A 1,153,433-nucleotide genomic window follows, 5' to 3' on the forward strand; every position below is an offset into this window, starting at 1 on the left:
CTCTCCTCGCCCAGTAACACAGGGTGCTGCTGCCTTCTGTGCATTTCACCCCCACGCTTGGATCTGATTGGAGTTGACAGGGCTGGGTGCTCTTGGAGTCCAGGTGGGGCGCACTGGCTGATTGTGGAAGGAGCAAGGATGCCAAAGCCCCACAGGGCTGGCACCTGTGATGTAAACACTCCTCCACCTTCAGCCTCTGTCCCGTTAGGCCCCAAAGAGAGGGACCCAGATGGCTTTCTCCTGAGGGGCTGAGTTAGTGTCACTGCCACGGAGCTTCAGCAGACCATTGTCTGCCCCTTCTGCTGTGGGCAGTGAGGCAGGCGGCAGGGCAGGGGTCAGGGCCCGGGCCCAGGCGGGCGCTTCTTGCCTGCTGCTGTGGGAAGGAAGCTTGCTTCCCAGGCCTTGGGTCTCAAAGGAGACACAGCGCAGCAGGCTGTGGCCGGGAGGCCTCTGGCCTCCCCAGGTGTGCGACGCTCTCCACTGTCCAATGCCAGCAGCCCGGGCCACTGCGGCCACAGCTCCTGAGGCTCGCTTAGGAACAATGCAAAGCATATGCCCAGCAAACAAACAAAGTCAAAGCAGAAGGAAAGGAAAATCCGGCCAGGCATAACAGAGGGAGGCGTCAGCTCACAGCCAGCCCCTCTCTCCCAGCTCCTGTCCCTGCTGGGGCGCTTCCCGCACTCCTCAGGCCCCAGCCCCAGGCCTGAGGATCCCAAGTGGCTCTAGAAGCATCTTCGGTTACCGCGGTTCTGGAGGGGAGCCTCCGTCCCACGCACCCCAGTGCCTCGTTTGCCCTTCCCAGAGCAATGTGACCTCCTCAGATCCCTGGCCAGACCTCTGCCTGCCAGCTGCAGACCGGGGGCCTCCAGCAGCCAGGTCCACCTGGCAGGGGCCATTCTCCCTGGCAGCAGTAAAGCCATGAGGCCCCGCCAGGCAGGCAGACCAGGAGGAGAGGCACACGACACTTAGGCAGCTCATCCTCGCCCTCCCCACGAGTGGCACCACCGGGGGCTTCCCACACTCTCCCACCCTGCCAGTCGCAAGGCCAGGAGCCCGGAGTCCCCTCACTCCACCTGCTCCTCCATGGAGCCCACAGCCCAGGCCTGGCAGCTCTGCTGGAACACACGCTCGAGTCTGTCTGGTCCCTTCCTCCCGTCCACTGTCCCCCCAGAGTCCCATGACTAGGGCCTCACCCTCCTGACTCCACCTCAGCCCCTGCCATCTGCTCCCCACCCCACAGCCAGAGCGAGCCCTCAGGTCAGATCCAACCAACCCCGCAACACTTAGAAGAAAACCAACACGTCCCACTGGCGACCAAGCCTGCTCCAGCACGGGCCCCCACGCCACTTCCCCTGCGGCTCTCTCCACCTCCTGCTGCATCTTCCTCGTTCCTCAAAGGGCCACGCTCAGTCCTTTCCCTCCATCCTCTTCTCCCGCACTGTGTCCCCCAGCCCGGGGCTGACCCCTTGTCAGGTCTTAATTCTCTCTTGGCCTGGAGGACTTCTTCTCCACACACCCGACCTCAAGCAGCTAACAAACCCCTGAGCTGTGGTGGGTACGATGGCTCAAACCTGTGATCCCAGCACTGTGGGAGGCCAAAGCGGGAGGGGTGCTTGAGGTCAGGAGTTCAAGATCAGCCTGGCCAACAAAGTGAGACCCTGTCTCTGCAAAAAAATTTTAAATAGTTAACCGGGCTGGGTTGCACATGCCTGTAGTCCCAGCTACTTGGGAGGCTGAGGTAGGAGGATCACTGGAGCCCAGGAGGTCCAAGGCTGCAGTGAGCCGTGATCATGCCCCTGCACTCCAGCCTGGGCAACACAGCAAGTTACTTACTCCAAAAAAAAAATAAACAAGTCATTAAGCCATGACACAGGCCCGGCAACAGCTCCCAGGAACCCTCCGGTGAGGGCGGCCCTTTCAAGTCGCCTTGACTTGAGCAGAGGCATTGGCCCTTGTACTCCCACACTGACCAGCGTTGACATTGGGTGTCCTCAGGCCACCCCCAGCCACGTCTGCAGCCGAGACCATCCCAGGAGCTGACAGCTGGAGGCTGCCTGCCAAGAGCACTCCTGGCAGCTCCCAGCATGAGTCCTGCAGGGAAGGCAGTCTGGGCAGCACGCACAGTCTCCATCAGCAGTGACCTCTGTGAGACAGTGTCCTCAATCACTGTTTATGTGTCTCACCCTCGGAAAACGGAAGCGCCACAGAAGCAGGACTTTCTCTGCCCTATCACTGTAACCTCGTTGATTACCCGTATCTAGCGCGCAGGAGTGCTGAAGGAATTTTAGCTGCCCAGGTCTGGAACCTGTTTTCCATTCTATTTTCACCATCACCCTGGAACTTTCAGAAATGTATTCTCATTATACAAATACTTTAAAGAGGCTTCAGTTACGAAACTTACCTAGTAAATGGCAGGAGCAGAACTCACATCCAGGCTTGCTTCACCCACAGCCAGTGTTTCTGGGCGGCACGCTTGCCGCCCCCCAGGCAGAAAAGCCAACACCATGGCGCCGGGGGCTGCGAGTCCCCGGTGCGGAGACAGGAAGCCACACTCCCACCCGGCTCCCTAATGCGAGGTGGGTCAGGCCCTCCTGGCCGTTCTAACTAGTCTCAGCTGATGGCAATGCGTGTCCCTAATGCGAGGTGGGTCAAGCCCTCCTGGCCGTTCTAACTACTTTCAGCTGATGGCAATGCAGCCGGTCTGCCTGACTTGTGGTGTTAACTATTACGACGTCAAACCTTTCCTGCTGTGTATGCAATTTTGGCTCTGTCACCTGTAACAACTTAAGCAAAGGTGAATCGGTGTGAACTGGTCCTGCAGTTACACCAGCATCCCTGCCACCGTTCCGGAAGGATGGCAAAGGAGCAGTCGGTGGTCAGCCCTGTGTTGAAGGATGAGGGTACACATTCCAGATGGGTAAGGATTTGAGCAAATCCCCACAATTCCTCACACTCTCAGTGTTGAATGCAATGCTCCCGGTATCCTAGAAGTCATAGTAAATGTGGGCTCATTGATTGGAGAACCGACTCCCGCATCCCCTTATGCCCTTGTGCTAGGCACACAAGCCAGGGGTCAAAACTGAGTATTTCAAATCTTCTTCCTGCTTTGCTTCCTTCACTTATTCTTTGCCAATCTTGTCTCAGCGAAGCCCTGCAAAAATCCCACCGTCAGTCTCAAAATGATTCTGCAGTATTGTTCTGGCCCACCCTACTGAAAGAAAAAGTCACCAGTCTGTGGGATTTAAGAATTCCCATCTTGCCAGACACGGTGGCTCATGCTTATAATCCCAGCACTTTGGGAAGCCGAGGCGGGCGGATCACCTGAGGTCAGGAGTTCTAGACCAGCCTGGCCAGTATAGTGAAATCCCGTCTCCACTAAAAAATACAAAAATTAGCCGGGCGTGGTGGCAGGCACCTTAATCCCCGCTACTTGGGAGGCAGAGGCAAGGGAATAGTTTGAACCTGGGAGGCGGAGGTTGCAGTGAGCCGAGATCAAGCCATTGCACTCAAGCCTGGAGGACAAGAGCAAGACTTATCTCAAAAAAAAAAAAAAAAAAAAAGAATTCCCATATTTTTGGCTGGGCACGGTGGCTCACACCTGTAATCCCGGCACTTTGGCACTTTGGGAGGCTGAGGCGGCCGGATCATGAGGTCAGGAGATTGAGACCATCCTGGCCAACATGGTGAAACCCCATCTCTACTAAAAATACAAAAATTAGCTGGGCACGGCGGCACATGCCTGTAATCCCAGCTACCCAGGAGGCTGAGGCAGAAGAATCACTTGAACCTGGGAGGCGGAGGTTGCAGTGAGCCGAGATCATGCCATTGCACTCCAGCCTGGTGACAGAACTAGACTCCATCTCAAAAAAAAAAAAAAAAAAAAAAATTCCCATATTTTACAGAGGGCACCTTGGATTTTGTTGGACCCCACCGCCATCCATGATTATCTCAGAAACTAACAGCTGCGGTGGTTTGACCCAGGCCAGTTCCTGTCCAGGCACGCTGCAGGGCTCAGAAGCTGCCATGATACTTTTTGGATGAAGGAATCACATAAACTGGGAATACCACATATTTCTCCTTGATATTCAAATAAGCCTTCCAACATTATTGGGAGGGAAGAGGCATACAGAAGAAAAACTGAGAGAATAAAAGGTTTGTGCCTGGATTTAAGTGGTCAGTGGTGTCTGGGGAGGTGGGGACATTGTTTCTCTACTTGGCAAGGCCATATTCCCTGAAGGGTGGCATTCCCACGGTTCCCACTACTGTTCAGGTACATTTCTATGTGCAATAAAGCATAGTCGTTGAAAGTCACATGTGTGATTTTAGCTGCCCAGGTCAGAACCTGATACTGACTGTGCACACTTGAGGGGTTTCTGAGGTCTGCAAGGACAGAGCCTGCTTGGTCCACTGTGCATTCAACACTGTATCTGGCATGCAGACACTATGATCATAATACTAATCGTTAACCTTCCTTGAGCACTTACGCTGCAGCAGCCACAGTCCCTGGCCGGGCGCGGTGGCTCTCGCCTGTAATCCCAGCACTTTGGGAGGCTGAGGAGGGCAGATCACGAGGTCAGGAAATCAAGACCATCCTGGCTAACACAGTGACACCCCATCTCTACTAAAAATACAAAAAAAAAAATGCCTAAAAAATTAGGCATGGTGGCAGGCGCCTGTAGTCCCAGCTACTCGGGCGGCTGAGGCAGGAGAATGGCGGGAACCCGGGATGCGGAGCCTGCAGTGAGCTGAGATCGTGCCACTGCACTCCAGCCTGGGCGACAGAGCGAGACTGCATCTCAAAAAAAAAAAAAAGCCACTGTCTCATGTCCTTTATCCCATTAACTCCTCATACAACCCTACTAAGTTATCCCCATCCTAGAGATAAGAAAACTGAGAGTCAGAGGTCAATAACTACCCAAGGTCATAATGGTAGGAAGTGCTGAAGCTGGGGCTCAATGTGCATCTAATGAGGGGCCACCACGGCCAGCCTGGAACCTTCGCTCTCCTCTGACTGTAGCAGGTATTTCTTGCCTCTGGGCTCCTGCTGCAACAACGTTCCACACCTGCCCGCTCCCTAGTGGCAAGTGTATATGAAGCTTGCCTGCTCATCTCCTAGATTACAAAGCCAACAGTTTGTGGCAGTGGGACAGCGTCCTCGCCCATCAGTCCAGGCAAGCTATTTCCTGCCAGCACTGACACCAGCAGGCTCTAAGTGCCGCCATCCAGAGTCAGTGTGGACTGGGGACGTGGTGACTAGCAAGACCTGCCTTTATTTTCCAAATTCCTAAGCTCCTCTGGTGGAACCAGACTAGACAAGTGAGAGCTCACCAGCAAGCCTGAGGTCAGGCAGCGTTTGCATCAAGTGCGGAAGCCTGTTCCAAACCAGGGCAGGGCGGATTCCCTCCAAATCTCCACAGTCTGGGGGGGTGGGAGGGAGCATTTGTTGAGCACTTCCCAGGGCACCCCCATTCCTAACCTTAGACTCCTGTACACAGGTCAAGCTTGTTTCTTTTGCAAGACAGCAGCCGACTAACCACCCTCCCTTTAAACTCATCCCTCCGCCAGGGCTGTGGGTAGGCAGAGAGACACCTTATACAAAGCTCAAGGGGAGGAGCCCCTAAATCATGCAGGGGGCCCAGAGGACAGCCGCGCATTTCCATGGAGAGGTGGTGCTTGAACTGAATCTTGAAAGGCAAGGGGCATGAGCATAGGAAACAGCACACCCAAAGGTGTAATTACAGCTCCGCCACTAAAGGAATCCTTCCTACGTGCCAAGCCTTGCTCTAAGCAGATACCGTGGCTTAAGTTCACTGAATTGTTCACATTTCTTGTGTGTTTCTCCTGCTGGAAGAATGTTCGTTCCTCCAGGGCAGTGACTGTCCCTCCACCTCTATCCCCAGGGTTTACAACAGTGCCTTAGCATATAGAATGAGATCAATAGGTATCTGTGAAATGAATCTCTGTCTTGCCTTGGTCTCCAAGTATACATATAAAAGTTTAAATCTGGCCAGGCACAGTGGCTTACGCCTGTAATCCCAGCACTTTGGGCGGCCAAGGGGGATGAAGCCCTTGAGGTCAGGAGTTCGAGACCAGCCTGGCCAACATGGAGAAATCACATCTCTACTAAAAATACACAAATTAGCCAGGCTTGGTGGTGCATGCCTATAATCCCAGCTACTTGGGAGACTGAGGTGGGAGAATCACTTGAGCCTCGGAGGCAGAAGTTGCCTGAGCTGAGGTCACGCCACTGCACTGCAGCCTGGGCAACAGAGTGAGACTGTCTCAAAAAGAACAAAAACAAAAAAAATCTATAAGACACATTGGGCTCCCAATAGCTGAAAGTTTACCTCTGAATATAGAAAAACTGGAAAACAATTTTTTTTTTTTTTTTGAGACAGAGTCTCTCTGTTGCCCAGGCTAGAGTGCAGTGGTGCAATCTCAGCTCACTGCAAGCTCTGCCGCCCGGGTTCACGCCATTCTCTTCCCTCAGCCTCCACCTGGGGGACTACAAGCGCCTGCCACCATGCCCGGCTAATTTTTTCAGGGTTTCACCATATTAGCCAGGATGGTCTCGATCTCCTGACCTTGTGATCCGCCTGCCTCGGCCTCCCAAAGTGCTGGGATTACAGGCGTGAGCCACCACGCCTGGCCAGATGAAAACAATTTTAGGAGGGCACCTAAGACATTGCATCTCTGCCTTTTCCAAAGAATATCTTGAGTTTTTCACTCTGAGTATCATGGAGATACTACACGATATGGTTGGAGGTAGGAAGTCTGTGGTCTCACCTCTCTACTGTAGGCCTCACCACTCTGGGACTACAGCTGACTCTTGAATAACACAGGTTTGAACTGCAGGGGTCCACTTACACAGGGATTTTCTTCTACCTCTGCCACCCATGAGACAGCAAGACCAACTCCTCCTCTTCACCTACTCAATATGAAGACGATGAGGATGAAGACTTTTATGACGATCCACTTCCACTGAATAGTAAACATATTTTCTCTTCCTTATGGTTTTCTTATTTATTTACTTATTTATTTATTTAGAGACAGGGTCTCACTCAGTTGCCCAGGCTGGAGTGCAGTGGCACAATCTCTGTTCATTGCAGCCACAAGCTCCATGGCTCAAGTGATCTTCCCACCTCAGCCTCCAAAATGCTGGGATCGTTAGCATAAGCCACCGTGCCTGGCCCATGATTTTCTTAATAACATTATCCCTAGCTTACTTTATTGTAAGATAAAATACATAATACATACAACATACAAAACATGTTAACTGACTACTTACTATATTGCTAAGGCTTCCAGTCAACACCAGGCTGTATTAGTAAAATCTGGGGAATCAAAAGATATATGCAGGCCGGGTGCGGTGGCTCATGCCTGTGAGCCCAGCACTTTTGAGAGGCCGAGGCAGGTGGATCACCTGAGGTCAGGAGTTTGAGACCGGCCTGGCCAACATGGTGAAACCCCATCTCTACTAAAAATACAAAAATTAGCCGGGCGAGGTGGCAGGCACTTATTATCCCAGCTACTTGGGAGGCTGAGGCTAGAGAATTGCTTGAACCTGGGAGGGAGAGGTTGCAGTGAGCCGAGATCATGCCATTGTGCCCCAGCCTGGTGACAGAACTAGACTCCATCTCCAAAAAAAAAAAAAAAAAAAATTCCCATATTTTACAGAGGGCACCTTGGATTTTGTTGGACCCGACCACCATCCATGATGTATCTCAGAAACTAACAGCTGCGGTGGTTTGACCCAGGCCAGTTCCTGTCCAGGCACGCTGCAGGGCTCAGAAGCTGCCATGATACTTTTTGGATGAAGGAATCGTATAAACTGGGAATACCACATATTTCTCCTTGATATTCAAATAAGCCTTTCAACATTATTGGGAGGGAAGAGGCATACAGAAGAAAAACTGAGAGAATAAAAGGTTTGTGCCTGGATTTAAGTGGTCAGTGGTGTCTGGGGAGGTGGGGACATTGTTTCTCTACTTGGCAAGGCCATAATCCCTGAAGGGTGGCATTCCCACAGTTCCCACTACTGTTCAGGTATGTTGCTATGCGCAATAAAGCATAGTCGTTGAAAGTCATGTGTGTGTCTGCCGGGTGCAGTGGTTCACGCCTGTAATCTTAGCACTTTGGGAGGCTGAGGCAGATGGATCACCTGAGGTTAGGAGTTCAAGACCAGCCTGACCAACAGGGAGAAACCCTGCCTCTACTAAAAATACAAAATTAGTTGGGCATGGTGGTGCATGCCTGTAATTCCCCAGCTACTCAGGAGGCTGAGGCAGGAGAATCACTTGAACCCAGGAGAGGTGGAGGTTGCAGTGAGCCGAGATCGCACTATTGTACTCCAGCCTGGACGACAGAGCAAGATTTCGTCTCAAAAAAAAAGAAAGAAAAGAAAAGCAAGGGGCATGAGCATAGGAAACAGCACATCCAAAGGTGTAATTACAGCTCCGCCACTAAAGGAATCCTTCCTATGTGCCAAGCCTTGCTCTAAGCAGATACCGTGGCTTAAGTTCACTGAATTGTTCACATTTCTTGTGTGTTTCTCCTGCTGGAAGAATGTTCGTTCCTCCAGGGCAGTGACTGTCCCTCCACCTCTATCCCCAGGGTTTACAACAGTGCCTTAGCATATAGAATGAGATCAATAGGTATCTGTGAAATGAATCTCTGTCTTGCCTTGGTCTCCAAGTATACATATAAAAGTTTAAATCTGGCCAGGCACAGTGGCTTACGCCTGTAATCCCAGCACTTTGGGAGGCCGAGGCGGGAGCTCAAGACCAGCCTGACCAACATAGAGAAACCCCGTCTCCCCACTAAAATTATAAAATTAGCCGGTGTGGTGGCACATGCCCGTAATCCCAACTACTCGGAAGGCTGAGGCAGAGGTTGCGGTGAGCCAAGATCGTACCATTGTACTCCAACCTGGGTGACAGAACGAGACTCTGTCTCAAAAAAAAAAAAAAAAAAAAAGGCTTAAATCCATAAATCCAACATAAAACGGACTATACCCCCTGAAAAAAAGTTTTCCACTATCCTACAGGAGGCCAACAGTAAACAACATTAGCATTTTCACACATACAAGCATACCTAACAGAACCTGATGTGCTTTTCCCAGTAACTATAAAATTAGAACAGCTTCTAATGAAACTAACATTTAAGTGATAATCCAATAATTTTCAAAGTTACTCTTCCAGAGAGAACGTCTACTGAGACAACGGAAGATGTCTGAATGCCCTTTGTACTTCCAAAGGTTTAAAAAAACTCATTGATTATATGTATTTTTTGGAGACAGAGTCTCGCTGTCACCCAGGCTGGAGTGCAGCAGCGCCATCTTGGCTCACTGCAGCCTCTGCCTCTCGGGTTCAAGTGATTCTCCTGCCTCAGCCTCCTGAGTAGCTGGGACTACAGGTGCATGCTGCCATGCCCAGCTAATTTTTTTTTTTTTTTTTTGTAGAGACGGGTTTTCACTGTGTTAGCCAGGATGGTCTTGATCTCCTGACCTTGTGATCCCCCTGCCTCTTACAGGCGTGAGCCACCATGTGTGGTCAAAACACTCATTTAAATTAAGAATGCATGCATGTGGGTTACCAAAAGGAAAAAAAAAAAAAAAAACCCAGAATGCCAAAAACATGCTTTTACTTATAACATACTAAGTCTTAAAAATTTAAATTGATTTCACCTCTTATTTTTATTCAAAACAAGTTTGCGGCCGGGCGCGGTGGCTCAAGCCTGTAATCCCAGCACTTTGGGAGGCCGAGACGGGTGGATCACTAGGTCAGGAGATCGAGACCATCCTGGCTAACACGGTGAAACCCCGTCTCTACTAAAAAAAATACAAAAAACTAGCCGGGCGAGGTGGCGGGCGCCTGTAGTCCCAGCTACTCAGGAGGCTGAGACAGGAGAATGGCCCGAACCCGGGAGGCGGAGCTTGCAGTGAGCTGAGATCCGGCCACTACACTCCAGCCTGGGCGACAGAGCGAGACTCCGTCTCAAAAAATAATAATAATAATAAAAAAAAACAAAAAAAAACAAAAACAAGTTTGCCAGCTGGGTGTGGTGGCTCACGCCTGTAATCCCAGCACTTTGGGACACCAAGGCGGGTGGATCACTTGAGGTCAGGAGCTCGAGACTAGCCTGGCCAACCTGGTGAAACCCCAGTTCTACCAAAAATACAAAAACTAGCCAGGTGTGGTGATGGGCACGTGTAATCCCAGGTACTCGGAAGGGCAAGACAGAAGAATTGCTTGAACCTGGGAGGCGGAGGCTGCAGTGACCAGAGATCAGTCACTGCACTCCAGCCTGGAGACACAGTGAGACCTGGTCTTAAAACAAACAAACAAACAAACAAACAAAAAGGAAATTGCCAATTGGATACCTTCCATTTGCAGCTAAGAAACACATTGAGTGCTAGGCACAGTGGCTCGTGCCTGTAATCCCAGCACTTTGGGAGGCCAAGGTGGGCGGAGCACATGAGTTTAGATCAGCCTGGCCAACATGGAGAAAGTCCATCTCTACTAAGAATACAAAAATTAGCCTGGCGTGGTGGTGCACACCTATAATCCTAGCTACCTGGGAGGCTGAGGCGGGAGAATCACTTGAGGTTGGGACCCGGAGGTTGCAGTGAGAAGAGATCATGCCACTGCACTGCAGCCTGGGCAACAGAGTGAGACTCTGTCTCAAAAAAAACAAAAACAAAAAAATCTACAAGACACATTGGGCTCCCAACAGCTGAAAGTTTACCTCTGAATATAGAAAAACTTGAAAACAATTTTAGAAGGTTTCACCATGTTAGTCAGGATGGTCTCGATCTCCTGACCTTGTGATCCGCCTGCCTCGGCCTCCCAAAGTGCTGGGATTACAGGCGTGAGCCACCACGCCCGGCCAGATGAAAACAATTTTAGGAGGGCACCTAAGACATTGCATCTCTGCCTTTTCCAAAGAATATCTTGAGTTTTTCACTCTGAGTATCATGGAGATACTACACGATATGGTTGGAGGTAGGAAGTCTGTGGTCTCACCTCTCTACTGTAGGCCTCACCACTCTGGGACTACAGCTGACTCTTGAATAACACAGGTTTGAACTGCAGGGGTCCACTTACACAGGGATTTTCTTCTACCTCTGCCACCCATGAGACAGCAAGACCAACTCCTCCTCTTCACCTACTCAATATGAAGACGATGAGGATGAAGACTTTTATGACGATCCACTTCCACTGAATAGTAAACATATTTTCTCTTCCTTATGGTTTTCTTATTTATTTACTTATTTATTTATTTAGAGACAGGGTCTCACTCAGTTGCCCAGGCTGGAGTACAGTGGCACAATCTCTGTTCATTGCAGCCACAAGCTCCATGGCTCAAGTGATCTTCCCACCTCAGCCTCCAAAATGCTGGGATGGTTAGCATAAGCCACCGTGCCTGGCCCATGATTTTCTTAATAACATTATCCCTAGCTTACTTTATTGTAAGAATAAAATACATAATACATACAACATACAAAACATGTTAACGGACTACTTATTATATTGCTAAGGCTTCCAGTCAACACCAGGCTGTATTAGTCAAGTCTGTGGAGAATCAAAAGATATATGCAGGCCGGGCACGGTGGCTCATGCCTGTGAGCCCAGCACTTTTGAGAGGCCGAGGCAGGTGGATCACCTGAGGTCAGGAGTTTGAGACCAGCCTGGCCAACATGGTGAAACCCCATCTCTACTAAAAATACAAAAATTAGCTGGGCAAGGTGGCAGGCACCTGTTATCCCAGCTATTTGGGAGGCTGAGGCTGGAGAATTGCTTGAACCCGGGAGGCAGAGGTTGCAGTGAGCCGAGATTGCACCACTGCACTCCAGCCTGGGCAACAAAGTGAGACTCCATCTCAAAAAAGCTCTTCGTGAATTTTTGACTGCATGGGGGGTCAGCACACCTGACCACCACAATGTTCAACGGTCAACTGTATTTCCTTCCTATAATGAAGTTATTAATATTTCTGCTCATTATAAAAACCCTGAAACCATCCATGACTGATTCTACTGTACTGAATGGCACTATCACACCTCTCAGCATGATTCCTTGACTATGAGGGCCTCTTCCAATCCAAATCTTCCATGTGCTCTAGGGTTAAGATTGGACTGAGCTTCTCGAGTTTTTGCTCTTTTGTGTTTTTCTTTCTTTTTTTTTTTTTTTGAGACGGAGTCTTGCTCTGTCGCCCAGGCTGGAGTGCAGTGGCCGGATCTCAGCTCACTGCAAGCTCTGCCTCCCGGGTTTACGCCATTCTCCTGCCTTGGCCTCCCGAGTAGCTGGGACTACAGGCGCCCGCCACCTCGCCCGGCTAGTTTTTTTGTATTTTTTAGTAGAGACGGGGTTTCACCGTGTTCGCCAGGATGGTCTCGATCTCCTGACCTCGTGATCCGCCCGCCTCGGCCTCCCAAAGTGCTGGGATTACAGGCTTGAGCCACCGCGCCCAGCCTCTTTTGTGTTTTTCTGCCTGGCTTCTGTTTGGGTTTAAGTTTTCTCATCATGATCCTTTGCTTGGCTCTCCTAGCCACTGTGCACTTTCTGCACCCTCCGTCGGGCTGCTTCGTTTTGCACAGCTCAGGTCTGCAGTAGCTGTATGTAAATGCAGAGTGTCTAACGGCCTGTGAGGCTCCCACAGGGAAGTAAGGGGACTGACCTTGAGACAGATCCTGAGGCTGCCAGGATGCCTTTCCAGCTTATCAGTCCCCCCAAAAGAATCAAAGGCTCAAAGGAAGAAGTCTGACAGTCAGATATGTTAACACCTGCTTACCTCTGAAGATCACAAGGGGGAAAAAGGAGGCCCGAAAGACTGACAGTTATGAGAAACATAAAAATTTGCAAAATTAAGGGGGCTTGTCCTTTTGAACTGAAGATGCAATGTTGTGAAGAATCTAATTTGGCCCACTTTCTGGTTCCCAAACATATTACACCTACTAGTGACTATATTCTTTCTAGATGAAAGGTGAATGAAGGTAAATCATCACCACGCACCTGATTTTCATATTGTCTGCCTTGTGTATGATATGAAGTTTAAAGGGTGAATTTAGAATTATCCTGGCTCCCTGTAATAAATAATCTAGAAATAATATAAAAATGATAAACTTGTAAACCCAACAAAAGGACAGTAACAGTACACAGGTCAGTGATGAAGATGGTGGTAAGGGTTGGATGATAAGCTTCCTGTATGTGAAATTTGGAAAGTTTTTTCTTTAATAAATCCTTGTTTTTTTCCAAATGATAACTCTCAGCTCAATTTTTGAAATTTTAGCAATGGTGATTACAGTAACTGTTTGGAGTGTGTAAATCAGTCTTAAAATTAATACCTGGCAAGAGATGACCAAGAGTGTTTCTTGCTGTTCCTTTGTGAGTTACCTGCTTTGCAGAGGCTCTGCCCACAGAAATCACAAACGCTGCCCCAGGCTGAACCATGCAGTACCATTTCCCATCTCCACCAGTATTCGGCCTCTTCTAAAAATGTGCATTCATTGGTCTGCGTAGGCTACTTTATTTTTCATTGGCCCCAAATACATTAACTCCAGCACCTAAGAAAAGTCATGCACAGATGGAATCCTTAAGGTGAACACAACACTAATCGTCTGAGAATGTATTTTTAAAGCACAAAGATGATGCTGGGAGATACCAATTTACCCGTTCAATAGGTTTCCAAAACCCAAACCAAATAAAACACCACCACACCAAATCTAAATTACAACACTTTATTGCAGCATCGGCAAAGGTCAGATTTCTGAAGCTGGTGAAGATTGGGCAGCATTTCCGTGTGAAATGTTACAACTTTACAAGTTTTGTTTCTTATTTAAATCTACATGCAGAAACTGAAACATGGTAAAAGAAAAAATGCAAAATAGCTAGAAAAAAAGATGTAATCAAGTTGTAGCATACAGATGTGCTCTTCAACTAAATGTACTATGCCTACTGGAAAGCAAACGAAAGACAACTATCCTAAGAAATTAACAGATTGTCAGAAACAGACTAAGAACCCTCATTTCTATTGAGTGGGGGAGAACAAAACGAAACAGAACAAAAACAAAAGCAAAATAAAAGCTCTACTTGTTTCCATACTTTGTTTAGAGACAGAGGCTGTAAACCCATGAAGGTCAACAAAATATTCTCATCCACTTCTTGTTGTCCTTCGTTCGTTTTCTGTGACATGCTGACTGGCATGTTTTGTTTTCAATGATACTTACAATGGGCTCAAGTAGATCCCTGTTCTTGGGCTGGTATCACTTTTCTAAGCCATCTGAATTAATGCTCTCTGTATACTAAAATAGTCTTCACATTTTTCTTTTACCCTAATAGGCAATTTTATATCACTGACTCTGATGAATAAAACGGATTTTTCTCCCTCATCCCTTGTTCCTCTTGAAACAAATCCCTAAACACAAGCCTTCCTGGTGGATTATCTGGTATTTGGATATCTTTCATCATTTTGTTGTCCTGCATGTAAGTTTTACTAGAAGATTTTCCTGCTTGCTCTATACTTTTCTACTGTAGTCCTGGAGCCCCCAAATGTATCTTCTTCCAACATGGGATGTTCAATTCAGAGACACTGAAACCCAAATCAAGTTTAAAGCTCAAGTTCATTTCCCCCACACCATTACCATCACAACCCGTTTCTTCTCTGGCTCAATCATCTCCTTCACGCTCTCCCTGGTGTAACTGCTCAGTAGTCAAGTGAACCATCTCATTTCTTGACTGCCATTCTCAAGAGAAGATTAACCCTCGCGAGATTTCCATTACAAAAGGCCTTTTCCGCCTTGTCTGGAAGCGTCGGCTTGTTCCGGTGTTGGCAGAGGCTGGTGTTTCTGCCTCCTGGCCCCAGCCTGTCCCAGGTTTAGATTCGCAACTCTCTAGACCGACCTGCTGAGATGTGTCCACTGCTCTCATTCAATTGCTGGAGGACTCCACTATCCACAACATCAGATACAGGACCTAATGAAATGACATGTGCTGCTGGATCAACGTCTCCTAAAGGAACAAACAGGGTCACATCAGAGAGCTTACTGCCGCAGGGCAAACTCCAGCAAGACTGTGTCTGCAACACTACCCACCACCACCAAGTAACTTCCCCAAGTTACAGCTGGCCCTGGCATCTGCGGGTTCCACATCCATGGATCAAAAATATAGGGGGAAAAACCCCCAAACAATAAAAAATAACAGTACAACAATAAAAAAACATAAATATTAAAAACAATAAAGTATATCAACTATCTCCATAGCATCTACACTTTATTAGGTATTACAAGTAATCTAGAGATGATTTAAAGTACACGGGAGGATGTGCATACCTTATACATAAATGCTACATCATTTTTTACCAGGGACTTGAGTGTCTGTGCATTTTGGTGTCTGAGGGAGTCCAAGAAGAAACTCCCTGTGGATACCGAGGACAACTGTAGTGCTTTTTTGAGAGCATTCATGCTCTCTACTGAACTACGACTTAACCAGAGCCATTGGAGCAATGACTGGAGGGGTGGCTCCTGTTCTCTTCTACAACTAATTCCTAAGATGCTAAGAATTCACGGTTTGTGTCATGGTTCAGTTGTGCATCCCCAAAATTCACATGTTGACACTGAACTGCAGGACCTCAGAATGTGACCATATCGGGAAACAAAGTTGCTGTAGACGTAATTACTTAAGATAAAGCCATACTGGAGCAGGGTGGAGCCCTAATCCCCTATGACTGCATCTCTATAAAAAGGGGAAATTTGCACACAGACACACACAGGCGGAAAAGGCCATGTGAAGACGAAGGCGGAGACCAGGGTGCCTTATGACAAGGTTTGGAAGCCAAAGACTGCCGGCACCCCCAGCAGCCAGAAGGCAGGCCTGGAGCAGCCTTCCTCCAGGTCTCAGAAGGAACCAGCCCGCTGACTCCCTGACCTCAGGTTTCCTGCTGGCAGCCTCCAGAGCTATGAGACAACAGACTTCTGTCGTTTAAGCCACTAGGGCTGTAATACTTTGTTACGGCAGCCCAAGCAGATGAACAGTATGTTTTTCACAGAGCAAGCTATCTTAGCAAGAAACTTTCAAAGCGTTAAGAGGCAAATGTGGAAAAGTATATCCTCAGCTGGATAAGATCCGTAACTTTTCCAGAAATGAACTGATGGAAAAAACACAAGTATTCCCTGAGAGAATGAAAGAGAAGATTCAAGCATCTCTCCTGAAGTCAAGAAAAGGCAGCTATCTAACCTAGAATACTTTAAATAAATGCAGTAAATGACAGGAAAAAAATGTGCAAAATCCTTGCTAAATAAGGTATAGTTATAGCATAAGGTGTCATTCGACTGTTTTACAGGCAAACAATCATCTGAGTGACTCAAAAATCTATCAGCTCAAAAAGTGTTTATTAATACAATATACACTTTGGATTAAATGCAATTCTACAAGGGACTCTATTTTATAACAAAACTATCACTAATTTAACCTTACATAAAGATATAAAAAAAAAATTCTGATGAAAAAATGCAGACTCTACTTAAGATAGGTTTACAAGAGTTCAAGACCAGCCTGGGCAACATAGTGAGACCTCGACTCCACTAAAAATAAAAAAAAAATTAGTCATTTGTGGTGGTGTGTGCCTGTAGTCCCAGATACTGAGAGGCTGAGGCAGCACTGCTTGAGCCCAGGAGGTCAAGGCTACAGTGAGCTGTGATCACACCACTGTACTCCAGCCTGGGTGACAGAGCAAGAAGACCCTGTCTCAAAAACCAAATAAAACAGACAAAAAAATTATTTTGAAAAAAATGGGTTTAAAAGATAGCATACTACCATGCCACTAAGTGTAGGCCACACACCAGCAGCTTTGACATCACTGGAGAGCTTGTTTAAAAGTAACCAGAGCGCCGGGCGCGGTGGCTCACGCCTGTAATCCCAGCACTTTGGGAGGCCGAGGCGGGCGGATCACAAGGTCAGGAGATCGAGACCACGGTGAAACCCCGTCTCTACTAAAAATACAAAAAATTAGCCGGGCGCGGTTGTGGGCGCCTGTAGTCCCAGCTACTCGGGAGGCTGAGGCAGGAGAATGGCGTGAACCCGGGAGGCGGAGCTTGCAGTGAGCCAAGATCGCGCCACTGCACTCCAGCCTGGGCGACAGAGTGAGACTCCGTCTCAAAAAAAAAAAAAAAAAAAAAAAAAAAAAGTAACCAGAGCTTGTGCTCACTTCAGCAGCACATATGTTAAAAATTGTAGCACTACAGAGAAGACCATCCTGGCTAACATGGTGAAACCCTGTCTACTGAAAATACAAAAAATTAGCCGGGCGTGGCAGCAGGCGCCTGTGGTCCCAGCTACTCGGGAGGCTGAGGCAGGAGAATGGCGTGAACTTGGGAGGCGGAGCTTGCAGTGAGCTCAGATCGCGCCACTGCACTCCAGCCTGGGTGACAGAGCGAGACTCCGTCTCAAAACAAACAAACAAACAAACAAACAAACAAACAAAGACAAATTTTAAAAACAGCAAAGGACATTTGGTCCTCTAAAGGGTAAAATCTCATGTTTCCATGTTTGCCTGTTCATCTACCGTGTTTACTGCCCCTGTACTTTAGGAGCACTGACTATAAAAATTCCATCCATCATACTTTACAGAGTGCCATTCTTAAGAGGGATGGACGAGTTTTCTTTCTTAAGGTGCTATCTGAAGAAGAGATTTTAAAACAGTTGAATGGCTAGCTCAAGAGCTGGGACTCTTAAAAAAAGAAAAACAGCGGGAAGAGCTAGGGAGTAGAACTGGAGTGAGAATGTTTATTAAATGACTAAACACAGACTGCGAAAAGTTCCTTTGTCCATTCACCAAATATTTATTGAGCATCTACTAGGTGCCAGGCACCAAGAGCTACAAAGGAGACAGAATGGAAACAACATGAGACGTACTCCCTGCCCTCATGGCCTGTAATCTCATGGGGAATAGAGACAAGCTAAGTGGCACTTAAGGAGGACGAGGTCTGCAGAAATACCATAAGTCGTGGCAGCAGATCCACAGTGACCTATGTCAGACTTGAGAACACCAAGGCAGGACCTGAAGAAACAGGAGTTCTCCAGGGGAACAGCTGGAGGCTGTTCCACACAGAGGAGGCAGAAAGAACACAGAACTAAAGGTCGGCAAGGCTGGAGCAGAGGAAAGAACAGCAGGAGATGAAGCCAGTAATGTATGTTCACCTGCATCATGGGGCCTTGGGGACCAAGTTGAGGAGTTTAGACTTTTATCCTACAAGCCACAAGGAGCCATTGGAGGATTTTAAGCAGAAGGGCACACACAGATATCAAATTTGTATTTTAGAAAGAACACTGGGTCTGTAGGGAGAGAATGAGTAGGAAAAGGTTGAAGGGTTGAGAAGAGACGGAGAGGCTGATAAGGAGGCTAAGGCAGCAACAGCAACCCAGGCAAGAGGCGATGGTGGCTTGACCCAGGGTCTTGGCTATGGGCAGAGAATAGAACAGGCAAGAGTGAGGGCAGAATTTGGGAGCAGAATGCAGAGGATTTGCTAATGAACTAGATCTGGGGATTGAGGGAGGAGGAGCTGTCAATAACACGACTTCCTCTTCTTTTGTGGACAAGGGGGCAGACGACACCTCCTCTCCCTGCACTGGAGACCCTGGGGGAGAGGGGCCTGGGGCAGGGGCATGGAGTCTTCCATCTCTGAGTCATAGGCGGGTGGAAAGTCAGAGATGAAAACGTGAGATCTGGGCTGGAGACCTGGACAGCAGCCAGGCCACTGGGAGGGATGACACTTCCTTAGAGAGTGCAGAAGAAGAAGAGGGTCCAGGCCCAGCCCAAGGAACACAGACATCTCTGGGCAGGGCAAGCGCAGAAAGGAGGCGGCGTCAGAAGCAGGAGCCGCAGTGGTCAGGGGAAGGGAAAACTCAGAAGCCAGCAGATTCACAGACGCCAAGGAAGGGTCTGTTGGGAGAACAAGGAAGGCCCACAACGCAAAGTGCTGCTGAGATGAGGCCAAGAGATGACAGGTGGGGATGCCAGTGAAGGCAGAAGCTGCCTAGACCTAGGGACTGGAAGGTGACAGGAGTCAATAACGAACCTTTCTTTTCTAGCATGGCCACCGGTGTGGGCAGTTCCTCCCACTGCCGGCTGTGAACTGGCAGCGGTAAGCCGCCCAAGTGGGAGCAAGGAAGAAGGGGCAAGTGTAGCCAATTCTTCCAAGAGGAACTGGAGGGAGGAAGGGAAAATAGAAAGTGAAGGAACTCTGCAAAGCGACTAATACTGGTAGCCAGGTAATAAAGGCTTACCTCTGTTCACAAGCATGTCGATGACAGCACACATATGCTTACGTATCTCCTGCCTGGTCCTTAACACACTCTCACCCAAGGTTTTTGAAACAGACAAATGAAGAGGGTGGAATTATCTTTCAAGTACTTGTACTTGGCTTCCCTACCAGACCATAACCTTGCAGGTAAAGACCCTGTCTTATACTCCATCTACCACAGTGCAGTCCTGTGTCTTATACTCCATCTACCACAGTGCAGTCCTGTGTCTCGTACTCCATCTACCACAGTGCAGTCCTGTGTCTCGTACTCCATCTACCACAGTGCAGTCCTGTGTCTCGTACTCCATCTACCACAGTGCAGTCCTGTGTCTCGTACTCCATCTACCACAGTGCAGTCCTGTGTCTTGTACTCCATCTACCACAGTGCAGTCCTGTGTCTTGTACTCCATCTACCACAGTGCAGTCCTGTGTCTTGTACTCCATCTACCACAGTGCAGTCCTGTGTCTTGTACTCCATCTACCACAGTGCAGTCCTGTGTCTTGTACTCCATCTACCACAGTGCAGTCCTGTGTCTTATACTCCATCTACCACAGTGCAGTCCTGTGTCTTGTACTCCATCTACCACAGTGCAGTCCTGTGTCTTGTACTCCATCTACCACAGTGCAGTCCTGTGTCTTGTACTCCATCTACCACAGTGCAGTCCTGTGTCTCGTACTCCATCTACCACAGTGCAGTCCTGTGTCTTGTACTCCATCTACCACAGTGCAGTCCTGTGTCTTGTACTCCATCTACCACAGTGCAGTCCTGTGTCTTGTACTCCATCTACCACAGTGCAGTCCTGTGTCTTGTACTCCATCTACCACAGTGCAGTCCTGTGTCTTGTACTCCATCTACCACAGTGCAGTCCTGTGTCTTGTACTCCATCTACCACAGTGCAGTCCTGTGTCTTGTACTCCATCTACCACAGTGCAGTCCTGTGTCTTGTACTCCATCTACCACAGTGCAGTCCTGTGTCTTGTACTCCATCTACCACAGTGCAGTCCTGTGTCTTGTACTCCATCTACCACAGTGCAGTCCTGTGTCTTGTACTCCATCTACCACAGTGCAGTCCTGTGTCTTGTACTCCATCTACCACAGTGCAGTCCTGTGTCTTGTACTCCATCTACCACAGTGCAGTCCTGTGTCTTGTACTCCATCTACCACAGTGCAGTCCTGTGTCTTGTACTCCATCTACCACAGTGCAGTCCTGTGTCTTGTACTCCATCTACCACAGTGCAGTCCTGTGTCTTGTACTCCATCTACCACAGTGCAGTCCTGTGTCTTGTACTCCATCTACCACAGTGCAGTCCTGTGTCTTGTACTCCATCTACCACAGTGCAGTCCTGTGTCTTGTACTCCATCTACCACAGTGCAGTCCTGTGTCTTATACTCCATCTACCACAGTGCAGTCCTGTGTCTTATACTCCATCTACCACAGTGCAGTCCTGTGTCTTATACTCCATCTACCACAGTGCAGTCCTGTGTCTTGTACTCCATCTACCACAGTGCAGTCCTGTGTCTTGTACTCCATCTACCACAGTGCAGTCCTGTGTCTCGTACTCCATCTACCACAGTGCAGTCCTGTGTCTCGTACTCCATCTACCACAGTGCAGTCCTGTGTCTCGTACTCCATCTACCACAGTGCAGTCCTGTGTCTCGTACTCCATCTACCACAGTGCAGTCCTGTGTCTTGTACTCCATCTACCACAGTGCAGTCCTGTGTCTTGTACTCCATCTACCACAGTGCAGTCCTGGATGACTGTACACTGAGGGAGGGAGGCAAATCCTACTGGATGCCCTTCATGTCATCCAACTCCATAGTGAGTCTACACAAATTACTAAGACACTACACTTGCAATACATGAATTGTGCTATTCAGAGATGTTAGGTTGCAATATGAACAGGTAAAAGATGATGGAAAACATCAAGATATTATGTTGGTGCAAAAATAATGGCAGTGTTTGCCATTACTTTTATTGGCAAAAACCGCATTACTTTTTACCAACAGAAATACAAATATTCTAATAGTTTTGGTCTCTGATGATGAGACAGGAGGGAATTTATGTTATCAAGAACACTGTGGCATATATTTAAAGCTACTCTAAGAAAATGCAAAAGCAGGAAATGAACATTTTTCATTGCCTGTTAACCTAGCTAATTTCTACATTTTAGCAGTAATAAAACAGGCTTAATTAAAGGACTTTAATAACATTTGGATAATTAAAAATAACCTAGTATCTTATTATGCCTAGTTAGACGGGTTTACACGTTATTTACAACTTGGATTTAAAAAAAAAAAGTATACTTAACAGATGCTAAAGAACAGATCTCCAAACTGTCTTGACAAGCCAATTTTCTACATTACACTTTGATTAGAGTTATCTGAGCAAATAGTTCAAAGAAAAACGCCACCAGAACACACGAATATGTTCAGTGATGTTCAGTGAGTAACAGACACAGGCTTTGATGACTACATTTTCCCCCATGCTACCCTCCTGAATCATGATCTAATTCTGCCATCCCCAGCACACTCTCCGTCTACACCTGCTCCCCTGCTCCCAACAACAAAGTGCCATCTTGGGCTGTTGTAGAGCCTTGGTGTTTACACTAATCCCCTAAGTGAGATCAGTAAGGGCAGCAGAAGCCACTGTCACTTTAACTTAACCACAAGACAATATTAACTGAGGTGGGTGGAGCACCTCAGGTCAGGAGTTCGAGACCAGCCTGGCCAACATGGTGAAACCTCATCCCTACTAAAAATTCAAAAATTATCTGGGCGTGGTGGCAGGCGCCTGTAATCCCAACTACTTGGTAGGCTGAGGCAGCAGAATCACTTGAACCCGGGAAGTGGAGGTTGCAGTGAGCCAGGATCTCACCACTGCACTCCAGCTTCAGTGACAGAGTGAGACTCAGTCTCAAAAAAAACAAACAAACAAAAAAAAAAAACAAAGAGAGAAAGAAAAGAACAAAGTTAGTTGATGATATGGGTCTTTAGATCATGTCCCATAGAAACTTTAAATTACCCTTAAAAAACATAAAAGAGGTCTTATTAGGGAACATCTTCACTTTCAAATTCTTTATAGAGTTTTAAATTATCTCACATTAAACAATTTAAGTGGAACTGGTAAGAATTCCATCAGGAGATTTTATAATTTAAAAAAACAGGCTGGGCGTGGTGGCTGACGCCTGTGACTCCAGCACTTTGGGAGGCCGAGGCAGGCGATCACCTGAGGTCAGGAGTTCGAGACTAGCCTGGCCAACATGGTGAAACCCTGTCTCTACTAAAAATACAAAAATTAGCCAGACGCAGTGGCGTGCCCTGTTGTCCCAGTTACTCAGGAGGTTGAGGCTGGAGAATCACTTGAACCCAGGAGGCGGAGGTTGCAGTGAGCCCAGATCCCACCACTGCACTCCAGCCTGGGCGACAGAGCAAGACTCTGTCTCAAAAAATAAATAAATAAATAAAATAAGAGCTTAGGAACAAACTACCTGCATGGTTAAAAGTCCAGAAAATAGATTTTTAGCTTTTGGAAACATCGATATTAATTAACCCTGGCCTGAGAAGTTCTAGCGCAAAGCCTATGATGTCTGTTTCTTGCTCATCTGTAACAACTCCTTCCTATTAAAGCCAAAGAAGAAGAAAGACGTCCACTCAGACAGGGCAAAAGCCAGGATCCAGCTGAAACCACTGTCTTCGTAAGAACAGCCACATGGGCAGATGGCTCGAGCTTAGGAGGTCAAGACCAGCCTGCACAACATGGCGAGAATCTGTCTGCATGGAAGACATAAAAATTAGCCAGTTGTGGTGGTGCATGCCTATAGTCCCAGCTACTTGGGAGGCTGAGGTGGGAGGATCACTTGAGCCCAGGAGGGTGAGGCTGTAGTGAGCTGTAATTGTGTCACTGTACTTCAGCCTGGGCAACAGAGCAAGACCTTGTCTCAAAAAATAATTAAAAACAAAAAAACAAAACAAAACAGAAAAACAGAACAGCCATAACTAGAGTATAGATCAGGTTTTTTCCCCTCAAATATCTACACTTCAAAGACTTTTCTCTTTTGCTAATAATCAGGCCTTAGCCAAAATATAATCCAGAATTCTCTAATTTATTCTTAGGGACATCATGAAAAACAAACAGCTAAGGAAGAGTAATGACTGCTTTACCTTCCACCAGTCTTAAAGATTAGATCTGCATTAGGTGCTCCCTTCGGATGTTGGTAGCGAGGCCGCCTCTCACGATTGGTGTTTGCTGGAGCTGGGCGTTGTGCAAGAGACTGCAACATTTCTGTAATTAGGAGCAAAAAAGAAAATGCTGTTAACTCTTAGAAATGTACTCCTCCTCGGCCGGGCGCGGTGGCTCACGCCTGTAATCCCAGCACTTTGGGAGGCGGAGGCGGGCGGATCACGAGGTCAGGAGATTGAGACCATCCTGGCTAACACGGTGAAACCCCATCTCCACTAAAAATACAAAAAATCAGCCGGGTGTGGTGGTGCGCGCCTGTGGTCCCAGCTACTCGGAGGCTGAGGCAGGAGAATGGCGTGAACCCGGGAGGCGGAGCTTGCAGTGAGCCGAGATTGCGCCCCTGCACTCCAGCCTGGGCGAGACTCCGTCTCAAAAAAAAAAAAAAAAAAAAAAAAAGAAATGTACTCCTCCTACAGAGTGAATGAAATGTTGGGGAGATTAAGTTTATTAGTCCTGTCAGGGAGCTGACTAAAGAAAAATAGCCATTATACAGACTAAAATGATTAAGAAGTTTTGAAAGAGCATTATCAAGAGATGAGACTCTTTTAATACCCAATGTTCCCTTTACTGTGAATTTGGCCACCACACAGCTATCTTATGAAGCAGTAAAAAAGCCTAAGAGGCAGTGCATTGCAATAGCTAAGAGCATTGTGTGTAGAGCGAGACTACTGGTTAATATCCCAGCTCTGTCACTTTCTAGCTGTGGGACTTTAGGTTCAATTTCCCTCAATGTAAAATGAAGATAACAACAACACTTATCTCAAAGAATTGTTATGAGGATTATACACTTTGAAAAAGTACATAAAACGGTGTCTGGCCAAAGAGTAAGCACTCAGTGTTAGCTACTATCATTAAGAATGTTGGAGCCGGGTGTGGCGGCTCACGTCTGTAACCCTACCACTTTGGGATGCAGAGGCGCGAGGACTGCTCGAGCCCAGGAGTTCAAAATGAGCTTGGGCAACATAGCGAGATCCCCTCTCTACAAAAAGTTAAAAATTAGCCAGGTATGGTGGCACATGTCTGTAATCTTAGCTACGTGGGGGGCTGAGGCAGAGGCAGGAGGATCACTCGAGCCCAGGAGTTTGAGGCTGCAGTGATTGCGCCACTGCACTCCATCCAGCCTGGGTGACAAAGGAAGGCTCTTAAAACAAACAAAAGCACTGTTGGGTATCAACTGGGAGAGAACATTCTACAAGTGAGATTAAAAGATTAGAAACCACAAATACTGATTTACACACACTCTCCTGTACAAACAGCGGTTTGTTCAGCACAGTGCTGTATAAACAACTGTTACGGCTGTAAAATCTGCATACCACAGGAACACCAAAATGCTATCTTATGAAGTCTCCATGGACTCGATATGTAAGGTTCCAATTAACCAAAAATTGTTGGGTGTGTATGCATAAAACGAGAATCCTAATTTGAGTATTTCCTCAAATCTGAAGGAATACAGGTTCCTCAAGACCAGGACGCCCAATAGACAAAAGGAGATAAATACAGTTGTGTGCTGTGTGACCATGTTCCAGTCAATGACAGACACCTATACAATGGTGGTCCCAACAATTCATAATGGCTACACGATACAGCCTCGGTGTGTAGTAGGCTACACCATCTAGGTTTGTCAAGTATACTCTATGATGTTAGCACAATGATGAAATTGCCTAATGCCCCTTTTTTTAGCATGTATCCCTGTCATTAAGCAACACATACTATTTGTTAAATGAATCTGCACACAACTGGCTGGCAATGTGAAGCAATTAAAAATTGATTATCACCTTGCTTGCAAACATAGCTAGCAGTTTATAATCTAATTTAATTAGAGCAAAATATGGTAAAAATTACACTATTGTTATTTTACAAATAAGTGAAAAAAATTAACACAGTGGGATACAAAATGAATTTCTCAGCATAAATATGGACAAAAATGACACGAAAAGGTGAGACAAAATAACAATTTTGATATTCAAAAGGCAACAAAAATTTCCACTTCTCTTATAGATGATTTTATACCTTGATAATCCTCTTGTTCTTGCCGTTCATTGATATCTAGTGTGAGCTTTTTCATTCTCATCCTTTCTTCTTGTTCTGCCTGTTGCTGGTTCCAATGATTTGCAGCAAGTTGAGAGGACATGGGTACATTAAGGATCTTAAACTGGGAGAAAATAACAAAGGAGTCACAAATAGTTTGAGAACATTGAGAGAAAGAAAAAACAGACTTCAAATAAAATGGCAAATAGAGGCTGGGCGTGGGGGCTCACGCCTGTAATCCCACCACATTGGGAGGCCTGGGCGGGTGGATCATGAGGTCAAGAGAATGAGACCATCCTGGCCAACATGGTGAAACCCTGTCTCTAACAAAAATACAAAAATTAGCCTGGCATGGTGGCATGTGCTTACAGTCCCAGTTACCCGGGAGGTTGAGGCGGGAGAATTGCTTGAAGCCGGGAGGCGGAGGTGAGCTACCACTGCACTCCAGCCTAGTGACAGAGTGAGACTCTGTCTCAAAAAAAAAAAGAAAAAAAAAAAAAGGAAAAAAAGAAAAAACAGATACCAGTATTACTCTAATACAGTCAAAACCTTTTAGGGCTGGATAAGGGAAAAGCCAAGTCCAACCTCCATAAAACAACAGATGGTCTGCTTTCTGCATCCTATGGAGAAGCACGCATCTAGCAACCGGGGACAACCTTTCAACCATTAACCTCGGAGTGTCTGGGTCACTGTCGGAAAGGTGTTTACACAGAACAGATCTAGTCCATCTTCAGCAATACTCGCCGTTCATACGTCTGAAGACACCTGTGATGAGGGGAGAGTGAAGCCACTAACCTAGTGAGATGAGTTCTCTGTTATGGAGGAAAGTGAGTCCTTATCTAGAAATGTGTTTGTTTTCAGCAGGATGTTCCTGGTTTAAGATTGCTCTTATTAAACAAACCAAGACAGGATCTATCAACTTATGGGCCATGGCTCCCAGGAAAATGTTAAGTAAGCTATGTCAGCATCTAAGCATAAGATGGAGATGTTTCATAACCTAAATTCCCCCTCTCCTGTCTGATAACCTGCATACCTCACTTAAGAGACCTCATCAGTGACTCCAAACCAAAGGCACACATGATGTGGAATGGAAGGATTTGGGGAGCTGTGCCCATGTCCCAGGCTTCTCTCAGCTTAACCTGTGTCTTCAGAATACTGGCATCCTTGAAATTATCATTAAAGCTGAACACTGTACAAGAGCTCTGATTCACTGGAGTCTGATTTGACAGTCTGATTCTATTATCTCCAACATCTTCTCTTGGTATTCTCTCTTAGGATGCACTCTAGTCAGTCAATGTTTTTCTTAAAATGTAACACCTAGAGACAAGCCTGGCCAGCATGGCAAAACCCCGTCTCTACTAAAAATACAAAAATTAGCCGGGCATGGTGGCAAGCGCTTATAATCCCAGCTACTCAGGAGGCTGAGGCAGGAGAATCGCTTGAACCCAGGAGGCGGAGGTTGCAGTGAGCCGGGATTGCGCCACTGCACTCCAGCCTGGGAGACAGAGCGAAAACTCCAACTCAAAAAAAAAAAAAAGGAACACCCAGAATGCCAAACACACTAGGACAGATACACTAAGGTGCAACTAAGTGCAGGTGAGAGACTATCTACAAGCCCAACTACACTTCATATTTAAGACAGCAGATAAATACCTCACATATAAAAATGAAAAAAATATTAAGGTAGTCCACTTAACTACCAGCCCGGTAAACCCTACCCATGCCCCCAGTGACCTCAGCTTGAGAATCTGCTCTTAGTGATCTAGTATTGACTCCTTACAATTATCATCTCCTTTTTAAAAAGCTCAAAACATTTTTTATTTTTTTTTAAGACAGGGTCTTGCTTTGTCATCTGGGCTGGAGTGCCGTGGTGCAATCATGGCTCACTGCAGCCACCACCTCCTGTGCTCAAGCAATCCTCCACCTTGGCCTCTCAAGTAGCTGGGACTACAGGTGTGCACCACCATGCCTAGCTAATTTTCATTTTTTGGAGGACCTGGGTCTCACTATGTTGCCCTGGCTTCAAAACTTTTTTTTTTTAAAAGCAACTTTATTGGGGTATACCTGACATACAATCAGTTGCACATATTTAAAACGTAATTTGATGAGTTCTGCTGTATGTGCTCACTTCAGAAAACCTCCCCACAATCAAGACAATGAGCACATCCGTCACCTTCAAATTTCGTAAGCAAGGAAACCATCCCCAGGCAACCACCAATCTGCTCTCTGTCACTACTGATTAGTCTGCATTTTATTTTAAGAAATGAGGTCTTGCAGACTAGAGTGCAGTGGTATGACCATAGCTCATTGCAGCATCAGAACTCCTGGGCTCAAGTGATCCTCCCACCTCAGCCTCCCAAGTAGCTATGATTACAGGCACACACCACCATGCCTGGCTAACTTTTTTTTTTTTTTTTTGAGACAAGAGTCTTGCTGTGTTGCCCAGGCTGGAGTGCAGTGGCACAATTTCGGCTCATTGCAACCTCTGCCTCCCAGGCTCAAGTGATTCTCCTGCATTAGCCTCTTGAGTAGCTGGGACTATAGGTGAGTGCCACCATGCCTGGCTAGTCTGTATTTTCTAAACGTTTATATCTATCAGATTATACAACATGCAGTCTTTTTTTTTTTTTTTTTTTTCCCCGAGATGGAGTTTCACTCTTGTCGCCCAGGTTGGAGTGCAATGGCGCAATCTTGGCCTACTGCAACCTCTGCCTCCCAGGATCAAGCGATTCTCCTGCCTCGGTCTCTTGAGTAGCTGGGATTATAGGCAGGCACCACCACCACACCTGGCTACTTTTGTATTTTTAGTAGAGATGGGGTTTCTCCATGTTGGTCAGGCTGGTCTCGAACTCCCGACCTCAGGTGATCTGGCTGCCTCGGCCTCCCAAAACGTTGGGATTACTGGCGTGAGCCACAGCGCCCAGCCACAACATGCACTCTTTCATTGTCCAGCTTATTTTGCTTGCCATAAAGATTTCGAGAGACATACATGTTGTATGCATCAATACGTTGCTCCTTTTTATTGCAGAATTGTATTTCCTTGTATGAATATGCCACATATTCATTCACCTGTTAGGAACATTTTGGCTGTTTCTACTTTTGGGTTATTACACATGCAATTCTGCATTCATGTACAAATCTCTGGGTGGATGTTTGTCTTCATCTCTTAACTGAAAAATGCTAGGAATGAAATAGCTAGAAACATCTGGTGTGTTTTACTTTTTAAGAAACTGCCAGGCCGGGCGCGGTGGCTCAAGCCTGTAATCCCAGCACTTTGGGAGGCCGAGACGGGCGGATCACGAGGTCAGGAGATCCAGACCATCCTGGCTAATACGGTGAAACCCCGTCTCTACTAAAAATACACAAAACTAGCCGGGCGAGGTGGTGGGCGCCTGTAGTCCCAGCTACTGGGGAGGCTGAGGCAGGAGAATGGCGTAAACCCGGGAGGCGGAGCTTGCAGTGAGCTGAGATCCGGCCACTGCACTCCAGCCTGGGCGACAGAGCAAGACTCCATCTCAAAAAAAAAAAAAAAAAAAAAAAGAAACTGCCAAAGTGGTTATACGTTATACCCTTTTTTTTTAAGACGGAGTTTTTTTTCATTCTTGTTGCTCAGGCTGGAGTGCAACGTGGCACAATCTTGGCTCAATGCAACCTCTGCCTCCTGGATTCAAGCGATTCTCCTGTCTCAGCCTCCCAAGTAGCCGGGATTACAGTTGCGTGCCACCAGGCCCAGCTAATTTTTGTATTTTTAGTAGAGATGGGGTTTCACCATGTTGGCCAGGTTAGTCTTGAACTCCTGACCTTAGGTGACCCACCTGCCTCAGCCTCCCAAAGTGTTGGGATTACGGGTGTGAGCCACCGTGCTCAGCCCCATTTCATATTATGATAGAAGTGTATGAGAGTTCCAGTTCTTTCATATCCCAGGCAAAAAATTGATATGGTCAGTTTTTAATTTTAGCCATTCTAATGAGCATATACTGCTATTTTGTTTGGTTTTAATTTTCATTTTCCTAACAACTAAAACCATCTGTTTTAAAACTCAATCTAGAATTATGCTAAAAGTTGACATCAAGCTTATCAGACTATCTAGTTTTCCGCATGTATATTTTGCTTGCTTTTGAAAAAGGAAATATTGGCCCACTGTGAATCTTTCATTCCATTTGGTAAGATTTTTCTAAGTTAATGACAACTGCTTTATAATTATGTGTGATTTCAGTCCTAAAGGATACAATTTGTTTATGCCTAACTGGGACTCACTTAAAGTAGATAATCTCTCTCTTTTATTTATTACAACTTTTTTCTTTTTTGGGGGGAGGGGGAGGGGCAGAGTCTCGCTGTGTTACCCAGGCTGGAGTGCAGTGGTGCCATCTGGGTTCACTGCAGCCTCGACCTCCTGGGTTCAAGCAATCTTCCTGAATAGCTGGGATTACAGGTGCACGCCACCACACCCAACTAATTTTTGTATTTTTAGTAGAGACTGGGTTTCACCATGTTGCCCAGGCTGATCTCAAACTCCTGAGCTCAAATGATCCAGCTGCCTTGGCTTCCCAAAGTGTTTTACAGGCACAAGTCAACTGTGCCTGGTCAGATAATCTTTTTTTTTTTTTTTTTTTGTGGGTTTGTGGGGTGTACATATTTATGGGGTACATGAGATATTCTGATACAGACAGACAATGTGTAGTAAGATAATCCCTTTTGATATTATTTAATTTTATCCTTTTGGATAATAATCTTTCCTTTTGACATTATAAAAGGGACTGAGAACAGGTCTGTTTTGTCTGTTTCCCATATCTCTTTGCAAGCACTGGGACTACCCTTCTTTGTTCTTATGCTCTAAAGACAGCCTTTTAAAACAGCACCTCCTGGGGCTCAGCACTTTGGGAGGCCAAGGTGGGTGGATGACCTGAGGTCAGGAGTTCGAGACCAGCCTGGCCAACATGGTGAAACCCCCGCCTCTACTAAAAATACAAAAAGTAGCCAGGTGTGGTGGTGCATGCCTGTAATCCCAGCTACTTGGGAGGCTGAGGCAGGAGAATCACTTGAGCCTGGGAGGCGGAGATTGCAGTGAGCCCAGATTGCACCACTGCACTCCAGCCTGGGCAACTGAGTGATACTCTTGTCTCAAAAAAAAAAAAAATATATAAAATATATATATATATATAAAAACATCAATTAGGCTTTGAGAGTGACAGCTAAATTTTAAACCATTTTCTGTTCCAAGTACAAAATAAGATGCCTTGGATGAAGAGACATGGCAGACTGAATTTCTGAATGTAAATTATAGACTCTAGCATTACAATCCTCTTAATCAGTTGGCTGGCTTTCCTTTCAGTGGCTATACTAACTGGTCCTAAACAGTTATGAATTATGCAAATAGAGGGATTGGTATATTACTGTTTTACAAAATAGTCAAGCAAGGCAGCCCAGTAAAAAATGTAGATAGGTGGGGCACAGTGGCTCATGCCTATAATCCTGACACTTTGGGAGGCCGAGGTGGCTGGATGACCTGAGGTCAGGAGTTCGAGACCAGCCTGGCCAACATGGTGAAACTCCATCTCTACTAAAACTATAGTCCCAGCCACCCGGGAGGTTGAGGCAGGAGAATTGCTTGAACCCGGGAGGCGGAGGTTGCAGTGAGCCAAGGTTGTGCCACCGCACTCCAGCCTGGGCAAAAGAGCAAGACTCCGACTCAATTAAAAAAAAAGTAGACAGATAATTTCTTAATCATCATGAAACTGGACGTTGCAACTCTAAGATATTTTTATCTAAACACTCAGAAATAAAACAGTTGGCCACTTCTCCCCCTTTTAGGTTCCTGACGATAAAATTTGAAATTTCCTTCATAATCCACTAATAATAAGCCTAATGATGATGGCACTAATCACAATAATAAAATAGTACAAAACATTGTAAAGAAAAGTTCATAATGTGATCAAAGAAGGTTAAAAGATCTTCTAGGCCGGGCGCGGTGGCTCAAGCCTGTAATCCCAGCACTTTGGGAGGCCGAGGTGGGCGGATCACAAGGTCAGGAGATCGAGACCACAGTGAAACCCCGTCTCTACTAAAAATACAAAAAATCAGCCGGGCGCGGTGGCAGGCGCCTGTAGTCCCAGCTACTCAGGAGGCTGAGGCAGGAGAATGGCGTGAACCCAGGAGGCGGAGCTTGCAGTGAGCCGAGATCGCGCCACTGCACTCCAGCCTGGGCAACAGCGTGAGACTCCGTCTCAAAAAAAAAAAAAAAAAAAAAAAAAAAAAAGATCTTCTAATGGGAAACAATTATAAATAAAAGATGAACAAAAACACATTTTATGAACTCAGACAAATTTTACAAAAGGCAAAGTTCTCAAGCATTATGTACTTAAAAAGAACATAAAAGAGACAGTAATAAATACAGGGAAACAAAGAGACAAATTTACTGATGGCCACCTTTGCCTACTGCCTTTACTGCAGAGCTGCTAAGATACTGTTAACAGAGACACACTACTTTATAGCAAGTTAGATGATAAAAATATTGAAGTCACTCAAACTAAATTTCCTGAACATAATAGCAATGAAGGTGATTTAGCTTATATTTTGCTGCTACTCCATGACTGTAGCTAAAATCAAAAAACATAATCCCAAGTTACTATGACATATAACTATCCATTATTCTAGTAAAAATATAATAACAAATCATAACTCCTTATGTAAACATTAATTGCAAAAAAGGCTTGTCTGCCAGTATTAAACTATACTATGTTACACATTTGTTTGAAATAATAAAAAAGTTTTTTTTTTTTTTTTTTTTTTTTGAGACGGAGTCTTGCTCTGTGGCCCAGGTTGGAGTGCAGTGGCGCGATCTCAGCTCACTGCAACCTCTGCCTCCTGGGTTCACGCCATTCTCCTGCCTCAGCCTCCCAAGTAGCTGGGACTATAGGCGCCCGCCACCTCGCCCAGCTAGTATTTTTGTGTGTGTTTTTAGTAGAGACGGGGTTTCCCTGTGTTAGCCAGGATGGTCTCAATCTCCTGACCTCGTGATCCACCTGCCTCGGCCTCCTGAAGTGCTGGGATTACAGGCTTGAGCCACCGCGCCTGGTCAAAAAAGCTTTTTAAAGCATTTTATAACATTTATATTACATTAAAACTTGTTTTAATTTAAATTCATTATTCTAATTCATAAATATTTAAATCTAGAAAGAAAGAAATGGCTAAAAGCATTATCTTTTTCTTTCTCTGCAACTACTCACTTCATTGGTGCAATTTTTTCTTTCCCCTAATGACCACAACAGAAAGTTATTTCTGAGTACAAATTTGATGCACAAAGAGGTCTTTCACTTTAAAACCAAAGATTCCTATAAGGCAACACATTTCACATTTGTAGAAACACCGTTGCACCAGAAGGGCCAACACCCAAAAGCCAAATAAAGGAATAAAAATCACAACAAAATATACTTTCTTTTTCAGACCACAACATACCAACGATGTTTCTTCAAATAATGTTCCAAAAACTGAACATTTTCCAAAATTCCAAATAAAGTTTAGAAGCATTGAAAATTTACTTAATAACCAGGTACTCTGAGTTCTCATTTCATGTCTGCTAATATTTTTAAAATTTAATAACAATATATCCTTAACAATTAAAAATTAAATGTTACATTTTAAGAAACAAGAACTTCAAATTCATTTACATAAAATTACATAAGCCACCCGGTTTATAATCTACCTACTTTCAACCAAAAATATTCCTTCTAAAAAATACATAATCTTATTTTGATTTATACAATTTAGAATTTCAGACTGCTGGGGTATACTTATTTTCCAAAGCCCACAAGCTTTTTTTAAGTAGGCTTTGATTATTTTCAATGCCTACATGTTCTATAAGGGCCAGATGGGGTGTAGCGTTGACAAAGGTGATAATGAATATTCATGTGCTTCATGAAAGGGAGGAAGAAAAAAACTGATTATTTACTGTTGTGCAATCTGACCTTCAAAAAGAGATATTCCTAAACTCTCTTTTAGTTAACAAAAATCATGGCCCTAGTGTGCCAATGGAATAGCATTATCTAGCAGCTGTGCAGGAATAGAGACCAAGGTATATCTAGCTGAAGCTGCCATGTACTCCCCTCCACAATTCAACAGACAAGATATGTGCATGTGTGCATGCCTTCCAACTTTACAGCCTAATTACCTTTAGAAACTGTGTGCCAAGAAAAGCTGGTGATGGGGGAATGGAGGAGGAAGCTAAGAGTTTTTAAAGAGAAAGAGAATGAAGGAGATCTAAAACATGGTAACTGAAATAGAAAAGTCTAGTTCACAGAACTAAATAGTCCCTAGAAAAGCAAAACTGCTGGGATTTGTGAATCCTGGTTTAACAGTGGTGAATTAGCATTTCCCGGTGCTCTGAGGACAGCAGTCTTAGCAAAGATCTCAGGGCAACACCACATTTAGGGCCTGATTTTTGAAAAAGCTCTCATTTTCCCCACAGATAGAGAATGGAGAGTAAAGGAATGGGGATGTGCCAGAGTCCAACCCTGGTCAAAGGAGGGGAGGGGTGTGGCTCTCCTGAAAGCACCAGGAGGCCTGGCTGGAGCCTGGGCTGGAGGCAAGGCCTGATGATGGCAGTGTCTGAGGAAGATTCAGCAATGCTGTGATCCTGTCAAAGTTAACTCTCAATACATGAGGCATGCCGTGAAGTCTTTGCCAGCCCCACACTCCACGATTCTTCTTCTTATTTTTTTCTTTGAGACGGAGTCTCGTTCTGTCGCCCAGGCTGGAGTGCAATGGTGCGATCTTGGCTCACTACAACTTCCACCTCCTGGATTCAAGTGATTCTCCTGCCTCAGCCTCCTGAGTAGCTGGGATTACAGGTGCCCACAACCACGTCTGGCTAATTTTTGTATTTTTAGTAGAGACAGGGTTTCACTATGTTGGTCAGGCTGGTCTTGAACTCCTGACCTTGTGATTCGCCCACCTTGGCATCCCAAAGTGCTGGGATTACAAGTGTGAGCCACCGCACCCGGCCACACTCCACAATTCTAATTGGTATATAGGTGGTATCGCTGCAGCAACAAGTAGTATACTGCTCAAGTATATCACTTGTATGCTGCACAAGTATACTGCACAATTTTGATCTCGGTGTACATGAGAAGTTGCCCAACAAATGCAGGGATATTTAGGCATCATATATTTGAGGTTGTGCTAGTGGGGAGGACATCTCAGATGCAACTTATTGCAGAGTCTTCCCTGATCATCCTACCTAAGAGACAGCCTCCCTCTCCTGGCACCTCATCACCCCTGTCTCTTTCTATCCTCTTACCCTGCTTTATCCACCTTGGTAGCTGTGGGGAAAAGAAAGATCAGACTGTTACTGTGTCTATATAGAAAGAAGTAGACATAAGAGACTCCATCTTGTTCTGTATTTGAGATGCTGTTAATCTGTGACCCCACTCCCAACCTTGTCCTTGCAAGAGACATGTGCTGTGGTGACTCAAGGTTTAACGGATTTTGGGCTGTGCAGGGTGTGCTTTGTTCAAGAAGTGCCTGATGGCAGTTTACTGTTTAAAAGTCATCACCATTCTCTTAATCTCAAGTACCCAGGGACACTGCCAGAGGTTGCAGGGACCTCTGCCTAGGAAAGCTAGGTATTGTCCAAGGTTTCTCCCTGTGTGATAGTCTGAAATATGGCCTTGTGGGAAGAGAAAGACCTGATCATCCCCCAGCCTGACACCCGTGAAGGGTCTGTGCTGAGGAGGACTAGTACAAGAGGAAAGAAGGCCTCTTGGCAGTTCAGATAGAGAAAAGCATCTGTCTCCTGCTCGTCCCTGGGCATGGAACATCTCGGGTGTAAAACCCGATTGCATGTTCTGTTTACTGAGAGAGGAGAAAACCACCTCAGGGCGAAAGGTGGGACTTGCTAGTGCAATGCTGCTCTTTATGCACTAAAAAGGTTTATGGAGATGTTTACATATGCATATCAAGGCACAGCACTTTTCCTTAAACTTATTCATGTCACAGAGATCTTTATTCATATGTCTTACTGCTGACCTTCTCCCTACGATGATCCTCTTATCCTGCTACGTCCCTTTTTCTAAGATGGTAAAGATAATTATCAATAAATACTAAGGGAACTGAGACCAGTACCGGCGTGGATCCTCTGCATGCTGAGCGCCAGTCCCCTGGGCCCACTTTTCTTTCTCTATACTTTGTCTCTGTGTCTCATTTCTTTTCTCAAGTCTCTCGTTCCACCTAACGAGAAACGCCCACAGGTGTGGAGGGGCAGGCCGCCCCTTCAGTAGCCATTCCCCCAACGTGACTTGGTGTATTTCTCATGCCTCCCAACACCAGAATGAAAGCTTGCAAGAGAGGAGGGACTCTGGCTAACTGCTGCTATGTTCTGCACACAGAAGTGCCTGGTGTGTAGCAGGTAAATAATAAATATTTGTTAAACGACTGTGTAGATGAATGTGGGAGTCAGGTATTGGACTTGTCTAAGATAACTGTGGCAGCTACCATATACAACAAAATGTAACATTCTATTAATTCTAAGAGGCACCATTATTTTATTTATCCCTAAAGCAGAAAGAAATGCTGTCAATTATCACAGGATTCCATGAACTCTAAGAAGCAACTTGATCTCAGAAATGTTAAAATGTAAAAAAAGTTTACAGAATTGATCTAAATACACCTAAAGGTATATCTGAGAGCTGGCCTATATTCTCTTCATACCATGTTTCACTATCTACAAATAGGTGCATTTGTCTCTCTCACTCTCTCAGTAGGAGGTAAGTTCCACGAGGGTAGGTACATTGGTCTGTGTATCACTGTAGCCTCAGGACCTGAATAGAATAGTACCTGGCACATAGTAGATGCTCAATAAGTATACGACAAATCAACTATGAGTCCCTAGAGTAACAGCTTGGTAGAGGGGGAAAAGGTTTTGAGGGACAATCTTGTATGAAGGGGGAAAGAGCAAACAACAAAAATGGAGAGGGATATAGAGAAGGGTTGGTGTGATTTTCAAGTGACGGCAGCCAAGCCTCTTCTGGAGCTGCATCAGTCGCCATCCTCCTTTCCTTCCCTGCCCAGGGCTTGCTTGTGGACGTTTGTGCTAGATATCAAGGTAGTTACATATTCTAACAAATATATATCATTTAAAACACATAAGGGGCCAGGCGCAGTGGCTCACGCCTGTAATCCAAGCACTTTGGGAGGCCGAGGTGGGCGGATCACCTGAGGTCAGGAGTTCGAGACCAGCCTGGCCAACATGGTGAAACCCCGTCTCTACTAAAAATACAAAAATTAGCCAGGCGTCATGGTGGATGCCTGTAATCCCACCTACTCCGGAGGCTGAGGCAGAAGAATCGTTTGAACCTGGGAGGTGGAGGCTGCAGTGAGCCAAGATTCTGCCACTGCACTCCAGCCTAGGTGACAAAGTGAGACTCTGTCTCAAACAAACAAGCAAATAAACAAAAGACAAACCATATAAGGGATGAAATTATTCTACCACTGAACACTGAACGCTTTAAAACTGTGCAACCCTTATCCCCTTGTAGGTCAAAGATAAGTTAAAACCAATAAAACAAAGTTGCTCCTTAAACGGGATAACTCACAATCAGCTATAATTACAGGCCGGGCAGTTTCTTACCTGCTGTTTATTGCCTTTTCTTGTTAACATGACAAACGGCATTGTGTCTGCAGACTCGGCCTCTCCTTCCCCACCTCCCAGTGGGGGCCCTTTCCTCAGCTGGCTTTTGAGATGCAAAGGAATGGCAACATCTAGTTGGTGCACTTTAACAGATTCACCACTTCGTTGCTAAAAGAAATTAAAAAGGACATAATAAACACTCCAAGATATATATGGATGTATGTCAATATAAATTGCAAACTCATTCAATGCTGTATTTCTTTTTTTTTTTTTTTTTTGAGACAGAGTCTCGCTCTGTCGCCCAAGCTGGAGTGCAGTGGCCGGATCTCAGCTCACTGCAAGCTCCGCCGCCCGAGTTTACGCCATTCTCCTGCCTCAGCCTCCCGAGTAGCTGGGACTACAGGCGCCTGCCACCTCGCCCGGCTAGTTTTTTGTATTTTTTAATAGAGACGGGGTTTCACGGTGTTAGCCAGGATGGTCTTGATCTCCTGACCTCGTGATCCGCCCGTCTCGGCCTCCCAAAGTGCTGGGATTACAGGCTTGAGCCACCGCGCCCGGCCCAATGCTGTATTTCTTAAAACACAACAATCATAAGAACTGTAACAGTCAACAATCACAGCTATCATAATACTCTTTATGAACCGTGGATAAATCTAGGGAGCATTTCTCCCTCCACCTAACACCTCTGCCTACGACATGGAAGGAACTATGGGACTTGGCTGCTGTTGACTGCTCCAGCCTCTCCCAAGCACGCAGTGCTGCAGGTTCTACCAAATCTTCCCCCCCCTCCTTAAATACACCACAGCCTTCTATTCATCTTCCTAGACCACATCTTCCTTCATAATCCCAGGCAGCATGGGCTCATCACTGCATCCCTTTCTCCAGGGCTCCCCAGCAGGGCGTTACCCACAGCAGGCACTCAGGGAGTACTGAAGAATGAACGGAATCTATGACCATTCGGATTAATTCCTTGGTTGGCAAAATCAATTATTTTTAACATTTACAATGAACTTTCCAACCAATTAATTAAATGAACCTTCACTGAAGACTTGCCATATGTTACAGGCTTGGAGATAGTAATGTTAAAAATACTTAGCCACTACCCTCCAAGAGCTCAATAAGCTTGTTAAGACAGATGCAGAAACAATTACGATGATACATCATAGGTGTATAACACCTGTGGAGGAGATTAAGTGACTACCTGTACCTGGCTGGCAGTGGTTGTGTGCCTTTCACGAAAGGCTGAATAGAAATGGCACATTTGAGAATGTTAAAGACTTCATCGACTTCTTCCAAGCAAACGGTAAAAGAGCAGTTTGGGGGATGTGGAGGGAATCCAGGCAGGGGAAGAACAGGTGCAAAGCAAGGACATGAACCAGCATGGTGCACTTAGGGAACTGCAAACACAGGACTGATGAATGAGCAGCAAAGAGGGAAGAGCTGAATATTCCACGAAGCTAGGCAGGTCATGCTGAAAGGCCCTCAATGTCTTGGAAACTGCTCTACCACCATTTAAACAGTCTTCTGATACAAGCCCCATATATTCAAGAGACTTGCAAATCAAGTAAAATCCTGTTTTATTGTTTTTTAAGCTCCAGTTTATTATAATCTGCTTGAAGTCTTCCCAGGTTTATAAGATTTATGAAGACTTTTTTCTTAAAATTCAAAAGGATCACAATAGACAAATCTTGATTTTTCTCCCTGATTATAACATTAACATATTCTCTTCATAAAATATTTAAATACGAAAATGTATTGGTAAGTATGTCCATACTAACTCCTCCAGCTACTTCCCTCTGCCCCAACCCCAAGATGCAACAACTATTAACAATGGAGTATGTTCTCTCAGATTTTTTCTTGCATATACGAACAATATATACATATAAACACAAGCAAGCACTATGCATACTGTTGTATACTCAACATACATATTTTTTCTTCTGTTTAATCCTATATCTTGGTTATCTTTTTCTTTGAATATATATAGAGCGAATTACGTCGATATGCCCTTATTATTTAATTGATTATTGACAGACAACCAAGACTTTTTTTTTTTAATGCTCCTTCCCACACATGGAAGGACTTTCTTTCCTATCACAATGTGATATCTTTGTATATTTAGCTTTATAAAGAGAACAAGTAGGGGTAAATTTTTAGATCAACTGGCAAGCCCATTCGACAGGTTTACTGAATTTCCCTCTAAAAAAGCTGGACTGACAGACATTTACAAATACATTTACTCAAACAAAACCACACTGGGTATTATCACTTAGTAAATCTCAGTATCTGATGGTCTGATAAGTGAAAAGGCTCATCTGAATTTGCACACTATTTTATTACTCATGAGCTTTGGCATGATTTTGCCATTACCTTTCATACAATTAAAAAAAACTAGATCATTTATCATTTCTCATTGGTTTGCTATAGAAGTATTAGGCCTTTGTGTAGACTATAAACGTTTTCTTCCTGTCATTTCTTCAAGTTTCTCATAGCATCCTGTGCTAGAAGGCAACACAGTAAAATAGTTGAGAACAGATTCTCACACCTCTTAGCCATGTAGCCATAAGCAAGTTTTTTTTTTTTTTGGAGACAGTCTCACCCTGTCCCCCAGGCAGAGAGATTGCGCAGTGGAACAATCTTGGCTTACTGCAACCTCCACCTCCCGGGTTCAAGTGATTCTCCTGCCTCAGCCTCCCAAGCAGCTGGGACTACAGGCATCCGCCACCACGCCCAGCTAATTTTTTGTACTTTTAGTGGAGACAGGGTTTCATCGTGTTAGTCATGATGGTCTCGATCTCCTGACCGCGTGATCCACCCATCTTAGCCTCCCAAAGTGCTGGGATTACAGGCGTGAGCCACCATGCCTGGCCAGCAAGCTTCTTGTCTTTCCAAGCCTCTGTTTCTTTAGCTAAAGCAAAAGAATACTAATAGTATCTGACAGCACTGTGCAAGGAATAGATGTAAAGCACCTGATGCAGGGCCCAACAGTCTTCAAAATTATGGGAGTGTTTGATAGATTTGCAATTAATTCTGGTGTGGAAATAAAACGGAAAGTCAACTTTATTTCTGTTTATTGTCTGTTTTCCCTTAACTGATTTGCAATGTTATCTTCATCATATTATTAAACGGTCATGTTTTGGGTCGATTTTGTATTCTCCTCTGTTTCATTAATCTGTTCCTGTATCAAACTATTATTGTCAGTTTAAAACGTTTTATCTTTTTTTTTTTTTTTGAGATGAAGTCTCGCTCTTGTCCCCAATGGTGCGATCCCGGCTCACTGCAACCTCTGCCTCCCAGGTTCAAGTGATTCTCCTCCTCAGCCTCCCGAGCAGCTGGGATTACAGGTGCCCACCACCGAGCCCAGCTAATTTTTTTTTGTATTTTTAGTAGAGACAGGGTTTTACCATGTTGGTCAGGCTGGTCTTGAACTCCTGACCTCATCTGATCCGCCCGCCTCGGCCTCTCAAAGTGCTGGGATTACAGGTGTGAGCCACCGCACCCAGCCATATTTTCATATCTTGTAGAGCATTTCACTCATTTCCCAAAAATCTGTTAGCATTCTCTATTTTGCTTATTCTTACAGATGTTTTAAGAAATAATTTTAAATTTATTCTGCATTGATCTCCCTGCCCTTCTCTTTCCCCTGCAAAACCAAAACATCTTCCTGGTGTGATATAATTAGGATTCCACTAAGTTTAAAGGCTTGATTTATGGAAAACTAGTATCTCTAGGATACTGCATCTTCCTGTGACAATTTTATCAAAACAAAGAGATACTGTACAGTTGTTCAGTATTTTGATATTGCTTAAAAACTAGGGCCTAGTATAGGATTAAGTTTTTCTCCAGCACAAAAAGCATATCTCCTGCAAAAATGTGAATCCAAACTTCCCTCCTTGATTATATCTTCCCATCCTTCCAGCTTGCTTCAAGAACTGTCAATAAGCAAAAATTATTGGACCATATCAAAAACTTCTATTCCTTTGACTTTATCAGCTTTTCTACCTTATTTCTAAATGTTAGGGTTCTTCAGGGCTCAATTCTGACCCTGCTTCTCTTCTATCTCCACACTTAACACCAGGGATGAATCATTTGTTCCAATGCTTTAAATATACTCTACCAATCACATTTCTGTTTTCACTCCACATATCCCTCTGATCTCCATACATTTCCATTTTGACACCTTAAGGCTTCTCAAGTGTAGCATGGGCAAAGGGAAACTTCTGCTCATTGGTCCCTTGTTTCCTGTCCCAGAGATTAGCCAGTGGCCCAATCTGGAAAACCAGATATCATCTTTGATGCCTCACCCCCTACACACCCATACCCAATCCAGCAACAAATAAGCCAGATCATTCTACCCCTGAATAGCTGAAATCCAGACTTCTCTCCGTGTGTCTTGCCATATGCTAGACAGCTGACCATCATCTCTCACCTGACTCACTACAACAGCCTTCTGTCCAGGCTCCCTGAATTTAGTCTTGCCCTGTTGGGTACCTCTACCCTCCCACATAGGATTGTGCCCTGCCCTCTATTAGTGTTGGCCTTCTTTTAGTTTTTTAAACACAGGTTCTTTTCTCCCTCAAGACTTTTGACACATTGTTCCCATCTTCCCTTAAATTTTCACCTGGATGGATGGCTCCACTTTACTTGCCCTGTTTGAAATTCATGACCTCAGAGGCGTCTTCCCCATTATCCTATCTAGGAATGCCCTTCCCTCAGTCTCTACCAAAGCATTCTGCTCTTAGCATTCATCACAATTTGAAATGATGTATTTGTTTAGTTGTTAAATATCTACCTTCTGTTAGAACAGGAACCACGTCAGTTGCATATACCACTTTATACTTAGCCTGATGCACACTGTTAGGCACACAGTAGGTACCCAATAAACATATCTGCTAAACAAATGAGTGGTTGAGTAAATGGCTACTGATTCATATAAGATGGGAAGTTTCTCAGAGAAGTAAACCATTCTCTCCTCCAAGGGATTATAATGATTATGTTTTATTTGATTGCTTGGGCTCCTAAATAAAATAAATGTAAGATTTATTTCATAAATTAGGAGCTTTCTGGATATATGAACACATGTTATTTTAATATTTAAAGAAAGAAGATCACCTAAGACACCTATAACACTAATTTGTACTTGATCATACCTTTGGCTGTAGCAGCATCAAGGAAAGTAAAATCCAATATTTCAACTCTAAAGGACTGCTCCATGAGCATATAAAGATTCCATAATATCTTCTACCTTTAAAAAAAAAAACCCTGTCTTTTAACTCTATGACCTTCTCTAGCTACCTCCCCGTTTCTCTTCCCTTTCTGGCAAAACTCCTCAAGACTTATCTATATCCAGTATCTTCACTCCCTCCCTTCCCATTCTCCACCAAACCCACCCCAACGGGGCCTGCATCCTGCCATCCAAACAAACAAACCCACTCGTCAAGTCACCAAAGGGTTAACATCAAGTACATATAGGGCTGAAGTAAGCAGTCTAAGATTTTACCTCTAACTCTAGAAAAATATAGTTACTTGAAATTACTGTGGCATTCAAAAAACTGCTAGATGGTGTTTTTTAGAAAATCCAGTTTATTAATGTTATGAATACATTAAACAACTAGTATTTCTTTAAACATTAAATAATAAACATTTTTCCATTAACATAGAAGCTATTCAACTAATAAATGTAAGAATTTACTAAATTAAATGACCCCAAATGTCTATCTTATGCACAGTTTGGCTTCCAAACAAACCGCAAGAAAGAAGTCTTAGAAATATGAGTTAATAGGCCGGGCACGGTGGTTCACGCGGTAATCCCGGCACTTTGGGAGGCCGAGGCAGGCGGATTACCTGAGAGGTCTGGAGGTCGAGACCAGCCTGGCCAACATGGTAAAACCCCGTCTCTACTAAAATACAAAACTTAGCCCAGGGTGGTGGCACATGCCTGTAATCCCACCTACTAGGGGAGGCTGAGGCACAAGAATTGTTTGAACCCAGGAGGTGGAGATTGCAGTGAGCTGAGATCGTGCCATTGCACTCCAGCCTGGGCACTCCAGCAACAGAGTGAGACTCTGTCTCAAGAAAAAAAAAGAAATACGATTTAAGAAATAAAGGCAAAGATTGGCATAATGAAATTATTCTGTTCCAAATCTTGTGTGTGTTGCATTTTCAACGACTCTACCTCATGCAAATCAGGATGTGGGATGCAAGAAGGACAAGCAGCTAGCTGCAAGCTGTCTACACATGATCTAGCAAAAGCTGCTGCAGAAGAGACACTTAGATAGGCGAGGCCTTCACATGAACCAGAATATAATGGGCTGCAACGTTTTGTATTGAGAGGAGTCTTTGGAACAAACGACATTTAATACCTGTAGATTTTCTAGCATCATTTTATCCAGAGCTTGAATGAAGTCCTCATCTTCTACACAAGGTACATGCTTAAGTCCACCGCCTTTAATCATTACCTCCTTATTAAAACAAAACAACAAAATCAGACCAGAAATTTTAACTGTAATGTTTTCTAGGGCAAAGCCTTTTAGTATTGATAACTTGCTCAACATAACTCAAGGAGTAAAGTGAGTAAAATATCTAACATTATTCAATGTTAAAAGAATTTAAAGAAAATGGTTAGGAAAACAAATTGAAAATGAATTTCTAAACAAACATTTTTCATAATCAAAAGAAACAAAAGTTTAGTGACTAAAATTTGAATACTATAAAAATGTTGCACAATTTCAAAAAGTAAACTTTTCAGCCATACATACAGTATTCTCTTCATCGGTTTCATTTTCCTTATTGGAATCTGTAAGGTAATCTGTATTCTCTTCCTCCTCTTCTTCTCCCTCATCATCATCATTATCAGAACCCTCCTGAAATTATTGAATATTAGAAGATTAAAGCACTTTGAGAAGTTAATCATATTTTACATGCCTTAAAAAGATTTCAAAACTTCTGTATAATTGTTTACTATTCTCAACTTTTAGCTCTTTATGTAGTTGGCTTCCAGTGGGAGGGCAAAGTCAGCTAGTAACATTTAAGACAAATTGGTAGTTGAAAACCCATCTTACTGCCTTCAACTGATCTAACAATACAGAGATCTACTGTAGAAGCTCTTTCTTGAATTCCACAATGAAGAAGTTTTCTGAGCCTTTTGTGTTCTCCTCCTCCTGAAACTAATCTGGAGACTAATCTGAATGTCTCACAGTAGTTCTTTAATACCCATCTAACTGCAACGGAAACCAACAAAAGTTCAAATATAACAGCATTATGAGCTGAAAGCAATGATACAGCAATACCTTTCATAAAGCACTTCGGTTTGGAAGGTATTCTCATACACTTCATTTTGTTTGCTCTACCCAAGTCTGAGGATGCAAGGACAAGCTTTACTGTTCCTATTTTACACATGAAAAAACTGAGACTCAGGAAAGTTAAGTGACTTGCCCAAGGGCACAATGCTATTAAGCAGAAGACCTGGCCGTTCAGCTCCCCTAACTGGTGGTTTTCAAAGACGATTTCACCCCATTATCACAGTCAGTCCCTGCCTCCATCCACTTCCCTCAGCTGAAATTTCTGGTCAAACAGAAGACGGGGCAGAGTTCCGACAGATTTTCAAAGGGCACAAAGCACAGAGTGGAGCTTCGTTTGCCCCTCCACCCCAGTATCACAAGTCACCCCCAACATGGTTCCTTAAGAGTTAAAAAAAAAAAAAACCCACTAAACCCAGCTGCTTCTCACTGTGCAAAGATGGCTGAGAAATAATTCCTGAAACAAATGACTTAAATGTGTTATCTTTAGTGTATGGAGCAATTAATTCCAAAACCATAACAGTGTATAGACAGCTGAAGATTTTGAGTTCCTAAAATGACAACGTTTCAAAAATGGATACCAATGGCCGGCGCCATGGTATAATCCCAACACTTTGGAAGACCGAGGTCAGGGGATCACTTGTCAGGAGTTCAAGACCAGCCTGGCCAACATAGCAAAACCTCGTCTCTACTAAAAATACAAAAATTGGCCAGACATGGTGGCAGGCACCTGTAATTCCAGCTACTCAGGAGTCTGAAGCAAGAGAATCACTGGAACCTGGGAGGCAGAGATTGCAGTGAGCCAACGTTGCACCACTACACTCCAGCCTGGTCGACAGAGCTACACTCCATCCCCCACTCAAAAAGAAAATGTACATCAATACATTACCTTTTCCCCCCCAAATGCATTCATGTTTTCTGAATTAATTTTATAATTCAAACTTAAATTTGCAATAGAGGTGCTCTTAAATTTGCTCTTGAAAAAATGAATCCTTTCTTAACACTTAAAAGACACTTCCCATTCAAAAACTAAGCTAAAATACATTAACTTTTTCCCTCTCTCCATCCTTTATGCTTCATATTATTCAGGGAATGGAGCATGCATTAATTTTTCAAATTAAGATTTTGAACAAGAATTTCATTTGTCCTAATCCCACTGTACACTGGTACAACAATGGGTGGAATTAAGAAGTGCTCGCCAATGAACCACAAAACCTAAGCAGGCTAGGGAAAGCAAGAGGAACAGCGCAGCAAAAGGCGAACTGCCTGAGTTCAAATACCGGCTCTGCCACCACCTGCTCTACGATCTTGGGAAAATTATTCAACCTATTTGTGCCTTCGTTTCCCACCTATTGCAAGGGTAGTATGAGAAATGGTAATACAAAGACAGCGCTTATGGCAGTAACCATGAATAACAATTGCTCAGTAAATTAACTATTATTGCTATTATAAGAATGAATCTTGTACTTTCTGTTGATAAATTACACAATGCTAGAGAATACTGGAGTTGTCACAGAAGAACATTTAATTGAAACAGTTATCTTTAACTTAGATAGCTGATGTTTAAGAGAAAATGTTCTGGTTGTCAGGTGCTAAGAGTCACCCCCACTCTTCAAAAGGTCAAATAGAACCTTGAACAGCTGAGGACCAAGATAAAAATAGAACACAGCATTTGTTTTGAAGAGCTGAATTATAACCCTTCTGTCTCAAAGTAAATAACTGTAGAATATCCATTGCTCTTTGTTTTTTTTTTGAGACGGAGTCATGCTCTGTCGCCCAGGCTGGAGTGCAGTGGCCGGATCTCAGCTCACTGCAAGCTTCGCCTCCCGGGTTCACGCCATTCTCCTGCCTCAGCCTCCCAAGTAGCTGGGACTACAGGCGCCCGCCACTTCGCCCGGCTAGTTTTTTGTATTTTTTAGTAGAGACGGGGTTTCACCGTGTTAGCCAGGATGGTCTCGATCTCCTGACCTCGTGATCCGCCCGTCTCGGCCTCCCAAAGTGCTGGGATTACAGGCTTGAGCCACCGCGCCCGGCCTATCCATTGCTCTTATCACTTTATAATCAATGCATCTTCTTTCTTTAATAAATTTCTCCTCCTTATGTTTGGAGGGCGGTCATGGGAAACTGGTCTTGGGGTAAAAGGAGAAGTGAACTATTCCAACCTCATTTCTCACAAAGTAAACCACAGTCCCAGTTCACTTCCACACACAAGCACATGGAACCTCCCTCTGCACGTTTTGTTTGTATTTTTACGCAGCAAACACCCATGTATCCTGTGCACTATGCATTCTCCAACTGGAAAAGTAAGTAATGGTTACAAATGATATAACTATCAAAAGTATAAAGTTCATGTTTAAAAAGGAGAAAATGCATTTAGAGGAGGAAACATATCAGAACTCTTCAAATGAGAAATTAGTAAGAAAATGAGCGCTCCTTAATGTCATATTTACCAAGGATGCTGGATTTATTAGATACTGCTCATGTAATTAGTACAGTAGCCAAATCCAAGACAACCATAAGATTAGTCTGAAAATATGAAATGGAAATATTTTCTCATTTCCCTTTGTTGTTATAAAATACTTAATAAGTCAACTTGAATTCTATTACTGAATGTTTCTATTACAACCTCATTTTGAAAACAAAGCAATGTAATGCCCATCTAGTACACTGAAGCCAATTAAAGAAACATATTCCAATTCTAAATTTTTACTAACTTATTTATATCTAAGGAAGTTCTAAGGTTGTAAAGAAAAAGTGGTAGCAAATAACATAAATACTTAATAGTGCATTTCCACTGCCTATAAATACTAGCCAATTAGGAAAACCGTACATTATTACCTATCTTTTCACAACCAATCCTTTTTAACTAACAGCAAAGCCATTTGTTATGCAGTTAAAGCATTCCAAATATCCAATAAGTTACAAAGCTTTAGGGCTGAAGGAAACACAGCCTTATGGATTTTTACATCTGACCGCAGAAACCTTTAATCACCTTAAATTATGAGTCCTTTCTCTTTAATTCTAAATAAAGCTTTTTAAAAATCCAGTTTGCAAATCTATCTTATGAATGTTATAAACAATTAACATTCCTTTAAATATTAAACCCACATTCTCAAAATATTTACATCCCATTTACTCAAATAAATAAAAACTTTAAAACTGAAATTAAACTTCCCCAAAACACTTAAGTATTGACTGCAAATTTAAACTTTTTTCAATATTTAATTAAAATAATACTTCCAGTGAAAAACTGCTAATTTCATGACTTACATTTTAATTTCATCAGTATTCTATTCGTATCTTACTAATTCTAACTTTTTAAACTCTCATTTTTCTTCTATACCCCTAACCCATTCCCCAACCTACGAGATTATAAAGCAAATCCCAGACATCCTTTTATTTTGTTCGACTTTTTTTTTTTAATTTAAAGAAACAGGGTCTCACTATGTTGCCCAGGCTGGACATGAATTCCTGGGCTCGAGCAATCCTCCTACCTCAGCCACCTGAGTAACTGGGACTACAGATGTGCACAGCTTCATGGAACTTTTAAACGTAAGTGAGTTTGGAAGAAAAAACTGAAGAATCATGGGTCGAACATGGTGGCTCACGCCTGTAATCCAAGCGTTTTGGAAGGCCAAGGTGGGGGGATCACTTGAGGCCAGGAGTTCGAGACCAACTTGGCCAACATGGTGAAACCCCGTCTCTACTAAAAATACAAAAATTAGCTGGGCTTGGTGTCACACACCTAAAATCCTAGCTACTTGGGAAGCTGATGCACAAGAATCACTCGAACCCAGGAGGTGGAGACTATGGTGAGCAGAGATCATGCCACTGCACTCCAGCCTGGGCGACAGTGAAGACTGTATCAAACATCGACAAAACTGAAAGAATTAAAACTGCTAGTTTTAATCATACAGAAATGACATTTTGCTAAGTCAGAAACAGTACAAGAGCAATTTCATATGGTTTAGCTTAATAGAGTCATAGATACAAAAAGGGTGTATCAATTACTATGGTATATGTTGAATTTCGGATTTCATATAACCATGAGATCTGGGAAAAATAAAGCAAAGCTCATTAATATCTAGCCAGTAATTTTGCTTTGAAGAGTATAAAATCCACTGACTTTTAAAAAGTCCATATTCAACAGCGAGATTACGATACACAAGAAGTGGGGTGCAGTGGCTCACACCTGTAATCCCAGTTCTTTGAAAGGCTGAGGGAGGAGGATTGCTTAAGCCCAGGAGTTCAAGACTAGCCTGGGCAATACAGCAAGATCCTCATCTCTACAAAAAAAAAAATAATAATAATAATAATAATAATTAGCTGGGCGTGGTAGCACGTCCATGCAATCTCAGCTACTCAGGAGGCTGAGGTGGGAGGATCGCTTGAGCCCAAGAGGTTGAGGCTGCAGTGAGCTATGATCACACCACTGCACTCCAGCCTTGGCAACAGAGAGAAACCCTGTCTCAAAAAAAAAACAAACAAAAAAAAGACATGTGGAGATCAAACAATTTTTTTCTTTAAATTGCTTATTAAATAAAAATGCTATGATCAGTATTTTATTACTTTCTTTAAAAACTTTTAACGTGGGTGCGGTGGCTCATGCCTGTAAACCCAGCACTTTGGGAGGCCGAGGCGGGCGGATCACAAGGTCAGGAGATCGAGACCACGGTGAAACCCCATCTCTACTAAAAATACAAAAAATTAGCCGGGCGCGGTGGCCGGTGCCTGTAGTCCCAGCTACTCAGGAGGCTGAGGCAGGAGAATGACGTGAACCCGGGAGGCAGAGCTTACAGTGAGTCGAGATCGCGCCACTGCACTTCCAGCCTGGGGGACAGAGCAAGACTCCATCTCAAAAAAAAAACTTTCAATTAAACAAGGGGTTTTATGATAGAAATATACTACTAGTTACATTTACTATCATAAAACTAAATAAGAGACCAGGTGCAGTGGCTCACGCCTGTAATCCTAGCACTTTGGGGGGCTATGAGGGGCGGATCACTTGAAGTCAGGGGTTCAAGACCAGCCTGGCCAACATGGTGAAACCCCATCTCTACTAAAAATACAAAAATTAGCTGGGCGTGGTGGCAGGTACCTGTTATCTCAGCTACTCGGGAGGCTGAGGCAGGAGAATGACTTGAACCCAAGAGGCAGAGGTCGCAGTGAGCCAAGATTGCACCACAGGACTCCAATTTGGGCGACAGAGCAAGACTCTGTCTCAAAAAAAAAAAAAAAACAAAAAACAAAAAACAACTAAGGAGGAGGTCTTATGTATTAAAAAAATTTTGGCTCGTATAATCAAAATACTCTTATACAAATGTACTCTATGTTGCTATATATAAAAGTCATCACCTCTTCTTCTGGCTCATTTACTTCACTTTCATTCCCAGATTGTTCTTCTGTTTCAGCTCCCCCTTCTTCTTCTTCTTCATCCTCTTCAAGATTTTCTCCTTCTGTCATAGAATCTTTTGAATCTTTGTCATTTACTAGGCCTTGAAATGAGAAGATGGAAATGGAAAATACATTAAAAATAGATACAGGCCAGTTTTCTATACTATACCAATTCATGTAAAAGTATGCATTAATAATTCAACAGCCATTTTCTCAGAACAAACGTAAAAGAGTTAAAAACTGCGGTGAGAGACATTTTAAAAACTAAATGTGTAGGCCTACATTTCAACAAAGAAACACCACTAACAAAAAGCGACAAAAAATAAGTGTATATGTGTGTATACTTTCCCCTCTTTTCTTACAGCTTTAAATACTTGGATAATCTTACATATCTCAGTCTTGGACAAAGGTAGAAAACAGTAACAGAGGAGGTACAGTCTCAGCCATATGTAAGATACAGCGTTGGCCACACTCTTTACCAAATGAGATTTAAAGAGTCTCCAAAAACTCAAAGACTTGAAACAAATTGTGCCACCTTAATGGATAAATCATATTTGGCTATCAATTTGAATGTATGCAAATTAAGATGTGGGGGAATGGGGCAAAAAGCTACATAGCAGCTTTGTCACCATACAGACTCACTTTTTTTCTTCAATAACAGCATTCTCCTCCTAAGCCTAATGGAACTCCCTGGCCTGAATTTGCTTTCACCTCCTGTGTCCATCCCACATTTCACAGCCTAGTCAATTCTTCCTGTTGGAATTCCAATCCACCCTCTCTACTTTTGAGATGCACACAATATGGTCTCATCTGATCCCACTGATCTGCTACCCACTCCTCTCTCCTAAGCCCTCCCCTGAAGTTGCCTCAGACATCTCCTGTCACAGAACACACTGCTTTAAGATTTTGCTTGTTCAATATCCTTCTCAATAGAGAACACCCTTTAATACATACTTTCAGATCCCATCCACTCTTCAAGTTCCGTTTCAGTTTTACTTGCTGCATAAACTGTCAATGAGTATTTCAATCTATTACTTTTTCTCCTATTTGCTCCTAAAGCATGTGGAGAACTTATAGCATCTTACATTTGATGATATACTACGTTGTTATTTTTTTCCTAATAATCACATAAATATTACATCAGATTATAAGACCCTTGAGGACAAAAAACTTATATGTTCAAAACTTGAGAGCACATATATTAATAAATACACAGTAGGTGTTAAATAAATACCTGTTGATTCATAGAATCTGAGAGGATTCAAGCAGGAAGAAACTTTAGTGATGATATGATTTAACCCTCTCATTTCATGAATACTGGTTTGAACACTTCCAAACCAGAATTCAAATAATATTGACTATTATCATTTTAGTTTTGTTCTTAAATTAAAATAAAAATCTGAGCCAGTAATCTTACCTATCCTGAGAAAATCAGAGGTACACTAAAAATGTTATTTACATAAAACTAGAATCAACCTAAGAGTGAAACAGTATCAACCTAAGAGTGAAACAGCTGTATGAAGTAAATTATGGCACATAGATACAAATGAACACAGCCAATTAAAAAACAAAAAATAAAGCTTTAAAAGAATATGTGTACTGTCAAGAAAAAATTTCATAATGTATTAAGTAGAACCAATTGGTTATAAAATCACAAACACATAAAAAATTTAAAAAGAGTAGAAAAATATGTATCAAAATAGTAACACATGATTATCCTTCTGTATGGAATATTGGTGTTGTTTTCTTGGTATTTAAAAAAATTACTGTCATGAACACTTATTACTTTTAATACTATTAAAAATTATTTTTAAAATATAAGAAAATGGTTTTAGTATTTTCCAATTAACTACAATGTTAACATTGGGATACTATAAAACTAACATGAGACAATGAATTTTCAGGTGTCTGAAAACAAAAAACTACCAAAAACACAATACTGTATTATCTTCTGGTTTATCAGTAGGAAACTGATTTAATATCAATTTTTCTGCGTATGTCTTCTTCCTGATATTTAGACTCTATAACCAGGAAGCAAATGGAGACTTGGGAGTGCACTGATTGCAGCTGCTACCATCTTTTGAGTTTTATTCATGAACAGCGATCTATTTTTTACCTTCATATTCTAAGCAAGGACAGAGTCCTCACAAGAAGCCTGCAGTCCTTTAATTTAGCCTTTTGATCTACAAAGGACAAAGCACAACTGTTCTCTTTTCTGTCACCAAACTAGGTATCACACTAATATTTACTCATGTCCACTATACAGAGAGTACCATTCATTAAGGTTTTTGAGAAACAAGGCTAAGACTTAACAATTTTCCAAGGATCCAAAGCAAGTGAAATAAGTTCACAAATACTCTGCTTGATATGAGATCATGTATTCAATTAGAAATTTCAAAAGGAAAATAAAGTAGGTAACTTGGAAAAAGGTTCAAAGAACAAAAAGAATCACATATGCTTTTACGGGTTAAGTTGCAGGAAAAGTTAATACTTGCACAATCAGTAGCAGCACTTATAAAACCTTTACCATGAAAAGTGGTTCTTCAGATATGCAATGTAGTAAATTTATATAATTTGCATAACTGGTTAAGGTAAAGATCCCTTCATGATAGACATGAATGTACCAAGTTCTAGTGGGAAATCAAATACTAGCTTAATAGTATGAAAACGTGTCACTTTATTTTTATTTTATTTATTTTTTTTGAGATGTAGTTTCACTCTTGTTGCCCAGGCTATAGTGCAATGGCGTGATCTTGGCTCACTCCAATCTCCGTCTCCCGGGTTCAAGCAATTCTCCTGCCTCAGCCTCCTGAGTAGTTGGGATTATGGGCGTGCGCCACCATGCCTGGATAATTTTTGCATTTTTAGTAGAGATGGGGTTTTGCCATGTTGGCCAGGCTGGTCTCCAACTCCTGACCTCAGGTGATCTGCCTGCCTCGGCCTCCCAAAGTGCTGGGATTACAAGCATGAGCCACCACAACTGTCCAAAACATGTCACTTTAAAATGACTACAATAAAACATGCTAAAAACTATCAGCATATAAACCAGGTTGGTATGGCTATACCTTGTACTGGTTATTTCTAAAGACATGTAGGTTCCTGCAGCTCTAATGGCAGCTATTCAAGAGTTAACTCTTCTCCCCAAAACAACCTTAGGATACTGAAGTATACAGAGAACCTTCTAATTATCTCTAGATTTTCTCTAGTCCTTAGAAACAGAAGCAACTCTGCCAGTGGTAAGCTCTGAAATCCTACCCTGCAGGATAGTTCCAAATTTCTGACAGTTACTCCCTTCTACAGTTTCTTTCCTTGCACTTTTTAAGAAATAATGCCTGTTGAAAATATATACTGCAAAAATAAGTAATGCTTTAATCAAAAATAGATTTTATATTAGCAACCAAAAATTCTACAATTAAGAGAGGTAGACAGGATTGTGGTTTTCGTTTTTTTTTTTCCCATCACTATTACTTGCTTCAAGTCCTGTGAGTACTGCATAACTGTTTTTCTCCAGTTTGAAATTACCTAGTGAAATCAAGCACATCACATGGCTATTACCTAACACTATTATGTTACACTCAACACTGAAAATAGAAAAGATACAATGTAAACTCTGACTGGTAACATTATAAAGCAAATTCCAGATACAATCTGCCAAATAGCACCTTCATTTTCTGTCTATAATCAATTGCTTACCCAGTTTTATTAAGAATTCTCGTTCCAAGTCTTGTACCTGCCTGATGGATTCTTCCAGAGAATTACAGAGTTTGATCTTTGGTCTTAGCAGTTCTAGGGTATCACTGATCATGTAATCTATATCAATAGGAAATGGATGGTCTTTTGTCCAAACCTCCAAACTTTTCTTCCACCAAACATAACGCTGATAACAAATGAAAAATAAATTTAGCTACAAGAAATTAATAACAAAATATTTAAAAATAATAAACTATATTGTGCTGTTACCTAGTTATAACTATTAAGCTAAAAGGTTGTAAAAGACACCTACCATTTCTATTAATGGTCAACAGCAATGATCTTATTCCAATCATTTCCCTCTGTCTATATAGGCTTTCAGCTATTTGGTGAATGTATTAAATATCTTTTTATTATAACTGTCACAGTTTTTTAAGGCAAGGATATATTATAAATAAAATACCAAATAAATTTTCAGCTACTCCAAAACAAGGTACTGATTTCCCATATTTAATTTTGCAAATATAACCAAATTCAAAGCCATTGTTGTGATAAATGTTCATTATTTTCTCTGTACTACTTGCTTTGATTTTTGAAGAGTTAAAGTATCTGAAGATACGGTTTTTGAAATATATAAAACCACTAATCATCAACAAGCATTTATTGAACATCTACTGTGTATATGGCACTGTGTAGATATTTTCCCTCTCTACTCCAAGCCTGGTTCCCACATTCTATTTTATATTTGTTCTAATTCCTAAATTTACATTAACTGAAAGCACAACCCCAACCCAAGAATTTACTAGTATATAAACAGGTATTCCTCTGGGAGTTTTACTCTTCCTCTCCAGTCTGTTCCAGGTCCTTGCTACTCCAAGTGTGGACCTCATCTGGGAGCTTGTTAGAAATGTAGAATCTCAGTCCTCCTCCTAGATCAACTGAATCAGAATCTGCATCTTTACAATGTCCCCAGGGGACATGGATGCTCAGCAAAGTTTAGAAGCACTGCTCCAGGTGATCCTTTCTTCCTGACCTTCTAATACTGCACTGTACACTCCATGTTCTGGCTGAACACACAGACCTCGCCACCCAGGCCTCACTCACTTTTGACTCCAATTCCTAAGTATGGCTCTGCTATGCACTTTTGTCTGTTAATCAATTTGGAAAACATTTTTGTCTCTTTTTGCTCCTGAATATTTCTGAGTGTTTCTTTTCTCTCAGCCTAAGACGTCAGAGAGAATCCAAAGAATGATTCCCTTCTGAGAGAGACTCTAGTTTGGATGCTGTTATAGTTGCCATTTTGCAGCAAAACTCTGGCTTTTAATACAGTATCCAACTTAAGATGGTCCTCACATACAACAGGGACTCCAACCCTCAAATCTGCAAGTCCTTTTCCCCACTTTCTGCTCATCAATTCAGAAAGTAAAGGAGTAATAAGTTTCCCTCTATTGCAAAAGAATAGTGGTAGGAGCAAGCTAACAGACCACAATTCCCCAATAATATTTACCCCCCACTTAACACATGCCACAATGTGGATGTATTTTTAATACTTCAAGTTGTAACATTAAACTTATTTTCTTCATAATGGGTAAATGAAAATACTAACAACTGTGATTATATAGAATTGAATGGTACTATCAGTACTTAGTAAAACTTAAAGCACTTGATAGTGAGTTGTTCACCCTAATCGGCACTTAGAAAATTGTATTTTATGGGAAATAGTAATTGGGCTCCAACTAATCAACCTATAAGTTAACTTCTGAAATATAAACTTTATAGAGGTTGTAGTACTGTCCCTGTATTTGTATATGAATTTAATTTATATTGTACTTGGTCTAAATCAGAAGTTTATATAATTAACCAAAATTAAGATATGGAGTGCACAACTCAAGAATTTATGAATAAATGAACAAACATTCTTTCTGTATTAAATAGAACACATTTTTCTCAAAAGCGATAGGTTTTCTTTAAAAAAAAAAAAAAAAAAAAATAGGCTGGGCATGCTGACTCATGCCTGTTAATCCCAGAACGCTGGGAGGCCGAGATGGGTGGATCATCTGAGGTCAGGAGTTCAAGACCAGCCTAACCAACATGGTGAAATCGCACCCCCCCACCCCCCGCCACCAAAAATACAAAAATTAGCCAGGTGTGGTGGAGTACGCCTGTAATCCCAGATACCCTGGAGGCTGAGGCAGGAGAACTGCTTGAACCTGAGAGGCAGAGGTTGCAGTGAGCTGAGATTGCACCACTAGACTCCAACCTGGGTGACAGAGCAAGACTCAGCCTCAAAAAAAAAAAAAAAAAATTATATCTTTTAGAAACAAGAATTTGGGCTGTGCACGGTGGTTCATGCCTGTAATCCTAACACTTTGGGAGGCTGAGGTGGGAGACTTACTTGAGGCTAGGAATTCAAAATCAACCTGGCCAACATAGCAAGACCCCATCTCTATTTAAAAAAAAAAAAGCAAGAATTTGAGATGTAAATCAGAATATAGATGAGAAGAGAACATTAACAAATGTATTACAAATCACAAGTAATTTTAATTAATAAATTACTGTATTAAATATAATGGTCCACAAATTAGTGAACCAAATTTATAAACTGTATGAAAATAATTCCCAAGATTAATGAGCAATCATTATCAATCATAAAGGTTACATGCAATGAGAATGTTCATATAATAGAATCCACCATATATCTTTAAATTTCCAAAAGCATTCTTCTATGAACAATATAATCTAATTATGAACATATATAGGGTATATGAATACCATGTTTCTTCTCTAATAGTATTTTTTAAAACACATGCAATGCATTAAATGATGCCAAACTGAATATTTCAGCTTATATACCTGAAAATATACAAGGAAACAATCAAGTTTTCGTTTACTGGAACCTCTGTCAAAGTACTGGCCACATGTGTCCAGAATAGTGCATACGAGTCTAATTCTGAAAAGATGCTCAGGTGGGTCCAGGGAACTTGGAGAGCCATCAGGATTAACACCAAATGAGGTAAAAGAATACAGAGTTCTGAAAATAACAGCTGATTCCACCATTCGGTAATTGTAAAGTTCTCCTAAGAACTTGGCACTGCTGATACGCCTTTGATTAAATTTAGGTTGATTAACCTAAAAGGAAACAAAAACACAGATTTTCATTAAAGAGGAGTAGTGTACATGAAAACAGGTTAAACTTGCCTCTGTAACTTGAAAATATCAATCACTGGAAGAACACTGTATAGAGAAACGACAGATCTTTCATAATAAAGTGGTCACTTCCAGGTGTCCTTTTCTCTCTCTAGGAAATGGCTATCTTTAAAGTGTTTTCACAAAAAGAACATATTAGATATTAAATTTAGCTATCATTACATTAATTGTTTCTAAAACAGTTAAAATGTAATTCTACCCTTAACCTATTTTCTCTGCAATCAGTGAATTAAGAAAATAATAAATCTGGGTTTTACAATAAGAGCAAAGTGTTAGGACGGGCGCAGTAGCTCACACCTGTAATCCCTGCACTTTGGGAGGTTGACAGGCAATCACCTGCGGTCAGGAGTTCGAGACCAGCTTGGCCAATATGGCAAAACCCCGTCTCTACTAAAAATACAAAAAAATTAGCTAGGCGTGGTGGCAAGCACCTGTAATCCCAGCTACTTGGGAAGCTGAGACAGGAGAACTGCTTGAACCCGGGAGGCCGAGCTTGCAGTGAGCGGAGATCATGCCAGTGCACTCCAGCCTGACAGAGCGAGACTCTGTCTCAAAAAAAAAAAAAAAAAAAAAAAAAAGGAAAGTGTTTACAGAAAATTCTTATAAAATGATTATCAGCTTTTTCTAACTAATAAATTTACAGATTCCTATAACTTGAGTCTCAACAGTAACCTAGAAATAATAAATTATCCACAAATTCCAATTGTGTGACATTAAAGAAAGTCTTGGTTACCTCCATTCCTAATCGAATATCTTCTAACACTCCATCCACAACATGGATCCCAACATCCTCTTGGTAGAGCACTAGTCCTGCTAAGAGGTTGGCTACACAATGAATACTGTTATATTTCACATTCCAGATGTTTATCATACAACAAATAACATAGTCTTTCACTTCTTGGTCCTGCCAGGGCAGCTTTCGCATCTGTCTCAAAACCTAAACAAAGAGAATTTTGTTTAAATTATTAAGTAAGTGCACAGTAGTCTGACCAAATAATACAGAAATTTTGCTATGACTCTACAGAGAACTTCTGAAATAGAAAGTACATTAGAAATCCTCTAACAGCCTCTTCAGAAATAGAAAAAAATGAGATTTTCTAATTACGATAAAATGTATTATCATCTTTCCCAAATCCTTCCATAGTGCTCTCAAATTTTCTAGAGTTTTCAGGTCTTCAATCTAGGTAACTGTACTAAGGTCATTAAAAGAAATATCCAACCAGGAGTTTGGAGTAAGTTTTGTTTTGTTTTCTTTTCCCCAGACACAGTCTCACTCAGGCTGGAGCGCAGTAGTGCAAACTCGGCTCACTGAAACCTCTGCCTCCATGGCTCAAGCAATCCTCCCACCTCAGTCTCCCAAATAGATGGGACTAAAGGCGTGCAAGCCTGGCTAATTTTTGTATTTTTTGTAGAGGTGGAATCTCCCTGTGTTGCCCAGGCTGGTTTCAAACCCCTGACCTCAAGTGATCCCTGTGCCTTGGCCTCCCAAAGTGCTGGGATTACGGGCATGAGCCACTATGCCCAGCATAGAGTAGGTCTTTAAAAACAAGAACAGGCCAGGCGCAGTGGCTCACACTTGTAATCCCAGCACTCTGGGAGGCCAAGGTGGGTGGATAATCTGAGGTTAGGAGTTCAAGACTAGCTTGGCCAACATGGCAAAACCCTGTCTCTACTAAAAATACAAAAATTAGCCAAGCACGGTGGTGGGCAACTGTAATTCCAGCTACTAGGGAGGCTGAGGCAGGAGAATCACTTGAACCCGGGAAGGAAAGATGGCCGTGAGCCGAGACCGTACCACTGCACTCCAGCCTGCGTGACAGAGCGAGACTCCATCTCAAACAAAAACAAAAACCCAAGGTTTAAGAAAAATAACATGTTCTCTTTGGTGCATCATTTGACATAAATAATCTCTCTTTCTCGCTCTCTTTCTTTCTTTCTTTTTCTCTTGAGACGGAGTCTCGCTCTGTCACCCAGGCTGGAGTGCAGTGGCATGGTCTCAGATCACTACAACCCTCCGCCTCCAGGGTTCAAGCAATTTTCGTGCCTCAGCCTCCTGAGTAGCTGGGATTACAGGCATGCGCCAACACACTCGGCTAATTTTTGTATTTCTGGTAGAAATGAGGGTTTCGCCATGTTGGCCAGGCTAGTCTCAAATTCCTGGCCTCAAGTGATCTGCCCATCTTGGCCTCCCAAAGTGTTGGCTCATAGGCACGAGCCACTGTGCCAGTTAATAATCTCACTTAAAAAATAAAATCATTAATTTCCAACAAATAAACCCAAAGTCAACTGGCTAAAAGATCCCTTAAGGTGGAGGACACTATATCAAGACTGACACTGTACAACAACCTCAGTTTCCTCATGTGTAAACGGGGGATAACAAAAAAATACTTACTTCCTAGTTTATGGTAAAGACTAGACAAGTTAAAAATATGTGAAGTACATAGGAAAGTGTCTGGCACATTATAAAAATGTTAGTGGCCAGATGCAGTGGCTCACACCTGTAATCCCAACACTATGGGAGGCTGAGGCAGGAGGATTGCTTGAGCCCAGGAGTTCGAGACCAGCCTGTGGAACATAGCAATACCCCATCTCTATTAAATTAAATTAAATTATTTTTAAAAGTTAGCAATTATTATTTCAAAGCCTCTACTATAACAAGATAATCAGCAGAGCTCTAACCATAATCAAAGTCTTTCCATTTTTCTCCTTATATAAAATGGATACTATTAGCCAATTGCAAAGTAATCCTTTCATCTCTACTCTCCATTATCATCAACAATTCATCTTTCAGACACTAAACATGACTCTGACATTTCCAATGAAGCTGGTATGAGAACTCATTTAGCCATTCTATACTTTTCAAACTTTTAGACAATTCCAAAACTATTTGAAACAACTACTGCCTCTGATTGAGGAAGCTGGTTTCAATTTTCAAACCTGCAACATAATTTCTTATCACCTTCCATCCTAAAAAGAAAAAAATTCTATGCTGTATTATATGTCAAGTTGTAGAGTTCACCAAGAAATGTTTTGTTCGACATATCTTACTGAAAAGCGAAGTTTCTAACATGGTAACTACAATTATTAACATAATAGGTCAGTGATTCTTTACCTTCACTGGAAATTAACCCCTGTTGAGAATCTAAAGAAAGCTGCAGACCCTGTTTCCACAAAAATACAAATAGCCACAGACATTCAAAATTATGAGATTTCAGAGGGATCATGGGCCTCTTATAAAGTCTACTAAAGGTTAGGATCCCATGTACTGATGCAAAATATTTAAGTACAAATTTATTATGGAATACCAGAGAGAAAGTAATAGTTTCAAATATATACATAAAATCAAAATTTCCTAGAGTTACTATTTCAATTAGAACAAAAAGTTGTCATAAAAGGAAAACAAAACCTATGTCTCAAATATCATGTATCATCATAAGAATTCCTTCTTAGGATGACTTACACAGAGTTGACTGTAAAGGAACTTGAGCTCCACCCCCAGTTCTCCTACTCTACATAAGCTTAGTACTACCACAAATCTCACGTTAACTATTACTGCATGATTTCATAAGATTTACCTTCTCAGTGGTAACTTTAGAGAGATCCTTGTACAAAAGTTTCCGGACATACTCCTGGAGAGGAGGACGTTTCTTTTTCACGGTTTTTTCAGCTGGAGGTGGGTTGCAGTAGTAATATGCATTCTCTACCATTGTGACATATCTCGCATCAAGATGCATTGCTTGCTTCTTTCTCATCATTTGCTCCTGAAATAAAAAGTCCAAATTAATCAAAACACTTTCCTTCTAAGATTCCTTTACTTCTAACTAAACTTCTCAGTGATTTACTATTTCAAAGTAATGGGTTACAAAGCCAAAGAAAGGGCTGGGCACTGTGGCTCATGCCTCGAATCCCAGCACTTTGGGAGACTGAGATGACAGGATCATTTGAACCCAGGAGTTCAAGACCAGCTTGGGCAACATGGTGAAACCCCATCTCTACAAAAGGTACAAAAATTAGCCAGGTGTGGTGGCACGCACCTGTAGTCCCAGCAACTTGGGAGGTGGAGGCTGCAGTAAGCCATGATTGGCACTGCACTCCAGACTGGGCAAGAGCAAGACCCTGTCTCTTTAAAAAAAAAAAACAACAAAAAAAAGAGCACAAGGAGGTGGGGGTGGTGAGACAAAAACAATCAATGGGCATATCAAAGAGCATGTAAGCACACTAACTGTTATACTACTTATTTTTAGAACATACTAATCCATGGGCTGGGCGCGGTGGCTCGAGCCTGTAATCCCAGCACTTTGGGAGGCCAAAGTGGGCGGATCACGAGGTCAGGAGATAGAGACCATCCTAGGTAACATGGTGAAACCCTGCCTCTATGAAAAATACAAAAAAAATTAGCCAGGCGTGGTGGCGGACACCTGTAGTCCCAGCTACTCAGGAGGCTGAGGCAGGAGAATGGCGTGAACCCGGGAGGCAGAGCTTGCAGTGAGCCGAGATCGCGCCACTGCACTCCAGCCTGGGCGACAGAGCAAGACTCCATCCCCAAAAAAAAAAAAAAAAAGAACATACTAGTCCATGACTACTTAGCCTTAGGCTTCATCCAATAAAAGACTCAGAACTTTGCTGCCAAGGTAACTTCTTTCATAACTTTGCCAAAAAACATGAACTTTAAGGAAAGTAAGGCTCAAATATACAAGTGAGTGACAATAAGGACTAAAAATATAAATAAAGGGCTGACTATAGCTGTTTCCAGTACAACTAAGATTTCATTCTCAAGGCTCCAATGTTGTATGAGATACCTGACATGTCTCTGCAAAAAACTAAAAGTCCCCAACGTCTTATAATGTGTCTAGGGTTGCTCAGTATCAGCTCAGGAGAGGTAAGTAACTAACAAATACAGATCTAGTCACTCACCATCTACTTCATGGTTTCTCAGCCTCAGCACTACTGACATTTCGAATTGGATAATTTGTTGTGGGGGATTATTCTGTGCATTGTGGAATGTTTCACAGCCACTCTGGCCTCTACTTACTAGATGCCAGTTGAGAACCACTGACAAGTTGAAGATCTTTAAACAGCACTCCTAATTCTTAAAACAGCATCATGCCAAAAAGCATTAAGATTACTGAATAATTAAGTCATTTTAAAAACATCTGCTGGGGGCAGTGGCTCAAGCCTATAATCCTAGCAACTTAGGAAGCTGAGGTGAGAGAGTCTCTTGAGATCAGGAGTCTGAGACTAGCCTGGGCAACAAAGTGAGACCCCCCTTCTCTACATTAAAATAAACTTAACTAAACTAAACTAAAATGAATAGCTGGGCACAGTAGTAAGTACCTGTAGTCCCAGCTACTTGGGAAGCTAAAGCAGGAGGATCACATGAGCCCAGAAGTTCGAGGCTACAGTAAGCTATGATCATGTCACTGCACTCCAGCCTGGGTGATGGAGTGAGACCCCATCTCTAAAATAAGAAATAACAGAATAAAAGAAAAATAAAGTAAAAAATTACCCAGGCATGGTGGTGTACACCGGTCATCCCAGCTACTTAGGAAGCTGAGGTGAGAGGACTGCCTGAACCCAGGAGTTCAAGGCTGCAGTGAGCTATGATCATGCCTCTGCACTCCAGCCTGGAAGACAAGCTTAAGACCCTATCTCTTAAAAAAAAAAAAAAAAAGAAAGAAAGAAAGAAAAGTAACCAGGTGCAGTGGCTCATGCCTGTAATCCCAACACTTTGGGAGGCCGAGACAAGAGGATCACTTGAGGCCAGGATTTCGACAGCAGTCTCAGCAACATAGTGAGACCCTGTGTCTATAAAATAAAAAAATTAGCCAGGCATGGTGGTGTGCATCCATAGTCCCAGCTACTCGGGAGGCTGACGTGGAAGGATCACTTGAGCCCAGGAGTTGGAGGCTGCGGTGAGCTATAATCACACCACTGCACTCCAGCCTGGGCAACAGCAGGAGACCCTGTCTCAAAAACAAACAAAAATTACTTGGTACTTAATTAGTGTTATGCAATATGGCAGGCACGGGAAACTCATCAGTGAACAGGACAGACATGATTCCTACTTTCAGGAAGCTTAATAGTCTGGTGTCAGAAGACAGAATAAAATCAACAAATAAATCAACTACTATTCTTTTCAATAATAGTTGCAACAGTAGTATGAACAATAAGTACTGCGATCTGAAACAACAGAGAACCTACTTTAGTTCAGGGTGGGTTAGGGAAGGTTTTTCTGAGAAAGTGACATTTAAACTAGGATCTGAAGGATAACAAAGGCTGAAGAACCTCAGGAAGAGCAAGCATGCAGAGGCCCAAGGAGAAAGAAAGGCAGATGTGGCACAGAACAGAAGGCCAGTGTGTTCCCAGCAGGGAGCAGTGGAAGAGGGAAGAGGAGGGAGGGGACGGGTAATAGAGAGCACTGCACACGAAGGTGAGAAGGCTGGGTTTAAATGTGCAGAGGGAGATCACTGATGAGCTTCAAGCAGTGTTGTGGACTGGGGTGCTGGGTGGTGGTGGATTTCAAGTTCTGTGTGTATGTGAGCTCAAGGAGGGCAAGGGCTGTATCTTTTTCACTGTCACATATGTAGCACCTAAAACAGTGCCTGACAGACATGCAATTCATATTTAACAATGCATGAATAAATGAATGAATTTTTAAAAACACGTTCACTCTTTCCTATGGACTGCTTTTCTATCCGTGCAAAATCATCATATACTAGGAGAAAGTTTTGCTATTTATAAGTTAAACTGTGGGCATACCAAGTTTCATAACTGTTTCTCTTGTCTCCAAGGATTTCTATAGTACACTGACTGTACCTAAGCCCCTATACTGACACATCTTTGTACTATAATTAGTGAATGCCTGTTAAATATTCAGTCTTCCAAACAGACAAGAAAACACTCCCATGTTAAATAGAGCTAGAGACTTAATGACAGCACCCTGTAAGTTCTTTGGACAAAATAGAATGCATCATTTAACTTATCACTTGTACACAGATAATCCAGCTTTTAATCTCAATTAGTCTCAACCTGTTATCTGGCCTGCTTTAGAACCTTTTCCCCCACACACGCACACTCACACATACCCCAAACTAATTTTAACATTAGCCAAGAATAATTTTGAAGGCAAACCAGTTAAAAGGTTATATGTCTTCTCAAATAAATGTGAATACTTTTTAGATGATCCCATAAGCACTGATGTGCTTCAAACCAAACTCATCTGTTCCCTCCCCTTTATTCCCCCATGTCTGTGACTGGCGCCATCATCTGCTCAGATGCCCATGGCAGAATTTTAGTCTTATCTTAGTGTATTTTCTGCTTCCTCATCCCTTATATCTCACCACCAAGTCTCCTCAGTTCTACCTCCTAAAAATTTTCATATAGCAAGTCAGAATTCTCCAGTTTCTCCCCAACCATCCATACCCCAATTCATTTCTTCATTGTTGTCTCCCTAGGTTTTTAAAACAGCCTTTTAACTGTTCTCTGTATCCCTGGTCTCAGCAGTTATTGCCTCCATACCAATCTTTCTAAAAACATGAATCTGATCATAACCACTCTACCTGCTTAGTTAAAATCCTTCAATAGTTATTCACTGCCACCAGGAAAAAAACCTCCAGCTCCTTAGCATGGCACTCTGGGCGCCTTATAAGCTAGTGTGTGCCTACCCTCCCCTCCAGTCTTACCTGCAGCTGTTTTATTCAACTGGTTTCTCGTCTCTGCCTTTAAGACTCAGCTTAGGTCTCTAAAATAAAAACTGCTTTTTCCAAGAACCCTTTCCTGATATAGTAAATTAGGTGTCTCTTCTAGCTACACCCAAAATACCCTAGGCTTATACATTTACCATAATGTATGTCTTTTTTTTTTTTTTTTGAGACGGAGTCTCGCTCTGTCGACCAGGCTGGAGTGCAGTGGCGTGATCTCGGCTCACTGCAAGCTCCGCCTCCCGGGTTCACGCCATTCTCCCGCCTCAGCCTCCCAAGTAGCTGAGACTACAGGCGCCCGCCACCACGCCCGGCTAGTTTTTTGTATTTTTAGTAGAGACGGGGTTTCACCGTGTTAGCCAGGATGGTCTCGATCTCCTGACCTCGTGATCCGCCCGTCTCGGCCTCCCAAAGTGCTGGGATTACAGGCTTGAGCCACCGCGCCCGGCCATGTCTTTTTTTTTTTAACTTCCCATAATGTATTTCAATTCTCTATTTATTTGTCTGACTGTCCTATTAGGCTATAAACTACGTAAGGGCAGAAACTCTTCCAACTTTATATTCCAAGGGTCTAGCACAGAGTTCACACTCCATAAATACTATCAAGCCATTAGGGGAGATCTTTCCTACCCTAAGTCTGGTTTAAGTACCTCCTCCATGAGCCCACAATATCCTCTGCAGTCCCCCATTACAGTACCTACAACATTGTACTAGAATTATGTAGTTAACTCTCACCCATTAGAGGTGAATCACTTTGAAGATGGTAATTATATTTCATTTCTTTTTATCATCCCCCCTATAGCTGTGTGGGTATTCATTCATTCATTCATTCGAGACAGGGTCTCATTCTGTCACCCAGGCTGGAGTGCAGTGGCAAGATCACGGCTCCTGCAGCCTTGATCTCCCAAGTTCACCTCAGCCTCCTGAGTAGCTGGGACTACAGGAAAGCACCACCATGCCTGGCTAGTTTTAAAATGTGTTTGTAGAGAGGAGGTCTCACTATGCTGCCCAGGCTGGTATCTTTTAAGTGCTGGGAATATAGGCATGAGCCACTGCGCCTGGCCTTAATTTTAAAATTTAAGCTTACATTTTATGTGCTTACATGACACACGAATAATGGTTTGAGATGCACCAAAACATTCATAACATAACAAAAACATTCATAAACATTGCTCTAAAAAACACTATTGGGTGCCTGCTCATCTGCATCATTTGTTAAAAGTGTTACAGGTTGAACTTAATTACCCCTTGCAATACTGTGAACTCACTGGTAGCCAAGTGAGAAAAATGTCTACAGCTCTCCAGGGATGGCAACTCATATGTATGGGATGTTCCAGTTTAGATAGAAATGTTTGTATTCTTATGAAAGAATAAGATAACCAGCACTGGTCAATATTTCCAACCTCTGAAGCACAGGTAAATCAAGAACCTCTAGCTCTTTCCAGGATCCTCAAGCCCTTACCAAAAGTACACTGGTCCTCAGGTGAGATTCTGGAGATCTGAAAAGAAACCGTCCACATGTCTCCAGCAGGGTGCATGCCATTTCAATATGGTGATGAGAGAAGTCTGACAGAAGCATCTGCAACAGGAAGAATGATGAAAACTACAAAGGCAACTCTTCAATCCTAGTAGAGGAAGAAATTATCATACATCTAATGTGTGTAAGAACTTGGAAAATGTAAAAAACAGAAGTGAGTCTACTCAGGTTCACTGCTGGGCATCTTTTGTGTTCTGCCATTAATTTGTATTGAAAAACTTCAATATATTTAATGTCTTTCACAGAAAGATATGTGGAAACGAATGTCAAAGCCCTTTCTATATTTATTATTAGATGTTTTGTATTTAAACACATGCCACGTACACAGCAGACTTTTTCTCAATGCCTTTTGTTTTGGTCTATATATTTATTTTCCAAAATTCTCACTACAAAAGTATTATTTGCTCATTATATGAATTATAGACACAACATATCACTAGGACATTTTAGTATTTACCCTCCTAATCATTTATGCATATTTTCTAAACTAAAACAGATTGAGACATTTGAGAACTTGGTTTCTTTGTATCATTTAATCACTTGGTTTTTCTGGCTTATAAGGAATATCTTTTTGTGTCCTTTTTTGTCCTTCTATGGCATGATTTGCAAAGAACATAGTACTACATAATATGAACTAGACTAAAACTTACTTGATTCTTATTCATCATCCAAATTGCCTCCCATTTCTTACTACAGGTTAAGTTTCCCTTATCTAAAATGCCTGGGACCAGAAATGTTTCAGATTTCAAATTTTTTTCAGATTTTGGAATACAGTATTTGAAATTTGAAATGGGAGGCAATTTGCATGATGAATAAGAATCAAGTAAGTTTTAATCTAGTTCATATCATGATACAATAGAAACCAATTTCTTGCCATTTTTTGCTTTACTTATTTTGAAGCTATGTTATTGGCTGCATACTGATTCAGAAAGGTAATCTTTTCCTGTTAAAATAACCTCTTCATCATTACAAACCAGCCTTCTTTCTTTCTTTCTTTCTTTCTTTCTTTCTTTCTTTTTTGAGATGGAGTTTCACTCTTGTTACCCAGGCTGGAGTGCAATAGTGTGATCTTGGCTCACCACAACCTCCGCCTCCTGGATTCAAGTGATTCTCCTGCCTCAGCCTCCCGAGTAGCTGGGATTACAGGTGCACGCCAGCCACCACGCCTGGCTAATTTTGTATTTTTAGTAGATACGGGGTTTCTCCATGTTGGTCAGGCTGGTCTTGAACCCCTGACCTCAGGTGATCCACCAGCCTCAGACTCCCAAAGTGCTAGGATTAAAGGCATGAGCTATGGCGCCTGGCCCTTTATTTCTAATAATATTTCATGCTTTTGTCAAAAGTGTTACAGGTTGAACTTAATAACCCCTTGTAATACTGTGAACTCACTGGTAGCCAAGTGAGAAAAAATTTCTACAGCTCTCCAGGGATGGCAACTCATAAGTATGGGACATTCTAGTTTAAGTAGAAATGTTTGTATTCATATGACAGAGTAAGATAACTACCGCCAGTCAATATTTTTAACCTCTACGATAACACAGAGAAACCAGCTTTCATTTTATTAGTATTTGTATAGCACTATTTTCCCCATCTTTTTATTTAATTTTTCTCATCTTCATATTTAAGGGTAACAGTTGTAGATAGCTCCTAATAGTTGTTTTAATCAAGTTTTATATTTTTAAGGCTTTTACTTGATGTATTTCACCCTTTTCAGGTTTCACGTTATTACTGGTAGAACTGCATAAGTATCTAAGATCTTAACTATTTGTTTTGTATTTTGCACACCTGTTTAATGTTACTTTTTCTTCCTTTCTTGGTGTTCTTTTGGATTAATCAAATATTAAATTATTTCACTTTATCTACCATTTATAACTAAAACTTTAAACTTTTCAATTAAAAGCAATCAACCAATTTAGCACTAACCTTTAAACAATGTAGTGTGTCATTTTTGGTGAACATCTTAAACTTAGTTAGTTCTCCAATAAAACGAACAGTTTTATTCTTTGTTTCAATATTGATCTGGTCCTTTTTTCGTACCTAAAAATTAAAAGAGAAAAGATAATGCTTAATCAACATTTTGAATCTCTGTGATAAAAACTATTTTTAATGCATTCAAATTGACTCCAGATTTTTTTTTTTTTTTGAGACAGAGTTTCACTCTTGTCGCCCAGGCTGGAGCGCAATGGTGCAATCTTGGCTCACTACCTCTGCCTCCTGGGTTCAAGCGATTCTCCTGCTTCACCCTACCAAGTAGCTGGGATTACAGGTGTCCACCACCACACCTGGCTAATTTTTTGTATTTTTGGTAGAGATGGGATTTCATCATGTTGGCCAGGCTGGTCCCAAACTCCTGACCTTGGGCGATCCACCCACCTTGGCCTCCCAAAGTGCTGAGATTACAGGCGTGAGCCACTATGCCCAGCCCATTCCAGATATTTTTAATAGGTAAGGGTAAAATTTCTTGCTATAGGCCAGGTGCAGTGGCTCAGGCCTGTAATCCCAGCACTTTGGGAGGCTGAGGCAGACGGATCACAAGGTCAGGAGTTTGAGACAGCCTGGCCAACGTGGCGGAACCCTGTCTCAACTAAAAATACAAAAATTAGCCAGGCGTGGTGGCAGGCGCCTGTAATTCCAGCTACTTGGGAGGTTGAGGCAGGAGAATTGCTTGAACCCTGGAGGTGGAGGTTGCAGTGAGCTGAGATCATGCCATTGCACTCCAGCCTGGGTGACAAGAGCAAGACTCTGTCTCAAAAAACAAAAACAAAAACAAAACTCTTGCTATACTTAAACTATTATAAGTTAAAGAAAAAATTGCTCTGTATAACACCAGTCCCAGGATGTGCTCTGCAAAACAGCTCCACGGTCAAGTAATTTGGAGAAAAAAAATGAATTTTACCAGGCCTAAAGAGGCTCTTAAATAAAGAAAACTTTAAGTCAATGTTTTTCAAATTTATTTGGCAACATGAACCTCCTTTTTGAAATGTTAGAAACTGCTATTAGTTAACATCCCTTTAAATTAATACTATAAGGAACACACTTTAGGAAATGCTGCTTTAAAAATATGAATGCCAAGTGCTCACCTAAGCAAAACTGGTATTAAGGCTTGACTAGTGTATTATAATTATGAACTATGCTGCATTTTTACTATAAATACATTACAACGAAAGAGCCAATATAATCACTGTTCGTTTTTATCACCAGTCATGGTTGTACTTGGTCAATGGTTAAGTCCTTTGCAAATGTAAGTCTTCTAGTTAGGCACAAATTTCAAGAATTATCAGATGCAACAAAATCCGGCTGCTACAGTGCAATGCAAACAGACATACCAAGATAAATGTAATTGGATTTAACCTCAGAATTCCATTTTCATCGGAAAACCAAACCTACAGTCTAGAAAACTTTCATTTGAACACCAGTGACCATAATGTAGTGCCCTGAATTAGTTTAGCACTTTCTTTCCTTGTTTTCTGAGACAGCTTCACTCTGTCACCCAGGCTGGAGTGCAGTGGCACAATCTCGGCTCACTGCGACCTCCACCTCCCAGGTTAAAGAGATTTTTGTGCCTCAGCCTCCTGAGTGGCTGCAATTACAGGTGCGTGCCATCACGTCTGGCTACATTTTTGTATTTTTAGTAGAGATGGGGTTTCACCATGTTGCCCAGGCTGGTCTCAAACTCCTGGCCTCAAGCGATCCATCTGCTTCAGCGTCCCAAAATGCTGGGATTACAGGTGTGAACCACCACAATCGGCCTAGAACTTTTTTTTTCTTTTTTTGAGACAGAGTCTCGCACTGTTGCTCAGGCTGTGCAATGGCACGATCTCGGCTCACTGTAACCTCCACCTCTCGGGTTCAAGTGATTCTCCTGCCTCAGCCTCCTGAGTACCTGGGATTACAGGCGCCTGCCACCACGCTTGGTTAATTTTTTGTAGTTTTAGTAGAGACGGGGTTTCACTATGGTGGTCAGGCTGGTCTTGAACTCTTGACCTCATGATCCGCCCGCCTCAGCCTCCCAAAGTGCCAGAACTTTTTTTTTAATGACATCATTTAAGCATACAAAATAGTTTTGCAATTAGAGACAAATATAAAATAGAACTAGAGTCTCATTTGTAATATTAAACAAAATACTGAATAAACCTGACTGCTTATTATTAGCCTTGTAATTTAGAAAGAAGCACAGCCTTCATAAAGAACTTTTCACAAATAAATGTTTCATATACATGCACATAAAAAACTTCTTATTAATTTACCTTATTTTCTGAGCTTCGAGGATTGATTGAGTGTGGACTGTGGACCAGTTTTGCTGGATTTCAATCCCAGCACTATTACTTACACTTACTGCCTGTTACTTAACCTGTGTCTCAAAGTCCTTATCTGTAAATTGGACCTAATAGGGTTATAAGTCTTAAATAAGTTAATACTTGTAAAGCACATAAAACAGTGCTTTGGACCAGCAAGAGTTCAATAAATACTATCACTCATTTTATCCTTCCTTGTATATTTGTACCTCTAATACATGGGCACTAAATAAATCTTTGCTGACAAGTAATTGAAAAGCTAAAGCTTAATATACATTCTGCAGTGACATGAAAGAGCAAAAGTTCTAGAGTTAGAATGTCTGTGCTCTTAAGATCACTTTATGGGATATAATATCTCAAAGCAAGTCATATAAACTCCCTGAGCCTGTCTGCCCACTTGGTAAAGTAAGGATAATGATGATGATGGTAGTGACTACACTTCACTTGGTACTAAGCAATTAAGGTACAGGACAAAAGAAGATTAGACAACTTTTAAAATGATGTTAGGCTGGGCGCAGTGGCTCACGCCTGTAATCCCAGCACTTTGGGAGGCCAAGGCGGGTGGATCACGAGGTCAGGAGATTGAGACCATCCTGGCTAACACGGTGAAACCCCGTCTTTACTAAAAATATTAAAAAATTAGCCAGGCGTGGTGGTGGGCGCCTGTAGTCCCAGCTACTCAGGAGGCTGAGGCAGGAGAATGGTGTGAACCTGGGAGGCAGAGCTTGCGGTGAGCTGAGATCGTGCCACTGCACTCCAGCCTGGGCAACAGAGCGAGACGAGACTCCGTCTCAAAATAAATAAATAAATAAAATGATGCTTAAGGAGTATTTTAATGACAGGGTAAAATGCTTCTGAGAAATAACAGAAAATTACACATAAAATATAATTCATCCATGAAAAACTATAGAGAAAAAAAGGTAAAACTAAAAACTAAAAAACAAAAAACCACCAAAACGTTGCTGTTAAGTAATGAAACTGGTATTTTTCTTTCCTTTTTTTTAACTTTAAATGTTTTCTAAATTACACTGACCTTGTGTCTTTGTTTGGGAAAACACATAAGAAAGCATATCAAAAACTACGCACTAAAACGGGCCAGGCATGGTGGCTCACACCTGTGATCCCAGCACTTTGAGAGGCCGAGGCAGGTGGATCACTTGAGGTCAGGAGTTTGAGACCAGCCTGGCCAACATGGTGAAACTCCGTCTCTACTAAAAATACAAAAATTAGCAGGGCATGGTGGCACGTGCCTATCATCCCAGCTACTCGGGAGGCTGAGGCACAAGAATCGCTTGAACCTGGGAGGGGGAGGTTGTGGCAAGATGAGATCATGCCACTGCACTCCAGCCTGGGTGACACAGTGAGACTCGATCTCAAAAAAAAAAAAGGGAAAAAAAAAAAAACACTATATACTAAAACTAAGTCTTAGGGTCAGTAGGGTTGGGAAATACATATATCTATTTTTAAATCTCCTTGAATGACGTTGGATGCATATCCTCTTCTTCAACTGCTATGGAATATCACACCATTTTCAGCATTACTAAGCATTCTAGTTTTCAAAACATGTTAACATGCTGTATCATCCACATCATATATTTACATTAATTCTAATTATTCTGAAATATAAAGGTTACAGAGGTTACATCTAATAAAAATGACAAAATTATACAATATTTAAATGAAGTGTTATAAATCAATGATCTCACTCCCTCATTTTCAGATGAGAAAACTGAAGGCTTTTCAAAAGCTTGTAACTTATAAAAATGGCTAACATTCTCACTCCTCATTCAACATTTCAACATTTTTCACTGTCACTTCTTTCCTTTTTTTTTTTTTTTTTTTTGAGACGTAGTTTCGCTCTTGTTGCCCAGGCTGGAGTGCAATGGTGTGATCTCAGCTCACCGCAACCTCCGCCTCCCAGGTTCAAGTGATTCTCCTGCCTCAGCCTCCCAAGTAGCTGGGATTAAAGGCATGTGCCACCACGCCTGGCTAATTTTGCATTTTTAGTAGAGATGAAGTTTCTCCATGTTGGTCAGGCTGACTGAACTCCTGACCTCCGGTGATCCGCCCGCCTCGGCCACCCAAAGTGCTGGGATTACAGGCGTGAGCCACTGCGTCCGGTCTTCACTCTGGTTTCTTAAAACCTTATGATCAAAAATATGTCAAAACACTTCTGGATGAATTAACAATGTAACATTTTCTATATATTTGTAGTTCAATAATGCCTCTTGTAAGACTTTATTCATATAATCAATCATCCATAGCAAAAATGTGGCTTGCAACTCTGCTAAAGACAAATAAAATTGAGATTAATTGAACAACAAAGTTTGTATATACTAATTAAAACTCTTCAGGCTGGGCACAGTGGTTCATGCCTATAATCCCAGCACTTCGGAAGGCCAAGGCAGGCAGATCACTTAAGGTCAGGAGTTTGAGATCAACCTGGCCAACATGGTAAAACCCCGTCTCTGCTAAAAGTACAAAAATTGGCCAGGTATGGTGGCCTGTGCCTGTAGTCCCAGCTACTTGGGAGGCTGAGGTAGGAGAATCACTTGAAGCCGGGAGGCTGAGGTTACAGTGAGCCAAGATCCCGCCACTGCACTCCGGCCTGGGCAACAGAGCAAGACTCCGTCTCAAAAACAACAACAACAACAACAACAACAACAACAACAACAACAACAAAAAACTTTTCAGATATATCAACACACATGAACTGTAAGGATTTCCTAAGGCCTATCATTTACCACTTTCCTGGAGAAAGAATCCTCTGTTCTAGTCAAGCTGGCCCCTCTAGAAGGGCCAAATAGATATTCACCCAAATAGATTTTCTATCCTCCATAATTTGCTCACTTTGTTTTACATGAAGTTTCTTCAATCATTCAGCAAACTTTTCTGAAAACCTACTGTAGGCTAAACATAAAATCAGTACTGAGTCTATAAATAAGTAAATTTGCCTTGACATAAAATTCTTTAAAAACTTTTGTGAACCAGTATCTCCAAAGTAGAGTGCATAAGACTATTTACCTACTTGGAGTAGGGAGGGGAAACTGGCAATTCTATTTATATGTTTTATCTCACACATTTCCATTTGTTTTTGTATGGTTTACAATGCACAAAAGCATTTGGTACAATTGCCAAGGTATGTAATTTTGAAATAAATATACCTATAATGGGGATATGTAGTCAACTTATTTTAACAAATAAAGAAACTTAATCAAAAAGTTGGGAGATGATTAATTTTTAAAATGTCAGTGACTTAATTTGCTTATGTTAAATAAAAGTTGTCTCCCCAGTCAGGTGTGTTGGCATGCGCCTGTAGTCCTAGTCACTGGGAGGCTGAAACAGGAGGATCGCGTGAGTCCATAAGTTTGAGGCTGCAGTGAGCTATGATCATGCCACTGCATTCCACCTTGGGTGACAGAGTAAGATACCATCTCTTAAAACAAAACAAAACAAAAAGTTGTCCCCTTCATCACTAAAGAAGTAGGCCGTACTGAAACTTTAGAGAAAACTAGAACGGAAAAGAATTCCTCATATTCCCACCATCCAAAGACTGCCACGTTAACATACTCACATGTAATTGTTTTTTCTTCTCTGCTTTCTAAGCATTTTAAGTGTATGTTTATTATACGTAAGATTTTACATCTTGCTTTTTAAAAAAGTACTTTCTGATATAAAAACTTGTTGTTGCTGTTGTTGTTTTTTGAGATGGAATTTCACTCTTGTTGCCCAGGCTAGAGTGCAGTGGCGCAATCTTAGCTCACGGTAACCTCCGCCTCCTGGGTTCAAGTGATTCTCCTGCCTCAGCCTCCTGAGTAGCTGGGATTACAGGCATGTGCCACCCGTCCGGCTAATTTTGTATTTTTTTCTTTTTTTAGGGAGACAGAGTTTCTCCGTGTTGGTCAGGCTGGTCTCGAACTCCCGACCTCAGGTGATCTGCCCGCCTCGGCCTCCCAAAATGCTGGGATTATAGGTGTGGGCCACCGCACCTGGCCCTAAAAAGGTTTTTGTACACATCAATTCTAATGGCTTTCCATCATTTCAGCATTGTGATTATATGGCCATTTTATTAATCCACTGTTGGGCTTTCAGATGATCAGTTTTCCCTATTAGAGTCATAGTGTGAATCACCCTTTTTTGGTACATAGATTTGTTTACTTAGGACATGTCCTCGGAGTTGTCCAAATTATGAATGCCTCTAGGGCTCTTGAAATCTAGTGCCAAACAGCTTCACCATATTCCCACCTGAAGTATCTGAGAATGTTGGTTTCTCATGTCTATTACCTTTTCTAATTGTCAGTTAAATTAGCAAACCCATTGTTTCAACTAGAATTTCCTTAACTGCCAATGAAATTTCACACGGCTTTGTTAACAAAAGCTTTATTTCTCAGTTGAGGTTCTTAGGGGGGAAAACATATCAGACTGCAGAAATAACACTAGATCTAGGTAGAAGACAGAGACAAGAAAAGCTGGTTAAAAAGCTACTATCATAACTCCAGGTATAGAAAATGAAAGACAGTGGCAGGAGGTACGAAGAGAAGATGCTAGATTTTAGTTGGTTTAGAAGTCAATATCCAATGAATTCCGTAAACAATGGCTCCTAAATGTCTAGGTGCAAAAGTAGAGGTATTTATCTCAGTAATTGGATAAAATACATTGTAAATTTACAGGGAAAATACAGAAGCAGATTCAAGAAAGTAAAAGACATTTTTAAGAAGAAAATAATGAATTCAGTTTGGGGAACAATTTAGCTCAAAGTACATGAAAACTTTCTAAGTATCATAAGAGAGGTTCTGGCAAGATACATATATTTGGGGTTGTTGAAAAATAGATAAGAATTAAAAGCCAGCTAAATGCATCCCATTAAAAAGGAGGCTGAAGGAAGAAAGCTGAGCCAATCCCAACAAAGAAACTCAGGTAGAAAAAAAGGTGGAGGAGATTAAGAAAGTAACACAAGTAAGAACCAGGAGAGAATGGTGGTATAGAAGGTATAATTATTATTAAATGATATTTATGTACAGATGCTATGTGAGGAGTTATACGTGCATTATTTCATTTAATCCTTAAGAACAATCCTATTTCTAAAAATGCAATTATTAACCCTACTTGGTAGACATGGAAACCAAGGTTTAGAACACTTGAGTCTAAGTTGGCCACAGTTACAATGCTAGCATGTGGTGGAGCCAGAGGCAGGCTTCCTAAAAAACAGGAGAGTCTGGCAGTTTCGAGTCTGCAGAGACACTAACTAACAGGCAACCGGAAAAACAACTGCTGGTCTCTGCCAGGGTGCTATGATGGTGAATCAAAGGGTAAATGTCAGGAGAAACAGAGACAAGTATACTGTCAAACATTTCAATAAGAAGATAATGAAACAGTTGGCGGCTGAGGGAGGGGACGGGGGATGCTGAGAAAAGGTGTTTGTTGTTGTCACTTTAAGGATGTGAGTGGTGAGCATGTTTCCGCCTAATAGAAAATCGCTGGCAAAGCCTATAGATTTGGGGTAGGAAGGCCAGATCCTGGAGGAAGTAGACGGTGATCAAGTATGTAGAGTGCTCTTTCTTCTCCCTCGGAGAGCACTGGTTCCCAGTGTGCTCCTGGAGTTCTGATATTCTTCCCTTGTAATGAAGCATTGCAGCAGTACAATAAAAATGCCAATACCCCAACTCTCACCCCAATTTTCAAATGAGAGAGTACATATAGAATTTTCTTAATTTTAAGTTTTTCACCAAAAGCACTAATTATGCTTGGTCCAGGAACTTGTGTTTTAATTTGGAGATTGGTTGAGGGGTATAGGCATATAACCAATATAATAACTCATACTGTCCACTAGTAAAACAGTTACTTCTTTGTACAATGAGATTAAACATATCAACAAGAATATCACGGCTTATGATGTATCTGTCTCTGAACTAGCAGCATTTGTCAAAGTGTGTTCTTTGATGGGTTCCATATGCATGCCCTCCAGGAGATTCACAGAGCACATTACCATATTAATGCTTTGAGAATTCTTAAAACAAAACAAAACAAAACAAAACCATTTAACTTTATTGAGTTCAGTGTTTCCAACCTCTCTAAACACAGAAACCTTCCCTTACATACTACCTGTGAAAATCTGAAAAACTAGCAAAAGTTGGCCCCAAAAAATCTTAACCACAAATCTCATACTAACAAGAAGTGCTTACAGACTATTCTCCTTTGCAAGAGACTCTCCTTCCTTTGCACTCAAAGCACCCACTCTCCAATAATTCACCTGGCAATTCAGCATGCAATTCCTTACAGCTATTACATTTAAGGATTAATTTTTATTTAAACCTTGTGTCCTCAACTACACCGTTTGAGTTCCTGACCTCGGGAATTTTGTCTGTTCTTCCGAGAGCTTGGCAATACGACTGACTGGTGCATAGTGAGTGAGAGATAGCAGTGCAGACATTTCCTGTTTTTATTTGCATTCTGACCAACTTATGATAAAGCAAAGTTTTGTAAACACCATTTTTCCATTGGCTAACAACAACTGAATTTCATGTTTTTTCACAGCTAATAACGTCCACTTTCAGTCACCTCTGGCAGTATCATTTCCCCACTATCAAGCCTGTATTTGAAGCAGAAGCACCTCCATGAAGTAACTGGATAACATGGGTTGGGAGAACCACTAACACATAGTTTGTTCATACTTCTAGGGCTAGAGAGAAAGGGAAGCCATCTGGTAACAGGCTCCTGTTATTTCCCAGGGTGATCTTTAAGAAACTCACCATGATCCAAGGTAAAATTTCTTAAGGCAAGAATCAAAGAAACACGGGCTATGGCAGCACTCGCTAGTATCAGATTATTGATGGAAACTTGTAGACGCCACACATTTGGACCCAAGCACCTAAAGAACCTTATCCTATGTGGCACCACACCCTGACTCATGGTGGCCAATTATGTTTCTTTTGGAAACACCAATGAAGGCTCCGGCTGTCTTGACCTTGGAGAAGCGTTTCTACCTTAGAAAAGCAAAAAAGTGCCATTCCTGCAATGGGGGAACAAGGTAGCAGCAACAGCTCACCTTCCAACAGAATATCACTCATCAATTTCAAGCTTCGTTAAATAAACCACTTTTCAAAAATTTAGAATACCATAAATTCTAAACTGTTATACCACTATCAAATTTCAAGAATATGCTTACCAACAATTACATTCTTAAAGAATCCTCACTCAACGTATAAGAATATATATATTACAAAATAAATGCTTAAATACATACATGAAATCTGAAATCCCCCCTCAGCATGGAACAAAGATCCTCTGCTACATCAGACATGCAGGGATGCAATGTAGCAACCAATCTTGCATAAAATGGTAGCAAATCCAACCTGCAAAAGTTATATGTGATATGTGTCAAAGGAAAGACATATCAAAAATAATTCATTTTAAAATTTAAACTTTTTCAGATGTATTCACACATTAAATGATTTTAAAACTCATAATCATACAGACATGCCTATTTATTGCCATCATAAAGAAGTGTTTGAAAATTCAATGAGCCTTCTGAAATTTTATTAATATTCTGGCATTCTCCATTCTGTGAATTTATTGCATAGCTATAATTTTATTAAGTATGTAATTTTGATAAAATATGAAACACCACGCACACACACAAAAAACAACAGTATGTTTTGACACGACTTAAATTTTTAATCACATAATTACTGAGTAACTGCATATTTACAAATCTCAAGGTAACTTCTTCAGTGTAAGACAAAATCCTTTAAAGCCGTTTCCTTCATTTATCTCAGGGTAAGTTATTTGGAAACCCCAAGGTCTAAAGCAAAAAGGTAATCAACAGGCTGGGTGCGGTAGCTCACGCCTGTAATGGGAGGCCAAGGCAGGCAGATCATGAGGTAAGGAGATCGAGACTATCCTGGCTAACACGGTGAAACCCTGTCTCTACTAAAAATAAAAAAATTAGCCGGGTATGGTGGCACACGCCTGTAGTTACAGCTACTCGGGAGGCTGAGGCAGGAGAATTGCTTGAACCTGGGAGGCGGACGTTGCAGTGAGCCCTGATCACGCCACTGCACTCCAGCCTGGGTGACAGAGCAAGACTCCATCACATGAATGAATGAATGAATGAATGGTACTCAGTAACTGAAAAAGCCTCAAGGAAGGCAAAACAATATTACAAAATCTATACACTAACTTACGTATTTCACTCATTACAGAACCCACTCAGATCCTCATTCAGGATCTTAATTTGGACAGTAAATGGCAAATATGTGGCATTCACACTGCCACCCTCTTCCACTGTCAGAGCACTTTTTCCCATTACACAGGAATGATGCTCCGGAATCCTGCTTAGCACAGCACTCCAGGTGACCACTACTAGTTGGAATCAACACACAAGCTAAAATTTATTTTCCATTCCTGCCATAGATGTTATTACTCAATGATTCAACACTCAGCAGATCAGACTCTGAAGATGAGAAGTAGTGAGGAACTGATAAAAGCAGCTGTACCGACAGCAGCAAGTAATGGAGCTAACAGTGAGAGAGGAAGCTAAAAACTATAAAATTACAAGAGCTTAAAAATTATGACAGCTTGAAGCCAATTAGAACAGAAACAAATAATCATACAAGTCTTAATTATCGCTGAGTAGAGGCCGGGCACGGTGGCTCATGCCTGTAATCCCAGCACTTTGGGAGGCTAAGGCAGGCAGATCACCTGAGGTCAGGAGTTTGAGATCAGCCTGACCAATATGGTAAAACTCGATCTCTACTAAAAATACAAAAATTAGCCGGGCGTGGTGGGAGGTGCCAGTAATCCCAGCTACTCGGGAGACTGAGGCAGGAGAATCCTTGAACCCAGGAGGTGGAGGTTGCAGTGAGCCGAGATCACGCCATTGCACTCCAGCTCGGGCAACTAGAGCGAAACTCCATCTCAAAAAAAGATTATTGCTGAGTACATCACTGTACCATACAATAATATATGAAAATGTTTGATCATCAGGAAAAAAACCACATAATTAGATCTGGAAAGCTCCTTGGATGGATACATTAACCCTTAGCTAAAGGGATACAGTGAAAAAAGAAGGATGGAAATAAATTTGAAAGGTATGGTTAGGCGGGGCATGGTGGCCAGTAATCCCAGCATTTTGGGAGGCTGAGGCAGGCGGATCACCTGAGGTCAGGAGTTCAAGATCAGTCTGGCCAACATGGTGAAACCCCCACCTCTACTAAAAATACAAAATTTAGCTGGGTGCTGTGGGGCCTGTTTGTAATCCCAGCTACTCAGGCCTGGGAGGTGGAGGTCGCAGTGAGCCAAGTCCATGCCACAGGACTCCAGTCTGGCCACAGAGTGAGACTATCTCATAAAGATTAAAAAAAAAAAATTGAAAAGAAGAAAGGTATGGTTGAAAGGAGGAAACTGGTTAAATTCATACCTAAAAGCCTCAAAAACATAGTACTCCTCAAAAACTTGGGCTATTATAATTTACAAGCAAATTAGTTCTTACTAATGTGCTGGGCCCTGTCTAGGCCTTATATATATAACTCAACTTGTTAAACCTAATAACCACTCTATACGGTGGATATTACACTCACCATTGCAGAAATAAGACAGATGCTGAGAGAAGTTGGCAATATGATAGCTTTGTAGCAATACTGCAATAGTTTTTTAAAATAAATCATATCTTTCTTTAAAGAAACAGTGAAAACTATAATCCATTATATAAAAACATTTAATGCTAAAATTTAAATGTTTATTTAAAATATTTTTAAGGTCTTATCAATTAAAGTCTAAGCTGCTATCACATGGAAAATGCACAAAAATAGGTCCCACCACTCTCTAAAGATATTATAAAAATAAGGTATTCCCGTAAGGTTTTTTTTTTTTTTTTTTTTGAGACGGAGTCTCATTCTGTTGCCCAGGCTGGAGTGGACTGCAATGGTGCAATCTTGGCTCGCTGCAACCTCAGCCTCCCGGGTTCAAGCGATTCTTCTGCCTCAGCCTCCCATGTAGCTGGGATTACAGGCAAGCACCACCATGCCCTGCTAATTTTTGTATTTTTAGTAGAGACAGGGTTTCACCATATTGGCCAGGCTGGTCTTGAACTCCTGACCTCGTGATCCATCTGCCTTGGCCTCCCAAAGTTCTGGGATTACAGGCGTGAGCCACTGCACCCGGCCCCTATAAGTTACTCTTATAAACATGTAATAATTTCCCTAATGTTCCTAGCGCTAAAAAAAAAAAAAAAAAAAGGCTTGGAGCAAATGAACATTTAATGTTCTTACATAATAGATGAATTTACACTAATATTAAATTTACGAATTTTAGTTAGAATATTAGGTTCTTCATTCATTTGCCACATCCATTTTAACAACAAAGAAAGTATTATTTTCCAGTTCATAATCAGTTGTCAAATTCAAATATAGGATTTAAATTTATGCGTAAGTTCTTTTGTTGCCATTGCTATAATTTCGGGTCAGAAAAGTACAGGTACCAGAGCAAAGGTAACAAGATGGCAAAGCAACGCACTGGGAGTGAGGAGGCCCAGGTATAAACTCTAGCAGCAAACAGCGTCTCCATGACCTCAGGGACTGATCCACCCTCTTCTCCCATACCTCCCAGCTCGCCTGCACCAGGCCCACTGACTCCTCACTGAGGATCTGACTCAGGGCCTCTGCAATGGTCCCTGCCTTGGGCTGGAATATGCTTTCCCTAAACATCCATACTGTTTACTCCCTCCCTAAGGGGAGTCCCAGTCTCCCTGTTTTGACCCATTCTGAATACTCCAAGGAAACTGCACCTAACCCATCCTACCTCTCCCAATCCCCCTACAAAGCTTTTTTTTTTTCTTTGAGACAGAGTTTCAGTCTTGTTGCCCAGGCTGGAGTGCAATGGCGCGATCTCGGCTCACTGCAACCTCTGCCTCCAGGTTCAAGCAATTCTCCTGCCTCGGTCTCCCAAGTACCTGGGATCACAGGCATGCACCACCACACCTGGTTAATTTTGTATTTTCAGTAGAGACTGGGTTTCTCCATGTTGGTCAGGCTGATCTCGAACTCCCGACCTCAGGCAATCCACCTGCCTCAGCCTCCCAAAATGCTGAGATTATAGGCATGAGTCACTGCGCCCAGGCCTACTGCACTACTTTTAAAAATGGAATTTACCACTTAAAGTAGTAAATAATTGATTTGTTATGGTTAACTCATTTGTTACCCCTCCCCGCCAGAAATGTTCAGTTCCATGGCAGACAGTTTATCAGCACTCAAACAGTGCCTGGAACATAGGCAGGTACTCAATATACACGTTTGTTAGATAAATGAATATCTCTGGTAACTCACTCCTAAGTATACTGTTAGCATTTAGTCTAAGACATTCTTCCTCGTATTAAGGAAGTAGCATCTTACTTTTGTAATAATATTACATTTTACCAAGCAAAAGCTAACTTACCAAATTATCTTTTAGCAATTAATGGGACATTCACATAGTTACTTACTTTCCTGCTGATGTTATATATATTAATAGATTGCCTATGTTAGAGCATCCTTCCATTCCTATGATCAATCTTCTTTGGTCATGCTGGATTCTTATTTTCCAATATACTATGTATTAAATATGATTTGCTAGTGTTTTACTTGAAATTTTTATATTGACATTCACAAGTGACATTGGTCAATGCTTGTGATTTTCTTGCTCCTTCTTCTTAGAATTTTTAATACATGAAATAACAAGCTTTCCATGCTCTGGAACAAGTGATATTATTTCTTCCTTAAAAGGCTAAAAATACTCAGTTAAGCTTTCTAGTCCTATTCTATTTAAGATGAAATTATTATTTTTTTTTTTTTGAGACAGAGTTTCGTTCTTGTTGCCCAGGCTGGAGTGCAATAGCGTGTTCTCGGCTCACCGCAACCTCCACCTCCCAGGTTCAAGTAATTCTCCTGCCTCAGCCTCCCGAGTAGCTGGGATTACAAGTATGTGCCACCACACCCAGCTAACCGTGTATTTTCAGTAGAGACGGGATTTCTCCATGTTGGTCAGGGTGGTCTCGAACTCTTAACTTCAGGTGACCCGTTGCCTCGGCCTCCCAGAGTGCTGGGATTACAGGCGTAAGCCAGTGTGCCCAACTGGTAAGTTTAACGCTTTCTTCCATGATTACTGTTCTATGTGGGTATTTTATCTTGAATGAATTTTGAAAATGTGCATTTTTTTCAAAACATTAAGTTTCACTGAGATTTTCAAGTGGTTTAAAAATATTTTAAGTATATCATCTGCTCATTTCTTCAACTTTTTAATGTTCTTTTTCTTCAAACTATATTTTCTACACACTTCTCTATTTTGATTTTTCCAAGAACCAGATCTTGAATTTCTAAAACTTTTATCTTAGTTATCTTTTTCAGTGTATTTTTCAACAAAGTTTGAGATAAAACAGCATCAGATATTCTTAAACTATGTCATTTCACTTTTCTTTTTTTCCTTCCTTGTGCTACCTAGTCTAAGATCATTTCACTTTTCTTCTATTTGTTGGCCTGTCCCTTGCACTTCACTTCATTTTCTTCTCCCAAGTAGCCCAATCTACTTTGAGACTTTTTCTGAGTCCCCCCAAAAAGGCAGATACAGCTTTTTTTTTTTTTTTTTTTTTAAGAGTTGGGGCCAGGCGCGGTGGCTCAAGCCTGTAATCCCAGCACTTTGGGAGGCCGAGACGGGTGGATCACGAGGTCAGGAGATCGAGACTATCCTGGCTAACACGGTGAAACCCCGTCTCTACTAAAAAATACAAAAAACTAGCCAGGCGAGGTGGCGGGCGCCTGTAGTCCCAGCTACTCGGGAGGCTGAGGCAGGAGAATGGCGTGAACCCGGGAGGCGGAGCTTGCAGTGAGCTGAGATCCGGCCACTGCACTCCAGCCTGGGCGACAGAGCAAGACTCCGTCTCAAAAAAAAAAAAAAAAAAAAAGAGTTGGAATCTCACTCTGTTGCCCAGGCTGGAGACTGGTGGCAGGTTCTCAGCTCATTGCAACCTCTGCTTCCCAGGTTCAAGTGATTCTCCTGCCTCAGCCTTCTGAGCAACTGGAACTACAGGCGCCCACCACCAGACCCGGCTCATTTTTGTATTTTTAGTAGAGACAGGGTTTCACCATGTTGGCCAGGCTGATCTTGAACTCCTGACCTCAAGTGATCCACCCGCCTCAGCCTCCCAAAGTGCTGGGATTAAAGGCGTGGGCCACTGCACCTGGCCAGCTATGCATTTTATTTTATTTTTGAGACAGAGTCTTGCACTGTCACCCAGGCTGAGTGCAGTGGCGCGATCTTAGCGCACTGCAAGCTCTGCCTCCTGGGTTCACACCATTCTTCTACCTCAGCCTCCTGGTTAGCCTGGACTACAGGCACTCGCCACCTTGCCCGGCCAATTTTTTGTATTTTTTAGTAGAGATGGGGTTTCGCCGTGTTAGCCAGGATGGGCTCGATCTTCTGACCTCGTGATCCGCCCACCTTGGCCTCCCAAAGTGCTGGGATTACAGGCGTGAATGCCCGGTCCAGCCATGCATTTTAAAGCAAGACAGTTTTGTGCTACCTGTTCAGGCACAGGTCAGTGAAGTAACAACACAGTAAAATGTTTTCAGCTTTAATAGGGATTTTTAAAATGAGTTAAGGAAGTTATGAGTTAAGGAATTATGGAAGTTAGATACTCCATTTTCTTGGAATCCTCTACCCCTATAAAAAGGATAGTTGATACAAAATATCACCCTGCCCTACTGAAATCTTGAAGTCCTATGTCTGTTCATCCATTACTCACAAAATAAAATCCTTTATGTTGTAAATAATCAATTATATAGTTGTTCAATGCTAGTCCTGCTTAAGAATGCTTTCTGCATGTTCTGCCTTCCAAAGGGCACACAAGCTCAAAAAGGGGATGGAGTGCAAAATGTCACATCAGTCACATGAAAGTTATTAATAACACAAAATATTTTCATCAACATAAACTGCAAATTTGTGTTAAAATTTTTATTTTTTATTTTTTATTTTTTTTGAGACGGAGTCTCACTCTGTCGCCCAGGCTGGAGTGCAGTGGTGCAATCTCAGCTCACTGCAAGCTCCACCTCCCGGGTTCACACCATTCTCCTCCCTCAGCCTCCCGAGAAGCTGGGACTACAGGCGTCCACCACCGTGCCTGGCTAATTTTTTTGTATTTTTAGTAGAGACGGGGTTTCACCATGTTAGCCAGGATGGTCTCGATCTCCTGACCTCATGATCCGCCCGCCTCGGCCTCCCAAAGTGCTGGGATTAAATGCGTGAGCTACCGCACCCAGCCTAAAATTTAAGCTAGATGGATATTTCATCTAATTTGAGTGTTCTGAAAAGCAACTGAAAAATACTTAGATCCTTCCTTTGAAAACGGAATTCTATAATCTTATAAAATGGTGATAATTACATTTACCAACAATGAACAATGAACCACTTTAAAAGAATGCTATTTGTCCTTAAATAATAAAATCTTCTTTATGTTTTTAAGGTCTCCTGAATCACACATTTAAGTATCCTACTAGCGGTTAATGATTATCAAGTTAGTAAAGAGTCACTAACTACAAGTAAACAGAAACAAGACTGCAGAAACACACAAACACTTTTGTTATCGAGAGGGAAAGAAGAAATTCTTATGGGGTTTTATCTCCTAATCAATTGACTTTCTAAAACAAATGTCTAGCTCTCTTTTTCTCTTCAAAATCTAAAGAAGTTGACTGTTGAAAGCTATTTAATTTTATCTCTGTGCTCAAAAATGCCTGGAAGAAAATGAATGTGAAAGAACACTGTTATGGTTCAATTAAAGAATACAAAGGATTTCATAGGAAACACTAAAGCAGAAGATGATTCCTAAAAAATGAAATATAATAAACAAAACTCTGGGGTCATTTACTCTGAAATCAACAACCAAATGCCCTGTCGACTTTTCCACAATGCTGCTGTTTCCAACACAACAGCGGCACCAAGTGGTGCAACATACTAACAGATTTCACTAAAACATTCTCTCACAGTTCCAAATTGAGTGAAGGAAGAGGTCCAATCAGAAAACTTCTCACAAAAAGTCCAGCAAACTCTCCTAAAAGCTAGATCGGGAAAAGCTGTTCAAGAATTAAGCGCAGCACTTCACCTCTGAAGAGTATTCTGTTTACATTAATCTAAAGAGCCAACACTTGGCTAAAACAATACCAAGTGCATTTATACTTTAAACACAAGGAAAGAAGAGATTCTTATGTACCTCCCATGGTATTGACTGACTTTAAATTTTGGCTTAGGTGAGGGGCCTTCTGGGGTGCTGGAAATGTCATATATCTTGATCTGAGTGATGGACACATGTGTACTTTAGATAGAAACAACTCAGGAAGAGTAACTAGTGGCTGCTGGGTTTAATGCCTAGGTGAAGGGATGATCTGTGCAGCAAACCACCACGGTACATGTTCACCTATGCAACAAACTTGCACATCCTGCACATGCACCCCTGAACTTAAACTTTAAAAGTTTAAGAAAAAAAAAGACATAAACACTTAATGTGAAATCTCAATTACTTGTGTGTATAGCTATGTTATAAATTACCTATAAAATAAAATGCAAATATCTAAGGGGATTTCTACATCTCAGTGGAGTCCAAATGAATAGGCTAAGAGAGGCTGGGCACAGAGGCTCCCTCCCTGTAATCCCAGCACTTTGGGAGGCCAAAGTGGGTGGATCATTTGAGGTCAGGAGTTTATGACCAGCCTGGCCAACATGGTGAAACCCTGTCTCTACTAAAAAAAAAAATACAAAAATGAGCCAGGAGTGGTGGTACATGTCTGTAGTCCCAGCTACCTGGGGGGCTGAGGTGGGAGAATCTCTTAAGCCCAGTTGGTGGAGGTTGCAGTGAGCCAAGACCACACCACTGCACTCCAGCCTGGGTGATAAAGCAAGACTCCATCTCAAAAAAAAAAAAAAAAGGCTAAAGGATATAATGATAGTCTTTTGAGATTTTTTTCATCGGGAAGAATGCAACTAAAAGTTAAAACACTGCTTCAGATCAAACCTTTAAGAACTGTAAAAATAAACTACATCAAACTTTAAAAACTGTGCTGCAAATTATACTACCAAGCAAGTGAAAAGACAACTCAGAAGATGGGAGAAAATACTTCCAAATTACACATCCGGTAAGAGATGTGTGCCCAGAATACATAAAGAACTCTTACAGCTCATTCAAAAGAGGACAAATACAGTTTTAAAGGGGCAAAGGCTGTGAATAGATACTCCTCCAAAGAAGATATGCAAACAGCCACTAAGCACATGAAAAGATGCTCAACGTCATATGTCATTAGGGAAATACAGTCGTCCCTAGGTATCCGTGAGGGACTGGTTCCAGGAACTACTACCCCCACCCAAAAGATACCAAATTACTTATAATGCCTAACACAATGTAAATGCTATATAACTAGTTGTTATGCTGTGTTTATTTTTTTAATTTCTTAGAGACAGAGTCTCACTCTGTCACCCAGGCTGGAGTGCAGTGGTGAGATCAGAGCGCACAAACTTCAAATTCCTGGGCTCAACTGATCCTCCCACTTTAGCCTCCCCCAAGTAGATGGGATTACAGGCACATGCCACTATGCCTGGCTTATTTTATTTTTTATAGAGGATGGGGTCTCACTATGTTGTCTAGGCTGGTCTCAAACTCCTGGCTTTAAGCCATCCTCCTGCCTTGGTCTCCAAAAGTGTTGGTCTTACAGGAGGGAGGAAGGAGCATGCCACAGAGGACGAGCATCTGACTAAAGAAGTCCCAAACAGGCTGGGTGGGTATGGGTGGACTAGGCCAGGATGCCAAAAGGTGATAGTATTTCCTTGCCCCCTCTCCCAAAGTGTTCCAGCCTGCCCCAAATGCCAAAGACTCGAAGTAACTTGCTACCTCCAATACCATTTCACTGTCTACCCAGGAGAATATCTGAGCCTGCTTACTCTACGCTCAACTCTCTTTACTCTCCTTACCTCCCCGCTTGAGGGCTATCAGTCATCACTATCACTCAAAGGATAGAGAAAGCTATGGGAATACATGGGTTCTGGAAGAATCAGAAATGGGATGGGCCGGGTGCGGTGGCTCAAGCCTGTAATCCCAGCACTTGTGACTGGAGGATCACAAGGTCAGGAGATCGAGACCATCCTGGCTAACATGGTGAAACCCCGTCTCTACTAAAAAATACAAAAAACTAGCTGGGCGAGGTGGCGGGCGCCTGTAGTCCCAGCTACCCGGGAGGCTGAGGCAGGAAAATGGCATGAACCCGGGAGGCGGAGCTTGCAGTGAGCCGAGATCCGGCCACTGCACTCCAGCCTGGGCGACAGAGCGAGACTCCATCTCAAAAAAAAAAAAAAAAAGAAAGAAATGGGATGACAGGGAATTGATTGGCACTTGATTACTATCTTTCTACTCCAGACTCCCTAGGGATCAAGCCACCCCCCCGCTCAGGGATAAGCTAAATCCTGCAGGTAGGGTAGAAATCTACCTGGGAGAGAAGGACAAAAGAAGACCTTCAAAATGAAAGACTTTTCTGATCAATAAAAACATACAGCCAACCAGGAAATGTCAACCTGGTCCAAGTCCCTCCCTATTACCCCATTTTACAGATCTGTAAACAGAGGCCTTGGCTTTCCAAATCCCACAGTAATGACCTTTAAAAAGATTGAGACGGTTTTATTTAAACACTGGAAAGACTATACAGAGTACTATTAACATGAGAAATGATTATAGATTTTGATACAATTCAATTGATTAAAATCTATATAAAATATAAAAATGTGCCAGGCATGGTGGCACATGCCTGTAATCCTAGCTACCCAGGAGGCAGAAGCAGGAGGATCACTTGAGGCCAGGAGTTCAAGAGCAGCCTGGGCAACATAGCAAGACCCTGTCTCTTAAAAAATAAATAAATAGGCCGGGCGCGGTGGCTCAAGCCTGTAATCCCAGCACTTTGGGAGGCCGAGACGGGCGGATCACGAGTTCAGGAGATCGAGACCATCCTGGCTAACACGGTGAAACCCCGTCTCTACTAAAATACAAAAAAAAAATTAGCCGGGCGAGGTGGTGGGCGCCTGTACTCCCAGCTACTCGGGAGGCTGAGGCAGGAGAATGGCGTGAACCCGGGAGGCGGGGCTTGCAGTGAGCTGAGATCCGGCCACTGCACTCCAGCCTGGGCAACAGAGCTAGACTCCGTCTCAAAAAAAAAAAAAAAAAAAATAAATAAATAAATAAATAGACATGTAAAGAGTAACAGTCAAAGCTAGGTAAAAATTACATCCTTCAAAAGACTGTCCTCTACCAGCCAAATCATGAGTATTTCTGTTTCCAACAAGATAACTTACAAGAGGAATATTATTAACACAAGTCTACTGACTGAAAACAAATCCCTGTGAGTACTTCTGTAGCAAGGGCCACAATGTTACCCCAATGCTTCACATGCTTCCCTACATTTTCTAAATGCTCTTGTTGTCCTAGACAATAGGCTAAGAATAAAAATGACATGGCACTTCTTGTCCAAAGTATCTACGACTAAGCTGAGTTCATACGCTTGCCTCCCATGCCACGGCCACCTAAAAGTCATGCTAGGATGTAGATGAAAGTAGTCTGGATCCTTGAGTCACCTCCTAAAAGGGTGCTCTAGGGAGCCCACCAAACCCAGAGGACTTCAAGAGCCTCAGATTTCAGGTTTGTTGTTCCTCCAACATCCCTAGCCTATCTGGCTTATCTGTCTTCTCAGGAAAAGTAATAGCCGACACCAATAAAGCTGAAAATAGTTTCTCAGTTATAGGAAGCTAGAATGATATTAATGTAAGAAAACATGAACTTCAAAAGAAAACTCTGACTGAAGCCACCCAGTCTGTCCAGATTTGCTTCAAGGTAAATTACAGCAGGATAAGCAAGTGAAAAGAAAAGGGAAAGCTAGCCGGGCGCGGTGGCTCAAGCCTGTAATCCCAGCACTTTGGGAGGCCGAGACGGGTGGATCACTAGGTCAGGAGATCGAGACCATCCTGGCTAACACGGTGAAACCCCGTCTCTACTAAAAAATACAAAAAAAACTAGCCGGGCGAGGTGGCGGGCGCCTGTAGTCCCAGCTACTCAGGAGGCTGAGACAGGAGAATGGCCCGAACCCGGGAGGCGGAGCTTGCAGTGAGCTGAGATCCGGCCACTACACTCCAGCCTGGGCGACAGAGCGAGACTCCGTCTCAAAAATAAAAAATAAAAAAAAAAAAAAAAAAAAGAAAAGGGAAAGCTGGCCCAAACAGGGCAGATCTTCAAATATGCAATCAACATGCTTCTTTCAATGATAAACACATATTGTTTCTCTATAGTTTGACCACTTATCCTCAAGTTCTATCTTTCAGTGATAAACCCATATTCCTGACATACAACAAAAGCTTAGCATCTGGAAAGGCAGGGTAAAGACCGAGCAAAAGCTCCAGGAGGAAATGCAACACCCATGCAGAACAGGGAAATGGCCCCCAAAGCAACCAACATCAGAAACCACAGCAAAAATCTGTCCTTAAAAAGGAAACCTGTTGGCCGGGCACGGTGGCTCACGCCTGTAGTCCCAGCACTTTGGGAGGCCGAGGTGGGCAGATCACTAGGTCAGGAGATCGAGACCATCCTGGCTAACATGGTGAAACCCCGTCTCTACTAAAAATACAAAAAAATTAACTGGGCGTGGTGGTGGGCACCTGTAGTGTCAGCTACTCGGGAGGCTGAGGCAGGAGAATGGCATGAACCCAGGACACAGAGCTTGCAGTGAGGCGAGATGGGGCCACTGCACTCCAGCCTGGGTGACAGAGCGAGACTCCGTCTCAACAAAAAAAAAAAAAAAAAAAAAAGAAAGAAACCTGTTAATAACAAAGCTGAGCAAATCTAACTCATGATATGTAATACAAAGAGGGTAGGTACAGCATCAATGCAAAGGTACTGTCCATTTTTTTAAATTAAAAAAATTAGAAAGAAAAGAACAAATTCCTCAAAACCTACCAAACAAAATTCTCCAGAAACATACTGCCATGAAATATATGAAAATTCTGGCCAGTTTTCCACGCATTTTTAAAAAAATTGAATGAACTGAAACAAGAAATGAGAAAAAGAGTAGTAGAGGGAAAAGACTTGGCAGAATGCTGAGTAAGAAAAAGACGACACTGAAAAAAGTGATTGGTAAGAATAAAATAGCCAGAAAACAAGCAAAGCACAGTTATGCATCATTGGGGTACCTAAAAAAGCAAGCCAAAACAAGAGAACAGAACTAGGATTTAAATATATTTGAGGAAAAAGAAAATAAAATTCCCTGAATTTTTCAATATGAACATGGAAGGGGCATGAAGAAGGACCCAGAAGGATCCACACCAAGAACGATCTATCCTAGGAAAGTTATTGCATTTACTTCATTAATTAGAGAAAAAATTACTTGGCCAGTCATTTAAATGACCAAGTCAATTTTAAGAGAGGAAAAAAAAAAAAAGGCCAGCTGGCCTAGATTTCAACACAGTAATGGCAAATGCCAAATGACTATTCAGTGACACCTACACGATATTTAGGGTTAAAAGGTATGAGCTGTGGATCCTCCACTATAACCAGTCAAGCAGCCATTCAAGTAACATAGCCCCAATTCTGAACATAGAGAAATTCAAGGCATATTTTTTCCCCAACAACACTTTTTGAGAAAACTATTAGAAATGAACTTCAGGCCAGGCGCTGTGGCTCACACCTGTAATCCCAGCACTTTGGGAGGCTGAGGTGGGCGGATCACCTGAGGTCAGGGGTATGAGACCAGCCTGGCCAACATAATGAAACCTTGTCTCTACTAAAAATACAAAAATTATCTGGGCGTGGTGGTAGGCGCCTATAATTAATTCCAGCTACTCAGGAGGCTGAGGCAGGAGAATCGCTTGAACTGGAGGTAAAGGTTGCCGTGAGCCAAGATCACGCCACTGCACTCCAGCATGGGCAATAGAGCAAAACTCAGTCTCAAAAAAAAAAAAAAGACGACGACGAAAATGAACTTTAGCAAATAAGGGCATTAGAGCAAGAAATTTTAATATAAATGTTTTATTCCCTATCAGGATATGTCATCAACATAAAAATAAGTGAGGCGGGCTGGGAAAGCAGACAGGAAGTCAGGTGTGCTGCTTGCCTACTTGTAATGCTGAAAGTTAAATATTACTCAAATACAAGAATAAATACATTTAAGAGTAAAAAGGAAAATACTAAGGAAGAAAACGTTAACTAATATCAGATGAGTGACTAAAGAGAGTAAGAAGACACCACAAACTAATTTTACCACTGCTCATGGTAGAAAATAAGAGACTATCTAAATAAACAATCGCTAAGGAAACTTACAATCATAAAGTACTAAAATAATAATGCAAACCTTCCTAAAAACAAGAAACACACACTCATGCACGCACACTAAATTAAAAAATATAAAAGACCACACAATGAAAGTCTTTTAGGAATTAAACCAAAAAGAAAAATATTACAGAACTCAAGCCAATCATAAATAGCCTAAATTACTTTCATTAAAAGAAACGTATTTTCAGACTATGTCTGAGAGTAAAATTCAATTCAATTGTACATAAAAGAGACTCAACTAAAATGATTCTGAAAGATGGAATATAAAATAAAGGGCACAGGTATACCAAACAAAACGCAACTAAAAAGAAAGCAGCGGTCAGGCGCGGTGGCTCACACTTGTAATCCCAGCACTTTGGGAGACCAAGGCAAGTGAATCACTTGCGGTCAGGAGTTCAAGACCAGCCTGGTTAACATGGTGAAACCCCATTTCTACTAAAAATACAAAAAATTACCCGGGCGTGGTGGTGCACGCATGAAACCCCAGTTACATGGAGGCTTAGGCGTGAGAATTGCTTGGACCCAGGAAGTGGAGGTTGTAGTGAGCAGAGATCACACCACTGCACTCCAGCTTGGGTGACAGAGTGAGACTCCACCTCAAAAAAAAAAAAAAAAAAAAAAAAGGCAGCAATCATAATCATTAGTATCAGATGAGTCGGAATTCAGGCCAAAAGGCATTAAATAAGACCAAGAAGAACAATTTATAATGACAAAAAATGTATGTAATTAACAATTAAGTTTTATCTATACAACAAATACCACAATAGTAATATACAGAAATCTGGAATCATAGTAGCTATTAGGAGAAAGGCAACAGATCAGGAGTCACAGTCTTGACTCCACCTCTCAAGCCATGACCTCTGGGCAAATGGCCAAAAACGTAAGAAAATAGATCTGAATCATTATTTAATCATGTAAACCTGATCAATATGTTTACTGACTATATAATTAGAGACAAAGTAAACTTCAAAACTTCCAAAAAAAAAATAAAAAGACAGTATTCTCTAATCAAAATGCAATAAAAATATAAATTATTGACAAAGCCACAAAACAAAAAAAAAAAGCCCCTCTACCTGGAAATTTTGAAACTCGTTGGGTCACAAAGGAAATAAAACTAAAATTACCACATGTTAGAACTAACAGATGGCCGGGCACAGTGGCTCAAGCCTGTAATCCCTGCACTTTGGGAAGCCAAAGCAGGAAGAGCTGCTTTCAAGCCCAGGAGTTCAAGACTAGCCTGGTCAATATAACAAGACCCCGACTCTACCAATAATAATAATAATTTAATGTAAAAATTAGCCAGATATGGTGGTTCATGCCTGTGGTTCCGGCTACTTGGGAGGCTAATGTGAGAGGATTGTTTGAGCCTGGGAGGTTGACGCTGCAGTGAGCCGTGATCTCACCACTGCACTCCAGTCTAGGCAACACAGCAAAACCCTGTCTCTAAAAAAAGAACCAAGAGACATGGCTTAAACTATGCTCAATGGACAACTCATATGCGAAGTGCCAGAAAATAAACAAAATAAAAGGAAGAAACCCAAAAGAAGAAATTAATAAAGAACAAAACCAAAAATAACAGTAAGAAAATCATTACAGAGAATAAATAATAAATCTAAAAGCTGAGTTTTTTTGGTAGGAAAAAACTAGGTAAACCACTAGCTAACATAATCATGAGGAGAAAAGAGGAAGTACAAATTCAAACATGGCACTGTTTGTAATGGCAAGACTGGAAAGTCTGAAACAGTTAAATATAGTACATTCATCAAAAGAAACACTGCAGCTTTAAAATAACGAACAAGGGAAATCTTTATGTCTTGAGATGAAAAGATATGTATCAGTTACCCACTGTGTTAAAAACAGGAAATAAGAATCTGTAATTGTATTTTCTTGCATACGCAGAAGAATCTTTGGGAGAATATATAAGCATCAAGATACTGATTTCCTACTGAAAGGAGTGGAAATTGGGCAGATGGGAAGGCAAGGATAAGAAGGATACTTTTCATCTATAACGTTTTCTACTTCTGGATTTTGAGCTATAGGGCTGTATCACTTATTATTTAAAACTGCATATGATCAAGATTAATTCCTCAAATATTTTAAGGTTGGACTATATGCCAAACACTATACTTGGTGTTGGAGATGCAGAAAATGAAAAGATGGAGTCCTCTGTCCTAAAGAGTGATAGTTTCAAGCCTGAAGGAGAGACAGGAAGCAAACCAACATGAAGTGCTGTAAAGAACATCTCTATCTACACAAGGGAAAAAAGGAAGGCTGTCCATAGAGGATAGCTCTTATTAAAGACTTAAAGATGAGTCAAAGATTTCCAGTGGAAAAATAAAGGACATCCCAGATAAAAGCAGAGAGCAGCGGCAAAGGCATGGGAGTAGAGAGAGCAAACGGTATTCGAGAAGCCATTACAGATCAAGATTCTGCAGGAGGAAGAATAGCTAGAATTAAGACTGAAGAAGCTGAAAGCCAGCTAGCCAAGAAAGGGCATTACGTATCATGTTGCCTAATTTGATCACCTTTTACATGACAGGTATTGCGCTATGCGCTGGCTATAAAGCAGTAAACATGGCCTCCTTCCTGCAGTTTACAGTCTAGAGGACAACGTCAAAACATTTAAGAAAGAGGTTTGGCTGGGCGCGGTGGCTCACACATGTAATCCCAGCACTTTCGGAGGCCAAGGCAGGCGGATCACAAAGTCAGGAGTTTAACATCAGCCTGGCCAACAGAGTGAAACCCCATCTCTACTAAAAATATAAAAATTAGCCGGGCACGGTGGCGGGGCCCATAGTCCCAGCTACTTGGGAGGCTGAGGGAGCAGAATCGCTTGAACCCTGGAGTCGGAGGTTGCAGTGAGCTGAGATTGCACCTCTGCACTCCAGCCTGGGCGACAAGCGAGACTCTGTATCAAAAAAAAACAACAAAAAAAGAGGTTTTACCAAGAATTTCCAGGAGTTTGATGCCATGACCTTTCCTGTCTCTGTCTCTCCGCACATACTGTGTTGCCTCTGTCAGCAACGCTCTCCCTACATTCCCAGTCCCCACCCATCCCTTATCTAGTCCATTCTTCTCAGGCCTCAGATGAAATGACCCTTGTTCCAGGCAGTCTTCTCTGACTCCTCAGACTCAGTCAGTTCCACTTGGCTCTATGCTTCAAAGCATGCTGCGCTTCTTCTTGACAATGGCACTTAGAATTACTCCTGTGTCTGCCTCTCCAAACTGTAAGCTGTATGAATACAAGAACTAAGATGATCTTGTTCACCCCTGTACTGTATCTCCAGCATGGATCACAGTACACAGCAGATGCTTAATGAATTATTTAATGAATGATTAAATTTTAGAATAATATAACAATCTTTCCTATCAGGCTGATTATAATATACTTAATTGTATTTATATACCACAAGGATATAAGACTATGAGATCTATTTCTCATGGCTCTAGAATACTTGCATCTTTTTTTAATACTTATGATAAACTGTCACTTCATTCCACCTTTTTTTTGAGATGGAATCTTGCTCTGTCACCGAGGCTGGAGTGCAATAGCATTATCTTGGCTCATTGCAACCTCTGCCTCCTGGGTTCAACCGGTTCTCCTGCCACGGCCTCATGAGAAGCTGAGTACGGGCATGCACCACCACACCCTGCTAATTTTGCATTTTAGTAGAGATGGGGTTTCACCATGTTGGTCAGGCAGGTCTCGAACTCCTGACCTCAGGTGATCCACCAGCCTCAGCCTCCCAAAGTGCTGGGATTACAGGCCTGAGCCACTGTGCCTGGCCTGAAGTATGTAATTTTACATTATAAAAATATTCATCCATATGACTTCTTCAATTACATAATTCTTAATTATCTACTCACTACATTAACACATTCCCTCTCTCTTGCCCCACTAAAATGAATTAATAATGCTAACGGGAGATTAAAAACTGATATGAAAGAAAAAAGGCAAGTAGTGATTTGGTTTCACTGAGAAATCTTACCATTATCAAGAGATCATGGGCCTCCATCAATGAATGAACCTCATTAAAATTCTGCTGAAGAAACCTTCAATGAAATCCCTCAGAATCCTTATCTTTTGGGGAGAGTATCTGTCTTAGCTACATCATATGTAATCATTTTAATAGTTAACAAAATTATTTAATTATTTATTGTTGAATAAACGGAAATAGATCTCCTCCAGGATTCTAAGGTCAACAGTCTATGAGTGGTCCTGAAATGTTCAGGTGAAGTAGAAATTTTAATTTAGTGTAATATAATGCATCAGAATTATCTAAAAGCATTATGCAACTGAATATGTGTCTTGAATTACTAGCAACATAATCATTAGTGTGATTTCCAATTCTATCCAATGAGTCTCTAGGCAGGCTATCATACCTCTAAACTATTATAATTACCTAAATAACTTGAAATTTTTCATTTAAACATAAATCTAAGAACTAGATATATTACATTAGCCTGATCTTTGCACAAACTAAAAACTCTCCAAAAAAAAAATATGTTCCATTTATTACTTTTTCTTCAGAGGCAAAAATGCAAAGCAAGTGCTTCTAGCAATTCTTATTCTGCTTAAGCTACTCTTAAACATTTTCTCTTAAAATAATTAGGTATCAGAAGAAATATTCCCATCAGAGCTAACAAGCAGTGAACAAAAATCAATGGGAAACAAGTTCTAAAAAATATGCTAATAATGCTAATGACCTACAGAGTGAGTAAAATCAAAAGCAATATTTTTAAAAAGATAAGAATTTTGATCCTACAACCAGCACTACAGAGTAAAAACACTAATAAATTTCTCTTTTATAATACTTACCTTTGTCTAGGAACTATGAAGAGTGCCCGTACCAACTTCTTCCTGTTTGCCTTTGTGTTCATGTTCATGCAAAAATCCATTGCTGCCTGTTGGGAAAAAGCAAACTTTTTCTTTAAAAACCTCTATTTAGTTACGGAAAGCAGAAATCCTGCCTACTATGATATTTTTATTTGTTCTTAAACATTTCAAAATGGTTTTAAGAAACTAGTATTGTTAGTACCAGGAAAGTTTTCTGATAGAGCTCAAAAGTAGCAAGAATAGTTACCAAGAGCCAAGAAAACTACTAACTCTCATAAGGATAACCAAAAAGCAGTACAGGTGAATGAGAAAAGAGAAAGAGACAGGCACAAATTATACCCAAGAAGATGTAAGAATAAGTGTGCCCTCACATTCACTAAAAAAGTTTACTGTTGACAGTCAGATTTGGTAATGTTAGGGTTTAGAAAACAATACCCCAAAATATGGCTCTTTGGATGCTGAGTACTTCATTTGAACTAAGAAAACTGGAAAGCCTGATAAGTGGCCTCAGTCAAGGTCTCTGACAATCCGTTGTTTCTCTTCCCAAGTGGAGGAAATGGCACTCTCTCTCTCCAAGATACCTTAGCTGACAGAGGAGAATTCTTCCAACAGAAACTCAACTGTCTTCAATCCCCTGTCTAAAATTTTATAAAACAGGGAATTTATCTAGATGACCATTACCACCTGGACAGACTCTTTTCTGAGACAAGGTCTCACTCTGTCACCCAGGCTGGGGTGCAGTGGCACAATCATGGCTCACTACAGCCTTGCTCTCCCAGGCTCAAGTGATCCTCCTGCCTCAGCTCCCGGCCAAGTAGCTGAGACTATAGGCATATGTAGTTAAGGTTGAAACATAATAAACAGCTCCTTGGCTGGGCACAGTGGCTCACGCCTGTAATTCTTGCACTCTGGAAGGCCGAGGTAGGCAGATCACCTGAGGTCAGGAGCTCGAGACCAGTCTGGCCAACATAGTGAAACCCCGTATCTACTAAAAATACAAAAAATTAGCCGGGCATGGTGGCGGGCACCTGTAGTCCCAGCTACTCGGGAGACTGAGGCAGGAGAATGGCGTGAACCCGGAAGGCAGAGCTTGCAGGGAGCTGAGATCACGCCACTACACTCTAGCCCAGGCGACAGAGCAAAACTCCGTCTCAAAAAAAAAAAAAAAAAAAAAAAACAAAAATTAGCTGGGCGTGGTGGTGTACGCCTATAGTCCCAGCTACTCAGGAGGCTGAGGCAGGAGAATTGCTTGAACCTGGGAGACAGAGGTTGCAGTGAGCCAAGATCGTGCCACTGCACTTCAGCCTGGGCAACAGAGCAAGACTCCATCTCAAAAAAACAAAAACAAAAACAAAAACAAAAACAACTCATTTTTATGGACTCAACAAGGAGACTCTTAAGTGCAAGTGGCACTGTTTTTTTAACAGCAAATGCATGGTGAAAGTATAATGGTACTAGTATAATTTGGTACCACTACCTTGAATCATGATAAAATGCTAGTAGCTCTACCCACCATCACTTTTGCAAATGTCAAAACAGTAAAAAAGAAAGAAAAAAAAATCGGCCTGGTGCGGTGGCTCATGCCTGTAATCTGAGCACTTTGGGAGGCAAAGGCAGGCAGATCACAAGGTCAGGAATTCGAGACCAGCCCAGCCAATATAATGAAACCCCGTCTCTACTAAAAATACAAAAATATTAGCCGGGCATGGTGGCGCATGTCTATAATCCCAGCTACTCAGGAAGCCGAGGCAGGAGAATTGCTTGAACCTGGGAGGCTGAGGTTGCAGTGAGCCAAGATCACACCACTGCACTCCAACCTAGGCGACAGAGTGAGACTCCATCTCAAAAAAAAAAAAAACAACTTAATATTATCATCAAAAGAATTTTTGACCTCACAGAACCCCAGGAAGTGCCTCAAAGCCACTAAAAATCCAGAAACCATACTTTTAGCACCTTTGATATAAAACAATATTTTCCAAACTCTGGGATCCATATATGAACAGGACAAGATGCTATAGCCAATTCTATACCCAAACAGAGCATCTACGAATTATATCCAATTTTGTCTGCTTATGCTGAATTCCCATCTAAGACTTCATTTGAAGAAATGGTGGACTTTATAGCTCAAATAGTCTAAAAACCATAGACATTCCTTATCAGAGGACTCCTACAAGCTCCATGTGCTTGAATAAAGTTACACAGAGATACCAATACCTTGTCTATCAGATCTCGGTTGACACAGTTGGGCAACTGCTGTAGGAAAGCATCTACTATGAGCTTGAGATGAGATCCAGTGCTGGCTTCCTCATCTTCTTGTTCTAATGTAAAATCAGTTTTTAAATAGGTTAAAAAAGTACAAACAGAACACAGAATAAAAACATCCAATGATTAATTATTCGGAAAATAGATAATCTAGACCAATTTTTGTGCCCAGGAAAACATGAGTCATTTTTTAGAATATTATCCTGGAAAGTTTAGGTAACTCTAGAATCATAATATCAAGTCACTAGAGTCTTTCAGGTATCAACTATAAAAAGTCAAACTTTTTGCATTAGGCACAAAAACTTGGTCAGAAAAAGCATGCAGTGTTATGGTAAATGTTATTTGTATCTGCCCGGCATCCCTTCCCCTATGTTCTTCAATTAACAGCACTCCCAATTCTTGCCTTTGAAGCACTAAGCCTCCCTATTCCATGTGATTCTAAGGAGGGTGGCTGGTTTACATAGAGAAAGAATCTGCAGTAAGATAGGGTAAAGCCAACAGAGAGAAAAGCAATATTGACAGAAGGTATCCTTCTAATAAAGAATCTTGGCCAGGTGTGATGGCTCATGCCTATAATGCCAGGGCTTTACGAGGTTGAGGCAGGAGGATCACTTGAGGCCAGGAGTCCAAGACCAGCCTGGGCAACACAGCAAGACCCTATCTCTAAAAAATATAAAATAAAATAAAAATAAAAATAAAATAAGCTGGGTGTGGTGGTGCACATCTACAGTCCCAGCTACTTGGGAGGCTGATGCAGGAGGATGACTTGAGCTTAAGAGTTTGAGGCTGCAGTCAATTATGATCATGCCATGGCACTCCAGCCTGGGCAAGAGTGAAACCCTGTCCCAAAAAAATAAAAGAATCCTAGCTAATCAACTCAAAGCTTGATAGGAATTATTTAGGGAATAAACGTAATATTTGTATTACTGAATACAAAACACAACTCAATTATAAAGACAGATAAAATGAATAGATGAACTGATAAGCTAGTCATATTCCTACCCAGTAATCATTTCAGAATAACTTTCAAATACATTAATGTTGTTTGTAAAGATTATGTCATATAATTAAATCAATCAGGAGAATGCTATCAAGTTATCAGAAAAGTATCATTATTCCATCACAGAAGCGGTAGCAAGAAAAATTTATTTTGAGATACTTAGGGCCGGGTGCAGTGGCTCATGCCTGCAATCCCAGCAGTTTGGGAGCCAGGTGGATCACCTGAGGTCAGGAGTTTGAGACAAGCCTGGCCAACATGGTGAAACCCCATCTCTACTAAAAAATACAAAAATTGGCTGCACAAGGTGGCAGGCAGCTGTAATCCCAGCTACTCGGGAGGCTGAGGCAGGAGAATTGCTTGAACCCAGGAGGCAGAAGTTGCAGTGAGCCAAGATTGTACCATCGCACTCCAGCCTGGAGGACAAGAGTGAGACTTCGTCTCAAAAAAAAAAGATATTTAGAACTAAGTTATTTAAAATTTAGATGATCATTAAAGCTTGTAGACATATAATACTGGGTATGTAATGTCCTGTTATAAATCGAATTCCAAAAACAGTGATGGACTGAAAACAACAGAAAAACAAGGGATTAAAAAATACAGAATTAAGGAGAAAAGATCTGTATTCTTAGGCAAGAGCTCTGTGTGTAAAAACCAATTAAAAATGAAAGTTGGTAAAATAGTTCTTTACCTTGTTCATCAAGAAGTTTCTTTGTAAGATCTTCAGCTTCATCTCCACCCTCTAATTCTAAGGTGTCATCATTAATTTCTAGATTCTCCAACTCAAGTTCCAAATCATCGGGACTTGATACCTCCTTATTATCCTTAGATTCTTTTGCCTCTGTTGAAAAACAAACAAGTATACCTAAATGCAAAGTCATATTAAAATCCTGCTACACAAAAGTAGATAAAGACTCACAAAATCTGCATCACTTCTTTTAAAACCTGCATGTATAACCGGCAACTGAAGTTAATATATTTAGATTTTATAAAATACATTATGCTCGGCTGGGCATGGTGGCTCACCCCTGTAATCCCAGCACTTTGGGAGGCCCAGGAGGGAGATCACCTGAGGTCAGGAGTTTGAGACCAGCCTGACCAATATGGTGAAACCCCACCTCTATTAAAAATACAAAAATTAACTCGGCATGGTGGTGCATGCCTGTAATCCCAGCTACTCAGGAAGCTGAGGCAGGAGAATCGCCTGAACCCAGGAGTTGGAGATTGCAGTGAGCCGAGATAACGCCATTGCACTCCAGCCAGAGCAAAAAGAGCGAAACTCCGTCTCAAAAATATATATACATTATGCTCATCGAGAACGAAGGCTATATCTTCTCTGATTATGTATACCATTTGTTAACTGAAGAGATGGACGGATGACTGGATGGAAAGATATATGTGTGGATGAGGACTTACATGGCATGAAAATCTATCTATGCTAAAGGTGGCGGGGGAGAAAGGCTGATTAAAGTGGACTCACATTAAGAAGGGTCTCAAACTCCCAGATGAGGAGTTGAGAGTTTCTCCTTTATGCAAGGGATAACATTTAAAAGGGAACTGATGTGAAAATTAACTTAGCAGCAATATATAAAATCAATTAGGAAGTCAGGAAAGGGTAGATATAGAAAGACCAATTAGGAAAATATCCTTATCATTTCAATGTGAAGGGTTAGAGAAAACCAAAAAATGAAACACAACAAAAGAAAATGACCAGTAATTGGTAAAAGGCAAAACAGGAAGAATAAAAAAGAAAGAGAAACCAAACCTTAGTTGAATAAGAGGGACAAAATGTTAATAACTGAAGTTGAGTGATAGGTAAATGCAAGTTCACTATAACAGCCTTCTTTTGTGTTTGAAAATTTTCGTAAATAAGAAACAAAAGCCAATAAAACCTGAGTTCAAGAATATATACCTAAACTGAAAGTATGGTATTTCTCAGCTTCATCTCTTAAAAGCCTCTAATCTCCTAATTTCTGCATTGAACACAGAAATGTCTTACTGATACTTGATGTCATATCTTATTTGGGAGGATGAAAACTCTAGTATGAATCAGTTTTGCTACCTCTAGATGAAAACAGACTACTACTTTCTCATTCATTCATCTTTTCATTCTACTTTTACTGAATATCTACTATGTGCTAGGTATTGTTCTACGCACCAGGAATATACCTGTGAGTACAGCAGAGAAAAACTCCTGCCCACATGCAGCATGCATTCACTCCCCAATGTCCCGATGTCTGGCTACTAAAACATCTACTAATCAGCTACATGTTCAAAATGACGCTAAGCTGTCAGACATTCTGAAAAAAGTTTAAAATGTGACCCTTGCTCTCAAAAAACATACAATTTATCTGAGGAAATTAAACTAATATGCATAAGGTAGTCAAATAGGGTATGGTGGGAGAGGGTTCCAAGCAGAAAACAGAACAATGCAGGAAGGCAAGAAGGCAAGAAGATGGGCCCATTTCAGAGACTGAGAAGGATGGCAAATTAAGGATAATAGAGTTGTAATGGCAAACCTGAAACTATGCGGGTCGTAAAGAGACAATGTTAACAATTTTAAATTATATTCCAAGTACATGTAAAGTTATTCAAGGACATCAGGTAGGCAGGAGAGTAAAATTAATGTTTAGGAATGCACAGGCTGAGTGTGGTGGCTCACGCCCGTAATCTTAGCACTTTGGGAAGCCGAGGCAGGTGGATCACTTGAAGTCAGGCGTTCAAGACCAGCCTGACCAACATGGTGAAATCCCGTCTCTACTAAAAATACAAAATTAGCCAGGCGTGGTAGCACACTTCTGTAATCCCAGTTACTTGGGAGGCTAAAGCAGGAGAATCACTTGAACCTGGGAGGTGTAGGCTGCAGTGAGCCGAGATCATACGACTGCACTCCAGCCTGGGCAACAAGAGCAAAAACTCTGCCTCAAAAAAAAAAAAGAATGCACAGAAGGAAACAAAGCAAATACAGGGCAACCAGGTAGGAGGTGTTACAGTAACCCAAGTGAGAGAGGATGGGAGTTAGATTAGAATAGCAGCAGCAAATATAAGACAAACCTGAGAAACACAACGTAACTGGCATTCAGAAACTCCCACTCTATTAATGACCTAAAAGCTCTGACTTCTCTAAAGTCACTCTTCTTCACAAAGAGTTGGTTCTATCTAGCCTAGAAAAGGCAGTACAGGTAACAAGCGTCTAGAGCTAACACCTGCCCTAACAATCTACCTGGGGGAAATGCGTGTCTTAGGACCAAGACCTCACATGAATTCACTACAAGACATTATAAACAAACACTTTCAAATTAACATTAACTTAAATGTATCAGCATTGTTAAAAGTATGTCAATTATCATCCTTTAATGCTCCATCATTCCATACAATTCTGTCACTCATTTACTCTAATGACTCAATGTTCATATTACAAAACTAGTAGCTTTTTTTTTTTTTTTTTTACAAATACTATTTTGAAGCTAATTCTTGTAGCACTTAATGTAAATATTTTTTCTCTAGAATTTACCTTTGGTATCATCTTTGTTGGACTCTTTATTCTGACAACTTTTTTCATTGTCTTTAAACAAGATGGCTGGGACAAAAGCCTTCAAATCAATGAGGTTCTCATAAAAATTCCGAGCATCTTCATCTTCCCATATACCACCTTCCAAGTCATATTCTCCAGGTTTACCAGGAGTGAATATATCAATTCCAGGCCCATGTTCTACCATAAAATAAATCACAAGTAATTAACATAACTTGAGGTTATAGCATGATAAACAGGACATTCGTTATTTTTTCAGTTTTATAGCTATTGAATCTTGAGTGTTTCAACTGACAGGAACTTCTTCAATCAACAAGCACATGTGACCATTTTCAACACCAAATCAAAAACTGTGTTTTAAATAAAGCCCTTTAATAAAACAGACTAGAGAACAGCATAAATACTTTTTGCTCTTACACTTGTTTTAAGCAATTAATATGAGATTAAATAGCCATTTGATAAATTAGGTCTACTTTCATGAAACTTAAAGTCAAAAAATAAAATATGTAAGTCTGGCCACTCCTACAACATTCGTTTAAAGTCTCACCTCCCCCATGAGTATTTTTTTTTTTTTGGCAACTCATAATCCTCTATACTATTTACATCATACTTATATACCATTTATATCTCCAAAGACAGACCATAAACCTTTAATTAAGAAGCATTCCTCCTTTTGGCATAATCCTTAGCACATGGTAGATTGCCACTGTCAACCTAAAATAATCAAAAAGGTCAGAATCTAGTTTTAAAGAGAGTTTATTCAATTGCAAAGTTTGAGGACAGCCTCCCAGGAAGCAGAGATTCCAAAGAACAGAAGTCAGCGTTCCAAAGTGTAGAAGTTTGAGATTGTTTATATAGAGAAAGTTTAGGTAATTTCAACATCTTTCCACATAAGGCTTAATGCACAGTTACAACTATCTGATTAGTAGAAGTCGTCTTTTTTAGGAAAGATATACACAGGTTATGTAATTCAGTCTCCAAGGCTTAACTTTCCCCTTGCTATAATAAATTTAGAGGGTCCTGAATTTTTTTTTTTTTTTAAACAGAGTCTTACTCTGTCGCCCAGGCTGAAGTGCAATGGTCTGATATTGGCTCACCACAACCTCCACCTCCCGGGTTCAAGTAATTCTCCTGCCTCAGCCTCCCAAGTAGCTGGGATTACAAGTGTCCACCACCACACTTGGCTAATTTTTCGTATTTTTAGTAGAGATGGGGTTTCGCCATGTTGGCCAGGCTGGTGTCAAACTCCTGATCTCGGCTGATCCACCCGCCTCGGCCTCCCAAAGTGCTGGGATTACACGCATGAGCCACCACACCCAGACTGTATTTATTTATTTATTTTGAATTGAGACAGGGTCTCACTCTGTTGCCCAGGCTGGAGTGCGGTAACACAATCATAGCTTACTGTAGCCTCAAAATCCTGGGCTCGCACAATCCTCCTGCCTCACCCTCCTGAGTAGCTGGGACTACAGGCATGCGTCATCAAGCCCAGCTAATTTTTCTATTTTCAGTAGAGATGGGGTTTCATTATGTTGCCCAGGCTGGTCTCAAACTCCTAAGTTCAAGGGATCCACCCGCCTCAGCCTCTCAAAGTGCTGGGATTACAGGCATGCGTGACCACGCTCAGCCTTTATTTTCTTTTATGCCATAAATGTCAGTCAATTGATAGCTAGAAAAGAAGGGAAGAAAGATGAAGTGTACAGATCTCTTATTAGAGAATGGAAAGTATGTACATATTCACACACATGCAGTACATACAACTACAGATTATAAACTCAGAACACTGAAAGTAACTTCCTACTTTATGATTATGAACTCATTCATGAACGTATCTATTCTCACATACTTCTCTCCAAATGAGAATTATAGAGTGACTATGTAAATTAAAATTAACCCTAAGTTAGATTATCCATTAAATGTGACTTATGAAAATAAGAACACCAAAAACAAAAAAACACTGGCTGCTTGAAACTCCTCACTTTCCTTACAGAACATATATTTAAACACAGACTTATTAGGACACTAAACCAATACACCAAAAAGAAAAACACTGACATATTTACAACTTCTGTTTAATGAAAAGTATAAACAAAAGTAAAAAACAAACTAGAAGACAATATTGACAATATTTAAAGAATACATCCGTAATATATAGCGCATGGTATAATAAATATATTTGGTGTTTGTCACTGGTTCCTGGCAGACCTCCTAAAAATGGAATTTCCTGAGTAAAAGTAATGTATTTTGTTATTCATAACTAGCTTATTGACCCTACCTCAGCTGATGCTAATGAGGTGACTTAGGGTGGAGCCTCTGGATAGTCTCAGGATGGAGCCAGTCACCAGAAAGACCAAGTGACTACAGGATTAGAACTTTCAGCCCCACTCTCCCACCCATCTAGGAAGCCGAGAGTCCTCGCCAGACACCAACTTGGCTGGCACCTTGATCTCAGACTTCCCAGACTCCAGAGAGGAGGAGTAAGTTTCTGTTGCTCGTAAGTTGCCCGGTCTAGGATATTTTGTTACAACAGCCTGAAAAGACTAAGACAACTATGTAATATTAATCAGGTGTTAAAAGGAATGAGATGTATCTACAAGAACTGACTCAGAAAGCTCTCAAACATAATTATTGAAACAATAAAGGAAATCATGCAAAACATCTTACCTAAGTTACTGAAGCTAGAGATATCTGATTATACATATTTTGTGGAAAAAAGTAAAGTCTGGACACATTACTATCAAGCTGTTAAGGGTGGTTACCTTGGAGAATGTAATGCATCTGACAGTAAATTTTCACTTTTTAATCTACAATATGCATAAATATTTTGTGTATCTAAAAAATAATGTAAATCAAAAAAATAAATTCAGCTTCTGAGAGGTAAAAATACTACCAAACAAAAGCAATAAAAAAATAGAAAAATCACAGGCACAGGACAAGAGAAAAAGAGAGGAGGGATAGTTGCAATGCATATAAAAAAGAGAAAAGAGAGGAGGGATAGTTGCAATGCATATAAAAAATATAATTTCTGTCGGCCGGGCATGGTGGCTCAGGCCTGTAATCTCAGCATTTTGGGAGGCCGAGACGGGCAGATCACAAGGTCAGGAGATCGAGACCATCCTGGCTACCACGGTGAAACCCTATCTCTACTAAAAATACAAAAAATTAGCCGGGCATGGTGGCAGGCACCTGTAGTCCCAGTTACTCGGGAGGCTGAGGCAGGAGAATGGCATGAACCCGGGGGGCGGAGCTTGCAGTGAGCTGTGAATGCGCCACTGTACTCCAGCCTGGGCGACAGAGCAAGACTCAGTCTCAAAATAATAATAATAATAATAATAATAATAATTTCCTTAATATACAAAGTGCCTTTTTTTTTTCCCCCTGAGATGGAGTGTCACTCTGTCACCCAAGCTGGAGTGCAATCTCAGCTCACTGCAACCTCCGCCTCCTGGGTTCAAGCAATTCTCTCACTTCAGCCTCCCGAGTAGCTGAGATTATATGCGCGCTCCACAACACCTGGCTAATTTTTGTATTTTTAGTAAAGATGGGTTTCACCATGTTGGCCAGGCTGGTCTAGAACTCCTGACCTCCAGTGATCCACCCACCTCGGCCTCCCAAAGCGCTTTTATAAATCAATTTTTTAAAAAGATACAAGGGGAAAAAGGGCAGGGGGTGGAGGTATCAAAGATTCAAATAGGAATTTCACAGGAAAAATAATACATTTATAAAACAATCAATAAACTTAAAGATGCTAAAACTTGACTTCAAATTTAAAAATTAAGAACTGCAATGTGGTAAGAGTGTAAAGAAACAGTCATTCTCGGGCCAGGCACAGTGGCTCATGCCTGTAATCCCAGCACTTTGGGAGCCTGAGGTGGATGGATCATGAGGTCAGGAGATTAAGACCATCCTGGCTAACACAGTGAAACCCTGTCTCTACTAAAAATACAAAAAATTAGCCGGGCATGGTAACACACGCCCGTAGTCCCAGCTGCCCAGGAGGCTGAGGCAGGAGAATCACTTGAAGCCGGGAGGCGGAGCTTGCAGTTGGCTGAGATCGCACCACTGTACTCCAGCCTGGGTGACAGAGCAAGACTCTGTCTCAAGAAAAAAAAAAAGAAAGAAAGAAACAGTCATTCTCATATACTTAGTGGCATGTAATTTTTTTTTTTTTTTTAATTTTAAGTTCCAGGATACATGTGCAGAATGTGCAGGTTTGTTACATAGGTATACATATTCCATGGTGGTTTGCTGTACTTATCAATCCATCATCTAGGTTTTAAGCTCCGCATGCATTAGGTATTTGTCCTAATGCTCTCCCTCCCCTTATCCCCCACCTCCCAACAGGCCCCAGTGTGTGTTGTTCCCCTTCCTGTGTCCACATGTTCTCACTGTTCAACTCCCACTTATGAGTGAGAACATGTGGTATTTGGTCTTTTTCCTATGTTAGTCTGCTGAGAACGAGGGCTTCCAGCTTCATCCATGTCCCTGCAAAGGACATGAACTCACTCTTTTTTATGGCTGCATAGTATTCCATGGTGTATATGTACCGCATTTTCTCTACCTAGTCTATTATTGATGGGCATTTGGGTTGCTGTAAATTTCTGTAATAGAAAATATGGCATTTTATACACATACATACATACATATATATATATATATACACATACATTTTTTTTTTTTTTGAGGCGGAGTCTCACTCTGTCTCCCAGGCTGGAGTGCAGTGGCACGATCTCCGCTCACTGCAAGCTCCGCTGCCTCCCAGGTTCACGCCATTCTCCTGCCTCAGCCTCCCTAGAAGCTGGGACTACAGGTGCCCGCCACCACGCCTGGCCAATTTTTTTGTATTTTTGGGGTTTCACCACGTTAGCCAGGATGGTCTCGATCTCCTGACCTCGTGATCCGCCCGCCTCGGCCTCCCAAAGTGCTGGGATTACAGGTGTGAGCCATCGCACCCGGCCAAATATGGCATTATATATTGAAACTTAAAATGCATATATCCTTTTAGCCCAAGAATTCTACTTCTAGGAATGTATCCTGTAAACACTAGCATATATACAGAAAGAAGCAGGTTCAGAGATTTTGTTACAGCACTGACAATAATAGCTAAAAGCCAGAAATACTAAGTGTTAATCAACAGAGGACAAGTAAACTACAGCACAACCATACAACAGGATACTACTATGTAGCAATTAAAAAGAATTAGATGGCACTAATGTATTAAAATGAAAAAAAATCTAAGACATATGATTAACTGGAAAAACTGGCTGTAGAATAAAGGATATTCTGATCACTGGACAATGTAAGCCTCTTCCGGACAAGATGAAGTACTGTATCAGTGACCCAAAATAACTAAAGATGCAAGCAAACAATATTAAAACAATGATTTTCAAACACTGGACATCAGGCAGTATAGGAAAATAATCCCTGATAAAGAGCAGACAAAAACTCAGCTCTACAACTGCCCCAGCTTACTTCATAAAGAGATTTTGTTCAGGCTATGGCCAAGTAAGAGAGAAGCCAGGCAGTCTCCCTCAGTTGAGGATGAGAGCTGAGAGTCTGGTAATACTCTACCCAAGGCAGGTCGAGTTCCCAGGACACAGTACCAGAGAGGAGAAACCAGCACAAAGATAGACTTCAAAAGATTTGCAGTCTCCTTGAACATTCAGCTGAGTACTGATCAGCTCCTATGTATAAGGAAACAAAGTGTTCACCTGAGTACTGATCAGCCTCTATATGTGAGGAAACTAAGTGAGACTGGGAAAATAACTACTGAAAAGAATTAAGACTCATAGAGAGGCTCATGGGACCAGGAATAGTCTGTATACCCACCAGGCTGACTGAAGAATCTTCTAAGACTCTACTTTATCAGACAGAGTCCAGAAAGGTACTGCCTCAGTATTAGGAAAAATAAGCCCTAGATTAAAGGCTGCTCTGACACCTCCTAACAAAGCATCCTTTCAAAGATGAAACTATTTCCAAGTAACTTAACTGCACCCCAGGATGAAGCTTAATGATATTTATAAGAACACAAAAATATCCAGGACACATCCAATAAAACATTAGCAGGCATGAAGAAAATATGACAAGATATAGAAGAAAAAGAAAATATGACAAGATATACAAGAAAAAGAAAATATGACAAGATATAGAAGAAAAAGAAAATATGACAAGATATAGAGATAACAAACGACTTCTCTAAATGGAATTAAATTATTGGACACCGTAGAAGAAAAGATGAGTGAACTTGAAGACAACAATAGAATAGAAACTATCCAATAACAATAGAAACTATCCAAAAGGAAAGGCAGGGAAAAATAATGAAGAACAAAAAGGACAGGACATTAATGAGCTGTGGGACAACTTTGAACAACCTAAAATACCTGTAATTGAGTCCCTATAGAAGAGGTGACAAAGGAGGAAAGAGAAAACACAATTGAAAATAAAGGTCAAGGTTTTCCTAATTTGATGATAACTATACACCCACAGATCCAGGAAGTTCGAGGAACCCCAAGTACAAGAAATGAAGAAAACCATACCAAGCCACACCATAACTAAGCTGCTTGAAATCAGCGATAATGAAAAAATTTTAAAGCAATGAGAGAAAAAATATATAAATTACATAAATAAGAACAAAGGTAAGAAAGGTAAGAGCACTCTTGATGGAACAATGCAAGCTAGAAGACAGAGGAGTAACATCTTTAAAGTACTGAGAGAAAAAAAGCTCTTGCCCTTAAGTTCTATGTCTGAAAAAAAAAATTTTTTTAAGATACAGAGTCTCATTCTGTCACCCAGGTTGAATATCTGGGCTCGTGCAATCCTCCCACCTCAGCCTCCCAAGTAGCTAGGACTACAGGCTGTGCCACATGACTAGCTAAATTTGTTTTATTTTTTAAAAATTTTTTGTAGAGACAGGGTCTCACTATGTTGCCCTGACTGGTCTCAAACTCACCTCAAACAATCCTCCTGCCTTGGCCTCCCAAAGCCCTGGTATTACAGGCATAAGCCACCATGCCTAGACAAAAAGATCTTTTAAAAACAATGACAGGGCTGGGCACAGTGGCTCAAGCCTGTAATCCCAGCACTTTGGGAGGCTGAGGCAGGCAGATCGCTTGAGCTCAAAAGTTCGAGACCAGCCTGACCAACATGGTGAAACCCCATCTCTACTAAAAAGGCAAAAATCAGCCGGGCTTGGTGGCGCATACCTGTAGTCCCAGTTATTTCTTGGGAGGCTGAGGCACAAGAATTGCTTGAACCTGGGACGCAGAGGTTGCAGTAAGCCAAGACTGCACCATCGCATTCCAGCCTGGGTGATGGAGTGACACGCTGTCTCCAAAAATAAAAATAAAAACAATGACAGAATTTTCTCAAGGTCTATTAATTCTGGAAGATGTCTAAAAATACATTTAAAGTCATGACAGAGGGCGATGGCTCACGCCTGTAATTCCAACGCTTTGGGAGGTCGAAACGGTTGGATCATCTGAGGTTGGGAGTTTGAAACCAGCCTGATCAACATGGAGAAACCCTGTCTCTACTAAAAATACAAAATTAGCTGGGTGTGGTAGCACACGCCTGTAATCCCAGCTACTCAGGAGGCTGAGGCAGGAGAATTGCTTGAATCTGGCAGGCAGAGGTTGCAGTGAGCCGAGATCGCGCCATTGCACTCCAGTCTGGGCAACAAGAGCGAAACTCTGTCTCAAAAATAATAATAATAATAATACATTTAAAGTCATTTAAAATGAAAAGAAAAATTAGCTTAAATTTCAGTATGACAATTAGAGGAAAATGGTAAAGAAACCAACTAAATTAATCCCCAAGTATGCTAATTATTATTATTTTTTTTTTTGAGACAGAGTCTCACCCAGGCTGGAGTGCAATGGTGCGATCTCAGCAATCTGCAACCTCCACCTCCTGGGTTCAAGCGATTCTCCTGCCTCAGCCTCCTGAGTAGCTGGGATTACAGGCACACACCACAATGCCCAGCTAACTTTTGTATCGTTAGTAGAGAGGGGGTTTCACCACGTTGGCCAGGCTAGTCTCGAACTCCTGACCTTGTGATCCGCCCGCCTTGGCCTCCCAAAGTGCTGGGATTAGAGGCGTGAGCCACTGTGCCCGGCCATATGCTAAATATTATACAGAGATTTTGGTTCTAAAATATCATAACAAATATACTGAGAAAGTTCTGAGAAACAAGCCAGGGTCAACCAAAACACAAATTCTATGATGAAACTTTTTTAAAACATTTAAAAAGTTTGGCCGGGTGCGGTGGCTCACGCCTGTAATCCCAGCACTTTGGGAGGCCGAGGCGGACGGATCACGAGGTCAGGAGATGGAGATCATCCTGGCGAACACGGTGAAACCCCGTTTCCACTAAAAACACAAAAAATTAGGCAGGCATGGTGGCGGGCACCTGTAGTCCCAGCTATTCGGGAGGCTGAGGCAGAAGAATGGTGTGAACCCAGGAGGCAGAGTTTGCAGTGAGCGGAGACAGCACCACTGCACTCCAGCCTGGGCAACAGAGCGAGACTCCAACTAAAAAAAAGAGAAAAAAATTTAAAAAGTTTGATTGAGACTGAGTTTTTGAGATACTGAATAGGAGGCTGGGTGCAGTGGCTCACACCTATAATCTCAGCACTTTGGGAGGCCAAGGCAGGAGGATTGCTTGAGCTAAGGAGTTTGAGACCAGCCTGAGAAACATGGTAAAACCTTGTCTCTAATTAGCCAGACATGGTGGTGCACACCTGTCGTCTCAGCTACTTGGGAGACTGAGGCAGGAGAATCATTTGAGCCCAAGAGGCAGAGGCTGCAGTGAGCTGAGACTGTGCCATTGCATTCCAGCCTGAGCAACAGAGCAAGGCTCTGTCTCAAAGAAAAAAAAGTGTAAGAATTATGTACATTATTATATATAAATATAATAAATGCATTCACAGTATACAACAGGTATTTCTTACTGAGAATATTAAATATAAATTTTTCTTTAATTACAAAAGGATATTTTACAAATACTTCACCCTTAAAATTTCTTTTTTTTTGAGACAGGGTCTCACTTTGTCATCCAGGCTGGAGTGCAGTGGCACAATCTCAGCTCACTGCAACTTCTGCCCCCCAGGTTCATGCGATTCTCCTGCCTTAGCTTCCTGAGTAGCTGGGACTACAGGCATGTGCCACCACACCCAGCTAATTTTTGTATTTTTAGTAGAGACGGAGTTTCAGTGTTGGTCAGGCTGGTCTTGAACTCCTGACCTCGTGATCCTCCTGCCTCGGCCTCCCAAAGTGCTGGGATTATAGGAATGAGCCACTGAGACTGGCCACCCTTAAGATTTCTAAGTAAACAGAATTGCCAGGAAATTCAAAGATACCTATCTATTACATAAGAATCTGAATGAACTCATCATATTGTCATATGAGTTAATTATTATTTTCTATGTCCAGAGACTCTTCCATTCAGGGATCATTTCAAATAGCTTTTCAAGGTTGTCAATAGGTTTTAACACCATTTCTTTATTTAAAAATTTCTTTAAAAAACAGAGATAGGGTCTCACTATGTTGCCCAGGCTGCTGTCAAAACTCCTGGTCTCAAGCGATCCTCTTACCTTGGATTCCCAGTGTTGAGGTTACAGGCATGAGCCACCATGCCTGGCCCATTTTTAAAATGTTGAAGCCATTTTAAAAATTTAAATTCGCAATACTGCACATCTGACAAGCCTAAAGGTAAGTGACAGTGCTTATAGAAAACACAATGTTTGTTTTTAAGGATATCTTACCTTCTGGTGTTGGTTTGTCTTGAGGAAGATCTGGCATATTTTCATCCAAAAGGTCTGCTAAGGATTGAGAATTTGCCAGCAACTTCTGGTAAGACATAGCAAATTCCTCATACTGTTTATGTCTATCTTCACTGAGCTCCCCTTTAGAATGTAGAATGCGCCTATAAACAAATGAAATCATCTGACAGTCTTATCAAAACAGATGTGATCACAAATTATTACATATGGGAAACATGCCATAATTTGATTTTCTCATACAAATTTAGTATAATTTTCATTTTTATTTAACATTTAAATCTAATATTTTCAAAATGTATCTGAAATGTATAATCAAATTTACCTGAACATTTAAATTTTAACACTAGTTCCTCAAAGAATATGAAGCATGCTTGCTGAAATACCACAATATTTAACAATACACATCTAAATAATTTTAAATTATTCAGTATTTTATTACAGTCACACTCTTCTCAGATAAAGTTAACCAAAACTAACACAACTACACAAGCCAATTTTCAAAAGCAACAGGTTATAGAAAGAATCAATTATTCTTAAACCTCCATGATTTGAATCAGAAATATCATATTTAACAACATATCACAAAATAATAAAAAATTATTTGGCTTTTTATTACTGTCATACTTCCCTCAGACATACAGAGCTAACCAAAAATATTTAACACAACTACACAACTCAGTTTTCAAAACCAACAGATTTTGAACAGGTTCAAAAACAACAGAATCAGTTATCCTTAAACTTCCATAATGATTTGAATCAAGGTTACCTTTTGAAAAAGCCCACAATCTTCCCCACAGCCAATTCTCAATCTACTGTGCAAGTACTGGTTATTTATCTGGGTAACGGAGAAGTCCACTTACTCAGGCCAGCCCGTATCAAGGAACTAAGGACATAACCACTCTTCCACTTTGCAAGAATACACCAATAAGCCCATAACTACAAATGCAAAACTACTGAAAACACCAAAATGTATAGAGTAAAAGTCTTATTATATTCGTGTAAATCATTGAGACTTATATAGCTGGATCCAATTTTTTACATACAAAATATCCATGTAGTACTATAATATTCAAAATTTATAAACCATAATGCAAATACAATGTTTCAAAAAGTCAATTATAAAGTTATTTTTACAAGTAATACTTAGAAGTTTTTTATTTCTTGTTATTTGAGTTTTCTTCTGAACAGTGAAGAAAACAAGGTTTTCTATAATGCCATCTTCCATCTTCTAAAAGTTACAGAGAAAAAGGCAGAAAAATTATGCCTATATTTATTCTTCCCAGATTATTTGAAATAATGTCAAAACTTCCCCATTTTGCCCTATTTCTACTCACATAAGCTTTTGTTTAAATACTATAACAATTCAGTCTGGCATGGTGACTCACACCTATAATCCCAGTACTCTGGGAGGACGAGGCAGGTGGCTCACCTGAGGTCAGGAGTTTGAGACCAGCCTGGTCAACGTGGTAAAACCTCGTCTCTACTAAAAATACAAAAATTAGCCAGGTGCAGTGACGTGCGCCTGTAATCCCAGTTACTCAGGAGGCTGAGGCAGGAGAATCGCTTGAACCCAGGAGGCGGAGGTTGCAATGAGCCGAGATTGTGCCATTGCAATCCAGCCTGGGTGACAGAGCAAGACTCCTGTCTCATAAACAAATAAATACTATAACAATTCAAGTAACAACATTTTCAATTTTCCAAATATTAGTTCCCATTACAAGTGCATCAGTGCATAGATTCATGAAATCCAGTTATTTCCTCTTTTCAAATCTGGCCTATTGGGGTCTAAAATGAGAAATTTCATTTTCTTATGATTTAAATATACATTAGATATCATTCTACCAACACATTAGTAAAATGTTAAAATAGTTTAACCATAATAATCCAGGCTAAAAAGTGCTTCTCTAAAAATATTGTCATTAGAGAGCATTTTTCCCTCTTCAAACATTTGTTTCAGACTACTGTTACAAACACAAAACTTTTTCAGTAATTTTGTGAATGAATTTTAAAAATTAAAACAAAAACCCATAGCATTTTAACATATTCATACCTATGAAAGACAGCATTAGCACTCTGAATGAGCTTGTTAAAACTTTTAATCAGAAGTTCTAATAGAACTCATTATGGAAGTTAAAAGTCATTAAAAAAAAATTTTTTTTTCCATTTACTTTTATTTTTTGTAGAGATAGGAATCTGACTATGTTGGCCAAGCTGGTCTGGAACACCTGGCCTCTAGCAATCCTCCCACCTCAAACTCCCAAAATGTTGGGATTACAGGTGTGAGCCACCACACTCGGCCAAAATTAAGTAAGTTAGTCAAATAAGTAATGCTCAGAAGTAGGTTACTTAAGCTGGGCACGGTGGCTCACGCTTGTAATCCCAGAACTTTGGAAGGCCAAGGTGGGTGGGATCACAGGGTCAGCAGTTTGAGACCATCCTGGCCAATATGGTGAAACACTGTCTCTACTAAAAATTAAAAAATTAGCCGGGCGCGGTGGCAGGCGCCTGTAATCCCAGCTACTTGGGAGACTGAGGCAGAAGAATCACTTCAACCCGGGAGGCAGAGGTTGCAGTGAGCCAAGATTGCACCATTGCACTCCAGCCTGGGCAACAGAGCGAGACTCTGTCTTTAAAAAAAAAAAAAGAAAAAAGAAAAGAAGCAAGTTACTTAAAAATATCTGCAATGTAGGACTGGGCATGGTGGCTCATGCCTATAATCCCAGCACTTTGGGAGGCTGAGGCAGGTGGATCACCTGAGGTGAGGAGTTCAAGATCAGCCTGGTCAACACGGTGAAATCTCGTCTCTACAAAAACATAAAAATTAGCCGGGCACGACAGTGGGTGCCTGTAATCCTAGCTCCTTGGGAGGCTGAGGCAGGAGAATCATTCGAACCCGGGAGGCAGAGGTTGCAGTGAGCTGAGATTGCACCATTGCACTCCAGCCTGGGCAACAGAGCAAGACTCCATCTCAAAAAAAAAAAAAAAATCTGCAATGTTATTAAGAAAAATGTTAACAGGTAAAAATTGAAGAGTTTATTCCATGGTACTTTAGTTGGAAAAAAAATTAAAAAACAAAAACTGAAGAGTTTATTCTGAAGCAAATTATATTAAAGGGATAATAATGGTTTTAACAGATTTCAAAACCCCTAATGACAATTACTATGTAACATTATTTCATACTTGAAATTGGAAAATATATCTCAGAATAACATAACCCAAAACTTTATTTCTCTTAACAAGTTCTGACATTCTGGTCATCCAAGGAACAAACATCCAGTCCACTGAGATACATAATTACACTAAGGATTTCTAATACATAAGCAGTAGCAAGGTGATGACTACCTTAGGAAAACAAAAATGAACAGTACTTTTCCTCACTTTCACGTGGGGATTTGCCTGTGACTGTGCGCTGGCTCCATTAAAAGTGATTTCATTCTATGATGGTTCCCTGAGTCTGCATTCCAGTTCCTCTCCAGTCCTGCTGGAAGCAAACTAAAACTATAAAGCTTCACTGATACTCCTTACCCTCCCCTTAATTCCATGATCAAATGCATTAATAGCACTAACTTACCTAACTAATGAGTAGGTACTTAAGTTACTATTCAGTGAAAATCATCCTCAAGGAAAGTTTAGATTTGGGGTTTTGTTTGTCTGTTTTATAGCTCCATAAGCCTTTTACTCCCATTTTTTTTTTTTATTATTATACTTTAAGTTCTGGGATACATGTGCCAAACGTGCAGGTTTGTTACATAGGTATACACGTGCCATGGTGGTTTGCTGCACCCATCAACCTGTCATCTACATTAGGTATTTCTCCTAATGTTATCCCTCCCCTATCCCCCCAGCCCCCAGTTTTTTTTCTTTTGTTTTGTTTTGTTTTTAATATCTTACACCGAGCACTTGGTTACCAGGACAGAATACCAATTAATACAGTTATGACTTCTGTTATATATAAAACTGACAGATGTAGCCATATATCCTTTCCTTGACATCTAAGTAATACACATTTACTGAACTGACTAAATCTACAGCATGCAGTCAGATGATACACAGATGAAGCAGAGAAATAACTCATTATAGTGCCTGAACATATAAAGCCCCAAGGATTGGCCAGGCACAGTGGTTAACGCCTGTAATCCTAGCACTTTGGGAGGCCAAGGAGGGCGGATTGCTTAAGTCCACAAGTCCGAGACCAACCTGGGCAGCACGGTGAAACTCCATCTCTACAAAAAACACAAAAATTGGCCAGGCACTGTGGCTCACACCTGTAATCCCAGCACTTTGGGAGGCTGAGGCGGGTGGACCACAAGGTCGGGAGTTCAAGATCAGCCTGACCAACATGGTGAAACTCCATCTCTGCTAAAAATACAAAAATTAGCCAGGCATGGTGGCATGCACCTGTAATCCTGGCTACTCAGGAGGCTGAGGCAGGAGAATCACTTGAACCAGGGAGGCGAAGGTTGCAGTGAGCCAAGATCACACCACTGCACTCTAGCCTAGGAGACAGAGCAAGACTCCATCTCAAAAACAAAAAAAACCAAAATCAGTTGGATGCGGTGGTAGGCACCTATAGTCCTAGCTACTCAGGAGGCTGAGGTGGGAGGATCACCCGAACCCAGGAGGTCGAGGCTGCAGTAAGCTGCAACTATGCCTGCGCTGCAGCCTGGGTGACAGAGTGAGACCCTGCCTCAAAAAATAAATAAATAAACCCAAGGATCATTTAGAAATTCTAATGAAATTAAACATGTTGGCCGGGCGCGGTGGCTCACGCCTGTAATCCCAGCACTTTGGGAGGCCGAGGCGGGCGGATCACAAGGTCAGGAGATCGAGACCACGGTGAAACCCCGTCTCTACTAAAAATACAAAAAATTAGCCGGGCGCGGTTGTGGGCGCCTGTAGTCCCAGCTACTCGGGAGGCTGAGGCAGGAGAATGGCGTGAACCCGGGAGGCGGAGCTTGCAGTGAGCCGAGATCGCGCCACTGCACTCCAGCCTGGGCGACAGAGCGAGACTCCGTCTTAAAAAAAAAAAAAAAAAAAAAAAGAAATTAAACATGTTTAAATGTAAGCTAAAAATGTCAGGGTATTTTTTGTAACTTTATGAAACTCATAGGAAAAGGTTTTCAGTTTGTTTTTGAAAACCCATGTGAGGGAACTAAATATTACACAACACATCTGACCAACAAGTATCTCTGCTTTCTATCAGTTATCAAAAAATATGACCAAAATTTCTCATGTGAATTCCATGAGAATGTATCACAGAAAATATAACCAAAATCAAGCTGAAAACATGATTTCATCATATATTTTAATTACTGCCTTTTTAGAAATACATCAATTACATAAAGCTGAATTTAAGCCATTCTTTTGAGAATGTCATAAAGTAGAGGTTAGCAAACTTTTTCTGTAAAGGGGCAAACAATGTGTATTTCAGTCTGCAGACCATTTGGTCTTTGCTGAAACTACTCAATTCTGCTAACGTAACACAAAAGCAGCCACAGATAATATGTAAACAAATGAGGGTGACTATAATAAAATTTTATTTATGAACACTGAAATTTGAACTTGAAATCATTTTCATGCTTCCCAAGACATTCTACTTTTGACTATTTTTCAACCATTTAAAAAAGTAAAAACCATTCTTAGGTGACAGGCTGTAGAAAAACTAGTCATAGGCTTAATCTGGCCCACAAGCCATAGTTTGCCATCCCTGTCACACTACTACATGTCTTATAAATTAGTGCATTCCCTCCTGCAATATCATTGCACACTAGAGAGGTACTTGTCCCCTTTTACAGATGTAAACAGTAAGTAATGAGAACAAAATCAATGCCAACTCTTACGCTTTGTTATAAAAATACAAAAAAAAATTGCCCTCCTTTCTGCAACATACATGAGACATCACTGTCCAGAAGAATCTCTAAGGTACATCAGTCCTTGATTTTACGGAGTATTTTTTTTTGTTTATTTCATTTTGTTTTGGTTTTGAGAGGGATTCTTGCTCTGTTGCTCAGGCTGAAGTGCAGTGGCGCAATCTCGGCTCACTGCAACCTCCACCTCCTAGGTTCAAGCAATTCTCCCTGCCTCAGCCTCTCACATAGCTGGAATTACAGGAGCCTACCACCACATCCAGCTAATTTCTAAATTTTCAGTAGAGTCGGGGTTTTGCCATGCTGGCCAGGCTGGCCTCAAACTCCCGACCTCAGGTGATCTGCCCACCTCAGCCTCCCAAAGTGCTGGGATTACAGGCATGAGCCACCGCACCCAGTTTAATGTTTTTTGTATTACTAATTTAATATTATAAAACCAACCAAAAAAACCAGTCAATTTTTGAGTCAAGCATTATACATCATAAATGAGAAAATTCATTAATGCCTAAAAAATTATAATATTAAGAGAACTTTTTTCTTTTCCATTTTTTTGACTTTTTAAATATTTCCTTCATTTTATTACTTAATTTTTGTTTTGTATTATCCTAAAAAATAAATTTTATTTTTACTTATTTTTATTTTTTTGAGACAGAGTTTCGCTCTGTCACCCAGGCTACAGTGCAATGGCACAATCTCGGCTCACTGCAACCTCCGCCTCCCGGGTTCAAGCCATTCTCCTGCCTCAGCCTCCTGAGTAGCTGGGATTACAGGCATGCGCCACTACGCCGGCTAATTTTGTATTTTTAGTAGAGACGGGGTTTCTCCATGTTGGTCAGGCTGGTCTCGAACTCCCGACCTCAGGTGAGCTACTAAAGTTTAAGAAGTTTAACATCAAAATTTATAAAATCATAAAAAGACAGAAAGAGAAATTCTCATTCAAATGTCTTCCAGAAAGGTCAGGCAGGCAATCTATTAATAAAAGCTAGCTAACATTTACTAAACACTTACAATGTGCCAGACACTGTTATTAAGTGCTTTTACACATATGAATTCACTACATGATTCACATTTACCTCAGAGTTACAGAACTATTGTTATGCCCATTTTACAGATGGGAAAACTGAAGCAGAGATGCTAGGTAACTTGCCCAAGATTGCAGAATGTGCAAATGACAGTGCTCTAGCTCGAGTCCACGCTCTGAAATACTGGACTATGTTGCCTTTCAAATTATAATTATCCACTTTGTACATTCTAGCGAAGTTCAAATGTTTCTCAAACACATTCATGAAGACAAGCCCTCACCACAGAACAGCTTATTCTATTTCCTTTTCTGGGTCCCTCTCTCCTTTGGATTTGACTTGGTAAATATTGAGTGGCTAACATGTATACTATACACTTCAAAAACAAGTGCTAAATGTAAATATGGATGGATAATATGTAATTGTGAAAAGTACAGTACAAAGAGGAAGAAAATAACCTGACTCTGTCACTCACTTTCCATGTTATATTGGGCAAGCCCTTTAATTCCTTTGTTTTACCATCTTCAAAATATAGGCATTTATACAATATAGGTACTGTTAGGATCAATTAAGATCATATAGGCCAGGTGTGGTGGCTCACGCCTGTAATCTCAGCACTTTGGGAGGCCAAGGCAGGAGGATCACTTGAGCCCAAGATATCAAGACCAGCCTGGCCAACATAATGAGACCAAGTCTCTACAAAAAAAATGTTTTTTAATTAGCCAGGGGTGGTGGTGCATACCTGTGGTCTCAGCTACTTGGGAGACTGAGGTGGGAGATATCAAGGCTGCAGTGAGCGATGACTGCGCCATGATGCTCCAGCCTGGATGACAAAGCAAGACCCTGTCTCAAAAAAAAAAGGATCATATATGTGATTCATTATGTTAATGTAAAATGGTATTTTCATGAGAAAAAAAGTGCCAAAGCCTAATAAAGGAAAGGCAAGAACTTCAATGCCAAATTCTATTAATCATTAGCCAAATTAAAAAGGAAAATAGTCTTGACAAGAATACAGAACATTCATTTTAACTTTGACCTTGTGCAATCATACAAAATTAAACATAACACATGGACAAAATCTCTAAAAGAATGATCATGAAGAAGACCCCAGAAAAACTTCTGGGTTTTATATCTCCTCCAGCATTCTGTCAAATTTTAATAAAAATTGGCTTAGAATTATCTTAGATTTTCTTGGCTGGACGCGGTGGCTCACGTCTGTAATCCCAGCACTTTGGGAGGCCAAGGCGGGTAGATCACTTGAGGTGAGGAGACCAGGCTGGCCAACATGGTGAAACTCTGTCTCTGCTAAAAATATAAAAATTAGTCGAGTGTGGTGGCAGCTGCATGTAATCCCAGCTACTCAGGAGGCTGAAGCAGGAGAATCGCTTGAAACCCAGGAGGTGCAGGTTGCAGTGAGCCAGGATCGTGCCACTGCACTCCAGCCTAGGTGACAGAGTGAGACTCCGGCACAGAGGCTCACGCCTGTAATCCTACCACTTTGGGAGGCCGAGGCGGGCAGACTGCGTGAGCTCGGGACTTCGAGACCAGCCTGGGCAACATGGTGAAACCCTGTTTCTACTAAAACACAAAAAATTAGCCAGGCGTGGCAGCATATGCCTGTAGTCCCAGCTACTTGGGAGGCTGAGGCAGGAGAATTGCTTCAACCTGTGAGGCAGAGGTTGCAGTGAGCTGAGATCGTGCCATTGCACTCCACCCTGCAGACAGAGGGAGACTCCGTCTCAAAAAAAAAATTATCTTAGATTTTCTTTTGGTTTCATTTTAGAATTAATTTATTTATGGATGTCTCATAATCTTGTAAAAAGACTCTAGAACATAGCAAAGCAAAACTGTACCCATTAAAATGGGTACTACTACTACAGCACAGTCATTTAAACACAATTAGAATATCTAGGAGACAATTTTAGAGCTCTTAGAACATTACAGCTATAACATTAAGTCTAAAGTACAGAGAAGTAACATCTTAATTGTGCTTAAATACTACCAATTAATTAAACAACCTACCTGTGAAGCAAGGTACAACTCACCTGGAAGGAAAGAGAAAGTAAAAGCAGTCCCATTTCATTATTTGCTGATGTCTTTTTAAGTTTCATTATCAGTCAATAATGCCTCGAGAATTATCATTCATAAAAGAAACTTCTGACTTTTTTTTTTAACAATGGGCAGAGGAAAAAGTCTGCATTCTACTTAAATGCTTTTTCCTGAACTTTGTCAACTCACTGCTGTCAGACTAAGCCTGCAATCATGAAGGTACTAAGTCATGGGTGCTGAAGAGAAACTTGTAACCACTTCCATCAATTAGAGAGAAAAAAAGGAATAAAGATACATCAAGATTACTCAAACAAGAATTCTGGCCTACTACCTGAATTCATGATTTCACTATACTGAAAGAAACAAACAAACAAAAAAAATTAGCTGGGCGCGGTGGCGGACGCCTGTAGTCCCAGCTACTCAGGAGGCTGAGGCAGGAGAATGGCATGATCCCGGGAGGCGGAGCTTGCAGTGAGCCAAGATTGCACCACTGCACTCCAGCCTGGGGAACACAGCGAGACTCCGTCTCAAAAAAAAAAAAAAGAAACAAATTCTGTAACATAACTGAGTTATAGCCAATAAAAATTAAATCACTTCTTCATCCAATTAAATGTCCAAAATATACTAACAGGACCTCTACAATATTTCAAAGTACAAAGCATTTCAAAGCATATAAAGAGCACTTAACATTTTAACAGGCAAAAGTCACCAAGAAAGTAAAGCTATTAACTCCAAATAGGCAACTACTACTGAATGATATTTTTAAATTTCTAATAATTGTAACTCACCAGGTCAATCACTTAACCAAAATGTATAATAAAAAATAATATTCAACTGGGTGTGCTGGATCACGCGTGTAATCCCAGCACTTTGGGAGGCCGAGGCGGGCAGATCACGAGGTCAAGAGATCGAGACCATCCTGGCCAACATGGTGAAAACCCGTCTCTACTAAAAACAAACAAACAAAAAATACAAAATTAAAATTAGCTGGGCGTGGTGGCGCATGCCTGTAATCCCAGTTACTCGGGAGGCTGAGGCAAGAGAATCAGTTGAACCCGGGAGGTGGAGGCTGTGGTGAGCTGACACCACACCATTGCACTCCAGCCTGGGCAACAGAGTGACACTCTATCTCAAAAAAAAAAAAAAAAAAAAAAAAGATATTGGCCAGGCAGAGGCTCATGCCTGTAATCCCAGCACTGTGGGAGGCCCAGGCAGGCGGGTGGCTTGAGCTCAGGAGTTTGGGACCATCCTGGGCAACATGGAGAAATCTCGTCTCCACCAAAAATACAAAAAATTAGCCAAGTGTGGTGGCGCGTGCCTATGGTCCAGCTACTCAGGAGGAGGACTGCTTGAGCCGTGAGGTGGAGGCTGCAGTGAGCACTTCAGCCTGCCACTGCACTCCAGCCTGGGTGACAGAGTGAGACCTTGTCTCAAAGAAAAACAAAATATAATAATAAAAGATATTGAATAAAAGATTTAAAGAAATTTAACTACATAGGAATCTTAAATATCAGCTAGCTTAGTTTTCTTGCTTTACCACACTTCAGGGAAACCTTACTGGAAGAACGATTGCCCATTATTTAGTCCTATGATAAAGAAAAACCTCAAAATACCTACTGGGTGAGAGGTGCAGTGGCTCACACTTGTAAACCCACAAGTTTGGGAGGCCATGGCAGGAGAACTGCTTGAACCCAGGAGTTCAAGGCCAGCCTGGACAACAGTGTGAGACCATATCTCTATGTTTACAAAAATTATTTTAAAGGTTGGGGTAGGGGGCAGGCACGGTGGCTTACGCCTATAATCCTAACACTTTGGGAGGCCAAGGCAGGTGGATCATCTGAGGTCAGGAGTTCGAGACCAGCCTGGGCAACATGGCAAAACCCCGTCTCTACTAAAAATACAAAAATTAGCTGGGCGTGGTGGCATGTGCCTATAGTCCCAGCTACTCGGGAGGCTGAGGTGGGAGAATTGCTTGAACCCAGGAGGCGGCGGTTGCAGCGAGCTGAGATCACACCACTGTACTCCAGCCTGGGCAATACAGTGAAACCCCGTCTCAAAAAATTAATTTATTTGTTAATTAAAGGTGGGGTAGCACTGAGCACAGTGGCTCACACTTATAATCCCGACACTTTGGAAGGCCAAGGCGGGAGGATCACTTGACCCCAGAAGTTTGAGATCAGCCTGAGCAACACAGGGAGCTCTCTCTCTATAAAAAAATTAAAAAATTAACCAGGCATGGTGGCACGGGCCTGTAGTCTCAGCTACTTGAGAGCGTGAGGTAGGAAGATCCCTTAAAACCCAGGAGGTCAAGGAAGGCTACGCTGAGCCATGATCACACGACTGCACTCTAGCCCAGGTAACAGAGTGAGACCCTGCCACAAAACAAAACAAAACAAAAAAACACACAGCTACTGGATAATGACTGGGAAGGAAAAAATAATCATTTTAGCAGAACACCATAATGTAGCCTCGTAGAAGGTAGGAAACTATCATTAGGCCAAGTAGGGATTGTGCATTAATCCTTTCCTCATGTTTTCTTCGCTTAGTCACGTCTCTGCATCTTCACTATAATGGCTGCTCAAGTTGAAGCGATCCTAAGTCATGAGTGATTTATTAAGCCATATGCCAATTATTTTCTACATGGTGATTAAGATTCACACATCCTCAAATCATTACATCTAAATGGGCAAAGTCTCCCTTGATAAAAAGGCTGTGATGGCCAGGCACGGTGGCTGACGCCTGTAATCCCAGCACCCTGGGAGGCAGAGGCAGGCGGATCACCTGAGGTCAGGAGTTTGAGACCAGCCTGGTCAACATGGTGAAACCCCATCTCTACTAAAAATACAAAAATTAGCTGGGTATAGCGGCACAGGCCTGTAATCCTAGCTACTTGGGAGGCTGAGGTAGGAGAACTGCTTCAACCCGGGAGGCAAAGGTTGCAGTGAGCAAGATCGTGACACTGCATTCCAGCCTGGAGACAGCACAAGACTCCATCTCTAAATAAATAAATAAATAGGCTGTGACAATGCTAAGGTCAGTTTACACTACATAAGTAAACTTCTCTAATAACTATGGATTAATAGTTCTGTATCAAATGGATAAAAGTTTCTAGGGAAACGCCACAAAGCTGTGTTCTTAACAACATCCTTTTCAAATTTTTATCAATGACTTGAATAATAAAATAGAAGAGCTGCTTATCAAAGCTGAATATGACCAGAAGATAAGTACTAATCAGTTTTTATTTTGAGCCAGGGTCTCTCTCTGTCGCTCAGGCTAGAGTGCAGTGGTACGATCACGGCTTACTGCAGTCTTGACATTTCAGGCTCAAGTGATCCTCCCACCTCAGCCCCCAAGTAGCTGAGACTACAGGCCCGTGCCATCACACCCAGCTAATTTTTATATTTTTTGTAGCAATGGGGTTTCACCATGTTGCCCAGGCTAGTCTCAAACTCCTGGCTCAAGCGATCCTTCTGCCTCAGCCTCCCAAAGTGCTGACATTAGAGGCGTGAGCCACTGCGCCCAGCCAGTACTGTGTATACATGTAATCAATATCCAAAGCATTCATAAAGCTAAAATAATATACCAAAAGCATCTAAATAAAGTTTAATAGAGATAAGCAAGTACACATTTAGGCTTTAAAAACTGTATTTCACTAGTTTAAGGTGAAGAAGTGGCTTGTCAGCAGTTCATATGAGAAATAAAGCTTTAGTGCAAATAAGTTTAACAAAAACCAAAAGAACGACAAGGTAGCTATAAAAACGAAGGCAATTTTAGGTCACAGATAGAAAAGAATGCATCCAAAACAAGTATCCTAAGCATAGTGAAGTGTCTGGAAATCATGGCGCAAACTGAAAGAACTGGAGGTATTTAACATAGAGAAGAGAAAAGGGAAACATCACAGCAGTCTGTGAATATCTGAGATACTGTCATGGGAATAAAAGTGGACAAGTATGTCCTCTACCAGTGTTCCCCAAACCATCTGTGGTAAAGGGCCACCTTTCCATCCCCAACCATTGGACACTTCCGTAAAAATATAGTAGGAATACTATGACCATTGAAAACTCCTATAAACCTTGTTTTTGGGGGCGGGGCGGGGACGAAGTCTCACTCTTATCCCCCAGGCAGGAGGGCAATGGCGCAATATCAGCTCACTGCAACCTCTGCCTCCCGGGTTCAAGCGATTCTCCTGCCTCAGGCCCCTACAAGTAGCTGGGATTACAGGGGCCTGCCACCATGCCCAGCTAATTTTTGCGTTTTTAGTAGAGATGGGGTTTCACCACGTTGGCCAGGCAGGTCTAGAACTCCTGACCTCAGGCGACACACCCGCCTTGACCTCCCAAAGTGCTGGGATTACAGGTGTGAGCCACCATGCCCAGCCTGAAAATTCCTATAATAATTTCTAAGTGCTCACTCTCACTTTCTGTATTTCATTCATTATGAACAGGTAAAAAGTTCATAGATCTCCTACTTCAAGTACCTGTATTCCATCCATACTAGAAAAAAGAACCAAATCAAAGTGAACCATTTTGTGGTAAGTTAAATTTCCACTTGATGTAACAAAAGAATTCCTAGCCCATAAGTGTTACCAACAGTGCAATGGCACAGACAGAACTGAGCTCCTTTGGGAAGTATTCAGAGGAAAAATAATCTTATCTGTTAGATAATCTATAAAATGTTTTCCTACTTCGGAAAGGTTAATGGATTGGATTAAAACATCATAGAATCTCTTCACTCTCCAAGATTCTGAGTCCAATCAAAAGCAAATACACACACATACACCCTCAAAGTAGCCAATAACTAATCAATCATTAGCATACTATTAGCATACTTACAAATCATCAGTTATGATATATTAAGTAGAATGTATGAGGAAAGGACTATGAAACTGACAAAGCATATGGAAATCATAATTAGGAAGCCCTCAGTAAGTGAGAAGTATGAATAAAGCACCACCATAATCCTTTTTAGTCCATTACTGATGGTACAAGTACATTCTCAGGTTGCCTCTTCAAAGTTTAAACCAGTCCTCGCAAATCAAAACACAAAATAAGGATAAGCCTTTTTCTTTTTCCTAAAAGAACTATTGATAACACCATTGCCATCTAAAATTCTCACCTCTGAGTGACCTTCAGCCACAAAGATTTAACCACAAGTCTCTACCTTCAGCCACAAGTCTCTACCTTGACCCTGCCCTAACTGTACTACTGGCATACACTATTCCTGTTCAGTCTTCTGGTTAAGTCAATCATCTTCTAGCGCTAACTACTTAAACCACTCCTCCCCTACCACAGACTTATGAAACTAGAAAAGGATATTCTCCTATACAAATTTCTGATCAACAGTAATTTCAGATTCTCAACCATGCAATATAGTTGTAGAAATATTAAAATAGTTTAATACTCAGCCACGTGCTATGGCTATTACCTTATTTCTACACCCCCTCAGCCCCCCTCCAAATCCATCCTCCACAGAAATTGACCTAATGCCCAGCAACTCCATCAACTTCTAGCTTCCTGTTGCTTCTCAGGTACAAATACTACACACTAGCCTACAATACCTTTTAACAATCAAAATTGGCCCCAAAGTCAGGTCTTTTCACCAATTACCACAGGCACAGTACGTTCCTCATTTAGAATTTTAAATGAATGCCCCAAGGAAGAAGACTCCTACGAATGAGTTTTGAAGTTGCATTTAAGAAATTTTTCATAGCTTATTTTGTGCATTATTTTCCAAAACTCTAATCTGAAATACCACTGGTAATTAATGACTCATTTTCTTAAGAAGAGCAACAGTGACATAAAGAACTTAAAATACAAAACAATGAAAGCAAACCTGTTATAAAGAGAACATTAAAGCACACAGAAAAATATTAGCAGGTAAGTTTAAGTGACAGAAAAGGAAAATTTATCCCTCAATTATTAAGTAGTGTTTAAAATCACAGGAAGAATACACATTCACAAGGTGAAAATCACCATCTACTTGGCAGATTTTTTTTTTAAATCAGAAACAAAATCTATTGTAGACTCACATTAAAACATGAGTACTCAGACTGTTCTACTTTGAAATTTTCCTGGAATGTTAAGAAATCACCTGTAAGGAGCCCTTTTCCATAAGTTCTTTCAGTGGCATGAAGACTTTAAACATTTTTAAGTATGAGCTCCAAAAATAAATTCTCAACTCTGAGAAACATTTGAAAATCACCTGTTTTGTCTCTCAGTATTCTGGAGCTCCCTGTGGTCCCTTTTCAGGTGTTTGGTCAAAGACGTAAAGTACTCTTTTAAAAGATTCTGGAAGGGCTGTTGTTTCTCTGGACTAATTATCTCACTAGGAGGAAAACTCAAATTAAACTTCTCTGCAGCACTCTTTACTTTCCTTGGTACAAGTCCAGCAATATCATCTCCACAATGTCGACAGAAACTAATCACTACAGAGACATGAGTGTGGGACTCCCGATCAGCATTAATAATATTTTTTAGCTGTTCATAGATTAAGGAAAGACCTTCCTTGTCAGTGAAAATCCCAACTATTGTCAATTCTGCAATGAAACGCAAATCGGTTCTTAACTTGGTAATGTTAGGTGTTTTCTCCTCTTTCCTTGCTTCAAAATGTTTTTTCCAGACCTGAAGAAGTGATGGGGCAAAGTCAGCATAACGCTGGTGAAAGAGAGAGCAGAGGTGCACAGCACAGTTCACATCAGAGATTTTCAGTTTTGCTTCCACAATAGAAGCTACAGCTTCTGCAATGTATTTGCTTAAATTTAGGCCATTAAAATCATGGGACAAGGAGTCTCTCTGTTGTTCCGTAATAGTTTTTAGTTTCTTGACAAAAGCAGTATTTTTCTTCAAACTTGAGTCAAGGCGGCTAAAGAAGTTCTCCTCTGGTCGGTTGTCCGGAGCATTTTGGTTTTTGCTACGAAGTTCTTTTCTTAAATGATGTCGTTCCCAAGCTTCCTGATGAAGCTGAACGGATTCTTCTTTTTCTCTATATAAAAACAAACAAATACATAAAATACTCTCTATATTTTGAAGCATTATACACAAATCCCCTACGAGTAAAAAACCAGTGAAAAAAATTATCTAAGTATAATAATCTACAAGATTCAAAAGGCCTTTCACTACTTTTAAAGACATTTTACTGGCCGGGCGTGGTGGCTCATGCCTGTAATCCCAGCACTTTGGGAGACCAAAGCAAACAGATCACCTGAGGTCAGGAGTTCAAGGCCAGCCTGGCCAATATGGTGAAATCCCATCTCTACTAAAAATACAAAAATTAGCTGGGTGTGATGGCGCTCACCTGTAGTCCCAGCTACTCAGGAGGCTGAGGCACAACACTTAAACCCAGGGGACAGAGGTTGCAGTAAGCCAAGAAGGTGCCATTGCACTCTAGCCTGGGCGACAGAGCAAGACTCCGTCTCAAAATAAATAAATAAATAAACACATTTTACTAATGACTTACGCTAACAAGTATTATCTTAATGAGAAGCCCAGTACTGTAGGTTGATAACAAATGTCATAGAGCGGAGGATACTGACTAGATTAAATTAAAAATCATTCTGCCAACTGGCAAGTTAACTAGGTAAGACATATAATGCTACTATGAAAAATATAGTATGTTTGGGAAGGATATAAAATGTGAAACAAATAAAAGCAATGGGCAAAGAGAAAAAAAAAATCCACAAAGAATTCTTTAAAGAATTAGCACTACAAGGCCAGGTATGGTGACTTTGGGAGGCAGCACTTTGGGAGGCAGGTGGATCACCTGAGGTCAGGAGTTTGAGAACAGCTTGGCCAACATGGTGAAACCCCGTCTCTACTAAAAACACAAAAATCAGCTGGGCATGGTGGTGGGCGCCTGTAATCCCAGCTACTTGGGAGGCTGAGGCAGGAGAATTGTTTAAACCTGGGAGTCGGAAGCTGATGCTGCAGTAAGCCAAGATCACGCAACTGCACTCCAACCTGGGCAACAGAGTGAGACTCTGTCTCAAAAAAAAAAAAAAGAATTAGTACTATAAAAGAACGCATTAAAAATGTTTTTGAGGCTGGGCGGTGGCTTCACACTTGTAATCCTAGCACTCTGGGAGGCCGAGTCAGGCAGATCACAAGGTCAGGAGATCGACACATCCTGGCTAACATGGTGAAACCTCATCTCTACTAAAAACAACAAAAAATTAGCAAGGCATGGTGGCACGCGCCTGTAGTCCCAGCTACTCGGGAGGCTGAGGCAGGAGAATCACTTGAACTCAGGAGGCAGAGGTTGCTATGAGCCAAGATCATGCCACTGCACTCCAGCCTGTGCAACAGAGTGAGACTCTATCTCAAAAAAAAAAAAAGTTTTGAAATGTTAGATATTGTTTTTCCATACTCAGCACATTAGCCAAACCTTTAACAAACTACCTTGCCAGGTTTGGACTCTTAAAAATTCAAGTGATTTAGAAAATTTGGAAAGGAACCAGAAGACAACTATCAAATAAGAAACTTTTAATAAAAAGCTAGTAGACTCAGTTTATACTGAAAAAAATAACTAAAAACAAATATACCTATTTTTCCTCTAAAAAGACAGAACAATTTAAATTGCAGAAGTAATAAAATAGGCAGGAGTGAGGGGTGACAAACAATATGATTTTGAAGTTTATTGAAGTTTTTGAGATAACAAAATATATAACTTAAATCTCCCCTTTGGGAAGCTGAGGTGGGAGGAGCCCAGGAGTTAAGATCAGACTGGGCAACAGAGTGAGACCCAATCTCTACAAAAAATTTAAAAAATTAGCTGGACGTGGTGGCACAGGCTTGTAGTCCCAGTTACTTGGGAGGCTGAGACGGGAGGATCGCTTGAGCCAGGGAGGTTGAAGCTGCAGTGAGTCATGATCACACCATAGCTCTCCACCCTAGGTGACAGAGTGAGGCCCTGTCTCAAAAAATTATACACATATCTATAAATCTCTAAAAAAGTAGATTTTCATCTTTCTGAGATAATCACCCCTGAGTTACAAGATAATTACTTGATTTTTCCACTAAAAACTACAATATATTAACAGAAAGGTGGCCTCTATCACTGATAACATGGACAGTTGAGTATCTCTTTGAAGTCTCCCAGCAACACACAAATACAAAATGAGCAGTGAAAGTACATTTTAAGAAAGTATGTACAAGGCCGGGTGTGGTGGCTCACGCCTGTAATCCCAGCACTTTGGGAAGCCAAGATGGGTGGATCACCTGAGGTCAGGAGTTCGAGATCAGCATGACCAACATGGAGAAACCCCATCTCTACTAAAAATACAAAAATTAGCTGGGTGTGGTGGCACATGCCTGTAGTCACAGCTACTCAGGAAGCTGAGGCAGGAGAATGGCTTCAACCGGGAGGCGGAGGTTGGGGTGAGCCGAGATCGTGCCATTGTATTCAGCCTGGGCAACAAGAGCAAAACTCTCTCAAAAAAGAAAGAAAGAAAAGAAAGTACGTACATACATTAAATAACTCAATTTTCAGCTGCACTGAAAACACTTTAAGATGTATAATGAAGTTTTTATGGGTAAATGCTATGATGCTTTAAAATACTCCAGGGGGAGAAAGTGTGTAATTATTGATGCTAGGTAGATGAGGGACTAGTTCACTATACTCCTCTATTTTTGCATATATCTGAAATTTCCCCAGGAGCTCAGGAGTTCAAGACCAGCCTGGGCAACACAGCAAAACCCCGTCTCTACAAAAAATACAAAAATTAACCAAGCGTAGTGGTATGCATCTGTAGTCCCAGCTACTCAGGAGGCTGAGGTGGGAGGATCGCTTGAGCCCAGGAGGCACAGACTGCAGTGAGCTGAGACCGGGCCACTGTACTCCAGCCTGGGCGATAGAGCAAACCCTGTCTCAAAAAAAAAAAAAATCTCTCAAGAATCATGGTTCTGAATATTCCAAAACTAGGCACTACTATAGTCTTGCAGACCTAAGGCTTCTGTTCCTTATTAAAAGTAGAGGTCCTGGCCAGGACTGGTGGCACAAGCCTGTAATGACAGATACTCAGGAGGCTGAGGCAGGAGGAATCACTTGAGCCCAGGAGTTGGAGGCTGCAGTACGTTATGATGGAACCTGAGAACAGCCACTGCACTCCAGCCTGGGTAACAACACAGCAATGCCCCCATCACCCCCACAAAAAAGGGAAGAAAGCAGAAGTTCTAAAGAACAACTCTGAGAAGAAAGGTGGCTGTTCTAGAGATCTATACAAAATCGTGCTTGCAAAAAGCTTTTTAAATTATATATCTGGCCACACACAGTGGTGTACATCTGTAGTTCCGGCTACTAGGGAGGCTGTAGTGGGAGGATCGCTTGAGCTCAGCAATTACAGACTTAGACAAAATAGCAAGACATCATTTCCAAAAAATGATTATTTTAGGCCAGACATGGTGGCTCATGCCTATAATCCCAAAATTTTGGGAGGCTGAGGCAGGAGGACTTCTTGAGTCCAAGAGTTCAAGACCAGCCTGGGCAACACGGTGAAACTCTATCTACAAAAAGTACAAAAATACCCAGGTGTGGTAGCATGCACCTGTAGTCCCCACTATCAAGGAGGATGTGGTGGGAGAATGGCTTGAGCCTGGGAGGTCAAGGCTGCAGTGAGCTGCCGTCACACCACTACACTCCAGCCTGGCTGGAGTTTGTTGAGCTCTTATTATGTTACCAGGCACTGTAAAAATACATTAGCAAATATCCCTAACACAGTACCAATGAAGTTAAATTCTACGAGCCTCATTTTAGAGATCCACAAAATGAAGCTTAAAAAAGGTAAGTTGCCCTCTTAAATTTAAAAAAAAATTTTTAATTAAAAAATAAATAAGTTATATATTATTCTTTCCCTTATTTTTCTTCACATAGACAGGGTCTCACTATATTGCCCAGGCTGGTCTTGAACTTCTGGGCTCAACCAATCCTCCTGCCTCAGCCTCCCAAAGTGCTGGGTTTACAGGCGTGAACCACCATGCCTGGCCTAATAAGTTTCATATTTAGAGAAGAGCTTAAGCTATTCAACAAAGTTACTGCTGATGCATCTCTGGTGTTTTTCCTCTAAGAACTACATTTTTCACTAGTTTATTATTTACTTGCACAGATTTACAAGGTTAAAAATAGATTTAAATAAAGATAAGAATGGAAAGCATTGTGGAATTGTGCTTAATGAATAGTCAAAAGTTTTAAAGTCAGGCCAACCTAGCTTTAAATCCCAACAGCTCTACTATTTGCTGTGACCTTAAGCAACTTACCCTCCTTAAACTTCATTTTATTAATCTGTGAAATGAGGATCATAAAACTTACTTCACTGAGATTGTCCTAAGGATAGATGCTAATATATTCTGTACAAGGCCTGATACATAAGAACTCAAGAAACAGAGGCCAACTGAAGGTTTTCAATTTTTTTAAAAAATGGAGTATTATCATACCATGAAAAAAAGTTTTTGTTTTATTTATTTTATTATTATTTTTTGAGATGCAGTCTTGCTCTGTCGCCCCAGCAGGAATGCAGCAGCACAAACTTGGCTCACTGCACCCTCCACCTCCTAGGTTCAGGCGATTCTCCTACCTCAGCCTCCTAAGTAACTGGACGACAAGCGCGCGCCACCATGCCTAATTTTGTATGAAAAAAAGTCTTAAAAAATAAACAGCTGGGCGTGGTGGCTCACACCTGTAATCCCAGCACTTTAGGAGGCTGAGACGGATGAACACCTGAGGTCAGGAGTTCAAGATTAGCCTGGCCAACACGGTGAAACCCCATCTCTACAAAAATACAAAAATTAGCCGGGCATGATGGCAGGTGCCTGTAATCCCAGCTACTCGGGAGGCTGAGGCAGAAGAATCACTTGAACCCAGGAGGCAAAGGTTGCAGTGAGCCGAGATCGTGCCATTGCACTCCAGTCTGGGCGACTAAGCAAAATTCCATCTCAAAATAAATAAATAAATAAATAAAATTTAAAACAAAACACAGATTACCCAAGACCTCGAATAGTACTCATTAAAGATTGTTACTATTATTTAATTTGAATAATTAACATACCTTTAGCATACCCCTAGTCAGTGAAATTAACCTAACAAGTAAATTAAGATACTCCCAATTCTTAAAGAGCTGCACCCAGGACGCTACATTTCAAATAATGTTTTTTTCCCAAAAATTTCCAATCTTCCCATTCCCTCACATCAATAAATACAATCAACTGCCTTACTTCATCTGAGCAGCTGCTTCTTCTTCTTGCTGACGTTTGGCCTGCTCTTCTTGCTTCTTTCTCTCTTCCTCTTGATGTTTCTTTTTTTCTTCCTCTTCTTTTTTCTTTGATTCTTCCTCTGCCTTCACCTTTTCTTCATCTTTTTTCTTGCGTTCCTTGTCTTCCTTTTTTCTCTTATCATCTTCCAGTCTCTTCTTCTTGTCTTCAGGGGCCTTGCTGACCTCCTTCTTGGCAGTGAGCTTGGTATCGTCTTTTGGCCTCTCCTTGCTGCTCACTGGCCGCCTTTCACTGCAGTCTTTTTCCTTGTTATTTGGTAAAGAGTCTTTTTCTTCCATAGTTGCTGGCTTTTTACGCTCAGCTGGCATTATGTGACCCAGGACAATCTGTAAGAGGGAAACGATGTCAGTACCATAGATGCAGTGACTTTTTTAAATGATATGACACTATTTTTTAAACAGAACATATTAATACAACTTGGCAATTGTAAAAGAGTAAATGTGGGCATGTAAAATGAATACTATTTCTGTAACAAAATAAGTTATTGCTCACATTTCTCATCCTATCATTATTAGTTATGCCCATGTCTAAGTACTTGTTTTTTACTTTTAATAAGGAAAAATCCAAGCCCAAACAAAAGTAGAGAGCATAATATAAGGAACCTCCACGTACCCATCACTCAGATTCAGCCACTATCAACTCCAAAACAATATGTCATTTAATTGTAAATACTTCAGAATATATCTGTGAACATTTTGAGTCAGCTTTAACCCTAGCATTTGACAACCATGAAAGATGGTGGTTCACTATTTCATATAATATTCAATCTCAGTATTTCAGCTGAGAAAGGAAACAAAAACAAGCCCTTGCCTCCTATATGTCAACAGACAAAACAGAACAGCGGACTCACAAATCTCACTTCATTGCTCTAACCTTATCACCAAACTTTCAGATACAAAAACTGTTAACTATCTCAAATTAAACTAGACTTCTAACTTCTTCACCTATATTAGTCAAAGTTAATTTATAAATAAACATGAACATAAAATCCGTATGTTCCGTGCTATATCTGCCAAAACAGAGTAGTTATTAGCCCAGGGTTTCTAAAGTTCAGCACCACTGACAGTTTGGGCAAAATACTTCTTTGGTTTTAGAGGGAAGGGGCCACCATGTGCTCAGTAGGAGGTTTAGCAGTGTCCCTGCCTGCTATGCAGTGCATACAAGTAGCTCCTCCCTCATTTTGACAACCAAATATAACTCCAGACATTGCTAAATATCCTTTGGAGACAAAATTATCACCCCAAAACTGCTGCACTAGTCATATGTGGTTACTTAAATGTAAATTAATCAAAATTAAATAAAATGTGAAATTCAGTTCTTCAGTTAGTATCTGTATTTCAAGTGCTCAATTCCACATGTAGCTAAATGGCTTCCATACATAGCAGGACAGATACGGAGCATTTCCACAGAAAGCTCTATTGGATAGCACTGGCCTATAGTACAGGCTTACAGTTAACTGAAAGTAACTGTGGAACAAAAAACTGTACTTTTCAGGAAAATTCTTAATTTTTCTTTTCTAAAAATGTATTTCTCTACTCAGAACTAGTTGTCTAATTTCTTTTAGGCACAGTGTTTCACATTTTAACTCCTAAATTATCTAAGAGTTGTATATAAGAAAATCAAAATTCGGTCGGGCACAGTGGCTCACGCCTATAATATCAGCATTTTGGGAGGCCGAGGTGGGCAGATCACCTGAGGTCTAGAGTTCAAGACCAGCCTGACCAATACGGAGAAACCACGTCTCTACTAAAAATACAAAACTAGACGGGTATGGTGGCGCATGCCTGTAATCCCAGCTACTCGGGAGGCTGAGGCAGGAGAATCGCTTGAACCTGGGAGGCGGAGGTTGTAGTGAGCCGAGATCCCGCCATTGCACTTCAGCCTGGGCAACAAGAGCAAAACTCTGTCTCAAGAAAAAAAAGAAAATCAAAATTCTATTTTAGAAGTAGAAAATTACCTAAATTTATTAGTTTTTTTGTTTTCTTTTTGAGACAGGGTCTCACTTTGTCACCCAAGCTAGAGCGTGGCAGCACGATCACAGCTCACTAAAGTCTCGACCTCCTGGGCTCAAGTGACCCACCTGCCTCAGCCCCCCAAGTAGCTGGGCCAGCAGGTGCTCAACACCACATCCAGATAATTGTAGTTTTAGTAGAGATGGGATTTCCCCATGTTGACCAGGCTGGTCTCGAACTCCTGAGTTTAAGTGATCCATCCATCTGCACCTCCCAAAATGCTGGGATTACAGGCATGAGCCATTGTATTTTTGAGCTTCAGTGTTTGTTTTTTCTTTTTTCTTTATTTGTTTTTTGTTTTTGTTTTTGTTTTTTTTTTTTTTTTGAGTCTCACTCTGTTGCCTAGGCTGGAGTGCAGTGGCACGATCTCACCTCACTGCAACCTCCACCTCCCGGGTTTAAGCGATGCTCCCACCTCAGCCTCCCAAGTAGCTGAGATTATAAGCGTGTACCACCACACTCAGCTAATTTTTGTATTTTTAGTAAAGACGGGTTTCACTATATTGGCCAGGCTGCTTGAATTCTTGACCTCAAGTGATCCATCTGCTTTGGCCTCCCAAAGTGCTGGGATTACAAGCATGAGCCTCAGCGCCCGGCCACCCCTTATTTTTTTTTTTTATTAAAAGCAATAGTATCCTTAAATATTTTCAAATATAGGTTTTAAATTACAGCACTTAAAACTAGGTTACCAAAAAAAGCATTTGCAATATTGACATTTTTTAAAGACAAAAATACTTTACTTCAGTGCTCTAATAAAATGTTAATACCACAGAAAGCAACCTAGGCCAATGGAAACGCTTTAATTTTTGCAGGTACATGCCACAGCCTATACCTTATCATAGCTACCTTTTCCTTCTATTTTTTCTTTTACTCCGTCATTGCTCTCCACTCCCTTGTTCCATGCATTTATTTTGATAGTGACACCTAAAAGCTTTAGCTAACCCCACTGGTAAAACTCAGAACAACAAAAAAGCTGTTGGTCCTATTTTTAAAATCGTCATTAGGGGCTGGGCGCAGTGGTTCATGCCTGTAATCCCAGCAATTTGGGACGCCAAGGTGGCCGGATCACCTGAAGTCAGGAGTTCGAGACCAGCCTGGCCAACATGGTGAAACCCCATCTCTACTGAAGATACAAAAATTAGCTGGGCGTGGTAGCAGGCACCTGTAATCCCAGCTACTGGGGAGACTGAGGGAGAACTGCTTGAACCCAGAAAGCAGAGGTTGCAGTGAGCTGAGATCGTGCCACTGCACTCCAGCATGGGCGACAGAGTGAGATTCCATCACACACACACACACACACACACACACACACACACACACACACACAAAATACCTTTAATATATGAAAAAGCAGGCTGGGCACCGTGGCTCATTCCTGTAATCCAAGCACTTTGGGAGGCCAAGGCAGGAGGATCACTTGAGGTCAGGAGTTCAAGACCAGCCTGGCCAACATGGTGAAGTCCGTCTCTACTAAATATACAAAAATTAACCAGGCATGGTGGAGGGCGCCTGTAATCCCAGCTACTCAGGAAGCTGAAGCAAGAGAATCACTTGAACCCGGGAGGCGGAGGCTGCAGTGAGCCAGATAGTGCCACTGCATTTCAGCCTGGGCGACAGACAGAGACTCCGTCTCAAAAAAAAAAAAAAGCAACAACAACAAAAAATGAAAAAGCATTCTTTCTACACCAAGACAACATTAGCATTTATATTATCTATTTTTTAATTTAAAAAAAAAACCGTTTTAATAAAATAGAGACAAGGTCTCAGTATGTTGCCCTGGCTGGTCTCACACTTCTGGGCGCAAGGGATTCTCCCACCTCTGCCTTCCAAACTGCTAGGATTACAGATATGAGGCACTACACCTGGCCAGCATTTATATTATCTACAAGTGTAGTTATTGATTCTTATACATTTTCAATTAAATATCCAACTTTAATGTGAAAATATCATGCTGCCGGGCGCGGTGGCTCAAGCCTGTAATCCCAGCGCTTTGGGAGGCCGAGACGGGCAGATCATGAGGTCAGGAGATCAAGACCATCCTGGCTAACACGGTGAAACCCCGTCTCTACTAAAAAATACAAAAAATTAGCCGGGCGAGGTGGCAGGCACCTGTAGTCCCAGCTACACAGGAGGCTGAGGCAGGAGAACGGCGTAAACCCGGGAGGCAGAGCTTGCAGTGAGCTGAGATTCGGCCACTGCACTCCAGCCCGGGCGACAGAGTGAGACTCTGTCTCAAAAAAAAAAAAAAAAAAAAAAAAAAAGAAAAGAAAATATCACGCCCTTAAACCAAGCAAACTTTCAAAGAGACTATAATACTAATACTTACTACTCATGGTACCATACTAAACATTTTACATACATTATCTCATTTAATACTAAAATCTTTATGAGGTAGGTATTATTTTCGCTATTTTATAAATGAGTAAACTGAGACTTGACCAAGTAACTTGACCAAGGCCTGCACAGCTGGTGACAGAATGGGAATCTGAACCCATTCTCTGAACCAAAGAATCCTAAGAGTACCAAATTGCGAGATGGAAGATTTGTTTGTAAATACTGACTATGGCAAACCATAGAATTATGAATCTCAAGAGTAGAAAGAATCCTTCATAGTGGTTAAGCAGTTCTTACACAATGTTTTTAACTTTTAGCAGACTCTGGCTGAAACATACGGGGACAACTTAATATCTAAGGTAATAACATGATCTTATTCAGGGATATTAATCATTAAGTGAAAAAAAGTTTATATAGATTTCACATTTTCTGATGTGATACATCAACAAGTAACATTTCAGGACCATAGGAAACTACAAAGAATGACATCAGAACTTACAATTCATGTCTCTCTTTTTTTTTTTTTTTTTTTGAGATGGAGTCTCACTCTGTTGCCAGGCTGGAGTGTAGTGGCGCGATCTCAGCTCACCGCAACATCTGCCACCCAGGTTCAAGCCATTCTCCTGCCTCAGCCTCCCGAGTAGCTGGGATTACAGGTGCGCATCACCATGCCCGGCTAATTTTGTATTTTTAGTAGAGAAGGGGTTTCTCCATGTTGGTCAGGCTGGTCTCATAAACTCCTGACCTCAGGTGATCCACCCACCTTGGCGTCCCAAAGTTCTGGGATTATAAGCATGAGTCACCATGGCTGGCCTCATGTCTCATTTCTAAAGATAAAATCTTAAATTCTTCAAAGAAAAGATTAAGAAATTCATCTAGTATTTGACAAATTCACAAAGGTCATCATTTATTAGTTCAACAAAGTCCCAAACTTTTATGACTCTTTAATAAGATTCATTTGTTAATTAAATTTTAAGTATTTACTATATAAAATAAAGCTACAAGGCCGGGCGTGGTGGCTCAAGCCTGTAATCCCAGCACTTTGGGAGGCCGAGACGGGAGGATCACAAGGTCAGGAGATCGAGACCATCCTGGCTAACATGGTGAAACCCCGTCTCTACTAAAAATACAAAAAAACTAGCCGGGCGAGATGGCAGGCGCCTGTAGTCCCAGCTACTCGGGAGGCTGAGGCAGGAGAATGGCGTAAACCCGGGAGGCGGAGCTTGCAGTGAGCTGAGATCCGGCCACTGCACTCCAGCCTGAGCGACAGAGCGAGACTCCGTCTCAAAAAAAAAAAAATAAATAAATAAATAAATAAATAAATAAATAAAGCTACAGTAGGCGTTCAAGAATTAGACTCGGGGCCAGGCATAGTGGCTCATGCCTGTAATCCCAGCACTTTGGGAGGCTGAGGCAGGCAGATCACGAGGTCAAGAGATGGAGACCATCTTGGCCAACAACATGGTGAGAGCCCGTCTCTACTAAAAATACCAAAATTAACTGGGTGTGGTGGCACACGCCTGTAGTCCCAGCGACTCAGGAGGCTGAGGCAGGAGAATCACTTGAACCCAGGAGGTGGAGGTTGCAGTGAGCCGAGATGGCACCACTGCACTCCAGCCTGGCGACAGAGCGAGACTCTGTCTCAAGAAAAAAAAAAATAGGAATAGACTCTACCCTAGAGCATAATAAAACAGATTCTCCATAACCCGTAAGTCCTGATACTGGTATCTTCTTTCAATCACTTCATCCTCACATTACAAGCATACACCCAAAGTATACTTGGAACTAAATTTCCGTAAACAAAAAAATAAGACAAAAATCTAAAAGTTCATGAAGAGGCAGCAATGCAACTTGTGAAAACAACATACATGGGCTTGGAAGTCGATAGATTTTAAATCTGCCTCCCAACTCTGCAGCCTGATAGCTACAGAAATCAGGCAACAACTTCTCTGAGTCCACGTATTTATCAATAAGAAGGATATACTGCTATCTATCTTGTAAAGTTCTTAAAATTCTAGCATAGTAACTAGCACGAGGGAGGCATTAATAAATGTTCGCTCACAAAGAACACTGAGAAGTTCAGCATACAATGAGAGATTTGTAAAGTCAAATAAAGACTATTAGATTTTATCTACTTCTATCCTCAATTTTTACATTCCAAGGACAGCAGCAGAGTCACCTACCCAAGATTACACAGATAGTTTCCATGGCTGGATCAACACTCACTACCCAGTACTCTTTTTCACTACCTACACTAAAACGAATAAAATATACAAACACCATGATTCACCTCAAAACACGTTTGTTTTATGTCCACTTAAGAAACTGAGCACTGGCCGGGCGCGGTGGCTCAAGCCTGTAATCCCAGCACTTTGGGAGGCCGAGACGGGCGGATCACAAGGTCAGGAGATCGAGACCATCCTGGTTAACACGGTGAAACCCCGTCTCTACTAAAAAATACAAAAAACTAGCCGGGTGAGGTGGCAGGCGCCTGTAGTCCCAGCTACTCGGGAGGCTGAGCCAGGAGAATGGCGTAAACCCGGGAGGCGGAGCTTGCAGTGAGCTGAGATCTGGCCACTGCACTCCAGCCTGGGCAACAGAGCTAGACTCCGTCTCAAAAAAAAAAAAAAAAGAAAAGAAACTGAGCACTAAGTGATATTTAATAAAATACTAAAATTCTTATTTCAATAACTTCAAGCTTTAACAGCCAAACTTGTCATCTAAAGTGTTTCCAAAAGTTTTTCTAGTCCAAACTACAATTTTAAAAAGGTCCTTTCTCAAGATAGTAACAAGAAAAAATCGTGATCTTTTCGCTGGAATCCGATTAGCTGTTACAAATTAGTTTGCTGAATACAATTTATATTCAGACTACCCTTAAAAGGAAACCATGCTTTAAAACCACCTTCCTAGCTCCCAAAATAGTGTCCTGTCACTTGAACTGTATATTTTATTTGGTATTCTAAATATATTCTGAACTCCCAAAAGAAAGTAAAACTAATTTACTAGTAAAAGTACCAGTGGAGTGTACTGGGGGGAAGAGGGCACAAAAGGGGGTGTTTCCTTTTTAAAGATATTCCCTTGCAAAGTACCATATGGGTTATGTATGAAATCCCAATCAGAGTGCTCCGAAAATACTCCAGAGTGAGAGAATGCTGTTTCACCTTTCAATTCTTAGTCAAAATGTTGTAAGGACAGAACAGCACAGGAACACTCTCTCTCAGTTTCTGACTTTATTTTTTAAAGAACATCCTTAGTATAAAGGACGTTTAGTTAAGAATTGTTAGAAATTGTCCCAGCTCACAAATGAGGAGACTGAGGATGTTAAGGAACACCTAAGAACTATGGAAATGAGATAAAGCGTCAGCGAGCGTTTCACTTTGATCTGATGCATCACTTCGTGTCGTGTAAGTCCTCCAAGAAGAGCAAGGGAACTGAAGGTCCGATCACCCCAGAGTGGACCCAGCTGGCTCTGCTCTGCCAACCTGGGGACCAAATATCCTGTGGTCACTTCCTTAGTCCAACAGTCCTAGCAAGAAGAGAGTGCCTGGAGTCTTGAAGGGGTGAAGGCAAAGTGAAGAATAACCAGCCTATGTGATTAAAAGGAAGTCAACCAAACAGCCCATGCCCACCATCCCCAGATACACCCCAAGCCACTTCGCCTACACACACCTCTCCTACAAACCCCTGCTCTGGTGGTGTGGCAACGTCTACACCCACCACACCACTTCCCCGCCACAACTCCCCTTCCCACAGGTATCCACGGTCACCTTCGCAGACCATCGCTGCCCCAACCCCAACTTCTCGCCCCACACTCCCTCGCCACAGAAGCCTCCCCTGCCGGTCTCCCCACTCCGCAGCCTCCCACACACGCGCCCTCCCCACTTCCTCGCCCTCGCTTCCCTCCCGGCTCTCGAGGAGCTTCCCCCGACCTCCCCTCGCTCTCCTCCACGCCCCCGAACACCTTCGCCCCTCCACCGCGGGCTCCCCGCCTCCAGCCCCGAGGCCCGGCCCAGGCATGTGGGGCAGGCACCTCCTCCACCGCCCCCCATGCCCGGCCCGGCCCGGGGGCTCCCGCGTTGATGGGAGCCTCGGAGAGAGGGGGTCTGAGAAGAACGACGCCGGACCCGCGGTCCCTCCACTGCTCGCCGACCCCGGAGAGGAAGAGTGCGGAGTCGCCTCTGGGGTCCCCCAGGGAGTAGGACTCTAGGCCGGTGCCCCCCAGCCCCGTTTATTCCCGATCGTTGGAGCGGAGGGGAAGGAGGATCCCCGGGACTCACCTCGAGCCTGTTGTCAACATTAGCCCCGGGTTTCCCAGCACCAACTCCAGCGCTCGGGCTCTCCCCTCCCCTCCCCCCACCTATCTCGCAGCCGAGGGCCCGCCTTCCCTTAGCTCCCCCTCCTCCCTCCGCCCGCCGGCCCTCCCGCCCGCCACTCACCAGCGCGGCCGGGCTGAGAGTGGGGGCGGGGCGGAAGGAGGCGAGAGGGAAAAGGCCGTCCGCGCGACTGCCCGATTAAAAACAGTCCTGATCGCCCTCCCCGCGGCATGCCGATGCCCTCAGCTTGACTCTGGGGTGGCGGGTCCGAGGCAAAGGCTCATATAAGTGCCACCCACTTAATGGCTCTTCCAAATTCCCCAGTCGATGAGAAGAGCGAATTTTTCAGACAGGTAATGCGTAAGGTAGCCACTACCAGCACCTCAAGCCAGGGCCCCAGCGGAGAGGTGGAGTGTTCCGAGGACCCGAGGCAGGAAGTGGATTGGTCGCCAGGAAAGGGAAAGCGCCTGAATTGGAGCTGCGCAGGCGCAAGCACTTCGCGGGGGATGGGGGTGGGAAGCGCGAATGGGGCGGGGCGGAGCTCACGGGAGGCGAGGAAGGGTGGTGGAATAGTGGGAGGGTTACGGAGCGCCATTAAGGACAAGCCTGGGCACGTGATTCTCCTGGGAGTTTCTTGGTGCGAACGTAAGGAAGAGGTCTAAGAAGAGAAAGTTTGATTGGACTAATTCGAGGGGAGACGTTGAAGATTTAGAAAACTGGAAACTGGAGAAACTAAAGCATATGGCTGGTTTGGGAGGTGGGAGTCGCTTAGGAATGGGTCTAGTTTTAAGAATGCCCTAGAAGACATCAAAAGTCCCGGGGGGGGATTTCTGTAGCAGTTGTAGGTGTTCGACGTAAAAACCACCCAGGGCGAAGACGAATCAAGGCTTTTTCCATACACTTCTTAGAAAACACCCAGTTCTAACAAGCAAATTTTTATTACAGTGGAAAGACCTCCCTGAGTTATCAAATCACCCATTTATAAAAAAATGGCTAGCGTCGACATTTCTTCTGAATGCGAACCCAGGCCGACTTTTAAAAATGGGATATTAGTTTATCCACACTGCTTATTTCCCACTGAATTTCTGAAATGGTGCATCTGGCCTCGAAACAGTGCTGGGTTCTGCGAACATGATCCGAGTAGGTGGCTCTGGCTGGTCCGGAGCTAGAGGAACAAGGGTGCGAAACTGGTCTTGACGTTTGCTTGGCCTGCGGGGGCCCCACCTGGTGTCTAGGCACACATAATGAGCTACTACCAACCACAAAACTTGAGGCAAGTCCAGGTTCCCTATGACTCAACCTTTGCCCGTTTGTCTCTATTTACTGTTTGCTTCCCCATTTACTCTTAGCACGCAAATTATCCTCTCATACTGAGTGTTGCTGCTTCCTGTATTTTAAAAAAATACACACTACGCATAGGTCAATCATTTAAAGGGTAGTAAAAGAGAAAGGTGAATACAGCTATTCTGCAGCCTTGATAAACAATGATGAGAACTGCCCCCAAATACCATGTTGGTGATAGCCACTCACACTTCTCTTCAAGGTCTCTTTTTCTCATTTTGTCGGATTACCTTAAGAAGCTTTACCTCTGGCCAGACATGGTGCCTCATGCCCGTATTCTCAGCACTTTGGGAGGCCGAGGCTGGTGGATCACCTGAGGTCAGGAGTTCCAGACCAGCCTGGCCCCAACATGGTGAAACCCCGTCTCTACTAAAAATAGAAAATTAGCCTGACGTGGTGGCGAGCGCCTGTAATCCCAGCTACTCGGGAAGCTGAGGCAGGAGAATCCATTAGAACCCGGGAAGCAGAAGTTGCAGTGAGCCCAGATAGCGCCACTGCACTCCGGCCTGGGCAACAGAGCAAGCGAGACTCTGTCTCAAAAAAAAAAAAAAAAAGAAAAAAGCTTTACCTCTTTGTTAATAAATATAATAAATCCTTCTCAATAAATATACTAAATCCTTCTCATCGTAAATCAAGTCAACCTTTGCCTTTAATCAGGTGTTAAAAGGAAATCACCTAAAATCACCTAAAAGAGGAGGGCCTTTTTGTTGAGCATTTGCTATTTTACATTTGTGATTTTAATTGCAGTCACCATTTTATAAAAGTTGAGTCAGATTAATTTACTGTCACAAAATTAGTAAGTTTCATACTTACTAATTTTAATTAAATACTATCTAGTATTCTACTCAAATCTAACTCCAAAAACCCAAGTTCTTTCTGCTGTGGCTCTACGCAAACTTTTACGTAAACTGAAAATGCTGCCAATCATTTTACATCCAAAGACAGATGTCAAGCCAGCCACCAAAAGCCTGATGTGAGAATATCATTGTAATGTCTTAACTAGAAAAAAACACCCCACTGTGAAGAGGCCATCATTTTTTATTCTGATAATTCAAACTTTATGATTTTCTGAAAATACATTCTCAAGATGAATTTTTGAGAAAAGTCTCAAAAATGTTCATTGTTCTTTTTGTCTGCTGCAATTGACAGAACTGTTCTATATGGGGAAAAAAGAGAATGAAGCTATTTAGTTTTTATTTAGACCTACACGATGCTACTCGCTACTTAAAACCTAGCTGGTGGCAGCTTCACAGACAAAAGCAAAGGCCAGACAAAGAGATTACAATTACAGAGAAGGACAAATCCTGACTTTAAGGAAAAGAAAAAGGCATCATATGAGGCCAACCAGCTCTAACTACATCCTCTGCCCCCTGACCTCAGAGAACTGGGAGTGTGCTGTTCCATGAGGAAATCCAGCTTTGATCTTTTAGAAGCCAATGTTTAACCTAGTTTAAGCTGCTTTTTTAAAAATACCTACCTCTTGGTTTATCTCTGCTAGAAATTTTTTCAGCGTTTCCTCTTTCTGCTTAACAGTTTCCAAAAGTAAATGTGTTGGGGTGTGTCCCTTCAATATGAAATATAAGCACTGGCCAGGCGCGGTGGCTCACGCCTGTAATCCCGACACTTTGGGAGGCCAAGGAGGGCGGATCACTTGAGGTTGGGAGTTCGAGACCAGTCTGGCCAACATGGTGAAATCCTGTCCCTACTAAAAATACAAAATTAGCCAGGCGTGGTGGCGTGCACCTGTAATCCCAGCCACCCGGGAGGCTGAGGCAGGAGAATCACTTGCACCCAGAAGGCAGAGGTTGCGGGGAGCCGAGATCATGCCATTGTACTCAGCCTGGGCAACAAGAGCGAAACTGGGTCTCAACAACAACAAAAAAAGAAATATAAGTATTGAGGGTGCATTTAAACAAATATAAACATATGAAACATAATGGTGCTTACTACCAAATCATGTTGGGATTTCTTGTGGAACTGTAAGATGAAAATCAGTTTACTAACACTGGCTTCTCTGAATTCCACCAAAATAGAACACAAGCAATGTGAGGTTAACCTGTTTTATTTGTCAAGCTTTGAATATGGCTAGTCAAAAAAGTAAATTAATATTGGCTTGGCCGTGTGCCGTGGCTGACACCTGTAATCCCAGCACTTTGGGAGGCCAAGGCGGACGGATCACCTGAGGTCAGGAGCTCGAGACTAGCCTGGCCAACGTGGTGAAACCCTGCCTCTACTAAAATACAAAAATTGGCTGGGCATGGTGGCGGGCGCCTGTTATCTCTGCTACTTGGGAGGCTGAGTTAGGAGAATTGCTTGAACCCAGGAGGCTAAGGTTGTAGTCAGCCAAGATCGTGCCACTGCACTCCAGCCTGGGCAACAAAGCAAGACTCCCTCTCAAAAAAAAAAAAAAAAAAAAGTAAATCAAATGATAAGACTTATAAAGTGCTTAGTACAGCACTTGGCAAGTAGTGAAAGTCAAATGAATGAGATTACAATCTAATGCAGGAGGTAGATCGTAAATAAACAGATAAAAATTGTGATGGTTAGAATAAATGCTCAAAGGGAAAAAGGGTAATGTAATGCAGAGTAACAGGAGAGAGGGAAGAGGGTGGCTGTTTTATACTCAGAAAAAGGCTCTTCAATGGTGTAAAATTTGAGCTAAAACCTAGAGAATTTGAAGTTCCTAGTAGTTATACAACTAGAAATATCAAATGGGCACTTGGAACACAAGGGAGAGCCCCAGCCTAGAGATGAAATTTTGAAAGTCATCCATACAGACAGTATTTACAGCCATAAGAATGGATGGGTTCAGGCCAGGCGCAGTGGCTCACGCCTGTAACCCCAGCACTTTGGGAGGCCGAGGAAGGCAGATCACTTGAGGTCAGGAGTTTGAGACCAGCTTGGCCAACGTGGCAAAACCCCATCTCTATTAAAAATACAAAAATTAGCCAGGCATAGTGGCACGCGCCTGTAGTCCCCGCTACTCCAGAGGCTGAGGCAGGAGAATGGCGTGAACCTGGGAGGCAGAGGTTGCAGTGAGCCGAGATGGTACCACTGCATTCCATCCTGAGCAACAAGAGTGAGACTCCATCTCAAAAAAAAAAAAAAAAAAAAGAATCGATGGGATCACCCAAGAAAATGGAGCAAAAGAAAAAGATCCAGGACTCAGCCCTGAGAAACTTTCACATACAGAGTGGAGACTGAATGAAGAAAGGGAAAACCAGGAGTGTGGCGTCATGAAAACCAAGAAAAGAGGTGCTTCAAGAAGGGAAAAGTGGGAAGCTGTCTTCTGTGTTACTAGGACAGCGAAGAATATGAGGACAGAAAAGTGCTTGTTGCGTTAACAATGTGGGAACCACTGCTTACCTTGCAGATGCAGGTCACTGATGTGGTGGGGACAGAGTGGAATGGTTGAACACTAAGTTGGAGATGGAAACAGTGGAGTCATATATGAGAAATTGTGTTGAGAAGAGCAGCAGAAAAATGTAGCCATAGGAGAATGTGAAATCAGGGAGGAATCTGTTTGGTTTTGCACCTTTTACTTTTGTATATTTTTTGTATTTTTACATGACAGATAAAGAGGTTTTTTGTTTGTTTGTTTTGTTTTGTTTTTTTGAGATGGAGTCTCGCGCTGTTGCCCAGGCTGAAGTGCAGTGGTGCAATCTTGGCTCACTACAAGCTCCGCCTCCCAGGTTCATGCCATTCTCCTGCCTCAGACTCCTGAGTAGCTGGGACTACAGGCGCCCGCCAACACGCTCGGCTAATTTTTTTGTTGTTGTATTTTTTTTTTTTTTTTTGAGACGGAGTCTCGCTGTGTCGCCCAGGCTGGAGTGCAGTGGCCGGATCTCAGCTCACTGCAAGCTCTGCCTCCCGGGTTTTTACGCCATTCTCCTGCCTCAGCCTCCCGAGTAGCCGGGACTACAGGTGCCCGCCACCTCGCCTGGCTAGTTTTTTGTATTTTTTTTTAGTAGAGACGGGGTTTCACCGTGTTAGCCAGGATGGTCTTGAACTCCTGACCTCGTGATCCGCCCGTCTCGGCCTCCCAAAGTGCTGGGATTACAGGCTTGAGCCACCGCGCCCGGCCTGTTGTTTTATTTTTAGTAGAGACGGGGTTTCACGGTGTTAGCCAGGATGGTCTCATTCTCCTGACCTCGTGATGCGCCCGTCTCAGCCTCCCAATGTGCTGGGATTACAGGAGTGAGCCACCACGCCCAGCCGATGTGTGGGTTTTTTTGTTTGATTGTTGATTTGTTTGAGACAGAATCTCGCTCTGTCACCCAGGCTGGAGTGCAGTGGCATGATCTTCCCTCAGTGCAACCTCCACCTCCCAGGTTCAAGCGATTCTCCTGCCTCAGCCTCCCGAGTAGCTGGGAGTACAGGGATGTGCCTCCGTGCCCAGTTAACCTTTTTTTTTTTTTTTTTTTTTAAGATAGAGTCTCACTCTTTCATCTGGGGTGGAGTCCAGTGGCACGATCTCAGCTCACTGCAACCTCTGCCTCCCGGGTTCAAGCAATTCTCCTGCCTCAGCCTCCCCACTAGCTGGGAGTACAGGTGCACGCCGCCACGCCTGGCTAATTTTTTGTATTTTAGTAGAGATGGGGTTTCACTGTGTTGCCCAGGCTGGCTCGAAATCCTGAGCTCAGGCAGTCCACCCATCTCAGCCTCCCAAAGTGCTAGGATTACAGGCGCCCACCACCATGCCCGGCTAATTTTGTATTTTTAGTAGACACTGGGTTTCTCCATGTTGGCCAGTCTGGTCTCGATCTCCTGACCTCAAGTGATCCTCCCACCTCGGCCTCCCAAAGTGCTGGGATTACACAAGTAAGCCACCACACCCAGCCCTGGATTTTCTTCTTAATCGTTACTCTTTTTCAGTGAAATTTGAGGCACAGTCATCAGTTAAAAGTGAGATGAGGGAGACAGTTGGGCAGGTTTGAAAAGAGAGAATGTGAGAGAGACTGAAGAGTGTTGAAAGCCAGTGAGCTGCCCCTTAGGGATTTCCAGGTTATGCTGAGCAGCTCCTTGAGCTCTGAGGTCATGAGTTGAAAGCAAAACCAGGGCCGGGCACAGTGGCTCAGGCCTATAATCCCAGCACTTTGGGAAGCCAAGGCAGGTGGGTGGATCACCTGAGGTCAGGAGTTCGAGAGCAGCCTGGCCAACATGGGGAAACCCCATCTCTACTGAAAATACAAACATTAGCCAGGCATGGTGGTGAGCACCTGTAATGTCAGCTAACCGAGAGGCTGAGACAGGAGAATCACTTGAACCCGGGAGGCGGAGGTTGCACTGAGTGAGATCATGCCACTGCATTCCAGCCTGGGCGACAAGATGGAAACTCCGTATTAAAAAAAAAAAAAAAAAAAAAGGGAAGTAAAATTATCCAGCCTACACATGCCAGTTTCTTTTTTTTTTTTTTTCTTTTTGAGACAGAGTCTCAATCTTATCACCCAGGGTGGCGTAGGATCTAGGCTCACTGCAATCTCTGCTTCCTGGGTTCAAGCAATTCTCCTGCCTCAGCCTCCTGAGTAACTGGGATTACTGGGGTCCAACACCACACCCGGCTAATTTTTTTGTATTTTTAGTGGAGACAGGGTTTCACCATGTTGGCCAGGCTGGTCTGGAACTCCTGATCTCAGGTGATCCACCCACCTCGGCCTCCCAAAGTGCTGAGATTACAGGCATGAGCCACTGCGTCCCGCTGGCACATGCCAGTTTCTCCAGAAGATATGGAAAGTTAAGTTTAATCACAGTTGGGCTTTTTTTTTTTTTTTTTTTTGATGACAGTAATGACAGACAAAGAGCAGAGTAAGGGAATCGAGGGTGTTTGCAAGAGAATGATTGGAATGGAGGATCATGGAATCTAAGCTGGGCGAGGAGGGAGGTGAAGAGAAAGGAGAAATGCATTAGTGTGGATGGGGAAGATGGACAGACTGGAGTAAATAAAAGCTGCAAAGAGGCCGGGTGCAGTGGCTCATACCTGTAATCTCAGCATGTTGGGAGCCCAAGGCAGGCGGATCACTTGAGATCAGGAGTTCGAGACCAGCCTGGCCAACATGGTGAAACCCTGTCTCTACTGAAAATACAAAAGTTAGTCAGGTGTGGTAGCTCAAGCCTGTAATTCCAGCACTTCAGGAGGCTGACACGGGCAGATCATTTGAGGCCAGGAGTTCAAGACCAACCCAGCCAACATGGTGAAACCCCATCTCTACTAAAAATACAAAAAAGTAGCCAGACGTGGTGGCACAGGCCTGTAGTTCCAGCTACTGGGGAGACTGAGGCAGGAGACTCGCTTGAACCTGGGAAGCAGAGGTTGCACTGAGCCAAGATCATGCCACTGCACTCCAACCTGGGCGACAGCAAGACTCTGTCTCAAAAAAAAAAAAAAAAAAAAGAAAGAAAAAAAGAAAAAATTCTGCAAAGAAGACAGATCTCAGCTACTCAGGAGGCTGAGGCAGGAGAATCGCTTGAACCTGGGAGATGGAGGTTGCGGTGAGCCAAGACTGTGCCACTGCACTCCAGCCTGGGCAACAGAGCGAGCCTCCATCTCAAAAAAAACAAAACAAAACAAAACAAAACAAAAAGAGACAGGAAGGAGCCAAAACCTTAAGTGAATGAAAGGGGACAGAATTGGACACCAGCAGATGATCCTGAAGAGCTGTGGGAGTGTAGGAAGAAAGAATGAGTCCAAAGGACCCGAGATTTTTGAAAAAGGACAGAAATGACCAGGTCAGGAAGCAAGGAACAGGTAGCTGTGCACTCAGACTGCACGAGTTCAAACTCTGATTCCAGCGTTTACTCACTATTTGAACTTGGGCTTGTTTTTCAACCAGTTTAAATAACAGCTTTTTATTCTTAAAAATCATGATAATAATAGTACTCTTTCATGGGGTATTGTGAAGAGTAAAGGAGGTAATTGAAATAAAAGCACTTAGCACCATGCTCTAGAACGTTCTCTCTAAGTGTTGGCTATTACTAAATCATATTGGAAACCACAAACGTGATCCAAATAACTTTGCAATTCGAATAAATAGTACTTCAACAGTCCTTTCTTTGCCTTAACATGTTAGAGAAACCAGTGCACCTGAAACCTTTTACTTCAGTCATTAGGAATCTGTGCCAAGACATTGAAGATTAAATGAAGATTAAAAAGAAGGGGTTACAGCTGGGTGCAGTGGCTCAATGCCTGAAATTCCAGCACTTTGGGAGGTTGAGGTAGGTGGATCACCTGAGGTCAGGAGTTCAAGACTAGCTTGACCAACATGGTGAAACCTTGTTTCTACTAAAAATACAAAATTAGCTGGGCATGTTGGCACACTTCTGTAATCCCAGCTCCTTAGGGGGCTGAGGCAGGAGAATCGCCTGAACCCGAGAGGTGGAGGTTGCACTAAGCCGAGATGGCGCCATTTTACTCCAGCCTGGGCAACAAGAGCCAAACTCCGTCTCAAAAACAAACAAACAAACAAACAATAAAAGAAGTGATTACAAATGAAGATGAAAAAGAAACGGGAGAAAAAAGGAAGAGTTTTCTTACCTAGTGCAACTGATAATGACAGAGGTTTGTAAATTCTTTCTGCCAAGCCACTTTGGAAGCCACTGGCTTACAGGGTACAATTCAGAATGCTTAGCAGGAGCTCTTAATCGTGGGCTCTTGTCTATGCATCTGGTCTCATTTCTTGCTACTTCCCCACATGTCTAAGTTCCGGCCATAACAACCTGCATACATAGGACTTCCTCTTCCCTTGGTGCATGTTATGTCTTTGCCTAGAATGTCCTTTCTCCCATAAATATTTCCAGACTAGTTAAGTCAAGTGTTATTTCCTCAGGAAAGTCGTTTTTTATCACCACTGCCTTACAAATACTGAGGTGCCAGCCCCCAACTGGATTCCTGCAGCAGCCTCTGATCACCCATCTTACAACATTCATTATCTTATATTGGAATACTTTTTTTTTTTTTTTGAGACGGAGTCTCGCTGTGTCTCCCAGGCTGGAGTGCAGTGGCGTGATCTCGGCTCACTGCAAGCTCCGCCTCCCGGGTTCACGCCATTCTCCCGCCTCAGCCTCCCGAGTAGCTGGGACTACAGGCGCCCGCCACCACGCCCGGCTAGTTTTCTGTATTTTTAGTAGAGACGGGGTTTCACCATGTTAGCCAGGATAGTTTTTTTTTTTTTTTGAGATGGAGTCTGGCTCTGTCGCCCAGGCTGGAGTGCAGTGGCCGGATCTCAGCTCACTGCAAGCTCTGCCTCCCGGGTTTACGCCATTCTCCTGCCTCAGCCTCCCAAGTAGCTGGGACTACAGGCGCCCGCCACCTCGCCCAGCTAGTTTTTTTGTATTTTTTAGTAGAGACGGGGTTTCACCGTGTTCGCCAGGATGGTCTCGATCTCCTGACCTCGTGATCCGCCCGTCTCGGCCTCCCAAAGTGCTGGGATTACAGGCTTGAGCCACCGCGCCCGGCCTGGAATACTTTTTAAAATATCTGTTTTCGGCCAGGCACAGTGGCTCATGCGTCTGATCCCAGAACTTTGGGAGGCCAAGGCCGGCGGATCACGAGGTCGGGAGTTCGAGACCAGCCTGACCAATATGGTGAAACCCAGCTGCTACTAAAAATACAAAGATTAGCCGAGTGTGGTGGTGGGCGCCTGTAATCCCGGCTACTCAGGAGACTGAGGCAGGAGAATCACTTGAACCCAGGAGATGGAGTTTGCATTGAGCCGAGATCATGTCACTGTACTCTAGCCTGGGTGACAGAGCAAGACTCCGTCTCAAAAAAAAAAAAAGAAAAAATCTGTTTTTCTTGTGAGACTGTAAGCTACTTGGGGCTATGATTTGTATCTCACTAATCCTGTGTCTTATGTGATAGAAAGCACTTTGTAACATTTTGATAGAAGGATTAATATAAATGAATGTTTTCTTTGGAGAGGATGAGAAACTTGTGTACTGAAACAGGAATGTGTAGGAATTTTTTTTTTTTTTTAAGAGAGGGTCTCACTTTTTCACCCAGGCTGGAGTGCAGTGCCACCATCCCGGCTCACTGCAGCCTCAACCTCCCAAAGTTCAAGCAATCCTCCTGCCTTAGACCCCCGCCCCCACAAGTAGCTGGGACTACAGGCTTATACCACCATGCCAGGCTAATTTTTTTTTGTATTTTTTGTAGAGATAGAGTTTTACCATGTTGCCCAGGCTGGTCTCGGACTCCTGAGCTCAAGCAGTCTGCCTGCCTTGGCCTCCCAAAGTACTGAGATTACAGGCATGAGCCACCGCGCCTGGCCAAGAAGGATATTTTAGAGGAAACCATTACATTATAGTCTGGAGTTTCATTCTTATTTACCAAGTGATATACTAACTCTTAACAGACTAAATACACCCCTTTTGGTGATTTGCATGAAAGCTATTCAAGTTTTTAACAGTGAGAGGTTGGATGGACACCTCTATCTTAGTATGTGTCAGGCATTAATCCATCTAATGCTTCTATTTGATAGGTGCTATTTTCCCTATTTTTATAGATGGGGGAAACTTGCGCTTAGCATAGTTAAATAATGTGCCCAGGATTACACAGCTACTAAATAGAATCTCAACTCAGGGCTGTCTGATGACAAAGTTCACACTCTTATATAAGATTTCCTTCCATTCTAAGATGTTTCCCCCACCTTACACAACTGACTACCACATGCAGTGGTAATACAGATATCCCCATTACCATAATCAGAATATGGAATAAGAAAAGACATGCTTTTGTAATCTAGTTCAAATAAGACAGACCAATATATATAATAAAGCAAGAATGTTTGCCTCGGTCACACCAGTGTGTTGCTAAATCTATAACCATGGTAATACAAAGGAAAGAAGACTGAACTGGAAGTGAAAGACGTTTGTCTAGGCTTAGAGCCCATCCAGGGCACATGCAACCCAGTGAAACTAGGGCAAGTCATTTGTAACTGCTCCGTGACTCAGAGCCCTCATTTTACAAATGAATGGATTAGACTTCACCGTCCCTAACCTTATTACTTTAATTTAATTTTGGGATGGAGTCTCACTCTGTCCCCCAGGCTGGAGTGCGGCAGTGCGATCTTGGCTCACTGCCGAGGCTGGAGTGCAGTGGAACGATCTCGGCTCATTACAACTTCCGCCTTCTGGGTTCAGGCAATTCCCCTGCCTCAGCCTCCCGAGTAGCTGGGATTACAGGTGCCTGCCACCACGCCCCATTAATTTTTGTATTTTTAGTAGAGACGGGGTTTCACCATGTTGGCCAGGCTGGTCTCCAACTCCTGACCTCAGGTTATCTGCCCCGTTGGTCTCCCGAAATGCTGGGATTACGGGCATGAGCCACCACGCCCAGCTGCTTGCAAACATTTCCAAGAGTCCAAGTGAAAAGTGGTTGCCTGGGTAGGGCGCGGCTCATGCCACTACTTCCCCACATGTCTAAGTTCCAGCCACAATAAATAACCTGCATACACAGGACTTCCTTTTTCCTTAGTGCACATTCACTTTGTTAGTGCACATTCACTTCGTTTGTCAGTTGCTAAGAGTAGTAATGTAAAGAAATAGGTGTCATTTCTAGCTTATTCTGGAAGCTTCTAGTTTCTTCTGGAAGGTATCATACTATAGCCATAATAATATATGCGTAATATATCCCTAAAGTTTCTCCATGGAAGCTTGAACCCGGGAGACAGAGGTTGCAGTGAGCCAAGATCGTGCCATTACACTCCTGAGTGACCTCTTGGTTCGTTGCAACTTCCACCTCCCAGGCTCAAGCGATTCTCCTGTCTCAGCCTCCCGAGTAGCTGGGATTACAGGCACATGCCACCATGCCCGGCTAATTTTTGTATTTTTAGTAGAGACGGGTTTCACCATGTTGACCAGGCTGGTCTCGAGCACTACCTTGTGATCTAACCGCCTCGGCCTCCCAAAGTGCTGGGATTACAGGCCTCCCAAAGTGCTGGGATTACAGGCATGAGCCACCACGCCCAACCGGCAGTTCTATATTTGTAAGTGACTTAATTATGTAATCCTCACAGTAAGTTATGTGGTAGATACTTTTTTTTTTTTTTGAGCCTGAATCTCACTCTGTCACCCAGGCTGGAGTGCAGTGGCTCAACTCAGCTCACTGCAACTTCTGCCTCCCATGTTCAAGTGATTCTCCTGCCTCAGCCTCCAGAGTAGCTCTGATTACAAGTGTGCACCACCACACCCAGCTAATTTTTGTATTTTCAGTAGAGACAGGGTTTCACCATGTTGGCCAGGCTGGGCTCGAACTCCTGACCTCAAGTGATCCATCTGCCTCGGCCTCCCAAAGCGTTGGGATTATAGGTGTAAACCAACTCGCCCTGCCGTAGATATGATTATTAAGCCCATTTTACTGATGTGAAAAATTGAGGGTTAAAGAAATCAGGTAACCTGCCTAAGCTCACACCTAGTAAGTGCCAGAGCTAGGATTAGGAATCAGGTTCTTTACATTAAAAGTGACTTAGCCAGGTGGGGCATGGTGGCTCACACCTGTAGTCCCAGCACTTTGGGAGGCTGAGGTGGGAGGATCACCTGAGGTCAGGAGTTCAAGGCCAGTCTGACCAACATGGAGAAACCCCATCTCTACTAAAAAAACAAAATTAGCCGGACCTGGTGGTACATGCCTGTAATCCCAGCTACTTGGGAGGCTGAGGTAGGAGAATCACCTGAACTCAGGAGGCGGAGGTTGCAGTGAGCCGAGATCACACCATTGCACTTCAGCCTGGGCGACAGAGAAAGACTCCGTCTCAAAAAAAAAAAAAAAAAAAGAGTGACTTAGCCACAACCTTATGATAGCTTTCTCTAAGATAGGCTTCTTTATCTCTGTTTTACAGCTGGAAACCAAGATGCGATCCAAGGTCACATAGCTAAGAACTGACAAAACACATTCAAACCTCATATTTGTCTCCCAAGCCCTGTATCCTAAAAATTATCTTGCTACTTCTCATTCTCCTTTGCTGGAACTCCTCATCCCAACCTTTAAATTTCTGAGTTCCTCAGCATTATAAGTCTAGGCTGTTTCTTTCATACTCAGGACCTCAAAAATATATTTATTTTATTTTTTTGAGATGAAGTCTCACTCTATCGCCCAGGCTGGAGTACAGTGGCGCAATCTCAGCTCACTGCAGCCTCCACCTCCTGGGTTCAAGAGATTCTCCTGCCTCAGCCTCCCAAGTAGCTGAGATTACAGGCACTCGCCATCATGCCCTGCTAATTTTCGTATTTTCATTAGAGACAGGGTTTCTCCATGTTGGCCAGACTGGTCTTGAACTCCTGATCTCAGGTGATCCACCCGCCTTGGCCTCCCAGATTCTTGGATTATAGGCGTGAGCCACCGTACCCAGCCAAATTTTTTTCTTTTTGAGATGGAGTCTCACTCTGTCACTCAGGCTGCAGTGCAGTGCAGTGCAGTGCAGTGCAGTGGCATGATCTTGGCTCACTGCAACCTCCACCTCCCGAGTTCAAGCAATTCTCCTGCCTCAGCCTCCTGAGTAGCTGGAGTTACAGGCACATGCCACCACACTGCTAATTTTTGTATTTTTAGAAGGGATGCGGTTTCACTATGTTAGTCAGGCTGGTCTCAAACTCCTGATCTCGTGATCTGCCCACCTTGGCCTCCCAAAGTGCTGGGATTAGGCATGAGCCACCATGCCCAGTCTCTCTATCTCTCTCCTTGCTCTCTCTCTCTCTCCCCTTACTCTCTCTCTCCTCTGTCCTTTCTCTTCTCTCTCTCCTGTCTCTCTCTCTGTCCTCTCTCTATATATATACACACACACATATATATACACACACACACATATATATATTTATATATATGTCTCTTTCTCCCTGTCCCCTTCCCCCACTTTCTCTCTTCTCTGAGGAAAGCAAGCTTCCATGTTGGGAGCTGTTCTTCAGAGAAGCCCACATAGCAAAGAACTGAGGGTGGCTTCTGGCCAATAACCAATAAGGAACTCAGGCCTGCCAACAACCATGTGACTGAACTTGGAGGCCAGTTCTCTCCCAGCTGAGCCTTCAGATGGAATCACAATCTCACTGGAAGTGCAACTGCCTCCTCCTGGCGTACTGTCTGGCATACTGACCTGAAATTGTGTGATAATATATGGCTGTTGTTTCTTTTTTTTTTTTTTTTTTTTTTGAGATGGAGTCTCGCTCTGTCGCCCAGGCTGAAGTGCAGTAACCGGATCTCAGCTCACTGCAAGCTCTGTCTCCCGGGTTTACGCCATTCTCCTGCCTCAGCTTCGTGAGTAGCTGGGACTACAGGCGCCCGCCACCTCGCCCGGCTAGTTTTTTTGTGTTTTTTAGTAGAGATGGGGTTTCACCATGTTAGCCAGGATGGTCTCGATCTCCTGACCTCGTGATCCGCCCATCTCGGCCTCCCAAAGTGCTGGGATTACAGGCTTGAGCCACCGCGCCCGGCCTTGGCTGTTGTTTCAAGGCACTAAGTTGTGGGGTGATTTATCATACACCAATAGATGACTAGTACAATGATAATCATTATTTTAATATTACCTGTCAGCCGGTCATAGTGGTTCATGCCTATAATTCCAACATTTTGAGAGGCTGAGGCAGGAGGATTGCTTCAGCCCAGGTGTTCAACACCAGCCTGGACAACATAGTAAGACCCCCTTTCTACAAAAAATGCAAAAATTAGCTAGGCGTGGTGGTGCACGCTTGTGGACCCAGCTTCTTGGGAGGCTGAAGTGAGAAGCTTGCTTGAGCCCCAGAGGTCAAGGCTGTCATGAGCCATGATCGCGTCACTGCACTCTGGCCTGGGCAACAGAGCAAGATCCCATCTCAAAAAAAAAGAAAATTACTGTCATATACATGTATGTCATATACACATTCATATATGTATGTCATATATGTATGAAAAATATGTCATATACATATTCATATATTTTTGTAAGTATGATACATTTCATAGTGAGGGTGTTTGAACGAGGAAAAAAGAGATGTTCATGGGTATTAGCCAGAAGAAAGAAAAGAAGTCATCATTTTAAAAGTGCTATATATGTATTTTAATTTTATTTTATGAAATAGACACAGGATCTTACTATGTTGCCCGGGCTGGTCTTGAACTCTTGGCCTCAAGCAGTCTTCCTGGCTTGACTTCCCAAAGTGTTGGAATTATGAACAGGAGCCATCACTCTTGGCTGAAAATAAGTAGTTTGTTGTTGTTGTTGTTGTTGTTGTTGTTTTGAGATGGAGTTTCACTCTTGTAGCCCAGGCTGGAGTTCAGTGGTGCCATCTCAGCTCACTGCAATCTTCACCTCTCTGGTCCAAGCGATTCTCCCTGCCTCAGCCTCCTGAGGAACTGGAACTACAGGCACATGCCACCACACCCGGCTAATTTTTGTATTTTTAGTAGAAACAGGGTTTCACCATGTTGGCCAGGCTGGTCTTGAACTCCTGACCTCAGGTGATACACCCGCCTTGGCCTCTCAAAGTGCTGGGATTATAGGCATGAACCACCATGCCTGGCCGTTAACTTAAAAAAGTGTAAATTCTAGCATGCTCAGTGCTTTAAAAAGTAAACCAAAGAGTCAAAGCAAACACCTTTCTTCAAAAATAAAATAGTCCTGTGTCTAGCCTAGTGAACTGACCATTTGAACACTCTATTAATAAGAAAAAAAAAAAGCCAATACCTAGAATATTCCAGCCCAGGCTGGAGTGCAGTGGCGTGATCATGGCTCACTGCAACCTGGGCTCAAGTGATCCTCCGACCTCAGCGTATGGAGTAGCTGGGACTGCAGGTGCACACAACCATGCCCAGCTAATTTTTTTCTTTCTTTCTTTTCTTTCTTTCCTTTTTTTTTTTTTTTTTTTTTTGAGCCAGCCACCACGCCTGGCTAATTTTTGTATTATTATTATTATTTATTTATTTATTTTTGAGACGGAGTCTCACTCTGTTGCCCAGGCTGGAGTGCAGAGGCGCTATCTCGGCTCACTGCAAGCTCTGCCTCCTGGGTTCACGCCATTCTCCTGCCTCAGCCTCCCGAGTAGCTGGGACTACAGGTGCCTGTCACCACACCCGGCTAATTTTTTTGTATTTTTAGTAGAGACGGGGTTTCACCATGTTAGCCAGGATGGTCTCGATCTCCTGACCTCGTGATCTGCCCGCCTCGGCCTCCCAAAGTGCTGCGATTACAGGCGTGAGCGACTGCACCCGGCCTTAATTTTCGTATTTTTTGTAGACACAAGGTTTCTCCATGTTGCCTAGGCTGGTCTGGAACTCCTGAGTTCAAGCGATCCACCTGCCTTGGCCTCCAAAAGTGTTGAGATTACAGGCGTGAACCATCATGCTTAGCCTTGTATTCCTATTCTTACACCCAGTCATTGCTAATTGTCTTGCACCCTGGCATACAGATTTTGCTTACCAGGCCTCATCCATGTTCAAGATCATTAAATCCCAGGAATCATGCCAAGGGCCACTATCGTGAATAAGACCTTGTTATAATAATAGTTAATATGCCTTAAGTACTTACAATATGCCAGCGACTGTTGTAAAGTGTTTTACATACAGTTACACCAAACCTATCAGGTAGGTACTATTACAACCCCATTTTACTTATTTATTTGTTTATTTTTATTTGCTTATTTTTGAGACAGAGTTTCGCTTTTGTTGCCTAGGCTGGAGTGCAGTGGCATGATCTTAGCTCATTGCAACCTCCACCTCCTGGGTTCAAGCGATTCTCCTGCCTCAGCCTCCCAAGCAGCTGGGATTACAGGTGCCCGCCACCACACCCGGCTGATTTTTTGTATTTTTAGTAGAGACAGGGTTTCACCATGTTGGCCAGGCTAGTCTGGAACTCCTAAGCTCAGGTGATCTGCCCACCTCGGCCTCTCAAAGTGCTGGGATTATAGACATGAGCCACCGTGCCCGGCCACAATCCCATTTTACAAATAGGGAAATTGAAGCTTAGAGGGTTTAAATAACTTCCCAAGGCCACACAACTGTAAGTCCTAGCATCAGTACTTGAATACAGGCAGTTGGGTGCTGACACCCATACATTCATTGGACAAATATTTACAATGCACCTATTTTGTGCCAATCACTATTTTGGGCACTTGGTTCTTCAGTGATCATCTGGGCACAGTGATAGTTCATCCAGGCACTAGGCTGATAAGCTCATCAGTGAGCAAGACCTATAGAGATCTTTACCCTCATGGAGTTTAAACGTTAGGGGAGATAGACAAACAATGATACGCAGATTATGTAGTATATTAGGAAATAAGTGTGATAATAAACATAAGAAGTACAGCACAGGCTGAGTACAGTGGCTCATGCCTATAATCCTAGGACTTTGGGAAGCTGAGGAGGTGGATTGACTGAGCTCAGGAGTTCAAGACCAGCCTGGGCAACATGGCAAAACCAAAAAACACCAAAAAAAAAAAAAAAAAGTTGGGCATGGTGGCACACATCTCCTGCAGTCCCAGCTAGTTGGGAGGCTGAGGTGGGAGGATTGCTTGAGCCTGGTAGACTGAGGTTGCAGTGAGCCAAGATCGCATCACTGCACTCCAGCCTGGGTGACAGAGTGAGATCCTGTCTCAAAAAATAAACACAAAATTTTAAAAATTAAAAAAAGTACAGCAGAATTAGGGGACCAGGAGTATAAGGGGTGAGGTAGCTAGTTGCAATTTTAAGAATACCAGCTAGACCTGGCTGAGAAGATAACATTTGTTTCTTTTTTCCAATTTTGGTTATAATTTTAAAAATTATTTTAAAATGCTGAAAAGCACAGAAAATAACAAAACAAATACCCATGTTCTCTCTACCCACAATGTGACAAATGCTAACATTCGGTTCGAAATATTCTAAAGAAACTAAAGCAGGAGTGTCCAATCTTTTGGCTTTCCTGGGTCACAATGGAAGAATTGTCTTGGACCACAGATAAAATACACTAACACTATTGATAGCTGATGAAGTAAAGAAAAAAAATCACAAAAAACTCCATATATATGTATATACATATATATATGTATATACACATATACATATATATATTCCCTATTACTTACCATAACCGAAGTCAAGGTCTTATATTAGTGCTATTACAAATAGTTTCTTTTAATCTTCTACTCCACAAAATTAAGTATTTCGGGATTGAATGTGATGAAGCATAGATGTCAAAACCATTTCTTCCTTCTAGGAAATGATTCTGGATCACCTGGGTATGAGGATCACACACATACATATATATGGAGTTTTTTTGTGATTTTTTTTTTCTGAGATACATTTGAGATGGAGTCTCCCTCTGTCGCCCAGGCTGGAGTGCAGTGGCTCCATCTGGGCTCACTGCAACCTCTGCCTCCTGGGTTCATGCGATTCTCCTGCCTCAGCCTCCTGAGGAGCTGGGACTACAGGTATGCACCACCATGCCCGGCTAATTTTTGTATTTTTAGTAGAGATGAGGTTTTGCCATGTTGGCCGGGGCGCTCCTGGACTCCTGGACTCAGGTGATCCTCCCACCTTGGCCTCCCGAAGTGTTGGGATTACAGGTGTGAGCCATTGCACTAACTCTTTTCTGCCTCTCTTTTTATTTTTATCCCTAGTCCTGCAGTCCTTCTCTTGTCTGACCACTTGACTTCCCAACAGTCACCAATGCATTCGTCGGACGGGGATGTATTGATGGCTTATTATGTGCTCAGACCGCAATACCAGAATCATTTCCTAGAAGGAAGAAATGGTTTTAACGTCTATGCTTCATCACGTTCAATTCCGAAATACTTAATTTTGTGGAGCAGAAGATTAAAAGAAACTATTTATAATAGCACTAATAGAAGACCTTGACTTCAGTTGTGGTAAGTAATAGGGAAAGACCATTTTGACGGATTTTGAAATCTTTACATTCTTTTCTGAAGCCCAGACCCAAAAACCCATCTCTGTTGAATGGAGCGAGCAAATTAAATGGAGCGTAAAATGAAACTGTGATGCCGTGTATGTCAGCGGAAACTGGTGGGTTTTATGAGATTAAGATTTGCAAGTCTAAACACTTGAAAAGTAGGGCCACCTTCATTGTTTTGTGATATAGCTCCTAATCCTCCTCAAGCAGTGTTTATGCAAAAGCAATGCCATCAGCAGTCGGGAGTTCTTAATTTTCATCCTGTTTTGCTTTATCCTAAAGTACCAGTGGAGTCCTGTAAGAAAGAGGTTTCTCAGCCAGGCGCAGTGGCTCACGCCTGTAATCCCAGCATTTCGGGAGGCCGAGGCAGGCAGATGGCTTGAGCCCAGGAGTTGAAGACCAGCCGTGAGCAACATGGTGAAACCCCGTCTCTACAAAAAGTACAAAAATGAGCCTGGTGTGGTGGCATGCACCTGTATTACCAGCTACTCGGTGTAAGGTTAGCTGAAAGAAAGGACGAGAGAGAGACCCAAGGTCAGGCGCATAATTTTATTAACCTGCCAGGCTTCTCCACCACAGTCAGCGGAGGCAGCCCTGAGCTTACAAAATGAGGGTTTATGTGGGGGAGAGAGACCCTGGGGTTGTTTGTTGGTTAACTTTACCAATATCATCTCGCGAATGGCTTACAATACGTTATCTTGTGAAAACAGGAATTTACAAGAGAGTGTAATTTAGGTTTATCCATGTTTCTCATGACCTCCCCCATGCTGCCTGTAGGACTATAATAGCAAGTCTGGTGACCTTGCTGTGGCGCCCAGATAAGGGTTCAGGAATGCAGCTGCAGAGTATTCAGGGTAAGGGCCAGCTGCACTGAGGCGGGGTGTTCCTCGGGCAGCTTGTCCCTAACACTCAGAAGGCTAAGGTGGGAGGATCACTTCAGCCCGGGAGGTCGAGGCCGCAGTGATCACGCCTCTGCACTCTAGCCTGAGCGAAAGAGCAAGACCCTATCTCAAAAAAAAAAAAAAAAAAAAAAAAGAATGAAGCAGCTAATTTTTTTTTTTTTTTTTTTTTTTTTTTTTTTTTTTTTGAGACGGAGTCTCGCGCTGTCACCCAGGCTGGAGTGCAGTGGCCGGATCTCAGCTCACTGCAAGCTCCGCCTCCCGGGTTCACGCCATTCTCCTGCCTCCACCTCCCGAGTAGCTGGGACTACAGGCGTCCGCCACCTCGGCCGGCTAGTTTTTTTTTTGTATTTTTTAGTAGAGACGGGGTTTCACCGTGTTAACCAGGATGGTCTCGATCTCCTGATCTCATGATCCGCCCATCTCGGCCTCCCAAAGTGCTGGGATTACAGGCTTGAGCCACCGCGCCCGGCCTTGAAGCAGCTAATTATTTATTGAATTGGAGCAATTCCTAAGATATATATGTCTGTGTGTTTGTGTGTATGGATATATATATACACACACACACACATATATATATATTTGTTTGTTTGTTTGTTTTGAGACAAGGTCTTGCTCTGTCTCCCAGGCTGGAGTTTAGTAGTGTGATCATGGCTTATTGCAGCCCGGACCTCCTGGGCTCAACCGATCCTCCCACCTCAGCCTCGAACAGCCGAGACTACAGGTGTGTGCTACCACACCCCACTAATTTGTTTTTATTTATTTATTTATTTTTTCCTGAAGCAGAGTCTCGCTCTGTCTCCCAGGCTGGAGTGCAGTGGCGCAATCTCGGCTCACTGCAAGCTCCGCCTCCTGGGTTCACGCCATTCTCCTGCCTCAGCCTCCCGAGTAGCTGGGACTACAGGTGCCCGCCACGACGCCCAGCTATTTTTTTGTATTTTTAGTGAGACGGGGTATTTGTTTTTATTTTCTATAGAGATGAGGTCTCCCTATGTTGCCCATGCTGATCTCGAACTCCTGGCCTCAAGTGATCCTCCCAGTTCAGCCTCCCAAAGTTTTGGGATTATAGGTGTGACCCATTGTATCTGGCATGCTTCGTTCTGTTTTACAACTCTATAGTATTCCATTGTAGAGGACTTTTATTTAATCCCCTAGTTTTGGATATTTAGGTGTTCACAATCTTCTTTTTTTTTCTTTTTTCTTTTTTTTTTGAGATGGAGTCTTGCACTGTCGCCCAGGCTGGAGTGCAGTGGCACGATCTCAGCTCACTGCAAGCTTCGCCTTCCAGGTTCACGCCATTCTCCTGCCTCAGCTGGGACTACAGGCACCCGCCACCATGCCCGGCTAATTTTTTTGTATTTTTTTAGTAGAGATGGGGTTTCACCGTGTTAGCCAGGATGGTCTCGATCTCCTGATCTCGTGATCTGCCCGCCTCGGTCTCCCAAAGTGCTGAGATTACAGGTGTAAGCCACTGCGCCCGGCCTCACAATCTTTTATTTCAATTATAGACAATGCTACAATGAATATGTACAAAATTGTGTGTGAATGTGTACATGAAAGTCTGTTCTTTGTATGAATTCCTAAAGGTGGAATTGCTGGGTCAAACAGAATGCATTTTATTAACTTTGTAAAATATTGACAGTCTGCCCTCTATGGAGTTCGTACCACTTTACATTTTTGCCAACAATGTATGGGAGTACCTATTGCCCTATACCTTTACCAACATAGTGTGCTATCAAACTTTTAGAAACATTTTGAACTTTGCCAATCTACATCAAGGATTCTCACCTGAGGTCCACAGGTCTCAAGAAGGGGTTTTTCTCCCTGTAGTACCAATGTCCACCTTCCATACAAAATCTCAGTTTCAAGCATCCCACAATCTGACCACCAGTTCACTCACACTAGTAGTGTCTGCACTTCAACTCTCTGCCTCTTGTTACCCTCAATCCACTGGCCCAATCAATTTTTCAGTGTCAACCTCCCTTTTGCTTGTCCCCTTACCCAGCCTCGATTATCTGGCTCAATGCTGTGAATACTCCCTTGTCTAATGTCTTCATCAAACCTGCTAAGCAAAACCCCATACTTGGGTAAATTCAACTCCATTTTGCACTGTACCTGCGGGAGCTGAATATATCTGGAGAAAAACTCTCAATGATTCTAACTGGTCTTGAAGCCTCAGTGGGCGGTTGACAACCCCCAAATCATGACTGTTCCTAATAAGTCCACTTTCCCAGCCCATTGTCTCAAAATTTTTTCATCCCTTTCAAACCTTTTCCCATATCTCCTCACTCCCTCTTTCAGCTGCTGATCTTGCTTTTTCACCAAAAGCAGAAAAGAACTCCCATATCCTTCCATGATCAAATCTATCAATGCACATGAGTATGTATCTGATTCTTTGCCTTTCCTTCTCTCTTTTTTTTTTTTTTTTTTTTTGAGACCGAGTTTCACTCTTGTTGCCCAGGCTGGAGTAAAATGGCACGATCTTGGCTCACTGTAACTTCCACTTCCTGGGTTCAAGTGATTCTCCTGCCTCAACCTCCCGAATAGCTGGGATTACAGGCACCTGCCACAATGCCCAACTAATTTTTTTGCATTTTTAGTAGAGGCGGGGTTTCACCATGTTGGCCAGGCTAGTCTCGAACTCATGACCTCAGGTGATCCACCTGCCTCAGCTTTCCAAAATGCTGGGATTACAGGCGTAAGCCACCGTGCCCGGCCTCCTCTTATATCATATAAAATGTCCATGCCCCTGACTAAGATTATCTTTTCATTTGTGGATCAACTTGAGGGGCATTGATCCTTTAATTACCCCCTCCTTTCTACTCAAAACTCTAGATCATCCAGTTATCTCATATCTACTCTTCACTGCCATCTCCTTGGTGTGCTCTTGTCTTTGTGCATTTGCCTAACTCCTCATGCCTCAAGATTCTGTTCTAATGTCCCTTCCACTTGGAAGTTCCCCTAACACACTCAGATCTCAGAAATTTTCTTTTCCCACAGCCCCACCTGTCCAAAGAGTTAGGTTCCCACAGGTTCACAACCAAGGAATAAAAAAGACAAGTCTGGCCAGGCACAGTGGCTCAAGCCTGTAATCCTAGCACTTTGGGAGGCTGAGGCAGGCAGATCACTTGAGGTCAGAAGCTGAAGGCCAGCCTGGCCACCATGGTGAAACCCTGTATCTACTAAAAATGCAAAAACTTAGCCGGGGCCGGGCATGGTGGCTCACGCCTGTAATCCCAGCACTTTGGGAGGCTGAGGTGGGTGGATCACCTGAGGTCAGGAGTTTGAGACCAGCCTGACCAACATGGAGAAACCCTGTCTTTACTAAAAATACAAAAATAAGCTGGGCATGGTGGTGCATGTCTGTAATCACAGCTACTTGGGAGGCTAAGGCAGGAGAATCGCTTGAACCCGGGAGGTGGAGGTTGCGGTGAGTGGAGATCTCGCCATTGTACTCCAGCGTGGGCAACAAGAGCGAAATTCCGTCTCAAACAAACAAACAAACAAACAAACAAAACAACAACAACAAAAGTAGCTGGGCATGGTGGCAGGTGCCTATAATCCTAGCTACTCGGGAGGCTGAGGCAGAGGAATCGCTTGAACCCAGGAGATGGAGGTTGCAGTAAGCCGAGATGGCGCCACTGCATTCCAGCCTGGGAGACAGAGCGAGACTCCTTCTCAAAAAAAAAAAAAAAAAAAAAAAAAGACAAGCCCTTCCAAAACCAGGTCCAAACTAGCAAGATGGGGAGGCCACCAAACTGTGGACCTAAGGGGTCCCCAACTACCGTAGCTGTGCTAGATGGTGCTTCTGTGCTTGCAGGGGGCACCTACATGTGCCTACATTAAATAATCTATCATCCTGTGTGTTGAATTCTATCTACAGCTAGACTGGGAACTAAGGGCAGAAACTGTGCCTTATTAATCTTTTTAACCCAGCAGAGTGCTTTATGAGTATACTGGTTGAATGATAAGGAAGGAGGATGTCTTGGGCTTGTAATAATATTCCTAGGAGTTTGGGATATAGCTGCACAGCTTACTGGAACGAAGGATGACTGACCAGGTAAGGATGCAGACTCTCTCCCCTACCATACTGGCAAAGTTAAAAGTAAGCCACAGGAAAAAAACATCGTTTGGGAAACTCACTCAGACGCAGACCAACTGAGGTTCTCAAATATCTCTGGGCTGCTGTAATCGTTCATGTCCAATTTCTTTTGACTCCTATCCCTTTCTTCCCTGCTCCCTCTACCCTGTTTCCTTCTTTCTCTTAATGTTTTTTGTTTGTTTGTTTGTTTGTTTTTGGGACGGAGTCTTCCTCTGTCGCCCAGGCTGGAGGGCAATGGGCACTATCTCGGCTCACTGCAACCTCCGCCTCCAGGGTTCAAGCGATTCTTCTGTCTCAGCCTCCCAAGTAGCTGGGACTACAGGCACCCGCCACCACGCCTGGCTAATTTTTGTATTTTTAGTAGAGACGGGGTTTCACTATACTAGCCAGGATGGTCTCGAACTCCTGACCTCGTGATCCGCCCACCTCGGCCTTCCAGAGTGCTGGGATTACAGGCGTGAGCCATTGCTGCCTGTTTTTGTTTGTTTGTTTGTTTGTTTGTTTTTGAGACAGAGTTTCCCTCTTGTCGCCCAGGCTGGAGTGCAGTGGCGCCATCTCAGCTCACCGCAACCTCCGCCTCCCGGGTTCCAGCGATTCTCCTGCCTCAGCTTCCCGAGTAGCTGGGACCACAGCCACCCACCACCACGCCCGGCTAATTTTGTATTTTTAGTAGAGACGGGGTTTCTCCATGTTGGTCAGGCTGGTCTCCAACTCCCGACCTCAGGTGATCTACCCGCCTCGGCCTCCCCAAGTGCTGGGATTACAGGCGTGAGCCACCGCGCCCGACCTAATTTTTGTATTTTTAGTAGAGACGGGGTTTCGCCATGTTGGCCAGGTTGGTCTCAAACTCCTGACCTCAGATTATCCTCCCCCCTTGGCCTCCCAAAGTGTCAGGATTACAGGCGTGAGTGACCACGCCCAGCCTCTCTTAAAGTTTCTTAAGAAAACAAAAAAAATAGGGGTATTGGTTTTCCAACTGCCCCAAATAACCTTTCCTTTTTGCGTCCCTTGGTCTCAGTTCTAGCCACTTCCTATCCACCCTGTGGCTAATTTGTCCTTTCCGTAACAGACCCCTTAGATTGTGTCTATGAGGTTGGGCACAGGCGTGATGGGTGAACACTCCTGGCGGGAGACTGCAGGCACTGCAGCTACATCCAGTTTCGTACCGAGAGCAGGTACCGCACCGCGGGACACTTACTTGCCCCGTCCTGCGCTGGAGCAGAGCGGTCTCAGCCGCCGGCACCGCCCTGGAGTCCCGCCCCAATCCTGGGCGAGGCTTCGCTGTGAGCGCCGCTGCCATGGATTGGCTTCGAGGGTCCGGCCCCTCGGCCAATCAGTCGCGGGGGAGTTGTCTGGGGGCGGGGCTCCGGCCTCCTCGTTGAGAGTCCCGGATTTACCAGGGCCGGTGGGACCACCTCGGGCTCCCGCCTCAGGGTCCTGGACTGGGGACCCGGTGAACATGGCCTCTGCTACTGTGGCAGCAGCACGACGGGGCCTCGGCCGGGCTCCCCCTCTCATCTGGCGCGGCTACCAGACCGAGCGGGGCGTTTACGGCTACCGGCCGAGGAAGCCCGAGAGCCGCGAGCCCCGGGGCGCCCTGGAGCGTCCCCCAGGTCGGGGATAGGGCCTGGGCGGTGGGAGCGGGGGCTGGGACGCAGAAGCATCATCCCCTGGTCGATTTGCTGTGGGGTGTCGGGGTCGGGGAACCGGCCGCCGGCCTGAACGCGCGGCCAGTGGAGAGGAGGGGGAGGTGAAGGGAGCAGAGGGTAGGTGTGGGTGCTTAGTGTCGGTCATCCCCCGTCCAGCCTCTGTAACTGAGGATCCTTGAGGTCCACGCTTGGGTGGTCTTCCCATCTTGCTGGTCCGGACCTGGTTTTGGAAGAGCTTTTCTTTCCTTTGTTGGAAACGTGTGAGAAAGTCTTTTTTTCTTTTTCTTTCCTTTTTTTATTTTTATTTTTAGACGAAGTCTCGCTCTGTGGCCCCGGCTGGAGTGCAGTGCTGCGATCACAGCTGCCTGCAGCCTCGAACTCCTGGGCTTAAGCTATCCTTCCACCTCAGCGTCCTGAGTAGCTGGGGACACAGAGGGACGACCAAGCCCGGCTTTTTTTTTTTTTTTTTTTTAGTAGAGATGGGGTCCCACCATGTTGCCCAGGCTGATCTTGAACTCTTGAGCTCAAGCTAATCCTGCAGCCTCGGCCTCCCAACGTGTTGGGATTACAGGCTGAGCCACTGCACCCAGCCTAGAAAACCAACGGAGCTGTCTGTGGGAGAAGTAAAGTTTTAATCTCCCAAGGGTACGTTTCCAGGACCATCTCTGAGGATTTTATGTGAGCAGGTGGGGGGTCCAAGACTGCACTGCTTGGGAGAAATGGGCAGTTAGTTCCAGTCTTGGAAGACAGCATGATATTTATTATGTATTTGTCTCCTTGTAGCTAGTCTGTTACTTTAATTTTAGAGTTTAAGTCTTAACTCTGCCGAATTTGGAACTATGTGCTGGTGGGGTTTCTTTCTTTTCCTTTTAGCCACACTGTTGACACCTCGGTATGTGCTGGTGGTTTTAATGAATTAACAGTCATGAATGTCAGTTTTTGGAACTTCTGTTGTATGCTCATTTGCGAGACTAATTTTGAGTATTTGATTTATGCCCTAAAATTATTGTGTCATTATTTGTCCTCACGGAGTAGAAGATACTTACAGATTGATTATTAGAGGAAAATCATTTGGCATCTTTGATCTGATTATTAGATTAATGTTGAAGATCCCCTCCAGCATCTGGGCACCTGACCTTTGAATCTTCCATCAGTCACTTCAATATTGTTCCATCAGAACTTCAATATTGTGCTCCTCACCTCGGAGGGCATTTAAAATAAATCTCATATCTCTGTCTCTCTCTCTCTTTTTAATCCTAAAACATAGTCTGGCTTTGTCGCCTAGGCTGGAGTGCAGTGGCACGATCTTGGCTCACTGCAACCTCCGTCTCCCGGGTTCAAGCGGTTGTCCTGCCTCAGCCTCCCGAGTAGCTGGGATTACAGGCACCTGCCACCTCACCCAGCTAATTTTTGTATTTTTAGTAGAGATGGGGTTTCATCATGTTGGCCAGGCTGGTCTCGAACTCCCACCCTCAAGTGATCCACTGGCCTTGGCCTCCTAAAGTGCTGGGATTACAGGTGTGAGCTGCCGTGCCTGGCCAGGAGGGTACCTCCTTTTTGCAGAGCCGAAATCCCCTTCATGTCTACTTGCTCATTAGGGAGCTCCAACTTGACCTCATCTTTCTCCTGGGCATTCCTGAAAGTGACGAGAAACAGTGAACATACACTCCTGAGCTACAGGTTTCAAGGGCATGCAGTCTGCCTCAGTTTCACCAAATGTTTTGTCCTATAACATAACACTGCCCACCAGCTTTCTAGGTGGAAATACCTGTGTTGTTGGCACCCATTGCCTGTCTGCTAAGTCAATGCCATATGTATTTTTAGGCTCTGTTAGGGCAGCCACCCCCCTCTTGTACCAAATTCTGTGTTAGATTGGATGAGTTCAGGTGCTGTGATATACAAAGAGAAGGAATATCTTCTTTCCTTCCCCTTAAGAGCGTGACCCAGAAGTTGCATACATTGCTGCTACATCTCATTGTCCAAAACTTAGTCACATGGCCACCAGGTTACTGGGAAGGCTGGCAAGTGGCTCTTTATTCTGGCTGGCCATATACTAGGCTCTCTATTACTATCAAAGAGAGGCGAGAATGGAAGTTGGGAATCATAGAAGTGTCTGCCATAGAGGTATTATAGTAATCTGGGATGAGCAATCCACCTATATCTTTTTCACCTCATATTTCACATCAAAAATTTTTTTTTAAAATTTTATTTATTAGGTCAGGCACAGTGGCTCATGCCTGTAATCCCTGCACTTTGGGAGGCCGAGGCGGGCAGATCATGAGGTCAGGAGTTCAAGAGCAGCCTGGCCAACATAGTGAAACCCCATCTCTACCAAAAATACAAAAATTAGCCAGTGTGGTGGCAGACGTGGGGCCGGGTGCAGTGACTTACGCCTGTAATCCCTGCACTTTGGGAGGCCGAGGCAGGCAGATCACTTGAGACAGGGTCTTGCCATGTTGCCCAGGCTGGTCTCGAACTCCTGTCCTCAGGTGATATGCCTGCCTCGGCCTCCTAAAGTTTTGGGATTATAGGCATGAGCCACTGTGTCCAGCCCCAAATAATTTATACTTCCTAAGGAATGAAAAGAGGGTTCTATATATGCAATTTATTTGTGACATATAATATATTCTCATTTTGTATGTGCAGGCATAACATTAGTTATCAAGTATCTTTATATGTTGGGCAACATATTAAACTATTACTGTTTTATTTTTAGTTTTTGAGATGAAGTCTTGCTATGTCACCTAGTCTGGAGTGCAGTGGTGCAATCACAGCTCGTTGCAGTGTGCCCGGTTCACGGGTCTTCTTTCTTCATATGTTTATCTTCTTCAGATGTTTATCACCGCGTCCGGTTCACTGGCCTTCTTTCTTCATATGTTTATCTTGGCTAAAATAAATGTCTACACAGGTGACCACATCATTCACTAAGACTTCCCTTGTATTAAGGCTTTAAAGAGATACTGAGGCTGGGCATGGTGGCTCATACCTGTAGTCCCAGCACTTTGGGAGGCTGAGGTGGGAAGATCACTTGAGGCCAGAAGTTCGAGACCAGCGTGGCCGACTTGGTGAAACCCCATCTCTACTAAAAATACAAAAATTAGCTGGGCCTGGTGGTGTGTGCCTATAATACTGGCTATTCAGGAGGCTGAGTCAGGAGAATCACTTGAACCTGGGAGGCTGAGGTTGCAATGAGCTGAGATCACGCCACTGCACTCCAGCCTGGGTGACAGAGCAAGACTCTGGCTCAATAAATAAATAAATAAATAAATAATTAATTAAATAGATATTGAATTTGCCCCTAGTAACCTTTTGGATGGCAGTGGTTTCTCTAGTTACAATTTGACCCATGGTGAGTGTTCTTTGTAACTAGATATTTGTAACAGCTTGTACTTTCACCTCTGTAAACCTCAATTTCCAAGGAAACTCGAATTTATTTATCAACAATGCCAATTTAAAATGGAGGTGGGTTTAGGAGTAGTGATTCATGGGTGTACTTTTTTTTTTGAGATGGAGTTTTGCTCTTGTTGCCCAGGCTGGAGTGCAGTGGCACGATCTTGGCTCACCACAGCCTCTGCCTCCTGGGTTCAAGTGATTCTCCTGCTGAGTCAGCCTCCCGAGTAGCTGGGACTACAGGCATGCACCACCATGTCTGGCTAATTGTGTATTTTTATTAGAGATGGGGTTTCTCTGTGTTGGCCAGGCTGGTCTCGAACTCCTGACCTCAGGTGATCCACCCACCTCGACCTCCCAAAGTGCTCGGATTACTGGCATGATCCACCGTGCCCGACCTGTTTTTTTTTTTTTTTGAGACGGAGTCTCGCTCTGTCGCCCAGGCTGGAGTGCAGTGGCTGGATCTCAGCTCACTGCAAGCTCCGCCTCCTGGGTTTACGCCATTCTCCTGCCTCAGCCTCCCGAGTAGCTGGGACTACAGACGCCCGCCACCTCGCCTGGCTAGTTTTTTGTATTTTTTTTAGTAGAGACGAGGTTTCACCGTGTTAGCCAGAATGGTTATTTGTTTTTTTGAGACACAGTCTTACTCTGTGGCCCAGGCTGGAATGCAGTGGGGTGATCTTGGCTCACTGCAACCTCTGCCTCCTGGGTTCAAGTGATTCTCCTGCCTCAGTCTCCTGAGTAGCTGAGATTACAGGCATGTGCCACCCTGGCTAATTTTTGTATTTTTAGTAAAGATGAGGTTTCACCACGTTGGCCAGGGTGGCCTCAAATTCCTGACCTCAAGTGACCCACCAACCTCTGCCTCCCAAAGTTCTGGGATTATAGGCATGAGCCACCGCACCCAGCCCATGAAAATATTAGCTCTTGTACTTTTTTTTTTTTGGACAGGTTCTCGCCCTGTCGCCCAAGCTGGAGTGCAGTGGCATGATCTTGGCTCACTGCAACCTCTACCTCCCAGGTTTAAGAGATTCTCCTGTCTCAGCCTCTTGAGTAGCTGGGACTACAGGTGCTCACCACCATGCCTGGCTAATTTTTGTATTTTTAGTGGAAACAGGGTTTCACATGTTGGCCAGGCTGATCTTGAACTCCTGAGCTCAAGCCATCTGCCCTCAACTAGGCTTTTCTGAAGGCAGCAGTCTCTGGCTAGCTGTTTTCTCATAAGCTGTCTCTGAATTCCAAATTTCAAAATCTGGAAAAGCTCAGTCTGGCCCAGCTTGACTCAGCCTGTCCAGCAGCAGGGCAGACTGGAGTAATGCATGCATGCCCACCGGGCCCCACGACTTGGCATGGGAGGGTGCAAAGTGAGGGAGAAGAAGCCGCTTCAGCTCTTCTACTCTGAATTTGAGGGCTCTGAAAAGCTTTTATCATGAAGTGTGACTCTTGATCTCAGGACTTCATTCAAATAATGACAAATATTTCTTGAGCATCTAGCATGCCTTTATAGAGGAGTGCAGGCGTGTATCTGCTGTTGTTTTCTCTATTCTCTCTGGCTTCATTAGGGACTTAAACATCAAATCTAATTCCTGTGACCTTTTGCAGATATTACGAATAGTAAATTGTTCGGGCAGTATTATGCCTAATGTAAAGGTATTCATTTTTCTCTTACAGAAATTCTTGCATTTCTGCAGTAATAGAAAGTTTTGTTTTTGTTTTGTTTTCTTTTCTTTGAGACACACTGTGTTGCCCAGGCTGAATGCAGTGGCACAATTACAGCTTACCATAGCCTCAAACTCCTGGGCTCAAGTGATCCTCCCACCTCAGTCTCCTGAGTAGCTGGAATCACAGGCACGTGCCACCACATCCAACTAATTTTTGTCTTTTTTTTCTTTTCTTTTTTTTTTTTTTTGAGAAGGAGCCTCAGTCTTGCTCTGAGCCCTTGGCTCACTGCAAGCTCCGCCTCCCGGGTTCACGCCATTCTCCTGCTTCAGCCTCCCAAGTAGCTGGGAGTACAGGTGCCTGCCACCATGTCCGCTAATTTTTTTGTATTTTTAGTAGAGACGAGGTTTCACCATGTTAGCCAGGATGGTCTTGATCTCCTGACCTTGTGATCCACCCACCTCGGTCTCCCAAAGTGCTGGAATTGCAGGTGTGAGCCACTGCCCCCGGCCAATTTTTGTATTTTTTTGTAAAGACAGGGTCTCGCTCTGTTGCCCAGGCAGATCTCAAACTCTTGACCTCAACGGGTCCTCCTGCCTCAGCCTCCCAAAGTGATTACAGGTGTGAGCCACTGTGGCCATCCAGTAGTAGGAAGTATTTTATGAATAATTCTATTTCTGTGCTCTCATTCTTTTAAATTTTATTTTTATTTATTTATTTTTCTATCCTTCCAGGGAAAAAGAATTAAATCTTTTAATTTCATTTTTTGTTATGAAGATAATACAGTAGAAGTACATTTTATCTAGAGCATTTGAAATTGGAACTTGATCAGTTAATTCCATTTATTTTTATTTTGCTTATTTTTTTTTACTTCTTTTGTTTTTTCTTTTAAAACAATTTTAACAGAGTGAGACTCCGTCTCAAAAAAATAAATAAATAAAGCAATATGAGTGCAAAAATCTCTAGATTTTTCTGATTTCTCCCCCTAATATTTTACTTTTTCCCACAGCAACAGACTTAGGGACAAATAGAACTGATTGTTATAAGCACGAAGTCAACTGATGAGAGCAGAGTGAGACTGTCTCAAAAAAAAAAAAAAAAGCTTTATTGCACACGTTCACTGTGGAAAACTGCGAGAATACAGTAAGCAAAAAATAACAAATCTGCCTGGGTGTGATGACATGCACCTGTAATCGCAGCTACTTGGGAGGCTAAGGCAGGAGGATCTCTTGAGCCTAGGAGTTTGAGTACAGCCTGGGTAATATAGCCAGACCCTGTTTCTTTCTTTCTTTCTTTCTTTTTTTTTTTTGAGACGGAGTCTCGCTCTGTTGCCCAGGCTGGAGTGTAATGGCGCAACCTTGGATCACTGCAACCTCCACCTCCTGGGTTCAAGCGATTCTCCTGCTTCAGCCTCCTGAGTAGCTGGGATTATAGGCATCTGTGACCAGGCCTGGCTAATTTTCTTGTTTTTAGTGGAGACAGGGTTTCAACATGTGGGCTAGGCTGGTCTCAAACTCCTGACCTCAGGTGATGAGATCACCTTGGCCCACCTTGGCCTCCCAAGGTGCTGAAATTACAGGCATGAGCCACTGTGCCTGGCCATTCATTAAGTCTTGAGGCTTTTTCATCAATCATTCTTCTATAATACTATTTTTTTAATGACCGTCAGCACTTTGAGATGAGTTAGTGCCATTGCTTGTCCCTCAGAGGACGGGTTTATAAAGAGAGAACTAATGATAGGGAGATGTCAGTGAAGAATGAGGAGGGCCTACCTTTGTCTTCACGATTGGAGGGTGTGGGTGAGGGCCACTGAGTAGCTTCACGTTGTACTCGTGCTCTCTGGGGACAGCCAAGTTCTGATTAAGCCCAGGAGTGTGAGGAACGTTCAGAGAGGTTTGTTTTTCATGAAACAGAGCACCAGAGATCTCGGTGGAAGGAGCTGGAGACAGAGAGGGAAGGGGTTGGAGACAGGGTTGGTGGAAGAAAACCCTGCCGGAAGAAATGGCAGTCTGAGGGAGCATGGGTTGCCAGGGTGGATGGAGGATGTGCCTGACACGAGAGAGGGCTTCCTCTTTCTGCTGGTGCCAAACTGCTCCATGCCTCATATTCTTTGGGGCAAGGAGGGTTATTTTTTATTTTATTTTATTTTATTTTTTTTGAGACGGAGTCTCGCGCTGTGTCACCCAGGCTGGAGTGCAGTGGCGCGATCTCGGCTCACTGCAAGCTCCGCCTCCCAGGTTCACGCCATTCTCCTGCCTCAGCCTCCGAGTAGCTGGGACTACAGGCGCCCGCCACCACGCCCGGCTACTTTTTGTATTTTTAGTAGAGACGGGGTTTCACCATGTTAGCCAGGATGGTCTCGATCTCCTGACTTCGTGATCCACCCGCCTCGGCCTCCCAAAGTGCTGGGATTACAGGCTTGAGCCACTGCGCCCGGCCTAGGAGGGTTATTTTGTGCCAACTTCTGTGTCAGTATTCTAGCGTATCATTAGCAGCCCGGCTAGCCAGTAGTTAGAAATAGAAGCAGTGGGCCGAGCGCAGTGGCTCATGCCTGTAATCTCAGCACTTTGGGAGGCAGAGGTGGGTGGATCACGAGGTCAGGAGTTCGAGACCAGCCTGACCAACATGGTGAAACCCCGTCTCTACTGAAAATATAAAAAATTAGCCAGGCGTGGTGGCATGTGCCTGTAATCCCAGCTACTCAGGAGAACTGAGATGGGAGAATCGCTTGAATCTGAGAAGCAGAGGTTGCAATGAGCCACAATCGTGCCACTGCACTCTAGCCTGGGCGACAAAGCAAGACTCCATCTCAGAAAAACGAAAACAAAACCAAAAAATGACCTACAAAAATTAGCCAGGCGTGGCGGCATGTGCCTGCAACCCCACCTACTTGGGAGAGTGAGGCAGGATAATCGCTTGTACCCGGAAGTTGGAGGCTGCATTGAGCTGAGATGGTGCCACTGCACTCCAGCCTTTTTCTCAAAAAAAAAAAAAAAAGAAAAAGGAATAGAAGCAGTGATCTCTAGGAGATGACATGGGTTCTTCTCTAAGGGGATGTTTTCTTTTTTTCTTTTTTTGAGACAAAGTCTCGCTCTGTCACACAGGCTGGAGTGCAGTGGCACCATCTCGGCTCACTGCAACCTCCACTTCCCAGGTTCAGCGATTCTCCTGCCTCAGCCTCCACAGGCACGTGCAGCCACATCCGGCTAATTTTTGTATTTTTAGTAGAGATGGGATTTCACCATGTTGGTCAGACTGGTCTTGAACTCCTGACCTCAAGTGACCCACTGGCCTCGGCCTCTAAGGGGATGTTTTCAGTATGGCTGCTGGTTTGCAGTGGGAATGGGGGTTACCCTGTAGGTTTGCTATTGTTCTTGTACCACTAATCATGAGTTGGGGGGAGATCGCTCAGAGAGAAAGTAGACTGAGAAGGTGGCCTTGGGCAGAGCTGGGGAGTACCAATATTTTATGTATTTTAGTTTTTAGAGATGGGATCTTGTTTTCTCACCCAGGCTAGAGTGCAGTGGTGAGATTCCAGCTCACTGCAGCCTCGAACTCCTGGTCAGCCTCTTGAGTAGTTGGGATTATAGGTGTGCACCACCATGCCTGGCTACCAATATTTAGAGATGGGCAAAGAGAAGTCCCCCAAAAGTGACTGAGGTTGAGTAGCTCTGGAGTTAGAAAGAAAACCACGTTCCTGCAATGCTGTAGAAGAATATGTACTTAAAAGGAGAGAGTGGGGGCTAGGCGCAGTGGCTCACACCTATAATCCCAGCACTTTGGGAGGCCGAGGCAGGTGGATCACAAGGTTAGGAGATCCAGACCATCCTGGCCAACATGGTGAAACCCCATCTCTACTAAAATACAAAAAATTAGCTGGGTGTGGTGGCACGCACCTGTAGTCCCGGCTACTCAGGAGGCTGAGGCAGGGAATCACTTGAACCCGGGAGGCGGAGCTTGCAGTGAGCCGAGATTGCGCCACTGCACTCCATCCTGGGGGACAGAGCGAGACTCCTTCTCAAAAAAATAAAAAAATAAAAGATGAGAGTGGCCTACAGGGACATGCTTTAGACATAGTCTGTCTGGATTTTAGCCACAAACATAAAGCTTTCCTACTTCATATGACAGTAATTGAGAACTTGAATAAGGTTCAAAATAGAACCCTTAGCAATTTGTAGGACTAACCCCCAGGCTGAAATCAGTTCATTTCCTGGGATGGTTTGATTCATTTATTTGACCTATTATGGCTCCACCTACCTGCTGTATTAGTGCAAACACATCCTGTGGGTGTTCAGTACCTCTCTGTTCTTTACTCACTAAACCTGCTCCAAGTAAAGAAATGTGCTTTGGCTGGGTGCAGTGGCTCACGCCTGTAATCCCAGCACTTTGGGAGGCCAGTAGTTAGAAATAGAAGCAGTGGGCCAAGCGCAATGGCTCATGCCTGTAATCTCAGGACTTTGGGAGGCCGAGGGGGGTGGATCATGAGGTCAGGAGATCGAGACCATCCTGGCTAACACGGTGAAACCCCTTCTCTACTAAAAATACAAAACATTAGCTGGGTGTGGTGGTGGGCGCCTATAGTCCCAGCTACTCGGGAGGCTGAGGCAGGAGAATGACTTGAACCTGGGAGGCGCAGGTTGCAGTGAGCCAAGATTGCACCACTGCACTCCAGCCTGGGTGACAGAGTGAGACAATGTCTCAAAAAAAAAAAAAAAAAAAGTTTGAAAATATGCTAACAATTGTCTCTGGGTTCTGAAAATAACACAAAGTGTAAAAATGTGTTTCTTGGCCTTCTTTGGGAGGCCAAGGTGAGTGAATCACTTGAGCTCAGGGGTTCAAGACCAGCCTGGGTAACATGGTTAAACTCCATCTCGACCAAAAAAAAAAAAAAACAAAAATTAGCCAAGTGTGGTGGTGCATGTCTGTAGTCCCAGCTACCTGGGAGACTGAGGCAGGAGGATCACTTGAGCCTAGGTTGCAGTGAGCTATGATGGTTCTACTGCACTCCAGCCTGGGCAATAGAGCAAGACGCTGTCTCTAAAATAAATAAATACATACATAAATAAATAAATTAAAAGGTGTCTAGAGCTGTAAGAGCTTCTTTGAAAAGCTGATTTTTGTGATTTGTAGTCATCTCCTAAACTGTTTGTATTTTTAAATTTTCCCCAATTTAGTTGACCATGGCCTTGCCAGGTTGGTGACAGTATATCGCGAGCATGGTCATAAAGCTGCCAAAATCAACCCCCTCTTCACCGGGCAAGCCCTGCTGGAGAATGTGCCTGAAATCCAAGCCCTGGTGCAGACACTGCAGGGACCCTTCCACACGGCAGGTATGGCTTCTGCACAGCAGGTGGGAGCTCGGAGCTGCATACCAGGCCTGGCTCCTGCCTCTGTTCTTGAAGAAGCAGCATCCCCGCTGGAGCTGAGGCTCCCACAGGTGTGAGGAGACCCAAGGGGGCACGTTGAGGTACGGTCAGGAAGGAGCATTCTTGGGATTCTAGAAGTTCTGAGGAGGCTTGTTTTCTTAAGGTTCAAAAACATTGAATTGGCTGGGCACAATGGCTGACACCCATAATCCCAGCACTTTGGGAGCCTGAGGTGGGAGGGTCATTTGAGCCCAGGAGTTTGAGACCAACCTGGGCAACACAGTGAGACTGTTGCTACAAAAAAAAAAAAAAAAAAAAATTAGCTGGGCATGGTGATGCACACCTGTAGTTCCAGGCACTCCAGAGGCTGAGATGGGAGGATCACTTGAGCCTGGGAGGTCAAGGCTGCAGTGAGCCTTGATCATGCCACTGTACTCCAGCCTGGGCAACAGAGTGAGACCCTGTCTGAAAAAACAAACAAAAAAAAAACCATGAGCTCTAAAGTGCTATATGCTTAGCATATGTCAATTTGTTCTCAAAACCACTCCCAAAAGTAGTCATTGTCCTCTTTATTTTGTAGATGGAAAAACAAAGAGAACTTATATAACTCATAGCTGCTCAGTGGCAGAGGTGGGGTGAAATCCAGGGCTGCCTCCATTCCAAAGCTTGCCCCCCTCATTCTATTTTCTTTCCCAGCCTGGGAACTTAGAAGAAGTTGGGCCTGCATCATCAGTCATGATTTCAGGGTCCTACCTCATGTTACTTTTTAAAGTTAATCTTGCAAATACCAGATTCTGATTGTGTGTATCAGTGAGTCATGTTTCAGTCATCTAATGCCGTGTAGTAAACTACCCAAAGATGTAACGGCATTTAAACCCTCAACTTTCATTTTAGCGTCTCTTAGGGTTCGGAGGGTTACCTGGGTTTTGCAAGGTGGTAGTTTTCTTTTCTTTTTTTCTGTTTTTTTTTTTTTTTTTTTTTTTTTTTGAGACGGAGTCTGTCTCTGTCATCCAGGCTGGAGTGCAGTGGCCAGATCTCAGCTCACTGCAAGCTCCGCCTCCCAGGTTCACGCCATTCTCCTGCCTCAGGCTCCCGAGTAGCTGGGACTACAGGCGCCTGCCACCTCGCCCGGCTAGTTTTTTGTATTTTTTAGTAGAGACGGGGTTTCACCGTGTTAGCCAGGATGGTCTCAATCTCCTGACCTCGTGATCCACCCGTCTCGGCCTCCCAAAGTGCTGGGATTACAGGCTTGAGCCACCGCGCCTGGCCCCTTTTTTTCTGTTTTTGAGATGGAGTTTCGCTCTTGTTACCCAGGCTGGAGTGCAATGGTGCTATCTCAGCTCACTGTAACCTCCGCCTCCCAGGTTCAAGCGGTTCTCCTGCCTCAGCCTCCCGAGTAGCTGGGATTACAGCCATGTGCCACCACACCTGGCTAATTCTGTATGTTTGGTAGAGACGGAGTTTCTCCATGTTGGTCAGGCTGGTCTCGAACTCCTGACCTCAGGTGATCTGCCCGCCTCGGCCTCCCAAAGTGCTGGGATCACAGGCATGAGCCACCGTTCCCGGCATAAGGTGGTAGTTTTCTCTCTTTTTTCTTTCTTTTTTGAGACGGGCCTCCAAAGGCCCTTTTCTTGAACCCCTGCAGAAAGAACTGATTCCTCAGTTGAACCTCTGCAGAAAGAACTGATTCCTCAGCGCCTCATAAAAGCAAACGAGTTAATGTGGTAAACATTAAACGACATGATTAATGACTCAGTTGGAATATAGTGGTGATGCATCTAACTTCCTCAAAAGACCAATACTTTAAATCTTTATATACCAAAAAAAAAAAAAAAAAAGCAATAAACTTTGTTGTAAGAAACCATAAGCCAGAGGTGTCCAATCTTTTGGCTTCCCTGGGCCACACTGGAATTAGAATTGTCTTGGGCCACACATCAAATATACTAACACTAATCATAGCTAATGAGCTAAAAAAAAAAAATCACAAAGAAAATCTCACAATGTTTTAAGAAAGTTTATTCATTGTGTTGGGTCACATTCAAAGCTGTCCTGGACCACATGCAGCCTGTGGGCTGCGGGTTGGACAAGCTTGCTAAGCAATATAAAGTAAAGGTTGGGGCCGGGTGTGGTGGCTTATGCCTGTAATCTCAGCACTTTGGGAGGTGGAGGCAAGAGGATCACCTGAGGATAGGAGTTTGACACCAGCCTGGCCAACATGGTGAAACCCCATCTATCCTGAGAATACAAAAATTAGTCAGACGTGGTGGTGTGCACGTGTAGTCCCAGCTACTCGGGAGGCTGAGGCAGGAGAATCACTTGAACCTGGGAGGCAGAGGTTGCAGTGAGCCAAGATCGTGCCACTGCACTCCAGCCTGGGCAATGAGGAAAAACTCCATCACACACAAAAAAGAAATTACTGTAGAATCAAAACTTGGCATAAAGCAGCAGCAGGCTCTGTCTTTGTGAAGGAAGTGGGGTTTTCCCCCCTCCTAGTTTTACTACTTCATGACCTCTGACCATATTTTTAGTTTTTTTCTTTAGAAAAAATCTAGATAAGCATTAATAATGACCCAAGTTATTTATTTATTTATTTATTTATTTATTTATTTTGGGACGGAGCCTCGCTCTGTCGCCCAGGCTGGAGTGCAGTGGTGTGATCTTGGCTCACTGCAACCTCTGTCTCCCGAGGTTCAAGCAATTCTCCTGCCTCGGCCTCTCAAGTAGCTGGGACTACAGGTGCACGCTACCACACCTGGCTAATTTTTGTAATTTTAGTAGAGACGGGGTTTTACCATATTGGTCAGGCTGAGCTCGAACTCCTGATCTCAGGTGATCCACCCGCCTTGCCTCCCAAAATGTTGGGATGACAGGTGTGAGCCACAGCACCTGGCCAATAATGACCCAAGTTATTAAGAATAAAGAACTCTGTGTTGAAGTAATTATTTTGGTATGTTCCAGAATTAACTTGCCACATGATTATATTTTAAAATGACCCCTTTGATTGTATTTCACAGGATTATTGAACATGGAAAAGGAAGAGGCCTCACTTGAGGAAGTGTTAGTCTATCTCAATCAAATCTACTGTGGGCAGATTTCTATTGAAACCTCCCAACTTCAGAGCCAGGAGGAGAAAGACTGGTTTGCCAAGCGGTTTGAGGAACTGCAAAAGGAAACGTTTACCACAGAAGAGCGAAAACATCTGTCAAAACTAATGCTGGAATCTCAGGTAAAAAGGAGCATCTAGGCTGGGTGCGGTGGCTCACACCTGTAATCCCAGCACTTTGGGAGGCTGAGGCGGGCGGATCACCTGAGGTCAGGAGTTCAAGACCAGCCTGACCAACATGGAGAAACCCCATCTCTACTAAAAATACAAAAATTAGCCAGGTGTGGTGGTGTATGCCTGTAATCCTAGCTACTCGTGAGGCTGAGGCAGGAGAATCACTTGAACCCAGGAGGCAGAGGTTGCAGTGAGCCAAGATCGCGCCATTGCGCTCTTGAACAACAAGAGCAAAACACAGTCTCAAAAAAAAAAAAAAAGGAGCATCTAATAGCAAGGGCGTAGGTCAGCCTCACTGTCTATAAAGATATGTAGCCTGGCTGACATAAAGAAACCCCGTCTCTACTAAAAATACAAAAATTAGCGAGGGGTGATGGTGCACACCTGTAATCCCAGCTAGTCAGGAGGCTGAGGCATGAGAATCCCTGGAGCCTGGGAGGTGGAGGCTGCAGTGAGCTGAGATTGCGCCACTGCACTCCAGCCTGGGTGACAGAGCAAGACTCTGTCTCAAAAAAAAAAAAAAAAAAAAAAGATATATAACTACTGAAGAAAGGGAATTGAGCCATTAACTCTGAATTTAAATCCCTCATTACTTCAACACAATGGATCATATAACACACATACCATTTTATTATTTTATTTTTCCTCAAAGATCCTTGTTCTGAGCACAACACTTTATTCTAAGTAGCAAAATGTTGGTTGCCAAAATATCGACCTATTGGCTCTCCTCAGAGTCAAAATACTTCTCGTGTATGTGTCTGCTTCTACTCACTCTATAAAAGATGACAAGATCCTTAAGACCTTACTTCTGACTGGGCACGGTGGCTCGCGCCTGTCATCCCAGCCCTTTGGTAGGCTGAGGTGGGCCTATTGCTTGAGGTCAGGAATTTGAGACCAGCCTGGCCAACATGGTGAAACCCCGTGTCTACTAAAAAAAAAAAAAATACAAAAATTAGCCTGGTGTGGTGGAGCATACCTGTAGTCCCAACTACTTGGGAAGCTGAGGCAGGAGAATCACTTGAACCCAGGAGGTGGAGGTTGCAGTGAGCTGAGATCGCACCACTGCACTCCAGTCTCGGCAACAGAGCAAGACTCTGTCCAAAAAAAAAAACAAAAAAAACCCAAAAAAACCCACATAGTTCTTACGGTTTTATTTCTTTTTTTTTTAATTTTTTTTTTTTTTTTGAGACAGAGTCTCGCTCTGTCGCCCGAGTAGCTGGGATTACAGGCACATGCCACCACACCAAGTTAATTTTTGTATTTTTAGTAGTGACAGGGTATCATCATGTTGGCCAAGATGGTCTTAATCTCCTGACCTCATGATCCGCCTGCCTTGGCCTCCCGAGGTACTGGGATTACAGGCATGAGCCACTGCACCTGGCCTTTAAAAAACATTTAAAAAAAAAATGTATTTCAAATTTCTTTTTTTTTTTTTGAGATGATTCTCCCTGTCGCCCAGGCTGGAGTGCAGTGGTGTGATCTCAGCTCACTGTAACCTCTGCCTCCCACGTTTAAGCCATTCTTCTGCTTCAGCCTCCCAAGTAGCTGGGACTACAGGTGCTGCCACGATGCCCGGCCAATTTTTTGTATTTTTAGTAGAATGGGGTTTCGCTGTGTTAGTCAGGATGGTCTCAATCTCCTGACCCCGTGATCCACCCCCCTCAGCCTTCCAAAGTGCTGGGATTACAGGCGTGAGCCACCATGCCCAGCCTAAAATGTGTTAGCCAGGATGGTCTCGATCTCCTGACCTCGTGATCTGCCCACCTCAGCCTCCCAGAGTGCTGGGATTGAGGGGTGAGCCACCGCGACTGGCCTAAAATTTCTTTTAATATGTAAGAAAAAAGTCTTAGCCAGGCGCTGTGGCTGACGCCTGTAATCCCAGCACTTTGGTTTGGGAGGCTGAGGTGGGCTTAGCATGAGGTCAGGAGATCAAGACCATCCTGGCTAACATGATGAAACCCTGTCTCTACTAAAAGTACAAAAAAATTAGCCAGGCGTGGTGGTGGGCGCCTGTAGTCCCAGCTACTCGGGAGGCTGAGGCAGGAGAATAGCATAAACCTGGGAGGTGGAGGTTGCAGTGAACCAAGATCGTGCCACTGCATTCCACACTGGGTGACAGAGTGAGACTCTGTCTCAAAAAAAAAAAAAAAAGTCCCGATACCAGGACATACTGTCACCATTCAGGGCTATGTATAGTTGCAGTTCTTGAGACAGTCTTGCTCTGTCACCCAGGCTGGAGTGCAGTGGCACAATCTCGGCTCACTGCAACCTCCGCCTCCTAGGCTTAAGCAATTCTCCTGCCAGCCTCCTGCGTAGCTGGGATTACAGGTGCATGCCACCACACTTGGCTAATTTTTATATTTTCAGTAGAGATGGGGTTTCACCATGTTGGCCAAGTCTTGAACTCCTGGCCTCAAGTGATCCAACCACCTTGGCCTCCCGAAGTGCTGGGATTACAGACATGAACCACCATGCCTGTCCTGGTCTTAATTCTTAAGAACTGAAGGTACTTAAGTTCAGAACTTAACTTGAGATGATCAAAAGATGACATGTGGAAGAGAGGCTCAATACAAATGAATGGAAGTGAACCTCCATCAGGGCTGTGACCAGGACTCTGGAATGTCAAGATGACAAGAAGCTCCTTCCTAATAGTTTGGGTAGTTGGATAGTTTGCAGCCTTGATTCATACCATAGAACCCCCTGTGAAAACGGGTACTGGGAAGAGGCAGCAGAAATCTAAGGCCTGGCTTCCAGTCCAGAAGAACATACATTCTAAGGGGGTTTCCTTGGGGTGAGTTATTCTGCCACGAAGGTTATTCTCCTCGGCCCCTCCTGTTGTCCAGGATCCTTGGAAAGCCGTCCCGCTGTGTCCCTGTTACGTCTCTCTCCAGGATATGCAGTAAAGTGCCATTGTTGTGGCCACTTGGGGAGTGTGGGGCTATCTCACAACACACACAGACTTATCTGCCTTCCACTGGAGAAGCTGGCTGTCTCCTGGCAGCTCATGTCTGACATGATGTTCTGCAGGAGTTTGACCACTTTCTGGCCACCAAGTTCTCGACAGTGAAGCGATATGGAGGCGAAGGGGCTGAAAGCATGATGGGCTTTTTCCACGAGCTGCTGAAAATGTCGGCCTACAGCGGAATCACTGATGTCATCATTGGGATGCCCCATAGAGGGAGGCTGAATTTATTGACAGGCCTTCTCCAGTTCCCTCCAGAGGTAAGGTTACTCGCTGTGTTTCTCAGTAGCACTGTAAGATTGATGGTAACAGAATAAAACTGCTGGTTTCATTCTGCTGATAAATGATGGTGATGGTGATGGCCGGGCACTGTGGCTCACACCTGTAATCCCAGCCTGTTGGGAGGCTGAGGCAGGAGGATGGCTTGAATCTAGGACTTGAGACCACCCTGTGGAACAAAGTAAGACTCTGTGTCTACCAAAAATAAAGTAAGTTAGCCAAGCATGGTGGCACACACCTGTGTTGCCAGCTACTCAGGAGACTGAGGCCAGAGGATTACTTGAGCCCAGGAGTTTGAGGCTGCAGTAAGTTAGATCTCACCACCGCACTCCAGGCTGGGCAACAAAGCAAGATGCTGCCTGAATATCAATACATTTTAAAAAGTAAAACTCATGGTGATCATTCCTTTTAAGAAGTCAACTAAGCCTGGGCAAGGTGGCTCACACCTGCAATCCCAGCACTTTGGGAGGCTAAGGCAAGAAGAGTGCTTGAGCCCAGGAGTTCAACACCAGCTTGGGTAACCTCGCAAAACTCTGTCCCTACAAAAATAAAAATTAGGTGGCATGGTCTCTACAAACATAAGAATTAGGTGGTGCACCTATGGTTCCAGCTACTTGGGAGGCTGTGGTGGGAGGATCTCTTGCATCCAGGAGATGGAGGCTTCAGTGAACTGAGATTGCGTCACTGCCCTCCAGCCTGGAAGACAGAGCCAGATCCTGTCTCAAGAAAAAAAAGAGCAAAGGCAACTAAGCATGTGAGCAGTTGGTCCAGGAGGTAGTTTAGACAGTTTAGTTAATTGACAGAGCTGGTATTTGGATTGGTTTTCCGTGTATTCTTATTTATTTATTTATTGAGACCTAATCTCACTCTGTCACCCAGGCTGGAGTACAGTGGTATGATCTTGACTCACTGCAACCTCTGCCTCCTAGGTTCAAGTGATTCTCATGCCTCAGCCTCTCGACTAGCTGGGATTACGGGTGCCTGCCACCACGCCCGACTAATTTTTTGTATTTTTAATAGAGACGGGGTTTCACCATGTTGGCCAGGCTGGTCCCGAACTCCTGACCTTGAGTGATCTTCCCGCCTCAGCCTCCCAAAGTCCTGGAATTACAGGCGTGAGCCACCACTCCTGGCTTTAAATTTTCTTTTTTCTTGTGTGATTTCAACTCAGCACTTCTTCCCTAGTCTCCATTGTGATGAACGCCATTGTTTTTGTTTTATATGTATCCACAATAGCTGATGTTCCGTAAAATGCAAGGCTTAAGTGAATTTCCGGAGAATTTTTCAGCCACTGGAGATGTCCTGTCTCACCTGACCTCCTCTGTGGACCTGGACTTCGGGGCACACCATCCCCTCCACGTGACAATGCTGCCCAATCCCTCGCACCTGGAGGCCGTCAACCCCGTGGCCGTGGGCAAAACTCGTGGCAGGCAGCAGTCTCGCCAAGACGGCGATTACTCGCCAGACAACTCAGCCCAGCCAGGGGACAGGGTCATTTGCTTACAGGTACTTGGAGCTTCTGGAAGTGAGGCCAGAGGTGGGGAAAACTGGGAAGAATGTGTGGGTTGGGAGGGCTGAAAATAGATGGCTGACATTCGTGATGAAACTGAGATGACCTTTTGGAAAAAGATTCTGGGATTGTTCTAAAAACTAACAGGAGATTCATGAGGTTTAGTCTTCAGGCAACTGGCTTTAGCCTGGGGCTTCCACTGCTGTTTTCCTTGCTTGGCTTATGAATTAACTTAGGGGCATGGGCTGGCAAACCTGCTCCTTCTGGGAGCACAGGTGTCATTATTTCTCTGAAAGGATGGCCCTCATGGAAACTTCGTGGTATCCATACTTGTCATGTAACAAGACAAGTGTGAATTTTTTTTTTTTTTTTTTTTTTTTTTTTGAGATGGAGTCTCGCTCTGTCACTCAGGCTGGAGTGCAATGGCGAAATCTCAGCTCACTGCAACCTCTGCCTCCTGGGGTCAAGTGATTCTCCTGCCTCAGCCTCCCAAGTAGCTGGGACTATGGGCGCCTGCCATCATGCCCAGCTAATTTTTGTATTTTTAGTAGTGACAGGGTTTCACCATGTTGGCCAGCCTGGTTTCGAACTCCTGACCTCAAATGATCCTCCTGCTTCAGCCTCCCAAAGTGCTGGGATTACAGGCATGAGCCACTACACCTGGCCTATTTTTTTTGCTTGTTTATTCTAAAATGAAGGCCTTTGGCATTAAGGCAAATAATACAAATTATCAGTGTGGTTCGTTCTTCTTCTACCCTCTCTCCAAGTTTTTGGTAACACAACAAGTATCTTTTAGAGGTTTGAGCTGTGGTCATGTTTCTCCTATGAGTATTCATTTAAATACAAACCTTTAACTACAGGAGATAATGAATGCTGGATTTCAGAATCAGTCTTCAAATTCCACAGAAATAGATAAATATATAAGATAAGCAAATATTCTGTCTGTGAATAGCCATGTTATCCTATGCATTTTAATTTTTCACAGGCCAGAAACTTGTAGTGAATAAATTGGGAGTAGGCAGAATTGGATTTAATTATGATATGGCCAGCCTGCCTGCCTTCCTTCCTTCCTTCCTTCCTTTTTTCCTTCTTTCCTTCCTTTTTTCCTTCCTTCTTTCCTTTTTTCCTTCCTTCCTTCCTTTTTTCCTTCCTTCCTTCCTTTTTTTCTTCCTTGCTTCCTTTCTTCCTTCCTTTCTCCCTCCCTTCCTCCCTCCCTCGCTTCCTTCCTTCCTTTTTTCCTTCCTTCCTTGCTTCCTTCCTTTTTTCCTTCCTTCCTTTCTTCCTTGTTTTCTCCCTTCTTTCCTTCCTTCCTCCCTCCCTTTTCCCTCACTCCCTCTCTTCCTCCCTCCCTCCTTCCCTTCCTTCCTTCCTCTTTCTCTCTCTTTCTTTCTCTCTTTCTCTCTTTTGAGATGGGGTCTCGATCTTTTGTCCAGACAGGAGTTCAGTGGCGCAATCATAGCTCACTGCAGCCTCAAATGCCTGGGCTCAAGCAGTCTTCCTGTCTCAGCCTCCCGAGTAGCTGGGCCTACAGGTGCTTGCCATCATACCTGGCTGATTTATTTTGTTTTGTGGAGACATGATCTTGCCAGGTTGGCAAAGCTGGTTTCAAATTCCTAGCTTCAAGCAACCCTCCTGCCTCGGCCTCCCAAAGTGTAGATATTACAGGTGTGAACCACTGCACCTGGCCTGATACGGTGCTTCTAAATAGAAATCTTGAAATCATTAGCCAGACATTCTGTTTACCTTTCACATAATTTATAATACTCTAAACTATTTTAATCTTTCATTTTTACCCAGTATATTGAGCTGATCTTAAGATCGACTTCTGAAATAAAAGGTGAAAATGCCATTTTCTTTAAAATAATGATAAACGAGGCTGGTCACTGTGGCTTATGCCTGTAATCCCAGCACTTTGGGAGGCCGAGGAGGGTAGATCACCTGAGGTCAGAAGTTCGAGACCAGCCTGACCAACGTGGTGAAACCCCGTCTCTACTAAAAATACAAAAAATTAGCCGGGTGTGGTGGTGCGTGCCTATAATCCCGACTACTCGGAAAGCTGAGGCAGGAGAATCGCTTGAACTCGGGAGATGGAGGTTGCAGTGAGTTTAGATTGTGCCATTGCACTCCAACCTGGGCGAAGGAGCAAGACTCTGTCTCAAAAAATAAAAAAAATAAAAATAAATAAATAAATAAATAATTCCAACCTGAAAACCTAAATTTCTTTGTTTTTTTTTTTTTTTTTTTGAGACCGAGTCTGGCTCTGTGGCCCAGGCTGGAGTGCAGTGGCGCGATCTCAGCTCACTGCAAGCTCCAGTTCCCGGGTTCACGCCATTCTCCTGCCTCAGCCTCCCGAGTAGCTGGGACTACAGGCGCCTGCCACCACGCCCGGCTAATTTTTTGTATTTTTAGTAGAGATGGGGTTTCACCTTGTTAGCCAGGATGGTCTCGATCTCCTGACCTCATGATCCGCCCATCTCGGCCTCCCAAAGTGCTGGGATTACAGGCTTGAGCCACCGCGCCCGGCCTTGAAAACCTAAATTTCTTAATCCCTTATGTTTCTTTTCTCTCCACCCCTCTCCTTGCCTCATGATTTAGGTCCATGGTGATGCTTCTTTCTGTGGTCAAGGGATTGTTCCTGAAACGTTCACGCTGTCCAATCTCCCGCATTTCAGAACTGGTGGGAGTGTCCATTTGATTGTTAATAACCAGCTGGGTTATACCACTCCAGCTGAAAGAGGAAGGTCTTCTTTATACTGCAGTGATATTGGTACGTAACACAGGGAGGAACTGATGTTGCTGAGGCCGATGTGAAATTCCCAGGGAAACCTCTAGTGCACACAGAACAATGAGCCTCACTGGTTATCCTTCATTTATTTCATTTAATTAATGAATTAAATTTTTGAGACACAGTCTTGCTCTGTCACCCAGGCTGTAGTGCAGCAGCACGATCTCAGCTCACTGCAACTTCTGCCTCCTGGGTTCAAGTGATTCTCCTGACTCAGCCTCCTGATGAGCTGGGACCACATGCTTGCACTGACCTGTTTGGCTAACTTTTTTTTTTTTTTTTTGAGACAGAGTCTCGCTGTGTTGCCCAGGCTGGAGTACAGTGACCTGATCTCAGCTCACTGCAACCTCCATCTTCCGGGTTCAAGTGATTCTCATGCCTCAGCCTCTCAAGTAGTTGGGACTACAGGCGTGTACCACCACACCTGTCTAATTTTTGTATTTTTAGTAGAGACAGGGTTTCACCATGTTGGCAGGCTGGTCTCGAACTCCTGACCTCTGATGATCTGCCTGCTTAAGCCTCACAAAGTGCTGCGATTATAGGTGTGAGCCACCACGTCCAGCATATCAGTGTGATTCTTCAATCCAAGGAAGTAAGGATGGAGCCACAGTGTGCCATCTCAAATTTCTTATAACTGGATGGGTGATCTGGTACAAGTCAGAGATCAACACAATGAGTACAACACCAGAGTTGTTATCTCTAGGATATTCAAACTTGGAGTGCCCAGGGGCTTAGTGAAAAGGGATGTGTTCAACCACTAAACTTGGTGAAATAGTATAGTTAGAAACAAGATGTGAAGGTCGGGCATGGTGGCTCACGCCTGAAATCCCAGCACTTTGAGAGGCCAAGGCAGGTGGATCACCTGAGCTTGGGAGTTCGAGACCAGCTTGACAAACATGGAGAAACCCCTTCTCTAATAAAAATACAAAATTAACTGGGCATGGTGGCGCATGCCTGTAATCCCAGCTACTCGGGAGGCTAAGACAGGAGAATCCCTTGAACCTGGAAAGTGGAGGTTGCAGCGAGCCGAGATCAGGCCATTGCACCACTCCAGCCTGGGCAATAAGAGTAAAACTGTGTCTCAAAGTAAAAAAAAAAAGAAAAGAAATAAGATGTGAAGAATCAAAGTCAGCTTCTTTTTTACCCATGGAAATTGGTAGGGTTTTTTAGTTTGTTTGTTTTGTTTGTTTTTTGTTTTTTTGAGAGTCTTGCTCTGTTACTCAGGCTGGAGTGCAGTGGTACAGTCATGGCTCACTGCAGCTTTGACATCCCAGGCTCAACAGAATCTCTCTCCTCAGCCTCCTTAGTAGCTGGGATTTACAGACACATGCCACCATGCACAGCTAATTTTTTTTTAGAGATGGAGTTTCACTCTTGTTGCCCATGCTGGAGTGCAGTGGCGCCATCTTGGCTCACCACAACCTCCACCTCCTGGGTTCAAGCAATTCTCCTGCCTCAGTGTCCAGAGTAGCTGGGATTACAGGCGTCCACTACCACGCCATTAATTTTTATATTTTTAGTTGAAACAGGATCTCATCATGTTGGTCAGGCTGGTCTCAAACTCCTGACCTCAGGTGATCCACCCGCCTTGGCCTCCCAAAGTGCTGGGATTATAGGCGTGAGCCACTGCACCCAGCCACAGCTAGTTTTTAAAATAATTTTTTGTAGAGATTGAGTCTCACTGTGTTGCCCAGGCTGGTCTTGAACCTCTGGTCTTATGTGATCCTCTTCAGCCTTCCAAACTGCTGAGATTACAGGCGTGAACCACTGCGCCAGGCTGAAATTGGTCGTCTTAAGAGAAAGACAGGGCTGTTATTACCCATTCCCAGTTTCACAGATTACAAGACTGTTTGATGATGGCAACTATTCTCCTTTTATACAAACAGCCTGGACTGGATGCCTCTTGGGCTTGTCTGTGTGAATCCTTTATGATTAGTCTGATGAAGATGCTGAAGATCCATTTTTGAACTTCTTTGGGGAAAATTTATCTTTTTCTAGGGTATATCCTTTAATGACCCTTTTATCTCAGGGAGAAAGAGAGTAATAATAATAACAGTAACAAAATAAATATTAACTACTATGTACCAGGCACTGTTAGGCATTACAATTGTGTGTGCATTCACTCATTGAACCTTTGCAGTATCACTAAGAGATAGGAGCCCCTATTCCCGGTTTATAGATAAGGAGGCTGAGATTTGTAGCTTTACCAAGGTCACACAATAAGTCCCAGAGTTGGAACTTGCCAGCTGGTCTCCAAAGCTGGGGTTCTTAACCAAACCAGTATCTACCTGTGAGGACTGGGCTGTCTTTTGATGCAGGAAGTAGGGCTTAGAGAGGGCCAGTGTTAACTGTCCTGTTTCAGCTTGGTCTTCTGTCCTTCAGGAAAGCTTGTGGGCTGTGCCATCGTCCATGTCAATGGAGACAGCCCAGAGGAAGTGGTCCGTGCCACACGACTGGCTTTTGAATACCAACGCCAGTTCCGCAAGGATGTGATTATTGATCTGTTGTGCTACAGGCAGTGGGGCCACAATGAGCTGGATGAGCCATTCTTCACCAACCCCATCATGTACAAAATCATCAGGTACAATTATAAACCCTTGTGTGATATGCTCCCTAACAATTAAAATACATATATATTTTTTTGAGATGGAGTCTTGCTTTGTTGCCCAGTCTGGAATGCAGTGGCATGATCTTGGCTCACTGCAATCTCCACCTCCCGGGTTCAAGTGATCCTTCTGCCTCAAGTGATCCTCTTACCTCAACCTCCCGAGTAGCTGGGATTATAGGCGTGTGCCACCATGCCTGGCTAATTTTCGTAATTTTTAGTAGAGATGGAGTTTTGCCATGTTGGCCAGGCTGATCTCAAACTCCTGACCTCAGGTGATCTGCCTGCCTCGCCCTCCCAAAGTGCTGGGATTACAGGCACGAGCCACCATGCTCAGGCAGGACACGAAACTTTCAGTGCTAAAGCTGACACAGTTCTGGGCTGGAGTGCAGGTGGCACAATCTCGGCTCACTGCAACCTCTGCCTCCCGGGTTCAAGCAATTGCAATTCATATGCCTCAGCTTCCTGAGTAGCTGGGATTACAGGTATGCATCACCATGCCTGGCTAATCTTTGTATTTTTAGTAGAGACAGGGGTTTTGCCATGTTGGCTAGGCTGGTCTCGAACTCCTGGTCTCAAGTGATCTGCTCACCTTGGCCTCCCACCCAAAGTGCTGGGATTACAGGCATGAGCCACTGTGCCTGGCCTCACATACTCTTCACACTTCACATGGTTCCTCATTAAATAGACAAAGGGCAATTTAGAAACTCAGCAGATGGGAAGATTGAAGCAGGGGGAATTAAGCAAACCTCACCCAAATCTACTTACTGCAGTGTTGGCAGGACCAGAAATAGAACCTCAGTGATCCATTTCTACAAACCATAGCTGCAGACATGCCTGGCACCTTGGTAAGAGGTAACTCAGAGGATTTTAGTGAATGTTCAGAACCATGCTGTCCAAGATGGAAACCACTAGCCATCAGTGGCTATTGAATACTTGAAAAGTGGCTAGTCCTGATTAATGTGCTATAAAGATAATACATACACCATATTTCAAATACTTAGCATGTAAAATATAAACCCAAAATAATAATTTTTAAATTTATTAGATATGGAAATGACAATATAATGAGTATATTGACTTAAATAAAATATGTTATTGAAATGGTTGGGCATGGTGGCTCATACCTGTAATCCCAGCACTTTGGGAGGCTGAGGTGGGTGGATCACTTGAGGTCAGGAGTTTGAGACCAGCCTAGCCAACATGGTGAAACCCCGTCTCTACTAAAAATACAAAAATTGGCCAGTGCTGTGGCGTGTGCCTGTAGTCCCAGCTACTCAGGAGGCTGAGGCAAGAGAATCGCTCTACCTGGAGTGGCAGACTTTGCAGTGAGCTGAGATTGTGCCACTGCATTCCAGCCTGGGTGACAGAGCAAGACTCAATCTCAAAGGAAAAACAAAAAGAAAAGAAATTAATTCCACCTGTTTCTTTTTACCTTTTCTAATGTGACTGCCAGAAAAATTTAAATTACTCATGGCTTGCATTTCATTTCTGTCCAGTGGTGCTGATTCAGAGGGTTAATGTGACAGAGGGGGAATTCGTTACTTTGGAACTTCGTTTTCTAGATACTAGGAAATAAAATAGATGCCCGTCCTCCAGCTTACTTCCTTATATATATAAATTAAAGCAGAGGAATAAACATTTTATGGGCTTTTCTGATCCTTGGTACCAGAAAGAGGACTGCTCTCAGAAGAACTAATTGTGTTCTTTTTAGCTCTGAATTTAGCAGCTGAATGACTCAATGAACCTCAGGGCCCTATTTTATTTTATTTATTTTTTTGAGACAGGGTCTTGCTCTGTCGCCCAGGCTGTAGTGCAGTGGTGTGATTACGGCTCACTGTAGCCTGGACTTCCTGGGCTCAAGCGATCCTCCCACCTCTGCCTCCTGAGTACCTGGGACTATAGGCGCTTGCCACTACTCCTGACTAGACAGGGTCTCACAGTGCTACCCAGGCTGGTCTTGCCATCTGCCTGTCTCGGCCTCCCAAAGTTCTGGGATTGCAGGCATGAGTCTCCTTACCTGGCCCCAGGGCCTTAACTTTAAAATCTGTCATGCTTTCTTCTCTCTTTTATCAGGATTAAATATGATAATATATGTGAATAGACTTTATAAGGTATTACATGAATGTAGAGTGACATTTATTGTGACACCCAGGTGCTGATGATTGTAGTTAAAGGATGATTGACGCAACCTGAAAGATTGCAACTTTCAGAGACTGGGGCAACTTTGGGTTCCATACCTTTTTAAATAAAGAGGGGTGCTGATTGGATAGACAGTGTGGGTCAGTCTTGGAAATAATTGTCAGAATTTATCAAATCATAGAAAAACTCTATTTATTATTTCTACTTGGATGCAGACAAAAACTTATAAAGATAAATTTGTTTTCTCTTACTTGCCTGGAAAAGAGGTTGTTACTGTGAGTGCCTTCATTTATTAAATTAATTAATTATATTTAACATTGCTTATTTATGTTTTATAAACTTATTGAGATGAACATGACATAATATAAAATTGGCATTTTAATGTGAACAACTCAGTGGCATTTATTTACCTTCACAAAGTGGTACAACCACCACTTCTGTGTAGTTCCAAAACATTTTTCCTGAATGCCTTTTTATTTTATTTTTATTTATTTATTTATTTATTTATTTTTTGAGACGGAGTCTCGCTCTGTTGCCCAGGCTGGAGTACCATGGCGCAATCTTGGCTCTCTGCAAGCTCCGCCTCCCAGGTTCACACCATTCTCCTGCCTCAGTCTCCCTACTAGCTGGGACTACAGGCGCCCGCCACCACGCCCGGCTAATTTTTTTTTTTTTTTTGTATTTTTAGTAGAGACGGGGTTTCACCGTGTTAGCCAGGATGGTCTCAATCTCCTGACTTTGTGATCCACCCACGTTGGCCTCCCAAAGTGCTGGGATTACAGGCGTGAGCCACCGCGCCCGGCCTTTATTTATTTATTTTTTGAAATGGAGTTTCACTTTTGTTGCCTAGGCAGGAGTGCAATGGTGCGATCTCGGCTCACTGCAACCTCCACCTCTTAGGTTCAAGCAATTCTACTGCCTCAGCCTCCTGAGTAGCTGGGATTACAGGCGCCTGTCACCACGCCAAGCTATTTTTTTGTATTTTTAGTAGAGACAGGGTTTCACTAGGTTGGCCAGGCTGGTCCCGAACTCCTGACCTCAGGTGATGTACCCACCTTGGTCTCCCAAAGTGCTGAGATTGCAGGCGTGAGCCACTGCACCTGTCGAATGCCTTTTTAGAGTGCTGACAGTCCACCGCACTTGACAGTGACTCTCTCTGTCTCAGTTAGATTGTTACAGGTCAGATTGATTTTTGTTTCTCCTCTTTCTTGGACAGAGCTCGAAAGAGTATCCCAGACACATATGCAGAGCACCTCATTGCCAGTGGACTCATGACGCAGGAGGAGGTGTCTGAAATAAAATCCTCCTACTATGCTAAGTTGAATGATCACTTAAATAACATGGCCCACTACAGCCCCCCTGCCCTGAACCTGCAGGCCCACTGGCAGGGCCTGGCTCAGCCAGAAGCACGAATCACCACCTGGAGCACAGGTGTGCCCCTCGACCTTCTGCAGTTTGTTGGCGTGAAGTCTGTAGAGGTGCCAAGAGAGCTGCAGATGCACAGTCACCTGCTGAAGACACATGTTCAGGTGGGCAGCTTCCAAATGGCTGGTTATTGCTTCTCCTTCCTGCTCAGCCAAGGGACTGACATTGGTCTGGTCTTTTTGGTTGGCTGATTCATTTGACAGAAATTTATTGTGTGTCATTAGGTTCTAGAAACTGATCCTAGGGTTGTTTTGGTACTGATAGTTACCTCAGATTTTCTCTACTTTTCTTTTTCCTTCATGTATTTATGCATGTTCATACATTACATATACCTGGAATACATGTACACTATAAAAAAATACAGAGATACAAGAATGTCTGTTTTTTTTTTTTTTTTGAGACGGAGTCTCGCTGTGTCACCCAGGCTGGAGTGCAGTGGCCCGATCTCAGCTCACTGCAAGCTCCGCCTCCCGGGTTTACGCCATTCTCCTGCCTCAGCCTCCGAGTAGCTGGGACTACAGGCGCCCACCACCACGCCCGGCTAGTTTTTTGTATTTTTAGTAGAGACGGGGTTTCACCATGTTAGCCAGGATGGTCTCGATCTCCTGACTTCGTGATCCACCCGCCTCGGCCTCCCAAAGTACTGGGATTACAGGCTTGAGCCACCGCGCCCGGCCTCTGTTTTTATTTTTTCAACCAGTGAGTAGAAAATACTTTAATTGTTTCAGCCGGCTTAAATAAAAGAAACAAAAATCAACACACATACCCCAAAGAAGCCCCATAAACATGCCAACATTTTACGTATTGTCTTAGTATCACTATAGGATGACAAACGGCCCTGGTGGGCCTGGGACTTAGGGGTTTTCTAGAGTGTGGGACTTTCATAGGGGTTTCTTGGAGTGTGGAACTTTCAGTGCTAAAACATGGAGAGCAAAGAGTTAAAGGTCTTTATCTTTTTTAAGCTTGAAGAGGAAGGAAATTTGCCCTCTAAATTATTTTATTTTATGTTATTTTTGAGATGGAATCTTGCTGTGTCTCCCTGGCTGGAGTGCAGTGGTGCGATCTCAGCTCACTGCAACCTCTGCCTCCCAGGTTCAAGCGATTCTCCTGCCTCAGCCTCCTGAGTAGCTGGGATTACAGGCACGTGCCACCGTGCCCAGCTAATTTTTGTATTTTTAGTAGAGATGAGTTTTCACCATTTGGCCAGGTTGGTCTTTTTTTTTTTTTTTTTTTTTTTTTTTTTTTTTTTTTTGAGACGGAGTCTCGCTCTGTCGCCCAGGCTGGAGTGCAGTGGCGCGATCTCGGCTCACTGCAAGCTCCGCCTCCCGGGTTCACGCCATTCTCCTGCCTCAGCCTCCCGAGTAGCTGGGACTACAGGCGCCCACAACCGCGCCCGGCTAATTTTTTGTATTTTTAGTAGAGACGGGGTTTCACCGTGGTCTCGATCTCCTGACCTTGTGATCCGCCCGCCTCGGCCTCCCAAAGTGCTGGGATTACAGGCGTGAGCCACCGCGCCCGGCCGGCCAGGTTGGTCTTGAACTCCTGACCTCAGTTGATCCATCCACTTAGGCCTCCCAAAGTGCTGGGATTACAGGTGTGAGCCGCTGTGCCCAACACGAATTATTTTCAAACACTAACTTGGCCAGGCATGGTGGCTCCTATCTGTAATACCAGTGCTTTGGAAGGCGAAGGTGGAAGGATTGCTTGAGCCCAGAAGTTCAAGACCAGCCTGGGCAACATAGTGAGACCTCATCGCTAGTAAAGATTAAAAAAATAGCCTGGCATGCTGGCGCATGCCTATAGTCTCAGCTCCTCAGGAGGCTGAGGTGGGAGGATTGCTTGAGGCCAGAAGGTTGAACCTGCAGTGAGCTGAGATTGTGCCACTGTACTCCAGCCTGGGTGACAGAATGAGACCCTGTTTCTCCAAAAAAAAAAAGAAATTAAAATTAAAACAATCCATTAACTCTAAGTTTTTGTTATAGGTACAGAGACTATTACAACAAACTATTAATATGTACTCATCATCACCCAGCTTAGGAAATAGGATATTATAAATACAGTTGCCCACATACTCCTCCTTGATCCGTCTCCTCCCACCTCTGCAGAGGTAACCACTAACCTGAGCACGTGTTTGTTTTACCTGTTTTAAAATTGTATGTAGGCCGGGTGTGGTGGCTCATGCCTGTAATCCCAGCACTGTGGGAGGCCGAGCCAGGCAGATCATTTGAGTTCAGGGGTTCAAGACCAGTCTGACCAACATCACGAAACCCCTTCTCCACTAAAAAGTACAAAAATTAGCTGGGTGTGGTGGTGTGCACCAGTAGTCCCAGCTACTCAGGAGGCTGAGGCAGGAGAATCACTTGAACCAGGGAGGCCAAGGTTGCAGTCAGCCAAGATCGTACCACTGCTCTCCAGCCTGTGTGAGAGAGACTGTCTCAGAAAAAACAAAACAAAACAAACCAACTGTATATAATTGCTCTCTTTCTCTAATGTATCCCTTTGCACTCTGTTTTTATTCAGCATTTTTTTTGATGCTTAATTTTGTTGCATTAATTTGTTTTTTTTTTTTTTTGAGACCGAGCCTTGCTCTGTCGCCCAGGCTATAGTGTAGTGGAGCCATCTCAGTTCACTGCACTGCACCCTCCACCTCTCAGGTTCAAGTGATTCCCTGCCTCAGCTTCCTGAGTAGCTGGGATCATAGGAACATGCCACCAGGCCTGGCTAAGTTTTGTATTTTTAGTAGAGATGGGGTTTCACCATGTTGTCCAGGCTGATCTCGAATTCCTCAAGTGATCCACCTGCCTCGGCCTCCCAAAGTGCTGGGATTACAGGCGTGAGCCACCATGCCTGGCCTGCATTAAATTTTTTGTACTCATTGTGAAAAAGGAGATGGATTCTTAGACATTCCTTTTTTTCTTCCTCTGAATTTTACAGTCCAGAATGGAGAAGATGATGGATGGAACCAAGCTAGACTGGGCCACTGCGGAAGCTCTCGCCTTGGGTTCCTTACTTGCTCAAGGTAAGAATTTTCTGTCTAGCTAGTAGAGAGTACTTTTAATCATGTTTGCTACCTGTTACCTTTCAGTTTATTTGAGTTATAACTACCTCCCATTGTGTTCATTGATCAGAGAGGTTCTAAAACATGTTAATTTTTCTTTCCTGACAATATTACTTTATTGTAGTATAAGTCATGCTGACAACCTTCATCAGAGTATAGACATAGGACAGTTATGCCTGGGAAACAAAGGGCTAGTGCTGGATGTACTGGAAAGATAGTTTTCTCTAAAAATTGCAGGGCACATGATACCTCTCCATTCTTACAGAATCTCATCTTAACTATAGACTTTTGAATATCAGACAGCATATATTAATAACTATCTGTTATCCTAAGGAAAATTCTCAGGATTAAGCCAGTATATAAGAATTTAGAGTCACCACACCTTATTATTAGGTTATTTATGGGAATCTGACTTTTTTTTTTCTTGCTTGCTTAAGGTTTTAATGTTCGTCTAAGTGGCCAAGATGTTGGCCGTGGAACTTTCAGTCAGAGACATGCAATGGTGGTTTGCCAGGAGACCGATGACACCTACATCCCCCTGAACCATATGGACCCCAATCAGAAGGGATTTCTAGAGGTGAGATGTTTCTATAGCTGTTGTAAAATCCAGGTGCCAACCATTACAGTTCCAGGATCTTAGAACAAATAGGAACGAGTGCTGGCAACTTTGGGTTCAGTACCTTTGGAAGTAAAGGGCTACTAGATGGGTGGATGAGGTGGGTCTGTCAATTTGGGATGGAAGTAACCCACTAGAGAGTAGGCTGGAGCTTTCTTCTTCTGGTGACTTATCTGTAATCATGTAAATGTCAAATCGATGTGTTTTGTCAACTCAAAGTTGACATTATCATCTGCATATTGCGGTAATTCATTAAAGTTATTCAAAGATGTGGATGAGTCAGTATTCCTTGCCTACTTAAGGAAAGCAAAATCGCGCATCCTCAAGGTTACCTGTTCCCTAAGGTATGATCGATTTGACGAATGTACACATAACCATGTATTTTTTTTTTTTTTTTTGAGACTTAATCTTCCTCTATTGCCCAGGCTGGAGTGCAGTGGTGCCATCTTGGCTCACTGCAGCCTCCACCTCCTAGGCTCAAGGGATCCTCATGCTTCAACCTCCTGAATGGCTGGGACCATGGGCATGAGGTGCCATTCCTGGCTAATTTATTTATTTTTTGTAGAGATGGAGTTTTGCCCTATTGTTCAGGCTGGTCTTGAACTCCTGGCCTCAAGCAGTCCACCTGCCTTGGCGTCCCAAAGTGCTGGAAGTATAGGTGTGAGCCGCTGCACCCAGCCAGATGTAGCCATGTATTTCTGTGTAGCAGCTTCTGTGCCCTTCTCTTTCGTGCCTTAAGGATAGTAGTGGAGTTTTCATTTATTTACCTCAAACAAGTATTCAAGTGTCTAGCACATGATGTTTATGAAAATAACTTACTCCTTAAGGTAAGTTGAGTGGCATGTCATCTTCTTTTCTACTCTAGCCATTAGTTTGAGAACATCATCTTGAGTTACTGACACTCTATAAAAAATTCATTTGGCGGCCGGGTGTGGTGGCTCACACCTGTAATCCCAGCACTTTGGTAGGCTGAGGTGGGCAGATCACGAGGTCACCATTTTGACCATCCTGGCCAAAATGGTGAAACCCCATTTCTACTAAAAATACAAAAATTAGCTGGGCGTGGTGGCACGTGTCTGTAGTCCCAGCTATTCAGGAGGTTGAGGCAGGAGAATCGCTTGAACCCGTGAGGTGGAGGTGGAGGTTGTAGTGAGCTGAGATCGCGCCACTGCACTCCAGCCTAGTGATAGAGCAAGACTCCATTTCAAAAAAAAAAAAAAATTCACTTGGCAAAAGCCACATTTTAGGAAGATAACTGAAGGGATATGGAGCTCATCTTTTCTTTAAGTTAGTCCAAAATCTACCCTTGGATCAAGTCAGATTGCTAAACTAGATAATGAAATGTTTAGTATTCCCCTACCTCACATGAAGCTTTCTTTTTTTTTTTTTTTTTTTTTTTTTTTTTTTTTGAGACGGAGTCTCGCTCTGCCGCCCAGGCTGGAACGCAGTGGCCGGATCTCAGCTCACTGTGCAAGCTCCGCCTCCCGGGTTCCCGCCATTCTCCTGCCTCAGCCTCCTGAGTAGCTGGGACTACAGGCGCCGCCACCTCGCCCGGCTAGTATTTTGTATTTTTTAAAGTAGAGACGGGGTTTCACCGTGTCAGCCAGGATGGCCTCGATCTCCTGACCTCGTGATCCGCCCGTCTCGGCCTCCCAAAGTGCTGGGATTACAGGCTTGAGCCACCGCGCCCGGCCTTGTGAAGCTTTCATTGAATTGTGCTTTGATGTTTATTATCAGTTTTGAATTTTGCTATTGAAAAAGTCCCAATTAAATACCTGCGTCTATTTTGTGGATACTGTTGAAGATTTAATTTATATTTATTTATTTATTTTTGAGTCGCAGCCTCACTCTGTCACCCAGGCTGGAGTGCCATGGCATGATCTTGGCTTACTCCAACCTCTGCCTCCTGGGTTGGAGCAGTTCTCCTGCCTCAGCCTCCCAAGTAGCTGGGATTATTTGGCTTCCCAGAGTGCTGGGATTACAGGTGTGAACCACCATACCTGGCTGAAGATTTAATTTATTATTTAGGCTGGGTGTGGTTGCTTACACCTGTAATCCCAGCACTTTGGGAGGCCAAGGTGGGCAGGAGTTCAACACTGGCCTGGCCAACATGGTGAAACCCTGTCTCTACTAAAAATACAAAAATTGGTCGGGCATGGTGGCACATGCCTGTAATCCCAGCTACTCGGGAGGTTGAGGCAGAATTGCTTGAACCCAGGAGGCGGAGGTAGTGAGCCGAGATCATACCACTACACTCCAGCTTGGGCAACAGAGCAAGACTCTGTCTCAAAAAATAATAATAGTAATTTATTATTTAATACCATGTCCTCTATGTGAAAACCCTGGGAGAAACTCCTGCTTGATCTTGGTAGTGAGAGTAGCTGTATTTTCGTAAGCAGTGATCTGCCTTCATTGTCTGTATTGAATTTTATAACTGACCAGCGTTCCCTTATCAATAATGGCTTCTAGGAAGGGACAGAGGCCAGGCAGCCTTCATGATAAGTGAATAGGTCCTTGGGGTGTGTTTTTCCCCCCAACTCTGTTGTACATCTCAATCTTTGTGTGTGTGTATATGTGTGTGTGTGTGTGTGTGTGTGTGTGACAGGTCCTCCTCTGTTGCCCAGGCTGGAGTCCCATGGTGCAATTATAGCTCACTGTAGCCTTCAGCTGTTAGGCACAAGCAATTCTCCCACCTCAGCCTCTCAAGTAGCTGGGACTACAGGCAAGCACCACCAGGCCTGGCTAACCGTAAATATTTTGTAGAGATAGGGGTCTCACTGTGATGGCCAGTGTCGTCTTGAATTCCTGGCCTCAAGCAATCCTCCTGCCTTGGCCTCCCAAAGTGCTGGGATTATAGGCGTGAGCCGCTGTGCCCAGCCTAGAGGGTTTTTATTTTTTTAAATAAAAGCTTTATTGAGCTATAACTCATAAAATTCAACCTCTCAGTGTGTACACTTGAGCAGTTTGTAGTCTATTCACAGAGTTGTGTAATCATCACCACTATCTAATTTTAGAACATTTTCATTGCCCTAGAAAGAAAGCCCACGCCCATTAGCAGTCACTGCCCACTTCTTCCTCCCTCCAGCCCCTGGACACTACTCATCGACTTGTTTCTATTGATCTGCCTATTTTGGATGTTTCATGTAAATAGGATGGTATAACATGTGGCCTTTTGTGACTGGCTTCTTTGACTTGGCATCATGTTTTCAAGGTCCATCCATGCATGTAGCATGTATCAGTTCATCCTGGTTTTTTTTTTTTTTTTTTTGAGACCAAGTCTTGCTCTGTCACCCAGGCTGGAGTGCCGTGGCGTAATCTCGGCTCACTGCAAGCTCAGCTTCTTAGGTTAAAGTGGTTCTCCCACCTCAGCCTCCTGAGTATCTGGGACTGCAGATGTGTGCCACCAGGCCTTGCTAATTTTTGTGTTTGTAGCAGAGACTGGGTCTTGTCACATTGGCCAGGCTGATCTCAAACTTCTGACCTCAAGTGATCTGCCCATCTCAGCCTCCCAAAGTGCTGAGATTATAGGCGTGAGCCACCACACTCTGCCCATCCTTCCCTTTTATTCCAAAATAATATTCTATAAAGATGTGACTTAAGCATATGTTTTTTTAAAATTTGAAAGAAACACAAAATTACCAAAATGTCGTATACAGTAAGGAACATTTTCTCATTTTTTTTTTTTTCTTTTGAGACAGGATCTCGCTCTGTCACGCAGGCTGGGGTGTAGTGATGCAATCACAGCTCGCTGCAGCCTCAACCTCCTATGTCCAAGTGATCCTCCTACCTCCTCTTTTCCATCTTGAACCATTTGAGAGCAGGTTGCCATCCTGGTGCCCCCTAGTGTGTATTTCCACAAACAGGGACATCCTTCTCCATCATAACACACCAAAATCAGGAAATTAACACAGACATGACTACCACCATGTATTTCTCAAACCAAGATCAGCCATTTTTTTTCTTTTCTTTCTTTTTTTTTTTTTTTTTGAGGTAGAGTCTCACTCTGTTGCCCAGGCTAGAGTGCAGTGGCGCAATTTCGGCTCAATGCAACCTCCACCTCACAGGTTCAAGCAATCCTCCCACCTCAGCCTCCTAAGTAGTTGGGACTACGGGTATGTGCCACCACGCCCAGCTAATTTTTGTCTGCTTTTTGTAGAGACGGGGTTTTGCCATGTTGCCCAGGTTGGTCTCAAACTCCTGTGCTCATGCGATCCTTCCATCTTGGCCTCCCAACTCCCAAATTGTTGGGAGGCCACCACGCCCGGCCACAGGTTTTTGAAAACCTTGTAAGACACAGTTGTATACTCAGCTCTAGAGGAGGGTCATCTGAGAAGTATATGTGCTTATCCTTGAAGAAACTCTGTAATACCCATATTCTGGCCTCTTTTATCTTTTCCTCTCTTTGTCCCAACTTTTCTCATCTGCATCCCTGACACCAAGCAGCAAATCTCTTCTCAAAAGAATGTGGTGATGAGGCCGGGCGTGGTGGCTCATGCCTGTAACCCCAGCACTTTGAGGGGCCAAGGTGGGTGGATCACCTGAGCTCAGCAGTTTGAGACCAGCCTGGTCAACATGCTGAAATCCTGTCTCTACTAAAAATACAAAAATTAACTGGGTGTGGTGGCGGGCACCTGTAATCCCAGCTACTCAGGAGGCTGAGACAGGAGAATCGCTTGAACCTGGGAGGCGGAGGTTGCAGTGAGCTGAGATGGAGCCATTGCACTCCAGCCTGGGTGACAAAAGCGAAACTCCATCTCAAAAAACAAAAACAAACAAACAAAAAGAATGTGGTGATGAATGAGAGCAAGGCTCCCTCTCCTCACCACCTCCCTTTGATAAGTTCCCAGGAACCCAATGCTCTGCCCTTGCCCTCACATGCCAGCGTTTCCTTCTCTTCCCTGGGATTAGGTCAGCAACAGCCCCCTGTCAGAAGAGGCCGTCTTGGGATTCGAATACGGGATGAGCATTGAGAGCCCAAAGTTACTGCCCCTGTGGGAGGCACAGTTTGGTGATTTCTTCAATGGTGCCCAGATCATCTTTGACACATTCATCTCTGGAGGTTGGTGTCAGTGTATAAGGTGGGTACAGGTGGGGGTCCCTGCATGGCCCCAGCCTCATGGGGACAAATGAATGAAAAGGGGCCGCTGCTGCCTGTGAGACTCCCGTGTGTAGCGGCACCTCCAGGGAGTTGGGGTCACTCTGTTATGACGGGAGTGTAGCCACTGTCAGGTTCATGTGTTACTAGGACAAACACCCTAGCTCTCTGTCAGCAGGAGCACTGGTGCCACCCAGCGCCTGTGCCCAGGAGTCAGTAGGGCCATGAAAACCCGCTCCAGTGTCTGAAAACTTCCAAAGCAGTACCTGCTCACTGTAAAAATTAGAAGGAATTGAAGTAAACATCTGAGTCTCTCCCCAGACCCTGAATCCCATTTTCCAGGGATGCCCATTCTTGGGTTTTGAATACCCGCCTTCAGTCTTTCCGATAGTCATGCTTCTCTGTAACATTTTCACTGGGAGGAACAGAAGTGCCTGAGGAGCCTGGACTTCTGACTTGTCCAGAGACTGTTCTGTCGTGTCCACCACCCCCTGTTTCAAGACAGTGGCCTGTGTTGTCAGCCGGGCTGTGAGAAAGCTGGGAGCTGCGCATTCTTGTAAGAGTGGTGCCTGCAGTGATATCGGAGTGGCATGTGCTGTCCAGGAAGCTGGGAACGTTCCCCTTTGAGTTTGTCTTCCACTCGTAAAAGCCCAGGGCCTGTGCCGTGATAGGTTATGATTTTCTTTTTTGAGACGGAGTCTCACTCTGTCCCCTAGGCTGGTGTGCAGTGGCACGAACTCAGCTCACTGCAACCTCTACCTCCCGGGGTCAAGTGATTCTCCCACCTCAGCCTCAAGAGTAGCTGGGACTACAGACGTGCACCACTACACCTGGCTAATTTTTGTATTTTTAGTAGAGACGGGGTTTCACCATGTTGGCCAGGCTGGTCTCAAACTCCTGACCTCAAGTGATGCATCCGCCTCAGCCCCCCAAAGTGCTGGGATTACAGGTGTGAGCCACCGTGCCCAGCCCATGATAAGTTTTCATTCAACGAAATGGACATTTCCCTAAGTATAGCATAATAGTTCTAGAAAGTGCATGTAATAAAAGCAGTTTTGGGGGGTCAGGCAGAAAACTAACATTGATTTCCCCAGCTGAGTCACGTGAGGCCGCTTTGTCCCCGCTTCGCAGAGCTCTTACTCACCACATGGTGCTTTTCCAGGAGAAGCCAAGTGGCTCCTCCAAAGCGGCCTCGTCATCCTCCTTCCACACGGCTACGACGGGGCTGGGCCAGACCACTCATCCTGTCGAATAGAGCGTTTCCTGCAGGTAAGGCAATGTCTTCTGGAGTCAAACAATCACTGTCCTGCTTCCTAGAGCTTTTTTCTACCTCCTGCGGGTAGCTGAACGCCCACCTAACTGTAAGATAGCTCAGTATTTGAGTGAAACAGATTTGATGCAATGTCAATTTTCTTCGGAAACATAATGTATCAGGTATAATAGTATCACGGTTTTATGGCAATTAAAGTTCTCTTGTGCTAGGATCAGCAGTTCTTATACCAGACTGATCATCAGAATCTCCTAGACACCTTTTTTTTTTTTTTTTTTTTTTTTGAGATGGGGTCTCGCTCTGTTGCCCAGGCTGGTATGAAGTGGTATGATCTCGGCTATTGCAACCTCTGCCCCTTGGGTTAAAGCGCTTCTCCTGCCTCAGCCTCCAAGTAGCTGGAACCACAGTCATATGCCACCATGCCCGGCTAATTTTGTGTTTTTAGTAGAGATTGGTGTTCTTGCATGTTGGCCAGGCTGGTCTGAAACTCCTGGCCTCAAGTGATACGCCCGCCTCAGCCTCCCAAGGTGTTGGGATTACAGGCACGAGCCACCGACCCTGGCTGGTTATTAAAACATTTGAAATATCCTCCCAGAAATAGCCATTGTCCTCATTTTGTGTGAATCATTACAAATGTCTCTTTTTGCATGTTACTTCCTTATGGTTTATTATGAAGACTTTCAGATATACAGAAAAGTTGAAAAGAATTTACTGTGAATAAGCCGGGCGCGGTGGCTCAAGCCTGTAATCCCAGCACTTTGGGAGGCCGAGATGGGCGGATCACGAGGTCAGGAGATCGAGACCATCCTGGCTAACACGGTGAAACCCCGTCTCTACTAAAAAATACAAAAAACTAGCCGGGCGCGGTGGCAGGCGCCTGTAGTCCCAACTACTCGGGAGGCTGAGGCAGGAGAATGGTGTGAACCCGGGAGGCGGAGCTTGCAGTGAGCTGAGATCCGGCCACTGCACTCCAGCCTGGGCGGCAGAGCGAGACTCCGTCTCAAAAAAAAAAAAAAAAAAAAAAAAAGAATTTACTGTGAATACTCATATACCCACTCCCTAGAATTCACCATTATTTTTTATTATACTTGTTTTGTCACATATCTATTTGTCTGTCATTCTGGTATCATTCAATCCATCTTATTTTTTGATTCATTTCAAAATAAATGGAGATATCAGCCGGGCACAGTGGCTCACACCTGTAATCCCAGCACTTTGGGAGACCAAGGCAGGTGGATCACTTGATGTCAGGAGTTTGAGACCAGCCTGGCTAACATGGTGAAACCCCATCTTTACTAAAAATACAAAAATTAGCCAGGTGTGGTGGCTCATGCCTGTAATCCAAGCTACTCAGGAGCCTGAGGCAGGAGAATCGCTTGAACCCAGGAGGCAGAGGTTGCAGTGAGCCAAGATCACGCCATGGCACTCCAACCTGGACAGCAAAGACTCTGTCTCAAAAAATTAAATAAATAAATAAATACATACATACATACATACATACATATGTACATAAATAATAAATAAATAGAGATATCAATACATGTCACCCCAAGTACTTCAGCATGCATATCGTTAATGATTTTGGCATGTGTGCCGCTAAAATGTATAAATAGATGATAGCTTAATAGATAGGTAGATAGAACAACAGATAGATGGATAGTTACATTAATGATGACATCAAGAATTTTATTTAAAAAGAAATTAGAGTAATGGTAGATAAACTAAAGAATGACATGTGAAATACAAAACTACTAGTTTTTGAAGAAATAGAGGAAATGGGTAGGTGCAGGATACAGTTTCGGAGTCATCGGCCACTAAATGACATTGACAGTCATGAATCTGGATGAAGTCATCAAAGCAGTAAGCACAGTGGAAGAGAAAAGGTGCCTGAGCTCTGGACCCTGGGATAGTCCAACGTCAGAGGATGCAGAGAAGAAGAGTAAGTGAGATGAAGAAGGAGCAACCAGTGAGGTGGGAGGAAGATCTTAGAAAGCAAGTGAAGGAAACATATCAAAGAAGAGGGAGTGTCAATGTCAATTAAGATGAGGAGTGAAGTAATCCCAGCACTTTGAGAGGCCGAGGTGGGAGGATCGCTTGAACCCAGGAGTTTGAGACCAGCCTGGGCAACACAGTGAGACCCTGTCTCTACTAAAAATATACAAATAATAAATAGATGAGGCATAAGAATGAACCACTGGATTTAGAAATCAGGAGTCCATTTGATGGTTGATGACATACTAAGGACCATCTAGAGCAACCCGTCCAACCTGTGTCCATGGACCACATGCAGCTCAGACCAGCTTTGAATGTGGCCCAGTACAAATTCATAAACTTTCTTAAAACATTATTTGTGATTTTCTTTTTTTTGTACCTTATTAGCCATTGTTAGTGTATTTTATGTGTGGCCCAAGATGATTCTTCTTCCAGTGTGGCTCAGGGAAGCCAAAAGATTGGACACCCCTGATTCCTGATTCTAGAGAAAAGGAAGTGTATTTATTTAAAAATTGTAATTGGCAAATGTAAAATTGTATATATTAATGGTATAAAATGTGATGTTTTGATGTAGGTATACATTGTGAAATGATTGAATCAAGCAATTAACAGACCCATCACCTCACATACTCACCATTTTTTTGGGAAGAGAACATTTAAAATCTATCCTCTTGGCAGTTTTCAGGTATATAGTACGTTAACTGCAGTCACCGTCCTGTGCAGTAGATCTCCAGAACATATTCCAGGGAGGAAAGTGGGCCGAGCGCGGTGGCGCATGCCTGTCATCCCAGCACTTTGGGAGGCCGGGGTGGGAGGAGCACTTGCTCAGGAGTTTGAGACTAGCCTGGGCAACATGGTGAGACCCCATCTCTGCTAAAAATAAAACTAAAAAAATTAGCTGGGCGGTGGTGCATGCCCACAATCCCAGCTACTTGGGAGGCTGAGGTGGGAGGATCACTTGACCCTGGGAGGCAGAGGTTGTAGTGAGCTGAGGTTTCGCCACTGTATTCCAGCCTGGGCAAGAGAGCCAGACCCTGTCTCAAAAAAAAAAAAAAAAAAGGGAGGAAAGTCAACTTAAATCTTTTGAGGAGTATTGCTGTAAATAGAATAAGAAAATGGGACAATAGCTGGTGGGGAAATTTGTGTCAAGAGTTCTTTTTGTGTTTTGTTTTCTTTTTGAGATGGTGTCTTGCTCTGTCACCCAGGCTGGAGTAAAATGGTGCAGTCTTGGCTCTCTGCAACCTCTGCTTCCCAGGTTCAAGCAATTCTCCTGCCTCAGCCTCCCGAGTACCTGGGATTATAGGTGTGTGCCATGATGCCCGGCTAAGTTTTGTATTTTTAGTAGAGACAGGGTTTCACCATGTTGGCCAGGCTGCTCTTGAACCCCTGCCCTCATGTGATACTGCCTCCTTGGCTTCCCAAAGTGCTAGGATTTCAGGTGTGGGCCACCGTGCCAGGCCTTTGTTTTGTGTTAAAGGTAGGAAATAAGGCCTGTTTGGTGACAGGCATGATCTAGTAGAGAAGAAGAGAATGGTGATGTAGGGGTGAGGGCAGAATAACTGAATGATTTCCTTGCATGCTTAAGATGGGGTAGGCTCTAGTACATGGTGGCTTAAATTAGCTTTAGACAGGAGCATGGTTGGTGGCAGTAAATGGAAGGCAGAGAAGATGGGTGCAGGTGAGAATGTGTGTGTAGATGGTCTGAAGACATGCTCTGAGGTCATTAGCTGAGAGTGGTGATGGACGAGGAGGTCCTGAGTTTAAAGGTGTGAATTAGTCACCTGGGAAAGAAGGAGAATGAGTGAATTAGGGAAATAGAGTTTAAGAGTCTAAGGTCATTAAGGCCACACCTGAGATTCTTGGTCAGGATTCTAAAGACCATTGGTGTGATTTTGTGTTGTCTCCAGCTACATTCTCTGCAGACATGGAACAGGCAGAAAGTGGGGATTAACTAGGTTTATGGGTTGGAGTGAAGGGTCAAGGGAATCAAGTGTGTATGCAAAAAGAAGATGATCATGATTAAGGCCAGGCACGGTGGCTCATGCCTGTAATCCCAGCAGTTTGGGTGGCTGAGGCGGGAGGATCACTTGAACCCAGAAGTTTGAGACCAGCCTGGGCATCATAACGAGACCCCATCTCTACAAAAATTTTAAAATTAGTCAGGTGTGGTAGCAGGCACCTGTAGTCCCAGCTACTTGGGAGGTTCTGGTGGGAGGATTGCTTGAGTCCAGAGTTTGAGGTTACAGTATGCTGTGATTGTGCCACTGAACTCCAGCCTGGGCGAGAGAGCGAGACTCTGTAACAACAACAACAAAAAGAATTGTCCAGATTTTGTCAACTCTCTTTCTTTCCTTTCACTGCCTTTGGGGTAGGTTAGGAGTTATGCCTCGGCTTTCTGTCCCACCAGGATCTTCTGAGATTTAACTTCCTTGCCCTGAATTTTTCAACCTTTCTATGAGCTGCTTTTAATTTTGTTTTTGTCTTAAAACACACACACACACATACACACAGACACACACACCGACAATCATTTTGTTTATTACATTAGGAAAGTGAGATTCTGATAGTGCTTCCTTCCCCTATCTTAACCCTGTAGTAATCAGAATATGTATTTTTTTTTTTTTTTTTAAAAAGTTCTTTCCAGATGATTGTTGCTGTCCAGCCGTGTTTGGAAACAATTGTGTTAGATGACACAGAATTGGGCCAGTGGAGAAAGCCATCAGAGCTCTCCTTTGGTTAATACCTCACTGTTCATTAATGCACCTGCTGGTATTTTTGTGTAATGTTGGGCAATAGCTTTTCTGCTGTAATTGAGAACACCTGTGTTTCCCTTTGGCTAGCCCATTGTCACTACGACTGAAATAGATGATCTGAATATTCTTCTCCTTTCTTGCCACTTCTCTCCCAGATGTGTGACAGTGTGGAAGAGGGGGTGGACGGAGACACTGTGAACATGTTTGTGGTTCATCCAACAACTCCTGCACAGTATTTCCACTTGCTTAGAAGACAAATGGTCCGGAACTTCAGAAAACCACTCATTGTTGCTTCGCCTAAGATGTTACTCAGGCTCCCAGTAAGTAGAAGAAGCTGGCGAATAAGCCTTCCTCCTTTTGTCATTTTTTGCACTCCATTTTTCTCTATTTTCCATATCTAATTATATTTACATTACAGAAACACCTTTTTAGTTTCAACTGACTTTGCTACCTTCATTTTTTTTGTTGTTTTTTGAGACACAGTCTCACTCTTGTTGCTCAGGCTGGAGTGCAATGGTGCAATCTCAGCCCATTGCAACCTCTGACTCCTGGGTTTAAGCAATTCTCCTGCCTCACCCTCCCAAGTGGCTGAGATTACAGGTGTGCACCACCACCCCCAGCTAATTTTTGTATTTTTAGTAGAGACGGGGTTTCGCCATGTTGGCCAGACAGGTCTCTAACTGTTGACCTCAGGTGATCTGCCCGCCTTGGCCTCCCAAAGTACTGGGATTACAGGCGTGAGCTACCACACCCGGCCTGCTTTCATTTTTTGAACAGCCTTTTAAGACTACCTGGAAAGATAGGTAGGTTTTCTGTCAATCATAATGAAGGACAGGGATAGCAGATGTTACACTAGTGTCCTCCTGAGCAGAAATAATATTTACACAAGCTTTTAGGCTATTAGGTGGGGCACCGTGGCTCAGGCCTATAATACCAGGACTTTGGGAGGCCTCAGCAAGAGGATCGCTTGAGCCCAGGAGTTTGAGAGCAGCCTGGGCAACATTGTAAGACCCCATCTCTAAAAAAAAAAAAAAAAATTAGCTGGTTTGGTGGCTCACACCTGTGCTCTCAGCTACGCAGGAGGCTGAGATGGGAGCATCTCTTGAGCCCTGGATTTCAAGGCTGCAGTGAGGTAGGACCAGGCCACTACAGTCCAGCCTGGGCAACACAGCAAGACCTTGTCTGAAAAAGAAAAGAAAAAGTTTTAAAGCCCAAATGGTCTAAGCACTATTTTTGTTGATAGCAGCAATTTGGGAATTCAAAGTATTTTGTTGGAAATGAATGGTATTATTTATCATTCTTTTTTTTTTTCTTTTTGAGATGGAGTCTTGCTTGCACTGTTGCCCAGGCTGGAGTGCAGTGGTGTGAAATTCATCATTTCATCATTTAACACATACTTAGGTTTACCTATTTATGTGTTAAGTGTACATTATGTTTTTCAAATCACAAAAATATGCTAGTTTTCAAATGGAAATGTTCAAAATAATAAATACTACTAAGCATATATTTATCCTATCGGCTATAATTTTTTCAGGTTCATATAAGAGTTTTAATTAGAATTAGTATTAAATTTGTTGTTGTTGTTTTATTTTATTTTATTTTATTTTATTATTATTTTTTTTGAGACGGAATCTCGCTCTGTTGCCCACCCAGGCTGGATTGCAGTGGCACTATTTCGGCTCACTGCAACCTCCAGCTCCCAGGTTCAAGCGATTCTCCTGCCTCAGCCTCCTGAGTAGCTGGGATTATAGGCACTCGCCACCACGCCCAGCTAATTTTTGTATTTTTAATAGAGATGGGGTTTCAATGTGTTGGACCAGGTGGTCTCGAACTGCTGGCCTCAGGTGATCCGCCTGCCTCGGCCTCCCAAAGTGCTGGGATTACAGGCATGAGCCACCGTGCCCGGCCGGGAGTATTAAAATTTTTACATTTATTTGGATATGACTGCTGAGGTGAAATAAGACATTTAGAATTCGGCTGTTCAAGAATATCTTGTGCTGTTCGCCAAGGTTCGAGAGTGTATATTTGGAATTGAGGGATACTAAAGAAAAACTGCAAGTCTTGCAATGTTGGTTGGTTCGTTGGTTGGTTTTTTGAGACAGAGTGTTGCTCTGTCACCCAGGCTGGAGTGCAGAGTGTGATCTCCGCTCACTGCAAACTCTGCCTCCCAGGCTCAAGCAATTCTCCTGCCTCAGCCTCCCGAGTAGCTGGGATTACAGGCTTGCACCACCATGCTCAGCTAATTTTTGTATTTTTAGTAGAGTTTCACCATGGTGGCCAAGCTGTTCTCGAACTCCTTGCCTCAAGTGATCAGGCTGACTCGGCTTCCCAAAATGCTGGGATTATAGGTGTGAGCCACTATGCCTGGCCTCGTTGTTTTAAGCAGTTTTTAGCATTCAGAGGGAAGTAGGGAGGTACTCTTTCTGAGGGTTGATATTTTCACAGCCCTAAAATCAGTGCCTCCTTAAACTTTTTGCACTAGGTACGTTACTTGACTCACCCCAGCCCGGCCCTGGGAGTCAGTATCTAGTCAATAGCCAGGAAATGGATTTCAGCCGTCTCACCAATAGCAGCTGTTCATTTCTAGTTCACTTATAGTGGTCTATTGGTTCTTTCTCACCCAGTGTTTCGTGAACAATCTTACATGTTTTGAGGTGACCTCATCAGGTTGGAAGCATCACCGAACATTTAGGAAGAGTTAATGCAATGCCTTTAGCACCGTTTTTCTGGGGTGGGCTCTTTTTTTTTCTTTTTCTTTTTGAGACAGAGTCTCACTTTGTCACCCAGGCTGGCATGTAGTGGCATAATCTTGGCTCGCTGCAACCTCTGCCTCCTGAGTTCAAGCAAGGCCTCAGCCTCTGGCATAGCTGGGACTACAGGTGTGCGCCACCACACCCAGCCTTTTTTTTTTTTTTTTTGAGATAGAGTTTTGCTCTGTCACCCAGGCTGAAGTGCAATGGCACGATCTCAGCTCACTGCAACCTCCGTTTCCTGGGTTCAAGCGATTCTCCTGCTTCAGCCTCCCAAGTAGCTGGGATTACAGGTGTGTGCCACCACACCTGGCTCATTTTTGTATTTTTAATAGAGACGAGGTTTCACCATGTGGGCCAGGCTGGTCTCAAACTCCTGGCTTCAAGTGATATGCCTGTCTTGGCCTCCCAAAGTGCTGGGATTACAGGTATGAGCCACCGCGTCCAGCCTGATTCTTTAAATTATATCGTGGCACCAGGTAAAAGGTAATCTTCTTTTAAATTTATTTTTCAATTTTTATTGTCATCCTTGTGCAGGGGCCATGCTAATCTCCGCAGTGTTCTAATTTTAGTATACATGCTGCCAAAATGAGCATAAAAGGCAATCTTTTTATTTTTATTTTTTCTTGAGACGGAGTTTCTCATTATCCACGCTGTAGTTCAATGGTGTGACCTTGGCTCACTGCAACCTCTGGCTCCCAGGTTCAAGCAATTCTCCTGTCTCACCTTCCCAAGTAGCTGGGATTACAGGAACATACCACCACACCTGGCTAACTTTTATACTTTTAGTAGAGACAGGGTTTCACCATGTTGGCCAGGCTGGTCTTGAATTCCTGATGTCAGGAAATCTGTCTGCCTCTCCTTCCCAAAGTGCTGGGATTATAGGCATGAGCCACTGCACCTAGTCTTTTTCTTTTTTTTTTTTTTTGAGACAAGGGCTGGCTCTGTCATCCAGGCTGGAGTGCAGTGGCGTGATCATGGCTTATTGCAACTTCTGCCTTCCAAGCTCAAGCCATCCTCCCACCTCAGCTTCCTGAGTAGCTGGGATTACAGACAGCCATCGTCATGCCTGGCTAATTTTTGTATTTTTGTAGAGATGGGATTTCACCATGTTGGCCAGGCTGGTCTCGAACTCCTGACCTCAGGTGATCTGCCCACCTTGGCTTCCCAAAGTGCTGGGATTACCATCATGAGCCACTGCATCTGGCCTGTTTTTGTTGTTGTTGTTGTTTTTTAAATAGAGGCAGGGCACCAGTGGGGATGGTGGAGTAGGGGGTGTGAAGGGAGTCTCACTGTGTTGCCCAGGCTGGTCTTGAACTCCTGGCCTCAAGTGTTCCTCCTGCCTTGGCCTCTCCAAGTGTTAGGATTCCAAAAGGCTATCTTATGTAACCTCAGAAAAAGTTTTACTCTGAAGTATAGAGAACTGATATTTTTTGGTAAGGTGTTGTATCTATTAGGACATGTGTTTCCTTGCAGTGCTAGGCTGGAACTTTGGCACTCATGTTTGGTAGCAACCCTTGTAAGTGGCAGCATCACCTCTTTCTGTTGCTTGCTGGATGTGTGGCCTCTTCTCCCTTGTAGGCAGCCGTGTCAACTCTTCAAGAAATGGCACCAGGTACAACATTTAACCCAGTCATTGGTGATTCATCTGTGGATCCAGAAAAGTAAGATCTGTGTCTCTGTTTTCATACTCTGCGGCAGAATTTCAATTAATATGAAAAGTAGTTCACATGAAGAGATGACAGGTGATGCAGATCTCCCCTCTCCTATTTTTATTTATTTATTTATGAGACTGAGTCTGGCTGTATCGCCCAGGCTGGAGTGTACTGGCATGATCTCGGCTCTCTGCAACCTCTGCCTCCCAGATTCAAGTGATTCTCCTGCCTCAGCTTCCCAAGTAGGTGGGATTACAGGCACCCACCACCACACCCTGCTAATTTTTGTATTTTTAGTAGAGATGGGATTTCACCATGTTGGCCAGGCCGGTCTCGAACTCCTGACCTCAGGTTATCCACCCACCTCAGCCTCCCAAAGTGCTGGGATTTACAGGTGTGAGCCACCATGCCTGGCCTCCCTATCCTAATATAACTCCTTTAAGTCAGTGGAGTAGGAGTTAAGTGTGGGTTGGAAAGTGGACTTTGGAGGCACGTGTTGCTGAAGAAGGATCTCTAGGAATAGCCTATGACTAAACCCAGCTGCAGAGACCCCCACCACCTTGTTCATGAGGCCTTTAAATCTGCAGTGTCTCCCCTTCTGACATCATTTTTTTTTTTTGAGATGGAGTCTTGCTCTGTTGCCCAGGCTGGAGCGCAGTGGCGCAATCTCAGCTCACTGCAAGCTCCACCTCCCGGGTTCACACCATTCTCCTCCCTCAGCCTCCCAGGTAGCTGGGACTACAGGTGTCCGCCACCACGCCTGGCTAATTTTTTTGTATTCTTAGTAGAGAAAGGGTTTCACTGTGTTAGCCAGGATGGTCTCAATCTCCTGACCTCGTGATCTGCCCACCTCAGCCTCCCAAAGTGCTGAGATTACAGGCGTGAGCCACTGCGCCTGGCCTCTTCTGACATAATTCTTACTTTAAAAAAATTTCCCCCCACCTGCTGTTCCTTTTCTGTCCAACAGGGTTAAGACCCTCGTGTTCTGCTCTGGCAAACATTACTACTCCCTGCTGAAGCAAAGGGAATCTCTCGGGCCCAAGAGGCATGACTTTGCCATCATCCGCGTAGAGGAACTCTGCCCCTTCCCATTGGATTCTTTACAGCAAGAGATGAGCAAATACAAACATGTTAAAGGTAAGGGGTTGTTTTCATTTGGGGTTTTGATGTTCAGATACCCGAAACCCATTTCAGCTCTTTCAAATGAAAAGAGGTGGTGGGGATTATTAGAAAATTGAATCTCAGCCGGGTGCAGTGGCTCACACCTGTAATCCCATCACTTTGGCAGGCCAAGGCAGGCAGATCACTTGAGGTCAGGAGTTTGGGACCAGTCTGCCCAACATGGCAAAACCCTATTTTTACTAAAAATATAAAAATTAGCTGGGCGTGGTGGTGCCTGTAGTCCCAGCTACTTGGGTGGCTGAGGCAGGAGGATCGCTCGAGCCCGGGAGACTGAGGCTTCAGCGACCCCGGATTGTGCCACTGCACTCCAGCCTGACCTACAGAGTAAGACCCTGTCTCCAAAAACAAACAAAACAAAGGCCTGGCACAGTGGCTCATGCCTGTAATCCCAGCACTTTGGGAGGCCAAGGTGGGCAGATCACTTGAGGTCAGGAGTTCAAGACCAGTCTGGCCAACATGGAAAAGCCCCATCTCTACTAAAAATACATAAAATAGCCAGGCATGGTGGCAGGCGCCTGTAATCCTAGCTACTCCAGAGGCTGAGGCAGGAAAGTCTCTTGAACTCAGGAGGCGGAACATGCAGTGAGCCAAGACTGTGCCACTGCACTCTAGTCTGGGTGACAGAGTGAGACTCCATTTCAAAAAAACAAAACAAACAAACCCAAAGAAAACAATCCAATTTTTCAAAATGTGCAAAAACTTTGAGTAGGCACTTCTCCAAAGAACTGGATGGCAAATAAGCACTTTGAAAGATGCTCAATATTATTCATGTTAAAATAAATGAAAATTAATCCAAAATGAGGTATGGCCACACACCTCTTAGAAAGGTTAAAACTAAAACAGAACAACAGACTCATGCTATGAAGTGTTGATGAGGAGCAGAGCCACTGGAACCCACACTCGCTGCTCGTGGATGCAAGCTGGTGCTGCCACCTTGGAAAAAAGTATGTTTCTTACAAAGTTAAACACTGAGTTACCATATGCCCCAGCAGTCTTACTCATAGGTATTCACACAAGAGAAGTAAAAACACATTCACAGCCTAGGCATGGTAGCTCGTGTTTGTAGTCCTAGCACTTTGGGAGGTCGAGGCAGAAGGATCACTTGAGGCCAGGAGTTGGAGACCAGCTGAGCAATATAGCAAGACCCTGTCTCTACAAAAAATAAAATAAATTAGCTAGGCGTTGTAGCACATGCCTGTAGTTTTAGCCTACTCGAGAGGTTGAGATGGGAAGATTGCTTGAGCCCAGCAGTTCAAGTCTGCAGTAAGCCGTGATCGTACCACTGCACTCCAGCCTGGGTGACAGAGTGAGACCCACTCTCTCAAAAAATTGTTTTTAATTACAAAAGAAGAAATAGTCCAGGCATAGTGGCTTATGCCTGGGCCATCACTTCGGGAGGCCGAGGCAGGTGCATCACTTGAGCTCAGGAGTTCAAGACCAGCCTAGGCAACATGGCAAATCCTCTTTTCTAAAAATCAAATAGAAAAATTAGCCAGGTGTGCTGGCATGTGCCTGTAGTCCCAGCTATCTCGGATGCTGAGGTGGGAGGATCACTTGAGCCTGGGAAGTTGAGGCTGCAGTGAGCTGTGATTACGCCACTATACTCCAGACTGGGTGATAAAATGAGGCCCTGTCTCAAAAAATAATAAAAAACAGGTTTACAGAAACATCTGTGGGCAAGTGTTTATAGCAGCTTTATTCCTAATTGCCCCAAACTGGAAACAACCAAAATGTCCTTCAACCAGTGAATCAATAAACAATTAGTGGCACATCCATATAACGTGCTACTCAGCAATGGAAAGGAGTGAAACTTCGCCGTGCATAACAACATGGATCAATCACAAATGCTTATGACCGTTCCAGGAGCCCCAAGGCTGCGTGATTTCATTGATACGACATTATGGAAAAGAAACAACTGTAGTGATAGAGAAAAGATTGGTGATTTTCAACGGTGGGGGTGGGAGCTAGAGTCGACTACAAAAGGTCAGGATGAGGAAATTCTGGGGGTTGATAGAACTGTTCTGTATCATGATTGAGATGGTGGATACATGACTGTATTTGCCAGGAAAAAAGAGACAAGCAACACTATGCCATATTGGTAAAGCATATATTTAATTGAATTTGAATATATAGAGAAAAATCTCTCTAAATATATCTCTAGATAATCCCCTTCCTGTTTTGGTTTATGGATGCTCTGCAACTTACGAGGGGGCTACATCCCAATAAATGCATCGTAAGTTGAAAATACTGTTAAATTGAAAATGCAGGCCAGGCACAGTAGCTCACTCCTGTAATCCCAGCACTTTGGGAGGCCGAGGTGGGTGGATCACCTGAGGTTGGGAGTTTGAGACCAGGGTCACCAACATGGTGAAACCCCATCTCTACTAAAAATACAAAAATTAGCCGAGTGTGGTGGCGCATACCTGTAGTCCCAGCTGCTTGGGAGGCTGAGGCAGGAGAATTGCTTGAACCTGGGAGACAGAGGTTTCAGTGAGCTGAGATTGCGCCACTGCACTCCAGCCTGGATGCCAGACTCCGTGTCAAAAAAAAAAAAAAAAGAACATGAAAATGTGGTACATATACACCAGGGAATACTATGCATCCTTAAAAAGGAATGAGATCATGTCTTTTGCAGGGACAGGGATGGAGTTGGAGGCCATTATCCTCAGCAAACTAACGCAGGATCAAAAAACCAAATACCGCGTGTTCTCCCTTATAAGCGGGAGCTGAATGATGAAAACACGTGGACACAAGGAAGGGAACAACACACAGTGGGGCCTGTCCGAGGGTCGCGGGGGAGGAAGGAGAGCATCAGGAAGAATAGCTAATGGATGCTGGGTTAATATCTAGGTGATGGGATGATCTGCGCAGCAAACCACCATGACACACATTTATCTGTATAACAAAACTGCACATCCTGCACATGTACCCCAGAACTTAAAATAAAAAAAAAAATGCATTGAATACACCTAACCTACAAAACACAGCTTAGCCTAGCCCGCCTTAAACACACTCAGAGCGCTCACATTAGCTTACAGTTAGGCACAATCACTTAACACAAAATCGATTACATTTTATCATGAAGTGTTGAGTATCTCAAATAATTTGTTGAATACTATACCAAAAGTGAAAAACACAATTGTTTTTTGTTTTTTTTTTTTTGTTTTTTTTTTTTTTTTGAGACGGAGTCTGGCTGTGTCGCCCGGGCTAGAGTGCAGTGGCCGGATCTCAGCTCACTGCAAGCTCCGCCCCCCGGGTTCACGCCATTCTCCGGCCTCAGCCTCCCGAGTAGCTAGGACTACAGGCGCCCGCCGCCTCGCCCGGCTAGTTTTTTGTATTTTTTAGTAGAGACGGGGTTTCACCGTGTTCGCCAGGATGGTCTCGATCTCCTGACCTCGTGATCCGCCCGTCTCGGCCTCCCAAAGTGCTGGGATTACAGGCTTGAGCCACCGCGCCCGGCCGAAAAACACAATTGTTGTACGGGTACTTGAAGTACAGTTTCTCGTGAATGTGAATCCCTTTCACACCATTGTAAAGTTGAAAACAGCATCGTAGGTGGAATCATAGTAAATTGGGGACTGTGTGCATGTGTCTATTTGAGGTGCTGAAATGAATTTCTTCTCTCATAGATCATATTTGGAGTCAGGAAGAACCTCAGAACATGGGTCCATGGTCGTTTGTTTCTCCAAGGTTTGAAAAGCAGCTGGCCTGCAAGGTAATCACATGTTTTCTCTGGTAGTGTCTTGTGTGCATGTTGTTTTTCTTTCTTTCTTTTTTTTTTTTTGAGACGGAGTCTCGCTCTGTCTCGCAGGCTGGAGTGCAGTGGCGTGATCTTTGCTCACTGCAAACTCTACCTCCCAGGTTCATGCCATTCTCCCGCCTCAGCCCCCTCAGTAGCTGGGATTACAGGCACCTGCCATCATGCCCGGCTGATTTTTTTTTTTTTTTTTCATTTTTAGTAGAGACGGGGTTTCACCCTGTTAGCCAGGATGGTCTCAATCTCCTGACCTGATCCGCCCACCTCGGCCTCTCAAAGTGCTGGAATTACAGGTGCAAGCCACCGCTCCTGGCCTACATGTTTCTTTTCTTCTCTTTTTTGTTTTGCTGCATAACATTTTGGTCATCAAAATATTAAAATCATGTTTAAAAAAGTGGTTATACTTGGCCTGGCGTGGTGGCCCATGCCTGTAATCCTAGCAGTTTGGGAAGCCGAGGCGGGCGGATCATGAGGTCAGGAGATTGAGACCATCCTGACCAACATGGTGAAACCCCATCTCTAGTGAAAATACAAACATTAGCTGGGTGTGGTGGCCTGTAGTCCCAGGTTCTCAGGAGGCTGAGGCAGGGGAATCACTGGAACTTGGGAGGTCGAGGTTGCAGAGAGCCGAGATTCCAGCCTGGTAACAGAGGGAGACTCCGTCTCAAAAAAAAAAAAAAAGGGTGGTTATACTCAAAACAGTAAAAGCCCTTACCTTTCGGCTCCCTGTCCCACTACCCTCCTTAGCATGTCTTATCCAAGCCTTGGACAAGCCAGAGGACTAGCAGGCTTGTTTTATAGTGTGGGACTGGATATGCTCAATAACACTCATTCTAGGCCCATTGTGTTACTTCGTTCTCCCATTGCTGTAAATAAATACCTGAGGCTGGGCATGGTGGCTCACGCCTGTAATCCCAGCACTTTGTGAGGCCGAGGTGGGCTGATCACCTGAGATCAGGAGTTCGAGACCAGCCTAGCCAACATGGTAAAATCCCATCTCTACTAAAAATACAAAAATTAGCTGGGCGTGGTGATGCATGCCTGTAGTCCCAGCCACTCAGGAGGCTGAGGCAGGAGAATCTCTTGAACCCAGGAGGCAGAGGTTGCAGTGAGCCGAGATCATGCCACTGCACTCCAGCCTGAGCAACGAAGAGCAAAACTTCGTCTCAAAACAAACAAACAAACAAACAAAAAAGAATAGCACAAATTCAAGAACTTGTCTTACCTTATCTTGCCTAGCATTCCATTAGTTGTTAGTGGTGACATATTTGCCACCAATCTATTTTTTTTTTTTTTTTGAGACAAAGTCTGGCTCTCTTGCTTAGGCTGGAGTGCAGTGGTGCAATCTCAGCTCACTGCAACCTCTGCTTCTGAGTTCAAGTGATTCTCGTGCCTCAACCTCCCGAGTAGCTGGGATTACAGGCGCAGGCCACCACGCCTGGCAAATTTTTGTATTTTTAGTAGAGACGAGGTTTTTTTCATGTTGGCCAGCTGGTCTCAAACTCCTGGCCTCAAGTGATACACCCACCTCGGCCTCCCAAAGCGCTGGGATTACAGGCATTGAGGCACGGAGCCCTGTCCCTCTAATCTCTTCTGTGTAACTCATTATTTGAAAGAGGTGATTTATGGTTAAACAAACTAAGAGAAATACATGCACCATCTTGTTGGAACTAAGCAGAGCTCTGAGCTCGTCAAAATGGCATTTTATTTATTCTCTGCTGCACTTACAGCTCCGTCTGGTGGGCCGGCCCCCTTTGCCAGTACCCGCTGTAGGAATTGGCACAGTTCACTTGCACCAGCATGAAGATATCCTCTCCAAGACCTTCGCTTAATGATGACTTTTGAAGAAACACTGTTTCTCTTTAAGAAAATGGCCATTAAGGCCAGGCATGGTGGCTCACGCCTGTAATCCCAGCACTTTGGGAGGCCAAGGCCGGTGGATCACCTGAGGTCAGGAGTTCAAGACCAGCCTGACCAACACGGTGAAACCCCGCCTGTACTAAAAATACAAAAAATAGCTGGGTGTGGTGGTGGGCACCTGTGATCCCAGCTTCTCGGGAGGCTGAGGCAGGAGAATCACTTGAACAAAAATTAGTTGGGGGTGGTGGCGCGTGCCTGTAGTCTCAGCTATTCCTATTCCGGAGGCTGAGGCAGGGGAACTGCTTGAACCTGGGAGGCAGAGGTTGCAATGAGCTGAGATGGTGCCACTGTACTCTAGCCTGGGCGACACAGCAAGACTCCATCTCAGAAAATCAAAGGAAAGTATGATAGTGTTATGGATTTTAGCTCTGAATGAGCTGGAAAACTAGGTAATTATCTAGATGATTTCAGACTTGACCCTAATTGACCACATGTGACCAGGAAACACTTCTGAGTTTACAGCTCCATGGAGATGACCTCAACACTGCCTCTTGATTTGTTTGATGCATGTCACTTCCATTAATTTTCCCCCTTTTTTTAAAGTCCTGTGGCAGTACTAATATTTTCATTTTATATAAATCTGTGGTGCTGCTTTCCAGCCACTGTATGAAGTGTCTCCCCAACACTAGCAAATCTAGGTCCTACTAAATACAAATCCCTGGGTGGATGATCTTCTAGTACTGTATTTTTAAATTAAGGAGTTTTAGTTATGATGAAATTGATTTGTAGTCTGTTTTGCCGTAAACTTGTTTTTCTTTGAATTGTTCTTACAGTGATATTTAACTATTTTTAACTGTCTTGGGTTTCTGATACAGGGATTTCAGCCCCTGGTTCATCAGTCTTGCCCCTACAAGTCCCTGGTACAGTATGTTTATTTGTGGTGCTTAAAGAACATTTCCTGGCCGGGCGCTGCAGCTCACGCCTGTAAACTCAGCACTTTGGGAGGCTGAGGTGGGTGGATCACCTGAAGTTGGGAGTTCGAGACCAGACAAAACATAGCGAAACCCTGTCTCTACTAAACATACAAAAATTAGCTGGGCATGGTGGTGCGTGCCTGTGATCCCAGCTACTCGGGAGGCTGAAGCAGGAGAATCGCTTGAACCCGGGAGGTGGAGGTTGCAGTGAGCTGAGATCCTGCCACTGCCCTTCAGCCTGGGCGACAGAGCAAGACTCCCTCTCAAAAAATAAATAAATAAGAGAGAGAGAGAGAGACAAAAAAGAAAAGAAAAGAACACCTCTTTATTTGAGGGAACTTCCCAACACCAGGTGCTTGGGGATTTCTTACAGATCACCAACCAACTCCCTCACTGTGAAATTAAACCAAGTACTGGAAGCATAACTAAATAGCAAACCATGTCGCTTCCCCTGACTCAGTGCTGGGGGCCTCTACCATCTACCGTTCTTGTGTCATGACGCTTTTTCTCTGAAGTGGTGTGGGAAGTACCAGGGGACTGGCAGAAACCCAGGCCTTCTCCACTTTTACCAGCAACTGATCATGTCTTTCAGAATCCAGTAGGTATAGGCTGTTCTCGCCACAGTGGTAGATTTATGATTCACATCCGAAAGTGTGCCTTAGTTATTGATTTAACATTTCTCTAGTATTCATATCCCTTTTCTTCCCATATACCTCAGTGCATCCTTCCTGTGTCAAGTCTTATAAATCATGTAATTTAGCACCACTCATGTAAATCAGTAAAGTCACAAAGGTCTATTTAATGAAAACGATTACCAATGTTGTATTTTTTTAACAAGAAAAAAAATAAAAGCACATTGTCATTTTTTTCCCTCAGGGCTCCTGGATTTCTTGAATGAAAAGATTTCAAGGGGGCCGGGCGCGGTGGCTCACGCCTGTAATCCCAGCACTTTGGGAGGCCGAGGCGGGCGGATCACAAGGTCAGGAGATCGAGACCACGGTGAAACCCCGTCTCTACTAAAAAAAAAATACAAAAAATTAGCCGGGCGCGGTTGTGGGCGCCTGTAGTCCCAGCTACTTGGGAGGCTGAGGCAGGAGAATGGCGTGAACCCGGGAGGCGGAGCTTGCAGTGAGCCGAGATCGCGCCACTGCACTCCAGCCTGGGCGACAGAGCTAGACTCTGTCTCAAAAAAAAAAAAGAAAAGATTTCAAAAGTCTAAGCACAAAAATGAGATGGAAGATTAGATCTCTGTAAAAGGTTAGTTTAGGCTGGGCGTGGTGGCTCACACCTGTAATCACAGCACTGTGGGAGGCCAAGACGGGTGCATCACCTGAGGTCAGGTGTTCGAGACCAGCCTGGTCAACATGGCTAAACCCCATCTCTTACTAAAAATATAAAAATGAGCAGGGCATGGTGGCGCATGCCTGTAATCCCAGCTACTCCGGAGGCTGAGGCAGGAAAATCGCTTGATCCCGGGAGGTGGAAGTTGCAGTGAGCCGAGATCGTACCACTGCACTCCAGCCTGGGTGACAGAGAGGGACTCTGTCTCAAAAAAAAAAAAAAAGAAAAAAAGAAAAAGAAATTTGGAGAGCTCTAAACTAACCTTTTTTTTTTTTGAGACGGAGTCTCGCTTTGTCGCCCAGGCTGGAGTGGTGCGATCTCGGCTCGCTGCAACCTCTGCCTCCTGGGTTCTAAAGATTTTCCTGCCTCAGCCTCCTGAGTAGTTGGGACTACAGGCACGTGCCACAGCTAGTTTTTTGTATTTTTAGTAGAGAAGGGGTTTCACCGTGTTAGCCAGGATGGCCTCCTTCTCCTGACATCATGATCCGCCCACCTCGGCCTCTCAAAGTGCTGGGATTACAAGCATGAGCCACGGTGACCGGTGGATCTCTCCAAATTTCTAATTTTACACCTCACAGCCTGTTCATGGTTTCTTTTTATGTCTTCTCTAACTCGAGCCATGAAATGTGTCTTCTGTTGTCTTGACCTCTCTACTCTCAATTGCTACTGCAACATGGATCAGCATTTTACAGTCCCTTGCAGGAAGGGACCATTTAAGGAATTCCAAATCAAATACTCATTACTTCCTTTCCTTTAAAAATTCAGTAGGCCAGGCACGGTGGCCCATGCTTGTAATTCCAGCACTTTGGGAGGCCAAGGTGGGCAGATCACGTAAGGTCAGGAGTTCAAGACCAGCCTGGCCAACCTGGTTTGAAAGCCTGTTTCTACTAAAAATGCAAAGATCAGCCGAGTGTTGTCGTGCATGCTTGTAGTCCCAGCTACCTGAGAGGCTGAGGCAGGAAAATCACTTGAACTACTCGAGCATGGGCAACAGAGCAAGACTCTATCTCAAAAAAAAAAAGTGTAAAAGGGATACTATTTTTATTCTCAACCAAGGAATTTTTAAAAAATAATAAAATTTCAAAGGTAATACAGTCAGACTAAAGATGTCTAAGCTTCAGAGTATTTTTCCCAAATAGCATGTGTGTGCAAGACATGGAAAAGCTAAGCAAAATAGTTCTTACTATTCTTACTAAAAAATATTTTTTTTTTACTAAGAATAATTTGCCATTTCAGACAAAACTAAAATTTTCCCATGGTTGCTACTGTTTCTACTTCTTGAATACCCAATTTACGGTTTGTTCCTCATTGAACATGAAAATGGCATAGATATAAATAACATATATAAATAAGACACAAGTATAAAATTACTAAGTTTTTCTTTTTTTCTTTTGAGACCAAATCTCGCTCTGTGGCCCAGGTTGGAGGACAGTGGCACAATCCCGGCTCACTGCAACCTCCGCCTTTCTAGATCAGGTAATTCTCTTGCATCAGGCTGCCTCGGCCTCCCAAAGTGCTGGGATTACAGGTATGAGCCACCATGCCTGGCCCTTTGACAAAATTGAAGAAATAAAAGGGTTACCCCCCCTCCAAAAAAAAAAGATTACACTGGAAGTAAGTCACAGATTGAGGATCAAGACTTTTGAGGTTCCAAAAGCTTCACCTACATTTTTCTCATATGTATTTGGATATTAAAGAAAATAAGTTACATATATACAATGGAATATTATTCAGCCATTTAAAAAAAATAAAATCTTGTCATTTGTAGCAACATGGATGGAACTGGAGGTCATTATGTTATGTGAAATAAGTCAAGCACAGAAAGACAAAACTTGGATATTCTCACTCACGTGGGAACTTAAAAAGTAGATTTCGGCCAGGTGCAGTGGCTCACGCCTGTAATCCCAGCCCTTTGGGAGGCCGAGGCGGGTGGATCACCTGAGGTCAGGAGTTCAAGACCAGCCTGGCCAAGATAGTGAAACCCTGTCTGTACTAAAAATACAAAAAATTAGCCGGGCGTGGTGGTGGGTGCCTGTAAATCCCAGCTACTGGGGAGGCTGAGGCAGGAGAATCACTTGAACCCAGGAGGCAGAGGTTGCAGTGAGCCGAGATCTTGCCATTGCACTCCAGTCTGGGTGACAAGAGCAAGACTCCATCTCAAAAAACAAAACAAAACAAAACAAAAAAGGATCTCACGAAGATAGAGAGTAGATCGGTTGTTAGCAGAGGTTGAGAGGGGAAGGGGTAGGGGGATGAAGAGAAGTAGATTAACGAGTACAAATATATGGTTTGATAGAAGAAATAAGACCTACTGTTAGATGGATCGGTAGGTGACCACAGTTTACAATATCTATTATACATTTCAAAATAGCTAGAGGAGAATTCAAATGATTCCATTTTAAAGAAAAGAGAAATATTTAAGGTGATGGATATCCCAAATTCACTGTTTTGATATTTATAAATTATATGAATGTATTAAATTATCACATGCACCTTGAAAGTATGTACATCTAGTATTCATCAATTAAAAAACCCCAAAAGCTCTTACTCTGTAGAAAGAGTAATTCATTGTCATTGTATTTAAATCTGATAAAGTGCAATCTAAAGCAGACGCCTTTTCTCACTGCCAACTGCAATTTTATTTATTTATTTAGAGACAGGGTCTCCCTCTGTCCCCCAGGCTGGAGTGCAGTGGCATGATTATGGTTCACTGCAGCCTCGAATTCCTGGGCTCAAGTGTTCATCCCACCTCAGGCCCCCAAGTAGCTAGGACTAATGTGCCTGCCACTATGCCCTGCTAATTAAACAATTTTTTTTTTTTTTCTTACAGAGACTAGGTCTCACTATATTGCCCAGGCTGGTCACAAACTCCTGGCCTCAAATGATTTTCCTGCCTTGACCTCCCAAAGTGCTGGAATTAACAGGCATGAGCCACCACACCCAGTCTAATTTTTAAAAATTGTCTAAGTCAGGCCAGTGGCACATGCCTGTAGTTCCAGTAACTCCAGAGGCTGAGGTGAAAAGATCCTTTGAACCAAGGACTTCGAGGCTGCAGTGAGCTATGATCTCACCACTGCACTCCAGCTTAGGCGACAGAGTGAGACCCCTACTGTGAAAAATAATAGTAGATAAAAAATTAAACAGGGTGCACAGTGGCTCACGCCTGTAATCCCAGCTCTTTGAGAGGCTGAGGAAGGCAGAGCGTTTGAACCGGGGAGGCATAGGTTGCAATGAGCCGGTACAGCGCCATTTCACCCCAGCCTGGGTGACAGAGGGAGACCCTGTCTCAAGAAAAAAAAAAAAATTAAATTGATATAACTTTAGTGTCATATCCCTGTTTTCTTTGACTCATATGGGGATCCAGCTAGAATTGAACTGAACGCCAGAAATGACCTTTTAAGAGTAAAGTGGTATTTCATCGAGAAATACTTTATTGACATCTTCCCTATATTGCATTTTTATGGACCTTAGAAATACACAGAAGTAAAAGACAAAATGGGTTGCCCATTGTCCTCAGTGGGCTAACAATGTATTTGAGAAGACAACGCATTTTATACATAGAACATTTTCTTGTTGGATGCGCTAAAACAGTGAAAGATCAAGGTAGAGTGAGAGTCTGGATGGATGTAGATTAGGTGGCACATTGCAGTTAAGGAAAAGCCCTGGGTGGCATGTAGTGGTAGAAAAAATGGTGGAAGGGGACAAGAACAGTGGCTCATGCCTGAAATCCCAGCACTTTGGGAGGCTAAGGCAGGCAAATCACTTGAGGTTAGCAGTTCAAGACCAGCCTGGCCAACATGGTGAAACCCCGTCTCTACTAAAAATACAAACTTAGCCGGGCAAGGTGGCATGTGCCTGTAATCTCAGCTGCTCGGGAGGCTGAGGCAGGAGAATCACTTGAACCTCGGAGACAGAGGCTGCAGTGAGTTGAGACTGGCCACTGCACTCCAGCCCGGTGACAGAGCGAGACTCTGTCTCAAAGAGAAAAAAAAGAATGGTGGAAGGGTAATTCACAAAGTTTATCCAGAGTGTCAAAGCTCATTCCCAGGCTCTTACCTGAACCATGGAACTATCCCAGAAATAGCAGTAAAAAGAGGCACAGGATATTCTTCACCTTCTGTGATATTTTCAATTTAGTGCATCTTTCCCTGCCGCCTCCCTCTGTCCCCCACCCACTGCTGGAGTACCGTGGTGCGATTTCAGCTCACTACAACCTCTGCCTCCAGGGCTCAAGCCATCCTCCTGAGGCCTCCTGACAAGCTGGGACAACAGGCGTAAACCACCATGCCCGGCTGATTTTTGTTTTTTTACCTTTCACAGAGACGTGGTCTCACTGTGTTGCCCAGGCTGGAATTTAGTGCATCTTTATTGAAAGGATATTGCATTCATGAAATTAGCTCGTAATTTCGTGTCAAAACTGTACTTTAGTCAATCATTTTGCAGGCTATTGTACATAGTAGAAAAAGTAAGCACGCCCACTCCATCTAGAAGTTTACTGCATAGCAGGGGAGATTAGGCAAGTATAAAAATGACTAATACAAAGTAGAGTGAGGTAAGGATGAATTAACAGGATGGGAGATTATTACTGTGGCAGATTGGATTTTCCAGAAATTCCCACAGCAGTATTTTGAATCCCACATGTTCTTCCAGAATCTTGCCACAATCTCCCCTAGAGGAGGTGTCCCTAGGACTTGTGGCTGCCCCTACAAACACAATGCAGTAAAAGATGCTGGTTCAGTTCTGAGGACATCCCTTGGACGCTAGCTACCACATTGTGAGGAAGCCCGGGCCACTTGGAGAAGGCATCTGGAGGTGCTGGAGCTGACACCAGCACCCAATGCCAGACTGGGGAGTGAGGGAGCCACCTGATCATTCCAGTCCCCAGCCCTGGGGCTGTCCCAGCTGACCTCAGATACAGCAGAGACCCATGCAAGCTGGACCTAAATTGCATACCCCCTTGAAATATATAATTTATTTCATGGACATAGATCTGAACATTAGAACAGATTCTTGAGGCCAGTTGTGGTGGTCCATGCCTGTAATCCCAGCACTTTGGGAGGCTGAGACAGCCAGATTGCTTGAGCTCAGGAGTTCGAGACCAGCATGGGCAACATAGCAAGACTCCATCTCTACAAAAAATACAAAGATCAGCTGAGTTTGATGGCGCAGACCTGCTGGTCCCAGCTACTCTGGAGGCTGAGGTGGGAAGGTCGCTTGAGACTGGGAGTTCGACGCAGCAGTGAGCTATGATTGTGTCACTGCACTCCATTCCAACCTGAGCCACAGAGCAAGACCAGCTCTTAAAAAAAAAAAAAAGAAAGAAAGAACAGTGGCTTCAGGAAAATTGTTCCACGGTAGGAGGCATACGATCCTGATCTCTGTGTTTTGGAGAAGATGGAGGGGCCTAGCTTACGTCGAGACAGAGGAGTTCGTAACTGTTAACTACACACAACGACGTGTCAAAAAGTTTTACAAACTTCCAAGAGATAACGATAAGAAGGAAGCGCCCCGATGCGGTGGCTCATGCCTGTAATCCCAGCACTTTGGGGAGGCCGATAGGGGCGGATCACGAGGTCAGGAGATCGAGACCATCCTGGCTAACACGGTGAAACTTCGTCTCTACTAAGAATACAAACAAATTATCCGGGCGTGGTGGCAGGGCTGTAGTCCCAGCTACTCGGGAGGCTGAGGCAGGAGAATGGTGTGAACCCGGGAGGCGGAGCTTGCAGTGAGCCGAGATCGCACCACTGCACTCCAGCCTGGGCGACAGAGCGAGACTACCGTCTCAAAAAAAAAAAAAAAAAAAAAAAAGGAGGCAAAATAAGATTGGTTCGGTCCTGTCAGCGATCAGCGGCTCAGCCCAAGGTCTCGGGGCCAGAACCGTGTTCCCCGCGCTACTCGGGCAGCGCCGGGATCGCGGCCTCCCCGAAGGGTGCCCAGGAGGCCTGAGTCGGCCGTGGCGCGCGAGGAAACGGCGGCTTCTCTACACTGAGCAGGGAAAGCCTATAGGCAACGAAGAATCCGGTAGCCTCAGCTTCTGCGCAGCTCCCACGCCACGCGACTGCCCGCCCCAGCCCTGCCCCCAGGCCAGCCAGCCGTGCCTCTCGGGGCGCCCGTGGTTACCATGGCAACGCAGCGGACGTCGTCCAACGGCCGGCCTGGGGGCGGGGCTGGGCCGGGCGGGCGCGCGGGTCACGTGGCGGGGGCGGAGCCTGCGCGGGGTTGGGCGGAGCCTGCGCGGGGCTGGCAGGATCGCGCTGGGAGCCGGTACCGAGGCCCGAGCCGCGGGAGCCGAGCGAAGGCAGCGCGGAGGCCGCAGTTCCCCCTTGGGCCTCCCCAGCAGCAGCCATGGGCAGTGAGTAGCGGCGGCTGGAGCGGGGCTCTGGCCGGGAACGCAGGCCCCGCCTGGGCTGCGGGCGGTGAGGCCGGCGCTCGCTCGGAGTCGTGCGGACCGGGGATGCGCGGGCCGCTCCGGGCCGCTGCGGAAGGGCACGGGCCGGGGGCCTCTGCCTAAGCTCTCCTAGACGTGCGAGGCCTTGCCCGGCGGGTACCGGGACCCGGAGGCCCGGGGTTTGCGTTCGATAGAGGTCGAGGATGGCGCTGGGAGGCCATTGGTTTTGGGGGCGGGGAGTTAGGGCACCGGGTGAACCTGGACCACTTTTTAATTTTTCAGGAGTTAAAGAAATCCCGTATTTTTATTCCCTCGTCATCCTTCCTTGGCATGTTACGTTGGATAAAGCTCCCCTAACTCGTTTAATTTTTAAAAAAGTGATGCATGGCGTGTGTTTTAGGGAGGAAAGGAGTGCGTTGGTAACAGCGTTTTCCTTAAACTGTTCATTCTGTAGCGCTTACTGAAAACTGTAAGGTTGTATAAGCCTTAGGGACGAGGCCTTATGTTATAGGAATGTTTTTCAGGGCCCTCCCCCTAACAGTCAACCCCACATATGTGCGCGCAACTACTTGCATAGCCCCGAAGATGTTCGTTGGATGAATGGGCCGTGCATATCCAAGCAGGGCACCCGTTGGCCAACTAGTGGACATTTGGGGGAAATTAGAAAGGAGTAGGAGAGACCCTTGGTAAAATTCTGCATCACAAGGATAGACGGGGCAGCCAAAAGCTTTGCTTGAACATGAATACCCCTTTCAGATGATCATGAAGTGTCAAGAAATCTGAGTGGCTTGGATTGAGGTGAGGAGGAAAACGGATGGAGAGGTTCTAGGAAGTCTCCTGATGTGATTGATACTTGTTTTGCGTTAGCGATGAATGCTTTCATAATTCAGATTTACTTTCCAGAAAGTCCAAAATATTAGGTTGCTGCAAAAGTAATTGCGGTTTTCAATTACTTTTCAGAAACCGCAGTTACTTTAGCACCAACCTAATAGTACTTGGGTAATAAACATCTGCCCATGACAATTAGTGAATCCTTCTGTCAAACTTCAGTGACTGGTGGGGCGCAGAGGCTCACGCCTGTAATCCCAGCACTTTGGGAGGCCAAAGAGGGCGGCTCACCGGAGGTCAGAAGTTCGAGACCAGCCTGGCCAACGTGATGAAACCCCGTCTCTACTAAATATAAAAATTAGCCGGGTGTGGTGGTGGGCGCCTGTAATCTCAGCTCCTCAGGAAGCTGAGGCACGAGAATCCCTTGAACCCAGGAGGCAGAGGTTGCAGTGAGCTGAGATCCTGCCACTGCACTTCAAGCCTGGGCGATAGAGCGAAACTCCATCTTGAAACAAATAAACATACATCAGTGACTGCCCATCATTTGTAGAGGCTTTTAAAAAATATATAATAGGCCGGGCGCGGTGGCTCAAGCCTGTAATCCCAGCACTTTGGGAGGCTGAGATGGGCGGATCACGAGGTCAGGAGATCGAGACCATCCTGGCTAACACGGTGAAACCCTGTCTCTACTAAAAAATACAAAAAACTAGCCGGGCGAGGTGGCAGGCGCCTGTAGTCCCAGCTACTCGGGAGGCTGAGGCAGGAGAATGGCGTAAACCAGGGAGGCGGAGCTTGCAGTGAGCTGAGATCCGGCCACTGCACTCCAGCCTGGGCGACAGAGCGAGACTCCGTCTCAAAAAAAAAAAAAAAAAAAAAAAAAAAATATATATATATATATATAAAATCAACTTTAGGCAACTGCAGAAATGTAATCACTCATGTCAGCTTTAAGAGTTTTGGGATGTTAGTATACAGAAGCCAGTGTCTGTAGGGGAAGAAGAGCCGCAGAGCCTAATACCTACCTGCGGCTTGTCTTTCTCCACATTGCAGACCCTTTGGCAAAGGACAGAAGCTTGAGAGATTGTCATATTCACCCTTCAGTTCTCTGGCAGGACTTGACTTAAGCCACGCCAGAAGACAGTGTCTATCCTTAAAAAACCTTGATTTATCTTACCTTTATATACTACAAGACTAGTCTGGGAAAACAGTACTTTCTGATGAAATGTATTTGTAAATTCTCTGGGTTATTTTACATAAGCAGGTATTTTGATATTACCTGGGAGAGTAACCAGGCAATGAAATGTGGTCTGATGAAATGAAGCAGAGATTACATACTTTTTCTTTCTTTTTTTTTTTGAGACGGAGTCTCGCTCTGTCATCCAGGCTGGAGTGCAGTGGCTGGAGCTCGGCTTACTGCAAGCTCCGCCTCCTGGGTTCACGCCATTCTCCTGCCTCAGTCTCCTGAGTAGCTGGGACTACAGGCACCCGCCACCACACCCCATTAATTTGTTTTTTGTATTTTTAGTAGAGACGGGCTTTCACGTGTTAGCCAGGATGGTCTCGATCTCCTGACCTTGTGATCTGCCCACCTTGGCCTCCCAAAGTGCTAGGATTACAGGTGTGAGCCACCGTGCCTGGCCTACATACTTTAAAAAGTTAACTATAGGGGCCGGGTGCCGTGGCTCACGCCTGTAATCCCAGCACTTTGGGAGGCCGAGATGGGTGGATCACGAGGTCAGGGGTTCGAGACCAGCCTGACCAAAGTGGTGAAACCCTGTCTCTACTAAAATACAAAAATTAGCCAGGCATGGTGCTGCGCACCTATATTCCCAGCTACTCAGGAGGCTGAGGTAGGAGAACTGCTTGAACGCAGGGGGGCAGAGCTTGCAGTGAGCCGAGATGGCACCACTGCACTCCAGCCTGGGCGACAGAGGGAGAATCCGTCTCAAAAACGAAACAAAGCAAAACAAAAACAGCTAACTATAGGGGCCAGGTGCCATGGTTCATGCCTGTAATCCCAGCACTTTGGGAGGCTGAGATGGGAGGATCACTTGATGTTAGGAGTTTGAGACAAGCCTGGCCACCATGGTGAAATCCCATCTCTAGTAAAAATACAAAAATTAGCCAGGTGTGGTGACACGCGCCTGTAATCCCAGCTACTTGGGAGGCTGAGGCAGGAGAATCACTTGAACCTGGGAGGCGGAGATTGCACTGAGCCGAGATCGTGCCACTGAACTTCAGCCTGGGCAACACAGAGAGACACTGTCTCAAAAAAAAAAAAAAGTTGACTATAGGAGGTGATTGCATGATTTTTTTGTCACCTACGCATTTCGGCATCTTTCAGTTGTTTAAGCCAGTTCTCTGCAGAAGAGCCCATTTCCTGTTGTACTTCCTGAGTGCAGAAGGCACCCTCCTGTCTTCCTCCTCTGATACCTGCTTTCTTCTATCATGCATTGTCTCATGGGTACCACGGTAGGGTACATTTGCTCCCTTTTTGACGTCATGATGCCCTTTGAACAGCCCCTTTTCTCTGTATATAAAATGATTGGATACAAGTGTGAGGAAGTAAAGTTCTGGAAAAAGATTGCTTGGATTGCTTTGCTTCTACTGACTAGCCATCAAACCATTTGGACTTTTTTGTCCCTTGAATGTTATCTCTTCCTTTACGTATCATTTGAAGTGGAGAACAGTATGATGATTTAATTTGAGGCTGTAAGGATGGGGTGAATTGCTGGTGAAAGAGAATATTTGTGTTTGATTCTCTAGAAAGATTTTTTTTAACTTTATAATAATAGGGACATTTATTCTTTTTCTTTTTACAGTCAAATTTTTAGAAGTTATCAAACCGTTCTGTGCAGTTCTACCAGAAATTCAGAAACCGGAAAGGAAAGTAAGTATAAGATTTTAGTAATATAGAGGGTAGCTCAAGGACTTACCCTACTAAACCAGGAAAATTCATTTCCTTTCCTCAGTCCTTCTCTGTCGGTAATTGGAAAACTATTGGTGCTCATCCTCCTTGCAAGAGGCACCAAGTGAATAAAACTAATATAAATCTGTTTAAATCTAGATAGATTATCTCATGCTTTCAAAAATGACTGTTCTTTAAGTTGTGACGTTTCCAAACTAAGTGTTTCTTCGGCCTGTGTGTTAGTTAAGACAGAGTATTCTCCTGTCTGTAGTGATCCTTCATAAATCCTGTAGTATAGGGTGTGTATTGTGTTTGCTAATGATGTGACCTACTGGACTAGAAATAACCCGGTCTGCTGGATAGGTTTTGATGAGTACAGCTGTTTCATGTAAATGAATTGCATTTGTGCAAATACATACCTCCCATTTCTTGATTCATTCATTGGAAAGAAAAATGACAGGAATGCATTCAGAAGATACTGTGACTGGGTGAAATCGTTCTTCTATCATTGCGAACTTTCAGAGTTAAGGTATTTAAATTCTGGAAATATTGTTATTTCTAGATTGGCCAATTTCTAGAAATTCTTCATCAAACTACAAATTTCTCATCAAACTAATAGGAATAGGGATATAGAGATAGGTAAAAAATTTTAAACTTACTATTTGATTTAGAAGTATTTATTTATTTATTTATTTGGGATGGAGTCTCACTCTGTCGCCCAGGCTGGAGTGCAGTGGTGCGATCTTGGCTCACTGCAAGCTCTGCCTCCCGGGTTCACGCCATTCTCCTGCCTCAGACTCCCGAGTAGCTGGGACTACAGGCACCCGCCACCATGCCCGGCTAATTTTTTTATATTTTTAGTAGAGACGGGGTTTCGCCGTGTTAGCCAGGATGGTCTCGATCTTCTGACCTCGTGATCCACCTGTCTCGGCCTCCCAAAGTGCTGGGATTACAGGCATGAGCCACTGCACCCGGCTAGAAGTATTTTTTTATTGCTTTGAGTTTGTAAAAATAGTTGTTCCATTTACATTTAAGGCATCCTGAGAAACCCTGGCTTTGCAGTCTATAAAATATTCATATGGCACTGTCACCAGCAGGCCTACCTTCGCACAGTGCAGTGTTCACCGAGTCACGTGCACATTGGATCTCTGTTTTGCTTTGGCTCCTTTTCAGTTTCATTTAACACCATACAATGTAGATGAGAACTGCCTGTATTTAAATTACCTTTTTTATGAAAAGTAAAGAAACTTGTATTCAGGAAGTTCAGCTGTTTGTTGTAGCTGCTACTAAGGTGAAAGGAACATTAAAAAACAATCTAGGCCGGCACCATGGCTCACACCTGTAATCCCAGCACTTTGGGAGGCCGAGGCCGAGCCACCATCCATCTTTTCCTGCCACCTTTGTACCCTTTGGAGTCTCCACTGTCTATCATTCCATACTCTGTGTCCCTGTGTACACATTGTTTAGCTCCTACTTTTTTTTTGAGACTCTGTCTGCACTCCAGCCTGGGCGACAGAGCGAGACTCTGTCTCAAAAAAAAAAACAAAAACAAGCATCTGCGCGTGCGTGCGTGCGTGCGTGCGTGCGTGTGTGCGTGTGTGTGTGTGTGTGTGTGTGTGTGTGTGTGTGTGTGTATGAGAGAGAAAAAATGTTTATACAAGCCTGTAATCCCAGCACTTTGGGAGGCCGAGACGGGCGGATCACGAGATCAAGAGATCGAGACCATCCTGGCTAACACGGTGAAATCCTGTCTCTACTAAAAAGAATACAAAAAACTAGCCGGGCGAGGTGGCGGGTGCCTGTAGTCCCAGCTACTCGGGAGGCTGAGGCAGGAGAATGGCGTAAACCTGGGAGGCGGAGCTTGCAGTGAGCTGAGATCCGGCCACTGCGCTCCAGCCTGGGCCACGACAGAGTGAGACTCCGTCTCAAAAAAAAAAAAAAAAAATTTATAAAACTTTGTATCTAATAAACAAAAATGCTTCCTTTATTAACACATACAGACATTCCCAACTTTTGTGAATTAGGCCCCAAAGAAGATCCTCAAAAATCCACCCCCCTGCCAAAAAAATTTATTGTTTCTTGATTTTGATTGATGATTCTTTTTATTTTGTTGCACAGATCCAGTTTAGAGAGAAGGTTCTATGGACTGCTATAACGCTCTTCATTTTCTTAGTATGTTGTCAGGTATGTAATTATACTGTTAAATAAGTGTCTCTACCATTGTTCTAAGGTCTTGATTGGTTAGAATTTGAGAATTTTTTTTTTCTTAAAATAAAAAATACATTGAGCTCAATATATTGAGCATTATTATCCTTTTTATTTTGTATTATTAATTTTTATTTGAGATGGAGTCTCATTCTGTTGCCCAAACTAGATGCAGAGGCATGATCTCGACTCACTGCAACCTCTGCCTCCTGGGTTCAAGTGATTCTTCTTCCTTGGCCTCCCAAGTCTCGAACTCCTGACCTCAAGCTATCCACCTTCCTCAGCCTCCCAAAGTGCTGGCATTATAGGCGTGAGCCACCACGCCCAGCCAAATTTTTGTATTTTTAGTAGAGATGGGGTTTTCCTGTGTTGGTCAGGCTTATCTCGAACTCCTGACCTCAGGTGATCTACCTGCCTCAGCCTCCAAAATTGCTGGGATTATAGGCGTGAGCCACTGCACCCTTTTTTATCTGGCAATTTTTTGTTTTTAAATGAGACGGGGTCGGCCGGGCGAGGTGGCTCAAGCCTGTAATCCCAGCACTTTGGGAGGCCGAGACGGGCGGATCACGAGGTCAGGAGATCGAGACCATCCTGGCTAACACAGTGAAACCCCGTCTCTACTAAAAATACAAAAACTTAGCCGGGCGAGGTGGCAGGCGCCTGTAGTCCCAGCTACTCGGGAGGCTGAGGCAGGAGAATGGCGTGAACCCGGGAGGCGGAGCTTGCAGTGAGCTCCAGCCTAGGTGACGGAGCGAGACTCCGTCTCAAAAAAAAAATAAATAAATAAATGAGACGGGGTCTCTATGTTGCCCAGGCTGGTCTCCAGCTCCTAGGCTCAGGTGATCCTCCTGCCTCAGCCTCCCTAGTACGTAGGCCAGCAGGTGTGCCCCACCATGCCTGGCTAATTTTTAAATTCTTTTGCAGGGAAAGGGTCACACTAAAACCAAATTTTTAGAATCTTGGGTTGTACTATGTTTAAAAATTACTAAAACTCGATGATAGTGTTTTTTTTGTTTTTGTTTTTTGGTTTCTTTTTTGAGACAAGGTCTCACTCTGTCACTCAGGCTGGAGTGATCACTTCAGCCTCGCCTTCCCCAAACCCAGGTGATCTTCCCATCTCAGCCTTCTGACTAGCTGGGACTACCGGCACGAGCCACCATACCCAGTTACTTTTTTTGGTATTTTTTGTAGAGATGGGGTTTTGCCATGTTGCCCAGGCTGGTCTCGAATTCCTGGGCTCAAGCCATCCATCTACCTCTGTCTCCCACAGGGCTGGGATTACACGCCTGAGCCACCACACCCAGCCCAATGATACTTTCAAATAAAATTTTGCAGACATACTAAGTTCACAGTGTGAGTATGAAATGTGATCTGCCTATGTTTTAGGGTTGTTGTAAAGATTAAATAAGATAACTTAGGTCAAGGTGGATGGGCATGGTGGCTCATGCTTATAATCCCAGCACTTTGGCAGGCCAAGGCAGGTGGATTACTTGACATCAGGAGTGGAGACCAGTCTGGTCAACATGGGGAAACCCTGTCTCTACTAAAAATACAAAAATTAGCTGGGCATGGTGGTGTGCACATGTAATCCCAGCTACTCAGGAGGCTGAGGCAGGAGAATCACTTAAACCCAGGAAGTGGAGGTTGCAGTGAGCCGAGATCACACCACTGCACTCTAACCTGGGCAACAGAGCGAGTTCCCATCTCAAATAAATACATGAATAAAAACCAGATAATTTAGGTCAAGGTTTTTTGGGGAGTTCGAAAAGCTATTGAAATACTTGTAAGAACTTTTAAAAAATTATATTAGGAAGCAATAGAACAGATTAGGTACCTAATCTGGAGAAAAACTGTATTTTCTTTCTGAAAAATGAAATGATCTGATAATTAAAGTACTTTTACTACTATACTTGCTTTAAATTTGTTTTAAATGGTCAGGGAGAGAAGTTTAAAGAAACAAAGAAAAATACAAAGAAAAAAAGAATAGTCATCCATATTTCTACCATTTACTTTTAGCATCTTAGAAACTCCTCTCCCACCATTAAAAAAAAAGTCAACCTTATGGAGGTTTAATACATATACGGTAAAGTGCACCTGTTTTTAGGCGTACGTTTTGGAGAGTTTTGACAAATTTGTGCACCCACATAACTACAACCTCTGTGGATGTAGAGCATTTCTGTCACCCCCAAAGTTCACTGTAACCTTTCTCAGTGAATCTCCACAGGCCCAGGCTGCCACTGATCTACATCCTGTTACTCTACTTTGATTTGTTTTTTCTAGAGCTTCGTGTAAACAGAATCATACAGTAGTATTCTTTAGTGTCTGACATCATCATAATCTTTCTGAGATTAATTCATATGGTCATTACATCAGTAATTCATTCCTTTTTATTTCTGAATACTGTTCTAATGTATGAAGTTATCATAGTTTATTCATTCATTCACTTGTTAGACATTTGGGTTGTTTCCAGATTTTGGCTACAACAAATTAATTTGCTATGAACATTGATGAATACGTATTTCTGTGGATATTTTTCATGGGTGAGTACTGAGGAGTACAGTTGTGGGGTTTATAGTAAGTGTGTGCTCAACTTTATCAGAAATTGTCAGCTCTTTTCTAAGTGGTTGCCCCATTTTGCTTGTTTGTTTGTTTGTTTGTTTGGAGACAGAGTTTCAAGCGATTTTCCTGTCTCAGCCTCCTGAGTAGCTGGGATTACAGGCATGTGCTATCATGCCCAGCTAATTTTTGTATTTTTCGTAGAGCTGGGGTTTCACCATGTTGGACAGGCTGGTCTTGAACTCCTGACCTCAGGTGATCTGCCTGCCTCAGCCTCCCAAAGTGCTGGGATTATAGGCGTGAGCCACCATGCCTAGCTCTTGGTTGCCCCATTTTGTGTTTCCACCAGCCGTGTTTTGGAGTTCCAGTTGATCTGTATCCTGGTCTACTTTTGTTATTTTTGATTATTTGAATAGTAGTCATCTTGCCGGGCGCAGTGGCTCACTCCTGTAATCCCAGCACTTTGGAAGGCTGAGGCGGGTGGATCACCTGAGGTTGGGCGTTCGAGACCAGTCTGACCAACATGGAGAAACCCCGTCTCTACTAAAAATACAAAATTGGGCTGGAAGCGGTGGCTCATGCCTATAATCTCAGCACTTTGGGAGGCTGAGGCCGGCAGATCACGAGGTCAGGAGATTGAGACCATCCTGGCTAACATAGTGAAACCCCGTCTCTACTAAAAATACAAAAAATTAGGCAGGCGTGGTGGCAGGCGCCTGTAGTCCCAGCTACTTGGGGTGCTGAGGCAGGAAAATAGTGGGAACCCAGGAGGTGGAGCTTGCAGTGAGCCGAGACTGAGCCACTGCACTCCAGCCTGGGAAACAGAGCGAGACTCCATCTCAAAAAAAAAAAAAAAAAAAAAAAAAATTTTACAAAATTGGCCGGGCGTGGTGGCAAATACCTGTAATCCCAGCTACTTGGGAGGCTGACGCAGGAGAATCGCTTGAACCGGGGAGGCGGAGGTTGCGGTGAGCCGAGATGGCACCATTGCACTCCAGCCTGGGTAACAAGAGCGAAATTCCATCTCAAAACAAACAAACAAACAAAAAAATAGTAGTCATCTTAAGGTATGTGGTTTTAATTTGCATTTCCCTGATAAATGCTATTGAGCAACATCTCCATATGCCTATGAGTGCTTGTTTATTTATCAGAAGAGTAAAGTGTCAGATATGTAAAGTGTCTTTGCAAATCTTTTGCCTATTTAAAAAATTGATTATTGTCTCATCATTGAATTATAAACATTTTTACATTTTCTGGATACAAGTTCTTTGTTAGATGTGTGTATTAAGAATTATTTCTCCCAGTCTGTGGCTTGCCTTTTTTCTTAACAGTATCTTTTGAAGAACAGAGGTTTAAACGTTTTATTTTTTTCTTTTTATATTTTTTCAGAGACAGACTCTTGCCATGTGGCCCAGGCTGTCCTCGAACTCCTGGGCTCAAGCAATCCTCCTGCTTCAGCCTCTTGAGTAGCTGGGACTACAGGCGAGTGCCATTGCGCCCAGCAGGAGTTTTAAATTTCAATGAAGTTTAGTTTATGTTTTTTTTGTTCCTTGGATGGCTTAGAGTTTTTGCTTCCTAAGGATTTTTTGCCTATTCTAATGTCATGAAGATTGTCTCCTGTGTTCTTCCAAACATTTTATAGTTTTAACTTGCATGTTTTGGTCTGTGATCTGTTCCGAGGTAATTTTTATGTGTGGCGTGAGGTAAGGGTTGATTTTCATTTCCTTTTACATGAGTATCCAGCACCGTTTGCTGAGAAAAATTCCCCATTGAATTACTCAGGCCTCTTTGCTGAAAATTGGTTAACCATATAAGCACGAGTCTGTTCCGTGCTCTCTATTGATCTGTGTATGTGTCCATCCTGCTGCAAGCCACTTCTTAGTAAGTCCCGTAATCAGTTTGCAATCATTACTCCAGCTTTGTTCTTCTTTTTCAGAATTGTTGTGGCTATTCTAGATCCTTCATATTTCCATATAGATTTTAAAATCGACTTGTCAGTTTCTACAAGAAAGTCTGCTGGGATTATCATTCGTGTTACTTTGAATTTATAGGTCAATTTAAGAGAATTACCATATTGACAATATTGAACCTTCTAATCCAGGGCTCAGTGAATTTTTTTTCTGTCAAGGTTCAGATAATAAATATTTTGGGCTTTGCTGCTAAAGTTTAAGAATCCAAGAAGAAAACAGAAAGAATGACATTTCACATGCCTGTTTCTTTTTTTTTTATTCTCCTGCCTCGGCCTTTAGAGTAGCTGGGACAACCGGCACAAGCCACCATGCCCAGCTAATTTTTTTGTATTTTTAGTAGAGATGGGGTTTTACCACGTTGGCCAGACAGGTCTCGAACTCCTGACCTCAAGTGATCTGCCCACCTTGGCCTCCCAGAGTGCTGGGATTATAGGCATGAGCCACTGCGCCCAGCCTCACATGACTGTTTCATGTAGTAAATTAATTTATGCATCTTAGGTTACATTATTTCTTCTCTAATACGTTTATATAGTTGCCAAACTGTTTCTTTTCATCTTTCTCATGCTTAGGCAGCTCTGCCTCATGTGGGAGATTTCTTTATTCTCTTTCCTCTGAATCTCAAAGAGATTCTAGCCAGTTTTCTTTAGGGAGTGGTAGGAGGTGAGATAAACTGAGATAAGTACAGTACATGCTGCCTGGACTCTGCTCTCTCTTCACTTAAGAAAATTAATGTATTTGGCCGGGCGCGGTGGCTCACGCCTGTAATCCCAGCGCTTTGGGAGGCCGAGGCGGGCGGATCACAAGGTCAGGAGATCGAGACCACGGTGAAACCCCGTCTCTACTAAAAATACAAAAAATTAGCCGGGCGCGGTTGTGGGCGCCTGTAGTCCCAGCTACTCGGGAGGCTGAGGCAGGAGAATGGCGTGAACCCGGGAGGCGGAGCTTGCAGTGAGCCGAGATCGCGCCACTGCACTCCAGCCTGGGCTACAGAGCTAGACTCCGTCTCAAAAAAAAAAAAAAAAAAAGAAAATTAATGTATTTAATTGGTACATAACTGATGTATATATTATCAGTGTACCTGTGATAATTTAATGCATTTGTATAATGTATAAAGATCAAATCAGGGTGCATTTGTATAATGTATAAAGATCAAATCAGGGTAAAGGATATCCATCACCTTAAATACTTGTCTTTTCTTTATGCTGGAAACATTTGACGTATTCCCTTCTAGCTGGTTTTTGTTTTTGTTTGAGATGGAGTCTCAGCTCTGTTGGCCAGGCTGGAGTGCCATCGTGCGATCTTGGCTCACTGGAACCTCTGCTTCCCGGGTTCAAGCGATTCTTGTGCCCCCGCCTTCCAAGTAGCTGGGATTACAGGCGCGTGCCATCACACCTGGCTAATTTTTTTGTGTTTTTAGTAGAGATGGGATTTCACCATGTTGGCCAGGTTGGTCTTGAACTCCTGAGTTCGAGTTATCCACCTGCCTCTGCCTCCCAAAGTGCTGGTATTACAGGCGCAAGACACCGTGCCCAGACCCTTCTAGTTATTTTAGAATGTACAGTATTTCTTGGATTTTCGTTAACTGTCTTGAGAAGCTGCTCGCCATCTGACTGAGGGGGAGTGTCTTTCGTTCTAGGCTCCAGATTGCTGCCCTGTAGTGGAAGAGTTTTTCATTCCCAATTCAGTGTAGCCCATTATACTTCACTTCCATCAGAGAGGCTCAGCCCGTTGCTGTCTTCTCTTTCATCCATTTCTTCCCAGCTGCTGTTTCCCTTCCTTCTTATCCAGAGGAGGGAACAAGATAAGAATATCTGCGGTTTACTTCCTCCAGATTTGGAACGTTGATGGGAGGTCTAAGATCCTGTCGACTTCCCCTTGTGAGGGTCAGGAGCAGCTCTGGTATTGAGTCTCCTTCCTTCTCAACTGTCTAGAGTTTTCCCCAGGACCACCAGGCTCAAGTTGACAGTCCCTTTTCTTGTTTGGCTGCTTCACAGATTTTTTTCTCTTTCCATAGCTTTTTTCGTTGTTGGTAGCTTTTGCTATTTTACATGTTTTAAAAAATGTATTTTAGGCTGGACATGGTAGCTCACACCTGTAATCTCCTCACTTCGGGAGGCAGAGGTGGGCAGATCAGGAGTTTGAGACCAGCCTGGCCAAAATGGTGAAACCTCTTCTCTACTAAATATACAAAAATTAGCCGGGCGTGGTGGCACACACCTGTAATCCCAGCTACTTGGGAGGCTGAGACAGGATAATTGCTTGAACCTGGGAGGTGGCGATTGCAGTGAGCCAAGATTATACCACTGCATTCCATCCTGGGTGACAGTGAGACTCTGTTTCCAAAATAAATAAATAAATAACTGTGTTTTATGATGTGTGGAGGAAAATGCTGTTATTTAATTTCATCTTGCCATCTCCCCCAACAAGTACTTTGTTTGGTTTTCTGTTTGGAAATCCCTGGTGCTAATTTTCTTTTTCTCCATCTGATTAGTTCAGGTTTCCATTAGGGCGTGGAGTGCTTTGTTTCTCTGAGTACTGTATTGTATTTTTGTCAAGTTTGTTAAAAGAGAACCTTCAGACAAGATAAACTTAAGGTTTATTTGAGCATTAAAGGATTCATGAACCTGACAGCACTCAACATGGGTAGAGGGTCCTAGAGCTGCTCCACGGGTGTGGGCAGTGAGCTTTTGTAGCAGAAGTAAAGAATTGCAGAAGTAAAGAAATTACTTGATTGGCCACAGCTAGGCATTTGCCTCATTTGATTATGTTCCTGTGACAGGTTTCTGTGTAGCTAATAGGCGGGTTGGCTGTCTGTAATTGGCTGAAACTCATTCAGAATCAAATACCCTCTAAGGTCATTTTCAGTTTTCTTTTGTGAGATTTCAGGGTACAGAAACAACCACAGGCTAATGGCCACCTGCTTAGAGTGCCTTAACAAGTTGAAACTGATTATTATATTAAATATAGCAAAAACTCTGCAACTGTGACAGATTCATAGAAAATAGGCTCCTATTGTTGCCCACCTGTTGTTGTACATGATTCTTTAGCTATGGAATTTACTAAGTGAAATAAAATTAGAAACCAATTTTCATAATCCTATTGGCTGCAGGAAAGGAGGGTATACCATTAATTATGGAAGGTTGGCTTGTTCCATTTCCCACGGAGCACCTAACCATCGGGGATTAGGGAAGGTTGTTGGCTGAATGACCGCTTTCCACTTGTGGAACATTTTGATATGGACTCTCCTGTAATGTTTCTTTTGTTTGTTTTTTTTGAGACAGAGTCTCGCTCTGTCGCCCAGGCTGGAGTGCAGTGGCATGATGTCCGCTCACTGCAAGCTCCGCCTCCCGGTTTCAAGCGATTTTCCTGTCTCAGCCGCCTGAGTAGCTGGGATTACAGGCACGAGCTGCCACTCCTGGCTAGTTTTTGTATTTTTAGTAGAGATGGGGTTTCACCATGTTGACCAGGCTGGTCTCGAACTCCTGGCCTCAAGTGATCTGCCCACCTTGGCCTCCCAAGATGCTGGGGCTACAGGTCTGAGCCACTGCACCTGGCCCTCACCTCTCTCTTTAAATGAAGAGTGTCTACAGCTGCAAGGTGCACATAAAATATCCATGCTTCATGCTTTACCAGTTTTGTTACCCAGCTAATAAATTCAGACATTTAGAGAGGTTTCGGTTGATCACGTGAGTTGTTTAAAATTGCTGCCAGCATGTTTTGTAACTTTCTGGTTTTTTTTTTTTTTTTTTTTGAGACGGAGTCTCGCTGTGTTGCCCAGGCTGGAGTGCAGTGGCGCATCTCAGCTTATTGCAAGCTCCGCCTCCTGGGTCCATGCCATTCTCCTGCCTCAGACTCCTGAGTAACTGGGACTACAGGAGCCTGCCACCATGCCTGGCAAATTTTCTTTTTGTATTTTTAGTAGAAACGAGGTTTCACTGTGTTAGCCAGGATGGTCTCGATCTTCTGACCTCGTGATCCGTCTGCCTTGGCCTCCCAAAGTGCTGGGATTACAGGTGTAAGCCACCATGCCCGGCCTTGTAACTTTCTTTTTTTTTTTTTTTTTTTTTTTGAGACGGAGTCTCGCTCTGTCGCCCAGGCTGGAGTGCAGTGGCCTGATCTCAGCTCACTGCAAGCTCCGCCTCCCGGGTTCACGCCATTCTCCTGCCTCAGCCTCCCGAGTAGCTGGGACTACAGGCGCCTGCCACCTCGCCTGGCTAGTTTTTTGTAGTTTTAGTAGAGACGGGGTTTCACTGTGTTCACCAGGATGGTCTCGATCTCCTGACCTCGTGATCCACCCGTCTCGGCCTCCCAAAGTGCTGGGATTACAGGCTTGAGCCACCGCGCCCGGCCGGTGTAACTTTCTTAAAAATCAGTTTCATATGGAGAAGGTTTTTGAAATGTCTTTTTCCGATCCCCACATGGTTGAGGAGGGGTTGAGGCCAAGTGCTGTATCCTAAACGTGGGTCATATGATATGAAGCAATCTGAATAAGGTGTTTCTTTGTTGTTGTTGTTGTTGTTGTTGTTTTAATGAAAAGTTAATGTCCTCATGATGGAAAATTTGATACATTTGAAAAGAATACAGAAGAAAAAGTCAACCATAATTCCACCATCTACAGATAATTGCTGTTTAGGATTTAAAAAGATATCTACTCCTAGTTTTATTTTCTGTACATCTATTTACAGTGTCAACTTTTATATATACACGTTTATACCTTTGTTTTTATACTAGGGCTTCTTAACAGTGGCACTCCTGAATTTGAGTGGGATCGTTCCTTGTCATGGGGGGGCTGTCCTGTGTATTTTAGGATGTTTAGCAGCATCTCTGGCCTCTACCCACTAGATGCTAGCAGCACCCCCTGTTCTGTGAAAGGGCTGTATATGCAAAATGACCCCCAAACACTGAAGGAGCTGAGAAACCAATCCATGTGGGAGACAAATCCAGTTTGTCAGTAGAGGGTGATTTTATGGACAGAAGCATAGTTTGGGGCAGCAGTAAGACAGGGAAAGGCCTGCACTCTTACTCTCAGACCTGGGGCTAATCTATCATAGGGAAAGGGTGTACGCACTTTGTGCAGGACAATTGAAATCAGCTTTCCAGAACATGTAACAATGCTGTGTGTCACCGCCTGTCATTTGTGTAACAGCATCAAGGTTACTTGGATCTTAGGGCAGCATTTATAGCGAGTACAGGTTCTTATACTAGGGACTGTAAATAAAGCAGGAATCAGGAGTGATCCCTGGGACCAGGGTTGAGCAGAAGTCAACCTGGTAGATTAGCATCCAAGATGGAGTCACTTTGGTCTCCACCTCGACCCCAAGTTGTGACAACCAAAAATGTCTCTAGATATTGCCAAATGTCTTGGGTGGGGGCTAAAATCACCCCAGGTTGAGAACTGCTATTTTATATTTAGTTTTATGACGTAAATACTTCTTCCAGATTATTACAGATTTAGTAAGCATAATTTTTAGTGGCCCTGTAATATTCCACTGTGGATATCATCTTCAGTCTTACATTGAGAAGAGTGACCTTGGCTGTCTTTAGTACACAGAGCTTTGCAAAATTATTCTATGACTAGGCAGGTATAATATTCCATAATCTACTGGTGGGAGTGTTTTTTAAATCGTGGTAAAAGTATATAAAATATGACATCTTAACCATTTTTAGATGTACAGTTTAGTAACATTAGGAATATTCACATTGTTGTACCACAACACTCCATAACCGATGTGAATATTTACTAGTGAATGCACTAAGTAATGATATGTTGTTTTTATTTTTATTTTCACTTTCTGGTTCTTTTAATTATATTTTTTTATTAACCCTTATCTATGTGATGGAATGTTTTTCTTTTTATTTTCTTTTTAATAAACAGCTTTACCTTGAAGATATGCTTGTTTTTGTTAAGGAACATGAGAAAAGTTTTTTAAAAAGTATTGCAAATATTAAGTGAATACACTGTAAATTAAGTGCACACTTTATACTTTTTTTTTTTTTTTGAGACAGAGTCTCTGTCACCCAGGCTGGAGTGCAGTGGTGGGATCTCGGCTCACTGCAGCCTCTGCCTCCTGGGTTCAGTTGATTCTTATGCCTCAGCCTTATTAATACAGTTTCATAAACGATTTTGTGTACTATTTTAGATCCCTCTGTTTGGAATCATGTCGTCAGATTCTGCAGATCCTTTCTACTGGATGAGAGTTATTCTGGCTTCCAATAGAGGTATGCGTGTCTTCTGTCTCCACATTCCTCCTCACAGCAAACAGAGGGAAATGCGGATTAGCAATGAGTTTTCAGTGCCTACAGGGAGGGGAGGATATCATTGCCTAGAGAAGCCTAGTGTGTAGATAACGACACCACCATGTGATTACCGTAATCATAGAGAAATCTGTTCTTGGGTTTTCACGGACTACAAAACCCTGATCTTCAGTGTCAAAGAAGGTGATGTCCAGGTAACATTGGAATTGGAGTCCAGGTGGGGCCTGGTGGCTGACCCCTGTAATCCCAGCACTTTGGGAGGCCAAGGTGGGCGGATCACCTGAGGTCAGGAGTTTGAGACCAGCCTGGCCAGCATGGTGAAATCCCCGTCTCTACTAAAAATACAAAAATTAGCCAGGCGTGGTGGTGTGCACCTGTAATCCCAGCTACTCCGGAGGCTGAGGCAAGAGAATTGCTTGAACCTGGGAGGTGGACGTTACAGTGAGCTAAGATCGTACCACTGCAATCCATTCTGGGTAACAGAGTAAGACTCTGTCTCCAAAAAAAAAAAAGAGAAGTCCAGTGTGTGAGCCAGTGGGGGAGCTCAGCTGGAGCTGAGCCTGAAGCCTCAAGCAACATGGTTCATCTGGGAAATTGTGGCTGAGGATGCTGGACAGTGAGACTAGCAAGGGGTACAACCAGTCATGAGGTTTCTTGCATTTAGGAACAGTGGTTGCCTCTTTTTTGGAAACACTTTTTTCGGGTGATCCTCCCACTTCAGCCTCCTGAGTAGCTGGGACAATAGGCACAGGCCACAATGCCTGGCTAATTTTTGTAGTTTTGTAGAGATGAGGTTTTGCTGTGTTGCCCAGGCTGGTCTTGTACTCCTGGGTTCATGCCATCCTCCCTCCCCGGCCTTTCAAAGTGCCGGGATTACAGGTGTGAGCCACTGCACCCAGCCTGGAAACACTTTAGCTGGCAGATTTTTTTTTTATGTTTTTAGGTTATAAAGGTAATATTGATTTATTATTTTAAAAATGCACTAGCAGTTTATATATAGATTTATATGAAGCTGAAAAGAAAAGTGTCACTTCTGAGGGGAACTCTGGCGAATTTGTTAGATTGGTGACTATGCATTGAGGCCTTTTCTTTGCACGTACATTCACCTACATATATCTATATACTTCTTATAACTCTAAGATGTCCTGTATATACTATTCTGCTACTTTGGTTCCTTAATATCTTACATGAGCTATTAATGGCCATGTTATTATTCCATTATAAGGATATGCCGGGATTTATTTGATCATTCATTCACCACGTTTATTGAATTCGTACTGTGTGTCAGGTGTCAGCCTTTGTGTAAGGTGCCGAGATTAGAGCAGTGAACAAGACAATGTCCCAATTGTTATGGAGTTGATATTTGCTGTTGGGGAGGTACATGGGGTGGGGAAGGTGCTCTAGGAAGGTGATCTTTGAGGACACCTGCAGGAAGTGAGAGAGGAGGCCATATGAAGACCTGAGGGAGGCACATTCTAGGGAAGAGCCAGTGCAAAGGCCCTGAGGTGAGCCTGTGCTTGGTGTGTTCAAAGATCATTGAGGAGGGGTAGGGTGCGGAGGCTCACACCTGTAATCCCAACACTTTGGGAGGCTGAAGCGGGCAGATCACTCGAGGTCAGGAGTCCGAGACCAACCTGGGCAACAAATTGAGACCCCATCTCTACTAAAAACACAAAAATTAGCCAGGCGTGGTCGCGTGTACCTGTGGTCCCAGCTACTTGGGAGGCTGAGGTGGGAGGATGACTTGAGCCTGGGAGGCAGAGGTTGCAGTGAGCCGAGATCATGCCACTGCACTCTAGCCTGGGTGACACAGCCAAACCCTGTCTCAAAAAAAAAAAAAAAAAAAAAAAAGAATATTGAGAAGGTGAATGTGGGATGGAAGAAATGAAAGAAGAGGGAGGCATGGTGGGACCTGAGGTTGCAGATGTATCTAAGTCAGATCATGAAGGACTTGGAGACTGTTGGATGGAGCACATTTTAAGGAAGATGGGAAACTTCTGCAGGCCGCTAGGGTCCTTTCTTGTCATAGATTACGTTTTTTCCCCCTGATTTTATATCGTTGTAAACAGTGCTACAATGAAGGGTATCACACCCTTCTGTAACTTTTTGATAGAATGAATTTCTAGAAGTTCAACTGTTAGGACACAATATGGGCACACTACAGTTTTTGATAGAGAAGGCTAAATTATCTTCCAAAACAGTTGTTTGATTTTCCACTCTCAGTGACAGTATATGAGAACGACCATTTCTCTCAACCATGGATATTATTAGTATTGTAGTCTTTGTCAGTCAGACAGGTAAAAGCTGGCAACAATTAGTTCATTTTGATTTCTTTATAGATTGGTGAGTTTGAACATTGTTTTCTGCTTTTATGGAACGTTTGTATTTCTTCTGTAAGTGAACTTCTATTAGCGTGTTAGATTCCTTTTTGTTATAAGTAATAGGAAACTAGATGCTTTTGTAGTCCGTAGGTGTGACGATTGGACCTTCACGCTCATGGGTGAGATGCGCCTCTCTCCAGCCTTGTTAGGATCTTGGGACATGACCCATCTAACATGAAAAGAAAAAATAAATTTTTAAAAATAAAGGCGAAAAATTAAGGAATAGGAAATCACTGACTAGCTTAAACAGAAACATGACATTTGCTGGAAGAATACTGGTTATTTTTTGGAATCTAAAGTGGAGGTGAACAGCTAAGCCCCAGGAGGAAGGAGAGCCCGGCCAGCCCTTAGGCCTCAGCGGCCAGGGACTGGTGAACATTTTCTGTGCGATTCAGCTCCACACTCCCAGATACTGTTGTTTTGTTTTGTTTTGTTTTGGTTTGGTTTTTTTGAGGCGGAGTTTCACTCTTGTTGTCCAGGCTGGAGTGCAATGGCATGATCTTGACTCACTACAACCTCCACTTCCCAGGTTCAAGCGATTTTCCTGCTTCAGCCTCCTGAGTAGCTGGAATTACAGGCACAGGCCACCATGCCTGGCTAATTTTTTGTATTTTTAGTAGAGATGGGGTTTCACCATGTTGGCCAGGCTGGTCTCGAATTCCTGACCTCAGGTGATCCACCCACCTCGGCCTCACTGGGATTACAGGTTTGAGCCACTGTGCTTGGCCCCAGATTCTTTATTTTTTAGTTTAAAATTCCAGATGACCAGGGTTGACGCCAGGCAGGATGAGCTTCGGTTAGAGTTCCAGGGTTGCACAGTACGGGTTTGGGTGCTGAGGGCCTACTCCTGTGCTGCATTTTCCTGAGAAAGCTTCATCGGGAGCAGACACATCATGTATCTGCTGTTTCCTTTTTAAATTGGTTTGTTCGCTTTTTTTTTAATTAATTTTTTTTTTGTAAATTTTCCTGCCTCAGCCTCCCGAGTAGCTGGGATTACAGGCAGGCGCCTGCCACCACGCCCGGCTAATTTTTTTTATTTTTTAGTAGAGACAGGGTTTCACTGTGTTGGCCAGGATGGTCTCGACCTCCCGAGCTTGTGATCCACCTGCTTCGGCCTCCCAAAGTGCGGGGATTACAGGCATGAGCCACTGCGCCCAGCCAGTTTGTTCACTTTTTAATTGATTTGTAAGAGCTCTTTGCATATTAGAGAATAGAACTTTTTGTCATTTGTGTTTAATTTTTTTTTTTCTTTTTTTGGGACAGGCTCTTGCTCTGTTGCCCAGGCTGGAGTGCAGTGGTGCAAAACATAGCTCACTGCAGCCTTGACCTCCTGGGCCAAGCGGTGCTCCTGCCTTAGCCTCCCATGTAGCTGGGACCACAACAGGGCCCCACCATTTCTGGCTAGTATTTTAATTTTTTGTAGAGACAGGGTGTCACTTTGTTGCCTAGGCTGCTCTCAAACTCCTGGCCTCAAGTGATCTGCCTGCCTCGGCTTCCTAAAATGTTGAGATGACAAGCGTGAGCCACCGTGCCCGCCTAAATAGTTTTATTCTAACCGTTATGCTGCCTTTTGCCACGTGGAAGTTTCATAGTTGTAGCCAATCATATCTTCCATCTTTTCCTTTGTGGCTTCTAGATTTTTTGCCATGCTTAAAAAGACTTTCTTCCCCAAGATGATAAGCTACTCACCCATATTTCCTTCTAGTATTTTTGTCATTTATCCTTTATGTTTAAATTTTCTATACATGGAGGCTGGGCACAGTGGCCCATACCTGTAATCCCTGCACTTTGGGAGGCCGAGGGGGCAGATCACCTGAGGTCAGGAATTTGAGACCAGTCTGGCCGATGTAGTGAAACCCCATCTCTACTGAAAATACAGAAATTAGCCAGGCATGGTGGCTTACGACTATAATCTCAGGTACTCGGAAGGCTGATGCAGGAGAATTGCTTGAATCCGGGAGGTGGAGGTTGCAGTGAGATAAGATCGTGCCATTGCACTCCAGCCTGGGTGACAGCGAGACTCTGTCTAAAAAAAAAAAGACAAAGAATTTCTATATATGTAGCATTTATTTAGATGTAAGGCATGAGGCATCAGGTAAGGAATCTAGGTTTAATTTCCTAAAAATGGCCAATTTTTTTGCCCAGGTCCATTCTTTTTTTCTCTGATTTGAAATGCCATATTTCCTATATCAGATATTTATTAAAGCTTGATTAAATCTAATTCTGGACTAGAGCTATTTTGCAATAAAAAAATTTTGGTGATTTGGCTGGGCGCGGTGGCTCAAGCCTGTAATCCCAGCACTTTGGGAGGCCGAGACGGGCGGATCACGAGGTCAGGAGATCGAGACCATCCTGGCTAACACGGTGAAACCCCATCTCTACTAAAAAATACAAAAAACTAGCTGGGCGTGGTGGCGGGTGCCTGTAGTCCCAGCTACTTGGGAGGCTGAGGCAGGAGAATGGCGTGAACCCGGGAGGCGGAGCTTGCAGTGAGCTGAGATCTGGCCATTGCACTCCAGCCTGGGCGGCAGAGCGAGACTCCATCTCAAAAAAAAAAAAAAATTTTTTTTGGTGATTTAAGAAGTCTATCTAATGTCTTTTTTTTTTCTTTTTTTTTTTTTTTTGAGACAGAGTCTCTATTGCCCAGGCTGGAGTACAGTGGCATGATCTCAGCTCACTGCAACCTGTGCCTCCCACGTTCAAGCGAGTCTTTGCCTCAGCTTCCTGAGTAGATGGGACTACAGGCGCATGCCACGATGCCTGGCTAACTTTTTTATTTTTAGTAGAGAAGGGGTTTTACCATATTGGCCAGGCTGGTCTCAAACTCCTGACCTTGTGATCTGCCTGCCTCGGCCTCCCAAAGTGTTGTGATTACAGGCATGAGCCACTGTGCCCGGCCTTTTTTTTGAGATGGAGTCTCACTGTGTCACCAGGTTGGAGTGCAGTGGTGCGATCTTGGCTCACTGCAACCTCCAACTCCTCGGTTCAAGGGAATCTCCTGTCTCAGCCTCCTGAGTAGCTGGGACTACAGGCGCACGCCACCACACCTGGCTAATTTTTGTATTTTTAGTAGTGATGGGGTTTCACCATGTTGGCCAGGATGGTCTTGATCTCCTGACCTCAGGTGATCCGCTGGCCTTGGCCTTCCAATGTGCTGGGATTACAGGTGTGAGCCACGACGCCTGGCCAGTAAATCCATCTAATGTCTTAAACACTAAAACCTGTTTTTATTTTTTTTTACTATTGAGGAAGTATCTGAGATGACATAAAAAATCCCCCTTAAGGTGGAATATTTTCTGACATGAAGGCCACCTTTTCAGCATTTATGAAAACAGGATTGAAGGGAGTGATGTGACAGAGTGGCCCAGGAAAAGTCTCGGCAGTGTAGAATTACTTAATTCCATACCTTCCTTACACAATTGGCATATTTGATTTTCTTATTTCTCACTATACATTCTTTTTTTTTGGTTTGTTTTTGAGATGGAGTCTCACTCTGTTGCCCGGGCTGGAGTGCAGTGGTGCAATCTCGGCTTACTGCAACCTCTACCTTCCAGGTTCAAGCAATTCTCCTGCCTCAGACTCCTGAGTAGCTGGGATTACTGGTGCCCGCCACCACACCTGGCTAATTTCTGTATTTTTAGTAGAGATAGGGTTTCACCATGTTGGCTAGTTGGTCTGGAACTCCTGACCTCAAGTGATCCACACACCTCGGCCTCCCAAAGTGCGGGGACTGTAGGCATGAGCCACTGCGCCAAGCCTAAAGTACTTTTTATTCAGGGCATTGTTGCAGGATTGTGTTAATAAATGAGAACTTTTCTTAGCAATGAATGTTTAAGAAATGAAAATTTGCTTGTTAAAATTTACACGTGTGTTTCAGTTGAGGTAATTAGGGAGTGGGACACCTGTAAATCCGTTTGTATCGTGTACAATAAACATTGCACACTTTTCTCCTCTTCCTCTCCAGGAACTTTAATGGAATTGGGTATCTCCCCAATTGTAACATCTGGTTTGATTATGCAGTTGTTAGCTGGAGCCAAAATCATTGAAGTGGGAGATACACCGAAAGATAGAGCTTTATTCAATGGAGCCCAGAAATGTGAGCATTAATGCAGTTCAAGAGCATTTTCCAAGTTTGAGACTGCTTGCGGTAAAGATGTTTTCTCGGGCTTTCCTTGTCGTTGGTGGTAAGCGTGCTCTCCTTTCCCCCACTTCTCGTCAGTGTTTGGTATGATCATTACCATCGGGCAAGCCATTGTGTATGTCATGACGGGGATGTACGGGGACCCTGCGGAAATGGGTGCCGGGATCTGTCTCCTTATCATTATTCAGGTAAGAAATCCTATATTTTCCTATGCAGATAACAAAACAGTTTGATTCCTTTTTTCTTTTCTAACAGTTCTTTAGGTGATTGACTTGTTCATTTTCTTACTGTTGAATTATTTGATTGTAGTATTTTGATCACTGAAGTGATATGTGTACATTTTTTTTTAAAACCTTCTATGACCGTGATGTGTTCAAATTGTGTTGATGTGAAAAATTCAAATTTATTCTAAGAGCTTCATAACTGCATAATACCAAGAATTATGGATCAACTGTATTGATTCTTGAGATGCACAGTTGTCACATTGTGATGTCTCTGGAATCAGGGTGTTTCTGTACAGTAAACAGTGCCTTCCACTTGCGGTCCGCCAGGAGACAGTGGTGGTGTCACTGCCCGCGTGTGTGTCGGCTTGTTCACGTCGTCGTGACGTTAGTTGGCTGAGTGTGTTCTTGACAGAACGGCTGTTTGAGTTCAGTTGCTGTCTAAAGGTGTTCAGAAAATCTGCTGTGATTTGTTACTGAAATGAAGGTTATTGTTTAAATATAGAAGGGCAAGCTAGAGGACAAATATCTACCTCGAGGTCTAAAATACCTTTTTGTAAGGAGAAAATTAAAATTCTTTGTAATAAGGTATTCTGTTACAAGTTAATTGGCAGTATTCTTTTCTTAGTAGTACACAAAATAATGTTTTAAATGGTAATATCTTAGAGTCAGTGAAACACTATTTATACACACATAAATATGTTCTGTGGGTTTTTTAAATGGATGCTTGGGAATGGAATTTTTTTTTTCTTTTTTTTTTTTTTTTTTTGGTGAGACGGAGTCTTGCTCTGTCGCCCAGGCTGGAGTGCAGTGGTGCGATCTCGGCTCATTGCAAGCTCCGCCTCCCGGGTTCACACCATTCTCCTGCCTCAGCCTCCCGAGTAGTTGGGACTACAGGCACCCGCCACCACGCCCGGCTAATTTTGTGTGTGTGTGTGTGTATTTTTAGTAGAGACAGGGTTTTACCGTGTTAACCAGGATGGTCTTGATCTCCTGACCTCATGATCCACCCGCCTCGGCCTCCCAAAGTGCTGGGATTACAGGCGTGAGCCACCGCCCAGCCACTTGGGAATGGAATTTTTAAAGGCCAACATAATTATCAGTGTCCTAAGTATCAATTTTTTTTTTTTTTTTTTTTTTTGAGATTTAGTATCACTCTGTTGCCTGGGCTGGAGTGCAGTGGCACGATCTCAGCTCACTGCAACCTCCGTCTCCTCTCCCGTGTTCAAGCAATTCACCTGCCTCAGCCTCCTGAGTAGCTGGGATTACAGGTGCCAACCACCACGCCCAGCTAATTTTTTGTATTTTTGGTAGAGATGGGGTTTCACCATGTTGGCCAGGCTGGTCTTGAACTCCTGACCTCGTGATTTGCCCACCTCAGCCTCCCAAAGTGCTGGGATTACAGACGTGAGCCGCCACGCCCAGCCCTAAGTATCTTAAAGTATGTTAAGTTTAGAAGATATTTTTCCATTGTACAATCCTTAAAAACCATTTAGATAAATTACCCAAGAACGGATTGTACTTAAGTTATCTTTCTTGTGTTTTGAAAAGAAGTTTGTTTAAGTTAATAAACAATGGGTATCTGAGGCCGGGCATGGTGGCTCATGTCTGTAATCCCAGCACTTTGGGAGGCCCATGGGGCAGATCACGAGGTCAGGAGATCGAGACCATACTGGCTAACATGGTGAAAACCCGGCTCTACTAAAAATACAAAAAAATTAGCTGGGTGTAGTGGCGGGTGCCTGTCGTCCCAGCTACTTAGGAGGCTGAGGCAGGAGAATGGCGTGAACCTGGGAGGCAGAGCTTGCAGTGAGCCGAGATCGCGCCACGGCACTCCAGCCTGGACAACTGAGTGAGACTCTGTCTCCAAAAAAAAGAAAAAAATGGGTATCTGGAGTCCTGATTTTCTTGGAAATGCCTCTTCTTGTTCACTTTATGAAATTCAGATTAGTTTAGGAAATTTTTTCTTTTTTTTTGAGACAGAGTCTCGCTGTGTTGGCAGGCTGAAGTATAATGGCACGATCTCGGCCCACTGCAACCTCCCCTTCCTGGGTTCAAGCGATTCTCCTCCCTTAGTCTCCTGAGTAGCTGGGACTACAGGTGCCACCACACCTGGCTAATTTTTCTATTTTTAGTAGAGATGAGATTTTACCGTGTTGGTTAGGATGGTCTCGGTCTCTTGACCTTGTGATCCGCCTGCCTTGGCCTCCCAAAGTGCTGGGCTTACAGGTGTGAGCCACCGTGCCCAGCCAGGAATTTTTTTTCTATCAGTTCAAAAGATGAAGATCAAGCTCAGAAAAACATTTTTTAATAATCTCAAGTACCAGTTTATTAATATATACATTGAGAGAAATCTGACTGTCTCAGACTGGTGTGGTTGAGCATCCTGTTTTTTTGTTTTTGTTTTTGAGACGGAGTTTCACTCTTATTGCCCAGGCTGGAGTGTGGTGGCGCGATCTTGGCTCACCGCATCCTCCCCCTCCTGGATTCGAGCGATTCTCCTGCCTCAGCCTCCTGAGTAGCTGGGATTACAGGCATGCACCACCAGGCCCGGCTAATTTTGTATTTTTTAAGTAGAGACAGGGTTTCTCCATGTTGGTCAGGCTGGTCTTGAACTCCCAACCTCAGGTGATCTACCCGCCTCACCCTCCCAAAGTGCTGGGATTGCAGAGCATTCTGTTTTTTAAATTAGAAACGTTATGTAGGAAGTAAAACATAAGATTATTTAATGAGTGTAATTTATATCCACAAAAGTTATACTGTTCAAGTATTTATTTAGCATTAACAATAAACTGACTTTTCTAATGAGATGGAACTATTTTGTCATTTGACTAGGGCAGGAATTTTTTTTTTTTTTTTTTGGAGACAGAGTCCTGCTGTGTCTCCCAGGCTGGAGGGCAATGGTGCAATCTTGGCTCACTGCAACCTTTGCCTCCCGGGTTCAAGCAGTTCTCCTGCCTCAGCCTCCCAAGTAGCTGGGATTACAGGGGCCTGCCACCACGTCCAGCTAGTTTTGTATTTTTAGTAGAGACGGTTTTGCCATGTTGGCCAGGCTGGTCTTGAACTCCTGACCTCAGGTGATCCACTTGCCTCGGCCTTCTGAAATGCTGGGATTAGAGGTGTGAGCTACCACACCTGGTCTAGGGCAGGACTTTTTAATGAATGATCAGGTTCTTTGGAAGCTTTCTGATCCCCAGTGTGTTCCCATTTGGTAGAAGATACATTTCCTTAAAGAATAACTGTCAGGTGTGGTGGCTCACACCTGTAATCCCAGCACTTTGGGAGGCCGAGGCGGGCGGATCACTTGAGGTCAGGTGTTTGAGACCAGTCTGTCCAACATGGGAAAACCCCGTCTCTACTAAAAACACAAAAATGGGCTGGGTGCGGTGGCTCACACTTGTAATCCCAGCACTTTGGGAGGCCGAGGCAGGTGGATCACGAGGTCAGGAGGTCGAGACCATCCTTTCCAACATGGTGAAACCTTGTCTCTACTAAAAATACAAAAATCAGCTAGGCATGGTGGTGCATGCCTGTAATCTCAGCTACTCAGGAGGCTGAGGCAGAACCCAGGAGGCAGAGGTTGCAGTGAGCCTGGCAACAGAGCCGGACTCCGTCTCAAAAAATAAAATAAAATAACACCACCAAAATTAGCCAGGCATGGCAGTGCATGCCTATAATCCCCCATCTACTAGGGAGGCTGAGGCAGGAGAATTGCTTGAACCTGGGAGTTGGAGGTTGCAGTGTGCCAAGGTCACACCACTGCTCTCCAGTCTGGGCAACAGAGTGAGATCTGTCTCTAAAAAATAAAAAAGATTAACTTTGTCTTTATTTCTCCATTTACAAATCACTTGATTGGCAAATTTACAGCCCTTGGGAATTAGGGAAAGAGGCGCATTGGATGGGGAGAGAAGATATTCTGGAGTCTGATTTTAGTGCCTTTCAGTGCTTGGGGTTTCTCTTCATATGCTTTAGGCATCGTTGACGGTATGGACCGGCCAATTGTTGCCTTCAGTTTTATTTCTTTATAGTACTTTATGCAATCCAGAGTTTAGAATAATCTTGATTTTTAAAAGACACTTAGAACTGGCATGTAGCTCGTAGAACATTATACATCAAGAAAATGTCTGTAGTATCTTACTTAAGGATATATTCAGATTCCTAAGGAATCTCCCCTGAGTGATTCTCAGCTAGCTAGCTATAGGATTGACTTCTTACAGAGTCAGTTATGGATTTAAATTGATATGAAATAGTTAAGCTATTTTAATGTTTATTTTCAGTAGTCAGAAATCAGAAATAGTTACAGTCCAAGAATGAAACAAGTGAAGTGGATGTATACTAATTCATTTACATGAATTCTGATACACAAATATGTGTGTTACGGTGAATTGTTCTGTTAATGTGGAGAGAGAGATGTCACGTTTGATTATAGGTGGGCAGTGACCAATTTGTGTCTTTCAAGGCATTGCTAAGATTGAAAATATGTGTATACACTGAAGAGCTATGATTGGATCAGTGTGTTTCACCCAGAAACATAGGTTTTGAAAACTGTTTGCATGCCGTTGTGGAAGGTATTTCTCACCTTATTTGTTCATGTTTTCATTCTCACCTTATTTGTTCATGTTTTCATTCACATGGTTAGTGTTTTTCAGCTAGTGAGTTTAGAAATCTAAATAGCAGGTCTTGATTAAAAATTTAAAAAAACTATTAGAGAATATCAGTGTGCATGGCATGTAATAAAGGTAAGTATGTTTTGACATACTTAACAAAAGGTAGTTTGACAAAACTAAGTTGTGTGTAGGTGCCATGCAGGGTTAAAATGTTAAGTGCCATGTTTATACTAGCTCATCATACATGTCGTCCATTCCCCGTGCACATGCGGTTAGGGTTCAGGTCCCATCACTATAGACGCTCCTGCCACTTCCTGGGTTCCTATCCCTTTTCACAGGCATGCATGATATTTACTGTCTTTTATTCCCTTAATTATAGAAACCGTTTCTCATTTCTCTATAATTTCTTCTTCCTTTTGGAAAAACCCGCGTTTAATTTTCACAGGACAGATATGAATGACTCTGTAGTCCGATGGTCCCTGTTCTGAACAGGGGTCTGGAGAACGAGTGGTTTCAGAGCTGCTGTGGGACTCTGGAGAGCTCATTTCTCAAGGCCCATCACGACGCTGTCTGGTGGCTGATGTTCATGGACAGCTGTTATTTCCTGCATAGGATGGGTTTCTCGGTTTATGATGGGGAGTATCTGTTCACTCATGACATGATTGTGGTTCAATAGAATCGGTAGTAAGTCCTAACCGCTACATTATTTTGTCAAAATGTCAAACTTGGTTTTCAAGCAGTAAAGGATTAGCATGATCTCTCTTAGAAGTTTGGAGAATCATACCCTTTCTCCTGTCCATTGAAACTCAGACTAAAAGACTGTAAATAGACAAGTTAGGCTCTGTCCAACTATTGAAGTGGCAGTTAAGGAAAAAACAACACTGTCTAAGGTAAGCATGCCTAAAAGGGTCTCATGTGGTTAGTTTGGTGGCTCTTCTAGCAGGTGATACTGGATCAAGTGAGTACAAAATGAGGGGGGCGGCTTGAGAACTGGGAGGAATGGAAGTGACTTCCCCACTTCTGCCGGGGGGGGTCTTTAAAGTGGGGACATGTGTGAAGTTGGGGCATGGAAGCATGTTTTCTTCCTGTCTTGATTAGCTTATTCCAGTGCAGGGAAAGGGTCAGATGACGGAGGAGGTCACTTGCAAGGCTAGGGATTGTTTTTCATTAATGCATGCTTTTACAGGAATGTCTTCTCCAGGAAGCAAGTTCAGAATTTTCAATATCCCATAAATTAAAGTTAGTATGCTTTCATTTTTAAAAACATTATGAGCTTAACCTTAACTGTCTTCAAATTTACATTCAATCTTTGTCACTATGTGTATAGAATGCATTTTTACATTGTTGCTGGAGTACATATTTGAGTACATATTTGTGTTGTAGTTTTTTATTCTGTACACATTGTATAGAATATACATATATATAATACATATATAATGCTTTTTTCAAAGGATCAGCACAGCCCTTAGACTTACCCTTTGATGGCAGTGTACATTTCCGTCTTGCTATTATACCAGAATTCATCTGACTTTTTACTTCCTTGGAGGTATTTGGGATGTTTTCAGTTTCTTGCTGTCATAAATTCTAGAATACTGTGATCATTTTTTTTGTTTCAGTGTGCTTTTCAAACAGGCTTTATTTAAACATTGCAAAAGAAACTATTCAGATAAGTGTAAATAGACTTTAAAGTTGAAATGTCTGCTTTATAACGCAACGGTATTTCCAGTCCTCTTACTGTTCTGGATTGGCCTGGGTAAATGAAAGCAGGCCAAAAGATGCAGTTGGTCATCGTAGTGAAATTGCAACGGTCAGGCCTTAATATTCAAAACGCCCCTAGCTTGGAAATAGCCCATGGTGTTCCTCTCCCCCTTTCTTGAGTTTGTTCTTGCTTCTGCTTACTTGCATTTCTTTCCCCACAGTTGTTTGTTGCTGGTTTGATTGTGCTGCTGTTAGATGAGCTGCTACAGAAGGGTTACGGCTTGGGGTCTGGGATTTCCCTCTTTATTGCCACCAACATCTGTGAGACCATTGTCTGGAAGGCCTTTAGTCCCACTACCATTAACACTGGCAGAGGTACATCGCACAGTGACTGCAACTGCACGCGTTTTGCTGGATGTGTGCTGGGAAAACCCATCGTGTCGCAGTACATGCCTAGAGCCATTCTGGTTTGCCCTCCTAGGGGATAAGGAATGCGAATTCTTCAAAACTTAATACGCAGAGATGTGTGGAGTAAGCCACACTACCTCAGCGAGAATAGTACCAAAATTTTAGCCTCTGCTCATTTAAAATTTCAGTGGTTGCAAACAGAGTTTTAAAATTTCGTTTGTTAACCTTGCTTAAGGCATTGCTGCAGAAGCCATTTATTTGACTGATTAGAGCACCCGTAGGGGGATAACAAGGTAGTGGATTTTAGATTTTTCAAATGGAAAGACTTGTTCATTGAATCCACCCGGAGCACTCCTACTTTGCTGCTCTTCTAATTGGCTTTGTAATAGCACCGAAGTTTTGAAATATTTCATTCTCTCTTTCCCCTTCCTCATCTCCACTTCTAACAGATACTGTCCTAAGTGGTTAATACCTAAACTCTGATCCCAGCCTTAAGAAAATTGTAATGATTATTAATGTTCTTGGTGCAGTAAACCTCAAGGCAGGCTTGATAGAGTGACATCTATCTCTTAATTCTGACATCTCTGCTCTGCTTTGCTGCTTTTTTATTTTTTTCTAAAGATACTCTCTTCCTTCCCTAAAGTAAAGGAGAGGCAAATCTCTATGAATGAAATTTTGCTTTGGTAAATTTTACATTGTATGTTTTCATCAAGAATAGCCTCTTGAGAAAACTTCGGATTTATGCTATAAAAAGATAGATTTGCCTCAATGATCTAAATATTTGTAGAACCTGCTCACATGGCTATATCATAAAGCAAACATTGGCGAATTCTTTTGACTCATATTTTCTGCTGTATACTGGACTTTCACAGTTATTTGTTTGAGCTCTGGGACAGCTTTGGACAAGGAGTCCACAGGTCGTGTCTGTCTTGATTTTACAGGTACTGAGTTCGAGGGCGCAGTCATAGCTCTGTTCCATTTGTTGGCCACCAGGACGGACAAAGTCCGAGCTTTACGGGAGGCTTTTTACCGGCAGAACTTACCCAATCTCATGAACCTCATTGCTACAGTTTTTGTGTTTGCTGTTGTTATATATTTCCAAGTAAGTATAATCTTTTCACCAAAGTAAGTGGGATGTAGACTTTCACTGTGCTCTGGAAGACAATGCCATCTGACATGCTCGTGTTTGACAAGTCAGAGTTTAAGATCAGGGGAAATACAGTTTTGCAATTCGAGTCTCCAGACTCTGATTTTAGGGTGTGAAATATTGGAGTCTCTGTACTTTCTTGGTTTTTGTTTTGGCCCATCAGCAGGAAGCAGACTCTCGACACTTTAAAAGGCAGAACGTCTTCGTTAGCATTGTCTTTGCTTTTTTTTTCCCTGAGAGTTTTGCTCTTGTTGCCCAGGCTGGAGTGCAGTGGCGCGATCTTAGCTCACTCCAGCCTCCAGCACCTGGGTTCGAGTGCTTCTCCTGCCTCAGCTTCCTGAGTAGCTGAGATTACAGGCACGTGCCACCACACCTGGCTATTTTTTTATTTTTTATTTTTTATTTTTTTTGAGATGGAGTCTTGCTCTGTCACCAGGCTGGAGTGTAGTGGCGTAATCTCGTCTCACTGCAACCTCCGCCTCCCGGATTCAAGCGATTCCCCTACCTCCGCTTCCTGAATAGCTGGGACTACAGGTGCCCGCCACCACGCCTGGCTAATTTTTTGTAATTTAGTAGAGACGGGATTTCACCACATTGCCCAGGATGGTCTTGATCTCCTGACCTCAGGATCCACCTGCCTCGGCCTCCCAAAGTGCTGGGATTACAGGCGTGAGCCACCGCGCCCACCGGCATTGTCTTTTCATCCTCCCCACTGTTCTTTGTTTTCCCTCTCTGGTCTCTGTTCTTTTCTTAATGTGTCTAGTTCCCCCACTTACTCTTGGTTTTCTTTTTTAGGGATTTCGCGTTGACTTGCCCATTAAATCGGCCCGCTACCGAGGACAGTACAGCAGCTACCCCATCAAACTCTTCTACACCTCCAACATCCCCATCATCCTCCAGTCGGCCTTGGTGTCAAACCTGTATGTTATTTCCCAGATGCTGTCTGTTCGATTTAGTGGCAACTTTTTAGTAAATTTACTAGGACAGTGGGCCGTGAGTATTATGTTTATTTATATTATTTACAGTTGATTATAATTTGCATTTCATGGTTGTATTTTTAACGGAATGAGGTCAACATTGGAGCATTTGCTATAATATTTTCAGATTCACTTACCTATATAGCAGAGTTTAGTATGTATCTGGAAGAACTGGTAAGTGTTGCAGAAGTTAAGATTGCCCAAGTGCTTTTTATTATTTTGCTGTCCAGGAAGCACTTTCACATCTCATTTGAATGACCTTTTAAGCTAAAATTGTGGTTGATTTCATAAAAGTAATTTCCTGTTTTGTCATCTTATTCCAGTATTGTCTATAGTAATGTTTTCTCAAAAATGCTCTTTGCTGTCTGGGCGTGGTGGCTCACTCCCATAATCCCAGCACTTCAGGAGGCTGAGGCGGGTGGATCACCTGAGGTCAGGAGTTCGAGACCAGCCTGGCCAACATGGTGAAAACCCATCTCTACTAAAAATACAAAAATTAGCCAGGCATGGTGGCAGATGACTGTAGTCCCGACCATTCAGGAGGCCAAGACAGGAGAATTGCTTGAACCCGGGAGATGGAGGTTGCAGTGAGCCGAGATCATGCTGCTGCAGTCCAGCCTGGGTGACAGAACGAGACTCTGTCTCCCAAAACTAAAAATAAAAACTGCTATTTGTGCTGCTAACATATGAGATGCTGGACTCATCCTATCCTTTCCTATCTCCCACCCTGCCTCCAGGCCTCCTCCATTTTTCAAGGTCTGAACGGCAGTAAACCAGCTTGTGATGAGCTGGGCTAGAGACAGGCATGCTGTTAACGAGATGGTAGACACAGCGCTGCTGCTAGTAATATAATCCTGTACATTCTCATATACATCCCCCTTGTCATAATTTTTTCTAAAACAGTCTAGCCACTTTGTTATTGAAGCGTGCGTTACTGTGGGGCTGAATTTTCATAGGTTTAAATTCTGTCACCTAACAAAGGGGCATTTCCCCTCTTACAATTACAGATTTTAGCCCGGAGTGTTGGCTCTCATCTGTAATCCCAGCACTTTGGGAGACCAAGTAGAGAGGATAGCTTAAAGGCCAGGAGCTGGAGACCTGTCTGGGCAACATAGCGCGACCCCATCTCTACAAAGGAATTTAAAAACTAGCTGGGTACAGTGTTACGTGCCTGTAGTCCTATCTTCTCAGGAGGCTGAGGTGGGACGATCGCTTGAGCCCAGGAGTTCGAAGCTACAGTGAGCTATGATCATACCACTGCATGCCAGCCTGGGTGACAGAATGAGACCGTGTCTCAAAAATAATAGAATTTTAAAAGACTAATGTCCTTTATTCTTTGCCACAGTATGTAATTCTAGAATTTGCACCCCACCAAAGAATAGTATTTTCTTGTACAGTTATTCTTGCAATATGGTGTTTATTCTGTGCATTTGTCTTCATGTACTATCTTTTTCATTATACCTCTGCTTTTTCATTGTACCTTTCTGCTTTGACTGAATGCCATTTAAAGAAATCTTTTTTTTTTTTTTTTTTTTTTAAAGAGAGTAAGACAGTAACTCTTATGTATCAGTTGAAGGGAATAGGATTCCCTTTATTCATAATACTTCTTTTCCATTCATTTAACACAAATGTGGCTAATGTTATAACGAGGACACGAAAGTTAGAGACAGGAGTAAGAAGAATACTGTTTCTGTCCTCCTCAGAATAGTCCAGGAGTAGTTATTACTCTGATGAGAATTTCCCAGTGTTAGTGCTTTGAGTAGTTGGTCCTGTGCAAATTGTGTTATGACCTTGAGTAAGCTTCTTCTTAATGAGAGAATTATTGGGAGATAGTGCTTTTGATCTGGGATTAGTGATTCCAGGGGCACAGTAAAGAAAGCATTTCACAGTCATAAATTCAAGAACCAGGTACTGTAATCATTGCAACTAAAAATTGGTTTCTCACCCCTATCTGTATACCCCAAAACTTTATTTAATATGAGCAAATAATACTGTTCCTATTTCTATAAGACTTTTTAAGTGTGTAGATAAAAATCCAGTTATTATACTTATTAAAAGATTACTCCTTATAATAACATACAAGCCACATAAAGTTTAGGCAGCAAATTAAAGTTTTATGTCAATATTTTAGTTGATTGCATTACTGTTTTCATATGGAAGGATCACTCATAGGGCTCTGAATATTCTGACTGGATACTCATAGCTCAGAAATTTTCAGATTTTCAGTATAATCAGAGGTCGATTGTAAATGTAATCATATTCCTGTTTTCAGTAATGGAAGATTTTGTAATATATTACAATTTTTAAAAATGATTCATAATATATTTTCAGTGTCTTGCATGTAACAGGTGCTCATTGTGTAACTTTGAAGGAGTGAAAGTATTAGACACAAAAGGACATTCTGAAGCTACATAGAATGACTAGCTGTACATGCCTTGAACTTAAAACACTGTCATTTCTGAGAAGTTTGAAGTGTCATACAAATGTATTCCTAATTAGGTTGACCACTTGTTCTTTGTACCCCTGTTCTGTAGGATGTCAGTGGGGGAGGACCCGCACGTTCTTACCCAGTTGGAGGCCTGTGTTACTATCTTTCTCCTCCCGAGTCCATGGGCGCCATCTTTGAGGATCCCGTCCATGTCGTTGTTTATATCATCTTCATGTTGGGATCATGCGCATTTTTCTCTAAGACATGGATTGAAGTGTCTGGCTCCTCAGCCAAAGATGTAAGTGTTTGGTTTATTTTAAAATAAAACTCTTGGCGATGCGTGGTGGCTCACGTCTGTAATCGTAGCACTTTGTGAGGCTGAGGCAGCTGGATCGCTTGAGCTTAGGAGTTTTGAGACCAGCCTGGACAACATGGCAAGACCCCGTCATGACTAAAAAATACAAAAAAAAAAAATTAGCTGCGCATGGTGGTGCGTGCCTGTGGTCCCAGCTACTTAGGAGGTTCAGATGGAGCATTAACACTTGAGTCCAGGAGGTGGAGGTTGCGGTGAGCCAAGATTGCACCACTGCACTCCAGCCTGGGTGACAGAGCGAGATCCTGTCTCAAAAAAATAAAAAAGGCCGGGTGCAGTGGCTCACGCCACTCAGGAGGCTGAGGCAGGAGAATCGCTTGAACCTGGGAGTCGGAAGTTGCAGTGAGCCGAGATTGTGCCACTGAACTCCAGCCTGGCGACAGAGCTAGACTCCGTCTCAAAAATAAATAAATAAATAGATAGATAAAAAATTTTTTAAAAAGTAAAATAGGCCGGGCGCGGTGGCTCACGTCTGTAATCCCAGCACTTTGGGAGGCCGAGATGGGTGGATCACGAGTTCAGGAGATTGAGACCATCCTGGCTAACATGGTGAAACCCCGTCTCTACTAAAAATACAAAAAATTAGCTGGGCACGGTGGTGGGCGCCTGTAGTCCCAGCTACTTGGGTGGCTGAGGCAGGAGAATGGCGTGAACCCGGGAGGCAGAGCTTGCAGTGAGCCGAGATCACGCCACTGCACTCCAGCCTGGGAGACAGCGAGACTCTGTCTCAAAAAAAAAAAGTAAAAACTTTGTTTTTGAAAAATTCATATTTAATTGTCAAAATAGTAGTTGATACACTCCTTTATAACTTAAACTTTAATTTATACATTTTTAATGAGTCAGTGTCACCCCAATGGGCTAAATGTTGGTTCCCAAAAGTAAAAAATTCTTAGCTGTTACAGTGGTTTGCAACCCTCCTGCAAAACAAAATCTTGTTTGGTAATTGAAGAAGGGTTGAGAAGCACTGGTTTCATATGGCTAACATGGAATGGAGTGGCACTGAAACTTTGGTTTCCTCAGGCTTCACATGAATGATATGACAATGTAACTTTCAGGTTATTGTATGTTACTTGTTAGTGTGTGGGAAGCACTTCACATAGAACGTGGTAGATGTAAGCAGTGAAATGTTGGAGTTGGATTTTCAAAGTAGCTTTTCTCTCGGCAGGTAGCTAAACAGCTGAAAGAACAGCAGATGGTAATGAGGGGCCACCGGGATACCTCTATGGTTCATGAGCTTAATAGGTAAGGCTGCTAGATGGACGCCTTTCTAGGCCTGTGTTTGTGTTTCAGTCTTTCAGTGATGGCTAAATGTTTTTCTTTGTTCAAGTTCATATTTAAAGCCCTTCCATTCAGACAAATGAATCAAAATTTCACACAGAACTTGTTTTCCATGTCAAAACCGACAACTGAATTATTAATTGAAATTGTGGTGACTGCTCTGCTCTTCCCAGTGGTAAAATCTTGCAGATTAGTGCTGTGTTCAGCGTTGGCTGGCTGCACGTAAAATCACCAGAGAACTTTTAAAAAGGATTTCCCAGGAATTGTGGCTTATTTGGTCTGGGGTGAGTTCCAGACATCAGGGTTTCATTTTTTTGGTAATAGCTTTATTGAGATAAAATTCAGATACCATGTAATTCACTCACCCGAGGTATGTTGTCCAGTGTTTTTTAGTATATTCAGACTTGTACATTCCTAAGTTTGATTTTAAACACATTGTCACCACCCAGAAGGAAACCCTGTACCTACTGGCCCACCCGCCCAACCACCAGCCCCAGGCAGTCACTTTTAACTTCGTCTCTACAGATGTGCCTCTTCTGCACATTTCATGTAAATGGAATCATACGATGTATGTTATTTTGTAAGTGGCTGCTTTCACTTGGCATCATGTTTTCACAGTCCACGTGCTGAATTCTTTTCATGAATAAGATTCGATTGTAGGGCTTTACCACGCTTTATCAGTTGATAGAAATGTGGGTTGTTTCCACTTTTTATGAATAATGCTGTTGTGAACATACTTGTACAGATTTTGTGTGGATGTTTTCATTTCTCAAGGAGTGGAATTGTTGGGTCACATGGTAACTGACTCTGTGTTGAACATTTTGAGGAGCTGCTCAGCTGTCTTCAGGGTGGCTGCTCCCGTCCACATTCCCACCAGTGGTGTGTGAGGTTCCCCTGCTGCCTGTCCTCGCCAGCACCAGCTCTGGCTTTTTAATTTCAGCCATCCCAGTGGATGTGAAGTGGGGCACAATCACGGCTCACCGCAGCCTCCCCCTCTTGGGCTCAAGCGATCCTCCCCACCTCAGCCTCCAGGGTAGCTTGGGACCACAGGTGTGCGCCACCATGGCCAGCCAGCTTTTTTTTTTTCCTGAGATGGGGTCTCGCTTTGTTGCCCAGGCTGGAGTGCAGTGGCACCATCTTGGCTCACTGCAACCTCAACCTCCCGGGTTCGAGCGATTCTCCTGTCTCAGCCTCCCGAGTAGCAGGGATTATAGGCATGCGCCACCACGCTCGGCTACTTTTTGTATTTTTAGTAGAGACAGGGTTTCCTCATGTTGGCCAGGCCGGTCTTGAACTCCTGACCTAATCATCTGCCTGCCTTGGCCTCCCAAAGTGCTAGGATTACAGGCGTGAGCCGCCATGCCTGGTGGGATCCAGATTCCTTCTTTTGTATGGGGGCATCCAGTTGTCCCAGCACCACTTGTTGAAAAGGCACCAGTATTTTTCCTTAAACTTTTTATTTATTTAGAACACAGACTGCAGAATAGTATGATGGATCTCCAGCTCCAGTTGTCATCATCCTGCTGTTCTTGTTTCACCTCTCACCGCCTTTAATCTTTTTTCAGTATTTTAAATTCCATTTTTAAGTTTTCCAGGTGATTCTACTGTGCAGCTGAGGTTGAATTACTTAAGTGGATTTGCAGAATCTTATGACATAAATTTGTTGATACTTACTCTTCATTCCACAAGAGGGAACGAAAGGTTACTCATTTAAAAATCTTAAACATCTTAATATTTAAATCTGTCCAGGAATCTCATCTCCTGTAAGATCATATATTGTCTTTCTTGGCTGTTGACCGGTTTCTGGAAATTAAGGTCAGAGTTTTTGCCTGGATCAGAGCTCCCGTTCCCACGCCGTGTCCTGCACAGCCCTCCATACAGCAGTCCGTTCCCCCTGGAGTTCAGGGAGGCTTTAGACCCAGCTATGGCTGCTGCGCCTCGACCTGTTTTCGTCTCTGCTGCTGCCTAACTCGGGGTTTTGTCTCCTAGGTACATCCCCACCGCGGCTGCGTTTGGCGGTTTGTGCATCGGTGCCCTGTCGGTGCTGGCCGACTTCCTGGGGGCCATTGGGTCCGGCACTGGAATCCTACTGGCAGTCACTATTATTTATCAGTATTTTGAAATCTTTGTGAAAGAACAGGCCGAAGTTGGTGGCATGGGTGCTTTGTTTTTCTGAATGTTCAGAGACTTCATTCTGTGCGTGTGAAAGGGAGAACATCTGGACAGATCGCTTTTGTCAGATGACACTGGTGATTCCCCTTTTCTCCCCTCAGTTTCTTGTTTCAAGTGCTGGCTGACCCGTCTCTGAAATGGGCACCGAGCTAAGTGTGTGTGCAGCATTAGTACCCGCTGCCTTAAAACTCAAGTTTACATTATTCATTTAAAAAAAGTACATCTAGTGTTGCCTGTAATGCTGGAAACCAATGTATCTACCTTGCTGTGTTAAATCATGACAGTGAGATGGTGACATGGATTCGTTTTGCACATAACATTCAAAACACTTAATATTGCCCCCACTTGTTTAAAAATAAATGTAGTTCAAATTGCCACTTTCCAGTATTTTTGAGCTTATTTAATGAGTTCTGGAACATTTATATCTAATCTATATTTTAGATAATTACTTTTTATACTTTTTTAACTCATGGTATCCCTACTCCCCACCCCACCTCATTTTTATTTGTCCCTTCTCAAAGCAGCCACTTAGCCCACATGGGCAAAATCAAGTGTCCAGTTATTTCTGTCACTAGAAACAACTGCTTCTAAGGCTCCTCCACCTCCTCCTCCCTTCCTAGTGACAGCATCATCGTGCTGTTTGCCTGTATTGGCTATGCCTTCTAACTCCAACCAGTCACTTGAGAATACTCTTTCAAGATTCTAGGCCCTGATTCTTTTCTGTTTAAATCCCTAAAGCAAAGATCTAATTCTCAAGCAATGTCTGTAGTTAGTGGGGGTGAACAATGAGTAATTCATGCTAGGAATTTGTGTCTGTTGTTGTACTCACAGCAGCAACATGAGTGTAAACAGTAGACAATAAATTTTATTTAAGAAAACTGACTCAGTTGTGTTGGAAAAAAAATAAAGAAATCTGATATTAAACATTTTCTAAGATCATTTGTATAAGTTCAGTGTATTTATAAGAAGTCCACCCTGAGATGCCTGTAAAAGTCAAATGTAATTACACTTCAAACTTTAATCCTAAATTATTGTCGGACGGTGACCAACTTACGGGTAATCATATATGTGACTAACATTGGGGAGGAAACAGGAAAACAGTGATCTCAAAACCATATCCCAGTCTCCATTTAAAAGCATAGTTCTTGGTAAATCATTTTGAAAACTATGTGCTTTATTTCCCAAAAGATCAAACTTAATTTTTAAAAGACACCCTTTTCAGAAGTATGGGTTTTCACTGCTGTTTAGTTTCTTAAGTGTAGTATGTCTTACGTAGCTTATGCTTACAAAGCCAAATAATCACAGGGGCAAGGCAGATGAAGGCAGGCAGGATGTTAACAATGGCTCGGAGAGCATCTGCCGAGGGCCTCAGACCACTGTTACCATAAAAAACATCGACCCAGTGTTATGATGTCCGATTTTTTTTCCCTGAAGAAGGTGGAAATATGGCTTTTAATAATAGGAAACCTTCAGTTTTTAAATGCAGGGCAAAGAAACATTTTAAAACAGTGCTAGCCAGACTGCCAGTTCTCAAACAGACTTAATTTCCAAAGCACAACCTTTTCATGTTTATAAAAAATAGAAATGGCATTTAGGGATACATTCTAGGATTTGGCTCTCACTTCTAAGTGGCACTCTGAGGAAGAAGGAGAGGATAAGGGTCAGCTGCAGAGGTCATTCCCATGGGGAGTGGCTGGGGAGGAACTGGGCTATGTGGAAAGACTGGGCTGCGCTTCTCTCTCGATTTCAATGATAGCCTGTGGCTTTGAGAGCTGAGAAGAGTTAGAGCTGTGAAGAATCACAATGCCTGTGATTGAAATCGGGATTTAAAAAAGGGTTAGAGGCATAAGGGAAGGCTACCATTATAGGAAGTAGTTGGATCTTAATTTTCACAAGTATAGGGCTAGACAGCTTCATCTATAAAGTTCTGTATTTCCATAATTGTTTTATCTTTAGGAAGTCCAGTGTAAAGACAGTTTCACAGAGAAAAATATCCTGGGCTCAGACAGTGAGCCTGTGGACAAATGGATATACTGTAGCCTTCTGGCATTAGCACCCTGATTTTATCTGGAGAGCCCTTTCATCTGGTTCGTAGGGCCTGGCTTACCCGCTGGAGCCAGGCTAGAAACATGACTTAGGGCTGGATGGGAATCGTCCTGAGACTTCTGTGTGGGCCAGACTGGAAAGTCCTGGAAAATCGTGGAGCTGCTGGAGGCCCTAAAAGTCAATACAAAAAGAGCTAAACTCACTAAAGAGGCTAAGAAAATGGCCCAGGAACACTGGTAGAACTGCTGGATGACAGGGTTTCAGGCTGTAATGAAATGGGAACCACATCAATCTGTACTTCTTGCTCCGAAGTACTCTGTATTGGGTTTCACATACTGGCTGATCTTGCTAGTTCTATTCATGGTTTAACATCAAGATATTACTGCCCCAAACCATATCAGTCTTATGGATTTGTTTTCAGAAACTTCAAGTACTCTTTGAGGTAAGGATAGGAAAAGAGATCCTCAAGTATGTGCACATGCTTGAGGGATGGCCCTGAATTTTCATTAGTCTCCTAGCCTCGGTGTAGTGAATGGAATCAACCATTTTCCTTACTTAAAATTAGCTGGTTCAGCTTCAGTAAATAGGTGGACTTAAACTAGTTGTGGATTCTACTGAATCCTACCCTAGTTGGATTCAACTACCCTAGATGAATTTTGCAGAGTAAAAATTCAATTAGAAGAGGCCAAAGAGTCTGTTTTTCATTTTAACGCTGTTTTAAACACCAACGGAGTACACGGTTATTTGCATGCCCAGCTACAGAATTTTACAGTGGGGGTTGAGAGTGGAAATAGTTGACCTAATTGGGAACTCAGGTCTGTTTTCCTGTACAAATATCCCTGTCTACCAGACTAGACTAGAAAAGTAATTGAGCTGCAGTTAACTGCTATTGAGCTTTAAAAAAACTGGAGTAAACGTACTTGCATTTATCTTCTTTTTTGTTAATTTTAGCTGGTTATTGAAATGAGGGTCACAACCTACCTGTAATTTGCAGTTCCATACCACCACCACATCTGTTCTGTGCTTTTATTTTAGGAAAAAGCTAATGGCAAATCTACACGGAACTAAGTTGAACACAAAGTCTTAGTGGAGAAGGCCTGGTGGTCTTGCTTACAAAAATGGCCAGTGTCATATTTGGCCTTAAAATTTCAAGAAGGGCACTTCAAATGGCTTCGCATTGGCATGTTTCAGCGCTAGAGCGTAGGAATAGACCCTGGCGTCCACTGTAAGATGTTCTTCCGCTACCAGCGCTGTGGAAAGCAAAGAAAACAACTTAGACCATGCCATTAAGGAAGGACAAAATATCTTATTCAATCAGTATTTGCGGAGCAAGTACTATATGCCAGTTCCTATGCTAAATGCTGGTGATACTTTTTTTTTTTTTTTGCCTATAAGGATCTTAAAGAATAAAGACTATAAAGGCAAGATTACATTCCTAGCATGAGACAAGAACATCAGGGATAATGATTTTATGTGTTAAAACAGTAAAGTTGGAAGTGTATAGAGCCAGTCACTATACCTCATTTACAGCTGGGGTAGGGCTTTGTTACTCTGAAGCTAGATGGTGATGATTATGTAGGATCTTAGGGATTCCATCTTTTCTGCTGCTAGGGGATACATATTTTCCCCTGGCAAGTTAAACTGTGTGCATGTTAGGACTGGAGATACACTACCAAGAATGAGGTCTCAGGACCTTATTACCACAGGCTTTCATTAAAATTTCTGTTTCACTCAGATGGAGGTTACCAGATGTAAAATCAGCCTTTTGTTTTCCTAGCCGCTTGTTTGGGAACAAGCTTGGGGACCTTTGCAGGCAGGGAGCATGTCCTACTCTCCTGGGCATAGCAGGTGCTTAGTAACTGGCAGATGCTACTCTTTGTGGCAAACTGATCTTTTTAAAAATTATTATTTATTTTTTATATTTTTGAGATGGAGTCTCGCTTTGTCGCCAGGCTGCAGTGCAGTGCCACGATCTTGGCTCACTGCAACCTGCGCCTCCCGGGTTCAAGCGATTCTCCTGCCTCAGCCTCCTGAGTAGCTGGGAATACCAGCATGCACTACCACGCCTGGCTAATTTTTGTATTTTTAGTAGAGATGGGGTTTCACCATGTTGGCCATGCTGGTCTGGAGCTCCTGACCTCAAGTGATCAGCCTACCTCAGCCTCCCAAAATGCTGGGATTACAGGTGTGAGCCACCACACCCAGCCAGCAAACTGATCTTAAAGTGTAATACCTTCCTTCCGATTTCTCAAATGTTGCTTATTGAATAAATGGTTTTATTACCATGTTTTGATTCTACTAAAGCTAGGCAATTCGGTTCTTTTATCCCTCCTCCTTTATAGCCGCAGTCGCCCTCTCTCCACCTCCCCTCACTTACCTCACTTACTCTGTTTTTTTCTCCCTCTTCTAAGACCAAAAGGGAAGTTAAGAAGGTGGAAGGGAGAAGGAAGACATTTTTAAAAAAGGATACTCTTCTACTAAAAGATAACCCCGCATGGCATTTCACACTTGCCTACGTCACCCTACTTTCCACACACCTCCTCAAAGGGAGGGGCTGTCATTGTTCCTGTGTTATGAAAAAAGCCAAGAGAGGCTTCGGAACCTGTTTGACGTGACAGCTAATTATGGTCTGCGGAGCCTCAAACCGAGTCGGGCCTGTGACTCTGAGCTGCACTGCCTCGTACTGATTGTCACGCCTTTCTCTAAATACATGCAAGACAAATTATTGTATCCATTCAGTATGATTGTTCTAACTGTGGCTTTCAGCTGTCAAGGTGGCCTCTACCTTAGATCTAGTTTTTGGAAAGGTGAAGCCGGAGTGGAAGCTGTCGAGGAATCTGAAATCTGATTTTATCCAAATAAATCACAGCGGCCTTTGAAAGACACACTCAGATTTTCAAACAAATAACAGACATTTCAAAACCAGGCGCCCTGCTTATTCAGTGAAACTGTAAGCCGCTGACGCTCAGGGAAAAGCTTAAGAAACTGGTCTTAAAGCTTCAGGCCAAACAGTGCTTCAAGTCACATTTGAAGTAATCACTTAAAAACAGTAGAAAAATCAGGTGTCAATTACTTAAAACACTTATACCCAGTAAAATATTCCCGTGATGAAAAGTGTTGGCTTCTTTCTGGATGAGTGGCAGGGATTTGCCGGCCCGGACGGAGGCGCTCCTTGAAAGGCCCATGCTGCGCCTCCATACGGTGTCTCCTCTCGTGGTTTTATCAAAGGAGTTTTCTCTCCGTAAGCTTACCTACTGTTTACAAAGTCCCTAAAAGATGGGTGGCCAGGAAGTATACAATGCATCTCCATGACCAGTGATTTCTTTTTTCTTTTTTTTTTTGACGGAGTCTCGCTCTGTCTCAGGCTGGAGTGCAGTGCCACAATCTCGGCTCCCTGCAAACTCCGCCTCCTGGGTTCACGCCATTCTCCTGCCTCAGCCTCCAGGCGCCCGCCACCGCGCCCGGCTAGTTTTTTGTATTTTTAGTAGAGATGGGGTTTCACCGTGGTCTCGATCTCCTGACCTTGTGATCCGCCCGCCTCGGCCTCCCAAAGTGCTGGGATTACAGGCGTGAGCCACCGTGCCCGGCCTATGATCAGTGATTTCTAAGGGCCACACGGCTAGTCTGGTTTATTATGTGAAAAGCGTATCACACCAAGTATACAGGAAATACCTCAAATATTTGTTGGAGTATCATCAATTTCTCCTCGAACATACAGCCTCCACAAAGGACTGTCCCTCATACTAGCATACTCGAGGGAAAGCTAACAGCTTCTCTACCCACACCTTTGCATCGCTATGGATTGAAGGTTTAAAGTGTAGAATCGTTTTGGCTACTCAGCAGGAATGTCATTTGGGCCGCTCTGTAGGAGAAAAAGCCCCTACCAAAAGTTTGCACTTGACCCAGAATGCTTTGCTCCTACTTTCAAACTCTGTGCCACCCAGAAGGGAAAATTAGTAGTGGTCACCTGCAAGTTTTACAAGTTGCTAGGCATTTGACTTTAGTGGTATCAAAAAGAGAAAGATACGGAGTTATATTTAGTACCCAATTTGCTGGGATGGGGACGGGGAAACCGGAGAAAGCTGGGTTGCGGTCTGGAGAATGCTTACCATGGAGTCTCTGCAGCAGGTCATTCTTGGGTAAAGAAATGACTTCCACAAATTCTAAACAGACAAAGTGCAAGTGAAAACAAAGCTAACGTCAAGGGCCTACCAAAACAACTCAAAATGTCTGCAGCCATCACCACTACAAGAAGCTGTACACACTCGGCCACGAGGAGTTGTGGAACATACCTCCATCCCCTGGAAATAAACAGAGGGAGAACATTTCAGCAAGGCCTGGAGTGGTAACATGGGAAGACTTTTATGCAAGAGGCGTCAAAAAGGCTTAAGAATTTCACAGAAACCTGGGTCTCTGCTAACTTAATTTATATACATTGTCAGACTCGAGCAGTATGAAGTTATTGTTCTCCACATAATGTTAAGTGGCAACATTTAAAGCATATTCGATAAGATGTGTATTTTTTATAGATATGAATCTCCATATTGTGGTAAAATATACAGAACATATAAAAACATTTTAACCCCTACAAAGGTACAATTCAGTGGCATTGAATAACATGCAGAATGGTACGCAACCACCACCAGTATCCATCTCCAGAGCTTTTCATGACACCCAACAGAAACTCGGGATCCACTCAACACTAATTCCCCATCCCTAGTAGCCCTTACTCTACTGTCTTCCTCTTATCAGTTTGTCTATTCTGGGCACCTCAGATAAGTAGAATCACAGTATTTGCCCATCATGTTAGCGCATGTTTCAGCGTGTGTGTGTTTGTGTGTATATTACATTTTGTGCATGCATCCATCTGCTGGCAGACACTTGGGCCGTTTCCACAGAGGCTGCCATGAACACAGGCACACAAGTGTCTGAGTCCCTGTTTCAGTTCTTCTGGGTGTAGACTTAGGAGCTGAAATGCCAGATCATATAATAATTCTGTATCTAATATTCTGAGGAACTGCCAAACTTTCCCACAGTGTGTTACATGTATACGTGCAGTTCAAAAATTAAGATTTATTTATTTATTTATTTATTGGAGACAGGGTCTCACTCTGTAGCCTGGGCTGGAGTGCAGTGGCGCAGTGACGTGATCTTGACTCACTGCAACCTCCGCCTCCTGGGTTCAAGGGGTTCTTGTGCCTCAGCCTCCCGAGTAGCTGGGACTTCAGGTGCGCACCACCACGCCTGGCTAATTTTTGTATTTTCGGTAGAGATGGGGTTTCGCCATGTTGGCCAGGCTGATCTCGAGCTTCTGACCTCAAGTGATCTGCCCACCTCAGCCTTCCAAAGTGTTGGGATTACAGGCGTGAGCCACTGTGCCCAGCAAAAAATAAGACTTAAATTTAGTTGCATTTTAGTTCAGGGATACTGAAACATAAATAAGTACAACTGAAGAGGGTAAGAAATTAAAGAATATCACGGATACTGATTTACTGTGGTGTACCTATAAATACCCCCTTTAAAAGGATGGGAGACAACACGGAACTGACAGAGACATTAACAGCTTTTGAATCCAAAGTTGCTAAGGATATTATAGAGCGAAGAGAAGTAGTGAATAAGCTGCTGCCCCTTAACAATTACCTAGGCCTTTTTTTTTTTTTTTAAGAGAGACATGGTCTTATTCTGTCACAGAGTGGCGCCATCATAGCTCCTCCAACTCCTGGGCTTAAGTGATCCTCCTGCCTCACCGTCCAGAGCAGCTGGGGCTACAGGGGAACTGACGCCATTTTTACAATACACGTGAAGACGGAAACCAGGGTGATTTAAGTTTCTCACTGTTTACTATTTAAGCCTGCAGCTCATCTTACTAAGTGGGAATACACCTCATATAAAAAACAGGGAAATATGTCATTTAACAATTTTTTTTTTTAAACAAAGAAAGCATAAAGATCAATGAAGTGGCAAAAGAAAAATGCTAAAATACATGATTAGGAAGAGACAAGAATATTGACGAAGTCTGTTTGAAAGACCAATTCTTTCTATGAAAGACTACATTCTTTTAATAAATCAAACTAGCAGCAAGTTCCAAGACACGTAATGCAACCGCACCACCTTCAGCACAGCTGACGCGCATGTACCTGGCTTTGGCTTCGGCCTGGCGTTTTCGGCATCATCTCCGTTAATGGTGACTGTCACGATGTGTGTGGTACAGTTTGACAAGCCTGGGTCCATACAGACCGCTGTGGAGAGAAGGGACAGTCAGATGCGTCAGTCCCTGTGGCATTTGTTTCACTACGGTCTTAGGAAGAAGATGCGTCTCGCAGCTCAGCGTTGACGTGGAGGTGATGCAGGAAAACTAGTTCTCACATTTGGTAGGCAGACGGGCAGGCTGCAAAGCATCTGGGCACACTCACTCTCCCCAGAGCGCCCGAGTCAAGCTTGCTAGGTCTGTGGGCTTAGATGGTACTGACAAGTTGTAAAACCCTTCACCACAACAAACTCAAAAAATCTTCCAGTGATGAGGGTAGCACATGGATGAGGTGGGTGAGCAATAAAACTCAGGGTGTGGGAAATTCCAAAAGGCAATTTATTTGTTTTTTGAAACAGAGTTTCACTTTGCTCTTATTGCCCAGGATGGAGTACACTGGCGTGATCTCGGCTGACTGCAACCTCTGCCCTCTGGGTTCAAGTAATTCTCCTGCCTCAGTCTCCCGAGTAGCTGGGATCACAGGTGTGTGCCACCTGGCTATTTTTGTATTTTTATTTTTTATTTTATTTTATTTTTTTTTTTTGAGACGGAGTCTTGCTCTGTCACCCAGGCTGGAGTGCAGTGGCCGGATCTCAGCTCACTGCAAGCTCCGCCTCCCGGGTTTACGCCATTCTCCTGCCTCAGCCTCCCGAGTAGCTGGGACTACAGGCGCCCGCCACCTCGCCCGGCTATTTTTTTGTATTTTTTAGTAGAGACGGGGTTTCACCGTGTTAGCCGGGATCGTCTCTCGATCTCCTGACCTCGTGATCCGCCCATCTCGGCCTCCCAAAGTGCTGGGATTACAGGCTTGAGCCACCGCGCCCGGCCTTTTTGTATTTTTAGTAGAGATGGGTGGGCTTTACCATGTTGGCCAGGCTGGTCTCGAACTCCTGACCTCAGGTGATCCACCTGCCTTGGCCTCCCAAAGTGCTGGGAATACAGGCGTGAGCCACTGCACTCAGCCAAAAGGCAATTTAATTTCATTAACTCTCCCCCAACTTCAGGCCCTTCTGATTCCAGTTTCCTCCTGAGTGGGGAGATTCACTTACACTCAGTGACCAGTCCTAATCTATGATTTCTCTTCAGTGAATTCTGAGCATAAAGAATTCCCAAATAATCCATCCCTTCCCACACTGAGGAATCTATCGCTTGGTGAATTTTCAAGTACTACCAACCTGGAGAACATTCGGCAACGTCCCCTTTGTAGCCGGTTTCTTCCTCAAGCTCCCGGAGAGCAGCTGCTTCTGGGGTTTCACCGTCGTCTATGAGACCTGTAAGTTCAAATCATTGGTATGATGGGAGCGGGAAATCCGGTTCTTTGAACCCCTCATTCTTCTTCTTCTTCTTCTTTTTTTTTGAGATGGTGTCTCGCTCTGTTGCCCAGGCTGGAGTGCAGTGGTGCGATCTCGGCTCACTGCAACCTCCGCCTGTCCAGGTTTAAGCAGTTCTCTGCCTCAGCCTCCGGAGTAGCTGGGATTACAGGCACCTGCCACCATGCCTGGCTAATTTTTTGTAATTTTAGTAGAGACGAGGTTTCACCATATTGGCGTCTCACCGTATTGGCCAGGCTGGTCTTGAACTCCTGACATCATGATCCACCGGCTCGGCCTCCCAAAGTGCTGGTATTATAAGTGTGAGCCACCGCGCCTGGCTGAACCCCTCATTCTTCTAACACAGCTGCTACCGCACTGCGTTAAAAGAATCAGAGCACTGTGAAAAGCGGCCTTACGGAGAAACCTGAGGATTGGAACTCTTTTTTTTTTTAAAGATAGAGTCTCACTGTCGCCTAGGCCGGAGTGCAGTGGTGCAATCTTGGCTCACTGCAACCTCTGCCTCCCGGGTTCAAACGATTCTCCTCCCTCAGCCTCCCGAGTAGCTGGGACCACAGGTACACACCACCACGCCCGGCTAATTTTTGTACTTTTTGTAGAGGCTAATTTTGCATTTTTAGTCTCGCCATGTTGGCCAGGCTGCTTTCGAACTCCTGGCCTCAAGTGATTCACCCGCCTCAGCATCCCAAAGTGCTGGGATTACAGGCTTAAGCCACCGTGCCTAGCTTGGAATTTTTATAGAAACAAAAAGGCAAAGAATATAGCTCTGAGCAGATGAATCAGATTCTGATGGCATCACCCAGTCATCCTAGTCAGACCCAGATCCTTCGTGATCCTTCCTGACCATCTCCACGCTGCTCTGCACAGCACAGGAAGCATCTGTGAGATGTGACTTGGTGGTGGCCAACTGGCTTAGGCTTGGGAGCTTGCTGTGTGACTGTAGCACAGGAAGCCGGTTCATATTCTGCTTCCTTACAGGTAGGATGCTGTCAGCATCACCTGTCTTGTCTTCCTCCCAGTAAAACACTGAGGCCCAGGAATGAAAGGCCAGAAAGGAGCAAACTGGTGGACGTTAGGGGACTCCCATGGCCACTGTGAGGAGTGAACAGAGAGGCCAAGGAAGAGGAAGGGAGCAGCAATGCAGACTCTTGTTTCCTGAAAGGAATTAAATATAATGAGGCTGATCACACCTGTAATCCCAACACTGGGAGGCCGAGGTGGGTGGATCACCTGAAGTCAGGGGTTCGAGACCAGCCTGGCCAACGTGGTGAAACCCCATCTCTACTAAAAAACAAAAAAATAGCCAGGTGTGCTGGTGCACACCTGTAATCCAGCTACTCGGGAGGCTGAGGCAGGAGAATTGCTTGACCCTGTTAGGCGGAGGTCCAGCTTGGGCAACAAAAGCAAAACTCCATCTCAAAAAAAAAAAAAATTAAAAAAAAAAAAAAAAAAGAAAAGAAAAACTCAGGCTGGGTGCAGTGGCTCACGCCTGTAATCCCAACACTTTGGGAGGCTGAGGCAGGAGGATCACTTGAGGCCAGGAGTTTGGGGCCAGCCAGGGCGACAAAGCAAAAGCCCATCTCTACACAAAATTTAAAAATTAGTCGAATGTGATGATGCACGCCTGCAGACCCAGCTACCCAGGAAGCCGAGGCAGGAGGATCACTTGAGCCTAGAAGGTCAAGGCTGCAGTGAGCTGTGACTGTACCACTGCACTCCAGCCTGGACAACAGAGCTAGACATAGTCTCAAAAAAAGAGCCCGGGCATGGTGGCTCACACCTGTAATCTTAGCACTTTGGGAAGCTGAGGTGGGCAGATCACTTGAGCCAAGGAATTTGAGATCAGCCTGGGCAACATGGCGAAACCCCATCTTTACAAAAAACAGAAAAAATGAGGTGGAAGGATCACCTCAGCCCGGGGAGGTTGAGGCTGCAATGGGCTGTGATGGTGCCAGAGCACACCAGCCTCAGCAACAGAGACCCCATCTCAAAGAAAAAAGAAAAAGTCAGAGAATAAATTATTAATGTTAATATTAAAAGTAATTAAATAGCCTGGCCAGGCGTGGTGGCTCAGGCCTGTAATCGCAGCACTTTGGGAGGCTGAGACCAGCCTGACCAACATGGAGAAACCCCGTCTCTACTAAGAATACAAAATTAGCTAGGCGTGGTGGCGCAAGCCTGTAACCCCAGCTACTCAGGAGGCTGAGGCAGGAGAATCACTTGAACCCGGGAGGTGGAGGTTGTGGTGAGCCGAGATCATGCCATTGCACTCCAGCCTGGGCAACAAGAGCAAAACTCTGTCTCAAAAAAAAAAAAAAAAAAGGTAAATTAAATAGCCTTCAGTAACATGGTGAGGAAATGAGAAAAATGATAGTTGTTAACCATATGTTACCACTGGCCGGCCTTTTAAAATATAAAACCTTGGCTGGGTGCGGTAGTTTAGGCCTGTAATCCCAGCACTTGGAGAGGCCAAGGCTCTTCATTTTATTTACTTTATAATGCTTTTGTTGTTATTGTTGTTTTAATAATAAGGTCATAGCCAGTCCATTTGGAAGAATAGGAGCTAACAGAGGCTGGGCACGGTGCCTGTAATCCCAGCACTTTGGGAGGCCGAGGTGGGCAGATCACCTGAGGTCAGGAGTTTGAGACCAATCTGGCAAACATGATGAGAGCCCATCTCTACTAAATATACAAAAATTAGCTGGGCGTGGTGGCTCATGCCTATAATCCCAGCTACTAGGAAGCTGAGGCAAGAGAATCTCTTGAACCCAGGAGGTGGAGGCTGCAGTGAGCTGAGATTGTGCCACCGCACTGCAGCCTGGACAACAGAGCAGGACTCCATCTCAAAAAAGAAAAAAATAATAATAATAATAACAATATACCACTAATAATAAATAGATGAGATTTAATCTCTTTAGATGGGAATAATCCAATAAAGTCCTACAATAATATTAGGCAATAAATTCTTCAGAGTTTTAATTACTGTGCAATGGAAAAAAATATTCTAGCTAAAATGAAGAGTCTCCTCGGCCTCTTTGCACACAACAGAGCAAACTGTCTTCTCCATTCATATTTCTTGGAGTTACGAGCCTGGCCTAGGCTGGGCATGGTGGCTCACGCCTGTAATCCCAACACTTTGCGGGGCGAAGGTGGGTGGATCACCTGAGGTCAGGTGTTTGAGACCAGCCTGGGCAACACAGTGAAACCCTGTCTCTACTAAAAATACAAATATTAGCCAGGTGTGGTGATGCATGCCTGTAATCCCAGCTACTCAGGAGGCTGAGGCAGGAGAATCGCTTGAACCCAGGAGGCGGAGGTTGCAGTGAGCCGAGATCACACCACTGCACTCCAGCCTGGGTGAGAGAGTGAGACTCCATCTCAAAAAAAGAAAAACAACAACAACAACAAAAAAAGCCTGGCCTACTTATCAATGGAAATTTCCTGTCGGGGCTGATGGCTAATGACAAACAATGAAATAAGCTGAAAAGGGGAAGGGCAATTACTCAAAAGGCTGGAGATGACCGGGTGCAGGGGCTCACGCCTGTAATCCCAGCACTTTGCGAGGTCAAGGCAGGTGGATCACGAGGTCAGGAGATCGACACCATCCTGGCTAACACGGTGAAACCCTGTCTCTACTAAAAATACAAAAAAATTAGCTGGGCGTGGTGGCATGTGCCTGTAGTCCCAGCTACTCGGGAGGCTGAGGCAGGAGAATCACTTGAACCCAGGAGGCGGAGGTTGCAGTGAGTTGAGATCGCGCCACCGCACTCCAGCCTGGGTGATACAGTGAGACTCCGTCTCACAAAAAAAAAAAAAAAAAAAAAAAAGGCTGGAGGCAGCATTGCCAAGAGGAGGGTGGGATGGTGGGAGGTGGCCTTGTGTCACCTTCACGGGTTCAGATGGTTGTTGGGGTGTCCTGAGGGCCTCACTACGAAATGGTTTAGTTTTACTTAAAACCACAAGGACAGATTAAAAACTGCAGAGCTGAGCTTTGCAATTCTCAGGCTTTACCCTGGTTCAGGCCAACATCCCTAAGCAGCAATTGGATGTTGAGTGACTCACCTGCAGGGAACTCTATGCAGTAGCCCCCCATTGGTGGCCGGAACTGTTTCACCAGAACGATACACTCATAGTGAAGCGTTCTCTGCAGCACGGGGATGACTGCGACACCTGTCACCAGGAAATGGAACCAAGGAAATCCCTAATGAGAGGTCAGCAATGCCAGCACCTTGTTCAGCGCAAGCTAATGAAAATCCCAGACTTTAAGCAACTCCGCTTTAATCTACAATACTGGCAGTTAATCTTGGAAGCTATTTTAAAAATGTAATTAAAAATAATCACTTCTATGTTGTTTACACTTTCTTTTTTCAACAAAAAGCCTGTTTAATTGTCAGTTTCTTAAAACTAAAATCAGAACTAAAACAAAACACTTCCTACAGGTTCAAGGATGTAAGGTTGCCAACTATACCACCCTTCCACAGACCCACTTCCCAGCACGTGGCAGCCCTACCACTGGTGAGGCCACAGCCGTCCCCGTGCTCCTGGGCCAACTTTGAGCAAGAAATCAAGTAAGCTCCACTGTGTGCAATACATGCTAGCAAGACTGACTTTCCAGTTCTAGAGTAAAAGACCTTTTCTCTCACATTATTTGGCCTTCCTTAAAACATAAAAACGACTGGGTTTCAGAAAACACAAAGTACCCAGGAGGGTCCCCTGGCTCCACATAGCTTCCTGTCTGTGAAGCCAGCAGCTGCAGCACAGCGACTGTTGGCTTCCAGCAAAAACGGAAACCAAAACCAAATGGAAAAATAAGAAAAGCCTAGTGCCCAACTTCCCCTCGACTGGAGTGATTCTCAGGATTGTTTGTGGGCTCTCTGCAGTCAAGGCATTCATGCCTGGAGGGGAGGGTGAATGGAACAGGCTTTGCCCAATTAATTCCATGTCCTCATCAACCTGTAAAGCAAGTGGTCCCTAAGCATAAAAGTGTGCCAAGTAACTTTTCCAAACTAAAGGCTCTCACCTAGATCCTTCGAACGGGACACAAGGATTTCCAGAGTCATAACACGTCTAGACGCAGTGTGTGGCTTCAAACTATATTGATTTACATTTAGTTATAAACATAGGACAACTTCCCCTCAAAACACTGTTCTGAGCTTAGATAGCAGAAGCCAGAAGTTACTTATAAAGAAAGCTTAATTTAGTTACATTACATAGTACAGCAAAAACTAACAGGAGATTTAAAGACACAACATAATAGGAGTTAACTTGGTTCCGCTGAAAACCCTCTTAGGGTCACAAGTGCTGACTTCCTTTCTAAAGGGTTGGAACAGGTTTGCACTCCTACCATCCGCAGTCTGCTCTTTCCTGGTTGTACGTTTCACTGATTCCCAAGTTCTGTTCAGGCAGAGAAGAAAGAGAAAGTCGTTAGTGCTAAAGAGGAGAATTTTCTTAGGTTTTCTGTGCACAACCAGAATGTCTTAAATTCAATGCATGCAAATGTACTCATGATATTGGTCAAGAAGACCACAGCAATAAAGGTCTGCATTAAAAAAGCTAATTCTGCTTTCCTATAGCTTCTGAAAATTAACAACGAAAACTCTTGCCACCCTACACCTCACCCTCTGGGTGCCCCAGAAACAGAAAGCCTGCTGAGCACGTAAGCTGCCGCTTTCTCAGAACATTTTAGTTTGGACCCTATGTCTCTGGGCAAGGAGCACAGCCAGTGGTGGATTAATAAGCAGGTAATGCAAATGAAGCTGTAGGAAAAGGCTCACCCTGTCTCTAAGAACAAAAGCTACTGTGGACAACGTGAACTATTGAGATTTTTCTATCATTTCACTTTTTAAAATATGTGACCTAAAATACACAATTTAAGAAGGAAGAACCTTCCCATTTATTAATGGAAGAATTATTAAATGTAGGCAAGTGTGAGATCTTATCTAGAAAAAGTGGGCTGAGTAACAGTACAGTCCTGCTCTCTTGTATGGCTTTGTTCCTGGTGAGCTATTGGTTTCTGACTGGTACCCAACTCAGTTTCTGGGTAGCATCCGTGCTATTCTACCTTCTGGCCTTGGAACATGGGGCCCAGTTGCACAGGAAGCCCCGTTACTGAATCAATGATGCAGCTTAAAGGGGTGAGGCATAAAAGGAACATTCCCCCTTCACTCTCTCCTCCCTACAGTAGAAAAAGCAGTGGTAAGAGACCGGAGTGGAGAAGCAAACAATTTTAGGATCTCTTTTCAAGGAAGTGAGACATGTGGGTGGCTCTGGGGCTTGGGATAAAAAGGGGTTACCACCTGTATCTCAATAGTAAGAGTTCCAAGATACCCTCCTCGGAAGAACACTCCTGCTCATGCTTTCTATCTGGCTGTCCTTAAAATTGGGACCTTGTCATATTTCCATTAAAATTGTTCAAATATTTAATCTGCTTTTTAAAAAACAAAACAAAAAGACTGTCTGGAAATTGTAGGTCTTTCAGCATCGTACCCAAATTCTGAAGGGCAAATATGTCGAAATGAACACAGGAAAATCAAACAGACTTCTATGACAACTCACAGCCGCCCAACATTCCTGTTAGTAGCAAGGAGCTGACCAACAAGCAATGCTGGTAAGTAAATCATACAGATTGCAAGAGATGAAACACCTTTTGGCATAGCTCTCTCTGCTGCCTCCTAAGGTTAGTCCTAAAGACTGAAGAAGACAGTGCTGGGAAAAGCACTGAAGGTCCCATCCCAAACACTAGGAATAAGGGAAACAAAAAGAGGAGCATCATTATCGTGGTTAAGGTGAAGGAAATAAGCAGTAACGAGCCGTAAATCACGAGCGATAAAACAGAAATGCATTGATAAGAAATCGTGAAACAAGACTGCCCCGTGAGAGCTCCAACTGTAGAGGGCCTGTGCTGTGAGATGCGCACCTGGCTGGAAGTCCGCTCTTAGTCTCTGCCTGCCTACCAGCTGGGCCCAGAGCGCCAGCCTCCTGGAGACTCTTCTCTCCTTTGTAAAAAGCAGGAAGGAGTAGGTTACCTCCAAAACCTCTTCTAGCTTTAGGATTCTGCTTCCAGTGAGATCATCCTATTCCTAGTCTCCTTTGTTACAGGAGAGCCTGCTGGCCTTCCTCCCTCTGGTTCACCAACACGAGAGGCAGGACGGTCACAGGGGGGGACTTTGGCACTGTCTTCAATGTCAATAAAGACACACACTACTGGGCCGGGCGCGGTGGCTCAAGCCTGTAATCCCAGCACTTTGGGAGGCCGAGACGGGCGGATCACTAGGTCAGGAGATCGAGACCATCCTGGCTGACACGGTGAAACCCCGTCTCTACTAAAAAATACAAAAAACTAGCCGGGCGAGGCGGCGGGCGCCTGTAGTCCCAGCTACTCGGGAGGCTGAGGCAGGAGAATGGTGTAAACCCGGGGGGCGGAGCTTGCAGTGAGCTGAGATCCGGCCACTGCACTCCAGCCCGGGCGACAGAGCCAGACTCCGTCTCAAAAAAAAAAAAAAAAAAAAAAAGACACACACTACTGGAATATTTTTATATTTCTAAAATCAACCCCACATCCCCTTTCATGAATGAGATGGTGGAACACAGGATTCTCTAGCTGCTATTTTCTCTCTTAGACTCGGTCCTCTATATCCGTGGGTTCCACATTCGTGAATTCAATCAACCACAGATTGAAAATATTTCGGAAAAAAATGGATCTATATTGAACATGTCCACGCTTTTTCTTGCGTTTATTCCCTAAGCAATAGAGTACAACAACTGTTTACACAGCATTTGCAATGTATTAGGTGCTGTGATTTCTCTAGAGATGAAGTGCATGGGAGGATGTCCGTACGTTATAGGCAAATACACATTGAATATATGCAATTTCATACCAGGGACTTGAGCATCTGTGGATTTTGGTATCTATAGCGGGGTCCTGGAACTAACCCCAACAGACACCAAGTGACAGCTGGACAGGTTGAGAATTCCTTACCTGAAATTGAGGGGCTGCAAGTGTTTCAGAGTTTGGTTTTTCAGATTTTGAAATATTTGCCTTACTCTGGGTCTTTTTTTTTTTTTTTTTTTTGAGACGGAGTCTCGCTCTGTCGCCCAGGCTGGAGTGCAGTGGTGCGATCTCGGCTCACTGCAAGCTCCGCCTACCGGGTTCACGCCATTCTCCTGCCTCAGCCTCCCGAGTAGCTGGGACTACAGGCGCCCACAACCGCGCCCGGCTAATTTTTTGTATTTTTAGTAGAGACGGGGTTTCACCGTGGTCTCGATCTCCTGACCTTGTGATCCGCCCGCCTCGGCCTCCCAAAGTGCTGGGATTACAGGCGTGAGCCACCGCGCCCGGCATCCCTCTGGGTCTTATGCAGGCCTTTTTGACATTTTCAACAGTACCTTTACCCCACAGAGCAGAAAATAAGCAAAAGGACCCCACAGTGAGTCATGCACGTAGGTCTCAGCCCCGTGGAGCGTGCTGCGGGGAAACCGCTGCTGGGGCGTTCGGCCTGCACACCTGCCATTTCATGACCCTCTGTGGGCATGCCTGCGGAGGGAAGCTGCTGTGTGCGTGCAAAGGATATATCGGGCCGGGTGTGGTGGCTCATGCCTGAAACCCCAGCACTTTGGGAGGCCAAGGTAAGAGGGCTGCTTGAGTTCAGGGGTTTGAGACCAGTCTGGACAACACAGTGAGACTCTGTCTCTACTAAAAAAAAAAAAAAAAATTAAATAAATTTTAAAAATAAAGGATATGGCTGGAGGCGGTAGCTCATGCCTATAGTCCTAGCACTTTGGGAGGCCAAGGTGGGTGGATCACCTGAGGTCAGGAGTTTGAGACCATCCTGGCCAACAACCCTGTCTCTACTAAAAATACAAAAATTAGCCAGGTATGGTGGCACACACCTCTAGTCCCAGCTACTCGAGTGGCTGAGACAGGAGAATCGCTTGAACCAGGGAGGCAGAGGTTGCAGTGAGCTGAGACCACACCACCGCACTGTAGCCTGGGCAACAGAGCAAGACTATGTCTCAGAAAAAAATAAATAAAAAATAAAAATAAAAGGATATAGCAGAGCTGAAGGGGAGGGTCCCTTTCCCCCGGGGGACACTGAATGCCCGCGCTGTATGCCTGTGTTTTGCCTGAGCCTGTCACATGCAGTCAGGTGTGGAATTCTCCACCTGGGGCATCAGGTTGGCACTGAAAAGGTTTTGAATCTTGCAGAATTTTGAATTTCAGATTTTCAGATTAGGGCTGCTCAACCTGTACACACAGGCTTTTATATCCGGTCAGAGATAACACATCCTATAACTTATACATCGTGGCATACTAGAAAGTACAAAGATTCATTCTTCAAAGGGTGACATTCTGGTATGAGATATTAGTGCTTTACGTAAGTCCTCTTCAGAGGCCAGGAAGAAAAACCTATGTATGCAAGAATGGACATGACCATGCTATAAATATGGTAGTTTGGTGGGTTTTACAGCCTATTCCCAATCTACTGAAACGGATATTCTGGAAGTGAGACTTCATCCTATTTTCAGAAAAGTCCTCAAGTGATTCTGATGTACATCCCTGATTAGGAAATGCAGGAAGGGCAGAAGACCAGTCAGGCGAAGAGATAAGCTGGTGCGAATACATCTTTTTTTTTTTTTTTTTTTTTGAGATGGAGTCTCACTCTGTCGCCCAGGTTGGAGTGCAGTGGTGCGATCTCGGCTCACTGCAATCACCACCTCCTGGGCTTAAGCAATTCTCCCGTCTCAGTCTTGCCTGAGTAGCTGGGATTACAGGTATGTGCCACCACGTCTGGCTAATTTTTGCATTTTTAGTAGAGATGGGGGTTTCACCACCATGTTGGCCAGGCTGGTCTCGAACTCCTGACCTCAAGTGATCCACCTACCTTGGCCTCCCAAAGTGCTGGGATTACAGGCGTGAGCCACTGCGCCTGGCCTCAAATACATGTTTAGACTCATTAGAGTTGAGGGCTATGTTTTGTGTTATAAACTTAATTTGATAAGAAAAAGAGAACCAGACTGTATCACTATACATTGGGTTCCAACCTCTCTATAGTTTCACAAATAAAAATACATTTGAACATACGGTGCTCCCTAAGACTTGGGCCTTGCCACATTTCTGTATTGGGTTTGGGCCCTACTTATTTCATACATTTAGTTTTCCATATCAAACTCACTTGGCATTTTAAGTGAAGAGTTACAGTCTTTCATGGTTGATGGATCATACTGTGCTTAGCTTTCTTACTGCTGGTTTTAATTCAACAGTGCTATCTATCTCTTAGTATGTTCCCCACAGCTCTCCTACAAAAGGCCTTCTCAAGGGCTTTGCTAGTTTAGTAGACAGATATCATCAAAATTGTTTACTGGCAAGCCCACGTATTTGCATCTTGATGATCTATTTCATCACAAGGAAACCATGTACTCTTACTGGATCACTTTGCAAATGGAGTTTTCATATTGATGGACTTGTATCATGTGATCTGGTTACTAAGTTTCGTTCTCATTCTGTTGTGCTCCTTTTCATATTTCACTAAGTAAAAAATTTATTTTCACACTATTTTCTTCTGAGAGTTTACCGTATCAAAAGATTACTATGCAAAAATCTGGAAAGTAAAAGAAAAAGGGTTAACCACATAGCTTTTTTCTCATTGTGCTACAGGTTTCCTTCCGGCTTTTTCTTACACATTATTTGGCAGAGTTTGAAAAGCATATACACACTTTGCTACTTTGTTATCAACTTAGGAAGTTTTCCCGTATTGCTAGGTTGTCTTCAGAATCTGCTTTTTAGACAGCTGCAGAGATTTTACCAAGGCAATACACTATAACAATTCATTTCCTATTTTTAAGATATTTAGGTTGCTTTCAGTTTTTCTGTCTTTTAAATTTTGGGTGAACATTTTCTATACATAAATTTAATTCTGAATACTAATTTACTTAATATTTTCTTTTGCTGTTGGGTTTTTTTTTTTTTTTTTTTGAGGCAGAGTCTCAGTCTGTCACCCAGGCTGGAGTGCTATGGTGTGATCTCAGCTCACTGCAACTTCTACCTCCCGGGTTCAAGCAATTCTCCTGCCTTAGCCTCCCAAGTAGCTGGGACTACAGGTGTATGCTACCACGCCCAGCTAATTTGTGTATTTTTAGTAGAGATGGGGTTTTGCCATGCTGCCTAGGCTGGTCTTGAACTCCTGACCTCAACAGATTCGCACCCCTGCCTGGCCTCCCAAAGTGCTGGGATTACAGGCGTGAGCCACCACACCTGGCCCTTAACACTTTGTTAAAACTGGGATTACTAGGTCAAAGGGTACAATATTTTTAGGGCTATTGATACATATTATGAAATAGGGTGTACAAAATGTTTTTTCCTGATTTGCATTTCCATGAGGCAGGCGCACATACCTCAAAATTAGCAATGTTGTTGTTTTCTCTTTATTTCTTCTAATTTAGAAATTAAAAACTGATTCTACTAGAAGGAAGCAACATGTATGGTTAATTATTCTGTCGCCTTATCAGCTTAAATTAGGTTTGGCCCAAAAGTTTTAGGTCTATACTTGTCTACTTAGGGAGAATGGTATTAAAATAGTTTTCTGATTAGTTATTGTAACACACTTACAACCCAATTTTATTTAGCAATTATAAATGATCCAAACATCCTAACACTGGAAAAACAGCTAAATTAGATTCTTTATTTAAAACAGTTTACAAAAAAGAAAACATCAAAGTTTATGTAAAACACTCAACGGATAACCTGAGAACCCAAATAATGGACATTTTATAAGAAAAAAAAAGTTTACCTAGTTTTACCAGTAGGATCCATGTACGTTGTTTTTTCAAGCTTGACCCATTTTCCTTCTGAAATTAACTAAAAGGATATCAGATAATAAGTTGGGAAACCTTCAAACCAAGCTGTTTTTATCTAACAGGGTTTTTTCTTTCACATTTCCTCTGTCCTTCCCCAGACTCCCAATAATCATGTTTCCTTCCCAATAACTTGTGGGCACGTTTTTCAGTTCAGAGTAGGTAGGTATTCAGGGTTGTTTTTTTTAAAGGGCCTTTCTGCTTCTTTTTGAAATTTCTTGGGATTAGTAGTAACAGGTGAAAAGAAATGACAGTCTAAAAACTTCTGGGAGTTGGTGGCGAGGGTGGGGCATGGAGGTAACCGGAAGGGAGCACATAGGGTGAGGGTCTCCTGACCTGGGTGCATACAACACAGGTGAGTTTAGTATGTAGAAACGGCCATCTCTAGACACTGGTATTTTCCTGTCAGTGATGACACAGGAAGGCGGACTGTGGGGAAACAAGGTCCGGGATTGGATCTCCTATCATGACACACGGGTTTCTCACCCAACTGCAGATGGACACCCCAGGTTCCTTCTGCCTAGACATTGGGGAGTTCTGGTGTTGAAGACTAACTTACCTATGGCACTATACTGAACTGAGAGGAAAGCGTCACTGCGTATAAAGCAGTAACCTTTTTCCTACTATCCTATCTTTCACTTCTTGCCAGCAGCAACCTAATAATTCTCAGCAGATCTGTTCACAGACAACATGGAAAGATTTTTAAATCAAAAGGAATTCCAGAAAGGTGTCAAGATCAGAGTTCCAAGATGAAGGACTTAAAATTTATCCACTGCAATGGTTCCTGCAGGAAAAGACTTTTAAAGCTAAATTGAATAACACACAGACATACATTGGTTCTAGAACTCATTGGAATTTAGACTACAATTAACAACGTCGGTTTTTATTGTTCTTAAACCCTCATGTTGCGACCATAAACAACCAAGTTGTGACAACTACATATGAAATATCTCAGTCCTCAACTGCATATATTCTTTCTTCTTCTATCTAGGGAAACACAGTAAGGATTAAGAATTTTTCTGTTAAGAGCCCAAATCTACCTAGAGTCTCAATTTCACTAATACACAGACCCACTACTCCTCCCACACAAGAGCAAAATGTGCCCGAGTCCAAAAAAGGGAGTAGGAAAAATCTTCATGACCTTCTTCAAGAATGAAAAACCACCATTTGTAACCACAAACAGCCTATGTATTTCTATTAAACTCAGATTCATGTGGGGGAAGGAAAGGAAAATGAAAACCAAGTTATACCTCCTCTGAAATAATATATTGTTTGCCATTCTGAGAAGATTGTGTTGGTTCTTGGCTCTCCATTTTCAAACCAGTCTTTACAGCCCTCAGGTGAGAAGTTCACCCTGCAAGGTAACGAGATTTGTTTAGGCTAAAATTATTTTTCCGAATTAAACATTAGTCCCCAGGCCACTAGTCAAAGTACTTAAATAGCAAAAAATTCATCTGCCATCAACGCTGCCTGTCTCAGTATCTGAGGGAACTGCCACAGGTGGAAACGTGAACAGGGAGGCCTGGGGATAAGGCAGGAAGTGACAGCAGTCCCTGTCACGCTCAGCTACACCAGCCAAGTTCCTGCTGTGCCTGTTCTAGGCACTCAGAGGTCGACCTTCTTCATCAGATTTTTCTTTTCTCTTTTATTTTTTGAGAGTCTCACTCTGTCGCCCAGGCTGGAGTGCAGTGGCACGATTTCAGCTTACTGCAACCTCCGCCTCCTGGGTTCAAGCGATTCTCGTGCCTCAGCCCAAGTAGCTGGGACTATAGGCGTAGGTCACCATGCCTGGATAATTTTTATATTTTTAGTAGAGATGGGGTTTCACCACGTTGGCCATGCTGGTCTCGACCTCCTGACCTCAAGTGATCTGCCCTCCTTGGCCTCCCAAAGTGCTGGGATTACAGGCGTGAGCCACCACGCCCAGCCTGATTTTTCTGACTCCGAATCTTAAATTCTTTCCAAGGGAAGACAGCAGAAAGATTATTTATCACTCTCCATGTCCACCTCTCAGTCTTTTATCCATCCTTTACACCTAACTTTACTTATTTTTTGAGATGTAAGATCTCATTCTGTTGTACAGGTTGGAGTGCAGTGGCGGAATCATGGCTCACTGTAGCCTCTACCTCCCAAGCTCAAGTGCTCCTTGCATCTCGGCCTCCTGAGTAGCCGGGATTACAGGTGCACGCTACCACAGCCAACTAATTTTTTAAACTGTTGGTAGAGGTGGGGTCTCACTATGTTTTGCAGGCTGGTCTCAGACTCCTGGGCTCAAGTGATCCTCCTCCTGCCTCGGTGTCCCAGAGTGCTGGGATTACAGGCATGAACCACTGTCCTCACCTCCCCAGTTACTTTTAAGTTTCGGCAGGTATCAAAGTCATAGTTGCAGAGAAAGGATCAGGTAGTACTACAAGTTCTGTTACGAATAGAGCAGGCCCTTATCCCATTTATTGTATATTATTATTTCCTCTTTCTTTATTCCTTCATTTTTGGACCCTGACTGTCCGAAGGTCAAAGTCTTTTTTTGTTACCCACATGGTTGATAATTCAGCTGTATATAGAATTATAGGCCCAAAGCCAATTTTCTATGAAACTGGAAGGCATTGCTTAGTTGTCTTGCTTCTGATGCTGCTGTTGAGAAGTCCAAAGCTATTCTTATTCTTCATCTTTTTGCCATGTCCTCTGTTTTCCTCCTCTGGAAGCTTGTAGTTCGTCACACTTTCATGTTCATGTTATTGTACTGGGAAGTCAAGTGGGTCCTTTCCATCTGGAAACTTCTTACTATGCTTCTTTACAGGGAATTTTTCTTGAATGACTTCACTGTTAATTTCCTCCCCTGTGTTTTCTCTGTTGTTTAAGAACTGTTACTTAGACCAGGCACAGTGGCTCACACCTGTAATCCTAGCCCTTTGGGAGGTGAAGAGTCTGAGACCAGCCTGGGTAACATCGGGCGTGGTGGTGGGCACCTGTAGTCCCAGCTACTCAGGAAGCTAAGGCAGGAGGGTGACTCGGACCCAGGAGTTTCAGGTTGCAGTGAGCCGAGATCACACCACTGCACTCTTACGTTCCACGGTTCTCTAACCTATGCCACCTAACTTCAGCTTCAAGGAAAATACAGCCCACCCAGCATCAATTCTCTTCCCAACTGTCTTAGAAGAAAAAGTGAGTCTGCTCTTAGTTTCTTCTAGGACTTAAAGTAATCGTACTACCCATCTGATCTTCAATGTGTACCCGAGACAGCAAGCTTCCCTATCCTAAAATACAATCGATAACAAACAAACTGTATGGATATTCATCAAGTGCCTTTACAAATCAAGTATCTGACTGACCATCACAGGTAACCTGGCTGAGTCCCCTGTGGCCAACCTGTGAAAGGTGAGATGATGCGTTAGAAGAGTGGCGGTGAGGCCGGGCACAGTGGCTCACGCCTCACACCTGTAATCAAGAGCACTTTGGGAGGCCAAGGCAGGTGGATCACGAGGTCAAGAGATGGAGACCATCCTGGCCAACACGGTGAAACCATCTCTACTAAAAATATAAGACTGGCTGGGCGTGGTGATGCGCACCTGTAGCCCCAGCTACTGGGAAGGCTGAGGGAGGAGAATGGCTTGAACCTGGGAGGCAGAGGTTGCAGTGAGCTGAGATCACGCCACTGCACTCCAGGCTGGTGACAGAGTGAGACTCCGTCTAAAAAAAAAAAGTGGCGGTGAGTGGGACAGTCAAAGATCCCCTCCCTCCTGGACCTCACTTTCTAGTGAGGAGAAAGGAGAAAGAGTGAGGAAGAACAAAAATTTATGTCAAGTGACTCAGCGTTTCATGAGAAAGATTAAAAAGGATGAGAAGTGTGGGGAAGATGGAAAGAGTAATCTACATGGAGTGATCAGGCAAGGCCTGTTGAATTTGGTGACTTCAGAATGGAGACCTGAAGGTAATAAGGAAGTAAGCCACGTAGAAGTTTAAATACTTAGAGACAGTCATTTAGCATATTGAAACCTGCAGCCCTATTAAGGAAACAGGCACTTTTTCCTTTGAAAGTACCATGGATGATAATTTATTAGGAAAACTTTTTTTTTTTTTTTGAGATGGAGTTTCGCTCTTGTCGCCCAGGCTGGAGTGCAATGGCGTGATCTTGGCTCACTGCAACCTCTGCCTCCCAGATTCAAGCGATTCTCCTGCCTCAGCCTCCTGAGTAGCTGGGATTACAGGCTCCCACCACTGCGCCTGGCTGATTTTTATATTTTTAGTAGAGATGGGATTTCGCCATGTTGGGCAGGCTGGCCTCGAACTCCTGACCTCAGGTGATCCGCCTGCCTCGGCCTCCCAAAGTGCTGGGATTATAAGCGTGAGCCACTGCGCCTGGCCACTAATAAAGAGTATTTCTTTGGAATGCATCAGCCTCAAAGGGAAACGGTATTGTGCAGCAATCCATGGATTCTGTAATGACAAAAATGTGCAAATTCAAAAGTATATTCTTTACTATGAGATTCCCAAACATTTCAGAAGGACTGTAAGAGTACCTCAGAAATTTTAAGACACAGAAAAGGAATCTTGTTTTTAGCACCATTTCAAAGGCAGAAGCCAAACAGTGCCAGTCGGGGGCTAGTCACTACCAGCAACGTGCTGCAGAAAGAAGGAGAAATGAGGTTTAAATCCCATGCTTCGTACGCCAGCGTCTCCACCACTGCAACGGAGTTTGCCTTAACGGACTCAACACTACTTCAAGATTTAAAAGCAAACTTTGATATACATTTTATCCACTTCATTAGTTAGACTTTAAGGTCATTTGCATATTGCCAATATGTGTATGGTATGAAAAATATACATGTACATGATGTGCAGTGTTCTACAATTTCACTTATGATTGTCCTTCGTCTTTAAAGTCACAAGCTGTTTTAATTCTCATAAATCGTTTGAACTCAGTTCAGTTTGAACACTGAAGGTCTAGATGTGTTGGATGTGCAATTCTCCTGAGCACACACACACAAAAAACATTAATGAGGGGAAATGCTGTAAGATTTTTAGACGCCTTGCGCAGTGGCAGGCAGAAGTCTCTGACTAGCTTTGAGAGCACCAGCAGTGGAAACGTCTGTGTATATGCTCAGTGCACACTGACCACTATGCTTGCCCTTGAGCACGTTACAGTTTAGCAAGTACATCTGGGGCAAAGACCTGCCTCATAGACACCACCATACCACAGTGTTTTAAAGGAGGGACAAAAACATCCACTTGGGAGGCAGTGAGGAAAATGATAAAGCCTTTTTTTTTTTTTTTTTTTTCAGACAGAGTCTTGATGCAACACCCAGGCTGGAGTGCAATGGCGCGATCTCAGCTCACAGCAACCTCCACCTCCCGGGTTCAATCAATTCTCCTGCCTCAGCCTCCCCAACAGCTGGGATTACAGGCCCACGCCACCACGCCTGGCTGATTTTTGTATTTTTAGCAGAGACGGGGTTTCACCATATTGGCCAGGCTGGTTTCGAACTCCCGACCTCAAGTGATCCACCCGCCTCGGCCTCCCACAGCACTGGGATTACAGGGGTGAGCCACTGCACCAGGCAAGATTTTTAAAAGACAGTTTGATGTAAAGACATGGCTTAGTGACCAAGAGTGCAGGGAAAGCATTACAACTAGAAGACACCACGTGAACAAAGGCAGAGTGAGAAATGTTGAGTGTATGGCAAGCCCTTTGGTTCTCAAGCTCCTCCTCCACCTCCTCCTTTAAAAAACAAAGGAAAAGCTGGGTGCGGTGGCTCACGCCTGTAATCCCAGCACTTTGGGAGGCTGAGGCAGGTGGATCACGTGGTCAGGAGATCCAGACCATCTGGCTAACACGGTGCAACCCCACCTCTACTAAAAATACAAAAATTAGCTGGGTGCGGTGGCGGGCGCCCGTAGTCCCAGCTACTCAGGAGGCTGAGGCAGGAGAATGGCTTAAACCCGGGAGGCGGAGCTTGCCGTGTGCCAAGATCCACCACTGCACCACTCCAGCCTGGGCGAGACTTCGTCTCAAAACAAAAACAAAAACAACAACAAAGGAAAAACCACCACCACCAAAAAACTCCCAAAACAACTCCACATATAACAATGATGATTTGCGAACACATTTCTAAGGCCATACACAGATTTGATCGGATCTCTGCCCCCCAAAACTGCAGGCCAACAAAGCACACAAAGCCAACTGGCATGGCACAAATTACTGTTGTGATATGAGGTAGTTTTGGGGGCCAGTGCCATGCACTGTATGTGCCTATAGTCCCAGCTACTCGTAGAGGCTGAGGTGGGAGGATCGCGTGAGCTCAGGAATTCGAGATGACCCTAGGAAACATAGTGAGACCCCATTAAAAAACAAACAAACAAAAAGCACCAAATAAACTAATTTTGGGGTTAGCCAGCAAGTACAGCCCTCTACTGAAAGGGAGGAAGTGATTAATTTTTCACCAACTTCAGTATGCCAGTATTAGTAACAACAGCTGCATAAAGAGTTAAGTGGGAGTTTAGATTCCAGAAGTTAAACCATGAACTGAAAAGTCTGGTTGTGCAGTTGGCACCGAGGCTCATTATTCAATCACCGTACCTGAATCCCTGCCATCTGTTGAGGCTGCAAAGTGAAGCAAAAAGTCCTAACAAGAAATTATATGTTGGCTAGTCTCTCCCTGATAAAGATGAATATTGTTAACAATACTCAACCAAATACAAGATGCAGGAGCCCACATCATAAGCAGAACTCCTGATTGACAAAGAGGGTCGTCAGGCAGTTGGAACAGTTTAATAATTGAATAGAGAAATCAACAAGGCACTTTGAAAGAAATGAAGTGGGAAGCTGAGGCAGGAGAATCAGTTAAACCAGGGAGGCGGAGTTTGCAGTGAGCCGAGATCATGCCAGTGCATTCCAGCACGGTGACAGAGTGAGAGTCTGTCTCCAAAAAAAAAAAAAAAAAAAAAAAAAGAAATTAAGTGGAAGAGAGGACTAATTTTTTTTGCAGTAATAACTTACTTTATGATTGTCTTGTTAAAGTCAAGCATCAAATTGGGCATGTCTAAAGTGGCAATCTACATTCTGGCAGAAAAATTACAAAGAAAAGTCACTTGATTTAGAAGGAACAAAGAATCAAATAATTTGTAGTTATATTTAATAATTTTGGTCATAGTTAAAATTTTTAAAATTATATTTTTAAAAGATAATATTCTGGCCGGGCTCGGTGGCTCATGTCTGTAATCCCAGCACTTTGGGAGGCCAAAGTGGGTGGATCACTTGAGGTCAGGAGTTGGAGCCTGACCAACATAGTGAACCACCCCCCGTCTCTGCTAAAAATACAAAAATTAGCTGGGTGAGGTGGCACACGCCAGTAGTCCCAGCTACTCGGCAGACTGAGGCACGAGAAAAGCCTGAACCCAGCAGGCAGCGGTTGCAGTGAGCCAAGACTGCACCCCTGCATTCCAGCCTGGGCGACAGAGCGAGACTCTGTCTCAAGAAAAAAAAGGATAATATTCTGATGTATCCTTCTTTTGTGCCATTTGCAGTAAAAAAAATTTGGGTACCCACAATTGAATTCACTTATGGGTTTTTTTTTTTTTCTTTTCATTCTCTTCAGGTGTGGCAGTGGGGTGGGCAGGGAGGAATTAACGTTTACTGAAGTTATGCCACTTGGTGATCTCCAGCAATCATTTACCAGGTGGTTTATAATCCTCACGTTTAATTCTGGTTGAGCAACAGTGAACTGACTGTAATGACCCTTGGGAAGGTGAATTGGTTACAGATGTATAGTAATGAGACTGTAAAGAACCACTGGCCGGGCGCGGTGGCTCAAGCCTGTAATCCCAGCACTTTGGGAGGCCGAGGCGGGCGGATCACAAGGTCAGGAGATCGAGACCACAGTGAAACCCCGTCTCTACTAAAAATACAAAAAAAAATTAGCCGGGCGCGGTGGCGGGCGCCTGTAGTCCCAGCTACTCAGGAGGCTGAGGCAGGAGAATGGCGGGAAACCGGGAGGCGGAGCTTGCAGTGAGCCGAGATCGCACCACTGCACTCCAGCCTGGGTGACAGAGCGAGACTCCGTCTCAAAAAAAAAAAAAAAAAAAAGAACCACTTATAATAGTCCAGGCAGGACATAACAGGTCTGGAGTAGAGTGGTAGCAGTGGCAAGGTGACATTTAATTTCCATGAAGATGGTTTTAAGGGAGACTGGGACATCGGAAGAAAAAAGGGGTGATGCAGGGCTCAAATCTGTACACACTATGTTTGAGATGATGGCAGACATCCAGGTGAAGAAAACTGGCAGACAGGTGAAAATATTAATCTAGGATGATTAGTCATGCTACGGATTCAGAGAAGGAAATGTGGTTTTTCATTACTTCATTAGGAATTGCACAATAAATCTCCTCCTCCATAATCACATGATTACTGACTTTTCAGCATGCAGGAGGAAAAGCAACTATTTCCACTGTCGAAAGGTTTTATTGGAGAAACTTGATGAATACAATGATTTCATGGCTTAGTGAAGACAACCACAGTGGTTAAAATACACGGAACGCTTATTTAGCTGTATCCATTCAAAGTATTTGAGCATCTCCTATTTATAATGTCAGTTTATTTGATGCTAGTTAAATGTGTAACAAGTTACTTAAAACCAACTGTAATACTAAAAAGTCACTGAACACACCTCTAAAGTATACAGCCTGAATAAAAGGTATTTATAAAAATTCCTTCCCTGTAGTATCTATATATTTAAGCTTACAAACTTAGCTGCTTTTCTACACACAACTGCAATTCTATATTAAAGCTTTGCAACTGCCTTAACCTCTACATTCTTTTTTTTTTTTTTTCCCCCGAGACAGAGTCTTGCTCTGTTGCCCGGCTGGAGTGCAGTGGCACGATCTCGGCTCATCGCAACCTCCGCCTCCCGGATTCAAGCGATTCTCCTGCTTCAGCCTCCCGACTAGCTGGGACTACAGGCATGCGCCAACACGCCCGGCTAATTTTCGTAATTTTAGTAGGGACGGGGTTTCGCCATGTTGGCCAGGCTGGACAAACTCCTAACCTCAGGTGATGCACCCGCCTCGGCCTCCCAGAGTGCTGGGATTACAGGCATGAGGCACCGCAACCGGCCTATGCTCAAATGTTTCTTGGGCTGTTAAAGTACTGCTCCTCGCGGAAGCGCTAATGTTCCCGGGATCTGTTTTCTTCCGCACATTTACTCCTATCTTCATTAGAAAACATCTGACCTAAATAAATCCCCCAAAGATGCTGACATCTCCTTCCGCTGCAATTTTTTACTTTCTAAGTCAAATCGAAACAATTATTTGAGCGACCGCTCCTGCCTGCCATTAAGTCTTTCTACCACCACCCTCCAGACATATATACAATATTGCTTCTCTCCCTCAAAACAGAAAGGACTGCATAATTCCAGATCAAGGCATAAATGAACCATTACTGTCCAACCCCCACCAACATACCTTGCAATATTATAATCTATTTACCTCTGCTTTGAAAATGTTATTCTTTAAAGCACTGCTTCCAACTAGCCACTTAGCCAGTAACATTTTTGAGAAAAACAAAACAAAACCTAAAACAATGTATATATTCCTGGGGGGAAGAGTTTCTAACTCAAAATAGGCAGAGAATTCTGTTTATTATTCTAAGGAATACCCTTCTGAAGAGGCCTACGGTCCGTGGGGCAGTTTCTAATTTAAAACTGCTTAGGTGGACGAGGAAGAATGTACATTTAAGGAGATATCTTTAGACATAGATACCTCGCGCAAGCCAAATGCTCGTAGGGTAAGCGACACGACTAGGGGTTAAAAGCGGCTGGCTGGTAGGCCGGGCGCGGTGGCTCACGCCTGTAAGCCCAGCACTTTGGGAGGCTAAGGCGGGCAGATCACCTAAGGTCAGGAGTTCGAGACCAGCCTGGCAAATATGGCGAAGCCCCGTCTCTACTAAAAATACAAAAATCAGCCGGCGTGGAGGCGCGCGCGCTCTCAGCTACTCGAGAGGCTAAGGCAGGAGAATCACTTGACCCCGGGAGGCGGAGGCTGCAGTGAGCCGAGATTGCGCCACTACACTCCAGCCTGGGCACAGAGTGAGACTCCGTCTCAAATAAATAAAAGCAGCTGGTTACTTCTCATTCTCTTTAACGAAACAAACAAAACTGAACTTTGCTGGGTGACAGGAGTGAAGCAAAGGAAAAAAGAAGGATAGTACAAGTTCGATTCGAATTCTTCCAGTCTTATGATTCGATCACTGCAGGAATACTGATAAAAATCTGCGTTTTTCCCAGCTTGATAACTTTTGCGAGGCCAGACTAAACGAATACAACGCTCAAAGGAGACAAGTCTCCTTTTTCCTCCGCTTTCTCAAATTTACCTCTCGCCTTTTCCCTCCCAAAGTCGAACCCCCCCAGGATCGTACAGGCGATATTCCCTCTACCAAGCATTCTACTCCTCTGCAGATGCTGCAACCTTTACACTGGAACCAACACTTAGCTGTGGTGCTCCCCGCTTTCTTTACTCGGAGTAGCCCAGGCTCCTCCGCTCCAATCCCCAGTTTCCCTCTTGGGCGCCTGGACGCGTGCCCAGCCGCAGCCTGAGAGACACCGCGCGGCTGCACGCACCATGCAGATGTGCTCCCTTTCCCCTTCTACTTCTCCTCCCCAAAGAGATTTTGTGTTGTGACTGGCCTGTCCCGGTTACTTACTCCAAGATGTAGGGGTGAAGAACGGAAGAGGACGAAATAACTAGCTGGAGGCAGCAGTGTCAGCCGATGCCGGTGCCACGATTCGAGACACCGGCGCCTCTCGCGGTGCTAACAGGATGGGCGCGCGCCCTCCTCCCGGCATCCGTAGAATCCCCGCCTTTGACCTAGCTCCAGGTGATTACTTTCCGGGTCAGTGTGTGTCTAGGGCAAAAACGGAGTTGTAAACTTCTTAAAATTCCTCTCTCAACATTTCAGTAATTCCTCTTTCGAGACCAAAGCTCTTTTTGTGTGCGTGTGTGTCAAGCGTATGCCCCGGGATTGTCCTTCTCCGCTTCCCTTTCTCGGTGTTCCTTCTTGCTTTAGGGACCGGAAGAGTCCTTGAACCAAAATAGCTCGGTGGGCACTTCCGGGGCCGGAGCCCAGGGTTCCCGGAGGGTGCAAGCAGGAGAGGGAAAGGCAGCGGCGGCGGCAGCTGGAGAATGAAGAAGGAGCATGTGCTGCACTGCCAGTTCTCCGCGTGGTACCCGCTCTTCCGAGGCGTTACCATCAAGAGGTGAGATGGGAGGGGGTTCGCCCGGCCTACCGGCCAAAGGGAACCGCGACTTGTGAGCGAATCTTACTGCCATCCAAAAAAAATGCAGGCCTTCTAGCGACTGCATGGGAGGGAGTGTGTCGAGAGGCAAGTAGGTAAGCAGTTGTCTGCGTCTTGTTGCAAGCCAGCGAGTGTGCTGGCTAGGAGGGTCAGTTGTGGTTTCAGTGAGGGTCGGAGGCGGGAGGAGTAGTGGATTAACGTAGTTTAGGCTTGGGAGTTCACCACCACTACTTTTAGAATGGCCCCCGGCTCAAGATGATCACTGCCCAAGGCCACCCGGTGGCTTAATTGCTTTTACGCCACCTCCCCAGAGGTTGGAGATTGGGAAGGTGAAAGGATACGTAATTACAGTTAGATACGAGAACAAGTACATAGATCTGTTGTATAGCATAGAGACTATAATGACAATATACGTATAGTATTCGTGAAAAACGGAGAGTGGATGTTAGTATTCTTATCACAAAAATAACTCTGTTAGGCAATGCATTTGTTAGTTAGCTACATTTAACTATTCCACAATGTATAAATACTTCAAAGCATTAGGTAGGCGGCAAGTATTAATATATACAATTTCGTCTCTCAGTTTTTTTAAAGGTGTTTATAGAAAATCTGGGGTTTGCACTTACTGATTTTTTTGAGCCAACGTTTCAGTAATTGCTGATTCATTATATAATGGTTTCATTCAATAAAGATTGGGTATGTACTTGAAAATGTGTAATAGGCTCAGAATGGTCAGTTAAAATGTATAAGAAAAGTTTCAGGTTTTTAAATAGTATTGGAATGTCTAGTAGAACCTTGGATTCATTGTACTTAACAATTTCGTTTGTTAGCTTTGTAAGAGTAAAATACTTAGGAAGGCTTGTTTGTAATCAGCCAATAGACACATTAAAAAAGAAAATTGAGTAGTGTATAAATAGAATTTAAATTTTTAAAGAGACTTTTAAGTTACAAAATTTCACATGAAATTGATTAAAATTTAGTAGATTTTCAAACATAATAAGATTTGTTAGATGAAATTGAAAGCCTGAGGAAGAACTAGATTTTTTTTTTTTTTTTTTTGAGACGGAGTTTTGCTCTGTCGCCCAGGCTAGATTGCAGTGGCAGCGATCTTGGCTCACTACAGACTTCGCCTCTGGAGTTCACGCCATTCTCCTGCCACAGCTTCCCGAGTAGCTGGGACTACAGGCGCCCGCCACCACCCCCGGCTAATTTTTTGTATTTTTAGTAGAGACGGGGTTTCACCGTGTTAGCCAGGATGGTCTTGATTTCCTGACCTCGTGATCCTCCCGCCTCGGCCTCCCAAAGTGCTGGGATTACAGGTGTGAGCCACCGCGCTCAGCCAGAACTAGATTTTTGAATGTGAAATCGTACTTTTGATAAATCAAATATTTATTTTTAAAACCGAAGTAGCCCATGAATACTCTTTTTTTTGTGCACAAAATCATTTGTAATGTGCCAAAAAAAACTTATTCCATAAATAAATGAGACATAAGTCACTGATGTTGTGTTAACTTCCTGAAAGCAGGCTGTAAGCTTTTCCACTTTTTGAAAATGTATATGCCTCAAGATCAAAATAATACCAGCACTCTTAGGTATCTGTGGTAGGGCTTTTTGATAATTTATTATTTCAAGGTAAAAACAAATTATCCCATAAGTTTTTAAGAGACTTCAAATATGACTTTGCCATCCTTAATTATGATTATCTGAAACAAATTAAGCTAAAGCATGCCCAGTTTAAGCAGCTTTTATCTCTGGTGATCAGCTGAATAGAATGACAGCAAGACACATCCGAAAGTATCATGAATTCTTAGCTGTGGGTGCTCATTGCCAACCCAAAAATGGTTTCCAGATCTTGACTCTACTTCTGCCCTCTATCTTTAGAAGGTGACCAAACGCTAGTCATCTTCTGGTTTGTTTTGCTGCATTTCCTGTGTTGCAGCAAATATCTGCTGGTCTCTGATGTCTTAAAGACACAGAAATGTTGTGCTCACTCAGAATCCTTTTGAGCTTGTTGCTTTCATACTGTGATTTCCATCTGATTGTTTGGATTTGGCTGGTTTTTGTGGCAATAAGGTGAACCGCAGTATTTAATCATATTATTCTAATTCCTTGTCTGCTGCTACCAAATATACATCATTAACATTTTCTACTTTATATTAAATACGTTTATATTATATTGAAATAAGTAAATCCAAAATCAATAAAGGGTGAACATTTTTCTCTCTGCTTATAGTTGATCTTTTAAAATGATGCCTTTTTTGGTGTTTTTTTTTTTTTTTTTTTTAGTGTCATTCTTCCACTTCCTCAGAATGTGAAGGATTATTTACTCGATGATGGAACTCTGGTGGTTTCAGGAAGGTAAAGTATTTTAGAAAAAAATTTATTAAACTTTATCATAAAGAAGCACATAAAATGAATGAATTAGCTTAGGCACCATTCTCTCCCTTTAGCTCTTTTTCTCTCCTAGCCAAAATGATGTGCTGATCTTTATCTCATATTCCTTGTCAATGCTTACTTAATATTTCAGCATTAAGTACTTTTCCCTCTAATAATGACAAGTTGTGAAATTGAGCAGTTCCTTTCATCTCCGTCTTTAGAAAACAGTTATGATGACAAGTTTTCCTTCTGAAGGTGGCAGGGTGGGGGAAGTGCACATTAAAATTCTTTGAGATCCTTCAGTTTTGACGATTAAAAATTCATTGTTGCAAATAGAAAGCTTTACTAGGCTTTATCATTTCATTCCTCAACATTTTCTTCCCCACAATTGACCTACCGTGGCCCCACCTCCACTTTCTAGAAGCCGTTCAGGTAGTTTGCCTATTTATAGAATAAAGGGAAGAAGTTACTGTGTTTCAGTCTTTTGGATGCAAACTTGAAAACATTGAAGAATCATAGGATTTAGTGAAGTTCTCATTTTTTCATTCGAATCTGCTCAGAAGTCACGTTATGAGTGTTCAGCCCTCACCAGCCTTTCTAAAATAGCCTGACAGTAACCCTATGCCCTAACCTCCCTTCAGTTTTCTGCATCACACTTACTTCCACCTGACAGTTGTTAATTGTTCCATTAGAATGCAGTTTCATGAAAACAGGGACGTGGCCCATTTGTTCACCCCAGCTGGTGGGACAGTGCCTGATACAGCAGAGGTGCTTGATAAACATGTGTTGGATGAAGGAACTCTAGAAATAGAGTAAGAATTGTGTGTTTTCAGTAACACTAAGCGGACCCCATATTTTTGCCTATTGGGTTTTTAATGTGGTTTTCTGTATTATATTTCTGTTTTTGGTATTCATAGAGCCTCAATAACCAGAAAATTGTTAATGTAGCGCCTCATTAACTTTGAGTAATTTGAGGCTAAGGAAACAGTAGGAAAGTCAGACAAGTCTCAACTTTAGGATATTTACAGATACAATTTTTTTTTTTTTTTTTTTTTTTTTTTTTTTGAGACGGAGTCTCGCTCTGTCGCCCAGGCTGGAGTGCAGTGGCACAATCTCGGCTCACTGCAAGCTCCGCCTCCCGGGTTCACGCCATTCTCCTGCCTCAGCCTCCCGAGTAGCTGGGACTACAGGCCCCCGCCCCTGCGCCCGGCTAATTTTTTCTATTTTTAGTAGAGACGGGGTTTCACCATGGTCTCGATCTCCTGACCTTGTGATCCGCCCACCTCGGCCTCCCAAAGTGCTGGGATTACAGGCGTGAGCCACCACGCCCGGCTGTTTTGTTTTTCTTTTGAGACGGAGTCTCACTCTGTCGCCCAGGCTGGAGTGCAGTGGCGTGATCTTGGCTCACTGCAAGCTCCGCCTCCCGGGTTTGCGCCATTCTCCTGCCTCAGCCTCCCGAGCAGCTGGGACTACAGGTGCCTGCCACCTCGCCCGGCTAATTGCTCACTGCAACCTCTGCCTCAAGTGAGTTCAAGTGATTCTCCTGCCTCAGCCTCCCACGTAGCTGGGACTACAGATGCCCGCCACCACGCCTGGCTAATTTTTTGTATGTTTACTAGAGATGGGGTTTTACTCAATCTCCTGACCTCGTGATCTGCCTTCCTCGGCCTCCCAAAGTGCTGGGATTACAGACATGAGCCACTGCGCCCAGACTTTTTTTTTTTTTTTTTGAGATGGAGTTTTGCTCTGTCACTCAGGTTGGAGTGGAATGGCTCAATCTCAGCTCACTGCAACCTCTGCCTCCCATTGATTCTCTTGCCACAGCTTCCCAGCTAGCTGGGACAACAGGCGTGTGCCACCATACACAGCTAATTTTTGTATTTTTAGTAGAGATGGGGTTTCACCACGTTGGCCGGGCTGTCTTGAACTCCTGACCTTAGGTGATCCACTCGCTTCAGCCTCCCGAAGTGTTGGGATTACAGGCGTGAGCCACTGTGCCTGGCCAGTTTTATTATTCTCAAATACATATACCTATTTGCTTTGTAAATGAGCTTATAAATAATAAGCTTATATAAATGAGACTATAAGTAAAATAGCTTTTAATATTAGAAAATAATTGGTAAATCTCAGTAGGGTAAACATATTGAAGAGCTCCTATGATGATTCTCACTGGCCAGATGTTTGCATGGCCTCTGGCTTAGGCAAGCACTGATGTTAAATACTGTGAAACAGGGCCGGGTGTGGTGGCTCATGCCTGTAATCCCAGTACTTTGAGAGGCCGAGGTGGGTGGGTCACCTGAGGTCAGGAGTTCAAGACCAGCCGGACCAACATGGTGAAACCCCGTCTCTACTAAAAACACAAAACTTAGCTGGGCCTGGTGGTGGGCACCTCTGATTCCAACTACTCAGGAAGCTGAGGCAGGAGAATTGCTTGAACGTAGGAGGCGGAAGTTGCAGTGAGCCAAGATCGTGCCATTGCACTCCAGCCTGGGCGACAAGAGCTAAACTTCATCTCAAAAAAAAAAAAAAATACTGTTAAACAATGCGATACGGTGCTTTACAGTAAGCCACAAATCACATAGGGATCTTGCCCTTTTGGAGTTGACAGTAAAGCTTAGTATTTTGTGAAAGCCGACGTGGCGTAGTGCTGTTTCGTTAGTCAGACGACCTAATTTTAAGTAATATCTTTGCTATTTTCTAGTCCTTCCCTCTGTGCCTCAGTTTTCTTGTCTGAATATGGGGCAAATGACAGTATAGACCTTACTTTATAGGGTCATTGCAAAGATAAAAAGTGATAATATCTAAAATGGTCAGTCTAATGCCCAGTATATTGTATGCTCTTAAGACATGCAACTACTTTTATTATCATTAATCTTAGGTGAACATAGCAAACACACAAGAGAATATGTAATGAAAACTGGGATAAGTGCTGTGCAGAAAATGGGGTGGTCATTGCCCTTAAATTGCTGGGAGAGCTGAGGACCGCGAGGAGGGTCAGGGAGTGCTCTGAAGAAGGATCTTTGGAGCCTCTGAGATGTGAAGATTGGAGGAATGTAGTCAGTTGAAGGCGAAGGGAAGAATCTTCCAGATGGGGGGAACAGCATTAATAAAGGCTCTAGGCCTGGAAGATCTTGACATACAAGAAGCTTGGAAAAGGTCATGTATCTAGAGTATGTGTTTAGGGAGTGAGAGAAGGGTAAGTGGCATGAGATTCACAGTTGATGACATGGGGGAGGACAGTTAAGGTTAGGGGTGTGTGGGGGAGTCATGTTAAAGACGCTGGAATTTATTCTGAGAATGTCAGGAAGGCGTTGAAGGGCTCTGAGCAAGAGAATGACTTGATCAGATTTCAGTTTCCGGGCAGTGTCAGGTGACTATGGAAATGGAAGACAGGTTAGGAGGATATTGCATTGGACTGGGTGAGACCTGCTAGTGGCTTGAACTAAGATGGTGACAGTGGCGGGGGGAGGAAGTGGGTTTCAGAAGATGGGGAGCTTGCACCTTCAGAACTTGAAGACAGGGATGTGTCAAGGATTCCTCTCAGATTTCTGATAGAACGACTAGATGAATGAAGATGTCATTTGCTCAGGTTGAGAGAAGCATTGTCTGTTGAGCCTTTTTGAAAACTCACAATCTGTTGACAATTTTGAAAGGTTAGTAATTTTAGATTAGGTTACTTTTACAGATAAAAACTTGAAAATTTTAAGTTTACTTTAAATGAGGTACATTTATGATAAAATGTAAAAATTTTTTTTTTTTTTTTTTTTTTGAGATGGAGTCTCCCTCTGTCGCCCAGGCTGGAGTGCAGTGGTGTGATCTCAGCTCACTGCAAGCTCTGCCTCCTGGGTTCACGCCATTCTTCTGCCTCAGTCTCCCGAGTAGCTGGGACTACAGGCGCCCACCACTGTGCCTGGCTAATTTTTTGTATTTTTAGTAGAGACAGGGTTTCACCGTGGTCTCGATCTCCTGACCTTGTGATCCGCCCGCCTCGGAAAATGTATAGATTTTAAGTGTACAGCTTGGCAAATTTTGATAAATGGTTACACCTATTTCACCATCACTCCATTCAAAACATGGAACACTTTCATTCCCCAGAAAGGTTTCTCTTGTCCCTTTCTTAGTTTAGTTTTGTCAGTTCTAGAATTTCATATAAGTGGAGTTACATAGTATGTATTCTTTTATGTCTATGTAAGTGGAAAAAATACCATTTTTCCTCTGCTCTCAAACCACCACAGTCAACACAGAAGACCTCTGTAACCACATGTGTGGGGTTTTCTTCCCACCAAGAAGCAATCCGTTCTGCAGCAGACGCCAGCTGAGGGTCCTCCAGTCCAATTCAGTCTACCTGGAGGAGCGTCAGATCCCACAGCTTGAGGGCTCAGTCTCACAAAGACTGCCCCCCACCCTGATGTCAATTGCAAGCCCCAGGTTCCTCTACCTGTGGGTCTGACCAGGCAGCTAGAAATGAGTGTCCCCTCCTTGGGTTTGATTCATTTGCTAGAGCAGCTCGCAGAACTGAGGGAAACATTTATTTAGGTTTACCGGTTTCTCATAAAGGATGTTACAGCCCTGGTGTGGTGACTCATGCCCGTAATCCCAGCACATTGGGAGCCCGAGGTGGGCAGATCGCTTGAGGTCAGGAATTTGAGACCAGCCTGGCCAACATGGTGAAACCTCATCTCTACTAAAAATACAAAACTTAGCCAGGCGTGGTGGTGCACTCCTGTAATCCCAGCTATTCAGGAGGCTGAGGTAGGAGAATCACTTAAACCCAGGAATTGAAGGTTGCAGTGAGTCGAGATCGCACCACTGCACTCCAACCTGGGCGACAGAGCGTGACTCTGTTTCAAAAAACCAAACAAACAAAAATAAAGGATATTAATAATGGATAGAGATGAAGAGATGTGTAGGGTGAGGTGTGGGGGAAGGGATGCAGATCTTACGTGCCCTCCTACATGCGCCACCCTCCAGAAGCTCCATGTGTTCAGCTATCTGGAAGCTCTTCGTACTTTGCAAGAAAGTGGGAGATGGCTGGAGAGGTCTGCCATGGACCCTAATTCTTCATGCCTCATCCTCCATTGCTTCCACATACAGTGCCTGCCTTTCTCTCCAGACTCTATAAGGTATAGTCTTGTTTACAGTTATAAGTTAGCATACAGTCTGGGTTCAGTAAATGTTGGTTGAATGAGTGAATGAACATGCTTATCCTACTTTCTCTCCATGGTAACCTCTGCTGAGTTCAATGAATAAAATAGGCCAACGATGATGTCTAGTTTACCTTGTTTGCCGAGTCAGATCTAATGGTAATGGTTTCCTGGAGTGCCATGTAGAGGATTCTGAAGCTGCATCCAGGGTTCAGTGAGAACGCTTGCTTGGTTTGATTCTCGTTGCCTGTAGTGGGTGTGGGAAAGGAGGCTAGCAACGTGCATTTCTGGTATACACAGTGATTCAGTTTCACTGAACACTTATTGCATGCCTAGTATGAGATGAGTACTAAGCTTGATACTAGCATAACAAGATGAGCTGGGCATCCTACCGTAGGAGTCTAGGCTTATTAGCAAGTCAAACATACGTACGTACATACATACATACATACATACATACATGTCTGAGTTGTGTTGCAAAAAATGTTTTTGAATAAAAGCATCAACCAGCTGTGGTGGCTCATGCCTGTAATCTGGCACTTTAGGAGGCAGAGGTAAGAGGATCAGTTGAGGCCAGGAGATGGAGACCAGTCTGGCCAACATAGCAGGGCCCCATCTTTACAGAAAACTAAGAAGTTAGCTGGGCCTGTTGGCACACACCTGTAGTCCCAGCTGCTCAGGAGGCTGAGGCACAAGGATGGCTTGAACCCAGGAATCGGAGGCTGCAGTGAGCTGTGATCATGCCACTGTACTCCAGCCTGGGCGACAGAGCAAGACTTTGTCTCAAAGAAGAAAAGCATCAGGTATTCTGATAAGTAATGTATTTGGGGTTTAATTAATCACTGTAAGCTGGGCTTATCCGAAAAGTCTTTACAGTAAGGTGATACTTGAACTGAGCCCACAGACTGGGTCTGACGCAGATGGTACCTCCCTTCCAGTCACTAATCCTCATTGTCCCTTTTTGGTCTCTAGTTTTTTTCCTGACCTTGTCTCCCTTAAGGCTGAATAGTAAAATGAGTTGGGCATCCCTAATTGGAAAATGTGAAATCTGTCCAGATGGGTGCTGAGATAGTGCCATTTTTCCTTTGAATATTTTATAAAATTATCTTTGGGCCATGTGTATAAGATGTATATGACACTGACACATAACTGTTTTTTTTTAATTTTAATTTTTAAGTTTTAGTTTTTGTGGGTACATAGTAAGTGTACATATTTATGGGGAACATGAGATGTTTTGATCCAGGAATGCAGTGTGACCTAAGCACATCATGGAGAGTGAGGTGTCCATCCCCTCAAGCATTTATCCATTAAGCTGCAAACAATCCAATTACAGTCTTTATTTTTAAATGTACAGTTAAGTTATTATTGACTGTAGTCACTCTATTGTTCTATCAAATAGTAGGTATGTGGTCGGGTGCTGTGCTCGTACCTGTAATCAAGCACTTTGGGAGGCCAAGGTGGGCGGATCACCTGAGGTCAGGAGTTCAAGACCACCCTGGCGCAAAATGGTGAAACCCTGTCTCTACTAAAAATACAAAAATTAGCTGGGCATGGTGGTGGGCGCCTGTAATCCCAGCTACTCAGGAGGCTGAGTCAAGAGAATCGCCTGAACCCAGGAGATGGAGGCTGCAGTGAGCCAAGATCGTGCCACTGCACTCCAGCCTGGGCGACAGTGAGACTCCATCTCAAAAAAAAAAAAAAAAAAAGTACGTCTTATTCATTCTTTCTACTTTTTTTGGTACCTATTAACCCCCACCTCCTCACAGTCCCCTACTACCCTTCCCAGCCTCTGCTAACCATCCTTCTACTCTCTGTGTTCATGAGTTCAATTAGTTTTTAGATCCCACAGATAAGCGAAAATGTGATGTTTGTCTTCCTGTGCCTGGCTGACTTCACTTAACATAAGGATCTCCAGTTTCATCATGTTATTGCAGACAACTGGATCTCATTCTTTTTTATGACTGAGTACTACTCCATTGTGTATACGTACCACATTTTCTTTATCCATTCATCTGTTAATGAACACTTAGGTGGCTTCCAAATCTTAGCTATTGTAAACAGTGCTGCAACAAACATAGGAGTTTATGTTTAGACTTGGGTCCCATCCCTAAGATATCTCGTATATATGCAAATACTGCAAAATCCAAAATACTTTTGACCCTAAGCATTTTGGATATAGGATCCTCAACCAGTAGATGCCAATTGTAAAATACATCAGGCAGATTTATATTTTGATTTTTCACAATTCTGTGAAGTAGTTGCTATTTTCCCAATTTTATAGATGGCATATTGATGCAAACTTCTTGGCTGACAGTTGTGGAACTGAGATATTTAAACTATGCTTGCCTGCCTCCAGAGCCATCACTCTGGTGTGCCAGCTCTGTGTAAGATGTAGGATAGAAAATATAGCATCCTAAATATTAGCACTATACTTTATCCATTTAGTTCTCTGCATGCAGAGGGTTACCTTAGAAAGCCAAGTCTAATAAACTTGCACTTTTTTTTTTTTTTTTTTGAGACAGAGTCTTGCTGTGTCACCCAGGCTGGAGTGCAGTGGCACGGTCTTGGCTCACTGCAACCTCTGCCTACTGGGTTCAAACAATTCCCTTGCCTCAGCCTCCCAAGTAGCTGGGACTATAGGTGCCCACCACCACGCCCAGCTAATTTTTTTTGCATTTTTAGTAGAGATGGGGTTTCACCACGTTGGCCAGTCTAGTGTTGAACTCGACCTCAGGTGATCCACCCGCCTTGGCCTCCCAAAGTACTGGGATTACAGGTGTGAGCCACCGTGCCCAGCCAAACTCGCATATTTTCATACATTGTCACCTTTTACAGTGAATAAAATTTATCATACTTTACAGTAGGCACTGCAATAAGTTCTGAAGAACTATATGAATATATTGATAACAAGTATGTTTTTAAAAATGTATATTGTTATACTAACAAAAATGATAAGTGATTTTTAGAGTGGTAAAATACATTTTAATATTTCATCTTATATTGTAAGATTAGTTAAGCCATGTTGAAGATAATGTTGCATTTAAAAATGTTATGTGGCATTTGAAAGGAGATGGAAGAGGGAAAGGCTGGCCCCTTGGGCATGGACTCACATGCTGACAGTGTGCTAGCATTTCCACTATAGAACAGTTCTTAGCTTTGACTGGTTCTTAGCTTTGCGAATCTGGAAAAGCAAGAATTACAAAGAGTTGATTAAAACTTGGGGAAGGCCGGGTGCGGTGGCTCACACCTGTAATCCCAGCACTTGGGGAGGCTGAGGCTGTTAGATTACCTGAGGTCAGGAGTTTGAGACCAGCCTGACCAACGTGGCAAAACCCCGTCTCTAGTAAAAATACAAAAATTATCCGGGCATGAGGCTGGGCGTGGTGTCTTAAGCCTGTAATCCCAGCACTTTGGGAGGCCAAGGCAGGCAGATTACAAGGTCAAGAGATTGAGACCATCCTGGCTAACATGGTGAAACCCCATCTCTACTAAAAATACAAAAAAATTAGCTGGGCGTGGTGGTGCACACCTGTAGTCCCAGCCACTCAGGAGGCTGAGGCTGGCGAACCGCTTGAATCTGGGAGGTGGAAGTTGGAGTGAGCCGAGATCGTGCTACTGTGCTCCAGCCTGGGCAACGGAGCGAGACTCTGTCTCAAAACAAACAAACAAACAAACAAAATTGGGGAACTGACACACGTTAACCAAAGTCACAGCAGACTGATTGATAAGCCAGATTATTAATTTCTGGATCTGCAGAGGAAGATATGGTGTGCCTTTCCAGCAATTACTACTACTCAGAAAAACACTTAGCACACAGTACACCCTCGACAGATGTGAATGGAATTACTCCCTGTAGCTTCATATTTCTTAATATACTCACACTCATATTTCTTAATATTATCTCCATCTTTAATATTATTTCTTGACTTTCCGTTATGATGTTTGTAGGTTTGAAGATTTAGCTCTGTTATAGCCTTTTTATCTTTTTTTTTGAGTCAACGTCTCACTCTGTTGCCCAGGCTGGAGTGCAGTGGTGTGATCTGGACTCACTGCAACCTCTTCTTTCTGGATTCAAGCAATCCTCCCATGTTATCCTCCTGAGTAGCTGGGACTACAAGCATGTGCCACCATGCCCGGCTAATTTTACTTTTTTGTAGAGAGAGGGTTTCGCCATGTTGCCCTGGCTGGTCTTGAACTCGTGGGCTCAAGGAATACACCCACTTGGCCTCCCAAAGTTCTGGGATTACAGGCATGAGCCAACGTGCCTGGCCTCTTTATCCTCCTTACAATTTTTGGTTAAATCAGTAGTCGATGTTTACAATATCGTGTCATTACCATTGACTACAGAGCCACATTGTGTACTATGATTATCTTTTCTGTTTTGAAATAACTTTGTTTTCCCTGGAACCAATAATCATGTTTTTAAAATGTGCTTTATTTTTTGTGTCTATCACTAATATCTTACAAATGTTGCAATAGACGGGTTATAGGTCTTTTAACTATTTTTCTAAACCTTCAAGTACAGTTCCAAACCTAGCAGTTGCGTTTTTCTTTTCCTGGAGATCTCATTTTAGCGATCTTCCATTTTCCTGTTCCCGTTGGAGCTGGCAGTTCTGCAGGTCTGGTGTACAGTTGTCAACTTGGGACTTTTCTTCTGTGCTAAATTTTCTGTGCCTTGGATTCCACATCATTGTTTCTCTTGGTTTATTCAGTTTGCTTTATTGGAACACATGCTCCAGAATGCATAGGAGGAAACGCTTTTGGGTCTTTGCATGTCTGAAAAAATTTTTATTCTTCTCTTAGACCTGATGGGGAGTAGTTTTTTATCTTCATGTGGCAGAAAATTGCCCTCTGGTTTCCAAGACACAGCCCACTGTATTTTTTGTTTGTTTGTTTTTTGAGACAGAGTTTCTCTCTTGGAGTTGAGTTGCACCATCTTGGCTCACTGCAACCTCCGCCTCCCAGGTTCAAGCAATTCTCCTGCCTCAACCTCCGAAGTAGGTGGTTACAGGTGCGCGCCACCACGCCCAGCTAATTTTTGTGTTTTTAGTAAAGATGGGGTTTCTCCATGTTGGCCCGGCTGGTCCTGAACTCCTGACCTCAAGTGTTCCAGTCGCCTCAGCCTCCCAGAGTCCTGGGATTACAGGCGTGAGCCACCATGCCCAGCCCAGAATGACTCTTGAAGCCAGTCTGAATTAGAGGAATGGGAAAATAAATGCCATTTCTAGATGGGAAGAGTGGCAAAGTCACTCTGCCGAAGGGTATGTCTAAAGAGATTGGAAGCGTGGCTGGGTGCGATGGCTCTCGCCTGTAATCCCAGCACTTTGGGAGGCTGAGGCAGGCAGATTACGAGGTCAGGAGATCGAGACCATCCTGGCTAATATAGTGAAACCCCGTCTCTACTAAAAATACAAAAAATTAGCTGGGCATGGTGGCCGGCGCCTGTAGTCCCAGCTGCTTGGGAGGCTGAGGCAGGAGAATGGTGTGAACCCGGGAGGCAGAGCTTGCAGTGAGCTGAGATCGCGCCACTGCACTCCAGCCTGGGCGACAGAGCAAGACTCTGTCTCAAAAAAAAAAAAAAAAAAAAAAAAAAGATTGGAAGCATTATTGTGTCATTTTTGCCCATTTAAGGTATTTTTTTCTCCATTTATTGTGTTAAGTACGTGGTGAGCCCTTTCATTCTAAAGACTTATATTTTCCTGTTTTGGGCTATTAAAAAAGAATCTTTGATAATTTCCTGTAATTTCTTGCTTCTCTTTCTGAACCTCCTATTATTTTGGTGTTTGATCTTTTGGCTTAATTCTCTGAATTTTGTTATTTCTTCTCTATTTTCTCTTTCCTTGTCTTTTTTATTCTAATTCTAGGTAATTATTTTTCCATTCTGTTGAATTTTAAAATTTCAACTGTCATGTTTTCAGTGTCTACAAGTTCCTCTGTTCCTTTTTTATAGCCTCCTCTTCTCCCTTAATGGATGTGACATCTTTTATTATATTTGAGGGTATTAATGATTTTTAAAAATATCTTTCATCTGGTCCCTTTATTGTGTTTTTTTCTTCCATGCCCCTTTTTTCTCTCCTTTTTGAAAACACTTTTCATCTTGGAGTTTTTCTTCTGTTTTCTAATCATTGTAGGCCTTCATTCATATTTAGGAGTGAGGAGGACACACACAGACAGACCTTTGCAGACTTTGTGTACCTGGGTGGAGCTTGATGCCTGAGGGTGCCAGCAGGCAGCAAGCATTGATGGAAGGTTTCCAGATAATGGTGTGTCCTCTGGGGTTGCTCAGTTTCTGCCCGGAAGAATCCTTTAATCTGTCTGTGTTGTGGGAGCAGGGTGGGAGGAAGGGGACTAGGGGTCGCAGTGTTCAGTTTGACTTTCACATAACTTCTCACCATAGTCCAGTCCAGCATTTCACCCCCGTATTCATCTGGGCCGTTGTGTACCTGAACCCTCTTGAGTTCATTTTTTCCAGAGAATAAATCTGCTTACCAAAGGGGCTGAGGAGGATTCGTTGCTAGGGTGTGCAGGGCAAGGAGATGGATGTGTCTCACTGCTCCCTGGATGGCCTTCAGAGCTTCAGTTCCATGTTCCAAGATAACTCTAAGTTCTAACCTGTTGCTCCTTGACTTATCCCTCCCCTTGACTTTCTGTTTTCCAAACTGTTGTTGCCATCTTTCTTCTATGGTTGATTCCTTTTCACTTAGCATTGTCCTTGGGATCTTTCCTCTCACTTTAGTAGAGTTTCCAGAGGGAACATAGAGATAAAAGCACATGTTTAACCAGAATCTTCCCCTTCCTTTTCCGTCTTTAGTCTTTGCATAACTGCTATGCTGGTTCTTAACGATTATTTTTCTCAATGATATGAGTTCTTCCTAGGCTAGTTATTTGTACTTGTGTGTTGAGGAGGGGCCAGGGTGGTGTTCTGAGTCTTCCTTCTGAGTTCTTTCAGCCTCTGATTCCCTCTAGGCAATGAAGATGAGCTGCTGGGTGGCCCTTTGCAGCCCTTGTGTTGCAGGTGATCAGCGACTATCTGGGGCTAGTGATGTGGGTAGTAAGAAGAATTTACCATGATAGTTGGATGTAGAGAAAGGCAAATTTATTAGAGAAAGTATGAAAATATGTTGCAAGGGTACAATGGGCAGGTCAGCAAGAAAGGAGCTGACTGTGGGGAGACAAAGGCTTGCTGGGGATTTTTATAAGATAGTATTTGTGTTGTGCCCTGAAGAAGGCTTTGTGCAGTATTGCAGTGAGCTCACTTGCCTTTTTCTATCCTTTGAGGGTCCAGTGATAGCTGGGCATGGAAAGATAGTGAGTTATCTGTGCAGGAGGGGTGTGTGTCCTGGACCATGAAGAAAGGCAGACTTAGAGCTTATCTGCCTTGTCTTTTTGCTTTCCCCTGCTCCCGCCAGTCCAACTCCTTTCCCCTAATTAGGACTCCACACTTTGCTTCTGTCTTCTTCAAAGACAGTGTGCCTGTTTATTTTCCCCTCTCTTACCCTTTGCTGTGGTTCAGTCTAGATCCAGAATTAATTCCTGACACCAGCCCGCACACCATGTTTTCATTGTGCAAAGAAAAGATTCTTGGTTTTGCCCCCAGAGCAGTTCCATCATCTGTGTAGACAGCTCTTCAGACATTCGCTTCTGGTGTCTTTCCTTATCCTATTCAATCTTCCCTTTCTTGACAGAACTTTCTCACATACTGAGTTTCAGAGTCTAGATGATTCTCAGTATTATCAGAGATGGAGTTTTTTTCTCTTTCCCTTGTTTTTAATGATACCTGAGAACAGGACAGAAGGGTTTTATTCTGTCAGCTCTTCGTGCAAGTGTACTCTCATTTATTTCTTTCTTCTTTTTCTGAGACAGGGTCTCGTTGTCTTGCCCAGGCTGTAGTGCAGTGGTGCGATCATAGGTCACTGCAGCCTCAAGACTCCTGCGCTCAAGGGATCCTTTTGCGTCAGTGTCCTGTATAGCTGTGACCACAAGTGTTCTCTACACCTGGCTAATTTTTAATTTTTTGTAAAGACAGAGTCTTTGTGTTACCCAGGCTGGTCTCAAACTCCTGGGCTTAAGCAGTCCTCCCATCTTAGCCTCTCAAAGTGCTGGAATTATAGGTGTGAGCCACCATGACTGGCCTTATTCTCCAATTTTAAGGCTTTCATTTTTATTTATTTATTTGTTTGTTTATTCATTTATGTATTTTTGAGACAGTGTTTTATGTTGTCACCCAGGCTGGTGTGCAGTGGCATGATCTTAACTCACTGCAGCCTTGACCTCCCATGTTCAAGTGATCGATCCTCCCACCTCAGCCCCCAGATAGCTGGAACTATAGACACATGCCACCTCACCCAGCTAATTTCTGTATTTTTTGTAGAGACAGGGTTTTGCCATGTTGCCCAGGCTGATCTCTACCTCCTGAGCTCAAGCAATCCAGTTGCCTCAGCCTCCCAAAGTGCTGGGATTATAGGTGTGAGCCACCACACCTAGCCTAATTTTAAGGTTATTTTAAAACATATACTCAGTACCCCTAAATTAGGACCACACTGGACCCAAGTCCTTTTCTTGCTTGATGTTTGTTTGTGTTTTTTTAGGGACGATCCACCAACACATTCTCAGCCAGACAGTGATGATGAAGCAGAAGAAATACAGGTTGGTACCAAATAAAATAATCTGCTCTGTAGACTGTTGTAGTTTAAATGATCTCTGAGATGGTTCTGACTTTTAGATCTTATCTTACATCTGATAAAATGAGAAATTACATGAGAATCTTACTTTGACATATATCTTCACATATACTCTGTGTTCAGGAAAAGATGTCTCCATTTGATTTATAATTTTTAGATGGAGCACTGCTGTTTGAAGCCCAGTGCAGTATTTAAATGTAATGTTTTGTTTTTTCCTCTTTTTCATGCAGTGGTCTGATGATGAGAACACAGCCACGCTTACGGTAAGAGCACAGCAGACTCAGCGTGGGGACAGCCTCACACTGTCACACAAGGGTTAGTGCCAGGGTTTAAGTGCGTACCTCTCTAAATTCCTAGTTAGTCGCCATTTCATATATTATTTTTCCTGTGGGCTGTCGTTTTTATTTTGAAAAATGACTTGAAGCCTCATTTAGCAGGCAAACATGATTTGCCCTTTTCCCCTTTAATTGCAAAGGAAATATTTCGAGTGCATATTTGATGCCTTGACTTATTTCTGTTAAGCTCTGATGCTCTGCAAGAAGGAATTACACCTAATGTTAAACTCTGAGATTCCTATATCTCTGAAACATAAATTAAAGTGAAAATCTGTATTTCCTTATTCAAGTGTATTTATTTATATTTAGTTAGTTAGTTATTTTGTTTGTTTATTTTTGAGACAGAGTCTTGCTGTGTTGCCCAGGCTGGAATGCAGTGGTGTGATCTTGGCTCACTGCAACCTCCACCTCCCAGGTTCAAGTTATTCTCCTGCCTCAGCCTCCTGAGTAACTAGGATTATGGGTACCTGACACCAAGCCCGGCTAATTTTTGTATTTTTAGTAGTGACAGGGATTCACCATGTTAACCAGGGTGAACTCGAACTCCTGACCTCAGGTGATAGGCCCGCCTTGGCCTCCCAAAGTGCTGGGATTACAGCTCTGAGCCACAGTGCCTGGCCTCAAGTATATTTAAATGGCATAAAAATTATTGTTTCTTTCAAGCGAGAGTAGAGAGGTATGTGACTTTTACCAGTGTTTTACATAAAAATGTAGAGGTTATCAAGCATATCACAGTGTTTTAGGATAAGAGTGCCGTTGTGAAAGTTAACCTGAAATTTTTTAAATGAAGATATTTTTAAAGGAGTGGGTGAAGCAGATGTTCTGTTTCTAAAAATAGGTGAACGAAACTCCTCATACCTTGAGTTAAAAGGGAAAGATTTTTAGTGAAACTCCTTACAAGTAAATGTAAAGGCAGAAATATAGAAAACCAGCTTTGTGGGAGGGTTTGTTCTAATCTAGCTCTAAATAAGAAGATACTTGTTTATTTTAATGAGAGATATGATTGCCGAGGTAGAAGAAAAAAAAAGAAGTGGAGCTGCTCAAAACTGACATGTTTCTTTAGGTGTAAAAAGGGAAGCCTGTCAGCAGATGCCTAAGTGGAAAGTTCGCATGTTTCATTTACTCCAGATGCCATTCAGATCACTCTCATTTTATGAAAATTCCATTGCGTGTCATGTAAATGTTACTTATCTGCCATACTCAGGCACTAAACTGGATTCTGTGAGATGAACACAGATGAATATGATTTGATTCTCACCATTAGGGAGTTTGTAAACCAGGGGAAAGGTGACACAGGCAGGGGGAGATGACAGTGCTGTCAGATCAGAGAGTGTAGTTACAGCTGAGGACACCAGAATGCCTGACAGGACAAGTGGTATCTGACCGGATCTTAATAGTGGTGGGGAGTATCAGTATCAACTCGTTTTTAAATATGTATAGATGGGCCTGGCGCAGTGGCTGACGACACCTGTAATCCCAGCACTTTGGGAGACCAAGGCGGGTGGATCACTTGAGGTCAAGAGTGACCTCACATCTGACCAACATGGTGAAACCCCGTCTCTACTAAAAATACAAAAAGCTAGCCAGGCATGGTGGCAGTCACCTGTAATCCCAGCTACTCAGGAGGCTGAGGCGGGAGAATTGCTTGAGCCCAGGAGGTGGAGGTTGCAGTGAGCCAAGATTGCGCCACTGCATTCCAGCCTGGATGACAGAGAGAGACTCTGTCTCAAAAAAATAAAATAAAATAAATATGTATAGATGATAGATACAGCAATTAATAATATAAAGGGGTGTGTGTGTGTGTGTGTGTGTGTGTGTGTGTGTGTGTGTATTTACCAAACTGTGTTCACTAAGAAGTTTTAGAATCATTGACATGTAACATCCTGGTAGCAGTGAGCACACCTGATGCCTTGATCTTGGTTTCTAAATACCAATCTCCACTAAACAAAATTGAAGCTTCTTGGAGATATTCCGGACTTGGGTTGGGAAAGTAAAAATGAGCCTGCAACAGCCTGTGCCAGGAACTATGGAAGTGCTGAAACAATGATGGGACATGACAAAAAGATGCCAGAAGCCAGCTTTGGGCTCTCGTGTCTAAAAATATGAGCATCATAACAAATACAGTTTGAGCGTTCCTAATCCCCAACTTCAAAATCGAAAATGCTCCAAAATCCAAAACTTTTTTAAAAGACTGGGTGGTCTCACTGTGTTACCCAGACTGCACTCAAACTTCTGGGCTCATGTGATCCTTCTGCTTCAGCTTCCTGAGTAGCAGGTACTGCAGGTATGTGCCACCATGCCTAGCTCCCAAAACTTCACGAGCACTGACATGACACCACAAGTGGAAAATTCCACACCTGACCTCATGTGACAGGGACAGCCACAATGTATGTGCATAACCCAGCTCATTCAGCCTCCCCAAGGGAAAATGAAATTACCTTCAGGCCATGTACATAAGGTGTATATGAAACGTAATGACTTTTGTGTTTAGATTTGGGTCCCATCCCCATTATGTATCTGCAAATATTCTGAAATCCAAAACACTTCTGGTCTTACCCATTTTGGATGAGGGATACTCCATGTGTAGTAATAGGAATAGATTATGACCTATTGACTAAAATAAGAATTGCTGATCCCATAGTGACATACATAAGTGATTAAAAAAGGTGGGGAAAAAGGAAGCTTGTTTTTATGGTAGTAAAGGCACTAACTAATACATGTAGAAGGAATGATGGAATTAGGAATTACTATTTGGCAACCATGGTAATAATATTTGATTGAATAGATGCTAAAACTAGTGGGTGAATATACAGTGAGAAAGAAGATATTTCCATCTTCTCAAAGTATCTTCACCCAAATTACTTACTATTTGCGCAAAGGAAAAATAGTAATGTTACCATGGAAAGACCTGGCAGCCAAGTGATCAGTATTAACCTCGACAGTGACAGAACAGACCTGTCATGCGTGCCTCCCGATACAATGCATGGGAAGGACACCACCTGTCACAGCTGCACAGCCTGAGTCCACTTGGGAGGAGACATCCAACAGACTCAACTTTTAGAAATTGTATAGAGTAGTTGCCCTGAACTTTTCAAAAACATCAAGGTCATAAATGGTAAGAACAACAGAGAGAGGAACTGCCACAGATTGAAGAAGATTATAGAGACCTGACAACTAGATTTAGTCCATGATTCTAGCTAGACTGGATGCCTGGACCAGAAAAAAAGTTTCAATTTTTTTTTTTTTTCTGTAAAAGATGTTATTAGAACACTTGGCAAATTTTGAATAAGATCTCTATTGTGTCAATGTTAGTTCCCTGATTTTGATAATTTATAGAAAATGGCAAAAATCATGACTCACATAAAACTCTTTAATGCATGTTGAAGACGTTAGTTAACGCATAAGGGAACCAGACGTTAGAACTGGTTCAAAAGAGAATCCAAAGAAAAGTTATATTTGTAGATCAGGAATATTGAAATAGGTATGTAAATGAGGCAAAACTGGTTTTGCCTCCCTGCAGTATGGGAGAAAAGACAATTGGACCTCTTCCAGATGAGATAGAAATTACATGTCCATAAGAATTAGTTCATGTCACTATCACTTACCTAGAATTTGCCAGGTTGTAAAGTAGCTCACAGATCTGGCTAAAAACAGATAACCTAGAAGATTGTGCTGTATATAAACAGTGCATAGGCTTCCACTTCAGACTGTGCATAAACTTTCTATAATTTAAATTTGTTTTAGGATTCTTATGGCAGGTTATCCTAAAGTTGAGTAATTTTGAGGATTTGAGGGAACTGATCACATCTTTTAAAAGGCATGCACATAAAGTAATCCTTAGATGTCAAGTTTTATGGGATAGGAAAATGAAATTGCTCTATCTATGAAGGTTGAATCCTTTCGTGTTGTAAAGTTTGTGCAGCAATGCCATTCGTAGGAAATACTGCCAGTGCCCATCTCACAGGAGTGGGGTTTATGGCTAGAGCGGTAGGGGAGCCAAGTCAGCCGCTTCAGGCAATTATAAGGAAATGGCCTCCCATAAATCATAATTGCTTTGTGTGGGGAGAGATGAATGGAAAATCAAGGACTCAGTGCTGCTGTTCATTCTGAAACCCTCTAAATTACTCTGGTTTCATTTCATGTGTCTAAGCTGAAGTCGTCTAGTGGAAAATAGATAGAGGGGCAGCCGATCAAGTAATTAAAAGATACTGTTATTAACCAGTCTAGAGGTCAGATTTATCTGTAGCAGAAAGAAAGGCAGCCTAATTGGGCCTTAAGCTCTCATTTTTCTTCCCTAACCTTTTGCTCAAAGCTGTTTCTTGGTTTGGGGGATATATGACCATGTTTTAAAACGCATTTCTTTGGTCTTTTCTCAGACTCTTGTCACAGTTTTTTCTCTCACATAGCTGGGTTAGATCTTGGGGATCCACATAACTATTTGATGTAATCTTGAATGTGTAGTTTAGTTAAGTCAAGATGTAGTCTTTTTTTTTTCCTATGGAAGAAGTTGGTTACTGGATTTTTTTCAGAACTTATAGTTGCCCTATAGGGGGCAGCAATCCTCTTTACAGGATATAATGAAAATTAATGACTGCGTGTAGAATCTGTTAATGTTTTTGTTTTCTTATGTCTTTTGAGGTCCCCACTTCCCCCTCTCTTACTTACCTTTTTTCTTGCTTATGTCCACAAGCTCCTGTGATCGTGACAGGACATGATGACATCAGGCTTAAGTTCCTGTTTAGCAGCAGTATTTCTATTCACTTCTGAGTTGAAACAAACATACAGAATGTTTTGGTCACTTGCTTATAGAAAATATGCATTTTTAAAATCATCCAAAAAGGAAAGAACATTTTAACTTGACCGAGGTTCAGATTTTGAGTTTTGCTTGTTTTAAAACGTGTCTGGAAATAGCAGTGTTTAAATAGTTTGCCACGTCATTTATTTTTCATTGTCTCTGTGGCTTTGGGGGATGCTGTATGTCTAGGACTCTCCCTACAAGTGGAAGGGCTTCGAGCTCTTCAAGCAGGGATGTTATTTCTGACAACTGGAGTATTGGTACAGGTGATATTCTCTTTTCTCTTGATGAATACTCATTTTACGTCGGTGTACAGAGAACCATTCATTCCTTCCTCACATCCCCAGAAGCCTAGTGGTTGTCATTTCAGCTTTGCAGGCTTTGATTGTCTGGAAAATGCCATTTAAGCAGCTGATTATTTTATTTCTCTTTTTGGTAAGTGTACTTGATCACTGATTTTATTTCGCTGAGTTCAGAAATTCTGATAGTAATTTGTATTCTAAATTCTGTTTTTAACACCCTCAGCTATAACCTTGAGATTTTGATCTTGTTTTCCATAGATACTGTGATGATATTGACGTACCCAATGATTTCTTCTCTCTCTGTAGGCACCAGAATTTCCTGAGTTTGCCACTCAAGTCCAGGAAGCTATCAATTCCCTCGGGGGCAGTGTCTTTCCTAAGCTTAACTGGAGTGCCCCAAGGGTAGGAACACATAAGTAATTCTCTTACTGTTTAAATGTTCTTTGTTTTGCTATTTATTTCATTTCATATCCCTACAGAGGGTCTAATTATATTCCTAATTCTAGGAAAAATACCGTGGAATTTATTATTAATTTCCCTCTACTATTTTACCTTCCGGATTTTGCTATACACTTTCCTGGGGCTGTGAAACATGTATTCTGCCAAAAGGTAGTTTCCACCTCCTGTGTTGCTGATTGTTTTAGAATTCTGAGGAAATTCATACTCTGCCCTTTTCAGAAACGTGCCAAAAAATTTTTAGCTATGTTCCACTGAGCTTTGTGCCTACTTTGCATTTGCCTTCCCGTCTTTTGTTCTTATGTATGAGACATTTACCGTTTAAAGTTGTAGTGGTTCAGAATAGCTCACCTCCTTCTCTTTCAGATTTGATAGATGTTGGTGTAATAGCTCCAGCCGCCAAAGTTCAGGTGTTTGGCTGCCACTCCCCAGAAACGGGAAGGGTGGAAATTGATGTCCCTTTTCTTGGAGAGTAGCTGGTCAGACTATTTCTTTACCACCTTAATCTTGTAGCCAAAATGTCAATGTTTCTGACACTTCATTTTCCTCTCTTCTATTATCAGTAAGAAAAACATGGGGAAGTACTTAGGCCTGGGCTGAAATGTGAGGACCCTGGTATCTCAGTGCTCGTAACCAAGTGTCTGAAATGCAATGGTGGTGGTCTTTGCTGTTAAGCATAATTTAACATTTGACAGTGCTGCTAACATTTACTTGACTTTCTTGTTTAAACCCTTGAGGTGATATGCATTATTGATTTTGTTATAGGCCTGAGCATTCATAGCAGCCAACATGGAATATGGACTAAATAGCATGTGCTTCATTCTTTAGGATGCGTATTGGATAGCAATGAATAGTTCTCTGAAATGTAAAACCCTCAGCGACATCTTTCTACTTTTCAAGAGTTCTGATTTCATCACTCGTGACTTCACTCAGCCGTAAGTATCTCTTATTCTCTCATGTCAACAGTTTCAGTATTTGTCCAAATTTTTCCGTAGATGAAATTCCATTACTTGTAGTACTATTATAAATCACAGCTCCATATAACAAAGCTATTTCATATTGCGAAAATGACCTGTTAAAGCAAATCTTTCTTTTCCCTTTATAGAAAATAGTATATAATAAATATCTGAAAATATTAAGGACTTTCTGTATCTCTGCTTATTAATCATTTCAGTAATTTTTTTCCTGTTATAAAACTGATAAATGTTTATCATAGAAAAGCAAAACTACGGATTACAGCTAAATAAAAACAGGAAATATAAAAGCACTCATGACCCAGAGTGGTGGCTCACACCTGTAATTCCAGCACTTTGGGAAGGAAAGACAGGTGGATCACCTAAGGTCAGGAGTTCAAGACCAGCCTGGTCAACATAGTGAATCCCCGTCTCTACTAAAAATACAAAAAAGTAGCTGGGCGTGGTGGTGTGTGCCTATAGTCCCACCTACTCGGGAGGCCAAGGCAGGAGAATTGCTTGAACCCGGGAGGCGGAGGTTGCAGTGAGCCGAGATCGCAGGCCACTGCACTGTAGCCTGGGCAACAGAGCGAGACTCCATCTCAAAACAAACAGAAACAAAAAAGCACTCATGATCTTGACACAATTAGTTCTTATACTTCTAGAATTCTGTCTATAAATAAATATAAATATATCTCTCTACCTATATACAGAGTTTTTAATGGGATCCTATAGTTTGTATTTCTTTTTTTTTTGAGACGGGGTCACAGGCTGGAATGCAGTGGCATGATCTCAGCTCACTGCACCCTCTGCCTCCTGGGTTCAAGCGATTTTCTTGCCTCAGCCTCCCGAATAGCTGGGACTACAGGTGTGCACCACCACACTTGGCTAATTTAGTATATTTTTAGTAGAGACAGGGTTTCACCGTATTGGCCAGGGTGATCTCGAACTCCTGACCTCATGCCACCTCAACCTCCCAACGTGTTAGGATTACAGGTGTGAGCCACCACGCCCAGCCTATAGTTTATATTTCTTAGTAGGCTGCTTTTGCACTTACAGTGTGACGTCATTGCATGTCTAAATTCATCATTATTTTCCATTCCCTTAATGCTGCGCCTCTGGAGAGCTGTAGCATAACATATTTGACCCACCCGCTGTTCTTCCAGAGCTGCAGTGAATATCCTTAAGCTAACCCTTGGTGCACTCTCCTAATTTTTTCCTTAGGATAAGTTTCTAGAAGTGGAATTGCTTTGTTTCTTTCCTTTGCCTGTCACTCTATAGCTAAAAAATTTGACAGTGCAGTCAGCGTTGTAGGCAGACGGAATACTTGCCCTGCTGAGCCGCAGGTGCTCTCTTTATGCTGCTTCTGTTGTCTTCAAATAGCAGCTATTTTTCTAGGTTTCTCTTGCTGTCACATCTTAAACAGACCAGTTATCTCAGTTAAACTCATCTTTAAACTGACCTTTAAAGCATATCAGAGAACCTAGAAGCAGCAGCATGAGGGTGAAAATCTTGTATAAGCATGCCACTTCCGCCCTGTCCAGTTGAGTTTCTCCTGCCAGTTCATTCCATTTCAGACTCAAATCCTTTTTTTGAAGTAGATCCTGGCGTGATCACTACATGACAGTCATGCATCAACTCTGGCGTCTGAGCTGTGCAGCTTGGACGTATGGTTTTAGTGTTATATTGATTAAAGAAAAGGAAGTTAAGTAACCATCAATGAGTGTGGTTGTATTACATTGTATTACATGTTTACTGTATAAGGATTTTACCTGTATTAGTAGTTCTAGTTTTATAGAAAAAAAGTGTGTGTGTGTGCACGTCTGTGTCTGTGTGTGTGTGTTTAATAGAGATGGGGTCTCACTATGTTGCCCAAGCTGGGCCTCAAACTCCTGGGCTCAATTGATCCTTCTGCGCCTGACCAAGTGTTGGTTTGACATTCAGTTGTCAACCCTCTGGTTGTGTTGGCACAGGTGTTGGTAGTCTGTTTTAGTAACCAGTAGTATTTTCATTCTAGTAGCTACCCTCTGAAAAGTAGAACAAAGTTGTGCCTCTTTTTCCCGTTGGAAAGCTTTTTGACATCTAATGCTTTAAGACGTCTTAAAATATGTTACACTGAAAATACTGTCTACTTGATAATTCAGCTGATAAGAATTTTTATTTTGAGATGGAGTCTCACTCTGTCACCCAGGCTGGAGTGCAGTGGTGCGATCTTGGCTCACTACAACCTCTGCCTCTAGGGTTCAAGCAATTCTCCTGCCTCGGCCTCCCGAGTAGCTGGGATTACAGTGGCATGGCTATCATGCCCGGCTAATTTTTTTTGTATTTTAGTAGAGACGGGGTTTCACCGCATTAGCCAGGATGGTCTCATCTCCTCACCTCATGATCTGCCCGCCTAGGCCTCCTAAAGTTCTCGAGTTATAGGCGTGAGCCACCACGCCCGGCCATGCCCAGCTAATTTTTGTATTTTTAGTAGAGAAGGGGTTTCACCATGTTGGTCAGGCTGGTCTTGAACTCCTGGTCTTGTGATGCTGCCCGCCTTGGCCTCCTAAAGTGCTGGGATTACAGGCGTGAGCCACTGCGCCTGGCCCTGATAAGGATTTTTATATGCCTTTAGTGTCAGTTGCAGTGAGAGTGGGAAGACACCTTTGCCTTTCCAGAACTAACTATAAACTGCTTTTAATTCTGAGGCTGATGTTTTTTTTAAATCAGCTTTGCGATTTAGTGATCAGCTGCCTCCTCTTAAGCTACGTCTTGCTTTTTATCTTTATTTAACTGATGTTCCAGTGGATGGTATGAATAATAGTCTGTTGTTTCGCGTTTTGTACTTTTTGACTTTTGCATGGCAAGGAAGTGAAATCAGCAAGTGAGTTTGAGGCCTTGGATTTAGAGTGTTTACCCACAGAATGCCATCCTTCTGCTATTATAAATAATTGGGAGTTGGCAGGAGCAAATACCAAGCACTGGGCTTTCAGCCTTTTAGCTGGGCACCACTAATGTGTCACTTTGTCTAGAAATAACTGTTAGTAGTTGCTTAGCAATTAATAAATCAGTTGCATAACAGAAAGTGTTGCCATCACATAAAAATTCCTTGTTGATAGAACTCATTAAAGATGAATGTTTGTCACAAAGGCCTTGAAGAGCTCTTGAAAGATTAAATTAGGAGTATAGTTCCTTAGATTGGACAGGATCATATCAGTGATCTAACCCTTTCCTTCTGTAGATTAGAAAATCGAGGCCTAAATCTGTTCAGTGATTTGTTCAAGATCCTACAGCTAGTTAATAAAAGCTAAAACCAGAATATAATTTTAATAACACCATTTTAAAAGTTCTTTGTATTTTCACTTAATAAAGTTATAGATTCATTCTTTCCAAAATACTTCCTATTAAAATATTAGATAATAGAAGAAAACATTTAATTTACAATACATAGTTATATATAATATGTATAAAGTTATATAACATAAAAATGAGATTATGTTGTTTTTACTATTTTGAGGCTTGACTTGACAAGAAAACAAATATGTTACAGTCAGAATTGCGAGTTAACAGAAGCCGAAAATAGTTTACACGCGGGATTTAAAAAAATACATTATTTAAAGAGGAGTCTGGAGATTGGATATTTTTAGGAATACTCGGTGGCTCACCAAGGTCGCCAGGAACCCATGCTCTTTCAGGCCCTTTCCTTCTGCCATCCTTGACGTAGTGGCTTGGTCTTTGGGTTTCTCACCTAATGGTTAAAAGATTGCTGCTACAGTTCCAAGTATCTGTCACACGAAGACATGACCATATCTCAACCAAAAACAGGAGGGGTATATATGTTTCCTCTCATTCTTTTCTGTAGGCGAAAGAGTAAAGCATTCCTGGAGGCCTCCTGGGAGACTTCCTCTCAGCCCTCATTGGTCACAGTTGCCCAGCCTAATCCAGTAGTTGGCAAAGGGAGCAGAATTGCTGTGATTCGTTTAGATCAAGCTTGTCCAAGCTGCAGCAGCCTGGGATGGCTTTGAATGTGCCACAACCCAAATTCAGAAACTTTCGAACATCATGAGATTTTTTTTTGAGACTTATTTTTTTAATTTTTATTTATTTTTTATATCATCAGCTATCGTTAGTGTATTTTATATGAGGCCCAAGACAATTCTTCTTCCTCTAATGTGTCCCAGGGAAGCTAAAACTTTCGACACCCCTAGTTAGACCAAGGTTCTCGGCATGAGATGCATCAGCGTTATCCAGAGAGTTAGATGAAACACAGGTTCCTGGGCCCCAGGGTTTCTGGTCCAGCAGGCCTGGAGGGGGCTAAGCAGATCATTTCTAACCTGTTTCCAGGCAATGTGGATGCCACTGGTCCAGGCCCATGCCTTGGCTGCTTAGATTAGTCAGCACATGCATCCCAGGGATTAGAGAGGGAACCAGGAAGCACAAATGCTCCCAGCATCTGAACAATCCAGGTTCCATTGGACAGGCTGAAGACGGGAACCCTGAAGAGTAGACAGCCAGTATTGTCTCCCTGCCTATAATGTACTCGAGAACATTAATTACTGCTTTTTTCTTTCCTGTTCTTCAAATGGTTACTGTAGACAAAAAGCTTTAAAAAGTGGAGGTTGACATGACATGTGGCCGGGCGCGGTGGCTCACATCTGTAATCCCAGCATTTTGGGAGGCCAAGGTGGGTGGATCACGAGGTCAGAAGTTCGAGACCAGCCTGGCCAACATGGTAAAACCCCAACTCTACTAAAAATGCAAAAAAAAGAAATATGACACGTATAAATGTGTTGACTGTATTATTTGCCAAGATATAAACATTCTGTGTGATTAAACTTGCTGAGTCACAGGCTGCTTTCATTATTTTATTGTGACTTCAGTGGGCTGAGTAGACAAGAAAAAATTTTGATACTCAATTGGCATTTAGAAAAAGGGGCTGAGTGAGTGAAAAAATAAATTTGTTAATTGTTTCTCTGAGGGGCTCATGATGAAGGAGAAATACATTTGACTGGAGGTCAGGGAATTTGATTTGTCTTTTTAAAATTTTTTCAAGATGGAGTCTCCCTCTGTCACCCAGGCTGGATGCCATGATGCGATCTCGGCTCACTGCACCCTCCGCCTCCCACAGTCCCAGACTGACACTGACATGCTCATCACTGGATATGCTACATCTGCCCTCTTTTTTTTTCTTTTTTTCTGAGGCAGGGTCTTGCTCTGTCACCCAGGCTGGAGTGTCGTGGCGTGATCTGGGCTCTGCAAGTTCTGCCTCCCAGGTTCACGCCATTCTTGCCTCAGCCTCCTGAGTAGCTGGGACTACAGGCGCCCGCCACCGCGCCCGGCTAATTTTTTGTATTTTTAGTAGAGACGGGGTTTCACTGTGTTAGCCAGGATGGTCTCGATCTCCTGACCTCGTGATCTGCCTGCCTTGGCCTCCCAAAGTGCTGGGATTACAGGCGTGAGCCACCGCACCCGGCCCTTTTGTCCTCTTTCAGTGTGCAAAATATTTCGAACAACATGAGAGAAACTGTGTGTTGATTATAATTATTTATTTATTTACTTATTTTATTTTATTTTTATTGTTTTCTTGAGGGGAAGTCTCACTCTGTGGCCCAGGCTGGAGTCCAATGGCACGATCTTGGCTCACTGCAACCGCCGCCTCCCAGTTCAAGCAATTGTCCTGCCTCAGTCTCCCGCGTAGCTGGGACTATAGGCACGTGCCACCACACCCGGATAATTTTTATATTTTTGGTAGAGACAGGGTTTCACCATATTGGCCAGTCTGGTCTTGAACTCCTGACCTCAAGTGATCCACCTGCCTTGGCCTCCCGAAGTGCTGGGATTACAGGCGTGAGCCACCGCACCCGGCCTAATTATAATTAATAGCATGTCAGTCTGAAGGCATGTTCAGGGCACAATAAATATTCCTATTTATAGTTAGGCCATTTGCCTGGCAGAAAACTAAGGCTTGTTTAAGCTGAGGATGATGTGGGTAGTAATAAAAGAAAAAAATACGGCACTCATTTTATTTTATGGTAAAATTATTTCAGTGTTTATTTTGCATCTGAGTAAAGACAACGGATGTGTAATTATCTGTCATTGACGTACACTGTGTATTTCCCCTTGTATTTTTTTTTTTTCCCAGTGGCTTTGTGGGAACAGGTAGTGTTTGGTTACATGGATATGTTCTTTAGTGGTGATTTCTGAGCTTTTGGTGCACCCATCACCCAAGCAGTGTACATGGTACCCAATGTGTAGTCTTTTATCCCTTGCCAACCCTCACCCTTTCCCGAGTCCCAAAAGTCCAGTGTGTCATTCTTATGCCTTTGTGTCTTCATAACTTAACTCCCACTTACAAGTGAGAACATACGATGTTTGGTTTTCCGTTCCTGAGTTACTTCACTTAGAATAATAGTCTCCAATTCCATCCAGGTTGCTGCGAATGCCATTATTTTGTTCCTTAAAAAAAAAAAAAAACACTCTGATTAGTCATCAGTACTACTTAAGCATATTTCTTTAGTTTGGGGATAGAATATTTTTTATTTTCCTTTTTTTTCTTTCCTTTTTAAAAATTTGTGTCTGTAACATTGCTTTCCAAAATTCCTGTTAACTGGCTAATTTTAAAGTGTAGTAAAAATATGCTAGCATAATTTCATAGTAGCTTTCATCACAGTAGGGCTTTGGGATTTTGCTTTTTTTCCTTCGGAATAAAATCTTTGCTATTATTATACCTGAGAATTCTTTTAGTTTGCCACTTACATTGTAAATAATGTAACATTACTTAATCACATTTGTGTTTATTTTAGAATTTTCATAGCTGGCTAGAGTAACTATAATTATTCTGCCAAGAATTTGAACTTCGAATCCAACGTAAGAGCCTCCTTTCGGCTTAGACTACAAATTAGTGACTTTAGTTTAATACCACATTCTGTTGGTACTTTGTTGAAATTTTCAGTTAAAGAAATCTTCCAGGCCGGGCGCGGTGGCTCAAGCCTGTAATCCCAGCACTTTGGGAGGCCGAGACGGGCGGATCACGAGGTCAGGAGATCAAGACCATCCTGGCTAACACCGTGAAACCCCGTCTCTACTAAAAAATACAAAAAAAAAAAAACTAGCCGGGCGAGGTGGCGGGCGCCTGTAGTCCCGGCTACTCGGGAGGCTGAGGCAGGAGAATGGCGGGAACCCGGGAGGCGGAGCTTGCAGTGAACTGAGATCCGGCCACAGCACTCCAGCCTGGGTGACAGAGCGAGACTCCGTCTCAAAAAAAAAAAAAAAAAAAAAAAAAAAAAAGAAATCTTCCAAATTAATGTTAAATACTAACCCAGGAAAAAAGTTTTAGGAATTTTTCCTATTGGTGGTGGTGGTGGTGTTTTTGTTTTTGTTTTTCTTGAGATGGAGCCTTTTTGTCGTGGGAAACGTGCTGAGTCCTCCAGTGACCTTGGTGGGATTCAGGGTGGCCAGACTGAGTTTTCCAGCTGAAGCTGTGGCCCTGAAGGCCATGCTTGGGGTCCAAGCCGCTCCAGTTTGATGCTTCCTTCCTTTTCCCTATTTCTTCCTTTCCCCAAGAATGGTGCAGACTTCCTGCTGAGGCCTGTAGTTGGTGGACAGGCATCTTCTGGCCCTTTTCCCAAGAACCTCTTACAGAGCTTGAACTGCAGCTACTCCTCAGAATAACCATTTCTAAAATATGGGCCGGGCACGGTGGCTCACGCCTGTAATCTCAGCACTTTGGGAGGCTGAGGTGGGAGATTACCTAAGGTCGGGAGTTTGAGACCAGCCTGACCAACATGATGAAACCCCTTCTCTACTAAAAATACAAAAATTAGCTGGGCATGGTGACAGATGCCTGTAATCCCAGCTACTTGGGAGGCTGAGGCAGGAGAATTGCTTGAGCCCGGGAGACGGAGGTTGCAGTGAGCCGAGATCATGCCGTTGCACTCCAGCCTGGCCAACAGACTGAGACTGTGTCTCAAAAAAAAATATATGTGTCTAGTCCCTATCTCGGACACTTTGGATTGGAATCTCTGGGGAAGTATTCTGAAAAATCATCTCAGTCCACTCTCTCATTTTCAAACCTGTGTTCTAGAAGCTCTGACACACCCTGAGGTTCAGCGTGCAGTAAGTAGTTAACTGAATATAAAGACAGGGAAGAAAAAGGGGTCTGACAAGTTGTCTACAGATTTGATTGAATAAAGAACTTTAGAAATCGCCCAATACCATCTGCCATTTACTGCTGAGGCAACTACGAACCAGTCCCAAAAGATAATTGACTTTTCTAAGATGAGAAAATACTAGTACAGAGCCCAAGGTCCTGATTGTGATTTTTTTACCTCTGGTCTATTGTTTCTTCTGTTTATTGGAATGTTTCCCTTTTCTCCTTATGTAGATTATCTAATTAAAATATTTCACTTGTCTCTATACTGGATATGTATACAAAAATAATTTTCTTTCTTTTTTTGAGACAGAGTCTCACTCTGTTTCCCAGGCTGGAGTGCAGTGTTGTGATCTCAGATCACTGCAACCTCCAACTCCTGGGTTCAAGGGATTCTCGTGCCTCAGCCTCCCAAGTAGCTGGGCTTACAGGCATGGGCCACAATGCCCAGCTAATTTTTGTATTTTTAGTAGAGATGGAGTTTCACCATGTTGGTCAGTCTGGTCTCAAACTCCTGACCTCGTGATCCGCCCACCTCGGCCTCCCAAAGTGCTGGGATTACAGGCATGAGCCACCGCACCCGGCCCCAAAATAATTTTCTTAAATAATAGAAAATGTGTAGTGGAAAGCTCTAGATACGTGTAGTACTTATCAATATGCTGATCCTTGGGGGCGAAAGGGCAGTTTTTTAAAGGATAAAAGTAATTAGTTAATTTTTATTAACTTGTGACAGTTCATGACCTTAATTTTTGAGCAGAGTCTCACTCTGGGCTAGAGTGCAATGGTGTGATCACAGCTTATTGCAATCTCAAACTCCTGAGCTTAAGTGATCTTCACGCCTCAGCCTCCTGAGTAGCTGGGATTACAAGCATGAGCCTCCATGCTTGCTAATTTTTATATTTTTTGTAGAAGCAGGACCTAGTTTTGTTGCCCGGCTGGTCTCAAACTCCTGACTTTAGGCAGTCTTCCCACCTCAGCCTTCCAAAGTGTTGAGATTACAGGTGTGAGCCCTGTGCTCAGTCCTTAATTTTTATTAACATAAAATAACTGATAAGTTTAATTTTTATTGAAATAATTTTTAATTGAAAGCTAGTTTTCTAGTTTTAAATTATTACTCCTCAAGATAATGTACCGTTAAGTTAGTTTGATTTGAAGTAAGAGATTTTTGCTTTCCAGAGAAAAACTAGGTTGTTTTTAGGTTTTTTTTTTGAGACGGAGTCTCGCTTGGTCACCCAGGCTGGAGTGCAGTGGCACGATCTCGGCTCACTGCAACCTCCGCCTCCTGGGTTCAAGCAATTCTCCTGCCTCAGCCTCCTGAGTAGCTGGGACTACAGGTGCACACCACCAGGCCTAGCAAATTTTGTTTTTTTTGAGACAGAGTTTCACTCTTGTTGCCCAGGTTGGAGTGCAAGGGCGCGATCTTGGCTCACCACAACGTCTGCCTCCTGGTTCAAGCGATTCTCCTGCCTCAGCCTCCCGTGTAGCTGGGATTACAGGCACGCGCCACCACACCCAGCTAATTTTGTATTTTTAGTAGAGACGAGTTTTCTCCATGTCGGTTAGGCTGGTCTCGAATTCCTGACCTGAGGTGACCTGCCCGCCTCGGCCTCCCAAAGTGCTGGGACTACAGGCGTGAGCCACTGTGCCTGGCCACGCCTGGCTAATTTTTGTAGAGACAGGGTTTTGCCACGTTGCCCAGACTGGTCTCAAACGCCTGAACTCAAGCAATCGGCCCGCCTCAGCCTCCCAGAGTGCTGGGAGTACAGGCGTGAGCCACCGTGCCGGCTCTGCTCCCTCCCTTTCAGTGAGTCACCAAGTGATCTTGCTCCTGCCTCTACGCTTCTCCTTTCTCTGTCCACTCCCATTCCCATAGTTAGACCCTCATCTCCCCGAGGCTATTGCAGCAAGCCTTCTACCAGGTTTCTCTGCCTCCCACGCTGCCGCCCTTCCCCTAAACTGTCCAACACCATTATGCCATAGTGATACAGATTTAAAAAATGTTTTTAAACCCCTGGTACCTGTGAACACAGTGATGTTCTTAACGCCTAAATGGAATGATCTCCCTTGCGTACTTGAAGATTTTAGGGCCCCCCATTGTCTATATAATGAAGTCCAAGTGCCCTGGGTGGGCACACAAGGCCTCTCATGACCTGGATGCTTCTCTGTCCAGAGTTTCTGTCCAGCTCCATCTGTTGCAGTTCCCCCTTGCGTCCTGCGCTCCATCAGAGATGATCTCCTCCAGTTATTTGAATGCTCTGTGAGGTCTCTCACTGCCCTCCCTGCCTTGGCACGTTTCTCTGTGCTTTAAATGCGGACCCCTTCTTGACTACCGCTCCCCTCTGACACACAGCAGCCAGCCAGTCAGTTCTTCCTTGGTGCCGCGGAGCATTTTTTCTCCAGTGTGTTTAAAATTGTGTGTGCTTTTTAGCTTTCTCCACCAGACTGACCCCGTACAGAACGAAGGAGTCTTCATCATTTTAACATTCCCAATGCCTAGCCCAAGCTTTGGCACAGGTGGGCATTTAGTAAGCGATATGAAACATTGTTGATGAAACTGAGGAGTTTTAGAGGAGGAAGCAGTGTACTTAATGGAGGGCTGAATGGATCTATCCGAGTTTTAAAATGGCACGTGGGAGACGGATTCGATTACCTGTGTGGCTTTCGATGGCCAGCGTTACATTGAGGGAGAAGTAGGCTGCTGGCTGCAGTATAAGATGCACACAACAGGAACGTGTACAATGACAGTGCCTTCCTCCCCTTGTTGAGAATCGGGGGTTAGACAGGTTGAGTCTTGGTGTGGCCACTAAATTTGGGCTTTTCTGGGTATTAGTTTCTTTGGCTTTTGACAGAAAAAATGGAGATTATACTATGTCTGTGGTTATAATAGCTCCTAACATTGTTTATTTTAATGTTTGTGGGTACATAGTAAGTGTATATATTCATGCAGTACATGAGATGGGTGTTTTTTGCTTTTTGGGGTTTTTTTGAGATGGAGTCTCATTCTGTCGCCCAGGCTGGGGTTCAGTGGTGCTATCTTGGCTCAGTGCAACCTCTGCCTCACAGTTTTAGGCGATTCCCCTGCCTCAGCCTCTGAAGTAGCTGGGTTTTCAGGCGTCCACCACCACAGCCGGCTAATTTTTGTATTTTTAGTAGAGACAGGGTTTCACCATGTTGGCCAGGCTGGAGTCAAACTCCTGACTTCAAGTGATCCACCTGCCTTGGCCTCCCAAAGTGGTGGGATTACAGCTGTGAGCCACTGCACCCATCCTGGGGTACATTGCATGTTTTGATACAAACAGGCTATGCCCAATTATCACATCATGTAAAATGGGGTATCTGTTCCCCTCAAAACATTTATCCATCCTTTGTGTTACAAATGATTCAGTTACACTCTAGTTATTTTAAAATGTACCATTAAATCGTTGTTGACTATAGTCACCCTATTGTGCTATCAAATACTAGACCAACTGTAGAAATCATCCTGGAAAGTACAGTCTTGCTCATAACATTGTTTTGAGGATTAAATGAGTTAATATCTCAGGGTGCCTAGGCTAACGCATAGCATTGAATAAGGCTTAATAAATGTTGATCGAATTTGAGTTAGTCTCCTGTTTCTGGATGCTTTTAGTAAAACGTTACTTTCATGTTAAATATAAGTTACGTGTGTGCATAAACTGACACCAGTAACAAAGAGATTCATTTGCCTTTTCTTCTTCCAAAGGTTTATTCATTGTACTGATGATTCTCCAGATCCATGTATAGAATATGAGGTAAGAAGCTTATTTTCCTTGATAATCGTAGATTAAGATGTGTTGAGAATTGCTATTTATTCTTAAGTGAAATGAAACGAATGAAGTTTCTTGGATTAATTTCTTTGGGAACCTAAAGCCACTGAAATTTTACATTTATGAAATATACACATAAAAGGATATATATTATGTATAGAATATATATACTAAATATATGTGTGCAGTATACACTTGCTACAGGATATATGCAGACACCTTTAACAAAACAAACACCTTTTTACGCTGCACAGCTGCACCTCATTGTTTCAGCATTTTACCATTTTTTATACTGTTCACTCACCTTACAAATAACTTATAAGAATAAGAGGATAGGCCAGGCACAGTGGCTCATGCCTGTAATCCCAGCACTTTGAGAGGCCAAGGTGGGCGCATCATCTGAGGTCAGGAGTTCGAGACCAGCCCGGCCATCATGGCGAAACCCCATGTCTCTACTAAAAATACCAAAGTTAATCTGGGCATGGTAGTGGTCGCCTGTAATCTTAGCTACTCGGGAAATTGAGGCTGAAGAATTGCTTGAACCCTAGAGGTGGAGGTTGCAGTGAGCTGAGATGGTGCCATTGCACTCCAGCCTGGGTGACAAGAGTGAAGCTCTGTCTCAAAAAAAAAAAGAGGATGGTGAAAAAACAACTTCATTAGAAATTTTGATGAGTTTAAACGTAGTAAACCTCAATTTTTATTCCAAATTTTCCTAGTTTTGAAAGTATACACACAAAACACACACGCACATACCCTGATCTGCACCAGGTTCTTAGCTACAACTAACTGCTCATCAACTGTCGTGAATGGATCCGAAACATAACTTTTTTTTTTTTTTGGAGACACAGTTTTGCTCTGTTGCCCAGGCTGGAGTGCAGTGGCACGATCTCAGCTCATTGAAACCTCCACCTCCTGGACTAAAGCAATTCTCCTGCCTCAGCCTCCTGAGTAGCTGGGATTACAGGTGTGCACCACCACCACCCAGCTAATTTTTGTATTTCTGGTAGAGACTGGGTTTCACCATGTTGACCAGGATGGTCTCGAACTCCTGACCTCAAGTGAAACGCCTGCCTCAGCCTCCCAAAATGCTGGGATTACAGGCGTGGGCCACTGCGCCCGGCCTAACTTTCTTCTAAATGCAGACTCCACGTTTCAGCTCTCATTCCTGGTCCTTCTTGCACTTGCATTGTCAAAATACAAACTTTCCAAAACTTTGACAACTCATAGTTTGTTGAAAAGAGAATGGTCATCTTTGCTCCATAATTGCATTTTTACATTTACGTGAAAATTACATTTCATTGTTGGTCTTGTAACACCAATTCGAATTAGTGCAGTAATTTTAAAAATATATCTTTAGTGTCTGTTTGCTTCTAGCTACTTTTGTACATATGTACACATGCTTTCAAAATTGGTCTGTTGACTCACTGTGTTGAGTAATTTTTAATGTGTTGACTGTAGATAGACTTCTCTTTTAGGATTATACCGTAGGCATGGAGCAGTTAATTTACTAGTTAAGTGACTTCTTACCAAGCCACCAATTACTAGATCTTAGAGTGCTTGTAGGTGAGATTCTTACATACAATCTGTGAGATTTTTTTTCCCTTGCTTAATAGCATAGTGTGAGCATTTTCCCAGCTTATTAAACACTTCTATAACTTTAAATAATATAGTCATAGCGATTGCTTCACACAATAAACAACTATTAAGTACCTGGCTGTGGTGCTTCTGCCAGGTGCTAGAAAGAGATCATTTCCTTAGCCTTTCTCTGAGTCACAGTCTTTTTTAAGAAGTCACCATCTGGCCAGGCGCAGTGGCTCAAGCCTGTAATCCCAGCACTTTGGGAGGCCGAGACGGGCGGATCACGAGGTCAGGAGATCGAGACCATCCTGGCTAACACGGTGAAACCCCGTCTCTACTAAAAATACAAAAAACTAGCCGGGCGAGGTGGCGGGCGCCTATAGTCCCAGCTACTCGGGAGGCTGAGGCAGGAGAATGGCGTGAACCTGGGAGGCGGAGCTTGCAGTGAGCTGAGATCCGGCCACTGCACTCCAGCCTGGGTGACAGAGCGAGACTCCGTCTCAAAAAAAAAAAAAAAAAAAAAGAAGTCATCATCTACCTCCAAGATTTATTTACCAGCAGTTTGCTCTCTTATTGCCATTTTGAAAGACACCATTATCATGTGTATAAGATTTAAAACTCAATTTTAAAAGTGTAGGAAAGTGATACTCTTCAAGTAATTCAAATAAAAAAAGTTGCAAGTAGAATCCTGTGTATTGTTTTCTCCTGTCTGTGTGTATTTAAAATACACACACACACACACACACACTCACTCACACTCTTTCTCTCTCTCTTTATATATAGTTATGTATTTGTAGGATAAATCTGGAAAGATGCACAAGAAACCTATAGCACTGGTTGCCTCTGAGGAGAAAGACAGAGGGACAGGGTGGGGGAGAGAGAGAAACTCCCTATGCCTTTCTGTGTTTTGTGAAAATCAACCAGAGTGTATGTATTACCTATACAAAATAGTATTTTGATAAACCTTATGCAAATTTTCCAGTAAATTGTGTGCTACAATTGCTTATTTATTTGTTGCTAAGTAAAACCACTGTAGCCTCTCTCTTTCTCTCTCTCTCTCTCTCTATATATATATATAAAAAAGTATGTGTGTATATGCCTGTATGGGCTTTTAATAGATAGGAACTGTGTAATATTTTAGTGTCAGATCCATTTAATAATTACATTAAAAAAAATCAGATAATAAGGCTTGACTAAGAGCTTATAATAAATGAAAAATGAAATCAGTGCATTTAAAATTTCTAAGGCATATTTTAAACATGTTTTTTTAAATACATAAAATGTCCCACCTGAAATTTTCCTGATTTTTAAGATGAGAAACTTATTACTATAGTATATGAGAGTTTATATATATTAAATAATTATTAATTACAGTAATAAGACCCATTTGTGATTTGGGCCAAGGGTAGAATTGATTAACTAAAATATTGAGAAAATAGTGAGAGAGTTGTTTTGGTGATTCATTGTGACAAACCTCAATAATAATTATATCAAAGTAAGGATTACCTCTTGGTACTTAAGGTAGACAAGTTTAGAATTATTTTATTTTATTTTTGAGATAGCGTCTTGCTCTGTTGCCCAGGCTAGAGTGCAGTGATGCAGTCTCAGCTCCCTGCAGCCTCTGCTTCCTGGGTTCAAGCGATTCTCATGTCTCAGCCTCCCTAGCAGCTGGGGCTACAGGTGCCTGCCACCACGCCTGGCTAATTTTTTTGTATTTTTAGTAGAGATGGAGTTTCACCATGTTGGCCTGGCTGATCTCTAACTCCTGACCTCAGGTGATCTGCCCGCCTCAGCCTCCCAAAGTGCTGGGATTACAGGAGTGAGCCACTGCGCCTGGCTGGAATTACTTTATTATTTGATATTCCTCAAGGGGTGCAGAACATATGAATGGACATATGGCACTGTGATGAAAAGATGTAACTACATTCTTGATGGTGTGCTTGTATGTCAGAACTCTCAAAATGGCAGTTACCTGACAAGGATGCATTTTGTCATAGAATTTTAGCACAATTTTCTTGCGGTTATTAGAATAATAGATCACAACTCTATTCCCTACATCTCATGTTAAGAATTTTTTTTTTTTTTTGAGATGGAGTTTCACTCTTGTTGTCCAGGCTGGAGTGCAATGGCGTGATCTTTGCTCACTACAACCTCCGCCTCCTGGGTTCAAGTGATTCTCCTTCCTCAGCCTCCTGAGTAGCTGACAGGCATGTGCCACCATGCCCAGCCAAGAATGTTATATGATGCCTCTTTTTTAAAAACCATTTGATAACGGCAATCATTAAGATACAGTGTTGACCTAAAATTGCCTAATAGACCTTACCATATGGTTGTGTTATATTAAATATTTTGTCCTTTGTCTACAGCTTGTTCTCCGAAAATGGTGTGAATTGATTCCTGGCGCTGAGTTTCGATGTTTTGTCAAGGAAAACAAGCTTATTGGTGAGTTTTTTTTGTTTGTTTTATCCTTGAAAGTCATCTTTAAAAGAAGACAAGCTTTTGTTGGAAGTAAATTTCCAGTAATTAGGACTGGGATGTCAATCTGTTTTCATCTCAGATGCCACCTCTAACCAGTTGGTACTGACTCTCTGGAATGCCGTGTTGACAGGAATCCCGAGCCCAGATTCACTTGCCACAGGAAACGGTGTTGTCAGATAATCATGGCTGGCTGGATTCCAGAGATAAAAGTGGTGGTTGATTTAGGAATCAGGAACTCTGTATGGAATTTTCCTAAACAGTACTTAGCAATAGTCTGCTTATTTTAAGCGTCATAAAAAGTCAAGTTTTGGAACCTTTATTTCTATTATTGGGGCACTATTTATTATTCTAGCAAGAGAAAATATGTGGACAAGTAAGTGTATTCTTCTAAGACACCCATTTTCTTTCCTCTCAGGTTACTATTTTGTTTGCTATGATTTATTTAAGTGAAATATTGAAGATAATTCGTTCTTTATTTTGTTTATGCATGTTTTCCATGAAGTAAAATTTATCTTCAACCGAGAAAAGTGTAATTTGAATGCAATCAAATCAGCAATATTGATTCATTGAATGTGATGTTGAAATGTGTTAACCCACCTGAAAGAAAGTTGGGGTGTTCGCACTTCTCATATTGCTCGATGTTCTTGGGGAAGCTGCAGTGTAGGTGCTCTAAAGAAGGGGGTCCTGTTGGCACATGACTGAGGAATAGGAAGCCCGAATTTCAGAACTGTTTTTCCTAGAGAACTTTTCCCTAGGACCGGAGCAAATTCAGGGAGTTTGTGTAATAGTCCCGTTAGTGTGTTTGGACTCATGTCAGCAAGTCACTCTGAAAAAAGGAATGTTTACTTTTCCATGGCTTGAACGAGCAGGCTGTGAAGGCCAAGTAGCACGTATGAACAAGAAAAACAGACTGCTTCTAGGCGATACAGTCTGAATATGGCAGGCATCTGGTGAAGAATGCTGTTTTCCCGAGGAAAGTGGAAGAGTATACCAATTTGCAGAGACTTCTTTGGAGGAAATCAAAGCAGCAGCAGTCGATTACGTGTGCGGGCTTAGAATTGCTGCTTTAATTTTGTACATAACAAGACTTTTTGTGACTTCGAATTCCTTCCATTTTACTAAATGAAAATAACTCTTTCCATGGGCTAGGTGGTGTGGCTCACACCTGTAATCCCAACAGTTTGAGAGGCCAAGGCTGGAGGATTGCTTAAGGCCAGGAGTTCAAGACCAGCCTGGGCAATGTACTGAGACCCCGTCTCTACAAAAAATAAAACCATGAGCCAGGCATGGTGGCACATGCCTGTAGTCCCGGCTACTCGGGAGACTGAGGTGTGAGGGTCACTTGAGCTCAGGAGGTGGAGGTTGTGATAAGCTATGATTGTGCCACTGTACTCCAGCCTGGGCAACAGAATGAGACCCTGTCTCTAAAAGAAAAAAGAAAAAAAGAAAAAAGGCCGAGTGTGGTGGCTTATACCTGTAATCCCAGCACTTTGAGAGGCCGAGGTGGGTGGATCATGAGATCAAATTCAAGGCCAGCCTGGCCAAGATGGTGAAAGACCGTCTCTGCTAAAAATACCAAAAAAAAAATTAGCCAGGCGCGGTGGCAGGTGTCTGTAATCCCAACTACTCGGGAGGTGAGGCAGGAGAATCGCTTGAACTTGGGCAGCAGAGGTTGCAGTGAGCCGAGATCATGCCACTGCACTCCAGCCTGGGCGATAGAGTGAGACTGTCTCAAAAAAAAAAAAAAACAGTAAATTCTTCCAGAAGTAAGAAGACACGGCAGTGTAGTACTTCAGGATTCCCCTGTTCATATGAATCCTTACAGCTGGGTCGTGTGTAATGCAGTACCCATCCGGGTGATCTTCTAATCTACTTTAATGGTTCTTTCCACAAAATGTTTAAATCACGTATTGATGTTTTTGAAAAGAATATTGTATAATAACAGAATGTAAAATATTTTCTTGTCAGGTATTTCTCAAAGAGACTACACACAATACTATGATCATATTTCTAAACAAAAGGAAGAAATTTGCAGATGTATACAAGACTTTTTCAAGAAACACATACAGTACAAATTCTTAGATGAAGACTGTGAGTATTTTTTTATTGATCCAGTAAAATGAAATGAAATATACAGTGTTGCTGGACCTTATTTACTATGGTGTATATCCTAATAACTAGATTTGAAATACTGTATTTTAAGTATTTTACTATATTATTATTTGTTATTTTTGATAGTTTGTATGTTAATTTCTTCTTATTATTATTATTTTTTTTATCTGGAGACAGTCTCACTCTGTCACCCAGGCTGGAGTGCAGTGGTACGATCTTGGCTCACGCAGCCTGCATCTCTTGGGTTCAGGTGATTCTCCTGCTTCAGTCTCCCAAGTAGCTGGGGCTACAGGTGCACATCACCACACCCGACTAATTTTTTGTATGTTTAGTAGAGATGGAATTTTGCCATGTTTGCCAGGCTGGTCTTGAGCTCCTGGCCTCAAGTGATCCGCCTACTTCAGCCTCCCAGTGTGCTGGGATTACAGGTGTGAGCCACCGCACCAGCCATGTTAATTTCATCTTACTTAACTAAAATTTATTTTTACTGCGAAGTCAGTTCCCCCTCTTATTTTAGATGTTTGACTGTATATTTCAAAGGGGCTGTCTACAGAGAACAAAGTCCCATCTACCTTTCCAGCTTCTCTGAATGATCAAAGACAGCACCAGTTACAAAGTAAACATTTGTGGGTTGTTTTTAGGAATTGAAAGTATATTGTGTGAGAGTTTTCATACATCTGAAAATTATATCTGCTATGATTGACATTTTCTCTACTTGCCAAGACTGGGCTCTGTGGCAGATTTGATTTAAAATAAGATGAATCATGCTTCAGGCCTCATTCGATTTTCTGCTTTCTATTATAAGCTTTGCTCATTGCATTCTCCCGGATCAGTGATTGATGCCCCTTTCACCAGTACTTTGCTCAGTGACTCCTCCCGTCATTCCCATAGAACCGGTCTATGATGGGGAACTGGTTGAGATGATGTTGGTGTTTGGTTTGAATTTTTAAATATAGGGGATTATGGTTGGGGAACAGAGAACAGTAAAGCAAAGTTATATAAATAAAACATGGCAGGATGCCTTTTTATGTTTGAAGTTTTGAGATTTAGAAGCATTAAGTCCTCAGGGTCATTTATATTCTGTTGTCTTTGATTAAAACATACTTTAATTTTCAAAAGGAGATTTACATCATGAAATATTAGTTCATTAATAACGGACTTTTTTTCTCCTTTACAGTTGTGTTCGATATATACAGAGACAGTAGGGTAAGTAAAAACTCTGTCTGATATGCTTTAAAATAAGAGCTGGTTTTATAAGCAGGCAGAGCATGCCTTTGCTATGTGTATGAAGGATCTACTGCTCAAAAAATATTTTGTCTGGGTGCAGCAGCTCACGCCTGTATTCCCAGCACTTTGGGAGGCTGAGGCAGGGACATCATTTGAGCTCAGGAGTTTGAGACTAGCCTGGGCAACATAGTGAGACCTCATCTCTACTAAAAATAAAAAAAAATCAGCCCAGGCCAGGCACAGTGGCTCACCCCTGTAACCCCAGCACTCTGGGAGGCTGAGGCAGGAGGATCACTTGAGGTCACAAGTTCGAGATCAGCTTGGCCAACATGGTGAAACCCCATCTTTACTAAAAATACAAAAAAATGAGCCAGGCATGGTGGTGGGTGCCTATAATCCCAGCTACTCAGGAGGCAGAGGTTGCAGTGAGCCGAGATTGCGCCATTGCGCTCCAGCCTGGGCAACAGAGCGAGACTCTGCCTCAAAAGAGAAAAAAAAAATATCCAGGCCTGGTGGTGTGTGCCTGTAGTCCCAGTTATGCAAGAGGCTGAGCTGGGAGGATCCCTTGAGCCCAGGAATTCACGGCTGCAGTGAGCCTTTGTTGCGCCACTGCTCTCCAGCCTGGGTGGCAGAGTGAGACCCCATCCCCTCCTCAAATTTTTTTTTTTCCCTCACACCAACTAAGGTGTTTGAAATTCACCATGGTCAAAAATCTCCCCTTAAAATATACCTAACATTAGGGGACTTAATACCTGAAATCATTGTGTACCATGATTTAGGGATTCTTTATCGAGCCGGTCGGTAAATGGGCACCTTCCATCCTACTTCTCATTTGTGTCCGAGGTCAGGGCCTGCTTAAAATAGTTCAGTTTGCACACTTAAATGCGGCCAGGAGTTGGCCACTTGATATTTATATAATTATTTTGGCTGGGTGCGGTGGCTCAGGCCTGTAATCCCAGCACTTTGGGAGGCCAAGGCAGGCAGATCACCTGAGATGGGGAGTTCGAAACCCGCCTGACCAATATAGAAAAACCCCATCTCTACTAAAAATACAAAATTAGCCAGGCATGGTGGCGCATGCCTGTAATCCTAGCTACACGGGAAGCTGAGGCAGGAGAATCGCTTGAACCGGGAGGTGGAGGTTGCAGTGAGTCGAGATCGCACCATTGCACTGCAGCCTGGGCAACAAGAGCAAAACGCTATCTCAAAAAATAATAATAATTATTATTATTATTATTTTAAAAGTGACTCAGAGTTTGAGTTAGTTTTATTTTTAGACAGAAGAGGATTAGTTTATTTTTTAAATCTTGAAAGTGATGAAAACTTCTGTAAGGAAAAAGTTAAAGTGACTTATTAGTAAACTTACGTACTGCTGACTTAATGAAGAATTACTAGAGCAGAGATTTCACTGCCCAAGACATGTCATCTTTATTAAGAAGTTTAAGTCACTAAATGCTGTTTGGTGCTGAGTGCTCTTTGACATTGTGAAGAAGCTAGCAGATGCGTTTTCCCGTGTGTCACAACACACGAGCAGAATATTTCTCACTCCCCCTCCGTGCTTAGAGCAGCCTCATTGTAAGTGAGACAGTCATTTGATCTGAATCACCTTTGGACATCTTTTTTTTTTTTTTGAGACGGAGTCTCGCTCTGCCGCCCAGGCTGGAGTGCAGTGGCCGGATCTCAGCTCACTGCAAGCTCCGCCTCCCAGGTTTACGCCATTCTCCTGCCTCAGCCTCCCGAGTAGCTGGGACTACAGGCGCCCGCCACCTCGCCCGGCTAGTTTTTTGTATTTTTTAGTAGAGACGGGGTTTCACCATGTTAGCCAGGATGGTCTCGATCTCCTGACCTCGTGATCCGCCCGTCTCAGCCTCCCAAAGTGCTGGGATTACAGGCTTGAGCCACCGCGCCCGGCCACCTTTGGACATCTTTAAATCATCTTTGGACAAAAAGATATGGCCCATATGGTCATGTCCCAGAATAACTGTTAACTGTTCATTTAACGCTTACGTCAGAAGACATCACTCTATTTTCACCTCATTGTCTTCAAAGATGATGGTGTCAAGAGTTACTAGAAAGAGGGGCTTTAGGCCATTGTGGTGGCTCACGCCTGTATTTTCAGCACTTTGGGAAGCTGAGGTGGGAGGATGGCTTGAGCCCAGGAGTTCGAGATGAGCTGGGCTGAACATAGTGAGACCTCATCTCTACGTAAAAATGAGCCAGGTGTGGTGGTTTGTGCCTCTAGCCCCAGCTCCTCCTGGGAGCTGAGTTGGGAGGATCGCTTGAGACTGGGAGGTTGAGGCTGCAGTGAGCCATGATCATAACTGTCATGCCTATCAGTGTACACCAGGTTGTGTCTGGTCTTCTGCAGACTGCCATGGTGAATAATCCCGTACGTGTGTCATTTCCCACGCTGCAGGTGAATCTACAGGGTGAATTCCTAGAAGCGGGATTGCTGGCTCAAAAGTGAAATGAATTTTAATGTTGACAGATACTGCAGTTTACCCTCCCTAGAGGTTACATCTGACCAGATCCCCCCGGGAATGCATCAGAGTACTTGCAGGCTTCCTCTGAGCTTGCCATTACAATATAGGGTCACACTCTTCAGGGTTTTGGGGTTTCATAGAGAAATGATGTTTCAGTATACTTTCTATTTCTATTTTTCTTAGTAAATGAGGATGAAGTTTATCTTTTCGTATATTTAAGGGTTGTTTCTATGAACCATTGCTTCGTGTCTTTTTCACTTTTTTCTATTATTTTCCTCAAAATAGAGGCACTGTTTAGGTATTACAGAGGCCTTTGTCATTAATCTTTTCCTGCAAACAAGATCACCTATATTATTTGCTTCTTTTCTGGCTTTTGAATTTTAGTCATCATTTAAAAAAATACTTCCCCATGGTTTTTGTCTAGTTCTTTTGTAATTTCTTGTTCTCCATTTCAATATTGGGTCTGTTTGGTGTTCGTTCCTTTGCGTGTTTGGTATGCGGTATGGATCACCCTTAGTCTTTTTGTCTGCACCAATATTTTTATATTTATATTAGACTGTCCTTCAGATTGATGATGATTTCCCAAGTTCTTAGGGCGTTAATCCCTGTTGCGTTTGCAGACTCTCGTTCGGGCTGGTTGTTTCTTTTTTGTTTTGAAAATCAGTTTATTTTACTTTGAGTTCGTCTTCAGTGAGCTTGTCCTTTTTTTAATGAGAATCCCAAAGATCCTAAATTTTGGATTTTTCATTTGCTTCTACCATGTTCCCCAAAACTTATTCAGAGGACAATGTCATTGTCTCCTGCCCCTCCGTTAGAACTGTCTCCTCACACCCCTTTCCTGAGGCTGTGGCCTTCTGGAGTTGGCGTCTGAGTTCTGATTCCCTTCCCGTGACCAGTCTGCTAGAAGACCCTCCCACAGGTTCCCACGGCACTAGAGTTGATTCGTTTAGTTCTGTTCTTCGGGTTCTTCTTGTTTCTGGCCCCTGGGGATTTCCTGGTCTTTCTCATAATCTCAATTACACTTTTAAAGGGCGTGTCATAGCATGTGTTTCATCCTGTTTGGAATAGCAGGCCTTGAGAGTTACCATAGCTGGCTGTGTTTCTGGAGCCCTCACATATCTCACACTCCAGCCAAAATAACCTGTTCCCACAACGGGCGGTCGTGGCGTGGCCTCTGCACATGAGAGCCGCCGTTCTTGTTAAGTAGTCCGCTTTTCCTGCCAACACCACCTTCCTCCCAGAGCATCGCTGTTATCCCTCAGGTGCCCAGGTCCTTTGGGAAGCGTTTCCAGCCTTCCCTCGCACATGTAGGCACACTCTCCTTTGTGCCTCTCCACTCTCACAATTCCCTGTTCTTGCTTCTCTCGAAGCAAAATACCCTGCACATTGCCATTGTTGAATGGTTTTTGGTTCTGTTTTGGGGAGGAGATGTGTGTTCTGCTCAAGCCTGAGCTCTTGGAAGGAATCGATTCTGTGTTACGATCTTCATACCCTAGTGCCTAACACAGTGTCTGGTCCCTACAGCTTGATAGGGATAGGGGGACAGTCAGTTGGTAAAAGGACAGTTAGTCCCACTGCTCTTTGCTTATTGGATTGCCTCAAAGCAGAATTAACTTCTCAGGCTGTTTTTGCTTGAGATGTCATGTGAAAACATGTTATGGCTGGGCGTGGTGGCTCACGCCTGTAATCCCAGCACTTTAGGAGGCTGAGGCAGGCAGATCACCTGAGGTCAGGAGCTCAAGACCAGCCTGGCCAACATGGTGAAACCCCATCTCTACTAAAAATACAGAAATTAGTCAGGCACAGTGGCAGGTGCCTGTAATCCCACCTACTTGGGAGGCTGAGGCAGGAGGATCACTTGAGCCCAGGAGGAGGAGGTTGCAATGAGCTGAGATCACGCGACTGTACTCACAAAAACAGGGCAAGACTCTGTCTCAAAAAAAAAGTTATGGCTGGGCACGGTGGCTCACACCTGTAATCCCAGCACTTTGGGAGGCTGAGGTGGGCGGATCACGAGGTCAGGAGATCGAGACCATCCTGGCTAACACGGTTAAACCCCATCTGTATTTTTTAAAAATGCAAAAAATTAGCCGGGTGTGGCGGCGGGCGCCTGTAGTCCCAGCTACTTGGGAGGCTGAGGCAGGAGAATGGCGTGAACCCAGGAGGCGGAGCTTGCAGTGAGCCGAGATCACGCCACTGCACTCCAGCCTGGGCAACTGAGCAAGATTCCGTCTCAAAAAAAAAAAAGTTATAAAATCTTGATCCTGATCCTCCTACTTTATTAAAGCCTGATTATAGCTGGGTTTTTTTTTACTTCCTCATTTTTTTGTACTAGAGGATAGCTTGTGAGCTACAGAGTACACTGCCAATTAAAGTGGTGGTTTGTTTTCATTTAAAAATGTGTTTTGGGCCGGGCGCGGTGGCTCAAGCCTGTAATCCCAGCACTTTGGGAGGCTGAGACGGGTGGATCACGAGGTCAGGAGATCGAGACCATCCTGGCTAACACAGTGCAACCCCGTCTCTACTAAAAAATACAAAAAACTAGCCGGGCGAGGTGGCAGGCGCCTGTAGTCCCAGCTACTCGGGAGGCTGAGGCAGGAGAATGGCGTGAACCCGGGAGGCGGAGCTTGCAGTGAGCTGAGATCCGGCCACTGCACTCCAGCCTGGGGGGCAGAGCGAGACTCCGTCTCAAAAAAAAAAAAAAAAAAAAAAAAAATGTGTTTTGGGCCGGGTGCAGTGGCTAATGCCTGTAATCTCGGCACTTTAGGAGGCCAAGGTGGGCGGATCACCTGAGTTTAAGAATTGGAGACCAGCCTGACCAACATGGTGACACCCAGTCTCAACCAAAAATAGAAAATTAGCTGGGCATGGTGGCGCATGCCTGTAGTCCCAGCTCCTTGGGAGGTGGAGGCAGGAGAATTGCATGAACCCAGGAAGGGGAAGTTGTGGTGAGGTGAGATCACACCATTGCACTCCTGCCTGGGCCACAAGAGTGAAACTGTGTCTCAGAAAAAAAAAGGAAAAAATGTGTTTTGGTTTTTTGCATTGTGGCATATTCCTATATTAAAGATGTGATAGTTTAAAAAAAAATAATGGGCCGGGCGCGGTGGCTCAAGCCTGTAATCCCAGCACTTTGGGAGGCCGAGACGGGCGGATCACGAGGTCAGGAGATCGAGACCATCCTGGCTAACACAATGAAACCCCGTCTCTACTAAAAATACAAAAAAATTAGCCAGGCGAGGTGGCGGGCGCCTGTAGTCCCAGCTACTCGGGAGGCTGAGGCAGGAGAATGGCGTAGACCCGGGAGGCGGAGCTTGCAGTGAGCCGAGATAGCGCCACTGCACTCCAGCCTGGGCGACAGAGCGAGACTCCGTCTCAAAAAAAAAAATAAATAAATAAAAATAATAATAATAATAATGAGTTCGTTTTACTGATTATAAAAAGCCAAGTAGGGGCTGGGCACAGTGGGTCACACCTGTAATCCCAACACTTTGGGAGACGAAGCCAGGCCGATCATGAGGTCAGGAGATGGAGACCATCCTGACTAACACTGTGAAACCTCATCTCTACTAAAAATACAAAAAATTAGCCAGGTGTGGTGGTGGACGCCTGTAGTCCCAGCTACTCGGGAGGCTGAGGCAGGAGAATCACTTGAACCTGGGAGGCGGAGGTTGCAGTGAGCAGAGATCATGCCACTGCACTCCAGCCTGGGTGACAGAGCGAGACTCTGTCTCAAAATAAATAAATAAATAAATAAATAAGTCAAGTAGAAAGGGTTTGGAAGTTAGAAAATACCCATTTTGTTATCATGACATATATTGAAGACATCTTAGCAGTATTCGCCAAAATGAAGTTGACATCATTACGAAGAAGTTGTTTGATGGCTGATACTGTTTCACATAGTTCCAGGAATGAAGAAGTGGGTGCTAAACGGAGATGAGGAAACAACTCAAGCAGTGAGAGAGATTTGCAGGGCATCTCCTGGGGCTCGTAGAAAACGAGGAACTTACCCAACTGGGTGTGCTGAAAGCATCCTGCGACAGGCTTATGCCACTTACTAGAGGTTCTGGAATTTGAAGCAAGTCCTAATAAGATGTTTCATCTTTCTTAACATTTTGCTCTCGCTCAGCTGAGAAGCAGCACCAGATATTAGGCATGCTGGCTCAGCGGTCTTGGTGCTTGGAATTTCATGCACACACACGCTCAGGACCTGGCGGCAACACATTTATAGAAAAAGAACATTCATTGTTAACCAAACGGCGCAAATGTATGAATGTTTCAGTGGGAAAAGGTTTATCTTTGCTCCATCCACTTCGTGTCAATAGGTGTTTGTGATCAGACGCCGTGGCCGTCATTCCTGGCGGTGTGGCCCATGCGCCTCTGCTCTCTGCGTGTCAGTACTGGCTGTTTTCTGCTCACAGGCCAACCTCCCCTTCATATGCTGTCAAGCTCTATTCTACAGACTTACTACATTCACATAGAAAGAAAACAGCATCTTCAGGCTGGGCAGGGTGGCTCACAGGGAGGCCAAGGCGGGAGGACATTTGAGGTTAGGAGTTTGAGACCAGACCATGGCCAACATGGTAAGACCCTATCTCTAGTAAAAATACAAAAATTAACCAAGCATAGTGGCGCATGCCTGTAATCCCAGCTACTCGGGAGCTGAGGCAGGAGAATCACTTGAACCTAGGAGGCGGAGGTTGCAGTGAGCCAAGATCACACCACTGTACTCCATCCAGCCTGGGCAACAGAGTGAGATTCTCAAAAAAAAAAAAAAAAGAAAGGAAGCAGCGTCTTCATACTTGCATATGGTAAAAAAAAAAAAAAAATCCATTCTTGGCAGCAGACCTTCCTGAGTCAGAAGCGCTGCTCTCTGGAGCCGCAGGCACTGCCTGGCTCTGTCTGGCTGCCCCTGAACGGAGCACTGAAGGCTCCGGGAAGGCGCTTTAGTCAGACACAGACCCTAAGCCTTTGGGTGACCGTTCCCTTTCCTGCTGGAATTTTTTTTTTTTGGGAGACACAGTCTTGCTTTGTCACCCAGGGTAGATGGAGCGCGTGTTGTGATCACGGCTCACAGCAGCCTTGACCTCCTGAGCTCAAGTGATCCTCCTACCTCAGCCCCCTGCGTAGCTGGGACTACAGGCGTGTGCCACCACATTCAGCGAATTTTTTTTTTTTTTTGAGACAGAGTCTCACTCTATTGCCCAGGCTGGAGTTCAGTGGCGCAATCTCGGCTCACTGCAAGCTCCACCTCCCGGGTTCACGCCATTCTCCTGCCTCAGCCTCCCGAGTAGCTGGGACTACAGGCGCCCGCCACCACGCCAGACTAATTTTTTGTATTTTTAGTAGAGACAGGGTTTAACCGTGTTAGCCAGGATGGTCTCAATCTCCTGACCTCGTGATCCACCCGTCTCGGCCTCCCAAAGTGCTGGGATTACAGGCGTGAGCCACCGCACCCAGCCTCAGCTAATTTTTATATATTTTTCTGTAGAGATGGGGTTTCACCATGTTGCCCAGGCTGGTCTTGAACTCCTAAGCTCAAGTGATCTGTCCGCCTCAGGCTCCCAAAGTGCTGGGATTATAGGTGTGAGCCACTGTGCCCGGCCCTGCTAGAATCTTTGACTTAAAATTCCATGTGGCTTGAGGCTGGAGTTGGAACGTATCTCTTAGGCAGAGCTTTTCTGGGTCCCTTCTCTCTAAATTCACAGGGGGCCCTCCCTTTAGATCTCTGTCTACTCTATTCAGACAGGTGGCCCTTTCTCAGATGGGACCTAGAGGGATGATCTTTTGAAATAAGTGAGATTTTTAAGATTACAATAATATGAAGAATATCTTTCTGGCCAGGTGACGTGGCTCATGTCTATAATCCCAGCACTTTGGGAGGCTGAGGTGAGAGGATCGCTTGAACCCAAGAGTTCAAGACCAGCCTGGGCAACATGGCGAGACCCTGTCCTCTAAGAAAACACAAAAATTAGCTGCATGTGGTGGCGCATGCCTGTAGTCCCAGGTACTCAGGAGGCTGAGGCAAGAGGATCCTTTGAGCCCAGGAGGTCGAGGCTGCAGTGAGCTGTGATCACACCACTGCGCTGCAGCCTGGGCAACAGCATGAGAGCCTGTCTCAGAATAAAAACTCGTTTCTTTCTCAGAAGACAGAGTACAGACTGCGTTTGTTTTTGTTTTTTCTCTCTCTGTGCTACAGGGGAAGGTGTGGCTCATTGATTTTAATCCATTTGGCGAAGTCACAGATTCACTGCTGTTCACCTGGGAAGAACTGATATCTGAGAACAACTTAAACGGCGATTTTAGTGAAGTAGATGCTCAAGAGCAGGTAAGACTTTTTTTTTTTTTTTTTTTTTTTTTGAGACGGAGTCTCGCTCTGTCACACAGGCTGGAGTGCAGTGGCCGGATCTCAGCTCACTGCAAGCTCCGCCTCCCGGGTTTACGCCATTCTCCTGCCTCAGCCTCCCGAGTAGCTGGGACTACAGGCGCCTGCCACCTCGCCCGGCTAAGTTTTTGTATTTTTAGTAGAGACGGGGTTTCACTGTGTTACCCAGGATGGTCTCGATCTCCTGACCTCATGATCCGCCCGTCTCGGCCTCCCAAAGTGCTAGGATTACAGGCTTGAGCCACCGCGCCCGGCCTAGACATTTTTAAGATAGATACAACATAAACCTTTTCAGTCTACTGACTGACTGCTTGTTCTGCAGACGCACAGGTAGGCAGAATGGCCAGGACCCTTCGGAAGCGCAGAGTGTAACACAGCTTTCCTGGTAGCTAACTTCCCCGTGGTGGTGGTCAAAGAGGCGGGTACCACTTAACTTTATTACAGAAGTCAGGATCATCTGATCCGTTTTTTCAGTTCCTTTTCTGAGCTGCTTCTGTCACACCCAACCTGGAGGAATCTTGGTCCCAGATCAGCTCATGCATCTGTTCCTTGTGACCTCAGTGCCAGCTGCTGAGGCTGACGGAGAAGTTACATATGTGCAGACCAGCAGGTTCCTGTCAGCTTTCTCCTCCATTTCCACGGTGACTGGTTCATGCCTTGATGCTTCTCAGTCTCCCATCAGTCCTTCCTTCCTCTCAGTGGATGATTTAACATCCTCTTTCCAGGAAAAGGGAACCCACTGATGAGAGAATTCCCTCAGTTGATTTCTCATCACACCTGCAAGCTCGTCCATCCCTTCCTGAGTCTGATCTCCCACTCAGGACACTGTGTCCTCCTCTCTCTCCAGCTGCCCTCTGCTCTTTTTCCAATTCTTCCTCTCCACCAACTCTGTCCGTCCAGATTTAGTCATGTTCAGATACCTCCCATCCGAAAAAAGCAAAACATTGTTCAACCCGGTTTCTTCACCCAGCCACTCTCTCCTTTCCTGTCAGCTTCACAGCCAAACTTTAATCTTTAAACAACTTTGTAGTGCTGTTTTCTGCCCATAAAAGTAACATGCTCATTCTTAAAGAAAATTTTAAAATCACCTATGACTCTACCACCTTGAGAACCAGTGTTTATATTTTGCTATATAATGTGCACATATATAGACCTTTGTAAATAAATGAGATCATACTATATACACAATTACATGTCCTGAGATTTTCACAGTGTTCTCTTGTGAGCATTTTATATCTTTTAAAAAATAGTTTTGGGCCAGACGTAGTGGCTCACACCTATAATCCCAGTACTTTGGGAGGCCGAGACTGGTGGATCACCTGAGGTCGGGAGTTCGAGACCAGCCTGGCCAACATGGTGAAACTCCGTCTCTACTAAAAATACAAAAAATTAGCCGGGCCTGGTGGAGGGTGCCTGTAATCCCAGCTACTTGGGAGGCTGAGGCAGGAGAGTTACTTGAACCTGGAAGGTAGAGGTTGCAGCAGTGAGCCGAGATCACACCATTGCACTCCAGCCTGGGTGACAGAGCGAGACTCCATCTCAAAAAAAAAAAAAAAAAAAAAAAACCGGCTGGGTGCAGTGGCTCACACCTGTAATCCCAGCCCTTTGGGAGGCCGAGGCAGGTGGATCACCTGAGGTTGTGAGTTCGAGACCATCCTGACCAACATGGAAAAACCCGTCTCTACTAAAAATACAAAAAGTAGCCGGGCGTGGTGGCGCATGCCTGTAATCCCAGCTACTCGGGAGGCTGAGGCAGGAGAAACGCTTGAGCCCAGGAGGCACAGGTTGTGGTGAGCCAAGATCACTCCATTGCACTCCAGCCTGGGCAACAAGAGTGGAACTTCGTCTAAAAAAAAAAATTAGTTTTGGCAGCTAGGCATGGTGGTTCATGCCTGTAATCCTAGCACTTTGGGAGACTGAGGCAGGCAGATCACCTGAGGTCAGGAGTTTGAGACCAGCCTGGCCAACATAGTGAAATCCCCATCTCTACTAAAAATACAAAAATTGGCCGGACGTGGTGACGCATCCCTGTAGTCCCAGCTACTCAGGAAGCTAGAGTGGGAGAATCGCTTAAACCCGGGAGGCAGAGGTTGCAGTGAGCAACAGAGACCTGGGTAACAGAGATCGTGCCCCAGCACTGCACTCCAGCCTGAGAGCAGAGCGAGACTTTGCCTCAAAAAAAAAAAAAAAAAAGAAAAAGAAAATAGTTTGGGCTGGGTGCAGCAGCCCACCGAGCCTGTAATCTTAACACTTTGGGAGGCCAAGGCAGGAGGATTGCTTAAGCTCAGGAGATCCAGACCAGCCTGGGCAACATACTGAGACCTTGTCTGTACTAAAATTTTAAAAACTCAGTTAGGTGTGGTGGCGCATGCCTATAGTCTCAGCTACTTGGGAGGCTGAAGTGCGAGGTTCACCTGAGCCCAGGAGGTCGAGGCTGCGGTGAGCCACTGTACTCCAGCTGGAATTACAGACGTGAGCCACCGTGCCCAGCTCATTTTAACTTTAGAATCTTCCTTTCTCCTTACCAGGTACAGAAGAAAACATGGAGTTGAAATTGTTCTGCTAGGTTCTTTTTTAGTTCAGAGAATAGACCTAAAAATAAATGACTGACGTTCTTTCTCCTTTTTCTTCTTTGTACAGGATTCCCCAGCTTTCCGTTGCACCAACAGTGAAGTGACAGTCCAGCCCAGCCCCTATTTGAGTTACCGGCTGCCCAAGGACTTTGTAGACCTGTCTACAGGGGAGGACGCTCACAAGCTAATAGACTTCCTTAAGCTGGTAAAGTCTGTGTGCATTTAGTATGCTGGCCGTCTTTTCAAATAGACCTTCAAATTGGCTTTTATATAATATTTCACTGGAATCCTGTATCACCTAGACTTTGATGCTTATGAATGGAGCCGAGTTAGTGAGTTAGGTCATTTTCTAATTAAATATAAAATAGGAGCTGAAGGCATAATTTATTGATTAGAGTGACAGAAAATGTTTTTATGCTGTATATGCCTTTTGAACATTTTTCAAAATACTTGTAACTGTGAAGAAAGTGTGTATATTGTTAGAGGGCTGCACGGAGAGCAAGTCTCTGCTCTGGTGGTGATTTTACTCAAGAGGGAATGTGAATATTTATACTTCTGTGTGGATTTCTGTGTAGGAGTTTCTGTATGTATGGAAGAAAGAGAAGAAAATACTCAAGTACCTGAGGATAATTTGCTCAGGAGTCAAAGTGATAAACTAGTTTAATGAATTAAAGCATGGTTTTCCATGACAATTTTTAATCACATCTTTGCCAAGACCTCTAGAAAATTACACCTGCTGAGCAGATATCCCAAGGAGCATGTGCTATTTTAATGTCCCCTTGGTTTTCTTTGGCAGAAGAGAAATCAGCAAGAGGACGACTGATGAGCGTGCTGGAGCTGGAGAAGAGGAGGCCCCGCCCCGCCGCTCGGGAGCTGCTCATCAGCGGCAGCTTCCTGCCAACCCTGATGCGGGCGGGCCAGGCAGTGTGGACATCAGCCGCTTTTTATATTCATGTACATCACCTGGGGAAAAAAACAGAGGGACTTTGCTACTTGTAAAAATAACATAATAAATAGATCTTAAGCATAGGAAATCATACTGTTCTGATAATAAAATGCTTTCTATGAAATACGTTGCTTTTCTACCCGGTCGCTTTATTTATTTATTTTTATTTTTATTTTTTGAGACAGTCTCGCTGTGTCGCCCAGGATGGAGTGCACTGGTTCAATCTCAGCTCACTGCAACCTCTACCTCCTGGTTCAAGCGATTCTGCTGCCTCAGCCTCCCGAGTAGCTGGGATTACAGGTGCACACCACCACACCCAGCTGATTTTTGTATTTTTAGTAGAGGCAGGGCTTCACCGTGTTGGCCAGGCTGGTCTGGAACTCCTGATCCTCAAGTGATCTGCCCACCTCAGCCTCCCAAAGTGGTGGGATTATAGGTGTGAGCCACCACGCCCAGCCTGTTTTATTTAGGGACAGAGTCTTGCTCTGTTGCCCAGGCTGGAGTGCAGTGGCACAATCACAGCTCACTGCAGCCTCAATCTCCTGGACTCAGGCAATCCTGCCTCAGCCCCCTGAGTAACTGGGACTGCTGGTGCACACCACCACGCCCAGCTGATTTTTATATTTTTTTTGTAGAGATGGGGTTTTGCCACGTGGCCTTTTTAAAAGGCCACCATGTTGAAGTGATTATATCAATTGTGCCTGATTTACCGAGGCTTTATGATGTGCCAGACATTCTACTAAGAGCTCTTTCTGTATTAGTTGACATCACCAAGCAATTTGAAGGATACAGACATGACCGTTTCCCAGGGTAACTGCCCGACGTGGTATCCAGTGGTAATCTTCGTCCTCAGTACTTTATCTCTGTATTCAGTCCGTCAGATGCCCTTTCTGTTTTCTTTTTTTTAAGTAGTAGAGATGGGGTTTCCCTGTGTTGCCCAGACTGATCTCAAACTCCTGGCCTTAAGTGATCCTCCTGCCTCAGCCTTCCAAACTGCTGGGATTATAGGTGTTGTTTAATGTACAGGTGCTTCAAAAATACTCTTGTTTTTTAAAACTGCTTATAGGTGCCTACCCACCTATGATGGATTTAGTATCAAGGATTGATTTTAAGTTTAGCTCTGGAAGCTGGCTTTGTCAAGATGGCATTTTACCAAGCCAAAGAAAATGTAAATACATTTGATACCAATTGAAAACATTCAGACTAGGCTGGGTGCAGTGGCTCACGCCTGTAATCCCAGCACTTTGGGAGCCTGAGATGGGCGGATCACCTAAGGTCAGGAGTTCAAGACCAGGCTGACCAATATGGTGAAATGCCGTCTCTACTAAAAATACAAAAATTAGCCGGGCGTGGTGGTGGGTGCCTGTAGTCCCAGCTACTTGGGAGGCTGAGGCAGGAGAATCGCTTGAACCTGGGAGGCGGAGGTTGCAGTGAGCTGAGACCGCACCACTGCATTCCAGCCTGGGCGAGAGAGCGAGCCTCTATCCTCCACCAAAAAAGAAAACTATATTAAGACTATATAAAAGACCCAGCAAAATTTGGCAGAGAGTTCATAAACTGTACAATTCTCATTACATTTTTTTACACATTTTCCTGGAGAAACTGGACTTGAACTCTCAGGTCATTTTCTGAAATGTGATTTTTGTACATTGTTTACTTAGTGTATTTAATTTTAGTTGATTTTCCTGATGTTAATATCAAATGTAGGATACTATGAAGGAAATATCCTAAAGCCCAATATAATTTATGCCTGCCTAAAAATTAACTTCTGTTTTGTTTTAAGACAGAGTCTCACTCTGTCTCCCAGGCTGGAGTACAGTGGCACGATCTTGGCTCACTGCAGCCTCCGCCTCTTGGGTTCAAGTGATTCTCCTGCCTCAGCCTCCTGGGTAGCTGAGATTACAGGTGTGCACCACCACACCTGGCTAATTTTTGTATTTTTAGTAGAGATGGGGTTTCACTAAGTCAGGCTGATCTGAAACTCCTGGCCTCAAGAGATCCACCCACCTCGGCCTCCCAAATTGCTAGGATTACAGGCATGAGCCACAGCGCCCAGCTCTTAAGTTTTGAATTGTCCTTTTATTTTACTGGCATTTGTTCTTTCTTTGAGGTACCTCAGGCTTGCGCTTGAATTCAGCAAATGGAAACCTGTGTGCTTCCTCAGCGTGTCCCTGCAGTCCTCCCTTCTGAAGAGAAGACACTGCCGCTGTTGCCTTTGAAGGGCTGGAGTAAATACGTGCTTTGTCCTGCAGGCAGTGTCATGTCCCGTGGGCCTCCTGGAGACAGCTTTGCCAGTTTTGTTTTCGCGAGTCTCATTTGATTTGCATTTTCTGAGTTCGTAAGGTTTTCTCTTCTCAGCCTTTTCTCTTTTTGATGATTGAGGATCATCAAAAAACAAACAGGAACCTTATGTGACAGCTTTTTGACTAAGTTTGTTTCCTGCAAAGTGGAAGAGCAGTTTTCTGCAGTCTGTTAAGTGAGATAACTCATAAACCTGTAGTGTAGTGCACATCGCAGGCCACAGGCAAATGGTAGCTATTGTCACTCTGCGTGGCAGACCTCTGTACAGTATATAAAGGCACATTCTTTTTAACAGAGTCAAGAAAAAATATATATATTTTTTTATATATATTTATATTTATATATTTTTATTTATATATATATATATATTTTTTTTTTTTTTTCCTTTTTTCAGTAGAGACGGGGTTTCGCCATGTTGGCCATGGCTGGTCTCGAACTCCTAACCTCAGGTGATCCATCCACCTTGGCCTCCCAAAGTGCTGGGATTACAGGCGTGAGCCACCACGCCCAGTCCCTTCTTTTCCTTTTTACCAGATGACAAAACTGCTCCCCAAAGATGTTGACTTTTCCAAAACCTTCACTGTAGCAGGATCTAAACATTGTTTTATTCACATGTTGTCCTTGGCTCATGCTAAGGAAAGAATAAATCACAGTAAACTTACCACTCACACACAGTGCAGGTATGTATACACCTTAGAAAGATACGGTCGAGCACGGCAGCTCACGCCTATAATCCCAGCACTTGGAGAGGCGAAGGCAGGCGGATCACAAGGTCAGGAGATCCAGACCATCCTGGCCAACATGGCAAAACCCTGTCTCTACTGAAATACAAAAAATTAACCGGGCACGGTGGTGCATGTGTGTAGTCCCAGCTACTCGGGAGGCTGAGGCAGGCGAATTGCATGAACCCAGGAGACAGAGGTTGCAGCGAGCTGAGATGACACCACTGCGCCCAGCCTGGCGACAGACCGAGACTCTGTCTCAAAAAAAAAAAAAAAAGGTGCTTGAGGACTAGGCCGTGCGTGGTGGCTCATGCCTGTAATCCCAGCACTGTGGGAGACCATGGTGGGTAGTAGATTGCTTGAGGTCAGGAGTTCAAGACCAGCCTGGCGAACATGGTGAAACCCCATCTCTACCAAAAATACAAAAAATTAGCCAGGTGTGGTGGTGCGCACCTGTAATCCCCACTATTTGGGAGGCTGAGGCAGGAGAATCACTTGAACCTGGGAGGCAGAGGTTACAGTGAGTCAAGATTGTGCCCCTGAACTGAAAGAGCAAGATTCCGTCTCAATAAAAAAAGAAAAAAAAGATGATTGAGGAACAGAAATCTAAGACATTGTAACAAAAATGTAGTGAAAAAAATAGCTAAAAGTTATGGGGTTAGGCAATAAGCCTGGCATAAGTGACCTAAAGAGAGAACGCATTCAGGTGTGTCTTTTTTTTTTTTTTTTTTTTTTTAATCAAGAAAACCAAAATAAAATGATACTGGCAACATAGTAAGACCCTGTCTCTAAAAAACGTTCTTTTTCAAAAGACAAATTAGCCAGACATGGTGGTGCATGCCTGTAGCCCTAACTACACAGGAGGCTGAGGCAGGAGGATCACTTGAGCCCAGGGGTTCAAGGCTGCAGGGAGCTATGATCTCACCACTGCACCCCTGACCTCCAAAAAATAAATAAATAAAAAGGAAAGAAAGGAAGAGGCCTGGTGCGGTGGTTCACGCCTATAATCCCAGCACTTTGGGAGGCCAAGGTGGGTGGATCACCTGAGGTCAGGAGTTTGAGACTAGCCTGGCCAACATGGTGAAACTCTGCCTCTACTAAAAATACAAAAAATTAGCCAGGCATGTTGGTGCACGCCTGTAATCCCAGCTACTCAGGTGACTGAGGCAGGAGAATTGCTTGAACTTGCGGGATAGAGGTTGCAGTGAGCTGAGCTCACGCCACTGCACTCCAGCCTGGGCAACAGGCGCACAGCCAGGCTGAAGCCCCAGTGTTCTCCAAACTGTCACCCCAGACTCACAATATGTACTAGATAAATTGCAGGTCGCCTTTTTTTCTTCCTTCCAGCTGAGTTCATTCCCCCACTCTCCCTGCGTTTTCTTCTCCTAAGAAGTCATTTTGTTCAGCCACAGTTTATAAGCAGGGCTCATTGTTTAGGTCTGAGGAACAGGACAGGGTTGTACTAAGCGCTTAGGCAATGATTCTTATCTGGGAAGGGCTGACAGCTTATTCTTTAATGTCTACAAATTGCTTTGAAGATGAAAAGGGCTACAAAAATGTCAAGTGATGTTATTGCTTTTAGGAACATTTGTTTTCCATCTTGTAAAAGGCATATATCTCAGGCCAATGAAAGCCCAAGCTTCCAAACCAGACTGAGTTCCTCTCACTTACAAAAGAAGCATAACCTCTGCATGTATTGGTAATGCTGAGAGCATTGGGGTTCTTAGTTCTTTACCCAAAAAAAAAAAAAAAAAAGTCACCAAAGAAAGAAGATACCGGGAGGCCGGGCACAGTGACTCACACCTGTTATCCCAGCACTTTGGGAAGCCAAGGCAAGTGGATCATGAGGTCAGGAGATCAAGACCATCCTGGCCAACATGGTGAAACCTCGTCTCTACTAAAAATACAAAAATTAGCTGGGCGTGGTGGTGCATGCCTGTAATCCCAGCTACTTGGGACCCTGAGGTAGGAGAATCACTTGAAACAGGGAGTCGGAGGTTGCAGTGAGCCCAGATCGGACCACTGCATTCCAGCCTGGCGACAGAGTGAAATTCCGTCTAAAAAAAGAAAGAGGACACCAGGAGCTGGGCACAATGGCTCAAGCCTGTAATCCCAGCCCTTTGGGAGGCCGAGGCGGGAGGATCACTTGAGGTCAGGAGTTCGAGACCAGCTTGACCAACATGGCAAAACCCCCATCTCTACTAAAAATACAAAAATTAGCCGACCATGGTGCTGGGCTCCTGTAATCCCAACTACTCGGGAAGCTGAGGCAGGAGAATCACTTGAACTTAGGAGGCAGAGGTTGCAGTGAGCCGAGATCACGCCACTTCAGCCTGGGCAACAGAGTGAGACTACCATCTCAAAAAAAAGCTCCAGGTAGGGACATAGGAAAGAAGGAATGGAGAGGAAGGAATACTCTCAAATACTTATTTTTTATTTTTTTTTTTTTGGAGACTGGGTCATGTTCTATTGCCCAGGCTGAAGTAAAATGGCATGATGATAGCCCGCTGCAGCCTCCAACGGCTGCCCTCAAGCGATCTTCCCACCTCAGCCTTGGATGTGGCTGGGACTACAGGCACACACCACCATGCCTGGCTGATTTTACTTTCCTTTTTTTTTATTTCCCAGGCTGGTTTGGAACCCCTAGACTCAAGTGAACCTCCCGTCTCAGCCTCCCAAAGTGCTGGGATTACAGGCATGAGCCACCATGCCTGGCCACTCTCAGATCCTCACAGGGGAATAAATGGAGTATAAATGGATACAACACTGTAAACAGACAAGAGACAGTCCAGTGCAGAGAGAGCACAGGTGCTTCTCAATTAGTTTATAAGTGTGAGGACTGAAAAGGACATCAGATGGCCACCTCTCGTCACCCTTGGTGGCTACAGACTTGTCTTTTTTGAAATCAAAATGAGAATGTCCAAATGAGTCTTTTTTTGGGGTGGTGGGGGTTAGAGGGGGATGGAGTCTTGCTCTTGTAGTCCAGGCTAGGGTGCAATGGCACAATCTCAGCTCACTGCAATCTCCGCCTCCCGCGTTCAAGAAAGTATCCTGTCTCAGCCTCCCTGGTAGCTGGGATTACCGGCGCCCGCCACCACGCCCGGTTAATTTTGTAGTTTTAGTGGAGACGGGGTTTCGCCTCCCAAAGTGTTGGGATTGTAGGCGTGAGCCACGGTGCTAGGCCCGAATGAGTCTTAAGAAAGGAGAGACAAAGATCCCAGGATATGATTTGCTCACTTCTGGATTTTGAATGCAAAACAATGCTCCCCCAAAACTCGAATAATGGGAAGAAGTATGTCCAACCAGTTAAGAAGTTTTGGTTGCAAACAACACAAACTAACTCCGGTTAACGAAAGCATGTACTGGAAGGATGTGAGGTTTCTCAGGAAATTAGCGCAACCCGTGGAAGCTCCACAGAGAGAACAGAGACTGGGAAAATCTTTGGAGATGCAAAAGACACTATCCCAGGACTTAGCTACTAGAGAGACTCCGGCTTCTGTCCTGATGACACCGGGCTCAAGATTCAGTATCTGGCTGGGTGCCATGGCTCATGCTTATAATTCCAGCACTTTGGGAGGCCAAGGCAGGTGGATCACCTGAGGTCAGGAGTTTGAGACCAGCCTGGCCATCACGGTGAAACCCCATCTCTACTAAAAATACGAAAATTAGCCAGGCATGGTGGCGGGTGCCTGTAGTCCCAGCTACTCAGGAGGCTGAGGCAGGAGAATTGCTTGAACCTGGGAGGCAGAAGTTGCAGTGAGCTGAGATTGCCCCATTGCACTCCAGCCTGGGCAACAGAGCAAAACTCCATCTCAAAAAAAAAAAAAATCAAAATTATTTTTTTGTCTCCCAGGCTAGAATGCAGTTGCATGATTACCACTCACTGCAGTATCCATTTCCCAGGCTCAAGCTATCTTCCCACCTCAGCCTCCTGAACAGCTGGGACCATGGGAATACACCACCACATCTGGCTAATTTATTTTTATTTTTTGCAGAAACAAGGTCTTGCCATGTTTCCCAGGCTGGTCTCGAACTCCTGAGCTCCAGCAGATCCTCCTGCCTCAGCCTCCCAAAGTGCTGGGATTACAGGCGTGATCCACAACGCCGGGCCCCTTCCCAATGTTCTCTATGATCCTTTCTGCATCTCCATCCAGTACCCTCAGGACCTCACACCTGTCTGTAGTAACCAACCAGTTGGGCTTGCCAACCTGCTTTCTATCTTCCTTCCGCCTTTCTTGTTGGATGTAGATTCCATATGCCCCACATAATTTCACTCTGACCTGTGTAAACTTATTTTCAACGACCCTTAAAACATCCTCAGCTCCCAGCAAGTCTGCCTTCTCCGTGTTCTTTCAATATCCTGTGGCATTCCTGCTGGCTGCCTCCCCTAGAAGCTTCCTGCTCACCTGGAATATGAATGCCCTCCTTAAGCACATCCGTCCGTTTAGGCCAGCGATTCTGTCTTAGTCAGATATTCTTTTCTTTTCTTTTTTTTTAAACATAGAGACAGGTATGTGTGTGGAGGGGAGCAGGGTGCGGGGGAATCTTGCTGTGTTGCCCAGGCTGGTCTCAAACTCCTGGCCTAAGGATCCTCCCACCTTGGCCTCTCACAGTGCTGAGATTATAGGCATGAGCCACTGCACCCGGCCCCTAGTTGTGTATTCTAATTACCTGGAGAGTATTTTTTTCTTAATCAATGGAAAATACTCACCCAGACCAATTAAACTGAAATCTCTGGGGCCCAGTAGTTTGTTCTTGTTTTTGTTTTTCTTTTTTGTTTCTGAGAGGGAGTCTCCCCTCTGTTGCCCAGGCTGGAGTATAGTGGCGCAATCTCTGCTCACTGCAACCTCCGCCTCCCTGGTTCAAGCGATTCTCGTGCCTCAGCCTCCTGAGTATCTGGGATTACGGGTGCCTGCCACCACACCCGGCTAATTTTTGTATTTTTAGTAGAGATGGAGTTTCACCATGTTGACCATGGTTGGCCAGGCTGGTCTCGAACTCCTGACCTCAGGTGATCCGCCTGCGTTGGCCTCCCAAAGTGCTGGGATTACAGGCGTGAGCCACCAGCTGGGCCCAGTAGTTTGTTGTTTATGTTTGTTTGTTTTGAGACGGAGTTTCACTCTTGTTGCCCAGGCTAGAGTGCAATGGCACAATCTCAGCTCATCACAACCTCTGCCTCCTGGGTTCAAGCGATTCTCCTGCCTCAGCCTCCCGAGTAGCTAAGATTACAGACATGAGCCACCATGCCTGGCTAAATTTTGTATTTTTTAGTAGAGACGGCATTTCCCCAGGTTAGTCAGGCTGGTGTCCAAATCCTGACCTCAGGTGATCCACTTGCTTTGGCCTCCCAAAGTCCTGGAATTACAGGCGTGAGCCACCATGTCCGGCCAAGGGCCCAGTAGTTTTAAACATCTCCCAAATAATTCTGATGTACTGCTAAGGTTTAGAACCTCTATTTAAATATTAGGCCTTATGTGAGCATCTGTTAACCCCTCATGCTCCTGAGGCCCTCCCAGACCAATGTAGCCACTATACCTTTGTCTTCCTTCTTCTTTGAGCTTCCAGAGAGCTACAGTCCACATTATCAAACCAGCAGCTAGTTACCTGCTTTATTGTATTAAACCTAGTTGTCTAGGTGTTTGGTTTATATGAAGCTCCTGAGGCAGGAACGAAATGCTTAGAAGATTAATAAGCTTTTCCAGATAATGAAATATAATACAAAATAGATGGAGACACCCTCAAGAGTATTCCAAGTCACTGTGAGTGGGCAGGAGAGAGGAAATTATCCCTACAAAGTTCATATGTTGAAGTCCTGTAACCTTTATACCTGAGAATGTGACTGTGTTTGGAGATAGGCCCTTTACAGAGGTGATGAAGCTAAAATGAGGCCTTTGAAGTGGGTCCTAATCCAGTATGAGGGTGTTCTTATAAGAAGAGGAAATCTGGACACTAAGATGCCAGGGATGCCCAAGCGCAGAGGAAAGGCCACATCCAGCACACAGCAAGAGGGTGGCCAGCTGCACACTGTGGAGAGAGACCTCAGAAACACACCCTGCCGACACCCTGATCTTGGACTTCCAGCCTCCAGAACTGTGAGACAATCACGTGTTCAAGCCACCCTTAAAATCCTGTCTGTTGTATTTGGTTATGACAGCCCCAGCAAACTAACACATGAAGTAAAGGTGTGGGCAAATTAAAATTATAAGTTTAGGGAAAGTAATCAAAATCATACTTAAGCTCTGAGCTAGCAGATGCCATTTGTTAACAGAATCAGAAACCACTGTAAATTGCCCTCCCAGGCAATACTAGCCTGATGCACTGCTAAATGCCAAACGCATCTTTACAAAGGATATTAGAAACACACAAACACATGGCCGTGCATAGAGCACAGCAGAGGAACACCTACACCTGGCAGACTAGGGTTTTTGGTTTTTTTTGAGACGGAGTGTTGCCCTGTCGCCAGGCTGAAGTGCAGTGGCACGATCTTGGCTCACTGCACTCTCTGTTTCCTGGGTTCAAGTGATTCTTGTGCCTCAGCCTCCCGAGTAGCTGGGACTACAGGTGCGCACCACCACAGTCAGCTAATTTTTGTATTTTTAGCAGAGATGGGGTTTCATCACGTTGGCCAGGCTGATCTAGAACCCCTGACCTCAGGCAATCTGCCTGGCTTGGCCTCCCAAGGTGCTGGGATTACAGGTGTGAGCCACCGTGCCCTTAAAACTGTGGTTTTAAGAGGGCATTTCGCATTGTGAGAGCTGTAGATGCCACCAAACCTGAATCTGTCCTGCAAGATAGAGACACAAAATGATCAGGTGGATGGCACTGCTGCTCTTTATAAACAGATTTTTAAAATTTCAATCTGATTGGGATATAGGAGCTTTTCTAGAATGTACAGTATGATAATAAACTTGTGGCAGACACCTCAAGGTGACTACCAGTGAGGCCTTGTATAACCTCTTACCTGGAGTGCAGGTGAAAAGTATGACTTGATTCTAATCAGCAGATGATGCTTAGAATCCTTGAAGGCTTGACCTCCTGGGATCATATCCTCTTGCCTCGGCCTCCCAAAGTGCTGGGATTACAGGTGTGAGCCACCATACCCGGCCACTACATGACCTTTGATCTCACTGTTCTCCAGCCCTCCAGCCACATCCTGCCTCCATCTCTCACCTGATTCATGCTGCTGTCTGAGGCTTCTCTGTCCCATCTTTTTTATTTATTTTTTTGAAACAGTCTCACTCTGTTGCTTAGGCTGCTGGAGTGCAGTGGCACAATCTTGGCTCACTGCAGCCTCCGCCTCCTGGGTTCAAGCAATTCTCCCACCTCAGTCTCCTGAGTAGCTGGGACTACAGCTACAAACATCCAAACTCTATTAGATGGTTATGAGGTGTCACAATAAACTCTCAGGAAAATAATGGGGGCGCCTGAAACTGACTTTGAGTCTCAGGAAGGTTTCTGACCTCAACTCTCTGGAAGGCAGGTGTGCGCATAGCTCAAAAGATGGGACAGGCTGGGAGCAGTGGTTCACACCTGTAATCCTAGTACTTTGGAAGGCAAAGGTGGGCAGATCACTTGAGGTCAGGAGTTCGAGACCAGCGTGTCCAACAGAGTGAAACCCCGTCTGCTAATTTTTCGTGTTTAGTAGAGACAGGGTTTCACCATGTTGGTCAGGCTGGTCTTGAACTCTTGATCTCAAGTGATCGACCCGCCTCAGCCTCCCAAAGTGCTGGGATTACAGGCATGAGCCACTGTGCCTGGCCAGTTCATTAAATCTTAATCTGAATAAAAGAACTCAAGAGTTTGAGCAGCCAGGCACGGTGGCTCACGCCTATAATCCCAGTATTTTGGGAGGCAGAGGTGGGCGGATTGCCTGAGGTCAGGAGTTCGAGACCAGCCTGGCTAACGTGGTGAACACACAAAAAAACACACACAAAAAATTAGCCAGGCGTGATGGTGCGCGCCTGTAGTCCCAGATACTCCGGAGGCTGAGCCAGGAGAATCGCTTGAACCCAGGAGGCGGAGGTTGCAGTGAGCCAAGATCGCACCATTGCACTCCAGCCTGGGCGACAGAGCAGGAGAGAATTCTGACTTAATTGAAAAAAAAAAAAAAAAAAAAAAGATCAAGCAGGTATTTGTTCAAGGGCCACTATGTCCCAGGCCTTGAGTACTTCTAGCACTGTGATGAGATCAGCCAACCACACAAGACCATTCACTGAGCATCTTCTGTAAACTCGACACTGTGGTATCACCATCCAAAAAGAGAAGAGTGAAAAAAAGAGAGAAGGGTGTTTGAAGCTTTAGGGGGTACTGGTGGATTTGAGGATCCATTTGCTGTAAGACTGTAAAGACACCCAGTGGCTTGGAACTCCAGGGCCACTCCCCACCACTACCCAGCCACAGACCCCCGCTTTGATTTCATAACCTCACAACACACAGACTTCACACCACTCTTAAGCAGTGTGATTTACTCTCTAAACTGAACACTAAGATCTACAGATACGACTGGGGGCCTGAAAACAAGGACACCTTTGTCTCAGCCCTGGTTCTGCAGGTACAGTCAATTGGGTGACCTTTTTCCTAAGTAAATGGGACAGCTGCATCGTTTGCATGTAAGATTCATGCAGACAGCCTGGTTAGTTCTTCCTCAACATGAAAACAGTTAATAGACAAACCCAGACCTCAGGTTCGTTTCAGGTTGTCTGTCTGAAGCCAATCTATCCATGACCTTGTCTGGAAAAATTATCTTCCCTTTAAACCATTCAGACATGAGCTGGTACAACATAGTCTATGGCTTGAATCTCTGGATGAAGGTTTTTTTCCTCAAAGAAAGAAAAGTTGTTTTTATTTTATTATTTATTTATTTATTTATTTATTTATTTATTTATTTATTTTTTGAGACAGGGTCTAGCTCAGTCACCCAGGCTAGAATGCAATGGCACAATCTCAGCTCACTGCAACCTCCACTCCTGGATTCAAGCGATTCTCCTGCCTTAGCCTCCTGAGTAGCTGGGACCAAGAGGTCCACCACCACGTCTGGCTAATTTTTGTATTTTTAGTAGAAATGGGGTTCCACCATGTTGGCCAGGCTGGTCTCCAACTCCTGACCTCAAATGATCAGCCATCTTGGCCTCCCAAAGTGCTGGAATTACAGGCATAAACCACCGTGCCCGTCCATCATTCTCATTTTAAAAAACTTTTTATTTTTTATTTTTGCAGAACTGTCAAACTCCTTCCTCAAATTTTCTTCCTATTTTATGATTGCTGACTTTGGGGTGGGGGAAGTCGCAGTGAATATTTATTAACTCTTAGATCCAATGGAACATGTGTCATGGACTCTTTTTCCAGTAAGAAGTGGAAGCTGAAGCTGTCTTTTTTGATTTGAAAATTTCACGTTTATGTTAGATTCGGAAGTACACGTGCAGGTTTGTGACAAGGGTATATTGTGTGATGCTGAGGTTTAGGGTATGATTGACACCCTCATCCAGGCGGTAAGCACAGTACCCAACAGGTCGTTTTTCATGCCTTCCCCTCTCCCTCCCTCTCCCCTCTGGGAGTCCCCAGTGTCTTGTTCCCCTCCTTCTGCCCATCTGTACCCTATGTTTGGCTGCCACTTAATAAGTAAGAATATGTGGTATTTGATTTTCCGTTTCTGCGTTAATTTGCTAAGCATAATGCTGTTTCCTTTTTTTCTTTTAGACAGAGTTTTGCTCTTGTGTCCAGGCTGTAGTGCAGTGCTGCGATCTCGGCTCACTGCAACCTCCACCTCCCGGGTTCAAGTGATTCTCCTGTCTCAGCCTCCCGACTAGCTGGGATTACAGACGCCTGCCACCACGCCCAGCTAATTTTTGTATTTTTAGTTGAGACGGCGGTTTCCTTATTGATCAGGCTGGTCTCGAACTCCTGACCTCAGGCGATCCACCCGCCTCGGCCTCCCAAAGTGCTGGGATTACAGGCGTGAGCCACCGCGCCTGGCCATGCTGTTTTCTTAAACGAATCAAAAATAGTCTCAATACTGTACTTCACAAAATTTGTAAGGCGGGAAGAATCGGCCTGTGGCTGCTTCCAGCCTGGGAAAGGGATGCGCCACAAGATGGCGCCGCGCGTGCGGCGGTGAAGGCCGAGGCCGGCCGTGCCGGGAGGATGTCCGCCTTCCCCCAGGCCCTCAGGCTACGAGCAGGGGCGGGGGCACGGCTCACAACGCCATTTACACGGAGACAATAGCCTGAATTGCTCCCTGTGCTTTTAGTGACCTAGGCCTTCCTCTCGTGTTCTCTATCACCAAGTCTTTCTAGAAATGCGCCGTGGAGACATCCCCAAGCCAGCAGTTCCTCCCTCATTCTGAGAAGGTGGTTTGGTGCAGCTGGTCTCTGAAGGCGCTGGGTGTTTTCCCCTCAGCTCCGGAGGGACGGCGTGGGAGGGTGGTGCTCTGGGCCTGCTCTCTACTGTGCGTTGTTGTTGCTGATGCGTTTAAGCGCCAAACACTGGGTTTCTTCAACGTACCTGTGGGAAGATCAGCGCAGAACTAGCACAGGCTGTGGCCCGGCGCGGTGGCTCGCGCCTGTCATCCCAGCTACTGGGGAAGCTGAGGCAGGAGAATCGCTTGAGCACTCCAGCCTGGGTGACAGAGCGAGACTCCATCTCAAAAAAAAAAAAGGAAGGAAGGAAGGGAGGGAGGGAGGGAGGGAGGGAGGAAGGAAGGAAGGAAGGAAGGAAGGAAGGGAGGGAGGGAGGAAGGAAGGAAGGAAGGAAGGGCTGTGTTGCTTATGATACTTACTCCTGACAAGGGAAGGATGAACCTGAAAAGGAAGGAAGGAAGGAAGGAAGGAAGGAAGGAAGGAAGGAAGGAAGGGAGGGAGGGAGGGAGGGAGGGAGGGAGGGAGGGAGGGAGGGACGGACGAACTAGCAACAAGCAAAGGCTGTGGTGCTGATGATACTTACTCCTGACAAGGGAAGGATGAACCTGAAATCTTAACTCTAAGGTGTTACCGGAAACAGGTCCCGATCCAGACCCCAAGAGACCCTCGTACAAGAAGGAATCCAGGGTGAGTCCACAGAGTAAAGTGAAAGCAAGTTTATTAAGAAAGTAGAGAAAAGAATGGCTACTCCATAGACAGAGCAGCCCTGGGGGCTGCCGGTTGTCCATTTTTATGGTTATTTCTGGACGATATGCTAAACAAGCGGTGGATTATTCATGCCTCCCCTTTTTAGACCATATAGGGTAATTCCTGATGTGGCCTTGGCATTTGTAAACTGTCATGGCGCTGGTGGGAGTTTAGCAGTGAGGACCACCAGAGGTCACTTGCATCGCCATGTTGATTTTGGCCGGCCAGCTTCTTTACTGCGACCTGTTTTATCAGCAAGGTCTTTATGACCTGTGTTTTATGCCGATCTCCTATCTCATCCTGTGACTGAGAATGCCTTAACCATCTGGGAATGCAGCCCAGTAGGTCTCAGCCTTATTTTACCCAGCTCCTATTCAAGATGGAGTTGCTCTGGTTCAAACGCCTCTGACAGAGGGACAGTCATTTCACCTCACACATGAAAGCAAACCTAAAATTTTCTCCATTGGAAGTTCAATCTTGGCTAAGGGCATGATTTAGAAATCAAAGGAGTCTGACCTTCACATGGTTTTGAACACTTGGAAAGGTAGCCATGGGAAGGGACGTAGCCTTTGTAACGTAAGAGGAGAGAATGGGGTGTGGGATGTGTGGCCCTGAAATGACACAGAACTCTGACAGCACTGCCCGGTTGCCATGTAGCTAGGTAAATATTTGCAAAGCACCTACTGCTTCTCTGGATTCGGGGCAAGTGTCTACTGGGCATGAAAGCATCTCCGTGGGGAAGTGAGCCTGACCCAGTTCTTATCTCCCTCTTGAGGCCAAGTTCACAGACTATGACACAACTTCCAGAGGAAAGGGGGGCCTGCCCTTATCTTTCTCTCTCAGCTGGCAGTGGGACATTTTAGTGGCCAAGACCGATGTGTTATCTGTAGGAGCCCTGGAGACAAGAGGTGGGCCCAGAGGCTCTTTTTTTTTTTGAGATGGACTCTCGCTCTGTTGCCAGGCTGGAGTGTGGTGCGATCTCGGCTCACTGCAAGCTCCGACTCCCTGGTTCAAGGGATTCTCCTGCCTCAGCCTCCTGAGGAGCTGGAATTACAGGCGCACGCACCACCATGCCTAGCTAATTTTTGTATTTTTAGTAGAGATGGGGTTTCACTATGTCGACCAGGATGGTCTCGCTCTCCTGACCTTGTGATCCGCCTGCCTCGGTCTGCCAAAGTGCTGGGATTACAGGTGTAAGCCACCGCGCCCCACCAAGGCTCATCTTCTGGATATGAATTCCCAGAGTTGTTGTTTCCTGAGAGCTCATGATCAAGATGCATTGAGAGTTAGACCAGGGGTGCCAATCTGTAAGGAACGCTACAGTGTCATGGAGCTGCAATGAGATGGAAAATCATATTTCTCAGAGCTCTTCTCAGGTAGACTATTCTTTTTTAAAATTTTCAAATAAAATTTAAAAACAAGTGCATGTTTTAAAATGTCATTTATCTGGCTAACACTGTGAAACCCCGTCTCTACTAAAAATACAAAAAATTAGCCGGGCATGGTGGCGGATGCCTGTAATCCCAGCTACTCGGGAGGCTGAGACAGGAGAATGGCGTGAACCTGGGAGGCGGAGCTTGCAGTGAGCCGAGATCATGCCACTGCACTCCAGCTTGGGCGACAAAAAAAAAAAGAAAAAAAAAAAAGAAAAAAAATGTCATTTATCAAATCAAAAGCCAAACTCATAGAAAGAAAAAATTTTGTAACAAATATGCCAGATCAAAGCTTAATATAGTTAACATGTAAATAAGAGGACTTCAAAATTTAAAAAAAAATAAGATTGGGTTAAGGATGTTATACATGCAATTCATAAAGGAAAAAACACAAATATACAATAAATATATAAAAAGATGCTGAAGACAATAAAAAATGCATATTACACTGTTGTAAAATAATATTTTTATGTAACCAAGTGAGAAATATTTTTAAATGACAATCATAATTGGTGTAGAAATGTAATTCTATATAATTCTGCAATATATATGTTCAAAAGGCTTTTTTTTTCTTTGTAGGAAAGGGCTCTATTACAGATTTGATTAAAAAAGATAAATATAGCCGGGCACAGTGACTCACGCCTGTAATCCCACCACTTTGGGAGGCTGAGTTGGGCGGATCACAAGGTCAGGAGATCAAGACCATCCTGGCTAACATGGTGAAACCCCGTCTCAACTAAAAATACAAAAAAATTAGCCGAGCGTGGTGGCGGGTGCCTGTAGTCCCAGCTCCTTGGGTGGCTGAGGCAGGAGAATGGTATGAACCCGGGAGGTGGAGCTTGCAGTAAGCCAAGATCACGCCACTGCACTCCAGCCTGGGCGACAGAGTGATACTTTGTCTCAAATAAATAAATAAATATAGAACCATTTAGATTTTCTATTTTTGTGTATCTGTTTTGTCTTTTTTTTTTGAGACGGAGTCTCACTCTGTCACCAGGCTGGAGTGCAGTGGCACAATGTTGGCTCACTGCAACCTCTGCCACCCAGGTTCAAGTGAGTCTCCTGCCTCAGCATCCTGAGTAACTGGGACTACAGGCACCCGCCACCATGCCCAGCTAATTTTTGGATTTTTAGGAGAGACGAGGTTTCACCATGTTAGCCAGGATGGCCTCAATCTCTTGACCTCGTGATCCGCCTGCCTAAGCCTCCCAAAGTGCTGGGATTATGGGTATGAGCCACCATACCCAGCCTTTTTTGTTGTTGTTAGACTGTGTCTCACTCACTCTGTTGCTCAGGCTGGAGTGAAGTGGCATGATGTCAGCTCACTTACAACCTCTGCCTCCCAGGTTCAAACAATTCCCCTGCCTGAGCCTCCCAAGTAACTGCGATTACAGGCATGCACCACCACGCCTGGCTAATTTTGTATTTTTAGCAGAGATGGAGTTTCACCATGTTGGCCAGGCTGGTCTCTAACTCCTGACCTCAGGTGATCTGCTGGCCTCGGCCTCCCAAAGTGCTGGGATTATATGCATGAGCCACGGCGCTTGGCCTGTTTTGCAAGTTTTTTTAATTAAATGTGTATTTTCAAAAACTCACATCCAAAAGATTGGTCTCTCCTCCTTTTCCAGCAATTGTGGATATATGAATTACCCTGACCTGATCACTGTACATTATATGTATTGCAACATCACTATCTACCCCGTAAATATGTACAGTTATTATTTGTCAATTAAAATGTGTGTGTCTGTGTGTGTGTTTTTAAATCAGTTAGACTAGGCTGGACATGGTGGCTCATGCCTGTAAGCCCAACACTTTGGGAGGCTGAGGTGGGAGGCTCATTTCAGGCCAGGAATTCAAGACCAGCCTGGACAACGTAGTGAGCCCCTGTCTATACAAAAAATATGTGTATATACATATATATATGTGTGTATATATATATGTTAAAAATTAAAAAATGAAAAATCAGATAGACTGTTCCAAGGGGTAGGAAGAAATACTTTGATAAGTGACTTAAGATGGAGGTAAGACACCCCACTCCCCACCCACCCTACTTGCGAGGACATGCCAGAGTGACAACTCCAAGCTGCTCAGCTGCCTTCCATCTGAAGAACTGGTTCGCTAAGTGGAGCACACAGTGTGGAGTTGGAGTTAAATTGTTAGGGACAAAAAAGGCTGAGTTATCAGACCTGTGCCCCATCTGTCTCAGGCTCTCATCTGCAGAATCAGCGAAAAATCCCTAAAGACTATGGGTTTCAGGGAGTGCCCAGTTGTGAGCCTGTTACAGCACCGTGTGCCTTCACCCCGCCCAGGTGAGGGGGGCCCACAGGTGGGGGATTCCGCTTTGTTGTCTCTGTCCCTGAGGTCCCTGAGGACAATCAAGGTAGCCATACACCCTGAATTTGCAAGGGCTGTCTGGTTTTAAAGTCTCTCCCTTTGATTCAGGAAACTCGATTCTTACTTGTCAGTCTCGTCTTGTGTCCTAACTTTTGGCTCAGAAAATCAGTCACCACAGTCTCAAAAACTTTGAACTCAGCACTTCTCTCTTCTCTGCAGTAGGAAATCCCCTATAAGATGATCAGAGATGGACCCCTTTGGAAACTGCTAGGCCAGGGGCTGGAAATTGCAGGTGTCAACTCCCAGTAGAATCACCATTGTGGATACTTAGGTGACTCAGTACTGTGGAAGATGAGATAGATCAGAGACCAGGATCAAGGGAGATAAATATTTTCTAAGAGTTATTCAAGAAAGGACCCCTCAAATGGACAGGTATGGACCCATAAAAACAGAAATTCAGTCTTCTGGCTTTAGAATTTTGCCGCTTGACAGAAAGCTCCAGACCGCCACCCCCTTCCCCACGCTCCTTCCCCCAGCCCCGCCCCCCATCCCCCACCCCCACCATTACATGCCACATCTTCTGGGTGAGACATGACAATCCTTCTTTTAAAAATTTAATTATTTATGTATTTTTTGAGACAGAGTCTCGCTCTGTCACCCAAGCTGGAGTGCATAATGTGATCTCGGCTCACTGCAACCTCTGCCTCCTGGGTTCAAGCAATTCTTCTGCCTCAGCCTTCTGAGTAGCTGGGATTATAGGTGCCCACCACCACACCCGGCTAATTTTTTGTATTTTTAGTAGAGACAGGGTTTTGCCATGTTGTCCAGGCTGGTCTCCAACTCCTGACCTCAGGTGATCCACCCACCTTGGCCTCCCAAAGTGCTGGGATTACAGGAGTGAATCACCGTGCCCGGCAAATCCTTCTTTTTTAATCCAATTTATTTCCCTTTCTTTAAGTCCTCTTTTGTTTTGCCAAAGTAGTTCCTGAGCAGCTTTTTCATGGTGAGTACTTGGGGAATAAATCTTCCAAGTTCTCATGCGCACATCTTAATAGTCTCTTTGATTGCTTCACATTTGATCGATAATCTGAGTGGGTAGGGAATGCTAAATTCAAAATAGTTTCCCAGCTGGGCGTGGAGGCTCACACTTGTAAGTGTGGGAGGCTGAGGTAGGAGGATTGCTTGAGCCCAGGAGTTTGAGACCAGCCTGGGCAACATAGCAAGACCCTGTCTTTACCAAAAAATAAGAAAAAAAAATTAGCTGGATATGGTGGCACATGTTTGTAGTCCCAGCTACTCGGGAGGCTGAGGCAGGAGGATCATTTGAGCCTGGGATGTCAAGGCTGCAGTGAGATGTGATCGCGTCAGCCTGGGTGACAGAGCGAGATCCTATCTCAAAAAAAAAAGTTTCCCATAAAAATTTCGTATCTATTGTTTATCTTCTAGCAAAATTATTTTACATTTGAAAACTTTAGGCCGGGCTCATGCCTGTAATCCCAGCATGTTGGAAGGCCAAGGTGGGTGGATCACCTGAGGTCAGGAGTTCAAGACGAGCCTGGCCAACATGGTGAAACCCCATCTCTACAAAAAATACAAAAAGTAGTTGGGTGTGGTGGTGAGCACCTGTCATCCAAGCTACTGAGGAGGCTGAGGCAGGAGAATCACTTGAACCTGGGAGGCAGAGGTTGCAGTGAGCCGAGATCGTGCCACTGCACTCCAACCTGGATGACAAGAGGGAAACTCCATCTCAAAGAAAAAAAGAAAAGAAAAGAAAAAGTAAACTTTAAGTAAGTGTTTTCAGCCATCAAGCCTTTCCACCCCCATCTCTACTTCTGCTTGTTAAGCAAAGCATTTCCTCATAACCAGGGTGGAGTAATCTGCTTTTGTTAGAACTCCCTATAAAAATGCAACCACCTCAAGAGGATCAAACACTTACAGTCATCTCTGGTGCCACGGGCTGGAAGTTGGGCCCTACGTGGAATTTGTGACTCATCATCCAAGAGCCTAAAAGATTCACTTGTTCTGGCCGGGCTCCTAATTGCATGGGCTGAGCATCAGCTAGACGCGTGAAATGGAACACCTCGACACCTTTTAACTGACCTGGGAACATATTTCTGACTTGGTGCCAGGAAACAGAATACCTGTTTGGTAAACTGTCAACTTCTAGGTCTGAAAAAAAAATGCCCACAACTTCTGTTGAGACATCATTAAGAGACAGCGAGGACACGTGGATGCCAGGGCAAGATACAGGAATCATTCATTTTCTTAGCAAGAGGAGATATAGGTGATTATAGTTCCTTCCACATAAGCGATGATTGTGAATTAGGAAATAACCCAAGGGAGGCCGGGTGCAGTGGCTCACACCTGTAATCTCAGCACTTTGGGAGGCCAAGGCGGGTGGAACACCTGAGGTCAGGAGTTTGCGACCAGCCTGGCCAACACGGTAAAACCCCGTCTCTACTAAAAATACAAAAAATTAGCCAGGTGTTGTGCCACGTGCCTGTAGTCCCAGTTTCTCTGGAGGCTGAGGCAGGAGAATTGCTTGAATCCGAGAGGCTGAGCTTGCAGTGAACTGAGATCGCGCCATCGCACTCCAGGCTGGGCGACAGAGCGAGACTTGGTGTCAAAAAAAAAAAAAAAATTAACCCAAGGGAGCACTTTCCAACAGTCAGAGCTGAGTAAAAGTAGAATGGGCCGGGCGCGGTGGCTCAAGCCTGTAATCCCAGCACTTTGGGAGGCCGAGACGGGCGGATCACGAGGTCAGGAGATCGAGACCATCCTGGGTAACACAGTGAAACCCCGTCTCTACTAAAAATACAAAAACTTAGCCGGGCGAGGTGGCAGGCGCCTGTAGTCCCAGCTACTGGGGAGGCTGAGGCAGGAGAATGGCGTGAACCCGGGAGGCGGAGCTTGCAGTGAGCTGAGATCCGGCCACTGCACTCCAGCCTGGGTGACAGAGCGAGACTCCGTCTCAAAAAAAAAAAAGTAGAATGGACTGCCGTGGGAATCTGTGGGTTCCTCTCCCTAAGAGTTTTCTTGTTTGTTTGTTTGTTTTCTTGAGACCTAGTCTGTCCCTGTCGCCCAGGCTGGAGTGCAGTGGTGTGATCTTGGCTCACAGCAACCTCCACCTCCCGAGTTCAAGCAATTACTTGTGCTTCAGCCTCCTGAGTAGCTAGGACCACAGGTACATGCCACCACGCTCAACTACTTTTTGTATTTTTTGTAGAGATGGCGTTTCACCATGTCGGCCTGGCTGGCCTTGAACTCCTGGCCTCAAGTGATCCACCCGCCTGGGCCTCCCAAAGTGCTGGGATTACAGGTGTGAGCCGCTGTGCCCGGCCGATGAGTTATTCTTGGTGAAGATATTGTAAATTGGATGCAACAACCTATGGACGGTTGGAATACATGATCTCTACATTCTTTTTCAACTATGAAAATGTATGTTTGCTATACCTGGTATGACACCTGGCACACAGTAGATGGTCAATTTGTACTAAATAACTAAATAACATGTCTGTGGACTTCATTATACCACAGCCACAGAGACAAATGTCATCAGTTTCTACTTGCTATAATTTACAGTAAGAAGGTTTTACTCACAACTACCATTAGTTACTCATATTGAGAAATTACCAGAATATTCTCTTCTGCAAACAGTGGCTGAGTTTGGATCAGGCAGGGACTCCGTCTTGGCAACAACCTCTTTACTGCTTCAAGTAATTGCACCCTCGCAAACTTGTTATCGCACACACGTAAGCAATATGTAGAGGGCAGGAAGCAGTTAAACTGCAAAGCTCCATTGAATCGTCTAGATTAGACACAGGTGGAAGGGCTTTTCAATAATCGGAGAGAGGGTTCCAGGCAACACCTGGCCTGGAAAACACAGCCTTTCTTGTCTGTAAGGGTTGAAGGAGGCGTTCCAGAGCGTGGCCCATCTCCTTTGGCTCCTTCGCCTACCTGCTCATGCAGAGAAGAACAGAATCCATACGGGTGAGAGCAATAGAAACACAGCTGCTGGTGTCCATTTTTGCAGGTAGAAAGCTTAAAAAGATGGGTCAGGCGTGGTGGCTCACGTCTGAAATCCCACTACTTTGGGAGACTGAGGCGGGTGGATCACTTGAGGTCAGGTGGTCAAGAACAGCCTGGCCAACATGGGGAAATCCCATCGCTACTAAAAATATAAAAATTAGCCAGGTGCAGTGGCGTGTGCCTGTAGTCCCACCTACTTGGGAAGCTGAGGCGGGAGAATCACTTGAACCTGGGAAGTGGAGGTTACAGTGAGTCAAAATCTCGCCACTGCACTCCAGCCTGGGTGACAGAGCTAGACCCCGTCTGTCTCCAGAAAAAAAAAAAAAAAGGATGGGCGTGGTGGTAATCCCAGCACTTTGGGAGGTCAAGGTGGGAGGATTGCTTGAGGCCAGGAGTTTGAGATCAGCCTGGCCAACATAGCAAAACCTGTCTCTATTTTATTTGTAAAATAAAAATAATATAATTAATAAAAATACAAATAAGAATGCTTGGCTGGGCTTGGTGGCTCACGTCTGTAATCCCAGCACTTTGGGAGGCTGAGGCAGGTGGATCACAAGGTCAAGAGATCGAGACCATCCTGGCCAACATGGTGAAAACCCATCTCTACTGAAAATACAAAAATTAGGTGAATGTGGTAGCAGGAGCCTGTAGTCCCAGCTACTTAGGAGGCTGAGGCAGGAGAATCGCTTGAACCTGGGTAGTGGAGGTTGCAATGAGCCGAGATCTCACCACTGTACTCCAGCCTGGTGACAGAGTGAGACTCAGTCTCAACAAACAAACAAACAAAAAAAAAAAAAAAAAAAAAAAAAAGAAAAGAAAAAGAAAGAAAAGGAAAAAAAAAAAAAGAAAAGAAAAGAAAAGGAAAGCTTGAAAAACTGGAATATTTTAGATAGGATTCAGAGGTACTCACAGTAAGCGTAACAGTTAGTACCAAGAAGTGACTGCTCCTGGCCAGCTGAGCTGCAGCCAAGGACAGCAAACAAGGAAGGGACCTGGTGGCCCAGGCAAACTGTTCTAGCTGATCTTGATTTCTGAATCAAAAATTGGAACTCATGATCTTGAATTTATTTTATTTTATTTTTTGAGGAAGTGTCTCATTCTATCACCCAGGCTGGCGTGCAGTGGCATGATCTTGGTTCACTGCACCCTCTACCTCCCAGGTTCAAGCAATTCTCCTGCCTCAGCCTGGGATTACAGGCGCCCGCCACCACACCTGGCTAATTTTTGTATTGTTAGTAGCGATGGGGTTTCACTCTGTTGCCCAGGCTGGTCTCGAACTCCTGGGCTCATGTGATCCACCCGCCTCGGCCTCCTAAAGTGCTGAGATTATAGCCGTGAGCCACTGTGCCTGGCTTTGAATTTATTTTTATGTATGAAATGACAAGTTTATGGACAATTACAATAGAAAAAAAAATGTATCTATGACCTTATCACCCTGAACAACTCTGTGGCACTCGTTTGATGACTTCCAAGTTCTCTGTGGTCACATATAGCTATTAGAGATAGACTATTAGAATTATAGTGCAAATATGGCTTGATTTGTGCCAAAAGACTTTGAAAAGAATTATGCCAATTTATAATATGTAAATTATATATAATTATATATCACCTCCATCCATCTGTAATTTGGAATTGGACTTTTTTTTTCCTGTTTAACATATCATAGCGGCTGGGTGCACTTTGGGAGGCCGAGGTGGGTGGATCACCTGAGGTCAGGAGTTCGAGACCAGCCTGACCAACATGGTGAAACCCTGTCTCTGCTAAAAATACAAAATTAGCCGGGCGTGATTGTGCGCGCCTGTAGTTTCAGCTACTCGGGAGGCTGAGGCAGGAAAATTGCTTGAACTCAGGAGGCGGAGGTTGTGGTGAACTGAGATTGCGCCATTGCAATCCAGCCTGGGCAACAAGAGCAAAACTCTGTCTCAAAAAAAAAAATCAAAGTCTGACATGTACTATGTTCGTTGTACGCTAAGTTGAGTGCTGTAGGAGCCCATGCATTAGCTCATTTAATCCCACGACTTTAGGATGCAGGTGATAGCATGATCGTTTTCTCAGATGAGGAATTTCAGAGAGCGATTGGTAACACAGCCTGTGAGTGCCAGGGTGGGGCTTCTCGCCAGGTTTGATTCCAGGTTCTAATCTCATAACCAAGCTGCCTAATCAGTCTTTGTCTGTTTAGACATTGAAATTACTGCCTTTCTGTTGTTTTTATTGTAACAAACCCTATAAGAAACATCACACTGTCACGCATAGGCCGTCTGTATTGTAATGTTGTTGACTCTGTAAACAAGTGAGTTCAAGAGTGTGAACATTTTGATGACTGTTGAGGTCTTGTGCCAAAATGACTTTGAAAAGAATTATGCCAATTTACAATATGTAAGTTATATTCTCCATTTATATGCTCTCCATCTATAAGATCCTTTCTTGCCAGTAAGTTACATATATGTGTATATAGTTATATATAAAAATCTATATAGTTATATAATAAATCTATATAGTTATATATATTTGTATATATATCTATATAGCCATATATATAAATATATATTTGTATATAACTATATATAATTATATATTTATATATCTATATATAGTATTTATATATCTATATATAACTATATATAGATATATAAATATATAATTATATATATATATTTTTTGAGGTGGCTTCTCACTCTCTCACCCAGGCTGGAGTGCAGTGGCGTAATCTCGACTTACTACAACCTTTGCCTCCTGGGTTCCAGTGATTCTCCTGCCTCAGCCTCCCAGGTAGCTGGGACTACAGGCACAGGCCACCATGCCCAGCTAGTTTTATATTTTTAGTAGAGACGGGGTTTCACCATGTTGGCCAGGCTGGTCTCGAACCCTTTTTTTTTTTTTTTTGAGACAGAGTCTTGCTCTGCGGCTCAGGCTGGAGTGCAGTAGCACGATCTCAGCTCACTGCAAGCTCCGCCCTCTGGGTTCAGGCCATTCTCCTGCCTCAGCCTACCTAGTAACTAGGACTACAGGTGCCCGCCACCAAGCCTGGCTAATTTTTTATATTTTTAGTAGAGACAGGGTTTCACCATGTTAGCCAGGATGGTCACGATCTCCTGACCTCATGATCCACCCTCCTCGGCCTCCCAAAGTGCTGGGATTACAGGCGTGAGCCACTGTGCCCAGTCTGGTCTCGAACTCTTGACCTCATGTGATTTGCCTGCCTTGGCCTCCCAAAGTGCTGGGATTACAGGCATGAGTCACTGTGCCTGGCTGTAATAGTTATATTAATTTAAAATTGTGTTTGATTAATTTAGTAGCAAAATGAAAATTTAATATTTTAACTTATTTTCTGATTAGAAAAATTGAGCCTTGACTGGACATGGTGACTCACGCCTGTAATCCCAGCAGTTTGGGAGGCCGAGGCAGACAGATCACAATGTCAGGAGTTCGAGAGCAGTCTAACCAATATGGTGAAACCCCGTCTCTACTAAAAATACAAAAATTAGCTGGGTGTGGTGGCGGGCGCCTGTAGTCCCAGCTACTCGGGAGGCTGAGGCAAGAGGATTGCTTGAACCCGGGAGGTGGAGGTTGCAGTGAGCCGAGATGGCGCTACTGCACTCCAGCCTGGGAGACACAGCGAGACTCTGGCTCAAAAAAAAAAAAAAGAAAAAAGAAAAAGTGAGCCTTATTTCATCTATTTGTCTACTGGTTATAGTTCTTTGAATGATAGCCTTATGTCCTTTTCCCATTTTTTTCATTGGAGTCTTTTCTTTTCCTTTTTTTTTTTTTTTTTTTTTTTTTTTTTGAGACAGGGTCTTGCACTGTAGCTCAGGCTGGGGTGCAGTGGTACAATTATGTCTCACTGCAGCCTTGACCTCCCAGGCTCAGTGGATCCTTCCACTACAGCCTTCCCAGTAGCTGGGAGCACAGGCATATGCCATCATGCCCTGCTAAATTTGCTTTTTTTTTTTTTTGACAGTCTCACTCTGTTGCCCAGGCTGTAGTGCAGTGGCGCGATCACAGCTTACTGCAACCTCCACTTCCCGGGTTCAAATGATTCTCGTGTGTCAGCTTCCCTAGTAGTTGGGATTATAGGAACATGCCACCATACCAAGCTCATTTTTTTGTATTTTTAGTAGAGACAGGGTTTTACCATGTTGGCCAGGCTGATCTTGAACTTCTGGCCTCAAATGATCCTCCCACCTTGGCCTCCCAAAGTTCTGGGATTACAGGTGTGAGCCACAGTGCCTGACCCATTGGAGACTTTTTTTTTGAGACAGAGTTTCGCTCTTGGCGTCCAGGCTGGAGTGCAATGGTGTGATCTTGGCTCACTGCAACCTCTGCCTCCCAGGTTCAAGCAATTCTCCTGCCTCAGCCTCTTGAGTAGCTGGGATTACAGGTGTGTGCCACCACACCCATCTAATTTTTGTACTTTTAGTAGAGATGGGTTTTCACCATGTTGGCCAGGCTGGTCCCAAACTTTTGACCTCAGGTGATTCACCCGACTTGGACTCCCAAAGTGACAGGATTACAGGCATGAGCCGCCATGCCTGGCCTGGAGACATTTTTAAAAAACCAATTAATGGATTTTTCTCATGTAGTGAAGATATTAATGCTTTGGTCAGATTTGGTGCAAATATTTTTCCTGGTCAGTTTGCATTTTAATAGTTTGATTTTTTTATTTTTGACATTTTTAAAAGTTCATATAGTCAGATATACCACTTTTTTCTTTTTCTTTTCTTTTTTTTTTTTTTTTTTTGAGATGGAGTCTCACTCTGTCGCCCAGGCTGGAGTGCAGTGGCACAATCTTGGCTCACTGCAACCTCCGCCTCCTGAGTTCAAGCGATTCTCCTGCCTTACCCTTCTGAGTAGCTGGGATTACAGGCATGTGCCACCACGCCTGGCTAATTTTTGTATTTTTTTAGTAGAGATGGAGTTTCACCATTTGGTCAGGCTGATCTCGAACTCCTGACCCCAAGTGATCCGCCCACCTTGGTCTCCCAGAGTGCTGGGATTATAGACGTGAGCCACTGCTGCAATCACAGCTCACTGTAGTCTCGACCTTCTAGGCTCAAGTGATCCTCCCACCTCAGCCTCCCGTAGCTGGAACTACAGGTGTGCACCACCACACCCGGCTGATTTTTCTATTTTGTGTAGAGATGGGGTTTTGGCATGTTGCCCAGGCTGGTCTTGAACTCATGGCGTCCAGCGATCTGCCTGCCTTGACCTTCCAAAGTGCTAGGATTACAGCTGTGAGCCTGTAATTACCGGCCCTAATTTTTTATTTTATTTTTTTTCCTGCCTGTGTCCCCCTACTCTTTCTCGTTAGTTAAAAAATACTACTGGAAGTGTATATTGATGTTTGCTGTGGCGTCTATGCCGAACGTACTTACGTCTGTTTCATAACCAGCACAATCCATGTCTCACACTCTCGAGTCTTTCACCATCTCCCCACCGCCCACTCACGCCTCCACCGGCTCTAGTGTGGATTCTATCCCAGTTACACCAACAGAACAGCTCTTGCTCTCTCTTGACTCACTATTGGCCTTTCTGTTCTTCAATTCAGTGGATATTTCTCAAATGCATCTTTTTTTTTTTTTTTTGAGATGGAGTTTCACTCTTGTTGCCTAGGCTGGAGTGCAGTGGTATGATCTTGACTATCTGTAACCTCCACCTTCCAGTTTCAAGTGATTTTCCTGCCTCAGCCTCCCGCGTAGCTGGGAGTACAGGCACCTGCCAACAGGTTCAGCTAATTTTTGTATTTTTAGTAGAGACCGGGTTTCACCATGTTGCTCAGGCTGGTCTCGAACTCCTGACCTCGTGATCTGCCTGCCTCGGCCTCCCAAAGTGCAGGGATTACAGGGGTCAGCCACAGTACCTGGCCTAGAATGCATCTTAATTGAAGTACTGGAAGAGTTCAGGCCTTTTGTCAACATCCACCTTCCTATAAATCTCACCAAGACAGGATTTGCAGCTTAATGAGGAGCTTCTTGCAGAATACATACAAAGCTGGCTTTCTAGCTGGTTGAAGGGCTTGGTTAAATTGAGCTCAACACTAAGCCTAGGAGGGAAGAAAAGACATAAGCAATTCTTTCTTTCTACTCTTTTCCAGTACTTAAAAAAAAGAGGCATAATTTTTGTACAATAAAATGCACAGATGTCAAGTGTACAATGGGATGAGTTTTGACATCTGTGTACACCTATGTAATCAACCACCTAATTCAGATAAAGAACATTCCCATCAACCCAAAAAGTTTCTTCATGCCCATTTCTAGTGAATCTTTCCCAGCAGAGGCAACCACTGTTCTGAATTCTATCACAATATTTTAGTTTTGCCTATTTTCGAATATTATAGATGTGGAATCATTTAGTATTTACTTTTTGGTGTCTGTCATCTTTTTGCAACATAATATTTTTGAGATTTATGCATGTTATTGCTTGTATCAGTAATTTTTCTTTTTTATTGCTAAATAGCATTCTAATATATCAACTTTTTTTTTTTTTTTTTTTTCCTTTTTAGAGACAGTCTCCCTCTGTCACTCAGCCTGGAGTGCAGTGGCACCATCTTGGCTCACTGCAACCTCTGCTTCCCAGGTTCAAGTGATTCTCCTGCCTCAGCCTCCCGAGTAGCTGGGATTACAGCTATGCACCACCACACTCAGCAAAGTTTTGTATTTTTAGTAGAGATGGGGTTTCGCTGTATTGGCTAGGCTGGTCTTGAACCCCTGACCTCAGGTGGTCCACCGTCCTCAACTCCCAAAGGGTTGGGGTTATAGGTGTGAGCCGCTATGCCCGGCCTCAACTTTCATTTAGTCAGGCACAGTGGCACAGGCACCTGTAGTCCCAACCACGTGGGAAGCTGAGGCAGGAGGATCACTTGACCGACCTGAAGAGTTTAAGGTCTGCCTGAGCAATGTAGTGAGACCCTGTTCTCTAAAAATAAAATAAATACATAAATTTTATCAATGAAAAATAAGAAATCTTGTTCCATGCTAGTAACACAATGAGAGATTACCATATCTTAAAAAACGTATCTCCTTATCTGGCAATGGAAACTGGATTATCTCTACTTTTGGAATACGGTGCATAAAGCTGATACCTACATGATTGTACTTGTCTTTTTCAGGAAATATGCTTTCACTGTTCTTGGATACATTCCTAGGAATAGAATTGGTGGATCATATAGTCAGTGTGTGTTTAACTATAGTTATGAAATACCACTCAGCTGCTATCCAAAGTAATTGTACCCACTAACACTAGGAAAAGTCCAGTGGCTCTATTTCCTTGCCGATGTTTAATATTGTCAACCTTTTAAATTTAGCCATTCATGGGTATGAAGTGGCATGTCACTCTGGTTTTAATTTGCTTTTGCCTAATGTCTAATGGTTTTTTTTTTGAGCCGAAGTCTCACTCTGTTGCCCAGGCTGCAGTGCAGTGGCACAATCTTGGCTCACTGCAACTTCCACCTTCCAGTTCAAGCAATTTTCCTGCCTCAGCCGGAGTAGCTGGGATTGAAGGTGCCTGCCACCATGCCTGGCTCATTTTTGTATATTTAGTAGAGATGGATTTTCACCGTGTTGGCCAGGCTGGTCTTTATCGCCTGACCTTGTGATCTGCCCACTTCGGCCTCCCAAAGTGCTGGGATTGTGTACAGGCGTGAGCCACCACGCCTGGCCATGTCTAATGATTTTAAACAGTTTTCCATGTGCTGATTCACTATTTGTATATCTTTTTTTTTTTTTTTTTCCATTCAACAGACATTTAGCTAGTCCTCACATGAACTCTCTAGCAAAAGTGTTTGTTACTCTGACTTCATGTATGAGAAAAGAGGTGCCCAGAGAAGTTAGGAAGCTTTCTTAAAGCCACACAGCAGGCAGCAGAGCTTGCACTGGACCTCAGGTCTGTCTGAACCTCCAACCCCTCCAACTAATGAGACACCATTAGTCTCATGCTGCCCAATCTAACACACTAACAATGTGCCCAGACTTCTTGTTCAAAGGGAGAAAATTATGATCTATTCACCTTAAGGCTCTAAACAGGATGACTTTAGTCCTAGCTGTCCAGACATCCTTCTGGAAGTTCTCTGTGCCCTTGCTTTTGCACTGCAACAGCAGTTCCCAGAACACTTTTTATTTTGTAAGAGGCTTTTTTGTTTTTGTTTTTGTTTTTTTAATTTTCACAGGTTTTTGGGGAACAGGTGGTGTTTGGTTACATAAGTAAGTTCTTTAGTGGTGATTTGCGAGATTTTTGCACCCATCACCCAAGCAGTGTACCCTGAACCCAATTTGTAATGTTTTATCCCTCACCTCCATCCCACTCACTCCCCCTGAGTTCCCTAAGTCCATTGTGTCTTTTTTATGCTGTTGCATCCTCATAGCTTAGCTCCCTCTTATGAGTGAGAAATACGATGTTTGGTTTTCCATTCCTGAGTTACTTCACTTAGAATAATAGTCACCAATCTCATCCAGGTCACTGCAAATATATATATATATATATGGATATGTACACCACAGTTTCTTTATCCACTCATTGATTGATGGACATTTGGGCCGGTTCCACTTTTTTTTTTTTTTTTTTTTGAGATGGAGTTTTACTCTGTAGCCGAGGCTGGAGTATAGTGGCACGATCTCGGCTCACTGCAACCTCTGCCTCCCAGGTTCAAGTGATTCTTGAACCTCAGCCTTCCGGGTAGCTGGGATTACAGGCACACACCACCACGCCCAGCTAATTTTTGTATTTTTAGTAGAGATGAGGTTTCAAGATGTTGCTGAGGCTGCTCTTGAACTCCTGAGCTCGAGTGATCCGCCCGCCTTAGTCTCCCAAAGTGCTGAGATTACAGACGTGGGCCACCATGCTCAGCCTGGTTCCACATTTTTAAAATTGTGAATTGTGCTGCTAAAAACATGCATGTGCAAGTATGTTTTTTGTATAACGACTTCTTTTCTTCTGGGTAGGTACCCAGTAGTGGGATTGCTGGATCAAATGGTAGATCTACTTTTAATTCTTTAAGGAATCTCCAACAGTGTTTTCCATAGTGGTTGTACTAGTTTACGTTCCCTCCAGCAGTGTAGAAGTGCTCTGTGTTCACTGCATCCACACCCACATCTATTATTTTTTGATTTTTTGATTATGGCCATTCTTGCAGAAGTCAGCTAGTACCGCACTGTGGTTTTGCTTTACATTTCCCTGATTATTAGTAATATTGGGCATTTTTTCTTTTTCTTTTTTTTTTTTTTTTTTTTTTTGAGATGGAGTCTGGCTCTGTCTCCCAGGCTGGAGTGCAGTGGTGCGATCTCGGCTCGCTGCAAGCTCTGCCTCCCAGGTTCATGCCATTCTCCCGCCTCAGCCTTCTGAGTAGCTGGGACTGCAGGCGCCTGCCACCATGCCCAGCTAAATTTTTGTATTTTTAGTAGAGAAGGGGTTTCACCGTGTTAGCCAGGATGGTCTCTATCTCCTGACCTCGTGATCTGCCTGCCTTGGCCTCCCAAAGTGCTGAGATTACAGGTGTGAGCCACCACAGCCAGCCAATGTTGGGCATTTTTTCATATGTTTGTTGGCCATTTATATATCTTCTCTTGAGAATTATCTATTTACGTCCTTAGCCCATTTTTTGATGGGATTTTTTTTTTCTTGCTAATTTTTTTGAGTTCATTGTAGATTCTGGATATTAGTCCTTTGTCAGAGGTATACTATTTGTGTATCTTTTTTTTTTTTTTTTTTTTTGAGACAGAGTCTCGCTCTGTTGCCCAGGCTGGAGTGCAGTGGCGTGATCTCAGCTCACTGCAACCTCTGCCTCCTGGGTTCAAGCAATTCTATCTCAGCCTCCTGAGTATCTGGGACTATAGGCGCGCACCACCACATCTGGCTAATTTTCTGCTTTTTTAGTAGAGATGGAGTTTCCCCATGTTAGCCAGGTGGTCTCGATCTCCTGACCTCGTGATCTGCCTGCCTCAGTCTGCCTGCATCCCAAAGTGCTGGGATTCCAGGTGTGAGCCATTGCACCCAGCCCTCTTTTTTATTATTAAAAATTTTTGGCCAGGCATGGTGGCTTATACCTGTAATCCCAGTAGTTTGGGAGGTCGAGGCGGGTGGATCACCTGAGGTCAGGAGTCTAGCCAACATGTTGAAACCGTCTCTACTAAAATTACCAAAATTAGCTGGGTGTGGTGGCGCACACCTGTAATCCCACCTACTCAGGAGGCGGAGGCACAAGAATCGCTTGAACTCGGAGGGTGGAGGTTGCCATGACCCGAGATTGCACCACTGCACTCCAGCCTGGGTGACAGAGCAAGAGTCTGTCTCAGAAAATAATAATAATACTTTTTTTTTTGTAGGGGTGGGGTCTTGCTCTGTTGACCAGCCTGGTCTTGAACTCTTGGGCTCAAGTGATCCTCCTGTCTCGGCCTCCCAAAGTGATGGGATTACAGGAAGAAGCCACCGTGCCTGACCATCGGTGGCATTTCTTTGGAGATATTTGGGCTGTTCTGAGAAGACAGTTGAGGCAAGAGCCATGTGGCCCAGGGGTCAGTGTGACTTTCTCTAGCCTTTTCCCCTCCAAACCAAGCTGCTCCTTTGTCCCCTCAGGTCAGAAGCACCTCAGGAAGGCTGTCTTACAACCACAGCGGCTCCTGTGTGGACGAAGGCTCGGTGTTTGGAGTTCCCAGGTAGGAGTTCAGGTTTGTCCCCTTTGTCTCTCATGAAGCTCCTGCCTGAATTTCTATTGGGCTGTGAAGGGTCACCCAACCTACAGGTGGGGCCTGGCCGGTGGTCCTGGGAGCAGTGTGGAAGGCTTGGGTGACATGGCCTGGAGCACACAGCACATACTATGTCTGGGACCACACCAGGTCCTATGGTCTTGTTTCCAAACACAGAAAAAGTGAAGGTGTTTTTCTAGCTGGAGGGACGATGGAGGATTTTTCCATCCAAAGCCAAATTCAGTGGAGCAATTGCAAACCTAGGTGAATTAAGAAAAACAAAAGCAGGGGCTGGGCGTGGTGGCTCACGCCTGTAATCCCAGCTTATTAGGAGGCCAAGGCAAGCGGATCACCTGAGGTAGGGAGTTCAAGACCAGCCTGACCAATATGGAGAAATACCGTCTCTATTAAAAACAAAAAACAAAACAAAACAAAAATTAGCCGGGCATGGTGGTGAATGCCTGTAATCCCAGTTACTTGGGAGGCTGAGGTAGAAGAATCGCTTGAACCTGGGAGGCGGAGGTTGCGGTGAGCCGAGATCGCACCATTGCACTCCAGCCTGGACGACAAGAGCGAAACTCTGTCTCAAAAAAAAAAGAAAGACAAAAGCAGGAAAACTGGTTAATGGTTGGGGGTAAGAAAGAGTCTTTGTTTTAGACAGTTGAAAACCACAAGAGGTAAAGCAGGGAATGCAGGCTCGCCCAGAACAGGGAGGACATGCGCTCATGTGTTTATTGGTTTCCGGGGAATTACCATCTTTAAAACCTTGTTGACGAATTGTGCTAGTGTGTAGAACGTTGCCTTCATCAGGTCCCTCTGTTGCTCAAGACCTCACTCCCACCTGCCATGCGAAGACTGCCTTTTGCTCCAGCCTGAGGCCTGGGCTCTTTCCCAGGCTTTTCACCACCTTCCTTAATTTGGCGCAAACCCATCTTCCTAACCTCCTCTTTGAATTCCTACTGAAAAGAACCTAAGTAGGCCGGGCGCAGTGGCTCACCGCCTATAATCCCAGCACTTTGGAAGGCCAAGATGGGCGGATCATGAGGTCAGGAGATCGAGACCATCCTGGCTAACACGGTGAAACCCCATCTCTGCTAAAAATACAAAAAGTTAGCTGGGCGAGGTGGCGGGCGCCTGTAGTCCCAGCTACTCGGGAAGCTGAGGCAGGAGAATGGCGTGAACCCGGGAGGCGGAGCTTGCAGTGAGCGGAGATCGAGCCACTGTACTCCAGCCTGGGTGACAGAGTGACTCCGTCTTAAACAAAAAAAAAGGAACCTAAGCCTCTTCCAAGGCAGCATCCTCACCTCTCGTTACACACCTCATGTCTCTGCTTGGGCCGTTTGCCAACTTAAAGGGCCTTTCTTTTCCCCAAGAGAAACTGTCCGTCTATCATGACCCAGCACCCCTTCTTGATCATGTCAGTCCACACTGGACTCTATTTGCCTGACTCACCAGCATTTCCAGGCTCTACCACCAACTCAGTGCCTGAATATGCACTGTCTTACATTTTTCACTCATTGGTTCTCTGTCTCGCAGGTTAATTCTATGGGAGTAGGAAGCTTGAGATCAGCTTCCTTGGGATTCTCCATAAAAGCCTGCACAGGGCTGGCTGCAGGGAAAATCAAAACTATGCATTCATTATTTGGTCAAGAAGAGAGTTGGCGTGTTAGGCATTGATGAGCTGAATTCAAGGGGTTTGCAATGGTGTTCTAAGGAACCCTAGTTGGGCATGATGTTCATTGTTCTGTCTGCCATCCCTGATGACTTTTAACATCTCAGACTGTGGGCGTCCCACCCCAGGGGCAACAGCCTCATCTTGCTGAAGGTGACTAGCCCAAGTTCAAACAGGACAGGATAATGAAAGTGTGGTGCATGCAGGAGGGGAAATACGTTCTGTTTTGTTCTTAAAATTTCAACATTTGTCTATTTCAGGGAATATGTAGGGAAATGTGAAGGATAGGCTAATTAAAACCCACTGACTCACATCTGTAATCCCAGCACTTTGGGAGGCCAGGGTGGGCAGATCATGAGGTCAGGAGTTCGAGACCAGTCTGACCAACAGGGTGAAACCCCGTCTCTACTAAAAATTCAAAAATTACCCAGGCATGGTGGCATGAGCCTGTAATCCCAGCTACTCAGGAGGCTGAAGCAGGAGAATCACTTGAACTCGGGAAGCGGAGATTGCAAGGAACCGAGATCATGCCACTGCACTCCAACCTGGGCAACAGAGTGAGACTCCGTCTCAAAAAAAAAGAAGGGGGCTGGGCGCAGTGACTCATGCCTGTAGTCCCAGCACTTTGGGAGGCCAAGGCAGGCAGATCACGTGAGGTCAGGAGTTCAAGACCGGCCTGGCCAACGTGCTAAAACTCCATCTCTACTAAAAATACAAAAATTAGCCAGGTGTGGGGGTGCACCCCTGTAATCCCAGCTACTCGGGAGGCTGAGGCAGGAGAATTGCTTGAACCCGGGAGGTGGAGATTGCAGTGAGCCAAGATCCCACCATTGCACTCCAGCCTGGGTGACAGAGTGAGACTCTGTCTCAAAAAAAAAAAAAACAAACCTGTGGAGAATTTTTCACTTTTATGAGAAGTGGCGTCTGGTATTTCCCCCAATACACAATGGCTGTACAATTTTAAAAGGTTCTCAGTGAACATCACATCTCTTAGACATTAATGAAGTTGCAATGAATAGATTTCACCCATGTCAAGGGGATAGGGGAAGGTGGATGAGACACAAATAGAAACCAGGCCCAGCCCAACATAAAAAAATCTGTGGGCCGGGCACGGTGGCTCACACTTGTAATCCCAGCACTTTGGGAGGCCAAGGCAAGAGGATCACTTGAGCCAAAGTGCTGGGATTACAGATGTGAGTCGGTTCAAGACCAGCCTGGGCAACATAGTTAGACCCCATCTCTACAAAAAAATAAAAAATTTAGCTGGACATGATGGTGTGTGCCTGTAGTCCCAGCTACTCATCAGGCTGAGGTGGAAGGATCATTTGAACCTAGGAGGTCGAGGCTGCAGTGAGCTATGATTGCACCACTGCACTCCTGCCAGGACAACAGAGTGAGACCCTGTCTCCAAAAAGAAAAAAATCTGTGTATCCCAGGAATGACTACTTTTTCTCTGCCACTATTTCCACATCCACACATATCCTTAAATCACCTTTGCTCAACAGAGACAAAAATGACAGCCACATCCATCATCCACGAAGGCTGGTCGTCTGGCCCCACTTTCTTTTTCATTGGCGATGTTCCTTTTCAAAACTCTATGACTTTTACTACGCAAGTAATATATGATAAATGCATAAATACTAGAAAATACAGGTAACAAGAAGAAAGCATTCACTTCAAATCACATCATCCAGACATAACTACTGTTACCATTTTGCCAATTACATTCTTGTTTCTTTTTTCCTGAGTGTATATACAGAAATATGTAAATCTGTAAGAGCAGTATCATAATAAACATACTGTTATAAAGTTTTTCACTCATCGGTATAATTTTGATCATATTTTCTTTTCTTTTCTTTCTTTTTTGATATGAAGTCTTGCTCTGTCACCCAGGCTGGAGTGCAGTGGTGTGATCTCAGCTCACTCCAACCTGTGCTTCCCGGGTTCAAATGATTCTCTGCCTCAGCCTCCTGAGTAGCTGGGATTACAGACACGTGCCACTATGCCCAGCTAATTTTTGTATTTTTAGAAGAGATGGGTTTCACCATGTTGGTCAGGCTGATCTCGAATTCCTGACCTTGTGATCTGCCCACCTCAGCCTCCCGAAGTGCTGAGATTACAGGCATGAGCCACTGTGCCCAGCTCTTTTTTTTTTTTTTTTTTTGAGATGGAGTTTCGCTCTTGTTGCTCAGGCTGGAGTGCAATGGTGCCATCTTGGCTCACCGCAACCTCCACCTCCCGGGTTCAAGTGATTCTCCTGCTTCAGCCTCCCAAGTAGCTGGGTTTACAGGCATGCCCACCATGCCTGCCTAATTTTGTATTTTTAGTAGAGATGGGGTTTCTCCATGTTGGTCAGGCTGGTCTCGAACTCCTGACCTCAGGTGATCCGCCAGCGGCAACCTCCCAAAGTGCTGGGATTACAGGAGTGAGCCACCATGCCCAGCCATGTTTTCGTATCAGTAATCATCTACATAATTTTTTTTTTTTTGATGAGGTCTCGCTTTGTCACCCAGGCTGGGGTGTGGTAGCACTATCTTGGCTCACTGCAACCTCCACCTCCCAGGTTCAAGCGATTCTCCTGTCTCAGCCTCCCGAGTAGCTGGGACTACAGGCACGAGCCACCACACCCGGCTAATTTTTGTAATTTTAGTAGATACAGGGTTTCACCATGTTGGCCAGGATGATCTCAATCTCCTGAACTTGTGGTCCGCCCGCCTCAGCCTCCCAAAATGTTGGGATTACAGGTGTGAGCCACCACGCCTGGCCTCATCTACATCATTTTTAATGGTTAACAATAATTCTTTTGTGTGGAGGTATCATTTTGTGTGTGTTTGTGTGTATGTATAACTGTGGTTATTGTTTTGTTTTGGTTAGGGACAGAGTTTTGTTCTGTTGCCCAGGCTGAAGTGCAGTAGCACTGTTATAGCTTACTGAAACCTCGAACTTCTGGACTCCATTGATCCTCCCACCTCAACCTCCCAAGTAGCTGGGATTACAGGTGTGTGTCTCTACACCTGGATTTTTCCTTGTTTAAATTTTTTTGTAGAGATAGAGATCTCATTTTGTTGCCCAGGTTGGTTGTGAACTCCTGGCCTCAAGTGATCCTCCTGCCTTGGCCTCCCAAAGTGCTGGGATTGCAGGTGTGAGCCACCATGCCCAGCCTACCATAGTATTTTAACCATTTCCTATTGATAGATACTTAGGATTTAAAAATTTCTATAGACATATTTTTTACATATATCTTTGGCTACTTATTTGATCTTCTTAGGATAAATGTTTAGAAGACTTACTGGCTTGGTAAAATGGCCCATGCCTGTAATCCCAGCACTTGGGGAGGCCAAGGCAAGAGGATTGCATAAGGCCAGGAGTTTGAGGCTAGCTTGGACAACACAGCAAGATCCCATCTCTATTTATTTAAAAAAAAAAAAAAAAAAAGGAAGAGGCTTCACAAAGCCCTTTTCTTTTTCTTTTCTTTCTTTCTTTCTTTCTTTCTTTTTTTTTTTTTTGAGACAGAGTCTTGCTCTGTCATCCAGGCTGGAGTGTAGTGGGGTGATCTGGGCTCACTGCCACCTCTGCCTTCCAAATTCAAGCAATTCTCTTGCCTTAGCCTCCCGAGTAGCTAGGTCTACAGGTGCGTGCCACCATGCCTGGCTAATTTTTTTTATCTTTAGTAGAGATGGGATTTCACCTTGTTGGCCAGGCTGGTTTTGAACTCCTGGCCTTAAGTGATCCACCCACTTTGGCCTCCCAAAATGTCATGATTACAGGCGTAAGCCACTGTACCTGGCCCAAAGTATATGCATTGTTTCAAGACTTCTCCAAATTGCCAAATTCTTTCTTTTAGTGTCTTTTCCTCAGATACTTGCCAACATTAGGCGCTAGTCTAATCTTGCCTTTTATCTGATACTTTTTCTGGTTTTGACATAAACTGGTGTTTTTACAGCACTAACAACTAGATCAATGTGTACAGAGTAAACTAGAATTAGTTTTCAGTTCCAGGAGAGAATGTAGCAAGAGCTCCTTCCCCCAGGAGATGCTGGCATAAAACAGAGAACTGCGGTGTGTATTCGTTTTAATTTCTCCTTCTGTGCGCTAAAGACAAGCTTCTTGATCGGATAGGGTCTGGGCATAACGAAGCCATCAGCCACATTTTATCCACATGCCGGCCTCTCGACTCTGCAGCTATCTGATTTCTTGCTGCCCACCTTTCCCTTGCTTTCTTCAGGCCCCAGCTCTCCTGTTGTTTATCCCTTCCTTCTTCCTCTCCAAACTGTCCTCAGGAAAAGATCTGGTATCAGCCATTCCCACCTTGACAGAAACTGGAATCAAAGAGTGCATTCTTCTAGTTGTTTGCATGTAGTTTTTTATTTTTGTTTATTTGTTTGAGATGGAGTCTCTCTGTTGCCCAGGCTGGAGTGCAGTGGTGCGATCTTGGCTCCCTGCAACCTTTGCCTCCAGGGTTCAAGCGATTCTCCTGCCTCAGCCTCCCAAGTAGCTGAGATTATAGGTGTGCGCCACCATTCTTGGCTAGTTTTTTTTGTATTTTCAGTAGAGACAGGTTTTCACCATATTGGCCAGGCTGGTCTCAAACTCCTGACCTCAAGTGACCCACCCGCCTTGGCCTCCCAAAGTGTTGGGATTACAAGCTTGAGCCACTGTGGCCGGCCAAAAGCATTGTTCTTAATGAAAAAAATATATCAGCTGAAGGTTTTTTGTTGTTGTTGTTGTTTAAACAACCCTTATGTATTAAGCCTGGCTTCATAGCATTGAGATGCTCCTGACTACGTGGGGAAGCTCAGCTTTCCACACAGACCATGTTCGAAGTGGCACTGAGCAGAAGATAGGAGGGGTGTCCACGTGGAAAGGGTGTGTGATTCTCCTTGTCAAGGGTTTCAGCGTCATTCTTCAGTCTGCACCCATGGTGCTGGAACCAGCCTAAGAGTCCCAGAGACAGTTCTTTTTGGATAAACATAGAAACGGACCCTTCCACTGTTAAAGCTTGAAACTTGTTTTTTTTGTTGTTGTTGAGACCGAGTCTCGCTCTGTCGCCCAGGCTGGAGTGCAGTGGCGCGATCTCAGCTCACTGCAAGCCCCGCCTCCCGGGTTCACGCCATTCTCCTGCCTCAGCCTCCCGAGTAGCTGGGACTACAGGCGCCCGCCACCTCGCCCGGCTAGTTTTTTTGTATTTTTTTTAGTAGAGACGGGGTTTCACTCTGTTAGCCAGGATGGTCTGGATCTCCTGACCTCGTGATCCGCCCATCTCGGCCTCCCAAAGTGCTGGGATTACAGGCTTGAGCCACCGCGCCCGGCCAAAGCTTGAAACTTGTATTGTTATTATTATTTTTTATCTAAGTTCCTTCCTCGGGAAAACACTTTCAAGTCTCTAAAAAAAGTATCTGCAGGGTCTCTTGGCTCAGGCCTGTAATCCCAGCACTTTGGGAGGCTGAGCTGGGCAGATCACGAAGTCAGATAGAGACTATCCTGGATAACACGGTGAAACCCCGTCTCTACTAAAAATACAACATATTAGCCGGGCATGGTGGCATGCATCTGTAGTCCCAGCTACTTGGGAGGCTGAGGTAGGAGAACTGCTTGAACCCAGGAGGTGGAGGTTGCAGTGAGCCGAGATCATGCCACTGCACTCCAGCCTGGGTGACAAAGCAAGACCTCATCTCAAAAAAAAAAAAGTATTGGCCGGGCGCAGTGGCTCACGCCTGTAATCCAAGCACTTTGGGAGGCTGAGGCAGGCAGATCACGAGGTCAAGAGATCGAGGCCATTCTGGCCAACATGATGAAACCCCATCTCTACTAAAAATACAAAAATTAGCTGGGTGTGGTGGCGCACGCCTGTAGTCCCAGCTACTTGGGAGGCTGAGGCAGGAGAATCACTTGAACCTGGGAGGTAGAGCCAAGATCGAGATCACGCCACTGCACTCCAACCTGGTGACAGAGCCAGACTCGTCTAAAAAATTTTTTAAAAAAGTATCAAAGGACTGAATCTCACAGGCTCAGGGTAGCAGGTGCCTCCTTGGCACTCCCTAGTTCCTGTTTTCTTACACATTGTTACATTTCTTCCCTGCTGTTGTTTTTTTTTTTTTTTTTTTTTTGAGACGGAGTCTTGCTCTGTCGCCCAGGCTGGAGTGCAGTGGCCGGATCTCAGCTCACTGCAAGCTCCGCCTCCCGGGTTTGCACCATCCTAGTCAGTCAGGGAGGTAGATTTGAAACTGAGCTCCCATCTCCTTGGTTGCAGCACCCAATTAAAGCCTTCTTCCTTGGCAATAGATGAAATCTCAGTGAATGGCTTTCTGTGCAGCAAGGAGCAGGACCTGGATGGAACCGTGGTTTCTCAGTAACAGTATGCTGGTCAACCAGTTCTCTGTGGGAAAAATAAGCCCACATTTGTATCATTTGCTGATATTCATGGTGTTAATACATGTGGCAGATTTCAGGCTACCAATAGTGTAACAACTGGCTCATAGTACTCCTGTTTACCAGGCAGGCACGATGGCTCACACCTGTAATCCAGCACTTTGGGAGGCCATGGCAGGAGGATCACTTGAGGTCAGGAGTTCGAGAGCAGCCTGGCCAACAAGGCAAAATCCTACTAAAAATAAAACATTAGCCAGGCATGGTGGCAGGCACCTGTCATCCCAGCTACTTGGGAGGCTGAGGCAGGAGAATCACTTGAACCCAGGAGGCAGAGGTTGCTGTGAGCCAAGATGGCACCATTGCACTCCAGCCTGGGCAACAGACCGAGACTCCATCTGAAAACAAATAAATAAAAAAGTATTCCTGTTTACCAATCAGCTCTTTCATTGAGAAAGTTTTAGTGGTTTCTTTTACAATAGAATCTTCTGTAAAGATGGTATTCAGGGATCACACCCATCTCACCTGTTTATTCTAACAGACGTGACTAGAGGCATTGCTTCTCACTGTTACATATGTGTTAGGAGCCATATGAAATCTTTCTGTGATCATGGTGGCCAGTGGCTAACATGTCTCTGAAATTTAAGCCTACTTTTCTTCCTGAGACAGGGTCTTGCTTTGTAACCCAGGCTGGAATGCAGTGGCATGATCCCAGCTCACAGCAGCATCGAACTCCTGGGCTCAAGCAATCTTCCTGCCTCAGTCTGAGTAGCTTGGACTCCAGATACATGCCTCGTGCCTGGTTAATTTAAAAATTTTTCCTTTTTGCAGGGACAGGGTCCCCTTTGTTGCTCAGGCTCTCTCGTATACTGTATGGTGCATGATATTGGGCTATAATTAGATGCTCATTGAGGCAGGCTCATAATTCGTTGTCAAGAAGAATTTGGATCCTGCAACTTTGGGAATGGTGGCCTTTCTTTGAAAAAGAGAGTCTGGACCTGGTGCAGTGGCTCATGCTTGTAATCCCAACACTTTAGGAGGCCGAGGTGGGCAGATCACCTGAGGTCAGGAGTTCAAGACCAGCCTGGCCAACATGGTGAAACCCCATCTCTACTAAAAATGCAAAAATTAGCTGGGTGTAGTGGTGCAAGCCTGTAATTTCAGCTACTTGGGAGGCTGAGGCAGGAGAATCACTTGAACCCAGAAGGCAGAGGTTGCAGGGAGCCGAGACCGCACCATTGCACTCCAGCCTGTGTGGCAGAGTGAAACTGTCTCAAAAAAAAGTCTGTGTGAGACCCCTTAATTTTATAATAATCTGTCAATTCTAGCTAGTGTCAGATATCTAAAGCACAGGGAATTCTTTCTAACTGACAGTGCGGACAATAAAAAAGAAAATGCCAGCCGGGCGCAGTGGTTCGCGCCTGTAGTCCCAGCACTTTGGGAGGCCAAGGCAGATGAATCACTTGAAGTCTGGAGTTCGAGACCAGCCTGGCCACCATGGTAAAACATGATCTCCACTAAAAATATAAAAATTAGACAGGTGGCCGGGCGCGGTGGCTCAAGCCTGTAATCCCAGCACTGTGGGAGGCTGAGGAGAGGGCGGATCACGAGGTCAGGAGATCCAGACCATCCTGGCTAACACGGTGAAACCCCATCTCTACTGAAAATACAAAACATTAGCCGGGCGTGGTGGCGGGTGCCTGTAGTCCCAGCTACTCGGGGGGCTGAGGCAGGAGAATGGCATGAACCCAGGAGGCGGACCTTGCAGTGAGCCGAGATGGTGCCACTGCACTCCAGGCCGGGGGACAGAGCCAGACTCCATCTCAAAAAAAAAAAAAAAAAAAAAAATTAGACAGGTGTGGCAGCACGCGCCTGTAGTCCCTGCTACTCAGGAGGCTGAGGCAGGAGAATTGCTTGAACCTGGGAGGTGGAGGTTGCAGTGAGTGGTGTTGCAGTGAGCTGGTATTGCGCCACTGCACTCTAGCCTGGGTGACAAAGGAAGACGCCATCTGAAAACAACAACAACAAAGTAATGCGTGTGGGGCCATACACAGTTATTCTTTTCTACGTCACAATGCCTTAAAGTTTAGTAGGCATCAGAATCACCAAGTTGGGACATGGATGCAGCTGGAAACCATAATTCTCAGCAAACTATCACAAGAACAGAAAACCAAACACCACACATTCTCACTCATAAGTGGGAGTTCAACAATGAGAACACATGGATGCAGAGAGGAGAACATCACACACACGGGGGCCTGTCGCGGGGTTGTGGGTTAGGGGAGGGGTAACATTAGGAGAAATACCTAATGTAGGTGATGGGTTGATGGGTGCAGCAAACCACCATGGCACATGTATACCTATGTAACAAACCTGCATGTTCTGCACATGTACCCCAGAACTTAAAGTATAATTTAAAAAAAAAAAGGAAAAAAAAATCACCAAGTTTCAAAAATATAGATTTATGTCCCCTCCTCTCAATATTCTGATTCAAAAGATCTGGGTTGGCTCTAGAATCTATATTTTATGAGCAATTCAGGTGAATCTGATGCAGAGGCACAGGGGACACTGAGAGGCTGGGGTCTAGATCTTCTGAGTCCCACCTTGTATGAAGATTGGTCATCAGACATGAATACATTCGGACCTGTAGAATCACCCTGACTCGGGTGCGGTGGCTCACGCCTGTAATCCCAGCTCTTTGGGAGGCCAAGGCAGGTGGATTACCTGAGGTCGGGAGTTCAAGACCAGCCTGGCCAACATGGTGAAACCCCGTCTCTACCAAAAATACAAAATTAGCTAGGTGTGGTGGCGTGCACCTGTAATCCCAGCTACTTGGGAGCCTGAAGCAGGAGAATTGCTTGAACCTGGGAGGCGGAGGTTGCTGTGAGCCGAGATCGCGCCATTGCACTCCAGCCTGGGCAACAAGAGCGAAACTCCATCTAAAAAAAAAAAAAGAATCACCCTGGCTCAGCCGCAAGTCAGTATTCTCCCCTCCTGGCTTTTATCAAAGGCCAAAACAAGAAAGAGCCAGATAAGGAAATGTAGTGTTTTTACTCATTTTGATTTAATAATAAATTCCTTTTAGAATTTAATTTTATTGTGAAAAAGCTATTATCTGAAAAGAGAGTCATCACATTTTTTTCCCCGTTAGTCCCTACTAACGGATGCTCAAATACTAAAAAATGATGCTCAAAATGAGCTAAATTTAGTGTTCAATAAAAATCTTGTCCCACCCCTGGTTCTTGGTATAATTATGACTGCCTTTTTCTCCGTAGTTTCTGATGCCTCAGCTTTTATTTTAAAGTGCCTTAAATCCTTTTTGGAAATGCGCAATGTGTAACAAAGCAAAAAATAGATAAAACACAGAGAGCTGTGTGAGATATCATTACATTAACAAGGGACTCTCTCTTGGTCCATCCAAGGCTGTGGACTAGTAGGACTCTTTAGAGTTTGACTGTACCATTTCTTCTGCCCTTTAATATCAAATTCCCCTATCTACTACCTTCATTAGCACAGGACTGACCAGACCATCAGTAAACCATAAGCAATGTTCTCAGCTCACTGCAACCTCTGCCTCCTGGCTTCAAGTGATTCTCCTGCCTCAGTCTCCCGACTAGCTGGGATTACAGGCACCTGCCATCACGCTTGGCTAATTTTTGTATTTTTAGTAGAGATGGGGTTTCACCATGTTGGCCAGGCTGGTCTTGAACTCCCGACCTCAAGTGATCTGCCCACCTTGGCCTCCCAAAGTGCTGGGATTACAAGTGTGAGCCACTGTGCCCTGGCCTAGTTTTTTGTTTTTGTGTTTGTTTTTTGAGATGGAATTTCACTCTTGTTGCCCAGGCTGGAGTGCAATGGTGCGATCTTGGCTCACCGCAACCTCCGCCTCCTGGGTTCAAGCAGTTCTCCTGCCTCAACCTCCCAAGTAGCTGGGATTACAGGCATGTGTCACCATGCCTGGCTAATTGTGTATTTTTACTAGAAACGGGGTTTCTCCATATTGGTCAGGCTGGTTCTGAACTCCCGACCTCAGGTGATCCGCCTGCCTCGGCCTCCCAAAGTGCTGGATTATAGGCATGAGCCACCGCTCCTGGCCTAGGTTTTATTTTTCAACCACACTTATATTTTTTGTTTGTTTGTTTTAGAGGCAGGATCTTGCTCTAAAGGAGTTGACGCTGGAGTGCAGTGGCAAGATCCTAGCTCACTGCAGCCTTGGACTCCGGGGCTCAAGCGATCCTCCTGCTTTAGCCTTCTGAGCAGTTGGGACTATGGGTACATGGTACCACAACTGGCTATTTTTATTTTTTGTTGAGAAAGCATGTTGCTATGTTGCTCAGGCTGGTCTCAAACTTCTGGGCTCAAGCAATCCTTTTACTTTGGCCTCCCAAAGTGCTGGGGTTACAAGGGTGAACCACCACCATCAACCTTTAATCACACTTTTAAGAAAGTCTCCGAAAGGTTAGGGAGGGAAGTTGGGGGGAAAGGAAGACATATCTCGAAAGTGAAGGCTTAAAAATAAGTAGGGATTGGCCGGGTGCAGTGGCTTACGCCTGTAATCCCAGTACTTTGGGAGGCTGAGGTGGGTGGATCACCTGAGGTCAGGAGTTTGAGACCAGCCTGGTCAACATAGCAAAACCCTGTCTCTATTAAAAATACAAAAATAAATTAGCCGGGTGTGGTGGCAAGTGCCTGTAAATCCCAGCTACTCAGGAGGCTGAGGCAGGAGAATCGCTTGAACCCAGGAGGCGGAGGTTGCAGTGAGCTGACATCGTGCCATTGCATTCCAGTCTGGGCAATAAGAGTGAAACTCTGTCTCAAAAACAAACAAAAAAAAGTAAGCAGGGGTGATATAGTCACGTAGGTGCAATTTATCACTCATAGGGAGAGCACACCCCTCTCTCATTTGTATTGTCTCTCTTGGTCACTTTGTTCTTTCATCATTTTGACCCGTAGAACTATCTAGAAAATTAGACGAAACTAAGATGGCCAGATTGCCCTGGTTATTTTGGCCACTCCTTTTTTGGGAGACTAAGGGTTCCCTGCATTTTCTGCTGCAGTCCTCCAGGCATCTCAGATAGCTTAGAGTTCCCGATTCCTCCACTGCTCCAGACCCAAGGTTAATGGATGAGGGGAGAACTAATTCATTGATTTAGATGTTGGGTCAGAGCCAGGCTTTTGTTTGTGCTGAACTGCACTTAGGACTCAGAAGTTCTGCCAAAAAACCTGTGGCAATGCCATCCAATGTGAGACTGGGACCAGTAACTGGAAACAAAATAAGCTTTTTTTTTTTTTTTTTTTTTTTTTTTTTTTTTTTTAAGGCAGAGTCTCTTTCTGCTGCCCAAGCTGGAGTGCAGTGGAGCAATCTCGCTCACTGAAGCCTCCCAGGTTCAAGTGATTCTTGTGCCTCAGCTTCCTGAGTAGCTGGGACTACAGGCGCATGCCACCATGCCTGGCTAATTTTTGTATTTTTAGTAGAGATGGGGTTTCACCATGTTAGCCAGGCCGGTCTTGAACTCCTGACCTCAAGTGATCCGCCTGCCTCAACCTCCCAAAGTGCTAGGATTACAGGTATGAGCCACTGCGCCCGGCCAAGCAGCTTTTCTAGAATGTCTCTCAGCTCCATCCATGAGCATGACAGCAGGTCTTCCCCATTATTCAAACTGTAAACACTGAGTGTCTGATGAAAACTGGGCCCTGTGTGATTGTATTAGTCTGTTTTTACACTGCTGCTAAAGATACACCCGAGACTGGGTAATTTATAAAGAAAAAGAGGTTTGGCCGGGATTGGTGGCTCACGCCTGTAATCCCAGAACTTTGGGAGGCTAAGGTGGGTGGATCAGAGGTCAGGAGATCGAGACCCTCCTGGACAACATGGTGAAACTCTGTCTCTACTAAAAATAGAAAAATTAGGTGGGTATGGTGGCACGTGCCTGTGATCCCAGCTACTTGGCAGGCTGAGGCAGGAGAACTGCTTGAACCTGGGAGTCAGAGGTCGCAGTGAGCCAAGATCGTGCCACTCCACTCCAGTCTGGCAACAGAGTGAGACTCTGTCTCAAAAAAAAAAAAAAAAAAAAAAAAAAAAGACGTTTAATGGACTCACAATTCCATGTGGCTGGGGAGGCCTCACAATCATGGTTGAAGGCAAGAAGCACGTCTTACATGGCGGCATGCGAGCAGAGAGTGAAAGCAAAGCAAAAGGGGTTTTCCCTTATAAAATCATCAGCTCTCATGAGACCATGACAGCAGTATGGGAGAAACGGCCCCCATGATTCAACCATCTCCTACCGGGTCCCGCCCACAACATGTGGGAGTTATGGGAGCGACAATTCAAGATGAGATTTGGGTGGGGACACAGCCAAACCATATCAGTAATAATAATCAATATTATAATGGCTATCATTTTATACCATGTTTGACATTTTACAAGCCCTTCTATCTAAATCATCTCATGTGGTCCTGACAAAAATCACTGGAGTCGGTCCTAGTATCCCCTTGTGAAGTTCAGAGTCAATGAGTATTTGCCTAAGAACTCATAGTTAGTCGTTCATCTAAAGTTACAGAAGCAGTGACGGAGCCAGGATTTGAACACTGTGCTTTCAGCCACCCTGGAGAGGAGGTGGTGTGGTGGTTATGAATCCTGTAAGATGTAAGAAGAATTTTTCAGGCTGGGCGACGTGGCTCACGTCTGCAATCTCAGCCGTTTGGGAGGTCAAGGCGGGAAGATCACTTGAAGCCAGGAGTTTGAGACTAGCCTGGGCAACATAGCAAGACCCCATCTCTACCAAAAATACAAAAATTAGCTGGGTGTGGTGGTACACGCCTGTAGTCTCACCTACTTGGGAGGTTGAGGCAGATGATCCCTTGAGCCCAGGAGTTTGAGGCTGCAATCAAACTGTAATTGTGCCACTGCACTGCAGCCTGGCAACTGAGGAAGACCTTGTCGTTAGGAAAAGAAAAAAAGAAGAATTGCTTATGGAAGAGATCTACATATAAAACTACTTGAGTTTTGATTTCTTGTTTGACCTCGCGAATCCATTATGCTGGACCTTTCTCAGGGTTAGGGCCATATGAACTATAAACCTAGCATGGATGTGAATGTGGTCAAGACGGTAAGAACTGTGAGTATCTGTATAATTCACCAAGTGTCCAGCCATTGTCATAGAATCAGGGCCCAGCGCAGACAGAGTGGTTTCCTTTGGTCCCAGTCTACAAAGTGCCAGCTATCTACTGAGAGGGCCTCCCAGGTTCCATAGTGTAAGGCCAGGGATGAGGACGATGGAGACAAGCTCTGGCCAGTGAAGTGGCTTAGTTAGCACAAGAAGCAGTTGGGTTTCCAGGCCCTTCTGTGATGGAGCTGGGCCATGTGGGTAAGAACGTCCCAAGGCAGTTTGAACTCTTAGTCTGCTGGGCAAGGAGCAGGTTGCAGGGACAAGGGGCACCAGTCCTGCTGATCACCAGAGACTTCCAATCTCTTCCTCTTCTGGCCTGGCACCCCTCTTTCCTGCCCAGTATGAAGAAGGAAGGCAGATTTCTTCTCCAAATCCTGCTTTTGTGAGACTGACCTGTGATTGGGTGACATGTGTCATGACTACGTACCTGTTTTCCCTTTTTTTTTTTTTTTTTTTGAGATGGAGTCTCCCTCTGTCGCCCAGGTTGGAGTGCAGTGGCACGATCTCGGCTCACTACAACTTCTACCTCCCAGGTTCAAACAATTCCCCTACCTCAGCCTCCCGAGTAGCTGGGATTACAGGCCTACACCACACCCGGCTAGTTTTTGTATCTTTAGTAGCGCTGGGGTTTCACCATGTTGGCCAGGCCGATCTCGATCTCCTGACCTTAAGTGATCTGTCCTCCTCGGCCTCCGAAAGTGCTGGGATTACAGGAGTGAGCCACCGTGCCCAGCCCAGCCATGTTTTCCCCTCTTTTTTTCTTTTTTTGAGACGGAGTCTTGCTCTGTTGCCCAGGCTGGAGTGCAGTGGCGCGATCTCGGCTTACTGCAAGTTCCATCTCCCGGGTTTGCGCCATTCTCCCACCTCAGCCTTCCAGGTAGCTGGGACTACGGGTGCCCGCCACCACACCTGGCTAATTTTGTTTTTGAATTTTTAGTAGAGACAGGGTTTCACCATGTTAACTAGGATGGTCTTGATCTTCTGACCTTGTGATCTGCCCACCTCAGCCTCCCAAACTGCTGGGATTACAGGCGTGAGCCACCGCGCCTGGCTCCCGTTTGTAATGGATGGGTAATGCGCCCTCAGCACGACATACACAAGAGCTTTCCGATCTACCAGCACCTTCCCTCTTACCCTCATCTCACAATATACCCCAGTGTGCATTATTCCTGGGTACAGTGGGTGCCTGAGCTTCTCCCCAGTGCCATGCTCTCTCATCTGTTCTTTTTTCCTGGTGTTCCCCCTGCCTGGCATGTTGCAATTCCAACCCTGCAGCTATAGAGTTCTCACACATCTATGAAGCCCCTTTCAGAAGATCGCCACGGCCAGGCTCAGTGGCTCATGCCTGTAATCTCAGCACTTTGGAAAGCTGAGGTGGGAGGATGGCTTGAGGCCAGGAGCTTACGACGAGTCCTGGCAACATAGTGAGACCATATCGCTACCAAAAAAATAAAAATAAAAAATTAGCTGGGCATGGCAGTGTGCACCTGTGGTCACAGCTATTCAGGAGGCTGAGGCGGGAGGATCGTTTGAGCCCAGGTGGAGGCTGCAGTGAGCTATGATTGTGGCACTGCACTCCAGCCTTGGTGACAGTGAAACAGTCTCAAAATAAATCAAAAGAAAAAATAAAGACGGTAATCACTTGCTCCCATGCATTCCCATTGAGCTCGGGATACACGCGTATTATAGAACCTATCAAAATTTCACTTTAATTTCCCATTAGCCTCCCCATTCCTAATCAGGGGCTCTGCATCTTTCAGCTTCCTAGCACACTTCTTGCATACAGTAGGTGCCTCTTATTAGCTATAAGGAATTGACAATATGCAACTTACAGCTTCAAATGAAAGCCCCCACGGGAGGAAGTATAAGATAGGCAGACTAAGGAATGCACTGTGACTTAATTCCAACGTCTCCAAGCAGGACATGTCTTTCACTGTCCATGAAGAATAGTAAATAGTCGTCTGGGCGCGGTGACTCACGCCTGTAATCCCAGCGCTTTGAGAGGTCGAGGAGGGCGGATCACCTGAGGTCAGGAGTTCGAGACCAGCCTGGCCAACATGGTGAAACCCTGTCTTTACTTAAAGTACAAGAAATTAGCCGGGCGTGGTGGTACGTGCCTGTAATCCCAGCTACTTGGTAAGCTGAGGGAGGAGAATTGCTTGAATCCGAGAGGTGGAGCTTGCAATGAGCCAAGATTGTGCTGCTGCACTCCAGCCTGGGCGACAGAGTGAGACTCCGTCTCAAAAAAAAAAAAAGTAAATAGTGTCTTTTAGAGAAGTCCTCATAAATACAACGTGCTCTAGAATGTGCCTGTGCTAACATACTGAAGGACTGAGAGGACCACAGCTGTAGGCACCAGGAAGAATGTGCACCAGGGTGGCCCACTATTCCCACCCCAATACCTCCTTCCAGACATTTCTGCGCTCCTGAGGGAACAGAGCTTATTTCCTATTCGAAAGGCCCCAATCTGTAGCATCTTAAATTTGGTCTGCATCTGACTTCCTTTATTTTTATTATTTATTTATTTTGAGATGGAGTCTCGCTCTGTCGCCCGGGCTGGAGTGCAGTGGCGCAATCTCAGCTCACTGCAAGCTCTGCCTCCTGGGTTCATGCCATTCTCCTGCCTCAGCCTCCCTAGTAGCTGGGACTACAGGCGCCCGCCACCACGCCTGGCTAATTTTTTGTATTTTTAGTAGAGACGGGGTTTCACTGTGTTAGCCAGGACAGTCTCGATCTCCTGACCTTGTGATCTGCTCGCCTCGGCCTCCCAAAGTGCTGGGATTACAGGCGTGAGCCACCGTGCCCGGCCCTGCATCAGACTTCCTTTAAGTAGCACTAGGATTTTGGAGAAGGTTTTCATTGAGTGGAAACACCAGGAGGACAGTAAGAGCTTTGGAAAGGTAGACATGGAACCAGCTCTTTGCAGTATGAAGGACTTCTAAGAAGGATGGGGGAAGCTGGTAAGAAAGGAAACCATCTGGCTAGGTGTGGTGGCTCACGCCTGTAATCCCAACACTTTGGGAGGCCCAGGTGGGCAGATAATGAGGTCAAGAGATCGAGACCGTCCTGGCCAACATGATGAAACCCCATCTCTACTCCAAACAACAACAACAACAAAAAATTAGCTGGGCGTGGTGGTGGGCACCTGTAGTCCCAGCTATTCGGGAGGCTGAGGCAGGAGAATTGCTTGAACCCAGAGGCAGAGGTTGCAGTGAGCTGAGATCTCGCCACTGTACTCCAGCCTGGGCGACAGAATGAGACTCTGTCTCAAAAAAAAAAGAAAGAAACCATCTCACCTCTCACCTCACCCCAGTCTCATCTCAGACTCCTGGGCATCTTTCAGATCCATAGCTGACTCTCGGGAGTGGAGAAGAGAAGCTGTTCCAACACTATTCTAGGTATTTCCATGATCACCTCCAACCCCACGACAAACAAGGCCGGCAAAACCCACCCATGGAAACGAGCCATTGGGCTGACTTGTCTCCTGTGAAATCTCCAACGCTCAGCATAGTGCCCAGCCCATCACAGCGCCCAGGAAATGTGAAGTAGATGAATGAATGAATGACAACCAAACAAAATGGCCAGTGGATCCATTTGGTCAAACGACTTTAAGGATCAAATCAATTATAATTTTAAGCCAAATAAGCCTCCTGCTGGTTTTATTATGAAGACTAAATCAAGATTTGATTAGGTCATGTGCTATTTTACCATATTCATTGGAATAGTTTGGGTCCCAAGCACAGAATTTAGATCCTTGAGGGCAAGGATTACACCTTATTTTGCCCTCCTCTTCATCCAAATGCCATAGCTGATGATGCTATGAGGTGATTAGATAGAGTAATCTTGAGATGTCAAATATTTAAATCCAATTTTTCTCTAGTAAATGATCTTTCTCCATTAATTATATTTAACTTAGAGTATTTTGCCAATAGAAATAATCCCAAGTGGACTGAGTGCATAGTTGACGTGACCTTTTCAACGGAAAAAAAGGGCTTCTGTTAGTATTATACACAGAACTTTCAGTGCACTTACGCCTGCAAAACCAATTGTAGTTTTTGTAAAATGCATCTAAGAGTGAGAATTTCTCATTGTAAAGGAAAAAAATCGGCCAGGCACAGTGGCTCACACCTGTAATCCCAGTACTTTGGGAGGCCGAGGTGGGTGGATCACTGGGTCAGGAGTTTGAGACCAGCCTGACCAACGTGGTGAAACTCTGTCTCTACTAAAATTACAAAAGTTAGCTGGGCGTAGTGGTGGGTGCCTGTAATCCCCACTACACAGGAGGCTGAGGCTGGAAAATCACTTGAACAGGGAGGCAGAGGTTGCAGTGAGCTGAGATCGTACCATTGCACATTGTGCTCCAGCCAGGGAGATAATAGCGAAAGTCCGTCTCAAAACAAAAACAAAAAAACAGAAAACAAAAAACAAACAAACAAAAAAAAAAAGGAAAAAAATCATGCAAGAAAGAGGTAGAGGTTTCCTTGTAGGACATAGTAATCTGCCTGGAGAAATTCTCTAGTTTGTGAGGGTGAGTTCTGGTTGGATGCCAGGGGATTCCCCTGACAAATGCTCTTACAATATTCAGGAGGAAAAAGTTTCCTGACTTGACTTTAATTTGATTCTCAAGGATTTAAAGTTGTTTTCTTTGCAACCATGGCAAAGTACAAAACTGGAAACTATGAAAAGGCAAAAGGAAGCCATGAGAAGGAGAGTCATATATTCATGAAGAGCAAAATAATATATTTTTGTCCAAATTTGAGTCACTTCTGGTTGGGTGTGGTGGCTCACGCCTGTAATCCCAGCACTTTGGGAGGTTGAGGAGGGCGGATCACTTGAGGTCAGGGGTTCTAGACCAGCCTGGTCAACATGAAGAAACCTTGTCTCTACTAAAGATACAAAAATTGGCCAGGTGCGGTGGCTCACGCCTGTAATCCCAGCACTTTGGGAGGCCAAAGTGGGCGGATCATGAGGTCAGGAGAATGAGACCATCCTGGCCAACATGGTGAAACCCCATCTCTACTAAAAATACAAAAACTAGCTGGGCGTGGTGGCACGTGCCTGTAATCCCAGGTACTCGGGAGACTGAGACAGGAAAATCGCTTGAACCCCGGAGGCAGAGGTTGCAGTGAGCTGGGATCATGTCACTGCATTCCAGCCTGGTGATATAGCAAGACTCCGTCTCCGGAAAAAAAAAAAAAAAAAAATACAAAAATTAGCCAAGTGTGGTGGCACATGCCTGTAATCCCAGCTACTCAGGAGGCGGAGGCAGGAGAATCGCTTGAACCTGGGAGACAGAGGTTACAGTGAGCCGAGATCACCTTCCTGCACTCTAACCTGGGCGACAGAGGGAGACTCTGTCTTAAAAAAAAAAAAAAAAAAATTGAGTCATTTCAGATTCTGTAGTTTTGCCACCTCCACCCCCAGAACAAAGTCTTGGACTTCGGGCAACCTTGACTGGAGGGGACAGCTCTGTGCCCCTCAGCAGAGCTTGAGTTTAGCTGTCTCAGATGAGTCATTCTACCCAGTGAAGTAGATTCCACCTCTGTCCCAGAATGAAAATGTTTCAGTCAATTGCAGTGTTTACAGCCATGTTCTGGGTCCTTAGTAAATGTTCAATAAATATTTGCTCACTTAGGTAAACCAGATGTCTTGCATGAGACCCAAGAGCTAGGATTTCTGCTTTCTGGACGTTTTGGTCTTCAGTTATTGATGCATTTAGTCCTCAATAATTGGCTGCTTCACTGCCTTTATCCCCATCATCTTCTGTCATCACCTAGAGTCATGCTTTTTTTTTTTTTTTTTTTCTCTTTTTGAGACGGAGTCTTGCTCTTGTTGCCCAGGCTGGAGTGCAATGGCATGATCTCAGCTCACCACAGCCTCCGCCTCCTGGGTTCAAGCGATTCTCCTGCCTCAGCCTCCCGAGTAGCTGGGATTACAGGCATGCGCCACCTTGCCAGGCTAATTTTGAATTTTTTTTTGTTGTTGTTGAGACGGAGTCTCGCTCTGTCACCCAGGCTGGAGTTGGAGTGCAGTGGCGCGATCTGGGCTCACTACAAGCTCCGCCTCCTGGGTTCAAGTGATTGTCCTGCCTCAGCCTCCTGAGTAGCTGCGACTACAGGCCCCCGCCACCATGCCTGGCTAATTTTTTTTTTTTTTTTTTTGTATTTTTAGTAGAGACGGGGTTTCACCGTGTTAGCCAGGATGGTCTCGATCTCATGACCTCGTGATCCACTCACCTTGGCCTCCCAGAGTGCTGGGATTACAGGTATGAACTGAGCTTTTCTTGCTGACATCGAACCTCCTGGGAGAAGCTAAGGCTGGTGTTTCCATTTCCCTATGGATGGTGGGACTTTTCTCCACGCTCAGATAGTCTTGCCTATCTCTCCACCCCAACCCCATTCAACTTTGCTTGATTGAATTTTCCAGTCCTGACAGCTTAAAAGTCACAGGTTGGGCGCGGTAGCTCATGTCTGTAATTCTAGCACTTTTGGAGGATGAGGCGGGTGGATCACTTGAGGTCAGTAGTTTGAGACCAGTCTGGCCAACATGGTGAAACCCCATCTCTACTAAAAGTCCAAGAATTAGCTGGGCATGGTGGCAGGCTCCTGTGATTCCAGCTACTCGGGAGGCTGAGGCAGGAGAATCATTTGAACCCAGGAGGCGGAGGTTGCAGTGAGCCAAGATCATGTCACTGTACTCCAGCCTAGGCGACAGAGCCAAACGCTGTCTCAAAAAATAATACAAGTCATGGTGAACACCCACAGGCACGCCTTTCCTCCTCTCTTTCCAGTATTCAACATTTACCAGGTTTTTTTTTTTTTTTTTTTTTTTGAGATGGAGTCTCACTCTGTTACCCAGGCTGGAGTGCAATGACACGGTCTTGGCTCACTGCAACCTCTGCCTCCCAGATTCAAGCAATTCTCCTGCCTCAGCCTCCCGAGTAGCTGGGATTACAGGCGCCCGCCACCGCACCCGGCTAATTTTTGTATTTTTAGTAGAGACGGGGTTTCACCATGTTGGTCAGGCTGGTCTCGATCTCCTGACTTTGTGATCCACCCGCCTCAGCCTCCCATAGTGCTGGGGTTACAGGCGTGAGCCACCGCGCCTGGCCCTACCAGGCTTTCTCGTTGCCTCTTAGGATAGCAATAATTGATGACTAGTCCCCTGAAAATTTCCTGTGCAATGGAAGCTCCTTCCTTTCTGAATTGTCTTCATCAGTAGGTGCAGACACCAATTTTCACAAACACTAGAAATGCCAGTGCCAGCTTCCCATCCTAGGGCACCCAGGTTAGCCCACCTATGCCCTCTTCGTAGCTTCCACTGCTTTGGGTATAGAAATGGATCCAGGAACTCATGAGATACATGGCAGTAGGCAGAGAATATTCTACTGAAGAAGAGGGCAATTGAGGCTGCTTCATGGGAGATGTTGCCTAATTGCTCTAAGAGCTGGGATTTCGGCCGGGCGTGGTGACTCATGTGTATAATCCCAGCACTTTGGGAGGCCAAGGTGGGCAGATCACGACGTCAGGAGATTGAGAGCACCCTGGCCAACATGGTGAAACCCCATCTCTACTAAACATACAAAAATTAGCTGGGCATGGTGGTGCACGCCTGTAGTACCAGCTACTTGGGAGGCTGAGGCAGGAGAATGGCGTGAACCCGGGAGATGGGGCCACTGCACTCCAGCCTGGGCAACAGAGTGAGACTCTGTCTCAATAAATAAATAAATAGGCCTGGCGCGGTGGCTCGCGCCTGTAATCCCAACACTTTGGGAGGCCGAGGCGGGTGGATCACCTGAGGTCAGGAGTTGGAGACTAGCCTGGCCAACATGGCGAAACCCCGTTTCTACTAAAAATACAAAAATTAGCAGGGCGTGTTGGCACACGGTAATCCCAGCTACTCGGGAGGTTGAGGCAGGAGAATCACTTGAATCTGGGAGGTGGAGATTGCAGTGGGCCAAGATCATGCCACTGCACTCCAGCCTGGGTGACAGAGCAAGGGTCCATCTCAAAAAATAAAAAAATAAAAAAAATAAATTACAATGTCCTTTTTGAGATCATTTAGATTTTCTTTTGGATTTTTTTTTTTTATGGTTTTGTTACTACATCTTACTCTTCATCCATCTTGAATTCATTTTGACGTAGTTTTTATCTCTGATGCTGAAGGTAAACATAACTTGAGACGTCTCTCAGATATTTCATATTCTCTTACCACCATTAATTAAATAATTCATCCCTTTAGCAATGGTTTGTAAAACGCCTTTATCATAAACTCTCATTACATGTTCTGCTTCATGGTTGTCCTCTGTGTTCTATTCATCTACGTTCTACTATTTTTACCACTAACACCCGGCTTTAATCACTGCAATCTTACATATACCTCTAGAACTTTTCATCATTTCAAAGATCTTTCATGCATGTACTTTTTTTTTCTTTTTTGAGACAGAGTCTCACTCTGTTTCCCAGGCTGGAATGCAGTAGTGCGATCTCAGCCCACTGCAACCTCAGGCTCCCAGGTTCAAGCCATTCTCATGCTTCAGCCTCCCAAGTATCTGGGATTACAGGCATGCACCATCACACTATATATATTATATATATGTTTTTAGAGATAGGGTTTCCCCATGTTGCCCAGGCTGGTCTCAAACTCCTAGCCTCAAGTAATCCACCCCTCTCAGCCTCCCAAAATGCTGGGATTACAGGCATAAGCCACTGCCTCTGGCCTCATGCATGTGCTGTTTTTTTTGTTTTGTTTTGTTTTTTGAGACGGAGCCTTACTCTGTTACCAGGCTGGAGTGCGATCTTGGCTCACTGCAATCTCTGCCTCCGGGTTCAAGCAATTCTGCCTCAGCCTCCCAAGCAGCTGGGACTACAGGCACGCACCACCATGCCTGGCTAATTTTTGTATTTTTAGTAGAGACGGGGTTTCACCATGTTGGCCAGGATGGTCTCGATCTCTTGACCTCATGATCCACTCGCCTTGGCCTCCCAAAGTGCTGGGATTACAGGCGTAAGCCATGGCGCCCAGCCTGACATGTACTTTTATTTATTATTCCATGTAAAAAATAAAGATCATTCATTTTTCTCATTTCTTTTGTTCTACTTATTACTCATGTAAAAGCAAATGTTCTGAGAAACATATGTCTGGACTAAATCTAAGAAAAGGATTTTGCAATTCTGGGCCTCTTCTTGGGTGAAAAAAACAAAACAAACAAAATAAAAAGCATGATCTGGTTTTCAAAATGAAACACTACTAAACTGAAGAAACCAAAACAAAACAGTAGTGAAATCTGAGCATAAGCTTGTTTCATTTATTTTTTTTTAATTGAGAAAGGGTGTGTTAATTTTTTTTTTTTTTTTTTTTTTTTTTTTTTTTTTTTTTTTAGACGGAGTCTCACTCTGTTGCCTAGGCTGGAGTGCAGTGGTGCTATCTCAGCTCGCTGCAAGCTTCGCCTCCCGGGTTCATGCCATTCTCCTGCCTCAGCCTCCTGAGTAGCTGGGACTACAGGCGCCTGCCACCGCACCCAGCTAATTTTTTGTGTTTTTAGTAGAGACAGGGTTTCACTGTGCTCTCGATCTCCTGACCTTGTGATCTACCCACCTCGGCCTCCCAAAGTGATGGAATTACAGTTGTGAGCCACCGCGCCCAGCCAGGTGTGTTAATTTCAAGGTAAACCTGAATCTGTAAAGGAAGCCAACGTTATGATCATCTGAGATTTACGTTCCTAAACAGAAACCTTTCCAAATGAGCACAGACTCCATAGAAGTGGAAATAATTTCACTTACTCTATTCTTTTTCTTTCTTTCTTTCTTTTCTTTTTTTTTTTTTTTACATGGAGTCTCACTCTGTTGCCCAGACTGGAGTGCAGTGGTATGATCTTGGCTCACTGCAACCTCCACCTCCTGGGTTCAAGCAATTCTCCTGCCTCAGCCTCTTGAGTAGCTGGGACTACAGATGCCTGCCACCACACCCAGCTAATTTTTGTGTTTTTAGTAGAGACAGGGTTTCGCTATGTTGGCCAGGCTAGTCTCAAACTCCTGACCTCGTGATCCACCTGCCTCAGCCTCCCAAAGTGCTAGCATTACAGGCATGAGCCACGACACCCAGCCCACTTACTCTATTCTTTAGGAGTGACACATGAATCATTGATGGAGTCTACACTGAATGTCATCTACTGGGGCTCACGTTCCCAGAAAGAGGGTCTGTAGTGGTAGGTACCTAACACCTATGCAGTTCCCTCAGTATGGGGTCAACTGTCAGGGACTTAGGGAAGAGAGCTTCATCCAAGTATAAAACTTTGCAAATCAGCTTGACTTGGAACCTTTGTCATCATCACAAGCCACATCACAGCTGAGTCCAACAATCTAACTGATGAGAACATGGCGGCCAGGCGGCCTGGGTCGTTGACTGTCCCTCTACTCTAACAGTCTTCCTTATACCCCTTACTCAACTATCCTTGGGAAATGAGTATCCTGGTTCACAAGCAATCTCTAGGCAAGCTGTGCATCAGGAAAACCCACCACCATCTCTAGAAAGCAACTAGAAGTGTTCATCCTCTTAGGAAGAGGCAAGTCAGTCCGCCTTACCACCTGTGAATGGCACATGACCGTCAGTCCGCACATGCTTGTTGAATGAATGCGTGCATGAATGAATGACACTGGTCTAGGCTGTCCTTCACATGTCTTCATTCTTGTCAAAAACAGCCTAGACCACTACCCGAGGCTAAATAATAGTCAATATCAGGTCATGATCTTAGCAGTTTGGAAATTTTTACATGGCCTGAACATGTGTATAATTTCTTTTCTTTTTTTTGAGATGGAGTCTCGTTTTGTCGCCCAGGCTGGAGTGCAGTGGCATAATCTCAGCTCACTGCAGCCTCTGACTGCCTGGTTCAAGCAATTCTCCTGCCTCAGCCTCTTGAGTAGCTGGGATTACAGGTGCCCGCCATCATGCCCGGCTGATTTTTGTATTTTTAGTAGAGATGGGGTTTTGCCATGTTGGCCTAAAACTCCTGACCTCAGGCAATCCCCCCACCTCGGCCTCCCAAAGTGCTGGGATTACAGACGTGAGCCACTGTGCCTGGCCTGTAATTTATTTTCCCTATCTTGAACAACTCAAAAGAATATTAAAATATATATATATATATGTGCCAAGCAAGCCGCATCACGTCCACGTGTTCCTGGAGCTAGAGAGGCAGCTTTGTGTGTTTTTCTGCAGATGGGTAAATAAGAATGAGATGAAGGAGAGAGAGGGGCCTGTTTATGGGAACAAGTATCAGATGCCCCCATTAAAAACAAGCGCTGGTGACCGGGCATGGTGGCTCACACCTGTAATCCCAGCACTTCGGAGGTTGAGGCGGGGGGATCATGAGGTCAGGAGACCGAGGCCATCCTGGCCAACATGGTGAAACCCCATCTCTACTAAAAATACAAAAATTAGACAGGTGTGGTGGCGCGCGCCTATAATCCCAGCTACTCGGGAGGCTGACACAGGAGAATCACTTGAACCCAGGAGGCAGAGGTTGCAGTGAGCCGAGGTCGCAAGACTGCACTCCAGCCTGATGACGGAGTGAGACTCCGTCTCAAAAAAAAAAAAAAAAAAAAAAAAAGCGCTGGCCCAGGAAGGCACGCAGGCATCTGATTTCCTCTGCATTTTCTTTGGACTGTGTTTTCACGGAAATTGATGTTTCTGAAGAATATCTTGCCCAGGGCAGCTCATCTTTTCCAGAAATGGCCATGAGAAAAAAAGGGGGTCCTGAGCAAGGGAACCCACAATTTGTGTTGCAATTAGTTGGGGTTTTTTCGGTTCACAGTGACATCCTCCCTTCTCTCTATACACACAATAAATACGTGTGTCCCACTGTGGCAAGCCAGGTGTCAGCCGCTGCTAAAGTGTGGCAGGTTTAGGCATGAAACAAATCAAACCTCATTAAATCAGAAGGAAGACTGATCATAATTGGAGAAAATCTTAATCTCAGCATTTTAAAAAGGAGGATGACAATCTGGCCTAACAGAAAGCTGCCTCATAGAGGCGTCCATGGGGACCACATTAATAAACTGGGAATAAGACACATACTTAATAGGGATTGTTGTCTGGAAAGAAGTGCATGTGACCAAGGCACTGAAAATTCCCTCAAAACAGTACAGTCTCCAACATCTTTGTTTACCTTGTTCATTTGTATGATCTTTTTTTTTGGTGGTGGGGTGGGAGATGGGGGGTGCGGACAGAGTCTTGCTCTGCTGCCCAGGCTGGAGTGCAATGGCTCAGTCTTGGCTCACTGAAACCTCGACCTCCCGGGTTCAAGTGATTATCCTGCCTCAGCCTCCTGAGTACCATGGACTACAGGCGCACGCCGCCATGCCCGGCTAATTTTTGAATTTTTAGTAGAGATGGGGTTACACCATATTGGGCAGGCTGGTCTTGAACTCCTGACCTTATGATCTGCCTGCCTCGGCCTCCTAAAGTGCTGGGATTACAGGCATGAGCTACCACACCCAGCGAAAAGAATATATATATATATATATATACATATATACATACACACACACACACACATATATTTATGTTTTTTTTGTTTTTGTTTTTTTTGCTAAGTAAATGCAGAAAGGCTTCAAATCAGCCACTGCTTGGTCGCTGTGAATTTTAAATTAGAAGTGTCTGAACTCAATGAACGTGCATCACAGACTGAAATTCATCATTTCATCATCTACCATAAAACCTGCACACATGGCCAAGCCTCGGTTACCCACTTCTATAACCACTACTTTGTTGGTGCAATGAGGCTTATTTCTAACCTCCGTCTGACTTCTTCCTTGATTCCCTCTCCCAGCTTCCATACCTTGAGCTACTGTAAGCTCACAAAATGCAAATTTATGTCAATATTAACCTAAATAGAACAAGGTAAGTCTCATCAATAATGGATTCCAGAGGCAAACAGGGATTTTTTTTTTTTTTTTTTTGAAGCAGAATTTTGCTTTGTCGCCCAGGCTGGAGTGCAGTGGCACGATCTCAGCTCACTGCAACCTCTGCCTCCCCGGTTCAAGCGATTCTCCTGCCTCACCCTCCCAAGCAGCTGAGACTACAGGTGCACGCCACCATGCCTGGCTAACTTTTGTATTTTTAGTAGAGACAGAGTTTCACCGTGTTAGCCAGGATGGTCTCGATCTCCTGACCTTGTGATCCACCTGCCTCAGCCTCCCAAAGTGCTGGGATTACAGGCGTGAGCCACTGTGCCCAGCCTCAAACAGGGATTTTTCAAAGTCACAACCATTTGGACTAGCCCCACGTGCACCCTCTTGATCCCCACGGAGGACCACAGGCAGCTGGAGGCAGGAGAGTCTGGTGGTGAGGAAAACAGCCTTTGACACTAGACAGAACTAGGGTTCAACCGCAGCTCCACCTAGCACGTAAGTCCTCTGAGCCTCCGTTTCCTCATCTGTGAAATTGATGAGACTGGACATAAAGACCTGAGCACACTGCTGAGGACAAAGAACAGAACCAAGAAACCACAGCTATTATCATCAGTGGCAAAAAAGAATTACTTCTAAGGAGGCACCAACCTCCCCACTTCTAAATAAGAGACTAGGCAGGGCACAGTGGCTCACGCTTGTAATCTCAGCACTTTGGGAGGCCATGGCGGGAAGATCGCCTGAGCCCAGGAGTTTGAGACCAGCCTGGGCAACATGGTGAGACCCTGTCTCTAATTAAATAAAAATAAACATAAAAATTTTAAATTTAAATAAAAATAAACATTAAAATTCAAAATTAAATAAGAGGCAGGGCACACCTGTCATCCCGGAACTTTGGGAGGCCAAGGTGGGCAGATCACTTGAGCACAGGAGTTTGAGACCAGCGTGGCCAACATGGTGAAACCTTGTCTCTACTAAAAACACAAAAATGAGCTGGGCATGGTGGTGTGCTCCTGTGTTCCTAGCTACTCAGGACAGGAGAACTGCTTGAACCTGGGAGACAGAGGTTGCCATGAGCCAAGATCATGCCACTGCACTCCAGTCTGGGGGACAGAGTGAGACTCCGTTAAAAAAAAAAATTGCAGGGTGAATGGCTCACACCTGTAATCCTAGCACTTTGAGAGGCTGAGGTGGGTAGATCATGAGGTCAGCAGTTCAAGACAAGTTTGGCCAACATAGTGAAACCCCATCTCTACTAAAAGATACAAAAATTAACTGGGCATGATGGCAGGCACCTGTAGTCCCAGCTACTTGGGAGGCTGAGGCAGGAGAATCACTTGAACCTGGGAGGCAGAGGTTGCAGTGAGCTGAGACCATGCCATTGCACTCCAGCCTGGGTGATAGAGCAAGACTCCATCTCAAAAAAAAAAAAAAAGAAAAGAAAATTTAAGTAAATAAACAAGGGACAGAAAAGATGAAATCATTCTTCCATCTCCCTGCAGCTAAGGTGTGAAGGGACATGGAAAATGGAAAATGCTTTCATGCAAGTGACAAGTCATAGTGACAGTGAGAGGTGAAGCCAGTTGGGCTTCTGGGCCAGATGGGGACTTTCTGTCTAGCTAGAGGATTGTAAACAGACCAATCAGCACTCTGTGTCTAGCTAAAGGATTGTAAATGCACTAATCAGCACTGTATGTCTAGCTAAAGGACTGTAAATGTGAGTGGCCTTCATAAGCAGGATGTTTATCAGTAACTTCCATGTTAAGAACAGCACTTTGGGAGGCCGAGGCAGCTGGATTGCTGGAGTCAAGGAGTTTGAGACCAGCCTGGGCAACATGGTGAAACCCCATCTCTAAAAAAAAAAATTAGGCCGGGTCATGCCTGTAATCCCAGCACTTTGGGAGGCTGAGGTGGGTGTATCACGAGGTCAGGAGATTGAGACCATCCTGGCTAACACGGTGAAACCCTGTCTCTACTAAAAATACATAAAAAAATTAGCCAGACATGGTGGCGGGCGCCTGTAGTCCCAGCTACTTGGGAGGCTGAGGCAGGAGAATGGTGTGAACCCGAGAGGTGGAGCTTGCAGTGAGCCGAGATCATGCTGCTGCACTCCAGCCTGGGCAACAGAACAAGACTCCGTCTCAAAAAAAAAAAAAAAAAAAATTAGCTGGGTGTTGGGGTGCACAACTGTGGTCCCAGCTCCCAGGGAGGCTGAGATGGGATGATCAATTGAGCCCAGGAGTTTGGGGCTGCAGTGAGCCATGAGTACACCATAGCAATCCAGCTTGGGTGATAGAGCAAGACCTTGTCTCAAAAAAAGAAGAAAAAAAGGCCAAAACATCAGCACCAACAGCCTTCACACACCACAAAAGAGAAAGGCTGAAAACATGAGCCTCGCGAGATCATCCTTGTCTCATTTTGACTCCCCGAGAAATTCCAACTTTTTTTTTTTTTTTTTTGAGACAGAGACTCGGGCTGTTGCCAGGCTGGAGTGCAGTGGCACAATCTCAGCTGACAGCAACCTCCTCCTCCTGGGTTCGAGTGATCCTTCTGCCTCAGCCTCCGTGTAGCTGGGACTACAGGCGTGAACCACCATGCCCTACTAATTTTTGTATTTTTAGTAGAGACAGGGTTTCGCCATGTTGGTCAGGCTGGTCTCCAACTCCTGACCTCAGGCGATCCACCCGCCTCGGCCTCCCAAAGTGTTGGGATTACAGGCGTGAGGCACTGCGCCAGGCCTATTTATTTATTTATTGAGACAGAGTCTCACTCTGTTGCCCAGGCTGGAGTGCAGTGGCCCCATCGCTGCTCACTGCGACCTTCGCCTCCTGGGTTTGAGCAATTCTCATGCTAATTTTTGTATTTTTAGTAGAGATGGGTTTTGAAATGTTGGTCAGGCTGGTCTCAAACTCTTGACCTCAAGCCATCTCTCTGTTTCGGCCTCCCAAAGTGTGAGATTATAGTCACAGGCCACAATGCCTGCCCTATGAGGACATTGTAATTTTAAAAAATGGAAGTAATTAAAAAGCGGAAGACCCTTTAAAAATGTTTTAAAAATGTTTTTAAAATTTAAAAATTAAAGACCCTTTAAAAATGTTTTTAAAACATTTTTTGGTCAAAATATCATAAGAAAAATTAAAACACATATTACAACAAATACCAGTGAAATATATTAAGAGCTTTAAAAATATAGGGGCCAGGCGCGGTGGCTCAAGCCTGTAATCCCAGCACTTTGGGAGGCCGAGACGGGCGGATCACGAGGTCAGGAGATCGAGACCATCCTGGCTAACACGGTGAAACCCCGTCTCTACTAAACATACAAAAAACTAGCCGGTTGCGGTGGCGGCCGCCTGTAATCCCAGCTACTCGGGAGGCTGAGGCAGGAGAATGGCGTGAACCCGGGAGGCGGAGCTTGCAGTGAGCTAAGATCCGGCCACTGCACTCCAGCCTGGGCCACAGAGCGAAACTCCGTCTCAAAAAAAAAAAAAATAAATAAATAAATAAATAAATAAATAAATAAATAAATAAAACGGGCTGGCGCAGTGGTCACATTTGTAATCCCAGTGCTTTGGGAGGCCCAGGTGTGGGGATTGCTTGAGCCCAGGAGTTTGAGACCAGCCTGGGAAACATAGCAACATCCTGTCTCCACAAAAAATGAAAAATTAATCAGGTGTGGTGAAGCATGCCTCTAGTCCTAGCTACTTGTGGGAGAATCACTTCAGCCCAGGAGTTCCAGGATGCGATGAGCTGTGATTGCACCACTGTACTCCAGCCTGGGCAACAGGGTAAAACCCTGTCTCTAAAAAAGAAAAACAAAAAATTTTTTATCTACATATATATGTAATGAGTGCTTTGCACCAAGAGAAAAGTAAAAGTAGGCAAAAATATAATTTATAGAAATACACATTAATGAAAAATATATTTTAGAAAATTCAAACACAAGGAACAAAATGATTATTTAAATGCAGTTCTGTGATTCTAGTTTTCCCTTATCAAATTAGTAAAGATAAGAAGAATATTTAATTCTCAGGTACATTGGCAGGAAAACAAGCCCTTTCATGTACACTTGATGAAGGTGTAAATGGCTAAAATCTTTTTCGAAAACGATTTGTCAATACGCATTAACAGTCCTAAAAATATTTATGCCCTTTGCTCCAGTAATTTCATATCACAAAGTCATTGGAGAGATGCAGACCAATATTTATATCCTGAGATTTCATTGCAGCATTATTTGTAATAATGAACAATTGGAAGCAACTCAAATATTCAACAGAGAGCAATTATAAATAACATATGATACATCAAGAAAATGGAAGATTATATGGCTGGTAAACATCTTGTGCTATGGTTTGTATGTGGTTTGTCTCTGCCAGAACTCATGTTGAAATTTGATACCCAGTGTAGCTGTTTTGGGAGGGAGGGCCTAGTGGGAGGTGTTTGGGAGGGGGACAGATCCCTCATTAATAGATTAGTGCTCTTCTGCTGCCGGGCGTGGTGGCTCACACTTGTAATCACAGCACTTTGGGAGGCCGAGGTGGGTGGATCACAAGGTCAGGAGATCGAGACTATCCTGGCTAACACGGTGAAACCCTGTCTCTACTAAAAATACAAAAAATTAGCCAGGCGTGGTGGTGGGCGCCTGTAGTCCCAGCTACTCAGGAGGCTGAGGCAGGAGAATGGCATGAACCCGGGAGGCAGAGCTTGCAGTGAGCCGAGATGGCGCCACTGCACTCCAGCCTGGGTGACAAAGCAAGACTCCAACTCGATAAATAAATAAACAAACAAACAAACAATACATTAGTGCTTTTCTGCAAGGGTAAATGAGTTCTCCCTTTGGCAGGAATAGATTAGTTCCCTCGAGAGCAGACTGAGATTGTTAAAAAGAAAAAAAAGCCCGGGCGCGGTGGCTCACACCTGTAATCCCAGCACTTTGGGAGGCTGAGGCAGGCGGATCACGAGGTCAGGAAATTGAGACCATCCTGGCTAACATGGTGAAACCCCATCTCTACTAAATATACAAAAAATTAGCCGGGCGAGGTGGCGGGCGCCTGTAGTCCCAGCTACTCAGGAGGCTGAGGCAGGAGAATGGCGTGAACCGGAAGTCGGAGCTTGCAGTGAGCCGAGATGGCGCCCCTGCACTCTAGCCTGGGTGACAGAGCGAGACTCCATCTCAAAAAAAAAAAAAAAAAAAAAAAAAAAAAGTCTGGCTGGACACAGGGCTCACACCTGCAATCCCAGCACTTTGGAGGCTGAGGCAAGAGGATGGCTTGAGTCCAGGAGTTTGAGACCAGCTTGAGCAACATAGCGAGACCTCATCTCTGCAAAAATAAAAATTAAAAAATTAGTCAGGCATGGTGGCATGCGCCTGTAGTTCCAGCTACTCAGGAGGCTAAGGCATAAGTATTGCTTAAGCCTAGGGGTTGGAGGCTGCAGTGAGCCGTGATCATGCCACTGCACTCCAACCTGGGTGACAGTGTGAAACCCTGAAAAAAAAAGTCTGGCTTCCCCAGTTTTTCTTTTTTGCTTCCTTTCTTGCCATGTGATCTTTGCACACCTCCGCTTCCCTCCTGTTTTCTGCCTGGAGTGGAGGCCCTCACCTGATGCCCTTGCCCAGTCTTGGACTTTCCAGCCACCAGCATCATGAGCCAAATACATTTATTTTCTTGATAAATCACCCAGCTTCAGGTCTTCTGTAACAGCAACACAAAACTGACCAAGACATTTTGTTTTCAAAGAATATTTCATGTCACGGAGAAAGTCTCATAATATGGTGTTATGTGAAAATAGATACACTGGTTCTATTTTGAAATAAGTACATATTTAAAATGAAACAGGAAGAAAATATGCCAAAATGTTAACTGGTTCCCTTCAGGAAGAAAATATGCCAAAATGTTAACTGGTTCCCTTCCCTCCCCTCCCTTCCCTTCTCCTCTCCTTTCCTTTCCTTTTTGAGAAAGGATCTTGCTCTGTAACCTCTGATAGAATGCAGTGGTGCGGTCATTGCTCACTGTAGCCTCAAACTCCTGGGCTCAAGCGATCCTCCCATCTCAAGAAGTTGAGACTACAGGTGTGTGCCACCACATCCGGCTAATTAAAAATATACATATATTTTATATATTGATATTGATATTCATAGAGACAGGGTCTCACTGTGTTGCCCAGACTGGTCTTGAATTCCTGGACTCAAGTGATCCTCCTGCCTTGGCCTCCCAAAGCGTTGGGATTACAGGCATAAGCCACTGCACCCAGCCCAGATTTCTACCATAAGCCTGGATTGTATAATGCAGAGCACAAATAATAATCAAATAGGAATAGGTAGCAAAGTTTATTTTCACTAAACTGAAAAGCACTGCCTAAGTGCAATTTTATTATATTTATTGTTCTCTGATACAGACTCTAAGCCCATTATCAATCAATCCAAAGGCCTGTTATCTAGTTAATTCTAGACAATCCAAAGCCCTTCATCTAAAATTGAAGTTCCTTAGAGATCAGTCCCTGGCTACTTTCCTATTCCTGTTATTTACCATAACAGGCCGGCCTCCTCCTGGTCCCCTAAACACTTCTGAGTCTCCTCTGCTCCTTTTTTGTTTTTGTTTTTGAGATGGAGTCTTGTTTTTGTCAACCCGGGCTGGGCTCCCTGCAACCTCCACCTCCCCAGTTTGAGTGATTCTCCTGCCTCAGCCTCCCAAATAGCTGGGATTACAGGCATGTGCCACCATGCCTGGCTAATTTTTGTATTTTTAGGAGAGATGAGGTTTCGCCATTTTGGGTAGGCTGGTCTCAAACTCCTGACCTCAGGTGTCCTGCCTGCCTCAGCCTCCCAAAATGCTGGGATTACAGGCATGAGCCCGGCCCCTCTGCCCCTTTGCATGTGCTATTCTCTCCATCTGGAATTTTCTCAGTCCTTCTCCCTGCCCATCCAGGTCCCCAGGGGTTCAAGTCAAGTCCTTTCTACTCTGGGAACATCTTTCCGCTCAAGCCTCTGAATTCCTACAAGCCTTTGTTATATTAAATAATTATCCATTATCTTTCTCTGAAGGCATCTGTTTCTGCAACTGGATTGCAAACACCTTGTGGTGTCTAGTGTGATCCTTAGTATATAAGAGCAGTGTTAGTACACTGCAGATGCTCAATAAATTACTGCAGATTATCCCCCCCTTTTTTTTTTGAGATGGAGTCTCACTCTGTTGCCCAGGCTGGAGTGCAATGGCATGATCTTGGCTCACTGCAACCTCCGCCTCCCAGGTTCAAGCAATTTTCTGCCTCAGCCTCCCAAATAGCTGGGATTGCAGGCGCCCGCCACCATGCCCGTCTAATTTTTTCGTATTTTTAGTAGAGATGGGGTTTCACCGTGTTGGCCAGGATGGTCTTGAACTCCTGACCTCACGATCCACCCACCTTTGTCTCCCAAAGTGCTGGGATTACAGACGTGAGCCACTGTGCCTGGCCAGATTAGCCCATTTCTAAGCTACTTGTGGCAACATGGTCCTTTATGCATTTAGGAAACTTTTTTTTTCCTTTGCATATTTCCCCTCACCTTCCCCAAACAAAGCCATTTGGAGACCAATGGACCAGACCCTGCATAATCTCAATGAGCCTGTGGGCATCCCTGACTGAACAGAAATTCAGCTGTAGACCTAGCAGATGTTTATTACCTCCTTCCTTCTTTTGTTGCTTTTCACACACCTATGTGCTGGAAAAGAGCCACCTGGTATATGAACTCTACACAGATGCTTGGACTCTTTTGTCCTTTTAACCTAGCAAAGGAAGGAGTTGTAAAGCATAAAGACTTCTTTTTATTACCTTTTAAAATAAATGAAATCGGCCGGGCATGGTGGCTCACATCTGCAATTCCAGCACTTTGGGAGGCCAAAGCAGGCGGTTCACTTGCGGTTAGGAGTTCACGACCAGCTGGACCAACGTGGTGAAATCTCTTCTCTACTAAAAATACAAAAATTAGCCAGGCGTGGTGGCATGTGCCTGTAGTCCCAGATACTTAGGAGGCTGAGGCAGGAGAATTGTTTGAACCCGGGAGGTGGCAGTTGCAGTGAGCCAAGATTGCGCCATTGCACTCCAGCCTGGACGACAGAGCAAGACTCTGTCTACATAAATAAATAAAAATAAAATGGAATCATCTTTCATTTTAGTTATGGAGTTTAAGGAAGGGTGAGGCCTTCCTTACAGAGCTGGGGTCAGCTGTGTTTATAGTGAACATCAGGGCCGGTGCCTAAGAATGGTGACGGGTGTGGGTGGCCACAAGGTTTTGGCAAGAGGTCACAGACTCAGACACCTGCATGGCCAGACATGGGCGTGCAAACTGGGCGGGTGTGAAACAGTAGCCGTGGGTGGGACCAGGGGTGGAAGTACATGATATTTAAGTTTCCTGAGCCCTTACTTGCTCAGGTCTCTGGAGGGACCCTAGCAATTCTGTATTTATAATTTCAATTTATTTTACTTAGAGAAGTCACTCCAACTAATATAAACTTCAGGCCCGATAAAAGCTATCTTTGCCCTTCATGGAACTCTGGTACCCAAAGTGCCCTGGCCTAAATAAGTTGGATCATTCGGCGTTAAGTAATGACAGCTAATTGAAAGTGTTTCTAGGGCTTTTGGTTTTTCCAGAGCAGGAAGAATCCAGACTTTCGTATGAAATCTCTGACATTTTAAATGTTGGTAACTTACAGCCAGGCACAGTGGCTCACACTATAATCCCAGCACTTTGGGAGGCTGAGGCAGGTGGATCATTTGAGGTCTGGAGTTCAGGACCAGCCTGGGCAACATGGTGAAACCCCATCTTTACTACAAATACAAAAATTAGCTGGGCGTGGTGGCATGTTCCTGTAATCCCAGTTACTTGGGAGGCTGAGGCAGGGGAATCACTTGAACCCAGGAGGTGGAGATTGCCGTGAGCTGAGATCATGCCACTGCACTCCAGCCTGTGTGACAGAGTGAGGCTCTGTCTCAGAAAAAAAAAAAATTGGGAACTTACAACAAAACAGAAAACCACTGTGACCAAACAAGTTGTGTGTATATATAGCGGGGAGGGAACTTGTGGGCTTCCAATCTGTGGCTTCTGGTTATTTGAGTTCAGAGGAATTACAGAATTGCCAACTTCTGTCATTTGGCTCCACGGCAGGATCTACCTGCCCTCTGTCCTCTGCCCATTAGAACAGGTTTGGATAGGTCTGTGCCAGGGAGCTTTGATCTTTTCTGTGGCTGTGGCCAACAGCCACACATCCTCTAAATGTCAGCCACTAGTCACAAGGACAGAAAGTCGACTGAGGGTGCGGGTAGACAAATTGGTGTAAATTCATTTCCACAATCGGCAAAGCCAACCAAAGCACGTGGTCCACTGACAGTGATGTGGCAGCAAAGTCACTTGAACATGTGAAGACAACGGGGAGGGGGGTGGCTATTGTTCTTCCCGGGTACTAGTCGTGTAGGTGGGTAACTGTGTGGTGCTCCTCTGGAGGGCTGCAACCAGTGAGTTCAGGGGAGATTTATATAACGGCTCAAACGGAGAGGAAGTCACTTGCCTCTAGCCCCCAAATTCACTTGAGGCCACACACCCAGCCTTTCATAACGACAGGCTTTCCACCATGTGAACACCGCAAAGGCCTCCAATTAAAGGAGTGACTTCTGCATGTCATTTCATGTATAGAACATGGTGGTTCTCCTAAAGCTCCCGGGATGACAGAGGACATCAGATGGGGCCACAGGCTGGTATTTGGGGCAGAATGCAACTGTCAAGGATGTTGGGGAGAGAGACGAGGCTGATAAGAACAAGGGATTGCGAGTGACAGCCTGTGGGCATCCTTCTGTTGTCAGCTCAGATCCGCCATAAAGCTGCTTTGAGTGACTGTGTTTCAGTCACTAATTAGCATGGGAGCTGCTTTGCCATGGAGAGGTTTCAGGGCCTGCTGCATGGCTTATTTTTTTTTTTTTTTTGAGATGGAGAGTCACTCTGTAACCCAGGCTGGAGTGCAGTGGCCCAATCTCGGCTCATTGCAACCTCCCGGGTTCAAGCAGTTCTCCTGCTTCAGCCTCCTGAGTAGCTGGGATTACAGGTGCGCGACCCCACGCCTGGCTAGTTTTTGTATTTTTAGTAGAGACGGGGTTTCACCATGTTGGCCAGGCTGGTCTCCAACTCCTGAACTAAAATGATCCGCCGGCCTAGGCCTCCCAAAGTGCTGGGATTACAGGCATGAGCCCCGATGCCCAGCCTGCTGCTTGGCTTTTAAGTAACTACCAGGATCCGCGGTGGTGGTGAAGCGTGCTTTGCATGAGGCCAGAGCCTAGGGATCTGTTGTATAAATTCCACTTCTGCTTCTCATTGCGGGGGCACAACTGCAGAACATTTAAGGGAGCCTCCCCTCTCCCACCCCCTGATGCATGGGCTTCTTCCGGAAAGGGCCTATCAAAACCGCCCCCTCCACCAGGGGGGCTATTTATTTATTTATTTAGAGACGGAGTCTCGCTCTGCTGCCCTGGCTGGAGTGCAGTGGCACAATGTCAGCTCACTGCAACCTCCGCCTCTCAGGTTCGAGCGATTCTCCTGCCTCAGCCTCCTTAGTAGCTGGGATTACAGGCACACGCCACCACGCCTGGCTATCTTTTTTTTTTGTGTATTTTTAGTAGAGACGGGGTCTCACCGTGTTAGCCAGGATGGCCTCGATCTCCTGACCTCATGATCCGCCCACCTTGGCCTTCTCCCAAAGTGCTGGGATTACAGGCGAGAGCCACTGCACCCAGCCAATTTATTTGTTTTTTTGAGACGGAGTATCGCCCTTGCATCCAGGCTGGAGTGCAGTGGCACCATCTCAGCTCACCGCAACCTCCACCTCCCAGATTCAAGCGATTCTCCTGCCTCAGCCTCCCAAGTAGCTGGGACTACAGGCACCCACCACCACGCCTGGCTAATTTTTGTATTTTTTAGTAGAGACTGGGTTTCGCCATGTTGGCCAGGCTGGTCTCGAACTCCTGACCTCAGGTGATGCACCTGCCTTAATCTCCCAGTGTTCTGGGATTATAGGTGTGAGCCACTGCACGTGGCCAAAAAAATCTATGTAGTTTTAGAAAAAGCTGGCCAGGCACGGTGGCTCAAGCCTGTAATCCCAGCACTTTGGGAGGCCGAGACAGGCGAATCACGAGGTCAGGAGATCGAGACCATCCTGGCTAACACGGTGAAACCCCGTCTCTACTAAAAAATACAAAAAACTAGCTGGGCGTGGTGGCGGGCACCTGTAGTCCCAGCTACTCGGGAGGCTGAGGCAGGAGAATGGCGTGAACCTGGGAGGCGGAGCTTGCAGTGAGCTGAGATCCGGCCACTGCACTCCAGCCTGGGCAACAGAGCGAGACTCCGTCTTAAAAAAAAAAAAAAAAAGAAAAGAAAAAGCTGCAGGCTGAGCTGGGTATGGTGGCGCACACCTGTAGTCCTGGCTACTTAGGAGGCTGAAGCAGGAGGATTACTTGAACCTAGGAGTTAAAGGCCAGCCTGGGCAATATAGCTAGACCCCATCTCTTAAAAAAAATACAGAAGTTAGCCAGGCATGGTGGTGGGTGCCTGTAGACCCAGCTACTTGGGAGGCTGAAGTGTGAGGGTCCCTTGATCTCAGGAGGTCAAGGTGCAGTGAGCTGTGATCATGCCACTGCACTCCAACCTGGGCGATAGAGTGAGACCCAGTCTCTAAAAAAGAAAAATAAGAAAGAAAGAAACTGCGGTAGATAATGTATAATGGGAGACGATAAAAGAAGGAGGCTGAAGCGTTTTTCCCCAGGGAGTTAGACTGTCGGTCTGTCTGTCTGAAACCTTCCCAGTAAGTCAGTCTTTCTGGTGTGTGCCTGGTGGAGTTGCCTTGCTTTGTCGTCTAATTCTTTCAGTCACAGAATAATGTATGAATTCCGATTATAATCCAGGCCCTCGTTCCAATGCTAGGCACATGCGATGAGTGAAACATAGTCCCTGTGATTTGGGGCACCCATAAGGAACAGTATAAAAACTAAACGTCGGCCGGGCGCAGTGGCTCATGCCTCTCATCCCAGCACTTCGGGAGGCCAAGGCAGGTGGATCACCTGAGCTCAGGAGTTCGAGACCAGCCTGGCCAACATGGTGAAACCCTGTCTCTACTACTAATAAAAAAATAAATAAAAAATTAGCCAGCCGGGCACTGTGGCTCTCGCCTGTAATCCCAGCACTTTGGGAGGCCAAGGAGGGCCAATCACCTGAGGTCGGGAGTTCAAGACCAGTCTGACCAACATGGAGAACACCTCATCTCTACTAAAAAAATACAAAACTAGCTGGGCGTGGTGGCGCACGCCTGTAATCCCAGCTACTCAGGAGGCTGAAACAGGAGAATCGCTTGAACCCAGGAGGAGGAGGATGCAGTGAGCCGAGATCGTGCCATTGCATTCCAGCCTGGGCAAAAAGAGCAAAACTCCGTCTCAAAAAAAAAAAAGAAAAAGAAAAAGAAAAAGAAAAACATTAGCCCGGCATGGTGACATGTGCCTGTAATCCCAGCTACGTGGGAGGCTGAGGCAGGAGAATTGCTGGAATCCGGGAGGTGGCGGTTGCAGTGAGCCGAGATTGCACCACTGCACTCCAGCCTGGTGACAGAGCGACACTCTGCCTCAAAAAAAAAAAAAAAAAAAAAAAAGAAAAAGAAAAAGAAATGTCCTAGATTCTAATGAAGAACGATGATATAGTTTGGATTATCTTGGACTTTTTTTTTGTTTTTTATTTTATTTATTTATTTTTTTGAGATGGAGTGTTGCTCTGTCGCCAGGCTAGAGTGCAGTGGCATGATCTTGGCTCACTGCAACCTCCACCCCCCAGGTTCAAGCGATTCTCCTGTGTCAGCCTCCCAAGTATTTGGGACTACAGGTGTGTGCCACCATGCCTGGCTAATTTTTGTATTTTTAGTAGAGACGGGGATTCACCATGCTAGCCAGGATGGTCTCCATCTCCTGACCTTGTGATCCGCCCAGCTCGGACTGCCAAAGTGTTGGGATTACAGGCGTAAGCCACAGCCCCCGGCCTGTCTTCAGTTTTTTACATCGTATCTAAGTGTGGACTTTTACAAATTGATGTTGCTTGGGATTTGCTGGGCCCTTAAAACTGTGAGTTGATGTCTGCCACCAGCTCTGGAGCATTCCTGGCTATTATTTCTCCAGATACTGGCTTTGCTCCAATATATCATTCTTCTTTCTTTCTGTATGTCAATTAAATGTAGGTTAGATCTTTTTAACACACTCTTCTTTTCATATTTTCCTTCATTTTTTTTTTCTTTTCAAGCTGAATCCTGGATAGTTTTATCTGACCTGTCTTCCGGTTCACGAATTCTCACTTCAGCTGAGATGACCTGCTGTGAAGTCAGCCGTTGGCTTTTTAACTTCAATGACTGTATTTTTCAGTTTGAGAATTTCTAGTTGGCCTTTTAAAAAATCTTTTATGTCATTTTCTGTAGTTTCCAGTTGCCATAATTGTCAAGCGCGGCTTTTATGTTTCTGAAGGCAGTAAACAGAATTGTTTTATGGCTTGTGTCTGAGAAGTCTCATTTCTAAAGTCTCTGCAAGTTCGTTTGCTCTCTTGGCTGTTCCTGCCATCCTAGCTCTTAATGTCTTGTTTTCTTTTCTTTCTTTTTTTTTTTTTTTGTGATGGAGTCTTACTCTTTCATCCAGGCTGGAGCGCAGTAGCGTGATTTCTGCTCACTGCAACCTCCACCTGCCCGGTTCAAGCGATTCTCCTACCTTAGCCTCCTGAGTAGCTGGGATTACAGGTGTGTGCCACTACACCCGGCTAATTTTTGTATTTTTAGTGGAGGCGGGGTTTCGCCATGTGGGCCAGGGTGGTCTTGAACTCCTGGCCACAAGTGATCCACCTGCCTCAGCCTCCCAAAATGCTGGGATTACAGGCTTGAGCTACCACGCTGGCCTGTAACGTCCTGCTTTCTTTTTTTTTTTTTTTTTTTTTTTTTGAGACGGAGTCTCGCTCTGCCGCCCAGGCTGGAGTGCAGTGGCCGGATCTCAGCTCACTGCAAGCTCCGCCTCCCGGGTTTTTACGCCATTCTCCTGCCTCAGCCTCCCCAGTAGCTGGGACTACAGGCGCCCGCCACCTCGCCCGGCTAGTTTTTTATATTTTTTAGTAGAGACGGGGTTTCACCATGTTAGCCAGGATGGTCTCGATCTCCCGACCTCGTGATCCGCCCGTCTCGGCCTCCCAAAGTGCTGGGATTACAGGCTTGAGCCACCGCGCCCGGCCATCCTGCTTTCTTGAGTGCCTGAATTCTCTTAGATGGTATTGGCCATTGCATATGTACGAATATATATATATATCTACGAATAATGGTGGAGTCTTCCAGAGAGGTTTTTAGCTGTGTCTGCCAGGCCTTGGGGCACCACCCATCTGGAACCACCTTAATCCAAGTTCAAAGTTTGAGACTCCCGGACCGCCCGGATAATCTGAATTTGTCTATTAGCCTGAGGGCTGCATACTTGCCCTTCTCCCCGACCCTGAGGACCTTGCTTGACATGGGGAGTGGTGTATCTGGATCCCCAACCTTGGCAGGCCCTGGGCTCTGAATTGTGTTCAAAGCCTGTGAGACTATGGAAAGAACAGCTCATTTGCAAAGCTGTTTTTTTTTTTTTTTTTCCAGATTGACAAATGCCTTAGAATAAAAGCTCTGTGGGCTGGGCGAACTCCTTCTGGATTTGTCCTGGCCTTGATTTTGGCAGATGTTTCTTCACTACCTTATTATCATTTGGATGCTCTTAAGAAAATTAAACAAATCTTTCAGCCAGCTTTTTAAGTTGTCTTTCGTAGGAGGGTTGATCTAAATTACTTAACCTGCTATTGGCAAGGAAGAAGTACCAGGTAACCTAGGTTCAAATCCTAGATGTGTCTATCACTTCCAGCTGGCTGATGTCAGCCAAGTTTATTTTGTCATCCATCTGATGCCCACAGTAAACCCCACCTACTTGACTGTGTGGCTGTAAAATTTAAAGGTGAACATTGTTTTTTGTAAAGGGGTATAGTCACAGGTTTGCTTATTGTTTGTGTCCCACACTAGAACGTCAACTCCAAAAGAATAGCACTTCACTGTTATCTCCCCAACAATGCCTGATACGTAGGAGATACTCCATCAACATGGACCACAGGAAGGGTTAACCAAGTACTTACCCAGGCTACATGCTTATAGGCTGGTACAGTCGCTCACGCCTGTATTCCTAGTATTTTGGGAGGCTGTTGTAGGATCACTTGAGGCCAGGAGTCTGAGACCAGACAGGCAACATAGTGAGACCCCATCTCTACAAAAAGAATTTTTTTTTTTTTTTGAGATGGAGTCTTGCTCTGTCACCCGGGCTGGAGTGCAGTGGCCGGATCTCACCTCACTGCAAGCTCCGCCTCCCGGGTTTACGCCATTCTCCTGCCTCAGCCTCCCGAGTAGCTGGGACTACAGGTGCCTGCCACCTCGCCCGGCTAGTTTTTTGTACTTTTTTTTTAGTAGAGACGGGGTTTCACCGTGTTAGCCAGGATGGTCTCGATCTCCTGACCTTGTGACCCGCCCGTCTTGGCCTCCCAGAGTGCTGGGATTACAGGTGTGAGCCACAGGGCCCAGTCTGAAACTTTTTTTTTTTTTGACAGACCCTGCACTGTTGCCCAGGCTGGAGTTCAGTTGTGCGATCTCAGCTCACTGCAAGCTCTGCCTCCTGGGTTCACGCTATTCTCCTGCCTCAGCTTCCTGAGTAGCTGGGACTACAGGCGCCCGCCACCACACCTGGCAATTTTTTTTGTATTTTTAGTAGAGGCGGGGTTTCACCGTGATAGCCAGGATGGTCTCGATCTCCTGACCTTGTGATCCGCCCACCTTGGCCTCCTAAAGTGCTGGGATTACAGGCATGACCGGGCCTAATTTTTTTTTTTAGAGATGGGGTTTCACCATGTTGCCCAGGCTGGTCTCAAACTCCTTGACTCCAGTAATCCAGCTGCCTCGGCCTCCCAAAGTGCTGGGATTACAGGCGTGAGTCACCGTGCCTGGCCGAAACTTTTTTTTTAAACCAAGCTTTGAACTTGGATTAAGGTGGTTCCAGAATGGTGGTGCCCCAAAGCTTGGTAGACACAGCTAAAAAACAAACAAACAAACAAAAAAAACAAAAAAAAAAACCCAAAAAACAAAAATAAAAAAAAATTCCCTCATGTATTTAAAGATAAAACCATATCAGAAAATTGCATTCTTGGGGATCAAGATCAAATCTTCATATCAACATCTACTGTGTAGAAGATCCTGTTCCCCTTTGTTAGTTTCTAAACCTGGTTCTTAGATTAATACAGTCATTGTTACTTCATTTTAATATTTTATTTGATATGATTTTTTTATTTTGTTTTGAGACAGAGTCTTGCTCTGCTGCCCAGGCTGGAGTGCAGTGGCATAATTTCGGCTCCCTACATCCTCCATCTCCCAGGTTCAAGCAATTCTCCCACCTCAGCGTCCTGATTAGCTGGAATTACAGGCACGTGCCACCACACCCAGCTAATTTTTGTATATTTTAGTAGAGACGAGGTTTTGTCATGTTGGCGAGGCTGGTCTTGAACTCCCGACCTCAGGTGATTTGCCTGCCCAGGTCTCCGAAAGTGCTGGGATTACAGGCAAGAGCCACCGCGCCCGGCCCCTTGATATGATTTTGAACAGGATCTTTATCTTCAGTGAAAGGCTGATATTCCATTTCTTTGTGGAAACAGTCTTGACTGGTTGGGCACTTGGGCTGTTTCCAGTTTTGGGCTATTAGAGATAATGCCAGCTTCATTGTCTGCTGACGACAGTGAAAATGGTGAAATGTGACTATTGTCAAACTTTGACACTGTGTTCAGGCTCATTTCGGAAGTATCTTTCGGTGCTTGAAGTTTGGCATCCTCTATAGTATAAACAAGATTAACAAAAATTGATTCCTTTGCCTCCCGAGGGAAAAACTCAGGCTATTTCCAAAGGAAAGCAAAGAAGAAGGATGTTCAATAGGGAATTCAGAGTCACTGTGAAATCTTAATGATAAACTTTGGTATTTCCTTTGACCAAAATTATTTTAATAAATGGTCTAGCAATCATCGCCACTGGTATATATATATATATATAGTTAACCAAGGAGTGATTTAGAAATGGTAAGGTGATTTACCTTAAGCCATAGAAGCTGGGGTGCTGACTGACTCATTCTGTATTCTTCTGCAGCTTTTAAGGTAAAGAATTACCATAAATTTTTTTTTTCTTTTTGAGATGGACTCTCACTCTGTCACCCAGGCAGGAGTGCAGTGGCACCATAATGGCTCACTGCAGCCTTGACTTCCCAGGCTCAAGCAATCCTCCCACCTAAGCCTCCCCAGTAGCTAGGACCAAGGCACATACCCTCACACTCAGCTATTTTTTTTTTTTGCAGTTTTGGTAGAGACGGGGTTTTGTCATGTTGCCCAGGCTGGTATCACTCCTGGCCTCAAGCAATCCTCCCACCTTAACCTCCAAAAGTGCTGGAATTACAGGTGTGAACCACCATGCCTGGCCAAGAATTACCATAATTTTATAATCAGAACAACTAAGTAACCGAAATATGCTTTTATTTCATGCTCAAATAAAGCTGATCAAGTGATCTTATTATTCAAGTGAAAATTCATGACAACAATAGTAGCTACTATTTATTGACTGCCTTTGGTTTAGGTGTTTTATAGTCACCCACCATCTAATGTTCTTAAAACAACCTGGCAAAGTAGATACAGATGCTCCCTGACTTATATGATTGGGCTCTGTGCTGACAAACCATTGTAAGTTGAAAATTCTGTTAAGTTGAAAATGCTTTTAATTAATTAATTAATTAATTAATTATTTGAGACAGAGGCTCTCTCTGTCGCCCAGCTGGAGTGCATCTGCTCACTGCAACCTCTAGCTCCCGGGTTCAAGTGATTGTCCTACTTCAACCTCCTGAGTAGTTGGGATTACAGGTGTGCGTCATTACGCCTGGCTCTGGGCTGGAGTACAATGGTGCTGTCTTGGCTCACTGCAATCTCTGCCTCCCAGGTTCAAGTGATTCTCCTGCCTCAGCCTCCTGAGTAGCTGGGGTTACAGGCAAGTGCCACCACCCCCAGCTAATTTTTGTATTTTTAGTAAAGACGGGGTTTCACCATGTTGGCTAGGCTGGCCTCAAACTCCTGACCTCAGGTGATCTGCCCGCCTCAGCCTCCCAAAATGCTGGGATTACATGTGTGAGCTACTGTGCGCAACCAATTTTTTTAGTTTTAGTAGAGACAGGGTTTCACCATGTTGACCAAGCTGGTCTCAAACTCCTGACCTCAAATGATCTGCCCACCCTGGCATCCCAAAGTGCTGGGATTATTAGGCGTGAGCCACCATGCCCGGCTGAAAATGCATTTAGTATAACTAATCCACCCAACATCACATCTTAGTCTGGCCTACAGTACACATGCTCAGAACACTTACATTAGCCTACACTTGGTCAAAATCATCTCACCCAAAGCTTATTTTAAAATAAAGTATTGATTTGGGAGGCCGAGGTGGGTGGATCATCTGCGGTCAGGAGTTCAAGACCATCCTGGCCAACACGGTGAAACCCCATCTCTACTAAAAATACAAAAAAATTAGCTGGGCATGGTGGCACACACCTGTAATCCCAGCTACTCGGGAGGCTGAGGCAGGAGAATTGCTTGAACCTGGGAGGCAGAGGTTGCAGTGAGCTGAGATCGTGCCATTTCACTCAAGCCTGGGCAACAGAGCAAGACTCCCTCTCAAAAAATAAATAGGCCTGGCACAGTGGCTCATGCCTGTAATCCCAGCACTTTGGGAGGCCAAGATGGGCAGATCATGAGGTTAAGAATTTGAGACTAGCCTGACCAATATGGTGAAACCCCGTCTCTACTCAAAATACAAATATTAGCGGGGTGTGGTGGTGCACGCCTGTAGTCCTGGCTGCTCAGGAGGCTGAGGCGGGAGAATCCCTTGAACCAAGGAGGTGAAGATTGCAGCGAGCCGAGATCGCACCACTGCACTCCAGCTTGGGCAAAAAGAGAGAAACTCTGTCTCAAGAAAGAAAGAAAGAAAGAAAGAAATATATAAATAAAGTGTTGAGTGTCTCATGGAATGTATTGAACACTGTACTGAAAATGAATAGCAAACATTTGTGTAGGTACTTGAAGTATAGTTTCTTTTTTTTTTTTTTTCCTTTCTTTTCTTTCTTTCTTTCTTTTTTTCTCTCTCTTTTTTTTTGGGACAGGATTTCACTCTGTTGCCCAGGCTAGAGTGCAGTGGTGCAATCACGGCTCATTGCAACCTCTGCCTCCCAGGCTCAAATGATTCTCCTGCCTCAGCCTCCTGAGTAGCTGGGACTACAAGCGCTCACCAACATGTCTGACTAAGTTTTGTATTTTTAGTAGAGACAGTGTTTTGCCATGTTACCCAGGCTGGTCTTGAACTCCTGGGCTCAATCGATCTGCCTGCGTTGGCCTCTCAAAGTGCTGTGATTACAGGCATGAGCCACCACACCCGGCCTAAAGGTAGTTTCTACTAAATGCACATTACTTTCACATCATCATAAAGCTGAAAAATTATAAGTTAGGCCGGGCGCGGTGGCTCATGTCTGTAATCCCAGCACTTTGGGAGGCCAAGGTGGGCGGGTCACCTGAGGGCAGGAGTTCATGACCAGCCTGGCCAAAGTGGTGAAACCCTGTCTCTAAAAAATGCAGAAATTAGCTGGGCATGGTGGCATGCATCTGTAATCCCAGCTACTCAGGAGGCTGAGGCAGGAGAGGAGGCTGAGGCATACAGAGGAGACTTTAGCTCAGCTTTTATATCTATAAAATAGAGTTTTACGGCTGGGCGTGGTGGCTCATGTCTGTAATCACAGCATTTTGGGAGGCCGAGGTGGGTGGATCTGAGTTCAGGAGTTTGAAACTAGCCTGCCCAACATGGCAAAACCCCATCTGTACTAAAAAGTACAAAAATTAACTGGATGGAGTCTGCAGTGAGCTGAGATCGCGCATTGCACTCCAGCCTGAAGGACAGAATGAGACGTTATCTCAAAAAAAAAAAAAAAAATTGAGATAAAATCTCCCCTATATGTAAGGATATCAATTGAAATTAGCAACCAAAACCAAAATTGGTATATTTTGTTTTTCTGAGTGTACACAAATAGGTGTATTTTTATGGGTATATTAGCAACCAAAGCCAAAATTGGTGTATTTTGTTTTTCTGAGTGTACAAAACGTGGGTTGGAAAATAAAAGATGTGAAACTACCCTTGGCTAGCATCCATCTGCCCCTTCTCTCAACCATGCGTCATTTGTCACTTGCAGGGAAGGTGGAGGGAAGGACGAGACGGCAGATGGAGGAAGACAGGACTCAGAAACCCTCGTTTCTTCTGGTTTGCTTCTGACTTGAACTGAAGCTCGTGCCTCCGTGAACCTGGGAACCTTTTGATTTCTGGAAGGAGCTGCGTGCAGAAGGTCTGACTGCATCAAATTAAAACTTTGGGTTTTAGGTAGGCACAGCCACAAAAAAGTTGAAGCTGGCATGTCTTGTCCAAGGCTACCTATCATGACAGAAATAGAAGTGGATCTCTGGCCTGGCCGTCTGGGACTGCGATGTCTCACTGTGGGGCCTGCCTGGAACTGAAGGTTTCCCATGAGTCATAGACTTCCCTGGTGCAGGGCAGCAACCCAGGGGCTTGGTAACTGGGTTGAGGGAAAGAGAGAAGTTTTTGTTTATGATCTCATTCCAATCAGAATGTGTCCAGACGCCCAAATATTTGATTTGAGCCTGGTTGCTAAGAGACCTCCCACTGGGACCCAGCTGCCTGCGGGCAGGAGGGCGGTATTGGCATCATTTCAGATTTCTGCCAATTTATTTTGAAACCAGAAAACCTAGAACCTCGGCCTCCTCAAGGCAACCAGGGGGAGAGGAGAGATCTGAGTCAGCCGAACTACAGGGAGAAAACCCCCGCTAACCTTCTGCCAGGGAGCTGTAGGAAGGTTCGGGATAGAACAGAATGATGACATTGTGCTTGTTTACTTCATGGGAAATAGGCTGGTAGGGTAATGAAGAAGAAATTGGAGCTCTGTGCTTAGAAATGCAAGTGTCATCTTGAAGAAACCTCAGGGATTCCAGAACAATGCTGGATTTCCGGGTAATAATTGGGCGTTATGAAGGCTTCCCTGATCGGATCTACACACCCAGCGTCTTGGGTTTTAATTGCCTGGTGACTTAAATGCCTTGGGGAAATGGCATGAGTAACATGGTCCTAGGTAAGCGTGTGCGGGGTCGGTGCACACGGGAGAGGTGGGGAAACCTGCTTCTGGCTTCTCTCCTTTCTCAGCAGAAGGCAGACAGCTAAGGGAAAAGGCTTCGCATCTGTACTGGTATCAAGGAACCCTGGGCATTCCCACGCTAGTAGCAGCAGAACAGAACCTCTAGATGTGATCTCTGTCCCCAGTGCCATTCTCAGGACCAAGCAGTGATAAATACAGACCTAGAAATTTTACAAGGTTTTTTTTTTTTTTTGTCGTTGCCCAGGTTGGAGTGCAGTGGTGCGATCTTGCCTCACTGCAACCTCCAACTCCCGGATTCAAGTGATTCTCGTGCCTCAGCCTCCTATGTAGCTGGGACTGCAGGTGCGTGCCACCACACCTGGCTAGTTTTTGTATTTTTAGTAGATGGGGTTTCACCATGTTGGCCAGGCTGGTCTCGAACTCCTGACCTCAGGGCAGGAGAAATTGGATGTCCCAGCTCAAACAATCAGGCAGGAAGGGGAAAAGGAGCAAATTCCTTTTTCCTCCATCTGTTTGCTCTATTCAGGCCCTCAGTGGATTGGTCGATGCCCTCCCACACTGGGGAGGGTTTTCTACTTCACCGGGACCCCGTGGTGCCGTCAGGTTGACACATGAAATGAACCATCACAGTCTTCATCTCAGTGACATTCTCTGAAGAAGGACAGCACAGTGGGTTTTGCTTTCAGATGGAAACTTACTGCAGGATCCACTATTTTCTGATGAGCCATGTGATCTTGGGCAAGTTCTGATGCCTCAGTTTCCCCATCTGTCAAAAGCTATCTTGATACAGATTGTTAGACCATACAGACATATGCACTCATATGTTCATTGCAGCACTATTCACAAAAGCAAAGACATGGAATCAACCTAGATGCCCATCAATGGCGGATTGGATAAAGAAAATCTGGAACATACACACCATGGAATATTATGCAGCCTTAAAAAGAACAAAATCATGTCCTTCGCGCAACATGAATAGAGCTGGAGGCCATTATTCTAAGTTAATAACACAGCAACAGAAAACCAAATCCTGATTGGGCACGGTGGCTCACGCCTGTAATCCCAACATTTTGGGAGGCTGAGGTAGGTGGATCATTTGAGGTCAGGAGTTCAAGACCAGCCTGGCCAACATAGCAAAACCCCATCTCTACTAAAAATATAAAAATTAGTCGGGTTTAGTGGTGCACACCTGTAATACCAGCTACTCAGGAGGCTGAGGCAGGAGAATCGCTTGAACCTGCGAAGTGGAAGTTGCAGTAAGCTGAGATGTCACCACTGCACTCTAGCCTGGGCCACAGAGTGAGACTCTGTCTCAAAAAAAAAAAAAAAAAAAAAAAAAAGTACTGTATGTTCTCACTCATAAGTGGGAGCTAAACATTGAGTACAGATGGATATAAAGAGAACAACAGACAGCAGGGCCCACTGGAGGGTGGAGGGTAGGCAGAGGGTGAAGATTAAAAAACTACCTATCAGGCCGGCATGGTGGTTCACACCTATAATCCCAGCACATTGGGAGGCCAAAGTGGGCGGATCATTTGAGGCCAGGGGTTCGAGACCAGCCTGGCCAACATGGCAAAACTCTATCTCTACTAAAAAAAAAATACAAAAATTAGGCCGGGCATGGTGGCTCATGCTTGTAATCTCAGCACTTTGGGAATCTGAGGTGGGCAGATCACAAGGTCAGGAGTTTGAGACCAGCCTGACCAACATGGTGAAACCCTGTCTGTACTAAAAATATAAAAATGAGCGGGGTGTGGTGGCGGGTGCCTATAATCCCAGCTACTTAGGAGGCTGAGGCAGGAGAATTGCTTGAACCCAGGAGTCAGAGGTTGCAGTGAGACGAGATTGCACCACTGCACTCCAGCCTGAGTGACAGAATGAGACTCCATCTAAAAAAAAAAAAAGTTAGCTGGGCATGGTGTTGCATGCCTGTAATCCCAGCTACTTGGGAGGCCGAGGCAGGAGAATTGCTTGAACCTGGGAGGCAGAGGTTGCAGTGAGCTGAGATCGTGCCACCGCACTCCAGCCTGGGCGCCAGAATGAGACTCTGTCTCAACCAACAACAACAGCAACTAAAAAAAACTACCTATCAGTTATTATGCTGATTGCCTGGGTGACAAAATTATCTGTACACCAAACCCCTAGAACATGCAACTTAGCCATGTGACACACCTGCACATGTACCACCTGAGCCTAAAAGTTGGAAAGAAAAAGTCCAAGCTATCCTGAAAGAAGTATTTGTTGTGTTTGAAAAGGATGGGTAGTAGTTTGGCGCTTGGGAAAAAAAAAAATCAATGGAGAACTGGAGGGAGTTTTAAATTAAATATGGAAATAGGAGACAGAGGGACAGGGCCTGGGTCCAGCACCATGTGGGCCACACAGGAACTAGTTTGTAAATCCCTCTGGAGTGACTTTATTTGTTTGTTGTTGTTGTTGTTGTTTGTTTGAGAGGGAGTCTTGCTCTGTTGCCCAGGCTGGAGTGCAGTGGCGTGACCTTGGCTCACTGCAACCAACCTCTGCTTCCTGTTGTCCAAGCACTTCTCCTGTCTCAGTCTATCAAGTAGCTGGGATTACAGGCGCATGTCACCATGCCTGGCTAATTTTTTTGTATTTTTAGCAGAGACGGGGTTTCACCATATTGTTCAGGCTGGTCTCGAACTCCTGACCTCAGGTGATCCGCCTGCCTTGGCCTCCCAAAGTGCTGGGATTACAGGCATGAGCCACCGCGTCTGGCCTGGATTGACTTTGAAGGCCTCAAATCAAGTTTGCTTGACTGGAAAAGAAGACGAGAAAGGAGATGCATGCACAGTTCCATGAGCAGGGAAGTCTGGAAGCCTAGAATGAAGAGTTTGAATGTAATACGGAAGGTAATGGAGATTCACCAATGCAGCGCCCAGCTGAGTCTCGTGGTTCCGGAGAGAACCATGCTCTATCAACAGGCTCTATCATTTCCATCTTGCAGACCGGCGAAAGATACCCTCAACAAGTAGAATATACTTACATCCAGGGAGAATGCCCTTCAATAAATAAGCTTTTGTTGGTGAAGTCTGTGTGCCAAGAAACTCTGCAAGACATATTTAAATTTGTTACCCAGTCTTTGGTTAAATAGACTATGTCATCCAAGGTACCAATGACTTGCTTCCACCAAGAAAGCTATGATGTCAGTGGTGTGGCATGATGATGTCATCATGGGATGCCTTAGACTCCAGACCAGACCAAGAGAGAGAGTCTGTTGTTGTGAATGCAGATATCCTTGCTAATGAGGAACGTTGGCAGGGAGGAGAAGGCCACTCCAAATAAGATGAATTGCGGCAGACGGAGGGCCAAATTCTGCATGGAGATCTTGAATATTCCGCAGGCTGTTCAGCCAAAATCTGTCTCTTAGTTTTTCAGTAATGATAGATGACAAAGCCTGGGGTAAAAATAAATCCACTTGCATGTTAGTCGTTTCTGGCTGGTTCAGCGGGAAACAGCATCGTTAACCTTCAGCGGACTGGGGGATGCTGGAGGTCTGGAAGCTGGGGCCTCTTTAGGGGGAATGGCTGGGGAAGGCCGAGGGGCTACAGAGTCACCCTGGGCTAAGTTCCTCCTCACTGTTTTCTTAGTTACTGTGTAAACGTAATTCGGAGAAAGGCTTTTGTCCAGGCTGGTAATTGAAGCAGCTTTCTTAAATCTGTCAGTTTAAGGCCAGCGATCGCGTTAGGTCGGGTCCCTACATCTCATTTCCAGTGCAGTTGTCATCCAGGCACCCCACAGACTGGTTTATGTCCATCTGAGGCGTGAGCAATGGAAAAAGGAGTTGGACCTGGAATGCTGAGGGGCCCTTAGCTTTTGCCCTGTAACATTTTGGATGGGTATTTTCCCTTTACCCCTCCTCCTTTTTCAGAAACACTTGGAGAAGTAGAAAACCCACAGTGGCCCACTAGTGGCAATATCTTAAAAAAAAAATTAAAGAGCTACAAGTCATTCACCTTTATATTGGTCTTTACTTATAGGTCTATAATTTATGTTCTTCTTATTATTTTTTGAGACAGGGTCTCACTCTGTCACCCAGGCTGGAGTGCACTGGTGAGATCTGTCGGCTCACTGCAACCTCTGTTTCCTGGGTTCAAGCAATTCTCCTGCCTCAGCCTCCTAAGTAGCTGGGACTACAGGCACCCGCCACCATGCCCGGCTAATTTTTGTATTTTTAGTAGAGTTGGAGTTTTGCCATGTTGGCCAGGCTGGTCTCAAACTCCTGACCTCAGGTGATCCACGCACCACGGTCTCTCAAAGTGCTGGGATTACAGGTGTGAGCCATTGTGCCCGGCCGGGTCAATAGTTTAAATAAGAAAACTGCTATATGTTTCTGGTGTTAAAGTCCAAAAGTTTGGGTTTAGAAGAGTTAATGTCTACAGTTCCAAGGCATTCATAGGGAATAACATATTGGCAGCATCTTGCTAATTAATAGATTTTCTTCAGCTGGAAAACCCCTGCCAGAAACAAGAATCTTATGATAGTCCAAGATTATTTACATCTAATATAAAATGTGCCCATCTAGTGGAAGTGTTGTGGGTGGATGTGTTTTTAGTAGGATATTTTTTCCTTTGAAACCATTCATTTTATAATCCAGGCAAAGAACAAAGAGCCAGATGTGACAGCTATTAAAAAAAAAAAAAGCATCCTATTAATACCTTATGTTGATCTGCTGTCTTTCTTCTAAGAAGTCCAAAGTGCTTTGCAGATGCTATCTCATCCCTCTCTGATGTTATCACCATCTGAAGAAAGGGCTGGAAAATGCCTGAAGTCAGGGAGTATGTTAGACGTCAGATGAGACCTTGGTTCTTTCATTCTGCACAATGCCTTGCTCTAGTTTGTACTCTATATACAGTGCACCATAGCATCTTGGGACATAGCAAGATGCCTTTCACCTAAGTCATGCTAAAAAAAAAAAAAAAGAAAAAACAAAGAAAAAACAAGAAAACAGAAAATCCCTCTTTTGCACCCACTTAGTTGTTTCACCGTAGCCCTAAGGCAAAAGCCTGAACAAGCAAACAGCTCTCACCAGACTGATTGAGGAAGCCAAATACTTGTTGGTCTGTTTTCTGCATGAGGCTGTCTGCAAAGTCCTTCTGCATGGTGTACCTGCCCACTCACCAGTAACGTGATTCCAGGAAAATTAGATTCCGTGATTCCACGGCTCTACTGAACTGGAGTTAAGATTGGTGAACTCACCCTGACTATCCCTGAGACTAATGCTGGGAGGAATGCCCCCATAGTAGATTGCATTTCAGAATCTTGGCTGATTAGACCATCTTTGGCAAATCCTTTGGACTTGAAGATTTCTTAATGACTAAGGATTGAAATCCATTACTAACATCCGAAGTAGGAAGGGAGGCAACTCTGCAATTTTCTCTTGAGCTATGGGGCTGAATTCCTTCACAGGTTTGCAGAGTTCTACTTTGGCTAAGGCTGTGCCCTGTGGGGATTAGAAAATCAATTCACTACAAGCTGATATGTTTCCTATAGGCGACAGAGCCATTGCTGAAATGGAGGGCAGGGTGTTGCTATGTTTTCAACCCTGATTATTACACTCACTGACGCACTTAACAATAATTTTGGTCCAAAGGAAGGACACCCGAGGCCTTTCACCAATAGATCCTTCCCGTTTTCTCCAACTCCATTGGCTGCTGCCCCTCCAGGCTCACTGCACTGTAACCCTGGTACACGCACCACCACCTCCTGAACACAGAGTTTTAGGTGACGTATTTGTGGGAGTCGTTAGTGCTGTTTGCCAAAGATTTCTGGCTTTCCACCTTCTGGGTATGTGATGGGATTGCACTTCCGTGCCCCTTTGAGTGCAGCTGGCCAACAACTTGTGAGAGGACGTGATGGATATCACTTCCGGGACAGGGCCAATTCAAGTCCTGGATCGAGTTCCTGCCATAGCGACTAGCAGAATTCAAGAGGGCGGCTGCTCTGCCTGCACCTGCCCAACCCATTTTTGATGGCAGTGAGAAACAAATCTTTGGTAGTATAAGCGACTAAGATTTGGTGATTGGAACCAAACCTAGACTATGGTGATGGGTAGACCTTTCTTTGATCTTTATGTCTTTGCACTTGCTTTTTCTTGTGTTTGAAATCCACACCCTCCCTTCTGTGCTTGGCAAATGCTTACTGATCCTTCCAATTTACAAGTAATTTTTTTTTTTTTCTGTGAAGCCTCTTCTGACACCTCCAGGAAGTCGGCCATCTCTAATCTGTGCTTCCCCAAGAATCTCCGTGCAAACCTCCATCATTACCTTAATCGCATTTTATTCTTGCTGTCTACTTACAGGTCTATGTTCCTTTTTCAGATGTTAACATCTTGGGGGCAGATGTTAACATCTTGTGCTTCATTCATTTTTCTGTCCACAGTGTCTACTTCAAGTACAAGCGAAAAAAAGCCTGAGAGAGAAATCAAGGCACTCCAGCAGTTTGGGGGATGCAGGTAAGGTCAGCCCACAGAGTTAGAATTCATAGTCTCAATGACCTCGGATATACCAGCTCGGTAATTTACCACATATTTGAAGATATTTGTTAAAAGATTGGTTTCTCTCCTTGCTATAGCATTATCTGTCTATAGTTCAAATAGTTCAAACTAAACTAAGAACATCTTACAATCAGCCTCCCCTCTCCTAACAATGGCACCTTTTTATAGAAAAAAATTAAAAAAAGAGAGATCTCGGATTTTGGAGAAAACATTCCTGGGCAGTTTTCTTGGGGCCACCTGGTCGTTTAGGTCTGGCTCTGCTTATGTGAGGAAGCACACTTGTTGATTTAATGCCCCAGGTTTTTATAAATGCACTTACACACATCATGACATGCACCTCCCTCAGTTGTTTGAAATATACTATTAAGATGCGATGTAAATTGATAAGATTCTGTTTCAATGTCTGCTGTAGATAAAGTAAAATTCAGTTCAGGGTAGAAAATTAGGGGAGATCCTATTTTTGTTTAGGGCCCATTCCTCACATAAGAGGCAGCATATTTACTGTTGTAGTGTCCTGAATTTTATAAATGCATCTGTGCATATCATGAAATTTGTCTCATTGAGTTGTTAAGAATAGACTCTTAATTCTAATATGAACTGACAAGATTGTGTTTCAATGCGAGTAGTAAAATGTAGGTCTAGGAGAAAGTCTGAACTATTTTCAGGCCTAACGTAGACAGATAGAGGTTAATGTCTTCCACTTAAATATCCAATGGGGTGTGTTCATTTAAAAGTTCCGTGAGGTCTGAGAAAATGAAATGAGAAAAATGATTTGGTTAAGAAAAATATATACATTTGGGGATTTTTAAAAGAAGTCATTTGATTCTCTTATTTTGGTTTTGAACAACACTCCTCTTTCTTCATTAAAAATGATTTGTACAGTCAAGCATGGTGGCTCATGCCTGTAATCCCAGCACTTTGGGAGCTCGAGGTGAGTGGATCGCATGAGATTAGGAGTTCGAGACCAGCCTGGCCAACATGGTGAAAACCTGTCTCTACTAAAAATATAAAAAATTAGCTGGGCGTGGTGGCAGGCGCCTGTAATCCCAGCTACTTGGGAGGCTGAGGCAGGAAGAATCGCTTGAACCCAGTAGGAGGAGGTTGCGGGGACCCAGGCTGGGCCAGGCTGCTTGGGTTTTAATTACTCATGCAGAGTAACCTAGGGTATATTACTTAACTTTTCCAAATCCCACTATAAATGGGACCAATGATATTATCCACCTCATAGGATTAATGTAACGATTAGTAAGTAAAAATGGGCTGGGTGAGGTGGCTCACATCTGTAATCGTAGCACTTTGGGAGGCTGAGGCAGGAGGATTGCTTGAGGCCAGGAGTTTGAAGTTACAGTGAGCTATGATTATGCCACTGATTTTTTTTCACCAATATATGTGACTCATTTTGTTTTCCCTGAGAAAACGGAAGGATTATTTCTTTGGAGATAAGTAGTTTTACTAGGACATGTCTTGATATTAACCATCCATGTATTTGCTGATACATAATGTGTCTCTTCAGTCTGTGGATTTAAGCCTTTATTTCTGGAAGGTTTTCTTGAATAACATCTTTAAATACGTTTTTATTGCATTATTTCAGTTTCTTCATAAGGGATCCCATTTGTGGATAAATTGAGCTTCCTATGTGTTTCATATAATTTTCTAGTTAATCTTGCTCATTCCCATCTTATTTTCACCTCATTCTTGATTTGTGTTCTCTATCCCTTTTGAGTTTTTTTTTTTCAGCAATTCTCCTTTTGCCCTTTTGCCATTTCCAATGTAGTGTTTATATCTATAGTATTTTATTTCTTGCCACTTTTTTTTTTTACTTGCTCTCTCACTGAGGCTGGAGTGTAGTGGCATGTTCATAGCTCACTGCAGCCTTGACTTTCTGGGCTCAAGCAAGCCTCCCAGCTCAGCCTCCCAAGTAGCTGGGACCACAGGCATGTGTCACCACATTTGGCTAATTTTTAAAACGTTTTGTAGGGATGGGGTCTTACTATGTTACCCAGGCTAGTCTTGAACTCTTGGGCTCAAGCAATCTTCCCATCTTGGTCTCTCAAAGTGCTAGGATGACAGGCATGAATGAGCCACTGCACCTGGCTCCTTCTCCTCCTCCTTCTCCTTCTCCTTCTCCTCCTTCTCCTCCTTCTCCTTCTCCTTCTTCTCCTTCTCCTTCTCCTCCTTCTCCTTCTCCTTCTTCTTCTTCTCCTTCTTCTCCTTCTCCTCCTCCTTCTCCTCCTTCTCTTCTCCTTCTTCTCCTTCTTCTCCTTTCTTTCTTCTTCTTCTTCTTCTTCTTCTTCTTCTTCTTCTTCTTCTTCTTCTTCTTCTTCTTCCTCTTCCTCTTCCTCTTCCTCCTCCTCCTCTTCTTCTTCTTCTTGTTCTTCTTCTTCCTCTTCCTCTTCCTCCTCCTCCTCTTCTTCTTCTTCTTGTTCTTCTTTTTTTTTTTTTTTTGAGATTGTCACTCTGTCTGTCACTCCATTGCCTAGGCTGGAATGCAGTGGCATGATCTTGGCTCACTGCAACCTCCACCTCTTGGGATCAAGAGATTCTCCTGCCTCAGCCTCCCTAGTAACTGGGATTACAGGCGTCTGCCACACGCCCTGCTAACTTTTGTATTTTTAGTAGAGACACGGTTTTACCATGTTGGCCAGGCTGGTCTCGAACTCCTGACCTCAGGCCATCTGCCCGCCTCGGACTCCCAAAGTGCTGGGAATACAGGCATGAGCCACCATGCCCGGCCCTTGCTTCTTTCTTGAGCAACTCCAGCTCATGTTCGAATTCCTTCTATTACTTTGCCCTATCTTCCCTGAGCAACTGCATCTTTGCTTTAAATTCAGTATTTTAAGTTAAAATAAATTATCACGTTTGAACACAAATTTTATCTATTCTCTAGCGAAGTTTTTCTTGTGTTGATTCTCCACTGCTTTCCTGTTTCTTTGCCCTTTTTTTCCTTCCTTCTTTCCCTTCTTTTCTTTTCTACTTTGGTTGTGTTTTTTTTTTTTTTTTTTTGAGGCGGAGTCTGGCACTCTTGCCCATACTGGAGTGCAGTGGCCCGATCTCGGCTCACTGCAAGCTCCGCCTCCTGGGTTCACGCCATTCTCCTGCCTCAGCCTCCCGAGTAGCTGGGACTACAGGCGCCCGCCACCTCGCCCGGCTAGTTTTTTTGTATTTTTTTAGTAGAGACGGGGTTTCACCGTGTTAGCCAGGATGGTCTCGATCTCCTGACCTCGTGATCCGCCCGTCTCGGCCTCCCAAAGTGCTGGGATTACAGGCTTGAGTCACCGCGCCCGGCCATTTTTTTTTTTTTTTTTTTTTTTTTTAACAAGGCCTGCATTGCCAGAGCTCCCCTGCCCTTTTTTTTTTTTTTTTTTTTTTTAATTCCTCAATTGGAGGAATTTCATAAAGATTGTGTGCTGGTCCCTCCTTGATTTTTCATCATCTTTGAACTAGATGCGCTCTTGCATGAACAGCTACTTTGAAGAGGTTCATGCTAGGGAGCGGGCCCTGGACATCTAGGCTGGCTGGAATTCTGCTTGGGTCATGCTCAGTTTTCTTATCACCCAGGTCAGAAGATTCCTTTAGTCTTTACCTCTTCCAAAAGAAATCTGAAAACTACAATGCTGAGTTCTTTGTCTTCCTGTTGCCTCATGGACAGACTGCTTTTTGCAAAGGTGGCAGTTTTGTGTGATTCCTTATTTAGTTTTGTGTTTCCTTGGTGTAGATTCTAGTGCACACCATCAACAACTTACATTAACCAGCAGTATATAAGAAATGAGCTCCAGTCACTCTCTACTATTTCTAGGAACTAAGGACACAATTTAAGATGCTAACAGTTTTTACAGCATTTGTGAGAAGAGCCCCACCCACCTCTAACTTAAGAGTGTTGTCAAACAATATACTTAATGGAGAGGATAATGCCCAACTTTTTATTTTATTTTATTTTATTTTATTTTATTTTATTTTATTTTATGAGACGGAGTCTCCCTCTGTCGTCCAGGCTGGAGTGCAGTGGCATGATCTTGGCTTACTGCAACCTCCACCTCCCAGGTTTAGGTGATTCTCGTGCCTCAGCCTCCCGAGTAGCTGGGACTACAGGCATATGCCACCATGCCCGGCTAATTTATTTATTTATTTTTTTGAGATGGAGTCTCACTCTGTCACCAGGTTGGAGTGTAGTGGCGCCATCTCGGCTCATTGCAATCTCTGCCTCCTGGGTTCAAGCGATTCTCCTGCCTTAGCCTCCTGAGTAGCTGGGACTACAGGTGCGTGCCACCACGCCCAGCTTTTTTGTTTTTGAGATGGAGTCTCTCGCTCTGTTGCCCAGGCTGGAGTGCAGTGGCGCGATCTCAGCTCACTGCCAGTTCTGCCTTCTAGGTTCACACCATTCTCCTGTCTCAGCCTCCTGAGTAGCTGGGACTACAGGTGCGGGCCACCATGTCTGGCTAACTTTTTTGTATTATTATTATTATTTTTTAATAGAGACGGGGTTTCACAATGTTAGCCAGGTTAGTCTCGATGTTCTGACCTCATGATCTGCCTGCCTCGGCCTCCCAAAGTGCTGGGATTACAGGCATGAGCCATTGCACCTGGCCATTTTTTTTTTGTATTTTTAGTAGAGACGGGGTTTCACCATGTTGGCCAGGCTGGTCTTGAATTCTTGAGTAGCTGGGATTACGTCTCTACTAAAAACACAAAAAATTAGCCGGGCGTAGTGGCACGCGCCCATAGTCCCAGCTACTCAGGAGGCAGAGGCAGGAGAATTGCTTGAACCCAGGAGGCTGAGGTTGTAGTGAGCCGAGATTGTGCCACTGCACTCCAGCCCGGGTGACAGAGTGAGACTCCGTCTGGACAAAAAAAAAAAGTTTGTGTCTTGGCCAGGTGCAGTGTCTCACCCCTGTAATCCCAGCACTTTAGGAAGTCGAGGTGGGCAGATCACTTGAGGTCGGAAGTTTGAGACCAGCCTGGCCAAAATGGAGAAACCTCACCTCTACTAAAAGTAGAAAAATCAGCCAGTTGTGGTGGTACGTGCCTGTAGTCCCAGCTACTTGGGAGGCTGAGGCAGGAGAATTGCTTGAACCTGGGTGGTGGAGGTTACAGTGAGCTGAGATCGCGCCACTGCACTCCACCCTGGCGACAGAGCAAGACTTTGTCTCAAAAAAAAAAAAAAAACAAAAAACAAAAAACAAAAAAAAGAAAGAAAAAAAAGAAGTGTGCTTTTTCTTGAGGACCTCATCCAACTTAGAATAGCTTGATAATGCCAAATGAACATCATTACAGAAAGTTTGGAAAAGAAATAAAGCGCCCTACAGCAGTTCCACCAGTACAACAAATACCAAACAGCAGTCTTAACTAGATTTCATTTCTCTTTTCTTTTTTTGAACAGAGTCTCACTCTGTTGCCCGGGCTGGCGTGCAGTGGCATGATCTTGGCTCACTGCAACCTCCGCCTACTGGGTTCAAGTGATTCTCCTGCCTCAGCCTCCTGAGTACCTGGGATTACAGGGGTGCACCACCACGCCCGGCTAATTTTTGTAGTTTTAGTAAAGACAGGATTTCACCATGTTGGCCTGGCTGGTCTCAAACTCCTGACCTTAGGTGATCCGTCTGCCTCTGCCTCTCAAAGTGCTGGGATTACAGGTGTGAGCCGCCGTGTCCAGCCTCAATTTCATTTCTTTACCCATTCGACACACATTTTCAGATCAGTCAGTATGGGTGCTGGGAAACAGTGGTGAGAAAGTTAATAGGTGCCTTCCTCTCAAGGAGCTTATAGCCTGCTAAGAAAAATCACGGCCCCAGAGCCACGTGGAACTTCTCCTTTGCTTTCCCTTCATCTTTACTGTTACTGTAAAATTGCCTTCTTTTTTTCTAATGATTATTTTTATGGATTTAGGGGTACAAGTGCAGTTTTGTTACATGGATATATTGCGTAGTGGTGAGGTCTGGGCTTTTAGCTTAACTATCACCGGAATAGGGTACATCGTACCCATTAGTTAATTTCTTATCCCATCCCCTACCCCACTCCTACCCTTCCTAGTCTCCAATGTCATCATTCCACACTGTCTGTCCACATGTACACATTATTTAGCTCCCACTTCCTTCTTTTTTTTTTGAGATGGAGTCTTGCTCTGTCTCCAGGCTGGAGTGCAATGGTGCAATCTTGGCTCACTGCAACCTTCTAGGTTACAGCGATTCTGCTGCCTCAGCCTCCCAAGTAGCTGGGATGACAGGCATGTGCCACCATGCCCAGCTAATTTTTGTTTTTAGCAGTTTCACCATGTTGGCCAGACTGGTCTTGAACTCCTGACCTCAGGTGATCCACTGGCCTAGGCCTCCCAAAGTGCTGGGATTACAGGCGTGAGCCACCACGCCTGGCCTTAGCTCTCACTTCTAAGTGAGAACATGTGGTATTTGACTTTCTGAGTTATTTCACCTAAGATAATGGCCTTCAGTTCCAACCACGTTGCTGCAAGACATGATTTCATTCTTTTTTATGGCCGAGTAGCAGAGAATCAGCGCTTCTTTAGCTGTGGGGATAAAAGCTGAGGAGAATTGTTTCCATGAGCTCTGGAGGCTGTTCCTGAGGCCAGGGAGCAAGGGCAACAAAGGAGAGAACCAGATAGGAAAGGAGGAGAAGGAAACAGAGTGGGAGGAAGGGAAGGAGAAAGAAAGGACAAGAAGATGCTGATGGTGGAGCATGGGATAAGTGTCAGCTGGGATCTTAGTTGACTTATGCCCTGGTTCCCATTGTATGTATTATCTAACCTTTGGTACAAGTAAAATACACGATAGTTTTTCAAATATATTTTTTATTGAAGGGGATGCTGTTTGCCTTGGACCTTGGTAATGTGCCTCAAGTATAAGAGAGGTTCCTTAGTAATTATTCTCACCCATCCCTCTTGGAAATTGGGTTTGTGGATTTATTCTATATCTAACCCGCAAGTAAATCCTCTATTTGCTCTTCTCAGTTTGGAGAACCTTAAGCTAACCGTCTTTGAAAGACGGAAACCAGCATTGAGGTCCTAGGAATGGGGATGCCAGGGTGTCGTCTGACCTCTTTAGGGTCAGGGTAGGGGCTGAGGGAGAGCAGCTGGGCTGCCTCCACTACAGCCAAAGTCAGAACTAGGGAGAAGTTGCTGGATGAAGTTTCCTATTCCGGGAGCATATATATGTATTTTTTCCTTTTACAGTGAAATTGGAACAGTCCTGGGAAAATGGGACAGGTGTCCCCAGTCAAGAGACAGAGCTGTTTACCCAACTACGAGGAGGGGCCCCGAGGGAGGGGAAGTGTTGCTATCTAAAATTTTCCGATCAAGAGGTCGCTCCTGCAGGTTGGGGACCAGGGAACTGGAGCACGTGGGCTGCCCTCTGACAGGTGGACACCAGGAGTGGGGTGGGCAGGCCAAAGTACAGCGGGAGATGGGAGTCCGGAGGGAATTCTCTGGGTTAGTTTTGGCAGTCCATAGGAAAGCAGGTGCCTGCCGCACCACCCGGACACCCTACTAAGCCAGCCGCGGGTGGGCCCCTCCTTTGAGGGGACTGTGGGGCAGACGATCACTTCTTCCCACTGAGTCTCTAGGAGGAGAGGGAGATGCCAGAAGGGGCCAAGCGTGAGCCAGGGCAGCCAGGCCGGCCGGGCCTGCCGGCCGCTCCAGCCCAGCACCAGGGCGCCCGCACGGCCGCCAAACACTCCCGGGAGTTTTGCTAGCAAAGGGACCACGAGGCAGCTGCTGGCGCGTCCTGCGCGTGCCCGCCCAGAGGCTCCCCGGCTTGATCCTCGCGGGTCCGTCCCGAAACTGACGTGAAACCGATTTGGTGCAATGCGAATGAGCTCCCGCCCGCTGCCGCCTCCATCCCAGCCGCCGCCGCCGCCCGTCGCCATAACAACCGGCCCCCACCCGCCCCGCGCCGCGCCCCTCGGGTCCCCCGGGCCACCGGCCACAGCGCGGGAAGGCGCCCCGCCCTCGGCGCCCCGCATCCGGCCGCCGCGCACCCCCGCCCGCCTGGCGCTTCCGAGCCACGCAGAGGCGCCCCCTCCCGCCGGAGACGGGAAAGCCCCGGCGCCCCCAGACTTGACTCGGTTTCCAGCTCCCCGAGGGGCTGGGGCTCTCCCGCGTGCGCCCCGCACCTGCCGGGGGCCCGCACTCGCCCTCGCCGGGGCTCCAGGGGGCACGACGGCCGCGGCCCGGCGCTCCTGGGAGGGGAGCGGGACATCCCCGAAGGCGGCGCGCTGGAGGCGGGGAGCGGCCGGGGCGCACGGGGAGGGCGGGGAGCCCGCGGGAGGGGGAGGAGGGGGAGGAGGGGGAGGAGGCGCGAGGTGGGGGGGAGCGCGGCTGGCGGCAGGGAGGGAGCGGGAGGGAGGCTAAGAAAGTAGCAGAAAGTGAGGCTGGCAGGCGGCGGCAAAGGAGCCGGCGCGCGGCGGCGGCAGGAAGTCTGTGCCCGAGAACAGCAGAAATAAGAGCCAGGGAGGGACCGCGGCGGCGGCGGCGAGAGCGAAAGAGGAAACTGCAGAGGAGGAAGCTGCGCCGCAGCCCGAGCCGCCAGGCATCCCCGCCGCCCCTGCGCCCGCGCCGCGCCCCCGGCGCCCCCTCCCCAGCGCGCCCCCGGCCGCTCCTCCGCGCCGCGCTCGTCGGCCATGGCCCGGGAGAACGGCGAGAGCAGCTCCTCCTGGAAAAAGCAAGCTGAAGATATCAAGAAGATCTTCGAGTTCAAGGAGACCCTCGGAACGTAAGTGGGGACCGGGGAGGCGAGGGTGGAGGTGGCCGCGGCGGGGGCTGCACGGGCAGCTCCAGCTGCCGCCGCCGCCGCCACCACCGCGGCAGGAACCCAGCCTGTCACCGCGTCCTCATTGTCCCGATCTCCGCGCTGCAGAGCCCCCCGAGCGCACCCGACGCGTGGGCCTGCGACCCCCGGGTGGGCGCCGTTCCCGGGAGGGGGAGGGGGCAGCGCCGGGCTGTCAGGGAGCAGCCCACGCGGGCGCGCGACTTCCCACTTCCCCTGCTACCGCCGCCCTCTCCGCTGCCTTCTCCCCACGCGTGACTGTGGGCTGAGCATGGTGGGGATGGCTGTTTACCGGCTGTGTGCGTTTACTCGCCGTGTGCATGGGCGCACCGCGTTGGCGAGACGTGGTCACGAGAAGATCAGCCTCCAGTCATTCCCATTTCTGTCCTTACATCATGTATTCCTGTGGAACTGGCATCTGCACGTACGAGGTGTAGGCAAGACTTTGGGTGGCCACGGGAGGATGGAAGGGAAGGGCTTCGCAGTGCTCAGGGTCACACGTGGGCAGAGCCTCACCTGAGGGTCTGTGCATTTCACGCGGGCTCGGCCGCACGCGCCGGGGAGCGCGTCTCCAAGGGAGGGTCTGTGCGCGTCGCTGCGCGGGCGGTGCTCTCCGGGCTGCATCGAGTCCCATGCTGATGGCTGCGTCTCAAGAAAGCAGAAATAATCCGAAGTCGATGGCAGGAACGCTCCAAGCGTGTGCTGCTCAGCTCAGCTGCTGTTCCCTTTCTGCCCAGGAGTTGGGTCTTGTTTGTTTTGTTTTGGAGTGGCTCAGAATAGGTGGGGAGGCTGATAGTGAAAGAGAATCAGGATCTGCCGAATGAGTCTGAAGTTAAAGTTATTTTCTTCCCTCATACGATCAGTATTTGTTGTGCATCAGTATCGGCCAGTGTATGTGTATTCACGCACAAGTGTGCAGTCTGAAGTGCACATTTTGCAGGGGTTCATGGAGGTGTTGATTAGGCTGGGAAGAGAAAGGAGCTATTTCCTGGGATAAATCAGTGCGTTGTCGGGTGCTCTTTCTTTCCTTCCTCCTTTTTTTTCCGTGTGCTTGTTTTTGTGCTTGGTTTTTTTCCAGCACCACATTACCCAGATTGTCTTCACCTCCAGGCTCGGGGTCTGCTGCTGTTCAGTCATTTCCCCCCATCCCCACGCAGATCTGCAGGAGGTCCCCTGGAGTGAAGTTGTGAGGGTGGCGTTCCCAGCCCTGCTTCTGATTCCCAGGAAGGCGCACGCTGAGGATTAGAGCGGGGTCTCCCTGCTGTGGTTGTTGCCTTTCAGGGAGGGCACCTATTTGCTACCTTTGTTGGAATGAAAACAGAAAAAGATGTAGCTTTTTAATAAATAGGGGTTTGGGGTTGCCTCTCAGTGCAGCCAGGTAAGGGGTTAGTTTGGGTCAAAACTTTTGAAAATTGCCACTGAGGTTTATTTGGGTTTGGGGTTGTGATTCTGAGATGCTCAAGTTACTGAGAGACAAGAAAGCATGGCCTTTGCTTGTCATCCAGGACCCGTGCTGTGGCCGCCGATGAGGGAATGGGAGAGTGTGGGGACCCACCCTGTGTGAATGCCTTCCTGTGCATGGCTTGTTCCCACCCGAGCCCACCCACACTGGCTTCTTGCCTGTAGCCTCGGGGTGACTGATGCCCTGTCCCCTAACTGACTCCTGCAGCTGCACCTCTGCAGTGGCAGGGCTGCTGAGGCTCCGAGCTGTGGCTCCTGCTGGAGCACCGTGTTTGGAGATGACTGCGGGTGGTTTCCACCTTGGGGAAAAATGGGGATTTGCCTTCTGGTGCCAGAGTGCATCTCTGGCAGAACAGCCTCTTGGACTCCAGCCATGTTCGGTGAGCTTTGGGAACAGGTCCCTCTTAGGGTCCCAAAGCATTCCCTTCTGCCTGGGATGGAATTCTTTGCAAAGGAGCTTTCCGCTGTAGCGCCGGCAGGGGACCTAGAAGAATGATAGAGAAACAGTGCGATAATCAAGATGTTTTTACTCGACATAATAATCATGGTAATCATAGATGGTATTCTGAAATGTATACCCAAGATCAGGTCTTATTTTACATGCCTTATGTGTATTAACTTATTTAAATTTCAGAGTAACCTTACGAAGTAGGTATTTACCATTATACCCAATTTGCAGATGAGAAAACTAAGGTGGCAGAGATACTATGTGAGCTGCCACACCTTAGCTAGCTATTAAGTGGCAGAGCTGGTATCTGTGAACAGATAGAGCCACTTTTGATTATCCGTACAGGGTTGACACACTTTGTAGATATTGTAATGGCAAATGTTGAGTAAATAATTTGACTTAACTTTAGTATTTGGAACACGATCTTTAATATTAACGTAAAGAAAACATATTGGGCTGGGCGTGGTGGCTCACACCTGTAATCCCAGAACTTTGGGAGGCTAAGGTGAGCTGATCACTTGAAGTTAGGAGTTTGAGATGAGCCTGGCCAACATGGTGAAACCCTGTCGCTACTAACAATACAAAAATTAGGCGGGTGTGGTGGCGCATGCCTATAATTTCAGCTACTCGGGAGACTGAGGCAGGAGAATCGCTTGAACCTGGGAGGCGGAGGTTTCAGTGAGCCGAGATTACGCCTCTGCCCTCCAGCCTGGGCTACGGAGTGAGACTCGGTCTCAAAAAAAAAAAAAAAAAAAATAAATAAGAAAACATAATGATGGCAATAATGATAGCATAATGTTATCTAAACTTGGAAGCATTTCAGAGCTTTTGGATTGTCATCCTTTTGCCTCTGTGGACTTTCTTTTTTTTTCTTTTTTTTGAGAAGGAGTCTTGCTTCGTTGCCCAGGCTGGAATGCAGTGGCACGACCTCAGCTCACTGCAAGCTCTGCCTCCCGGGTTTACGCTATTCTCCTGCCTCAGCTTCCCGAGTAGCTGGGACTACAGGCACCCGCCACCACGCCCGGCTAATTTTTTTTTGTATTTTTAGTAGAGATGGGGTTACGCCGTATTAGCTAGGATGGTCTCGATCTCCTGACCTCGTGATCCGCCCGCCCCGGCCTCCCACAGTGTTGGGATTACAGGCGTGAGCCACTGCGCCTGGCTGCCTCTGTGTACTTTATAGAAGTGGTCCCCAGTTCGAGATGCCTGCTCCACCCTGGTGACCCTGGCCTGAGTCTTAATGTGGAGTTGACTTCTCCTCCCTTCAGTGTGGATTTTGAGTCTGGTCCCTTCTCTTGTTTTGAATGAAATCTAACACAAATGAAAGGCGTCAACAATTAACCACTGGCATTCATTTCCAAAGTATGCCACAGTTCCAGTCACTTTGTTTGCCCCACTTTCTCCTTTCGTCTTTAAGATACAAAGGCAGGAAAGCCTTGCGAGAAGCAGGGCTGTCAGCTCACAGTGTTCACATGCATTTAAAATGAAGCATTGCAAAGGCTGGAGGAGCACTCACTTTGCCACACTTTGTAATCTGATATCCACTGCCTTATCCAGGTGTCTCACCTCATGGAGCCGAGCATTTACTGTTGGAAGCTAAGGGGTCAAGACAGTCTGTGTGGTTAGAGGGACCTTGCTGGAGAGTGGGGGCCGAATGGGATTGAAAGTTGGCCCAGGAGGGTGGAAAATGAGATTGAGGAAGCAAAGAGCAGCATAAGAGAAAGGACTGGGCTTTCTGGTCTGGCCTGGGTTGTCTGATGCACCTCTGAGTCAGGGCTCAGGGAGAAACCTTTCAACCTGTGTTGCTTCGGTGTAGCCTCCTACCAAAGGGAATCCCAGAACATGATCATATCTCTGAATAAGGTGGTGAGACTTAATTATTGTCTATTAATCGGCATGTTTTCAGACCCTTGGCACACTATGAGAGCAAATAAATGTTATGTAATGGCCAATTAGGAGGGGTACACATTTCTGTTGGTGTATTTGCCAAGGCTGTTCAGGCCATCTCTATCGTAGCTATCTTTCAGTGACTACTGAAGCAAAAAATAAAAAATAAAAAACCCCCTAAAACACTATTCAGAGAAGTATATGGATGGGAGGAAAGCTTCGGTGTGGTGTCTAGGAAACACCCCAGACTCACAGAAGTCACTTCTGCAATTTCCAGGCTGTGAAATGCATGTGAATGGAAAGGCCTGGGTACTTGGCACGTTACAAAATGAGTCTCCTAACAAACCTCTTTTCCCTGGGAGTGCAGAACATGGCATGCCCTAGAAAATGTATCTTCATCTCCACGGGGTATGAATACATGTTTTTCGTATAGGCTGAGCATTTGAAATTGAAGTCATTCCAGTCTGTAGATGGCTGGACAAGGCATCGTGGAGGATTTGAGACTGGGTTTTAGGTCTGGTTCAGCCATGACGGGTTTTGTGGCTTGTAGGCTGCTTGGACATTGACCTACATTACCTTCTCCCTGTCTCAGTTTCTTCATCTATAAAATCAAGGCAGGTTGGGGGTGGGGAACAGGGAACATGAGATAATTTTCTCTTGCTTTCTGGTTTTTTTTTTTTTTTTTTGAGACGGAGTCTTGCTCTGTTGCCAGGATGGAGTGTAGTGGCACGATCTCAGCTCACTGCAACCTCCGCCTCCCGGGTTCAAGTGATTCCCCTGCCTCAGCCTCCCAAGTAGCTGGGATTACAGGCACACGCCACCACACCTGGCTAATTTTTTATATTTTTTAGTAGAGATGGGGTTTCACTGTGTTGACCAAGACGGTCTTGATCTCCTGACCTCGTGATCCGCCTGCCTCGGCCTCCCAAAGTGCTGGGATTACAGACGTGAGCCACCGCGCTCGGCCCATGAGAAAATTTTCAAGTACCCTTGCAACCCTAAGATTTTGTGGGTCCCTGTGTAAGGAGGGCACTTGCTTTTGTTCCCTGGGGGCTTTCCTTGTGTGGCTAGGTGCAGCTCATTTCTGTTTGGAGGAAATTTTTTTTTGTTTTAAAGACAGAACCATGCTCTGTCACCCAGGCTGGTGTGCAGTGGTGTGATCATAGCTCACTGCAGCCTCAAACTCCTGGGCTCAAGTGATTCTCCTTCCTGAACCTCCCGAGTAGCTAGGACTGTAGGTGTGCACCACCACGCCTGGCTAATTTTTTTATTTTTTGTAGAGACAGAGTCTTGCTGTGTTGCCCATCCTGGTCTCAAACTCCTGGCCTTAAGTGATCCTCCCACTTTGGCCTCCCAAAGTGCTGGGATGACAGGCACGTGCCACTGCACTTGGCTCTGGAGGGACATTTTTGTGACTGTACTGGTAGCACAATAAGATCTCAGGACCAGCACCCTGATCCCACTTCGTGTCAATAGCAGTGGGTCTCCTTTTTCATGAAATGAGTGCCTGCTGGGTGCTGCTTTAGGAAGACTATAAATAGAAACTTCCATGGGTCAAGCGCCATCTTTTCCCACTCATCTCATACTACCCTACTTATTCTGAAACTGCCCAATAAATACACCTATTAAGGATACAGATGATTGGTTTGTCTGAAAGTCCAGATGGAAAACAGACTCAAATTTTCTTTTTTGGTATATATGTGTTTATGTGTGTGTGCGCGTGTGTGTGTGTGTGGTGGAGGAGATAACGCATAGACACTCGAGGTGGTTCGTATATTTGACTGGTGGATTTCATAGTCGTTTTCCTGGGGTTACTCAGAATTTGAGAGTCCGTGAGAAGCATTAGGAAGAACATTACTGAGAAAAAAGGAGGGGCGGGAAGCCCCTAGACTTCTCCCCGAGGGTGTCCCCGCTGCAGTCTTCCTTAGATGTTTGGATTCCCCAGTCCTCTTGTTTTAAGGCGTGATATAAATTCAGCCTCTCATACATTTATTTATTTATTTATTTATTTATTTATTTATTTATTTATTTAGTTTTTTGAGGCGGAGTCTCGCTCTGTCGCCCAGGCTGGAGTGCAGTGGCCAGATCTCAGCTCACTGCAAGCTCCGCCTCCCGGGTTCCTGCCATTCTCCTGCCTCAGCCTCCCGAGTAGCTGGGACCACAGGCGCCGCCACCTCGCCCGGCTAATTTTTTGTGTTTTTTTTTTTTTAGTAGAGACGGGGTTTCGCCGTGTTAGCCAGGATGGTCTCGATCTCCTGACCTTGTGATCCGCCCGTCTCGGCCTCCCAAAGTGCTGGGATTACAGGCTTGAGCCACCGCGCCCGGCCCTCTCATACATTTAAAAATATCGGTTGAACACCTGCTATATTCTAGGCACTGAGGAGACGGCAGTGAGCAGACGAGAATGCCTGCTCTCCTGGAGCCACAGAAAATACAAGGAGCAAAGAAGGGAAAGGAACAGCACGTTAGAAGCTGCAGGTTAGGCAGGAACCAAGAGCCACAGGGGATGTGTGGGGTGGGGCGATGGCAGCTTGAGGTGACACTTGAATTCAGATCTGGAAAGAGCCATGGGACTGTCTGAACGTAGACTCTTCCGGTCAAAGGCGGCCACAAGGGCAAGTGCCTGATGTGGGAGCCTGCCTGGAATTTTTTTTTTTTTGAGACAGGGTCTCAATCCGTCACCAGGTCAGAGTGTAGTGGCATAATTATAGCTCACTGCAGCCTCAACTTCCTGGGTTCCAGCGATCCTCCTGCCTTAGCCTCCCGAGTAGCTGGTACGGCAGGTGTGCATCACCACACCTGGCTGATTTTTTTTTATTTTTGTAGAGATAGGATCTTGCCTTGTTGCCCAGGCTGGTCTCTAACTTTTGAGCTCAAGCGATCCTCCCACCTCAGCCTCCCAAAATGCTGGGATTATAGGTGTGAGCCACCACGCCTGGCCATGCCTGGCATTTTTGAGGCCCAGTGGCTTCCAGGAGGCCATGCGGCCAAGGGGGAGGAGTAAGGGGAGCTAAGGTGAGAGAGAGATGGGGGGAGGGTGAGGACAAGGGGGGTGTGGGAGGGCAGGTTGACAGGGGCCTCATAGGCTGCAGTGAAGACTTTGGCTTTAGCTCTAAGAGAAATGGAGAACCTTGGAGGGTTTTGAGCAGAGGAGTGACTTGGTCTGATTTGTGCTTTTAATGATCCCTGGGGTGATTGTGTTGGGAACAGAGGGTTGGGGTTCAAGGGCAGAAGTGGGGAGATCAGTTAGGCTCTTACAGTGATCCAGCTGAGAGGTAATGGTGTTTAGAATTGGGAAGCAGCATGGAGGTGATGAGAAGTGATTGGATTCTGGATGTGTTGTGTTTTTTTTTTTTTTTTTTTTGAGACAGAGTCTCGCCCAGGCTGGAGTCCCAGCTACTAGGGAGGCTGAGGCAGGAGAATGGCATAAACCCGGGAGGTGGAGCTTGTAGTGAGCCGAGATCATGCCACTGCACTCCAGCCTGGGTGACAGAGCGAGACCCCATCTCAAAAAAAAAAAAAATAAAATAAAATAAAGTTAGTCGGGCAGTGGAGTGCAGTGGGCACGATCTTGGCTCACTGCAATCTCTGCCTCCCGGATTCAAGTGATTCTCCTGCCTCAGCCTCCTGAGTAGCGGGGATTACAGGTGTGCACCACCACGCCCAGCTAATTTTTGTATTTTTTTAGTAGAGATGAGGTTTCACCATATTGGCCAGGAAGGTCTCGATCTCCTGACCTCGTGATCCGCCCGCCTCTGCCTCCCAAAGTGCTGGGATTACAGGCGTGAGCCACTGCACCCGGCTGGATTCCGGATGTGTTTTAAAGGTGGACCTGGTAGGAATTGCTGGTAGACTGGATGTGGGGTTTGAGATTCTCCCAGGACTTGAGGTTGGAAGAACAGTTCATTTGGTGGTTTTGTTCGGTTTCACCAAGAATTCTCGGAGCACCTGCTCTGTCTGCCCATTGTGGGTGCCCTTGTGTTGGGAGACTCTGGAAACAGTTTACAGGGGCAGGCTCACAGCCTTGGGCTTCTCAGCTCCCCCGGGGAGGGATTCTGAATTTGAAGATGAAATTCTCGGAGGGACTTCGAGGTACCTCCTCTTTTGTCACAGTAGGAAACGCCTGTGATAGGCTGGAAATGTTAGCAGAGGAAAGAGCTGCTTAATTCTGTGAAAGTGCTGTTTTGTGCCTTTAGAATTATCAATAGGAGGAGCTAAATCAGGCCGGGCGGGGTGGCTCACGCCTGTAATCCCAGCACTTTGGGAGGCTGAGGTGGGTGGATCACCTGAGGTCGGGAGTTCAAGACCAGCTTGACCAACATGGAGAAACCCCGTCTCTACTAATGATACAAAAATTAGCCGGGCGTGATGGCGCATGCCTGTAATCCCAGCTACTCGGGAGACTGAGGCACGAGAATCACTTGAAGCTGGGAGGCGGAGGTTGTGGTGAGCTGAGATTGCGCCATTGCACTCTAGTTTGAGCAACAAGAGCAAAACTCTGTCTCAAAAAAAAAAAAAAAAAAAGAAAAAAGAAAAAAAAAAAGAGCTAGATCACTTTGACAGGTGGGCCTTTAACCTCTAACTGTCCAAGTTGACTTGGGAATTCAAAGCCCAAACGCTTTCAGTGAGAAATATAAAAAATGCGAGAACTCTTACTACTCCTTTTCTTAGACAGGATGTTTTATATTTTGTATTTTTTTTTTTTTTTTTAAACAAGATCTTGCTATGTCTCCCAGGCTGGAATGTAGTGATGTGATCGTAACTCACTGCAGCCTTGAATTTGTGGGTGCACGTGTTCCTCCCACCTCAGCCTCCTGAGTAGCTGCAACTATAGGCCCACACCACTACGCCCGACTAATTTTATTTTAATTTATTTTTATTTTTATTTTTATTTTGAGACAGAGTCTCACTCTGTTGCCCAGGCTGGAGTGCAGTGGCGCCATCTCGGCTCACTGCAAGCTCCACCTCCTGGGTTCACGCCATTCTCCTGCCTCAGCCTCCCTAGTAGCTGGGACTACAGGCGCCCGCCACCACGCCCGGCTAATGTTTTGTATTTTTATTAGAGACGGGGTTTCACTGTGTTAGGCAGGATGGTCTTGATCTATCTGTCTCGGTCCTCCAAAGTGCTGGGATTACAGGCGTGAGCCACTGCGCCCGGCCTAATTTTATTTTTTGTAGAGATGGGGTTGCACCGTGTTGCCCAGACTGGTCTCAAACTCCCGGGCTCAAGCAATCCACCCGCCTCAGTCTTCCTAAGTGCCGGGATTATAGGTGTGAGCCACCATGTCTGGCTTAAAAGTTTTTTTTAATTGAAAAAAGATAACAGGCTGGGTGCTGTAGCTCACGCCTGTAATACCCCAACACTTTGGGAGGCCAAGGTGGGCTGATCTTTTTTTTTTTTTTTGTAGTTAGCTATTTAATGAGGTTCTTAAGACATTTAGAACACCAATTTGTGAGGATAAATTCCATTCGTCAGGGCAAACAGATCGCAGGTAGCCCTGGAGCTGAGGAACAGCTTTGATTTTTGGTAGAATTTGTGAGTCCACAGCTTTCTGATCAATCTTGCGCTGCTCTGTAATCTCGTATTTCTCTTTTTCTGTGTCGAAGATCTCAGCTTCCTGGTGTCTGGGCTTCCGCAGCTGCTGCTGCTTGAAGTAAGCGTCAGTAAGATGTTTTGGGATTTTGACATTGCTGATATCGATTTTGGTTGAGGTGGCAATGACAAATTTCTGGTGTGTTCTTCGTAGAGGAACTCGATTGAGGACCAGAGGTCCAGTCACAAGTAAGCCTCTGTGGAATCCAGTGAGGATGATCAGAATGGCCCCGGGGGTAATGCTGGCTCGCAGTTTTCTCACGTGCTGACTGAAGGTTTTTTGCCGTGGCTCAACAGCTTTCGAGGCACATCTTCAGTAGGATAGTATCTAGGCATTTTGCGAAGTTTAACCACCCGGGTACCGCCGTGCTTGTCACCACCAACTGGTTTTGTAAGAGTTGCAAGAACCTTCTCCTTCTTTTTCTTTTCAACCTTGGATTTAGCAGCTGAGTACTTCCTCTTGTACATGGCCTTTCTGGAATACATGGCAGATCGGGAGTACCTGCCAATTCCTCTGACAAGGACAGGATTGCGCTGCAATGGGGTTTCCCCTTCTTGGGCTTCTTAGCCTTGAGGTGACCCTTTTCCACCTTGCCACCAGCATCAGCCTTCTTGGCTTCGGGTTTCTTCTCTTTAGTATCTGGCTTCTCAACTTTTTCACCCGCCATCTTGCAAGATGGGAAAGAGGTGGGCTGATCATTTGAGGTCAGGATTTCAAGACCAGCCTGGCCAACATGGTGAAACCTTGTCTCTACTGAAAATACAGAAAATTAGCTGGGTGTGGTGCCGTGCACCTGTAGTCCCAGCTACTTGGGAGGCTGAGGCAGGAGAATTGCTTGAACTGGGAGGTGAAGATTTCAGTGAGCCGAGATTGCGCCACTGCACTCCAGCCTGGGTGACAGAGCGGACTCGGTCTCAAAAAAAAAAAAAAAAAAAAAAAGGAAAAAAGGTAAAGATAACCAACTTCAGTGTCCTTATTGATTAGTAACATAAGATCTGGGAAATGGGAGTTTGGGTAGAGTTTGTTCCCAGATAAGCTAATGATGACTGTGTCTCAAGTACAAATTTCTGGTTCAAACTTGGCCACTGAATGGACAGTAACTAGGTTTGGCTGGTGCCAGGTGGACATTTGTGTGCTCTCAGGGGAGGATTTTAGGGGTTAACTTGTGGAGTTTTTCTTTGGCTGGGTCTCTGTAAATCTCTTTAATCTTTCCTTTCCCTGAATAAATCTCCTTAAATCCCCTTCAATCTCTCTCCTCCTGCTTCTCCTCCTCCTCTTTCCTCTGGGAGGGCTTAGGCATTGGTCCAACAGAGAGTTGTCACATTACTGGTCAACTTGCCCACCGGCGGTATGTTTCCTTTTTTAAATTTTTTAATTTAAATTTTATTTATTTATTTATTTTATTTTATTTTATTTTTTTGAGACAGAGTCTCGCTCTGTCGCCCAGGCTGGGGTGCAGTGGCCGGATCTCAGCTCACTGCAAGCTCCGCCTCCCGGGTTTACGCCATTCTCCTGCCTCAGCCTCCCAAGTAGCTGGGACTACAGGCGCCCGCCACCTCGCCCAGCTAGTTTTTTGTATTTTTTTAGTAGAGACGGGGTTTCACCGTGTTAGCCAGGATGGTCTCGATCTCCTGACCTCGCGATCCGCCCGTTTCGGCCGCCCAAAGTGCTGGGATTACAGGCTTGAGCCACCGTGCCCGGCCTAAATTTTATTTTTTGAGATGGAGTCTTGCTCTGTCATCCAGGCTGGAATGCAATGGCGCGATCGTGGCTCACTGCAACCTCCGCCTCCTGGGTTCAAGCGATTCTCCTGCCTCGGTCTCCCAAGTAGGTGGGACTACAGGTACATGCCACCACGCCCGGCTAATTTTTATATTTTTGGTAGAGATGATGTTTCAACATGTTGCCTAGGCTGGTCTAGATTTCCTGACACCAAGTGATCTGCTTGCCTCAGCCTCACAAAGTGGTGGGATTACAGGCAGGAGCCACTCCGCTTGGCCATTATGTTTCTTTAATTAATGAAGGAACTGCTTATAGGCGGCCACCATGAAGCTGGTGCCCGAGTCAGTAGACCCAAGTTATTTTCCTGATGCAAGATGGTCAGTTCCGTGCTTATTTAGTTCAGGAGGGCACATGGACTCCGGGTTCCAGCCTGATCTCGGTTCGTGTTCTCTGTGCGCCTTTGACTTTCTGTGGTGAGGGAGATCTCTTTTTCTTTGGGGTAGTTTTTTATTAGCTCTCACTTGATTTTCTTTTCTTTTCTTTTTCTTTTTGGTTTATTATGCAGTGTATTAATTATTCAGGCTCCAGTTAGATCAAAGGTAACCTCCAAATACATGCCATAGGTCAAGTTCATGACGCCACAGACCAAAGTTCATTTTATATCTTCAGCTATCAGTTCTCCATGTCTTGTGCTGTTTTTCCAAATCTTTCAGCAGGACTTAGAAGTGGAGAGGATTCCAGCCTGGAGTGCTGGCTCACAACTGTCATCCCAGCACTTTGGGAGACTGAGGCAGAAGGATCTCTTGAGGCTGCAGTGAGCTATGATGGTACCACTACACTCCAGCCTGGGTCACAGAGAGAGACCGTGTCCCCACAGAGAAAAAAAAGAAAAAAGAAATGGGGGACCAGGTGCAGTGGCTCATGCCTGTAATCATAGCACTTTGGGAGGCTGAGGTGGGTGGATCACCTGAGGTCAGGAGTTCGAGACCAGCCTGGCCAACATGGTAAAACCCCATCTCTACTAAAAACACAAAAATTAGCTGGCATGGTGTTGCATGCCTGTAATCCCAGCTACTGGGGAGGCTGAGGCATGAGAAACGCTTGAGGTTGCTGCGAGCTGAGATTGTGCCACTACACTCCAGCCTGGGCGACAGAGTGAGCTCTGTCTCAAAAAATAAAAGAAAAAAGAAATGGGGGATTCTTTCTCCTGGTTAACACTGAACCTTGAGAGCAAGCCTTTCATTGGGTATGTCTGCTGAGGCCAGGTAGGGGAGGCAATGGAACGTAATAGAAACATGGTTCTGGTGCAGGCATTTATAGCTGAATGCCTCTGGATCGATTCCTTAATCTCTCTGAGTTTAAGAGATAGGAGTTGCTGCCTGGTGGGATTGTTGTAAGGATTCAGTGATGTATGTGACGTACCTGGCACATAACTGGGATTGAAGGTACAGTAACTGTCATCAAGCTGTAGTTACCTCCAGCAGCTGAGGTTGGCCTCCGTTGGACATTTGGGGCCGGTTCCGGTGGGGAAGAACACGTCAGTGTCTGTTGGAAATCGACTTTTGGAAGCTCTTGTTGCAAATAGGCAGGATGGTGCATATTTACCCTCCCCCAAAATTTATGGTTTCAGAAATCATAAACAATTCTTCAGTCAGCCAGGGAAGACCGATCCACAGTTGTTCTTCCCCGTACAGTGAGTAGCTAACAACGTACTCGGAGGTTACACGGATATGGGTGGAAATCCTGGGTCCACAGCTTCCTAGCTGTATGGCTTTGGGCCAATTATGTTACCATTCTGAGCCTCATGTCCTCATCTGTAAAACAGGATAACACTTGGACCTAATGTGAGGCTTGTGAAGATGAAATGAGGATGCACGCGAACCACTGAGAGCCGTGTGTGGCACGTGGGTGTGTGCGCAGTCAATGCCTGCTCCCTGTCATTTGTCCCCGCTCCTCGGAGGCCATTTCCACAGATTTGGAAGGCCCGCTGAGCCATTCAACATTTGCTCCCAACAGGGGTGATTAGTTCATGTAATGCTAGCATTAAGCAAAAGACTCTGCCTGAAACGTCCTCTGGCCCAGCTCCGGTGCTGGAGTGACCTAGTTAGCTGTGTGTCCCAGGCTCAGCCCTCCCTCTGGGTAGCTTCTCAGCTTTTTTTTTTTTTTTTTTTTTTTTTCTCTGCACCTCTCCCTGCACCCTTAGCTGGTTTTTAAAAACTCTGTCCCTCTCTCCATCAGCCTGGGGAAGAGTCGCTTCTCACTGCACGGAGGTCTGCAGGCAGCCCGTGGGTTCTCTTTGATTCAACATACTTTTCTTTTTGGAAAATTGCTTCAGTCTTTCTGCTTTGTTTCTTATTGAAACTCCTGTTTTGATTTGATGACTCAAGGAACTTCCTTACGGTGTCTAACCATCATGGAGTTTCGTAGTTTAAAGCCTATAGGTACTGAATTTATTTTAATGCTAGAGTATTTAAAAATGGCAGCATACATGTGTATATACCACATAAGAATATGTAACCATTGATTTAAAATATTCTTTTGGGGGATTTTTGCATGGGAGGTGGGAGAAGATCTCAAAAGCTTTAAATGTCCCAGGTCACAGGATGTTAGTGTAACACTTGGGGAGCTAATTTCCAAATCAACCATGATTTCTCCTCTTGACCTGTCCATTTTAGTCCCTGTGGCAGCCAGACAATGTCCGGGATCTTGATTTATTGGTGCCTCTATCACAGGCTGAGCAGAGGAAGAGAAAGCTCCTCCAACTGAAAGTAGTCAATATTTCTAGTTGTTGAGAGGACTTTCTCTGTCTTTCATGACCACAACACAGATCACTGAAATTGGTTTTACAATAAATTGGATTTGGTGCCGTAAATGGAATCCTAAAGGTATTGTGTTAAATAAAACCTCAGACAGTTTCTGTTGTTCAAGTGGCAGTCTTGCCTGCCTCCCCACACAACACTGTCCCTTCGTACAAGGCCCAAAGTGTTGTGAAAAAGAAAAACCCTAAACCTTTGTAGCTTTGGAAAATTTGTGGATGGAGAGAAGAGAAGCTGTACGAAGCCAGGAGGTATCGGAGTGACCAGCCGGCCAGCGTCCCCTGCCCCCAAATGTCCTCCCATTTATGGGCTAACACTTCCTTAACCTTGAAAAAAGACTGCTTCAGATTTGCCTTAAAACTTGAGAAGATATAAATACCTTGAAATAGGTTGAGAGGCTGCCAGTCATTTACTATGTAAGTGATTTTAAGGAAAGAACTTTTTCTCAGTACTTGATTAGCATTTGAATGGGAGGCAGAAGGAAGAAGTAATTTCGTTCCTGGAGGCTCAAATGGGTGGCAAACTGAGGAGTTGAGGGCTGAGTGAGGCAAGGTGGGAATGATGCACTGGGGCTTTGGGGAAAAGACCTTCAAGCCAGCCTACATCAACTATTGCCAAATTGGGTCCTAAACTGTCCTGGGCTCTGGAAAGGGAGGCTGCTGTGTGGCTGCCTCTCCCATATTCCTTTCTTCCAGGGCTGGGCCGGGCCGGGACTGCAGATACCGTCACAGCTCTCCGTGGATGCCAGGGCTTCTTTAGGTGGGAATAGGATCCAGGTCACCATGAAAAATTCCACTTCCGTAAGAAAATACGCCTCAAAACAACAACAACAACAACAACAACAACAAGAAGCTTTCAGTGATCTCTGGGAACAGATTTTGTGTATAAGTTGGGGACAGCCTGTATTTGGCAATAATGTACAAGAATTATGCTCCTTGGATGTTTTGGGTGTGTGTTAGCATGGTCAGCAAAAATGGAGTTTGGGGCCCTAGTCGTGATGGACAGACAATGTTGGCTTTCTATGGCCCTTTCAGCTTATTTGACAAATGGATATAAATTCAATATAATAACAGGACTTCCTATGTGACTTTTTTTTTTTTTTTTTTTTTTGAGAGGGAGTCTTGCTCTGTCGCCCAGGCAGGAGTGCAGTGGTGTGATCTCGGCTCACTGCAATCTCCGCCTCCCGGGTTCAAGCTACTCTCGTGCCTCAGCCTCCCGAGTATATGGGATTACAGGCATGCACCACCACACCCAGCTAATTTTTATACTTTTAGTAGAGACGGGGTTTCACCATGTTGGCCAGGCTGGTCTTGATCTCCTGATCTCAAATGACCCACCCGCCTCGGCCTCCCAAAGTACTGGGATTACAGGCGTGAGCCACCGCGCCTAGCCTATTTGACTGTTTTTTAAAAATTGTGGTTAAACACCTCCTTCAGCCATTGAATATAGCTGACTGATATTACCTAAGTGTGGGGTTCCGTCTCCTGGCTTTGGAGCCCCCCTCCCTCTGTCTCTGTACAGGGAAGCTGCTGCTTTCTTTCTTCCCCCTTCTTTCTTGCTTATTAAACTCTCTGCTCCTTAAAACAAAAAACAAAACCAAAAACAAATTGTGGTTAAAAAATACGTAGTATAAAACTTGCCATCGTAACCATTTTGAAGTGTGCAGTTCTGTGACATTAGTACATTACAGCATTGACCAACCATTGCCACCGTCTATCTCCAGAACCCTTTCATCTTCCCACATTGAACCTCTACTCCACCTATGAAATACTAACTCCCCATTCCCTCCTCCCTGACCCTTGATACACACCTTTCCACCATCTGTCTCAGTGAATTTGGCTACTTTAGGTACCACATAGAAGTAGAACCATGTGATACAGTTATCCCTTGGTATTTCCTGGGGACTGTTTGCAGAATCACCCTGCCGCGGATAACAAAATTTTACGGTGCTCTAGTGTCTGATATAAAATGGTGTAGTATTTGCATATAAATTTTGCACATCCTCCCATGTACTTTTTGTTTTTTGTTTTTTTGTTTGAGATGGAGTCTTGCTCTCTCTCCCAGGCTGGAGTGCAGTGGCGCGATCTCGGCTCACTGCAAGCTCTGCCTCCCGGGTTCACGCCATTCTCCTGCCTCAGCCTCCCAAGTAACTAGGACTACAGGCGCCCGCCACCACGCGCAGCTAATTTTTTGTATTTTTAGTAGAGACAGGGTTACACTGTATTAGCCAGGATGGTCTCAAATCTTTTGACCTCATGATTCACCCACCTCGGCCTCCCAAATTGCTGTGATTACAGGCGTGAGCCACCCCGCGCCCAGCCTTTTTTTTTTTTTTTTTGAGATAGAGTCTCACTCTGTCACTGAGGCTAGAGTGCAGTGGTGTGATTTTGGCTCACTGCAGCCTCTTCCTCGTGGGTACAGGCAATTCCCCTGTCTCAGCCTCCCAAGTAGCTGGGACTTCAGGCGCACGCCAGCACATCCAGCTAATTTTTATATTTTTAGTGAAGATGGTTTCACCTTTTTGGTCAGGCTGGTCTCAAACTGTTGACCTCATGTGATCCACCAACCTCGGCCTCCCAAAGTGCCAGGATTACAGGCGTGAACTGCTGCGCCTGGCCTTTTGTTTTGTTTTGTTTTCTTTTGTTTTGTTTTTGAGATGGAGTCTTGCTCTGTTGCCCTGGCTGGAGTGCAGTGGTACAATCTCGGCTCACTGCAACCTCCCCCTCCCAGGTTTCAGCATTTCTCCTGCCTCAACCTTCCAAGCAGCTGGGATTACAGGTGCCCACCACCATACCCGGCTAATTTTTGTGTTTTTAGTACAGATGGGGGTTTCACCACATTGGCCAGGCTAGTCTCGAACTCCTGGCCTCTAGTGATCTTCCCTCCTTGGCCTCCTCTCTCATGTACTTTAGGTCATCTCTAGATTACTTGTAATACCCAATACAATGTAAATATTATGTAAATAGTTATACTGTATTCTTTAGAGGATACTGACAAAAAAAGGCTATATATATTCAGTTCAGACACAATTTTTGTTTCCTAAGTTTTTTTTTTTTTTTAAGACAGAGTCTCGTTCTGTCGCCCAGGCTGGAGTGCAGTGGCATGATCTTGGCTCACTGCAGCCTCCACCTCCCAGGTTCAAGTGATCCTCCTGCCTCAGCCTCCCCAGTAGCTGGTATCACGGGTGTGCACTACCACACCTGGCTAATTTTTGTTTATCCATTCGTGTGTTAATGGACACAGGTAGCTTCCACCTCTTGGCTGTTGTGAATTGTTCTGCTGTGAACATTGGTGCACAAATGTCTGAGCCCGTGCCTCCAGTTCTTTTGGGTATATAGCCGGAAGTGGAATTGCTGGATTGGACGGTCATTCTGCGTTTCATTTTTTGAGGAACCGCCATGCTGTTTTCCACAGCTGCTTGGCGTTTTACAGTTTGCAGTGTGGTTTTTGCATCCATGATTCCTTCTGACTGTGAGTGAGTGAGCAGCAATTACTGACCTCATTTAACAGACAAGGACATGGAGGGTCAGAGAGGTTAAATGTCTCCGGTGAAGAGGTTGCTAAGAGGCACGTGGAAAGTTAGGAGTCTCCTGACTCCAGTGCCCATTTTTTATTTTTTTGAGGTGGAGACTCACTCTGTTGCCCAGGCTGGAGTGCAGTGGCACAATCTCGGCTCACAGCAACCTCCACCTTCTGGGTTCAAACGATTCTCCTGCCTCAGTCCCCCGAGTAGCTTGGATTACAGGCGCACACCACCACACCTGGCTAATTTTTTGTGTTTTTAGTAGAGATGGGGTTTCATTATGTTGGCCAGGCTGGTCTTGAACTTCTGACTTCAGGTGATCCACCCACCTTGGCCTCCCAAAGTGCTGGGATTACAGGTCTGAGCCGCCACGCCTGGCCATCATTCTCTTTTTATCAGGCTGCTAAGAAGCTGGTTAGTGGAGCTGATGGGATAGAGAAGTACTGACTGATATAAAAAAAAAAAGCAAAACCTCGCCCTCTGTGTGAGCATGTGTTATGGTTTGGGAAGAGAAGGAGGCCATTGGAGTCAGTTGTGTGCTGATAACTGGCTTTGGTGGGACGGCTGTTCTGATTTGTAGCACTTGCTGATTTCTATGGTGTGAATACTCCCACCTGGTCCGATTCCAAGCTCCCCATGGTTTAACAACCTACTTGCAAAATTCCTGATTTAAGCTAGGAGTCGCTGGAAGGTGGCTGCGGCATACCCCTGAAGGAAGCAGAGGTCAGGAGGTGTGAGTTTGAGTCCCAGCTCTGCCATTTAAGAACTATGGAATCTTGGTTTTATCCTGAGTCTTTTTTTTTTTTTTTGAGGCGGAGTCTCACTGTCACCCAGTTTGGAGTTCAGTGGTGTGATCTTGACTCTCTGCAAACTCTGCCTCCCAGGTTCAAGCGATTCTCCTGCTTCAGCCTCCTGAGTAGCTGGGACTACAGGTATACACCACCACGCCCGGCTAATTTTGTATGCTCAATAGAGACGGGGTTTCACCATGTTGGCCGGGCTGGTCGTGGATTCCTGACCTCAAATGATCCACCCACCTCAGCCTCCCAAAGTTCTGAGATTACAGATATGAGCCACGGAGCCGGCCTATCCTCTCTGTGTCCTGATGACCTTGTTTGTCAAATGGGAATAATAATACCTGCTTACGTTATAGACTTTATAGATCCCAAATGAGAGAAAGAATGTGTGATGCTTGGTATATATTATAGTAAAGGCCTAACATTAATACATACAGGAGGAATTATGATGTTACAAAGATTATAGCATTTTTTTTTTTTTTGAGACAGGTCTCGCTCTGTCGCCCAGGCTGGAGTGTGGTGGCGCAATCTCTGCTCACTGCAAGCTCTGCCTCCCGAGTTCACACCATTCTCCTGCCTCAGCCTCCTGAGTAGCTGGGACTACAGGTACCCGCCACCACGCCCGGCTAATTTTTTGTATTTTTAGTAGAGATGGGGTTTCACTGTGTTAGCCAGGATGGTCTTGATCTCCTGATCTCGTGATCTGCCCGCTTCGGCCTCCCAAAGTGCTGGGATTACAGGCGTGAGCCACCGCACCTGGCCTAAAGATTATAGCTTTAAAAATGTTTCCTTCTCGGCTGGCTGGGATGTCTTAAGCCTGTAATCCCAGCACTTTGGAAAGCTGAGGTGGGCCGATCCCTTGAAGTCAGGAGTTCGAGACCAGTCTGGCCAACATGGTGAAACCCTGCCTCTACTAAAAAATACAGAAAAATTAGCCGGGCGTGGTGGCACACACCTGTAATCCCAGCTACTTAGGAGGCTGAGGTGGGAGAATCGCTGGAACCTGGGAGCCGGAGGTTGCAGTGAGCAGAGATCGCACCCCTGTACTCCAGTCTGGGTGACAGAATGAGACTCTGTCTCAAAAAAAAAAAAAAAATGTTTCCTTCTCTCAGCATCAGTGTCACATTCACCTCTTGAAACCTAGCTGGTGTCTTTTGGGCAGGCTTCCTGTAGAAGCTGGGTCATACGTTGATCTTGAATCTGAAAGTTATCAACACAAACCTCAAAGTTTCATAGTTTATTTTCTCTGGCACTATTTCAATGTTGTTGTATTATTTTCATTTTCAGTTTTTAAGTGATTGGTACCGTAAGAAAAACTTAAAATTAGAACAGCAACATGTCATCCTTGTAGAGAATTTGAAAAATATGGAAGAATATAAAGGAGACCGTAAGAATCAGTTGTTGGGCCGGGCGCAGTGGCTCATGCCTGTAATCCTGGCACTTTGGCAGACCAAGGTGAGTGGATCACTTGAGGACAGGAGTTTGAGATGAGCCTGGCCAACATAGTGAAACCCCATGTCTACTAAAAACTAAAAAAAAATTAGCCAGGCCTGGTAGCGCATGCCTGCAATCCTGGCTACTCGGGAGGTTGAGGCAGGAGAATCGCTTGAACCCAGGAGGTGGGGGTTATAGTGAGCTGAGATTACTCACTGCCCTCCAGCCTGGGTAACAGAGTGAGACTCTGTCTTAAAAAAAAAAAAAAAAGGCCAGGCGCGGTGGCTCACGCCTGTAATCCCAGCACTTTGGGAGGCCGAGGCGGGCGGATCCCAAGTTCAGGAGGTTAAGACCTTCCTGGTTAACACGGTGAAACCCCATCTCTACTAAAAATACAAAAAAATTAGCCGGGCGAGGTGGCGGGCGCCTGTGGTCCCAGCTACTCGGGAGGCTGAGGCAGGAGAATGGTGTGAACCCGGGAGGCGGAGCTTGCAGTTAGCTGAGATTACGCCACTGCACTCCAGCCTGGGCGACAGAGCGAGACTCCGTCACAAAAAAAAAAAAAAAAAAGAGTCAGTCATTGGCTGGATGATTGGCAGTCAGTCATTCTGCGGGGTGGGTGGCAGATCTAGGGAGAGACCCCAGAGATGAGTGTTGAGGCTGGACCTGTGGAGGTGGGGCTGTGGTTCTGTACTCACTGGAGGTATTTCAGTGTTTTACCAGGTGGTGTGCCTGAATCACTGTGCACTGGCTGTGGATATAGGGGTGGCTTTATCCCCTATAAGATACAGTCTTTGTGAGCACAGTATGTGTCAGACTTGAAGTGTGTCAGTACTTTGTGTAGCTGGGCAGTGATGGAGGTGGTGATGGCCTTGCTTGGCTTATTCTCATGGTCACTGTCTCTATCCTCATGACCACTTCTAAACACATCCCCAGAATCAGCAGCGGGACAGATCCTGTTGCCAAGATGAGACCCGACTCCACAGACTTCCAGAGAGCTAATTATACTTGTGAGAAAAAGGAGATAAAAAATATTCATATCCAAGTGTGGCTGACTCTCCCTGCTTAGGGTAAGACACAGGAAGCCAGCTTCTCAGTTGCTTCGTGACACAAACACTGTTACACGCACAGTCCTGCTTTCTGCTTAGCTGCAGATGCCCTAAACCTTGAAGCCAACCCCTCTTTAGAACACAGTCTTTGGAAGTTCTTGAGGTTAGATCAGTGGTCCTCAACCTTTTTGGCAGCAGGGATCAGTTTCGTGGAAGAAGTTTTTCCATGGACCAGGGGCAGGGGGATGGTTTCAGGATGATTCAAGTGTATTACATTTATTGTGCATTTTATTCCTATTATTATTACATTGTAATATGTAATGAAACAATTCTACAACTCACCATAATATAGAATCAGTGGGAGCCTGAGCTTGTTTTCCTGCAACTAGACGGTCCCGCCTGGGGGTAATGGGAGACAGTGACGGCTCATCAGGTGTTAGATTCTCATGAGGAACATGCAGTCTAGATCCCTGACACGCACAGTTCACAACAGGGCTTGTGTTCTGATGAGAGTCTAATGCCACTGCTGACTGAATGGGAGGTGGAGCTCAGGCAGCAATGCAAGTGATGGTGGCATCTGTAAGTACTGATGAAGCTTTGCTTGGTTGCCGGCTGCTCACCTCCTGTTTTGCTGCCCAGTTCCTAACAGGCCACCGACTGGTACTGTTCCCATGGCCTGGGGGCTGTGGACCCCTGGCTTAGAAGGTGAGGTCTTGGGGGCTGGGAGCGGTGGCTCACGCCTATAATCCCAGCACTTTGGGAGGCCAAGGCGGGTGGATCACTTGAGGTCAAAAGTTCGAGACCAGCCTGGCCAACATGGTGAAACCCCGTCTTTACTAAAAATACAAAAATTAGCCAGGCATGGTGGCAGGGTCTGTAATCCCAGCTACTCGGGAGGCTGAGGCAGGAGAATCGCTTGAACCCAGGAGGCAGAGGTTGCAATGAGCTGAGATCTCACCACTGCACTCCAGCCTGGGGCAACAGAGCTAGACGGTCTCAGAAAAAAAACAAAAAGAGGGTGAGGTCTTTGTAACTGAGATGATCAGCTAGATTAGCTCTCTCATTTTACGGGCTGTGAAACAGGTGCATTGAGATGATGTGACCTGCCCGGGTCCTACAGTTAATCTCCAACACCCCCAGGCCTTGGGCTTTGGCCAAGTCATCTTCCTGTTGTGTTATCTATAAGGATGTGAACTGTGACCAGTAGGAAGTGTCATGACAGGGCACCAGTGTAGTGGTGGTTACCAGGGAAGACATGGTCTGTGCTGGAGGTTGGGCGGCCTCAGCCATTATCTCTCCATTGCTTTGTCACTCGCTTTGTGGGTGTGAAAGGAGCTTTTGAAGATGTGTCTGGCTCCTGGGGAGTTGGGAGCTGTGGGCAGTTGGTGCCCCTGCCCCTCTGCTTGCCTTCCCCCTGCCTGCTGGGGATCCAGGCCACGTCTCCCTAAGTAGGTGACAGGGAACCAATTCAGGGAGTGGAGAGCAGAGAACAGGCGCCTCTGATCGCCACAGGGTCTCGCTGCAAAGACCTGATTTAAGATTAGCCTGTGCTATGGCCGCCTACAGGCTTTCCCAGGCCCCAGCAGAGCAGGCCTCACACACAGGCAGCGCCTTGCTCAGGCGGGACACCTTTGTGTTTAGTAAATGTTTGTGTCCGGGCATGGTGGCTCACACTTACAATCCGAGCTACCTGGGAAGCTAAGGCAGGACGATCACTTGAGGTCAGGAGTTTGAGACCAGCCTGGCCAACATGGTGAAACCCTGTCTGTACTGAAAATACAAAAATTAGTCAGGTATGGTCACAGATGCCTGTAATCCCAGCTACTCAGAGGCTGAGGCAGGAGAATTGCCTGAGCTCAGGAGGCAGAGGTTGCAGTGAGATCACACCACTGCACTCCAGCCTGGGCAACAGAGCAAGACTGTCTCAAAAAATAAATAAATAAATAAAATAAAAAATAAATAAGTAAAATAAAATAAAATAAAATAAAATGTTTGTTGTCCGGGCACAGTGGCTCATGCCTGTACTCCCACTTACTTGGGAGGCTGAAGCAGGAGGTTCACTGGAGGCCAGGAGTTCTAGGCTCCTAAGAGATGGCACAGTTCCAGGCTATAGTGAGCTGTGATGGCACTGTTGTATTCTAGCCTGGGTCAAACAGCAAGACCCTATTAAAAAAAAAAGTTTGTTGGGTAAATGAACGGATAAGTGGAAGAAAAGGAGCATAGGCTTTGATTAGATTCATGAAGTTCAAATCCTAACTGTGTCATTCAGGACCCATGAAGCCTTGGGCGAGTTACATCATCTTTCTGAGTTTCTCTTCTCTCATATTTAAGTGGGGGTAACAGTACCTACCTTTCCAGCTTGTTGTGAGGTTTTGTTGCAATAATAAGAATAATAATAAGGATTGTAGGCCGGGCACAGTGGTTCACGCCTGTAATCCTAGCACTTTGGGAGGCCCAAATCACTCCACTGCACTCCAGCCTGGGTGGCAGAGTAAGACCCTGCCTCAAAACAAACAAACAGACAAACAAACAAACAAACAAAGATGGTAACACGTGCTGTGTATTACAGGTGCTAAATGAAAGGGCATTGACTTTATTTATTTATTTATTTTTGGAGACTGAGTCTCACTCTGTCTCCCAGGCTGGAGTGCAGTGGCGTGATCTCAGCTCACTGCAACCTCTGCCTCCTGGGTTCAAGCGATTCTCCTGCCTCAGCCTCCCGAGTAGCTGGGACTACAGGCGCACACCACCACACCTGGCTAATTTTTTGTAGTTTAGTAGAGACGGGGTTTCACCATGTTGGCCAGAATGATCTCAATCTCCTGACCTCGTGATCTGCCTGCCTCTATCTCCCGAAGTGCTGGATTGTAGACATGAACCACCGCGCCCGGCTGACTTTAATTATTTAAGCAGATAGGTGTTACACCCCATCAAGTGATTGACGTCAGTAAAAAGACCTTTCTGTGATGCCTTCAGGAATACCATTACAGATTTGTTCCTTTGGCCTACAGCATTTTCTGAAGTATAAAATATTAGACACTACTAGCCATGTATAGATCATTGTAAAGGAATTTATCTTTTGTAAGAATGAGTTGGGAGAAAGAGATGGGAGAAAGATCTGGAAATCACAAAGGGTTGGACTAGAATTAAAGGGTGGTGGCCATGTTGATTGTGCCAAAGAGGAGGTCAGAGGCTGGTAAAGTCAGCCGGAGTCATAGCATTCATTCATTTGTTCGTTTATTCATTGATTCACAGTTTTGAAGGCTTACTATGTGAGAAATGCCGAGAGACTAGTGTGTTCTGTCTCTGATTCTTTTCTTTTTTTTTTTTGAGACTAGATCTCGCTCTGTCACCCAGGCTGGAGTTCAGTGGCGTGATGGTAGCTCACTACAGCCTCGACTTCCTGGGTGATCAAGTGATCCTCCCGCCTCAGCCTCCCTAGTAGCTAACTTTTGTATTTTTAGTAGAGATGGGGTTTCACCATGTTGACCAGGCTGGTCTCAAACTCCTGACCTCATGTGATCCGAACCTCCTCAGCTTCTTAAAGTGCTGGGATTACACGTGTGAGCCACCGCACTCAGCCAGGATTTTGGACAATTGAGAGACAGATTACAGGTTTTGTTATTGCAACAAAACCTCACAACAAGCTGGAAAGGTAGGTACTATTACCCCCACTTAAATATGAGAGACGAGAAACTCAGAAAGATGATGTAACTCGCCCAAGGCTTCATAGGTCCTGAATGACACAGTTAGGATTTGAACTTTAAAAAAAAACCCATCAGATATGATGGGTTGAGTCTACTCCACGCCAGGCACTAAGAAAGTGTTGGTAAACAAAACATTGTTCTTGTTCTGAGGGAACTTTTTGGGGAGACAGAAAGTAATTACAGTTCAGTGTGACTGTGTGTTGGTAGGAAGGTGCACATATGAAGCTGACAAGAGGGTCACCTCATCGGGACGGGGGCTCAGGGACAGTGAGCTGGGCTGTTGCCTGCGAAAGTTCCAGAAGTCGGAAATTACATAGCACTTCTCAGTGAGTATATGATGAGTTGCTGTGTGTCAAAGAGGACGCTGGCTTCTGTAAGATAAAGGAATATATAGTTTTAATAATATATTTAAATAGCGTTATGTTGACCAGGCGTGGCGGCTCACGCCTGTAATCCCAGCACTTTGAGAGGCCTAGGCGGGTGGATCACTTGGGGTCAAGGAGGTCAAGACCAGCCTGGCCAACATGGTGAAACCCCATCTCTACTACACATACAAAAATAAGCTGAGCATGGTGGGGCATGCCTGTAATCCCAGCTACTTGGGAGGCTGAGGCAGGGGAATTGCTTGAATCCGGGAGGCAGAGGTTGCAGTGAGCTGAGATCACGTCTCTGCACTCCAGTCTGAGTAACAGAGTGAGACTGCGTCTTAAAAAAAAGCATGACGTTATTAATATATTAAACATTAAATTATTTTATTATTATTTAATAATAATGGCAAATATTTACTGAGCATTTCTCAGGTGTTACATCCTGTGGCAAGTACAGTATAGTGAGCTGCCACCTGTGACATCGGCAGTGATGCATGGACTGCGTGTATGACAGCGGGGCCCTGGGGTGATGATAATGGAGCTGAAACCTTCCTGTTGCCTCGTTGTCACTGTCATGATGTTGTGGTGCCATGCATTACTCACATGTTTGTGGTGATGCTGGAGTCAACAAACCTGTTGCACTGCCAGTCGCACAAAAGTCCAGCACATACAATTATGTGCAGTATCTAATACTTGATAATTATAATAAACAACTATGTTACTGGCTGCCAGTCGCACAAAAGTCCAGCACATACAATTATGTGCAGTACCTAATACTTGATAATTATAAAATAAACAACAATGTTACTGGTTTATGTATTTGCTGTGCTGTGCTTTTTATTGTTATTTTAGAGTATACTCCTTCTACTTATTAAAAAAAAAAAGTCAGTGGTAGAACAGCCTCAGGCAGGTCCTCCAGGAGGTATCCAGAAAGCATTATTATCATCGGAGATGACAGCTCCATGCCTGATGCTGTACCTGAAGACCTTCAGTGGGACAAGATATCTCCGGAGGCGGAAGACAGTGGTGTTGGTGATCCTGATCCTGCTTCGAACTAGGCTAATGTGTGTGTTTGTGTTCTTTGTTTTCTTTTTTTGAGGTGGAGTCTCACTCTGTTGCCCAGGTTAGAGTGCAGTGGCGTGATCTTGGCTCACTGCAACCTTCACCTCCCCAGGTTCAAGCGATTCTCCTGCCTCAGCCTCCTGAGTAGCTGGGATTGCAGGCATGTGCCACCATGCCCTGCTAATTTTTGCATTTTAGTAGAGACACGGGGTTTCACCATGTTAGCCAGGCTAGTCTCGAACTCCTGACCTCAGGTGATCCACCCACCTTGGACTTGTGTTTTAATTTTTTTTTTTGAGACAGAGTTTTGCTCTTGTTGCCCAGGCTGGAGTGCAATGGCGCTATCTCGGCTCACCACAAGCTCTGCCTCCTGGGTTCAAGCGATTGTCCTGCTTCAGCCTCCTGAGTAGCTGGGATTACAGGCATGCCCGGCTCATTTTGTATTTTTAGTAGAGACAGGGTTTCTCCATGTTGGTCAGGCTGGTCTCGAACTCCTGACCTCAGGTGATCCGCCCGCCTCGGCCTCCCAAAGTGCTGGAGTTACAGGCGTGAGCCACCAAGCCCGGCCGTGTTTTAATTTTTAACAAAATTAAAAAGTTAAAAGAATAGGAAAAAGCTTACAGAATAAGGATGTAAAGAAGATTTATTTTTTTGCAGCTATACAATGTGTGTGTTTTAAGCTGTTATTACAAGAGTCAAAAAATTAAAAAGTTAAATTACAGTAAGTTAACAATTTATCATTGATGAAAAAAATTGAAAAAATAACTTTAGTATAGCCTAAGTGTACAATATTTATAAAGTCTACAGTAGTGTAGAGTAATGCCCTAGGCCTTCTCATTCACTCATCACTCAGTCACTCACCCAGGGTGACTTCTAGACCCGGAAACTGCATTCATGACAAGTGCCCTATACAGGTTCACCATTTAAAAAATCTTTTTTGGCTGGGCGTGGTGGCTCACGACTGTAATCCCAGCACTTTGGGAGGCCGAGGTGGGTGGATCATGAGGTCAGGAGTTCAAGACCAACCTGGCCAAGATGGTGAAACCCTGTCTCTACTAAAAATACAAAAATTAGCTGGGTGTGGTGGTCAAATGATTCTCCTGCCTCACTTGATCTCCTGGGATTACAGGCATGCGCCACCATGCCTGGCTAATTTTTGTATTTTTAGCAGAGATGGGGCTTCACCATGTTAGCCAGACTGGTCTCGAACTCCTCACCTCAGGTGATCCGCCAGCCTTGGCCTCCCAAACTGGTGGGATTACAGGTGTGAGCCACCGTGGCCCTGCCTAGAAAATCTTTTACATTGTATTTTTACTGCACGTTTTCGGTGTCTTGTGTCTTGTTATGTTTAGATATACAACTACTTACTGTCGTGTTATAGTTGCCTGTCGTATCCAGTGCCATCACATGCTGTACAGGTTGGCAGTCTAGGAGCAGTAGCTGTATCATCCAGCCTAGGTGTGTAGTAGGCCATACCTAGGTTTGTGTAAATGCACACTCTGATGTTCGCACAATGACAAAATCTCCTAAAAGATGCATTTCTCAGAAGATACCCGAGACCGTTAAGTGATACGTGGCTGTATGTCACGTGAATTTTCACATTAAATCTGCACAGCCGTTCAGTAAAATAGATACTCTTGTCACTACCATTTTAGAGGTGAGGAAACCGAGGCCCAGAGAGGTTAAGTAACTTGGCCAAGGTCACAAAGACCGATCTGTCTTGAAGAATTGGGATTTGAACCTCAGTAAAGGTACCTGTCTGGGGCCAAAGCCAGTGCTCCCAGCCATTGGTTTTCCTTGCCCTGGTTGGTCAGTTTTGCCCCTTGAGCTCTTAACAGAGAAAATGTGACAGGGACACACGTCCCCACCGTGTCGAGCAGCAGGTGGTAAGGTGATGTCAGCGTGGTATGAAGTGTTTCGGGGGTTCCTAGGGAATGGGAGTAATTTTTATTTTTATTAATCGAGTAGCTGAGAGTACAGGCACATGCCACCACGCTCGGCTAATTTTTTTGTATTTTGAGTAGAGACGGGGTCTCACTGTCTTTCCCAGCTGGTTTTGAACTACTGGGCTCAAGCGATGCACTTGCCCTGGCCTCCCAAAGTGCTGGGATTACAGGTGTCGGTGGCCCAAAGTGGCCTGTAAGCTGGGCTGCATGCCTGGGGTGCTTTCTCTGGAATTAACCATGTGCAAAATCAGAATCTCAAACTAGAATGTTCAACAGCTTGGCTCCTAATACCTTTGGATGTTAACCTAATGCAAGATATAGTTTAAACTCCTTCTTATTGCTGTGAAATTGCCTGTGACAACATGAAAAGGTCATCTTACACGTAAATCTCAAGAGCCACAGAGATTTCCAAACATATCCTAAACAGAAGCAATGAGCAACTCTTCACATCATGCCAGATCATCTTTCTTAAGAGACTGGGTGTTTGAGATTTTTAATTTTCCCATGCACGATCTCCTGGCGTTCTCCCATTATTAAAAATATGAAGAAATCACTGAAGTGCATTCCTATATGATGCGTCCTTTATGACACAGCTTGTTTATAATGACTTCTTAAAATTAACAAGCCCTGAAACAAAGTCAATGTGACCTAATAAACTCCTGAATAATATTTGTAATACATTGTAACAAGAAAAGAAAAATCATTATTTTAGTGCAAGCAGAACAAGGCAGCAACAAAAGCAAAAAATCTTAAGTAAGGGAAGAACATTGAGCTTCAAGTCAAAGAAAATCTGTTCTGCTCACTCACCTGCTTAAGTGACCAGGACAACATCCACTCATATAAGAGGACAAGGACAAAAACATGTTTTAGCCATTTGAGAAAATAAAACTGACTTTGTCTGAATTTCTGGATATCTGACTGAATTTTCTATGACCTTTTGCCAATGGATACCTAAACTATAAAGATCATATACGTTTTTTTAAAAGTTCCAGAGAATGCTACATTTTGTTTGCCAGAACCCTGGGAGGAACATTATGTTTTATTTTTTTAAATTTGTTTGTTTTGTTTTGTTTGCCAACAGCCTGATTCGAAATCTCAGGGTTCTCTGGATGTTTCAAAAATTATTATCTTCATTTGCCAGGAGAGAAATAGCCATGCAATAACAAAATGTGTGCTTGACCTATAAAAATGGTTACTAAGGCTGGGCGCGGTGGCTCACACCTGTAATCCCAGCACTTTGAGAGGCCGAGGCAGGAGGATCACTTGAGGTCAGGAGTTTGTGACCAGCCTGGCCGACATGGTGAAACCTCATCTCTACTAAAAATACAAAAATTAGTAGGGCGTGGTGGCAGGTGCCTGTAATCCCAGCTACTGGGGAGGCTGAGGCAGGAAAATCTCTTGAACCTGGGAGGTGGAGGGTGGAGGTTGCAGTGAGCCGAGATCACGCCCTTGTACTCCTGCCTGGGCGACAGAGGGAGACTGTCTCAAAAAAAAGAAAAGAAAAGAAAATAAATGGTTACTAAGCCCACTCCTCTCTCAGCACAGAGGCTTCTCAGGAGTGTGAGCCAGGTGGGGGAGTCCAGACCCCTGCATCCTCACCTGCAAAGCCTAAGGTGATTTCCAGCTCCAGCCTCCAGGCAAGGCCTCCACTGGGCCTCAGGAGACGCGTGACAGAAGTACAGGTCTGACGACTCAATAATAAACTGACAGAGACTCTTCACACCATCACATGAAGGTCCCCCTGGCAGCACTCCCTGGACCAGTGGCAGGTGGTGGAGTTTCCCAAGACCTGCCTTAGAGGAGGCTCAAAGCCGGCTCTGGAATAGTCTGTTCCGTCTCAATCAGCACAGCCTTCCAGAAGCTGCTTCACACAGATCTGGGTTCAAATCCTGGCCCTGTGACTTATTCTTTTAGTCATGTGACCCGAGGCCAGTCAGTTCTCCTCATGTGTCAAACAGTACTTAAACCACAGGGTTGGTGATGGAGTAAAGCCCCCATCGAGTGTCTAAGGAGGTACCCCGGTGCCAAGCAGAAATCCAAACACCATAAGCATGTTATTCTTTTTATTTGTTTTTCTTTTTTTTTTTGAAACAGAGTCTCCCTCTGTCGCCCAGGCTGGAGTGCAGTGGTATGATGTCAGCTGATTGCAACCTCTACCTCCCAGGTTCAAGCGATTCTCCTGCCTCAGCCTCCCGGGGAGTTGGGACTACAGGTGCCTGCCACCACACCTGGCCGATTTTTGTATTTTTTGTATTTTTAGTAGAGACAGGGTTTCGCTATGTTGGCCAGGCTGGTCTCCAACTCCTGGCCTCAAGTGATCCACCCACTTCAGCCTCCCAAAGTGCTGGGATTGCAGGCGTGAGCCACCGCGCCCACCCGCATGGTCTGGTTTTAGAGAAATCGGCATACAGACTGAAAGTCTTAAAACTGCAAAAGGGTACAATCTGTAAAGGGTAAAAAATGAAAAACGCCAGATACACACTGCTTCCCATAAATCACGCCAAGGCTGCAACAAGCCGTGTTTGAGAGGAGGAAACCCCAACGAAGAAATAATAGAGTAATGGTATTCAGCAGGCATGCCCCTAGGACACAGGCAGCCCGGGATACCCAACGAATGGAAGAATAGAAGAAGCCAAATGTCATTTATGTTCAGCTTGAGGCCATTACTGGGCAAGAATCTGTTTTTGGAGTACCAGCAGCACCAAGGCAGCATCCTAATGACATTTCCCTGACAGCTCACCCTTTCCCGAGCACAGCAATGTGGTAGACAAAGAAAAGGGCATGTAAACAGGCGAGGGGGGAGGCAGGGCAAAGCCCCGTGGTTAAACACTCATTGCAGCTAATCCACACCGTGAGCAATCCTCACACGGAAGGAGGGGGTGATTTACAGAGATGAAATCCAGAGGAAGAAAATAGCGGGGGAACATTCTCAAGGACTTATCAGTAACAAAAACATTTAGAAAAGCAGGTTCTCTAAACCACTGTGGAGACAATTCCATTACTTGGGATTTTTAAAACAGAACCAGATAAACTCTCCATCCATTACTCAGTGTGCTAGGTAGTTTGGAAAATCACGTGTAAGAGATCACATGCAAGAAAGTGTCCCCTGCTCTTATGAAGCTTTCGGCTGCATCAGAGAAAGTTCTCCCAAAAGCGAAACAGGTCAGGTACAGTGAGTGGCTCACCCCTATAACCCCAGAACTTTGGAAGGCCGAGGCAGGAGGATCACTTGAGGCCAGGAGTTCGAGACCAGCCTGGGCAATACATAGTGAGACCCCCCATCTCCACAGAAATATTTCTTTTTTTTTCTTTTTTGAGACGGAGTCTTACCCTGTCGCCCAGGCTGGAGTGCAATGGCGTGATCTCGACTCACTGCAACCTCCACTTCCCGGTACAAGCGATTCTCCTGCCTCAGCCTCCTGAGTAGCTGAGATTACAGGTGTACGCCACCATGCCTGGCTAATTTTTCGTATATTTAGTAGAGAGGAGGTTTTGCCATGTTGGCCAGGCTGGTCTTGAACTCCTGACCTTGTGACCCCACCTGCCTCGGCCTCCCAAAGTGTTGGGATTACAGTTGTGAGCCACCGTGCCTGGCTCGCAAAAATATTTCTAAAAAAACAAAAATATAGGACAACTGACCCTCAAGAGCATGAGTTGAAGACTGAAAGGGTAAAGGCAGAGAAGCCCAAAGTAGGCTGCAAGCATCTGGGAGCAGTGGGTGGCAGAGATCAGATTTGAGTTGGCCCTGAAGAATCAGTGGTGGGCTCTGGAAGCAGGAGATACTACATGAGCAAGGACACAGAGACTGGAGTAAGCCTGTGGGATCTGTAGGACACGGTACCGTGTTTCAGGAGTTCATGAGGAATGGCAGGACACAGGGAATGGCCAGGAGCCAGCTCTCCTAACCATTACTGTAAAGGGGCTTCCTTGCCCTGGTTGGTCAATTTTGCCACCTGGCTCTTTCCTTTCTTTCTTTTTTTTGAGAGTCTCGCTCTGACACGAGGCTGCAGTGCAGTGGTGCCCTCTTGGCTCACTGCAACCTCCGCCTCCTGGGTTTAGCTGATTCTCCTGCCTCAGCCTCCTGAGCAGCTGGGATTACAGATGCCCGCCGTGACACCTGGCTAATTTTTGTATTTTCAGTATGGACGGGGTTTCACCATGTTGGTCAGGCTGGTCCTGAACTCCTGATCTCAAGTGATCTGCCCACCTCAGCCTCCCAAAGTGCTAGGATCACAGGCATGAGTCACTGCACCCAGCCTTTTTATACACACACACACACACACACACACACACACACACACACACACACACAGAGAGAGACACACACAGAGTGTCACTGTGTTGCCCAGCTAATTTTTAAGTTTTTAGTAGAGATGGGATTTCACCATATTGGCCAGCCTGGTCTTGAACTCCTGACCTCAGGTGATCCTCCTGCCTCGGCCTCCGAAAGTGCTGGGATTATAGGAATGAGCCACTGCATCTGGACTGCCCCCTGAGCTCTTAACAGAGAAAATGTGATGCAAACCCATGTCCCGACCATGCAGAGTGGCAGATGGCAGGTGATGTAAGCATGCTATGAAGTGTTTAGGGGTTCATAGGGAATGGGAGGTTTTTAAAATTTTTTTTAAAATTTTTTATTTTTTTGAGATGGAGTCTCCCTCTTTCACCTAGGCTGGAGTACAGTGGTGCAATCTCAGCCCACTGCAACCTCCACCTCCCAGGTTCAAGCGATCCTTCTGCCTCAGCCTCCTAAGTAGCTGGGATTACAGGCGCGCACCACTACGCCCAGCTAAATTTTGTATCTTTAGTAGAGACAAGGCTTCGCCATGTTGGCCAGGCTAGTCTCAAACTCCCGACCTCAGGTGATCCATCCGCGTCAGCTTCCCAAAGTGCTGGGATTACAGATGTGTGCCACAGCACCTGGCCTGTTTTTATTTTTTAATGTCTTTTTTTTTTTTTTTGAGATAAGCTCTCCCTCTGTTGCCCAGGCTGGAGTGCGGTGGCGTGATCATGGCTCACTGCAGCCTTGACTTCCTGGGCTCAGGTGATCCTCCCACCTCAGCCTCCAGAGTAGCTGGGACTATAGGCACGCACCACCACACCCAGCTAATTAGGCATGGACACGGTACCAGTTTCCTGTGAGGCCTCGTTCCTCTGGAGTCCAATGTGACCTCTGGGGGACTAGACACCAGTTATTTCCCGGGCCGGCCTCATGGGCGTTCACGCTGCATGGCTGCCCAGGGGTGCATGTGCAAAGGGCTCCACACTTCATCTAACGCACTGCTCTCTCCGTCTTAAAGCCCTTACTACTTTATGTTTTAATAGATGTACTTTTTAGACGCAGGGTCTCACTCTATTGCCCAGGCTAGAGTCAGGTGGTGTGATCATAGCTAACTGCAGCCTCTAACTCCTGTGCTTAGGTGATCCTCCTGCCTCAGCCTCCCGTGTAACTGGGACCACAGGTGCACACCACCACACTTGGCAAACTTCAATTTTTTTTTTTTTAAGAAATGGGGCCACGCTATATTGCCCATGCTACTCTTGAACTCCTGGCCTTGACCTCCCAAAGTGTTGGGATTATAGGCACGAACCACTGTGACTGGCCCGTTAGTATATACATTTTTTTGAACAAGGGTATCCCCATTTTCATTTCACTCTGGGTCCCACAAATCAGGTAGCTGATCCCAATCCCTTTCAGTTATAAAACCTTCTTCTCTACTCTTTTTAGCCTACTGTCAAAGGCATTTTGGTGACTAAAATTTTCTTAGGGTTAGTGGTTAAAAAAGTTTATTGAGCATTAGAGTTTACTGGATACTTGGAAAAGTTTTTTCTTGTGAGATCTCTATCCAAGTGTGAGCATGCATTTCTTTTTCTATTTTTTTTTTTTTTTTTTTGAGACAGTCTTGCCGGCTGTCACCCGGCTGGAGTGCAGTGGTGTGCTCTCGGCTCACTGCAACCTTCGCCTCCCGGGTTCAAGCGATTCTCCTGTCTCGGCCTCCCAAGTAGCTGGGACTACAGGCGCATACCACCATACCCAGGTAATTTTTGTATTTTTAGTAGAGACGAGGTTTCACCATATTGGTCAGGCTGGTCTCAAACTCCTGATCTCAGGTGATCTGCCTGCCTTGGCCTCCCAAAGTGTTGGGATTAGAGGCCTGAGCCACCGAACCTGGCCAAACATGCATTTCTTTTGGCAGAGCAAGAAAATCTTTGAGGTGCTATTTTGAAAAAAATTTGAGATGTTCTTAAAATATTATGGCCTGCAGGCTTTCTCAGTCAATGGATCTTATAAGTAGACGGTGGTCTCTGGACGAATATAACACTGCTTAGGCCTGAATCTCAGCGTGACTCCTCCCCAGGGACTTGTCTGCATGATGCTGAACCTCTACTTATAGTTCCTAAAATGGGAATCATAATGGTTTATATTATATAGGGTTGTGATGAGGTTTTCGTGAGATAAGTCGTATGAGTTTTTTGTTTATTTAATGCCTGGTGTTTAAGTGCTCAAAAATGTTGGCTAAAACCACTTAATTTGGGGCCAGGCTTGGTGGCTCACATCTGTAATCCCAGCACTTTGGGAGGCTGAGGCTGGTGGATCACCTGAGGTCAGCAGTTCCAGACCATCCTGGACAGCATGGTGAAACCCCGTCTCTACTAAAAATACAAAAATTAGCTGGGCGTGGTGGCACACAGCTGTAATCCCAGCTACTTGGGAGCCTGAGGCAGGAGAATCACTTGACCCTGGAGGCGGAGGTTGCAGTGAGCCGAGATGGCACCACTGCATTTCAGTCTGGGTGGGGAAGCGAAACTTTGTCTCAGTAAATAAATAAATAAATAAAAATAAAATAAAATAACTTAATATGGGACCAGTTTTTACCATTCAGATTCATGGCCAGATACGACTCGACTCCTGTCTAAATATCTTTCAAAAATGTGCCAGAAAGTGGATGGATCAGTGTAAATCTTTTAGGAGAACTTAAAAAAAAAAAGGTATTGTTTTGAGATGTTGCCCTTGCATGTGAAGGGCAAGGATTGCTAAGCTTCCTGATAACTGATAAGTGAAAGCATAGCCACAGATGTTTGATATTTGGTATGTACATGTTTCCATTCTATTACAGGTCAGTGGATAGAAACACAGAAAAGACACAACCTGTTCTCTCCTCAAGGAGCAATTAATAGGGATCCTTTTGGCCAGGTACGGTGGCTCGTGCCTGTAATCCCAATACTTTGGGAGGCTGAGGTGGGCGGGTCACCTGAGGTCAGGAGTTCAGGACTAGGCTGGCCAACATGGCGAAACCCCATCTCTGCTAAAAATACAGCAACAACAACAAAATTTAGCTGGGCGTCGTGGTGGGTGCCTGTAATCCCAGCTGCTTGGGAGGCTGAGGCAGGAGAATTGTTTCAATCGGGGAGGCAGAGGTTGCAGTGAGCCAAGATCGTGCCATTGCACTCCAGCCTGGGTGGATGGAGCGAGACTCTGTGTCAAAAAACAAAACAAAACAAAACAAAAAACCCTTTCATGGTATTTTCTATGTGGTCCTGCAGAGCTAGAAAGAGGGAAGGTATTGACCATGTGTTTTCTTCTTGTCTCTGAAGTTTACAATTCATGGGCCCTGTACCTGTAAAGTTTTGGGGCTCTCATTGCAAGGAATGATGGGAGAGGAACATTAACAACAGTGAATGTTCACCTGGATAAGTATATATGGGTGTGGGGTGGGGACAGTAAAGAAGAGGCGGCCGGGGCGCGGTGGCTCACGCCTGTAATCCCAGCCCTTTGGGAGGCCGAGACGGGCGGATCACGAGGTCAGGAGATCAAGACCATCCTGGCTAACACGGTGAAACCCGTCTCTACTGAAAATGCAGAAAATTAGCCAGGCATGGTAGTGGTCGCCTGTAGTCCCAGCTACTTGGGAGGCTGAGACAGGAGAATGGCGTGAACCCGTGAGCTGAGATTGCACCACTGCACTCTAGCCTGAGTGACAGAGTGAGACTTTGTCTCAAAAAAAAAAAAAAAAAAAAAAAGAGGAGTCATCGCTGATTGATTGAGCATCAGGTGAAACCTTTTTTTCCTTAGTTCTGAATCTAGCAGAGCAATTATTGTGATACTGTGTCACCTTCCAATTAAAAGGATCAATGATTTTAAGTATGAGAGTAAAGGTTTTTAAGGCTACAAGGAATCCGTCACACTTGGAGCCTATGTTTTGTAATGATTATTGAGTTTGACAACACAAAGGAGGCCAAACAAATCCTTCCTTTTATGAAGCTGATAACATAATTGCACTTTGGTTTTTCATGTGATTATTGCTCGGAAAAAAGGGAAAGATTTTTCTTATCATGATACCACCCAAGTCAATATACGTTTAAGAGCATTTCTTGGCCAGGCGTGGTGGCTCACGCCTCTAATCCCAGCACTTTGGGAGGCCAAGGCGGGCAGATCACGAAGTCAAGAGATCGAGACCATCCTGGCTAACACAGTGAAACCCCGTTGCTACTAAAAATACAAAAATTAGCCAGGCGTGGTGGCACATGCCTGTAGTCCCAACTACGCAGGAGGCTGAGGCAGGAGAATCGCTTGAACCCAGGAGGCAGAGATTGCAGTGAGCTGAGATTGCACCACTGCACTCCAACCTGGGCAACAGAGTGAGACTTCTCTAATTAAAAAAAAAAAGCATTTCTCAACTAATTTAAGGCTCACATATTTAGTAATGATATAATTGTCCTGGTCATTTGTCAGGTTGTTTTTGAGTTAAAATGAATGGTTTGAGGTTGAGATGAAATCAATGAAAAGCGTATGCCTGTGTGAAGTAGCTTGTACATTTTTATGACTCTTCCATTTTGATTTAGGTGAAAGCCTGCCTTTTCCCTTTATTGGAAATAAAAAAGGAAGTAGGAATGAAAAGAAGAACTGGTCGTGTCTTGAAAATAATAGCAAAAGGAGGTCAGCTTTGTACATACATTGAGCAGTGACAATGGGCCCCGCATCTTATAAAGTTGTAGAATGAATGCTGTTCCCTTCCTGGGGTCGTCACGGCTTGACTTGGGTGATTGCTTCTGAATCCTGCAAGGAGAAATCTTGGGTAGCGGTTCTTAAAAGATGTCGGAAGGACTAGAAAATCATATTGCTTTCTTTTTTTTTTGAGACGGAGTCTCCCTTTGTCAGCCAGGTGGAGTGCAGTGACACGATCTTGGCTCACTGCAACCTCCGACGCCCAGGTTCAAGCAATTCTCCTGCCTTAGCCTCCCGAGTAGCTGGGATTACAGGCGCACGCCACTGCACCCAGCTAATTTTTGTATTTTTAGTAGAGACGGGTTTCACCTTGTTGGCCAGGCTGGTCTGACGTCAAGTAATCTGCCTGCCTCGGTCTCCCAAATTGCTGAGATTACAGGCTTGAGCCACTGTGCCCGGCCAATTCTCAAGTTTTTGTAAGAAGACAGTGCAAGCTGCTGAGAATCCATGATACAGTCTGAGTTCTCTGACGATTGTGGCGTGGTACACAGAAGCAGTCCGTGTTCACATTCGGAGTCTGGTCCGTGTTCACTGTCTTGCTAATCGGATGATCCCAGATGTGCCAATTAGCTGGTACCAGAGGCATGTTTAATTGGTAGAAATGATGAGTTTGACCGTGCTGTTGCCTGATGAGTTTTCAGAGCAGAGACATGGCCTTTCAGGTGACTTAGGACTATAAAGCAAGAGTAAATCCTTTTAAAAGAAAAAAACTGTTTTACCATATGGTCATGACACTTCTGACACTGCGTGGATTTTTCCATACCAGCCCATTTTCCTTGGAAACTGACTTTAAGCGAAATGATGTAACAAAACCCATTTTTTTCATTTTTTTCATCAGTGTTGTAATGAAATGATGTTGACCAAAATGATGATATTCGAGTATGTTATTTTGCTTCCAGTCAATTTCCAAGAACTGATTGGACATTAAGTGAGGACTTACTGTACCACCTCTTAGGGAGAACAGTTGTAACAATTATCTGAGCTAATATTTGGATTATATTAATGAAAACCATGTTGTAGAATGTGTGCCCAGCCTCTCACTATATAGTCAGTCCTGTGGACACCTTTTATCTGTGTCATATCTTGTAATGATAATGTATGCGAAATCCTTATGGTATGCATCACACTTGTTTATACTAGATGATAAGGTACTTGTGGGTGAGCCTGACACACCTTTTGGTAACTTATATAGGATCTTTCACATGAAATGCTCAGAAATGAAAGGTACAATAGTCTGTTTACTATCATACCCAGACATAAAAATGCTAATACTGTTTAGAAAGATTTTAGCTATAAAAGTTTAAAAACCAGGATGAGCATGGTGGCTCACACCTGTAATCTCAGCACTTTGGGAGGCCAAGGTGGGTAGATCACCTGAGGTCAGGAATTCCAGACCAGCCTGGCAGCATGGTGAAATCCCATCTCTACTAAAAATATAAAATTAGCTGGGCATGGTGGCTGGCATCTGTAATCCCAGCTACTTGGGAGATTGAGGCAGGAGAATCTCTTTAACTCGGGAGGCGGAGGTTGCAGTGAGCTGAGATCACTGCAGTGAGCTGAGATCGTGCCACTGCACTCCAGCCTGGGCAACAGAGTGAGACTTCATCTGAGACAAACAAACAAACAAACAAAAATCTATGACTTCAAGTAATAATAGCACTTTCTGTGTTCCTTCCAAGCACTTTGATTAAATGTGTCGTTTAATCTTTACGACATGCCTGCAAATAGCAGTGGTTTTTTTTTTTTTTTTTGTAATTGGCACATGGAAGAGAAATAACTTGTCCAAGGAAGTACAGCTAGTAATGGACAGATCTGGGATTTGAAGCCAGGTCTTCCAAAGTCCACACGTTTCCCCTGCACTTCTTTCTATGCGTTCTAGCTAACCAAGCTGTTGCTCTAATATAATTTGTTTAGAGCATCAAACCACATAATCCAGGTTTCAGAGTGTAGTTTTTTTATATGAAGTATTTGGTACTAAATAATTAAATTAGCTAAGTGTCAAATCCCTCTTTGTTTTTAAGATTTAAATAAAATTAGAATAGATCTTTCCTTTTTTTTTTTTTTCTTTTTGTTACTGTAAAGAGCTTTTTGTGCTGGAACTAATTTTGGTGAGCAACAGAATGAGAACTCAGGGAATGTCGAAGCAGGAAAATTGATACTGAATTTCGGAACGTGCTCAGAATAAAGCCTTTATTTTCAGCAGTAAATTGAGTGACTTGCAACTTGGGGAAATGTCAAACTGACATGAATGGCCATTGCTTGGACTTTATATTAGCAGCTGTTTATCTCATCACAGACATTGGGTTTTATTAAATAACGCCCATTTCAAGTCTTGAACTTCAGAAATACTCGAGCATGTTATTTTCTCTTACCTAGTGCGAGCATAAAGAATGTTGAAAATCTGTAAGATAACTAAATATTAAGGAAGTTGTGTATTGGGAAAGAAGCATACTTAGGTCCTCTTAGGAATGGACATAACAGCAAAATAACCTTTTAAACAAATAGTTTTAAAAAGTCTACTCACAGAGCTAAAAGCAATGAAAGAATGGAGAAAGAATGAACGCTTTATCTTAACTAACATCAGGAGCAACACAAGAGTGCCTGTTGGCGCCACCCCCGTTCAACTTTGTAGTGGAGGTTCTAGCCAACGTAGTTAGAAAATGAAATAGAAGGTATCCAGATTGTAAAGGAAGAAGTAAAACGATCTCTATTTGCAGATGAGATGATCCTGTAGGGAGAAAATCCTAAGGAATCACCTACATAATTATTCCATTTAATAAATGAGTTCACCAAGACTGCAAGATCCAAGATCAATATGCAAAAATGAATTATATATGTATATGATAGCAAGGAAAAATAAAAAAAGAAATTAAGAGAACAATCCCATTTATAATATCATCAATAAGAATAAGATATTTAGGGCCGGGCACGGTGGCTCATGCCTGTAATCCCAGCACTTTGGGAAGCTGAGGCGGGTGGATCACAAGGTCAGGAGATCGAGACCATGGTGAAACCCCGTCTCTACTAAAAATACAAAAAATTAGCCAGGCGCGGTGGCGGGCGCCTGTAGTCCCAGCTACTCAGGAGGCTGAGGCAGGAGAATGGCGTGAACCGGGGATGCAGAGCTTGCAGTGAGCTGAGATCGCACCACTGCACTCCAGCCTGGGGGACAGAGTAAGACTCCGTCTCAAAAAAAAAAAAAAAATAAAAAATAAAAATAAAAAAAGAATAAGATATTTAGGAGTAAATTTGACCAAAGAAGTTCAAGACTTGTACATTGCAAACTATAAAACATCACTGAAAGAAATTAATGAAGACTTAAACAAATGGAAAGACATCCTGTGTCTATGGATTGGAAGACTTAATGTTGTGGAGTTAGTAGAAATCCCCAAACTGATCTATAGATTAAACAAAATACCTTTCAAAATCTCAGCTTGCCCTTTCTGCAAAAATTGAGACGGTGATCCTAAAATTCATATGGAAAATGCAGGGAACCCAAAATAGCCAAAAGAGTCTTGAAAAAGAAGAGCAAAGTTGGATGACTCACAATTTGATTAAAAACTTACTACAGAGCTACGGTAATCAAGACGGTGTGGTCCTGGTGTATGGATCAGTGGACTAGAGTTGAGAGTCCAGAAATAAACTCTCACGTTTATGGTTTATTTTCTTTTGATTATCTTATTGGTTAAGATAGAATAGTCTTTTGAAAAAATAGTGCCGGAGCAACTAGATATTCATATATAAAAGAATGAATTTAGACCGTTGTCTCACACTGTATGTAAAAATTAACTCAAAATGGATCAGTGACCTAATATAAGAACTAAAACTATAAAACTCTTAGAAGAAAACATAGATGTAAAATTTCATGCCTTGAAAGCACAGGCAACAGAAATAGATACATTGTATTTCATCAGAAATTGTGCATCAAAAGATACCATCAAGACTGTGAAAAGACAACTCACAGAATGGGAAATGTGTTTTGAAAATCTGTAAAGGTTTTGAATCTAAAATATGTTGAAAACTTTTGTAACTCAATAATTAATAGATAACCCAATTAAAAATGGGCCAAGGAGATGAACAGGCATTTCTCCAAAGAAGGTACATGAAAAGATGCCCAACGTTTTTAGCCGTCTGGGAAATGCAAATCAAAACCACAATTAGATGTCACTTCATACCCGCTAGGATGACTGTAATAAAAAGATAGATAATAACAAGCGTTGGTGAAGATGTAGAGAGGCTAGAACTCTCCTAGGCTGCTGGTGTGGATGTAAAATGGTGAAGCTGCTTTGGAAAGCAGTCATTCCTCAAGAGGTTCAATGTGGCATTACTAAATGTGCCATCCATTCTGTTCCTAGGTATACATCCAAGAGAAATGAAAATATGTGCCAATATGAAAACCTGTATATGAATGTTCATGGCAGTGTTATTGATGTAGCCAAAGAGCAGAAACAACTTAAATGTTTATCAGTAGATGAATGGATAAAGAAAGTGTACATATCCTTACAATGATGTGATATTTGGCTGTAAAAATGAATTAAGCATTGATATATGCTGCAACTCATGGCTGAACCTTGAAGACATTTTGCTAAGTGAAAGAAGCCAGTCACGAGAAACTATATATTGTGTGATTCTATTTATATAAAGTATCCAGAGTAGACAAATCTATAGACACAGAAAGTAGATTAGTGGTTGCCCAAGGCTGGGGGTTGGAGGATAGTTGAAGAGTAATGGAAAATGACTGATAAAAGGTACGATGTTTCTTGGGGAGAAAAGATGAAAATGTTCCAGAATTGATTGTGATGGTCATTACACAGTTGTGTAATTGTACTAAGAACCATTGAATTATACTTTTTTTTTTTTTGAGATGGAGATTTGCTCTTGTTGCCCAGGCTGGAGTGCAGTGGTGCAATCTTGGCTCACTGCAACCTCCACCTCCCGGGTTCAAGTGATTGTCTTGCCTCAGGCTCTCAAGTAGCTGGGATTACAGGCAAGCACCACCACACCTGGCTAATTTTGTATTTTTAGTAGGAACTGGGTTTCAGCATGTTGGTCTGGCTGGTCTTGAACTCCTGACCTCAGGTAATCCACCTGCCTTGGCCTCCCAAAATGCTGGGATTACAGGCGTGAGCCACTGTGCCTGGCCTGAATTGTACATTTTAAATTGGTGAATTGTGGATTGTATCTCAATGACGCTTTTACAAAAAAAAGAAATCAATCTGTGGAGTATTTCCTATGGCAACTGAAAGTTCAAATAGAGCTAAGCGTGGTGGCTCCTGTACATAATTCCAGCACTTTGGGAGGCCAAGGTGGACAGATTGCTTGAACTCAGAGGTTCAAGACTAGTCTGGGCAATATAGTGAGACCCTGTCTGTACAAAAAGTACAAAAATTAGTTGGGTATGGTGGTGTGTGCCTATAGTCCCCGCTACTGTGGAGGCTGAGGTAGGAGGATTGCTTGAAGCCCAGAGGTGGAGGTTGCAGTGAGCTGAGATTGTACCACTGCACTCCAGCCTGGGCTACAAACTGACAAACCCTATCTCAATAAATAAATAAATAAATAAATAAATAAATAAATAAAAATAAAAAATAGAAAGTTGAAACTGCTAATATAAAATAAACTATGGCACATCAATATAATGGGATACTCTGCAGACTTTAAGTTGCGATGCAGAATGTTATTGAAGGACGTGGGCAGACAATATACTGCTTAATGTAAAAAATAAGTTAACAAATAATATTATCCCAATCTTGTGGAAGAACATTTGTAATGATATTTGTAGGGAGAAGGCTGGAAGTGTGTGTACATTCATGATATTAACAGCAGTCATCTCAAGGTGTTGAAATGACAGATGACTTTAATTTTCTCCTTCTTGCCTGACTGTATTTCCTAGATTTTCTATAATAATCATACATTAGTTAGCAGAAAAAGAGGTTTAAAGTAAATTCACATACAATATAATGTTTTAATACTTTAATAAAAAAAAATAATGTAGAACTAAGAAGATAACTTTACCCAGCCAGGTGCAGTGGCACACGCCTGTAATCCCAGCACTTTGGGAGGCTAAGGCGGGCGGATCACTTGAGGTGAGGAGTTTGAGACCAGCCTGGCCAACATGGTGAAACCCTGTCTCTACTAAAAATACAAAAAAAATTAGCCAGGTGTGGTGGCGGGCGCTTGTAGTCCCAGCTACTCAGGAGGGTGAGGCAGGAGAATTGCTTAACCCCAGGAGGTGGAGGTTGCAGTGAGCTGAGATTGCACCACTGCCCTCCAGCCTGGGTGACTGAGAGAGACTCCATCTCAAAAAAAAAAAGTTACCCTTACATATTTCATTTTACAATTATTGCTATTCATAGAGTAGTGACATATTCCGTGCTTTGACACACACATTATATGTGTAATATATAATGGCTAACTTTCATTGAGTTTGAGATACGTGTATATATGTAGACGTTGTAAACTCTTAATGAAAGTTATGTGTATCTCATTTTTTTTTTTTTTGAGACAGGGTCTGGCTGCATGGCCCAGGCTGGAGTACAATGGTGCAGTGTCAGTTCACTGCAACTTCCACTGCCAAGACTCAAGCGACCCTCCCACTTCAGCCTCCCGAGTAGCTGGAACCCTGGCTAATTTTTGTATTTTGTTTGGTGGAGATGGGGTCTCGTTATGTTGCTCAGCCTGGTCTCGAACTCCTGGGCTCAAGCGGTCCGCCCACCCCAGCCTCCTAAAATGCTAGCATTATAGGCATGAACTACCACACCTGGCCTGTATGTGTATTTTTATGTCATCATAATTGCTCAAGAAATGCTAACTATCCTGTATTGGGATGTAAGTTCTGAACTATTTTATTCACTGTGAAAGATTGGGCTGGAAAATTTCCCTTTCGCCCCTGCTGGCGCCCCACCAGTGCTTAGTTGCTGTCATGAGTGAGTAAGCAGATGGAGCCCGTTGTGGGAGGGAAGAAACCTCAGCTCTTTTCTCCCCCGGGAACCTCCCTTTCTGTAGGCATCTTGCCAGCCTGGCGTCTTCGCTTGTTCTTTGAGTAGCTTGAGGTGACTCTCAGGAGGCTTCTAGGATCTGCTCCAGAAATGCCTTCACCGGAGAAGACCCTTCCTCCAGTGGCTCCTTCACGGATATTTTGGGAGACTGCCTTGGGCTCTAGGTTATTTTCCCCTCCACTTTGGGAGGGGGGAAATTCCAAGGCGCCCCCCCCCCTTTTTTTTTTTGAGACAGAGCCTTGCCCTGTCACTCACGCTGGAGTGCAGTAGTGGTGCGATCTCATCTCACGGCAACCTGACTTTTGGGTTCAAGCAATTCTCCTGGCTCAGCCTCCCAAGTAGCTGGAACTACAGGCATGTGTGTGCCACCGTGCCTGGCTGGTTTTTGTGTTTTTAGTAGAGATGGGGTTTTGCCATGTTGGCCAGGCTGATCTCGAACTCCTGACCTCAGGTGATCTGCTCACCTTGACCTCCCAAAGTGCTGAGATTACACGTGTGAGCCACTGCTCCGGGCCCAAGCCCTTGTTACTGTTGAATTATCCCCGAATCAACCTTGAAACTTAACCAGTTTTCTCACTTTCATCTTTTCCCCCAGACTCCAGTTTCTAGATTCTCTGTCTGCCAATAAGGGTGTCGAGGTTTAGAGCAGAAAAAAAAAAGCCTTGGTCTACGCTGGTGTGCCTTCTCGGCCTGGGAAATGTTTTTGGCGGTCTGAGTGTTTTGTCTTCTCTGTTGGGGGCAGTTAAGAGGCACAAGAAAATGTACCTGTCTGCTGATTGCAGAGGTTAAAAGGCAAGAGCAAAAACACATCACACGTGACATGCATTCCAAATTAGGAAATAGTTAAAAATGCCTACTTGGGACACATCTGCGGGGGCTCAAAGACAGCTCCGTCATTACCTGGGGCTAGAGGCTCTGGCAGTTTTTCGGATAAGCTGTGCGGCAATGCGAGGTTTGTCTGCTGTAGAAAGACCATCCCACCGCTTAGGAAGTCATGAGATGCGGCATGAATGTGATTTTGTTACCCCCCCCCCCCGGAGGCACATCGTGCTGTTCTAGAAAGCCTGTTGTTGGAGGAAAACACATGATGAGCCTTGGGTAAAGGCGTGGCTTGCGATTTCATGTGGGAAGTACATTGTCGTGACGTCTGTGTGATTGACGTCCCGGAGCTGATGGAGACACCATCACACTCCACGGAAGGTCCTTCCTGTCCGATGCAAGGTCTGGAGGAAGAGGCGAGATGGGTTGACTGTGAGCTTCCATCAGCTTCTGCTTAGAGAGAGACTAATTATTTGGGTTTCTGGTGACTCCACCAGCTCCAGATTTAAGGGTTCTCTGTGCTAGGGTGGCATGGGGGTGTGTGTGGTCAGTTACTGCTTAAACTCCCTGCAGAGGGGGCTGGGGGGCTTAGGTGGCAGGTGGTTGGCAGTGGCGTGTGCCAGCCCTGGGTCTGTGCCTAGACCAAGGCTCGTGTTCTGCCCATTGCTCTTGGGACAGGCTCTTTGGGACGTCAAGGATTCTGGGAACATCCTGACACTGCTGTCCTTGGAGTGTGTGGCCAGGGGTGTCTTAGGCTTCAAGGAGAGATACTCAGTGTGGGAGACTCAGCTTCTGCCCAGCACCATGAGGACGCGGGCTTGGAGCTTGCAGGTGGTTTCATCCAGGCCCGAGTGAGAACGTGACCTAGTTACTGTGCCTCTCTGCACGTTGGCAGAATAACCAGACCTTGCTTCCTCCCCTCCTCACAGCAAGCAGAATTCCGCTGAGCCTCTTGGAGGCTGGAGGGCCGGTTTTAGTAACGTGCCCTTTCCTGGTTGGCGACCGTCCAGTTATTTTGGGTGAATGTTAATGGCCGTGAGTTTGAAAGTTGTCGTTAGATAGAAACGCCCTTTCTGGACACAGTGTCCTTGTCACCTACTGTCTGAACGGTGCTTCCTTTTTGGGGAAGAGGATTGAGAGCAAAATGGTCACAAAATCTGTGGCTTTGGATTGTCATTTGATTTTTTTTTTTTTTTTTTTTTGATGCCTTCCATCTGGATTTAGGTCAGTGGAGGGGGTGAATTCGTCGTAGGCACTTGTCTTAGAAAATCTCCTTGAGCCTCAAAGAGAAGGCCATCTTCCCGTGGGTCATCTTTTTGCTGTGCATGGGAGGCACTGCCCACGGGGCAAGGAGAGTCTAACTTTTGGAGGTGGCTGGTGGTCTTGGGTGGAATTTAATCTGGGGACATGTGCATGGCCAATAAACTGTTCTGGAGAAATGAATAGTCTTGTGTCTCCCATATTTCTACCTTATGTAAAGCGCTTGTACTGCACGGTGTCCTTCCTCCAGGCTGATGCAGAATTTTCACACTGCGTTTGCTGGTGATTTGCCGGAGAACTATAAAGTAGTTGTCTCTATTTTTTAAAAATTAAAAAAGATGGGGTCTTGTTCCACTCATTGCCTAGACTGGTCTCAAACTCCTGGCCACAAGTGATCCTCCTGTCTTAGCTTCCTAGTTGCTGGGATTAGAGGAACGAGCCACTTTGCTCAACCTTAGTTTCTGTTGTATTGAGAATGGAAGGAATTTCTCTTATAAGTAGAATTGTAGAGCTAGAAGAGACACCGTATCTCTATCTCTGTCTCTGTCTTTATGTCTGTCACTATATCTGTGTCCGTGTCTGTCTCTAAACTATCTTTATCCCCTTGTTTTGTGGAGATAAAATAGGCACAGAAAGTTAAGCCCCGTTACTCAAGGTCCTACAACTAGTTGAGGGTAGAATAGGGTCCATTGTGCCCAGACAAAACCCAGGTAAGAGTGCAGAGCCAGGGCTGACCGTGACCTCCTGGACTTCTGCTGCGTGTTTCCGTCTTTCTGTTCCACCTGGGTCATGTCACGTGGGAGCAGAAGCTTCTAGTTTCACGTGTAAAGGACCCAAGAGGAAAGGGGAGCCAGAGGGACTTGCCTGAGATCACACAGCTAATGAGTGAGTCACCCATCCAAGCCTGGAATACAGGTCCAGCTGTCCCCAGGGAGCCATCCTTCTGGCCCACTAGATTCAGAATGATCTCAGGCTCAGCGTGCGTGAATAGAGGATGCTGTGTGTAATCCTGACTTTATGAATCAACTTGATGGGATTCTGTGTGGGGTCAACTAATGTGCTGAGAGTCCAGCATTGAGTGAGTAGGAGGTGGGAAGGGGTCCAAGCTCAGTTCTGGCCAACTCCAGAGCTCAGCGTTGGGCCAACACTGTCTTCTCTCATGAGTGAGGAAAACCCTGTCTCAGGCCATGATATGTTGGTATCTCAGTCTTTCGGCCATGAAGGGTAGAGGGGAAAGATTGAATTTTTAAGATCTTTGCCTGGATTCTTGTTATTCTCAATACAAAATAAAATACTTTAACTTCAAGCTTGTGTGGGGCCCTGGGAACAAGCTGTAGGTGTGCTTTTTTTTTTTCCTCTGATTAAATTGGAATCACTATGTAAATTGACTTTCCAGGGGATTGTCTGTGGGAATTCCTAAAGCAGTCTGAGGTTGGTATGACACGTGAAGAAAATACATCAAGCAATCAATCTGAGAAGCTTATCTTCTATTCCGGGTTTCCACAGGAAGGCAGTTTCACCCCAGCTGGGATCACCGGTTGCGTTTCACATTCTTAATTCTTTTGCCAATTTTCCAGATGCCTTTGGAAATTCATGCTGACCGTTTTTTTACAAAATTCCATTTTAAGTACTGAATATTTTCCTGTCACTACTTAAACTGGCATGAATAAAATATTTCCTTTCAGGAGGATGATTTTCAAATGTTTCTTAAAGAAAAACAAAACACCCTAGTCGGTTAAATTTAGGAGGTCTGTTAAAATGTCCTTACAGTACCAGCAGGTGAATTTGAGAATAAGAATTCTAGCTTCCTCACAGTGACATATACAGTGCACTGCAATAGTAAGCATAAGGAAATTGGGATGACTAGAACCGAATCATCCAGGACTCCAAATAGAGTTTCTCCCTCAGAACAATCTGGGATATCTATACTAAATTTATGGGATAGTTACTGTCATTAACAGCTCATATAACTGAAAATGGTGGAACGATTTGAAAATCAGATAAACAGTAATTGCACTACTGCACTCCAGCCTGGATAGCAGAGCGGGACTTGTCTTTAAAAACAAAAACAAAAACAAAACAGTCCGGGCATGGTGGCTCACACCTGTAATCCTAGCACTTTGGGAGGCCAACACGGTGGATCACCTATGGTCAGGAGTTCGAGACCAGCCTGACCAACATGGTGAAACCCCATTTCTACTAAAAATACAAAATTAGCCAGGCATGGTGGTGTGTGCCTGTAGTCCCAGCTACTCGGGAGGCTGAGGCAGGAGAATCGCTAGAATCTGGGAGGTGGAGGCTGCAGTGAGCTGAGATGGTGCCATTGCACTCCAGCCTGGGTGACAGAGCAAGACTCTGTCTCAAAAAACAAAACAAAACAAAAAAATCAAAAACAAAAAACATAAAAGCCCCACAACTCCTCATCCCCTCTCCCTCCAGCCCCTGACACCTACCATTCGACTTTGTTCCTGAATTTATCTACTCTAAGGACCTCCTAGAAGTGTCATCATACAGTACTTAGCCTTTTGAGATTGCCTTATTCTACTCAGCATAATTTCCTTATGGTTCATCCACATTAGAGCGTTTGTCAGAATTTTCTTCCTTTTTATTTATTATCATGTACCATATGTTATTTGGAAATATGTATACATTGTGGAAAGACTAAATTGATCTAGTTAATATATATATTACTTAACAACTTGTTTTATAGTGAGAACAGTTAAAATCTACCATCTTAGCAATTTTGGAGAACACAATACATTGTTATTAAGCGCAATCACTATGTAGTATAATAGATCTCTTGAACTTTTTCCTCCCAGCTGAAATTTTGTATCCTTTGACAAAAGTCTTCCCAACCCCCTGACCCCCAGGCCCTGATAACCACCCTTTTACATTCTATTTCTTTTCTTTTCTTTTTTTTTTTGAGACGGAGTCTTCCAGGTTGGAGCGCAGTGGTGCGATCTCTGCTCACTGCAATCTCCCGGGTTCACGCCATTCTCCTGCCTCAGCCTCCCGAGTAGCTGGGACTACAGGCATCCGCCACCACGCCCGGCTAATTTTTTGTATTTTTAGTAGAAACGGGGTTTCACCATGTTAGCCAGGATGGTCTCAATCTCCTGACCTCGTGATCCGCCCGCCTCGGCTTCCCAAAGTGCTGGGATTACAGGTGTGAGCCACCGCGCCAGGCCTTTTCTTCCTTTTTTAAGGAATACATTTTCTTTTATCTCCTACTGAATGTAACTCATGGTGCTAGGCTCTTTGAGAGAGGCAAAAACGTTTCACTCAAGGAACTCATAGTGTTATGGGTGAAGAGAACCGAAAACATGACCAGCGTTTTCGATGTGTGTTACCACCATCCATCCTCCTGACCTCAGTGAGATGGGGTCAGACATTTTAATTTTTTTACCCAGGGACATTCAGTGAGTTAAGTGGCTGAGTTGAGCTTCAGGCCCAGCTTTGGGAGACACTCCCTGTGTCCTGTAAGCAGAGACCAAGTCAATGCTGTGTGAGTTTAGCGATGGAGACACCCAACCCACCTGGGGGAAGACATGATGGAACGCGGGAGCATGCGTCCAACCTTGAGGAATGGGGAGGTGTCCTGCTCTGAAGGCGGGGACAGTGGCTGAGCAGACACGGCGGCCAGAACACTATTCTGAAGATGGCAGTGCTGACATCAAGGGCGGGAGGTGAAGGGAAACGGCAGTTTACATTCCACACCGCACACATGTGTGGGTTTTCCCCTCTCATTAAGCAGTTCTCCAATTCTTGGACACCTACTGTGTGTCATGCAATTCACCTGTGACACTGACTGTGCGCAGGTATTGCAGACCCCACAGGTTGAGGGCAGTTCCACGAGACCGCCCCCCACACCCCCTCCACTTCAGACGCCAGTCACAGGTCCTAGGTTGTGGCTTGTGCTTTTGGCCGACTGGCCATACTTTGAGGATTCTCACCACCCTTAACTCACATTTGATCATTTGCGATAATAGCTCACAGAACCCAGGGAGACGCTTTACTTATGTTTACAGTTTTATTATGGCAAGTACAACTCAGGAACAGCCAAATGGAAGAGATGCATAGGGCGAGGTGTAGGGTGGGGTGGGGTGGCAGGGGAGCGTGCATGCCCTCTCCGGGTGCCCCATCTCCCTCTAGCTCCAGGTGTTCCCCCACCAGAAACTCCCCAGACCCCTCCAATTAGAGTTCTTATGGAGATTCCATGATTGATGTAAATCACTAGTCATTGGTGACTAACTCAACCTCCAGTGCCTCTCCCCTTTCTGGACTGGAAAATTCCAGCCCTCTCTAATCACCTAGTTTGTTCTCCTGGTAATCAACCCCCCTTTTCCAAGAGTCACCGCACTGGCATAAACTTAGGTGTGCTTGAAAGGGGCTTATGGTGAATAACAAGAGGTGTTCCTTTCACCCCATCACTCCAAATTCCAAGGGCTTTCGGAGGTCTGTGCTAGGAGCCGGAGGCAGACCCCAAAGATAGATTTCTTACCCTGTCACACCTGGCGAGGTGGTAGAGTTGACATCAGGGGTGGGAGGAGATTAGGAAGCTGGGCATGAACGAACCAGTGGGAAACCAGGTTAGAAAGGGGGGTAGAGGTCAGATCATGATGGGTTTTGAGCTCTAGGCTAAAGTATTAATAGTGTTAGCTTGTGACACATCCAGGATGTGGGAACATGAGCAGAGCCGAGCCTTAGAAAATGACCTTTTTCTAAGGCCCTTTTTCAAAGGGCTGTGATCTGGGCCTGGACTGGTGCGGTAGTGGGCAGGGAAGAGGCGGTGTGCAGGAGGCCTTGGAGGGCAGGGCTGGGACATGGTGCTGACCCAGGTGAGCGCACCCATCTCAGCATGGTGTGTCTCCAACTTGGGGTGCACTTTGTAGCTGCTTATTGAGGGCAAACAGTTAACGTTTATTTTGTTTTTAAATTTTTTTTTTTTTGTAGAGACAGGGTCTCACTCAATTGCCCAGGCTGGAGTACAGTAGTGCGATCATAGCTAACTGCAGCCTCCAACTCTTGGGTTCAAGCAGTCCTCCCACCTCAGTCTCCCAGGAAGCTAGGTGCATACCACCACGCCCAAGTAATTTTTAAAATTAATGAATTTTTTTTTTTTTGTAGAGACCAGGCGGGTCTCAAACCCTTGGCCTCAAGTGATCACTTGACCTGCTGTGCCCGCCTCCCCAGAGGTTTGGGAGTGGGGCTCATATTGCCAACCCTCTAATCCCGCCTTGGTCTTTGAAGTGCTCAGCGCCCATCCTGAAGCCACCTAGGGAATCTCAGCCACCAGTCACCTCATTAGCATACAAAAGACATCACTGTGGAGGTTCCGAGGATTTTAGGAGTTGTATGCCGGGAAGCCTTAAGACAAAATAAATATTTTTTCAGTATCCTGAAGGGCCACCAGGTTCAGGCTGGAATTCAGGGCTTCTGACACCTAGTGCAGCGAGGAATGTTCTGTTAGCTTTTGGGGAAAGCTAATAGAAAAACCAACTCTTACTGTAGAAGAGTTGGTTTTTTGGCCAGGCGAGGTGGGTCATGCCTGTAATCCCAGCATTTTGGGAGGCTGAGGTGGGTGAATTACTTGAGGTAAGGAGTTTGAGACCAGCCTAGCCAACGTGGTAAAACCCCATCTCTACGAAAAATACAAAAACTAGCCGGGCATGATGGTGCGTGCGTGTAGTCCTAGCTACTCGGGAAGCTGAGGCAGGAGAATTGCTTGAATCCAGGAGGCAGAGGTTGCCATGAACCGTGATTGCACCACTGCACTCCAGCCTGGGCAACAGAGTGAGACTCTGTCTCAAGAAACAAAAAACAAAAGAGTTGTTAACCTCCACCTCCTGGGTTCAAGGGATCTCCTGCCTCAGCCTCCCGAGTAGCTGGGATTACCGGTGCCTGCCACCACACCTGGCTAATTTTTGTATTTTTAGTAGAGGCAGGGTTTCATCATGTTGGCCAAGCTGGTCTCGAACTCCTGACCTCACGTGATTCTCCCACCTCGGTCTCCCAAACTGCTGGGATTACAGGCGTGAGCCACTGTGCCCGGTCAAAAGAGTTGGTTTTTAAGTGTTCAGTAGCCCCCAGTCCAGGGCTCCTTAACTCGGAGCAGCAGTGAATTTGGAAGATCAGCCTCTCTCCTGCTGGGCGCTGCTGGTGTCCTGTCTTTACTACTGTGTCCTCATCATTGTCTACCGTCCTCTTGGGGAAGTAAGAACTTGGGGAATGGTTGCCAAAATCATCATCTTTCTGGTGAGTGCTGTTGGGGTTTTCTTCCTCTCAGGGCTTATGCCCAGTGATAATGGGTTCATTCCAACCTGAGTCTTCATGAATCTCTGGCTTAACCTCCTTTTTGTCATGTGCTGTGGGGGAAAAGCAGCCCTCCGCTGGAGAACACTTCTTCCAGGCCCTCTGTGGTGTAAGGGCTATGTAGAAGGTATTTGATCTCTTTTCTGTTTCCTTGCTATCTCAACTTCCTGTCTAGGCTTCAGCTGAGCAGATCCTTGAAACTGGCTTAAACAAGCACTTGCAATCTTCTTTGAGTTAAGATCAAGTATGTTGGCAGCTCCTGCAGGCTGTGCCTCTGCCCTTCTTTCTCCCAGCAGCAGCTGTTGCTGGTTCAGCTTAGCACTTCCAGCCACGTAGGCTCCCCATGGCCATGTCCACGTCCACTGGGCAGGCTCCTTGCCTGGTGTGTCAGAGCCCCACTTTCTGCTGTTCCTGAGGTTTGGGTTTTTAACTCAATCCTAAGGAGCTGAATGAGGGGCCCAGGAAGATGCCGATTTTATGCACCATCTCTGTGTTTGGCCCGCAGCTGTGTTTGTGTGATTTTAAAACAATTTATCGCTCATCTCAACTGGGCCCCGTCGGCTGACCCAGCTCCTCCGCAGCCATTGGTAATCTCCATTTTAATTAATCTTTCAAAGGAGCAGATTAAGTTGATTGCTTCCCAAGCTGAGTTTGGTGTCTGTACCTTTCAGCTGCCTTACAGAAGTGATTAAAATAAGGATTTTTCTATGAGCTTTGGTGCCCAGTTGAGATTATTTTTGGATCTCGTCTCAATGGTTTATTTCCATCATGTGCCTGTTTTTAACATAAGAGCTGAAAATGAGCGGGGCTGGCTTGTGTCTCCTGCGGGTGTTCTGTTCTTTCAAGCGCCCTAGGATGGCCATGACCTTTGGTTCTGTCTGCTTTGTGGGTCCCTTGACCCTTGGAGCCTTCTGAGGTAGCCCTGCTGAGTCACTAACATGGAGTCACACCTTGTTTCTTCCAGTCCTGGCTTCTCTTTCCCCCTACGCCTTTGCAAATAAAACCATTTATTCCTGACCTACCGAAGTGGAGGTCCTGTGGCCACTCTCCCCAGTCCTAACTCTAGCCCTGAATTGAACAGACTGCATTGAAGATGTTGGTTACCTGTCAGTTTCCTCTTCCGCTGTGCCCTCCTTGAGGGCAGGGCTAGTATTTCAGTCACCCCATGACCCTGGGGCCTAGGTGAGTGCCTGGTACACCAGGAAGCGCTCAGTGAAGGTCTCTTGAGTGAGTGAACCTCCTTGAAGTTCACGGAAAAGTTGACTGAAGAGGGTGAGTGTTGCTTAGAGCCAAGGTAGTAGGAAAAATGTTGGCCTAAAGATGTGTTTTGTTTGGCTTGCACGCTGTTGAAAAGTTTTTGAATCAACATACCAGAAAAAAAAAAAAAAAACAAACAAACAGGTAAACTATACATTGAAAATCTAGATTTCCAGCTTCTCTTGAAAAATTTAAAGACCTGGCCTAGCTGGAACTGAGGGGTGGTCTTCTTTTTGAGAGACCCAACTCGGCTTTGTATTCACCGGATTTCTAAAATAATTTTGTAAAGCTGTCTACCCCCTCCCACACTTTGAGTTGATAGCCAAAATTTTTCATCGTAATTTGAGAGAGGCAAAGGATGTTATTTCCAGAGTATTGTAAACATTGGCATCTTGAAATAAAACAGTTACGTCATTATTTTAAGTGTAACCAGTGGAGCTAAATACCACAGAGATTTGATAACCACTGTCATCCATTTAAAAAGAAGCTCATCTTTAATCATCGGAATTTCCACCTCATTCTTTTTTTTTCTTTAGTCATATTCTATTCTCATAGAATTTTATCCTAGGCTATTATGTTTGTTCTTGCCAAAAATATGTATATACATTTAAATTAAGTTTCCTGTGGCTAGAGGGCCTACATATTTTTGAAAATTTTTGTATTTATTTCTTTATTTTTTGAGATGGAGTTTCACTCTTGTTGCCCAGGCTGGAGTGCAGTGGTGCGGTCTCAGCTCACTGAAACTGCTACCTCCCGAGTTCAAGCGATTCTCCTGCCTTAGCCTCCTGAGTAGCTGGGATTACAGGTGTGCATCACCACACCCGGCTAATTTTTGTATTTTTTTTAGTAGAAATGGGTTTCACCATGTTGACCAGGCTGGTCTCGAATTCCTGACCTCAGGTGATCTGCCTGCCTCGGCCTCCCAAAGTGCTGGGATTACAGGCGTGAGCCACCGTGCCCGGCCCAAAAGTTCTTGTATTTAGTTATTGTGATGATGAGTCTACATTTGAACAAAACAAAGATGTTATAAGTTTTGATAACTACATCAAAAGGAGAATATAGAATTTATTTGGAAATATATCTCCTAATACAAATCCGTAGAGTTTTTGTTTTTTTTTCTTTCAGTTGTTTGTTATGGATGAAGATTACTCATTGCTGGGATCGGGAGGTTCCACATTAGTCCTTTTCCTATTTTTGTGTTTTTGTAGATGTCAGTACAAAGAAACCAGATGTAACTGAGTAGATGGGATAGGAGTTTTTCACAGCAGTCCCTCAGTGAGTTCTTTGGACTCTTTCCAATTTCTGTGTCACATTATTTATTCTGCCTGCATCGCAGTTGCTGTGGTCAGCCTTTTCCTTTCTAGCAGGTCTCTCTTGAGGATGTGCCCTGCTGGGAATGATATTGGAATCTGCATGGAGGTGGGCGAAGGTGGTATGGGAGTGCTCTCAGATCGTGGTCTCCTTGAGGCTTACTGGTGTGAGGGAGTGGCAGGTAGTCCCCAAGTGTATCCAGGAAAGTAAAAGATGAGGGCCGGCCGGGTGTGGTGGCTCACACCTGTAATCCAGTACTTTGGGAGGCCAAGGCGGCTGATCACTTGAGGTCAGGAGTTCAAGACCAGCCTGGCCAACATGGTGAAACCCTGTCTCTACTAAAAATACAAAAATTAGCCGGGCGTGGTGGCAGGCACCTGTAATCCCAGCTACTTAGGAGGCTGAGGCAGGAGAGTCACTTGAACTTGGGAGGCAGAGGTTGCAGTGAGCTGAGATCACACCACTGCACTCCCGCCTGGGTGACAGAGCAAGATTCCGGCTCAAAAAAAAAAAAAATAAGTTGAGGGTCATTGCTGGACTGCAGTGTTCCTAAGGATAGGAGCCACACCACAGCGTAGATCTGTTGGGACACCTCCACTGTGACACCTAATAGAGGGGTTTGCACTATGTGCCAGTAACGTCATAAGAATAAAACAGACTATAGTGCTTCCACAGTTTTGTGGATTCTATATTTGCAAATTCACCTATTCACTAAAAGTGATTTTGCTGCTTCAAGTAGCCCCAAGCATAGTGCAGAAGTATCTAGTGTTCCTAAGTGTAGGAAGGCTGTAATGTACCTTGTAGAGAAAATTTGTATGTTAATTTCTTCAGGCATGAGTTGTGCTGCTGATGGTTGTGAGTTCAATATTAATGAATCAACAGTACATGTTAAATGATGTGTCTTTAAACTGAAACACATATAAAGTAAGGTTCTATATTGATGAGTTGATGTGACCAGAGAGGCCTGTAGGAACCTAGTCTTGTTTTTCCCCTAGGAGCAATGGTTCAGTATTGGCTAATTTGGCGTCCACGGCAACTTTTGAAAACATAACTACTGCAAATGATGTGACACGCTGGGATGTCATTTGCGCCTGGATGTTCTGACTTTAGGAATTTAAGAAATAAGTTCAGGATAATGTCTAGGTAGATAGGTTTTTTACTCGGAATTTGAAGGGAGTAACAAGTATTTAATTTTTACAAGACAGTCTTTGGAAGCAATCCCCTAACAGAGCGGCAAGCATTGGAAAGTCTTTTGAGTCCATCCAAAGGAGGATTTCTAATGATGGGAAGTGCCTTTGCCATTTAAACTTCGCTGTGAGCTCACTTCTCGCTGCGTACCTAAAGTCTGAGCAGTCAAGCGAAGTGCTGAGTAAGGAGAATAGCATCTCAGTGACTCTTTTATTATTTGACTACAGCTTGTGTCACCGGAAGATAAAAGACCTCAGAAGAGGAGTGCAGAGTTTGGAAGCTACCCAGGACTCCCAATTTATATTCAGAACCATGATCTATTCTCTGATTTCATGTAGCTTAAACTTTTTTCTTAATAGCCGCTAGCTCTACAAACTTTAATCCCTACTAAATACTATATAAAATGTAATTGTCATGGTTTTGAGAACTTTATACTCTGAGGGACTGAGTGTATTTTGAGATGTGACCTGATTTCTCTGGAATCCCCACTTGAGGGCTTTGCATTTTCACAGATGGAGACTTACAACTGTACCCAGAGTGTGACGTAGGCCTCCAGGAAATGCGTTCTTCTGGTTTAATTCCTCTCCTCCTTCAGGACAGATCTCTAGTCTAGCAGTACCTTTCCTGGGCCAGGCACAGTGGGTCACACCTGTAAACCCAGCACTTTGGGAGACGGAGGTGGGCAGATTGCTTGAGCCCAGGAGCTCAAGATCAACCCGGACAATATAGTGAGGCCCGTGTCTCTACAAAACCAACCAACCAAACAAACCAAAAAGAATACCTTTTCTGTCTTTACCTTTCTTCTTTATAGATTGTTTTATAGTATATAAAGCTCAAATCAGATTCCAGGCCTGATATACCTCCCCAGAGAAATTGTAAAACCACCAGTTACCTTTCCTTCCCATGTATGTTGTCTCTGCGAATAGCTATTTAATTAGTCTGAGCCTCTACTTTGTTCCTGGGCCTGTGTTAGGTGCTGGGGTCACAGAAACAGCCAGTGCTGAGCCCCGGGGTCAGGGAGCACATTCTCTAGGGAGAAGGATCTGTACAGCAGTGTGGAGGGGCTGGCAGATAGGGAGACTCCCACAAGGAGCCTGAGAAGGGGGCCATCAGGGTGCCTCAGTTTGTCTGGGAGACTCAGGGAAGGCTTCACAGAGGAGGTGAGCTGGGCCTGTGGCTTGAGGGATGGGTAGGAGTTTATCAGCTGAGCGAGACAGACAGCTTCCAAGCAGGTAGACCAGCTTTGGTCCTGAGACACAGAAGATGGATGAATGAGAAGAGGGTCTCTTTTGGTGTTCAGGCATGTATAGGGGAGTAGTGAGAGAGAAAGCTGAAAAGAGGCTTTGGTTGTCCGGGAATATGTATATTCCCAGACTATATAAATATATATGGACAGAATCTTGCTCTTGTCACCCAGGCTGGAGTACAGTGGTGCGATCTCCGCTCATTACATCCTCCCGCCTGTCAGGTTCAAGCAATTCTCATGCCTCAGCCTCCCTAGTAGCTGGAATTACAGGTGCGCGCAACTATGCCCAGCTAATTTTTGTATTTTTAATACAGGGACAGGGTTTCACCATGTTGGCCAGGCTGGTGTCTTGAACTCCTGACCTCAAGTGATCTACCTGCCTCGGCTTCCCTAAGTGCCGGGATTACAGGCATGAGCCGCCGCGCCTGACCCGACATTTTTTGAGACAGCCTTTCAGTCTGTTGCTCAGGCTGGAGTGTGGTGATGCGATCATAGCTCACTGCACTCTCTACCTCCCAGGCTCAATTGATCCTCCCACCTCAGCCTCCTGAGTAGCTGGGACTACAGGCAGGCACCACCGTGCCCAGCTAATTTTTGTTTTTTTTTGTAGAGACGGGGTTTTGCTGTGTTACTCAGGCTGGTCTCAAACTCCTGGCCTCAAGTGACCTGGCTGCCTCGGCCTCCCAAGTGGGACTTTTTATGCCACGCTTCGTCATTTGGTTTTTATCCTGTCAGTGAGGAAATTAAAGAGAAACATGATCAGCTTTTTTTGTGTGTTTGAAAGACCACTTTGGAGCTGTCGTTAAAAAGTCTAAGACTGGCCGGGCGCGGTGGCTCAAGCCTGTAATCCCAGCACTTTGGGAGGCCGAGACGGGCGGATCACTAGGTCAGGAGATCGAGACCATCCTGGCTAACAGGGTGAAACCCCGTCTCTACTAAAAAATACAAAAAGCTAGCCGGGCGACGTGGCGGGCGCCTGTAGTCCCAGCTACTCGGGAGGCTGAGGCAGGAGAATGGCGTAAACCTGGGAGGCGGAGCTTGCAGTGAGCTGAGATCCGGCCACTGCACTCCAGCCCGGGGACAGAGCGAGACTCCGTCTCAAAAAAAAAAAAAAAAAAAAAAAAAAGTCTAAGACTGGTGTTAGGGAGACCAGTTAAATTGCTCGTGGAGTCCTGGAACGGGGGAGTCAGGGAGAGGTTAGTGCCTGGAATCAGCACGGGGGCTGGAGGGGCAGGATAGACGAAAGGATCCCTGAGGCAGTCACTTCGTTGGGATCATTTGATTTAGGAGCGTGAGTTGGAAGTGAAGGGCTAACAGGTCTCCTGCTCGGGTAATTGGGTAGATTGGTAATCAGTGCCTTCTGCTGAGGATGTACACAGGACCAGGTTTGTGTGGACGAAAGGTGACGAGTTCTGGATACGCAGAATTGCATGGATTGGAGAGACCTCAGCGTGGAGCTCTCCAGGGCTCGAATAAGATACATCCTTCTGGCAGAAATACGGCTCCAGTATAATAACCTGCAAGCATGTTTCCCCCTCTACCCTTTGGTTTTGCTTGCTTGTTTTGCCTGCATTGTCTACCTAAGCAATTTATGTTGATCTGTGTGTTAGCAGAAAAGGAACAAGCAGGAAATGTGTGGAAGTACTCAGGAGGAAGGCAGAAGCCCTAATGATGTGATCTGAGGACCAGCTTGGACACGTGAAGCCAGATGCAGTGAAAGGTTGTGAGCTGGTGTTTGGAAGTGATTTACAACAAGTTGGCATCAGCTAGCCAGCGTGTGTTCACATGGACATCTGCCCTGCAGAATTGTGGAATGGCTAAGAACACCGGCTCTGGTTGCAGGTGGACGTTGTTCACCCCTTCATGGGTGTGGGACCCTGGGTGAGTCCTCGCTCCATGCCCACCTGTCTTTCTTGGATAAGGGTGAAAATCGATCCCACTTTACTTGTGAGGATTCAGTGGGATGATGGATGGCGTTTCTTAGCTCAGTTCCTGGAAGAATGGACGCTCAAAAAAAGTTGTCTCTTGAAGTATTTACATGAACAGCTATTCTGTAATGACTCAAAATCTACTACTGAACAGAAATCTGGGATTCAAAATTGGTTTTGTAGGTGATTTATTTTTCATTTATGAAGGGGTGCACCATAGGATTCCTGCAGAGAATGGAATAAGAAACCTCCCTGTTAGTGCATGTAAAAATATTTGATTTGCAAAAGATTCAGCATACTTTAAAATAGTCTTATTAATAATAATTTGTAACAACTATAATAAATTGTAACAACTATATTATATAAAGCCTTGAATTTCTAAGTGTATTTTTTTCCCCATCAGCATCTCAACTGTTCTTCCATTAAAGGCCTTGAATAGGGTTCATGTTTTGGCCCTGATGTTACCAGTGCGGACGTGAGACTCACCCATGTCACAGAGCAGGTCCTTGGCTTCCCAGTTCTTGATATCTTGTGGCAGGTGGTAGTGTTGGGGCCAATTGAAAACTTTCCTGTTTCTTTTGAGAAAAAAAAAAAAAAGATACAAGATACAAAAATGGACATCTAGTTATTTGAGCTTTTCTTTTCTTTTTTTTTTTTTGAGATGGAGTTTCACTCTTGTTGCCCCAGCTGGAGTGCAGTGGTGTGATCTTGGCTCACCACAACCTCCACCTCCCAGGTTCAAGTGATTCTCCTGCCTCAGTCTCCCGAGTAGCTGGGATTACAGGTGAGCGCCACCATGCCCAGCTAATTTTGTATTTTTAGTAGAGATGGGGTTTCTCCATGTTGGTTAGGCTGGTCTCAAACTCCTGACCTCAGGTGATCCACCTGCCTCGGTCTCCCAGAGTGCTGAGATTGCAAGTGTGAGCCACTGCGCCCGGCCTTATTTGAGCTTTTCTAAAAGCAAGAAATTGAGGAAGAAACTCCTAACTGGGCAAAGCCAGACCTTTTCTTAATATCTTCAGAGAATATACAGTTGTATCTTATTCTTTTAGGAACTATGGTATGCCTTATAAATAGGTACACCCTTAATTAGTTGCAAAGATTTAAACAAGTGTAGGAAAGCTAGGAGAGAAAGCTGTTATTGTTAGTTACGTATTGTACAGGGCTATGCTGAGATTGAGTTATTCTTGGTATGAATAACTTCCTTTGAAAGTTAGAATCAAAGAGTTTTAGAACATAAGGGACCTTAGATTTTAATCCATAATGACCAAGAAAACTGTCGGGTTTTTTTGTTTGTTTGTTTGTTTTTTGAGGTGGAATCTCACTCTGTTGCCCAGCCTGGAGTACAGTAGCATGATCTCAGCTCACTGCAACCTCCGCCTCCCGGGTGATTCTCGTGCCTCAGCCTCCTGAGAAGCTGGGACTACAGGCAGGCGCCACCACACCCGGCTAATTTTTGTAATTTTAGTAGAGACGGGGTTTCTCCATGTTGGTCAGGTTGGTCTTGAACTCCTGACCTCAGGTGATCCGCCTGCCTTGGCCTCCCAAAGTGCTGGAATTACAGACATGAGCCACTGTGCCTGGCTAGAAAACTGTATTTTTGACCATTAACTACCCAGCTGCCAAAGAGGCTTCTGTTCTGGGGGTAAGACTGGTCACTGCACGTTGAATTGACATCATTCAAGCAAAAGTGGTTTAGCCTGAGCCATCGTATTGTGCGTAAATGTGTAGTTTCTGTTGGGTCTTTGGAAATACTAAAAATAGGCACCCCCATACTTCCTTTTGGGGGCTTCCATACCCGGCTTCAGCCCAGCCAGTTCATTTTGCAGACCTAAAGCGTTTAAGCTCCATGCCCATGGTCAGAGATGTGGGGACTTTGTGAAGTAATATTTCATCTCCAGTGCAGACAAAGTGCCCAGGAAACCGTTGAACCCATCAGCGAGCCTCGAAGTCACGCTCTTTATGGATGACACAGTGATCTAGCTGTAATGTACACCATTTTCAGTCCAGAGACAGGCAGTGAACTAACGAGAAAACTCCACTGTTTGCTTAGACTTTCTGTGTATTGACTCAGTGCCCACATTACTAAGCACCCGTCTTTAAAAATTAGCCACAGTCTAGCAGGTATAAACAGATAGGACATTAACACCTGAAATTGTCTTGTTCTGTGAGTGAAACCAGCGCAACCTCATTAATCAAGACCCTCATACATCGGGAATACCAAGTGACAGTCAACAGGGTGAGACCGAAGTTGGCTGGAGCCAGTACCTATGAGACAGGAGTTTGCTGAGCAAACCTGTGATATCAGCGTGACATGGTCATATTGTTTAATCTGCTTTACAAGAACAAACACTTAGCTTTAATATTGGCATGCATTGTTAAACATTTATTACAAGTACTTCTTGTCAGGATCAACAAGACTTCTGCTCAGCAATAATTTGCCAGCCCTTTAAAGTTGTTTATGAATTTCAGGGCACTTCAGTAGCGTTTTTATGTGAATGTTTTGAAATCAACGGGAGAAAGGGCAAATGCTAGCATCTGATTTGTTTGTACGCAGTGCTGCTGGGAAGAGGACTGGGCTTTGAGGAGACACTCAGCATTTCTTATCGCATGTAGGATTGAATGGGTGCATAAATCAGATGGTGCTGGGATTAGCGGTTAGCTAGTTGGGAAAAATCTCATTGTGTTTCTCAGTGGTGGTTCCATTGGCACCACAGCCAAGATGATCTTTCCTTGCTCAGGTGTGTGCTGTGCGCCTCCGGACATTCAGCTTCCCTGACTCCTACCCCGTGGAAGTTTGTTTCCGACTTGTTTCCAGATCCCCCTGGGGAAACAGCTCCCTCCCTGGTTCAGGACCATCGTGTCACGCCGAACACCAAAACAAACTCCAGATATTAGAAAGTTCACTGTAAAAAACCCATAAAACAAGAAGAAAATACTAGTTAATATCTGGCAAAAGCTTTTTATTTTTATTTCATTTTTTAAAATTAAGCTGTTGGCCGGACGTGGTGGCTCATGCCTGTAATCCCAGCACTTTGGGAGGCTGAGGTGGATCATTTGAGCTCAGGAGTTCGAGACCAGCCTGCGCAACATAGGGAGACCCTGTCTCTACAGAAAACAAAAAGCAAACCCTCCACAAAAATTAGCTGGGCATGGTGGTGCAAGCCTGTAGTCTCAGCTACCTGGGAGGCTGAGACATGAGAACTGCTTGAGCCAGGGAAGTGAAGGTTGCAGTGAGCCGAGATCACGCCACTACACTTCAGCCTGGGTGACAAAATGAGACCCTGTCTCAAAAAACGAAACAAAACAAAAAAACAAGCTGTTGAACTCTCTGTAAAGTCATGCATCCAAATCTCCCTGGGCCTCCTCCGTTGCTGTGTAATAAGTCTCTGCCACCAGTTGTCCTTATGTGGGCTATTCCTGCTCTTTCCCTTACGGTACAGCTTGTTCCCTATTTTCTCTGCCCCTTTGTAGAGGAGATCAAGGCCACCTAGGGTGACGTCACCACTTCACATCTTTATACCACAGACTTGCTTTCTTTCTGGGGAAGGCTCCCTTTGCTCCACTTCCAAGGGTCCTGCTCCTTCAAACCCCACTCCCATGCCAATTTCCATTTTGCCTTCTCTTCTTTCTCTGTCCCTGCTGCCTGTCGCCCTCCTTATACTGTAAAATGCCCCACTCACCTCCATCTTCCTGCACAGCCACCCTCGAGCCTCTCTCATGCCCTGCGTTCATGGCCAGACCTCTCCATGTCTTCTTTCAGCCCAACCTTGAGGAACCTGGGCAGGAGGCCTGGCAGAGTGGGCAGAGCCACCGCGAGGGACTGGACTCAGTTGCCCACGGGCTCCTGTTACCCAAGCCCCAACTTAAAACCCAGAAGCTCCCACTGCCAGGGAAAGGGAACTTCAGGAAATCATACCAGCCTTCCTTTTCACATTTCTTTCCTCACCATTCCCTCCCTCAAGCTAGAAGGTTCCTTCCCACTGAAGCGTCTCTGGGAAGGCCCCCATGGTTGCCTTCTCCCCGATCCCTGTCTGCTCCGGTCGCCACAGTGTTGTCTTCTCTGACTCTGGATCCCTTCTCTCCAGCTCCCTCCTCCATCACTTCATGGTAGCCCCTTCTGGAAGCCTCTCTGAGACCCTGAGGGCAAGGAGGAACCAGCTCCTGCCGCACAGGCTTCATCCAAGGATGGGGAAGGAGCTGGTTGAGCTGGTTGATTGAATATTAAATATAGGAGGAGATTTGCTTCCCCCTTTCCAGCTGTGGTCCAAGTTGACCAGCATCGTCCAAATAGGTGATTTGCTTGAGCATTTTACAATGATTCAAGCTCTAGGTACTTCCCCCCAGAAAACAAATATCCTGGGAAAAATGAAAGCAAATTCCTCCACAAGGATGCGGTTGGCTGACTCATTTTTTTTTTTTTTTTTTTTTTTGGACGGACTCTCACTCTGTCACCCAGGCTGGAGTGCAGTGGTGCAATCTTGGTTCACTGCAACATCTGCCTCCCGTGTTCAAGTGATCCTCCTGCCTCAGCCTCCTGAGTAGCTGGGATTACAGGTGTGCACCACTTCCGGCTAATTTTTATATTTTTGGTAGAGACGTGGTTTCACCATGTTGGCCAGGCTGGTCTCAAACTCCTGACCTCAGGCGATCCACCCACCTCGGCCTCCCAGAGTGCTGGGATTACAGGTGTGAGCCACCACGCCTGGCCTGACTCTTTCATTTTCAATGTTGTGTTTGAGACACCACAACTGTGATTCTGCGTGGCATAGTCGTGAAAATACTGGAACCAAAGATGGGCGCATCTCCAGTCTTTTCCTTGATAATTGTTTCTTTCCAGTGCACGCTGTGTGGATGGTGGTGGTGGGGGTTCAGGTTCAGGTGGGTGTGGCCAGCGGAGGTGTGGGAAAGTTTGCTGACTCTGGTGTTAACAATGTGCAAGGCCCCCTTTCTCCTCTTGGATGCTGCAAACAGTACGTGGTCTGTGATGTGCCCACATGTTGGCATTTTCCTGTATGCCTCCTTGTCAGGTGATACACGTGTGTTTTTCCTCTTTGATGGTTTTCGTCCATTTCTTTCTTTTCTTTTCTTTTTTTGAGTTGGAGTCTCTGTCGCCCAGGCTGAAGCACAGTGGCGTGATCTCAGCTCATTGTAACCTCCACCTCCCGAATTCAAGCAATTCTCCTGCCTCAGCCTCCCGAGTAGTAACTGGGTATATAGGCATGCACCACCATGCCTGGCTAATATTTGTACTCTTAGTAGAGACGGGGTTTCACCATGTTGGCCAGGCTGGTTTTGAACTCCTGACCTCAGATAATCTGCCCACCTCAACCTCCCAAAGTGCTGGTGTTACAGGCGTGAGCCACTGCACCCGGTTTTTGTCCAGTTTTTACCTTCTCCATTCCTTATTTACCTACTTTATCTCCTCGTTCTGTAATCAGGTATTCAGCACCACCTTTGAGCAGGCACCAAGACCCCTAGTGGTCCCTATTACGGTGGACTTGGCGCCTGCACTCGTGATTGGGAAAGGAAGTGGGCTCTGGGCTCTGAAAATGACCACAGATGAATCAGTTACACATTTTGATAACGGCCGTGATAGAGGATAGAGGGGAAGCAGGTGCATGCTGTTCTAGACAGGGCAGTCAGGAAGCCCTCTGCTCTACTTGAAATCTCTTTTTCTTTTTAGTGGCAGGCTCTTGCTATGTGGCCCAGGCTGCTCTTGAACTCTTGGGCTCAGGCCATTCTCCCGCCTTGGCGTCTGTAATAGCTAGGACTACAAGTTGACACCATGACACCTGGCTGAAAAAATTTCTTGAAAATAGCTTTATTGAGGTATAAATTCAGAGATCATACAGTTCACTTCTTTAAAGAGTACCATTCTGTGTTTTTGGTATATTATTAATTCTCCTTAAATTGTGGTAATATATAAAACACCATGTCTGCATTTTAGCCATTTTTACGTGTAGAGTTCAGCGACGTTAAGTATGTTCACACATTGTGCAGTCATCTCCACTGTCTGTTTTCAAAATTTTTTCATCACCCCAAACAGAAACTCTGTACCCATTAAGAAGTAACTCCCCAATCCCTCCTGTCTCACCTTAAATCTGGTGACTTTGAATCTATTTTCTGTCTGTAAATTTGCCTATTCTCGGTTCCTCGGAAATGGGATTGTGCAATATTTGTTCTTTTGTGCCCAACCTCTTTCACTGGTAACCTAATGTCTTCAGAGCTTATCTATGTTATAACATGGCTCAGAACTTCATTCCCTTCTATGGTTGAATAATATTTCATTGTATGGATCTCACACATTTTGTTTATCTGTATTACTTGAAATCTTGATACATACTTTTTATTTTCTTAGCACTTCCCCGTAATTCTCATCAGATTAACTTGCCTGCCTTATTACTGGTAAATAATTTTTTGATTAATTGAATTTACTAGCAGTTTTGTACAAGATGATGGTGGTTACAAGGCAGAAGTGCCATTTCCTGTTCTTTCTCTTTGTCTTTCTGTGTGTGTGTGTAACTCTGTGTATTTTCTTGAGTGTGTTTCTGTGTGTTTTCTAAGTGAGGCCATCCAGTTGGTGCGCTTGTCTGAAGATAATACAGGTGCAGGGGTGAAACTGCAGGGCCTTGGAACTGTTCACCCCCTACCTCCCGAAGGTGTTGACAGGAAAAGCCAGCCCCATGGAGACTGAATACAGCCCTCCGTTACTCTCAGAGTCTGCTCAAGACAGACTCAACTCTGTCTCCTTGTAATAAATGTGTCTCACAGAACTGAAGCAATGCACAGAAAAAAGGACTTCTCTGAAGGCCTGCTCAGTTTATCAGAAAAATTGATCAATTTTTGTTGTTTGTTTCACAAATCAATGGAGGACACATCCAGTGTGATGAGGCACTGGGGTATATATAGAATGTATTTGACAACAGACACTAATTCGTCGTTAGCAGGAATGACACACGTTTAATGTTGTGACCAGAGGCAAAGTCATCCTAGACCTTAGGTGCGACCTGAGCTTTGTGGAGCCTCGGTTTTTGTCTTGAAATATATTCTTCACTCTGCCCTCTTTTATTGATTATTTTTAGGCAATCTCTGCAGATATTTCCAGTGCTCTTGGCTTTTCTTGACTTTGTACTAATTGCCAAAGGTGGCAGAGGATAAGGATTTGTTGGGGTGGTCGTGTGTGCCAGTGATGTTTCTAGAAAGTGCATGGTTAGCCTAAACTCTTCCTGTTTTCACAGATCCCACCTCATATGGAAATAGGTACTCAAAAATCCATTGTACTTCTGTAATTTATTAAGCTTCGAGCCCACCCCATCGGCTCCCATCACATCACATCACCAAACATTGGCTCATGGAGTATCTGTGCCAGCCTGGGTGCCCAGTAACCACCCCTGGGATGGGACGACCTCCACTAGCCCTCCACGTCCTGTGTTCTTATTCCATGGGCATATCTAAGGCATATGTGAGATTCTGAGCTCAGAAGTTTCTGACCTTTCCTTAAAAAAGAACTGAAACATTAGAGCTTTAGGCTGTGCTTCCACGATGTGGATCCACTTTGCACTTCCCGTCTGTGTGGTCCTGCAGAAGCAGCTCTCCGATCACCGTGCAGGTTCCTGTGGCCGAGACGGTCGGTGTGTGGGTCAGGCAGCTCCTAGCACAGGAGTGGGAGCTGGCAGGAGTGCCCTGTGAGTGCCTTAATAAGGTGCTACTGCATTCACCCTTCATTTGCCCTGTGCAAGTGAAAGAAAAAAACCACTGTGGGTTTTCCAGTAGAAATGTACTGTAAATGATTATTCTAAGTTACAGCGATGGCCTACCTGGCTTCTTTTGTTGTTGTTGTTGTTGTTTGTTTTTTTTTGAGACGGAGCCTCACTCTGTCACCCAGGCTGAAGTACAGTGGCGTGATCTTGGCTCACTGCAACCTCCACCTCCCGGGTTCAGGCGATTCTCCTGCCTCAGCCTCCCGAGTATCTGGGATTACAGGCACCCACCACCATGCCCAGCTAATTTTTTTGTATTTTTAGTAGAGACGGGGTTTCGCCATGTTGGGCAGGCTGGTCTCAAACTCCTGACCTCAGGTGATCTGCCCGCCTCAGCCTCCCAAAGTGCTGGGATTACAGGTTTGAGCCACTGTGCCCAGACAAGCCTACCTGGCTTCATATGCCCCTCTTGTTGATAGTAGTTACAAAGTCAAGAATCAAAATAATGACTTCAAACGAAGGATAGAACATCCTCTGATGTCTTTCCACCAGTCTTGCTTGAGGTTTGAGTCTATCAGTGTGGGCTGGTTTCTCAGGTGACAACTGGCCAGAGAGGCAAAGTAGAATATTGAAGACCAGGGCTCTAGTAACACAGAGGTATTTTTTCCCACCATTTTACAGCAAATGGGGCTTTTCTTTTATCACAGTCCTCATCTCCTGGTGCCCCCTGCGACCTCACCTGTAGTGTGAGCTGGTGGCGTTGATGGCTGTCGATGGGATGAGCAGAGAGGATGCCGGCCCTTGTCTCTTCTTCCCCTAGCCTGCTCCAGTGTGCTGGTCGCTCCTCTTTACAGTGACCAGAAGAGAAAATTGGGGCCGGGTACAGTGGCTCACACCTGTAATCCCAGCACTTTGGAAGGCTGAGGTGGGCAGATCACCTGAGATCAGGAGTTTGAGACCAGCCTGGCTAACACGGCAAAACCCTGTCTCTACTAAAAAAAAAAAAAAAAAAAAAAAATTAGCCAGGTGTGGTGGCACATGCCTGTAATCCCAGCTACTTGGGAGGCTGAGGCAGGAGAATCACTTGAATCCGGGAGGCAGAGGTTGCAGTGAGCCGAGATCGTGCCACTGCACTCTAGCCTGGACAATGAGAGCGAAACTCCATCTCAAAAAGAAAAAAAGAGAGAGAGAAGGGTGGAACAGGTGTCCATTAAAAAGGAAACCAGTTGTAAGTTGTAGCAGATGCCTGGGGTGAGGCTGTGGTGAAGTGGGGGGTTCGGTACTGAGTTTTCTAGCCCCCTCCCCTGCTTCTCTCAGGTGAATCACTGGAGCATCTGTGCTTGGCCCTCCCAGGTCCTTTCTGTCCCTGGAAAGGGTTCATGAACACATCCTACTGCTCTTTACCACTTGTCTCGTGGTGGGACTGAGATTCCGCCCTCGCCTACTCTGAGTTTTATTCATATGGGGAGTTTCTGGGAGCCCCAGTGTGGGTCCAGGCAGAATGGTGTGTATATGTTCTTGTGTTGTTATAAATAAATACTGAGACTGGGCAATTGATCAAGAAAAGAGCCTTAATTGGCTCATGGTTCTGCAGGCTGCACAGGAAGCATGGTCTGTCATCAGCTTGGTTTCTAGAGAGGCCTCAGAAGCTTACAATCATGGTGGAGGGGAAAGGGGGAGCAGGCACATTACATGGTGAAAGTAGGAGCAAGCAAGAGAGAGGCGGGAATGGGGGGTGCCACACGCTTGCAAGAACTCACTGTCAGGAAGACAGCACCAAGCTGTGAGGGATCCGCTCCTGTGACCCAGACACCTCCCACCAGGCCCCACCTCCAGCACTGGGGATTACAATTCATCATAACATTTCGGCGGGGACAAATATTCAAACTTTATCAGTCTGTTAGAGAGAAGTCAGGCCCTATTCTCTTCCCTGGGGTATGTATTTTGTGATGATGGTGGTGATGATGACGGTGATGATGATGATGGTGATGATGAAGTGATGATGATGACAATGGTGATAATGGTGATGATGGTGATAATGGTGATGATGATGGTGATGATGATGGTGATAATGGTGGTGATGATGATGGTGATGATGATGGTGATAATGGTGCTGATGATGGTGATGATGGTGATAATGGTGATGATTATGGTGATGATGGTGATAATGGTGCTGATGATGATGATAATGGTGATGATGGTGATGACGGTGATGATGGTGATGATGATGGTGATGGTGATAATGGTGGTCATGATGTCGATGGTGGTGATGGTGATGATGGTGATGATGGTGATGATGATGGTGATGATGGTGATGATGGTGATGATAGTGATGGTGATGATGATGATGCTGTTGATCGTGATGATGGTGATAATGGTGATGATGGTGATGATAGTGATGATGATGGTGATGATGATGCTGATGATCGTGATGATGGTGATAATGGTGATGATGATGTTGACTATGATGGTGACGATGGTGATGACATTGGTGGTGACGATGATGGTATTGGTGGTGGTGATGGTGATGATGATGGTGATGCTAATTATGGAAGGACAGAGAAATGTGGGTTTGAAGGAGAAGTTGCTAATTTGCTGGTGTTTGTGGATATTGAATCTCTGGATTTGGGATAGTTCTCATTTCAAATATTCCATTCCATTGTCATGCCATATATTTCAGACCAAAATTTTGCCATTGTTTGTTTGAAAAAAAGTCTGTTAGCCATATTTTCACAGTCTGGAGATGAGGAGCTTGGGCCTACCTGCCCTGCATTTGTCACTGGTATGCAGTAAAATGAGAAAAATAATGCAGTGGGGTTTTTAGAAATCCAAGTATATTAAATGGAAGGCCTTATCCTTTTTTCCCCTTAAAATCAGGGTCTTTCCTGTTTTCTAATGATGAAGTATCTTTTCTTTCCTGAAATGGTGGTGACAATATGGTAGTTTGGATGTACGGACCTTAACATGAAAAAGTAAGAGTTAGCAACTCTCATCCAGTTCCCTGATAGTTGGGAAAATTGTACAGCTCTCTGAAATCCAAAACTCTGAAAACCATAATCTATGTGTCGTTTCGTTTTTGAATTTTGAAATTTCCTCCCTCTAAAGAGGAGGTAGAAGGAACGGAGGTGGCGAAATAAGAGGCATGCATTTATTTGTTTTGGTAAATCTTGGATGTTTTATAATTTTTTTCTGATGACAATTGCAGTAAACTTTCTGTGTTGCAGAAACCTGGTATCTTGTAGTAAACGGAGTTGACAAAGAAGACAGCATTTGTGTACAGTAGCTATGTTAGTTGTGACATGTTTTATCTTTGAAATTATCTTTTTCCTCTGTGGTTTTAGAGAAAGATAGCTGGGGAGAGTGGTTGGCTGGGAGGAACCTGGCTTGAGTTTCTGATCTGACGTGTTATCTGTTGTGTCTGAATTTCTCATAGTCAGTGGGAGATGTACATTTTGTACAAGCATTTTGCATTTTTCAAACTTTTTACAGGTTTTCTCAGGCCTCGCTGTTGGAATAAATTTAACACTAATGCCTACTTGTAGGCACCTTTCTGAAAACATTCTGATGAGCTTTCCTCATTGTTTTGGAATATTTTAGGCAAAGTGTTGAAGAAAATGTAGCAACTATTCCCCCATTAATTTGAATTTGGATCGTTTCCTTGAGACACACTGTTTCTTAGTCATGGTATCCTAGCTTTTTGCCTTGATTAGTTGAATGATTGATTGCCTTAATTCTCCATTTGGCTTGGTCTGTGTAGACATAGTTTTATTTGAGGTTTTTCAGATCTTGCTTGATGGCCAAATTCAGTTCAAATTAAGGAAATAAATTATGGAGAGTGAGTTTCTCTTCTGTTTTCAAAAGGTTCCATTTAACATTCGTTTGGAATTTCTTCGGAAAAAAAAAATCTAGTTAACTCTCTTTGATTTTCTTTTATAGATCCGTCATGTTTCCCAGTTTCATTCTGTTACCTTCCCATGTTTATAGATTTTCCTCTTGTTTTCATGTGTTTGATTATTATAGTCAGGGCCACCTTTCTTAGTTCATTAACTTTCCTTTTCTTGAAGATTGCAGCTGCCTTTTCCCAAAGGGTTTCCAGGCTATTAATATCACTTAAAATGCATGTGATTTTTCTTTTTAAAAACAAAAAAGTGACTTAGGACGTCCACTAGCCATTTCCTTGAGTATCTTGGAGTATTTGCTGGTGATCTATCTATCTATCTCTATCTATCTATCTATCTATCTATCTATCTATCTATCTATCTATCTATCTATTTATCTATCTGTATTTATTTATTTATTTTGAGACAGAGTCTCTTGTTGCCCAGGCTGGAGTGCAGCAGCATGATCTTGGCTCACTGCAACCTCCGCCTCCAGTGTTCAAGCAATTCTCCTGCCTCAGCCTCCCAAGTAACTGGCATTACAGGCACCCACCACCACACCAGGCTAATTTTTTGTTTTTGAATTTTAGTAGAGACGAGGTTTCACCATGTTGGCCAGGCTGGTCTCAAACTCCTGACCTCAGTTGATCCACCTGCCTTGACCTCCCAAAGTGATGGGATTACAGGCGTGAGCCACCGTGCCTGGCCTCCTGTATTTATATTTTCTGAAAATTGTTTCTTCCATGTTATATGTTCATGACTATTTTTCAGGGTCCTACTTCAATACATTTTGCGTCATTATTCTAATGTCAGTGCTAAGAAATCACTTCCCTACTGAAATACATCAAAATTATGGGATTTTTTTTTGTCTTCTTTTAAAAAAAGGTAGCCATGGTTGATAATGAGATGGCATGTATTTTTTTTTTTTTTTTTTTGAGACAAAGTCTCGCTCTGTTGTCCAGGCTGGAGTGCAGGGGCACAATCACAGCCCATTGGAGCCTTGACTTCCTGGGCTCAAGTGATCCTCCAGCCTCAGTTTGAGTAATTCGGCATATGTTCTGAATCTAAGGTTGATTATTACTCCTTTAGCGCTAGTGTTACTCTGTGACCTGGAAAAAAAGAAAATGAAAAAACATCTGCATTTAACTATGGGCAGAAATATTTATAACTATATGATTGTGGGTTATTCTTGTGCTAAGATGTACAGTATTTCAGAATAAAAGGTGGTATATAGAATTCACTTTTTAGATATTATTCTTTTTTTTTAAGCGTCTACTTTTTTTTTAGGAGATGCAGAATAATCTCTTTAAAAAAAAGCGTTAACTATATTAATGGAGAAGTCTCTGGAAATGTCAAATCAGGTGGAAACGTTTAGTGTGGATTTAACATTCTGTGGAATTATGCATGTAATGCCATTTGCATTTGCTGAGATTTTGTATTATTAATAGAATAGACAAATCAGCATTTTGTCGGTGTATGTAAAACTTTGCTTGTTTTTCCTGTCTTGATTGCTGGTTGCACATAAAATGTAGAGTTGGAAAAAGAGTGTCGTATAGAACGGGGGTTGGATGACTCAAGGCTCCCCGCTCCTGTCTCTGCTCTGCTGCAGTTCTGGCTGGAGGCCTTCATTTATAAACTATTGGATGGGGCCAGGCCAAGAGTCCATGCAGAAAATCCCACAGTTGTGCCCGGGGGAAGCTGCTCACGGTGAAGGGCTTCATTTGCAGAGTGGAATTGCTGTAAGGCCGGGGTCTTGCTGAGCACCAGAGGGAAGGCTCTGACCCGCCCTGGGCGGTGGAAAGAAGCAGAGCTCACTTGCCATACTCTGTGTCGGTTTCCATACTCTGTGTCAGTTTCCAGCGGGAGTGAAGTTCTGGGTTTCCAGTGGGTTTTGCTGCGTTCATGGTGTATTCTGTGCTTTCCGTATTCGTTCAGCTGAGCCTGCTCCAGGGCTTCCCCTTTGCTCCCAGCTTGCCAGGGGATGTTCTGCCAAAAATGAGCTTTCCCTTGGGTGTGTCTGAATGTGGTGTTGGGAGACTCTCTGAAAACCTTCCCGTGCTAGCGATGCTGCAGACAGCTGAGGCCCATGCAGGTGGTTGTTAATGTCACTGGGGGCCCGGGGTCACACTGCTTGGGCCTGCATCCCAGTTTCATGGTGGGACTTTGGACAAGTTCCTTAAGCCCCTGAAACCTCTGTGTCCTCATCTGTAAAATGGGGACAGTGGCAGTACTTGTCTCTCATAGGACATCCATGGGAGGTGCTCAGCTCAGTGCCTGGCATATAGCAAGTTTTCAAAAAATATTAGCTGTCAGTATTATTTTTATTACCTACATGCAGGATGATGGACCCTATGACCTCCTGAGTCTTCTTCCATCTGCGTGTGTATGTAAGACAGAGACAGGGCCGGGCGCGGTGGCTCAAGCCTGTAATCCCAGCACTTTGGGAGGCCGAGATGGGTGGATCACGAGGTCAGGAGATTGAGACCATCCTGGCTAACACGGTGAAACCCTGTCTCTACTAAAAAATACAAAAAACTAGCCGGGCGTGGTGGCGGGCGCCTGTAGTCCCAGCTACTCAGGAGGCTGAGGCAGGAGAATGGCGTGAACTCGGGAGGCGGAACTTGCAGTGAGCTGAGATCTGGCCACTGCACTCCAGCCTGGGCAACAGAGCAAGACTCCGTCTCAAAAAAAAAAAAAAAAAAAAAAAAAAAAAAAAAAAAAAGACAGAGACAGAGAGAGACAAAGAACAGGAGAACTATACTGTGGATTTGGGGGATGTTCCAGGGAGGTTTGAATGGACTGTCAATTTCATGTTTTGAAGAGAGCAAGGAATTTTGGGGGTACTGCTATGCCAGAGAAAACAGGTTCCAGAGAAAGAAAACAGAGGCATGATCCCTTGCAGAGCAGGAGGTGACCAGGAGTTGTTTAGGTGGCATCCAGCCAGGGGAATTGCTCAGGGTTCCGCAGAGGGCAGCCTCTGGGGCTCCGGCTGGGGTGGGGAGATGGCTTGGCCCTGGGCTGTTGGCCTGTGAACTGGGGTTCAGCCACAGTGAGTTCCAAGCCTCCTGGTGTTTCCTCTACCTCCTGGCTCCTTCAGAAATGAGGGCTGGGGGAGGCCCGGGGCTGGCCATCTGGGGAGTGTGTGAGCCAGGAACACAGAGGTCCTGCAACGGAATGGCCACACTCGTATGTGGAAGGCCAATGGGCGGTGGGCATCTCTGGGCTCTTTATTTTTATTATAATAATAATTATTTTTTGCCTTTTTTTTTTTTGAGATAGAGCCTTAGTCTGTCACCCAGGCTGGAGTGTAGTGGTGTGATCTTGGCTCACTGCAACCTCTGCCTCCTGGGTTCAGGTGATTCTCCTGCCTCAGCCTCCTGAGTAGCTGGGATGACAGGTGCCTGCCACCTCGCCCGGCTAATTTTTGTATTTTTAGTAGAGACGGGGTTTCACTATGTTGGCCAGGCTGGTCTTGAACTCCTGACCTCAAGTGATCCGCCTGCCTTGGCCTCCTGAAGTGCTGGGATTACAGGAGTGAGCCACTGTGCCTGGCCTCTATGCTCTTTAAAAGAAGCCCTCGCCCTGCCAGATGATGCAGTGAGCAAGAATGAATACAGATCCCCAGGGTGTGGGAGGAGAATGAATTACTTAGTAGGCCTCAGTCCAGTAGGTCAGATGAGGCAGAGGATATGCCATCGAAACATATGATTGCAACGCGGCCGTGCCTTGTGAAAGAAGAAAGCTTGGCCAGCTGTTGACTGATTAGAGATGGAGATGGGCTGGGCATCTGGCTCATGCCTGTGATCCTAGCACTTTGGGAGGCTGAGATGGGAGGGTCATTTGAGGCCAGGAGCTCAAGAGCAGCCTGGGCAACATAGCCACACCCCCATTTCTATAAAAAATTTTAAAGAATTAGCTGAGTGCTGTGGCACATGCCTGTAGTCCTAGCTACTGGGGAGGCTGAGGTGGGAGGATTGCTTGAACCCAGGAGTTTGAGGCTGCAGTGGGCTAGGATCATGCACTGCATTCCAGCCTGGGTGACACAGCAAGACTCTGTCTCTTATTTAAAAAAAGTTATTTATTGCACTCCTACTGGCAATGTGTGAGTGCGACCTTCTTATGGCATCCTTGCCAGGGATCAGCATTACATTTTTTTTCTAATTTGCTAGTCCAAAATGGAAGCTTTTAAAAAGTATTAAAACGAAGGAAGGTATTACCAGAAAACACTTGATCAGTCAGTTGAGCAAAGGTCCTAATTGCTGGGTGTGTCCAGGAGTTGCAGACCCCCACGTGGTGGGAGATGGGGAGTGGCCGTCCACCCCTTCCGAGGGATGTCCTGCAGAGTGGATGGAAGGCCTCAGCCGAGGGCGTGGTGTGGCCGAAGCCATTGCTCACGGAACACTTGAGAGCAGCTGCCTGTTTCAGCGTTGTTGCTTGACTTTCCCTATTGAATGAATTTCTCTGTCTCTTTTGGACCTCGCATTCGGAAAGGTGTCGGAGAGGTCATCCGTTTCAAACTTCATCATCTCAATGAATGGCAATCCCTCCTGCCTTTTAAAACCCTGGGGACGGGAGATTTTATAAGCTGTAATGACTTTACCATATATTTTCCTCAAAACTCGACAGCCATGATCTCATGAATACTCACGCCTACCTTCTGCCCCTATGAAAAAAAAAAAATAAGGAAAGGCAAAAGTGAGAAAACTAAGCCCAAGGAGGTGAGGTTGGGAGCCTGGGGCCACTGAACTGAAAGTTCCCAGAATAGAACTGGGTTATCCTGACACCTGTGAACACTGGGCAGTAACATTTTCCAATGTCGGGTAGCAACATTTTCCGAGTTACTCTGAAAAATGGGAAAATCCACGAGATAACCAGAGCCAAGTCCTGTTTCCTGACTTTTCCACAGCCTTTCTGGACAACATGCAGGGCACACATTAGACAGGAGTCACAGCTATCGTTTTCTTAGTGCACAAGACTGCACACCTCACTCCCCACCGGGCCTCAGTGGATTCTGAATGAAGCCAGAAAGTGATTCAGTCTTAGATCAAAAGAGAAAATGCGCACGCGCGCGCGCGCGCACACACACACACACACACACACACACACACACACACACACACACACACACACAGCAAAAATAGAGTTCCTGTTAACTTCTAGGTTGCCGAAAATACTGAGGTTAGAAAACCTGGTTTTTCAGCTTCTTAGGACTTTGATTGTATATATTGGGTTTTCTCATCAGGTTTTCTTTTGTAAATAAGTACTTACCACAGTAGCTCTTCCACCAGAAACATGACTCTGGGTGGATCCTGTTGTCATAGTGATTTAATAAACTAAGCTGAGTTTTTAAGAACTTTTAGTAAGCAGTGAAGGATTAGATAGAATACTTTTTTCAGCCTTAGTGAAAAATCACATCTATGTAACTTTTTTTTTCCCTTGAGATGGAGTCTCGCTCTGTCGCCCAGGCTAGAGTGCAACGGCGCGATCTCGGCTCACTGCAAGCTCTGCCTCCTGGGTTCAGGTGATTCTCCTGCCTCAGCCTCCTGAGTAGCTGGGACTACAGGCGCCCGCCACCACGCCTGGCTAATTTTTATACTTTTAGTAGAGACGGGGTTTTATCATGTTGGCCAGGCTGATCTTGGATTCCTGACCTTGTGATCCGCCTGCCTCGGCTTCCCAGAGTGCTGGGATTACAGGTGTGTGAGCCACCACACCTGGCCCGCATCTATGTAACTTTAAAACATATGGTATTTTAGTGATAGAGGTGGTGGTGGTGGCAGCTGATGTAGTAGTAGTCCTTTTCATATTACCCCTTGATGGTCCACTTCAAATGAATGAACTTTAATAATTTTACTTGAATAGTTCTTACTACTTTATGAATTATTTTGTTTTCATAACTCCAACAAGGCATTATTGGCAGTGTATTTTATGGCTTAGTAAGATCTTGAGGTAACTGAGGTTTACTAATTTAACCCTTATTGATTTGTTTGGGACTTTTTGGTGGACATGTTAGTCAAATATATTCTTTTTTTTTTCAGTTGTCCAGAAAGATGGAACGTGCTCCCAAACTACTTAGGGATTCTGCATATTTCCAACAGCCTCTGAGCTGTTGGATAATCTAGGAAGACAGAGATTTCAGGAGAAAACAAAGTATATTACATCAGGGCCACGAAGACCAGTGCCAAGTTACTCACCTGCCTGAGAATGTCTCCACTTTTCTCCTATAAAATAAAGTGTTAGATGTGTTTTGTTGCATTTTTAGAGAGCTGTCATTTTCCCCCTGGGCTCACGTTGGTATCTGGGACACCTGAGGGCTCCGGTACTCAGACAAGGAGGAGGTTGGCTGTGCAGGTGGAGCTGCTGCCGTGTCTGTTCTGTGAGCTCGCCTCTTCCTTTTTTATCTGGGAGAGACAGGTGTATTGCTTTCCCTCATGCCAGAGAAGTCCTTCTTGCTGGTTTGAACAGCCCTCCTCAGAGCCCTGCAGGCTGTATCATATAATCTCCAGCCTTCTACACCTTAGGAGACGGGACAGGCTGAATGGCGTGGGGTTCAGGTGAAGCCAAGTCCAGAATCCATCAAGAAACCTAAGACTAGGCGGGTGTAAGCGTCAGGTGCCCGGGCCTGGTCTCCTTCCCATGTTCACATCCTAGGGTAGGAATCACTTTCTCTCAAGCTCAGATCAGCCTGTGCTTTGCTCTGAGAAGAGCTTTACTGTGAGAGAAAAATCCTATGAATAAAGCATCTAGTTTCTATGGCTAATACCGGCAGTCACAGTGTGTGTGGGCAGGACAAGCCCAGTGTGCTTTCCACGATGATGTCCCGGAGCTCCCAACCCAGGTGTTCCCTAGCCGCAGTGTAGCTGAGTCCAGCCAATACGACCAAACCATAGCCGCTGTTTCCATGTGGCTCTTGCTGTATCCCACTGTCTCCCCTTGGTCACGCTGGGCCATTTATCCAGGATTCTTGTTTTTCTTTTGAGACCAGGTCTCCCTCTGTTGCCCAGGCTGGAGTGCAGTGGCGCAATCTGGGCTCACTACAACCTCTGCCTCCTGAGTTCAAACGATTCTCCTACCTCATCCTCCCAAGTAGCTGGGACTGTAGGCGTGCATCACCACGCCTGGCTAATTTTTATATTTTTAGTGGAGACGGGGTTTTGCAAGGTTGGCCAGACTGGTTACCCGGGACTCTTGGATAGCCCCTGATCATGCCGTTTTGGTTTTTATTCTGTTCCCTTGGGGGCAGACTTTCAGGACTCTTTTTTTTTTTTTTTGAGATGGAGTCTTGCTCTGTTGCCCAGGCTGGAGTGCAATGGTGCGATCTCAGCTCACTGCAAACTCTGCCTCCTGGGTTCAGGCGATTCTCCTGCCTCAGCCTCCTGAATAGCGGGGATTACAGGTGCCCACCACCACACCCGGCTAATTTTTGTGTTTTTAGTAGAGACGGGGGTTTCACCATGTTGGTCAGGCTGGTCTCAAACTCCTGACCTCAGTCGATCCACCCGCCTTGGCCTCCCAAAGTGTTGGGATTACAGGTGTGAGCCACCGCGCCCGACCTCGGGACTCTTTTTGCTAGTTCCTGATCATGCCCGTGTGGTTTTTATTCTATTTCCTTGGGGGCAGGCATTCAGGAGCGATTTTTTTCATTGCTATTTGGTAGTTACGCGGTATGAAAATCCTCCTTGATTCAACTGCTAGCAGGTGCTGAGGGGCAAACAAGTCTGGTGGTGACGACTGTAGTCAGGATGTTAGTCGTGTGTAACAAGAGGAGCAAAGAAGGGAGTCTTGCCTTTCTCCGGTTATTCTTATTTTCAGCGTGTGTTGGTAATGGGATAATTACACAGCGATCAGAAATGAACTCACTAGCTCTGATTGCAGGCGGCCCATGCCCGGGGCATCGCCACCTGAGAACAGGTCTTACGAGGGGATGCGGTCCCTGGATGTGAGTGACTGCTGGATTCCAAGCTGCAGTGTGCCCCCTGAACACCCGGCCAAATGCAAGAGGCCTAGAGCTCTCCCCTCCAAAAGAGAGCTTGCAGAGAAATGGAAAGCAGAATTTGGGCTTATGGAAATATTTGAGAGTCTGAGCTCTCTTTGGGAAATATGTGAGTTAATGTACTTTTTTTCTTTTTTTTTTTTGAAAGACAGAGTCTCAGTCTGTCGCCCAGGCTGGAGTGCAGTGGCACAATCTTGGCTCACTGCAACCTCTTCCCCCTGGGTTCAAGTGATTCTCTTGCATCAGCCTCCTGAGTAGCTGGGACTACAGGCGCCTGCTATCACGCACGGCTAATTTTTGTATTTGTAGTAGAGACTGGGTTTCTCCAGGCTGGACTCGAACTCCTGACCGCAAGTGATTTGCCTGCCTAGGACTCCCAAAGTGCTGGGATTATAGGCGTGAGCCACCGAGCCCAGCTATTGTACTGGGTTTTGTTTGTAATAATTTATACACTATGACTCGTTTCTTTTGCGGGGGTTTGCTCATGTACATGAAACTTGTGCTTGTATCTAGAAAGCACAGGATGTTTTTATGATGCAGAATAAGGGAGGGAAGAAGGGATGTTTATGCTGCCTCTGTGTTCTTCTGGGACTTGGGGATTTCCTTTTGTACTATCCATGGATCTCATCTAATAAGGGTGACCACTTCGCTGTATCATACAGAAAGTCCCCTTTGGCCAGGCGCGGTGGCTCATGCCTGTAATCCAGCACTTTGAGAGAGGTCAAGGTGGGAGGATCATTTAAGACCAGGAGTTCGAGGCCAGCCTGGGCAACATAGTGAGACCCCGTCTGTACAAAAAAGAAGAAAACATTTACTAGGCATGGTGGCTTGTGCTGTGGTCCCAGTTGCCTGGAGGCTGAGGTGGAAGGATCACTTGAGCCCAGGGGGTTGAGGCTGCAGTGAGCTACAATCATGCGACAATGCACCAGCCCAGGGGACAGAGTGAGTCTGTCTCTAAAGAAAAGAAAGAAAGAAAGGCCCCTTCAATTCTACCTCATGACAAATACATTCTGTTACCTCCGGCCCCCGTGTGAGTTGCCTGTGAATTTCCAGAACTCCCAGGTACTGGGAACCTCTGTTGGTCTGGAAGCGTCAGCAGCAGAAATTCAGTCTTCCTTTTTCCCAGTCAGATTCAAGCCAGCTTGAAACGATAGCTTTGAATGTCTCAGAATTGGATACAAGAAGCGTTTCCCCTCAGCGTTGTTCAGACAGCCAGGAATACGTTAGCCTGACTAAGTTGGTTATTTTAGGGTTTGGTGTCTGTGGTGCCAAAATCTAGAAAAAGGCCCTGAATGGTGTGTATCTGAAATGAGAAAAGCCTTGTGGTTGAGCCTCGGTGATTGAGTCTGCCGCTCTTCAAGGGGGTCCTGTGCCTTCCTGGGCAGGGTCTTGAGCTGTGTTTTTCGGTCCCCCTACCCTCCATCAGGTGATATCCTTCAGGGCCACCTGTCTCGCTGTCTTTGGCCTCTTCATCCATGCCGTGCAGCCTGTTGGCCCTAACCGGCCATGGAAACTTCTCCCTGGCATGTCTCCACCACTGCCCAGTCCTGAGACGACTCGGCGGGATAATCTCCAAGTCCCCTTTCCCAGCCCAGGTCCGCTTCTTAAACTCTGGCCCCTAAATCCAGCTGCTCCTGGACACCTCTAAGTCAGCAAGCCCGATGTGAATCTAAGTCAACTCCGTTGTCCCCTCCCTCTCCCCGACAAATGCTCCCACCAAGTCTCTAGCTCCGTGTGGCCCGACATTCTCTTGTCGCCCAAGTTGGACGTCCAGTTACAATTTTGGCTCCTTCCCCAGCCTCTCACCTCTCCTCCCAACCCCCCTTTTCTAATCCATCTTCCCAAGTCTGATTGGTGCAGTTTCTCAGATTTCGATGTAAATCTCTTGACCCTACCTATTTTTAGCAACCTCTTCCCCCACCAAACATGCATACTCACCCCTGAGCCCTCACCGTCTCCTCCTTGAATTTCTCTAACAGCACCTTCGCTGGTCTTGCTTCCTTCCATCTTGGCCCCTGTCCAGTGTATTTTCCACAATGGGCCCAAAGTGATTTTCCTTTTCAGATTAAAGTACAAATCTGACCATGTTACTCCTCTGCTTAAACCCCGTCAGGGCCAGCCATGGTGACTTATGCCTGTAATCCCAGCACTTCAGGAGGCTGAGGTGAGAGGATCACTTGAGCCAGGAGATCAGTCCGGCAGTGAGCCATAATTGTACCATTGCACTCCAGCCTGGGCAGCAGACTGAGACCCCATCTCACACACAAAAACCAAAAACCCATTAGGGACTTCCCATCACCCATGAGGCTTCAACTCCATCTTGTGTCATCTAATAGAAGGTCTGACCATACAACGTCTGGTTTGTCTGATGCGGTCTTGGCATATATAATTTTTCCTGGTGTAAATGTGTCACTCTTAAACTCTTCCTGGTTCAGGTGATGCACTCTGTGGTTTCCCTACTTATAAGGCCTTCCATGATTGATGTGCCACCCACTTCATCTCTACCCGACTCACATTCTGCTCCAGCCACACTGGACGGTGGGGACTGCCTCATCTTCATGTTCACCTCCAGCCTTGACCACGTGGTCCATCTGCTTGGAGTCTGACCCACGGTCCCCTCTCCCCAGCTGGCTCCTGGGCACCCTCTGGGCCTCTGCTTAGATTCCATCCCATCCCATCTGGGAAACCTTCCCATTTTCTCTTCAGCACTAGATAAGGTGCCCCTTTCTTTTTTTTTCTTTTTTTTTTTTTGAGACAGAGTCTTGCTGTCTCCCCTAGGCTAGAGTGTAATGGTGCGGTCTCGGCTCATTGCAACCGTCACCTTCCAGGTTCAAGTGATTCTCCTGTCTCAGGTTCCTGAGTAGCTGAGACTATACACGTGCGCCACCACACCCAGCTAATTCTTGTATTTTTAGTAGAGACGGGGTTTCACCATGTTGGCCAGGCTGGTCTTGAACTCCTGACCTTGGGTGAACCGCCCGCCTCAGCCTCCCAACGTGCTGGGATTACAGGCGTGAGCCACCGCCCTCAGCCAAGGTGCCCCTTTGCGTACGCCCTCTAGAACCTCTTCTTAGCCCTGTGCACCACTTATTGCCTGGGATCTGAATTGCTTATTTATCCCGCTCCTCATCTAGAGAATTTCTTAAGGACAAGGATGAATGTCTTGGGCACAGCTCCCTGAGGTTAGTTGAGTGCCTGCCACATAATCATTGCTTGATACATATTTGTTGAACAAGCGAATGTATGGGCGAGACAAAAATGGGATTCCTCCCAAATAAGAAAATATAATTTATCCGTTATCCCACTTTATATATGATGACAGGCAGCCTTTAAATCCTGTCCCAGGAACATTTTTGCTCGCATTGATGGAAGAACTGAGAATACAGACTAGAAAATTCTCATGCTGCTGTTAAATAATTCAGGCTCGCTGGAGAACAGCCCGTGCCAGGTATGTGTCACCTCCAACATTAGCTAACTTTACCTGATCTTGGTATTATTTTACAGTTTCCTCTTCAGTGCACCGTTCGTGATAAGCTGTTATTTTGAGCGTTGCAACAATTCCTTTTTCATGAGATGTCCTTGGGCCATTCAGTAGTTAGGCTTGACGTGGAGTCAGCTCTGGCAATGGGAAGCTCATCCCCCAGCTCAAGACTTGCCTGTTTAGGCTGTTGTATTTTTGCTGTGAAGGGATTTTTTTCTTTTTTTCTTTCTCTCTCTCTCTTTTTTTTTTTTTTTTTTTTGAGGTGGAGTTTTTCCCTTGTTGTCCAGGCTGGAGTGCAGTGGCGCAATCTCGGCTCACTGCAACCTCCACCTCCCAGGTTCAAGTGATTCTCCTGCCTTAGCCTCTGGAGTAGCTGGGATTACAGGCGTACGCCACCACACCCAGCTAATTTTGTATTTTAAGTAGACACAGGGTTTCTCCGTATTGGTCAGGCTGGTCTTGAACTCCCGACCTCAGCTGATTGCCCGCCTCAGCCTCCCAAAGTGCTGGGATTACAGGCGTGAGCCACCATGCCCGGCTGGGAATGTTTTCTTTTTTTTTTTTTTTTTTTTTTTTTTTTGAGACGGAGTCTTGCTCTGTCACCCAGGCTGGAGTGCAGTGGCCGGATCTCAGCTCACTGCAAGCTCTGCCTCCCGGGTTTACGCCATTCTCCTGCCTCAGCCTCCCGAGTAGCTGGGACTACAGGCGCCCGCCACCTCGCCCGGCTATTTTTTTGTATTTTTTAGTAGAGACGGGGTTTCACCGTGTTAGCCGGGATCGTCTCTCGATCTCCTGACCTCGTGATCCGCCCATCTCGGCCTCCCAAAGTGCTGGGATTACAGGCTTGAGCCACCGCGCCCGGCCAGGAATGTTTTCTTTTTGAGACAGGGTCTTACTCTGTCACCCAGCCCAGGCTGGAGTGCAGTGGTGGGATCAGGGCTCAGTGCAGCATTGAACTCCTGGGCTCAAGTGTTCCTCCCATCTCAACTTCCCAAGTAGCTGGGGCCCCAGGTGTGTGCCACCACACCCAGCTAGTTTTTTTTTTTTTTTTTTTGAGACAGAGTCTCACTCTGTCACTCAGGCTGGAGTGCAGTGGTGCTATCTTGGCTCACTGCAACCTCCACCTCCTGAGTTTAAGCGATTTTCTAGCCTCAGCCTCCTAAGTAGCTGGAACCACAGGTGTATGCCACCACACCCAGATAATTTTTGTAGTTTTAGTAGAGACAGGCTGTCACCATGTTGGCCAGGTTGGTCTTGATCTCCTGACCTCAAGTGATCCACCTGCCTCAACCTCCCAAAGTGCTGGAATTACAGGTGTGAGCCACCGTGCTCAGCCTTAATTTTCTTTTTAATGAGGTCTCCCTATGTTGCCCAGGCTGGTCTCGAACTCCTGGGTTCAAGCGATCCTCCTGCCTTGGCCTCCCAAAGTGCTGGGGTGCTCTAGATGTTTCTCAGGACAACTGGGCATCGCTGGCACTTCAGATGGAGCCCCGGCAGGAAAGGGAACACATTTTAGATGGTGAAGATGAAGAGACTTTGATGGAGGGACTGATTCCAGAGGATGCGTAGGGTTCGGGACCCAAAGACCAGTTCACCCCTAGGCAAAAGGGGCTGGGGGAGGACCCCGGAGAGTCCTGGAGCCATGGCAGGTGGCTGCCCAGAGGGAAGTGGGGTACGGGGACGGCAGAGTCCCAGAGCGTGGAGAGGCTGGGGAAGGATCCACCGATCTTTCTCCTTTTGCCCTCTGCTCTCCTGACAGTGTCTCCCATTAGCGGGCCCCCAAGCTGGAGGACAAGTGGCCTGGCTTGGCCTCCCAGGACAGGGAGGAGGTGGAAGACAGGTCTGGGAAAGGCCCAGCCTGGCTTTCCACTGGCCATCTTGGAGCCTGGAACGTGGTTCTCCTTCATTTGGTTTCAAGCATTTATTCCTGGAGGAATATCATGGGGCTGGAGATACTTTCCTGGCTTCACTGAACTTACTGTTTTTTTTTTTTTTTTTTGGAGATGGAGTCTCACTCTTTCACCCAGGCTGGAGAGCCATGATCTTGGCTCACTGCAACCTCCGCCTCCCGGGTTCAAGCGATTCTCCTGTCTCAGCCTCCGGAGTAGCGGGGATTACCTGGCAGATTTTTCTATTTTTAGTGGGGACTGGGTTTCACCGTGTTAGCCATGATGGTCTCGATCTCCTGACCTCGTGATCCTCTCGCCTCGGCCTCCCAAAGTGCTGGAATTACAGATGTGAGCCACTGTGCCCAGCTGCTCTTTTTTTAAAAAATTAATTAATTAATTAATTATTATACTTTAAGTTCTGGGATACATGTGGAGAACGTGCAGGTTTGTCACATAGGTATACACGTGCCGTGGTGGTTTGCTGCACCCATCAACCCGTCAACTACATTAGGTATTTCTCCTAATGCCACCCCTCCCCTAGTCCCCAGTCCCCCGACAGGCCCCGGTGTGTGATGTTCCCCTCCTGTGTCCATGTGTTCTCATTTGAACTTACTCTTTCTCACAGAAAAGTGTTGGGTTGTGTCCGACCTGCCCAGAATCCCTGCTGGCTTTTCTGAGCCCTCTTGCCTGGGCTCTTTGTGAATTACATGGGGAGCTTTTAGGCCCTTGAATGTAGATACTTCAAGACTATTCTTTCTCACCAATATTTCTTTTCTTTCCCCACTTTCAACATTCTGTCTCATGGTATCCCTCAAGATGCCTGTTTCTCTCTCTGCTAATACCACCTTGGTCTGAGACACCACCTTCTCTTTTCTGGGTGGATCCGATAGCTTTCCCGTGGGGTTCTGCCTTTCATCCCGTTCCTCTTGAACTTCGCTTCCCTGCTGAGCTAGTGCAGCCCCGGGAGGAGGCCAGCGGGATCTAGGTGTTGTCGCATGTCAGGCTTTTGCTGGCTCCCCCTGCCCTTAGAACACAGCCCGGTTTCCTTACTGTTAGGAGCAGAAAGCTTGTGTCCTCATGACATTTCTGTGTTGAAATTCTCACTTCCAATGCGATGATGTTAGGAAGTGGGGCCTTTGGGAGGTGATTCGGTTATAAAGGGGGAGCCCTTCTGAATGGGATTAGTGTGCTTATCAAACAGACCCCAGAGAGCCGCCTTGCCACTGTGTAAGGATACAGCAAGAAGGTGGCCGTGCGTGCCCGGAAGAGGGCGCTCACCAGAACCCAACCCTGCTGGCACCTTGATCTTGGACCTCCAGCCTCCAACTGTGGGAAGTCAACGTGTGGTTTATGAGACACCTGGTCTATGGTACTTTGCTGTAGCAATGTGAATGCAGGACGATACTCACTTTGGCCAGGAAGTGGGGTGTGGTGCGGCCTCTGCCCACCCACTGCCATCTGCCGCGTTGTGCCTCCCTTATCGCCCACCCCTGCCACTTTGGCTTGCCTTGAGTTCCCCAGCACCCAACCCCTCTCCGGTCTCAGGCCTCATGCACGCTCTTTCCTCTTTGCTGACCCCTCCTCCCCTACTCTTCTTTCTCATTCTCCAGCCTGCAATATGAATGCCACCTCTTCCAGGCAGTCTCCCCTGACCACCAAATGTCCCATGCTCTCTTCCCCTTCCCCATTCTCTCTCTCTCTCTCTTTTTTTTTTTTTGAGACAGAGTCTCGCTTTGTCACCCAGGCTGGAGTGCAGTGGTGTGATCTCGGCTCACTGCAACCTCCGCCTCCCAGGCTCAAGCAATTCTCCTGCCTCAGCCTCCTGAGTAGCTGAGATTATAGGTGTGAGCCACCACGCCCAGCTAATTTTTTTTGTATTTTTAGTAGAGATGGGGTTTTACTATATTGGCCAGGCTGGTCTCGAACTCCTGACCTCAGGTGATCCACTTACCTCGGCCTCCCAAAGTGCTGGGATTACAGGTGTGAGTCACCATGCCTGGCCCCCATTCTTTCTTACAATGTCCTGTGACCCTGCACGACCTCCTCAGTCATCCACCTCATTGTGCCTGGCCCTTAGCACATGGGCTGATAAATATGGGGAGTGAGTTCAGGTTCGAGGTGATATGACCGAGACCACCGGGTGCATGTGGGAGACGGGCCCAGGGAGGTTGCTCTGTGCAGCTGCACTCCACGCGAGGTTTCACCTCTGCTGAATCCCTCCACCGTGCGTGTGTGAATGTTTGCATCAATGTACTTGGTAGCATCCTTCGGACACACGGGCTGGGTAAATGCAGTTCTTAGAGCAACACTGCCCCTCCCCACCCCGGGAGTCACTCTCTCCTTTCACTTTGTCTCACACGTTCTCTCCTGCTTGCTTGCTTCTCTCACTGTTTTCCAGCCTTCTGACTTCCTCTGCTTCATGTTCTTTGCCATACATAATGATGAAAACACTCACATCCCGCACTGCCTTGCTGTTCTCTCTTGGACGGAAGTCAATAGCTGGTATAATCATAGAAAACCCCTGTTCCGATCCTGCTCTTTTGGGATTTGTTAGCATTTGGATGGGACCAAGCCCCTGTTGACCTTTGCATGCTCCGTGAAAAGACGGATTGCTCAGCAAAGCCCTGTGATCAGTAATTCCCAAATGAATGCCATCCGCTCTCCCAGAGACCACAGCACCGCAGGGCACCGGCCAACCCTGCTTGTAGATGGTCTTGCACGGAACAGGTCTGTGGGCCCTTTGGCGTCCTGTAGCTGTGAGTTTTTATATCTGACGAACTTGAAGGGGATCAGTGTGCTTCAGAATAGCTAGAGCTTTCATTAAATCAGATTAGTCTTTATCCCAAGTCATTTGAATTAGTTACACGACTTTTTCCTTGTCGTGTCTGTGGGTCACACACCAGTCTGAGAATGAGGAGGTATATGGCTGATTTTGCAAACAAACTGAGACCCGAGAACTGCCCAGGCTGTGAATGACCGCATGCTTCCTTAGGGCAGAGCTGGAGCTAGAATCCACGTGCCGAGTGTTGGATGTCGCTCCATTGCAGCTCTCTGGGGCTTTTCAGGCTTGGAGCTTTGCTGCATACGTGTGATGATGATGATTTTTTAGGGCAGACTCTTGCCCTGTGGCCCCGGCTGGAGCGCAGTGGCGCAATCTCGGCTCACTGCAACCTCTGCCTCCTGAGTTTAAGCGATTCTCTTGCTTCACCCTCCTGAGTAGCTGGGATTACAGGTGCGCACCACCATGCCAGGCTAATTTTTGTGTTTTTAGTAGAGATGGGATTTCGCCATGCTGGCCAGGCTGGTTTCAAACTCCTGACCTCAAGTGATCCACCCGCTTTGGCCTCCCAAAGTGCTGGGGTTACAGGTGTGAACCATACGCCCAGTTGATACATGTGATTATTTTTAAATGCTATTATTTTTTATAATAAATTAGGAGATGAGCCTCATTTTCTTATTTAAAAAAATGATGCTTTCTCCACCTTGTTCTTACTGCCTTATTCTTGTAGTAGAGAAAGGAAGAAAAATTAAAACAATGAACCAAATGTGAAAGGCAGTTTTGTTGGGAGGTTTATCAAACAAATCTCGCCTCCACTGCCGCCCCTTGGAAGCCTGGGGCTGTTTTTCGCCGCTGCGCTGTAATCCCTGGTTATTGAGGGCACAGGTGGAAACGGAGGTCAGCTCATGGCTTAGAAAGGAGCCGGGTGCACAGGTGGGTCTGGGTGAGCGGGAGGCCGTGATCACTCAGAGTCTGAGGAGAAAGACTGGGTGGGGTCAGGAAGAGAGGCTGATTCTCAGACTCCAACACAGCCAGTTACGTTAACTCCCAAGAGGTAGATGCAGTCCCCTCACTTTCCCGAGGAATAACTCATTCAAAAGATAGACTCGTCCTCAGGGGAATGCAGGGAGATCCTTCAGAGCGCCTGCTTGTCGTGGCGCACCCAAGGACCCCGTGGTGGGAGGAGTGCGCTCTTACTCCAGGACCAGAGCTGGGGGCGTCCGTTCCCTGCTTTAATAAAGCCTCTGATCTCACCTGCATGACCTAGTCTGACTTTTTCCCCTTCTTTTCTACTTCCCTGAAGGGATTACTGGGAAAGCTAGAAGTGACGGGTATTATCCAGCTTTTCTATATTACATTTTAAGATTTACAACCCCTTCACGTCTGCAGAGGATTTGAGGACATTCTTGGCAACCTCTGATGGTTCCTGACTTTTCTCCTGGCATCACAGTGCCTCCAGCTGTGACTTCCCTTTCAGCCATGTGGCGGGGTCTGGAGAGACCAGTCACCCCTAGGGAGAGGCCACCAAGAAGGCCCGACCATGTCTCCTTGAGCAGAGGTCACTGTGGCCAGTCTTTGGCTCAGGTATTCTACATTTGGAAGAGGGGTTTTGGATACATCAGAGGAGCAGTGATTTCCAGATTCCATGGGCTGTCTGGAGACCCTGGGCCATGTTTCTCTGAGAGCCTGGGAGCTCTAGTTTGCCTTTGGAGATGGTGATAGGGAGAGGGGGAATCATATGACCCACAGAAGTGGATTGAAACTTGCCTGTAGTGGTGGGGAGACAGCCCCAAAGAGTTTTTCCTCAGTCCCGTGAGACTGTGATTGTCAAGTTTTCTCCCATCACCCCTACCTTCATTTGCAGGAAACTTAGTCCAAGGTTCATTTGTCTGTTGTCTTTGTGTGTGTGTGTCTGGCACATCCAGCTGGGGCCTGGTTTGAAGCCTTTTGTTTCACACCAAAGTGGGAATGAATAAACAAATGAATGAGTGAGTACATGAATAAATGAATGAATGAATAAATAAATGAGTGAATGGATGACTTAATGTGTGAATGGGTGAATGAACAAATGAATGAGTTGAATAAATGAATGAATGAGTGAATGGATGAGTTAATGTGTGAATGGGCAAGTGAACAAATGAATGAGTTGAATAAATGAATAAATGAATGAGCAAATGGATGAGTTAATGTGTGAATGAATGGGTGAATGAACAAATGAGTGATATGAAGCCGGGCACGGTGGCTCACGCCTGTAATCCCCGCACTTTGGGAGGCCGAGATGGGTGGATCATTTGAGGTCAGGAGTTCAAGATCAGCCTGGCCAACATGGTGAAACCCCATCTCTATTAAAAATACAAAACTTACTCAGGTGTGGTGGTGCGTGCCTGTAGTCCCAGCTACTCGGGAGGCTGAGGCAGGAGAATTGCTTGAACCCAGGAGTGGAGGTTGCAGTGAGCTGAAATCGTGCCACTGCATTCCAGCCTGGGAGACGGAACGAGACTCCATCTCAAAAAAAACAAAAAACAAAAAACAAGGGAGTTGAATAAATGAATGACTGGATGAGTTGAATAATGAACGAATGAGTGAACGAATGAACGGTGTCAGGGTGCCAGCACTTGCCTTGCTTGCCCCCTGAAGATTCCCCATTGTCCACCCTCACCGAGTCCTTGTCACTGGTGTTCTGCCCTCATTGCGCCGGCTGGTGCTGGGCACTCTTGAATCCCAGATTCCACCCACCTGCTCCCAAGATGGTGCCGTCTCAGCAGTGGGAGCTGCTGCACAGCACGGGATGACCCTTTGGGAGAGTCATGTACAAGGTCTGTGGGTTTAGAGTAAATGCCAGTGCTGGCTATGCAGGGATTTCACCGTCCCTGAGCCAGCTCACACGGATCATGGAAAAGAGCCACAGACTGTGCCCAGATGTGTTCCGGGCATGGGAGCAGGTGGGGCGTGAATTACGTAAGATCCAGGGAAAGACCCGTAAAGCACACACCAGGTGCTCGGTCAGGTTTCCTCTCACAGCCTCAGAATTGCTCTCTCTCTGCTGTTCTCCTTTGAGAGATTAGAGGAGCTTGGAGATCCCCCATCTCCCTGCTGGAAACCTTTCCCAGTCCCCAGTCCAGCTGCTTTTTTGCCTACCACGTTCATGGAGCTTTGCTGATCATTCTCATCCTACCAGCTGCCCTCCCTCCTGCAGACCCCAGGACTTAATTACCAGTGCCTGATATCTTTCCCTCTGCCCTCATTTCCTGCTGCAGGTACAGAGTCATGTTTTTCTCAGGTGGAAGCGTTTGATTTTTTTAAAAAAATATTTGTTTATTCAAACCAAACAGTCTAGGCTTCCTTAGAGTCTTCTCCCTTAATTTTGCTTGGTTATTTGGTCCACAAAAGAAGGATAAACCGGGGTCGAGGAAAGCAGAATCTGGTGGTCAGAATGCATGGCGTTGTGGAGTGGTTTTTCAGGACTCGCCTGATTTGAAGGGGTCTGGAGCCTGCGATTGGCCATCTCCCCAGTCAGTGCCTTACATCCAGAAAGCTGGTATGCCATTTATGTTTGCTGAATGGAAAACCATAGAAAAGATGGAAAAACAAACTCGTGGATTCAGAGCATTTTTGCAGCAACATTGATGAACCTGCCAAATAGCCACGCGCTTGGGCCCCTGCCCCTGGCCATCGCTCAGCTCTGTGTCTTCTAGGGGCTGCAGTTTGCTAAACGCTCACTTTGTAAAGGGTTATGTTTAGCATCCTAACATACGCAGACTCCCTGTCGTTGGGTGGGGATCTCAGGTCCCCCAGTGTGTCCTTCTGTCTGGATTTAGTTACATCTACAAGTGCCTCCTCTGAAGTGGGATTGGCCCCTCTGAGTTTTATGATGATTGTTGTGGGGAAGGGGTCTTGCTGTTACCCAGGCTGGAGTGCAGTGGTGTGATCATAGCTCACTGCAGCCTTGAACTCCTGGACTCAAGCGATCCTCCTGCCTCAGCCTCCTGAGTTGCTGGGACCGCAGGAGGTATCCATCATACCTGGCTAAGAGCTCCCTTCCTTTCCTATTGCTTTCTTACCTTGAGTAACTAGTCCTAAGATTTTTCTCTTCCAAATTAAAAAAAAAAAAGTCTGTTGATATATTTCTAAATTGTGTCTGGGTACAGGATGATGACATAGAGTGTTTGGGGTTTGGAGTCAGACACGCCCCTGACTTGTGACCCCAGGCAAGCTGCTTGGCCTTCCGAATCTCCTCTGCGAACGAGTGCCCTTCGGCGTTTGAAATTTCCAGATCCTGTGTATAAGGGGTCTGGTGCTGAGCCTTGGTCACGGGTGCCCACGAGATGCCCACTACCCTAGTGACCAGGAACAGGGCTGGATCTAGGCAGAATTGTGAGGTTGGCTTGGCTCCAGGCTCATATAGCCCAGCCGTTGTTTGCGCGAGCTGTGAGCTCTCTCATTACTGGCCTAGCATTAGCTGGTGGCTTTAGGGATAATGACATCCAGCAAGTGACTGCTTAAAGATTCTAAGGATTTAAGGACCTAAATTAGCAAATCTCTTTCCCTAATTGTAAAGTGAAAAACGTCCTTGTGCTGTTTTTTCAAATCCGTTAAATAATACTCTGAACGGTGTGTAAATACCCATCTGACGTTCACCGGGTAACGTTGCTGAGTGGTAGCCCGGACACCTTGATCGCTTTCAGTCTGTGCTGGGTGTTCTGAGACTTGAAGGATGCAGGAATCGTCCCTCTAGAAAAGGCTGGCCCTGGGGCATGATCCTGACCTCCCTGCAGGAGAGTTATCTTTGAGAAAGCAGCCCAGGAGGAGTCAGGATGGGAGGGAAGGCCGGGTGCAGTGGCTCGCACTGGTAATCCCAGCACTTCGGGAGGCTGAGGTGGGTGGATCACCTGAAGTCAGGAGTTTGAGACCAGCCTGACCAACATGGTGAAACACTATCCCTACTAAAAATGCAAAAATTAGCTAGGTGTGGTGGCGGGTGCCTGTAATCCCAGCTACCTGGGAGACTGAGGCAGGAGAATTACTTGAACCTGGGAGGCAGAGGTTGCAGTGAGCTGAGATTGTGCCATTGAACTCCAGCATGGGTGAGGAACGAAACTCTGTCTCAAAAAAAAAAAAAAAAAGAAAAAAGAAAGAAAAAAAAGGGGTGGGTAGTAGGAGGCGGATTGCAGTCCCCAAACAAGAAGCCCCACTAACACTGATGGATCTGCCCTAGGTTTCCATATTCCGAGCCTAACTCCAGGTTCTCTGCTTCTTCCGTGGTTTTCTTACCTCACCTGCTCAGCACCTCATTTCTGTCGATTGCACTTCTCTGCCTGTTTTGGAAGGGCCTCCTGTAGATGCTCACCTTTGTGCAACAGGCTGGAGTTCCTGTTACCTCCAGGTAACACTGGCGGGCGTCCTGTGACCTGCTCGCCCCTTCCACTCCCAAGCAGCCTGTCTATTGGCAGCTCTGAGTCAGAAGGTGAGACCTGCTCTGTGCCCAGCAGGCTGGAGGATGGCTTAGTGGTCATCTCCAGGCTTTTCTGCTGCTTTCCACTCTCCTACCCTTTAATGCCTGCCAGGATTCCAACAAGACCTCTTTTGTTTGCGTTTTTTAACAGATGAGGGATGTAGGTCGCCTGTGGCTGGGGGTATTTTCAGAGGTGACAGGGAATGCAGTTTTAGAGCTCAGTGGTGAGCTCTTTGAATGCTGCTCCAAACCCTTCTTCTTGTCCTGTATTCGTGCTGCCTCCTGGCCGCCATAAATCAGTGCTAAATGCACGAGTGAGTCCCTGCATGCTCCTTTACAGAGTAGGTTAAGAAGGGATCAGATGCTAGAGCTTGCTGAGGCTCCATGCTTGTCTGTAGATGAGCAGAATGGGGAGGTGGGGACAGTTGGGACTGAGTCTTAGGCTGTCCAGTTCTGAGCTGTGATTGCATGATTGCAGGTGGACAGCCTGAGAGGGCTGTACCCGTGTGCCACACGGCTCAGGAAGGACGGTTTGCTTCTAGGGGTGGGAGACTGAGTGCCGATGGCTGCCCGGGCTCCTGCTTCATCTGTGACTCAAGCCTGTCCTTGGCCTGAAAACCATTCTGCTTCCTTGGTCTTCCTCTTCCAAGTACACGCCTCACATGTGCCCAGGGGTTTGCTCTGGTTCCCTGGGCCAGCCTGGGCATCCTGTTGGTAGAGTCTAGAGCCTGCTGTGGACCCAAGGGTTTGTGGAGTGCCTCCTCCTCACAGTCAGTGGAAGCCACACGCCCCTTCTCAGGGACATCCCTCAGCCTCGCTGGATGAAGACTTATCCAAGGAGAGTGAAGAGCAGTGACCCTCGAAGGCAATCTAGGAAGCCGATCAGAGGCTTCATTCTGGATTTTACTGAGGCCTGCCGACTTTGTGTTTTGAAAGAAAAGACAACTTTTGACTTCTGTGGGGTTTATGTTCACTGGTGGCAAGGAGGTGATGGTAAAGCCTTTGGGGGCAGAGGTTTCCCTACCTGGTGGGATGCCTGACATTCTAGTCTCATTAGCTCGAGTGCTGTCGTTAGCCCATCTCAGCCCTCATGGAGGAAGCTGTCCTGGCAGCAGAGCCCCACGGGGGCATCTGTGTGGGCATGCTGGCATGAGGACTTGACACAGAATCCCTGAGACCAACGGGTGATCTTAGTGTGACAGAATCTTTGGTATTTTTAGAGCTTAGTTGATTAGTCACAATACACGTATTAAGTGCCCATGCGTTAGTCCCCAAGGCCACCCCCAGGTTTGATCATTCACTCCATGGACTCACAACTCTCAGCCTATGGTCTTAGTCATGGCTAAGATTTATCACAGCCAAAGGACACAGAACAAATGCGGCACAGGGGAGAGGCTCCAGGAGCAGGGCACAGGTCAGGTGGGCACAAACTTCCCAGCGTCCTCTCCCTGGGGGGTGGGCACACAGGGCAAGCTTAGTTCAGTCAGCAAGGAGTGGTGGTGACATGTGTGAAATGGCATCTACCAGGGAACCTTATTAGACTCAGCAGCCAGATTTTTTTTTTTTTTTCTTAAACAGACTTTATACAGAGTCTCGCTTTGTCACCCAAGCTGGAGTGCAGTGGCACAATCTCAGCTCACTGCAGCCTCCGCCTCCTGGGTTCAAGAGATTCTCCTGCCTCAGTTTCCCAAGTAGCTGGGATTACAGGCATCTGCTACCATGCCCGGCTAATTTTTTGTATTTTCTTAGTAGAGATGGGATTTCACCACGTTGACCAGGCCGGTCTCAAACTCCCGTCCTTAGGTGATCCGCCTGCCTTGACTTCCCAAAGTGTTGGGATTACAGGCGTGAGCCACCGCACCCGGTCCAGACCTTACTTTTTAAAGCATTTTTAGGTTCATAGCAAAACGGAATGGAAGATACGGAGACTTCCTGTATACTCGCTGTCCCCCACACATGCACAGGCTCACCTACTATCAACATCCCCCACCACAGCGGGGCATTTGGTTACAGCTGATGAACCCGCAATCACACGTCACGATCGCCCTGAGCCCATAGTTTACATTAGGGCTCACTCTTGGTGGCGTACATTCTGTGGATTTGGACAAATAGATAATGACGTGGATCCACCACGATCGTATCGTACAGAGTAGTTTCACTGCCCTAAAAATTCTCCCTCTTCTGCATATTTTCCCCTCCCTGTCTCCAGCCCCTGGCAATCACTGACTGTTTTCCTGCCTCCATATTTTGCCTTTTCTAGAATGTCATGTACTTGGAATCCTGCAGTACATATTCACATCAGCTTCTTGTTAGGGTTCTTACTGAGAGCTGGTCACATGGGCACCTGCTGCCTAGCACAGACCCAAATTCCAGAATCTCAGAAGGAAAGCAGATGTTCGGCAAAAACCACTTTGCTTGCATAAACTGTTTAGGTGCAGTGAATTGCTCTTTAGGATGGTGGGAACCCTCCTGAAATCCAGGTTCTCAGGTGCCAGCCAAGGGCCAACCTTGTGAGGGGGCCTTCTGAAGCACGTGGTCTTTTCTGCACACTCCACGATGGACCAGGCTTAGCAAAGCGCATTTCAGGTGCCTGAAGTCATGGATCCTTCACCGTGAGCTTGGGAGCTTTTCCTTTTGTCTTTGACCACTACATCGCTGACCTCCTTGGAGAAGGACCACATGTGAAGCCGCTCTTGCTGCCTTTTTTTTTATTCCATCTCTGATACTTTGCTTCCCCTGTCCTGATGGAATTATTTATGTGGTTATGGTCCCTGCTGAATTGGGAAGATGAAAAAGGTATAATCCCCCATGACATTCATTCACTTTGTTTCTTAAGAAGCTTCTAAGAAAACCCTGATTTTGAAGCACTGGGTATTCTATCAGTTGAATACCCAGTCATAACTTTCTTTAAAAACATTTTTTTTGAGGTCACATTCTTGTCTTTACTGGGACCATTTTTATATGTTGTTTCACTGGTTTGGGAATGAAACATTTTAATGAAATTTGCAACGACTGCTGATCTGTTACCCAGGAGTGGTGGCTGTACCTTTTTGCTGTTGCGCTAGGAATGACTTGAGACTTAGAATTCTCACCATGACTTTTGAAGGCTGAGACATTGCAGTAGAGATGCAGTAACTTATTTCTCCTTAGAGGAAGCCTTTGTTTTTCTTTCCTGCCTCGCTCCATTCTACCACAGAGTTAACGGTCTTGATTTTAGTGAAATAACAGTAACAGCAAACCTGCCTTTGGACGTTAAATACAAACTGCATCCTTGGACAGCACTGTGTTACTTTAAGTTTTTAAGAAATACTTAATATTTCTAATTGATTTTTTGCTTTCTATGGAATTTTCCCCAAACCTCAGCTTTCTGGTGCAGGCTTTTTCCTGTCTCTTCTCCTCTTGTTTATTAAAATAGAGTCATATGCCCGTCACGTGTGGGAGACTGTCGCCAGGGTAGGACAGACGTCAGGCACTAGTGTCTGCGTCTACCGGGGCCTATTATCCCAAGTTCCATTGCGCAGGCTGTCTGAGGACTTTGCCTTGTGTACCACAGACTAACATTATTTTTCTTTTTCATAACTCATATTCAAAGTCATTCTTGACAGGTGCTTTCTGTGGGTGAAAAGGCTGCGTACGTCTCGGAGCCCCGAGCGGTTGTTTGTTATGGTTTAATATTTATCGAAAGCTGTCATCTATGGGGGCACTTATTGACTGGAGGCCAGACAGGGAGAGCCACGTGTTTTTCAAAATTACCCTGTGTGTGTGTATGTCCCTTTATTTTTTTCAGGGAGCATTATTGCTGTTCAGTGAGTGACCAAGTTTAAATGGGCATGACTGAGAGGATGTGCATGTTATTGTTTGCCGGCGTTTTAGGGCTTGGCTGTGGTAACAGCAGTGGGGTTTGCTCTCACCAGTCCCCTCCCTGCTGTAGGTAGTGTCGTCAGTGTGCACATCGGTGAGGGGTCCTGGTTGCAGAGCCGCACTGCTGAATGCTTTGCAGTTGAATTCACTGTCCCTGGAATCCTGAGAGAGGGATGGAGGACTTAATTGTTCGTTCTGCTGTGTCTTTGATATAAGACAATCTGAGGAGATTTTGTTTTTCTAAATAAAATGGGAAAGACGTTAGTGGCCTAGAGTTGTTGTATTAGTCCGTTTTCACGCTGCTGATACAGACATACCCGAGACTGGGTAATTTATAAAGAAAAAGAGGTTTAACAGACTCACAGTTCCATGTGGCTGGGGAGGCCTCTCCATCGTGGTGGAAGGCGAAAGGCACATCTTATATGGCGGCAGGCAAGAGAGAGAATGAGAACCAGGTGAACAGGGAAACCCCTTATCAAACCATCAGATCTCGTAAGAGACCTCCTCACTACCACGAGAATAGTATGGGGGAAACTGCCCCGAGATTCAGTGATCTCCCACTGGGTCCCTCTCATAACATGTGAGAATTATGGGAACTGTAATTCAAGGTGAGATTTGGGTGGGGACACAGCCAAACCCTATCACTTGTCTTACTTTCTAGCAGCAGATTCTCTAAGTCAGAAAAGGCAGATATGGGTTTGGCCTGGGATTCATTTCCTTGAAACTCCTCATAAAAGTCTTACTTGAATTATGACATGATTATGAAATAGTAGGTCTTTTTCCTGCCATTCCTACTATATGTTAGTCTTTAGGTATTTTTTTTTTTTTTTTTTTGAAACGGAGTCTCCCTTTGTCACCCAGGCTGGAGTGCAGTGGCATGGTCTTGGCTCACTACAGCCTCCTTCTCCGGGAGGCAGGAGGCAATTCTCCTGCCTCAGCCTCCTGAGTAGCTGGGGCTACAGGTGGACGCCACCACAGCTGGCTAATTTTGTACTTTTAATAGAGATAGGGTTTCACCACGTTGGCCAGGCTGGTGTCAAACTCCTGACCTCACATGATCCACCCACCTCAGCCTCCCAAAGTCCTGGGATTCCAGGTGTGAGCCACCGTGCCTGGCCAGATACCTATTTTTTTGTTTAATTTGGTGTGACAAAAGTTGAACTCAACGGCACATTTTAAATGAATGCGGTTTATTGCAGATAAATTATACCTCAATAAAGTATATGAGTTGCTGTGTATGCCAGGTGCAGTGCTTAGGCCTTGCAAAACACACAGGTGATAAAACATGGTTTCTGTCCTGTAGGCTTCATAATCGAAAATGATCTGTATATATGATGGGATGCAGGAAATGCTACCTGAAAATACGGCATCTTGGCATACTGACGATTTCAGGCTGAAGGAAATGGAGGAAACTGTAGAAGCAGGAAGGTCACCCTCTAACCTTCTCTCACCCTTTTCCCCTACAGTGGGCCGAAAAGAATTCTCTGGTCTGCCTGAAAGTTGGTCATAAGACCCTCATTCCAGTGGGGTTCTGCCCTGTTGCCAGAGGCCAAGAAGAATTTGAAAAAGCAGGCCTTGCTAAGTTTCTCCTAGTTTATTACCATTAAATGATACCCTTTCATCCTCCAATCATACTTCAGCATGACTGTCCATAAAAATAGACAGTTTTTCCTGGGTTGTTTGGGCTTCATTTCTGAAGGCTCTCATGTCACATATGACTTATATTAATTTTTGTTTTCTTTTGGAGACAGAGTCTCACACTGTGTCACGCGGGCTGGAGTGCAGTGGTACAACCTTGGCTCATTGCAGCCTCCCATCTCTTGGGCTGAAACGATCCTCCTGCCTCAGCCTCCCAGGTAGCTGGGACTACAGGCACAGGCCACATGCCTGGCTAATTTTTGTATATTTTTAGAGATGGGTTTTCACCATCTTGTCCAGGCTGGTCTTGAACTCCTGGGTTCAAGTGATCCAAGCACTTTGGCCTTCCACGGTACTGGGATTATAGGTATAAGCCACTGTGCTTGGCCTTTAAATAAATTTTTAATGTGTTTATTTTGTTAAAAAAAAAAAAAAGTCCTCATACCTGTAATCCCAGCACTTTGGGAGGCTGAGGCGGGTGGATCACTGGAGGCCAGGAGTTCGAGACCAGCCTGGCCAACATGGTGAAACCCTGTCTCTACTAAAAAAAAAAAAAAAAAAATTATCTGGGTGTGGTGGCGCATGCCTGTAATCCCAGCTACTTGGGAGGCCGAGGAACAAGAATCACTTCAACCCAGGAGGTGAAAGTTGCAGTGAGCCGAGATTGTGCCACTGCACTCCAGCAGCCTGGGCAACAGAATGAGACTCTGTCTCAAAACAAACAAACAAACAAACAAACAAAAACAAACAAACACCAAAGTAAAAAGCCAAACTCTTACCCTGACCTCCAAGGCTAAACTTATCTTTTCTTTTTATATTCTATTCTATACTCAAAGATGACAACTAAAACCCCCAGATAAACCGAGAAGCACTTGATTATAGTCAGTTTCCGTCAAATCTCTAGGACACAGAATGGATTGGAAGTTGTATAAAATAAACTTTCTTGCACAAAAATGTGGGGGAAAAAAGGAAATGTGTACTTTATTTTTCAAGTTACAAAAGAGAATCTCTTTGATGGTATAAAATGCAGCAGCAACAATTCTTCAAGTCTTTAATTAAAGAATTCAAATGGACTAAACTCAATAAAATGTAAACTGTAGGCTCAAGGGACATGAAGGTAGTCTTTCTTAGTAACTTATTTTTCTTAAAACTTTGATTTCTCGTAGACGTTATATGGGAATGGACTTTTATTCTGTGAATGTTTTATTTCAGATAGACTTGCAAAGCCCTTCTATATACATGGGCACTGTTTTTAGTTTTTTGTCACCCCAAACCTCAAAAATTCATCTCAGCCTAAAAGACTTTCTAGACTTTCCCTGAGTCCAAAGTCATCCTGCTGATGTCGCGCTTTAGGTTCTGAAAGGTTTTATGTGGAGTGTTTTTTTCTTCTTTCCTAAGAAGGAAAAGATCAGAAAGGAACTTGTAACCATTGTTGAGCATTTTAGGAAACGTGAAAACTGACTTCATCCATTTCATTTGTAGGGAGAAGCATGCTAGATGTGAGTATATTTGGAAATACCCAAATTTTAACCATGACTGGAGACAGCAGTGTGATGGCAAATTTCAGGCCAAAGTCTGGTATTTCTTTGCTTTCTTCCCATTTTATCTTGTCTTCTCATTTCTTTCACTTTTCTACTTCTCTTCTCTCACTATTTCTGTGCTTTCTAATGTTTCCCTTCAATTTTGAGCCATTTTGTTTATTCCCTCTACATATGAACTCACAGCAGTAGCGAAAACACTGAGCGCTCGGAAATATATTTATCCATATATCTAAGAACTCTGGAAAACAGATTCAAAGACGTGAAGCCTCAGTAGTGAAATTGTGACTTGAGTAGGAAAGATGTTTCTGTGCCGCAGATGTCGGGGTTTGCCTGTTTGTAAAATGTATTCAGTATTCATGGAACAGACATGATGGGTGCTCACTCTACACCAGGCACCATGGTCAAACAGAGAGGGCTTACCCAGGTTGCCTCCATTCTGAGGATCTCTGTGATGACACAGAAGGGGACGGAAACAAGGATAGAAGCTTGTAGTTGCAATGTAGTGTCGTAATGACCTTCATGAAGGCACGAACCATGTGTTGTGCTCATATAGTCCTGTTACAGGAAAGAGATCCTGATCCAGACCCCGGGAGAGGGTTCTTGGATCTCACGCAAGAAAGAATTCAGGGCGAGTTTATAAAGTGAAAGCAAGTTTCTTCAGAAAGTAAAGGAATCAAAGAATGGCTATTCCATAGACAGAGCAGCCCTGAGGGCTGCTGGTTTCCTTTTTTTTTTTTTTTTTTTTTGAGACAGAGTCTTGCTCTTTTGCCCAGGCTGGAGTAAAGTGCCGTGATCTTGGCTCACTGCATCCTCCGCTCCCTGGGTTCAAGCGATTCTCCTGCCTCAGCCTCCCGAGTAGCTGGGATTATAGGCGCCTACCATCACGTCCGTGGGTTCAAGCGATTCTCCTGCCTCAGCCTCCCGAGTAGCTGGGATTATAGACGCCTACCACCACGCCTGGCTAATTTTTGTATTTTTAGTAGAGACAAAGTTTCACCATGTTGGCCAGGCTGGTCTCGAGCTCTTGACCTCAGGTGATCCAGCCACCTTGGCCTCCCAAAGTTCTGGGATTATAAGCGTGAGCCACGGTGCCCAGCCTGGTTTCCCATTTTTATGGTTATTTCTGGATGATATGCTAAACAAGGGATGGATTATTCATGCCTCCCCTTTTTAGACCACATAGGGTAACTTCCTGTCGTTACCATGGCATTTGTAAACTGTCATGGCGCTGGCAGAAGTGTAGTAGTGAGGACAACCAGAGGTCATTCTCATCACCATCTTGGTTTTGGTGGGGTGGGGCCGGCCAGCTTCTTTACTCACCCTGTTTTATCAGCAGGGTCGTTATGACCTGTGTTTTGTGCCGATCTCCCGTCTCATTCTGTGACTTGGAATCCCTTAACCATCTGGGAATGCAGCCCAGTAGACCTCAGCCTTATTTTACGCAGTTCCTATTCAAGATGGAGTTGCTCTGGTTCAAACGCCTCTGACATTCAGACTTAAGAACCATCATGGAAACCTCCGTTTCCTTGGCCTCTGAGGCTTTGAGGAGGAGTATATGCTGATGTCGATGAAAAGAGTCAAACTCTGTAAAATATTTAAGGAGGTTTCTTCTAAGTCAAATATGAATGACCAAAGCCTGTGACACAGCCCCAGGACGTCCTGTGAACATGTGCCCAAGGTGGTTGGGGTGCAGCTTGGTTTTATACATTTTAGAGGGACAGAAGTTAGAGGCAGACATCAATCAATATCATATTTAAGGTGTACATTGGTTTGGTCTAGAAAGCCAGAACAACTTGAAGCAGGGATTTCCAAAATCTTTGAATGCAGGTGCATTCAAAGAAAGGGATTTTGGAATAGATTTTGAATGCAGGTGCATTCAAAGATTTTCTGATTAGCAGTTGGTTGAAAGAGTTAAGTTATTATCTAAAGATGTGGAATCCATAGAAAGGAATGTCTGAGTTGAGATAAGGGATTGTGGAGACCAAAGTTTTTGTTATGTAGATGAAGCCTCCAGGTAACAGGCTTCAGAGAGATTAGACAGTAAAGGTGCCAGACTCTTAGTTAGATCTCTCCTGGAACAGGAAAAGATGTGGAAAGGAGATGGGATTCGCTACAGAATGTAGATTTTCCCCACAAGAGACAGCTTCGCAGGGTTGTTTCAAAACATGTCAAAGAAATGTATGTTGGGGTAAAATACTTTGATTTCTTTCAGCGCCTGCTATCTGTCACTTGATGCTATACTAGAGACAGGCTGGAATTTGGTATCTTATTGCTACAAAGTATCTGTTTTCTCAGTCTTAAGATTTCTGTTTTAATGTTAATGCATGTTGGCCAGTGGTGCCTGAATTCCAAAGGGTGGAGGGTAGAATGAGGCGTGTCTGATCCTCCCTTCCCGTCATGCCCTGCGCTAGTCTTTCAGGTTGACTTTGGAATCCCCTTGGCCCAGAGGAGGGTCTTCCATTCAGTCAGTTGGAGGGGGGGGGTTTAGAATTTTATTTTTAGTTTACACTGATTGGAGTTCTTGTGAGAGTTCTGAAATGAAACCTTACCTTGGAGAATGGGTAGAATTTAGTCAGACTTAGCTTTGGTTCTGCCATTTTGTTTTGGCTTCCTTTTGCCTGAAGACGGGCCATTGTTCCTTGGCTGGTTTCAATGTTGGCATTGCCCTTACAGACTGGGCTGCAGAGTAGACAGACTTTTCTTTGAGTATTCAAAATATCACCATCAAGTACTGTTAACATGCTTTTTTAGCCTGGAAACTTTCCCAAGGCCGTTTTCCCTACCCACTGACTTGCCTTTAGCCATGGTAATCATTGCTTTGTACTGTCTGTAAGAATAAAAAGAAAAAGTCCTTTTAATGTAAAAGTCATAAACCATACCCTGACAACTGCAGAGAATTATATTACTCATTTGTTTTTATTGTTAGTATAACATTTAATTGTCTTCCTTATCTTTGTGCCTGACTGTTGTTTGCTGGGCTGAAGTTAACGATGTTTTGAAAGTCAGTTCAGAGGTGAATGAATGGTGAGGTCATAATAGCAGATATAGACATGTTGTTGGCGTTTTTTTTGTTTTTGTTTTTGTTTTTTTTTTTTTGTGAATGTCAAATGCTAATTTTAACAATAACAAATTTTGAAAAAGAATGAAAAGTTCCCAGTGAGGGAAATAAAGGTATTCTGTGTAAGAGGCACCTGTTATTTGCAGATAGTACTGTTCATTTCTTTTGCAGATATGAAATGTAGTCTCTTTGCCTCAATTATTACTTCATCCTTCAGCCTGCTAGTGTTACAAAAAAGGGGTCATGATCCAGACCCCAAGAGACGGTTCTTGGGTCTTGTGCAAGAAAGAATTCAGGGCAAGTCCATAGAGTAAAGTGAAAGCAAGTTGATTAAGAAAGTAAAGGAATCAAGAATGGCTACTCCATAGACAGAGCAGCCCTGAGGGCTGCTGGTTTCCCACTTTTATGGTTATTTCTTGATGATATGCTAAACAAGGGGTGGATTATTCATGCCTCCCCTTTTTAGAGCGTGTAGGGTAACTTCCTGACGTGGCCTTGGCATCTGTAAATTGTCATGACGCTGATGGGAGTGTAGCAGTGAGAACAGGAGGTCACTCTCGTCGCCATCTTGGTTTTAGTGGGTTTTGGCCGCTTCTTTACTGCAGCCTCTTTTATCAACAAGGTCTGTATGACCTGTTTCTTGTGCCGACCTCCTGTCTCATCCTGTGACTTAGCATGCCTTAAGTGTCTGGGAATGCAGCCCAGTAGGTCTCAGCCTCATTTTACCCAGCCCCTACTCAAGATGGAGTTGATCTGGTTCCAATGCCTCTGACACTAGTATTTGAGGAAGCTCAGATGTTTTTAAAGTATGGATAGTAGCCATAATATAAATCCTTTCTCTTTTTGCAGTTGGAGACTTTACAGCAACCTCTATGCCAGTGATTCCCAAGCCCTTTGGAGTTAGAACTCTCTGTCCTTGTGCTGGTTTGAGTCTCCCCTTCCTTCCCTGCTGTCAGATACTGTGTGCTGTATCTTAGTTGGATGTTGACTTCCTTTGAGAATTCTTTGACCTTTTCCAAGATTACATGAGATACCTTAAATTGGACTAAATGTAGGGAAGGGATTTTGGAATAGAACTAGGGAATGTCCCAACTGGCAGCTTCCCCAATTTATCCTAAGACATTTCGGCATTTCTAGGATGGGTTAAGAGAATGTCTCCTTTTCTGGGATCAGTTCTTTGGGTCTAAGTTTTTTCCACCGCGTCTCTCTCTCGCTCTGTCTTTTTTTACTGAGTACATTCTTCTGCAGAATGGTCTGTATCTCATGTTAGCTTCAGAAGGCACCAGTTTCAAGAAGTAATTAAATTATAAAGCTTAGTTCAAAGTCATTATCAATACTGGAGAAGTTGGCAAAGGTACTGGAAGGCCAACTATGATTTATTTCCCGTGTCACTCTTTCTGCAGAAACTCGCCTAGAGTCCTTAAAGGGAGTAACTGGTAACTTTCTGGCATATCATGATGAGAGGCCTCTGCTGGCCACTGGGCAGCCTTTGGATAGTTTTTTCCTTTTTTAAAATGTTTAATTTTTAGGGCTAGGCGTGGTGCCTCATGCCTGTAATCCCAGCACTTTGGAAAGCTGAGACGGAAAGATGGCTTGAGGCCAAGAGTTTGAGAACAGCCTGGGCTACATAGCAAGGCCCTGTCTCTACAAAAAATTTAAAAATTAGCTGAGTGTAGTTGTGCACACCTGGGGTCCCAGCTACTCAAAAGAGTGAGATAGGTGGGAGGATTGCTTGAGCCTGAGAGGTTGGGGCTGCAATAAGCCAAGATTGTACCACTGCATTCCAGCCTTGGTGACAGAGTGAGATCCTATTAAAAAAAAATTAATTTTTAAGTTAATTTTGTGACTCACTGTAGTCTTGAACTCTTGGGCTCAAGCGATCCCCCTGCCTCAGCCTCCTGAGTAACAAGGACTACAGGTGTGTACCACAGTGCTTGGCTAACTTATTTTTTAACTTATTTTTATTATTATTATATTTTGAGATGGAGTTTCGCTCTTGTTGCCCAGGCTGGAGTGCAGTGCCATGATCTCGGCTCACTGCAACCTCTTCCTCTGGATTCAGGTAATTCTCCTGCCTCAGCTTCCCAAGTAGTTGGGATTACAGGTGTGCGCCACTACACCTGGCTAATTTTTTTCTATTTTTAGTAGAGACGGGGTTTCACCATGTTGGTCAGGCTAGTCTCGAACTCCTGACCTCAAGTGATCCTCCTGCCTTGGCCTCCCAAAGTGTTGGGATTACAGATGTGAGCCACCGTGCCTGGCCTTTTTTACTTATTTTTTTAAAAAATATTTTTAGTTTTACTTATTTTTATTTTTATTATTATTATTTTTTTGTTTCTCTATATTTCCCAGGCTGATCTTGAACTCCTGGCCTCAAGTGATCCTCCTGCCTCAGCCTCCCAAAGTGCTCGGATTACAGGTATGGGCCACCATGCCAGGCCCACGGAGTTCTCTGGAGGAGAAACTGTAGAGCCGTCTGGACTTCTTGCCTAGGTGTTTGTAGAGGATGCTATGGACTTCTTGCCTAGGTTTGTGTGGAGATACTATGGACTTCTTGCCTAGGTGTGTGTAGAGGATACTATGGACTTCTTGCCTAGGTTTGTGTGGAGATACTATGGACTTCTTGCCTAGGTTTGTTTGGGGAAGAGAGTCAAGCAGTACTTGAGTGATTTGAATTTTTGTTGAGAAAAACAAAGTGAAAAAAATGTTTTTGACATCAGATATGTTGTTTTAACCTCCGGGGCAGATTTTATTTTTCTCTTTTACTTTTTGTTTTTATCCTTTTGTACTATTTTTAAAGACAGGAATGAGAAGAAATTATCCCTGGACCATTCCTCCCAGTGAAAAACATGAAATGTGACTATCCGGAAATGGAGTGTGATCACAGGGGCATGTATGGCTGAGTCATCCAGAATGCTGACTGTCATGTAGGGCTCTGTGGTTTTGGTGGGTTTCTTACCTTCTCTGTGCTCTGGTTACTTCATCAATGTGATGGAGATGATAATCTCATTGGATGTTGTGATTTACTGAGATCATTCTTGTTAATGCTTAGAATAGTCCCTGGTACACAGCAAGCGGTTCATGATTGTTATTGCGTGATTATATCCAGATTCTATTATGTCATGTTACTATGCTATCAAAGATTCGAGTTCCTTGGTGCACTGATGTGATCTTTGAAACTCAGAGCAAATGTTACCTGGGCCAATGTTACATGAGTATTTGGCCATTAAGGTCAGACAAAGAAGCCAACCTAGCCAGTTACTCTTTCACTGAAGTATGGTTTGTCTGCCATTGTCATTGGGAGCACATAGAACCTCCTCAAGCTGAGTGGGCAGGGCCCGTGTGGCTGTCCGAAGGGCATCTTGTGTAGCTGCTCCCGTGATGAGAATACAGCACTTTGAAAACAGCCTTGGCAAGAACCACCCTTGCTGTTAACCAGCTCGTCCACTAACCAGCTGTGTATACCCTAGGTCAAGCCAGCTGTTTATATATTATAACTCACTCCATTAAAGAAAAGTGAAGATATTTGCTAAGAGAGTAGATCTTAAGTGCCATCATCACACGCACACAAGGGGTGATGATGGCAGGTGATCCATATGTTAATTAGCTTGATCGTGGTGATCATTTCACGGTGTATACATATATCAAAACGTGCTGTATACCCTAAATATATGCCATTTTTATTTGTCAGTCATACCTCAATAAAGCTTAAAAAAAGATACATGTTGGCCGGGCGTGGTGGCCCATACCTATAATCCCAGCACTTTGGGAGGCCCGGGTGGGTGAATCATTGGAGGTCAGGAATTTGAGACTAGCCTGGCCAATGTGGCGAAACCCCAACTCTACTAAAAATATAAAAATTACCTGGGCATGGTGGCAGGTGCCTGTAATCCCAGCTAATTGGGAGGCTGAGGTGGGAGAATCGCTTGACTTGGGAGGCGGAGCTTGCAGTGAGCCGAGATTACACCACTGTACTCCAGACTGGGTGACAGAGCGAGACTCCATCTCAAAAAAAAAGACACGTGTATATGAAAAAAGTAAATTGGAGACATCTTGATGTTACACCCATACTAACAGTAGTGTGAATCTCTGTTCCTTCACCCAAGGAAGGAAAGAAAGAAGGAAGGAAGGGAGGGCCAGGAGGGAGAGAGAAAGAAGGAAGGAGGGAAGGAAAAAGGGAAAGAAGGAAGGAGAAGGAAGTTTCTCTATGTAATTAAAATAGCATTATAACCACTAATACAATTAATACTAATTTCTTAATATCCTCTAATATCCAGTTTATATCCCAGTTTTCCCAGTTACAGTTGGGTTATATACTGAGTTTACAGCTTCACAGTCACTTCCTCTGGGGAATGAGGAGGTGGAACTAACTACATGAGCTCTCAGGTTTCTATAAGCATGACAGTTTTGTGTTTAATACCGTTAGGAAGTGCCATTGTGATTTTGTTAATTTCTTGTTCTTAAAGAGGGATTGAAGCTTTAGAGACATAAACATGGCTCTCTAGCAAGGTAAAATGGAAATCTGGAAATTACTTGGTTGAGAGAATAAATAGGGATGGGTTGGTGGTGTCTCCAGCTGGGCTTGGCCTGTAGATTGGACAGATCACGCATGGACAGTGGTTGGATGACTTGCGTACTGGCCAGAGAGGAGGCCCAGCAGGTTTTGGGTCTTGTATTTTCTGGTCTCCATAAATGTTCCGAATGCCATTTCGAGTTACAGTGAGGACTTGGACAGCCCTTTGGATTTAGTTTTGTTTTGTTATTTGAGACTCTGGTGTTTTCTTCAAGGAGGCTAAGTGCTGGGTCTATTGGGTTACCTATCTAAGGAAACTCCCATTGTTCCAGAATAAGAGAAGAAGGAAAAAGTCATGCCCTGACTGCCTGGTGGCTATCAGGTGCTGCTGGCCCCAGAGGTTATAAGCCACTGGCATGTCCTGCGCCTCGTGCAGGTTCCCACTGTGAGAACCAGCTTTGAAGACTTCCCACCCAAACCTGCCGGCCACGTAAGAGGCGCGGTGCTGGGTGTGTCAGGCATGGGCGAGGGAGTGAGGAGAACCGTTCTTTCCCACATGAGCTCTGAACCAATTGAGAAGTAGGGCTGAGGGGCTAGGCAGGTGGAGATCCCAATGTTAAACTCATTCCTGATAAACGTTCCATTGGAGGACTGGGGCACGTTTTAATAAAGGGCTTTCTCACTCTCAACCTCAGAAGCAGTCCGCCTAGCCCCTGAAGCCTCCTCCCCTGGCCCAGAGGAGAGAAGGAGTCTGTGGGCTTCCAGCAGGTTCCCAAGAGAAAGGAGGGAGAAGGAGCTGGCCTGGTACCCTCCATTCCCTCCTGGCCAGCTAGGTAAGTCCTTTCTCCTGCCTTGGGAGGAGGAAGAGGTAGGACGCCCTCGGAGATTCCGCTGTAGACGCTGGAAATGTGGAATACCCGTTCCTTCTTCACTCTTGCCTTCTTCTTGGGACCTGGTATCCCCAGGGACCCAGCACCCTGGTCCCACTTGTGGATTTCCACCCAGGGCAGCTCTTTTCCTGTCTCAGCTTCACAGACTAATTTATTTAGAGGGGGTGAGAGAAATGATATAAATTCTGATAACAGTGGCACTTAATAGATATTATCATTCGTATACATGATACGCATTTTTTGAACTGGTAAATCTTTTAAAGAATTTATTTTACAATTTCTCTCAAACTCTGAGTATTTGTAGAGTGCATGAATATACCAATCCTTTGTTGCGTTGGGAGGCAGAGACTTGAGGATGGTCGTGTGTTTGTGTGTGTGTTGGAGAGTGGGTCAGAGAGGAAGTGGGGTAGGGAGCTAAGGCTTCTGGAAGATTCCCTGAGGGATGCCCGTATTCTGAGTGTCCCGGGGGCTCCTCTGGCCGATGGACCTTCGACCCCTGGGATCCCGGGAACCGGAGCAACAGAGACATTGGGGCCCCGCAGCAGCACATGTGCTGGGAGCCTCCTCCTTTTCCAAGAGGCCAGTAGTCCCTTCATTGAGGGAGAGGAGCCATCCCGGTTCAGAGACAAAGCCCACGCGAGAGGGAAGGAGGAGAGGCTCGTGGAGCAGGCAAGTCAGGTAGGCCTGTTTTCACTCTTTTTGGGTATGTTCTGAGAGCAGAGTGTGGAAGCCGACAGTGACCTTTGCTCACATTAATGGAGCAGATGATTGCATTGCATATTTTGGGTTCTTAAAAAAATGGTAATATGTATTATTGTAAACTGAATTTACAGTATTTATACAATTATTTATATTAATTTATATTGTATAAATATACAGTGTCCAGTTTCTCTCGCATCTAGCCCCTTCCTTCCTTTCATTTACAAGGAAATCATAAGGAAATTTCTCAGAACATTATGTGGACTGAATAAATATTTATACATTATAAATAATTGTATAAATATACAATGTTGTATACAATACAGTATAATTATTTGTATATTCATCAATATTTGCCTTTTTATGACTGGCTTATTTCACTCAGTCCTCAGGGTCCATCCAGTTTGAAGCATAAGTCAGAATTTTCTTCCTTTTTTTTTTAAATGGAGTTTCGCTCTGTTGCCCAGGCTGGAGTGCAGTGGTGCAATCTCGGCTCACTGCAACCTCCACCTCCCAGGTTCAAGTGCTTCTCCTGCTTCAGCCTCCTGAATAGCTGGGATTACAGGTGCGAGCCACCACGCCTGGCTAATTTTTGTATTTTTTAGTAGAGTCGGGGTTTTACCATGTTGGCCAGGCTGGTCTCAAACTCCTGACCTTCTGATCCACCCACCTCAGCCTTCCAAAGTGCTAGTAATGATTTCAGGCATAAGCCACCGTGCCTGGCCAGAATTTTTTTCCTTTTTAAGGCCAAATAATATTCCATTGTAAGGCTAGAACATATTTTGCTTACCCATTCCTCTGCACGGACTCTCGAAGTAACCTTTTGGTTATTGTGAATCATGCTGCTAGGAACATCAGTGTACGAATATGTTCGCATTTCATTTTTAAAAGGAAACTATTTGTTGAAATATAACACGGGCATTGCATTTTTGGCAACCACAACACACTTGTGACTTACATGGACTTACCTGAACTGCTAGTCATCCAAAACCCCTAAAGTTTGTTATTTTATTTTATTTACTGATTTTCTGAGACGGAGTCTCGCACTGTAGCCCAGGCTGTAGTGCAGTGGCGCGATCTCGGCTCACTGCAGGCTCCGTCTCCCGGGTTCATGCCATTCTCTTGCCCCAAGTCTCCTGGTGGGACTACAGGCGCCCGCCACCACGCCGGGCTAACTTTTTGTATTTTTAGTAGAGACGAGGTTTCACTGTGTTAGCCAGGATGGTCTCAATCTCCTGACCTCGTGATCTGCCTGCCTTGGCCTCCCAAAGTGCTGGGATTACAGGCGTGAGCCACGGAGCCCGGCCCAAACCCCCTAGAGTTTTAAATGTAAAAACTATGATACATTTTTTATCATGGAGCCTTGGCTGTCTTGTTCTGAGCTGTTAATTTTTGTGCACAATCTTGTGAGATCCAGCTCATTATATCAGCCTGTCAAGATCTTTTAGAATTCTGAGTTTGGTTTAATTTTGGGTTGTCCACAGCCATTATGATCATATCCTCTCTCTCTCTACAAGTCACCGGTAAAAATGCTGAAGAGGAAGGGGCCAGAAGCAGAGCTCTGTGGGGGCTGTTGGAACCCTCCCCCTGGTTGGGTCTTGCTGTGCTGTTGTTTATCAGTCCAGTTTTTCTTGCTTCTAGCTCCTTTCTTCATTTCATTTATAAGGAAAATTCTCACTATGTTATGTAGACTGCAGGTTGCCATGCTTTTTTTGAATTTAATTATTATTTTTTTTTTTGAGACGAAGTCGTGCTCTGTCACCCAGGCTGGAGTGCAGTGGCGCAATCTCAGCTCACTGCAACCTTCGCCTCCAGGGTTCAAGCGATTACCCTGCCTGCCTCAGCCTCACGAGTAGCTGGGACTACAGGCCCATGCCACCATTCCTGGCTAATTTTTTGTATTTTTAGTAGAGATGGGGCTTTACTGTGTTGGCCAGGATGGTCTCAATCTCTTGACCTCGTGATCCATCCGCCTTGGCCTCCCAAAGTGCTGGGATTACAGGTGTGAGCCACCGTGCCTGGCCGAATTCTAATTTTTTTTTAGAGACAAGGCTTTACTTTGTCACCTGAGTGAAGAGTGCCATGGCACAGTCATAGCTCAGTGCAGCCTCAGATTCCTGGGCTCAACCGATCCTCGTGCCTTAGCCTCCCAAGTAGCTGGGACTATAGGCATGCGCCTCCATGCCTGGCAGATTTTTAAATTTTTTTTGTAGAGATGGAGTCTCGCTGTGTTGCCTGGGCTGGTCTTGAACTCCTGGACTCAAGTGATCCTCCTGCCTCAGCCCCGAAAAGTGCTGGGATTACAGGTGTGAGCCACTGTGCCTGTGCTATGTTGCCATTCATCTAATAATCTGCAAACGTCTGGAGAATGGAACTAAGTCAGATTGGCTCTCCACGCTCAGGTTTTTTAGTAGGTAAAATTTTAGGTGAATGACAGTTAGCTGTTCTCCTGCATTCTCATTGCCAGGTTATAATGCAAGCAAGTTTCAGACCAAATTCACCTAAGACCCCTTATTCAGGAAATGTGTGAGCAGGCCAGCTGGCCGAGTACAGTCCGGGTGGTGGTTCTGTCATCAGGAGTCCCTGCTCTGTGCCTTCCTATGTGCTCTGAGTGCCACTTTGGATAAAAGCTTCCCTCCAGGCAGATTTTCCAGTATTCCAAAACCATGATTCTCTTACCCTAGGAGAAGCCTCAGGCAGCCAGAAATTTCCCAAACCAATGGCTGGACCTTTTTAGGAATCCCATGTAAGGATAGAGGGTCTTGCTCTGTTGCTTGGGCTGGAGTGTGGTGACATGACCAGGGATCACTGCAGCCTTGACCTCCCAGGCTCAAGTGATCCTCCTGCCTCAGCGTCTGAAGTAGCTGAGACTACAGGTGTGCACCACCACACCCGGCTAATTTTTGTATTTTTTTGTAGAGACAAGGGTTTTGCCATGTTGCCCAGGCTGGTGTCGAACTACTGGGCTCAAGCAGTTCACTTGCCTTGGCCTTCCAAAGTGTTGGGATTACAGGTGTGAGCCACCGTGTCCAGCCTGGTAATCTCTTTTCTGACTGTTGTCACCTTAGACTAGTTTTGTCTGCTTTTAAATTCCATATACATGGAATTGCACTTATGCTTTATGACATTGATTCATGTTGTTGCACGTAACAGTTGTTCATTTTTCCCCATTGCTCTGTAATTCCATCGTATAAAGTTTAGGTTCCTTTCTATAGTTGATGGACATTTGGTTGTTTTCAGTTTGGGACAATATGAAGAAAACAGCTGAAAACATTCTTGTCCATGTCTTTGGTAGATGGAGTATGAGTTATTGATTAGGGTAACTGACTGTCCTTAGAGTTGACATTTACAGCAACTAGCACATGGAGAATATCATGCTGTCCGTGCCAAATGATTTTAAAGTAAATGGAAGATGTTACACAAAACCACATTAAAGGAGTGAATTTAGTCTCGTATGACTTGTATTTAGCCAGTCCGTGCCAGTAGGAAAGCAGATCGTTGCTTTGGTGCACCCTGCCTATAATCAATGTTCCAAGTCCGAAGGTCAGTTTCCTGAAATCTGAGATTCTCGTGTGAAAGTGTATTGTTTCCTCGTGCCTCTCCAGAAGCTTGGGTGGGAAAGAACCCTTTATCGCTTCCGCAGATAGGCACCATTTTCTAATTATAGATTCTCACTGTGAAAAAGTCATGAATTACTAAAACTCCGGGCATATAAACTCGGTTTGGGGATCCCCTGAATTGGAATGAATAGTTTTAAAATATTCATTTACATTTTATTTCCATGTCGTTGTGTGTCTTGTGATGAGAAAAATATTTGCTGCTGATTTAGAATTCCTGAATGCTCTTATAAAAATTTAATTCCACCCATATTAACTAGGCTTTCAAGTCTCTTTGAGAGGGGCTGTTTTCTTCCAATAGGTTGCTAGAGGGGAAACCTGTTAGCCGAAGAGAATTGTTGGATGCAAGTTTAATAGGGAAGGTGAACTCAGACCACCACTGGGGGATGCCGCATTGATTTAAATTTTAAAAGAGCCTGTGTTTTGTGAAAGTAAAGAAATAGGTTAACAGTCCCCATGACAAGAATGGAAAACATTCTCGGGACCTATACCACACATACACATTTAAAGTATCACTCAGTCCACCATGGTGAGGGCCTGTCTCTACAGAAATTTAAATCTTAGCCAGGTGTGGCGGAACGTGCCTGTGGTCCCAGGTTGAGGTGGGAAGATCGCTTGAGCCCAGGAGGTCAAGGCTGCAGTGAGCTATGATCACGTCACTGCACCCCTAGCCTGGGCGACAGAGTGAGACTCTGTCTCAAAAAAAAAAAAAAAAAAAAATTAAAAAAAAAAAAATTCACTACCTCTTTATAGCACCCAGCAGTATTTTTGAACAACCCTACAGGAGGGGAATCTGGTGCCATGAACTAACATTACGGATGCATTTGCCCTTCGACCCCGCAGTCCTGTTTCTGGGAATCTTTACCGCAGATACACCCGCACATGTGATGAAATGACATTTGCTCACAGTTATCATTGAAGCTTTGTAACGCCAGAGTGTTGGAAGCCGCCAAGTGGCCATCGGTCAATAAGGAACTGGTTAAAGGGATGACGGTGTGTATCTACAGTGGAACGCTATGCAGCTGTTAAAGAGAATGATAAAAATCTGTGTTTCTGGCCAGGCGTAGTGGTTTACGCCTGTAATCCCAGCACTATAGGAAGACAAGTCAGGCCGATCCCTTGAGGTCGGGAGTTCGAGACCAGCCTGACCAACCTGGTGAAAGCCCGTCTATACTAATAACACAAAAATTAGCTGGGAGTGGTGGTGCACACCTGTAATCCCAGCTACTTGGGAGGCTGAGGCAGGAGAACCGCTTGAACCCAGAGGATGGAGGATGCGCAGAGCCGAGATTGAGCTACTGCACTCCAGCCTGGGCGACAGAGCGAGACTCTGTCTCAAAAAAAAAAAAGTGTTTTGAAATGGGAAGATTTCCAGGTACATTAACAAGTACAAAACACAAGGTGAAAAACAGTGCATGGAGTATGCTGCCCTTTGTATAAGAAAGCTGGGTGGCTGGGCACTGTGGCTCACACCTGTAATCCCAGCACATTGGGAGGCTGAGATGGGCAGATTATAAGGTCAAGAGATTGAGACCATCCTGGCCAACTTGGTGAAACCCTGTCTCTACTAAAAATACAAAAATTAGCTGGGTGTGGTGGCACGAGCCTGTCGTCCCCAGCTACTTGGGAGGCTGAGGCAGGAGAATTGCTTGCGGAGGTGGCGGAGGTTGCAGTGAGCCGAGATTGTGCCACTGCAGTCCAACCTGGCGACAGAGCAAGATTCCATCTCAAAAAAAAAAAAAAAAAAAGATGGGCATATGAACGTATGTATGTGAATGTACTTATATTTGCATGAAGGAACACTAGAAGGATAAACAAGTTATAATAAATTGCTCTTCTGTCTGAGGTACAGGGCGAGGGAGTGATTGGGAATAGGTGTCGGAATGCCTCCTTTGCATGGGTCTTTTGATGGATTGTGTTGACCTTTGAATTGTGTAGAAAAGCAGGTCAGCAACCAGCAAAAGTGAATCAGCCAGGGAATGCCTTTGACTTTGAACGAGACCAAGAGCAGGTGGTGGAGAGCGAGGGTGGTTGACTGCATTTCTTAGCTCGGAAGCAAAGTCAGTGCATTCATTCATTCATTCATTCAATCAATCAGCAAATGCACACTGAGCCTCTCCCATGCACCGTCTGCTGTTTCACATGCCGAGGATACAGCTGTCAACGGAAGCATGAAGGTCCAGGCTTTCCTGGAACTGGCATTCTTAAGGAGGCAAACACATGACAAAAAGGTGACTAGTGAGGAAGAGAAGGCTCATGCAGCAGGACCTAGAGAGGAAGGCGAGAGGAGTCCATGCTGAGGACAGAGGGGATGTTCATTGCTGGTACATATTCCTATGTGTTCATCATGCATTTGCAAACAGTATTTTTTAAATTTTATTTTTAAAGACAGGGTCTTGCTTGTCACCCAAGCTGGAGTGCAGTAGCACTATCATAGCTCACTGCAGCCTGTACCTCCTGGCCTCAAGTGATCCTCCCACCTCAGCCTCCCAAGTAGCTGGAACTAAAGGTGTGTGCTGTCATGCCCAACTAATTTTACTGTTATTATTAATACTTTTTGTAGAAATGGGGTCTCACTGTGTTGCCCAGGCTAGTCTCTTGAACTCCTGGCCTCAAGCGATCCTCCTGCCTCGGCCTCCTAAAGTGTCAGGATTACATGCGTGAGTCACTGCACTTGGCCCTATGAACAATATTTGCACCTAGATAATAAAGTGGCGTAAAATCTTACATTTAATCTTTTACTACAGCAGTCAGGATTACATTTTATCATCATATCATTATCACTTCTGATAAGTTTCTTTCTTTTTTTTTTGAGATGAAATCTCGCTCTGTTGCCCAGGCTGTAGTGCGGTGGTATGATCTTGGCTCACTGCAACCTCCGCCTCCTGGGTTCAAGCAATTCTCCTGCTTCAGCCTCCTGAGTAGCTGGGATTACAGGGATGCCCCACTACGCCTGGCTAGTTTTTGTATTTTTAGTAGAGACAGGGTTTCGCCATGTTGGCCAGACTGGCCTTAAACTCCTGACCTCAAGTAATCCACCTGCCTTGGTCTCCCAAAGTGTTGGGATTACAGGCGTGAGCCATGGTGCCCGGCCAGGATTACGTTTTGTCGTAATATAATTATCATTTCAGATAAGTTTCAAATAAAGAAAAAAAAATCACATTATGGCAGGTGACTGTACCCCAGTCTGCTACTATGTTGGTGGAAAAATAGAATTTAGTTGAATATATAAAAAATGGATTTGACCACGATAGTTTGCTTTCACAATAGTCAGGTTTTTCTGGGGTTAATGTTATCTAAATGATTTGTGACTATAACCATAGATTATTAGGTGATGAGACATTACTGTGACGAGTCTATCTTTTTTTCTATTCAGGAGTAGTTTAAAAAAATTCCTCTTTACTGTGATATATTAGCTACAGAAAATTGAAAAAAACCCACGCATAGACTCAGATAAATCACATAGCCCTCATATTCCATATGTCTTCATGACAGTCATTGAGAATCCCAGGGCGATGGCTCCACAGTAGATAATGTAGATATTTGAAACATATTTCTCTCGTGTTTATTTATTTATATTTCCTCTTCCTGGTCTTTTTATTGGCAGAGTTATCTGTCATAGTTTCTGAATTCGATGAAAGATTAATATGGTTATTTAAAAAAGTTTTTACGATGAAATGATTAGTTTGCAAGAGAGATTTTTCTCTGTCTCTTTGGGTTCAATTAAATGTTGGTGAAACTTGAGAAATAATGAGGAACATAGATCAAAGCCGTGGGGAGAGGCGGTGTTACTGCTTCCAGCATCTCTAGGTCTGCAACAGCAAGAGTTAAGTTTTGCTCAGAGAATGAAGGAAAAATAACACAGACTGGGCAGCCAGATTTGGGAGTCTGGGCTTTTCCTGACAACCAGTGCAGACTATCGCTCCATCTGACATGGAACCAGCATATTCACAAGCATTGCTAGATCTGTGATCTAGTTTTGAAAGCACCAGAAATCAGATTTGTTTTCAGGGTGAAAAAAAAAAGCAAAGTCATACAGATTTTTATTTCCTAATCATGATCAATTCCACTCTATGGTATATTAAGGAAAAGCTCCAGGAGTTGCAGACATCCTCTGTCATTCTAGGAAATGCACAAAAAGGTGGTAATGGAAGCTTGTTGTTGTATTTCCTATTTCTCTGTTCTTTTTTTTTGAAGAGATGGGGTCCCACTTTCTTGCCCAGGCTGGAGTGCAGTGGTGAGATCATAGCGCCCTGCAGCCTTGAACTCCTGGGCTCAAGCGATCCTACTGCCTCAGCCTGCTGAGTAGTTGGGACTACAGGTTTGCACTGCCATGCCCAGCTTATTTTATTTGATTTTATTTATTTTTTTGAAATGGAGTCTCACACTGTCACACTGGCTGGAATACAATAGTGCCGTCTCAGCTCACTGCAACCTCCTCCTCCCGGGTTCAAGCGATTCTCCTGCCTCAGCGTCCTGAGTAGCTGGGACTACAGGCGCCTGCTACCATGCCTGGCTAATTTTTTGTAGTTTTAGTAGAGATGGGATCTCACTTTGTTGGCCATGCTGGTCTCGAACTCCTGACCTCATGATCCACCCACCTCGGCCTCCCAATGTGCTGAGATTACAGGTGTGAGCCTCCACACTCAACCTATTTTACTTTTAATTTTTGTAGAGATGGAGTCCCACTATGCTGCCCAGGCTTGGCTTGAACTCCTGACTTCAAGTAACCCTCCCACCTCAGCCTCCCAAAGTGCTGGGATTACAGGTGTGAGCCAGCACTCCTGACCTCCCAATGCTTAATTGCTTGAAAGGGTTGGGCTCTCTTTGATGACTAGCCCATTCAGAGCTTTGTCAGATTTGTCCTCTTAGGATCTGAGAGTGGACTCAGGAGGATGTGATGTTTGCTTCCTAGTAGATAAAGGAAAAAAGGTAGGTAGTGACTGCAGAAGGACCTCCACTCTGCCTCCTCGATTCACCTTACAGGAAGCTTGGACAGCATCTCTGGGGCTGGTATGGAGAGTTGCTGCAGCCCGCCTGTGAGGACAGGACCGTTCACATCCACCATTGCTGGCAGAGCGAGACACGCCTGCCAGGGCAGGTTTGATTTGCCGTAAGCAGCTGTACTCAAGGATGTAGAAAGGCTCCTGGCCACCTGAGGATCCATGTTCAGTGCTCTGCGTGTTGCGTTATCTTTCTGAATTTACTTTCCAGACGGGAAATAAGAATAGGGTAGCAAAAGTAAGAAAGGACGAAGGGCAGTTGGGTAGGAGTCGTCTGATTCTTTAACGCTTTTTACTATTTGGGGTAGCAGTTTAAAGAAGAGATGGTTTTGGCCGGGCGCGGTGGCTCAAGCCTGTAATCCCAGCACTTTGGGAGGCCGAGACGGGCGGATCACGAGGTCAGGAGATCGAGACCATCCTGGCTAACACAATGAAACCCCGTCTCCACTAAAAATACAAAAACATTAGCCGGGCGTGGTGGCGGCGCCTGTAGTCCCAGCTACTCGGGAGGCTGAGGCAGGAGAATGGCGGGAACCCGGGAGGCGGAGCTTGCAGTGAGCCGAGATCGCGCCACTGCACTCCAGCCTGGGCGACAGAGCGAGACTCTGCCTCAAAAAAAAAAAAAAAAAAAAAAAAAAGAAGAGATGGTTTTGGCCAGGCGCAGTGCCTCATGCCCGTAATCCCAGCACGTTGGGAAGCCGAGGTGGGCGGATTGTGAAGTTGAGAGATCGAGACCATCCTGGACAACACGGTGAAACCCCGTCTCTACTAAAAATACAAAGATTAGCTGGGTGTGGTGGCGGGCACCTGTAGTCCCAGCGACTCGGGAGGCTGAGGCAGGAGAATTGCTTGAACCCGGGAGGTGGAGGTTGCAGTGAGCTGAGATCCGGCCACTGCACTCCAGCCTGGTGACAGAGCGAGGCTTCATCTCAAAAGAAAAAAAAAAAAAAAAAAAAAAAAAAAGAAGCTTTCAAAGTAAGAATACCCAAAAGTAACCCAACAGTGGTGGAAATATTTCACAGTTGTTTTTAGGGGTTCTTCTTCTATTATGGTAGCCAAGGTATTTCTTAGCGTAGATGCTTTGAGTGGAGACTGTATTGTTTTGCCACTTATCTTTGGAGGAGGAAGTTTGTTTTTCATCACAGAAACCAAACACTGCTTTTCTTGGGAACTGTTCCCTGTTCTCCGAAACAATGAACACGCTTCTCTTGGATCCACTTCACCAGAATATTCCCACCCAGCGCTTCTTACATCTTATACCAAGACCCTTATCTCCCTTGCAACTCAACGAAAGAATGAGTGTATGTTCCCAAGAGTGTTAGTGTACTGTCAAAGTCCAAATTCTGTTAATTTCATGAAGAATTCATTTAGTTTTCATTACTAAATGGATAATTTGAATTTCTGGCCTATTAAGAGTTTTTTTTGTTTTTTGAGACAGGGTCTCCCTCTGTCGCCAGGCTGGAGTGCAGTGGCGTGATCTTGGCTCACTGCACCCTCCGCCTCCTGGGTTCAAGCTATTCTACTGCCTCATTCTCCCTAGTAGCTGGGACTACAGGCACCTACCACCAAGCCCAGCTAATTTTGTATTTTTAGTAGAGATGGGGTTTCACCACGTTAGCCAGGATGGTCTGCATCTCTTGACTTTGTAATCTGCCCACCTTGGCCTCCCAAAGTGCTGGGATTACAGGCATGAGCCATTGCACCTGGCCAGGAGTTTTTTTCTTTTTTGAATAAATGGTTATAAGCATTGGACCATATTTGTGAAGGTCCCGAGACCATCTAACAGAATTGCTGTAAAATATGGCAGTAACAGGAACAACTACAGAAAAGAGAGCTAATATATGTATATTGCTCTGTATAGTATGTATTATTAAACATGAGAAGGGTCAGAGTTCAAGTGTGACATGCCTAGTGGGCTGATATGAGTTGTGGAGCTCTCATTCCCTTTTTTGTTGAGAGATGGGTTCTTGCTCTTTTGCCCAGGCTGGAGTGCAGTGGCACGGTCATAGCTCACTGCAGCCTCGACCTCCTGGGCTCAAGCAATCCTCCCATCTCAGCTCCTGCCTCGAGTAGCTGGGACTACAGGCATGCACCACCGTGCCCAGGTTGAGCTCTTATTTCTAACCCGTTAAGGTAATGGGGTCCTCTAGAGTGAAGCGATGTTAGTGAGAATAGCTTGCAGGGCAGAGCTCAGCGGCATAGACAGAGAGGACTCTATCTGGACTGGAAGAAGAAATGAGCATACGCCAGAGAAGAAACATCTTTCATCAAAATTCTGTTGGGCATCCAGCAGCTGGCACTCATGTCTAGAGTCCAAGACCAATAACAGCAAACTTATTTCCTATTTGGCTTAGAGAAAGAAAATAAGCTCTAAGAGTTTTTTTTTTTCTTCTCCTGAAATGGAATCTTACTCTGTTGTTCAGGCAGGAGTTCAATGGCATGATCTTGGCTCACTGCAACCTCTGCCTCCCGGGTTCAAGCGATTCTCCTGCTTCAGCCTCCTGAGTAGCTGGGATTATAGGCGCACACCACCACACCTGGCTAATTTTTGTATTTTTAGTAGAGACGAGGTTTCACCATGTTGGCCAGGCTGGTCTCGAACTCCTGACCTCGAATAGTTCACCCATCTCAGCTTCCCAAAGTATTGGGATTACAGGTGTGAGCCACTGCACTTGGCCAGCTCTAAGAGTTTTAAAAAATTTATGCATAAATATATCATAGGTTGGGACTTATCAGTATTTTAGTTGTTAGTAAATTTGGTGGTTTGTTTATAATGCAACAACTTATCTTTTTAAGCAAACCTGAATTCATAATCTGCCAGCACATCTGTGTCTATATCAGCCAGTTTTCTCACCTCTGAGATTACTGCTGTTTTATTTTCACTACCAAGTTCTCCGTGCTTTTTTCTCACCTCTCGGTGAGTTGAAGGGGCCGATATGTATTGCCCACTGATATGGGTAGGCTTTGTGTCCCCACCAGATCTCGTCTTGAATTATAATCCCTATAAATCCCCATAATCTGCACATGTCAAGGGAGAGACCAGGTGGAGGTTAATTGAATCATGGGGAAAGGTTTTCCCCATGCTGTTCTCGTGATAGTGAGTTCTCACTAGATCTGATGGTTTTATAAATGTGTGGTAGTGTCTCCTGCATTCCTTCTCCTGCCTGCCGCCTTGTGAAAGAGGTGCCTTGCTTCCCCTTCACTTTCCGCCTTGATTGTAAGTTTCCCGAGGCCTCCCCAGCCATGCTGAACTCTGAGTCAGTTAAATCTCTTCCCTTTATTTTTTTAAAATTATTTTATTTTATTTTTTTGAGACGGAGTCTCGCTCTGTCGCCCAGGCTGGAGTGCAGTGGTGCGATCTCGGCTCACTGCAAGCTCCGCCTCCCGGGTTCATGCCATTCTCCTGCCTCAGCCTCCCGAGTAGCTGGGACTACAGGCGCCCGCCACCTCGCCCGGCTCGTTTTTTTGTATTTTTTAGTAGAGAAGGGGTTTCACCGTGTTAGCCAGGATGGTCTCGATCTCCTGACCTCGTGATCCGCCCGTCTCGGCCTCCCAAAGTGCTGGGATTACAGGCTTGAGCCACCGCGCCCGGCCTCAGGCAGTTCTTTATAGCAGTAGGAAAATGGACTAATACACCCCTGTTTAACTGAGGTCTGAAAACCTGGTTAAAATAGATCTCAAAACAATAAATAAGAGTCACTGGCTGTTTGTACCCTCTTTGTCCCGTGGTTGTTGAATGACTGGGTAAGAAATTAAATGGGACACTCTGCAGACACCTGGCAGAGGCCTCGGTGGGTCTTCCATCAATTGGTATTTCCCCTCTCCTTCAGTAGCGCTTTTCCGATTGCCACAGAGCGCTCCCAGGTGCGGAGAGTAGTCAATAAATGAACCGGCCATCTCCAGAACTTGCAGACTCACGTCGAGCAAGGCTGATGCTCTCAGAAGGTGTACCGTTTGATCTTGTGGCTTTAGCTACCCTCCCCTGCCACGTGTACTGTAATTTGAGAAGTTTAGTGTTAGTGGCTGATGTTAGACAAGGCAGAAAAAAGTGGTCAAGGCCGGGCGCGGTGGCTCACGCCTGTAATTCCAGTACTTTGGGAGGCTGAGACGGGCGGATCACGAGGTCAGGAGATCGAGACCATCCTGGCTACCACGGTGAAACCTTGTCTCTACTAAGAATACAAAAAATTAGCCGGGCGAGGCGGCGGGCGCCTGTAGTTCCAGCTACTCGGGAGACTGAGGCAGGAGAATGGCATGAACCCAGGAGGCGGAGCTTGCAGTGAGCTGAGATCCGGCCACTGCACTCCAGCCTGGGCGACAGAGCGAGACTCCGTCTCAAAAAAAAAAGGAGTGGTCAAATTCATCCCAAATGTGTTTTGTTGTATTTCATATTCTTCTATTCTTCATATTTGAGCACTTAAGAACCATTCACAAGTCAGTTCTCTGAAGTAGAACATCACATTCAACAGCACACACATTCCTTAGACATTCTGGATATCGGGCAAGGAATAATCAATCCTAAATTCCATTATGCCTTTACGGTGGTCATGTTGAAATCTGATGAGAATGGCGGGTGAGAGCTTGGGGTTTGTCCCTCACCCGTAAAGTGTGCAATTTGTACATTTCAGTTATGTGCAGAGGTTTAATGGTAGATAATTGAAGGATAGGATAGTGGGGCAGCATTTCTTTACCAGCTCAGATAAGTGAATATAAAAATCCTGTTCATCTGGGTGCTTCTGTCTCAGCCATTAATTTTAGATAATCCCCAATTACCCCTGAATTCAGAGAGTTTTACATATAATTTAAATTCTCTGATAATTCAAAAATTCCACTTTGGTTGTTAATTCTTACTTCTATTGAGCCAATCTGACATTTTTATTTTATTTGTTGGGATGGAGTCTCACTCTGTTGTCCAGGCTGGAGTGCAGCAGTGCGATCTTGGCTCACTGCAAGCTCCCCCTCCCGGGTTCATGCAATTTTCCTGCCTCAGCCTCCCCAGTAGCTCGGATTACAGGCGCCCACCACCATGCCTATCTCATTTTTGTATTTTTAGTAGAGGTGGTGTTTCACCATGTTGGCCAGGCTGGTCTTGAAGTCCTGACCTCAAGTGATCCACCCACCTTGGCCTCCCAAAGTGCTGGGATTACAGGTGTGAGCCTGTGCACCCAGCCGAGCCAATCTTATTTTTAACAAGCATCAGAGGTAATATTTTGAGCAACCACCTCGTGGTTTATCCAGGTTGTTACATTTAATCATCCCTTTGGTCCTGCAGTGTGGTATTTATTACTCCACGTTACAGATGAAGAGACAGAGGTTCTGGGAGGCTAAATGCAGAGTCATCTGTTGAGTCATGAGCTGGACTGCCACTTCACCTAACTCAAGACCCATACTCTCTCTCTCTCTCTTTAAATTGCTGCCTGCTCACTGGTAGAAGCAGGTAAGAAGAGGCCAGAAAAAGACTGAAATGATCTTAAATCATCAATTTCTGAGTAACCAGGAATTGACAAATATTTGAGAGAGTTAACCTCAGTTTCTTCATTTAAAAAATGAGGTTATGGCCAGATGCCATGACTGACACTTACAATCCCAGCTACTTGGGAGGTCGAGGCAGGAAGACCTCTTCAGGCCAGGAGTTCGAGACTAGCCTGGGCAACCTAGTCAGACACTGTCTCTAAAAAAATTTTTAGGGAGACCGAGGCGGGTAGATCATGAGATCAGAAGATCGAGACCATCCTGGCTAACACAGTGAAACCCTGTCTCTACTAAAAATACAAAAAATTAGCCAGATGTGGTGGCGAGTGCTTGTAGTCCCAGCTACTTGGGAGACTGAGGCAGGAGAATGGTGTGAACCTGGGAGGCAAAGCTTGCAGTGAGCCAAGATCGTGCCACTGCACTCCAGCCTGGGTGACAGAGCAAGACTCTGTCTCAAAACAAACAAACAAACAAAATTTTAAAATTTAGCTAGGAGTGGTGGCACGTGCCTATAGTCCTAGCTACTTGAGAGGCTAAGGCAGGAGAATTGCTTGAGACCAGGAGTTGGAGGCTGCAGTGAACTATGATCACACCACTATCCTTCAGCCTGGGAGACAGAGCAAGACCCTGTCTCTGAATTTTTTTGGTTTTGTTTTAGAAGTCAATAGGTTTTCCTATGGGGAGGTGTTATTTGTAAATAACAGATGAGATAATGCATTAAAAATACTTTGATAAGTGCCATCAGCAATAAATATGCCAAGGAAGATGGTCCCCCTCTCAAGCCTCTGACCTTGGGAAGGATCTGTGCCTGGGAAATGTGTCTTGGGAATGTTTTTTATGGGAAGGTCATGGCGGCAGCTACACAGGGCTTTTTACATGAGCTGAGAGCGACATCTGGTCCAGACAGATGACAGCTGCAAAATGAAGCAGGATGTTTCAGGGATTGTCATGGCTGGGGCACATTTGCTTGTTTAAAATCTCTGGAACTTTCTGGTCAAAAGGCATATAGGGTTTTGATGACTCATTTTGAAGCAAAGCAAACACCCCAGGAGGTTGCCCTTGAACTCAGGTTGAAATTTCGCCTCTCTCTTAGCCCCCTGAGAAACTTGTCATCAATATGTGGCCTGCAGAAGGAGTGGGTAGATGCTGCCATGTGGAACGTATAAAAAATATTGTGACTCCACAATGGGGTTCCACTCCCATGTTTTCTTTTTTATCGACATGGAGTCTCACTCTGTCACCCAGGCTGGAGTGCAGTGGCGCGATCTTGGCTCACTGCAGTCTCTACCTCCCGGATTCAAGCGATTGTCCTGCCTCAGCCCCCTGATTAGCTGGGATTACAGATAGCTGCCACAATGCCTGGCTAATTCTTGTATTTTTAGTAGAGATGGGGTTTTGCCATATTGGCCAGGCTGGTCTCGAACTCCTGGCCTCAAGTGAGCCACCCACCTTGGCCTCCCAAAGTGCTGGGATTGTAAGCATAAGCTGCTGTGCTCAGCTACTCTCATGTTTTCCTGACAGCTGGGACTGGAGTAACTTATGAATTGTGACTTGAGCCATGTCCCGACCTAAATAGAGCAGTTACTTAATGCATTTTCAAATGTATTGCATGCCAAAATATTTTCACCTCTGATTAAAAAAAATGAAATTGTCAGTTATGCCAGGTCTACCTAGAATAGGTAACTTTTCTCTCATCAACACTCATTTTATAAGAGCGTTAGCAGAGATGCACTTCCTAATGCTTGGCATAACGTGTTGTAGGGATGGCAGATGTATTTGTTGAATAAATGGGCTGCAGAAGCACCTGCAAAACCCAGGCTCAGTTTGTATAACCATTTGTAGGTAGGATTATCTCTTGATTGGTCTTTGTTCACATGAGGTTTATAACATATGTTCTTTAGGTTTTTTAAATGGAATTTTTTATTGACCTAATTGTAGATTTACATGAAGTTGTCAGGAATAATAGAGATAGTCTGCATACCCTTTATCCAGTTTCCCCCAATGGTAACATCTTGCAAGTTTACAGTACAGTATCATAACCAGGATATTGAAATTGACACAGTTCATGTCATTCATACGAGCTACTGAGTTTATGCAAGTATGCTTTTTAATTTTTATGTTTTGAGACAGGGTCTCACTCTGTCACCCAGGCTAGAGGGCAGTGGTGCCATCATGGCACACTGCAGCCATGACCTCCTGGGCTTAAGTGATCCTCCCGCCTCAGCTTCCCGAGTTGCTGGGACTACAGGTGCTTAACACTATATCCAGCTAATTTTCCATAAAGACAGGGCTTCACTCTGTTGCCCAGGCTGGCTGGTCTTAAACTCTTGGGCTCAAGCAATCTGCCTCCCTTACCTTCCCAAAGTTCTAGCATTACAGCCATGAGCCACTGAGCCCGGCCTCAAATACAGTTTTTAAAATGGTGAAGTATGACTGGAGAAAATAAAAGCCACGTTGTGGGCCCTCGGGGCAGAGGTGGAACTAGAACTTTCTGGGCATTTGTTGGGATGCTGCTGGTTCCCAGGTGCAGAGGAGAGGTGAGGTTGGAATGATTGGGGGCGTCCCTAGCAGGGGAGGAAAGATTGTCCTGGAGTGGCATGGCGTAGACAGTAGTACAAAGACTCCTTCACAGCCCCGCACAAGGAGCACTGCCTGTGTTCTCTGGGTAGGGACCAGCCCTTTGGTGGGGGCCCTTTGTGCCTATAACCCCCCATGACCTTCCCCTCCAGCCCGTGTGATGGGCGGATGTGGAGTAGTTTAGGCCTGTCAGGGCTCTAAGTCTGACCTGCCCCCAAATCCCTGACCACACCTTCCCCCTTCAGAACTAGAATTTCCAGAAGGTTTGAGAAGAATTAGCCTCTGTCTTTGTCATCCTTTCCTTTCATGGGGTTGTTGTTCTTATTGGATTCAGGCAAGCCAATAATTAGGTCTTGGAGGGCTGGGGGGGCTTCTTTTTATTCATTATTTAACAGCCCCTTTCTGGTCCCAAATCTCATCTGCCCTCAGCAGTCCACATAGCGTCCTACCCGGGTAAGGTGGGGGATTCGCATGGATAGAAACGAAGTGGACGGCTCCACAGGGAGAGATTCTGAGGGGATGGAGAGCTGCAGCTCCCCGGATAAAGAGGAAATGGGGTGAGGAGAGGAGGGGGGCGGTGCTGTGTAGGGCGAGGAGCCTGTTGTATTCTGGGACCCTTGAAGTCCATGCCTGCTGAGCTTAAATGGTCTCCTCTGAATGGGAACATGGCCTTGTTTCTATTTAGGGAAAGAAAAGCCACCCAGCATTTCTATAGTCTTGAATTAGACCCAGCATTCTAGGTTAGAAGGTAGAGGTTCCCCCACCCTCCCCTTTTCATATAGACTTAGAAAATATCTGGATTTCAGCCCATACCAGGTGCTCATGCAATTAACCCTTTCTTCCAAGTGAGGCCTTCCCTTGGAGGTGTGCGGACGGCAATATATTTATGGCTTCCATTTGGGCCTAACCAAGAAAGGGGACATCGGCATCGTCTTCTCTTTCTGGGTTTGCCGCGCTTTATTTCCACAGTCATGGCAAATCAACAAGCCACCTTCCCCAGGAATTACGAATTCATAAACACATAACTACACAGCTACAGCTTATGATGTGGAAACCTGGATCACTTATTTCTGGGAAAAGCTAATATCATAAAAAGCTTTTGTAAACGTGTTGATAGTATACTATTATTTCAGAAGCTTTTAAGAATCCAGTTTTAAGGTGTGCATCTTCTGGAGAAAATAACGTTATATTTTACTTGGAGAACACTTTAGTGGAAATGACCCTTTCAAAGGATTTGGTAAATGCATGTGTTAAATTCTTTTCAGTCATCGTATATAATCGGTTCTTTCAGAAGCTTTTTGCTTCCTGGCTGATTGTTTTTCTTCCTGTTGTCGCTTTTTTGGTGTATTAGGGTACTGTTCTTCTTAAGTATTGAACACTTTCCTCAGGGTATTTTCTGATAGTTATATAAACGGGAGAATACTGGACAGAAGGATAGTAAATATTTGTTTGATTGCTTTAATTTTTCTTTGGATTTGAAGATATGTCTAAATGATTCCAAATGTTCATTTGTTAATAAACAACCAGATCGTTGTCCATGATTATATAAACATAGCTAGCCTCGAGGTCTGCATTTGCCTCCTGGATTTCATAACTATTCTCTATCATGCTTTTGAAAACTTTGACTTTCTATGTGGTATATTTAGGGCAGCTTTTTTAAATTTAGGAAACTGTGCCATGCCATTCCTTTGTATGATATATAAAGACTTGACCAGGAATATAAAAATCAACTCTAATCCCACCACTCAGAAATAACCACTGTGAAATGTTTGATGTATTTTCCAGGCCTTTTCTGTGCATAGTCAACACAATCGGTTTTGTATTGTATGTTGTTTCTTCCCTTTTCCACAGAGTGACATATCTTGGGCATTTACCCATATTGTAATTGTTTTCACTAAAATCCCTAAAATACTGTGTATGCTTCTTCTTCTTCTTCTTTTTTTTTTTTTTTTCCCAACACAGAGTCTTGCTCTGTTGCCCAGGCTAGAGTGCAGTGGCGCGATCTCTGCTCACTGCAACCTCCGCCTCCCGGGTTCAAGTGAGTCTGCTGCCTCAGCCTCCCGAGTGGCTGGGATTATTGGTGCCTGCCACCACATACAGCTACTGTTTGTGTTTTTGGTAGACGGAGTTTCACCATGTTGGCCAGGCTGGTCTTGAACTCCTGGCCTCAAGGGATACGCCCACCTCAGACTCCCAAAGTGCTGGGATTACAGGCGTGAGCCACCTTGCCCAGTCATGTATGGTTTTTGAATCCCAAGAAATCCTAGCTTGAGGTGTGCTTATGGCCCAGTGCACTGCCACCGCCTCTGTACTAAACCAAGCCACATTGTGTGTGTGTGTGTGTGTGTGTGTGTGTGGGTGGGTGGGTGTGTGTGGGTGTGGTGGGGCTCGGCTCCAGGAGCCCTGCTTGATTTGCTTTCTTTTCGTTAGAGCCCCATTATGACTTCTCCTGTTTCTTTTTTGCTCCTTTTCCTCCTCCTTCCTTTTGTGTCTTTTTCCCACATTATTTTCCTCCATGCTTTTTTCTAGTTCTACTTTCTTGTGTGCCTGTATCTGTGTCGATCTGAAGCTTGAAGCTGAGTGGCCACTATTGGTGACTGATTCCCCCGCCCCAGGGCACATGTTCACTGCAGGCTGCAGGAAACAGGCTTTGTCCCACTTTCACAGTGGGAATCAGCCCCTGGTCTGGATCAATGTGTCTGGGTCCACGTGGGAGTGGCTTCCTCTATGGTTGTCTTTCATGTTTACCTTTGGGCGTGAAGCCCAAATGCTGTCTATATTGACTGCTGACTGTAAACAGCACCTCGTTCAAGGTGGTGAACTTGTTTCTTAGTGGCCAGGGTGGGACTGGCTGTGCACATCAGGTGACCATGTGAACCGTGTCCGAGGTCCTTTGACTAGAGCTCAGCAGCCTAAAACCTGAGGAACAGGGCAGGAGCTATCCAGGTTGCCGGGGTACTGGCCAAGTGCCTTTCAGCTCATTCCTTCCTGAGAATCAAGAAAGGCAGGACTAGAATGCCTGCCCCTTCACTCCCACCTCTCCTGGTTCTCCACCCAGCTCCCTGCCTGCAGAATGGATTTGATTTCTTCCTTTCCTGCGAGCACAGTTTATTCCTTTCCTGCTAAGGACAGACATGTTGAAAAAGCTGTCTCTGGCCAGGTGTGGTGGCTCATACCCGTAATCCCAGCACTTTGGGAAGCCGAGATGGGAGGATCGCTTGAGTCCAGGAGTTCAAGACCAGTCTGGGCAACATAGCGAGACTCTCTCTCTACAAAAAATACAAAAAAATTAGCAGGACTTGGTGGTGTGCACCTATTGTCCCAGCTACTCTGGAGGCTGAGGTGGGAGGATCGCTTGAGCCCAGGAATTTGAGGCTGCGTTCGGCTATGATTGCACCATTGCACTCCTGCCTGGGTGACAGAGCAAGACTCTGTCTCAAAGAAAAAGTAAAAAGGAAAAGCTCTCTCTGAGTTTGACTTGATTCCTATTTAATCTGAGATGCCTCCACCCTCAGCCTTCTCCTTTGGCGAGTTCACAGTCACCTGTAACTCTCTTTACTAAGGTGTGAGGACATGCTGAGATACAGTGATGCTCTGCCTTCAGTTCCCCGTTGCCCATCTGTGTATTCATGTCTAAACTTATCACAAGCATGTATAGGTTAGACCTGGGGAGCTCTGTAGACCTCAGATGGTCCCTGTCCCACATTCTGCTTGCTCTTCCTCATGTGCCTTGAGCTTCTCTCCTTCCTGTGATTCAAAACCTTGCTCTGCTTCTTCTCATTTGAGCACATCCCTTCTCCCTCGATGCAGGGAGGCCTTGCTTGTTGGGTTGTTTCTTATTTTTTCCTCTCCCTTCATCCCTAGTCTCTGTCTCACTCTTTCAGTTCAACACTCAATTCATTCAGCTTTTATTTTATTTTATTTTTTGAGATGGAGTCTTGCTCTGTCACCCAGGCTGGAGTACAGTGACGCGATCTTGGCACACTGTAACCTCCGCCTCCTGGGTACAAGCGATTCTCCTGCATCAGCCTCCTGAGTAGCTGGGATTACAGGCATGCGCCACCCCGCCTAGCTAATTTCAGTATTTTTAGTAGAGATGGGGTTTCACCATGTTGACCGGGCTGGTCTTGAACTCCTGACCTCAGATGATCTACCCGCCTCGGCCTCCCAAAGTGCTGGGATTACAGGCATGAGCCACTGCGCCCGGCCTCATTCATTTGACTGTTATTGATCATTTTCTATATGCAGGGCCTTTTGCTTGAGGCTTCGAGTACAGGAATGAGTGGCTCAGTCTTGCCTTGCAGGAACTCGCTGCTCCTTACCCAGGGAGCCAGGGAAGCTGAAATATCCAGGTGCGGATTGCTCTAAGGTGGCTAGGATCAGGAGAAACAGAGGAAAGTGAGCGTATGCCTGACCGGAAGTCAGGAAAGCTGTAGGTGGTAAACAGATGCCTCTTAGAGTTTGCTGGGCCAGTGTGGGGTCGGAGGGGAGAGGGTGCGCCAGGTGGAAGCAATGGCAGATGCGGAAGCTGCAGGCACACACAGGTGTGGCTTGCCGGGGCACAGGCTAGCAGCGATGTCGTGGGAATCCAGGGGGAGAAGTTGCACTTGGAAAAAGTAGGCTGTGGCCGCATCGTGAAGATCTTTGCCTATCAAAATCATAACATTAGTGAACTGAGGCTGGGTGCGGTGGCTTAATTCCAGCTACTCGGAAGGCTGGGGCAGGAGAATTGCTTGAACTCGGGAGGTGGAAGTTGCAGTGAGCTGAGATCACACTACTGCACTCCAGCCTGGGTGACAGAGCGAGACTCTGACTCAAAAAAAAAAAAAAAAAAAAAAACACAAACAAACAAACAAAAAAACCCCAAAAAACTATAACAATAGTGAACCTTTTCATGGTCCTTATTATGTGCAAGGTATTGTCTGGTATTTCGTAGATATTAATTCACTCAATCCTTATAACAACTCTTAAGAGGTAGGAACTGCTATTGTCTCCATTTTACAGATGAAAAAAAGGCCAGAGAGGCTGAGATTTATCTGAGGTCACCCGGCAGCAGGCTGTAGGGCCAGCTGCAAGCCCGGGGAGTCTACACTGGTGACTAGATGGCGGAGTCGGATCTTCCAACCACCCCGCTGCTGCTCTCACACTCTGGAGTTGAACTTGATCCTGCCAGCATTGCAGAATCATGGGGAGGTGTTAAGCAATAGGGAAAAGGATCTCAAATTTGTCAAGGTAATTCCTTATCTTCAGAGACAGATGGAGATTTGAACCAGGGAGACTGCTAGGAGTCCTCTATAGTTTTTGTAGGGGATTCTCATGGAACTTTCTTTTAGAACCTCTTTCTCATAATTATGGGTACTGAAAAGGCAATTCTGGAACCTGTTTTTAAACACAGAATAGTTAATAACAAAACTAATGATATTTAATGTTTGAATTAAGTCATATGCTGATAGGATTTAGAGTCCCCTTGGACTTCCTTTTTACTTCTGGGTCCAGTGGGAGGCTGGCGGTTCCACCAACAGTGCCTTTGGTAGTCAGAGGAAGAGGGGAGGGGCAGGAAGCAATAAGCTAGTCTGTGTCACCGTGTCCCTAACTGCTACCTCTTCAATGAGGATGGTTCTTTTTTTTTTTTTTGAGACGGAGTCTCCCTCTGTTGCCCAGGCTGGAGTGTAGTGGCGTGATCTCGGCTCACTGCAAGCTCCGCCTCCTGGGTTCATGCCATTCTCCTGCCTCAGCGTCCTGAGTAGCTGGGACGACAGGTGCCCGCCACCACGCCCAGCTAATATTTTTTGTATTTTTAGTAGAGACGGGTTTTCACTGTGTTTGCCAGGATGGTCTTGATCTCCTGACCTCAGGATCTGCCCACCTCAGCCTCCCAAAGTGCTGGGATTACAGGCGTGAGCCACCGCACCCTGCACGAGGATGGTTCTTTAACCATCCTATCTATTGTGTTAAAACATGCATAACATAAACTTTACCATTTTTAACCATTTATTCGAGGTATATATTAGTATTATTTTGGTGTTTGAACTTTTATTTATGTTCAGGGATAGCTGTGCAGGTTTGTTATACAGGTAAACTCATATCACGGGGGTTTGCTGTACAGATTATTTTATCACCCAGGTACTAAACATAGTACCTGATAGTTATTTTTTCCGAGTCTCTCCCTCCTCCCACCCTCTACCCTCAAGCAGACCCCAGTATCCATTGTTCCCCTCAGGTGTCCGTGTGTTCTCATGATTTAGCTCCCACTTATGAGTAAGAACATGCAGTATTTGGTTTTCTGTTCCTGCATTTTTTTTTCTAAGGATAATGGCCTCCAGCTCCATCCATGTTCCTGCAAAGGGCATGATCTTGTTCTTTTCTATGGCTGCCTAGTATTCCATGGTGCACATGTAACACATTTTCTTTATCCAGTCTGCCATTGATGGGCATTTAGGTTGATTCCACGTCATGGAATTGCTGGGTCGAATTCATTTTAATCATCTTATAATGTACAGTTCAGTGGCATCGAGTACATTCACAGCATTGTACAACCATCACCACCATCCATGTTTTGAACTCTTTCTGTCTTGCAAAACTGACACTCTGCACCCAATAAACAACAAGTCCCCTGTTCCTTCTCTCCCCAGCACCTGGCAACCACCATTCTGCTTTCTGTCTCTATGAATTTGCTATTCTAGGAATCTCATACAAGTGGAGTCATACTGTGTGTCCTTTGTGTCTGGTCTGTTTCACTTAGCATGATGTCCTCAAGGTTCACCCATGTTGCAGCATGGGTCAGGATTTCCTTCCCCATGAAGGCTGGGTAATATTCCACGGTCTGGCCGTACCACCTTTTGTTTATCCATTCCTGTATCCATGGGTACCCGGGTTGCTTCCACCTGTTGGCGATTGTGGGTAATGCTGTTGTGAACATGAGTGCACAAATACCTGTTTGAGATCCTCCCTGCAGTTCCTTTAGGTCTTCTGAGCTCTTCACCCCTCCTAGGTCTGGGTTTGGGAAGTAGGATTGTTTGTTGATGTACGTGGGAGTTGCTTCCTTGTCCCCCTTTTTCTGCTACTGTGTCACATGAATCATACTGCACACGACATTAGAGATGGACTTCAGAGGGACTGTGTTCTAGAACTGGTTCTCCTCCCACTTGTATTAAATAGGAAGCACAGTGAACATATTTCATGCTAGAGGTGATGGCTTCCTGAGTGAACTGAGCACAGCTTAGGAAATAGACATTATGGGAGTTCATGAGTTTGCATTAAATGGTGGTACATGAGGAAGACAGAAGTCTAGGCCACGCGGGGTGGCTCACACCTGTACACCGGCACTTTGGGAGGCTGCTGTGGATGGATCATTTGAGGTCAAGAGCTTGAGACCAGCCTGGCCAACGTGGTGAAACCCCATCGCTATTCAAACTACAAAAATTAGCCGAATGTGGTGGCACACATCTATAATCCCAGCTACCTGGGAGGCTGAGGTAGGAGAATTGCTTGAACCTGGGAGGCGGAGGTTGCAGTGAACCGAGATCACTCCACTGCACTCCAGCCTGGGCAACAGAATGAGACTCTGTCTCAAAAAAAAAAAAAAAAAAAAAAAAAAGTCTAGAGTGAATCCCCGATTTCTAGCTTGGGTGACTAGATGACCATGAGCTAGGATGTCTGGAAAAGCGGGAGGGTGGGTTGAGAGACCGCAGAGCATGCGTTTATTTTAGGGATCCCCAGAACAGGGGAGGAAGTCCCGTGGGATCTACAGACAATCTTCAGGGTAAAGATAATTACAACGTGACTATAAAATGAAGCTGGAAAAATGAAATAAAGATACCGTATAATGAGTGTAAATTTAGATCCTTACTCAGTGAGGATCATTATATTTCTTTAAAAAAATTTCTCTTACCATGTCAGGATTTTTTTATTTTGGGAATCTGGAGTGGGGAGGGTCATATTGTCCTGGTTTGTTTCGAAGGTGACAGATGAAACTGGGAGGATAATTTGATATTAAATGTGATAAGTATTTCCACCTCTTTTCTTACCCTACTTTGAACTTGAAGTTGGGATTAGTCACTGCAGCTTTTCTCTTGCTAGCCCTTCATCGTCTGGCCCCGTAAGTCCTTTCTCAGCAGGCCTGCCCATCTGTACACTGGAGGAAACCCAGCTCTCCATTCTCTCTGCTCCAGGTCCTGTTATGTGGGACTGGAGTGAAGCCCATAGTTAGAGGAGTGGCTGTTACGGGAAAGACAATGAGTTCACTGGCAGATAACTTTCTCTTGCTGTGCTGTTGGAATATCCAGACAGAGTTAAATAGGCAGTTAGATGGAGAGGCCTGAGGCCTGAGGCCTAGGATGGACCTGAAGCTTGAGGGATTATGGGGTCATCGCCAATGCCCAGGGGCATGGGATTGTTAGAAAGAACGCAAGTCACAAGAAGAAGACAAGTCCAGGCTAGGCGCGGTGGCTCACACCTGTAATCCCAGCACTTTGGGAGGCTGAGGTGGGCAGATCACTGGAGGTCAGGAGTTCGAGACCTGACCAACAGGGTGAAACCCTGTCTCTACTAAAAATACAAAAATTAACTGGGAGATAGTGGCGGGCACCTGTAATCCCAGCTACTTGGGAGGCTGAGGCAGGAGAATGGCATGAACCTGGGAGGCGGAGCTTGCAGTGAGCCAAGATCATACCATGAACTCCAGTCTGGTTCAAAAAAGCAGAAGATTGTCCTCTTTGTTGTCTACTCCTGTGTCCATCTGAGATGACTGGGGAAGACGAAAGGGAAGGCGGGGTCTGCCCTGGAGTGTGGTCCCATTCTACTCTCTTCATAGGCACTACTGCAGACTCCAGAGCAGGAAGAACGGGATTTGGGTAGACAGGTGAAGGGGCTGGAAAAGACAGGATGATGTGTGGTAGTCATGTGGGCCAGGGAATGGGAGCCCACAGAGGAATATGTGGAGGGAGGGGCAGGGTGTTCAGATGAGAACCAGGGCAGACAATGTCTTGGAAGTCAAGGGGGAAGAAGTTGAGGGCGGAGGGAGTGCTCACCTGTGAGATGCCAGAAGGGAAGGGTGATTGACAAACATCACCGTGTTGGCTGCTGGGAAGCCCTTGTGACCTCTGCCATCGTTTCAGGCAGTGGTGGTGTTGGATCCCATGGAATCCCGTGTGCTTTATTCCATTCTTGTAGATGGGATTCTTTCAGCACATTTTCTCCTTAGTTCTTGAATTCTAGATGCTGTTCATCTGGACATTATGCCTCTTTATATCACCTTTTCTTTCTCTCTTTCTTTCTTTCTTTCTTTCTTTCTTTCTTTCTTTCTTTCTTTCTTTCTTTCTTTCTTTCTTTCCTTCCTTCCTTCCTTCCTTCCTTCCTTCCTTCCTTCCTTCCTTCCTTCCTTCCTTCTTTCCTTCTTTCCTTCTTTCCTTCTTTCCTTCTTTCCTTCTTTCCTTCTTTCCTTCTTTCCTTCTTTCCTTCTTTCCTTCTTTCCTTCTTTCTTTCTTTCTTTCTTTCTTTCTTTCTTTCTTTCTTTCCTTCCTTCCTTCCTTCCTTCCTTCCTTCCTTCCTTCCTTCCTTCCTTCCTTCCTTCCTTCCTTCCTTCCTTCCTTCCTTCCTTCCTTCCTTCCTTCCTTCCTTCCTTCCTTCTTTTTGAGACGGAGTCTTGCTCTGTTGCCCAGGCTGGAGTGCAGTGGCGTGATCTTGGCTCACTGCAAGCTCTGCCTCCCAGGTTCATGCCATTCTCCTGCCTCAGCCTCCCGAGTAGCTGGGACTACAGGCACCGCCACCACGCCCGGCTAATTTTTTTGTATTTTTAGTAGGGATGGGGTTTCACCGTATTAGCAAGGATGGTCTCGATCTCCTGACCTCATGATCCGTCCGCCTCGGCCTCCCAAAGTGCTGGGATTACAGGCGTGAGTCACCGCGCCTGGCTCTATATCACCTTTTCTTAATAAAAACCCCCTTCATCAATTTAGTACACTTTTTTTTTTTAAAGGCAGAGTTTCACTCTCGTTGCCCAGGCTACAGTGTAGTGGCCTCATCTCTGCTCACTGCAACCTCCACCTCCCAGGTTCAATCGATTCTCCTGCCTCATCCTCCCAAGAGGCTGGGATTACAGGCATGAGCCACCATGCCCAGTTAGTTTTGTGATTTTAGTAGAAATGGGGTTTCCCCATGTTGGCCAGCTGGTCTTGAACTCCTGACCTCAGGTGATTGACCTGCCCCAGCCTCCCAAAGTGCTGGGATTACAGGCGTGAGCCACCGCATCTGGCTAATTTAGTACACATTCTTAAGATGTCCATTGTTCTTTATGAACGTCTATTTAAATATCAGTAGTTGGGGCACTGTGGCTCTGCCTATAATCCCCCACTTTGGGAACCTGAGGCAGACAGATCGCTTAGGAGTTCGAGCTCAAGAGTTCGAGACCAGCCTAGGCAATATGGCGAAACTCCATCTCTATTAAAAAAAAAAAAAAGTTAATACCAGTACTTGAGCTCAGATATCTCTTGTCCTCTATGGAGGCATCTCCTCAAAACTCATATTATCCTTATTTTATGTGTGTATGTGTGTATGTATTTATGTATGTATTAATTTATTTTTGAGACAGTCTTGCTCTGTCACCCAGGCTAGAGTGCAGTGACTCAATCTCGGCTCACTGCAAGCTCTACCTCTTGGGTTAACGCCATTCTCCTGCCTCAGCCTCCCGAGTAGCTGGGACTACAGGTGCCCTCCACCACACTTGGCTAATTTTTTTGTGTGTATTTAGTAGAGACGAGGTTTCACTGCGTTAGCCAGGATGCTCTCAATCTCCTGACCTCGTGATCCACCTGCCTCGGCCTCCCAAAGTGCTGGCATTACAGGCGTGAGCCACCGCGCCCAGCCTGTACTTATTTTTCGAGACAAGGTCTCGCTCTGTCACCCAGGCTAGAGTGTAGTGGTGTGATCATGGTTTACCGCAGCCTCAACCTTGTGGACTCAAGCAGTCCTCCAACCTCAGCCTCCTCAGTACCTGGGACTACAGACATGTGCCACTATCCTAATTTTTTTTTTTTTCTATTTTTTGTAGAGACAGTGTCTCTTTAGGTTGCCCAGGCTGGTCTCAAACTCTTGGCCCCAACCAGTTCCAGCATTTATAGGCATGAGCCACTGCCCCCGGCCTGTCCTCATTTTAACAGTAATATGGGGTACACTTTTATTTCCTGGAATTCCAAATCCAAGGTACTTGAGTCAGAGTTTGTGGGGATCTCCGTGGATCTTGAAATTGGATCACAGGTAACCTGGACTGGCAGCCCCGAATCCTGGGAAACTCTGAGTTCTCTGTCTCTGGGGCACTGTGCAGTTAGATCTTAGCTTCTCTCTCACACTCTCCTTTAAACTACTTCCCTGTTACAGATTCCATCCTCCCTGCTGTGTCTGAGTTACTGCTGTTTGGTAAATGTGTTCCGCTGACATGGATGATAATAATAGTCATCGCCACAGTGTCCTGAGCGCCTGCCACATTTAGGGCCCTCTACCAAGTGTTTGACGTATCTTCTCCTTTAATTCTTACAATAGCCTTATGAGGTGCATCCAATTAACTCTTTTTTATGAATGAGGGAACTGTGACTCAGAATCATTTTAGTAACTTTTTTGGGAGCCAGTGACTCTCAGACTTGAAGATGCATCAGAGCCTCCTGTGGAGTATGTGAAAACGGCTGCTGGGCCCCGCCCTTAGCGTTGCTGAGCCAGTGGGTCCCTGATGATGCTGGAGAAGCTGCATTTTTTTTTTTTTTTTTTTTCTTTTTGGAGACGGAGTTTCACTTTTGTTGCCCAGGCTGGAGTGCGATGGTGCAATTCTGGCTCACTGCAACCTCTGCCTCTCGGGTTCAAGCGATTCTCCTGCTTCAGCCTCCCGAGTAGCTGGGATTACAGGCGTGCACCACCTCGCCTGGCTAATTTTTTGTATTTGGTCGAGGTGGGATTTCACCATGTTGGGCAGGCTGGTCTTCAACTCCTGACTTCAGGTGATCCATCTGCCTCGACCTCCCAAAGTGCTGGGATTACGGGTGCGAGCCACTGAGCCCAGCCGAGAAGCTGCATTTCTAACAAGTTCCCAGGCAGCACTGCTGCTGCTGTTGCTGCTACTGCTGCTACTGCTGCTGTGGGGACCATGCTTTGAGGGGCATGATGCTGAGTCTTCCACTCAGCCAAGGGGCAGGACAGGGACTGTCCCCTGGGCCTGTCTCTCGCCTAGCAGATGTGCTCTGGCCTTTAGGGTATGTACAGCTCAGGAACCTGCAGCAGAGGGGAGCCTGTCACTACTCAGGAGGCACTGAGGGCTTCCAGTGGTAGGTTCAGGAGAGCGGCTCTTCTTTCTTCTGGCTGGGATCCTGGCATGCACGGGTGTGACAAGGCAAAGGGACGGGGCAGGAGGATCCGAGGGAGTGCATTGTCTACGCAGAACTTAAAGCAACAATAAAATCCACTAAAATGCAGTCAGCTGTTTATTATCACTCTGTGCCCATAGTTCTCAACAATGTCCTGGATACATGCTCTGCTCTCTGCCCCTGCTCAAATGCCACTGCCTGGCAGCCAAAGACTAAAAGACGGCCTAAGCACCCCTTCGTTGTTGGAGCCCTGGTAAGCTCCAAATTCAGCGACCTTGTCTTCTGCTTCTTGTCTGTTTCCCACACATCTCCGGTCACTGGGTAAGGGCTTGGTCCACACCTGCTTGGCAGATCCTACCTGTTTCCTCTAGTTGTTGATACTAAAATAATCTAATTTAAAATAGTTGGCCGGGCTCGGTGGCTCACACCTATAATCCCAGCACTTTGGGAGGCTGAGATGGGCGGTCAGGAGTTTGAGACCAGCCTGGCCAACTGAAATCCTGTCTTTACTAAAAATACAAAAATGAGCTGGACATGGTGGCACATGCCTGCAATCTCAGCTACTCGGGAGGCTGAGGCAGGAGAATCACTGGAACCTGGGAGGCGGAGGTTGCAGTGAGCCGAGATAGCGCCACTGCACTCCATCCTGGGTGACAGAGCAAGACTCCATCTCAAAACAAAAAACAAAAAATAGACAAACAAAAAAAAATTCAAGGAATAAACAAAATACTATAGAGCCGTATATTTGCTAGGTACCTCTAATAGCCATCCCTTCAATAGCACTTGCTGTGTGTCAGTTAGGGTCTAACTACTTGGACTTAGATAATCTTGCTGAATTTTCACAATAACCTCATGGGGTGGGTTCTCTTATCGCCCCTATGTTACATAGGAGGAAAGGGAGGAGCTCAGAGCTTAAGGGACTTGCCCAAGGCCATGTAGCTGATGAGCAGGCAGAACCAGGATCCCCACCAGGCTCCCTAGCCCCAGAGCCCATGCACCCAACTGCTAGATTCCACTGCCTCTCAGGCAGAGAGTTGGTGCTTAATAAGTGCACATTGGATGGCCAGATGGAAATGTATACGTATATGAGATGCAAGCATGAAACTGCCTTTGCAAAAATTGTAACAGTGAGAAAAAATGAGACGGTGAAGGAGATCTGATCTAACCAACCGCCATCTTGCCCTTAACCTCCAACGGCCCTTGGTCATACCTGGGCTTGGGTCAAGCTAACTTTGGGAGAAATTTAGTTTATAGTTTAAATGATAATAGCCTTTTCCCCAAACTAAGCTGCTTTTGTAAAACTCATAATGAAAGGCCACCAGGTTAGGAGGATGAGAGCAGCCTGAATTCTGCTAAGACATGGGCGTAATTAAATGGTTACCAGCCATTATTCCAGAGATCACAAGATTTTCAACTTCCCCAATTACTCCAGTAGATAACATCACTATTGTGATGTTAGAACCTACGATGGGCCTTTTGAGATGTCTTTTCCAGCTTTTGCATTTCTGATGACCAGGTGGCCCTACCTGGACCCTCAACTCTTGGCTCAGCCAGTCCTGTAGCCCCACCTAGAAATGGACTCAGTGCACCAGGACCATTTTCCAAACCCCTATGATTGCATTCCCAGCCAATCAGCAGCACCCATTCCCTTAGACCCTGACGCAGTAAACTATCCTTGAAAAACCGTAATCTCTGAGGTTGATTTGAGTAATAACCTGTCTCCCATGTTGCGTGGCCAGCCTTGTGTCAATTAAACTCTTTCTTTCTTTTTTTTGCAATGGAGTCTCGCTCTGATTCCCAGGCTGGAGTGCAATGGCACGAACTGGCTCACTGCAACCTCCACCTCCCATGTTCCAGTGATTCTCCTGCCTCAGCCTCCTGAGCAGCTGCAATTACAGGCGTGTGCCACCATGCCCAGCTAATTTTTGTATTTTTAGTAGAAACGGGGTTTCATCATGTTGGTCAGGCTGGTCTCGAACTCCTGTCCTGGTGATCTGCCCGCCTGGGCCTCCCAAAGCTCTGGGATTACAGGTATGAGCCACCACGCCTGGCCGAAACTCTCTTTATTGCAATGCCATGTCTCAATGAATTGCTTTTGTCTGTGGAGTGGGCAGGAAGAACCCATTGGGCCATTACAAGCAGCCCAGGGAGCTCGGGCCCCCAGTTGGAGCTGGACACTGTGTGGGTTACTCATGATGCTTACTAGTTACTCTCCATCAGTGTGCTTAGAATGGCAGCAAATCCCTTCGTGATCCATCACATCTTTCTTGCAGGCTGATGCAGCATTTACCTCCACTGTAATGAAATGTGTTTCCCTTGAGGGGGTGGTTATCGGTATTTATAGAGCATCTTATAGCTGAAGAGCTCCAGAAGCAACAATTACCTCTTTAATCCCCTTAGCTTGTCTCTGAAAAGAGGGACGTGAACCTGTAGCATGGCGCTGGCTCCTGCCTCCTCTCCTTTCTTCACCCCACCCCTGCCCACTAGAGTTTGCAGGCTGTGCCCAGCAGCACATTGGGAAGCTGGGGGTGGTTCTGGAGGGAATGAGGCCCTTCCCGCAGGTCACCTTTGGAGCTGGGTGGAGATGTAGGGCCACCTAGGGGACCTCCCGGTCAGCGCTTGCATCCCCACTTGTTTTATAACACCCGAAAGCTGAAATGGAAGTAACTTTCTTCGTGCTGAAGAAATCTCGCTCTTTCTGCTCCAGGAAAGAAAGTGGGAATAATAGATTTTTTTTTTTTTTTTTCTCTTGAAGCAGTGAATTCTTCTGTCTTGGAAGCTAGATTCAGAGGAATAGCAGAGAAAATGCAAAAGGATGAGGCCTGGGAACCTGGGGAACTTTGCCTGAGTGCTAGTGGGTTTTCCCCCCATATGTGTGTATATGTGACACACACATTTGCATGGACACCTACTGGGTCAGCTTGATGAACAGCCTGTGGCTGTGACTATCTTTTGTTGTGCGCATGTGATTGCATTCAGTGGTAGCACCTGAAGATAGACTGCCAGGAGATAGGGCTAATTTTGGTCTCTGAACTCACCAATGGGATGTCACGACAGTGCTGGAGAGCTCCCTGTTCACAGCCGCACTTTCTGTTACTAAGGGTGGAAGAGACCTCCATAAATAACACTGCTGCTGCTGCGGTTCAGGACGTTTTCAGATGGTAGGATCTCATATTTCAGGTGGCTAATAACCTTTCCCTACCCACATCACGGTGCCAGCAAAAGAGATAATACGGTTAGAAAAACACTCATTTCTATTATCCCTGTTCCCGTTTTTCTTCTCATCTCCCGTTCTAATGCCCAGCTTCCTCCCTGCCCTGCACTGCTGTCTAGGTGGACCTGGGTGTAGCCCCTAAATTCCACCCTGTGGGAGACTCCATTCTATGTTAGTGGAGCATCATTCAGTCTCATGCTTTATATTTTAATTTAATTTTTCTTTGAGACAAGGTCTCACTTGGTCAGTCAGGCTGGAGTGCAGTGGCATGATCATAGCTTACTGCAGCCTTAACCTCCCGGGCTCAAGCGATCCTCCACTTCAGCCTCCCAAGTAGCTGAGACTACAGGTGTGCACCACCACGCCTGGCTAACTTTTGCATTTTTTGTAGAGTCGGGGTCTTGCTGTGTTGCCCAGGCTGTTCTTGACCTCCTGGGCTCAAGCAGTCTGCCCGCCTTTGCATCCCAAAGTGCTGGGATTACAGCAGTCTCAAGTTTAAATTTTTTTTTAAATTTCTATTTTTAAAAAATTTATTTATAAATTTATTTTTTGTAGAGACGTGGTCTTGTTATATTGCTTAGGGTCATCTCAGACTCCTGGCCTCAAGTGATCCTCTCGCCTGGGCCTCCCAAAGCATTGGGATTACAGGCCGGAGTCATCACACCTGGCCTCTAAAAACAGAGATCCAATTTTAATTTTTTTTTTTTCTTTTTTTGAGACAGAGTCTCACTCTGTTGCCCAGCCTGGAGTGCAGTGGTGTGATCTCGGCTCACTGCAACCTCCGCCTCCTAGGTTCAAGTGATTCTCCTGCCCTAGCCTTCCAAGTAGCTGAGATTATAGGCATGCACCACCAAGCCCAGCTAATTTTTGTATTTTTAGTAGAGACCAGGTTTTGCCATGTTGGCCATGCTGGTCTCAAACTCCTGACTTCAGGTGATTTACCCACTTTGGCCTCCCAAAGTACTGGGATTACAGGCGTGAACCACTGTGCTCGGCCTCCAATTTTAATGAGCTGATTTCATAGCTGGTGACCCGGTGACTTCATGGAGGTGTGAGGTTGGTGCCCGCAGCCACGATCCACGATCCTGGACCTGTAGAAGGCAGGCTTGGGTGACGTTCCAAATGCTTCACTATGTGCATCCAAGTGTCTGTCACCCATGAGCTTTGCAATAAGGAAGACATGAATATGCACCAGCTGGGCTCTGAGCTCCGGCTCAGCCTCCTCCCTGCTTTCAGCTTCCCACCGGGCATTGCAATCCCTGCTTCCGGCCCCGCCTGCTCTGCAGCTGGCAGCACCAAGTCACCATCTCTCTTCATGTTTCACCTCCAGATAGAGGAAAATGCGTGAACTCTGTGTTCGGAGGCAGGAGGGTCAATTATAGGAGATCCTGGGCTGAAACAGGAAGAAGAAACATGAATTAAGGACTTTAAACACTGATCACACAATCGTTCTTCTGCCTCCTTCCCTGCAGGAAGGCAGAGATCGGAGATGGAGAGCTGTCATTATCCTCCTTAATTATAGGAGAGAGCAGAAGTTCTTGGAAACGTCAGCCAAGTCAGGGAGCCACTGGCAGCTGAACTCACTTGCTCTTCCAAGATGGTGGAAGCCAGGCAGGGAAATAGCTGCAGGGCGGATGAGCTCATTCATGGGGACCACTATGCAGTGGAAGTGATGACGTCCCCTGGCCTCAGATGTGGAAAGCGTCTTCCAGGGGGCGGCTCGTGGAGTAGAGCCTAGCTTGTGGCTCTCTCGAGATGTTCTCCAGGCTTCTAACACGTGGCATGCAACTCCAATGGAGAGGCCACTCTGCAGCTGCTCCTGTGGGCACAGTGACTCTGGGCGGGGCTGGGCTGGGCGTGTCCGCGGGAGGGCAGGTGTGAGGACCAGGAAGCAGGGGTACCCCATGGTGTGCCCCGCAGAAATCTCTGCTCTTACTGGCTTCTTCCCTTCTCCTCCTACCCCAGGCCTTTTCTGTAATGTCACCAATTACCATCCGGTGTGGAAAGATTTGCTTTTCAGATTGGTGTGCCGAGCACAGCTGGACAGAGAGGAGGCTTTCGGGAGGGAAAGTCGCCCTCACGTCTTGCATGTTTTCACTGCTCCCCATACGGGTATTTCTAAGCAAGAATGCAAACAGGCCTGAAATAGAATGCATTAGTAAGTGTAACCGAGAGGCGAAGTGTATTTTTAGCGAACATAGCTAAGGCAGATTATTGCAGCGAGTGAGTGACACCAAGCTAGGGGAGGAGGAGCTACCGGGGTAGAGGGACGTGGCTGCCTCTTGGCTGTCCCTGGGGAGCTGAAGGACTGTGGCCACCGGTGGCTCCTGGGATGGTCAGGGCTTCCTGGGGATTCTGTCTGGCCGTGGAGCTCCTTGTGCCTTCTGTCGTGGGGGAGTGAGTAGAAACAGGCAGCACGATGGTGGTGAAGCTTGGCTCCCAGGTTCAGTGACGAGGTGCCCCCAGCTGCACATGTATCTGCCACCACCTGCCTGTCCCAGGTGAAGGAGAGGGGAGGGCTGGTCACACGGAGCCAGCGGGTCTGCAGGCTGCAGAGGCACTCCTTGTTGGGGCTGTAAGTGCTTCAGGAGTCCCGGAAGGGAGGGTGGGACTTAGATTCTGACTGCCAGATTGTGTTGCCTCTGCCATACTGCTCAAAATTCAGCTTCTTTATCTGCAAACAGGAAATGTTAATGTTTTCTCGAGGAGTCATGAGTTCAGATAGGGTCACCGATAAGGGAAGGTTGGAACTTTCAGAAGAGAATTGCTAAAAATGCCAAGATGTCATATTATTTTTTCCCCTGCAGATTAACTAGGGCTTAACACCTGATAACCCCGTGAGTATGTGTCTGTCTCTTGTAGCAGCGCTATTCGCAGCAGAGCCAAGTTCAGCTGTGTTCAAGTGAGTCCTTGGTATCCATCCTGGGCTCTGGCTACCGTGTCACCCAGAGGGCCTGATTTGAAGGCAGTGTCCCTCCCAGGGACCATGGCAGGGTGCCACAAGACTAGCAGAGAGTCTGGTCTCCAGCTTGTTGACATACGCTGCAGGTCTTGGGATTTGCCAGCATCTTATAATTCCTTGTAATAAATCAAATACCCATGCAGCCGTGCATGTGTGTACGCGTGCACACACACATGCGCGCATGCTATGTATTCTGCGAGTCTTGGGACTTGCCAGTCTCTCTCTCTCTCTCTCCCTTTTTTTTTTTTCTTTTGAGACAGAGTCTTGCTCTTATCGCCCAGTGGCACGATCCCGGCTCACTGCACACTCCACCTCCTGGGTTCTGGCCATTCTCCTGCCTCAGCTTCCTGAGTAGCTGGGACTACAGGCACCCGCCACCACGCCCAGCTAATTTTTTGTATTTTTAGTGGGGATGGGGTTTCACTGTGTTAGCCAGAATGGTCTCGATCTCCTGACCTTGTGATCCACCTGCCTCAGCCTCGCAAAGTGCTGGGATTACAGGCTTGAGCCACCGCGCCTGGCCGGGACTTGCCAGTCTCTTATAATTCCTTATGATAAATCATACACCATGTACCCACGTGTGCATGTGCACGTGCACACACGCACACACACACACACACACACAGACACTATTAGTATTGTTTCTCTGGAGAACCCTAATACAACTATCTGCCGAGTAAACTCCTCCTTTGTAGCCCAGCCAAAATGCCAGCTTCTCTGTTAAAAGATTTTATAAAAAGGCAGCAGTGAAGCAGAGCAGTGAAATTTGGGGTCTCTCTGTATAATCTTTGTGTTACAGGCAGTGAGCCAGAGGCTTACAGCCCTGAGGGGCCCACTTTTAAAACATTTCATGCATTACCAGGCACTGTGGTTCATGCCTGTAGTCCCAGCTACTTGGGAGGCTGAGAAGGGAGGATCACTTGAGCCCAGGAGTTTGAGGCTGCAGTGAGCCATGATTGCACCATTACACCCCAGCCTGGGTGACAGAGTGAGATCCTGTCTCTGAAAATCTAAAAATATTCACACATAAAACTTAAACCTGGGCAAAAGGAGAAATTTAGGAGCTAATTAAAAAAATACGCCTTTTATTTTAGGTTCAGGGATACACGTGTAGGTTTGTTACACAGGTAAACTCATGTCACGGGGGTTTGTTGTACAGATTATTTCATCACCCAGGTACTAAGCCTAGTAACCAATAGTGATTTCTTCTGATCCCCTACCTCCTCCCATCGTCTACCCTGAAGGAGGCCCTGGTGTCTGCTGTCCCTCGCATTATGTTCATATGTTCTCATCATTTTAGGAGCTAAATTTTTACATAAAAATAGGCTTCTCCTCAAGGTCCCTTTAATTATCTGGTTTCCTCTTTTGTATGGAAAATTTTGATTTATATGAACTCTTCCAAGAATACATGGATTATTTCAAATAAACTACCCCACACTGCTTCCAGCCTCTAATTCATCAAATTGAGTGACCGTATTGATCAATTCACAAGACTTATAATTTGATGACTTATTTCAGCGACTGTTCTCTATCAGCTAACATGGACCTGGGAGTTGGCCTGTGGCAGAGACAGCTTGAGTTGATTTGTACTTTTGTTGATTTGAGTTTGATTTTATTGGGTTGACTCCAAAGTCATGCCTGAGTCCTTTTCAAATCAGTGCCTGCAGCGAGCTTAGCTCATCATTGCAGTGCCACAGATCCCAGAAGAAAGGTGTCAAGTAACTGGAATCACTTATTGTGGATCCCACAAGGGGCTTTTGTCTTGAGAAAGATGCTGTCTGTTCTGAGGAGTCACTGGGACTGTGATTTTTCTCTCTGTTCTAACAGAAGAGTGTTGGTTCTCTGCAGACCCTGAGCAGTATTCAGCAAATGTCAATATTAGCTGAAATGGAAAGTGTGGATTTGGGACAGCAAATTACCTGCAGCATAAAAATACCTATTTAATCTACACTTATTAAATAGACATGGGTTGATGGCTCCTCTGGCCTTGTTGAAATAACCTTGGCATTTCAGGGTCTCAACAGGGCGACTTCCTTTAATGAACACAAGCCTGGGAAATCCAATGGTATTTCCTAAGGTCCCAGGAAACCTCTTTTCCAAGCTCCACTCCCTTCATAGCCATCATTCCCTCTAATTCTCCCAACCCCATTCACTCTAAGTAGAAGTGACTGCTAACAGCTTGCTATTGTACTTCATAGAGTTGCAAGTCTGGGTCAGGTTTGCAGGGTTGCCTGTTGAATGGGTACAGATTTTTTTTTTTTTTTTTCCCAGAGAAGCCTTCCAAATCCCCTGAAATCACAGAGATGGGTGCCCAAGTCCTGGATGTGATGGTGATTAACACTCCGTGTTTCCCCTGTGCACCCTGGATGAGTATAGTATGAGGAAATGACTATCTTTAGAGCATCTTCTACAGGGCACAAAATGAGGGGTTGACTCCACGGATCAACTCACTGTGAAGATAAGCAGTGACTCCAGATAGTGCAGATGGCAGAGGAGATTTTCGTGAATACAGACTGTCTCCAGCAGGAGTCCCCAACCTTTTTGGCACCAGGGACTGGTTTCATGGAAGACCATTTTTCTGTGGACCGGATTGGTGGATGATTTTGGGATGATTCAAGCACATGACATTTATTGTGCACTTTACTTCTATTATTATTACATTGTAATATATAATGAGATAATTCTACAACTCACCATCATTGTAGAGCCAGTGGGAGCTCTGAGCTTGTTTTCCTGTAACTAGACAGTCCCATCTGGGGGTAATGGGAGACAGTGACAGATCATCAGGCATTAGATTTTCATAAGGAGCGTGGAACCTGGATCCGACGCATGCGCAGTTCACAATAGGGTTCACGCTCCTATGAGAATCTAATGGTGCCACTGATCTGACGGGAGGAGGAGCTCAGGCGGTGATGCGAGGGATGGGGAGCGACTGTAAAGACAGATGAGGTTTCCCTCACTTGCCGCTCCCTTCCTGCTGTGCAGCCTGGTTTTGTTTGTTTGTTTGTTTTTGTTTTGTTTTGGACATGGAGTCTCACTCTGTCGCCCAGGCTGGTGTGCAGTGGCGCCATCTCAGCTCACTGCAAGCTCCGCCTCCCGGGTTTATGCCATTCTCCTGCCTCAGCCTCCCAAGTAGCTGGGACTACAGGCGCCCGCCACCACGCACGGCTGATTTTTTGTATTTTTTAGTAGAGACGGGGTTTTGCCATGTTAGCCAGGATGGTCTTGATCTCTTGACCTCGTGATCCGCCCGCCTGGGCCTCCCAAAGTGCTGGGATTACAGGCGTGAGCCACCGCGCCGGGCCTGTGCCCCCTGGTTTCTAACAGGCCTGAGACTGGTACTGGTGCATGGCCCGCAGGCTGAGGACCCCTGGTGTCCAGGGCCTGAAAACACGTGCTTAGAAATGAAGAAAAGTCAGCAGTGAGCCCCAGAAGCCAGGCAGGAGAGGAGGCTCAGGAGGGAGGGAAGGATCAGCTCTCAAACCTCCTGGAGAGTTGAAGAAAAATAAACACTAAAAAGTGTCCCTTGGATTTAGTAACAGTGAAGTCCTTTGTGCTTCCATAAGGATCATTTCGATCAAGCGATAAGGAAACAGCCCAGTGGTGTGCTGGTACATGTTTAACAACGGGCTCTTGGGGTGACGTTGGGAGGAGGGAGAAATACAGATGAAGCTTCGCTCGTTTTCTTCCTGCTCACCACTTCTGTGCAGCTCGTTCCTAACCAGAGGTTGGGGATGCCTGGTTTACATGACATAAACGAATGGGATAACTTCCACCTTTGCCTTCACGGTAGTTATGCTGGACGAACCGTTTCTCCCCTCTGTTTAATCTCCTGCACCATCATTTCTGACCTGTTATCTGCAGCTGTCACGGAAGTTTGCCCAAGGTGACCTCTCTGGTGTCAGCGATTGGTTTTAGGTGAAGCTGGTTCTGTGGGACCACGGGCTGATGATGTCCCTGCAGCTGCCAGGTGCCCCGACACCTGGCACCTCCGAATCTGCATTCCAGCATTCAGCCCCAGAGGAATGTGTTGCGGGACGTGATGTTCCCTGGCTCGAGGGAGTGTGGGGCAGGCGTGAACGGGGCAGCCACACTCACAGGTCTGGGCTCTGGAGGTGTCGGTGGCACTTTGGGTGGAGCAGGGGAGGCGTGGGTGCCATGCACGTGTGTCTTTAGCCACTGCTATCGGGAGGGTTTTCCTGGGTGCCGTCTCCGAGGGCCTCTGAGTGACAGCAGCTCGCCTGCTCTACCCAGCCCTGGCCGCTCCTGTGAAGCCTTGCTTGGGCCTGGGCAATCACTTGCAGGTTCTTTCTGTCCTGCCTGAGGACATTGTTTTGGGTGTGATAAGTGTACTGAAATGGTGAGACCGTTCTTGGAACTGTCATTAAAGCCAGCTGCTTGCAGGGTGCCGGGACAAGGTTATTCTGCTGCCTGGGGCTGTTAGGTCCTGTGGTGTGGAGGGGGAATTGGGGGACCGGCTCCTCAGCTTAATGGGAAGACAGGATAGTGATATGGGAGAAGTATTCTGACAGAGGGCGGACAGAGGGAGGGCGCTGAGAAAAAGTAGCAGAACATTATTACTTTCTTAGTGTGATAGAGTTAGGGCAGTCTCACCGATATTCACTCTATAGTGAAATTATTCACTCTATAATGAAAAGGAAAACTACAAAGAGGCCGGGTGCGGCGGCTCATGCCTGTAATCCCAGCACTTTGGGAGGCCGAGGCAGGCTGATCACCTGAGGTCAGTTCAAGACCAGCCTGGCCAACGTGGTGAAACCCTGTCTTTACTAAAAATACAAAAATTAGCCAGGTGTGGTGGCACATGCGTGTAATCGCAGCTACTCAGGAGGCTGAGGCAGGAGAATCGCTTGAATCCGGGAGGCAGAGGTTGCAATGAGCCAAAAAGAAAAAAGAAAAACCACAGAGAAATGGTAAATGTTAGAGCGTGATAGATATCCTAAATACCCTGATTTGGTGATGACATACTGTACGCACACATCAGAATATCACACATGCCCCATAAATATGTCCAACTATTAGGTATCCATAAAAAATTGTTCTTAAAACATTAATGGAACAAAGTGATTTCCAGAAATAAACTCATGTTTAGGTGGGAATTTCTATGAAGGAAAATAAGGAAAATGGTTCTGTGCAGATGCTGGGATTTGAGACATGCTGATTTCTGTGTTTTTGCCAGAATCACCTGGCCCCATGCTCACTTGGTTGTAACTGCGTCACTGGAGGGTATGAGAGTGTGTGTGTGTGCGCGCGTGTGTGTGTGCAGGTGTTTGAAGACGGAACCTCAGGCTTTGCTAGGAAATCCCTGGGAACATTGGCTGTGCTGTTCTGGTGTGTAACTGATGGTGATTAATTGAGTTCATCGGGCTGGATGTGGTGGTCTTCACACCAGTGACAGGGGTTGAACCAGGTGATAGTGCTTCTGCCAGGAGCACTAACCCTTTTTTGTTATTAGAAAATGACTGCTGCCTCATAGGCCAAGGTCATTCAAAAATATTTTTGGAGGTGATACAAAAATAAGGAAATGTATATATTTTTTCTGTTGTGAGGGGATGGGTGGGTGGGAATTTCCTTGTATGAAAGAAAATTCTACCAGAATAAAAGATCCTGTAAGTGAGCCCTTGGTGTCCTGTTGAGCTGCAGGCAGAGTGGGCAGGCTGTACCTGCCTTTCCTCACCTACGAAGTGGGGAAGTACTTCCCAGTATCGCCGAGAGGATGAGCTGAAATCATGAGTGTTTCCTTCAGAGTCTGGCACAGGGAGGCCGGCCCCGGTTGCTAATTGTTGATAAAGTCATTAAAAGCTCTGTAGCAATGATTCTTAGTCTCCTTCTGTTTAAAGAATATCTTTTTTTTGTTTGAGACAGAGTCTCACTCTGTCATCCAGGCTGGAGTTCAGGGGTGCCATCTCGGTCACTGCAGCCTCCGTCTCCCAGGTTCAAGCGATTCTCCTGCCTCAGCCTCCCAAGTAGCTGGGATTACAGGCACCACCACCACGTCTGGCTAATTTTTTATTTTTAGTAGAGATGGGGTTTCACCATGTTGGCCAGGCTGGTCTCGAACTCCTGACCTCAAGTGATCCGCCTGCCTCAGCCTCCCAAAGTGCTGAGATTACAGGTGTGAGCCATCGTGCCTGGCCTGTTTAATGCCTTTCTGACTGGAGGCTTAATTTTTTTCTGTTTTTCACAGGGTGTCTTTGAGAGGATGACAGTGGGAAGCCCCTACCATGGCTGTTGCAGTTGCAGGCCCAGCTCCTTCCACTTTGGGGCTGCCCTTCACAGTGCCGGGTTTGTGGCAGAGCCTGAGCAGCCATCATGGTGAAATTCTGCTATTCCTGCCGTGAACAGAGAAATCAAACCGTGGGGTTGTGCTTACTAGGAAACTGGAGTAACACTTCTTCTCAAAAAAAAAAAAAAAAAGAAAAGAAAAAAAAAAGAAAAGGCTGGGTGCAGTGGCTCATACCTGCCATCCGCTCACATGCTTTTGGGAAGCTCATGTGGGAGGCTTGAGCCCAGGAGTTTAAGACTAGCCTGGGCAATATAGTGAGACCCTGTCTGTACAAAAAATTAGCTAGATGCAGTGGCACACACCTGTAATCCCAGCTACTTGGGAGGTGGAGGTGGGAGGATTGCCTGAGGTCAAGAGTTACAGACCAGCCTGGGCAACACAGTGAGACCTCATCTCAGATGAAATGAAGTGAAACTGTAGTAACAAAAATGCACACACAGCCACTGTGTGACGGTCACAATATCACATGGTGACACTGACCATTTAAGGGCCACAGGACCCAGGGGCAGATCCTCACCACCCCAAGGAGTCATTTGTGGGCTCCTAGCCACACCTGCATGTCTGAGCCTCCGGACTGGTAGCTTGAGGTCCCCTGAGCTGTACACAAGGACGGCTGCTCCTGTTGCTGTAGGTGACTCTCCGTCATTACTTTCTTGGTATAGGATTGTTCATCTTTGGTACCGATTTTAAAGCCGCTCTCCCTCTGTCTCTGGCTGATGGTGGATGCCCGGCTTTCCTGGCTCTGCTCCTGTTCCTGGCAGGTTCAGGGTGCTTTTATTCGTGGATGAAACCCTCGCACACTTGCTTTCTGTATTCTTGTTGATAACAGGGCATTGTGGCATGTTCAGTGAGCCATGTAGGCGAATCTTTTCATGACACAGTTTCTAGAAACAACCTTCCGTGGTCTGCAGTCTGTCCCTTGGGCTACCCCAGGACAGGTCCTGCTGGTGTGTCCTGTAAGAAGTGGTGGCGTGGCTAGCGAATGATTTCTATAAGGGTTGAGGAGCACAGACTGAAGCGTGAGACTGGGCAGGGTTACCTTTGGGGTACTCACAGGGGTCCTGGGGAGATGTGGCCAGCATCAGCAGCCTCCCATCTTTCAGCATGCTGGGGCAGGAAGGAAACTTCCATGATCACTGAGTACATGTTCTTAACCTTTTAACATTGTCTGAAACATTAGGTGGAAGCTGTGCATCTTCTCAGAAGAAAATGCATGTATACACACATACCTGCAATTTTCTTTCTTTTTCTTTTTTTTTTTTTGAGACAGAGTCTCACTCTGTCACCCAGGCTGGAGTGCAGTGGCACAATCTCAGCTCACTGTGACCTCCACCTCCTGGGTTCAAGCGATTCTGCCGCCTCAGCCTCCCAAGTAGCTGGGATTACAGGTGTGCGCCACCACACCTGGCTAATTTTTGTATTTTTAGTAGGGATGGGGTTTCACTGTGTTGACCAGGCTGGTCTCGAACTCCTGACCTCTGGTGATCTGCCTGCTTCAGCCTCCCAAAGTGCTGGGATTACAGGCGTGAGCCACTGTGCCCTGCCTGTGTATCTGTTTTTAGTTATCTAGGTTATGTGGGGTGGGAGTAAGTGGATTGCAGCTGAGCCACCACAGGGAGGTCACAGTGGATTTCTGTTGGAAGCCTCTCCTCTCACCTGAGATTTAGGAGGACAAATGGAAGGTGCATGTTGCTTTAAAATGTGGGGATGCCGTTGGACGGAGGTGAGGGGAAATACGTTGGTGGATGAAGGAAGAGCACAGGATGTTTCTCCTGGGACTTGAGACCTGGGTTAATATGGTGAACATCTCTTGAGCGCAGTGCTGGTGGAGGGGGAAATACTGAGCCTGCTGTGGTTCCCAAAGGAGTCTTGAAAAGCCCAGCACATTTGGGTGTCTCCCGTCTGACAGGTGTTGTGCCATTATTGACAAGAAAAAAATCTTAGCCATTTATAGCACAGTCCATCAGAGGAAGAGAAATGCTAGAAGAAGCTTAAATTTAGTTATAGAGCCAGATTATCTGTGGCGGATTATCTATGAAAAATGCTGAATCCCAAGCCAGGTTCTCTTGGTATATTTTTGGTACACAGCTTATTTTTAGCTATTTTTCTTTATCAAGTGGTGTGTACTTAGGAAATGCATGCTAATTTTTAATATTAGTGTTACATACACACACACAGATATTTATTTTAGGAAATCATAGGTCGGAAGATAAGTCTGATGCCCCCACCCCTGCGTTTCAGTTTAGTGCATCATAAAGCCAGGTATTTTTATGTCCATTTCCTATTTGCTTTTGCCTGGAACTTTCTTTCTTTTTTTAGTTTTTTGAGACAGAGTCTCACTTTGTTGCCCAGGCTGGAGTGCAGTGGGGCGATCTTGGCTCACTGCAACCTCTGCCTTCTGGGTTCAAGCGATTCTCCTGCCTCAGCCTCCCGAGTAGCTGGGACTACAGGCGTGTGCCACCACACCTGGCTAATTTTTTTTTAATTTTTAGTAGAAGCGGGGTTTTTCCATGTTGGCCAGGCTGGTCTCAAACTCCTGACCTCAGGTGATCTGCCCTCCTCGGCCTGCCAAGGGGCTGGGATTACAGGCTTGAGCCACTGTGCCCAGCCTGGCCTTGAATTTTCGTGTGACTTTTCACCATGATTGGTTTGGTTGACTAAGAACTGAGTATCTCATTGTTTCGGATTTGAGATCTAGTAATACAGCTGATTGTAAACGAGATCACTGTGGTCAGAGTGGCTCAAACATGGACTTTCTTCTCATGGAAAACCTTTTTATTGTGAATTAAAAACACCACTATCAAAATCCTTCGATTAAAAAGAAAGGTGGACTGTGAACTTCTGGGCTATGAATTTGTGGGCTGTAAACTTAGAATCTGGTTATTCCAGGTGAATTCTGACGCAAGCACATCTTGTCATTCTTGTGAATTTCTCAGAACAAAAAAAAAAAACAAATGGTAAAGCCCGTACCATTTGTGAAAAAGGAAATGGCTTCAATTTACTTGCTTTTTAAAAAAATTTTCAGATTCAGGTGAACATCTGTTTCTTCTAATGGGTGTGTGTGCAAATGACCTTATAATAATGCAGGATATAGTGATAGCCATTGGAGTGGGTCTTTAGAATGAGCTAAATGTTATCAAGGGATGTTTCCAGTTAGTTATAACCATGATATGCCTTTTCCGATGATCCAAGACACTTCTGTTTTGATAGGCCAGTTTTTTCCAGTTTTTAAAAAATGTAACTGAATTTTTAAATTCGATGACTTTTTTCTCATAAATGGCACAAAACATTTAGCTCTCTGAGAAATGCAGAATCGCAGAATGGCTCATGTTTGTATATTGTTCATTTAACTTTCGACGTCCTTTGGAAAGTTGAGGATTAAACAGCTGGACAATTTGAAAGAACGAAAAGACTCCAACATGTGACACTAATAGACTCAGGAAGAAGAATGTCCAACAGAAGTCATTGTTGTCTGTTGAGGATTTCGTGGGTGAAAGATTAAAAAATTGGAAATACATATTTACCTACTGTTGGTAAAACTTTTTTTCTCAAATATTCCTTTATATGTTTTTTTTTTTTCTTCTTGAGACAGAGTCTCACTCTGTCACCCAGGCTGGAGTGCAGTGGCGCTATCTCAGCTCACTACAACCTATACCTCCTGGATTCAAGCTGTCGTCCCACCTCAGCCTCCTGAGTAGCTGGGGCTACTTGGGTGTGCCACCATGCCCTCTATTTTTTTTTTTTTTGGTAGAGATGGGGTTTCACCATGTTGCCCGGACTGGTCTTGAATTCTTGAGCTTAAGCAGTCCTCCTGCCTCGGCCTCCCAAAGTCCTGGGATCACAAGCATTAGCCTACCATGCCTAGCCTATGTGTGTGTTTTCTTAAATGTTCCGTGGTTCTCTAAGGGATGTAGACAGATGTATTCTCAGTAAATTACCTTGGTTGCTAATGTCTTTATGAAGTTGGTGTTCGGTTTTTAAACCTGAGACACTTAAACTTTAATGATTATATCAGTTAGGGTGAAGATTGCCTGCAAGTCATAGAACTATGACTGCAAATAACTGCGGTCAAACCAGGGTAGGGGCTGTTTCTCTCTAGGGTCGGTGTGGCTCTTCATGGCGTCTGGGACCCGGGCTGTTTCTGTCTTGTTGCTCTGTCTTATGTGGCTTGATTGTGTGGTCCTAAATGGGGGCATCCGCATCCCAGACAGCAGAATGGAGGAGAGGACACAGAAGATGGGGCCAGAGCTGATGTCAATGAAGAGAGACTTGATGGGCAGTAATGTCCAAGCAAAGGTGGAACTATGGCCTCCATTCTGAGGGAGGTGGGTCTAGCCCCAAACCAGGGGCCTTATGCCCTAGAAGAGGGAATAGCTGGTGAAGAACAGCTTGGAGTCTCTGTGACAATACCTAACTTTCGTTAGAAATACAACAGAAACAACCCATTGCTAACAGCATGTATTTATTCATTTAAATTGTATTTTAATTTTAGTTCTGGGGTGCATGCGCAAGATGTGCAGGTTTGTTATATAGAGAAATGTGTGCCCTGGCGGTTTGCTGCACCTGTCAACCCATCACTTAGGTATGAAGCCCGGCGTGCATTAGCTCTTTTCCCTAATGCTCTCCTTCCCCCCGCAGCCAGTCCCGACAGGCGCCAGCGTGTGTTTTCCTCCCTGTGTCTGTGTGTTCTCATTGTTCAGCTCCCACTTATAAGTGAGAACATGCGGTGTTTGGTTTCCTGTTACTGCGTTAGTTTGCTGAGGGTAATGGCTTCCAGCTCTGTTCGTGTCCCTGCAAAGGACATGATCTCGCCCCTTTTTGTGGCTGTGTAGTATTCCATGGTGTATATGTACCACATTTTCTTTATCCAGTCTCTCACTGATGGGCATTTGGGTTGATTCCATGTATTTTGTTAACAGCATTTAAAAACAAGTTGAGCCGGGCACGGTGGCTCATGCCTGTAATCTCAGCATTTTGGGAGGCCGAGGCGGGTGGATCACAAGGTCAAGAGATTGAGACCATCTTGGCCAACATGGTGAAATCCCGTCTCTACTAAAAATACAAAAATTAACAGGATGTGGTAGTGTGTGCCTGTAGTCCCAGCTACTCAGGAGGCTGAGGCAGGAGAATCGCTTGAACCTGGGAGGAGGAAGGTGCAGTGAGCTGAGATTGTGCCACTCTACGTCAGCCTGGTGACAGAGCAAGACTCCATCTCAAAAAAAAAAAAAGGTTGAATTTCTTTTTATGGTTATGATGGGCTTAAATTCTACTAGGTTTAAGATTTGGTGTGTGTTCCCTCACAGCAATACCTAACATAAACTTTACCTGTTTAAAATTATTAAATGCAACTACTCAAACTCTAATATATTTTATTTTAATTTTATGTCTGTATGCCAAATGTCTGGGCTTGAAAAGTCTAATTTTACAAAAGCCTGATTCATGAAAATTGACTAAACTTCAGCCTTGGAAGCAGCAAGAAAGTACAAATTAGGTGATTAGAGTGGAAAGTCCAGAGGCTGGGGACAGTAGATGAAAGGTGTTGTAGGAAGATACTTATTTGGGTGGGATGGAGAAGCGTATTAGTCTATTTTCATACTGCTATGAAGAAATACCTGAGACTGGATAGTTTATAAAGAAAAAAAGGTTTAATGGACTCACAGTTCCACATGGCTGGGGAGGCCTCACAGTCATGGCGGAAGGCGAATGGGGGGAGCAAAGGCACATCTTCCATGGCACCAGGCAAGAGAGCGTGTGCAGGGAAACTGCCCCGTATAAAACCATCAGATCTCATGAGACTTACCCACTATCATGAGAACAGCACGGGAAAAACCCACCCTCACGATTCAGTTACCTCCCAGCGGGTCCTTCCCATGACACATGGGGATTATGGGAGCTATAATTCAAGATGAGATTTGGGTGAGGACACAACCAAACCATAGGAGAAAGGGCGGGAGGAAAGAGGGAAACAGATGAAGGAAGAATGTGAGGGTGATTAGAAACACTAGAGACTTAGTGTGGACCTGGGGCTCCAAGCCGAGGGCCTGAGCCGGACGGAAAGAGCTCATTTGTTCTGTGACTGTGATCTTAGAGTGGGCACCTGGCACCAGGAGAACGACGGAGAAGAATTCTGCGTTATCCAGTAGGTAAGGCCTTAGGGCAGGAGTAGGTGGGTTTGGCACAGAGAGAGGTATTCAGGAACTCTTTGCTAAGATATGGCTGAATCCCACATCCACTGATGTGTTCGATTTTCGGCCGGGATAAAGCTTGGATTCCAAAGAAAAGGAGGAGCACTTCAGGAAGTGTTGAGTTAGCTCTCATCACTGGATGTCATTAGGGAAGGGCTAGGCCACAGCTGCTTGAAGAGTGGAGGTGAAATTGAAAAGAAACTCTGGCTTCCAGAGGGAGCTGGGTGGTGGGGAGTGATGGGGAAGCAGACCTCCAAGGTGAGAGAGGATGGAAAAGTAGCTAATCTTCAGACCTCGGAGCTCCAAGATATCATCAAAGTCGTCGTTGCCATTGAACTCTGTACTTCTTTACATTCAGACTGGTTGGGGGTACAATTTAGTACTTTGCAGATGAAGAGGTAATGACGAGAAGCAATAATAATATTGCCTTGCTTTGTCTATAGAGCTGTTTCTTCCATAGAATGTCATCTCATTAAGGATTTCTGTTCATTTACACAATAGAATTTAGGCAGCAGATACTCATGCACAATTTTAGCAGTGGGTAAATCAAGGCATAGATTGCAAATGGGTCATACCTGAAATCTACTTGCTTGGCTTGTAGATTACAGCTTTTTTTTTTTTTTTTGCATCCATATTGAACTTAGTGCTTTAAAGTTGTGTATGCTATTTGCTGATTAATGAGCTAGAAGCAAGAGGAATGGAAATGAGACCAGGAAAATAAAGGCTTCCTGGGCAGTTCTTTCCTATGTGGTCTTTTTATCAATCTCAGTACTCAGAGGCTGAACTGATGAGTTCACTTAGGGTGACCAGTAACCTCCGTAAGATGCGGATGGACAGTCTTGGGTCTCATTTCATTGCCGGGAGCGGATCCCTCTTTTCTCATTCTGGTAAGAATCCTGCTTTGTCTCTGCTGCCCACAATCCATATCTACATGCATATTTCATGATTTTCTTACCTTCCAGTTCCTTCTGAAAAAAAAATCAAATGAAAAAAGAAAGATGTGTCAGAACCGAAAGCAGAAATAAACACTTTGATGTGGCTGGCCCTGAGGCGTCAGGATTGATTTCCCCCCAGATCCGAATGTTTTCCAAGGAGGCTCGGTGTCTGGGAGGTGGCACACCAGGGTTTTTTGATAGGATTTGGCTGGAAGCACACAAAGGAGGGCTATTTTTCTGCTTTTCTCCAACACAAGGGTTTGAGAGAGGAGGGATTTTCACCTTAGAGCAGACCAAGCAGCGAAGAACTTAAGGTCGTTGGTTGGTTGTCTGCCCTTAGCTGCTTTGAGGAAAGTCTTTCACAAGAGATTGGTGGGAGTTAGCGGCCCCGTTACATAACAGGGTGTCTCTGCCAAGCAGAATTCTGGGACCTTACCATAGCTCTGGGAGAGATTGACACTGGCCATGGTCTATTCAAGGAGAGGGAATTACAGGAAGAGGACCAGTCCACGGATCGTTTAGGACCGTGACAGCACCAGGATGCTCCAAGAAGGCATAGTCTGTGGCTCTGTGAAGTATTTGGAGTTAGAAGAAAGCTGTCTGGGCCACATGTGGTGGCTGTCGCCTGTAATCCCAGCACTTTGGGAGGCCGAGGTGGGCAGATCACTTGAGGTCAGGAGTTCGAGACCAGCCTGGCCAACATGGTGAAACCCCGTCTCTACTAAAAATAGAAAAATTAGCTGGGCATAGTGGAGGGTGCCTGTAATCCCAGCTACTTGGGAGGCTGAGGCAAGAGAATCGCTTGAACCTCGGAGGTGGAGGTTGCAGTGAGCTGAGATCGTGCCACTGCACGCCCCCATGGGCAACAAGAACAAGACTCTGTTTCAAAGACACAAAACAAAAACAAAAAAAAATCCCCCCAAAAAACCTCTGTCTGACTTGTTTCTTTGTCTCCTGGGTCAGAATTAGTCCCTTTGGGGACCTGGCTCACCTCTTCTCAGACCTCACTGAGCCTAGAGGTCAGTGAGACACAGCATTGCCCAGGGTGAATCTGCTCTGGTGGTGACAGGCAGCCAGCACTGGGAACCTCTCCCTGCGGGCATGGAGGGGCCTTTGCTGCCATTGCCGGGGCTGGGTGGCGTGCCATTCCAGAGATTGAGAATTCTCCTGGAAAAGTAAGAAGTTGAGGTATACAGTAGAAAAGATCAGATTCTGAAGCCTGACCCCACCCTTTGCCTTGTGACCTTGGACGAGTCACTGAACCTTTCTGGGCTTCAGTTTAGATAAGATTATCCAGCTAAAGAGGCTTGGGCATTCTGCCAATTTGTCCTTGAATCAACCTTCCTTTTATTAGACACCAAGCGTGGATTCTTTGCAAGGGACTTAGCAGTGAAGTACACAGGTATGTTGTACGCCTCTTATTTGTTGATTAAAAATGACATGATCACATTCTCTTGTTAGCCTGAAGACTGTGCTGTTATTAACTGCCTATTGTGTGAACACTTTCGCGTAGATTGCTTCAATGCAACCTCACAATAACCTCCTGTGGTTGGCGTTATATTTCCTCTTACAGATGAAGAAAGTGAAGCTTCCAGAGGCAGCGTGCCAAAGACCTCTGGGCTAATCATGGGCATATCTGGCACCCAGATCCCTGTCCCCCTGACTCCAAACCCCATTCCCTTTCCCATACTCCACCTTGCCCTCAACTCAATCCATTCTGCTCACAAAGCAATGATGGAAAACACAGGGAAAGGGGAAGTCAGTAGTCCCAGCCTAAGTGGGTCATAGCAGTTTCCCGTTTATTTTAGTTATTTTTTTTCCCCATAAATAGTGCCCTAGGGGCAGAATTTACTTAGCCTTCACATTTTTATTGAGCCCTTGTATATTCAGAGCGCTGTGCACTGGCTGAAACGCACTAAGAGGTGCGGAGATTGAGAAATTCTGGTGCTAGTTTATCGTCTGGTAAGGGGCGGGGGGGACTTCAGGTGTGCAGAAGCCTCAGCTCACCTGGGGCATGAGTGCCTGTGCTCAGCACTGTTCCGCAGGATTGCCGTGTCATGTGCCATTCATGTGTTCGTTCCTTCCAGGTATTTACATAGTGTCTGTTGTATGCACGGCTCTGTGCTAGGTGCTTGGAGGAAATGAAAAGAGAAGAAGAACATGGACTCTGTTCACCAGGAATTCCTGGCTTATCTGCGGAGATAAGTATGTTCCAGCAGTTCTCGACGGAGAGTGATTTTTTCCCCATCAGGGGACATTTGGTGACATCTGGAAACATTTGGGGGTTGTGTGTGCCGCTTCTAGTGTCTGTGGGTGGAGATCAGGGATGTTGCTAAACACCCCTCAGTGCATAGCACAGCCTCCCCACCCTAAAGCATTATCCAACCCGAGTGTCAGGGGTGCCTGGGTTGAGAACTGTGGTATGTCTCAAGGGTATGGTCCCCCAAAAGCCATCTGTTGCTCTTGGGGCAGTGTGTGGAGTTGCTGAGGTGACAGTGCTGCTGTGACCTCCATGGAGGGGTGGCGGCAGAACGGAATGGAAGCGCTCGGAGCTGCAGGCTCTGGGGAGAGTCAGGGAAGCCTGGACTGTGCTGGGCTGGGATAGAACTGAGGCAGCTGCAGGGAGGGCAGGCAGCCGCCAGGGCAGGCACAGGCTCAGGGTCAGGAACGAGTGTGGAGCCGGTGGCATGGTGAGGAGGGCCTGTCATAGGGCAGAGGGCTCTGTGCCGGGAGCAGCAGGCAGTCTGGACCGAAGGAATGGGGCACATCGCAGACTCTGGACTGAGTGATGCTGTGATGGATGCAGAGCTTTAGGAAGGTCCTCAATGGTGCTGGGCAAGATGGGGCAGAGAAAGGCCAATCCAAAGGAAGGAGACCCCAGCCAGGGAATGGAAAATCAGGCGGTGATGTATCGTGCAAGCTGGAGGGAACATTGCCAATGCTGGCCTGTTTCTCAGGTTACCAGTGAGAAAATCAGGTGTGGGGAGATGAGGTGTCTCGGCTCATGGGCAGCACCGGGTTCAAGGCAGGTCCTGGACCACAGGACCCGGCCCCTACTGACCAGCATCCCATGGGAAGCCTCAGCCTGTCCTCTCAGCCGCTCCACAAGGCAGACACCATCATTTACCTCCACATACAGAGGAGAGGACACACACTGCCACCTGCCCTAGGCCTTGTCCTGGAAGTAGCAGTGCCAGGCTTTAGCCCGGGTCCTCAGACACCGGGATGCTTGCTCCTTAGTCATGGCTACTCTCGTTCCAGGTACAAGGCTGCTCAGCCTGCCCCGGGCTGGCAGTGGGAGTGTAGAGAGGGTGAAGCCAGAGCGTTGGGGAGGAGGTGTGTGTAGGACCCGTTGCCTGGCTGGGAGTCGAGTCCCATGGTGTGCCTGCGACCCTGGAAGGTCTGTTACTTGCCATGCTCACTTTCTCCTTGGAGCCCATCTTCACTGCAGGGTGCAGTTCACTGCCTTTGCCAGTCCAGTGTTGCCTTTGCGATGGTGGTGTCTCCACGTTCTCCCCCTTGGCACAGGCTTCGTCCGTTGTGCACTGTTGCCCCTTCAGTGTATTAGCATGCACGTGTGTACATGCATGGGTGTGTGTGTGCATGTGTGCATATTTGTATATATGTGTATATGTATATGTATATGTGTGTGTGCCTATGCATGCATGTGCCTACGTGTGTGTGCATATACATATGCCCACATATGTGCATGTGTATGGATGTGCATGTGTGTATATTTGTGTATACATGTATGTATTTGTGCATATGTGTGCATATGTATGCATGTGTGTGCCTATGTGTGTATGCCTAGACGTGCACATATGTAAAGATATGTGCATGTATGTGTATGCATGTGTTTATGTTTATGCATTGTGTATATGCGTATATATGTACGTGTGTATGCATATATGTGGACATGTAAGTCTGTGTGTGTTGTGTGTGTGCACTTTTGCCACTGGGATTTTGGGAGGAGCATTTGCTCCTTGCCCTGCCCGATGTGGCCAGGTGGCTGCATGTAATATATTTAAATGCATTCAACGAGATGCATGAACCAAAAACTCCTGGTCGCTGGGTTTACAGCTGAGTAGCAGGTCCCCTCTTGGTGTGTGTCACAGCTGTCTGGCAGCCTAAGCTACTTTTAACAAGGGAGGAGAGCGCAGGTGAGGTAAGAGGACGGAAGAAGGGAGAGCAGAGAAGTGGGCTGTGAGAGAGGAGGGAGTGGGCAAGAGCGGGCTCCTGGGGAGAGGGGCGGGACGTTTGTGAGTGGAGATCTTATCACAGAAAATTCCGGTTGGCCCAGACCTAGCCAGCTGACTCCACCCTTATGAATGAATACATGTGATGAGAGGATTGACTGCAGGTGACGGCTGGCTCGGGGGTTTTTTTTGTGATTTTTAACAAAATCATTTTCCCCCTTTTCCATGATGACTGGGCCAACTTTTCAGAGTTAGGTCCATGGGCCCCTGCAAGATAGTGTATAGGATGGAAGATCAGGTTCGAGTATTTTCTCTTGGAGTCCTGCTTTGTGCTGGTATTAAAGTTACAGTGTTAAAAAGTTCGAGTTCTTAGGCAGGGAATATACCAGACTTAGGATAGTGGGTTTTCCTCAAGGAGACTTAGTTCCTTTCTGAGGGCCTCAGCTGGATTTCATATGGATAACAGTCCCACAGGGCACCTGCTTTCCTGGGTCCACTGAGACGTAGATTTCTCCCGTAGAGACCTTGAGCATATTAGCCAAAGAGTTGGGTGCTTGTATTAGTCAAGCTGCTCCAGTAAACATAAACAGAACCAGTAAGATGTGTGTGTGTGTGTGTGTGTGTGATGTATGTAATATGTTCTCAAAAAGTGGATCAGTCTTCTAAATGTCACAAATATGTTCCAAATACACATTTTACACACACGCATGCATGCATACACACACACACACACACACACACACGCACATCTGGGAGCTGGAGACCCAGGAAAGCCAGTAGTGTAATTCAGTCCAAGTCCAGAAGCCGGAGAACTGGGGGGATTTGGAGGAGGTGTTGGTCATGGTGTGAGTCCCAGAGTCCAAAGACCCAAGAATCAGGAGCACCAGTGTCCGAGGTCAGGAGGCTGAAGAAGAGAAAGTGAAGTCGCCCACACTTCCTCTGCCTTTTCATTCCATCCAGGTCCTCAGTGGATTAGGTGATGCCTTTCCACATCGGTGAGGGTGAACCTTCTTGACTCACTAGCAATTCAAATGGTCATCTCTTCCAGAAACGTTCTCATAGACACATCCCGAAATGATGCTTTACCAGCTTTTTGGGAACCTCTTAACCCGGTTAGGTTGACACAAAATTAACCATCATGGTGTTCAACCTAGAAAGGCTGAATTTGAGATTCCCTGGGAACATGTCAAGACCCACTTTGTACCTTTAAGCCACTTTGTACCTTTCTCTTACTACCTCCTGGGACAGGGCTTCTCTCAGGTTTTCCGCTGAGTTCTGCAGTGCACACAGCCTCGGGTTCCATGACCCCTCGCTCTGCTTTCTTGCCCCCTCTGATGCTCTCCTGAGGTGTGGGCCCAGATCCCTTGCAGGCAGCGTCTGAAGCGTTGCTACTTAGGAACTCTCAACTGAAAGAACATTGGTAGCAACAAAGCAACGCTTCGAAGCACAGGCTGCCACTGATTCTTGCTGCTGACTGACAGCAGGGCGGTCAGGCACCATCATCATTTTGTTTTGGTTCTTGGCATTTTCCTCCCTGTATTGCTGTTTATGTTGGAGGTGCTCCGTGATCATTGTTAACCCCATGCTGTCCTGATAGATGCAGAAGCAGTGTGAGCAGTCTAAGAGAAAAGAGGCGTGCGGTTGTAGAGGAGCGAAGTGACACTTGGAGGCCACGTTGGCCATGTGTGTTAAGAACAGATGGCTCCCGGGAGTCTTCAAGAATTGCACTTGTTTGTAGGTAGAGGAGCTTGTTGACCTCTTTTCTCTCAAGGATGCCAAGGAAATGAAAATTCCTCTGCAAAACTCATTGTTGGATAGGAATATAGAGACCCTTAGGCCTGCACTATAATTTTAAAGGCAGTAAAATGGGTATAGAAAGCCTCTCAAAGGAAGATCAGAAGCTTCCCAGTGTGACCAGTGTCAGTGCTGCTTCTCACTCAGAGCTCAGGCCCTCCTTTCTGGAGGGTTCTTTCCTGGGCAGTTGGTCCATCCGGCTCCTTGCTTGGTCTGCAAAATGAGCTTAGATTGTGCTCATTACAAGCAGTGTCTCTCCTTTATTGCTTGTCTGGCACATTTGCACAACAAAGAATAAATAATATTGAAAGCAAATGGTCCAGCCCTCGAATCTGTTTTCTGAGAATTTAATTACGCTTCTCAGAGCAGTCAGATCTCTTCTTTGTGGCTTTATTGCTGTTTAGTCTTTATTAGGGCCAGGACTTGATGCTCTAGCGTGTACCAGATGCTAAAGAAGCCAAGGAGGGCTGATTCAATACACAAATGATTTCGGACAGCTGCCATCTTCCTCCTCCTCCCTTGTTCCAGCCCTCTGCACATCACATGTCAATGGAAATCTACCATTTAGAATTCATCCTTTTGAATGAGAGTCATAGATAAGATGGAAGGAGAATGTAGGTTGATTCCAGGCTCCACCAAGTCCTAGATGTGTGAAGATGGCAAGTCAGTTAACTTCCTGAGCCTTTATTTTCCCGTCCATGTGATGGATGTATGATGCCTGTTCAGCTTGTTTCCTGAGGTTGCTGTGAGGATCAGAAAAGATAGTGTATGAGGCTGGGCAAGGTGGCTCACGCCTGTAATCCGAGCACTTTGGGAGGCCGAGGTGGGAGGATCACTTGAGGCCAAGGAGTTCGAGACCAGCCTGGCCAACATGGCGAAACCCCGTCTCTACTAAAAATACAAAAACTAGCCAAGTGGGATGCCACGTGCCTGTAATTCCAGCTACTCAGGAGGCTGAGGCTGGAGAATTGCTTCAACCTGGGAGACGGAGTTTGCAGTAAGCTGATTGTGCCGCTGCATTCCAGCCTGAGCAACAAAGTGAGACTCTCTCAAAAAGAAAAGATAATGAATTAGACCATTGTTGGGAAATGTAAGTTTCTCTACACACTGTAAAGGAGTAAAGGGAAGATCTGGGCTCTCTCTTTCTTTTTTCTTTTTTTGAGATGGAATCTTGCTCTGTTGCCCAGGCTGGAGTGCAGTGGTGCGATCTTGGCTCACTGCAAGCTCCACCTCCCGGGTTCACGCCATTCTCCTGCCTCAGCCTCCCGAGTAGCTGGGACTATAGGCGCCCGCCCCCACGCCCGGCTAATTTTTTGTATTTTTAGTAGAGACAGGGTTTTACCTTGTTAGTCAGGATGGTCTCAATCTCCTGACCTTGTGATCCACCCGCCTCGGCCTCCCAAAGTGCTGGGATTACAGGCGTGAGCCACCGCGCCCTGCCTGAGCTCTCTCTTTCATGTGCACCCAGCAGTTGGTGTCCCCAAGCCCTAGGGTAGGACCTGCCGACCTCAGGTCACTTCGTGTCCTTGGTTCCTAGCATGATGCTCCATGAATGTGTATGGAATTAATGAAAAAGGAGCAAGAAGATGGACTCTTAATATTTCCCATATAAATATAGAACTGAGAACAGTTTTCAAATTAACTGCAGCAATTAATAGAGGAAATGATGTATTGGGCTGTTCGTTGAAATGCTGAGCAGCTCATTAAAAAATGTAAAGATAGGCAAGGATGAATTTCTGAAAAGTTTGGAGAAGTTTGCAGCTACTGTGCGAACACGACCTGGACTTTTCTTGCAGTCCTCTTTGCCTGTGACCCTTTATTCCCATGGGTCATGTGCAAAATGTATCTCACAAGCTAATACACAGAGTGGAGAAACACAAAGAGGCTAAAAAAGCTCTTGAAGTCTGGGACCTAGTGGCAACAGGTTTCTTATATAAGCTTGGTGCCTGCAGGCTACAGGTTGTTGCTTAGAGGATTCTGTCCTTAGAAACAGGGAACCGGCCAACAGCAGGGAAACACCCTTTTTCTTTTTAATTTCTGTTAATCAGATAGGGGAGTACATTCTGTCAAAGGGGAATTTCACCTCCTAGTTTCTTCTGCTAATTTCCCTGTAATATCAGGAAATCCTATTGTTCCTTTTTTGGGAATGACAGAGGGCGAGTGGGTGAACTAGTAGATTGATTTAGGCCCAGCAACTGCGCCCCTCTGTGTCGGTTTTGGCTGAGGGCCACCCAGAAGAAAGGATGCTTTTTCACATTGCACAGAGGTACTGCAGATGGGCTTGTGGTGGGTTTGTGTTTCTCAAAAACACCAGCCCGGTCCCTCCCCTGTTTCTCAGCTGGGCCCTTCCCATGGGTCCCGATTCTTTATTTTCCCTCGTGTTCATTCCCAGCTGACTGCCTTGCATAATGCTTTTGTCTTTCTCTGTCCCCAGTGGTGGGGAATTTTGGTCCTTGCTTCTTTCCTGTGTCTGTGGCTGCTTCTCGGGGTTGTGTTCTAGAACTCACCCCCTCTTCTCTCATCCCTTTCTTCCCCAAGCCTCTGCACACTGTCCAGGCCACACTGTTCCCAGACCTTAGAATGCCTTGGGGAGCTTGTGAAATGCAGAGTCCTGGGTCCTGTCCCCGGCGTGTTGATGTGGCAGGCCTGGGGCAGGACTGAGATGCTGGTGTTTTTAACAAGCATCCCGAGACACTTGGAGAAACAGCTGTAGGAAGGCGATTCCCAAATCCAGATGCTGCCTGTTCTCAGGGAGAAATCCTGCTTTCCGGCTCCATGCTGTGTATGTCCTTGGCACCTCAGATGAATCCTTCTGAAAGTAAATGCATCGCTATTCACAAAAGCCAAAAGGTGGAAACAACTCAAATTTCCGTTGATGGATGAAAGAGCAACAAAATGTGGTCTTTCCCTACAGTGGAATATTATGCAGCCTTGCAAAAGAAGGAAATTCTGACCCACGCTGCTGCATGGGTGAAACTTGAGAATGCGCTAAGCGAAACAGGCCAGACGCAAAGGACAAATGTCCTATGATTCCACTTACTGAGGTACCCAGAATAGACAACTTCACAGAAGGAACAGTGGTGGTTACCAGGAACTGGGGGGAAGGGAAATGGGGACTTCTTGCTAGTGGGCACAGAGTTTCCATTTGGGGAGGTAAAAAAATTCTGGAGGTGGATGGTGGTGATGGTTTTACAACAATGTGAATACCCGGTACCACTGAACTGTACCTGAAAATGGTAAAAACGGTAAATTTCATGTGACATATATTTTATCACAGTTTTTTAAAAAAGCAAACACATGGGTCTCCTCCCTTTCTCCCTTCCCAGCTAAACTCCCCATCCTGAGGCCTCTCTGCAGTTCACATAACCCTGATAAAGCTGAGGGAAGGACTTGGGGGACCCACTTGACTTATTTTTTGCATTTAAGCTGAAAGTCATGAAAACGTGGTGTCCTTCTTTCCTGGACTCTCTGGAAGAAGATGAAAGGAAACCAGGTTCATAAGCCACATGGACACTCCTGGAAAATTCTCTGACCTGTTCCCCAAATCTTTTCTTCTTCCGTTTGTCCTGTTTGTTGACGGAACCCTGCTGGGAAGGACCGAGGACTGGGCTGGGGTTCTGCTGGTGTAAATCACCTTGGAGAGGGGATGTGGGGAGAGTCCCGGACCATTCACAGCTGATTGCATTTTGTCTTGTGCAGAGGGAGCAGCAGGTGCCCAGACAGAGGCCAGGGGAGAACCTTCCTCTGGATAATTGCATGACTTTCCCTTTAGCAGCCGCCAGTGGGAAGGAGCCCCAGGCAGAGGGCTTGTCACCTGGCTTTGGTGAGGTCTGATCTCTACCCTGCTCCGGGCTTCTAATACAGCCATTCTGTGACATGGAACCCAGCTCTTGTTTGAAAAGCCACTAGAGACCAGATTTGGCCAAACCAGTGTTTCATCATTCCATAAGCTGGCCTGGAATGCCACCTTCCTCTTAGCTGTGAATGTGCTTGTCTGGACACAGGTGGAACGATGCCACTCTTTTCTGCCAGAACCTTGAGGTTTTAGAATGTGACTTCTAGGACTTCTAGGCTGGGTTCAGTGGCTCACGCCTGTAACCCCAGCACTTTGGGAGGCCAAGGCAGATGGCTCACTTGAGCCCAGGAGTTCAAGACCAGCCTGGGAAACATGGTGAAACCCCATTTCTACAAAAACAAAACAAAACGAATATCTGGGTGTGGTGGTGCATGCCTGTCATCTTAGCTACTCAGGAAGCTGAGGTGGGAGAATGGATTGAGCCCGGGAGGTTGAGGCTGCAGTGAGCCGTAATTGCACCACTGCACTCCAGTCTAGGTGACAGAAGGAGACTGTTTCAAAAAGAGTGTGACTTCTAAGTGGTCCTTGTCTGAAACCAGACTCTAGTAAAGTCCTGGTGTTCTACGTAACACATGGTAGCAATTTCTCAGTTCACCCAGGACTTCATTGGTGATTGTGACTCAAAAGTAGCCATGTGGCACTGGGTGAATTTCATGAAGGCCTGAGTTAAACAGACTCCTGGGCTGGGCGCCTGTTTCCTATGTGGGCTGTGATCACTGAAAACAAGATTCTGAGGTGTTACCTGCTTTCATTACCGTAGGAAGGAAAGTCAGGCTTTCAGCCATAAATCATGCAGGCAAATAAGAACCAAACTCAGACTTCAGTATCAATGAATGTGCCCTGTGGGCCCTTAGCTCAAGATACCCCACTGTTCAGTTTAAGAGGGTTTGGGGTGGCTCCCACCTACAATCCCAGCACTTTGGGAAACTAAGGCAGGTGGATCATTTGAGACCAGGAGTTCGAGACCAGCCTGGCCAACAGAGCAAAACCTTGTCTCCACTAAAAAATACAAAAATTAGCTGGGCGTGGTAGCACATACCTGTAATCTGAGTTACTTGGGAGGCTGTGGCAGGAGAATTGCTTGAACCCCGGAGGCGGAGGTTGCAGTGAGCCGAGATTATGCCACTGCCCTCCAGCCTGGGTGACAGAGCAATACTCCATCTAAAACATAATAATAATAAAAAAAGGGTGTAGCCATGTGGGCATTTTGAAGCCAGTTCCAAAGCTGTCTAAAGATCTTGTCGAATCATTTCCTTTTACCTACAACACAAATACTCCTTCAACAACAAGCATATCTGAGAACTGAATATATTTTCACTACCTTGGCTGCACGTAAGTGAGGCAGAATAGTATTGTTTGCCAAGGGGACTTGTGGTCTTGCTGCCAGTGCCACCTCTGGGGCCCCCTCCAAATTAAGTGCTTCCCAAGAGTCACCAATGACAGGAGATTTCATTCTGGCCACTCCTGAATGAATCACAGGAGTGGCTTCTGCAGGATGTGGTGGGGACACAAATGTACAAGCGTGGCATTTTCCGGATTCCTGTGAATTCATTCTGTAGGGAAGACAGTGCCAGTGCATGCAAATGAATGCAGATCGACAAGCCTGGAAAAGCCTTTATTCAGCAGAGCACACACAATTGATTTCTCATTTCTTCAAGGCGGTCCCTGCTCTGCCAAGAAATGGAGACTGGAGGAGGGAAAGGACTCGGCTCTGGGAGGCTGTGCAAAAGATTCAGATTGTCCAGCGGGGCGGTTTGACCTCCACTTTTCATTCTTGCAGCGCTGACACAGGATGCGGAATTTTAGTTTGCATTCGGTGGTCTGCTTTGCTGTAAATATGCTCCCATTTTTTCTTCACTGGTATCTGCCTCACTCCCAATTTAGTATGCTCTGGGTGGCGGGGAATCTGGGGTTGGGCATCGGAACGTCTCTTCCTCTGCCTTTATGGATTATCATGCAGATGTGGGAGTCAGCTCAGTTACTGATGACCTGGTAGGCCTGGAGGCCATTTGCAACTGTGGCTGCAAGTTGGAATCTCCTGGGGGAACTTTAAAAAATAAATATACAAGGCCAGGCGCAGTGCTTATCCCAGCACTTTGGGAGGTTGAGGCTGGACAATCTCTTGAGCCCAGCAATTTGAGACCAGCCTGGGCAACATAGAGAAACCCTGTCTACAAAAAAAAAAGTAAACAAATTGGTCGGGTGTGGTGGTGTGTGCTTGTTGTGGTCCCAGCTACTTGGGAGGCTAAGGCAGGAGGATCGCTGAAGCCCAGGACGTTGAGGCTGTAGTGAGTGGTGATCGCTCCACCACACTCCAGCCTGGGCAACACAGTGAGACCCTGTCTCAAAAAAAAAAAAAAAAAAAAAAAAAAAGCACATATCTGGGTCCTACTCCAATCCAGTTGGATCAGAATCTTTGGGTGATGCCCAGAGATTGTTTGTTTGTTTGCTTTAAATCAGTCCTTTGGGTGATTCAAATGTATCGCAGTATGCAGAACCCACGGGCCACCCAGAAGGATCGGCTCTGCTGGATAGACACAGAGACTTTCTTCCCACTACAGCGATCATGACGATGAACCGTACAACCTCTCGCCAAGCCAGAGGCGTCTGCAGCAGTGGGGAGAACGTGCCCGTCTTGTGAACTTGGAGCTCTCTGGCTCCGTGCCGTGAAGAAGCTGAATGAGTTCACCCACGGAGTGTGTTTTGACTCTCAGTTTCTTCATCTGTGCAATGGGTGTAAAGATAACCTGCCTGGTGTTCCTCATAGAGCTGCCGGAAACGAGAAATGAAACCAGATGTGTTTGGAAAAGCAACTGGAAAATGTAACCAGGCACTACGCTAAAGAGACCTCTGCCATACCCTGGCGTATTAGAGGTGACAGAAAGCCCGGTGCCTGGCGACTTTAGCATGAAAGCACAAATAAATATCAAAATGTGTCAGCTCATCAAAACATTTATAAAACCCCTTCCAAAAGAGGTACCGGAATAAACGGAGCTGCGCTTACACAGGACCTGGAATTTTAGGAATTCTGATTGATTTGGGAGAAGTTAAAGCAGTAGAAAGCACTGCCTTACATTGTTACCGGTTTCAGACAACCCCCGAGGCTCCGTCACCAGCACAAACCTGCTTTATTAATTATTAGTATTATTTTTTTGAGACGGAGTCTTGCTCTGTCACCCAGGCTGGAGTGCAGGGGCGCGATCTCGGCTCACTGCAACCTCCGCCTCCCGGATTCAAGCGATTTTCCTGCCTCAGCAGCTGCCTGTTGGGAGACTCGGAGCTCATTACTGAAGCATTACTAAATGTGGCATGTCTTTATTTTCATAGATAAGGCTTCACTTTGGCTTCCAGGAATTAGACTCCATGGTGGCTACAGGGGCATCGTTTTCTGATTTCCAGGTGCCCCTTTGTAGATGTCATCAAGCCTGCAAGTGTGGCACAGTGGATGGTCAATCTGTGTGTTTTGTCCAGCCAAGGAGAGAGATTGTGCTCATAAAAGCTCACTAAAGCTGGGACGGGTGTTTGCTTATTTCCGAAGGAAGAAAGGTTCCTGGTCCAGGTGATTTCAGCACGTTCTGAGACCGCAGCGGGGAAAGCAAGCCGACCACGAGGGGTAATATTGACAGTTCCTGTAATAGATGGACCGGAGCGAGCACACGTTGTTTAACTTTGCCTCAGCTGTTTTCTTTGTTCGAGCAGAATTAACAGCACACACCTGGAGGAACACGGCGGCTGGGGATGGTGGTGTCTTTCTGTCTCGAGCAGCAGAGGTTTGGATTGACTGCCCAGGCCAGCTCAGAAGAGGAAATTCTGATGGGGACCCGTCTTTGTCATATTCCCCGAATCAAGTGTTTCTGGCTGCAGCTGCCTAGCCAGGTGTTTTGCTGGCTTTATTGCCTGGCCTTTTATTTGTCTGCCTCTTGACCAACAAGAGGCCTTCCTGAATGCGCTCCACGAGATGTGTTAGGATGGGGAGTGAGGACACAGCCACCCTGGACATTGGCAGCTCTGGGGAAGGTATGATGACAGGCTTTTGAGTTCTTTGGACAGACCGTAAATGAATCGTGTGGGTCTGTGGGGAATGAAGCAACGCTATTGTAAACCTGTGGGCTTTTCAGCTTTCGGTGCTGAACCCATAGTTGGTCAAGTCATACAATGTGCAGTGGGCCTATCAAGTAAGGCCTGTTATGAATATGTGAGCTTCTTGAGGGCAGAACCCTTGACTTTATCAAAAGTACTTAATTAGGCCAGGCATGGTGGTTCATGCCTGTAATCCCAGCACTTTGGAGGCCGAGGCAGGCGGATTGCTTGAGTCCAGGAGTTTGAGACCAGCCTGGGCCACATGGTGAAACTACGTCCTACAAAAATCCAAAAAAGAAAAATAAAAAAAAAACGAGCCAGATGTGGTGGCGTGCACCTGTGGCCCCAGGTACTCAGGCGGCTGACTTGGGAGGATCACTTGAGCCTGGGAGGTCGAGGCTGCCGTGGGTCATGATCATGCCACTATACTTCATTCTGGGTGACAGAGCGAGCCCCCGTCTAAAACAAAAGCGAAGTAAAAAACAATGTAATTAGTGTTTGCTGAACTGACAATGCATTATCCTGCGTTTAGAGTGAATTCAGAACTCAAAAGTAGCGAAAGCGCAAGTGATGGATGTGGCTGTATCTCTACATTAATCTGTGTTCACTTCAAACATTTATGCCTCTCTGTTCGCTTGACTGCAGCGGTGGGCTGTGCTGGATACCACTAGGATTATGAATGATGCCATCTGCACACAGGCATTTGTCACTGCCCCCCTGGAGAGAACAGAGTTTCCCTGACTTGCTATGATGAGGTGATGGCATAATGGATCTGAAAGTGCTTTTCAACTGGAGTGCAGCGTGGCAGTGGTGAGATTTCATTAATGTGAATGCTCATAGCAACCAGCTGTTTTATCTCGCTGCTTCCACTATGAGGCAAGAGGGTGATGGAACACATTATAGATTGCTAGCACACGGCTAACCCTGCACACACATATATTGCTTATAATATCATACTACTTATTATTATGCAAATTTGGTAGCAATTCAGGTCTCCTTTGGGCCACGTTTGGAAGGGTGTGCATCAAGTAAATAAAAATTTCTAAGGTACCGCAAAGCACTCACCACCACAATGATGAAAAGAATAATGTCCCTTCAGTTCTAGCCTAAATGCTACACACTGCCCTGTGGGCTCACTCTAGTGAATTCAATTCCCAAAATGACATTTTTATCTGTAAAAAAGCATTATTTCCTCTTTACAGATAAGGCCTAAAGTCAAGAAGTATGTGGAGCAGGCAGGATTTCAGCTTGCAGGTTGTCCTTGCCTCAAAGTCTGTATTATTAATAATTACGTTTTAGTGACAGCTTAGTTCCGTGGGTTCCCTGGTGTAGGTTTTACAGGGTACCAAGCTAGCATAGGCTTCAGTCAAAGCTGTCTTGCAACTTGAGAGAAGAAATGATCTTATTCGCTTTCCCCACTGAATAAGAAGTGTCTAATACAACGTGTGGTACATAGCTAGTGCCATGTATTTACTGGTGTATGTTTATAGCCTTTATTTTATTTTATTTTATTTTATTGTGTTTTATTTTATTTTTGAGACCAAGTCTCACTCTGTTGCCCAGGCTGGAGCTCAGTGGCACGATCTTGGCTCACTGCAACCTCCACCTCCCGGGTTCAAGTGATTCTCCTGCCTCAGCCTCCTGACTAGCTGGGACTACAGGTGTACACCACCACACCTGGCTATTTTTTTTTTTTTTGTATTTTTAGTAGAGATGGGGTTTCACCATGTTGGCCAGGCTGGTCTCAAACTCCTGACCTCAGGTGATCCATCCTTCTCGGCCTCCCAAAGTACTGGGATTATAGCATGAGCCACCACAGCTGGCCTAGCCTTTCTTTTTTAAAAAAGTTTTTAAATATATACACAGTAAAAATGACTCTTATGGCGTGCAGTCTGAATTGTGACACAGGCATGGAATCATGTTTTCATCACCACAATCAAGAGAACATTCCCAGAACTTCTCCAGATTCCCCTGTGTTACTCCTTTGCAGTCCAACTCTCTGTCCAGCCCTAAGCTTTGGCAGCCTTTCTCTATAGTTCTCTTTGCCTGTGGTTTTCCTTTTCTAGAATGTAATACTCTTACAGTATACAGCTTCTTTCTCTTAGCATATTTCATTGGCAATTCATCCATGTTGTTGCATGTATCAACATTTTGTTCCTTTTCGTTGCTGAGTGGTAAGCCATCGTATCATGGCCAAGGGTTTGTCTCACCATTTGCCAGTTGAAGGACTTTGGGGTTGTTTCCAGGTGTTTTTTTTTTGTTTTGCTTTTTGAGACAGAATCTCGCTCTGTCGCCCGGTCTGGAGTGCAGTGGCACGATCTTGGCTCACTGCAACCAACGCCTCCCAGGTACAAGCAATTCTCTGCCTCAGCCTCCTGAGTAGCTGGGATTACAGACGTGCAGCACCACGCCTGGCTGATTTTGGTATTTTTAGTAGAGATGGGGTTTCACCATCCTGGCCAGGCTGGTCTTGAATCCCTGACCTCGTGGTCTATGCACCTCGGCCTCCCAAAGTGCTGGGATTACAGGTGTGAGCCTCCGCGCCCGGCCTCCAGTTTTAATGATTACGAATATAGCTCTTATAAGCATTTGCATATAGGTTTCTATGTGAACATGTATTTTCATTTATCTTGCATAAATACATAGTTAGGAGTGGGATTGCTGGGTCATATGTATTTATTGAACCTTATCAGAAATTGCTAAACTGTTTTCCAAAGCATCTATGCCATTTTATATTTGCACCAGCAGTGTATCATGATGCTCTTGCTCTATGTTCTTGTTAGCTCTTGTTATTGTCAGTTTTGAAAACATTCTAGTCAAATTAATAGACATGTGGTAATATCTCACTATGGTTTGAATTTTCAATTCCCTAGTAACTAATGAGTTTGAGCATCTTTTCATCTGCCTGTTTGCCATCTGTGTATCTTTAACGGAGTGTTTGTTCAAATCATTTACCCATGTTTAAAAGCCACGTTGTTTTTCTTGTTGAATTTTGAGAGTTCTTTGTAGACATTGCCTTTCTATATAAATGTTAGGACTATCTTGTCAACTTCTACAGCAAACTTGCTGAGATTTGGATTGGGATTGCCTTGAATCTGTACATCAACTTTGGAAAAATTAGTGTCTTTGTAGTATTGACCTTCCAGTTCATAGACATGATCTATCCATTTATTTTTGTTTTCTTTGATTTCTTTAATCAGTGTTTTATAGTTTTCAGCATATTGTACTGTATGTACTTCATTAGAGTAATGTTTACGCCCGAGCATTTTATTTTTGCAGCTGTCGTGAATAGTATTATTTTTTAAATTTTTATTTCCGGTTGTTCATTGCTAGTATATAGAAACATAGTTGGTTTTTACGTGTATCCTGTGACCTTGCTAAACTCACTTAATAGTTCTAGATGCTTTTTTTAGGTCAATTCTTTGAGATTTTTAAAAACATAAAAGCATGTTATCTGCCAATAGAGACATAGTTATATTTTGTCCTTTTCAATCTGTATGCCTTGCTTTCTTGTCCTCGCTAGGACTTTTGATTGTAACGTTGAATAGGACATAGGACTGATGAGAGAGCAGGCATCCCTTCTTTACCTTATTCCTGACCTGAACAGAAACCATTCAGGCTTTTACCCTAAAGTATGATGTTAGCTGTAGGAATTTTGTAGATCCTCTTTATCAAGTTAAGGAAGTTTGCTTTCTATTTCTAGTTTGCTGAAATTGTTTTAAGTCTTACGTGGATATTGAATATTATGGAATACTTCTTATGCATCTGTTGAGATGTCCTATGGTTTTTCTTAGTCTGTTAAAATGGCAGATGATATCAGTTGATTTTTGAATGTTGAACCCGCTTTGTATTCTTGAGATGCATATCACATCGTTGTGGGTTTTTTTTTTTTTTATTGCTGGATCCCGTTTGGTAACAGTTAAGAAGTTTTGTGTCTGTGCTTTTGGGGAATATTGGTACTATTTTATATTCCTACCAACAGTGTATAACTTTTAATATCTTTGTCTGATTTTGATATCAAAGAAATCCTTGACTTACAAATGAGTTGCAAAGTATTTCCTTCTCTTCTGTTTTCTAGAAGAAATGGTGTAAAATTGGTAGTATTTTTTACTTAAATTCTTGGTGCAATTCATCAGTGAAATTACTTGAACCTTCAGTTTTCTTTGGAAGTACTTTACAGACTCCATTTCTTTCCTAGATACAGTAGTATATCCAGATTACCTGTTTTTTCCTGAGTGGTAGTTTTGATCTATTAAAGAACTGGTCTTTTTCATCTAAGTTACTCAAAGCTAAGCATTAGCAGACTGAAGCCCACAGGCCAGCCACCTCTTTTTGTGAATAAAGTTTTATTGGAACACAGCCATGCCTGTTCATTTGCTTATTGTCCATGGCTATCTTTGCACTATAATGGCAGACTGGAATAGTTATGACAGAGACCATGTGACCAACAAATTTTAAATATTTGCTGTTTGCCCATTATAAAAATACTTGTTCACATCTGATCTGAGTTGTCACATACCGGGGCTTAGGGTTGTTCATAATGTTCTTTTATCAGCCCTTTAATGTCTATAGGGTCTGTAGTGATATCTCTTCATTCATTCTGAAAATTGGTAATTTGTGTTCTCTTTTTAAAATCAGCTTGGCTAGAGGTTTATCAGTTTTATATATCTTTTTAAAGAGACAGCTTTTGGTATGATTGATTTGCTCTATGGTTTTTCTGTTTTCAATTTCATTGATTCCTGCTCTTATCCTTATATGTTCTTTCCTTCTGCCAAATTTAGGTTTAATTTGCTCTTATTTTTCTAGTTTCTTGAAGTGAAATGTTATATGTTTGATTTTAGTTCTTATTTCTAATATAAGCATTTAATGTCATACATTTCTCTCCAAGCTACATTCCAAAAATTTTTGGTATGTTGTATTTTTACTTCAGTTAATTCAAGATGTTTTCTAACTTGCCTGTCTTTGACTTATGGACGATTTAGAAGTGAGTTGTTTGCTTTCCAAATATTTGAGAATATTCTACATAATCTGATACTGGTTTCTGGTTTAAGTAAATGACAGTCAGATAACTTTGTGATTTTATTTTTTTTTAATTTAAAGTTTGTTTTATGATAAAGTTTGATTTATATATGTAGTATATCTTGTTGAATGTTCCATGTGTACTTAAAAAGACTTTGTGTTTTGCCATTAGTGAGTAGAGTGTAAATTAGGTAAAAGCATAGTATCATTCAGGGCTTCTGCATCCCTGCCAATTTTCTGTCTGCTTATTCTATTTGTTACCGAGAAAGGGGTGCTGAAATAACCATCCAAGTATAATGTTGGATGTGTCCTATTTTTCTTTCAGTTATTGCCTCATATATTTTGAAGCCCTGTTTTTAGATAGGTATACATTTAATATTGTTACTTCTTTGTGGTGAATTTATTCTTTTATCATTATATGACAGCCCTCTTTTTCATGGATGTCCTTGTTCTGAAGTTTACTTTGTCTATTCATATTCTTTTTTTTTTTTGTTTTTTGTTTTTTGTTTTTTGTTTTTGAGACGGAGTCTGGCTCTGTCGCCCAGGCTGGAGTGCAGGGGCGCGATCTCGGCTCACTGCAAGCTCCGCCTCCCGGGTTTGCGTCATTCTCCTGCCTCAGCCTCCCGAGTAGCTGGGACTACAGGCGCCCGCCACCTCGCCCGGCTAGTTTTTTTGTATTTTTTTTTAGTAGAGACGAGGTTTCACCATGTTAGCCAGCATGGTCTCGATTTCCTGACCTCGTGATCCGCCGGATTCGGCCTCCCAAAGTGCTGGGATTACAGGCTTGAGCCACCGCGCCCGGCCAATATTCATTTTTCTTTGGTTAGTATGCATGATACTTCTCCCATCCTTTTAACTGACCTTATATATATCATTATATTTATAGGTGTTTCTTATAGATAGCATATATTTGGACTGTAGCTTTTTGAAATCCAGTCTAATAATCTGTATGCTTTTACTGATATATTTGAACCATTTACATTTACTCTAATTATTAGAGTAAATAGTGGGCCTACTATTTTATTAGTTGCTTTGTGTTGATCTCTTCTGTTTTTTTTTTTTCTCTCTTCACCCTTTTGCTGCCTTCTTTTGTGTTATATGATATATTTAATATTCAATTTAAACTTTTTCTCTGACTCTGTCTACTGACTCTTTCTTTTTTTGTGTTTGTGTGTGTGTTTTTTAGGGATTTATATAATGCCTACCACTTCACAGCCTTTAAGACAGTATTTTATCACTTGAAGAAAATCTGAAATTAAGATAGCATTTTATCACTTGAAGAAAATCTAAAAGTCCTATAACCAAATAGACTTGTTTACTGTCTCCTCTTCATAGTTTTTATATTTATTACATCTACATACATAAAGCATCATTTTAATTTTTGCTTTCAACAGTCATTCTAATTATAAAGAAGTTAAGCAGAGACAAATTATCTGTCATATTTATCCAGATATTTATCATTTCTTTAGCTCTCTCTTTATTCTTAAAGTTCCAAGTTTTCTTTTCCCATCATTTTCCTTCAACCTGAAGGATTTCCTTTAGCATTTATTTTAGAGAACATTTTCTGCTGATAAAGTCTTTTTCTCCCTCTTTTTTCCTTCACTGAGAATGTCTTTATTACCCCTTTATTTCCAAATGGTATTTTATTGGATATAGACTTTCATTGGATAGAATCTAAAATCTTTAAGGATTTCTTTTCCCGTTGTCTTCTGGCTTCCATCGTTCATGATGAGAAATTGGACTCATTTGCGTCGCATTTTCCTATAGAGGGGTCATGTGTTGATTTTCTCCGGCTAGTCTCAAGATTGTTTTTCTTTATTTTTGATTTTTGGCAGTTTCATTATTGTGTGGGTGTTCTTTTCTTTGAGTTTATTTTGCTTGGGATTTGATGAACTTCTATAAGGAAGTTTTCAGCCATTCTTTCTTTAAATATTTTTTTCTGTACCAATCTCTTTCTGTTTCTTCACTCATTGTTTGACTGCAGTGACGTGAATATTAGATCTTTTGATATTGTCCCAGATATCTTTAAGCTCTCTTCACCTATTGTTCATTTTATTTTCTCTACGAGATCATTCTGTCTTCCAGTTTGAGTCTTTTTGCTGTCATCTACATTTTGTTGTTTTTACCCATCTAGTGAATTTTTAAAAAAATTTCAATTATTGTACATTTCAAGTCTAAAATTCCAATTTTTTCCAAAAGTTTTACTTCTAAAAATGTCTGTCTTTTCATTCATTTCAACAGTGTTCCCACTTACTTAGGGAGCTGCTTTACAGTGGTGTCTGGTAATTCCAACATCTGAATCGTCTGGGGGTTGGCATCTATTGATTGTGTCTTTCCTGTTTGTTTAGTATGATAAATAATTTTGGATTGTATCCTGTGTATTTTGTTTGTTTGTTTGTTTGTGTTTTTTTTGAGATAGGGTCTTGCTCTGTTGCCCAGGCTGGAATGCAGTGGCGTGACCTCTGCTCACTGCAACCTCCGCTTCTCAGGTTCAGGCAATTCTCTTGCCTCAGCCTCCCAAGTAGCTGGGATTACAGGTACCTACCACCATGCCTGGCTAATTTTTGTGTTTTTAGTAGAGATGGGGTTTCACCATGTTGGCCAAGCTGGTCTCAGACTCCTTCCTGACCTCCAGTGATCTGCCCGCCTTGGCCTCCCAAAGTGCTGGGATTACAGGTGTGAGCCACTGCGCCTGGCCCTATATCCTATGCATTTTAAACATTATATTGTGAGATTCTGAATCTTGTTAAAATCTACTGGAAAAAGTTGAAAATTTTTTCCTTTCCTTTGCCTTTTGTTTTCTTTAAAAAGCAGATAGTCAACCAAATCAGGCTCAGAGGGCAAGTCTGCCCTGCCTTTTGTGAGTGGTGGTAATGGTATCAGTTTAGTTTTCAAAGCCTTTGCTATGCTGTTTGTATCTGCCCCACATACACACTTTTCAGGAGTTAGTATGGGACTTGCGTGGTTCTTTAAGTTGTAGTTTAATTCTCAAAGCCCTGTTTCTTTGGGTGTGTTTTATGCATGAGCATTTCCTGGGTGAGCCTGGGACTTGTGCTGATGCATACACAGATTTATAAGATCTCTTTTTTTGAACTCTCTTCTCTCTGGGATTTCTTTCACACCCTCGATCTCGGGGGTCCTTTTTCCCAGGTCTCTTCGCAGCAGATGGATATGTCTGAGAGCTTTACCCTCCCACACCACATACGTGATTTTGCTATTTTGCAGTTCTTCATAACTGGGGCTGGCCTCAGAGCAAAGCAAGAGAAAAGGAAGATAAAAATAATCAGAGGCCGGGTGTGGTGGCTCCAGCCTGTAATCCCAGCATTTTGGGAGGCTGAGGTAGGCAGATTGCCTGAGCCCAGGAGTTCAAGACCAGCCTAGGCAATGTGGCGAAACCCCATCTTTACTGAAAATACAAAAATTAGCCAGGTGTGGTGGTGCATGCCTGTCGTCCCAGCTACTTGGGAGGCTGAGGCAGGAGGATTGATTGAGCCTGGAAGGTTGAGGCTGTAGTGAGCCATGATCATATCATTGAGCAAAACCCTATCTCAAAAAAAAAAAAAAAAAAAAAATCAGAACCTCACCTCTAGTCCCAGCTACTCAGAAGGCCGAGGTGGGAGGATCGACTGAGCCCAGGAGTTTGAGAGCAGCCTAGGCAATGTAGCAAGACCCCATTTCTCAAAAATAAATAAACAAATAAAATCTCCCTTACACTTTCTAGACCATAGAACCCTTTTATTCCCACTTTCGTTGACCAGGGAGAAGGGTTATTTCTTGGGATTTTAGGGGCTTATATTGCCTAGCAGTAGTGTAACCTCATGACTAGGGCTGGCCTTAGAGCAGGGCAGGTAGAAAGTAAGAGAGAAAAAAAAAAAATACCTGGGCTTTTCCACCTGACTCTACACTTTCAGGGACTGCTTGTCTCAGTCCTCTGGCCAGAAAAAGGGGATTTTTCTTGGAATTTTGGTGTCTTCTTCTAGGGTGCAGTTCCTTGACTTGACTTGCTTTTTTATTTTATTTTATTTTAATTAATTAATTTATTTATTTATTTATTTTGAGAGGGAGTCTTGCTCTGTTGCTCAGGCGGGAGTGCAGTGGTGTGATCTTGGCTCACTGCAAGCTCTGCCTCCCAGGTTCAAGGGATTCTCTTGCCACAGCCTCCTGAGTAACTGGGACTACAGGTGTGCGCCACCACGCCTGGCTAATTTTGTTTGTTTGTTTGTTTGTATTTTTAGTAGAGTCGGGGTTTCACCATGTTGGTCACACCAGTCTGCAACTCCTGACCTCAAATGATCCGCCTGTCTCGGCCTCCCAAATTGCTGAGATTATAGGCGTGAGCCACTGTACCCGGCTTTGACTTGCTTTTGGATCAAAGTCAAGAGATAAAGGAGGAAAATTAATCCAGGAAACTTACCAATGGATATTTCTTCCACTTTTGACTTCTTTCTCAGTCTCTCTGATACTATTTCCTTTGCAGAACCTCAAGGAGTTGGTTTTTGTATTCTGTGCAGAAATTTAACCTGTAATTAGTGGGCGGCATGGGTTTAGTGGGCTTGCTCCCTCTCGGCTGGTCCTGCATGTCGTATGTCCCCGCTATTTAGAACAAATAGTAGCATAATATTTTTTGGCGCTTGATTTTTAAAAACTTTTTTATTTGGCCGTTAGTAGCAACGACAAGTCAAATAACAGTTATCTAATTCTTACTAAGGGCCAGGCATTGTTCTCAGCATTATCCTTATAGTAACCCATTTAATCATCACAATAACCCTATTAGGTGGGTGGTGTTAGTCACATTTTAGAGATGATGTTACCTCCTTGGAGGAATTAAGTCATTTGCCAGGGTCACATAGCTACTTAGTCAAGGAATGATCTAGGTTGTATGGCTCAGAAGTCCACAGACATAACTACAATGATACAATAAGAGGAAGCATGTTAATATCTTAACACTTGACTGTCACATATTAGCACATGCTAGCTAGAAAAGTGCCTCAGCGATAAATGTACAAGTCACTTTCAGAATGAAGTGCCTAGTTAGTGCCTCACATTGATCGTCCTAAAGTAAGAATCATATTCATTCTGCATGTAGGAAATCTGAGAAAATTCAGGTGGCTTGCGGAAGAGGTGCCAATAGAATTCTATAGTACAGACAAGCGTGATTTCAGTGACTGCTGCTGTCCTTTCTGGAAGGTGTGGTACATTTGTAGGCAGCAAATCTTGGAATAGTAGAATCATAGGCGATCAGAGTTGGAAGAGACTCATGGGGTCTAAGCCCACCTCCTGATTTTAACAATCACACCCCTCATGGGTAGGGAGGCACCATGTCAAAGGTAAAATGATTTGTGAGTGTCAGGTGTTATAGATAAGGAAACAGCTCTAGACAGGTAAAGTGATGAAATCCTCACTTTTTTTTTTTTTTCTTTTTGGAGACAGGGTTCCTTTCTGTCACCCAGGCTGGACTGCAGTGATATGATCATGGTTCGTTGCAACCTCAAACTCCTAGGCTCAAACAATCCTCCTGCTTAAGCCTCCTGAGTAGCTGGGACTACAGGTGCATGCCGTTACACCTGGCTAATTTTCTTATTTTTTGTAGAGATAGTGTCTCACCTTGTTGCCCAAGCTGGTCTTGAACTCCTGGACTTGATAATGTCTCCCCTCGTTGCCCAGGCTGGTCTTGAACTCTTGGTCTCAAGCAGTCCGCCCGTCTTGGCCTCCCGAAGTGCTGAGGTTACAGGTGTGAGCCCCTGTGCTTGCTCTCTGATCTTCACTCTCGTCGTCATAGCTGCCTTTGTAAGGCACAGATGTCCCAAGCGCCCTGCAGGGCACATCTCTGATGTTAAAATCACCCTGCAAAGTAGGTAGCATAATTCTCAGTTTTTTCATAAGAGGGAACAAATACTCAGAGAGGGTGGACCGCCTTCCCAACCAGGGTGGCGCACTGGGGTCAGGGTTCATGGATTCTTCTTTACTGAGGACGTCTTACCTGTGGGTACCTGCCATGTGCGAATGGTATGTGTAATCACCATGGAGTGTCTTGTCCACATTGGCACAGTTTTCTGGGTGCAAAGGGGCACTAGGAATAATTATACTGGGATTGTCCTGGCAAATTGGGACAAAGGGGCTCCCCTCCCTATGAGTCTGTATTTCTGGATGGCATGATTTCTATTGACCATGAGTTTGCTTGATTTAGATGACATACGTGCTGTAGACGGCTGGTGCTCGTGAGTGTTTAGTAGCGGGTCTGTGAGTCTGTCTTCTCAGGTCATAGAGATGAACCACACAATGCCGGGTAGTCCGTTACTCCGTGTACAGTGGCCACACACAAATTTTGCTCGTGCTGGCTGAGCAAGAAAGTCTCTTTTAAGCAAATGTAATTTAAAAATACAAGTGCTGGGAAAAGTCATGAAGAAAGCCCTTAAGGCAATATATATTATAATGAATTTTTTTTCCACGGCTAGATACCCATGAGCCTTTCAGGATGAAAATGATTAAATATGGGCAAGAATAGATAAGAAGCCTTTTTTCCCCATATGACACTGGGATGAATGTGGATCTCTTGTCATGTGCTTCATGGAGGTAAGGTTTTGGAAATGGAAATAAATGTGGATTTTCTCTTATAAACTCATGAAAAAGACATTAAGCCAACTGGCCACCCCGTATGAAGCTCGATGGTGTGCCCGTGATATACGTAAGCACACAGTGTTTACTGTGATTCTAAGGGAGGGAATAGTATCCCTGCTCTGTGTAAGCGGAAGCTGCCATTCAGGGTAGTTAAGTCATTTCCCAAATCTGCACAGCTGATGAGCTCTGGTGTTGGGATTTGGATCAAGGTCTGGCCGGCTCCCAAGGCCACGCATTCCTCAGCGCTGCCCCCGCTGAACCCGGAGGCTGTTGGCATCAGCACAGGAACGCAGTGAGGCTGCTCCCTTCAGACTGTGAGTGGAGAGCCCTAGACAAGCTGAACTCTCAGATGGACATGAATATCTTGTTTGGGGAAAGCACGGGACTGAATTACCTCAGTGTTGTAAGCAACTGGGTCTTAGGCAAGCCCTTCTTCCTTTCTGGGCCTCAGTTTCCTTTTCTGGGAAGTGAGGTGGTTGAATTTCATGATCTCTGAGTCATCCAGGTCTGACAGTTGGTAATCTTCCCATTCAACATGGTAGGTATTTTGGTGGGAACAGACAGCTCGGTAATTGACATGTTAATAGTTTTGGTTTGTGTAGTCTAACCAATGGAGAAGCGCGGAAGTCCTGTTGTGTGTTTTGTGGGGTCTTGGAGAATTGACGGGGGTTCCAGGAAAGTCTTCCCATGGCCTCGGGGTCTGGGGAGGCAGCAGTTCCCCTAGTTTCTGCCAAGAACTAGTTTTGCAGTTTACTTTTTTAGACCCCTTTCTTTCTGTTTCATCATTAAAACTGGAGACTGAGGTAATCAGAAGTTGCAATTAGGCCGGGTGCGGTGGCTCACACCTGTAATCCCAGCACTTTGGGAGGCCGACGTTGGAGGATCACTTGAGGTCAGGAGTTCGAGACCAGCCTGGCCAACATGGTGAAACCCCATCTCTACTAAAAATACAAAAATTAGCCGGGTGTGGTGGCAGGTGCCTGTAATCCCAGCTACTCAGGAGGCTGAGGCAGGAGAATTGTTTGAACCCCGGGAGGTGGAGGTTGCAGTGAGCTGAGATTGTGCCCCTGCACTCCAGCCTGGGCGACAGGTGAGACTCTGCCTCAAAAAAGAAAAAAAAAGAAAAAAAAGGTTGACATTATCCAGGATAAGACAATTAATTTGAGCGCAGGCTTCAAGGACCCTACATGTGAGGCTTCTCCTGTAGAAAATAAAACAGGCAGCAGATGCCTTCACGAAGTTTTTATTCGCATCATTATTCCTGCTTTGAGCATTCACAGAGAGTCCATCACAGTTTGATTATGAAGTGCTGATAACTTGTTTGTCTTCAGAAATATATATTAAGGACCTAGTTAGGCACACAACAAGGCTGGCTCCAAGAGGCTTCCCAGAGTGCATTCATCCCCCTTCTCCCGTCCTGAAATGAGATAGTGGTTGCCAGGGACACATGGAAATTACCAACGTCAGAAGGTTCTAGTGCCTGGAGCTTACTATGTGCATCACATTTGCTTAAACAAACTGTCTGTGAACAAAGTCCAATTATTTGGAACCAAGTTACTGATGATAAACATAATGATTACAGCGTCTACCATCGTGAACCGCCACGGAGCAGGAGAGACTCCAGCGAATCATCGCAGTGGAACGGATCCAAACCACGCCTCCCATTTTGCACAGAAAGAGCGTGGGATGGTGCTCACTCCTTCGAGACCCAACTTACATGCTCCAGTGAGAAATACAAACTGCAAACTAATTATCACTGAGGAAATAAGACGGAAAACTGCCCTCTCCTGACATTGCCTGGCCTTTCTCTGTTTTCTAAGCAATAATGTTCTCATCCAGTTCTCTCCGGGTTGGTCACAAACTGAAAAATTGCTTTTGCTGGTCCTCTTACCTGGGTGGTAGATATGGCAAATAACTGCTAAATGATGAGGCCAGGGAATTGACAGTAAAGTCGAAGGAGATTTTCTGTCTCTAATTACAAAGATTTATAATCTAGGATCAGAGAATTCTCTCGTAGTAAATTTCTAACAGGTCCCTTACCCGGCTCTTCCCAATAAAGGCTTATTAGAAATACTACACAGGGGAGAGTTTTGGCTAGCCTAGCCCATCATTTCCAGTTGACAGCCCTCTCCCTGGGTAGGTTATTGAGCAATTAAATCATTGCTATAACAGAAAAAAAATCTCATTTTTTTCATTTATAATTAGAAAAATTTATAATTGGAAACTGTAATTTCCAATTTATAATTTTCTTAATTTGGGACTTTGTCTCCATCCCTTTACTCAACAGATTCATACTGACCACTTGGCCAAAAGATTCCTGTTTATCTTTTTATTTTCAAGACTGACCTTTCTGGAAATCAGTGTATCAAAGAGGTATTTGCATTCCTGTGTTAGTTGCAGCACTGTTCACAGTAGCCAAGGTTTGGAAGTGACTTAAATGTCTGTCGGCAGATGGATGGATAACGAAAATGCGGCACCTATGCACAGTGGAGTAGTATTCAGCCATGAAAAGAATGCGATCCCGTCATTTTCCACAACGTGGATGGAACTGGAGATCATTGTGTTAAGTGAAATAAGCCAGGCACAGAAAGACAAACATCGCATGTTCTTACCTATTTGTGGGATCTAAAAAGCAAAACAGTCGCACTCATGAAGGTAGAGAGTAGGTGGATGGCTTCTAGAGACTGGGAAAGGTTGGAGAGGGGGGTAGGTGGGAAGTGGGGATGGTTAATTGGTAAAAAAATAGAAAGAATGAATAAGACTGTTTGATGGCACAACAGGGTGACTACAGTCAATAATAATTGTACATTTCAAAACAACTAAAAGACTATAATTGCATTGTTTGTAACACAAAGGGTAATTGCTTGAGGGGATGGATACCCCATTCTCCATGATGGGATTATTACGCATTGCGTGTCGGTATCAAAACGTCTCATGCACTCTGTAAATATATACACCTACTATGTCTCCACAAAAATTAAACATTAAAAACATGTTGAAAGACTGCCCGTTCCAACTGCACCGCTTTGTGTATTGGCAGTGGTTGGTGTTCCTCTGCACTGAATCAGCTTTCCCTTGCATCGTTCATCTGGCTGTGAGATTATCTGAACGGAAGGAGGTGGCTCGTACATCACTCCAAGTACCATCTCCTGGTTATCATTCCATAATGTGCTGCCGTCCTCCTTCGCAGACTGACCCGATCATGAGTTTACCCTTTTTCCTGCCATAAACTTGTGATCTGTTTACTTTCCAGTCTGTACTGTTTTCTGCTTCATGGAAAGTGTTAGATACCAAGTTTTTGTGCTTTTTGAGTCTTTAGTGCCATTATGATAATGACTTTGTGTTATCATGAGCCACCCACCTCCCACTACTCTTCAAATGACACAGCCCCTCCGGTCTAACCGGGTCATCTTTGTGGCCACTTTATTTTTAAAGAGGCAAAATTGGCTGATAGTAACAGAAAACTTGGGAGGAGCAGTTAGTGTTCTGACATGGCATAAATAGATTATGGGTTTATTATTTCATGTAAAATAATTTTAAAAATCGGGTCTGCAAGGCTAGTATGGTGGCTCTGTAAAGATACAAGAAACCCTAGGTTCTTTCTGTTTTATTTCTGGTCCGTCACCGTTAGAAACTTCATCCTCAGGGTCACAAGCTGACTGCTGGAGATCCAGCCATCACATTCTTATTCCAGGACATCTCCTGGGCAAGGGACAAAAGAATCTGCCAGATAGCTGAATCAACCCCTTTGCAGGAGTTCTTCTGCAAGCCTCACGGGGTGGCTTGGCTGGAGTCCCACTGGCTGCCTCCAGCTGGAAGGGAATTTTGGGGATTGTACTTCTGTAATTTGGTGCAATAGGCCAATGTTAGCTCTTGTAACAAACCAACCTCCACATCCATCCATCCATCCATCCATCTATCTATCTATCTATCTATCTATCTATCTATCTATCTATTATCTATCTATCTATCTATCTATCTATCTATCTATCTATCTATCTATCTATTTATCTATCTATCTATTAACCAATCATGGAGTCTCACTTTGTCACCCAGGTTGGAGTGCAGTGGCGCGATCTCAGCTCACTGCAACTGCCTCCCAGGTTCAAGTGATTCTCCTGCCTCAGCTTCCCCAGCTGGGATTATAGGCGCCCACCACCATGTCCAGCTAATTTTTATTTTTTTTAGGTGGAGTCTTGCTCTGTCACCTAGGCTGGAGTGCAGTGGCAAGATCTTGGCTCACTGCTGCCTCTACATCCCGGGTTTAAGCAATTCTCCTGTCTCAGCCTCCCGAGTAGCTGGAATACAGGCATGTGCCACCACGCCCGGCTAAGTTTTGTATTTTTAGTAGAGACAGGCTTTCACCATATTGGCCAGACTGGTCTCGAACTCCTGACCTTGGGTGATCCGCCCACCTCGGCCTCCCAAAGTGCTGAGATTATAGACATGAGCCACCGCGCCTGGCCAAACCTCCACATTTTAATGGCTTAACAAAATAAGCCATTATTTTTCTCTTGTCAGGGATCAGTGCGGATTTTCCTGGTTGGCAGTAGTTCTTCCGCGTGGGGACTGAGACCTAAGCTCCTTGTATCTTGTGCACTGTCCTCCTCCAGGACCTTGGAGTCCTCTGCGTTTAGCAGGCAGGTGGTGAACTAGAGTGGTGAGTCATGTGTGAGAGGTGTTTGTGGGCCAGCCTAGAAGTGCCCATGTCATTCATTTAGGCTCCATTGGCAGAGCCCAGTCATGTGACCACAGATAACTGCAAGGTTGGGAACTAGAGTCTAGCTCTGTGCCTGGGAAGAGAAGGAAACCGGTTTGGTGAGCAGCTAGCCACTGGCCACATTGTTGCCCTGGTGACATCAGGATTCTGTTAGCTGGAAAAGCATTAAGATAAGCTGAGACACAGGAAGTGAGGCACAGTCGCTGCTACAGCCCATCGCGTGCACCTGCTTGCCTTGCCTGTGGGGACTCTGCCTGCTCTCAGTTACCCACCCACCACAGGGCCCTTTGCACATCTGTGCACAGCCAGGCCAGGCCCCGTCTCTCCCAGCTCTGTCTGCTAACACCAGCTCTGGCTCCAACCTCTTAGGATACTACCAGATTTCACTCTTGGTTCTGAAGTGACTTGTTTTTATTTGTTCGGTGTTTTCTGGGTCTTTTTTTTTCCTCCCCTAAGTGTATAAGAGCAGGGACTTTATTCCCTTCTTCCATCGCCATTAGTGGTTAACTCTACCCCATTAAGTGGTGATTCCTCCTCATGAGAATGGCCAATAAGTCCTCCATGAAATCAGCTCCAAGAAATAATGGGGCCAGGAGTGAAGTAAAGTTATTAAAACTGCCTGGCCAGCATCCAGAAGCCGTTCTTAGTACCCCTGGGCCTCCTTAGTTAGGTTCTAACACAGTGTTGGTCCTGTACTCTGCAAACATGGACAGGTTTACTCTGGAAAATTCCCGCTCCTGAAAGATGACTCAAATGTGGCTACTTTGTGAAGGTTTGGTGCTTAATTTTGGCCTGCAAAGTTGAGTTCTCTTGCCTCTGAGTTCTTGTAATGTTTTGTGAATAGTTTCGTGGTAGGGTCTGTTGCCTCATCCATGCGGTTACTGTTTACTCACCGCGCTAAGTAGCGAGGGTAGATTTTTCATCTTCTCACTGAATCTCTTCATAACCCCATGGAGTTGTGGTGGTACCATCTGCATTTCACAGGTGAGGACACAGGCTCAGAGGGGATAAGTACCTTGCCCTGGGCTTCACAGTGTGGCTGTTAACTGCTGTGCTGGGATGCTATACATAAACCTGGACTTTCCACAGGGAGCTGGGACCTACGGTCTCCTTCCATGTGTGTCCTCCCAACTCTGCAGTTTCCTGAAGGCACTATTATGTTTTATGCCCTTGGTTAATTTTTTGAAAATCATGAAAGATTCCAGATTTACCAAAAAGTGTAGAAAAATCAGTGAACAGATTACCATGTACCCACCACCCAGATTGAGCAAATGTTAATTAACATTTTGCCATCTTTGCTTCAGATTTCTGAAAAAAAAAAAAAAGCTATGCATCCAGCCATATTTCATGTCTTTTTTGTTTATTTTAATTTTTGTTTTTTTGAGATGGAGTCTCTGTCTCTTAGACTGGAGTGCAGTGGCGTGATCTCGGCTCACTGCAACCTCCACCTCCTGAGTTCAAGCCATTCTCCTACCTTAGCCTCCAGAGTAGCTGGGATTACAGGTGCACACAACCACACCCAGATAATTTTTGTATTTTTAGTAGAGATGGGGTTTTACCATGTTGACCAGACCGGCCTTGATCTGAGCTCAGGTGATCCACCTACCTTGGCCTCCCACAGTGCTGGGATTACAGGCATGAGCCACTGCGCCTGACCTTCAAACCATTGTAACCCCTCTTTTCTCTCCAGAGGCAACCTTTACTTTAAGCGGGTGGTGTATCCTGATTGTGTTTGTACTTTCACTACCTGTGTATGTATTATATACCCAAACAGTGTAGTGGTTAGTGTTGGTTTGTGTGTATTCTATAGATTGATATAAATTATGTTTTCCAGGTTTATTTCTGTTAATGCATGTAGATCTCATCAGTTAGTTAAACTGCTACAGAGTATTCTGCTGAATGAGGGACTGTCTTAGCTAGCCACGTAATATTCCATAGTACAGATGTACCATTAAACTCTTACTAGGAATCTCTGTTGTTTTCATTGTTTTTCACTTCTTGATTTTTTTTTTTTTTTTTTTTTTTTTGAGACGGAGTCTCACTTTGTTGCCAGGCTGGAGTGCAGTGGCGCCATCTCGGCACATTGTAACCTCCACCTCCCAGGTTCAAGCGATTCTCCTGCCTCAGCCTCCAGAGTAGCTGGGATTACAGGCATGCGCCACCACGCCTGGTTAATTTTTGTATTTTCAGTAGAGACAGGGTTTCACCATGTTGGTCAGACTGGTCTCGAACTCCTGACCTCGTGATTTGTCTGCCTCAGTCACCCAAAATGCTGGGACTACAGGTGTGAGCCACCATGCCCGACCTGTTTTTCACTTCTTATAGAGTTGCAATAAACATCTTTCTTTATACATATACCATTATATAATGCTTTTATTTCTTTTTTTTTTCTTTTCTTTTTTTATTTTTTGAGACAGAGTCTTGCTCTGTTGCCCAGGCTGGAGTGCAGTGGTGTGATCTCAGCTCACTGCAACCTCCACCTCCCAGGATCAAGTGATTCTCCTGCCTCAACCTCCCAAACAGCTGGGATTACACATGGGTACCACCATGCCTGGCTAGTTTTTGTATTTTTAGTAGAGACAGGGTTTTGCCATGTTGGCCAGGCTGGTCTTGAACTCCTGACCTCAAGTGATTCGCCTGCCTTGACCTCCCAAAGTGCTAGGATTACAGGTGTGAGCCACCGCGCCCAGCTTAATGCTTTTATTTGTATAGAAGAGTTCTTAAAATGTAATGTAACAGACATAGCCAGATTAGTTTCCCAAAATGTTGTAGCAGTTTATACTTAGCAGCTCTCCCACATCACTTTACCTTTTCCCAACCTGCTGAGAAGAAATTTGCCTTGCCGAGGTTTTGTTCAGCATTTTGGCGACTGCTAGTGAGCTTTGAGCATCAGTTAATATGCGTGTTGGCCATTCTGTGAATTGTATGTCTGTATCCTTCCCCGCATCTGCAGGCCCACCCAGACCATGTCTGCTGGGCATGATTTCTGTGCACAGTGAGTGCCCCTGGAGTTGTGCACATGGCTGTGTTAGTGGGAAGCCCTTGACGTAACAGGGCTATCATCTCTTTATTAATATTTTACTAACAGGAGTTGAATATTTTCCCCTTTCCCCTGAGACTTTTGAGTTTTGCATCTTGCTTAAGAAGATTAACCTATGTATGCCTTCTAATTCTTTTCCCCTAAAATGTTCCAACGTTTTCGTTGTATTTTTTTTTAATTTAGAAATGTAATCAACCTGAATTCTTCAAGAAACCCAGATTATCTTTCTGTGTAATTAAGCATGGCCAAGGCATTGGAACTGACTGACTAAATATCACTTGCTTGGAGGCCGTATCAAATGCTCGGCCAAAGGACAGTGGCATGACTTGTGTTCCATCTTTTCCTTTTTAAAATGTACTCTCTGATCTTTTCTGTTCCGCGCACTGTGAGGCCCGTGGAAAGGGGAAGGCGCTGTCAGCCACTAGCTGGGAACACACAGGGAAAGTAGACCCGCTTAGTTGAGATTATGCTGGAGTTGGTATTTTTGTTTTAAAATCCAGTAAAGAAACATGGTCTGTATCATTGCCTGTGACATTTACCCTCAGGAAAGATGCCAGGACTGAAGCATCCTGGAGGCTGACAGGTGATCTCTTTAGCTCTGTGACCCTCGCGTTTATAAGAGGTGAGACGTGGTGATTTGTTCCTGCAGGTAAAGGTAAGGGAACAGTGAGTGGAGAAAGGGAGATCATTTTGCTGCTGCTTGTGGGATGTATCTGATTGAACGGTGGAAACGATCTGTGTATCCGGTTTTTAGGTTTAAGACTTTTCAGAAGCGTTGAAGTGTATGGCACGTGGGACAGTGTTAAATCACATTAGTATTACATTTCTGTGCGTGTGGTTTAGATACATTTCCAGAACGTTTTGCTGACATATGCATTGGCTTGCCATGATGAGGATGGAGGGCCAGTTCCAGGAAGGGCCCGAGGAGGTGCAGGGTGCAGGCCAGTTGCTGGGTGTCCAGCAGACTAGTGATTCGATGAAGAAGAACATTAGTATTCTCCCTGCAGCCAGCGCTGTGCAGAAAGCAAACATGCAGACCGTGCGTGGTTAAGGCTTTCCCCACTGGGAGGGTCTCAGGGCAGGTCAGGAGCTCTCCCTGGCAGCTTTCATCTAAAGTGGTGGGCGGGAGGGCAGTGGAACTCATGTCCATTTTGCAGGTGGCAAAACTGAGGCAAAAAAAAAAAAAAAGGAAGAGTGTAGGCAGCCTCATGGGAGAATTGAGACAAGAACAACAGGCCTTTTCGTAGCTTAGTGAGGAACTTTGACTAAATCACTATCAAGTCCACTTTTTTGTTTTTTAAGATGGGGTTTTACTCTTTTTGCCCAGGCTGGAGAGCAATGGTATGATCTTGGCTCACTGCAATCTCAGCCTCGTGGGTTCAAGTGATTCTCCTGCTTCAGTTTCCTGAGTAGCTGGGATTACAGGCACGTGCCACCAAGCGTGGCTAATTCTATATTTTTAGTAGAGATGGGGTTTCATCATGTTGGCCAGGCTGGTCTCGAACTCCTGACCTCAGGTGATCCGCCCACCTTGGCCTCCCAAAGTGTTGGGATTACAGGCGTGAGTCCGCTTTTTAAGGGTGTTCAAGAAAAAAGTGATCCAGTGATACTTGCTAAAGCATGGTAAGGAAGACTTCATTTAGGACGATGGTGATAGGGACCGTTGCAGGGGAATCTTGCAGTGTGGGAGAGAGATCGGGCTCAACTCTGAAAACAGGAGATTTATAATGCCCAGGAGCAGAGCTGCGTGGGGGTGGTCAGTGGATGGAAGATTACTAAGAAGAACATCAGAGGAAAGGGGAATTCTGGCTAAACCCACCTAACAGGACTCTTGCTGAATACAGGCCAAGGTGATCAAGTATCACCTTGGGGGTTTTGGAGGATGACGACCCTCATCAGATCTCAGGGGGGCTCAGATGTCCAAGGTGGTGGAGGCTTCTTGCTAAACTGAGTTAGCAGGGTTCTTGTTGAAACTGAATTTTATAAGGAAGGGCACAGATGGGCCTAGGAGAAAGTTCGGGAGCCTGATTGACATCTGGTCATTATTAATTTAGCTGGAATTATGACATTTGTGTTGCCTATATGGGCTGGCTTTTTTGTGTTTGTTTTTACCTGTCACACAGAAGAAATGCGTGTCCTACGACTTGTGGATTTGCACATCTCTCAGAAGAAAATTGTCAAGTCTTTGCCATGGCCCACAGGCCCTAAAGCCCTGTAGGGATCTTGTGAACCCCATTTTCTCTCTCTTCACACAGCCTCCTGCTCTTCTGTAACCAGAGCCTTGCCAACCCAAAAGGCCTTACGTTTGTGCTTCTGTCTCCCTGGTAGAGGCTTCTACATGCGCCTGGAGTTCTCTCCTCATTCCGTTCGATTCTCAGCAGAGAGACCTGCCCTGGTTACGCGTCTGTAATTGTACAAAAATGCTATCTGTATGTCCATCTATAAATTTATTCATCTGTTTATCTCTATCATCTATTTGTCTGTCCATCCATCCATCCGTCCATCCATCCACCTACCCACCCATCATCCATCTGTCCGTCCATCCATCCACCCACCCACCCATGATCCATCTGTCCGTCCGTCCATCCATCCATCCATCCATCTATCTCACCCATCCCATCCATCCATCCATCCATCCATCCATCCATCCATCCATCCAGTCCATCCGTCCATGCATCCATCCATGCATCCATCCATCCATGCATCCATGCTTCCATCCATCCATCCATCCATCCATCCATCCATCCATCCATCCATCTCACCCACCCATTCATCTACCCATTCATCCATCCATCCATTCATTTATCCATCCATCCATCCATCCATCCATCCATCCATCCATCCATCCATCCATCCATTTCATCCACCCATTCTTTCATTCATCCATCCACCCACCCACCCACCATCTGGCACCCCACAACAGATTGATTAATCTGTGTGTACATGATTGAACAGCAATTAAAGCGTTTTACCATGGCACTAAAGCCTAGGAAGTATGAACTTTTCTTTCTGCTGGAATGTTAATGTGATTATGTTGTAGGGAATGGGAGAAACTGTCAACTATACTTGAAGATTAAGTTGGCTCTGTGAGTCAGGAAGTGAATAAAGAGAGATGGTTGCCATTTCGGAGGAGAAGAAATTAGCAAGTGGGGCAACGTAAGGGTCAGTCTTGCATCTGTGGACTTTGGTCAGTCAGTATTTGCACTTTGGAAAACAGAGAAAAGTAGGATGTAGAATTTTAAGATGTCAAGGCAATTAGATGAGTGCCTAATTCTACAAAGAGTGGTTTAGGAACAGAACCAAAAGTCCAACTTAACAATTCTTCCACTCTCCCCTAATAGAGAGTCTGGGTTCATGGAAGTAGGAGGGAAGAAAATCTCTGTCTTCAGCCCTTGGGGTTGAAGTGGGCAATTGCTGTCAGAAACTGAGAAGGAAGAGAATGTCACTGGGGTTTCCTAGGAGAGGTCTCTGGTTAAGAAAATTTCAATGGATTTGTCTATCCGTTGTAGCCCATTTTGGATGAGAATTTAGACAGTATTTTGGGGGAGGGGCATATGGGAAGAAAACCACTGCACCGCCCTCACTCTTGTTACTCTTTCTAAATTGTAAAATTATACCCAGTGAGGAGGCGTGGTTTAAAAATGAAAGAGCGTGACTTTGGCATCAAACTAGGGTTACAATGTCAGTTTAGTGCCATATTAGCAAAATTTTCGCCTTTTTCAACCTTAGTTTTCTCAGCTGTAAGATGGCCATAATAATGTTATCATGCAGGGTTATTATTAGAATTGGGAAGTAGTTGGCAAATAGTTTTTTAAAAATAAGCTTATGCTCATTTAGACTTGGGAGGCTGAGGCAGGAGGATGGCTTGAGCCCAGGAATGTGAGGTTATAGGGAGCTGTGACCATGCCACTGCACTCCAGCCTGCATGACAGGACAAGACCCTGTCTCTCAAAAAAATTATATACAGTTTTTAATGAGCAGTATTGATGATGGTGATGATGATGACGATGATGATGGTAATGGTGATCGTGATGATGGCGATGATGATGATGACTGTGATGACGATGATGGTGGGGATGATAACTGCGATGATGGTGGTGATGATGGTGGTGATGGAGATGATGGTGATAGTGATGATGATGGTGATGATGACTATGATGATGGCGATGACTGATGGTGATGGTGATGATGGCAATGATGGTGATGATGATGGTGATAGTGATGGTGGCAGTGATGACAAGGATGATGATGATGGTGATAACTCTGATGACTGTGATGATGGTGGTGAAAATGATGATGATAATGACTGTGGTGATGGTGATGATGATGAAGATGATGGTGATTGTGATGGTGATGATGGTGATGATGAAGATGATGGTGATTGTGATGGTGATGATGGTGATGATGATGGAGATGATGGTGATGATGGTGATGATGGTGATGATGATGGTGATGATGGAGGTGATGATGGTGATGGTGATTGTGATGGTGATGATGGAGATAATGGTGATGATGGTGGTGATGATGGTGATGATGGAGATGACGATGGTGATGATGATGGTGATGATGGTGATGGTGATGATGGTGATGATGGAGATGATGGTGATAGCGATGATGATGGTGATGATGACTATGATGATGGCGATGATGACTGACGATGGTGATGGTGATGGCAACGATGGTGATGATGATGGTGATGGTGATGGTGGCAGTGATGGAGATGATGGTGATAACTATGATGATGACTGTGATGATGGCGGCGAAAATGATAATGACTGGTGATGGCGATGATGATGATGATGGTGATGGTGATAATGACTGTGATGATGATGGTGATGATGATCATAATGATGATGATGATTATTTAGGTTAGGGAAGCTTCATTCTTTGCACAATAACCTGTTTTCTCAGGGAAAGGATTTGTTCTCTGTGCTCCAACTTTATATATATGTAAGGAAGCACAGAATAGTTTGCATCTTTTTTTTTTTTTTTTTGAGGCAGAGTCTCGCTCTGTGGCCCAGGCTGGAGTGCAGTGGCCGGATCTCAGCTCACTGCAAGCTCCGCCTCCCGGGTTCACGCCATTCTCCTGCCTCAGCCTCCCGAGTAGCTGGGACTACAGGCGCCCGCCACCTCGCCCGGCTAGATTTTTGTATTTTTTAGTAGAGACGGGGTTTCACCGTGTTAGCCAGGATGGTCTTGATCTCCTGACCTCGTGATCCGCCCGTCTCGGCCTCCCAAAGTGCTGGGATTACAGGCTTGAGCCACTGCGCCCAGCAATAGTTTGCATCTTGACCAAATTCTCTTAACAGCCTTGTTTGTTAAATTGCCCAAGGTGCAGCTCAGTGATCAAAAGACATGCAGGGTGTTTCGGGCTAGTGTAGGGAGATCCAGCCAGTTATGAAGCAAACACTTGCTAGAGCAAGAAATTTTTAAAGGAAAAATAGAGAAGGTATTTTTTATATCATTCAGTAGCATAAATGAAAATGTAGATCATAAATGAATTTTCTGCCTGGCAGAGGCATACCACGTTGTTAGGGAGGATGCTTACCTGTTTCTGTTCAAAAGGATGTCAGAGAACACAAAAATTATCTAAAACACATTTGATGGGATTGAGAATACTACATATCAGTTGGCTCTGTTTGTTTCTGTCATTTATTCAAGGCCTCGTGCCTTCTCACTGCTGGCTGCACTGTGTGGACGCTGTTCATCTGATGTTCAAAATGTCCACAGTGTGGTCCCAGGGTACCTTGCCAGCAGCAGCATTTCATCAACTCGTCACACCGGAGTCAAAATCCCTCCAGACACTAGCTTTGAGATTTAGACAACTTCTTGAACCTTGATGAGTTCAATTTCCACATCTGTAAAATAGGGATAATTAATGGGAATATAAAATACACAATGTTCTGCATCTTTGTTTTTGCATTTAACAGTATATCTTGGGAATAATTCTGTATTATACATGTAAATCTACTTAATTATTTTACATGACTGCATAGTACTCCATTGTATTTTTATTTATCTATTTATTTGTTTATTTTTAGAAATAGGATCTCACTGTGTTGCCCAGACTGGAGGGCAGTGGTGCAATCATAGCTCATTGCAGCCTTGAACTTCTGGGCTCAAGTGATCCTCCTGCCTCAGCCTCTCAAGTAGCTGGGACTACAGGCGCACACCACCACGCTCAGCTAAGTTTTTATTTATTTATTTTTGTAGAGACAGGGTCGCTGCTAAGGGTGGTCTCAAAACTCCTGGCCTCAAGCAATCCTCCTGCCTTGGTCTCCCAAAGTGTTGGGATTACAGGCATGAGCCACCACGCCTGGCCTCCATTGTTTTTTTAGATTGTAACTTACTTAACCAGTCCCCTATTAATGGATATTTAGAATTTTTCCAGTGTTCTGCTATTTCAAACTTTTATTGATTGTTTTAAGCCAGAATATTGATTTTTTTTACACAGACACAGCCAAATGTCCCTTAAATGTAGTAATTATTTTACCTATAAGGACTCTGTGTTTTTTTATGGAATAGCTTGAAGCATACTTAAAGTGTATTGATGTGTGTTTAGTTAGCAGGGAGCTTAAAAGAATTTTCCTTTAAGTTACTTGTTGAGACATCTGCCCTGAATGAGAATGAAAATAAGCTCAAAAGAGTGCCTAAAGTCAGAGGATCTGGCGAGTGGGAATGGCTGGATGAGGGATGGCCTGTTGGGATTAATCATGAACATTCTGTCCCATCGCCACTTCACCATTCAGGTTTTGCCCACCATGTGACAATGGGGCTATGCGGCTGGCATTAGGAGCATGTTGGATTTTTGTAGCAGCCAGAGGGCAGAACATGAGCGTTTGCTAGGTCTGGTTCCCTCACCATCAGGGATGGGAGTGAGAAGGGGGAGTTCGCCTCTGAAGAGCCACCTCTGCAGGGAGAAATCTGTCTCCAGCAGGAGATCTGGGAAGACCACAGTGAGAAGTGCTGGCGAAGAGGTCCGCACAGGTGATGAAGAAAGAGAGTATCCCGGCGGTTGCAGTTTCATCCAAGTCAGTACCTTTGTCATCCATGGAAAATATACCCTGGCAACAAATGCATGCATGGCCCACATGGACACTTTATTTGCCCTTGAGTGTTGCCAGCTTTTTACGCTGTAGCTATAAGGAGATTTTGTAATCTCAAAAGGAACTGAATATTTTTTTAAGAGACAGGGTCTCACTCTGTCACACTGTAGGCTGGAGTGCAATGGTGTGATCATAGCTCATTGTAACTTTGAACTCCTGGGCTCAAGCGATCCACCCACCTCAGCCTCCCAAGGAGATAGGACTACAGGCGTGTGCAACTACACCTAGCCGATTTTTTCTTTTTCTTTTTTTTTTTGTAGAGTTGGGGGTCTCGCTATGTTGTCCAGGCTGGTCTCCAACTCCTGGCCTCAAGTGATCCTCCTGCCTTGGCCTCTCAAACTGTTGGGATTACAGGCATGAGCCACCGTATCTGGCCTGAATATTTTATTCTGCCTCCGTCTCCAAAAAGCAGGCTTCCATGGATGCTCCCTGTTGGTATAAGAAAAAAAAATGATTGACTCACTTCGGTTCCATATCAACCTTTAACAAATGGCATGAAAAGAGCAGAGATAAAACGTGGGAGCCTGTCAGAGAAGTGAAGGAGGAAAGCAAGGAGTGCTATTAAACAAAGCGTGTTTTTAAGAGTGTGGCAGTAAGCTTTCACGTGGAATTTATTTGTCTTCTGCATTTGGATCAGTGAGGCTGTGAACAGCAAAGATTTAGTGCCACAGAAACACCTGCAGAAACCAAAGATGTCACAAGCAATGATTGTGTCAGCATTTTGATGCGTTCTCCCTGTGACAAGTATTGTCATAACCTAGACCTGCCCTGGTGGCAGTTTCAGACATAGGATTGTACTCAGAATGAAAACTGATCTGGACAAAAATTAAGCTAATCGTGTGGGTATTTAAGAATGCCTCATCATGGTTCTTGAAGCTATTATGCAGGGTTGCTTATCATTGAGGAATTTACCAGTTAAAGAGGAAGACGAAAATTTTTCAGTGAGAAAGCGTAGCTGTTTTGAAGGATTCTCTCTGTTCCTAAGCATCTACTTGCTAAAGTTAAGGATATGTTTCTAATTTGAACTGGTTGGTCAGGCACCAGTCCTAGTTAATAAGAACCCGAGTTAGAGTTTTTTTGTTTTTGTTTTTTTCTATTTTTTTTTTTTAAGGAATAGAATTTTAATACTTTTAGCTTAAGCATTAGCATAAACAAATGTAAGGCTTACTATGTAATTGTCAGGTGGAGAGCTTTAAAAGATACATTTTAATGAATAGACATTGTATCTAAGTTGGATATCCATGTTCTTGGACACATTTGTTCTTCAGGCATGTGAAAGCGAGTCTTTTTGCTGTGTTTGCTTGGCAGAACTTTATTTTCCAGATTGGGCCTGGCTTTTCTTAGGTCAATGTGCTGAATTAGCACTACAAAATGTCATTAGTGGTGTGCGATTTAGTAAAGATTTTTAGCTGAAGATTCTATCAGAAGGAGTTAATGTCACTTCTAAAATTGCCAAATTTCTGCCGGGAGAGTTGCGTAGACATTGAACATTGAGACCATTTACTTCACTACTGTCATTCCTTCCTTCCCTCCTTCCCTCCCTCCCTCCCTCCTTCCCTCCCTCCCTTCCTCCTTCCCTCCCTCCCTCCCTCCTTCCGTCCCTCCCTCCTTCCTCATTCCCTCCGTCCTTCCCTCCCTCCCTCCTTCCCTCCTTCCCTCCTTCCCTGCTTCCCCCCTTCTTTCCTTCCCTCCTTCCCTCCTTCCCCCCTTCCTTCCTTCCTTCTCTCTTTTTCTTTTTGATGGAGTCTCGCTCTGTGACCCAGGCTGGAGTGCAGTGATGTGATTTCAGCTCACTGCAACCTCCGCTGCTGGGGTTCAAGCAGTTCTCCTGCCTCAGCCTTATGAGTAGCTAGGATTACAGGCATGTGCCACCATGCCCGGCTAATTTTTGTATTCTTGGAGACGGGGTTTCACCATGTTGGTCAGGCTGGTCTCAAACTCCTGACCTTGTGATTCACCCACCTTGGCACCCGAAAAGTACTGGGATTACAGGCGTGAGTCACTGCGCCCAGCCGACTTCATTACTGTTATGATCCATTCAGATTCTCTGGGGTCTGTAAGGGTTAGGGTTAGCAAACAGGTTTTTCCATTTGAAGAGTTGATTCTAATCTGGAACAATAGGTCTAAAAGGCACCTGTCTACTTCCTAGACGGTCTCAAGCCAAGTACCACCAATTTCATCCCTCCCTCCCTCCCTCCCTCCCTCCCTCCCTCCCTCCCTCCCTCCCTCCCTCCCTCCCTCCCTTCCTTCCTTCCTTCCTTCCTTCCTTCCTTCCTTCCTTCCTTCCTTCCTTCCTTCCTTCCTTCCTTCCTGTCTCTCTTTGTCACCCTGGAGTGCAGTGGTGCAGTCATGGCTTACTGCAGTCTCAGCCACCCAGCCCAAGTGGTCCTCCTACCTCAGCTTCCTGAGTAGCTGGGACCATAGGCACGCACCACCATGGCCGGATCATTTTTGAATTTTTTTTGGTAAAGATGGGGTTTTATCCTGTTGTCCAGGCTGGTCTGGAACTCCTAGTCTTAAGTGATCCTCCTGCCTTGGCCTCCCAAAGTGCTGGGATTACAGGCATGAGCCATGGCACCCCAGCTTTTCAGTGTTTTAAAACCAGCCTTTAATATTGTGCTGACGTGACACTGGGGAAAATAATATGATTAGTAGAAAAGAACATTTTAATTTATGGTCAGAGGCCAGGGGGTAACGTCTACAGACCCAGTTACACAGTCTGGTAAGGGCAGTAGGCTGGAAGCGATGCTGTTCATCAAGTTAATAACACAGTCAGTCTGATTTGTATGTAGAATGACTAAAAAGCATAGAAAGGCAAAGAGCCAATAATAGCTACACTAAGCTAATAGGGCACATCATTTCAGTATCATCTGATTATTTCTTGGTCTAATTTGGGATGGATATAATTTCACCCAGTGGTTGGTTTAGTGAACTGTCATGAATCAAAAAGACAGCTCCCGAATTCCTGATTCTCATTAAAAGTCAGAGGAGTCCTTTCCAGGTTTCAGCAGTTCCGTTTGACCAACAGTTTTGGAGCACCTAAAATGTGCAAGTCACAGCAGATTGGTCGGAGGCTACAATTTTTGACCATTTTGTGATTAAATTGCTCTTGTCCGAGAAAAGAATTTATTTTAAAATAATGTGCACTTATTTATTTATTTATTTATTATTTATTTATTTTTGAGACTGAGTCTCACTCTGTCGCCCAGGCTGGAGTGCAGCAGCATGACCTCGGTTTACTGCAACAACTTCCGCCTCCCGGGTTCGAGCCATTCCCCTGCCTCAGCCTCCCGAGTAGCTGGGACTACAGGCGCCCGCCACCACTCCTGGCTCATTTTTGTATTTTAGGTAGAGACGGGGTTTCACCGTGTTGACCAGGCTGATCTTGAACTCCTCATCTCAGATGATCTGCCCTCCTCGGCATTCCCAAGTATTGGGATTACAGGTGTGAGCCTCCACACCCAGCTATTATTGTTTTTTTTTGTTTTTTGGGTTTTTTTTTTGCTCTTTTTGAGACAGAGTCTTGCTCTGCCACCCAGGCTGGAGTGCAGTGGCGCGATCTTGGCTTACTGCAACCTCTGCCTCCTGGGTTCAAGTGATTCTCCTGTCTCAGCCTCCCGAGTTGCTGTGATTACAGGTGCCCACCACCACGCCCGGCTAATTTTTGTATTTTTTCAGTAAAGACGGGTTTCGCCATGGTGGCCAGGCTGATCTCAAACTCCTGACCTCATGTGATCTACCCGCCTTGGCCTCCCAAAGTGCTAGGATTACAGGTGTTAGCCTCCCACGCCTGGCTGTTGCCCGATTATTCTTAACAACCTTAGGTTAAAGATGAAAGGTATTAGAAACTGGAAAAGATTATGAGAAACTGGGATAGAAACAGATTTCTTGTTTCCATTTTTTACAATAATAATTGGTAGTGAGGAGGGAGTTAGCCAGCGTATCTCTGGGCTTGGCTTGGTTCTGAGTTCTGGGCCCAGCCTAAGCTAAAGGTCTGGAGTTGAGACGACTGGAGTCAGAATGATTCTGATAATTTTTTAACTACAGGTAAGCACATGCCTATCTATAGCACAGGAGAAGGGTAAAAAACCAGTTCACAAGCCCTTAAATGTCTGTTTTTAGCCAAGGCATCCTTAGGGCACATGCATTTTGTGTTGCTTTTTCAGGGAACTCAGGAAGAACATTCCCAGATCCCAGGTCCACTTCTTTTCTTTGCCCTGTCACTCACTGGTCGCTTGGACCTCAGATCATTTCACTCAGAGAGGACTGGGTATACATTTAACAGCATGGAGAGCCAACCATCGTAACACCACAGTCCATTGAAACTGACTAGATAAAGCAAAGCAAAACAGCTTTTATTTTCCAGAGCCATCATTTATGAAGTTAAAAGTCTAAGTAGCCATTTAGAATTCTTTCATCACTATGGAAAATGGGATGGTTTCCTTTAGTCTTGGAAATTTGGTTCTCAAAAGATTATTTCCTCGCAGGCACCTGGCTTATAATCAGGATGAGCTGCCTGTGGGTGATGATTTGATTTTCTTTGAAATGTGGGGAAAAGGAGGAAGGATTCAACTTTTGCAATTTGTACAGCCTATCATCAGGTGAAGAAAACATTTAGCATTTCAAGATTAAATTTTTATTTGACCTTTCCAATAATTTATCACAGAGATTCCTTTTTGATGGAAATTTTGTGTTTTTTAAATAGAATAATGGCTTTCTTTATCATTCAAATAAATGTCTTGTCACAACTTGAAAAAATGCAGTTTTTGAAACACTGAAATTTTTATTTCTCCCACAGTTATGCATTTTCTAAAGTCCTTTCATCTGTATAAAAATCTGCTGTTTCTTTTTACCAAATTTTACTTATTCAACAAGGATGAAGGTTTATAGGGAGAAAATATCATAAATTAACAAATTTAAGACTTTTTCTAGTCAAAACAAACAGTGATCTCTGGATTATTCAACTGTATAATATTACTTAAGCATTCAGGCATGTAAGTGCATGTTTTAAAATAAATCAGGAGGGACTCAAATAATTTTTATGCCTCAAGAGAAACCTTTGAGGTTCTTTCTGCACAGGCTTGCATAGAAACTTAGAGAAACATATTATGGAGGAGAAAAGAGATAGTACTGTTTTCTAGTACTAGTGTTGAGTGGATAGTGCTAGTGCTGAGTGGATGGTACTAGTGTTGAGTGGATAGTGCTAGCGTTGAGTGGATGGTACTAGTGTTGAGTGGATAGTGCTAGTGCTGAGTGGATGGTACTAGTGTTGAGTGGATAGTGCTAGCGTTGAGTGGATGGTACTAGTGTTGAGTGGATAGTGCTAGTGTTGAGTGGATGGTACTAGTGTTGAGTGGATAGTACTGGTGTTGAGTAGAAGGTCATTAGGATACATTACTTACTTTGCAGATCTACAGCACAGGAGAAGAGTGAAGAGCCTGATGGGGAATCAGAGGAGAGCCCCCATTAATGGTCATCATCAGAAGTGTCTTGGGCACCAGTTGACACAAGTATTATTAGGTCTAGAGACACAGAAACAGAATACATGCACCTCCTATTCTCGTATAGGAAGCATGTTAAGGACTGTAATGGGATGTGCACATGGGATAGGTAATGTACGTTTAAGCCACATTTTTCAGAAGGAGAGCATCATTCTGCCTGGGTGAGAAGCAATTGAGAAAACCTTAAGAGAGGAGGAAATAAGAGGTCAAGGTGGGCAGATCACTTGAGGTCAGGAGTTCGAGACCAGCCTGATCAACATGGTGAAAACTCGTCTCTACTAAAAAAAAAAAAAAAAAAAAAAAAAGCTAGCTGGGCATGGTGGTGTGCGCCTGTAGTCTTAGCTATTCAGGAGACTGAGTCAGGAGAATGGCTTGAACCCCAGAGGCGGGGGTTGCAGTGAGCTGAGATGACGCCGCAGCACTCCAGCCTGGGTGACAGAGTGAGACTCTGTCTCACAGTAAAAAACAAAAAAGGAAAAAGGAGGAAATATACCATCTGGGCCTTTGAAAAATACTTGGAATTGGCTGGGCGCAGTGGCTCACACCTATAATCCCAGCACTTTGGGAGGCCGAGGCGGGCAGATCGTGAGGTCAGGAGATCGAGACCATCCTGGCCAACATGGTGAAACCCCGTCTCTACTAAAAATACAAAAATTAGCCTGGCGTGGTGGCATGGGCCTGTAATCCCAGCTACTCGGGAGGCTGAGGCAGGAGAATTGCTTGAACCAGGGATTCGGAGGTTACAGTGAGCCACGATAGCACCACTGTACTCCAGCCTGGGTGACAGAGCGAGACTCTGTCTCAAAAAAAAAAAAAAAAAAAAAAAAGAAAAGAAAGAAAAAGGCATGGAATTTTACCAAGCAGAAAGGAAAAGGAATGAATGACATTCAGGGAAGGAGGGGATGGGCAGAACTTGAACAAAGGCCAGTGGTGTGAAAGGCCATTGTGTGTTCAGGAAACTGCCTGTTGAGTGGTGTGGTTGGGTTGAGGTGACTTGTATATGGTGGGGAGTGTTTGTGTTGGGGACAGTGGCTATAGTGGCAGATGAGCCTGCAAAGTTGTGGTCAGGTTTAGAAAAGCTTCGAGTGGCATGGGTAACTTGCAAAGGGATTTGAACTTGATCCCATAGACACGAAACCTCAACGATTTAAGGAGGGTAATGACATAATCAAATCTTATTTCCAGAAGAGTAATTTCAGTAACAGGAGGTAGCAGGTAGCAGTGGGCTCGCTGGGGGCTACAGGACCAGGAAGGAGTGCGTGGAGGTATTGCAGAATCGAGAGAAGGAGGACATGAACCAGAGGAACAGTGAAGGGATGGAGGAACAGGCGGGCGTTTGAGACTCTTGTCTCAAGCGGAAGACCTGAACGTACTTGGCGATGGAAATGACAGAGACAGAGAGCAGTAAAGTAGACAGGTTTTAGGCCGCATTACTGATTAGTAGAAATGAAAGAGAGAAGTTTTGGGGTAAAGATAACTATGTTTCACTTTGGTTATCGTGCTCTTGAGAGGCTGGGAAGGGCCTTTGTGAGCGGAGAAGGTAAGGTTTGCACATGAGAGAGATTAAAATGTGGATGAAGCTTAGGAGACCATCAAAGGACAGAGGGGGCTGAGACTATGGAAACAGCTGAGATTTCCATGGGGAAGATACAGACTAGGAAGAAGGAAGGGTTGCAAATGAACCCTTGGGGGCCCATTGATGTTTGAAGGGAGGAAGAGGAGATGGAGATGGAGAGGAAATGGACATAGAGGCAGAAGGAGAGGACTATGCTGTAGAACCAAGAAGCAAAGAATTTTAGGAAGAAGGTCAAGGCAAAAACCAGTAGGATGAGCAGTGAGAGGAAGCCATTGGGTTTAGCAACTGGGAGACCCCTGGGGGGCCCTGCCCACGAGGGTGCAGTCAAGTGGTGGTGGAGGAAGAAGGCGGACTGCAGAGAGAAGAGTGGGGCACGGGCTCCAGGCCAGTGACAGCTGTGCCCAGACAATTTTAAGTTGCCAGCATGATTCGGTCTGGCTGGAGTGCCCCATCGTTCAGCTTTAAATGCACAATGCTTGTGTTTTATAGCCTATAGACTGCAACCTGCTTTGACCTCTTTGTATTTTTTAAAACTTTGTCACTCTGTCCCTGCTTTTGTTCCTTGGAATTTATGTTCTTGGGTTGCAGGAAGTCTTTATAGGTTTTCAGATCATTTTCCTTGCTGTAGCCTTTCTTGTCACAAGGACACCCCCCTCCTCTCTCTCTCTCTCTCTCTCTCTCACACACACACACACACACACAGACACACACACACACACCACTGTGTTATATAATATCATAGAAAGTGCTCAAACTGTTCATTCATGAGCTTTGTGTTTGATGTTTCTAATTAAATTTCCTGGAACAGGGGAAGTGTCTTCAAGTGATTTCTGTTTATTGTGGGAACAGTAACAGTTTATGGTAATCTTATATCCCTTAAGAAGGCCAGAGAACTTTGTCTTTCGAAAGCTTAAAGCAGGTAAATGCACATTGTTTGGCTAAATGATAAAGCAGGTGGATTTGCGGGCTTGGAGCGATGGCAGCTCATCTGACAACAGGGTCTTCTAACCCCTCCATCCCTGTCACCTGCAGTGCTTGCCAAGCACACGCCCTGGTAGCCATGGGTATCAGCCCGGCATGACTCATTGAGAAAGGACCTCGGAGAGAATAGGAAACCGAGTTCTATTTTTTGCCCTTTACCACTTGTGTGATGGGACTCAGTATCCTCATCTGTAAAATGGAGATGGCAGTAACTTCTCGTCTGCTTCATGGGGTTGCTGTAAGGAGTGGATTCACTGATAAATGCCAGAGTCCTTTGTAAATATCAAGTTGCTCACTCCAGCTGGCACCCTACAGTTGATAAATTTTTTTCTCCTTTAGGGAGGTATTTAGTGAAAAGGTCTATCTAGTTTTTCCAATGTATCCGTCCTCAGGCAACATCATTGATTAGAAGCAAGCAGACCTTTTATGTTTATCTTTTTATTGCAGTGAAATATACATAACATAAACTTTACCACTTTAACCTCTTTGGGGGGTGGGGTGTGGGGTGCGGCGGGGGACAAGGTCTTGCTCTATGGCCCAGGCTGAAGTACAGTCCCGTGATCATGGCTCACTGCAGCCTTGACCTCCCGGGCCCAAGTGATCCTCCTACCTTAGCCTCCCAAGTAGCTGGTATGACAGGTGTATATCACCGTACTTGGCTAATTTTTAAATTTTTTGTAGAGACAGGGTTTCACTGTGGTGCCCAGGCTGGTCTCGAACTCCTGGGCTCAAGCGATCCTCCCACCTCAGCCTCCCAAAGTGCTGGGATTATAAGCATGAGCTACTGTGCCCGGCCTATTTTAACCATTTGACAGAGTACAGTTTGGTGGCATCAAGTATATTCACATCGTTGTGCAACCATCAACCCCATCCATCTCCAGACCTTTTTTTTTTTTTTTTTTTTTTTTTTTTTTTTTTTTTGAGACAGAGTCTCGCTCTGTCATTGAGGCTGTAGTGCATAGGCGTGATCTCAGCTCACTGCAGCCTCCGCCTCCAGGACCCAAGTGGTTCTCCCACCTCAGCCTCCTGAGTAGCTGGGACTACAGACATGTGCCACCACACACTGCTAATTTTTATATTTTTAGTAGAGACGGGGTTTCACCATATTGGCCAGGCTGGTCTCAAATGACCTCAAGTGATCTGCCTGCCTTGGCCTCCCAAAGTGCTGGGATTACAGGCATGAGCCACCATGCCTGGCCTCCAGATCCTTTTCATCTTCCCAAACGGAAACTCTGTCCCCATTAAACAGAACTCCCCATTGCCTTCTCCCCCTAGTCCCTAGCAACCACAGTTCTACTTTCTTCCTTTATGAATTTGATGACTTTGGACACCTCCTGTAAGTAGAATCATACGGTATTTGGCTTTTTGTATCTGGTTTATTTCCTTTAGCATAAATGTCCTCAGAGTTCATCCGTGTTCCAGCATGGGTCAGAATTCCATTGCTGTTTGTGGCTATTTACTGTTATATATGTAGACCAGATTTTATCCATTTGTCCCCCAGTGGATGCAAGGGTTGTTGCCACCTCGTGGCTGTTGTGAATAATGCCGCTGTGACTGTGGCTGTCGACGCCCCTGTTCATTCCCCGCTTTCACTTCTGGGTATAGACCTAGGCGTGGAGTTGCATGCTGACTTGCATTCGCAGAGAATGGGACTGGAAACTTGGCTCCGTGACTCTACTCAGGATCTTCTGATGGAGACTCCTTGGTCATGTGGCGTCAAGCCTGGGCTGTTTAGCATGTGACTCTCTTGACGTACCTTTGTGCCGCTGTCCTGCCTTCCCCATAGGGGGCCACATAGCCCATCGCCACCTAGCCAGGGACAAAGGCAGAAAAACCCTAGCTCCACGGGCACTACTGCCTCGCCGTGTTGTCAGCTTCCTGCCGTGGCAGTGCTGGCTCTGAGGAGACCCCTCGGTCCCTTCCTCAATCTCTTGTCCCTCGGGCTGAGTCCTGCGGCAACCTCACTTCTCACTCCATTTCCTCCAAGCAAGGAAATGCTTTTCTCTTATAGGCTACCAAGGGTCCGATTGAGCAGGGTGTCCCCTCTGTGTGGGCCGTGGTCATTTCTGATCACAGGGATTCTGTAGAGGAAGGAACACCTGTGGATGGAGAGTGGAGCGAGGGGCAGCCCAGGAGGAGAGGGACCTGATCGCCGTTCCCAGCCCAAGCCCTTGTCCGTGGTCACTGCTGCCAAAGGGCTTTTCCACCTTCCGGAAAATGGACTTAGTAAATCCAACAAACTAAGGAACATTGGGGTGTCATCAGCATTAGGGACTCAAGTGGCCAACAGGGAAACTGACTGACTGACTGAATGAATGAATGAATGAAGTATCTGGTATTAAACGACGTGGCCGGGCGCAGTGGCTCAAGCCTGTAATCCCAGCACTTTGGGAGGCCGAGACGGGTGGATCACGAGGTCAGGAGATCGAGACCATCCTGACTAACACGGTGAAACCCCGTGTCTACTAAAAACACACACACAAAAAACTGGCCGGGTGAGGTGGCGGGTGCCTATAGTCGCAGCTACTAGGGAGGCTGAGGCAGGAGAATGGCATAAACCCGGGAGGCGGAGCTTGCAGTGAGCTGAGATCCGGCCACTGCACTCCAGTGTGGGCGAGACTCCTTCTCAAAAAAAAAAAAAAAAAAAAAAAAAGAAAGAAAAAAGAAAAAAAAAAAACCACCCGTGGTGCTTGAACCTTGGTCTTTCCCCAGTGATTTTTCTCATACTCTAACATAGTTCTTGTTCTACCTCCCAGAGGGTAGTGAGGGGGAACACGTACCTCCTCATTCAGGGTCTTGGCCCACCTAAGAACTCTGTGAGGTGCAGCCACCTGTCTCCCCCTGGCTTAGCGATGAGTGAGGAGGGATGGGCCATGGGCTCAGGGGCCGTCTCTGGAATTGTTATGATTTGAGTTTCCTGGACAAAAGCCATTGGCCATGGCCGGTGTCACTGGGAATGCCTGACTCCGTGTATCCCTCTGTGATAAACCTGTGCTGGGTCTTTATCTGTTTATATTTAATGATGATTGTTCTGGCAGGTTCTAGAAGGTTTGGCTTCTGGGATGTAGTGTTTTGAGGGGAGAATCCTACAGATGAATCATTTGTGGATTTGGGCAGAAGATCCTGCTTCTGATCTTTTTCATCTGGGATATTTTGTGGAAGGACTATGTTCTGCCCCTTGGGTTTGTATAATTTCAAACAGACCTTGAAGCTATAGACAAGCTTGTCTCATGAGCATTCATGGGCCGGTGGGAGCGCTGTCCTGAGGTTAACTGCAGTGAGTGGAAGTGAATTCCTCTCGCTGGATAGGATTTTTAAACATGCATTTACCTTCCCTTGGATTGTGACAGAGTGTGCATTGCTGTCAGGAGGCCAAGGAGAGGAGGAGGAAGGGTGTTCCCTCTGTGCAGGAATCTCTTTGACAGTGACTAAAGTAGGGGTTCCCAACCCCTAGGCCGCAGACCAATACTGGTAGGGTATGTGGCCTGTTAGGAACTTTGCCACACAGCAAGAGGTGAGCAGCGGGCAAGCAAGCACAGCGTCATCTGTACTTAACAGCCACTCCCTGTTGTTCTCGTTACCGCCTGAGCTCCGCCTCCTGTCAGATCAGCAGCAGCACTGGATTCTCATAGGAGCATGAACCCTGTTGTGAACTGTGCACACGAGGGATCCAGGTTCCACGCTCCTTATGAGAATCTCATGCCTGATGAACTGTCACTGTCTCCCATCACCCCCAGATGGGACTGTCTAGTTACAGGAAAACAAGCTCAGGGCTCCCACGGATTCTGCATTATGGCAAGTTGTAGAATTATTTCATTATACATTCGTGTGTAATAATAATAGAAATAAAGTGGCTGGGCATGGTGGTTCACACCTATAATCCCAGCACTTTGGGAGTTCGAGGCGAGTGAATCACTTGAGGTCGGGACTTCGAGAGCAGCCTGGGTAACATGGTGAAACCCCATCTCTACTAAAAATACAAAAATTAGCCAGGAGCGGTGGTGGACACCTGTAACCCCAGCTCCTTAGGAAGCTGAAGCAGGAGAATCGCTTGAACCTGGGAGGCAGAGGTTGCAGTGAGCCAAGATTGTGCCACTGCACTCCAGCCTGGGCAAGAGAGCCAGACTCCGTCTCAAAAAAATGAAATAAAGTGCACAAGAAATGTAATGCACTTGAGTCATCCCCAAACCACCCTGCTCTCCCGGGTCCATGGGAAAACTGGTTTCCATGAAGCTGGTCCCTGATGCCAAAAAGGTTGGGGACCATTGGACTGAAGAAGGTAATGCCTGAAGCCCTGGCATTGCCATAACACTGGGGCTTCCAGTGGTTTCTCTGGACACAGGAACGTTGGTTTCTTGAAGCAGGAGTTGAAAGTCTCGGGACAGAGGATGACTCGGTGGGCTCTGGTACTTCCCTGTGCACAGAGCTGGGATCTGGAGGATCTGGGGATGACGGAGGAGCCTGTTCCATGCCAGGGTTATTAGTGGAGTTCTGCATGCAGGGCTTGCTTGCCGTCAGTGAAGGAGCTGGTCCCGGGGTGCTGGCTCTGGGGCTCCCTGATCACAAGAGGCTCCTCCAGAGAAATGGACTCTCCAGCCCCAGATGTCCTGGTTTTAGTTTGTTGCTCTGCCGTTGCAGAGTGAAATGTGTATTTTCAGGCAGGACAGTCTTCCCCAGTCCATGGCCCTTGTTTGTTAGTTTCTTTGGTTTAAAAAGGATTCAAGCCGGGCGCGGTGGCTCAAGCCTGTAATCCCAGCACTTTGGGAGGCCGAGACGGGCGGATCACGAGGTCAGGAGATCGAGACCATCCTGGCTAACACGGTGAAACCCCGTCTCTACTAAAAAATACAAAAAAATTAGCCGGGCGAGGTGGCGGGCGCCTGTAGTCCCAGCTACTCGGGAGGCTGAGGCAGGAGAATGGCGTAAACCCGGGAGGCGGAGCTTGCAGTGAGCCGAGATAGCGCCACTGCACTCCAGCCTGGGCGACAGAGCGAGACTCCGTCTGAAAAAAAAAAAAAAAAAAAAAGGATTCAAGCTGCTTGGTGAGCACTTGTACCCTCGGACCAATTAATGACCCTGTGTCTGGGCCACCTACAACACTGCTCACACTGCGTCATATCCTTACCCAGCTGGGAGAAGGAGTCCAGTGTTTGCAGAGCGCTCTGAAATTTCCTCTAGATGAAAAAGCCTGTGAGGACCTGGGGGTTTTAGTGTGACTTTCTGGTCCGTGTGGAGGTGCGGAGAGCTGACACCGGCAGAAGGATCCAGTCCTTTTCTGTAGAAGAAACCTCTTGTGGGCTCCAAAGTGACGCCACTGTGCTCTGCAGCAGGTGGTACCGGGAGGTGGCCTCACCATGTCGACCTCCACATCCACATGTCCCTTTGCAGGAAAGCATGCTTGCCCCTGTGTACTTCTTTTTTTAAAAAATTATTATTATTATTATTATTTTTTGAGACAGAGTCTTGCTCTGTCGCCCAGGCTAGAGTGCAGTGGCACGATCTCGGCTCACTGCAACCTCTGCCTCCCGAGTTCAAGCGATTCTCCTGCCTCAGCCTCCCAAGTAGCTGGGATGACAGGTGTGTGCCACCCCGCCTGGCTAATTTTTTGTATTGTTAGTAGAGACGGGGTTTCACCATGTTGGCCAAACTGGTCTTGAACTCCTGACCTCAGGTGATCCGCCTGCCTCAGCCTCCCAAAGTGCTGGGATTACAGGCGTGAGCCACTGTGCCTGGCCGCCCCTGTGTATTTGTTTGCACAAAGATGTTTGGCAAGGAGCCATGGTGGATAAAAGTAACAGTAATGCTTACAATTAAGCCGTCGTTATTGTTTACTTAAACTTTGGTGGTAGGGTGAATAGAGCTATTGCAAAACCAGACTCCTGCATCTAAGTGTTCTTTTTTTCCCTCTTTGTTCACAGCGGGGCCTTTTCGGAAGTGGTTTTAGCTGAAGAGAAGGCAACTGGCAAGCTCTTTGCCGTGAAGTGTATCCCTAAGAAGGCGCTGAAGGGCAAGGAAAGCAGCATAGAGAATGAGATAGCTGTCCTGAGAAAGTAAGTGCTGGAGGGCAGCCCTCCTCCCTTCCTCCTCTCCTCCCCTCCTCCCTCCTTCCCTCCCCAACACCTCCCCTCCTCCCTTCCCTACCTCCTGGCCCCTGTGTCCTGCAGGATGCCTGCCCCGGAGGCAGACTTTCCTCGGGGGCAGAGGGGCCCCCAGAGGACTCTGCAAATGATAACCCACTTTCAAAGCACTTTTCCCATAGATCTCTCGTGTCTTATAACATTCACGGCCATGGTTGGAAGTAGTTCTCAATTCCAAAGAGCACAGCTGTCAGGCAGACTTGCTTGGGAACCGAGACCCTGCCACTCACGATATCCGAGTGACCGTGGGCCGGCTACGGAGCCCTGAGTCTCCTCTGTAAAATGGAGTTACTGGCATCTCCTTGGCAGGGTGTTGTAGGGATTTGGTAAGATGCTGCTTACTACGTTTTTGTGAAGGGCTCACTGCGGCACTCACCACGTAGTAAGTGCTCAGTAAAGGTCTGTGCTGTTGCCACCGCTATGAGTACTGTTGTTGTTGTTGTTGTTGTTGTTACTGTTTTATTTATGATAAGGTGATAAAGCTCATAAAATACAGTCATGTGTCCAAAGCCTTGCAGCTCCAGGGTGGCAGAGCCTGGAATACCAACCCGGCCAGTGGTACTTCCACATGCTCCGATGGTTTCTCCCATTCTCTGCCACAGACGTGGCACCTGGCACCCAGCAGGCTGCATGGAGTTCACTGTTTCAGTGCTTACCTCTTCATTTCTTTCTTTATTTCCTTTCTTTCCCTCCCTCCCTCCCACTTTCCTTTCCTTTCTCTCTCTTTCTTTGTTTCTTTCTCCTTCCTTCCCTCCCTCCTTCCCTCCCTCCTTCCCTCCCTCCCTCCCTCCCTCCCTCCCTCCCTCCCTCCTTTCTTTCTCTTTCTTTCTTTCTTTCTTTCTTTCTTTCTTTCTTTCTTTCTTTCTTTCTTTCTTTCTCTCTCTCTCTCTCTCTCTTTCTTTCTTTCTTTTCTCTCTCTCTCTCTCTCTTTCTTTCTTTCTTCTCCTTCCTACCCTCCCTCCCTCCCTGCCTCCCTTCTCCTCCCTCCCTTCCTTCCTTCCTCCCTCCCTCCTTCCGTACTTGTTGACAGAGTCTTGCTCTGTTGCCCAGGATGGAGTACAATGGCGCAATCTTGGCTCACTGCAACTTCTACCTCCTGGATTCAGGTGATTCTCCCACCTCAGCCTCCCAAGTAGCTGGGATTACAGGCATCTGCCATCATGCCCAGCTAATTTTTGTATTTTTGTAGAGACGAGGTTTCACCATGTTGGCCAGGCTGGTCTTGAACTCCTGACCTCAGGTGATCTGCCCGCCTTGGCCTCCCAAAGTGCTGAGATAACAGGCATGAGCCACTGTGCCTGGCCAAGATTTTCATTTATTTCTATTACACACGGGGAGTGAAAATATAAGAAAGTCCCCTCTTGTATAATGGCACACATAGAACCATTCATTTTTTCTTGTTTTCTCCAGGCAGGATCTTGCTCTGTTGCCCTGTCTGGAGTGCAATGGCATAATCTTGGCTCACTGCAACCTCAACTCCTGGGCTCAAGTGATTTTCCCACCTCTGGCTCCTGAGTAGCTGGGACTGTAGGCACATGCTATCATGCCTGGCTAATTAAAAAACATTTTTTTTTGTTTGTTTTAGAGATGGAGGACTCACTGTGTTGCTCAGGCTGGTCTTGAACTCCTGGCCTCAAGCGGTCCTCCCACCGCAGCCTCCCAGATTGCTGGGATTACAGGCATCAGCCATGGCGCCTGGCTCCCAGAACCATTCTGATGTGTCTGGATGCACCCCAACGATGTTCTTTCATGGGTGTGGTGTCCGCACCGTTCCCCACACTGCCATGATTAAGCCATTTCCCTGTAATGTCAAAAGGTTTGGGGGAGTAAGCCCTTATGTAGTACCTGATTTTGCATGTTTGGAGTGTGTCTGAGCAGGGTGCTACGGAAATTTGTAAGAGTTGCTATGAATAAAAGATGTTCGAAATATCCTTGAAATTTTTGGGGTTTGGAATCAGCACATAGCAAGAATCTCTGTACCGATAAGCAAAGCAGAATGAGAACAAGTCTTCTAGAGCCTCAACACAAAATATCACGCTCCTCACATTGTTTCTGAATAAACATCTTACCCACTCCTCTCTTACTGGGACCAGCAGTGTCCACCGAACAAATAATGGGCCATTATTTGTACAAACCCAGCAGTGCTGAGAGGGCCAGGACAGTCGATCTGTAGTCTTCTGACCTTTGTGAACCTCCCAGAAGAAGCTACAGCATGCGTGATAAGTGTTTGAGAACCAACAGGTCTCTATAACATTGTAGCCTAAGGGGTTTGCTTATTTGTTTGGTAGTTGGACTGTTTCTAGGTGCTCTGGATTGTCTATTAGGAACCCAGTGAGTTTCAGGTTGTCCTGAGGAGGATTGCAGGAGATGATTGTATGGAAGAGAATCTGGGAAAACAAATTAGGTACATTAGCATCTAGCAGGAAAACATGATGTTAATGAGACCTTTATTTAAATTGCTCATTTTCCAATATGAAATCAGTACTTGGAGAAGAAGTTGTTTGCTGGTGACATTAAGTTGCAGGCATATTACAGATATTTGACACTGTAGATGGAATTCTGGGTGGGCCCAGAGCCTTCCAAAGGTTTTACGTTGGGCGCAGGAGCTGTCTGCTGAGGATTGAGAATGGTGACTGTATTTTTGTGTGACTCCCTTAGGGCTGAGAAGTCCAAAAGTGGAGGAAGTCAGTTTCATTTTTTAGCGTTATTTTTCATTTGCATGAGCAGAGGCCATGGAGGTAGGCTTTATAAGCCAGTCCTGTTGATGCTGTGGATGGTCTGTTTTAATTGTCCTCACCCTGTGCCTCACTCAAATAATCACTTCCAGGGAGAGGGCATTGAAAAACCGAGGAGGGCTGGAGGGCTGGAATAACTTGTGATGGTTTCTCAGTATCCGCTGCTGGAGTGCCTGGAAGCCTGACCCGTCTTTTAGGAGTCAAGAACAAAGAAGTGCTTTCTCCAGGGATAAGAAGGTGATCGATAATATCTCCCGCACTGACTTTTTTTTTTTTTTTTTTTGGTCCTCTGCAAATGATTTACATGTGGAATAAGAGGCAGATCCACATCACGAGCAGCTGAAAGCAACGTCAATGAGCTAGAAAGAAAACAGTTTGAAAGCACTCAGAATGTTGTCATGGAGACATTCATTCATTTAACAAATATTTGTTAAATTCTCACTGTGCAGCAGGCAGCACTGGTGGGCGCTGAGTGTAAAAGATAAGGTGCTCTCCTTGCCCTCTGGGAGCTCATAGTTTTGTCACTAAGTACGTGCAGTGGCATTGCAGATGCTGCGTAGGAGCGTGACCAGGGCCTGGAGGGTAGGGGTGCCCTCTTCTTCCTTTGGGGTGGGATGGGAGGAGAGGGTTCACGGAGGAGGAGGGCCCGGACAATGGGCATGGTTTGCAGGGTCGGAAACACAGAGGGACGTTCCATCCATAAGTGGCAGCCCAGACAGAGGTCAGGACATGGGAGACAGAAAGGCTGGTGTGCCGGGGAGCTCTCCAGGGCAGAGGGTTCAGGGGGAGGCCTGGAGACACTAAGGTTGGAGAGGTGGGATTGTGGAGGGCCTTGTGTACCCACTTTGAACTTCATCCTCTAGACCCTGGGGAACCATTGGAGGGTTTTAATGAAAGGAGCAACATGATCCAGATTAATTTTTGGAGATTATTGTGGCAGGACTGAGAAGAATGGACTGGGGGGCCAGGACTCAATGTATGTAGGGAGAATAGTGAGGAGGCCATTGGAAGAATCTGGTGGAGAAATGAAGATGTAACACATGAATGCAGAAGCTCTGGACTTGAGATGGAAGAAACAGGTATGAGGGTGTGAACGCAGTGGAATCTGTAGGACTCAGGAATTTGGAAGGAATGGGGAGAGCAGGGAGGGAGAAGGAGGATTCCAGGAGGGCTGCCAGGTTTCTGACATGGATGCCTGGGTGAGTGATGACCCCATTCACTGAGATCGGAAATACCAGAGCAGGAGGGCTGCCAGGTTTCTGACATGGATGCCTGGGTGAGTGATGACCCCATTCACTGAGATCAGAAATACCAGAGCAGGAGGGCAAGTGGAGAGTCCTGATCTAGACATGCTGAACTTGGGGGCTGGGGAGATGTCCCGGTAGAGAGGTCCAGTTAACTGTCCAGGTCTGGAACTCAACTGTGATCTGGACTTGCTGAATGGTAAAGTTTTTCAGACACAGCATATAAGAAAAAAGTCCTGGCCAGGCGCGGTGGCTCACACCTGTAATCCTAGCACTTTGGGAGGCCGAGGCAGGTGGATCACGAGGTCAGGAGATCAAGACCATCCTGGCTAATACGGTGAAACCCTGTCTCTGCTAAAAATACAAAAAAAAAAAAAAAAAATTAGCCGGGCGTGGTGGCGGGCGCCTGTAGTCCCAGCTACTCGGGAGACTGAGGCAGGAGAACGGTGTGAACCTGGGAGGCGGAGCTTGCTGTGAGCCCAGATCACACCACTGCACTCCAGCCTGGGCGACAGAGCGAGACTCCATCTCAAAAAAAGAAAAAAGAAAACAGAAAAAAGTCTTTTGATGATTTTCATGACTAAGTCATTGTAGACGGGATCCCAAATAGACTGCCTTAAATTCCACCGTCTTTGGTGATTTCCACACTACTTTTGCTTATTTCCTGACCATTTGTTTATTTCCACACTATTTGTGTTTGTTTCCTGGCCGTTTGTTTATTTCCACGCTATTTTCCTTGGAAGTAGGCCCATTTGAATCCTAGCTGCTGGACCACCGGGGAACTGCTAAGCCGGCACATTGAAAAGACTGCCTGTCCCCCTTTATGCTGAGCTTGTTGTAGGCTGAGAAATTTATTTATTTCACTGGACTGAAGTAATGTAGCTAACATGTCCTTAAGGATGTCTTTGTACTTGCTCTGGAAATTGTTCCAAAATGAATTTTCTACTTGATCAGTAGATACTCAACGAAACTCAGAGGGAAACATTCAGATAAACATGGAGGTAGGCTGTTGCTATGCAGCTGTGAGGACCGGCAGCCTCGCTCTGGCATCAGCGGCCGCATCTAGAAAATTCAGCACAAGCTGCTCCAGACAGAACGGTTAGCTGTGATCCCACAACAGAGTATTGTATGCAGTATGGAATAGAACATCATTGGTATTATTCTCCTCGGGCTGGATTACAGAGTTTATGATTTCTGTGGCATTATTTATTTCGAGGGCAGGCACTGCCCAAATCTAATTTCAAAACTTGACCGGTGCAGTGGCTCACGCCTGTAAACCGGCACTTTGGGAGGCTGCTGTGGATGGATCACTTGAGGTCAAGAGCTTGAGACCAGCCTGGCCAACGTGGTGAAACCACATCTCTATTCAAACTACAAAAATTAGCCGAATGTGGTGGCACACATCTGTAATCCCAGCTACTCGGGAAGCTGAGGCAGGAGAATTGCTTGAACCCGGGAGGTGGAGGTTGCAGTGAGCCGAGATTGCGCCATTGCACTCCAGCCTGGGCAACAAGAGCAAAACTCCGTCTCAAAAAATAATAATAATAATAATTTCAAGGCAGCACTTAAAGTACTTTTGCAGGAGTAGAAAGGCAAATATATCAACAGTCTGCATTTAAATGAGTGATGAAGAGAGAGGGGCATGCATAGATTAGAAAGTGGGGGCTGAGAGAAGCAAAGCAGCTATGTCTAGAGCAGCCCATTTACTAATAGTTGGGAAAACTCAGGCTCAGTTTGGTGGAAGGGATACTGTCTGAATGAAACATGGCACCAGAATTCAACATGCTGTTCTGATGGCTTCTTTGTAGACTGCAGAGATTGTCTTGCCTTGGGGAAGAGACCCTGGCTGGAACTGATTTGAATTGGCATGTTTTCGTCTATCTGGGTACACTGGGGAGTCTCAGATGATGGTCTCTGCCTCTTTCTCTCCCCGTCAGTGTGTCTGAGCCCTGGCTGCACTTTAAAATCACCTAGGAAGCTCTTAAGATCATACTGATGGGCCGGGCACAGTGAGTGACTTGTGCTTGTAATTGCAGCATTTTAGGAGGCTGAGGCAGGCGGATTGTCTGAGGCCAGGAGTTCGAGACCAGCCTGGGCAACATAGTGAGACTCTGTCTCTACAAAAAAAAAATTTAAAAACTAGTCCGGTGTGGTGGTTGCCAGTAGTCCCGGCTACTCTGGAGGCTGAGGTGGGAGGATTGCTTGAGCCCAGAAGTTTGAGGCTGTACTCCAGTTTGGGTGACAGACTGAGACGCCATCTCTTAAAAAAAAAAAGAAAAAGAAAAAAATTATACTGATGCCCAGGCCCCATCCAAGACCAATTGAGTCAGAATTGGAGGTAATGGCAGGTGATGGAAAATTGAAAAAGCATCTCCCCCAAACCCCACCTACTGATCCCAACACATAATCAGTGCGATGTCAGAGCCACCCGTCTCCAGCCCTTGCCCCCTGGTTTCACCTGCTAGGGTGGGGCTGCTCTGTGTGATGACCAGGGGTGTGGGCGGATGTGTCCAGATGTGTCCACAGGCAGAAACCCATGCCAGGCAATGTTTCCTTCAGGGCAGAGGCTTCATTGAGAGGAGCAAACTCAAATATGCTGCCTTGGAAGAGCCTAGTTTTGTTATGAGATTGGTGAATTGACTTGAGTCCATCATCCCATCGTTGAGGAGCAGGCACCAGCCACTGACTGGGCTCAGGAGCGCGAACCTCACTTCTCAAAGGTGGCTGAAGAAGTATGGGCAGTCGTGGCAGTGCCAGGCCTTGAGAGGCTGGGGTAGGGTGTGGTCGAGCGAGCACACTGCGGTGCCAAGCACATCAGAAGAGGGTCAGGACTGCTAAAGGCAGCAGGTGACAAAGCCCAGGATGCTGGGCTGGCATCCCTGAAATCCCTGGGGTCAAGGTCAGGATGGATGGCAGGACGTGTGGCAGGAGAGTGAGTTGGCACCTCTGTCGTGGGAAGGGCAGAGCCTCCTCCTCCAGTTACCTGAAGGCAGACACCTTCCTCTCAGTGTGGACCAGAGGGAGGGCAGCTTCTGCAACCAAAGAAAACAACTGCTTTGGGATTAAGGAACAGCCTCCGGAGAAAGGCTTTGACATGGATGAACTCTGGAAGTCTAGCCTGCCCCTGCTCCTGCGGCTTTGTTCTGAAGGGAGGCTGGCCCTGTTCACTTGTTTAAATCACTGCCAAGTGCCAGTCTGTGTGTGTTAGAGAAACTGACACTTGAATAGAAATTCACTGATTGGGGGCCAGGCGCGGTGCATCACGCCTGTAATCCCAGCACTTTGGGAGGCCAAGGCGGGCGGATCACTTGAGGTCAGGAGTTCGAGACCAGCCTGGCCAATGTGGTGAAACCCCGTCTCTACTAAAAATACAAAAATTAGCCGGCCATGGTGGTGGGCACCTGTAATCCCAGCTACTTGGGAGGCTGACAGGAGAATTGCTTGAACGCAAGAGTTGGAAGTTGCAGTAAGCCAAGATCGCACCACTGCACTCTAGCCTGGGCGACAAGAGGGAAACTCCATCTCAAAAAAAAAGAAAAGAAATCCATTGATTGGGGCTGAAGATAACCACTTTTCCAATGACTGAAAATGGCTAAGCTGGTAAAGCTAGTACTTGAATTTCTCAGGCACCAATACAGCTTTTTAAGGATCAATCTGACCTGCTTAGAAGGCGCTGTTCTAAAAGACAGAGAGTTCCTCTCTGGAAAGCTTGCATTGGAATGGAGGACACAAGCAGGAAATGTGAAAAGTAATGGTTGAAAGCCTTGCTTATGGTGACACATAGGGAGGCAGGTGTATATCTTACGATTCTAGACTCTCGGATACCTTGGGAAACCGTATTGAAAGTGACCTTGATTTCTTCTTCTTCTTCTTTTTTTCTTTTGAGACGGAGTCTCGCTCTGTCGCCCAGGCTGGAGTAGAGTGGCGCGATCTTGGCTGACTGTAAGCTCCGCCTCCTGGGTTCATGCCATTCTCCTGCCTCAGCCTCCGGAGTAGCTGAGACTGCAGGTTCCCACCACCACGTCCAGCTAATTGTTTTGTACTTTGTTAGTAGAGACGGGGTTTCACCGTGTTAGCCAGGATGGTCTTGAGCTCCTGACCTTGTGATCCGCCTTCCTCAGCCTCCCAAAGTGCTGGGATTATAGGCGTAAGCCACTGTGCCAGGCTGTTACCTTGATTTCAAATAAAACCAGGCAATCCCCATGAAACAGGCTTTGAGGGATGCAGTAAGTTATTTACTGATGGTGGTGGTGGTGGTGGTGGTGGTGGTGTGTGTGGTTAAAGCCAAAATCTTGCCAAGCTTTGGGCATGCATATGTGAGCCTGTCTGCTGAATGAGCTAAGGCTTTCTGGAATCTTAAACAATGCACCCCGGGCCTGTGAAAACCAGGCTCTGTGAAAGCCATTAATGATTGAGAAGAGTTGACATTGACAGGTCTTCCATAATGATGGCTCTTCTGTAGCAGTTCAGAGTCCTGCCTTATTTAGTGTACTCCCTCCTTTTTGCTCCATATCTATGCTTTCTTATCCTGGGAGCCATGCTGAGCTTCCTTCTAAGTCCGGAGGCTTCCCCTGCCTGGTTGGCAGTAAACTCACCTTCGTTTCTGACCACCGTTTGGTGATCGTTGTTTATTTCATCGTAACTGTGCACGTCTGTAAGAGGAAACAGAAGTGGTCTAATGCTAGTGCCACTTTCTAGCCAAGAGGTAATATATTTGGTCCTTCCAGTGACTTTCTCATGGTGTTTTGTCCGTTGCAAAAATCAAGGACGTTTTACTTTTGATGTGAGATCCAGAATCAATGCATTTCTGTTAATTTCTTAGACATTGCTTATAGTACTCCCTGAATTGAAGGAAAAGACAACTGGCCATATCCCATACTACAAAACAAGGAATTGAACCTATTTTGAGTAGGCATGTTGGTTATCCCTCCAGGGTCCACGTATCTCTGGGGCCTCTTCCTGCCTAGGGTTTCTACTTCCCAAATAGTGCACTAAGTGTGGCTCTTGTGGAAGTTAGTGTCTTATTCCATTTTCTGTTGCTATAACATGATACTTTGATACTAGGTAATTTACAAAGGAAACAGAGTTCTTTAGCTCACAGTTCTGCAGGCTGAGAAGTCCAAGATCGGGTGGCTGCCTCTGGTGAGGATTTTGTGCTGCTTTATGGCATATGGCAGAAAAGCAGAAGGGCAAGTGAGTGTGTGCCAAGAGAGGGGAGGTGACGAGAACACCCCGCCTTATAACAACCTGCTCTTGTTAGTGCTAACCTAGTCCCATGAGAGCTGCATTCACTCCTTCATGACGGCAGATGCCTCATGACCAAAACAATTCCCAGCACTGCTGGATTGAGGATTTACGTTTCCAACACATAAAGTGTCGGAGGACACGCTCAAAGCATGGCAGTTTCCCTTTCTTTAGCTCCTTCTCCCACAGCACTGTGCAAATGAGTATTTAAATGCGTGTCTGATAATCACCCTTACTACCTTAATTCCAGAAAGTCCCCTGCTTGATAGGATCCAAACTCTTTTGCAAACGAGCCCCCCACTTTGTGATCTACCTCTTTAGTTTTCATCTTCCCACCCTTCACCCATGTTTCAGTTGAGTTGTCCTGAAAAGAGCAGATAATTGCTTCTCCCCACCGCCCCCCGCCCCGCATCCTTCCTGCTGCAGTTCGACACACACCTCCTTTGGGACATGTCCCTTGATTTCTGTCTGGACGGGTCCTTCCCTCTGAGATTCCACGGCACCAAGGTTTGCTTCTGTCACTCCTGACTGTGCCGTGGGATCTCTGCTGCTCTAGACTGTGGACTTCCTGAATCTAGCCCTGAACTAAAGGCAACATGGTGGGAATGGAGGCAAGGATTAGGGGAACTCAGGTAAAATTAAGGAGGTTAGAAACCCTGGGACTGGGTGCTGAATAGGCAAAGAAGGTTTGGTGGAAGGGAGGAGTCTATGCTGACTGCCAGTTCTCTCTGGCTTTGGTGACTGTATTAGTCCTCCAAAGAAACAGAAGCAATAGGATATATATATATAGATATATAGAAAGATTTATTGTGAGGGATTGGCTCCTGTCATTCTGGAGGCCGAGAAGTTCCACAGTCTGCCATCTGCAAACTGGAGACCCAGGAAAGCAATGATTTGGTCCAAGGCCAAAGACCTGGGAACCAGGGGAGCCGACCTCCAAGGGCAGGAGATGGATGTCCTGGCTCCAGGAGAGAGAAAAACCAGGTTAGTGGCATGCGCCTGTAGCCACAGCTACCTGGGAGGCTGAGGTGGGAGGATCACTTGAGTCCAGGAATCGAGGCTGCAGTGAGCCGTGATCATACACTGCACACCAGTCTGGGCAACAGAGTAAGACTCTGTCTCTGAAAAAAAAGAAAAAAAAAAAAAAAGGAAGAAGAACAAATTGATTCTTCCTCTGCCTTTTTGTTCTATTCTGGCTCTCGGTGGATTTGAACATACCCGCTTTACACGGGTGAGGATAATCTTTTTACTCAGTCGGCTGATTCAGATGCTAATCTCTTCCAGAAATTCCCTCACAGATACACCAGAAATACTCTTTTACTGGCTGTCTGGATATCCTTTAGGCCGGTCAAGTTCACACATAAAATTATCCGTTACATTGACCAAGCGGATGACAGGTTCCTCAATCAATATGGGGCATTCCAGAAGAGGCGGAAGGTTTGAGAGAGAGAGAGAGAGAGAGAGGAGAGAGAGAGAGAGAGATGGAGAGAGGGAGAGGAGAGAATTCTTTTATGGCAACAGAGTATACTTAAATCTGGTCTGACCTCTCCTGCCACTTTGTGTACTATGTATATTACTCTGTAGATATTTAGAGTAGTTGAAAAAAACAATGTGTTTCATCACACTTTTAAAACCAGTGTTGCATCTTTGCATGTTTATTTCCTTGTGCCATCTCTGTCATCTAATCTGGATATTTACATGGGAGTTCAGCTCATACTTGGTGGCTTAAATTCCTCGAATAATATATCTTGGTAGATCTTTTCCCTTTCTTCTGTAAACTTATTTAGCTAATGATTTATACAAATTCCACTTAAATGATTTCAAGAACAGTCTATCTAGATATCTATCTATATAGGTATCTCTGTTTCTCTCATAGGGTAATATTTTTAAAAAGTCAGAATAGCTTACATTGGAGAACCACACTAATGAAAGATTAAATGCGAGTAGGCCTGAGATAGACTAGGATGGCAGATATAGAAAAAGAAGTAGACACCAAAGATTCATTTTTTTTTTTTCTGTTAAGCTTTAGGTTGTGTCCATTGTGTCTTCTATGTGGTTTTGGCATGATTCATATGGCAAATGAATTATTTTAGTGAAGCTTTATTTATGACTTACTGTGTATTTTAAATTATATGTAATTTGATTAACAAATTTCATTTCACATATGTGAAGTCCAGGGCTATCGTTTGAGTAGTTTGAAGAGTTGTTTACTGTTTTAAAGCTATGTAACTCTTTTTCTCAAAGCTTAAAATTGAGGTCTGAGGCTCTGATGATTGGTCTGAAGGCAGGTTTGGGGGAAGAAATTTTTTCTAAAGTAATAGTTGGATAGAATTTGGTAAATGGATTAATATCCATTTTTTAGCTATTTGCATTTTTTCTTTTATGAATATTTAAAAAACAGTTTTGACTATATGATGTGGATAAGTAGGAGGTATCACTTGGGATACGAACACATACAAGGGTATCTTTTAAGAAATACAGTGCCGTAATAGATGTGGTGTTTTTGGTTCTTATTGAAAGCTGTAGAACTGATGAACTAAGTATACACACACGTAAGTGTACTGTATGTAGGTGTGTAAATAAATATGCAGATACACACATTGTAAATATGTCTTGGAGGCCAATCACAGTGTCTCATGCCTGTAGTCCCAAAACTTTGGGAGGCTGAGATAGAAGAACCATTTGAGGCAAGGAGTTTAAGACCAGCCTGGACAATATAGCAAGACCCTGTCTCTACGAAAAATCGAAGAAAATTAGCCTGGAGTGGTGGCACATGCCTGTAGTCCCAGCTACTCAGGAGGCTGAGGCTGGAGGATCGCTTGAGTCCAGGAGTTTGAGGCTTTAGTGAGCTCTGACTGTGCCACTCCACATCAGCCTGGGTGATAGAGCAAGACCCTGAAAATGAATAAATACATACATACATCTCAGGTTTTTAAATTTTTTTTTTTTTAATTTTGAGATGGCGTCTTACCCCGTCGCTCAGGCTAGAGTGCAGTGGCGCAATCTTGGCCCATTGCAACCTCTTGCCTCCCAGGTTCAAGTGATTCTCCTGCCTCAGCCTCCCAAGTAGCTGGGTTTACAGGTGTCTGCCACCAGGCCTGGGTAGTTTTTGTACTTTTAGTAGAGACGGGGTTTCACCATGTTGGCCAGACTGGTTTTGAACTCCTGACCTCAGGTGATCCACCCGCCTCGGCCTCCCAAAGTGCTGGAATTATAGGCGTGAGCCACCGCGCCTGGCCACATCTCAGTTTTTTATGTCTTTTTATTGAAGAACAAAATGTACTTTTGCTTCATTTAGTAAATGTACCTTCAAGGGTTTTAAAAACAGCCTTCTTCCTGTGTCATGATTTAGAAACTAGTGACTTCTGCAAGCATTGTTTTATTTAATCGTCACCATAAACCTATAAAGTGGATATTATGATTGACATTTCACAGATAAGGAACTTGGACTTATTTAAGACATTTTTTAGGGGCCACATAACTAGTAATATGCGGAGAGGAAGTTACCCAGGTCTGTGTGTCTCTTTCCACTATGATTTGACCCATCTGCTGTCTCTGTGCTCTCTTGTGAAGAACGGGGCCACTTCTCCTTGATACAGGCAATAGCCAACTCTATGTAGGAGGTGTTCATGAATGGTGAAAGAATAAATCCGTAACTGTGACTTCTCAGCTAATAGAAAGGCAGGATGCAGTGTGGTGAAGTCATGAAAATCAGCTCGTCTAAGTTTGCATCAGACTCCTGTTCTTAGAAGCTACTTGACCTTGGGCAAGTCGTTTGAACTCTGAGCCCCCATTTGCAGGATGATGGGGATGATGATAATATCTGCCTCCAATAGTCGTTGTAGAGATCAAACAGTCAATGTGTGCCTGGCACATAGTGTGGGCTCTTCAAATGTTGGCTGTGTACATTATTATTATGTGTAAGGGATATCTTGCTAGACAGTGGGAATAGGGGGAAGGTTCCTTCCCAGAAGCCGTCTCACGCAAGTGTCGCCTCCCTAAGGCCCCCTGTTGAAGCCTAAGGGAGTCCTTCTTGAAATAGGAAACCGAGGCAGCAGCGAGGAGGTGGCCAGCCTTCTTCCAGGGGCGAGGCTGCCGCTGTCATAGACCAACCCTGCTGCAGAGTTGCCAAGGATACATCAGTTTCACCATTTTTCTTGCTGACAAAACTCCTGTGAAAACTCTTGCTTTCCTTGGTTCTCTTACCGTCTGCTTCTCTTAATGTTAGAGTCACCAGAGCATTAGAACTAGAAAAGGAACTTAGACATCTCGGTCCAGTTCTCTTGACTTTCAGATGAGGAAAGAGGTGCAGAGAGGTAAAGTGATTGCCCGAGGTCATGGAGCTAAGCCAGGCAGACGCCGAGCCAGAAGGATGGTTTCTAGCCTCCAAATTCGGAACTCTTTCCACATAACCATACGTGGACAGCGTCTTCCAGGAGAATGCAGGAAAGTAACTCTCCCTTATCTTGTAGAGGTCCTTGGTATGTTGTACAGGACTGAAGAATCTACTCCAGTAGGTTGGCCAGATTCCACAGTGGGATATTGACTCTAGTGTCAGAAATTCCCCTGGTGATGTCAGTTAGATGTGCCGTTCTTTCTGACTTCCCCTCCCTAGCAGCGGTGCAGTGTTTCTTGGAGCTGCTGGGATTGCAGTCGTATTCTGCTCCAGGCTGTCTCCGGCGCCCGGTATTCACTAGAACGGCGCTCAGAGGCCTGCCCCCAAGCCTGCAATACAGGTGGGACGCTGGAGAAGCTTTGCTCTCATTTCAGGTGTGTCTGACGATTCTGGCGCAGTGTGCCAGTGTCTTGGGAATACAGTGAAGCTACTACTTCTCAGAAGTGCAGGGGGAAGAAGCCAGTTACAGATTGTGGAATGATCTAGAAAATATGGAAAATGCTACTCTGGCTTGAGTTCATAATCCAGAAAGACCTTTTCCATCCTCTCCGTCAGCTGCAGGCCTGAGAGCTGTGCTGTTCCTTCTCTGTCCTGTTTGATCCTTTGCTCTCTCTTTTTCCAAGATGTTCTAGAAAAAAAGGGAGGAAGCTTTCCCATGTACCATCATGGACAACAGAGTGAGTTTGGGGGGCATCATCCCCCGGGGTGGCATAGAGTAGGGAAGGCAGGGATGGGGCAGCCGATGAGCTGAAAACCATCTAGAGATGTTCATGGTTTGGGGGATAAGCCAACCTGTCCAAGAGGCCGTGGCTGCTTCCTCCATGACTCATTTCTCTACATGTGTGCACACATTTTTCTAGGTGGAAAAGTAAACTTGCAGAAAGAAGTTTTTACTCAGGTGTTTGCTGTTCTTTCTAATGAGTTCTCACTGGGTTTTAGAGCCAAGTGATAATGCAGCTATTTTCTTTAAAATAGTTTGAATTGTGTATTCACAAATCCACACCTGATTCTCTGTGAGTGTGTGGTTTCTTTTTGTTGATGTTGTCGTCGTTTGTTTAATCCTGGTAGGACCTCGTCCAGGACAAAGCCACTTGATATAGCAACAGGGTGGGCAGCCCTAAAGCATGGCAGAGTGTACATTTCAGAGAGTGCCTTGAATTTCGAGCTTGAATCAGAATGGTCGGTATACCTGGGATTATGTTAAAACTTAGGAGGCAAATCTGTCTGTGGGTCCCATTTTTGATGGGTTCCATGTTCTGTTGGATTCAGAACATGGCACATTGTAGGTGGGGGCCACTTTTACTGAGTTTTCCTTTAAATATGTCTATAGAGTGGTTACAAGTTTGATTTGTTCTGGAACCCACTGTCAGTTAGGCCTGCCCGCCCTCCCACCTTGCCTGCCTGCCTGCCTTCCTTCCCTCCGTTCCCTCCTCTCCCTTCCCCCTTTGCCCCCTTCCTCCCTCCCTCCCTCCCTTCCTTCCTTTCTTCCTTCCTTCCCTCCTCTCCCTTCTTCCCTTCCTTCCTTCCTTCCTCGCCCGCCCGCCCTCCCTCCCTCCCTCCCTTCCTCCCTCCCTTCCTTCCTTCCTTCCTTCCTTCCTTCCTTCCTTCCTTCCTTTCTTCCTTCCTTCTCTCCTTTCTTCCTTTCCTCCCCTCCCTCCCTCCCTCCCTCCCTCCCTCCCTCCCTCCCTTCCTTCCTTCCTTCCTTCCTTCCTTCCTTCCTTCCTTCCTTCCTTCCTTCCTTCCTTCCTTCCTTCTTTCCTTCCCTCTCTCCCTCCCTCCCCCCTCTCTCTCTCCCTCTCTCCTTCCTCTTTCTCTCTACTTTTCTTTCATTTTCTCTCTTTCTCTCCTCTTCCTTCATTCCCTCCCTCCCCTCATCTTTCTTCCTGGTTGCAGAGCAGGGCTAACGCCTAGGCAGTGTGCCCAGATCAGCCTCTTTGTCAATTTTCTTTCTTTTTTTTTAATTCATCTTTTTTTTGTTTTGTTTTGAGTGCTTCTTTTCTTAAAACTTTGGAGAAGATTGTGGGAACAGATCAGCAAGCTGCTTTTGAACCACAAGCAGAATCTATGAATGAGCTGCTTATTGAAATAATTTCCTACAGATATACGTCCAGTAGTGTGGACTTTCTGAAACAGTCAACTAAGTAAGTGATACAGTGTTTCCTTACACAGATATGGGTGCTTTTCCTCCTGTAGGCAATTTGTTTTGGGAATAATCGCCATTATTATTAAGCCCATTATTATTGTTATTCAGTTAATATAACTTTTTCAAAAAGGTAATATGCCTCTTTAAAAGGCGATTTAGAGTGGGACGGTTTTTTCTTCTTTATAAATATCACTGTGTTGAGGAGCGTAATATAAACTTCCAAATGGAAACTGTTCTGAAGAAACTACTTACTCAAGAAATATCCCTGAATATTTCCACAGGATTGTTGCTGAGTCCGATGAACAGATGGTCTACGAGGCAATGAAACTTTTCAGGGTGTATGTTTCAGACTCCTGTCATCTCTGTACTCAATCGTTCAATTAGTGTGGACATTTAATTTCCTTTTTTGGTAGCAAACAACACTCACTTAATTGCATACATTGTAGTTATTTTAAAGAAAACAACAGTCATATCAACATGTCGCTTTAGAATTTTTCATAGTCTTTTTTGGAATGGCATCCTGTACATGGATGACAGAAAATCTTGTCATTTTGAACTCTGTGTACTCGGCATACAGGTCCGATTGAAATTCATCTTTTCTACTACTCTTAAAAATTGTGTGGTGAACATACGATAGAATAAAAAATACTTACGAAGATATTACACAGCTTACCTAGGAAAAGGAATATTTTTAAGGGCTTGACACCAGTGTGTCCCATGGCAGTAATGACCTTGTCACCTAAGTGGATGTGGCAGTGACCCTCCCATAGGTTCAAGATTCTACAAGTACTTGAAATAACTCTTTTTAAAAAAATTTTATAACTCAGACTTTTAAATAATTTAGATTTGTCATCTTCGAATTACTCTGAATCCAAGAGCGCTTAAATCTGTGTAAGAAGGTTGCATCACACCTCCAAGGTAATTGATATTTTTGTAGATGCCTTTAATTTTTTTTCCTCCTCTTCATTTACCTCTTTAAGATCCATGAGGGGCTGGGCACGGTGGCTTACGCCTGTAATCCCAGCACTTTGGGAGGCCAAGATGGGCGGATCACCTGAGGTCAGGAGTTCGAGACCAGCCTGGCCAACATGGTGAAACCCCCATCTCTACTAAAAATACAAAAATTAGCCGGGCACGGTGGCAGGCGCCTGTAATCCCAGCTACTCAGGAGGCTGAGGCAGGAGAATCGTTTGAACCTAGGAGGCGGAAGTTGCAGTGAGCTGAGATCGCACCATCGCACTCCAGCCTGGGTGACAACAGCACAACTGCATCTCAAAAAAACAAAAACAAACAAACAAAACAAAACAAAATCCATGAAGACAGTGACACTTTGGGAGGCTGAGGAGGGCAGATCACTTGAGGCCAGGAGTTCAACACCAGCCTGGCCAACATGGCAAAACCCTGTCTCTACTTAAAAAAAAAAAAAAATTAGCCAGCCGTGGTGGAGCATGCCTGTGGTTCCAGCTACTCAGGAGGCTGAGGCAGGAGAATAGCTTGAACCCAGAGGTGGAGGTTGCAGTGAGCCGAGATTACACCACTCTACTCCAGCCTGGGTGACAAAGTGAGGCTTCATGTCAATTAAAAAAAAAAAAAAAAAAAAAAATCCTTGAGGACAGGAGTGGGCACTGTTGTAGGTCTCGCATCTGGCTGTTTTTCCATCACCTCCTTCCCCAAAATGCAGCTGTTCCCCACTGATGTGGCCTCAGTGTTGGGGTCTAGTCTTTTGGGCCCCTTGCTACTCCGAGTGTGGTCCTTAGACCAGCAGCAGCAGCATCACCTGGGAGCGGATTAGAAATGCTCTCAGGCCCCGCTGCAAACCCACTGAATCAGAGTGTGTGTGGAAGCTGGATCTCCCAGTGATGCGTTTGCTTATTTACCTGTGAAAGGCACTGGTCTAGGAATCCTTGCTTCAGAAATCCAGGATACCCTTGCTACCCCTTCTGTTCCCTGGTAGCATCAGTGTTGCCTCCATTGTAACACTGTCTCCATAACAAGTAACGGTCTGTTTACTTGTCTTTCTTTCCCAGCAAACTTAAAGCTCCCTGTAGGTACGGATGCTGCCTGAGCTCCAAATGGGTTTCTAGTGTCTGGCAAAGTCCTTGCTACATTGTGGGTGTTTGATATCTCTTGGGAGGAGTCAGATTGTGCTATTTTCACAAGAGGAAAGATTAAGGAAAACAACAGGTATTCCCTTCCCTCTAAAAAAATAAAAATGCTTTATTTTATAGAATTGCCAAATACTTTAGATAGTTAACATAAGCACGTGTATCCTAACAAAAAGCTTTTGCGAGTAGTAAATATGTATTCATTTCAGTGATAGAAACCAGCACCCAAAAACAAACAAAAAAAATCTGATAGAATACATGAAATCCCAAGCAGAATTGGTGCCAAATTTTCAATTTTGTTGTCACTTCTTCTCATATGGGAAGTGTAAGATTCTTGATAATGGTCTGACTCTGTGTCCCCACCCAAATCTCATCTCGAATTATAATCCCCACGTGTCAAGGGAGGGACCTGGCGGGAGGTGATTGGATCATGGGGGTGGCTCCCCTGTGCTGTTCTCACAATAGGGAGGGAGTTCTCACAAGATCTGATGGTTTAAAGGTGGCACTTCCTCCTTAACTCTCACTCTCTCCTGCCACCATGTAAGATGCCTTCTTCCCTTTCACCTTCCACCATCATTGTAAGGTTTCTGAGGCCTTTTCAGCCATAAGGAACTGAGTTAATTAAACCTCTTTTGTTTATAAATAACCCAGTCTCAGGTAGTTTTTTATTTTTTATTTTTCTTCCTGGAATGCAGTCGTGCTCTGTCACCCAGGCTGGAGTGCAGTGGTGCAATCTCAGCTCATTGCAGCCTCTGCCTTCTGGGTTCAAGTGATTCTCCTGCCTCAGCCTCCCAAGGAGCTGGGACTGCAGGCATGCACCACCATGCCTGGCTAATTTTTGTATTTTTAGTAGAGACAGGGTTTTGCCATGTTGGCCAGGCTGGTCTCGAACTCCTGACCTCAGGTGATCCACCTGCCTTGGCCTTGCAAAGTGCTGGGATTACAGGTATGAGCTACCATGCCTGGCCTGAAGTAGTATCTTTATAGCAGTGTGAGAAGGGACTAATACAACTCTTTTAAAATACAAATCATAGCAGGGCAAGATGTGTGAATGGTAACCAGAGACCTACTCCTATTGTTGAAAACGTTCTGGCTGGGATTTGTCTTCACAGCTTCTCCAGAGTTTTAAACATAAGAAGACGCTATTAATGGCTCCAAAGTTGCCATGAGTAAACTACCTTCTGGAAAGAAGCTGGCACTGTTTTGAGCTGAATGAACAGATTTCACTTCTTGAGCATTATTAATGACTTAGACACGCTTTTAAAAATGAGTCAAACCCCATCCACGCCTCAAGGAGCTGAGAATTGATATTGGGGGGGTGGGGGTTCCAAGTATACCTTGTAACTGTGCGAGAAAGCAGCCTTAGGACTCTGTAGGAGGGGAGTAGGTGCTTGCAGGGGGTTCAGAAGAGGTACCCATCATAGCCATCTGGCAAATCAGAAGAAGGTGGCATTGGAGGAACTCGAAGACCGAGTGGGCTTTTCCTGGGTGGAGGCAGGAAAAAAGGGCAACAGTTTAGTGGGTGGAACAGCTAGAACAGGTACAGAGATAAAGATGAAAAGTGTTTGAGAAGGTGCGACAGGAAGGATGGGGTTCAGGGAACCGAGGGCAAAGCATGGAGGTGCCTATTCTTGGGCTGGGCGTGGTGGTTCACACCTGTAATGATAGTGATGGGGTTCTCAAGAGATCTGATGGTTTAAAGGTGGCACTTCCTCCTTAGCTCTCTCTCTCTGTCTCTCCTGCCACCATGTAAGACGTGCCTTGCTTCCCTTTGTACTTCATCCTGAAATCATCACAATCTAGGGGTTTGTACTTCATTTGCTAGGCCAAGGGGTAACCATTGAAAAGATTTTTGCATAGCAAAGGATTGCGGAGGAATGCTGGGAAGATGAGGGATGATTCCTGTAGTGGTGTGTGGGTTGGGGATGGACTAGGCAGTTGCAGAATAGAGACCAGTTGGCCACCTGGCATCTGATTGTGAGTGTCCTGGCTGGAGGGGAGGGGCCCCAGGCAAGCCAATTGATCTTTTTTTTAAAGGCTTAATTTTTAGAGATAGCATCTTGCTCTCTCGCCCAGGCTGGAGTGCAGGGGCGAGATCACAGTTCACTGTAGCCTCCAACTCCTGGGCTTAAGTGATCCTCCTGTCTCAGCCTCTGGAATGGCTGGGACTACAGGCATGCCACCATGCATGGCTAATTTTAAAATTTTTTTGTAGAGATGGAGTCTCAGTATGTTGCCCAGGCTGGTCTTGAACTCTTGGGCTCAAGCCATCCTCCCGCTTTTCTTCCCAAAATGCTGGATTGCAGGTGTGAACCACCATGCCCAACCCAAGCAGGTTGACCCTGCTGGATACATTGAGAAGGAAGAATCAGCAGAGCCCTGCAAGTTATAGGAGGTCAACAGGAGGGAGGCAAGTGTTTAAAGTCTCATTTAATATATATATATATATATTTTTTTTTTTTGGTGAAACAGAGTCTTGTTCTGTCGCCTGGGCTGGAGTGCAGTGGTGTAATCTCAGTTTACTGCAACCTCCGCTTCCTAGGTTCAAGCGATGCTCATGCCTCAGCCTCCCAAGTAGCTGAGATTACAGGCGCAGACCACCATGCCTGGCTAATTTTTGTATTTTTTAGTAGAGATGGGGTTTCGCTGTGTTGCCCAGGCTGGTCTCGAACTCCTGGCCTCAAGTGATCCACCTGCCTTGGCTTCCTAAAGTGCTGGGATTGCAGGTGTGAGCCACTGCACCTGGCCTGGGATTCTTTCTTACCTCCTTTGCTGACTTCTTCCTCCTTGTATTAGTCTGTTCTCACACTGCTATAAAGAACTACCTGAGACTGGGTAGCTTATAAGAAAAGAGGTTTAATTGGCTCATGGCTCTGCAGGCTGTACTGGAAGCATCGAGGCTTCTGCTTCTGGGGCCGCCTCAGGATGCTTCCGGTCATGGTGGAAGGAGGAGTAAAGTGTCTCCCCTGCCCCTCAGTAGCAAGAGGGCGAGTGAGGGAGGAGGTGCTGCACACTTCTAACAACCGGATCTCACGAGAACTCACTATCAGGAGACCAGCACCAGTGGCGGGGTGCGAAACCATTCATGAGAAACCGCCCCCCATGGTCCAGTCACCTCCCGCCAGGCCCCTTCTCCAACACTGGGGACCACACTCCAACATGAGATTTGGTGGGGACACAGAGCCAAACCATATCACTCCTATTTCTTTCTTCTTTCCTTCTCTTTTCTCTTTCTCTTTTCTTTTTTTGAGATGGAGTCTCACTCTGTTGCCCAGGCTGGAGTGTAGTGGCACAATCTTGGCTCACTGCAACCACTGCTGCCCGGGTTCAAGCGATTCTCCTGCCTCAGTCTCCCGAGTAGCTGAGATTACAGGTGCCTGCCACCATGCCTGGCTAAGTTTTGTATTTTTGGTAGAGACGGGGTTTCACCATCTTGGCCAGGTTGGTCTTGAGCTCCTGACCTTGTGATCCACGCGTCTCGGCCTCCCAAAGTGCTGGGATTACAGGTGTGAACCACCGCACCCGGCCATCACTCCTGTTTCTTAGCTGGGGACATTTAAAGCAATTTGATACCCTGTCTCCTTTGCTTTCCAAATGTCCATCTGTGGAATCCATCTTGATCTGTCTCTCACTTTAATTTGGAGGATGTCCAGGGCAAAATCTCCAGCCTTCATGTCTCTCTAAAGCAGTGATCTCCAAAGTGGATAGACAAGACGGTCCATTGGGATGCAGAAAAAAAATGTTAACACTCCTACTTATAATTTGATCTTTTAGAATGAGGATGAAGTTAAGAATCATGAGTATTGTTTTGGATTGACAGTTTGTCAGGCAGACAGTCACAAGCCTGTGAGTCATTCCCAGGGACCTGTGAACTCCCCCAGAATTCTTGCTCCTCTGCCTTGAGCTTGAGAAGACAGTGGTGGTTTGCATGTGGCTGGTTAAGTGGATTTGTGAGTTATATGCCCTGGTGTTACCTAAACCAACCTTCACAAAATAGAGCAGGAATTTCAGAAGATTCCTGGAAGGAAACCATGGCTTGAAGGTAATATTGAAAATGCAAGCGCAAGCACACAACAGGATAATGAAAGAGCTCAGATTTCTACTCCTGGGAGTTCTTTGTCAGTCGTGTTACAAGGATAAAACAATTTAGTAACAATACAAATACAAGTGAAATATTCAGTTTCATTGATCTCACTTAAAGTACTCTCTTATTCATAACATTTTTCTAGTGAAAGCAAAAATGTGAATTGCATTGTTCCTAAGTAAAATACAGTTTATTTATGTTGTTTCTTTGATCGAATTATTTAAAGTTTTAAGGCTGTGTAAGTTTTACATTTCCATAAGATATGAGTGCAGTGGTATCTCCGTGATAATTTATAAGTCAGTGTATCCATATTGGGGGTTTTGTACCTGAGTGTTTTGTACTGAAGGGGGCACATAATTAACACAGTTTGGAGACTCTTATTCTAGAGCAGTGGTCCCCAACCCTCTTGGCACCAGGGATTGGCTACATCAATGACAGTTTTTCCACTGACTGGGAGAGGGGGAGGATGATGATATCAGGATGATTCATGTGCATTACATTTGTTGTGTACTTTATTTTTATTATTATTACATTATAATATATAATGAAATAATTCTATGACTCACCATAATGTAGCATCAGTGGGAGCCCTGAGCTTGTTTTCCTGTAACTAGATGGTCCTACTTGGGGGTGATGGGAGATGGTGACAGATCATCAGGCATTAGATTTTCGTAAGGAGCACACAACCTAGGTTCCTCGCATACACAGTTCACAATAGGGTTCACGCTCCTATGAGAATCTGTTGCCACCAATGATCTGACAAGAGGTGGAGCTGAGGCAGGAATGCTCACTTGCCTGCCACTCACCTTCCTGGTGTGCGGCCCGGTTCCACAGCCTGGTACCCCTGTTCTAGAGACTCGGCTCTGTATTTCTAGAGCTTTGTAGACAAATCCATGCTAGCGTCTGGCTTGGTCCTGTGCATGTCAGCCAGTGAGCACGCCTACATGCCGTCTGTCTCAGAATGAAGAGCTGGGGTGTCTGGCAGAAAAGGAACCACATCTCTGTGAGTGACACAGAGCCCCAAAACCCAGCCTGGGGAAAGGGGCCGAGAGAGGCCCTGGAACCAGCTCCAGAACTCTTTTACATGCATCTTGGTTTCTTGCACGAACTGAGGATGCCTTTGTTAATATGTGCCAGGCTGAGGCACTGGCAGGAGGTGACGGCCACCTTGACTCTGCATGCTGAAGCCCTCCTGTCACTCACCCATGTATACTGTGGTCCCCCGGCCCATAACACAAGCCAGGACAAGCCCAGGGGAGGTCCCTGGACACACTGCCAAAATTCCTGGTTGGTTCTGTATGTGCCCTTGCTGGGTTCCCAGCCCAGTTCCAGCTCTAGGCTTGCAGGTCTCTCACTAGGAACCACGCCTCCAGCCCTTTGGTGGATCAACACCTGCCACCTCCAGTTCTGAATCTGACCTCTCCCTCTAGGCCTCCAGCCTGGATCTACCCAGTTCTGGATTCAGATCGTTAAGAGGCACAAAGCACTGAAACATTGCCTTTCTTCTTTATTTAAAGAACTAAATTAAACATTTTAAACCATATAATAAGTGTAAAGAGATCCAACAAAGTTCTGTTTCTGCCATTATTACTATGTCATGGCTATTTCAGAATGATCAAATAGGAGATTTTTTTTTTTTCTCCGAAAAGTCTCCCTCTTTTGTGGTCCCTATTTTGCTTCTAAGCCACCAGTTCTCGACTGGTCCATTCTCTCTTCCTGCTATAGATTATCTTAGGGGTTCTATTCATGAGACTTCTGGAGACCTAACCCCTATCCCGGCCAATGCCCTGAAACAGCGAATGATGCTTGGCTGACATCATTAACTCAGCCCCTCAAAGATTATGCCCATTTTCCTCCTTCCCCACCCACGTGGTGTCCTCCTTGTTACCTTTGCAAATGTCGTTACCAGGATGCCAGTTATCTACATAAAAAATCAAAGATGGAATCTTCACCTATTCATCCAATCATCCATCCAGTCAACAAATTGATATTCAATGCTAACAGTAATGTCGGCTAACATTTATTAGGCAAGCACAGCTGCCAGCTTTTATATTTGCATTATCTTATATCCTCACAGCAATTCTGCAAGGAAGGTATTGTGATAGTCTACTTTTTATTTATTTATTTTTAGACAGGGTCTTGCACTATTGCCCAGGCTGGAGTGTAGTGGCACCATCATGTCTCACTGCAACCTCGACCTCCCGGGCCCAAGCGATCCTCCCACCTCAGCCTTCCAAGTAGCTGGGACTACAGGCATGCTCCAACTTGCCTGGCGAATATTTTAAAAAATGCTTTGTAGGGCCGGGCACAGTGGCTCATGCCTATAATCCCAGCACTTTGGGAGGCTTAGGTGGGCGGATCACCTGAGGTCAGGAGTTCGAGACCAGCCTGACCAACTGGAGAAACCCCATTTCCACTAAAAATACAAAATTAGCCGGGCGTGATGGCTCATGCCTGTAATCCCAGCTACTCGGGAGGCTGAGGCAGGAGAATCGCTTGAACCTGGGAGGTAGAGGTTCCTGTGAGCCGAGATCGCGCCATTGCACTCCAGCCTGGGCAACAAGAGCGAAACTCCATCTCAAAAAAAAAAAAATGTTTTGTAGAGATGAGTCGTAGTCTCCCTATGTCGCCCAGTCTGGTCTTGAACTTCTGGGCTCCAGCGATACTCCTGTCTCAGTTTCCCAAAGTGCTGGGATTACGAGTATGAGCCACTGCACCGAGACTGATGACCCACTTTTAACAGATGAGAAACCTGACCATCGCAGAGGTGAGGTAATTTCCACAGGGCCACCCAGGGAGTGAGTGACCTAGTGGAAGTTACCTTACCTCTGTGATGATTTGCACCAGTTCAGTTTGACTTTAGAGACTGCAAGCTGAAGCTCTACTCTTTGTTGACTGTTTTCAGGTGCTATGTGAATACAGTGGGTAGAGATGAATAGCACATGAGCCCTGTGCTGGGGAATGTGCGGTCTAGTGGGTGCCCAGAGGCACGAGCAGAAGACAGCAGCCCTTTGAGAAGTGCCATATGCTTCAGGGGCATAGGGAAGTGTGCCTGCCCCACGGAAGGGGCTTTCACTGAGAACCTCTTTTAAACTGAGCCTCAAAGACAAGAAACAATTGGCTGGGTGGGTGTGGGAGAGTGAGGAGTCCTGGGAAGGAGCCTGAGTGAGGCTGTGGGGGTGGAACGGCATGGTATGAGCAGGGAACAGCGTTGTGGCTGATGCAGGATGAGGGGAGCATTCCGCTTCTGGTTCCACTTCCCGGGTCTGCAGTTACAGAGTCCGGCACAGCACACCTCACATCTTTCCCTTCCTTTCCTTTCCTTCTTCTGAATCCTGTGTTGGGCCCCCTGGCCTTATCTCTGGACAATTACAGCAGCCTTTTCTCTCCACTTCTCATCCATCATGTATTACTCAAGCCAATTTAATCATGTAACTTTCTTTGATCATCTTGTTCTCTCCATTAAAGAGTGGCTCTCCATTGCCTATGGAATGTGGTCAGACCACTGAGTCCGGAGCTCCAGGCCTTCTGTATTTGGGGGTCAGTCTGCGTTTCCTGATGGATCTTTCATGACATTGTCTGTCTCTTCCCACTGGAGCAAACAAAAAGAACTTTCTCCTCTCTCCATCTACTGCTCTTTTTCCCTGCACCCTTTTCTTTCCCTATGTGTCAAAAATCTTGACCCATCTCTCAGGCTCACTCCAGTGTTACCCAAACATGAAGCCTTCCGGACCAGACCAGTCACAGTTGTCTCTTCGTGCTCTTAGATGCCTTCACTGTCATGGGGGACCGAGGGCTGCACCACCCTTGTCATGGTTCACACTCCTTAAAGCGAGAGGTTGGGTCTCTTCTCTGGATCCGTCTCCGTGAGTTCCCACCAAGATAGGTTGGAGATTCACGGAGTGGCTCTGAGTTTGAAAAGGGCCTGTAAACCTCCTTGTTGCCCTGGCTCAGGTGGAATTCTTTAGAAAAGTGTCTGCTCTGAGCCGGGGTGGAATCCTTTAGAAAAGTGTCTGCTCTAAGCTTTTTCCCCTGGCCTCCCCTTGGGCGTTTTTCCTTCCGCAGAAAACCCAGTGATGCCATCTCCTCTGGGGAGGAAAGTATTGTTTTGTGGAACCTCTCAGGGTCTTTGGGTACAGCCAGTATTCCCTGGTGAGGGATTTCCTAAAGGTTTAGTCATTCAGACCTGGCTGTGTGAGCCAGATCTTTCCTGTCTCGAGATAATTCTTAAGGCTACAATTTGCTCGTCAACATCGTCTGTAACAAACATCTGTTTGACTAACAGATGTTTAGGAATTGGGCATCTAGGCTGTGCCAATGTATTTGGACTAAAATATGCCCCTCCCTCCCTCCCTCCCTCCCTCCCTCCTTCCCTCCCTCCATCCCTCCTTCCCTCTCTCCCTCCCTCCTTCCCTCCCTCCCTCCCTCCTTCCCTCCCTCCCTCCCTCCTTCCCTCCCTCCCTCCCTCCTTCCCTCCCTCCATCCCTCCTTCCCTCCCTCCCTCCCTCCTTCCCTCCCTCCATCCCTCCTTCCCTCCCTCCCTCCCTCCTTCCCTCCCTCCCTCCTTCCCTCCCTCTTTCCCTGCCTTACCTCCCTCCCTCATTCTCCTCCCTCCCTCCCCCCTCCCTCCCCCCTCCCTCCCTTCCTTCCTTCCTTCCTTCCCCTCCCTCCCTCCCTCCCTCCCTTCCCCCCCTCCCTCCCTCCCTTCCCCTCCCTCCCTCCTTCCCTCCCTCCCTCCCTCCTTCCCTCCCTCCCTCATTCCCCTCCCTCCCTCCCTCTTTTCCTTCCTTCCTTTCCCTCCCTCCCTCCCTCCTTTCCTTCCTTCCTTCCTTTTTTTTAAAATATAGCTTTAAGGGGAGACTGGAGCCTGCTGTTTCTGGCCCCTGGTCTCCCAGGTGACAGTATTTGGTGTACAAAGCTAGTGACTCTGCAATTGTTGAATTAGCTACAGATTAACTCCTCTGAGAACTTGGTTTCAGATGAGAGTAGAACGTGTACTTTGTATGCAGAAGTCTTACTGTTCAAACAGGACTTATTAACTAGAACAAGCTTCACTTTGTACTTGAAAAATGCAATGTAAATCATAAAAGATTGTACCATTTAAGCCCCACTAAAAAGAGAAAAGCAAAAGTCACAGAGAGCCACATCGTGTTCATATGAACACCAGCCTAAGAAGAATGTGGGAGTGTGTGGAGAGAGTCCTATGGGGAACCCCAGTAATGGCCAGTGGTGGGAAATTAGGTTCTGGGAAATTTGTGTGTTGTTTTGAAAAGTATAATTTTACCTGGAGAAATTGAACAACTGACATTAGCTAACTATATATATTTATTATTGTATTGCATGGCCAGCATTCTGTGGGGGCATTGTGCTTTTTTTTCTTTATTTTTTCTTTTCATAGGTTTGGGGGAACAGGTGGTATTTTGCTACATGAATAAGTTCTCTAGTGGTGATTTCTGAGATCTTTTTTGGTGCGCTCATCATCTGAGCAGTGTACACTGTACCCACTGTGCAGTCTTTTATCCCTTACCCATCCCCACCCTTTCCCCCAAGTCCCCAAAGTCCATTGTGTCATTCTTATGCCTTTGCATCCTCATAGCTTAGCTCCCACTTATGAGTGAGAACATATGATGTTTGGTTTTCCATTCCTGAGTTACTTCACTTAGTATGATGGTCTCCAGTTCCATCCAGGTTGCTGCAAATGCCATTATTTCATTCCTTTTTATGGCTGAGTAGTATGCCATGGTATATATATACCACAATTTCTTTATCCACTTGTTGATTGATGGGCATTTGGGCTGGTTCCATATTTTTCCAATTGTGAATTGTGCTGCTGTAAATATGCATGTGCAAGTGTCTTTTTTTTTTTTTTGTATGATAACTTCTTTTCCTCTGGGTAGATATCCAGTAGTGGGATTGCTGGCTCAAACAGTAAAACTACTTTTAGTTCTTCAAGGAATCTCCACACTGTTTTCCATAGTGGTTGTACTAGGTTTACATTTCCACCAGCAGTGTAGAAGTGCTCCCTTTTCACCACATCCCCACCAACATCTATTGTTTTTTGATTTTTTGATTATGGCCATTCTTGCAGCAGTGAAGTGGTATCACATTGTGGTTTTGATTTACATTTCCCTGATCATTAATGATGTTGAGCATTTTTTTCCTATGTTTGTTGGCCATTTGTATACCTTCTTTTGAAAATTGTCTATTCACGTCCTTAGCCCACTTTTTGATGGGATTTTTTGTTTGTTTGTTTTTCTTGCTGATTTGTTTGAGATCCTTGTAGATTCTGGATGTTAGTCCTTTGTCAGGTGTATGGATGGTGAAGATTTTCTCCCCCTCTGAGGGTTGTCTGTTTACTCTGCTGATTATTTCTTTTACTGAGCAGAAGCTTTTTAGTTTAATTAAGTCCCATCTATTTATCTTTGTTTTTGTTGCATTTGCTTTTGGGTTCTTGGTCATGAAGTCTTTGCGTAAGCCAATGTCTAGAATGGTTTTTTTGATGTTATTTTCTAGAATTTTTATGGTTTCAGGTCTTAGATGTAAGTTCTTGATCCATCTTGAGTTGCTTTTTGTATAAGGCGAATGATGAGGATCTAGTTTCACTCTTCTCCATGTGGCTAACCAGTTATCCTAGAGCATTTGTTCATTTGTTGAGTAGGCTGTCCTTTCCCTACTTTATGTTTTTGTTTGCTTTGTTGAAGATCAGTGGCTATAAGTATTTGGCTTTATTTCTGGGTTCTCTATTCTGTTTCATTGGTCTGTGTGCCTATTTTTATACCAGTACCATGCTGTTTTGGTGACTCTGGCCTTATAGTATAGTTTGAAGTCGGGTAAAATGATACTTCCAGATTTATTCCTTTTCCTTAGTCTTGCTTTGGCTATGTGGACTGTTTTTTGGTGCCATATGAATTTTAGGATTGTTTTTCTAGTTCTGTGAATAATGATGGTGGTATTTTGATGGGAATTGCATGCTTTTGGCAGTATGATAATTTTCATAATATTGATTCTACCTATCCATGAGCATGGGGATGTTTCCATTTGTTTGTGTCATCTACGATTTCTTTCAGCAGTGTTTCGTAGTTTTTCTTGTGGAAGTCTTTTACCTCCTTGGTTAGGTATATTCCCAAATACTTTATTTTTTTGCAGCTATTGTAAAAGGGGTTGAATTCTTGATTTGATTCTCAGCTTGGTCACTGTTGGTGTATAGCAGAGCTACTGATTTGTGTACATTAATTTCATATCCCGGAACTTTGCTGAATTCATTTATCAGAAGTATGCTTTTTAATTTTAAGTTCTTGAAGAATTCGAACCATAATCCATCTCTTTTACTTTATAGTGAAGACAGTGAGCCCCAGGGAAATTAAACACCCACTGTTGACCACAAAGTCATTGGCTGAGCTGGGATCAGCGCATGGTACTCCAGGACACAGAAGTCCTAGATGAAATTTAAGTTGGATAAAAACAACTTTTTTTTGCTGGGCACAGTGGCTCACGCCTGTAATTTTTTTTTGCTGGGCACAGTGGCTCACGCCTGTAATCCCAGCACTTTGAGAGGCCAAGGCTGGAGGATCACTGGAGCCCAGGAGTTCAAGACCAGCCTAGGCAACATGGCAAGACTCCCATCTGTGAAAGAGCGAGAACTTGTCTCAAAAACAAAACAAAAATGAAAAAACCCAACAATTTGTTATCGGGGAGAATTATCTAGTATTGGAATGAGGAACTATAGTGTCTTGTCTGGAGAACTTGGAAAATACGTCTGTACGGGGACAGTTGTATCTCTCTCTAGAGAAGGCAATGGATGGGCTGATTTCTCAAGCTCTTCTGCTGGGATGGTTCCAATGATATGATTTTGGTTTTTCCTTAGTGTGTGATGTAAAAGAAATTGTCCTGGCAAACATATGGTTTGATACTCGTCATTGTTAAAATAGCATATCCCATTTCTAGTCAGCTATGTTTTAGGATAAACAGCAAAGATGATGCTTTTTTCCGATAGGAAAATCCCTTAAATTTGATCAGACGTTGTCAATGAGTGAATAGGGTTGAGTGTCCCTGTGTGTTTCTGCCACACTCTGTGCTTTGGCCTTGCTCATTCAGGTAGCATTTCCCCTTTGAGGTTTCTTTGGTTTTGTGTGTATTTTTTTGTTGTTGTTGTTATTGTTGTTTTGTTTTTTTTTTGTTTTTTTGAGATGGATTCTCACTCTGTTGTCAAGCTGGAGTGCAGTGGCACGATCTCGGCTCACTGCAACCTCCGCCTCCTGGGTTCAAGCAATTCTCCTGCCTCAGCCTCCCGAGTAGTTGGGATTACAGGTGTGCACCACCATGTCTGGCTAATTTTGTATTTTTAGTAGAGACGGAGTTTCAGCCTGTTGGCCAGGATGGTCTCAATCTCCTGACCTCGTGATCCCCCTGCCTCGGCCTCCCAAAGTGCTAGGATTACAGGTGTGAGCCACTGTGCCCGGCTGTGTTTTAATCTTTCTGAGGCCTGTGTGAGTGTAATTGTACTAGCCAGATTTAGGATAATCAGGACATGATGATAGCCAAGTTGTCTGTCAGCTCTCTAGGATGGTTTTTATGTGTCTTCAGTATAAACAGTTTCTTTACCCTGGGAGCACCTATATTTCTTTTCGTCTTTGCATGCTTAGAGAGCAGGAAGTTGAACTTGATTATCCCAGGTTCTGGTTAGTGTCTTGTGAGTGCAGATTCTTGAAGTGATGCCTGAACCGTAAGTATGTAACTGACAAGCTAACAAGGGTATATTAATTTTATTTGGAAAAGTAGCAATACATTTTAAGTGATAATTAAGGATAAGTAAAATGTGATTCTCTAGGAAGAGAAAATTGGATTTCCTCACTAAAGCCATTGAGGCCATTGTCTGAGAAGTAGGCCATAAATGTGTGATGACTCAGAGGAGGAGAGAGAATGACCTTGCTGGTGATGATGGTGATAATGGTCATAGCATGTTCTGCTTGTTGTCTACACATATTTCTGTTACTGTGCATATTTATTCCCAGACTTTATAATAACACAAAGAGGTGGGTATCGAGTCTCCAATTTACTGAAGAGGGATCTGAGACTCAGAAAGGCCCAGTAGGCCGGGTGTGGTGGCTCTTGCCTGTAATCCCAGCACTTTGGGAAGCCAAGGCAGGCAGATGGCTTGGGTCCTGAAGTTTGAGACCAGCCTGGGCAACATGGCAAAACCACAGCTCTACAAAAAATACAAAAATTAGCCAGGCGTGGTGGCACGCATTTGTGGTCCCAACTATTAGGGAGGCTGAGGTGGGAGGATAGCTTGAGCCCGGGAGGTCAAAGCTGCAGTGAGCAGTGATCATGCTACTGCACTCCAGCCTGGGTGACAGAGCAAGACCTTGTCTCAAAGAAAAAAATAAAAAAAAGAAAGAAAGAAAAAGAAAGGCCCAGTAGCTTGCCAAAACTGAAATTTAAATCGAGGTTTCTTGAATTGAAGCCTTGTTTTGGAATATCACTTTGCTTCCTAATACAAACATGCTTTACAATTCCTGCATTTAAAAAAGCTAGCCAGCAAGGGTATCACATATAGATTTAAAAGACTACCAGGAACATTTGAACTGCTGGGCAGCTAGGTTTTGTCCTGTTCACGTCAGTCATTAGGCTGGGAGCTGATGTTCAGATCCAATGTGTTCCCTCCCCTACAAAGAGGTCCACTGGGGATAAGCCCCCACTGAGAAATTCTTCACAACTCAGCCAGGCTTCTTGGAACTAACTGGAGATTTAAGCTGGTGGTTCCTGAAATTTAAGGTCATCAGAACCACCCAGAGGGCTTGTGAAAATGCAGATTACTGGGCCCCGTCCCCAGATGCTGGGGCCTGAGACTCTGCATTTCTGGCACTCAGTGATACCAGGCCTACTGGTCTGGAGGCCACACATTGAAAAATACGGATTTAAGCTGCCTCCGCCTGGGGTCTCCATTCTGACTCTGCAGCTGTTTCTCAAATGCAATGACCAAGTACAGTTTCTCTGAGGGCTCAGCCGAGACCTTTGTATTTGTCCATTTTCATACTGCTGATAAAAATACACCTGAGACTGGATAATTTATAAAGAAAAAGAGGTTTAATGGACTTACAGTTCCATATGGCTGGAGAGGCCTCACAATCATGGCAGAAGGCGAATGGCACATCTTACATGGCGGTAGACGAGAGAGAATGAGAACCAAGCAAAAGGGGATTTCCCCTATAAAACCGTTAGATCTTACTCAGTACCATGAGAACAGTATGGAGGAAACCGCTCCCATGATTCCGTTATCTCCCGCCGGGTCCCTCCCACAACACACGGGAATTATGGGAGCTACAATTCAAGATGAGATTGGGTGGGGACACAGGCAAACCATATCAATCACTAAAGCCAGTCTTCAGTGACCTGCTGTCTCCATCCTTCGGACGCTCCGTGGAGGCTTCTGGACACAGCATCTGTGCTGCTCAGGGCCGTTCCTCTTCTCATTGGCTGACGTGCTCTGTGGCATCTGTCACAAGTTTTAATTGAAGGTCAGCAGTGGCAGGTAAGCCACCAACATCATCAGCTTCTTTCAGCCTTTTGGAACAAGAGCGAAATTGGCCAAGGTCACTGCTATGACAAAGGGTTGCTTGGATGGAGCCCTTCTGAGCGCGGGTATTTATGCATCCAAACATTTATGGAAGCCCCACCGTGAATTAATAGCACGATGGCTTTCTCCCACCAAACCTGGAGAAAGTCTTCCAGATATTTTTGGAAAATATTTTGAATATTTCCAAATATTTTATTTTTAAAATTGTTTCTATTCTGTTTCTTAGTAATAGCAGTCTAACACAAAGCTATAGCATTTCTGTCATCACTCAAGAGAGTCGATTCCAATCCACTGAAGCTGAAGACATCTGGCCTCCTCAGCTGTCATCCCAGATACTTGGGTGGCTGAGGCAGGAGAATCACTTGAACCTGGGAGGCAGAGGTTGCAGTGAGCCAAGATCACACCACTTGCACTCCAGCCTGGGCGACAGAGCAAGACTTCATCTCAAAAAAAAAAAAATTGAAGAAGGGAGATGGATGCATACACGAAAGGTTTGCTTCATCTGATTAGGAAATCTACTCCCTTGTTAAAAACAATACCCATTCTCCAAAACTAGTACCGAGAGAAGATCCAGGCTTAGCCTGAACCACAGCCCACCTGCAGCCCTGAGAGTAAGTTGCTATGTTCTGTGCTGCAGACAATCATCACCCTTCTGCTGCCCCCTCTCCAGACCCAGGCTGTTGCTCAACTCTTTTGTCTGTTGTTAAAATCATTTCATGAAAGAAAAAAAAATTAACATCATAAAAAAGACTGGATAGATGTAATCTCATAAAAAAGAGCAGTCTTTTAATAAATAAATGAAAACAAACCTCCAGATCCCTCATGTCCCATACTTATTTTTTTTTATTTCATCACTGGCAGGTGAGAACTTGTCTGGCCTGGGAGTGGCTTTGGAGAAGTGCTTTTCTAGGTTGCTTCTCCTGCTGATAAGGACCATGACTCAAGGGAAGGCTGCTCTGAAAGGAGAATGGGGACCATGGTTTTGTTTTCTTGGTTACCTCGCACTTGGGGCGTCTTCCCATTAGCGGTTTTGACTTGATTCACTCTGGGCTTGAGGCTCCTCCTTGGTAAGTTGGATGATTGGAAATGATCTCTGAGTCCCAGGCTCTGGTTTTATGGGTTCCACGGGTTCCTTTCCTTTTAAGGGAAAACAAACTTCTCTGCAATGTTAAGAGAGGTTGTGATAGTAAATAGCTGAAAATTAATAAGCAGTGACTGAGGAGTAGCCAGCCCACGATCGCTTTCCTAAAATACGCTCTGACTCCCAAAATAAGCAGGCACAAACAACAGTGTGGAGCCCCTCTCATCATATCCTGCATACAAAATTCGGGGAGACTTGGAGCTCAAGACGCATTGACTTCTTACTTGTCTCCATTTGTTCTGGGTTAGGTGATGGATCCACAGTGACTTAGCAACTTTGATGACAGCCGGGGCTTCTGGAGACTGGCTGCATATTAAAACCACCTGGGCCTATTCCAGATGGATTAAATCAGACTCTCTGGGACTGGGGTCCGTACATCATTTAAAAAAAAAAAGTCTCCCCAGGTGGCTTCCTATGCAACCAGAGTTGAGATTTATTGGACCAGACTAACAAACACAGCTGGAAGAAGAGGGCAGAGAGGACTCCTTAGGATGTGCAGATGGAGTGGCTCGTTTAGGCTGCAGTGGAATTCCTTTTCTTCTTGTAATAAAACAACTCCTATTTACATATCATTTTAGAAAAATATTTTCCCCCTTCTCTTATTTGATGCTCAAGAGAGAATAATTGAGTTTGCCTTAGCATCTCTTTTGATTTGTTTTTTTAGATGTATGACCTGTCACCAGTAAACCCAGAGAGATAAATTAGGGAATGGCTGTGCTATAGAAAGCACTTACTGATTATTAAAGATTCTGCCTTCAAGCTCTTTTAAATAGTGCCTTTCTCTTGGTGATTTGGATTTAAAAATTTAAGGATATATTTACATGCAGCTTTGCGGGAGCACATGAATATTAAGTGAAGTAGTGCCTAGCTAAGTTGTGTTGAAATGAGTTGGTAGATCGTAGATAATATAAAGTAAGTGAATATTTCTAAGGGAGTGGAAAAATTTGGATGGCTCAGTAATTATGGAAATTGGCAGGGCATTTGGGGACCCCAGCTGCTCTTTGTCCCTTTGTCCCATAAATGGGTGACAGTTTGCAAGGCACGGAGCTCTGCCAGATGTTTGCGATAGTGGTTGGGTGGGGAGAATTTCATAGCTGGCTTGGCCACAGGAAGATGACGAGCTTGTTAAGAATAATGATCGGACACCCTGCATATTCGCTGACTGCATGCTTAGCAAATTTGCAAACTAGCTTCATCCCTAAGGGCTTTTAGTCACAGAATTTAAATAAGAGGCACACCCATGAGAGTTTGCTGGAAAACAAAGAGAAACCCTGCTCTCAGTAAGTGCTTGCTAATTGTTTGGGGATTTGTGACAAATAGGAAGCAAATATTGAGTTGGTACTTGGGTGATTTCTTTCTTTTTCGTTTTTGCGAACTGACCTGGAGCCTTGGTCTCCAGGAACTTTGTGTTCCTGGCAGGCAGATCTCCTGCCCCAGCACCTGCACATGCTCAGCGCTCTCCCCCGTCCTGCATCAAACTCGAGAGAGTTGTGTCAATTTAAAGCGCATGTACACACACACACACGTGCACACACACACGTATAAGCACATACATATATATGTGCTTGTATATATACACATATATGTATATATGTGTATATGTATATATATAACATGCCCCTATATATACATGTATACACATACACATATATAAAAAATATACACATTATATGCATATTTACATGCGTATATATAAAGGGACACATATACACACACATATGTGTGTGTATATATATAAAACGTGCCCCTATGTATACATGTATACACATACACATATAAAAATACATGTTACATACATATATACATATATACATACATATATATAAACAGAAATACACACAGACGTGTGTGTGTGTGTGTGTGTGTGTATTTGAGACAGGGTCTTGCCCTGTCTCCCAGGCTGGAGTGCAGTGGTGCTATCTCAGCTCACTGCAGCCTCCATCTCCCAGGCTCAAGCCATCTTCCTGTCTCCCAGGCTCAATCCATCCGAGTAGCTGGGACCACAGGTGCACAGCATAATGCCTGGGTAACATTTTTTTTTTTTTTTTTTTTTTTTTTTTTGTAGAGATGAGGTTTCACCATGTTGCCCAGGCTGGGCTCAAACTCCTGAGCTCAAATGACCTTCCCGCTTTGGCCTCCCGAAGTGCTGGGATTACAGGCGTGAACCACCGCACACAGCCTATATAATTTTTAAAATAGGGAACAGATTGTGCAAACATACAACATGTGACCCAGAATGGTTTGGTGTCTAAAAGAGGCTGACCACCTCGATGTGGCTGGAGGTGGTCTCAAAACCAAGCCCGCGGGCCATGGTTGAGCTTCACTGACCATGAGTGCTTTGCCTTTTGTGATTTGCATGTCTTTCTCTTAAATGAGAGCAAATGTAAGCATTTTTGGATGATACCAGCAGAGCTGCAGAAATGAAAGAGCAGCTCCCCAGCCAGGAATGAGCAAGTAACAACTCTTCCCTGGCCGTTTGCTTGCCAGTGAAAATGTCTCATGTTCAGAAACTGCTTCTCTTAAAAATCAGCTCCTCCAGCACTGGGAGTAGCTTCAGATAGGGGTGGGCAGGGGGCGCAGGAAGTAGTAATTTTCAGCATGTACCACTTCCTAGGAACAGAGACTTTAAAGAAAATCAGCTTCCTTGGAACATTTGTCCTCCTTCATTGCAGTTCTTTAGTAATTTCTGAGTCTGGGATTTTTCTGAACAGAACATCTTGTGAAATACAGAGTTGCTGGTATTCTGACATAAACCCTCTTTTTAAATGCCCTTTGCAGTAGGGACCTGCTAGGGTAACTCTGATGTGCCAAACCTCAGAGCCAAGGGGAAAGAACAGGAGCAAATGACGCTGAAAGCAAGCTCAAGTTCTTTGCCAATTATAATATGCTAAAAAGCACAACCGCAAGCTGATCCTTCTCGAGAGCCCTTAGGGAGGCTGTGCAGCCTGTACAGACCATTTGCCATTTTCTCCAGCACTTTCTGTCTCATTTTAGGTCACTGAATACTTTATTTCTTGCTGCGGAGTTAATTATGCACGTCTTTACCTCTCAACTGGAGTTCTTTAGGGCTGGGTCTCAGACTTTTATTTTTCATTTTTAGAGGTAGTATCTCACTCTGTCTCCCAGGCTGGAGTGCAGTTGTACCATCACAGCTCACTGCAGCGTCGACCTCCTGGGCTCAAGCGATCCTCCTCCCTCAGCCTTCCCAGTAGCTCGGACTGCAGGTGCACGTCACCATGCCTGGCTACTTTTTAAGTGTTTGCAGAGATGGGTCTACAAAAATCTAGCTATGTTGCCCAGGCCGATCTTGAACTCCTGGCCTCAAGTGATCCTCCCGCCTCGGCCTCACAGAACGTTGGTATCACAGGCGTGAGCCACTGTGCCTGGCCCTGGGTCTCAGGTTTTCTGCTTTCCCCTTAGCACCTAGGAGAGTACTTTATTCATAGTTACTGTTCCATAATTACTGTTGAATGAATGCACTTGAACAAAACACGATGTGATTTGTTTCGTTTTCCAGATCAGCTTATAATGAATTCTGTGTGTCTAACTGGGCAGACATAAAGCTGCCGCCTGTAGAATAAAAGAGCCATCCATGATTAGAATCATAGAAGCAGAAAATTTTAGAACTACAAAGGACTTGAGCTGTTAATTCAGTCTATTTGTTTTGGAGATGAACAATTAGAGTTCACGGAGATCAAGTGACACGCCCAAGGTGGAAGAGCTGGTGACACATGGACCAGCCGTCCACATACTTAGACAATAACTGCTTCCATGAGAGCTGACGTTGCTGACAGTTGTTGTAGCTACCTACTGTGGTGCATTTCAATTTCATCAATCTTTATGCCTCCGATTTTCCTTGGGGAATATAGGTAACCGATTTTTAATTTTATCTTCTCTGATTTTGTGGCTCATTCGTTTCTTTGTTTTTCCTCTGTCTGCTTTCTAAAATTTCTTATGCCACTTTCAAGAAAGCTGACTGGAACAGTCTGTTCTCCCCGTGTTAGACACAGAGGGGTTGGGGACAGAGATTGATGATTCTAGTGGGCAATGGCCAGATCTTATATAAAAGTGGAGTTCTGACTTCCCATCTGCAGCCGCCAGTCCAGGAAACCAACCAATAACCCCTGTAGCAATTGGCCCGGCATGCCCAGGATTTGATCAATTACTGGCAGCTGCCCTAATTTTTGTCGTGACTTCCAACTTAGGACCAAACAGAGAAGGCCAAATACTCTCCCCTAACCGATCACCCGGATGGGCTGCTTTCGTTATCCCCCTACGGCACCCGCCAACAGCCACCACCACCCAGAGCCTTCCCTTCTTTCTACTACAAAGTGTCACACTTCTCGGCCTGCCTTTGAGTCTCTACCGAACGCAGGTGACTTGACTCTGAATAAATAGCTTTGGCTTCCCTCATTTTGGTGGGCTTCACTTATTTCCACGTAGGAAAAGACCCAGGAAGAAGGCCAGCCCTGCTCACTTTACTGTTCTCTCTGTTTATGTTCATGTAGACAGCTCTACATCTAAATACTGGATTTTTGTTTGTTTGTTTGTTTTGAGATGGAGTCTCACCCTGTCACCCAGGCTGGAGTTTAGTGGCAGGATCTCGGCTCACTGCAACCTCTGCCTCCCGGGTTCAAGTGCTTCTCCTGCCTCAGCCTCCCTAGTAGCTAGGAATACAGGCGCGGACCACCCTGCCTGGCTAATTTTTTATATTTTTAGTGGAGACGGGGTTTCACCGTGTTGGCCAGGATGATCTTGAACCCCTGACCTTGTGATCCACCCCTCCTTGGCCTCCCAAAGTGTTAGGATTACAGGTGCGGGCCACCGCACGTGGCCATTTTTTTTGTGTGTGTGCCAATTTGTCTTTTCTTAATTTTAAAAGGAAATATGAAAATGCCCCCGTCGATTGCTTGGCTGAAATTGACCTGCGCTCTGTTGGTGGCGTTCTCCAGACCTGGTCACCCGAGACAGGAAAGGAGGTTGGGCCGGCTTGGAGTCCGCACCTGAGCGTTTTCTAAATGCTCGTAAAACTTTCATTTCATTATCTCCCTGCAATCTCCCAAGGAGGAGGAAGTCAGGCACCTTCTATCTTTCTCCTTTCCGGAATCCATTCTTTTTTCTTATTTTGAAGATGAGGATTTTTCTTATTTTCCAGTATTTCTCAATATAGATAGAAAGTCTGAAAAATTAAGTTTCATGATTTGCCAGCCAAAGGTATTTTTCTTTTAAATGTCAATAATGAACTTTAATTAAAGTGATGACATTGTCTTGTTTTAGAGACTGTTTTATGTGTCAGTAAGAAATGACATGGCCAGCATGATATTTAGAGGGGTAGGGGACAGGGATTTAGGCCTCCCCAAGTGTCTGTCAGCCCACCAACCCCCCATTCTCTGATGTCCCCAGCTGATGTTTTCTCAATTTTAGGTGAAGGCGCCGCAGATGCAGTCTCATGCCCCTTATTTCCAAACATACTGAAATCACAAGTCCCTTTGGTATAAAAGAATTAATGTACGTGAAGTGCTCCGAACACAGCCACAGCCTGGTCCATAGTAATTGTTCAATGCCGGCCCACTGCTACTGTTTCTCCTGTGGTTACTAATACTAACACTACTCATTATTAGGCAGAAATCCTGTAGCAGCTACTTTCTCTCAGTCATGTTTGCCTTAGTCCTTAGAATCCTTTAATATGCCAGTTTCCTTTCTAAGAGTCCTCTGCTTAAAATCTCTCTTGTTCTCTCCTTTTCCTGGCTCCCTCCTCTTCATCTTTCACATACCTCTTAAATGTCACTTTCTCGGGGAAGTCTTCCTAAACTCTAGTCCGAATTAGGGTTCCTATTTTCCTCTTTCAGACCAGGGATCAGTGAATGTTTTCTATAAGGGATCCAACAGTAAATGTTTTAGACTTTACAGGCCACATAGGCGACTACTCAACTCTGATGTAGTCTAAAAGCAGCCAGAGATGATATATAAATGAATGTGTGGGCTGAATTCCAATAAAACTTTATACCAGTTGTAGTTTAACGAACCTGTTTTAGAGCACTCTTTACTTTTTCTGCACAGTGTGATTATGTGATTACGTGATGATCAATCTCCCTCTGGACTGAAGCTTCTTAAAGATAAGACCCAAGGCCTTGTGCACTGGCTCATGCCTGTAATCCCAGCACTTTGGGAGGCCAAGGTGGGTGGATCACTTGAGGTCAGGAGTTTAAGACCAGTCTGGTCAACATGGTGAAACCCTGTCTCTACTGAAAATACAAAAATTAGCCAGGCATGGTGGTGGGCGCCTGTAATCCCAGCTACTCGGGAGGCTGAGGCATGAGAATCTGTTGAACCCGGGAGGCAGAGGTTGCGATGAGCCGAGATTGCGCCATTGCACTCCAGCCTGGGCAATAAGAGCGAAACTCCATCTCAAAAAATAAACAAACAAAAATCAGAATTCACCACTATAAACTTCATCCTGTTTAACCAAAAACCACTTGTACCCCAAAATCTATTGGAATTTTTTTAAATTAATAAATTGTGAATAAACAAAATACCATCCCTCGTGACCTGTGGCCTTTATTCTTCCTCTCCTCTCCACTAAATCTAGTTCTTTCTGGACTTACCTGTCCTCCGAAGTTTGGACTTACCTGTCCTCCCAAGTTTGGGCTTACCTGTCCTCCCAAGTTTGGGCCACTCAACTTGTAATGTCTGCCCTTGGTCAGGCAGTTTTTGTGCTGGATTGGAAGTTGCGTTGCCTTCTTCTCTAATTACACGGCCAAGCGCGGTGGCTCACGCCTGTAATCTCAGTACTTTGGGAGGCCAAGGTGGTGGATCACTTGAGGTCAGGAGTTTGAGACCAGCCTGACCAAAGTGGTGAAACCCCGTCTCTACTAAATATAAAAAATTAGCCTGGTGTGGTGGCACATGCCTGTAATCTCAGCTATTTGGGAGGCCGAGGCAGGAGAATCACTTGAGCCTTGGAGTCTGAGGTTGCAGTGAGCCAAGATCGTGCCGTTGCACTCTAGCCTGGACAACAAGGCGAGACTCCATCTTAAAGACACAATCATGGGAGTGAAGTTCTGTCATTATAAGAGGTGAGCTCAGCTTAAGAGCATAATGACATTCACATTACAGGGAGGAACACTGGACATGTCAAATTCTCATTGCTGTGATTTGGGGAAAGAAAAAATAACAGCCACCACCTAGCAACCCTACCGTATCTCAAGATGTGGTAATTTCTCTTATACAAAACAAGTTTGTTTTGTTCAATCACATTTAAGCCTATAGGTGTGATCCTTGTTTTTATAGGCAGCTAATTTTGAAGTGACATTTTGGGACGGGTTAATTTCACTTGTATTTTTCTTGCTTTTTGAATGCCTTGCAGTTGAGGCTGTCAGTGCTTGGCCTCCACCAGAGCCAAGAGTCAGACAGAATGTGGAACCACCCACCAAGTGGGCCAATGACAATGGGCTCTGCGTGTCTGTCCCTTCTCATTTCCTGCTGTAAACTTTCAGGGAGTCAGTGAACTCAAGCGTTTCTGTCAGATATAGAAACATTTCCCATGGTTGGAAAGTTAAAGGCTAGTTTAGGTTACAGGCAGTTTTTCTGCTGGAAAATACATAGTTTTCAGATACTTCCTTATGTGGTAATAAACAAAAACAAAATCAAGAAACTGTTTCCGGGAGGTTGAACGTGTGGTTCTCATCCCCTCGGCCTCCTCCGGTGTTCAAGTCCCAGGAAGTGGTTGATTTAGGCGGGGCAGCCACGTTGCAGCCAGGCCCAGGCTGCAGGAAGGAATGGAGTATATAGGTCAGCGTCTGCTTGAGGAAAGCAGAAATGATTCCAGCGTGTTTAAGCACAGGGTGATGAGAATTTCAAGTGCTGACACAGACATGGGAAGGAGACTCACTCCATGCTGAGGTTCCAGGAATGATCTTCAAGGTGATTCTGGGGAAGACCGAGTGTGGTGCCTCATGCCTATAATCCCAACACTCTGGGAAGTCGAAGAGGGCAGATCATCTGAGGTCAGGAGTTCAAGACCATCCTGGCCGACATGGTGAAACTCCGTCTCTACTAAAAATACAAAAATTAGCCAGACGTGGTGGCACATGCCTTCAATCCCAGCTACTCTGGAGGTTGAGGCAGGAGAATTGCTTGCATCTGGGAGGCGGAGGTTGTGGTGAGCCGAGATCACACCATTGCACTCCAGCCTGGGCGACAAGAGTGAAACCCCATCTAAAATAAAAAAAGGTGGTTTTAGGAGAGATTCTCTTTTTGCTAAAGCTAGGAACTTGAGGAATTATCAGAATGTGGGCAGTCACTAAGATGCTGCTGGCTTGTGGAATACACCTTCCCCTGATTCTAGACTCATGAACTCGGGTCTGGTCCCTGGGACCTTTGCATCTGAGATGGGGTGATTGGTCCCGGCCCATCTTGAATGTGTTGATTGTACCTTTGCATTTGCATTTTGTAAGTCAAGTCCAATGTGCGTGCTCTGGGCCATGGCTCTTCTGTCTATAGGTGGTTCCATCCCCTACCCCTTGACCATGTTTCCAGGGTGAGTGTTCAGCTGCCCACTTTCTGGTCCCACCCAGAGACCACTGCCACCTGAGGAAGCGTGACATTAGATAGCAAATTTAAAAAATACCGTGACAGGCAAATAAAGAGACCACAGAAGAAAGGGGACAGTATTTCCTCCTGGTTTTTGAACAAGGTGCCTGGCATTTCTGTTTTGCATGGGGCTGTGAAAGCTGTGTAGCCAACTCTGAACGCATCTCATCGCTTCCTACTGTGATAGCAGCTTCTGCCTTCCCTCCTTTTCATGGCTAAGTCTTTGCCTAGAGGAGAGTCGGGCCACACATGGAATCCAGCTACAGGGGAGTCTGGGAGTGGAGTTGTTTGGGTTTTGTCTTCTGGCAAGCAGTAAGACACACTAAAAGGGGTGGAGATGAGAGAGCTCATCAGTCCTAAAAAGGGACACAGCCCAGGAAGGCCCAAGAAGGGGAAGCAAGAAGTGAGGAGAGTGTGGGCGTTTGGAGGAGGGGTTGAGTTGATCCGCCTTTAAAAGAAAAACTGTAGACAAAATGAATGTTGTAGAATTTATTTGAGCATTAAAGGATTCATGAATTGGGCAGCACTCACGACCAGAAGAGGTTCAGAGATCTAGACTTTAGCAGCATGAGCAATGGGCTTCTATAGGCTGAACTTGGCAGCAAAGTAAAGCATTTATTTGATTGGCTCCAGCTAGCAGTTTGCCTTATTTGGGTATGATCTGGTGGGAGGTCCCCAGTTAGAGGTTAGTTGGCAGTTTCTGATTGGTTAGGCTTACATTTCACTTTACCGTTTATATTGGGCTTCAGTTGGCTTACCTAGGAACCCAAGGTTCTGAAGTCATCTCAGCCTAGTGGCTTCCCAGTTAGATATTTTTAACCACCCCAAATCTGTTAGTTTGAGCTACTCCTAGTACTGATTTCTAGGTAGAGAGTTCATCTGAAACCTGTAGATGACAGGTGCTCAAACTTAGGGAGCACTGGAGGAGCTTGTCTAAAATCAACGTTTCTGGGTCCCTACCCTCAAAGATTTGGATGCTGCCTAAATCCCATGGTGGGGTCTAGAATTTAAATGGATAGGTTCCTCTGGAGATACTGTGTTCACTGTGCTTCTGATCACTAGTGTTACTCCTCCTGGCCTCCAGTCCCCCTTTCCCACCCACATTTTTTTTTTAGACCTGGTCATTTTTTTTCCCCTTTTCTGCATTTTTCTTGTGGTTGTTTCAGGTGTCTTTATCAACATTCCCACTGGTTTAGAGATTGCAAGCAAAATTCCTCTCTTTGCTTCGAACACTCTAGTGAAACCTAGAATACTCAAGGTAAATGCTAAGATGAGGCTGTTCAGTTACCTCTGGAGCTCAGGGTCTAATTCATCCAACGTTTATCGAGCCCCTTCAAAGCACCCATCATTGGGGATGGAAAATGAAAGATACACAGCTCCTGCCCTGTAGGAGCATGTGGCCTTGTGGGGGAAGCTTAGCACTTCTGCCTCACTAGGTTTAAGCAGTTGGAGGAGCAGCATCTATTTGGAAAGAAGAAAAACGCTTTTGAAAAGTGCACTTGGTCTGTACGGTGGCTGCTCTTTGATTTCCTGAATGCAAGGGGTTGAACCGAACACACGATGCCCTCCATGGTTGGGGAAGCATCCATCACCCCCTTGGGAACGGAAACTTGACATCGAACTTCCAGGAATTGAGGCCAGGACCTTCTTGAGGCACTGTCTTGTGGTTCAGTTCTGCCTGCCCGGAGTCATTGGCCTTCGGGGCTGACCGTTTCGTCGCTGACTCCCACAGACACGCCGACCATCTGGAGGCTAAAGGATCTTTCTTCCTAGGAGGTCCCTCATGATAGGGTCTCTGAAGCCTCTACCATGGAAGGGAATGGTTGGGATTAGACCCTATGCAGAGGCACGTGCCTTTTCGTAGAGGGGCACATCCATTGGCCCAGTTGTTCCCTCATTAAGGGCAGTGGGGGAAGCTGGTTCCTTCTTGTGGATTGTAGCCTTCCAGACTTTAACTCCTTGCTTTATTCAGATCCTTGGCCAGGTCTTCTGTACTGGTCTCCTGGGCCACCCATCGGGCTGTCTTCACTTCCTACCATCAGCTGTTCACTCTATCCAAAGATGAAGCAGCCCTGTATTTGCTGATGTGAGCTGCTTCCTTTATTTATGCTCTCACCGGATCTCTGGGAGGTGTACTCTACCATCAGAACACTCGGAGACAGTTATCTGGACATAAAGTGTTGGTGCTGGCATCGTTATCAAATAATAACAGAAAACACATCAGCACCAATTGCATCTATCCCTGTGCTAGATGAGATAAGGAAAAAACACATGCACAGTCCTGTCTTTGAAGAGCTGACATTAAAATGGACGATGCCATGAAACACACACATTTGTAAGTTACAGACATCCTCCTATGCAAGCACTCTAGTCACGTTTGTTTGGTAAAGGATAATCACTTATTAGCTTCAGAAAGAACTCATTCATGCCTTGATTTTCAGTGTTGCCACAGGAAAGCAATAGCAGAACCTGGGTCCCTGCTGTGAAAATGAAAGTACTTAAGGATGTTCAATTGCTTTTCTGTTATTCATGTGCATCCGTGGTAGGACATCATGGCAGAGCAGCTGCTCAGAGCGGGTGATTACGTGTGGGTTCCCGCTTCAGCCTGGGATTGTTTCATTATCTACAGCTGTTCTCCAGCATGGTAAAATTCGGACGATGTCGATAATTTTCCCATAAGGGGCTCTCAAGATACATCAGTTTGTGCTATCTAGAGTAGTTTAAACTACTGTTTCTTGAGTACTTACTATGTACTGGGCAACATTTTCCATATCTCAGGAAGCAGTCTCATTTTCAAAGGAGAATGGAATCCGTTTCAGGTCACACCACTTCCTGCAGATTCAGGACACCACACAGATATTTTAAAACGCTGGGTGCTCCTTTCGAATTTGCCAGTCTGACAAGATGCTTGTCATAGAGCACCGCTGTCTGGGCTACAGGGATGCAGAAAGGACCGAAGGTCTGAAGGGAGGGAAAGGGTTCTGTGCTGGTGGGTTCCTGGAAAAGCCTTTACTTTGAGGTTGTCCATTGAGCTTGTGTAACCTGGAGGGGTAGAAGCAAAATTAAATGAACACGGATCAACCTTTTAACGCGTATCTTGCAAATAACATGCTCCTGGCTCTATGTGCAATGCCTGGATATAACAAATCTATTTTTACGAAGCCTACAAAGACCAAAATACCTCGATGTGTGTGATGTGATGTAATCTCTGCATTTGGGGTGGGAGGTGAGTAGGGAAACTACTTTGGAATTAGCACGAATGTACACAATTCTGGGTAATGATACACGAGAATGCTCAGGTATTCATAGAATTCAGACAGGGCGTGTGATCTGCCCAGGATTTAGGAAAGACCTTAGGTGTTTCTGGGAATTGTATGTTCATGTGTTCCTACAACCAATAACTAGCATATAATGATCATCATTATTTATTGAACAGTTATGCTGACTTAGTATCTTTTTTTGGGTTACTTGGAGCAGTCACTCTGTTTTCTTGAGTTGTAAACTTACGGTGAAGGTTTTGGGTTAAAGAGTTGTAATGGAAGTGATTCCCTGCTGCATCTTATTTTGAGAGTCGAGGGGAGAAATTCGGTCCATTCATTGAGGTGGGGTGCGCCTGCCTGTAGGTTCTGGTGGAATAAGGTGTCTCCTGGAGCTGGAGGGGTGGGGTGGGGTGGATGAAGGAAGCATCTGGTTCGCTGGATCCTGGAAGGTTTTGTGACCTCATCGTGCCCACCTGGCATCACAGAGTAGGCAGTGCAGTGCCTCACAGGAGAAACCCTCTGGGCTGAGACAGACATAAAGTAAGAAGAAAAGAGCCAGTCTTTGGTTCAGCAATGCATTCTTGTTGGTTTCTTATTGTCTCCTTTTAGACAAACCTATTCGTGGTAGAAACACAGCAATGTGAACACGATGGGGAGAAGGGGAGGACCAGTCCTACCACTTTGGCCTTTGTGTCCTCTGTGAAGAGATGCTGGTGTTTTATGAGCATTTGTGAGCTCCTGGCATTTGGGTCATAGTACCCCTGCGCATCGGTATTCATGACTTTCCCACATGGGCCTCAGAGGAGGGCTTGCAGCCTCCCCAGTGCCCGCTTCTGGGGATGAGAAGAATTGCAGAATTGTATAAATCCCTTATCATCAGCTAGAGGATTGTTAAATGCACACATTAAGGCAAAAAAGCCTGCTATCAACAATTGGCTTTATTTTTTGAGAAAATACAGCAGAACAAGCAAGATGTGGTGGTGTGTTCCTGTATTCCCAGCTACTCAGGAGGCTGAGGCAGGAGGATCACTTGAGCTCAGGAGTTGGAGGCTGCAGTGAGCTATGATTGTGCCACTGCACTCCAGTCTGGGCAGCAGAGTGGGACCTTGGCTCAAAGTAAAGAGAGAGAGGGAAGGAGGGTGGGAAGACAGAAATAGAACAATAGAAGTTTGTAAAAATACCCAAACTGGAAGAAAGAAAAAACAGGAGAGATGCTCAAGGATATTTGACTCCAGCTCCCTGCTTCTTACATGGGAAGCTGGGTGGGTCCCCCTGTTTCTAGTTCGGCATTCCCTTTGAGACCTCCTCAACTCAAGGGGGACTTCAGAAACAATGGAATGAAACAATAGGCCCTGCATTTTCACTCAGAGCTCATGCTTTCTGTTGCCAGGCAGAACCTAGAAAGAGTTCCTACTCTGTAACCCACTCACACTCGGTTTGTTTTCACAAAATATAGAGGGGTCAGTGAACGCGTGTTTTGATTCCAAGGAAATTCCAAGCGCCTTGGTTTAGCAAATGTCGATTTGGTGACATGTCACTTTTCCTTTTTAGCAACCAAAAAGTCCGATAATGAAAGAAGTTTCTCTTTAATTTACTTAACCCTGCAAAATGTTTGCTCAGATTTTTTGTTTGTTTGTTTTGTATCAATGTAAGGAGTACAAGTACAGTTTTGTTATGTGGATATATTGCCTGATGGTGAATTCTGGGTTCTTAGTGTAACCATCACCCGAATAGTGTACATTGTACCCATTAAGTAATTTCTCCTACCTCATCCCCTCCCATTCTTCTACACTTCTAAGCCTCTAATGTCTGTTACTTCATTCTGTATGTTAACCTGTACACATTATTTAGCTCCCACTTGTGGCTGAGAACATGTGGTATTTAGCTTTCTGTTTCTGAGTTGTTTCACTTAACATAATGGCCTCCACTTCCACCCATGTTGCTGCAAACGACATGACTTCATTCTTTTTTATGGCTGAATAGTATTCCTTAGTATGCATGTACCACATTTTCTTGGTCCAATCTTCTTTTGATGGATGTTTAGGGTGATTCCCTGTCTTTGCAGTTGTGGGTGGTGCTGTGGTAGACATGAGTGCAGGTATCTTTTTGATATAATCATTTCTTTCCTTTGGGTAGACACCCAGTAGTCAGATTGCTGGATACAATTATAGTGTTGTTTTTTTTTTTCTCTCAGAGATTAAGTCTTTTTGGTGTGAGCTTCTATTTACAAGCATTCCAGGTCCTGTAAATAATGTGCGCAAGTTTTCATTGCACAGTAAATTTGGTTTCACTCAGTCTTGCCTGTATCTTATGTGATGGACAAGCATGACGTGAAAATACGTGACCTGAGCTCTCTAGTTCCCATGACCTGGCAGGTGTGTGGCCTGCCACATCACCTGGTATAAGTCTGTCATAGACTTATATGAGAGTCTCAACTCATTTCTTTTTTGAGACGGAGTCTTGCTCTGTTGTCCAGGCTGGAGTGCAATGGCACAATTTCGGCTCACTGCAACCTCCGCCTCCCGGATTCAAGTGATTCTCCTGTCTCAGTCTCCTGAGTAGCTGGGATTATAGGCACCCACCACCACGCCCAGCTGATTTTTGTATTTTTAATAGAGATAGGGTTTCACCTTGTTGGCCAAGCTGGTCTTGAACTCCTAACTTCGTGATCCGCCCGCCTCGGCCTTCCAAAGTTCTGGGATTACAGACATGAGCCATCGTGCCCAGCCTCAGTTCATTTCTCAAAGAGACAAATTCTAAACACAGTGGCAAGTCCTCAGCAGGGCTTTCTTCTCACCCACAGAATCATCTGAGCCTCAGGAGCTCATTTCAGCCCAGCTGGTGTGCATTAGGTACCTGTGCACAAGGCAGCTGAGCTCCTAGGAGGAAACAGGAAGAAGCCCCCTCTACCTGTGTGTCCTGCCCAGGGAAAGGCATCCTGTGGCAGGGGCCCGTTCTGGAACCACTCATAGGAGGTGGGACTTCAGAATCTTCCAGAACAAGGGGAATGCCTGTCTTATGATTTGAAACATCTTCCCCGATGGTTCTGTCTGCCTTCCTCATACTCCCCGAAGAACTATGGTCTTACAAGACCACTACTGAGCCTATCTGAGGCCAAGTTTGATTACCGGGAAGTAATTCAGGAAAGCCCTGTATAAACTCTTTTTTTTTTTTTTTTTTTGAGACAGAGTCTTGCTCTGTCGCCCGGGCTGGAGTGCAGTGGCCAGATCTCAGCTCACTGCAAGCTCCACCTCCCGGGTTTACGCCATTCTCCTGCCTCAGCCTCCCGAGTAGCTGGGACTACAGGCGCCCGCCACCTCGCCCGGCTAGTTTTTTGTATTTTTTAGTAGAGACGGGGTTTCACCGCTCTAGCCAGGATGGTCTCGATCTCCTGACCTCGTGATCCGCCCGTCTCGGCCTCCCAAAGTGCTGGGATTACAGGCTTGAGCCACCGCGCCCGGCCTATAAACTCATTTTATATCTCCACTCACAATCTTTTATTGTATTTTATCTGTTTATTTTTGTAGAGACAGGGTCTCACTATGTTGCCCAGGCTGGTCTCAAACTCCTGGCCTCAAGTGATCCTCCCACTTTGGCCTCCCAAAGTGCTGGGATGACAAGGATGAGCCACAGTGCCCGATCTCCACTCACAGCCTCTCGTTTCACATTCATAGGTGGTCTACGGATAGCAGGAAGTCTCTCACCGAGGACTTTTCCAACCCTGAGAAGATGCAAACAACAACCTGAAGAAAGAAAGATTCCTGGGGGACGGGAGCTATCTTTGTAGGAGCGGGTGCCATTTGGGACAGAGCACAGGGCTTGGGAACATTCTGAATTAGAGAAGAGAGGGGGCAGCTTCACCCCTCCTGGGCAGCAGGTCCATTTTCTCTGGTGTCAATTCCTGACACACCAGAAGTGCCTCTGTTTAGATAGAGGTCAGCATAAAAGGCGATGGCTATTCTTTAAGCACTTAGGAAATGTTTGTTTGGGGAGGACCTGCATCGTTTCGGGTCTGTAATGGCACTGGGCCTGCAGAGACGCGTGGAGGCTCCTCTGCCTGCACACTCCGCCTCTGTGTGGGAAGTGGAAGATGAGGACGTCTCAGCAAAGACCAGTGGTGGTCTTTGATCTGGACCCACAGTGACTCCCATCGGCATCGCATGTCTTTCTAACTGCTTATGATTATGATTTTTATTTTATTTTTTGAGACAGTCTCACTCTGTTGCCCAAGCTGGAGTGCAGTGGTGCGATCTTGGCTCACGGCAACCTCTGCCTCCCGAGTTCAAGTGATTCTTCTGCCTCAGCCTCCTGAGTAGCTGGGATTACAGACACATGTCACTGTGCCTGGCTAATTTTTATATTTTTAGTAGAGACAGAGTTTCGCCATGTTGGCCAGGCTGGTCTCGAACTTATGAGCTCAGTTGATCCACCTCCCACAGTGCTGGGATTACAAGCGTGAGCCCCTGTGCCTGGCCTCTCGCTGCTTGTTAATGTTTCCTGATACGTTTCCTGCAGTGACCTCAAGTCCGCGTTCCGGATTTCTCCTCCCCGCCCAGACTGGCTCTGCCTGCTGCGTCCTGCTGAGACACCAGTTGCGCAGTGCCTAAAGCCAGGAACCTGGGCCTCCTTCCAGGTCACCCCCCCGCCTCCCACCCTGACCCACGCACGCCTGTCCTTGATCATTATATCATATGACTCCAGCCTCTGAAATGTGACTTGTGTGTCATTACCTCTCCAGAACCCATGATCACTGTCACCTTTTACTTCTGCTATTGTAATAGGTCCTTACCTGGCCTTCTCACCTGCCTTCATCCAGTCCATCCTGCGCTATTGGACGGAGTGGAACCTCGGGGTAAGAACACGGCTCCAGGGCAGCCATGAGAAGGGTGCAGAAGGCAGTCAGCCCGCAGCTGGATTCGCACCTGCTGGGGATCAGTCTCCCCTCTTTCCCGCTTGACCCATTCCTCCAATCACACGCCTCCCTTAGTACAACTCTTTGCTTCCCTTGCTTTTTCTCCAGGATAAGGAACAAGCTCCTTAACATCACACCTCAAACCAGTCACGAAGGGGCCTGAGGTGATCTTTGCCGTTTCATCTTTCCCCCATCTCCAGCTCTGAAACACACCTGTCACTCTCTAGCTGTGACTTCCTACGACTTACCATATTCCTTAGAAACGCTGCGCACCCAGACGTCTCTGGGACTTTGGAGCACCTGCCTGAGCTGAGGATGCTCTTGTCCACCTGAAAAATCCGTGCCTGCTTCATAGCCAGCCACTGTGCCAGTGGCCATATCCCTAGGCAGGGCTGGCCTGCTCCTTCTCTGCACTCCAATAGTAGTTAAGTGCCTCTGTCACACTGTGATCGCTCCTGTCACCTTCCATCATAGATACTTATTTATCCGTCTGCGTCTCAGACAGAAGTGAGCCTCTGGAGGCCTGGGACCCGTTCTTATGTGTCTCTAGAATTCTTAGCACCCAGCCAAGCCTGTGCCTGGTACAGAATCATCGCTCATTGTGAATGAATGTCATAGAACACAGCAAAGCAGGCAGGGAGATGGGGGGGGGGGCGCAAACAGTTCAGGTACAAATTCCAAGGATGGTGGAAGTTGGGCACAGGGAGTGGTACAAGTGCCAGCGTCTTTGAAGCTGACAGGTGTTAATAAGGAATCAGATAAACAGAGAAAAAAATGCAGTGAATCTGACTTCTTAGCAGAAGTGTTTGGCTGTGTTGGCCCGTGGGAAGCTGAACTTTTGCGGCACTGGAGATGCCATCAGGGTGCGTGGCTTCGCTGGAGAACTTTCCAGAAGTACTTATTTGATGCTATTCAGAGTTTCAGAAACTTGAGGGCTACTTTTAATGATCTCCAATGGACTCATTCCCAAGAACAGTAGTAATTTACCACCTGCAAGTTGTAGGGAGTTGCTTCAAATGAGCATTTGTAGGGAGTTGCTTCAAATGTTTCAGGTTGCAGTTGACTTTGGAACGTATATCCATCATGTCATGTGTCTGGGGCATACGATTCCCTGTAGTTTCTGGGATCTCCCAAAATAGGAGGAAGGAGTGACTACCTGGGTAGTATGAGGCATCTTTAAACTTAGTTGACCAAAGCACCCTTTTCCTGGAGACTAGTGTGCCATGGAACCTCACTTTGGGAAATGCAGATCCAGTGCAATCCTTTTTTTTTTGAAACGGAGTCTCACTCTGTCGCTGAGGCTAGAATGCAGTGTCGCAATCTCTGCTCACTGCAACCTCTGCCTCCTGGGTTCATGTGATTCTCCTGCCTCAGCCTCCCAAGTAGCTGGGACTACAGGCACCTGCCACCACTCCTGGCTAATTTTTTGTATTTTTAGTAGAGACAGGGTTTCACCATGTTATACAGGACGGTCTCGATCTCCTGACCTCGTGATCTGCCCACCTCGGCCTCCCAAAGTGCTGGGATTACAGGTGTGAGCCACTGTGCCGGGTACCAGTGCAATACTTTTATTTTACAGAGAGAAGAACAGGCCTAGCCCAGTGAAGGCCATGAGGCTAGGAAGGTCTGGCTCCCAGGTCAGGGCACCTCCCTGTGACCATATGGCTTCTGATGTATCGTGTGATGGTGGATAGAAACCATTCAAGTGTGTGTGTGTGTCAAAGAGAGAGACAGACATATATACACCCCTTGGCCAGAACTTCACTGCTGTGGCAGGTAGTATTTGCATCCGTGCCATCTTCCAAAAGCATTCGGCCCCGGCCGCCCACCCTTGCCCAGCACCTGGTGATTCCAGGCCTCTCAGGGGCCCACTCTGACCGTCGGTGTCTCTTCCCACCCTCTTCCCTGTGATCCAAGCCGAAGTTCTGCCGTGCAGTTTCTGCCCACTCACTTCAGAGACACAATACAAAACAGTTCTCAGGAGTGAGCAGGTGACAGTTGGGGAGGAAGGAGGGGAGCCCTGGGGGTTGTGGTGCCACTGGCAGCCCCAGATAACACGGCCTGCATTGCGCAGCTCTGCCTCGGCCCTGGGCTGCCCTTGGACAGGGCCACTGGATGCCACTTGCCTCTCTTTCCCTTTGGCAAAGAGGCCTCGGAAACAGGACTTATTAGGAAACCAAAAGTAAACAGCTCAGCCTCTCCCCAGGGCCCGTGGAGCCTGTTGTCCCGGATGGAAGGGGTTGGTGCCAGCGGCTGCCTAGATGATCTGTGGGGCACGTTCGGGGTGGAGGGGGCTGGGAGCCGCGGGGCAGAATTTGGCAGTGAGAGAAGCACTGCAGAGGTCATCGTAGGCCTGACTTCTGGGGCACATCGTCAGATTGAGGTCGGGGAAAAGGCAAAACTGCAAGCGCCTTCCTCATGCTTGCTTCACAGCCGTGCAGCTTGGAGCTGAAAGCAGCCAGAATAGCCACTTCCTTTGAGTTAACGCAGGTGCCGTCCTCCTCCTGTGAGCCGCGGCTGCTCACGGGACCACAGGGGAGGGACCGCGGGGCCTCTGAATCAGACATCACTTTCTGCTCTGCCGCATTGGCCCCTCACACACAGCACCTAGGGACAGACGGTTCAGGAGTCAGAGACGGGGATGCCAGGCGACCCCGGCACGGAGTCGGTCACGCACGTTTCCTCCACTGTCCTGACCTGCCCACTTCCTCCTAACCCATTTGGCTGAGCTGATACTGATGTTCTTAAGACAGCAAAAATCAGTCAGTGGGGCTTGGGCTCTGAGATCTGCCTAATATTTGTGGGAACCACAGATGGGCCTCCCAGGGCAGGGCTCAGAATGGATGGCCGGGATTTTAACTCGTGGTTTCCTGATGGTTTGGGAAGGACGTGTGAAACATCCTCCTCTGTGGAGTCTCCCTTCGCCCCACCCCTAGAACCAGGGGGTGCACATTTCCCTCCTGCCGTATGTATAATCAGGGCTCCCATGCGTTGATCCCTGTGGTGTCTCAGGCACCACGCCCAACTCTGAAGTCTGTATGTGCCCTTTAATCACTCGGAGGATGCTGGGGATTGGATATGATCATTCACAAGGTGTAGATGAGAAACCTGAGGCTTGTCTTGCCTGTGTTCTCCAGCAAGGAAGTGACAGATAATTTTTTTTGTTTTTTGGAGATGGAGTCTCGCTGTGTCACCAGGCTGGAGTGCAGTGGCATAGTGTCGGCTCACTGAAACCTCCGCCTCCTGGGTTCAAGTGATTCTCCTGCCTCCGCCTCCTGAGTAGCTGGGACTACAGGCGTCCGCCACCATACTCAGCTAATTTTTGTATTTTTAGTAGAGACAGGGTTTCACCATGTTGGCCAGGATGGTCTCGAGCTCTTGACCTCGTGATCCACCTGCCTTGGCCTCCCATAGTGCTGGGATTACAGGCACGAGCCACGGCGCCTGGCCCAGAAGTGACAGATAATTTAAGCCCAGTTCCATCTCTCTCGTCCACACGTGCAGCGCCTTGCCAGTGGAGAAAATGCCCATGTATGCTTCTTTCCCTTCCTGCCTTCCTCCCTTTCTTCTTTCCTTCCTTTCCAACTGGGCTTTAAAGCCAGGTAGAAATCTATCATCTGCCTGTCTCATTTTGTGTGTTAGGGAGGCTAATCCAGGGTTTACTGTATGACTGTATGAGAACCTCCTAGTAAAGTATCTGACAGCATCGCTGTAAAGGATAAATTGGTCATGAGAGGTGTTGTGGGTTCTAGTGAGAGAAATCAGAAAACCACCTAGGCCATTTAGTGAGCATTAATTTTCCAATAACATCTCCCTGCACTGTTCACATCCCTGAGCGGGTTCCGTGTCTGTCTGCTGAAGAAGCGGAAGCATAAACCTTCTGGGAGTTCCTGCACCCTTTAATTGCCTGGAGGATCTAAAACAAGTAACAGCTTTGAAGATGGTTCAAATGTATCCTGGAACTTTCCCACCCAGACGCCAAGATGCTTTTGCCTTTAAAACTAATAAGGCACTTGGTGCAGTGGATCACACTTGTAATCCCAGCACTCTGGGAGGCTCCGGTGGGAGGATCACTTGAGTTTAGGAGTTCCAGACCAGCCTGAGCAACGTGGTAAAACCTTATCTCTACAAAACATACAAAAATTAGCCAACTGTGATGGCAAGCGCCGGTAGTCCCAGCTACTTGAGAGGCTGAGGCTGGAGGATCACTTGAGCCTGGGAGGTGGAGGCCGCAGTGACCCATGATCATGCTACTGCACTCCACCCTAGGTGACAGAGAGAGACCCTGTCTCTCAAATAATAAGTAAATAAAATAAAAGAAAGAAAAGAAAACAGAAGCCCAAATCCAGAAGGTACTTACTATTTTTATATTTTTGGGAAAGTGAGATTGATTGATTGATTGATTGATTGATTTTGAGACGGAGTCTCGCTCTGTTGCCCAGGCTGGAGTGCAGTGGTGCGATCTTGGCTCACTGCAAGCTCCACCTCCTGAGTTCACGCCCTTCTCCTGCCTCAGCCTCCCGAGTAGCTGGGACTATAGGCGCCCGCCACAATGCCCAGCTAACTCTTTGTGTTTTAGTAGAGACGGGGTTTCACCGTGTTAGCCAGGATGGTCTCAATTTCCTGACCTCGTGATGTGCCCACCTTGGCCTCCCAGAGTGCTGGGATTACAGGCGTGAGCCACCGTGCCTGGCCAAAAGTGAGATTTAATAAAAACAGATTCATCAAAGAAAATGTACAGACATGAAGGGAACTATTAACCTATTTACATGGTTTAGGTCAGGCGTGGTGGCTCACACCTGTAATCCTAGCAGTTTGGGAGGCCGAGGTGGGTGGATCACTTGAGGTCATGAGTTTGAGACCAGCCTGGCCAACATGGCGGAACCCCATCTCTATTAAAAATACAAAAATTAGCAGGCATGGTAGCGCACACCTGTAATCTCTGCTATTCGGGAGGCTGAGGCAGGAGAATCACTTGAACCTGGGAGGCGGAGGGTACAGTGAGCCGAGACTGTGCCATTGTACTCCAGCCTGGGCAACAGGAGTGAAACTCTGTCTCAAAAAAAACAAAAAACAAGAAACAACAACCAAAAAAACCAACCATATTTATGTGGTTTAAAGTGTTTAGCTGTGTGTGGAGAGATTTCAGACTGTCAGGTTTTAAGTAGCAGCTTTTCTTCTTCCATGATGCATTAATATTTGTCCCTCAAGCAGTAGCAGGAGGGAACCAGAGGCTGTGTTCTACAATACAAAATCTAGCCCCATGGCCCTGAAAAATGGCCTCTGCAGAGAACCGCCACTACGGGTGAGCAAGATGTTTAAAGTGAGCTGGAATTAGGAACTATCTTATTTCTTCACTGAATATAATAAACAAGGACTTGTATTGAATCTGAAGAACACCAGGTTTTATAAAATCCCCCGTCTCTCCTCTCTTTACTTTTTACTTCAAACATGTTAGATTGCGTTCTGGAGATACACAAACTAGAAAGGGCATTGTAGGAAATGGTTAAGTACGTTGGCCCTTCGGCATTCTTGTTGGTCTGTGTAAACATGGGTGGGTTATTTCAGCCCTGCCAGTGTCAGGAATCTCGTGGGAGAAATCATAGGGGTGGTGTAGGAGTAAATAGAATAATCTATGTAAAGCTCTTGGAATGGTGCCGGGCAGATGGTGCGTGCTGGTAGCAGCTGTTTGTCACTATTGTTTTGCTTATTGTTGCTGTAATTCCAAGTTCTTGCCTTCCAGGTTCTGGTCTTCCTGCCAAGGGGCCATGCATGTGCATAGATACTCAACTGTGATGGATATAAAGGGTACTGTAAAAACGGGCACTACCCAGACCACGTGGGTCAGGGAGGGCTTCCTGGAGGAAGTGATGACCCAGCCTTGTCTCAAAGGACACGTTCAGTGACCAAAGAGAGCTGTGGGGAACACGAACATTTCAGGGCCTGTTGGGGTAAGGCGACTGTGTAGAGCAGTGCTCCTCAATCTTTTGGACGCCAGGACCAGATTCATGGATGACAATTTTTCCATGGATGGGGTGTGGGGAAATGGTTTCGAGATGATTCCAGCGCATTATATTTACTGTGCACTTTATTTCTATTATTATTACATTGGAATACATAATAAAATAATTCTACCACTTATAGTGTAGAGCCAGTGGGAGCCCTGAGCTTGTTTTCCTGCAACTAGACAGTCCCATTTGGGGGTGATGGGAGACAGTGACAGATCATCAGGCATGAGATTCTCATAAGGAACGTGCAACCCGGATCCCTGGCATGCGCAGTTTTCAATACTGTTCACGCTCCTATGAGACTCTAATGCCACCACTGATCTGACAGGAGGCGGAGCTCAGGCGGTGATGCGAGCGATGGGGAGCGGCTGTGAATACAGATGAAGCTTTGCTCGCTTGCTGCTTCCATCCTGCTGTGCAACCTGGTTTCTAACAGGCCCCAGAGTGGTACTAGTGCATGGCCCGCAGGCTGAGGACTCCTGAGAACCTATGCTTAGAAATGAAGAAAAATCAGCAGAGAGCCCTAAAAGCCAGGCAGGAGAGGAGGTTCAAGAGGGAGAGAAGGATCAGCTCTCCAACCTCCTGGAGAATTTAAGAAAAATAAAAAATGTCCCTTGGATTTAGTGACAGTGAAGTCATTTGTGCTTCCATAAGGATCATTTCAATCAAGCGGTAGAGAAACAGCCCAGTGGTGTGCTGGTAAGTGTTTAACAACGGGCTCTTGGGGAGGCGTTGGGAGGAAGAAGAGGTCCTGATCTGTAGCATTTACCCATTTCCATGGTGTAAAGACTGTCCATGTGACTAAAGCCACCAATCGAAGTCACCGAATCCAGATTAGGAAGGGATGTTCATAGACCATGTTCCGGCTGTCTCCAGAGCGTGCCTGAAATAGCCCGATCTCCACAGTCATGGTGGCGGCCAGGTGACAAGGCAGGGATGGGCGGGTAGCTTGATGTTTCAAGTTCGTAAACTTTCTGTGTCATTCATTTAAACAGCATGGTAGTGTATCTGCTGTCCTCTGCGGCATCTCGATGCTGACATTTGTCCCTCGCCTCCTTTCTGTCGGCACATTCTGATTCTATGGTGTTGTCTCCTCCCCATTCTCAGCAGCTGTCTCTGCTTCCATCTGCTTCTCAGAAAAACCCACCATGTTACCGTGAAGAAGCTGACATCCGCCTTGCCCCGTAGTAAATATATAATGGGATGTCAAGAACAGAACGGAAGGCTTTGAGCTTACAGCCTCGTGGGGTTTATCACTGCCACAGTTCAAGGCAGAAGGTGTCCTGACCAAGTGATACGAGTGCTCGGGTCCACTTGTCAGGGACAGTCTTCACAGTGGAAGGTGACTTTTCCTCTCTGGGCCACCCCGATGGGTGATCTGACTTTAGGCTCAAAAAGCAACCTTTTGGTCTTAATCTGGCTCCTCAAGTAGAATTCCCTTACTCGAATGAAAATACATGTACTTTCCAGCCTAACCTGACTTTTCCTGTCTTATTGTTGGTGAAAGGTTTCTATTCAAGATTATGTATGCATTGACTTTCTGGCTAATACATCAGTGTTCTGTGAGTTTAGTTCTGTGAGTTTAACCCCTTAAGGGAAAAGGTAATAGCAGCAAACACTTAAATAACCCTCAGTATATACCAGGCATTCTTAGGAGTACTTTATGTATTCAACCGTGTAGCAAACCTGTGAGCTGTCCATTTTATTGATGAAGAAACTGAGGCACAGAGATGTTTAGTGCTTTGTCCAAGGTCGCATGAGAGAGTGTCAGAACTGAGTTCTGAATGTAGGCCTTCGGGGTTCTGGAGTCTGTTTCCTAATCACCACCTTCTGCTGGTTCCTACCTGGCGAGCCCCAGAGATGAGAATGAGACCCTGGACCCGCGGACCCCATCAAAGTGCAGACAACCCGGGAGACTCCACCTCCACTACTAAACACAGGCCCTGTGCCTATCCCTGGAAGGAAGGGATGCATCCGAAGCCATCCTAGAGCCTCCAAGAGCCCCCTTCCATGTTGACATCCTGACATTCCCAACCCTGCAACTCCTCTACCCTCTCCTGGTTTCTTTGGTTTCCAGGGACTAATCCAGGCATTTTCCAGCTCCAGATCTGCTTCCAGGTGAGGAAGCTCCCCCTGGGCCTGAGAAGACATCTCTGGTTGGGAGGAGCTCTGCTGTGTGGTACTTGCCTGCCCACTGAATGAAACCTGTCCCCTTTGTACCCCCAGTTCCCTGAATGTTTCAGAATGCCTTTTTTTTTTTTTTTTTTTTTTTGAGACAGAGTCTCATTCTGTCACCCAGGCTGGAGTGCAGGGGCGCAATCTCGGCTCACCGCAATCTCCGCCTCCCGGATTCAAGTGATTCTCCTGCCTCAGCCTCCCAAGTAGCTGGGATTACAGATGCGCGCCTCCACGCCCGGCTAATTTTTTGTATTTTTAGTAGAGATGGAGTTTCACCATGTTGACCAAACTGGTCTCGAACTCCTGACCTCAGGTGATCCACCCGCCTTGGCCTCCCAAAGTGCTGGGATTACAGGCGTGAGCCACCGCACCCAGAATGTCGTTCAAGTTTTATTTTTGCCCCAGGTAATCCTACTAATGCCTTATTTCTCCACTTCATGAAGCATTTCATTTCTGAAGCCAGTCCATTAAGGGGCTAATAAAAAGGGAACTTGCTGGACACAGTAGATAAAATAAAAAGCACTCCCTCTTAAGATGTTCCTCCCTGGCTCTGCAGTGCTGTGTGAGAAGAGAAATGAGGCATTTGCTTTCTGTCCTGTCTTTCTCTGGGACCTTAAGGGAATGCTGCTGTGGGTTGTTTCAGAGCTTCCATTTCCAAAACTCCGGCCTGGAACGAAGGTCTACGAGGCACCTTCAAGGGTTATAGAGAGACTTTGTGGAAGCACAGAAATAACTTTGGAGGGGGAGAGGTTTCATATTCTCAGGCATGTTTACACATCTGTTGTCCCAAACTGGGCTTTAATTAATTAATTAATTACTTTTATTTTTTTAGAGGCAGTGTCTCACTCTCTTGCCCAGGCTGGAGTGCAGTGGCATGATCATAACTCACTGCATCCTCGAACTGCTGGGCTTAAGAAATCTTCCTGCCTCAGCCTCCCAAATAGCTGGGATTAAGGCATGAACCACCATGCCTGGCGTCAGATTGGGTTTTGATACTGTGGGTTTAATGGTGTCCTGATGTGCCAGGAAGTTGACAGGATCAGGGCAAGAGTCAGTTGGATTCCCCCCAGCTGTTCCTAGTAGAGGAAGAAGACCTTTGCAAAGAGAGAAGGTCGGTCCTGGATGGGTGTGCAGGTCGCATACGCCTCTCCCGGTGCAGCTTGGTTGGGCAGGTCAGTCTGAGCACGTGTGTGATCATCTACATAAGGAATAGCTGGAACCATATGTTCTTCAAAACACCTAGAGACCTAAAAGTTCCATGATTTTGTTGACAGCGTAAAATTCTAATACCTTTTGTTGTTATTATTGTTGCTTTTTTTTTTTTTTTTTTTTTTTGAGAGGGAGTCTCACTCTGTTGCCCAGGCTGGAGTGCAGTGGCACCATCTCAGCTCACTGCAAGCTCCGCCTCCCGGGTTCAAGCCATTCTCCTGCCTCAGCCTCCCGAGTAGCTGGGACTACAGGTGCCCACCACCACACCTGGCTAATTTTTTGTATTTTTAGTAGAGATGGGGTTTCACCATGTTAGCCAGGATGGTCTCAATCTCCTGACCTCGTGATGCGCCTGCCTCGGCCTCCCGAAGTGCTAGGATTACAGGTGTGAGCCACTGCGCCCAGCCGTATTGTTGCATTTTTTAAAATCCCTCAACTTAGTGTAGTCTTGGCACATGGTGTTATAAAGCAAATACATGACAGGGATCTATCTTTGGAGACTGTATCTTTAAGGAATATGATTGTTAAATAGAATGAGTGTCCGCATCTCTGTCTCAAGACCTGACTAGATGGTGTGTGGAGTGGTGCCTCCGTCCCTCGATCATTGGCAGGAATAAAGGTAGTTGAAGCCAAAGATTGAACCTTCACTTTTCCCTACAGTTGAGGGCTAATTAACTCCAGCCTTGTCCAAGAACTCAATTTATAGCATCCTTAAGCTCTTCTTCTAGCAACCTCAAGACTCCAAGAAACTTTTTAAAAAAGCAAGCTGTTTTCCACAAACAGAAGTTTAGGAATCCACATCCAGAATTTCCACCTTCTAAATTGGCACCTAAGCGTGATACATGGCTCCCTATAATGGGCAGCTCTTGTTCACGACAGCAGCACGCTAGTGGTAATATCACAGCCTGTGGCATTACATGAGACTGTGACAAGCCATTAAGAAAAAAACAGGCCAGCATTATTGAAATTCCTGATTGCATTTCCATCATCTGAAATATGCGAAGCAGCCTTGTAAATGACAAACTTTTTCTATTTTAAAACTTTGGAACCCATTTCAGCACTCTGTCCATACAGTGGTTGAGAGTTGCAAGAAACATTTTTCTTATCGATATCTACTACTTTGCTCTGTTAGCTTTTTTTTTCCCCCCCATCTTTTAGACATGGTCTCTCTCTGTTGCCCAGGCTGGAGTGCAGTGGTGCGATTCCAGTTCATTGCAACCTCTGCCTCCAGGGTTCAAGCGATCCTCCTGCCTCAGCCTCCTGAGTAGCTGGGATTACAGTCATGCGCCACCATGCCCAGCTACTTTTTGTATTTTTAGTAGAGATGGGGTTTCGCCATGTTGGCCAGGCTGGTCTCGAACTCCTGACCTCAGGTGATCTGCCCACCTCAGCCTCCCCTTTAAAGTGCTGGGATTACAGGCACTGTGCCCAGCCTCTGTTAGCTCCTATTCTTCCAAATGGACTGGCTATGACTTTATTATTAAAACAACAATAACAACAAAAGCATTATAAAGTAAATAAAATGAAGAGCCACGAAAGGCATGGTAAGAAGTAATCTTCCCTTGCCTAAACTGTACTGAAGCTGAAGGCGTCAATTGTATTTCATCCCACTGTTATTTCTGTTTACCATTTGTGTATGTGTTTCTACTTGCAATGCTGTAGAATCATTGACTCATAAGAACGTCAGATGAAAGGGTCCTGGACCATCTGAGTGAGCACAGTCTCGACATGGGAATATTATCTGTTGACTCCTAGCTAGACAGGACTATCAGCAGTGGTGCAGTTGCTATCTTCCAAGACAGCACCCTCCATTTGGGGACAACCTAACTATTAGGAAATCCATTTTTGTGTTTGAATCTCTTGCTTTATAAACTTTTCCTGTTGGGACTATGTCATAATGATGACAGTGATGGATAATTTCATGGAGTGCTTCCTGTGAAATACTGTGCTTAGGACTTAAGATAGCACCTCATTTAATCTTTGCAAGAATTTTTCAAGGCAAGCAATAATATCCTGATTGGAGAAAGTGACTTGCCCAGTAAATGTGGGCGTCTGATGGCAGAGACTGTGTAATAATACCATGTTCTGATGCCTCTTGTTTTCTCTGGCCCCTCTTCTTTTTTTTTTTTTTTTTTTTTTTTTTTTTTGGAGACTGAGTCTGGCTCTGTCGCCCAGGCTGGAGTGCAGTGGCCGGATCTCAGCTCACTGCAAGCTCCGCCTCCCGGGTTTACGCCATTCTCCTGCCTCAGCCTCCCGAGTAGCTGGGACCACAGGCGCCCGCCACCTCGCCCGGCTAGGTTTTTGTCTTTTTTAGTAGAGATGGGGTTTCACCGTGTTAGCCAGGATGGTCTTGATCTCCTGACCTAGTGATCCGCCCGTCTCGGCCTCCCAAAGTGCTGGGATTACAGGCTTGAGCCACCGCGCCCGGCCTTCTCTGGCCCCTCTTCTATACTCAGTTTCTTAACCCCCTCTCCCAGTCCCATCAGGTATTGTTCCCAGACCCCTACCTGTCTCTTTCTGATTGTTTTCAGTTTTGTAACATTATTAGAGCTAACTCCCAATACTTTAGATGTGAGCTGATCTTTGTAACAGACAGACAGTGGAACCCTTTCCTGGCTAGTTCTGAACAAAGTGTTCAGTTGGGATCACATTTACTTTTTTTTTTTTTTTTTTTAATTTTGAGACAGAATTTCGCTCTTGTTGCCTGGGCTGGAGTGCAGCGGTACGATCTCGGCTCACTGCAACCTCCACCTCCGGGGTGCAGGCGATTCTCCTGCCTTAGCCTCCCGAGTCGCTGGGATTACAGGCGTCTGACACCACGCCTGGCTAATTTTTTATACTTTTAGTAGAGACGGGGTTTCACCATGTTGGCCAGGCTGGTCTTGAACTCCTGACCTCACAATCCGCCTGCCTTGGCTTCCTAAAGGTCTGGGATTACAGGCATGAGCCACCGCGCCCGGCTAGGATCACATTTCCTTTTGTAGGGGCAGAGTTTTGGGTACAGTTGAGTTTTTTCTTTCTTTTTTTTTTTTTTTCTTCAAGGTAAGCGATAATATCCCAATTATAAAGGGAAGAAAACTGAGAGGTAGAGAAGAGAAAGTGACTTGGCCAGTAAGCGTGGGAGTCTGATGGCAGAGGCGATGTAATAATACCATGTTCTGCCCATCACCTCCATCACACAATCCCTGTTAACTTACAGCTGCCCCATACTCTACTTTTCTCCTTAGTTATTATTTTTTAACCCAGGACAGGTAGGGTAGGGTGATGTTAAAGGAGCCAGACTGCCTTGATTCTCACACCAGATTTTCTACTTTGTAGCTCTTATCACCTAGAGCACTGGACCTCTCTGAGTCTCAGTTTCCTTATCTCCAAAATGGGCTTGGCAACAGGAGTTCCCTGTGTGGGTTGTGAGGATTGAATTAATAAATACTGGGAAGCCCTTCACACACACACTGCCGTGTAGCAAGTATTCACTCGGTGTTGTCACTATGCCCTAGCTTTGCTGTTGTTGTGTGCACATGTAATCCAGATTGCTGACAAAAATAGGCAACTGTGGATTGACATTATATACACATTTAAGCAAATGCAACCATATGCATCTCTTATGAAATTAAAATACTGTACAGTTATATTTTGCATGTGTTCCACATATTGTAATAGCCATAGTTTTATATATTACAAAGTGCTAAATAACTATTCACTTTATGGGGTTGAATGCACAGAAATAGGTGCTCCATACTTGAATGGGCAATTGAAATAATTTTTGAGGGAAATTTTGATGACTGTGTAATAATTGTTGCCTTTCTTGCTGACTTTATATTCTAGCTTCTTTTTAAATTTTGACTAAGTCTGTGTTGAGAGGCCTTGATAAGCCCTTGGAAACCTCCACCCCACCTACCCCAAATTATCTGGTCACCCCTTAGGGTGCGCCCTCACCCTCCACAAGGCTTATTCACCATGTGCACTAGGGCTACCAGCTGTTGTTACACAGGGACTCGGATGTGTCTCATATCCTCTGGTTCTTTGAGTACCAGCCATACCAGCTATTGTGTTAGAACCTGCTGACATGGAGTAATCAGCCCCAAGTCTCCATCCTTAGAAGTGTGTGTTCAAAGAATTACAACCCAGTGTGGCCCAGCAAGCATATTACCAGCTAATCAACTCAGCAGGTGCCTGGACCTGGGGCTTCCCAGTGAAGATGACGTTGGAGATGGGCTTACAGGGTTGGGGGGCTGGGAGCTGGAGGACTGAGAACCGATTCTGAGGAGGAATGGCAGGCAGAACTCCTGAGAGCTCCAGAGGGTTCCTGAGCAAGGAGTCTCCGGGACCAGGGGATGGGCGGGAGGAGGCAGAATTGGTGGAGTTAGATGAGGGGGCCTCCTGGGCCACCCCTAGGAAGGCAGACCCAGGTCCCTCAGGTGATTGGGAGCCATTGGTAGCTTTCAGCAAGAGGAACTCACTATTTTTGAGTCTCGATTAAGATTTGCTGCATTTTGTATTTCATTTCCATCTGAATAAGAAAATATACTGGAGTAATTAATGTATTCAAGTATAGGTTCTGGAGGGAGGTTGTTCAAATTCTTTGCCCCTCTTTGGAAATGGAACTTAGGAAAGGAGTCTGAGTGTGTGTGTGTACGTGTGTGTAGGTGTGAGTGTGTGCACTTGAGTGTAGGTAGGTATGTGTGCATGTGTACATGTAGAGTTATGTGTGTGTGTATATCGGTGTGCATGCATGTGTGTGCATGTTTGTGTGTAGGTGTGTGTGTATTTGCAAGTGTGTGTATAGGTGTGTGTGGTTTGTAGGTGTCTATATGTATAGGTGTGTGTAGGTGTGTAGGTGTGAGTGCATGTGGGTGTGTATAGTGTGCATAGGTGTGTGCATGTGTGTATAGGAGTGTGTAGTGTGTGGATGTGTGTTGTGTGTGCGTGTGTATAGGTATATGTGTGTGCTCGTGTGTGTATAGGTGTGGGTGTGTGTGCATGTATGTGTGTATAGGTGTATGTGTGTTTGCAAGTGTGTTGGTGTGCATATAGGTGTGTGTGCATGTGTGTGTGGGTGTGCGTGTGTGTTGGTGTGTGTATAGGGGGTGTGTGTGAGTGTGCACATGTGGGTGTATGTATAGTGTGTGCTTGTGTTGGTGTGTATAGGTGTGGGTGTGTGCATGTGTGTTGGTTTATGATAGGCGTGTTTGTGTGTGCCTGTGTTGGTGTATATAGGTGTGCGAGCGTGTGTGTATGTGGATGTGTATATGTAGGTGTGTGTATAAATGTGTTAGTGCGTGTGTGAATGTATATGTGTGTAGTTTCATATGAGTGTGCACATGTGTGTTTAAAATATGGTTAAAAGTTGGTAAGGAAATAGGAAGAAATGAAATTAGTTTTCCAAGTGTGGGCAGCCTTGAATATTTTAGTCTTATATAATGTTTCAGAATTGATTGAATAACAAAACGAGTTATCTTGGACAGTAATTGGAGTAGCTAACATTTATCGATGCTACAGGGAGACAGACTGTTCTAAACCCTTTACATGAATTACCGCATTAAATCCTCGAATCAGCCTCTCAAGTAGCTACTGTTTTTACCCACCCTTTACGGAAAAATCCAAACGACAGAGAGGTCAAGTATCTTTTTTGTTTTGTTTTGTTTTTTGAGACGGAGTCTCGCTCTGTCGCCCAGGCTGGAGTGCAGTGGCGCGATCTCAGCTCACTGCAAGCTCCGCCTCCCGGGTTCACGCCATTCTCCTGCCTCAGCCTCCCGAGTAGCTGGGACTACAGGCGCCCCAGGCCACGCCCGGCTAGTTTTTTGTATTTTTTAGTAGAGACGGGGTTTCACCGTGTTAGCCAGGATGGTCTCGATTTCCTGACCTCGTGATCCGCCCGTCTCGGCCTCCCAAAGTGCTGGGATTACAGGCTTGAGCCACCGCGCCCGGCCGAGGCCAAGTATCTTCTCACCAGCTGGAGTAGAGGAGGCAGGACCCAGGTGGTCTCTGTCCTGAGTCCATATTTATTATAACTGTTGAATTATCGGACACCCACTTCAGTGGCATTTATTCAGTGAAATGTTTGGGGTGCGGGGAAGGGGTGGTGGTGACCGGAAGTTTAGCCTGGGGATCGCCTTTTCAATATCCCTGTCTCATCATAAAAATTCAAGGCACATTCTAATCAACTAAGCACTTCACCGGGAACTTCTCGTAAGCAAGGTGAGTGGTAGATTTGTTTTCCTCAAGGATGCAAGCAGCTGATCGAATTGGGAGGAAAGTTATTAGTTGCAAAAGCATTTAAGCTTTGCAGTAAGATGACTAGTGCACCAAAGGAATCGTGACTGTTAAGCCCTGTAGCTGATTAACTGGTGGTATTATTTTATTTTTAAATGTTGTAGTTTTTTCACAACAAACAAAGCAATGTGTATTCCTAGAAGACAAATGAGGAAAAATACATCAGCAAAAAGGGGAAGAACACTCATATAACTCCAATAGCCAGAAATTCCCAGTGTTAACTCCTGGCGTCACCTAGGGTAAATATCCCCATTCGTCTCTTCTTGCCCCCAGAATAAATTAGCAGCAGCTTTTCCTGGAGCAAGGGAACAAGCCACTTGTGTGGTAGGCAGATATGCAGACTGTGATGGCTAGAAAGTGAGGCATCCCAGGGCATGGCAGTTGGTATTTTCTGCTTTATGGGAGAGCCTTTCTTCTCTTTAAGGAGAGAAGTAATTTTCTGTCCCACCTGCACCTGTTTTCTGGCCTTGGGACCAAATGTCAAGATCCCGAGTGGCGAGCACGCCCTTCCTTTGGCTTTTCTAGTTGCTGAGATACCTGCCGGGTTATTTTTTTCTCCTCCAGATTGCGTGTCTCTGATTCACCAGTGACACAAATATGGAACAGTCACATAAGACAGAAATGAGGTGGGGAGAAAAAGCATGTCACTGAAATGCTGGTTTCCACTGGTGAGCTCCTTGAAATCCTGATAGAACATTTTCCACATGAAACGTGAAGTGGTGTGCTTTTCAGAACATTAATTGTATTAAATAGCCAAACAATTGGATTACAGCAGTTTATCTGTACTGATTTTGCATTGCCATTTCAGAATTATCTCTTTAATTGCTACCTCTTCAGTAAGGTTTAGGGTACAATACTGTCACTATTTACATAATCATTTGCATATTTTGTATTAATTCGCATTTGTTTTGGATCTATGTATTGAGAGGTGACTTAATTAGATCCAACGGTTCATGGCTTGTGATCAGCAGCCGATTCAGAGCTTTCTGTTTCTCTCCTTCCTCTTCATTATTTCCTCATTTCCTATTCCTCCCTCCATAGATGTCCACTATAATGGATTGCTAAATCTCTTTGAATACACAGGCATCCTCCTAATTTTTTTTTTCATTTCGTGGTGTGCATGTATGTGTAAATGTATGTATTTTTAATTTGTATTTTTGATTGTATTTTTAATTTTTGAATGGTATTCTTTGATAGATTTCATTCTATTACTTAGCACTTTCAGTGCATCCTCTTCCTAACATCTGTCTGTGCTACTTACTCTGTTTAATCTAGTTCATTGTTTATAGCTGCTTTTACCCCATTTTATCTCCATCTCCCTGGTGATGGATGACCGAACCGTCTTGCACTTGTGTGTCCATAAAGAAGATCATGGATGAAAACCCTTGTTCATGCCCCTTCAAAGACTCACGGGGGAATTTTTTGGGAGCCTCATATTCAGAAGAAGACATACAGTTACTTTTCATTTAAGTATCGGGTAATGCTTAATTTCATTAAGCATTGCCAGAATATTTTATTTTTTACTAAGTATTCATTGAGTACTTTCTATTTTCATCACATTAGGCTTGATGTTTAGAGGGATTCATGAGAGAAAAAAAAGAGACTCTTCTCAAGAAGTTTAAAATTTGCGTAGGAAGAAAGCAACAAAATGAGAGTGTATGGGTAGTAGTAATAATAGTTGCAGTTTATTTGTCATATACCAGTCAGTGACATAAATCATCTTAATATGCATAACCCTGTGAGGGTATATTATTAATTCCATTTTACTGTTAAAGAAAAGGCAGTTCAGAGTGGCTAAGTAAATTGCCTAAGTATGCACAGCAAAGATGGTGGCAGTGCTGAGGTTTAAACCCATATTTCTCTTACTCCAAAGTCTCTGCTCTCTCAGTGCTAGGCAGTACTACTACCTGAGATGTCTGCTTTTAAAGAAGCCATTGAATCTTTGCATATAGCAGGAGCTCAGTAAATACTTTTGAATTACTGGTTGAAATAATCATGGCAAATGCGTTTGAGTGCTATCTGCTAAGCTGTTTAAGTACTTTATGTCTACTAAACTGTTCCAATTTCACAGTAATCCTATAAAGTTGGCATTACTCTTATCCCTGTTTTTCTCCTGAGGAAACTAAAGCAGAGAGAGGGTGAATAATGACCAAATTAACACAGAGCTGGATTTTTTTTTTTTTTTTTTGGAGACAGGGTCTTGCTCTGTTGCCCAGGCTGGAGTGCAGTGGTACAATCATGGCTACTACAGCCTCAACCTGATGGTCTCAAGTAATCCTTCTACCTCAGCCCCTGAGTAGCTGGGACTGCAAATGTGTACCACCATGCCTGGCTAATTTTAGAATTTTTGGTAGAGGAAGGGTTTTACTATGTTGCCCAGACTGGTCTTGAATTCCTGGCCTCAAATGATCCTCCTACTTCAGCCTCCCAAAGTGTTGGGATTATAGGTGTGTGCCACTGTCCCCTGCCTGGATTTTTAAAATTATTAAAAATTACATTTTAATGTGAACATTTTAATTTCAAGATAATTGTAGGTTCACATGTAATTGTAAGAAACAATATACAGCGAGATCTCACATACCTTTTACCAAGTTTCCCCAGATGGTAACATCTTGCGAAACTGTAGTACAATATTACAACCAGGATATTGACATTGACAGAAGCTTCTGGAATTCCCCATGGTGCTGTTTTGTAGCAAACCCACTTCCCTCCTGGCATGATCTCACCCCCTGCCTAACCTCAGGTAACCTGTAATCTCTTCCCCATTTCTATGGTTTTGTCATTTCAAGAATGTTATATAAATTGAATCACATAATATGTAACCTTTTGGGATCTCCTTTTTCACTCAACTTTCACTGGAGATTTATCTAAGTTGTTGCATGTATCAGTAGTTGTTCTATTTGATAACTGAGAAGTATTCCACAGTTTGGGTGTAACTCTTTGTTTAACCATTCACCAGTTGAAAGACACCTGGTTTGTGTCCAGTTTTTGACTATTAAAAAATAAAGCTGCTATAAACGTCCATGTACAGGTTTTTGTGTGAATATAACTTTTTATTTCTCTGGGATAAATGCCAGGAGTTCAATTGCTAGGTTGTATGGTGATTGCGTGTTCCATTTGTAAAGAAACTGTTTGGCACCGAGTGGCTGTGTCATTTTACATTCCCACCAGTAATGTGTGAGTGATCATTTCTCTGCATTCTCCCCAGGATCTGATGTTGACATCGTTTTGTGATTTTAGCTATTCTCATAGGTGTGTGGTAGTGTCTTATTGGAATATTAATTTGCATTTCTCTGATGACCAATAATGTTGTACATCATGTGCCTGCTTGCCATGTGTTTATCTTCTTTGGTGAAATGTCTCTTCATGTCTTTTGCTCGTGTTCTATTTGGGTTGTTCACTTTTTTTGCTATTGAGTTTTGACAGTTCTTTATATAGTCTGAATATTAGTCCCCTGTGGGGTATGTGGTTTGCAGATATTTTCTTCCCCTCTGAGTTTGTCCTTTTGTCCTCTTGATGGGGTCATTCACAGAGCAAAAGTTTCTAATTTTGATGAAGTCCAATTTATCCTTTTTGGAAAAAATGCAGGATGCTTTTGGTTTCAGTTCTAAGAACTCTTTGTCTTGCCTTAGATCCTAAAGATGTTCTCTTATTTTTTCCTGTTTTATACTTCAACTTCTACATTAAACTCCGTGACCCATTTTGAGTTAATTTTTGTATAAGGGGTGAGATTTATACAAACAAAAAGCTTTACTTTTATTGTCTGTTACTCCAATTTGCCTGTTGCTCCAGTTGCTCCAGCACCATGTGTATGAGAGGCTGTCTTTCTCCACTGAATTGCTTCTGCGTCTTTATCAAAACTCATTTGGGCTTGGATATATGGGTTTATTTCTGCGTTCTTTATTCAGTTCCACCAATCTGTGTTCTGTCCCCCTAACAGTACCGCACTGTCTGATTACTGTAGCTATAAATGGGTCCAGTAGTCTTATTCTTCCCACTGTTGTTTTTCAAAGTTGTTTAGCTATGTTCTAGTTCCTTTGCCTGTCATATACATTTTAGAATAATCTCGTTTATGGCTACAAAAATTTTTTGATAGGCATTGTGCTAAACCCGTATTATCAGCTTGGTGAGAATTCGCATCTTTACTATGTTGAGTTTTTGAATCCATGAATATAGTATGTCCCTCCACTTATTTAGATATTTGACTTCTTTCATCAGCATTGTGTGGTTTTCATTATGCAAGTCCTATAAATGTTTGCTTAGATTTATGCCTAAGCATTTTATTTATTTTGAATGATTGTAAATGGTATTTTAAATAGTGGTATCTGTGTGTTCATTGCTAGCATACAGGACTTCAGTGGACTTTTGCAAATTGTTCTTGTATCCTGCAACCTTGCTGAACTTACTTTTTAGGTCTAGTTTGTGTGTGTGTGTGTGTGTGTGTAGATTCCTTGACATTTTTGTGTTATCTTATGAAATCCTGGGTGTTAACCTTCTGTGTTAGATGGCTTTTGCTGACACTGCTCCAGGAGAAGAAGGGAGTGGGTATTGCCTTGTTACTGCCAGGTGGGGTGAAACCCAAGTTTCCCACGAGGCTTCCATGGTCACCTGCCGGGGGAGCTCCTTCCCGCTGTGCAGTGGGCGTAGAATTCTGGCTTCCTCAGTGTCTCCATAGACACTGCATGTGGCAGGGTTAGGCCTTGTTACTAGCCATTAGGGACAGAAGTCTCAGTTTCCTCTTTGGCGTCTTTGACCCCACCGTGGTTGACACCACCAGGCGTGGGGGTCCCCTTGGTACAGCCTTGTGAGGTGGACACCTAGGTCTCTGCTTGGCCCTTGCTGGTGGTGGTGGTGGTGGTGGGGCACATTTTGTTTTTGTGGGATTTGGCTGGAGTTGTGCGGTTATTGTCTGAAAGTTTGTCTTGCTAGGCTGCCTTCCCCTGGTCACTTGGCTAGAGAGAAAATAGGCTTTTGTGAGGGGCTGTTTTTGGTCTGAGCCCATTGGTGTTTCTGGAATGTCACCTTTTCCAGCTCTGTATCTTGGATACAGGAGGCAGAAAGAAAACTCAGGGTTCTCAGCGCCGGCTTCTTCTTTGAATCCCAAGATCCAAAGAATCTCTCCACCTGGCAGCAGCATCTTACATTTGGTGTGCGCGTGTGCGTGTGTGTGTGCGTGTGTGTGTGTGTGCGTGTGTGTATGTGTGTGTGTGCGTGTGTGTGTACGTGTGTGTGCGTGTGTGTGCGTGCGTGTGTGTATGTGTGTGTGTGTAATGTCCAGAGTTTTCAGTTATACTTAGCAGGAAGAATAGAGAAACATACTTCTACTCCTTTTTGCAAGTGGAGGCAGACAGCTGGATTTTGAGCTCCATGGTTTAGCACGCAGGCCCTTGTCCTTAATCCACGTGCTCTTGGTCCCCCTGAAAGGAGACAGACGCTGCCCTGGAGCGGCCAGGGAGGCTTTGGTGGCATCGGTCAGACCTGAGCTCGTCAGAAAACTTCCCAGCTTTTGAAAAGCTGGGGAAGAAGGGGAATTTTTCTTCCTGAAATAGCCTGAGTAGAGGGGAGGGCGTAGGAGTGAGTAGCGTGTTTGAAAGAACAGGAGAGAACTCGGCCCACAACAATCAAGGCTTGTGTGGGGAACAAGCACTGTGGTGGTAAAGCGCCTTGCTTCAGAGATGAGGAGCCCAAGATGGGAGTCACTCCCCTCCCTCCCTCCCTCCCATCATCCCTCCCGTCATCTCATCCTTCCCATCCACCCTTCTCTTCGCCCTTCCCTTCGCCCTTCCCTTCCTCCCTCCTCCTCTCTCTCCCTCTCTTCCTCCCTCCTTTCCTTCTCTCCTTCCTCCCTCCCTCCCTTCCTCCCTTCCTGCTTTTCTTCCTTTCTCCCTCCCTCCCTTCCTTCCTTTCTCCCCCCTCAACATTTTCCACATTTATTGGACCACAGAAACTTTCGTCGTGGAATAATGAATAAAATTCTGAGGAACAAACTTAGGGAAACTGCATCATGAAACAAATGGTTGCCATGGAGAATTTGGGCCTTTACTGGTAGCTTAGACTGAGTGACACACATTTTACACGCATGCTCCCTTTTTTCCCCCAAAATAGCATTTTACTTTATTTTGCAAAAGTGATAAATGTTATTTAGAAGCCCTTTTAAATTGCAGTTAAGGGCGGAATGTGGTGGCTCACACCTGTAATCCCAGCACTTTGGGATGCTGAGGCAGCTGGATCACTTGAGATCAGGAGTTCGAGATCAGACTGGCCAACATGGTGAAACCCCATCTCTACTAAAAATACAAAAATTGGCTAGGCGTACTGGCGCATACCTGTAATCCCAGCTATTCGGGAGGCAGAGGGAGGAGAATTGCTTGAACCCAGGTGGCGGAGGTTGCAGTGAGCTGAGATGTCACCACTGCACTCCAGTCTGGGTGACAGATTGAGACTCCGTCTCAAAAAGCAAAACAAAACAAAAAAATTGCAATTAAGGAAAAGACTAAGAATCACCATGATCCAATGTCTTAGAAAAAAAATCATTCTTAGCATTTTGATCTGTATCATGAGTATATCCCCATATGAGTGTGTGTGTGTAAATTTTCTTATTCTAGTCTGTTTTAGTAAGAACCTGTAATAGATCTACCCTATTAAAATTTTAGATGTGCAATACATTATTATTGACTACAATACAATGTTGTAAGGCTGATCTCTAGAACTTATTCATCTTGCTCAACTAAAACTTTATGATGTTGATTAAGTAACTGCCCAGTTTCCCTCCCCTCAAATCCCTGACAACTGCCTCTCCACTCTTGGATTCTATGAACTGGATTCTTTTAGATACCCTATGTAAGTGGAGTCATACAGTATTTGTCCTTTTGTGACTGGCTAATTTCACTCAGATGATGTCTTCAAGGTTCATCCATGTTGTCACCCTGCAGAATTTCCTTCTTTTTTAAGGGTAAATAGTATTCCACAGTTTACCACTTTTTCTTTCATTCATCTGCCCTTGACATTTATGTTACACCTCTTGGCTACTATGAACCTCCTTCCTTTCTTTTTTACTGGGGAGCCTATCTCATTTAGAGAAATACATTTCATTTTGATCCAGGTGAGGCCAATTCGGCTATAGTGAATTGTACTTAGAGGAGAGAGTGACAGAGATGTTTGCTTCCCATTTCTCTTGAACCCCTTTAAGCCTTCATTTCTTCATTATACTCCTTTTGCGGTTGTTCTGAAAATTAAAGGCACAGCAGGTAGGGTATCCAGGACCATGCCTACACACAATGGGTTGCCCAGGTTTCCTGGCTGACAGAATCTTCACATACCTATGCCCCATTTAGTTCCTCCTCCTTCTCCTCCTTCTCTTCCTTCTTCTCCTTCCTCCTCCTCCTCCTTTCTCCTCCTCCTCCTCCTCCTCCTCCCTTCTTCCTCTTTTGAAACAGAGTTACCTGACCAGGCATGATGGCTCATGCCTGTAATCCCAGCACTTTGGGAGGCCAACGCGGGCAGATCACCTGAGGTCAGGAGTTAGAGACCAGCCTGGCCAACATGTTACAACCCTGTCTACTAAAAATACAAAATTAACTGGGCGTGGTGGTGCACACCTGTAATCCCAGCTATTTAGGAGGCTGAGGCAGGAGAATTGCTTGAACCTGGGAGGCAGAGGTTGCAGTGAGCTGAGATCGCACCATTGTGCTATAGCCTGAGTGACAAGAGCGAAACTCCATGTCAAAAACAAACAAAAAAAGAAACAGTTAACCAGGCTGGAGTGCAGTGGCATTATCGTAACTCACAGTAACCTTGAACTCTTGGGTTCAGGTGATCCTCCTGCCTCAGCCTCCTGAGTAGCTAGGATTACAGGCTTGCACCACCACACCTGACTGATTTTTATTTGTATTTTTGTAGAGACAGGGGTATGCTGCCCAGGCTGGTCTCGAACTCCTGGGCTCAAACAATCCACTAGCCTCCGTCTCCCAGAGTGCTGGAATTACAGGCATGAGCCCCCTCGCCCCGCCCCTCTGCCCCATTTCTTACTGTGTAATAGTGTGTGGTTTGCCTCAACTCCCTGGTTCCAGCCACCCTCAGGGAAATCTGTGCAGGGCTTGCTTTTTTAATGTTTGTATTTAGTCAGTTAGAGTATAGTAGACTCCATAGATGTCTTCACTTGAAGTTTTAAAAGATTGGTGAAGATTAAATTTGGACATGTCTAGGATAAATGTCACATTACAGTAAATCATGGAAGTCTGGACTTCTGAGGCAAAAGCCATGCACTTGTGTAATATTAGAACTGTAGGATCTGTAGAAAACAGCCAGTTTAATCCCTTGGGTTCGATTTTTCTTGTTTTGTTGATTTTTAATAGGAACATTAATATATATTCATCGTAACAAGTCAGATGACACAAATATATATATCAAAAAATTGTATCTGCTGCACCCTCTCTGTAATCTTTCATTCCTCTCCTCTGAGGTATCTGATGTTAACATTTTGTTTGTAACCAGTCTTTTTTTTTATACTCATAATTCATATGCATATGTGATTAGTTTTCTTCTATTTTAAATGAAAGCTTTGTCATACTCATGACACCCAAACTACCTTTTTGTACTTAACAATACATCGTGAACATTCTTGTGAGTCTTTTGCATTAATTTAAATTTTAATTTTATTTTTATCAAATCAATATATATAGTTTTAAAAATCAAATAGTGTCACTCGACTTACAATGAAAAAGAGTTCTTTGCTCCATTCCTTCCCAGCTCTTTGATTCTGTCTCCCCAGAGATTCACTTTGAATTCTTTACATTGTGTCTTCTAGTATTCACCAATTTTCTTTCTTTTTTTTTTTTTTTTTTTTTGAGATGGAGTCTCACTTTGTCTCCTAGGCTGGAGTGCAGTGGTGCGATCTTGGCTCACTGTATGTAACCTTCACCTCTCAGGTTCAAGTGATTCTTCTGCCTCAGCCTCCCAAGCAGCTGGGATTACAGACGCATGCCACAACACCTGGCTAATTTTTTGTATTTTTAGTAGAGACAAAGTTTCACCATGTTGGCCAGGCTGGCCTTGAAATCCTGACCTCAGGTGATCTGCCTGCCTCGGCCTTCCAAAGTGCTGAGATTACCAGTGTGAGTCACCACTCCCATCTTATCATTAAATTTCTTAAAAAATATATTTCTACTAATATTTCTTGATTCACCTGTTTTAGACCATCATCTACTGATGTTGTACTAACTAGAGGATTTAGCTCATTTCTCCAATCAGACACACAGACACACACAGACACACACACACACACGTGTTAACTGGTTAAATCAAAGATCAGCATGTGCATTATTATGACTGTGTAAATAATATTCACAGCAAAATCATAAGATACATTGATTATATTTTCTTGCTTGAACCTCTTTTATTTTCCTTTGTAGTTACTAATTACCTTTGTAAACATTGTAATGACCTCTATGGCTTATAATTTATAGATAAAATATATCTACTTAAAGTACACAGTTGTCTGAATTTTTGGACTGTTACATATTTGCAGATAATCATTACCCTAGTCAAGGTACAGAATTTTTCCATAGCCTCAAAACACTCCTTTGTGTCTCTTATTAGTTAATTCTTTCTACCCACTGTCCAGTCCAACCACTGATCTGATTTTTATCACCATAAATTATTTTTGTCTGTTCTAGACATCATGTAAATGGAATCATAGAGCACAGTTTTGTTTTTTGGTATCTTTCACTCAGCATAATGTTTTTGAGCTTCGTTCATGCTGTTGGCATTGTTCTTTTTCACTGCATGTATGAAATTCCTTTGCATAAATGTAACACGAGGTGTTTATTCATTCACCTGTTGATGAACACAGAAGAAAAACAAGGCTGGGCGCAGTGGCTCACGCCAGTAATCCTGGCATTATGAGAGGCAGAGGCGGGTGGATCACGAGGTCAGGAGATTGAGACCACCCTGGCCAACATGTTGAAACCCCATTTCTACTAAAATAGAAAAAAAATTTAGCTGGGCGTGGTGGCGTGCATCTGTAATCCCAGCTACTCAGGAGGCTGAGGCAGGGGAATCGCTTGAACCCGGGAGGAAGAGGTTGCAGTGAACGGAGATTGTGCCCCTGCACACCAGCCTGGGCAACAGAGCAAGACTCTGTCTCAGAAAACAAACAAACTAACTGGATTTTTCCCAGTTTTAGGCGATTATGTTAAAGCTGTTACGAACATTTGTATTCAAGTCTTTGTGTAGACCTGTGTTTTCGTTTCGTTCAAGTAAATGTCTAGGAATGGAATTGCTGGGTAATTTGGCACATGTGTGTTTAACTGTTTTCCAATGGGTGTACCATTTCATTCCCTCCAGTAGTATAAGATAGTTCTAGTTGCTCATTAGTTCTTGGTGTCGTTGGTCTTTTAAATTTTAGCCATTCTAGTGTATTCTAGTGTGGTCGTGGCTCATTACACATCTGTCTAGTTAATAACTGAATCTGCTATATTCTGGTGTGGTCATGGCTCATTGTGTGTGTTCTAATTAATAACTTTATCTTATTTTTACTTTATCATGGTCTGGCAGTTTTCAGTTTTGAGAAAAATGGAGTGGAAAGTACAGGGAGTTCTCATATACGCCCAACCTAGTTTGCCCTATTATTAACATCTTGAATTAGGGCGGTGCATTTGTTATAATTATAATGAGCCAATGTTGGTATTGATGAGTGGTGCATTTGTTGTCATCGATGAGCTAGAATTGGCACATTATCATTAACTAAAGCCCTTAGTTTACATTAGGGTCCATTCTTTGTGTTGTACATTCTGTGGGTTTTGACAAATATGTGACATGTATCTGCCATCATAGAGGCCTGCAGAATGGTTTCACTGATATACACATCCTGTTTTCCACCTGTTCCTGCCTCCCTTCCCCTTCTCCTTCCAATCTTTGGCTGCCACTGACCTTTTCACCGTCTTCATGGTTTTACCTTTTTATAAGGTCATCATATAATGGGAATCATACAATACGTAGTCTTTCAAGATTGGCTTCATTCACTTAGAAACGCACAGTTAAGTGGCTTGATAGGTCATTTCTTTTTAGCACTGAATTCTAGTCCATTGTCTAGATGTACCCTAGTTTACCTGTTCACCCATTGAGGGACTCTCAGTTGCTTCCAGGTCTGGGCAGTTGTGAATAAAGCTGCTCTAAATGTCTGTGTGTGTTTGTTTAGTGGGGACAGAGACGGGCTGCCAGCATTCTGGGAACTGAGCTTGGGTGAGGAGGGAGCTTTTGTTCAATGGGTTATTTTCTCTGGAGTGCTTTCATCTCCCCTCCCCCGTATGCAGTAATCTTCTTAGAGAGCCAACCTCTGGGCTTGCTTCAGGACAGGAGGGGAATCCGAGGATCCGAAGAGTCCTTTTTAAAGACTGATCCAGTTCTGGTTTTAGCCTTACCTTTTGGTTTCTAAAACTACGGCTTTATGCAATCCACTTTGCACTCGATGTAGTAAAAACACTTCATGCCAAGGTGTTGAAAGGCCAAAATGACAATAAACACATTTACATAAAGATATCATGTGCATCCGGTGAAGCTGCAGAGCTGAAGGTGGGTCCTTTCTTCCAGATTCTTGTGTGTTGTCCCCATGTCGGGGCTGTCAGAATATTACAGGGAACAAAGTCAGAGGCCGCGGTGAGGCTGTTAAGTGAAAAGCTGATAGTGTGGGAGTGTCCTGATTATAGTCATCGCAGACAAGGGCGTGTTCTCCACCTGTGATTTCGTTTCAACCTCTACATTATCTCGCAGAAAAGTGCCAAACTGTAATTCTCACAATATCCAAGCTGATGTTTTTTGGTAGTAAATTTCCTGATAGCATTATAACATTCATTTCTCTGGGCTCAAGCCATTGTTTCCTCGTAGCATCCTCAAAAGCAAGGGGTTCTGGATACAGAAGGAGGCGAACATCCATTAGGACTTTTGAGTGGGTCCTGCCCCTGTGATTATCTTTGAGTGTGTCTGTTGATGCCTCCCAGGGCAGCAAATGAACAGCAGGAGGGGACAGTGATGAGTTCAGTCCAGTGACATATACGATAGATGGCAGTGAATGGAGGCAGGACTGCAGCTCTCTGAGAGATGGTCTGTTCCTGAGAGGCTGAGGTCAGAAGGACAGTGGGGCAGGGAGGCACCTGAGCCTCCTAGGGTGGCCTCTTAGCTTGCTTTTGGGTGTGATTGGACTAGTTGACCTCTGCAGTTCTTTCCAGCCATAACGATGTAGGATACTAAAAATGAAACCCAGTCTCTTCACCCTGATATTTGAAGCCGCTTATAACCTGGTTACTTCTTACCTTTCATGCTCCTTCTTCTTCCCAGCATCTTCTCCCTAGTGAGCGCATCTTTGTCCTCAAGACCTTCTCTCTTTTGTTTCCGCTTGAATTCCCCTGCCCACCACCCACCCCCACTACATATATATTGTGACTTGTTTTCATATCAAAATTCTGCTAAGATTTACTTTCTTTTTCTTTTTCATTCTTTTTTTTTTTTTTAAGACAGGGTCTCACTCAGTTGCCCAGGCTGGAGAACAGTGGCATGATCATAGCTCACTGCAGCCTTGAACTCTTGCACTTGAGTAATCCCCCTGCCTCTGTCTCCTGGGTAGCTGGGACTACAGGCACTCACCACTCTACCTAGCTAATTTATTTTATTTTATTTTATTTTATTTTCTAGAGATGAGGTCTCACTATGTTGCCCAGGCTGGTCTTGAATTCCTGGCCTCAAGTGATCCTCCCACCTTGGCCTCGCCTCCCAAAGTGCTGGGATTCCAGGCGTAAGCCACTGCCCCTGGCCCTTTGCTTTCTTTATCTTACCAGTGGAGCTTTCCCTGTGACCTCACGTCCTCTGTACCTCCCTTCTTTGAGTTGCTATTGGACCTACTTCCTGCACTGCACAATGTAGCAACTTGTAAAATGCCGTTTTTAGGGTGGGAGGCAGTGGACTTCAGAGGATGCGTCCAGGGATTAGTGAGTGAGGGACAGGAGGACCCGGATTGCCTTATGATCCTCAGGATTCCACTTCGGTACTTAGTGATGCATTATTTTATGACATAAACACACAAACAGAAGGTAGGAGAAGCTGTCTCGAGGGTGCAGTCTTTCCTCGGAAAGTATGCAGTGATTTAAATGTTCAGAGATTGGCACAGACCCTTTGAATCTATGCACGGCCATTCTCACAGTGATTTTTGTGTGTATAAAATATTGGCTATGAAACTGGGTAATGGAGTTGAGAATAAATACTTTCAGGAGGGTGGTGCTGCCTAGGAAAAAAAGGTTTCAGACTATTGAGTGTGACTAGAAACGGGAAAGTTCTTCAAAGACTCTAAAAAGTCACAATTTCTTACTGTAAGATTGCTATCCGCTATTAGTACATGTATGTGTATCCCAAATCAGCTGTCCTAGCTTGCTCCAGCATGCCTAGACAGACCTAGACAAGCCCCAGCCCATAGTGCGTGCCATTCCTTGTTTGGAGATGCTTCCTTAACTATCCCTGGGCAACTTCCTTTTCTTTCTTTGTTCTGTTCTGCTTACCTAATTAAGAAAGTTTTAAACTAATAGCCAATCGGGTAAAGTGTAAAATGTGAGGTCCTATTCCAGCCAGGGGAAACTGGACACAGCAGTAGGGTAGACGCGTCAGGTTATAAATAACTCTGTCTCCTTTGTTCAGTGTGCTCTCGTGGCTGGACAGCTATTGAGTGGCACCCTTTCTGCAGAAAGTAAAGCAGCTCTCCTTGCTGAGAGATCATTTGTTCCCACATTAATCCTTTTTTTTTTTTTTTTTTTTTTTTTTGGCGACACCAAAAACTTCATTCCCAACACTTTGAAAAGCCAAGACATGGTCCTTCATCATGTAGGGGCCGTCATTCAGAATTGGGAACAATTCTGATCGTGTAATTACTCCAGGAAAATAAAGCAATGGTGACAGGCTAGAGCTTGAGGAAATGCACTTGCCACTACCTGACAGTTTTTCCAGGAGGCTGCGAACGCATGAGAGCAGACCGTGTTTCCGTCTCTCTTCCCAGCCCTGGCACGCAGGAGGTGCTCAGTGAATATTTGTCGAATGAGTAAGTGAATGACCCAAGCTCTAACGCACCATGCAAAGGCTGGTTGTTGTCAGTCCAGCTAAACCCATCCCTCTGTGCTGAAGGAAGGCCCTCTTGCTTTGGTTGATGGGCAGCGTCTCTACCTAACCAACGTCTTATTGAACTCGCTACAGGCTTCCTGGTTTGCAGACTTTATTGCTAAGATTCACATCCCTCCTTGAAATAGCTGCTCCCAAATCTTTCTCTGCCATTTAACAAGTGATTATTTTAGATGAGGGGAGGGGAGTCAGAGACTGTTTATGAGCAGAAACTGGAAATTCAGGGAGCCAGCCATGCAGGATCTAGAGAATGAGACTTCCAGGTGGGGGAACAGGAATGTCATGGCCCTGAAAGGGCAACAACTTTGGACCCAATTGGAGAACAGCAAGAGGGCCTGTGGCTGGAGCAGAGGGAGGGAGTTGAGTGGCAGAACAGCTGATAGGGTCGGATTCTGGTGGGCCCTTGCAGGCCAAGGATCCAATGGCAGAATATGACCTTTCAGGATCATTGTCTGATTTAGCTGTTTTCTCATATAGGTATTTGAATCTTACAGAAGCCTGGGGTAAATCAGTCAGGGGTATTTATTCCCATTTTAGAGATGAAGAATATGAAACTCCAAGAGTTTGGAAGGCTGGGACCCAGATGTTTAGACTGCCCATGTGTTGAGTGTCTTGTTTTTTTTTTTTTGTTTGTTTGTTTTTTTAAACAGAGTCTTACTCTGTTGCCCAGGCTGGAGTACAGTGGCACGATCTCAGTTCCCTGCAACCTCCAACTCCCTGGTTCAAGTGATTCTCCTGCCTCAGCCTCCCGAGTAACTGGGATTACAGGCACCCACCACCACGCCCGGCTAATTTTTGTATTTTTAGTAGAGACGGGGTTTCACCATGTCGGCCAGGTTGGTCTTGATCTCCTGACCTCATGATCCGCCTGCCTCGGCCTCCCAAAGTGCTGGGATTGCAGGCCTGAGCCACGGCGCCCGGCTGAGTGTCCTCTCTTTATGCTGCCTCATGCTGGGGTTGAAATGCGAGTGTTGCCCGACGTGCTGACCCCGTGAGGCGCCAGCAGGCCGCCCCGCAGTGAATCTGCCATTCCTGCTGTGATAGTTACACAGGAGCTGAGTGTGGCGGAGAAGCCATGCATTTGGATATTGCTTTCATCACTGAAGTGTCATGTTTAGTTGTGGCTGCCACACTTTGGGAGAAGATGGGGAAATTGGAGAGGTACCAGAGAGCAGTGAAAAATAGATGAAAGGATGCATTAGTAGTCCCGTGGGAGGAGGTTAATGGAATCCAGACGTTTGTATTTCTTTTTCCCTGAGAAGCAGCATTGAGCGGTGGGGCAACAGTGCTCCTCAAATAACCGAGGTTTCTGACTGGTTCCGCCTCAGCTCCACGGAAGACTGAACTGGAGAAGGTCAACTCAAGTGCAGTGACAGTAGAGCACCTGGGCATGATGCCCTTGTTAATAGGGAGCATACTCGTATCCCTGAGCAGACCGCTCAGGGTGGCTGTAGACACTCGGTTCCGAGGGCTGCGTGAAAACCGAAGAGTTGCTCTTTTTAAAATTTTTTGAGATAGCATCTCACTCTATTGCCCAGGCTGGAGTGCAGTAGCACAATCATGGCTCACTGCAGCCTCAACCTCCTGGACTCAAGTGATCCACCCACGTCGGCCTCCCCAGTAGCTGGGACCACAGGCACGCACCATCACGCCCAGCTAATTTTTTTTTTTTTTTTTTGGTAGAGATGGGGTCTGTCTATGTTTCCCAGGCTGCTCTCGAACTCCTGGGCTCAAGGCATCCTCCCATCTCTGCCTCCCAAAGTGCTGGGATTACAAGCATGAGCCACCTTTCCCAGCCAGGAGTTACTCTTTTTAAAAGGTAGGCACAGGCCTTTGTGAGGGATGCCCTAACGCTTTTGCGGTGGTTTGACTCTCTGAGGCTGTTGTCCACGGAGTTGGAAGCCTGCACGGAAAGAATGTTGCCCGAGTCTGGCAGCACCTGGCTTTAGTCAGAGGATCACCTGAGCTGCTCCAGTCCTCTCTCAGCGGCTCCTGGGGCACTGGGAGGGGGGCTGATGCGCGCTGGCGAGGTTCATAGTGCGCTGGCATCTGCTCACAGGAGTTTTCTCTTTGTCTCTTCAAGAGTGACTTTCAGTCCCATCCTGGGTGAGAACAGCTGTTTTGCATGTTGCTGAGTAATTTCTTTGCAGGTCCTTGTGTCCTAGCATCGTCCTTTCTCACCTGCCTTTATTCTGTTTCATGCTGCACAGTATGGAGTGTGCAGTGATTCACTGGGGAGAGAAGAAAATAAAACCGAAAAGGCCATCTGCTTTGTCAGGAGACACCTCCAAACACAGATGCTCCCTCATCCCCCTACGGCAGCTGTTTTCAGCCACACCTCTGGGCTCAAGCCATCCTCCTGCCTCTGCCCCCAAGTGATCATCCTGTTGTCCCACCCATTGTCCTGTAAGCAGTGGTTCCACAGGGACAGAGCGTGGGCTGGGAGGCTGCTGGAATCATCCCATAGCTTGGTGGTGTGGGGACTAAGGAACTGTTGTTCCCTCTCCAGCTGGAGCCACATCCGTGTTCTGCTGTCAGATGCCATCCATGTAGGGGACACTCCTTCCAGACGGTCCCCCAGAGCTGCCTGGCTGACCTTCCAGCCCAGAGCCGAGTGTCACTGCCAGTCTTGACTTTCTCGTCATGCTGATGTTTTGCAACCTTGTAGCTAGAGTCCGGTGCAGCTGTTCTTCCTGCCGGCCCCTTGGCTTTCACTTCTCTCTGCTGCTGGGAGGCAACACCTCGGGGTTCTCCAAGGGGAGGTCTCACTTTGAATGAGCCTGACATTTTGAGGTTATGATGGTGGCCGGGATTCTGCCCATGTTCAGTGGGACTTGGGTGGCAGCACAAGCAGATGAGGTTTTGTTTTGTTCCATTCTTTGTTTAGTTGTTCACTCATTCCTTCATTTGGCAGGTGCCACATACTGTGCTGGGAGAGAGGACACAGCAGTGACCCAGACAGACAGAGTCTCTGTTTTGATGGGGTGTGTGTTGGCGAGTGGAGGGGCAGGGACAGCAGATGATCAACAAGATAATTTTGGAAGCCGATAGGAGCTGTGGGGAACATGAGAGAGAGGTTGATGTGAGGTGTGGTGGAGGAGGAGGGTTTGGGGGCTCGGGAGGCCTTCCTGTGAGTGGCATAGTAAGAGCCTGGGTATACCGGCCCTGTGGCTGCCCAGGTCTGGCCCGGAATCCGGTTGTGTTGGATGGCACCATTGAGCATCTTCATTTGCTGGGACTTCCCACCCGCTTTTCTTGAGAAACTCACTGCCCTTTTAAGTTGGCTGTTTGTTTCAGTAAACGTAGTCAATGAGGCGTTGAGGCAGTGCAAAACAGTGCAAAACTGTTCAGACGTCACCAATGGGAAGAGGTTAGATATACAGTTGTATTCGTTCACCAATGGCTTGTTGAGTACCCTCTAAGCCCATGGCGCAGTGCAGGAGCTCTTGGATTCAAAGAACTCTGGTCTAGGGGAGGGTGGAGGTATCAGGATTTCTTTAGGAGAGAAGGGACCCACGGGATCTTCTGGGAGGGAAGAGGCCCCCTGCCTTTCAGATCTATCGGTTCATGGCTCTGCAAATGTCAGTAGTTGCTAAAAATGAGGCCTACAGATTTTAATGTGGCAAAATGGATTTTATTTCTGAATGTTAAACCAAGGTGAGGTTAGGAGTAATGATCTGCAGTGCTAAAAGGGGGTTTTTATCTTATGATGATTAATCCTTTTCTTCCTTCCCTTCTAAAAAAATGTGATTCCTGATAAAACCTGATGTTTCACTTTATATTTAAATGATACTCCATTGAGCATTTTATTAGTAACAATTCAGTACTTAAATTGCATATTTCAGTTATAAGAGACGATTCACTAGGCTTGCAAGAAAACTATCCTATTTAAAGTAGGAGAAATCTCCCTCTTGATTACTGTAGAGGTTTCTTCATCTAGACATTTTAAACACTTTCCAAACAGTCCTTGCAGTTTTTCTTTTGTAATTGTGGCAAAATACACATAACATACAATTTACCGTCTTAGCCATTTTTAAGTATCCGGTTCAGTGGCATTAAGTACATTTCACATTGTTATATGATCCTTACCACTGTCTGTCCGCAGAGTTCTTTTCATCTTGTAAAACATCCTTGGAGGTTTTACAGTTTCTCTTCCTAATAGATATGTTTTAGTTAGTTAAGGCGCTATACCAGGTATTTTACACATAATCTGATTGAATTCTCACCATAATCCTATAAGGGGCATATTATATATGTAGTTTTTGTTTTGTTTTGTTTTGTCGAGACAGTATTTTGCTCTGTCATCTAGGCTAGAGTGCGGTGGCGTGATCATAGCTCACCGCGGCCTCGACCCCCGGGGCTCAAGTGATCCTCCCACTTCAGCTTCCTCAGGAGCTGAGACTACGGGTGTGTGCCACCACACCAGGGTAATTTTTGTATTTTTTGTAGTGACGGGGTCTCATTCTGTTGCCCAGGCTGGCCTCAAACTCCTGGGATCAAACGTTTCTCCCACCTCAGCCTCCCAGAGTGCTGGGATTGCAGGCCTGAGCCACTGTGCCTGGCCTTATATGCAGTTTTTACCAATGAGAAAACAGACTGAGAGGGGTTGAATAACTTGTTTAAAGTTGTACAACCAACAGATGTCAGAATGGGCATTTGGACCCAGCTTTCTCCAAAGCTGAGGCTTTTTCTGTTGTTCCACAGTGATTTTCAGTTAGAAGTTTGGATTCTGGCATCTTGCCTTCTGTCAGTAACTGTTTTCAGCATAGAACAGAATACTGTTCACATCTTCTCCGAATATTGGACGTGCTTCCTGTGCACTTCAGTCTTCTTGCTCAGTAAATCTGAGGAGCCACTGAGCACCAAAAGAACAGGCATCTGAAAAAGCAACTGAGAATTAAGACCATACTTTTTAAAATTTTTTATTTTTATTTTTATTTTTTTGATACAGTCTGTCTGTCATCCAGGCTGGAGTGCAGTGGCTGGATCTCAGCTCACTGCAACCTCCACCTCCTGGGTTCAAGCCATTCTCCTGCCACAGCCTCCCAAGTAGTTGGGATTATAGACGTGCACCACCACGCCCAGCTGATTGTTGTACTTTTAGTAGAGACGGGGTTTTACCATGTTGGCCAGGCTGGTCTCGAACTCCTGGCCTCATGTGATCCACCTGCCTCCGCCTCCCAAAGTGCTGGGATTACAGGTGTGAGCCACTGCACCAGGTCCATACTTTATTTCTGAAGATAATTTGGAAACCTATATTTCTAAAATACGACTCTTGTAGATACTTCTAGAACATTCGGCCTCTCTGGAAAGTCATGAGCTTGTTCTCAGCTCTCACAGAAGGAAGTATGTCGCTTCAGTGTTACAGTTACCTTCCTGCCTGTTGAAGACAGCCTCTGCATCTTTCTTTTATGCAAACGCGTGGACACAGGACATCCATTCACTTCTTTATCTTATCTGTAGCCAGCGGCGTATATAGAGGCAGGTTGCAGAAATGCCAAATATTTTCCAAGGTCCCAGACAGAGTTTCTGGCGGTAGTGCTACTGGATTTGCTAATGTAAAGATGCCCTGATTTTGGGGTGGAGGACAGGGGCGGGAAGTAAGCATACAATTGTGCAAATATTAGTAATCTCTTTTATTCTTAGAAGATACAGTCTGTTGAAGAACATGGTGAGGAATTGGCAGGAAAGCATCCACGATTCCTTTAGCCTTTGTGAGGCTGTGGTGCTATATTGAGGCGGATCACTCAGATGGGAACCACCAACCATATGGTGGAGAAGGGAAGGAAATGTGTTCTTTCTCTAGTTTGTCTTGCAAATAAGAAGGAAAGCGCTGCAGAGGCACAAGCTGGCTTCTCATCTCAGCAAGCAGAGGAAGGCCACCGATGCCCGGCCTTGTAGCCTCCATCCTGTCCACAGCCCAGCCCGGTAGCCTCACCCTATCCCACCCCGACCTGTGCCTCAGCGACCACAGGCAGCTGAATGGTTGAGGATGGGGGGATTCAGAGACTCTTGTGTTAGGAGGGGCCTCAGAGAAGGGGAGGCCGTCTTCTGGGTTTGCTGGAAGTCCTCTCTTCACCCCAGTAACAGCTCACTGTTTGACTGGGAGTACAATGAAAAGGGCTAGGGAGTGGGAGGGGCCAGCTTCTAGCAGATGTTTCCGTTTGCCTCGTGCGGAACCACAGCTTCCACTGCCTGGTCCTCCCAGATCTCTCTAGCAGCTGGGCATGGTCTGGATAAAGTCCATACTCTAAGCCTGCTTGCTCTTCACGCTGCGGCTCTTGTTCTTTACTGTATCCCTCCACATCTACGCAGCCTTCTCCTCCTCTCCCCATCCTTTTATAATCACACCTCACTAAACCACCTACTGTTCCCATTGCACTGAGCTCTCTGCCACCTCGGGCCTTTTACTGAGGCTGTTCCCTCTGCATGGAGGGCTCTGTTCCCTTCACTCCTCACTCTCTTTCCTTGGATAAATCCTGCTTGTTCTCCCTCTCCATCCGGAAGGCTTCCCTTGGCCCCTGACCCTGGCTAGCCTCTGCCTCTGCGAGCTCCTGCAGCACTGCACCCTCAATTGAATGCCACCTCAGTCAGAATAGCCTGGTGGCTGGAGTCTCCTTAGACAACCTCCTGAGGGTTTTAGTCATCGTCATAGCCCCAGAGTGCAGTCGTGTTTGCTGCAGGGCTGGGTGATTGCATCCCACGTGGGCTGTGCAGCCCTCCCTGTCTGCCCCTCACTTTGTGTCATCAAATCCATAAAAGTGGAAGAAGAGTGGGTGCGAGCGAGGCGGTGAGGTTCCCCATCTTCCCTCTGGAAGGGTGGGAAGGCGTTCACCTCCGAAGTCCCCATTGGTGTCCCTATCATTCCCCCACTTCTCTCTGCATCCTTGTCACAGTCAGCGATGGCCCTGCCTGGCTTGCTGTCTTTCTTTCCCTGCTTGGAATCTTGTCTTCATGAGGGCAGGAACCTCATTCCTCTGGTTCCTGCTTTGACTTCAATACATAGCTCATTCCTGGGCTGTGGAAGGTGATCAGGATCTATTTGAATGTGAATGTGAATTCATTCAGTGGGCGGTGATGTACAGGACCTTCCGCCTCAGAAAGAGAAAATCCCCTTTCTGTTTTCCTGCTTTAGCAATATAGAGAAGAAGCTTTTTAAAAAAGACCTAATCAGGCCAGGTGCAGTGGCTCACGCCTGTTAATCCCAGCACTTTGGGAGACCGAGGCAGGTGGATCACTGAGGTCAGGAGTTCAAGACCAGCCTGATCAACATGGTGAAACCCTGTCTCTACTAAAAATACAAAAATTAGCCGGGCATGATGGTGGGCGCCTGTAATCCCAGCTACTCGGGAGGCTGAGGCAGGACAATCGCTTGAACCCAGGAGGCGGAGGGTGCAGTGAGCCAAGATTACGCCATTGCATTCCACCTTGGGCGATAGAGCAAGACTCTGTCTCCAAACAAACAAACCTAATGAGAACCAGAAAGGTCTTTAAGCTCATCCCTGCTTAAGTTTTTTTTTTTTAATTTTTCCCCCCAAACCCAAGGAAGCCTCAGGAGAATTTTCGTCTGCATTTTCTCTAGCATGCAATCACGTGTAACCTTGTTTTCAAGGAGAGCCTAATGTTGGCTTACTTTATCATTAACATTTTGTGTTTTGGTATCTATTATTTGTTTAGTGATATTGATTTGCATACCATTGCTTTAATTGCTTGATAATTTAAGCCCTTAGGTGCCTCTCATGATAATGCTTCTGGAAACTGATTGTTATTTAACAAATGACTAAGTGGATATATATTTTTTTATTCGGGAATTCTTTTTGTGTCTCTCGAGTTCAAGGGGGAAGCTTCTATGCACCTGGAATTCTGCGTGAAAACTCTTGGAGCTCTACTAGCACAATTGCTGATTTCTGATAGCACCAGCATCTCACATTCTGTGACTTTAATGAGAGGGAAAAAACTTGTAATGTCATGTTCTACGAAGCTCCCCTTTTGGAAGACAAAAACTGACAGATGTCCTTATTTTTATTCTGCAAAATAGCTCCTTCCTCTCGAAGAATCAGCGCTCCTAGCCCCAGCAATTTCTCCTCTTAGAAAACTCTTTTCATTTGCTTTGCTTGAGAGACTCCAGCTTGGGAGTCTGTTTCTCCAAATTTCTGATTTTGTTTGCTGGCAGCTTGCCCCCACCCCTTCTGGTTCAGCAGAGCTTTGCCCAAGTTGCAGGTTTTGTCAGCAGGAGTGGGGAGGAGAAGGAGTTTAGAATCCCAAAATCCTGGCTCTGTGGTATTCAGCAAGTTAATGAACCACTGTCTGTGCCCAGGTTGCCTCACTGCAAGAATAGGAATTGTAATATCTTTGTCACAGGTAGGCCCTTGAGAAGCTAGCATGGTGCTTTCAACACATTAAGTACTCTGTGTATGTTGTATGGATGGAAATGAGCCTCATTTGGGGATCTTATCTGCAAGCCTATTGAACAAGTCACAGCTATGAAATTTCAGAAGCAAACGGTCCTTTATTTTCTCTGTGGAAACCTTGAAGGAAATGGGTAAACAGATACTTTTTTTTTCTTACGTGAGCTCTAAGTAGACTATTTGCATCTCCCTGTAACTAGTAAAAAGAACATTTTACACATTACACAGTCTCAGAGAATATTCCTGACTGAAGCTGTCATCTGTGCTGTGCTGTATGACGTGCTGTGACCGAATTTGCTGTGGGAGGCCTGCCTCAGCCTTTACCCCAGTGAATTCTGCAAACATGATTGTTTTTTTTTTTCAGTGTGTGGAAACAGGAAATAGATTGGGAATCTCTGCTCTCAACTGCATATTCTAAGCAAATTCTTTCTTTCAAATCAATTATGAAGAATAATTTATCGGTAATTACAGATGGCCTTTGGCTTAAAATACATTTTGTTTGTTTGTTTGTTTGGAGACAGAATCCCACTCTGTTGCCCAGGCTGGAGTGCAGTGGTGCGATCTCAGCTCGCTGCAACCTCCACCTCCCTTGAACTTCCCGGGTTCAAGCGATTCTCCTGCCTCAGCCTCCCGAGTAGTTGGGATTATTGGAATGCGCCACCATACCCTGCTAATTTTTGTATTTTTAGTAGAGATAGGGTTTCACCATTTTGGCCAGGCTTGTCTCAAACACCTGACCTCAGGTGATCCACCTGCCTTGGTCTCCCACAGTGCTGGGATTACCGACATGAGCTACTGTGCCCAGCTTTAAAATACAGTTTTGATAAACTATTTTGACTTTTTAAAAAATTAGTGAATGTTTAAAGTAATAGAAATGTGGCTGGGCATGGTGACTCATGCCTGTAATCCCAGCACTTTAGGAGACTGAGGCAGGAGGATGGCTCGAGCCCAGGAATTCGAGACCACTCTGGGCAACATAATGAGACCCCATCTGTACTAAAAATACAAAAATTAGCTGGGTGTGGTGGTGCACACCCGTAGCTGGGTGTGCTGGTGCGTACCTGTAGCTGGGTGTGCTGGTGCGCACCTGTAGTCCCGGGTGGAAAACTGAGGTGGGAGGAACACCTGAGCCTGGGGAGGTCAAGGCTGCAGTGAGCCATGGTCTTGCCACTGCATTCCAGCCTGGGTGACGGAGTGAGATCCCCATCTCAAAAAAAAAAAGCAAAGAAAAGAGAAACATTTAAACTGATGACAAAGTTATGATGGTAAGAAATAAGTTGGTCCTTGACAGATACTAGAAGCGTGTCACTGAAGAGATGAGTGTTCAACACCTTAAGAAAGGGATGCAGGGGGCAGGTGCAGTGGCTCACGTCTGTAATCCCAATACTTTGGGAGGCCAAGTCAGGCAGATCAGTTGAGGCCAGGAATTCGAGACCAACCTGGCCAACATGGTGAGACTCCATCTCTACTAAAAATACAAAAATTAGCAGGGCATGGTGGCGGGCGCCTGTAGTCCCAGCTACTCGGGAGGCTGAGGCAGGAGAATCGCTTGAACCCAGGAGGCAGAGGTTGCAGTGAGCCAAGATCATGCTACTGCACTCCAGCCAGGGCGACAGAGTGAGACCGTTTCTCAGAAAAAAAAAAAAAAAAAAAGAAAAAAGGAAAGGCCACAGGTTTTTGCTTTTTTACGGGCTAATTAGATTGCTAAATCCAGAAAAATAATGGGCATGCAGTTATATTGAATTTCCAGCAAAAGGCGGCGCAGGTGAAATCTCATGGGCTGTGCAATGCTGCGTCTTGCTGCATTCCTCACATTTGTGTAATAATTATTTGCTGGCCTGTGGATGGGTTCAGAGTGATTTCCTGGAAGTCAGGGCCAAATGCCATTTATTCCAGCACTTTCAGGGCCTGGCATGTAATTATTCAGTGGATGATTCTTGAATGAACCACTGACTGTCCTTGTAGATGAGAGAGGAAAATAGGGACTAAATAGCGCTGCAATTAAACAGATGGATGATAGCTGAGCAACCACACACCAGGGCTGCTGGGCAGTGGATTGTGGCAGGGTTGGGGGGTGGCAGATAAACCCAAAAGGAAATTTCTTGGAATTTCCCCGGGACTGGGTCAGAACATATTCTTTCCAACATTGAAAGAAAATAGCTTGGATGAACCCATGGAAGACCTGCTTATTAACTTTACATACAGCCAGAAGGTGGATCCAAAAATTTCTACCAATAATGAGAGATACCATAAATGACATTTGATCTAATACTGATTTTTTCCACATTTTTATGCTTTTATTTTAATTTTACCACTCACCCTCTTTTTAGTTTATTTTAGGGTTTGTAATTCTGATTGGGTCTTGACAGTGTAGGAGAATGTTCTAGAGTCATTTCCAGTGAGTGTCAGGGAATATTCTGTAAAGAAAACCTAAAAGTTTTTCCTAGTATACTGTAGATAAAATATATGTAAAAATGATGAGTTAAAAGTAGTCCTGGGAGGATCAGTTACAGACCTTTTTTTTTCTTAAATGACTATGAAAATTGGGGATAACTTCTTTATTGTCCTGACTAAATAACATTTTGGTTTTTTGTTGTTGTTTATTTGTTTGTTTGAGACGAAGTTGTACTCTGTTCCCTGGGCTGGAGTGCAGTGGTGCGATCTCAGCTCACTGCAACCTCCGCCTCCCGGGTTCAAGCAATTCTCCTGCCTCAGCATCCCAAGTAGCTGGGATTACAGCCGTGCACCACCACACCTGGCTAATTTTTTGTATTTTTAGTAGAGATGGGGTTTCACCATGTTGGTCAGGCTGGTCTCGAACTCCTGATCTCATGATTCATCCGCTTCACCCTCCCAAAGTGCTGGGATTACAGGCGTGAGCCATCGTGCCCGGCCACATTTTGTTTGCATGCAGTCTGTGTGAGCTCGCCTTCTTGGGCCATAGCAGGGGTCCCTAACCCCCAAAACCCCATCTGTTGGCTATTAAGAATGGGGGCCGCACAGCAGGAGGCGAGCGGCAGGTGAGTGAGCGAAGCTGCGTTTGTATTTACAGCCACTCCCCATCCATCACCCACATTCCCACCTGAGCCCCGCTTCCTGTCCGATCAGCGGCGGCCTTAGAGTCTCACTGGAGCGCGAGCCCTGTGGTGAACTGCGCATGCGAGGGATCTAGGTTGCGTGCTCCTGATGAGACTCTAATGCCTGGGGCCGGGCGTGGTGGCTCACGTCTGCAATCCCAGCGCTTTGGGAGGCCGAGCGGGTGGATCACTTGAGGTCAGGAGTTCGAGGCCAGCCTGGCCAACACAGCAAAACCCCATCTCTACTAAAAATACAAAAATTAGCCAGGCATGGTGGTGCACGCCTGTAATCCCAGCTACTTGGGAGGCTGAGGCACGAGAATTGCTTGAACCTGGGAGGCGGAGGTTGCAGTGAGCTGAGATTGAGCTACTACACTCCAGCCTGGGCGACAGAGTGAGACTCTGTCTCCAAAAAAAAAAAAAAAAAAAGAATCTAATGCGTGATGGTCTGTCACCGTCTCCCATCACCCCCAGGTGAGACTGTCTAGTTGCAGGAAAACAAGCTCAGAGCTCTTCCTGATTCTACATGATGGTGAGTTGTAGAATTATTTCATTATACATTACAATGTAATAATAATAGAAATAAAGTGCACGATAAATGTAATGTGCTGGAATCATCCCGAAACCATCTTCCCCCGAGCCCTCTCCTGGTCCATGGAAAAATTATCTTCTGTGAAACTGGTTTCTGGTCCCAGAAATGTTGGGAACCACTGGGCTGTTGGAGTTCCCCGTGAACTTCCCGGCCTGTGGTCCCTCGCACTGTAGCTGTCTGAGTAAAACAAGCAGGGCAGAGTTAGCTCTCTCAGTTTCCCAACAAAAACAAATGTTCCTTTTTCCATTAATGTGAGTCAAATAAATAAATACAACCTAAACCCAAGGATTATGTCAAGTGACTAAGCCTTTGACACCAAAAGTCAATTCCTTTCATTTTTTGCAACCCATCACAGAACTCACAGCATCTTAAGATGCCATCAAAATTAATCTTTCCTTGCCCACAACGCTTGACCCATATACTGAAAACCTCCATGCCTCTTCTCAGAGGTTGGCTTTTCTTAGTTTTCTCTCCCTGGTCACTGCACCTGCCGATGCTTAGTTTGTGGTTAGCGCGTTCCTGCTGAGCCGCAAGATCCCCAGCTCTTAGTCATCTGGGCTTTGGAGCTTCCTCTAGAGCTTCAGTAACCTCCAATATGGAGGCTTCCCTCTGCTTCTGAAAGGGCTTCTAGCCTTTTATACTGAATTATACATTTTCCTTACTGGCGGTGCAAGCTGTGATTCCTATCTTATGTAACTCCACAGAGAAAATGACTTTCAACATTATTTTTTCATAAGCCATTACAAGTTAATATTAATATCATGTTAATATTCCTATAAAGCTATGTTAAAAGGATCTCTTCTTTATGTCCAAAGAAAGTAGAAATGTGTGTCCGGTGGCTCACTTAGAAATTTCATATTAGGAATAGACAACTAATATACAGAAATCTAAATGGGTTTGTTTGAAGGTTAGGTAACCTTCACGGTGGTTTAAATTTGTGACTTTTTTTTGCAAAGCAGTTGCTTTCTTAGCATATCTGATCTTTCCCATTTACCTCAGATGTCTTAGAATCACTCCAGAATTCATATCCTCCTCTGCCTTCTTTGTTCTCTTCACATTTTTAAGTGGTTGAATGTTTCCATGAAGTATATGAGGCTCAGTGAACATATTCCCACACTTTGTGCTTGACAGGAGCGATCATTTATCCTCTACTATTTTTAGTCAGGATTAATAATGACATTCATTATTGAGCTATTATTTAAAAATTTTTTTTCTAAGCCCACATTAGAAATACACTTCTATTTTTGTTTATACTTATGGAACAATGTAAGAAGCGTGTAAACGTTTTCACTTGCTGTCTGTATCCATTAGGATGTCTTTGATCATAAGCAACAAAGTACAAAGGTCAAATCAGCTTCAGTGATATGTGGGATTCACTGGTTGATGTATCTGGTCTCCCAGAGATAGAGTGGGCTTACGTTAGAATTGATTCAGTAAAACAACAGTGAGATGAAGAGCTGGGTCTCAGCCCTGATGTTTGCCTGCTCTCCACAGCTTCCGTTACATAGTCACTTCCTTCTTGGGGTCACAAGATGGCTGCCAGTGACGTCCAGACCCATTGCTTTCTTATTTAAGGCTGGTGCCAAGTGCTCTAGTCCTACACAGAGGTAGAGTTAGCGTTCCCCAAAGCACAAGTTGCGTGGGGGCAATGTGGCTCACCAAATGAAAATCAAGAATTTACCAAAGGAGAGAGAGTTGGACGGCTGATGGGCAGCACCGTCATGTCTGCCACACCATCTGAGTATTTAAAAAATAACTTAGCAGCGATGCATCTAAAAATGCTGCCTGTGAGATCAATGTTCCTAAGAAAACGTAAAAGCTTATTTCTCTTCTTTCACCATGAGGCTGTCTGACTTTAAACTATTTTCATACTACTGGAAGAATTTCTGTAATTTCTCATAAATGGCTAGTTTTTTAAGTAACTGAAACATTGTAAATAGTATTTCTGTTTAGAATCTTCTGCTGAACAAAAAATAAATTGCTATGGGAGGAATTACTTACTTTAAAAAATTCTGTCAATCCTTTTTATGCGGAAGCTGGATAAAAACTCGAATCCTTAGCATAGGAGGTAATTTCTGAAGGAAAATATTCTTATAGTTGATTTTAAAAGATTTTTCCCTAGAAAGTTATGTTAGCATAACAGTTTCCTGAAATGTTAGCAAGCATTTTAATATTCTTTCATCTTAATGATTCATGGCTTCTATCTCACTTCTGTGGCTCCAGAGAGAACCCTCTCTGACCACAATTACAAATACAGTAGAAATTTTTTAAAGTCTTGTTACATAGCTTGTATTATTATAATATTACAGAAATAGTAAAAGTTTTTTTTCTGAAAGACAAGTACTCATCTTAAAGAAATGTAGAGAAATATATCCACATTTCATTTCAGAGGCAGTTGATGGGGCCAGAAAGAAGTGAGCTTAAGAATGAGACAGTCATAGGTTTCTAAGATGTGCCACAGAGAGAGCAAACGGTGAGACCTTGAGAATACCGAACCTCCTTGCATCTCAGTTCCTCCTTGTAAAACAGGGATAATAGCCCCCTCCCCTAGGGTTTCCAGTTGTCCACATAAGATATTGAAATGAAACGTGATTAGCCTGGTATCCTGCTCATACTAAGCTCTAAGTAAATGATAGTTATTACCAAAAACATAGGACTGAACAAGAAAAGAAATAGCAGAATCCAACTCAATTATAAGACATTACTCTATTACCTAAAAACTCTTTATCATTCAGTTGTTGTGTTGCAGTCTTTTAATTTGTTTATTTTTATTTTTAATTGTAATTTTTAAATTTTGTTTGCAGACGGAGTATCACTCTGTCACCCAGGCCGGAGTGCAGTGGCACGATTTCGGCTCACTGCAGTTTCTGCCTCCCGGGCTCAAGCAATTTTCCTACCTCAGCCTCCTGAGTAGCTGGGATTGTAGGCATGTGTCACCATGCCTGGCTAAGTCTTATAGTTTTAGTAGAGATGGGGTTTCACCATGTTGGCCAGGCTGGTCTCAAACTCCTGACCTCAGGTGATCCTCCCGCCTCGGCCTCCCAAATTGCCGGGAATACAGGCATGAACCACTGCACCTGGCCCCCCGGTCTGGTCTTTTACTTTAGAAACACATTACGGTTTTATTAAAAATTTTCTGTATACCAATGCTTTGCAGAAAAGCCATTGTTGTAAAAATATATGTACGTATTTCCATCTATGAATATATATTGAAAGGGAGAGAGGCTGATTTTCAATTAGGTGGGAATTGTTCTGTGTTCCAGAAGAATGTTTCATTCTTAGACCTGGGTAAGAGGAGACCCTGCTTTAGGAGATTCTGTCCGGGCCATGAGCCAGCCATGCCCTTCCCATGGAGTGAGATGTCTGCAGGGTGAAGGACATGGGGCCAAGGACGTATTTCCACCCAGTGCTTGTGGGTGGGTACTTCCCAGAAATTCTTGACCCCAGAAATTCTTCTGAAGGGACTTTGAATGCACTTCTGGGGCGCATATGGACTGCTTCCTGGGTCCCTCCTCCTGAGAGCTGGCAGCACTGCTGGTGGGATGTCCTTAGGCCAAGGCAGGTCTGTGGGCAGGTGTGCAAATGGAGCTTGGATCTGCAGGCCAAAGTTCTGGACAGAGATAGGATGTGAAGCGCTGAGAAGTCCACTTTCCCCATGACGCCATCTTGAGAAGAGTCCAAGAATTCAAAATTCCAACCTGGTAGGGGACAGAACATTCTTTATTGAATCATTTGTTGTTTTGATTTATAGCTTTATTAAAAAGCTACTTTTTATAGACTAGAAAGACATTATGTTCCAGGACATACAGCCATTGTGACTAGCTAAGAGTTCGTGGAGCACTCACTACATTCTTCATTTACATTCTCCCATCTGTAAGTGAAGGGCTGGCTAGAATATTGGCTTCCAATTTTGCCTAATCATTAGAGTTACTACAGACTTTTAAAAAAGTTCATGATTCCCAGGTTCCCCCTGCCTGGCGATGGGATTTCAGTAGGACTGGGTAAGAGCTGGTAATGGTTGTGTTTTCAGTGTTCTGTGGGGATACTGATGATCAGTAATGGCCACTCTGCTAGATGGACTTCAGTGTCATTCGCTTGCTAGCCATCCATTCATGCATGTATCTGTGCATGCATCCATGCATCTATCCATCCATCCATCCATCCATCCATCCGTGCGTCCATGCATGCATGCATGCATGCATCCATCCATCCATCCATCCATCCATCCATCCATCCATCCATCCATGCATCCATCCATGCATCCATCCATGCATCCATCCATCCATCCATCCATTCATCCGTCCATCCGTCCATGCGTCCATGCGTCCATCCATCCATCCATGCATCCATACATCCATGCATCCATCCATCCATCCATCCATTCATTCATCCATCCATCCATCCATCCATCCATCCATGCATCCATCCATCCATCCATCCATCCATCCATCCATGCATCCATCCATCCATCCATCCATCCATCCATCCATCCATCCATGCATCCATGCATCCATGCATCCATCCATGCATCCATCCATCCATGCATCCATCCATCTATCCATCCATCCATGCATCCATCCATCCATGCATCCATCCATCTATCCATCCATCCATCCATCCATCCATCCATCCATCCATCCATGCATCCATCCATGCATCCATCCATCCATACGTCCATACATGCATGCATGCATGCATCCATCCATCCATCCATCCATCCATCCATCCATCCATCCGTCCGTCCATCCATTCGTCCATCCACTTACTTACTTACTTACTTTTTTGAGAGGAAGTTTTGCTCTTTTGTCCAGACTGGAGTGAAGTGGTATGGTCTTAGCTCACTGCAATCTCTGCCCCCCAGATTCAAGTGATTCCCCTGCCTCAGCCTCCCGAGTAGCTGGGATTACAGGTGTGTGCCACCACACCTGGCTAATTTTTGTATTTTTAGTAGAGAAGGGGTTACACTATGTTGGCTAGGCTGGTCTCAAACTCATGACCTCAGGTGTTCCACCCACCTCAGCCTCCCAAAGTGCTGTGATTACAAGTGTCAGCCACCACACCTGGCCTCTCTTTTTATTTAATCTTCACTTCAAAGATCCTTTTTTAGTATGTGTGGAGATCAGGGGCTAGTGTTCATCTGAAGGCATTTTGTATAACAGGCATCTGTTCGAATTTATTTTTTAATTTTTTAGAGACAGGGTCTTGCTCTGTTGCCCAGACTGGAGTGCAGTGGTGCAGTCATAGCCTTGACCTCCTGGGCTCAAGTCATCCACCTGCCTCAGCCTTCTGAGTAGCTGAAACTACAGACACCCTCCACCATGCTCAGCTAATTTTTAAAAATGTTTTTACAGACCAGGTTTTACTATGTTGCCCAGGCTGGTCTTGACCTCCTGGCTTCAAACAGGCCTCTCACTTTGCCTGTTGAGTAACTGGGATGACAGGCACGTACTGCCACATCCAGCAACTCGATATCTTTTACAGTCTGTGCTTTGCCAAGGTGGGGTACACACTAACACAAAGAGGCAGTTTACACAAAGAGTTCATTACCTTGACTCTGCGCTGTGTTGTCAGGTTCCAAGTGTGAGTGAATGTTAACATAGGAAGAAGAGAGCCGGCAGGTAGATGGACATGTGTCTGAAAGAAAGGGGAGGCCAGCTGGCAAATGGCCAGGAGCTGGGTGCGGGAGGAGCCCATGGGAGCTCGATATGGGTTGAGGCCGATCCCCTCTGCATCCACAGAAGTTCCAGCAAGTAGCTGGTGCATTCTGCATTCAAGGTGTTTGTTGTTGAAGAGGAGAACATCTTTCAGACATGTACAGGATATTTCCTGAAGACACAGGTATTCAGTCAATGGTATTCTAATTCTGGAGCTATAGGAATACGCCAAAGAAAGAGACCCCAGATAATGACAGATCATGGTTTGTTTGTTTGTTTGTTTGTTTGTTTTCCTCTGACAGTCTCCCTTTTCTTTAAAAAAAAAAAAAAATGTTGGTGAAAAGAGTAATGAAGTTGACATTTTGCAGGATGCGTTTTGCCATCATTACCTCTGAAGAGCTCCTAACTCCAACTCATTCTCCAAGGAGATCTCGGCATTTACACTCTGGTCAAATCGACTTTCTCCACTTGTTCATGATGAAAGAGAAAACTGTCTATGAACTTGTCACTTGGGAAATTAAAAGTGGAGTAAAGTGAAGTTCCAAGTCTCAAGTGACCCCATGAGTGGGAGCAAGAGGGTCAGGGCTCCAAGCAGAGTTTCCCAGGAACAATTTCATAGTGTTCAGCTTCGGCATCCCTGCAAGACAAAATACCACCTTTAGTTTTTCTGTAGCTGAAGTTTTACACTTGGCATATTACTTTTTAGTTCCTTTAGCGTAAAACCCGCACAGGTGGCCTTGGTGACGAAGCCCCTCACGGTAGTCCCTCCTCTACCCTTGGAGGGGCTGCCATCCACCTGAGTGTTGTGTTTGGCTGCAGCCCCCTCATGCTTCTCTGCCCTAGCTGATGCGGTTCCCTCTCTCTGACGTGCTCTGTTCCTTTGCCTTCCTGTGCGGGGCTCACCGGTCCAGACCAGAGTGTAGACTGATCCTGGGGTACAGCCTGACCAGCGCACCCAGGGCAGGGCCAGATGCCAGGGCAGGGCTGTGCCTGCATAGCCCTGTGTCTGGCTCTCTGGCAGGACATTGGTCGTGCCGTGTCATGATGTTTACGTACACCTCTGTCTTCTCACACTGGCCTGGGAGCCACCTGGTTTCAGGGACTGTGTTTTATCTATCTTCAGGGCCCTGCTGCCTAGCCTCATGCCTGGCACTCCTGGGTCCCCTCTCTGTTTTATGAAGCCTAGCTTTGTGAGTTTTCTGTGAGCTGTCTGCACACAACATGCCGCGATGCCGCTCAAGGGGCTCTCACGTGCAGTGGACATGGCGAAAGGGCAGCAGGGATCATAACAGACTGTGTCCTCCCTGCCCCTCCCCTGCCCACTCCACTCGCTTCAATCTGCAGTGCAGCTGGAGCCTCCTTGTGCCGCGTTCTCTTGTGATGTCCAAGCGGCTGTTGTATTAAGCAGAGCTTCGATGTGTTTATTTGTTATCAAAAACATTAGCTCTGCAGACACTTAGTCCACCAGCAGCATCATCGCTCACCCAATAAGGATTAAAAGAGAGGGGAAAAGGATGCATGGGAGAAAAAAACCCATCAGGGGGTTCATCTCGCCCCACACCCTTACTGTAGGGTCCTTCACCTGCCAGTCTTCCTTCCCCAGATTCGAGTTTGCTTCCCCTAAGGCTCCCTGGATTAACCGTCACACATCCCCACGGGGCTTCATGATACTGGGAATGAATCTGGACACAGGCTTTTGCCGGCTTTTTAGGAGGCACCGCAGTTTGCTCCCACCTCCACCTTCCTCCCACTGTTTCTTTACCCCTCCACTATTCTCAGCATCCTCCCCCTGAGATAAATCATTCTGCCAGGTTCTCTGCCTGCCTAGTAAGTTAAACAGTGCTGGCTGTGCCCCCCGAGTCCCACCTGTGATGAGATAGCAACTTCAACACTGTGGGACTTTAAACTGGGCTTAAGGAGGGCGGCCAGACATATATGCCTACGTACAGACAGATTTGTGTGTGCACACATCTCCACCATTGGCACACCGTTGGCTTCTTCCTGATTTTAACACAGCTTTTATTTTATTTATGTTTTTGAAATGGGGTCTCACTCTGTCACCCAGGCTGGAGGGCAGTGGTGCAGTCATGATTCATTGCAGCCTCAACTTCCCAGTCTCAGGCGATCCTCCCACTTTAGCCTCCTGGGTAGCTGGGACCACAGGCATGTGCCACCACACCCAGCTGATTTTTGTGTGTGTGTGTGTATGTATGTATGTATGTATGTATGTATGTATGTATGTATGTATGTTTTGGAGAGAGAGGATTTCACCATGTTGTCCAGGCTGGTCTCAAACTCCTGGGTTCAAGTGATCCTCCAGCCTTGGCCTTGCAAAGTGCTGGGATTACAGGTGTGAGCCATACTGCCTAGACAACTTCGTTTTTGTTTTTAAAGAAACTGTAAAGAGGCCAAAGATTTAGGACAAAGGAGCTCATTACCATTTTTGGAAATAACTTTTTGAGGGAAGATCTTCCCTTTGTATTTGAAAATGTGTCGGTAATAGTCTTCACTAGTTGGAGTGGGGAATTTTAATTTCACTTTTGAATTGTTGATTACACTGGTTCCCTCCACTCCCTTGCCCCCACCTTTATTCTGTTTTTTTGTTTGTTTGTTTGTTTGTTTACCTTCACTTTTCAGTGGTAGAATCTTCTTTAACAATAAATTCTTAGGTAGAACCCAGTACATACACGGTAAGAATTCTAGCATGAATTTATAATTTCAATTTTATAACATTTATTCTAAATTGTGTCAGTGAGAACACACGTTAACATATTGCTGTTCACGTTGGGTATTGATTGCAGTGGGGCCTGGGCAGATTGTATTTCATTACATTTTCCAAGTAGTGGTTGAGAATCTGGAGGAGTTGGGGTGAACCAGACGGAAAAAGCACTGGTCAGAAGTGACCTTAATGGAATCCAGCCACAGGACTAATATGATCTGATGCTTGGAGGAAAAGATCTTTATGCCTGGCACTGCCTACAAGATACTCAGTGGCCCCTGTGTGATCTCAGCCTGGCCCAGCCCTCCCTGCTCTTTGGCTTGCAGACTGCGGCCACCACCTGGGCACATCGGCTGTGCTGCTGAACGCAGGAGAGCAGCAATGGCCACACTCTGTCTCCCCGGCTACTCTTGGGTCATTGTCAGGGACATTCCATGTGGCTGGATTTCTTCTGGCCCCTCATCCTTCTTGACACAATTGCTTTTGTAAATTCCCTTTAAACTCTGGGATAGAAAACTTTATTAGCCACAACCTATTTGTAATGTCATTCCTGAGAATTTGCAAATAGCCCTGGAGGTCACACTGGGAAGTTTCTTGAGTTGACATCCTTGATCATAATCTTTTATTAGCAGGATATAATAAAAGTATAAGCTCAGACCACGTCAGCATTTAACACTGATCTATCATAAAACTGCAATTTGGAGAGGTGGATGTGTATTACACACCCCTCGTTTAAAAAAAAATCAACGAAGCAAAACATGCTGCTCTTTCTAATTGTGACTCTAATCTCAGTTATGAAGAAATTCATTCTTTCTTAAGAAAGAATACAGTGTCTTAGTTCGTTTTCCATAACTTGTAACAAAATAACTGAAACTGGGTAATTTATAAAGAACCTTTTCTTTATTTCTTACAGCTATGGAGGCTGGGAAGTCCAAGGTGGAGGGGCTGCATCTAGTGAGAACCTTCTTGCTGTGGGGGACTCTTTCTGCAGAGTCCTGAGGCATTGTGGGTCATCACATGGCTGGGGGGCTGAGTGTGCTCATATGCTAGCTAGGTCTCCCTTCCTCTTAAAAAACCACCAACCCACTCCTGTGATGACCCATTAATCCACAAATGGGTTAATCTATTCATAAGGGCAGAACCCTCACTATTCAGTCACCTCTAAAAGGCCCCACCTCCCGATGCTGCCACATTAGGGATTGCATTTCAATGTGAGTGTTGGCAGAAACAAATATTCAAACCAAAGCACAGAGTTGTTCTTACTATGCACACTGATAGAGATGATCAGAAGATAAGATACTATATTTAAAAACACGCATACAATGAACCACAAACACCCTCATTCATTCTCAACATATGAGTACTTGAAAGATGTTTTCTTCCATTGGGATGTGCCTGGTTATCTGAAGTCTGAGTGTGATCTGAGCCAACCATGTGACAGTGTTAATTACTGATGTGCGAAAATTAAAGAACACTCAATTCTGCACCATCATCTCTGAATGTGGGCACTTTCCTAGAATGATGAGGAACATTTTACAGTAAAAGTTCAATCCCCCTAAGTCTGACAGTGAACTGATATTAGATGGTTGTTCAAAACAGACTTCCCTCTCTCTTCTTCGTCTTACTATTTTCATTTCATCTTTTTCTTTTACAATTGGCTTCCCACTTTCTAAGTAAATGTTGCCATACCCCAGTAGCTTTAGTGCGATGCCCAGAATCATTTTGGCCTGTGTTCCTGATGTTTCATTATCTAGTTTGAATAAAAGAGCAGCCCTGGGTCCTCCGATTTCAGTAGGGGGTATTCAGGGCACCTGTTGGCTTGGCGTAGTCATGGGTTTGAGTTGTGAAATATGGACCCTTCCATGTGGGTATCAGCACAGAGAAAGCACAGGACATTAGTGGTAGGAAAGAAAAAAGAAACGATACCTTTCCCCTAGATTCCAGTGCATTATTTTGGTTCCCTTCCACTGACTTATCCTCATACAGATGCAAGTGTTCACAGCTAGAAGCCTCGAAGATGCTTCCTGAATTCAAGCCCAGCATCTTCAGTCTGGGGTACAGAGTATGTGAGGAAGCTGCAGGATACACCTCAGCAGTTCTGTGTCATTAACAGTATTTCATACAGGAATAGCTTCTAAATTCACATTGTAAGCATCCACAGTGAATCTGAAACAAGCTTTCTGAGATTTCCCTTTCTAAGGTGATTTTGGGTGTGTGTGTTCTCACATCAGTGAAGCTAGGAAATCCAAGCTACGAGAGTTAATCTATGTTCCAAGGTGGATAAGCACCTTAATGTTTTCCAAGACACTTGGTGCTCATTCTCATGTTTAAAATGTCCACAGAAATATATATTACCCTTTGACAAAAAGTTACCAAAAGGTTAAAAGAAGGAAATGATAATATTCCTTTAAATGTGTTAGTGTTTCAAAGCCTTACTAAGAAATAGTAGAACAAATACTACTAATACTACTTGATAAGAAATATTAGTTGCTAATACTATGATACTTGCTAAGAAATGTTATTTTTTCATAGTCTTATCCTGAGAGGAGTAATGGGTTGACCATGTAGCCTTAAATCTTTATCCTTAGGACACCCTGGATCGTACCTTTAAAAATCAGACTTATTATCAAATAAATGTATTCAACCTAGATAAATTTAAAATGGGCATGGAAGCCATGAAATTACCAACTCTGAAGTATCTAAAGTTGAATCCTTTCCCATGACCTAAGGTTCTCCGTAATTTAGTAATAAATGATTTACCAGTGGTTCTCAAACTTCGCTGCACATTTGAATCATTGGAGAAACTATTGTTATGCCTAGGCCACACCGCAGGCCAGTTAAATCATAATCTCCAGAAGTGGTCCAGTTATTAGTATATTTGGAACTCCTCAGATAATTCTAGCATGTATCTGAGCCTGAGACCCACTGGATTAGGCTATTCTTGCATTGCTATAAAGAAATACCTGGCCAGGTGTGGTGGCTCACGCCTATAATCCCAGCACTTTGGGAAGCCGAGGTGGGCAGATCATGAAGTCAGGAGATCGAGACCATCCTGGTTAACGTGGTGAAACCACGTCTCTACTAAAAATACAAAAAATTAGCCGGGCGTGGTGGCGGACACCTATAGTCCCAGCTACTTGGGAGGCTGAGGCAGGAGAATGGCATGAACCCGGGAGGCGGAGATTGCAGTAAGCTGAGATCGCACCACTGTACTCCAGCCTGCGCTACAGAGCGAGACTCTGTCTCAAAAAAAAAAAAAAAAGAAATAACTGAGACTGGGTAATTTGTAAGAAAAGACGTTTAATTGGCTCATGGTTCTGCAGTCTGTACAGGAAGCACCGTGTTTCCTGTACGTACAGACTGCAGAACCTGCATCTGCTCGGCTTTTAGGGAGACCTCAGGGAACTTACACTCATGGTGGAAGACAGAGGGGGAGCAGGCATGTCACACGGCGAAAGCAGGAACATGAGAGAGTGGGAGGGGGAGGTGCCACACAAGAAGCCACTGTCTCAAAGACAGCACCAAGTCATGAGGGATCCACCCCCATGACTTGAACACTGCCCTCCAGACCCCACCTTCAAGCATTGTTGATTAAAATTTAAGATGAGATTTGGGCAAGAACAAATATTCAGACCATATCACCTATTCACTGGTAACTTTTCATGGATGGTAACAGAAATAGGAAAGAAATATACAGTCAAATCTTAGAACCTTTTTCCCTACCAGTATGTAGCTTTGGAATGTCTGTAGTCTGTACGACTTTTGGAAGGCGAGAATTAATTGTTCATTCGTTCATTCATTCATTCATTCATTCATTCTTTCTTTCTTTCATGAACATTCCTTGAGTATTGGTATGTACCAAGCACTAGATTTTTCACACTGAATTGGACCTAACTTATCTCTCCTTTGGTCTAAAGACCACCAAGCCTCAGCTGGACCTCTAGAACCGTTCTAGACAAGAGCAAATAAATCACTTGGGCATTTCTGTATTGGTCCAGACATTGTGGATGCTGATGTGGGAAAAGGAAAAGCAGGTCTTTTCTGTGTAAACAACTTCATGTCTCAAGCAATTCTGTTCTGTGTCCAGCTGACAAACTTGTCTGTGCAGATGAAGAACCTATTGACGCACAAGTTGTCACCAGGTTCTGTATAGCAAGGACTATTCCAGACAACACTGAATATGGGCTTATATATACCTTATATATATATATATATATAATGATGGTTCTCATATATACCTTAGTGCAAGCTGCCTCATTATAAGTTTAGATTCATTGATTGTTAGAGTTGGAAAAGACCTTGGAGACTTTCCGGTCTGGCTGGTTAATTTCCAGACAAGAAAACTGAGACCCAGAAAGGTGGTGTGGCCAGAACGTGGTCATAGGGTCAGCGACAGAACCGGCTCGTTGATGCCCCTCCTGTGGGACCATTACAGGCTCTAGCCCTGCATCCCTACACATATGAGTGCTGGCTATGCCCCCACACTGGGTACCTGCATTGTACTAAGGAGGCCTGCGGTGCTCTTAAGAAAATACCTCAGGACCAGCCTGGGTAAGGTGGTGAAATCCCGTCTCTGCAAAAAGATACCGAAGTTAGCTGGGTGTGGTGGCAAATGCCTGTGGTCCCAGCTGCTTGGGAGACTGAGGTGGGAGGATCACTTGAGCCCAGGAGGCCGAGGTTTGCAGTGAACTGAAACCATACCACTGCCCTCCAGCCTGGGTGACAGAGAGACCCTGTCTCAAAGAGAAAACTGCCATTTGTGCACAAGGGTTTTTATTGTCATTTGTTGGTTTATAAGGATTCAAGGAAAAATGCACTTCACAGCGAGTATCAACATGTAGTACTTAATCTTTAAAAAATAACAACAAAACTAGCTTACAGACTTAAGAGCTTAGTTGATTTAGGTATCATAGTCTTGGCTCGTTAGTTGCCCATTGAGTATAGCTCCATCTTCTGGCAGCAAAGAGAGGTGATTTGAAGCTTAGGATTTTGAATTCTGCTCATTTCCTGAAGCGGCCTATTGTCTATAACACAAGATCTCTAACTATACAGTAATATGTTACATATGTGTGTGTGTATATATAACATATTTTTATATAAACACATGTATATAAATGTGGATAGAAAAATAACAAGATGACATATTTCGATGTTCATTTAACAAATGAGGAAGTCAAATCAGAAAGTATTTAACGACTTGTTCAAAGTCTTGTAGTTAGATGTATCAGAGCTAAGATGCAAGCTAATCTCTTGATTGCTTGTGCAATTCCACTAATCAGTATGCATTTCTTTTTGTGTGCACTTTTATGCATATATTTTGGTAAACTTGGTGAACTTTGTTAATGATTTTCATCAAGAACTTTTTAAAAGCACCTTTCTGGCCAGGCACAGTGGTCACGCCTATAATCCCGGCACCTTGGGAGGCTGAGGCAGGCTGATCACGAGGTCAAGAGATTGAGACCATCCTGGTCAACATGGTGAAACCCCACCTCTACCAAAAATACAAAACCCGGGTGACAGAACGAGACTCTGTCTCAAAAAAAACAAAGAACTGGGGTGGCCCAGAGGAAAGGTGATTGGTGCTGCAAGCTGTGAGAAACAGCAAAGGGTTCTCAGTGGAGGTGATAGAGCACTGAGTCTTAAAGGATGAGTATTTTCATAAGAAGATAGGAGAGTGATGAGCACACTCAGAGAAGAAGGTGTACATGGTTGGGGAGGGCGGGGTGTGCGAGAGCTGCCTGGGTTCAGTAAAATGTTGGTGTGGGGCAGGGGTGGAAGATGATGTGGGATGGGCAAGTAAAGACCAAATGATAGGGGATGGGGGGAGGGAAGTGCTGGGGAGGGAAGGGCATGGTCCGTGCCTAGGACTCCACCCCCAGGCCCGTGCCCACGGAACTAGGTGAGGACAGGCATTTCTGTTTTTGTGCCCAAATGTTGCATTCCCAAGACTACCCTGGCCCACTATGTCCCCATCCTGTGGCTATAAAAACTCTGAGACCCTAGTGGGCACGCACACAAGTGGCTGGACATCAAGAGGAATGCACCAGCAGACACACAGGCACCAGAAGATGCCATCAGGCCATCAACAGGCAGAACGACGTGGAGTTTGGCTAGGGCAGTCAGAGGAGAGCCCAGCTGCTGGGCAGCACGACTGCAGGAGAAAAACACCTTCCCACTCCATCCCCCTTCTGCCCTCCCCATCCACCTCACTGAGAGCTACCACTCCATAAAAAACTTTGCACTTATTCTCCAAGCCCACATGTGATCCGGTTTTCCAGTACACCAAGGCAGGAACCCCAGGATACAGAAAGCCCTCTGTCCTTGTGATAAGGCAGAGGGTCTAATAGAGCTGATTAACACAAGCCGCTTACAGATGACAAAACTAAAAGAGCACCCTGTAACACACGCCCATGGGGGCTTGTGGAGCAGTAAGCATTCACCCCTAGATTCTGCTATGGGATCGGAGACCCACAACCTGCCCATCTGCATGCTTCCCTAGGGGTATCAACAGCTGGCACTGAGGAAGTGAGCCACTCCCCCTGTCGCACGCCCTGCGAGTGGGATAGGGGAACTTTTCCCATTTCACAAGTAACAAGTGACTTATAAGCCATGCCGTTGTTTGAACTTTCTCCTATACTACAGGGAGCAGGTGGATTTCAAGCTAAGAAGTTTTATCAGTTCTATATTTTGGAGAGATCACTCGGGAGACAGCATGGGAATGGATAGGAAGAGAGTGAGACCAGAGGGAGCTGAGGAGAACAATTAAGTGGTTATAAACTGTGAATGATCGTCTGTGAGATAGAAATAATAATGCCTACTTTATAAGGCTATTGCAGAATGAAATAACACCTGCGAATGTACCTGTTTATTAAAATGAAAGGTATTGCTTTTAATACCATCTGGCCAATATTTCAGTGCCGTCACTGCTCTTGTGACTGACGATATCCCAGTTTTCTCAGCATTATTTCCCACACTGCTTATAATGTGAGAAAACAAGAATTTGACCCTAGTAAGGAGGAAATGATTTTTTTTCAATTTCGAAAAAACATAAATGTTTACTTAGACAAACAGGAGTGTTTGCCAAGACCCCACAATAACCTTCAGATACTTTTGAGGCAATTTCATGCCAGGGAACCATAGCCTCTCTTTTTGTGTGAATAAAATTTCAACTTTCTGGGCTGCTTAGAGTGACAGTGGTGGGTGGTGAAAGACCTAGTCCTCTATGGCCGTTGCCTGTGGAGAGAGGCCTTTCACAGACTAGACTGTGAACCCGGAAGTGCCTGAAAAACGGACCGGAAGCTGATTGCGGCACATTGAAGTAAATTCCTCCTTGCACATTGCAGGGCAATCAATGCCTCGCTATCCCCACCTCATCCTCTCTTATAATCAGTTTCACTCTTGTCTCTCCCTTCCGATTATATTTTCTTCCATCCCTTGTCTTCATCTAGCGTCCATAATGTAGGTGGGTCAATGCCCGTTACTAGAGAATAGCAATACCAAGGAAAGGGATTTTGTGATCTTTTCCTTCCTCTGAATACCTCATAATGGCTGCCATGGATGCCCTGGAGCTCAGTAAAATGATGGAATGGAAAAAGTGAGAAATGCTGAACTTTTTTTCTCCTCTCCTCTTTTGTGCTTTTCTTTTTCTTTTTCTTTTTTTAAAAATTTTCCACATTTGCCATGGAGTTAAAATTGTAGATCCTTGAACTGGGGAACATGAGGGTGGAGGGGAAGATGTTACTCTCACTCCACAGAAGCACATGTCGTCAGTAGCAGGCTGACCCTTTGGGTCCTGATGTTCCCTTACAAAGCCTGGGGGCTTTGTAACAGGGTCTGCTTGTACATTTGGTATCAGTTATTATTTATGCATGAATTAATTTGAAAATGTTTTATTGGCTTTTTCTGGAGTTTTCTTGCTTGGCTGTCAGTTACTGTATGGGCAGAAGTCTGCTTCAGTGCCCATGTGCTATTTTCCCATTCAACTTGACTCTCTCTGCCTGGACCCACTTCCCTCTATCCATTTCTGTGCATTATTGGAGATTATGGAGGTTTTCACGTAGGTTACCATATAAACCATTTTCTTTCTGTATATAGATGTGTCAGCTCATGCTTACTTTGGGCCTGGTAAATGATAAGTGATGAAAGTTAAGTTGAGGTTCTTTTTATCACCTGAAGTTGTTTTCAGTGACATTATTATGGCTTTGAATTATGCACATTTCAGGACATTTTGCTGTTTCAGAGTCAACATCCCTTATGGATGAAGATCCTCTTGGCCATACTTTGGAAAGAGTGTTGACCTCTGGGATTTAACTGTGCAAGTTGACAGAATCTCCATTTTCGATTTGCCTATAACTGACATCTCTGCCTCTTTTCTCTGTTCACTTGATTCTCTTTTTTGATGACACTGGCAGATATGGGCTAAGGAGAGGCTCTTTCTCATTACTCTGGACTTCTCCCTATTCCTTCTGCTTTTCAACATCTCTTTTTCTGGTTCAGTTTGACCTACTAGAATTTCATCTGTTAGGATGTTTACAACCGAGTATCTTGAGCACATCCACTGGATTCAAGATAATTCAAGAAATCTCTGCACCCACAGAAGTGGATATTATATTGTTAATGATGGCATATTAATACTTTGACTTTAGATGTTATAATTTTATAGAAATAACTGAATTTATATGAGCTCTTGGATATTCTCATAACTTAAGTTATAGCGTAATTGCTTTAACATGGGCTTGGGAGTGAGAATAGACTTAGATTGAATCTCAGCAATGACAATTATGAATTCTGTGATCTTGGAATACTTACTTAGCCTCGTGGGATCTTAGTCTCCTTCCTCATTTTCTCCTCTTTTAAAAATTGAGAAAGTAATACCTACTTCATAGACTTGTTGTTAATAGTAAATGAAATAATTAAAAATACTTAACATAGTCTTAACACATAGTTAACAATAAATGGTGTAATACAACAGCAATGTAAGCAAGGCCTAACAAAAGTTATAAAACTAGCTCATCACTAGGTTTAGATTTGTGACATCCCAGGGGACTGAGGAAATTGCACTTATCACAGAAAAGTCACAGCTGAAATGTTTAAGAAAACAATGTAAGAGAGGTTGTCAAAATTCCCAAACATATAAAGGGTAGAAGATGAGCTCTATAGACTGGAAAGCTTGACTTCAATGCACAGCAAAATTCTGGAACAAAAAATTAAGCAGATGGTTTGTGATCATTTAGTAAAGACTGTAGTGGTTGCTAGGAGCTAACATGGGTTTACTAAGAACAAATCTTCCCAAACATCCCATTTCCCTTTTAAATAGTATTATGTGATGTGTAGGGCTGAGGAATTCTACTTCTGCAAAGCATCTAATTGTCTCCTTATGGATGGCATGGTAAAACACAGGCTAGATGATAGTACTGCTAGGTTTGCAGCTAGACAGCAATCGAAGCCAGCTGATAAATGTCATGGTTATCTTGATGGGGTCTCTGGTGGAATACCATGGAGCTCTGACATGTAACCTTCCATTTAAAATTTTAATTAGGAATTTGAATGAAGACACATGGGATGGATATGTACCAAATACACAGATGGCCCAAAGTTGGGAGGGATAATAAGAGCAATAGATGAGTCAATCAGCATTCAGAACACTGCTGATCATCTGAAACGCTGCATGGAATCCAGAATGATTGGATTTAATGAAGCTAAAGGTGAAGACATTAAGCTCTCACAATATCAACCCGAGTAAGAAAGGAGATTGTGTTTGCTAGAAGTTCAAATTAAAATGATCTGGCGATTTAATTGGCCCTAAACTGGATGTTCAGTAATTAACTATGTGCCATGCTCTTTGTTTGGCACTGGGGTGACAGTAGTGAAATAGTCAAAAATCCCTAGCTACCTGGAGTTTGTATTCTGTGTGTGCCAGTGGTTGTGCAGTGGTTCAAAACTACAACAATGAACTTGTTAGGTTTTATTGGTAGAAGTGTAATATCCAACTCGTGATGGTTACTAGTTCTACTTTCCTTTTTTTTTTGAGACAGAGTTTTGCTCCTGTTGCCCAGGCTGGAGTGCAATGGCACGATCTCGGCTCACTGCAGCCTCCGCCTCCCAGGTTCAAACGATTGTCCTGCCTCAGCCTCCAAGTAGCTGGGATTACAGGCACGTACCACCATGCCCAGCTAATTTTTGTAGTTTTAGTAGGGTTGGGGTTTTCACCGTGTTGACCAGGCTGGTCTCGGACTCCTGACATCAAGTGACCTGCCCACCTCGGCCTCCCAGAGTGCTGGGATTACAGCCGTGAGCCACGGTGCCTGGCCTCTACTTTACTATTTAATACCAGATTCATGATACTGTGTTTTATCCTGGGATCGGTATTTCCAGATCTGAATGCTAGAGTCTGGACAAGTGAGTGACGATAGAGCAATGAGAAGAATATAAACCATATTGTAGGAAGATTGGTCAGCGATGAGAACACTAAGCAGAGGCATTATGTCCCTCAAATCTGTGCAGGATATGTGGAAAGAAGGTGGAAGCTAGTTCTCTGTTGGTCCTAGGAGTCATTACTAATGACCAGGAAGCTGATCTCTGGTAAACGTGAGACAGACTGCCTGAGAAGTGTTCTAGCTCCAGCCTCTGCATGAGCACCAGGAGGACTGAGGCTGCCTTTCTTGTGTCTCGCTCTCCACCAAATTCAGAGTACCTAGGACCGTGCCTGGTACAGGGCAGGCACCCAACAGATATTTATTGAATGAATGATGAAAAGAGGGAATTGAACATGAAGTGAGCCTTTGCATGGAATAGGCCCTCAGTTGGTGCTTGTGCCCTAGTCCTCAATGCATGGATAGTCATATGGCATTTTTTGAAAATAACTCATGCACTGAAATAATGTTAAAACTTTACGTTCAGCTTTGCATATTGTAAGGAATGTGAGGGTGGAATAAAGTACCTGAGAACAGATGTGGGAGGCCAGAATAATTTTTTTTAACCACGTTTGAACAGCTCCAAGTTAATTAAACCACTTTTCTTAAGAGACATTAAGAGGCCATTTTTGGATTTATTTGAAATTTCTCAAGTATGCTTATTCAAACATTACTCATTCCAGCTCAACTCCCATCATCTTCTTGAGGCCTTCTTCATAATTCTGACCCATTCAGGGCTTTGCTTTCTGTGAACTTAAAGGCAATTCTACAGATTTTAGCATTTGATTCTTTTCTAATTTCTTCCTGAGTTTCTCTGCCTAGATGATAAGCTTTTTGATAGCAAAACTTTATTTTTTATTTTTCTTTTCTTCCAGACACATAGCAGAAACGCAGCAAATGACAATTGCTTGATTGGTCGATGGAGAGATATTAATAAAGTGTCTTTCCAGCCACTGTGAAACTGCTATTTTGATTGTCCCTGCTGTGTGCAATACTTCTTTGGAACGCTGCAATGAATTAAAAGCAATTTCTAGTCAGCACTCATGTAAGACATAGCGGGTTAAATAGGCTTTAATTCTCTGTCCCATATATCAAAGGAGGGGACTGTAGTCCTAATTTATTGGGGTCTGCCGCGTTGGCTAGGCAAGTGCTTTGTACAGACTTAATTCTTTGTGTTATTGTTGAATCTGAATGAATGACTGAACTCTGGGGCTCAGACAGCCTTCTTGACTCAACCTCCAAGGCAAGCTAGGGCTGCAGGTGCCAATCTCTAAACCCAATTTAGAGATTGAGTGATGTAAGCAGAGTGATTGGATTTAGCACATGAAAATGCAGCTTGCCCAGTTACATCTGAATTTCAGATAAACAACCATGCAGTACTTGGGACATACTTAAACTGCAGAAGTATTCACCATGTTGCTACAATTCAGATGTAACTGTGTGCCAGGCATTTTCTCTGGCCACTCTTCATATAATCCCATTCCTCCTATTTCTCCAGAAATCTAGGCTCTTCATTAACTCTCAAATGAGCTGGACTAAAAGAAAATGTTTATGACCATGTGATTGATTCCAATGGCAAATTACAACAATTTTTCCAAAAAGGGAAAATCTACATAATGCCTACTTTTTGTGGGCATATTCTTTTAGGTATATCCAGTAGTGATAATGCCATGATTTGTAGCATCTTGATAGTCTCAAGTTAAGCTCTCTTGGTTTCGTTGGTGGCATAGTTTATTTGGTTCATATGCTATATGGCTGATAGTATCTTGCTCAGGCTGTGTAGAAACTATGGCTGACAAATAATTAGACTCTATTCTTTGGAATCAGGTGGAATGTGAATTTAGTATAATCTATTGTTTTAGCTCCTACAAAACAACTGCATTAACTACTACGAGCTATAGAATTCAAAGGAAAGCCTTAGCAGCCTTTGTTAATTATCTTGTTCTCTTTCATCTCAAAAGGAAGATAATAGTCTTGTTTGTTTTCCACCTTATAAACTTCTTTTTGCAGGGAAGGCATCACACATTTAGGAAAATGGTTTCCCTTTTTCCTAACTAAATAAGGTTTCTTGCTGTTTAGTGGCAACAGCCTTTCAATATCATTCATTCATTCAGCAAGCATTTATTAAGCAGATTTGTGCTAGGCACCAGGAGCAACCAAAATGAATAATGTAGTTCTAGCTTTCAAGAGGGTCACAAGAATCCGCATGTTATGTGCTTGTCTTTAAATGGTTCAGCAGTCATTTCAATGAGAGGCTTATGGTAAGAGCTAATTATCTCCTTGAGTAATGAAATATTTTTTTTTCTGTCCAGTGCTTTAAATAATATCAAGCCTTACATTCTGAGCAGAAACTGCTCTTCATGGATAGTGCCAAGGGCTAGAATTCGGCTGTTTCCTTCTGCCCTGGTTCTTTAGTTAGGACGTAGTTGTTCAGAGTGGGGTCTGCAGGTCAGCAGCACCGGTATCTCCTGGGAGCTGGTTGGAAACGCAGGCTCCAAGGCCCCAACCAAACCTGCTGACTCAGGGCCTGCAGTGGAGCCAGATCCCCAGGCGATTCATTTGCACGTTGAAGTTTGAGCAGCGCTGGTCTAATATGGTATTTCTCCAGCTCCAGTTTGCACGTGTAGATTATCTCAGCATCTTATTACAATACTGATTTCTGGGCTCTGCCCTCAACTTGTATACTCTGTGCTTGTCGTAGGGCCTGAGAATTTGCATTTCTACTAAGCTCTTTGGAGATAGTGGTGCTGCCTGTTTGAGAACCACACTTTGAGTAGCACTGATCTAGTTTGCTTGGGAAGCTGAAGTGACATTTGGTAGTGGGGTGGAGTGGGGGGACATGAACCCCAATGAGGGAGTCAGGTTGGTTTTTTTTCCTTACACTGGACCCGTGAACATGCCAGAGAAACTGTTCCCTAGAACATATATATTCTCCAGTGTCTTACCAGGTCTCCCTGCTCCCTGACATATGCCTGTCATGGGGGACAGATTTTCATATGATTAAGTGGTCAGGCAAGTCCATAATGGCCACTGGGAGACAACACAAGAGGGAACGATTCTGCGCAGCAGCCCAGCCCTCTGAGTTGGGCCCTACAAGATAATAGGATGTGGGCAGGTTTGGCCCGTTTCTGGGATTCATGTGAAGCAACAATAGTTAATCCACTCTTGCTAAACTGTAGGGTATTGAGCCTTAGGAACGAAGAGGAGTGGAGATCAGGGAAGAACTGTTAGGAAATGGGTCTGGAAAAAGTTTGGGGACAAGATCCTGAAGTCTGAAATGTTTTTGTTCGGGAGTTTGGATTCTGTTTTGTAACTTTTTGCTACAATGCTGTCTGTTCTGAAACGTTTTCCTATCTAACTGTACTTACTATTTTGTGTGTCTATTTTTTTTTTCAGGATTAAGCATGAAAATATTGTTGCCCTGGAAGACATTTATGAAAGCCCAAATCACTTGTACTTGGTCATGCAGCTGTAAGTACCTTGTTTGACTGATGAGTTTTGAACCAATTTGCAAACTCCAATGTCTAAAGCGATCAGGTGGGAAAAGAAATGACTGAAGTGGGCCAGGTAAGGCAGTAGGGAGCAGGCCTGTGGGATAGTAGAGAGGCCCGTATCCAACTAAAGATGGTGGGCTGCCCACAGGAGTCTACAGGCCTCCCTTGAACCAGCCTACAGCTGCTGGGCTGGACTAATAACCTAGAGCCTCAGCAGTGAATGTGATGTTCCTGCTGCAGGATGTCTGTATTGCCTTCTAATATGTCAGGGCCAAATGTGGCTGCCTGAAGACACTTCAGTGGGCCCACTGTAAGGTACACTTTGCTCCTGTCTCTAGGAGAAACTCCCACCCTTGTCATCCTTTCCAGGGATGCCGGGGGAGGGAAGCAGATGGTAACTGTGTATACCCATTTCTTCCCTTGTACTCTTCCTTTGACAGATAAGAGCACATGTGATTGAAAAGGGAATTTGCGCCAGACATAAGAGAAGTATAATTGGCGTCAGACCATGACATTATCCCCCTCATTAGGTTATTTTTGCTTTCCATTAACACTGGAGATTACCAAAAGAGGGAAGAAATCAGAAAGCCAGATATTCGAATAGAGACTTTACTTGAACATGTATTTTTAAAAATTTAAACTGAAATTAGCCTCCCTGCCTGCATAAGTGCTTTACTCTAAGCAATATGGTTCCTAGGAATATCCCAGGGCTGCATTGAGTAGAATTAACTGATAGAAACTGTGTCAGAATATTATGCTTTAACCATTACCTGAATGAATAAATGCTGGAACATCATATGATTAAGTTTACCAACTGAGGAGATTTTTGTTGAAGATTAGAATATAGACTTAATTTCATGATTTATTAATGATTTTCAGACTTGGGATTGTCAAGGGTGTGTAGAATTCGTGATTAGGCTCACAATTTCTTTTCCATAGATTCTTATTTTCCTTATGAATGTTTAAACAACACAGTAACTTGGGATCATGTTAGGATGCAAATAAGTGTTCATCGGTGCATTTAGTTAACCTTTCATGATCTTCAAAATATTTTTGTAGGTTATGATATTTTTGTATAAATATTTTAAAGCTGTCTATGCCAGAAGCATATGTATTATTGCTCTCTGTCAAATGGCAGTTCTAGGTGGTGACTAGCAGTTTTAGAGATTTATACGTTATAGTCAGCCGTGATATAAGTCAAAGAAGTTTTTTGACTGGTTGGTTCCATGTTAACTCGAGTTACCTTTTCTAGTTCCTTGTTCTTTTCTAGTTCCTTGTTCTTCTCTTTGTGTTACAATTTGCTGTATTTCTGGTTTTTCCTAGAGAGCACTAGTTCTCCCCAAATTTGGGAGCACGCCCTAGAAGTTCTTGTGACTTTGCTTTATGCAAAGTCTGCTCTATAAAGATGCAAGTGCATCACTTTCTCATCAAATATCATTGCATAATTGGAAGATTATGAGATTTCAGTGGCGACCAAATGCCCCGCAAAATGTTAGCTGTGTATTTAAATGTGTGCTTTGTCACTGGTAATGCAAAAACTGCTAATACTCAAATCCAAAGTTATATGGATCTACTTGGTTAAGTTTTGTGTTTGTGGAACTATAACCAAATATCAGTTAAAGCACCTCAAATGTGTCCACCTCGGCTCTGCCTCTTATTAGCCGGGTGAACTGGGGCAAATAACTGGGCTTCTCTGAGTATCAGTTTCCATAATGGGAAAATGGGGATAATATTTTCGTTAGAGGATTATAGTGAGTAGTGAAGGAGAAAAGTGTAGTAAGTAATCTCACAATAATAGGTCTTCAGTATATGTGGTTTCTCTATGGATATCTGTATCATTTCATCACTGTGTCTCTACAGATGGTCTTTAATTTTATAAGGTAATGTTCAAGCTGATTTAGAATTTGCCTTTCTAAGCAACTTGGGGTTGTATACTACCAACAAAAGTTATCGTAAATATGGGTTGACATAAAAACATAAGAATGTCTGGAGCAAAACCAACCTTAGAACAAAGCCTGGAAGTCATATGAGGACACCGCTATCCCTGCCCCTCCCTGAGCTTTTCTGTCAAGGAATTCCTCCCTCTTTTGTGTTACAAAAAAAAAAACCTCATTGGCCCAGCATGGTGGCTCACACCTGTAATCCCCGCACTTTGGGAGGCCAGAGGCAGGCAGATCATTTGAAGTCAGGAGTTCAAGACCAGCTTGGCCAACATGGTGAAACCCCATCTCTACTAAAAATATAAAAATTAGCTGTGCATGGTGTCAGGCACCTGTAGTCGCAGCTACTCAAGAGAAAGAGACTGAGGCAGGAAAATCGTTTGAGCCTGAAAGGCAGAGGTTGCAATGAGGCTGAGGTCGTGCCACTGCACTCCAGCCTGGGTGACAAAGCGCAAGACTCTGTCTCGAAACAAAAAACAAAACACCTCATTAATGTGAACCACACTCATTAAGAATTTTTAGTAATTCAGAGAGGAATTAGGGTGGGATTAACTGTTGGGGGGCACTGTATGAGATTTGTCAGGCAAATTAATCACAAAATCCAGTTTAGAGGCAATGAATGTTTGAATTACCTAAGTAAAAAAATTATGCACAGCAGTAAGCAGTTCAGAAGCTGTGTTTACACAAAAAAATTAGATATGCTAATTTTTAAGTGTTAAATTGTATTCTTTTTTCATTGGTTCTCATTACTTTATAAAAATCAACTTTTTGGGGGTATCATTTACATACAAGTTACTGTATCCATTTAAATGGACAATTCAGATGAACATGACAGAATTATACCCATAAAGCCACCACCACAGTCAAGAGACAGAAAATTTCCATGCCACTCAAGACTCCTTGGGCCCCTTTGAAGTCTTCTCTTCCTCATTCATGACCCTAGTCAACCAGTGACCTACTTTACTTACTAGAGGTTATTTTATATTTTATAAAATATCGTATAAATTGACTTATATAGTATATACCCTTTTGTGTCTGGCTTATTTCATTAATTATTATTTTGACATTCATCCATGTAGCATGTCTCAGTGGTTCATTCCTTTCTATTACTGAGTAGTATTCCATTGTTATGAATATTACACATGTTTTAAACTTTTGTATTTATCGACACTTGGGTGGTTTCCAGTTTGGGGACTCTGATGGGTGAAGTTGCTGTGGACATTCATGTACAGGTCTTTGCGTGCATGCATGTTTGAGTAAAGACCTAGGAGTGGAATGAGTGCGTCATCTGGTAGATATTGTGTTCAACTTTTTAATAAACTGCCTGACAGTTTTCCAAAGTGGTTGTACCATCTTGCCTTCTTTTTTTGGCCAGCAGTATATGTCAGTTCCTAATGCTCTGCATTCTTGCTAGTCCTTGAGATTTTCACTTTTAGCCATGCTAATGGGGTGTAGTGATATCGCAGGGTGGTTTTAATTTGCATTTCTCAATGATGAATCATGTTGATCATCTTTTTATGCCCTGATTGGCCACTTGTATATCTTCTTTTATAAAGTATCTGTTCAGATCTTTCGCTCAGTCTTTATTGGATTATCCTCACATTATTGGGTTGAAAGTGTTCTTTATGTAGTCCATAGTTTGTCAGATACACGTAATACGAATATTTTCTTCCATTTTGTAGCTTGCTTTGCTGTTTTTTTTAATGGTTCCTTTTTAAAAAATTCATTGAAATATAATTTACATACTACACAATTCACCCATAAGGTGTACGATGAATTTTTTTTTTTTTTTTAGACGGATTCTTGTCATTTTGCCCAGGCGTAGTGCAGTGGCATGATCTTGGCTCACTGCAACCTCTGCCTCCCGGGTTCAAGCAATTCTAGCTCAGCCTCCAGAGTTGCTGGGATTATGGGCACCCGCCACCATGCCCAGCTATTTTTTGTATTTTTTGGTAGAGATGGGGTTTCACCATGTTGGTTAGGCTGGTCTTGAACTCCTGATCTCAGGTGATCCACCCACCTTAGCCTCCCAAAGTGCTGGGATTACAGGCGTGAGCCACCGCACCCGGCCCGAAATGTTTTTTAGTATAGTCACAGGGTTATGCAACCATCACTGCAACCTAATTTTAGGGACATTTTTGTCCCTCTAAAAGAAACCCTATACTCATTAGCAGTCACTCTCAATTCCTCACTCCCTCAGTCTCTTGTGACTACTTATTTTTGGTCCCTATGGATTTGCCTATTTTAGACTTTTCATATGAATGGAATTATACAATATGTGATCTTTTCGTGACTGGATTCTCTCTCTCAGCTTATTGATTGCAAGATTAATCCATATTGTGTTGTGTATCAGTACTTCATTCCTTTTTATTACCAAATAATATTTTATTATCTGGATATATCACATTTTGTTTCTCTATTTTTCAGTTGATGGACATTTAGGTTATCTCACTTTTTGGCTAATATGGATAATGATGCAGGCATTTTCATGTACAGGTTTTTTTGTGGACTTGCTTTCATTTCCCTTGGGTATATACCTAGGAGTGAAATTGCCGGGTCGAATGACAGCTCTTGTTTTAACATTCTGAGGAGTCATCAAACTATTTTCCAAAATGACTGTACCATTTCACAATCCCATGAGCAACGTATGGGGATTCCAACTTCTCTACATCCTTATTAACACTTACTCTCTGTCTTTTTGATGATAGCCATCCTGTGGGTGTGAAGTGGCATCTTGAGATTTCGGTTTGTATTTTCCTGATAACTAATGATTTTGAACATCTTTTCCCATGTTAGCCACTTACATATCTTCTTTGGAGATATATAGATATTCAAATCCTTTATCCTTTGTAAAACTGATTTTTCTTTTATTGTTGTATTGTAAGACTGCCTTATATATTTTATATACAAATGTCTTACCAGACATATGATTTGCAAATGTATTCCCCTATTCTGTAGATTGTCTTTGTACTTTCTTGATAGTATCATTTACAGCACAAAAGTTTTTTAACTTTGAGGTGGTCTTGTTTATTTTTTCTTTTGTTGCTTATGTTTTTGGTGTTATACTAAGAAGCTATCACCTAATTCTTTTTATCTTCTTTTTTTTTTTTTTTTTTTTTTTGAGATGGAGTCTCACTCTGTCGCCCAGGCTGGAGTGCAGTGGTGCAATCTTGGCTTACTGCAAGCTCTGCCTCCCTGGTTCATGCCATTCTCCTGCCTCAGCCTCCTGAGTAACTGGGACTTCAGGGGCCTGCCACCATGCCTGGCTAATTTTTTGTACTTTTAGTAGAGACGGGTTTCACCATGTTGGCCAGGATGGTCTCGGTCTCCTGACCTCGTGATCCGCCCATCTTGGCCTCCCAAAGTGCTGGGATTACAGGTGTGAGCTACCACACCTGACCACTATCACCTAATTCGTAATGGTACTTTTTGAAAAGGAAAGTGGTGATAATGTTCTTTTTTTTGGTGGTGATAATGTTCATTTTTTTAATGGCTTGTGCTTTTTGTGTCCTGTGTTAAAAGTCTTTGCCTGTGCAAATAATTTTTTCCTCTGGACATTACATAATTTTAGCTTTTCTTTTCTTTTCTTGAGATGGTGTCTTGCTCTGTTGCCCGTGCCTGAGTACAGTGGCGCAATCTCGGCTCACTGCAACCTCTGCCTCCTGGGTTCAAGTGATTCTCCTGCCTCAGCTTCCCAAGTAGCTGGGGTTACAGGTGTGCACCACCATGCCCAGCTAATTTTTTTTGTGTGTGTTTTTAGTGGAGGCGGGGTTTCACCATGTTGGCCAGGCTGGTCCTGAGCTCTTGACCTCAAGTGATCCGGCCGCCTTGGCCTCCCAAAGTGCTGGGATTACAGACGTGAGCCACTGTGCCTGGTCAACTTTTCTACCTAGGTATATTTCATGATCAATTTCAGGTTAATTTATATATATATAGTATGAAGTAATGACAGTATTCATTTTTGTCATAGGGCTATCCAGTTTTCAGCATCATTTGTTGTAAGTTCTTCAACTTTTTATTTTTTTTTCCTTACAATTGCTTTGGCTATTCTAGAGTATTTGTATTTTCATGTAAGTTTTAGAATAGACTTGCCTTTTTTTTTTTTTTCTTAGAGTTTAGCTTTATTGTCCAGGCTCGGATGCAGTGGCACAATATTGGCTCACTGCAACTTCTGCCTCCTGGGTTCACGCAATTCTCATGCCTCAGCCACCTGAGTAGCTGAGATTACAGGCGCCCGCAACCACGCCCAGGTGATTTTCTGTATTTTAGTAGAGATTTGGTTTCACCATCTTGCCCAGGCTCGTCTCGAACTCCTGAGCTCAGGCAATCCACCTGTCTTGGCCTCCCAAAGTGCTAAGATTATAGGTGTGAGCCACCGTGCCCAGCTGCCTTTTTTAATGCTTGTGGGAATTTTGTTTGGTCTTACAATGAATCTGTATATCAATTTGAGAACAGTTGACAGCTTAAAACACGTAGCCTTTTGATTAATCAACGTAAGTGTTTTCATTTTATTTAGGTTTTTTATTGCTCTCAGTGACATTTTATAGTTTTCAGGATGTAGGTCTTCATATACTTGTTCAATTTATTTTGAAGTATTTTTTATTCTATTGTAAATGGATTTTTATTTCATTTTTCTGGTTGCTTGCTGCTAGCATATAAAAATATAATTGATTTTTGTGCATTAGTCTCTGACCTTGCTGAATTCACTTACTAGTTCTAGTGTTGTTTTGTGGATTTCTTACCATTTTCTATCTCAATAATCATGTCATCTGAAATTTACATTGATTCTAGTTGTTCCCTAAAGGAATCCTATTTGGTAAAACTTTGACAGTTTAGTTCTAAATATTAAGTGTATTTTAATGACGTAATAATATGTCTTTAAAATATTTTATGTTAGATATTTTGAAAATTCAAATTAGTCTCTCTTACTCCCTTTTTGCCTCCATTAGTTGTCTGAATGAGTATGAAAAGAAAAAAGCAATGACAGAAAGCCCTGGATATATCAGAATATAACACTACTAGGAAAAATCTTTAGTTTGGTTTGAGGATTTTGTATCCTGTATTATTTTTGGTTGTTGTATTTTTTGTTTTTGTTTGGCAAGGCTCAGTGGTTTATGCTCCTGATAATCCATCTGTTTTTCTTTTATTATTAAAAATTTTTTTTCAGTAGTTGAGGTCTCACTCTGTCACCCAGGCTGGAAGGCACTGGTGTTATCATATATCACTGCAGCCTCCAACTCCTGGGCTCAAGCGATTCTCCCACCTTAGCATCCTGAGTAGCTGGGACTGCAGGCATGTGCCACCATGCCTGGCTAATTATTTTTACTTTTGTAGAGATGAGTCTTGCTGTGTTGTCCAGGCTGATCTCAAACCCCTGACCTCAAGCAGTCCTCCCAGTCTCCCAAAGTGTTGGGATTACACACGTGAGCCACTGCCCCTGGCCCCCATCTTTTCTGTCTGGGTCAGTGAGAAAGTGGAAAGAGTTTTTGTTTTTATTTTGTTTTTGTTTGACTAAAGAGCTTAGAAAGTCTTTAGCTTCTAAATATATGGGGAGGATCTAAAACACAACATTTTGGAGGACGGTATTTTACAATGTTTGTGCCTCGGAAAGTTTTAGTTTCCTAGGAAACAGCATCGTGGGCACTGAGAGACAACAGGGGATGCGCTAGCACCTCAATATTATTACCTGTCTAATTGCTATTTCAGTTCTGAGTATTGCAGTAGATTTGTTCCCGTACTGCTGCAGCATGGGACTTAATTGTTTCCAGAAGTCTATATTTAAATTTTATTTGGGTTTTTGGAAAAATGCTTTTTTTTTTTTTTTTTTTTTTTTCAGAATTCTGTTTTTGGAACATTCTGCTTTAGATAGGAGGAAGTCATTATGACATTGGGAGAAGTGATAGATGGAAAGTCAGTTCATTCAGAATTTGTTTCTCATCTGACTTGACTTGTAGAATATTAATCCAGGGCGAGGCGCTGTGGCTCACGCCTGTAATCCCAGCATTTTGGGAGGCGGAGGCGGGTGGATCACGAGGTCAGGAGTTCAAGACTAGCCTGGTCAAGATGGTGAAACCCTGTCTCTACTAAAAATACAAAAATTAGCTAGGCGTGGTAGCAGGCGCCTGTAATCCCAGCTACTCAGGAGGCTGAGGTAGGGAACTGCTTGAACCTGGGAGGTGGAGGTTGCAGTGAGCCGAGATCACGCCTCTGCACTCCAGCCTGGGCGACACAGCGAGACTTTGTCTCAAAAAAAAGAAAGAAGAATATTAGTCCTTACATTTGGAGATGAGAAAGGACACCGCCTCAACTCCTCCCCCTTCACAACTGTAACAACTTAGGAAGTAAAATAAACTTCAGGCTGATACAATGCAAAGGATAGATCAGAAATATTTTTTAAATGAAATAGATTATATTGCTGTGGAATTAGAACATATTTCCAATAAGACTTACATTTCCATATGTGGGTAACTCCTCAATTTGTACCTCCAGCCTGGAGCCCTGTCCAGAACTCTAAGCTTGTATATCCAACTGTCTTCTCAGCAGTTCCACTTGGCCAGGTAATAAGCATCACTCACATACCAGATCCAAAATAAACTCTTGAATTTTCCACAAAATCTGCTTCTCCTGCTGTCTATCTCATCTTAGCAAATGGCAACACCATTCTTCCAGTTGCCCAGGCCAAAAATCTGGAGTCATCCTTGACTTATCCTTTTCTCTTATACCCAACAATCCCATCCCTTGGCAAATCCTGTGGCCACCAGCTTCAGAATATACAACAAATGCAACCACTTCTCCTCATCTCTATGCCTACCACCCTGTTCCAAACTGCCATATAAAACATCTTTCTTCCCCCAATCCTACCCCCACTGTGCTGTTCCTTTTTAGTATGTTAGCCAGATCTTATCATGCCTTTGTTGAAAAACTCCCATTGGCTTCTCATCTTTGAGTCAAAGACAAAGTCATTATGGTGGCCTCCAGGGCCCTATGTGTCCTGGCTTCTGGAAACCTCTCTGACTTCCTGTCCCACCTTTCTCTCTCTCTTTCATTCGGCTGCAGCCTGTCTGGCTTCCTTGCAATTCCTCAAACATGCCAGACCTGCACTGCCATGGGGCCCTTGTTTCTGATATTCTTTCTGCTGGAATCACTTATTTTTTTAATGTTTTTTGTTTGTTTGTTTGTTTGTTTGTTTTGAGTTGGAGTTTCGCTCTTGTTGCCCAGGCTGGAGTGCAGTGGCGTGATCTTGGCTCACTGCAACCTCTGTCTCCCGGGTTCAAGCAATTCTCCTGTCTCAGCCTCCTGAGTAGCTGGAATTACAGGCACCTGCCACTACACCTGGCAAATTTTTGGTATTTTTAGTACAGACAGGGTTTCACCATGTTGGCCAGGCTGGTCTCAATTCCTGACCTCAGGTAATCCTCTCACCTTGGCCTCCCAAAGTGCTGGGTTTACAGGTGTGCGCCACCACCCCCAGCCAGAATCACTTACCTTAATGCCATCATGGAATAACGGAAATACGAGAATTTCTGCCAGGTGTCGCCTGTTCATTGAGATATACCCCAAGCTCCCCTGTATAAAATAGCAACTCCCACCACCACCTTGTGCCACACATACATTAATTCCTTATCCCCCTCCCCAGCTTTCTTTCTCTCTGTAGCACTTGTCACCATCAGAAGAGTTGTCTCTGCTTTCTTGTCTGCTGGAACAGTGCTTTCACGTTATGCTGGGCGCTTGACAAATGCTTAATTGATATGATCACATAGGAATGTAATAATGGTTAACATATTTCTTTACTCATTTAGTCCTTACAGTAAACTCAGGAGTTACTGTAATCCCAGTTTTCGATGAGGAACCTGAGCAGAGAGGTTGGATCATTTACCCAAATCAGTAAGCAACCCAGTGTTTGCCCTTGACCAGCCTAATACAATACACTGATAGCATTTTCTAGGAAACAAAGAACCTTGTAGGCACCATTAATGTGAATAGTTCAGTTTACCTGGAAAATGTTACTCGTTATGATTCAGGAAGTATTTTAAAAGCAGAGCTAACTAGAAAATATCTTATATTTTGTGGTGGTTTGTGAGGGGAAAAAAGTTTACTCAGCAATATCACAGGAATTCACTAGAACAATCTCGTTCCATTTACAACAATCATTATGTTTATTTCTTACATAATTTTTTTACCAATGTTGTGAGTTTTTTTACCAGTGTTGTGATTTTTTGCCAGTGTTGTGATTCCCTGCTGAGCTTGAAAAGCTAAGGACGAAACACACATTCTTTAAAGAATATTAATTTGGTTCCTGGTACCCCCAAGGCATGAAAATAGATCAGCTTCCAAGACAAAATATGGTTTCTCTACTCTGTTGGCTTGTGCAGTAAGCTGTTTGCACAGTTCCCTGTTTGTGGGGGTCACGGCTGTTAGCTGTCGTGTGGATATTGTATTCATAATTCATACTCTGTGTTCCCAGAAACAGTTTTAATTAGAACACAAATTATTACTCCCAATAAAAAGCCTTCTGTGAGTAGCCAAGCATAATAATGAAGAAAAAAAATGTTTCTGAATATGACACCTTAATATATTTACATATAAATTACCAAAATCTTATCTTTGTTCACAGCAGATGCTAATTGAACACCTAACAGACCTGTGGTTTCTGTTCAGCATTGTGGGGGTTGGAAGGGGCTTGGGGGATACAGACAAGACACAGCCGATGCTCCTCAGTAGTGCTCCTTGTAAAGAAGAGATTATAAACCTCGGAGGTTGCTTTCCTTGAGGATGGTGCCAGGCACTCCGGGAGGAGACACCTTAAATGGAGGGTGATTAAGAGTCAGCCAGATGGAGGTGCAGCCACGAGATAGGTAGCTGGGCTCCAGGCCGAAGGGCAGGTACTACCAGAAAGGTTAAGGAGCCTGGGAGGGAGGAAGAGTCTGTGAGGGGCTAGTCTATGGGGGCTTTGTCTGAGAGGAGGGCTGAGTCTGTGAGGGGCTTTGTGAGGAGGGCTCAGTCTGTGAGGGTTTGGTCTGTGGGGGATTTAATCTATGAGGGGTTTTGTCTTGTAGGAGTTCAGTCTGGCTGGGGTCGGGGGGTAATGTGGCATCTTGGTGGGAGTTATGGCTGGAGATGCCAGCAGAGGCTAATTCAATACCTCTGGTTGCTGCTGCTGCTGCTTAGTCCTTCTCCAGACTAACGATTGAATATGCTTTGTTATTTATTTTTTCTGCTACTGGAAAACCCGCTGATATAGAAAAGATTTAGAGAGTTAAGAAGATCAAGAGAAAAAACAGACATATTGTGGAGCCAATCTTACTAGGTTCAACTGTATGAAATTGCCAATGCATAATCATGTTTTTTGAGGTCTTCTTTTTTAATGTAAGCATTTATAGCTATAAATTTTCCTCTGAGCACTGCTTTTGTAGGATTCCATACATTTTGGTATGTTGTGTTTCTATTTGAATTTATCTTAAGATGTTTTCCCTTGTGATTTCTTCTTTGAATCACAGTGGTTGTATAATAGTGTGTTAATTTCTGGGTGTCCATGAATTGTTTAGTTTTCTTTCTAAGGTTGATTTCTAGTTTCCTTTTATTGTGCTTGGAAAGATACTTTGTATGATTTCAGTCTTTTAAATTTTATTATCACTTATTTTGTGGCCTAACATGGTCTACCCTGGAGAATGTTCCACATGAACTTGAGAACAGTGTGTATTCTGCTGTTGTTGGATGAAGTGCTCTGCATATATCTGTTAGGTCCAGTTTTTCTCCAGTGTCATGCAGGTCTTCTGTTCCCTCATTGGTCTTGTGTTTGGTTGTTCCATCCATTACTGAAAGTGGGGTACTGAAGTCTTGTAGAGATATTTCTCCCTTCAATTCTGTCAATGTTTGCTTCATATATTTTGGAGCTTTGATGTTTGATGCACGTATAGTTATATTTGTTACGTCTACTTGGTGAATTAACAATTTTATCCGTATATAATAGCTTTCCTTGTCTCTTATCACAGTTTTTGACTTTTTATAATCATGTTTTTAATCCAGTGATTTTTTTTTTTTTTTTGACAAAGTCTTACACTGTCACCCAGGCTGGAGTGCAGTGGTATGATCTTGGCTCGTTGCAACCTCCATGTCCCAGGTTCAAGTGATTCTCCTACCTCAGACTTTCGAGTAGCTGGGATTATAGGCATGCACCACCATGCACAGCTAATTTTTGTATTTTTAGTAGAGACAGGTTTCACTATGTTGGCCAGGTTGGTCTTGAACTGCTGACCTCATCATCTGCCCACCTCAGCCTCCCAAAGTACTGGGATTACAGGTGTGAACCACTGCACCCGGCCCAATAATTTTTGACTTGAACATTTTCATACACTTTTCTAAATACCATCTTATCCATTTTAGCCAATACGCGTGACAGTCAACATCTTTCATCCAACATCTAATAAGTTCTTAAAGTATGTACAGTTTAAAAATCCCATACGTTATATGAACAACTGTAACCTTTTTGAAAAGTTAGATCTGGTCACTAATATTCAAATTTAAGAAGTCATAGAAAGTACATTAAGAGTCTGTTCATCCTTAGAATATAAAGCATCAATTTCTGAAACTATCCATTTATTTACTTATACATTATATAGATATTTATTTGATTTAAGGATATATGTAATGTCACAAAGTCAGTAAGATGGGGCTAGTAAAATAAAAAAAAAATACAGATAGTATCACCATGGACTTCATTGCTTCTGACTCCCTAGTAGATAAAAACTTGGGCTTATAAAAAGAGCATAGATGCACTAATAAATTTCAGAGTATATCAGATTAGGCTTTTGAGTTTGAGAGGCGCTTGAGTTGCATTTCTGTTTGATGACTTATTAAAGAAATAGCACTCTACCCCAGCCAAACTAATTTCCTCATGCCCTGCAAATGCAATGTAGCCATTCCTGCTTTGGGTTTTCCCTCATGTCTCCCAATTTCCATAATGCTCCTTCTACTCCCTTCAGTCATCTAGAACCTCTCTTTTCTTTTACAGCAGCACAACAGACTAAATCCCTCATAATCCAACCCAGGCTTCTGAGTACCCGTCTGCCTGGAGCACAGCCCCGCCCGGCACCCCAGCATATCCCCCTGGCTAATTCTTCATCATCCTCTCCTCAAGGGTGTCTTTTCCACCAGGGCTTTCCCTGTGATACCAAAGCATGCTGCATAATCCCCAAGGAAAGCGATCATTGTGAGTTACACGGCTCCTCTCTAAAATGTAAGCTACACATCCTCTCTCATCCGAGAAGCCCCAGCCACAGAAATTTTCTCTTTCCTAAAATTCTGTAACATCTTAAATCTGTACTAATCATTATGCATCATCATATTCATTCATTCACTCAACAAGTATTTATGGAGCCCCCCCACCATGGGAGAGTTGAGGCTGGAGGTGTAAACTTCCTGGTGTTCCCATTTGGAAGATTTTTGCCGGGCATCTGGAAAGAGTTTGGGGGAGATCTTGCAGAGTTTATATAGGAAATTAATTTAGGAATGTTGTTAATTGGTAAGAGCATTGAATGGACTGGAATAGAGAGTCTGGGCTTCCATCTGCCTCTCATGAGGTATGTGATAGCTCAGCACCTGGCCTCTCTGGGTCTGCTTATAAAGTAGAGGGTTTTTAGTTGTTGTTTGTTTATTTGTTTTAAATAGGTTTAAATGGTTTAAAAAGGTTTCAGGTCTAAAATTCCGTGGTCTCATGTTGTCGTCCCCTTTTTCTCAGTGTAAATCTCCATGAAACAAGCACAGATGTTAGAAATCCAGTTGTTGGGTTTGCTAGCAAAGTCTGTTTCCTGAGATGGTATTTCTAAAACCGATCTCATCTCTTTGAATCCTTGGAGGTTTATGAATAATGCATGTTGGTGATGATGCTGGCACGGCAGTCCCAATGAATGTGCGAAATTTGATGTTTCCTACGAGGAAGAAGGGGAGTGGCTGGGATTATTGAAAGGCTCTCTGGTTCTGGGTTTGAAGGAGGCATTTAGAATTCTGCTGGATCCCCTTTTGCTACATCCAGATGATTAATTTTACATCTTAAATCCTTGCTTGTGATCGCTTGCACCCAGGAATTACAGTGAGCTACGATGGCACCTCTTCACTCCAGCCTGGGTGACAGAGTGAGACCCTGTCTCAAAAAAAAAAAAAAAAAAAAAAAAAAAAAAAAAAAAAATTTTTTTTTTTCACTCTACTGTGGCTCAGGCCTCATGCTCTGTTCCTGGCCTGCCTGCTTTATTTCTGCCTCTCCTGACCTCTGACCACTCACTTTCTTACATTGAGGGCTTTGGTGATCGACTGATAGATTTCAACTCCTTCCCCAGCTGTGCAACCAGGAGGATCAAGTGTCCACAGGACAACCCACATCATAACCTCTGTGTCCTTAATCATTTTCTCTCCTAAAACTCCATGTTTAAGCAGCACACCCCCATGGCCACGCACTAGAGTGGCGTTCCCCAGAGCTGCTACAGGTCTATCATCCTGATCACCACCACTCCGTGTCTGCCTTCAGCCTAGTTGACAACAACCCCTTCATTTCTTATTTTGATGCCTGTTCTCTGATGCTTTGAGAACTCCTAGTGCCTCCGCTAATCCTGGGCTTCCCTATCTAGCCAAACCCCTTGCAGCTTCCCCACGATCACTCTCCTGCCGGCATCTTTCCTTCTTTGCCTGCTGCACTCACTCTGCAGATTCAACACCTGACCGCAGTGCAGCTGCCTGCATCCCCCGTTCCTGCAACAGGGCTGCTGGGTCCCGTGGAGGAAACCACGTCGTCGGATGAGTGGCAGCTGCTGAAAACTGAATGAAATGAAATCTCAGCCCGTTCCTCAGCACCATTGTGCTCTCTTCTGCCGTGATCCTAGTTAGATGTTCTTCCTTTCTCCTTTATTTCATTTATTCCAAATATTTGTCATTCATTCTAAGCTAGCTGCCCCATAGTCTTTCAAGAAGTACACTGGAAATCAGTCTAGGCAGACTAACATGGTATCAAACTTACTGGTGAACAATTCCCCCATATTTTGGTATGTTGGTTAAAAAACAGTTGGAAATCTTTAATCAAAGTATTCAACAAATTAAATGCTCCAGACAGTAGGTTTTGAAGGTTGTAGCGAATAGTAATTATTGAAAACAAAACTTGAAATACATTCCTACAAAAGAGAGAAAGAAAACAAATTAGGTGATGAGAGCTTAAATGATGTGTAAGAGTTAGTTTTGACATTCTGTAATTGTGCCTTGTGGAAAGTGTCTTTGTGGTGCCCCTGTTTTTAATTGGATAATTTTATATCTGTACAGCCATGGAAGGAGATTGAGAAAGCTGACTGTTTTGCAGTATCCACATTTGGGGAAACATTAAATCATTAATTGGAGAAAGTTTATGTTTTAAAATTATTTACTTGTTAAAAGGTAGCCAAATAGGTGTACCTATAAAAATATTTTGAAGGCTGAACTACTTATATACTTGGATTAAAAATTTGCAATTTAGAATTTGCTCATTTAGCAAGATTTCCTGTCAATATAGATACTGTAGCAGTTGTAGAGAGAATATTTTCCAAGTTAAAAATATGATCAGTAGAGAAGAATGAATTGAAGAAGGTATGAACAATTTAAAGCTTAGTAATCATCAAATGCAAGTTTGAAGAAGATTAAAGAAAGTTTTATGAAAAAATGAAAATAATACATGTTAAAAAAAATGAATTCCCAGATACGGGTTTAGAAACATAGAAATTAAAAATCTGATTAAAATATGTGGGGGGTATGTGCCAAATCTAATTATTCTGCTTATGTTATTTTCTGATGTTTACTTAGTCTACACAAAGAAGTTAAAAAATTTTTTTGCTTTAACGGAAAGTTATTTTAATTTTTGGAAATTTTCTATTTTTAAAAATAATGATTAAGTAAAATTCTTTTTTTTTTTTTTTTTTTTTTTTTTCTGGAGACGGAGTCTCTCTGTCCCCTAGGCTGGAGTTGCAGTGGTGCGATCTCGGCTCACTGCACCCTCCGCCTGCCAGGTTCAAGCTATTCTCCAGCCTCAGCCTCCTGAGTAGCTGGGATTACAGGTGCATGCCACCACACCCAGCTAATTTCTGTTTTTTTTTGTTTCTTGTGTTTTTTTTGAGATGGAGTCGTGCTTTGTTGCCCAGGCTGGAGTGCAGTGGTATGATCTTGGCTCACCATAACCTCCACCTCCCGAGTTGAAGCGTCACTCTTGCCCTAGCCTCCCGAGTAGCTGGGATTACAGGTGCACACCACCACGCCCAGCTAATTTTTGTATTTTTAGTAGAGATGGGGTTTCACCATATTGGCCAGGCTGGCCTCAAACTCCTGACTTAGGTGATTCGCCCTTCTCGGCCTCCCAAAGTGCTAGGTTTACAGATGTAAGCCACCAGGCCTGGTCATAAAATTATTTTTATAAGCCTACCCATATGATAAAAACCAATTTATCAATTCATAAATTAGAATTTCAGATATATGGTGTTGTTAACTTCAGTGGCACGTTTTACTGTCAGGATGGACCGATGGATAACGTTACGCTGTTGTTCTGTGATAGCCCTTCCCGTCTTTTTTCACTGTGCTCCTTATGTGGTTTTGTCATGATTTATTTTGCTCCCATTTAGTCTGTCTCTTCTGACTATGAGCTTCTTGAAAACAGGATCATTGTTTTAGTATTTTTGCATCCTTAAGGCCCACGATGCACAATGCCTGGTATGTAATAGGTTCATAATAAAGTATTATGAAGTAAATTAATTTAGGAATCCAGGTGTGTGTGTGTGTGTGTGTGTGTGTGTGTGTGTAACATGAACTAATCTATCAATACAGTTTTTAAATTCAACATTATACCTTTCTTTTCATCAACCCCTCCAGTAACCACTTATTCAGACCCCTAGTGACTAAGCAAATGAGGCTGAAAACATTTCAGGGCAACTAGACATGATATTTTTCATTCATCATAGATGCATGAGTGCACTCTGAAAATGACGAGGTTTCATTGCATACAAATGTGACATTTAATGCCGTTAAAACAAACAAATTAGGCCATAAGGAATAGCAAAAATTAAGGGACAGGGAATTTCTTGTCTTTGAGAGTAGTGATGTATACAGACATCACTAGTATACACTTGCTGCAGAGCCCAGCGACCAGTTTGTGCTGCTTAAGACAAGTCAGAGAGGGCTGTGTGCAGGGACCCGGTGGCAGCAGTGTTTTCTAACATCTTAGTATTTTAAGAAGCTTACATTCTCCCTAGAAGAGGGGAGAACTTTGAATTTTGTGACATTGAGAACTTTGACGTTTTTGGTGGATGGATCAGTGATGTCCAACGGCATCTCTATAGGGTCAGATGTGCTAAGAAAGGAGAGAAGCTGTGTTAGGTCGGAGAAGGGGGTATCTCGGAAGTAGCCACAACCAGGATATTTTCTGCTGAATTATGCCAAGTCCTTTGGAAGAAAAGGCTCCAGGTATTTTAGGTTGTAAGCCCTTGTTAAGGCTCCTCAAAGAAGATAACTAATTTTTTAAAAAACATTCCTCAGTATAGAAGAAGATGATTGATTTGTGGTCTAAATACTAAAAGACATCCAAATCATGGGACTATTTTAACATAATTTTTAAGTGATCTCTTATTTTTAAAAATCACAGCACGGAATGAATTGAACAGGTTCCTATAGCCATGGTTGGTAAAGACGATGTGATTGGTCAGCTTCTTGTGTAAATATGTATTATACATCCCTATTTATAATTCTTGTAATGACAAGAAAAAACTAAGAATATATTCAGAAGATATTGGGAGTTTGGCCAATTTTTTTTTTGTTTTAATCATCGTGCTATTTATTTAGTGTCAAGATCTTTAAACTCTACAAAGTTTACTGTATAAAACAGGCAAACATTTATCCAGGGTGGTTCATATGTAATGCTCCAACTAGAATCGGAGGAGAGTAGCTGCCTCCCGAGAGTTCAACAAGGTCTGTAAGTAAATAATGTTTTTCAAAGGTTCCTAAAGAGTTAAGCCTTGTCTTCCAAAGGTCTTTAAGAATAGCCATTAGTGGCTGGGCGCTGTGGCTCACTCCTGTAATCTCAGCACTTTGGGAGGCCAAGGTGGGTGAATCATTTGAGATCAGGAGTTCGAGACCAGTATGGCCAACATGATGAAAACCCGTCTCTCCTAAAAATACAAAAATTAGCCAGGCGTGATGGTGCATGCCTGTAGTCCCAGCTACTCAGGAGGCTGAGGCAGGAGAATAGCTTGAACCAGAGAGGAGGAGCTTGCCGTGAGCCGAGATCACACCACTGCACTCCAGCCTGGGTAGCAGAATGAGACTGTGTCTCAAAAACAAACAAACAAACAAAAGCAATGGTCGTTACTAACTCTGCTATACTAGAACCTTTAGTGACGTTTAGTTGTAGATATGTGTTAGAACTATTTAGAAACACCACGTGTACCTGAGTTTCTGCATCTTTTACAAGGACTCAGTACTGAGTGACTGTGCCTCTCAGGTTTAGAAGAGCCACCAGGACTCAATCATAGCTACAGTATTAAGCTGGGTCAAAGATATGCCTTCCTAAGAAGTACGACTTGCTTAACCAGTAGGAAATTGACCCCAGCCCTTTATAAAGAGCCTGGGCTGTTCACCATCTGTTTCCAGGAATAGTTCTCCAGCCGCTGAATTATGCATATTTTTATTCAGAAAAGTCACCCCAGGCCTTCTCGTTGGTGATTCACTGTCTCCCTGTTCTCAATCATCCTGGGCTGGAGAGATTGAGAGAGAAAGGATGGCATTTTCGAGCGGAAACAAGTCATGGAAGATTAAGGACTGGCGAGCGCCTGGAGACAGACAGACTCTCACTTTCAGAACAGATGAGTGGGCAGTAATGGGAATTTTCGGCTCTTCAGGAAAGTTGTACAGGAGATTATGAGGATTAGGTGGGACTTCTCTGCTTTTTCTGCTCTGCCCTTCAAGTACATCTTATTTTGTTCCAGCACTTCCAGACTGCAGCTGCCCCCTCTGCTATGGCCCAGAGAGCTGATACATTCACTGGGTAGATAAAGACACACAGTTTTCTGGATTCGAATCGCAATGGCTACAGTGAGAGCCTTGAAATGTACGACTACCAGCTGGAACAGCAGTAATTACAGGAGTTCAGGATGTTTCTGAGGCTCTTTGCTGCTCACTTTAGCCTGTTTGGAAGTTAACATTGTTCACACATGGACACTCACATTATCCATGCCATATACATATTTGGGAATATGCCCTGGATGAGGTTACTTTGTACATGTTGATACAGAACCATTGTGAAGATACGATGTTAATGAATAAGCGCTGTGCATGATATTGTAGCAGTATATACTTTTTTTTTTTTTTTTTTTTTGAGATGGAGTTTCGCTCCTGTTGCCCAGACTAGAGTGCAGTGGTGTGATCTCGGCTCACTGCCACCTCCGCCTCCCAGGTTCAAGCGATTCTTTTACCTCAGTGTCCCAAGTAGCTGGGATCACAGGCGTGCACCACCATGTCCAGCTAATTTTTTATTTTTAATAGAGACAGGGTTTCACCATGTTGGTCAGGCTAGTCTCGAACTCCTGACCTCAAATGATCCACCCACCTGGGCCTCCCAAAGTGCTGGGATTACCGGCATTAGCCACCGCACCTGGCCATATATACTTTCATTTATGGCTTAAAACAGAGTTACATAGAAACATACTGCTTATTTATACAGGAAGTGTCTGGAATATGTAGAAAACTGCTAAGGCTTAATTATCAGAGGGAAGATTGGGTGTTTGGAGTGGGAAGCAAACATTTTTTACTGTATACTCTTGTACTGTTTGAATTTTGTACCATGTTTAAAAAATTAAACAGGCTCTATTTGTACTTCTTCCCATGGCTTTAAGACTTAATTGTAAAAATCACTTTCCAGATCCATAAAAACCTTTGGGTTCCCTCCAGCAGACTGGATCTTTTACTACCAACCTCAAATAGTAATTATTTTCCTACCACTGATAATTCTCACAGCAGTGAGAGTCACTTATCAATATGACAAAAAAAATTCATTTTGCTGGCATAATCGGAGCCTAAAATCTTCCTCTGTAGAGAGAGATGATTGAGAGAAGGAGGTAGCTACAGGGATGTGTAATACACTTGAAATAGGGAGAGACCTGAAGTGGTCCACTCTCAGAGCACATTCATTTTTAATATCAGCCTTCGTACTGAGCCCTTAATGGCTTGGGTCTTTAATTATCTCACTGAACAATTTATGTTGATTCAGGACCAGCCGTTCTCTTTGATTTATTGATACTATGCTCAGGAAAAAAAAAATAAAATTACGCAGCTTGTTTTGACAAAGCACCTTTCAACGCAATGCCTCCTGCGTTGTGCCCCAAAACCATGTGCCAGAAATGTTTTACATCTGCTTTCTCCCTACTGGGTTTTACATTTGTAGTAGATGAAAAGATGCAGTTTGATTCCCGTTATGACTTTAATATATGAGTGTGGAATCTCTGTGAGTTGATGAGCTCCTAATTTTGTTGTAATGTGAGGTGGCTGATGGATGGTCGTGATTGGCGTCTGAATTCTAACTAAATTATATTATCACATGATCAAGTCTTGAAACCAAAGGCACATGATCAAATCATTAAACCAGAGGAATATGTACAGCTCAGAAGTATCCGAGACAAAGGTGGAAGGCATCACACTAGGACAGGAGGCTCCATTTGCCCCAGTGCAAACAAGAGAACCATGACTGAAAGCAAAGCCACATCTCTTAATTCCGGAGACAAATCAAAAAGAGGGGATGCTGAAGTTCACAGCTGCTACAGGCTACAGTGTCAGGAATTTTCCTTCCCATTGATGAGCTCTAAGGCTGTAATAGATTGTGCTTTCTTGCCAGTATGCCTCCTGTTCCTTCCTCCCGAGGTTCTCAAGGTCTCAGGAACATCTTGACTCATAAGTCTAAGAACAACTTGTTTCAGTGATCAATAGACTTGAGTATAGCCATAAATACAGCTGATTAATGACCTATATCTCTGATGTAGGTGTTAAAGTTAGTTGAAAACAATCCCTGCCTACTGAAAATGGGCATGACACAAAACAGGAGGGAATTAAGGTGAATGAAATATCCATTTAATGCAGGCGCTGCTGACAAAGTATTTCATGTTCTACTTTGTTTGTAAGGTTAGGCAATATCCCTGTGACACCTGTCATTACATTTTCCAGTCTACCCTTTAAAGACCTGCTTAGTTCTTTCTTGGCCTAAAATCTGTCCTGGGTACTGGGTGAATACGTGGCTTATAGTTACACCTGGGTGGCTCAGTTGGCAAAGCTCTGCTTAGTGTGAAGGACTGAATCTTAGTGTAATGGCATCTGGAACATAGTTCTGCTTTCATCCCCAAAAAACTAAATCAGTTATTGAAATATGAATCAATAGAAACCAATCTAATTACTAACTTCTATTTAGCCTCTGGAAAAAAGGTACATATAGGAGAGAAAGATTTAAAGAATTACAAACAGCTCAATAGAATTTGGGGCCTTAATTTTACCAGCTTTTTCTTGCCATGTTTGTGGAGAAAACTGCGTCTGAACCCTAAGGTCCACAAAGGAGGTGGTGACATTGTGCAGATCCTTCAGGGGCCATGAATTCCTTTAATTTCCCAAACACTGGCAGCATTCGTTTAGCCTCCAATATCTCTGAAATGAGTTACATTATTTTAGTTTATTAATTTTTTTTTTTGAGACAGAGTTTTGCTCTTGTCGCCCAGGCTGGAGTGCAATGGCATGATCTCGGCTCATCGCAACCTCTGCCTCCTGAGTTCAAGAGATTCTGCTACCTTGGCCTCCTGAGTGGTTGAGATTACAGGTGCCCACCACCACGCCTGATTTTTGTATTTTAGTAGAGCAGGGTTTCACCATATTGGTCAGGCTGATCTCGAATTCCTGACCTCAGGGGATCCACCAGCCTCAGCCTCCCAAAGTGCCGGGATTACAGGCATGAGGCACCACACCCGGCCCATTCTTTCAGATTTGTGAGAAGGCGATTCAGGCTTCTGAGGGAGAAAATATTAGGTTCCCTTCCTTCAGTTCCATAGAATGCTTAGCAGCGGGAGGATGGCGTTCTACCCGTTGCCTTCCTGCTTCATACAACTTGGACTAAACTGAAAGGAGGGAGATGATGCTCACTTTGTTGGGGGGAGTCTCTGTTGTCTTAGGAGGTTTCCCTAAGCAACCAGCTTAGGGAACCAGCTTTAGTCACTTACTCAGTTCTCTCCTCCTGCGCCCCGCTGCTCTTTCAAACACAGCTGAATCGCTGTTAATTGGTTAAGTGTACATAATATCTAAACTAGGTATACTCTTTAGTAACCTGTTTCTCCTTTTAGTAGTTCGACCACCTGCTTCATAAAGAAGTTGTATTTCTCTCTCACCCTCATCCCACATTTGAAGTGTATTTGAACAGAAAACTCATGTAAAAGTACCCATAAAGTGATTTTCTCCCAAGAGTAGATATTAAGAATTGGTTTGAACTGGCCGGGCGCGGTGGTGACACCTGTAATCCCAGCACTTTGGGAGGCCGAGGCGGGCGGATCACCTGAGGTTGGGAGTTCGAGACCAGCCTGACCAACATGGTGAAACACCGTCTCTATTAAAAATACAAAATTAGCCAGGCCTGGTGGCGCACGCCTGTAATCCCAGATACTTGGGAGGCTGAGGCAAGAGAATTGCTTGAACCCAGGAGGTGGAGGTTGCGGTGGGCCGAGATCGCGCCATTGCACTCCAGCCTGGGTGACAAGGCAGGACTCCATCTCAAAAAAAAAAAAAAAAAGGAAATAAAGAAAAAGAATTGGTTTGAACTGAGCCTACTGTTTATAATTTAAAATCTCTCTATATTCAGCTTATTATTAAGTGGGGGGAAAAATGAGGTCTAAGTTGGGTGAATTCATTTTTATGGTTCATTCTGATTTGGAGTTCAACTTTTGATTGAAAGGTTTATACAAAGTAAACAAGACATTAACATACGGAGGGCTGTCATGTACAGAGATTGTCGGTGCTGGCAAATATTTATATTGTTTTGTGACTTGATGTTGACAGTAGCAGTGTCCTGTGACCTGAGTACGGCCTCGTGCTCTGTGGCTGGTCATTTCTCTTCCATCTCCATGTGGACCTGATAGCTTCACTCGGGCCTTGTGTTGAATACCTATCTCACATGACTGTAGACTTGATGACCCGGAGAACTGCCAAAAATATGCGTAACCGCCATTTATGGAGTACTTCCTGTGCCAGCCATTGTTCTGTACACTGTGTCTTGACTCATTTCATATTTCAGTATCTATTATGGAGGTTGTTAATAAAAGACTTTGAGATTTATAGAGAAAAAGAGTTATTTTCTATAAGAAACAATCTACAGGCCGGTCACGGTGGCTCACGCCTGTAATCCCAGCACTTTGGGAGGCCAAGGTGGGCGAATCACGAGGTCAGGAGTTCGAGACCCTCCTGGCTAACACGGTGAGACCCCATCTCTACTAAAACTACAAAAAAATTAGCTGGGAGTGGTGGTGGGAGCCTGTAGTCCCAGCTACTCGGGAGGCTGAGGCAGGAGAATGGCTTGAACCCAGGAGGCAGAGGTTGCAGTGAGCCGAGATTGCGCCGTTGCACTCCAGCCTGGGTGACAGAGCCAGACTCCGTCTCAAAAAAAAAAAAAGAAATCTGTAGATTGGAGAGATGCAGCCTTCAATGTAAAACAGAAGCACAGCCTATAGAAGGGAGGGCAAAGCTGGTATTTATGCCTTACGAGACCTGTCTTATATACGTATTTAGTAGATTTGGGAGAAATCTATGAATATTTATGAGGGAGGTCAAGTGTCCATGTAGTAGATAAATGTGTATGTAACACGCATCTCATATTCACTTTTAGGCTGGGTTTTAGCATCACAATGAGGTAGAATTTGGCTCCTATGTCAAAAGATGAACTGCAGACACACAGTTTGTGTGCAGTCTCTCTAAGCTGGCTGACACTGGCTTAAGGTCTGCGGCTGTTTATGAGGAAAGATTGTTTGTAAAACCATGAGGCCAGTCCTCTGAGTTGTTGCAGGACTGCGCGGTGCGGGGGTGAGGGTGGTGGGGATTGGGGAAGCTGGTGTCAGGCAGTCTGTTGGGGTCAGTTGGAAAAATTTTCTCCGTGCTTGTTTTGACGATGGTTTTTAGTAGCTGGTTTCTGTTTAATGACAGGAAGGAAAGCCGTGTGGCACTTAGTAACACAGGATTCGTGTCCACCCCCTCACCCTGTTATGGCCACTAGGTGTTGTTTTCATGTGTCATTTTAGCCACAGGGAGCCCTTTCTGTCTGTTGGCTGGGGGCATTGTTTGACAAAGTCAAGTCAGAGATGACAGGTCAACACCGTAGTTTTGTAATGCAAGCCATCACACCTGCATGACTGAACCATGAATCCCTGAAACAACAAAGAACGCATCTGGAAACTTGCCCTTTCTTTCCCTCAGCGTACTGAAGACTAACTGTAAAGGGATGCTTGAAACAGAAGAAAGACTGGGGTAGGTGGGCTTTCTAGAAATTGGACTGCTACATGAAATAGTAGGAAATAGGAAGGCAGCCTCCAATGACGGTATGAGCTGGCACTTGTTCATGGGGAGGGAAACTGTGGACAAGAGAGGCTGGATATCTGCCACAGGGCTGAAGTTTTATATATATATATATATATATATATATCTTTTTTTTTTTTTGAGTCAGAGTCTCACTCTGTCGCCCAGGCTGGAGTGCAGTGGCGGGATCTCGGTTCACTGCAACCTCCGCCTCCGGGATTCAAGCAATTCTCCTGCGTCAGCCTCCCAAGTAGCTGACGTTACAGGTGCCTGCCAGCACGTCCGGCTAATATCTTTTGTATTGTTAGTAGAGACGGGGTTTCACCATATTGGCGAGATCGTCTCTTGGCTAGGCTGGTCTCAAACTCCTGACCTTGTGACCCGCCCGCCGCGGCCTCCCAAAGTGCTGGGATTACAGGCATGAGCCACTGTGCCCGCCCCCTCTGTATTTTAATATGCAATATTTGTGGTGCATCCCCTCTGTGAATAAAGTGAAGAGGAGGAGGGGGAGAAAGCCTTGAATAGCCAACATTTACATGTAAATTTATGTGTATTTGCATTACATTTATGTGCATGTTATTACATGTAAATTACATCCCATGGTATAAATGTTGAGGTGGCCAGCAACAATGAAGGCAAGTGATACTGATTCTTCTGCAGCTGTGGGACCACCTCTGACCTTCCTGTCTAGCCCACTTTGGCTTTTATGACTGACAGAGTTTAATGATGTCAGGTTTGATTCCAAAGAGAGACGGGTACAAATCTGGCAGCTTCTGTTTTGCTCATGATTTTTTTTTAAAGGTAAAATTATTTAAGCCAAATGGTTGAATTGTTTTTCTCTGTCACAAAAGGCTCTATTAAGAGCACCTGTTTGATTTCACACAGCAGGCATTGGATGGCCCCTTCATAGTTGATTTCAGCTGCAAAATCAGCCTATTGAATAATCTGGTCATAGAATGTCACCTGCTTCTTCTGTTGTGCTATTGATGTAAGACAAATAAGACAAAGGAAAGAGTTCAGAAATAGATGCTCCTTCTCAATTACACAAGAATACACACATATACACAATTTGTTATATGTTAATGAAAATATTTCAGGCCAGTAGGAAAGGTAGATTGTTTAATAAATAGTGCAAGTAATTTAGGAAAAACAGATGTTTACCTTGCTTTTTCATACAAAAAGATATACCTAAGATGTAACTATAAAATAATAAAATATGAAATGTCATAACATTGTTTATTATATGGAGTTGCAAAACTCTTTCTAAGCATGACATAAACTCAGAAGCCATAAACAATAATATTGATAACCTTGACTTCATAAAAATAAAAGAAAAAGCTTCTTCATAGCCAAAACACTTTAAAAATAAGGGGAAGCAAGAAATATGTTGCAAAAACATTTAACTGACCAAGTGTTACTTTTTATTTTAATTAAAGTGTTCTTTAGAAATCAGTAAGGAAAGTATAAGCTATTTAAGTAGGAAAGTCAGACAAGGGACATAAACAGTTCCCAGGAAGGAAATTCATTGATTCTCTGAGCACACAAAAATGGAGCATCTTCTAATGTTGTAGGTAATAGGAATTAGCAATGAATAAGCAGGAGGGGTCCTGCTTGAAGAAGCTGTCATGGCAAATTTTATGTGAAAACGTGGCTGAGGTATGGTGCCCACTTGTTGGGTCAGATGTTAGGCTAGATACTGCTGTGGTTAACATTTCAATCAGTAGACTCTGAGTAAAGCAGGTCATCCTCTATAATATGCGTGGACCTAATCCTATCAGTTGAGGCCTTGAGAGCAAAGACCGGCCAGGCTTGGTGGCTCACACCTGTAATCCCAGCCCTTTGGGAGGCCGAGGCGGGCAGGTCACTTGAGGTCAGCAGTTCAAGACAAGCCTGGCCCACATGGTGAAACCCCATCTTTATTAAAAATACAAAAGATTAGCCAGGCATGGTGGCGTGCACCTGTAGTCTAAGCTACTTGGGAGGCTGAAGGAGGAGAATTGCTTGAACACGGTAGGCAGAGGTTGCACTGAGCTGAGATTGCACCACTGTACTCCAGCCTGGGCAACAGAGTGAGACTCCATCTCTGAAAAAAGAACAAAGACTGAGGTTTTCCCAAAGAAGACAGAATTTGGCCTCCGGCCTGGGCAATGTAGCAAAACCCCATCTCTACAAAAAATACCAAAAACAACAACAACAACAACAACAACAAATAACAAAAAAAACCCTAGGTGGACATGCTGATGCCCCCTCAGGAGGCTGAGGTGGGAGGATCACCTGAGCATGGACGTCGAGGCTGCAGTGAGCTATAATTGTACCACTGCACTCCAGGCAGTGACAAGGGGTGAGACCTTGTCCCCGTCTAAAAAAGAAACTCTGCCTGAGTTTCCAGCCTACCTGGCCCGCTCTGTTGATTTCAAACACAAAACTGTAATATTTACAGCCTACTGGCTTATCCTAGAGGTCTTGGACTTGACAGCCCTTACAATTATGCAAGCCAATTCCTTAAAATAAATGCTCGATTGAATGGACCAGTTCCTTAAAATAAATTGATAGATAGATAGATAGATAGATAGATAGATAGATAGATAGATAGATGGATGATAGATCGATCCTATTGGTTCTGTTTTCTGGAGTCTGGAGAACCTTAATATCGGAGCTTATATTGTAGTACAGATGATAAAGCAGGACGTGGTGATACATTAACAAGAAAAGATCCCATTAAAATACATGGGATGGTAGGACAGATAGGGAATGACTTGGAGTTTCTTTTAGGACTGTTGATCAGAAAGGCTTCTGTGAAGAAGTGACCTTCACGTAGAGGGGGAACATAAGTCCCCGCCCCTCCAATATGGGCTGCACGTTGTGACTTCCCAAAGAGCCATGTCCTGCCTCCACAGCCTCTGTCCCCAAGGCCTGCCCTTCACAGGCCGGCTCCTTGAGCTTCAGCACTGCCCACTCCCAGCTTGACTTCCTCCCTTCTCCTCCCTGGCCCTGTAGCCACCGCATTATAACAAGCGCATGATGGTGGAATAAAGTCTGACATGGTTAAGTATTTTAAGTAAAAGATACTATTTCACATCATATAAAAGTGTGTGGTGCTCTAGTCACGGTGGGATGCAGTGCCATGAAAAAGTGCCCACAGACCTCCTGAGGGGTCCTTTGGGCTGTCTCCTTTTTGTTACTAATGACTGTGTTTTGGTTACCCTGGATTGAGGTGTTGAAGTCCCACCCAGCTTTTAAATTTAATGGTTCTATGATACTCCATGCATAATGTAGTCAGTTAAAAAATGAAGGAATATTGGCTGGGCGTGGTGGCTCACACCTGTAATCCCAGCACTTTGGGAGGCTGAGGCGGGTGGATTGCTTGAGCTCAGGAGTTCAAGACCAGCCAGGCCAACATAGTGAAACCCCATCTCTACTAAAAATACAAAAAATTAGATGGGCGCGGTGGTGGGCACCTGCAGTCCCAGCTACTTGGGAGGCTGAGGCAGGAGAATCGCTTGAACCCGGGAGGCGGAGGTTGCAGCGGGTTGAGATCTCGCCACTGCACTCCAGCCTGGGCACCAAGAGTCAAACTCCACCTCAAAAACAAAATAAAATAAAATAAACGAATATTATTTGACCTCTTTGGAAATCTTGCCATACTTTTGTCTTGTAAGTAGACATATGAGCCTGAGTATTCACCAGATTTTTCAATAATTGTCCTGAGGTGAAAAAACTCAAAAATCATTGCTTTAAAATTATTTCAATTGGCCGAGCCTGGTGGCTCATGCCCGTAATCCCAGTAATTTGAGAGGCTGAGGTGGGAGGATCACTTGAGTTCAGAAGTTTGAGATCAGCCTGGCCAATAAAGCAAAACCCCATCTCTACTAAAAACACAAAAATTATCTGGGCTTGGTGGCGTGCACCCATCAAGGCTGAGGCGGGGTAATTGCTCGAACCCAGGGGGCGGAGGTTGCAGTGAGCCTATATCCAGCCTGGGCGACAGAGCAAGACTCAATCTTAAAAAAAAAAAAAAATCCCAAGACTCGGAATGCTTTCACAAATAGCCATCTCCTTCAGTTGTATATTCATATTCATGTTCAACAGTAATTGTATTAATAGATGAAAATGTCATTCTCTAATAGCTGCCATTACTGGCAGAATTCTACCTGTCATTCTTGAGGTTCTTCTTCTTTGTATTTGGAAGGCTCAGAATTTTCTACTCAATAAAATAAGTAGTTCTAGTAATAAATTTCAAATTCTTGCTTTCATAGGAAAATGGGACCGTCGAAGAAAGTAGCTCATGAAGATGTGTCAGTTTTCTATAAATACACACAGTTCATGCTTAGAAACTTCTCCATCTTGGCAGTCTGCTTTAATATTCTAGGATATTTATCTGCCTGAATCCTTTCAAAGTGGATCAGAGAGTTCCCAGCTAAGCAGTGTTTGCTGTCACAGTTGTATGACTTCTCACTGAACTTAGAAAGGAGAAAAAAATGACACTAAATTCGATATGAATTGCATTAAAAGAATAGCCTGCCTTAGGGGCAATCCCTGGAAGGTTTGGGTCACAGTAGGGTGTATTTATAATAAACAGATTCACCCAGAACTTAGAGGGAAATGTGGAGTCAAATTTGAGTTAAATAGTCCTAAAATCTCCCAAAATTATTCAGCCTTTCATATGTCCAAGAACCAGAGCTAGAAACAGACTAGAATTTGTCTACGGATTCTCTAGGGACCAGAAAATGTTTCTCTACTTTTAACCTCCTGGCTTGTTACTTCATTGCTAAACGTAAAGCAACAAAGACTGAGAATAGGAGACTAGGTTCAACTTCAGCAGCAGAGCTGCTAAGTATTTTGAGAATGCACATTTTTTTTTCTTTGGCAATGGAGTCTCTGTCTGTCACCCAGGCTGGAGTGCAATGACTTGATCTCAGCTCACTGCAACCTCCGCCTTCCCAGTTCAAGCGATTCTCCTGCCTCAGCCTCCAGAGTAGCTGGGATTACAGGGGCCCACTGTTATGCCCGGCTAATTTTTGTATTTTTAGGAGAAACAGGGTTTCACCATGTTGGCCAGGTTGGTCTCAAACTCCTGACCCCAGGTGATCCACCCGCCTTGGCCTCCCAAAGTGCTGGAATTACAGGCGTGAGCCGCTGCACCCAGCCAAATGCAAAGATGTTTTTTTAAAATCAAGGACAAGTGGAAGACCCTTGACACGGGCACTTTTCCTGCATTTCACCGAAGTTCCCGTACCTCTGCCGTGAGTCTGGATTTTGGCCAGGCTTTGCTGAGGGTCTGGAGTAGAGGCTGTGGGCTGTGTCCATGTCATGGCCATGGGGAGTGAAAGGTCAGTAGGCTTTGCGGGCAGTGGAAGGCAGCCTTCTGCAGGAAATGGCTCCTGTAATTTTCGGCAGTTGATTACTAAATCCTACGAAGTCCATTCAGTTTACTTGGCAAGAATTGTTGGTTTGACAGGAAAGCTGTGTGGCCTTGGAATGGCTGCCGTTTACTGAAATAGTGATACTGGCTGGGCCAAGTTTTCTAAAAGTAGTGGCATTATAAATACTACTCTGTTGTCAGGCTTAATGCAGTTTTTCAGTGTGCCTAAACTGCAGAAACATCATACTTGCCCGAGAGTTTTACGTGGTGTTATTTGATGCATAAACTCATGATGTCATTTGATGCATAATAGTTGTTCATGAAATTTAAAAATAGTCTCATCCTCTGGAATGTTTAAGATATTTAAAGTTACCATGTATACTGGATTAATGAATACTGAACTATCGCTTCTAGGGGAAATACAGGGTTAGTTCCCTTCCAGCCTCTGGGAACACACTTTTATAACCTTAGTGTTTTATATATGTCAGTACATAACCTGTTTTGTGTGTGTTTCTGTTTAAAGATACCTCCTTTAATATATGAGGAGACTTCACAAAGTTCATGGGAAAATGGAATTAACAGGTAAAAAATTTAAATACAAGCTTTATTTCTCAACATAAGCTCCTTCAAGGTCAAGAGACTTGTAAATGCTGATAGCAACCATTTAGTTCATCCCTAAAGAACTAAGGGTCCTGGGAACTTAATCATGTCAGTGTGGTGTTTTTTACATTATTAGCTGAAGAAAAATGATGCCCTTTAAAGATTTTTTTTTTTTTTTTTTTTTTGAGACGGAGTCTTGCTTTGTCACCAGAGCGAGGAGTGTAGTGGCGCCATCTCGGCTCACTGCAACCTCCGCCTCCCAGGTTCAAGCAGTTCTCCTGCCTCAGGCTCCCTAGTAGCTGGGACTACAGGCGCCCGCCACCACGCCCAGCTAATTTTTGTATTTTTAGTAGAGACAGGGTTTCACCATGTTGGCAGGATAGTCTCGATCTCTTGACCTCGTGATCCGCCCTCCTCAGCCTCCCAAAATGCTGGGATTACAGACGTGAGCCACCGCACCCAACCTAGAGATTTTTTTTTCTTTTTTTTTTTTTTTTGAGACGGAGTCTCGCTCTGTCGCCCAGGCTGGAGTGCAGTGGCCAGATCTCAGCTCACTGCAAGCTCCACCTCCCGGGTTCACGCCATTCTCCTGCCTCAGCCTCCCAAGTAGCTGGGACTACAGGCGCCCGCCACCTTGCCCGGCTAGTTTTTTGTACTTTTTAGTAGAGACGGGGTTTCACCGTATTAACCAGGATGGTCTCGATCTCCTGACCTCGTGATCCGCCCGTCTCGGCCTCCCAAAGTGCTGGGATTACAGGCTTGAGCCACCGCGCCCGGCCGAGATTTTTTTTTCTTAAGATAAGGAAGTAAAAAGAAATCCGAAGGAGCCAAATCAGAGCTGTAAGGGGGATTCCTAATGATTTCCTACTGAAATTCTCCCCTAATTGCCCTTGTGGGATGAGAGGAATGCGCAGGAGCCTTGTTGTGGTGGTGAAGGACTGTCCGGTGACCCTATCTCAGGCATTTTTCTCCTAAGGCTTTGGTTAACTTTCTCAAAACACTTTCATAATAAGCAGATGTTCTTATTTGGCCTTCCAGAAAGTCAACAAGCAAAATGCCTTGAGTGTCCCCAAAAAACTGTGATTGTGACTTTTGCTGTTGACCGATCTGTGTTTGCTGTAACTGGACCTCTTCCACTTCTTGGTAGCCATTGCTCTGATTGTGTGTTTTCTGGGAAAAAGCATTGTACTAGGAAAGCCGTGTTTTGTTTCCTGTTACAACTCTTCAAGGAAATGCTTCAGGATCCTGATCCTACTTGTTGAAAATTTCCATTGAGATCTCTGCTCTTGTCCGAAGCTGAGCTGAGCTCAGTGGTTTTGGCACCCATAGAGTGGAAAGTTCACTCCGCTTTAATTTTTCGGTCAGCATTGTGTAAGCTGAACCAGTTGAGATGTCTGTGGTGTTGGTTGTTGCTTTTGCTATTAATCATCAGTCCTCTACAGTTAGGGCACAAACAAAATGATTTTTCTTCCTTACAAATTGATGTGGATGGTCTGCCGCTGTGAACTTCATCTTCCACATCAACTTCTTACAGCAAGTTATTCATTTGGAAACTGCTGATTTCTTTGGGGCATTGTCCACATAAACTTTTCATAAAGCATCCATGATTTCACCATCCTTCCACCCAAGTGTCACCATTAATTTGCAGGTTGTTCTTGCTTCAATTTTAGCAGAATTCATGTTGCTCTGATGGGGTTCTTTTCAAAATGACGTCTTTTCCTTCTTACTGTCTCAAACTAGATCCTGTCTAAACGTGTTGTAGCAAGCTAGTACACATTTATTTTGGGGCAAAAAAAATTGAAATTCATGCATAGTTTTTTCCTAATACTCATTTTCCACAAGCTTTTGAAGTCCCTTCGTATATTATTGATTCATTTAGCATTGAGTTCACAGCCAACAGCGCTATATAACACACATCTGAACAAAGTTTACATAACACACATATTTTCTCTGTAAGGCATCGTATATTAGTCCATTCTCCTGCTGCTAATAAAGACATACCAGAGACTAGCTAATTTATAAAGGAAAGAGGTTTAATTGACTCCCAGTTCCGCAGGGCTGGGAAGGCCTCAGGAAACTTAGAATTATGGGAAAAGGGGAAGCAAACATGTTCTTCTTCACATGGTGGCAGGAAGAAGTGCTGCGCAAAAGAGGGAGAAGCTTCTTATAAAAACCATCAGATCTTGTGACAACTCAGTATCATGAGAACAGCAGCATGGGGGTAACCGCCCCCATGACTCAATTACCACCCACTGGGCCCTCCCACCACATGTGGGAATTAAAGGAAACTATAGTTCAAGATGGGATTTGGGTGGGGCCACAGCCAACCAATATTACCCAGCCTTTCTGAGCTTAGGGAATGTGCATGTCCAGTAACTCGAATTTTCTCCCCTCTGCTCCCATGTCCAGGAATGACCACAGAATTGCCACATGTGTTGATTTCTAAGTTTCAAAGAAATTTAGCCAGCAGGTGAATTTGTAAATACAGATCGGTGAATAATGAGGACTGACCATACTAACATTCTAATTTTCTTTACTGAATATCTTTCTCCACATATATATAAAGCATAATATTTTCTCCTTTCCAATCTGAAGGTCAATGTCTAAAGGAGTGAAATGGTGAGAAGGGGCTGGATCCAAGCTGTTACTGGGTGTGATTGAAAATGTACTGCTATTGAAAAGTGCGTATTTCCACTTTTAAGTTGCCCATAGATTTTTTTTTTTTTTTTTTTTGAGATGGAGTTTCACTCTTGTCACCCAGGCTGGAGTGCAATGGTGTGATCTCAGCTCACTGCAGCCTCCGCCTCCCAGGTTCAAGCGATTCTCCTGCCTCAGTCTCCTGAGTAGCTGGAATCTCATAGATTATTCTTTAGTGGCCAAAGGGTTTTTACTTCCAATGGCTTATTTGTGGAATTTATAAATGGAAATGATTTGCAAACAGCCAACAAAAAGCACACCAAAATAACCTGCACAAAGATTACAAAGACTTTAATAAATTAATTACAGTTACTTGTCATCATTTCCCTGTTTTAAGTACACCCCTGAACAGGCCTCAGGTTTCTTCCAGTAGGGGCTGGGCTGGGGATGGGGGGGACGAAGGTCTACCCCAGCCCTCTCTAGCCACAGAGGCTGCATTGCCCCCTCTCTTTCAGTTCAATTTTGTTTAAGGCAGTGTGGCTTCTTAAGTGACATGTCTGTGATGATCACCCCAGGCTTTCCACTTCCAAATGTTTAAGTATCTATCTTCCAATGACCTTCCTGTCATTTCCCAGTATTCTTTTTAAGAGACTGCCATAAATTCAGGCAGTTTGAGCATTCTCCAAACATACTCATTTGCTCCTAGAAAGGAAATCTATGGTTCTTTTCTCTGAGAGTGGATACATTCCAGATCTTAGGGGCTGAACGTGACAGAAGCGGATTTCTTATCCATGAGCTATTGGAAGCTTGGCTGGGGGCCAGTGGTTCTTCTCCAGTCATGCATTCGGAGCCCTAGGCAGGTGAGATCCTGCCATATTCCACACATAGGTGTAGATATCTCTAGCCAGCAGAAAGGAAAAGGAAATGAGTAGAATCAGGTGTAGGGGGGGCGCTGTTATGAAGCCCCTGGAAGCAATGTACGTCACTTCTCCCCACATTCCTTGGCCAGAGCTCATTTGTGTGGCTTCCCATTGGACGCACAGGGCAGGGAGTGGGGGTGCTGGAAATGTATGCACAGATTGGGAACGCACTTTCTAGAAGCAGCATTCTGTTCCATCATAGAAGAGCAGGAATTGTGCAGGGACAGCTGGCCGTCCCTGGCACACAACGGAAGACAGTGGAGGACGCTGCTTTTGGTGCCAAGGAAGTGAAATTTGTCTAAGCTCTGAGGTCAGCATTGAGGAGGTGAGGTTGTTGGAAACATTTCTGTCAAATCATTCTCATATTCTAGCTAAGCCCTTATTAAATATGCCACACCTCGAAGACTTAGAAGCCTTTAAAGTTTCAGGCAAACACAGTACAGGGTGTGGGATCTGTTTCTGACACCTGTTTCTGACACTCTTGGGAGCTACTTGAAGACGGGCTCCATCTGTGCCTCTTGCAACAAAGACACTCGATAAAGGCACGTTGAACAAACAATAATGCAAAAATGCACGTTCCTAGGAATAGCAGTAGCTAACTTTTCCCATGAAAGCAGTGTGGGCCACAACTGCGCCTAGCGCTTTATGTGTTTATCTCTTAAATCCCCGATACGAGGTAGGTTCAGTTATGATGATCCCAGTTTTACAAGAGAGGGAACCATGTGCACAGAAGCACGTATGTTGCTTATAGCCTCGTGGCCATGAGCAGCAGAGCTGGTATTTAAGTCCAGGCCGTCTGTGAGCTGGGGAGAGAGAGGTAAAGAAGATGGGTAGCACTGGGGATGAGAGGGGCACATAGTCCCGTTTTGGTACTTCCTGAAGATTCCAGTGTGTTTCCCAGGGGCTGAAGGTCATCAGGAGTACACATGATCTGAGATTCTTGCCAGAGAGCAATGTTCCTCTCAGATTATAATGCCAGTAACTGGGGCCAATGGGGATTTTATAATCATACAGTCCCCATTACAGAAAAACTGAAGCTTAGTATGTAAAAGCAATGCCCAGTGTTACATTACAGTAGGTCAGAGTTTCCAAAAAAGTTCATCTGATTTTTTTTTTTTGGTTCCATCCAAGCAATAGCTGGTCACTATTAAGAAGATAGCTAACTAACTAGTTCTCAAATACACCTGAGGTTTTTCTAAAGTTTAACCATTTAAAAAATAAATCTGTCATTTGTCACATATTTGTATAATGAGCAGCTTTAGTCAATATCATAACCTATCTTGACAGAAGTTAACACAACTGTGGTGCCATTCCTATTGGACCTCCACACTCCACCACAGAGTGGAGTCGGGTGAAAGATTGGGTGACTGGACTGGCCATTTCACTGAGTTCTATGAATGAGTCTTACTCGGAAGGCTCAGAACAGAAGCCACCAGACCCACAGGCCATGGGAATCTAGTCCCGCAGCTGTCTTGGCTCCTGGCGAGTTAGGTCACCTGCTCATACCTTAGCAATAGACCCTGCCATTGCACAGATCAGGCAGTGAGGCGTAGTTAACGGCTCTGTCAAACAGCAGCAGCACTTTTCATGTGTTGCCCAGATACTTTTAAAGACAAATTTGAGTGAGCCGGGTGTGGTGGCTTATGCCTGTGAACCCAGAACTTTGGGAGGCCAAGGTGGGTGGATCACCTGAGGTCAGGAGTTTGAGACCAGCCTGGCCAATATGGTGAAACCCTGTCTTTACTGAAAATACAAAAATTACCCAGGCGTGGTGGCGTGTGCCTGTAGTCCCAGCTACTCAGGCGGCTGAGAGAGGAGAACTGCTTAAACCTGGGAGGCGGAGGTTGCAGTGAGCCGAGGTCATGCCACTACACTCCCGCCTGGGTGACAGAGTGAGACTCCATCCCCCCCCCAAAAAAAGACAAATTTAAGTTCAATAAAGGAGAAATGAAAAGCTGTCACAAAGTAAACTTCCGTATTTATTCAAACGTTTGCATTCCATAGATGAATCATGCAGGGTTGGATAGTTGAGTCACTCTCTTGGTGAGCCAAAAGTCACCCAATACTGGGAAGAATTTCCCAGCTTTTTGAAACGCATGTGTGTGTGTAAATGCGCAAAGGGTAAGTTATTCAAAAGACCCAATGAGTGAAGTTTATTAACTCTTACTGCAGGTATGTCCACAGCTGTGCTATAGTCATCCTCTTTTTTCCGGCCTTTTAAATACAGTTTTAAGAAGAAGCCTCATAAGGGCAAAGTTAAAAAGTAGAATATTGTTTATGTAAAACTCTTGGCTGTTATCAGCATTTCATATAAATGTACTTAATTACAGTCAGCAGGCTGCCATCATTGCTGGAATAGAAATACGACTTCATTGTAATCATGATCATTATTATCTTAGTTACCTTAGTACCTTATTACCTTAGTAGGAGACATTGAGTGAAAATGGCTAGGGACCAATAACAGTGTGGGCATTTTGAGACACTTATCTGCTATAGCTGGCCCTCCCAGATGATACCCTGTTTTCAAGAGTCTCATGTTTTCCATCTCTAAGGTGATAACATTCAAAAAGAAGAGATTGTTTGATGTTATTGTGTTGTATTTTTTAAAAAGAGGGAAAAAAAGAGAAATTACTCCAAGAATGATTCATCAAGTTTTAAAACTCAAGGGAAGTGGATATTATGGATGATTGACAGTTTATAAAATGACAACTGGAAATAAAATGGGTTTTGTCAAGCTTTGTGAATGGAGCGTGGAGTGGTGCATTGCGATCCGCGATGGCAAGCATTGTGGCTTCTGTCATTCCTTTAAATGTTTTGAGAACAACCATTTAATGCATCTCCCATGGAAAGTCTATTTCTTATTGTATGTGTATAATGCAAGTTAAATATCACTTATTTTTCTTTTTGTTCTATTAAAGTATTCCCCTGCAGTGGTGGTATTGGCAATAATATTGGTTCTAGGAACATGAAATAAAACCTGGTAAATATCATTGGACAGAATCAAAATATAGAGGCAGTGGCTAGGCTCTCTCTCATAGTCTAGTGTTCCTTCTCCGTATTGATCAGGGATCAGTTAAGTTAGTTGACATACACATTGCTTATTTAATGGGTTTTACACTATAGGTTTCTTCATGCCTGGATCTTGACCCATCATTGGATACTGAAATCAATTTGACGAGTTATGACTGGCTTAAAAAGAAAACAGAACAGAATAGAAAATAATAGGCTGGGCCTGGTGGCTCACCCCTATAATCCCAGCATGCTGGGAGGCTGAGACAGGCGGATCACCTGAGGTCAGGAGTTTGAGACCATCCTGCCAACGTGGTGAAACCTCGTCTCTATTAAAAATACAAAAAATTAGCTGGGCATGATGGTGAATGCCTGTAATCCCAGCTACTCAGGAGGCTGAGGCAGGAGAATCACTTGAACCGAGGGGGGCAGAGGTTGCAGTGAGCCGAGATTGTACCACTGCACTCCAACCTGGGTGACAGAGCGAGACTCCATCTCAAAAAAATAAAAAATAAAAAATAAAAAGAAAATAATAGAATAATAGTGTACCATGCATTATAACAATAATAAAATCTTGTTTTATGCACCTCTTATTTCACTTCCATGAACAGTGTGTTTGTATAAAGTATGCTGGTTTAGGGAGACCAGCCTGGTCTTCAGTTGTGAGTATGGCTCCGTGTGGACAATGCTACTCAAAGTAAATGCAACCAGCAATGAAGGACATTGTTCCTAACAAGGACTTGAGCCAGAATTCTCTTGTTCAGCCTTCTTGCCAAGGGCTTAGACATGCTTTCTGCCAGTGTCATCAAAGTATGATGGATGGTTTCTGCTAGTCTAAAAGTAGCGATATCTCATGTCGCTGGAGTGTCTAGGGACAAGAATGCTTTTATTAATCATGCAGCCGCATTAACTAAAAGTGATGCTCACTGTTAACCACTGGTTTCATGATGCCAGGTAGTACTTGAACATCTTCATGGGATGTATCATAATAACTTAGCATCCTTATTTAGCCCTCAGTTATACTGAATTCATTTCATATTTATCCATTTAGATAATTACAGTGCAGTAGTCCTCCCTTATTTGAGGGGGGTGTGTCCCAAGACCCCAGTGGATGTAGAAATGGCAGATAGTAGATATACACTAAGGGTTTTTAATCTGATAACTGAGATGGCTTCTAAGTGACTAACTGGCAGGTAGTATAGACAGCGTGTGGATGGTTGGGCTGGACAAAGGGATGTTTCATGTCCTGGGTGAGACAGAGTGGGTTGGCACAAGATTTCATAGCTACTTGGAATGGCTCACAATTTAAAATGTGTTAATTTTTTTATGTGGAATTTTCCATTTAATATTTTCAGACCACAGTTGACGGCAGGTAACTGAAACCGAGGCTAAGGGGGCTACCATATCATCCTTCTGAAATTCAGCCCCACAGCACAGCAGTGTAGATGGAGATAGAATGTGGAAAGGGCTGGGCATGGTGGCTCATACCTGCAATCCCAGCACTTTGGGAGGTCAAGGCAGGAAGATTGCTTGAGCCCAAGAAGTCAAGACCAGCCTGGGCAATATAGTGAGACCTCATCTCTATAAAAAATTTTTCAAACCCTTAGCCAAGTATAGTGGCATGCGCCTGGAGTCCCAGCTACTTGGGAGGCTGAGGTGGGAGGATTATAATCATGTGTTTTTGTTTTAAACAGCCTAAGTCTGGGAGGCAGAGGTTATAGGGACCCAAGATTGTGCTACTGCACTCCAGCTTGGGCAACAGAGTGAGACCCTGTCTCAAAAAAAAAAAGTGTAGAAAAGATCTCTGTTTTCTATTCATTCTCTCAATTATTCTTTGAAACAAGCAATCTTTAAGCACCTGCTTTGTGCTGTGCTCTTAGAACACAAAAGTAGGTGATACCTTGGCCGTTGGCCCAGAGGAAGAAACAGATAGATCCGCATCATGGCCATTTAGGGTGGGATGCACTAGAATAGAGGGAGATGCATATGAAGGTATCTGAGATTTTAAAGGAAGATGGACAAACTGCATGGTTTGGGAAGACATTACCCATCACAAAGATATTTAAAATACAACTTAACAGGCACATAAAAGAGTTTTCCAGCTGGAGAGAGATAGGGGTTACGGAAGGAGTGGGGGACAGTTCCCAGCCCCAGGACATAGCCTGGAATTTGCTCCTTTCAGCCAGCAGTGGATGTACTTTAGCTGTCTGTTGCTTGTTTTGCTTAAAAATAGAATTCAGAAAAAAATTAATTCCGGAGGCCTGGCTAATTAAGGTTTCACTGTAAGTTTGGCATATCAGAAGCAGTATTACCATCACGTGTGTTTGTTTTAAATATGTTAAGTTTTTGTTACTGTATTTGTGTTGACTGGGGTAAAATGTGTCTGTGTCATTTTGATTTTGAGTTCTCACTTACTAATCCATATCCTTTTGGCATCCCATATCCTCTTCCCAACAAGAATTTAAAGTGTTTATTAAAAAGGAGAGGAGAGGTAGAGGGTCAAATAAAACATCGGCAGCAAGGCAGGTGGCCAAAGCCTGTGGAGGAAGGACAGGAAATGTCTGCTGGAGCTTGTTATAGAGCAGACGCAGAGTGAGCACAGTCAGAAAATAGAGAGATAGGGAAGGGAAGACTTGCTCGGCTCTGGGGAATTCCAGAACGTAGAGGGCAGAGGCCAATTTATTCAACATGATAGTTTCTTGTCTCTAATCTGTCTTGGATTCTTTGAGTATGAGGAGGACAAGTAAATGTTTTGAGGAAGCATGGCATAGCAAGAACACCAGGGGGCCTCGCCTACCTGCCTTTGAAGTTCATGACGTTAGGCAAGACCCTCTCAGAGCCTACGTTCATAGCCGTAAAATTAGCCATAAACATGCTCCCTCCAAGGCCTTCTGTTGGGAGGATTTATAAGGATTTATGCTTAGCACAGAGTGCAGGCCATAGGAGATACTCAGTAAATGGGTTCCCCTCCGGCCCGACCTCTAACCCCACGTGGATTCCTGTGTTAGACTTTGACTAAGAGTGACCCACGCGGCATTGTCATTGCCACGGCTAGAACCCCCATTGTATTTAGTTTAACCTTCACTCTGTAAAGGTCAGAATGCATTTCTACAACACAGTACATTTTAGTGCTGCACACACGGTACAGTCATTTTACTGAGGGTCTTGGTAGTCCCCCCAGAGGTTCATATGTGCCGCTTGCACTCTGCCACCTGTGCTATGGGGCTAGTGTCCCGCAATGACAGTGCATTCCCAGCTTACGCCTGGGAGACGTTGTTAAAGTCCCAGTGGCGGCTGCTATGTTTACATGCTGTTTATGAAAGAGATGGAGTTTGGGTGGTGACGGGAGGGAAGGAGAAGAAGGAAGCGCTGTAACTCCATCTGACGGGCACAGAAACAGAGGAAGAGTAACACGGGTGCTGTGCGTACCCCCTTCCCTTCTTGCTACCCAATCCCTGATCCCGGTTGGATCTCAATGTAGAGTAATAAAACTATGATCAAGATCATGTAAACACAATTTAGTTTTTTGTTAAGCTCCATAGTATACTTCTGCACTTGTTTCTATAAAGCTTCAGATGACCTCAGCAAAAGAGTTGACACTTTGCCTGTAATATAATTTGCATGTCCCTATCCTCTTTAAAAGTGCCGGTTTCCTTGAATCATTTTACAGATATTAACTCCCAAGACAGTGTAAGCATCATGGCCTTTTGGACACGTGGGCTGTTGTCTTCTATTCATTTTGAGGTTGTTAGGGACTCTCTGGGTAATAGACTCTAATCTACGCTATTATTGGTTATTAAATATGGATGACTTGTTTGATGTCGTGGGGCTTGTTTTAAATGACCCCGTTAGGCCAGGCGTGGTGGCTCACACCTGTAATCCTAGCACTTTGAGAGGCCAAGGCGGGAGGATCACCTGAAGTCAGAGAGCCACTGCGCCCGACCCGGAGTTGTACCGCTTCACAGCATCCCAGTTCGAGTCTCAGCCGTGGAACAGGCATCCATGCCCTGGGGCCTGAACTGTGGCGTGGGATTGGGGGGCACAGATCTTTTGGCAGAAGGTGGCCGCCCAGATCCAAGCCTCAGACATCTTTCTTCCCTGTTAGACCTTCCTCCTGGATGAGTCACCTGTGGGGGGGCGGGTGAGAACCTCCTTGTGGAGGCTTTGGGAAAGCCGACGTGGAGCTTGGAGCCTCCACAGTTATATAAATGGAAAGTTAGAAAAAACCAAAAAGGCCTTGTGGGCTTGTAAAGATGGAATACATTGTAGCTGAGGAAATTCTTGGCTGAGAAAATGTGAGGAGTGCTAAGGCGGTGGTTGGAGGATTTTTTTTTTTTTTTCTTGGTAAAGGGAGACAGTGGCTGCAGAAGGCACCAGCTGTCCCCACCTCTTTCCCGTTGTTGAAACAAACATGAAAATGGAAAGGACTTTGCAATGCAGAGTCTAAGGAGGGAAAATGAAAATATGACAGATAGAACTGAATGCATTCCGAAATCTTAGGGGAATAAAAATATGTAGTATCGAGACAGCCCAAAGCTAAGAGTCTGCAAACTCAGAAACAGCAAGAAGCTTTTTCACAAGAAAAGGAAACTCAGTGCTCTAGGTACATAGAGGTGGAGAGGAGGGCCTGTGTATTTTAATCTGTCACTTGATGTCTTGCATAGCTGTAAGATTATCGAGTGATTCAGTTTCCTCTCTGTAGCAACATCCATGAAAATATCTGTTTACTTAATGCCTCCGGAAAACATTCAAATTTATGATTTAATCAGTTTCAAAGTATTTCTGCTGGGTTTTGTTACTTTAATTTAACTTTTTTATTATGTGGTAGCTGGTGGATTATAGGCATATTTAGCGGCTGGGAAATGTCTAAGAAAAGATTACCTTTGATAAAAAGCCAGTAGGAAGGGAACTGAAGGACGCAGAGTCAATGCCTGCAATTTCTTGTTTTCATTTCCCCGGCCCTGGAGTCAGACTGCATAGGTTTGCATCCTGACTCTTCAAGTTACCATGTGACTTTGAGCAACCTTCTTAACTTCTCTGTGCCTCAGTGTCCTCTAAAATGTGATCATAATAGTATTTACCTCATAGATTGTTATGAGGATTAAATTAAATACTATCTAAATGCTTAGAGCAGTATACTATCTTTCAAAAGAAAATTAAGTGTTACCATTTGTAACTACCAGCCTCAAAGACACTTAATTTCTTCTTTGGTTTTCCCACTTAGAACCCAAAGTATATTTCTGTAAATGGGCACAATAGCTGGATCCAGATGTAATGACATTGATTTACATTGTAAGTAACACGCTACTGCCACCAGAGTATTTCTGGACCATGTCTTGATAACTTTCAGTAATTTGGCTGTACCCTGTCCTTCATTCCATACATGTTTATGGAGCATATATTATATGCTAGAAATGACAACAGCTATGGAAAATATAAACATGAAAAATAAAGAGCCCACAGATTAGTGACAAAGACAGAGAAGAAACAAATGCCTTTGATACAGTATTTTGTACATCAAAGTTTTTAGCCCTCTTGACAGTGGCTTGAGAGACCGGGTGCACAGACTTCTTTTGTGCTCAGGTCCTGCAAGTTGTGGGATGGGGGCCGGGATAATTTGCCACCAGCAAGCTTGGGTTAAGCCACCTGCTGCTGCCCAGAATGTGATCCAACCTTTCCCCGTGAAAATGCAACTTTAGGAGTCAGGACCCAGGCAAGAGGGGGAGTGTGTAAAGAACTACAGTGTATTCCACTAAAAACAAATAACTAATCACAAGCAAAACCTCTAGTATATAAACAGAGGCATCCGGGCTGAACACAACCCCACCAGTGACATGTGTACACCAGGGTATAAAAAGTCATACAAATGTCTGTTGTGTTTGACATTTGATCAATCACTATTGGAGTTTTCATCAACTTGTTCAGACTGTAACATAGATCTTTGCTGGGTGGATTAAGGTTTTGAATGTATTGCTTATCTATTTCATCATGCAGTCAAAATCCATCTCCCATGTAAGCCTGTTGTTGGATAGAGCTCCCAGTCATGAAAGTCTGTCCTCTTTTTCTCCCCTTCTATTTCTTGGTATTAATTTCAGCTTAATCAAGCCTTCTGGCCCTGTGATTCCAGGAACAGTTCGGTTCTGGCTAAAAGCAAAAGAGAAAACCGCCTGTTTTAGTCGCATAAGGTGATGTGGCAAGAACTTGTTTCTGAAGAATCCAAGATCTAGCCATTTTCAGCAGCGGTCATAGTGGACTGGAACGGGGGCGCCACCTGCAGGCTAAGGGGAAAAACACAGAACGAGAAACACCCTTGCTTTACAGGGCAGGCATTTAAAGGCAAGGGAAATTCAGTCCCTCTGTGATAGACAGTAAAGAACTCAGCAAGCTCTCTCGTAGATAAATATGCATGAGAATGCATCGTTGGAAGAGCTCTCACGTATTCACTTCATTCCTGCCTTTGGAGTTTCAGAATGTTTTACATTTTATGTTCATTTATATTTTTGTCAGAGTATGGAGATCCTCAAATCATCTCCCAGGGTGCTTGCTGCTGCTTGGTACTGCTTGCTGCTCTTTTCAGAGATAGCAGTGCCAGGCAAAGTATTCTGCACTCTCATAAGAAGAGGTGAATGTCATTGTGTTCCCTGTGAATATGAGGCAGGGAAGGACTCTCTGGCCCTGAGCCAGAGTCCTCACACTGCTTTGGTGTCTGGCCTTTCCAACAGGTCTAAATATCTGCTCCATCTACACCCTAGTTTTACAGAAACAACAGTGCTAATCTAGAATGAAGGCAATATTGACAGCAATGATGATCAAACGTTCGTTTTTTCAGTATGCCGTGAAAAATAGCTTGGTCCAAAATAAAATTCTGTCCATATATTTCTATTTAGATGCATACCTCCCATAAAGGTAAAATGTTTTTCTCGGACGTAATTTCAGATTCTCTGTGTGCCCTACCAACAGATCAGATTTCTCCTAAGTTTTTCAGTGGAGAATGTGATCGGCAAATGTATCAGCTTTTCCTCTGTTAGCTTTGTTGATTGATGCTTTTGAGGGACAGAGTAGGTTTATGTGCTGATTTGTGCATTTTATCAGGCAAAAGGGACATGGCAGATGTGGAAGATGCTTTTAAGAACTTCACCAAGAAGCTTGAGGGCCACCCTAAGGGAAGCTCTGCTCTCCTTCAGCTGAAGCTCTCCAGGGACAGTAGGAGCTGATGTTTTCAGAAGCATCGTGCTGCATGGGGTCAGCGTTGCAAGTTCAGGAATGTCAGGATGCAGCCCTGTGTCTAGAGTACTTACGGCTAGGACAGGCGCACATGTAACTATAATAACAAGCCAGCTTGGAGCAGCACTGTGGAGGGGCACACAGGATGAAGAAGGGTGTCTTAGCTGGAGTTGCTACAACAGAACGCTGTAGACTGGGCAGCTTAAATGCGGATGTATGTTTCTCACAGTTCTGGAGGCTGGAAGTCCAAGAGGAAGGCGGCGGCTGATTCAGTTCCTGGTGAGGGCTCTCTTCCTGGTTTGCAGACGGCCTCCTTCTCACTGTGTTCTTGCATGGTGGACAAAAAGAGGGCTCTAGCGTCTCTTCTTATAGGGACACTAATTGCATCATGGGGGCCCCACTTGTTTGATATCATATAATCTGATCATCTCCCAAAGGCTCCACCTCCTAGTACCATCACACTGGGGATTAGGATTTCAATATGTGAATTTGGGGGTAGGGGAGACTAACATTCAATCCATAACAGAGGGGAAGATTCAGCTGTAGGATTATCAGGCTGAGAGAATTAGACTCTATTACCTTCCCCGCCTACACAAACCCCCATGTACTGATGAGAAAAGTAAAGCAGCAAAGGGGAGGGTACTGAGCTTAGCAGCAGCTGGCTTCATTGTCAGTTCCATACCTGGGAGAGCCTCAGAGCCCACCCTCTGTGAAAGGAGGAAGGCATGAGCATGTAAAAAATATATACTTCTCCATGGAAAAGATGGTTTTGACATTCCTGGAGGCATGGTACCTATTTCAGATCTCCTTAGAGCTTCTGTTAAGTGGGTGCCTCTCTTTTTTTTTGAGACGGAGTTTCGCTCTTGTTGCCCAAGCTGGAGTGCAATGGCACTATCTCGGCTCACTGCAACCTCTGCCTCCCAGGTTCAAGCAATTCTCTTGCCTCAGCCTCTGAGTAGCTGGGAGTACAAGTGCACACCACCATGACCGGCTAATTTTTTGTATTTTTAGTAGAAACAGAGTTTCACCAAGTGAGTGCCGCTTTTAAGAAGTCAAACAATAGGCAACGTGTGGACGATGCTTTTAGTTTATCTAAGTCCTGTTTTGGCTTTGGGGTTTCCATGAGATGCATTTTATCCTGAGGTTGGCGAAGTGCAGCATTAGGGTAACTTTGCTCCCACGAATTCCAGGGGTGTCCCTTGCTAACTGGCTTCTCACAGCAATGACATTTGAGGCTGGAATGGTCTGTCTGTCAGCACAGTACACAGTTGTGCACTGGTGGCTTATTGGTTAAAACAAAAACCAAAAAGAAACAGGGAGGGAACGCAGACTTGGATCCATGTTTGTAGAAATCTGAGCAGGGAGAAGGGAAGAAAGGAGAGTTGGGGCACCCCTACGTGTCCTCCCTTCAGTTGCAGCCCAGCGTCTAGACCTCAGCTGGTTTGTCAACACACCAAGTGTGGATCCTTTTGTCAGAACAGAATCCCTCAACTGAGACAGAATGCCAGTATGATTGATTCATAATAAAATGTGTAATTATCCAGTGGGCTCATGTTGACTAAGTAGCATCATCTTTCCCCTTTAGGCAAAAATACTTAGAAAGGCAAACTATAATCAGAAGATCGCTTGGATGGATGGGATCAGAGCAGGAGGAGGGAATGGGGTTATGTTGACAGCTGGTGCCATCAGGCTATGATAGATGGTCTGGAACCCTCACCTCCACTGCGAGGACATCCCTGCCACAGCCCGTGGTCACGGCGTGTAGCCAGGACTCTGCTTTCCCCGTGTGGCCCTACGGAGCGGCTGCTGACTGGGAAGGGGTGGGCTTCTCTAAGTCTCTTATCTATGATCCCCCTGCTGACCAACCCCACTGTCACCCCCCCACCCCCGTAGGCATAGGCATGTTATATCTTTAGAATATGAATCCAGGGCCGGGCGCGGTGGCTCAAATCTGTAATCCCAGCACTTTGGGAGGCCAAGGCAGGTGGATCACGAAGTCAGGAGTTAGAAACCAGTCTGGCCAACAGGGCAATACCCTGTCTCACTAAAAATACAAAAAACTAGCTGGGCTTGTTGGCAGGTGCCTGTAATCCCGTCTACTCAGGAGGCTGAGGCAAGAGAATCGCTTTAACCCAGGAGGCAGTGGTTGCAGTGAGCCAAGATCACACCACTGCACTCCAGCCTGGGCAACAGAGCAAGACTCTGTCTCAAAAAAAAATGAATAAATAAATCAATAAATACATAAAAATAAATAGGTACATTAAATTATACACACACACACATACACACACAGAGTATCTAATTATCCCTAGTTTTTTAGTTACCGGTTTTTATTGATACATAATGCTTGTACCTATTTATGGGGTGTACATGATGTGTTACTCGCATACAATGTGTAATGATCAAGTATCATTACTTCAAATATTTGTCTCTTCTATGTTGGGAACACCTCAAGTCCTCTCTTCTAGCTATTTTGGAATATACAATGCAGTGCTATTAACTAAAGTCCCCCTACTCTGCTGTGGAACATTAGAACTATTCCTTCTATCTAACTGTATGTTTGTATCCATTCACCAACCCCCCTCAGATGCCCCCAACACCCTTCCAGCCTCTGGTATCTATCATTCTACTCTCCACCTCCATGAGATCCACTTTCTCAGCTACCACATATGAGTCATCACAGTTCTTGATGATGTATTTCCCTATGCCTATAGCTTTTTGCTTTTTCATTCTTTTATAACTAAATCTGAACATTGGCCTACCTAGAGTCCAGTGACCATCCAGTTGGTCACTTCTGTTCTATGTGATCAGTTCCCTCTTTGTCTCTTCTCAGATGCACGACTACTGCGATATCTTCATTTCTTATCACTGGCTGCTTCAGAGGCATTTTATCATTTTCTTCTTTTAAAATAAATAATAGCAAAATGCCCCAAATATTCAACAGACAGTTGAACAAATACTGCTCTGTAGATGGATACAGCGATTCTGTGCAAACTTAACTTTTAGCTTGAAGTGGTTGGCACACTACAAGGCGTAAATTATTTGTGGGAAAATCTAGCTTTTGCATAGAAAAGGTGATGTCACCATGTGATATAACATAGTATGCTGTGTTTTCAGAAAGTAAATATACAAAAGTTAGGGAAGCTGCTAACCACAATCAGATGATACTTGGATCTCAGGCGGAGAAGCGTGGGATGGCATTTGGCTTTTTTTTTTTTTTTTTGAGACGCAGTCTCTCTCACCCAGGCTGAGTGAGCGTGGTGCAGTCTCAGCTCATCGCAACCTCCGCCTCCCGGGTTCAAGCGTCAGCCTCCCATTACAGGCGCGCGCCATGACACCCTACTGATTTTTGTATTTTTAGTAGAGACAAGGTTTCACCATGTTGTCCAGGCTGGTCTCGAACTCCTAACCTCAAGTGATCCACCCGCCCCAGCCTCCCAAAGTGCTAGGATTACAGGTGTGAGCCCCTGCGCCCGGCCCATTTTGCCTACTTTAATAAATTTAGTAAATAGTTATTGAATGCCTGCTGTGTCAGGCACAGTCCTAAGCATCTGTCATCAAGTTCTAACAAGGGGGAGCATGAGGGGACACCTTCCTGGTGCCCTTATGATACCGCCTCACACTTTATCTCTCTGAAGTGGTTTTGAAATCCCTTAGACCAGGGACTCTCAGCCTTGGCGCAGTTGACATTTGGGGCTGGAGAATTCTTTGCTGCAGAGGATGTCTTGTGTATTGTAGGATGTTTAGCAGCACCCCTGGCTTCCACCCACTAGATGCCAATAGCATCCCCAGTCTCCAAACATTGCCATATGTCCCCTGTGGGGCAGAATCACCCCAGCTTGAAAACCATTGCATCAGACCCTCCAGCTTTCTTGACTTTGCCAGAAAAATTTGCATTGGGCCTGCCTACTGTTCCATCTCAGTGCTGTATGTGTTGAGCCAATTTGTTCAAAAGCCTCAGAGTGGTGCATGGGAGACGGGCTCTGGGAGTGAAAATGCGGCTGGTTCATAGCAATAAGTATGTGCTGTGTCATGAGAACTTGTCACACCTAGTGTTTTGCACACCCAGCACCCTGCACCTTCTTTGCCCCATTTCCATCCCCCGAGATGAAGGCTGCGACTGCATCATGTGAACTGGAACAATTCAACTAAATTAACAGTACGGCATCATGCAGAGAGTGGGCCTGGAACATTGGCTGAATGTTTTTAAACTATATTTCTGGAATTGAACTGGTATCTTGACCCAGTGTGCACACTTAGCATGGTGTTCACTGCAATTCAAGATGGGAGTAGAGGCCAGGCTGCTACCATCAACCACGGCCCAGCTGTCAGGACTCTCTCATTAGAGCAAGGAGGGTAGCAAGGGAGTGGACTGGCAACACCAGATCCCGTCCGTGAGCAATGCTTCTACCCAGATAAATCAGGGTATATGTATTCACTGGGGATACACCGTGACGTTTTCTCATTTTAAATGTATTGGTCAGTGTTAAAAACAGAATGCCATTACCTGAGAAGTAGGCCAGTGATAATGTACATTTCGTAGTCTTTTATTACATTTGGTTTAAAGTATTATTCAGCAGACATAACATCTTTTTAGAAGCAGTCTTTGTATTGGTTTTGTAAGTAATTTTAAAAATTACATTTTGATTTTCAACATTTACTCCAATTTTTTGGTACATTTTTACAGCCAAGTTACGCTTTCACAGTGAACTATAAGGGAAATAATGAGGAGCTCTTAGCTGCTTGTTCCTCGTGGTCGCCAGGAAAATCAGTATAATTAGGCTTCCGTGAAAGCCACTGGATAGTCCTCATAAAAAATAATCACCAGTATTCCCAGTAATATATTCAGTGCCGGGCAGCTTGGAGTAATGGAGACATCAGAAGAAAAATTGGTGAAGTTATTGTTAGCAGAACCACCTCTTACTCAAGGCAACTATCTGAAGTTTTGAAGTGGTCTTTTCTCCTTCCTAATGAGAACAGTACATGTACATTCTTCTCCATAAAAAAAAAAGATTTTGACCAGCCCAGGCAACATAGACCCCGTCGCTCCAAAAGTAAAAACAATTAGCCAGGTTTACTGGTACATGCCTGTGGTCTTAGCTACTCGGGAGGCTGAAGTGAGAGGATCACTTAAGGCCAGGAGTTCAAGACCAACCTGGACAACATAGAGAGGCTTCGTCTCTACTAAAAATTAAAAAAAAAAAAAAAAAAAAAAAAGCTGGATGTGGTGGTGCACACCTGTGGTCCCAGCTACTTGGGAGACTGAGGTGGGAGGATCGTTTGAGCCCAGGTGTTTGAGGCTGCAGTGAGCCACGATTGCATCACTGCACTCCACCCTGGGCAACAGAGTGAGACCCTGTAAAAAAAAAAAAAAATTGCAAAGAAAGAAATTTCAGCATTGAAAGATATAGATACTATACTGAAATTATTAACAAGTGCAGTGTGTCATTATAGACCTGAAAGAAAGGGTGTATTTCATACTAAATTATCTGTATTCACAATGCTGAGGAGTTGAAAATTTCTTTTTCCCAGTAGGAGCTTCTCTTCTCCCGTTCTCCACTGACCCCTTACAAAGTAAGAGCAGGATCCAAAGCTCATCAAACCCGTGTGTCATTTCAGCAAGCCGTTGACTCGTGGTTTTTTGGTTTGATTTCTAGTTTTGTAATGATTGGGCTGTCTCCTATTATATTGAAACATGCAGTCTTGAAATAGGGTTCAAAAGACAACTTTTAATGATTCACAGACATTATTTGGTTTCTTTTAAGCAGGTAGAGAAAATACCAGCATTACCACTTACCTTGAATTTTGGCTTGATTTTGTCTAAATTGCAATATTTGATTTTTTATACAGCATAAGAAAGTTTCTCGTCAACTCTGGTTTATCTTATGCCTTTGCTTCAGTAATGGTACCCACACGGTGGGAATCTTATGCCTGAAAGAGGGATTTTAATTAGTAGACACTCAAGCCACCAGATGGCTCCCTTTGGTTTAAAAATCTCCACTTGGGGGAAATAAATGGACTTTTCCCAAGTAAATTTAGAATAATGCCCTAAAGTTGTAACGTGAGCAGGTCTTCAGAGTTTCAAGCTGAAGTTACAGGTTTAGAGTTGTCCGTTGGAGGTTTTGGTTTCTTCGTTTAATGATCTAAAAACAGGTTATGACACAAGATCTTCACGACGGTTTTACCACACGCATCATGACTTGGAATCTTCGTTGGCTCTTCTTGTTTTTTTCATTCAAAGTTGAAACGCCTCACCTCTTCTTTCTTTTTCTCTCTACTAACCATTTTCTGCTAAGCACACCATACCTTATCAGTCTCATAACTGGGCCGCCTAACTCTCCCTAAGATAGCACTGGGAGTTGACAGCCAGAGTAATTGTAAGTCATGTGCTGCTCATCTGACTAACAGTCCCTGCTAGCCTTGCCTGCTTCTTTTGCATAGACCCCACTCTTGGGCACTTTCACATCTGCTAAGTCACTGAAACCCAGTGGGGTAGATTCATCTTATCGAAAAGAAATAGAGACAAGGTATGATAGTTACAAGGTATGAACTTCCCAAAGGTTCTCATGGGAAGTTCCCCATTAAAATTGTTGAAGAGGCCGGGAGCAGTGGCTCACGTCTGTAATCCCAGCACTTTGGGAGGCCAAGGCGGGTGGATCACCTGAGGTCAGGAGTTCAAGACCAGCCTGGTCAACATGATGAAACCCTGTCTCTACTAAAAATACAAAAATTAGCCAGGCGTGGTGGTGCATGCCTGTGATCCCAGCTACTTGGGAGACTGAGGCAGGAGGATCACTTGAACCTGGGAGGTGGAGGTTGCAGTGAGCCGAGATCACACCACTGCACTCCAGCCTGGGTGACAGAGTGAGACTGTGCCAAAAAAAAGAAAAAAAGAAAAAGAAAACTGTAAAAGAGTTTCCCTCTTTTCATGAATGTACCACAATAGGTCTCTTTTGCAGACTCTCCTTGTATCAAAAGAAATCTGGGAGGGAACAGTCCCCTGGCTCCTGTGGGCAGGGGTGAGGCAGGCAGGGGAGTAAGTAGGCTGGATTCAGCAGCCTGCAACAGAATCCTTTTTTGCTTTTTAGGGTTAGAGCCACTTTGCACTAACCTTTCCACTGACAGAACCACTCACCAGGAAACTGAAGGAAGTCAAGAATAACCCAATGCCAGCACTGAACCACTGCGTCCCTGCCAGTCTTACTCCTTCTTCAGGGAGCACTTTTTACCTGGCAAGACTGTTTCACAGTTATCCCAGGGTGAAACCTATGGATAACCCTCTTTTAGCAGGTGTAGGGGCTAGAAAATAATTGCTCATCGCATCCCAGCCTTTAGATTCCAGTCCTCTGGGAAGTGTGGCTGAGAAGTCAGTATGGGGGGACAGTTGCGAGCAATCCAGCTGAAGTTTTAGCAACAGAGGAATCACCTGAGGATATCACTGAAACAAAGGATGCTGGGCCCTGCCTTCAGAGATGCTGATTCATGAGTCTGGGTGGGAAAGGGGGCGTGAATTTGCATCTAGAACAAGCTCCCAGGTGATACCAAGGACTGGTCCAAGGACAACCCTTTGAGTAGCAAGACCTTTAAGAACTTGCTCCTAATCCCCAGCTCTTGTCACTGGGAAGGAGGGATGCCTTTGGAGGTGAACAACAGAGCCACTCAAACCATTTTCCATCTGAACCACAGAGGATTGGATGTCACTCGGGACTCATGACTTGAATTAGGGTGTAAAAGAACCCAGCCTGGTCCGTCTGCAGAATTCCTAGTGAAGAGTCACTGTTGGGGTATCAATGAGAGAAGAGGCTGTGCATTGGAGCAGCATGGAGACAATGCACCTCTGGTTTTAGGCCTTCATTTATGGATGATTTTAGACAGTCCCATTAAAGACACAGTTCCCTTGAACTTCACAGGCATGCTGAGTGATGACAAACCTTGGCAGGTCTGTGACCAGTCTCTTCCAACAAGTTGCTTTAAGGCATTCCTACTAATCTTTCAACCCACCCATTGCTTAAGGGTAATAAGATCTAGAGGTGACATGATAGATAAGACTGTTGACACATTCTTTAATCTCAACTAAGCAAACAGAGACTCATTGTCCCAAGCCAGTGACTGGCCCAATGCCCTGAATGTCTTAACAGAGTTTGACAGGGAAATAGGAGCCCTTCAACCCTTTTTTGAGAATGAAACTACATTAGTGAGAAGATTATTCTTCCCTCTCAAATGACCCCGAAGAATCAATAAGGATTCAAGGGTTTTCCTCTCCACGGTAAGGAGGTTGTTCTTGGCAAGTTACTCTGAGAAGCCTGTTGTATGCCTTGTCCTCCCTCAAGTCATTTCAGCCTTAAAATTGAATTAACTGCAGGCCAAGGACATACATGAACCACTTGAGTCATTTTTCAAAAGCAAATGACAGGGCACCTGTCTTCTGGAATTGGTGAATCCGTTCAGCGGAGACTCTTGGCAAGGCTTAGTGTGAGATGATATAAATAGGCCCTGACCTGAGGGGCTTGTTGTCCTTGGGTGAGGTAGAGGCATTTGTACACAAAAAAATCACAAACTGGCTAAACTGTGCCACATGATTAGCAAACACGCTCATGCCCAATCAGCAAGATCTTCATCGTCAAGGGACTAATGTCTGGAGAAGCTTGGCTGTATGGAATAGCATGGCCATTAGTCTCATAGCCTGTTGTGGTTCCCCGCACATTTCAATTACTCGGTAAGTAATTCGAGACCAGTCACAGGCTTTTTTCTCACATAATGGACAGCCTTGATGAGGGCTAGCAATTTCTTCGCTTCTTATTCCAAATACATCCCACTTATAAAAACACCTTCTGGAACTCTACACAGGGAAGAATAGGATTTAATCACAGGAAATGTATCGGCAGGCTGTGCATTACTCAATTTCGCACTGTTGGGAGCAGGTTAAAATCTGGGATCCATGGTATTAGATGGCTCCAAGCTTCAAAATTTTGTGTTGCTTTCATTGGCTGCCATCCACCATCCATCCATCCATCCATCCATCCATCCATCCATCCATCCATCCATTCATCCATCCATCCATCCATCCATCCATCCAAAAATATTTACTGAGCATCTACTAGGTGCCAGGGCCTTTGTAGGCATCAGGAATATAGTAGTGAACAAAATAGACCAGGACCCTGTGCTCACATAGCTTATTACCTAGCGGAGGGTAACCCGTAGTAACAGGTGCACACATGCATGAACTAGGTGCCTCCAGATAGTAATCATTAGGCCACGTGGCTCAATGGGAAATGACTGAGGGGAGATGAGGGTCACGTGGACCAGTGCCTCCTTTGATAGACAAGCACTGGTTACGGACATGGCCCTAGACTCCAGGTGTCAGAATTGCCACTGTAGACCTACTGTCTGTAACAGAGAGTTTTTGTAGGAGTTACTGAAACCCCTCACTGCCTCCTAAGTGCAGCAGGCTCTATAGCTAGAGGGGGCTGTTTCCCTGAGTGAGGTAGCTTTCTGAGGTCTCTTTTATAAGGGCATTAATCCCATTCACAATGGCTCCACCCTCATGACCTAATCACCTCCACAGGCCCCCGCTCCTAGCACCATCACCTTGGGTATTAGAATTTCAGTACTAGCATTTTGGGAGACAGTCCATGGTAGACTTTTTAAAGATAACATCAGGCCAGGTGCGGTGGCTCACACCTGTAATCCCAGCACTTTGGGAGGCCGAGGCGGGTGGATTATGAGGTCAGGAGTTCGAGACCATCCTGGCAACACAGTGAAACCCCATCTCTACTAAAAATACAAAACAATTAGCCGGGCATGGTGGCGGGTGCCTGTAGTCCCAGCTACTCGGGAGGCTGAGACAGGAGAATGGCGTGAACCCAGGAGGCGGAGCTTGCAGTGAGCCGAGATCGTGCCATTGCACTCCAGCCTGGGTGACAGAGCGAGACTCCATCTCACAAAAAAAAAAAAAAAAGATAACTCCAAATAATTTGAAAAGGAGTATAAGTTTTAAAGTTATCCCCAGAAGTTATAGAAATTTGCCCTTCAGCATCCTCATCTGTAAATGGAGAAAATGATACTTCATAGAGAAGTTACGAGGAATTCTTAGCCAAGCCCTGGGCACACGATAACCATCTGGCAAATGTTGGTTTCTTCCCCCCTGGCCTACCAAAGGATTTGGACCAGGTCAGGTCAAAGGTCCTTACCATTTACACTTGAAGCTGTAAGATTAAAATCCCTGTCCTAACAGAGTTTCTAGCATTAAGGCAGAAACAAAAGAAATGTAAGGCATGGATGGCCCTGATCACTAAAAGGGATGTGATCTGTTGGGAACTGCTTGGAACAAGAGTGAGAAGTAGAAAAGAGTAAACAGTCAGGAAATGTGATTTAATAAGTATGTGATGGAATACTGAAAGTGATAATTAGTATATCTCTGATGGAGGCATAATCGGTGCTCTCGGGGCAGGTGGAAGATGGTGTGGGCTGGAATTTGAGTGTAGATGGGAAAAGGTAGAAAGGAGGGTGTTCCCAATTCCACATGGGAGGAAGAACTGTATGAACACAGCATGGGGAAAAGAAGAAATGGACATGAAAAGGCTAAAGTCCCAGGTGTCAGGCGGTGGGTTTGTGTATTGCAGGCCCACACGTCTTAAAGCAATCTCATTGAGTCACACTTAATTAATTTAGAATTTATCATTATTTAGAAGGAGACAAACTACAGTTTGGGAGAATTGAGATTTATTAGGTGTTTGAACGGCCTGGACGGGAGAATTGTAGAATTTTTGCTTTAAAAGGAAAAGATGTCCGACCTCTCCCGCGTAACAGATGAGGCGTCAGCAGCTCACAAGGTTAGGTAGCTTCCCTGACCTCACACAGCTGGTTAACGACAGAACCCAAACTAATTAAATCCTGCATTTCCCTGCATCATTTTCGGGGCATCTCATCTCAGAAAAGGAGAGGAAGGTCATCTACTTAAGGAAATAAACTATTGAAAATACCACAGTAGTATTGATTACATAAAGGCAACATGGTACAGATGAACCTGCATCTTTTGCTACTGTGTAAGCTCATCACTAATGAATGAAAGCAAGACCTCCAAGAGGCACAATAGTTACTATGTAAATTGAAAGGAATTTTTTTCTATTAAAATACATAATTAATAATTGTGTTTATATCCTTGCAGTAGTTTAAAACTCCATTAGCAGATATTTTTTATTTTTTTACTTTTATTTTTTTTGTTGTTGTTGTTTTGACACTCTGTCACCCAGGCTGGAGTGCAGTGGCATGATCTCAGCTCACTGCTACCTCCACCTCCCAAGTTCAAGCAATTCTCATGCCTCAGCCTCTCGAGTAGCTGGGATTAGAGGCGCGGGCCACCATGCCCAGCTAATGTTTGTATTTGTAGTAGAGACGAGGTTTCACCGTGTTGGCCAGGTTGATCTCAAACTTTGACCTCGAGTGATCCACCCACCACGTCCTCCCAAAGTGCTGGGATTACAGGTGTGAGCCACTGCACCCAGCCTCCATTAGCAGGTTTTTAAATGTATTTCTATCTGTTTGTCTTGGGCTGCCTTCTGTTTTAACAGAGTGAGGAAAATGGCATCCCTGTGCATGGAGAAGGGTTTGTGTTCTGGGGCTCTCCAAGTCCTTGAGCGGGTTCTGGAGTCACTAAGGATAGGAGTCACCTCACTTAGAGGAGCTTTGCTTGTGCAGAGGTCTCATCTGCTTTGGATTTACTACACCCATCACTCTGTGTCCTCTGGTAGAAGAATGGAATGTGATTGCTGGACAGAAGCAAAACCTTGTAAATCCACTTTAAAGAAAGCAAACGAATATATCCCTGTTGTCCTAAACAATGAGAAGTCCTCACATTTAAATGGCTCTTTGGGAAAATATTCATACTTTGAAGAGCTAGACACGAGGCAACCGCTGTCTGAGCTTCATAGGAAGGAGATGCTTCTTCTGTGTGAATGAAATAAAACTCAGCTCAGGGCAGCCTGACTTCTATGGGCCTTCACTTGGGTCTAGGCAGCCAACAGAATGTGATCCATCTGAGTTGGAGGCTGCAGTGAGCTATGGTCACACTGCTGCACTCCAGCCTGGGTGACAGAGCCAGACCCCATCTCTTAAAAAAACAAACAAAAATGTAATCCATCTGTGTCCCAGTGGCTGCCACCTGAGATGTTTGATGTAATTGGGGGAAAAAAAAAAAAAAAAAAGGCACGTTTCTTTCAGCCATATCTCTTTCAACAATCTAAACTCCACAAATGGTAACAAATGGTAACCAGGCACATCTGTCTAGTATTTTGCAGCAGAAGCAATGGGGCCACTGTGTTTCTGCTTAGCCGTGTGGACTGGGGACAGCTGGGGAACCCTCAGATACGCAGTCCTCTGTAGGCTCAGCTTGCAGATCCCTGCCTGGTGCCCGGTCACATTGCCACAGGAGCCAGTAAGAAAATAACAGCAGGGGCACGTTGTCTGCCATGGAACTCGGCACCCATGGAATGCATTCATATTAGGCTGGTGCAAAAGTAATCGTGGTTTTGCCATTACTTTTAATGGCAAAAATTAAAAGTAATGGCAAAAACCGCAATTACTTCTGCACCAGCCTAATATATTCTTATGTGTGAAAGTATTTGTAGCTTCTTTCCATTAAACTCAAAAGTAGGGGGTTTTCTTCCTCAACAATAAAGGACATCAAAGAGGTAATTTTCAAGAGAAAGTGCAATGTCAACTCAAATATATGAATCCAAACATCATTTTTTAAAAGATGATTTAGCCAGAACAGCTAGTAATCTAACAAACTTTAACAGCTTTCTTAAAAAGTCATAAGTACAGTGAAACCCCGTCTCTACTAAAAATACAAAAAACTTAGCCGGGTATGGTAGCGGGCGCCTGTAGTACCAGCTACTTAGGAGGCTGAGGCAGGAGAATGGTGTGAACCTGGGAGGTGGAGCTTGCAGTGAACCAAGATCGTGCCACTGCACTCCAGCCTGGGTGACAGAGCGAGACTCCGTCTCAAAAAATAAAATGAATAAATAAATGTTAAAAATAAAAAATAAAAAATAAAAATAATGTTAGCTATGCAGGATTCCCACAATCCCATTTTGTTCCACAGCCATTGGCCATAACAATAAAATTTTGGTATCAAATGTTGCACATATTTAAAATTGATATTCCCCCAGAAAGAATGTTTTTCATTTGTTTTTCTTTAAATCTCATAGTTTTCTTAACGGATTTACAGGCAGCACTTGAAGTTTTTAAAATATAATGAATACTAACTTTTCTACTCTCCCCACACATCCTAAACACATTGAGAAGAAATTCTCATAGGCAGGCCTTTTAGTATTTCAGCCTTAGCCATGTGTCATATGCCTTTGACAAGCACCATTGTTGGGATGATAAGACATTCGGAGACATTAAGTTGCAACAGACAAGAGTGTCTTGTGGGCACAATCTTTCATATCATGGAGGTTCCTGGAAAAACACCACAGCTTGAAACACAACCTTGGCAAAAGTGGAAACCCCTGGTAAACCCATCAGATCTTGTGAGACTCATTCACCATCATAAGAATAGCACAGGAAAGACGGGCACCCATTATTCAATTACCTGCCCCCTACCCGAGTCCCTCCCACAACACATGGGAATTCTGGGAAATACAATTCGAGTTGAGATTTGGGTGGGGACATAGCCAAACCCTACCAAACCCTCACAGCAACAGTGAGGGGCCGTGGGACTAGCATCCAATAGGTTCATCTAGAGCCTATGATTACAGTGCAGGCGGCGGAGGGCCCTCATTTGGGATCTTCACTCCAACACTTACATCTGACAAGCCACTAAGCCCCCTCCTTCTCAATTTCCTCGTCTGTTGAATGGAGACAATAGTTCATGCCTCAAAGATGGAGCAGTTCTGAGGGTTAAATGAGATAATGTACAAAAACATGTTAAGCATGCTTCCCGGCATATAGCGATTACAATATACACGATGTCACTCCCTGGTCCAAATCTTTGTGTGAGACCCTGTGCCTCCAGTCTGGAGCAAAGTGGCAGTTTACCTTTCTATTCTTATATGGCACGATTTGTTTTCTAAATAAGGTTTATTTGCCACCTTTTCTGAGCCTTTGTTCCATAGTAGTATGAAGGTAAATTGGAGGAGGATGAGTCATTCAGGGTGAAGCTAGACAGATATTCTAACAGCTGAGAGAAACCGAGAAGACGTCTTCCTTAGTAGCAGTGAAGATGGAGATAGAAGGAGAGAATGGTAATATTTTAAGAGAGAAATTGCAGAATGAAAAATGCGAGTTAATGTTGGGTGGGGAGTCATAGACAATCTCCTAGGTTTCTGGCTTTGCTGACCAGGTGGGTGACACTGAAAGCACAGCAGGAAATTTTCAACACTTCTTGGCATAGAGCAACTTCTTTAATTAATTGGATTTCCATCAGACTTGGCAATAATCAGATCATGGGCTCATTTCATCAATCCTCAGTGTTACTCAGGATTAACCATTCCACAGCGTGTACAGCCACAGAAGAATTATAACTCCAGGTAACGTTCTAGAAACATCAGAATTAAAATGCCAGCCAGTGACTCTTCATTCAGTAAATTTCATTTATGTTATGCCATACACCCGAATCCAATTTGTTTTGAATGAGTGTGCGTGTTAGCATTTCTTTGAGCTATTTGGCTCAAATGCTTCAATGGTTCCTGAATTGAATTCGCTTTTTTTGGCCAAAGAATTGAAAATGTTCATTTTATTGTAAATTTCAAAACCATACTTATCTATTATATATACAGTCATTGTATGTATACTCATTTTCTAAATTATTTAGCAGTTCTTGAAAGACCAGAGATTTCAAGGCGAGATGATCACATCGTAAGCATCTCCAAGACTGTGGATGAAGCCCCCTCTGGTGGGCTAAATCCTAGATCTCTTGCGCTTCACCTGAGCAGTGGTTTGTGTTAAATTATAGACACAGGCCGGGTGCAGGGGCTCCTACCTGTAATCCCAGCACATGGGGAGGCTGAGGCGGGTGGATCACTTGAGGTCAGGAGTTCAAGACCACCCTGGCCAACATGGTGAAACTCTATCTCTACTAAAAATACAAAAACGGTAGCCTGGTGCATGCCTGTAATCCCAGCTACTCGGAAGGCTGAGGCAGGAGAATCACTTGAACCCGGGAGTTGGAGGTTGCAATGAGCCAAGATCACGCCACTGCACTCCAGCCTGGGCGACAGAGCGAGACTCCATCTCAAAAAAATAAAATAAGATTAGACACAAACCTCTTTGACTTGGCTGTATCCCTCTTTGACTCGGATACTAGAAAAATCTCAGAACTGTGTTTGTGACCTGCTTTCACCAAGTCCAGAGAACTTCATGGCCTGGCTTTGGGCACCAGCCTCTCCCTACTTCTCATCTTAGATTTAATCCTCTCCTTAGCCCAATTGTTCTTACTTGTATCGAATTTGCTTTCTCTTTCTGTGTTGTCTGCATCCTTTCAAGCCGCCTTTCAGGCCTGCTCTTTGGAACAGAATTGGGCGGAAAAAGTAGCTCATTATTGGTGGATTTGGGCATTTGGACAGGTCTCTCCTCACACCTCGAAGAGTCGCTGCCACAGAATAAACATTCAGTAAGCATTTGTTAAAATGGTAAACATTTACTTGTTTCCATCTGTGCAATGGAGGTGTGATTCCAAGCGTTTACCTTGCCTGAAGTGCCTTAGAATAACAGGATGTGAATAGTAACAATAATGGCTAGCCTTTGTCAAGTCCTTTCCCTGTGTCCGCTTTTCATAGGTCTTATTCAGTCCCCGATGATCCTGAGAGATAAGTGCAATAATTATGCCCATTTTACAGGTGTGAGTTTAAGAAAGGAAAGTATCTTTTTTTCAATTCGCGCAGCAAGAAGCGAAGGAGCAAACCTTCAGTCTCTTCACCCCTGCCCTGCGATGCCGTGTCCAAGGGGCAGCGATGGCAGAAGCCTGGCTCTCCAAAAGGAGCTGGTCACTCTCGCCTCTAGTGGTACCAACCCTCTCTCTGTACCAGACCCGATTCTGAATGTCCTGCCGTGACCTTGACGTAAGGAACAGCAGGCTGAGATGTGGAGCTGGCAGCCTGGCAGGTTCTAATCCCCAAAGAGTTATGGGGTGGCACAGTCAGCATCTTTTTTTTTTTTTTTTTTAAGAAATAAGAAATTAAGAAGCTGTAACCCCTCCTCGCCCTCCAGATACTCCATTGCTATGGGGTTGAGAGATGGCTGGCACCACACTCGGATTGCAAAGGAAAGAGAAGGATAAGCTGATTTTGATTGAAATTCCACTGTAGGCACATGGAGGAATTTGAACGTAGCGCTGAGCCAGTGGATACTGTGGCTTCCTCTGGTTGAGACTTGGCACTGGCTGCAAGGCCCTGCTGGCAGAGGGAGCTCATGCAGGGGACAGCCAGATCTGCAGCAAGTTTTGAAATGTGGCCTTTCTTCATCCAGAAATTGCCATCATGGCGCCAAACGCCAGGACTTCCAGAGAGCCTCTGATGCTTGCTCCAAGCAGTCTATGAGTTTCTTCCCCAGTGAAGAAGACCACGCTCACTTTCCTCCTCTCTCACCTCCCCTCAACTTCTCCTCTTCTCTCTTATGGCACGGCCCTGCCCATGTGTCCTGTCTCCTGACACCACCTTCCCCTCCGCGTCCCCAAGGAGTGCTATAAGAGCAACATGTACCGCCAAGTGGCCTTGCCCCAGAGGCGCGGGTCTCTGGCTGTTGACTGGAGAAGCATCGTAATTGTGTTCAGCTGGATAATTCTATTCGGCGAGTTCTAGTAACAGTAATGTTGAGATTTTTTTAAAAGCAATTTATTTCTAGAAGTGCAAAACAGATTATAATATCATTAAAAGTTTTCTGGCACTTCTTGAATACGATTTGTGTTTTACAATTTTGGAAAATATTTACAAAACCCAACAGAGAATACATGAAAAATGAATAAAAAATCAAGTTCATATGCTTAGATAGAAGTGCCTGCTGTATGCATTTACTGGGATATGTTGACACGATGTGCCTCCAAACTTTTTTTCTTCCTCCAAAACATTTTCTTGCTCCTGTATTGCTTCTCTTGATGAATAGCACCATCATCTTCCTGGCCGCTCTCGCCAGAGCCAGCGTGGTATTTAATTTAGTCAAGACTCCTTTGGTTGCCAGTGAGAGAAAACCCATCAGGAACTGGCAGAACTGAGCATCTGCGTCAGGGACAAACAGCTCCTGTGTTTCTCTCTCCCCATCACTCTCTGGATCTCTGGTCTTCTCCTCTCTGCCTGTTAGTTCCTTCCCTGCTCCCTTGGAGGAGCTGGACCGCGGCCACGAGTTGCTTCAAGGTTGATTCATTCTAGCTTAGGGACCCCACAGCGAGCGTCCCTTGACCAATCTCAGTGCGAGCAGCTGCAGGGGAAGGCATGAGGGTGCATAGCCTGAGTCCCAGGGGCCGGGGGCTGGACAGACACACATCGGCGTCTCTAACACTGCCTCTGGGCCTTCCTCCTACCCTTGCCCCCATCCATCAGCTACTGCCTCTGACCTCTCTCTCCTCAGGGTCTTCGCTTTCTTTCCCTCCCTGTTGTTCCTGTCCTGGACTGGCCTTGACTCTCTTTCTGCTGGCCGGGGGCAGCAGCCTCTTGACAATTTCCATGCCCCCATTATTTCCCCTAACCTATGCTTCACATCAGAAGGATCATCCTAGACAGAAATTGAACATGGGATATTTCTGCCCAAAGTGCTGTGTCTCTGTCATCATTAGAATGAAGTTCTGAGTCAGGCCCCTTCCTGGCCACCTCAGGCTGCACTGCCCGGTGACACAGGCTATCTGGTATTCCCCAGACCCCTGCCCTCTTTCCTCTGAGCTTTGGAGTCTGCTGTCCTCTCAGCTTGCAAAGCCCCACCGCACTTTCCCCAGGTCCCGGCTGAAACCTTCCTTGGCCTGGCCTCTTTCTTCTGTGACCTTTCCACCTTACTGCTCTGCTGTCCCATCCCTTTAACACTTCTGTTCTTGGCATTGTGTATTGGAAATGTTCATTTGTATCATTGTTGAAAATGATCAATAATTGTGATATGACTAAATCCTAGATTCTACAGTCTCTACTCACTTTGGGGCAAAGGGGGCATAAGCTACAAGATAAACACAAGTAAATATAAAATACTCTTAAGAATGCCTGCTGTAGCACCTAAAATAAACATGAGTTTATTGAACTCACATTCCAGCTGTATAACATGAGACTACTGTACCATACATCAAAATAAATTCTAGATGGATTAAAGAATAGTCATAAATTCACAAAATGTATAATAAGGTAATAAAATTTTAAAATAATATACGAGTTAGTGTAAAATCAAAAATTAAATCACAAAGTCTTTGGGAAGAAATATTTGTAAGGTCTTTGAAATAAAGACACCTTCCTCAAGAAAATAAATAGTGAAGGAATGTGTGGACAAATCTCAATACCCAATAAAATAAAAAGCCTCTGTAGGTGACAATGCGTGGAAAATACAATTAAAAGATAAATATCGAACTATGAAAAATATGTCAGAAATTATGATAGACCCCAGGATTAATATCCTTATACCATAGTAAGAGCTCATAAGAATTTCTGTCAATACGAGGACATTTTAATCTTGTGTAACTAGTGAATAAGAGATGCAAAGAGTGTCATAGGTTAATCAGAAATGAAGACTAAAATAAAGCGAATGGATTCTCTGTTGGACTGTTGGTGGGAGTGAAGGACACACAGGCCCTTTCCTATCAGTCATTTGTCCAGTGCTAGAATTCTTTTTCTAGGAAGGGCATCATTCAAAATGTAAACAAAGATATTTATGCCAACTTGATCTGTTCATTTTTATTTATGATAACAAATATCCACAGGGAATATATCATTAAAAATAAATTATTCTGGCCGGGCATGGTGGCTCACACCCATAATCCCAGCACTTTGGGAGTCTGCAGTGGGTGTATCACGAGGTCAGGAGATCGAGACCATCCTGGCCAACACAGTGAAACCCCATCTCTACTAAAAATGCAAAAAATAAACCAGGCGTGTTGGCTTACACCTGTAGTCCCAGCTACTCGGGAGGCTGAGGCAGGAGAATCGCTTGAAGCCAGGAAGCAGAGGCTGCAATGAGCCAAGATCGCACCCCTGCACTCCAACCTGGGCAACAGAGCGAGACTCCGTCTCTAAATAAATAAATAAATAAAAATAAATTATTTTAACCACACGTAAGATTATGCAAACTTCAAAATTACCTTAAGAGAGGTATCTATGAATGTTGGGAAACATTTGTAATATAACATTACTTGAAAAGTTTGGCTGGGTGCAGTGGTTCACACCTGTAATCCCAGCACTTTGGAAGGCGGTGGATCGCTTGAACCGAGAAGTTTGAGACCAGGTTGGACAATATGGCGAAACCTTGTTTCTGCAAAAAATACAAATATTAGCCAGGCGTGGCGGTGCATACTTGTGGTCTCAGCTACTCAGGAGGTTGAGGCAGGAGGATCGCATAAGCCCAGAAGGCGGCGATTGCAGTGAGCCATGATTGCGTCCCTGCACTCCAGCCTGGGCGACAGAGAGAAACGCTGTCTCAGAAAAAGAAAAAAGGTTAATCTAAAATGAGATAGATAGATACTGCCCCCTGCCGCCGAGACAGAGTCTTGCTCTGTTGCTCTGGGCCGTGGAGCACCGTGGCGCCATCTTGGCTCACTGTAACCTCCGCGTCTCCGGGTTAAGCAGTTTTCCTGCCTCAGCCTCCGGAGTAGCTGGGATTACAGGCGCATGCCACCACACCCAGCTAATTTTGTATTTTGTATTTTGTATTTTCTGTAGAGACGGTGTTTCACCATGTTGGCCAGGCTGGTCTTGAACTCCTGACCTCGTGGTCCACCTGCCTCGGCCTCCCAAAATGCTGGGATTACATGAGTGAGCTACCACACCCGGCTGAGATATATAATTTGATCTCAATATAACTTAGAAAAAAGAAAAGAAAAAAAGATTGAGAGGATAAAGGTCAAATATTAATTCTGGGTGCCCTTTGGTGGTAGAGTTGGGGATGACATTTTAGTTTCGTGTACTTTGTATACATTCCATATTCTCTGTACTGAGCATGTGCTATTTGTAATCGGAAATTTTAAAAGACCACTAATTGTATGGTGCTCTCTCGGTCTCAGTTCACTACAGCTCAGCTACTCACCCATTGAATCATTTTTCCTTCCTGTAACCTGGTTGCCTTATCCTTAAAATGAGACTAGCAATAGCTTTCCTGTGAGAAGCAAGTGGAATTTGTACAGTTGCACCAATATTTTTGAAAAGGCAAAGATTGACAGCAGTAATGAGTCGGACGATGGTACTACTTATGCCAAATATATTTCCTAACTTGTAAAAATAGTATCTGAAGTAGGAACCGAGTGTGCTGTTTCATCCCGTCATCTGGGATATTATTTCTTTTTTTTTTTTTTTTTTTTTGAGACAGAGTCTCGCTCTATCGCCCAGGCTGGAGTGCAGTGGCGGGATCTCAGCTCACTGCAAGCTCCGCCTCCCGGGTTCACGCCGTTTTCCTGCCGCAGCCTCCCGAGTAGCTGGGACTACAGAGGCCCGCCACCTCGCCCAGCTAGTTTTTTGTATTTTTTAGTAGAGACGGGGTTTCACCGTGTTACCCAGGATGGTCTCGATCTTCTGACCTCGTGATCCGCCCGTCTCGGCCTCCCAAAGTGCTGGGATTACAGGCTTGAGCCACCGCGCCTGGCCTGGGATATTATTTCTCTGCCTTCCTTTTGTGAATCTGTCTGTCTGTGCTCAGCTCCTCCCTGGGGCCTCACCTCTGCCCTCTGTTTGTGCAGCCCTCCCCGACATCCCCTGGCGTGGCCGCATGGAAAGGCACCCAGAGGCCACCCCATGAAGGAAATGCACAGAGCTTGTTTTGTAAATAAATGACTGTTTCGTGGAGGTACCACATCAAGGGAGAGAGACAAGACCAGAAACCGGGAGATGGACCAGGCACAGTGGCTCACGCCTGTAATCCTAGCACTTTGGGAGGTGGAGGCAGGTGAATCACCTGAGGGCAGGAGTTTGAGACCAGTCTGGGCAACATGGTGAAACTCCATCTCTACTAAAAGTACAAAAATTAGCCAGGCGTGGTGGCGAGTGCCTGTAGTCCCAGGTACTCGGGAGGCTGAGACAGGAGAAGTGTTTGAACCTGGGAGGTGGAGATTCCAGTGAACTGAGATCATGCCACTGCAATCCAGCCTGGGCAACAGAGGGATAATCCATCTCAAAAAAAAAAGAAAGAAAGAAAAGAAACGAAACTAGGAGATGGAACCAGAAAGGCGGTAGGATGGACCAATGAGGCTAGAGAAGCTGAGAGTTTGAACAAGACACAAATAGCTGAGCCAAGGCAGTTCAAGATTTTGGGAGGCATTGCCTCTTTTGGAGAGATCTCTGTTTTTGGTTTGTTTGTTTGTTTTGTTTTGTTTCATTTTTTGCACAGGACAACACATTCCCTAGTACTGGGTACTGAGTTGAACCTCGCATAACAGAAGTGGTCACTCGCATCCCTTTGGTTGAGAACTTGTTAGTGCACTAACAATATTCACCTCATGTGCCAGTGGGAGTTAATAATCATGAGCTAACCTGAAATTTCGAATGACATTTGGAATTTTCTTAAGCAAGGCAATTTCAGATCATTGGTGGTTCCTGGACTGCCTAAAGGAAGGGGATTTTCCACATCATCCTTTTGATGGAAGAGACTGAAAATGTTGAATGCACTCAAATTCTCCTGTATCTGTGACTTTCAATCATTTAATCACCAAAATCTTATTATCCTTCTGCCTCCAGGCTTCCTAGCAGAGGGTGCAAGTGTATTAAATGAAGGAAACACATGGATTCTAAATTCAAATGTGGGTACAGACCTTCCTGGCTTCTCATTACCTCTCTGAGAGCCTGGGTACGCTCAGATTTTCCCATCTTCCTTTCTTCGTGCTTAGCAGAGACCACGTGCTCTTAGAACAGTTACGAACCACCGGGTTAGACCTAAGTTCAACAAATCGCTCTGCACAGATGGGTAAATACATCTCACAGTCCTTACAGGGCAGCCAGGAAGGCACTGATCACGCTGAACCAGGCTCCTGACCCCGAGATTCAGGGGCAGTGAGGGGCACCCTCTTGGTTTGCCTTGCTCTGTTTCTACCATGGACAACAAATTTTGTATTGGCTACAGGCTGTGAAACATCAGATATGTTTTCCCTAGAGTTTGTGGTGCTTCTGTTCAGGGAACTTTTTGGTTTTCTTATTTCTTATGAAAAACGTTCAGCATTTACAGATGTAAAGAGAGTATGTCACAAGCCTCTGTCTTAAGTCGGTTTCCCTGGAAACAGCCTCTGAAGCAGAGGTTTGGGAGCAGGTGGTTTTCTGTGGAGAGTCCCCATCTGCTGGGAAGGGAGGGAAGCAGGAGAGGGCTGGGGAAGGAATTGGGCCACAGAGCAGGCTCAGCAAGGACTCAGCCATCCCAGAATTTTGGAACTGAGATGGCCCTGCAGGGATTTCTCCTGCTTTGGGACAAGGAGAGAAGATGGACGTTTACATCCTCTCGTTGTCTGGATGTGAGCTGTCCCTAGAGAGGGATCTTTAGCTATCATATGCTAAAGGTGAGGGATTCAGCTAAGAGCTGGCCTCAGCCAACAGTGCCAGCATCTGGGGTGTCCTTACGGGGAGAGCAAGGCCACACCCAGCAGCATCCCCTCCACTGAGGGGACAATGTGCACACGAGGCCCATCTTGCCCTCTCTCTGCCTACACCCACTGCTCCCCTTTGTTTTTGTGTTTTAACACATTTTTGAAGTGTGTATATATTTTTAGACAGGGTCTCACTCTGTTGCCCAGGCTGGAGTGCAGTGATGCAATCATAGCTCACCACAACTTCGAACTCCTGGGCTCAAACCATCCTTCCACCTCAGCCCTCAAATAGCTGGGACTGCAGGCATGCGCCACCAAGCCCAGCTAATTTTTAAATTTTTAGTAGAGACAGGGTCTCACCGTGTTGTCCAGGCTGATTTCCAACTCTTGGGCTCAGGCAATCCACCTGCCTTGGCTTCCCAAAGTGCTGGGATTACAGGCGTGAGCCACCGTGCACAGCAGAAGTGTAATTTATGTACCGTAAAATCCACTCATTTCGAATGTACAATCGAATGATTTTCAGTAAATTGGCCGAGTTGTGCAACCATCACCTGAATCCAGTTTTAGAACATTTTCATCACCCTAATGGCACACACACTCTTTTTAAAATTATGTCTGGTAGATTTTGAAGCAAATCACGTTTAGTGAGGTTTCAGCTCAATGAAGTTCTTAGCTAGAAGATCTTGGCAGATGTAACTAACTAAAAGCTATTTCCAAAGAGAATGACTCCAGCTCCCTGTGTTAAGTGGTTTATTCCCTGAGGTCGTCTAAGAATACCACATCTGACAAAGGGCTGCATGCTTTAGAGTTCTTCCACTTTATTCTTCAAGAGGAGAACCCGTGTCAGAGACGGGGACTGTTTAAACAGATATGGATGTGCGCGAGACAGCAGGTGTTAAAAGAGGAAGGGTGTGTGGAAAAGGAGGCATGGCCCTGATGAGAGGTCATCTTGGTATGTCACCAGAAAATAGGAAGAGTAAAGACAAAGATTGAACAAGTAACCAAGACAAGACCGGGCGTGGTGGCTCACGCCTATAATCCCAGCACTTTGGGAGGCCGAGGCAGGCAGATCGCTTAAGGTCAGGAGTTTGAGACCAGCCTGGTTGGCCAACATGATGAAACCCCGTCTCTACTAAAAATACAAAAATTAGCTGGGCATGGTGGCAGGCACCTGTAATCTTAGCTACTTGGGAGGCTGAGGCAGGAGAATCACTCGAACCCAGGAGGCGGAGGTTGCAGTGAGCCAAGATCACGCCATTGTCCTCCAGCCTGGGTGACAGGGTGAGACCCTGTCTCAAAAAAAAAAAAAAAAAAAAAAAAGAAAAGAAAAAGGAAACAAACAAAGACAAGGGAAAACTGGGCTATTTCTAAGGTTGTGTAAAAATCTGCCTTCATTTGGCACATTTCTGCTCCTGTTGATGAAATAATGGGCTATAAAAAAAGAGAAGAATGCACTTAAAAAATAGGAATAGATCACATACCATAAAATTCGTCCTTTCAAGTTGTACAACTCAGTGGTTTTTAGTATGTTCATAGAGTTGGACAACCATCACCACTACAGAACTTCAGAACATTCCTATCACCCCCAAAACGACCTCTAAACTCACTAGCAGTCCCTATTCCTCTTTCCTTCCCAGCATCTGGCAGCCGTGAATCTACATTCTCTCTAAAGATTTGCCTGTTCTGGGCGGGGCACAGTGGCTTACGCCTGTAATCTCAGCACTTTGGGAGGCCAAGGCAGGCAGATCACTTGAGGTCAGGAGTTCAAGACCAGACTGGTCAACATGGTGAAACCCCGTCTCTACTAAAAATATAAAAATTAGCTAGATGTGGTAGCGCGGGCCTGTAATCCTAGCTACTCCGGAGGCTGAGACAGGAGAATGGCTTGAACCTGGGAGGCGGAGGTTGCAGTGAGCTGAGATCGCACCACTGCACTCCAGCCTGGGTGACAGAGTGAGACTCCGTTTCAAAAAAAAAATTTTTTTGCCTGTTCTGGATATTTCATATAAATGGGATCATATAATATGTGGCCTTTTGTGTCTGGTTCCTTCCCTTAGCGTAATGTTTTCAATGTGTTTCTCATGCTGTCGTTTGTATCGGTACTGCATTTCTTTTTATGGCTAAAATATGCCATATATGGATGATGTAAATATACCACATTTTGTTTTTCCATTCATCAATTGATAGACATTTGGGTTGTTTCTACTTTTTGGCTATTATGAACAATTCTGCTATGAACGTTGATACACAAGTTTTTGTATGAATGTGTGTTTTCAGATCACACAGGTATATACTTAAGGAATGAAATTGCTAGGTCATCCCATAATGCTGTAGTTTCACTTCTTGAGAAATTGCTAAACTGTTTTCCATCGTGGCTGCCCCATTTTACATTTCCACCAGCAGTGGGTGAGGTTCCACTTTCTCTACATTCTTATTGCCAACACTCGTTATTTTCCTTTTTGCTGTTTTGGTTTTAAATTGTAGCTCTACTAGTGTGTGTGAGGCAGAAAGGCATATGTTAAAAAACACACTGACAGCAAAGAAAGGCGAAGCTTAAAAACAAAAGTCAGGGCACAGTGGCTCACACCTGTAATCCCAGCACTTTGGGAGGCTGAAGTGGGAGGATCACTTGAGACCAGGAATTCAAGAGCAGCCTGGGCGACATTGTGAGAGCTGGTCTCTACAAAAATAAAAAATTAAAAAAATTAGCCAGGCATGGCAGCTCATGCCTGTAATCCCAGCTACTCATGCGGATAAGGGAGAAGGATCGCTTGAACCCAGGAGTTCAAGGCTGTGGTTAGCTGTGGTCACGCCACTGTACTCCAGCCTGGGCAACACAGCGCGTCCCTGTCTCTAAAAACAACAAAACAAGTCAGGTTCTTGCTTGAGGCTCTCAGTTCCATGCCCACGAAACTTCATTCTTTGTGCTCAGGGATCAGGTGTAATGGTCGTGGCTGCTGAGAGCCACTGTCATTCATAGAACCATGGGAATGTCCATTCTGGACTCCCTCATTGAACAGGCTCTGCTGTATTTTTTAAGACCCAGATTGACCAAAGCTTATAGTTATTTTCAAATAACATAAACACATGCGCGCATGAACACGTGCGCATGTGCGCGCGCACACACACGCAAACTAGAATACTAGAAACAGAATGTGCTGAGGGGAATCAGACAGGTCAACAATTCTGGTAGCACTGAAGAAAGCATCTCTATCTAAGGTCCCTTTCGTGAGTTTTTCAAGTGTTGCTACATATGGATTCTTGTTGTAGTTTTGTTTTTCCAAATGCAAGAACTCTTGACAATTTTCTATTTTTTCTTTTTTGAGACGGAGTTTCACTCTTGTTGACCAGGCTGGAGTGCAATGGTAATGGTATAATCTCAGCTCACCACAACCTCCGCCACCCGGGTTCAAGAGATTCTTCTGCCTCAGCCTCCCAAGTAATTGGGGTTACAGGTGCCTGCCACCACGCCCGGCTAATTTTTGGTATTTTTAGTAGAGATGGGGTTTTACCATGTTGGCCAGGCTGGTCTCAAACTCCTGACCTCAGTCGATCCATGCGCTTCGGCCTCCCAAAGTGCTGGGATCACAGGCGTGAGCTACTGTGCCTGGCCAGTGAAATCTGACAACTTTCTTCCAGAATACCACAACTCAAGAACAGTCACTTAGTTGAAAGTATGTCCCAGGACCCCTTTGGTATTTAGACAACATCTTAGGCTTCTAATTGGTTTTGCATCAAAGTGTTTTTGTCATCAAAGATACATTTAATATTTGTCCTGATGCCGACTGTATTTGTCCCGATGCCTATGTTACCTGTAAAGCTATTAAAAAGTTACTGAATCTCAAATCTGTCCACTTGAGGCTAACATGTTTTAGAAGAGCTTGACAGAAACTGGGGGGACATGGGAACGTTAGGCTTATTGTTTAGAAATGTGAGTTTTCGGCCGGGCGCGGTGGCTCAAGCCTGTAATCTCAGCACTTTGGGAGGCCAAGACGGGTGGATCACGGGGTCAGGAGATTGAGACCATCCTGGCTAACAAGGTGAAACCCTGTCTCTACTAAAAAAAAACAAAAAAAAAACAAAAAAAAACAAAAAAAAAACTAGCCAGGTGTGGTGACAGTGAGCCGCAATCCGGCCACTGCACTCCAGCCTGGGCAACAGAGCGAGACTGCATCTCAAAAAAAAAAAAAAAAAAAAAGAAATGTGAGTTTTCTATGCTGTACATTTCCATCCACATTACAGGAAAATATTTCGGGGGTCTCTGAGCAGACTGCTTCTGGAACACCTTCTCTTTCATGCTTCCCTGACCTTGCCGTCTCAGATCCTGTTCTACTTCTCGTTCCTGTTCTCTTTCCACATTATTTTTTCTGCCATCTGCTTTCCCTTCTGTAATCGTGACCAGAGCTACTGAGGAAAGGAGTGTTTCACAGGAAACAGCATGAGGCCATGTCCTTGTGCCACACGGAACTGTGTGACGGGGGCGGGGGTGAGCCACACCACAGCTGAAGGCATCGCTTTCCTCATCTTGACATGGGGGGTTTAACTAAAAGGCGTCTGAGGTTCCTACATTTTAGAGAACAGATCAGTTTATCCTTCTGATACTACAACAGTGTCATTAGTTGGGGTTAAAGGAACCCTAGAAGCAGAAAGCCCCTGTTTTATGGTTCTCCAAAGAAACAGCCAATAGGATATATAGAGATAGACAAATAGATGGAGAAAGAGTTTTTTTTTGTTGTTTAATTCTTTTTGTTAATTAGTTTGTTTTTTGAGATGGAGTCTCACTTTGTTACCCAGGCTGGAGTGGGCCCGATCTCGGCTCACTGCAACCTCCGCCTCCCGGGTTCAAGCGATTCTCCTGCCTCAGCCTCCTGAGTAGCTGAGACTACAGGCACACACCACCACGCCCAGCTAATTTTTGTATTTTTAGTAGAGACGGGGTTTCACCATGTTGGCCAGGATGGTCTTGATCTCCTGACCTCGTGTTCCACCCGCCTCCGCCTCCCAAAGTGCTGGGATTACAGGCGTTTGTTTTTTTAAGAGACAAGGTCTCACTCTGTCACCCAGGCTGGAGTGCAGTGGTGTAATCATAGCTCATTACAGCCTTGAACTCCTGGGTGCAAACAATCCTCCTGTCTCAGTGTCTTGAAGAGCTGGGACTACAGGTGTGCACCACCACATCTGGCCAATTATTTTTATTTTTTGAAGAGACGGTGGAGGGGAGCAGGGACTGGTCTTGCTATGTTGCCCAGGCTGGTCTTGAACTCCTGGCTTCAAGCGATCCTCTTGCCTTGGCTTCCCAGAGTGCTAGGATTATAGGCATGTGCCACTGCACCTAGCCAGAAAGAGATTTACTAATATAAACAATGGTGACAGAGGTTGGTGGGTCCCGAGATCTGCAGTTGGCAAGCTGGACATCCCAGAGAGCTGATGGTGTGAGTTTTAGTCTGAAAGCCTTGAGTCCTGGGAAGAGCGCTTATTTCAGTTCAAGTCTAAAGGCAGGAAGAATCCAGTGTCCCAGCTTTAAAGTAGTCAAGCAGGAGGGGTCCCCTCATATTTGGGGTGGGGGATACCCTTTTATGTTCCGTCCAGGTCTTTGAATGAGGCCCACTCTCATTAGGGAAGTTAAATCTGCTATACTTTGTCTACCGATTTAAATGTTAATCTCATCCATAAAGCAGACACACTCATCCAGAATAATGTGTGACCAAATATTTGACCACTGTGGCCTATTCAAGTTCCATAAAATTAACGCTCACGGCCCCAGCCAGGATGCAGCGAAGGGATGCTAAGAAGCCATTCCGGATTTTGGTCTGGCCAGAACAATGCGATTTTATTCCTCTCTTCCCCCTCCACAGCTCATGGTGTTTAAATTCTTCCTGTTCTTTGTGTTAAAAATTGTTCAAAAGCAAGCATGCTTAGTGTCCTTCAGAATAGTCTCAATCAGAAATAAATTTGTCAAGGGTCTCTTGTAAAACCTCAGTGGCAGGGAGCCATCATGTGCTAAGACATTGAGAATAAAGAAGGGGAAGAATGCATGAAACTCATGCGGTTGCAGGCATGAACCAGGGACTTGGACTCTGGCTGGAGGGATGCTGAGGGTTGGGAGGAGCCCACGGGCAGGGATGGGGGCACTGGTGTTTGACTCAGAGTTTTCCTTGAGCACCGTTGAAAAACTTGAAAAGACAAGAGTTCCTGGAAAAGGCTTGCTTTGTGGAACCAGAAAAAAACACTGGTAGCTGCTGTAAGCTTTGGGTTTTGGGGTCCTCAGTTGACCAGAGTAACTCATCTGTTGAGAAGGACAGTAGCTAGTCCCACAGCTCACCAGAAGATGCTTTTTACCGTGTCCTGCCTGGAAAGCTCCTGCTGACAAGTGTACATAGCAGGGAGAGCCCCGAAATGTCCATCAGTCCATCAGCGAGGACTGATAATAAGCAAAGCAAAATTAGCCAGTCGTGGTGGTGCACACCTGTAGTCCCAGCTATTCGAGAGGCTGAGACAGGAGGATCGCTTGAGCCTAGGAGTTCAAGGCTGCAGTGAGCTATGATTGTAGCACTGCATGGCAGCCTGAGTGACAGAGTGTTCTGATGAAAACAGAGGAAGAAATCTTAAGGGGTTGAGGAGGCTGCAAATTCTTTCTATGGCTTCTGTTTCTCTGTTCAATTTGATTGTAATGAATGAGTGTTTCTACAATTACTTTAATTAGTGATTGGTTTTTATAGAGAGACAGTTGCAAGTGTAAAAGCATGAACTTTAGGTCTAACCATGCTCCACACCTTGACTGACCGTCTTTGCTGGAGGGCAGCTCCTAAATTTTGGGCGTGATGCCCAGGAGGTATTCAAAATTACAACCTAAATTTCAGGACAGCAACATGGTTGCTGTTCATTCTTTGGGAACCGTGCTATCCATCCTTAGTAAACCTTATAAATATTGGGGGAGAAAACTTTGTCATTTTTTTAACATTAAGGCTAGTGCATACTATTAATTAATACAAACATAATGTGGTTTTATAGGTTGTTAAAAATGTTGTCTTTGATCATGTTGCAGTGTTCTCATTTGGTGTCACGTCGTGTCTTATTTTCCTCTATACTAAATGTGGAGGATGAATGTGTAGGTGCTAGAAAGTTAAAAAAGAAAAAAATCCATTGTAAGAATGGCTTTTGTCCAATAAGGGGACTGGAACACATGAAAAGTGTGGTTTGTTTTTTTTCATGGAGTCTCGCTCTGTCGCCCAGGCTGGAGCGCAGTGGCACAATCTCTGCTCACTGCACCTTCTGCCTCCTGGGCTCCAGCAATTCTCCTGTCTCAGCCTCCCGAGTAGCTGGGATTACACGTGCCCACCACCACACTAAATTTTGTATTACAGGTACCACCAACACGTGGCTAATTTTTGTGTTTTCAATAGAAAATACAAAAAAAAAGTTTCACCGTGTTGGCCAGGCTGTTCTCAAACTCCTGACCGCAAATGAGCCACCTGCTTCGGCCTCCCAAAGTGCTGGGATGACAAGTGTGAGCCACTGCGCCCGGCCAGAAAGTGTGTTTTAAAAGCTGCCTACACCATAGCCATGAGTAGAGGTTTTGTTCTATTCTCAGGTTGCAGCCATTTGAGCTGAGTGAGAAGGAGCCAAGGACCGTGGATGCTTACCTGGAATGTCTGGCAGCTGGTCTGTTTCCTCATCTTAATTCTAAAAGAGCACGTCAATTGACAAAGCCATTTCAGCACATACTGTACATTTGTGCAATAACAAGGGAAGGCTTTAGAACTGTTAGCTGTCAAAATTCACAACTGACAAATTGCCATGGTTTAATTGCTTTTTTTCCCCCAGGCACTGATTATGTGTGTTTTGATTACCCCACCCTGTCCATGTGGCACAGATTGGGCTATGCCATTGCCAGCCAGTTGTCCCCACCCAGGGGTCACCCCATGCGCACATGCTGTGCCGTATCACTCACTCACTTACCCTTTAGCAGACCATTCTAAATGGTTTTCTGGCATGATTTTTGACATGGATGATTATTAAAATGTGCTGACGGGTTCTTTTGTTTAGATGTGACCTTTGATTGCAGAGGGAAGTCACCAAATCTTGTCTGCTCGGGGTCCCTGCACAAAGCCAGGACCAGCCAGGTGGGACAGCCGTTCCCTGGGAGGGCTGGGGGCTCCAGAATGTTCTTCTGAGTGTGGGGCGCGCACTCCAAGCTAAAAGGCCAAACTCAGAGCAGAAGAGGCCAGGAGGAGAGACCATTGGTGAAATAAGGGTACAACATGCAAACCACTATCAAGGTTAAGGGGTGGGGAAAGTCAAGAATGAATGAATGAATGAATGAATGATGAATGAAGTAGAAGTTGAGGGAGGATTGTCTCAGCAGCCAGTCAACTAAAGGAAGTAGGCAGGCCAGATGCCGTGGCTCACACCTGTAATCCCAACACTTTGGGAGTCCGAGGTGGGCAAATCACCTGAGGTCAGAAATTTGAGACCAGCCTGGCCAACATGACAAAACCCCGTCTCTACTAAAAATACAAAAGCTGGCTGGGCATGGTGGCACATGCCTGTAATTCCAGCTACTCAGGATGCTGAGGCTGGAGAATTGCCGGAGCCCGGGAAGTGGAGGTAGCAGTGAGTCGAGAGATCACGCCACTGCCTTCCATCCTGGGTGATGGAGTGAGACTCTGTCTCCTCCAATAAAATAAAATAAAGGAGGTAGGCTTCAGAAGGCTTCTGTCGTGAGCTTCATGCTGCATGCTTTGAGAATTTACATGGCTGCTTAAGGTCACTATACCCAGCTAGACCACACCCCACTCACTATGCAGTTTTGTGCAAAATATTTATTCATTTGTTTATTATTCTAGAGACAGAGTCTTGCTCTGTCACCCATGCTGGAGTGAGTGGCACGATCATAGTTCACTGCAGCCTCCAACTCCTACCTCAAATGATCCTTCCATCTCAGCCTCCCAAAGTGCTAGGATTATAGGAACACCACCCTGCTCAGCCATCATCTTTCTTTAGTCAGCAAATACGTGGTTCACTTATTCTCTGTGTAAGGACCATGTCAGGCTCTGGGTAAATAGTGGTAAATGAGGCAGGCATGGCCCTGCCTTCCTGGAGTTCACAGTCTGGGATAGGGTGGGACAGGAGGAGCCTGACCCAAGTAACTCTGCTAACACCTAAGTATAACTGGTGTGTGCTATGCAGAAAGACAGGTGCTAAGAGCGAATGTATTGAGGGGTCTGATCTGATCTAGGGGTCAGGAAAGGCATCTCTGTACTAACGACCTTCAAGCTAGGACCTAAGCAATGAGTACGGGTAGAAAGACAAAAATGTGTGAGGGCTCTGCAGGTCCCAGCCTGAGCAGCCGGCACGGAGCCGGGGAGCCATGCAGTGGGCGGCTGGGGCCATGCGCCTTTGTCAGTGCTACCGATAGAAAGTAAACCCAGAAGCCACTGAGACTTCACCAACAAAGGCAGTGAGTCAAGTTTTGCAAGGCTGAGCAATAGACAGGCAATCTTTGTTTCATCTTTGCTCTTTCAAAGGCATTGTTAGGTCTTTCTTGGATTATCTTTTTTTTTTTTTTTTTTTTTTTTTTTGAGATGAAGTCTTGCTCTGTCACCCAGGCTGGAGTGCGGTGGCACAATCTCGGCTCACTGCAATCGCCGCCTCCCAGGTTTTCAAGCGATTCTCCCACCTCAGCCTCCCGAGTAGCTGGGATTACAGGCACCCACCGTCATGCCTGGCTAACTTTTGTATTTTTGCAGAGACAGGGTTTCACCATATTGGCCAGTCTGGTCTCGAACTCGTGACTTCAGGTGATCTGTCCACCTCGGCCTTCCAGAGTGCTAGGATTACAGGCGTGAGCCACCGTGCTGGCCAGATTGTCTAAATGCATGTGCCTACCCACACTTGCGCTAGAGGAGTTTCAGTGAGATCCCCATTGGCTGAGAAACACTAGAACAAATGTAAATACTATAAATAATGTGTACACATGGACCTAGCATGTGGGAGACTCGGGAGGGTAGAAGGGGGACGAAGGATGAGAAATTACCTAATGGGGACAAGGCACACTCTTTGAGTGATGGTTACACTAAAAGTCAGACTTCACCACTACAGTATTTCCATGTAACAAGCTGCACTTGTCCCCCTTATATTTGTCCAAATAAAAAAATATATACACATACTAAACATACACATAATAAACTCCCATTAAAACTGAACAAAGGAATTAAAGGCATCTTTTAGGCTTGTCATAGAATCAGGGTCCTATCAATTTGTCTTCACATTCTGAATCTTTCGAGCATATGTAATTGCATAATTGTTCTCCATAAGTTTTTAGTAGAGTCACTGACCCAAGAGAGACCAGGATGTGCCTACAGCCACTGGCAGTTTCCTTCCCCGGGAGCCACTGGTCTTATGAACTGTCTGTAACCAAGTCATATTCCGAGGCCTATGACAGCCATCTCCTGTCTCTTCCACTTGTCATCTACTCAAGGAATATCAAATGACTTTAGTATCAAAAAAAGTATAATTGAAAAACAATTGGCCGGGCATGGTGGCTCACGCCTGTAATCCCAGCACTTTGGGAGGCTGAGGCGAGCAGATCGCAAGGTCAAGAGATCGAGATCATCCTGGCCGACATGGTGAAACCCCATCTCGACTAAAAATTAGCTGGGCGTGGTGGCGCGCGCCTATAGTCCCACATACTCGGGAGACTGAGGCTGGAGAATCACTTGAACCTGGGAGGCGGAGGTTGCAGTGAGCAGAGGTCGCGCCATACCGCATGCCAAGTACAATCTTCCTAACTGGACTAATTGTAGAACGGCCAATATGTGACCATCAAAGAGCTAATTACAAAATATTTTCAAAACTTCATACATTCAAGAACATCTGTTAGTATAAAGCTCATGCTGGCTGTGTGCTACCAGAAGGTCACTAGCTGGGGCTATGCCATGTCAGTGACTGGTTTATTAACCTAGGACATTTCATGCTAGGTTGATAGCTCTGACCCTCATCTTACAAGTCCTCATTAAACTAAAAGGTTATAGAGCGATACCTAATTAATGCAGACATCACAATACTCAGCTGTGAGATTTTTTCCAAATACCATCCCACCTGTGTGGTCCTTGGGATCTTAGAACCGGCTGCTTCACCCTTCTCTCTGGAATGCTGTTCCCCGAGCACACGTGGCTGCCTCGTTCATGTCGTTCAGAGGAGCCGTTACTGAGTGCACTAAACAGTGACTGTACCAGCCGCCCACTAGACTGTTTCACCTCTCCACCCAGCATTTCTAACCCTCTGGCACTTTCAAATGTATCTATTTGTTCATTAATCTACTCATTTTCTTTCTCTCCCTCTCCTACTGGAATAGAAAAGTTGTATGTGTTGGCGATTCAACGTGAATAAATGTGGTTTACCCTCTTGGAATACAAAAAAATTAAAATGACTTGTCATTAACTTATCATCTTTGGAATGTGAACAGGTGCTTTGAGTTAGATGGGATTAGCTATTTTCTGTTGAAATCTTGATCACGCTAATGATTTCTTGACAAATCCTTTAACTCTTTTTTTATAAGTAATGCAGAAGTAGAATTTCTTTATCAGTCTTGACAAGCAAGTCTCCCAAGGAAAATTAAAGTGTCTTTAGTGCTTTCTTATGCACTGTTTTGGTTTTGTTTGAGACTGAGTTTTGCTCTGTCGCCTAGGCTGGAATGCAGTGGCATGATCTGGGCTCACTGCAACCTCTGCTTCCCGGGTTCAAGTGATTCTCGTGCCTCAGCCTCCTGAGTAGGTGGGATTACAGGCAAACACCGCCACACCCAGCTAATTTTTTTATGTTTTGTAGAGATGGGATTTCGCCATGTTGCCCAGGCTGGTCTCAAACTCCTGACCTCAGGTGATTCTCCCGCCTCGGCCTCCCAAAGTGCTGGGATTGCAGGTATGAGCCACCGCGCCCAGCCTGTGCACTGTTTTGGACATAACCACACTCTTCCTGGCCAGCTTTGAAGGGCGGCCGGCTGGAAACTGAGAGGGTAGAGTTAGAAGCAGGTGATAGTAACGAGTCACTGAGGTCCCATCCAGGGCAATTCAAGCTTCTGCCTGGATGGCTAGAAAATCAGTGTCCACCACAGAGCTGGCCGATGTGGATGTGTTGTGTGGAGCAAACCTGAGAGAAGAAAACAGAGAGGAACACAGCAGGGAGCTTGTGACAGCAGCTGCAGACCTCTGTTGAAAGACAGTGGACATATCGAGGAACGGGCCCTTATTCCATGATGCCTCCACCCCAGACCCACTCCACAGATCATAACCCCTCTCGGTGGCATCTCTTTCGGAAATGGGAAACTTTAGGACACCAGCAGCTTAGCATTGACCGTCATCTGAGGCAGCACATCCAGCCTCCACTGCTTGAGTTTCAAAACTCTTCCTGACTCGACTTCATCCTCAACCAGTTGCGTTTTCTAGATACATCAGGCCTCTTCCCGTATCCGCTTCCTCCCTGCCTCTCATGCTCTTCTCCCTAACTCCTGTCTCTCTCAGCCTCCTCTTGCTTTGAGAATCAGCTGCAACGTCTGCAGTTCAACAAGTGCTCTGCTGGACTCCAGAGACACAAAGGTAGTGGAGACACCTCCTCCAGGAAACCTTTCCTCAGCCTTCAGTTTCTCCCTTCTGCCATGTCCAGCCCTGCATCCTGCTAGGGTCACAGGTGGCAAGTCATTTGTCACTGGTGTCTTGACTGTAAACTAGAGCAGCTTCTGTGGCTCCCCAGACAGAACAGTCCTGCACCTCAGGTGGCGGGGTTCTACTGTGTGTGCGTTTAACCCTTCTCTCATGGCCTGTGTTCTCCAAAAGAGTGAGTTCTGGCTGCTTTCACTGGTTCCCCTTTTTCAGTATAATTCCATTTAATGGGCCTTGGCTGCCCTCTGGGCTTCTCTTCACTTAACTAAATACTGCTCCTCCTCTTTAGTTTTATTTCTTATTTTTTTGAGATGGAGTTTCGCTCTTGTTGCCCAGGCTGGAATGCAGTGGTATGATCTTGGCTCACCGCATCCTCCATCTCCCTGGTTCTAGTGATTCTCCTGCCTCGGCCTCCCGAGTAGCTGGGATTACAGGAGTGCGCCACCACACCTGGCTGGTTTTTGTATTTTTAGTAGAGATGGGGTTTCACCGTGTTGTCCAGGCTGGTCTTGAACTCCTGACCTCAGGTGATTCACCCACCTCAGCTGCCCAAAATGCTGGGATTACAGGTGTGAGCCACCATGCCCAGCCTGCTCCTCCTTTTAAGACAGCTCAGATCGCCCCCTCCTGCCTCTTCCCAGGGGTCCCTTCCGGGTGCTCTTTTGAAGTCTTCCAGAGCACCTTCACCACTCTGCCTCCCTCCACCGTCAAAGCCATTCACTCCCTGGTTTACTTGGCTGTGTGTGAGTGTGCCGCACTGGACTATGCACCCATTGGAAACAGAGACAGCATACTGTCTGGTTCTGAAAAGGATCATTCCGTGATGTGGTGAAGAAACAAAGCACAATAAGTAGCGAACATGGTGGGTGGGTTTCCCCCAATAAACCTGGAAAAAATGTATAAAGAGAATGTATATTCAAAGACACTTCGCGTGAGTATGGAAGACCCTTTACGTTGCCTGGTGTATTTGTTTGGGCTAATGGAACAGAATACCACAGACTGGGTGGCTTAAACAACAGGCACGTATTTTCTCACAGTTCTGGAGGCTGGAAGTGTAAGATGAGGGTGTCAGCAGGGTTGATTTCTCTTGAGGCCTCTTTCCTTGGCTTGCAGACAGCTGTCTCCTTGCTGAGTCCTGACGTGGTCGTCCTTGTGTGCATGGAATTCCCAGTGTCTCTTCCTCTTTGTGTAAGGACACTGGTCCTATTGGATTAGGGCCCATCCATACGACCTCGTTAAACCTCAGTTACCTCTTCAAAGGCCCTATCTCCAAACACAGTCCGATTCTGAGGTGTACTGGGGGGTCAGAACTTCGCCATATGGATTTTAGGGGTACTCAGTTCAGTCCATAACACCCAGATATGGAGAAGGCAGAATGCCCAGAATCAGAGTGTAACCAAATACATGTGGTTAAATATAGCCAGTCTATTAGATGGAAAGGCGTGTGTTTGTATTTTGGAAACTTCTGAACAGATTGAGGCCTGGAAGATACTGTGAAATGGAATTCTAAGAATAAAGATTTTTAAAAATTATTAAAGTAGGATTTGTTGAAGGAAGAAAATATTGAGGGGAGAGTTGCATGAAATGAAACCTTAATCTCCCAGAAGTGGGTGAGGGAGTCCCCCCAGGAGCAGGGAGTGTGTGTGGGTGGGCACCAAACCTAATGAAGTTATGACGATTATAGGCAGCAGTGTGGGATGATGGACAGCTGCCTTTAGTGGAAAGAGGGAAATCTCAGGTTCAGCCAAGGTGGATCTTGATTGAGGAAAAGATCGAGAAGATGGAAACTAACTTTCTCCAAGCCAGGTTAAAAATGTAAATATCTGCCTTCCGGACCTTGGGGTTTCTCAGTTGAAAAATGCTTTGTTTGTTTGTAGCCTTTCTTCATCACGGCCTACAGATTTCAAGAGTATCTCCCTCTTAGGACTAAATATAAGGAAGAGAGATGCTGCTTAGAAAACACATTTATAACCAGCCTTGCTCTGGGGCCCATTGAGACCGCACAGCCCTTGCAGCGTGCCCCTGTGTCTTCTCCACTCCCCCGGCCTTGTCATAGGGCAGACTTTGTGAATTTCAAAGGTATTTCAAAGGTGAATTTCAAATATTTGATGTGCCACTACTTTCTATTACCCTAGCATCATGGCTAGTATTTCTCAGACTGCTCTCACAGCATTGTACTATTTGGCCTTCTTCATATTATTTTATTACATCTCGCTTCCATACTAGAGTAGAATGGATTGTTGGAGGCTGCTTCCAGCAGTAGCAGAAGTGCTCCCTTTTAATGAATGTGTGGTTGATACTGTTCGAAGACATAAAATACTTTAAATTACAATTAGCAGTAAATTGTAAGATAACAGGATATCTACCAAAATCAGATGGAGAAGTTTTGAATGCATGTAAACAACAGCATGGTTGGCCGAGGACTAACAAGGGATACATTGCATACTGACTCGATTAGACTGCATTGCAGTATACCACTGTGTCATCAGAGCTGAGTTTACTCGGTCCAGCAACTTCAAAATGATGTTATGTTTTTTGACAATTGCTTCTTAATTTGAAAGGATTTGGATCGTGTAAAATTTGGCAGACATACTGAAATTTTACCGAGATTATTATATCAAACGATTTCATATTTGCATATTTAAAATTTGCACACAATACAATAGCATTATACTGTCTTAGGCAAGGAAGATTAGAAACTGAACAAACCCTGCTGGGCGCGGTGACTCACGCCTGTAATCCCAGCACTTTGGGAGGCTGAGGCGGGCGGATCACGAGGTCAGAAGATCGAGACCATCCTGGTTAACACGGTGAAACCCCATCTCTACTAAAAATAGAAAAAATTAGCTGGGCGTGGTGGCAGGCGCCTGTAGTCCCAGCTACTAGGGAGGCTGAGGCAGGAGAATGGTGTGAACCTGGGAGGCGGAGCTTGCAGTGAGCCGAGATCATGCCACTGCACTCCAGCCTGGGCAACAGAGCGAGACTCTGTCTCAAAAAAAAGAAAAAGAGAAAAAAAAAAGAAACTGAACAAACCCAAGTTCAATGCAGAGGCAGGTTATTCTAAATAAACTTCAAAGTTGGAATTCAGAAGAGTAGAGAATTTTCGACTATCTCTTCTGTCTTCTCCTTCCTTAATCTTTGCCAGCCTGTTTACCTTTCCAGATCTGCATCCTATGAAGCTGAGCCTCTCTCCTAATAGGTATTATGCCATTGATTCACTGTATTTTTTTTTTTTTTTGAGACAGGGTCTTGGTCCTTCACCCAGACTGGAGCGCAGTGTTGCGATCATAGCTCACTGCAGTCTCAACCACCCTGGCCTCCCAAAGTGCTGGGATTACAGGCATGAGCTACTATGCCCGGCCTCATTTATTCATTTTAATGTATTGATATATTACTATGGTTCTACTCCTTTTCCCCAATCACCTGACCCCTGTCCCTTCTAACTTCATTCTGATGCTTTGCATGTTTTAATTGGGGAACTTCATTTCTGATGTGGAGCTTTCAAACATGCACACAGGAGGCTTGACATAGAAGGTGTCTGACTCAAAAAAAATCTCACAGTCAATCAACTCAGCAACCAAACAGCCAACCTAAGCATGGTCTGCAAGCCTGAAAATGAGACGTGCAGCTTGCCATGTTGCCAAACTTATTTCCCCAGCAGTGATTCTGGGACAGTGTCTACCTCACAACTAGTTTTGTGAATAAGTCAGTGCTGGCTGCCACAACAAAATACCATAGAGATTGGGTTAAACAACAGAAATTTATTTTCTCACCGTTCTGGAGGCCGCAAGTCTAAGATCAAGGTGCTAGCATGGAAAGATTATAGCGAGGGCTCCATTCCTGCCTTGGAGGCAGCTGCCTTCTTGTGTCCTCACATGGTAAAGAGAGAGTTCTGGTCTCCTTCTTCTTACAGGGACACTGATCCCAGCATGGGGCCCCACCCTCTTTTTTTTTTTTTGAGATGGAGTCTTGCTCTGTTGCCCAGGCTAGAATGCAATGGCATGATCTCAGCTCACTGCAACCTCTGCCTCCCAGTTCAAGCACTTCTCCTGCTTCAGCCTCAGGATTACCGGCATCTGCCATCATGCTCAGCTAATTTTTGTATTTTTGTAGAGATGGGTTTTCACCATGTTGGCCAGGCTGGTCTCGAACTCCTGACCTCAGGTGATCTGCCCTCCTCAGCCTCCCAAAGTGCTGGGATTACAGGTATGAGCCACTGTACCCGGCTGCATCCTTTTGACTTCATCTAAACCTAATCACCTCCCAAAGACCCCAGCTCCAAACGCCATCATCACATTGGGAATTAAGTCTTCAGTATATAAATTCTGGGGGACATAAACATTCAGTTCATAACAGTACCATAGGTGTTTGAAATGCAGGCTTAAGGAGAATTTTGAAAAGTACAAAGAGATTTGCAGATTGAAGATATTTTTATTAGTCATAAAAATATATGACAATATCATATTATCGTATTTCTTTATTGGCAGGATTCTAAACTTTCCCCTTGTGCCTCGGTTTCTAAGGAGACCAAATTCTTTCCAAGCAATGTTCAGAAAAATAGAGCCCTGGTGCAATTTGAAATGTAAGAAGCAGAATATTAAATGTGCAGAGCATTGAGACTCTGCAACAGTACATACTACCCTTTGATGCTTTGGTTTTCACTGCATTGCTGACCTATGGCACTGCTGTAAGACAGAAAATATATGCAGATATTTTTATTCAGTAGAATTTATCCATACCTTATATATCACATAATGGGGAAAAAGAGGACCTTGATAGAATGGGAAGCAAGACAGGTAGGTTTTGAGGAAGGCAGAGGGTCGGGCAAGGTTTGGATCATGGGGTCCTAAGGGCAGAAGGTGGTGGGAGCAGTGGAAGGGGTAAGCATTCTTGCCAGAGGTCCTCCAGCAGCTGCAGAGGAGAGGAGACAGTAGCAGGCAGAACGGTGAGAAGTGAGCCCTGGAGACAGCAGTTAGGGAGGCCGCTAATGGAGGGGGGCCTATGTGGAAGGGCACAATCGAAACAGAGCAGAAACAGACATCCCTCCTTCATAGCGAAAGCTGCTTCAATTGCCTCCCACTGGGCATGCTCTCTGGCATGTAATGGGCACCCAGGAAATGTTGAGTGAGTGGTTGAATAAATAATTAAGTGAATGCAGGCTGGGTGCAGTGGCGCATGCCTGTAATCCCAGCACTTGGGGAGGCCAAGGCGGGAGGATCTCTTCAGCCCAGGAGTTTGAGACCAGCCTGAGCAATGTGGTGAAACGCCGTCTCTACTAAAAATACAAAAATTAGCCGGGCGTGGTGGCGCATACCTGTGGTCCCAGCTCCTCAGGAAGCTGAGGTAGGTGGGAGGATCGCTTAAGCCCTGTAGGTCAAGGCTGCAGAGAGCTGTGAGCATGCCACTGCATTCCAGCCTGGGCTGCAGAATGAGACCCTGTCTCAGAAAAAAGAAGAAGAAGAAGTGAATGCCTCCAGGGCACCCAGACTCCCTTTGTCCCTAACAGCAGTCTACCTCTTGTGGTACTTTCTCGAGCTCTGCAAAGTTTCAAATGTTGAAACTTATTGGGGGAAGGTTCTGAGAAATGACAAGTGGAGAGAAGTTGGTGTCAGGAGGAATATCTTGGGCTTTTGGCTTACCTAAGCATGGATCATTTAGACAACATGGTTGTCAAAGTGTAGTTTCTCCCAGTCGTTTCCATTTCTTTTCACTCTTTGAATTGCTTTTTCATTTCTCCTGAGCACCTTTTCTTTCTTATCTAGATTGTCAGTTTGCCTTGGGAATGAAACAGTATCCGAGCGCAATGTTGCCTGCTATGACTCTAGGTAATGGAAGAGACTAGCACATAGGCCTTTCACAGCTGCAGTGGTTGTTTGTTTAGTTTTTTTAGAAGAAGGTTTCGGTGGATCAGTTATTGCACATAAATTATTGTGCCTTGTGGAAAATGAATCCTATCTTTGTGTGTTTGTGTATGAGTGTGTGTTACCCTAGGGCTTGTCTTTTGTTGTATCTATGAAAGCTTTAAGGGTTGTTTTTTAAGCTGCTTTTTGATTTTAGTATTTCAAATCCGTCTCATCTTGTTTTTGAAAAATGTTTCTTTTTTTTTTTTCAGTAGTGTTAATAAATCCCTTGAAATTTATTTCCAAGATGGCTTACTGATTTGGAGAACACTAGTTGAGTTTGTATTCTAGCTCGTACACTTCGATTATTTTGTTGAACTCAGAGCAGCATAAAATATCAGAGCTGAAAGGTTCCAGAAAGGTTGCCTCCCCAGGGCTTCTTGACCCTTGCCAACCTAGTCCCATGTTGAAAAATGTTTAAAAACGTTAAATGTAATCTGAAATGCAAAGCAAATAAAAAGGATACAGCATCACTAAAATCAAAGCAAAGCGATGAAATACCGTGTTGATTTTTTGCCTGCTTTTTCGTAAATCAGAAGCAGCTTTGAGGTTCTGATCATTCCAAGGGCATGGTCCCACTCACTGCTGACATTGTTGACCAGATTCATCCCCTAATTTTACACATGAAAACATCAAGGTCCAGGGATTCAGGGAGTGTTCATAGCTCAGTATATTAGGAGCAGAACTTGGTCAAAAACCCAGACATCCCGTTGGCAGGCCAGTGTTTTGCCCTCAACACTCTCGGTCATTTAAGGATACTGTCTCATGCAAAGGACACATCTTATTCAGGGTCATCTGCCTGTATCTGAGGATGCTGGTATTCAGGAAGGGTTTTTTTTAAAAAACTTTTTACATCATCACAGCAGAACCGAGGCAAAGGCCTGGACAGACCCCAGGTGTGGCGGGTCCTTGGACCCTGTTTTTTAAAATTTCCTTTACGTTGTTCCAAACATTTGCACTGCTGTGACATGGAAACATTTCCTGGCTATACCCTCTGAGGAATAGGGGGACAACATCTCAATCTGAAAATGGATTCATTTTTGCAATAAAGTTTGGGTCTTTTATTACATTGGAAGCTTTCCCTTCACAACTCAACAGATCCTCTCGAACTTCTAATATGTTCTTTTTTGCCAGGGTGTCTGGTGGCGAGCTGTTTGACCGGATAGTGGAGAAGGGGTTTTATACGGAGAAGGATGCCAGCACTCTGATCCGCCAAGTCTTGGACGCCGTGTACTATCTCCACAGAATGGGCATCGTCCACAGGGACCTCAAGGTGAGGCCACTGCTGAACAACGTCCCGCAGCCACTCTGCAGCCCGCGATGCACCCGTCCAAGAGGGCTGATGCCAGTGGGGGCCTGTGGCTGCTCTGATGTGGAGTGGGTGCAACAGATGGTGGGCGTTTGTGTACTTTCATTTGTCAGGGCCTTTGGGATCCAGACCCAGAAGTATCTTGAAAGAAGATGAAGATTCACATGGCTGGCCACTGTTCATGAGATTTTTACAACTATTATGTAGCCAAAGGGTTACAGGGAGGTGGGTTATATATTGCTTCAAGCCCATGTAAGAGATGATTTTGCTCAAGACATGTAGGCTGCAGAAACTCTTCTCTTGGTGCCGTTCCGCAGTACCTTTGCCAATTCCAGTCCCATTTCAGCACAACACACCGTATAAAAGAGAGAGAGCAGTGGTCAGACACCGCGAGAGGAAAGTGAAAGGAAACAGAAGGTAAGCAGATATAGAAGAGGGAGAAGAGAAATAGAAGGGGAAAAGACAGGTTAAAAGAGCTATGACTGGCCAGGCGTGGTGGCCCATGCCTGTAATCCCAGCACTTTGGGAGGCCGAGGCAGGCAGATCACGAGGTCAAGAGATCGGGACCATCCTGGCCAACATGGTGAAACCCTGTCTCTACAAAAATACAATTAGCTGGGCGTGGTGGTGCATGCCAGTAGTCCCAGCTACTCGGGAGGCCGAGGCAGGAGAATCACTTGAACCTGGGAGGTGAAGGTTGCAGTGAGCCGAGATCGCGCTACTGCACTCCAGTCTGGGCGACAGAGCAAAACTCTGGCTCAAAATAAATAAATAATAAAAATAGTGTCCTGCAGGTTCTTTTCTTACAGTTTCTTAATGAGGTTTTGGTATATTGACCCTTTATCCCTTGGCACAGAAGGATCTGGGCCTTATATGGGCATATATGCCCCTCCCTAGCAGGTCTATGTAGACACTGAAGGACAGAGGTCAAACATACGGTTCTGAAGGGTGAATGTCACACATGTGGTACCAAAGGTAGGTATCAGACATATTCACTTGAGAAACAGTGGAAAGCAGTGCAGTTGACCCAAAGCTGCAGTGTGGCGTGATTCTAGGATATTTACAGGTCCAGCCCCCAGAGCTTACTGCACCAGTCAAGACAAAAATTCCACCCCAGCACACATACCCACCACTCATTATAAACACGAAGATCATATTATCTGGAAGCTGTGCTGTACGCAACTGTGGGAAATCAAAATCAGTTTAAAGAACCAGTCATAAACATTTGTATAAACAGAGTTTCCACACCTGGCCATTATCTGCTACTGGGAACCAAGGAATAAAGTGGTGTAGCTTTTTCTTTCATAAAGACTCAGTACCATGGTTTTTCTGCATGTTGTCATGTTCCATTGACCCAGTCAGTGTTTCCCAAATGTTCGCCCATATCAGAATTGTCCGGAGGGCTATGAAAATAGAGACTGCTGCCCCATCCCCAGTGGTCTGATTCCCCCCACTGGTAGGTCTCCAGTGGGGCCTGAAAAGTTGGGTTTCTAACAGGTCTGCCCGTGATGAGGATGCTGGTCTGGGAGCTGTTCTTGGAAAACCACTGGGCGAGGATATTTGGGAATCTTAGTGGATCCCTTTGAGTCTTCATCCTCTGCAGGCTTCTTGACATCTGAAATGGCTGTGGGCATGGTCAGCTCATGTTCAGGGCCTGGAGATACTTCAGAGGGCTAGGTAGGGGCTAGCTCAGCCGACCTGGCACCTCTGTGCCAGGCCTCCAGGCCTTCTCTGATCTCTTGTGCCCCCACAAATGCCAATTCTGTGCTTCCAGAACACCAGAGGCAGCTCTCTCTGAACACGTTCGTGTGGTGACCACAGGGATGTGCGGTGATGGGCTAGCTGTCTGTACTTACTAGAAAAATAATTTCTAAGCAAATAAGGCATATCCAGGAGGGGCAATGTTTATCTCTCCCTTAGAAAGGCTGACTGGCTGTACGGGAATTAATGTTTTTAGTTAACCCACGTAATGCTTTTGGAGAAGTACTTGCAGCTTCCATCCTGTGGAGCCTTGAGATCACTGGGCCTGTCGTTATGTAAAGAACACTGCAATTTAAGGACCTTTCTGTGATCACTTTTCAGAGGCACAAAGGAGTTTGAGCTATGAGGAGGAAGTTGAAATTGGACTACTAAATTTGCATAAACAGCTAAGAAAATTAAACTTAAAACCACCTATATAACCAAGCCCAGAGCAATAGAGAGAGGATGATCGTGTTAATTTAAGCTTAGCGCAGCAATCGGAATACTGCCCCAGCCTACCTGCAGATGCAAATGTACCTTATAGAAAGCTATGTGATGTCTTGTTGCCCCAGGAAGCTATTAGAGACAGTTGCTCTTTTTGCAAAATGAAGTGACTGAGACTGGAAGTGCCTGCTCCTGCCTCAGTGGATTAGGATCGGGTTTCTCAGCCCCTGCACTTGGGCACTGTGGGATTTAGAACTGCATCCTTGGCTTCTGCTCATGGATACCAGTACCACGTCTGGAATTGTTAACAGCTACCAGTGTCCCTAGGCATTGCCGGATATCCATCCCCTGGGGGACAAAATTGCCCCTAGTTGAGAATCACTGGAGTAGGAATGTGATTATGGATAACATTAACGTTACCAGAAGTGTGTTGATTCCGATCTTTTTAAAGCTTATTATGTAGATTACTATAAAGGGTTGGAGTTGATATTCCAACTCAGGTATTGGCCACCAGTTGTCTTTCTAAGATGCCATCATATGCAGAAAACTTAATTTTTGCTGTGAGTCCTGGACCTCTTTGGACACCAGGAGGAACTGTGATGCAATGTGGGCCAGACCCTCTCCCTGTGGCCACCACCCCTACAGCCCTCCTGCTGGGGACCGGGGCCTCCCACCCAGATGATACCTGAGCCTGCCTCTCCCCCACAGTCTTCCCTCTTCCCCCACTCCCATCCCACAGGAAAAGCCCTGCTGTCCTTACTAAGTCTTGGGCCAATTAAAAGTATTGATCGTCTGCGCATGGGGGCCCACGCCTGTAATCCCAGCACTTTGGGAGGCCGAGGCAGGTGGATTGCCTGAGGTCAGGAGTTCAAGACCAGCCTGACCAACATGGTGAAACCCCACCTCTACTAAAAATACAAAAATTAGTCGGGTGTGGTGGCGAGTGCCTGTAATCCCAGCTACTCAGGAGGCTGAGGCAGGAGAATCGCTTGAAGCGGGGAGGCAGAAGTTGCAGTGAGCCGAGATCGTGCCATTGCACTCCAGCCTGGGCAACAAGAGTGACGCTTCATCTCAAAAAGAAAAAAAAAAAAGTATTGATCTAAACTGTGAATGACCAGTTGATTTAACCCTCCTTGGGCGTAATTGGTCTTCAAAAGAGCATTTTATTGACCCAGATGAATCTTTTTTTTTTTTTTTTTTTTTTTTTTTTTTTTTTTTTTTCGAGACGGAGTCTTGCTCTGTCGCCCAGGCTGGAGTGCAGTGGCGCGATCTCGGCTCACTGCAAGCTCCGCCTCCCGGGTTCACGCCATTCTCCTGCCTCAGCCTCCCGAGTAGCTTTTATAGGAGGGATGTGTGGATGCTCTGGGCCCTTTGGCCACCCCTTGCCTGGATTATGCCTTGTTTGGCAGTGTGAAATCACTTATTCTCCGCTCCTTATCACCTCCTGGACAAGGAAGATAAAAAGTCAGAAACAACAGCATTGTCCTCTCTCAGCACCCATGATCGGATCCTTATTGTTTAGTAAAGGATAATCCCTAAACATCCAGAGAAAACAGGAACCACATGGACTTTATGATTCGAGCATTCCCACCCCTTTTCTAAGCGTGAGAGTATTCTTGTTTTAACTGATTGGCCACTTTACTTTCTTTTAAAACTCACTGGGGCCAGCGCGGTGGGCTCACGCATGTAGTCCCAATACTTTGGGAGGCCAAGGTGGATGGATCGCCTAAGGTTAGGAGTTTGAGACCAGGCTGGTCAACAGGATGAATCCCTGTCTCTACTAAAAATACAAAATTAGCCGGCTGTGGTGGCACACGCCTGTGATCCCAGCTACTCAGGAGGCTGAGGCAGGAGAATTGCTTGAACCCAAGAGGTGGAGGTTGCAGTGAGCTGAGATTGCACCACTGCACTCTAGCCTGGGTGACAGAGCGAGACTCCATCTCAAAATAAATAAATAAAACCTCATTGGAAACATCCTTCAGTGCACAGTTGATTTTCTTCTAATTTCCTGCTTCATCCACAAAATTAATGTCACAATGACTCTTAACTGCCATCCCTTTGTGTATTATTTGGGGTGAAGGATAGTATTTATTCTTTAGGTTCTGTTAAAGAACAGAATTCTTTAGACGCTACTTGAAATGGTAAGGAAGGCTTTATTCGAGACCATTGCAATGTCATTGAGCTCAACTTGGAATACAGCAAGACGAGCAGGGATTGATAGCCAAAGAAGAGAGGGGATGGGGTAGTGGTTGGGAAATTGGGGGATTTTTGCTAACCTGACCTGGCAGGATTCCTGCTAAAGGCAGGCTGAGGACTTAGACGTTGACAAAGGCCCCTTTGAGTCCTCTTTCTGACTAGGACCTGCTCTCTGGCTGTCCAGTAGGTCCAGTTTTCAGCAAGAATCCTGCTGAATCAGTTGAGCTGAAATCTTCCACCCTTGTTATCTCATCAGATCCCTAATGCCCCTGAAGTGGCCTCGTTGTCGGGGGTGATACCCGAGATTCATTCTCTCATGCCAAGGAAATCAAGGATGCAGACACACAAGGCGTGAGCTTAAGAGCGGAAATTTAATAGGTGAAGGAAAGAGAAGAGCTCTGTCCTGCAGAGAGAGGGGTCCCAAGTGGGTTTCCAGTCTGCGGTGAAATGCAGGGGGTTTTATAGCTGAGCTTGAGGAGGTGGTGTCTGACTTACATAGGGCACAAAAGATTGGTTGGACCAGGTGTGCCATTTGTATAGAACACAAAAAACTAGTTAGGGCTAGGTGTGCCATTTCCATAGGGCATGAAAGCTGGCCGCCCCCACCCTAGTCTTTTTTTTTTTTTTTTTTTTTTTTTTGAGACGGAGTTTTGCTCTTGTTGCCCAGGCTGGAGTGCAATGGCGTGATCTCGGCTCACCACAACCTCGGCCTCCCAAGTTCAAGTGATTCTCCTGCCTCAGCCTCCCTAGTTGCTGGGATTACAGGCATGTGCCACCACGCCCAGCTAATTTTGTTTTTAGTAGAAATGGGGTTTCTCCATGTAGGCCAGGCTGGTCTCAAACTCCCGACCTCAGGTGATCCACCCGCCTTGGCCTCCGAAAGTGCTGGGAATAAAGGTGTGAGCCACCATGCCCAGTCATCCCCACCCTAATCTTTTATGATGCAGATGGGTTCTCTGCCTGGCCAGCCCCATGTTGCCTGTTTCTTTTGTTTGTTTGTTTTGAGTGTTGCCTCTGTCCCCAGGCTGGAGTGCAGTGGCGTACACGTGGCTGACAAAGAAAAGGGAAGATGGAGCCTCCATGTTGGACATGCCTGGCCCCCAGGTGGCCCTTTTCTATTGGCACAGCTGCCACATTTCACCGGTGAAAGCTTCCAGCTTGCCTGTTTATGTTTGCAGCTTGATTTTTCAGGCTGTTCTTTGTTAGAAAAAAAATAATAATAATTTATAGGGCTGCTTTTTGTTAGAAGGGAAGCCTTGCTGAGGACTCTTTTTTTTTTTTTTTTTTGAGACAGAGCCTTGCTGGAGTGCAGTGGCGCGATCTCAGCTCACTGCAAGCTCCGCCTCCAGGGTTCACGCTATTCTCCAGCCTCAGCCTCCCGAGTAGCTGGGACTACAGGCACCCGCCACCTCGCCCGGCTAGTGTTTTGTATTTTTTAGTAGAGACGGGGTTTCACCGGGTTAGCCAGGAGCCGAGAACTCTTTTACCCTCGCTATCTGCCTGAATTTCTTTCTAGCTCCTGTATCACCCCAATCTCAATAGCGAATCACCCTGGCCTGGAGTCCTGTCAGTGGGGGTGGGGTGAGTGAAGAACTTGATCAGATACCCGTCGTGGGGGATTCTCCGACCTAGGAGACTCTCGCTAAGAGAGGGCTGTGCAGGCCTGGCAGGGGCAGGATAGACAAGGCTAAGGTCAAGGCCGAGGAAAGCAAGGGACTCAGAGGAGCCTGCCTCAAGTTTGGTCAAGGAGGGAGCCTTGGTGAGTTCTGAAAATTTCTTCACTGCCATGGTGACATATCAGAATGCTGCTTGTGGAGCTCGAAATCCAGAGCCCTGGGCCCCATCTCAGCCCCACTGAAGGGCAAGATCTCCGGCCAGTGAATACCCTCACAGGTGCCTCTGCCACACAGCAGGCCGAGAACCACTTTTCTAAACAAGTCTGGTCACTCTTGTGAACCCACAAATATCCGAGACAGGCCTCAGTCAATTTATTTATTTTTTAAATTTATTTTTGAGACAGCGTTTTGCTCTTTTTGCCCAGGCTGGAGTGCAATGGTGAAATATCGGCTCACTGCAACCTGCGCCTCCCAGGTTCAAGTGATTCTCCTGCCTCAGCCTCCTAAGTAGCTGGGATTACAGGCGCCTGCCACCATGCCTGGGTAATTTTGTATTTTTAGTAGTGATGAGGTTTCACCATGTTGGCCAGGCTGGTCTCCTGACCTCAGGTGATCCACTCGCCTCAGTCTCCCAAAGTGCTGGGATTACAGACATGAGCCACTGTGCCCGGCCAGGTCTCAGTCAATTTAGAAAGTTTATTTTGCCAAGTTTAAGGATGTGCCCCTGACACAGCCTCAGGAGGTCCTGATGACATGTGCCCAAGGTGGTCAGGGCACAGCTTGGTTTTACACATTGTAGGGAGACATGAGATAGCAATCAATATGTGTACGATGTCCATTGGCTCGGTCAAGACATCAATCAATATGTGTAAGATGTACATTGGCTAGGTCTGAAAAGGCGGGACAACTCAAAGCAGAAGCTTCCAGGTCTTAGGTAGATAAAAGACAAAGGGTTGGTTTCTTTTGAGTCTCTGATCAGCTCTTCACTGAATACATCATTTACAGGAATAGTCACTCACACATTAGTCTGGCTCAGTGAAACAATAGGGCAGAGGAAGCAATCAGGTATGCTTTTGTCTACCTTGAGGAGAGGGAGGACTTTGAGTGAGTGAGTGAGTTAGTTATTTTGAGACGAAGTTTCACTCTCATTGTCCAGGCTGGAGTGCAATGGCGCAATCTTGGCTCACTGCAACCTCCGCCTCCTGGGTTCAAGCAATCCTCCTGCCTCAGCCTCCCAGGTAGCCGGGATTACAGGCATGTGCCACCACACCCGGCTAATTTTTGTATTTTTAGTAGAGATGGGGTTTCGCCATGTTGGTCAGGCTGGTCTTGAACTCCTGACCTCAGGTGATCCGCCTGCCTCGGCCTCCCAAAGTGCTTGGATTACAGGTGTGAACCACCATGCCTGGCCATACTTTGAGTTTTGTCTGTCTTTTGCCCACAAGGAATTTCCTTATCGGCGAATCGTGAGGGAGGAATGTGGCATTTTATCTTTGTAGTTTCGTTATTTAGAAATAAAATGGGAGGCAGGTTTGCGTAGTTCCCAGCTTGACTTTTCCCTCTGGCTTAGTGATTTTGGGGTCCTGAGATTTATTTTCCTTTCACACTCTACATAAGAATAGTTTCTAAAGTCCAACCCTTAGGAACCCAAGATTCACCACAAACCCCTGAGAGAGAGAATGTGGCTCGCCACTGGGACTGGGGAGGAGAGCTGGATGGGAAGTGCTGTGGATTCTTCATGCTGCGCTCCGTTTAAGGTTTGGTGTAAATGACGGAAACGATTCCTCATTCACTGGGTGAGGATTATCCTGAAGGGTGGACTTTCCCGGACAGCAGCAGAAATGACAGTCCTTGACATTGTGTCCGCCAGTGATAAATCGTCACCGTGATGATGAATCCAGGAGTCATCAAGTCCAGCAACTCTTGAGAAAAAAAAAAAAAAAATGCAGGCTCCTCTCTGTGTTCAAGGTCCACCCAGCAGTGCAGGGACAAGCTCCCAGGCTGTAGCTTCTCAGCCTCCATAAGCCCCACCTCCCTTCCTTGCTAGGAACAATGAGATTCCCGAGTTCTGCATAAAACACTATGCAAATGATACTTCATTGGCTCCCATGCCAACCCCAGGACTGCCACTCTCAGCCCCTCCTGTATGTTGCAGAACTGGAGTGAAGACGGGAACACGGGGGCCATAAGAAATGGAAGAAGGCCTTTGCTGTGCATTCCTGCTGCCCGAGCACTGTTCAGAGGAGCAGACAAAGGATGAAATCAACACATGCTTCACAGAAAGGCGAACAGAAGTGCGAACCCCTTAAGGGTACACGGCTGGAGAGTGCTACATCTTCAATTCCAGATTCATTTATTCCAGGATGGCATCCCTCTGCTTCCCTGGCAGAGGAACGAGCAGGGCTCAGCTGGCCTTCGTGAAGGGCGCAGTGCAGTACATCTCCCAGAACTGCAGAGCACCAGGGCATGTTACTGAGGGCAGAAACAGAGACCCTTGGACTCAAGAAAAATCACTCTATAAAAAGGAGCAGAGAGGCACCTGCAAGAGTGATTTCATTTCCTGGAATCTCCCTTCCCTAACCCCAGCCCTGAATCCACAAGTCTGCACAGCAGTCAGCTTTCTCGATTGTCTCAGAATATGGTGAGCTTTTTTAAAGTAGACAAAATATGAGTAAAGGACAGAGACTAACGTAGATTGAAAGCCTGTCTGTGCCAGCCACTGTGCCGGGCTCTCTGCACTGTTTCTATTGTCCGCTGCTTTAGCTGATGCGTCTACTATGTCCGAAGGTCAAGGACATCCTGACGTTGCGAATAGCTTTTGCAGTTGAATGGGTCTTCCACAATTAACCCAGCTTTACATGTAGTTTGTAATGTTTTTTTCTTATTTTCGTTGTAGCCTGAAAATCTCTTATACTACAGTCAAGATGAGGAGTCCAAAATCATGATCAGTGACTTTGGATTGTCAAAAATGGAGGGCAAAGGAGACGTGATGTCCACTGCCTGTGGAACTCCAGGCTATGTTGGTAAGGACAGTGCGTGTGCACACATGTGCCCGTGTGTGTGTGATGTTCTCATGTGTGGTGTCACCATGTGTCAACTCATCAGTTGTCTGAAGCATATGAGCTTGGCATGTAATCACAGCTGCCTTCACTTCCCTTGGGGGAAAGAATAAAAAGATTGAGGAACACTGGAATGAGTAATTCATAGCGGGGAAGTGACTTCCCCTGAAAACTTTTGCTCAGTTGGGTAGAAATCACATTTGATTTGGTTGTGGGCCTGATGGGAGGCTGGTAGTTAATTTGGATGAATCCCAGATTCCATTTCCAGAGATCCTGCATGCATCTGTTTCTGAGTGATTTACAGTGAGACACTGAGATAACAGTAAGTTGCACACACAAGAAAACATTCCAATTGCTGAGATAGGAACATTGATGGAGGAACCTGGTTCAGACCTTGACCAAGTCACTCTCATCTATCAGTCAACCCTGATCTGTACTGTGATGCTAGGCGTTCAAGTTTTTCCCTAAATCCCAACCCCCAGTTCTTTGTACTAAACATCCAAAATGCAGAGAAGACTACTGACAGATCTGAACACTTGGATTCTGATGTTCATCTTTTGACTTCTGGGGTCCTGGAGAAACGCCATTAGAATACTTGTGACTGTTCTGCGACCTTCACCGACATCAGTGTATTCATTCATTCATTCATTCATTCAGCAAATGTATGTAAAGTTGCTACTATGTACCTGATGCTGTACCAGGCACCGGGGTTAAGGCAATGAATGACACAGACATGGTACCTGCCCTCATGGAGCTTACGTTTTAGTTGGAACAAATAAGCAAACAGGGCCATTTCAGATCATAAGTGCTATGAAGAAACTAAACCTGGGGACCTGCCAAGGAGTGACAAGGAATCAGGACTGGGCTGAGAGGACAGGGAGGAGACTTGGGCCTTGGTCTCAGTGGCAAGAAGCAGCCAGCCATGTGGGAGTTACAGGATAGCATCCCAGGAAGAGTAACCAGTTTGTGTGAAAGCCCAAAGGCTGGGAGAGGGTACGAGCTAGGGACGTCTGAGAGCAAGAAAAAAGATGAGGTTGGAAAAGAGTTACGGAAAATGGAGTCTGAGGCTGAATTTTTTTTTTTTTTTTTGAGGCGGGGTGTGGTAGGGTACTGAATCTAGCTCTGTCGCAAGGTTGGAGTGCATTGGCGCAATGTCAACTCACTGCAACCTCCGCTTCCTGGGTTCAAGTGAGTCTCCTGCCTCAGCCTCCCGAGTAGCTGGGATTGCAGGCACCTGCCACCATGTCCGGCTAATTTTTGTATTTTTAGTAGAGACAGGGTTTTGCCATGTTGGCCAGGCTGGTCTCAAACTCCTGGACCTCAGGTGATCCGCCCGCCTCAGCCTCCCAAAGTGCTAGGATTACAGGCATGAGCCACCGTGCCCGACTGAAGCTAAGTTCTTGTCATGCAAAGTGTGGTGACCTTTCTTTGTGAGAACAGCTGGTGAACCCACCTGAGAGAGGAGGTATGTTATGTGACCAGCATCATCCCTGTGGGTCTTTGGGGACATCCACAGAACCTTCCCAGGCAGGCCGAGGAGAGTTGGCCTGAAACTAAAGGGGTTACAAGGGGCATTGTGGGAAACTCCAGATGACCTTGGGACCACTTTGTGGCTTTTCAAGTTCTTGCATATAATTACAGAGCCATGTCAAGCTCGAGTGTCATAGCTGTTCATTTTCAGAGTAACTCAGAGGAGGAAAGACACGAGCAGGCTAAGCCGGCTAGAGAACAAAATAAGGGGAAGGGAAAAAAGCAGCAGGGTTTAGAAGCAGGGAGATGCAGGTGGTGGAAATGTGGCTGGGGAGGAGCTGTGTGGATACTGTCGCAGGGGGGCTCAATTCCCTGGATCGTGTGTATGCAGAAGGCACAGAAGAGGCTGCTCTGCTCGTTTTTGAAAGGTCCAGTGCATGGCCGGGTACAGTGGCTAACACCTGTAATCCCAGCACTTTGGGAGGCCAAGGCGGGTGGGTCAGTTGAGTCCAGGAATTCAAGATCAGTCTGGCCAACATGGCAAAACCCCATCTCTACTAAAAATACAAAAATTAGCCGTGCGTGATGGCGCACGCCTGTAGTCCCAGCTACCTGGGAGGCTGAGGCAAGAGAATTGCTTGAACCTGGGGGGCGGAAGTTGCAGTGGGGCTGAGATTGTGCCACTGCACTCCAGCCTGGGTGACAGAGCGAGACCCTGTCTCAAAAAACAAACAAACAAACAAAAGCCAGTGCAGGCTTTGATAGAGATTAACAGCATGGTCAGCAATCGTCTCTTTTAGGATAGTGTGATAATGGTTGCAGGAATAGCCTGGTCCCTGGCGGGGGGACATGTGCCTGGGGTGGCAGCGGGAGGAAAGAGTGTGTGTGGAATACGCATGGAATTTCTCCAGCTCAGTCTGAGCCATCAGGGAAGCCGTGAATCCATGAGGCGAGACAAGCTGAGTGGGGGAGCCTGTTCCAACTACCCGGAATCCCAGACATTAGAAAATGAAAAGGTCTGTTAGGTCTTGGTGCTGGTCCTCTTTTCAGCTGTCTCCCCTGGTGAGAAGGTGCTGTTACTGTGACCTGCCCAGCTGTTCCGTTCAGGAAGTTGACTCTTGGGCTGTGATTTAAATGCTCTGACAACCAGTGAAGCTACGTATGCATCACGTGCTTCTCATGTTTGGCTGGAAAACTCCAGCACTTTCTAAATTGAGTTTTACTTCTCTGTGTTTTGGCAAAGCCCACGGAATGGCAGTTTTTCTGGTTTCTAAGTGGCTGCCGTCTGCGGGGTCTCGGTCTGTTGATTGCTGTGTCTGGCGCTGATGAGTCAGGAATGGTGTTGAGAAGAGTCTGTTGCTCTTGCTACTCTAAATGACAGCCAGTGGGAGCCATTGGCTATTGATGTTGTGAGATACCAGGTTGTCCTGGAGGAGGCTGGGGGAGAGGAGGACTGTAGCAGTGGCGCTCTTCTGTTGGTTTGTGTTGACTGAGCACTGAAACTCCACCAAGAGAGCGCCTCTGGAGTGAGTCTTGTGGAGGGGACACAACTTCAGAGGAGGGAAGGGGCTGCTTTGAAGAGCTTGTGTCTAGAGGACATCCCTTAGGCAGTTACCAGCTGAACTTGGGCTGTTTCCTCCCTTGTCTGTGTGGCAAGCTCCTATTCAGCTGCCAAATCCCAATTTAAATGTTACCTCCTTTGACTGCTTTCATATCACCTTGTTCTGTCTTTTGACATCCTGGTTCTTTCTATGAGCCTTTTCTCGTCATGGTCTGATCACATTCGCATTAGGGTTCGTATCAATCTGTGTCTCTCATTTCACTGTGAGTCTCATTAAATCTTTGTGCAGACACTACTGCATTTAGTAAAAACACACAGCTCATGAATCTTAGCCATGTTTTCTTTCTCTCTTCCCGTGCCATTCACTCAGTATGCATGTATTGAGTTCCTGCTGTGTACTGTGTGCAGTCATCCCTTGGTATCCACGGGGGCTGGGTTCCAAGATACTCCACGCCCTGCAGATAGCAGCATCCTCAGATGGTCGAGTTCCTCATATGAAATGGCATAGTGTTGGCATATAACCTAGGCGTGGCCTCTGTGTGCTGTCATCGCGAGATTACTTAGAATACCTGATGCAGATAGCTATTGTTTTCATTTGTATTACCTTTATTATTTTTTCAAATATTTTTGATCTGTGGATCCACACATTTTGAATCCATGGATACGAGGGCCAAGTGTACAGCGTTTGGTCTGAGAATACAAATATGGGCTGGGCGCGGTGGCTCATGCCTGTAATCCCAGCTCCTTGGGAGGCCACGGCAGGCTGATCACCTGAGGTCAGGAGTTCCAGACCAGCCTGGCCAATATGGTGAAACCCCGTCTCTACTAAAAATACAAAAAATTAGCCAGGCAAGGTGGCGGGCACCTGTAATCCCAGCTACTCAGGAGGCTGAGGCAGGAGAATCGCTTAAACCTGGGAGGCAGAGGTTGCAGTGAGCTGAGATTGCGCCATTGCACTCCAGTGTGGGCAACAGAGCGAGACTCCATCTCAAAAAAAAAAAAAGAGAGAGAGAGAGAATACAAATGTGAATAAGGTACAAACTCTGACCTCAAAACATTCAGCAGTATTGTGAGAGAGAAAGCAAACAGGTCAGCTTAATGTATGCTCAGGTCAGCTTAATGTATGCTCAGGGCTACATCATTCAGCCCTTCAAGAATTATTTATTTATTGTCTACCTTCTGTTCTGGGCACTGGGTGGGTACCTCAATAGAAATAGAAGAAAAAAAGATAAAAATTCCCTCCCTAGTGGCACTTACATCTGAGTGGGAGAGACACGGGATATAAAGCAAATATTGATAGCTAAGTTCATTCATGTGTTAGGTGGCCTTAGTACTATGGAGAAAAGTGAAGCAGAAAAGATGATAAGAAGTGCGTGTGTTCAGAGGGTGGTGGCAATTTTAACTACAGTGTGCAGGCAGCCCTCACTAAGAGGGTGGCCGTGGGTAAAGATTTGATAGGAGCGAGAGAACTGACCATACAAGTATCTGGAGGGCATTCCAGGCGCAGTGCGGAGGCCTGAAGGCAGGAGAATGTGGGCAAGCGGCAGGGAGCAGAGGGAGCAGGAAGGAGAGGAGTAGGAGAGGCAGTCGGAGAAGTCCTGAGCAGGGGTATGTGGACCAGGACTTGAAAATCGTTGTATAGACCTTAGCTTTTACTTGGTGATAGGATGCCGTCCAGAGGCTTCTGTGTTAAGGCAGTGACACACTGTTTTTAACAGGATCCCTCTAGGACAGGGGTTCCTAACCCCCGGGCCTTGGACCGATACTGATTCAGGGCCTGTTAGGAGCCGAGCTGCACAGCAGGAAGTGAGAGTCTGGCTGGCGAGCATTCCTGCCTGAGCTCCACCTCCTATCAGATCAGCGGCAGTAGCTTCTCGTAGGAGCTCGAACCCTATTGTCAGCTGGGCCTGCAAGGGATCTAGGTTGCGCACTCGTTTTGAGAGCTCTAATGCCTGATGATCTGAGGTGGAACAGTTTCATCCCGAAACCATCCCCAGTCCCATATCCATGAAACAATTGTCTTCCATAAAACTGGTCCTTTGTGCCAAAAAGGTTGGCGATTGCTGCTCTAGGACACAAGCTGGGATCAGGATAGATGGCGGGGGTGGGGTGGAGGAAGGAGGCCGTGGGAAGATTCTGGCATTGATCAGGTGAGACCGTGAGAAGCCTCAGGCATCGATCAGCAAGGGTTTAGTCCAGATTGGTTGCAGCAGAAGTGACAAGAAGCTATCAGATGTCAGGTATATTTCAAAGGCGCTGTCCTCAAGGTTTTCTGAAAGGTTGAAAGTAGGGTTTGAGAGAAAGAGAGAAGGCATGGATAATTCAGAGGTTTGTGGGCCTGAGTGCCCCAGGAGGGTGCAGTTGTCTTTACTGGAGGTGGAAGAGCCTGGGGGAGGAATAGATTGCAGATGCCTTAGGAGGAGCTTGGTTTCAGTTTGTTAAAGTTGACTAGGCCAAGAGGGCAGTTGGAACGTGACCCTGGAACTATGCGCAGTCGATTCTCGCTGTTCACAGTCATCATGTTCTATTATAGAAAATAGCTGGAAGCACTGAATTAACCAATACTGAACCATTGCTCCTAAGGGAAACACAGGCTGGGTTCCTGTGAGCCTCTGGTCACATTTTCATGAACCGATCAGTACAACATTTTCAGAGTGTGTGTTTCTGTTTAAAGACAGCTTATTGAATATGTATTGTTGAATCATTAACTTTGGTTTGCAGCCCACAGCACCGTAACTCCCGCCTGAAGGAAGCTTCTCTAACCCACCGATTTTCTCTGAAAGGCACGTCGCAGCCTCTTTGCTGTTAGGAAAGCTAGACAGACTTCAGCACTATGCTTGGGGCTGTTGTAAACAGGGAGATCTCCAGTAAAACCCAAAAATGTGAAAAACATGACACCAGATAGAGGGTGAGAAAAGACCGTTGTTTACAGTCGGAGCTGAAACATGAAGGAAGAGCACCGCCTCATTCCGCCTCAGCTTGAAACTTGCCATCGGGCAACTCAAGTCTTTGGTCACTCTACGCATGTCCACAAATGACCACAAAGTATTGATTTGGGGGTTGCGAATAACTTTTAGCCAGTAGGCACATTTGCAGATACAGAATCCTTGAGTAATGAGGATCACCTAGATTTGGGAGATGTTAATTTATGGCTGCGTTTTAAAGCCGTGAACCAGGATAGGCAATGAAGGAGAGGAAAGGTCCCGGAGCCGAGTCCTGGGGACGTCAGGGTGGAGAGGTCAGGAGGACAAGCTGGAGCCCACAGAAGAGACCAAAACAGGGAAGGGGCAGTGGGTGAAGTAGAAAGAGCGCTGGCAGAGAGTGGCGTGCTCCCCGTCACCACGTGGAGAAAGTGCTCCATGCAGAAAGTATCACATGTCAGTTGCTGCTACTGAGTCAAGTAAGATGAGGATTTGGTTGAATTTTTTTTTTTTTTGAGATGGAGTCTTGCTCTCATTGCCCAGGCTGGAGTGCAATGGCATGATCTCAGCTCACTGCAACCTCTGCCTCCCGGGTTCAAGCAATTGTCGTGCCTCAGCCTCCCAAGTAGCTGGGATTACAGGCATGTGCCACCACGCCTGGCCAATTTTGTATTTTTATTAGAGATAGGTTTTCTCCCATATTGGTCAGGCTGGTCTCGAACTCCCAACCTCAGGTGATCCACCCACCTCGGCCTCCCAAGGTGCTGGGATTACAGGCATGAGCCACCATTCCTGACCCTGGCTGAACTATTAATTAAGTGTGGTAGCACTGTGGTCAGAGGAATGGCAGGAAGAAGGCAAAACGGGTCTTGGTAAGTGCACCAGCATGGTGTCCACTGTGGGGCTCACCCCAACCACCCACCTCCTTCACCAGCCATGGCTTCTCCCTGCGAGGCTCTTGGGGCACCATTTTGAATCTTGAGCAAAGAAACTGCAGCTTCATCCCTGCTGGAAAGTTTTCCATTTGAACAGAGCAGAGCCCAGCCCCATTTGGCAGCTGTGAGGAAGGAGGGAGAGCGAGCTGCCACTTCTGATTCAGGGACCACACTATCCCCTGGGCCCAAGCCAGGGGTTGCTGTCTGCTCCCAGCCTAGCGTGGTGTCTTTGTATTTTGAAAGAAATATGTGAATACGGATGAGGAAAATCTTCCATGCCCCCCAGGGCAATCTATAGGTTTATAGCTTGAGTTCAGACTTTTGATAGGTAGAAGTGTTGGTTTCAATTTGTGAATCACCGTTTTATTATTATCTAAGTGACTATTCAGCTGAATAGTTAATTCTGCCAACATGAAGCTATTACTTCAATTTAAATGAGCTCTCTAACAATGAAACCGAAAATGGTGCTTTTTCCCCAAGTATCCCAATGCACAAGGTGCCTTAGGAGGAGGCAGGAGGACTAAGCACTTTGAGCTTCACCCTTTTACATGTGGCGGCTGCCTGGACCGTACATACCCTTCGCAAGGACCGTGGCCTGTGGAGGCAGCGCATCACTTCACTGATAGCGGGAGATGGTGGGCACCCCCATCCATATCACTGGGTTGTGGGCAGCTCATAGGGCTGGCTCTGCCAACACCCACAGGTTCTCCAGTAGATTGTGGCAGATGGGCCATACAGATTCATGTGAGGCAGTGTATTTCAGAAGCAACATTAAAATACAGGTATGAAAGCTGGGCACATTGGCTCATGCCTGTAATCCCAGCTCCTTGGGAGGCCAGGGTGAGAGGATCAATTGAGTCCAGGAGTTTAAGACCAGCCTGGGCAACATAGTAAGACCCCTATCTCTTTTAAAAAATAGTAGCTGGGTGTGGTCAATTGAGTCCAGGAGTTTAAGACCAGCCTGGGCAACATAGTAAGACCCCTATCTCTTTTAAAAAAATAGTAGCTGGGTGTGGTGGCACACACTTGTAGTCCCAGCTATTCAGGAGGCTGACGCAGGGGGATCCCTTGAGCCCAGGACTCTGAGGCCATGGCAAACTATGAGCACACCACTGCACTCCAGCCTGGGCAACAGAGTGAGACCCCATCTCTAAAAAATACAGGAATGAGAGGGATCATTAAGGGTTGCAATGACCAGGGGAAAACTCCGGGAGGACGTGGATTTGAAGGAAGGGTAGGACTTGAGCAAAAGTAAGGAGAGTCACAGGTGCAGAGCAGGCAGGGGGAGCAGAGGCCCAGAGTCACGGGCTCCTTCTTGGAGGATCTGGGAGAAATGAACAGACTCACTGGGCTTGGAGAGAGGGCTGGTGGAATTGTACTCGGTGATGATTGAGGAGAAACGATGGGCCCATCTGATAGAAAGTGGCTCCTTGGGAGCCCGTGGTGGCTGTCAGTATGGTATTGACCGGGATTGGGAGTCCACTTAATTAAGTCAAGTATAACATTCCCCTTGGTCTCGGCAATAAAAGTCAGAGCTAAGGAAGTTAGTAAAATTATGTGTATTGCCTGCTCAGCTGCGTTAATTAAAATACCTGAATCACCGAACATCAGTAGTAAGTGACAGAAAACATCCATATCAATCACATAATTGACGAGACAGATGATAAACTTCTATTTGGTGGATGACGGCCTGTTTTCCATCTTTATCTTTTCTTTTTTTTAAGAGACAGGGTCTCGCTGTGTCCCCCAGGCTGGAGTGTCGTGGCATGATCATAGCCCACTACAGCCTCGATCCCCCAGGCTCAGGTGATCCTCCCACCTCAGCCTCCTGCAGAGCTGGGACTACAGGTGCACACCACCACACCTGGCTAATTTAAAATTGTTTTTGTAGAGACAGGGTCTCACTTTGTTGCTCAGGCTGGTCTTGAACTCCTGGGCTCAAGTGATCCTCCAGCCTCATCCTCCCAAAGTGCTGAGATTACAGATATTAGCCACTGTGCCTAGTTGAGATTTTTTTTTTTTTTTTTTTTTTTGGAGCCTTATTCAGTGACAGTTCACCACCTAGCAATATTTTATGTGGAGCGCACAACCACAGCCACACTATTCCATTACGGATGTCACTCAGAAATAAGAAGGAACATTTACAGCTGGTCCATCGTTCTGTCTAGAAGCAGAACTGCACCTTGATGCTTTAGATGGTGGCTGACTGTTATGTTCCTGAGGCTGTCGGGGAAGAAATCATTCATTTCCTTCTGGAACTTAGTTGCAGTGTTGGCTGGAAGGCCACGATAGACATCTTTGGTCTAGCTTGGTCTTAACTTGCCTAAAATAGTTTAAACGTGTTTCGTCTTGTTCTTCTCTAAAAAGAGATGGAGAACAGTTGGTCAACATTCTCGATGTATTTTTTCACTGAGTTAGAGGATTGGTGTTAATTCGGGGATCACTGCACTTCTAGAAGTTGATATGGGGCTGGGGATTATGATGAGCTCTTGGAAACCACGGGTTCCAGCCAGCACAGTGTTGGGGCGAGGACCTCTGTCCTCAAAGCCACCCAGCCTATAGTTGGTGGCAGTCACAGCAGAGGACTTGAATGTAAGCATCTTCCTTTGTCTGCCATTGGTTAGATATGAAGGAGGCCTGTGCCTTTCACTGAAACTTGGGGATTCTCAGTTTCTTGTATATAAAATAAATGTGCTGGGCTAAACATCTCCTGTGTTTTTTTTTTCTGGTTTGAACATTGTACGTTTTTGTAGGCTTGTGATTTGGTATCCTTTAAGTATGTAAATATCTACGTGTCAAGGATACTGGCCATCGTTTTTCCCATCTTCACTCCCAATAGCCAAGAAGAAGGATTCAGCCGACCGACCTCCCCACCTCTATCTTCTGAGTGGTCTCGATTCTTTTCGTCTTTCCCCGCAGCGCCTCTGTTCCCAGTCCTTTCATCTCCACTCCTCTATGTGGCTGCTCCCCAAGAGAGCTTAATTTTTATTTGTTTCTCACTTAAATACCATATTTTGGTCCGTGACTATAAGCATTACATCATTGTTCCCATCCTCTCCGACTGTTAGTGTCGAAACAGGGTTTTATGTAACTGAGAAATTGTCATACAGGGCACAGATGAGTAGGCGGAACATCCAGATGAGAATTTTCTCTCTTTCTCAACAGCTACTCGGTGACAGCCCACAGTGAACATTTTATCACACCGTGGGTTGCAGCCAGACCCCCTGTGTCGGAGAGGACAGGGCCCCCTAAGTGGGGAGACTTGTAGGGCCTGCTGCTCTTCATGGATCTGACTCATTGCATGTGGGCAACGTAAACCCAGCCCAGCTTTGAGGAGCCCCATCCCACACATGGCAGCCCCACAGTCACTCTGAACACAGTGTTTTTAAGGCACTTGTCTTCCATCTGGAATTGCTTCTTTAGATACTTGATGTGGGATGGAGGTCACGTTTTGTCGTGGTGGGAAAGAGGGGGATGGCAGCATTGTGTAGCTCCGTTTTTTTCTTTGTCTTGATTAAAAACCAAAACCCTAGAATGGCTCTAGCAGTCTTCTTAATCAGGTTTCACAAGAAAGGCTTGACTTCAGTACAGAGTAGGCGTCATGCCGTGATCACACACCAGGTAGGCCCCCGTGGGAGACCCTAGAGGGCCACACAGCAGTGCCATTTGTGGCCACTTTGCTTTGAAGTGCCTTCCTTGGCACAGTTGACTTCCTCCATCCCGTGGAGTTTCAAGGCCCTCCCACATTTCAAACGCCCAGCAGCCCCAGCTTCTACTCCCTCCCCGTTCCTTAGCCTCACTCCTCCATGATTGGCTTTGGGAGCATCTGAACAGCAGTCCCTGTTCAGATGAGAATGGTAATTACACACCAGTACGGTGCTTTCATGGGGACTTCTCATGCCTGTGGTGAAACTCGAGGCTACTGGAAAAATCAGGGTAAGCTGCTCTTTGGCGATACTTTTTTTTTTTTTTTTTTTGAAACGGAGTCTTGCTGTGTTGCCCAGGCTGGCATGCAGTAGCACGATCTCAGCTCACTGCAACCTCTGTCTCCCAGGTTCAAGCGATTCTCTTGCCTCATCCTCCCGAGAACCTGGGATTACAGGCATGCACGACTGCACCTGGCTTTTACATTTTTAGTAGAGACAGGGTTTCACCATGTTGGCCAGGCTGGTCTCAAACTCCTGACCTCAGGTGATCTGCCGGCCTCGGCTTCCCAAAGTGCTGGGATTACAGGCATGAGCCACCATACCTGGCCTGGTGAGATGATTTTAATTAATTTATTTATTTACTTATTTTTTTGCCATCCTGATCTATTGCTAGAGGCAATACATTCCTCATGAATGACAGCTCTAGGTGAAGGATAATAGAGACTAGTGGAGGAGGCTATACCAACAGAAAGATCGGAGCTGTCCCAAAAGCCTTCTGCTCATCTTCTGTGACTTTGGGCAGAAAACAAACTTTAGGCAGAGAACGATCCTGTGTTTCAGCCTGATTTTTACCTGCCAACAATCTGATTGCAATACTAGAAACCCGGGTGAAGCAACAGCTGTTTATTAAGATGCTCCTGGTAAAAGTCCCTCATCGTCTAATTTTTTCTTTTTTAATACCCCTGCTGCTGCAAATTCCACTACTGACAGGAAGCCAACCTGACCAAGCACATTCAGTATTACCTCCTTGTCTTGATGTCATTCTTACTGAGGCCAAATTCTCCCCTGAAGTGTATGTCTGGGGTTTTAACAGCATGAAGCTTAATTTTATTTTTCCTGATCTTTAAGTTCCATTTAGCATCTCTGAAAAGGCCACTGCTGGGTAGAAATGTCATCTTTCTCTCTCACTGTTTGAAAGAAATCTCACCTCTTCTCTGATGCGCAGTATCACAAACTCTTAGAAACTCGATGGCAATTTGATTTAGTAGCTGGTGTTCCCTCCCCCACCAGCAGGGGAGCATCGCGTCTTCCCACTTCCTAGTGGAAGTTCCTCAAAGACCGGAAGACCAGCTGTGATCTGAGCATCTAGCCGTGGACACAGATACCTCCTGGCGTTGTTTTACAATAAGGGGCCACATGCAACTCTTCCAAGTTGAGCTCCAGTTCATTTCCTTGCAGGCATAACTCTAGGACAGAGTGGCAGGTGCCCATCAAGACAGGAAACTGAGGCATAGGTGAGATAATGAATCCTGTAGTTTACCATGGCACAGAGCCGAGTCTATAATCCTGTCCTCTGATTCCGTGCTGGATCTGAGATAACAGACTTGTATTTAGAGTAAATTCAGTATTTTCAGTTTTTTTGGTTTTTGTTTTTGTTTTTGTTTTTTTGTTTTTGTTTTGTTTTGTTTGTTTTTTTTGTTGAGACAGAGTCTTGCTCTGTCGCACAGGCTAGGGTGCAGCGGCACAATCTTGGCTCACTGCAGCCTCCACCTCCTCAGTCCAAGCAATTATCCTGCCTCAGCCTCCCAAGTAGCTGGGACTACAGGTATGCACCACCACGCCTGCCTAATTTTTGTATTTTTAGTAGAGACGGGGTTTCACCATGTTGGCCAGGCTGGTCTCGAACTCCTGACCTCAAATGATCAGCCCACCTCAGCCTCCCGAAGTGCTGGGATTGCAGGCGTGAGCCACCGTGCGCCCAGCCTGGTTCTGGACTGTTGGCTTTTAACTTCTGGCATCGAGGAGTGCCCCTGTCCCCCACAGGCTGCTCCCTCCTGATGTGTCACCATCCTCTGCCCACTGGAGGGGTCGTGTGTGACGGACAGAGAGGAGAGGCCACACAGACATCCATGGATGTGAACAAAGCACCCTGAACGTGGGTGTCCTGGGAGGGTGAAGGCCTCACCGTTTCCTCCACCCTCTCGGCAGAAACTGCTTCTTGGCACATCCTCGGGGCTTGGGAAGGGGAAAATTCTTCTCTATTTCAGAAGAGCATGAAGATTGATTACCGCGAACCCCACACCCACAAGACAGCTGCTGTCTTAGTTTTCAGTCCACTTGGTTACGCCTTGTTCTTCTCTCTTCTTTGGTAAGGAAAATGGGCAGTTTAATTGTTTTTAAAACAAGATGAAAGGTTTCTAAAACTCTTTTTTTGTTTTTTTGAAGTCTCCCGAGTCTTTCCGTTTGCCAGGAATACTTGCTCTAAATCAATATGAAGTAGCTTGGTTTATAGAAGACGTTTCCCGCAAAGCGGAATTTTCCATAAGTGGGCTGGTGGTGAATCTCACGGTAGTAAATCCAATTATTTTGAATTCTCAACCTAGTTTTATAAAGAGCATGAGTTAATCGTGGTCTCTGCGAAGGACCACATCTGTCCACGGAGGTCTCTGATGGCTCCTGGGACACTCTAGTGAGGCTGAGTAGTTTACATGGAGCTTGACTTTTATTTACCGGTATAAACTTAATAAGCTGATGGGATACTCTTGTCAGGAATAGCAAAGAAAGCTGAGTTAATAGCACCCAAGATCTGACCAGGAGGAGGTTCTGAGAGATCGTGTAACAAAGTATTTCTTTCTGCCCTTTACCCCTAAACCGGGTAGTCCCGAACTTCCTTGGGGAAAAGTTTTTTGTTGTTGTTGTTGTTTTTTTTGAGACGGAGTTTCACTCTTGTTGCCCAGGCTGCAGTGCAATGGCAGTCTTGGCTCACTGCAACCTCCACCTCCCAGGTTCAAGCAATTCTCTTGCCTCAGCCTCCAGAGTAGCTGGAATTACAGGCGCCCTCCACCACGTCCAGCTAATTTTTGTATTTTTAGTAGAGACAGTATTTCACCATGTTGGTCAGGCTGGTCTCGAACTCCTGACCTCAGGTGATTCACCCTCCTCGGCCTCCCAAAGTGCTGGAATTACAGGTGTGAGCCACAGCGCCTGGCAGAGAAAAGGTCTTAAAGGGAGAGTAATGTGAGGTACAAACACATTCACACACTGAGAGTTAGGGTGAATTCTGCCTCCTTTCTCCTCAAAGGTCCTGTATGAAATCATGTGTTCGTGGAAAGGTATTTGGCAACTGCTCGTGCTTTTACCTAATACAGGTACTTGCCAATTGGCAGTAGCTTCCATTCCCAAATTCATTTGTTCCCTGCCCCCGCCCATCCTGTGTTATTTTTTCTTGTACCTACTCACCAAAAATATTTCAGGCAGCAAAGTTGACTTGTAGCCCGGTTGTGTGGAATTTGGAAGACATTTTTCCGCAGAAATAATCGTGTGTGGCAACTAGGTTGGGTTCAGTTGAATCAACAAGTGCCGACCAATCAGGACGTACAGAGATGAGAGCTCTGGCCTGCCCTCAGCAGCGTGAAGTCTGATTTGACAGTGGGATTTATGCATCTGTAAAGGGACACTGGAGGTACAGAGGGAGTCACAGGAGGCCATTGTGTTACAGGATTGTGGTAATGCACCTGGGAACCCACCCGTTGTGCCCAATGTGTGTCGACTGAGTACAGCCGCCCCCACGCTAACCCCACTCTCTGCAGCTCCAAAATGCTAGCTTTGGGCAAGCCTAAGTGATGTCCTGAAGGCTGGACCTGCCGACTGGCTTGTGTAGGTCCCTTTCAATACCTCCTGGGGAGTGGGTTTCCCTACAGCCACTGACAGAGCCCCCAGGGACTTTGCCTTGTCATTTGAGAGGATGTCCCTTCTGTCATGGCTGGGCCAGGAGAATAGGCCCTTTCCTGCTTTTTATGGAGGCTGGGGACCATCTTACACAAGCCATGGAGCCTTTCAGTGACTGCCTGTCTTTGTCAGTAGCTCCAAATAAGCAAGAACTCAAAGCATCCCTCTTGCAGGAGGCGTGGGAGCAGCAAGGAGTCGTTATCAGGTTCCCCCATCACACTTGAGTTCTGGTGCTTATGATTAGAAGAGAATACTATTTTTCCTTGACTAGAAGCTGTCGGGTATCTCCAGGCAGCTTGGGCCAGGAGATGGAACTGTGGCTGCATAGTTCAGAGCCCTCATCACTTTCCGAGGCTCCAGAGGGACTGTGCTCAGCACCTCATGGGTGTGGAAGCTCGTTGGTCTTCTGCAAGTTTGTAAGTTGGACGCTGTGATTTTTTGGAATTACAACAGAGTTCCTGCCACGCGGCGTTAGGTCTGGTAACATAATACTGGACGGTTCGGCTGATTCTCAGGCAGGAAAACTGGCGTCGGAAAAGATCAGAGTGAGAAGTGGACTCTCTCAGGGCTATGTGCCTCACCACAGCTGAAATAGGAAAATGGGTGGGTGGGGGGCTATGCCAGAAAGGCCAGGTGAATTCAGCAGGTTGGTGAAACAGTACAGCCGACTGCCGATCGCAGGAGGCGAGCAGGAGAGAAAACATCCTCTTGGATCTCCACAGTTTAGCCACCATATCAAATTGTCAGGAGGGTTTTGAAAATTGCCCGAGAATGTTATCTTTTCCATGAATTTCTGTGAGATGAAAAATAGCTATTTGAAGTGATCTTGGTGGGCTTTTTCAAACAATGTTTCAAAGGACCCTTGATTCCAGCAATCACAAGTGAAATTAGAATTTAGGCTATGGGTGTGTGTGCCATTTTGCAATTTTAAAAATATTTCATGTCGGTGTAAATGTTATTTCCAAATCAGTTTGCTTTGTTTTGTTTGCTGGGTGACATGACACTTCTATCTTCACCCCCTGGGTTTGTTTCCAAGCACAATTAAGACGGTCACCAGAAGACAAATAGTTTACCCACCTCTCATTGGCTAAAAAATATTTGTATTTTGTTGGTCGATATAAGATAAGACACAACACCAAAAAGTGCAAGAAATGTACATTCTTGTTCAAATTCTTGACACAAATATGTATATTTCCATCACCAGTTTTGTCATCCTGATATTTACTTGTTTATAATTTAGAACTTTTCCCCCATAACAACCTTGGTGTTATCCAAAGCAGAAATCTTATTTATTTATTTATTTATTTATTTTAGAGGCAGGATCTCACTCTGTTACCCAGGCTGGAGTGCAATGGTGCAGTCATAGCTCACTGCAGCCTCCAACTCTGGGTTCAAGTGATCCTCCTGCCTTAGCCTCCCAAAATGCTGGATTATAGACATGAGCCACTACATGTGGCCCAGGAATCTTTTCTTAACCATATGCTTTATGTCATAAACTTTACCATTTAAGCAGTCTCATGTTCTAAAAATGTTTTAAGTGTAGTTAGTCTGTGGCTTCAAGAATCTAAACATCTCGGCCGGGCACGGTGGCTCACGTCTGTAATCCCAGCACTTTGGGAGGCCAAGGCAGGTGGATCACCTGAGGTCAGGAGTTAGAGACCAGCTTGGCCAACATGACGAAACCCCTTCTCTACTAAAAATACAAAAAGTAGTCAGGCATGGTGGCACACATCTGTAATCCCAGCTGCTCGGGAGACTGAGGCAGGAGAATTGCTGGGACCTGGGAGGCGAGGTTGCAGTGAGTTGAGATCGTGCCATTGCACTCCAGCCTGGGTGACAGAATGGATTCCTTCTCAAAGAAAAAGAAGAAGAAGAAGAAGAAGAAGAATCTAAACATCTCAAGGAACCTCCAAGCATAAAAATTAGCCCCTTGCTTTCCCAGCCTGTACATGCCTTGCACAACGGCCCAGTATGTTGACAGATTTGCCAGATTGAGGGTGAAATGTGTCCTGTGCCAGTTTCCCTTGATGTGTGGATTTCTAGAAGAAAACCATGTTCTTTATTCTTTCTTTTTCTGAATAATGGATCATGGCCAGTATGCTCCTCATTCTAACAGATGATGAAGACGAGGAGGAGGTTGTTCTTTTAAAGAATCCTGCCTCCCACCATCCACAATGCTGGAGAACTGTGAGCATAGGGCACTCATGAGAACACAGTCCACACTTCCTAGGCGGGAAGCCTGCTCTGCAGTGGCTGTGGCCTCGTATTCCTGCTGTCTTCCTTGGCTAGGGCATCGGCCGGGTCTTTGCTCAGAGGCTGTGTAAGCAGCTGTTGGAGGCACCACAGCTTCGTTGTCTGTGCTCCTTTCTCATATGTCTGTTGCTTTGGGCTTCTTTCTTTACCCCATGTGTTTGTTTCCAAGTGCAGTTAAGGTCACCAGAAGACAAATAGTTTACCCATCTCTGGTTGGTGTGGTGGCTCACTCCTGTAATCCCAGCACTTTGGGAGGTCAAGGCGGGTGGATCACCAGGTCAGGAGTTCAAGACCACCCTGACCAACATGGTGAAACCCCCGTCTCTACTAAAAATACAAAAATTAGCTGGATGTGGTGGTGCATGCCTGTAATCCCAGCTACTTGGGAGGCTGAGGCAGGAGAATGGCTTGAACCCGGGAGGTGGAGGTTGCAGTGAGCTGAGATCACGTCACTGCACTCTAGCCTGGATGGCAGAGTGAGACTCCATCTCAAAAAAAATAATAATAATAATGTGTTTTGTTGGTTGATGTGACACAGAAAAGACACAACACCAAAAAGAACAAGAAATGTACATTCTTGTTCAAATTCTTGACACAAATATGTAAATCTCCATCCCCAATATTGTCATCCTGACATTTACTTGTTAATAATTTAAAACTTTTCCCCCATAACAACCACGCTGTTATCCAAAGCAGAAACCTTTTATTTTCGTTTATGTATTTATTTTAGAGATGGGGCCTCACTCTGTTGCCTAGACTGGAGTGCAATGGCATGATCATAGCTCACTGCAGCCTCCAACTCTGAGCACCTGGCACAGGGCATGAGGTTGTGCCCTGAAGTTTGCCGTGAGCTCCCAGCACCTCTGTGCTGTTTGACATCTGGTTCTGTGGAGTGGCCAGGCCAGGCTGCCACGCCATCTCGCTGAAGAGGTTTGCAGATTCTTGTGATCTGGAACCCAGTGCCTCCATCCCCAGCTTGGCTCTGCCCTCCTGACACACGCTGTCAGCTCTGCAGGAGGGGAAGCTGGTCCACCGTTGCTCTAGGAGCCTTCTCTGCCTCGTGGACACTTTCCATCAGGCCGCGAGGCCGGCCCTGGAGGGTCCTTGCAGATGTTGTTGCTTCTCACGCCTTCTGTGTTCGTTTGGCCACTGGGACCAGAGTGCCAGCGTGGGGAGAACATGCCTCCTACATCAGGAAGACATTAACTGTGGTAAATGGCACCCTTTTGTCAGTTCCCATAAGACAAGAGCCTTGAGAAATATACTCTTAGCAGTCACGGCAGAGTCAGCTATCGCCCAGCCATCCGAGGGCGGCCCCTCCCAGGTGTGAGTTTCCTCTGTAGTTCTGTCTCTCATTTTGCTGCCACGTTGACGGTGAACAGAGTGAAGAAAGGATGTGCAGATTTATTTATTTTGCTCTTGTTTTGAAAAAATAACAATCTGATAGGAAGTCTGGGGGAGTTGGAGACTAAAGCCAGTGTGGAGGATTATCTGTGGAGCGCATCCCGCACTGCCATAAGCAGAGGCACTCGGCCGTGGTTTGTCTGCCTTCCTGTTCTTGCTCAGGAATATGTTTATTGTCAACAGGATGAAAGAGAGGATTTCCCAGTTCATTTTTCTACAAAAGAACTTTTCATTTCCAAGTTTGTCCAACCCCCAGAGGACAGCTTTGAATGCGACCCAACACAAATTTGTAAATCTTCTTAAAACATTATGAGATTTTTTGGCGATTTTTGTTTTTTAGCTCATCAGCTATTATTAGTGTTAGTGTATTTTATGTGTGGCCCAACACAATTCTTCTTCTTCCATTGCGGCCCAGGGAAATGAAGATTGGACACCCATGTAAACCTCAACTGAAGATGCTCTCACCTTAGCAAACAGTATGTTTGAGTGAAAAGAGCTGGAACAAGGATCAGATTGAGCTGGTTTCAAATCTCAGCTCTTTCCTGTCTAGCTGTGTGATGTGGGACAAGTTAATTAACCTCTCTGAGGCTCATTTTTCTGACCTATCAGGTGCCCATCATGATAGTTGTCAGAGTTCAAAGGATTGCAGTAGAAAACATTTATAAATGACTCACCCAAGACCCAATTCATGGCAGTCACTTAATATAAGTGAAGTCTTTTCTGAAAGGAAGTTCGTGTAGACGCCACATTCCCACTGGGTAACACTGACTAACTTACCTGACCTCTCATACCTCTGCGTCCTCCCCTGTAATTTGGGAATAATAGTGATCATGCTACTAGCACTTCCCATCAACTATTGTTGGGGTGAGTGAGTTAATACATCATAAAAGAAGACCTAACTCAGCATCTAACAGGCACCTTCTCAGCTCTAGCTATTTTTCTCTATCCTTAAAAATTTGCGGGAAAGTCTATGCTAAAGACACTGCCATCAGATGTGTTTGGGGGCAAAGGATATTTTACTCAGATTCACTGCCTCTTCTTGTATTTATCTACTCTTTGTACTAACATATACTGAGTGTCAGCTATGCCAGATGCGGCTGGTTGCCAGAATGGGTGGGTAGCCAATGCTGGGCGATGGCCATAGGCGAGGAAGAGGGAGTCAGGATCAGTATAGAACAAGCCTCAAGGCCAGAAACAGGGAGTCAGGATCAGTATAGAACAAGCCCTAAGGCCAAGAACAGGGAGTCAGGATCAGTATAGAACAAGCCTCAAGGCCAGGAACAGGGAGTCAGGATCAGTATAGAACAGGCCCCAAGGCCAGGAACAGGGAGTCAGGATCAGTATAGAACAGGCCCCAAGGCCAGGAACAGGGAGTCAGATCAGTATAGAACAAGCCCCAAGGCCAGGAACAGGGAGTCAGGATCAGTATAGAACAAGCCCCAAGGCCAGGAAAAGAGAGAATCGGTATAGAACAAGCCCCAAGGCCAGGAACAGGGAGTTAGGATCAGTACAGAGCAAGTCCAAGCCCCCAGCATGGATAACTCTTGATGAAGAGTGCTTTAGAACCAAGAATGCACGGTTGAATTGCAGTTTTCCTGTTTCACAGATGAGATGGGAAAATGCAGTGAGCATGCTGACGCCCTCCCCAAACCCTGGAGAAGGAATTAGGAGCAGGCCTGAAGCAGGATTTTCAGAGGGTTGGCCTCAACTCTGAGCTCCATGGCACCATTAGCTCCAGGAAGGCCCCGGGAGGGGCTTCACCTTTATGGCCCCACAGCACCCAGCAAGGCCTACACAGAGGCCAGAAATGTTGCCTTGAGGTGACTTGAGGTGACGTCACAGACTCCAGACCCCAAAATAAGTATTTCTTTTTACATCAGGCTGATCTAAGTTACAGTGCTTAGTACAGCACTGCCATAAAATAGCCATGTATTATGTGTTTGTTGACTGACTGAGTTCCATCAGTAATCTCGCATCACACACACACACACACACACACACACACACACACACAAGCACACCCCTCTTCATTATGTTTTTATTTACATTCTTTAGATACTGTAGTGTCTTCATATTTCTTCTGTTGAGTGCAGCGACTCATTTCTATAATCCCAGCATTTGGGGAGGCTGATGTGGGAGGATTGCTTGAGGCCAGGAGTTCAAGACCAGGCTAGGCAATATCGGAGACTTCATCTCCTAAAAGAAAAAACTTAGCTGGGCATGGTGGCATGCACCTGTGTTCCCAACTACTTAGGAAGCTGAGGTGGGAGATTTGCTGGAGCCCAGGAAGGAGGTCAAGACTTCAGGGAGCCATGATTGTGCCACTGTACCCCAGCCTGGGCAACAGAGCAAGACCCTATCTTCCTTCCTTTAAAAAAAAAAAAAAAAAAACGAGCAAAAAAAATGGGTCAAGTCTCTCTACTCAGTTTTTATACTCACTGAAAGTTCAGGCCAAATAGCAGACCCCCAAAAACTGTCTTCAGTCTGAGGCATGTAAATTGTCAGGCTGTTTCTTGTCTTTGTCTTTCCGCAGCTCCTGAAGTCCTTGCCCAGAAGCCTTACAGCAAAGCTGTTGACTGCTGGTCCATCGGGGTGATTGCCTATATCTTGTAAGTACCACCTGCCGCCTTGGGTTCTTCCTCTACTGGCCAGTTTTTGTTTGTCTGGCAAAATATACATGAAACAGAATTTACCTTTTTTTTTTTTTTTTTTTTTTTGAGACGGAGTCTTGCTGTGTCGCCCAGGCTGGAGTGCAGTGGCCGGATCTCAGCTCACTGCAAGCTCCGCCTCCCGGGTTCACGCCATTCTCCGGCCTCAGCCTCCCAAGTAGCTGGGACTACAGGCGCCCGCCACCTCGCCCGGCTAGTTTTTTGTATTTTTAGTAGAGACGGGGTTTCACCATGTTAGCCAGGATAGTCTCGATCTCCTGACCTCGTGATCCACCTGTCTCGGCCTCCCAAAGTGCTGGGATTACAGGCTTGAGCCACCGCGCCCGGCCTACCATTTTTAAGGGTACAGTTTAAGGGTACAGTTCAGGGCTGTGTTGAAGGGTAATTTCAGTGGCATTAAGTCCATTCACAGTGTTGCACAACCAACACTGCTGTTCACTTCCAGAACTTTTCCATCACCCCAAACTGAAACTGCACCCCTGACATAAAAACTCCTTTTCTCTTCTCCCCTAGCCCCTGGGAACTTCTGCACTACTCTCTGTCTCTGTGAACTTGACTCTTCTGGGGACCTCATATAAGTGGAATCACACAGTGTCTGTCCTTTGATGTCAGGTGTATTTCACTTAGCAGAACATCTTCGAGGCCCATCCGTAGTGTAGCACGGGTCAGAATTTCCTTTCATTTTAAAAGCTGAGTAATATTCCGTTGTGTGGTTAGACCATGTTTTCTTTATCCCCTTGGTCCATTGATAGACATTTGGCTTGTTTCCACCTTTTGGCATCATGAATAATGCTGCTGTGAACACAGGTGTAGAAATACCTGTTTGAATCCCTGCTTTCACTTCTTTGGGGTTTCTGTCTAGAAGTGGAATTGCTGGGCCATGTGGTAGTTCTACGTTGAATTTTTGAGGAGCCGCCATACAGTTTTCTGTAGCAGCAGCACCAGCAATTTACATTCCCAGCAGCAAACACAAGGGTTCCAGTTTTGCCACATCTGCACCAACGGTTGCCATTTTCCTTTTTTTCGGTAATAGCCCCCAATGGGTGTGAAGTGGTGTCTCCTTGGGGGTTTCAATTTGCATATTTCTAATAGCTAATTAAGCCTCTTTTCATGTGCCATTTTGGCTTTTTAGTGGACACAAACCACCATGGAAATAGTACATCTCCCAAAGAAATCATGAGAAAAAAATGCAATGAAAATCTCAATTTAGGCTTTAGATTTTTCATTTCTTCTCAGACGTCTTATCTCCATAACCCAGGAAATGCAATTCTAGGCCATAGGCTTGTTGCAGTTATTTCAGGATCATCAGTTTTGTTTCTTATTTGTTTTATTTGTTTTGCTTAAGTCTACTGTAAAGTTATTTTAAAATTACAATTTCTTTTAGAAGTTATACTTTCAAACACTTATTATGGAACATACTTTTAGGGTAGGCTTAGGCCAACTTGTTTCTGCTATTGCTAGGAAATGAATTTCCCCATTTCATCATCCCCAAGGAGGGAGCATTTCCTTGCAGAAAGAGCCCCCTGCACACAATGAGAGACTGCAGGGGATGGTGACTGGAGAAAGTTCTGGCAGTGTGTGGCATCCTCTCCTCCTCCAGGAATGCTGGAAACATCCCTCCACCACCACCACGTTGGCTCTGGTGCAGCATCTGAGCAGCAGATGGCCTTTCTCCAGCATTCAAGTGGGCTGCGTTTGTAGTTTAGTGTGAGTTTAGGTAACAGTGCCTGTAGATTCTTGCCATTATCACAGGAGAATTTCATCCATTGTGATATACCTGGCCTAAAGGACTCTCCTTTATGGAAATTGGCAAAGGGCCGATTCGTCTGAGCTTTAAAACTAACATATTGCACTTACAGAATGCTTTCCCTTTCAAAGGACATTGATCACCTTTTGCAGTTTTATCCTTTTGAGGTGTGTTTCACAGCCTTTTGAGAATCTAATGAAAGTTGTGGATTCTATCCCCTAATAAGATCACATGTGCACGCACACATACGCACACAACACACACACACACACAACACACGCACACACACACAACACACGTGCGCACACACCACGCACACGTGCACGCAACGTACACCACACACACAACGCACACCACACACGCACACGCACAACACACACATGCACATACAAAACACACACACCACACACGCACACACACCATACACACACAATGCGCACACACACAACACACCACACACGCACACACACGCACACAACACACATGAATGTATGCACACGCATATACACGCGCACACATGCGCACGCACACAACACACGCATACGCGTACACACAGCACATGCACACAACACACACACAACAAACGCACACAGCACATGAACACAACACGCACACACATGCATACAACACACAACGCATGGGCGCACACACACACATGCACACACATGCGCACGCACGCACGTGCCCACACATGCGCGTGCACACAGGCACCCACACACATGCACACACTCACACACACACACACACAATTTTGCATACCATTTTCTCGGGGGATGTGGTCATTGTCCTGGTAAGCAGACACTGGACAGGAGCCCCATGTTATTCACCCTGGCTCTAAGTCCTCAGTTAGAAATCTTATCAGAGGTTCTGCCTTACCCAGCTTAACTATGGAAGGCTTAAGGAAATAAATGCTAGGCCATTCTTCCCGCAAAGAACTGAAGCTAGTATCAGTCATCTAGAGAAACCTTCCCTGGGGCTGGGGAAAGTAGCCCTTTTTCTGACCTTCTGGTTATTTGTTCCTTTATGTCTATCTGAACGTTGAACCATGAGTTGGTCTGCATGAATGTCTGTGGACTCCCTTTGAGTTTGTTTGTATAATTATTTCCCTGAAGTCACAGCCGTGGGAGTGGGGCATTGGTACAGCTCTGGGAAGGCACATATTGACAGATATTGGCAGATGTTTCTTAGAATGACTGGGACACGCAATTTAAAACTGAGCAATGATGTCTTAGTCAGATCAGGCTGCTACAAAAATATGCCACGTGGTTTAAACAACAGATATTTATTTCTCACAGTCTGGAGGCTGAAAGTCCAAGATCAAGGTGTCAACCAATTCTTTCCTGGTTAGGGCTCTTTTCCTGACTTGCAGACAGCCACCTTCTTGCTGTGGCCTCACATGCTGTAGAGAAAGTACAGAAGAGCAAGCTCTCTGGTATCTTTCCTAAACCAGTCACTGGCAAAGAAAACAGGATCATGATGGTTGGCCAAGTGGAGCAGTTGACAGTGGGGAGAAGCCTTGAGTGAAAGCAGAGTTCTTCTAGGCAACTAACCATGTCTGCCATGGACCATAGGTAGGATGACGTTGGAAAGAGGGCCAGCATGGCTAAAGATAGTATCAAGACAGGACATCAGAAGGTGACATGCAAGAAGTAACCTAGTGCCAGAACAAAGAGAGACTGGGTAAAAGTTTGGATTTTAACCCAAGGGCATTGGGAAGGGTTTTGAGCAGTGTTGTGATCCAGTCTGATTCACATTCAAGTATTATTCCAGCCACTCTGAAGAAAGCATTGGAAGGAAAATGTGGAAGGTGAAGATTGAGTGGGAAGCTCTGGGCAGAGGAGTGGTGAGAGGTGCTTCTCCTGGGGAGGCAGTGATTATGGAGAGAGTGGAGAGATCTCAGATTTATTTTGGGTGTGGAGGATGAAGGAGAGGGAGTCTTTAAGTCTCAATCCAAGGAGTTTGCTTAAATAACTGTGTTGATGGTTAAGAAAAAAGAGAGAGGAATGGAAGAGGAGCCGATTTAGGAGGGTGGGTGAGATCAATAGTTTGGTTTTGGATATGTTAAGCTTGAGACCCTTGGGAGATACCCACTGAGTAGTGTATGCACGTGTAGTGTTCAGGAAAGGTCTGGGATAGAGATACTGGCACGTACTTCTGAGTATGATTTGACAAGTGGTGCACCCAAACCCTTATGATTTCCATATACATTGCAGTATTTGCCAGGGTTCAAGTGTAGTATTAAGCAAACACATGCCATATATCTTTGAGTATAAATTTGGTAAGTTTCCACTTGATGGTTTCCTGGTCACAATAGCTTTGCCCCAGAGACTAGTCCCAGATCAATTTCATGACTGTGTCAGATTTCAAGATGGCAGCCTGGGCTTCTGTTTTTTCAGGTGCCTTCTAGAGCTCTGTGAGTCCCAAGCAGAGAATGAATGGACTCTTGGCATCTCAGTTGTATTCTGTAAGATGTTCAGACTCCTATGGGTGATAGGTCAAATCCTGGGTATGATTGAGTACATAACACGGCTGTAGTTGGAGAACCACCAGCCTCAACTTTATTTTCAGTAGATTAATCTCCTTACAAATTCATCTTTTCTCACCATACAGATGGTTGGTACTCTGTTGAGAGGCATCGAGTCTGTATCATCTTTCCATGTTTCACCCTTTGCACGGTGCCTGGAATAGAGAAGGCAATTAATAAATGCTGGTTGTTGACACTAAGAATGATAAGTTTGTGGCTGGGGGTCTGATGTACAGGGAGGCCCGTGCACAGCTATGGTAGGTCACAGAATGCAGTGGTCACTGAGGACAAGGAAAAGCACCATCAAGGTGGGTCTAGAAGGTTGGATAAGCAGAGAGATAAGAGCATCAGACAGGATGGGGAGGGAGGCAAGGACCAGAGCAAAGTGCTGCGGCCTGCGTGAGGGCTCATGAAGCTATCCTCTGACCATTCTGTAGCCTGAGTTTGTGTCGATGTCAGAGATAGGCACTGGATTTAAGCAGCGTTAGACATCAGAACTCGTGTGTCTCATTCTCAGACTCTCTCCTTCCCGTGGGTCCTCCATGCCTGGTCTCCCATTCCCATCTAAAGACTTACGCACCAGGCCACTGAGCGGTCCATGACCAACAGGCAGCATGCCAGGGAGGCCGCCTCCCCCGGGGAAGGCACGGAGCACCTCATTCTTCCCAGCTGCTGTAATGGAAAAGAGGTCAGCCCCTGCAGTGTTTTGGAGCGTAGCACTCTTATTTTTGTTTGATAAACCTGTCACGCTGAGATATCAGACTGCAGCCAAAGTGGCCGTGACAGGCCACGGCACCAAGTTTTCTCCTCTTGCACGCCATGTAAACATTCCTCCTTTTGCTGGTGTGTGCACTTGATAAATTGGCCCTCTTTTGGTCTCCATTTATCTACTATTCATCATTTGGAAGGAGAAATATTTTTTCCTACCAAGGACACTCATTTTTAAAAACTCATGTGATGGGTTCTTATCCTGCCAGGAATCTTGCTTTGGGGATTAGGACTTGCAAAAAACATCTTTGCTCGAATAGCTTATGTTGCTGGGAAGGACTGAGGATGGCGTGGGTTGGGCTTTGTGATAAGCGTGTTGTGTCCAGTATGACAGGCTTGGCTCAGCCAAGATAGCATAAGGTCCAAGGCACAAATTTCCTCAATCGAGATGAAGCTCGGCATCTCACAGGTCAATCTTGATTTTGTGATAACATCTAGCTCGCCTTTCTTCTCAGAACTTGAAGAATACTCATTTTTTTAAATGATTATTTAATGATCACTTGCCTAAATTATGTTCAAGGACGCTGTGTATTGTGAGGAGACACCGTGAATGTGGGCTAACAGTGGAGAAGGATCCTAAAGAGATTCCCACTCCCAAATTGGAACAGGCATTTCAGAGGCACAGGAGCAGGCTGGACAGGTGGGCTGAACTTGGCCATGGGTGGGGAGACCTCAGACCTCTCTGCCTAGAAGAAACTCTAGGCAAAACCCTGGTGGTACCCCGCTTTCTTTAGTGGGCCTCCACATTGCTCACTTTTTAAAATTTGCTCACATAAATGTCGATTTGCCTGTGCATGCAGCTGAATTAGCTTTGGAAGAATGGAACAGGGAAGGCCTAGTCTGCATGCTTATATCCGTGTTCTGAAACAAAAGATGATCCTCGCCAAGGCAGTTCCCATCCCTTTGAACAACTGACAGCTGACTCTTGATGGAATACATATGTTCCAAGGAGAACTTGAGCCCAAGCATCCCCCGAAGAGAATGCAGCGTGGTCACCGAGCCCCAGCCCCAAGCCCTGGGGGGTCGTGATGGCTGTTACTCCTATCAGTATGAGGAGTGCTGACTTTAATAGGGACTGTTCACTGACGTGGCCAGCGGGCAACAGTCACCTGGTTATATTCATGAGCTTTGTGACGTGGGGCACAGTGCCTCATTCCGGCCACTGTGGGCCCACGGTCTGGATTTTGGCTTTAGAAATTTGGAAACTCAGTTTGATCTGTTTGTTCATCTTGTTCAGACATCTTTGTGAATTGATTCACAGTAACTAGACTCAGGAAAAAAAAAAAAAAAAAGACTGGACTGTCCATTGACTAAATCATAATGCAGTTCCTGCTTCAAAAGGTAATTGGATATGCGTGTCAACAAACAAACATGTTCTCTCCCCTATAGGAAACGCTCCGTGAGAAATCAAATGAAAAGCAGAAGCTTTCTTTCTTTTGGAACAGGGTATCAGAGCAGTGGAGGCGGGTGGCCTTAGATACGTTCATGAAGCCTGTGCTGGTCTCCAGGCCACCTTCTCCACAGAAGGATGATTCCGCTGAGCAGCTCTTTCTATTGGCTGGTGAGCACAGCTGACCAGTTCTTGTTTTTTGTTTTTTTTTTGTTGTTTTTTTTTTTAGAGACAGGGTCTTGCTTTGTCACCCAGGCTGGAGTGCAGTGGCGCAATCATAGCTCACTGCAGCCTTGACCTCCTGGGTTCAAGTCATCTTCCCACCTCAGCCTCCGAGAAGCTGGGACCATAGGAGTGTGCCATTATGCCCAGCTAATTCAAAACAAAACAAAACATAGAGACAGGGTCTCACTATGTTGCCCAGGCTAGTCTTGAACTCCTGGCCTCAAGTAATCCTCCCAAAGTGCTGGCATTACAGGTATGAGCCACCATGCCCAGCCCCTAGTGACCAGTTCTTATGACCCCTCCTTTCTTCTGCTTTAAAGACCAGCCACCGGCCACCCACCCTTTCCCATGATCACTCCCGCATTGTTGTTTGATTTCAGCAGGCATTGATTGATTGTTATGATTCCCGGGTGACCGATTTTAGTTCATGGATTGCATTTCGGTTTGGCTGCTTTCCAAGGGTTTTCAGAAAGGACCTCGTCTCCCCATCATGTTCTCTGCTGGGTACATCCTGGGGATGGCTAAATGCCACCTGTGGGTTGTGACTCCCTGCAGCTTTAGTTGGAGACAGAAGTTGGGCCATATTTCAGCTTTGTTAAGCTGAGGCAAGGGACTTGAGTCATTGTCTGTGACAGTTGGTTTACTCTACCTCTAACCCCTCAAAATACTCTGGTGTCAAAGAGCAGGTGCAGGAGGCACACAACAGTGATGGGGGAAACTTCACAAGCAGTGCAATTGAGGGAAATCGGGCATTTAGATGGTGAGGAGAGCAGCTCCCTGCCAATGACCTCAGGCTGTGTGGAATGCACCAACTTCTGTGGTTTTGCCTTCAAAGGCCGTGAGGTAGAGAGGGCACCACAGAGCGAGAAGTCGGAAGGTTGTGACTCACAGCCATCACTTTTGTGCCCTGAATGGCGTGGCTTCACGCCAGACGGAGAAACATTTTACTTCCTGTGCCCTCTTGTTTTCATCTTAGCCCCATCTCCTAGAAGCTGTCATTTACATAGCAGCTAAATGCTCTGGGATATTTAGCCTGAAGAATGGAAGGCAGGAGATTGACATCCATTCACGTAACTCACATTTATCGAGCCTAAAATGTGTCAGGCAGGTTGATGGGGATGCAGAGATGGATTTATCACCAGCCTGGCCTAGGAGGCACTTACTGTCTGCTGGAGGTGACAGACAGTAAACAGATAAATTACAGTCTAGTCTTCCAGCTGTCTGAAATGGGAGGGAGGTGGTGGGCAGCTCCTAGAACAGAGCCGGGACTCTGCTCTGCCTGAGGAAGCCTTCCCAGGACAGGTGACAGCGACCTGGGTTTGGAAAGATGGGTGAGAATCTGCCAGGAGAGAGGTAGTCCAGGCCGAGGGAAGGGCTCTGTCTTCAGTATCTGCCTAGAGAGATTGATGGTTCTATCCTCTCAAGACCCAGTTATCTGAAAATAAAAAGTGCTGTTTGTGTATGAGAAAAGAGGTGCCATTCAATTAGAAAGATAGTGTTTAAAATAGAGTTTGAAGGACTTTATCGAGCTTTAAAATTTTAATATCTCAAACTTGGGGATGGGGAAAATATAATCTCTGAATTATCAGGATTTTTTCATTCCCCTACAGGATACTGTGCACACGGGAAGAATCAGGGGCTCTTTATTATGGTTTTAAGTATGTGTTGGATTTGCATAGCAGCAGCACTCAGCAGGACAGCGGCAGGGCATAGACGGTGAAAAGAACAAAGAACACGCACAGGGGAAAATGCCCAGCTCCACGGTGGGTGGCACGATAGCAAGCAGGTGGATTCGGGCCCCATTTGTGACGAAGAGAGCAGGGATGGAGGCTGGGAGGGGAGGGATTCCACCGCACACCAGCAAGTCAGGGAAACCCTGGAGGACATGGGTGGGAGGATCCTTGGAAGAGTTGATCAGAAGCCCACGACTCAACGCGACACCGTGTAATGTGGTGCACGGTGCCACCTTCCCGCGTCTGGTCTCCTTGCCGTCCACGTTCCAAGGGCTTATTTTCTAGACCATCTCAGAAGTGCATTGTGAGCATTCAGCGAAGAGGACACGCCGAAAGTGCAGTGCAAGGCCTCAGCCAGTGGGATGGAGGGAGCAAGACATTGCCCAGGTGCCATTGTCAGCCTATGCAGATGCGTAACTGCTTACCCATCCAAACTGGGAGGCGGGGAGGGAAAGAGGGAGAAAAAGGAGAGAAGGAAGGAAGCCAGGGAGGGAGGAAGGGAGGAAGGAAGAGCCTAACCACCAAGTAAGCAAAGTCAAGCTGCAGAAATCAAACTTGGAAATCCTCCATGCATTCCGCATCATTGGTTAGCACTTGGTGCTAATCGCCTCCAGATTGGATGTCTGCAGTCTTCGTGCTTTGGTGTGAAATCCACCCCTCATGAGAACTAACTCATCTGCTTTGTCCCCGGTGTGCACTCAGTTTCACTGTTAGCATGAGCTGCGCTGAAAGTGGCTTTTTCCCAACTTCCTGCAGATGTGTTTTGCCCTTTAGGAGGAGGCTGGTGCTCTGCACAGATGCGCCGCGCTTTCTTGAGGTGGTGTCCATTTGACTAACGCAGGAATCAAAACGTGGATTTTGCTGCTCGCTAGTCATGCTTGGAGATGTATTTTGTTCTCCCTCCCCTCCTCCCCGCCAGTGTTCAATTTCAGTCGTGCATAAACTTTCTAAGGAATGGGTTTCCTTTTTCCTCTCCAGTATTCCCTTTCCTTTTTCCCCTAAATCTTTTCCTAATCTGCTTACTCCTTCTCAGTTTGCAAGACATTATCTAAACCTCAGGGGGTGCAGCAGGCATTTATCCTCCTTGCATTTTCATCACCAGTACTTTGCTGGAGTCACCCTCTGCATGGTTTAATATGTGAACTGTTCCTAGTTTCCCCGGCCTGCTCTCTTGTAAGTTTGCAAGGAGGAAGCTCTGGAAATGCGCACAGTCAAATATACAGTTACTGAAATAATTAGATTACATTTTTATAACGATTCAGGCCTCATTGGCCATTAAATGTTATAAATCCAAATAATATGCTGAAACCTGTTTTGATTACTAGGTCGGCCTTGCAAATAAGTACAAAAGATTTATCAGCTTTTAAAAGCTTTGCTTTATTTTATTATTTCTTAAAGTCTGTCATATTATACAGAGTAAGATTAATACAATTCAGATTTCTTCCTACAGGGTGCAGACATTCATTCAATAAATATTTGTTAAATATTGACCGAGTGCCAAGGCAGAGGACAGACAGTGGCCACCCAGTGGTCGCTACATGTGGACACACTCTGATGTCCAAAGGAGCGATGCCCAGAGTGGATTGATTTTGCTTGTGTTTTTCAGACCCCTATTGGGCCTGGGTTGGCCTTGAAGCCTGCCTAGTGTGTAATATACCTGGGGATTTGTTGTTTCGGTCATTTTTATGGCAGCTTGGCCTCACTGTATAAAAAAAATTCCTTAAACAAATATGCCTTTGAGCAAGCATTCTCAGGAAAGCTGGTGCTGTTCTTAGAATTGAGGGTTCCTTGGCTAAGTGTTCAGAAATACTGGCATACAAAGATCAGACTTCTAAAGCAGGTCGAGTGCATTCTGTCATCATGTTCATAATACAGCGCTCAGAATAATGACCAGAGGCAGCGTCTCCCTCTGTCCCTTCCGTAACGGCTTAGAAGGTTCTGTCAGGGTGTACGGTTGTTAGTGGGTGGTTCTGAGATGTTGCCCAAAATTTTAAAATATGTTGCTTCGTTTTGATGGGTAGAGTGTGGGACATTGGGGTAAGTCCTCAGGGCTCATCTGCTTCTCTCTCCACCTCAACATTGCTCTTCCCCATGCTGTGTGGCTGCCCTTGCACTTCAGCGTCTTTCAGCTGGAGGAACCTGAGAAGGAGGAGATGGAGTTGGGATAAAAAGGAGAACAGGGGGATAAGGGTGTGGGAACCAGCATTTAATGCTCACTATGTCACTGGAACTTTCAGATGTTACATCTCTAGCATCGATCCATCCATCCATCCATCCATCCATCCATCCATCCATCCATCCATCCATATTTCTGTCTATCTAGCTATCTGTCTGTCAATCCATCCATCCATCCATCCATCCATCCATCCCATCCATCCATCTATCCATCCATCCATCTCATCCATCCGTCCATTCATCTCATCCATCCGTCCATCTCATCCATCTATCCATCCATCCATCCCATCCATCCATCCATCTTTCTCATCCATCTGTCCATTCATCTTTCTATCTGTCGTCTATCTGTCTATCCATTCATCCATCCATCCTTCCATCCATCCATCTTCTGTTTATCCATCCATCCACCCATCCATCCATTCATGAATCCATTCATCTTTCTATCTGTCATCTATCCGTCTATCCATTCATCCATCCTTCCATCTATCTATCCATCCATCTCATCTATCTTTCTATCTATATCTATCTTCATTATCATTATCTATCATCTGTCTCTATCTATATCTATCCATCACCTGTCTGTATATCTGTGTGTTTTATATATCATACATATTAGCATATGGAATACATGATATATGTTCCAATATTTATATAAGGTGGGTGTTGTTATCCCCATTCACAGAATAAACTGAACTCAGTGAGGGTGACTTTTTTTCCCAGTGTCACTCACACAGTTCCTGATGGAGCCAGGCTCCACACCTGTGTCTCCTTTCCTCTGACTTGCTGGCTGAGGAAAACTTTCCACACAAGGCAAAAGTCGCCCTTTTTCCTTGAAAAAATGACTTCTATTCTCCTTCATGGCCTTTTCTTCCAGTTGGACTAAAACAGAGAGTCCTGGGTTACCATTAACTGATGATTATTCAGTTATCAGTGTGAACTGTTGTGTTCAAATATTTTTTCAGAAAATAAAATAAGTCTCAGCACTTTCACAGGTGTTTAGAAAATTCACTTATATCTGTGAACTTTATTTCCCAATTTCTCCCAGTCAGCGAGGCACTCCTGTGCCCTGGCCAGCCTCACAGAGCCCTGCAAGGCCTCGCCAGAGGGAACTCTTTGCTTTTGTATCCTCTTGCAGCTTTGCATGGGAGCGTAGCGCTGGCAAAAGGCTTCTCCGTCCTGTTGGGATTTGCTCAGTACAGACGCACCCTCATTTTTCTCCAGGCCCTCTCTCCACAGACAGGGCCATCATGATCCTGGCCATTCTCCTCCCATCTGTCTTCAGGAACACAGACTGGGTAGAACATTCCACGTTGATTTTGGAACTGCAAGACCTCTGGGCTGTTCTTCATTTCTTTCTCTTTTTTTTTGAGACACAGTCTTGCTCTGTCACCCAGGCTGGAGTGCAGTGGCACGATCTCAGTTCAGTGCAACCTCTGCCTCCTAGGTTCAAGCAATTCTCCTGCCTCTCCTGAGTAGCTGGTATTACAGCCGCGCACCACCACGCCCAGCTAGTTTTTTGTATTTTTAGTAGAGACGGGATTTCACCATGTTGGCCAGGCCGGTCTTGAACTCCTGACCTCATGATCTGTCCACTGCGACCTCCCAAAGTGCTGGGATTACAGGCGTGAGCCACTGCGCCCGGCCTGTTCTTCATGTCTTTGGCAGGTCACATGACCTTGTCTCTGGCTCTGTTTTCAAAAGTATAGTATAGAAAAATCGTGGCAGTCTGACTGCAGAGGTAGGTTCTGAAAGAGAACATGCGGATATGGTGTTTCCCCAGCTTTGCAGTGCTACATCTGGATGGAGGTCCCAAAGGTTAATATGACCTGGCTCTGGAGTTGCACAAATAGAGTAAAATTCTGTGCTGTCTCTTAGATGTAAGCAAGTGGTCTAATCTTTCATGCATTTACTTCCTCATCTGGAAATTGAAGATTGAAAAAGTTAGCTTAGAACTGCATTAAATGAGACAATAATATATGTAAATTGCATAACCCAGTGTCTGGCATGGTGACAGCTCCGTACATGGTAGCTGTGGTTATTAACATTTACAGGAGCCGGGCGCGGTGGCTCAAGCCTGTAATCCCAGCACTTTGGGAGGCCAAGACGGGTGGATCACAAGGTCAGGAGATCGAGACCATCCTGGCTAACACGGTGAAACCCCGTCTCTACTAAAAAAATACAAAAAACTAGCCGGGCGAGGTGGCGGGTGCCTGTAGTCCCAGCTACTCGGGAGGCTGAGGCAGGAGAATGGCGTGAACCCGGGAGGCAGAGCTTGCAGTGAGCCAAGATCGCGCCACTGCACTCCAGCCTGGGCGACAGAGCGAGACTCCACCTCAAAAAAAAAAAACAAAAACATTTACAGGACACATTCTCTAGAAGTGGTTTCTCTACTGTAGAAAAGTAAACGTTCCACTGTCCCATTTAAATAAGGCTGGACTGTGGAACCCTGAGGGGCAAGACCTGGGTCTGTCTTACTACTCCATGATCAGCATTTCACACAATGCCAGTGCTCTATCAGTATCTGTAGAATTGGCCAAGCATGGGTGTGGCTCACACCTGTAATCCCAGCACTTTGGGAGGCTGAGGCAGGCAGGTCACTTGAGGTCAGGAGTTCGAGACCAGCCTGGCCAACACAATGAAACCCCATCTCTACTAAAAATACAAAAATTAGCCCAGCTACTCGGGAGGCTGAGGCAGGAGAATCACTTGAACCTGGGAGGCGGAGGTTGCAGTGAGTCGAGATCACGCCATTGCACTACAGCCTGGGCAACAGAGGGAGACTCCATCTCAAAAAAAATAATTTTTTATATATATACACAGATATATATATATATGATAGATAGATAGATAGATAGATAGATAGGTAGATAGATAAAATATATATCTGTAGAATTGGCTTGAAGTAGCCTTTTATTTTCTAGACCAGAGCTCTGGATGGATGCCCAGATCTCTTCTTCAGCTCCCTGGGACTCACTTTCCCTGTCTCCTAAACAAGGGGTTGGACCAGGTGATAGCTTCTGGCCCCCAGAATAAAATCTTTGACGCTGCGAGTCCCCCTACTGTGAAAAGTACTTCTTCAAACACACTTTTCAGCTTCTGGTTTGAGGACTCAGGCTGGGAGCAAGAGGCGCCACCTGTCAGCTCTGTCATCGGATGGGCAGTTGCTGGTGGGAGGAGCTCTGCATCAAGGAAGTCCCTGGAGGCAGTGGTTGAGGCCCTGGACCTAGGTGGGCCCAGGGCATGTTGAAGTTTCCTTGTGTTCATTCCAGTCTGCCTTGAGTAGTGTCATTTACAGTGGATGCCATTGGCCATCAGGAGACTTTACTGCAAAAATAACTGAGAAAGTACTACACTTGGGAAAATTTGGTTCGATTTTCGTTTTTCAGGGTAAACACCTATTTTGGGATGTTCAGTACAACTTCTTAAGTCAGTACACACACACAAGCATGAATATTTCACACAAAGTATTTCTTGTTCATCAAAGAATAATCAATCAACAGATATTCATTAAGTAGTATCGAGGCCAGGTGCGGTGGCTCACACATGTAATCCCAGCACTTTGGGAGGCAGAGGTGGGTGGATTACCCAAGGTCAGGAGTTCGAGACCAGCCTGGTCAACATGGTGAAACCTCATCTCTACTAGAAATACAAAAATTAGCCAGGCGTGGTGGTGGGTGCCTGTAATCCCAGGTACTTGGGAAGATGAGGTGGGAGAATCGCTTGAACCCGGAAGGTGGAGGTTGCCGTGAGCAAGATTGTGCCATTGCACTCCACCCTGGGTGACAGAGCAAGACTCCCATCTCAAAAAAATAAAAAAATAAAAAAATAAAATACTATTGAGTGCTAATGAAAGATATAGGCTGAGTATGATGGCTCATGCCTGCAATCCCAGGATTTTGGGAGGCCAAGGTGGGAGGATCTCTTGAGCCTAGGAGTTCAAGACCAGCCCGGCAACACAGCAAGACCCTGTCTGTACCAAAAAAAAAAAAAAAAAAAATTAGCCCAGTATGGTGGTGCACGGCCTGTGGTTCCCACTACTCAGGAAGTTGAGGCAGGAGAATTGTATGAGCCTGGGAGTTCGAGGCTGCAGTGAGCTATGATCATGCCACTGTACTCCAGCCTGGATGATAAAGCTAGACCCTGTCTCAAAAAAAAAAAAAAGATAGAAAAAGATAGATAGAAAAGAAATACTAGGCTAGGCACAGTGTCTCATGCCTGTAATCTGAGCACTTTGGGAGGCCAAGGCGGGCAGATCATGAGGTCAGAAGATCAAGACCATCCTGGCCAACATGGTGAAACCCCATCTCTACTAAAAATACAAAAATTAGCTGGGTGCAGTGGCGTGCACCTATAGTCCCAGCTACTCAGGAGGCTGAGGCAGGAGAATTGCTTGAACCCGGGAGGCAGAGATTGCAGTGAGCCGAGATTGCACCACTGCACACCAGCCTAGCAACAGAGTGAGACTGTCTCAAAAAAAAAAAAAAAAATACTAGATATGGCACAGGCTTTGTCCTTCAGGGACTCATTATCAAGGTGTGAAGGTAAACATAATCATGATAATAAGCCATAATATCTTTACATTTCTTTCTTTTCTTTTCTTTTTTTTTTTTTTTTGAGATGGAATCTCGCTGTCTCCCAGGCTGGAGTGCAGTGGCGTGATCTCGGCTCACTGCAAGCTCTGCCCCCCAGGTTCACATCATTCTCCTGCATCAGCCTCCTGAGTAGCTGGGACTACAGGTGCCCATCACCACATCCAGCTAATTTTTTTGTATTTTTAGTAGAGACGGGGTTTCATCACGTTCGCCAGGATGGTCTCGATCTCCTGACCTCTTGATCCGCCTGCCTTGGCCTCCCAAAGTGCTGGGATTACAGGCATGTGCCACCGCACCCGGCCGCTAATTTTTTATTTTTAGTAGAGACGGGGTTTTACCATGTTGGTCAGGCCAGTCTCAAACTCACTCCTGATCTCAAGCGATCCACCCACCTCAGCCTCCCAAAGTGTTAGGGTTACAGGCATGAACCACTGTGCCTGGCCGATAGGCCGATATCTTTACATTTCTTAAGAGAACCCTAGAGGGAGGTGGGCTGGACTGTGAAGAATGAGAACTGTATGGAGAGGGACCGAGTGGGGTGGGGGGTGGCAGTCCTTGAAACACAGACATTGAACGACTCGTGCATCCAGCCACCTTTTGCTGAGCGCATGCTATGTACTGGTCTAGGATCAGGGTTGCAAAAAGGAATGAGGATCACCACCGTTGGGGGGCTCAGACTTTATCAGAGAAAACAATGGGATGTAGACAGATAGAAACCAACATGCATGCCTTGATGATGGTGCCTGAGAAACTTGGAGAACATCAAGCTGGGGGCCTGCCCTGTCCGGGTGGGATCAAGAAAGACATCACTGAGCATAGACCCATGCACGGGGCTTTGGGGGAGAGCAGGTCACATCTGTGCACAGCGGGAGAAGAGCAACCCTGGGCACAGAGAACGGTGCATAGAAAGGAATTTTCTCAATTAGGGATGCAAGGCTTCCCCTGACCAGCTCCAAATTACCTTTCCTGGTATCTTCTACACTTGCTGTTTATTTTGAAGGTTAGTGTTGGGTATCTGTCCCCCTGACCCCCAACTAGAATGTAAATGGCATGAGAATAGGGACTCTGACCATCTGTTCCATGCCTGGGACCTGGTCAGTGCTCAGTCTTTGGTGACAGCCAGAGGACTCCCTGACAGGCGGTTTTATTAATATTAGCTTCCCAGCCTGAATCACTGCTGTAGATGCAGGTCACACCTACTCCCGGGAGCCTTCCCTGATTACCTGTCAGACTACTCACTCTCCCCTGCCTTCCTGCAGCAGCTGTGGAGGAGGAATCCACCTGCTCCATAGCGTCCAGCCTCTGGGCCTTGGCCGGCAGGGCCCACACCTTTTGCGTCCCTTTTGCAGCTCTGCAGCCCAGCAGGACCTCACAGTGTTGAGGCTCCTCCCCTCTTTCAAAGTGGCCTTCTCCCAAGCTCCACCCTTGACCCTTGACTCAAAGTCACCAGCTGAGCAGGTGGAAGGCCAGGGAGATGACCTAATGTGTGATCAGCTGGGTGATTTTTGTCCATGCCAGGGGCTTGCTGGCACATACAAAGAAGCAGATAAACTAGCTGTGCTTACCCAGCCAGCCAGCCATGCCAGGCTTCCAGGGAATTTGAGTCTGGTCCCCATCCACATACATGCATGCTTGAATACGCCAAGACCGTGGGGACTTTGGGGGCTGTGGCAATCTGGCTAGATCAACGCCTGTCTCTGGTCACTCAAAGTCGTGTCTGTTTGGAATCGCTGCTGGCCAGACACATCATGGGCCAGATCGGGTCCGTGGCGGGTCTGTGTGTGACCCCTGAGCTGAGTGATCTTACCTGTTCTGAGCGATCGCGTCTCCTGTCCTGGTTTTCACGCATGTGCTGATGGCTGTCTCCCAGCACCCCCATGATACACCAGTCCCTGGCATCAGGCCTCTAACTCCAGCTGCCTGCTGGCTGCCTTCACCTGAATCCCTCCCGTGTACCTGGTCCAGCTCTCCCCGGCCTGAAAGGAATCACATCTTTATCCTTTGTGGGACGTTGGCAGTTCTGGTTGCGTGGAATAGATTCTCTACGGTTGCCTTAAGGAAGAGGGATTTGTTGCACAGCTTCGTGTGGAATGAACTGGAAGGCCGAGCACTGATGCGACCGTGAGCATGGGTTCCTCTCACAGCCTCACCACTGAGTGGAGGTCTCTCCTCCTGGCCCATGCTCTGCCCTCTTCCCTGCTTTCTTTTATTGTTCGGTGGACACCTAGGCAAGATCCAGTGTAATTATCAGAGCTAATTACCAGGGATGGGGCTGCCTCGGGGAGTTGGCTCCGCTGCCCTCTCTCCTATTCACCCTGCCTACAAAGAACTGCCTGGAGTCACCTCTCTGAGCAGGCAGCGTCCACTAAAGAGGGAGCTGGAATTACCAGGTGCTGTGGTTGACACAGCCAGGCCACCCCGGCCACCTGCTCCTTGTCCTGCATTCTTCAGGCAGTGGACGTCATCTCTAGTCCATGCTGGGGACCTTTGAGGCATTCTGGCCTTCGCTGTTTACACCGTCCTACGCCAGATCTGCCCGATTGTGTCTAAACTGTCTGTTCCCCCGTCCAGCTCCACTGCAGGCCGCCCTGTCTCCTCTGGCTGAGGCAAGTTGGCGATTTGTCTTCTTGCCTCAAATGTCTCTGCTGCAAAGTCAATTGTCCCTGTCGCCCCTCTGTCTATACCTCTCAGGGGCTTCCTTCTACCTGCAAGACAGACCACCCACCTGAGGGTGGGGAACGCAGCCCTCCCAGGCCTCACCTCAGCTCTCGCTGCGCACCAGCTTACATGCCGCACCGCAGCAGCAAGCTGTTCTTCTATGCTCGAATCAACTGCTGGTTTATGGCGCATGCTCTTATTCCTGGGCGGCCACTCCTGCCGGCAGCCCCCCCGTTTCTCCCATAAAATTCCTGCTCCTCCCCGAGACGAGGCATAGGCGTCTACCTCCTCCCCTCCCGCCAGGCAGCTTGGCTTGCAGGCCCTTGTCTACCCAGAATAGCCTCTGCAGATTTGTTCCTGTCACCTATGTCATTATTATCTCTTTATGTGCCTCTCTCGCCCACTCTGAGCTCCTGAAGGCAGAAACTGGTTCTTAACTTAGCATTGTATTTCCAGTGTCAAACTCAGTATCTGGTATGTAGTAGGTGCAAAACAAATACTTGACAAATGCATGAGTGCTCAGTATACCTCCTCCTGGCCTACGTAGGCCAGGAGGTACCAAATGACTATGTGTATGTTGGCCAATTAAAAATGAAGACAGAGGCTGAGCTCAGTGGCTCACACCAGCACTTCGGGAGGCTGAGGCAGGTGGGTCACCTGAGGTCAAGAGTTTGAGATCAGCCTGGCCAACATGGTGAAACCTCGTCTTTACTAAAAATACAAAAAATGCTGGGTGTGTAGTGGCAAGGTGCCTGTAATCCCAGCTACTCTGGAGGCTGATGCGGGAGAATCGCTTGAACCCAGGAGGCGGAGGTTTCAGTGAGCCAAGATCACACAATGCACTCCAACCTGGGCAACAAGAGCAAAACTCCTTCTCAAAAAACAGACAAACAAACAAAAACAAAAACGAAAACTGTGAAATACTATTAAGATCCATATGGGGCTGGGTGTGGTGGCTCATGCCTGTAATCCCAGCAGTTTCGGAGCTTGAGGTGGGTGAATTGCTTGAGGCCAGGAGTTTCAGACCACCCTGGCCAACATGGTGAAACCCCATCTCTACTAAAAACACAAAAATTAGCTGGGTGTGGTGGTGCACACCTGTAATCCCAGCTACACAGGAGGCTGAGGCAGGAGAATTGCTTGAACCCAGCATGCAGAGGTTGCAGTGAGCCAAGATTGAGCCACTGCACTCCAACCTGGGCAACGGAGTGAGACTCTCTCTCCAAAAAAAAAAAAAAAATCCATACAGAAATACTTTTTAAAAATCACTGCCTGGTAATAGCCATCCCAACAGGTAGGAAGTGGCGTCTCCTTGTGGCTTTGATTTGCATTTCCCTGATGATTAATAATATTGAGCCTTTTTTCACATGCCTGTTGGCCATTTGTATGTCATTGACAGATCAAAAAGGCAAGGTCTGGGGAGGATTTGCAGGTGTAGACTCTATGGAAAACAGTGTGGCAATTCCTCAGAAGATTAAAAATAGAACTACCATATAATCTAGCAATTCCAAAAAAATGGAAATCAAGATATTGAAGAGAGATGAACACTCCCATGTTCATAGCAGCCTTATTCACAATAGCTGAATAGGTGGAAAAAAGCTAAGTGCCTATGAACATATGAGTGGATAAAGAAAACACGGTAGGTGCATACAATGGAATACTATTCAGCCTTTAAAAAGGAGAGAGTTCTGCAACATGTGAAACATGGGTGAACCTGGAGGACATTGACACAGTGCTAAGTGAAATAAGCTAGGCACAGGAAGACAGATACTGCATGATCCCACTTGGACAAAGTATCTAAAATAGTCAAACTCATAGAATGAAAGAGTGGAAATGGTGGCTGCCAGGGACTGGAGGGAGGGGCATGAGGAGTTACTAATCACTGGGCACATACAGTTTCAGTGAAGCAAGATAAATGTGTTTGAGAGACCTCCCGTGCTACACTGCACCTATAGTCAACAGTAGTGTAGTGTACACTTAAAGATGTGTTGGCCGGGCCTGGTGGCTCACGCCTGTAATCCCAGCACTTTGGAAGGCCGAGGTGGGTGGATCACGAGGGCAGGAGATCGAGACCATCCTGACTAACGAGGTGAAACCCCATCTCCACTAAAACACACACACACACACACACACACAAATTAGCCGGGCATGGTGGCGAGCACCTGTAGTCCCAGCCACTCAGGAGTCTGAGGCAGGAGAATGGCGTGAACCTGGGAGGTGGAGCTTGCAGTGAGCTGAGAGCCGAGATGGCGCGACTGCACTCCAGCCTGGGTGAAGAGTGAGACACCGTCTCAAAAAAAAAAAAAAAGATGTGTTAAGATGCCAGGCACAGTGGCTCACAACTGTAATCTCAGCACTTTGGGAGGCAGAGACAGGTGTTTGAGCCCAGGAGTTCGAGACCAGCCTAGGCAACATGGCAAAACCCTGTCTCTACAAAAATAAAAAAATTAGCTGGGCATGGTGGCATGCACTTGTAGTGCTAGCTACTTGGGAGGCTGAGGCAGGAGGATCTCTTGAGTCTGGGAGATGGGAGGGTGCTGTGAGCCAAGATTGCACCTCTGCACTCCAATCTGGGTGACAGAGAGAGACCCTGTCTCATTTAAAAAAAAAAAAAAAAAGTGTTAAGAGGGAGGATCACATGTTGAGTGTCCTTACCACAAAATAAAATATAACAGTCACCACCTGGTGTCCCACGTGGCTGTGGCTGGTACTCCCCTAGCACCACTGTTTTTTTATGGGAGTCTCACTTTGTTGCCCAGGCTGGAGTGCTGTGGTGTGATCTCAGCTCACTGCAACCTCCGCTTCCTGGGTTGAAGCGATTCTCCTGCCTCAGCCTCCCATATGTAGCTGGGATTATAGGCACCTGCCACCACGGCCAGCTAATTTGGGTATTTTTAGTAGAGACCGTGTTTCACCATGTTGGCCAGGCTGGTCTCAAACTCCTGACCTCAGGTGATCTGCTCACCTTGGCCTCCCAAAGTGCTGGGATTACAGGCGTGAGCCACTGTGCCTGGCCCAAGTAGCATCCTACTTGTTAGACCCTGCCTGTGGGAGCTGGGGGTGGAGAGACAGGGTCCCATCAGAGGGTTCCACTTGCACGTGCAGGGGCAGGTAGGGCCAACCAGACACCCCACAGAGAGAATGCAAAGTCAGATTGAAGCCCAAAGTTCAATTCTCGAGCCCCTCCCTTTAGTGCATGAGCAAAATGGTTAAGAACACAGGCCTAAAATCTGACAGAATAGGCTCAGGCCCTGATTTTGCTGCTTGTTGGTTTCTTCGCCTTTAAAATGAGGGATGTGTGAGGACTATATACGAAAAGAGAGGTCTGGGAACCACAAGGAATAGCACCCATGACCCTGGGCTTCATTGCAGCTGAGCTGTGAGCACCTCTAGACCCAAAGGACTGAGGGGAGGGAAAAAAGGCAGCAGGAAACATAGTAAGGTGTAAGAGTTCTTCCTGGAAGGTAGACCCGAGGCTGGGATGGAGGCAGTGAAGAGTGCTTTGAAGTTGAATTGCCTTGATTGGGTGTGACAGTTGCAAATGCCAGTGTTATTCTGAATCAAGAACTTTGAAGCCTAGAAAAATTGGGAAAGGCATTATTGCCTTTGAGGACCCTTGGCGATATAATTTGTAGATTATTTAAAGGGTTGGATATGTAAAAGAAGCCACATTTCTGGAACATTTGTAAATAACCCTGGGATTACCAGTGTGAGTGGGTGGCCCCGTGGTCACAGAAGTCCTCCGTGTATCAAGTAAAACAGCCCAAGGCTGTTACTTCTCCTCTTAGATCACCTCCACGCAAACCTGCTAATGACATAGCTTGGCCAGGGAGCTCTCTGAAATTTCTAGATCTAAGGAAGATTTTGTAACTTCTGTTTGTCCTTCTGTTATTTTACATCCTTATTTTTAAATCTTTTCTCTTAATTTTAACTTACTTAGGCTCCAAGCTCAATCCATTTCCTTTTCCCGTGTCCTCAGTATAGCTGCACAAACACAATATCCTATAATACGAAAATTCGGAAACAAAAAAGAGCTAAGGCCAGAAGAAACTGGAATATACATTTAAAAAAATTGGCACCTGGAGAATAAATGTTTCTCGGAATTTTCTTAAAGAATTTTTTCCTTGCAAAGAAAGCCAAACCCTGAAGAAAAACACACGCGGTTGTAAATAAACAAAAACCTCACATATCTAGAATTTAGGTTTTTTTCCAAGATGAACTAACATTTTGTTCTGTCAGCGTTTCCTAATATGCACATTTCATTTTGCCTGAATCCTCATCGTGGGAGAAATGGACAGACCCATCTCAGAGCTCCAGGATTTCCGCGGGCAGTGAGCTATGTGCCTGGTGGTTTCGGAAGCCCTGGCTCTTGCTCATTTCACCAAAAGCAGCACATCTTTAGAAATGAAATTTTCCAGGCTCTTAGCCCCTAAAGCAACCTTGTGGGGAGAGATTATTTTGATTCTTCTGGGCCCACAGAATGTCTCACAGCCTTTAAAAATGTCATCAGGCACACCCCTGCGCAGCGGTGGCTGGCGATGCGCGTCCCACGGGAGGAACAGCTGAGGAATGGCGGTACCAAGTTTGTGTTTCCAACCTGTATTGCATTTCTTATGTGCTGACAGTCTAATCCCTCGCAGTCCTGCAGTCTGTTGATTCTTGTTAATTTGTTCTCATTAGACTAGTCCCTAGGCTGTGGCTATGTTGATCTATGTGATACAATTCAGGGCTTGTTTGGGTCAGAACTCCCACCATGGGACAAGGGTGGTGGCTCACACCTGTAATCCCAGCACTTGGGAGGCCGAGGAGGGTGGATCACCTGAGGTCAGGAGTTCGAGACCAGCCTGACCAACATAGAGAGACTCCATCTCTACTAAAAATACAAAAACTGGCCAGGCACGGTGGCTCACGCCTGTAATCCCAGCACTTTGAGAGGCCGAGGCGGGTGGATCACGAGGTCAGGAGATCGAGACCATCCTGGCTAACATGGTGAAACCCTGTCTCTACTAAAAATACAAAAAATTAGCCGGGCTTGGTGGCAGGTGCCTGTAGTCCCAGCTACTTGGGAGGCTGAGGCAGGAGAAGGGTGTGAACCTGGGTGGTAGAGCTTGCAGTGAGCCGAGACCACACCGCTGTACTCCAGCCTGGGTGACAGAGCGAGACTCCGTCTCACAAAAAAAAAAAAGAAAAAAAAATTAGCACAACATGCTGGCAGGCGCCTGTAATCTGCTACTCGGGAGGCTGAGGCAGAATTGCTGGAACCCAGGAGGTGGAGGTTGCAGTGAGCTGTGATCACGCCATTGCACTCCAGCCTGGGTGACAGAGGGAGACTCCCATCTCAAGAAAGAAAAAATAAATAAATAAACTGCCACCGTGGCTGCCAGCCTCTGGGTTGTCGCAGCCCAAGAAGCAAGTTCTGTACCACGCAGCATTGCCCCTGGCCTTCTGGAATCAAGCACCGTCTTCCTGCAGCCTTAGGCCCACCTCTTCCTGGCCGTCCAGTGCCAACCAAGGCCAGCCCCTGCCTCCACATGGGCCCCAAGCATGTTCTAGGTTTTTTCCTGAGTGTTTTAGCCAGCCAAACTGAATCACAGAGCCACAGTATCTTCAAGCTGGAAAAAATAAGAGGAATTTTCTAGGCCAGCCCTTCGTGTTTTCAGGGAAGGAAATTTTGGTCCAAAAAAATGCATCAGTGGTAAAAGTAGCATTGAAACTGATTTCAGAACTGGAATGAGAATCCATGATTTTATGGAACAAATTGTAGTGGGTCTAATTAATGAGAATTTCCACTCCCATTACATGTGTCAGATGACTGTTGTCCCACCGGAACTCTAAATTAGAAGTCACTTGCACCAGCATCAATATGATCCGTTAAAAATCAACCTTGAAATGGTTCCATGGCAAAATGGGTAGTATTATGCTATTGCAGTCTTACAACGTGTGTCAGCCCTGCTAATACTTACTGCATGTTAGTGGGCAGAACCACAACCCTCCACGTACCCAGTTTGGGCATGGCAGCGTGCTCATGTGCAGGTTATGTGCGTGACAATGTGCAGGTTATGGTGTCTTGTGGCAACTTGATACTCAAGGTCATAAAATTTCATTTTCTTCCTCTGATGATTTCTGAAATAAAATGAACCTGGAAGGGCCCTGAAACGGATATTAAACATATATTTTGTTGGTTTTCTCCATCAGCTCATCCTCTGTTAGGAACAGTATTACAGACAGTAAGATCAATAACGTGTATGTGAAGAAGGCTGTCCAGTAGGTTTTTAGGGTGTCTGGGACTCTGTGGTTAATTCTGTGCAGAGTTAAGGGGGACTTCGATAGTTATATTTACCTTTGATCATGACCTGAGTTGACCCTTTTGGCTATTCATGACATCGCAGTTTTACTCCTGTGCTGCCTATGCCTGTGGGATGTGTGCTTTTTTGAGACAGAGTCTCACTGTGTCGCCAAGGCTAGAGTGCAGTGGTGCAGTCTTGGCTCATTGCTCAGCCTCCCATCTCAGCCTCCCACCTCAGCCTCCCAAGTAGCTGGGATTACAGGCGCCGGCCACCACAGCCAGCTAATTTTTTTTTTGTATTTTTTAGTAGAGACGAGGTTTCGCCATGTTGGTCAGGCTGGTCTCGAACTGCTGGCCTCAAGTGATCTGCCTGCCTTGGCCTCCTGAAGTGCTGGGATTACCAGTGTGAGCCACGGTGCTTTGCCAGATTTTCTTAATCTCAGTTGGTAATGTCTCTTCCTTCCAGGCAAAGTGTCAAATCACCACATTGGATATGCAGATGTTCCAGCTTTTACTCCATTTTGTCTTCCAGGCTCTGCGGCTACCCTCCTTTTTATGATGAAAATGACTCCAAGCTCTTTGAGCAGATCCTCAAGGCAGAATATGAGTTTGACTCTCCCTACTGGGATGACATCTCTGACTCTGGTAGGTCTCCCACAGGCAGCTCCCAGTGGGCGGCCCCTGTGACACACCCAGACCACATGACCCTGACAGGCCCAGGGGACCGTGGGCGGCTCAGAACAGTCCTGAGGGTCCTGTCTTGGTTGACTGCTGTAACGAGATACCATAGACTGGGTGGCTCAAACAGCAAACATTTATTCCTCACAGCTCTGGAGGCTGGGAAGTCCAAGATCAAGTCGCCAGCACATTGAGTATCTGGTGAGGGCCCACTTTCTGGTTCATAGACTGCTGTCTTCTCACTGTGTCCTTCTCACCGTATCCTCACATGGCAAAAGGATCAAGAGAACTCTCTCAAGTCTCTTTGATAAGGGCACTAATCTCATTCATGAGGGCTGCATCCTCATGACCTAATTACCCCCAAAAGGTCCTATCTCCAAATACCATCACATAGGTTGGAATTTCAGCCTATGAACTGTGGGGTGTTAACACCCTCACAGCACACAGTTCACAACGGCTCTCAGGAAGCTTCATGAGCTACATATTTGGGTTTGACCTGCAAAGAAAGAGGACAAGCTTGGGACATCTGACTCGAGCCACGCTGAGAGATGGGGACTCACTCATCCACCTCTCCTAGCCACGCCCTGTTCTGGGTGCTCTAGGAGTGAACCAATAGTAGCTAAGATTTATTGAGCGCTGACTGTATGCTGAGCACAAGACGCTCTGTATGTGTGCTACCTCACTCAGTCCTCAGGACAGCCTGTCAGGCGGGTATTACTATTATCCCCATTTGACAGATGAGGAAACCGAGGCTCCAGAAGGTGAAATAACTTGACCAAAATCATACAACTAGTAAGTGGCAGAGCTGGGATTTGAAATGCCACACTGAAACATTCCTAGGGAAGTTCACTGTTCTTCCTCAGGGATAAAGATCAAAACCAAGGCCTGTGTAAATTAATGAAATCTTTCTGAGCCTCCGTTTCCTCGCTGGTAAGATGAAACTGGTAACAATATTCCATCTACCGTAGAGCATAGCAGAAGGATGAAACGAGATCATGAATGGGACAATGTGTTATGGTCTCTGTGAGCTATTCAAAGAGACCATTTTATTATCTGTGTTACTTCCTCCTGAGTGGAAATGCCTTGGTTTCATCTTCAATCGTCCAAAACCTGGGCCCAGAGTATAGTTGTACAAGGCTTACAGGAAAGAGCCACATAGGAAATATTTTCCTTCTGACCTCAGAAGAGCACAGCCTTCCCCCAGAAGCCCAGTCCTGTGGGCATTGAGGGGCCACACCCTGCAGTGCAGCAGGTTTTGGACCTGACCCATGAGGTCATCAGTTCTGCCACCCGGCCCCTCACTTTCCCAGGGTCTCCTGCTTCTGGGCCATCCTTTCTCCTGGGCTGCCAGGTACTCCCCACTTCCCCCAGCAGGGCACAGCTCACTGCTTTGCAGTTGCCTGCTCCAGGGTTTGTAATAGCCCAAGTAGGCCACACGTGGTGCTTTCTGGGGCTTGGTATCCACAGCACCTAGCTCAGGACCTGGTGGGCTAAGCAGGCACTCAGCAGGTTTAGTTGATTCAGCCACATCTAACATATGGAGATGATGTCACCAAAACAGTTCTCTAAGGCAGTGATGGCCTAATTAGAGGCACATGATTACAAAGATACTTCTCTCCTCTCAACCGAAGGTGTCACTAGCCACTAGAAGTAAGGGCCTTGGAGCTGGAAGTCAGGGTCACAGGCGGCCTCCTCACTACTGGGTCACCCTAGAGTGCCAAGCCCTAGCCTTCCTTTTCCCCACATGCTGGTGCCTTTGTGTCCAAGGTACAGTAGTCTCTGTGGAGGGCTGGTCTCATGTTTTTCGTGCTATACGCGCTCCTCCTGAAGACCTGGTGGAATCATAATTGTCACATCTCAAGTCGCGAAGTGACTCCTTCCCTTGTGCCTTCTTTTTGAACAGCAAAAGACTTCATTCGGAACCTGATGGAGAAGGACCCAAATAAAAGATACACGTGTGAGCAGGCAGCTCGGCACCCATGGTAAGGAAAAGCACCTGCTCAGCAGACCGTGCCATTTAATGCCACCCAGAGGGGCATGAAACTTCCTGTAGGCTATTGTCATTTATGAAATCCACACAGGATTATTACAAAGTTCATTTCATTCTGGCCGGTGACTTTCCTCCTCTCCCCAAGCCAGCATTTGAACTCTTGTGCCCCCAGGACACAGCTTCCGGAAGCACCATGAGAAGTTAGTATGTGCATTCGTCCATTTTCACGCTGCTAATAAAGACATACCCGAGGCCGGGCGCGGTGGCTCACGCCTGTAATCCCAGCACTTTGGGAGGCCGAGGTGGGCGGATCACCTGAGGTCAGGAGTTTGAGACCAGCCTGGCTAACATGGTGAAACCCCATTTCTACTAAAAATACAAAAAAATTAGCTGGGCATGGTGGCTTGCGCCTATAATCCCAGCTACTTGCGAGGCGGAGGCAGGAGAATCGCTTGAACTTGGGAGGCAAAGGTTGCAGTGAGCCAAGATCGCGCCATTGCACTCCAGCTTGGGCAACAAGAGCGAAACCGTGTCTCAGGGAAAAAAAAAAAAGATATACCCAAGACTGGGCAATTTACAAAAGAAGGAGGTTTCACTGGACTCACAGTTCCACATGGCTGGGGAGGCCTCACAATCATGGTGGAAGGCAAGGAGTAGCAAGTTGTATCTTACATGGATGGGAGCAGGCAAAAAGAGAGAGCTTGTGCAGGCGAACACTCCTCTCTATGAAATCATCATATCTTGTGAGAGACTTACTCACTATCACAAGAACAGCACAGGAAAGACTTGCCTCCGTGATTCGATTCGATTACCTCCCACCAGGTCCCTCCCACAACACGTGGGAATTCAAGATGAGATTTGGATGGGGACACAGCCAGACCGTATCAGTAAGCAAAAGATCGCGACTTTTGCACTTTACAGAAAGTCTTTAGAGATATTTAGAGATTTAGAGGTAATCGTCCAATGAGGCATTACGATCAGAGTTTTATTCCTTGAGTTTATTATTAGGTAGTTAAATGAAGTTACATTTTTTTTTCCTTTTAAGATGCTTTTCATATTTGTGTTTCTTCAACTCGAGAGGGACTAATTGATAGTTCATGGTATTCTACACATTTTCAGCAGTGGGCGTGAGGCTACCTTGCTTTTGTGCCACTAATTTAGAAACCAGCTTCACTATCAGCTAGCTGCAATGCTAGGTTTACACTTTTGTGAGCCTCTGTTTCCTTGTTATTAAAATGAGAATAACAATACCTAATTCGCAGGGCTGACATAAGAAATACCAAAGATAATGCATGTAGAGGGTTTAGCACAGAAACCCTCTGGTGCATCAGAAATGCTTAAGTTAATTGTAGCGATTGTTTTGTTTTGTTTTGCTTTTTTGTTTGGTTTTGTTTTTGAGATGGAGGCTCTGTCACCCAGGCTGGAGTGCAGTGCTGCAATCTCGGCTTACTGCTGCCTCCACCTCCCAGATTCAAGGGATTCTCGTGCCTCAGCCTCCCAAGCAGCTTTGATTAACAGGCACCACCATGTCCAGCCAATTTTTTGTATTTTTAGTAGAGACAGGTTTTGCCATGTTGGCCGGGGTGGTCTCGAACTCCTGACCTCAGGTGATCCCTCCACCTCGGCCTCCCAAAGTGCTGGGATTACAGGTGTGAGCCACTGCGCCAGCCTGTAGTGATTGTTATGTAAGCACCACAAGCATCCATTGTGAAACAAATGCCGAGAGTCATAAAATACCAAAGATAATGAAAATAAATAGACAAAACCTTGAGATCAGGAGAAAATCCCCCTAAAAATCACTCCAGAAAACCATCCCCCTGTGTACCCCGCCATCCTCTGTAGCGTTTCCCCTGGGGTCTTGTGTGCTGGTCAGCCTTCTAAAGGGACCTGCTCACAGGCAATGTCCTGACCCCATTTCACAGTATTTCAGTGTATAACACCTGTCATTAATTGACTGTCTATTATATTCCAGCCCTGGGCTAATTGCGCTAATGTATTCTCTTTTTCCTTCATAATAACCCTGTGAAGTTGTATTTTCATTTCAGAAATAAAGAAATAGAGAGATGTCCGGGAGTGGTGGCTCACACCTGTAATCCCAGCACTTTGGGAGGCCAAGGCGGGTAGGCCACTTGAGGTTAGGAGTTCGAGACCAACCTGGCCAACATGGTGAAACCCCATGTCTACTAAAAATACAAAAATTAGCCAGACATGGTGGTGTGTGCCTGTAATCCCAGCTACTGGGGAGGCTGAGGCCTAGAAATCACGTGAACCTGGGAGACAGAGCTTGCAGTGAGCAAAGATGGTGCCTCTGCACTCCAGCCTGGGCCACAGAGGGAGACTCCGTCTCAAAAAAAAAAAAAGATAAATTAACTTAACCGAGACTACACAGCTAGCTAATAGCAAAGCCAGGATTCCAGTCAAAACTATCTGATTCCAAAATGAATTCTCTTCACCATCACACTGGAAGGAGAAGAAAAGAGGAAGAAAGGAAAGGCTTGGGGGAGAAGGAAAGAATGTTCTGAAGAAGTGGACAGTTGTGATTGTGTATCGTCTTGATTTTGTTTAAGTCACTTTGGGCTGTAGTCAAAAGTATGCGACGAGAAAGGTAATAATGGTTTTCTGACTTTATAAACATTAGACCTTTAAAGCTGAAAGACTTTGAGATTTATCTTATAAAGAATGAAAATGACCTCAATAAAAAAGGGAGGGTTATGAGCCTAGTGCTTGTTGATAATCCATACTTGCTCTGTAGAAGGTAAGAAAAAGGCCAGTTAACACCTGCTCTGTCCTTCACCAAACATTTTGGAAAAAACAAAGAAGGGAGAGGTCCATTTTCCTGAGGAGGCTGGGAGAGGGGCACAGAGGGCCCAGCAGGAGGCGGTGCCCATGCCGAGTGCCACACCATGAGAAGGCTTTCCCCAGGCCAGCGGGAAGAGGAGTGGATTCCAGGCAGATGAGCATCTGGGCCTACAACATGGGAGCTGAAAACTGCACGTGCGTTCATGGTGCCATGAACATGTGGTATTCCAGAGTAGGAGAAGACGGAGGAGGCAGGAAATGAGACTGGGAAGGAGGGTGGGAACTTGCAGGCAGGGCAGCGGCCTGGCCTGGCCTGGCCTGGCCTGGCCTGCTTGGCTTCAAGTCCTGGCTTCACCACTCACTACCCATGTGGATGAGCTCCTAAGCCCTTTGGGCTGCCCCTGTAGATTCAGATCTTGAATAACAATAATACAGACCCCGCAGGACTTTTCAAGGGGTTATGTGAGATAATACGTGTGACAAAGAAGAAGCGTTGCACCGGACACGTCTGTGATACCTACAGGCTGCCATTAATTGATGACTCTACCAAGGAATTTGTACCTTTCCCTTGGGCAGTGGGGTCCCTGACATCTCTTAGGCAGGGTGCTCAGGTTTGATTTTAGAAAACCCCATCTGGTGGGAGATGGGGTGTGGGAATGTGGCTGGAAGGTGCGGCCTAGAGGCGGAAAGGGGGATGGCCCAGAGGAGGCTGACCATGGCCTGCGCGGGGCAGCATGGCAGGGATGGGGCGGGGCGGGGAGGACTGTGAGTGACTGTCAGGGACGGAGAAGCCACGGGGTTTGGGCAGAGCAGTGGCAGGGTGAGGTGAGGACGAGAAGGGTCTAGGATTATTTCCAAGTTTCCAGCTTAAGGGCCTGGGGGGATGATTGTGCTAGGAGGAGGGGCAGGCTTGGAAGAGTGAGTTCAGCCTGGGCCACACTGGACCAGAGGTGCTGGGAGCCGTCTCAGTCGAGACCCATGGTGGGCGCTCTGCTGACTGAGTCAGGAGTCCAGGAAAGAGGTCAAGCTAGAGACAAAGACTTCCGAGTCCTCAGCCTATGTCACATCACAAGACGTCACAGCATGTGAGCCTATCAGTGCTTTATCATTTTTACCGTACAGTTTGTATTTTTTTTTTTTTTCTTTTGAGACAGAGTCTCACTCTGTCACCAGGCTGGAGTGCAGTGGTGTGATCTCGGCTCACTGCAACCTCTGCCTCCCAGGTTCAAGTGATTCTCCTACCTCAGCCTCCCAAGTAGCTGCGATTACAGGTGCACGCCACCACGCCCAGCTAATTTTTTGTGTTTTTAGTACAGACAGGGTTTCACCATGTTGGCCAGGATAGTCTCAATCTCCTGACCTCAGCCTCCCACAGTGCTGGGATTACAGGCGTGAGCCACCGTGCCCAGCCTACAGTACATTTTAAACCTCCCAAGAAGTCAAACCCTGGAAAATGATGAAAACTAATGCACTTGACCTAAGCGTTGCTGAAACTCTCGCTTGCCTGCATTTATGATAGACTTGTCTCTTTCATGTAAAATTGCCAGGGAAAAGGAGAACACAGATTCAGGTGAGAGCTGGCGGAATGTGGAGTCGTTCCTCCGGGGGCCCCGCCTCATCAGCGGCGTCATTCTGGAAGCTGTGGTCTCTGCACATCCCTAACACCCTGAGAGCATCATCTCTTATTCCACACTTGCTCTTCCAATTTCATCAGGGCCACCAAGGGCGGGGGAGGCCTTGGCAATCACAGACACCTTCCTTAGCGCCCAGACCAGTCCAGACAGGAGAGGGCTCTTCTCAAAGCTCCCCCTTGGAAGGCAGCCGGCCTCTTAGGAGATGGTTCCCGCCCCTTTCACTGAGGATGGCCGTTCTCTCTGTGGTGTGTGCTCAGGTCCCAACAGGCTGCTGCCTGATGGCCACAGTGTAGGGAATGGCCAGGACCAGGATGGGAACCCAGGCCCCGTTACAGGGCAGCCCTGGCCAGAGCTCATTCCACCAGCTCAGTGGTTCTGAGCATTCAGCTCTAGGCTCATTGATAAGCAAACTGAAGTGATAAGAAAGAGACACCGAGAGCAAGAGATTAATTTATTTTAAGGATTTAAGCCTGTTTCATTCAGTTGTGGGGACCAGCAAATCAAACATTTGCAGGGCAGGGCAGCAGGCTGGAGACCCAGGGAAGAGCTGATGTTGCAGCTCAAGTCCGAAGGCAGCCTGGAGACAGCAGTTCCTCTTCCTGTTTTTCATGAGGGCTGTCAACTGATTGGACGAGGTCCACGCGTGGCATGGACTCTAGTCGGTTTGACTCAAAGTCTACCAATTGAAATGTTCATGTCATCTCAAAAATACTTTCCCAGCAACATCAGGCTAGTATTTGGCCAAATATCTGGGTACTGTGGCCTAACCAAGTAGCCAAGTTCATGTTCCTGAATGTTCACCAAACCTCCGCTCCTGTCTTCTGGACTCCAGGCACCTGAGCTCCGGTTGGCTGTAGAAATTAGGAGGTGGCCCAGGACTGGCAAGTGCTGTCTTGGATATACGTCAGGCAGCACCAAGCCCATCTTGAGCAGGTGGCTGGAAAAACACAGACTCAGAGCCAGGAAGGTAGAAGACACCACACACAAAACACAAAAGCATGAAAGGCAAGGGAGACTATGCTATGGGCCGCGAGCAGTGGATAGTGGGATAGGCTGTAAAAGGTGTGATTATGTAAATGCCATCTGCATTGTTCTTGTAGGTGTTAAAACCAGAAAACTGACCAGGTGTGGTGGCTCATGCCTGTAATCCCAGCACTTTGGGAGGCCAAGGCAGGCGGATCACTGGAGATCAGGAGTTCGAGACCAGCCTGGCCAGTATGGTGAAACCCTGTCTCTACTAAAAACACAAAAATGAGCCTGGCATGGTGGCGCATGCCTGTAATCCTAGCTACTCGAGAGATTCAGGCAGGAGAATCACCTGAACCCAGAGGCAGAGGTTGTGGTGAGCCAAGATTGCACCACTGCCCTCCAGCCTGGGCGACAGAGTAAGACCCTATCTCAAAAAAAAAAAAACAAAAAACAAAAATAAAAAAACAACAAAAACAAGAAAACAGAAAAGCAAGGGAGACATGAATGAAGTATGTTCACCTATAGCGTTGCCTAAGTGTGTGTATACAGATTTCTAAAGCAATCCTGCTGTATCAGAAGCATTGACCACTAGGATCCCTTCCAATGTTTAGACTCCATGCCACCGGTTTTGTTGGCGAAGCGTGCTGAAGTTAGTGACACTGAGCATCAGCGCTGTCCTGATGTTACTATTGCAAGTTTCCCAGCTTATCATGAGCAGGGGTCGCTGTTGTCACTGCAGCTTGTATCTGAGGAGGGCCAGGGTGTGCTCTTGTGGCCTGAGGTGGCTGCACTGCTGCAGGAAGACGGTGTGACACAGAGCCTGGGGACCACCTTCTGCCCAGCTGGACTCCCCACTGCTGCACAGCCCAGGACTGTGGGAAATGAGCATGAAACATTTCTAAAATAATTAGAAGCTTCTGTTTTCTTACATCTGGGCCCCTGTGAACCCACAGATAGAGCATGGGACACAGAGTACAGGCAGCAGGCCGCGGGCCATGGTGTCTGAGACCACACTGCGGACAGACAGGTGGACCCCGAGGCCCAGAGTCTCCCCGACCCCAGCACCAGCCTGTTTGCTTTGGAGCCTGGCTCTGCCCTGCAGCCGTGCTCAGCCTGAGGAATTCCGGACTCCCCACCGCTTTGGCCTTGTCGTTTCTGAGAAAGAGCTGGCCACTGCAAGCTCGGACTGGCGTCCTTGTCTCAGGATGTAGCTTTTCAATAGCGTCCAGGAGGAATCACTCCCTTGGCCTCTCCAGGAGAAAAATCTTCATCAGGATATCTCCCATTCTCTCATCCTCCTTGTCTTGTTACTCTTGTTTCAGACGTAGCTGCCCATTCAAATACACTGTTTCTGTTTCAGGAATATGTGTCTGGGAAGGAAGGCAGTTGACAGTTGTTGGAAATGGAAACCTGGTTCGCTTAAGATATTTCCTGCGCGTCCTCTTGGCTGCGTGTTTGCAGCCCTGCTGGGAAAAGGTGGTGGGGGAGAGTTGTTTTGGGCTGGGAACATCAGCCTGGATTCTAAACTTAGGCCAGCCTGGCACCGATTTTATATCAACTCTGTCCACCCCGTTTGCAGTCCTGACGGGAAAGGAAGTCTGGCTGGGATGCTCTCTTGTCTGAATATGCCTGAGCTACGTTCCTTTCATCTCCTGAAGTAGTTGGAAGTGACAGGTTGCCGTGTCTGGGCTGTTTTGTGTCCAGGGCAGTCAGTGTCTGAGGGGTGAGAGGTTTCCTCCCTTTACCAGTTACCTTCCAGCCTGTAAAATTGGTCCCTGACTCTGATCCCCTTAACCTCTGCAAGATTCATGAAATTCTTTCTTAGGTGTCAGATACTGCTAACCCAGAATTGAATAGTTTGACGCTTAGAGGGAAGGGAAGAGGGAAGGATCAAAGTCCAGGAAAGACTGAGAGCAGAGCGCAGCGGCGCTGGGGGAAAGGCCAAGTGGCTGCCTGTAGGCAGAGGAGGAGGCTGTGATCGAGAAGGGCGTGCGTGAGGGAGGGAAGAGCTGGGAGACTGCCAGGTAGTTCTCAGCCTGGAGACTGTGAGCCGAGAGAGAGGGGGAGGCTGTAAGACCCAAGAAAGAGACAGCAGAGGGAGGAAAGAGTGGGATGGAGGGTAGTGTCAGGAGAGAAGGCCAGGAGCAAACCTAAGTTCTTCCCTGCTCGTGGCAGGCTCAGCAATCAGCTAGAGTTAAATCAAAGCTTACCCGGGGCTGCCAGGGCTCAGGTGAATGCCGAGTGGATGCCGTCCTTGAAGTTCTGTGAATTTCTAGGAGATGCAGGGGTGGAGGATGCACCAGGCGGGGTTGAGTGGAGCTGGGAATCCTGTCACCCAGCACGGAGCAGGTGGGGGGCATGGCCTCGCAGGTGTTGCCGAGCAGCATATGGCAGGGCTCAGCTCTGCTGAGATGAAGCTGAGAGCCCACGGGTGTGAGTGGTGCCCTGGGACCTGAGCCCCTGGGGAAGGCAGAGAGGAGGGACCTCGGGTCTGAGGAAGCTGGGAAGCAAGGCTAGGAAGGGGTCTGGTGGTGAGACCAGTTGGGGAACAAGTGTGAGACCTCGGAGGTGGTGCATCGTGGCTCCAAAGCTTGTGTGGAGGCACAGGGGGTGAGGGGGAGGGAGAAGGATGGAGAACACTGTCACTGTGGATTCTGATGTTGCAGGAATTGGGGTCAAAGAAAGAAAAAGGGAGAGCCAGGGAGTAGTCGACCAGGAGGGTGCTGGCAGGTCTGGGGAGGGTACAGAGTGTAGAAGCTGGGATAGGACTTTGGGGTGAGGGATAAGAATGGGTGGGTTTAGGGGATGGCCAGGTGATGACATCAGCAGCCTGGAAGGGCAGTGGCCAGCCACCCTGTCCCCGACTGGGCCTTGGCTCTCCTGAGGCTAAGGTGAGAGTCCCCTTTATGGGACGCAGTGTCAGGGCCCAGAAGAAGTACTTCAGAGAAGCGCCTTTGCCTGTTTCAGGATCGCTGGTGACACAGCCCTCAACAAAAACATCCACGAGTCCGTCAGCGCCCAGATCCGGAAGAACTTCGCCAAGAGCAAATGGAGAGTAAGTGTGAAGTGTACGAAATTCCCCGCGGATTAACCCCCTCGTGACACTGGCCCTCCAATCTGAGCATTTCTGAAATCCCCAGAACCTCACCTGAATAATTTTGCTAATTTTAAACACAAGTAGTGAAGACTTGGACTATTACAGTGTAAGAGGGATGGAGTGTGCAATTCAACACTTCCCTGTGTGATCAAAAACAGCCATAGTGCCAGCTCTTCCTCATCTGCTGTTCCTTAACCAACATCACCCGTGTCTTTCTTCATCTTGCTAGAACTTTGAATAGTTGACTTTTATTAAAGCGATACGGAGGGGGAAAAAACAGGAAATCTGAGTTCAGCTCATCAATGTTTGCTGATAAAAGTTTGACAGATTTAAACCGCAGAGGTTTTGTGATCATCTGTTGATTACCTAGCTTCCCAATCTCTTGATCACCTAACCTCCCCTCCGTGTTCCAATCAGCATGGGCAATTCAGAGCTATTTTGCCATTAGGGCCAATGGTGAAAGATGGGATGAAAACAAAACTAATTTTGCTGGCCTGCTTTGTTCATAGGAAATGCTATTATTAGGTTGGTGCAAAAGTAATTGCGGTTTCTTCCATTAAAATTGCCATTACTTTTACTCCAACCTAAATCTTTCAGACAAAAGTACCAACACTAGGAAAATAAAAACTAGTTTCAAATCTCACATTTTTAAGGTATTATAAGATGCCTTTTCTTCTAAAGGTCACATCTCTTAAATTACAGAGAGAATTGGTTTACATTTGTTCTATGTATTTATGATGTCAGAAGAAAATATTTTAAGTCTCTAACATATTTAGTTGGGGAAAGGGTTTAATAAATCAGTGTCCTTTTGGAAGAAGGGACAACACTCTTTCTTGAGTAGCATGAGCGTGATGTAAGGAGTTTGAAATGCTTAGGCTGACGTGATAAACAAGAGAACACAATTGGAGTCTTTTCTGATGAGCTGAAATATTTGTCTGCCTTTTTCCTTTCTGAAATTTCAGCAAGCGTTCAACGCCACGGCCGTCGTGAGACATATGAGAAAGCTACACCTCGGCAGCAGCCTGGACAGTTCCAATGCAAGTGTTTCGAGCAGCCTCAGTTTGGCCAGCCAAAAAGACTGTGCGTATGTAGCAAAACCAGAATCCCTCAGCTGACACTGAAGACGAGCCTGGGGTGGAGAGGAGGCAGCCGGCCTCTGCCGAGCACCTCCTGTTTGCCAGGCGCTTTCTATACTTAATCCCATGTCGTGCGACCCTAGGACATTTTTTTAACATGTAATCGTTGGGCCGGGTGCAGTGGCTCACGCCTGTAATCCCAACACTTTGGGAGGCCGAGGCAGGAGGCCCATTTGAGTTCAGGAGTTTAAGACCAGCCTGACCACCATGGTGAAACGCTATCTCTACTAAAATACAAAAATTAGCCAGGACATGGTGGCGGGCGCCTGTAATCTCAGTTACTCGGGAGGCTGAGGCAGGAGAATCGCTTGAACCCAGGAAGCGGAGGTTGCAGTGAGCCGAGATCGCACCATGGCACTCCAGCCTGGGCGACAGAGTGAGACTCCCTCTCAAAAAATAAATAAATAAATCATTGAACACTTGCGGAACCCTAGGTATTGCTATTTCCATTTACAGTTGAGGAGTCCAGGGCCCAAGTCCTCGCAGCCTTGTCTGTCTGGATAAAGGCCTAGACTCCTTCCCATCTCCGTCCTTCCCTCTGATTTACCTCTCATCATGCAGTCACTCTTGCGGATTGAGGAAGGGACAGCAGAGCCTCAGGACAGCCTCCTGTCCCTGACTTCCATAATGTATATATTTTGGATGCAGACAATGATAATTTGAGCTCATTTATATGAAGTGCATCGACTTTGCAATAAAAGTAATAGTATTTCATTGTCCTTCATTTTTGCATGCACTATTCCATCATCGAAGGCACACTTACACTCTCCTTATTTCTCTCCCCAACTCCTCCTCTGTCTGTGGAAATAACCTCCTGTTTGGCCCTTCCCGTGGGTCTCTCCACGTCAGAGCAGTGGCCCTGATCTCCCTAACTGCGGAGCAGCCCTGCAGCCTGGTCTCACCCTGGGCATCACGCTCCTTCCCATTTGGTTCACAAAAGGATTCCCTTCCTCTCTAAGGAATCTTCCCATCTCATTTGGGACCATCCGGCCCTTAAATTTTCCCAAGAAATCTCTGTGAGTGTCCCCTGACATACCGTAGATCCACGCTCCCCTTTCACTCTGAATCTTTTCCACGCTCTGGTCAAAGGGAACCCCACGATGGATCCCTTCTTTGCAGATTCATACAGTGGCATTGGCAGCGAAGCCCATCGGGAACATTCCTTGTATGGCTGTCCCCATGTCTGAGCACACAGACTCCCCGGGGGCCTGCACCAAGAAGCTCAGTGGCAGCTGAGGCCTCTCATGTCGAGGCTTTTGATGCCTGCACGTCCTCTAGGGGAGGGCTTCAGTGCAGCCTCAGGAACTCCACTAGGCCAGGGACTGCTGAGCTCACACAGGAATAGGTGAACATCCCTATTCTTGCTCTTCTTTCTTTTCTTTTTACTTTCCTTTCTTTTGTTTTCCCTTCTTTCTTTCCCTCCTTCCCTCTCTCTTCTCTTCTCTTTTTCTTTCCTTCCTTCCTTTCTTTCCCTTCCTTCTCTCCCTCCCTCCCCTCTTCCTTCCTTCCTTCCCTTCCTTCTCTCCTTCCCTTCCCTTTCCCCTTCCCCTCTTTCTTTTCTTTCTTTCTGTTTCTTTCTTTCTTTTTCTTTCTTTCTTTCTCTTTCTCTTTCTCTTTTCTTTCTTTCTCTTCTTCTCTTTCTTTCTGTCTTTCCCTCCCTCCCTCCCTCCCTCCCTTCCTTCCTTCCTTCCTTCCTTCCTTCCTTCCTTCCTTCCTTCCTTCCTTCCTTCCTTCCCTCCTTCCCTCCTTCCTTCCCTCCTTCCTTTCTTTCTTCTCCTCTCCTCTTCTCCCCTGCCCTGGCCTGCCCTGCCCTGCCCTGCCTTGCCCTGCCTTCCCTGCCTTGCCCTGCCTTCCCCTCCCCTCCCCTCCTCTCTCCTCCTCTCCCCTCTCCCCTTTCCCCTCTCCTCTCTCATTTCTCCTCTCTCCTCTCTCCTTTTCTCTCTTTTGCTTACTCTCTGTCACCCAGACTGGAGTTAGTGACAAAATCATGGCTCACTGCAACCTCAACCTCCTGAGTTCAAGTGATCCTCCTGCCTCAGCCTCCCGAGTAGCTGGGACCGCAGGCATGTACCACCATGCCCGGCTAAATTTTGTATTTTTTGTAGACCCAGGGTTGCCCCAGCTGGTTTGGAACTCCTGAGACTCAAGCGATCCGCCTACCTTGGCCTCCCAAAGTGTTGAGATTACAGGCATGAGCCACCATACCCTTATTTCAAAGTGCTCTGCGTCACAAAATGCTTTCTAGCCAAGAGTACACACAACACACCAATCAAGGGTAGGAAGGTGGTATCATTATTTATTCCTTCTTAAAATACCTACTTGACAGAACTATTATAAGAAGTGAACAGTTCGTATGATGACAGTATATAGTCAACACTAGCCTGGCGCCTGCTACATTTTAAGTTCTCAGTACATGGAACCTGTTGTACCACAGTGTTGAAACCATGTCATTTTCAAATACAAAGCATTTAAAATTATACCAAGAAAAGGAGAGGAGAGGTCTAAGAATAAAGCATTTTGAACACATCGCAAAGGCTTTCCCACAGGTAGGTAAAAATAGAGAGTCACATGGGTAAAAATTTGGTTCCCCTCAAGTTGGGCGTGGTGGCTAACACCTGGAATCCCAGCACTTTGGGAGGCCAAGGTGGGTGGATCACCTGAGGTCAGAAGTTCGAGCTCAACCTGGCCAACATGGTGAAACCCCATCTCTACTAAAAGTACAAAATTAGCCCAGTGTGCTAGTGAGCCCCTGTAATCCCAGCTACTTGGGAGGCCGAAGCAGGAGAATCACTTGAACCCAGGAGGCAGAGTTTGCAGTGACCCGAGATCATGCCACTGCACTCTAGCCTGGGTGACAAGAGTGAAACTCCATCTCAAGAAAAAATAAATGAGTCCCCTGACCTAAACCCAGCCCCTGTGATGCCTGGTAGGGGGAAGCGGGGTGAGAACTGACCTCTGAAACTCTGAAGCCCGCTTCTGCTGTTCCCTGCAGGTCTGGCACCTTCCACGCTCTGTAGTTTCATTTCTTCTTCATCGGGGGTCTCAGGAGTTGGAGCCGAGCGGAGACCCAGGCCCACCACTGTGACGGCAGTGCACTCTGGAAGCAAGTGACTGGCCCTGGAGGTGGGGCCCAGGGGCGGGGCCGGGGAGGGGGAGCCCCAGGGTCGCCAGTGCCGCGAGCCTCTCCAGCAAGACCCCACCTTGCATGGTGCACCTTCCTGCATAGGACTGGAAGACCGAAGTTTTTTTATGGCCATATTTTCTACTGCAATTCTGAAGTGTTCATTTCTCACAAACTGTACTGACTCGAGGGGCGCTGATTTCATAGGATCTGGTGCTGTATATACGAATCTTGCAAAGCTCTAACCGAACGGACCTTCTTATTCCTCTCCCCCAACGCCATCGTTTCCACTCTTCTCAGTGTAGGTAACCGTCTATGGTGTGTTTTTTCATTAATGACAAAAAAAAAAAAAAAGGTTTCAACTGGATTATTTAAATATTGGTAAATATTGTGCATTACGGTTTGTTTGTTTTTCCTTTTAAGAAGTATGTCCTTTGACTGTATCTCTCAGTTACATGACCTGTATCTTTTCCTCTTTAATAGTAGTTTTATGTTAACCTTTAAGAGATTTGTTTTTCCTCCAAGGAGAATTTAAAGGTATTTTTAAAAATTCTAATAAGAGGATCGGCCGGGCGCAATGGCTCATGCCTGTAATCCCAGCACTTTGGGAGGCCAGGTCGGGCGGATTATGAGGTCAGGAGATCAAGGCCATCCTGGCCAACATGGTAAAACCCTATGTCTACTAAAAATACAAAAAATTAGCTGGGCGTGGTGGCACATGCCTGTAGTTCCAGCTACTCGGGAGGCTGAGGCAGGAGAATGGTGTGAACCCAGGAGGCGGAGCTTGCAGTGAGCTGAGATCGCGCCACTGCACTCCAGCCTGGGCGACAGAGCAAGACTCTGTCTTAAAAAAAAAAAAAAAAAAAAATGTAATAAGAGGATCAGGAATCTCTCCGAGGCTAAGAGTGCACTTCACCTATACTCCTTCTCTTTCTCTCCCCTTCCCCGGGAGGAGGGGCCCCTCAGTTCCACGAGACTCTCTTCTCTGCAGGGGGCTTTGGTGGATCATCTGCACAGAGCCTTTGCTGGCAGCCCATCCAGCAGAACCCACACCTACCAGAGGCCTCAGAGGCCTCTTGCCATCCGCAGTCAGAAATAAAGAAGCCTCCCCGCCGAGACACAGCGCTCAGCTTCACAGGTCAAACGTGCTGTAAGTGAGATGCCCACACTGCAGAGATACAGAAGCCTCCCTTCCAAAGGGAACCAGCTGCCGTGCTGTTGAAAGTGGGCCCACACAGAACCCTCGTTTCTCACGAGAGGTAGCAGATGAAAGCTCAGCTATGCAGTTTTAAAATTCATCTCTTTCTCTGTGGTTTTTTAAAAAATGCGTTTCTAATCTTACACTTCACATGGCCTCCAACACAAAGTTCTTTCTCCACATTTTTACCCTCTTCTCACATGAATGTTTTCCAAGGGAAGGAAGGGAGGGAAGCAGCCTTGGGAAAGGATCCATTTCTGGTGGTAAGGAGAGGGGGCCCTGCCAGGCTAATAGGACTCCGGCCACCACAGAGATGGCCAGAGACCACCTCCGCCAGGCCCAGCCGGTGCTTGCAGCCCTCCCATTGATCAGGGGAGTCTTAAAATCAAAGACACATGGTGGTAGGGTCACCAAACGCCCCATTTGCCCGAGACTGAAGGATTTCTCAGGCTGTGGACATTTAATGCCAAAACCAGGAATATCCAGGGCAAACCAGGCCGTGTTGTTCGCCCTTGTGGAGCCAGGCAGTGTGTGGCCCAGGGAAAGCTGCGTTTCATGGAGGCTTCCAGGAGGCTGCCCTGTAGAGCCAGGCAGGTGGCTTCAAGTGCCGGTCCTGCAAGTGTCCCTGCTTGAGCTCTCAGGCCCATCCAATGCCTCGAGTCCACGAGGGTGCCCCGGCAGGTCTGCCCCATCATGACCCAGCGACACTGCTGGCTGTGTCCTCAAGCCCTCCTCCTGTGGCTGGCCAGTCGTGGGAAGTCCTGTTGGCTGAGTCATCTTTGTCACTTCTACACCTTTGACTGTGTACAGGCTGAATGTTGAGTGATACCCCCTCCCAACCCTCCCAGTAAACACACACACACACACACACACACACACACAATGTTACTAGGCGCAACAGCTCCATCCTGCTCCCTGAGAATGGCAGTGCAGGCACAGAGAAGAGCAGTTGGGAAGACAGGCAGCTGGTCTACCCTGTCCGCGCACACTTCACAGGCGCTCCACTGCTTGGCAGGAATTCTGCCTGGCATCTGCCACACATGCTCACAGGGTGAAAAACCAAGCTGTCACTCTGCAAAACCTCAAAACCCTGGAAGGGTCTATAAGATGACATTAGACCCAGTTACGCAGGTGTCACCTGAGTTGGCCATGCAATGAATGACTGTCATAAGCAGTATTGGAGAGCTAGGCGGTTGCTTACTAACAAGTGTCTTGGAAACGTTCGAGTTCATACAGTGCATGAGAAAGTAATAGAAGGCTGCAGGCGCTGAAAATGCACCTGAATCTGGTACCTAGGATGAGTGCATGAATAGTGATGAATAGCCCTTTGTGCTGTGTGCTATATACAACCATTTGCTTTCAGAAAGCAGCATTTGAAGCTGAGTTCCATCACTGGTGATTGAAGTAGTTTCAGGAGCAGGTATATGTGGTGCATGTTATATGCACTTAGTTTGAAAGTATCCCTCACCCGAAAAGTGCAGAACCTCTGAAAGGTGAGCCGTGGGGCAGGTGTCCCCCTCGCTGTCCGGGTCAGTTCTTGGCCGTGCTTGGCCTGTCACACGCCAGCTCTCAACAACGTCGTGCGAGGAGGCAGTGACTGGTGTCAACCCAAGAGTCGACTGTTGAGAATGACGTCAGGAAACCGGTACTGTCCCGATACCACCAGGCTTGAGTTAATTTCCTATTGTTTTAGAAAGAGAGGAGCTCTTGTGCTTTTGAGAGAGCTCTCATGGTAAAAAGACAGACGTTGTCTTTGCCCTGCACTTGGTATGATTTATTAGAAAACAGGAAGAAAACCTAGAATGTGCCTTTCGTGAAGGTCTGACAAATGGGGTCGCAGAGTCCTAGGACCCGCGCCGAGGTCAGATTCCACCCAGAGCGGCTGAGCGTTCCTACGCGCACCCAGGGTGCTGGGCTGAGGCTAAGGGTGGACGCATGGACCCCACCGCAGGCTTCCTTCCTGAGCCCAAGTCCCCCCATGTGGTCACTATCCCTTCTCAGAGCACGTGGATTCTCTTTTCCTTACTTGGAATATTCAGTGTTGTAGTGGCCTGGAGTGGCCTTTCCCTCAGCTGCCTGTCTGGGCTCCCTGGCTTCCCGGATCTTCATCTCATACGTGAGGCAATAGGAGGAGTTTCATTCATTGAGACAAACAGTGAGCAGGCACCAACAGGCCAGCAGCTTGGCCCTCTTCACAGAGGTGGCCTTGGAGTCTGCAGTCTGGGCAGCTCTCTGCCTCCCTACAGCTCTGCTTCCCAGCAGGCGCACAGGTCCGGAGCCTCAGAATGAAGTGGTGCAAAGGCACAGGGCACACCCAGGAGAAGTGCAATGACCACCAAAAGCCCTTGAGGAGAGACGAGGTTGCTGTGTTAGAGAAACGGCGACCCCCAGGACCGTGCATGGCTCTGGCAGCGCGCAGTGGCTGGTTTTCACCAGTTCCTCCTGCCCCTGCCTCTGTCGGAGACTAGAAAACATCATTCTCCCCCTTCAGGTCTCCTTTTGAAAGAAAAGAACTATGGCAAAGCATGCCATACAAAATCAAAAAAAGGAAGAGTGGCTTTGTGTTCTTGACGGTGGCCACAATTCTGGTCACTTCTAGCATCTGACCTTGAGAATGGGGTAGGGCGTCTGAGCCCCCGCTGGCCTTTCAGAGGGTCTCACTCTCCAGCTAGCTCTTTGTGTAGTGTCCAGGGCCCCGGCAGTCAGGATAGAGCAAAAGAAGATGGGCAGGGCGCAGTGGCTCACGCCTGTAATTCCAGCCCTTAGGGAGGCCGAGGCGGGCAGATCACAAAGTCAAGAGATCAAGACCATTCTGGCCAACATGGTGAAACCCCGTCTCTACTAAAAATACAAAAAATAGCTGTACATGGTGGCACGTGCCTGGCATCCCAGCTACTCAGGAGGCTGAGGCAGGAGAATCGCTTAAACTCGGGAGGTGGAGGTTGCAGTGAGCCGAGATCACGCCACTGCACTCCAGCCTGGGTGACAGAGCAAAACTCCATCTCAGAAAAAGATGGCCATGCTGGTCAAGGTGGGGCTCATAGGAAACATCTATAGTCGGATGAAAGGAATCTGGCCTAGGGAGCCCCGGACTCAGTTTACCTACCTCCTACTCATCCCACTCATCTGTCTACCCTAGTGTCCAGCATGCCCCGGATGAATTGTAGGTGGGAGGCACACAAGCCAAGAACAGCAGGCACACGGGGTGGAGGGAATGGAGGGAGCCCAGGTGATCCCCTTTGGAAGGTGAATTGATCCTCTCCCCTATGGAATGACAGCTTAACCCGATTAACCCACTGGGGCTTGCTCTTTTATGAGCAGTTTTAAACAGAAAGATGATATCCCAGTGCAGGGAGACTTTAGCTTTGAAAGCATCATGGCCCCTCGCCCCTCCCTCTGCCCCAGAACCTGGGCCGGCCAGAACTGAGTCTTCGCACTGGGGAGGCCACGGTGGAACCATTGCTCTAGGGCTGAAGGTAGAAGTAGGGCCACTGCCTCAGCTTCAGCCAGAGCACTCGCTGCTTTGCGGAATTTCACAAGCACATGACTGGGATTCCTTTGGATATGAGAAAGGAAGGCAAGCGCCGGCAAAGGGAAGCTCCCCCTGTTTTTCATAAACAGAAATAAGACGTCCTCTTTCCCAGGTTTGCACAATCACTTCTGGCAAATGAATTCTGGCACTCGAATTCAGCCAGTGCACGAAACCTTTGCATGTTCTTCTGAAACTGTACTTCTTCCCCATTCTGTCTACCCACACTCTGCGAACTTTGCCTTTTCCTTAAACACATTCCAGACCAAACACTGTTCAGTTTGTTTCAAAAAAAAAAAAAAAAAAAAGATGTATATACCTGTATGTGATCCACCACCCTTTTGAGGGGCACCTGGTCCTAGGTCGGGGCTGCAGGTGTGCCTGACATTTGCAAAAGGTATTCCAGTCTTGCGATGTTCAGAATTGAAAATGTGGAGATAGAAAAGCTCCAACAGACTCCTAAAAGGAGGGTTTCTTTCCTGAAGACTCCAAGAAAAGGAGTGTGCGGATGAGTTAGCTTGACAACCTCAACTGTGGGGAGCAGGCAGGCGGTCTGAGGAAGAGAAGGGCCCGCGCCCCACTCACGGGCACCTGCTTGGTGGTCCCAGGGCATCCCGGTCTGCAGCCTGGGCCCCCAGCCCCACTGTGAAGTCAGTCCTGCATGCTGGCCGAGGCCCGGCCACCTCCCGATGCCTCCAGAGTCAGTGGGAAGGAGTCAGCCCTTCCCGGACTTCCCCGCCACCTCCAGCAGGAGCAGCTCAGTTTGTGGCTCTGGGACCTCCGCTTTTGCAAACCCAAAAAGGCTGTGCATTTGGAAGCCAAACGCTCAGCATGCGGCTGCCGAGTCTGGTTTTGTGGACAAAGCAAACTGTGGAATGGCTTCTCGGTGTCTGTATAAAGGGACAAACGATTGCATTCACCCTTTGTACTGACACCGCTTCTGCATTCGCCATATCCGTTTTTTAACCTTTTTGTCTCCGGGGAACTTCTCATACGATTACTATGTCTTCTGATGATTTGCCATGTTATTTTACTTAACGGTGATTTTATTTTCTTATGGACAGGAAAAAAGAACATGAGGAGGAGTTGGTTTTAGTCTTAGAGATAAGTCTTCAGCAGGGGCTCAGAAACCCCAAACTCTAGTTAAATTGCTTCTCGGAGGAAAATCTTAGTCTAGACAGATTGAGATTCCCAGGCTCTCCTGGAAGCCCTGCACGTCGGGGCACAGGGGCCCTGGGACGTGGTTGGCAGCCAGGCTGCCAGAGAGCTAAAAAATAACAAGAACATCAGCTCGGATGTTTGTCTCTCGGCCCTGACGCCTGCCACTGTCCTTCCCGGGGCACTTGGCCCTGTCAGAGGGACATGAAATGCCATCCAAATGGTGGGAGAAATGCAGCGACGCTGCAGCGGAGTCTTTGCTTTGGAAGATGGGGTGCCATGTTTCAGAGAACATTTATCTTAGTCCCACGTTCAGGTGAGAAGACCTCAAAGGTACTCTCTGTCCAGAATAAACATTGGAACAATTTCTCAATTGGCTTTCGTCACTACACATAATGTAATCTCCCTTCTTTCAGCTCCCCCAACAGTGAGCATGCTTCCCAAAAAATTACAACGTCAAAACCAGGAATGTCCCCGCATCTACTATTACCAGGCTTGCAATTGGTTCAATTTTCCCATAAAAACATGTTTGTTCAAAAGAAGGGAAACTGTGAATTTATTCCGTGCATGTAATAAACTCTGCAAGAAGTTTAACCCCTGTAGGTTTGCGGCACTGCAAAATTGTTCATGGGTCTATGTAGCAAATGATTCTCTGCCTTGACAATCATGTATACATATCAAGATTTCTATCATAATGATAATGAGATTGATGACTTCTTGTTTTCCTCCAATAAAGACAATTAATCACCTTCAGATGTTCATTTTGTCTGTAATGAGAAGGATGTGGAGCTTCAATGTCTCTACCTTTCCTCTGTTTCCTGAAGTTTGGATTTGAAGGAAGGAGTTTGAATTGAGACCCCCAAAACTCATGGAGTCCCCCTTAAATATTTCAGGTCACCTCCCCAGTGAGCAGGGAGTGGCAGGGATGGGTGAAGGGGCGGCACATCGTGCCTTTGGGGTTGGGGACAGGTGCCCAGGTTCCATGATCACTGGACAGGAAAGCTTCCCCTTTTCCCTGCTGCTACAGAAGGGGGCTGGAGGTGAGCCTGGGAACTCAAATCGCACTAACTCGATACTCCTAAGTCATGTGGAGGAGAAGCCAATGCTGATTCCCAGGAAGCGCCTCTGAGTCATGGGTGGCTTGGCAGCCTCAGGCTTCAGCAATACACACCCACATTCTTCCATTTCCTCGGCATAGCCTGTACGCTCAGTGCCCAGAGGAAGATTTTTTTCCCAGGCAGAAGGCTGGCTGCTGTGTTTTGTGGGGGTTTGGGGAAGATGCAGGAGGAGGAACTACAGCTCATAACTCATCAAATGTATTGTGGGGCTCGGATCTGATGACCAGACAATTCTTCCAATCCAAATAGGGATTGTATAGGGAGAAAAAAAATGAATTGGACATGTGTTATAGAAATGTAAAATTAAAACTGTCCCACACAGCCAGCATCAGATGAAAACAGCATGGGTGGGCCTTATTGAAAAAAGACTATGAGCCCAAAAGAAACACAGTGCCCACTGTCTGATGTCTAGTTCTTTTGTGGTTGATTCTTGTTTCTATAGCCCAGACCCTAATGGTGAGTTGTATCAATACAAAGCTATCGTTCAGTGGGTGAATACGTGATGTCGTTATTGCAAGTTTTATGGAACATAACGATGGCAAAAAGGAGATACAAATCGTGTGCACCCAAATCCCCCTGACCCTCTCTGCCCCCAAGGAGGGTGACTATGCCATCAAAATAGGCTGGGCGGGTGGCTCACGCCCGTACTCCCAGCACTCTGAGAGGCCAAGGAAGGTAGATCACGAGGTCAGGAGTTCGAGACGAACCTAGCCAACATGATGAAACCCCATCTGTACTAAAAATACAAAAATTAGCAGGGCATGGTGGTGGGTGCCTGTAATCCCAGCTACTCGGGATGCTGAGGCAGGAGAATTGCTTGAATCCAGGAAGTGAAGGTAGCAGTGAGCTGAGATTGCACCACTGCACTCTAGCCTGGGTAACAGAGTAAGACTCTCAAAAAAAAATCGGTTTCATAGAGATTCTGATGACGGAATTCTGAAAGTTCACCTGTGTGTTGAGTAATTTGGCTGGGCTGGATGTGGTCTTAGATATATGTATGCACTTGGCTTGGACCACTGCTCTTTAGATCAAGAAAGACTGAGCAAGAGGAACTGTGCCCAGCCTCACATTTTACATACTTGGTTGCAACACCTGTGCTGAGCCCCCAGAATGTGTAATTCCCAAAAGAGCACCCCAATTACACATTCTCTTCCTAACACAGAGAGTACGTATGTGTGTAAGTACCATGTAAGGGCTTCAAGCTAAGGGAAGTGGTGAGCTCTGATTTCCAGTCCACATCCTGCTTGCCAAGCCATGCACCCTGGCTCAGGGGAAAAGATGCCTTTTTTCCCCCATCCAATTCATACAAAGGCACTGTATGGGGGCCTGCTGGCTTGGCGGGCCCAGCGGGCCTTGAGCATTAGGCTGTGAGCTGTGGGCCAATGGGAAATTTTTAGCAGGTTTTCACAGCTGGAGAAAGCTTCAGCTAAGAGCTCAGAATCAAGCAGGCTCTGAAGGAGTTCATCTGGCCTCTTGTGTAGGGATGTGCGAGTTGAAGAGTATATTAACCTTCAAGAAATCACTAGGGGGCTGGTGCATATAAAAGCATTCTACAGAGCTCATTAGACATCACACTGTAGGAAACGGGTTGGCCTCCCCATCTCACTTCACCAAGAAACCCAGGAAGTCTTGCCTTTCATTCGGGATGACTGGCAGCAATCACATGAGACCTCATCGCCCTTGGAACCCATGATCCTCCCTGATCTATTCCCCCTACAGGCTCCCATCATTGCCCTTCCACCAAACACAGTCATAAGCTTTCATTCATTCATTCATTCATTCATTCCTTCATTCACTCAACATTTGTGAGCACCCCTTATATCCAAGCGTTTTCATTCGTGCTGAAAAAAACCAAAGTCAATCTGACATGAATCCTACCAACGAACACTGCATAAAACAGCACGCACTTGAGTTAAGCCTGGGAGGAAGGGGGGAGTTTAGACAGGAAGGATTGAATAGGAGCAATGTGAGGGAGAGCTTGGAGGCTGGGAATGCAGCATTCAGCGGGGCTAGTCCATCGTTCATTGGGCCAGAAGAGAGGGTGTGAGCAAACCTTGGGAGGAGAGAGAAAGGTGGGCTGGAGGGGCACTGGAGTCATTGTCATCAACAATAACTTCTGGAGCTAACACTGTCACATATTGACCATTTACTGTGTCCTGGACACTGTGCCCTGTGCATTCCTTTCAATGTCTCATTTCACCACCAGCCCTCAATAGGGAAGGCGCCCTGATTATCCAGGTGGCTTCAGAAAGGTTTGATATTTATCCACCCGTAGCTGTGAGCAGAGTCGCAAATTCCTCTCTGATTGATTGACACCAAAGGCCATTCTTGTGTCTCATGGCTTTGTGCAGATCACCGAATTCCAAACTATGAAATTTGGACTTTAGTGAGTGACTGGGAGCCATTGAAGGTTATTGAGCTGAGGAGTGACATGATCACATCAGCTAACGTTTGGAACAGCACCATTATTAGGGACCATTGTATTATCTCCAAGAGAAATGTATCTTCTGTAGTAGCTCAATCTGGTCTTACATGAAGCCCAGTAACCCAGGGCCTGCCGAGAACATACTCATTACCGAGGAACCGGCCCATTTATTTTCTGACGTCTGGTTCCATTTCTCAGGAGAAATATCACAGAAGCTGCATTTGACTTAGAGTCAGAGATGCAGACCATAATGATAACACTGCTGGGTTTGGGCTTTTTTATTTTATTATTTATTTAGTTAGTTAGTTATTTATTTAGTATTTATTTGAGACGGAGTCTCACTCTGTCGCCAAGCTGGAGTGCGGTGGCACAATCTCAGCTGACTGCAACCTCCACCTCCCGGGTTAAAGTGATTCTCCTGCCTCAGCCCCCTGAGTAGCTGGGACTACAGGCGCCTGCCACCGTGCCTGGCTAATTTTTTTTGTATTTTTAGTAGGAACGGGGTTTCACCATGTTGGCCAGGATGGTTTCTGTCTCTTGACTTCATGATCCGCCCGCCTCAGCCTCCCAAAGTGCTGCGATTACAGACGTGAGCCACGGCGCCCGGCCTGGCTTTTTCATTTTTAAAGTTAGTCTAGCCCCTCATCCTGATGAATAACTCCAGGAAGTTCGGTGCGTGCACACGGAGGTTCATCGCTGACTCGCAGCCTGCCTGGCATCTGCTTTTCTCCTCCAGATTACCCTCAGAGCTACTGATTTATTTTTAAGAAAGTGTCTCAGATCTCTTGTGTTCTTCCAGCCTCCCCTAAGAGGAACTGTATTTAGCACGAGCTCATCTTCCTGACTCTCCAGAGACGCTTGGTGGGCCAGGAAAAGGCAGTTGTTGGTCCACCTGTGAACCATTTTTCTCTTGTCCACCTGTAGGTCCTCTCTCTCTAACGCTTCTTTATCTTCAACATTATATCTTCTTTCTGGAGCACATCGGATCTAAATCTTTCTGGGGTGGTCTCGCCGAGTCAGGCTGTTTATATCAGCAAGTGGAGAAAAGCTCACGAGATAACTGAGCCGCCAGTACCTCAACCCTAACCCAGCCTGGCTCTAATCACCCATAAGAGGGCAGTGACCAGCTGGGTGCAGTGGCTCACACCTGTAATCCCAGCACTTTGGGAGGACCAGGCAGGCGGATCAGGAGTTCAAAGTCAGGAGTTTGAGGCCAGCCTGGTCAACATGGTGAAACCCTGTCTCTACTAAAAACACAGAAATTAGCTGGGTGTGGCGTGTGCGCCTACAATCCCAGCTACTCGGGAGGCTGAGACAGGAAAATCACTTGAACTCAGAAGGCGGAGGTTGCAGTGAGCCGAGATCGTGCCACTGCACTCCAGCCTGGGTGACAAAGCACGACTCCATCTCGGGGGAAAAAAAAGAAAAGAGAGAGCTCAGTGACCGACTCCTCTAATGAGGGCCAGCTGGGCCCCAGCACGGACATGGGAAGATAGCTGACTTTTGCGTTCACCTAGCCCAAGGGGCTTGTCACCGGGCGCCCCCAGGAAGAAAACGCTTACTCCAGAGCTGACAAAGGCATTAAATAACCCTGCAGGTGGGAAGGACTTCACATCCCTCCAGCTCCCCCTGGGCAGAGCCCCACTTCCTCACCTGTGCTCCCAGCAGGGGCCCTCCAAGCTGCCCCTGCTTCAAGAGCTGCAGCCCAGGGCTTCTCACACTTTGGCCCCGCAGGGATCTTGCTAGACTGCAGATTCTGATTCAGCAGCTCTGGCCTGGGACCAGAGTATTTCTAAGCAGCTCCCAGGAGGTGCTGCGGTTGCTGGTCCCTGCACCACACTTTGAGTAGCAAGGGACTCTTTCTGTGGTTCCCATTCCTGACTGCATATTCCACTCATCTTGGGAGCATTTTACAAATGCTAAGGCCTGGGCCAATCGAATGAGGATCTCTGTGATGCTAACCAAGGTAGCCTGGTTATCACATAGGCTTGAGCTGAAAGACAGAGCAGCTGCCTGGAAACCCTGTAACTTCCAGCTAAACAAATCTGAACTGCAACTATAAGTGATAACCAGTCTTCCTCTAAGACAGTCCAGAATGAATTCTAGGCCTCCCAGGCTTTGTTTCTGCCAGAATATGGAACATCCTCTGGTCTGAACTAATCTTCTGTCCTTCCCAACCTTCCGGAGCCCTCCCACTGTGCCTGCCTTCCAGAACTCATTGACTCTCCTCAGCAAAGCCCCCTAAAGTCTATGTAGATGGAAAGGGACAGAGAGAATTGCCCCCCAAAAGCAGGGGAGGACCCACAGACCTGGCTACTGATGGGATCATCATAGGCAAGCCTGCCCCGGCCCATAATGTATGTCAATTACCACATATTAGAACTACTGCTCACAGGTGCATTATAGAAGACTGATTGATTAACAGACACTTAGTACCATGTGCCAGCCACTGTTTTAAACACTCTTCTGGTATTATCTCCTTCAATCTTTTTAACAACTCCATCAGATAAGTACAATTAGGCTGGGCGCAGTGGCTCACGCCTGTAATCCCAGCACCTTCGGAGGCCAAGGTGGGAGGATTGCTTGAGCCCAGGAGTTCAAGACCAGCCTGGGCAACATGGTAAAACCCTGTCTCTACAATAATAATAATAATCCAAAAAGTCGCCAGGTGTGTTGGCATACCCCAGTAGTACTAGCTGCTTGGGAGGCTGAGATAGGAGGATAGCTTGAGCCTGGGAGGTAGAGGCTTCAGTGAGCCGAGATCGTACAGCTGCACTCCAGCCTGGGTGACAGAGCAAGACTCTGTTTTTAAAAAAAAGAAAGAAAAAGAAAAAAATGTCTGATTATATCTCAGTTTTATAGATGAAGAAACTGAGGAACACAGAGGTAAAATGACTTGTCCCAGGCACCACCACTTAGTGGCTGTTGTGGGTTAAATCGTGTCCTCTGTCATCCTGAAATTCACATATTGGAGTACTAACCCCTAATACCTTGAAATGTGACCTTATTTGCAAAGACGGTATTTTGGGTGGGCCTTAATCCAATATGAATGGTATCCTTATACAAAATGGGGGTGGGAGCTGGGTGCGGTGGCTCACGCCTGTAATCCCAGCACACTGGGAGGCCAAGATGGGCAGATCACGAGGTCAAGAGATCGAGACCATCCTGGCTAACACGGTGACACTCCGTCTCTACCAAAAATACAAAAAAACTAGCCAGGCGTGGTGGCGGGCGCCTGTAGTCCCAGCTACTCGGGAGGCTGAGGCAGGAGAATGGCGTGAACCTGGGAGGCGGAGCTTGCAGTGAGCCGAGATTGCGCCACTGCACTCCAGCCTGGGCGACAAAAAAAATGGGGGTAGGGTGGGGAATTTGACCCCAGGGACCCCAGAGACAGCAAACCACCAGGGACTGGGGAGAGGCCTGGACAGAGGCTCCCGCAGACATTAGAAAAAGCCACCCTCACCAACACTGGCTCAGACTTCAGTGTTCCACACCTTGAGGCAATGCATTCTGGGGGAGTTGTCAGACCCACCTCGTCTGTGGCATCTCATTAGGACAGGCCCTGGCAAACTAGCGCAGCGGCAGAGCCAGGACTCAGACCCCGGCCGTCTCAGGCCAGAGCAGGGGCCGTCGTCACGCCATGGCAGCAGGCAGTAGCTTCGGGTCCTGCTCATGGGGGCCCACTCCATCCTTCTGCTTTCCGTCCCCTCACTCTTCCTTCACTTCATTTTCTCCATTTCACCATTTCTCTGTTTCCTCATTTCTTTCCATCCACGTTAATTATCTACTGGATGTGTAACAAAATACGTAAAACTAAATGACTTCAAGCTATAAACACGATCTCGCAGCTTCTATGGGTCAAAAATCGGTGCACTTGGCTGGGTGCCTCTGGCTCCAGGACGCTCCAAGGTTAAGGTCAAGCTGCTGTCACTGGGGTTGCAACATCCCAGGACTTGGCCAGGACCGAAGGCTCTGCTTGCAAGCTCACTGTATGTCTGGGGACAGCTCTAGGTCCTCCTAACTGTGGGATCGAGGGCCTTGGTCTTTTGTTCTCACTACTGTGTGTGCCTCATCATAGGGCTGGTCCCTACAGCCCGAGTGATGCAGAAGGCCGGGGGCAGGCAGCGGTGGGAGGGAGAGAGAGAGAGCAGGTACCCAGGATGCCAGCCAGTCTTTTTAAAACCTAATCTTGGAAATGATACCCCATTGCTTCTGCTGTACTCTTTGTCAGAACAAAGTGATTATGTTCAGCCCACACTCAAGGGAAGGAGATACCCAGGGCGGAAATACCAGGAATGTGGGGCCCACCAGGGGCCTCTAAAAGGCTGCCAACCACACCATCCTCCCTGTGTCTATGTGCTTGTGGCTGACCCTTGCTGCCGGCAGGGGTAGGGGAGCCTGGACTGTGGATCTGTGGTCTGTGTGTGCATGGTGAGGCCCAAACCACCCTGGGATAAAGCCATGTGATGCCAGAGAGAGCCAAGCTGCTCTCAAAGCTACATCTATCTCATGTCTTTAAAGTCTTTTATTTGCTGTAAGAACACAGCACAAAACACTAAAGCATTAGCAAACTTCCCTGAGGACGCTTCAAACTTCAAGAAACACCATTTCCTGTGTATCCTAAGAAGGAGCTTTTAACTCATCAGAGAAAAAATAAGCTACGGCCAAAGGCCTGCAACCCACAGGCACACCCCACCCACCAAAGGGTGTCAACGCATGCTTATTTATTTATTTTGAGATGGAGTCTCACTTTGTCTCCCAAACTAGAGTGCAGTGGTGTGACCTCAGCTCACTGCAACCTCTGCCTCCCGGGTTCCAGCAATTCTCATGCTTCAGCCTCCCGAGTAGCTGGGACCACAGGTGCACACCACCACACCTGGCTAATTTTTTTTTGCATTTTTAGCAGAGACAGGGTTTCACCTTGTTGGTTAGGCTGGTCTTGAACTCCTGACCTTAGGTGATCTTCCCACCTCGGCCTCCCAAAGTGCTGGATTACAGGCATGAGTCGTGGCACCTGGCCTGAGTGCCTTTTTAAAGACCATGATGCTCCACGGGGAGGTGGGAACTGAGTCCTGCCCCGCAGTGAATGATTCTGAGAACTGTGGATGAAACCCAGGCACAGAGGCTGCTTGGAAAACAACCAGGTAGGCTGAATTTCCCTGAAGAAGGGCAGGGAAGCTCACAGGCAAAACGTGCAGCTGGACCCAGTAGAGGTGACCGCACCCTCCCATGCACACGTGCAAAGGGGTTTGCAGCGCCTGTAGCCCCTCCCCAGGAGTCATCATCCAGCCCCGTGGCAGCCTGGGAGGTGCGTGGGAATGGCCTGGCCCCTCATCTCTGCCTGCATTCGGGAAGATGGGGCTCAGAGAGAGGAAGCCACTGGTGTAAGGGCCCCTCTGGTCCAAGCCAGTGGCCTTGCCACCCAACAAGACAAGAATTGGCAGCAGAAACCCAGCCAAGCAGAGGGCTGGAAGGAAAACTAGAAGAAAAACATAAAGTGAGCATTCACTGAGGCCTCCTGGGCCTATCATGGATATAGCGCAGCCTACAGCAGGTCAGCACAAAGAGAGACGGGGGGCAGACTGGGCTGTCTGTCCCTTACTATGCTCATGGCCAGGTATCTAGCTCCCGACCGTCTGGCTACCCTCAAACCTGGCCTGAGCAGGTGAAAAACTTGGGCCTCTCCACTTGTCTCTCCCCAGCCTTCTCAGGTGAGGCCTTTTTTATTCAACAAAAATTTCTGGGCCAGGCACAGTGGCGCAGGCCTGTAATCCCAGCACTTTGGGAGGCCAAGGTGGGAGGATCTCTTGAGCCCAGGAGTTCAAGACCAGCCTGGATAATATAATGAGACCCTGTCTCTACAAAAAAAAAAAATTTTTAAATTAGCCAGGTGTGGTAGTGTGTGCTGTAGTCCCAGCTACTCAGGAGTCTGAGGTAGGGGAATCTCTTGAGCCCAGGAGGTTGAGGCTGCAGTGAGCCATGATCACACCACTGTACTCCAGCCTAAGCACAACAATGAGATCCTGTCTCTTTAAAAAAAAAAAACAAAAAACAAAAAAAACAAAAACAAAAAACTGGCCGGGTGTGGTGGCTCACGCCTATAATCCTGACACTTTGGGAGGCCAAGGTGGGTGGATCACTTGAGGCCAGGAGTTCAAGACCAGCCTGGTCAGCATGGTGAAACCCTGACTACTAAAAATACAGAAACTCACCAGGTGTGGTGTTGGGTGTCTGCAGTCCCAGCTACTCCGGAGACTGAGGCACGAGAATTGCTGGAACCCAGGAGGCGGAGATTGCAGTGATCCGAGAAAACGCCACTGCACTCCAGCCTGGGTGAACAAGCAAGACTCTGTCTCAAAAAAAGAAAAAAAAAAATCTGAGGACCTCCTACATGTCAGGCCCTGTCCTAGGCACTGAGGATAGATTCGGCAGTGATGAACATACACACCCATCCCCCACCTCACTTCAGGTCTTCCAGACCTTTTCTATATGTTGGAGCTGTAGACACCATTAGAAGAGCTGGACTTCTGCGTCCACCATCCTGTACAAAGATTGTTTCCAGGTTGAAGAAGCTGCAAATGAGCTTTCTGCTTTCCAGAGGCAGGCAGTACCAAACAGCCTTTCCCAGATGGGGGACTCCATGAATCTCTCTCACCAGAGACCCCACACAGGCACCAGGGTTAGAGTGCACGGAAGAGTTCTGTCGAAACGCTCTCTGGGATATAACAACACCAGACATTGTCCAACAATGTCTCATCACAAGCCAGAAACTCCTACTGCTCCTCAAGCTGTCCCTCCCCGACATTAGCCACAGAGGAGGAGACTGGAGATACTGGGCGGTGGTCCTGGATGGGCCACTAGCGTGCTATATGATCTTGCATAGTTCATTCCAACCCTGTCCTTCTTTTTTTGAGACGGAGTCTCGCTCTGTCACCCAGGCTGGAGTGCAGTGGCGTGATCTCCACTCACTGCAAGCTCCGCCGCCTCCCAGGTTCACACCATTCTCCTGCCTCAGCCTCCCGAGAAGCTGGGACTACAGGAGCCCACCACCACGCCCGGCTAACTTTTTTTTGTATTTTTAGTAGAGACAGGGTTTCACCGTATTTTCCAGGATGGTCTCTATCTCCTGACCTCGTGATCCGCCTGCCTCAGCCTCCCGAAGTGCTGGGATTACAGGCGTGAGCCATTGCGCCCGGCCCCAACCCTGTCCTTCTGTGTCCCACTCATATAATGAGGGGTTTGACAAGAAGATCCCTGAGGTACCTGCTTGCTCTTTAAAACTCTCTGGCACCCAGACACAGCCCAAGTTCCAGTGAACATCTGCACTGAGGTCCATACCCCTGCTGCATTTTGCTCTTTGCCTGGAAAAGGGTGTTGCCATGTCAGCCATACCCTGTTTGCTTCCTGAGAAACATGGAGAAAAGTCTCCCTTGAATCTGTGAATTTCAGGTTTTTTTGGAGTTGGATCCCAGCCCGGAGCAGGGAAGAACATGAGGTAAAATTGTTCGAGTCGTCCAGAAATGCACATTTCCTGCAGTTTCTTTCCAAGTCTGGTGTTAAATGAACAAGCTCAAGTTCATGTGAACATGAACAAGGATGACTCAGGCTTAGAGAATGTTGGTAGCACAACACTGGCTGTAAATAATGGCAATGAAGGGACTTTTCTGACCCATTTGTGGACGAAAGATGGTAAGAGGTATTAATCTAGTCCAGGGATATTTAAACAGTTTTTGTGGTGCATCCTTATGATAAAATATTTTTGAACATGTGTGTGCTCTGAATATATGAATATTTATATTTCTGGAAATTATAGGCATATACTATACCTACTTATGAACATATAAAACATACGCAAAGAAAGAAAATTAGAAGGACAAGACCAAGATAAAAGAAACTTCAATAGAACAAAATGTTTATCTTTGTTACATTAATGTCATCTTGGGTTTTGTTATTTTTATGTTTTTTGTTTTTTGTTTTTTTGAGACAGAGTCTCACTCTGTCGCCCAGGCTGGAGTGCAGTGGCACGATCTTGGCTCACTGCAACCTCTGCCTTCTGGGTTCAAGTGATTCTCCTACCTCAGCCTCCTGAGTAGTTGGGATTATAGGCCAATTTTGTTATTTTTTAAATCATGATTTAAGAGTTTGTAACACAGCAATTTGAAAACCTGATTTCAAGTCTAGTTTACTTAATTTTTTTTTCTTTAAAGATACGGGGTTTCTATGTCACCCAGGCTGGAGTGCTGTGGTGCAATCATAGATCACTGTAGCCTCAAACTCCTGGGCCCAAGTGATTCTCCCATCTCAGCCTCCCGAGTAACTGAGAATACAGTTGTGTATCGTCACACCAGCTACCTTCTTGGGTTTTGTGCTGTTGTAACGGAAAAAGTCATAATGCAAAAATACATAGATCTAAATGAAAGAAGTCAATTTTGGAGGTGCTTTTCATTAGGGACATGAGCAAATGCAAATTGGAAACTGACAAGGTTGAGGGTAGGGATTTCACAGGTGCTTCCTTCCTTCTCTCCCATCTCCTCCGTCTCCTCCTCCTACCCTTCCTACCGAGGATCTTTGTACCCCTCTAAATCATGTTATGTAAACAAGTAACTATGACCCATGTTCAAACAGTTTCTCCAAAGACCCGATTTCTCTCTAATACAATGAGTTAATGTTTATGTTTAACTCTTAATAAAGACTTAAATTTTTTAAATTTTAATGTAAGTTTTTTTAAAACTCACAAGTGAATGGAAAATATACACCAATGTCTTGTCTTGTCTTTTGATTAGGCAATCTTAGGAGCTTGGAGCTTCAGACCACTAGAGCCGTGGTTCCCAAATTCTTGATGAATATGGCCCCTTTTCATGGAACACAGCATCCTAGTGATTGGATCTAAGAAAAGACACTGCAAAAAGTTTTCAAAATGAATTATTTTATTAAAGTGCATCTGTATCTCTGTAATAATTGAGTAATAATAATACATGTATGTGATATATTTCTTTGTTTCAATTGTTTTTTAGAAATGGGGTCTTGCTATGTTGCCCAGGCTCGTCTTGAACTTCTGGACTCAAGCTATCTTCCTGCCTCTGCCTCCCAATAGGCTGGGATTACAGGCACATGCCACTGTGTCTGGCTTGTATGTGATATATTTCATCAATCCTCAGACAAGGCTTGGGATACTTAGGGATTAGGCAACCCTGGCAACCACTCTACAACCCTAGACCATAACCAAGATGCCTTGAAGACACTCCCCTAGTGGGAGGGAAAGGACTCAGGAATGTATATCCAGACCTCTTAGTGATTGTTTTGAAAACTCAAACCTATTACCTGGTGACCAACCTTATACTAACCTAAGAGCCATATGCTAAGGCAGGCATGGTGAAATTGTCAATCTTTTTCTAGCTGCAGTCTGCATGACAACTGATGCTTATGACCTCATTGGGCAAAAAAGTGAAATGAGGAGAGAAAATGAAGAGATACAGATAAAATGCTTGCACAGTAAGAGACCCATCTGTGGGGTAACTGAGTTGCAAGGAGGTCCACTAGTGCAGTGCTTCTAAACTTAAACCTGCATGGGAAACACCTGTATATCCTGATAAAATGCAGATTATGACTCAACAGATTTGGTCTGGGACCTGACATTCTGCATTTCTTAAAGCTCCCAGGAGACGCAGACGCTGGTAGTCCAAGACCATATGCCCTGAATAAGGAGGCCCTAGCCCGTGTGCATTCTAAACTGGGAGTCCAGTCTTGCTTGAGCCTATCTCGTTTTTGCTGACAGTAGCCAACGGGTGTGAGATCTAAGCAGAGGCTGGCTTTGGCGAGTTACAGGGAGTAGCTAATGATGCCAACTAGCAGCACCTCAGTGTCACTTCCAGCCTAAGGGCATGGCACCTTTGGGTGAAGTTTCTTTCAGTCCCATCCTCCCTGGGGAACGGAAGGAGCAGTCAAGCCAAGGAGGAGCAGTGCTCGTGAGTCCCACAGCGCCCCCCGCTGGCAGGAGGACACTCCAACGGGAGCCCGGTCACTCTTTAGCGGAGAGGCGCAACTGAGTCTCTGGCTGAAGATGAGGGCTGGAAGCAGGTGAAGCCAGGGAAGCAGCCCCTCCGCACGGGCTGTTGGCACCCAGCACACCCACTGAGGCTCCTCATGGAAAGGAAAGTCCCTCTGCAACTGGAGCTACCAGTGTCACGGCTGTAGCAGGGACAAGTGGCTCAGGAGTGCCAGGCAGGGCTGGTTCCAGCAGCATCTGCACCTGGAAGGTAAGACCGGGTGGCCATTTCTCTCAGGGCCACCATGGCTTCTCCCCGTCATCTTGTTTGAGGAAATCTAATTTCTGCGATTCCAAGGTGATCTCCTGGCCCCTACTAACTTCTGTTGTCTTAAAAAGACAGGCAGGCGCAGTGGCTCACTCCTGTAATCCCAGCACTTTGGGAGGCTGAGGTGGGCAGATCACTTGAGGTCAGGAGTTTGAGACCAGCCTGGCCAACATGGCAAAACCCCATTTCTACAAAAAATACAAAAATTATCTGGGCGTGGTGGCGGGCATCTGTAATCCCAGCTACTTAGGAGGCTGAGGCAGAAGGATCGCTTGAACCCAGGAGGTGGAGGTTGCAGTGAGCCAGACCATGCTGCTGCACTCCAGCCTGGGCAACACAGCAAGACTCTGTCTCAAAAAAAAAAAAAAAAAGAAGAGTCTATTATCTGGCAGGGCCTCCCTTTAATAGTGATCCCCTCCACTGCAGGGTGGAAGACTGTGGACATTAACCTTGGTTAGAGCAGAGCAAGACTCCCCCACACCCCAGAGACAAAGAGGGTGTGAACCAGTCTTTCTTAGAGGAAATGAGATCGTTTTGAAAGTTTCCTAAAGTAGCTGTGAATTAGCTTGTGATGCTCTTAAAAGCGTCCTCCCACAGATTCCCACAGGGAGCGAACCTGCTAGGGAATCATTTCGGGTTAATTTCCCTGTTCAGGAAGAACAGGTAGGTGTTCTCTTGTCTCCTTCTCACCCTGGCTCTTCGGCTACAAATCTAAATAGTGGAGCAGGAATGGGAGGGGCATGGCAGCAGGGACCCTGATAATTTTGCCCACCATCATCTTGTCCCCCATGTACAGGTCAGCACTGGGTAACTATTTCTTGGATGAATTACCTAGTCAGTGAATGGAATGGTGGCAGCGGCTCTTACCCGGCCAGCCTCTGCCAGTCCCAGATCATGGATGAAGACAGCTAATCCCCCCCAGTGCCACTCACCTCTGGGCACTTCTTCCCAAAGCCCAGGCATGTAGGTGCTGGCTGTCCCAGCTGCAGATCCTGTTCCCTTTGTCCAAGCTCTGCTCCGCTGCTGACCATTCAAGGCCTTAAACTTGAAAAGGTCTTGGTTCTGAACTGAGCCTCCCATCCTAGCATTCAAGAGCCACAGCGGCTTCTGGGAAATGGCTGGAACCCACTTAGCACCACCAGGGACAGGATTCTGCCAGCCTGCCCTGGACCTCGCCTGAGCATCAGTGAAGCCCACCCCACACCGAGACAGACCAGTCTTCAGGTTTGGCCATGCCTGGCCATTAGCAATCTTTATAACTGCTTCAAGGGGCAGAGTTCCAAGTCGATTTAATCAGAAAGACTTCCAGATGTTTCCTTTCAGCTGGCTGATTGTGTACACTCAGGATGCCTAACAGAACGTCGAGGGCTTTGGAGACTCAATTAAGAATAGGCAAGGTTTGGGGGGATCAGGTGTCTTCATCCAGGATCTGGCACTGGCAGAGGCCGCTGGTTAAGAGCCGCAGCCACTGTTCCATACACTGACCCAGTAATTCCTCCAAGAAACAGTTACCTTGTGCTGACCTGCACACCGGGGACATGATGGTGGTGAGCAAGGGGGAGGGTGAGGCATGGGAGAGGAGCCTCTTCCTCCCTGCCAGCCCCTGGAGACTTGGTGATTTTGAGGCCCTGAGGAGGGTCTATTCCTGAGAATGAAACGCAGTAATGAAAAGCTGTGAATCAGGACGTGGCTCCAGGAGGGATGTGTTCGGGCAGATCTCTCAGGTCTGAGCAGCGGGCTGGTGAGAACAGAAAGAGAGGCTGTTCTTGGTTATCACAGAAAGCCATCTAGCACACATTCTCCCCACCGTGCCTCACCCATCCCTCCCTCCTTCCCCGCAAGCTTCCTGGTGGGAATTCATCTTTGCTCTGGAACCACATGCTGAGCTGAGCTCAGGCATGAAATTCACATTCGACCTGCCAGATGCTGTGTTTATTCTGGCACCAACCACGAGCTCGGGGAGCCTCCTTGTCTGCTTCTCTGTGGCCCAAACACCTGCCGGCTACACGGCCATGCGAAGGCAAACCTGAAGCTGAGGCCCACAGCGCTGTGGCAGGGCCAGCAAGGTGGCCCAGCAGCCAGCCTACCCGTGCGCTACTTCCCATCTGCTCCTAGGGGTGGCTCAGTTCGGGAGGGAGGAGAGGCGGTGAGGGGAGGACCCTTCTCATGTCTTGTTTTAACTCCTCCAATTTGACTGACTTCTCAAGTGCTTAGCTCAGTGGTATCAGCCTTGGCTGCACAATTGGGATCACCTGTGTGGTCCTTTGGTTCTGACTGTATCTGTCTGGGTGTGCCCTGGACATTGGAATGTCTAAGTGCCTGCAGGTGATTCCAACGTACAGCAAAAATGGATACCATCGGTCACTGAAGCATTTATATGTCTGATGAGGACTAAAGAGCCTGACCCTGGAGCGTCCACCTTCCTCATCTGGTTTATTCAAAGCAGGAATGACCTGGAGAAGAAAGATTTCATTAGGATATTTCTGTCTATGGCTCTGCAGAAACTGTCTTTGTTTTTTCTCCATGTTCTTTAAGGGCAAATCCACCTGCTGATTGATCGCTTCTGAGCAGGGAATTTTATTTTAAATTATAAAACAAAATTTATTTTAATTGACTTTAAAATATAGAATGATAGAATTGAGAATATGTTGAAAAACTAGCCACTCCTGATTTCTTTCTTTTTTAAATTGTTATTTTTATTTTAGATTCAAGGGTGTACACGTGTAGGTTTGTTACAAGGGTAAATTGTGTGAGTACTGAGGTTCTATTGATCCCATCACCCAAGTGAAAAACACTGTGCCCAATAGGAACTTTTTCAGCCCTGGCCTCCCTCCCTCCTTTTGGAGTCCCTAGTATCTGTTGTTCCCATCCTTATATCCACATGTACCCAAGATTTAGCTCCTACTTAAAAGTGAGAACATGCGGTATTTGGTTTTCTGTTCCTGTGTTAATTTGTTTAGGATAATGGCCTTCAGCTGCATCCATGTTGCTACAAAGGGCATGATTTTATTTATGGCTGTGTAGTATTCCATGGTGTATATATACCACACTTCCTTTATCCAGTCTACCACTGATGGACACCTAGGTTGATTCGATATCTTTGTTGCTATTGTTGAGCAGGGAATTTTAAAATACTGTTGACAGAAATTATGTATCCCAGATAGGGTTGTCAGATAAAATACAGGATGCCTAGTTAAATATGAATTGAAAATAATCAATGAAATTTTTTAGTATAAGTATATCCCATGCAATATGTGGGATATACTTATACTAAAAATTATTTAAATTTAACTAGGCAGTTTATATTTTTACTTGATAAATCTGGTGTCTGTAATAGATATGTTAATCAGAATAATACTAATTTGTTACGTATGACAAAAACCCTACTCAAACTCAAAGTGGAGAAAAGAAATGTATTGGTTTCCATCACTGAAAAGTGCATGCATTTAGGCTGTATTTAGATGTATCCAGGGATCTCTCTTCATCTCTTAGTTCTTTTCTTCATCCAGGTGTTTCCAAATATAGGGCAAGAAGGCCCCTGGTGGCTCAGGCCACATAGCTCTAGGGGCTTATGATCTCAGTAGAAGAGAGGAAATCTGTCCTACAAAAACAGGGAAGACTGGTTTTTCTGGCTTGAGTCACATGTCTACTCCTGAACCACTGTGCCCAAGGAAATTGGGTACAGTAGATCGCCCATATCCATGGATTCCGCATCCCTGAATTCAACCAACTGCAGATTGAAAATATTTGGGGGAGGGCCGGGTGCAGTGACTCACACCCGTAATCTCAGCACTTTGGGAGGCCAAGGAGAGTGGATCACCTGAGGTCAGGAGTTTGAGACCAGCCTGGCTAACATGGTGAAACCCCACTTCTACTAAAAATACAAAAAATTAGGCGGGCATGGTGGTGTATGCCTATAATCCCAGCTACTCGGGAGGCTGTGGCAGATGAATGGCTTAAACCCAGGAGGCATAGGTTACAGTGAGTCATGATCACGCCATTGCACTCTACCTTGGGCAACAAGAGCGAAACTCCATCTCAAAAAAAAAAAAAAAAGAAAGAAAGAAAGAAAGAAAATATTTGGGGGGAAGGAATTCCACAAAGTTCCAAAAAGCAAAACTTGAATTTGTACACACTGAGTACTACATTGAATTCATGTGAATGAAGAGATGTGTAGGCATTGTATTAGGTATTGTAAGTAATCTAGAGATGATTTAAAGTATACAGGAGTATGTGTGTACGTTATATGCAAATACTACTTCATCTTACATCAGATACTTGAGTATCCTTGAAGTTTGGTGTCTGTGGTAGGGAGGGGGTGGGTCCTGGAACCAATCCCCAGATCACATAGTCAGCATTGTAATAGGCCAAGGTGTGGGTGGTTTTCTAAGGGGAAGAATTTTGAGCAAACATATGTCTACTACATCCTACAGAAGAAGAGGAGATGCTCTTCTTACTCATCTCAAACATGTGCACAAGTATTGCCTAAGAAAAGGAAAATCTAAATTAGGAACATCTGTGAGATCAGAGTGTGTGGCTCCCCAAGGGCCTCTAAATGGACCTGCGTAGTTTCTCCGTGGTTCTAGCAGGAGAGCACCCAACACTTCACCCAGCTGCTGCCCCCAGCAAAGTCGTCTGCATGTAGAAGTCTTTTTTTGAGATGGAGTTTTGCTCTTGTTGCCCTGGCTGGACTGCAATGGTGCCATGTTGGTTCACTGCAACCTCTGACTCCCAGGTTCAAGCAGTTCTTTTGCCTCAGCCTCCCAAGTAGCTGGGATCACAGGCACCCGCCACCACACCAGGCTGATTTTGTATTTTTAGTAGAGACAGAGGTGTACCATGTTGGCCATGCTGGTCTTGAACTCTTAACCTCAGACGATCAGCCCACCTCAGCCTCCCAAAGTGCTATGATTACAGGCATGAGCCACTACACCTGGCCCCGAATTTTTTTTTTTTTAATGGAGTCTTGCTCTCTCGCCCAGTCTGGAGTGCAGTGGTGCGATCTCAGCTCACTGCAAGCTCCACCTCCCGGGTTCACGCCATTCTCCTGCCTCAGCCTCAGCCTCCCGATTAGCTGGGACTACAGGCACCTGCCACCATGCCCAGATAATTTTTTGTATTTTTAGTAGAGACGGGGTTTCACCGTGTTAGCCAGGATGTTCTTGATCTCCTGACCTCGTGATCTGCCCACCTCAGCCTCCCAAAGTGCTGGGATTACAGGTGTGAGCCACCATGCCTGGCCTTTTTTTTTTTTTTTTTTTTTTTTTAAAGAGAGACAGGAAGCTAGGCATGGTGGCACTTGCCTGTAATCCCAGCTACTTGGGAGGCTGAAGCATAAGAATCACTTGAACCCGGGAGGCGGAGGTTGCAATGAACAGAGATTGTGCCACTGTACTCCAACCTGGGGGACAGAGTGAGACTCTGTCAAAAAATAATAATAATAAAAAAAATTAAGAGACACAGGGTCTCACTCTGTCCCCTAGGCTGAGTGCAGTGGCACAGTCATAGCTCACTGCAGCCTTGAACTCCTGGGCTCAAGTGATCCTCCTGCCTCAGCCTCTTGAGTAGTTGGGACTACAGGTGGGTGCCACCATGCCCAGCTAGTTTTGTATTTTGTATTTTATTGTTGAGATGGGCTCTCCCTATGTTGCCCAGGCTAGTCTCCAGCTCCTCAAACAATCCTCCCATTTTGGCTTCCCAAAGCACTGGGGTTTCAGGTGTGAGCCACTGCACCTGGCAGCTTTGTTGAATGTTCTAAGTTGCTGAAAGGATGAGGGAGACATCTCCATTATCCTTTAATCTCCAGTTAAATAAGTCAGCGTTCCTACTTAACACACATCTCAATCAGGGGTATATAGCAGACGCAACTTTTTCAGAACAAAGTTGCCTGTCTCATACTTCAAGACATTCTGATTGAGAAGGTAGAGATGGAGGGCTTGATTGGAATATATATATTTTGGTTTTTAAAGAACCCCACAAATACTTGTGATAAATTGCTATCTACTTCCCACAGTTATTTCAGAAATTAGTTCTGAAATACTTCTTTCCTATTGCTTAGAATATCAGAACGAATTCTGCAGCAACAATACCTGTGGTCTGATGTCAATGCCTCCTCACACCATGGCATACCACAATTGTATTGTGAATAATTTAGTAGAAATATCAGCCAATCTAATGTTGCCGGCTGCTAACCAATTTTAATCTCATATTTAGAAGTACCTTTGTGCGTGCACAAAAAGACTTTGAAAAGGAGGTTTCTTAATTAAAAGAGGTGGTCCCCTTCTTCAGATGGCTTAGGTTTGGTTCTGGCAGAGGTTGGGGATGGACGCAAGAGAAACACACCATTCTCTCTCTTCTAACTCCTGGAAACATGTCATGACAGTCATCCCAGGAATATCTTGGGGGTGGAACTGCCATTGGTGACACGAATATTAAACGTGGTGATGGATGAATGCTTTGCTTATTTTACCTTATGTTTCAACTGATATAAATCGAATCCTGCCTGACAATGTCAAAAAACACTGAGATCCTGGAAGCCCGGGGCCAAACAAGAACCATGGGGTGGCTTCAGTAGGGAGTTGCCAGGCTGGTAGGATAGCAAAGTGGGGGTGAGAGCTTGGAGAACAGAGACAGCCACCACCTGGGGCTGTGATTCCCCTGAAATGTAGATTCGTACCTGTCCACTCTGAACTCATTTCAACGTTCTAATTATTAGCAGTTATAAAACAGCTTTTTCATACATTAGTCTCTTCCAGTCCTCCTCCTCTTTCACTGACAATTCAAGGTAAACTACTCCACTTGTATTAATCAGGGTTCTCCAGCGAGATAGAATTGTATTAATCAGGGTTCTCCAGCGAGATAGAATCAACAGAATGTAGAGATATAAACAGATAGTTATGAGAGGGGGATTATTAGGGGAATTGGCTCACATGATTGTAGAGGTTGAGATGTCTCACAACAGGTCACCTGCAAACTGGAGATCCTGGGATGTTGGTATCATGGCTGAATCCAAGTTGAAAGTCTCAGCACCAGGGGAGCCGCCATTCAAAAGTTAAATGGCCTCTCCCACCCCTACCTCTTGTCCACCCACCACCACCAAATAAAGCAATATTTTCCAGTTAAGTTTCCACACTACAAGATTATACATAAAAATATTAACATTTAGCCAAATCCATAATTTTCAGATTCATATTTTAGCTGAAATGATTATATATATTTACATTGGATTCCTTTTCTAGCAGTGGAGACCTCCGCACTGAAATACCACTAAAGACATGAGAGGCTGGGCATGGTGGCTCACACCTGTAATCCCAACATTTGGGAGGTCGAGAGGGCCGATCACTTGAGTTCAGAAGTTCGAGACCAGCCTGGCCAACATGGCGAAACCCTGTCTCTATTTAAAATACAAAAAATTAGCTGGGCGTGATGGCGGGTGCCTATAATCCCAGCTACTCGGAGGCTGAAGCAGGAGAATAGCTTGAACCCAGAAGGTAGAGGTTGCAGTGAACTGCGATCGTGCCACTGCACTCCAGCCTGGGTGACAGAGTGAAACTGTCTCAAAAAAAAAAAAAAAGATTACATTCCAAGATGGCTGAATAGGGACAGCTCTGGTCTGCAGCTCCCAGCATGATTGACACAGATGACAGTGATTTCTGATTTCCAACTGAGCCTCTGCTGGTGATACCCAGGTAAACAGGGTCTGGAGTGGACCTCCAGCAAACTCCAACAGACCTGCAGCTGAGGGACCTGACTGTTAGAAGGAAAACTAACAAACGGAAAGGATATCAACATCAACAGAAAGGACATCCTCACCAAAACCCCATCTGTAGGTCACCAGTATCAAAGACCAAAGGTAGATAAAACCACAAAGATGGGGAGAAACCAGAGAAGAAAAGCTGGAAATTCTAAAAACCAGAGTGCCTCTTCTCCTCCAAAGGATTGCAGCTCCTCGCCAGCAACGGAACAAAGCTGGATGGAGAATGAATTTGAAGAGCTGACAGAAGTAGGCTTCAGAAAGTCGGTAATAACAAACTTCTCCAAGCTAAAGAAGGATGTTTGAACCCATCTCAAGGAAGCTAAAAACCTTGAAAAAAGATTAGATGAATGGCTAACTAGAATAAACAGTGTAGAGAAGACCTTAAATGACCTGATGGAGCTGAAAACCATGACACAAAAACTATGTGACGCATGCACAAGCTTCAGTAGCCAATTCGATCAAGTGGAAGAAAGGGTATCAGTGATTGAAGGTCAAATTAGTGAAATAAATCAAGAAGAGAAGTTTAGAGATAGAAGAGTAAAAAGAAACAAAGCCTCCAAGAAATATGGGACTATGTGAAAAGAACAAATCTACATTGATTGGTGTACCTGAAAGTGACAGGGAGAATGGAACCAAGTTGGAAAACACTCTTCAGAATATTATCCAGGAGAACTTCCCCAACCTAGCAAGGCAGGCCAACATTCAAATTCAGGAAATACAGGGAACACCACAAAGATACTCCCTGAGAAGGGCAACCCCAAGAAACATAATTGTCAGATTCACGAAGTTTGAAATGAAGGGAAAAATGTTAAGGGCAGCCAGAGAGAAAGGTCGAGTTACCCACAAAGGGAAGCCCATCAGACTAACAGCAGATCTCTTAGCAGAAGCTCTACAAGCCAGAAGAGAGTGGGGGTCAATATTCAACATTCTTAAAGAAAACAATTTTCAACCCAAAATTTCATATCCAGCCAAACTATGCTTCATAAGTGAAGGAGAAATAAAATCCTTTACAGACAAGCAAATGCTGAGAGATTTTGTCACCACCAGGCCTGTCTTACGAGTCATCCTGAAAGAAGCACTAAGCATGGAAAGGAACAACCAGTACCAGCCACTGAAAAACATGCCAAATTGTAAAGACTATGAATGTTAGGCAGAAACTGCATCAACTAATGAGCAAAATAACCAACTAATATCATGACAGGATCAAATTCACACATAACAATATTAACCTTAAATGTAAATGGGCTAAATGCCCCAATTAAAAGACACAGACTGGCAAATTGGATAGAGTCAAGACCCATCAGTGTGCTGTATTCAGGAGACCTATGTCACGTGCAGAGACACACGTAGGCTCAAAATAAAGGAGAAAGATCTACCAAAAAAATGGAAAGAAAAAAAAAAAAAACCAGCAGGGGTTGCAATCCTAGTCTCTGATAAAACAGACTTTAAACCATCAAAGATCAAAAGAGACAAGGCCATTACATAATGGTAAAGGGATGAATTCAACAAAAAGAGCTAACTATCCTAAATATATATGCACCCAATACAGGAGGACTCAGATTCATAAAGCAAGTCCTTAGAGACCTACAAAGAGACTTAGACTCCCACACAATAATAATGGGATACTTTAACACCCCACTGTCAACATTAGACAGATCAACGAGACAGAAAGTTAACAAGGATATCCAGGACTTGAACTGAGCTCTGCACCAAGCAGACCTAATAGACATCTACAGAACTCTCCACCCCAAATCAACAGAATATACATTCTTCTCAGCACCACATCACACTTATTCCAAAATTGACCACATAGTTGGAAGTAAAGCACTCCTCAGCAAATGTAAAAGAACAGAAATCACAGCAAACTGTCTCTCCGACCACAATGCAATCAAATTATAACTCAGGATTAAAAACTCACTCAAAACCGCACAACTACATGGAAACTGAGGAACCTGCTCCTGAATGACTACTGGATAAATAACAAAATGAAGGCAGAAATAAAGATGTTCTTTGAAATCAATGAGAACAAAGACACAATGTACCAGAATCTCTGGGACACATTTAAAGCAGTGTGCAGAGGGAAATTTATAGCACTAAATGCCCACAAAAGAAAGCAGGAAAGATCTAAAATCAACATCCTAACATCACAATTAAAAGAACTAGAGAAGCAAGAGCAAATACATTCAAAAGCTAGCAGAAGGCAAGAAATAACTAAGAGCAGAACTGAAGGAGATAGAGACGCAAAAAAAAACTTCAAAAAATCAATGAATTCAGGAGCTGCTTTTTTGAAAAGATCAACAAAATTGATAGACCACTAGTAAGACTAATAAAAGAGAGAAGAATCAAGTAGATGCAATAAAAAATGATAAAGGGGATATGACCACTGATCCCACAGAAATACAAACTACTATCAGAGAATACTATGAACACCTCTATGCAAATAAACTAGAAAATCTAGAAGAAATGGATAAATTCCTGGACACATACACCCTCCCAAGACTAAATCAGGAAGAAGTTGAATCTCTGAATAGACCAATAACAGGCTCTGAAATTGAGGGAATAATTAATAGCCTACCAATCAAAAAAAGTCCAGGACCAGAATTCACAGCTGAATTCTACCAGAGGTACAAAGAGGAGCTGGTACCATTCCTTCTGAAACTATTCCAATCAATAGAAAAAGAGGGAATCTTCCCTAATTCATTTTATGAGGCCGGCATCATCTGATACCAAAACCTGGCAGAGACACAACAAAAAAAAGAGAATTTTAGACCAATATCCCTGATGAACATCGATGCGAAAATCCCCAATAAAATACTGGCAAACCAAATCCAGCAGCACATCAAAAAGCTTATCAACCACGATCAAGTTGGCTTCATCCCTGCGATGCAAGCTGGTTCAACATATGCAAATCAATAAATGTAATCTATCACATAAACAGAACCAACGACAAAAACCACATGATTATCTCAATGGATGCAGAAAAGGGCTTCGACAAAATTCGATAGCCCTTCATGCTAAAAACTCTCAATAAACTATGTATTGATGGAACATATCTCAAAATAATAAGAGCTATTTTTGACATACCCACAGCCAGTATCATACTGAATGGGCAAAAACTGGAAGCATTCCCTTTGAAAACTGGCACAAGACAGGGATGCCTTCTCTCACCACTCCTATTCAACATAGTGTTGGAAGTTCTGGTCCGGGCAATCAGGCAAGAGAAAGAAATAAACGGTATTCAATCAAGAAAAGAGGAAGTCAAATCATCCCTGTTTGTAGATGATATGATTGTGTATTTAGAAAACCCCATTGTCTCAGCCCAAAATCTCCTTAAGCTGACAAGCAACTTCAGCAAAGTCTCAGGATACAAAATCAATGTGGAAAAATCACAAGCATTCCTATACACCAATAACAGACAAACAGAGCCAAATTATGAGTGAACTCCCATTCACAATTGCTACAAAGAGAATAAAATACCTAGGAATCCAACTTACAAGGGATGTGAAGGACCTCTTCAAGGAGAGCTACAAACCACTGCTCAACGAAATAAAAGAGGACACAAACAAATGGAAGAACATTCCATGCTCATGCATAGGAAGAATCAATATTGTGAAAATGGCCATACTACCCAAGGTAATTTATAGATTCAGTGCCATCCCCATCAAGCTACCAATGACTTTCTTCACAGAATTGGAAAAAACTAAAGTTCATATGGAACCAAAAAAGAGCCCACGTTGCCAAGACAATCCTAAGCAAAAAGAACAAAGCTGGAGGCATCATGCCACCTGACTTCAAACTATACTACAAGGCTACAGTGACCAAAACAGCATGGTACTGGTACAAAAACAGAGATACAGACCAATGGAACAGAACAGAGGTCTCAGAAATAACACCACACATCTACAACCATCTGATCTTTGACAAACCTGACAAAAACAAGCAATGGGGAAAGGATTCCCTATTTAATAAATGGTGCTGGGAAAACTGGCTAGCCATACGTAGAAAGCTGAAACTGCATCCCTTCCTTACACCTTATACAAAAATTAATTCATGATGGATTAAAGACTTAAATGTTAGACCTAAAACCATAAAATCCCTAATAGAAAACCTTGGCAATACCATTCAGGACATAGGCATGGGCAAGGTCTTCATGACTAAAACGCCAAAAGCAATGGCAACAAAAGCCAAAATAGACAAATGGGATCTAATTAAACTAAAGAGCTTCTATATGGCAAAAGAAACTACCATCAGAGTGAACAGGCAACCTACAGAATGGGAGAAAATTTTTACAATCTACCCATCTGACAAAGGGCTAATATCCAGAATCTACAAAGAACTTAAACAAATTTACAAGAAAAAAACAACTCCATCAAAAGGTGGGCAAAGGATATGAACAGACTCTTCTCAAAAGAAGACATTTATGCAGCCAACAGACACATAAAAAAATGCTCATCATCACTGGTCATCAGAGAAATGCAAATCAAAACTACAGTGAAATACCATCTCACACCAGTTAGAATGGCGATTATTAAAAAGTCGGGAAACAACAGATGCTGGAGAAGATGTGGAGAAATAGGAACACTTATACACTATTGTTGGGAGTGTAAACTAGTTCAACCATTGTGGAAGACAGTGTGGCGATTACTCAAGGATCTAAAACTAGAAATACCATTTGACCCAGTGATCCCATTACTGGGTATATACCCAAAGGATTATAAATCATGCTGCTATAAAGACACATACACACGTATGTTTACTGTGGCACTATTCACAATAGCAAAGACTTGGAACCAACCCAAATGTCCATCAATGATAGACTGGATTAAGAAAATGTGGCACATATATACCATGGAATACTATGCAGTCAGAAAAAAAGGATGAGTTCATGTCCTTTTGTAGGGACATGGATGAAGCTGGAAACCACCATTCTGAGCAAACTATCGCAAGGACAGAAAACCAAACACCACATGTTCCCACTCATAGGTGGGCATTGAATGATGAGAGCACTTGGACCCAGGGCGGGGAACATCACACACTGGGGCCTGTCATGGGGTTGGGGACAGGGAGAGGGAAAGCATTAGGAGAAATACCTAATGTAAATGACGAGTTAATGGGTGCAGCAAACCAACCAAAACCATGGCACATGTATACCTATGTAACAAACCTGCATGTTGTGTACATGTAGCATAGAACTTAAAGTATAATAATAAATAAACAAATAAATAACCTATAAGGGAGTGGGCTATGCACTCCCTCAGGGTCTGAAGGCAGGATCTGAAGAAGGCATGTACCAGTCCCACATTTCCTTGCAGGCTGACGGTTCACCTTGGAAATTAATGACTTTTTAAAATTTATAAAATATGATTTTAAATTATTTACCATCAGGAAAGCTGAAATGAACAAAGGTTGACATCATATAACCCTGGCTTAAGGTCGCCAAATTTTAAGAACATAGACTCATATAAATATGTAATTTATATACATAACAAGTAATTTTTTCACTGCTTCACAAGTTATTACAGGTAACCAGTAAGGAGAGTTGACCAGAATACTGCCAGCATTGCTACAGAATAAGATTTGGGGCCACGTTTGGTGAAAACTTATGGAGGCAGTTGAGTTGAACAGTAGACTGAGAAGTTTCTCATCCGCTATGTTTTTTATCATCTTGCAAAGTATTCATCAAAAACATTTCCCATAAGAAAAATGACTAGATAGCATCCTTAATTTTACCATCAAGGTAATGATTTTTTATTACACATCAAACAATGAAGAATATCAAACCCTTCAGATTTCTCACAACTAATTCTCTTTCTCAACTGTTGAGGCTTTTTCATTGCAGGGATTTTGTCATGTTTAGTGTTTTTAAAATACAGTTTTCCCTTGAAATTGTTGACAGCATGAAGCAGTGAAAACATATCTGCTTCAATAAGCGAATTTTGTGAGTCATATTTTTTAAAAATATGTTGTTAAATTTAACCAGTGATGTGTTGTTAAACCCACTCTCCAGAAAGAAAAAAGAAAAGAGAGAAAAAAACAGAAAGTCCTGATTTGTTGTGTTTGCCAGTTTCTGTGGTGTAAATCCTCCCACTGTGGCTGATTTCAAGTGACCAAAGTAGCGTCACTAAATGCAGAGTTGGGAAGAGATGTGCATGGTTGATTCTCACAAGTTGGTATGAGCCAGGAAGAGCAGGATTCAGGACACCATGGATTTTAACTACACACGAAAAGATGCATGCAGTCTATATGTGAGGTCTCACAAATATGTAAAAAGAACACCCATGTTACTCCACCAAAGTCACGAAACAGAACATTACCTGCACCCCAGTAGTCCATTGCATGCCCCTTATAATCTTCTTCCCTGTTAACCGCTTGTCACTTTTCTGCTATTCTTTTTATACTTTTTTTTTTCTTTTTTATCCCCTAAGTATGCATCCCTAAATGTTCTGATTTAATTTTGCCTGTCTTGAACTTTATATAAATGAAATCGGCCAGGCGTGGTGGCTCACACCTGTAATCCCAGCACTTTGGGAGGCTGAGGCAAGTGGATCACCTGAGGGCAGGAGTTCGAGACCAGCCTGGTCAACATGGTGAAACCCCGTCGCTACTAAAAATAGAAAAATTAACTGGGTGTGGTGATGGATGCCTGTAATCCCAGCTGCTCGGGAGGCTGTCAGGAGAATCGCTTGCACCCGGCAGGTGGAGGTTGCAGTGAGCCAAGATTGTGCCATTGCACTCCAGCCTGGGCAACAAGAGTGAAACTCCATCTCAAAAAAACAAAAAACAAAACAAAAAAACAAAACAAGGAAATCATACTCTATTCTTTTTGTCGATTTTCTTTTTTTGTTTGAGACAGGATCTCACTCTGTCACCCAGGTTAGAGTACAGTGGCATGACCTTGGCTCACTGCAACCTCTTCCTCCTGGGCTCAAGCCATCCTCCCACCTCAGCCTCCCCAGTAGCTGGGACTACAGGCACGCACCACCACATCTGGCTAATTTTTTATTTTTAGTGGAGATGGAGTTTCACCATGTTGCCCAGACTAGTTTCAAACTCCTGAGTTCAAGCAATGTACCCACCTTGGCCTTCCAACGTGCTGAGATTATAGGCATGAGCCTCTTTTGTGTTTTATTTTGTTCGACATTATATTTGTAAGATGTATCCACACTGTTGCATCTAGTTATAGTTCATTATTATTTTTTTCTTTTTTTATTTTGAGACAGGGTCTCACTCTGTTGCCCAGCCTGGAGTTCAGTGACACAATCATGGCTCACTGCGGCCTCGGCCTCCTCAGTTCAAGCAATCCTCCTGCCTCAGCCTCCCAAATAGCTGGGACTACAGGCACATGCCACCATGTACAGCTAATGTTTTTGTATCTTTTGTAGAGGTGGGATTTTGCCATGTTGCCCAGGTTGGTCTTGAACTCTTGGGCTCAAGCGATCCGCCTGCCTTGGTCTCTCAAAGTGCTGGGATTATAGGTATGAGGCACTGCGGCTGGCCTAGCTCATTCATTTGTATTGCCACACAGTATTACAACACAAAAATACCCTCAGGGATGTGCTGGAGGCAGCTTATACAGACTCATGAGCATTGATTGTTAAATGTTCACAAATTTTGTAAGCTAGTTAATGTCATGTTGGCAGCTTGAAATTGGCCATGATGAGTGTATTTGCATCATGGAAATTAGCAAATGCTACAAATCAGGGCTTTTTCTCCCTGTTGTTAAACATCTGCCGGCATGCCACTGAATATACAATAATATATTTATCCATCCCACAGTAAATGGGCATTTGGTTTGTTTCCAGTTTTTGACTCTGAATATTCTCTTCCATGTATACTGGTAGACGTGTGCTCACATTTTTAGAGGACAGCATAGAGCCCAGAAGTGAAATTGTTAGGTCATGTGGTATGCCATGTTCAGTTTTAGTTGATAATGTCAAAGAATTTTCCAAAGTGTTGGTACCAATTTACATAGAGTCCTGGTTTTGTTGGAGAATTCTTATTACTCCTGTTATTCCTATTACACCCATGATACTGCTAGAGTTTCAAACTTGAGCCAGACGAATGGTTGTATACTTAGATATGATTATGGCTTTAAGTTGCATTTTCCTTTTTTTTTTTTTTTGAGATGGAGTCTCCCTCTGTCTCCCAGGCCAGGGGACAGTGGCACAATCTCGGCTCACTGCAACCTCCGCCTCCCAGGTTCAGGCGATTCTCCTGCCTCAGTCTCCCGAGTAGCTGGGATTACAGGCATGCGTTACCACACCCTAGTAGAGACGGGGTTTCACCATGTTGGCCAGGCTGGTTTTGAACTCCTGACCTGAGGTGATCTGCCCGCCTCGGCCTCCCAAAGTGCTGGGATTACAGGCGTGAGCCACCGCGCCCGGCCGCATTTTCCTACTCTCTAATGAGGTTGAGCACCTTGCCTTATGTTGTTTGGCTCATTTGAATTTTTTCTTGTGTAAAGCACTTGTTCAAGTTTTTGCTGATTTTTTTTTTTACTGTATTTTTCTTATTGGTTTTTCAGCGTTCTTTATATATTCCAGATATTCTAATATAAGTGTCTGGTGTTATACATTTCCCTCTATTTCTTTTTATCTCTTCCCTGAACAAAAAAATACAGTCTATGTTTAATGTGGGTACAATTGTACAGACTCTAGGTTTATTATGATCTTGTGTGTATGACTTTTGCTTGGCCGCATTTCACCTTCTCTGGAACCACTTTGTTTCTCTGATCCAGAGTTACAGTTTTAATATGAAGTATAGAGATTCCTCCATTTCTCTGAGACTCAAAGGGGCATGGAGAAGAAGGGAAATTCGGCTTGGATTATGCATGGAGTCCTGTGCTCCAGTCCTTGTCCTGGCTCAGATTCATTCATTCATTTATTGAGACAGAGTCTTGCTCTGTCACCCAGGCTGGAGTGCAATGGTATAATCTCGGCTCACTGCAACCTCCGCCTCCCGGGTTCAAGTGAGTCTCCTGCCTCAGCCTCCTGAGTGGCTGGGATTATAGGCGCATGCCACTACACTTGGCTAATTTTTCTATTTTTAGTAGAAATGGGGTTTCACCATGTTGGTCAGGCTGGTCTCAAACTCCTGACCTCGTGATCCACCCAACTCAGCCCCCCAAAGTGCTGGCATTACAGACATGAGTCACAGTGCCCAGCCAGCTCAGATACTTTTAAATGCCCTAGGCCTACTTTCTCTAGCCAGTCTAATTCGTTCTATTGGATTCTGGAAACTTTCTGAAAACCCAGCCCAGTGCCCTGGAAGACAGCAATCCTCATTGTACTTTCTACAGATGGCTCATTACAGGGTAATGGCAAAAGGAAAGAAGCAAGAGATTGTTATATGATCAAAAGACATACCTCTCCCCTAAAGCTTTCATTTATTAACGAAATGGTACCACATTGTACTTATAGGAGAGGTTGTTCTTCATCTGAGATACCTGAAAGGTATCCTTGTCTGTAGAAACACACAAAATGAACAAAACAGGAAGACAGTATCTATGTAAAGCTTCTATAAAAAGAAAACAGAGGCCAGACATAGTGGCTCATGCCTATAATCCCAGCGCTTTGGGAGACCGCAGTGGGTGGATCGCCTGAGGTCAGGAGTTCGAGAACAGCCTGGCCAACATGGTGAAACCCCATCTCTAGTAAAAATACAAAAATTCGCCGGGCATGGTGTTGGGTGCCTATAATCTCAGCTACTCGGGAGGCTGAGGCAGGAGAATCGCTTGAACCCGGGAGGTGGAGGTTGCAGTGAACCAAGTTCGTGCCATTGTACTCCAGCCTAGGCAATAGAGCAAGACTCTAGTTCAAAAAAAAAGAAAGAAAGAAAAAGAAAAAAGAAAAAGCCACTCTCATTTATGGCTAGTAGGAATCCAAAATGCGCAGTTGCTATGGAGCGGAATTTGGCAATATCTAGCAAAAGTACACGTAGACTGCCCTTGACCTGGCAATTCCACCTCCCAAACAAAGTTCATGCCAGGAGTTTTGCATAAGGTACCACTGTTTGTTGAAAGACTGGAAAAAACAGGCCGGGCACAGTGGCTCACACCTGTAATCCCAGCACTTTGGGAGGCCGAGGCGGGTGGATCTCGAGGTCAGGAGATCGAGACCATCCTGGCTCACACAGGGGCTCGCACATCCCTTCTTTACTAAAAAATACAAAAAAATAGCTGGGCATGGTGGCAGGCGCCTGTAGTCCCAGCTACTTGGGAGGCTGAGGCAGGAGAATGGTGTGAACGTGGGAGGTGGAGCTTGCAGTGAGCCAAGATCGTGCCACTGTATTCCAGCCTGGGCAGGAGAGCGAGACTCCGTCTCAAAAAAAAAAAAAAAAAAGACTGGAAACAACCCAAATGCCCATCTATATAGAAGACTGGTTGAATACATTTTGGTTCAGAGTATTTTGCACTGATAAAAAAAAAAAAAAAGAACAAGGAATATCTCTCTATATTTTTGTGGAGTGACCTCCAGGATATATAGTTAAGTTAAAAAGTAAGGTGGTTATAAGTGTATGTACATTATGGAGGAAGAGAATACAAATACATGCTGTCTTACATTACAGAAAAGCAAAGATAAACCAGAAGCAACAGAAAAGTTAACCTACAGAGGAAGGAGGAAAGGAGGGGAAAAGTCATGAATAAAAGCTGGACTTCTGTGAATATATCTAATTTTATAGATTTGACATAATTATAAAAACCAGATGTAAAAATTTTAAAGTCATCTCTCAAAACTTAAATGAAAACAAAAAGCCTACAAATGAAGAAAAAAAAAAGCCTACAAATGAATTGGTGGTATAAAAACACAAAGAGGAATTATTCTATCCCAAGGTACTATAAACAGTTGACTGTCATCCCTATTGGGATATACCACGAAGACAAAAAATACTGCAAAATAAATCTTAAACATTTCTCAATAATCATATTGTTGATGATAGTGTTGATATCAGAGACTGTTACATATGTACTGTGGAAGAAAGCAAATTCTTATCTTGTGTCATTGGGAACTGGGATTTTTACTACCTGAGAAAGAATCAAAGAGGTTGAGTAAAAGATAGCTTGAATTTGAACTGGAAGTATTAATGCAAATTTAAGATGCATTTCATTTTTAAAAATTTGTGTATTTCCTACTCTTTCTTCAGACAAAGTCTATAAACAGTAATATAGCCAGTAGCAGTGAACACCGCCAGTGCTCAGACTATGGTATCTAAATGCTGTTTCTGAGTATGAAAAAACATAGTGTCTTAGAGAAAAAGTTGATTCCAGGAATTGTACTAAATGAGCCCAAATGTCTCCTCATAGAAGTTATCGATAACTACTTGGGTTTTGTCAAAGGATTTAGAAGCTAAATTACCTCAAGGTAGATAAACAATTGATGGAGTTGGAGGTGGTTCTTTATAGAACTATTCTAATAGAATTAGCATATTAATATTTGAAGCCATAATTAAGAGACCTGAGCAATAATCATCAATGGCTGCTAACATCACAGAAAAGGAGATAAGCAGATGTTCTATCCTGCCTGATAAAAATCACAAATATGAAGTAATCTTATTTAAACATATGTCTGAATAAGCCTTTAGCTGCAAGAACCAATTTATATGAAATAAAGAGTCAGAGGGCTAGGATAAATTCTAATCTCTCCTAAGTAGTGAGTTTGGATATGGAGCAGGAGTCTATCTGGTCTTTCTGGAGGGAAGGGAAAGAGGAGAGAAGAAATTTAGGAGCTTAGCACAGGAGCTCTCTTTGCCAGTCTGTCTCTCACCTTCACCTCAGTCTTGTTACCATCAGAAGAGACATGAAAAGGGAGAAAATGGTAGTTGTGGTCAACTCTGTGGTCAGCAGTGTTTACAGTGGCAGGCTGTTTACAGCAGTGAAGAGGGATGCCTTCCCTTCTCCCTTTGCAGAGGCCAAGTGGGAAAGATTGAACTCTCAACAAAGAATAGTGTTCTTACTGCCAGAATGTGTTTTGCTGGCATAGCTAGGCCTGACAACCACTTACTCAGCTTATCCTATGACAGGCCTACCTAGTTGCTGGTTGCAGACTTCCCTTAGTCAAATCCTGCCTTCCATGGGCCTATGGATAGCAAAATCCCCCAGAACCAAGGACAAAATATCATTCCCACTGTCAGGATTTCTGGATTTCTTTCTTTTTTCTTTTTTTGAGATGGAGTTTCACCCTTGTTGCCCAGGCTGGAGTGCAATGGCGCCATCTTGGCTCACCGCAACTTCCGCCTCCCTGCCTTAGTCTCCTGAGTAGCTGGGACTACCCTACCATGCCCAGCTAATTTTGTATTTTTAGTAGAAACGGTTTTTCACTGTGTTGCCCAGGCTGATCTCAAATTCCCAACCTCAGGTGATCCACCCGCCTCCGCCTCCCAAAGTGCTGGGATTACAGGCGTGAGTCACCGCATCCAGCCCCCACTGTCAGATTTTTAATATTTCTCAGTGTTTTGCCCTTTCATGTTATTTAATTAATGTATTAGTCCATTCTCGCACTGCTATAAAGAAATATCTGAGACTGGGTAACTTACACGAAAAAAAGTTTCATTGACTAGCAGTTCTGCAGGCTATACAGGAAGCGTGGTAGCATCTGCTTCTGGGGAGGCCTCAGGAAACTTACAATCATGGCAGAAGGCAAAGTGGGAGCAGGCATTTTACATGGCAAGAGCAGGAAAAAGAGAGAGAGAGCAGGCAGGTGCTACAGACTTTTAAACAACTCACGAGCACTCACTATCATGAGAATGGCACCAAGGGGATGGTGCTAAACCATTCATGAGAAACCCCCCACCATGATCCACTCACCTCCCACCAGGCCCCATCTCCAGCACTGGGGATTACAATTTGACATGAGATTTGGGTGGAAACTCAGATCTAAACCATAGCAACTAATTTATTTATTTGAGACAGGGTCTTGTTCTGTCGCCCAGGCTGGAGTGCAGCAGTGCGATCATAGCTCACCGCAGCCTCCAACTCCTTGGCTCAAGCGATCCTCCCACCTTGGCTTCCCAAAGTGCTGGGATTATAAATGTGAGTCACTGTGCTCAGCCTACACAACTGTTTTCAGCGGGGGTGGTTGTTAGGACATTGACTTGGCTGCTTTTTTCTTCCTAGAAATGAAAATAACAGTGTCTTGAATAAGGTAAAAGTTTATTCTTCTCTTATGTGAAAATCCAACTGCTAAAAGGAGTCCAGAAAGATAGGACAGCTCCCTTTCAGGAAGTCTTCTGAGGACCTAGGTTCTTCCTATTGTGTTGTTCCACCATCCCGATAATGATGCCCTCTCTACCTGCATGGTCAAGAAGAGCTCAACACCATCACCTCCAGCCAGTGAGAAGGGAAAATAAGTGACGGACAAACAGCTCCCATTTAAGCATCACTTGCACTCATCCCATTGGACAGAACTTAGTGTGCAGTCACACCTAGGTACAAGAAAGGCTGGCAATTGTAACCTACAGCTAGAAAGCTGAAACTTAAGGGGTTGTAAAAATACATGAAAGAAGGGGCTGGGTGTAGTGGTTCATGCCTGTATTCTCAGCTCTTTGGGAGGCGGAGGTGGGCAAATCACTAGAGGTCAGAAGTTTGAGACCGGCCTGGCCAACATGGTGAAACTCCGTCTCTACTAAAAATACAAAAATTAGCCAGGTGTGGTGGCATGTACCTGTAGTCCCAGTTATTCAGGAGGCTGAGGAGGGAGAATTGCTTGAATCCAGGAGGTTGAGGTTGCAGTGAGCTGAGATCATGCCACTGCACTTCAGCCTGGGCCACAGGGTGAGACTTTGTCTCAAAAATAAATCAATAAATAAAATAAATGGGAGAAGGCAATAAGGTCTGTTGGGTGCTAACTAACAGTCTTTTCCGTAGCTCATCAGCCGAGTTGCCTGGGGACAACATTTGGAGATGATCAGAGAAGTGGACTGACTTCATCCTAACTCTCTCTCTCGTCTCATTTTCTCCCCTAAGTTTTCTCTCCTTTTCCTGTATCTGATCTTATCTGCTTCTCGGTTGCTGATGCTCCTTTGGGATAGCAGGTCTTTAGAGGTAGCTAGGGTCACTGTAAATATATACAATTTTTTTTTTTTTTTGTGAGACAGAGTCTCGCCCTGTTGCCAGGCTGGAGAGCAATGGCACTATCTCAGTTCACTGCAACCTCTGCCTCCCGGGTTCAAGCAATTCTCCTGCATCAGCCTCCTGAGTAGCTGGGACTACAGCACGTGCCACCATGCCGAGCTAATTTTTAATATATACAATTTGTATTTGTCAAGTCTACCTTAATTTTAAAAAGAAAGAAGGGAGAGAAGAAGGGAAGGAAGAGAGAAACATATAGCCAACGCACATTTTCTCAGAGCCCCCAGGTGAAGCATTCACCTTATAAAGTAGGAACCACAGAAAATCCAAGGATGTTCTTGAGGCAAATTCTAGCCCACTGTGTTTTGTGACCTTAGTCCTTTGGTTGCGTGGTGAGCATGGAGGACTCTCGTTTTTATTTTCCTGATATTTGGGTTTTGAACTTGGAAGATGAGACAGGAAGAAGGAAGAGAGGTTAGTGAATGAGACTGGCCCATCTTCTGTTAAAATCACCCAGGGAGCTTCAAGATACCACCATGGTTGAGAACCACTGGTGGAGCTTGCCAAGGAGACACTCTACATTTTGCATACCCAACTGCACATGCTAGTAGACAAGAAAGGCAAGAACCACCACAACCCATCAACCCATGGTGTCTCAGCTCAGGCAGCTCAGATGTACCTCACCCAGGCCCAGGAGCCATCTATAAATGCTTACACACGCTAAAGACCATGGAGGATATGAGACAGAAACCAGAATCTGGTGAGGTAATTCAGCTGCCTGGGAAGGAAATGAGTGCAGCGAATGGGATTCCTGTTTCAGTTGCTACATCTGGCCAGGATGTCTCTGTTCTCTCTTTGGAGCAGTTCTCATGTCCCTAGGGCCACCTCTCATGCCCATGTATCGTCACCAATGGAAAGGGAAGAGATGTGGAGAGTTGGAGCTGGTTTCCTGAGGGGCACCCGTGTCTGCGTCATCTGTCACCTCTCTCGGGTGCCTGGCTCATTGCTAGCGGTGTCCCTCATCTTACGAAATAAATGGGGGAAGGACAGAACGTTGCTGTTTTAGGGCTCACTACAGTTTGGTCTGGTTGCTGTGACCGAACAGCTGAGCTCCTGTGAGGAGGAGGAAGGGCTGGTTGGGGGCCCTCAGAGCTCAGAGGACAGTGCAGGGCACTTCATTACGTCCCCACCATACAGCCTTCCAGAATGCGCAGTGTCCACTTACATGGGCTCCCGGGAACCATTGCTTCCTTGTTTTCTCTCGCCTTCCTTCCTTTACACCCTTGCACCCTCCTGGCTGATTCCGGGTCTAGCTGGCCTTCATTCTTATGTCTGAGTCTGGGCCACCCATGCCTGGCTGTACCCTGGAAGGGCCATGGCTGGGCCTCAGGCAAGACGCCCCCTCAGGACCCAGCCCCTCGATTTCCAAGACTTTCTTCATGCTGCGTGATGTCAGGGATCACTGTGCCCATGCGATGGACGGGGCAGGACGGGGCAGGACGGAGCAAGGAAGGGACATGACGGAGACAGGAAGTAAAGGAGTAGAACATCATCCCGCCTCACACCCTCCCTGTGTGACAAAGGAGAGGGCCTGGGTGACAGCGGGGGGTGACATGCACCAGAGAGCCAGAGCCACCTGCAAGAGCATCACCGAGCACCCCGGGTGGAGCCGCAGGGGAGGGCTGCAGGCAGAGCACAGTCCTCTTCTGGGAATTCTTAGGAAAGTGGGTGCAATTCATGGACTTTCATAGAATTTTCCATTCTGGGAGATTCGTGGAAGAGAAGCGTATGTTATTTCCATTAAAGAACATCTCTGGGGGACTTCAAGGTACTCAAATTATAGATCCATTCTTCCATGAATAAAGCCACATTTAAAAAAACGTGCAGTAGGAGACACACATCTTTAAGGGAACCATTTTATAGAGTGAGTAACCCTGCATGAAGGCAGTCCCCTTTGGGGCAGTGAAGGGCGTGTTGAGAAGTGCAAACCTCTACAGATCCCACATCTGCCAAACAGCACGCTCCCAGTACAGAGCTTTCTCCCTTTCATGTCTGAGCAGTTTCCATTTGTTTGTTTGTTTTGAGATGGAGTCTTGCTCTGTTGCCCATGCTGGAGCACAGTGGCATGATCTCAGCTCACTGCAACCTCTGACTCCCAGGTTCCAGCTACTCTCATGCCTCAGTCTCCCTAGTAGCTGGGATTATAGGTGCCTGCCACCGCGTCCAACTAATTTTTGTATTTTTAGTAGAGATGGGGCTTCACCGTGTTGACCAGGCTGGTCTCGGACTCCTGACTTCAAGTGATCCACCTACCTCAGCCTCCCAAAGTGCTGGGATTATAGGCATGAGCCACCGCACCCGGCTGGTTTCCATTTGTTACGTCCATGCCCACTGCATATCTCATTTCAGTAAACATCGGCTCTGTTTTTGTGTCTGTGACCATTCGTTCATTTCCTCTTATTCTGAAAATGACCTTCTGTCTCCTTCCAGTTGCTTCCCTTCCAGGAGCCCAGGGCAGATCTCTGCTCGTGTGGCTCGTCTTCCAGTTACAATCTCCACTAAGGGAAGATTTTGTCTCTCTTTTACATAAAAATCTCCTCGAATCTATGACATGGGCAGGCTTCCATGCTGCTCAGAGTGTGGTCTGTGCCAAGAAATAAACACGGAAATTGAAGGTAAACATCTAGAAAGTTTTTAGCAATTCGACATTGCCACAACACCCAAGGGGGCGATTCTGAACATGACATGATATTGCCAGACACCAGCCCTGCTTCTGTAGTAGGGGACCTTGGAGCTGCTAAGGCAGCGTGGTGGCGACAATGGCTCCCGTGACATGCAGGTGACTGCACCATAGCTCGAGATGTAGGAGGTAGAACGGCCTTATGTCTTGGTTTGCCTGGGACGGTCCTCTTCATCACTATGGTCTCAGCATAATTGGATGATGATGCCCCCTTTCCACTCTTAGAAGTATCCCAGTTTGGCCGAGCGTGGTGGCTCACACCTGTAATCCCAGTGCTTTGGGAGGCAGAGGCGGGCAGATCACCTGAGGTCAGGGGTTCGAGACCAACCTGGCCAACATGGTGAAACCCTGTCTGTACTAAAAATACAAAAATTAACTGGACGCGGTGGTACATGCCTGTAATAACAGCTACTCGGGAGGCTGAGACAGGAGAATCACTTGAACCCAGGAGGCAGGTTGCAGTGAGGTGAGACTGAGCCATTGCACTCCAGTTTGGGCAACAAGAATCAAACTCTGTCTCAAAAAACAAACAAACCAACAAAACCATGATTCAGCCCACCAATGGCTTCAGGTTACTGTGTATACAAGGTGTTTGTGGAATAGTCCTGGTCTCCCACAATTTCAACTGATGTCCAGAGTTAAAGGGCTCTAAGTAAGTACCCCACCTTCTATAAAGTGTTGCTAAGCAAAGCCCCCAATGCTGAGGCTTTGATACAAAGTACCATTCCTGTACCTTCCCCTCAATCCTTTTGTTTTGTTTTGTTTTGTTTTTGAGATGGAGTCTCGCTCTGTCGCCAGGCTGGAATACAGTGGTGCGATCTTGGCTCACTGCAACCTCTGCCTCCTGGATTCAAGTGATTCTCCTGCCTCAGCCTCCCGAGTAGCTGGGATTACAGGCATGCACCACCACGCCCAGCTAATTTCTGTATTTTTATAGAGATGGGTTTTCACCATGTTGGCCAGGCTGGTCTCGATCCCCTGACCTCATAATCTGCCCACCTCAGTCTCCCAAAGTGCCGGGATTGCAGGTGTGAGCCACCACGCCTGGCCCCCCTCCATTTTTTTTGCATCAGAAGAGACATGAAAAGAGAGAAAATGGTAGTTGTGGTCAACTCCGTGGTCAGCAGTGTTTACAATGGCAGACTGCAGAGTTGAAGAGGGGTGCCTTCCCTTCTCCCTTTGCAGAGGCCAAGTGGGAAAGGCTGAGGAGCAAGAAAGGGAGACCAGCATTTCTATTTCTCAGTTGGGTTCCAGTTTGGGCACCTGCCTGTCGGCCATCTGCCCAGTAGGAAGCACTTCCTCGATAACCGTGCAGCCGTGCCCAACCCCAGTTCATGCGGCTCGACTGTGGATTTCTCTCTTTAGTATGAGGGGTACTTAGCAGAGTATTTTTTTTTTTCAGATTTGACCTTTAACTGGCAAATTCTGGGTCAGGAAGAGCGCCCCTCAACATTTTTTGATGCCAATCCTTTCCCCCCGAATCTGCCACTAGTTACAGTAACTCAGCTTGGGAATCAAGGCTTTCCCACTTGAGCAATTGGAGGGATGCAGGGTCTGACAGGAGCCCAGAGGCCATTCAGAGGATGGGCAGCAACAGTGCCCTGGCTCCAAACAGGGCAGCCAGGTGCAAGGTGGGCACAGAGCTTAGCAGAGAAGGTGGGTCGGCAAGGCCAGGTGCGTGGCAGGAGTGGCGGGGAGCCTGGTGGACTGTGGGGAGTAGAGGTAGTTCATGGCCAGCGTAGAGCTGAGAACATGGAGAAAGAACCACAAACTCTTAATTTTTCTGTAGAACTAGGCTGGTGCTCAGAGCTGCTGGCAGCCTCAGCTGGAAATCTGTTTACCCAGAGAACGAATCATCAGATAAGCTTTGTGGTGGAAGAGAGCCATGATTCTCAGTCTAAATATTGCAATTAGAGGGAGAGGCAACGGGAATCTAATGGAACTTGTGCCCGGTGAAGCTCTAGTCAGCCTGAAGCAGTGACTTGGGTCTAAGGTGAAGCCTTATTTATGGAGAAGTGATCCCAGGCAGAAACAGCTATTGGCCAGAGTTTTGGAGAAACATGAGTTGACTCAGAATTAGGCCATGAACTGAGGTTATTATTTGCCTTTTTTTCCCCCCTTGATTTTTTGTTTTGGGTTTTATTTAAATTATGTTTGGTAGAAAGAGACTTACAAATAGGCAGATTCTTATTTTTCTTAACTTGATCGTATGAGTTCCATTAGGAGATATAGATGACTAAGTGGTATTGTGGTTTTTATGAACATATTAGGGTTCTCCAGAGAAACAGAACCAATAGCATCTATTTTATATATACACATACACACATATGTATGTGCATATATACACATGCATTTATATTGATTTTTTATTTTTTTGAGACAGGGTCTCATTCTGTTGCCCAGGCTGGAGTGCAGTGGCACCATCACAGCTCACTGCAACCTCAACCTCCCAGGCTCAAGTGAGCCTCCCACTTCAGCCTCCCGAGTAGCTGGGACCACAGGCATGTGCCATCATGCCCAGCTAATTTTTCTATTTTTTTGTAGAGGTCTCCCTGTGTTGTCCAGGCTGGTCTCAAACTCCTGAGCTCAAGCCATCCTCCTGCCTTGCCCTACCAACATGTTGAGATTCCAGGCATGAGCCACCATGCCTGGCCTATTTATATGTATTTATATATGTATATAATATGTAGAGCTTTACTGTGAAGTATTGCCATGCAATTATGAAGGCTAAGAGGACCCACAATCTGCCTTCTGCAAGTGGAGACCCAGGAAAGTCAGTGGCATAGCTCAGAAGCCTGAGAGCTAGAGACCTAGTGGTGTAGATTCAAATCCAGGTCTGAAAGTCTGAGAATGAGGAGCACCGGGGGAAGGAGATGACCCACCCTCCAGCTTCAGCAGCCAGGTAGAGAGCAGATTCCTTCTTCCTCTGCCTTTTTGTTCTGTTCAGGCCCTCCGTGGATTGGGTGATGCCCAGCCACGCTGGGGATCTGCTTATGAGTCCACCAAGCCAAAGGCACAGGAACATCCTCCCAGACACAACCAGAAGTAATGTCTAACCAGCTCTCTGGGCGCCCCGTGGCCAGCTTGACACATACAGTTCCCCATCACCGCGAATCATGGATTGGGAGCTGTGCTTTGCTGGCGAAGCAGCTCTCCGTGGGGAACAGTAAGCTCCGATGTGTAGCGTTGGCTGATCTTTGTGGCATAAATGCTCCCACTTCAACTCATTTCAAGCTCTCCCACGAAGTCACTGAGCGGGGAATGGGCCGAGATACACACGATCAACTTTCCCAAGCCAGTACAAGCTGGCTCCAGCACTCCCCAGTGGGGACCAGACGTCTGAGACCAAACGAAACGTTTAGGCTCGCAGTTGTCACTACTGTCTTAGAGTCGGGTGGAAGGACAAATTCTGGGATTCTGTATTTTTGTGGTAGGTGTTTTTTTTAGTTTTTCTTTATTTTTTGCTTTTTGGGTTTTGTTTGTTTTGAGATGTAGTCTCACTCTGTTGCTCAGACTGGAATGCAGTGGCGCAATCTCAGCTCACTGCAACCTCCACCTCCCAAGTTCAAGCAATTCTCCTGCCTCAGCCTCCCAGGTAACTGGGATTACAAGCGTGCATCACCACGCTTGGCTAATTTTTGTAATGTTTTTTAGTAGAGACGAGGTTTCGCCATGTTGGCCAGACTGGTCTTGAAATCCTGACCTCAGGTGATCCACCCGCCTCAGCCTCCCAAAGTGCTGGGATTACAGGCATGAACCACCATGCCTGGCCATATTTATTTATTTTTTGAGACAAAGTTTTGCGAGTTCACCCAGGCTGGAGTGCAGTGGCCTGATCGTGGCTCACTGTGAGGCAGGAGAATAAGGCCTGGAGGCAGGGAACTTAAGGGCAGCCAACCCATGCTGACTTCCTAGAACTAAATCAAAATGAAAGCACTTTAGCAACGACAGGAATGTGAATGTCTTTGTAACTTCACTTCATCCTCTCTGTTTACATAGACCACACACACCAAGTAACATCCTCTCCATTTACAATAGGGTGCATTCTGAGTAAATGAGTCTGTAGCTTCACTTCATTCTTGGTTACATGCCAGGTAACCAGTGGGAAACCTCTAGAGTGTTGAAACTCCAACAAGGTCTGTAACCGGGGCTCTGGAGCCCCTATACTTGGGCCACTCCCGTTCTATGGAATGTACTTTCGTTCTCAATAAATCCTTGTGCGTTTTGTCCCATTTTTTGTCAGAGATGCCGAGTACCTGGACACCTTCTACCGATTACAACTGCAACCTCTGCCTCCTGGGTTCAAGCGATTCTCCTGCCTCCGCCTTTTGAATAGCTGGGATTACAGGTGCGCGCTACCATGCCCAGCTAATTTTTGTAATTTTAGTAGAGCCAAGGTTTCACCATGTTGCCCAGGCTAGTCTTGAACTCCTGACCTCAAGAGAGCTGCCTGCCTTGGCTTCCCAAAGTGTTGAGATGACAGGTGTGAGTCACTGTGCCCGGCTAGTGTTGTAGAAGTTTTTTTTTAACAACTACCTACTATCTCTCCTGGTTCTAATAGTAATTTTTTCCCAATCGTCTAGGGAGTTGGAGAATTCAATCCAATCTCTCGTGGAAATTTACATCAATCTAACATTCCTCAATCTGGAAAAGATCTTATGAGTCTTCTACTTCAAACCATTCATTTCAAGATGTGGAAACTAAGGCTCAAAGAGATAAAGTGACTTATCCAAGATCCCAGGTAAAGTTTCCAAAGAAATCAGAACTAACATCTAGTTCTCCTGGTAAGTGTGTGTGTGTGTTTCTACTACAATTTGCTACTCCTCAAAGATGTGGAAACAGGGGCCCTGCCTCTGAACAATACATGAGAGGGAGCCCATATATTGTTCTGGATGGGTTAGAGGTGGACATCAGCCACCAATGTACAGTACATTATTACCCCTCTTTACTTTTGCTATGGTAAAGGGACAAGGAGTAGCAACCTGGGAGGAAGAGAAATTAGCTTTTGACCATAAACCTATAGCATTTGCCTCGAAATCAGTTTGAAGAAACCGTGACAGAACTCAACTCTGGAGCCCCAAGTATGCGTTCCTTGGATCCAAGGAAAATCATGCCTTCCACCAAGCTCTGTAAGAGGCAGAATTGCATGGCACTTTATAAATCGATAGGGGATTTTTGTTTGCTTGCTTGTTTGTTTGTTTCTTGGGAGCTAGAGGTGGTAGCAGGGTCAGCTGCAACAAGATGGTGGTGAAAAATAGCGAGTACATGGGGAAAAAAGGAAGCTGCACATTTCCTCCCAAAATACAGAGGGTGCCTTGACCTTAAAGTCACCAGGGGCAGAGAGAACACCTCTCCCTGGCAGTTGATTTTGACTCAAAGTACAAAACAGCTGAAAGATGAGAGGCAACAACCGGCCATTGTTTGAATCTACAGACATTCAAGTGAAGTTTTGTCTCCTCTGCATTTTTACATAATGCTAAGAAAGGCTGGGATTATCAAAGATGGAAACTAAATGATCTCAGGATAGCCTCCTCACTGTTCTTTACAACACTAGCAGCATTCTTGCCCCTCAGTAGTGCTTACCCTGAGAAGCAACCATTTTTCATCCTTGATACTCAGCTCAGTGCAGCCCTGACAAGCTCTGAGGGCAGGAACCGATTTTGTTGGACCTTCTTGAGAACTATTGGCTGAGGAGTGTGGGAGCCTCTGTGGACTGTGTGGGGTTCGTGTTAACTTCGACAGTTGCTTATAATGGAGTCAGACTAGTTTTTTCATATCTAAATTGATTTCATTATTTTATATTCTCAAGTGGAGAATGAAGTTTGGGTAAAAGCAAGTCCTGGCTACATGTCGAACTCAATCATCAGCCTTTCTTCTCTCCGAGGCTCCTTTCTTTCCCACGCATGTGGTGAAGATGCATAGGTTAGTTTCAGTCTTTCCCAAGTGGCCTGTCAGCTGTGCTCCTGGAGTCTGTGGGCTCTCCCTTCCCTCCGGGATCCCACTTTACTGCCAGCTGGGTGCTAACACACCCTTTGATAGGATGGCATTCCCTGTCCCTGGTTCCAGTGGGGAGATGGGACTGCATTAGTAATTAAAAACTTAATTTGAATTAAAGTCTCCTTTTTAGTTTAATGTAGTTTGAATTAGGTTTTCTAACATTTGGAACCAAAGAATCTTGACTGAGTTCACTTCACTGCTATATATATTTAGCTTGTTTCTATCAACCTGGCAGGTATCTATTTCTCACGCGTGGCACACTCAATGTAATTTATTTCTTTTCACCCTCTAAGTGAGCTCTATGTGGATTTTTCCATGTTTCCACCTGTTCCCTAGTGGCTGCTACTAAAGGGTATGGATAATTAAATGAAATTTCATTGTAGGGGGTGAGATGGATTTTATAGTAATGTGCTAAATATGACTTTCCTCAGTGTCCAAGACAAAAATCATTTAAGAAGTGAAGCCTTCCCAGTAGATCCACTCAATGGCATATTCCAGTTCCTACCCATTTTCCAAAGTGCTTCATCTCTACAATCTTCCAACACCATATGAACTCTCTACCCACCTAAAGTGTATCCTGCAGTGCCTCAGCCCCTAGAGACAGCTCCCCAAATAGTTGCTCTTATTAATATTCTACTCTGCAATTAGCTTGATGGCTTTGGAAGCAGACAGTTCAAGGTTCACAAACCTAGCTCCATCACTTACTAGTTATATGAATGAGGAGGAAGTTAGCCTTTCTGACCTGTATTTTCCTCATCTGTACAATGGGGCTCCATTTTTTATTGTAAAATACTTGCTCCAGGCCAGTTGTGAAGATTCAATAAGATAATAAAGAAAAAAACAAACAAACCCAGAACCTGGTGCAGACTAAATTATAGCCCAGGGCCTCACACTGGGGGGGCCCCCTCCACATGGGTCAAAGCCATTAGGTATAGTCCTGTGTTCATTTGACTGTTGTTAGTCAGTCAGAGTGCACCTTGTCAGTGGTGCTGAACATCTTTTTAATAGCATTGGATTTAAACCATGCTGACCTTATTCTAGCCTTCAATTTCTTCACTCACAGTACCCTTTTAAGGAAAGAACAACTTGGCAGTATCAAATAAGACCAGCTGCCCTAAATTAAGATTTTAAACATTTAGTTTAGTTCTAGTTTGAAAAGGACCAAATGTCTCCCAAAAACTCTCTGATGTCTGGAGAAGTATTTTTATTTGGAAAGGGCACCATTTTGTTCTCTAAATGCCTTGAAGTTGGCTATTCATAAGATATTGCATTTTTAAATTAAATAATTAAAATCTAAGCTGTTTTCCAATTGCTCCTGATATGGTTTGGCTCTGTGTTCCCACCCAAATCTCACCTTAATTCCCACATGTTGTGGTAGTGACCTGGTGGGAGATAATTGGAATCTTGGGGGCGGTTTCCCCCATACTGTTCTTGTGGTAGTGAATAAGTCTCCCAAGATCTGATGGTTTTATCAGGGGTTTGTGCTTTTGCATCTTCCTCATTTTTCTATGGCCACCACCATGTAAGAAATGCTTTTCACCTCCCGGTATGATTCTGAGGTGTCCCCAGCCATGTGGAACTGTAAGTCCAATTAAACCTCTTTTTCTTCCCAGTCTTGGGTATATCTCTATCAGCATCAAGAAAAGAGACAAATACAGCTCCCTACGATTCCTTTTTAAGATGTGGTTTTCCCTGGGATGTCAAGCTCAGTTCTACTGAGGAAAACACATCTCCTGGGAGAAGAAATGGGTTTTTAGGGGTGTGCTCTTTCCACTTCTGCTATATTGTCTTTGCTTTTAGGGATAATTAAATCAATAAAAGACATTGCTAGCTGGGTGTGATGGCCCATGCCTGTAACCCCAGCACTTTAGAAGGTCAAGGTAGGATTGCTTTGAGTCCAGGAGTTCTAGACCAGTCTGGGCAATATAGTGAGACCCTGTCTCTACCAAAAAAAAAAAAAAGAAAAAAGAAAAATAGGCAGGTGTGATGTTGCATGCCCATAGTCCCAGCTACTTGGGAGGTTGAGAAAGGAGGATCACTTGAACCTGGGAGGTCCAGGCTGCAGTGAACTATGATTGTACCACTGATACCCCAGCCTGAACGATAGAGACCCTATCTCAAAACAAAACAAACAAAAGAAAAACATATTGCTTTTTGATTCTTGGGCGAAGGCCTATAAGTTAGAAACTTTCGTCCATCTAGGTTCATTGGAAATGTCATGCAGAAATGATAGCTTGTAGAGAGGATGAAGAGGAGTGAAGGAGATCGATGAGTTTGGAATCAGCAAATGAGGCTCAAGTGACCTGAAGACCCTTACTGGGAGGGTCCCTGTATGAAATCAATGCCAGACACCATGGGCCGATCACCCACTAATGATCAAACATGTGGGAAGTTCTTACCATTCATGACCTCATGGACCCTGACGCTTTTAGTCCCATTTCACAGATCCATTCCAGGGCTGTCTGACCCAAAAGCCTGGCCCTTTCTATTGTACTAGCCAACCTTTCTAGGACTGAGATGAGACAACTACAGTGCAGGTCTACTCGAAAAGTCACCACTTCTGCAAAAAAAGATCTCACATCTTCCCATATCACTCTGTACATCATTCTGATGGCTTTGGTAAACAGGGAGGAAGCTTTGGGTAATGGAATGAGCAAACCCTCAAGGCCCTGGGGGCAAGTCTCAGCTCTTTTTACTAGTTGCATGACCTTGTGATGATAATAGCTGAATAAACTGAACTGTGTACTCCCAAAATTTGTATTTTGAAGCCCTACCCGCAACGTGATGATATGGCAGGTAATTAGAGTCAAACGAGATGTAAAGGTAGATGCTAATGTAATGGCATTGGTGTCGTTATAAGAGGAGAAGATACCAGAGAGCTTGCTCTCTCTGCCCAGGCAGAGGGAAATGCCATGTGGATGCATAAAGAGAAGGTAGCTGTCTACAAGCCAGGAAGAGAGCCCTCACCAGAATTTGAATCTTCTAGCATGTTGATCTGGACTTCCAGGTTCCAGGACTGTGGACTGTGAGAAAATGAATTTCTGTTGTTTAAGCCACCCAGTCTGTGGTATTTTGTAATAGCAGCTCAAGTAGACTCATACAGTGGTGAATACCATTCTAAGCACTTTAGAGACATCAACTATCCTAATGTATAACTACGAGGAAGATATTATCACCTGTATGTTACAAATGAGAAGCCAAAAGCTTAGCGTGGCCATATGCCTTAGGGGTGAAAAATAGTTTAGATAATACACAAAAAATACCAGCCCCAGCAGAAAGAGATCAGGATTGGCCCAGTGCCAAGGATGACAGAGATTGAATGCAAAGGGGAACAAGGAAAGTTTTGGGAGTAATGGAAATATTCTGTGTCTCATTTTATATCTTGGAGGTAGTCACATGGGTGTATATATTTGTCAAAACTTATTGAGCTATAGAGTTAAAATGGGTATATTTTACTGTATGTAATTTATGACCCAAAGATGATTGAAAATTTTTTAAAAAGTGGTTGTAGCCAAAAAGAAAGATAGGAACTAGAGTTAGAACATTTGTGTCTGAATTGAATTCCAGCTCCACCACGTATTATTTATGTGCTTTTGATCAAGTTATTAATCTCTCTGGGTCTCTCAGCCTTCAGTTTTTCATCTCTTAAATGGTAGTAGTGTTTTCTCAATATACATTTTAAGACTGTTATGAAAGCATTTCATACTATATTTTATTCATTTTTACATTCATCCAACAAGCATATAAAGAGCACATACTGTGAGTCAGGCACTGTTGTTATAGGCAGGACAGATGCACCATTCTGGGAAGTACAGCAGGAAACCAAACAGAAGGGGGACAGGAGACCAAGATAGGGGGACTGCTTGAGCCCAGGAGTTCGAGACCAGCCTGGGCAACAAAGTGAGACCCTGTCTCTATTAAAACACACACACACACACACACACACACACACACACACACCCCTATGTATGTGTATGCATAAAACTGACAGGGACTCTGTGCCCATGGAGCTAATTTTCTTTTTTCTAAATAAGGGATTTATTAGCTTTTTTTTTTTTTTTTAAAAAAAAAAACCTTTTATTTTAGGTTCAGGGGTACATGTGTAGGTTTGTTATATTGGTAAACTCTGTCACAAGGGTTTGTTGAACATATTATTTCATCACCCAGGTACTAAGCCTTGTACCCAATAGTTATTTTTTCTATTTCTCTCCTTCCTCCCACCTCCACCCTTTGGTAGGCCCCTGTCTCTGTTGTTCCCCTCTGTGTATCCATGTGTTTTCATTATTTAGCTTCTACTTATAAGTAAGAACATGCAGTATTGGGTTTTCTGTTTCTGTGTTAGTTTGCTAAAGATAATGGCCTCCAGCTGTACCCGTGTTCCTGCAAAGGACATGATATTGTTCCTTTTATGGCTGCATAGTATTCCATGGAGCTAATTTTCTATAAAAGGAGAGGAAAGACCACAGACAAGTAAAATCACAATTGCAGGTAGAAATACAGTCTATGAATGAAATTAAACAAAGCCATGTTATTACCTAGGGAATATATTGGAGAGAATGCACAGGGAAAGGCTTCCTGAACCTTCAGGGGGTGTCTGAACCAAGTTTTAAGGAAGGAGGAGGAGATCATGCAAGGATCTGAAAGAATGGGTCTCCAGGCAGAAGGAATAAGAAGTGCAAAGGCTGGAATGAGCTTGGGCAGTCAAAGAATCGAAAGCCCAGTATGACTGGAGAGGAGTGAGCCAGGCCGAGGGTTAAGGAACAGGAAGAATAGTTCGAAGTGGGTTTGTGATGAGCATGGATCAAAGGCTATGTTGTGGAAAATTCTTCATGGTGGGGACAACAATGGAAGCCAACAAACTTGTAGGATGTCACGACACTAGCACAGGCACCAGGGCTTGGACCAGGCTGGTGGTCTTAGAGAAGGAGCAAAGCACGTGGACTCTGGATACACGCTGGCGATTGGGTCAGCTGGGCATGCTGCTGTATTGAGAGAGGGGAATAAGAAAGAAAAGACTCAATAATGGCTCTGAGTGGTTTTAACTTCTACAACTGGGTAGATGTTGGTGCCCTCTGCCGAGGGAAGGAAGTGTGGAGCAGGAAGCCCAGAGCTCTGGTTTTGACTTGCTAAATTAGACACGCCTATTAGACAACCGCGTGGAGATGGCAGGTCTGCAGCTGGATATGAATCTGGAGCTCAGGGGCAAGTTCAAGGCTAGAGATGCAAGGAAATGCCTAGAGCAACATACAGCATTTTGTTGTTACCTCTCCTTGCATTCACTCCAAGAACCACCACTTCCTCCTGTCACCTTCTAAAGTATATTTCATTCTCCCTAGATGCCTACAGGGGTGGGAGCTCAAGTGTGGGGGCAGGAAAGTGAGGTGAGCACAGAGGTGGTTCTCACGGTTCTCAGTAGACACGAGACACGATAGCCAGTCACTGCACTTCAATGAGTAGTCTCTTTCCTGAAGGATCATATATATTTGCAGGCTCCCTGTAAGGAGACAAGGTCTAGCTCTGTCACCTAGGCTCGAGTGCAATGGTGCAATCACAACTCACTGCAGCCTTGACCTTCTGGACTCAAGCGATTCCCCTGCCTCAGCCTCCCAAGTAGCTGGGACTGAGTCGTGTGGTGCATGCCACCATGCCTGGCTAATTTTTGTGTTTTTTGAATAAACAGAGTCTTGCTATGTTGCCCAGGCTGGTCCTGACCTCTTGGGCTCAAGCAATCTGCCCACCTTGGCCTTTCAAAGTGCTGGGATTACAGGTATGAGCCACCACTCCTGGCCAGTCCTTCTCATTTTAAAGACTACCTTCTGGTTGGGCACAGTGGCTCATGTCTGTAATCCCAGCACTTTGGGAGGCCAAGGCGGGCGGATCACTTGAGGTCAAGAGATTGAGACCATTCTGGCCAACATGTGAAACCCATCTCTACTAAAAATACAAAAAATTGACTGGGCACAGTGGCTCACGCCTGTAATCCCAGCACTTTGGGAGGCTGAGGTGGGCAGATCACAAAGTCAGGAGTTTGAGACCAGCCTGGACAACACGGTGAAACCCCGTCTCTACTAAAAATACAAAAATTAGCCAGGTGTGGTGGCGGGTGCCTGTAATCCCAGCTACTCAGGAGGCTGAGGCAGGAGAATTGCTTGAAATCAGAAGGCAGAGGTTACAGTGAGCCGAGATGGTGCTATTGTACTTCAGCCTAGGCAACAAAGCAAGACTCCATCTCAAAAAAAAAAAAAAAAAAGAAAGAAACACAAAAAATCAGCCAGGTGTGGTGGTGCGTGCCTGTAGTCATAGCTACTCGGGAGGCTGAGGCAGGAGGATCACTTGAACCTGGGAGGCAGAGGTTGCAGTGAGCCGAGATTGCGCCGCCCCACTCCAGCCTGGCAACAGAATGAGACTCCTTCTCAAAAAGCAAACAAACAAACAAACAAAAAGACTACCTTCTAAGAAGCACCTTCTTGACCATCCTATCTAAAATGGGTCTTCTCCCTTAGCTTCCACTCCCATGGTGGCGTTTCCTCACCCAGCACAATGTTGGTTTCATTGAAAGCAGTCATTTGTAATGATAATGACTAGTTCAAGTTCATTGTCTCTCTCCACCTTTGGAGAGAGGGTTTGACTCTATATTGGAAGGAGATGTACCTGTCGTGGCAATCCTTGTCAGCCAGAGCTAGCATAGTGCCTGTCACACCCTAGGTGCTCAATAAATGTCTGTTGAAGAACTTAATGAGCTATATGTGAGATATCATGGTTCAGAGTGCATTCATTGAAGCTCCAAGCATGGGCTGAAGCAGCCTTATTCCAGATCACCAGGCCCTTAGCCCAAGACCAGAAATGGGTTTTTAAAGATGGCACAGGGAGCAATTATCGGGGAGTGTGGAGACAAACAACATGGCAAATCTCCAAGCCCTGCCAGGCACTGGGCGCCATTTGCATTCATCACTGAGCACCACGGCATATGCAAGCTTGTTAGCAGGATCATGGGCCAGAGATGGATGGATCCACTCCAGCCTCCTGCTAAGCTCCTGAAACGAAAGATTTTTGTTAGTGTTTTGAATTGTTCTCATGAGATGTCATGGCCGGCAAGCTGGAAAACCGTGTGGCTCTTTGCCAGTTGCCTAGTTTTAAATCTAGTCTTCCATGGAAAATGAAATTGAGAAAGAATTTAAGATTTCTAATTGGGATCTGTCCCCTGGAGGGGAGAAGGCTATTTTTATGTTCCAACCCAACACACTGGAGAGATCTGGGAATGCAGCCTGTATCCAACTTGTTTTTTTTTTTTTTTTTTTAATTTTTTTTGAGACAGAGTCTCTATTGCCCAGGCTGGAGTGCAGTGGCACAATCTCAGCTCACTGCAACCTCTGCCTTCTGGGTTCAAGCGATTCTCATGTCTCAGCCTCCTGAGTAGCTGGGATTGCAGGCATGCTTTACCACACCCAGCTAGTTTTTGTATTTTTAGTACAGATGGTGCTTCTCCATGTTGGCCAGGCTGGTCTGAAACTCCTGACCTCAAGTGATTCGCCAGCCTAGGCCTCCCAAAGTGCTGGGATTACAGGCGTGAACCACTGTGAGAGAGACTGGAATGAGAAGCTAAGCACTAGCTGTCCTCCAAAGAGGAAGCCGGAAACATCACCCAGGTCTCAGCTTCTCAGCAAGGTTTATCATCCAAATCTGTTCAGAGATAGGAAGAAGGGATTCAGTGGGTCCAGATAAGGAAGTAGGGCTGGGCATGGTGGCTCACACCTGTAATCCCAGCACTTGGGAGGCCAAGGCAGGAGGGCCACTTGAACCCAGGAGTTCAAAATCAGCTGGGGCAACAAAGTGAGACCCCATCTGTACAAAAAAGTAAGAAAATTAGCTGGGCCTGGTGGCCCATTGTTGTGGTCCCAGTCACTCATGTGGAAGATGTGGGAGAATCACTTGAACTCGGGAGGTCGAGGCTGCAGTGAGCTGAGATCGTGCCACTGCACTCCAGCCTGCACAAGAGAGTGAGATCCTGTCGAAGGGAGGGGTGGGGAGGGGAGGATTCAGACATTTGTTATCTTGAAATAACAGCCTCTTTCTATGCTGAAGAGTATTAATTTATGCGTGTGAATTACCCAATAGGAAGGCATGAAGGCAAAGGAAAAACCTACACGATTTCCATTACTGGAGAAGAGGGCAGAGTTCATGAGTGAAGAGAAATCGTGATGAATGCAGGGAGATGCTAGAATTTGTGTCTCTTCTGAAATATTGTATATGCCTCTTAGTAAGGGAGAAACCTGTCTCTCCCTCACTAAATAGTGTGATAAAATGCTAGAAGGATCTGCTTGTATCAATCACAGTATTTTGGGAGAAAAGGGAGGGGTTAAATGTTTGCAACCCAAGGAAACAGGAAACAGGAACTAGTGGCTCCCCAAGCCCAAAACCTCAATGGTATTTGATTATTTAAGAGCTGGAAAACGCTGTGTATGACACATCACTCGGGCTTGTTGGCATTTGGTATCTGACACCAAAACGGTCAGGATGAGTTGAGGATCGGGCCCCTGCCTCAGAGATGTAGAACAGTTCTTTGTGAAATGCTGTCTGGTTACTTTCTGGGTGCCCTGATTTGTGGGTGATAATGTTCCCTTTTCCCACCACCATCCAACCCTTGAAAGTCCCACTATAAAAGGAAAATGAAAAAGAGACCAATGGCATGGGTTGAAAAAGTGCAGCCACAACCGACAGGATTTTTAAAGCAGAAACAGGTTCTGTGCGATGCGAGTGAGCACTGTAGGAGAATCCTACCGTTCTTTCATATGCTTCCTGAGCCGGAAGCTTTCCCATTCTTCACGTTCCCCACCCCAATCTGGGTCCCTGCTCCGTGCCAGGGGGGCCATCGGCCACAGTGTGGAGGTGAGGAAGGGCTGCGGGAGCCCAAGCCCTTGCTTGCTGGGGTTCAGGGTGGGATGGAAATTCTACAGTGATGCCAGGACAAATATTCTACTCATCATCACTGATGCTCATGGTCAAAACAAGAAAAAGTTGTGGAAACAAAAATCATTTCTCTCAACATGATGTGCTACTTTCCTCTCTGAAGTGCCCCCTGGTGAATAGTTCTTGGCATCAGGCAGGCTGGGTGGATCTGAAAGGTCTGTGCCTCTGGGACACAGACAGGGCTACCTGGATGGACGCCGGGGAGGCCAGGCCAGCCCCTCCTTCCAGCTGATGCTTAGAAAAACTTTCCACGTGGCCTTGGGTTGGGTAACCCAGAGATCTGCGGCAGCCTGCCTCTTCCAAACTAAACACTCTGGTCTGAGTTGTTAACTCCAACTAAAGTAATGACCTTGGGGAACCCAAAGCAAAATCAAACTTATAAAGAAAACTGGTTTTAAACACAGGCCACAAACAACAGTGTGGCATTTAGGCAAAGCTATCCCTTGGAAGAGATCCACGCACTTGAGCAAGTATGAAAAAATCGGTGCCTTCCACGTATTTTCAGGGGCCATATTGGAAAGCAAGATAGATGTGAAGATGGATGGGTGGGTGGGTGGGTAAACGGACGGATGGATGGACGGATTGATTGATTGATTGATTTTAAATTTATTCTTGGGGAAATGAGTGCAGAGAAGCTAAGTCATCTCTAGGCATCATAGCGAAAGCACTTCTGAGGAAGAAGAATAAAAGTCAGCACTGTCCTTTAGCCTCTCACAGCAATGGCCTTCTTAAGAAACATTCTTTGTCACTGTAAATTTCCCCACTGAGCCCAGGTAGCCAGCAGAGAGGGTGCTATGACCTGCCTATTTGTGTCCCCCTAAAATACCCATGTTGAAGCTCTACCCTGCAATGTGATGGTATTGAAGGTAATTAGGGAGGCAATTGAGTCATGAGAGTGGAGCCTCACGTTGGGGTTAGTTCCCTTAGCAGAAGAGACAGGAGGCCGGGCACAATGGCTCACGCCTGTATTCCCAGCACTTTGGGAGGCCAAGGTGGGCAGATCACGAGGTCAAGAGATCAAGACCATCCTGGCCAACACGATGAAACCCCATCTCTACTAAAAATACAAAAAAATTAGCTGGGCTTGGTGGGGGGTGCCTGTAGTCCCAGCTACTCGGGAGGCTGAGGCAGGAGAATTGCTTGAACCCAGGAGGCAGAGGTTGCAGTGAGCCGAGATTGCACCACTGCACTCCAGCCTGGCAACAAAGCAAGACTCTGCTCAAAAAAAAAAAAAAAAAAAAAAAAAGAAAGAAAGAAAGAAAAAAAAGAAAGAAAAAGAGGAAAGAAACTGGTTCTTCTCTCTCTCTGCTCTCTGTCATGTGAAGACACAATGAGAAGATGCCATCTGCAAACCAGATTTGGACTTCCAGGCTCCAGAACTAAGAGAAATCAGTATTAGTTATTTAAGCCACCCAGTCTATGGTTATAGGCAGCCTGAACTAAAACAGAGGGCTATTTAAAGAAGGGATTTGAGTTTGGATTGGAGTTGACCTGCAGAGCCCTTAGAATTCCTTTTTATCCTGGATTTCTCTGTGCTTTAATTGAGTCTCATACACTCTTTGTTGGATGTTGGACTACATCAGGGAGACTGTGGATGACTTACCAGTGCTTCTGTGATTCCCAGATACCTTGGGGGGTTGCCAATTGCCCCTCATAAAAATACCAAGCCCCTAGTGGTGGTGGAATAGAAATAGTGGAGACAGTGATAAAACTATGTTTGTGGGTATGTACTTGCCTCACCATAGGCTGTGCTTTTATAAGGTTAAGTTGAATTATGAAAGCCCAGGTGTGGCAGGCCAACTAAGCTGGCTCCCCTAGGTCCTCAGCTCCTGGTATTCATGTCCCTGTGACTTTCCTGCCCATTGGGCATGCATGGGACCTATGACTTGCTTCTGGTCAGCAGAATATTGCAAAAATGATGGCACGTCACTTCCTCGATGAGATTACCTAAGATTGTGACTTACATCTTGTTGTAGACTTTCTCTTTTGCCCTCTTAGTCTGCACACTTTGATGAAGCAAGCAGCCATGCTGGGGAGGCCCACTTAGCAAGGAACTGAAGGCAGCCAGCAGCCAGGGAGGAATTGAGGGCTTCAGTTCAACAACCTGCAAGAAACCAAATCCTGCCAGCCATCATGTGAGCATAGAAATGGATTCTTCTCAGTCGAGCCTTCAGATAAGACCCTAGCCTGGCCTGATATCTTGATTGCAGGCTTGTGACAGACCCTGATGCAGAGAACCCAGCTATGCCATGCCTAGATTCCTGAACCATAGAAACTGTGAGATAATAAATGTGTGTTGTTTTGAGCCACTAAGTTTGCAGTAACTTGTTAAACAGCAACAGATCATTAACATATCAGTCTAGAGTGTTTGTATCAGTTTACTGATATTCAGAGCTACTCCAAGGGCCTTAACTTGTATCTTCTTATCAAGGGGACTCCCCAAATAATTTTTCCCAGAATAAAGTGTTTATTCCAAAGGGAAAGAACCTCTTTTACCATTAGAGCAGTGATTTTTCAATCCTGGCTGCATAGTATCTTTATGCAGAAGGCAGTTTGTTTTGTAGTGCTTTGCTTCATTTTGTTTTTAATGTCTATGCTGGAGGCCCATTCAGGTAGGAAGGGGGAAGCTGGCAGGTGCCCTTTCATTTACAGCTCCCAGTTGTTCCGTTGGGCAGCCAGGGTTGAGAACCATTAGTTTAGAGTCACATTATGTAATTGTCTGGCACTTTTATAGTGGCAGTTTTGTCCCTGTTTCCAGCATCTAAAGGTCCAGAAATATTGAAGTCTACTCCCAGCATACCCAGCTACACAATAAAGACATGTTTTTAATAAAAGGACATTTCTCTGTCTGGTTTAAATATTCTCATTTTATTGGACAGGAAGAAATGAAATGCCAGGCCATTTAGTTCATGCCCAAGCATCTGGCAACTGGAGATTCATCTCGTAGGGGCAGAATAATGCAGCCAACTTGTGATCTTTCAAGGGAAGCAGGATAACAAAAATGTTTCACTTTAGTTCTCTTTTTTAGCCTCCTTTCTGAGCCCTTAGCAAAAGTGGAAGAAAGCTGCAGACAAGCTAATTACAGTTTTACCCCTTCGCTATGTGCAGCCTCTAGGGCCAAAGCCAATATGATCTGGAGACACGCAGGGAGTGGCAGCAGGAGGGCAAAGGGGGGAGAAAAGCAAGGGGTTTTCTAAAAAAAAAGAAAAAAGAAAAGTGTTTCTCCTTCCTTGGAGAAACATTTACTGGGACACCAAGAAGTGAATTTGCCACGTAGCCATCTTATTGTATAGTCGGTCATTCAAGGTGGGGAGCCAATGCTACTATTGGAGGATGTTTTGCATGATCTTATAGTCCAGGAGAGTTGGAAGCTAGAAAGAGTTGGAAGCTAAAAAAATCTTTAGATATAGAACAAACAGTTTTGAATCATAGCAGTTCAACAGTTAGAGGATTTAGCCATGAAACTATTCTGGTGTAGCAGTTTTCTTGAGGCCAGACACTGACGAGAACCCAAGGAGTGATTGTCATGGCCCCTGCTTTTGGCCAGGGCTGAGGCAAGATGTGAGGCTAGGATGCAGAGGAAGAGGAGGAAACCTGAGTGGTGAAGAATCCTTTGTCTCCTTCACTCCACACCTCCAGTTCTTACGATGCTGGCAGCCTTGGTACCTGATGCTACCATCTTCATCCCTTTATTCTTTCCTCAATGAGCATTTAGTTTGTGTCACAGTGTGCAGGCCATGAAGATCAGAAGTGAGTCAGCCACAAGCCCTGTCCTCATGGAGCTCAAAAATTAGTGAGAGGAACAGACACAAGAGCTAACTGGAAAGAAATGTGGTCTAGAACAAAAGCGTGCCCCAAATGCTATAGAATTACAGAGGGAGGAGTCATTGATTTCAATTAGGGGGTTAGGGAAGACTTCACCAATCAAGGTTTCAGTGATACTCAGTTGTTGCACAATGGTATGAATATGTTTAACACTATTGAACTGCACTCTTCAAAATGGTTAAGATGGTAGTTTTATAGTGTATGCTTTTTTAAACCGCAATTTCACAAATTGATACTTAGCAAAACTTTCCAATTGGGCTTAGACTGGATAGCCCCCGTCTTCTCAATAGCTATCCACTTCTAAACTATAATATTTTAAAGAATTACAAAAGTTGCTTTGAGGAATGAGAACCATGATAGCATTTGGGCAAGATTTTTAAACTTGAGTAGGATTTTCTCAGATAGAGGTGGACAAAGAGAGGCCAAGCAAAAGGTAGAGAAAATGGTACAAGTAAAGACATTGGTGCTGGGTAAGTTGCATCCAGTGAGGGTTTATATTGACGAAGGGAAAGCAGGAGGAACTGAGACAATGATTTCCTTTTATTAAGATAAAATTTGCATAAAAAATTCACCATTTTAACCGTTTTTAGGTGTATAATTAGGTGGTTTTCAGTATATTCACAGTGTTGTAAAATACTACTGCTATCTAATTCTAGAACATTTTTTCACTCCAAAAGAGACCCTATACCCACTCCTCATTCATGTCCAGCACCTGGGAATTCCTAATCTACTCTCTGTCCCTTTCTTTTTCTCCTCTCCTTCTGGAACTCTCAATATGTGTATGTTGGTCCACTTGATAGCATCCTATACATCTCTTAGGCTCTGTTCATTTTTTTTCATTCCTTTTTATTTCTCTTTCTCAGCCTTGTTAATCTATACGTTCACTGATTATTCTGCTTGTTTCAATCTGCTGTTGAACCCCTTGAGTGAATTTTTCAGTTATTTGTACTTTTCAACTCCAGATTTTCCTTTGGATTCCTTTTTTTTGAGACGGAGTCTTGCTCTGTCACCCAGGCTGGAGTGCAGTGGCCGGATCTCAGCTCACTGCAAGCTCCGCCTCCCGGGTTTACGCCATTCTCCTGCCTCAGCCTCCCGAGTAGCTGGGACTACAGGTGCCCGCCACCTCGCCCGGCTATTTTTTTGTATTTTTTAGTAGAGACGGGGTTTCACCGTGGATTCCTTTTTATAATTTCTATCTTTTTGCTAATATTCTCCATTTGGTAAAATATTATTCTCCTGGTTTATATTTTATTTACTCTTTATCTACTTTACCATTACTAACAAACTGAAGTTCCAGGGTTTTCTCTTGACCTTCCCTGACACAATAACCTTAACCCCACGGTTCAGAGAGCCAATGTGGGCATCTGCCCAATGCCAAGAATATCTATTCTGACTACTTACTCAGGAGCTGGGGAAAAGAGCCACAGAATGGGTTTACAGACTCGTGAGGCTTAATGTGAGGTGGATTTGTGCCTGAGCACCATTTACTCTCTGACCCCCATAAGCATCCCCTCTAACTGTTGTCTCAGTAAGAGCTCAGCACCAGTATCAATAATCTCTTGAAGGTTTTAGGATTTCCTTTGCTGTGGTGCACAGTTACACTGGTGAGCATCTGAAGCTCCCTTTCTAGTAAGTGTAGGAAGATCTATAGCATCCTGTAACATTACCACAATGCCTTTCTTCAAGGGTTCCTGACCTCCCTTTGATCAAGGGGCTCTATGAACTCTTAGGTCTTGGAACTGGTTGAAGGGCCATGACTTTCCCATACATGTAGGCTCAAGTCAGGCTTCTGTCTGCCAGATCTAGATTTCTCTTTTTTTGAGAGTCTTGCTTTGTCACCCAGGCAGGAGTACAGTGACGCAATCTCGGCTCACTGCAACCTCTGCCTCCCAGGTTCAAGTGATTCTCTTTTCTCAGCCTCCCAAGTAGCTGGGATTACGGGCACCCACCACCACGCCTGGATAATTTTTCATACTTTTTTTTAGTAGAGATGGGGTTTCACCATGTTGGCCAGGCTGGTCTCAAACTCCTGACCTCAAATGATCTAACTGCTTCAGCCTCCCAAAGTGCTGGGATTACAGGTGTGAGCCACCATGCCTGGCCTAGGTCTCCCTCCTTCTTTCCCACCCTCCCTCCCTCCCTTCCCTCCTTCTTTCCCACCCTCCCTCCCTCCTTTCCTTCCTTCTTTCCTTCCTTCCTTCCCTCCCTCCCTCCTTCCTTCCTTCCTTTTCCCTCCCTCCCTCCCTTCTGTCCTTTTCTTTTCTTGCCTTTCTTTCCTTCCTGCCTTTCTTTCCTTCCTTCTTTCCTTTCCTTTCTTCTTTCTTTCCTTCTTTCTCTTTCTTTCTTTCCTTTCTTCCTTCTTTCTCTCTTTCTCTCTCTCTCCTTCCTTCCTTCTTTCATCTTCCTTTCCTTTCCTTTCTTTCTCTTCCTTCCTTTCTTCTTTATTTCCCTCCCTCATTTGCTTACTCTCTTTTGCTCTCTCTTCTTTCTTCTGTCTTTCTTTCTGGTATACAAATCAGTCCAGCCTTTCCTAGGAGGTCCATCTGTTTTTCAGTCCTAGGAACTCTATGATCAACCATTTGGATGACTTCCTTGGCCCTGCTTCCTATTACAATGACCACATCCACTTTGTCTCTGGAAGTTGAGCATGGCTACATGGTGTTTGTACCCTAGGACCCCATAATCCACACTGAGCTCAGAGACCCAAGTTAATGGCAGCATCTCCCACATTCATCTCTAAGCTTCCAAGTATGACTGCCTCTGTGCTTTTCAAGGATGCCGACACATGATACTTTCTAAAGTGAATGTGTTCCAGGTCTTCTCAGGTGTCAAGTTAGGAACTAGCTGACTGAGTTGCAACTTGAACCTTCCTGTCTCCCTAATCCTTTGGATCGTTTTGTCTAAATGATACCTAGCAACTTCTGGCATCTCATTTTCATTCAGCATAGGTTACCATTGAGTCCATAGTTCAAGTAACTGAGCAAGAACCACCTCCAGCTGCCTGAGTGAGCTAGTACATTGAATCCTGACACTATCAAACACACCCATATAAACAAATTCTGCACACTCTAAATTTAGGTTTCCCCTTGGCTAATCTAGGAAAGACACTAAGTATCCATTCCCACCATATAACCCTTAGGCTTTAACCACTATAAATTGGCAAAATCTAGAAATTACTTTGGTGTGTAAGCAGTTTTCTGAGTGTGACTTGGTGAATTTCCCTATGTCCAATTAATCTAATTATATATCTAGAGGTAAAGATGGAATGGTATCATGGGCAGGGCCAGTTTCACGGGCCTTTGACCATGCAGTCACACAAAGCATTGTGCTTCAGAGGGTCCCACACTTGGTTTAATGCTTTGCTGTTGCTTCCTTGAAATTCTCAATTTTTTAAATAACAGGCTGTGAATTGTCATTTTGCACTGGGGTCCTGCAAATCATGTAGCTGGTCCCGAGAGTGGAGCGTGAAGACAATTGGGCTCTTTACACACAGTAAGTATCTCAGGAAAGGCCATGTGCGGTCCTTAAGCAAGGTAAGGACAGCTTCATCAGACAGGGAGGGAGCTGCTGTTTCTGCTAGCAGGAAAGCCCAGTAGGGTTTATGAGTTGAGGGGAATTGGACTGAATATATCTATTAAGATTTTTGAGGTCCCCCTCATTTCAAGTGAGTTACTGAGATTTTTCTATGAGTTCTGGTAAGGCTATGACTTCAACCTAAGTTGCCCTACATCTGATGTTTGGCTTTGTTGGCTTTGTGGTTAAATAAATGGACTTTCTGGGGGTTTTGGCCATGGCTTAGGTCAAGAATTTTTTGTTTGTTTTGTTTTGTTTTCTTTTGAGATGGAGTCTCACTCTGTTGCCCAGGCTGGAGTGCAGTGGTACAATCTCGGCTCACTGCAGCTTCTGCCTCCCAGATTCAAGTGATTCTTCTGCCTTGGCCTCCTGAGTAGCTGGGACTACCTACCACCACGCCCTGTTAATTTCTGTATTTTTAACAGAGACAGGGTTTCACCATGTTGGCCAGGCTGGTCTCAAACTCCTGTAGGTCAAGAATTTAAACCCATGCTAGCTATGGCCCACATGCTGCTATCTTGATTTCTGGAAACTGCAGTTTGAAGATTCTAGACTCTACCTGGCTCTTGTTATGTGAGTTTGGAAGTCTCCTGGGCTCCTCGTGCCACAAAGGGAAAGTAAACAATGGCCTGGATCTCGGAGATAGTGTCCAGACAGGCTGGCTACAGTGAGTCAAGGTCTGAGTAATTATTAGAGTGTGAAGCATAATATATTTCTACAATTAACAGATGACAAGGGCAGCAGAAGATGACAGTGCAGCAGATAACAGGGGTCTGGGGAGTCCCCTTTGGCAGCAGATCTCAGTGTACTTTTCTGAAGACATCGATTAATGTCGCTGCTTGTCCCTTGTGAGGAGCCAGGCAGGAGAACACTGCTTTTCTGCAGGCGTGTTGAGAAACGGAAACCTCAGGGCGAGATGGGGTGAGGCCACATCCAGACAGGGACAGCAGAGCAGGCTTGAATTCAGGCTCCTCAATGCCCCAGGTGTTACTCACAGGCATTTCCCCAGAGGATCTAAATCGCTTTTCCAGGCCAAAGCTGGAAATCCTGAAATCTCCCTGACCCAAAAGAAACACTCATCATCTCACTGTTGTGGTTGAAATCGCCGCTCGTATTTATTGCAAAAGCAGAACAGAATGCACCTGTAGGGGTGCAGCTTCCACGGTTCTCCAAGCACGGGCTGTACATCACCCTTAGGCTGACCATTCCCTTGCAGGGGAGCAAAACTGCTTTGAGGAAATGTCCCCAGTAGGAATACACTAGAAGACGCACCTGCTATTACACCACGCTATGGAGAATACAGCTAATGAAGTGATGGCAGAAGCTTGGCTGGGTGAGTGCCCTGGGGTAAAAGTCTCTCTTCTGTCCAGTCCAGAGCAGAGCAGAGACTTCTCCCCCTTGGATAGCAGCCTGCCACCAAGACTCAAGCGGCATAAGACTCATCTCGCCAGACTGGCTGTCAGAACAAGAAGCACCCAGCTTTCCTACAGGCGGAAGAGTGGAAATCTGCGAGTGCCTGTCATTTCCGGTGTAGAGGACAGCATCACCAGGCCCTGCAGTGTCTGGGTGGTCTCTGGGGGACAGATCCTGATGAAGGGCCAGGAGCCTTTATCAGTGGAACAGCAGGGAAGGGCCCTTGTTGGGTTGAAAGGCCACGATCAGAAGATAACCCAGAAAAGGCCACTCAGTTGACTTCTTAATCACACAACTGGGACCTGCTCAAATGTGCCTGAGCCATAAGTATAGTGAATACTCTCATGTTTACTTATAGTACTGTCTTAAAAGTGTTCTTTCCGGAAAGGCGAAGAAGTGCTTCGGTGGTGTAAGGAACGGACATAAGGAGAAGTGCCCTGATGTACAGGTATTCCTATCGGAACAAGCAAGATTTTTTGGGGGAAAGTGTTTGTATAAAGAAGAGATTGGAATGGCTGGAATGAGCCCTTTGGGAGCCTGGCGGGGAGTGAGGTCACATCACCTGATCCCAATAGGTAAGGAGGTGTCTTTGCAGAAGTTCACAGCGTCTTGGGGCACCTCACTTTGAATTCAGAGACATTAGAAAACAATTACTGAGCAAACAAGAAGATAGCAGTGGCTGAGAGATTGCTCAGGTGCTCTCAATTTAGGAAGCAGTTTGATGACCCATGGCAGGCCGATCAAGGCAGTTGCCCCCGTGTTAACACGACCCATAGGTATCATCTTCATCTCGTCGTAGCTGGTGTTGGAAATCAGGTATAATTTATCTTGTTTAATTACCTGCTGCCCTGCTCCTAATTCAATTCCCTCCCCTGTGATGAGCTTATTAAGTCTTCACCTGCCTCCGCTGGAAGGAAAATGCTGGCTGGATAGGGAGGCCCTGCACGTGTTGATTTTCAGGCATCTCGGGTGCAAGGCCACCATCCCCTTCCAAAGATGTACAGTAAGGTGGCAGCAGGTTCGAGCACTAGCGTCAGCTCACTCATCAGGACTAGTGGTTGTTCTGGACTGGGGAGCTCAGAACCACCCTGATTTTCTTCTGAAATAAAGGCTAAGCACGTTGATGTCTTTTACACTAGAGATTCTAAAGTGTTCTCTCCCCAGTCAGGGTTCTTTCTAGGCCGCTCTGCAGGCGAGCACACAGCACTCAGGGATCCCGCTGATTCTGGACTGCCAGGCACTGTGTCTGGGATCAGGCCAGGAAGGGGCAGCGCGTGGGGTCTGACGTTGAGGCCAGCACCCAAGGGGAAAGCAAGCCTTGCATTTTATCCATTTACACTCTACCAAATGTGTGATTAAAAACAAAAACTCCTACAACTCTTGAAACAGCTGCATGTACAAAACCTCACTCATTCTCAATTACCGCCAGGATTGGCCCTGCACACCCGGCAGCCCCCGGGCCCATCACCCGCGCAGGTAGGGGGCGCGCACGGGCCCCCGGGCGTTGATGTGCGGCAGCGCGCCCGCCGCCAGCTTCTCACTGAGTTTCTGGTTCGCCAGCTCCAGGTGGCGGCCCTTCTTACGTGCCTGCCGCAAGGACCTCTTGACCTTTTTCACCCGCTCCCGGAGCTGTCGGTTGCGCTTCTCCAGGGTGGCCACTTTCTGCTGCAGTTTCTTGACGTGGTCCTCCTCCTCAAACAGGGCCTTCTGCACCGAGGAGCACATGAGCTGGAGGCAGAGAGCATGCAGAGAAGAGGTGAGTCCCAGAAATTGTGCTGGGGGCAGGGGAGTCCCAGAAGCTTCCCCAAGTGCTGACAGCAACACAGACCCCGATTCCCCACCCCAGGATGGGGATAAACCCCCGGATGTCCTTGACGGTGACATTCCCTGCCTTCCACCCTGTGAATCCCGCCCTGGCCTCAAATATAGAGCTTCCGTTTTGCTTTCCATACTTGGCTTCCTTGGAAGATGTCGTTTTCAAAGGATATTCTGAATTTTTGTCATGCATAGCAAAAAGGAAAGAGCCCCGCTTTGGTAAAAGACCAAAACCAGAAATGCACAGAGAAGGTGGACAGTCCCGGGGATGGGGGAGGAATCAGGTGACCTAATTAACAAAGGCTCTGATCAATGCTGGCCTGTCCGACTGAAGGGAGGGGTTCCCTTCCGCAAAATGGGGCTCTGCTCCCTTCAGCTGGGCTGGCCAAGCACACAGAAGGTGGATAGTTCACAGGAAAGAAAACATCAATATCTCTTAAACGTATTAAAAGATGCTTAGCCCCACTCATAATAACATAAAAAAAAAATGAAAGACACAGTGAATTACTCTTTCTCACATATTGGCAAAACTTCAGAGTCAGGATTTGGGAAAACAGGTGCTATCATACTGGGAGGAGAGGGTTGACTTCTATAAAAACCAATCTGGCTCTGTCAAAATAACTGCATATACCCTCTGATCTGGTAATTCTGGGACTCTCTCATATAAATACTCTCATATGTGCAAGCTGCCACATGTGCAAACATTATGGCATTACTAAAAGATTGGGAACAAAAATATCCATCAAGAGAGGTCTGGTTCATTAAATTATAGTGAATCTATACAATGCAAAGGTCTGCCGTTTTTAAAGGAATAAGACAGCTCCGTGTGAATGGTGGCGTAGCAATGTGTAAGTGGTGTTCATAGTGAAAAGCTGTGCAGAACAGTGTGTATAGTGTGATACCAAGAGTGTGAAATATGGCACCCGTCTGTGTCTGTTTAAATATGCATATACTAGCTCTGGAAGCATATGCAAGAAACGGGTAAGGATGGCCGTATCCAGGGAGCAGAGAGGACAGGAGTAAGAAGATTCATTTTCACTTTTGTACATTTTGAATTTTGTATTTCATAGGTTTGGCTGTGTCCCCACCCAAATCTCATCCTGAATTGTAGCTCTTATCATCTCCATGTGTCATGGGAGGGACCCAGTGGGAAGTAATGAAATCGTGAAGGTGGGTTTTTCCTGTGCTGTTGTCGTGACAGTGAGTAAGTCTCACGAGATCGGATGGTTTTAGAAAGGGCAGTTCCCCTGAACGCTCTATTGGCTGCCATCATGTCAGGACATGACTTTGAGCCTATTCACCTTCCACCACGATTGTGAGACCTCCCTAGCCATGTGGAACTGTGAGTCCATTAAACCTTTGTAAGTTACCCAGTCTCAGGTAGGTCTTTATTAGCAGTGTGAGAACAGGTTAATACAGTAATAAGGCTGGCATTTCCTTTATATATGTGTGAACCTATATATAAAAAGAGGTATTCTCATCTCCAGTCTTTCTCCTCCCACCCATTTTACCTCATCAAAAGCTACATTCCCAAAGAAAGACTTGAGCCTCAACTTTCCTCTTGCTTAGAAATCTCCATCAAGTCGGGCCGGGTGCGGTGGCCCACACCTGTAATCCCAGCACTTTAGGAGGCTGAGGTGGGTAGATCACGAGGTCGGGAAATCAAGACCATCCTGGCTAACACGGTGAAACCCCGTCTCTACTAAAAATAAAAAAAAATTAAAAAAAAAAAAAAAGCCAGGTGTGGTGGCAGATGCCTGTAGTCCCAGCTACTTGGGAGGCTAAGGCAGCAGAATGGCGTGAACCCGGGAGGTGGAGCTTACAGTGAACCGAGATTGCGCCACTGCACTCCAGCCTGGGTGACAGAGACTCCATCTTAAAAAAAATAAAAAATAAAATAAATAAATCTCCATCGAGCCCCACTATCTACACTGCAGTATGGTGGTGACTGGAGAAGAGCTCAGACCCTGAGGCCGGGCTGCTTTGGTTTCCAGTCCTGCCTCTTGCACTGACGAGTGACCTGAGACCTTGGGAAGCTTCCTAGGCTCAGAGTAGTGGACTCTGGGCTGCATTAGCCAGAACCCACTTCAGTACTAAAGGATTGATTTCCCCAGCTTCTTGGAGTGCTGCAGACTGATAGCCCTAAGCTGAGTCTCTCTCCGGAAACTGACCCTGGCCTAAGAGAGCTGCCCAAGGTCACAGCCCCTTCTTTAGAGCACCTGTATCCAATGACTGGTTGATACCGGTGTATGAAGACCAAGACCCCTCATCCCAACTTGGAAGATCTCTGAAGGGCAGTCCCCACTGCTGGGTGTCCTGGGGTAGGCTACAGCCTTTGTTGAGACTGGATCACAGGTCGATGTCTGCCTCCACCTGTTCTTGCTCTTTTCCTCCCCAGGTATTAATCCCAGGAGCATTCTTAAAAACACCACCTACACTTTTTTTTTTTTTTTTTTTTTTTGAGACCGAGTCTTGCTCTGTCGCCAGGCTGGAGTGCAGTGGTGTGATCTTGGCTCACTGCAACCTCCACCTCACGGGTTCAAGCAATTCTCCTGCCTCAGCCTCCCAAGTAGTAGCTGAGACTACAGGCATAAGCCATCAGGCCCGGCTCATTTTTTTGGTATTTTTGGTAGAGACGTGGTTTCACCATGTTGGCCAGTATGGTCTCGATCTCCTAACCTCGTGATCTGCCTGCCTCAGCCTCCCAAAGTGCTGGGATTACAGGCGTGAGCCACTGTACCCGGCCCACCTGCACCTCTTATTCCAAAGCCTCCATCTCAGGGAACCTGGCCACTCGCAATGGGATGATCATGGTTGTTGGATTCCATGAGTTAACTTGAAAAATGTTTAGAACCATGCCCTGGTGCACAGTAAATGTTCACTAACTGTTAGCTGTGATGATAGGATAGAGTCAAATCTAAAGCCTTTACCTTTTGTGATTGGACCCGGCCAACATCTCCAGTCTTACTGTTCTTCCTTCTGTTCCCACATTTTAGACCCAAGACACACTGGGTCCCACCCAGCTCTTCCTCCAACACATCTGCTTTCTCATCCCCAGAGGCTCTTCCTTCTGCCTGGAGTGCTGTTCTCCCCAGCTCCGCCTGGCCATCTTGGAAGCCCTCTGTGGTCCCCTCTCGCGATGCCTTCCACCGGGTTTCCGTGTGTATGTAATGTGTCCCCCTCTCCAGCCTCTAAGGCACGCTGTAGCTATTCACACCCACACACTAAGTACCTGGTGGCACTAGGAGAATGTGACTCAAGGGCCTTGACATTCACAAGTCACAAGCTCCTGAAGGCCTGGTTCACATTGATTTTTGCATCCTTGCTGCCCTGGCCATTTTAGGCCTACAGTTAAGAAAAAGGAGCCAAGTGGAATGTTCCAGTAATACCTGTCATTTAGTAAGAAACTCTGGGCTCCTGGGGAAGCTGCTGTTACAGGGGAGACCGTATGTGCAACACTGCCCTCTTCTGGCCAAAATGAGACCCCCCTCAAAAAGATGGAAGGTGGGCATGGGAAATTCCTGGGAGAACTGACAGTATTTCTATTGTCTTGTGGATAGATATTAGCTATGTAACTTAGGCTTTAATATGGCCAAGTACCAGGCTGAGCACTGTATATTGACACTCCCCCATTAAGTCATGAGTTTTCTACAAGTTATGGTAGATTCTTCAAGAACAAGACAAAAAAGTCCAGACAAAGTCCATGACAGCAAGAGTATTGGGGTTTTGGAAGGTTGCTTGCTCAAATTTTCAAAGAATAGAACCCAATAGTGGCTGTAACATAACATCAAAGAGGAGTTGAAGGCAGGCTCAATGACGGTCTTCGGAAGCTGCGTTTAAAAATCATGAAAAATAGAGGAGGATGCTGGGACTTGAGTGATCACGTGTTAAGAGTTCTAAGACACAACATTCTTCATAGTCAGCCCTCGACTATGGACACAGCTGTTCTTCAGGGGAGCAAGAGGATGAATTTCACCTCCAGCAAGACTTAGAGCCCAGACAAAAGGATGACCTTGACCCAGGCCGTAAAAACCAAGATGGAACAGAGGGACGCCTTGAAGTGCATCTGTGTGTGTATCTGGAGGGAGAGGATCACTGAGATGGGAATGATAAATACCCAAGCAAAGGTGAATGTGCAAAGGCAGATGGGATGAGTGGAGTTCCTTAGTGAACATGCCATTCTTTGGTCGTCATGGCCTCTAACATGGGTAGGGTTTGAGTAGGAGCAAAAGACATCAAAGGACTCTAGTAAGGTATCCGACGTGACCAACATAGCACAGCCATGACCCAGGAGAGCAGGCAGGTCTGTATCTCTGCAGCAAAGTGGGCCATGCCTCTGAGTAGGGGGAGCCTGTGTCATGTGAATTGTGGCTAACGCAAACCAAGCCACTGCCGATGGAGCGGATGAAGCCGGTGGAGCCCTCTGGCATCCCAACTATCACCTCAAAAGAAAATCCTGTGTTTAAGAAAGCAAGAATTTCTAGAGGAGAGCTGTGCTTTCCAAAATGTGTGTTTCTTTAAGAAACGCTCCTTTCTTTGGAATGCTTTCCAAATGAAATCCATCTCCTTTTAAAACTGCTTTAAAAAGAAAAAAAGGTCCAGACATGCTATTTGTTCATTTTACTTTGTGGTATTTTTTGGTAAACTGAGAAGAGCAGGGAAAAGCCAGGCCAAGCTGAAACAGGTACTGCCATATTTTCTTTGAAGAAGAACCAAAGAGAAAGTCCTACAGGGCAGCCCGAAGCAACAGACTCCTCACAGGCAGGCCCCGCTCGGGGCTGCAGCACTCAGCGCCTCCCAGGTGCTTGGGTACCTTCGGCATTCGCCTGTCCAGAGCTTTTCTCTGGAAGTTTCCATGTGGCCAACAGGATGCCTGCCTCAGGACAGATGGGAAGATTGCCCTGGGAGCCTGCTCTTTTATTTTCAAAAAGACAAACGTTAGGCTGGGATAGCCATTCTTCCTTATCTGTCTAAAATAACAGTTGTTAAAACCATCAAAGCACACATTGATTGTAGAAAAACATTTTTTAAAAATATAGGAGTAACAAAAGGAAAATCAAAATCAATGATTCTATGGTACAGAGATAATCACTGTGGACATTGTAATCTATTTCTTCCTAGTATTGTTTCTATGGGTGTAAATAGGTAACTATTTCAAAGAAAACTGGAGTCTTGCTGTTATTCGGTTTTCTGTTCTAATTTTTTTTCCCCTTTTCATTTTATCATGACTGTTTTCCAGTCATCGGTCTGTACACTTCCCATGAGTATTTCATGGGAGCTGGAGGAGGGAGCATCTGATGGTTTCACCTGGCCACGAGGACTAAATCACCAGGCAAGACTGGCTCACTAGGCCGGGCGTGGCAGCTCATGCCTGTAATCCCAGCGCTTTGGCAGGCTGAGGTGGGAGGACTGCTTGAGCCCAGGAGTTTGAGACACCAGCCTGGGAAACAGGGAGACCCCCATCTCTAAAAAATAAAAATAAAAAATAGCCCGGCATGGTGGTGCTCACCTGTGGTCCCAGCTACTTGGGAGGCTGAAGCTAGAGGATCACTTGAGCCTGGGAGTTCAAGGCTGCTGTGAGCCATGATTGCACCACTACACTCCAGCCTAAGTTACAGAGCAAAACTGACTCAGGCTCACTAGTTATTAATCCCCCTCTATCCTTAGGACCACAGGCCATCGGGGAGGGGTGGCAAGATAGGTGCTTATGCATCCATGAGACTGAGCGGCCTTAACATGGCCTTTTTTGGTCACCTGTCTCCAGTTACGGGACAAATCCGCGGAGAGCTCTTCACCCGGGTCTCTACCTGAAGTCTTCGTATAAGTTTTCTGGGTTCCCCGGGAAGCTCAGGTGTGACAAAGTTTCACAATCAACATCTTGAGCAGTTAAGGAATTATATCCATGATACCATCTAGAATCACCTCTGTCATTTCCGAACGGTTTGGCTTCCATGTATTCATTCATTCTGGCAAGAAGCATTTATTCTGTGCCTGGTGCTGTATGATGCAGAAAGTCTTCCCCAGTTATTCTGCAATATAGCAAGTTTGTATCAAGCTAAACAAAAAGACAGTACGTTTTTAAAAAACTATCTCATGGCACCAGATAGACCAAAGAGTCACCAAGAGGATTCTTGCCTTTCACAGCTGCTTTTAATTTAAATAACCACCTATAAAGACAAGACAAAGTGTACTTTCTGAAATGTAAAAATATAAGGGAAGAACAGTCCAAAAGCAACAACACAGATGAATAGCTTGCCTTTTTAACACTTTGTTCCTGTTCTCGGGATTCAAAAATGAGAAGGAAGGAAAAAGAAAACCCAGAGCAGTGATCAGGAAACGCTGGCCTATGGGCCACATCTGGCCCCCTGCCTGTTTTTGTGAATAAAGTTTTATTAGAACATAGCTATACTCATCAGTTTATGTTTTGTTTGTGGCAGCTGTTGTGCTACAATGGCAGAATTGAGTAGCTGCAACAGCTGATTCCACAAAACCTAAAATCTGGCCCTTTACAAGGAAGAGATGCTGAATCTTAATCTCAAGAGCGGCTCAAGGCAAACGGAGGTGGGAATTGGATGGGTTTGGAGGGCAGCTGGTCTATAGGCAAAGAATGGATGAAGGGCAAAGGTACTGAAAAAAACACCTGGTGCCAGAGACTCCCAAGAACCTCACTGCCCACATCTCACCCCTTTCCCACCATGTTCAGACGCTGGTTTGTGATGATGGCTTTGGCTGCCAGGTCATGGTTCAAGGTCTCCATGATCCTTGTTAAAGGTCCCATTGACTCCATCTCAATGTACTGCAGCCAATGTTTGCAACTGGCTCCAGGTGGAAATTAACAAACCAGCTCTTCCCAACACGACTGACCAACTGTTTCTAAAATGCATCCCTTGACATGGGACAGATGCGCCTAGAGCCTGCCCCTGTGCCCTGCTTGGGAACATCAACTCTCAGTGTGGAGAAGGGTCTGTAGGGTATTGCTGTGGTCCTGCAGTTGGTTAACTCTGAAAAGTTGACATGGCGCTGTGTTTTCTGACCCAGTGGAGGGCAGAGGCCAAGATTCCTTCATCATCTGCGTGATTCAGGGACTCTGGGGAGCTTGATGGGAAGCCACTGGGCCTCCACCCATGTCCTCCACAGTGTCTTTTGGCCTTTTCCATAAACAGGTTGGGAATGCAGCTTTGTTCCTCCATCCTTTAAAACCCTTTAGAGACAGAGATCTGTGAGGAGGTGGGCGGAGAGCCACGTCCATGCGGAACAGTTTCCTGAATGACTAGACAGGACCAGGCTGAAGGATGCCCAGAGCTGCTGAGAAAACTCCCAAAGCTGGGAAGTGACAGCAGGGCAGTTCTTCCGAGGACTGTCTGGAGGGACAACCTGAGATGCCTCTGGCTGCGTGTGGCTTGGCAGCTCGTTCTCTGCTCCACCCAAAGTCAAAAGAGCTGCGTCCCTGGTGCCAAGAGCCCAAACCAAGGGAACGCTCATGCCCAGGCTGTGGCTGGAGGGGAGGCAAATTAAGAGGAGGGTGGAGATGGATCAGGGAAGAGGTTGGGCAGGAGTTCTCTTTCCATGAGGCAGCACCCGGCCTAGCTGGGCCGGGCCATGGCAGCCTCTCTTGCGTCCGCTTCCTGATGCTGCTCAGGGAGGAGGCAGCCAGGCAGCATGGGTAGGAAGGGGTTTTGGAGTTAGGCAACTCTGGGACTGAATTCTGCCTTAAAGGATTCCACACTCCACGTACCCAGATACCTGTTAGAATCCACGGTTCAGGGAGCCCACTCAACCCCACCATCGGGCAGTGGGGTGTCCCTTAAGTCAATGAACCTGTCTTGGCTCAAGTCACCTCATGTGTACAATGGGCCTAATAATGCCTCTTCCCTAGAACTGCTCTGAAGATGAAATCAGATGATAAGGGTAAAGCATCTGATGTGGCACCTGGTGTAGGATGAAGGACACACGAAGCTTTTGTGATTGTTGTGCGCCTGAGCTTGACCTTTGCTGCTGGAATTCCTCTCTCACCATACTAGGTCCTCTTGAGTGTCTTATGATTTTTTGCATCTAATTCCTTCCACTAATCTCTGCTCACCCACAGCTCACACCTTAACCAAATGACGACATTCTACTTCTCCAAGTCTTGGTTCAAGAGTCACCTCCTCTGTGACGCCTCCCTGGTTCCTCCTGAAGTCTTCCTATAAGGAAGAGCCCTGTCATCTTTTCCTGGTTCCACTGTCAAGTTTATCACATAGGGCTCTAACTGTTGGCTAGCCTGACTCTCTCCCAGACTGAGTCCCTTGAACACAACGGCTCCATCTTTTCATTCTTGCATCTACACTTAGCATGCAGTAAGCACTTTTAAGAAATGGATAAAGGGATGCAGGTTGAAATAGAAGCAAGTCATTTTCATGACTCAAAAATGGACAACCAGTGAAGAAGCTGGAGCTACCTTTTAATGCTGGGGTTGGATTCACCATCATCCCTGTGAAGCTCCATTTCCCAGGAATAAAGTTAGTTTTGCCAGGTGTGGTGGCTCACACCTGTAATCCCAGCACTTTGGGAGGCTGAGGCGGGAGGATCACTTGAGGTCAGGAGTTTGAGACCAGCCTGGCCAACAATGGCAAAACCCCATCTCTACTAAAAATACAAAAATTAGGCAGGTGTGGTGGTGGGCACCTGTACTCCCAGCTATTCAGGAGGCTGAGGCAGGAGAATCGCTTGACCCGGGAGGAGGAGTTTGCAGTGAGCCGAGATCGCACCGCTGCACTCCAGCCTGGGCGACAGAGCAAGACTGTCTCAAAGAAAAAAGAAGAAAGTTAGTTTTGACCATTTGTTCTGGTAAGATCTGGGAGCTAGATTTAAGGAGCCCTGAACTTGGTGCATTTTCCTTACTTTCTTTTCTGCCTGCCCCCACCTGCCCATCCCCTGCTGACTAGGTTATTTTGTACATCCCCATACGAAATCCCTTAAGAATTGCGGGACATGACGCAGATGAAAAAAGAAATCCATTTTGGGAGGGGAGATGCTAGATGATGGAAAACCTGGGTAAATGCAGGAGAAGGGATCACATTTCAGAAGCTGGGGCCAGGGCCAGCCCTGCTGAGAGTTGGATTGCAGTAGCAGCTGGATGTGGGAAGGGAGGGTGGGGGGGACAAGATCTTAAATGGCCAGGGGTTAAGTCCTGTTGATGGCCCATGATTAAAACCAGGAAACACTGAGCTGTCTTGGGTGAATTGCCTGCCATGAGAGGAAAGGGGGGTTTATTAGCTAAGTTCCACTACAGAGATCATAAAGCCATGTCTTCAGATAAATCTACTACAAAGGTTTCCCAAAGTGGAGTCTCCAGGACACTCATTTCATGAGATGTTTACATGGGGACCAAAAGGGTGGCTCTGGTTAAAAAAGGTTCAGGAATGCTGCATATTATGGCTTCCTCTCTAATGTAATGCTTAGGATCAGCTGTGCACATTGGTCCAGCATTAAACCTCCCTAACTTTGTTTTACCCCAAATCTCCTTGGCCTCTGGTGGAGATCTCCAACACGCAGCAAGAATAGACAACAAGAGTGAGTGTCTAGGCTGCTCAGTTATGAGCAGCCTCCTGTGTTTCTCCCAGGGAGTTTTGCAAACATTTTCTCTTGTCTGTGATACAAAGAAGCCTGGGAAACACTAGGTCAAGGAATACTCTCTCAATCCTTTTTCTAGAACTAGCAAGGGCTAGAAGGGTACTGAAATCACCCTTGGCTAAGAACTGTGATTTTTTGTTTTTGTTTTAGAGACGGAGTTTCAGTCTTGCCCAGGCTGGAGTGCAGTGGTGCGATCTCGGCTCCCAGGTTCAAGCAATTCTCCTGCCTCAGCCTCCCAGGTAGCTGGGACTACAGGCGCCCGCCACCACACCTGGCTAATTTTTGTACTTTGAGTAGAGACGGTGTTTCACTATGTTGGCCAGGCTGGTCTCAAACTCCGGACCTCGTGATCCGTCTGCCTTGGCCTCCCAAAGTGCTAGGATTACAGGTGTGAGCCACTGGGCCTGGCCAGAACTGTGATTTCTTAATGCTGACCACTGTCCATGGTGAGTGCAGAGAAGGCATCCAGGTGAAGTGGGAAGGAAGATGTTCTACTTTTTGTTTTTTAGGTTCCCAGAAAATCCACATCACAGTGGCTGGGGCACTGGTCTAGGTGCAAGGCTCCATCTACCTGGTGTCCTTGGACACTCACGGTCCTGTGAGTTACAGCATCTGAAAGACATCTTCCAACCTTGGATGCCTCTGCTTGTTTGGTCAAAGCCTCCTTGGGGGCCCCTCAGTCCTTAGCCAGTCACGGCCAGTTAATTCTCTCCCATGAAAACAGCAGGAGGGCTATGAGGGCACTACAGCCTGGCTGATGCAGGCTTCCTTTGGGAAGGAAGAGTGCCATTCATGGTCTCTGGAATCTCGGGTTTCTGTAAAGATAAAGAGGTGACCATTGGCCCTCTGATGTGTGCTTAGCTTCTGTGGCATCCCAGGCTACAGGGGAGGAAGGGCAAAAGGACCTCATGATGTCTTCTCCCCACCATCCCCAGCAGTTGACCGGTGGCTGCCAGTGGGGTACCTGGGGGCCGTGCTTTTTCCTGCCCCGACCATGGAGTGTGGGTATGCCAGCCCTGGCTGAGTGAGGTACACTGAGCCCCCCATCAGCGATTTAAGCTCCATGTCTTGAGTATTTGCTATTGCCCAAGGGAAGAATAGGTCATCGGTCCAGTCAAAGCTTACCCCTTGCTCTGTGGACCTCTGTGCTTGGTCCTGGAAGGGCTCTGAAGTCAGGCTGTCCCTTCCGACGTCAGGGCAAAGCAATGAGGCTGTGGAGAGTGGAAGGCTGAACCACGGACTGAGGCTGTGGAGAGTGGAAGGCTGAACCACGGACTGAGGCTGTGGAGAGTGGAAGGCTGAACCACGGACTGAGGCTGTGGAGAGTGGAAGGCTGAACCACGGACTGAGGCTGTGGAGAGTGGAAGGCGGAACCACGGACTGAGGCTGTGGAGAGTGGAAGGCGGAACCACGGACTGAGGCTGTGGAGAGTGGAAGGCGGAACCACGGACTGAGGCTGTGGAGAGTGGAAGGCGGAACCACGGACTGAGGCTGTGGAGAGTGGAAGGCGGAACCACGGACTGAGGCTGTGGAGAGTGGAAGGCGGAACCACGGACTGAGGCTGTGGAGAGTGGAAGGCGGAACCACGGACTGAGGCTGTGGAGAGTGGAAGGCGGAACCACGGACTGAGGCTGTGGAGAGTGGAAGGCGGAACCACGGACTGAGGCTGTGGAGAGTGGAAGGCTGAACCACGGACTGAGGCTGTGGAGAGTGGAAGGCTGAAGCTGAACCATGGACTAACAGTGCAGGGTACCAGGTCCCCCGAGGAGGGGGATCCTAGACAGGCACTGACCCAGAGCCAAAGCTGTCCTGCTCCCTCCCCATTGGTGCTGTCTACCTGACCCATCTCTAATCTAGTGCTGGTTTCCATGGGGTACTTTTCAGGGTCTAGGCTATTAGGTAATTAGGGGCCAGTCTCCAGCTCTTCAACTGAAAAAGGCAGTGAAAGGCCAGGCTCCACCTTCTTCCTGAGGGCTGGGGCGTGTGCCTGGTATCCTCAGTACTGGCTGAAAACCCCAAGGGCTCCTGGCCATCTGCCCTCCTGGGGAATGCGATGGGAATTTATGAGCTGTGATCGTGTTCGTGTTTACTTCTCAGAGACTGATGACTTGTCCACACAGCCACATCCAGGGCCTGCTTCAGCTAAGAGTCTGTTTATTTGGGAGAACTTATCAAACCCAGACACAGGTTTTTTTCTGCTACTGAACCAAGACAGGTGGCCCTAGAGCTGACTCTCCTTGGATTGGAAAGAGCCGGGGGTGCGATTTAGTAAGACCTTGCTTCAAATGTGGTTGTGCCGCTTGCTATGTAGCTGTTTTCCTTTTTAAAGCAGAGATACTAATAATGAGAAAAAGTATGGTGTATTTGGTATGCCTTAAAGCCATTCAATGTCGACTGCAGTTGTTGCTACATATTGTCAGACTCAGTCAATAACCATATGTCCCCAAATAAATTCTCAGTTAATATTTTATTTGGTAAAAATATTATTGGAAAACCTATAAACAACAGATGACAAGCACAATGATACGTGTTTCTGCCAATTCAAGGATTGTCCTTCCTGGCTTGGTTACTGGCACAAGTCCTTGCAAACTTGCAAGTTTCAATAACTAGTCAGAGCAAAAAAAAAAAAAAAAAAATTTTTTTGACATAGAGTCTTGCTCCGTTGCCCAGGCTAAAATATAGTGGCACGATCTTGGCTCACTGCAGCCTCCACCTCCCAGGTTCAAGCAATTCTTCTGCCTCAGCCTCCTGAGTAGCTGGGACTACAGGCGCCCGCCACCATCCCCGGCTAATTTTTTGTATTTTTAGTAGAGACGGGGTTTCACCATGTTGGCCAAGCTGGTCTCAAACTCCTGACCTCCAGTGATCGACCTGCCTCGGCCTCCCAAAGTGCTGGGGTTATGGGTGTGAGCCACAGAGCCCGGCCAAGGGCAAAATTTATATGTGGAAGGCAGCAGATTACAGAATCCTCCCCAGTGCATAGTTGCGGTCAGCCCCTGTGACATGAATATTATCTGTGAGAATTTTAAATATGTCTGAATTACTGTTCCATTCTATAAATGACCACAGTTATTCTTAGTGACTTCTTCAACAGTTTGCTGTTCCATGTTTCTGGAAGGCCATTTCATGACTCTGCAAGGCAGGTTCATTCTCATCCTGGTTCCTGTGTCACCTCCGCAGATATGTTCCCTTGTCACCCCATAAGTCACCTCTCCTAATGAGGCCATTTCATAACCCTTCTTCTCTTCAGTGGCTTATAACATTGTTGGATTTCCTTATGAATGGCTCATTTGTTCTTTCTTCCACTAGACTAAAAATCTCTTGTTTTTACTGCCATAGCCCTAGAGTCTAATACTGTGCCTGACACACAGTAAGTACTCAACAGAGTCACTGCCCAATGAAATAACACATTGTAAAACTAATGCATGCTAATGGTTTTTTGAACATTATAAACTAATGAGAAATGGGAAAAAGTCACCTATAATCTCATCACTCAAAACTAGCATTTCTATTTTACTGGCATGATTTCTTAAACCTGGTTATAAACACTATATTTAACATTTTAAAAATATTTAAATTGACAAAATTTATATATATATTGAATGTGTACAACATGATCTGAAATATGTATACACTGAAATGGCTAATTAACAGATGTATTACCTTACCATTTTTTTTTTTGTGGTGAGAACACTTAAAATCTCCTTTTAACAATTTTCAAATACACATTGTATCATTATTAACTGTAGCCACCATGATGCCCATTAGATCTCTTGAAGTTATTCCTCGTAACTGAAACATTGTACCCTTTAACCAGCGTCTTCCAATATCTCCTTCCAAGTCTCTGGTAACCGCTATTCTACTTTTTGGTTCTTTTAGCTCATTTCCTTTCGATTCTACATTTAAATATTAATAAGATCCTATGTACTGGTGCCTGGCTTATTTCACTCAATATCCTCCAGTTTCATCCATTTTGTCACAAATAACAGTATATCCTTTTTTAAGGGTGCATAGTATTCCATTGAGTATATACACATCATGTTCTTTATCGATTCTTTCATTAACAGACACTTAGTTTGATTCCCTATCTCAACTATTGTAAATAATGCTTCAGTGAACATGGGAGTGTAGATATCTCTTTGACATACTGACTTTGGATGTATACCCAGTAGTGAGATTGCTGGATCATATAGTAGTTCTGTTCTTAATTTTTTGAGAAACCTCCATACAATTTTCCATAATTACTAATTTACATTCCCACCAAGTGCACAAGGGTTCCCTTTACTCCACATCCTCACCAACACTTGTCTTTTGTCTTTTTGATAGTAGCCATTCTAACAGTTGTGAGATGATATCTCATATTCATTTTAATTTGCATGTCCCTGATTAGTGGTGTTGAACGTGTCTAAATATACCTGTTGGTCATTTGTATGTTGTCTAGAGGTCTATTTAGGTCCTTTGCCCATTTTTTAATCGGGTTATTGGCTTTCTTGCTGTTGGGTGTTTGGTTTCTTTTGGTTATTAACCCTTTATTAGATGTGTGGTGTGTAAGTATTTTCTTCCATTTTATAAGTTGTCTTTTCACTCTGTTGATCATTTCCTCTGCTGGACAGGAGCCTTTTACTTTGATGTGATCCTATTTGCATCTTTTCCCTTTAGTTGCTTATGCTTTTGTGGCCATACCCAAAAAATGTTTGCCCAGACCAGTGTCATGAAGCTCTGCCCCTGTGTTTTCTTCTGGTAGTTTACAGTTTCAGGTCTACGTTTAAGTCTTTAAACATTGAGTTGATTTTTGTATATGGTGTGAGATGAGGGCCTAATTTCATTCTCTGCACATGGATACTCAGTTTTTCCGGCACCATTTACTGAAGAGACTGTCCTCTCCCCGTTGCCTGTCTTGGCATCTCTGTTGAAAATCCGTTGAACATACACATGGATTTATTTCTTGGCACTCTATTCTGTTCCATTGGTAGATTTCTGTTTTTAGGCCAGTGCCATCCCACTTTGATTACTATTGCTGTATAGTATATTTTGAAATCAGATAGTACAGTGCTTCTTTTTTTCCCCTCAAGATTGCCTGGCTATTCAAGGTCTTTTGTGGCTCCATATGAATTTTATGATTCTATATCTGTGAAAAATTCCATTGAGATTTTGATGGGGATTGCATTGAATCTGTAGATCACTCTGGTAGTATAGACACTTTAACAATATTCTTCTAATCTATGAGCATGGGATATCTTCCCATTTATTTGTATCTTCAGTTTTTTCCATCAGTGTCTTACAGTTTTCAATGTACAGTGGTTTCACCATTTTGGTTAAGTTTATTCCTGAGTATGTTATTATTTTGTAACTATTGTAAATAGGATTGTTTTATTGATTTCTTTTCCAGATAATTCATTGTTAGTGCATATAAATACTACTGATTTTTGTGTGTTGATTTTGTATCCTCAGACTTTACTGAATTTGTTTATTAGCTCTAACAGTTTTGGGTGGACTCTTTGGGTTCTTTTTGTGTGTAAGATCATGCCATTACACACAGGGACAATTTGACTTCTTCCTTTCCAATTTGGATGCCCTTTATTTCCTTCTCTTGCCTAGCTGCTCTGCATAGGACTTCCAGTACTGTGTTGAATAGAAGTGGTGAGAGTGAACATCTTTGTCTTATTCCTGATCTTAGAAGAAAAAGCTTTCAACTATTCACCATTGAGTACGATGTTAGCTGTAGGTCTGTCTAACGTGGCCTTTATTGTGTTGAGACACATTCTTTCTATACCTAATTGGTTAAAATTTATCATTAAAGGAAGTTGAATTTTGTCAAATGGTTTTTCTGCATCTGTTGAAATAATAAGGTTTTTGTCCTTCATTCCATTAATGTGATGTATCTCATTTATAGATTAGTGTATGTTGAACCATGCTTGTATCCCTGGGATAAATGTCATTTGATCATGGCAAATGATCCTATTAATGTGCTGTTGGATTCAGTTTACTAGTATTTTCTTGAGAACTTTTGCATCTATGTTCATTAGAGATTTTTGGCTTGTAACAGGCTTTTTATAGTGTTTTTGTCTGCCTTTAGTACCAGAGTGATGCCACGTACAGTGAGTTTGGAAGTATTCCTTCTTCAGTTTTTTGGAAGAACTTGAGAAGAATCAGTATACTTCTTTAAATGTTTGGTAGAATTTAGTAGCAAAGCCATCAGATCCTGGGATTTTCTTTGATGAGAGACTTTTTACTGCCAATTCAATCCTCTTACTCATTATTGTTCTGTTCAAATTTTCTGTTTATTCATGATTTAATCATGGTAGGTTGTATGTGTCTAGGAATTTATCCATTTCTTGTAGGTTATCTAAATTGTTGGCATATGATCGTCTGTGGTAGTCTTTTTTAGTCATTTGTATCTCTGTAGTATCAGTGTAATTTCTCCTCTTTCATTTCTGATTTTATCTGAGGTTTTTTTTGTTGTTGTTGTTGTTTTTGTTTTGCCTTTGGGACAGTTTTGCTCTGTCACCCAGGCTGAAGTGCAGTGGCGTGACCTTGGCTCACTCACTGCAACCTCTGCCTCCTGAGTCATGTGATTCTCCTGCCTCAGCCTCCCAAGCAGCTGGGACTACAGGCATACACCACCATGCCTGGCTAATTTTTTATATTTTGTAGAGCTGGGGTTTTGCCATGTTGACCAGGCTGGTTTCAAACTCCTGGCCTCAAGTGATCCACCCACCTTGCCTTCCCAAAGCACTGGGATTACAGGTGTGCATGAGCCACCACGCCTGGCCTGAGTCGTCTTTTTTTTTTACTTAGTCTAGCTAAAGGTTTGTCAATTTTGCCTTTTCAAAAAACCAACTCTTTATTTTGTTGATCTTCTGTATTATTTTTCTGCTCTCATTTATTATTATTTCCTTCCTTCTAACTTTGGGCTTAGTTTGTTCTTTTTGTAGTTCCTTGAGGTAACATTAGGTGTTTACTTTTTTGATGCAGGCATTCATTGCTATAAACTTCCCTCTTAGAACTGCTTTTGCTGCATCCCATAAGTTTTGGTATGTTGTGTTTCCATTTTCATTTGTCTCATGACACTTTAAACATTTTTTAATTTTTTTCTTTGACCCATTGGTGTTTAGGAACATGTTGCTTAATTTCTACATATTTGGGAATTTCCCAAAATTCTTCCTGTTGTTGATTTCTGGTTTCAAAGGATTGTGGTTAAAAAAGATACTGGGTAGGATTTCAGAGTTTTTAAATTTATTATCTATCCTGGAGAATTCTCTGTGTGCACCTGAGAAAAATGTGCATTGTGCTGCTGTTGGATGGAATGTTCTATGTATGTCTAGTGGTCCATTCATTAAATGTCTTGTTTGGGTCATTTATTTTCCTGATTTGTTCAGTTGTTTTTCTGTATTTTGTAGGGTGGGGTGGGGTCACTGACCTTCCTTAAAACAATTATTTTGAATTCTTTGTCAGGTAGCTCATAAATCTCCATATCTTTAGAGTCAGTTACTGCTGCTTTATTTTGTTCCTTTGGTGAAGTCATTTTTCCATGATTGTTCTTGTGGGTATAAGTTGGTGTTTGCACATTTGAGGAAGTAGAGATTTATTTCAGTCTTTGTTTCAGAAAGCCCTTCACCAATAGCCTCTCCAGAGATTCTGGGCAGGCTGTCTTGTGTGGTCATGGGTGGGTTTGCTACTGGAGTCTTTGGGTAGGCTGGCCTGGTGCCTGGATCCACTAAGGTGAACCTGTTAACTGGGACTGTGGAAGCCAGCCTGAAGCCTAGGTCCACAGAAACTGACAAGGTATTATAGTGGACTCTGACCCTGGATCTGTAGGGGCTGGCCAGACCCTGGGACAGACCTGGAGCCTCGGTCCATGAAGGCAACCCTTGCTCTTGGGACCATGGGTGCTGACCTGGCACCAGGGTCTGCTGGGTGGACCTGGGGCAGGTATGGAGCCTGGGTCCATGAGTGCTGAACTGGTACCTAGAACCATGGGGGCTGGTTTGGAACCTGGGTTCACAGTGGGTGGTCCTGGAGCCTGGGTCCTTAAGGACAGGCCTAGCACTCGAGTGTCCTGGGACAGGCCTAAACCCCTGGTCTGCTGGAGAATAGCGCTGCAGGGGCTGCCCTGGCACTGGGCAGGCTTGGAGACTGTCTTAAGATGCCAACCTGGGCTGGGCGCAGTGGCTCACACCTGAAAGCCCAGCACTTTGGGAGGCCAAGGTGGGCAGATCACAAGGTCAGGCGACCGAGACCAGCCTGGCCAACATGGTGAAACCCCGTCTCTACTACAAATACAAAAAATTAGCTGGGCACGTTGGCGCATGCCTGTAATCCCAGCTACTCAGGAGACTGAGGCGGGAGAATCGCTTGAAACTGGGAGGCGGAGGTTGCCGTGAGCTGAGATCACGCCACTGCACTCCAGCCTGGGTGACAGAGAGAGACTCCATCTCAAAAAAAAAAAAAAAACATTGCCAGGCTGGGGCCAGGGGTGCCAACCTGGTACTATGGTGGATTCAAAGCCTAGAGCCATGTGGACCAACCTGAGGCAGGAGAATCGCTTGAACCTGGGAGGCAGAGGTTGCAGTGAGCTGAGATTGTGCCACTGCACTCCAGCCTTGGTGAGAGAGAGCGAGCGACTCCATCTCAAAAAAAAAAAAAAAAAAATTTGCCAGCCTGGGGCCAGGGGTGCCAACCTGGTACTATGGTGGGCTCAAATCCTGGAGCTAAGTGGACCAACCTGGCTCAGATCTGGTCTGGAACCTGAAGTAAGCCTGAAGTCTGGGGCCACGACGACTGGCCTAGCACAAGGCTGGCCTGGAGGCTGGGTCTGTGGCTGCTGGCTTGCTGAGTAAGGCTACAGGGGCCTGTCTGGTGCTGGGGTGGACCTGAAGTCTGGAGCTATGAAAGCCATCTAAGTGCTGGAAGCAGTCCAGAGCTTGGGGCTAGTGGGTTGGGCCCGGAGACCAAGTCCATTGGGCAGGTCAGGTGCCAGAGCAGGCCTTTATGCGCAGTGCAAGGGTACCAGTCTGGAGTCTGGGGCTGTGAGGCCCTTGCATGGCACTGGGTTTTTCTGAGGCAGGCCCAGTGTAGGTCTGGGGCAAAGTCCAGAGCTCACTTCCCTTACCTTCCCCCAAGTGGAGAGGATCTCTCTCCATACTGTGCTGCTCGGGGTTGGGGAAGAGGTGATGGTGGAAATGTCCTTATTTCCATGCCACACTCAGATGCTGTAATCTCTCACCTGGTTTCCCTAGCTCTTGGGAAGGTGTTTTCATGTAGGGATAGTTGTGCAAACTGATTTTCTGCATGGGAGATGAGTGGTGAAGAGTCCTCTTTTGTCATCTTGCTGACATCCTATTTCTTGAAACGCAGTGTCTTTTAGTGCGAATTTTGCTTTCTAAAATGTACATGGTATAAAAACATTGCAACCCAAGTTTCATTATTCTAATGGCTGTAATAATTTCAGATGACTCTTTACCACAGTCCTTTTGTTGAGTCTGTGGGCTGTTACTGAATTTTGTACTTTTCTAAAGAATTTGACATGCCATCTTTTTCTTTATCAGGATTATTTCTTTAGGACTAACACTCAAAAGTGAAATTACTAGAACTTACGAACATTTCTTTGAATTATGGCTTTATGTTGCCAAATTGTTTTTTAAAAATGTCATACTGACTGAAGGTTTAATTTTTCAAATTTCTGAGTTTATCTAGAATCTAGTTGGGTATATGGTATGAAGGGAGTGTATAAAGCTTTTCCAAGTAACACTTCAATTATTCTCCCATATTTTATTAAATACGGGAGAATTTCCTACCCGTCTGTATTATTAGGATTCTTATGTATGCTAAGGTCTGATCGGACCCACCTTGTCCTGTTTAGCTATGGGTTAATAAGTACTCCAATGCCATATGACTTTTGTTAAATTAGTTTTATAATACATGATGTGATAGGATATTCCTTTTTCAAAAATTTCTTGGCCAACATTTTTTAAATACAGAAGGATTCTATAAAGATCTTCAAATATAGTATGAAACCTTTGCAGTTCCACACATGCTTTGAATGGATCAAACACTACAAACTTTATTAGACTGATCAGTTTCTATGCCCATTATTTTTCCTTAAAGACACTCTTGATTCCTTCTCTAATTCCTAATCAGAGAACAAAGTCATAAAATGTTATGCTTCATTCTGGATTTAACCTATAAAAGTCGCATTTTCCCTTCTTCTCATTACCTATCTAGAAAAATATGCACAGATGTTCAAAACAGGATGATCACTGAAAAAGTAGGAATGACTTTAAGGCCCATTCATAAGAGTACAGTTACATAAACTGCAGCCCATCCACCCTATGTAACACTATGTGCGATTAAAAAGATGGAAGGGGGAAGGCTTCCAACATATATTATCGAGTAGAAAAAAAAAGACACCAAGTTGGCCAAGCACTGTGGCTCACGCTTGTAATCCCAGCACTTTGGGAGGCCGAGGCAGGCAGATCATGAGGTCAGGAGATCAAGACCATCCTGGCTAACATGGTGAAACCCCTTCTCTACTAAAAAATACAAAAAAATAGCCAGGCGTGGTGGCGGGCGCCTGTAGTCCCACCTACTTGGGAGACTGAGGCAAGAGAATGGCGTGAACCCTGGAGGCGGAGCTTGCAGTGAGCTGAGATCGCACCACTGTACTCCAGCCTGGGTGACAGAGCAAGACCCATCTCAAAAAAAAAAAAAAAAAAAAAAAAAAAAGACACCAAGTTCTAGCACCATTCCTATAGTCTGATACCACACAGTTTTTAAAATGCCCACATAATTATTTTTTAAGGGTCTATGTATATGTGTGTAAAGGCCTAGGCTGGAGGGGTCTTTACTGTTAGAGTGAAAAGGAAGCTGTATTTTTACTTGCAATGCTTACATTTTTACACAGATCATGTATTTGTACATGCTTTGCTTGTGTAACTAGAAATCAGTACTATTAGCCAGGCGCAGTGGCTCAGGCCTGTAATCCCAGCACTTTGGGAGGCTAAGGCAGGCGGATCACTTGATGTCAGGAGTTTGCAACCAGCCTGGCCAACGTGGTGAAACCCTGTCTTTACTAAAAATACAAAAATCAGCTGGGTATGGTGTTTTGTGCCTGTAGTCCTAGCTACTTGGGAGGCTGAGGCAGGAGGATTTCTTGAACCAGGGAGGCAGGGTTTGCAGTGAGCTGAGATCGTGCCACTGCACTTTCAGCCTGGGCGACAGAGTGAGACTCTATCTTAAATAAAATAAAATAAAGAAAAAAAAATGAGTACTATTTTAAGAGTCATGCTCTTTGAAGGGATTATCAGCTCCTGGGCTGTATTCCTCTTGCAGTCGCCTTGATGCCTTTGCGCCTTGCAGCTCCGTCCATGCTCAGCCAGACTTGTAGCCCCACAGAGTGTCCGGGGTGGGTGGCGGGCTGGGCGTTAGCCCGAGATGGCACGCAGCTCCCAGGGAGATGTGCTATGACTAAATCCTTGCCCTGCAGGGATCACAAAACTTGGCAGTTGCCATTTTAGGTAAGAAAAGCTATGCTTAGAAAAGAGAGAGGGGGTTTGACCAGGGACTTGGAGCCTGATCATGAGTGGAATTGAGGCTTCCCAGCCACCAGGCTCAAAATCCATCTAGTGGGCCCAGAAGGGTTCTCAGCAGAAGGTTGTGTCCCATAAAAAAGGAGAAGCTGCTAAACATGCTAAGTGCATTAGTCTGTTTTCATGCTGTGGATAAAGACATACCTGAAACTGGGTAATTTATAAAGAAAAAGAGGTTTAACGGACTCTCAGTTCCATGTGGCTGGGGAGGCCTCACAGCCATGGTGGAAGGTGAAAGGCACGTCTTACGTGGTGGCAGGCAAGACAGAATGAGAGCCAAGTCAAAGGAGAAATACCTTATGAAGTCATTGGATCTCATGAGACTTATTCACTACCAGGAGAACAGTATGGGGGGAACTGCCCCCATGATTCAATTATCTCCCACAACTCATGGGAATTATGGCAGCTACAATTTGAGATGAGCTTTGGGTGGGGACACAGCCAAACCATATCACTAAGGCTTTGGACATCAAATGTGGACAGTTCAGGGTTGGTTCATGGCTGTGGCAGGGAGCAGTTATTTACCCAGGGCAGGAAGTTTCCTTGACTGAGGACTTTATCTTCACTACATTCTGGTGAGGGAGAAACCATTCTTTGAGAATTACTCTGTATTAGGTTGGCTCAAAAGTAATCGTGGTTTTTGCCATTACTTTTAATGGCAAACTCTAAAAGTTTTAAAAACTTTACAATGTTACTAATACCAGGCACTGTGTTAGAAGTTTTGAACACATACCTTATTAGATTCTGACATTCCACCCATACGGGAGGTTGTACCATTCTCCCTGTTTCGTGGATGATAAAAGTGAAGCTCAGAGTACTGACGTCACTTGCCTAAGTCCCCATGACAAGTGATGGAGCTTGAATTGGAAATCAGAAGGTCTGCCTCAAAAGGTAGCACTCCCATGCTCATAACCTCCATGGCAGACTGACTACCTCTAGGAAAACTTGAGGTCTTCAAATAAGAAGATTTATTTCTCAAACCAGGGGCTCAGGGAGGAGGGCAGGCTTCGGCAGCCTTGACTCCCCCTAACCCTCAGCAGCATATGAGAACATTCTCTTTGCAGAACAACTGTCTTCCAACTACTCTCAAGAAAAACAGGGGCAAGCTACATACATATTATGATATTTGACTGGGACATTGTGGTTTTAGTTACCAAAATATGAAACAACCTTTCCAGCTGACTGCTTTCTCATCTTCTTCCATAATCCCTCTTTTGCGAGCAGTCTGGGGATTCAATTTAAAATGAATTAAGGAGGCAATTGAGGAAGGACGTCAGCCCGAGCTTTTAAAAACTCACAGTTAATGAACGTCAAATGCCATTCTAGTCTGCAAGAAGGCAACCTTTTGACTTGTAAACTTTATACATCCTCTGTGCTGTCATCCGTCCCCAAGGCTGGCTGTGTACGTCTGTGGGGAAGGTCAGCCCGGGGCCCAGAGCCGGCCTGTGCAACTTCAGCAGCCAACCGCCTCCCCAACTCGTCCCAACGGTGCCCTCTGATGAACTTCAACCTGGAAGCTCCGTCTCACTGCCAGACTTCTCTGACCAGTGGAAAAGCCAGGCCTTATCTTTTTCAACTTTTTCAAAGGATTTCTTAAAAATGGTAGCAAAATATACATAACATAAAATTTACCATGTTAACCATTTTAAGTGTACACTTTAGTGTTAAGTACAATTACATTGTTGTGCAACCAATCTCTAGAACTATTTATCTTGCACAACAATTTTTTTTGCATTGTAGTTTAGACCATAAAACTTATTGTAGCCTTTTTTTTTTTTTTTAGACAGGGTCTAACTCTGTCACCCAGCTGGAGTGCAATGGCCCAATCGTGGCTCACTATAGTCTTGAAACTTCTGGGTTCAAGTGATCCTCCTGCCTCAGCCTTCCGAGTAGCTGGGACTACATGTGCGGGCCACCATGCCTAGCTAATTTTATGTAGAGATGGGTCTTGCCATGTTGCCTGGGCTGGTCTTGAACTCCTGTTCTCAACTCTCCTACCTCAGCCTTCCAAAGTGCTGGGATTACAGTCATGAGCCATTGTGCCTGACCGTATCTTAACTATTTCTAAGTGTACAATTCAGTAGCATTAAGGACATTCACATTATACAAACATTACCACCATGTATAGTCCAAGGTTTATCTCTGACTCTAATTCCTCTTATCATCTGTTCAGCTTCTGCCTTTACAGACTGGCTTCCACTTCTCCAGATGGTTCTTTGCTCTCTTAAATGAGTGCTTGTTTGTGAATCCAGTCTACAGCATAACCTGCCCATGCAGCACAGGCTCCCAAGTCACCTGCACTCGGACGGGCTGCTGCAGACCGGGGTGGGAGCTCCCATCTGTGCCAGTTCCCAAAAACTCCTAGCCCAGGCCCTGCGACCCACCCTCCCATCTGTGTCAGAAGATGCTTTGGAACCACATGCATGAGTTAGAATTGGCCCAGCACCTCCCTCGGCAGTTGACCCAACCCCCAGAAACCTATTCTCTCCTCCACAAAATGAGGCCACGGTTGTTAGGGTGGCTGTGAGAATTTAAGAAGAGGCTTATAAGGTCCCAGCATCTGGAAGGCCATCTTGGACATTAGCTGTCACATTCTATTCTAGACGACAACCTCCCCGTCCTTCCTCACTCCCTTCCTTCCCAGCCCTTCTTTCTGCAACATGCTCTTCTCCTTCCTGGACCCCTTCCCGCACTGCAGGAACCCAGGATGTTTATGTTATCCCCGGATGTGGTACACTGTAGGAATCTGGCTGTTTTTGGAACCTAACGAGCATCAATTTCTCACCTCTTCCCTTTGGTTGAGTCTGGCAGAAAATGCCCACTTAGATGTTGCATCTGATAGTATGGGATGTGCAGAAAGAGCTGCTTCCCCAAATGCCAATTTATAGCCTAGAAGAGGAGCCCGGGGCCTTCCAGACTCAGGAAAACATACTCTTGTTCTGACGCTTGCCAAATGTTCAGTATATAAACTTATGACATCCTTTCCTTCCCTCTCCCTTTGTGAGTGAGATAGAAGGCAATCCTTTGATGAACTGGAGTACATCACTTATTTTTAAAAGTCATTTGGGGGAAGACGACCATCTGGATGCTTAGAAAGCCTCACAACACAGGAAAGAAACTGGGTAGACAAAACCAGTTGGGCTTCCAGAGACTCCCCATGGACCCACCATCTGTAAGTTTAATCTTCCAGAAGGGAAAGGAATCTCTGGGTGCTGTTTGCCTGCTTGGGGAACACAGGTCAGCACACTTGGAGCATGTCATGTCTACGCTCAGAAACTTTCAAAGGCAACTGGAGGTCGCCATGAGATAGACGGTCATTATGTTTTCACAAATACCTGATTTACAGCCACCCTGAAATACTTGTTATTGCCTAAACATACCCCAAACATTACTTCTGAGTCTTTACTCCTGCTGCTTCCTCCTGGCATGCCCTCCTCACCAGTTTACGTAGCACCCTTGCATGGCCAATCTGATGCTACCTTCAAAAGCCACTCCTGGATCCCCTGACGGCCTGGAACCCCCCACCTCTGGCCTCCTGTGGCTCTTGGAACCTCCCTTTTTGCATTAATCCTGCAGCAGTTAGAATGGAAGCAATGATGTGATATTTTGTGATATGATACCTCGATGGGTCTTCCTTTGGCATATGTGTCACGGTCATTTATATCCTTTTTTTGTCCTCCATGCACCAGAATGAGCTCTGTGAAGGCAGCATCTGTGTTCGACTCTGGTCTGTGTCCCTCCCTACCCTGTCTCCATACCTGGAACTGGGCAGGTACTCAGTAAATTTTAATCACCTACACTTCGCAAGTCAATAATGCTATTCTGAGCATAAAGGTTTCAGACAACGTCCTCTGTCATGTGTATCTTTGCAAATATCGATAAGGACATCTGAACTTGGCACTCCAACCCTGCGCCTCCACCCACTCAGGAAATGGCCACACTTTGCAATGAAGCCAGGAGTGAATGGAATTTCCCCTTTGGTGGATGAATGAAACACTAAGTTTGGTGTGAATTTGTGAGCCCAGTTTTGTACCTTAAAGGAGACTGGCTTCAAATGCTATAGAATTGCCATGGTCTCAGTTTCTGCTTTAAGTACCTAGTATCATTAAAATAGTTTATGCAACCTTCTAAAGGAAGCTGAGTTTGGGGGGACCCTTCCCAATCTCCCTGAAATCTGTAAAGACTAAGAGCTGGACGTTCTCTAGTTGTAACTCTGTCTCTAAACCACTGAAACTTCTTGAGCTGCGTATGTGGAGGCCCTCTACGTGAGGCCCTTTGCTCTACAGTGTGCTTGAAGACATGGAGAGCATGGCACTGGTAGGTTGTAACCGCTTTTGAGCAGAAATGGCTCATTATGTTTTAGGAAATTGTGTGCTTGTGGGTTGAAGGAGAAATCCTAGAATGCTTTCTGAAGCAAATATGCGTTGCCAAAACAATTTAGAACTGTGTTGCCATGGAAGCCAATATGTCACGTTTCACTCAGTCTAAGAATATCTAAACTCTAATGATTCTGAGAATAGATGAAGTGGAACAGCCAGGTGCGATCTCTACATGAAGCCCAGGGTTAACATCCATTTTCTAGTTCCTAATCCACTGTCTATGAATCTCTCAAAATCCACGACTTCTTCCTCTGAATGTCATTTGGGGAACATGGGCTCTCCAACTAGAGCATCTGTGAGGCAACTCCTCCTCTTCTCCCATCCAGGTAGTCACCAGGCCTGACCCTGCTTAGCTTCCAAGATCTGACGAGATCAGGCGCATTCAGGGTGACACGGCCGTAAGTGACTCCTTTTCTTTTGTCGTGTTCTGTGTGTACATAAATGCTTGTGAGACTCTCCAAATACGTGGTCAACTTGGGCCTCGTGAGTTTGAGAGACAGTGAAAAAAAGAATGGAAGAAAATAAAGTGAGAGCAGTTAGAGATTTTCTATGAAGACTTACAGCTGTGTGAAGTGAAATTGATGTGGCAGTGGTGAGAACCCATGGGGAACAGGTGGAGACAGTGGATTTAACCTCAAGTTCCAGAAGCTCTGTGTGTTGAAGGAGAGGGGGCCACCAATACCCTACAGAGTAAAGGCACATTTCAGAGGCAGAGGTGTTCTGAATGAAGCACATGGTCAATTCCAGAAGAGCCCAACTGGGGACCAAAACCTGTGGGTCAGACTGGTGGGCCTCCCTCAGGAAGTAGGCACGTGGGGAGTGGGGTCTGGAGAGAGGAATATGAAGGAGGGGTGCTGAGAAATCCAGCCAGTGGGAGAGCTGTTAAGGTCCCCAAACTGGGCTTTACTCTTGACCTCTTTGGCTTATATTCAATAGGTAACCAAACTTAGTCAAAAAAAAAAATCAGGATCTCCTTTTCCCTCTTTAAAGTCCTTTGTGGGCCATTAATTTCAAAACTGACATCTCTTGAGTTGCATATTTCGAGGCCCTCTAAGTAACTTCTCGCCCAGCGAAGGCAAACCCTCCGCAACTCCCAGCAAGTGGCCAGGCTGCTTGAATGCCCTGTGGCGAGACACTCTGACCCTGCCTAGCATCCAAGTCACTTTTAAAACATGCACAACTGTCTATCCCAAAGGTAAACCTTCTGTGTATCTTAAAATATAACATACATGGTTTTAACTCCTGTCTCTGGAGTCACACAGAATAAATCCATCTCTTTTCCAAGGTGGCATGCCAAAGCTGTGCACACAGCCATTGTGTCTTCTCTAAGTCCTCTGTCCCCATGTAGTCATCCCTGGATCATTTCTCACATTACATTTTTCCCAAAACATCTAACTCCACATCTTACGAAATTCTCCAGTTCATCCTATTGTGATACCCAGGGCTGAACCCTGTGCTTAAGGGATGATCTGACCAGGATTGTTATAGCTCAAACTTTATGTATGAGGCAGAAAAGAACAGGCAGAGCAAAAACTGGGGTTTGCCACAAGCCCTGGGAGGCTTTATTGGGCCACAAAGGCAGAATTTGTAGGGGCAGTTGGGTACTTGAGATGCTATGCCCAAGAGGAGAGGCTGGGTAGGAGCAGAGGGACTGCTGGCTGTCTGCTGACCCAGCTGGCAGGAGTGCAGGACAGTGCTCAGTCCTGGGTCGGGACTAGAATACTGGAAAGAGTGAAAACAAGTGGATAGTCAGGAGCAGAAACCAAAGGATCCATGGAGGATGCTGGAGGACACAAGTAGAGTGTGAAGACAGCTGGGATTTGGTCATAAAAAGCTGCTCTCTACTCCATGGACTGAGTTGTATGTCTGCTTGTGATCATCAACTCAGCTTAAGAAACTGACATAACCCAATTATATATATCTCATACAGGCCAAGAACTGTGGTTGAGCTAAACTTAAGAATGGCAGGCAATAGGGGCCTTAGCTATGAGGGCCAGAGACAAACAGGGCTGGCATGGTGCCCACGCTAGGGTGCCTTATTTATGATGTATTAGATTTGTGCCCCAGGGAGCACAAAGAATGGCATTTCCTAGATTTCTATATCTGTCCATATGGAGAGGGCCTGCTTTCCTTGCTGTGTATCCTGTTGTTCTACTGGGCAGGAAAAGTCAAATAAGAGACGGGACAAATACAAAATATTAAGATGGTAGACTAAACAACTAAATATAAATGGACTAAACACTAGTAAGTGTACAGAGATCAAAGCAAGACTCAACTGTTTACGTATACAGGCACAAATAGGTTGAAAGCAAAAGGACAGAAAAAGTTACATAGGTATATCATGTAAACACTAAACATAAGAAAGCTTGTAGGGCTAATATTGATATCAGGCAAAGTAGACTTCAGAACAACATTAAGTATTACTAGAGAAAACAGGATATTTCATTGGAGGTCAACTCATGAAAACATTATAATCATAAACTCAGAGCATTTAGCACTGTGGGCATTAGAAAGATGAATAAAATAGTTATTACTCAAACGATTTCTATCTTGCAAAAAAAAGGGGGATGTTAACACTTTTAGAGTAGTATATTAGCAACCAAGAAAGAGGTCCCAAGATCCTGATATTTACCAGCTCCTGTTTTCCATCTCCCCCCACAAAAAGAAATTATTTTTAAAATGGAAATTTCCAAACACACATAAAAGTTGAGAGATGAGTGTAGTGAACCACTCACCAAGCCATTACTACAAGCATTCCTAGCATTTTTGCCTCTTATTTCATCTGCTGGCCCTTCCCCAACTATTTTTTGCTATAGCATTTTTAAGGAAATGTCAGATACCACCTGTAAATACTTTAGCATGCATCTCTCTAGCTGATAACATTTTAAAAAGCATAACCATAATACCATTACCTCACTTAATAATTGCTCAAAACTAGCTAATACTCAGTACAACTGCCTCACAGATTTCTTTTTTATAGTTTGTTCACATCATGATTCATATAAGGTCCATATATTTCACTGATTGTTAAAGCTCCAGAGTCTCTTTTATAATATTTTTTGTTGTTTACTTAAGGCCCCTGATTTCTTACAAGAAACTGGGTCATTTATGCCACAAATGGCAAAAAAAAAAAAAAAAAAAAAAAAAAAAAAAAAATTTTGACTAAATGTCTCTTCTAGAAATAATTATGACCAATGTGAAAATAAAAAGCAATAATGTAGATGCTGAGGAGTGAATTATCTAATACACACTTTGTCCCAAAACACTCCAAAGGGATTGCATCTCATTTCCTAACAAATACACTGAACCTATTGGGGTTAATTTGAACCACATTAGAAGTCTATGAATCCCATTAGAATCATCTGGAGCAGAAACTTTTTTCAATTCAATTTCAAGTGAAATTCAGTCTACATTTGAAAAGTACTAACAAGATGTATAAATTCTGTCAATCTCAAACTACATACACAGTCCAGAAATGGAATTGCAATGGAGAAAGGACTTCAGAGGCCCCCTGGGTAACAGATGAACATTGCCAAGTCATAAGTAATTATCTAATTTTCTTCTAACCTCAAGGCATGCTGGGGCATATGGGAGTTGTCAGGGAATGCAGGTGTGCACACCCAGGGCCTCAGCATGTTACAACACCAAGGAAAAGGAAAAGGAAAAGCCAAGGAAATGGCAAAGCAATGCTGTTCAAATAAAACTTAATGTAGACAGGCCCAGAGTTTAGAGGAGGTGATTATACCAACTGTGGCTGAAGGCATCTGAGGTTAGTCAGTCAGTACTACAGGGAACCATTTCCCTCCAACTCTCACCCCCACCAAATTCAAACTTCATTCTTTCTTAAGCTTGGAAAGCCAGTATCTTGGGAAGAAAGGGTTCAAAAAGCCCCAGGCACAAGAGAGAAGAAATACAATCAACAATACAACAAAAAGAAAGAGAAAGCATGGGATGATTTCTTTTTCCCAGTAGTTTTCTGTTAAATTTCCCTCCAGCCTTTTTAGGAATTACAATACTTAACGCCCTCAATAGAATACATCAGCAGTTGGAGAAGTGAAGCAATACCAGCTCATGATCAGTGATCCATTTTCTTGTCTCTTGGCAGGGCTGCACTGAGCCACCAGAGTTGTCTCTTCAACAAGAGAGGTTTGATCATCTCAGTAACCTTCTTCTGGGACTCCTGTTAGACGTGTATACTTAATACCATCAGCTGAGTCGTAACATTCATCCAAGTCAACTGACCTCCCAGCCTGCCCACATTGCCTCCCTGCAGGAAGTGATTTTGCACACAGAAGCCCCTGGTGGGGTACAGTGGAGTGTGAAGTGTCTGTTCTGGGACCACAGTTCCATCCCTGGAGCAGCGATTGTAAAGCATCGTTCTCCTGTTCCAGTATCTCTCCAGAGACACTCAGGTCTCTGTCACAGGATCACCATCGTTAAAGGTATCTGTCGCTCTGTCTGGAAAGGTGTCTTTCCAGGGGAGGAAAGAGCCAGCTTTGGAGGCACCTGGTTGACTTCAACTAGAGGTAAGGATCTGGGCAACAGGGCTCACCAGACTGAAGGGATGAATTGAAAGTTCAGCAGGTGGCTCACGCCTGTAATCCCAGCACTTTGGGAGGCTGAGGCGGGTAGATCACGAGGCCAGGAGATAGAGACCATCCTGACCAAGACGGTGAAACCCCTCCTCTACTAAAAATACAAAAATTAGCTGGGTGTGATGGCAGGCACCTGTAATCCCAGCTACTCGGGAGGCTAAGGCAGGAGAATTGCTTGAACCCAGGGGGCGGAGGTTGCAGTGAGCCGAGATCGTGCCATTGCACTCCAGCCTGCGTGACAGAGTGAGATTCCATCTCAAAAAAAAAAAAAAATCAGAATAGACCCTCCTGCCTTCCTCTATTTTTGTGCCCTGTCATGTTAGAACCTCTGTCTTCTCTTTAAGTCACCAGAACAAGGTGCCAGGGCTGCATTCTCTCAGAGGCTGCAGGGACTCTGATGAGGGCCTTTCACAGAAGCAGCTTGTGAGTACTTAGCGAGATGGCTACCTCTGCCTCAATGGCTCTATCACTCATTCTGTGAAGCGCAACTCTTCCTTTTGATAGACAACACCCCACAAACCCAGATACGGGTTAGAGTCCACAGGGAATGGAGCTCACTCTGCCCCCTCTCTGCCACAGATTTTCTTTCTCACTCACTACCACATGCCACTGGCCTCTCCAGTCACCCCTCACCCTCCCTGCTTCCCCAGGCCCTTCCCCACAGGTCCAGCAGGTCCAACATATCCCAAAGCCGAGCGCATTGAAGACAATTCAATACCACTTGATTCTAAGCTGGTCACCTTTACTTCTTGAGACTATTTAAACGGGGAGCTATGATGCTAGTTTAATGCAATGGTTGGGGTGGATGATCAAACAAATGGAAATGAGAGGTGTTTGAAAATGGTAAGATGCTGTATCAAAGCAAGCTAAGAAATCAAAGTGGGAGTGGGATAAGGTACTATTAATATAACAGAAGGCACAATCAGAGAAGAGTTAGAACTGGAAAAAATTTGCTGTTTTTGATCTGGCCGTTGAAATTTCTTTTTTTTATGAGTAGATGAAAGTAAACAACATCAGAAAAAAGTCTACAAACAGAAAAATGATAGTTGTATTTTAGAATAACATTGCAGTTCATGCATCTATATATGATAATGGGAGATGCTAGTTGGGGGTTTCCTCTGTTTTCCATAGTTGCAGGGTTGAAGCAGAAGATCCTAATGTTCTCCAGCTCATGGTCTAGGCACAATTTCAGCCAAATTATTTTCATCAAATAGGTTTCTAATCTTTATAAAAAGCTGTGCAGGACAAGAAATTGTACAGTTTCTCTAGGAAATGATGTATTATTTTTACATTTCTTTTCTATTTTGTGATAATAGGTCACTGACTTGCACTGTGCCCTCAAAAACATGTGTCAAAAAAGCATTTAGCAGACATTTAATAGTGATGAATATAATCAGACATTATTTTGAGGGACAGTGTCACCTAATTTCTGTTGACTCATATTCTGAACAATGGAAAACATTCTTTTCCCATGCTTGGAACGAGAGTTCCCCTTGATTTACAAATGTTTCTCCACGTTATTAGTAAGAGGTTTACGTGACTTAAGAATATGGGATGTCATTTTGGTCATTTTGAAACACGTGGGGCACAATAGTCTTCTTTGTGCAGCTAACAACTGTGCTAGCAAACAGTGGCTGCTTCCATTGGGTTAACAGCGGATACCACATTCTAGAGCACTGATTCTCAACTGCTGGCAATTCCATTGCCCTGGGGACAGGTGGCAGTGTTTGGAAATACCTTTGGTTGTGATGACTTGGGGAGCTATGCTCCTAGGTCAGTGGGCAGAGACCAAGGATGCTACTAAACATCCCACAATGCATAGGACAGTCTCCCACGACAAAGAATCGCCCATTGCCAAACGTCAACGGTACTGAAGTCAAGAAGCTAGGGTACCTGGAGCATAGAGCACAGGAGGGGCTTGAGAGATGTCTGTCCCAGGCTCTGGTCCAGATCTCACTTTTCACAGTGATGGTCACAAATTTACTTGGCCGGCTGTGGTGGCTCACACCTGTAATCCCAGCACTTTGGGAGGCCGAGACGGGAGGATCACCTGAGGTCAGGACTTTGAGACCAGCCTGGCCAACATGGCAAAACCCCGTGTCTACTAAAAATACAAAAATTAGCTGGACATGGTGGCCTTTGTCTGTAATCCCAGCTACCTGGGAAGCTAAAGCAGGAGAATCACTTGAACCCAGGAGGCAGAGGTTGCAGCGAGCCGAGATCATGCCACTGCACTCCAGCCTGGGCCACAGAGTGAGACCCTGTCAAAGAAAAAAAAAAAAACAAAAAAAAAACTCTGACAAGTTTACTGTATTCACAAGACTTTAGGAATGGTGTCCACTCAAAATGCAGCAATAAACTTTTACTTTCTAATCAACTATTTACAATGTACAGCAGATGGGGTGGAATGGGACTCAACCTTCTTCTGGGGTTAATTCCTCCAAAACAGAGACTGGAGAGCTAAAAACTACATTTCCCAGACTTCCTTGTATTGACCCTTCTGAATGAATTTAGAGTCCATCCATCAGATGCTGAAGATCTGAAAGGTGGAGACCAGCTTTCTGCTGCACCAGCTATTGCTCCTCTGTTGTAGAAGCATTGGGTTTTTCTATAGCTGCTTTTGGCAGACGCCGTGGCTCACCTAAAGGGCTGAATCAGTGGTGTTCTGAGAGTCATTCCTGCAGGTCACCTAAAGTTTTTTTCCTCTTGCCCTTCTGACAAGTTTGTCTGACCAAACTTCTCTAATATTTTCTGCTGAAAATACTTAGACTCATTACTGTTTTCTGTAACAGAACTGTGGTAGATATAGCCAGAGATTCTAAACTGTCCACATTTCAAGAATTACGTCCTGTGTGTTTCCTCCATGCAGGGGTTCTGAATCTGGGGTCTCTACTACCCAAAGGACCTGTAAGTAAAATTCAGAAGATTTGTGGATTTAGGTGGGAAAATACTACTGTATATCTATCTATCTTTCTATCTATATAAACTCTTTTAGGTTCACAGCAAAACTGAATGGAAAATACAGATTTCTCATGTACCTCCTATTCCCACATATGTGCAACCTCCCCTACTATGGATGTCCTGACACTATTGAGTCTTCCTATCCATAAACATAGGCCGTATCTCCATTCGTTTAGTTCTTTAAAATCTTTGGAACATCACACACCGGGGCCTATCATGGGGAGGGGGGAGGGATTGCATTGGGAGTTATACCTGATGTAGATGACGAGTTGATGGGTGCAGCACAGCAACATGGCACAAGTATACATATGTAACAAACCTGCACGTTATGCACATGTACCCTAGAACTTAAAGTATAATAATAATAAAAAAATTTAAAAAAATCTTTCTTCAGAGTTTTGTGGTTTTCCTCATGGAGATCTTGTAAATATTGTTAATTATTCTTAAGTAATTCATTCTGGGGAGGTGCTAGTATAAATGATGTTTTTAATTTCAAATTCAAATTGTTCCTTGCTAGTAGTTTCTTGACCTATGATGGAGTTACAGTTTATGATGGTTTTATCAGAACATAAGTAAAAAATGCATTTAATATACCTAACATAGCATCATAGCTTAGCTGACCTTAAATGTGTTCAGAACACTTACACTGGTCTACAACTGGACAAGATCATCTAACACAAAGCCTATTTTATTAAAAAGTGTAGACTATCTCACATAATTTATTGAACATTGGAGTAGAGTTTCCATTGAATGTGTATTGTTTCAACATCATAAAGTTGAACCATCATAAGTTGGGGACCATCCACAAGAAAGCAATTGACTTTTGTCTGTTACCTGCATATGCATGTAATCTTGCTACAATTGCTTATTAGTGTCAGGAGTCTTTTGCTATTTGGGTGATAACAACCATGTTATCTACAAAGTTTTATATCCTCCTCCTCAATCTGTATTCCTTTGATTTCTTTTTCTTGTCTTGTATTAGCTACAATAGAACTTCCAATATGATGTTGAAAAGCAGTTCTGACAGAGACATCCTTGCCTTGTTCATGATCTTAGTGGGAAAGCTTCGGGCTTCTCACTATTAATTACAATGTTAGCTTTAGGTTTTTTTGTAGGTGTTCTTTATTAAGTTGAGACAGTTCCCCTCTACTCAGAGTTTGCTGAGAGTTTTCTCATTATGAACAGGTGTTAGATTTTGCTGAATGCTTTTTCTGCATCTGTTGATATGATCATGTGATTTTTCTTCTGTAGCTTATCATGATGGATTACACTAATTGATTTTTGAATGTTGAACTAGCTTTGCATTCCCAGTTTAAATATCGCTTGGCCATGATGCACCATTCTTTTTATGTACTGTGGATTTGATTTGCAAACAGAATCATGTTGATTTTTTTTCATCTAGGTTCATGAGATATGAGTCTATTGTTTTCTTGTAATGTCTTTGTCTGGTTTAGGTATTAGGGGAGTGCTGGCTTGTAGAATGAGTTAGGAGATATTCCCTCTACTTCTACCTTCTAGGAATTGTAGGGAACTGGTACAATTTCTTTCTTGCATGTTCAGTAGCATTTACCAGTGAATCCATCTGGGTCTGGGGCTTTGAGTCTGGAAGGTTTTAATTATTGTTTCAATGTCTTTAATAGATATAGGTCTATTCAGATTCTCTTTCTTTTTACATGAGTTTTAACAAATTGTGCCTTTTAAAGAATTGGTCCATTTCGTTGAGGTTATGAGATTTGTGGGCATAGAGTTGTTCATAATATTCCTTTTCTTTTTTTTTTTTTTTTTTTTTTGAGACAGAATCTTGCTCTGTTGCTCAGAGCGACAGAGTGCAGTGGCATGATTTCGGTTCACTGCAATCTCTGCCTTCTGGGTTCAAGAGATTCTTGTGCCTCAACCACCAAAGCAGCTGGACTACAGACATGCATGACCATGCCAGGCTAATATTTTGTATTTTTAATAGAGACGGGGTTTCATCACGTTAGCCAGGCTGGTCTCAAACTCCCAGCCTCAAGTGATCCACCCGACTCGGCCTCCCAAAGTGCTGGGATTACAGGCGTGAGCCACTGTGCCTGGCTGTAATATTCTTTTATTATCCTTTCGATGGCCCCTCTTTCATATTTGATAGTAAATAACATGTCTTTTTTTCTATAATTAACCTGGATAGAGGCTGATTTTATTGATCTTTTCAAAGAACCAGCTTTTTTATTTTCTGTTTTCAGTTTCATTGATTTCTGCTCTAATTTTTATTATTGCTTTTCTTTTGCTTAGTTTGAATTTAATTTGCTCTTTTTGTTATAGTTTCCAAAAGTGGAAGTTCAGGCCACTGATATTAGATCTTTCTTCTTTCCTAATATATGCATTTCATGCTATACCTTTTCTGTTAAGTTTTATTTTCACTACATCCCACAAATTCATAAGTTATATCTTCATTTTCCTTTAACTGAAAATGTTTTGAAATTTTTCATCATTTCTTCCTTGACCTATGTATTATTTAGAAATGCCTTGTACAGTCTCCAAGTATTTGGGACTTTTCAGATATATCTGTTACTGATTTCTAGTTTAATTCCATTGTCGTCTGAGAGCAGATATTACATGATCTCTATTCTTTTTGATTTAAGATATGTTTTATGACCCAGAATGTGATCTATCTTGGTAAATGCTACATGTGAGCTTGAGAAGAAGATGCAGCCTGCTGTTGGTGGGTGAAGGAGTATGTAGGTGGCAATTATATCCAATTGACTGATGGTGCTTTTGGGTTCAAGTATGTCTTACTGATTTTCAGCCTACTGGATCTGTGAATTACTGATAGAGGGGTTTTGATGTCTCCAACTATGACAGTAAATGCATCTATTTTTCCTTGCAGTTCTATCAGTTTTTGCCTCGTATTTTGATGATCTGTTGATAGGCACATAACATTAAGAATCATTACGCCTTCTTGGAGTAGTAACCGCATTATTACGTAATGCTGCTCTTTATATCTGATACCTTTTCTTGCTCTGAAGTCTGCTCTATCTAAAAGTAATATAGCTACTCCTGCTTTCTTTTGATTAGTATTGACATGGTGTAGTTTTGTGCATCCCTTTATCTATTTGAGACAGGGCCTTGCTCTGTTGCCCAGGCTGGTGTCAAACTCCTAGGTTCAATCTTCCCACCTCGGCCTCCCAAAGTGTTGGGATTACAGGCATCAGCCGCCATGCCCAGTCTCATTTTATTATGTTACCCACACTGGAGTGCATTGGTGCAGTCATGGCTCTATACCATTATGTAACAAACGCCTAGGCTCAAGCAGTCCTCCTAAGTAGCTGGGACTACAGATGTGTACCACCACACCTGGCTTTTTTCTTTAAGAGACAGGGTCTTGCTATGTGGCCCTTGCTGGTCTCAAGCAATCCTCCCACATCTGCCTCCCGAAGTGTTGGGATTGTAAGTGTGAGCCACCATGCCTGGCCTGTGTCTTTATATTTAAAGTGAGCTTTTTATAGACAACATATATTTGGGTCTTGTTTGAGACCGAGTTTTGCTCTGTCACCCAGGCTGGACTGCAGTGATGCAATTTCAGCTCACTGCAACCTCCATCTCCTGGGTCCAAGCGATTCCCCTGTCTCAGCCTCCCAAGTAACTGGGACTATAGGCATGAGCCACTATGCCTGGCCTTGTTTTTTGATCCATTATGGCAATCTGTCTTTTAATTGGTGCAGGTAGATGACTAAAATTTCAAAGTGACTATTGGTATAGTTGGATTAGTGTTTCATATCGGTTACTGTTTTCTATTCATTACCCTTGTTCTCTGTTCCTATTTTTTACTTCCTTCTGTGGTTTTAATTTAATTGAGCATTTTATATGATTTCATTTTCTATTTCTTAGCATATCAATTATACGTCAACTCTTTTTTATTGGTTGTCCTAGAGTTTGCAGTATACACATACAACCAATCCAAGTACACTTTCAAATAACACTATACTGCTTCACAGGTAGTACAAGTACCTTATAATAACAAGATATTCCTAATTCCCCTGCTGTCCCTTGTATCATTGCTGTGATTCATTTCATAAGCATCTACATTGTCACTATTCTTTTGAACAAACTTGTCTTGAGTTACTCATTCTCAGATGCCCAAGTTTCTGACCTGTATAATTTTCCCCTCTCTGAACAACTTTAAACATTTCTTGCAATGCAGGTTTACGGGCCAATGGTGACCTCGGTTTTTGTTTATTTCTCCGTTTTTGAAGGATAATGTCACAGCGTACAGAACTGTAGGGTTGTTTTTTTCTCTCAGCACTTTAAATATTTTCCTGTCCTCTCTTCTTATATTTTTGCCTCTATATGTAAGCTGTTTTCTTTCAAGAATTTTTTTTTTCTTTTTGAAACAGGATCTCGCTGTATTGCCCAGGCTGGAGTGCAGTGGGTATGATCATGGCTCACTGCAGCCTCAGCCTCCCAAAGTGCTGGGATTACAGGGTGTTGAGCCACTGTGCCTGGCCACTTTCAAGATTTTATCTTTGATTTTCTGAAGTTTGAACATGATATGCCTAGGTATAGGTTTTTGGCATTTAACTCCAGCAGGTCAGATTCTGGTTAAACAGTTTCTCCTAAGGTCTTCTAAGACCAGGCGCACAGAGGCTCATGACTGTAATCCCAGTGCTTTGGGAGGTGCCAAGGTGGGAGAATCTCTTTAGGCAGAGTTTGAGACGAACCTGGGCAACATACTGAGGCCCTCATCTGTACAAAAAAGTTTTAAAAACTATTAGCCAGATATGGTGGCACATACCTGTAGTCCCAGCTACTCAGGAGGCTGAGGTAGGATGGCATGAGCCCAGGAGTTTGAGGCCAAAGTGAGCTGTGATTGCACCTGTGAATAACTACTGCACTCCAGCCTGGGTGACCTAGTGAGATCCTGTCTCAACGAACTAAAGAAATAAAACTCAGAAAGCTAGGGCACATGTCAAAATGGTTCCATTTCTTTCCTCCTGGCAGCACGAGGGGACCTGTATGTCACATTCACTTGTAGGACCTGGTAGAGCTTCTGGAGGTAAAACTCACAAAAGCCTAAGTCTGGGGGCTGGCCCAATGGCTTGGATGTTTTTTGGTTTTTTTTTTTTTACCCTGAGAGCCTCCCACAGTTCTGCCTTTCCTACCCTGATACTGGTTCCCACAGGCGTTTCTGCTCAGGGAAGTTACGACCCTGTATCCGCCCGCTTGATTGATCTAAGAGGAGCTGATTTCTCAGCTTGCTCAACCTATTTATTGTTAGGACAAAGTTGTGACTTCTAAGCCCCTTACAGGCTGCACTGGAAACTGGTGGTCTCTATTTATTTTCACTCATCTCCAACTTAGAGCATTTCCTTTTAGTATGTGTGTGGCTATCAAACCACCAAAGTACTAGCAGTACCTGAGATGTTGTCACCAGAAGACATCAGATATCATCACGTCACATTCTATCTCAATATAGTGTGTTTTTTGCTTTTTTTTTTTTTTTTTTTTTTTTTGTGAGACAGGGTCTCACTCTATTACCCAAGCTGGAGCGCAGGGGCGTGATTATAGCTCATTGCAGCCTCGACCTCCTGGGCTCAATCCATCTTCCCATCTCAGTCTCCCAAAGTGCTGGGATTGAAAAATATTCTGAAAAAGAGCCCATAAGCTTCCTCAGACTATCAAAGAGCTCTATGGCACAGAAAAGTTTAGTTGCATAGGGACACTGTGTGTGACTCAGAATAAGCTCATTCATAGCTTGTTGGTCTGGCTAAGAGAAAGCTGATGCCTTGTGGAAAACATGTTCATTGTCCTGGCTCAGATGGAAGGCCACCATGGTCCCTTTACAAGAGTACTTTTCCAATGTCTGCCATCATTAAGCCACTATTTGGCACCGCATGGAAACTCGGAGACAGTCTCCCTGTGTCTCAGTCATCACCCAAGATGTTGGTCCCTTTGGTCTTCCATCCTTGGCCCTTGTCCAATTTTCTGTGTTCATTCTTACGCCTTCAACCCAGCATCCTCCAAATTCCCCTCCCTCTGAAATCCCTGGAACTCTGCAGTATAGAAAAGAAGTCCCCCAAACATCTTCAACCTACATGGAATTCTCTCCATCTGCCTGCCTCCTTGAAACCTGGCTCCTTCCCAAAGACACAGCTTCCTTGGCCCTCAGCCTTTAGGGTTGGAAGGAGGGGTTAGCATTTTCCTCCCTGAGCAATGTTCCAAACGAACTTCCATCCACAGAGAGGAACACTTCAGTTTTCTAATTGTATCACCATCTACACCTCTTCATTTGGTCACTGCTGGCTTTCTGATCACCAGCCCACATGTTCAATACTTTTAGCCCCCAGTCCTCTTGTCATTGTAGCAATGACATCAGTAACCACATGGAGAATGCATCCGGCACTGGCTGCCACACTTGGCTTTAGCTTTCTCCTGTGGCTATCCCCACTGCTATGTCATCAGCTGGAACTATTCCACTTTAAACTTCTGCATGCCCTTTGGACCACAACCTTCTAGAGGCACTGCAGTATAGCATGAAAAACTTTGGCTCTGATGCCTAGGTTTGAATCCCAGCTTTGCCATGTACCTGCTAAGAGACCTTAGACAAGTTAATCATTCCATGCTTATAAGATGTGAATAAAAGTAGTCCTATCACAGGGAGTTAATTGAGTTAATGTGCAAAATACAGAATAGTGCTTGGCACACAGGCTTCCATTACTATCCTTCCTGATTGTTCATGCCTTTACTTCTTTGGTTCCTTGAACTCCTCCCACCCTCTCTTTTTCCCTCCAAAAGTACCTGTTTACTCCTGTCTTGGGCCTCCTTCCCTATCCAGCCACACTGTCTCCTATATAATGCCTGCTTAATAGATATTTGTATCATGGGTGAATGAATTAAGGACCCATAATTTCACCTGCATTCTGGTCCATAGCCTCAATCCCCTTGCCTTATCATCTTTTAAATAAACACACCCAATAAATATGCCAACCCCAGCTCTAACTCTAGCTCTACTGTCTCTGAGAGGCTGGCTGCATCCACTACAAATTCAGCATCTCCAACCTCAATTCTGCCCAGCCTTTATGTGCCTCAGGTCAGCTCTCTTTCCCAGTCCTTACAACAGTGACTTTCAGCCTTTAACGCTTTCCTATCACTTCTGTATTCACCCTTATCAATGACCTTGCTTCCTACTTTATAAAAAATGTTTCTCTATCCTCTAGTGTTTCCAGGCCAGTGGACAAGTGTCCTTCTGAGTAAGGTAAATACCTACTCTGTGTTCCAACTTCTGTCCAATCCATCCAACCTGAAGCTTTTAAGCTGCATGAGAAGAAATCTTTATATTTTACAATAAATGTTAGTAGAGGCTGGGTGCAGTGGCTCGCGCCTGTAATCCCAGCACTTTGGGAAGACAAGGCAGACAGATCTCCAGAGTTTGAGACCATCCTGGGCAACATGGTGCAACCCGATCTCTACTGAAAATACAAAAATTAGGCATAGTGGCATGCACCTGTAGTCCCAGCTACTTGGGAGGCTGAGGCGGGATGATCGTGCCACTGCATGATCATCGTGACAGAGCTAGATGCTGTCTCAAAAAAAAAAAAAATTGTTAGTAGTATTTAACAAATGGGAAGAGTGGATCAGTTCTGTTCAGATGAGATATCCTGGGAAGGCCAACCTCACATGGGGATTATGTAGAAAAATTATTGCCTGACATGACAGATTCTGATCAAATCATAGTAATTACCTAAAAGGGTGATGAAATCAAAGCCTGGTCAATCAGTTTAAGAGTAAGAGTAACAACAACAACAGCAAAACCCTCTGCTTACAGCCAATGATTTAATAAAAATTTCAACCATTTTGCTAATTCACTTGGCTAATTCTAAGAATGTTCTGAATTTCAAGATTGTTAGGTGTGGGAATAGTTCAAAGGTCAGAGGCATTTAAAAATAGGATTGACCTGGTCAATAAAAATAGGATTGACCTGGTCAAGATGGATTAAATGCCCATTCTAGGACCTTAACCCATTCTAATTCAACTTCTGTGTTAACACATCTGACCTAAATGTCTAAAAAACATACTGTTTTTTTTTCCTGACAAAGTGCAGAACCCCATTGGTGGATGTTTTTACATAGAAAAGAAAACAGCTTAAAATATATCGGACTATTTCAGTTACAGAAGCAACAACCCAAAAAGAAAAATAAGGCATCTGGAGAAAGAATCATGGAAATAATTGTGTGTTTTTTTTTTTTTGTTTTTTTTTTTCCTGAACGAAACCCCAGTTTACTGTGTCTCCTGGGAATGTGATTTTATAGTTGGGAAGTGAAATGTGGGCATGGTGGCTGCATTTCAAGTGTATATTACTGGTGCACAAGAGAATACAATGAAAAGATCAGCAAGAACCTCAAAGTCTATGGCCTTTTGAGAGTTATATTAGTAAGGGATGAGCTTCGATGTCTGCAGAAGTCACTTTAAGGGTTAGAGTGGTTCCCTAGTCAAAGGAATAAAATCAGGGAGGTCTGAAGTATAGTAGAAATAACACAGGATCTGGGGTCAGATACCCAAGTTTGAATCTTAACCACTAATTAGTTCCATGACTGTCCAATCACAACCTTGTAGAGCCTTACCTTCCAGAATAATCATATTTACTTCCTATACTGGTGGTACGGAAGCAGCTAAGTAATAAGTCAATTGTACATGAGAGGTGGGCAATTTACCCCTCTCTGTTGCCTTCTGCACATAAATTTAAATGAGGCAGAATTAAGTGAGAAAGAGCCTATAGCCTAACCCTCGGTGTTCCAAGTTCTGCAGAAGAAAACTGATCAACAGGGAAGAGCCTGACAAGATGCTGCAAAGGGGATCTGTGGACTTGACAAGGTTTACCCAGCACTGTCCAGGGACAGGAAAGGGAGGCACTGAATTTAGATCCCTGAGTAGGAATTGCTGATCTTTGAACTTGTGCTATTCTGTGCGTGTGTCAGACGTGTATGAACCAGAGTGACTCCATTTTGTGTAGAGGCTGGGTAAAATAAGGCTGAGACCTACTGGGTTGCATTCCCAGACAGTTCAAGCATTCTGAGTCACAGGATGAGATAGGTCAGCCCAAAATACATGTCATAAAGACTTTTGTGGTAAAGAAGCCGGCCAAAACCAACATGGCAATGCGAGTGACCTCTGGTGGTCCTCACTGCTACACTCCCACCAGCGCCATGACAGTTTACAAATGCCAAGGCCACATCAGGAAGTTACCATATAATAGTCTAAAAAGGGGAGGCATAAGTAATCCACCCCTTGTTTAGCATATTATCAAGAAGTAACCATAAAAATGGGCAACCAGCTGTCCCTAGGGCTGCTCTGCCAATGAAGTAGCCATTCTTTTATTGCTTTACTTTCTTTCACTTTACTCCATGGCCTTACCTTGAATTCTTTCTTGCAGAAGATCTAAGAACCCTCTCTTGGGGTCTGGATCAGGACCCCTTTCTGGTAACATGTGGGCTTCGGAGGGCTACGTGCACATCTTGGCACTGAATACAAATGTTGCATGTATATTAGTGCATTTATCTGGGAGTCTGCATTCATCAGCAGACTCTCCAAGGACTCTGTGACCTAGAAAAGATTAAGATGACTGCACCAGACGCTGAAGGGAAGCTAAGACATACTAAATTACAGGAGCCCATGAGTCTGAGGTTGAGTTCCTACATAACTTAGTATAAAAACAAACTGGGTTGGGAAACCACTGATCTAGCCAAGTTAGTCTCCAAAATATGCCTCTTTGGCATAAGGATTATTTCTAGCTGGTTATTTTCAGACCCCTTTGTAATAGAAAATTCCATCTATTAAGGAAGGAGATCTCCATTTGTATGGGTGCCTTCCTCTCTGCACCAGGAAGAGAAGGAGGACTAAGTAACTAAAGAATGGAGACAGCATTGAATCATCTACTTCAAAAGCCTTACTTTTGTTGAAGGTGGTTTTCCTGACCATCTTCTTAAATGGGCCTTTACCTATACCCTTCTTTGTTTAGGTAAATGATAGTAATTAATTAAGCCAGAAGTCTATGCTCTATGCCTTTGAGATGTCCATTTTCTATCTTGTTTTCTCTAGAACCTTATAGCTAGCCCTTTGAAATGGAAATTTAAAGGAGATGACTCATCAGAAGAAAGACATTTGGGCAAATGAAAATTCTTGTCTTTTCCACAAATATTAGTAAAAAGCTTTGCTACCAGAGCAAGTAATCTTAACTTCTTCCATCTGCCAGAAACATAATTAGAATTCAGCTATTCTGTAAAGTAGTAAATTTTGTGGGTTTTGTATCTGGTACTCATACAGGAGCTAAAAAGAAATTGAGGCAGTTGGTGAGGGTAAGAGTCCTCGGCAAAGTTTCCCTTTTAATAAAAAGCAGCCCCAAAATCATTTATTTTCTAACAAAGAACAGCCTGAAAAATGAAGCTGCAGACATAGAAAAGCAAGCTGGAAGCTTGCACGGGTAAATGCCAGCAGCTGTGCCGATAGGAAGAGGCTACCTGGGGGTGAGGCATGTTCAATATGGATGCCCTAGCTTCCCTTTTGTTTTCTCTGTCAACCACATGTACAGTAATGAAGCAGGCAACGTGGCGCCGGCCAGGTAGAGACCCCATCTGCATAATAACAGATTAGCGTGGGATGGCCAGCCTCTTCCTGTACTATGTAAACGGCACACCTGGTCCGACCAATCTTCTGGGCCCTGTGTAAATCAGACACCACCTCCCCAAGCTTGTCTATAAAACCCTGTGCACTACGCCACAGACCAGAAGACCCTCTCTCTCTGCAGGAAGAGAGTTTTTCTCTTTCTCTCTATTAAACCTCCACTCTTAAGCTCACTTTTTATGTGTCCACATCCTTGATTTCCTTGGCATGAGAAGACGAATCTTGGGTATTTACCCTAGACAATGGTGCTGCTTCAATGGGAAGGGAGGGGTTTCACCCTCCTCCCTCAAGAGTTTACATACAACTGACCAGTGTTAACATTAAAACAGAGATCTTAAGACCGACAAAGCAGATTCTTTGTTATCTTACTGCTACAGTGACTCCAGTATAGTACCACATGACAGATGACAGGCCCTAGAGGAAATTATTTTACCCCGAAATATATTTATTTGACATATATTCCAAAATGGCCCTACAAAGCTCTCTTACGGGGGAAACTTGTGTTCTATAGAGAATCTCCTTCCCTTACTAGAGTCTGATACCTTTAGGGTCCAATAAGACATTCACCATCTATTCTCTCTGACGCCTGCTACCTGGAGGCTTCACCTACATGACAAGAACCTTGGCTTCCACAGCCCCCTTCTCTAAACACAAGCATTTTTTAACGCTGAATTCAATTCTTTAGGCAGAGCTTAACTCTTTCAACCAACTGCCAATCAGGAAATTTTTGAATCTCCCTCTGACCTGGAAGCCCCTGCTTTGAAATGTCCTGCCTTCCTGGGCCAAATCAATGTATTCATTTCATGTATTGATTTATGTCTTTGCCTGCAATGTCTGTCTCCTAAAATGTATAAACCAAACTGTAAACCACCCACTTAGGGCATATGTTCTCAGGACTTCCTGAGGCCATGGTTCTTAACTTTGGCAAAATAAACCCCTAAATGGATTGAAATCTGTCTCAGATACTTTCTGGTTTAGAAATATAATACAGACACATAACTTTTCCTACCTATGTTTACTAGTAAAATAAGCTCATATTACCTCTGTAGTACAAAATTTGTTAGCAAGAAAAATAAAGGTGACATATTTAATGTCTCATTTTCATGAGCAATCCAAGTATAACTGTTAAAAACAATGAATTAAATAGATGTAGGAAAAATATTCCCACATGAAAGGGGTCTTCCTTATACTAGAAGGTTTTAATATTCTTACCAAGGATGGACGTTGAGGCTGAGGAAAATGTGTACAAACAACTATTTCATTCTCAGGCCTAGCCAAAAATTCTAATAAGGATAGAGCTACAAGTTTTCCTCCCCTACAGCTTTTTATTAGAGACTAAAGATAGCTGAATCTGTTAGTAAACATGTTCTGTGTCACAATGAAAAAAATTATTCTATGAGGAAGCGCATGCTTCTAGAAATTATGATTCACAAATTTGTCAATCTACAGACAGCTGGTGTAACAGGGTTCACAACTGCTTGCTTCCTTTCACTGGAAATTAAGGTGACTTAGGGTAAGAATTCTAATTAGTATATAACTAAAATTACCAGAAATAATAAGGGAAACAACTGCATATGCAAGCATACAAAGAAGGGTAAGATGCATTTTTTTAAAGAAAATCTATGAGGTATGAGAATGTGTTTTGTTAAAGGCAAAAAGAGAGTAATCTTTGACATTGTTCCACAGTGAGAAAAAAGTATAGGGGAAAAAAAACCCTGAATGGATATAAGAAAACTGTAGGACGTTTGTAAAAGTAGAATCATGGGAAAGGAATTATATGTGTGATCAAGTTCCTAATATTTGCTAATATTTGAAAGGAATTAAGTTGTTTTTAAATTCTAACATGAATATCAAAACTATGCTGATACAAAACTAGAATGTGGTCGTCTGTGTTAAAACAGCAAGGTTTTCTTGGAGTTCTGGTCTGCTCTTAAAAGATAAAGAAAAACCTTTTGCCCTATCTTATTAAGTAATTGGTCTAGGAAATAAAGACTGTTTTATCAAGATAATCTCCAGTGCTTCATGTTGTCTTTACCCTTCAATTAAGAAAATGGAATCCTTTCTAGTAAAAAGAACTAAGGTTGTTCCGTAACTATGTTCAAGTTATTTAAGATAACAAGATTGCCTTTGACTATCTGTTGGCTGAATGGGGGGCAGTGTGTGTGTGATAGTTGTTGCCTTCTGCTGCACTTAGATAACAAACAGGCAACTTGGTTTAAACAAGTAGATTCTTCTGGCTAATTCTTTGGTTTGGTTGGTTCTAATTGGTTTGGTTCATGGGTACATTGGTTAAGGAGCATATTTCAGTCTGTTAGTACTATCCTCCTGATAAGTCATCATAGTAGTATCTCCAGGGCACTGTATTCTCTCAAGAGTCTTAAATGCAGCCACCCATTCTGCCCCAAATGGCCTCACTCCATTTATAGCAGCAAAACCACAAAGGGAACATAACAAGTCATTCAACTCACTTGATGTCATAGCTTGTGAATTCCATACTGAAACCAAACAAGTCCACTATGATAGTGACAGGGAATAGCATCAGTGTCTAAGGTAGCATCAGTGTCAGTCTCGAGAGGCTGACCAAAAGGGGGAAATTGTTCAACTAGCAGAGGCCATTCACTTGAGGCTGTCTCTGTACTGTGAGTTTCTACATAACAAACTGTACCTTAACTTAGTATGTAAACAAACTGAAAACTAACTTAGGAGTATATATTTTTTTGGTAACAAATAGCCAAGTCTCAGCAAATCACAGCCAGCCAACTGATCCAATCATGCCCAATAAGACAAATGCCCAACTGTGGCTAATCAGGTCATTTCTCTACTTTGCTTCCTGTTCAGCCTATAGCAGCTTGTGGTTCACACTACTAAGCAGAGCTCTCTGAACCTCTTCTGTTTCTGAGTGGTGCCCAATTCATGAATTGTTCTTTGCTTACATTCTATTAAATTTAATTTCTCTATAGTTTTTCACAGGTATTATATTTCACCATGCCCCAAGATTCAAAAACTCCATTTGCTATTGTAGCAGGAAAAGGTATTCTTTCATTCTGTCTTCTGCCTTTTCCCTCCTTTAATCAACATGCATTTTTTAATCAACATGCATTTTCCCCCCATTTGGGAATTATTACCTTATTTGGGGATGGATCAATTTGTATCATCTCATCCTGTACTACCTCAAAATTATACTTTCCTAAAGATCCTGTCACTACATTCAGCCCCCTCCACCACTAGCATAAGGGAGGATGGACGCCAAGAAGAAATAGAAAACCAAACAGAAACAGAAAAGCTGTCTTATTGCTGGTTTTTTGTTTTTTTCTATCTCCACAGTTTATTTTCGGTCAGCCAAAAATTCTGCCACCCACAGCTCTGTCTCCTTAGTTTTTGGAGTGCCTGATGTAGCTTCAAAGCAATGTAACATTCCCACTCTCATCTTTTGCTCACTTTTTGAGACAGGGTCTCGCTTGGTAGCCCAGGCTGGAGTGCGGCGGCATGATCTTGGCTCACTGCAACCTCTGCCTCCCAGGTTCAAGTGATTCTCCTGCCTCAGCCTCCCAAGTAGCTGAGATTACAGGTGCCCGCCACCATGCCTGGTTAATTTTTGTATTTTCAGTAGAGACATGGTTTCACCATGTTGGCCAGGCTGGTCTTGAACTCCTGACCTCCAGTGATCTGCCTGCCTTGGCCTCCCAAAGTGCTGAGATTACAGGCGTGGGTCACCACACCTGGCCTGTTCACTTCTCTACAACAAATATTTTATGAGCTTCCACCATGTGCCAGAGTGTTGGGTGCTAAAAATACATGAGGCACTGATACCGACTTTATCACCTCAGCTACAGGCCACCCTATCTTACCCATGGTGTTTTATATTTTCAAGTAGATTATATACTCCCTGTAGACAGGAATCTAGATCTTCTAATTATTTTGTGCCAGGCAACAGGAGCTGGACAAACAGGAGATACTCAGCACCTGACTGAGTAGAATACATTGCTAAGAGTTGGGCTTAGCAGTAACTCATACGTTGATAATTAAGTACCTCTTGTATGAAGAGATGAGTTAATGGATTTTCTTCCTTTACAGTCCTTACCAAGGGGTCAGGCATTGTGCTAAGCACAGCTTCCTGACAATCCTGTGCTGTGCCTGCTCTTATTAGCATCGTCCCCCAGCTCATAGATGGGGGAAACAGGCTCAGAAGACAGACCCACGATGTCTCACCTGTTAAGTGAAATTGGAAGATCCAATCTGTAAACACATGCAGCCTGACTCCAGAGCCCAGCTCTTGGTCCCTGATACAGTTCGACTCTGTGTCCCCACCCAAATCTCACCTTGAATTGTAATAATCCCCATGTGTTGTGGGAGGCAATTGAATCATGGGGTCAGGTTTTTTCCATGCTGTTCTCGTTACAGTAAGTCCCACGAGATCTGATGGTTTTATAAAGGGCAGTTCCCCTGCACACGCTCTCTTGCCTGCCGCCACGTAAGATGTGCCTTTGCTCTTCCTTCGTCTTCCACCGTAATTGTGAGGCCTCCCCAGGCACGTGGAACTGTGAGTCCATTAAACCTCTTTCCTTTATAAATGACCCAATCTTAGGTATGTCTTTATTAGCAGCATGAGAATAGACTAATACAGCCCATATACTAAACTGACTCTTAGGATATGGAGGAGACCAGGGCCTTTCTCTCAGGCATGTGTGATGTCATGGTGAAGAATTTGATGTGACTAAAGGCAGGCAGACAATGTGCACACACACAGGGGAGGGGCAACCTTTAGCTCCAGAACCCCATATGTTTTCTCTACCTTTGGGACTTTTCCTAGAGTTGAGAAAATTGATCTCTTTCTTCAACTCTAATGTGACAGTCACTGTCAAATAGAGTTTGCCCTTCTTTAGACCCCTGGTCCACCTTAAATTACTAAAAGCACTAACAAACTGAAGACCAAAAGGGGTCAAAATTTAAGTCCTCATTTTTAAGGCAATTCTTTTATCTCATGACATTATGGGGATACCTACATAATGCCCTCAGTAACTGGGCCATGAAGGAACTGCAACATCAAAATTTTGGGGGCTCCTGGGAGCAAAGACTGCTGGTTAGCTAAATAGCAGAAGAGCCAGACACCACTGCCAGTGTTCCCTTTGTTTCCTCATTAGTAAACAGCCGCTAAGAGAACTCTATAACGGGGCACATGGCTGCCTGGAATAAAGGCCACATATCCCAGCCTGCCTAGAACCAGGTGTGGCCACATGGGTAAGCTTCGGCTATGGGATGTAAGCAGAAGTGGTGTGCACAGCTTCAGTGAAGTGCTTCATAAAGGGAAAAGGCATGTCCTTCTCTTACTCTGTTTTCCTTCCTGCTGGCTGGCATGCAGACATGATGGCTGGAGCTGTCATCTTGGACCAGGAACTGAACTTAGCCACGGAGGTTATGCTCAGTGGAGCAACCAGATGGAGGGATCTGACACTGTGGAGTTCCGTTCCAGCCTGGACTTCACACAAGAGAAATAAACATCTACCTGAGCCAGTATTATTTGGGTTTTCCAATACTAAAGCTGAACTGAATCCTAAAGAATACACACTACTTTCCCCAACAAGATATATGACTGCCTTGCTTGCTTACCGAGAAACAATTTATAATCACAGCCTCACTTGCCTAAATCAATGTAAGTAATAGCCTGGCCTGGCTCTTTTCAGGAGATCCTATCAGATCCTGAAGCAAAAGACTATTCCAGTCTTAATACCAGTATATCTGGGTTGTCTGCCCAGAGCAAAGTGCAATCATGACTTCTAAGGAAGCAAATGGTAATGGGTGCAGAGACTGTCAAGAAATTAGGTGGTGAAATTAGGCTGAGGTCATCTCATCTAATGTATATTTGGTGACCGTGTAGACCCAGAGATACATACCTCAAAGCAGCAGGGAGAACAGATTAGGAGCTATGTGGTATCCATATCTGTGTGCTACTTTGGGTACACACACCTGTGTTCTCTCCTAGTTGGGGCCACCTGTCACATCCAAGCCCCTCATTGCCTCCTGTGCTCATCTCTGCTGTCTCTTCTCCATGCCTTCACTCTGGCCATGGCCCCAACCTCCCCTTCCCTTTCCTACATCTACTGTTCTCTTTTCTGATACTTTCTCTAAGATACAGGGGCCAACCCCATCTCCTTCTAAAAGCTTTCCTTGCCCAATGCAGACCACATGGATCCTTTTCTTGTCCCATCTCCTATAGAAGCTGTTATCTGTGCCCTGACTAACCCAAGGCCTTCCTCTGCCGGCTGGAGGTTAATAATTATTGAATGCATGAATAACTACATAAGACCAATAAGGCCTCAGGTATAAGAGTTCAAGCTAACAGAAAACTCTCCAAAGCACCCTCTGGAAAGCAGTTTTAAGAGAAAGAGATTCAACCTAAATGGTCACCAGGATGCTCTTCCCAGGGGTTTGTTTCAATTGAAAATACCGGTACCACCCCGCTGGGATAAAAAAGCAAGAATCTGAAGAAAAGAATTCATCCACCGCCCCATCGGATTCTAGCCAGTGAGACTGAGCTCAGTTCAGATGCAAAGAGCAAAACGAGGCAAATTGTTCTCTACTGAAACAACACGAAATGCTTTCATATGTTGGGGTTGGTGACCCCAAAAACCTTGCACTTGGTTATTTTTTTATCCTTATCCTGGACTTGGACTTAATCTCCTGTATACCATTAGAACAGAGAGGGCAAAGGCAAACATTTCTAAAGTTGCTGCCTCCTCGCCCAGGTGAGAAACCCTTAGAAGCACCCACATACCACACAAGCTCAGACCTCTGGGGTTCTCTAGGGAAAGGGGTCGTGACACGATCACATATTCAGCACTGACAGACTCTGTGAGGAAGGTATGGGGGACTTGGGGGGTGGCTGCTCCCCCACCACATCTGACTCCATTTAATGCCCAACTGGAGTAATCATGACAGATCAGCCTGGGTCACCTTGAAGGGGGCTGAGTTGCAGTAGGGTATGTCTGACTAGTCTTCCTTGATAACACCAAGGTTGAGCTATCTCGGGCTCACTCTGTGCACAGTAGCTTGGGTTAGAAAAGGCCAAGCAGGAGCTAAGGCAATCAATCAGCAAGTATTCAGTGAGCACTGTGAGAAATAAAAAGAAGGTTAGGCCAGGCACAGTGGCTCTTGTCATTCAAGCACTTTGGAAGGAACACTTGGGCAACATAGAGAGACTCATCTCTACAAAAATAATTTTTTTTTCAATTAGCCAGTGTGGTGGTGTGTACCTGTAGTCCCAGGTACTCGGGAGGCTGAAGCGGTAGGCCAAGGCTAGAGAGAGCTGTGATTGTACCACTGCACTCCAGCCTGGGTGACAAAGTGAAACCGTCTCAAAAAAAAAAAGTTTAAAACCCATTTAAGGAATGTTTGACCTAATGCAATGGCTCCTGATCTACAGAGCATGATCCAGTAGCAGTGGGCTGTGAAATCCATCCAGGAGGTCTCTACCAGCATTTGTAAATAAGGCAGGGTGGATAGGAAGTATCAGGCATCATTTATGCAATTTTGTGACACTCTGTGGCTCACACCTGTAATCCCAGTACTTTGGGAGGCTGAGGCAGGCGGATCATGAGATCACGATATCAGGAGATAGAGACCATCCGGGCTAATACGGTGAAACCCTGTCTCTAACTTACATACAAAAAATTAGCTGGATGTGATGACACACGCCTGTAGTCCCAGTTACTCGGGAGGGTGAGGCAGGAGAATCACTTGAACCCAGGAGGCAGGGATTGCAGTGAGCCGAGATCGCACCACAATACTCCAGCCTGGGAGACAGAATGAGACTTCATCTAAAAAAAAAAAAAAAAAGTTGTTCTTTGTGTGTGCTACAGCCCAGAGCGTCGGGAAGTCACTGATTTCATATACAGTGGAAAGGGATAGCTGGTGTTCTTGTGAGAACTCCTCTTTTTGTGTCTCTTGTGCATTCACCTTCCAAGAAACTCAGTCCCTATCTGTACCATGTCTGGTTCAACCTTCTGGTATCTTCATCAAAGATGGCCACGAGTATACCTTTTGGACAGATAAGGAAATGAAGGTGCAGAATAGAAATGACTTCTTGTGGCCACCTAGAGAACATAGTCAAACCAATTGTGCCCAAATCAGGTGAGACCAGGAAACAGGTTCTCTGGTTCTCCCCAGACCACAGACATATTATCTAGCAGGCACCAGACAGAATGCGAGCTCAGCAGGGAGAAGGTTTTGTTTGTTCACTACTCCACCCTCAGTTCTTAGGATAGTTCCCGGTACAAAGTAGGCCCTCAATAAATATTAGCTCAATGAATCATTATAAGTTGATGATAGAATGAATTAGGACAATCCCCAAACTCAAAAATAATATTTTACGATCATGGACCCTGTATTGAACCCAACAAAGAAATCATGTTTCAATGAGGTGTAAATGAATATCCTCAGGCAGACTGAGAGAACTAGTTACAAATAGAACCCAGAATATATTTCTCTCAAGCTTGAAATGTTTTGATGGTATCCCATCATCTAGAATAACTCTCAGACTAGCCCATGAGGTGTCTTCATAGCCGAGTTCACCTCTTACTTTCCAGTGGCACCTTCCTCCTCCTTGCCCCATTTTGAACTTCATCCTTTGGCATTAGTGAACGAATGCAAATTCTCCAGGTGCATGTGGCTATTTTATGACTTGGTGATACTGCACATTCAGTGTTCTCTGCCTGAGATTCCAGTCATTTTGGGAGCCCAGCAATTTATCACCTTCCTCCTTTAAGCCCCAGGCCAGGTGTGACCTCCAAGACTTCCCTCACAAGATGCCCTTAACCTCGACCTCTGCTGAGTAAATGAAGTTCTCATCCAGATTACCACTGTACCATGTGCACATCCATGGTTTTATTTCTATCATCCTCTTGCAATTCATCTGGCTAGATGTTTTACTCTCTACCCTCCTTCAGATTTTGAGCTCCTCGAGGGCTACAGTTGATCGTATTCAAAAAATATCAAAGGAAGGAAAGAAGGGAGGGGTAATTCACTCAGTCCTGTTGGACCCTGTATTAGTCTGTTTTCACACTGCTGATAAAGACATACCTGAGACTGGGTAATGTATACAGAAAAAGAAAAAAAAACATTTAATGGACTTACAGTTCCACACAGCTGGGGAGGCCTCACAATTATGGCAGAAGGCAAGAGAGGAGCAAGTCATGTCTTACAAGGATGGCAGCAGGCAAAGAGCACTTGTGCAGGGAAACTCCCATTTTTAAAACCATCAGATCTCATGAGACTTATTCACTATCATGAGAACAGCACAGGAAAGACCTGCCCCTGTGATTCAATCACTTCCCACCAGGTCCCTCCCACAACACCTGGGAATTCAAGATGAGATTTGGGTAGGGACACAGCCAAACCCTATTAGACCCCCTCCCCCTCCATTAGCTCATCTCTTTATATCTCCAATACTACATCTGTAGGGATATACTGAGGAAATTAAACTAAATTAAAACATACACAGAATACAAGTATGATTAGAGGCAAAAGGAAAACAGAAGATCCGTGGTTGTGTTTGTACATGCATGCCACGGAGAAGTTATTAGTCTACTGCTCAGGCACACACTGTTTAAACATGGGCAGAGAAAACTCTGCTCTGAGTCTTACTGCTGCCTTGCTAGGGGGCCACCAGCTGGGAGGACAGCTTGCTCAGCTGTACCCTGAGGACCTGTGACTTTGGAAGAGCCACAGGGCGCCTCGAGGCACTCGGCCCCAGAGAATGCTCAAAAGCCTTGATCGTAAGAGAAAAAAACCTTCTGTGTAGGGAGAAGACGAGAACAACATAAGTCTTTGGAAGCATCTAGAACAGGCACTGGCAAACTTTTTCAGTAAAGGCCAGATAATAAATATTTCGGCTTTGTGGGCCACCCCATCTCTGTTGCAACTACTCAACCATGACTCTGTAGCAAAAAGGCAGCCACAGACAAGGACAATTGCTAAACAACTGAGCATGGCTGTGATCCAACACCACCTTATTTGAAGCCACCAATTTGAATTTCATACCTTTTAATGCACAAAATATTCATTTTAACTATTAAAAAATTTTTAAAAGCACACTTAACCCAGAGGCCACACAAAAACAGGTACCAGGCCAGATTTAACTAGCTGATCAGATGTAACCACAGGCTCTAGTTTGCTGGCCTCTGATCTAGTGTGGAGAAGTTATGCTATGCAATGTCTACAGGTCGCTCAGAAAATAAATACTCTAGTAGTTTACCCAGAATGCCCATTGTCTGACCTAGCCCAAATTACTGGTTTGGATATATTAAATCCCAACACAGTGTTCATAAAAGACATTCACTCCAAATAGTTTTGACTTTGAATGATCCTGAATTTTCTTTCCATGATGTGGATTATCAAATTGTGTCTTTGTCCATTTGTGTTACTATAAAGGAACATCTGAGGCTGGGTGATTTATAAAGAAAAGAGGTTTAATTTGGCTCACAATCTGCAGGCTGTACAAGAAGCCTGGCACCAGCATCTACTTCTCGTAGGGCCTCAGGAAGCTTCCACTCATGGTGGAAAGTGAAGGGGAGCTGGCATCACATGGTGAGAGAGGAAGCAAGAGAGAAGGGAGGCAGCAGGCTCTTTTTAATAACCAGCTTTCATAAGAACTGATAGATAACTTATTCATTCCCACGAAGATGGCACCAAGCCATTCACAAGGGATCCACCCCCATGACCCAAACACCTCCCATTAGGCTGCACCTCCAACACTGGGGATCAAATTTCAACCTATGATTTGGAGGGGATAAACCAAACTATGGCAAATGGGATATAATACATATTATATAAAATAAACCCAGTTATAATCCAATCATTCAAAATGACTTCTCCATGAAAACATAAGGGACTCAGACAGTCACGATAGTTGTGAAACCCATAGGACTGCCATAATAGCCTTGCAAATACCCATTACCATCTGCCTCTCCATTTTTAGAATGTGGACTGTCCCACCTAAACATTACCAGTTGTCATTCACAGCCTAGCACTTCACACAATCATCACACACCACCCACAAGAGCAAACTGTTCAAGTTTTTTGTGATGAATAATCATTTATTTTTAAAATGCTTAGAACCACCTTATTGTTCAGATGTGTCTGGCATTTCGATTCCCTGGTATACCCAATGAAGTTATGAATCACACAAAATTGTTTACTTCCCTTTCCTTAAAGAAGTAAAGATCCCTTAAAATAGCGAGCTCCCCTGAGGCAAATGAAACATAGTGTAATTAACTTTTCAAGGACATATGTAAGTTGGGCAACCTGTAGTCTTTTGCTTAAGAAAACTCTCCTCACTCTCCAATTAGGATTTCACTCCTGATCCTACTCCAACACTTTAGAGTCTCGTTCCTGTGTGAAAATACAACCTTTCTTAGACAAATTCATTTCCAGGCCTGCCCACCGTTATTACAGGGCAGGGTGTTGGGATAGAGGAGAGGGAGGCAAATTCCAACTGAGCCCCAGGGATCATCTAGTTTGTAGCCAAGCCCACTTCATCATATTTTTTTTTTTCTTTGAGAGACAGGGTCTTGCTGAGTCACTCAGGCTGGAGTGCAGTGGCAAAGTCACAGCTCACTGCAGCCTCAACCTCCTGTGCTCAAGTGATCCTTCCACCTCGACCTCCCAAGTGGCTGGAACTACAGGTGTGTGCCACCATGCCCAGCTAATGTTTGTTTGTGTTTTGTTGTTGTTGTTTATTTATTTATTTTGAGACAGAGTCTCACCCTGTCACCCAAGCTGGAGTGCAGTGGTGCGATCTCGGCTCACTGCAACCTCAGCCCCCAAAGTAACTGGGATTACAAGTGTGCGCCACCTGCCTGGCTAATTTTTATATTTTTAGTAGAGACAGGGTTTCACTATGTTGGCCAGGCTGGTCTCAAACGCCTGACCTCAAATGACCTGCCCACCTCAGCCTCCCAAAGTGCTGGGATTACAGACGTGAGCCACAGTGCCCAGCCCCAGCTAATTATTATTATTATTTTTTAATAGATAAGCTCTTGTTATGTTGCCCAGGCTGGTCTTGAACTCCTGGGCTCAGGTGATCCTCCCACCTCGGCCTCCCAAAATGCTGGGATTACAGGCATGAGCCACTGCACCCACCCACTTCATTCTTGTTTCAGTGACTTGTGACCACTGGGTTGCAGTCTTCCCAAACCATCAACCCTGCCCCAGCACAAGAAGAAATGCAGTTTCTTATCCCATCATTCTATGCCTTTCAAAGTAGGCTGGACTGTCCCTGAGGGAACTAGGCTAATTACACTCTTCAGAACCATCTACCTCTACCTAGCATTCCTATGGAGCAGGAAAATGGTGGGGACCAAGGTCAGAGTCCTCTCGCCGTCATGTCAAGGTCAGAGTCCTCTAGCCATCATGGCTGCGGTGTCATGTCAGCACACAGAGACCCAGCCGTAGACCTAATGGCTGCTCCCTGCCCCCTTCCTCCTACCCATGGAACCTCAATTTTGTTCACCCTCCTCATGCTATTGTGCCAAGAGAGGCCTTCCGCATCTCCAGGGGATGAAGCTTAATGAGTCTAGACTATATGATAATTAGGGAAATTGCATTTCTTTTGCCTGGAGCTTCTGTTGGCTAGGTTTATCCCAGGCAGGTAATGTAATCTGGCCAAGAGAATCACAAAGACTCTCTTCTAGACTAAACTTTAGTCAAGCTCCCCTGAGCCCTCTTCTTTAGCTAGGTCTCAGCCTTGGCTTAGAACAGCTACAACTTTTAGCACAAAGGATGTCACCTACTGCCTCCACCCCGCCCCCCACAAACTCACACAGACAGACTTGAACACACTCTCCTTGCAGCCTCAGGTCGTGTCCTTGGAATGATCCAGCCTCCCTTAAGTTCCAGTCTGAAAAAACTCGAGGCTGCCAACAGAATTTACCATTTGTTCTAGCCAACAACCCAACAGGCACCTGACCTCCCTTTTCACAAAGCATTTTTTGAAACAAAGCTAACTATAAATCCTTTCTCTGTATATGTATACAGAGAATACATATTTTTTGAGATGTATATGTACCTTTTACAATTTAGGAGTGTCTTTTTCAAAGACCTGAAAACTTCCTTTGAAATTAATCATCAGAAAGAGCAAGGGCTCTGTCTCTGAATCTCCACAGAAGGGTGGGAGCCTAACCTCCGAAGGGTCAGTTAGCAGACCCAGATGGCCTAAGCACACTGACCAACCCCCCTGGCCACTTTGTGTAACTTTGTAAATTTCCACTTCCTAACTCAGGTCTCTGCAGGTTCCCCCTCTTCCTCCTTTTAAGACACCCAGTCACCTCTACAGGGGTCGGGGCTGAGCTTAGCTCTATACGGAAACCTCTCCTGTACCACAGTAACACTGAACGAAATCTGTCTTTACCAACCGTAACTCATGTCTCATTTTGTTTTTCTGTAACAGAAACAGAAAAGTCTGCTAAAGGTTGCTAGAATTTTTTCTGATTTAAAACAAAACGAAACAAAGAAAGCTGATGATCTAGTTTGGATCTGTGTTCCTGCTCAAATCTCATGTGCAACTGCAATCCCCAGTTTTGGAGGTGAGACTGGATGGGAGGTGACAGGATCATGGGGGTGGATTTTTCACAAATGGTTTAGCACCATCCCCTTGGTGCCATCCTCATCATAGTGAGAGAGTTCTCTCAAGATCTGATTGTTTTAAGTGTGTGGCACCTCCCTCCTACCTCCCTCGTTCCTGCTCTGGCCATATGAGCCTGCACCCCTTTACCTTCTGCCATGATTGTAAGCTTCCTGAGACCTCCCCAGAAGCCAAGCAGATGCCAGCACCATACTTACTGAATAGTTTGTTGAACTGTGAGCCAATTAAACCTTTTTCTTTTCTTTTTTGTTATTTTTTTTTTTTTGAGAAGGAGCCTCGCTCTGTTGCCCAGGCTGGAGTGCAGTGGCATGATCTTGGCTCACTGTAACCTCTGCCTCCTGGGTTCGAGTGATTTTCCTGCCTCAGCCTCCCAAGTAGCTGGAACTACAGACACACACCACCACATCTGGCTAATTTTTGTATTTTTAGTAGAGACAGGGTTTCGCCATGTTGGCCAGGCTCATCTCCAACTCCTGACCTCAGGTGATCCGCCCGCTTCGACCTCCTGAAGTGTTGGGATTACAGGTGTGAGCCACCGCGCCCAGCCCCAGCTTAACTATTTTTTTTTTTTGAGACGGAATCTCGCTCTGTCGCCCAGGCTGGAGTGCAGTGGCTGGATCTCAGCTCACTGAAAGCTCCGCCTCCCAGGTTTACACCATTCTCCTGCCTCAGCCTCTCGAGTAGCTGGGACTACAGGCGCCGCCACCTCGCCCGGCTACCTTTTTTGTATTTTTTAGTAGAGATGAGGTTTCACCGCGTTAGCCAGGATGGTCTCAATTTCCTGACCCTGTGATCCGCCCGTCTCGGCCTCCTAAAGTGCTGGGATTACAGGCTTGAGCCACCGCGCCGGGCCGCGAGGTGGCGATTTCTAGAACTTAAACCTCGCACCATGAGGGCACAGACCTAAAAGCCAAGCCAGCAGCTGCAGGTGCCAAAAACCGCACGACCTGAGCCACTGATGATACCAAATGACTAATCCCAGACCCATGCCACCTGGGCTTCCTGTTACAGGAGATGATAAACCCCGTCCTGCTTAAGCTGCTTTGGGTACCATCTCGAAGCCAAACGCATCCTCCCTGATTCACCCCATAGGGTCAAGAGCAGCCCAGACGATGTGGCAAACGGCAGTAGTGCCTGAAGAGCAGGACTGGTCTTGACTCAATTGTACAGTCAGAAACTCAGCTCAAAACTTCCACAGATAAAAAGAGATCTATTGGCCGGGCGCGGTGGCTCAATCCTGTAATCCCAGCACTTTGGGAGGCCAAGACGGGCGGATCACGAGGTCAGGAGATCGAGACCATCCTGGCTAACACGGTGAAACCCCGTCTCTACTAAAAAATACAAAAAACTAGCCGGGCGAGGTGGCGGGCACCTGTAGTCCCAGCTACTCGGGAGGCTGAGGCAGGAGAATGGCATAAACCCGGGAGGCGGAGCTTGCAGTGAGCCGAGATCGCGCCACTGCACTCCAGCCTGGGTGACAGAGCCAGACTCCGTCTCAAAAAAAAAAAAAAAGAGATCTATTGTTCTACATAGCTGGCAGGATTCAGGCCCAATTCTGCCAGAGCTGGGGGGCAGGAGAGACCATGTGGCCACTGAAGCCCCTCTCCTCTCCTCTCTGTTTCCCCCAGCTGACATCAGCCTCATCCTCGGCAGGTTCATCCTGCACCCCTCCAGCCTGCCAACCCCCATAGGAACAGCAGGCCTCTTTCCCTATAGTTCCAGCAAAGGTCTCACTGCCTGGCTTAAGTCCCCCCACCTGTTCCTTGACCACTCACTGTGGCCAGGGGAGAAGAGCAGTTCTAATTGGCCAGTCCTAGGTCCTGGGGATGTGATCAACCTAGTGGGAATGGGTAACTAAAGAACAGTCAAGGTCCTCCATTGCCAAAAGCCAGAAGCTGACAAAAATAGCAGGTGTCGCCACATAGGGGGAATGAAGGATTAAATACTGGGCCCACGTCAGCAGATTCCTACCACTGCCCGAGTCCACTGCAGACCAGCAATGGCCTCCACTCCCAACTCACCCATCTTCATCATTTCACAAGCTACAGTGTTTTTTTTTGTTTGTTTTCTGGAGATGGCGCCTCACTCTGTCCCCCAGGCTGGAGTGTAGTGGTGAGATCTCAGCTCACTGCAACCTCTGCCTCCTGGGTTCAAGTGATTCTCCTGCTTCAGCCTCCCAAGTAGCTGGGATTATAGGGGCCCGCCACCATGCCCAGCTAATTTTTGTATTTTTAGTAGAGATGAGATTTCAACATGTTGGCCAGGCTGGTCCTGAACTCCTGGCCTCAGGTGATCCACCTGCCTTGGCCTCCCAAAGTGCTAAGATTATAGGCATGAGGCACCGTGCCCAACCTACGAGTTAAAAAGTTTAGAAATATACTTCATGATTCCTCAGCACAGTGCCTGGCTAATAGATACCCAACAAATACTAATTACCCAAATGCTCCTCTATTTGTGTAGTCAGGGGTCAGGGTGAGCTAAGGAGCAGTGTGGGAAACCATAGTTACAGACACAGCATCTCCTCTGCCAGGACCATCAGAGCTGGAATGGGCCTTACAAACCATTCCCTCCAAACTCTTTGGTGTACAGCCAAACAATCAGAGGCCTAGAGAAGGCAAGTAGCATGGCCTGGATCTCACGGCTGGTCAAAGCCAGAGCCCTCTTCCCAGCCCAGCACCTACCATTGCGTCCCATGGCACCCAGAACACTCACAAGTGAAGCCCAAGGAAAATAACAATTTTCTCTCCTGTGTAAAGGGTTTCCTGGCCAGGTACAGTGGCTCACACCTGTAATCCCAGCACTTTGGGAGGCTGAAGCAGGCAGATAATTTGAGGTCAAGAATTCAAGACCAGCCTGGCCAACATGGTGAAACCCTGTCTGTACTAAAAATACGAAAATTAGCCAGGCGTGGTGCCGCGTGCCTGTAATCCCAGCTACTTGGGAGGCCGAGGCAGGAGAATCACTTGAACCTGGGAGACAGAGGTTGCAGTGAGCCAAGAGCGCGCCACTGCACTCCAGCCTGGGCCACAGAGTGAGACTCCATTTCACACACACACACACAAAAGAGGTTTTCTCAGCATAACTGTACTGTCCTTGAAAGCAAAAGCAATGAAAAGCATAGACAGACTTTTGAGTATCCTTTGTGTTTTTATCCTGTGGCTTTATAAAACTCTGGAGTCATTATTCCATTGACTTTGAGTGTGTCATGTGTGTTTGGGAGAGAAGCCAGGACAGGGACAGACGAAGGCGGGAGAGAGACGGTCTGAACCCTGGTACCCTTGAGGATGGAAATTCCCCAACCCTGGGTTCAAGGCTTATCTGCCTGTTGGCCACAGAAAGCAGCTGCCAGGCAGGGAGATTTATAAGGTGACATTCCAGCACTGAGCAGTGTTGGGTAAACAGACCGAAGCCCATGATGCTGGATGTGCCTCCAGTACTTTTGTACTGGGCTCTAGAAGCTTTCCCACCACAGTGACAAATTACGCAGAAACAAAACATGAGGTGGGGCAGGGTGCAGTCAGGAGAGGCGAGAAATGTGGAAGATGGCCAGAGAGCTCAAGGCTGCGGGACCCTCCCTTAGAGCCAAAGGTTGGGACAAGTCAACACAGATTCAGAATCGCTCGGCTGCCTGAGCGCCGCCTGCCAGGTCACGTGCTGGGGATTCTGCCCTGACACCCAGAATGGGCATTATCCCGACCGAACCAAGCAGGGTAACACCCGGGGAAGTGTCCCGTAGAATATAAAGCATTCTGCACCAACGTAGGGATGTTGTGGTGACCCTTAGGCTTTCTTCTCGGTTGGGATTCCTAGAATAGGGTCTCTCAGTGAGAGATAAAGTAGGCAAGAGGTAGAAGACCAGTGCCAACAACAGGGAAGAGACCAAGACATACGCCTTTCCCTTTGCAACTTGGATGGCCTCCGAGGTGTCGTCAGGGGGCACCACCTTCCAGAAACATCTCTGTGTGGTGCTGCCTGAGCACGGGCTGGGAATTCCACAGACATAAGTCCCAGCCCAGACTCTGCCAAGTTCAGTGGCTTGAGCAAGTGGCTTCAGCCCACCAGGTCTGAGAATGAGACCTGAACAGAATGAGATGAGAATCAGAACAGTATGCACATCACAGCGTTATTGTGAAAATCTAGCGTCCCAAGAGCCTGCCAAGTGGCCGCCACCTACTAAATCCACTCTTGCCAAGAATGTGACAGGAAAGAAAAAGGCAGGTGGGTCAACTCATTGCTGAAGACCAACATCTCCTTTAAAGCCAAATAATAATGGGATCCAAATAACATTTGGGGTGGAGGGAGAAAGCTTCCATTGGTCTTAAGTTGTCCTAGCCACAGTCTATGTCGCAGATCTATTTATAGACAGGGTCATTGTGAGCCTTTGCAAAGGATTTTGGCATCAACAATTTTTCCTGGAGGCTCTGGGCCCACTGCATGAAGCCACCTAGCTCCCCGTGGAAGTTTTTTCCTCTTAAGCTTGAAGCAAATCAGCACAGCTGGTACAGTCCGTTCAATTGACTTTCAAAGGAAGGCTTCACATGAGGAAGTTAATGGAGCTTAAGTGCATTTCATGGTGGGAACAGAGAGGGTCTCCCACCCCCAAGTAATTAGATGAAATCAGCACAATTTCCATTTCAACCCTTGGTTCCTGCTGATCAGCCCCTCATGAGGCTTCCGAGTAGCCAGCTGCAGGCTGAACTTAAAATATTCCATACATATGGAGAAATACCCTCTCTGACCTGTTTCTGAAGGGTATGTATAGGAGGAAATGTAAACCTCTGATAAGGAATAAAGGATTACTTGGACCCGTATATGCTAAGTGCCAAGCCAGACAGATGGGCAAACATCTGATTTTATGAGACTGATTGATTGTAAATAATGGAACATTGCTGTCTGAGAAGATTGAAAATAAATTTGATAAAAGGCCAAGAAGACTGAAAACAGAAACTGCTATCTTCATGCAGTGTAAGAGCTCCCAGATTCCTCCAGGCCTCCTTCGGCTTCTCTGAAATTGAAGGATTTGATATGACAAATTCTCCTGTCACATAGACGCCCTCCCTGAAAGGAATTTGCTTTGCATTCAAGAAAAATACGTAACGATCAGTAAACCTCCCAAGTCTCCTCAAGGCTGCAAGAATAAAACTGGATGCATTAATGAAGTGCCATTTTAAATTGGACTTTTGGCCAGGCCCAGTGGCTCATGCCTGTAATCCTAGCACTTTGGGAGGCCGAGGCAGGCGGATCACGAGGTCAAGAGATCGAGACCATGTTGGCCAACATGGTGAAACCTCGTCTCTGCTAAATATACAAAAATCAGCCGGGCGTGGTAGCGGATGCCTATGGTTCCAGCTACTCAGGAGGCTGAGGCAGGAGAATCACTTGAACCTGGGAGCTGGAGGTTGCAGTGAGCCAAGATCGCACCACTGCACTCCAGCCTGGTGACAGAGTGAGACTCTGTCTCAAAAAGCAAAAATTTAAAAAAATAAAATAAAATGGGCTTTTACATTTCGAACTGCTTACAACTGACACTGTTACATTTAAAATGACACATCAAGGGGTCAGAGCAAAAAGCTAAGTCCTAAATGGTATAAAATGACATCAAATATTATAGGGATTTTTAAGTGTGAAAAACACTCAAAATGATTCAGAATACACAAGAGTAAAGTTTTTCCCCAGTAATGCATCAAACATAGACCAGGAAGGTTATTTTTAGTTATAGCTAAAAGCTTAGGAAGCCAATTTTCTTCCTTTCCTTCTTTTTGGCTAGGGTTGATAGAGCTTTTATATGGTTTCTTCCAAGCTTTATGTGTGTGTTTTCATAAAAAGATTTAAATTTACATACTTATATACACTATTTTCCACCTCCATTCTTCCCTCATCAAAAGTAATGGGATCTATGCTTTTTATTTGGTTAAGAGACCTTGGCTGTTTTAAAAATACGTCTGCAGTTAAACACCACTTTCAACTAGCGAAAGAAAATAGCTGTGGGAAAGAGAAGGCAATTGAGACTGGGTTTCATTAACACATTAGGCAATCGCATTTTTTCTTTATTTAGAAGGCTGCTTTACCTCTTCTCAAAATACAGACTATGACCAAACATAGGCCAACTGCTCACTCCATCTCCTCTTTGCTTCTGAGACCTCTTACCTTGTTGGCCTTTAAGATCCATCTTTCTTCCTCTAATTAAACAGTGCCATTATAGTGATCTTTTTCATTGGTATGGCACTGAGACTTATCAAATCCACATGTTAATCCCAGTAACAACAGCAAATACACACATAGCAATTCCCATGTGTTAAGCACTTTCTAAAGAGTTTCATATACACTAACTCATGAAATCATATGTTCTATCATCTATTCCTCACAATAATCCTATAGGGGTTAGTATGTAGGGTGCCTAAATCCTGCCTTCCTTCCTATTGGACTCCAGTTTTGTTTTCTGGGTTTTTTTTTTTTTTTTTTTTGGAGACAGGGCCTCAACTCTGTCACCCAGGCTGGAGTGCAATGGCATGATCTCAGCTCACTGCAACCTCTGCCTCCCGGGTTCAAGTGATCCTCTGCCTCAGCCTCCCACGTAACTGGGACTACAGGCATGCACCACCCATGCCCAGCGAATTTTTTGTGTTTTTAGTAGAGATGGGGTTTCACCATGTTGTCCTGGCTGGTCTCGAACTTCTGATCTGAAAGTGATCCACCCAGCTCAGCCTCCCAAAGTGCTGGGATTACAGGCGTGAGCCACCAAGCCTGGCCTGAACTTCTGTTTTCTTAAAGTTGCACCATCTTTCACGTGGCTGTTACTCCAGGGCGGGATGTCCCAGGAGGCGAGTCATTATTGGTCTAAGCTAATTAAGCAGGCCTACAAGGTACAAGTCAGTGACACAACTCTGGCCAATGACATGTGAGAAAAACCTTGCTGATTGTGGAGAGGAAGAAGTTGGCTCATGAGAGTGACATTTTTCTGGCCAGGCGTGGGGGCTCATGCCTGTAATTCCAACACTTTGGGAGGGCGAGGCAAGCGGATCACTTGAGGTCGGGAGTTTGAGACCAGCCTGACCAACACGGAGAAACCCCGTCTCTATTAAAAATACAGAATTAGCCGGGCATGGTGGTGCACACCTGTAATCCAAGCTACTCAGGAGGCTGAGGTGGGACAATCGCTTGAACCCAGGAGGCGGAGGTTGCAGTGAGCTGAGATCACCCATTGCACTCCAGCCTGGACAACAAGAGTGAAAAAAAAAAAAAGAGAATGACGTTTTCTGTTGTTTATAAAAGCCACACCAAAATAATCTCTCCCTCTTTCAGATCTTGTTGGGTCTGGAGTTGACACCTGGAACTGCTGCAGCCTTTTTGCAACCATGAAGGAATCTAGCCTTAGAACAATGGTATCACAAAGATGGAATGCCGAGCCAAGAGAATCACCAAGGGGGGACCCAGATCCCTGATTATCCCGTGCCTGGAGCTATGATCACCTCCGCTTTCTTGCCTCATGTGATAATACATTTCCTCACTGTTTGAAATTCGTTGAGTCCAGTTTTCTCTTACTTGTAGCAGAAGGCATTCTTAATAATACAATTGAGACTACTTTGCAGATGAAGAAAGAGACGAAGAGGGCAAATGACACCTACAGTCACACCACTGGTAAATATATTAAGAACATGCAGATATTAGGGACTAAAGTTTATACACAATTAAAAGGAGTGTATAGGAGTTTAGGACATGCCACCCCAAAATACGCTGCTTTGGTATATAGACTACTTTGAGCTGGAGGAACTTGAAAAACAGCACATGCAGAGAGTGGCTTTCTCTGGATTCCCTTTATCTGCCTAAAGACAGAACCTCCAAAAGGAGCTCAGTTGTCATCAGTACCCCCACCCCTGGGAGTTTCATCAACCAAGGAAAATTAACTCTTATCACAGGAGAGGAGACTGGAGGTGACATCACACCCAAGGTTTGTCACAAGCTATCACTTGTTCTAAGGGTCTATTCATCTTTCCCCAACATCATTTTCTTTCCCCTAAATTGCCTACATCCCCCCCTCCCTGCTTTCCCCAAAAAGAGGGTACATAAACCTTCTAAATCTCACTGTTTTAAGCGGTATTCCTTTTTTTTCTATGATGTCCCTGTGCACTTAATAAATTTGTGTACCCTTTCTCCTGTTAATCTGCCTGTTGTCAGTTTATTTCATAGACCCAGTTACTAAACCTTGGAAGTCAGAGGGAAAGTCTTCTCCCTCCTCCCTCCCAAAGGACTTCCAAACACATTTTATAAATTATATGTACATATACTGTCATAGTCACATATACACACCATGACTAAAGTTATGGTTCAGTTCACCAACTAGAGTTCAATATAAATTTCTGATTCCTACTCCCGATGATTGTTAGATTTTGAGTGTAATGTAAGAGAGATGTCACTCACAGTGTCACGAGACACATAGAAAGGCAAATATATCTTTTTTCTTACACACTAATTTTTGACTATAATAGTGCATCTTTAAAAACCAAATGATTAGCCATGACATTCAAAGTATAAACAACTTGTTATTAATTTTTAACACTTCTTTTCTCATGTAATCATGAGCCATTAACTTCTGGATGCCAGCAGTTTGGAATTTTCTATCTACAAGGAGACATCATGCAAGACAGAATGCCAAGTTGGCTCAGCCCTAAAGAGAAGGCTTCATGACATACACACATTGTAAATGGCATGTGGAGAAGGCATCTGCACCAAAGTATGCAGAGAATAGGATTCAGAACACAGTTCACATTGAATGATAAATCATTGAGTCTTAGGAAAGTGAATAAGTTCATTTTTGATGACCACAAATCATTAAGTATCTCCAGCACAGAGTGAATCCTCCATCCCATGCATTTTCTTAGCTCCCCTTTGCAAGCCTTTCCCGAGATGTTTCCAAGACTGGGCCTCACTCTGTCACCGTCTGTGGACAATAAACCCCTGGCAGTAGTGTAAATAGGCTGCGCTGAAGTCAAAGCCCACAGCCTCAGTTTCTAGTTTCTCGACCTTACTCAATTACCAGCCTTACTCATATTACCATATGAGTAAGGTCGAGAAACTAGAAACTGAGGGACTGTGGGCTTTGAATTCAGCAGAGCCCATTTACACTACTATCTATAGGAGGAATCTCCTTTCTGCAGCCTGCTAGTTTTTGTATAATGAGTCTTGCATTACAAGCATGCTCCTGGCTTCTCCCCAGACCCTCACACCCCTCTGGGAACAGGCAGGAATTCTGATTGCTGCATTTGCAAACAGGAACAAAGCATGCCTAGCTCTCCCCTTTTCCTCTTGGGAGCCAGCTGGCCATAGGGAGTTCCCGGTCACATCTGCTTCTTATCGAAGCAGAAAATTTTAGAGCATCAGACCCTCCAGACATGGGCTATGGTTTTCCAAAGTGACCTGTGCCTCCTAAGTCCATCTAACCCTGAGGTTGGGAATCATCCCTCTTGCCCACAGATGCAAGCCACATTGTATTATCTTCATCAGTTAAGAAAGGAAGCCTTTGACTCAGTTAAGTCAGAAAGTGGGTGAGGAAACCAATATTTATTGGGCTCCTTCAAATTCCAACGTGTTCTAAAATAAAGAGGTTTAACCATACCCTACTTTGTATAACACCTGACAACGTTCAAAGCACTTTCCCGTATCTTATCTCTTTGGGTCTCCTCAATGAACCTGGGAGGAAGGCAGGGTGTGGAAACGGAAACCCAGCTATTTTAAAGGAACTATCCAGGGTAACAGCCTGTATCATCTTCCGGATCTCTTTTGCTGGAGTCCCTTCATCTTCTGGGCTTCCTCCAGCTTTCTAAGGAGTGGAACAAGCTAAGTGATTTACCCAGGGTGAGGCAGCTGTGAAACCATGCCCCTTCTCCACCTTCTCCCACAAAGAAGTTTTGCCTTTTTAAAGGCTGCTTCCATATGCTATGTGTTGACTTTTATGCCATTCACTAAATAGCAGAGGTCTTCCTATAGTGAAATGAGCCCATAGCAGCTCCAAGAGGCGACTTCTGCACTAAATGAACAGACATCAGCATAAAGTAACGAAGAAATAAAGAATATATCATATTCTTTGAGTGGTGTTATAATCTCCCAGTAACTGACCACAAAGAAATCAAGATATGTGAACTGCCTGACAAAGAATTCAAAATAATTATTTTACATTCAATGAACTTCAAAAAATACAGAGAAATACCCCAATGAGTCAGGAAAATAATAAATCATCAAAATTAGAAATTTAATAGATATTAAGATCATTTTTTAAAAATCAAATTCTGGAGCTGAAAAATACAATTAATACAAAATTCAATAGAAAATGTCAACAGCAAAGTTGATCAAGGAGAAAAAAATCTGTGAACTGAAAGACAGGTTATTTGAAAATATGCAGCCAGCAAAGAAAGGAAAAAAGTGAAAAGGGATGAAGAAAGTTTCAGGATTTATGGGACAACATCAAAAGAACAAAAATCTTTGAGTTACAGGAATTAAGGAAAAAGAAGAGGGGGCGAAGGGGTAGGCAAGCTTAAACAATAGCAGAAAACATGTCAATTCTAGGGAAAAACACCAATATCCATGTAAAAGAAAGTCAAAGTTCTCCAATTAGATTCAATCCAAACAAGACTATCCCAAGACATATTATAATCACACTGTCAAATATAAAGATAGGCCGGGCATGGTGGCTCACGCTTATAATCCCAGCACTTTGGGAGGCTGAGGCGGGTAGATCACAAGGTCAGGAGTTTGAGACCAGCCTGACCAACATAGTGAAACCCTGTCTCTACTAAAATTACAAAAATTAGCTGGGTGTGGTGGTGCGTGCCTGTAATCCCAGATACTGAAGAGACTGAGGTAGGAGAATCACTTGAACCTGGGAGGCAGAGGTTGCAGTAAGCCAAAATCGTATCACCGTATCTAGCCTAGGTGAAAGTGCATATATGTATATATACATGTATGTGTGTGTGTGTGTATATATACACCTATATAAATCCCATATATATGTGTGTATATATACAAACACACACACACATATATACACACATATATGCACACATATACACACAGAGGATCCTAAAAGCAACAAGAGAAAACAGGAAGACAAAATATAAAGGACTTCCAACAAGGCTAGTGGCAGATTTCTCAGTAGAAACCTTCTAAGCCGTGAAGAGTGGTATGATATATTCAAAGTATTGCAGGAAAAAACATGTCAACCAAGAACACTGTACCTAGCAAGGCTGTACTTTAGAAACGGAGAGAAAGACTTTTCCAAACAAACAAAAGTTTAGTAAGTTCATCACCAACAGACCTGTCTTACAAGAAAGGTTAAAGAGAGTTCTTCAAGCTGAAAGAAGATGCTAATGGGTAACAGGAAAATATATGAGAGTATAAAACTCATTTGTAAAAGCAAGTAGTCAAATTCAGAATAGTCTAATATTATAATGGTGGTATGTAACATTTATCTTTAGTATGAAGGTTAAAAGAAAACTATTTAAAATAATAGCTATAATTTTTTAAGGGATATACAAGATGTAAACTGTGACATCAAAAACACAAAATGGGGAGGTGGATTAAAGGTATATAGAGTATTATCATGCAATCAAGGTTAAGTTATTTACAACTTAAAATAGCCCATTACAATATCTTTTATGTAAGCCTCAAGGCAATCACAAAGCAAAAATCTATGGTAGATACACAAAAGATAGAAAGTAAGGAATCAAAGCAAACCATGAGAGAAAATCATCTAATCATAAAGACAGCAAGAGAGGAAGAAAAGAACAAAGGAACAACCAAAAAACAATCAACAAAATGGCAATAATACATCCTTACCTATCAATAATTACCTTGAGTGTAAATAGATTAAAATCTCCTATAAAAGACTGACTATACATCTGATAAGTTAATATCCAAAACATATAGGGAACTCAAACTACTCAATAGCATGAAAACAAGTCAATTAAAAAATGGGCAAAAGACCCGAACAGACATTTATCTAAAGATGACATACAAATGGCCCAAAGGGAAATGAGAAAATGCTCAACATTACGAATCATCAGGGAAAAGCAGATTAAAACCACAATGAACTGTCACCTCATACCTGTTAGAATGGCTATTATAAAAAAGACAAGCAATAAATGAGGATGAGGATGTGGAGAAAATAGAACCTTTGTACAGTTGGTGGGAATGTAAACTAGTATAGCCACTATAGAAAACAGTATAGAGTTTCCTCGGAAAATTAAAAATAGATTGGAAAGTATGTTCAATTATGGTAAACATAAAACAACACACACACACACAAATTAAAAATAGAATTACCCAAGGTAACTTAGTACATAAGATTTAGAAGCTTATGTACCCAGTAGTAAACCCACTACTGGGTACATATCCAAAGGATATGATAATGGTATGTCAAAGAAGCCAACCTAAGTGTTTATTGACAAATGAATGGATAAAGAAAGTGTTTTTATATATAATATATATGGTAGGATACTATTCAGTCTTTACAAAAAAGAGGAAATCCTGTCATTTGTGACCACATGGATGAACCTGAAGGAAATTATGTTAAGTGAACTAAATCAGTCACAGAAAAGCAAACTACCACATGATCTCAGTTATATGTGGAATATAAAAAAGTCGAACTCATAGAAAAAGAGAATAAGACAAAAATAAAATATAACACTTCAAAGGGACTCAATGTATGCCTATTTAATGAAGTCATTTTAATTTAAAACAGGATAGCCTGCAATGCTTTATCTCAAGTTAAATTAGTTTCTTGATGTATTTTGGCAGTATTTTTTCTAAAATATAGGTTTTTAGGGTTTTTTCATCAATGGTGGTCTCCAAGATGGTAAAAGTTACAGGAAGGGGCGAATCACAGTTTTTCCTGACAAAGGCTGAAGGATGAGGGGCTAGGGGAGATGTTGGTCACAGACGCAAAGTTTCAGTTACACCGAAGGAATGAGTTTACAAAATCTACTGCATATCATGGCAACTATAGTTAATAACACTATTATGGTGGTTCAGTATACAATAGTTCAACTTTACAATGGGTTCCCTGGGGTAGTAAATGTGTTTTCAACTTCTGGTGGGTTTATTGGTATATGACCCCATCGTAAGTTGAGGTACATCTGTAGTATATATTTGAAAATTGCTGAAAGAGTAGATCTTAAGGTTCTTACCACAAAAAAATAACTTTGTGAGGTAGTATATATGTTAATTAGCTTGATGTAATCATTCTACAACATATACATATATTAAAAATCATACTGTACACAATAAACATATACAATTTCTACTTAAATAAATTAAAAGTCAGTCTGGGCTGGGTGTGGTGGCTCACGCCTATAATCTCACTACTTTGGGAGGCCGAGGCGAGGGGAATCACCTGGAGTTCAAGACTAACCTGGTCAACATGGTGAAACCGCATCTTTACCAAAAATACAAAAATTAGCTGGGCATTGTGGCACACGCCTGTCATCCCAGCTACTCAGGAGGTTGAGTGAGGCAGGAGAATCGCTTGAACCTGGGAGGTGGAGGTTGCAGTGAGCTGAGATCGCATCACTGCATTCCAGCCTGGGCAACAGAGCAAGACTCTGTCTCAAAAAAATAAAATAAAATAAATAAATTGTCAGTCTGCAAACGAATAACTAAGCAACTATAAAGCACTTCACAAAGTCCAGCCTATCATTAAACCCTTCTACTTCTCAGCGTTCATTTTTTAAATCTGGAATCTATCTACTTACAGATGAAATGTCAAGGCTTAAATATAAAGGTCTACAGAGTTACAGAATTTTGAAGGGAAGAAAAGCCTTTTACTGTTCATGTGAATCAGACCCCAAGCTGCCCAGGGTCCACAGAGTGCTGCCTCCCTCCCTATCCCCAGGGACTCACGTGCTGCATTTAACCATGAGTGTAACCCTGAGTAGCTGGAGCGAGCAGGAAAGGGGCCATCGTGGGCAGCTGAACCAATGCCTGGGCAGAATATGCAGGTGGCTTCTATCCTTTCTGAAAGGAATGAGGACATTTGCTTGCCTTAACAGGTCCTGCAGATTGGCCATAAGTTGGTCTTTGAGAACCTTAGATCTCTTACTCAGAGCATAGCTTCTCATTGTAGCCTACTGAAGATGGAGACGTGGAAAAGGAGGAACCGCGCTCTAGGTCCTAAATGGCCTCCTTGCCAGATCCAGTGTCCTCCTGGCATCCTGAATGTCAGCTCCAGGCACTGCTGCCCTGTTGTCCCCAGCAGTCTCTGTGCCTGGGTCCCCCCATGCCACAACCCCTGCTCGCCCGTGCTGTGACAGCGCCTTCGCTGTCTGCTGGGCTGTGTTCCCTCTTCTGCTCCCACCTGTGCCCAAGCCCCAAAGTTTTTTGTTTGTTTGTTTTTAAGGCAGAGTCTCGTGCTGTTGCCCAGGCTGGAGTGCAGTGGTGCAATCTCAGCTCACTGCAACCTCCGCCTCCCAGGTTCAAGTGATTCTCCTTGCCTCAGCCTCCCGAATAGCTGGAATTACAGGTGCCCGCCACCAGGCCTGGCTAATTTTTCTGTATTTTTAGTAGAGACATGGTTTCACTATGTTGGCCAGGCTGGTCTCGAACTCCTGACCTCGTGATCTGCCCACCTCCGCCTCCTGAAGTGCTGTGATTACAGGCGTGAGCCACCGCGCCCAGCCTGAAGTTTTTGTCTTTACCCTCTGCTATCTCCTGCCTCCCTCAATGCTCCCCAATGCTATCTCAATGGCATTGCTATCTCAATGCTATGCCTCCCCCAATGCTTCAACCATCACCTCCTGTGCTGGGAGCCTGGACTTCTCTCCACCTCGCACGCTGCTGCCTGCAGGACAGTAACTCACTATCAAACCACCACCTCATGCCACACATAATCCAACCAAACACACAGCCACCCATGACCTCAAACTCAACCGCGCTCTCCAACCTCACTGGTTCCTGTGGGTTTCTTCATTTGTTTTCACTACAACATTTACAACCAAGCAGTCTCCAGCTTCCTCTTCCCCTCACCCTCAACTTCCAAAGCCACCTGGAGACAACTGCCTGTCCCTCATCCCTGCCATAGCCCCAGGCACGTCCTTGGGCTCCTGCCTCAGTTTCCAGCCTGGCATGGATTACAGGGGAAAGGAGTCACAATGAGACCTTCTCTAAAGGATGCAAGAACGAAATACTATAGCACAGTGCAAGGCACTGCACCCAGCCACGTGTCCCAGGTCCTGGGCCCAAGGACAGCAGCCGAGCCTACCAGTTAAATCACAGCTGAATGGAAGGGGAGGAGGCTAAGCAATGGGGGAAGGTCTGAGCAACGGAAACGGGTCGAGAGTCAGGCAACAGACTGACCTCATCCCTGAATTCCTGAAGGAGCTCCTTTGAGGAATGCCACTGGTCCTTGCCTGTCTGTTCAGGAAAATGTAAAGGAAGTCAACCATGTTTTTCCAGTGTGGAAGTCTCCCCCAAAACATCACACGCAGTGATTACTGGGTAAGTTCCCAGCACAACCCTGTCCATGATAAGGTGTAAGTTTCCTTTCACTCACTGCACTTGTTACCCATCTTCTACTGAACTTGGGCTTCCAGGTAAACCTGACCCAGGTTTTATATCCCCACAGCCTTACTTGGTCTTCCAGGTAAACCTGACCCAGGTTTTATATCCCTACGGTCTCCTGCATGACCCTGGATTTTCTTGCCACACAAGTAGTGTGATGTGGTTTTTTTTTTAAAAAAATCATTTGAGCAGGCATTAGGAGACCTGGAATTTTTTTTCTCATCACAATCTCTGACCTTGACTGGGTCACTGACTTCCCTATTCTCATCCATCAAATGGGGAGAATGGCACCTATGGTTGTGAAGATCCAACAGCAAGAGAAGTACAAGCATCCCAAGAACCAGGTAGCGTTCCAGAGAGGCCCAGAGGTTCCAGAAAGGTCAAAGGTCATAGTCTATAGCCCCTTTCATGGTGGGAAATATGGGGTGATGGACCCAGCATTCCAAAATCTGCAATAACCTAGGCAACGTAATGGAATTTTCTGGATAGGAAAGGCCTGCTGGGTACAGCGAGAAAAACTCATCACATGCAGAAGACAGAGCCAGATGTGCGAACTTCCTGTCTGGAGTGTCCATCTGGGAGGGGCCGCTTTCTGAACCTGGCCAAGTTATCACCAACAGAGCACAGGCACGGGGCAGCCCGGTGCAGGCCAGAGGTTTCCGCTGTCCTGCCAGCAGGGGCTGACCTTATCCCCGTCCTGTTTTGCTCTCACGCTGTTTTCACAGTTATCTCCACGAGCAGAAGACGGGGCTGACTGCGGGTTGATTGTGATATTTAAGTGATCTCAATTATATGGGGTTTTGAAATCGTACATGTGGCTATTCTATCCACCTAACCTCAGCCTCCTGACAGCCTTCTGAAGGCAGGGGATGTGTGGGGTAGGGTGGAATATGAGGTGCTGGGAAGCGGAGGTGTGGGACACAGGACTGATTGAGTTCAAGTTCTGAGTCACCATGGGGCCAAGGGCTGAGCCCACAGCCAGGAAGACCCAGGCTGGGCTGTATCCTCCCTGGCCAACATGACACCCCCAGATCATTCATTCTTCCTTCGGTCTTCTTAGAGCACATGCACTGCCAAATCCTTCAATCCCAGCCTCAGACAAAGGTTTCATCACCAGATTTGGATCGCCTTTGGATTTCATGGCAGCACAGTCTCCCCAGTGATACATTCCTCCAGTTTCATCATTGAAAGGTACTAATATTTTTTGAGAACCCGCTATGCATTAGAGACTTAACAGTGTCTGGTGTTTTCTACACATACACATTCCTAATTCCTTTGAGGTAGGCATGGTTATGCCCACCTCATATGTCACGTGACACATGAAGACCCGGAAACACTGAGGTTGGGAAACTTCCAGAGCCGAAACAGCTGGCAAAGCCAGGAGTCTCGTCCGTGCCTAACTCACGCTGCTCTGGTCACTAGGTGGGGTTTTCTGGCTCGTTCCATCCTAGGTTTACATCAGTGTTGTGGGCTCAGATCCTCCTTTACAACCTCTTCCCAAGCCCCTCACCTGGCTCCTTGCTCTAACAAATGTCCTCTGCGTAGGGCTCCGACACCTCTGCCCATTTCACAACACTTAGCGAGGAAGGTGCTCACTCCTCCCTCCACCCAGGCATCCCCACTGCCCTCCCATGGAAACAAACCAAGATTCATTTGGAGTTTTGAACAGGCAGGAACCTTCCAGAGTTCTGCTCAGCCCTAACTCCACCTGCTGGCCATTCATTCCACCTTAGACAGGAGTAAGAACATGACGAGTTTCAGCAGCCTCTTTAGAGGAAACAAATCCACCAACTCACCTCACCCCCGGCTGTTTGTCAGTGAGAGGAAGGATGGGCAAATCAGTGCGGAACCACCCCTGCTCTGGTTCCAGGACTTGCAAGCCTGCCTTTGTGCAGGTGGCCAAGGCTGCAGCAGGGACTCTGGACAGAAAGTGGCCCACCTGCTGAGAATTAGGTGGGCCAGTCCGGCTAACGGTCATTTCTCTGTTGCCTAGCACCCTGTGTCACACGAAGAGGTAGCCCTGGCGTTTGACAGACAGAGGCACGGAGTGTTCAAATACTCGGCAACTTTCACAGAAAGGTCTCAAAGCATCTCACTCCTACTGTCCTTGAACCATATCAGCAAGGGTGACAAAGTGATCCCAATCCCAAACTGCAGGTGTAAAATTTCATCTCCCTTGGTTTCACTGAGTTGAAATGAGCCAGGCTGCAAATTCAGGACACAACCCAGCCAAGACCCTAGCTCCAAGACACACTGTTCTACACTGCATTGTACTCTCTTAAAGGCAGGAGATGCAAATCCCTGCAGAGGTGGGGTTTCTGCTGTTTGCCTCTAAGCCCCATGTCTTTCCAGATGGGACCCACACGTTGGAGTGATGCCATCTCTACCAGCTCACACCCTTGCTCGCTCTTCCCAGAATGACTAGCCCAGGCGGGGCTGAGACACAACCTCTGTGTGTCTCCGGAGACCCAGCCTTGGCCCTCTTTCCCCTAAGATGGGTGGACAGAGAGCTGGGCTTGGGCAGCAAGGAAGGGCAACCTGCGGTCAGGAAATGAGCATGTAGCTGAGTACACAAAAGCACTTTAGGGCCTGGTGGTTGAGCGTTCATTCATTCATTCACTCACACTCAGAGCATCTACTGAGCAATTACTACTGTGCTTTAGGCCCCAGGCTACAAAGATGAAGATGAAACGGTCCCTAATTTCTAAGAGCATCTGGTACAGTGAAGAAAGGTGTGTGTGTCGGGGGTGTGGGCAGAGGGCTGAGGAGCTGGGTGGCCAGGAGTTCTCCAGCAGAGACCTCCATCACACAAAGCTGAATCATCAAGGTAAGAATCCACAGCCACAACGGAAGGCAGCTTAGAGAATTGACTTATCTGATCCATGAACCTACTTTCACACACGGAATCGTGACACAAATGGATAAAAACAGATGTGCAGGCCTCTAAATAGGCCCTGTCCAATATGCAGAATCATTTAATTCTCATTGAAAATCCAATAAGACTCAGGGAGAGGAATAAATCAGCAAAGCACAGGGGATTCTTGGGGCAGTGATGTGACTGTCTGATACTACAGTGTGGGTACCTGTCATTACACATTTGTCTAAACCCATCGAATGTACAACACCAAGAGTGAACCCTAAACTATGAACTCCGGGTGTTTTGTGTGTCAGTGTAAATTTAAATCTATTTTTTATAAACCAAACAATAGCACTAGATTATGGTATTCACAGGAGCAGTGGGCTCCCCAGTCCAAAGCTCAGAATGGTGTCCCCGGCTCGCAAGTGTCTGTCAGGCCGAGCGCAGGGGCTCACGCCTGTAATCCCAGCACTTTGGGAGGCCAAGGTGGGCAGATCACTTGAGGTCAGGAGTTTGAGACCAACCTCACCAACATGGTGAAACCCCATCTCTACCAAAAAAACAGAAAAAATGAGCTGGGCGTGGTGGCGAGCACCTGTAACCCCAGCTACTCGGGAGGCTGGGGCAGGAGAATCACTTGAACCTGGTAGGCGGAGGTTGCAAGTGAGCTGAAATCATGCCACTGCATTCCAGCCTGGGCAACAGAACGAGACCTTGTTAGAAAGAAAGAAACTAAATAAATGGAAGAAAAGAAAAGAAGGAAGGAAACAAACGAAAAGAAATGAACGAAAAGAAAAGAAAGTGTCGTGTCTTTAAGATAGTAAGCAGTGCCCTCTAAATTTTCTCTTGGTGTCCCTAAGTGCCTGTGGACACCACTGTCCATAAACTTCTCAAAGGAAGAGAGCAAACCCCTGGATCCCATAAAGCTATTAACAGTAGCTGATTGCAAAGTTAACAACTGTGGCATCTAAAGTCAATTTCCTTGGACAGATCTCTCCAGAAGCATAAACCCCAGGCAAGAGAGAAACATATTTGCAACATGGAGTGGGGAGGGGCTGAAGAAATAACCCTCACAGAGTGTTTCAATTACTGATTCTTATGACACAAAATCCAAGCTTCACAGGACCTTTCCAATAGACTTTATAAGCAGTTTTCAAACCATAGGAAAGATTTATTGCCAACTTCATCAACCATGTTAATGTTTCATCATTAACAGATGCATATCAAGTTCCTCTTGTTTGTGAAAAGAATTGCATTTAAAAGGTAAGATTCATGTTCATTAGCGGTTTCAGATAGATACTCATAAAAGACATCCCTGGGATCCGCATAGGTCGAATGAATCTTCCTCCAGAACAATAGGAGAAAGGACCAGAACTCAGGTCCGGGCTTGCGCATGGATGGCGCACAGATGGCGTCAACGATGTGGTTTAAGGGACCACGTTCTGAGAGAGGACGGCAGTCAGAAAGAAAGTTGGACCACACCCGGGGAGCCAAGCGAGTCTCCAGACACAATGGCCACCATCTCCCTGAAAACTGGGGAGTCAACCCTTCTCTCCAGCCTCCGAATAAGGAATTTATTGCTTGGGAAAGAAAAGCTATTTTCCACACTTTTTTTTTTTTTTTTTTTTTTGAGATGGAATCTCACTCTATCATCCAGGCTGGAGTGCAGTGGCACAATCTTGGCTCACCACAACCTCCACCTCCTGGGTTCAAGCGATTCTCCTGCCTCAGCCTCCCAAGTAGCTGGGACTATAGGCACATGCCACCACATCTGGCTAATTTTTTTGCATTTAGTAGAGAGGGGGTTTCACCATGTTGGTCAGGCTGGTCTTAAACTCCTGACCTCAGGTGATCCACACCCCTCGGCCTCCCAAAGTGCTGGGACTACAGGCATGGGCCACCACGCCTGGCCATATTTTCCACACTCTTGAAGTGCCTGTTCCAATCACATTTTCAGGTTAAGAGACGAAAGCTTTCAAATGTAAATGTTCATGGAGAGAGAATGAATTATGCTACTACTCTCCTTTCACACTTTAACTCGAATTATCCGATGGAATCAGCTTTGACTGTCTAGCAGAACCTTGGGGTTACGTGACATGGTCAGGGGAGTATTCAGGAAGCAGAAGAAATCTGTGGGGCCTGGAGAATGGACCCAGAGAGAAAGACAGAGAAGGCCAGAGAAAGCAGAAAGGCAGGAGGCCAAACAGGGGTCTGCAGGGAGACCCAGAGAGGACGGCAGTCAGAAAGAAAGTTGGACCACACCCAGGGAGCCAGCCTAGTCTCCAGACATGATGACCATCATCTCCCTGAAAACTAGGGAGTCCACCCTTCTCTCCAGCCTCAGAATAAGGAAATGGAAAGAGGACCCTTTCCTTAGAGCAGGCAAGTAATTTAAAAGGACCTAACAAGTTACTATCTGGTACCACGTAAGAATGTTCTTCCTTCATTTTTTAATGCACATGCTGTTTTGTGAAAGTAAATAGAATCTCCGGACCCCACACTCCTTATGCCAAAGGGAAAGGTCATCTTGGGAACTGAGTCACGCAACACCGCCTTCCTTTTGTTCCCAAATGAGAGTTGTCATTTCACAACCCCGTGTCATCGCCTCATCCATAAGCCAGGCTCCCACAATGACAGAAGGTCACATATCTCCCCAGATGGCCTCCTCACAAATTGCTCACAAGGAGATTCCTCGTGAGTCCCTAACTCTTTCCGGATACATATCCTTCTCTATAAACTAGCCCTAAAACTGAGTTCTGTTGAATCTCACCCTGACAATGTCAATTACTAACTTATCTTCTCAGGAATAGGACAAGGACAAGACCGCAAATCATCCTTCCGTCTACACTCAGACAAATGCATCACTGACTTTTCACATGAAAGATGTAGATTTACTGAGTGTTAATCAGTAAGTGCTCGCTGCCTACCCTTGCTTTTTTTCCCCTCCTGCTTGTTCTTTCCCTTTCAAATACAGAAGTTCCCCAAACCCTCTGTTTTTGTTTTTGTTTTTGAGACAAAGTATCACTCTGTTGCCCAGGCTGGAGTGCAGTGGCATGATCACAGCTCACTGCAGCCTCGACCTCCTTGGCTCAAGCGATCCTCCCGCCTCAGCCTACAAAGTTTCTGGAACCACAGGCACACACCACCATGCCTGGCTAATTTTTATATTTTTAGTAGAGACAGGGTCTTGCTGTGTTTCCCATGCTGGTCTCGAACTCCTGGGCTCAAGTGATCCTCCTACCCTGGCCTCCCAAAGTGCTAAAATTATAAGCATGAGTCACCACACCTGGCCCCCAAAACCCTCTTTGGAAAAGCACAGGTCAAACACACATGCTCTGGTGACTTGTGTTTTCCCTGGTGCATCCTCATACTTTGGCTAAGTGACCCGCTATTGACTGAGACACCTGCCTCAGTTGCTTTTTGGTTAACGATATGGATTGATTTCTGCACTTCAGCTGACCTTCAGTAGGACAGTTTTGCTTTACTACCAACCTGTGGCAAAGTGCACAGGCCTGTGCATTTTTGAAGCCCTATGCTAGTTTCTACTGATAGCTTAATAGTTTAATCATTGAAATGATGATTATTGAATTTAAGGTCAGAACAGCATCACTAGGCTATGTGCCAATAGTTGTAGCTATGGGTATGTCCTAATTTTCCTTGACTCTTTTGTGATGTTACACGAAGGGGTTGGACTAGACAACCTCCCGGGTCCTTTTCAGTCCTGACATTCTTCGTCCTGTGCCTCTGCAAAGCAAACAGACTGGCCTCGAGTGCATCGGGTGATCTCTGGGGCCCCGAGTCCCTGGAAACTGCCAAAAGCATCTGGGTTTGCTTAGACCCCTGGGGGAAGCATGGCTCTGCCAGGTGTCACAGCTGATTTAACTAAAAGAAAGATGAGAACCAGCCAGGGGAACTGAAGCTTGACAGCGTCCCCGAGGGTCTGTCCAGTGAGAGCCAAAACAGCGTGGGGAGGACAGGAGGAAATCTTCTCCAGCCCAAGATTCACAGGCTGCGCTTATTCTAACCGCAGCCATCAGTCCCCAGAAATGTCCCCACGGATCTATAAAACCTCCGTGCAAGCTGAGAAAGGGGAAAGCTGAATCTGCGGGTGTCAGTGATGGATGGGACGAGGCAGAAACACAGGGCAGACAGGGAGGAGGGGGTGGGGGAAGAAAGGAGGTAAGCAAAGATACTGTCCTCTTCCCCGGAGAAGTTTGCATGAGCTAAGATGTCCACCCGGGGAGCTCAGATAGTAGCAATCTTTCTGCTTCCAAGACAGAGCGGAGATAAATGATCATTTCATACTTATAACCACAGCTTTATGGCCAGAGATCCCATGAGCCTGTCATTCTTCTGTGCATAGACCCTATAAAGACAGTCTACATATTCAGACCCCACATCCGCATGGGGACAAGACACTGAGAGAGGTTCAACGAAGCAAACAGCCACAGGGGACTTTGGGAACAGAACTCAGAATCTTCCATCTCCTGGACTGCAAGACTCTCGGAACGCTTTCTCTCAAGCTTTGCTTCTAGTACTGTGGCACATTTGCATAACAACGACCCTAGCATCAGCTACCTCATGAGGCCAGACGAAGGCCGGCTTGAGGAGTCTCTCTTTGCGGGAGAGGAGACCCTTTATGGAAGATCAGACTTAAAAAAAAAAAAAAAGATAGGGCCTTGCTATGTTGCCCAGGCTGGTCTTGAACTCCTGGCCTCAAGCCATCCTCCTGCTTCAGCCTCCCAGAGTGCCAGGATTACAAATGTGAGCCACTGCATCTGGCCCAGGATTTTTTTTTTTTTTTTTTTTTTTTTTGGAAATGTATTCTCACATTTGGCCAGACTGGAGTGCTGTGGTGGGATCTTGGTTCATGGCAACTGCCGCCTCCCAGGTTCAGGTGATTCTCCTGCCTCAGCCTCGCGAGTAGGGTGGAATTACAGGCACCTGCCACCACACCCAGCTAATTTTGTAGTTTTTAGTAGAGACGAGGTTTCACCACGTTGGCCAGGATGGTCTCAGAACTCCTGACCTCAGGTGATCTGCCTGCCTCGGCCTCCAAAAGTGCTGAGATTACAGGCATGAGCCACGGTGCTCAGCCCAGGATCCTTTCAGATCCACCTGAGGTATCATGTACTGAGGCTCTCTGGAAAGGCTTGGGGGACTGAAGAATAAACTTAGTTATACAAGAAAAGTGATAAAATTCAGGAAGAAATGAGGCCAGTGAAGCCTCTTCAACCAGGCAGGGTGAGAAGTTTCTTCTGCTGACTTCTGACTTGTTGGCACAGGTGCTATTACTGAGGGCATCTATGAAGCAGTCCATGGGAAGAGTCCCAGTTACTTACAGAGCTCTGACTTTAGTTACTGCCAAATTCTATCCCCTATGACTTATGATGGAGAAATGAGTTGTGGCGATACCACATGATTATCCATGAGTTAAAAATGAGAAGTGAGCAGCCAGGCACGGTGGCTCACGCCTGTAATCCCAGCACTTTGGGAGGCCGAGGCAGGCAGATCACAAGGTCAAGAGATCAAGACCATCTTGGCCAACATGGTGAAACCCTGTCTCTACTAAAAATACAAAAATTAGCCGGGCGTGGTGTAGCACGCGCCTGTAGTCCCAGTTACACAGGAGGCTGAGGCAGGAGAACTCAGGAGGTGGAGGTTACAGTGACCCAAGATCGTGCCACTGCACTCCAGCCTGGCAACAGAGCGAGACTCCATCTAAACAAAAAAACAAAAAAAAAAACACACAAAAAAAATAAAGTGAGCTACCACCAATCAAAATCGACGGCCATGGTCACACGCTACAACATGGAGGACCCCTGAGGACATTCAGCTAAGTGAAATGAGCCAGTCATAGACACATACTGCATGATTCCACTTACATAAGGGATCTCAAGCAGTGAAACTCGCAGAAACAGACAGAATGGTACTTGCCAGGGGCTGGAGGGGTGAGGACTCAGTTGGGGAAAGGGAAACAGAATAGAGTTTCAGTCATGCAAGATGAAAAAGTTCTAGAAATCTCAATACCACAGTGTATACACAGTTAACAATACTGTAGATTTTGTTAAGAGTAGATTTCATATTACATGTTTTTAACTATAATTAAAAAAAAAAATCGGTCGGGTGCAGTGGCTCATGCCAGTTATCCCAACACTTTGGGAGGCCAAGGCGAGCGGATCACAAGATCAGGAGTTCGAGACCAGCCTGATCAACATGGTGAAATCCCATCTCTACTAAAAATACAAAAATTAGCTGGGCGTGGCAGCATGAGCCTGTAATCCCAGCTACTCAGGAGGCTGAGGCAGGAGAATCGCTTGAACCCAGGAGGCAGAGGTTGCAGTAAGCCAAGATCACGCCATTGCACTCCAGCGTGGGTGACAGAGCGAGATTTCCATCTCAAAAAAAAAAAAAAAATCTATACCTCTAGGTGGCGCACAATGGCTCACGCCTGTAATCACCGCACTTTGGGTGGCCAAGGTGGGCGGATCACTTGAGGTCAGGAGTTTGAGACCAGCCTGGCCAACATCGAGAAACCTGTCTCCACTAAAAATACAAAAGTTAGCTGGGCATGGTGGCGGGTGCCTGTCATCCAAGCTACTCAGCAGGCTGAGGCACAAGAATTGCTTGAACCCAGAAGGCGGAGGTTTCAGTGAGCCAAGATTGTGCCACTGCACTCCACCCTGGGTGACTGCTGTCTCAAAAAATAAATAAATAAGTGTGTGTATGTGTGTATGTGTGTATATATATATATATATATATATATATATATATCTCGCTCTAAAAGTTTTGGGGTAGAATTAAAAAGAATGTATAGCTATGAGTTGCTTAAAAGTTGTGTCTCTAATCCATCTTAACACTGATGCAAAGAAGAGCTTGAAAACGGCAGGGAGTGGTGGCTAATGCCTGTAATCCTAGAACTTTTGGGAAGCTGAGGCAAGCAGATCACTTGAGGTTAGAAGTTCGAGAACAGCCTGGGCAACATGGTGAAACCTCACCTCTACTAAACATACAAAAGTTAGCAGGGTGGTGACGTGCATCTGTAGCCCTAGTTACTTAGGAGGCTGAGGCAGGAGGATCACTTGAGCCTGAGAGGTAGAGGTTGTAGTGAGCCAAGAGTGCACCACTGCACTCCCACCTGGCTTTTGGGTGTGAAACCCTGTCTCAAAAAAAAGGCTTTGAAAACGTTTAACATACTATAAAGGGAATGTTTATAGTCATAGCTCTAATAAAAAGAAATGGCAAAAAAAAAAAAAAAATTGGGCAAAAGATATGAACATTTTACCAAAGAGGCCAGAGAGATGGTAAATATGCAGATGAAAAGATGATTGACATCATTTTAGCCATGTGGGAAATGCAAATTAAAACCACACTGAGGCTGGGTGCAGTGGCTCATGCCTGTAATCCCAGCACTTTGGGAGGCTCAGGTGGGCAGATCACTTGAGGTCAGGAGTTGGAGACCAGCCTGGTCAACACGGTGAAACCTTGTCTCTACTAAAAACACAAAAATTAGCTGGGCATGGTGGTGCATGCCTGCAATCTCAGCTACCTGGGAGACTGAGGTGGGAGAATCACTTGACCCCGGGAGGCGGAGGCTGCAATGAGCCAAGATTGCACTACTGCACTCTAGCCTGGGTGACAAAAAAACAAAAACAAAAACAAACAAAAACTCACAAACCCACAGTGAAAATACAGCACAAAGAATGGGAGAAAATGTGTACAAATCATACCTGTAATAAGGGTCTAGTATCCATAATAGGGAACTATTACAACTCAACAATAAAAAGATAACCTCATTAAAAAATGGGCAAAGGACTTAAATAGACATTTCTCTCAAGAGGACACTATACAAATGCCCAATAAGCACCGTAAAGACACTCATCATCATTAGTCGTTAGGGAAATGCCAATCAAAACCACAATGTGATACCACTTGACTCCCACTGGGATGACTAAAATCATTAATGTAGACAGTAACAACTACTAGTGAAGAAATTGCAACCCTCATACACCGCTGGTGGGCATGTAAAATGGTGCAGCTGCTTTGGAAAACAGTCTGGCTGCTCCTGCAAAGGCTAAACATAGTTACCATCGGACCCAGCAATTCCACTCCTAGTTATACACCCATGAAAAATGAAAGCAAAAACCTGTTCATAGCAGCATTATGTATAACAGGCAAGAGTGGAAACAAACCAAATGCCCAACTGCTGAACGAATAAACAAAATGTGCTAGTGCCATACCATGCAATATTATTCAGCCATAAAAAGAACAAAGTACTGATTCATACTACAGTATGAATGACGCTTGAAAACATTATGCTAAGTGAGACTAGCCTGAGACAGACAACTCTTACGCAATAGTGTAAGATTTTATGTATATGAGATGTCCAGAGTAGGCAAAGCCATAGAGATAAAAAGAGACTAGCAATTGCTGGGGCTTGGAAGAAGCGAAGAATTGAGATTGATCAGTAAAATGGATCTGGGGTTTCTTTCAGGGGTTATAAAATGTTCTGAAATTAAAAGTGGTGACGGTTACACATATATGCGGATATACTGAAAACCACTTAATTGTACAGTTAGAGACTCAACTGTTTAAGCTATTTATAGCTATAGATTTTTTTACTCTACTCCAAAATTTTCAGAGCTATAGATTTTTTTTTTAATTATGGTAAAGAACAAATATGAAATCCACTCTCATCCAAGGTGAGTTTGTGGCATATAAATCATATCTTAATTTTTTAAAAAGCAAAACCTTAAAACCAGAATGAGATAGCATGATGCACCTATCAAAACAGCTAGAATAAGAAATAGTAATTACACTGAATGCTGGCAATGAGGCAGGGAACTGGATCCTTTATCCCCTGCTGGTAGAAATGTAAATGGTACAGGACCTTTGGGAAATAAATTTTGGAGTTTCTTTGAAAACTAAAAATGGACTTACCATGCAACCCAGCAATGGGACTCTTGGGCATTTATCACAAAGAAGTGAAAACTCATGCCCACACAACAATCTGTACGTGAATGTTCACCGCAACTTTATTCATAATAGCTAAAAACTGGAAGTCACCATAATGTCTTTCAGTGAGTGACTTGTAAAGCAATCAGCGGTGCATCTACACCATGGAATATGACTCAGCAATGAAAGGGAATCCAGTAACTTGGATTAACCTCAAGGAAATTATGTTGAATGAAAAAAGACAATCTCCAAAGGCACATATAGTATGACTGTGTGTACATAACACCCGAAATAAAATTATAGATATGGAGAAAAGATAAAGGGTTGCCAGAGTTTAGGGATGGGTGAGGGGAAGGGTGGCTTAAAAGGGGTAGCAGGAAGAAGCCACTTGGTGATGGGACAGTTCTGTATTTTAATTGTGGTAGGGATTACAGGAAGATACATGTGATAAAATTGCATTGAGTTTTACATGTATACATAAATGACTGCCTGTGTAACTATTAGGTTGGTGCAAAAAGTAATTGCGGTTTTTGCCATTAAAAGTACTTTTGTACATTTTACAGTAAGACACACGTAATAAACTTGCACAGAGTTTTACACATGTACACAAATGAGTGTCTGTGTAGCGATTTAATACTAACATCTGAATAAACTCTGCAGATTTCATCAATGTCATTGTCTGGTTTTGATACTGCACTACAGTTAAACAACATATTAACAGCAGGGGACAAGGGGTGAGGGGTGCCTGGGACCTGTCTGTACATTTCTTTGCAACTGCCTGTGAATTTAAGATTATTACAAAATAAAAAGAATTTTTTAAAAAAGTAATCCCTGTACCACAGGAAACTAAAAATATAACAATAATATAGCATCTGTCCCTGTTTAAGAGTGATAACTGTGTTTCAATAAAACTTTCATTTGATGGCAAAAAAAAAAAAAAAGAGAAAGAAAAAAACCGTACACAGTATAGTCACAAATCCTGACCCCTCCTTGCTGGAGGGCAGTCTCCTTCCAGTGTGAGCTGCCTACACTCAAAAACAAGGCAGGAGCTCCCAGTGTGGGTCCACTGACCTGTGCACCCTCATCTGCCCTCCATTCCCTGGTATGCAGCTCTGTCCTCTGCTGTGTGCTGGCTCACCTCAGCGCCTGAACACATCCCTCCCCTGTCTAAATTCATCGCCTCTCGCCTCCACCAACTCCTCGAATTTCCTGTGGCCCAGCAGGAGTACCCATCTTTCATGTGGGTTAATTGTCTCTTGTCACTTGACTTCAGAGACCAGGTCTAATTCTTCCACAACATTCTCCATAACCCATGACACAGTGCTAAGCATGTAGGAAGGATTTTCCTTGTGGATGGAATAAACGCCTGTCTGCCTCGAGATCTTATGGGATATACGGGGATATGAGAGCTGTAACATAACACCTCACACATAACCAGTACTCTGTCCTTATTAGTATGTTACCTTTTTATTATTACAGTGCTATGGATAAACCATAGTAGGTATATTATGACCAATTTTACAGATAAACTAAGTTCAGAATAGTCAAGTGACACCCAGTTAGAACCCAGAACTCTATTTTAAAACCTATCAAGGACCTGTCTATTCTTGCATCTATCGAGATGCAAATTTCTACCTTAAAACTATTTTCAGCTAGGTATGTTATTAATTAATTCAGGTACAAATATTCCCAAAGGAAGTGTAATATTTTGCAGCACAAAGCATGACATTGGCCAATACCCTGGGGGTGGTCGAAGTGCTGGACGAAGATGACACAGAGCAAATGTCTTAAAAAGTAGGGACAGCAGTGGTCTGTGATCAAAGACAAATTGGAAGAACACAGGAGAGCACCCCTTCCAGACGTATCCCAGATCCAGCCATTTCTTCCCAGAGCCACTGCTACCCACTAGTCCAAGCCTCTGGTCTTGCCTAGACAGTTCCAGTCATTTCCCAATTGGTCTGCCTGCTTCCGCTTTTGCCCCTCAGCAATCTGTGGTTCACTCAGCTGTCAGAGTGTTCCTTTTCTGAAAGGCTCATCAGATCTCACTACTCCGTTCAATGGCTCCCCAAAGCACAAAGATCTAATCTTCCCCCACTTGCTTAGAAATGTCCACATGATCCAGCCCACACTCACCTCTCCAAACCCAGCTTGTCCCATTCTCTCCCCACCACCAATGCTCATTCCTATTTTTCCACCCCTCAAGAAGGCCAAACTGTTTCCACCTTGGGCCCAGTTGCAATGGCTTCTTGGTCTGCCTGCCATGCTTTTCTGCCTCATCTTTGTATGGCTGATTCTGTGTCCTTCAGATTTCAGTTTAAAAGTCATCTCTTCAACCTAAAGTGGCTTCCAGTTCCTATCATACTACCTTTTTTTTTTTTTTTTTTTGAGACAGAGTCTCACTCTTGTCACCCAGGCTAGAGTGCAGTGGTGCAATCTCAGCTCACTGCAATCTCTGCCTGCCTCCCAGGTTTAAGCAGTTCTCCTGCCTCCGCCTCCTGAGTAGCTGGGATTATAGGTATGTGCCACTACTCCTGGCTAATTTTTGTATTTTTGGTAGAGACAGAGTTTCACCATGTTGGGCAGGCTGGACTTGAACTCCTGACCTCAAGAGAGCTGCCCACCTCAGCCTCCCAAAGTGCCAGGATTACAGGCGTGAGCCACCACGCCCGGCCTACCCTCTTTTAATTATTGGTCAAACACCTATCATTATCTGATATTTTTCCTATGGACTGATACATTCACTGACGTAGTGACTGTCTCTCCCTCATCCCACTACCATGTAGGTTCAAGGAGGGCCTGGAGCTCTTTTCTCCCCTGTTCCCTTTTGTATTCCCAGTGACACACCATAGGTGTTTAGTAAATATATGTAGAATGAAGATACAAATGAATAAATTAAAAAGACCACTATCCTACCTACTTCACAGCTTTGGCTCTATTTGGCCAATCAAGTGGCCGAGTAATGACAATCAGAGTACATTAACAGCCTTCACCTAGAAAGCAGGGAATAGCATGATTCTAAATAGCTCAAAAGCTTTCTGAAAACAGTATATGCTTAGTCACCCTCCGAAGTCCAGATCGAGCCCACTCAATCCAGGGTCTCCTCAGTCTCAGCCCTGGAATCTTTACAAAGGTTTTCACAGTCACCTACAATCTGGCCGAACCCTGCCCATGCAGCTGTCCATTATTCAGCAGGGCTAGAAGCCAAACTCCTGAAATCATTCCAAGCTCAATGTTCACTCAAGGTCTCCCGAAACTCTGGGCTGCATACTACTGAGGTCACATACCTCCCTGCACTCAGACCATTAAATCCCCCATTCCTTAAGCCCTCAGCTTAGTCAATACCTCTCTTCTACCATTGTCCATCACTGACTTAGTCCAGAGCAGCAGTTCCCAAAGTCTGCAGAATCCTAAGGGGCCCCAGGACCCACTCATTCATTCATTCATTTTACTTACTTATTTATTTAGACAAAGTCTCACTCTGTTACCCAGGCTGGAGTGCAATGGCACGATCTCAGATCACTGCAACCTCCGACTCCCGGGTTCAAGCGACTCTCATGCCTCAGCCTCTTGAGTAGCTGGGATTATAGGAACGTGCCATCACACCTGGCTAATTTTTGTATTTTAGGTAGAGACAGGGTTTCACCATGTTGGCCGGGCTGGTCTCAAACTCCTGACCTCAAGCGATCGGCCCACCTCAGTCTCTCTAACTGTTGGGATTACAGGCATGAGCCACTGCACCTGGCCCCAGCACCCTTTTAGGCAGTCCATCAGATTAAAACTATTTTCAGAATACTACCAAGATGTTATTTGTCTTTTTCACTGTTGGTTATTTGCACTGCTGGTGCAACAGCAAGGTAAGTTAAACTGCCGGCCTCATAGCGCAAATCAAGACAGTGGGACCAGATCATTCTAGTAGTCATTGTATTCTTCAGTGCCAGGTGCAAGCAGAAAAAAAAAAAAAAATTCCAGTTTAACAATGTCTTCACTGAAGCAGTAAAAATTATTAAATCCTGACCCTTGCATACACATTGTTAATACACCCAAGTGTGAAGAAATGAAGTATACACATAAAGGCCCTCCGCATAGCAAAGTACGATGGTTGTTTCGAGTTCTGAGCTGAACTAGTGGCTTTCTTCATGAAACACTAGTTTTACTTGAAACAACGAAATAAAGCGCCAACCGTATTTATTCAGATTTGGGTATTTGGTAGACAATTTCTTGAAGGTGAATAACGTAAGCTTGCCACTTGAAAGAAAACAACGGACAGTATTGGTTGCCAGTGACTGAGTGTGAGCTCTCAAGCAAAAATTAGAATTTTAGGAAAGTTGCCACTATGAGTTGACAGTTTGCCAATACTTAGTCTTTCCCCCATCAGATCAATAGTGATATTAACAAATATGATTTTTATATCGTATAATTAAATCTCACCGCATTTGGAAGGTCTGCATAATGCGGTAAAACTACTATTTTCCAAACGGTCAGGGCATCATGTTATGAAATCACGCATGAGTAAGAAATCCATTCAAAGTACAAGATAGGCCAATGTATTTTCAGGTAGGAATACAGAAAGTTCATTGATGAGGTTTCAGATTCTACATTATAACAAATTTTTAAGATACCACCACTTTTGAGTTTGGGTGCAGTATCAAAGAAGAATCAAGAAACAGAGATCTACTTAACAGGTGCTCAAATACTTGTTGACCATAAGCTACCTCCCTCCATCTCTAAGGAATGAGTATCTTTGTTTTTGACCAAATGATCTGTTAAACTTGAGGATCTCAGCACACTTGTGGGGATACCTTTAAATTGTTTTAGAGCCCTTTCTGAAAAATGTGAATGAAATGAGTTCTGATTCTTTTTTCAGTCTATTTGGGGTTCAAATCTCACTTTAGAAACTACAGATCCTGTCCCATTCCTGTTTGCTTTTGATCATCAAAAAATAAATACTGTTCATTTCTTTGCCTCTGTGCTATATATTCCATCAAAGCTTGAACATATGTTTGTTTTGTTTTCTTTTGGTTTTTTTTTTCTTTGAGAGGGAGTCTTGCTCTGTTGCCCAGACTGGAGTGCAGTGGCACGATCTCAAATGACTGCAACCTCTGCCTCCCAGGTTCAAGTGATCCTCCTGCCTCAGCCTCCCAAGTAGCTGGGATTACAAGCACATGCCACCATGCCTGGCTAATTTTTGTATGTTTAGTAGAGACGGGGTTTCACCATGTTGTATCACCATGTTGGCCAGCCTGGTCTCAAACTCCTGACCTCAAGTGATCTGCCCGCCTCAGCCTCCAAAACTGCTGGGATTACGGGCTTGAACCACCAGTCCTGGCTTTGAACACACATTCTTAATGGAGACAGTAAGATAGAAATGTCAACGCCAGCACCAGTCAAGATGAAGCAAGCCAACCATACTCTGATTCCCACTGATTTTAACTGAAATCTCTGCATATAGTTTAAAAAAACCCAAAACCCTACCCGCCTGAACTCTGAACACTAAACAATTAGAAGCATGGGGGATCTGACCCAAAGGGGGCTGAATCATGGAGCTGTGTAGCAAAAACTCCAGGAGAAATCCCTTATTACGGACAAAGTCCTTCGTTTCTGTCTCTTTCTTATCTTTTTTTCTCACCCGGTCTAGCCCTCAGGCCATGCATATGGAAAGATCTCCCAGATCTACTCATGAATTAAGCAAGGTGTAGTGAAATGTACACAGTGTGCTGCCATTTGTGTCAAAGACGATGGTAATAACACATATTTGGATTTAAAAACAAACAAACAAAAAAAACCTCCATTGAGGACCGGGTGCCGTGGCTCACACCTATAATCCCAGCAATTTGGGAGGCTGGGGTGGGTAGATGACTTGAGGTCAGGAGTTTGAGACCAGCCTGGCCAACACATGAAACACCATCTCTACTAAAAATACAAAAATCAGCTGGCCGTAGTGGCGGGTGCCTGTAGTCCCAGCTACTCAGGGGGCTGAGGTACGAGAATCGCTTGAACCAGGGAGGCGGAGGTTACAGTGAGCTGAGACTGTGCCACTGCTCTGCAGCCTGGGCAGCAGACCAAGACTCTGTCTCAAAAGAAAAAAACAAAACAAAACAAAACAAAACAAACAAACAACTCCATTGAGATAAAGAAAATGTAGTTTATATATGTCATGCAATACTACTCAGCCATAAAAAGGAATGAAATAATGGCATTTGTGGAGATCTGGATGGAATTGGAGACCATTATTGTAAGTGAAGTAACTCAGGAATGGAAAACCAAACATTTTATATCCTCACTCATAAATGGGATCTAAGCTATGGAGATGCAAAGGCATAAGAATAAGAAAGGACCCTGGAGACTCAGTGGAAAGGGTAGGAGAGGGTGAGGGATAAAAGACTACACACTGGGTACAGTGTACACTGCTCAGGTGATAGGTGCACCAAAATCTCAGAAATTACCACTAAAGAATGTATTCATGCAACCAAACACCACCTGTTCCCTAGAACTGATTGAAATAATAATTTTTAAAACACCACTGACTGTTTATACAAGAAACTAATAACAATGGCTACTTATTTGGAGGGTGTGTGGGGACTGTGTGGATGGGTGTCAGAGATAGTAGAGAACCCACATGAGTGTGTTATCTGTTAACAATTCAATACACTATATTTTTAAACGTCATCCTTGCACAGAACCCAATCAATTCTGTTGAATGAAAAAAGTACGCAAGATAGCTTCCCTTCCATCTGTTCCCATCTCCAGCACAAACCCGTCACTACTGATGTTGGCACTCCTCCATGGGATGTTTCAGGACCCCCTGGATAGCAGCAGGCAGCTCTTCAAACTTTTTTTTTAATGTGGTTTTTAAAACAATGCTTGAGAATAATCAGCTTCCAGTAATGAGCGCTTGCATCACTCTAGAAAAGTGTTTTCAAAAGTATGTTCTAATTAGGTCCTTAGAACACCCTGAGACAGTTTATCTGTTCCAGGCTCTATTCTATAGAAGGGAAAACTGAAGTTGTGGGAAGTTAGGGGATCTGCCCATGGTCATTCCTCCAGAAATGGCAGAGCCGATTGAGATCTTCTGATTACAAGTTGACAGTCCTTCCAAGGCAGCTTAGAGAAGGGTAACACCCCTATCGTCCTTCCCAATGCCAAAAGAAGAAAGAAGAAAATGATAGCAAGACCTCCGCAGATTTTCTTTCAATCCCATGACATTTTGTGACAGACTGATATAAGTATGGGTCAGTCTGGGTCTTGGTCCTAGGGGACAGTACCAGCAGAGAGGGAAAAGTATCCAAATTCTGTTCTGACTGTTGCACTTGTCCAGCAAGAGAGAAATGAGGAAGGAAAAATGTCCTTGGCTGGTGTGGAGAGAGCTCTGCCAGTAAATCTGGCGGATGTTCCAACGTGCCAAAGATATCCCCCCAAGTCCTATTAACACCATGACACTGAACCAGAGGCGGTGAACACGTACTAACACTGCTGACATCTTGGCAGCTTTTGAAAGAAAGATCCTGTTGCTATTTACTAATGCGTGGGTGGGATATTTGAAGATGGAGAGGTGCTGGAAAGGAAGCAGAGTGTGGGAGGACTTTGCTCCCAAAGACTGAGTTGAATGTTGCTCTGCATATGCTTTGCAAAAGTTTCCCTCCATTAGCTTTTCCTCCTCTTCCATCTCCTACCCTCCAAATCGACTCTAGAGTCCCAGATCCTCCAACAGAGAGAAAGCGAGAACTATCAGCGAAGAGAATGAAACGTGCCCTTCATAACTACAGTCTGGATCCACTGTCCAAGCTGAATGGAAGCTTAAAGAACAGCAGCAGCAACAGCATCTAGAGGCGGGGTGTGGTGGCTCACGCCTGTAATCCCAGAACTTTAGGAGGCCAAGGCAGGAGGATCACTTGAGGCTGGGAGATCGAGACCAGCCTGGCCAACACGGTGAAACCCCATCTCTACAAAAAATATAAAAATTAGCTGGGCATGGTGGTGGGTGCCTGTAATCCCAGCTACTTGGGAGGCTGAGGCAGGAGAATTGCTTGAACCCGGGAGGTGGGGGTTGCTGTGAGCCAAGATCACGCCACTGCACTCCAGCCTGGGCTACAGAGTGAGACTCCATCTCAAAAGAAAAAAAAAAAAAAAAAGAAGGCGGCGCAAGTAGTAGTCAATAACTCACAACTATTTTAATTACTCTAGGGTATGTAAAAATATTTTAGGGAGCATCACAAAACTTTAAAAAGTCAATTTAATTTTAATTTCAAATTTTAAACTAATGGGCTAATTTTTCTTGTTTTGCTTTGTTTTGAGACAGAGTCTTGGTCTGCTGCCCAGACTGGAGTGCACTGGCACGATCTTGGCTCACTGCAACTTCTGCCTCCCAAGATCAAACGATTCTCCTGCCTCAACATCCCAAGTAGCTGGGATTACAGGCACGTACCACCATCCTCAGCTAATTTTTGTATTTTTAGTAGAGACAGAGTTTCACCATGTTGGCCAGGCTGGTCTCGAACTCCTGACCTCAGGTAATGGGCCCGCCTCAGCCTCCCAATGTGCTGGGATCACAGGCGTGAGCCACTGCAATCAGCCCATAATGGGCTAATTTTATGTAGCTTTGATGTGATCCCTTTCAAAGTGGATAGGGAATAAAAATGGCATAAGCAAAGGTCTGGAAACGTGCAGGGTCCCCCAGGTTGAGCTAAATTCTGCTCCACAGCAGCTCAGCAAAGTGAAATAATTCTCTTCCTCGCCTCAAGTTTCCACTTTTCCTCCAAGCCTGGAACGCTCCCACACTTTGTTATCTAAGAGGCCAGGGTGATTCAAGGGAAAGGGGAAAGGAATTCTCCCCCAAGATCTACATCTGATCAACAGAAATGGATCTGCCTTCACACTGAAACAATTCTCCACGGTCCTATTGTTCTTTGTTTTTCCCAAATGATGGAAAAATCTGATTCCAGAAAAATGTTAGTAGCTAGATGATGTGACCATAGTGCTAAAAAGTTATGTGGCTTAAGATTTTAAGGGCTAACCTATTCGAGTATTTTCAGAATAACATCTCTGGACATAAATCTATCACATAGTCATATAAGCAAAGCTCCCACAAGATGGAGAACAAAAGGGACAAGCCTAAAAAGGTTTCACTTGGAAAAAATTAAGTATGACTCAGGCTTGGGATACTCAGGCTTAGACTTGCTGTGTCCAACTCAACATGGAGTAGACAACAGTAAAGATTAAGAAGGGGAAAAGGAAGAATAAAAACAGGTGCTTGGAGCCACACTGGGGGCAAAATACTTGACAAATGTTGAGAAAGTTCTGGCAAACTATCAGGAAGGGGTTAGAAAAGTCTAGACTACTGTCAGTAGTGTAGAGCTGAGGAATGTTTGTTTGTTTGCTTGAGACGGAGTCTCGCTCTGTCGCCCAGGCTGGAGTGCAATGGTGTGATCTTAGCTCACTGCAACCTCTGCATCCCGGGTTCAAGCGATTTTTCTGCCTCAGCCTCCTGAGTAGCTGGGATTAGAGGCACGCACCACCTTACCCGGCTAATTTTTGTACTTTGAGTAGAGACGGGGTTTTGCCATGTTGGCCAGGCTGGTCTCGAACTCCTAACGAGTAGCTGGGATTAGAGGCACGCACCACCTTACTCGGCTAATTTTTGTATTTTTAGTAGAGACGGGGTTTTGCCATGTTGGCCAGGCTGGTCTCGAACTCCTAACCTCAGGTGATCCCCCCACTTCAGCCTCCCAAACTGCTGGGATTACAGCCATATGTCAAAGAAGAATAAATCATTTCCCGTAGTTGGACGTACCTTCCCTTTACAGGAACAGCTTCTGTGCAAGAGCATGAAGAAGGCCTCCAGGGTCCAGGGAGCCCTGGGCAAAGCTCCCTTTGAATCCTGTCCTTTGTAGACATGGATGCAACTGGAGGCCATTATCCTAAGCAAATTAATGCAGGAACAGAAACCCAAATACTGCATGTTCTCACTTATAATGGGAGCTAAACATTGAGTACACATGGACACAAAGAAGGCAACAATAGACACCGGGGCCTACTTGAGGGTGGAGGGTGGCAGGAGGGTGAGGATGGAAAACTACCTCTCAGGTACTGTGCTCACTACCTGAGTGATGAAACGATTGGCATCCCAAATCCCAGCGGCACGTGATTTACCCACATCACACACCTACACACATAGCCCCTGAACCTAAAATAAAAGTTGGAAGGAAAACAAAATAAAAAGGACACTAGGGATTGGGAAGAGCAAGGCAGCTACCCTAAGCCATCCCATCAGACAAGAGAAAGACACTTCCCTCAAACTTTTCTTGATGGGTAGAAAGAAGGGAGTTTCTTAACATGTGCAAACGGGTTCATTAATGCAAAAAAAAAAACCAAAAAATGTCCTTATTCCATGTGATACCCACATCAGAACTCTCTCCAGCAGTATGTCACATTACCCTAAAAATGTCTTCCATCAGGGGGGCTGGAAGAGATGGGTCACTGCCCCAGAGGCCTAGACTGGCCTGCCCCCCACTATCACCCCAACTTGGTTGTGGCAATGCCATTGCTTTGGAAGAGTGATGATCATCAAAATTTTCCTCCAACTCTGGCATTTGGCCCAGAGCAGAAGACTCTCTTATATTTTCATTCCCAAAATGATCCCAACCCTTAAGATGCCGACCCTTACATTTTGCAACCACCTTGGCCATCCTGCACCTCTATGTCTTACCAACTGCGGTTAAGAATCACAGGAGTGGTAGCTGTGATAGCAATTTCATTTCATTTCCCTCAGCACTTTTCCTTTCCTCTGAGACAATTCCTTAGAGCCCTACGCTGTCGATAACAATCACACAGTCAGGAACAGTCGTAACAGCTCACAGGCACTGAGCACTTACTCTTTCGAGCATTATGCTAACGGATTTACATAATTATAGTTTTTACACATTTAAATCATATTGCATTAGCCCTCTGACATAGATCGGGGTGTCCAATCTTTTGGCTTCCCCGGGCCCCATTGGAAGAATTGTCTTGAGTCACACACAAAATATACTAACACTAACGATAGCTGATAAGCAAAAAAAAAAAAAAAAATTGCAAAAAAATCTCGTAATGTTCTAAGAAAGTTTACACATTTGTGTTGGGTCACATTCAAACTGTCCTGGGCTGCAGGTTGGACAAGCCTGATATAGACGCTACTATTGTCCCCGGTCTGTAGAAGAGGAAACTAAGGCTCAGCATGCCAATCTTCATCTCATCCTGTTCTCATACTTTGGGAAGAACTCCTTATCCAACAGTAAAGCTTCAGGGATCCAAAGTTTAGGAACGGTCTTTTTTAACAGCTGGGAGGCAAGAAGGGATAGTAGGAGAGAGAGAGGGTATACAATAATGCTCTCTGGTCTGGGCTTTTGGAAGAGTATTCTTGACTCCTTTGGTCACAAAATTCACACAAGGTGTAGCTACGCTATTGTTTTGCTGTGGCACAGGATTTAGCCGATTCTTACCCTATTGTCTTCCTGGATTTCCCAGTCACTGGAGAAAGTCGCCAGCTGCTGCCCTTGGGAACAGTTTGAAAACTGGAAAAGGCTAGAAAACATCCTTCTGTTCTCTTGAGTGTCCGGGAAGATGGCATCTTGGAAATTGACTCCGTGAGGCAAGAGGTTATAATTTTCATCCATCCTAATGGAGAAGAGGGAAAAAAAGGCAGACATGTAGACTCGACAGTCAAGGGTGTACCAACTTTAATCAAGAGTCACAGACAACTGCAATGGGCTTGCCAGTTTCACATCAATGTCTGGCGTGGCTCTCATTAGAGGAGTTACTACTTCTAATTATTTCTTTGTCTCACACTACATCAGTCTATCCTTAAGGTTTTCAAAAAGACGACTTTGAGCAAAGTATGGAGAAAAGTATTTGTGTGGTGCCTGTTTGTCTATTTGTGTTGTCTTCCAAGTCCCCCAAGGGGTCTTCCTTCTCAAAGAGGGTTCCTTATTTCCTGGTGAAAAAAAGGCCAGCTGTAATGACCTATGTTCTGTCTTTGCTATTCATCTTCTATACGACATGAAACAAATGTCTTAACTCCTCTAAGCCTCAGTATTCTAATCTGTAAAAAGAATATAGTACTGGCTGGGTGCGGTGGCTCACGCCTGTAACCCCAGCACTTTGGGAGGCCAAAGTGGGTGGATCACCTGAGGTAAGGAGTTCGAAACAAGCCTGGCCAACATGGTGAAACCCTGTCTCTACTAAAAATACAAAAATTAGCTGGGCATGGTGGCACACTGTTGTAATCCCAGTTACTCAGGAGGCTGAGGCAGGAGAATCACTTGAACCTGGGAGGCGGAGGTTGCAGTGAGCAGAGATTGCACCATTGCACTCCAGCCTGGGTGACAAGAGTGAGATGCCATCTCAAAAAAATAGCACCTACTTGTTTGATGATGTCATAAGCATTGTATCAAAAACTAAGTAAATGAAGCACTTGGTAGAAAGTAAATGCAGTATACATATTAGTGAACATATTTAAAGGCCTAGCATAAATCAATTAGAATGATTCTTTAAAAAGTCACAAAAAGAAAGATGAAAGTTACACTCCAGTCTAAAAAAAACAACATGTATGGCTCACCAGCAAGTCTCCACTGCCACCCTCACCCCTGACAGTGACCAGAGGTCCAGTCTCCTCTCAGTAGGTCCCAGAATAACAGAGGAGGAATGATTTGTATGTAGTTGTTAACACACTCCAAGGCAAGACAGCCCTGTGAAATGAGAATGTCAGACTACTGTCTGACTTTGTATTTCTTTCCTAACTTTTGTAAACATGGTAGAGTAAAAAAGATGAGAATTGGCTGAGCACCACGGAACCACTGGACAAACTGTATTTCATGATAAAAATTTCTTTAAAAAGCCTGTTCAAATACTTGGGCTCTTTTTTCTTTGGAGAACAGAGTTCTGGTTTTGAATAGTTTTATAGATGGTATCTCAGTATTTTTCCTAATTAAAAACATGAAACCCTAAGTTTCTCTGTATCGAGAAGGGCACTCTCTCAGCCCCACTAGCTTTATTTAGAAACTACACTTCTCTGAAATATATATATAGAGAAAAAAACTTAATCTAGCTGAACCACTCAAGCCAACACAACGCAAGGCATGTTTTTTAAACTTAGATATTCTGGCTTCAATATGGAAAACATGTGTTGCCATGCACTTACAAACACCACTTCGTAGAACTGTTTTCTTTCTCAGAGAAATGCGAGCTAAAAGTGAATCTGCAGACCCACATCAGCCTCATTCCAAATATCCTTAGTGCTACTTCCCAGAGTGGCAAAACTGGAACTACCACTGATCACCACAACAGTGGATTAATTCTCTATCTTGATAGATAGGTTAGATTCCATTTTGATGTTTTTCTCAGTTGTTTTATATCACTCTCCAAATTCAGTTGAAGCCAATCAAAGAATTTAGGGTTCTACCTGGTGCTCTCTATTCAAATTTCAGAAGAATTCAGTAGTCAATGAGAATTGACTGAGTTCTTAGGCAGATGCATTCCATCTTGACCACAGGCCAATGTTCATGGAACTTTAGAGGATTCCAGTGGTCTAGAATCAGAGAGGATCTCCTGCCTGGTTGACCTCTCCACCCCTCAAAGCATTGCTACCCAGGATTTTACCTGCAGCAGAACCCCCTACCCCCAATAAACCTTTGCTATTTCAAATAACCTGGCAGCTGACATGAGATAATGAAGCAATCCTGGGCTACATTCCACACTATCACATCTTGGCATTTGAGCAAGTGGGGAAGAGGGGAGAGTGGACAGCTGGTCAACCTCTAACCTGCACCAGGTGCTTTGCTTGAGTTACGTTTTTCGCTCAACCAGCCCTGCCTCTCATTTTACACAGGTGAGGCTATGGAAGTTCTTGAGAAGGTATCAAGAAATGGGCTCAGAATCACGATTAGGAAAGGCAGAGCCAAAATGCCAGCCACAGACTGATTTCAAAGATTGTTCTTCTCACCGTCCCAATCTACTCCCATTGAGGCCAGTTTAAAGACGCGAGTCAAAGGGACTGTTGGAGAGCGCTTTGAGCTTTTGCCTGCAATGCTCTTCTGTGTACAAGGCACAGAAAGCTTTCCTATCTTTTAAACCGCCTTTACCAGGGGTAGCCAGGGTGTCTGTAGAGACGTCAGGCGGAGCAAGAGAGATCCAAGGAGGCAAGGGGTAGGCGCCCCAGGGGCATTCTCATTTGGCACCGACAGGCTGCCCTGGGAGTTACCGGCCTGGCTCCAGATAACGGCGACCTCGGGAGGTGGCGCAAAGGGAGAGAGAGGTGGCGGCGCCGCCGGGCTCACCTGAGGAAGAAGAAATAGGAGTAGTCCTGGACCACGGTGTGGGAGTGGCACGAGAAGTAGCCCAGGCCGGTGAGGTTGAGCCTGGAGCCGGCGGGCACCTCCAGCATGCTGCCCCACGCCTGGTCGCACAGCATCTCGACCTCGGCCGAGTAGAAGAGGCCCCCCTGGCCGGCGTGGTACTGCCAGGGCAGGTGGTTGTAGAGGCCGGGCGCCTCGGGGTGCAGCGCCAGCACCCTGGCGTACACAATGGTCTCGGCCAGCTCGGCGCGGCAGCCCTCGCTCAGGGGCCTCCACTCGGAGGGCAGCTGGCAGGCGCGCGCGGGCGCTGGGGGACCCGCCAGGCAGAGCGCGGCGAGCAGCAGCTGGCGCAGCATGCCGGGCCCTCCCGGGGCGCACGGGGCGGCGGCGGGGAGCCCGGGGAGCCCGCCGGCCCGGGAAGGGCAGCCCTAGGCGCTCGGCTGCTCGCGCCGCTCCTGGGAGCTGGGCGCACCGCTGTCTCCGCCGCGGGGCTCGGCATGCCCGGCCCTGGCGCGCCACGCTTTAAAAGGGTCCGGGGGACAGGACGCGCCGGGCGCCCGCCTCCCGCCCTGCCCCCTGCGGCTGGGGCGTGGGCGGGGGAGGGGCGGGAACTCGGGCGGGTCCCGGCGCTGGCTGGGGCGGGGACGCCTGGATCCAGCTAGCCCTGACTCGGGGACAGCGGCCCAGCCCTCTCCTGGCGCCCCACTATGGAAGGGGTCCGAGTTTGCCAGGCGTAAAGCCTGTTTGTAAACGCAAGGCATTCATAAAAGAATGACTCTTAATTTGCACGATTACTAAGTTTTTACATTTTCTCTGCATTTCAGAGTGAAAATACGTAGAAACCAAATCTGACTTTATCTTCCCAGAGATTAACTAGGAAATTCAGTGTGGGCTGAAAAGGTTTTTTAGTTCTCGTGCTCTCTCAGATTTGCTTATTATTTAATGAAGATCTTAGAAAAGCTTTGATAAAAGATTCCAAAAAGCAATCATTTGGCTCTGATTTTCTTAAAACTAGATGGTTTCCATAATCCCTGCTTCCATTTTCTCAACACTGTACACCCGAGAAATACATTCAGAAGTAGATTCCAAACACCTTTTCACATCAGTGAGTGATTTTGAGGATACTCAAAACTCCACAGTTCCATCTTTATCTCTAAATGCAACAGGTTTCTTGTTTCGTTTTGTTGTTTTTTCTTGAGACAAGGTCTCCGTCTGTCACCCAGGCTGGAGTAGTGACTTGATCAGGGCTCACTGCAGCCTCAACCTCCCCTGGGCTCAGGGGATCCTCCCAGGTCAGTCTCCCAAGTAGCAGGGAATACAGGCACACCACCACCCCAGATGATTTTTTTTTTCTTCAGTAGAGACAGGCTATGTTGCTCAGGCTGGTCTCAAACTTCTGGGCTCAATCAGTCCTCCCACCTCAGCCTCCCAAAGTGCTGAGATTTCAGGCGTCAGCCACCACATCCAGCCTGAATATTTAAATTATGCAATTTCATAATGCTATTAGTCTCCCAGGGCTGCCATAATAAAATACTCTAGACTGGTGGCTTAAATAACAGACCTTAATTTCTCAGAGTTCTGAAGGCAGGAAGTCCAAGATTAAAGTGCCAGGGTTGGTTACTGGTGAGGCCTCTCTTCCTGGCTTACAGACGGCCACCTTCTCACTGTGTCCTCACGTGGCCTTCTCTCTGTGTGTGATGGAGAAAGAGTGAGCCCTGGTCTCCTCCTCTTCTAACAAGGTCACCAGTCCTATTGGGTTATCACCCCACCCTTACATCCTCATTTAATTACCTGCCTGAAGACCCTATTTCCAAATACAGTCACATTAGGGAGTTAGCACTTCAACATATGAATTTGGAGGTGGGAGGGAGACACTATTCAGTCTATATGAGCTGTTTAGCAGGTGTTCTGCAGGTTTGCTAGAGAAAGAGAGCAGGGATCCCAAATGGTTTATATTCCGGGCAGGCAGACTCACAGCACACATTGCCAAGTTATAATAAGAATTGCTAAACTTTAGTCATTGTTGACCATGGGCCAAGTACTGTTGTAAGGACTGTACATATGTCATTTTAATTAATTCTCCAAACAACATTCTGAATTAGATATAACTATTATCCTCATTTTACAGATAAGGAAACAGGCACAGGGAGGTTAACTGACACCAAAGATCACAAAGCTACAAGATGACCAAGCCAGGATTAAGCCCCCAGCATTTGGACTCCAGAGTCCATGTACTTAACACAACACTAGAATAGGGCCAAATATAGGAAATGCTCTAAAGACACAGGTCGGCCCTTTAACCAGAATATACACAGAGCAAATCAAGATTAAAACCTTAGCAGAATCACCAACCATGGCTCAAAGAGTGTGCAACTGACCTAACATTCATTTTGTATCACCCAGAATCCCTGCTCTATTTTAGTCCTATACTGTAACTTATGTAGATAAGATAAAAAGAAAGTTTTTATTATTAATTGCATCTTCAAGTGCCTTGAAGACCTGGAAAAGATTTGTCTGCCTCTAAAAGACTGTAAGGCCCTGTCTTTTCTTTCCACATAGGTGAGCAAATAAATAAAAATCAGCAAACATGGCTGTTTTTTCTCTTCTTGTATAAACTTGACAGAATCAAAACTCTTCCAGTACTTCCCAGAATGTATTTTGCAGAAGTGAGTACCTGCAAGAAATCGTCCTCGTGGATTCAGCAGACACATGGCTCATGCTTTTCTCCTCTGTAAGGTCTGGCAGAGTGCCTCGCTGATTGGGTTTCTCTTCCTGATCGAGCCACTGCAGCGTACCCTAGTGAGCAGTTCCCCTCTGGGGACCAAGACTTCCAAACAAGCTGAGCTCAAGGTAGCCAGGAGGGGAACAAACCTTCTATGAGTGAATTATTGGGTTTAATAGTGACATGAGCCACTTCCATCTCTTGATTCCAAGACCCGTGTGTCCTGGCTGTGGGGTGGATAGTACCACATATGTTCTGTTTCAAAGCACACACAGTAAGTACACTTTGAGATGGACTCCATCATTTCAGCGTGGTGACTCCCGACTGACGCTATAATTAAGTCTTCACTAAGCTGTTACACCTTTCAGAATTTGTCCAGTTTCTTCCAGGTGATGGGACATGTGGTAAAACCAGTTAATTCTATGGCCTTGAGACCACTGCTGCACTTCACTGCTGTGGAAGAAGCAATGCTATGGGAATCATTGATCAGAAACATCATTATGGGAAATTCCATGATAGTGGATAAGGTGCCCAGTGAGTCCATAGATGGTGCTACTGGCAGAAGCATTATTGCAAGGAAGGCATATCCATGTCCAGAATGTGTCTATTTCAGTGAGGACAAATCTCTGACCCCCACCCCCCACCCCAAGATGGAAAAGGTCCGATGGAATCAACCTGCCACCAGGTGGCTGACTAGTTCCCCAGGTGAATGGTGCCACATTAGGGGATCCATGCTGGCCTCTATTGTTGACATATTAGGCTCTCAGCAGTAGTGTCAGCCAGGCCAGCCGTGGTAAGAGGAAGTCCACATTGTTGAGGCAATGAATACCCTCTGTTTCTACCACTATGGCCACTCTGTTTATGGGCTCATTGAGTAAGCACTAGAGTGGGCAAGAAAAGAGACTGACAGACATCCACTGAGTACATCAATTTCCCACCTAATCACTAAGAACTTCCCCTCCAGTGAATGCACTTTGGTCGTCATTCACATGGGTCACAAATATCTTCACAGTTGGTAACCGTTATGAGATGTCCATTCATTCACCTCTTCCCAAGATGTCCTTGTCATCAATCTTCTGATCCTATTTCTTTCAAGTCCCTAACCATCCAACCAAACCACTAGCAATCGCCCACGAATCAGTGTCCATGTGTACTACCATCTCTCAGTCTAGACATAGCATACAATGAAATCTGCTGCTCAAAGTTATATCCACTGGGAGAATTTTTCTTCACCAGTGTCCTTCAGGATCACCCCTGAGTGAAACTGAGTAATATCTGTGTGTAATACAGAAAAAGCTGTAAACCAGTCTTGTTATTTCTTCCTCATTCAACTGGAATATCTTCAAGAGGCTATAAACCATATGAATGGAAGAGGCAACATACCTTCAGAGTCAAAGGAATCTAAGCCACTTGCCCATGCAACTTGCTTGTACCATCTGGACCTGCCCAACCCCACTCTCTTGGATACCATTTCCATTTGATGGTAGATTGCTGCTGTGCACACATGGCCTTATGTCTAGGAAGGTCATGCAACACCCAGTTCATGATGAGAAGTTCATATTACATAATCACCCAGCATACCATGGTTAGGCATTCAATCTCTTCCAAGGCCTAATAGCAAGTGAGATGCTATTTTTCAAAAGGCAAACAGCCATATCCAGAATATGGCATAGGTGTGCACTAAAACCCTAGAGTTTGGTGCTGTCATTTTCCTTTTGGTGCTTGCTAAAGACTCCATACAACATTCCCATTTGTCATAAGTACTTTATCACTGGACCTTCTAGATAATAAGGCTCAAGTGATACAATGGCTTGTACACAGCCTGAACTTGCTGCAGAGACTTCTCAGAACTTGCTCAATACCACTTGAAACTGGCAGCCTTACAGATAACTCCATAGATGAATCTAAAAAGCACATTTACATGTGGCATATGTTCCCTCCTAAATACAAAAAGGCTGAACACATATTTTTCCTCTTTTCCCATTGTAGGTCATCCAAGGACCAGCAACTTTCCTTTTGCCTTGGGGGAGTGACAATTGAGCCCCCAGAAACTATGCTGAGGTGGCAGGCCCCTGAATTTTTGTGGGGCCTATCTCCCACCTTATATCTTACCAAGGCCTCTAAAGTATATGGTGTTTTGTGAACATCAGATCCATTCATCAAAATGTCATCCATGAGGTAATCCAATGTGATGTTTTGTGGAATGTCAAGACAATCAAAATCTCCTCAGAATAAACGTGATAGAGAGCAGAACTGACATAGCCTGAGGCAAAACTGAAAGTATACTGTTAGCCCCAATAGGTAAATGCAAGCTGTTGCTGGCAATCCTTGCAAATCAGTGAGGAGAAAAAGGCAGGTCAGTAGCTACAAAGCAAATGCCGGAAGACATATCAATTTGCCCCAGGAAAGATACTACATCTAGGACAGCAGCTGGAATTTTAGTTACCACCTCATTAAGTTCATAGTAGTCCTCACTCACTCTTTAAGACCCGTGTGAGTTTTGCACAGACCAACTGATTAATTCAGTGGAGATGTGATAACTATCGCCACTTCTTTCAAGTCTTTGATGATAGCATGGATTTTTGCAATCCCCTCAGGGATGCAATATTGCTTCTGATTTATTCTCTTGGTAGAAATGAAAGTTCTAGGAGCTTCTGTTTAGCCCTTCTGACAATAAAAGCCATCACTCATAGGTCAGAGAGAAAATGTGGGGGTTTGTCAGTTGTCAACTTTGGTCCCTTTGGAGAAGTCTTAGAGGAGGATTTATGGTGTGTGCACGTGGCAGTGGTGCAGGGTCCTTCCTCAAGGGCACCTGGCATACCTTTCAGTCAAAAGGCTCTGTGTCTATACATTTACTTATGTCTAAAAGCTGTGTAAGGGGCTTCAGTTCCTCTCTGTGGGAATTCAATTCAGGTTTTCAGCTACCACAGTTTTTGCTGTTATGTAGATCAAGCACTGCACTAGCAGGCTGCCCACATATTTACTTTCAAGAGACATCATGATCAACTATCCACTGTCAAAGATCTCTGCCAATCAAAACATTCCGATTACTTGTATGCTCCCACTAACCTTTATGGTAGAGGTACTTACCTTCCCTTTGGCAGTTAAGTGCTGCTGCTTGACCCCTGCTACTTCAGAATTCCATCATTCCTTTGAAATCTGGGAACCCTTTTCAATGGCATCATTCTATACTAGAGTCATAACTTTTCTAGAAAGAGGAGAAACCACAGAGATGTTCGAGGATGCACTACTCCCTTCATTAATAATAATGAATTATTATTATAATTAATTAATTAAGTAAGTAATGATAATTAATATTTCTCATCACCATCATGAAGGCGATACCTCTGGGTCATCTTGCGGAATGTGGTTGGCAAGTGGCTGTGCAGGTCACACATCGGGCATTCAGTTCAACCTTCCTAAGCCTTTGGATTCCCTCCTCTACATTGTTTCAGGAAAGCTCTGGCATCTCAACCTCACTGAATAGAGGCCACCATTGAATTCCTTCAAATTTTAGTCAACCAATCAAGTAAGCTATTAGAGTCACCTCTAGAAGTATATTAAATTTGTACTCTCAAATGCATCAAAACAATAAATTTTGCCAAAACTAGTATTGTATTCTGCCCACTTTGGTTCTGCCTGGAGTCTGCTGATATATATATTTAGGTAGTCTTGAAATTTCTTTAATGTCTGGGGTCTTTCCTCCTGGATCATAGTGTATACCTGTCTCCCGGGACATGCTGAGCTTTTACCTTCGTTATACCACTGCTTGAACTTAATTATGACTACAATTGCCTTATAAAAGACACTTTTGAAGCAATAATGGAGCTACACCCTCTTGAAGATAGACTAAGTACTGTCAAATATGTCCTTTCTTCCTAAAATAATTTTTTAAAATCCCAATACAAAATAGTGGAAAAATTTTTAGTTATGTAAAAAAATGTTCTAAGTTAGTCATGAAAAATAAATGAGTTCTTCCTCTTTCTTCTTTTCTTCCTATCTCTTCCTGAAAAACTCAGCTCTAAAAGTCTTTAGCTGGGGCCAAGCAAGTTAGTTCTCCAAGCTGGGCAGGATAAGAGATGGAAGAGACAGGCAAGATAGGAGGAGCTTCTGTCTGGGGCTTCCCACTGCAGGTATGAGCCACAAGGGGTGAGGAGGGCATCAATGTAGGGGAGTGGCCCACTACAGGGTGTCAGAGCTCAAGAAGGGTTAAGGAGAGTCCCTGCATAGGAAGAGCCTGTCGTGGGGGTACTGTCAGGGTACCCTGTCATGGGGTTGACCATGTGAGAGGGCAGCCTTTGCAGAGACTCAGTGTCTAGGCAAAGAGGGGCCTCCTAGGCATGCAGCCCAACAGGGGTTTCAGAAGCCAACGGGGTAACATCCACAGGGATGTCAGTGCATGAGCAAGTACAGGGGACTCCTATGTGAAAGGGCATGACCGAGTTCAGAGAATCAGAGCATGGTTAGGGTGAGATGAGTGTCCATGCAGAAGGGCAACCCAAGCCAGGGAGTCAGAGGCCAAGCAGGGTAATGAGGGTGTCCACGTTGGGGAAGGCAGCAGCAGTGCAGTGAATGCCAGACTCCAAGTGTGATGTGGAAGGCATGATGTGAGCTATGGGATGGGAGTAGTGATAGGAGAATAGTTACACACAAGAGGTTGATCAAATAAGCAAATCTATTAAGGAGGATGGAAACCAGTTTCTCACTATCAAAAAAGGGAGTTACATATATGGGAACGAAGAAAACTAGAATGGATCCTGTGGTGCTGAAACAAGAATTCATAGATTTTAATAATAGATATAGAAATCAATATAGTTGCATGTGAATTTGTGTGTGGATATACACTTTTGTCTGTCCTACAAGTCTTAGCAATATATGTTATATGCTTACAAAAAGAGAATTCTTGATAAAACTCAGTAAGTTAGAAATAGAAGGGAACTTTCTGAACCTGATAAAAAGCATCTATGCAGTCTACTACTAAACTTACACTTAGTATGAAAGACTGAGCGCTTTCTCTTAAGATCAGGAACAAGACAAGGATGTTCAGTTTCATCGTGTCTACTCAACATAGTACTGGAAGTTCTAGCCAGTGCAATAATTCCATAAAATAAAATAAAAAGCATCCAAACTGAAAAAAACAAGATGTAAAACTCTATTTACCCATGACATGATCATCTGTCTAGAAAATGCAAATGAATCTACAAAAAAGCTACTAGAACTCATAAGCAAGTTTAACAAGTGGAATACAAGATCAATATACAAAAGCCAATCGTATTCTCTGTACTAACAACAATTGGAAATTGACATTTAAAAAAATAATACCATTCACAATGGCATCAAAATATATGAAATACTTAGAAATAAATCTCATAAAATATGTAAAAGGCTTATACATTGAGAACTATAAAACATTACTGAGAGAAATTGAAGAATATTTTGAAAATGGGGTTATATACTTTTCTCATAGGTTGGGAGACTCAATATTGTTAAGATGTTCATTCTAGCCAAACTGATCTACAAATTAAATGCAAGCTCAATAGAAATCCCAGTGGACTTTTTGATAAAAATTGATAAGCATAGTCAAAATTCCATACGGAATGTAGAGAACTCAGAATAGCCAAAAACAACTTAGAAAATAAAGACCAAAATCAGAAGGCTAACATCACCTGATTTCAAGGCCTACTACAAAGCTATAGTAAGCAATAAAGTGTGATTTGGTGCAAACACAAATACCTATGTCAAAGGAACAGAATGTAGTCCAGAAATAAACCCATAAATATATGGAGAACTGAATATTTAAAAAGCTGCAGAGATAATTCATTGGAAATTGATTGGAAAAAGAATGACCTTTTAAACAAATGATCCTAGAACAATTGGGGGAAAAATATTTCAGCCTATACCTAGCACTGTACACAAAAATTAACCCAAAATATAAAACCTAAAACTATAAAACATCTAGGAGGGAACCTCTGCTAACTTGAGTTAGACAAAACTGAGACATCATCAAAATGCCTAATGAAAGAATTAAATATCAAGCCATAGACCAGAGGAGAATATTTGCAAATCATATATCTGATAAAGGATACATATTCAAAATACACAAAGAACTCTCAAAACTCAATGAGGAGGCTGGGTGCATTGGCTCAGGCCTGTAATCCCAGCACTTTCGGAGGCTGAGGTGGTTGGATCACCTGAGGTCAGGAGTTCAAGACCAGCCTGGCCAACATGGTGAAACCCCATCTCTACTAAAAATACAAAAATTAGCAGGGTGTGATGGCAGGTGCCTGTAGTCCCAGCTACTCAGGAGGCCAAAGCAAGAGAATCACTTGAACCTGGGAGGTGGAGGTTGGAGTGAGCCAAGATCATGCCACTGCTCTCCAGCCTAGGTGACAGAGCACGACTCCATTTCAAAACAAAAAACAAACAAATAAAAACACAGAAAACACTCAATGATGAGAAAACAAACAATCCAATATAAAAAATGGGCAGAAGATTTAAAAAAACACTTCACCAAAGAAGATAAGAATGGCAGATGAGGGCATGAAAAAATGCTCAAAGTCATTAGTCACCAGGGAAACTCAAAACCATTATGAGATACTCCTCATAGCATAGCAAAAAATAAAGATAATGACCATACCAAGTGTTGTCAAGAACATGGAGGAACTGGAACTCTCATGGAGCTGGTGGAAATGTCAATGGTAAAAGCACTTTGGAAAACAATTTGACAGCTGCTTAAAAAGTTAAACATATGATTAAGCCTTTCCACTCCTAGGGATATACTAGAGAAAATTAAAGCATATCCCATATCAAGACTCATATATGAATGTCCATGGCAGCTTTATTTGTAGTAGCCCCAAACTGGAAACAACCCAAGTGTCCATCCACAGGTAGATGAATAAATAAACTAACTGTGGCCTACAATTAAATACTACTCATCGATAGAAAGCAATGAACTATTACTACACAGCAAAGCATGGATGAATCAGGTGATAGAGTAGTCAAGCAAGTGGATTTCCTCTACCAATTCATTTGGTCTCAGAAATTCTCACTTATAAAACTGTCACAAAGGGCCGGGCGCAGTGGCTCACGCCTGTAATCCCAGCACTTTGGGAGGCCGAGGCTGGTGGATCATGAGGTCAGGAGCTTGAGATCAGCCTGGCCAACATGGTCGTCTCTACTAAAAATGCAAAAATTAGCTGGATGCGGTGGTGCACGCCTGTAATCCTAGCTGCTCAGGAGGCTGAGGCAGGAGAATTGCTTGAACCCAGGAGGCAGAGGTTGCAGTGAGCTGAGATGGCACCACTGCTCTCCAGCCTGAATGACAGAGTGAGACTCTGTCTTAGTAAAAAAAAAAAAAAAAAAAAAAAAAAAAAAAAAAAAACCTGTCACAAAGAAGTCATCTAAATAGGAAGAGAAGAAATCAAGCTACCCCTGTTTTCAGAAGACATGATTCTATATCTAGAAAATCTCATAGTCTCTCACCAAAAACTTCTTGAGCTGATAAGCAACTTCAGCAAAGTTTCAAGATACAAAATCAATGTACAAAAATCAGTAGCATTCCTATAGACTAATAGCACTCAAGCTGAGAACCAAATCAGGAACACAATCCCATTCAGAATTGCCACAAAAAGAATACAATACCTAGGAATACAGCTAACCAGGGAGGTGAAAGATCTCTACAATAAGAATTACAAAATGGCTGCTCAAAAAAATCAGAGATGATACAAACAAATGGAAAAACATTCCATGCTCATAGAAAGAATCAATATCATTAAAATGCCTATATAACATGCTATAATGCCCAAAGCAACTTACAGATTTAGTGCCATTCCTATCAAACTACCAATGACATTGTTCACATAACTAGGAAAAAACTATTCTAAAATGTATATGGAACCAAAAAATGTCCCAAATAGCCAAGGCAATCCTAAGCAAAAAGAACACAGCTGGAGGAATCACATTGCCCTTACAGTACTGTAAGGCTACAGTAATCAAAACAGCATGGTAGTGGCACAAAAACAGACATATACACCAAGGGAACAGAATAGAGAGCCTAGAAACAAAGGCACACACCTGCAACCATCTGATCTTTGACAAAGCTGACAAAAACAAGCAATGGGAAAAGGACTCCCTGTTCAATAACTGGTGCTGGGATAACAGGCTAGCAATATGCAGAAGATTGAAACTGGCCCTACAACTTAAAGTATAATAATAATAAATAAATTTAAAAAAAAACAAAAAACAAAAAACAAACAAACAAATAAACACTGACTAACACGGGGGAAAAAAAAAAAAAAAAAGATTGAAACTGGATCCCTTTCTTACACCATATACAAAAATCAACTCAAGATGGATTAAAGACCTAAATATAAAACCTAAAACTATAAAAACCCTGGAAGATAACCTGGGAAATGCCATTTTGGACGTAGAAACTGGCAAAGATTTCATGATGAACATGCCAAAAGTAATTGCAACAAAAGTAAAAATTGACAAATGAGACCTAATGAAAGAGCTTCTGCACAGCAAAGGAAACTATCAACAGAGTAAACAGAAAACCTACAGGTTGGGAGAAAATATTTGCAAACTATACGTCTAAGAAAGGTCTAATATCCAGAATCTACAAGGAACTTTAAACCTACAAGCAAAAAAGAACCCCAGTAAAAAGTGGGCAAAGGAAATGAACATATATTTTTCAAAAGAAGACATACTTGCCAATAAGAATATGAAAAATGCTCAATATCACTAATCATTAGAGAAATGCAAATCAAAACCACAACATTATACCATCTCACACGAGTCTGAATGGCTATTATTAAATAGTCAAAATATAACAGATGCTGGCAAGGTTGTAGAGAAAAAAGAATGAATGCTTATATACTGCTGGTGGGAGGAGGGAGAAGTTCATTTAAAAAAAAAAAAAAACTGTTGTAGTCCCAGCTACTTGGGAGACTGAGGCAGGAGAATCGCTTCAACCCAGGAGGCGGACGTTGCAGTGAGCTGAGATTGCGCCACTGCACTCCAGCCTGGGCGACAGAGTAAGACTCTGTCTAAAACAAGCAAGCAAACAAACAAACAAACTGTTGAGTACTATGCTTAGTACCCTGGTGACAAAATAATCTGTATCCCAGATCCCCAAGTTACAAGTTTACCTATATAACAAACCTTCACATGTACCATGAACCTAAAAATTAAAATATTCTAATAAACTGTCACAAAGAAAAATATTTTTCTATTGCTGCTGAAAAAATTAAAGAAAAACTTAAACTATTTATATTCAAAATTCACAAAACTAAGTGTATAGGAGTATAAATAATTTCCAAATTTTTTTTGGTAAATTTATCACATTTATTCCTCAGAAGTTATTAAAACTTTCAGAAGTATTAAAACTGCACTAAGACTTTTGGGACACACACACATATTTCCTAGCTCTGTCCACCAAGAAGGTCCAGGAGCAATAATATTCCAAAAGCAATGCGAGCACCTAGCAGCCAGATTTTGGTTTCTAAATATCATTCTCCATTAAAAAGAACCAGGACTCCTTAGAGAGATCGATGATTTCAGAGAGCAGATGATGAGTGGACATGAAAATTCTGATTAGCCACAAACATTTTGTGCCAAAAAGTAAGGGAGTGCTGAAAGAATAACTGGGAAGTGTCACACACAGACACACACATACACACACACACACACACATACACACACACATACCCTTAAAGGGGCTCCCAGTGATGCATTTAAATTAATAATGAATTATAACCGAGAGAATAAAATAGAAAACCATGAATTCACAGTAGTAAATACAGAAATGAATCATTAGAAAAGTTTAGAGATATATACATAGTTACAAATAGCTCCCAATAAATATTTATTTACTACAAAGAGAAAAAGAACAACATTATAGATGGAGAATCCTGGCAGACACCACAGTAATCCAAGTAAATATCATGGTAATGGAGCAAACTGGAATCTTGCGCCAGCTGATAAAACATACTGAGAACACAGCATCACCTCGTGATACTCCTGCCAATGATGCAAAATGTGAATGTAAACATGAGGAAATATCAGATAAACACAAACTGAGGAACGTTCTACAAAATAACTAGCCTCTAATCTTTGAAAGTGTCGAGTTCACAAAAATCAATAAAAGACCCTGTAGCTGTTCCAGATTGAAGGAGATGAAAAAGACATTCATGTCCGGGTGTGTGGCTCACACTTGTAATCCCAGCACTTTGGGAGGCCGAGGTGGGTGGATCACTTGAGGTCAGGAGCTCGAGACCAACCTGGCCAACATGGCGAAATCTCATCTCTACTAAAAAATACAAATATTAGCCAGGCGTGCTAGCGCGCACCTGTAATCCCAGCTGCTCAGGAGGCTGAGGCAGGAGACTCACTTGAACCCAGGAGGTAGAGATTGCAGTGAGCTGAGATCACGCCATTGCACTCCAACCTGGGTGACAGAGCAGGATTCTATCTCAAAAAACAAAACAAAACAAAACAAAAGAGAAAAGAAAAGAAAAGCCAGGCATGGTGGCTCATGCCTGTAGTCCCAGCACTTTGGGAGGCCGAGGCGGGCAGATCATGAGGTCAAGAGATCAAGACCATCCTGGCTATGGTGAAACCCCATCTCTACTAAAAATACAAAAAATTAGCCGGGCGTGGTGGTGGGCGCCTGTAATCCTAGCTACTTGAGAGGCTGAGGCAGGAGAATGGCATGAACCCAGCAGGCGGAGCTTCCAGTGAGCTGAGATCGCGCCACTGCACTCCAGCCTGGGCGACAGAGCAAGACTCCATCTCAAAAAAAAAAAAAAAAAAGAGAAAAGAAAGAGGGAGAAAAAGAGACATGCAAAAGACTAATGCAACACATAATTCTGAACTAGATCCTTTTGCTATAAATGGCATTATTGGTACAAGTGGCAAGATTTGAATGGGAACTGAAATGTCAATGGTGATACTATATCAATTCTAATTTGCCATTTCTATGCCTTTGATTTTAGGAAATACACACTAAAGTATTTGCAGATGATGCATATCCTATAGCAGTTTGTTGGTACTGGGCTTGCAACTCTTTTGTAAGTTTGAGTGAGAAAATAAACGTGAGAAGAAAATTTACTAAATAAGTGAAATAGCTAAGAATTTTTTGAAAGAGGATTGGCATAAGTAATTTCTTCTTACAGATATTTAAAAAGTATATTATGCAGCTACAATGCTTAAAACAGTGTGGTAACTGTGCAAGAATCAACAGTCATATAAGGAGAACAAAACAAATCTTTGTTCCTAAGAACTTAATATAGTTATGTAGGAATAACTGAAATTGCCAACAAACAGGGAGTGATTTATAAATTGTAGCACATTCATATATTTGAATAGTTTACCACACACATATTTTTAAACATTCTAAATGGCGTGCATGTGATATAATGTTAAGCGAAAGAAGAGTATAAATGAGCTGTAGGCCCATGATGGGCTCTTGGGGTGCTCGGTTGACTTCAGCGGTAGCTATATGGTCATTCATTTTGTTTCATAAATCTGATTTATGTATTTGCCTGATGTAGTTACAATAAAAGATTTTAGAAGGACCTATAAAGACCCTCTATCCTACTGGACTATATTCTTGAGATTGAGCTGGTAAGTAGATTAAATTCCATCCGCCTCTTATACAGATTAGGAATCAATTCCAAAAGGGCTAGATCATTGCTCTCCGGGAGCTGATATCTAATGAGGCCAGGATGGGAATTCATCCCTGCTCTTGCCATAGCACTCCCCTGGGTCTTCTGGCATTGACGATGGGAGAGCTAACAGTCATCGCAGCGGTTACTGTGATTGTGTGTCAGTGTGCTGAGGATGCCACATGTTCCACTCATGCAGCCCTTACGACACCCTTGCAAAGGTGGTGTTACTACCCCCAATTTATAGAGAAGGAAAGGGGGTGCATACCTGGCAAAGAATAAAGCTGCAATTCAGACTCATCAACTCATTCATTAAATCAACCCAAACTCGTTCGCAGCTGTATGTCAGACACTGGAAAGATCCCAGAGACAGAAACAGACGTGACACAATTTCTACCCTCCAGGAACTGCCCATGCCGATGAACCCCAAACTTGGGCCACTCCATCTGTGCCTATCATTGCTCTTCAATAGGAGAGCCTAGGTTCGGCGAAAGAGGGGATGGTTAATAGGTACAAAAAATAGTTAAAAAGAATAAAAAAAGATATAGTATTTTCTTTTTTTTTTTTTTTTTTTGAGACAGAGTCTCGCTCTGTCGCCCAGGCTGGAGTGCAGTGGCGCGATCTCGGCTCACTGCAAGCTCCGCCTCCCAGGTTCACGCCATTCTCCTGCCTCAGCCTCCCGAATAGCTGGGACTACAGGTGCCCACAACCGCGCCCGGCTAATTTTTTGTATTTTTAGTAGAGACGGGGTTTCACCGTGGTCTCGATCTCCTGACCTTGTGATCCGCCCGCCTCGGCCTCCCAAAGCGCTGGGATTACAGGCGTGAGCCACCTCGCCCGGCCAGATATAGTATTTTCTAGCAAAACAGGGTGACTGTAGTCAAAAATAATTGTTCATTTAAGAATAACTAAAAGAGTGTAATTGGATTATTCAAAACACAAAGGATAAATGCTTGAGAGAATGGTTACCCTATTTTTCCTGATGTGAGTATTACACACTGCATGCCTATATCAAAATATCTCATGTAATCCATAAATATATACACCTACTATGTACCCACAAAAAGTTAAACTTTAAAAAAATTTAATAAAACAATAGTAGAGCTTATCTGCTACCGTTTACGTATGGTCCAAAGTCAGATACTTCTCCCAGTGGCAACCAAGTTACTTCCTCTCAAAATTCCCCTCCCATCAAAGCTAACAAATGAATAAACAAATAAAAACCCCAGCGGCTGTGATGCAGTTATCCCACCTGAGTTGAGCTCAAAATTTTCTTTTTCCCCTTTGCTGACTTTTTTGGTGAAGCAAAAAAAAAAAAAAGCAAAACAATTTTCAAAATATTTGAATACTGTATACGAGGAATGGGCCCAGAAAACCTAAACAGAGACAAGCAACTCAAAAATAAAAGACATTCTTCCTATGATATCATATTTCCTACTTATTCAGGGCCTTCCTTGGAGGCTCCTAATGTACAATGTAAATGTTAACTCATTCTTCCTTCTGGTATCCTTGGGAGGCAGGAAGCCAATGTTATTTCATAGATAAAGAAGCTGCAGTCCCAGAGGTTGAATGCCTTCCCCGGGGGTCACAGAACTACAGGCAGTGTGAGGGGCTGGGAATGGAACTTGGGGTTAGGACTCCCTGCCTGTGGTCCCCTGGCTCTCAAGTGGGGCCTCCTTCCTAAGAGATAACTTTGTATGTTGAAACTCTGTTGGAATCTGGTTCTATAAAAGGAATGCTATGGAACTGCTGAGACAAAATATGCATTTTTCTTCCCCTGCACATTAATACAGGGTACGTCTTCAAGAGACGATTTAGCATATGTAAGCACTGTCTGCAATACTTCCACATTTATCCAGTGTGGGGACTAATATTCAGCCTGAATGACCCAGTGCCAAGTCCATGACAATTCTGTTCTATTGGGAGAGGACAAAAACAAGGGACTGAACTCTAGACATCATGGTCTCTGCCAGTTTAAGCATCTGTGGTTCTAAAAGGAATGAGCTAGGTCTGAGGTTACAGAGCACCTCGTACAAATGTGTTACTCTTTGGGAGGTGTCATAGCACTTTGTTAAGCAATGTGCTGGTGTCCTCGCTCTGCAGTTATGAGGAAGACACAGCCAAAGGCTTTTTAACAGTGCACAAAATGGAAACAGGGAGACAAGCTGATTTTTCATGTAAGTGAGATGAAGTTCTAAGAACGCCTGTTTTATGACCAGGCGCAGTGGCTCCCATCTGTAATCCTAGCACTTTGGGAGGCCAAGGTGGGCGGATCTCCTGAGGTCAGGAGTTTGAGACCAGCCCGGCCAACATGGTGAAACCTCATCTCTACTAAAAATACAAAAATTAGCCAGGCGTGGTGGCAGGTGCCTATAGTCCTGGCTACTTGGGAGGCTGAGGCAGGAGAATTACTTGAACCTGGGAGGTGGAGGATGCAGTGGGCTGAGACTGTGCCACTGCACTCATGCCTGGGTGACAGAGCAAGACTCCTTCTCAAAAAAAGAAAAAAGAAAAGAAAAAAAGGAATGCCTGTTTTTTTAAATTTCAAGTCCATCCAACCAATTTCCCAATATCTTGTGTAGATTTTTAGATACTAACGGAAATACTGGGCACGGCCTGAGCATTTGACAATATTCGTCATTCAACATTTACATTTCAACAAATAACTTTCAATATATTTCTTTCAACTACCATGTGTTGGGTACTATTCCAGGCACTGGGGCCACAGCAATGAATAAAACAGACTCTATCCCAACGGCGTTGACATCCATCAGGACGCAAATTGGTGTGACTGATAAGGAAGGAAGAAAAAACTAGCCTTTGGCGACATCACCTTTCCTTGGGAAAGAATGGCTTCAAAATCTTATTCCACATCCTCTGAAACACCTTCATTTAAATGTCCTTGTAACTAACCGGGCTCAGATTAGACATGCCAGGGTCTCAGGTGAGTCCCTAAAATGCCAAATTTCCCTTTATAGGTTAGAGCAGAGCAAACCCTAAACTGAGAACAAGGTGGGTTTTATTGACTTTCCTGTCCTATCTATGTCCTTGGAATGAAATGAACTAATAAAATAATAATAAGCTCCAGAGGGCTGGGAGAGGGAATATGTGTGGATATCATAAACATAAAGCTGGGTTTCCCTGAAATGTTGTCAACAAGTGCCTCTTTCCCATAGGAAGTGAAGTCTCTGGGGACGTGGTGGAAATATGGACAGTGGAAGAGTGGAACAAAGTTCCTGGGGCGAGGGGGGAGTCTTCCTGCCGAAGGGAAGACCCACAGCTGGGCCCTCTCAAGAGACTGTAAATTCACAAACTGTGCACACTAGACCAGCTTCATCCCTGACATACTTGTCTGATACCTCATCAGCATCTGCCCAGGGAATGTGAAAAGCTGGTAGAATGAGATACATGGGAAAATTTACAAAGACTCCTGGCCTACAGGCCACTGTGTGTTTTCAGTGTGCTGGTTCCATGTTTTTGCTAGCTGCACGGGGGAATTAAATTCCTGTTGAAAACTTCCTGGAGAAACAGTTTCTTATCCTGGAGGAACAATCTCACAGGATTTTTGGCTTGGTGGGACATGATGATGGACTATTGAAAAACGAATAAAGGCCGGGGGCAGTGGCTCATGCCTGTAATCCCAGCACTTTGGGAGGCCGAGATGGGAGGATCACCTGGGTTCAGGAGTTCGAGACCAGCCTGGCCAATATGGCGAAACCCCGTCTCTACTAAAAATACAAAAAAAAAAAAATTAGCCGGGCGAGGTGGTGAATGCTTGTAATCTCAGCTACTCAGGAGGCTGAGGCAGGAGAATGACTTGAACCCGGGAGGCGGAGGTTTGTAGTGAGCTGAGATCATGCCATTGCACTCCAGCCTAAATGACAAGAGCAAAACTCTGTCTAAAAGAAAGAAAGAAAGAGAGGAAGGAAGGAAGGAAGGAAGGAAGGAAGGAAGGAAAGAAGGAAGGAAGGAAGGAAGGAAGGAAGGAAGGAAGGAAGGAAGGAAGGAAGGAAGGAAGGAAGGAAGGAAAGGGAGAGAGAGAGAAATGAATAGAAAGTATAGAAGATATTGGGCATTCTATGTTTACCATGAAAGCACCACATTAAAAGGGTTAAGATTGCTCTGAGCCATAAATAAAATTTCAGCCCGTTTTTGGCATCAGGAAAAAGTCCAACTGGTTCATTCACAGCAAAAGCCTACAGGTAGCACAACGAGAACACTTCTCCCACTACATGGTTTTCACATACACACAGCATTTACTGACCTTTCCGTCTATGTTCTCATTGCAGAGGTATCATGTGATCAGCATTGCATTAACTTCTACCGCTAAGTAAAGTACTTGGTAGAAGAATATCTGTTTTTTTCCTTAAATTTTCCATTACTAACTTTGTTCCATTTAAAAATACATTATAACTTAATGCTGGTGACCCCACATGACTTATGATAACTTTTAAAAATATGTTTTTCAAGACTGCATTAATAAATGTGAACACTGGGCTGGGCAGCGTGGTGCACGCCTGTAATCCCAGCACTATGGGAGGTCAGGGTGGGTGGATCACCTGAAGTCAGGAGTTCGAGACCAGCCTGACCAATATGGTGAAACCCCGTCTCTACTAAAAATACAGAAATTAGACGAGTGTGGTGGTGCATGCCTGTAGTCCCAGCTACTCAGGCGGCTGAGGCAGGGGAATCGCTTGAACCCTAAAGGTGGAGGTTGCAGTGAGCCGAGATTGCACCACTGCACTCCAGCCTGGGTAATAAGAGTGAAACTCCTTCTAAAATAAAAATAAACAAATAAATAAATATGAACACTATTAGTAAATTATGAATTTACAAATAAACTTGATTCTAGGACCTTGGAAAATACTTTGATTGGAATATAGATCCATTTTTCCTCAAAACAATTTTCACTTCGACTTCAGATAGAAGGGACATAAAACCAAATCCCCGCTCTGAAAATTCAAGGGGAACTCTTTTCTGGTAACGTGAGGCATGAGTGGCAATGGTTCACAGGTTCATTTGCTCCACATAAACTCAGGGGTGGGACCCAGCTATCATTTTTCTAATTCATTCCCATGAATTCTAAATTGTCAACACCTAAAGTTAATGATACCTGTCTTTTTGCTGTCATGAACAGTCAGGGCGGTTTAGCAAGAGATAAATCATCTTCTCACAAAGGGTTGTGCTATTATTCTCAGCAAACAAAGGACAAAGCTTATTTCTACATAATGTTAAACATTGTTATAAGGGAATAAGCTTTTTTTTTTTTTCTTTTATGCTCTAATGAAATTATTAGCCTACAACACATTTCTTTCTTGATTTGGAACATCTATTCTTCAAAAGTTTGTAGAATAATCACAGAGAGTTTCCATGCATAAATGGATCACTCTCATCTCAAAATATGCACTGATTTTTAAGTAATGTACAGGAGGAAAAGTCAACCATCCTTTTGGTTATTGGATAACCAGATCAGCCTTGATCTGAAAAATACTCCACTCAATTGAGGAAGATACTTTTAGCTGCTAAATAAAATACACACTGATAAAGCAGGGAGGAGGCATGGAATAATAACTTTACCAAGAAGAGCCACGTTCATCTTACAATGACTATGAGCAAAAAGTTTTCAGAAAAAATATCTTATTAAAGAAAATAAAACAAAAAATAAAAAACAATAATGAATAAATAAATATGAGCAGTAGGTATCAGCAATGACTGGCACTGAGTAAGCACTTAAATATTTGCTGAATGAATGAATGAACTCATGAATCAGTATTTCCTGTACCTATCAACATAAAACTTCAGCTTTTGGGAGGTTTATTTAGCACTAAAAATGCTTATTCAATTTAAATATTCTCTTGTCACGTATTTATTTTTTGTGTTCAAACTCAAAAGTGCAGGCTTTGAGGGATAGACTATAGCAATGTTATATTATAGCTATAAATAATTCAGCATCTGCAAAAATGCAGTTCTTTGAGGAAATCACTAAGCTTAACATTTAACAATAAAAGAAGACTTACTTCTGAGGCAACTTTTAAGAATATGCCAATTCAAAGTACCACCATTTTCTCTCCATCTTTGTGGAGACTGATAGATTAAGCTCTATCAGTCACAGCTTAATCTTACTGGAATCTCCAGGTCTTCACTCAAAAGCTTCTCTCCACTTCAATTCTCTCTTAAAGTGAACTCCCTCCTAGTTCTAGTATCAGACTTTAGGCAAAGCTGACTTCAAAAAAACCTTGCAGCTTTTTCCAGCAATAAATTCTGATAACTTGACTCTGACAAGAGCTCTTTCCTGTGACAGCTTCTCTTAGTCTATTGCTAAATTGATTCTGCCCAGAGGTATGGCTTCCTTTGTTCAGGTCTCTTTTCTCCTTTCCACAGGGCAGAACGAATAGAGAAATTCAGAATGATCTGCCCTCTTAATGTAATCTTATCTCTATTTTGTGGCTTCTAACCTCCCATTATCCAATGGATAGTTTATCTCCAATAAGATGGATATTGTAGAGGGATGGGAATTCTCAGGCCTCTTTTCCTACTCCTTTGAGACTGAGTTTAGCTCTATCGTTCAGGCTGGAGTGCAGTGGCACCATCTCCGTTCATTGCAACCTCTGCCTCCCAGGTTCAAGCGATTCTCATGCCTCAGCCTCCCAAGTAGCTGGGATTACAGGTGCGTGCCACCATGCCCAGCTAATTTTTATATTTTTAGTAGAGACGGGGTTTCACCATGTTGGCCAGGATGGTCTCGAACTCCTGACCTCAGGTGATGCGCCCGCCTTGGCCTCCCAAAGTGCTGAGATTAGAGGCACGAGTCACCACACCCGGCCTTACTCCTCTATTTTTCTAACCCATTCCTTCCTCTCACAACCCACTACAAGAGATGAGGAATGACTAAGTTTATTGATGAGAGTCCAGGAAATTCACTAAGTCACATCTGCCAGTGAACAGATGTTCTCCTCTCTTCAACCTCCTCCTGCAGACTATGCAGAAGCTATCTTCTCAGAGCAATCCTCTTTCTCTTCTTTTCACCCCTTCCACACCTATAAGGGCATGCCCAAGCAGGTCAGGACCCGATCTAAGAATCCAGACTTTTCTCTGACTTGCTCCTTCCTTAAAGTTATACTAGAGTGTGTTGGTACCAAAATTTTGATTCAGGGTGAAAAGCAGGAAATCTGTCTTAGATCAGGAGCCTAAATCATGTGCTTCAACTCAGCATTTACCAGAAAGCCCAGCATCAGCTGATCCTAGGACCTGCTCAGCTATAAATGCAATGGTATTAGATGGGTGCAAAAATAATTGTGGTTTTTGCCATTACTTTTAATGGCCAAAAGTAATGGCCATTTTTAATTAAAAGTAACGGCAAAAACTGCAATTTCTTTTGCACCAACCTAATACAAGGGGTCCTTCAGTCTGAGCATCCATTATCAGAGTTATTAACAGAAGCAAAATCATCATGACTCGAAACTGTTTATTTAAAAACTGACCATTTATCAAATTAATTCCCAAACAAATTTTCCTCCTTTCAAGACATTAGTATCTGTCATCTAGCTCACCAATATTATAACAGATAATACATTCAAGTATAGTGGAAGTCTACTGTGAAAGAAATTATAAATATTGCAAGAGATGCAGGATTTTACAAAGTTGATGAAAGTGATATTGCAGAACTGCTTGAAATATAGGCCAAGTCATTAATAATTGAAGATACAGCACAAGTCGACCAGTTAAAAATCAAAGAGAAAGTCAACAAGGAAGATGACATAAAAAGTACTTTAAAAGAAAGAGATTCAAATAGCAAAAGATTAACAAAGTACTTGGGAAAAATTAAATAAAATCCTTGAGTTGTGGGTTTTTTGTTTGTTTGTTTTTTGCACAAAACAGCCTTTTTCATGATTGTACAGCAAAAGTAAAGTGTAAAATAAAGATATTTAACGCTGCTGTTGTACAGTTTTACCTAAAAATTATTAGCCTCCTGTTTGACTTTACTGCTGCATAAAAACCACCTATACATTTCATGATTTAAAACAATAACAATGTAACATTGCTCACAATTCTGTTGGTTAATTAGTTTTTTCTCCTTCACTTGTAGTCTGGATGCTGGAATGACAAGAAGGTCCAAAATGACTTTATTCACATGGCTGAAAGTTGGTACTGGCCCATTGACTGGGGGCTTAGCTGGAAGGGTTTTCTGGGATTTCAGTTCTCCTACCCAAAGTTGCTCAGGCTTCCTCCTAGCTTAGTGACTCGGTTTCAAGAAGAACTATTCTAAGAGAAGAAGCCCCAATGTGCAAGTATTTATCAGGTCTCCCGTCACACCACTCTTGCTAACATCCCATTGTCTGAAGCTAGTCACATGGCCAAGCTAAGAGTCGATGAGGGAGGGAACTACACAAAGCTCTGAATCCCAGGAAATAAGATTCATTGAGGGCCACCAGAGCACTCTCCATTCTTTAATGGACCATGTCCTTACTACATGAAAAATATAATTATCCCCTCCAAGGCATCCGAGGTCTTGTCTCATTTTGATATCATGTACAGAATCTCAGCATCCAAATCAACCCAGGTGCAGAAGGGGTTTCTTGGGTGCAGAACCTCTTGATCTGAAGATGTGTGAACTAAAGAGGCGTGTTTTCTGGCCTACATACACCCAATATACAATGATGAGGCAAGCACAGGAAACCTGCAATAGACATTCCTACTCAAAAAGGTTGAAAATGGGTGGTACACAGAAGTTACTGGTCCATAGCAATTTTGAAATCCAGTAAGGTACATGCGGCTAGTTTACTGATGATGGCTCAGTTCTAGTCCCTGGAACTGATTCTCTGTGCCTCTTACCTCTGCCCTCTGTGCTTTAGGCTCCGTTCTCTGGGATATCCTTCTTTTTCCAAGAGAAATGACCCAGGTGTGTAACTGAGTTTCTTTTCTGGCTTACTTCCTCCCCATAGAAGTTTGGAGGTCTTGAGGCATCTTTTTGTTTTGAACTATCTCTTTCTTTAGTTTTTTTTTTTTTAGTCCAGGCTGATATAATTTTATTAAAAATTGTATAGTTTTATATGCTTCAAACTATAATCTCCATTAGAGAAAACCACACTAACCGATCTCTTCAAGGCAGTCCTCTCTCTATAGAACTGGCATTTGCAGCCTCTCTCTGGCTGCATGTCAGGATGCTAAGGGAAAATACTCTTAAAATTCTTAGTGTATTTTGCCTAGCTGAGAGAATCTCTGAGATATTCCTTAAATATTTCTAACGTGTTAACAAAGATCTTGACCCTAAAGCCATATTTCACTCCCAGCACCCTGCATTGCTTCTTCAAACCAAGGCCATTTCTTACTTTGAAAATTCTTTCTTGGAAAGACTAGGAATGAAAAACAATTGTGTTATCAAACACAGCAAGCTGTAGCTCCCTTTTAGTTCTTCTAAATTATACTTGAAATCTGAACAGGTCCTTCTTTAGCTTAACTTGTATCTTCTGTTCTCTATCATAGACAACTAAAAAGAAGCCAGATGGCACATTCAATATTTTCTGCCTGAAAACCTCCTTAGCCAGGTCCACAAGTTTATTAGGTATGTTTTCTATTTCCCATATTCCAAGGCAACCATTCTGTTACTTGTTCTGCCAATACATAACTTGGGTTCTCTTTCCCCCAGCTTCCCATAGGCATCTCCTCATTGCCCTTCCAGCCCCTGCTAACAGTCTCCTTCCCATTCTTCCACATTTCTTCATTCCTTCTGCCAGACTCAAAGTCTATGTTATTACAGGACCCCACGTTCAGGTAACAATTTCTATTTTAGTTATCTATTGCTGCATAACAAACCATCCCAAAATGTGATGGTTTATAATAATTTGTTATTACTTCTTCCAATTCTGTGAGTTGACCAGGGAGTTATTACACTCCATATATTGTTGACTCAGAGTTGGACTTTCTAGAAGGTCTGCCATAGCCTCATTTATATGGCTGTAAATTGGTACTGGCTGCTGGTTGGAGGCTCAAATGGAATTGGCGAAGGGGCTTCAGTTCTTCTCCATGTGGTTGCTTAGGGTTTCTCATAACATGGCAGATTGGTTCCAAGAAGAAGAATTCCAAGAAGACAAGCCTCAAAGTGCAGGGACCTATCAAGCCTTCCCTTGCATCACTCTTCCTAAAGTTGTGTTAGCCAAAGCTCATCCTGTAGCCAAACACAGAATCAACGTGTAAGGGGGCTCATAAGGGAGCAAGTACTAAGAAGTATTTTATTGAGAGCCACCAAATTCTATCACAGCCTTCGTTTGGTTGAACAAGTGACTTAGGGCGCTATTGTCATTATAAAAGAATCTTGTTAATTATAACATCAAAAAATCACTTTTATAAATTTTCATTTTATTTTAAAAAACTACCATCGAACCTGTTTTATGTTGTCCATGGTGACATTTTGGTCCTCATTTTAATTGGATTCCAGTTGAATGGCCTTTTCCTGCTATCAATTATCCTCAGATATAAAGAGATCTTCTTGTATTTTGTTTTTCACTTAGTTTTTGTACTTTGAGTCTCACTCTCAGACCAAGAACACTTTGCCGAAAAGGTGTAAGACACAAAACTGTCTTTGGACATTGCTGGTCCCTGGAAATAACACCATCATAATAGCACCAAACATCATCCCTCTTCCTGACAAATATCTTTTTAAAAAAACTTGGCCGGGCATGGTGGCTCATGCCTGTAATCCCAGCACTTTGGGACCCTGAGGTGGGAAGATCACTTGAGGCCAGGAGTTCAAGACCAGCCTGGCCCACATAGCAAAACTCCATCTCTACAAAAATGTGAAAATTAGCTGGGTGTGGTGGCATGCGCTACTCGGGAGGCTGAGGCATGAGAATCACTTCAACCTGAGAGGTGGAGGTTGCAGTGAGCCAAGATCACACCACTGTACTCCAGCCTGCATGACAGAGTGAGACTCTGTCTCAAAAATAAATTTTAAAAAAATTAAAAATAAAAAAATTTACTCTTTAAGAAGAATTAGAAGGTCACCCTCCCCTCAGCTTTATGACTAGGCACTGATAATTAGGTGTGGCCTGAAATTACATACAATAGTAGTTTTCTCATCATACCTTAATAATCTATAGCTTTTACAAACTGCTTTAGTGGGAGGATTCTACAGAAATTAATTCTAAAAGGCCTATAGTCCTTCCATGGAACATTTTGAACAAAGGTGTAGTTTTTAAATGGGGGTTTAATTTTTTTTCTCGGCTTCATGTTTAAGCTTTAAATGAAAGTTTGAAGAATACGAGTACTTCATGTTTTATAGCACTGCACAGTCTGCACTTAGCATTCAATATCCGGGATATGCCTTTTTCACATAGCAATAGAAAAGTCTTGAAATGACCAAATTCACTAAAAATTTAGGAAACACTCCACATTCTCATCTAATCCTTGATGAAACTACAGGTAATTGTTTTTTAAAGAGATTTAAAATCCAGCCAAAAAGCATACATGCTGACCATTTTGTTTTCCCCCCGAGAGATTCTCAGTTTAATCTCATAATAGTCAACGTCATAAGCTTTTCTTTCCCACTCCAGCATGTAAGTAAACTCTGTCATCAAAATGCTTCCACGGAGCCAGTGATCTTAACAGAGCTGCCTGGGCTGCCCCCAAGGGTGTTGTTACCTCTTCTTCCATTTCCTCCTCCTGAACAGATCCGTCATTTTACCGGATCTGAAATTTCCTTTCCTTTCACATATCTTCATAAGCAATTAAGCAAAGGACACCCAATCCTTGGGGTTTTGTCATTGTGCCTTAGTTTCCATGGCATATGGCACATGGCAATCTTGGTAATTTGTAAAGGACCTGTCAACTTTGCTTTAGTATCAGCTCTGTGTCTGTCAAACTTGAAAACAAAACCACTGAAGAACAGGGAGTTGGTCTATAGGCAAGCTGGAGGGTGGAGCTGTCAACAGGGGTGAGCATATGTGAGGGTCGTGGGTTCGTGGCGGAATGTTAAGAGCAATTCCTCCACTAACAGATGTTTCTCAGAACCCAAAGCACACCTCAGGGTGCATCCCCTCCACATCCAACTCTTTCAACGAACAGACGCTGTCTTATTTTAAAGAATCTAATGAGAAAGTGATTCAACAACTCCCTTCAGAAATAGTTCCCATTTGTCATATTTATCAGGAATTTCTACACATCCCATAATAATATGAAGTCTTCCCCTGTCTCTTTCTCTCTGACTTCTCATTGCACTAAGACACTGATTAAAAGGCTAAGTATTAACTTATTAATAGCTATAATTCACTGAGCAGCTGCCATATGTCATATTATATATCAACCACCCATGCCCAGGGCACAGTGGCTCATGCCTCTAATCACAGCACTTTGGGAGGCTGAGGCAGGAGGATTGCTTGAGCCTGGGAGTTTGAGGCTGCAGTGAGATGTGATCATACACCCGCACTGCAGCCGGGGTGACAGAGTGAGACTCTGTCTCAAAAAAAATTAAAAAACAAAACAAAACACTACTCAGTACATTCTGCACCTGAGCTCATTTAACCACTACAACCTTACAAGGTGACTACTATTAGCCCCATTTTATGGATAATGAACTAAAACAATAGTTGAGAGAGGTTATATTAACTTTCCCAAGTTCTCATAGTTACATATAGGAAATGTCTAAACCAGAATATAAATCCTACATTCTGTCTTCTCAATCAATGATAGAAACAAAGATTGATGCTCGTCTTAGGTGACATGATAATTTTGCAGTAGTGTGTTTGCCACAGTTTAACCAGGACCCTCTGGTTTACAATGACCAGGCTACTACAATATATAGTTTATTAATGTGAAAAAGCCAGAATGATATGGTTTGGCTGTGTTCCCACCCAAATCTCATCTTGAATTATAGCTCCCATAATCCCCACGTGTCATGAGAGGGACCCAGTGGGAGGTAATTAAATCATGAGGGTGGGTTTTTCCCATGCTGTTCTCATGATAGTGAATAAGTCTCATGAGATATGATCGTTTTATAAAGGGCAGTTCCCCTGCACACACGCTCTTGCCTGCAGCCATGTAAGATGTGCCTTTGCTCCTCCTTCACCTTCCGCCATGATTGTGAGGCCTCCCCAGCCACATGGAACTGTGAGTTCATTAAACCTCTTTTTCTTTATAAATTACCCAGTCTTGGGTATGTCTTTATTAGCAGCATGAGAACAGACTAATACACACAATCCAGAACAGAATTTAGAAGAGGAGTGAACCAGACCACCCAGACAGCTCAACAACTCATTGGGATTTCTAGTTAATTTTTTTCCTAATGTGAGAACTACTCAATTCTCATCTCATAGAGCACCCACAGATGACAGGGCTGCACCAAACATTTAGGGATTTAAATGGATTGTCCCATTTCATCAGAAAAATGGTATTGGAGTGAATTTGTGGACTCTTTCTAGTCCCTTTGCCCCACACACTAAACAACTGGTTTGGGGTGGAATCCCAGGAGGATGAATTGATGAGATACAAATATGCATATTTAGGAAAAAACAGGATTATAGTGGCACATGCAAAGGGTACCATCTCTCTCTCTCATAGTCAAATCCACCAAAACCAAGCTTCTGCCTCTTGAGAAGTAAGGAATTACTTTGGACATTGCTAGACTGGAACTGACCTGAGGACAGGAAGCACAGTACTTCCCTTCCTGCCATACCATAGTACCTGCAAAATGACTCCAGCTGCCAGCAGATACTTATTGGATCAGTGAATGACCTGACAGTGTGTGAAACTGCCCTCTGACTTTGAATAGCCTGTTCGGCCACTAAACAGGGTGTGCAGGTGTGTGACTGGGGTGCAGGAGAGAGTGACAGGATGTCAACCTCGACAATGCACTCCTGCTGTGTCCTTTCTGATTCCACTGCCCACTCCACAGTTTTCACCTCCAAATCCCACATCCCAGTCATAAGGAAAGCTGTTTTGATACTGCCTCAGGAAGCTGTTTTGTGTTGTCCTGTTGGGTTAAAAACAGGCCTGGGGTTGGGCGCAGTGACTTACGCCTGTAATCCCAGCACTTTGGGAGGCCAAAGTGGGTGGATTGCTTGAGGTCAGGAGTTTGAGACCAGCCTGGCTAGCATGGCAAAAACCCATCTCTACTAAAAATACAAAAATTAGTCAGGCATGGTGGTGGATCCCTGTAATCCCAGCTCCTTGGGAGGCTGAGGCAAGAGAATCACCTGACCCCAGGAGGCAGATGTTGCAGTGAGCCGAGATCATGCCATTACACTCCAGCCTGGGTGACAAAGTGAGACTCTGTCTCAAAAATTAAAAAAAAAAAAAAAGAAAAGAAAAGAAAAGAAAAACAGGACTGGAGGGAATCTCTATAAAGCCCAGTCCTGGCGTCATTTCAGGATAACCGGGTAGAGAACACCGATCTCTCTGAATTTCTGGGTGGCAATCTCACAGCCAGAGGCTTTCCTAGGTGGAAGCTGCCTCTTCTTGGCTTTAGTACATTTTTCTCCTGTTTTTGCTCTAGCATGTCTTACGTTATTTTTTCTGCTAACTTCCTGAAAGCTAGAAAAAAGAAATTCTCACTTTTGGGCATCACTGCAGCGATGGTTCTTGTAGCTCGGCAGTTATACATTAGACATTAGAGACCAAAAATAAAAATAAAATAAAAAATAAACGCTAGCTAGGAAAGAAGATAAGTCGCAACTTGGTTCTGGAATGAATGACAACATTTTTCAAAAACGCTTTGCCAGAACAGGCCTCTGGTCTATGTGAACCTTTTAAAACAGTTGTAATTTTTGTTTCTGTGGTTAAACCTGTGAGTTAGTTAAGGGAAAGCTCTGTATCATTTCTGTATATGTTCCATTGAACCAACCATGTTATGCTTGTTTAATTCATGTTAAGGGAAGGACTATATCATCCCAAGGCAGGTTTTAAAGTATCAAGAACATCCAGGTTTCATGATCACTATTCACACGCAACCCATTGCTCCTTGACTTAAGCTGTCCTGGAACTGGCACTACTTGGGAAGACATTTCAGAAAATGGGCTTGAATAGACCAAAAAACAAAACCTTTTCCTCTAGAGAGAGAAGCAAAAAGGAGCTGAAGTGTCTAATACCATAAACAAGTGGCTGCCGGGCCAGGCGCAGTGGCTCACGCCTGTAATCCCAGCACTTTGGGAGGCCGAGGCGGGTGGATCACGAGGTCAGGAGATCAAGAGCATCCTGGCCACATGGTGAAACCCCAGCTCTACTAAAAATACAAAAAATTAGCCAGGCATGGTGGTGGGTACCTGTAGTCCCGGCTACTCAGGAGGCTGAGGCGGGGGAATCGCTTGAACCCAGGAGGTAGAGATTGTAGTGAGCCAAGATCGCGCCACTGCACTCCAGCCTGGTGACGGAGCGAGACTCTGTCTCAAAAAAAAGTGGCTGCCCACCAGGATGAAGTAATACAGAAAAGGAGAACATGGAAGAAATATTGTACTGGGGGATAAGAGATGTTGTCATGAGTCCTGGCCTATCTCTTTTATACTGTTGACCTCACTGTATTTAACAGGTTTTTCAAAGCCTTTTTAAAAATCCATACTATATATTTTTTAAAACGTCAAGTAAACCATACCAAACTTTGCAAATAGAAAACTGTTTCCCAAAGAGCTTAAATCAGACAAACTTATAGAAAACCATGTTTTCTCTAAGCTAGACAGAGAAGTGAAGGCCTTCTGTACTTTTTTTTTTTTTTTTTTTTGAGATGGAGTCTCGCTCTGTGGTCTAGGCTGGAGTGCAGTGGTATAATCTCCACTCACTGCAACCTCTACCTAATGGGTTCAAGCAATTCTCCTGCCTCAGCCTCCCAAGTAGCTAGGATTACAGGTGCACGCCACCACACCACACCCAGCTAATTTTTGTATGTTTAGTAGAGATGGGTTTCACCATGTTGGCCAGGCTGGTATTGAACTCCTGACCTCAGGTGATCTGCCCACCTTGGCCTCCCAAAGTGCTGGGATTAGAGGCATGAGCCACTGTGCCCGGCCCTTCTGTACAGTTTTTTTGTTTTTGTTTTTTTGAGATGGGGTCACCCAGGCAGGAGTCAAGTGGTGTGATCATGGCTCACTGAAACCTCAACTTCCCAGGCTCAAGAAATCCTCTTACCTCAGTATCCAGTGTAGCTAGGACTACAGGCATGCACTATCATGCCCAGCTGATTTTCTTTTTTTATTATTTTGTATGGATAGGGTCTCACTATGTTGCCTAGGCTGGTCTTGAATTCCTGGTCTCAAGCCATTCTCCCGCCTCAGCCTCCCGAAGTGCCAGGATTATAGGTGTGAGTCACTGTGCCTGGCTGCCTCATGTACTCTAAGTATCTTTATCACATAACTAATTCCCATATTTTTATATAAAATATTTGTCATCCTTGCTATATTTTTTAAAATAAAAATGTCTAAAATAGTGTACAAGCCCTCAGCTTTAATAATTATCAACGTTTTATCATACATTTCATCAACATTCACTTTTTTAAAGTCAAAATACTTTAAAACAAATCCAAATTTTCAAGTATTTTTTAAACAAAATACTTCATTGGGTAACTAAAAGGAAGATAATACTGTATTACGTAACCATAATGCCATTAACACATCCAACAAAATTAATCATCTGACACTTGATCCTATATAAAAATTCCCAATATCTAAAATAATCTTTTTTACCATAGGTTTCTTGGAAACATTGTAGGTGATCATGTCTCTAAGTCTCTTTCATATTTTTCTCACCAGAATCACTAAAATAATCATTTCTCTCCTCCCTTTTTCTTTCCATGCCTTTGGGTAGTTGAGGAAACTCAGTGCATTGTCTTGAAGAGCTCACCAGCCTCTGAATTTGGATGCAAAGTCATCTCTTAAGCTTTGAACCCCGTTGCCAGCCAACATATTCAGAGGAGGCCAGGCATAGTAGCTCATGTCTATAATCCCAGCACTTTGGGAGGCCAAGGTGGGAGGACCACTTGAGCTCTCCCTCCAAGGAGTTTGAGACCAGCCTGGGCAACATAGTGAGACTCCATCTCTCAAACAAAGATTTCCAGAGGAGCATCCTTTGATCTTGTAGGCACTCTGTGCTGCCTTAGTTGGTGGAACTGGCTGCATATACCCTGAGCGTCTACACTTCCCTACTCCTCTGCTGGTTCCGCAGTGGAGGAGGGAAACTAACAACTTAGACCCTAACAGCCTTTTCCCCAGCCAGGTCTCCAACAGATTTCAAAAGAGAAAATGTGGTACCATGGAATACTATGCAGCCACAAAAAGGAATGAGATCACATCCTTTGCAGGGAATGGATGGATCTAGAAGCTGTTATCCTCAGCAAACTAATGGGGAACAGAAAACCAAATACCATATATTCTCACTTATAAGTGGAGCTGAATGATGAGACCACATGGACACGTGGTGGGGAAAAACACACACTGGGGCCTGTCAGAGGGTGGAGGGTAGGAGGAGGGAGAGCATCAGGAAGAGTAGCTAATGGATGCTGGGCTTAATACCTAGGCGATGGGATGATCTGTGCAGCAAACCACCGTGACACACATCTACCTATGTAACAAACCTGCACATCCTGCACATGTACCCCTGAACTTAAAAGTTGGAAAGCAAAAAAGAAGAAAAAAAAAAAAAAGAAAGCTGGAAGACCTGAGATCTGCTCCCAGGACTCAGCAAAGAGAAAGAACAGCCCAGATCTGTATAGGAGCTCTGTCGGGAAAGAACAAAAGTTGATTGTTTAAGATAACAAACCAGTAGTTATGTTCCAAAAGAGGAAGCTTCCATCACAGACAAATATATAGGACTTCCTGAGGCTTAGCTTAGAGGCTTGGCATCACTGGTTGGAAAAGCCCTAGCAACAAGTAGCCTGGGGTGCTCTAAGCCCTGGCTTCTGTCTACCCAGCCCCACTGCTGTCTTGGTATTTACAGACAGAGAGCTCAGGGTCTGCATATTAGAAGCAATAATAAGGACAGTGTTTGTGTAGCACCTTGTTCCGGGCAGCTTCAAGTGCTTGGCAGGAAGCATCTTGCTCCCGCTGATGTAGCTGTGGGAAGGGAGAGATCTGTGGGCTGGGGAGGGGGCTATTTTCTCCCACACCGTCCTGCAGCACTTATGCCTCCTTGTGGCTACATCTTACACACCTGCTCAAGGTGGCTCCCTTAGCTCCCATTTGGGCTACTTCTGAAAGTCCAGTTCCCTCCCCGCAATCCAGAAGAACCTAAACAGGGGTCCCTGGAATAGATAATGTAACTCCAAGAGAAACTTTTTGACAAAATATCTAGGAGAGCTCAAATGCTACCAGGCGCATGCTTCAGTTCAGATAAACAAGCACTGGCAGGATTGTGGTCATCTATCCATCCCTGATCTAGCTTTCTTTAGAAAAAGTACTTTGAGCTCACGCCTGTAATCCCAGCACTTTGGGAGGCCAAGGCGGACAGATCTCCTGAAGTCAGGGGTTCAAGACCAGCCTAGGCAACATAGTGAAACCCCATCTCTACTAAACCCCCATCTCTCAAAAATTAGCTGGGTGTGGTGGAGCACGACTGTAATCCCAGCTACTCAGGAGGCTGAGGCAGGAGAATCACTTGAACCTGGGAGGTGGAGGTGTCAGTGAGCTGAGATCGCGCCACTACACTCCAGGATGGGTGACAGAATGAGACTTTGTCTCAAAAAAAAAAAAAAAAAAAAAGTACTTCCAGAATGGATTACAATTTAAATTATTATTTGGTTATTTACACTGGAATTGATAGTGCTTTGAGTTGCAAATAAACAATAAAGAACTAGGAGTGGTTACTTAGTATCTTTCGCCTAGGAGTTTAAAGCATTTCACAGATACTGGTCACAAATAGTAAGTTAATTAGGATGTTTTTCCGCTGCTGTACATATGGATAGTATCAGGACAGAGATGAAACGTGGGAGCGTGTAGAGTAACATTCTGATTTCACTGTAATTTGCATTGTGACCTCAGGCAAGTAATTCTCTGTTCCTGGATCGGATTTCCTCCCTGTGCATAGCATTGTCAGCTAAAAATGGTAGGACCCCCAGTACTTGGAAATGCGGGAGAGGTGGGTTTTAGTTGTTACAATAATTGTGACAGATGTACTGATGACATGCAGTGGGCAGGATCTAGAATGTTGTTTGTCCTGCACGGAAAAGTTTCACAGAAAAAGATCTTCCTGCCTGAGCTGCCGACAGCACTTAGGTGACCGCTGACATTGGTAAATGGTCTCTGGCATCCTCCCAGCTTGATAGTCTATGAATATCTGTCTGATTTCACTGTAATTTGTTTTTTGTTGTTGTTGTTGTTTTTTTTTTTTTTTTTTTTTGAGACGGAGTCTCGCTCTGCCGTCCAGGCTGGAGTGCAGTGGCCGGATCTCAGCTCACTGCAAGCTCCGCCTCCCGGGTTCACGCCATTCTCCTGCCTCAGCCTCCCGAGTAGTTGGGACTACAGGCGCCCGCCACCGCGCCCGGCTAGTTTTTTGTATTTTTTAGTAGAGACGGGGTTTCACCGTGTTAGCCAGGATGGTCTCGATCTCCTGACCTCGTGATCCGCCCGTCTCGGCCTCCCAAAGTGCTGGGATTACAGGCTTGAGCCACCGCGCCCGGCCAATTTCACTGTAATTTGAATTATGACTTCAGGCAAGTGATTCTCTGGCACTAAAAGTCCAGTCACAAAGGCATTAACTTGAAAGTCCAGGTTGTCTGTCCCAGGCAAGATGGGCACGAGAGGGACATCTCAGAACCTGGGGTGAACAGAGTGAACTGGGATGCAGGGTACCATTTGCAAGTGTTTCACAATACCCAGATTGTGCTTGGGAAAATTCCACGCAGAATTTAATATTTGTGACACTGTCCCCTTACGTTAACATGTTTGCCAGCCCAAGATAGGCTGTGACAACAGGAAGTGAGCCCTATCTGTCAGTGGAGGTTGAACCACCAGCAACGTGAGTCATCCACAAAAGTAAACAGCTGGGGATGCGGTGGCTCACGCCTGTAATCCCAGCACTTTGGGAGGCCAAGGCAGGTGGATCACCTGAGGTCAGGAGTTCGAGAGCAGCCTGACCAACATGGTAAAACCCCATCTCTACCAAAAACACAAAATTAGCTGGGTGTGGTGGCGCGTGCCTGTAATCCCAGCTACCCAGCAGGCTGAGGCAGGAGAATTGCTTGAACCCTGGAGGCGGAAGTTTCAGTGAACTGAAACTTCAGTGAGCTGCTACTACACTCCAGCCTGGGCAACAAGAGCAAAACTCTGTCTCACACACACACACACACACACACACACACACACACACACACACACACACACACACAAAGTAAACAGCTGGAGCCAACCAATGAGGACAGGTAAGATAAATTCCAGGTTACTAAACTCCTGGCCACCTGCATACCCAAACTTTGAGGTAGCCTTTGAGGATGACCTTGTATTATGTACAATGCTGGAATCCTGTCTAGTAAATTATTTCCTGTATGCACTAAGTGGATGCAAATTATTTATTGTGTATCTCACCTATAGATTTACTCCTTTAAGACCTTGAGAATCTTTCTTGTTTTTTAGAAATTTCATTTGACTTTTAATGTTCTCAAGGGCTCGGCCTCAAATGATTACATCTCACGCTGAGAAACCAAAAAAACTAAGCCCCAAAGACTGGGCAATTATTTTTCCAATATGTATGTCCAGCAGCCTTTTTAGTAAGTGCACTAAGAAAAAAAAATTCTCCTTGAAAGTTCTCAAAAATAACACCCAAAGCATAAATTCAACTTAGCCAGCCAGAAGTACCTATTCATCTGGGCCCTTTGAGGTACGCTGAAACAGATTTAGTATTTCTCTTGGTTTCCAAAAGCCTTTTGTCTTCAATTAAAAATAAAAACTAAAGCTAGATGAGTAGTATTTTGACATCTGACCAATTTTTATTTCTGGTATAACTATACAGACTAAAACACCACTCACGGCAATCCTGCACATTTTTATGTGAATGTTTATTTCTACTTGTCTTGGCTCCACACTGTGGTATCTTGTTCCACACTAAGTGTCTGTATGTGTTGCTTTCCCCCTCGCTGTGTGCAAGTTCACTCCAAGTGTCTGGCAGATAATTTTTTTTTTTTTTTTTTTGAGCCAGAGTCTCACTCTGTCGCCCAGGCTGAAGTGCAATAGTGCAGTCTCAGCTCACTGCAACCTCCACCTCCCGGTTCAAGCAATTCTCCTGCCTCAGTCTCCCAAGTAGCTAGGACTACAGAGGCATGCCACCATGCCCAGCTAATTTTTGTATTTTTTTTAAAGACAGGGTTTCACCATGTTGGCCAGGCTGGTCTCGAACTCCTGACCTCAAGTGATCCAACTGCCTCAACCTCCCAAAGTGCTGGGATTACAGGTGTGAGCCACTGTGCCCTGCCCTGGCAGATAATCTTGATGGAAGCTCCCAGAAGAGACCAGGGATACCCACCCACCACCATCTCCCTAAGAGTGCTGAATGGGCTCCCGGACTCAGGAGATCCCAGTTGCTTTGGCCTCTGTCTAAAAGAAGACTCCCCAGAAACAATGAGATGTCATGGATGAAACACAGAGCTTGAAAACCGATAGCTTGGATCCAAATATTAACGATGTCATTTCCTACTGTGTCATCCCCGGGAAATCACTGAAATCCTCCGAGCTCCAATTTCTTCACGTGTCACAGCAGGTAGCAGTGAGGAGTGGAAGGAGAGGAAAACACTTTGAAAACTGCAAATCTGCAAACCATGGTTAACTGCTGAGATGGTTGGTGGATGGACTAGGGCTTGGGAACTAGGACCAACATTTCACCTTCTACTTTCTGAGGCTTTCTGGGATTTGAGGCACGAATGAGTCAGGGAACGAGGGACAGGAGACCCCCACAGGACAGTTTCCATAAGGTGGTCCCATGGCCCAGTCGATGAGGTTGGTTATCAGGTATGAAAGAAATGTGGGAATAGCTCAAATGCTGGTTGAAGTCAAATGTTGTCATCTCCGAATACCTATTTTTACATTCTTTTTATGTGCTGTTGGATGCAGAGACCTTCGACTTCTCGCTTGGTTACCTTCTACAATTATGGCTGAAAACTCCATGGCTTCTCGGCCGGGCGTGGTGGCTCACGCCTGTAATCCCAGCACTTTGGGAGGCCAAGAGGAGCGGATCACGAGGTCAGGAGATCGAGACCACCCTGGCTAACACGGTGAAACCCCGTCTCTACTAAAAATACAAAAAATTAGCTGGGCGTGGTGGCGGCGCCTGTGGTCCCAGCTACTTGGGAGGCTGAGGCAGGAGAATGGCGTGAACCTGGGAGGTGGAGCTTGCGGTGAGCTGAGATAGCGCCACTGCACTCCAGCCTGGGCGACAGAGCGAGACTCCGTCTCAAAAAAAGAAAAAGAAAAAGAAAAACTCCATGGCTTCTCATACCTATTTAAGTCAACATCTCAAATGTTCCTTCATAAGTTTGCATAGAAAGGATATAACTTCTGGTGAATTGCAAATATTGAACATTTAAAAGGAAAACTTGTAAAAAATAATTTCAACTTTTATTTCAGGCTTAGGGGGTACATGTCAGGTTTGTTACATGGGTATATTTGTGTGATGCTGAGGTTTGGGACACAAGTGATCCTGTCATCCAGGTAGTAAGCATAGCACCCAATAGTTTTTCAACCCTAATCCCTCTCCCTCTCCCCTACCCAGGAGCCCCTAGTGTCTATTACTACCATCCTTATGTCCATGAGACAAAAAGATGAAAACGAAGACAAAGACACAAAGATAAGCTGGGCATGGTGGCTCACACCTATAATCCCAGCTACTTTGGGAGGCTGAGGTGGGCGGATCATCTGAGGTCAGGAGTTTGAGACCATCCTGGCCAACATGGTGAAACCCTGCTTCTACTAAAAACACAGAACTTAGTTGGGCGTGGTGGTGTGTGCCTGTAGTCCCAGCTACTCAGGAGGCTGAGGCAGGAGAATCACTTGAACCCAGGAGGTGGAGGTTGCAGTGAGCCGAGATCACGCCACTGCATTCCAGCCAGGGGGATAGAGTGAGACTTTGTCTCGAAAATAAAAATAAAAATAGGGAGGGCGTGCCCAAGATGGCCGAATAGGAACAGCTCCAGCCTCCAACTCCCAGCATGAGTGACACAGAAGACGGGTGATTTCTGCATTTTCAACTGAGGTACTGGGTTCATCTCACTGGGGCATGTTGGACAGTTGGCCCTGGTCCGCAGGTGCAGCCCGACCAGCGAGAGCTGAAGCAGGGTGAGGCATCGCCTCACGTGGGAAGCACAAGGGGGAAGGGAATTCCTTTTCCTAGCCAAAGGAAAGTGAGACACACAACACCTGGAAAATTGGATAACTCCCATCCTAATACTGCGCTTTACCAAGGGTCTTAGCAAATGGCACACCAGGATATTATATCCCACACCTGGCCCAGAGGGTCCCATGCCCACAGAGCCTCCCGCATTGCTAGCACAGCAGTCTGAGATCTAACTGCAAGGTGGCAGCGAGGCTGGCAGAGGGGTGCCCGCCATTGCTGAGGCTTAAGTAGGTAAACAAAGCCACCAGGAAGCTCGAATTGGGTGAAGCCCACCACAGCTCAAGGAGGCCGGCCTGCCTCTGTAGACTCCTCCTCTGGGGACAGGGCATAGCTAAACAAAAAGCAGCAGAAACCTCGGCAGAGGTAAATGCCCCTGTCTGACAGCTTTGAGGAGAGGAGTGGATCTTTCAGCACTGAGGTTGAGATCTAAGAACAGACAGACTGCCAGCTCAAGTGGGTCCCTGACCCCTGAGTAGCCTAACTGGGAGACATCCCCCACTAGGTGCAGACCAACACCTCACACCTCACACGGTGGGGTACACCCCTGAGACGAAGCTTTCAGAGCAAGAATCAGACAGCAACACTCGCTACTCAGCAATATTCTATCTTCTGCAGCCTCTGCTGCTGATACCCAGGCAAACAGGGTCTGGAGTGGACCTCAAGCAAACTCCAACAGACCTACAGCTGAGGGTCCTGACTGTTAGAAGGAAAACTAACAAAGAGAAAGGATACCCACACCAAAACCCCACCAGTATGTCACCATCATCAAAGACCAAAGGCAGATAAAACCACAAAGGTGGGGAAAAAGCAGTGGAGAAAAACTGGAAATTCAAAAAATCAGAGCGCATCTCTCCCTCCAAAGGAACGCAGCTCATTGCCAGCAATGGAACAAAGCTGGACAGAGAATGACTTTGACGAGTTGTGAGAAGAAGGCTTCAGTCGATCAAATTTCTCAGAGCTAAAGGAGGAACTACGTAACCAGTGCAAAGAAACTAAAAACTTTGAAAAAAGAATGGATGAATAGATAACTAGAATAATCAATGCAGAGAAGATCTTAAAAGAACTGATAGACATGAAAACCATAACACAAAAACTACATGACAAATGCACAAGCTTCAGTAACTGACTCGATCAACTGGAAGAAAGAGTATCAGTGATTGAAGATCAAAAGAATGAAATGAAGCAAGAAGAGAAGTGTAGAGAAAAAAGAGTAAAAACAAATGAACAAAGCCTCCAAGAAATATGGGACTATGTGAAAAGACCAAATCTATGTCTGATTGGTGTGCCTGAAAGTGACGGGGAAAATGGAACCAAGTTGGAAAACACTCTGCTGGATATCATCCAGGAGAACTTCGCCAACCTAGCAAGGCTGGCCAACATTCAAATTCAGGAAATACAGAGAACGCCACAAAGATACTCCTCGAGAAGAGCAACTCCAAGACACATAATTGTCAGATTCACCAAAGTTGAAATGAAGGAAAAACTGTTAAGGGCAGCCAGAGAGAAAGGTCAGGTTACCTACAAAGGGAAGCCCATAAGACTAACAGCAGATCTCTTGGCAGAAACTCTCCAAGCCAGAAGAGAGTGGGGGCCAATATTCAACATTCTTAAAGAAAAGAATTTTCAACCCAGAATTTCATATCCAGCCAATCTAAGTTTCATAAGTGAAGGAGAAATAAAATCCTTCACAGACAAGCAAATGCTTAGAGATTTTGTCACCACCAGGCCTGCCCTACAAGAGATCCTGAAGGAGCATTAAACATGGAAAGGAACAACAGGTACCAGCCATTGCAAAAACATGTCAAAATGTAAAGTCCATCGATGCTAGGAAGAAACTGCATCAACTAGTGAGCAAAATAACCAGCTAATATCATAATGACAGGATCAAGTTCACACATAACAATATTAACCTTAAATGTAAATGGACTAAATGGTCCCATTAAAAGACACAGACTGGCATATTGGATAAAGAGTCAAGACCCACCAGTTTGCTGTATTCAGGAGACCCATCTCACATGCAGAGACACACATAGGCTCAAAATAAAGGGATGGAGGAAGATCTACCAAGCAAATGGAAAACAGAAAAAAGCAGGGGTTGCAATCCTAGTCTCTGATAAAACAGACTTTAAACCATCAAAGATCAAAAGAGACAAAGAAGGCCATTACATAATGGTAAAGGGATCAATTCATCAGGAAGAGCTAACTATCCTAAATATATATGCACCCAATACAGGAGCACCCAGATTCCTAAAACAAGTCCTTAGACACTTACAAAGAGACTTAGACTCCCATACAATAATAATGGGAGACTTTAACATCCCACTGTCAACATTAGACAGATCAACGAGACAGAAAGTTAACAAGTATATCAAGGAAGTGAACTCAACTCTGCACCAAGTGGACCTCATAGACATCTACAGAACTCTCCACCCCAAATCAACAGAATATACATTCTTCTCAGCACCACATCGCACTTATTCCAAAATTGACCACATAGTTGGAAGTAAAGCACTTCTCAGCAAATATAAGAGAACAGAAATTATAACAAACTGTCTCTCAGACCACAGTGCAATCAAACTAGAACTCAGGACTAAGAAACTCAATCAAAACTGCTCAACTACATGGAAACTGAACAACCTGCTCCTGAATGACTACTGGGTACATAACGAAATGAAGGCAGAAATAAAGATGTTCTTTGAAACCAATAAGAACACAGATACAACATACCAGAATCTCTGGGACACATTTAAAGGAGTGTGTAGAGGGAAATTTACAGCACTAAATGCCCACAAGAGAATGCAGGAAAGATCTAAAATTGACACCCTAGCATCACAATTAAAAGAACTAGAGAAGCAAGAGCAAACACATTCAAAAGCTAGCAGAAGGCAAGAAACAACTAAGATCAGAGCAGAACTGAAGGAGATAGAGACACAAAAACCCTCCAAAAAATGAATTAATCCAGGAGCTGGTTTTTTGAAAAGATCAACAAAATTGATAGACCACTAGCAAGACTAATAAAGAAGAGAAGAGAGAAGAATCAAATAGATGCAATAAAAAATGATAAAGGGGATATCACCACCAACCCCACAGAAATACAAACTACCATCAGAGAATACTATAAACACCTCTACACAAATAAACTAGAAAACTTAGAAGAAATGGATAATTTCCTGGACACTTACACTCTCCCAAGACTAAACCAGGAAGAAGTTGAATCCCTGAATAGACCAATAGCAGGCTCTGAAATTGAGGCAATAATTAATAGCCTACCAACCAAAAAAAGTCCAGGACCAGACGGATTCACAGCCGAATTCCACCAGAGGTACAAGGAGGAGCTGGTACCATTCCTTCTGAAACTATTCCAATCAATAGAAAAAAAAGGGAATCCTCCCTAACTAATTTTACAAGGCCAACATCGTAAAATGTTGTAAAATATCAGGCTGATACCAAAGCCTGACAGAGATACAACAACAAAAAAAGAGAATTTTAGACCAATATCCCTGATGAACATTGATGCAAAAATCCTCAATAAAATACTGGCAAACCAAATTCAGCAGCACATCAAAAAGCTTATCCACCATGATCAAGTGGGCTTCATCCCTGGGATGCAAGGCTGGTTCAACATATGCAAATCAATAAACGTAATTCAGCATAAAAACAAAACCAAAGATGAAAACCACATGATAATCTCAATAGATGCAGAAAAGGCTTTTGACAAAATTCAACAGCCCTTCGTGCTAAAAACTCTGAATAAATTCGGTATTGATAGAACGTATCTCAAAATAATAAGAGCATTTATGACAAACCCACAGCCAATATCATACTGAATGGGCAAAAACTGGAAGCATTCCCTTTGAAAACTGGCACGAGACAGGGATGCCCTCTCTCACCACTCCTATTCAACATAGTGTTGGAAGTTCTGCCCAGAGAAATCAGGCAAGAGAAAGAAATCAAGGGTATTCAGTTAGGAAAATAAGAAGTCAAATTGTCCCTGTTTGCAGATGACATGATTGTATATTTAGAAAACCCCATTGTCTCAGCCCAAAATCTCCTTAAGCTGATAAGCAACTTCAGTAAAGTCTCAGGATAAAAATCAATGTGCAAAAATCACAAGCATTCTTGTACACCAGTAACAGACAAACAGAGCCAAATCATGAGTGAACTCACATTCACAATTGCTTCAAAGAGAATAAAATACCTGGGAATCCAACTTACAAGGGATGTGAAGGACCTCTTTAAGGAGAACTACAAACCACTGCTCAACAAAATAAAAGAGGACACAAATGGAAGAACATTCCATGCTCATGGATAGGAAGAATCAATATTGTGAAAATGGCCATGCTGCCCAAGGGAATTTATAGATTCAATGCCCTCCCCTTCAAGTTACCAATGACTTTCTTCACAGAATTGGAAAAAAACTACTTTAAAGTTCATATGGAACAAAAAAAGAGCCTGCATTGCCAAGACAATCCTAAGCAAAAAGAACAAACCTGGAGGCATCATGCTACCTGACTTCAAACTATACTACAAGGCTACAGTAACCAAAACAGCATGGTGCTGGTACCAAAACAGAGATATAGACCAATGGAACAGAACAGAGCCCTCAGAAATAATACCACACATCTACAGCCATCTGATCTTTGACAAACCTGACAGAAACAAGAAATGGGGAAAGGATTCCCTATTTAATAAATGGTGCTGGGAAAAGCGACTAGCCATAAGTAGAAAGCTGAAACTGGATCCTTTCCTTACTCCTTATATGAAAATTAATTCAAGATGGATTAGAGACTTAAATGTTAGACCTAAAACCATAAAAACCCTAGAAGAAAACCTAGGTAATACTATTCAGGACATAGGCATATCTAAAACACCAAAAGCAACGGCAACAAAAACCAAAATTGACAAATGGGTTCTAATTAAACTAAAGAGCTTCTGCACAGCAAAAGAAACTACCGTCAGAGTGAACAGGCAGCCTACGGAATGGGAGAAAATTTTTGCAATCTACTTATCTGACAAAGGGTAATATCCAGAACCTACGAAGAACTCAATCAAATTTACAAGAAAAAAACAAACAACCCCATCAAAAAGTGGGCAAAAGATATGAACAGACACTTCTCAAAAGAAGACATTCATACAGCCCACAGACACATGAAAAAATGCTCATCATCACTGGCCATCAGAGAAATGCAAATCAAAACCACAATGAGATACCATCTCACACCAGTTAGAACGGCAATCATTGAAAAATCAGGAAACAACAGGTGCTGGAGAGGATGTGGAGAAATAGGAACACTTTTACACTGTTGGTGGGACTGTAAACTAGTTCAACCATTGTGGAAAACACTGTGGCGATTCCTCAAGGATCTAGAACTAGAAATACCATTTGACCCAGTCATCCCATTACTGGGGATATACCCAAAGGATTATAAGTCATGCTGCTATAAAGACACATGCACACGTATGTTTATTGCGGCACTATTCACAATAGCAAAGACTTGGAATCAACCCAAATGTCCATCAGTGACAGACTGGATTAAGAAAATGTGGCACATATACACCATGGAATACTATGCAGCCATAAAAAAGGATGAGTTCATATCCTTTGTAGGGACATGGATGCAGCTGGAAACCATCATTCTCAGCAAACTATCTCAAGAACAGAAAATCAAACACCGCATGTTCTCACTCATAGGTGGGAATTAAACAATGAGATCACTTGGACACAGGAAGGGGATCATCACACACCGGGTCCCATTGTGGGGAGGGGAGGGGGGAGGGATAGCATTAGGAGATACACCTAATGTAAATGATGAGTTAATGGGTGCAGCACACCAACATGGCACATGTATACATATATAACAAACCTGCATGTTGTGCACATGTACCCTAGAACTTAAAGTATAATAAAAAAATAAAAATAAAAATAAAAAAGACACAAGGATAAAGACATAAAGATCTCCACCCATTTTTTTTCTCTGCCTCAAAAACAAACAAACAAACAAAATATATATATAACATAAAAATTAGAATTTTATTGGGAAAACTATTCTTCATTCCACTTCTTACTAAAATAGGCAAGGTCCTCATCAACATTTTTCTCATTTCACAATTATTGTTGCTACTGCTATTGTAAGCACTATAAAATTTTTCTCATATAAAGAAGCACATAAGCAGCCAGGAGCAGTGGCTCACGCCTGTAATCCCAACAATTTGGAAGGCCAAGGCAGGGGGATCATGAGGTCAAGAGTTCAAGACCAGCCAGGCCAAGATGGTGAAACCCCATCTCTACTAAAAATACAAAAATTAGCCGGGTGTGGTGGCATGCACCTGCAATCCCAGATACTCAGGAGGCTGAAGCAGGAGAATCACTTGAACCCCAGGAGGCAGAGGTTGCAGTAAGCTGAGATTGTGCCACTGGACTCCAGCCTGGGTGATGGAGTGAGACTCCATCTCTAAAACAAAACAAAACAAAATAAAAAAAAGAAGTGCATAAGCTGGGCATGGTTGCTCATTCCTGTAATCCCAGCACCTTGGGAGGCCAAGGCAGGAGGATTGCTTGAGCCCAGGAGTTAGAGACCAGCTTAGGCAACATAGTGAGACCTCATCTCTACAACAAATAAAAACATTAGCTGGGCATGCTGACTCACACCTGTAGTACCAGTTGCCAGGGAGGCTGAGTTGGGAGGATCCCTTGAGCCCAGGAGTTTGAGGCTTCAGTGAGCCGTGATCGCGTCACTGCATTCCAGCCTGGGCAACCAGAGCAAGAACCTGTCTCAAAAAAAGAAAAAAAAAAAAAAAAAAAAAAGACCAGGTGTGGTGACTCACACCTGTAATCCCAGCACTTCAGGAGGCCGAGGTGGGTGGATCACCTGACGTCAGGAGTTTGAGACCAGCCTGGCCAACATGGTGAAACCCCATCTCTACTAAAAATACAAAAAAATTAGCCAGGCGTGGTGGCACATGCCTGTAATCCCAGCTACTCAGGAGGGTGAGGCAGAAGAATTGCTTGAACCCGGGAGGCGGAGGTTGCAGTGAGCCGAGACCGGACCATCGCACTCCAACCTGAGCAACAACAGTGAAACTCCGTCTCAAAAAAAAAAAAAGAAGAACAAGAAGTAGACAACAATGGAAGCAATTTTATCACAGCAATATCAATTATTACTCAAGCTCCTTCAGATACAGTGATCTATCATCAAAAATATGTAATGATCTAATTCTGACAACTCAATTAGGTCTTCTCTCAAATTTCATGAAAGCCAAGAATTAGAAAGCATCTCATCTGCAAAAAGATTTATTACTTAGTCAATAGAATCATTCACTTTCTAAAAAAAAAAAAAAAAAAAAAAAAAAGAAGCCAATCCAGCAATTTGGCAACCCAGATATCTGTCCACCCTGGGGCAATGCACCCTAGTAAGATGAGAGACAGCGAGGGATGTCTTGCATTTATGAAGCAGCTGTTACGAAAGAGGAGACAGAACGAGGAGGCTCCATTCAGCAGCAATGGCTCATCGCCATTCAGTTCTCACCAGAACAATTATAGGAAAGAGTGCATGGAAATTGTGGACCTAGAACTTAAAAAGAACAAAAACCATGTACCTGTGTCGCCTTAGAAAGTCCTCTTGTGACCCTGAAGATGGGGGTAGCCAAATTTGAAGCCCATGGGTTTGGAATGTCCCCATTAAACTGGTAGGTGAGTCTCCACGGAGCTGGGGACTGGCAGCTGCAGCTGGAGCTTCCTTGACATCTCCAGGTGGCTGTCTCCAGCCTGGGCTTTGTGGATCACAGTGGCCTTTGGAATGTTAGGAAAAAGAGATTCTCAGGACAAAAAAGTTTGGGGAAAGCTTTCTATTCTTTCTGCTTCTTACAGATTCACAATAAAATCTACATACCGAAGACCAAAGAAACCTGCTTAATTTTGTGTAATGCAAAATTTCCCAAACTAACCTGGCTCTCCCCTCCCGCCTCCTTCTTTCACACAGAATGCCTGGGTACATATAAAGAGACTTCAGTAATCTGCTCCAGAGCCCGGTGTGATCCTGAGAACTGCAAGCTGGCTCTCCATCCGTGTCCTCCTGTGAGACCTGGGTGGTTCCTGTTAGCCATGGGCCTCTCTAAAAGCTCTCCAGAGGGACTAAGACCTGAGATCGGTTTGTTTTCTTGTGTGAACCAAAAAGCATCTGAGACAGGTCTCAATCAACTTCGAAGTTTATTTTGCCAAGATTAGGGACGCGCCTGGAAGAAATAAACATGGAGTCCCAGAAACAGTCTGTGGTCTGTGCCTTCCTCCAAAGATGATTTTGAGGGCTTAAAGGGGAAAAGCAGACTAAAGGGGAAAGAGGAAGGTTATGGTCACATGACCGAATCCACACGTTGCAAGAGAAAAGGAGCAAGCAGGGGAATAGTCAATTATGTACTCACCTCGCATGCACTGTAAGGTGAACTAAGAGTAACTATCTGCGGGGATGTTTAATATTTTATCCATAGCTATCTTAGGAACAAAAGAAAAGGTAGCTTCTTGCATGACTGCGCTTTCAGCTTAATTTTTTTTCTTTTGGCAGAGTGAATTGAGGTCCCAATTTTTTTTTCTTTTTTTTTTTTTTGTTTTTGTTTTTTTTTTTGACAGTCTCGCTCTGTTGCCAGGATGGAGTGCAATAGCGCCATCTCAGCTCTCTGCAGCCTCTGCCTCCCCGGTTCAAGCAATTCTCCTGCCTCAGCCTCCCGGGTAGCAGGGACTACAGGCATGCACCACCACGCCTGGCTAATATTTTTGTATTTTCAGTAGAGATGGGGTTTCACCATGTTGGCCAGGATGGTCTTGAACTCCTGACCTCGTGATCTGCCCGCCTCGGCCTCCCAAAGTGCTGGGATTACAGGTGTGAGCCACTGTACCCGGACAGGGTCCCAAGTTTTTATTTTCCTTTTACACTTGCACTTTATGGATTCTGTTACCTATTCAGAAAATGCTACTTTCCTATTGATGCCATTCACTTTTAGATGGAGGCTCTCATATAATTGGGAGGTTTCTATGATACGGACTTTGGGCAGCACCCACTGCGGACAGGAACTTGAAGGTGTTTCCTAAGTGTTACATCCACAACCAGAAGAGTCGACTTGGCACGTCGCTAGCTGTCCCTGTGGAGCCCTGGCCATCGACAGTATGGTGCCAGCTGAGAAGGGATTAAAATTAGATGCAGAGTAAAGTAAAAAATCCAAATATTTAAGAGTGAGGAGTGTGTCTAAGAGAGAAGGAGATTGTGTCTGAAAACATTTGCCTGTCTTTCATTATACCCCGAGTCACGCGGTCTTTTTTTTTTTTTAATCGTCTGGCTTAAATTTTCCGTTTTTCATTGCACAACACCAAGAGTTGGCTACATAGTCATGATGAAGATGAGCATACAAATTTCAAGTGTCACAGTTGGAGAGAGAGGCCTCCTAAGTTGTGCATTGCATGGGAATGAGGATCAGGTCACCTGACTCGATGCAGGCTTTGGGACATCTTACGCATCTAATCTCTCTAATCCACTGAAGAGACGCAATAACGAGCCCCAGCCATCCCTTCCCTTTTCATCAAGACTGCACATTAGAGATTAGTCAATATTCTATGCACAACTCATAAATATTTGGAGAGCAAGGAGATCACTTAGATTCTCCATCCTTGATTGCAGCTCAAAATTCAAATAAATCAATCAATACCTGCTGGGGAAAAAAAAGACAGCCTATGGAGCCCCTTTTTTTTTCTTGAAATACAAGAATCATGAAGGGAATAAATATTAACTTTATTCCCTTATTCAGAACAAGTGAATTGGATGGCGCCAATGCAAACAACACGGATTCCTGGCTCTGCTTCAGCCAAAATGCATTTTGCTATTTGGAAACCTCAGTTCCAACCTGTGAAGCTGGAAAAGCACTAATGAATTTGTATAAGGCTCCACAAACCAAGCAGGGCAAACCAGAGAACAGCTGGAAGAAATGAGATCAA

At 44.9% G+C, this 1,153,433-nt stretch overlaps 7 protein-coding genes, 4 long non-coding RNA genes, 2 other non-coding genes and 2 pseudogenes across 27 annotated transcripts; 8 read left to right on the top strand and 7 right to left on the bottom strand.

Annotated features, from left to right (window-relative positions):
• Positions 1–13,721: 13,721 nt before the first annotated feature.
• Positions 13,722–498,245, bottom strand: UPF2 (UPF2 regulator of nonsense mediated mRNA decay). 2 transcript variants are annotated; one of them, XM_015146458.3, is made up of 23 exons: positions 498,242–498,245; positions 143,060–143,080; positions 134,221–134,603; positions 128,222–129,001; positions 113,068–113,228; positions 103,289–103,486; positions 100,466–100,615; positions 98,730–98,833; positions 96,498–96,583; positions 77,552–77,660; positions 67,937–68,050; positions 65,939–66,055; positions 60,352–60,537; positions 57,510–57,713; positions 56,423–56,698; positions 53,573–53,756; positions 49,841–49,980; positions 43,946–44,050; positions 43,550–43,648; positions 37,188–37,355; positions 25,547–25,688; positions 23,458–23,578; positions 13,722–15,005 (listed from the first exon to the last, which is right to left on the bottom strand). In XM_015146458.3, exons 3-23 carry the CDS (start codon positions 134,583–134,585, stop codon positions 14,996–14,998), a joined length of 3,819 nt encoding a protein of 1,272 aa, XP_015001944.1. In that variant the 5' UTR covers positions 134,586–134,603; positions 143,060–143,080; positions 498,242–498,245; the 3' UTR covers positions 13,722–14,995. The 2 variants fall into 2 exon arrangements, with proteins under 2 accessions (XP_015001944.1, XP_015001943.1); XM_015146457.3 differs by lacking the exons at positions 143,060–143,080; positions 498,242–498,245 and adding an exon at positions 142,901–142,955.
• Positions 168,505–224,010, top strand: DHTKD1 (dehydrogenase E1 and transketolase domain containing 1). Of its 2 annotated transcripts, XM_015146459.3 has the most exons (17): positions 168,505–168,737; positions 178,997–179,152; positions 182,203–182,414; positions 185,493–185,687; positions 186,943–187,212; positions 189,812–189,983; positions 192,384–192,582; positions 195,965–196,277; positions 199,108–199,192; positions 199,669–199,808; positions 204,756–204,906; positions 206,105–206,211; positions 211,113–211,277; positions 215,289–215,371; positions 216,330–216,499; positions 220,174–220,259; positions 222,032–224,010. In XM_015146459.3, the coding sequence occupies exons 1-17, from the start codon at positions 168,584–168,586 to the stop codon at positions 222,131–222,133; spliced, it is 2,760 nt and encodes a 919-aa protein (XP_015001945.3). In that variant the 5' UTR covers positions 168,505–168,583; the 3' UTR covers positions 222,134–224,010. The 2 variants fall into 2 exon arrangements, with proteins under 2 accessions (XP_015001945.3, XP_015001946.3); XM_015146460.3 differs by lacking the exon at positions 178,997–179,152.
• LOC114670168 (U6 spliceosomal RNA) lies at positions 214,205–214,303 on the bottom strand (annotated as a pseudogene).
• On the top strand, positions 224,312–270,344 carry SEC61A2 (SEC61 translocon subunit alpha 2). 2 transcript variants are annotated; one of them, XM_077944838.1, is made up of 12 exons: positions 224,312–224,392; positions 234,518–234,585; positions 236,722–236,787; positions 247,475–247,553; positions 253,935–254,066; positions 254,190–254,299; positions 260,859–261,012; positions 261,987–262,147; positions 262,988–263,185; positions 265,704–265,895; positions 267,136–267,212; positions 269,238–270,344. In XM_077944838.1, the coding sequence occupies exons 4-12, from the start codon at positions 247,493–247,495 to the stop codon at positions 269,422–269,424; spliced, it is 1,272 nt and encodes a 423-aa protein (XP_077800964.1). In that variant the 5' UTR covers positions 224,312–224,392; positions 234,518–234,585; positions 236,722–236,787; positions 247,475–247,492; the 3' UTR covers positions 269,425–270,344.
• On the top strand, positions 250,042–250,145 carry LOC114670243 (small nucleolar RNA U13). The gene has a single exon (XR_003719724.1). It is a non-coding gene; the product is annotated as a small nucleolar RNA U13 (small nucleolar RNA).
• NUDT5 (nudix hydrolase 5) lies at positions 272,479–301,706 on the bottom strand. 5 transcript variants are annotated; one of them, XM_077944912.1, is made up of 10 exons: positions 301,585–301,706; positions 295,188–295,328; positions 292,145–292,248; positions 290,831–290,898; positions 284,389–284,438; positions 283,107–283,214; positions 278,889–278,984; positions 277,604–277,705; positions 275,679–275,767; positions 272,479–272,716 (listed from the first exon to the last, which is right to left on the bottom strand). In XM_077944912.1, the coding sequence occupies exons 3-9, from the start codon at positions 292,205–292,207 to the stop codon at positions 275,712–275,714; spliced, it is 543 nt and encodes a 180-aa protein (XP_077801038.1). In that variant the 5' UTR covers positions 292,208–292,248; positions 295,188–295,328; positions 301,585–301,706; the 3' UTR covers positions 272,479–272,716; positions 275,679–275,711.
• On the top strand, positions 301,825–357,040 carry CDC123 (cell division cycle 123). 2 transcript variants are annotated; one of them, NM_001266654.1, is given in 13 exon segments: positions 301,825–302,137; positions 304,463–304,534; positions 318,285–318,342; positions 318,608–318,640; positions 324,116–324,211; positions 325,094–325,200; positions 337,071–337,119; positions 341,079–341,154; positions 343,159–343,281; positions 344,480–344,508; positions 353,212–353,340; positions 356,038–356,175; positions 356,767–356,905. In NM_001266654.1, coding segments are annotated over 13 exon segments (1,011 nt in total). In that variant the 5' UTR covers positions 301,825–302,063; the 3' UTR covers positions 356,794–356,905.
• On the top strand, positions 378,663–408,189 carry LOC144331075 (uncharacterized). Its single transcript, XR_013397924.1, has 3 exons — positions 378,663–378,798; positions 389,401–389,480; positions 408,061–408,189. It is a non-coding gene; the product is annotated as an uncharacterized LOC144331075 (long non-coding RNA).
• On the top strand, positions 453,801–943,420 carry CAMK1D (calcium/calmodulin dependent protein kinase ID). Of its 5 annotated transcripts, none has more exons than XM_028825991.2 (11): positions 453,801–454,162; positions 665,750–665,881; positions 780,481–780,555; positions 867,223–867,361; positions 876,290–876,416; positions 897,125–897,200; positions 921,891–922,003; positions 923,940–924,018; positions 932,396–932,483; positions 933,488–933,605; positions 936,654–943,420. In XM_028825991.2, the coding sequence occupies exons 1-11, from the start codon at positions 454,071–454,073 to the stop codon at positions 936,770–936,772; spliced, it is 1,158 nt and encodes a 385-aa protein (XP_028681824.1). In that variant the 5' UTR covers positions 453,801–454,070; the 3' UTR covers positions 936,773–943,420. The 5 variants fall into 5 exon arrangements, with proteins under 5 accessions (XP_028681824.1, XP_028681826.1, XP_028681825.1 ...); XM_028825993.2 differs by having other exon boundaries at positions 933,488–933,609; positions 936,654–937,539; XM_028825992.2 differs by lacking the exon at positions 453,801–454,162 and adding an exon at positions 651,643–651,698 and having other exon boundaries at positions 936,654–940,490.
• On the bottom strand, positions 463,427–464,292 carry LOC694490 (large ribosomal subunit protein eL6 pseudogene; annotated as a pseudogene).
• On the top strand, positions 566,764–566,892 carry LOC114670232 (U6atac minor spliceosomal RNA). The gene has a single exon (XR_003719713.1). It is a non-coding gene; the product is annotated as a U6atac minor spliceosomal RNA (small nuclear RNA).
• On the top strand, positions 666,989–671,327 carry LOC144331074 (uncharacterized). Its single transcript, XR_013397923.1, has 2 exons — positions 666,989–669,881; positions 669,959–671,327. It is a non-coding gene; the product is annotated as an uncharacterized LOC144331074 (long non-coding RNA).
• LOC114669892 (uncharacterized) lies at positions 708,705–716,618 on the bottom strand. The gene is made up of 2 exons (XR_013397922.1): positions 716,278–716,618; positions 708,705–711,270 (listed from the first exon to the last, which is right to left on the bottom strand). It is a non-coding gene; the product is annotated as an uncharacterized LOC114669892 (long non-coding RNA).
• LOC114669893 (uncharacterized) lies at positions 907,000–915,238 on the bottom strand. Its single transcript, XR_003719175.2, has 4 exons — positions 915,175–915,238; positions 914,222–914,390; positions 908,553–909,740; positions 907,000–907,786 (listed from the first exon to the last, which is right to left on the bottom strand). It is a non-coding gene; the product is annotated as an uncharacterized LOC114669893 (long non-coding RNA).
• A 61,116-nt stretch (positions 943,421–1,004,536) lies between the features above and the next one.
• Positions 1,004,537–1,106,377, bottom strand: CCDC3 (coiled-coil domain containing 3). 3 transcript variants are annotated; one of them, XR_013397665.1, is made up of 4 exons: positions 1,105,760–1,106,377; positions 1,102,928–1,103,102; positions 1,017,412–1,017,637; positions 1,004,537–1,006,587 (listed from the first exon to the last, which is right to left on the bottom strand). XR_013397665.1 is itself a non-coding variant. In XM_077944919.1 (4 exons), exons 1-4 carry the CDS (start codon positions 1,106,131–1,106,133, stop codon positions 1,006,324–1,006,326), a joined length of 969 nt encoding a protein of 322 aa, XP_077801045.1. In that variant the 5' UTR covers positions 1,106,134–1,106,377; the 3' UTR covers positions 1,004,537–1,006,323.
• Positions 1,106,378–1,153,433: the final 47,056 nt, after the last annotated feature.

The sequence above is a fragment of the Macaca mulatta genome, chromosome 9 (genome assembly GCF_049350105.2).
Source record: "Macaca mulatta isolate MMU2019108-1 chromosome 9, T2T-MMU8v2.0, whole genome shotgun sequence".
Classification (NCBI taxonomy): domain Eukaryota; kingdom Metazoa; phylum Chordata; class Mammalia; order Primates; family Cercopithecidae; genus Macaca; species Macaca mulatta.

Coding starts and splice junctions, on each gene's coding strand:
- DHTKD1 (XM_015146459.3), top strand. CDS start 168,584: ATGGCCTCTGCTACTGTGGCAGCAGCACGACGGGGCCTCGGCCGGGCT. Junction 199,193..199,668: donor GGGTTCCTTACTTGCTCAAG/GTAAGAATTTTC, acceptor TGCTTGCTTAAG/GTTTTAATGTTCGTCTAAGT. Junction 211,278..215,288: donor AGATGTTACTCAGGCTCCCA/GTAAGTAGAAGA, acceptor TCTCCCTTGTAG/GCAGCCGTGTCAACTCTTCA.
- SEC61A2 (XM_077944838.1), top strand. CDS start 247,493: ATGTCGTCAGATTCTGCAGATCCTTTCTACTGGATGAGAGTTATTCTG. Junction 263,186..265,703: donor ATTTACTAGGACAGTGGGCC/GTGAGTATTATG, acceptor CCTGTTCTGTAG/GATGTCAGTGGGGGAGGACC. Junction 265,896..267,135: donor CTGGCTCCTCAGCCAAAGAT/GTAAGTGTTTGG, acceptor TTCTCTCGGCAG/GTAGCTAAACAGCTGAAAGA.
- CAMK1D (XM_028825991.2), top strand. CDS start 454,071: ATGGCCCGGGAGAACGGCGAGAGCAGCTCCTCCTGGAAAAAGCAAGCT. Junction 897,201..921,890: donor GGGGTGATTGCCTATATCTT/GTAAGTACCACC, acceptor TTTGTCTTCCAG/GCTCTGCGGCTACCCTCCTT. Junction 922,004..923,939: donor GGATGACATCTCTGACTCTG/GTAGGTCTCCCA, acceptor CTTTTTGAACAG/CAAAAGACTTCATTCGGAAC.
- UPF2 (XM_015146458.3), bottom strand. CDS start 134,585: ATGCCAGCTGAGCGTAAAAAGCCAGCAACTATGGAAGAAAAAGACTCT. Junction 66,056..67,936: donor ACACACTACATTGTTTAAAG/GTTAGTGCTAAA, acceptor TTCCTGTTGCAG/ATGCTTCTGTCAGACTTCTC. Junction 23,579..25,546: donor AGAACAAGAGGATTATCAAG/GTATAAAATCAT, acceptor TCCTAATTACAG/AAATGTTGCAGTCTCTTGCA.
- CCDC3 (XM_077944919.1), bottom strand. CDS start 1,106,133: ATGCTGCGCCAGCTGCTGCTCGCCGCGCTCTGCCTGGCGGGTCCCCCA. Junction 1,103,103..1,105,759: donor TCCTATTTCTTCTTCCTCAG/GTGAGCCCGGCG, acceptor CTTCTCCATTAG/GATGGATGAAAATTATAACC. Junction 1,017,568..1,102,927: donor AAATCCAGGAAGACAATAGG/GTAAGAATCGGC, acceptor CACTCTCCACAG/CCTCAGTCCGTGGTTCAGCC.
- CDC123 (XM_077944906.1), top strand. CDS start 302,064: ATGAAGAAGGAGCATGTGCTGCACTGCCAGTTCTCCGCGTGGTACCCG. Junction 337,120..341,078: donor ATCCATGTATAGAATATGAG/GTAAGAAGCTTA, acceptor CTTTGTCTACAG/CTTGTTCTCCGAAAATGGTG. Junction 341,155..343,158: donor CAAGGAAAACAAGCTTATTG/GTGAGTTTTTTT, acceptor TTTTCTTGTCAG/GTATTTCTCAAAGAGACTAC.
- NUDT5 (XM_077944909.1), bottom strand. CDS start 292,207: ATGGAGAGCCAAGAACCAACACAATCTTCTCAGAATGGCAAACAATAT. Junction 284,439..285,687: donor AGAGAGAGCTATGCCAAAAG/GTGTTTCATCTC, acceptor CTGCCTGAACAG/AACTTGGGAATCAGTGAAAC. Junction 277,706..278,888: donor CGTTGCCGAATGTTCTCCAG/GTTGGTAGTACT, acceptor TTCTCTCCACAG/CGGTCTGTATGGACCCAGGC.